This window comes from Podarcis cretensis, assembly GCF_951804945.1.
Source record: "Podarcis cretensis genome assembly, chromosome: 1".
Taxonomy (NCBI): Eukaryota; Metazoa; Chordata; class Lepidosauria; order Squamata; family Lacertidae; genus Podarcis; species Podarcis cretensis.
In genome coordinates, this window is record NC_137170.1 from 130,314,431 (window position 1) to 131,400,069 (window position 1,085,639).

The 1,085,639-nt window shown below is 44.7% G+C and overlaps 14 protein-coding genes and 8 long non-coding RNA genes across 53 annotated transcripts; 13 read left to right on the forward strand and 9 right to left on the reverse strand.

The window, feature by feature from the left end:
• The first annotated feature begins 13,477 nt into the window (after positions 1-13,477).
• On the forward strand, positions 13,478-189,924 carry LOC307220863. The gene is made up of 2 exons (XR_013841135.1): positions 13,478-14,234; positions 187,823-189,924. It is a non-coding gene; the product is annotated as an uncharacterized lncRNA (long non-coding RNA).
• FZD7 (frizzled class receptor 7) lies at positions 49,430-53,398 on the forward strand. Its single transcript, XM_079968056.1, has one exon. The coding sequence runs from the start codon at positions 49,566-49,568 to the stop codon at positions 51,315-51,317; it is 1,752 nt and encodes a 583-aa protein (XP_079824182.1). The 5' UTR covers positions 49,430-49,565; the 3' UTR covers positions 51,318-53,398.
• On the forward strand, positions 91,483-267,778 carry KIAA2012. The gene is made up of 23 exons (XM_079990599.1): positions 91,483-92,299; positions 95,912-96,178; positions 106,151-106,310; positions 112,234-112,392; positions 115,893-116,089; positions 118,106-118,255; positions 119,515-119,689; positions 120,015-120,145; positions 121,317-121,467; positions 125,752-126,006; positions 127,414-127,539; positions 134,719-134,807; positions 144,109-144,184; positions 145,621-145,782; positions 168,186-168,282; positions 173,745-173,934; positions 174,796-174,922; positions 175,906-176,303; positions 178,859-179,067; positions 183,112-183,284; positions 184,650-184,869; positions 186,675-187,668; positions 267,760-267,778. Exons 1-22 carry the CDS (start codon positions 92,195-92,197, stop codon positions 186,820-186,822), a joined length of 3,765 nt encoding a protein of 1,254 aa, XP_079846725.1. The 5' UTR covers positions 91,483-92,194; the 3' UTR covers positions 186,823-187,668; positions 267,760-267,778.
• On the reverse strand, positions 189,256-201,861 carry SUMO1 (small ubiquitin like modifier 1). The gene is made up of 5 exons (XM_079983696.1): positions 201,562-201,861; positions 196,789-196,863; positions 194,522-194,599; positions 193,073-193,144; positions 189,256-191,414 (listed from the first exon to the last, which is right to left on the reverse strand). The coding sequence occupies exons 1-5, from the start codon at positions 201,571-201,573 to the stop codon at positions 191,346-191,348; spliced, it is 306 nt and encodes a 101-aa protein (XP_079839822.1). The 5' UTR covers positions 201,574-201,861; the 3' UTR covers positions 189,256-191,345.
• Positions 208,302-243,919, forward strand: NOP58 (NOP58 ribonucleoprotein). The gene is made up of 15 exons (XM_079979070.1): positions 208,302-208,486; positions 210,593-210,669; positions 212,627-212,679; positions 213,520-213,644; positions 215,414-215,550; positions 217,396-217,460; positions 219,887-220,021; positions 223,827-223,972; positions 227,622-227,748; positions 229,221-229,384; positions 231,894-232,028; positions 233,691-233,752; positions 235,056-235,207; positions 241,539-241,675; positions 243,637-243,919. The coding sequence occupies exons 1-15, from the start codon at positions 208,442-208,444 to the stop codon at positions 243,694-243,696; spliced, it is 1,620 nt and encodes a 539-aa protein (XP_079835196.1). The 5' UTR covers positions 208,302-208,441; the 3' UTR covers positions 243,697-243,919.
• An 8,796-nt stretch (positions 267,779-276,574) lies between the features above and the next one.
• Positions 276,575-375,935, forward strand: BMPR2 (bone morphogenetic protein receptor type 2). Of its 2 annotated transcripts, XR_013839151.1 has the most exons (14): positions 276,575-276,968; positions 319,409-319,582; positions 324,864-325,043; positions 343,547-343,657; positions 345,120-345,211; positions 345,933-346,163; positions 347,842-347,956; positions 350,240-350,400; positions 353,054-353,201; positions 358,486-358,622; positions 360,674-360,849; positions 362,377-363,656; positions 366,549-369,884; positions 370,254-375,935. XR_013839151.1 is itself a non-coding variant. In XM_079976982.1 (13 exons), the coding sequence occupies exons 1-13, from the start codon at positions 276,893-276,895 to the stop codon at positions 366,797-366,799; spliced, it is 3,132 nt and encodes a 1,043-aa protein (XP_079833108.1). In that variant the 5' UTR covers positions 276,575-276,892; the 3' UTR covers positions 366,800-375,935. The 2 variants fall into 2 exon arrangements, 1 of the variants encoding a protein (XP_079833108.1); XM_079976982.1 differs by having other exon boundaries at positions 366,549-375,935.
• Positions 344,232-346,797, reverse strand: LOC307220611. The gene is made up of 3 exons (XR_013840987.1): positions 346,584-346,797; positions 345,433-345,510; positions 344,232-344,526 (listed from the first exon to the last, which is right to left on the reverse strand). It is a non-coding gene; the product is annotated as an uncharacterized lncRNA (long non-coding RNA).
• A 17,785-nt stretch (positions 375,936-393,720) lies between the features above and the next one.
• On the forward strand, positions 393,721-423,054 carry FAM117B (family with sequence similarity 117 member B). Its single transcript, XM_079978982.1, has 8 exons — positions 393,721-394,649; positions 405,556-405,707; positions 409,671-409,763; positions 411,490-411,603; positions 412,655-412,798; positions 414,405-414,630; positions 415,192-415,312; positions 417,991-423,054. The coding sequence occupies exons 1-8, from the start codon at positions 393,950-393,952 to the stop codon at positions 418,307-418,309; spliced, it is 1,869 nt and encodes a 622-aa protein (XP_079835108.1). The 5' UTR covers positions 393,721-393,949; the 3' UTR covers positions 418,310-423,054.
• Positions 423,055-427,747: 4,693 nt separating this feature from the next.
• ICA1L (islet cell autoantigen 1 like) lies at positions 427,748-460,151 on the reverse strand. The gene is given in 14 exon segments (XM_079980192.1): positions 427,748-427,906; positions 429,843-429,941; positions 430,702-430,791; positions 430,794-430,928; positions 433,998-434,066; positions 436,628-436,674; positions 438,623-438,705; positions 449,192-449,290; positions 450,826-450,951; positions 452,056-452,254; positions 453,718-453,841; positions 454,497-454,569; positions 454,854-455,054; positions 460,059-460,151. Coding segments are annotated over 14 exon segments (1,476 nt in total). The 5' UTR covers positions 460,071-460,151; the 3' UTR covers positions 427,748-427,787.
• Positions 436,933-438,172, reverse strand: LOC307220408. The gene is made up of 2 exons (XR_013840868.1): positions 437,677-438,172; positions 436,933-437,477 (listed from the first exon to the last, which is right to left on the reverse strand). It is a non-coding gene; the product is annotated as an uncharacterized lncRNA (long non-coding RNA).
• Positions 439,986-449,185, reverse strand: LOC307220376. Its single transcript, XR_013840858.1, has 3 exons — positions 448,602-449,185; positions 447,994-448,231; positions 439,986-440,481 (listed from the first exon to the last, which is right to left on the reverse strand). It is a non-coding gene; the product is annotated as an uncharacterized lncRNA (long non-coding RNA).
• LOC307220229 lies at positions 458,427-460,040 on the forward strand. 5 transcript variants are annotated; one of them, XR_013840780.1, is made up of 4 exons: positions 458,427-458,556; positions 458,607-459,272; positions 459,347-459,410; positions 459,550-459,600. It is a non-coding gene; the product is annotated as an uncharacterized lncRNA (long non-coding RNA). The 5 variants fall into 5 exon arrangements; XR_013840781.1 differs by lacking the exon at positions 459,550-459,600 and adding an exon at positions 459,667-460,040 and having other exon boundaries at positions 458,454-459,197; positions 459,347-459,385; XR_013840782.1 differs by having other exon boundaries at positions 458,454-459,261; positions 459,361-459,410.
• An 8,477-nt stretch (positions 460,152-468,628) lies between the features above and the next one.
• Positions 468,629-487,412, reverse strand: WDR12 (WD repeat domain 12). The gene is made up of 13 exons (XM_079980928.1): positions 487,289-487,412; positions 485,475-485,569; positions 484,124-484,218; positions 481,484-481,590; positions 480,263-480,378; positions 479,403-479,557; positions 478,147-478,192; positions 475,823-475,914; positions 474,541-474,681; positions 473,462-473,567; positions 472,334-472,466; positions 470,494-470,566; positions 468,629-469,155 (listed from the first exon to the last, which is right to left on the reverse strand). Exons 1-13 carry the CDS (start codon positions 487,327-487,329, stop codon positions 469,078-469,080), a joined length of 1,278 nt encoding a protein of 425 aa, XP_079837054.1. The 5' UTR covers positions 487,330-487,412; the 3' UTR covers positions 468,629-469,077.
• Positions 487,368-528,833, forward strand: CARF (calcium responsive transcription factor). 4 transcript variants are annotated; one of them, XM_079979281.1, is made up of 16 exons: positions 487,368-487,467; positions 490,942-491,060; positions 494,574-494,798; positions 495,617-495,734; positions 497,989-498,115; positions 498,498-498,582; positions 500,739-500,928; positions 502,591-502,711; positions 503,858-504,001; positions 509,719-509,943; positions 511,955-512,117; positions 513,120-513,195; positions 515,135-515,192; positions 519,005-519,095; positions 520,527-520,872; positions 527,015-528,833. In XM_079979281.1, exons 2-13 carry the CDS (start codon positions 490,953-490,955, stop codon positions 515,161-515,163), a joined length of 1,611 nt encoding a protein of 536 aa, XP_079835407.1. In that variant the 5' UTR covers positions 487,368-487,467; positions 490,942-490,952; the 3' UTR covers positions 515,164-515,192; positions 519,005-519,095; positions 520,527-520,872; positions 527,015-528,833. The 4 variants fall into 4 exon arrangements, with proteins under 4 accessions (XP_079835407.1, XP_079835406.1, XP_079835408.1 ...); XM_079979280.1 differs by lacking the exon at positions 487,368-487,467 and adding an exon at positions 488,686-488,736; XM_079979282.1 differs by lacking the exons at positions 487,368-487,467; positions 494,574-494,798 and adding an exon at positions 488,686-488,736.
• Positions 501,925-761,929, reverse strand: LOC307220053. 2 transcript variants are annotated; one of them, XR_013840660.1, is made up of 4 exons: positions 761,652-761,929; positions 745,298-745,357; positions 744,149-744,213; positions 501,925-501,956 (listed from the first exon to the last, which is right to left on the reverse strand). It is a non-coding gene; the product is annotated as an uncharacterized lncRNA (long non-coding RNA). The 2 variants fall into 2 exon arrangements; XR_013840661.1 differs by lacking the exons at positions 501,925-501,956; positions 761,652-761,929 and adding an exon at positions 754,239-754,469 and having other exon boundaries at positions 744,146-744,213.
• Positions 536,881-576,659, forward strand: LOC307217571 (cyclic nucleotide-binding domain-containing protein 2-like). 2 transcript variants are annotated; one of them, XM_079979043.1, is made up of 12 exons: positions 536,881-537,005; positions 540,784-540,824; positions 543,515-543,568; positions 547,563-547,726; positions 551,580-551,736; positions 552,873-553,024; positions 554,298-554,436; positions 559,783-559,909; positions 565,371-565,548; positions 569,228-569,399; positions 572,851-572,990; positions 576,202-576,659. In XM_079979043.1, exons 1-12 carry the CDS (start codon positions 536,945-536,947, stop codon positions 576,530-576,532), a joined length of 1,716 nt encoding a protein of 571 aa, XP_079835169.1. In that variant the 5' UTR covers positions 536,881-536,944; the 3' UTR covers positions 576,533-576,659. The 2 variants fall into 2 exon arrangements, with proteins under 2 accessions (XP_079835169.1, XP_079835168.1); XM_079979042.1 differs by lacking the exon at positions 536,881-537,005 and adding an exon at positions 540,481-540,664.
• Positions 587,529-743,047, forward strand: NBEAL1 (neurobeachin like 1). 3 transcript variants are annotated; one of them, XR_013838602.1, is made up of 57 exons: positions 587,529-587,644; positions 589,255-589,689; positions 615,925-616,016; positions 620,029-620,190; positions 623,145-623,226; positions 629,768-629,895; positions 634,450-634,532; positions 641,364-641,449; positions 643,322-643,628; positions 646,644-646,750; positions 653,729-653,815; positions 655,386-655,469; positions 657,603-657,701; positions 658,993-659,573; positions 664,671-664,803; positions 666,817-666,936; positions 669,140-669,443; positions 672,638-672,723; positions 673,404-673,493; positions 675,803-675,971; positions 676,137-676,270; positions 677,659-677,818; positions 677,946-678,048; positions 679,162-679,318; positions 681,820-681,978; positions 683,210-683,369; positions 685,613-685,701; positions 686,166-686,723; positions 687,730-687,905; positions 689,464-689,617; positions 691,616-691,744; positions 693,443-693,748; positions 694,309-694,458; positions 696,032-696,189; positions 698,512-698,636; positions 699,323-699,446; positions 702,532-702,680; positions 704,885-705,018; positions 705,755-705,856; positions 708,006-708,101; positions 708,218-708,342; positions 710,470-710,610; positions 714,818-714,948; positions 716,915-717,024; positions 717,209-717,326; positions 719,269-719,366; positions 720,262-720,378; positions 721,796-721,885; positions 723,174-723,283; positions 724,271-724,443; positions 725,795-725,889; positions 731,229-731,345; positions 732,920-733,081; positions 735,295-735,443; positions 736,585-736,720; positions 738,738-738,905; positions 740,689-743,047. XR_013838602.1 is itself a non-coding variant. In XM_079975047.1 (56 exons), exons 2-56 carry the CDS (start codon positions 589,639-589,641, stop codon positions 738,837-738,839), a joined length of 8,148 nt encoding a protein of 2,715 aa, XP_079831173.1. In that variant the 5' UTR covers positions 587,529-587,644; positions 589,255-589,638; the 3' UTR covers positions 738,840-743,047. The 3 variants fall into 3 exon arrangements, 2 of the variants coding, with proteins under 2 accessions (XP_079831173.1, XP_079831174.1); XM_079975047.1 differs by having other exon boundaries at positions 738,738-743,047; XM_079975048.1 differs by lacking the exon at positions 653,729-653,815 and having other exon boundaries at positions 738,738-743,047.
• CYP20A1 (cytochrome P450 family 20 subfamily A member 1) lies at positions 754,586-796,491 on the forward strand. Its single transcript, XM_079980584.1, has 13 exons — positions 754,586-754,727; positions 756,112-756,161; positions 757,897-758,063; positions 763,247-763,392; positions 765,755-765,922; positions 770,178-770,256; positions 774,319-774,434; positions 776,709-776,763; positions 779,634-779,754; positions 781,942-782,053; positions 784,026-784,090; positions 791,401-791,490; positions 793,073-796,491. Exons 1-13 carry the CDS (start codon positions 754,656-754,658, stop codon positions 793,221-793,223), a joined length of 1,392 nt encoding a protein of 463 aa, XP_079836710.1. The 5' UTR covers positions 754,586-754,655; the 3' UTR covers positions 793,224-796,491.
• Positions 758,076-760,323, forward strand: LOC307220703. Its single transcript, XR_013841054.1, has 3 exons — positions 758,076-759,303; positions 759,414-759,826; positions 760,188-760,323. It is a non-coding gene; the product is annotated as an uncharacterized lncRNA (long non-coding RNA).
• Positions 796,492-805,325: 8,834 nt separating the features above from the next.
• On the reverse strand, positions 805,326-815,726 carry LOC307220775. Its single transcript, XR_013841087.1, has 3 exons — positions 815,543-815,726; positions 814,357-814,527; positions 805,326-805,577 (listed from the first exon to the last, which is right to left on the reverse strand). It is a non-coding gene; the product is annotated as an uncharacterized lncRNA (long non-coding RNA).
• A 4,632-nt stretch (positions 815,727-820,358) lies between these two features.
• Positions 820,359-892,032, forward strand: ABI2 (abl interactor 2). Of its 16 annotated transcripts, none has more exons than XM_079979559.1 (12): positions 820,359-820,483; positions 859,174-859,341; positions 861,165-861,341; positions 864,111-864,128; positions 872,269-872,366; positions 873,181-873,327; positions 874,383-874,507; positions 874,857-875,045; positions 878,096-878,254; positions 881,231-881,317; positions 882,334-882,507; positions 885,187-892,032. In XM_079979559.1, exons 2-12 carry the CDS (start codon positions 859,279-859,281, stop codon positions 885,360-885,362), a joined length of 1,413 nt encoding a protein of 470 aa, XP_079835685.1. In that variant the 5' UTR covers positions 820,359-820,483; positions 859,174-859,278; the 3' UTR covers positions 885,363-892,032. The 16 variants fall into 16 exon arrangements, with proteins under 16 accessions (XP_079835685.1, XP_079835692.1, XP_079835693.1 ...); XM_079979564.1 differs by lacking the exon at positions 820,359-820,483 and adding an exon at positions 838,929-839,161 and having other exon boundaries at positions 874,386-874,507; XM_079979556.1 differs by lacking the exon at positions 820,359-820,483 and adding an exon at positions 838,930-839,161.
• A 7,411-nt stretch (positions 892,033-899,443) lies between these two features.
• Positions 899,444-980,930, reverse strand: RAPH1 (Ras association (RalGDS/AF-6) and pleckstrin homology domains 1). 5 transcript variants are annotated; one of them, XM_079976016.1, is made up of 16 exons: positions 980,742-980,930; positions 939,348-939,467; positions 937,308-937,413; positions 934,747-935,273; positions 928,133-928,213; positions 923,246-923,320; positions 914,129-914,206; positions 913,805-913,964; positions 913,078-913,199; positions 909,319-909,384; positions 908,604-908,747; positions 907,565-907,675; positions 907,045-907,143; positions 904,811-904,931; positions 903,648-903,793; positions 899,444-902,419 (listed from the first exon to the last, which is right to left on the reverse strand). In XM_079976016.1, exons 2-16 carry the CDS (start codon positions 939,465-939,467, stop codon positions 900,443-900,445), a joined length of 3,933 nt encoding a protein of 1,310 aa, XP_079832142.1. In that variant the 5' UTR covers positions 980,742-980,930; the 3' UTR covers positions 899,444-900,442. The 5 variants fall into 5 exon arrangements, with proteins under 5 accessions (XP_079832142.1, XP_079832144.1, XP_079832143.1 ...); XM_079976020.1 differs by lacking the exon at positions 899,444-902,419 and adding an exon at positions 902,430-903,392; XM_079976018.1 differs by lacking the exon at positions 928,133-928,213.
• Between the last annotated feature and the right edge of the window lie 104,709 nt (positions 980,931-1,085,639).

Below are 1,085,639 nucleotides of genomic sequence, written 5' to 3' on the forward strand. Positions count from 1 at the left end.
GCAGGGAATGTTTGGTCCAGCCGGTCAAAAACTTCCTGTTTCCTCCTGGCTGGGACATACTTCCTTTGCATGTGACTAGAGGTGGGCGTGACCTTACCTGTCCAGATAACAAAAGGACAGGGCACGCAGCCCCCCCTTTTGACTTCCTTCGTCGTTGAAGCAGCTTTTTAGCTAGAGATGCTCTGTTGGCTTCCAAACAACAGAGGACACTGGGATTATCACCCTATAGTTCCACATGTATATACTTTGTATATACTAAGTCTGCCTTCAGGGATCCAACTGTGAACTGAATGTGAGTAAACTACTTTTATATACTTTACACAAGATTGTGGCATGTTTATTCTTTTAAGAGGGATATAAGGGAACTTACCAGGAACCTAATAGTGAGAGGCTTACACAAGCCTGCAACCAGCTACCCGTTGTGCGTTTAAAAAGGGGAATGTGAAACTCTGCTAACGCAAGTTAGGAAGGATATTAAAAAACAATATATCCTCTCCTGCCTCCTGGCTCCCTGAACATTCCCACAGAACGTAGGCATGCAAGGGATTGCATCATTCCTAGTTGCCTCTTTCTCATTTGACGGTAAAAGCTTTGTTCTGCGGCTCTTTGCGGTTTGATTTCTCCTGTACAGAACATTCAGGGTTTGTGAGCACAGTACCCCTGGAAATGTGGATCGATGCAGACACATGCGTAATTTTTGCAATGTGCCTCTCTAGCAGTTCAGCTAAGCTCAGGCACCTCTTATCTTTGCAGCAGAAACAACAGAGGTGTCTCTCTCTCTATCCCACTTCTTTTTGCTCGATGTGATGAACATCTTCCTCTTGCCTAGTTTCAAAGGTGGGGCATCTCTTCTCGCCGACCTGAATTGGGAAGAAGAAGAAGAAGAAGAAGATGAAGAAGAAGAAGAGGAGGAGGAGGAGGAGGAGTTTGGATTTGATATCCCGCTTTATCACTACCTGAAGGAGTCTCAAAGCGGCTAACATTCTCCTTTCCCTTCCTCCCCAAAAACAAACACTCTGTGAGGTGAGTGGGGCTGAGAGACTTCAAAGAAGTGTGACTGGCCCAAGGTCTCCCAGCAGCTGCATGTGGAGGAGCGGGGAAGCGAACCTGGTTCACCAGATTACGAGTCCACCGCTCTTAACCACTACACCACACTGGTTCTCAGAGGGAAGCAATGCTCTCATGAGCCACTTTCAGTAAGTATTTTGCAGGAGGGTTTCAAAGGCATAGTGGAAATTTAGGTGTGCACACTTAAAGTGGACTAAAGCGCTCCGTTGTCCTGACAGAGCAAATACACTTACAAAAAAATCCCAATGGTCTTTTGCTGTTAGGAAAGTGAGGAGGGAAATGTGCAGGATTGGAATGGTGAACAAAAATATGTATAACCACTGAGGAAGCAAATTGGGATGAATTTGGGACGAGTGCTCATTGTCATATAACCTTACCTCAAACAAATCGGGACGAAGGCTCAATAAAGACCTGCCGTAATCTAACCCCTATGTAAGCTTTGAGCTCATAGAATATTTGACTATGACCTGGGAGACCAGGGTTCAAATCTCACACGCAGACACAAAACTCACTGGGAGATCTTGGGCCAGTCTCTCAGCCTAGCCTGCCTCACAGGGTTGTTTTGGGGATTCAGTGGGGTGGGGGGGGGAACCATGTAGGCTGCCTTGAGCCTTAGAGGTGTGGTGGGATAGAACTATAATGAAACAAACAAATAAACAGGACATCTGTAGGAGCCCACAGTCAAATATTCTCCTAGCCTCAGAGCTAAGAGAATAAGCAGAAATAAGACTCTCAGCCACTGCCTGCAGAGCTTGAAATTCATGCCGTAAACTCATGATCTGGAACCAATAGATGGCTCTTGCAGTACCAAATAACACACATTTGCAGCAAAAACAAGGCAATTTTGGGCCATTGCACTGGTTCGGTGTTTGTAGAAGAGAGAGAGTTGCTGCAAGATTTTGGTTATTCTGCAATTGATGTAATATGCAGCCTCAAGTGGAAGTTATTCTGTGCCGGTATCTGCCAGTTATGCAACGCTACATTCCTATTACATTTCTTGTCTTGCTTTCTAATAAAAGCTGGTGCGTTTGTGTGTGTGCCCAGGGCCACAGCATTGTAGTCATCTTCCAACACTAAGGTAGAAAGTTGGTAATTCTGTAAGTCTGATTATAGTTCCACGAAGCTAGCAAGAGATGACTGCGTTAGGCTAACCTTGTTTTATGATGCTGGAAGCAGAATTCTGAAGCGTCAATAGAAGATGCAGCACAAATAAATAAATAGATTTAGTGGCAGGTTGATGCTTGCCTTATGATGCCACAATACTTAAAAAAAAAAAAAAAATAAGAGGAGGAGGGAAAAGTCAAGGAACCATCCCCCTGGATGCTATTCAAACAAACATTGTTCCTTCCTACAATGGCTGTCTATGGGCGATTTTCCTGGTAAGTCAACAATGCATTCCATCCTCGCGTTGTTTGCATTTCAATGGAGCAGCGACACACAGACAAGCAGAGGCACAGGATCAGGCAATTTGAGAAGCACTGTAAAAATGTAAATAGGGCATAATGTAGCTATTTATACACAAGCAAATATGTCTCATTGCTCGGGATCTGACTGCTGCTATCTACTATCTAAGGCAAACAACGTTTATTTCATCCACAAAAATCCTTCGCAGATTATTTTTGTCTCCAGCATCAACAATTCTTTGTTTGGTTTGCTTGTGATAATTTTTATTAAAGTTTCCCTTTGGTTAAAAATATGGAATGTTTCTGTGAGTTCTCCTTGCACAAGGGCCATGCTAATCTCTGTATCGTTCCAATTTTAGAATATGTGCTGTTTATAAATATCCATAAGAATTATACATCCGGCATCACATATCTAAGATGTGTTGCAGGAATTTATGTATAGGTTGGGGGGGGGGGGTTGCCCCTCCAGCAGATATCATGCACATGCAGCCCACTACCAAAACCAGCACAATCACTTTTGTGATTTCTCCCCACAAAACACTTCATCACAGTTTCTTCCTATCTATTCAAAGGGCCTTTGCTGCACAATACTAAATGTAAGAATTCACTGATAAATGTATCTATGCACTGGCTCACTGGGAAAACTTCAGAAATTCATATAGACATATGAGCTCAGCTACTCAGCAGCCCCTCTGCCTGAGTGATAATTCCTGGCATCCTGATACCTGAGTGCCAGACAGGTAGCCATTCCGGAAATAACAAACCCAGATGAAGACAAAAGGGTGTGATTAACTTGGTGGGAAACAGGGAAATGTAAATATCTTTTTTGTTACACTTGATGGGTGTTTGGTGGAGGGCAAGGAGAACCATGGGGCAGGGTCCAGGATGCTCAGATTACTGCCATCGAACCTCCCCTTTCATGATGTAACCGTGATGTATGAGTGATATAGTTTGGGGTGGCACTGTGGGTTAAACCACAGAGCCTAGGACTTGCTGATCAGAAGGTTGGCGGTTCGAATCCCCATGATGGGGTGAGCTCCTGTTGCTCGGTCCCAGCTCCTGCCAACCTAGCAGTTCGAAAGCACATCAAAGTGCAAGTAGATAAATAGGTACCGCTCCGGCGGGAAGGTAAACGGCATTTCCGTGCGTTGCTCTGGTTCGCCAGAAGCGGCTTAGTCATGCTGGCCACATGACCCGGAACCTGTATGCTGGCTCCCTCGGCCAATAAAGTGAGATGAGCGCCGCAACCCCGGAGTCGGCCACGACTGGACCTAATGGTCAGGGGTCCCTTTACCTTTACTTTAACATGGGGATTAGCAGCTAATAAAAGTTTGGGAACTCTTTTGTTTGGGACTTCCATCTTGTTCCACCTTGTGGCAGGTGAGAGTCCTGTCGCGACAGTCTTCAATAAAGACCAAGCCTACTGGCTGCTGTTTTGCTCTGGTATTCCTGGCTGGTGTCCTTGTTTTTTGTCCAAGGGAGCCCACATATTTCTCCGTTAACAGATGGAACAATTTTGTGTGTGTGTGCGTGTGTTCAGTTTTATTACTCTAGACAAATAACATGCCATATTTTAGATTTCATTTTGGCAAAGTCATTGAGACCCCCCCCCCCGCCCTTTTTTCTTTTTGGCCAAAGTAGTTGAGCGTTTTTTGTTTTTCAGCTATTTTTAAGGAAATTTGCCCAAATCTACACTTCCGATATGGGTTGCCATAAGTCCGCATGTTCCAGGGCATTAAAGCGGCAATGTCCACGAAATTCCGGACGTATGGCAACCCTACATGCATGGGTCAGCATGGGCAGGGTTAATGGATGATGGGAATAGTAGTCCAAAACATCTACAGCATTGGTTTTCAAGTGGTGGGTCACAGCCTGATCGAAAGGTGGGTCACAGCAGCAACACAGCCATCGTACAAATGTATGGTTAAAACAAATAGGCCCCCAACTGCTTATGTAGGCTAATAGTCTGACCTCAGTGGAGAAATATTGAGGATAACTGATTTAGAGGGCAGGAAGTATTTTCTGTTAAAAGATGCCTGCTTCTTGGGAGAAAAGCAATGACAAACCTAGACAGCATATTAAAAAGCAGAGACATCACCTTGCCAACAAAGGCCTGTATAGTTAAAGCTATGGTTTTCCCAGTAGTGATGTATGGAAGTGAGAGCTGGACCATAAAGAAGGCTGATCGCCGAAGAATTGATGCTTTTGAATTATGGTGCTGGAGGAGACTCTTGAGAGTCCCACGGACTGCAAGAAGACCAAACCTATCCATTTTGAAAGAAATCAGCCCTGAGTGCTTACTGGAAGGACAGATCCTGAAGCTGAGGCTCCAATACTTTGGCCACCTCATGAGAAGAGAAGACTCCCTGGAAAAGATCCTGATGTTGGGAAAGATGGAGGGCACAAGGAGAAGGGGACGACAGAGGACGAGATGGTTGGACAGTGTTCTCGAAGCTACTAGCATGAATTTGACCAAACTGCAGGAGGCAGTGGAAGAGAGGAGTGCTAAAAAGCTCATCACCCTTTATTTTAGGGCAAGCAGCGGCTAATGTCACTGACCAAGGCCTGCGCCTTAGGCAAGGAGGTTTCCATCGTATGCCGCCGCTGTCAACGTGGGACCGAAAGGGGGGGGGGACCCTAGATGAAGGCAAATGTCTGAGGGGAGAGGGTGGCGGGAGGGAATAAATAAGCCTTTTGTTTTGAAGGTTAAATAGCCAAAAATGCAGCTCAGAATGTTCCATAAAGGTTTAGCTTTCAGCAACACACAGCGGAGACAAAGCTTATTCCACCTCTTTCGCTGGCCCCGTGACCTCAGAGTTTTATATGGCATTGCCTGGGAAGTCAGGGAACTCTATGGCTTTCCCAGGACATTCAGAGCTTTCCAGCTCTGGGCCTGCCTGAGTGGGGAGCAGCGGGGAGGGAGAGTTTTCGCCTCCAATTTAAAAATACCAGGGGGAGTTTACCGATTAATATTCATGAACAAGGAACAGTCTGCTTTTTGTTACCACGGCCTTTTCCCATGCAAGGTGGGTTCGGAGGGAGGAATACATTAACACACACACACACATCCTTACTGACACAAAACTAACCACCTCTAGGATTACCAAAAGGCAAGAGCCAGCGCTCAACACAAGTGGTAAATATTTAACAGGGAAAGAGCTTGCTTCCTTTGCCCTCCCCTCGCCCCGATCTCCTTGCTTCCTTCTAATTTGCTGTATATATTAATCTCATTACTTCGTCTTTAAACAACGGGGCTGTGTTTTCCAAAATACCCGGGCTTCACAGAAAGTCTGGATATAGGAAGGGTGGTGTGTACACACACACATACACACATACACAAGACACACAACCTTTGCACTAGTAGCACAATGGATTGCGGTTCTTTGTATTGTTTTGGGGATGGTTGTTTTTTAAATCATGACGGTACATTCCCCGTTGTAGCTAGGGAACAGGGATACCTCCGTTTGCCCCGAGACAAAATTTGTGCTGTAAATCAGGACTTTCTGTCTTTAGCTGGGGCGGGGGGCAGGGGAATCCTAAATTAGGATAAAATACGGGTGACAGCTGAATGAATAAAAGCCAAGGTTTTCAAAAGTGACAACTTTGGGGACAGGCAGCTCCAAGAGGCTTCTTGCATCTGATTTTCAGAACTTCAAAATTTCCCTTTAACTCTGTGCATAGTGCTTAGCACCTCTGAAGGAAAGTGAGATCCGGATTTCAAAACAGTGACATTCAGAAAGCAGTAAAGACTATTTGTTTTAACCCTTGAGGCTGTCTAGAAGTTTTTGAATAAGATGCATTGTGATGTTCAGTTTAATTGGAGGGGTACATTGTGATTATTCGGGATACCTCAGTCCGCACTCTGTGTATTCTCACGTTCACCCCAACTTCGGCAGAGAATTCCCAAGAACAGAGGAGCACACTACAAATTTAGAAATAACACATGGTGCACCCTTATCTTTGCAGATATCACAGAAGCATTTGCAAATCTGAATGTTCTCCTTGAACCTCTGACCCATGGGTAGGCAAACTAAGGCCCGGGGGCTGGATCCGGCCCAAGCGCCTTCTAAATCTGGCCTACAGACGGTCCGGGAATCAGTGTGTTTTTACATTGAGTAGAATGTGTGCTTTTATTTAAAATGCATCTCTGGGTTATTTGTGGGGCATAGGAATTCGTTCATCCCACCCCCAAATATAGTCCGGCCCCCCACAAGGTCTGAGGGACAGTGGACCGGCCCCCTGCTGAAAAAGTTTGCTGACGCCTGACCATCACATGCAACAGAAAAGTGGCATATCAGGGAATATGATTCTGATCTAGACTTCTCTGCTGTTTGTATTCTGAATGCAGGGAGCTTGGTATGTGCAGCAGCAATATCTGCCACAATCCATTTCCCCTGCGGCGGTGTAAATTGGCACTGTCTGGGAACGTTTGTCCGCTACGGATCGTTGCCAGAAACTGCCACCTCAAAAGGGCTATGAGCAAAGTTCAGGCTTCCGACTGTTATAGCCGAGCCACCCAAATGAATTCTCCTCACTATGAAGCAGATTTGTTAAATTGAGGGTATAAGGCAAGGGAGCATGTTCTGTTTCCCAGCTCAAAGTCTGGTCAGCAGTCCCCTCTCCAGATATTTGCTTCCTTCCAATATACCAGGTGTGGGGAACTTTTGGTCCCCCGGATATTGCTGAACTACAACTCCCATCAGTCTCAGCAAGCATGACCAATGATTAGGGATGATGAGAGTTGAAGTTCACCTGCAGGACTAAAAGTTCTCCACACCTCCTCTACACAACCACAGTTATATAGTGGGTATCACTCTGAAACTCAGTGTGATGGCCTGGGAATCTGACTCAGAAGCTGAACCTGAGGAGTCCCAGCCTGCACAGTCCCCACCTCCAGGGCCGGCTGAGCTGGGGCAGGGGCTTGAATCTGAAGCGCCTGCACCTGTGCCGGATCCTCAGGAGCAGACACCAGATGAATCCACTCTGGCTCCGGAGGTGATTGAGGACCCATTGCCTGCAGGTGCTCCTCTCCCAGCTCTGTCAGGAGAAGGTGAGGCTGCCTCTGGGTCCAGTAACCCTCCAGCCTCTCCTGAGCTGCAGAGGCTCAGGGCAGAGAGGCGGAGGGAGCTGGTTTCTCCCAGGAGGAGTGCTCGCCTTAAGGCCAGGAGAGGCGGGTCACCTGGGGGCCGGGACTGCCCCTGGCCTCAGAGGAGATAAAGGCCAGTCAGCCCAGTCCCAGGTTGCGGGAGCAACGTCGTTGGAAACCTGTTTCTGCCAGTACCCAGACCTGTTTTTCCGGAGTTCCTGACCACACCCAGCTTCTTGCTTTGGACCCCGCTTCCCCCTTGGTGGACAGTCTCCAGACCTTGGTCCAGGACCGGACTTTGACCACGCCTCACGGTAACCCCCCCCCCCGGGACCAGCACACTCACCTATAGGCGGTACCTAACACCAAGAAAACTAGCGCTAATACGCCCAGGAACCTCACCAAAATGCTGGAGAGGGTCACCTCCACAGGCACATACCTCCACATGTGGTGGGAGTGTCCCAAAATCCAACTATTCTGGACAACAGCCATGCAAGAAATATGTAAAATAACAAAGCAAGTATTAGACTTCACCCCAGAATTGGCCCTACTAAACATCTTCCAAGACAACAATGCCCATTTACACCACAAAGAACTCATAACCCACCTACTTTCAGCAGCCAGAAACACCATAACCAGACACTGGAGAGACCTGTCAGGAGTAAGCATGGACCAATGGTACCAAATAGTATGGGAAACAGCCCTGTTAGAAAAATTAACCAATAAACTGAAACTGACACGGGGACAAACAGAAGAAGACGCCTTTACCCCGGTATGGCTCCCCTTTATCACATACACAGCCCAACAAGACAATGACAATAATCCACCAACAGCATACAAATCAATATGGCTAACCTGATCCAAAACACCCACCCACCCCACTAACACACGAAAACAAAGATCACCATAGCCAACCACAAACAAACAACCACACCCTAGGCCAACCCCAACCTCTCTCACCACCAAAGGAACACAAGTGAACAGCACAAGCAACGCTGACACCAAACCCTACATAAAGCATAATAGAAACCCCACCCCAATCCATCTTCCCTCCCTCCACCCCTTTTTCCCCTCCCCCTAATGTCTCAACAAATGAAACGGTTTTGTAAAAATGTTACATGGAAAAAATACGAGAGACATTACACTTACTTCTGTAAAACAAGAAAATCTTTAATATAGTGGGTATCACTTAAATCCAGCTTTGTTACATAGGACGGACAAGCTGCCTGCCTTCCATACTGGAAAATACTATCCTACATTCCATTTAGAAATTCATTTAACATTTTGGAGATTTCTTTTAAGTCGGTTACATTCACCCTTGATCATCACCACTTCAGGGAGAATGTTTTAGAGGTGGAGAAGTTCACTTCCCCTTAAAGTCATGACGAATATCGGACCTGCTCGTCTCAGAGGATCGTTGTCAGGAAAAAATGGGGGACTTAGAAAGCGATACAAATGATTCAAGTCTATATTGAAAAAGTTATTTCCCATATGCGGGGTTTGAAGTGTAAGAAAATAGCAGGATATATTAAGAAAGAGGTTGGAGAGGATAAAATTAGGTAAGACAGAACCTTAAAATGAATTGCAATGTAATTTGAGTTATAAACATCAATATTGGGTGAGTCACTAGTTTTGTTGAACTGGAATATAATAGTTGAGGAACAAATGTAATTTTCTCTATTGAAAAAAGAATAAAAAAGTTTTATTTATTTTTAAAGAAAACAGTGTGATACAGATGTAATTAACGGATAAATAAAAACCAGTGTACAGTGGTACCTTGGTTCTCAAACGGCTTAGTTGTCGAACAAATCGGCTCCCAAACGCCGCAAACCTGGAAGCAAGTGTTCCAATTTGCGAACATTTTTCAGAAGCCAAACCTCCAACATGGCTTCCGCTTGAGTGCAGGAAGCGCCTGCAGCCAATCGGAAGCTGCGCCTTGGTTTCCGAACGGCTCCAACAGTCAAATGGACTCCCAAAACGGATTAAGTTTGAGAACCAAGGTACCAATGTATAACTGAAAGCAACTTACTTTGTTTCTTAAACTTCCAGAGAAGTGAGTTGCATGATCCAGAATACAGGTGAAACTCGGAAAATTAGAATATAGTGGAAAAGTTCATTTATTTCAGTAATTCAACTTAAAAGGTGAAACTAATATATGAGATACAATCATGACATGCAAAGCAAGATATATCAAGCCTTTATTTGTTATAATTGTGATGATCATGGCATACAGCTGATGAAAACCACAAATTAACAATCTCAGAAAATTAGACTATTAAATGAAATCAGCAAAAAAAAGGATTGCAAATAGACCAATACTGAACCTCTGAGAAGTAGAAGCATGCAAATGTACTCAGTGCTTGGTTTGGGACCCTTTTGCATCAATTACTGCCTCAATGTGGCGTGGCATGGATGCTACCAGCCTGTGGCACTGCTGAGGTGTTATGGAAGACCAGGATGCTTCAATAGCAGCCTTCAGCTCTTCTGCATTGCTCGGTCTCATGTCTCTCATCTTTCTCTTGGCAATGCCCCATAGATTCTCTATAGGGTTCAGATCAGGCGAGTTGGCTGGCCAATCAAGCGCAGTAATTCCATGGGCATTGAACCAGGTTTTGGTACTTTTGGCAGTGTGGGCAGGTGCCAAAGTCCTGCTGAAAAATGAAGTCAGCATCCCCATAAAGCTTTTCTGCGGAAGGAAGCATGAAGTGCTCCAAAATCTCCTGGTAGACGGCTGCGTTGACCCTGGACTTAATGAAGCACAGTGGACCGACACCAGCTGTTGACATGGCTCCCCAAATCTCTTTTCTGATGAGAGCAGCTCTTGCATCTCATTTGGAAACCAAGGACCCAGAGTCTGGAGGAAGAATGGGGAGGCACACAATGCCAGATGCTTGAAGTCCAGTGTGAAGTTTCCACAGTCTGTGTTGATTTGGGGAGCCATGTTGTGTGTACTTAACCATTTCCCTATCATTTCTGTTCCATATTTCAAAAGACCAGCCCCCACCTTGACCAATTAAAAGAACTAGGAGGGGCAGCAGTTCTGCAAATTGGCACAGGTCAACGGGAGCTGCAAGAAGGATCAGCAGCCTGTGTCCCGGTGCTTTTGGCAGGCCACAAATTTGGACAAATGTCCCATGTATCCAATGGTCAGCTCCATCTCTCCCAGCTGCCCATCTTCTTGAGAAGACTGTGGCCAATCCAGCATTTTTCCCGAGATGCATTTTCATGAGCTATGCATGAACTTGATCCTATTGTGAATGCAGACCATAACCTTTCTTTAAACAGGTAGGCCAAGAAAGTTATATCTTTCTGCCTTTAGGGACCAGTTTCCGAGTACAGAGGGCTTACCTTGAAAATGTTTTCCATACTGTTTGATGTTGTGGAGCCATCGGTGGGAATACTGAGAGCATTAGGTTCCTGGGTGGTTCATTGATTTGTTCTAGTTTTACTAAATTGACTAACATCAATTCACTCAGACATTTCACTTTCCATACTGAAATGCTTATTCTGAATACCCTTTTGAGGGACAGGGTGGGAAAAGAAGACTTGAAAGTTGAAATATACATCTGAGCTATGTGACGTGGACATGGACTTTATATTTTCATATATAAATGAATCACTAACATGTTTTGAGTAGCAGAGGGTGCAATTCCTTCTAGCTATTTAAGTTCTGTAAAAATGGATTTTTATGTGCAAAGGGTTTTTAATGATTGAGCATCTATGCATACATATTAATAAGTCCACACTGAAACATGGAGAGAATAAAAACTGCCAAGAGACTTCAAGAGTAAGATGATCCATTGGTACTACCATTTGATCCAATGAACTCATAATGAGTCATCTGTATCTAATTACTCAAATAACAGCAATGGAATAATTAAATGTCCATGGTCACATGCTGGCCAGCTAAAGTTTTCTCTCTCCATCCAGTTCCTACAAATACTATTAGGACCAGTTAAAGGTAAAGGTAAAGGGACCCCTGACCATTAGGTCCAATCACGGACGACTCTGGGGTTGCGGCACTCATCTCGCTTTATTGGCCGAGGGAGCTGGCGTACAGCTTCCGGGTCATGTGGCCAGCATGACTAAGCCGCTTCTGGCGAACCAGAGCAGCGCACGGAAATGCCGTTTACCTTCCCGCTGGAGCGGTACCTATTTATCTACTTGCACTTTGACGTGCTTTCGAACTGCTAGGTTGGCAGGAGCAGGGACCGAGCAACGGGAGCTGACCCCATCGCGGGGATTGGAACCGCCGACCTTCTGATTGGCAAGTCCTAGGCTCTGTGGTTTAACCCAAGCCTGGTACTTGAAGTCTAAAATGTCTGACTGATCCTTTTTATGAGGGATATCACTCAGTTCAATTCACACTCTACAGAAGGGCTGTTCACAATGCACTCTGAAAAACCCCAAGGCAGCACATTCATGTTGGGGAGTATAGCATATGAACCTGTTTTTAAAATCTATTTCAGGGCATTTAAACCCAGCTTTGTAGTCAACACAGCTAGCATAATGACTTATATAAGGTCAACAGAAACAAAGGTTGCAATCTAAGAGACACAACACAAAAAGAAAAAGGGATGAGGAGGGGAGAGGAAAAACAAGCAACCTCAGGGGTCCCTTTACCTTTACCTTTACCAGGCTTGGGGTGGGAAGAGAAAGACAGAAATTGCTGACGCCAGAAAATACAGAAATCCCAATGAAGCTGTAGGCACCTTCTCATGTTATAGTTTTACAGGCACTTTCACAAATTATCAGAATTGTGTTTAATGTAGCATATAATGTGGAGAACAGCGACATCAGTTCAGAAAATAGTGACTATTTAATTCAAATGATCTGGTGGATGCACTCCTATGTCCCTGTGAACTGACAGGGCATGAAAGAAATTTGCCTAGCTTGATGAAAGAAATGCAACTGATGAAATTGTCTCTTGTGACGACGGGCACACAGTTGGCAATACAATATTAGCACTTTCAAACTCGGATTTATAACAGTGATTCATTTTTATCTCGATTCCCAGAAACAAAATGCTGCAATCTGAGTATGGGGAGAACGCAACTTACCTGCACAGCTTTGAAAAGTGGGGTAGATCGTCTGCTGCAGCTGAGGACCCAACTAAATTAGATCGATGTTTGACTCACTTTATTTATTAAAAAGCAATCCATGTGGTATATAGGCACATGTGAATAAATTGGACTGAGACTGCAGCACCGAAGTTGTTTCTTTTTAACCCTCTCGGAGCCATTTCCCCCAATGTAAACAATTCTTCAAGCATCTGCTTGCCCCATTAGGGACAATTTACAAGTAACTTGAAAAACAGCTATACAACTTCTGCTCAAAGAAAGGCTGCGGGACAGGTTTCCCCAGCTCAGAGCTCTCCAGATTGTTTCAAAGGATGACTCCAAGCCAGGGGAAACCTAAGGTTTGTGGGCTGGATGCGGCCCAATTGCCTTCCCAATCCAGCCCCCGGGCGGTCCAGGAACCAGCGTGTTTTTACATGAGTAGAATGTGTGCTTTTATTTAAAATGCATCTCTGGGTTATTTGTGGGGCCTGCCTGGTGTTTTTACATGAGGAGAATGTGTGCTTTTCTTTAAAATGCATCTCTGGGTTATTTGTGGGGCGTAGGAATGTGTTCATTTTTTTTTCCAAAATATAGTCCGGCCCACCACATGGTCTGAGGGACAATGGACCGGCCCACGGCTGAAAAAGGTTGCTGACCCCTGCTCCAAGCAGTCCCTGTCAGTGCTGCCCAGGTCTGCTGGGAATTTATTTAATAAAATTTATATAGCGTTTACCGTGAAAGCACACATCTCAAAAGCAGTTTGTTGTCCAAAACATCTGGAGGGCTCCAGGTTGCTAGGAAATGCCTTAGGGCCCTAGATAATAACAATATTTTGAAGAATAATTTTAGTTTCCTTTGAGGAAGCACCTTTTGCTGGGGCTGTGTACACATTACACTGTACAGTGGTACCTCAGGTTACATACGCTTCAGGTTACAGACTCCGCTAACCCAGAAATAGTACCTCAGGTTAAGAACTTTGCTTCAGGATGAGAACAGAAATTGCATGGCCGCAGCAGTGCGAGGCCCCATTAGCTAAAGTGGTGCTTCAGGTTAAGAACAGTTTCAGGTTAAGAACGGACCTCCGGAACGAGTTAAGTACTTAACCCAAGGTACCACTGTACTTTGGTTCCAGTGTGTTCCCACCGCTGGTGGCCGATGCAGAGTACATATGACCTTAGCCATGATCCACATCTATCCCATAATTTCTTGAGAAATGCCACTGTCTGATCCTTTCCCCCTCAAACCAGCTTCCATCTGATTTGAAAACGGAAGCCACATTCACTTCTCAGTTAAACTGAGGTATGTGCATTTGAGAGTCCCATGGACTGCAAGAAGATCAAACCTCTCCATTCTGAAGGAAATCAGCCCCGAGTGCTCACTGGAAGGACAGATCCTGAAGCTGAGGCTCTAATACTTTGACCACCTCATGAGAAGAGAAGACTCCCTGGAAAAGACCCTGATGCTGGGAGAGATGGAGGGCACAAGGAGAAGGGGACGACAGAGGATGAGATGGTTGGACAGTGTTCTCGAAGCTACCAGCATGAGTTTGACCAAACTGCGGGAGGCAGTGGAAGACAGGAGTGCCTGGCGTGCTCTGGTCCATGGGGGTCACGAAGAGTCAGGCACGACTAAACGACTAAACAACAGCAACAACATGTGCATTTGAGACAGCCATTGTGCATGCATGGATGACAGTGTGCGAACAGCTTCATGAACAGGGTGTGTTTAGGCACGGTGAAACAAATTTGGTTGTGTGCATTGGATTAAAGCACACACACACACACACCCCCTCCGAGCCTGGTGTGTACAGTAATGAGAGTCGATTCACAGAACCTGTGAAGACCTGCTGAGCCAATTGTTTTCACCCGTTGCAGACTGCTTGTGGTGAGTTATAAACTGAAATTGTGTTGGCCATGCTTCTAAAACCTTCCGCAAGTGGAACAATCAGTGGTTTGTCTAACTCTGATGTGGCCAACTGTGACCTCGAGATTCCATGTGTCGAAGTTCTCCTTGCCATAAGCAGAACTTTTGCCCCATTCATTGTTTCTCTCGAACTATGAATGGCGTATTGATAGCCATAGCTCCAGAAATGCATTCCTTAATTCTATAATATCAGCTCCAGGACATACAATTTTCCGTTTTTTTATTCTGGAAGTAGACAGGAATTTTGCTTTTGCTTTCTTTTTCTTTTGCCATCGAAACTCTATCTGCTTTCTTTTCTACTTGGTGAATTGGGAAATTGTAACGCATGAATCTAGCTAAACAAGTTCCCAATGCAAACGCCATTTTGTAAACAAAGAACTCTTTGAAAAATGGTTGCAGGCCTCTGGATCCTTGTGATGGCCAGGAAAACTGTTTGTTTTGGGGTGTGTTTTTTTGCTGTTCCTGGAATTCATCTAAGCCTCTCAGATAGTGTCACATGTAGCAAGAGTGTTTGCGGTGCAGAAGGAAAGAAGGAACTTTTCTCCGCTGAAGAAGTCAGGCTCTTTCCTGCCAACTAACTATCAACCATGATTACTGAGAGCATTGCTCTTAAGAATATGCAGGAATTTCATACCCCGTATATGCCAGATTATTGCTAATGCCTGCCCTTTGGCAGACCAAAATATTAGCAGGGGGAGTCATCTGAGTCTTTATCAAAGCAGTTTGACTCATAAACCAACCCATCAGCAGAGAGTTCTCTTCTTTCTTTCTTTCTTTCTTTCTGTCTGTCATTCTATGAGGAAATTTTAAAAACTGCACTCTTAAATCCGCTCAACAAACTCAACTTTGGTACAAACCTGATGTTTCCACATGGCATCAAATTGACTACACCTTGGGTGAATTTTGAAAGGCTTGCTTTATTAACATTTATCAAGTCAATTGATACCTCTCGTCGAAAGCATTCTCATCACTGGGTTCTAAAACAGATTCCCATTCCAGTCCCTCCTCTCCCCGGTTTTGAGGGTTTTTCTTCTTCTTTTAAAAACCCATATATAATGTCTTCTCGTGACCATCTAGCAAACGCAATTTGTTGCCTTTTTAAAAGCTCCTGAAAGAAACGTAGAGCTTGGGAATCGGAATAATCACCACTTTTGTAAAGACAAGTGTGCTCAACATTTTGTATCCTGACAGTATTCTGTTTTCCTCATTTGAACCTTGTAGCTTCTTTTAAGAGGCTGGTGGGAACAGGTTAAAGGTCGCCCTTGAGCTGCCAACAAATCGAGTGAAAAATTGTGGACAGTTCCCCTTTGCTTGGATTAAGAGTTCTATTCTTTCCCTTTGTGATGGCAATACCTTCTCTGGGAGGACTTGTGTGTAGCAAATTAGTGTTCTGACCTCCCTTTCTAATTACTTCTTCAGGTGTAACAGCAAGCCAGCTGTTGGGGAAAGACAGAAGATGCCGCTCAGCGGTGTTCGGTTCACATAATGACATCTGTCACTAATAGCCCCAGAATTACAAAAGCTTCCTTTTGTTTCTCTCCGTTTATTCAAAGAAGTGGAACGTCTTCTTTCCCCAAGGAAATAAAAAGTGGAATTCTGGGAGTTGTATGAAAGTGACGGTGCGATATTCCGTGTGGTCCATGCTTAAGGTTGTCTGCCAAATCTATACCAGCGGCTCTCAAACTCTCCCTGCCACAGACCACTTGGAAAAAATGCTAATAGTTTTGTAACGATTTTTCTGCCCTATGATTTTTAATTGTATTCTTATAGCTGCTTAGATTTCTTGCAAGTTGCATTCCAGAGAAGTCAGATGGTAGTAAGGTGAAATACTAAATAAAATAATAAAAGAAACCATTAAAATACATTTGAAAAACCACACAAATATTTAACATAGACATGCCACGGACCACCAAAATGAAGCTTTGAGAACCTCTGATCTCTCAAAGCCCTTCACGGCCTAGGACCCTCGTACCTACGGGACCGCCTCTCCCGGTATGCCCCACGGAGAGCCTCAAGGTCCATAAATAGCAACACTCTAGTGGTCCCGGGCCCTAAGGAAGTTAGATTAGCCTCAACCAGAGCCAGGGCCTTTTCAACACTGGCTCCAGCCTGGTAGAACGCTCTGCCTCATGAGACCAGGGCCCTGCAGGATCTGATTTCTTTCCACAGGGCCTGTAAGACAGAGTTGTTCCGCCTGGCCTTTGGCTTGGAGCCAGTTTGATTCCCTCCCCCTCTTTCTTTTTTCTTTTCCTTTCTCCTCCTGTGATGAGGCTGCATTTTAATATTTTAATTGTATTTAATCTTGTTTTTAAGTTGTATTCATTCAACTTGTTTTTATTATTGCTTGTTAGCCGCCCTCAGCCCGGCCTTGGCTGGGGAGGGCGTGGTATAATTAAAAATTATTATTATTATTATGTATTTAAATGAAACAACAACATTCAGCTCTAAATACGTGTAATCAAAGTGGTATGTTTTCTGGTAGCTGGAATATCCTAAGAACCGAATGTGCTAGAAACTATGAACATATCCAGTAAGTTTCTGTTGTGTAATTCTGAAGCCAGTTAGATGAACATCTGGAAAATTTTGGAAAGCTTAGTAATGAAAGCATACCACACAGAACTCTGGCTGCAATGCACTATATCTGAGAAGACGACTAGATGCAGAAGTCAGAGCTCTTGCAACTTTAATAATTGTAATTATTGAATGACAACTTACACCTGTTGAAATTCCCTATTTAAGGTATGGGAGTCCTGCTCCCTCATGCACCCCCGCCATGCATTCTTGTTACAATAAGGGCCGGTCACGTCATACACTGCAAAACCTTTGCCAAAGTTTGGCGCCGGTTTGGAGTGAATTGGACGGCGTTGGGTTTGGGGTGACCCTGTGACCTCCGGGTTTGAGTGTCAATGACTCTGTTTGTGGGGCTCCACAAAACGCAGGGTTTTTGCTGCAAAACTTCGACACAGGTTTGGTAAAAGGTAAAGGGACCCCTGATCATTAGGTTCAGTCGTGGCCAACTCTGGGCTTGCGGTGCTCATCTCACTTTATTGGCCGAGGGAGCCAGCATACAGCTTCCGGGTCATGTGGCCAGCATGACTAAGCCGCTTCTGGTGAACCAGAGGAAATGAAACGCTGTTTACCTTCCCGCCGGAGCGGTACCTATTTATCTACTTGCACTTTGACGTGCTTTCGAACTGCTAGGTTGGCAGGAGCAGGGACCGAGCAACAGGAGCTCACCCTGTCGCGGGGATTTAAACCGCCGACCTTCTGATCGGCAAGTCCTAGGCTCTGTGGGACGGTACTGCTGGCCCCAAGGGAAGCGCTATGTGCATGTCAAAAATAACCATGCTAGCCGTCTGTTTCATGAAATCTCTTCATTAAAAAGGTTACCATGGTGAATGGACAGTAGACCATAGATATAGAACAGCTACATAGCAGAGGTAAGCACTGCCCCTAAGAAACTGCCACACACACACACACAGAGAGAGAGAGAGAGAGAGAGAGAGAGAGAGAGAGAGAGAGATCATAAAATTGCAAGGGAAGGAACATGCCATGAAACTCAGAATGCTGGATGCTAGTGCAATTACTAGCAAAGCTATTTATTTCATGCACACATGTTCTAGGTCCTGAGAGTTGAAGTTTTACCCCTCATGATGCCCCGCATTTCTTGGGCTCCATGATCACCGCAGATGGTGACAGCAGTCACGAAATTAAAAGACGCCTGCTTCTTGGGAGAAAAGCAATGACAAACCTAGACAGCATCTTAAAAAGCAGAGACATCACCTTGCCAACAAAGGTCCGTATAGTTAAAGCTGGGGTTTTCCCAGTAGGGATATATGGAAGTGAGAGCTGGACCATAAAGAAGGCTGATCGCCGAAGAATTGATGCTTTTGAATTTTGGTGCTGGAGGAGACTCTTGAGAGTCCCATGGACTGCAAGAAGATCAAACCGATCCATTCTGAAGGAAATCAGCCCTGAGTGCTCACTGAAAGGACAGATCCTGAAGCTGAGGCTCCAATACTTTGGCCACCTCATGAGAAGACCCTGGGAAAAGACCCTGATGTTGGGAAAGATGGAGGGCACAAGGAGAAGGAGAAGGTAGAGGACGAGATGGTTGGAGAGTGTTCTCAAAGCTATCAGCATGAGTTTGACTAAACTGTGGGAGGCAGTGGAAGACAGAAGTGCCTGGCGTGCTCTGGTCCATGGGGTCACGAAGAGTCGGACACGACTAAACGGCTAAACAACAACAGTACAACTACTAGCAAAGCTATTTATTTCCTGCACACATGTTCTAGGTCCTGAGATTTGAAGTTTTACTCCTCATGATGCCCCACATTTATTTAATTATAGAACACGTTTACACCAGTTTAACTGTCATTCTCTCCCCAGGGAACAGAAGTTTAGTGAGGGATCTCCCTAGCGGGAAATTTCCAGTGGTCTCAGGGCCAGATTTAGGTTTGATGAGGCCCTAAGCTACTGAAGGTATTGAGGCCCTTTAGATGTCCAGCTGTCCTTTGTCAACAACAAATTGTCTCCGTTTTTTGTGTTGAATATATGCTATATGGTGATTTATGGACCTAATAGGTATCTCAAGATGAATATTTTTCTAAAGTAATTTTATAATGGGATCAAAATAAATAAATAATGTATTACATGATGTCAATCAGCAGGCATAAGACTCATACCCTTAGTCTATGCTGCCTGATCATCAGTCAACAAGCACTCTTTAAGATTAGAGAACAGGTACAACAGCTTGACCTACATTCAACTGTGCTGCACTGCAGTCTGCAGCTGCATGCTACATGTTGCCATACAACCAGTCCATGCAGAATGTAGGCACCCTATATATAGAAATGAGCAAACCAGTGATATTTTAGGTAGCAGGCTAGCAGGCAGGGCCCATTACTTACATCATAGGAGCCTACACAACACAAAACACTGTTGCTGTATGTAGGTTTTATTTTAGTTGGTTTTTTATCTTATATTTTGGAAATGTACATCCAGTGTTTCTTTTCCCTTTAATTTTTTTGGGGGCCCCCAAGAGAGTGGGGCCCTAAGCTATAGCTTGTTTAGCTTATATGTAAATCCGGCACTGAGTGCTCTCACCAAGCAACAACCCCCAGGACCATTAAACCAGTAGGAAATTGAGTTGTAGATATGCCAATGGTGCTTCTATCCTGCAAAGCAGCTCAGGGTCAGCGGGGACAGATGGTGTTTTACTGATTACAGATGAGACTATACAGTACAGTGGTATCTCTGGTTATGTACTTAATTCGTTCCAGAGGTCCATTCTTAACCTGAAACTGTTCTTAACCTGAGACACCATTTTAGCTAATGGGGCCTCCCACTGCTGCTGCTGCGCCGTCGTCGCACAATTTCTATTCTCATCCTGAAGCAAAGTTCTTAACCCGAGGTACTATTTTTGGGTTAGCAGAGTCTGTAACCTGAAGCGTCTGTAACCTGAAGCGTCTGTAACACGAGGTACCACTGTACTGGTTTACATTATATTCCAGCTGGATATAAGGCAATAAGGTACAATTTTATAACAGACTTCAGTCAAGTCAACTAATTCCAGCAACACGTTTTCTGTAAAGTGCGTGTGCAAAGTTTTGCACCAGACTTATCCTTCAAATGTAAGGGGATATGTGCAAATGAGCATAATAGCAGGCACATTAAGTTTTTTAAAATATGGCTACATGAGAAATATGAATAGCATGCTTGTTACGAGGTCAGTCTTCCTAGCTGATACTTTGCCCTGTCTTGCTAGCAGAAATGGTAATGGCGAATGATGCACAATAGCATTTGTGAGTCAAGGACGGTTGCAACTGAACCCCCCCCCACCCCCGACACACGCAGAGAAGAATAAGCCTAACAAAGGATATGTTTGCTTTAGGATTTTACCCAGGCAAATCCAGCTGCCTCCAAGCTAGAGCTGGGATGATTAAGATACAGCAGGGAAATTTGTCAGCTAGCAGCACAGGTTTTAAGAGACTGCCGCACAGCCGTAACCCCTGCAGTCCTCTTCCCCACAGAATTTAATTATGATAACTGTAATCAAATTTGTAAATCAATTTTACATTGGGATGGGGGGAAACCAGGACTTGGCTATGCCCGCTTCCTGTAGACATAGACAAGGTGATACTTGCCTGCTTTGTCTAGAATATATAGTTTATTGCTGGAATGGAATACAAAAGATGAAGAAATAAAGGAATCAATGATAAAATGGGTGGTCGATACTGGGCATAACATCGAATTGGAAGCGTGGAAAAGACTATGGAAGGAGGGTTTGAGATTTACAGGATGTATGGTTCTAAAGGAAAACTTGTTAAAGATGATGTATAGATGGCACTTGACGCCAGTAAAGTTAACTAAAATGTATAGAAAAAGAAAATGTTGGGAATGTAAAAAAGTAGATGGGGATTATTTTCATATGTGGTGGACCTGTGATAAGGTTAAAAAAAATTGGGAATCAATTTATAATGAACTCAAAAAAATATTTAGGTATACTTTTCCCAAAAGACCGGAAGCGTGTCTATTAGGTTTAATAGGAATGGAAATCAAAATGGGTGACCAAAATCTGTTTGTGTATGCTACGGCCGCCGCAAGAACCCTCCTGGCCCAAAGATGGAAAACACAAGACATACCAACCATCCAGGAGTGGCAGGTGAAGTTGACAGAATACGCAGAACTTGCCAAATTGTCAGGGAGGATCCGGGACCAGGAAGACCAAAGATACCAAAATAGTTGGAATAAATTTATTGAATATTTAAAGGAGAATTGTAAAGAGGTCAAGATACTAGCAGGATTGACATAATACCTTCAATGTAAAGGTAAAGGTACGCCTGCCCATACGGGCCAGTCGTGTCCGACTCTAAGGTTGTGCGCCCATCTCGCTTAAGAGGCCGGGGGCCAGCGCTGTCCAGAGACACTTCCGGGTCATGTGGCCAGTGTGACAAAGCTGCTCTGGCGAGCCAGGACCAGAGTAGCACACGGAAACGCCGTTTACCTTCCTGCTACAAAGCGGTACCTATTTATCTACTTGCACTTAGGAGTGCTTTTGAACTGCTAGGTGGGCAGGAGCTGGGACCAAAAGATGGGAGCTCACCCCGCCGTGGGGGATTCGAACCACCGACCATGCAATCGGCAAGCCCTAGGCACTGAGGTTTTACCCATAACGCCACAGTACTATTGTGAGAATGATGTGCACGATAGAAAGGGGTTAAATATACCAATTGCAGGGAGGGAGGGGAGTCGCGACTTGGCAGAGTCAAAGGGAATGTATGGTATTAATATGGTTAGTTGAAAAAGAATATGTAAGGAAAACAATAAAAATTTACTTGGAAAAAAAAGAAGATAGTTGCCTGCTTTGGATTTCCAATTGGTAAAGAATGGCTCTAGTAAGCAGTGACCTCCCGCATCTCCCCAATTACAGGTCCATCAGCTTCCACAGAGAACAATTTGGTAAGCAAAAGGCCTCGATTTCCATAACCATTACCCCTAACAGCAGTTCCTAAGAAGGAGCTGAAAAGCACGCCTGATCACAGGAGGAGGAAATGTTTGGAGGAGAGATTTAAATGAATAACCGGTGATAGTGCAACATTAACCTCGGGCTAGCAGAAGCTCAACATAAAAAAAACCCCAAAGATCATGGCCACTGGTCCCATCACCTCCTGGCAAATAGAAGGGGAAGAAATGGAGGCAGTGAGAGATTTTACTTTCTTGGGCTCCATGATCACTGCAGATGACAGCAGCCACAAAATTAAAAGACGCCTTCTTCTTGGGAGAAAAGCAATGACAAACCTAGACAGCATCTTAAAAAGCAGAGACATCACCTTGCCAACAAAGGTCCATATAGTAAAAGCCATGGTTTTCCCAGTAGTAATGTATGGAAGTGAGAGCTGAACCATAAAGAAGGCTGATCGCCAAAGAATTGATGCTTTTGAATTCTGGTGCTGGAGGAGACTCTTGAGAGTCCCATGGACTGCGAGAAGATCAAACCGATCTATTCTTAAGAAAATCAGCCCTGAGTGCTCACTGGAAGGACAGATCCTGAAGCTGAGGCTCCAATACTTTGGCCACCTCATGAGAAAAGAAGACTCTCTGGAAAAGACCCTGATGTTGGGAAAGATGGAGGGCCCAAGGAGAAGGGGACAACAGAGGACGAGATGGTTGGACAGTGTTCTCGAAGCTACTAGCATGAGTTTGACCAAACTGCGGGAGGCAGTGGAAGACAGGAGTGCCTGGCGTGCTCTGGTCCATGGGGTCACAAAGAGTCGGACACAACTAAACGACTAAACAACAAGAAAAGCAAGCAGGGACTGTCCTGGTTCTTTCGGGGTAGTTATGCCCTACTTTTGAACCTTTGCACAAACACAAAAATAGACAAAATAATACCAAGGTTCCCCATCTGTTCCCCATCTTGATTCAAAGTGGTGCCCAGTCTCCAAACAGCAATAGTGTCTCTTCTGCTCCAGTTCTTCTGTTCCATTCTTTATATATGGCTGATATATATTAATGCACATACTGGTAGGGTCTTTCGCAACCTTTTGCCCCCAAACCTCCAAGTCAGCCTTAGAAAGACTTTTCTTAGGTGGCCGGCCCCATTAGCTCAGCTCAAGTTAGTTAATCAATACCTTGAGATGCCTGATTCCCCAGGATGCTCTACAAACACTACCTGCCACCACCGATGAATTATTTGTGCAAATATCAGATAATTTTGGTTAGTTGCATTTACACTGTGGGTTAAATCACAGAGCCTAGGACTTGCCGATGAGAAGGTCGGCGGTTCGAATCCCCGCGACGGGGTGAGCTCCCGTTGCTCGGTCCCTGCTCCTGCCCACCTAGCAGTTCGAAAGCACGTCAAAGTGCAAGTAGATAAATAGGTACTGCTCCGGCGGGAAGGTAAACGGCGTTTCCGTGCGCTGCTCTGGTTCGCCAGAAGCGGCTTAGTCACGCTGGCCACATGACCCGGAAGCTGTACGCCGGCTCCCTCGGCCAATAAACCGAGATGAGCGCCGCAACCCCAGAGTCGGCCATGACTAGACCTAATGGTCAGGGGTCCCTTTACCTTTACACACACGCACGCGCGCGCGCACACACACACAGAGAGAGAGAGAGAGAGAGAGAGAGAGAGAGAGAGCCCATCTCTCCAAGGAGCTCAATGTTATCATCACAACAACTTTAGGCTGAGAGAGAGTCTGAGACTGGCTGCCTTCCTTTCCTCCCTGTGTTTTTAAACATATTGCAATGGGCAGAAATTCAGCAGCTGAAGCTTTCCCTCGTGATGTCTCTGTGCAGGGAAAGTATTCTATCTGTAATACAGTTATTAAAGAAACAAAAGCGCTGCCCAAGAAGGGGAGGGAATATCCTAGCTTTAGCTCATCCCACAGTGTTATTAGCTGGAAGGCTGCTGGGGGTCGTAGGAGAAGGAAAACTCTGCTCCTAAACCTCTGCTGCCTTGTGGGATATCTTTGGGGGATGAAAAGGCTAAGGAGTAAACCCTACACAAATCCAGAGTGGAGTCCCTAAGGTGGTTGAACGATGCCTTGTATTTCTCCTTCCAGCAACTCCAGTATTGCTCTGCTTTCCTTTGGACCACGTCAGCGAGGCCAAGAAGGGGAATGATATATAATGAAATGAGAAAAATTGTTTAAAATAACTTTTGTTAAAAAACCAGAAGCTTTTTTTTATTAGGAATTACATGTAGCGACATCCCGAAGGACCACAAAAGACATTTTCTGTATGGAACAACAGCCGCCTAGATGCTACTAGCCCAGGGATGGAAAGAAGATAAAGTCCCTACCAGAAAAGAATGGAAAAGCAAGCTGATGGACTATGCCGAAATGGCAGAGCTGACTGGAAAACTCAGGAACCAAGAGGACAAAAACTTTACAAAAGAATGGGGAAAATCTGTTAGTTATTTAAGAGACCACTGTAAGCAGATGGAGACATTGGCAGGATTTTGATTTCACCTAAAGGTAAAGGTAAAGGTACCCCTGCCCGTACGGGCCAGTCTTGACAGACTCTGGGGTTGTGCGCCCATCTCACTTAAGAGGCCAGGGGCCAGCGCTGTCCGGAGACACTTCCGGGTCACGTGGCCAGCGTGACATCGCTGCTCTGGCGAGCCAGAGCCGCACACGGAAACGCCGTTTACCTTCCCGCTGGTAAGCGGTCCCTATTTATCTACTTGCACCCGGAGGTGCTTTCGAACTGCTAGGTTGGCAGGCGCTGGGACCGAGCAGCGGGAGCGCACCCCGCCGCAGGGATTCGAACCGCCGACCTTTCGATCGGCAAGCCCTAGGCGCTGAGGCTTTAACCCACAGCGCCACCTGCGTCCCACTTGATTTCACCTGCAGTGTAACAATTACCATGGAAAACATGGATTGATATACCGGTAATGTTATGATTTTGGAAGAAGATGCAGTTTTAATTGTTTAAAATGGGACTCCAGAGAGGGGATGGGGGGGAAGTCTATTAAAGATTTTTTTGATTTACAAAAGTGTGTGCAATGTCTCTCTCTCGTATTTTCCCCCCCATGTAACATTTTTACAAATCAGCTTCATTTGTTGAGACGTTAAGAAGAAAGGGGGAAAGAGGTGGAGGGCAGGGAGATGGGTGGGGGTGGGGTCGGGTGGCGATGTTTCTATTTTACTTACTATGCGTAGGGTTTGGTGTCAGCGTTGCTCGTGCAAGTTCTTTGCTGTTCACTTGTGTTCCTTTGGTGGTGAGAGGTTGGGGTTGGCCCAGGGTGTGGTTATTCATTTATGATTGGCTGTGGTGGTCTTTGTTTTCATGTGTGAGTGGGGTGGGTGAGTGTTTTGGATCAGGTTAGCCATATTGATTTGTATGCTGTTGGTGGATTATTGTCATTGTCTTGTTGGGCTGTGTATCTGATAAAGGGGAGCCATACCAGGGTGAAGGTGTCTTCTTCTGTTTGTCCCCGTGTCAGTTTCAGTTTATTGGTTAATTTTTCTAACAGGGCTGTTTCCCATACTATTTGGTACCATTGGTCCATGCTTACTCCTGACAGGTCTCTCCAGTGTCTGGTTATGCTGTTTCTGGCTGCTGAAAGTAGGTGGGTTATGAATTATTTGTGGTGTAAGTGGGCATTATTGTCTTGGAAGATGGTTAGTAAGGCCAATTCTGGGGTGGTTTCTAATACTTGCTTGGTTAATTTACTTATTTTTTGTATGTCCTATCTTCTATTAAAGAAATCTAAGCTGGCTCCTGTGGAATCAAGTTCCACAGATTAACAATCTGCTACATGACGTACTTCCTTTTATCTCTCCTGATGCAGGTGGCGCTGTGGGTTAAACCACAGAGCCTAGGACTTGCCGATCAGAAGGTCGGCGGTTCGAATCCCTGTGACGATGTGAGCTCCCGTTGCTCGGTCCTTGCTCCTGCCAACCTAGCTGTTCGAAAGCACGTCAAAGTGCAAGTAGATAAATAGGTATCGCTCTGGCGGGAAGGTAAATGGTGTTTCCGTGCGCTGCTCTGGTTCACCAGAAGCGGCTTAATCATGCTGGCCACATGACCCGGCAGCTGTCTGCGGACAAACGCCAGCTCCCTCAGCCAATAAAGCGAGATGAACGCCGCAACCTCAGAGTCGGTCACGACTGGACCTAATGGTCAGGGGCCCCGTTACCTTTACATGAAGTACTTCCTTTTATCTCTCCTGAATCTTCCAAAGATCAGCTTTGCAGGGTGTCCACAAATTTTAGTGTTATGAGGGAGGAAGAAATACTTTTTTCTGCCCCACTCTGCTTGCAGGGCACGATTTTAAAAACTTCCACCGTGTCGCCTCTTAAAACTAAACTCTGCAAACTATGAAGTCCTGCAACCTTTCCTCATAAGAGACTCTTTCCATTCTCTTGGTAGTTTCGGTTACCGTTTTTCTGAACCTTTTCCAGCTCTCCAATATCCTTTCTGAGGTGAGGCAATCCTTGGAGCAAACAGCTCAAGAAAGTAAACAGAAAACCCTAAGCCAAGCTATTCAGGATTTTAAAATAGCTGCCAGGCAACAGAATACCCCCTCTTCTTCTCAAGATGGTCTCTCGAGAGAAACAGGCTTCTAAGCCCACCAGAAATCTGAACAATACAAAAAAAAATACAGTATTTAAAAATTCCCACTAAGAGGCTGTAAAACAAAGAAATGCCCAACCGAACTGAGCTGATACAACTGAAGGGTTAACCCTCCCATTTTTTTTCTAGAATTTAAAGGGCCACACACCAAGATGACAAAGGGCCCTTCAATATGAACTCGACAGACAGATAGGATGATATGAAAGGTGATTTTCCCCCCTCCTTGAATAGATGCCCAACAAGCAGAAATTAAGCAGGAAGGGGGAGGGGCTTCAGCTGCCAAATTTCCACCTGTAAAAAGCACAGGAGCCCACAGCAGGAAGAAATTGGCAACCTTATTTTGTATTCCAGCATTTGACAGATTAAATAGCGGAAACAAGCTGCTTCCTTTCCAATAATAACTGTGTGGTCATTTCCCATTTATTTATAGCTATAATCCTCAGATTACTTACTCGGGAGAAGCCCGCTGATGCCACTATTTGGCGACAAGCCATCACAAAAGAATTTCCAAAGCAACTTCCATGAATACCAGACCCCGGTTTTTGACCTGCAGCAAATGACACCATGATTCAGATATTGGCAACAGTCTATGATAAACTGCAGTGACCAATGCGGTCATTTATAGCACCTAATGTTCTGTCTCTCATGTTGCTGTTTAGTCGTTTAGTCATGTCCGACTCTTCATGACCCCATGGACCAGAGCACGCCAGGCACTCCTGTCTTCCACTGCCTCCCACAGTTTGGTCAAACTCAGGCTGGTAGCTTTGAGAACACTGTCCCACCATCTCGTCCTCTGTTGTCCCCTTCTCCTTGTGCCCTCCATCTTTCCCAACATCAGGGTCTTTTCCAGGGTGTCTTCTCTTCTCATGAGGTGGCCAAAGTATTGGAGCCTCAGCTTCAGGATCTGTCCTTCCAGTGAGCACTCAGGGCTGATTTCCTTCAGAATGGATCGGTTTGATCTTCTTGCAGTCCATGGGACTCTCAAGAGTCTCCTCCAGCACCAGAATTCAAAAGCATCAATTCTTCGGCGATCAGCCTTCTTTATGGTCCAGCTCTCACTTCTATACATCACTACTGGGGAAACCATAGCTTTAACTATACGGACCTTTGTTGGCAAGGTGATGTCTCTGCTTTTTTATCTGTCTCTCATACTTTTTATCTGTCTCTCATACATACATATACTTGCCCACTTTTCTTACAGATTCTAAGAAAACTCAACGCTTCTGGAAACCATTGCCTGGGAATTGCAGACTGCTCTTCTGTGTCCCGCCACCAGGATCCGGGATCTAAGTCATCTTCTTCTATGTCCTCCTGGGGTGGGGGGGCTCCCACTACTCTTCCTCATCCAGTCAGTCCCTGACAGCTCCTATCACAAGCAACTCTTCAAGTTACCAGGAGGGAGAGGGGCAAGGCAGAGGCGACTCAGTTCTGTCAGTGTTTGCACCGCGCCCGCCTTCCCCCTCCCAGGGACCTGCAGAACCACTCTGCCAACCACGACCGCTGGCAGAGCCTCCCCAGGATTGTAGACAAGTCTTCCAGCCTGACCCCCGATATTGCCTGGGATTGAACCTGAGTTTTTCTGCACGCGAATCAGATGCTCTACCTTTCCCCCCCCAAAAAATTTATTGGTTCTCACAATATTATAAACAAACAAACACACAAGACAAGCAAACATAAATCATAGCCTTATTGATAATTATTAACATTGTTAAGTGACTTCCTCGCTTCCCCTTGGTTGAATTTCATTGCATATCCTTTTAACGGTTTTCCAAATCACAGTTCTTATAAAATTCAACTTGAACATTAACATCCTTAGATCTTCATATTATGAAATTAAACATATTAATTCATCACTTAACATAAATAAACTCCTAAGCCAATTAAGTATCTGCAAGCTGTTTTCAGTTAATTTGACTTAACATATTCAACTAAGTAATCATTAAATTTAATCCATTCTTCCTGGTGCTCCTCCTCCTTCTGGTCGTGGACTCTTCTGGTTAGGTCGGATAGCTCCGAAAAATCCCTCATCTTCATCTGCCATTCTTCTATCTTTGGTAATTCTTGGATTTTCCACTTTTTAGCTAACAAAATACGAGCAGCAGTTGTGGCATACAAAAATAATTTAACATCTTTCTTGGCAATTCCAAACCTGTTATTCCAAGAAGAAAGGCCTCTGGTTTCTTTATAAATGTAGATTTCAACATTTTTTTCAATTCATTATAAATCTTTTCCCAGAAATCTCTCACGAATCAGATGCTCTACCACTGAGCTAAGGCCCTTCCTGTCGTATGAATATTGAGGCCATTCATTATCATTCAGTCACAGTCCAATTTCTGGTCTAGTTCTGAGAGAACTGCTTTGGCTACTTGAAAGCCATGGACAAAATTATGGTTGGAATCAGATTTGGCAGCAGTCATTCATCCCTCCCCGGCCAGTTTGTGCCTTGGAGATCTGGTTTCTAATCACTGCCCCGTGTCCATTTCCCTTCTGCCATTTAGGTCTTCAGGATTCTTGTCCATATGGCTCCTCTAAGCTCACCTGTCACTCACAGCTTGTAGGTCAGGAAGGAAGGAGCACAATTTCACATTTCCTACCAGGAGGTCCTTTCCTGATTTGTCATAGATATGTTGGTATCCTGTTGTCTTTGTCCATGGAGTTTTCTTGGCAGGGATACTGGAGTGGCTTGCCGGTTCCTCCTCTAGGTGGATCACGTTTGGTCAAAACTCTCCACTATGACCTGTTCATCTTGGGTGCCCTGCTCGGCATAGTTCATAGCTTCTCTGAGTTCTTCAAGCCCCTTCGCCACGGCAAGGCAGTGACTTTCTTGGGCTCCATGATCACTGCAGATGGTGACAGCAGCCACGAAATTAAAAGACGCCTGCTTCTTGGGAGAAGGGCAATGACAGGCCTAGACAGCATCTTGAGAAGTAGAGACATCACCTTGCCAACAAAGGTCCGTATAGTTAAAGCTATGGTTTTCCCAGTAGTGATGTATGGAAGTGAGAGCTGGACCATAAAGAAGGCTGATCGCCGAAGAATTGATGCTTTTGAATTATGGTGCTGGAGGAGACTCTTGAGAGTCCCATGGACTGCAAGAAGATCAAACCTCTCCATTCTGAAGGAAATCAGCCCTGAGTGCTCACTGGAAGGACAGATTGTGAAGCTGAGGCTCCAGTACTTTGGCCACCTCATGAGAAGAGAAGACTCCCTGGAGAAGACCCTGATGTTGGGAAAGATGGAGGGCACAAGGAGAAGGGGGCGACAGAGGATAAGATGGTTGGATAGTGTTTTCGAGGTTACCAGCATGAGTCTGACCAAGCTGCGGGGGGCAGTGGAGGACAGGAGTGCCTGGCGTTCTCTGGTCCATGGGGTCACGAAGAGTCGGACACGACTAAACGACTAAACAACAACAACAACATGTTGGTATCCGTTTCACCAGGACTCCTTTTCTGTCTTTTCTGTACTAAATATCAGAAATATCAGGACAAAATGACAGGAAGGATTCGAAACCTGTCGGACCAGAGATTTACAGAAAATTGGAAGAAGTATATGAATTATTAGAAGAGCAACTGTCATCAACAAATCACACTTGTAGGACTGCAAGAAGTTTTGTAAGGAGAAATATATGAAGTGTTACAACGTAGAAAAAAATAGAGATATTGGTTATGAGTTTGAAATGTAATAAGGAAGATAAGAAATGCATACTAAGAGATTAGACTGGAAAATTTTCAGACAGGATTGATGGAAGTCAAAAATTTGAATAAGATGTAAAAGTCTGTTTAATTACTGTTGAAAATGATATGTTAAAAAAAAACTAATAAAAATTATATTTTTTAAAAAAATGAAAACCCGGGTCTTCCTGCTCAAAGTAACACCAGTGTCGGCCAAGTCAAATGACACCCATGTGCATTACAAGGATGCTGATACGGATCCTGTCATCAGATACTCCTGCAGGGGCTCACTTCCTGTATGTCATTTGAGCTCTGCGCTCTGAAGCAAGCCAAGTAATCTTCTCTCAAACAGTAGTTTGCAATACGGGGACATTTTAAGGGCTGAACTGAATTCCATCCTCAACTTTTAATTGCCTTTGATATTTGCCACTTTCAACCCTGCAGAAATAATATGAGGCTCTTTCCATTTTAGCTTGTGCACGGGAATTTTTATTTGCAGCTGAAGCCCATTTGAGATCCAGCGGTGTGTTTCCACAGAATACTCCTGGCAACCCCCAGTACATTCTTCCTCTGAAGCAATGCGCAGCTCCACATATGCTTCCAATTATTGTTTCTGGCCCCCGAAAAAATAGAATAAAAAATGTATTCCAGTACCTGTTCACAGGAGCCTTTTTCTTTTTAGGCAAGCAGTGCAACACATAAATATATTTTTTGTTTTTTGATTAGGCCTTCGAGAGCGGGAGCTACAAGTCTGTACATCACACCACCTGTCCACATGGAGCCGCCTGCATGGGCTCGGAATAAACCTCTGCAGTTTTGTAATTAGCATCAGACGCCACACACTGCCAGGCAAGGCAGTCGGAGGGGAAGAGCCTTAAATATCAGCCACGTAATTAAGCAGAGAAGGCTCCCCTTCCCACCAGAGTATCAATAACGGGGCAATAACTTGAAAGCGTTATTTCCCAGTGCTCGCGAGGGAAATAAGCAAAGCGATTTCAGCCGCGCTGCGACGCCCATTATTGGCAGCTGCAAAGAGAGACTGACAAGGAGACACAAATAGTGTTTTGCTCGCGGAAAAACACAAACACGGTCTCCTAGGGGTGGCAGGAACCGGAGTTCTGATTCTATCCTTCGCATTCGTCGGGCTGCCTCTAAATTCACTCTTCCAGAGGACTATTAATATTTCAGGAAGGGCCTGTCGTCAGAAACTAGGAGCCTGCACTTCAAGCAATCCCCTTAGCTTACAGTCGACGCGTCAAAAAGGCAGCCCCTTGAACTGGTGATGGCTGGTGCGAGTGGTAGGGCAGAAGGCAGGAGGACCAACAGTAGGTGGCGCCAGAGCCAACGACAGAGGCAATTAGTTTGAGTTCTGACCTCTTTCTCTCTCCTGTTGAGTTCTGCAAAGGCTACACTAGATGTAAGTTTGAGGTCAGGCAGCTGGGGACTGGCTGAGGACGAACTTAAGTTGGGGCACTGTCCAACTCCCCCTAATGGAGCAGTGTTATGTACTGAGTTGAATAGGATCGAAAATGCAGCAGTCTGATTGGTCCTAGAACAATAGGATCCAGAATGCAACAGTCTGGTCCTAGAACAATAGGGTCCAGAATGGAGCAGTCTGATTGGTCCTAGAACAATAGGATCCAGAATGCAACAATCTGGTCCTAGAACAATAGGGTCCAGAATGGAGCAGTCTGATTGGTCCTAGAACAATAGGATCCAGAATGCAGCAGTCTGATTGGTCCACAGGAGCCACCCAATCCAGCTCCAGGTGGAAGGGAATCCGCAACCTGATTGGCCTACGGGAGAATCCTGGAATTAGCCAATCATGTGGGGCCCATTGTGTAAATAATGTATATAAAGCAGACATTCTTGGGGAACTTCCATTCCTCCTCACCACTATGAGCTGAATAAAGAGCATGAAATCCACTCGACTCAGAGTATATTTCAAGTAGCTTCCAGTGGCTTGGACTCCATCAATCCACTGAAGGACCATGTGGTCAGATTCATGCTGCGCAGCCTCAATATCTCACCACTCACACAGAGAATCATAGAGTTGGAAGGGACTTCCCAGGGCCATCTAGTCCAACCCCCTGCAATGCACAATTCAAAGTGTTGGTGCTGACCTTTAAAGCCCTAAACGGCCTTGGTCCTGTATACCTGAAGGAGCGTCTCCACCTCCATCTTTCAGCCCGGACATTGAGATCCAGCGCCAGGACAACGGCAGCCCCAACGTGCTGCTTAGCCAACCAGTGCAGCATCTTAATGTAGTGATTTCCTCCTCTGCATCCCTTTCATAACTCTATTTTTATAAATCATTTGTCCATCCATAGCTCACATTTTTACTACAAGTTTTCTGTCAATCCTACCAATGTATGTAACTCTTTACAATAGCTTTTCAACTAAATTATAAACTTTCCCCATTCTTTATTAAAGAGGTCCTCTTCCTGGTTTCTAATTCTGCCTGTAAGCTTTGCCATCTGGACGTCGTTCATCAGTTTTGTCTGCCACTCTTCTTTGGCGGGAGTTGTAGACCCTTAGGATCATCTAGTCCAACCCCCTGCAAAACACAGTTAGTGGCAGCCAAAGCAGCATGGCTCCACGAGTGGCGGATTTCTGTATAAGCTAAGCCAAAATCCCTTATTTTGGCTGCTGATCCCTTATTTTCGAGGCTGCTGGTCCCTTATTTTCAAATCTGTAAGCTGACAGCTATGCCTCCATGCAAGATCACCCCCAAAAAAGGAAGAGCTCCAAACACGTACCTCTTTCTCCTTCCACATGGACCCAGAAGCGAAATTTTTTGTTTTCTGCTGCCAGCCATGTAGGAGCAAGTCAAAAGAGTTTAATGCTAGTTGCTTTTCTTTACAGAAAAATTTTGAGATAGTCACTTTGAGAAGCTCCCTGCAACCCCTAACTGTAGCCATCCTTGGAAATCTAAGCAATTCTTCAGTGGGAGAAGGGTTAAGGAGAGATTTTGTAAACACAGCTTACAGAGTCCTTAGACCCTTTGAAAACACCATATCAAATGACAGCTCTTTTCCTTTCAGCTTTTTGGAGTCAAATTCTTCAACCGATTAACCTGTTCCTCCTTGGCGCCTATGAATTTTAATCAAGCATCGATAAACTGTTTCTTTGGTTCTGCCAGGCGATAGAACAGCCTCCAAGGAGAATTCAGTGTGTGCCCCATATCCCCCCTCCCTCAACCCCCACACTTAGAGGCTACACAAGAAGGCTTTAGAAAGAAGCCGCGCACAGCGCAAAGCCCACCAGGTAATTTTGAATCACGGTGTACAATTTATAATAATTCTATAATAATTTATTATTTATACCCCGCCCATCTGGCTGAGTTTCCCCAGCCATTCTGGGCGGCTCCCAATCAAGTGTTTAAAACAGTACAGCATTAAGTATTAAAAACTTCCCTCAACAGGGCTGCCTTCAGATGTCTTTTAAAGATAGGATAGCTGCTTATTTCCTTCACATCTGAAGGGAGGGTGTTCCACAGGGTGGGCACCACCACCGAGAAGGCCCTCTGCCTGGTTCCCTGTAACTTGGCTTCTTGCAATGAGGGAACCGCCAGAAGGCCCTCGGCGCTGGATCTCAGTGTCTGGGCTGAACGATGGGGGTGGAGACGCTCCTTCAGGTATACAGGAAGGATACAAATACAAGATGGGTGACACCTGGCTTGAGAGCAGTACATGTGAAAAGGATCTAGGAGTCTTGGTTGACCACAAACTTGACATGAGTCAACAGTGTGACGCGGCAGCTAAAAAAGCCAATGCAATTCTGGGCTGCATCTATAGGAGTATAGCATCTAGATCAAGGGAAGTAATAGTGCCACTGTATTCTGCTCTGGTCAGACCTCACCTGGAGTACTGTGTCCAGTTCTGGGCACCACAGTTCAAGAAGGACACTGACAAACTGGAACGTGTCCAAAGGAGGGCAACCAAAATGGTCAAAGGCCTGGAAACGATGCCTTATGAGGAACGGCTAAGGGAGCTGGGCATGTTTAGCTTGGAGAAGAGGAGGTTAAGGGGTGATATGATAGCCATGTTCAAATATATAAAAGGATGTCACATAGAGGAGGGAGAAAGGTTGTTTTCTGCTGCTCCAGAGAAGCGGACACGGAGCAATGGCTCCAAACTACAAGAAAGAAGATTCCACCTAAACATTAGGAAGAACTTCCTGACAGTAAGAGCTGTTCGACAGTGGAATTTGCTGCCAAGGAGTGTGGTGGAGTCTCCTTCTTTGGAGGTCTTTAAGCAGAGGCTTGACAACCATATGTCAGGAGTGCTCTGATGGTGTTTTCTGCTTGGCAGGGGGTTGGACTCGATGGCCCTTGTGGTCTCTTCCAACTCTATGATTCTATGATTCTATGATACGCCGCCTTGACTCCTTGCTCCTCGACAACCAGCCCACGAGCCTGTGTTTCCCGGGGCTGCTACCTCTCTCCCCATCTTCCCATCAAGTGTGAACGGAATATCTTTCCATACAGGCCTCAGAAACGCCATCCTGAGATACGGCGGAGCTGGCGAGCCACAGTTTTTGCCACCCCTGCAGCAAAAGATGCCACGCCTACACGCTTAGTGCCGAGAATGTTATGTACTGAAGTTCTTACTCTGGGCCAGCAGGGGGATACTGTAGATAGTTTTCACTCAGGTCCACATATGCAAATAAGGAATTGAAAGTGACGGTCAGTGATTGGGTAGCTACAGAAAGTTGTTACTGTTGCATTGTAGTGGAGCTCTACATAAGCAGGCTGGCTGAACCCTTCAGTTCAGTTCTGTTCTGGGCCTGTGAATAAACAAGAGCTGTTTGAAGAATCGCTGTGTCGTCTGGTATGTTCACCCACAACTTAACAGAGGAGCCACGTTAATTTCCTACTGCTTTATTTCTAGAATTCAGAGACACGTCTCTGTCACGCCATCCGTCCTCTGTGTTGCACATTTCCAAATCAATGCCTCCATGTAACTAAATATTGCAGGCATTGAGCCTGTTCCGCCCTGTCCCAATCCTTTGGCAGATTGCTTTGCAGGCCAGCAGTCATTTTAGTCATTCACAAGGCGTCTAAGATATAGGCCCCTCGCTGTGTGGAAGTGCATCCCATGCAATATTGCTTTCCTACTGTCTCCCATCTTTTTTATCAATCAGTTTATCATGTCTGGTCCTTGGAGGTGGGTAGCAAGCAGGAAAATTGGACCTTGGATCCACGAAGAAATAAATAAAATATTAAGAATATCATATAGTAAAAGGCCAGAGGCATTCCTTTTAGGAATTTTAAATGATGATATTCCAAAAGACAAAACTAAAATTTTCTTATACGCAACGTCTGCAGCAAGAATTCTGGTGGCTAAGAATTGGAAAAAGAATCAGTTACCCACTAGGGGAATACTTAGAATTAGCCAAATTGACAGACATAATAAGACAAAAACCAAAAAGTGAAGTGAAAAAAGAATGGGAGTGCCTAAATGAATACCTCAAAAGTCAAGGTTCGAGGACAGAAATCTGGCTGAGTCTGGAATAACCTTGTGAAGTGAAAGGATAAGAAAGAGGGATTTATATCTAGATGTTAGGACAGAGATGATAAGGAAAACAGGGAGACACAATGAGAGATAAAGGAGGTGCTGTGGGATTGGTGGAAGTCAATGTTTTGTTCTTGTTTTTATAGTGTTTATATTATTAACTTGTAAGATATGGATTTGTTGGGGATTTTTTAGTTGTTGCTTTTTTAGTTTTTCAAATGTTGGTTTTTGTGTGTTGTGTATTGTTATTTTTCGATATTTTTCGTGTTGTTGTTGTGTGGAAAATACTAATAAAATTTATTTTAACAAAGAAAAAAAGAAAATTGGACCTTTGTTATCTTTCCGCCTATGAAGTACCAATGCTTCTCTCCCCGCATGTTAGAATTCAAACGAGAAACAATATTTACTCCTTTCTCAAAGTGCAATAACATGGTTAGAGCCGTCTCTAAGAAACACCGATCCGCGAGCTTATGCACTCGCACATCTAAAACCACCTAAGTTACATCAAGGGAGTCAGAAAGTTTGCTTTGTGCTTTTATGCCACCTTGTGTGACGCGTATAACGCATGAAATGTTAGAAGTGAAGATATGGGGAGATGAGGTTTAGCTCAAGGTAAACCAACTGATAGACAGGTTTCAGGTAAATCTGGGGAGGGAGAAAAGTTTTAACTTAAGTGCCACAATAAACAGTGATAATCACCCAGGACAGGCACTGTCTGCAAGGCTTTGTATGGAGGGGAAGCCTGGGAAATAAAGGGTAATTGTAACTTGCAAATCTTGAAGCAGGTACTCTGAAAAACATCACCTGAGGGCTTGCAGAGTCACTGTTGAGCTGCAGATTCGCTTTCCTGTGGAAAGGAATTTAACAATTGGATTAAGGACTGCTAAACAGAAACCTACCATTTCTATAAAATCAGTTTACTTGAACCAAAGCTCCACAGATACTTAGAATAGAATTTCATACTACTCTTGCTGGGATAGCCAACATGGTGCCGTCCAGATCTTGTGGACTCCAACTGCCATTCGTATATCTCCTCCGAGAAGCTCAAGCTGGTAAACAAGATTCTCTCCTTCCCCATTTTATCCTGCAAACCACCCTGTAAACAGAGATTGCGCTTGGCCCAAGGTCCCCCAGCGAGCTTCATGGATGAGTGGGGATTTCAACCTGGGTCTCCCTGGTCCTAATCTGACACTGTGACCAATTATTAGAGCACATTTTGAAGTATACAGGGGATCTGCAGGGAGAAAGAATAGGAAGTCCTGTTGTGTAAGTGTCATTGTTGTTTAGTTGTTTAGTCATGTCCGACTCTTCGTGACCCCATGGACCAGAGCACGCCAGGCACTCCTGTCTTCCACTGCCTCCTGCAGTTTGGTCAAACTCATGATGGTCAAACTCATGTCCAACCATCTCGTCCTCTGTGTCCCCTTCTCCTTGTGCCCTCCATCTTTCCCAACATCAGGGTCTTTTCCAGGGAGTCTTCTCTTCTCATGAGGTGGCCAAAGTATTGGAGCTTCAGCTTCAGGATCTGTCCTTCTAGTGAGCACTCAGGGCTGATTTCCTTCAGAATGGAGAGGTTTGATCTTCTTGCAGTCCATGGGACTCTCAAGAGTCTCCTCCAGCACCATGATTCAAAAGCATCAATTCTTCGGCGATCCACCTTCTTTATGGTCCAGCTCTCACTTCCATACATCACTACTGGGAAAACCATAGCTTTAAATATATGGACCTTTGTTGGCAAGGTGATGTCTCTGTTTTTTAAGATGCTGTCTAGGTTTGTCATTGCTTTTCTTGCCTTGGCGAAGGGGCTTGAATAACTCAGAGAAGCTATGAGCTATGCCAAGCAGGGCCACCCAAGTTGGACAGGTCATAGTGGAGAGTTTTGACCAAACGTGATCCACCTGGAGCAGGAACCGGCAAGCTACTCCAGTATCCCTTTCAAGAAAACTCCATGGACAAAGACAACAGGCATATAAAAGTTGCGTGAGTGCAAGCCCTAAAACAAGAAGCATAAATTAGAATATAAACTACAAGGGGGAAACACCTTTTGAAAGCAATATTTCTTCTCCCCTCAGGCCAAACTGGTTCTTGAGTAGTCCTGCAGTGGTAGTGGTTGGCAGAGGCAGAGGTCAACTCAGCTGGAGCTAGATTGTAGGGTGTTTGTGATGTCCGTGGCATGGGTATTTAGGAAGCAACATAGGAAGAAACTGCCTTAGGCTGTGCCCACTGCCTGGAATTCTTTAAGGGAAATAATGTGTTTTGAATGCACTTTGAATGTACTATCGCGTGCAGCCAGCCTTATACTGAAGCAAACCATTGGTCCATTAGTTCAGCATCGTCTATACCATCCCCTCCAACATTTCTCCGATGAAAATAGGGACGTCCCATGCCATCATGATAATTTTACTTTTTATACCGCATACATCTTACTGGGTTGCTCCAGCCACTCTGCGTGGCTTCCAATATATAAATAATAATAATAAAACATTAAAAAACACACATTTCCTATACAGGATTGCCTTCAGATGGCTCAGGGGTCAGATAACTCCATACCCTCCAACATTTCTCCAATGAAAACAGGGACCTTCTAAGGAAAAGCAGGACATTCCAGGATCAAATCAGAAACTGTGACAGCTTCTCTATATCAGGGACGTCCCTGGAAAACAGGGACACTTGGAGGGTCTATTATACTGGCTGAGTCCTCGCTCGTTGCTGGAGTCATCAAGTTTTGAAAATGCGTGTGTGAACCAAGTGGTACAGGAGGGTTTCCCTTGTGTATGGATAACGAATAGACTTTAAAAACAAACACACTTTAGTTTTATTGAAAGGCTTAGATGCGGCAACACATTCTGCATTTCTGCATGAGGCACAAGATCAAAGGGAAAGATGCAATAGGCCTTACTTTCTCGGGGTTATTTTTATGGACACTTACAGAATCATAGATTGGCAGGCAATAACTCCAGGTAATCGATTTCTCAGAATCTTAAAAGTGCAAATGCTGGCCTTCAAATAATTGTTCAATACAGGTGCATCCATTATGCCAGGCTTTACCCCCCTCAAATATTCAACCATCCAAGGTCTTAAAGTTGCTGGCTTTTTTTAAAAAAAAAGAAAAAAAAGAACACATATTCTGCATCCCAAAATGCACTCAATCCTAATTGTTTTCATTAAAGATACCAGCCAATCCAAATGCATCCCAATTCATTAACCTTCTCACTTTAAGCTGATGAGGCCGTTAATTAACAGCAGCTACATTGTAATTTTCCTATCATGGACAGCCTTGTGTCATGAATAAGTCATGCCACGAAGTAACTGCAAGGAAAGAGGAAAGAGGGAAAACCTCCCTCATTATCTTATCTGGGGAAATTCCTTTTTGACCAGTACCTAACCTGAAGGAGCGTCTCCACTCCCATCGTTCTGCCCGGACACTGAGGTCCAACGCTAAGGGCCTCCTGAAGGTTCCCTCGCTGCGAGAAGCCAGGTTACAGGGAACCAGACAGAGGGCCTCCTTGGTGGTGGCGCCCGCCCTGTGGAACGCCCTCCCACCATATGTCAAAGAGAAGAACAACTAGCAGACTTTTAGAAGACGTCTGAAGGCAGCCCTGTTTAGGGAAGCTTTTAATGTTTAACAGACCACTGTATTTTAACATTTTGTTGGAAGCCGCCCAGAGTGGCTGGGGAAAGCAAGCCAGATGGGCGGGGTATAAATAATAAATTTATTATTATTATTACTATTACTACTACTACCACTATTACTACTACTACTATTACTACTACTACTACCAGAGTGGCAGTCTGTTGCCTTAAGGATTCCAACTAGCTCTTTTAAGCAGAGGTCCCTGGCAAAGTGGGAGAGGAATGAGCTTCTTGGGTGGGGGTGGGGTGGGGACAGGAACGGATTTCCTTTTCTTCATTAACTGTGCAGTTTTTACATGTTTTTCAACTTTTCTTGAACTTATCAGTCAAGGTCTTTTTTTTTCTATTCTTGGAAGAAGTTTCCCACAGATTGAGCCAACAGTATTTTCTGTACATTGCCAATTAAAAATGCTAGAATCTTCACCTGCAGATGCCTCTGCGGTCATGTTTATAACCTGCTTCACTGGAAAAGTCCAGCAAATTCAAAATCTCTAGTTGGTTAAGAGGAAAAAATGGTCCTACCTTTATGCGCAAAGGATCCCCACGAGGGTTCATTGTCCTGGCAAGACAATGCTCTCCTGCTCATTCTTAAAAGTGGGATTACCAGTCTCTGTCCATATGGGTACCATTTGTTGTTGTTGTTTAGTTGTTTAGTCGTGTCCAACTCTTCGTGACCCCCTGGACCAGAGCACGCCAGGCACTCCTGTCTTCCACTGCCTCCCACAGTTTGGTCAAACTCATGCTGGTAACTTCGAGAACACTGTCCAACCGTCTCGTCCTCTGTCATCCCCTTCTCCTTGTGCCCTCCATCTTTCCCAACATCAGGGTCTTTTCCAGGGAGTCTTCTCTTCTCATGAGGTGGCCAAAGTATTGGAGCCTCAGCTTCAGGATCTGTCCTTCCAGTGAGCACTCAGGGCTGATTTCCTTCAGAATAGAGAGGGTTGATCTTCATGCAGTCCATGGGACTCTCAAGAGTCTCCTCCAACACCATAATTCAAAAGCATCAATTCTTCGGCGATCAGCCTTCTTTATGGTCCAGCTCTCACTTCCATACATCACTACTGGGGAAACCATAGCTTTAACTATACGGACCTTTGTTGGCAAGGTGATGTCTCTGCTTTTTAAGATGCTGTATTGTACCACTGGGACGCGGGTAGCGCGGTGGGTTAAACCACAGAGCCTAGGACTTGCTGATCAGAAGGTCAGTGGTTCGGGTGAGCTCCCGTTGCTCGGTCCCAGCTCCTGCCAACCAAGCAATTCGAAAACACGTCAAAGTGCAAGTAGATAAATAGGTACCGTTCCAGCGGGAAGGTAAACGGCGTTTCCGTGTGCTGCTCTGGTTCACCAGAAGCAGCTTAGTCATGCTGGCCACATGACCCGGAAGCTGTACGCCGGCTCCCTCGGCCAGTAAAGCAAGATGAGCACCGCAACCCCAGAGTCGGCCACGACTGGACCTAATGGTCGGGGTCCTTTTACCTTTATGATGCTCGGCCCCCTCCCCACCCACCCAGACACCACACAATTCTTGCCCATGTCCTATGATGTTACACCCCTCTTTGGCTTCCCTCAGATTGATCCACAGCCCTGAGATTAAGAGTCTACTGACTGAGCTATCACAGTAATCTTATACCCATTTACCTAGGGGGCGCTGTGGGTTAAAGCCTCAGCGCCTAGGGCTTGCCGATCGAAAGGTCGGCGGTTCGAATCCCTGCGGCGGGGTGCGCTCCCGCTGCTCGGTCCCAGCGCCTGCCAACCTAGCAGTTCGAAAGCACCTCCGGGTGCAAGTAGATAAATAGGGACCGCTTACCAGCGGGAAGGTAAACGGCGTTTCCGTGTGAGGCTCTGGCTCTGGCTCTGGCTCTGACCAGAGCAGCGATGTCACGCTGGCCACGTGACCCGGAAGTGTCTCCGGACAGCGCTGGCCCCTGGCCTCTTAAGTGAGATGGGCGCACAACCCCAGAGTCTGTCAAGACTGGCCCGTACGGGCAGGGGTACCTTTACCTTTACCTTTAAGCCCCTTGAACTCAGTTCCCAGCAGACATGCCTAGGATTGTGCCTCACACGTTTTAACAGAAATGCAAATAGAGATAAGGCATCTGTGCAGGCAGAGATGACAGATATTGCCTGGTTCAGCCTAATCCCTCCAGAGCTTCTGCTGAAGCGAATACTCTCAGGGACTGAATGAAGTTAAACACAATGGATGAGTTGGAAGACCTCATCCTTGATATGTCACTGGTGGTAAGTCTGGTAAAATGGGTTTGCATGACTTAAGCGCTCTGTGGCTGCGTGAAAATACTTGTTTTTTTTTCTTAAAAAATAAAACTAACCCTGCTTAACCACAGACAAAGGCTGTGTCTCAGAGTCCTGCAATTAAAAAAGGCCAAGGCTTTTTCTCTCTCTCCGCACTCAGCCCAGAAGCAAGTCAAATCCTGCTACATTAAAAATATATTGCGGCGTGTCAATTGGGGCAGGCAAAAATAGAATTGTGTGGGTGGGAGTCTGCAATGATTTCGTATCACTATTTGGGTGAACGTTCCCTGCAAAGGGATGTTAGCCTTTACCCCAACCTTACCCCCCCTTTTTTTATTTAAGAATACTGCTAGTGGATTCAGCTTGCCTAATATACCGATCTATATTTATTGAAGCTGCAATTCTGTACCTGGTTACATGGCAGAAGAATGGGCTGTTTGCACCCTTCCTTTTAGAAAGATTTCTCATAAACAGCCTCATGTGCCTCCTCTACATGAGGTCTAGAGGGTGGCAACACGAGAACGGGGCCTTTTCTGCAGTGGCTCCCCATCTGTGTCCACCTTCATTATATACTTCATTATACAAAACTGCTACTCCAGGCCTTTGGCTGACTAACATAATAATAATATTTTTTTATTTATACCCTGCCCTTCCCGGTTCAGAAACCGGGCTCAGGGAGGCTAACAACAAATTTAAAACACTTAATGGATGCAACCAAAAACAGCATAAAATACAGTATAAAATGTGAATATCAATAAATTCAGAATTCAAAAATCAAAAATCAATTTAGGGAGGAAATCCATCCCATAAACATTTAGCTGGCTAAATTAGTCCTATTTGGGCCAGCGGGGAGACCAGAGGAGAATTAGCTGTGGGATCCCAGAGTGGGTAATCTTCATAAAAAGGGGAGGGGGAGGGAAGGAAGGAGAATAAAAGATCGGGCAAAGTTCAAATTGAAAGCCAGGCAGAATAGCTCTGTCTTACAGGCCCTGTGGAAGGAAGTTACCGGTAAATCCTGCAGGGCCCTGGTCTCATGGGGCAGAGCATTCCACCAGGTCGGAGCCATCACTGAGAAGGCCCTGGCCCTGGTGGAGGATAATCTGACTTCCTTAGGGCCCAGGACCTCTAAACTGTGATTATTCATGGACCTTAAGGTCCTCTGTGGGGCATATCAGGAGAGGCGGTCCCATAAATATGAGGGCCCTAAGCCACAAAGGGCATGTTAACATGTTATACCCCTTATAAATGTGTGTGTTTTTTGGGGGGTAGAGATGTGGGAAGGGAGTTTTATTGGTTTGTTTTGTTCTTGTTTAACTACCGGTATGTATTTTATCTGGTGTTTTTATCTTGTATTTTTATGCTGTGGACCATCCTGAGATCTACAGATAAAAGGAGGTTTACAATTTTCTATCTATCTGGAACAATAGAGAGAAGCTATAAGGATTGATAAAAGATGTTCCTAAATAAATACACTTTTCAAAAGCACAAAGAGATGGAGAGGCCTAGCTAGATTTCCCCAAATAGAGAATTCTATAGCATGGTGGTGGCGGCTGCAGAAAAGACCCCGTCTTTGGTACTTGTCCAAAAAAAGTTTGATTGAAAGGGGAACCAGAGAGTGACAGATGACAATCTTACATGGAAGGGCGGAATTTCTCGGGCGTTATGGATGCTGGGACAGATCTATGGTGCGATGAAAGCCTTATTACCCTTAAGAACTGGCCTGGGAGCCCTAGGAGAGAAGGAGTTATATAATAATAATAATAATAATTTATTATTTATACCCCGCCCATCTGGCTGGGTTTCCCCAGCCACTCTGGGCGGCTGCCAACAGAACCCTAAAATACAATAACCTGTTAAACATTAAAATGGGACGCGGGTGGCGCTGTGGGTTAAACCACAGAACCTAGGACTTGCAGATCAGAAGGTCGGCGGTTCGAATCCCCAGGACGGGGTGAGCTCCCGTCGCTTGGTCCCTGCTCCTGCCAACCTAGCAGTTCAAAAGCACATCAAAGTGCAAGTAGATAAATAGGTATCGCTCCAGCAGGAAGGTAAACGGCGTTTCCGTGCGCTGCTCTGGTTTGCCAGAAGCGGCTTAGTCCTGCTGGCCACATGACCCGGAAGCCGTACACTGGCTCCCTCGGCCAATAAAGCGAGATGAGCGCCGCAACCTCAGAGTCGGTCATGACTGGACATAATGGTCAGGGGTTCCTTCACCTTTATTAAACATTAAAAGCTTCCCTAAACAGGGCTGCCTTCAGATGTCTTCTAAAAGTTTGGTAGTTATTTTTCTCTTTGACATCTGGTGGGAGGGCGTTCCACAAGGCGGGTGCCACTACCGAGAAGGCCCTCTGCCTGATTCCCTGTAACTTGCCCTGTAACTTGCAGCGAGGGAACCACCAGAACCATGGAGGTGGAGACGCTCCTTCAGGTATACTGGACCAAAGCAGTTTAGGGCTTTAAAGGTCAGCACCGACACTTTGAGTTGTGCTCGGAAACATAATGGGAGCCAGTGTAGGTCTTTCAAGACCGGTGTTATATGGTCTCGGCAGCCGCTCCCAGTCACCAGTCTAGCTGCCGCATTCTGGATTAGTTGTAGTTTCCGGGTCACCTTCAAAGGTAGCCCCACATAGAATTGGATGCTAAGCAGGCTGCTATGCAGGAGCAATGGACCACTCTGTCCACAGGTGGCGCAATGGGTCGGTGCATCTTGCTGTTAACTAAAAGGTTGGTGGTTCGAGCCCACCCAGGCAGGATTCCTGAATTCCACGGGGTTGGACTAGATGGCCCTTGTGGATTCTTCAAGCTATACAATTCTACAATTCTATGTTTCTATTATAATTCTGTACCCAGCACAGAAGCAAGTAGGCTGCCAGAGGAGGAAAATCCAGTGTTCAGCAGCGGGCTGCTGCAGAAAGGACAAAGCAATCTGCCATCTAGTAACTTCTATGGGTTTATTTACGAGGCTGACATAGTGTCCAAGGTCTAGACCAGGGTTTCCCAAACTTGGGCCTCCAGCTCTTTTTGGACTACAACTCCCATCATCCCTAGCTAGCAGGACCAGTGGTCAGGGATGATGGGAATTGTAGTCCCAGAACAGCTGGCGATCCAAGTTTGGGAAACCCTGGTCTAGACAAGCTGGGTATGGGTGTGCTTTGAAACTTGCTGGGTACCCACAGGCAAGTCTCAACTTTTTAGTCTACCCTACTTCACAGGCTTGTTGTGATTTTTTTTTTTTAAAAAAAGTTGCTGTTTTTTTAACAAAAAGAAACAAATAAATACCAAATAAATGAGTAGAAAAGATGGCAAGTGTGTGTCAACAGCACGTCTTAACCCAAAAGGAAGGAACCTTTTATCATATGTGGTGGACCTGTCCCAAGGTGAAAGACTTCTGGGAAAAGATTTATAATGAATTGAAAAAAATATTGAAATATACATTTATAAAGAAACCAGAAGCCTTTCTTCTTGGAATAACAGGTTGGAATTGCCCAAGAAAGATGTTAAATTATTTTTGTATGCCACAACTGCTGCTCGTACTTTGTTAGCTAAAAAGTGGAAAACCCAAGAATTAAAACAATAGAAGAATGGCAGATGAAGTTGAGGGATTTTTCGGAGCTAGCCAACCTAACCGGAAGAGTCCGTGAAAAGAAGGAGGAGGAGTATCAGGAAGAGTGGATTAAATTTAATGATTACTTAGTTAAATATGTTAAGTTAAATTAACTGAAAACAGCTTGCAGATACTTAATTGGCTTAGGATTTTATTTATGTTAAGTGATGAATTATTATGTTTAATTTCATAATGTGAAGATCTAAGGATGTTAATGTTTAAGTTAAATTTTATAAGAACTGTGATTTGGAAAACCGTTAGAAGGATATGCAATGAAATTTAACGAAGGGGAAGCGAGGAAGTCACTTAATAATGTTAATAAGTGTAATATTCAATAAGGCTATGATTTATGTTTGTTTCTCTTATGTGTTTGTTTGTTTATAATGTTGTGAAAACTAATAAAAAAATTGAAAACAAAAACAAAAACAAAACAGTTCTTAACCCCGCAGCACAACTGAGCCATGACGTTAAAACATTGCGGATCACTTGATGCTTCCCAGAGGTTAGGTCCAGACATAACTTCCTTTCCCTGAAGACTCATGAAATAGACTCAAGTGTTTTCCAGAAACTCTGTTGCTGTTGTGGTGGGAAGTTTTAGTTGCTGAGGTTAAGCAGCTACTTACTTACTGGTAAGCGTATATGATGTTTTGTTCTGTGTGCGTTTTATAAATGTTGTTGTTCCAAGAGTTATTTCCCTGCCCTTCTTACCAAGCCAAGAGGCTGAGACAGAAGTCAGTTGCGAGTGCCTAACAACGGCAGTTCCTTAACCACACTCACACTGGAACCCACAAGCGAATTTTGCTTCCTTCCATACCCCAGAACCAGAATTTATCCAATATTGGGCAGACAGGGAAAAGCCAAGCCATTAAAGTTTTACAGGTCTCCAAAGTAAGGTAAAGGAAAAGGGACCCCTGACCATTAGGTCCAGTCGAGGACGACTCTGGGGTTGCGGCGCTCATCTCGCTTTATTGGCCGAGGGAGGCGGTGTACAGCTTCCGGGTCATGTGGCCAGCATGACTAAGCCGCTTCTGGCGAACCAAAGCAGCGCACGGAAATGCCGTTTACCTTCCCACCAAAGCGGTACCTATTTATCTACTTGCACTTTGACGTGCTTTTGAACTGCTAGGTGGGCAGGAGCAGGGACCGAGCAACGGGAGCTCACCCTGTCGCAGGGATTCGAACCGCCGACCTTCTGAACGGCAAGTTCTAGGCTCTGTGGTTTAACCCACAGCACCGTACTATAGCCTAAAAAACACCACGCCTACTCGTAAGCGCTCTGATTCATTGAAATGGGTTCCTTAATTCCACTCTAGGAAATATGGTTAGGACAGCAGCTTATGGGAAGGGTGAACTCAAACAGACTCAAATTTGGCCATTTGTCGTCTGCATCTTGCTGTAAATAGCAGAAGGGACTGTTGGCCTTCATCCTTAAGGCTGCTCTTGACGGCAGCCCTTCCCCCGCCCTCCATAGAAGTGAATGGAGTGTAGGGGAGAGCCTTTCCCACCAATTCATTGGTATGGAATGAAAAGAAAGAGACTGCATTATTATGGAGTCCCTGAAACCAGAGGTGTGGGGCAGAGAGGGGGGTACTGCTATACCAGAGCCAGAGCCAACAAAGGAAATCAGACTCTGAGCTCCACCCATCTTTAAAAAAAGTAAGTTTCTAGTCCTTGTGAATTAAAACTATAATGCAAATCTGAATCCTCTTTTTGTGAGAGGTGAAGGGAACCCAATCCACATACAGTGTCCTGGGCCCCAGAAAATCTTCCTGGCACCTTTTCCTCGAATTCAACTACCCTAGCCTGTACTGCTTGCTTCAGATTAATTAAAGCCGTGTGCTATACACACTAACTGGGGAGTAAATTCCTGAGATTTATTTCTGAGATAAAAGTGCTTACGTTTGCTTTGCATATCACACTGGAGTTCATGAGACACCAGCTCCACCCTTTAATATGATGTCAACTTTTCGCTTTTTCTTTTGGGCGGGGGATGTTTAACACAACTTCTTTAAACATTGAACTTTAGTGCATTTTAAAAGTTGTGTTATGAGAAGGGAAATGTCCCGGCCATAAAAAATGTGATTAAAAAAAGAATTCCCGTTGAAGTTGCACAATTCAGAGCATTCGGATTTAAATCTGTCCTGAAGCGACTAAACCGAATGAATGCCTGTGTATGCATTTAGGAGCAGCTGCTGTGGTGTGTGAATAACATTTTTGCGCAAGTAAAACGCTCAGAAAACAAGTGCTAAGTATTCCCACTGAGTTTCATGGCTACTCAAGAGTAGGCAGTAAAGCTGTGTGCTGTACACTGGCCTCTCCCTTAGATGGACATAGGTAAAGGTAATGGGACCCCTGACCATTAGGTCCAGTTGTGACTGACTCTGGGGTTGCGGTGCTCATCTCACTTTATTGGCCGAGGGAGCCGGCCCGGTACAAGCTTCCGGGTCATGTGGCCAGCATGACTAAGCCGCTTCTGGCAAACCAGAGCAGTGCACGGAAACGCCGTTTACCTTCCCGCTGGAGAGGTACCTATTTATCTACTTGCACTTTGATGTGCTTTCGAACTGCTAGGTTGGCAGGAGCTGGGACTGAGCAACGGGAGCTCACCCCGTAGTGGGGATTCAAACCGCTGACCTTCTGATCAGCAAGTCCTAGGCTCTGTGGTTTAACCCACAGCACCACCCGCGTCCCAGACGGACATATACTGCCCTCAAAATAATTACTTGGACAGTTACAAGGAGACATAGCTGCTATGCAACTAAACCCCTTCAAATCTGTATACTCTGCAGAATTCTTGATAATTATCCTTTCTCCCTTTAAAAATCAAAGGGTGTACAATTATCATGTTTAACATCCTGGTCTTTAAAGCGCTTACATATAAAATAAGGCACACTCCTTTCACTAGCAGGGTTCAAATAAGACTCGTGGAATCGGGACGCCGTTTCAGACCACCTGGAATCTACTGGGTGCTCTCCCAGCAGGGGACGTTTGAGGAGGGACGCAGCAGTGGTGTTTCCGGAAAAATTCATTTCTGGGAAAGAAACGGGACAACATCAGGAACGTTGCATATCTGATGTGACCTCATCCGGTCTGATCTCGGCCTGGGCTCTCTTTGAACGCCACCGCCCCGCCCCCCGCGCCGTCCATTCAAGCCTCAGAGAAAGTTTCTTTCAACTTTTCAGCAAAGGAATCCCACCGCCCGGGATCCGCCCACATTCCTCCCCGCCCCTGAGAGCCCTTTTATCTTCCCAGCCAATCGTAAGCAGAGCTGCGGAGACAACAGACCGCGCCATTGGCAGGGGCTGGGGTTGCGTGGCCCCGCCCGCCGCTCGGTTTGTGAATGGGGAAGGGGCGGCGTTCCATGGAACGCTCGGGCATAAATGCGTCCTTTCCCTTTTCTGCCGCTCCCCCGCCTCTTCCTCGTTTTGTAAGGGGCGTTCCATCGGCCGCTCCAGCCGCCGGAGAGACGGCTTGCATCTGCCAAACGCGGGGGCGCCGGCGGGATCTGTTCGGCTGCTTCTTAAACCCGGGTGTCGAGAGCGTGCGAAGAACCAGCCGAGTCAGCGCGGGGCGGAGGAACCACGCAGTAATTGGATTTTTAAAAATTACTGAAAAGCCCCTGGAGTAAAATGCGCGGATCAAGCGGGAGAAGCAATCGTAATCCGTTTAACTCTGAAGCCTAAAATCCCAGGCACATATATATATTTTTAAAGGAACGGAGAGCAGGGGAAATTGCCACGGAGGGACTTTCTCAAGGACTTGTTCTTCCGCACCCAACGCCTCCAAGGAAACTTTTTATATATAAAAAAGAAGAAAAACCCCATGGACTGATTTCGCGCGGCGGGGTAAAAAAGACTCGAGCCCTTGCGATTTCGTTGGGAACCAGGTACTTTTGGGACAAACCGAGGCGTGTGTTTTGAGTGTTGGAAAGACCCGTTCCGGAGGCGAGGCAAAGGCGGAGAGGCTTCCCGGTCCTGGCTGCTCCGCAGACGGATCCCTGCACAGCCCTTTGGCGAGCGATCGACGGGAGAGCCGGCTGAGCGAGCGATCCGCCCCTCCGCCTCCCCCACCCGAGAGCAGGCGGCTGCAAGAGCGAGCCAGCCCCGCCGCCTGACCCCTTCTGCAGCTCGCCCCGTTGGAGGAAAGTCGCGGAGGTCCGGCGGCTCTTGCCTTGGGAGCCCCGCGGCGCCAGGCTGCGCAGACCTCCCTGGTGCTCGGCGCTTCTCTCCCGGGTGCGCGCGTGCTCGGCTGCCCGCCGCTGCGCCGGATCATGGGCCGGGGAGCGGCGTGGTGCGGGAGGCGGGCGGCGCCCCTTCCTCCTCCTCCTCCTGCCGCGGGCCTGTGGGCCTTGGCTTGGTGCGCCCTGGTCTGGGGTCTCCCTCGGGGCGCCGTTGCGCAGCCTTACCAGGGCGAGAAGGGCATCTCGGTGCCGGACCACGGCTTCTGCCAGCCCATCTCCATCCCTCTGTGCACGGACATCGCCTACAACCAGACCATCTTGCCCAACCTGCTGGGCCACACGAGCCAGGAGGACGCGGGCCTGGAGGTGCACCAGTTCTACCCGCTGGTGAAAGTGCAGTGCTCGCCCGAGCTGCGCTTCTTTCTGTGCTCCATGTACGCGCCCGTCTGCACCGTCCTGGAGCGGGCCATCCCGCCTTGCCGCTCGCTCTGCGAGAGGGCGCGCCAGGGCTGCGAGGCCCTCATGAACAAGTTCGGCTTCCAGTGGCCCGAGCGCCTCCGCTGCGAGAACTTCCCCGTCCAGGGCGCCGACGAGATCTGCGTGGGCCAAAACACCTCGGACACCTCGGGGGGGACGGGCGGCGGCGCCCCCGGGGGCGGCTACCCCCCCGCCGCCTCCTCCTCGCCCGCTCCCCCTCTGCCCGACCCCCCGTCGCACCCTCTGCCCCCCTCCAGCTCGGCTTTCTCCTGCCCCCGCCAGCTCAAGGTGCCCCCTTACCTGGGCTACCGCTTCCTGGGCGAGAGGGACTGTGGCGCCCCCTGTGAGCCGGGCCTGCCCCACGGGCTGATGTACTTCAAAGAGGCGGAAGTCCGCTTTGCCCGCCTGCTGGTGGGCATCTGGTCCGTGCTGTGTTGCGCCTCCACCCTCTTCACCGTGCTGACCTACCTGGTGGACATGCGGCGCTTCAGCTACCCGGAGAGACCCATCATCTTCCTCTCGGGGTGCTACTTCATGGTGGCCGTGGCGTACGTGGCCGGCTTCGTCCTGGAAGACAAGGTGGTGTGCGTGGAACGCTTCTCCGAGGACGGCTACCGCACGGTGGTCCAGGGCACCAAGAAGGAAGGTTGCACCATCCTCTTCATGATCCTCTACTTCTTTGGCATGGCCAGTTCCATCTGGTGGGTCATCCTCTCGCTCACCTGGTTCCTGGCGGCCGGCATGAAGTGGGGCCATGAGGCCATTGAGGCCAACTCCCAATACTTCCACTTGGCCGCCTGGGCTGTGCCGGCCATCAAGACCATCACCATCCTGGCCATGGGGCAGGTGGACGGAGATGTTCTCAGTGGGGTCTGCTATGTGGGCATCTACAGCGTGGACGCCCTGCGGGGCTTCGTCTTGGCTCCGCTCTTCGTCTACCTCTTCATCGGCACCTCCTTCCTGCTGGCCGGCTTTGTGTCGCTCTTCCGGATCAGGACCATCATGAAGCACGATGGCACCAAGACTGAGAAGCTGGAGAAGCTGATGGTGAGGATCGGGGTCTTCAGCGTCCTCTACACAGTGCCGGCCACCATTGTGCTGGCCTGCTACTTCTACGAACAGGCCTTCCGGGACACCTGGGAGACAACCTGGCTCCTGCAGACCTGCAACAGCTACGCCATCCCTTGCCCTGCCAACGTGGCCCCCATGAGCCCCGACTTCACGGTCTTTGTCATCAAGTACCTCATGACCATGGTTGTAGGCATCACCACCGGCTTCTGGATTTGGACGGGCAAGACCCTCCAGTCCTGGCGCCGCTTCTACCACAGACTCAGCACCGGGAGCAAAGGGGAGACTGCTGTATGAGCCTCTTCTGCCACTCGCACCCGTCCCAGGCTGGTTGTCTCCCCAAAGCTGCTCTCTTGCTTCTTGTGGAGAAGACTTGCTTGTAGAAGGAAAGAGGGAACTGGTGAGACGCGAGCTGTTTTCCTTCAAACTCTGCCTCTTCTTCTTGCCACCGCAAAGATAAAGATGGTTGCTGGCTTGTTTCGCCTTGCAGGCTGGCCAAGTTGGAAGAGTTGAAGATTAAGTGTCCTTCTTAAGACTTAAATTTCTTAACCCTGTGAGAATTTCTTTACTTACCATCCTTCTTTTTAAAAAAAGTGCTGCAGTATCTGTTCAAAGGGAAATGTTAGGATTGTGCCAAGGATAGAAGCTGGGGAGACAGCATAGGAAGGGGAGAAAAGCAATATATTCCCTCCCCCCAAAAAAAATTGGTCACATTTGTGGATTTATGTGCTGTCAGATTGGAAGTTCCTAACTCCCCCACCCCAAATCCAGAGTCCTGGTTCACAGCCTTTGTCATCTGCATCCTGGCAGATTTTATTTTTTTCAGACAACGCTGCAAATTGCTCCCTGTACTTCTATTTTGTGTGTCTTCTGTCTGCAAACTTCTTTAGCAATCTTCAGTTCCATCCTCTGCATGACTTACTCAGAAAGCCATCCCTTTAATTTCAAGACTCTTACTCCCAAGTAAGTATGTGCATGGGATTTTAGCATCCTATATAGACTTACTTGTGAGCAAGACCCCACTGGGTCTTCCTCCTGAGTAGACCCGTTTAGGATTTCCCTGTTAAGTTTCACTGACTTCTGTGAAACTTCTCTCCTGAGTTAATGCATGTTAAATAGGCTCTGCGGGAGAAAAATTCTCCTCTACTTCAGCTTTAAAAGTTTCCCCCCCAAATGAATCCCTGCTTTGGCAGAAGGTATCTTGCTGGGGTGGGGGAGGAGAGGAGCTTTTCTGTGTAGGATTCTGAAAAAAGAATTGACATGTTGATTTTCAGTAGAATGCGATTTACCCTCTTCCCTTTTGTTAGCGGAGACAAAAGAGAAACAAAAGTGTATTTCTCTGTGGCAAGGCATAAGCATGGGATCAGTTTTTTATGGGGAAACTTAACAAAGAATTTGTTGAGGTTCAGCCATGGAGCTCCTTGGCTCAGGCAGGTCCACATTCCTTTTATGAACACAAGAGGGAAGTTTCGGAAAGGTCTCCTGTTTAACTCAATCTGAGACTCTCACCCACTGTTGTTTGTTTTTTTAAAAATGGGAGTTTTAATTTGGAACACTTGACAAAACAGGCCACATCAAAATACGCAAAGCAGGCGGTTACAATATCTCTTGGTCACAAGGCTGCAGTTTCCTCTGCTAATTACAGAGATCACCCTTAAATACTGAAAAAGGGGGAAAGACTTTGAAACCGACAACTGCAGCAAAAAGATATTTTATCAGCCCAGACCTAAATCCCGTTCTCTGTTCACGTGCTTTTAAAAGCCCGTTGAAATCAGTGTTATAGTTTCTTTTTTAAAAATCTAATTCTGTGCTGGGTTGTGGAGAAATATAGATTTTATCGGAAACGAGATTTTCAGTGCACCCCTGTCCATTTTTACGCTGATATAAGTTCTGCTGGGTTCGCTGGGGCTTATTCTGTAGTGAATGTGTTAATTTATGACCACCATCCAGCAAAAAGCTGTCTTAAGGCCACAAACCTGTGCACACATAACCAGGAAAAAAAAGTTCCACACAGTGGTGCTTACTTAGGATCCGAGTGGCCTTTAATTAATCATCTCTAACTTAAGTCCCATTGATGGGGAATAATGACATGTCCCAATCAGCTAAAATTTTGGGTTGTGCTCAAGCTGTTAAATGAATGGTAAACTGCAGTTGCTGGTTTCTCTTCTTTCTAAACTGGGCAGTTCTTTTTTTAAAAAAAAAAGCATAATACATGTTCAGAGTCTGCCCTGCTGTATTCTGGGAGTAAGGAATAATTCTGAGTAGACCACCGTAGGAAGGTGCTGTCAGTCTCTTTCCTTGAACCTTGTTAAATAGAAAGTCTTCTGAAATAAAAAGAGGGAAAGGGTGTTTTCAGCACAGCATCATCATATGTGAAATTCTCCAGACAGCCATTGAGCAAAATAAATTAAGTTTTACTTCAGAAGCATTTCATGTTCCTTTCTGAAACGTTCCAGTGCTCTCAAGTCTCTTAAATTATGTTAAATTGTCCTTTTCATATATAGATAAATTAAGGGGCTTTCTTTTTTTTTTTTTTAGCTTTCTGTGAACCTAAGGGGTTTGAATTTATTTTTGCTTGAAAGACTAATTGGAGAACTGCAGGTTTTTAACAAGCTCTGCTTCCATTTCCCCTTCCTATGGCTGTAATAACTTTCTTCTTTATATGTATGAACGGAGATCCAAGTTTTTAAATAAATAGAAAGTATTGGAAAGGGAAAGTCGTCGGGGTGGTGAGTGTGTGCAGGGCGTAGTGTTTGGGAATGAGGCAGCAAAAGAGGGAAAAAACCACCCCAGTAATTTTGCAGTATGTTTTGTCTCCCTTGTTCAGAGATCCTGGTTTGTTTTTTTTAAGACAGTAAGACCAGCTAAAAAGTACAAGATGTATATTTTGTAAATCTGACATTTTGTAAGAATATATATATGTATTTATGTTTTTATTTACTTTTTTTTGTCTTCAAATGGTCTGTGAAAGACCCATTCATATGTACAGAACACAAAAATAAATGGATTTTTAATACAATACAAAACTTTTTTTTTTACAGTTCTATCTTAATTCTCAAATTCTTTTCCCCTTCCTCATCTTTTTATTATTGGGTGCCTTAAATGCTTAATGGATGTGGCCTCAAACTATGCATCATTCTTGCAGCGCAGTGCTGTGGCAATTGTTCCATCAGCCCGTCAGATAATATTATTCTCTCCCCGGATGCTATTCTGGGGGTTCTAACTCTCCCAGAGCCAATTTTGGGTAGCTTGCAAGGAAATAGGGGGAACCTCTTGCATTAGCAAAAGCCCTTGTGTGGGTTTATGACATTTGTATTTTTAAAAAAATTACGACTAGATTGGGTCAGGCTGCACAATCTGGGATATTCAGGCAGGCCTGAGACTAAACTCTAATTATTTTGAAGAGGGCCAGCTTCCAATAGGGTAGGTTAGAGCTAGCAGTCCTAGACTGCTTACTGGTAATCTTAACTCTCTGAAGTCATAGAGGTAAAGGTAAAGGTAAAGGTACCCCTGCCCGTACGGGCCAGTCTTGACAGACTCTGGGGTTGTGCGCCCATCTCACTTAAGAGGCCAGGGGCCAGCGCTGTCCGGAGACACTTCCGGGTCACGTGGCCAGCGTGACATCGCTGCTCTGGCGAGCCAGAGCCGCACACGGAAACGCCGTTTACCTTCCCGCTATTTATCTACTTGCACCCGGAGGTGCTTTCGAACTGCTAGGTTGGCAGGCGCTGGAACCGAGCAGCGGGAGCGCACCCCCCGCAGGGATTCGAACCGCCGACCTTTCGATCGGCAAGTCCTAGGCGCTGAGGCTTTAACCCACAGCGCCACCTGCGTCCCATGAAGTCATAGAGGAATTCCTACCAAATAAGCATGCTGAGGACTTTGTGCTCATCTTTCAATTGATGTATTTAGTAAAGGAATGGGCATCCTATGGCCCTCTGGATGGTGTTTGACTCCAGTTCCTATCAGCCCGAGGCAGCATGGCAGCAATAATAATAATAATAATAATAATAATAATAATAATAATAATAAATTTATACCCCAGCCACTCTGGGCAGCTCCCAGCAGAATACAGTCATACCTTAGATCCCGAACGCCTTGCGAGTCAAACGTTTTTGCTCTCGAACACCACAAACCCGTAAGTGAGTGTTCCGGTTTGCGAACGTTCTTTGGAACCCAAACATCCGATGAGGCTTCCGATTGGCTGCAGGAGCTTCCTTCAGCCAATCGGAAGCCACGCCTTCATTCCCGGACGTTTTGGAAGTCAGAGGGCCTTCCAGAATGGATTCCGTTTGCCTTCCGAGGTACGACTTAAAAAAACAATAAAACCTCAAACGTTAAAAACTTCCCTAAACAGTGGCTACAAATTAGGGAAGTTGTAGTGCAGCAACATTTTGGAGAGCCACAGTTTCACATTTCAAGCCCACCTTTCCTGTAGAGAGCAGTTTAGCTTGGTAGAGCATGGGACTCTTAAATTTTGGAGTTGTGGGTTCAAGTCTCACATTGGGCAAAAGATTCCTATATTGCAGGGGATTGAACTAGATTACCCTCTGGGTCCCGTCCAACTCTAAATTCTATGAAAGCAACTCCGTGAAGCAGGTAATGTTGAGAGTGACCAGCCCAGGGCAACTTCCGTCCCAGCTGAGGGCACAAAATGCTTTGCAGAAACAAACTTCATTCCTTTTTAAAACCAGTGGTTTTCCCAACAGTATTGTCGTTGTCGTTTAGTTGTGTCCAACTCTTCGTGACCCCCTGGACCAGAGCACGCCAGGCACTCCTGTCTTCCACTGCCTCCCGCAGTTTGGTCAAACTCAAGCTGGTAGCTTCGAGAACACTATCCAACCATCTCGTCCTCTGTCATCCCCTTCTCCTTGTGCCCTCCATCTTTCTCAACATCAGGGTCTTCTCCAGGGAGTCTTCTCTTCTCATGAGGTGGCCAAAGTATTGGAGCCTCAGCTTCAGGATCTGTCCTTCCAGTGAGCACTCAGGGCTAATTTCCTTCAGAATGGAGAGGTTTGATCTTCTTGCAGTCCATGGGACTCTCAAGAGTCTCCTCCAGCACCATAATTCAAAAGCATAAATTCTTCGGCGATCAGCCTTCTTTATGGTCCAGCTCTCACTTCCATACATCACTACTGGAAAAACCATGGCTTTAACTATACAGGCCTTTGTTGGTAAGGTGATGTCTGCTTTTTAAGATGCTGTCTAGGTTTGTCATTGCTTTTCTCCCAAGGAGCAGGCGTCTTTTAATTTCGTGACTTCTGTCACCATCTGCAGTGATCATGGAGCCCAAGAAAGTAAAATCTCTCACTGCCTCAAAGTAAAATCTCTCACTGCCCAACAGTATACCTTCAGTTAATCCTTTCTGTATTGATTTGCAGAATTTATATGCTTTCGTGTAACATAAACATCTCCAGGTGGCTTAACAGTAAGAAAACAATTTAAGTTCAAAATAAGATTCAAAACGAAAGCAACTTACCGGTAACTGTAACAAAAGTAAAACTCGGTTGCACCCAAACAAAAACACATTTAAAGACTATAACCATATTGTCTGCCATTGGAAACCTGCAAGTTGCAAAGCATTCTGGGACTCACTGTTTGTGACATGCTCAGCCATTGGGCAATACTGTCACAATCTGACACTTAGGGCTAAATCAAGCACACTGGTGGTGCTGTGGGTTAAACCACAGAGCCTAGGACTTGCCGATCAGAAGGTCGGCGGTTCGAATCCCCACAACGGTGAGCTCCCGTTGCTCGGTCCCTGCTCCTGCCCACCTAGCAGTACGAAAGCATGTCAAAGTGCAAGTAGATAAATAGGTACCGCTCTGGCGGGAAGGTAAACGGCGTTTCCGTGCGCTGCTCTGGTTCGCCAGCAGCGGCTTAGTCATGCTGGCCACATGACCCGGAAGCTGTACGCCGGCTCCCTTGGCCAATAAAGCGAGATGAGCGCCGCAACCCCAGAGTCAGTCACGACTGGACCTAATGGTCAGGGGTCCCTTTGCCTTTACCCTTTATAATGTGCTAGGAACCAACACAGACCTAGGCTCAAAACCCCATTCAGGCCTGAACTGATCAATTCTTAGCCTATAACCTACCTCACAGGATTGTTGTGGATCACACAAGGGATGGGAGAATAATCATGTATGATGCCTTGAGTTTTCCAAAGAAAATTTGGGGTATGAAGGGAAAGACAACACTTCTCTACAGATTAGATGGTGGTCAAGTCTTTCAGTTACCCATCACTGGAGAGTTACTTGTAAATGAAGTAATTCTCTACAAAAAAAGAGGATATTGCTGTCTCAACATTTGTTCCTTCTTTGCTCAATGCACAATCAATTTTTTCCTTTTCCTGTAAAGGCTGTTAAAACTTGACCACTTCCTAAATTTTGTCCCAGGTATGTTTGCGTATAGAGGAGCTTTCTCAATAGTGAAAACGGGGGTGGAGGGTGAGAACAAGCAATTGTCACGTTTGACAGTATTTGGTTCAGAAAGGTGTTTTCCCCCCAAGCCACTGTGTCTGTTTTTCTCTAGGTTTGCTTCAGTTCTATTAGGCAGAAGAACCTGAAGCATGAATTCGCACTGAGAGCAATAGGGCATCATCACTCGGGTATCCTATAGGCTGCAGATAAGTGACTAGGACTGCAAACAGTGGGATTTACTCCCAAGTAGGTATGGGGGATTTGGGTGGCGCTGTGGGTTAAACCACAGAGCCCTAGGGCTTGCTGATTAGAAGGTCAGTGGTTTGAATCCCCGCAACGGGGTGAGCTCCCGTTGCTCGGTCCCTACTCCTGCCCTCCTAGCAGTTCGAAAGCACACCAGTGCAAGTAGATAAATAGGTACCGCTCCGGCAGGAAGGTAAACGGCGTTTCCGTGCGCTGCTCTGGTTCACCGGAAGCGGCTTAGCCATGCTGGCCACATGACCCGGAACCTGTACGCCGGCTCCTTCGGCCAATAAAGCGAGATGAGTGCCGCAACCCCAGAGTCGGCCACAACTGGACCTAATGGTCAGGGGTCCCTTTACCCTTTAGGTATGTAAAGGGTTATGCTGTTAATCCCAGTGAACTCATTTTATCACCTTTATCCAAGCTGACATTTCAAATCACTATTTTGCTTGATAATAAGAGGACCTGTGCTTAACTTCCTATAAAAACACTGCTCCCAGAATTCTTGACATCAAATGTCATTTGGGTGCAATAAAACATTTTATTGGGACTCCAGATAGTTCTAGACATTCATCCACTTTTCACAAGGCAATGATAAGTTTTATTCTTGCTCAGTATATTTGAAAAATGTATGTTTCAGATCAGCTCCAGAATTTATCTTAGAAACTTGATGTTCGGCTGCTGTTGCCGATTGGTCATTCCAGTGCATATCTTTATAAGCAGTGGAACAGTAATATTAAATTCTAGCAGTGAATCCAACTAGATAAATGACATTTCCCAGCTTTCTCCTTCCCTAAGGTATCTGTCTCGCTATCTCACATTCATATTAGGGGTGTGTGTACCAGCCGCAAGATTCGACTTGTATCTGTAACTTTGGGAAGCAGCCCAATCTGTTTCAGAGTTGCTTTGTGTCTTTCCAATTCGACTCCATGTTCATGACGGAATTATCTCTGTTAAAAACAATGCTCTGTTTCACCACCAGCACCCCATTCACTATGTTGTTGTTGTTGTTCAGTCGTTTAGTCATGTCTGACTCTTCGTGACCCCATGGACCAGAGCACGCCAGGCACTCCTGTCTTCCAGTTTTCTCAAACTCAGTAGCTTTGAGAACACTGTCCAACCACCTCGTCCTCTGTTGTCCCCTTCTCCTTGTGCCCTCCATCTTTCCCAGCATCAGGGTCTTTTCCAGGGAGTCTTCTCTTCTCATGAGGTGGCCAAAGTATTGGAACCTCAGCTTCAGGATCTGTCCTTCCAGTGAGCACTCAGGGCTGATTTCCTTCAGAATGGATAGGTTTGATCTTCTGGCAGTCCATGGGACTCTCAAGTGTCTCCTCCAGCACCAGAATTCAAAAGCATCAATTCTTTGGCGATCAGCCTTCTTTATGGTCCAGCTCTCACTTCCATACATCACTACTTGGAAAACCATAGCTTTAACTATACGGGCCTTTGTCGGCAAGGTGATGTCTCTGCTTTTTAAGATGCTGTCTAGGTTTGTCATTGCTTTTCTTCCAAGGAGCAGGGGTCTTTTAATTTCGTGACTGCTGTCGCCATCTGCAGTGATCATGGAGCCCAAGAAAGTAAAATCTCTCACTGCCTCCATTTCTTCCCCTTCTATTTGCCAGGAGGTGATGGGACCAGTAGCCATGATCTTCGTTTTTTTGATGGGGAATCAAACCTTTTTGCTTTTCATCGAAGTGAATGTTGCAGGACCCCCACTGCTCCCAGTCAACATGGCCACTGGTCAAGGATGCAAGGAGTTGGTCATCCAGCATCATTTGACAGGCATGGCATTGGTTACCCCTAGTGTAGAATGTGTTGGCTTGGGGTTTTTTGGGGTTTTTTAAGGTGGGAATATTTGTGCGTTTATTTAGATCTGCACCCCACCTTCCAACCGCGTTATCAGGACAGCTTGCAATGAAAATTTAAAAAACACTTTAATATCCCTAATACGTTGAGCTGCGGTCAGGAACTCCATGAAAGCAGCATCCAAATACAGCAGATGAACAAAAGTTCAAAAGTCGGCACAAATAAAAAGGTCTTTGCTGGTGCCACACAAGCAGTGGAGGGCCTTCTTGGCAGTGGCACCCTCCCCGTGGAACGTCCTCCCATCAGATGTCAAGGAGATAAAGAACTACACAACTTTTAGAAGACATCTGAAGGCAGCCCTGTATCAGGAAGTTTTAATGTTCGACATTTTATTATTTTTTATGTTCTGCTAGAAGCCGCCCAGAGCAGATGGGTGGGGCATTATTATTATTATTATTATTATTATTATTATTATTATTATGTCTCTAGGACTGCTCCAAAGCCAGGAGACCATCACTGTGATGGCCCTTTTCACCAGTAACCAACCACAGCACATTTGTGGCAGAGAAACTGGCAGGAGGGTAATGCTGTGAGCTTTTTTTGTTTCGTTTTGTTTAAAATCCACCGAGCTCATGTCTCTTGCATCAGTGTAAGCCAGTGTTGTCACGTTGGGTATACGTGTGTGTGGCTTTTAAAGGAAACTCTTGCTGTGTGGACATGCAGTTTTGCCGTGCGTAGAGAAAATTGGGGGTGGGAAACTGTGGAAAGAGTACGGCGTGGGTCCTACGCAACCGTATGCGCTTAAATTCTGATTTCAAGGAGTGCAGCCTAAGCGTACAGGAATGGGCTGTGCTGCTGCAATGACTAGGAGCAATTGTACGGAATAATCATAGAATTGTAGAGTTGGAGGGAAGCCCAGTCATCATCTAGTCCAACCCCTCGCAATACAGGAATATTGTATGCCGCTTCCCATATGGGAATCGAACCGGCAACCTTGGCACCATGCTCAAACCAATGCCCTGTTGAACTCGTTGGGACTCCTATGTCTATGTATAAGATTTGGTGGCACTTTTTTTTATTAAGCACACTGCTTCTGTGTGAGGGCAAAATGTAGTCCGGATTATGGATTCCGTTGCACAGGAATCTGTCCCTCATGGCTCCACAGCCTAACTTTGATGCGGTGAAGGTCCTGTGTGAGTGTCTGGAGGTGGTTGGAGGATGGATGGCGGCTAACAGATTGAGGCTGAATCCTGACAAGACAGAAGTACTGTTTTCAGGGGACAGGAGGCGGGTGGGTGTGGAGGACTCCCTAGTTCTGAATGGGGTAACTGTGCCCCTGAAGGACCAGGTGCGCAGCCTGGGAGCCATTCTGGATTCTCAGCTGTCCATGGAGGCACAGGTCAATTCTGTGTCCAGGGCAGCTGTCTACCAGCTCCATCTGGTACGCAGGCTGAGACCCTACCTGCCCGTGGACTGTCTCACCAGAGTAGTGCATGCTCTAGTTATCTCTCGCTTGGACTACTGCAATGTGCTCTACGTGGGGCTACCTTTGAAGGTGACCCGGAAACTACAACTAATCCAGAATGCTCCAGCTAGACTGGTGAATGGGAGCGGCCACCGAGATCATATAACACCGGTTTTGAAAGACCTACACTGGCTTCCAGTATGTTTCCGAGCACGATTCAAAGTGTTGGTGCTGACCTTTAAAGCCATAAACGGCCTCAGTCCAGTATACCTGAAGGAGCGTCTCCACCTCCATTGTTCTGCCCGGACACTGAGGTCCAGCTCCGAGGGCCTTCTGGCAGTTCCCTCCCTGCGAGAAGCCAAGTTACAGGGAACCAGGCAGAGGGCCTTCTCAGTAGTGGCGCCCGCCCTGTTGAACGCCCTCCCACCAGATGTGAAAGAGAAGAATAACTACCAAACTTTTAGAAGACATCTGAAGGCAGCCCTGTTTAGGGAAGCTTTTAATGTTTAATAGGTTATTGTATTTTAGTGTTCTGTTGGAAGCCACCCAGAGTGGCTGGGGAAACCCAGCCAGATGGGAGGGGTATAAATAATAAATTATTATTATTATTAGCAGGCCTTTCCCAAACAACCAGAAAATTTTGCCAATTTCAATAAGCGCTGAGAAATAATATAATAATTTATACCCGGCCCATCTGGCTGGGTTTTTCTGAAATCCACATTCTCCACAATAATTCCGACATTGTCTCTCCAAACACAAATCTAGGGCCAAAATTCAACCCTCCCCCCCCCAGTTTAAACCGTACCAGAAAGCTGGTTTTTATATATTTAAATGCAGAAACACAGATGAAGTAGTCAGGGCTTACGAGGTTGACTTCTGACAAGTGTGAACCGACTCGTCTTGGTGTTGGGAAACTCCGACTTGCAACGGCTTGTTCAACCTGGGTGCCAAGCCCATGTCACAACTCGGTTTGATTATAGGTAGGTATTTATTTGGTGTTAAGTGTTGCATGAAAACAAAAACAAGAACTGGGATCATAGCAAACATACCGATGTGAAGACTGGGGGTGGGGTGGGGGTGACAGAAAAATTACCGTAGATTGGAGAGAATGACATGTCTCCCATCTCCATTTTTCTGGGGGTTTTCTAGGTTTAAACATCACTAAGCAAATGTACACTAGTGTGTCACAGTATGACTTGCCAAGATCAATCTTGTTTTAGTGTGAGTTTTACATATACAGTGGTACCTCGGGTTACATACGCTTCAGGTTACAGACTCTCCTAACCCTGAAATAGTACCTCTGGTTAAGAACTTTGTTTCAGGATGAGAACAGAAATCGTGCTCCGGTGGTGTGGCAGCAGTGGGAGGCCCCATTAGCTAAAGTGGTGCTTCAAGTTAAGAACAGTTTCAGGTTAAGAATGGACCTCCAGAACGAATTAAGTACATAACCAGAGGTACCACTGTAGAAAATAGGTTTGAGTAGTGTCGGATTAACGTATAAGCTAAACAAGCTATAGCTTAGCGCCCCACTCTCTTGGGGGCCCCAAAAATTTTTAAAGGAAAAAAACCTGGATGTACATTTCCAAAATATAAGATAAAAAACAAATAAAATAAAACCTACATACAGCAAGAGTGTTTTGTGTTGTGTAGGCTCCTATGGTGTAAGTCATGGGCGCCGCCTGCTAGCCTAAAATATCACTGGTTTGCTCATTTCTATATATAGGGTGCCTACATTCTGCATGGAATGGTTGCATGGGAACATGTGCAAATGGCTTTAGATACCTATTAGGTCCATAAATTACCATATAGCATATATTCAGCACAAAAAACAGCGACGATTTGTTGTTGACAAAGGACAGCTGGGCATATAAAGGGCCCCATTACCTTCAGTAGCTTAGGGCCTCATCAAACCTAAATCCGGTCTTGGGTTTGAGCAGAACTTACTTTGCAGAATCTTCTGGATTTCAAACTGCTATTGTTGCCTGCAAATAGACAAGGTGGTTGTGTTCTTTTTTTGGACGGGTTTATGATGGTAAATGGGATGTGGGTGGCGCTGTGGGTTAAACCACAGAGCCTAGCGCTTGCCGATCAGAAGGTCGGCACTTTGAATCCCCGCAACGGGGTGAGCTCCCGTTGCTTGGTCCCTGCTTCTGCCAACCTAGCAGTTCGAAAGCATGTCAAAGTGCAAGTAGATAAATAGGTACCGCTCCGGTGGGAAGGTAAACAGCATTTCCATGTGCTGCTCTGGTTCGCCAGAAGCGGCTTAGTCATGCTGGCCACATGACCCAGAAGCTGGCTCCCTCGGCCAATAAAGCGAGATGAGCGCCGCAACCCCAGAGTCGGCCACGACTGGACCTAATGGTCAGGGGTCCCTTTACCTTTACTGATGGTAAAAAAGGGGGTGTTCAAGCTTCGGGACCACACAGAATTATTCATTGGGCCTATTTTTGCAGAGCAAAGTGCCTTATCGAAAAACATCGACCCTCCCACCACAACTGGCAATGGCACAATTACAAAAACATTTTGATTTCAAATGCATGATATATTACTCGAACCACTCAGGCTCATAAGTTTTCGTAGTGACTCAGGACTGCCAGTGATTGAGTTGAAAAGGAACTGGACTTGGAGACACACCAGGGTATTTCGGAAGCTCTGTTCGTTTTCGTAAAACGTGCACAGAAATTCTTAGAAAAAGATGCAAGACTAGGGCACTCTCACCAAACGACGGTTCTCTCCTTGCTGTGCTATCCAAATGTCATTGAGCCCAGACAAGGGACAATTAACTTCTAGTCATCCTTCAAGGAATTTAAAGCAGCGTCTTGCCAGCAGCCAAGCATGTCACTCGTACGAAGGTCAGAAAAGTTCGTGCCTGCTGGGCCATGGTGCTGGGAACAATCTGGCAGCCATCAGTGGAATGCCATCATTGCTTTAATGCCCTCTCATGGGAGAACAGGAAACGGCCATATCCCAAGGCAGACCACGGGATTCATCTCGCTCAGTATTGTCAGCACTGACAAAGCACATCTTCAGGCAAGGAACCTTTTCCTACTGGGAGATGACGGAGACTAAAACCTGGGACCTTTAGCAGGCAAAGACAGTGCCTTACTACTGAGATTGCCTTTCCTTTTTTTACAGACAAGTTGGTATAAGGAAACACACAAATCAACTACATCAGCCAGCATTCTGTAAACCGAACCCTCTTGCCTCCCAGCAGTGGTCAGTTGAATATTTATACAGTGGTACCTTGGTTCTCCTGGCAAATAGAAGGGGAAGAAATGGAGGCAGTGAGAGATTTTACTTTCTTGGGCTCCATGATCACTGCAGATGGTGACAGCAGCCACGAAATTAAAAGACGCCTGCTTCTTGGGAGAAGGGCAATGACAGGCCTAGACAGCATCTTGAGAAGTAGAGACATCACCTTGCCAACAAAGGTCCGTATAGTTAAAGCTATGGTTTTCCCAGTAGTGATGTATGGAAGTGAGAGCTGGACCATAAAGAAGGCTGATCACCGAAGAATTGATGCTTTTGAATTATGGTGCTGGAGGAGACTCTTGAGAGTCCCATGGACTGCAAGAAGATCAAACCTCTCCATTCTGAAGGAAATCAGCCCTGAGTGGTCACTGGAAGGACAGATCCTGAAGCTGAGACTCCAATACCTCATGAGAAGAGAAGACTCCCTGGAAAAGACCCTGATGTTGGGAAAGATGGAGGGCACAAGGAGAAGGGGATGACAGAGGATGAGATGGTTGGACAGTGTTCTCAAAGCTACCAGCATGAGTTTGACCAAACTGTGGGAGGCAGTGGAAGACAGGAGTGCCTGGCGTGCTCTGGTCCAGGGGGTCACGAAGAGACGGACACAACTAAACGACTAAACAACAACAAAAACCTTGGTTCTCAAATGCCTTGGGACTCAAACAACTTTGAACCCAAACACTGCAAACCCGGAAGTAAGTGTTCCAGTTTGCGAACTTTTTTGGAAGCCGAACGTGCTCCGTTTTGAGTGTTACACTTCTGTTTGGAGCGTTACGCTGAGGTCTGTCTGTCTTTGCTATTTATTTTGCGTTTTTGCTTTTGCAGCTCTTTTTTTTTGTTTTTGCGACTGTGTGGAACCCAGTTCAGCTACTGATTGATTGTGTGGCTGCAATACATTGTTTATTGCTTTCATTTTATGGATCAGTGGTGTCGTTAGTAAAATTCATGTTAAATTGCTGCTTTAGGGGTTGTTTTTAAAACTCTGGAACGGATCAATCCATTTTGCATTACTTTCTATGGGAAAGCACACCTTGGTTTTGGAACGCTTTGGTTTTGGAACAGAATAGATTAAGTTTGAGAACCAAGGTGTTGTTGTTGTTTAGTCGTTTAGTCATGTCTGACTCTTCGTGACCCCATGACCACTGTACATATAAACAGTGCTTTTTTCCTGGGGGTACGCAGGGGTACACATACCCCTAAACATTTTGTGAATCTAAATTTGGTGTCATTGAGGGGCAATATTTCATAATACTTTCATAATTTCATTGAGGGCAGTATTTCCTCATAAGGAGGAAGATGAGAGTACCCCTAAACATTTTTTTTAAGAAAACAAAAGCACTGCATATATAGATCCTATAGATTGCAGACTATGCAAATGTCCTTATTTTCCAGGGACAGTCCTGGATTTACAGAAGCCGTCCCAGATTCTGATTTGATCCCAGAATGCCCCGCTTTTCCTTAGGACACCCCTATTTTCATCAGAGAGATGCTGGAGAGCATGAAAGGATGTCCCTATTTTCATTGGAGAAATGCTGGACAATATGGAGTTATCCGACCCGCCAAGCTATCTGAAGACAGCTCTGTATAGGGTTTTTAAAAAACATTTTATTATGTTTTTATATATCTTGGAAGCCGCCCAGAACAGCTGGGGCAACCCAGTGAGATGGGTGAGGTATAAATAGTAAAATTATTATTATTATGGAAAAAATGTCCCAGATATTCTGGAGGGTATGGGGTTGTGCAGCCCAGCTTTAAAGTCTTCCACAAGCTCACAACCGTTCTGGTTCCAATTCTTTCCTCATTGGTTTTTGTGTTTTTACATCTACCTGGCAGTGGGCAAACGTTGATGCGAGGAGCCAAGCTGCCAGTCTCCAGATTGTCTCTGTGGAAGTTCAAAGGCTTTTTTCTTTCTTTTTTTTCATTTGGGAAAGCTTACCATGAAAGCATCTACTTAACACATATTTTTGCTCTGAGGTTATCCTCTGCCTATATTCAAATCTGCGAGGATGAGGCCAAGAAACTCAAAGCTGGTGACCTATCTTCATAATAAAGCAAATATGACTGGGTTGTCCGCCGTGAAAATGTGCACATTCTCGTTTGAAGTTTACGCCACCCACACTTCTCTTGGCTTCTAATTGTCAATAGTTCCCCCCCCCTTCCTTTCCTTTCCTTTTCCCCCCCATACACATCAAAGCGTGTTCCTGGCCCAAAATCATCTTGTTTTTAAGAGAGTCTGAACTGGAGACAGTAAAATTGAACTGCTTCCCAAATGTTTGTCTAAACTTTGAACCAGATCAAGTGTCTTTCCGTGGAGCCTGTCCAAGAATTCCTTGCACACCCTCCCTAACCCACAGCCGTCACAAGGAGAGCAGTAGCCCAAATTCCAGCATTGGTAAAAGAGAAAAGAGGGTGGGTAGGTGGGAAAATCAATATCATAACCAGAAACACTCGCTTAAAATGCAGCTTGCTACTAATTAAACGGGGACGCAGGTGGCGCTGTGGGTTAAAGCCTCAGCGCCTAGGGCTTGCCGATCGAAAGGTCGGCGGTTCGAATCCCTGCGGCGGGGTGCGCTCCCGCTGCTCGGTCCCAGCACCTGCCAACCTAGCAGTTCGAAAGCACCTCCGGGTGCAAGTAGATATATAGGGACCGCTTACCAGCGGGAAGGTAAACGGCGTTTCCGTGTGCGGCTCTGGCTCTGGCTCTGGCTCTGGCTCTGGCCAGAGCAGCGATGTCACGCTGGCCACGTGACCCGGAAGTGTCTCCGGACAGCGCTGGCCCATGGCCTCTTAAGTGAGATGGGGGCACAACCCCAGAGTCTGTCAAGACTGGCCCGTACGGGCAGGGGTACCTTTACCTTTACCTTTACCTTACTAATTAAACATGGGTGCTCATAGTCATGGCTTGCCTTCATCTTGCTCTGCTTCTGAGATCTTTGCGTGTCGAGGTCCCCAAGCCACTCCCCAATAATTCACACATCACACATCAATTTTGGTTTGGGTTTTTGGCACTATTTTGGCCACAACTTTATTTAAATACACACAAGTGAGTGGTTGCTTAGGCATTGGTTCCGACTGGCGCTGTGGGTTAAAGCCTCAGCGCCTAGGGCTTGCCGATCGAAAGGTCGGCGGTTCGAATCCCTGCGGCGGGGTGCGCTCCCACTGCTCGGTCCCAGCGCCTGCCAACCTAGCAGTTCGAAAGCACCTCCGGGTGCAAGTAGATAAATAGGGACCGCTTACCAGCGGGAAGGTAAACGGCGTTTCCGTGTGCGGCTCTGGCTCTGGCCAGAGCAGCGATGTCACGCTGGCCACGTGACCCGGAAGTGTCTCCGGACAGCGCTGGCCCCTGGCCTCTTAAGTGAGATGGGCGCACAACCCCAGAGTCTGTCAAGACTGGCCCGTATGGGCAGGGGTACCTTTACCTTTACCTTTATCTGTCCTTGCCCAGGGGACAGAACTGACTTCCGGATTCCAGAGGAAGCCAGTGAGGGAAACAATTTTGGGGATATAATGAAGCTGGGCATCAGTCCCTCATTTCTCACACTCATGCTCCTGGTGGCCAGTGGCGTAGCGTGGGTTGTCAGCACCCGGGGCAAGGCAAGTAATTTGCGCCCCCTAACCTGTGGATTTGCGCCCCCTAACCCGTGGATTTGCACCCCCTAACCCTAACCCCCAGATGTTGTGCCCGGTGCGGCCGGCCCCCCCTGCACCCCCCACGCTACGCCACTGCTGGTGGCCCAAGTCCGATGCCAGGGACAAGGACGAAAAGAATGGCAAGCCCCTGGATTCCTTTAACGGAATTCCCTTTCCGCACCACCATTGGAGGGGTAGGCACTTACCCCTCCACCAACCAATTTGAACCAATGCCTAACTGCCAACCTTACAAGTTGTGACGATTTGCTACGCAGTAGGCAAAAACCAAATGGCACCAGCCAATCAGCCAAATGGAGAAAATTCCTACCAGGCCCCCGCTCCAAAGCAGACGACCCCATGACAGGCATAGCAAGGTCAAGCGAGCAACCCCCCCAATACAGGGAGGGTGGGCGGGTGATGCGGTGCAAGCAGCCAAGAGGACGGCCAAAGTTGGGCGACCAGTATTTAAAACCTCTGACCCCTCCTTCAAAATTGGCAACAAGCAATTCTCCCCAGCGACCCGATTAACCCATTCACTGCCTGGGCCACTCCGCAAATCCGCCCAGCAACAATGAGGTGGCTTGTATCCCCCACCGCAACACGCACTCTCTGCTAGGGAGAACACGTTTTTATGAGCACGCTATTTTCCTTGGAACTTTTCCTATTCTCAAAAAAGAAATAAGTGTAAAGCTGTGTGTGTCTGTGTGGTTTGTTTTTTTTTTTTAAGGAGGGAGAAATGTATGTGCGTGCGCCCATACGCAAGTTCAAAGCCAGCTTTGATTATCAGAAGCAAAAGTCAGATTTCAGAAAGGCGAGCCCTCATAAACGAAAGGATAGGTTGTTGTTTTTTAACGTAACCCGTGATGAAAAGAGATTTTTCAAAATTCTTTTTTTTAAAAAAGGCCTGGTAATGCTATCCTTCTTTCTTTGTAAACGTAGAAGTTTCAGGCAGCATTTCCTGTTCTTGCTTTATGAGCTGCGCATAGCCGCGTTCCAGCAGAACTGGCAGCCAGTAAAAGGGACGTCATTTGACACCCTTCAACATGTACACATAGCAGTCTGGAACTGAGAGGCATTTATGTGGGTGGATGAGAAGGGGAGGGGGGAACCCGCTTTAGAGCTTGGGTTTTTTTGTTCACGTTGCTTCTCATTTTAACATCCACCCAGAATTTCCCCCTAAGGTTAGTAAAAGGAAATGTACCCCTCCGTTCTCATAAAGCAAATATATTCAGATGCAGAGGACAGAAATGCAAACTTAATCAGGACTCTGAAGGGGGCGAGGCAGTTTTGGATCCAACAATTACTTTCCCATCTCTGCGAGGATAATTCTTGGACCTGAATTCATTTCAGAAGGACCAAAGTCCAGATCAAGGAGGGGACCGTTTAGGAGGGGCTTGCCGATCAGAAGGTCGGTGGTTCGAATCCCCGCGACAGGGTGAGCTCCCATTGCTCAGTCCCTGCTCCTGCCAACCTAGAAGTTCGAAAGCACGTCAAAGTGCAAATATATATATAGGTACCGCTCAGGCGGGAAGGTAAACGGCGTTTCCGTGCGCTGCTCTGGTTCGCCAGAAGCGGCTTAGTCATGCTGGCCACATGAACCGGAAGCTGTACGCCGGCTCCCTCGGCCAATAAAGCGAGATGAGCGCCGCAACCCCAGAGTCGTCCGCAACTGGACCTAATGGTCAGGGGTCCCTTTACCTTTACCGTAGCCCATTCATAACTCAAAACAGAAGAGATAAAAGGTCCTTAGTGCTATAGGTGCTGCAACAGATGGCAGAAATTGGGTCTTCCCTTAAAGAGGGCACGTTAATAATAAGAATAAGAATAACAATAAGAATAACAATAAGAATAACAATTATTTATTATTTATTATTTATTATTTATTATTTATTATTTATTATTTATTATTTATTATTTATTATTTATTATTTATACCCTGCCCATCTGGCTGAGTTTCCCCAGCCACTCTGGGTGGCTTCCAACAAAACACCAAAATACAATAACCTATTAAACATTAAAAGCTTCCCTAAACAGGGCTGCCTTCAGATGTCTACTAAAAGTTTGGTAGTTATTTTTCTCTTTGACATCTGGTGGGAGGGCGTTCCACAGGGCGGGTGCCACTACCAAAAAGGCCCTCTGCCTAGTTCCCTGCCAAAACTTGGCTTCTCGCAGCGAGGGAACCATCAAAAAGCCCTCAGCACTGGACCTCAGTGTCCGGGCAGAACGATGGAGGTGGAGTCGCTCCTTCAGGTATACTGGATGTATTGCGGTGAGACCTGGACAACCCTGTGTTGTGGGTGGGTACAATTGGTAAGCCACAACACCCAATTGGTAGGTCCCTCGAAGCTGGGTACAATCTGGCCAATGGGACGCAGTCCAAATGGTTCGAGGGACCTATTTATGTCCATGAACGTGACCCAGAGCTTCCTCTTTCGGCGCGTGAATTCAGAACACCCGCCCACCTCTCCCTACTTTTAGGACTTGTTGTGCTTGACCTTGCTATGCCTTCGTCTGTCCTTGGGACAGGGGCACGGCAGGAATTTCCCCCACTTGGCTAATTGGCTGTTGCCATTTGGGTTTCGCCTGCCGCGTAGCAAATCGTCACAACTTGTAAGGTTGCGGATAGGCTCTGGTTCAGGTGATAGGGATGGGAGAACGCTCTCCCTATGTAAAGGGTATTCCGTTAAAGGAATCCAGGGTTGCGATGGTTTGGTCAACCCCTGTTAGGTGGTTGTGCCCGTGCCTGAGTCCAGGGGGACATTTGTGTGGTGGAGTTAGCCTGTTCCCAGCTTTCCACCTATCCAGGTGTTCACCAGTGTTGCTGGGAGCACAGGTACCTAGTAGCAGCTCAACTAGCCATCTTTCTGTGTAAACCCAGACCCTAAATAGACTTTCCTCTTGCACCAATGTGAAAAGGTGTGGGTTTTTTGTTTTTGTTAATAACATCAAAACTGCTGTGCCTGTGGCGGGAATGTGTAATTGCTGACACTTTGTGAACAATGCTTGTTTTATTTTCTTAAACAATGGGATTTCCCCCCAAGTGTAAGCGAGGTCTGACACAAGGAGGCGTCAAGAATCCCACATAGATTTTGCAACATGCATGCCCAAAAATAAATGTGTGTTTCTCAACTTTTTGGACAAAGGCCAGAGAATGCTGGCAATCATATTTTGCTGAGTGTCAGCAATCAATGGCACGTCTTGAGTTTTCAGACTTTCGCAACATTTCCCTGGGAGGTTCTTTGTCATTCGGTATGCCTATATATACAGTATTAAGTGTAAAACACAAAGGCACAGTTAAATGAAGCTTGCATTCCGTGTTGGTGGAATGGAAACACCAGTACAGAATCCATGCTCTCTTATCCAGGTCAATAGAGGTTAGTGACTAGTCCTGCAATCACACCTGCCCTGGCTCACCACCTGGTGCCAGCTAACTGCTGAAGACAAGATAGAGTTTTAGGAGCAAGGTCAGGGCAGGTTTTTCCAGGGCCCCACTCAGCAGGTGTCGGGCTTCGGACAAATGGCTTCCTCCCCCCCCCCCTCCTTTGCCCGTGCATCAGCAGAACAAAGCAATGTGGTCTAAACCACAGAGCCTAGGGCTTGCCGATCAGAAGGTCGGCGGTTTGAATCCCCGCGACGGGGTGAGCTCCCGTTGCTCTGTCCCTGCTCCTGCCAACCTAGCAGTTCGAAAGCACACCAGTGCAAGTAGATAAATAGGTACGGCTCCGGCGGGAAGTAAATGGCGTTTCCGTGTGCTGCTGTGGTTCGCCAGAAGCGGCTTAGTCATGCTGGCCACATGACCCGGAAGCTGTACGCCGGCTCCCTCGGCCAATAAAGCGAGATGAGCGCCGCAACCCCAGAGTCGGCCACAACTGGACCTAATGGTCAGGGGTCCCTTTACCTTTACCTTAAAGATGTGAATGTATATTATTAAATGGAAAATAAATAAAAAATATATGGATATATATACCGTATATATACACACATACAAATGTCAGATTGGCAGCTCGTCAGGACATCCCATAACAATTTGGTTTACATCATTGTCTTTATGGAAGTTGAGCCTGAAACTCTCCACAGGTCACCTGAAATGTTAATAAATTTTTTCAATCTCCAGTTTTCAATTCAATCCGAAATGGAAGCAGTAGCAAAGATATTGCCTCTGGGTCTGTCTCTGGATGGCAGGAAGTCTTGCAATTACATAAGGGTACTCTCTTGACTAGCAAAGAAAGAAGCAATCACATGCCTTAGCCAGAGGTGGACCCCGCCTGCATTTTTTAAAAAATATTAAAATCAGCACATGTATCTGTTTTGGATCCTGTGAGAATCTGCTTCACTTTCTTTTGCCAGCGAAGTCCTTCCTTGATATGAGCATTTCTTACAAGACTCTCACACATCTCTTGAGAGAATGAAAACCTTAGCAGAGCCTGGGGTGGAAGGAGGAGAGAGAGAGAGATGCGGAAGGTTTTTTTAAAAAAGTAAATAAATAAATAAAATCAGTTGGCGTTTTCTAAAAGTAGCTATGATTTCAGGAGAGAATTAATTAATTATGATAAAAAACATTCCTAATAAGATTTACGCTATCAGATCACTTAATTAGTTCTGGCTTTTGGTTACTAGTAATGAGCTTCTGTGAGGGGAGGCAAAGAAATTATTGTTTATTCAAATGGTAATAATTTGGGTTTCTTTAATTGACTCCTAGGGAGAGGGGGGGGCGGAGAGAGAGAGAAACGATTCCTGCTGTTTTCTTAAAAAAGCAGGATGGAAAATTTCCAGCAACAACTCAGAAAACAGGATCAGTCCAGCTCCTTCTGCGGCCTGCCTTTGCTCTCTGGCGCAAAGTTGATTTCAGGTCTGTGGCAATTTTCAAGGTCTATGTGCATGTGTGGGTGGCGCTGTGGGTTAAACCACAGAGCCTAGGACTTGCTGATCAGAAGGTCGGCGGTTCGAATCCCCATGACGGAGTGAGCTCCTGTTGCTCGGTCCCTGCTCCTGCCAACCTAGCAGTTCGAAAGCACGTCAAAGTGCAAGTAGGTAAATAGGTACCGCTCCGGCGGGAAGGTAAACGGCGTTTCCGTGCGCTGCTCTGGTTCACCAGAAGCGGCTTAGTCATGCTAGCCACATGACCCGGAAGCTTGTATGCCAGCTCCCTCGGCCAGTAAAGCGAGATGAGTGCCACAACCCCAGAGTCGGTCACGACTGGACCTAATGGTCAGGGTCCCTTTACCTTTACCTTTATGTGCATGTGCACAAGTATAAAGTATTTCAGTGCAGAATTGATGGTATTCTCATAAATTATGCAGGCTGGGCTTTGAAAGATATATACTGTATATGTTATTCTACAGCACAGGGAGACTGATCAAATTGGACCCTGGGACTGCAGGTGTTTTTAAAACAAGAAAAATAGAGACGACTGAATGATCTCCAGAGATGGAAGCACTACAGCACTCAGAATATTGGGGGGGGCACTCTTTTTTTAACATATCAGAGATTACTTCTCCATTTTTCTTCTCCTTTTGCCCAGGGAGAGGCATGAAAATTAAATTTCTTTCTCCAGGAGGACCAGGCAAAAGCTGAGAGAAGGATAACTTGCACTCCTACTGATTGCTAATTGGTGCAATACTTGAAGCCCTACTGGACTGATTCAGCAAAACCATGAAACAGTTTCCAGAAAGTGGAAGTTAATGAGAAAGAAACCGGGGAATCTTATTTCAGAATGTCGTCTCTCAAGGAAGTAAGATGTTAATATTTGTTCAAATCGGAGTACCGCCAGAGTCTCTGCAGAATGGAGGTCAAACGACCACGTCTGGGAAAGTACAAGCAGATAGACCACCATCATCAAAGTTAGAACCATCTCAGAATCAAAAATGGGTTTTCTTATTTCTGGAAACAGTAAAGGGAGGCGGTCTGGTTTATATTCCTGGGCAGGTAGCAGGTAGCGTGTGGTTAGTTTGTGCATCATATTAGAAGGCCGTATTCTTGTACAGGGACGCGGGTGGCGCTGTGGGTTAAACCACAGAGCCTAGGACTTGCTGATCAGAAGGTCGGTGGTTCAAATCCCCGCGACGGGGTGAGCTCCCATTGCTCGGTCCCTGCTCCTGCCAACCTAGCAGTTCGAAAAGACATCAAAGTGCAAGTAGATAAATAGGTACCGCTCCAGCGGGAAGGTAAACGGCGTTTCCGTGCGCTGCTCTGGTTCACCAGAAGCGGCTTAGTCATGCTGGCCACATGACCTGGAAGCTGTACGCCGGTTCCCTCGGCCAATAAAGCAAGACGAGCACTGCAACCCCAGAGTCGGCCACGACTAATTCCGGGATTCACCTGTAGGCCAATCTGGTTGCGGATTCACTTCCACATGTAGCTGGATTGCTCCTGTGGACCAATCAGACTGCTGCATTCTGGACCCTATTGTTCTAGGACCAATCAGAATGCTGCCTTTTGGATCCTATTCAACTCAGTACATAACATTGATGTTTTCATATTCTGTAAACTGCTTTGAGATTTTTCTTTAAAATTTAAAGCGGTATGAAAAAAATAAAATAAATTATAAGCGTGCACAGCAGAACTGCTGCCCTTAAGGCTTAATCGATCAAATATTAGGTGAAAATTATTTTATCAGCTGACAGCTAGAACGATGCCAAGTAGCCAGGGAACAATACATGAGCTTTCTATGGGATTAATAATGATTCTCTCCACCGCAAACATCACCCACCGACCCCCTAAGCCCTGAAAGGCAAATAATACTTTTCACAGCTTTAGCGGAAAGTTTTGGGTTTCTCATACCCTCTCCAAATAGGCTCATTGTGAAAGTCCATGAGGTGCCTCTTTGCTAATTGCGATGGAAGATGGCGCAAGCTTGGAGCAGGCACATCCTCTTGCAAGAAGTTTCTCCACTGAAACGCCTCCAGACTGGATTATTGTAACTCGTTCTACGTGGGGCTGCCCTTGAGACTGACCCAGAAACTCCAGCGGGTGCAGAATGCTGCGGCGTGACTCCTTACGGGGTCTTCGCTGCAAGATCACCTTCACCCGGTGCTATACCAGCTGCACTGGCTCCCGGTGGAGTACAGGATCAGGTTTAAGGTGCTGGTTTTAACCTTTAAAGCCCTGTACGGCCTAGGACCCTCGTACCTACGGGACCGCCTCTCCTGGTATGTCCCACAGAGGAACTTACAGTCTTCAAACAAAAACACCTTGGTGACAGAGAGGTTAGGCTGGCCTCAACCAGAGCCAGGGCTTTTCCGGCTGTGGCCCCGATCTGGTGGAATGCTCTGTCACAAGAGAATGTGCTTTGGGATGAGCGCGTTCAAGTTGCGCTCCACGGCAACCCAGAAGTAACGGAGCGTGTTACTTCCGGGTTTTGCCGCTCGCACATGCACAGACGCTCAAAATGACGTCACACGCATGCGTGGAAGCGGCGAAAAGCGACGTGCGTGTGCGCAGATTTGCCGCTGCTAGTTACGTTTGCTTCTAGATGCGAACGGGGCTGCAGAATGGATCCCGTTCGCATCTAGAGGTACCACTGTATATTTATGAATGGCGAGGGGTGGGGGTTGCTCTGCTGCACACAATTGGGGGGGGGGCTGTTCCTAGACCTGCAAGAGGGTCGTCTCCCCACAGGGGTTGCCAGGGGGGAGCGGGGGGTGGGGCAGCTTCCCCAGTTAAATCAAGTAAATAAATAAAAAAATATTCAACTCAAAGTAGGAATTGTGCAAAGATTTTGACAGATTTTCCTGAGCTCTTGGGGTCAAAAGAAAGTAATTTAAATGAACTGTTGCCGAGACATTTCATTCCAAATCTGCTAGGCAGAGCCAAACACATGGGGGTCCTGCCCCCCAGCATAAATCCTGACAATGCCCCAGATTCTCTAAGTGCCCCCATTTTCTAGGGCCATTCCTAGATTTACAGGAGCCATTCCAGTTTCTGATTTGATCCCAGAATGTCTTGCTTTTCCTTAGGATGTCTCTACAGTATTGTCATTAGAGAATGTTGGAAGGTATGGAATAGGACATCCCTATTATCATTGGGACGCAGGTGGCGCTGTGGGTTTAATATTGTCATTAGAGAATGTTGGAAGGTATGGAATAGGACATCCCTATTATCATTGGGACGCAGGTGGCGCTGTGGGTTAAAGCCTCAGCGCCTAGGGCTTGCCGATCGAAAGGTCGGCGGTTCGAATCCCTGCGGCGGGGTGCGCTCCTGCTGCTCGGTCCCAGCGCCTGCCAACCTAGCAGTTCGAAAGCACCTCCGGGTGCAAGTAGATAAATAGGGACCGCTTACCAGCGGGAAGGTAAACGGCGTTTCCGTGTGCGGCTCTGGCTCACCAGAGCAGCGATGTCACGCTGGCCACGTGACCTGGAAGTGTCTCCGGACAGCGCTGGCCCCTGGCCTCTTAAGTGAGATGGGCGCACAACCCCAGAGTCTGTCAAGACTGGCCCGTACGGGCAGGGGTACCTTTACCTTTACCTTATTATCATTGGAGAAATGTTGGAGGGTAAAGAATAGAACGTCCCTATTTTCACTGGAGAAACGTTGGAAGATATGGAAAAGGATGTTCCTATTTTCACTGGAGAAACGTTGGAAGATATGGAATAGGACGTCCCTATTTTCACTGGAGAGATGTTGGCGGGTATGGAATAGGACGTCCCTATTTTCACTGGAGAAATGTTGGAGGGTATGGAATAGGACGTCCCTATTTTCACTGGAGAGATGTTGGCGGGTATGGAATAGGACGTCCCTATTTTCACTGGAGAAATGTTGGAAGGTATGGAATAGGACGTCCCTATTTTCACTGGAGAGATGTTGGCGGGTATGGAATAGGACGTCCCTATTTTCACTGGAGAGATGTTGGCGGGTATGGAATAGGACGTCCCTATTTTCACTGGAGTAATGTTGGAAGGTATGGAATAGGACGTCCCTATTTTCACTGGAGAAATGTTGGAAGGTATGGAATAGGACGTCCCTATTTTCACTGGAGAGATGTTGGCGGGTATGGAATAGGACGTCCCTATTTTCACTGGAGAGATGTTGGCGGGTATGGAATAGGACGTCCCTATTTTCACTGGAGAGATGTTGGCGGGTATGGAATAGGACGTCCCTATTTTCACTGGAGAAATGTTGGAAGGTATGGAATAGGACGTCCCTATTTTCACTGGAGAGATGTTGGCGGGTATGGAATAGGACGTCCCTATTTTCACTGGAGAGATGTTGGCGGGTATGGAATAGGACGTCCCTATTTTCACTGGAGTAATGTTGGAAGGTATGGAATAGGACGTCCCTATTTTCACTGGAGAAATGTTGGAGGGTATGGAATAGGACATCCCTATTTTCACTGGAGAGATGTTGGCGGGTATGGAATAGGACGTCCCTATTTTCACTGGAGAAATGTTGGAGGGTATGGAATAGGACGTCCCTATTTTCACTGGAGAAATGTTGGAGGGTATGGAATAGGACATCCCTATTTTCACTGGAGAGATGTTGGCGGGTATGGAATAGGACGTCCCTATTTTCACTGGAGAAATGTTGGAGGGTATGGAATAGAACATCCGTCCCTATTTTCACTGGAGAAATGTCGGAGGATATGCACCCCTGGTCCCCCCCTTCTTTCACCTCAAACGGTTTGCAACCTTTGCAGCCCAGCAATGTGCCCCCTTTTGTTAAGAAAGCCCTTGAAGCGGTTTTAGCAGCAACCTTTTGCTCCTTTTGTTCTTGTAGGTTGGGGAGATTTCCCCCTCCTCCTCTGTCTTCACGGCTCCTTTTCCCTTGTGGAGGGGGGGGACAAGCCTTGGGCAATATGGGTTTCATTGCAGCCCCCCCCCCCACACGCACCCCTTGCGTGGTCCAGGCGAGCAAGCCCTACTTCACCACCCCGGCCAAAACCAGGAAATTGCTATTCAGGGAAACACAAAAGGCTTGTGGATTTTGGGGTGTGTGTGTGTGAAGACCCCTCTCAAAAGATCATTTTTGAGGGGGAGCCTCTCCCCCCCCCCCAGTAAGCAAAACAGCAGCGTTTCACACACACACACACCCAGGTCATAGCTGTCAACTTTTCCCTTTCCTTGTGAGGAATCCTATTCGGAATAAGGGAATTTCCCTTAAAAAAACGGGAGCCTCTCAGCTCGCCGGCGTTTATTTTCCCTGCCAGCTGCATCTGAAACACGCCGTAAAGATGGCGATTAGGGGCGGCGGTGGGGTGTCGCCGCGGGGGCCTTGTGAAGAAGAGAAAAGGCCCTGAATGAGCCCCTGGAAGCTGTTGCCAGGGAATCCGATGCTACGGACACGCGGCCCCAGAATAGGCCACGACATGGCAGGAATGGAGCCCAGGGGCCGGCTTTTGGGCTGAGAAGGGAGGGAAGGGCCGGCTTGGAAAGCGGATGGCTCTTCCAACCATGGGGAGCGTTCAGACGAACACACACACACACACACACACACACACAGCAGTGAAAGGCAAATCTTAAGTGAATCCACGGCCACCAGGTCGCAATAAACAGCTTTGTTACGGAAATTATGGCCGGTGGGGGGGGTACATCTTTAAAGTTAAATGTTACAAATATTATGCCTGAATATAGCCTTTCAACTTGACAGCTCATTTGTGGGGTGCCTCAGGGATCCGTCCTCTCCCCCATGCTTTTTAATATCTATATGAAGCTGCTGGAAGAGATCATCAGGGGTTTTGGGTTGGGTGTTCATCAGTATACGGATGATACCCAGCTCTACCTCTCTTTTAAATCAGAACCAATGAAGGCGGTGAAGGTCCTGTGTGAGTGCTGGAGGCGGTTGGAGGATGGATGGCAGCTAACAGATTGAGGTTGAATCCTGGCAAGACAGAAGTACTGCTTTTGGGGGACAGGGGGCGGGCGGGTGTGGGGGATTCCCTGGTCCTGAATGGGGTAACTGTGCCCCTGAAGGACCAGGTGTGCAGCCTGGGAGTCATTTTGGACTCACAGCTGTCCATGGAGGCGCAGGTTAATTCTGTGTCCAGGGCAGCTGTTTACCAGCTCCATTTGGTATGCGGGCTGAGACCCTACCTGCCTGCGGACTGTCTTGCCAGAGTGGTGCATGCTCTAGTTATCTCCCGCTTGGACTACTGCAATGCGCTCTGCGTGGGGCTACCTTTGAAGGTGACCCGAAAACTGCAATTAATCCAGAATGTGGCAGCTAGACTGGTGACTGGGAGTAGCCGCTGGGACCACATAACACCGGTCCTGAGAGATCTGCAGCGGTTCCCAGTACGTTTCCAAGCACAATTCAAAGTGTTGGTGCTGACCTTTAAAGCCCTAAACGGACTCGGTCCAGTATACCTGAAGGAGCGTCTCCATCCCCATAGTTTAGCCTGGACACTGAGATCCAGCGCCGAGGGCCTTCTGGCGGTTCCCTCATTGCAAGAAGTGAGGTTACAGGGAACCAGACAGAGGGCCTTCTCGGCGCCCGCCCTGTGGAACGCCCTCCCTTCAAATGTGAAGGAAATAAGCAGCTATCCTATCTTTAAAAGACATCTGAAGACAGCCCTGTTTAGGGAAGTTTTTAATATTTAATGCTGTATTGTTTTTAACACTCAATTGGGAGCTGCCCAGAGTGGCTGAGGAAACTCAGCTCCCTTGGCCTATAGAGTGAGGTGAGTGCACAACCCCAGAATCGTCCGCGACTGGTCCCTTTACCTTTGAGCAAGAGGAATCAGATTCCAAGGGCATCTTCTAAAAAGACAGAAACACTCAAGGAGGACCCAAAGCAAAGTTGGTGAGGAGTATGGCTCAAAAGGGTGGTCCAGATTCCCAAGGGCACGATAGAGAGACCTGGAGGGCTGCATTCGGCCCTCGGGCTTGAGCTTCACCATTCAGGACTGTGTGATGTACCAATAATGTCCACACTAATCTAATGATGGATGGATGTCACAAACTAGCTTGGTGTGATGGCCTGGGATTCGGACTCAGAGGCTGAACCTGAGGAATCCCAGCCTGCACAGGATTCCCCGCCTCCAGAACCAGCTGAGTCGGGGCTGGGGCCTGAGCCTGAAGGGTCCTCACCTGTGCTGGATCCTCAGGTGCAGGCACCAGCTGAGTCTGCTCTGGGTCCTGAGGTGATGGAGGACCCATTGCCTGCAGGTGCTCCACTCTCAGCCCTGTCAGGGGAAGGTGAGGTTGCCTCTGGGTCCGGTAACGAGCTGCAGAGGCTCAGGGCAGAGAGGCGGAGGGAACTAAGTTCTCGCAGGAGGAGTGCTCGCCTTAAGGCCAGGAGAGGCGGGTCACCTGTGGACTGGGGCCGCCCTGTGCCTTGGGGCAGATAAAAGCCAGCCAGCCCCAGTCCCAGCTTGCGGGAGCAATGTTGTTCCTAGCCTGTTCCTGCCTGCACCCTGTCCTGCTCTTCTGCCAGTGTTCCTGACCCCACCCGACTCCCCGCCTTGGACCCAGCTACAACTTTGACAGACGGCCTCCATACCGCACCATCGACCTTGGACTGGACTCGGACCTCGCCTCTCGGTTAGCCCCTGGGATCAGCACACTTCACTTATGAAGAGACACCTGAACCTTAGCTGGGTTAACAGAGTGAAAGCCTTTCGTGCAGCCACAAGCAAATTGATGGACGCCCTCTGAAATATACTCAGAGTCGAGAGTGGATTTCATTATTTTTTTTTTAAATAATATTTATTAAACTTTCCAATAAAAACATACAAATACAAAACAACTACAATAAAAACAAACACAAACAAAAAACAACAAGTATAATTTTAAAACTTATTTTCTCAACCTAATTTCCCTGACTTCCTCATACCTCACCGTTTTGTATTCTAGTTTCATTATCCCATCAGCAACTCCATTCCCTTATTTCCCCAAATTTTTTTACAAATCCCATTCCTTTTCTTACTCTAATGTCTCTGAAAACCACAATGTTTTTAAATCCATGTCAATCTAACATTCTTTAATCTTGTAATATTTGTTTAGATAGTCCTTAAATTTCTTCCAATCTTCTTCCACTGTCTCTTTCTCCTGGTCTCGGATTCTGCCCGTCATCTCTGCGAGTCCCATGTAGTCTGCCATCTTCATCTGCCATTCTTCCAGAGTGGGTAGGTCTGATGTCTTCCAATACTTTGCAATAAGGATCCTTGCTGCTGTTGTTGCATATAAAAACAAAGTTCTGTCCTTCTTTAACACCACATGGCTGACCATACCCAGGAGAAAGGCCTCTGGTTTCTTCAAGAAAGTGTATTTAAACATCTTTTTCATTTCATTATATATCATTTCCCAGAAAGCCTTTATCCTTGGGCACGTCCACCAGAGGTGAAAGAATGAACCTTCATTTTCTTTACACTTCCAACATTTGTTATCTGACAAGTGGTAAATTTTTGCAAGCTTGACTGGGGTCATGTACCACCTATAGATCATTTTCATAATATTTTCTCTCAAGGCGTTACACGCCGTAAATTTCATTCCGGTGGTGGATTTCATGCTCTTTATTCAGCTCATAGTGGTGAGGAGGAATGAAAGTTTCCCCAAAGTATCTGCTTTATATACATTATTTACACAATGGGCTGCATGTGATTGGCTAATTCTGGAATTCTCCTGTAGGCCAATCAGGTTGCGGATTCCCTTCCACCTGGAGCTGGATTGGGTGGCTCCTGCAGACCAATCATACTGCTGCATTGTTCTAGGACCAATCAGACTGCTGCATTGGATCCTATTCAACTCAGTACATAACACCTTCTTACCTGAAAGCAGTGGGAATTCAACGGTATTCTTAACTTCTGAGTAGACAGGATTGTGTTGCTCTATGTTCTTTGAAAGCATTTATAAACAACTTAATATTTTTTTGAAATTTCTCAGCAGTGTGTGTGTAAAAAAAACCAAAAAAAAAAACCATTATGCCATTAAAACAAACATGCAACCTAAAACCATAAACACAGCGGTATAAAAACCGTGCCAAGGCAAAGAAAACTAAGCCCCAAACAACAACAACATCCAAGGGACTCAGTCACATGAAATAGGGTCCAATCTTAAGGGTTAGGGAAAGCCTGGGCAAAAAGACATCTTGGCAACTGATGGTTGATGCAGAAGGACAGACATTCCACAAGTCCAGGGGTAACAGGAAAAAATGCCTAGTTTTCAGGTCATTGCTGTATGGTATTCTGTAGGGTTGAGGGACGCGGGTGGCACTGTGGGTTAAACCACAGAGCCTAGGACTTGCTGATCAGAAGGTCGGCGGTTCGAATCCCCGTGACGGAGTGAGCTCCCGTTGCTCGGTCCCTGCTCCTGCCAACCTAGCAGTTCGAAAGCATGAAGTGCAAGTAGATAAATAGGTACCACTCCAATGGGAAGGTAAACTGCATTTCCGTGCGCTGCTCTGGTTCACCAGAAGTAGCTTAGTCATGCTGGCCACATGACCCAGAAGCTGTACGCTGGCTCCCTCAGCCAATAAAGCAAGATGAGCGCCGCAACCCCAGAGTTGTCCGCGACTGGACCTAATGGTCAGGGGTCCCTTTACCTTTTATTCTGTAGGGTGCGGTGCCCTGAGCAAAATTTCCCCAGATGATCTAAGTGATCTTGCAGGTCTATGCAGGGGGGAGCAGTCTTTCATGTAACCTGGAAATATATCTTTACCATTAACAACTTGTAAATTGACTTTCCCACCCCGCCCCTGACGGCACTTTTCTAAACATATGTACACATGGTACTGATTTAGTATTCAAAATGCTTAAAAGGAGCATTATCGTATTCATAATTGATGTAATTAACTTTTTTTAAGGGCGGGAACAGAGCTTTATTGCCTCTTGTGGAATACTTTCCCCCAATATATTCTTCATAATTTTCTGTAGTCTCTGTATAACATGGATGAAACCACAAATTATAAACAGGCCTGCTCAATAATGAGTAATTTGCCATGAGGATGCAGACTTAAAACATGATCATATTTAGCCACCCAGCAGCAATATTTTATCTACCATCTATGAAATTATGCACAAAAAGTATTATTGTTCATCATTTATACAGCACCAATTTGCTGTTCAGAATGTTTTTCCATCCTTATTCCATTCTCACCGAATGTAATTCTGATTTTTTCGCTGGATGAGAGCTTGGAGGTCACCCAGTACAGTTCACAAAAGAAAGGAAGATAACAGCTAAATACAGTCGTACCTTGGAAGTCGAAAGCCTTGCAACTCAAACGTTTTGGTTCTCGAACGCCGCAAACCCGGAAGTCAGTGTTCCAGTTTGCAAACGTTCTTTGGAACCCAAATGTCTTCAGTCAGCTTTCAGTTCATAGGATATTTATGAAAATTTGGTTCCAATCTAGGCCATGCACATTGCCTGGGGGAGAGAATTCCAGAGTGTGGCTTCTACCACCATGAAGGCCCTTCCATCCTTTTACCAGTTCTAGCGTCGGATAATGTGGTTGGGATTGAGGAAGAGCCTTCGTCAGTTATCTCACTAGTTGGCACAACTTTTTGTTGTTGTTGTTTAGTCGTTTAGTCGTGTCCGACTCTTTGTGACCCCCTGGACCAGAGCACACCAGGCACTCCTGTCTTCCACTGCCTCCCGCAGTTTGGTCAAACTCATGTTGGTAGCTTCGAGAACACTGTCCAACCACCTTGTCCTCTGTCGTCCCCTTCTCCTTATGCCCTCCATCTTTCCCAACATCAGGGTCTTTTCCAGGGAGTCTTCTCTTCTCATGAGGTGGCCAAAGTATTGTAGCCTCAGCTTCAGGATCTGTCCTTCCAATGAGCACTCAGGGCTAATTTCCTTCAGAATGGATAAGTTTGATCTCCTTGCAGTCCATGGGATTCTCAAGAGTCTCCTCCAGCACCAGAATTCAAAAGCATCAATTCTTCGGCGATCAGCCTTCTTTATGGTCCAGCTCTCACTTCCATACATCACTACTGGGAATGGCGCAACTTACAGTTGTTTAAAATCTCAGCAGCCCTGCCTGATACCTGCTTAACCTGGCAAGTGGGAATGAAATAGAAGACGTCCTATGCCCACAACTTATTTATTTATTTTGCACGAAAACACCACACTGCCATAACTGGCGCTAATTGGCTTCCACACTGACAGCCTCAGAAGAAGTCCTTTGACGCGAGCAAAGCGACTCTCTTTCCTCCCTCCCTCCCTGCCCCTCACAACTTGATAAATGCGGTTCAGACATTTTGGCTGGTAGTGCTGCGCTGCGCATACATTTTGCTAAAACTAATTTGTGTACAGAGCCGGAGCCATCATCTCCAAGGATATCAACTCAGCAACTTTCGCCGGAGCTAATATTCACTTGAAAGAATAGAACTGTTGAAAGAGAAGCAATTTACACAGCGGTGTCTTCAGGTGCCAAGTGTGAGAGTTCAGAGGTGAAATGTGGCGGTGCATCTGCAATATTTATTTTGTGGCTGCGCGGACTTTATGACCTTTGCTATTTATATAAGTAGCGCACGGTGACAGACATGCCCAAGGTAATTTTGCAGCCGCTGCCAAAGCGAACACCCTAACTGCCAAATACGCTCTCAGTTGAAATGCAATTTTTTAAAAAATGTATTAGGTGAGCCTCTTTTAGCAAAAAGCCAGGAAAGGATTAATAATGATCATGGCCACTGGTCCCATCATCTCCTGGCAAATAGAAGGGGAAGAAATGGAAGCAGTGAGAGATTTTACTTTCTTGGGCTCCATGATCACCACAGATGGTGACAGCAGCCACGAAATTAAAAGACGCCTGCTTCTTGGGAGAAAAGCAATGACAAACCTAGAAAGCATCTTAAAAAGCAGAGACATCACCTTGCCGACAAAGGTCCGTATAGTTAAAGCTATGGTTTTCCCAGTAGTGATGTATGGAAGTGAGAGCTGAACCATAAAGAAGGCTGATCGCTGCAGAATTGATGCTTTTGAATTACGGTGCTGGAGGAGACTCCTGAGAGTCCCATGGACTGCATGAAGATCAAACCTCTCCATTCTGAAGGAAATCAGCCCTGAGTGCTCACTGGAAGGACAGATCGTGAAGCTGAGGCTCCAGTACTTTGGCCACCTCATGAGAAGAGAAGACTCCCTGGAAAAGAGAGGAAAGATTGAGGGCACAAGGAGAAGGGACGACAGAGGACGAGATGGTTGGACAGTGTTCTCGAAGCTACCAACATGAGTTTGACCAAACTGTGGGAGACATGGAAGACAGGAGTGCCTGGCGTGCTCTGGTCCATGGGGTCCCGAAGAGTCGGACACAACTAAACGACTAAACAACAATAAGGCCATATTATGCTGATCTAGGACCACTTTGTGACTCTCCAGCCTTTGCTTACAAGTGTATATAAGCTCCATATCCTTCCCCCGCCCCGTTTTGAGTGCATCAAACTTGGGAGTTCTAATCCTTTCCTAATGCCTGGCTTTGAAAAGCTTCTTTCGGTCTGCTTGGGAAACCAGTTTGAACGCTTATTTGTTTTGTACATTTTCTATTGCTGTTTGTATTTTGAAAAGCACTCCGAGGACATGTTGCGTGAAAGGCACTCTACCAAAATCTAGCTGAAAGTAGCCTGCTGTATTGTACACTTTCAGAAGATTGATGCTCAAGAGCACTTGACAGACTTTACCGGTTTCTGCAGCAAATACACCCGTATAGTATAAGCAGAACACGCCTCGCCCCCCTCCTCAAGCGAGGTGATGCTCGCTCCCCCTGCCTGTTCGAATTGAATTCTCAGGACAACTTAGCATCAGAAGAAAATCCAGGAGGAAAGGATCTAATCCTGTCCTAAAATGAGGATTTTCAACACAGTTTCTTCTGGGGGGAAAGAAAAAGAATATTAGAGACATACAAACGGTATAAACTGAAAACAACATTTTTTTATTTTACTTTTTGCTAATGTGTGCAGTTTATTTTAGTTATAGTCTGAGGTCCCACTGAGTTCCAAATCCTTAGTCACACTCTCAGCTGTTACAGTGGTACCTCGGGTTAAGTACTTAATTTGTTCCGGAGGTCCGTACTTAACCTGAAACTGTTCTTAATCTGAAGCACCATTTTAGCTTAATAGGGCCTCCTGCTGCTGCCACGCCGCCGGAGCACAATTTCTGTTCTCATCCTGAAGCAAAGTTCTTAACCTGAAGCAATATTTCTGGGTTAACGGAGTCTGTAACATGAAGCGTATGTAACCTGAAGCGTATGTAACCTGAGGTACCACTGTAGTATCCTTTGCATGATGGGAAACCCAGCAGCTTGGTCCTGTGATCCAGCTCAGATGATTACATCACAGTCTCTACATGTGCCCTTGCTGACTCTGCAAATTAAAAGAAATATCTCATTTGGGTGATTTTAGCTTAATAAGCCAACATATAAATTAGTATATTGCTCATTTGCACAGCTTCAACTTAATACCCCCCCCCCGCCCCCAGCTACTGATTTCCCCCTGCAGTTGCTCCCAACCTGTTTTTGGTCCACAAATGAAAGTTAGTTTGTTGGAAGTTAGTCTGTTGGTATAAGATAAAAAGGTAAAAGACCTCTGGATGGTAAAATCCAGTCAAAGGAGACTATGGGGTTGCGGCACTCATCTTGTTTCAGGCTGAGGGAACTGGCCTTTGTCTGCAGACAGCTTTCCGGGTCATGTGGCCAGCATGACTAAACCACTTCTGGTGCAATGGGACACCATGATGGAAACCAGAGTGCACAGAAACGCTGTTTACCTTCCCGCTGGAGTGGTACCTATTTATCTACTTGCACTGGTGTGCTTTCGAACTGCTAGGTTGGCAGGAGCTGGGACAGAGCAATGGGAGCTCACCCTGTCGTGGGGATTCGAACCGCTGACCTTCCGATTGGCAAGCCCAAGAGGCTCGGTGGTTTAGACCACAGCGCCACACGCTCCCTGTTGGTATACATATGTCTCGAGAAACAATGTGCCTCCAGGCCGAGACTGGGGAGGGGAGACGGTGGAAGAAAATTGGGAATTTAAAGTGTATATATGGAGATTTTTTTAAAAAAAAAATTAATGAAAGATGGAAAAATCGTGGAATGAATTTTTTATGACCCTAGGGGAAATGTCTTAAGAGATTAAGTTTAAATATATTAGTTTTAAGGAGAAATAAGATTAAACAAAGTAAAAATGGATGATTAATTGGTGAAAGAAGAGAATGTTAAATTACAGTATATTAAGATAAATTATTAGGATAAAAACAAAGGTGAAGGATTTGCTGAAACATCTAACTGAACCAGAATACAAAGAGGGGAGATGTGAGGAGGTCAAGGAAATAAGCTAAAGAAAGAAAGTTATGTAAAGGTTTGATTTGTTCTTTTTTTTTTTTTGATTGTATGCATTTTTTTTCTTCTTTTTTGTCTGTTCTCTTTTTTATCTTTTTTCTTTGATGGGACTTGTTTTTATATATTGTTTTGCTTTCTTTTTTGGTCTAATTGGGTGTTTTTCTGCTGTTATTTTTTTATTACTCATGTAACCTTTAAAATTTCAATAAAAATCTATTATATAAAAAAAGAGAAACAATGTGCCTCAAGAGGTGAAGTCAAATTGCTGCAGTAGCTGCACCAGAGGGACCTCGCTGGGGCACAAGTCTGGGCAGTCTGTATGGAGCTCCTGGGCTGACCAGACAACCAGATTCTTTCTTTCTTTTTCAAATTTTTTTATTGATTTTCCAAAAATTTAAAACAGACATACATACATACATACATACATACATACATACATACATACATATATCCTGTCTGAATCTTGGTAACATTATTAAGTCACTTCCTCAAATCCCCTTGGTTGAATTTCATTATATATCATTTTAACAGTTTTCCAAAATCGATTTTCTCAAAAAATTAACTTGATCACTTAACATCTTTCATTCTTTCTAATTTAGCTTTAAACATCTTAAATCCTATCCTTACATATCTAAATCCTAAGCCTATTATTTGCAAGCTTTTCCTTTTTTTATATACATATTTATTAAAGTTTTTTGAATACAAATGCATAAATATTAAACAACATTACTTATGTCATAACATAATTTCGTCACTTCTTTGGACTCCCTCACGTCTCCCGCTCGCACTTACATCGTTACAAAAAAAAAATTTTCCAAGCAAATTACCCACTTGTTTGCAATCTTATCTCCGCTCATTTAAATAAAATCTAGCAATTCTCCAAAAAGTTTGTATTTTCCTTAATCTCACTTATCGTCAAATTCAGATCTAATTCAGTGGTGGGCAATTATTTATGATCTAGCATCCTTCTTAACATTCAACCAAATTACAATATTTTTGCAAATAAATCTTGAATTTCCTCCAGTCTTCCTCAACCCTCTCCTCTCCCAGGTCTCGGATTCTACCAGTCATCTCAGCCAGTTGCATATAGTCCATCAGCTGCATCTGCCACTCTTCCAGTGTGGGTAGATCTTGAGTTTTCCAGCTCTTAGCGATGAGTATCCTTGCTGCTGTTGTTGCATACATAAAAAATGTTCGGTCCTTCCTTAACACCTTCTGGCCGACAATACCCAAAAGGAAGGTCTCTGGTTTCTTAGTGAAGGTATACTTAAATACCTTTTTCAGCTCATTATATATCATTTCCCAGAAAGCCTTCACTCTAGGGCAAGTCCACCAGAGGTGAAAGAATGTTCCTTCATTTTCTTTACATTTCCAACATTTATTGTCAGACAAATGGTATATTTTGGCAAGTTTAACTGGGGTCATGTACCATCTATATATCATTTTCATTACATTTTCCTTCAAAGCATTACATGCAGTGAAGTTCAACCCAATGGTCCACAACCTTTCCCAGTCCTCAAACATAATGTTGTGCCCAATGTCCTGTGCCCACTTTATCATAGCCGATTTAACCATTTCATCTTGTGTATTCCATTTTAACAGCAAGTTATACATTCTTGAAAGTACCTTAGTCTTAGGCTCTAACAGTTCTGTTTCCAACTTCGATTTCTCCACCTGGAACCCTAACTTTTTGTCATTTTTAAAGACTTCTTTAATCTGAGCGTAGTGTAACCAGTCTCGCACTTTATCCTTCATTTTCTCCAAACTCTGCAATTTCCAATTGTCTCCATCTTTTTCTATTTCCCAATATTTTGGCCATTTGGCCTCCATATTGGGTCTTTTTCGGGCCTTAGCTTCCAGAGGTGAAAGCCACCTCGGAGTTATTTGCAAGCTTTTCCAGTTAAGTTATCTTAACATATTTAGCTAAATAATCTTTAAATTTCATCCATTCCTCCTGGTACTCCTCCTCCTTCTGGTCGCGGACTCTTCCAGTCAGGTCGGCCAGCTCTGAAAAATCCCTCATCTTCATCTGCCATTCCCCCACTGTTGGGACTTCTTGTGTTTTCCAATTCTTAGCTAACAAAATTCTTGCTGCAGTTGTGGCATACAAAAATAATTTAACATCTTTCTTGGGCAATTCCAAACCTGTTATTCCAAGAAGGAAGGCCTCTGGTTTCTTAGTAAATGTATATTTTAACATTTTTTTCAGTTCATTATAAATCTCCCCAGAAGTCTTTCACCTTGGGGCAGGTCCACCACATATGAAAAAGGTACCTTCTTTTTCTTTACATTTCCAGCATAGATTATCACTATTGTGATAAATCTTTGCTAATTTTACAGGGGTTAAGTAACATCCCAGACAACCAGATTCTTGGCTTCACTGATGTGGTTCAAAGGAAAGCAGAGCAATATGTTTGGCACCAGCTTGCCGGAAATGCCGGAAGGAAGCGTACAGGCTGCTCTCCACTCTGGATTGGTGTAGAGTTTACTCCTTAGGATTTTCTTCTCCTGAAGATACCCCTCATGGAAGCCGAGGTTTAGGATCAGAGCTTTCCATCTAGATGAGTTCCCTTCCCTGGTTGACAAGCCCATCTGCCCCTCATTTCCCTCTATAGCTCATGCAGAAACCTCCTTCTGGACCATAGGACCCACTCTTGGTCACATCTGCCAGAGCCTTTTCTTTACATGCAGGGGAAGTCCCTAACTCACCGATGGGTCGACACCCATCAATTTCAATTTCAATTTCAATTTCAATTTCAATTTCAATTTCAATTTCAATTTCAATTTATTATTTATACCCCGCCCATCTGGCTGGGCTTCCCCAGCCACTCTGGGTGGCTTCCAAAAAATATATAATTAAAATACTGTAATACATCAAACATTAAAAGCTTCCCTAAATAGGGCTGCCTTCCGATGTCTTCTAAAAGTCTGGTAGTTGTTGTTCTCTTTGACATCTGGTGGGAGGGCGTTCCACAGGGTAGGCGCCACTACCAAGAAGGCCCTCTGCCTGGTTCCCTGTAACTTGGCTTCTCGCAGTGAGGGAACCGCCAGAAGGCCCTTGGTGCTGGACCTCAGCGTCCGGGCAAAACGATGGGGGTGGAGACGCTCCATCAGCTACCCTCACTTGGTTTAGCCAGCCAGTTGAAGCTGTACCTGGGATTGTGGCCACTCTTGCATGTGACAGCTTCTAGGAGCCACAGGTGAGAGCGGAGTGCAGGATGGACAAACTATCCCAGAAGGAGCATGAGGTGTGTCCCGTCCCCCCACCAGAGGTACTACCAGTGACAGATGCTGGTCGAGGAGTATTACAAAGGCTCCAACGATCAAGGTGGAATGGAGGAACTTTTAATATCAGGACAACAAACAGGAATATCAAGAGATTTCAGTTCTGATGAATCACAAACTAACCCGAGGCAAAGCATTTTGCACAACTTTTAAAAAATGCACTAGGAAGTGGACTAGAGTGGTACCTCGGGTTACATACGCTTCAGGTTACATACTGTCAGGGGCTCAGGAGCAGAAGCACAGGGAAGAGGGGAGATGGAGAGCGAAGGGGAAGAATCTGAGGGCAGCGTAGGAGAAGATGACAGTGGCCCGAGAGATTCCATGAGCCTCTCCAGTGAATCGGAAGATTCACAGAAGGGGGCGCCGGTGGCCAGGGCAAGGGGGGTCCCAAGGGGGACACTCCAGAAGCAAGGGACCAGCGGGGACTCCCAGAGCAGCAGTTGGAGATCAGGACCAGCTTCCCCACCTGAGCATAGTGGGGGGGAAGAGTCCCAGGTATCGGGGGTAGCGTCTCCCCCAGCAGGGAGAGAAGAGTCAGGGCTGACCACGCCTCCATCGGAGAGTCAGGCAACGGAGGGGAGGTCAGGTCCGGCTAGCATCCCGGAAGAGGGGAGCAGTGACAGAAGCAGTGCAACGGTCAGGAGGAAGGTCACTGGGTTGGCGCGAGAGCCAAGTTCAAAAGTACAGGCGCGCGGGGCAGCAGAGAACGAGGATTGGGAGCCGGGTCCTAAAGCCCGCCGGAGACAGGGGGAGGAGTCAGGGGACTCAGCGTCAGAAGAGTCCAGAAAGGGGAATGCCCCAGCAGACAGGAGGACCCAGAGGAGAAGAGAGCAGAGGAAGAGGTGGAGCAGGGCGAGAATCTTAAACTGGTGTCAGGGGGGAGGAGATTCAGACGGAACTTCGGCGGTCTAAGGTTTAAGACGTAGAGCTGCGCTTTGGAATGGAAACTGAACTTCAATAAAGACTTTTGTATATAACGACGACCTGGTGTTGGTCCTCTGTGAGCTGGGACCTTGGGCAGCTCTGACACATACGCTTCAGGTTACAGTCTCCGCTAACCCAGAAATAGTGCTTCAGGTTAAGAACTTTTCTTCAGGATGAGAACAGAAATCAGGCTCCGGTGGCACGGCAGCCGCAGGAAGCCCCATTAGCTAAAGTGGTGCTTCTGGTCAAGAACAGTTTCAGGTTAAGAACAGAACTCCGGAACGAATTAAGTACTTAACCTGAGGTACCCCTGTAGTGACAGATCTTCAGATGCAGAATGAACCCCTTCTCCAAATGATTATCAGTTACAGATCATGCAGTAGACTGCTCCATTTTCTTCTTAATAGGGAAAAACACTGCAATTTTAAAACGAGGGGGGAGGCAGGGAGACAATGAAAGAAGTTCTGTGAAGGATAATGTTACTCTCACAGTTGGGAGACATTTGCAGGGAAACCCACCATCGAAATCTGAGTCTGATCCTTTTGAAATCTGCTCTCTGGCTTTCTTTCTCTCCCTTCCCCGACCTTCCCTCTTGCTGCTTTCAACAACTTAATTTCCTTTTGCTGCCATAGCAACGCAGAAACAACCTCAGAGCGCAATCGGGATCATGGTGGCGTTTCACAAATCCTCGGACCAACCAGAACGGAAGAAACGGCCACAGGACAGGCAGTCGAAAAAGTCACACCCAGAAAAGTGAAAACGACAAGAGGACTCAGCTTGAAGTGGGATTTTCTGTGGATGTTATCCGTACCTGAATGCAGATCAAGTTTACGGAATAAGGCATGCCATTAAAATGAGCCAAGCCTAAACAGTGTTGCCTAACGTTCTGCTTAGATGAGGATCTCCTAAAATGGATAGGAGCAAAGGAAAAAGCTGCTGAAGTCATACACATGCGCACTCATTCTAAAATGTCGCACCTGTCCATATTAAGTCGTGGCACTGGGCAAGTGGTCCGAAAGAAAGAGGAGAAGCTGGAGGTGTATTTCAATCCAGAGGTGAGTCCTTGTCCCCAGGTTGCGATGTAGACACTTAGCTGCTGATGCTGAAATCGCGGCACAGTTATTTTCTATCTGCCCCCCTTAACCAGTGTTAAAAGAGATGTTTTGCCTATGAATCCTCCCCCACATGTACACGATTTGTTGCAGCTAAGATAAAAAGGTAAAGGGACCCCTGACCATTAGGTCCAGTCTTGACCAACTCTGGGGTTGCGGCACTCATCTCGCTTTATTGGCTGAGGGAGCCGGCGTACAGCTTCCAGGTCCTGTGGCCAGCATGACTAAGCTGCTTCTGGCGAACCAGAGCAGCGCACGGAAACGCTGTTTACCTTCCCGTCAGAGTGGTACCTATTTATCTACTTGCACTTTGACGTGCTTTCGAACTGCTAGGTGGGCAGGAGCAGGGACCAAGCAATGGGAGCTCACCCCATTGCGGGGATTCGAACCATCGACCTTCTGATTGGCAAGTCCAAGGCTCTGTGGGTTAACCCCCAGCACCACCCGCATCCATATATATGTGTGTGTGTATATATATACATATATATATATATATATATATATATATATATACACGCAGATGCAAATGTAAAGATAATTGTTGTTGTTGTTTAGTCGTTTAGTTGTGTCCGACTCTTCATGACCCCATGGACCAGAACACGCCAGGCACTCCTGTCTTCCATTGCCTCCCACAGTTTGGTCAAACTCATGCTGGTAGCTTCGAGAACACTGTCCAACCACCTCATCCTCTGCCATCCCCTTCTCCTTGTGCCCTCCATCTTTCCCAACATCAGGGTCTTTTCCAGGGAGTCTTCTCTTCTCATGAGGTGGCCAAAGTCTTGGAGCCTCAGCTTCAGGATCTGTCCTTCTAGTGAGCACTCAGGGCTGATTTCCTTCAGAATGGATAAGTTTGATCTTCTTGCAGTGAGCATAAAGATAATTACTCTACTTCAAATAGAAATACAATACATCTCGTCGCTGTGGCCACTTAGCTTGCTGTCTGGGTGCTAACTGTTGGTGGGCAACTTCAAGGCCCCTTTTTATCTTTAAATTGGACTTGGACCAGGCAGCTCTTCAGAGAGAGACTGCCCTCTTTGTTAAGGTTGCAAGCCTACTTTAGTGGCAACTCATCACATGGTTCCGCCCCAAGACTTTCTCTACAGTCCATGTCGGTCGACGCTGGAGGATTACAGTAGTCCCCTGTCGAGGCTGAAATACAGTATAACCAATGTTTCTGAGGCCTTGATCTCATGACCGCTTCATCATGAGGAAGCCACAGGGAAGGCCTCGCCTTCGCTGACTTCCAGCTGCTCCCTGATGATGCTGAGCCCATCACGTGAATCCACTTCCAATGATAAATTCAGTGTGTGTGTGTGTGTGTGTTTGACAGAGCAGCTTAATTGCTAGAAGTCAGAACCTTCCCAATTCCTTCATGTAGTTAATTGGTTGTAAGGCTAGCAGTCAGTCACATGTGGCATTCATGCGAGTACCTGAATAGATTTATGGTATGAATGTTTTCATTTCAGACTCCTCAAATACATTGCACCTTATTCAGATAGTTTGCATGGTGAACCATCTCCGTCTAAAAATATTCAGGAACATAACAGAGATCAATTCTCTTTAACCATGCAGGGTTGTTTTTTTATTATTATTATTATCAGGCAGCAGCTGCCGACATTGTGACACAGGATCCTGTAATAAGATTATTGGAGAAACCTTTTTTCTAGGGGGGGAGCTGTAAGAATAAAAAGACCAGGGAAAGCATTTTGTCTTGTGGAATCGTTTCGCAGAGCTGATGTGGAATACCTTTTCTTTTTGTTCTGGAGGTCTGTTCTTAACCTGGAACTGTTCTTAACCTGAAGCACCACTTTAGCTAATGGGGCCTCCTGCTGCTGCTGCGCCGCCAGAGCACGATTTCTGTTCTCATCCTGAAGCAAAGTTCTTAACCTGAAGCACTATTTCTGGGTTAGCAGAGTCTGTAACCTGAAGCTTATGTAACCTGAGGTACCACTGTACAATCATACCTTGGATCCTGAACACCCTGGAACTCGGACGTGTTGGCTCCCGAATGCCGCAAACCCGGAAGTGATTGTTCCAGTTTGTGAACGTTCTTTTGGAACCCGAACATCCAACAGGGCTTCCGCAGCTTCTGATTGACTGTAATCAGAAGCCGCGATTAGATTTTTGAACATTTTAGAAGTCGAATGGACTTCCGGAACGGATTCCATTCGACTTCCAAGGTATGACCGTATTTAGAAGCAAGATGACACGCTCTGAGCTGTAGAAAGAAGTCCAGCTCAAGGAGCCCATTATACACTTTCTTCTCTCTGTCACCCACATAATTCCACAACAGCTACTGTATTAATGAAACAGAATTGGTCTAGTTTGAGAAGAACCAGAAAATGCGTAATGCAAAGGGGCCTCAGTGACACCATGGCTATTGTAAGAGGGTAAGCACATCAAACAGGAGGACATTATTTCTCAAGCTACAGGATACCAGTGGGTTGTGGCTAATGCCATGGGTAAAGGTAAAGGTAAAGGGACCCCTGACCGTTAGGTCCAGTCACGAACAACTCTGGGGTTGCGGCGCTCACCTCGCTTTATTGGCTGAGGGAGCCGGCATACAGCTTCCGGGTCATGTGGCCAGCATGACTAAGCCGCTTCTGGCGAAGCAGAACAGCACACGGAAACGCCGTTTACCTTCCCACCGGATACCTATTTATCTACTTGCACTTTGACGTGCTTTTTGGCAGGAGCAGGGACCAAGCAATGGGAGCTCACCCCGTTGCGGGGATTCGAACCGCCGACCTTCTGATCGGCAAGCCCTAGGCTCTGTGGTTTAGACCACAGCACCACCAGCGTCCTTAATGCCCTGTTTACTAGGCTTCAAAAAGTAGCAGTGGGCACTGTAGTGGATGAGAAGTGAGCAGTGAGAGGTGAGCATGCCAGCTGCATGTGCAGAAGTAGGAAACCTCGTGGAGTTTCCCTTCTTAATGCCCATGTTTATATTTTTAAAGTTTCGATGGGATTATTCTATTGTGTACGGGCAACCACCATTTTAGGCGCAATCGATATGTACGCAGTTGTGCACATGTATGCAGCTCTGAACCCGGAAATGTCATAAAAGACGTCACTAAAAGGGCAGGGGTGGGGCAGAAGGGGGTGTTTCAATTGCGTGTGATAGTGTGCTGTTAAGTTGTGGGTGAACATATCAGACAACACAGTGATTCTTCAAACAGCTCTTGTTTATTCACAGGCCAGGACAGAACTGAACTGAAGGGTTCAGTCAGCCTGCTTATATAGCGCTCCAGTACAATGTAACTGTAACAATTTTCTAAAACTATCCAATCACTCAACGTCACTTTCGATCCCTTATTTGCATAACTATCTACAGTATCCCCCTGCTGGCCCAGGGTGAGAACTTCAGTACATAACATGCGCAATGACCTGGAACGCAACTTCCACACAGATCGGGGTTTGCCTTTATTTTAATTATGGGTGCTTACGTTTAAATGTTTGTGTAACTGGTTTTTATGCTTTGTAAAAGCGCCTGTTTTGCCATTAAGCAATATATAAATTAATAATGCGTGGTTGTTGGTTTTTTTTACATGTTAGGATTATTTGAACTGTCAGTGCCTTGAAACTGAATTCCACAACTATCATGACCTGGAGGGAGACTGTGGACTGTGTCTTCCTAAAACCTACAGCACGAGAACAGGCGCGTTACTTCTCTATTCAGAAGATCTAGCCAAACCATCAAGGAAGCTGAAAGGAATAAGGAAGACGCGCCGAAGACTTAGAAGCAGAAGCCAGACAATACACATAGAGCTTCGCACCCTCCAAGATCTGGTGCGAGCCATCTTGGCATATGGACGCAAAAAGGTAAGAGAGCACAGCCCAATTGTATTCAGGAATTAGTAGGTTATTTCTAATTATACATTTAAAAAAAAATCAGGGGGGAAATGCACATCTAATAGATCACATATGTGGGCATTTCGATATCGTCTATGCTATATATATATATATATAGTTGTTGTTTAGTCATTTAGCCGTATCCGACTCTTCGTGACCCCATGGACCAGAGCACGCCAGGCACTCCTGTCTTCCACTGTCTCCTGCAGTTTGGTCAAACTCATGCTGGTAGCTTCGAGAACACTGTCCAACCATCTCGTCCTCTGTCGTCCCCTTCTCTTTGTGCCCTCCATCTTTCCCAACATCAGGGTCTTTTCCAGGGAGTCTTCTCTTCTCATGAGGTGGCCAAAATATTGGAGCCTCAGCTTCAGGATCTGTCCTCCCAGTGAGCACTCAGGGCTGATTTCCTTCAGAATGGAGAGGTTTGATCTTCTTGCAGTCCATGGGACTCTCAAGAGTCTCCTCCAGCACCAGAATTCAAAAGCATCAATTCTTCAGTGATCAGCCTTCTTGATGGTCCAGCTCTCACTTCCATACATCACTACTGGGAAAACCAGAGCTTTAACTATACGGACCTTTGTCGGCAAGGTTCTAGGTTTGTCATTGCTTTTCTCCCAAGGAACAGGCGTCTTTTAATTTTGTGGCTGCTGTCACCATCTGCAGTGATCATGGAGCCCAAGAAAGTAAAATCTCTCACTGCCTCCATTTCTTCCCCTTCTATTTGCCAGGAGGTGATATCATAGCCATTTAACTGCCATTCTTTTGCCAAAACCATTCTGGGAATTGTAATTTGGTAAGGTGCTTTGAAATGTCCTCAATTCCCATGCAAAGTGCAACAATTCTGAGAAGAGAGCATTAAACCAACTCAAGCCTGTAATGTGGATTTACTCACACAAATAGAGTTCCTTCAACAAGACTTCTAAATGAGAATTCAAACTGTTATGTACTGAAGTGCTCACCCTGGGCCAGCAGGGGAATACTGTAGATAGTTATGCAAATGAAGGATCGAAAGTGACGTTCAGTGATTGGATAGTTTTATAAAATGGCAACAGTTATCTTGTTCTGGAGCTCTATATAAGCAGGCTGACTGAGCTCCTCAGTTAGTGCTGTTCCAGCTTACAAATAAAGAGCTGCTTTGGAAGAATCGCTGTGTCGTCTGATATGTTCGCCCACAACTTAACACAAACCATTGAGGAATATTACTCTGTGACTTAAGGAAGCTGATATTAGAAGTATCTGGCCTATGGATAGATTAAACTAGCCATAATGGTAAAGGTATCCCTGCCCATACGGGCCAGTCGTGTCCGACTCTAGGGTTGTGCGCCATCTCACTTAAGAGGCCGGGGGCCAGCGCTGTCCGGAGACACTTCCGGGTCATGTGGCCAGTGTGACGAAGCTGCTCTGGCGAGCCAGCACCAGCGCAGCACACGGAAACGCCGTTTACCTTCCCGCTATAAAGCGGTACCTATTTATCTACTTGCACTTAGGGGTGCTTTCGAACTGCTAGGTGGGCAGGAGCTGGGACCGAAAGACGGGAGCTCACCCCGCCATGGGGATTCGAACCGCCGACCATGCGATCAGCAAGTCCTAGGCACCGAGGTTTTACCCACAGCGCCACCCGCGTCCCTAAACTAGCCATAATAAGTGCTTTTTTTCTTTAAAAAATGTTTAGGGGTACTCTCATTTTCCTACTCATATTGAAATACTGCCGCTCAATGAGGCCAAACATAGATTCACAAAATGTTTAGGGTATGAGTACCCCTGAGTACCCCCAGAAAAAAAAAGCACTGGCCATTATGTTCTACATCCAACAGAATTCCCTGTTTCACATAGCTGGGAAGGGAATCCTTTACTAAATACTGTCTGACCCAATAAGGACTCCATGCCTGAAGAACGAAGACAAAAGACACCCCTGGAATCACTGCCTGTGCTACGAGCCATATCAGTGTATCCAAGCACAACATCCATCAAAGATTAAAGGAGAGAAAGGGTACTGCTGTGACCAAACACATGGAATCGTGTGCCGACTGCCACGAACAATTAGAATCCAGCAGGGATGTTCGCACGCTTTTGCAAATCACGCTGCTGTCAGAGGAAAGGAAAGGAAGGTGGAGTTAACCCTGTGCCGGATTTACGTATAAGCTAAACAAGCTATAGCTCACGGCCCCACTCTCTTGGGGGCCCCACAAAAATTTAAAGGAAAAAACAACTGGATGTACATTTCCAAAATATAAGATAAAAAACAAATAAAATAAAACCTACACACAGCAACAGTGTTTTGTGTTGTGTAGGCTCCTATTTGTTACGTGCAAATGGCTTTAGATCCCTATTAGGTTCATAAATTACCATATAGCATATATTCAACACAATTTGTGACAAGTTGGACATATAAAGGGCCCCATTACCTTCAGTAGCTTAAAGTAAAGGTAAAGGGACCCTGACCATTACGTCCAGTCGTGACCGACTCTGGGGTTGCGGCGCTCATCTTGCTTTATTGGCCGTGGGAGCAGCGCACGGAAACACCGTTTACCTTCCCACCGGATCGGAACCTATTTATCTACTTGCACTTCGACGTACTTTCAAACTGCTAGGTGGGCAGGGGCAGGGACCAAGCAACGGGAGCTCACCCCGTAGCGGGGATTCGAACCGCCGACCTTCTGATCGGCAAGTCCTAGGCTCTGTGGTTTAAGCCACAGCGCCACCCGCGTCCCTTCAGTAGCTTAGGGCCTCATCAAACCTAAATCCAACCTTGAGTTAACCCATTGCTCCATCTGATCAAGCATATGGACGTGTGTTTTTTTATTGGGAGAGCAGCAGGGTCCTAAAAAGTCTTTTTGGAAAGTCCACCCTTCCTTCAAACCACAATTCATCCTGCCCCCATTTAACTGTTTCTGGTATAACCTCCACTGCCTTGTGGGATATCTTTGGGAGAAGGAAAACCTACAGAGTAAACCCTACACAAATCCAGTGTGGAATTTCTTGGGTGGCGCCTTGTACGCCTCCTACTGGCAACTCCTGCAGCCAAGCTGGTGCCAAACGTATGGTTCTGCTTTCCTTTGGACCACATTGTCAAGGCCAGGAGCGGGGTCTTGTCATCTGGACCACCCAGGACCTCCATAACAGCAGCAGAAGAAGAAGAAGAAGAAGAAGAAGAAGAAGAAGAAGAAGAAGAAGAAGAAGAAGAATTTATTATTTATACCCCGCCCATCTGGCTGGGCTTCCCCAGCCACTCTGGGCAGCTTCCAAAAAAATATTAAAATACTGTGATACATCAAACATTAAAAGCTTCCTTAAACAGGGCTGCCTTCAGTTGTCTTATAAAAGTCTGGTAGTTGTTGTTCTCTTTGACATCTGGTGGGAGGGCGTTCCACAGGGAGGGTGCCACTACTGAGAAGGCCCTCTGCCTGGTTCCCTGTAACTTGGCTTCCCGCAGTGAGGGAACCGCCAGGAGGCCTTCGGTGCTGGACCTCAGTGTCCGGGTAGAACGATGTGGGTGGAGACGCTCCTACAGATATACTGGACCGAGGCCGTTTAGGGCTTTAAAGGTCAGCACCAACACTTTAAATTGTGCTCGGAAATGTACTGGGAGCCAGTGTAGGTCTTTCAAGACCGGTGTTCTATGGTCTTGGCGGCCGCTCCCAGTCACCAGTCTAGCTGCTGCATTCTGGATTAGTTGTAGTTTCCGGGTCACCTTCAAAGGTAGCCCCACGTAGAGCGCATTGCAGTAGTCAAAGCGAGAGATAACTAGAGCATGCACCACTCTGGTGAGGTAGTCTGTGGCCCGATAGGGTCTCATCCAGTGGCGTAGCGTGTTTTGTCAGCACCCGGGGCAAGGCAAGTAATTTGCGCCCCCTAACCCTGGATTTGCGCCCCCTAACCCTATCCCTAACCCTAACCCCCAGATGTTGCGCCCGGTGCGGCCGGCCCCCCCTGCACCCCCCACGCTACGCCACTGGTCTCATCCTCTAAATGCCTCCAGACACTCACACAGGACTGTCACCGCCTTCACTGGTTCTGATTTGAAAGAGAGGTAGAGCTGGGTATCATCTGCATACTGATGTCCATTTGACTTCCAAAGTGCGGCTTCTGATTGGCTTTCCCTGTCAGACGTTCAGCTTCCGAAAGAATGTTGGAAAACCGGAACACTCACTTCTGGTTTTCGATCGTTCGGGAGCCGAAAAGCTCCACTCCCAAGGTGTTTCGGATCCAAGGTACGACTGTATAGTGAAACCAGAAATGTCTACCCGAATCCCCTTGAGCAGAAGTGTGTAAATTGGATCCTGGGAACAGGGTGAATATATGGAGTAACTAGCTGCAGTACCAAAGAAAACGGACAAGTCTCAGCATGCCTGCAATTACTCAAAGCACTTCAATAGTTTTTATAACAAGGCACCAGCGCATACTAATATAATGCAACACAATGGCATTCGACTCAGTTAGAAACCAAGACTTTATCAATTCCCCTAAATTTCAAGTTTTGCTTTGGCTGAAAAGGGGGAGGACGGCTACAAAACGGTAAAGAAGAGAAACAAAAGTTCTTTGCCATTAATGAGGCATATGAATTGCTGTTTTCATATAACACCGTTCACCTTTCCAGCTGCGTTTTAAAGCTATTTATTTCTCCTCCTTCCCGTTTGTATTCCACCATATCCTTACCTTCAGAAGGCTGACATATTTCAGAAGACTGAAGTGTTTTAAATCAAAGGGAGCAGAAATACAAAAATAGAGCAAGTTTAAAACCAGCGGCTGTTCTCTCAAACCACATACGCTGCATTGAGCTCCTTGCGACATAAAATGTGGCAAATAAATCAATAAAATAAATGTTTGCTCCAGCAGTTGCTTTTTAATGCAATTATTTTCAAACTTTTAAGATATTTAACTGTATCAGTAGATGTTTATGCACCAAGAGAAGGCAGCCATTTCTTCTTCTTTAGGAATTTTCCTTGTTCATTCTCATTTTAGAATTTATTTCATACATACATATACCACTTAATGACTAACACACAATATGCAGCGCTCACCCCCATTAATGTGAATACTTCACACCCAGTTTCTGCCTCTTATCTACTCCTGGTTCCCCTATTATAGGACATAAACCATGCCATGTGATCCCCGAGCCAAGGATATAAGTAACTGTACAACCTTTAGAAGACATCTGAAGGCAGCCCTGTATAGTTTTGTTATGTTTTATATGTGTTGGAAGCTGCCTAGAGTGGCTGGGACGACCCAGTATAAATAGAAATTATTAGTAGTATTAGTATTGTTGAATAGTATGTCCCTATTTTAATCAACCATCCCTCATCCCATTCTTTTCTTACACCTCTCACACATCTGCCAATAATAATAATAATAATAATAATAATTTATTATTTATACCCCGCCCATCTGGCTGAGTTTCCCCAGCCACTCTGGGCGGCTCCCAATCAGTGTTAAAAACAATACAGCATTACATATTAAAAACTTCCCTGAACAGGGCTGCCTTAAGATGTCTTCTGAATGTCAGGTAATTCTTTATCTCTTTGACATCTGATGGGAGGGCGTTCCACAGGTCGGGCGCCACTACCGAGAAGGCCCTCTGCCTGGTTCCCTGTAGCCTCACTTCTCGCAATGAGGGAACCGCCAGAAGGCCCTCGGCGCTGGATCTCAGTGTCCGGGCTGAACGATGGGGGTGGAGATGCTCCTTCAGGTATACAGGACCGAGGCCGTTTAGGGCTTTAAAGGTCAGCACCAACACTTTGAATCGTGCTCGGAAACGTACTGGGAGCCAGTGCAGATCTCTCAGAACCGGTGTTATGTGGTCCCGGCGGCCACTCCCAGTCACCAGTCTAGCTGCCGCATTCTGGATTAATTGCAGTTTCCGGGTCACCTTCAAAGGTAGCCCCACGTAGAGCGCGTTGCAGTAGTCCAAGCGTGAGATAACCAGAGCATGCACCACTCTGGCGAGACAGTCCGCGGGAAGGTAGGGTCTTAGCCTGCGTACCAGGTGGAGCTGGTAGACAGCTGCCCTGGACACAGAGTTAACCTGCGCCTCCATGGACAGCTGAGTCCAAAATGACTCCCAGGCTGCGCACCTGGTCCTTCAGGGGCACAGTTACCCCATTCAGGACCAGGGAATCCTCCACACCTGCCCGCCTCCTGTCCCCCAAAAACAGTACTTCTGTCTTGTCAGGATTCAACCTCAATCTGTTAGCCGCCATCCAACCTCCAACCGCCTCCAGGCACTCACACAGGACCTTCACCGCCTTCACTGGTTCTGATTTAAAGGAGAGGTAGAGCTGGGTGTCATCTGCATACTGATGAACACCCAGTCCAAACCCCCTGATGATCTCTCCCAGCGGCTTCATATAGATGTTGAAAAGCATGGGGGAGAGGACGGAACCCTGAGGTACCCCACAAGTGAGGGCCCAAGGGTCTGAACACTCATCCCCCACCACCACTTTCTGAACACGGCCCAGGAGGAGGAAGGATACACACAAATGCCCCTTCTGTTCCTCCTTCCGCTTCGCTGAAGGGGCGCTGCACAGCTCTTCCTCTCTGCGCAGCACCCCTTCAGCAAAGCGCCTCTCCTGGCCTCTGCCTTAGCAGTGGCAGCCTCTTCCGGGCAGAGGGAGCCTTCATCTTGCTGCCCTGAAGAGGCTTTGCGCGGCTATCCCAGAAGCCAGAAGAGCCAGCGGCTATCCTAGGAGCCAGATCCCTCTTCCTGTTCTGGCTTCTGGGATTCAGAATATTTTTTTTCTTGTTTTCCTCCTCCGAAAACTAGGTGCGCCTTATGGTCTGGTGCGTCTTATAGAGCGAAAAATATGGTAATCGATGAGAGAGAAGAACAACACACTAGTGTGGGTGGGAAACATTGGTGTGCAGTTCAGTCGAAAGCGCTCCTGTGCACTAGGAAAAATAGGGTCTGTGAGACCCACATTCACTTTTACAGCCTTACTGTTTTCAATCTTAGTTTGAAACTCAGCCTGGAATGGCAATATTTCTCTTTTTTCAAAATGGAGCAAAATGATTCACGCAATTCTTTGATCCAGCATCTGGTTTAAGTTAAAATTCAGTTTTATTTAATATAAACTTGTTTACTGCCCAAGATTGTAAATGTTAGTCATCAACTTCCAAACAGAAAATAAGAAGTCTTAGAAGTCCATTGTAAAAATTTGTTGTCTCATCTTTACTCATGAGTGAGTCAGAGTGAAGATAGATGTAACATTTTATTTTATTGCCAAAAAAATTTATTGCTTTTCCAAATTTATAACGAAACAAATAGCAATACAAATATAAAACATACTGTGATGGGATGATGAGCTGCTTGTGCGTAAAGCTTAGTCCCTCAGAGTTTGGCCTGGTTATCAAAGCTCTGTCTATAGTGGAGCCCCTTAAACATGACTCCCTCAATCGCTGGCAGAATCCGACAGTGGGCGTTTGCGGAAACGCTTCCAGCATAGAAGCTCCTTAACGGAAACGCGTCTTCGGGATTCTCGGTGCGACAGTTTCCGGCGAGGGGTGGGTGTCCCTATAGGAGGTCCTGAAACTTCCCCACTGTTTTCGCTGGAAGTCTCTCTGAGCCACCCCTCCGATTCACTTTCCCTTGGAGCTCCTTCTCTCCCCCTGCTGGTTCCCTCCTCTGCTGCCGAGTCTCTCCTAACCTCCGTGAGCCCTTCCACCGCCTGCCCTTCCGATGGCAGTTCCCTGACACATACATAATATAAATCGTACATAATAAGAAAAACAGAAAAGAAAAACACAATACTAAAAAGAAAAAACATAAAAACAGTTATTACTTTCAGTGCCTAATTTAACTTTCATTGCTAACTGACTTCCTTGAATGCCCCCATCTGAATTACATTGTATCTCCTTGTAGCAGTTCTCTAAAATCTTAATTCTAATAAAATTAAATCCATTTAATTACTATCTTCTTCTCTTTTATTAATTCTAATCCCTATTGTTTTACAACCCATTGTTATTATAATCCTCTGCCTATTTGTTACTTCCAAGTAACTTCCATTATCTTATATTACAATATTTAGCCAAATATACTTTAAATTTCTTCCAAATTTCTTGAGTCTCCTCCTCCTTTTGATCGCGGATTCTTCCAGTCAGGTCGGCCAGCTCCAAAAAGTCCAAAATCTTCATCTGCCATTCTTCTATTGTTGGTATTTCTTGGGATTTCCAGTTTTTCGCAATTAGCAGTCTTGCCACTGTAGTGGCATACAAAAACAATCTAACATCCCATAGATGTAACATTTTAAAAGTATTCATAGAAGTCCTTCACCACAGTGGAATGGTTCTCAAACCTTACCTTCCCAGCTTCTGCCAACCTAGCAATTTGAAAGCATACCAGCACAAGTAGATAAATAGGTACCGCTGTGGCAGGAAGGTAAACGGTGTTTCCGTGCACTTTGGCTTCTGTCACGGTGTTCCATTGCGCCAGAAGCGGTTTAGCCTTGCTGGCCACATGACCCAGAAAGCTGTCTGTGGACAAACGCCGGCTCCCTCAGCCTGAAAGCGAGATGAGCGCTGCACCCCATAGTCACCTTTGACTGGACTTAACCGTCCAGGGGTCCTTTTACCTTTTTTACCTTTACCTACTGTGGCGATCACACAGGGTCCCCAGACATTTGACGGTCTGTTGATCCCTGTGCCACCACTATGATCACTTTCCCGCTGCCACCAACCCGTTTCTCTCGGGTACACACTGAGTACAGACAGTTGTTAACATTAAAACAAATACGGTGGTGCCCCGCAAGACGAATGCCTCGCAAGACGAAAAACTCGCTAGACGAAAGGGTTTTCCGTTTTTCGAGGTGCTTCGCAAGACGAATTTCCCTATGGGCTTGCTTCGCAAGACAGAAACGTCTTGCGGATTTGCTTCCTTTTTCGTAAAACCGTTAATACCCGGGCAATCCGCACTCCGCAAGACGAAAAAATCACAAGACAAAGCAACTCGCGGAACGAATTAATTTCGTCTTGCGAGGCACCACTGTAAACAAGTTTATTTTATAAGCATTAACAAGTTTATGGTTTCAGATAATTTTTCTTGTCAGTTTCTTAATCTTAGTTTCTTTACCAGCCAATACCTTCCTAATAACTCCTAACTGATTATCCCAACTGTCTATCTGACTCCATCTAACAGTTTCTCTCACTCTATCACATCAAAACTCGATCAACCCACAGACTTAACCTCCCTCTTCCTTCCCCAACTCCCAGCTGACTTTCCAACAACTCCAACTCTAACTCTAACTCCTCCCCTTGGGTTCCCACTGGCCAATCACTTCACACTCATTTCCTTATGACCCACCTAGGAGGGCAAACGCCACACCTACTTTAAAAAAATCAAAAACGTAAAGTGGCATATAAATGTTCATATGTATGTATGCTCAATTCATTCATTGTCCTATTTTTTAAAAAATGCAAGCACTTTAATAACAGTTGGAAAACTTCTCATGGGCTTTGGGAGACAAGTGTGTTGGTGATTTTAGTGTGCCAGCCAATAGGCATCCTGCAGAGGTGCCTTTTTCCCGTTCAGACTTAAGTATTTATTTATTTTATTTATTTATTTCATACACACACACACACACACACACACACACACACACACACCGCCCTATACCCGGAGGTCTCAGTACACTGAAAACATTCAGAACTGGGGGTGGGGGGTGGACAGAAAATATATATACTACGTTTGCGCTGAATAATGTAAGATTGCTTTCTAAATACGCCATGATTCTTTACCGTCATCGTGCAAAAGAATATGAGGATTTTTCTCAATAATTTGGAGGTCTCGCTTATCTGATTGCATTGCTTCCCTCTTCAGCTCTCCTAACTAGAGATGCCTTCAAAGATATTTGGGGGGAAAGTAATTTATTAACAGCAGTCAATTGCCAGTGTTACCCAGCTGCAATTTTAAAGCTTTTTAACATCTTGTTATCTATATTATGGTTATGCAAGGATAAGAACAGAGTCGCTTGGCAGCCGTACCTTCACTTCCTAACTGAACCAGACATCCGGACTGACAGACAGATGAGACCAGGCTATTCACCCAAGAGGTACCTCCTCAAACTCTCTCAGACCTGGGACCCGAGCATTTTGCGAAAGCTTCAGTGTGCAGGTCAGTAAGACTTGAAAACAAGCCAAGAATCTAAGAGAGGTATTCTTGTATGCAACCACAGCGGCTCGTATACTTGGGGCCAAGGGATGGAAAGATCACGAGGCTCTCAAAATAACAGATTGGCAAATCAAATTGCAGGAATTGGTGGATACGGCTCAATTGACTAGCAAACTCAGAGGAAACTCAAAGCAAAAATTTGCGGGAAAATGGGATGGTTATAGAAGATATGTTCAAAAATACAATAATAGTTTTGACTCCGTGCTAGCATTCGAGTAATAAAGGAACTAAAAGGAGGTGGACAACAATTAAGGATTTATTATGTTTTCAGAATGTATTGGAAAATTTATATAGAAAGGTTTGTTGTTTTGTGTACATTCGATTGTAAGATAAAAGATATGCAAAGGGACTTGACAGGAAGTCAAAGTTGAAGAAAAGATTTTGTAAGTTAAAAGGGGACAAATATTTACTTTCATTATTATCATTTTGTGTGTGGGTGTGGGTGTGTGGGTGTCTGCACATATGTGTGCTTTTGGATGGAATGTTTGGGAGGAAATAAGACGGTATATAAAGGTAAAAGTAAAGGTACCCCTGCCCGTACGGGCCAGTCTTGACAGACTCTGGGGTTGTGCGCCCATCTCACTCAAGAGGCCAGGGGCCAGCGCTGTCCGGAGACACTTCCGGGTCACGTGGCCAGCGTGACATCGCTGCTCTGGCCAGAGCCAGAGCCAGAGCCAGAGCCGCACACGGAAACGCCGTTTACCTTCCCGCTGGTAAGCGGTCCCTATTTATCTACTTGCACCCGGAGGTGCTTTCGAACTGCTAGGTTGGCAGGCGCTGGGACCGAGCAGCGGGAGCGCACCCCGCCGCAGGGATTCGAACCGCCAACCTTTCGATCGGCAAGCCCTAGGCACTGAGGCTTTAACCCACAGCGCCACCTGCGTCCCACAAGACGGTATATAACAAATAACAAACTAAATATTGATGTATGTAATTTTCATTTCTTAGTTATATTTAGTGGTAGTATGGTTGTATTGTTTTTTGTAATATAAAATCATTCAATAAAAATTATTTAGAAAAAAAGAAAACAAGCCAAGAATAGTGCAGAAAACATTTGGGACCACGTGGAAACAAAATCATGAAAAATTACCTGAGAAATTGTTGGAAAGTTCTTATAAGGATGCAGGGGCAGAGGAAGGGGAGGCGGCGGGGGCGGGTCGCCCCTGGTCTCACCACTGGGGAGGGTGACAAAATAGCGGGTGGCACTCACCGTGGGGCCTGCAGCGTGCCCGAGCCACACATCTCTCCTGGGAGTGACGTGGTGGCTTGGGCACCCGCCGCCTCCGTGCTGCCCCAAACGGTCCACCTGTCACCTCCACCTCAGCTATAGGGCGGCTGGGTGGGAAGAGGCGGGCAGAGTCCTCGAAGGCCCCGGGGAGCGGCTTGCCCCATCTGTCACCGTCCCTGGGCACAGGGCACACATGCTGCCCCAGCGTCCCATCAACTTGCTCCGCCGCTGTAAGGATGGAAACGACGGGGGGGGGGGGGGAGCAATTGTAGGAAACATGTTTTCCAACTAAATAATGATCTTCAAAAAGACAAATAAAAACAAGACGACAGCGAATCCGCCGACAGCATACAAATCAATCTGGCTAATTTTTTTAATAAATTTTTTTATAAAAAATTATTCAAAATTAAAACAAAACATATTATCCAAAAACATATCATTCTCATTCCCCCCCCCCATTTTTCCTCCCTCTCCCCACTCTCCCACACAAAACCCACCCACCCCCACCCCCTGGCTTCCCTCAGTTCCAGTCTTTGGTTTCTCTGAGAAGGTTGTTTTCTGCATGTTACAAAGTTGTATAGATCCTCAAACAATTTAGGTGATTATTATCAATAAAAAGTTTGTGAATGTTTCTTCAAAGCCAGCCAAGGAGTCCAATTCGCTTTGTTGCATCTTCAAATACTTTGTAAAGGATTCCCATTCATCTTTAGAGTCACAGTTATCATTGTCCCGTATGTCAGTTTTGCCAGTTCTGCATAGTCCATCAGTTTTTCTTGCCATGATTCTTTAGTTGGGGTTTCTTCAGTCTTCCATCCTTGTGCTATTAGAACTTCTGCAGCCGCTGTCGCATACATGAAGATGTTTTTCAGCTTTTTTGGCAGATCTTTCCCTACAATCCCTAACAAAAATGCTTCAGGTTTTTTAACAAATGTTAAATGGAACATTTTCTTCAATTCGTTGTATATCATTTCCCAATTTTTTAAAATTACATTACAATCCCACCACATATGATAAAATGTCCCCTCCTTTTCCTTACACTTCCAACATATGTTTGAACTAGTTTTGTACGTTTTCCCTAACTGCACTGGTGTGTCGTATACAAACTGTACATCATCTGCATGTAATTCTCCTTCAGTAGGGAACAATCTGTAGATTTTAAATCAGTTTTCCACAATTTTTCCCAATCTTCCATCATAATGTTGTGACCTACATCTTGTCAATCTGGCTAATGTGATCCGAAAACACACAAACACACACACCCCACTCACACACAAAAGCAAATCTCACTACAGCCAGCCAAAGAAAACCAACCACACCCTAGGCCACCCCCAACCTCCCTCACCACCAAGGAAACACAACAAGTGAATAGTAAGAGAACCCGCACAAGTGATGTTGACACAAAACCCCACACATACACTAAGTAGAAGAATTGCCACCCGACCCCACTCACCACTAACCGCTCCTCCTCCCCACCCCCTCTTTTCTTCCTAACCTAACACTGTATGTAACACTAATGTTTCACAACAAATGAAACCGATCTGTGGAAAACGCAACTTGAAACAATGCACATATTTTTGTAAACTAATAAATCTTTAATAAAAATATATTTTAAAAAGACAAATAAAGATCCACACAGGTTTATAGAATAATTTAACATTTATGAATTAAAATAAACAGGGAGGGAGATCCTACTGATATCAAGGGTAAGTTTATAGTACAAATTGTTAAATTTATGGGTGATGTGCAAGGAGGTATATCACCAGATATTTCAACCTGCTGTGTCCAGTCCAGAGATCAGCAACTGGTGCCCAAGGGTATACACAGTGCCAGATTTACGTATAAGCTAAACAAGCTACAGCTTAGGGCCCCACTCTCTTGGGGGCCCCAAAAAAATTTAAAGGGAAAAAACACTGGATGTACATTTCCAAAATATAAGATGCAAAACAAATAAAATGAAACCTACATACAGCAACAGTGTTTTGTGTTGTGTAGGCTCCTATGGTGTTAAGTAATGCTAGCCTGCTCCCTAAAATATCACTGGTTTGCTCATTTCTATATATAGGGTGCCTACATTCTGCATGGACTGGTTGTATGGCAACAAGTAGCATGCAGCATAGTTGAATGTAGGTCAAGCTGTTGTAAAGTAAAGGTAAAGGGACCCCTGACCGTTAGGTCCAGTCGTGACCGACTCTGGGGTTGCGGCGCTCATCTCACTTTATTGGCCGAGGGAGCCTGTGTACAGCTTCCGGGTCATGTGGCCAGCATGACTAAGCCGCTTCTGGCAAACCAGAGCAGCGCACGGAAATGCCGTTTACCTTTCCGCTGGAGCGGTACCTATTTACCTACTTGCACTTTGACGTACTTTCGAACTGCTAGGTTGGCAGGAGCAGGGACCGAGCAACGGGAGCTCACCCTGTCACGGGGATTCGAACCGCCAACCTTCTGATTGGCAAGTCCTAGGCTCTGTGGTTTAACCCACAGCGCCACCCGCGTCCCTTCAAGCTGTTGTACCTGTTATCTAATCTTAAAGAGTGCTTGTTGACTGATGATCAGGCAGCATAGACTAAGCGTATGAGTCTTATGCCTGTTGATTGATTTCATGTAATACATATTCTTTATTTATTTTGATCCCATTATGGCTTTAGATACCTATCAGGTCTATAAATTACCATATAGCATACATTCAACACCAAAAACAGTGACAAATTGTTCTTGACAAAGGACAGCTGGACATATAAAGGGCCCCAATACCTTCAGTAGCTGAGGGCCTCATCAAACCTAAACCTGGCCCTGGGTATACATGTGCCCACAAAGGACTTTCATGGTGTCTACAGGGTTCCTTTCTGAAATTAGACTTAAAGTAAAAGGCAAAAAATTTATATGATCTGAAGAGAAACCAGAGTAATGGAGAACGGGGGAAATTTATTGTGTATGTGTAGAAATACCGTAAGCAAGTTGGTACATTGGCAGGTTTAGATTAAGCACTTGTAAGTAGCAAAAAATTAAAGAATGTAAAGGTATAACAAGTGGGAAGGTAAACGGCGTTTGCAGCTTTGTCACGCTGGCCACGTGACCCGGAAGTGTCTCCGGACAGCGCTGGCCCCTGGCCTCTTAAGTGAGATGGGCGCACAACCCCAGAGTCTGTCAAGAATGGCCCGTACGGGCAGGGGTACCTTTACCTTTACCTTTTAACAAGTGACTTAAAATAATAACAAAATGCAGAGAATGATGTAAGATGTAAAGAACCAGTAGAAGGGGCTGGAAGGAAGTTTTGAGTTTTAAAGAAGGTTTGTAAAATAGTAGGGTGTGTTTTTTTTATTAGAAGTATAATTGTTAGATGGTGGTTTGATTTTTGTATCCTTATTTGATTGATTATTATTTTTGAAAAAATTAATAAAAAACGATTTACAAATGAAATGAGACTTAAAGAAGCATCCGACGGTAGACAGTGTCATAGGTTGTGGTGTATATTTGGTTGTGGTGTGCATGTGTGGTGTCCGCAACAGTTTAGTATGTTTGCAATTGAGCTCGTGGCACCTAAAGGTTGGGACTCCCTAGTATAGCCCAATCTATTTAATGTGGTAGAGTACAGACTTTACATGCAAAAGAATGGGAACGTTGTCTGCCTGAAGCACTGTTGTCTGTCAGTGCATATAAATCTGAGCTAGATGGACCAATGGTCTGACTCTGTAAAGGGCAAAATTGGACACTGCTCAGTGGTAATAATAATAATATAATAATAATAATTTATTATTTATACCCCGCCCATCTGGCTGAGTTTCCCCAGCCACTCTGGGCGGCTTCCAATCAAGTGTTAAAAACAATGCAGCATTAAATATTAAAAACTGCCCTAAACAGGGCTGCCTTCAGATGTCTTTTAAAGAGAAGATAGCTGCTTATTTCCTTCACATCTGAAGGGAGGGTGTTCCACAGGGTGGGCGCCACTACCGAGAAGGCCCTCTGCCTGGTTCCCTGTAACCTCATTTCTCCCAATGAGGGAACCGCCAGAAGGCCCTCGGTGCTGGACCTCAGTGTCCGGGTAGAACAATGGGGGTGGAGATGCTCCTTGAGGTATACTGGACCGAGGCCGTTTAGGGCTTTAAAGGTCAGCACCAACACTTTGAATTGTGCTCGGAAACGTACTGGGAACTGCTGCAGATCTCTCAGGACGGGTGTTATGTGGTCCCGGCGGCCACTCCCAGTCATCAGTCTAGCTGCCATATTCTGGATTAATTGCAGTTTCTGGGTCACCTTCAAAGGCAGCCCCACGTAGAGCGCGTTGCAGTAGTCCAAGCGGGAGATAACTAGAGCTCTAGTTCTAATAGAGCTAATAGAGTTCTGGTCTTCAGCTGGTAGGTCACGGCCTGCTCCAAGATTAGCTGCACCAGGGGCGCCACCGCCGTGCAATTATAAGAAACGTGCCCAAATGCATGTTTGGTTTAAAAGTGGTGCCTGAGTCTGATAAGGCTGAAGATACACACAAAAAAGGGCCCATGGATGAGTCTTCAGGAAGGGCTGGGGAAGATTCCTGTCTGAGACCTTGGCAAATGAACCAATGAGTTGCCTCAGAATAAGGAATCTACCTTTGTTCCTGTCTTTTCCCAAGTGATATATGAATGTTATGTATACATTTTGCAGGCTATATCAGGGACCCCCTGTTGCTAGAGGAAGACACACCAGATCACAGAAAGAATCAGGATCTGTCAGCTGTTCCGCCAAAATATAATCTTCTGCATATTTTCTGTTCGCCGTACCAATACTTACAGGCTGAATTCGAAGAACAACAGGCTAAGCCAGGTACGGCAGCAAATGAATGAATATCTATATCTATCTATATCTATCTATCTATCTATCTACCTACCTACCTACCTACCTACCTACCTATCTATCATCTATCTATCATCATCATCATCTCACAACTAAAGGTAAAGGTAAAGGTAAAGGTAAAGGTAAAGGTAAAGGGACCCCTGACCATTAGGTCCAGTTGTGGCCGACTCTGGGGTTGCGGTGCTCATCTCGCTTTATTGGCCGAGGGAGCCGGCGTACAGATTCCAGGTCATGGGCCAGCATGACTAAGCTGCTTCTGGCGAACCAGAGCAGTGCACGGAAACGCCGTTTACCTTCCCACTGAAGTGATACCTATTTATCTACTTGCACTGGTATGCTTTTGAACTGCTAGGTTGACAGGAGCAGGGACCGAGCAACGGCAGCTCACCCCTTCGCCGGGATTCAAACCGCCGACCTTCTGATCGGCAAGTCCTAGGCTCTGTGGTTTAACCCACAGTGTCACCTGTGTCAACATCTCACAACTAGTATTTTCTTATTCCCCTCTCCTTATATCGTTTACAGCAGGCACCCCCAAACTCGGCCCTCCAGATTTTTTGGGACTACAATTCCCATCATACCTAGCTAACAGAATGATGGGGATTGTAGTCCCGAAATATCGGGGGGGGGGGCGAGTTGGAGATGCCTGAGTTACAGTAGAGGAAAGAAAGAAAATTAAATTAATGTGGCATGCAGATATTTATGGTTTGATTGTAATGTCTGCACAGTGAATATTTCTATTTCTATTTCTATTTCTATTTCTATTTCTATTTCTATTTCTATTTCTATTTCTATTTCTATTTCTATTTCTATTTCTATTTCTATTTCTATTTCTCTGCCACGATAGAAGAAAAGAGGAAGGAGAGACCATTGTCATAAATCATGAAACAAAGATGGCTGTGATCTTACATTGACTGGACTTGGGAGCAAACCCTGTTGAATCCAATGGGGCTTTTTTCTGAGTGGACGTCTGTGAGGTTGTGCTGCCCATGTCTTCTTCTGGCCCCCTCACACTGAATTTTGTAGCAATGGGAAGGCCAAACATCCTCTGAGAGAGAGAGGTTGTCTCTATGGCCATTTTAGGCGGCAGCGTTCGGTTGTTTTGGAGGGCAGCCAGGTGTTTGCAGGTGATGGGCAGACCAGGAGACGGTCTGCTGCGTGGATTCTCCTGTTCCACAGTTTTTGCACCTCTCGTTCCATTTCAGTGAGGCTGGCTCGGGAAAACTTCCCAGTAGATTTTACCTCGTATTCAGTAGCTAACCGAGAGAAACCATTAAGATTTTCTGCCTCAGGCATCATGAGGTCCTGTTTTCACATTTTTAAAATTCTCTCCGGGAACACTCTGTCATCATGCTGAGTGTGTTTATGTGTGAATGTTATTAATGCAGAGGAGAACGTGGAAAATTAAAACCAAATGCACATTTCGATTGCCCTGGGGCAAATTATCTGGATGGAATCTTGGGGCTCACCCATGCAGTAGACCCTCTGGTTACAAATTTAATTCGTTTCGGGGGTCCATGCGCACCCTGAAAAATCAGTAACCAGAGGCGCCACTTCTGCGCATGCGTGCGGCGCGATAGAGCGCTTCTGCACATGCACAAGTGGCGAAACCCAGAATATACCTCCGGGTTTTCCGCTTTCGCAACCCGAAGATTATGTATCCAGAGCGGTACATAACCCGAGGGTCCACTGTACTTCCACTTGTCCTGTTTCTGGAAAACACAGGTCCAAATAGTTTTCCGTTTGCCCCACTGCTTTCCCGCTCTTTAGCGCTAAATTGGAGCAAACGTTCATCTGAGGACCACCCAGCAGATGTTTGTTCTGATTCAGTGGTAAAGGGTGGGAAGGCAGCAGGACAAACCCCGCCAAAAAAACAAAAATGTAAACATAACTCAAATATACTTGGGAGTCAAGAGTGGATTTCATGCTCTTTATTCAGCTCATAGTGGTGAGGAGGAATGGAAGTTCCCCTAGAATGTCTGCCTTATATACATTATTTACACAATGGGCCCCACGTGATTGGCTAATTCCGTGAACTCCTGTAGGCCAATCAGGTTGCGGATTCCCTTCCACCTGGAGCTGGATTGGGTGGCTCCTGTGGACCAATCAGACTGCTGCATTCTGAATCCTATTGTTCTAGGACCAATCAGACTGCTGCATTCTGGATCCTATTGTTCTAGGACCAATCAGACTGCTGACTTTTGGATCCTATTCAACTCAGTACATAATGATAACTGTTGAAAACTGCCTAAGGCATACCTACTTAGGAGCAAGCCCCATGGAACCCAGCAATAGTTATGCCTGAGCGATGGCAGAACGTTCCTCGCTGGTGCCCGGGGTGGGTGTGCATGCTCCAGGGCGTGCACAGCAGACCTGGGGGCGGGGTTTGCTGCCGGAGCAAGCCCCGCCCACTATAGCTGAGCAGGGCTAAGCTGCACTGCCTGGCTGGCTGGCTGTGCAGTGGGGAACCCAGCCAGCCGACACGGCCAACACCGCCCTGTGAGCCTAGCGCTACTTGGTGAAACTCACAAAAACAGTGCAGGTCGCATGCCTGTTGCGTCCTTCTCAAGCAGCAGCCCTCACTCATTGCTGAAATACGAGATGCCCCCATCTGCATTGGCATTCCGCTGGCTTTTGAAGATGCACCTTTTTACATAGACATTCCCTTGATCTGCTGACCCAAGTCTCCTGTTTTAAGTGCTGTTTTAATTGCTGTGTTGTTTTAATGCAGAGGTGGGGGAACTTTTGGTCCTCCCAATGTTGCTGAACTACAACTCCCATCCTCCTTTGCTGGAAGGTTCTGATGGGGGTGGTAGTTCAGCAACATCAGGAGGGTCAAAGTTTTTTCCTGTTTTAATAAAGGTAAAGGTAAAGGGACCCCTGGCCATTAGGTCCAGTCGTGGCCGACTCTGGGGTTGCAGCGCTCATCTCGCTTTACTGGCCGAGGGAGCCGGTGTACAGCTTCCGGGTCATGTGGCCAGCGTGTCTAAGCCGCTTCTGGCGAACCAGAGCAGCGCACAGAAACTCCGTTTACCTTCCCGCCAGAGCGGTACCTATTTATCTACTTGCACTTTGACGTGCTTTCGAACTGCAAGGTTGGCAGGAGCAGGGACCGAGCAACGGGAGCTCACCCCGACGCAGGGATTCGAACCGCCGACCTTCCAATCAGCAAGTCCTAGGCTCTGTGGTTTAACCCACAGCGCCCCCCGCACCCCCCCCTGTTTTAATAGTACTGTCTTATTGCACCTTTTAATCATGATAATGGACATTTTAATGTTTGATGGATTTGTTTCATTGTGTGTTTTAATTATGGTGTCTTTTTCTGTATTTTAACAACATTGTGCAGGTTCTTTTATGTTTTGAAAACTGGTTAGAAGCCTTCTGGGCATTATAAATTAAGATGAAAACAAAACAACAACAATACAACTGCTTTGTATTGTGCCATGATACTCACACGCTCACCTGTCTGACAGGACTTGCCTCCTCATCTCAGAAACAATATGAGGAAAAAGCCAGGCTGGGTGAAAGCTATGAAGAAGGAAAACATGCCAGAATAAGAGCTCGTATTCCTTTAAGGATTTCAGTAAGAAAACTGAGTTTTCACCTTCCACGGCAGCGGGCAAAGGCGTCCACCTGGAGCCAGCACACAGCATATAGCAGGATTACAGAGGTATTAATAACTGGACTAAAGTTTTCTTTTTCTTTTTTTATTATTCAAAGTTATAACAAAACATATTATCCAAAAACATATCCTTATCCCCCCCCATTTTTCTTCCCTCCCCCCTCCCCCCCACAGAACCCACCCTCCCCCACCCCCTGACTCCCCTCAGTTCCAGTCTTTGGTTTCTCCAGTAATGCTATTTTCTGCATGTTACAAAGTTGTATAGATCCTCAAACTGTTTAGCTGATTATTATCAGTAAAAGAATTGTGAATGTTTATTCAAAACCTGCCAAGGAGTCCAGTTCACTTTGTTGCGTCTTCAGATACTTTGTGAAAGGTTCCCATTCATCCTTAAAGTCACAGTTATCCTTGTCCCGTAGCTTATATGTCAATTTTGCCAGTTCTGCATAGTCCGTCAATTTTTCTTGCCATGATTCTTTAGTTGGGGTTTCTTCAGTCTTCCATCCTTGTGCAACCAAAACTCTCGCGGCCGTTGTCGCATACATGAAAATGTTTTTCAACTTTTTTGGCAGGTCTTTCCCTACGATCCCCAACAAAAATGCCTCGGGTTTTTAAACAAATGTTAAATGGAACATTTTCTTCAATTCATTGTATATCATTTCCCAAAATTTTTTAATTACCTTACAATCCCACCACATATGATAAAATGTTCCCTCCTTTTCCTTACACTTCCAACATATATTTGAACTAGTTTTGTACATTTTCCCTAACTGCACTGGTGTGTCGATAATGACCAAAGTTTTCGGCTAGGTGTGTGAGATGCTCATATGGGGAACCTGTGGCCCCATCAACCCCAGTCAGCATGACCAATGACCAGGGCCTCCCTCCACCGCTAGGCCATAGGCATTGTAGAGGGTGCACATGTTGAAATTCCTTCTTCTTCATGGCCTATAAACAGGGCTTTCTTCCATCAAGAACGCCCCGGAACTCAGTTCCGGCGCTTCTCAGGTGGCCGCCATTGCCATTGTAAGAGAACAAGGGGGGCATTCTGTTGGGATCTCCGCTCGGCCAAGCTGATAAAGCTCATTTTCTTCCCCCAAGTCTTCAGAATCGCCTCCCGGCGTGTTTAATGACCTGAGCCTTTGATGAGGCCTCAGGCACATTCTTCAGCAGAGTTTCCAGCCCAGGAAAGAGACGAGAGGTTTGGCTACATGCTATGCTTTATTTCTAAGCTACGCAGACAGCAAAGAAAAATACATCCTCTCTCTGTGAGAGCAGAGAGCAACTGAACAAAGGAACAAAGGAACAAAGGAACAAAGGAAACAGGAAACCACTAACATCACATCCCGTCTCCTTTCCCGTGAGACTTCCAATAGTATGGAATCCCTGGAATGTAAACAGAGTCCTGCGACTCCAAGCAGCTGCTCAGTGGCAAAACAGAAACTACCATCCTCCCCCTTTCTGTGAACACCACTGGGCAACGTGTCAGTACAATCTCAGTACAAACCCAATTTCTGTACATAGGTACAGTGTTGATCCCTTGGAAAAACCTCAGACAATAAATCAGCAGGAATTTCATTACCTGGCATGTAGGACACCATTACGAGTCCTTTCTGAACACATTCCCTAGCATGTTGCAGCTTCAGTTGCAAGTGCTTCATGCTTTGCGTACAACCTTCAGAAGTCAGCAAAGCCAAACATGCTTTGTTGTCCTGATAAACCTGATAAAACAGAAACTAACAACTCTCTTCCACATGATACCACTTTGTTCTCTCATGAGCCCTGACTTCACATAGGGATGGAAACACACATGGAGCCCTGTGTCATAGCTGTCAACATTTCCCTTTCTTTAAGGGAAATTTTCTTATTCGGAATAGGATTCCTCGCAAGAAAAGGGAAAAGTTGACAGCTATGCCCTGTGTGCGTATGCCTGCAACATACATGTAGGAAAGCCTTGTGAGTATTGTAGAGTGATGCCGTAACACTGTCCCGACTTAGGCAGCCTTTGTTTATCTTCCCTTGGCCTAACTAAGGGCTTATCCACCTTTTGCCCGATCTTTCCAGGCAGAGATCTGCAACGCTCCATGTCCGAACATTGTTGTTTTTCTGCCCCAGAGCTTCCCCTTTGAAAACCTGATCTTTGGTGCTCAATCGGAGCAAACATCGTTGTGGGTTTTCCACAAATTGCCGTCTGCTACAGTTCAGCTTCAAAGAGTGGGTTTTGGAAGGGGCAAGGTGACTATAAAATGGAAGAACGGTATAAAGAGGTGTGGGAGATAGCTATTAATGATAAATGAACATGTGCTATTGAGGTAAGACGGGGAATATGCAGGAGAAATGATTTGGGGGAGATATGGAAGGGATTTGTAGAATTTGTACTGTTCAAACGGAAAGGGGTCAAACCATCGCAAGAGGTGTTGAAATTTGGGGAGGTTGGATAGTTACAATGGAATGGTCTCGGGGGTGGGGTGCGCTTTTCTAAAAATATATTTTAAAAGAGAGGGTTTCGCAGGGAAAGCTCTGGTGCAAAACAAAGGGCGCTTGGACACACAGCTTTAAATCGCGGGCTGTGCCTGGAAAGAGCAGGGTAAAAATTAAGTGTGGAAAAGCTCTAAGCTGAGATCCTTTATAAATCAACTCCAGAGTTCAGTTCCATCCCTTTAATCTTTGAATTTTGCACCACCTGCCTCCCTCTGCTGGCTTAAAACTGAAGTGTTGGCGAGTAGAGCAATTTGCTTGTTTTTTAAAAAGAAAGCTTCTGGTTTAATCCCAGAGACTATGAGACCTGCATTAAAAATATTTAATGTTTTATTACGGTTTTATATTTGTTGGAAGCCACACAGAGTGGCTGGGGCAACCCAGTCTGATGGGCGGGGTACAAATAATAAACACTATTATTATTATTAGTGGCCCAAGGTAAGTGGACTCCCACACCCACACTACGTAAATATATGCTTAATTAAATTACTGTTTGCTTCTTGTTAATGGCGTCCAAAATCTGAAGCATGAAGTGGACCAGAGAGCCATTGCCAGACATTGTTGTTGACAATGCTGAGCTAGTAGTTTGACTTGGTATAAGGCAGCTCTCTAGGTAAAGGTAAAGGGACACCTGACCATTAGGTCCAGTCGTGGGCGACTCTGGGGTTGCAGTGCTCATCTCGCTTTATTGGCCGAGGGAGCCGGCGTACAGCTTCCGGGTCATGTGGCCAGCATGGCGAACCAGAGCAGCGCACGGAAACACCGTTTACCTTCCCGCCGGAGTGGTACCTATTTATCTACTTGCACTTTGACGTGCTTTCGAACTGCTAGGTTGGCAGGAGCAGGGACCGAGCAATGGGAGATCACCCCGTCGCGGGGATTCGAACCGCCGATCTTCTGATCGGCAAGTCCTAGGCTCTGTTGTTTAACCCACAGCGCCACCCTCTATGTTCCCATAAATGTTGCTTTATGGGAACATTTGTGTCATTTCCTAGGTGGAAGTTCACCGAGATGGGGAGGTTCAAGACCACAGTGAAGAAGTGGCAAACCAAGCCAGAGAGCATCAAGCAACGGGGAAAACCAGCATTGATACTTCCGAGCTTTGGTGTGAGAAATCCCACGTGACTTTCTATGGAGGTTTCTTCCCTGGAAAGAAGATCACGTACAGCAGTAAGAAAGTTAAGGCTGCTGTGAGCCTGAGCCATTCAAAATATTCTGAGGATTGCTAACGACAGCATTTGTTTCTGCCTTTTGAAAGCAGAGGCAAATAATTTGTTGATTGGCAACAGTCTCAAAACGCAGGATTAAATGCAGGACAAAGGTAGAAAATTCCATATGTTTCCACCTGCTGAATTTCGCATCTTGGTCTGTATCTTGTTTCAGAAAAACAAGTGATTAAGTCGATTTGCATTAGAATGTGAATGAAACCAAATTTCTCCCCATCTCTGATCAGGATGATTGCCTTTGATCTCTCATCTCCTCTTGGTTTCCACAGTTAACCGAAAGTATCTGAAGGGCAAACATGAGAGAGAGAAAGGAAACCCTGTGACTACGGACTTGTTCTCTCCTATTCAACCAGGAACAAGGCCAGAGCAAAGTGAAGTCATGGAAGAACATAGGAAGAAGGTCCGTTTTTGTTTTACCCCCAAAAGTTTAGCAGGTCCAGGTCCGGTCCAGGCCTGGATTGAAGACCACTCTGAAATCCCATGTGATTTGCTTTGTGTCCCACGGTAGAAGAAAGATGGGATCATTAATGTAATAAATGAAAATAATCTGGGAAGGACATAGCCTGCCCAGGAATCCCTTTTTCATGGTCTTACATGATGCCCTATGTTATGTACTGAGTTGAATAGGATCCAAAATGCAGCAGTCTGATTGGTCCTAGAACAATAGGATTCAGAATGCAGCAGTCTGATTGGTCCTAGAACAATGCAGCAGTATGATTGGTCTGCAGGAGCCACCCAATCCGGCTCCAGATGGAAGTGAATCCGCAACCTGATTGGCCTACAGGAGAATTCCAGAATTAGCCAATCATGTGCAGCCCATTGTGTAAATAATGTATATAAAGCAGACATTCTGGGGGAACTTCCATTCCTCCTCACCACTATGTGCTGAATAAAGAGCATGAAATCCACTCTCGATTCCGAGTATATTTCACACTATCGCAGCAAGATTTAAGTGGCATTTTTTTGGTTTGACATTGTTGCGGTTACCCCCCAAAAAAGTTGTTTTGCAAAATGGCGAACGGTGATGCCATTCCTGGCAGCCTTCTGCTTCTGATGAACTGTCAGCTAATAATCCCAAAACAATACACATGAATAATAGTGAAATAGAGGGCAACACCCTTGGGTGCAGCACAGCAAAGGTAAGTATGGCTTAGGCTGCAATTCTGTACTCATTTACCTATAGGTAAGTCATATTAATCTCTATGGGGCTCACTTTTGAGTAATCACACATAGGACAAGGTGGTATTTCCCCACTGAAATCAAAGGGGATTAAGCATGATTAACTATATGCTAGGTTCCTAGTGTTGTGTTTAAACTACAAGTACAAACATGGATTCTCCCGATTCTTCAGAATGCTTACAATTGAATGCATGCAGGAAAACGTAATAGTTCCAAAACCAGAAACTCTGCCCACCTGTGGAGCCCTTCCCTAATTGTTGGGTAACAATTTTCAGAAATGCCATTTGGGGTGATTGGATATGGGTGGCGTCAAAATGAGTGCTGTCAAACACCCCCCCCAAAAAAAAAACCCCTAACATTAAAACATTTTGAAGTGTTTTGTTTTTCTCCAGGTGCCAGAGATTTGCAGGTTACCTCAGATATCCGAAGACTTGCCCAGAGCTTATAGGGAAAAACTTAAATCTGGAAAGCTTCCCAAAGAACCTGTGGCCTTCCCACTGCTTGTTCAGCTGGAAAGGGAGCCCGAGGCAAAAAACCTGAAAGGTAAAACCACTCCCACCCTAGATAAATGGCAGATGCACATTCAGTAAAGGGGAACGTCCCCCCATTCTGGGCTATACAGTGGTGCCTCGCAAGACGAAAAGAATCCGTTCCGCGATTCTCTTCGTCTAGCGGTTTCTTCGTCTTGCAAAGCAAGCCCATTGACGGCTTAGCGGATTAGCGCTATTAGCGGCTTAGCGGCTTTTAGCGGCTTTTAGCGGCTTATCAGCTTAGCGGATAAGCAGATAAGCGGCTTAGAAAAAGGGGGGGAGGGGGAAAAAGTCGGAAAAACTCACAAGACATTTTCGGTTTGCGAAGCAAGCCCATAGGGAAATTCGTTTTGCGAAGCGCCTCCAAAACGGAAAACCCTTTCGTCTAGCGGGTTTTTCGTCTTGCGAGGCATTCGTCTTGCGGGACACCACTGTACCAGTTATAGCATCGCTCATGTTATTGCCTCAGAATAACTGTTTCTGCTGTAATAGGAATTTTATGGTCTTAGATATATGGTAATGTTCATAACCGCACATACATAGATCAGCACAGGAAGGCCAACCTGGAACCATTTTGATTCCTAAACAGAGCAAATGTTTTCTCTGCAAGGTCAAACTGGAAAAGCCTCCCCATTGTCTTTTCCTTCACAAATCCTGTCTTAAGGGTATGTCTCTGTTTGAATAAGGTGTGAGCCTGTGACATGGCCCAGGAACTAAGTACGGTATTTATCATTACAAAAGACTGGCCAGGCTACCCAGGAAATCCAATCAAGTAACCTGCCAGACAGGAGATAAACAAAAACAGGAGAAAAACAATATTAAAATTTCTATTTTGGACCGCTTTTTTTGTGATGTATGCATGATGTATCTGAGGGTTGGTCTTAGGTTACACCCCTTCTGTGATGTATGCATGATGTTTCTGGGGGTGGTCTTGATCTACAGGGTCGCAATTTCAAAAGTCTTTATAAGGCCTTGCACACCATTTTTCTGGGTTCCTCCTCTCTCCTGCGGGTGAGGGGAGCACCCTGTTGCAACAGCTCAATAAAGATCAAGCTTACTAGCTGCTTTGCTTCTCAATATTCTCTGGTTGGCCTCTGTTATTTTCTCCTACCAATAGGGAACCTATGTAAGGACTCTATATGGGCTCTTGGATACCCCATAAGGGAAAAGGGCAATTTTTTGTTTACAACACGCCAGCGCTTGTTCCCAGCTACGTTCAAATTCTGTACCTGCATCAAAGGCAGTCTCTGTGCTAACTTCAAAAAGTTATCCCCATGCCAGAATCAAAGCGCACATAGTGCTTTACTTGAGGTAAAACAACAGTAGGCCTCAACCGGATCATAGACTTGTAGAGCTGAAAGGGACCACGAGGGCGATCTACTAGTCCAATGCCCTGAAGTTCAGGAATCTTTTGCCCAACATGGGGCTTGAACCCACAACCTACTTATCAAAACCCTTGCCTGTCTATTGCAAATCAGCCACATCTCTACCAGAAGAAGCCGGTCTACCTTCTGCCCATCCCTGCTACAGAGTACATCTTGTAGGCCAAGTCATTGCCCTCCAGATAGTGTTGCGGGTGGCGCTGTAGTCTAAACCACTGAGCCTCTTGGGCTTGCTGATCGGAAGGTCGGCGGTTTGAATCCCTGCGATGGGGTGAGCTCCCGTTACTCAGTCCCAGCTCCTGCCAATCTAGCAGTTCGAAAGCACACCAGTGCAAGTAGATAAATAGGTACCATTGCAGTGGGAAAGTAAATGATGTTTCTGTGCGCTCTGGCTTCCGTCACTGTGTTCCATTGCGCCAGAAGTGGTTTAGTCATGCTGGCCACATGACCCAGAAAGCTGTCTGCGATTATTGGAAATAAATATAAATAGTGCGCTAGATAAATATACATTTAAAGCTAGATGGAGTGGGCAGGAAGTCAACAGAACTCGAAGAAGACTGTGATAATGTGTAATAAATATCGATAACTCTTCGAGGTCCAGCACCGAGGGCCTTCTGGCGGTTCCCTCACTGCAAGAAGTGAGGTTACAGGGAAACAGGCAGAGGGCCTTCTCGGTAGTGGCGCCTGCCGTGTGAAACGCCCTCCCATCAGATGTCAAGGAAATAAGCAACTATTTTATTTTTAAAAGACAACTGAAGGTGGCCCTGCTTAGGGATGTTTTTCATGTTTGATGCTGTATTGTTTTTAATATTCATAGAATCATAGAATCATAGAGTTGGAAGAGACCACAAGGGCCATCAAGTCCAACCCCCTGCCAAGCAGGAAACACCATCAGAGCACTCCTGACATATGGTTGTCAAGCCTCTGCTTAAAGATCTCCAAAGAAGGAGACTCCACCACACTCCTTGGCAGCAAATTCCACTGTCGAACAGCTCTTACTGTTCGGTTGGAAGCCGCCCAAAGTGGCTGGGGAAACCCAGTCAGATGGGTGGGGTATAAATTATTATTATTATTATTATTATTATTATTAGTTATCGACAATTTTGATTTTGTGTTATGTGTTGTTGTTTTTAAGTTCAATAAAGCAATAAAATAAAATCTGTATGTAGAAAAACACCAGTTCCCTTAGCCTGAAAGCAAAAAGGAACGCCACAACCCCATAGTTGCCTTTGACTGGACTTAACCTTTACCTTTTTTTTAGTGTTGGATTACAAGCTATAGTCCCCAACTATGGGCTATGCTTGCCTGGGGCAGATGGGAGTATGTGTTCAATATCCCTGTTTTGGACCACCTTGCAGGCTAGCTTAGGTACTGCCCCAATAATACTAGAAAAAAACGGCAGCTAAGAGCAAAACCACAGCGATGTGTAGGACGCAGGTGGCGCTGTGGGTTAAACCACAGAGCCTTGGACTTGCCAATCAGAAGGTCGGCGGTTCGAATCCCGACGAAGGGGTGAGCTCCCATTGTTCGGTCCCTGCTCCTGCCCACCTAGCAGTTCGAAAGCACGTCAAAGTGCCAGTAGATAAATAGGTACCGCTCCGGCAGGAAGGTAAACGCGTTTCCGTGCGCTGCTCTGGTTTGCCAGAAGCAGCTTAGTCATGCTGGCCACATGACCCGGAAGCTGTACGCCGGCTCCCTCGGCCAATAAAGCGAGATGAGCACCGCAACCCCAGAGTCGGCCACGACTGGACCTAATGGTCAGGGGTCCCTTTACCTTTTTAAATTGTTTCTTTCCCCTATTTGCATTATAATATAAAAGTGCTTTGCTCTGGTGCCAGGTAGATAAGGCAATAGGTAAATATCCTTTGTGGGGGGTGGGGTGTCACTTTTAGCTTTTGCATTTTAAGTTTTGAGCCCAGGCTCACAGTGCATAAAAGCAACTGGGATGTTGCAATAATAGCGCCTACTCTCCAACATTTCTTATTCAATAACGACAACAACAACAATTTTATTATTTATACCCCACCCATTTGACTGGGTTGCCCCAGCCATTCTGGGCAGCTCCCATCATATATAAAAACATAATAAAACATTAAACATTTTTTTAAAAACTTCCCTATACAGGGCTGCCTTCAGATGTCTTCTAAAGGTTGTATAGTCACTTATCTCATTGACCTGGGGCTTGCATAACTCCATACCCTCCAACGTTTCTCCACTGAAATAGGAATGTCCTGCGAAAAAGCGGGACATTCCAGGATCAAATCAGAAACTGAGATGGCTTCTGTAAATTCGGGATGGCCCCTGGAAAACAGGGACACTTTGAGGGTCTGTGAGAGGATGGGTGAAAACCTGTTGTTGTTGTTTAGTCGTTTAGTTGTGTCCGACTCTTCATGACCCCATGGACCAGAGCACACCAGGCACTCCTGTCTTCCACTACCTCCCGCAGTTTGGTCAAACTCATGCTGGTAGCTTCGAGAACACTGTCCAACCATCTCGTCCTCTGTCGTCCCCTTCTCTTTGTGCCCTCCATCTTTGCCAGCATTAGGGTCTTTTCCAGGGAGTCTTCTCTTCTCATGTGATGGCCAAAGTATTGGAGCCTCAGCTTCAGGATCTGTCCTTCCAGTGGGCACTCAGGGCTGATTTCCTTCAGAATGGATCGGTTTGTTCTTCTTGCAGTCCATGGGACTCTCAAGAGTCTCCTCCAGCACCATAATTCAAAAGCATCAATTCTTTGGCGATCAGCCTTCTTTATGGTCCAGCTCTCACTTCCATACATCACTACTGGGAAAACCATAGCTTTAACTATACGGACCTTTGTTGGCAAGGTGATGTCTCTGCTTTTTAAGATGCTGTGAAAACCTGTATGTTAGTTAATAAAGTCCATTTATTCTCTGTCTCTCTCTCTTACCTTTCAGGAACTAGTTGTAATGAACCCAGACCTGAGGTCGATGTCTGTGAGGAGCATCTGGCTCCTTTGCCGAATGATCTCATTTTAAAGCCAGAACATAAAAATCAGCAGCAGGAGAGGATGATGATCAATAGTGAGATCCCGGAGGCTTCCCAAGGTAGTTTCCACCTACCTCCAATAAATAATGGAGAGTTTCTGCTCAATGGAAGGAAAATGAGAAAGAAAGAAGAGCATTCTGAAAAGAACAGCCAATATCAAAGAGGTCTGTGGTGGCGCCCAATGTATCCCACTCTGGGGGAGGGCAATATTTTTTGCATGAATAAGATCTCAGGTTCAAGCGATGGCATCTTCACTTCCAGCTGTAAAAGACTACCATCTCAAGCTGCTGAGAGTCCAGGCTGTAGACCAAGCATCGCCAAAGCGCTGTCCTCTGGGTAACCGGTGGACTACAGCTCCCACAATCCCTGGTCATTGGCCAGGCTTGCTGGGCTGATGGACGCTGTAGTTAGACAGCACTTGGAGGTCACCTGGTTTGCTTCCCCCAGTGTAGACGACTGTGTACACTGTCTACACAGTGTAGACAGTGTAGAGCCAGTGTGGTGTAGTGGTTAAGAGCGGTGGACTCGTAATCTGGTGAACCGGGTTCGATTCCCCGCTCCTCCACATGCAGCTGCCGGGTGACCTTGGGCTAGTTACACTTCTCTGAAGTCTCTCAGCCTCACTCACCTCACAGAGTGTTTGTTGTGGGGGAGGAAGGGAAAGGAGAATGTTAGCCGCTTTGAGACTCCTTCGGGTAGTGATAAAGCGGGATATCAAATCCAAACTCTTCGTCTTCTTCTTCTACTAAGCCAGATGGACAAAATACCACACAAAATGGTGGAAGGTTACATCAGTTTACGGTCTACAGTTTATAGCTACCATATGAAGCAAGTTTCTCCACAGTCACAAGAGCTAGAAACTTGCCTTTAAAGCAAACAAAACAAAACATCAAACCATGCAGAAATTCTTAAAATGCTGAGTTTCATTCCAGTTGGTGGCTTCTCAAACCCACAGATGTGCAGAATTCCAATAGCTCTTGACATAAACTCTAAGGGAAAGTGGAGGAAACAGCACTGGAAGATAGAGATACAGTGGTACCTCTGGTTAAGAACTTAATTCGTTCCGGAGGTCCATTCTTAACCTGAAACTGTTCTTAACCTGAGGTACCACTTTAGCTAATGGGCATAGCTGTTAACTTTCAGATTTTAAAATAAGGGATCAGCAGCCTCAAAAATAAGGGATCAGCAGCCTCACCTGTCCCGGGGACAGTCTACGGGATATCTAGCAGCGGGAAGCAGCGGGAAACAGCGCTGGAATAAGGGGATTTCCTGCAAAAAAAGGGAAGGTTGACAGCTATGCTAATGGGGCCTCCCGCTGCTGCCGCACCGCCACCGTGCAATTTCTGTTCTCATCCTGAAGCAAAGTTCTTAACCCGAGGTACTATTTCTGGGTTAGCTGAGTCTGTAACCTGAAGCGTCTGTAATCCAAGGTACCACTGTATATTTCTGGAGTTAAGTTGGCTAAATCTATGGTTGTGCTCTAGACATTCAAAAGAAGGCACATTTGTTTTCTAGCATTTAATTTTTAATAACATGTGCTTGTTTCCCCCTCCCCCTTCTTTGTTCTCAAGAACATCAGAATGGCACCTCACTCCACCATCTCCCCCCTGATACAGAAATCCCGTATCCATCACCCTTAGGATCCGTCCAAACTACTGACGATCCCAGGCATTCTGGATTCATTCCAGATGAAGAAGGTAAGGTGGATGTAAAAATCTACTGTGGTTAAGTCTCTTGTCCAAAAGGAACAGATTGCACATCTAACTCTGCACGTATAACCCAAATGTCACATAATATCCTGAACGACTTGTTTAGCCAGAACAGTTTTTCTTCTTCAGACAATACTGTTTTTATTATGCTCAGACACAGCAGTTAATATTTTTGTGTATTTGTGTGTGTGTGTGTGTGTGTGTGTAGGTAGGTAGATGATATAGATGATGATGATAGATAGATAGATAGATAGATAGATAGATGATAGATAGATGATAGAGAGAGAGAGAGAGAGAGAGAGAGAGAGATAGATAGATATAGATAGATGATAGATAGATAGATAGATAGATGATAGATAGATGATAGATAGATAGATGGATAGATAGATATAGATGATAGATATAGATAGATGATAGATATAGATAGATGATAGATAGATAGATGATTGATAGATTAGATAGATGATAGATAGATAGATAGCTAGATAGATAGCTAGATAGATAGATATAGATGATAGATATAGATAGATGATAGATAGCTAGATAGATAGCTAGATAGATAGCTAGATAGATAGATGATAGATAGATAGATAGATAGATAGATAGATAGATAGATATAGATGATAGATAGATGATAGATAGATGATAGATAGATAGATAGATAGATAGATAGATAGATAGATAGATATAGATGATAGATAGATGATAGATAGATGATAGAAAGATGATAGATAGATGATAGATAGGTAGGTAGGTAGAGTTGTTATTGGAACTTGCGCAATAGAAGCAGTGTATTTCTCTACTCTGTAGCAAGTATCTAAAGGAGATGGTAGCTCATTTATAATCTGGTCTTGTACTTGTACTGTGTTTTAGCCAGCCAATATGAGTCACCACACTTCTGAAATGCACTTCAATACAATCTTCAGAATTTGACTGGCATGTTGTTGGCTTATAAGTCAACTCCCCACTCTTCAGGTCTAGTACAAAAACACACACTGGGCAGAGTATTCCTAGCCTTGCTGGCAGTGGCAGCCATTAACGCTAGTATAATACCTGTATAATACGCAGCAGCAGCAGCAGCAAAATCAGACAGCAAAACAGTCTAGAAATTTCATGTTAACAAGCACAGATGGTTCCACAGCAACCATGGGAATATCACCTCTCCACTTATCGACCATGGGATTGTGTGCTGACATCACAGCCCCATCAGCCCTGCACAGAAGAAGCCAAGCAAAGACACCACAGGGCCGGGGCACAGCGGCAAGGCAAATCCTACACATCTAACACCAATGTTGCACACTCCCAAAGCACCCTCCACATGTGGGTTGAAGTCCTCTTATAGCAGAGGTAGCTGTGCCACCACCCTTTCAGTGGGCACAATTCAAGCTACACAGATGAGGAAGCGTGGGCCTTTTCCTTCGCAGCCCCAGCCAGTTCCGTGGCATTCAAAATGGCAGACAGCATTCAAGTTGCGTGACTGGATCCAAAAGAAGACCCAGCCCCTGCTCCTATTGAAATCCCTGCTTCTGAACTAAAGATGCAGGAACCCAGCTCTATTTTCCATTTGGCAATCCTAAAATTGTATGCAGACTTTTAGCTTCCTGTTACCAGGATCTCTTTAGAGGAGTAACTCTGCAGCAGGGTCACAGTAAAAAAATTAAATTCTTTATGCTTTTCCCCTTGTCTCCATTTTTCAACCAGAATATACTTCCAGCCTCAGTATTCATGTCTTCTAATTTTTCATGCTCCAAAGCATTTGCCCTTGAACTCTTGGCAAACAATTAACATTTAATTAAGTCTCCGCAGCATGGTGTTAGTTCTCCCAAATCCAGCAATAACATATTTACACAAAATCTTTCTTTCTCTGCTTCTTTCTCTTTAATCATGGTTATCTTTATCCGCACTTCTGGGGTTGCAAATATTCCCATTCAGATAAACAGGAACAAGCTAAACACTATTATCCTGTGAGGGATAAAAGGAGACACCATCTGTATTTAAACGCTTTGGTTTTTTCCAGTTGTTTACCAACTTGGAAGAAAATAGCTGGACTTTGCAGAGGATTTGTATCCCACATGAGTCATAATGAGATTTCAGATACCCTATCGGGCCTTTTAGCAACCATGTGCATATATAATATTATATTATATAGAGAGAGCCTTGAGGCTGTTCTAGGGTTACCAGATGTCCCTGGTTCCCAGGGACAGTCCCCGGATTTGCAAATCTGTCCCTGGACAAATTCCGTCCCGGAATGTCCCCGGATTTGCAAATCTGTCCCGGGAAACGTGGCAGCAGCAGCCTCAGCAGCCCGGAGCCAGCCTGGTAGTGCAGATGGCTCTGGCTGGTTCCAGGAGTTGCTCGCTGCCCGCTGCCATGGCGCCCGCCATTTTTCCTTGCCGGAACTTCCGGCAAGGAAAAATGGTGGGCGCCATGGCAGCGAGCAGCTCCTGAAGCCAGCCAGAGCCAACTGCACTACCAGGCTGACTCCGGGCTGCTGACTGCCGCTGCTTCCGCCACTGCCAAAGGAACCGGGGACGTCCAGCGGTACCAATCTCCTGCCCTCTTCCCCCTTTGTTTTGACTGATCGGGGTAGGCTTAGGAGTTGCGAGCTGTTGCCCAGTTTTTAAAAAACTCCACGCATTTATGTTTCACAAGGTGCGAAAGAAGGGCTTTGCATCTTGCCTGGCAGAGAAACTGTGCACCTTGTGCCCCTCCTGGGCAATGGCCGCCCACCTGTGACTCCCAAGCTTCCCCCAATCTGTCAAAACAAAGGGGAAGGGGGAAGGAGATTGGGAGAGGCTTGGAAGCAGGCGGCGCACCGTTGCCCAGTTTTTAAAAAAACTGCATTTATGTTTCACAAGGTGCGAAAGAAGGGCTTTACACCTTTATACAATATGCATGTGTGCTTGGGCCCAGGGTCTTTTGCCTCACCATCCCCACTACTGACTCCCTGTTGCTACTCAGCTTCAAAAAGTGTCCCCGGATTCACTGAAAAAAAATCTGGTAACCATAGGCTATTCCCCATTCTGTATTGGGGGAAGTCACAGCTGGTTGGAGGATGGATGGCGGCTAACAGGTTGAGGTTGAATCCTGACAAGACAGAAGTACTGTTTTGGGGGGACAGGAGGCGGGTGGGTTTGGAGGATTCCCTGGTCCTGAATGGGGTAACTGTGCCCCTGAAGGATCAGGTGCGCAGCCTGGGAGTCATTTTGGACTCGCGGCTGTCCATGGAGGCACAGGTCATTTCTATGTCCAGGGCAGCTGTTTACCAGCTCCATCTGGTATGCAGGCTGAGACCCTACTTGCCCGCAGACTGCCTCACCAGATTGGTGCATGCTCTGGTTATCTCCCACTTGGACTACTGCAATTCCCTCTACGTGGGGCTACCTTTGAAGGTGACCCAGAAACTACAACTACAACTAATCCAGAATGTGGCAGCTAGACTGGTGACTGAGAGCGGCCGCCGAGACCACATAACACCTTGAAAGACCTACACTGGCACCCAGTACGTTTCCGAGCACAATTCAAAGTGTTGGTGCTGACCTTTAAAGCCCTAAATGGCCTCGGTCCAGTATATCTGAAGGTGCGTCTCCACCCCCATCGTTCTACCCAGACACTGAGGTCCAGCGCCGAGGGCCTTCTGGCGGTTCCCTCACTGAGAGAAGCCAAGTTACAGGGAACCAGACAGAGGGCCTCCTTGGTGGTGGCGCCCTCCCTGTGGAACTCCCTCCCACCAGATGTCAAAGAGAAGAACAACTACCAGACTTTTAGAAGACGTCTGAAGGCAGCCCTGTTTAGGGAAGCTTTTAATGTTTGATGTATTACGGTATTTTTATATTTTGTTGGAAGCCGCCCAGAGTGGTTGGGGAAGCCCAGCCAGATGGGCGGGGTATAAATAATAAATTATCATTAATTTATTAATTTATAAATCATTTTGGGAAATGGAATGCTTTGCTGTGCAGCAGCAAATGAGCATAGGATGCAGTCTAGCCTTCTGCTACTACAACCACCATAGGCAAAAGGGACCCCTTGCAATATAGCCTGCTCTGAAGACAGATGGCGAGTCAAGGTCTCTTGGCCTTCCTGTTATCAGGGATCCCTTTAATGGGAGATGCCGAGAACTGAAGTGTTGGACCTTCTGACCTATGTGCAAATAGGTGCCACACCGCTAAGCCCTTAGGGCAACAAAAGTGCTTGCAATTTCGTTTTAGCATTGTGTCAAGAAGGCCAGGGGCATTAACAGGACCTTGACTGATACGGATGTAGCTTAACTGGTTTGTGGGGAGGCCCACATATTATGGGCCCTGATTGCTCTTTCTATAGGGTGTTAAAAAGACATTTGTCCTTAGGCCACACTGATTAGTGCATCTGAGGAAATTTTTCTTCCCCTTGCAGCACTTTGCGTGGCTCAGTTGCTTGGGTTATCTGGATTGTTTTGGGGTATTTAAAAACTATAATTAACATTATTTTCTTATTTAATTGCGAAAGAGCTTCTGCATAGCTGTCAACTTACAGATTTGAAAATAAGGGACCAGCAGCCTCGAAAATAAGGGATCAGCAGCCAAAATAAGGGATTTTGGCTTAGCTTATACAGAAATCCGCCACTCACAGAGCCATGCTGCTTTGGCTGCCACTAACTGTTTTGCAGGGGGTTGGACTAGATGATCCTAAGGGTCTACAACTCCCGCCAAAGAAGAGTGGCAGACAAAACTGATGAACGACGCCGAGATGGCAAAGCTTACAGGCAGAATTCGAAACCAGGAAGAGGTCCTATTTAATAAAGAATGGGGAAAGTTTATAATCTAGTTGAAAACTATTGTAAAGAGCTACATACATTGGTAGGATTGACAGAAAACTTGTAGTAAAAATGTGAACTATGGATAGACAAATGATTTATAAAAATAGAGTTATGAAAGGGATGGGGAGGGGGAAATCACTACATTAAGATGCTGCACTGGTTGGAGGGTATGCGAAGCAGCACACCGGGGCTGCCATCGTCCTGGCACGAGGAGTTCCATTGGCCCTTCCCCGCCCGAGAGAGAGGGAGGGAGGGAGAGAGACTCTTGCCCATGCCGCACCGCGAGCCCGGCATGAGGCAGTTGCGGCACCGCCGCGGCTGCTGAAGCGCCACCCTTCTGCACTTCCCCATCCCCTCCTCTTCCTCCTCCCTCAGGCCGCCTCCTCAGCCGCCGCCACCACTGCTGCCTCCGGCTTCCCCTGGCAGCGCGGCAGGAGTCTCACAAGAGAGGGGCTGTCACCCGCCCACTGCTGCCCATCTCCTCACGACGCGCCCCTGAGGCATGCTCTCTCTCGTGGCGGAGGACCCCAAGCCGGGAGAGCATGAAATTTAAGGGACATCATCAATAAGGGACAGCAACGGGACACGGCACTGGGATAAGGGAGTTTCCCACCAAATATGGGACGGTTGACAGCTATGGCTCTGAGGTGTCATCAACCCCCCCATCTGTTGGGAGGGGGCCAGACCCCCTCAAAGTTGAGGGGATACAGGAGGCTGAGCATGGAGCCAGGCATGGCTTCAACGGCCGGCTCCTCCTGAATGCGAGAGAGGAGCCCCCAGCCCTTAAGGTCGTTCTGGGTTGGGCTCCACGCATGGTGTTCTCCCAATGATGCACTGTTGTGCTCGCATCATGCGCATGATGTCACACACACACGGCGCGCGCCGGGCCCCCTCCATCTTGGATGCAAGTCGGTGCCTCTGTGAGGCATATAGCCTCCGACATTTCAGGTAGAGAACATAGCCATCGTGACTGGTAGTTGTTGATAGATGAGCGAGAGATTAACTCCTTTTCAAAATGAAATTCTCAAGCTCTGGACTAGTTGGGCCTATGTTTTCACCCATCAGGGCTCTTCCTCGCAGTCAGCAAATAGAATGCTACGAATGAAAGGCCTTTCCCCATCCCTATGAAACCACTTTGCAGGGACCATTCTTTTCAAGTTTATGTTGTTTAGTCGTTTAGTCGTGTCCGACTCTTCGTGACCCCATGGACCAGAGCACGCCAGGCACTCCTGTCTTCCACTGCCTCCCGCAGTTTGGTCAGACTCATGTTTGTAGCTTCGAGAACACTCTCCAACCATCTCGTCCTCTGTAGTCCCCTTCTCCTTGTGCCCTCCCAACATCAGGGTCTTTTCCAGGGAGTCTTCTCTTCTCATGAGGTGGCCAAAGTACTGGAGCCTCAGCTTCAGGATCTGTCCTTCCAGTGAGCACTCAGGGCTGATTTCCTTCAGAATGGAGAGGTTTGATCTTCTTGCAGTCCATGGGACTCTCAAGAGTCTCCTCCAGCACCATAATTCAAAAGCATCAATTCTTTGGCAATCAGCCTTCTTTATGGTCCAGCTTTCACTTCCATACATCACTACTGGGAAAACCATAGCTTTTACTATACGGACCTTTGTTGGTAAGGTGATGTCTCTACTTTTTAAGATGCTGTCTAGGCATCAAGTTTATACATTTATACATTCAAGTTTATACATTTCACTAATTTTACAATCATTATGACATTTCAATACTTGACTTCCTTCCCCCTCTTTCTGCAGTTCCTTAAATTTGTTTTTAATATCTTTAGCATATCCAATTTACTTAATTTACTCATTTATTCATCTTCTTTAAATATATACTCCTATAAAACTGCAGGTTATTACAATGATCCTGCCACTGTTTTTATCTGTTTACAATTTATCTGTAAATATTCAATAAACCATTTCCATTCTTTTATTTAAAAAAGTTTGTTATCTTGATTTCTTATTCTTCCGGTAAGTTTCACCATTTCTGCATATTCTATAAGTTTTTGTATCCATTCTTCCTTTGCCGGGACTTCTGCTTCTTTCCATTTAGGGGCAAGTAACATTCTTGCCGCTGTAGTAGCATACATGAATAAGTTTCTATACATTTTAGATAGTTCTGTCCCTAAAAATCCCAAAAGAAAAGCTTCTGTGTTTGTTTGTTTTCAAAAATGTTATCTTAAACATCCTTTTCATTTCATTATATATCATTTCCCAGTAAGATTTAACCTTACTACTAAAACAAATTTGTAAATCTGGTTCATTCACGAAGCCAGGGAAAAGTCGCTTTGTCCCTGAACTCTGTGGTTGCCTGTGTTTTTATGAATTCACCAAGCGTAATCATTGGGATACTTCTGCTTTCCATTGCAGGGGATGGCAAATTATTCCTTAAAACAAGGGCAGCTGTTTCCATAAGTTCACCAGAGACCCCGCCTGCGGCTGAAGAACTGCATGGGAAGGTTGGTTTCATACAGAGATTTGGCAGAGCTATGAATCGGCAAAGTATGATTTGCCATTGTGAATTACTTGTAATTTTATTCAAAGAGATATTCCTCATATTTTTAACTAGGAAATAATGGCTACAATTCAAACTACACACACAAACAAACATACAGCTCTCTATCATCCATCCATACAAGCAAAGAGGTATATTCAGAGTTTGAGGACACATTCCAGCTAGGCTAAATCACAAAAAGAGGGGCCATAGCAGGGTCAGTGAGAGGTGAAATTCAGAGCCTGAGAAGAGTTATGAGGGCCAAGTAAGGAGGTAGCAAGGGCCGCATTTCAGGTTCCCCACTTCGTTGATTTTGAAATGGGCAAAATACAGTGGTACCTCAGGTTAAGAACTTAATTCGTTCTGGAGGTCCCTTTTTAACCTGAAATTGTTCTCAACCTGAGGTACCACTTTAGCTAATGGGGCCTCCTGCTGCCGCTGCACCGCTGCCGCGCGATTTCTGTTCTCATCCTGAAGCAAAGTTCTTAACCCGAGGTATTATTTCTGGGTTAGCAGAGTCTGTAACCTGAAGCTTATGTAACCTGAAGCGTATGTAACCCGAGGTACCACTGTATCCTGTCTCTCTGCTTGGTCATCTGTATCTTCCTTCCCAATACAATCATCGCAATAATGTGATGTGTGGGCAAACGGATGTTATAAGCAAAACTGCTCCCTTTCCCTTATGGGGTATTCCGGAGCCCGAACAGAGTCCTTAAGCGGGTTCCCTATCGGTAAGAGAAAATAACAGAGGCCAACCAGAGTATATTGAGAAGAAAAGCAGCTAGTAAGCCTGAGCTTTATTCAAGGAACTGTTGTAACAGGGTCCCCACTCACCACACACTGGAGGGAGGAGAGAACCCAGAAAAATGGTGCGCAAGCCCTTATATAGACTCTTGAAATTGCCCAACTTGTAGCCCAAGACCACAACCCCAAAACATCATATATACATAACAGAAGGAGGCGGTCTACAGCAGAAATCCTGTCTGCCTGGATACCTGATAATGGTCACTGATTGCTTTACCTGTGCAGCCTGGCCATTCTTTTGTGATGATCTGAATCCAGGTCATGGGCTCACCCTATTCATACACAAATACACCCTTAAGACAGGAGTCGCAAGCAAAAAGTCAATGCGAAGGCTTTCCCCATTTGCCTCCCTTACTGCAGAGGAATATTTGAGGTCACTGGGAGAGTCAAAACGGCTTCAGGATTGCTCTCCCATACTATTTCAGACACATGGTTCATATATTTAGATATGTGTGCGTTTATGAATATTTCTTCCATATTTGAGACCTTAAAATTCTTATAAAACATGTGATAGAAAGTATGTGTGGTGAACTGGTCACACATCTGCATTTGTTCTTCGAATGCAATTGGGACGTTTTTCTGGACCTGGGGGTTAGAAGGAGCCTATCTGGCGTCTGAATTTAGCTCCCCACCACCAGAAACAGGCTTGTAATCTGCCAAGGGAGAAACAACTCTATACTTTTCTTATCTACAGATGTTAAAGCGCTTGCTTGTATACTTTTGACATGTCTCTGTTGCTGTGCTCGAGGTTCCCTCTGAGCAATGCTTTTTCATCTCGGCATGAGGGAGACCACTTTTGCAAACTCCCGCTGCCAGCGATACACAGAAACATTCCCGCAACGTACCGCACTCAGCACTGGTGCAGGCATCTTAGTATCGTATCCCTTTGTGATAGCCTGGGAATCTGATTCAGAGGCTGAACCGGAAGAATCCCAGCCTGCACAGGAGTCCCCGCCGCCAGGGCCGGCTGAGCTGGGGCAGGGCCTTGTATCTGAAGCGCCTGCACCTGTGAGCAGGCACCAGGTGAATCCACTCTGGCTCCAGAGGTGATTGAGGACCCATTGCCTGCAGGTGCTCCTCTCCCAGCCCTGGCAGGGGAAGGTGAGGCTGCCTCTGGGTCCAGTAACCCTCCAGCCTCTCCTGAGCTGCAGAGGCTCAGGGCAGAGAGGCGGAGGGAACTGGTTTCTCCCAGGAGGAGTGCTCGCCTTAAGGCCAGGAGAGGCAGGTCACCTGGGGGCCGGGACCGCCCCTGGCCTCAGAGGAGATAAAGGCCAGTCAGCCCCAGTCCCAGCTTGCGGGAGCAATGTCGTTGAAGACCTGTTTCGGCCAGCACCCAGACCTGTTCTTCCAGAGTTCCCTTCCTTGCCCGGCTCCTCGCTTTGGACCCCGCTTCACCCTTGGAGGACAGTCTACAGTCCCTCGACCCAGGTCCCTGACCACGCCCCACAGTAACCACCCCCCCGGGACCAGCACACCCTTTGTAGTGGCATCGTGCATTGCCTTTTCTGACTGTTTATTACGTAATTTGCTGGGGAGAGGATACTGTTGTGGTCTAAACCAAGGGTCCCCAAACTAAGGCCCGCAGGCTGCATAAGTTTATCCAGCCTGCGGCGACCCCTGCCGCCCGCTGCCGCCGCCCACTCTTACCGCGTTGTGTTGCACGGCTGCCCACTTCTGGGTCGGAGGAGCACCGGAAATAGCTTGTGCGCATGCGCAAGCATTGTGCACATGTGCAAGCTTTATTTCCGGTGCACATCCAGGTTGGTGGAGGCTCGTGCACATGCGCACAAGCTATTTCCGGTGCTCCTCCAACCCGGAAGTGCACCAGAAATAGCGTGTGCGCACGGATATAGGCATGCTCTCCCCCGCCCACTGGCCTGCCACGCGATCGGCATTGGAGACACCGGGCCGAGGCACGGTAAGTTTGCTGACCCCTGGTCTAAACCACTGAGCTTCCTGGGCTTGCCAATCAGAAGGTCGGCGGTTCGAATCCCCACGACAGGGTGAGCTCCCATTGCTCTGTCCCAGCTCCTGCCAACATAGCAGTTCGAAAGCACACCAGTGCAAGTAGATAAATAGGTACCGCTGCGGCGGGAAGGTAAATGGCGTTTCCGTGCACTTTGGCTTCCGTCACGGTGTTCCGTTGTGCCAGAAGCGGTTTAGTCCTGCTGGCCACATGACCTGGAAAGCTGTCTGTGGACAAACGCCGGCTCCCTCAGCCTGAAAGCGAGATGAGTGTTACACCCCATAGTCGCCTTTGAGTGGACTTAACTGTCCAGGGGTCCTTTACCTTTATTTTTACATAACTTGCCGGGGAGAGGATATGGCAACTCAGTGTCGGATTTACGTATAAGCTAAACAAGCTATAGCTTAGGGCCCCACTCTCTTGGGGGGCCCCCAAAAAATTAAAGGAAAAAAACAACTGGATTTACATTTCCAAAATGTAAGATAAAAAAACAATTACTTTGTTAAGATACATATTTTGTTATGTGCAAATGGCTTTAGATACCTATTAGGCCCATAAATTACCATGTTGCATATATTCGACACAAAAAACAGGGACAATTTATTGTTGACAAAGGACAGCTGGACATATAAAGGACCCCATTAACTTCAGTAGCTTAGGGCTTCATCAAACCGAAATCCGGCCCTGCCTATCATGGTGATGTTTTTGAACAGTGGGGCTGATCTAGAAGCAAACAGTGTGCTTCCCTCGAAGATCTCCGAACCCAGGCAGGTACAGATAGCTTGGACCTAAGTCATATAGTTTTCTTAGCAGGGATACTGGAGTGGCTTGCCAGTTCCTCCTCCAGGTGGATCACATTTGGTCAAAACTCTCCACTATGACTTGTTCATCTTGGGTGTCCTGCTTGGCATAGTTCATAGCTTCTCTGAGTTATTTAAGCCCCTTCATCACGGCAAGGCAGTGATCCATGAAGGGGTCCATGATCACTACAGATGGTGACAGCAGCCACAAAATTAAAAGACGCCTGCTTCTTCGGAGAAAAGCAATGAAAAACCTAGACAGCATCTTAAAAACCAGAGACATCACCTTGCTGACAAAGGCCCGTATAGTCAAAGCTATGGTTTTCCCAGTAGTGATGTATGGAAGTGAAAGCTGGACCATAAAGAAGGCTGATCGCCAAAGAATTGATGCTTTTGAATTATGGTGCTGGAGGAAAGTCTTGAGAGTCCCATGGACTGCAAGAAGATCAAACCTCTCCATTCTGAAGGAAATCAGCCCTGAGTGCTCACTGGAAGGACAGATCCTGAAGCTGAGGCTCCAATATTTTGGCCACCTCATGAGAAGAGAAGACTCCCTGGAAAAGACCCTGATGTTGGGAAAGATGGAGGGCACAAAGAGAAGGGGACAACAGAGGACGAGATGGTTGGATAGTGTTCTCGAAGCTACCAGCATGAGTTTGACCAAACTGTGGGAGGCAGTGGAAGACAGGAGTGCCTGGTGTGCTCTGGTCCATGGGGTCACGAAGAGTCGGAAACGACTAAACGACTAAACAACAACAACAAAGTCATATAGGGCTTTATTGATAACAGACAGCACTTTGAATGGCGCTCCGTAGCCAGTGCAGCCAGGGTTAACCAACCCTAGTCAACAATCTGGCTGCAACTCTTTGAACCAGTTGAGGTTTCTAAACCCTCTTCAAAGGCAGCACCATGTTAGCAGAAATCCAAATGGGTCTAATAACATGATCAAGTAAGCATGTAAGTCAATAAATAGGACAAAACTGCTGAAGCGCATGGAACATTTTCAGGCATGATGAAATAGATATACAGAAATTATGTCTCAACGAGCCACGAGTGCGTCTTTGACGGTATTTATCATTCTAGGAAGCCGTCCAAGTCTTTGCTACCCAGAAGAATGAGGGTTATGCCCCATGTGCAGATAAAAGGCTGGTATGTTCAAACAGGAGATAATTACGTGGCAATTTACATGCAGAGACAGACAAAGAAAAGCATATATGGAATAATCCACTTTGCAAAACATTATTAAAATGGCCAGAGATGTTTTATTATGAGGACATAACCTCAAATGTATGTGGCATGTTCTTCAGACCTTACTTTGTTGGCCACAATCCCAAAGCAATTTGATATTATGAATTATTTGGTTTATAAAAAAAAACCCGACTTCAATTAAAATAGCAAAGGCTGAAGCCTTAAGGTATGTCTCTGCTTTGGAAAATAGCTTCTCTGCATGGGGAGTTTGGCACTCTCAATAGGCCTACCAAACAAAAGCAGGGTGTGTCTGTCTACACTACAAATTAAACCCAAATGAAACAACCTCAAACCTGTTTAATGGAAATGGATCTCTAGCAAGGGAAACTCAGGCATTGAAGTTCTGTGTAGGAGCCAATGATCTGTTCCACAAATTCCCGGCGTCTTCACAAAACTAAAGCTGTAAAATGGTCCTTTACAGGGAAAGTTATGACAATGAAACCACTTCTCGCTTCCTTGTCTTGTATAGCAGTTGCACTAAATTCTATGAAATCTATATTATTGTCTTGTATTCTTATGGCTTACAGGGCTGATGGACGCCTGAATTGGAGAAAGTGTGTTGTTGATGTGTTTGGTAAATTTTCTTAATCGCATGTTGTGAAAGCTGGTTTCGCATTTCCAGAATCAGGATCTGTTATCTGAAAAACTAAATTACAGGTCTAGCTCTCCTAGCATAGGGGTGGCGGGGGGGATTTTTTTTTTTTTTTACTACAATTTATGCAAAAAGAAAGGAAGAAGGAAAAAAATAAAGAATAAAAACTAGTTGAGGTTTCAAAAAAAAAACTTCCAAACGTTCTCATTGTACGTTATCTGCTAAATACACTTTTACCACACAGTTACTTATTTCTTCTATTTTTTATCATATTTCTATATAAATTGTCAATTATCTTTATATACTACAAGGCTCATTCTAGGTCTGCCAGGAGATTACCCTTTATACCATTGTTCTTCAAATATTCTTTAAATATGCTCCATTCCTTGTGGACTTTTTGTTTTGTTACTCTTCCCCTCACCTTTGCTAGCTGCAAGTATTCTACCATTAATGTTTGTCAGTCTACTATATTAGGTGTTTTAGTATTTTCCCAAAAAATACTAAAAAAAAAAGATTTAAAATAACATTTTAAAAAAAGACCAGAAATATTTCTTTTAAGTATATTGCCAACTGAAAAAGGAAAATTGATGTTCATGTATGGGGTAACGTTCATGTATGGGGTAACGGCAGCCAGAATTTTAGTGGCAAGAAATTGAAATCCACCCCAAATTATTATTATTTAGGAAACTGGTTTATTTCTTAGGAACAGAGGAAGCTGCCTTACTCCAGGGCAGGGAGACAGCAGACCCAATCCATACATTCAGAGCACATTTCTCCCACCAAAGAATCCTTGGAACGGTATTGTGGGTGTGGGAATTGTAGCTCTGTGAGGGAGAAACTACAGAATTTTTTGTGGCTTTGAAGATGCACTGAATGTGCTTTAAATCCACGGTGCAGATCTGCCCCCCTCTAGCACAAGTGTTGTCTTGTCCTCTAGAGAAGAATGATCTTCCCCATCACTTGCTGCCCCCTGATCATTTTAATGGGAGGTGCCAGGGCTTGAGTTTGAAAGCTGCCACATGCCAGGCACAAAGCCTGCCCTCTTCCTCCGATCTACAGCCCCTCTCCTAGCAACCTTGCGGAAGACACCTTTCATTCACCGCCCGTAAAATGTTGTCAACAAGATCAGAGCTGAAGGAGAAGGTCCTCAGGACTTTCCCCCAAAAGGCCTCACTTTGGAAAAGCATGGCTTCCTATGGGGATTCTGCTCTGGAGTAGGGAAAATGAGATTATCCACCCTTCCCTGCATTGGCCACTGCCCCCAGATGTTTCTTTCATCGCTTCTCAATATGTCTCTTCCTTCCTTCATCTATCAGCATCCTCATTTGCTCATTTTCTTGTCACTGCCGGTTCTTACCCCAAGGAGAAAGTGTTATGCAATCATGAGATGAGCAGAACAAGGAAGGAGACAGTCTAGCGACTTGCGCTCAGGCGACTAGAAGCTGTCGGCTCCTAAATTCTAATCGGGCACAGATCTCCCCGGAGCCATGTCTTCTCGCCTCGCTAGGCTCACCTAGATAAGCTAAGTTTTGGGGTGGGGTGGTTTTCCTCTCCCCCCCCCCCGAACAATCCCTTGCCAAGGCAATAGGAAAACCCCTCCGAGTTAGAAGGAACATTTCTTTAATCAGGTGACAGCTCTGATGGAAAGATGGAAAGGTAAGAGTCGGCTGGAAAATTAAAAAGGGAACCGCCTTTTCTTTGGTGGGAGAGTAAAAGGACGTGTTGTGAATTTCAAATCCAGGATTGGAGATGGCGGGAAATAAATTATTATTATTATTATTAATAACAATTAAAGTTTTCATCTGTAGACCTCAGAGCAGTACAAAGCATAGAAACACAAGATAAAAACACAAAATATATAATAAAAACAGGAACAAAACAAAACTTCTCTGTGGGTGTCGGGGAGATTCACCCACCAAGGGCCACCCTGTTAATTATTATTATTATTATTATTATTATTATTATTATTATTATTATCATTATTTATTTATTTATACCCCGCCTATCTGGCTGGGTTTCCCCAGCCACTCTGGGTGGCTCCCAACAGAATACGAAGAAGAAGAAGAAGAAGAAGAAGAAGAAGAAGAAGAAGAAGAAGAAGAAGAAGAAGAAGAAGGGCGATAAAAGATCTTCCCTAAACTTCCCTAAACAAGGCTGCCTTCAGATATCTTCTAATCTTCTCAAAGTCAGATAGTTGTTTATTTCCTTGACATCTGATGGGAGGGCGTTCCACAGGGCAGGCGCCACTACCGAGAAGGCCCTCTGCCTGGTTCCTTGTAACCTCACTTTTCACAATGAGGGAACCGCCAGAAGGCCCTCGGTGCTGGACCTCAGTGTCCTGGCTGAACGATGGGGGTGGAGATGCTCCTTCAGATCTACTGGGCCAAGGCCATTTAGGGCTTTAAAGGACAGCACCAACACTTTGAATTGTGCTCGGAAATGTACTGGAAGCCAATGCAGATCTTTCAGGACCGGTGTTATATGGTCTTGGCTGCCTCTCCCAGTCACCAGTCTAGCTGGCGGGGCTTCCCCCTGTGCAGACGGGCGGATGTCGCAACAAAGCCACACTTGGCTCCAGTGGCACGAGTTTGACTGGCTCAGTGGGCTCACTCCCCCTGCCCCCCACCCAGCGCGTACCCGTCTGGTGGCGTCAACGGTGTTGTAAACAAAATCTGCCCTTATTCCCTTCTGGTGGACACAAGAACCCTTATAGAGTCCTTTGTAGGTTCTCCATCGGTAGGAGAAAATAACAGAGGCCAACCAGAGAATATTGAGAAGCAAAAGCAGCTAGTAAGCCTGATCTTTATTGAACTGTTGCAACAGGGTGCTCCCCTCACACGCAGGAAAGGAGGAGGACCCAGAACAAAGGTGTACCCGCCCTTTTTAATTTAACATTTTAAATTCCCTTCCCTGGAGCTCAAAACCACCCCTCCATACATCACAGAAGGGGTGTAACCCAAGATCACACCCCACAAACATCATACCTACATCACAGAAAAGGCGGTCTACAACAGAAATTTGAATGTTGTTGTTTTTCCTGTCTGCCAGGTTATCTGATTGCCTTTCCTGGTAGTCTGGCCATTCCTTTGAGATGGTGATTACCCAATTCCTGAAACAATGAGAAGGTTCCCTCACCCCCTCCCTCCTTGCAGAGAAAACATTTGGTCAAAATGGTTTCAGGACGGTCTTCCTGTGCTGCTCCAGACATGTGGTCCCCATATCTATGTACGTGCTTGGTTGGTACATTTATGAACATTTATTATATATAGGTAAAGGGACCCCTGACCATTAGGTCCAGTCGTGACCGACTCTGGGGTTGCGGCGCTCATCTCGCTTTATTGGCCGAGGGAGCCGGCGTACAGCTTCCGGGTCATGTGGCCAGCATGACTAAGCCGCTTCTGGCGAACCAGAGCAGTGCACGGAAACGCCGTTTCCCTTCCCGCCAGAGCGGTACCTATTTATCTGCTTGCACTTTGACGTGCTTTCGAACTGCTAGGTTGGCAGGAGCAGGGACTGAGCAATGGGAGCTCACCCCGTTGCGGGGATTCGAACCGCCGACCTTCTGATCAGCAAGTCCTAGGCTCTGTGGTTTATGCCACAGCGCCACCCGCGTCCCTTATTATATATAGAAGACCTTAATTTTATTTATTACAGTGGCATCAACTGGGCTGTCCCAGCGGGTTCTGGTCACCCTCTGTGCCCGGGCAGCGTCAAACGATGCTGCGTTGCTGCTCTTGGGCACAAGATGCTAGGCTCTCACAAAGCAACAGTTACTAAAGAGGCGGAAGGTTGCTGTAACCCTCCCTGGTAAAACTTGACAGATTGTATAACAAAATGTGGCTTCTCTTTTTCAAAGGAACCCCTGAAAAGGCAACAAGCAGGGGAGCTGCGAGGGAACCAGCACAGCACAGGAAATGAGCAAAGCACCAAGGGTAAATTTGCCAGGATTTTACCTGTGTTATAAGGGGGGGGGGACTGCTCCTTTTCCCCTATGAGGTATCCAAGAGCCCATATGGAGTCCTTAAGTGGGTTCCCTATTGGTAGGAGAAAATAACAGAGGCCAACCAGAAAATATAGAGAAGCAAAACAGCTAGTAAGCCTGATCTTTATTCAAGGAACTGTTGCAACAGGGTCCCCACTCATCACACGCAGGAGAGAGGAGAGAACCCAGAAAAATGGTGCGTGAGCCCTTATATCAACTTTTGAAATTGCGCACCCTGTAGCCCAAGACCACTACCCTTAAACATCATACATACATCACCGAAGGAAGCGGTCTACAGCAGAAATGCTGTCTGCCAGGATACCTGATAATGGTCACTGGTTGCTTTATCTGGGCAGCCTGGCCATTCTTTTGTGATGATCTGAATCCAGGTCATCTGCTCACCTTATTCATACATAAATACGCACTTAAGACAGGAGTTGCAAGCAAAAGTCTGTGGGGAGTCTTTCCCCATTTCTTCCCTCCTTGCTGAGAAATATATTGAGGTCAATTTGGGAGAGTCAAAATGGCCTTCCTGTACTATTTCAGACACATGGTTTTATATAGTTAATGCGTGTGTTTGCCTTTATGAACATGAGACTTCAGAATTCTTATAACACCTGCTAGGGTTAATAATAATAATAATAATAATAATAATAATAATAATAATAAATTTATTATTTATACCCCGCCCATCTGGGTGAGTTTCCCCAGCCACTCTGGGCAGCTCCCAATCGAGTGTTAAAAACAATACAGCATTAAATATTAGAAACTTCCCTAAACAGGGCTGCCTTCAGATGTCTTTTAAAGATAGGATAGCTGCTTATTTCCTTCACATCTGTAGGGAGGGCGTTCCACAAGGCGGGCGCCACTACCGAGAAGGCCCTCTGTCTGGTTCCCTGTAACCTCAATTCTCGCAATGAGGGAACCGCCAGAAGGCCCTCGGCACTGGATCTCAGTGTCTGGGCTGAACGACGGGGGTGGAGACGCTCCTTCAGGTATACTGGGCTGAGGCTGTTTAGGGCTTTAAAGGTCAGCAGCAACACTTTGAATTGTGCTCAGAAACATACTGGGAGCCAATGCACATCTCTCAGGACCGGTGTTATGTGGTCCTGGCGGCCGCTCCGAGTCACCAGTCTAGCTGCCGCATTCTGGATTAATTGCAGTTTCCGGGTCACCTTCAAAGGTAGCCCCACGTAGAGTGCATTGCAGTAGTCCAAGCGGGAGATAACTAGAGCATGCACCACTCTGGCGAGACAGTCCATGGGCAGGTAGGGTCTCAGCCTGCGTACCAGGTGGAGCTGGTAGAAAGCTGCCCTGGACACAGAATGCTTCCTCCGTATAGCAAAAAAGGATGACTGACGCCATTTCCCTGTGCTTCTGCATCAGGGGATGAGAGAGTTCTGGCTGAATCCAGAAAGGGGGACCAGAAAAGTCAAAATGGCCTCTGCGGGAACAGACATCTCATGCAGCGTAAGGAGGAGAAAGGAGTCTCCAGGTTGCCACCAACAGACAGCAGAAAGGAGAAGGATGTTGGCAACTTCTTACAAGGTACTCCAGTTTCTACACACTTTAAGAGATAAAATACCTGCACCAAAGATGGGGAGAGGCGTATGGTTGGGATGACATTATAATGAGGTAGAAACGGAGCCAAGGGAGAAAACTGTCAACAGTTTATCCATTTATGTGAATAGAGGAATAAATTTAACGGGATGTGTCGGGTTTAAAGAACTCCTTCTTCTCCCTTCTAGAAGTTACCTCAAGTGTCATCTGTTTTGTAAAAATTCATCACCCACACACCCATCTAGCTTTCTAGTGTAGTTTGTCTGTACATAAAGGACTAAACTGCTTAATGTGTTTTGCTTAACTTTATGCACTTCTAACACATAAAGTTATTTTTTCTTTATGAAGACAGCTGTGGCTTTCCATGAAAACTAGTCACAGGCAAATAATTTTTTGTCACTCAGTTGTCATGTTTGTGACTGGTGTGAAGGTATTTCTCAGTCAGAAAGATGTTCTCAACCCAGCCATTTGACGTTTGATATTTTAATTAGCCCTGTTGCCGATGTAAACTCGATAAAAGCTGAGTGTGTTGATCCTATCACCCTTCTGTGTCTCAGCTGGGTGAAATGAAAATACTGAGCAAAGTTCAATTGAGAGTTTTCTCTTCTTTGTCCACTAATCAGGCCTTTATGCATGGAGAAATTGAATTTATTTGATTTGTCCATCCCTATTTGAGGCATCTTGGTTGGAATTCTATATTTCTCACTAGACTGCAGAGGGTCTTTAATGAGCAAATTAATGCAGAGTCACAATGACTTAGAGAGAAGCCTTTCTGTGTCTGCTCTTGCGATGATTCTTTCACATCAGCTTAATAGTGTTTCTACAGGTCTGTAGGGACTGACACTACAATGCTTGAATAATTTCCTTATTCTCCTTCCTGCGGTATAATGTTGTTCTCGTTTGCTAATGATCTTTTCAGAGCAGTGTCCTCTAGCTCTCTCAGAGGCCTTGCATTTTACAAAACCAGGATGAAAATTCAGGCTGGATCAAACAAATGCAGAGTTAGTGAAAGCAGTGGACCAGCTCTGCCTTACTTCTATTGCCACCTCTCTACTCAACAACAACAACAACAACAACAACAAATTTATTTATATGCTACCCGTCTGACCCCAGCCACTCCGGTTATTAAACACACAACAAAAGATCAAACAATAAAAAACCTCCCAGTACTGTCTTCTAAAAGTCAGAGAGTCGTTTATTTCCTTGACATCTGATGGGAGGGCGTTCACAAGGCGGGCACCACTACCGAGAAGGCCCTGTAACCTCACTTCTCGCAGGAAGGGAACCGCCAGAAAGCCCTCGGCGCTGGACCTCAGTGTCCAAGCTGAACGATCGGGGCTGAGATGCTCCTTCAGGTATGCAGGGCCAAAACCTACTCTCTAGAGGCTAGTCTGCAGGCAAACAGATCTTCCACTATTATGTACTGAAGTTCTCACCCTGGGCCAGCAGGGGGATACTGTAGATAGTTCAGGTCCACATATGCAAATAAGGGATTGAAAGTGACGTTCAGTGATTGGATAGTTACAGAAAGTTGTTACTGTTGCGTTGTAGTGGAGCTCTATATAAGCAGGCTGGCTGAAACCTTCAGTTCAGTTCAGTTCTGGCCTGTGATTAAACAAGAGCTGTTTGAAGAATGGCTGTGTTGTCTGATATGTTCACCCACAACTTAACATCCACTGATAAAGAATTTTTGTGCAAAAAGTGTCCACATAAGGGCATGTTTTCAACTGCTTTGCTCCTACCAGGTATATGCAATGTTTGCCAAGCAACCGCTCCTAGCAATGACTTACCAGAACATGTACACATGGTGTGGTACATGCCCTTTGCTGCGCATCCTGTGTTAAAAAGGCCCTTGATTCACACTGACCACCTAGGTAAAAATGCCGTTCCATCGTTTATTTTCAGTTTTGATTTGGGATCGTAAGAGTGGCTACCCAAGGATCCTTCCCAAATTAAGACAGAGCGTGTCTCCCCGCCCTCCCTTCTCGCACCAAAAGAGATCCCAGCTAGCTTCAAGGAAGATGCTCAATTAAGGCCATGAGGATGCGCCTCTGGGTAATTACTTTGATCACAATTTGCTTGCCGGAAGTTTAAAGAGCCTGGGCAAGAGGGAAATCAAACAAATGCTGCTCTTGATGGTTTCCACTTTGAGGGGATGTTGAAGATGGAATTATCAGGAAACTGCTTGGTAGAAGCAGTGCAAAGAACATGAGAGGCCACGCTGCTGTACAGAACAGCTGAAAAAAATATATATCTCCATGCCAACAAGACCTAGATTGCAGAGTCAAGGGCCATTAAAAGTTTCCTATCTTCGCAAGGCTGGATGCAATTCAGCTTTCTCGGTCGCTTATTATGATTTTAGCTAGGACAACAAAGGAAAAGCAAGCATATGATTTTGGTCTCTCTACATACCACCGGAGCCTTCTCAAAGAGCAGCATTTCAAAAAGTTATTTGGTGGAAACCTATACCCCTTAAACTGCACTGGCACTTAATTCAGATAACCTCTCATGGCATTTCTGCTGTGGATTTGCAACTCAAGATGACCATGTTGTTGTTGTTCAGTCGTTTAGTCGTGTCCGACTCTTTGTGACCCCCTGGACCAAAGCACGGCAGCACTCCTGTCTTCCACTGCCTCCCACAGTTTGGTCAAACTCTTGCTGGTAGCTTCGAGAACACTGCCCAACCATCTTGTCCTCTGTTGTCCCCTTCTCCTTTTGCCCTCCGCCTTTCCCAACATCAGGGTCTTTTCCAGGGAGTTTTCTCTTCTCATGAGGTGGCCAAAGTATTGGAGCCTGAGCTTCACGATCTGCCCTTCTAGTGAGCACTCAGGGCTGATTTCCTTCAGAATGGATAAGTTTGATCTTCTTGCAGTCCATGGAACTTTCAAGAGTCTCCTCCAGCACCACAATTCAAAAGCATCAATTCTTTGGCGATCAGCCTTCTTTATGGTCCAGCTCTCACTTCCATACATCACTACTGGGAAAACCATAGCTTTTACTATACGGACCTTTGTTGGCAAGGTGATGTCTCTGCTGTTTAAGATGCTGTCTAGGTTTGTCATTGCTTTTCTCCCAAGGAGCAGGCGTCTTCTAATTTTGTGGCTGCTGTCACCATCTGCAGTGATCATGGAACCCAAGAAAGTAAAATCTCTCAATGCCTCCATTTCTTCCCCTTCTATTTGCCAGGAGGTGATGAGCCCAGTGGCCATGATCTTAGTTTTTTTTTTATGTTGAGCTTCAAACCATATTTTGCGCTCTCTTCTTTCACCCTCATTAAAAGGTTCTTTAATTCCTCCTCACTTTCTGCCATCAAGGTTGTGTCATCGGCATATCTGAGGTTGTTGATATTTCTTCCGGCAATCTTAGCCTCCCCTGAAAAGCTTTCTGATGTGATATTAAGTGATTTGAAGGCTGTATGGCTATTTAATCTGGGCAGATGCTTCACACATCCAATTTATTATTTGTTGTGGCAGTCATGAAGGGGTGAATGTGTACGTGTGAACTGTGAACCACCCACCTTGTTCTGTGCAGCGCGGATAGCCTAATGCAATACACTACAACGGTGGTTGGATTTCAACTCCTAGCATTCCTGGTTATTGGCCTTTCTCGCTGGGGATTGGTTTGAACCCAGGTCCACTGTGCCCTGCTCTTTAGTATACACATCCACAGGGTGATTTCTTACTTAGCAAAGTAAGCAAAGTAACTCAGAACAAAGTTCAGGGACTAGACATAGAATATAGATTAAACGCCTGCCATGAATCAACTCCTTTCCCAATTGCTCAGTGTATTTGAGAGCCAGTGTGGTGTAGTGGTTAAGAGCGGTAGTCTCGTAATCTGGGGAACCGGGTTCGCTTCCCCGCTCCTCCACATGCAGCTGCTGGGTGACCTTGGGCCAGTCACACTTCTTTGAAGTCTCTCAGCCCCACTTACCTCACAGAGTGTTTGTTGGGGGGAGGAAGGGAAAGGAGAATGTTAGCCGCTTTGAAACTCCTTAAAGGGAGTGAACGCAGTGGCGCTGTGGGTAAAAGCCTCAGCGCCTAGGGCTTGCCGATCAAAAGGTCGGCGGTTCGAATCCCTGAGGCGGGGTGCGCTCCCGCTGCTCGGTCCCAGCGCCTGCCAACCTAGCAGTTCGAAAGCACCCCCGGGTGCAAATAGATAAATAGGGACCGCTTACCAGCGGGAAGGTAAACGGCGTTTCCGTGTGCGGCTCTGGCTCGCCAGAGCAGCGATGTCACGCTGGCCACGTGACCCGGAAGTGTCTCCGGACAGCGCTGGCCCCTGGCCTCTTGAGTGAGATGGGCGCACAACCCCAGAGTCTGTCAAGACTGGCCCGTACGGGCAGGGGTACCTTTACCTTTACCTTTAAAGGGAGTGAATCCAAACTCTTCTTCTTCTTCTTCTAATTGATAAAGATTTTAGCCACCCCACGGGCTCACAATTCCACCAAAAATCTGAACTCATCCAATTCACTCAAAAACGGTGCCAAACTGTTGCAAATTCTCCCCTGCAAGGTTTGGCGGTAGAAACAAAAGGGTTTGTATCATAGGTAAAAAAATCAGCCCTCAACACCTTAACCCGTGGAGAAACATTTTTGCGAAAAAAAATCCCTAGCCCGCGGGGGTCACAATTCCACCAAAAATCTGACGTTATCCAATTCACGCAAAAACAGTGCCAAACTGTTGCAAATTCTCCCCTGCAAGGTTTGGCAATGTAATCAGCACGTTTTATCATGGACCAAAAAAATCAGCCCTCAGCGCCTTAATCCGCAGAAAAACAATTTTTTAAAAAATCCCTAACCCGCGGGGTCACAATTTCACCAAAAATCTGACGTTGTGCGTTGATGGTTTTTTCAAAAAAAATCCCTAAAGCATGGTTTGGGGAGTGGGGGACTGATAGAATTAAAAAGAAACAAGGAACAAATAAATAAATAAATAAATTAGTCATAACCAGTCCAAAGCAATCTGAGGAAGGGTGGGGAGGCAGCAGAATGAAAGGAAACTGATTCCAGTCTTCCAATCTGGGCTGTTGTCCAAGTCTATCGTCTGAAGTTTAATGACGCAGCAACTCCCAAATTGTTAAATTATTCCAATCCGAGCTGTTGCCCAAGCTTTTTGTTTCAGATTTAATAACATAGTAGCTTCCACATTGTTAAGTTGTTACTGTAAATTGTTGAGCACACTGTTTGCAATATTACAATGTAAATGCCCCACCAGAGATACTACCTCTCCTCTAACACCCCATCCAACCCTAGGTATAGAACAGGGAAATTAAGATTCAAGTTTCCAGTGGCTGTAATTATTATCATTATGATCATTATGACCATTATTATCATTTATTATCATTTATTATTATTATTTATACACAGCCCATCTGGCTGGGTTTCCCCAGCTACTCTGGGCGGCTCCCAACGGAATATTAAAAACATGATAAAACATCAAACGTTAAAAGCTTCCCTAAACAAGGCTGCCTTCAGATGTCTTCTAAAAGTCAGATACAGTGGTACCTCGGGTTACATACGCTTCAGGTTACATACGCTTCAGGTTACAGACTCCGCTAACCCAGAAATAGTGCTTCAGGTTAAGAACTTTGCTTCAGGATGAGAACAGAAATTGTGCTCCGGTGGCGCAACAGCAGCAGGAGGCCCCATTAGCTAAAGTGGTGCTTCAGGTTAAGAACAGTTTCAGGTTAAGTACGGACCCCCGGAATGAATTAAGTACTAACCCGAGGTACCACTGTAGTTGTTTATTTCCTTGACATCTGGTGGGAGGGCGTTCCACAGGGTGGGCACCACCACCGAGAAGGCCCTCTGCCTGGTTCCCTGTAACCTCACTTCTCGTAGTGAGGGAAGCGCCAGGAGGCCCTCGGAGCTGGACCTCAGTGTCCGATGGGGGTGGAGACACTCCTTCAGGTACACTGGGCCAAGTCAGAAATTAGTAGGAACATGACACTGCGCATTTTCGTAAGAGGCATTTTAGATGTGCCTAGAAGCCTCTCTGGGACGCAGGTGGCGCTGTGGGTTAAAGCCTCAGCGCCTAGGACTTGCCGATCGAAAGGTCGGCGGTTCGAATCCCTGCAGCGGGGTGCGCTCCCGCTGCTCGGTCCCAGCGCCTGCCAACCTAGCAGCTCGAAAGCACCTCCGGGTGCAAGTAGATAAATAGGGACCGCTTACCAGCGGGAAGGTAAACGGCGTTTCCGTGTGCGGCTCTGGCTCGCCAGAGCAGCGATGTCACGCTGGCCACGTGACCCGGAAGTGTCTCCGGACAGCGCTGGCCCCTGGCCTCTTAAGTGAGATGGGCGCACAACCCCAGAGTCTGTCAAGACTGGCCCATATGGGCAGGGGTACCTTTACCTTTACCTTTACCTTTTTATTCACCTATACAAAAACGTAATGTGCATTCCTGCCAGTGTAGGCTTTCATTTCACACTACTCCTGAGGAGTTCTTACTCAGCCATCACTGAAAGTTCCCAAGGCAGTTTGCAACAACAAGAGGTGTGCGATTTGAAGGAAAACAAAGCCTCAGCATGGTGTTGGTGGGAGAGAAGTCTGGCAAATACGGGCTCGATTCTGCTCTCCTTGCCGCCATTCCTTACGGCTGTGTGGTCTTCTTTGATACCGCTTTTGCACCTGTGCAAAGCAGATGAAAGGAATTGCCCAGAGAGCAAATCAATTCTCAGATCAGCCTCATACATCAGGAATCAAAGGCTGAGCAGGCCGAGAACGGAATGGCGTGGATGGATTTGCCCAGGCGATTTGCAGGGGGTATAAACTGCCAAGGGAAGAGCCTCTTATGTAGAGATTTTTGCTGCTTTCCCTGTGGTTAAGGCAATGCTGAAAACTATGTCAAGTTGATAACAGGGAAACCAGAACTGGGAAACAAATAGGAAACCCCTTCACCTGGACGGCATGTGTGGCGAGGAAAAGGTGTAGATAATCCAACCAATGGGAGGGTTTTCAAACCGGTATCTAGAAACAGCAGGATCTGGAATTAATCTAGATGGAGAGTCACATGTTGAGGACAAGAATGGTTGCCCCAGCCACTCTGGGTTGTTTCCAACATATATAAAAACATAATAAAACATTAAACATGAAAAAACTTCCATATACTGGGCTGTGTTCAGATATCTTCTAAAGGTTGTATAATATAGTTACTTATCTCCTTGGCTTGCGAGGGGGGGAGTCACATGACTCCATACCCTCCAACATTTCTCTGATGAAAATAGGGATGTCCTAAGGAAAAGCAGGGACGCGGGTGGCACTGTGGGTTAAACCAGAGAGCCTAGGACTTGCCGATCAGAAGGTCGGCGGTTCAAATCCCCACGATGGGGTGAGCTCCCCTTGCTCGGTCCCTGCTCCTGCCAACCTAGCAGTTCAAAAGCACGTCAAAGTGCAAGTAGATAAATAGGTACCGCTCCGGCGGGAAGGTAAACGGTGTTTCCGTGCGCTGCTCTGGTTCGCCAGAAGCGGCTTAATCATACTAGCCACATGACCCGGAAGCTATACACCGGCTTCCTCGGCCAATAAAGCGAGATGAGCGCCACAACCCCAGAGACGGTCACGACTGGACCTAATGGTCAGGGGTCCCTTTACCTTTACCTAAGGAAAAGAAGGGCATTCCCGGATCAAATCATGAAACTGGGACAGCTTCTGTAAATCCGGGACTGTCCCTGGAAAATAGGGACACTTGGAGGGTCTGTCAAAATTATTATCAAGCTTAATTGTATAGTCAAACTTATTTTGCCTCTCCTTAAATTAGGCTATAGGTAAAGGTAAAGGGACCCCTGATCATTAGGTCCAGTCGTGACCGACTCTGGGGTTCTGGCGCTCATCTCACTTTACACGCCAAGGGAGCCGGCGTACAGCTTCCGGATCATGTGGCCAGCATGACTAAGCCGCTTCTGGCAGACCAGAGCAGCACACGGAAACACTGTTTACCTTCCCACCGGAGCGGTACCTATTTATCTACTTGCACTTTGACATGCTTTCGAACTGCTAGGTTGGCAGGAGCAGGGACCGAGCAATGGGAGCTCACCCCGTCGCGGGGATTCGAACTGCCGACCTTCTGATCGGCAAGTCCTAGGCACTGTGGTTTAACCTACAGCGCCACCTGCGTCCCAAGTTAGGCTATAGAGATATCAAATTTTTTGACCAAAACAGAAACATCGTTCTACTTCTGCAATGTCACATTGAGGCATTGATAAAGATTAGTAGGTTTTTATAATATTATATAATATGAGGCAACACCTTAAAGTATATCGATATTGATTTCCGGCGTAATTGGACCGAGACCTCTGTATAATATGCGTCAGGCTATAGCGAATCAGCGGCAGATTTCTGCTCCTGCCAGCCGCACTAAAGAAAACAGGGCTGTGGGAGGGAGCCAAGGGAGCTTCTTTCTCTTAATCTGTGATTCTCCGGCATTTGTTAGCTAAACCGCTTAACTCCCCCAGCTCTCCATTGCTCACACCAGGGAAGTTCATAAAGTACACCTTTGCGCACAGCATGGGTTTTATCTTCCAGTTGATTTCTGCTTCTGAACTCCGCCATACACACAGGCGCAGAAATCCTTGTGAGTAAGCCCGTAACAACTCGACAGTTTCAGTTCTGAAAACTCCCTCCAGAGTTGTATACAAAGAGCTCATTTTATGTTAGCTCTTTTTTTCTCCCCCTTTCCCTTTTCTTCTTCTTTAGGAAGAAGCTCAGCAAAAGAAGCAGCGAGGGAGGAGGGATCCCAAAGATCTTAAACTGGCTTTTCTAGTGCTATTGATATGGAAGCGCAGGAGGTTTAAAACTCACGCAAGCCCCATAGCTTGCTGTCTTTCTGAGGTTGCGGACGACCTTAGCCTGCTCGATTTTGGCCCAGAGGCAACGTAGCTGAGATTGCGTAGACTTTTAGCCAGGGCATTTTTTCAGCCGGAACTTGCCGGAACTCAGTTCCGGCATCTCTCACTGAGAGCCAGTGTGGTGTAGTGGTTAAGAGCGGTGGACTTGTAATCTGGGGAACCGGGTTCGCGTCTCTGCTCCTCCACATGCAGCTGCTGGGTGACCTTGGGCCAGTCACACTTCTCTGAAGTCTCTCAGCCCCACTCACCTCACAGAGTGTTTGTTGTGAGGGAGGAAGGGAAAGGAGAATGTTAGCCGCTTTAAGACTCCTTCACGTAGTGATAAAGCGGGATATCAAATCCAAACTCTTCTCTTCTTCTTCTCAGGTGGGCGCCATTGCCATTACAAGAGAACAAGGTTCATGGCAACTCTATTTCCAGGAAAATAGCTCTACTTTTATCCAGCCAGGCTGAACCAGAAGTATCTATAGGGAGCTATAGCTCTCCAGCGCTGGCTGCCAGCCACAAACTTTCCTGTAAACCACAGAGTAGCCTCCCTTCCCAAGAAAGAGGTCTTCTTTCTTAAAAGGGGCATGGGTGGCGCTGTGGTCTAAACCACTGAGATTCTTGGGCTTGCCGATCAGATGGTCGGTGGTTCAAATCCCTGCGATGGAGTGAGCTCCTGTTGCTTTGTCCCAGCGCCTACCAACCAAGCAGTTCAAAAGCACACCAGTGCAAGTAGATAAATAGGTACCACTGCGGCGGGACGGTAAACGGCGTTTCCATGCGCTCTGGTTTCCGTCACAGTGTTCTGTTGCACCAGAAGCGGTTTAGTCCTGCTGGCCACATGACCCAGAAAGCTGTCTGCAGACAAACGCCAGCTCCCTTGGCCTGAAAGCGAGATGCATGCTGCAACCCCACAGCCACATTTGACTGGACTTAACCACCCAGGGGTCCTTTACCTTTACCTTTTTACCTTCTTTCTTAAAGCCACAGACAGGCTTCTGGCTTTGACACACTATTTCCAAGACAGAGAATGTGTGGAAATCGACTTAGCTTTTCTGGGGAAAAACACTAACATGATAGATCAAAGCTAACGCATCTTGGTTCAACTCTTCCTTAAAACAGTGACAATCTGTGTGTTGCGAGGTTGTACTTTGGGTGCAAATTGAGTCTCAGACCAATGTAATAAGTTGCTCCCACTCCCAGCCACAAAAAAACAGAAGTGTAGCTAGCTATGATTTGGGTGGTCAAAACAGGTCCCCCCCCCCATGCTGAGAAGATGTGTGAGGAGAAGTGTGAAGGAAAGCAAAGTATCAGGATGTTATAAAGGGGCCAACTTCCTTGCTTTGATTTATTAGGGCCTCTCCAACTTCCCTGGGGATAATCAGCAGCAGAGATGCATTTATGGGCAACACAGATGATGGAATATTATCCTTTACAGGATGTGGGATGGATGTGAGCGATACAATTACTTGCCCTTTGGACACTGAGTAGACAGATACCTGAGCTGCTCTCAGGACTTCAGTTTGATCTCATTTGCAGCCATTCATCGAAGGCTTTGGTGCTGGGGTGTGAGACGTCTCAAGGCTAATTCTTAAACTACAGTCCTTCTCAGACTGTTGCTTTTCTCAGGCAGGGTTCAATCACATATCGGCAAATACCAGAACCCCCCCCCCCCCGCCCCATTCTGATTTGCTTGCTTGTAGGTAGACCTGGTCTTCAGAAGCTTCTAGACTTCCGCTGTTTAGGAGGAATTCAGTCATATCCCATCAAATTCAGGTTGTGCAGTTATAGTCAATGTTCCTAGAGGCGGAGGAGTCTTGCACAACAAACATGTTTCTCTGAAAGAGCAGACTTTTTGCAATAAGGAAAGTGGCAGGGAAATGGACTGGAAAGTGTGGGGTGATTCTTGACGTCATCTACCCTGAAAACAAGTCAAAATGAATGTTTAGTAAGTTGTCGTCTGTGGCGTTTGCCTCCTAGGTGGGTCATAAGGAAGGGGGTAAATGAGTGTGACGTGATTGGCCAGTGGAAACTGATAGGAGGAGTTAGAGTGGGAGTTGTGTGGAAGTCAGTTGAGGGTTGGGAGTTGGAGAAAGAAGAGGGAGGAATAGTCTGTGGGTTGGTCAAGTTGTGTTGTGAGAGAGTGAGAGGAATTGTTAGGTGGAGTCAGATAGTTACAGTGGTGCCCCGCAAGACAAACGCCTCGCAAGATGGAAAACCCGCTAGACGAAAGGGTTTTCTGTTTTGGAGGCGCTTCGCAAAATGAATTTCCCTATGGGCTTGCTTCGCAAGACGAAATGTCTTGCGAGTTTTTCCGACTTTTTTTTCCTCCCCCCCCCTTTTCCTAAGCCGCTAAGCCGCTTATCAGCTGATCCGATAAGCCGCTAAAAGCTGCTAAACCGCTAATAGCGCTAATCCGCTAAGCCGTCAATGGGCTTGCTTCGCAAGACGAAAAAACCGCTAGACGAAGAGAATCGCGGAACGGATTCTTTTCATCTTGCGAGGAACCACTGTAGTTGGGATAATCAGTTTGAAGTTGTTAGGAACGAATAGGACAGTTAAGGAACTAAGATTAAGAAACTGACAAGAAAAATTAACTGAAACCATAAGCTTGTTCATGCCTATAAATAAACTTGATCATTTGTTAATGTTGACAACTGACTGGACTCCGTGTGTCCCCGTGAGAAACGGGTTGGTGGCAGCGAAGAAAGCAATCACAGTGGTGGCACAGGGTCAATAAACCGTCAAATGTCCGGGGACCCTGTGTGATCGCCACATCGGCGTAATCTAGCTTCCCTGCATACCAAATCAGGACAGGTGCGCAATAAACAAATAATCTGGCCACACCCCTCTTTAGCATGAGATATATTCTCCTCCACACACACTTCTGCCAGGAATGTAGGAAACTGGGGGGGAAGCAGGACATGGTTACTTCCTAGTACCAAAACTGGCACGAGGAGTACCTGCATCTCCCCATTTTCCTACACTGAAAGACCAGCATGGCGTGAGAAACAGCCGTCTAAAAGTACGGCATTTGCAAAATGAACCCCCCTCAGTTTGTGTTTCAGTTGGGCAGCTTTGGAATAACTGTCTCAGACATTATCGCCTGAACAGGACATAAGGTAAAGGTAAAGGGACCCCTGACCATTAGGTCCAGTTGTGATCGACTCTGGGGTTGCGGCACTCATCTCACTTTATTGGCCAAGGGAGCCGGCGTACAGCTTCCGGGTCATGTGGCCACCATGACTAAGCCGCTTCTGGCAAACCAGAGCAGCACACGGAAACACCGTTTACCTTCCCGCTGGAGCGGTACCTATTTATCTACTTGAACTTTGAAGTGCTTTCGAACTGCTAGGCTGGTAGGAGCAGGGACTGAGCGATGGGAGCTCACCCCATCGCAGGGATTTGAACCGCCAACCTTCTGATCGGCAAGTCCTAGGCTCTGTGGTTTAACCCACAGCACCACCTGCGTCCGAGTGCCAGATTTACATATAAGCTAGACAAGCTATATCTTAGAGCCCCACTCTCTAGGGGCCCTCCAAAAAATTTAACTATTAATATACTTCTTCTTAATTGTATTTCAGTTCAACAATTACTTTGATAAAATACATATTTTGTTAGCTACATAAATTACCATATAGCATATATGCAACACAAAAAACAGTGACAATTTGTTGTTGACAAAGGACAGCTGGACATATAAAGGGCCCCATTACCTTCAGTAGCTTAGGGCCTCATCAAACCTAAATCGGCCCCTGGCACAGTCCCACAACCCCGTCTCCCATTCCCATTCTAAAGTTTCTTCACTGCCACCCTTGCTCCTTTACTTCCATCCAGGGCATTCCTGCAATAGCACTATTTCTTATCTGGGCAGACAGCAAAGCCATGATGATACCCAGCTCTACCTCTCTTTCAAATCAGAACTAGTGAAGGCGGTGAAGGAACTGTGTGAGTGTCTGGAGGCAGTTGGAGGATGGATGGTGGTTAACAGATTGAGGTTGAATTCTCACGAGACAGAAGTACTGTTTTTGGGGGACAGGAGGCAAGCAGGTGTGGAGGACTCCCTGGTCCTGAAGGACCAGGTGCACAGCCTGGGAGTCACTTTGGACTCGGAACTGTCCATGGAGGCACAGGTCAATTCTGTGTTCAGGGCAGCTGTTTACCAGCTCCATCTGGTACGCAGGCTGAGACCCTACCTGCCCGCGGACTGTCTCGCCAGAGTCGTGCATGCTCTAGTTATCTCTTGCTTGGACTACTGCAATGCTCTCTATGTGGGGCTACTTTTGAAGGTGACCAAGAAACTACAACTAATCCAGAATGTGGCAGCTAGACTGGTGACTGGGAGCGGCCGCCGAAACCACATAACACCGGTCTTGAAAGATCTACATTGGCTCCCAGTACGTTTCCGAGCACAATTCAAAGTGTTGGTGCTGATCTTTAAAGCCCTAAACTGCCTCGGTCCTGTATATCTGAAGGAGCGTCTCCACCCCCATCGTTCTGCCTGGACACTGAGGTCCAGCTCCAAGGGCCTTCTGGCAGTTCCCTCACTGCAAGAAGCCAAGTTACAGGGAACCAGGCAGAGGGCCTTCTTGGTAGTGGCACCCGCCCTGTAAGCCGCCCTCCCACCAGATGTCAAAGAGAAGAACAACTACCAGACTTTTAGAAGACATCTGAAAGCAACCCTGTTTAGGGAAGCTTTTAATGTTTAACAGACCACTGTATTTTAATATTTTGTTGGAAGACGCTCAGAGTGGCTGGGGAATACCAGCCAGATGAGCGAGGTATAAAGAAATTATTATTATTATTATTATTATTATTATTATTATTATTATTATATCCATCTTGGCCACGTACCCAACGGCAAGGTGGTCTTCAGGTGACAATGCCCAGTTATGCAAACCTAGGAAGCTGCCACCTTCTGATTCAGGTCATTAGTTTAGTATTCGGTCTGCACTGAATAAGCTGTGGGTTAAATCACAGAGCCTAGGACTTGCCGATCAGAAGGTCGGTGGTTCGAATCCCCACGACGGAGTGATCTCCCGTTGCTCGGTCCCTGCTCCTGCCAACCTAGCAGTTCAAAAGCACACCAGTGCAAGTAGATAAATAGGTACCACTCTGGTGGGAAGGTAAACGGTGTTTCCGTGCGCTGCTCTGGTTCGCCAGAAGCGGCTTAGTCATGCTGGCCACATGACCTGGAAGCTGTACGCCGGCTCCCTCGGCCAGTAAAGCGAGATGAGCACCGCAACCCCAGAGTCGGTCACGACTGGACCTAAAGGGGTCCCTTTACCTTTACCTAACTCCGGAGCACCATTGTCTTTAAGGCCAATAATATAAATGACATGTATATGTCACTTAAAAGTATTTCCTCACCAACCCAGCCACCACCTGCCGATCCCTAAACGGTGTGTTGTTTTCCTTGGCACTCACTTATCTTTGGAAGAGCTGTTTGTTTTTACAAATAATGATGATGATCTCTTTGAAGACCACACACAACTAGGAGGCATGAAAGAGAGAAGCTGCAATCTTGCGCACCAAGGGGTGGGGAACTAGATCTGTCCACCTGTCAGCCTCCAGATGTCGCAATGGCATCAGGTGACCTGTTTTGATGTACAGCGGTACCTCAGGTTACATACGCTTCAGGTTACAGACTCCGCTAACCCAGAAATAGCGCTTCAGGTTAAGAAATTTGCTTCAGGATGAGAACAGAAATCGTGCTCTGGCAGCACGGCGGCAGCAGGAGACCCCCTTAATTAAAGTGGTGCTTCAGGTTAAGAACAGTTTCAGGGCAAGTACGGACCTCCGGAACGAATTAAGCACCGTATTTTTCGCTCCATAAGACGCACCAGACCACAAGACGCACCTAGTTTTTGGAGGAGGAAAACAAGAAAAAAAATATTCTGAATCCCAGAAGCCAGAACAGCAAGAGGGATCTGGCTTCTAGGATAGTCTCTGGCTGTTCTGGCTTCTGGGATAGCCGCACGAAGCCTCTTCAGGGCAGCAGGATGAAGGCTCCCTCTGCCCGGAAGAGGCTGCCGCTGCTAAGGCAGAGGCCAGGAGAGGCGCTTTGCTGAAGGGGTGCTGCGCAGAGAGGGAGAGCTGTGCATCGCCCCTTCAGCGAAGCGGAAGGGGGAACAGAAGGGGCATTTGTGTGTACTGGCAGATGTGTGAGAGGTGTAAGAAAAGAATGGGATGAGGGATGGTTGATTAAAATAGGGACATACTATCAGTGGCGTAGCGTGGGTTATCAGCACCCGGGGCAAGGCAAGTAATTTGCGCAGTGAAAGCAGCGATCCCTCTTGCTGTTCTGGCTTCTGTGATAGCTACGCAGCCTGCATTTGCTCCATAAGACGCACACACGTTTCCCCTTACTTTTTAGGAGGGAAAAAGTGAGTCTTATAGAGCAAACAATACAGTACTTAACCCAAGGTACCACTGTACTCCTTTGTGCATGCCAGCAAAGTGCTTTGCTGGGGGCCTTTGCAGGTGCTGCTAAGCAGTCGACTGATGGTGCCTGCAGGCCCCCGTTTGGCCCAGCCTGTCCCAGACCATATATCTATAACTTATTTAGGGGTCTATGGGGTGTTAAGGGAGGGGCAGTACCTCTGATGGGAGACACGTTGTGCTCCTTCTGGGGTAGTTTGTCCACCTTTGCCCTGCCTTGTGGCTCCAAGCAGCTGAGAGTGGCCACACACCAGGAAACACCATCAGCTGGTCAGCTCAACCAAGTGACAGTAGTCCATGGGTCTCAAACCTTCACAGAAGCGCCAAGTGTCCCTATTTCCCTGGGACAGACCCGGATTTACAGAAGCCAGTTTCTGATTTGATCCCAGAATGTCTTGCTGTTCCTTAGGATGTCCTTATGTTCACTGGAGAAGTGTTGGAGGGTATGCCTTCAGTGAGTTAGGGACTTCTCCTGCATGCAAAGACGGGCTCTGGCAGACTGAGTGGACAAGACCAAGAGTTAGGAAGGCTTTTTATCTATATATATAAATTTTTATTTAAAAAAAAATTAAACATACCATTTTCAACAGTAGTTAAACATATTTTTACATCGTATTCAATTTTTTTGACTTCCATCAGTCCTGTCTGGAAATTTTTTCGATCTAATCTCTTAGCATACATTTCTTATTTTCCCTGTTACATTTAAAACTCATAACCGATATCTCTTTTTTAAAAAAATAATATTTATTAAAGTTTCAAAAAAGTTACAAGAATAAGGGAAAAAAAGATAAAGAAGCAAAAAATACAAAATACAGAAAAGTAAAAACAATTAAAAACAAATCAACCTTCCCATGTCTTGTCTTTCATTTGCTTGTTTCCCTGACCTCCTCACACCTCCCTTTTTTGTATTCTAGTTCAATTAGCGATTTCAGCAGATCCTTTCCATTTTTGCTTTTATCTTAATAATTTATCTTAATATATTATAACTTTACATTCTCACCTATTAACAATCCATTTTTACATACTCCTTTGTAACATTACTGCTAAAACCACATAACTTCATTCCAACATCCTTCTAACATTCCTTAATTTTACAATGTTTCTGTAGATAGTCTTTAAATTTCTTCCAATCTTCTTCTACCGACTCTTCTCCCAGGTCTCGGATTCTGCCAGTCATTTCCACCAGTTCCATGTACTCCATCACCTTCATCTGCCATTCTTCCCGGGTGGGTAGATCTTGTGTCTTCCAATACTTTGCGATGAGTATTCTTGCTGCTGTTGTGGCATACATAAAAAAAGTTCTATCCTTCTTTGGCACCAATTGGCTGACCATGCCCAGGAGAAAGGCCTCTGGTTTCTTCAAAAAGGTATATTTAAATACCTTTTTCATTTCATTATAAATCATCTCCCAGAAAGCCTTAATCCTTAATAGAGATATTGGTTAAAACTCATAACCAATATCTCTATTCTTTACCTACTTTGCAGCACTTCATATATTCCTCCTTACAAAACATCTAGCATAATTTGCTGGTTACAGTTGCTTTTCAAGTAGTTCATATACTTCTTCCAATCTCCTGTAAATCTCTGGTCCCGCAGGTTTCGAATCCTTCCTGTCATTTTGTCCAATTCTGCATAGTCCATTATTTTTGTCCGCCATTCTTCTTTCATCAGAATTAAGAAGGCTGTTTCTGAACTTGCTGTAGAGGGAGTTGAGGGGCACACGGGGCTCGTCCACCTGGGAAGCTAGCCCATCTAGAAGGAGGAAAACTCTTTATTATTATTATTATTATTATTATTATTATTATTTTAAAAATTCAAAATTATAACAAGACATATTATCCAAAAACATATCATCCTTGTTCCCCCCCATTTTTCCTCCCTCCCCCTCCCCCACAGAACCCAGCCACCCCCACCCCACCCCCCTACTTCCCTCAGTTCCAGTCTTTGATTTCTCTGAGAATGCTGTTTCCTGCATGTTACAAAGTTGTATAGATTCTCAAACTATTTAGCTGATTATTATCAATAAAAAGTTTGTGAATGTTTATTCAAAACCTGCCAAGGAGTCCAGTTCACTTTGTTGCGTCTTCAGATACTTTGTAAAGGGTTCCCATTCATCCTTAAAGTCACAGTTATCCTTGTCCCGTAGCTTATATGTCAGTTTTGTCTTCAGCGTCTATAAACATCATTGCCACTTTCTTTTCATTTTTAGCCTCCAAATATTCTATTATATTCAAAATATTCCTTATATTCTCCTTCATTTGTCTTCCTGGTAGGAACCTGGCTTGATCTTGATGTATATATTCATTTAATATTTTTTTTAATCTGTTAGCTAGAATATTTGCAAACAATTTGTAATGGTTTTTTTAACGATTTAACGTTATTTAAAAAAACCTTATTTAAAAAAAGAAAACTCGGACCCTAAACCTCTGCTGCCTAGTGGGATATAATCAGTGGCGTAGCGTGGGTTGTCAGCACCCGGGGCAAGGCAAGTAATTTGCAGCCCCTAACCCACCCCTAACCCGTGGATTTGCGCCCCCTAACCCTAACCCCCAGATGTTGCGCCCGGTGCGGCCGGCCCCCCCTGCACCCCCCACGCTACGCCACTGGATATAATCAAGAGAAGATAAGGCTAAGCAGTAAACCCTACACAAAACTAGTGTGGAGTCCCTAAGATGGTTGTACGCCTCATTCTAGCAACTCCTGCAGCCAAGCTGGTGCCAAGCGTCTTGCTCTGCTTTCTTTGGACCACATCAGTGAGGCTGAGAGGGGGTCTTGTCATCTGAGCAGCCCAAGACCACCATACACACTGCCCAGGCTTATACCCAGGAAATCATTTATTTAACCATTTTTTTTATACCACTTGATTGTAAATCGGACCTCGAAGCGGTTTTTAAAAAACCACCAGTATATGACATCAGGTATATGGCTGGTGATTGGGACGCATGTGGAGCTGTGGGTTATACCACAGAGCCTAGGGCTTGCCGATCAGAAGGTCGGCGGTTCGAATCCCCGCGACGGGGTGAGCTCCCGTTGCTCGGACCCCGCTCCTGCCCACTTAGCAGTTCGAAAGCACGTCAAAGTGCAAGTAGATAAACAGGTAAACGGCGTTTCTGTGCGCTGCTCTGATTTTGCCAGAAGCAGCTTTACCCTTTACCTATATGGCTGGTGAGCATGGCTTGGCTGAAATGGATCAGGCCCCCAAGCTGGAGCTTCCCTGCTCTTCCATTCCAGTTATTTGGGGGGAACTGAGTAGACATGTATAGAATTGCACTGCAAAGGCACCAAGCTAGTAAGTATACACTTACCTGGGGAGTAAGTCCTATTGAACTCAATGGGGCTTATTTCTGAATAGACATGTATAGCTTGGGTTGTACTACCAATGATCACTATCCAGTACAGAGCTAGGAGCCCATTGACCTCTTTCATGTGCCTACTCCTCAAGAGGTCCGGAGGGTGGCAACAAGAGAACGGGGCTTCTCTACAGCGGCTCCCCGTCTGTGGAATTATCTCCCCAGGGAAGCTTGCCTGGCGCCTTCATTGTTCACCTTTAGGTTTGCCAGGCAAAACATTCATTTTTAACCATGCCTCAGGTTGACCTGATTGACATCCTATGCCCTTTTAAAATGTGGCTCTTTTGGAGGGGGTGTTATTGGGTTATTGTTTTTATTGATTTTATATAGACCTCCGGGTATAGGTAAAGGTAAAGGTAAAGGGACCCCTGACCATTAGGTCCAGTTGTGACCGACTCTGGGGTTGTGGCGCTCATCTCGCTTTACTGGCCGAGGGAGCCGTTGTCCAGCTTCCGGGTCATGTGGCCAGCATGACTAAGCCGCTTCTGGCAAAATCAGAGCAGCGCACAGAATCGCCGTTTACCTTCCCGCCGGAGCGGTACCTATTTATCTACTTGCACTTTGACGTGCTTTCGAGCTGCTAGGTTGGCAGGAGCTGGGACTGAGCAACGGGAGCTCACCCCGTCACGGGGATTCGAAATGCCGACCTTCTGATCGGCAAGTCCTAAGCTCTGTGGTTTAACCCACAGCGCCACCCGCGTCCCTTCTCCGGGTATAGGGTGGTATATAAATTCAATAAATAATAATGGTGATGAAGATGGGTTGTGATGTGCAGAACTCCCTTATGTACTTTTGCATAGCTTTTTCTGCATGTGGTACTTGGTGGATGGGGGAAAATGGGACCAGTAAGAAACAGATGGCCTGGAAATATCATTCTTGGTGTTTGCTTAAATCTAAAAGAAAAGCCAGCATAAATCAGAGTGTTGGGACTTGGCTCTTAGCTCTTCTGTGGGATTTTCTTGCAAATTTTTGGAGCAAGTGCCCCCTCTATCGGCATCACAACATCCTCTGTACCCAGTTTTATAATCTGATTGAAGCTGGTTTGTAGGGGAAGTATTTACCAAGAAACTACAGGAACAATATGGTCTATGGCTAATGCCATGTGAATATTTTTTTGTTTAAGTTGTGCATCATTGTTTCTCAATTTGATCCTTTTACATGGTTTAGTTGTACCTCAGGTTACATTTACAACAATACGCTTCAGGTTACAGACTCCGCTAACCCAGAAATAGTGCTTCAGGTTAAGAACTTTGCTTCAGGATGAGAACAGAAATCGTGCTCCAACGGTGCGGCGACAGCAGGAGGCCCCATTAGCTAAAGTGGTGCTTCAGGTTAAGAACAGTTTCAGGTTAAGAACGGACCTCCAGAACGAATTAAGTACTTAACCTGAGGTACCACTGTATTGTGGTATTTTATGCATTGTGCCTGGCAGTTATTTATATGGAACGTAGTTTAGTAATTATTTATCGTAATTGTGAAGACTGAATTTCTGTTTATTATTTGCTGGTGTTTTGAGAGTTAATTTTATTGTGTACTATAATGTTCTAATAGATAACTGAATATGACTATATTTGATATAAGTCGTTCCATTCTAAAGTTATGTTTCATTATGACTTTTTGCATTGCATCAGATTATTATATGGTGTGCGTTCTTTGTTGTATATTTTCTTCCTGCAAACTGCCTTGTGTATCGTAATATAGAAAGGCATTATGCAAATGAAGAGGGAAATGAAATGTAGCTTCGAAAACCAGGAGTGGGAGCACATTGGAAGCAGAGCAAACCACAATGCAAACATGTTGTTGTTGTTTAGTCGTTTAGTCATGTCTGACTCTTCGTGACCCCATGGACCAGAGCACGCCAGGCACTCCTGTCTTCCACGGCCTCCCGCAGTTTGGTCAGACTCATGCTGGTAGCTTCGAGAACACTGTCCAACCATCTCGTCCTCTGTTGTCCCCTTCTCCTTGTGCCCTCCATCTTTCAAAGCATCAGGGTCTTTTCCAGGGAGTCTTCTCTTCTCATGAGGTGGCCAAAGTATTGGAGCCTCAGCTTCACGATCTGTCCTTCCAGTGAGCACTCAGGGCTGATTTCCTTCAGAATGGATAGGTTTGATCTTCTTGCAGTCCATGGGACTCTCAAGAGTCTCCTCCAGCACCAGAGTTCAAAAGCATCCATTTTTCGGCGATCAGCCTTCTTTATGGTCCAGCTCTCACTTCCATACATCACTACTGGATCACTAATGCAAACATCACTAATGCAAACATACTCTCACTGAACTCAGTGAGACTTAGGGCTTATCCTAAGCCTCTGTTCTTTGCAGGTACAGTCTGCACTTTAAAACTTCATGTCTGAGGGCCTCCCCATTTTCTTCTTCTTCTTCTTCATCAGCATCATTTTTTTTGCTCTGGAGCTTTCCCTGCAGAAACCTGCTCTTCAAAGTTTAGTTGGAGCAAATGCAAGCCATAGGTACGGTAAAGGTAAAGGGACCCCTGAGATGAGCGCCAGAACCCCAGAGTCGGTCACGACTGGACCTAATGATCAGGGGTCCCTTTACCTTTACCTATAGCCTAATTTAAGGAGAGGCAAAATAAGTTTGACTATACAATTAAGCTTGATAATAATTTTGACAGACCCTCCAAGTGTCCCTATTTTCCAGGGACAGTCCTGGATTTACAGAAGCTGTCCCAGTTTCATGATTTGATCCGGGAATGCCCTTCTTTTCCTTAGGTAAAGGTAAAGGGACCCCTGACCATTAGGTCCAGTCGTGGCCGACTCTGGGGTTGCAGCGCTCATCTCGCTTTATTGGCCGAGGGAGCCGGCGTACAGCTTCTGGGTCATGTGGCCAGCATGACTAAGCCGCTTCTGGCGAACCAGAGCAGCGCAGGGAAACGCTGTTTAAGTTGCCGCCAGAGCTGTACCTATTGATCTACTTGCACTTTGACGTGCTTTCGAACTGCTAGGTTGGCAGGAGCAGGGACCGAGCAACAAGCTCACCCCATTGCGGAGATTCAAACTGCCGACCTTCTGATCGGCAAGTCCTAGGCTCTGTGGTTTAACCCACAGCGCCACCCGCCTCCCTTTAATGCAAGCCATAGAAAACTCAAATTGATGTTTGCCCCGGTTGAGTGCTAAAAAGCAGGTTTTCGCAGGGAAAGCAAAACAACAACACTGACACCAGCTTGGATCTGTTCCTGGAAATAGCAGGCAAATGGTAGATGTGGACAAACCCTGACTTCTAAGCAGATGTGTATAGGATCGTGCTGATCATCTCACAGTCTTTGTAAAGCCCATGTTTCTTCATTCCTTTGGGCTGTTGCTCTCACTATACGTGCCCGATTAGATATTAGTTTGGGCTGCAGTTAGCATTTGCAATAATCACTCTGTTTCTTTGCATGCTTGTGAGTCAAGAGCTCACTCATCTCAGCGGCATTCGATTCTGGGGCCTTCGGTGCTCCAGAATGTACTTTGGAAACTACTGCAAAAAAGATCTATGCACAGTGCATGTTTTACTTACCTTCTGCATCAGAGCTTTCCAAACTGTATGTCACAACATGTTAGTGTGTCGGCTGCTGTGTGTAGGTGTGTTGTGCGGATTATAGTTGTAAACCAATGTACCATTGTATTTGCAAAAATAATAATACAACAGTGGAGCTTTATCACCCCCTGGTGGCTGAACGGACATTGACTGTCGCCTATATATTCTGCTTTGTATGTTGCCAAGGCCTGTTCTACCTTAACTTGTAACATACAATTTTTTTGCTCTGTCCCCACTGCAGATACAGAAAAACAACTGGACAATTTGCCCCAGTCAGCTAGCCCCTCACACCTGGAACCACACATTGCCCATCCCACCAGGATTTCTGCATCAGATAGGTAAGTATATGAAATGGGACGGCCACTAGCGTTTCCAAGGGCTGAGTCTCTCATGGAATTCTACTAAATATTGATCCAGAGCAGAACTCCAACGTATAGTTAGCAGAGTAAAAACTTAAATAGACCAGAGCAAATTGCATTTCATCCAGCAGAGCTTTACTGCTACTGAAGGCACGTGAGCATAATGGTCACAAATCCAATACAGTGGTACCTCGGGTTACAGACGCTTCAGGTTACATACGCTTCAGGTTGCAGACTCCACTAACCCACAAATAGTACCTCAGGTAAATAACTTTGCTTCAGGATGAGGACAGAAATCGCGTGGTGGTGGAGCAGCAGCAGTGGGAGGCCCCATAGCTAAAGTGGTGCTTCAGGTTAAGAACAGTTTCAGGTTAAGAATGGACCTTCAGAACGAATTACGGTAAGTTCTTAACCCGAGGTACTGCTCACTGTACATTCAGGACAGGTGCTGTCCATAATAAATCCAGTTGCAGCAGACTTAACAGTTGGGTTGGCCCTCGTGGTCCCTTCCAACTGTTTTTGTTGCTTAGTCATTTAGTCGTGTCCGACTCTTCGTGACCCCCTGGACCAGAGCACGCCAGGCACTCCTGTCTTCCACTGCCTCCTGCAGTTTGGTCAGACTCATGCTGGTAGCTTCGAGAACACTGTCCCACCATCTCGTCCTCTGTCACCCCTTCTCCTAGTGCCCTCAATCTTTCCTCTCTTTTCCAGGGAGTCTTCTCTTCTCATGAGGTGGCCAAAGTATTGGAGCCTCAGCTTCACAATCTGTCCTTCCAGTGAGCACTCAGGGCTGATTTCCTTCAGAATGGATAGGATTGATCTTCTTGCAGTCCATGGGACTCTCAAGAGTCTCCTCCAGCACCACAATTCAAAAGCATCCATTTTTCGGCGATCAGCCTTCTTTATGGTCCAGCTCTCACTTCCATATATCCCTACTGGGAAAACCATAGCTTTCACTATACAGGCCTTTGTTGGCAAGGTGATGTCTCTGCTTTTTAAGATGCTGTCTAGGTTTGTCATTGCTTTTCTCCCAAGAAGCAGGCGTCTTTTAATTTTGTGACTGCTGTCACCATCTGCAGTGATCATGGAACCCAAGAAATTAAAATTTCTCACTGCCTCCATTTCTTCCCCTTCTATTTGCCAGGAGGTGATGGGACCAGTGGCCATGATCTTAGTTTTTTTGATGTTGAGCTTCAGTCCATATTTTGCACTCTCCTCTTTCACCCTCATTAAAAGGTTCTTTAATTCCTCCTCACTTTCTGCCATCAAGGTTGTGTCATCTGCATACCTGAGCTTGTTGATATTTCTTCCGGCATTCTTAATTCCGGTGTGGGATTCATCCAGCCCAGCCTTTCGCATGATGAATTCTGCATATAAGTTAAATAAGCAGGGAGACAATATACAGCCTTGTCGTACTCCTTTCCCAATTTTGAACCAATTTGTTATTCCATATCCAGTTCTAACTGTATCTTCTTGTCCCACATAGAGATTTCTCAGGAGACAGATGAGGTGATCAGGCACTTGCATTTCTTTAAGAACTTGCCATAGTTTGCTGTGGTCAACACAGTCAAATGCTTTTGCGTAGTCAATGAAGCAGAAGTAGATGTTTTTCTGAAATTCTCTAGCTTTCTCCATAATCCAGCACATGTTTGCAATTTGGTCTCTGGTTCCTCTGCCCCTTCGAAATCCAGCTTGCACTTCTGGGAGTTCTTGGTCCACATACTGCTTAAGCCTGCTTTGTAGAATTTTAAGGATAACCTTGCTAGTGTGTGAAATGAGTGCAATTGTGCGGTAGTTGGAGCATTCTTTGGCACTGCCCTTCTTTGGGATTTGGATGTAGACTGATCTTCTCCAATCCTCTGGCCACTGCTGAGTTTTCCAAATTTGCTGGCATATTGAGTGTAGCACCTTAACAGCATCATCTTTTAAAATTTTAAATAGTTTAAATAGTCTATTTAAAATTTTAAATAGTTCAGCTGGAATACCATCACTTCCACTGGCCTTGTTATTTGCAGTGCTTTCTAAGGCCCATTTGACTTCACTCTCCAGGATGTCTGGCTCAAGATCAGCAACCACACTACCTGGGGTGTACAAGCCATCCATATCTTTCTGGTATAATTCCTCTGTGTATTCTTGCCACCTCTTCTTGATGTCTTCTGCTTCTGCTTCTGTTAGGTCCTTTCCACTTTTGTCCTTCATTATGGTAATCTTTGTACAAAATGTTCCTTTCATATCTCCAATTTTCTTGAACAGATCTCTGTTTTTCCCATTCTGTTGTTTTCCTCTACAGTGGTGCCTCGCAAGACGAAAAGAATCCGTTCCGCGATTCTCTTTGTCTAGCGGTTTTTTCGTCTTGCAAAGCAAGCCCATTGACGGCTTAGCGGATTAGCGCTATTAGCGGTTTAGCGGTTTAGCGGCTTATCGGCTTAGTGGATAAGCGGCTTAGCGGCTTAGAAAAGGGGGGGGAGGGGAAAAAACCTGCAGGAACTCGCAAAACATTTTCGTCTTGCAAAGCAAGCCCATAGGAAATTCATTTTGCGAAGCACCTCCAAAACGGAAAACTCTTTCGTCTAGCGAGTTTTCCGTCTTGCGAGGCATTCGTCTTGCGGGGCACGACTGTATTTCTTTGCATTGCTCATTTAAGAAGGCCCTCTTGTTTCTCCTTGCTATTTTTTGGAAATCTGCATTCAATTTCCTGTATCTTTCACTGTCTCCCTCGCACTTTGCAGGTAGGTAAAGGTAAATGGAGGAAACAGGGCCAGCTTCAGTGGTGGATACCTTGAGTCTCATCATCCCAGAAGGCAAACACCACACTTGCTTGTCTGGGTTTCCAGAGAACAGAGGAACCTGAAGGCTTCCTTCAGGACAAGCCATGCCTACTTTTTCCTTGACTAGCCAACTGCAGGCAGCTCCGATGTTCCCCAACTTCCTTGTTGTTCCCAGTGGCTGCTGGCATCCCAGTTCCCCTATACATTATGGGGAGAGCACAATGCCCTAAAGACATACACCATCCCAGTCCTGGTGTGGGGCTTGGTGGCTGCTAGGAAGGGGGGGCACTTGAGAAAGTTGCTAGCCCAGCAGGGTGAACCGTTGGGGTGGGGCAGGTGGAGCCCTCCATTTCATTAACACTGCTTGAGGGAGATAACGTGCAAGACCTGAACACACGAGTGCGGACGCTAGTGAAACGAGTGTGCGGCAACAAGTTCCTCTATATGCCTCGGGTGTTCACAGGTGACGGAATTACCGTATTTTTCGCCCCATAGGATGCACCAGCCCATAGGACGCACCGGCCCATAGGACGCACCAAGTTTTTTTGGGGGGAAATAAAGGGAAAAAAATTATTTCCCCCCCCCCAGGCGCTTGTGGGGCCGGCAGCGGGGAGAAGCGCTCTTCTCCCCACCGCCTGCCTGCAGACCAGGTCCGGGGACAGCGGGAAGACGCACTGCGCCTCCCAACTGTCCCCGGAGCTTGCAGGGCCGGCAGCGGGGAGAAGCGCTCTTCTCCCCACCGCCCGCCTGCAGACCAGGTCCGGGGACAGCGGGAAGACACGCTGCGCCTCCCAGCTGTCCCTGGAGCTTGCGGGGCTGGCGCTGCAGCTCTCCTGAAGCCTGGAGAGCGAGAGGGGTCGGTGCGCACCGACCCCTCTCGCTCTCCAGGCATCAGCGAAAGCCTGCATTCACCCCATAGGACGCACATACATTTCCCCTTCATTTTTGGAGGGGAAAAAGTGCGTCCTATAGGGCAAAAAATACGGTACACAGTGCTTTAAGCATCATTTCAGGGGGCAAATTCTGCCTGACATTGTATAAACAAGAATTCCCTGACATTGTATAAACAAGAATACAATTTTGAGATTTTATATATATATATATATATATATATATATATATATATATATATATATATATTATATATAAAAGGTTACGGTGTAGGGTTTTCTTTTTTAAAAACCAAACACCCATTGAGCTTTTAGGGGACGCGGGTAGCGCTGTGGTTAAAACCTCAGCACCTAGGACTTGCCGATCGTATGGTAGGCGGTTCGAATCCCCACGGCGGCGTGAGCTCCCGTCGTTCGGTCCCAGCTCCTGCCCACCTAGCAGTTCGAAAGCACTCTTAAGTGCAAGTAGATAAATAGGGACCGCTTTATAGTGGGAAGGTAAACGGCGTTTCCGTGTGTTGCGCTGGTGCTGGCTCGCCAGCTGCAGCTTCGTCACGCTGGCCACGTGACCCGGAAGTGTCTTCGGACGGCGCCGGCTCACGGCCTCTTAAGCGAGATGAGCACGCAACCCCAGAGTCGGACACGACTGGCCCATACGGGCAGGGGTACCTTTACCTTTACCTAAAGGTAAAGAGACCCCTGACCATTAGGTCCAGTTGTGGCTAACTCTGGGGTTGCGGCACTCATCTCGCTTTATTGGCCGAGGGAGCCGGCGTACAGCTTCCGGGTCATGTGGCCAGCATGACTAAGCCGCTTCTGGTGAACCAGAGCAGCGCACGGAAACGCCGTTTACCTTCCCGCTGGAGCGGTACCATTCATCTACTTGCACTTTGACGTGCTTTCGAACTGCTAGGTTGGCAGGAGCAGGGACCGAGCAACGGGAGCTCACCCCGTCGCAGGGATTCGAACCGCTGACCTTCTGATTGGCAAGTTTTAGGCTCTATGGTTTAACCCACAGCGCCATCTGCGTCCCTTGCAGGTAGGTAGGTAGCATCTAAAGTTTCCATTTTATTATTGCAGTTTCTTCTTTCCATAGGAAAAGACCCCCTGTTTACCAAACATTCATCCTGACTTGCTTGCACGAAGCTTACACGGAGGTCACACGATGCCTGCTTTTCATTGAGCATTTGTTCTGATTTGTTGGCGGGGAGGGGATACGGCAATGAGCCACTCATCCTGATTTGCTTGCACAGAGGTTATATACATCATCCCATGATTGGCTGGTTTATTCCACTTTTTGTTGCATTTCCACCACTGCAAAAATTCTTTCTGATAGAAGCGGATTTGTCGCAAGCAGAACAGAGTGCTTTAACCCACTTTAATTGTGCAAACCTACCGTATTCTTTGCTCTATAAGACGCACCAGACCACAAGATGCACCTAGTTTTTGGAGGAGGAAAACAAGAAAAAAAATATTCTGAATCTCAGAAGCCAGAACAGCAAAAGGGATTGCTGTGCAGTGAAAGCAGCAATCCCTCTTGCTGTTCTGGCTTCTGGGATAGCTGCACAGCCTGCATTTGCTCCATAAGATGCACACACATTTCTCCTTACTTTTTAGGAGGGAAAAAGTGAGTCTTATAGAGCGAAAAATACGGTACATTTCTGGAATGCAGTGGAATCCCTTCTGCAAAGTGCTCACCATCTGTAGAGGGACCTCTGAGAATGTGTCTGTTAACTTTCCATGTGTTCGTCCCATCTGATTATTTCATACTGCTTTTTCAAAGGGAGAAGGTCTCTGAACTGGATAGCACCAACATGGAGATTCTTGACCACAGTGCTGAAATTGAGAAGGGCGCAAGAATGGGCACCCATTCATCTGAAAAACATCAGGTAGAAGAAGAAGATAAAGAAGAAGAAGAAGAAACATTGCCAGAGAAAACCAGAAAGCCAACTAAGGCCACTGATCCCAAGGCAGTGAGTGTAAACCATTGTGGAAAAATCTTTATGCAAACTGATTGGGACACACAGGGCAGGGCAAAGTGAGATGGACATTTTAGGGTACCACTAAAGGGAAGCAAATGGTTGATTCCCTCCCCCTCTTTCTTTTTCCATTCTCCTCCTGTGAAGAGGCTGCATCTTAATGTTTTAATGTTGTATTGTTTTTTAAATTGTATTTTAATCAACTTGTTTTTATTATTGGTTGTTAGCTGCCCTGAGCCCGGTTTGGCAGGTGAGGGCAGGGTATAAATAAAATTTATTATTATTATTATTATTATTATTATTATTATTATTATGCTCATTATTATATTTACTACTGTAATGGGAGGGTGCTGGTTTTCTGCCTCAGAAACCGAAGCATCTTAGACCACCTCTTAAGGCAGGGATAGCAAGCCCTGCAGATGTTTTTGGGCAACAAATTCCATCATCACTGACCATTGGGCCATGCTGCTGCGGCAGATGGGAGATGAAGTCCAACAAGATTGTGGGGGCTCAGGCTCCCCGTCCCTATTTTGTGGGGGGAGGAGAAGAAAATAGAGTGCCTGTTAGGGCTGGGTTGATATATTGATATATTGCCCAAAACAGCTTTGAAATTCATATTGTGATACCGGTTTCATAATTTTTGATCACAAATCATGGTGTGTGCCCTGTTCATAGAAGACCATCTTACTTGGCTATGAGTGATCGCCAAAGAAGAAAACAAAAGAACTCTTATCAAATTTTTAAATTTCCACCAAAACAAAAATATGCTATGCTAACCTGTATTTGGTTAAGCACTAAATTTCTTTCTTTTATCCCACCCTGTACTCTACACCCTTTTTCTTTCTTTACTAACAGGCTGCAGGTGTTGTTGAGGACAAAGTGAAGACGGGGCAGAAGAAACCTGAATCGGTGAGGACTGGAACTGTATTGAAAGTGCAGAAGAAGACGCTCAAGAAAGATAAACGGACAGATTTTGTTGTAGGTAAAGGAAAAAGCCATTTAAAAACTGAATGTTGTTCCTGTGTGAGGGATTCAGCCAGGGGTCAGAAACCTTTTCCAGCAGGGGGCCAGTCCACTGTCCCTCAGACCATGTGGGGGGGCTGGACTATTTTTTTTTTATTTAAAAAATGAACGAATTCCTATGCCCCACAAATAACCAGGAGATGCATTTTAAATAAAAGCATACATTCTACTCATGTAAAAACACACTGATTCACTCTCTAGTGAGGAAGCCTCACGGAAAACAGTGGAACTTACTTATGGCAGTTTACATTTCTTAGTTCTTATGTACTGAGTTGAATAGGATTCAGAATGCAGCAGTCTGATTGGTCCTAGAACAATAGGATCCAGAATGCAGCAGTCTGATTGGTCCTAGAACAATAGGATCCAGAATGCAGCAGTCTGATTGGTCCACAGAAGCCACCCAATCCAGCTCCAGGTGGAAGTGAATCTGCAACCTGATTGGCCTACAGGTGAATCCTGGAATTAGCCAATCACGTGGGGCCCATTGTGTAAATAATGCATATAAATCAGACATTCTGGGGGAACTTCCATTCCTCCCCACCTCCTCACAATAAAGAGCATGAAATCCACTCTCGACTCCGAGTATATTTCACAAACTTTCTTTGGAACTTGAACATCTGATGTGGCTTCCGCGGCTTCCAATTGGCTGCAGGAGCTTCTTGCAGCCAATCAGAAGTCACACTTTGGTTTCCGAACATTTTGGAAGTCGAACGGATTTTTTAAAAAATGCTAGGGCTAAACTATATGTTATACAAATACAGTCATACCGGATTCCGTTTGTCTTCCAAGGTATGACTGTATTTGTATAACACATAGTTTGGCCCTAGTGTTTTTAAAAAATATTTTGCATGCCCAGAAAACCTTGTGCAATAGTTTCACGAGATAATCTCAGGTGCAGCTCCTGTGTCATCGTTGTATGTGTGTGTGTTTGTCTTTTCGCAGGGAAACCAAAACAGAAGAAGGCTGTTGGGAAAAGAGTTCCTTATGCCAAAGAGAAGTCGGCAGGTGTCAAAAGATCAGAGGCTGCCGAGGACCCAAACCATGATGAAGAAAAAGGCGATGCGGCTGTTGAAATAGAGCAGATCAGTTCTCTTGTCGGAGGAGAAGACGAAGAGGAAAAGGGAGGCTTTTCGGATCAAAGCCCTCCTCCTTCCAGCCCTCTCAGGGAAGAACCCCTCTTGCCACTTGAAGAAGGTGAAGAACCTTCTGCTGGATATGTTCTCCATCCTTCTGGACCTCATGCCGTTCCTGCTGATGAGACAGCTGCTGTTGCCCGCCCAGTAGTTGCCCCTGCAGATGGCTCCCAGCCTGACACAGCTCTGAGCAATGACCCTCCAGAGGTAAACAATGTCATTTTCCTGAAGAGCTGCTTTCTGAGTTCATTCTTGAACCATTTAGGAAGGGAGGTGTCAGATCCACGCAACCAGGGAGACCCATGCAGCCAGGCCAACACAAATGTTCTTGCCGCCTTTAAGCTTTCTCGCAGCTGTGCGAGAGGTACTCTTAGATCATCCATGCGGCTGGATCTAAAAAGCCAGGAATGCAAGTTATGTTGTTGTTTAGTCGTTTAGTCGTGTCCGACTCTTCGTGACCCCATGGACCAGAGCACACCAGGCACTCCTGTCTTCCACTGCCTCCCGCAGTTTGGTCAGACTCATGTTTGTAGCTTCGAGAACACTGTCCAACCATCTCATCCTCTGTCGTCCCCTTCTCCTTGTGCCCTTCATCTTTCCCAACATCAGGGTCTTTTCCAGGGAGTCTTCTCTTCTCATGAGGTGGCCAAAGTATTGGAGCCTCAGCTTCAGGATCTGTCCTTCCAGTGAGCACTCAGGGCTGATTTCCTTCAGAATGGATAGGTTTGATCTTCTTGCAGTCCATGGGACTCTCAATAGTCTCCTCCAGCACCAGAATTCAAAAGCATCAATTCTTCGGCGATCAGCCTTCTTTATGGACCAGCTCTCACTTCCATACATCACTACTGGGAAAAATGCAAGTTATACCTGAGGACTAAGAACACATTGCATTAAATGCATGCAAGTGCTTTCAATGTGGATGTAAAGGTAAAGGTAAAGGGACCCCTGACCATTAGGTCCAGTCGTGACCGACTCTGGGGTTGCGGCGCTCATCTCGCTTTACTGGCCGAGGGAGCTGGTGTACAGCTTCTGGGTCGTGTGGCCAGCATGACTAAGCCACTTCTGGCGAACCAGAGCAGAGCACGGAAACGCCATTTACCTTCCCGCTGGAAGGTATTTATTTATCTACTTGCACTTGACGTGCTTTCGAACTGCTAGGTTGGCAGGAGCTGGGACCGAGCAACGGGAGCTCACCCCGTCGTGGGGATTCGAACCGCCGAGCCCAAGGCTCTGCGGTTTAGATGTAGGTGATTCTTAAAGCTGATACTTGAAAGGGTGGTGATTTTCACTGGGACCACAATGTGTAGGGAGGGGGGGAGGTTTAGCTCTTCCCTCCCCAGCTGCAATCCCTATCAAAATCCCACCCCCATCTCTTGCAAGGCAATTCCCTTAAGATGAAAGTGTCCATTGCTGCCCTGAAGCTGTTTTTCTAAGAATAATTTCCACCGGTGAGCAGGAGTATACTGAGGACTGTGGCTGGAAGGGCAATGTGCCTTTCCTCCGTACATGAATCCCCCTTTCAGTATTACTTTTTTTAAAAACCCACTGGCCAAGGTTGCGTGCTATGCATTTATTGGAATGTGTTCAGTTAGGTCTCGAGGAATCTTTTGCCCCACGTGGGACTCCAGAAACGCAAGTTTTCCCCCCCAATATTCACAAGATGCCGTTCTCATCAAAACGTCCACCCCTTCACAATTTAATCTAGATTTACTGTTTCCATGTTTTGGTTTCTGGTTTGGGTCTGGGTTGGTTTTTTTACATATCAGTTTTCCTGCAGAAAGGATAGATCCCAATTAAAGAGGGTGGGGTGGGAATATGGGATGGCATTCGGATGCAGACAATGCAAGGTGCGCGGAGTTCACCGTAAACTGGTGCGTGGAAGCATCCTGAGTCACAGCAAAGGCAAACTCCACATGGTTAACGATGTCAAAAGAGCCCTTCTGGATCAGGCCCAAGGCCCATCTCGTTCAGCATCCTGTTCTCATAGTGTAGCCTTATTAGACTTTACCGACTGGTGGGGTCTGCGTTGCTCCCAGGAGGAAGAAAGGAAGTCAACTGACACCAAGGTTGATTCAGAGAAAGAGTTTATTCTGCTCTCCGGATAGCAGAAGGCACTTGCGTGGTCAGTTCACAGCAAGTCCAAAGAGAAAGAAATTTAATGCAGTATATATATCCTCCAGGCACCCTCTCCCCCCTTCCCCAGGAATCCAGCCACGTCAGCTTATACATGCAGGTTGACACCACAGATGTTCCTGCTCCGGTACTCTTAACCATAAAAGGGTGTTCCTCTTCCTGTACTCTTGGCCATATAAGGGTATTCTTGTTCTGGCACTCTTATCTTGGGGTAAGAAGGTCACCAACTCTCCTGGCGCTGTTCCCGGACTAGGTCTGTGCGTCAGAGTGTGGTCAGGATGTAAGATAAGACCCAGACGTGCCAACCCTGCTCCACTGGAACAGCCAAGGCCATCTATTGCCGTCACGGACTGATAAGGGAGAGGGGTTTGAGCACTTGTTTATACAGCTGGCTTTCTGTTTATACATTGACTCAAGCTCAAGCTTCCTGAGCTTGAAAAGCTCAAGTTAATGCATTTTAGAAATGCTCCCTTGGAGAAGGAAAATGGGGATTTGGGGTCAGTTTCAAACTCACTGCACAGAAACCCATTCCTTCACTAGCAGCCAACCAGATACCTCCAGGGAAACCCTTGAGCAGAACCTAAGCACAATAGCACACTCTCTCCCCTCTCCCCCTTTGTGCTTCCCAGCCACTGGACCCGCCTCGGAACAAGCAGGAGGAGAAACTCTCGCGAGAGCAAATGATAGCCGAGAGGGCAGAGAAGAGGCGGCTTGCAGTGGAGAGAAAACGGAGGGAGCAGGAGGAGCGGAAGCGGAAGGAGCAGGAAGAGCAGGAGCGCATGGAGAGGATGAAAGAAGAAATGGAACAGGAGCAGCAGAGGAGGATGGCAGAGATACGGTTAGTGAGGGAGGGGGAAGATGCCCACCATCGGGGGCAGGAGAATGAGCAGGAAATACACACACCCCTCTCCAAATATAGCAGGGCCAACTTGCCATACGAACCACAGATATCTGTCAGCCTGCAGTGTATCCTCAGTGTCCTACAAAACTCCCTGCATTTCTTCCAACATGCAGCCTCCCTCCCTGCCTTTCTTCCAACACCCAGCCTCCCTCCCTGCATGTCTTCCAATACCCAGCCTCCCTCCCTGCATGTCTTCCAACACCCAACCTCCCTCCCTGCATTTCTTCCAACACCCAGCCTCCCTCCCTGCATTTCTTCCAACACCCAGCCTCCCTCCCTGCCTTTCTTCCAACACCCAGCCTCCCTCTCTGCCTTTCTTCCAACACCCAGCCTCCCTCCCTGCATTTCTTCCAACACCCAGCCTCCCTCCCTGCCTTTCTTCCAACACCCAGCCTCCCTCCCTGCCTTTCTTCCAACACCCAGCCTCCCTCCCTGCATGTCTTCCAACACCCAGCCTCCCTCCCTGCCTTTCTTCCAACACCCAGCCTCCCTCCCTGCCTTTCTTCCAACACCCAGCCTCCCTCCCTGCATTTCTTCCAACACCCAGCCTCCCTCCCTGCATTTCCTCCAACACCCAGCCTCCCTACCTGCATTTCCTCCAACACCCAGCCTCCCTACCTGCATTTCCTCCAACACCCAGCCTCCCTACCTGCATTTCCTCCAACACCCAGCCTCCCTCCCTGCATTTCTTCCAACACCCAGCCTCCCTCCCTGCATTTCCTCCAACACCCAGCCTCCCTCCCTGCATTTCCTCCAACACCCAGCCTCCCTCCCTGCATTTCCTCCAACACCCAGCCTCCCTCCCTGCATTTCCTCCAACACCCAGCCTCCCTCCCTGCATTTCCTCCAACACCCAGCCTCCCTCCCTGCATTTCCTCCAACACCCAGCCTCCCTCCCTGCATGTCTTCCAACACCCAGCCTCCCTTCCTGCATGTCTTCCAACACCCAGCCTCCCTCCCTGCCTTTCTTCCAACACCCAGCCTCCCTCCCTGCATGTCTTCCAACACCCAGCCTCCCTCCCTGCCTTTCTTCCAACACCCAGCCTCCCTCCCTGCATGTCTTCCAACACCCAGCCTCCCTCCCTGCCTTTCTTCCAACACCCAGCCTCCCTCCCTGCATGTCTTCCAACACCCAGCCTCCCTCCCTGCATTTCCTCCAACACCCAGCCTCCCTCCCTGCATTTCTTCCAACACCCAGCCTCCCTCCCTGCATTTCCTCCAACACCCAGCCTCCCTCCCTGCATTTCTTCCAACACCCAGCCTCCCTCCCTGCCTTTCTTCCAACACCCAGCCTCCCTCCCTGCCTTTCTTCCAACACCCAGCCTCCCTCCCTGCCTTTCTTCCAACACCCAGCCTCCCTCCCTGCATTTCTTCCAACACCCAGCCTCCCTCCCTGCATTTCCTCCAACACCCAGCCTCCCTCCCTGCATTTCCTCCAACACCCAGCCTCCCTCCCTGCATGTCTTCCAACACCCAGCCTCCCTCCCTGCATTTCCTCCAACACCCAGCCTCCCTCCCTGCATTTCCTCCAACACCCAGCCTCCCTCCCTGCATCCATTCCATCAGATATGTCGATATTCTTTATTGTTTTATAGATGCACATCAGCACACAAAAATTTACAGTTTTTAACTCCATTGCCTCCCCACCCCCGGAATTTGCATTCTGACAGTCAAAAGCGATGTTGCCAATTCAGAAACCTTCATTCAAACTTGTCCAATTTGCCTTTGGATCAGAATGTGGTACTAACGGTCCTAGTGTAGGCCGACCACAGTTACATCCCAAACCCGAAGCAAATGAAAACCGATATTTGCAAAACCGAACTTGTAAATATTAAGGGTGATTCAGGTTTCCTGGCAGATTCCCATGCTAGACCAGCAAATGATTCCTAGACTTGTTTCCCCTTTATTTATGCTGCGGCAACACTAATCCGTAAAAACGCTATGAAAGGCTATTTTAAAAAGTTAAATAGTTCTCAGTGCCATTTCCCATTGCCCTCTGGTGTCACATTTTTATAACCCATTTTTTAACGTTATAACAGACCAGTGTAGGTTCGCCCTATAGCAGTGATGGCCAAACTTGGCCCTCCAGCTGTTTTGGGACTACCGTTCCCATCATCCTTGACCACTGGTCCTGTTAGCTAGGGATGATGGGAGATGTAGTCCCAAAACAGTTGGAGGGCCAAGGTTGGTCATCGCTGCCCTGTGGAATGCACTGGCTGGCTATCTTGCCCTTTTATTAGATATGGGATGGGGAGCCACTGTGGTGTAGTGCTTAAGAGCGGTAGTCTCGTAATCTGGGGAACCGGGTTCGCGTCTCCGCTCCTCCACATGCAGCTGCTGGGTGACCTTGGGCTAGTCACACTTCTCTGAAGTCTCTCAGCCTCACTCACCTCACAGAGTGTTTGTTGTGGGGGGGAAGGGAAAAAGAGAGTGTTAGCCGCTTTGAGACTCCTTAGGGTAGTGATAAAGCGGGATATCAAATCCAAACTCTTCTTCTTCTTCTGCAGCCCTTAAGAATAAGAATAAGAATAATTTATTATTTATACCCCGCCCATCTGGCTGGGCTTCCCCAGCCACTCTGGGCGGCTTTCAAAAAAATATTAAAATACTGTAATACATCAAACATTAAAAGTTTCCCTAAACAGGGCTGCCTTCAGATGTCTTCTAAAAGTCTGGTCGTTGTTGTTCTCTTTGACATCTGATAGGAGGGCGTTCCACAGGGAGGGCGCCACTACCAAGAAGGCCCTCTGCCCGGTTCCCTGTAACTTGGCTTCTCGCAGTGAGGGAACCGCCAGAAAGCCCTCGATGCTGGACCTTCAAATAGTGTTGGGCTACAGTTTCCACCATCCCCTGACCATTGGCCATGCTGGCTGGGCCCGATGGGAGCTGGAGTCCAGCAACATCTGGGAGGACCACGGATTCTTCATCCCTATATGCTAAACTCCTCTCCCTTGTCTTGTGGGTCCCCTTGTTTTTGCCCTGCGTGCCCATTACCTACCTGGGCCTTCCCTCCAACGGATGCCTCTTCGTTTTATTTTTTTATTTTTTTAAAATAATATTTATTCAACTTTTAAAGATTACAAAGAGAAAAAACAAAAAACAAAAAAGAGAAAAATAAAAAAGACAGAAAAAATACAAGCAATTAAAAAAACCACACACAGATCAAACCTTTACATAACTTTCTTTCCTTTGCTTATTTCCTTGACCTCCTCACACCTCCCTTTTTTGTATTCTAGTTCAATTAGATATTTCAGCAAATCCTTTCCAGCTTTGTTTTTATCCGATTAATTTATCTTAATATACTGTAATTTTACATTCTCGTCTTTCACCAATTAACAAATCCATTTTTACCTAATCCTTTATATCATTTCTGCTAAAACCACATTACTTCATTCCAACATCCTTCTAACATTCCTTAATTTTGCAATGTTTCTGTAGATAAACTTTAAATTTTTTCCAATCTTCTTCCACCGACTCTTCACCTAGGTCTCGGATTCTGCCAGTCATTTCTGCCAGTTCCATATAGTCCATCACTTTCATCTGCTATTCTTCCCGGGTGGGTAGATCTTGTGTCTTCCAATACTTCGCGATGAGTATTCTTGCTGCTGTTGTTGCATACATAAAGAAAGTTCTGTCCTTCTTTGGCACCAATTGGCCGACCATGCCCAGGAGAAAGGCCTCTGGTTTCTTCTGAAAGGTATATTTAAGTACCTTTTTCATTTCATTATAGATCATCTCCCAGAAAGTCTTAATCCTTGGGCACGTCCACCAAAGGTGAAAGAATGTACCTTCAATCTCTTTACATTTCCAACATTTATCGGGCAAATGATAAATTTTTGCAAGCTTGACTGGTGTCATGTACCACCTATATATCATTTTCATTATATTCTCTCTTAAGGCATTACATGCCGTGAACTTGATACCTGTGGTCCATAACTGTTCCCAGCCAGCCATCATAATGTGGATGCCTCTTCGTTTTAGTCTAAGGAAACAGCAGCTGGAAGAAGAGCGCCGGCGGCAGGAAGAGGAAGCAGCAAGGCAGCGGCAAGCTGAGAAGGTAGCCCAGGAACGTGCCCGGCACCAGCAGGAGGAGCTCCGCAGGAAACTCCTGGAAATGCAGAAGAAAAAGCAGGAGGAGGAGCGAGAACGCGCAGGTACGCCAAGGCAGGCCTTAGTGTCCGGATCAGTTCCAGGTCTGAAGTGGGGGGGAAACCTTGATAAGATGCCCTCCATGGTCTCCTCCTGTCAGTCAGTGTGGCCCCCTATTCTGTGAGCTTATCCACTGGCACTACAAGCTACCATTTTACTGGCATTGGCTCCCAGTATGTTTCCAAGCACAATTCAAAGTGTTGGTGTTGACCTTTAAAGCCCTAAACGGCCTCAGCCTAGTATACCTGAAGGAGCGTCTCCACCTCCATCGTTCTGCCCGGACACTGAGTTCCAGCGCCGAGGGCCTTCTGGCGGTTCCCTCATTGCGAGAAGTGAGGTTACAGGGAACCAGACAGAGGGCCTTCTTGGTAGTGGCACCTGCCCTGTGGAACGCCCTCCCAGCAGATGTCAAGGCAATAAACAACTATTTTACTTTTAAAAGACAACTGAAGGCAGCCCTGTTTAGGGAAGTTTTTAATATTTAATGCTGTGTTGTTTTTAACACTCGATTGGAAGCTGCCCAGAGTGGCTGGGGAAACTCAGCCAGATGGGCGGGGTATAAATAAATTATTATTATTATTATTATTATTATTATTATTATTATTATTATTATTTCTCACAAAGCCCTTGAGTGCCCAGTACCACATCATGCTGGGATGCTGTGGCATGTTAAGATGGCAGCCCTGTGTGTGTGTGTGTGTGTGTGTGTCCTTTTAAATATATTACTATATAATACTAATTGGGTACTCCACTTATCTCTGGACTTCAAACTGATCACAGCAGCTATCAACTATTATTATTATTATTATTAATTGAATTTTTATTCCACTCTCAGGGCGGTTCACAGAACAAAATCAGAATATAAAAACCACAATATATATAATCAAAATAAAAACAAGAATTCAATAACACACCCGCAAAAAAGACCACATTTTAAAAACGCATTAGATGTCAATCAAATCAACCAAAGGCCTGGTTAAAAAGGAACGTTTTTGCCTGACGCCTAAAGGTGTATAATGAAGGCGCCAGGCAAACCTCCCTGGGGAGAGCATTCCACAGACGGGGAGCCAAAGCTGAGAAGGCCCCGTTCTCGTGTTGCCACCTTCCGAACCTCTTGAGGAGGAGGCACACAAAGGAGGGCCTCAGAAGATGATCTCAGGCCTGGGTAGGTTCATATGGAAAGAGGCAGTCCTTGAGGTATTGCGGTCCTGAGCTATTTAAAGCTTTATAGGTCTAAACCAGCATTTTGAATTGGGCCCTGAAACTAATTTGTAGCCAGTGCAGTCGGACCAGGATCGGTGTAATATGCTCAAACAGTGTAATATGCTATATTACACCAACTACTATCTATAACTATCTCTTTCCCTTAGAAGCGGAGAAGCGGAGGCAGAAAGAAAGGGAAATGCAGCTGGAAGAGGAGCGCCGACTCTTAGCCGAGATGGCAGAAGAGAAGCGCTTGGAGTACGAGAGAAGGAAGCAGGAAGAAGAGGAGCGAGTGAGGCATGAGGCTGAGGAGAGAAGGAGAAGGGAAGAGGAAGAGGCTAGACTTGCATTAGAGGAAGCAAAGAGACAAGCCTTACTACTGGCAAGGTACACGGCTTCGTAAGATTTATCTGAAACTCTTGAGAATCAGTGCCAAACCAATTGAGGTCGTAGAGATTGCCATTCAAGTTCTAAATGGCTGCTCCATGGGGTAGGAAACCTTTGGTCTGCCAGGTGTTGATGAACTACCGTATTTTTCGCTCTATAGGACGCACTTTTCCCCCTCCAAAAATTAAGGGGAAATGTGTGTGCGTCCTATGGAGCGAATGCAGGCTCCTTGGCTTCAGCGATAGCAACACGAAGCCTCCGAAGCACAGAGCGAGCACTCCCTCCGCGCTCTGGAGGCTTCGCGTTGCTTTCGCTGAAGCCCGGAGAGCGAGAGGCGTCAGTGCGCACCGACCCCTCTCGCTCTCCAGGCTTCAGGGATAGCAAGTTCCCGCTGCTCTCCAGAGGCTTCGGGTTCCTTTTGCTGAAGCCGGGAGAACAAGACTCTCCTGGCTTCAGCAGAGAGGGAGAGCTGCGCAGCGCCCCTTCAGCGAAGCGGGAGGAGAAATGGAAGGGGCTCCGTTTCTCCTGCCGCTTCGCTGAAGGGGCACTGAGCAGAGAGGGGGACATTTTTTTTTTTTCTTGCTCTCCCCCTCTAAAACAAGGCGCGTCCTATGGTCCGGTGCGTCCTATAGAGCGAAAAATACGGTACATTTCTCATCAGCACCAGGCAGTATGCCCAATGAGCAGGGATTATGGGAGTTGAAGTTCCACAACAAGGGCCAGAGGTTCCCCACACTTAAAGGATAAGGTCTCCCATACCAGCAGCCTGTCTGGTCCTTAAGATCTGTTGGGGAGGTTCTGGCTGGGGCATGACTAGTTCAGCTGTGAAACAGGGCCTTATCTGTGACTGCACCTAGATTATAGGACTCCCTGCCTCTAGACGCGAATACTTGGCCTCTTGTCTCCTTACCATCTGGCCAAGATATTCAAAGCCATTTGATCTCGGTGTTTTAATGGATTGAGGCCCCATGGTTTTTAAGCTGCTTTTGGCCTACCTTAAAGGTAAAAATAAAGGGAACCCTGAACATTAGGTCCAGTTGTGACTGACTCCGGGGCTGCGGCGCTCATCTCGCCTTATTGGCCGAGGGAGCCGGCATACAGCTTCCGGGTCATGTGGCCAGCATGACTAAGCCGCTTCTGGCAAACCAGAGCAGTGCACAGAAACGCTGTTTACCTTCCCGCCAGAGCGGTACCTATTTATCTACTTGCACTTTGACATGCTTTCAAACTGCTAGGTTGGCAGGAGCAGGGACCGAGCAACGGGAGCTCACCCCATCGCGGGGATTCGAACCGCCGACCTTCTGATCGGCAAGTCCTAGGCTCTGTGGTTTAACCCACAGCGCCACCCGCGTCCCTTGGCCTACCTTACCTAGGTCTGATTTAGTGTTTCATTCCCTGCTGTTTCATTGTTTTATGTCATTAGTTGTGTGGTTTTTTAAAAAATATTGTAAACCACCCTAAGGACAAGTTACCGTATTTTTTGCTCTAGAAGACTCACTTTTTCCCTCCTAAAAAGTAAGGGGAAATGTGTGTGCGTCTTATGGAGCGAATGCAGGCTGCGCAGCTATCCCAGAAGCCAAAACAGGAAGAGGGATTGCTGCTTTCACTGCGTAGTGATCCCTCTTGCTGTTCTGGCTTCTGAGATTCAGAATATTTTTTTTCTTATTTTCCTCCTCCAAAAACTAGGTGCGTCTTCTGGTCTGGTGCGTCTTATAGAGCGAAAAATACGGTATATACACTGTACAACAGAAAGTAATGGCCTGAGTTACCTTTTTACTGATATTCATCCACCTCTCTGCTTTCAGACAAAGGGCGGACTTGGAAAAGGAGAAGGAATTCCATTATAAGCTGCTTGTGGAAGCTGGAGGGCTAGAACGACGGCAAGCAATTTCACGCCCATGGGTTTATTCCTATTTCCAGCATCCTTTTTTAAATGTGGGAGATGAGGATTAAAGAGCGATAACTTTTCCCAAGAACAACTCGCATCCACGTAGCTGTGTCGTTCTCGCCTTACTCCAAAATGTCAGCATCCAGTTATTCACTTGTATTTAATTCAGTAGAGGCTGTTAATCCACATGATGAGAGCTGTTGCGTTCTGACTTAACCATCTCGCCGATTCCCAGTCAAAAGCTATTGCCAAAGCCCTCTTTCTAAAACAAGCAACGGAGGGGGGAAATGGCTTAATCTGGACAACTGGGCAATTTTGGACACTGGGCATTATTTGTCGGCAAGGAGACCTGGAGAGTCTGGAGAACCCACCATTGGAGAAGTCAGCTGTCAGTGAAATCGAATTAAAGTGGCACTCCGTGTTCTAAAACACGAACAGCAGATTGGTAAGCCATAGGCAACATCAAGAAAATGAAGATCATGGCCACTGGTCCCATCACCTCCTGGCAAATAGAAGAAATGGAGGCAGTGAGAGATTTTACTTTCTTGGGCTCCATGATCACTACAGATGGTGACAGCAGTCACAAAATTAAAAGGCGCTTGCTTCTTGGGAGAAAAGCAATGACAAACCTAAACAGCATCTTAAAAAGCAGAGACATCACCTTGCCGACAAAGGTCCGTATAATTAAAGCTATGGTTTTCCCAGTAGTGATGTATGGAAGTGAGAGCTGGACCATAAAGAAGGCTGATTGCTGAAGAATTGATGCTTTTGAATTATGGTACTGGAGGAGAATCTTGAGAGTCCCATGGACTGCAAGAAGATCAAACCCATCCATTCTTAAGGAAATCAGCCCTGAGTGCTCACTGGAAGGACAGATCCTGAAGCTGAGATTCCCTGGAAAAGACCCTGGTGTTAGGAAAGATTGAGGGCAAAAGGAGAAGGGGACGACAGAGGACGAGGTGGTTGGATAGTGTTCTTGAAGCTACCAGCATGACTTTGACCAAACTGCGGGAGGCAGTGGAAGACAGGAGTGCCTGGCGTGCTCTGGTCCATGGGATCATGAAGTCGGACACAACTAAACAGCAGCAACAGCAGCAGGCAACATGTGGACTGCAAGTTAGTTTTGTCTGGACAACCCCCTGCCCCAATTCACTAGTTTTGCGCTTTCTCAAGGCCAGGGACGAGGAACCTGTGATCTTCCAGATGTTGAGACTGTGGCTTCATTCATCCCTGAACATTAGCTGTGCTGATTAGTATGGGAGGGAGTTGGGAGTCCAACAACGTTCAATTCAGAGCGGCCTCGCCGTAAGACGAAGGTTGCGATTCAAGTGGTGTCACACAAATGTCACCCTTAGCTCTTATGGAAAGGTTGGGCAGCCTGGGGCACTCCAGTTTTTGTTTTATCTATCATTGCTAGCGTATGCTTCAGAATGGGGTACAGCTATAAAAACAGATCAACTCCCAGTTCACAAAGAGGTAAAACACCCCAGTGGGATTCATCCACCCAGGCTGATTAAAGGAGTTTCCTACAAATGTCTGAGGAACACAGACAAGTTTTAATGTGGCAGTGTTGACACCAACCATGCTTCTGAGAGGACAGGCCTACAAATGGGACACCATTGCAGAGAAGATCCTTTCCCATGTCAACTCATGTGATTTGTAATCCAGCACATAGCTGTCAAGTGTCCCTTATTTGAAGGGACAGTCCCTTATTCCAGCGTCATGTCTCGCTGCTGTCCCTTATTGATGGATGGCCCTTAAATGATGTCCCTTAAATTTCAAAGGAAGCAGTTCCTCTCCCTCCCTCCCTGCCAGCCATGGAGGAGGGAGGCACCAACTGTGTTGCTTGGCTGTGTTGCTCACCCAATAAAAAGTCTAAGAACGACTGGGGGGTGGAGCTTGCATGCCTTGTGTGTGGCTAGTTAATGCAAGCTGAGGGGGGGTTTGAATGCTGGACGCCATTTTGTTGCACGTGCTGCTGCAAACTTTGCAGTGCAAAGCCAGGCCGGGGAGCCATCTTAAGTTGAGGCTGCATAGGCCTTGTGGTGCATGTGATTCAGATTCTATTCAGTTGAACCTCTGGTTACAAAATTGGTTGGACAATGTTCTCGAAGCTACCAGCATGAGTTTGACCAGACTGCAGGACAGGAAGACTGGAGTGCCTGGAACAGGTGAGGCTGCTAGTCCCTTATTTTCAAGGCTGCTGGTCCCTTATTTTCAAATCTGTAAGTTGACAGCTATGATCCAGCAACACCTAGCAGGGCTCTGTGAGCCATCAGCTTGTAGAAACTGGAAATGGAACAGGATGCAAAATCCTGGCTCGCTCATTTCTACAGAACGTGGTGGCGACTGATACCTATGAGCTAGTTGAGTTATTCATTCGAGTGGCCCAGGAAGAAGAGGAAAACAGCAGGTTCCAAGCTAAAAACACATTTCCATTCACGTTTCACTCAGCTTGTTTATTACTGTAGTCATGGATAACACTTAAACCCCATATGCCAATTTTTGAAAACAAATTTTAATTTTTAAAAAAAGTTTTAGCATGTGTACAAAAAGGCATCAGAAGTGGGACATGGGAACTACAAGCATTGGAGAAGATCCATTAACACTTTACAATTAAGTGCCAGCTTAAAAATAAAATTAAACTCACAATCAAATGGTGTATTAAAAACATGCTTAAGAACATTGCAGTCTCAATTTCTGTCCTTTCCCCAATCCCCTTGCAAGAGGGAAAAACAAAAGAGGTAGAGCAATGTGTTTCTAATCCTGCCATCATCATACCATAAACCTGAGCTAAAGGGCCCCTTCTAGCATGACAGGTTTTCTATGACACTGTTCCGCGACTTACTAAAATAGGTATGGAGGTCAAAAAGTGTTCAGCGGGATAACCAATCAGGGAATACAGTTTTCCAACCCTCAATTAAGAATACTACTTCACAGAACAAACTCCACAAAAAACTGATGAATAGCTTTTATTTTGGAAAGCTGCTCTAACCATTCACCATTTGGTTTGGGCAGCGTTGGCTTGAAACGATGTATTTTCAGGAATCCCTATACCCTAAGAACGCCTACGTGTGCTCCCTGGAAATCAGTTAGGCTTACTTCTACATAATACAAGAAATCAGGTTTGGTGCAAGGGCTTTGATGCTGATCCTATGAAGTCACACGACAAAACTTTGCAGTTCACAGGATGAAATTCTTGATCATGTCTTGCAAGTAGCTCTGGCCAGTCTCACACTAGTATTATGCAAGCAGCAAGCAGAGCTCATGCATGGTTTTCGTTGCCACAGAGTACAGCATTTGATGAACCTAAAGATTAGCTAGGATTTCCAATGCAACACAAGGCGCTCAGTTTAGAAAGAGTTATGCGTGCTTAAACTGCATTAAAATCAATGGAGCAAGTTAGCTGCGGCTAATTTGAGCTCCATCAATTTTAAGTCAGCATTTTCTGTGACTATTCAAAATAAACACCTTAGTGCACCCCTTTTACACCTTTAAAAAAGGTCATGAAGTGTTCGTGGCAGGGGGATCACAAAATACTTGGGCACCCCTCCCCCAATTCTTGCAACCTTTTTCAACATTACGCTAACGTTAGTTTTCAGAACCGAGGAGGCATTTACAAAAGACATCTATTAGTTGAAGATAGACTGCTACTTAAAATTTGAGAGCAAGCGGCAAAGAGCATGCTAGTTCGCAAGGTGGAAAAACAAAATCAGTTGTTGCCACACTGTCATATCCTCAGGCTGAAAGCCAGTGTTCCTTAAATATTCCTCACTGCTTTTGCCAAACAGTATCCAAGCCACAGGTATCTCAAAAAATGCAGATGCTTATAAATTTGTTTCCTCTCATTTATTTAAAGGGAATCCAGTACAGTCTTATGTGTGCATTCAAAAACCACATCTCAGGCCAAAAGGTACCACAAAAGAATGAAATTATTAGCAACTCTCAGTACATGAAAGTACTAAAAATCAGAATGTTCCTGGGCTCTTCTGCCGATGAAAAATCAGTAGGATTTCCCAAGTTCTCTTCGGTGATTTCATGTATCTCATACCCAAGAAAAAGACTACATTTTCCCATCAACATCTGGATGCTGTTCTGTCCTAGGCCACCAGCAAATGATACAGAACAAAGTCTGAGGACATAATCCTTCCACCGCTAAGCTCTCAGAAAAGCGTCAGCTCCTTTGGAACTTAAAATCCGCAAGTAAAAGCCGCACGTTAAAAAAAACACCTTGGGGCCAATACAGAAATTTTAGGAAACCTTTACGCCCAATCTGGCAGATCTGTCAACGTGCTTGAAATACATGGGCCCTGTGAACACACAAATGCGCGTGTGGGTGGTTTCTAAAGAGGAAACGGGGGAAACAGAGAGGTACAACCGCAGTGGGAGCACAAGAATTCAGTACAATGAAAACAAATGATAGCGTATAATGAGCACAAGTATTTATAACAGACATTTGTAAATAAGACCCCAGATACGGGCGTTCGGTGCCGGTTTCGATTCAGTGTTATATACCACATTACAAAAGAACTATTATTTAAAAATAAGAAAAGAATAAAAGGGAAAGGAGGGGTGGGGAGCAAACAATCTAAATTGTTGAATGGCCTCCTGTCTGTTCCTGATAAACTTCAATCACATCTTCTTCTTCCATCCCAAGCTGTAAAATAGGAAACAATTATTTTTAAAAAAAAATAAATAGATATTCTACATTCAGAACCACTGTTATTTTTCTTGTGGTTGTTAAGACATGACAGTAAACAAGAGAAGTTTGCAAACAAGCAACCCCTGGTTATGTAAAATTACTGACTTTAGTCAGATTCAAAACAGAAAGACTGGTTGAAATCATTGATTTCCTCATTTGTACTCTAGATATTTCTTTTTTAAAAAAAAGTTGCACAGTCACTGTTCTAACAATAAAAAATGTATTTACAACTACATACTGTTTTATACCACCTAGGAGGGTAGACATGAGCTGTTACTTCTAACTACACACCCACTACAAGTTGCTCTCATTTCAAAATGTAGATTTCCATTTGTCTCTGTACACGTATAAAAACAGTGAGAAAGACATTTATAAAAAAAAACTGGCAGAACTGCCTAGAGGTTTCCAGAAGCAAATGTCAATGCGTTCCCCACCCCCTTCCCGAAAATGTGATTCAACTGGTTGTCATTAATATTCCTAATTTGAAAACCGAGCACAATCTGAAAGATCAGCTGGAAGGACATAAGGATGGTATCTCCTTGTAAAGGGGCTAAATTCTAGTACCTTGCAATAACTTTGTGCTGTATCACTTCATTTTGTGCAATGACAATAATGCTCAGTTTCCCCCAAAGCAGATCTTTTACCTATCACACACTCTTTACAGAAGAGAACCTGAATGCGTTTGATACCAAGTCGTAAGTCCAAGTTCAGAAACAATGAAATGGAAGCCAAGCTTTGCTTTAACACGGCCGAGTTTTAATGTACAGATCGCCTTTGAACTGTTCTGTTTTTAAAAACAGCAACCTAACTGCAGCTTAATTATTTTAAATTGTATTTCAAAACAGATTTTTTTTTTCTCTTTTTGATCCACTTGGTGGGGAGGGGCTACATTCATCATTTGCAAATCCTCTGGGGGCTGCAAGCATGGCCGAAAGTAGACATAGCCACTCCTTCCTCTTGCACACAAGTCAGATGTGGAGAATAAAGATAAAGGAAAAGGGACCCCTGACCATTAGGTCCAGTCGCGGATGACGCTGGGGTTGCGGCGCTCATCTCACTTTATTGACCGAGGGAGCCAGCGTACAGCTTCCAACTCATGTGGCCAGCATGACTAAGCCGCTTCTGGCGAACCAGAGCAGCGCACGGAAACGCCGTTTACCTTCCCGCCAGAGCGGTACCTATTTATCTACTTGCACTTTGAGGTGCTTTCAAACTGCTAGGTTGGCAGGAGCAGGGACCGAACAATGGGAGCTCCCCCTGTCACGGGGATTCGAACCGCCGACCTTCTAATCGGCAAGTCCTAGGCTCTGTGGTTTAGACCACAGCACCACCTGCGTCCCTTGATGAGGAGAATAACTACTCATCAAATGATTCATCCAAGGACCAGGGAAAGGAGACTTTGCATCTCTAGCAGGGCACTAAAGTTGGGCGGAAACCTGGTGCTTTCATTTTTGCCACCACCAAAACTGGTGGAGGTCTTGGGTCCCATAGAAAAATTGTTGGGTTGTGTGTGTGGCTAATTCAGCCCCAAAGCTGGGAGTAAGCGACCCCTGATTTAACCTTCCAAACTGTCGGAGCCATGCATTTGGCAGTGTGCACTATGAAAAACGTACCTCTTTTGGAGTATGATTATCAGTAATTCTCTGACCCTCAAAGAGGAACCTGAGTGAATTCATAGGAACTCCCTGAAAAGGGAAAAGAAGGAGAAATTACTTCATTCCAACTTGTAAGACATGCACAAAAAGAACCGAAAAATGTAGATGTTGCTTCTTCTTTTTCTCTCTCTTCGATCTAATGGAAGAATTGAGGCACCAACAAATTCTCTCATGAGCTGAAAAGCATGGAATATGTAAGTTAAGGAACCCAACCTTAGCTTCTGCACCATGTATAGGGCAAGTATGTTTTATAGTCACACACACTGGCTTGCTTATAACCTAATCTCCATGCACCTGCCCTTCTGCCTGGTCATTCAGATCAAATCTTCTTCTGCAGATCATCAGTGAGTTATATCCTTACAGTGGTACCTCGGGTTAAGTACTTAATTCGTTCCGGAGGTCCGTTCTTAACCTGAAACTGTTCTTAACCTGAAGCACCACTTTAGCTAATGGGGCCTCCTGCTGCCGCCGCGCCGCCAGAGCACAATTTCTGTTCTCATCCTGAAGCAAAGTTCTTAACCTGAAGCACTATTTCTGGGTTAGCGGAGTCTGTAACCTGAAGCGTATGTAACCCGAGGTACCACTGTATTTTAATCCTGTTGTTGCTTTCGTTGTTTCAATTGTTTATCATCCGCCACCCTGAAAGCATTTTGTTTTCTTACTATGTTTATAGCTCACCTTTCTTCCATCATGGAACCCAAGGCTGCCCGGGTCCGGTATGCCCCATGGAGGACCTTAAGATCCATAAATAGCAACACCCTAGAGGTCCCGGGCCCTAAGGAAGTTTGATTAGCCACAACCGGAGCCAGGGCCTTTTCGACACTGGCGCCGCCCTGGTGGAACGCTCTGTCTCATGAGACCAGGGCCCTGAAGGATCTGATTTCTTTCCGCAGGGCCTGTAAGAAAGAGTTGTTCTGCCTGGCCTTTGGCTTGGAACCAATTTGATTCCCTCCCCCTCTTTCTTTTTTCCTTTCTCCTCCTGTGATGAGGCTGCATTTTAATGTTTCAAGGTTGTGGTTTAATCTTGTTTTTAAAGTCGTATTTCAATCAACTTGTTTTTATATTGGTCGTTAGCCGCCATGAGCCCGGTCTTGGCTGGGGAGGGCGGGGTATTAATAATAAAATAATAATAATAATAATAATAATAATAATAATAATAATAATAATAATTACAATGCAAAAATCCTGCCCACAGCCATCCCTGGGTGGGATCAAACCCCCATCCTTCTGGTTAACAGCCAAAGGCCCATTGCACCACAGAGACCCTAAAAGCTAACACAGGTGTCATCATCACAAAATTACACGTTAACTCAACACAATATTCCTCTTCATTTTCTCAATTCCACTTTCACAGGAAGAGAAGTGTATTTTAAGAAGGAAAATAAAGAGCCCCCAAATTTCACAAACCTGTCTCTGACAGTACGATTCTTTAAGTTTTTTTAGATGCGTTGTCATTTTCACCTTGAAGTGTATTTCGCTGCTGTCCTGCAAACAGAATACAAAATCTATTAGCTTTCCCACACGTTATTAAAAAGGCAATTGGTTTCTCCAACGGTTTATAATGGAAGATAATGCTCAAAAGTTCGTCTTACATTTGTTTGACTGCTTGTTCCTTCAATATGTCTATTACCAGTAGCTAATGAATAATCTGAAGTTTCATTTTGTTCTGTTTTAAAATAGATGGGGTTATCTTTGCTTTGCTGAGTATGAGCAAGGTGACTGAGCGAGTGGTTGCTGAACATCTCCAGGCACACTTGGAAGAAGTGGACCATTTGGATCCCTTCCAGTTGGGATTCAGGCCTCATTATGGGACTGAAACTGCCTTGGTCGCGCTGGTCGATGATCTCCGGCAGGCTAGGGACAAAGGTGAGAGCTGTTTCCTAGTTCTGCTGGATCTCTCAGCGGCTTTTGATACCATCGACCATAACATCCTTCTGGACCATCTAGAAGGGCTGGGACTTGGGGGCACTGTTATACAGTGGTTCCGCTCCTTCCTCCTGGGCCATGTTCAGAAAGCGGTGGTAGGGGATGAGTGTTCAGACCCCTGGGCTCTCACTTGTGGGTGCCTCAGGGTTCCATCCTCTCCGCCATGCTTTTTAACATCTACATGCAGCCGCTGGGAGAGATCGTCAGGGGGTTTGGGTTGGGTGTTCATCAATATGCAGATGATACCCAGCTCTACCTCTCTTTCAAATCAGAACCAGTAAAGGCGGTGAAGGTCCTGTGTGAGTGTCTGGAGGCGGTTGGAGGATGGATGGCAGATGAGGTTGAATCCTGACAAGACAGAAGTAGTTTTGGGGGGACGGGGCAGGTGGGTGTGGAAGACTCCCTAGTCCTGAATGGGGTACCTGTCCCCCGGAAGGACCAGGTGCGCACCCTGGGAGTCATTTTGGACTCACATCTGTCCATTGAGGCGCAGACCATTTCTGTGTCCAGGGTGGCTGTTTACCAGCTCCATCTGGTATGCAGGCTGAGACCCTATCTGCCCGCGGACTGTCTCGCCAGAGTGGTGCATGCTCTAGTTATCTCCCGCTTGGACTACTGCAATGCGCTCTACGTGGGGCTACCTTTGAAGGTGACCTGGAAACTACAACTAATCCAGAATGCGGCAGCTAGACTGGTGACTGGGAGTGGCCGCCGAGACCACATAACACCGGTCTTGAAAGACCTACATTGGCTCCCAGTGCTGACCTTTAAAGCCCTAAACTGCCTCGGTCCTGTATACCTGAAGGAGCATCTCAACCTCCACCGTTCTGCCCGGACACTGAGGTCCAGCGCCGAGGGCCTTCTGGCAATTCCCTCATTGTGAGAAGCCAAGTTACAGGGAACCAGGCAGAGGGCCTTCTTGGTTGTGGCACCTACCCTGTGGAACGCCCCCCCCCCCACCAGATGTCAAAGAGAAGAACTATCAGCCTTTTAGAAGACATCTGAAGGCAGCCCTCTTTAGGGAAGCTTTTAATGTTTAACAGACCACTGTATTTTAATACTTTGTTGGAAGCCGCCCAAAGTGGCTGGGGAAACCTAGCCAGATGGGTGGGGTATAAATAATAAATGATTGGAAGTAGTAGTAGTAGTAGTAGTAGTAGTATCTTAAATTCTGGATTTGTGCCTTTATTGAAATGTGTCCTTTATTCACCAGCTTTGGCTAGCATAAACAAAACCACAACCCATAGCAAAACCATTAGCCTTTGCATGTCAACACATTCATCAGCCTTGTAACAAGTCAAACCAGTGGCAGTAGCTATGCAACGTCTCAGGCAGAGGTCGTTTTTAGCCCAGCTGTCCAACATCATTTTAAGCAGAGATGAGAGGAACTGAACCTAAGACCTTCTGCATGAAAAGCATGTGTCAGTGTGTATACGTTTGTTGAAGAAGAAGAAGAGTTTGGATTTGATAACCCGCTTTATCACTACCCGAAGGAGTCTCAAAGCGGCTAACATTCTCCTTTCCCTTCCTCCCCCACAACAAACACTCTGTGAGGTGAGTGGGGCTGAGAGACTTCAGAGAAGCATGACTAGCCCAAGGTCACCCAGCAGCTGCATGTGGAGGAGCGGAGACGCGAATCCGGTTCCCATCGCTCTTAACCACTACACCACAGTCCACCCAGTGTTTAAACTTATATACCAGTGGAACAATTGAAATGTTCACATTAAATAGACTATGTAAGAGCTTACCTGCCCAATGACTTTGAGTTTAATGTATTCTCCCTCTTTCTTATCTCCCAAGTCCTCTGCTGAAGGTTTGGCTTCCTGCACAGGAAAAGGAAACAAAAAAAACCGAAGTGATAAACTACAATACAAACTATTTCCACTGGTCAGTTCTATGATAGCTTTTTGCAAATTTACGATGAATTAGCGCCACAATAGGAACCTATACCTATTGAATTAATCAGACAGAATACTGCAGTGACTCTAGGGATCTAGGGCACACAGTCAACTTATGTGGGGTAATAAAACATCTCAGCCATGTCCCATGTGAAATTAGCGCACAACCTAGTACATAGCTAGTATTTTCCCATAGTAACACGTTGCAAGCAAAGCAATGGTGGTCAAGCTTGCCTTTCAGAGAAACCTGCATGCAAAGAACTGATCTTCTCACTGAGTAACCCTGCTTCTCTATAAGCTTTCCCACTTTGAAAATAACTATACTGTATTGGGACTGGTGTGGAACGTTTTCAAGTCCATGCACAAGCAAAAAGCACCAACAGCTCTACTTTATAATGAGCTACAGAGCACAACGATGGGAGCAATTGCCTTCTTAGTGTTTTTATTCTTGATCTGGAAAAACAAGAATTTAGGCACTTTCAGGAGAGCTAGACTCCCCCAAATAATTATTTTGAGTTCTCCAAGGTGGCAACTGGGGGGGGGGGAGTTGGTATGCCTTTTCTGGGTAGCTCCCCATCTCTCGAATGATCTCCCCAGGGAAACTACCCCCCCACCCAGCAAAGACTATCTCCCCAAGCCTTTTTTAAAGCAATTGAATCTATGTAGTTTCATTCTCTTCCAATCTTAGTGCTTTCACCTCTGTTGCTTTAATTACATTACAGTGGTGCCCCGCAAGACGAATGCCTCGCAAGACGAAAAACTCGCTAGACGAAAGGGTTTTCCGTTTTTCGAGGTGCTTCGCAAGACGAATTTCCCTATGGGCTTGCTTCGCAAGACGAAAACGTCTTGCAGGTTTGCTTCCTTTTTCTTAAAGCCGTTAATACCCGGGGAATCCGTGCTCCGCAAGACGAAAAAATCACAAGACGAAGCACCTCGCGGAACGAATTACAGTGGTGCCTCGCAAGACGAAATTAATCCGTTCCGTGAGGCTCTTCGTATAGCGGTTTTTTCGTCTTGCAAAGCAAGCCCATTGACAGCTTAGCGGATTAGCGCTATTAGCGGCATTTAGCGGATCAGCTGATAAGCGGCTTATCAGCAGATCAGCTGATAAGCGGCTTAGGGGCTTAGGAAAAGGGGGGGAAAGGGGGGGAAACCCGCAGGAACTCGCAAGACATTTCGTCTTGCGAAGCAAGCCCATAGGGAAATTCGTTTTGCGAAGCGCCTCCAAAACGGAAAACCCTTTCGTCTAGCGGGTTTTCCGTCTTGCGAGGCATTTGTCTTGCGGGGCACCACTGTAATTTCATCTTGCGAGGCACCACTGTACTGCTTTAACTGGAGTGGGGAGCCACCCCAAGAGCACTTTCCTGGAGGGCAAGCTATCATTTTTTAAATAAGCAAAGCAAGTTCTCTTGCAAGGCTCACATCTTTTAAAAGGCTTTGCAACTACTGAAAAGATCTGCAGGAAGGACAGCACTGCACTCCTTGGTACTTCTTGCTGAGCAAGAATCTTGCTTAAACCTCCAATTTATCTTTTTCATAGCTTGAAGGCAGGGGAATGTGTTAACTGCCTGTTTAGTTCACCCCACAACAGACGGTTTGCCAACCAGAAGCGAATACAGTGGACGCTCAGGTTGCGAACGTGATCCGTGCGGGATGCACGTTCGCAACCCGCAACTGCGCACATGCGGGTTTCAATTTGGCGCTTCGGTGCATGCGCAAAGCACGATTTAGTGCTTCTGCACATGCGCAACTGCCAAAACCTGGAAGTAACATGTTCCGGTACTTCCAGGTTTCAGTGGTCCACAACCCGAAAAAACGCAACCTGAAGCGTAACCCGAAGTATGGCTGTACTAAAAGAAATTGGCAGTAACAGTGAATATACTTCTTCCACAGCAGAGCATGACCATAGTTTGTATTGCTGATGAACAGAAACATTTATAAGGTAACGCTTCTAGCCTCTGTGAACCTGAAAATGTGCCGAGTAAATGCAAGACCAGAGGAATTGGGAGCAATAAAGCGGGCCTGTTTAAAAGGATAAGAAATCAGCTAACTACTGTTGCCAAACATGTAAATGGAGAAGGTAAAGTTTTGAACAATTTGAAATCAATTAAAACACAATTGTGATTTAACACCTGCATACCTGAGCCCAGATATAAACCCTTAGCTCACCATGACATTCATCTATGAGAAATGACTTGATACTGAAGACAAACACAAATAAGAACTTGCAGATTTATGTGTTTTGAGCCACAGCTCACGTCAAATCTGTTTATGCTACTGCTACAAAGAAACTAATGTAGCACTGCTGCTGATTGTTTCCCTATTGTTTTCATTTCATTAACATCATATTTATAACCAAAGTTAATGCAGTGTTTAAGTTCTTGAAAGGGTGTTCTGTTTAACACTACAGTTCATTAATGACATTAAGTAAAACCGCCACAGTAGTAAAACAAAGTTAATTATAACCTATAAACGCAATATCAATAGACAGATGAGCTACCAGTAGCTTTTCGGAGGGTTTTTGTTTTGTTTTGTTTTTTGCAATTTAGAATAGAAATTGATGAACAGTTGAAGTGCAGCATTACAGAAAGTAAACAAAGGGTAAGTATGGAATGAGGGAAATAATTATTAATGGTTAGAGTTAAAGGAGAGATACTGTGTTGGGGGAAACTAGTGTCACTAAAACAAAGTCTTATACCATCTTTAAGACTAACAAATTCATGATGGGTTAAGTTTTCACACCAAGTATTTATGCACCATAACAGGAAAAGCTCCGAAAAGATATATTCATGTTTTATAAAATGACTATGTTTGGATCCAACACCTAAGTTTAGCTTCGGGCTTCTATGCTTCCCTCCAGCGTGACCCCAGGGAAGTAACAAGTGTTACGTCTGAACCCAGGAAAAACTGCGGTTAGCCTTCAACTTCAAACTGTGGTTTATGTTGCTGGCTTGCTCCAAAAGGCTTTAGTTTACATTAACCACAATTTAGGGTTTTGACGTAACCTTTTAAATTAACTGCAGTTTAGTATTAATTTAAAAGGACGCAACCAATGTCCTCCTGACAGTTATGCTGGTAGTGGAACACTCATACCCTTAACCCCAGTTTACATTCGAACTGGGCCAATAGGATAAATATTCTGTACTAGCTGAAAAATAGCTAGCTGAACCATTTTTTTTTTTTAAATTAACAGCTGCAACCAAACCATTTCACAATTCTTATTCGATCACGGTATCAAATAGATTTTCTCCCATACACACACAAACCCCCAAACATACACCCAACACTGCAGCCAAACATTCACAATGGCAAGAAATGATCTCCTACTCAAGGACATTTCACGCAAAGCAAAACAGGGGACCTCATTTTTGCAAGGTCTTTCCGGGGAAGGTAGACATACAAAATATGGACGCCAGAGGCTAGGATCTAAACCAGGCATAGGCAAACTCTGCCCTCCAGATGTTTGGGGATGACAACTCCCATCATCCCTAGCTAACAGGACCAGTGGTCAGGGATGATGGGGACTGTAGTCCCCAAACATCTAGAGGGCTGAGTTTGCCTATGCCTGATCTAAACCAATGGCTTAAAGTGACAAGAAAACAGATTCTGACTCAAAACATCAGGAAGAACTCTCTTGACAGTTAACAGCTGTTGGCCAGTGGACTCCCACTAGAGGCAGAATCGTGCAATTGGAAGGGACCCTGAGGGTCCTCTAGTCCAGTGTTTCCCAACCTTGGGCCTCCAGATGTTTTTGGCCTACAATTCCCATCATCCCTGACCACTGGTCTTGCTAGCTAGGGATGATGGGAGTTGTAGTCCAAAAACAGCTGGAGGCCCAAGGTTGGGAAACACTGCTGAGTCTAGTCCAACCCCCTGAGACGCAGGAACCCACCCACCACCCTGAAAATTCAGGGTCTCGTGCCCAGAGGTCGGCGCACTCGCCTCGCACGGGATCTTTTGAGCAGAGGTTGCGGGTGGCCACCGCCTGCCCTGTAGGATCTAGTTGAGATCCCTGCATTGCGGGGGGGTGGGGTGGGTTGGACTAGATCAGTGTTTCCCAACCTTGTGCCTCCAGCTGTTTTTGGACTACAATTCCCATCATCCTTTGCCACTGGTCTTGCTAGTCAGGGATGATGGGAGTTGTAGTTCAAAAACAGCTGGAGGCACAAGGTTTGGGAAACACTGGACTAGATGACCCTGGGGGTCCCTCCCTCCCATCCTATGTTGACCCAATGTTGCTTTTGTTTCTTGGCTTGCTTTCCCCACCCCATTTGAATGCTATGGGTGGGGGAGGGATCCGAAATGAAACAAGAAGAAGATAGAGACCCCGACAAACCCCAGCCCCCCCTTTTTTGGGGGGGGAGGGTCAAAAGGACCCACAGCTCCAACCCTCCCCAAATCCCCTATCTCGCTTTATCCCACGCAGGGACCCCAAAGTGTGGGGTGGGAGAGGAAAGAGGGCGACACAGCGCCCCCACCCCACCCCAGCCCACCCCCCGGGGGTCTAAAGCCTTCGAGGGGCTTCTATGGGGCGCTTTATGACCCCCGGGGCTTTTCCTTCCCCCTTCCCCGGGGATCCCGGAGAGGCCTCGGCGGGGAAAGGAGGAGGAGGGAAGCGGCTACCTGGTCCGACATGGCTCCCCGCCGCAGGCTCAGCTGGGCCGGCCGCCGCCGCCTGCCTTCAGTCCTTCTTCCTCCTCCTCCTCCTCTTCTTCTTCCTCCTCCGGCCTTCTTTCTCTCTCCCTCTTTCTCGGAGACCCGGAGCGGAGACGGAGAGCGCAACCCCCAGGCCGGCGAAGGAGGGAGTTCCTCCGGGCCTGAGCTCACTTCCCGCTCCCTGACGCGGCCTGGCAGGAGGAGGAGGAGAAAGAAGCTTCTCCTCCTTTCCTTTCGCTTCCCTTCATTCCCTCCTTCTTCCCTTTCTTCCCTCCTTCTTCCCTTCATTCCCTCCTTCTTCCCTTTCTTCCCTCCTTCTTCCCTTCATTCCCTCCTTCTTCCCTCTTTTTTTATTTTTTATAGAATATTTATTAAAGTTTTCAAAAAAAATAATGCAATCTAAAAGAAAAAGAAAAAAAATAACCAAAAAGGGGAAAATAACCAAAAAGGGGAAAATTAGATATTTAAAAGACCAAAGGTTCATTGAGGACTGGGGGAAATTTGTGGAATATCTGGAAAATATAAGTGAAGGTCAGATAACGCTAGTTGGGTTTAAAAAAGCTCTGGGAAAAGGTTGGAATATTGTCTAAAAAGAAGGAAAGAGAAAATAATGTCAATATAAGCTAGGATTTGTGTGAATTTGTTAAATTAGCGTATGGATGATTTCAGGGGAAGCTGAAGGAAGTCTTATAGAAAGAAATCTGTGATAACAAGGCGTAAATTGTTTTACTTTCTTGTTTGTTATGATTTAAAAAACAATAAAAATTATGCAGAAAAAAACCAATTAAAAACACATAGAATTTCCATTACTTGTTTTCTTTTAACTTATTTTCTTTCTTTTTTTTGTAATAATTTTTTTTTGATTTTCCAACGCAAATTGTAAACAAAACAACACACACAGAAAAACATACAAAAAACATGTATAATTTCAAACCCTCTTTTTCATTAACCTTGCTTCCCGGACTTCCCCTTACCTCCCCTTTTCTGCATCCTATTTTAAACTTTTTTTCCAACAACTCCTCACGCCAGTCAAATAATAGCATTTTCTTATTTTAATTTCATTCTCATACTTAATCGGTTACAGCTGTAATTCTATATTTTCCTTTCCCTTTTAACTTATTTTCCAGACCTCCTCATACCTCCCTTTCTTGTATTCCAATTCAAATTGTTAGTTCAGCAAATCCTCACCATTAGTTTTTACTTATTTCCTTTTTTTCCCCATATCTCTTAAGCATTACAGCTGGAAACCACTTAATTTCTATCCAACATCATTCTAACATTCATTAATTTTACAGTATTCCTGTAAGTAGTCTTTAAATTTCTTCCAGTCTTCCTCCTTCTTCCCTCTTCTCCTTCGATGGAAGTCTTGAGTGCATGAACGGTGGCACCTTGGTTCACCAGGACTTAAGCCGTTGCGAAACCAAAGCGTTCCAAAACCGAGGCACGCAATGTCACGTGCAACAATTTGATAAAAAGCAGTTTATAAGCCGAACAAGCTCTAGTTGTATTTTCTCCTACTGATAGGGAGCCCACTTAAGGACTCTATACGGGCTCTTGGATACCCCATAAGGGAAGGGCAGATTTTGTTTACAACGCTAGCAATTTGGGGGAAATTTTATTACCATGTTCAAAAAAATTTCTCTTTTCAGGAATATCAAATCTGTCTGCACTCCCCCACTCTCATGGGAGCCCCCCAAAAAATTAAAGGGGGGAAAAACTGGATGTACGTTTCCAAAATATAAGATAAAAAAACAAATCAAATACAGTGGTACCTCGGGTTAAGTACTTAATTCGTTCCGGAGGTCCGTTCTTAACCTAAAACTGTACTTAACCTGAAGCACCACTTTAGCTAATGTGGCTTCCTGCTGCCACTGCACCGCCAGAGCACGATTTTTGTTATCATCCTGAAGCAAAGATCTTAACCTGAAGCACTATTTCTGGGTTAGCGGAGTCTGTAACCTGAAGCGTATGTAACCCGAGGTACTACTGTAAAACCTACATGCAGCAGCAGTGTTTTGTGTTGTGTAGGCTCCTATGATGTACATATTTTGTTACGTGCAAATGGCTTTAGATACCCATTACGTCCATAAATTACCATATACAGTCATACCTCAAGTTGAATGTGCTTCGGGTTGAGCGTGTTTGAATTGCGCTCCGCAGCAACCCGGAAGTAACGGAGTGCGTTACTTCTGGGTTTCGCCGCTCGCACATGCGTAGACGCTGAAAATTACATCATGCGCATGCGTGGAAGTGGCAAAACACGAGCCACGCACACGCCATCGAGTCTTACGTTCCATTCAGGATGCGAATGGGGCTCCGGAACGGATCCTGTTTGCATCCCGAGGTACCTCGGGTTACAGATGCTTCAGGTTACAGACTCCGCTAACCCAGAAATAGTACCTCGGGTTAAGAACTTTGCTTCAGGGTAAGAACAGAAATCGCGCAGCAGCAGCGGGAGGCCGCATTAGCTAAAGTGGTGCTTCAGGTTAAGAACAGTTTCAGGTTAAGAACGGACCTCCGGAACGAATTAAGTTCTTAACCCGAGGTACCACTGTATTCAACACACACAAAACAGCGGCAATATGTTGCTGACAAAGGACAGCTAGATCTATAAAGGGCCCCGTTACCTTCAGTAGCTTAGGGCCTCATCAAACCTAAATCTGGCCCTGGATAAAGGGTATCGAAAAAGGAGATTTAATAGATTGGATAAAAGTTATTCAGTCGCAGAAAAGAGAAGGTTATTGGAAACCGGGGAGAGGGGGAGACCGGGGGTCAGAAGAACACCTATAAAGATATTGAATTTGTTAGGGGTTAATGCAAATAATACTGTATGTTAAAAAATTCTAAAATTATATATCTATATAGGCATTTGAGAACCAAGATAGCACTGTACAGGCAAAAAAGGAAGGAGTTATAAAATAAAGATATGGGGGGGGGGAGTGCAGAGAGATTTGATATTCCTGAAAAGAGAATTTATTCGAACATAGTAATAAAATTTTCCCAAATTGCTAGCTAGGAGCCATACAGCCCATCATTACAGGCAAAAAGGAGTTACCGTATTTTTCGTCCCATAGGACGCTCCATCCCATAGGACGCACCTAGTTTTTTTTTGGGGGGGGGAAATAAAGGGGAAAAAAATTCCTTTATTTCCCCCCCAAAACCAGGTCGGGGAAACCAAACCAGGTCAGGGAACAGCGGTATGGCGGCGCTGTACCTCCCCGCTGTCCCCCGAGCTTGTGGGGCTGGCCGATGTCTGCCCGGCGCGCGGGGCGCTCTGCTTCAGGAATTCTCGCGGGCTCCCCAGGCTTGCTAATAGCTTCCTGAAGCCTGGAGAGCGAGAGGGGTCGGTGCGCACCGACCCCTCTCGCTCTCCAAGCTTCAGCGAAAGCCTGTATTCGCCCCATAGGACGCACACAGATTTCCCCTTCATTTTTGGAGGGGAAAAGTGCGTCCTATAGGGCGAAAAATACGGTATACACAATTACAAGCAGAAGTCTAATGTCCAGGTCAAGGGAAGATTTTTAAGGTCTCATGTTTTGCTCTGTATTTGCTACATGCTGGACATAGGAGCACGGGGGGGGGGGCTTCTGCCCCCACTCCACAAATTCCCATTCAAAATGTCTGCTACAAAAATTCAGCAGGACAAAGGATTAAAATATAAATTTGATATTTCCATCAAAATGTTAAATACAGTGAAATGATTAGCTATTCACAACCTTCCAAATGGATAAATGAACAACTCGGCTGTCTTACAAACATACGGTCCAAAAAGGCACCCTGCCTCCCTCCTGCCTTAAATTTACATCACAGCAGTTTCCAGAGCCAATACTGTAAAACTCAAAACATCTGTTTGGCTCAAGAGAGCTATGATCAAATTGGAAAGAAAGACCTGATTGTGTGTGCAGTTCCCTCGTGACCATGCGCTCAACTCTTTTGGATTACAGCCATGAATTGCAGGGACTCGGTTCACCTTTTGCTTATAAATCAGGATTAATTTCACTGAAGTATAAAGTGGAACAGAAGGTACTGTAGTCATGTACTACGCTATTTGCATCAGAATTCACATTCTGCTTTCTGTCTGCGTTTAGATCCTTCTGATCGGAGTTCAAGCCAAGAGCATGTTCAGCGTAATGGTTTTACTGGTGCGGGTCGGTAAATGTGCCCATGTTGTAAACAAAATCTGCCCTTTTTCCCTTATGGGGTATCCAAGAGCCCTTATAGAGTCCTTACGTGGGTTCCCTATTGGTAGGAGAAAATAACAGAGGCCAACCAGAGAATACTGAGAAGCAAAGCCGCTAGTAAGCCTGATTTTTATTGAACTGTTGCAACAGGGTGCTCCCCTCACACGCAGGAAAGGAGGAGGACCCCGAACAAAGGTGTGCCTGCCCTTATATAGACATTTTAAATTCCCTGCCCTGGAGTTCAAGACCCCCCCTCCATACATCATACATACATCACAGATCACAAGATCACCCCCCACAAACATCATACCTACATCACAGAAAAGGCGGTCTACAACAGAAATTTGAATGTTGTTTTTCCTGCCTGCCAGGTTAATGCCTTATCTGATTGCCTTTCCTGGTAGTATGCCCAATGGTGATTTCTAAATTCCCGTAACAAGGAAGGTTTTTTTCACCTCTTCCCTCCTTGCAGAGAAACATTTGGCCAGCTTGAGAGTCAAAATGGTTTCAGGACGGTGTTCCTGTGCTGATCTATGTACGTGCTTGGTTGGTACATTTATGAACATTATATAGATAGAGATATATAGTTATAGATATAGAGATAGATATAGATATCGATGACCTTAAATTTTATTATTACACCCATCACTGGGTAATATGGACAGTGGTGTGGTGCTGGGCAGATCACAGCTCTGACTTTTTTAGATCGGGAGTGATTCCATCATCCGCCAGACTAGGCATAGCTGTCAACTTTCAGATTTGAAAATAAGGGATCAGCAGCCTCACCTGTCCCGGGAACAGTCCAGGGGATATCTAACAATCTGGGATAGCAGCGGGAAACGGCGCTGGAATAAGGGAATTTCCCGCAAAAAAAGGGAAGGTTGACAGCTATGCAGACTAGGGCACCAGAATGAGTAATCATCCGTCCTTGCTTCATAGTCATATGAAGCATTCAAGGCTGTTTATGACAGATTAGCATCAAGGACGCCAGAGAATGGAGAAAATATTGAAGTGAAGGCTGTGTCCTTCTTTCACCCAACCCTTCCATGGAACTCCTACTGCATGGCAACTGTTTCAATAGTAATACTGCTTTGCAAGATGGAATGCATAGCTTGCATCAGTGGCGTAGCGTGGGTTGTCAGCACCCGGGGCAAGGCAAGTAATTTGCACCCCCTAACCAGTGGATTTGCGCCCCCTAACCCTAACCCCCAGATGTTGCGCCCCCTAACCCTAACCCCCAGATGTTGCGCCCGGTGTGCCTGGCCCCCCCTGCACCCCCCACGCTATGCCACTGGCTTGCATAGCTCATTAAAAACTGTAAGCTGCATTTCAGCTGGCTGAGGATATTTTGTATGGAAATATACATGCATGGTGGGGACCCCACAATTCTTCTCAGTGGCTGCTCCCAGGCAACTTTGGAACTCCCTGGGGGAGCTAGACCAGCTTGCAACTTGCTGTCTTTCCTTCTTGTTTTTATTTATTTTTATTATTATTATTATTATTATTATTATTATTATTATTATTATTACCAGGCAGAGGGCCTTCTCGGTAGTGGCGCCCGGCCTGTGGAACGCCCTCCCATCAGATGTCAAAGAGATAAAGAATTATTTGACATTCAGAAGACATCTTAAGGCAGCCCTGTTCAGGGAAGTTTTTAATATGTAATGCTGTATTGTTTTTAACACTGATTGGGAGCCGCCCAGAGTGGCTGGGGAAACTCAGCCAGATGGGCGGGGTATAAATAATAAATTATTATTATTATTATTATTATTATTATTATTATTATTATTATTATTATTATTATATTTGTATACTGCCCTTCATAGATCTCGGGGCAGTTCACAGCATAAAAATGTTCCAGTGGGTTTGTGGAAACTGGCTGCTTTTTAAATGAAAGGGCTGGCACCGTGCTGTTTTTATGGTAAATATTTGTATGTTTTTAAAGCAAGATTTTCTACATGCATAGGGCTTCAATTCCATTAACGTTTAAATGGTGTGGGTTTTTTTAAACGACTTGTCCCCTTATGTTTTTAGCGATTTTTGCTTTTATGCGTAAGCCGCCTTGAGTCCCCGTGAGGGAAAAAGAAGGGCTATAAATCAATATAATTTATAATTTATAATCAATATAAATCAATATAATATGTGTATCTGAAGAAGTGTGCATGCACATGAAAGCTCATACCAAGAACTAACTTAGTTGGTCTTTAAGGTGCTACTGGAAGGAATTTTTTTGTTTTAAATCAATATAATGTAATAGTAATCATAAAAACAACAACAACACTCTGTTTCCTAAAGTTGCTGTCTATATAACCTGCTGAAAACTGCGCCTATTTTGCCCTCAAAAATGTAGTTGTTTTGAATTACAGTATGCAATTTATTTATTTTTGTGGGGCCCCATTTTCGACCAGTTTCAACCCGCACATAGAGAGCGTGAAGCGCCACAATCCTAGAGGAAGCCCGAAGCTCCAACTTCCTCCCCCGGGTTTCCTGTTTCCCAGAAGGCCGCGCGAATCACTTCCGGTGCAGCGCCTCACTTCCGCCCTCGTGGTTCTTCGCGCCTGGGAGTTCGCGGTCTCCTGCGCTGGGTCTTCGCTTCGCTCGCCCGCCTTCGCTTGGAAAGAGCCGCTTTTTTGCGGGAGGCGCCCCGGCTCCGTCCCGCTGCCGCCATGCTGGTTTTATTCGAGACCGCGGCCGGATACGCCATTTTCAAGGTGATCTGAGGGCGCGACACGTGTCGAGTAGGGTTCCCACGTGGCTGCTGCTAGCGGGAGATTGGAGGCTGCTGGCGGGGCGGAGAGGGCTGGGGGTGGTTGGTGCTCTCGGTTTATACGTTCGCTAGCAATAAGTCGAGAAACAGTTTTGGAACAAGGAGGATAAACGTGGGGAGACCCCATCCTCCCTTATAGCGGACCCGGTTTCTTTCCCTGCCACACCCCGACATTTTCTGGGGGGCTGGCAGTTCTTCCCGCTAAGCTTAAAACTTGTAACCCTTCCTGGGGAATCATGCTGTGCTGTTGTTTAGTTGTGTCCGACTCTTCGTGACCCCCTGGACCAGAGCACGCCAGGCACTCCTGTCTTCCACTGCCTCCCGCAGGTTGGTAGCTTCTTGTTCTTCTGATCTTGTTGGATCAGACAAGAGTCCTTTCTTCTTCCACATCCTGTTCCCCACAGTGGCCCAACCTTTGGGAGGCCCCCAAGCCGGGGGAGGCAGGAGTGAATTTTACCAGATTTAAATATGGCCCCAGCTATGTGGCATATTATCTGGAGGAGTCAATCCTACCAACAGTTATCTGGATCTGTCCTTCCTGTGAGCACTCAGGGCTGATTTTACTAAGAATGGATAGGTTTGATCTTCTTGCAGTCCATGGGACTCTCAAGAGTCTCCTCCAGCACCATAATTCAAAAGCATCAATTCTTCATGACCGGCCTTCTTTATGGTTTTCCCAGTAGTGATGTATGGAAGTGAGAGCTGGACCATTCAAAGAAGGCTGATCGCCGAAGAATTGATGCTTTTGAATTATGGTGCTGGAGGAGACTCTTGAGAGTCCCATGGACTGCAAAAGGATCAATCCTATCCATTCCTAGGGAAATCAGCCCTGAGTGCTCACTGGAAGGACAGATCCTGAAGCTGAGACTCCAATACTTTGGCCGCGTCATGAGAAGAGAAGACTCCCTGGAAAAGACCCTGATGTTGGGAAAGATGGAGGGCACAAGGAGAAGGGGACAACAGAGGACGAGATGGCTGGATAGTGTTCTCGAAGCTACCAGCATGAGTTTGACCAAACTGCGGGAGGCAGTGGAAGACAGGAGTGCCTGGCGTGCTCTGGTCCATGGGGTCACAAAGAGTCGGACACGACTAAATGACTAAGCAACAAAAACAGTTGGAAGGGACCACGAGGGCCAACCCCCTCCAGCACAGGAATGTGGGGTTCGAACTCCCAACCCTGACATTAAGCTGAGCTATCCCAGCAGTCTATTAGTAAATGATCCTTAAAACAACCCTGTGAGGTAGCCTCCTCCATCCTGGTGGCCTCCAGCTGTTTTGCACTGCAGCTCTTAGCCATGTTGCCTGGGGGTGTTGGGAGACGTAGTCCAAAATGTTTGAAGGACACCAGGGATGGGGGGAGTATTGCTGTTACAGCAGATTTAGGTAGGGAGAGGGAGAGAGATAATTGGTTCAGGCTGCCTAGAGAGTGAGATTTTAGCTGGGGACTTCCTAGTTCACAGCTCTTGCCTTTTACCAGCTCTCCTGCGTTGCATCCACCTGCTCCATTGTATCCCATTGCACCCATTTCTGCCAAAAGGAGGGGACTGTCTTATTTTGCATGTTGGAGTCTACTTTGTTTAGGATTTTGCTGGTGATCTAGTGTTGATACAGCAAGCTTTGTGTGTTCACTGAAACAGGGTTCTGGGCAATGTAGAGAAGGAAAGTGAGTCTTTAGGGTTTATTTCTATACACCTTTACTTAAATGTCCTGTCTTTACTTCTGAGTAAAGATGCATAAAATTAGGCTACATGGAACACGATTAATTTTGTACCTGTGACAGACATCTTGATTGAGATGTCAAAGACCACAGGCTTTTCCCTCTATTTGAGAAGCAGCATGTAAGTTTACTGAATACTTTTAAAACATGGCATCTCACACTTGCAAGTAGATTTTTCTCTGGTTAAAGATGTGGCAGAGAGTTGGTGTGGTGGAATGGCTGTTTTCTACATTGGAATTGCAGAGATGTTTTGTGCATTTCATCTTACTTACATAGCAGCATTGAATCTTGTCAATTTTGTGTGTATTTAGTCTTACTCCTTATCTGTCATAGGTTCTGGATGAGAAGAAACTCCAAGAAATTGACAGCTTATGGAAAGAATTTGAAACTCCTGAAAAAGCAAATAAAGTGTAAGTAACTTTCTCAAGTAACTTATTTCATTCCAGTATAGAGTACACCTTCATCTCTCTGCTCACATAGGAATCACTGTTTTTTGCCTAGCACCAGTCCTTGGATTATTTTGTACACACAGCTCCCTCTTAGAGTTATAAATCTGCTAACATTTCTCCTCCACTGTTGACATGACAACTCTATAGATGCAGTTGGATGGCAGGAGCCTTGCTGTAGTGGAAAGGCTTGCAAAATATTTTTCAACAGGATTAATATCACTCAGAAGTGAGGTTTAGCTACAACCATGAAACAGAATGTGTTGATAATCTTAGCTCTGCCCCTCAGGCATAATTAGACCCCCCAGGCCTCCCCATTTGGCCTGCCAGGCCATTTTGTACAAACCATGGCCACCTGCCCTACAGCTGACATAATATATTAAATCAGTTGTGGGGCAGGTAAAATCACATCTGGGGCAGAAAGGGTTTTGCAGGCACCACTCATTGGCGCTGCCCGCAAAGCTGTTTGCAAGGTGTTTTGAAGCCACAGCTATCAACTAGCTGTCAGGGCTTTAAAGCACATCACAAGCGTTTCTGCAGGTATCTACAGTCAGCTTATTGTTGGTGCTCTTGAAGAGCAGACTACACAACTGTAATTCTGGCTGTACCTGGGAATTTTGCCCCCCTGAAAAATCCTGGTGCAGGCATGTCCAACCAAAAGTAGCCTGAGATCTACCATCCAATATAAAAAACTGACAGTGATCTTCCATACTCTCCCATTGTCACTCTTCAACTTAAACATATTATATTTGGCTGAACTTACGATAAAAATAATAAATGATAGTCGCTTCCATAAAACCTGAAAAGTTAATCATAAATCAATATTTTTTAAATACATACTTTGTATAATTGCAATAACATAAAAAAAGAACATTGAGGACAGGGTCTTACATAATCAGAACATGATGCATGGATTGTTGTTCACAAAAGCTCATGCCATAATAAATGTGTTACGTCTTTAAAGTACCCCAGACCCTTGCTGTTTTTCAAATGAGTCGGGCACATATCGACCACAGCGGTTTCCCCCATAGTTTGAAACAGAAATTGGGTAAGCTCAACTGCAGAGTTGACAGCCTTCAAGCGCCACATTAACTGGATGAAACCCATAGAAGCCCTTTCCCCTGGATCCAACCCACCCTTTCCTTTCAAGTAAACCTAAACCTTTCTCTCTTTGAGGAGCCAGCGCCCAGGGCTACACACACACACACACCTCCCCACGTAGGCGGGATAGCAGCCAGGAAGAGTCCCCTACTCCCTCGCCACTTGCTTTTCCTTCTCCTTCAATCGACCTGTTGGACAATGCTGCTGTAGTGTGTCTGAAGGGGCCGGAGTATGAAATAATTTTGGATAATAAATTTGATCTTATTGGAGTCAGAAACAATGAGGTATGCTTAGATAAAGGTAAAGGGACCCCTGACCATTAGGTCCAGTCGTGACCGACTCTGGGGTTGCGGCGCTCATCTCGCTTTATTGGCCGAGGGAGCCGGCGTACAGCTTCCGAGTCATGTGGGCAGCATGACTAAGCTGCTTCTAGCGAACCAGAGCAGTGCACGGAAACGCCGTTTACCTTCCCGCTGGAGCGGTACCTATTTATCTACTTGCACTTTGACGTGCTTTCAAACTGCTAGGTTAGCAGGAGCTGGGACTGAGCAACGGGATTCGAAAGGTTAGATATAGTAATAACTATGTTTTTTGTCATTATTCTAGAATAGTTCTCTAGCAAGCCTTAAATATCTATGGTTTAGTAGTAGGAAGCTATTTGTCAATCAGACTTAATAGGTTCTGTTTTTCTCTTTGGTGGGTTAACCTGATGGGTCACTGCAGACTTTTCATTTTTCAAGTTTCTTGTGTTTTAGAAGTTGGTAGCTGATACTCTGTTCCCCATGATGCTGATAAAAACTGTTTGGTATATTTTATTTAGAGTGAAACTGAAACACTTTGAGAAGTTTCAAGACACCACTGAAGCTCTTGCAGGTAATCCCTTTCTTTCTTTGGTGGCTGGCTGATCTGTTCCTGGCAAGCCTAGAATCATTAGCTGTGAGAGTAGCTGACTTTTTTCTAGTGTGTTTTAAAACTTAATATTACTTATTAAGTCCACAAAAAACCCACCCCACCCCCCCTGCTAATGCAAGTTACAGTGGTACCCATGGTTAAGTACTTAATTCGTTCTGGAGGTCCGTTCTTAACCTGAAACTGTTCTTAACCTGAAGCACCACTTTAGCTAATGGGGCCTCCTGCTGCTGCCACGCCGCCGGAGCACGATTTCTGTTCTCATCCTGAAGCAAAGTTCTTAACCCGAGGTAGTATTTCTGGGTTAGCAGAGTCTGTAACCTGAAGTGTATGTAACCCGAGGTACCACTGTATTTGTGGCACATCAGCAGTTGGTGGTCGGAAAGGACTAATTTTCATGTAGCTTACGAAAATGTGCTTCCCTTCCCTTCTCCAGATGAATACCTCTTTATAAACCCAGGCAAATTAATGTAATCAATATGGTGTGCCTCTGTGCTAGCCACCCAGACACTGCCTAAACAAATGATGAGCAAATTTGCCTCCATCTGAATGTGTTAGCTCAGTGGGATTTTATAGCAGATTGCAGCCTTCGAATTGGAGGGAGTAAAAACTGGCTTCCTGCTGTCACTGATGCTTCCTTCGTAGAACTGAATCTCCAATTTTTGGTCACTGCCACAGAGACAACAGATAAAGTTCGGTGGGTGGTCAGTATTAGTACATATTTTGTTCCATTATGAACTTTGCCAGGCTGGGAATGTTAGACAGTCTGCATGTTGTTTACAGTGATGTGCTTTCTCCTTTAAGCATCCACTGCTCTGGTAGAAGGCAAGATCAACAAGAACTTAAAGAAAATCTTAAAGAAGATAGTTGCCAAAGATGCACACGAACAGTTGGCCGTAGCAGATGCCAAACTGGGAGGTGTAATAAAGGTAAGTTCTGGTTTTTATGTGCCCTGGCGATGTGGTGTTCAGATGAGGTGGTGTTCTCAAGGCCTGTGCTAGTCTTCTTTATAGCTCCAGAACAATGAGTTTGTGCTGCATATCTTCCCTGTCCAATGCTCTGACACGACCTTTTCGCTGCATCCAGAAATGATGTGTGCTTAATGTAAATTAATCAGTGATGGCTGTTGATGTTTGTTTTGTTGGTACTGATATTCTGGGACCATGCTTTTTGCTTACTTCATGATTATTATGATTATACACTGATTACAGCGTACTTACATTTACTAAGGGCTGCATACAGATTAAAAACCAAGGCAGTCCTTGCCTTTAGACTTGGATTTTAGTATAAAAGGTAAAGGGGCCCCTGACCATTAACTCCAGTTGTGACCGACTCTGGGGTTGCGGCGCTCATCTCGCTTTATTGGCCGAGGGAGCCGGCATACAGCTTCCGGGTCATGTGGCCAGCATGACTAAGCTGTTTCTGGCAAACCAGAGCAGCTCACGGAAACGCCATTTAGCTTCCCGCCAGAGCGGTACCTATTTATCTACTTGCACTTTGATGTGCTTTCGAACTGCTAGGTTGGCAGGAGCAGGGACCGAGCAACGGGAGCTCACCCCGTCCTGGGGATTTGAACCACCGACCTTCTGATCGGCAAGTCCTAGGCTCTGTGGTTTAACCCACGGCGCCACCCGTGTCCCTCTGGATTCTAGTATAGCCATTACAAATTAAAAATACAATTACAAATCCGTCTGAATATTTAATGCATCAACCATAAATCCACAGAGATGCCATGGACCACCTGAATGAAGCTCACCAGTTTGGGAACCCCTGTTGTAGTAGGCATGATACAGAAGGAAAAGATATGGGGAGGGAAGAGGAAAACAAGTGAATTCAAGTACAGTCGTACCTTGGAAGTTGAATGGAATCTGTTCCGGAAGTCCATCCAACTTCCAAAACGTTTGGAAACCAAACCTGTGGAAGCCCCATCAGTGGTTTGGCTTCCAAAAATAGTTCACAAACTTGAACAGCCACTTCTGGGGTTGTGGCATTCAGGAGCCAAAACATTCAAGAACTAAGCTGTTCGAAAACCAAGGTACGATTGTACTAGTTCTAAATAAGCTTTGTTGATAATGCACTGGATTAAAGTACAGTGGTACCTCGGGTTAAGTACTTAATTTGTTCCGGAGGTCTGTTCTTAACCTGAAACTGTTCATAACCTTAAGCACCACTTTAGCTAATGGGGCCTCCTGCCTCTGCTGCACCACCAGAGCACGATTTCTGTTCTCATCCTGAAGCAAAGTTCTTAACCCGAGGTAATATTTCTGGGTTAGCGGAGTCTGTAACCTGAAGCGTATGTAACCCGAGGTAACACTATAATAGGTTGTTAGGGCCACATTTTTTGGATTTTTTTGCTATCTCCTGTGTCTTGTACTATCTTTACTTCTTGACTTGTGAAGAAGTATGGAGATTAAAAAAAGGTTAACAGGGAAAGGTTTGAATTAATGTCGACATGAAAGCTAGTGCCTTCGTTTTTATCCAAAAGGCTAAGTTGGTACAACAGTTGGTTGCCAATTTGCTTAAATAAGAATTTTCAATGGTTATTTCACTTCTAGGAACTGCAAGATAGCCCTGCTTGTGGCTTTGTGTTTGAGTACCTTACCTTTCTTAGGTTCTGTTGCTGTTCAACAGCAAACAAATTTGTTGTTGCAATAATATCAAAGTGGGGATCGCCTTCTTCTTTTCCCTCCTCCTGCAGGAGAAACTGAACTTGAGCTGCCTGCACAGCCCCATGGTTACTGAATTGATGAGAGGCATCCGTTCTCAAATCGAAGGGCTGATCACTGGCCTTCCGTCACGGGAGATGGCAGCTATGTGTTTAGGCCTGGCACACAGGTAATACAGACATCTTGCCAGCCCCTACTTGTTCGTTTCTGTGCTCTGTATAACTTTCCCCCGGAGGATACCGTTTTCTGCGAGGTGGAATGGCAAGCTTTGGCCCCAGCATCTACTTACAGCACAGTCTTGTACAGTGGTGCCTCGCAAGACGAAATTAATTCGTTCCGCAAGTTTTTTCTTCTTGCGAGTTTTTCGTCTTGCGAAGCACGGTTTCCCATAGGAATGCATTGAAAATCAATTAATGCGTTCCTATGGAGACCGCTTGCCAGGCTGGCGGTGCGGAGAAGGGCTTTTCTCCCCACCGCAAGCCTTCAGGACAGGTACGGGAACAGAGGGGAAGGCACGCAGCGCTTCTCCTCTGTTCCCGGGGCTTGCGGTGGGAGGAGGGTTTTTCCTCCCCACGCCAACATTCAGAACAGCATTCTGAAAGTTGGCGGTGGGAAGGAAAACCCTCCTCCCACTGCAAGTCTTCAGGACAGCCATCCCAAGGCTGGCGGCGGGAGGAGGTCTCTCCGCCCCACCGCCAGCCTTCGGAGCAGCCTTCCGCCCCACCGCCAGCCTTCGGAGGAGGTCCGAGGACAGTGGGGAAGACGCGCCGCGCTTCCCCGCTGTCCCGGAGATTTCCCTATGGGCTTTCGTCTTGCGACGGAAGCCCATAGGGAAATTCGTTTTGCGAAGCACCTCCAAAACGGAAAAACCTTTCGTCTAGCGGGTTTTCCGTCTTGCGAGGCGTTCGTCTTGCGGGGCACCACTGTACATGTTATCGTATTTTTCGCTCTATAGGACGCACCGGACCACAAGACGCACCTAGTTTTTAGAGGGGGAGATCAAGGAAAAAAATATGCCCGCTTCTCCCAGAGCTTCTCGGGGCTGCTGGGGAAGCCCGGGTTTTCCCCCCAGCCCCAAAGAGCTGGGATCCATCCCCCTGGCTGTCTTGGCTTTGCCATAGCCGCGCAACCTCTCCAGCTGGGAGCTAAATCTCTCCAGCGTGGCTAAAGAAGTGTGGCTAAAGAAGCCAAGGCAGCAGGCGCGATCCATCCCGCTCGCTGCCTTGGCTTCCTCTTTAGCCTTGCGCAATCTCCCCCGGCTGGAGAGGCTGCGCGTGGCTATGGCAATTCCCCCACCTCCTGCAAAAGCGAGGTGCGGCTCCTGCGGGCTTTTCTACGAGGAGGGAGAAGAGACTGACTGGCCGCTCTTGGGGGCTTTTTCTGCCTGCCTCCCCCCTGCATTCGCTCCATAGGACGCATAGACTTCCCCCCTTAGTTTTTAAGAGGGAAAAAAGTGCGTCCTATGGAGCGAAAAATATGGTAACTTGTACAAGTTAGTCCTGCTCTCAGTTCTGCTGGGTTTCTTCCAACTCGCTGAAACGCTTGTGCCTGTAGGGAGCAATACGAGGAGCAAACACGGAGAGCCGCTTTTCACGGCTCTCTGCCTTAGACTTCTTGCCTGTAAAAACACAAGTCAGAAAATGAAAAGTGAAAGGATGAATCGCTGCACCGTCAGCAAAGATGAACACACCATTGCAGTCAATAGCAATGCCTTTATAATTACAGTGGTACCTCTGGTTATGTACTTAATTTGTTCCGGAGGTCCGTTCTTAACCTGAAACTGTTCTTAACCTGAAGCACCACTTTAGCTAATGGGGCCTCCCGCTGCTGCCGCGCGATTTCTGTTCTCATCCTGAAGCAAAGTTCTTAATCCGAGGTATTATTTCTGGGTTAGCGGAGTCTGCAACCTGAAGCGTATGTAACCCGAGGTACCACTGTATTATTGGGGGGGGGGGAGAATCTGTGTGTCCTGTGCATTATTGTACATAAAGTTTATATCCATGTCTGTTTTCAGCCTCTCCCGATACAAGCTGAAGTTCAGCCCTGACAAAGTTGATACCATGATCGTCCAAGCTATTTGTGAGTACAGTTGGAAGTTAAATATCTCGATATGTCTGCAACCAGCTTTTGAATTCTTAATACAGTCGTACCTTGGAAGTCAAACAGCTTAGTTCTCGAACGTTTTGCCTCCCGAATGCCGCAAACCCAGAAGTGAGTGTTCCGGTTTGTGAACTATTTTTGGAAGACGAACGTCCAGCGGGGCTTCCAATTGGCTGCAGGAGCTTCTTGCAGCCAATCAGAAGCCACACTATGGTTTCTGAACGTTTTGGAAATCAAATAGACTTCCAGAACTAATTCTGTTCAGCTACCAAGGTACGACTGTACCAGTACTGTACCAGTAGCCACAAACATTCTGCTACCTAGTTTGCCTCTGTATAGCGTATTTTTGTTTTCTATCAACCCTTCTGAAGGATCAGGAACTGATCCCTTCTGAAGGATCTTGGAACTGATGTCAGGATGGCTGTCAGTTACTCCCGTTTTCCTCCATAGCTCAGGGTGATGTCAAGAGGAGGGAGGTGCAGGGCCAGTGATTAGCATAAATTTGGGCTAGCTAGGTGGGCCAGCAAAACATTTGAATGCTTTCTATTTGCATAAAAGGTTTTTTGTTGTGACCGCAAAAGCAAATTCAGTTTTTCTCACCGAGTTTTTAGAGAGGCTTATGTGATCCCACCCACCCCCATGCTGTGTCAGATGATTGTTGGAAATCTGACCAAATCAGCCTGTTAAAATAACAGCAGTAAGTGAGAGGCAAACCTCCTTCAATAGCCACAGAAGGATGCTGTTTCTAGATATTGTAACCACCACGCTACCTGGTTCTCTAGTAGGATTTTTGAATATGGATCAGCAAGAGCCTATAGTCTTGGGCTTTTCTTTCCGAGGATGAGATGACTGTGTGAGATAGAAACAGCTTCTCATTGTCGATTGAAGATAGCTAGGGAATGGGGCTGAGGGCTGCATTTATTTATTTGGTATACCGTATAATTCAATGATAAGTATTTCACCAAGCTGCAGTTTCTGTGGCCGCCAGTAGGTGGTGGTGGTGGTTGGGGAAACGTGAAGGGGGAGGTTGTTGTGCTTTCTTCAAGGTGTAAGGCAGGCATGGCCAAACTTGGCCCTCCAGATGTTTTGGGACTACAACTCCCATCATCCCTAGCTAACAGGGCCAGTGGTCAGGGATGATGGGAGTTGTAGTCCCAAAACAGCTGGAGGGCCGAGTTTGGCTATGCCTCGTCTAAGGGGACGGGGTGTTGTTGGTTAAGGGTGAGCTGGATGGGGTAAGGGAGCAAAGTAAGTAGGTGTGGCAGCCCCAGATAGTGATATCATTTAATAATAATAATAATAATAATAATAATAATAATAATAATAATAATAATAATAATAATAATAAAATAATTAATAATAATGCACCACTGACAAATGGGTGTGGGTGTTGTTTTTTCCATGTGTGGGAAATAGGAAACAGATAAATGGGTATTTTCTAACAGCGATGGTAACTTTTTGCACCGTTCCTCCTGCTAGTATTTGGAATGACTTGTATAATTGGCTACTACATCCTTGTTGATCTTAATGGGTGCAAGTGTCGCAAGATTTCTGGATTTCCTCTTGTTCACGAGTCTCTTTCAACTACAATTAAACTTAACTTATGTTTTAAAGGTGAATGTGCAATCTGCTATTGCATGGAGCTTAAATCGCAAACACTTTGCTCCCTGCCCCTGCCCCTTTTGCCCCTGTTCTGCTAGGAAATAAGCCGTGGTTCCTACTTAGCATTATATCTGAATTTGGAGTCATGCTTTGTTCCTCAGCAAACAAGTCATAAGTGATAAACTGGGAACAAACTTTGGTTACAGCTCAGGATTTGAAAAGAAGCAAGCCATGAGCTCAGCTTGGCGCATAACTAAGCCAAACCATAGCTTAGTTCCCAGCAGAAGAGAAGTGTGGATTAAGTCCTGAGCATTTCTAAACTATGGTTTAATGTGAGATACCTGAAGGAGCGTCTCCACCCCCATCGTTCTGCCTCGACACTGAGGTCCAGCTCCAAGGGTCTTCTGTCGATTCCCTCGCTGCGAGAAGTGAGGTTACAGGGAACCAGGCAGAGGGCCTTCTCAGTTGTGGCACCTGCCCTGTGGAACTCCCTCCCACCAGATGTCAAAGAGAAAGACAACTACCAGACTTCTAGAAGACATCTGAAGGCAGCCCTGTTGAGGGAGCTTTTAATGTTTGACAGACTACTGTATTTTAATATTTTGTTGGGAGCCGCCCAGAGTGGCTGGGGAAGCCCAACCAGATGGGTGGGGTATAAATAATAATTTACTGTTGTTACTGTTGTTATATTATTATTATGTAGAAACCAGGCCAGTACGTTTCTTCCCTGAGATCCTAGGATAGCTCAAGTCTAGTTTCTAAAGTGAAACTGAGCTCATGTCTTTTGTGTTTGTCTACCGCAGCTCTCCTTGATGACTTGGACAAAGAACTGAATAACTATATAATGCGGTGTCGAGAATGGTATGGATGGCACTTCCCTGAACTGGGCAAAATCATCACAGATAATCTAACCTACTGTAAATGTGTGCGGAAAATTGGTGAGTAGCGCTGGGCTCCTTAGATAAAAGGCGCCATCCAACATCACACCAGTAGACGCAGTAGGACTTGCCTTCCTCTCCTCCGAGCTGCAGCCCCCACGCATTTCCCCAGCATTCCAGAGCAGATTTTGGGGGTGAGCAGGGGGCTGCAGGAGGGAGGAGATAAAATAAGAGGTGTGTTGTGCAAGCAGAAACACCACAGTTGGATATCAGCCACATTGTGGCGTATTAACTGCCTTCGAAATTGTACATTACAGTGGTGCCTCGCAAAACGAAATTAATCCGTTCCGTGAGGCTCTTCGTAGAGCGGTTTTTCCATCTTGCGAAGCAAGCCCACTGACAGCTTAACGGATTAGCGCTATTAGCGGTTTAGCGGCTTTTAGCGGATCAGCTGCTTAGCGGCTTAGGAAAAGGGGGAAACCCGCAGGAACTCGCAAGACATTTTCGTCTTGCGAAGCAAGCCCATAGGGAAATTCGTTTTGCAAAGCGCCTCCAAAACGGAAAACCATTTCGTCTAGCGGGTTTTCCGTCTTGCGAGGCGTTCGTCTTGCGGGGCACCACTGTACATCCTTTTTATGCTGGAGATCCACAATGCACAACATCTATCCCTGCTGTGCGTTATATGTTGGACTGCCTCTGAAGGCAGTTGAAAACTTCGGCTAGTGTAGAATTCAGCAGCCAGGTTGCTCCCCGGAGCAAGACTGTTTGAGCATGTTATCCCAATTCTGGTCCGACTGCACCGGCTACCATTTAGTTTCTACGCCCAAATCAAAGTGCTGGTTTTGACCTATAAAGCCTTAAATGGCTCAGGACCGCAATACCTCAAGGACCGCCTTTTTCCATATGAACCTACCCAGACCCAGAGTTCATCTTCTGAGGCCCTCGTTTGTGTGCCTCCTCCTCAAGAGGTTCGGAAGGTGGCAACACGAGAACGGGGCCTTCTTTGCAGTGCTCTCCCTAGGGAGGTTTGCCTGGCACCTTCATTATACACCTTTAGGCGCCAGGCAAAAACGTTCCCTTTTAACCATGCCTCAGGTTGACCTGATTTACATCCTATGCCCTTTTAAAATGTGGGTCTTTGGGGGGGGGAGTTACTGGGCTGTTGTTTTTATTTTGATTATATACTTTTTTATATATTTATACTTTTGTTCTGTGAACCACCCTGAGACCTCCTGGTATAGGGCAGTACAGTGGTACCTCGGGTTACATACGCTTCAGGTTACAGACTCCGCTAACCCACAAATACTACCTCGGGTTAAGAACTTTGCTTCAGGATGAGAACAAAAACCGTGCAGCGGCGGCACAGTGGCAGCAGGAGGCCCCATTAGCTAAAGTGGTGCTTCAGGTTAAGAACGGACCTCCAGAACGAATTAAGTACGTAACCAGAGGTACCACTGTATATAAATTCTAATAATAATAGCAATAGTAAAGGTAAAGGGACCCCTGACCATTAGGTTCAGTCGTGACCAACTCTGGGGTTGCGGTGCTCATCTCTCTTTATTGGCCAAGGAAGCCGGCGTACAGCTTCCGGGTCATGTGGCGAGCATGACTAAGCTGCTTCTGGCGAACCAGAGCAGCGCATGGAAACTCTACCTTCCCGCCGGAGCGGTACCTATTTATCTACTTGCACTTTGACGTGCTTTCGAACTGCTAGGTTGGCAGGAGCAGGGACCGAGCAACGGTAGCCCACCCCGTCGCAGGGATTCGAACCGCCAACCTTCTGATCAGCAAGCCCTAGGCTCTGTGGTTTATTAATAGCTATATTTATAAGTCCTGCTATTGCCTACATTCTGTAGAATTCTTCAGTAATTGCGCAATGAAAAATACCAAAGAGCAATGAAGATAGAGCACGGAATGCTAAGCAAATCTATGGCTTACCATGGCTAAGAAATCTTGCTGTTGCACAGAGAAAAAATGGTGTCCACTTTGCTGCTCCCTCACTTCTGATGCTACCGCCGCCGCCATATTAACAGAAACTTTTTTTCTTTTGATGTATTTTTAATCTTACGTTGGAAGCTGCCCAGAGTAGCTGGGGAAACCCAGCCAGATGGGCAGGGTACAAATAATAAATTGTTGTTGTTGTTAAACTAAGCCATGGTTTGGTTTAGCAGTGTGTCCAAACCAAGGCTTGTGGTTTATTTTGCTCCAGAAAAATCACGAGTGTTAACAAAGTTCTTATCATCTGATTATCACTCATGGTTTGTTTGGATTGAGGCAAACTACAACCCTGGGTTTGGGTACAACAGTAAGACAAACCATGAATTTGTTCCTGGTGGCAAGAGAGGAGCTAAGTGGTTGTGATTTTCTCCCAACATGTTTATTCATGGTTTGGCTTGGCTTGGCTTAGCATTGCAAGCTAACCAAGCCATAGTACAGTTTCCTTTCTTTTGTGTTGGAGTTGTAAACCAAAAGAAATGAAGAGCAAGAGCCGATTGTTAATAACTCACTGTCATCGGCCCACTCACAAATTCTACATAAATGGGAACTAACACCACGCTGTAGAGATTACTATATCAAATTACCATGTTTTTCGCTCTATAAGACGCACCAGACCACAAGATGCACCTAGTTTTTGGAGGAGGAAAACAAGAAAAAAAATATTCTGAATCTCAGAAGCCAGAACAGTAAGAGGGATCGCTGCGCAGTGAAAGCAGCAATCCCTCTTGCTGTTCTGGCTTCTGGGATAGCTGCGCAGCCTGCATTCGTTCCATAAGATGCACACACGTTTCCCCTTACTTTTTAGGAGGGGAAAAGTGAGTCTTATAGAGCAAAAAATACGGTAAGTATAATGTGGAAAGACACAGCTGCCTGTCTGTGGTGGAGAAGTGTTCTTCAAAGTCACAGCTGATTAAGACTTTGAAGAGCCCATCTGCTCCCATGTTTGATTTTCTGCAACCCTGTGACACCGTGTTTAGAGGAGTTCTTGGCAACTTGAGATAAGACAGGCACCCGGTTATCTGTGCTTTCCAGAACCTGTTGAAGACAGTTTTGTTTTGACAAGCTTTTGCAGTTGAATGGAAAGGGCTCTGCCTTAGCTGTTTGTCTTACCACGTTTTTAAATCGTATCTTCAGGGTTTTGTTTTTTTAATTTTTAAGAACTATTTCCCCCTTACGTCGTAAGTCATCTCGGCACATATGTTCATAAGCAAATAGATGTTAAATGTTTTAAAACTTGGCTTCTGTCACGGCTTGCCGTTCATTCCAACTCCTTTACAGTGCTACCTCTGGTTGCAAACGGGATCCGTTCTGGAGGCCTGTTCGCAACATGAAAAGAGCGCCACCTGCAGTGGTGCGTCTGCACACGTGTGGGTTGCGACTCGCCGCTTATACGCATGCGTGTGGCGTCATTTTGCGCGAGCGGCGAAACCCGGAAGTAACCCTTTCCGGAACTTCCGGATCACTGCGGGACGTATCCTGAAAGAACGTAACATGAAGCGGGCGTAACATGAGGTACAGTGGTGCCTCGCAAGACGAAATTAATCCGTTCCGCGAGTCTCTTCGTCTAGCGGTTTTTTCGTCTTGCAAAGCAAGCCCATTGACGGCTTAGCGGATTAGCGCTATTAGCGGCTTTTAGCAGCTTAGCGGATCAGCTGATAAGCGGCTTAGCGGCTTAGGAAAAGGGGGGGAGAAGGGGGAAAAACCCGCAGGAACTCGCAAGACATTACATCTTGCGAAGCAAGCCCATAGGGAAATTCGTTTTGCGAAGCGCCTCCAAAACGGAAAACCCTTTCGTGTAGCGGGTTTTCCGTTTTGCGAGGCGTTCATCTTGCGGGGCACCACTGTATGACTATATTTTGCTTCCCAGGAGACAGAAAAAACTTTGCCTGTTCTGACCTGTCGGAGGCCCTCCCTGAGGAGGTTGAGGAGGAGGTGAAAGCAGCTGCAGAAATCTCCATGGGGACTGAAGTGTCAGAGGAAGACATCAGCAACATACAACATCTCTGTGACCAGGTGATGACGATGGTGGTGTCGTTTTGTCAAAAGTTTATTTCATTGGCTTATTTGCATTATGGATTTACTCCTCTGAAATTCACTTGGGGAGGATGGATGGATGGATTTGGAATTCGCAGTTGGTCCAAAACGAAAACAGTGATTTAAGTCAAAGCCCATACCTCCAGCGTTGCTCACAGTCGATGTGCAGCCTGCATTGCTACTTCAGTTGAGCCTAATTCTGTTTTAAATCTAAAGTGATCCAGCCTAACTGGCGGTAAATCCTAAAGAAGCAATTTTGGAAAGCCTTTCAGGCCAACATTCTTGATGGCAATGATGATTTCCATGATGATGCTTTCCCTGACGTATAAACCATGAGGGTTGCACAGTCACTACCTCTTCTGATGCCATCTCGAATAGCTAAATTAAAGACATTAAAGTCGGCATAATGCGAACAGTTTTTCTGAGATTTGCAGCAGAAGCATTGCCGCAACTTATATTCAGATGCCAAAATATTTCACTTCCACTTCTGTATTGAATCATAGAATCATAGAGTTGGAAGAGACCACAAGGGCCATCGAGTCCAACCCCCTGCCAAGCAGGAAACACCATCAGAGCACTCCTGACATATGGTTGTCAAGCCTCTGCTTAAAGACCTCCAAAGAAGGAGACTCCACCACACTCCTTGGCAGCAAATTCCACTGTCGAACAGCTCTTACTGTCAGGAAGTTCTTCCTTATGTTTAGGTGGAATCTTTTTTCTTGTAGTTTGGAACCATTGCTCCGTGTCCGCTTCTCTGAAGCAGCAGAAAACAACCTTTCTCCCTCCTCTATGTGACATCCTTTTATATATTTGAACATGGCTATCATATCACCCCTTAACCTCCTCTTCTCCAGGCTAAACATGCCCAGCTCCCTTAGCCGTTCCTCATAAGGCATCGTTTCCAGGCCTTTGACCATTTTGGTTGCCCTCCTCTGGACACGTTCCAGTTTGTCAGTGTCCTTCTTGAACTGTGGTGCCCAGAACTGGACACAGTACTCCAGGTGAGGTCTGACCAGAGCAGAATACAGTGGCACTATTACTTCCCTTGATCTAGATGCTATACTCCTATTGATGCAGCCCAGAATTGCATTGGCTTTTTTAGCTGCCGCGTCACACTGTTGGCTCATGTCAAGTTTGTGGTCAACCAAGACTCCTAGATCCTTTTCACATGTACTGCTCTCAAGCCAGGTGTCACCCATCTTGTATTTGTGCCTCTCATTTTTTTGCCCAAGTGCAATACTTTACATTTCTCCCTATTAAAATTCATCTTGTTTGTTTTGGCCCAGTTCTCTAATCTGTCTTTTGAAGTGTGATCCTGTCCTCTGGGGTGTTAGCCACCCCTCCCAGTTTGGTGTCATCTGCAAATTTGATCAGGATGCCCTTGAGTCCATCATCCAAGTCGTTGATAAAGATGTTGAATAAGACTGGGCCCAAGACAGAACCCTGTGGCACCCCACTAGTCACTCTTCTCCAGGATGAAGAGGAACCATTGCTGAGCACCCTTTGGGTTCGGTCAGTCAGCCAGTTACAAATCCACTGAGTGGTAGCATAGTCAAGTCATGGTGGCAAATCTGCTTTGGCTTTAAACATGCCAAAGTACCACCAACCCACTATACCTTCCTTTCTTAGTTGAAGGACTGTTGGCAAGAGCTGGCTTTTTCATCATTCATTCATTTTCAGAGTAGTTTCTACAGTTATATAAGAAAATACTGATTTGATTATACTGGGCTGGGGAGGGCGGGATATAAGTAAAATTTTATTATTATTTTTTATTATTGTGAGGTTTAATAAGTTAACTTTTATTTGGACAACTTTTCTGCTTTAATTTACTGGAAGGAGAAAAATAATCATTCCCTTAATAATAATTTAAACAATTTATTTACCTAAAACAATAACATGTATCCATGTTTGTTAACTGATGTGGTTAAACGATTAAAAAAACACACACATTAGACTGAGTTTTAGCACACATGAAAAACTTAAAACAAATCCTTATTTCCTGACGAATAGCCTTTGAACTATAACGTAACTTAAATAGAAAACTATCTTTAGAAAGATTTTCCCTCCGAAAGCATTTTATTTTAAAAATCAAATTTAAATTTTAAAATGTATTTTTTAAAAAAAAAAAAATCACTGATTTTTATCCACCCTGTCTTAAATGCATGGTAAGACTTTCTGTTCAGGTGATGTTGACATGCATACTTTATTCAGGCCCCAGAGCTCAACTGGATGATTGCCTGGTGTGTGTGTGTGTGTAAGGAATGGGATGCGGGTGGCGCTGTGGGTTAAACCACAGAGCCTAGGACTTGCCGATCAGAAGGTTGGCGGTTCAAATCCCCGCGACGGGGTGAGCTCCCGTTGCGCAGTCCCTGCTCCTGTCAACCTAGCAGTTCAAAAGCCCCTCAAAGTGCAAGTAGATAAATAGGGACCGCTCTGGCAGGAAGGTAAACGGCGTTTCCGTGCACTGCTCTGGTTCGCCAGAAGCGGCTTAGTCATGCTGGCCACATGACCTGGAAGCTGTACGCCGGCTCCCTCGGCCAGTAAAGAGAGATGAGCGCCACAACTCTAGAGTCGGTCACGACTGGACCTAATGGTCAGGGGTCCCTTTACCTTTATATACGTCTCTCTCTGTGTGTGTGTGTGTGTGTGTGTGTATTCCTCCTCTAAATAACTGGAACCATCTCACCTTAGGAATGTCTTGACTCCCTTACAAGTCTGCCCAGTAGTTAAAATTAAGGTTCAGGTGTTTGTTCATCTTGTCCGCTGGTGGGGTTCTGATGTCTCTTAAAATAAGGATGATGATGATGATGATGATGATTTATACACCGCCCATCTGGCTGGGTTTCCCCAGCCACTCTGGGTGGCTTCCAACAAAATATTAAAATACAGTAGTCCTTCAGATACTAAAAGCTTCCCTAAACAGGGCTGCCTTCAGATGTCTTCTAAAAGTCTGGTAGTTATTTTTTCCTTTGACATCTGGTGGGAGGGTGTTCCACAGGGCGGGGGCCACTACCGAGAAGGCCCTCTTCCTGGTTCCCTGTAACTTCGCTTCTTGCAGTGAGGGAACTGCCAGAAGGCCCTCGGCGTTGGACTTCTCTTGGGTTTTTAGTGTATGGTTTAGACATTTGTTAAATATTCAGTCTAGAATTTTATGAGAGGTTTTTAGCATATTAAGCAATAAAATCCAAACTCTTTTACAGAAGGATAATAAAAGGCAATATATCAAAAGAAAAGAATAATATAGAAAAGGAAAACATAAAATACAATACTCATGTTTCTCATAAAAAACAATTATATATATCTCTGTAGAGCTCTTTATCATTTTATCTCGTTTATCTCAATCTTCCATTCACACACTGAGAGTTGAATCTCGCCTCCCATCTCCCCCCTGGTTCCCCCCATAATTTTGTTAAATGCATTCTCAGATTGCTAGATTTTTTTAAAAAAAAACATGTTCACGTTTTATACACCGCTTTGTAGAATTTCTTTCAGAAAAACGATGTTTCTTTACAAAATGCTAGCTAGGAGAACTCAAATTTCTGTAAATCACCTTTGCCAGGTTTTCTTCCTTGAATTCCTTTAGCGGCTCCCCTTTGCAGGCCTTGACCATCCCTGTTTCATATTTCAGGTAATCGAGATATCGGACTATCGAGCACAGCTGTACGATTATCTGAAAAACAGAATGATGGCCATCGCACCTAACCTCACGGTCATGGTGGGAGAGCTGGTGGGAGCGAGACTCATCGCTCACGCAGGTAAGTTTGACGCAATGGGGGGGGGGGCGTGTTGTGCTTAACTGTCCTTCACTTCGCAACAACAAAAGGACACAAGTCCATTGACCAAGACCGGCTTTGTGAACCTAGAGGCTTTTGGTGACTGTGAAATAGAAGCCTAGAAGTCGTCGGTGATGATTTTGTCCTGAAGTTTGCTTGATTTCATCTCGAAACATGAAGGCAACTCCTAGTCACTACCTCTTCTGAGACAACTTCTGGGCTCTGCTGTAGTTCCTTCTCCTCAGCTGCCTCCCCCAAATAAAACCCAACCAATGCCTCGTTTATTGGTATCATTTTGCAAGGCAGAATAACCTGGGTTGAATTATGTTACTGCCGATTGACAGATTACCGGTATGTATCGGCTTCTATAGCATGGGTAGCTAACCTGTGGCCCTGTAGATGGAAGTTCAATAACAAGTGAAGGAGCATTGGTTTGCCACCATCTCTCTTCTGCAAGATTGCCATTCAGAGGCTGGTGTTTATATTATTAGTATTAGTATTATTATTATTATTACCCTGCCCATCTGGCTGGATTTCCCCAGCCGCTCTGGGCAGCTCCTGACAGAATACTAAAAACACAATAAAAGATCAAACATTAAAGACTTTCCTAAACAGGGCTGCTTTCAGATGTCTTCTAAAAGTCAGATACAGTGGTACCTTGGGTTACAGATGCTTCAGGTTACAGACTGCTAACCCAGAAATAGTACCTCGGGTTAAGAACTTCACTTCTGGATGAGAACAGAAATCGTGCTCCGGCAGCAGCGGGAGGCTCCATTGGCTAAAGTGGTACCTCAGGTTAAGAACAGTTTCAGGTTAAGAACAGACCTCCAGAACGAATTAAGTTCTTAACTTGAGGTACCAATATTTATTTATTTATTTATACATACATACATACATACATACATACATACCCTGCCCATCTGGCTGGATTTCCCCAGCCACTCTGGGCAGCTCCCAACAGAATACTAAAAACACGATAACAGGTCAAACATTAGAAACTTCCCTAAACGGGGCTGCTTTCAGATGTCTTCTAAAAGTCAGATACAGTGGTACCTCAAGAACAGAAATCACATGGCAGCGGGAGGCCCCATTAGCTAAAGCGGTACCTCAGGTTAAGAACTGTTTCAGGTTAAGAACAGACCTTTGGAACGAATTAAGTTCTTAACCTGAGGTACCACTGTAGTTGTTGATTTCTTTGACATCTGATGGGAGGGTGTTCCACAGGGCAGGTGCCACCACCGAAAAGGCCCTCTGCCTGGTTCCCTGTAACCTCACCTCACAGTGAGGGACCCGCCAGAAGGCCCTCGGAGCTGGACCTCAGTGTCCGGGGCTGAACAATGGGCGTGGAGACCTCCTTCAGGTATATAAAGCTTGAAACTTGGTTCTTTTGCCCGAGTCCTCTTTCGAAGGCTTCTAATTCTTGCAAACTCCTGTTGCATCTTTTCTTAACGCAGGCTCTCTCTTGAACCTGGCTAAGCACCCAGCGTCAACGGTTCAGATCCTGGGAGCCGAAAAGGCGCTCTTCAGAGCACTGAAGACTAAACGCGACACACCCAAGTTCGGTCTGATCTATCACGCTTCTCTTGTGGGGCAGACAACAGCCAAGAACAAAGGAAAGGTGAGGTGCTCTAAAACACACGTTGCTTTGTGATTCCTTGAACCTGCATTTACAGGTAACTAAGGAACCAAGACTTTCGACATTTGACTTTGTCTCTAGTCAGGCTTCATTGTAAGTCTAAATTTGGTATTTTCCAGATTTCTGGGGTGACACCCCTCTCCAAACCCTCTCTGCCTTGTGGCTTTTTTATATTTGTTGTCGTTTAGTCATGTCCGACTCTTTGTGACCCCCTGGACCAGAGCACGCCAGGCACTCCTGTCTTCCACTGCCTCCCGCAGTTTGGTCAAACTCAGGCTGGTAGCTTCGAGAACACTCTCCAACCATCTTGTCCTCTGTCATCCCCTTCTCCTTGTGCCCTCCATCTTTCCCAACATCAGGGTCTTTTCCAGAGAGTCTTCTCTTCTCATGAGGTGGCCAAAGTATTGGAGCCTCAGCTTCAGGATCTGTCCTTCCAGTGAGCACTCAGGGCTGATTTCCCTAGGAATGGATAGGTTTGATCTTCTTGCAGTCCATGGGACTCTCAAGAGTCTTCTCCAGCACCATAATTCAAAAGCATCAATTCTTCGGTGATCATCCTTCTTTATGGTCCAGCTCTCACTTCCATACATGACTACTGGGAAAACCATAGCTTTAACTATACGGACCTTTGTCGGCAAGTAGATGTCTATTTTTTATATATTATTGGAAGCAAAAGAAGAGAGGCAACCTGAAAATGTAGCTGAAATATTATAAATACAGTGGTGCCTCGCAAGACGAAATTAATTCATTCCGCGAGTTGCTTCATCTTGCGGAGCGCAGATTCCCCGGGTATTAACAGCTTTAAGAAAAAGGAAGCAAACCCACAAGACGTTTTCGTCTTGCGAAGCAAGCCCATAGGGAAATTCGTCTTGCGAAGCAACTCAAGAAACAAAAAACCCTTTCTTCTTGCGCGTTTTTCGTCTAGCGAGGCATTCGTCTTGCGGGGCACCACTGTAGTAACAATAAACACCCTAGTTGTTTCAATTTCATGATAGCCTTCTCATGAATTCAATTCCCGTCCTTGCTTATATGGAAGTCCTTTCTGTCTCTCTCATATATATATATATATATATGTGTGTGTGTGTGTGTGTTTGTGTATGTTCTTTTATCTGTTCTGTCTCATATATATATATATGTGTGTGTGTGTGTGTGTGTGTGTGTGTGTTCTTTTATCTGTTCCTGTAGCAATAGACCATATTTTTCTGTGTATAAGATGATTTTTTTTTGCTTTTAAAAAATCAGCAAAAAAATGGGACTCATCTTATACACAGGTGGTACACAGGGTTCTGGCGCGAATTGCGGTTTGCCGACTCAGACCAACCAAAAAAGAAGCTTAACAACTTTTAGGACGATCACCCCCCAGAAAGCTCAAGAACTTTCAGCCGCCGATCGTCCCTGGACATGGCGAGCGAGGGGAGCCCAGCTGGCTCTGGCTGAGCTCACCCAGTGACGGGGCCCTGCAAGTCAAAGACAGCACTCGCTCAGTAGCTATCACTGAGCAATTGGTGCTCAGCTCCACTATTCAAGCAGCAGCAGGAGGAGGAGGAAGAATAGCTCGCATAAAAACCCACTCGCATAAAACCCACTCGCATAAAAACCCACTACCACCCCAAGTGCCGCTGCTGCCACTGCTGCTCTTGTCAACCAGCCACCGTGGTTTTGGCAACCCTAATTTATAATGATGACGATGATTTATTGTTATTATTTTACACCCCAGCCAGAACCAGGTTCAGAGCGGCTAACACCAATAAAATTAGAATAAAATCTAAAAGAAAAAGAAAAAAATGGTTAATTAACATACGGGTTAAAATACAATTTAAAATGCAGCCTCTTTTTAGTTGTAGCCCATAAATCGAAACCATAAGGGGAGGGAAACATAAGGGTCAGACAGAGTCCAAACCAAAGGCCAGGCAGAACAGCTCTGTCTTGCAGGCCCTGCGGAAAGATGTTAAGTCCCGCAGGGCCCTGGTCTCTTGTGGCAGAGCGTTCCACCAAGTCGGGGCCAGGACTGAAAAGACCCTGGCCCTAGTTGAGACCAATCTAACCTTGTTATTTGTGGACCGTAAGCTCCTCCATGGGGCATACCAGGAGAGGCAGTCCTGTAGGTACTGATTAAGAAATACTGATTTCTTAATTTTGGTTCAAAAAAAAAAATAGAGGCTGCCTTATACATAAGGGCGTCCTATGGTATTCCTATTCTGATTTATGATTTATAAATATTTCAGTGAAGGAAAAACAATGAGTCTATTTAGTCGTGGTGAAAGTTATGTATTTGTTTTGAAATCCTAGGCTTTCACTGTTATAAAAGCAGCTTGTTATTTTTCAACAAAGGAGACCTTTGTGAGCATTCATCCATCATTGCCTTAAACTATGAGTAGAAGTTCCCTTTGTGCTAACCTGTGTTGGCATGACTTGGAGCACCATGGGCAAAGTCAACCGCCAGCTTGGTTTCATTGGGGGGTATTTAATTTAATTTAATTTTTCTTTCCAGATCTCACGAATGCTGGCAGCTAAAACAGCCTTGACTATCCGTTACGATGCTCTCGGAGACTCGAGCAGCGCGGAGATGGGAGCGGAAAACAGGCTGAAAGTCGAGACAAGGCTAAGGCACTTGGAGGAGAAAGGGGTGAGCCTGCAAAAACATGGAAAGACAATTTTATGCTTTATTTATTGATCTCTATACCGCCCTATACCCGAAGGTCTCAGGGTGGTTCACAAAAAGGATGCTTCTCGGTGGTGGCGGCAGTCCTCACACTTTGCCTAAAGTACTTTATAGAGTCTAGTGATGAAGCTGGAAGGTGTGCAGAGGAGGGCAACCAAGGTTATCGGGTCTGGAAACCGAGCCTTATGAAGAATGGTTGAAGGAGCTGGGTACGTTTAGCCTGAAAAAGAGGAGACCGAGAGAGGAGATATGACAGCCATCCTCAAATATCTCAAGAGCTATCACACGGAAGAGGGAACAAGCTTGTTTTCTCCTGCTCTGGAGGGTAGGGCGTTGCGTACTCTTCAGGTTATATACGCTCTAGCGGGAAGGTAAATGGCGTTTCTGTGCGCTGCTCTGGTTTGCCAGAAGTGGCTTAAGGTAAAGGGACCCCTGACCGTTGGGTCCAGTCGTGACCGACTCTGGGGTTGCGGCGCTCATCTCGCTTTATTGGCCGAGGGAGCCAGCATACAGCTTCCGGGTCATGTGGCCAGCATGACTAAGCCGCTTCTGGCGAACCAGAGCAGTGCACGGAAACGCTGTTTACCTTCCCGCCGGAGCGGTACCTATTTATCTACTTGCACATTGATGTGCTTTCGAACTGCTAGGTTGGCAGGAGCAGGGACTGAGCAACGGGAGCTCACCCCATCGCGGGGATTCATACCACTGACCTTCTGATCGGCAAGTCCCAGGCTCTGTGGTTTAACCCACAGCGCCACCCACGTCCCTAGAAGTGGCTTAGTCGGCCAATAAAACAAGATGAGCACCGCAACCCCAGAGTTGGTCACAACTGGACCTAATGATTAGGGGTCCCTTTACCTTTATCTGCTCGGCTCTTCCATTGCAACACAGCTCAAACTCAAGCTGCATTATGAAGGAGAAAATGGGCCATCTGGCATCAGGTGGGTGACCCCCCACTGATCTATCAAGATGACCCAGCTATGGGGGTGGGAAGTTCAGAATCCAGAGCAGGAGAAACATTAGACTTTGGAGAACTCCTGAAAGCATGAGGGGTGGGAATTGCAACAGGAGAAGGAAGGAAAGAGCCTTGCTAGATTTTGGCTTGGTTTATTCACACAGCATGGAATCTGGACTTCGGAAATGTCAAAGCACCGAACTTTTCGTTCTGCATATACGAGGTGGCTGTGGTTGACTCTCGACTTGATCAGCCCTCATCCACACTGTTTCTTAATTCCTTTTCTTCTGGGATATGGAACTGGCGTCTCACAAGAAGGCATGGAAATCCTAGGATTTGCTGTTAACCGCCCAGTAGAAGGAGATCCAAATAGTTCAGCCCACCCTTACAGATGTTTTTGGACTACAACATTATCAGCCTTAGCCAGACCCTATAATGATGGGGTTGGGGAGAGTTGTTGTCCCGAACATCTAGAGAACATCAGGCTTGCGGAGGCTGTTTTAGCCCAGCCCGTGTTTCTTCCGCGAGGGAAGAGCCATGGTTCCCCTGTTATTAGGAGTAGTTCACTCCAGCCTTTTTCTTATGAGAACCTTAATTCTTCTTAGCGATGTTGTGCCAACATTTTATCATCAGTCATTTCTTCCTCATAGCTGTGTCTTTCTCCCCCTCAGATAAGACGGATAAGTGGCACGGGAAAAGCCTTGGCCAGGGCAGACAAATATCAGCACAAGAGGTTGGTAGTTGTATGTTTTGTTTTGTTTTTCTTTTGCTTCCCAAATGCTTGGGTTTTAATTTTTCCTCACTGTCTCCTGCATTGGTGGAAACATTTTCAATATTCTCAGCGCAGCTTTGCTTGCTGCAAGCTGGGTCTCAAGTTGCATGTTTGGCTCGTTGCTAGCTCTCTTCTTTTTTTCCTTACCTTGGTGGTGGCGTTTTAGTTTAATACAGATTAATAATACAACTTTCGTGCATTATGAGCCGAAGGAGTCCAGATACCAGCCCATAGTGGAGAGAACACCACTTTTTTCCTAGTACAGTGGCACCTTGGTTCTCAAACTGCTAAAACATACATTTTTAAAGAAACCGGAAGCTTTTTTTATTAGGCATTTTAACAATAAGTATTCCAAAAGAAAATAAAAGAGTGCTTCTTTACGCAACAACAGCAGCCAGAATGTTGGAATATTGGAAAAACGAGTTAACACCAACCTTGACTTAACCAAAATGACAGCACTAATAAGACATCACTCAGTAGACAAGGTTAAAAAAGAATGGGATTACTTTAAAAATTATCTCCAAAATATGGTTCCAATAACAACACTTGTTGTGCCTAGACTAATTTCACAGATATAAGGGAAATTCCGTGTGTGTTTTTTAATAATTGAATACAGATTACTTAAATGTAAGAGAAGTGTAGTAGCCGCAAAGAGTTAGCAGGAAGTCAAAAAAGCATATAAGGAACATAGAGGAACAGAAAGAATGTGACTAAGGGAAAGAGAGAGAGAAAAGCAGAAATACGAAGATAGCTTCTTTCTAGGAACTTTATGTATAGAATATTCAAATTATGGTTTGTATTCCTTAAATGATTTTGTGTATTGGACAAATATTTTTTTTCCTTTTTCTCTTCGTTTTGATTTTGGATCATTGTTGTTGATTGTTTTTCTATTTGCAAAATTAACAAAGCATTTAAAAATTTTAAAAAATATATATGAAAGGCCGCCTCAGCTCCTAGTAACCAGCACCAGAGGCATAATTTGCCTGGGGAGGTTGTAGCCAGGGCCACAAACAAACAACCACACAGTCCTTTGGGAGGCAGAGATGCAAGAGGACATCAGAGGAGGGGGAAAAGGAAAGAGGGACAGAGGCCAGTGTTGTCCACGGCGCCCTTGACCATCCTTCAAGACATCCCACGGTTCGCTGGTTGAAAACCAGTGCCCAAAGACATTCAGGCTAGGAAAAGATGGGCATGATCTTCGGTTCTTGTGCTTTTTCCTTGCATTTTTTTAAAAACCAAAATAACACTCCTTTTGTCATTCAAGTGAAGTGAAGACCTACGACCCTTCTGGGGAGTCGACGCTTCCTCCGGTCCCAGGAAAGCGCAAACGTGAATTGGAAGACGAGGAGGAGATGACGACGACGACAGCAGCAGGCCCAGGAAAAGCAAAGAAGGCGAAAATAGTAGAAATCAAAGGTTAGTTGCTGTGCCTCTGGAATCTTAGCTGCGTCTAAAGTCACTTGATCGGCTTCCACCTCCTTTGTGTAAATGTACTTTTGTAAAATGGTTTCCCTGCCGGCCGTTGGACTCGCCACTATGCTCTCTTTGTGTAGCCTGAAACAAATTTGATGGGCTTCCCAGTCTGCTTGAAAGGTTCCGCAAATCATCTTCCATTCTGCCTCTTCCAAACTTCTGGAAAGAGTGCCTGGCATTTTGTAGCCAAAGCAGCAAGAGCCACATAAAGAAACTTCTTGTGTGTGTGGAGCTGGTGTTGGTGGGGAGATCAATCAGGTTTGGAGAAAGACAAAAACTCCTCAGGATAAGTCCCTAAAGCGCGGGGGGGGGGGGAGTACCTTCCAAACAGCCCAAAGGAAACTTTTTTAAAAAATAATTTTTATTAATTTTAAAAGATAAATTATAATATATACCACAAAACTTCACAACTTATACAATCTTTCTTCTTCTTCTTCTTCTTTTTTGGACTTCCATCAGCACCTCTGATGATCCACCGTTTTTGTCACTTCTAATGCATTTCTTAATTTCATATTGCCTTTAATTATCTTAACTAACCATCCTCCCCTTTATCCATTTTTGCAATAGTTCCAATAATTCACCTCACAAAACTTCTTGCAAACCTACAAACGTAGTCTGATCATCACAATTACTTTTCAAATAGTCTGTAAATTTACACCAGTCTTCTGTGAATCTCTGGTCCCGCAGATTTCGAATCCTTCCTGTTAGTTTGTCTAGTTCTGCATAGTCCATTAATTTCATCCTCCATTCTTCTTTCGTCGGTAATTCTTCTTGCTTCCATTTTTGTGCCAATAATATTCTTACAGCTGTTGTTGCATATAAAAACATTCTTTCTATTTACATTCTTTTGTATTTATATCACTTCCTACAATGCCCAGTAAAAAAGCCCAAAGGAAACTCAGTGGAATGGGAGGAACAATAGAACAGAATTGGAGGAAGGGAGACAAAAATCAAATACATCTGTACCTTGGTTATCACACGCCCTGGTACTCAGACGTTTTGGCTGTCGAACGCCGCAAACCCGGAAGTGAATGTTCCGGCTTGCAAACATTCTTTGGAACTCAAACGTCTGACGGGGCTTCCGATTGGCTGCAGGAGCTTCCTGCAGCCAATCAGAAGCCGCGCTTTGGTTTCCGAACGTTTTAGAAGCTGAACAGACTTCCGGAATGGATTCCGTTCAACTTCCGAGGTGCGACTGTAGAGGGATCAAAATAATTAATTGTCTGTTGTGCACAACAGTCTTCCCCCACCCCTTGATCAAAATGGAGGGGGGGGGGAAACGGCTTACTCTTCTTTCCCAGCAAAAAAATACCCCCAGGACTGGACACGTTCAGTGGGCAAGGAATGTGATGGGCTGACTTCACTTGCAGAAACGAATTGCCACCTTTTCATTTTAATTGGTGACAGCCCCTTCTGGGCTGGGTTTGCCAATCGACTGCTGCGGTCTTTTGATGATGTTGTTGTTGATGATGATGATGATAATATTTTATTTATATCCCGCCCTCCTCCTTGGGCTAGAGTTCTGTGAGGATTGCCAGAGGAGGGGGTCAGACTGTGCCTTGGCCAAAGGCCTGGTGGAACAGCTCTGTCTTGCAGGCCCTGCGGAAAGATGTCAAGTCCCGCAGGGCCCTAGTCTCTTGTGGAAGAGCGTTCCACCAGATCGGGGCCACAGCCGAAAAAGCCCTGGCTCTGGTTGAGGCCAGCCTAACCTCCCTGTGGCCCAGGACCTCCAAGATGCTTTTGTTTGAAGACCGTAGGGTCCTCCGTGGGACATACCAGGAGAGGGCGGTCCCATAGGTACGAGGGTCCTAGGCCGTATAGGGCTTTAAATGTTAAAACCTGCACCTTAAACCTGATCCTGTACTCCACCGGTAGCCAGTGCAGCTGATATAGCACCGGGTGAATGTGATCCCGCGGAGAGGACCACGTAAGGAGTCTCGCCGCGGCATTCTGCACCCGCTGGAGTTTCTGGGTCAGTCTCAAGGGCAGCCCCACATAGAGTGAGTTACAATAATCAAGTCTGGAGGTGACCGTCGCGTGGATCACAGTGGCTAGGTCAGGGCGAGAGAGGTAAGGAGCCAACTGCTTAGCTTGGCGGAGATGAAAAAATGCCACCTTTGTTATAGCTGCAGTCTGCGCCTCCATGGAAAGGGAGGTGTCGAAGATTACACCCAAACTCGTTAATGGACAGTGCTGGCACTAATTGCGCCCCAGCAAGAGATGGGAGTTGCCCCCCGCCCCCCCGATCCCATATCGTCCCAACCCAGTCAAAGGACCTCTGTCTTCAAAGGATTTAACTTCAGCCGGCTCCCACGTAACCATCCAGCCACAGCTTCCAAACATCTGGTCAGTGTGTCTGGGGCTGAGTCAGGTTGGCCATCCGTCAACAGATAGAGTTGGGTGTCATCAGCATAGGAAAAGGCTCCTAGCCCAAAGGAGCTTGCGAAGAAAAAAAGGCATCCATCTTGTCTGAGTTTTCTCATTTAGAACTCTGTTAAGGAACAGCCACCCTGCATCTCTGTTTGCCATGCTGTTGCTCTCGTCAATAACCACATATCTGGAGTGACTGCATGCAGAGCAGGAAGGCAGGATACATGCTTTTTAAAGAGTTCCCCATGTTGGGACGAGTGCCAAGCCCACACCCACCCACTGTCCTCTAAATCTCCACGGCGATGGTCTGTTCAGCTTCACAATTCTCCCTCTCTTGACAGATTGCCAAAGCCTGAGGCTTTAGTTTTTGTTGGCTGAAAACATCCTTTTTTAGTGGAGTTTTGTAGCTTTGGTACTTAGAATGCTGTGTGTTGCCCGCAGTCCTCCGGGCTAAAAGCGATGGGTGTTTTCCACCCAAAGGCTCTTTATTCATAAGTGGGTCTAATAGGCAGTGTTTGTCAAAAGACAGAACGGTATAGTCCAAAATATTGTATACCAACTTAATTCTTATTTATATTGATACATTCCTTCTTCAAATGGAGTCAGAGTTGAGTTGGGGGAACATAAGATGGTTTGAGCATATTACCATGATCCTGGTCTGACTTCACTGGCTACCAGCTAGTTTCCGGGCCCAATCCAAAGTGCTGGTTTTGACCTATAAAGCCATAAATGGCTCAGGACCGCAATACCTCAAGGACCGCCTCTTCCTATATGAACCTACCCGGACCCTGAGATAATCTTCTGAGGCCCCCCTTCATGTCCCTCCTCGAGAGGTCCGGAGGGTGGCAACTCAAGAACGGGGCCTTCTCTACAGTGGCTCCCCGTCTGTGGAATGCTCTCCCCAGCGAAGTTCGCCTGGCGCCTTCATTATACACCTTTAGGCGCCAGGCAAAAATGTTCCTTTTTAACCAGGCCTTTGGTTGACCTGATTTACCTCCTATGCCCTTTTAAAATGTGGGTTTTTTGGGGGTTGTTTTTGATTTTTATTATGTATTGTCAGGGAACTGAATCAGAGCGAGAGGCGGAGGCAGGGCTCCAGAGCGATGCCGGAGAGGGGACCAGCAGGGGGGAAGGAATTCAGCGTAACACCAGTAGAGAAGAGAGGGAGATGGAGGAATTGGCGACAGGGCTCCGAGACCCTTCACCAGAAACTAGTGGAGAGAGCGCTGGCACGCCCCAGCCTTCCCCTTACTTGCGCAGACGAGTTCCGCGCAGGGAACATAGGCGGAGACTTGGTGTCAAACAGCTTTTATGCTGGAAAAGATTCAAGAAACGCCCACTGATGGATTCTGCAAGTGACTAACAGGTCACGGAGGGCGAGCTGTGAGCCTAAGCATGGTTGGGATAGCAATCAAACTAAACCGAAGGCAATTTACGCACAAGTAACCCCCTTACAACCATTACATGTATTTTGTGGTTTTATATCTTGATTTTATTCTGTGAACCACCCTGAGACCCCGTGTATAGGACGGTATATAAATTCAATAAATTCTTCTTCTTCTTCTTCTTCTTCTTTATTTCTTACATTTATATACCACCTTTATCTTCCAAGGATCTCAAGGTGGTGTACATGGTATACAGAAGGCCGAGGGCCTTCTGGCGGTTCCCTCATTGCGAGAAGTGAGGTTACAGGGAACCAGACAGAGGGCCTTCTCGGTAGTGGCGCCCACCCTGTGGAACACCCTCCCTTCAGATGTGAAGGAAATAAGTAACTATTCTATCAGGGGAGTTTTTAACATTTAATGCTGTATTGTTTTTAATACTTGATTGGGAGCCGCCCAGAGTGGCTGGGGAAACTCAGCCAGATGGGCGGGATGTAAATAATAAATTATTATTATTATTATTATTATTATTATTATTATTCCTCCTCATTTCACAACAATCCTCTGAGGTAGGTTAGGCTAAGAGATAGTGACTGGCCCAAGATTACCCAGTAAGCTTCATGGCTGAGAGGAATCCATATCAGGTTTAGTACAATCTACACTGACTGGCAGTGACTGTACAGGATTTTAGCTGGGTCTCTCCCAGTCCTGCCTGGAAATGCTAGGGATGGAAGCTTGGGACCCTTCAACTTGCAAGACAGAAGCTCTTCTACTGAGCTGCAGCCATCCCTAACGCTAGATCCCCCTGGAATGTTAAGTTTTTGCTTTCTTCTGCACCTTGAATGCCGCTGTGATTTAAAACCTTTACCTGGAAGCCATGTCAGTGCTTGAGGTTTCTTTTTTATATATATATAATAATTTTTATTAAGTTTTCCATTTTAACAATCTAATCAAATCACATTGAGTATTCCAAATTATACAAATACATATGATAAAGTCCAAATATTTTGCCAAATTATAAATTTTTGTTGGGGCTTCCCATGCTTCAAGTTCAGTGGGGTCCAAGCATCTTATGTTTCTACTGCCTTGAGCTTCCAATAGTTCCTTCTTTAAATCCTCTGTTGTTTTCCTTCCTTCTTTCATGGCCTCTGAGTTGTTTCCACAGGCGAGTTGAAGTGAACAATAATATACTTCTGTGTGAAATTTGTGTGACTCCCCCCCCCTTTTTTTTTTTGCAGCTGGTAAGTCTATTATTTGCAGTACGTCCTCACATGCAGGTGTTTATGCTGAATCAATCCAAAAGTCCTTCTCTAGTTGCAGACACCATCTTCTCTCAGTGCCAATGAAATCTAAGCGTTTGCTCATTAATTTTCTCAGACAAGTTGCACCAAACGTTAGTCTTTCCAGGGGAGGTTTGCCAAATCGGACTTGAAGTACAGATATAATAACAAATTAAGAGCTCGCCTCCCCCTATGACTATTTATCTCTGCAACTCGGTCTATCCCATAATGTCGGATCCCACTTAAATAGTGCGTCACAGGAGAGTCTTTTGTCTTCTTCCAAATATTTCAAAGAACAAAGGCTTTAGTTAGTATTATTGTTTTCATACAGTTTATATTTTCCAATCTCACTTGCTGTAAGTAATGTAGACAGTTCTTCTGTCAGCGCTTGAGTTTTCAGACCTGATGTTATGTGGTTTTAGTAGAAACGACATAAAGGATTAAGTAAAAATAAATTGGTGAAAGAGAGAATGTAAAATTATAGTATATTAAGACAAATTATTAAGATAAAAATAAGGTTGGAAGGATTTGCTGAAATAACAAATTGAATTAGAATACAAAAATGGGAGGTGTGAGGAGGTCAAGGAAATAAGTGAATGTAAGCAAGTGATGTATAGGTTTGACTTGTTTTTAATTTTTTTTTCTTCTGTTTTATGGTTTTTGATGATGTTCTTTTTTATATATGTATTGTTTTTTCTGTTTTTTTCTTTGATTGTTATTATTTTCTTTTTTTTCCTGTAATCTTTAAAACCTTAATAAAAAAATTATTAAAAAAAAAAGAGTTTTCAGACCTGATGGTTCATCTCTTCCCATATGAACCTAACCCTGAGATCATCATCTGAGGCCCTTCTTCGTGTGCCCCCTCCATGAGAGGTCCAGAGGGTGGCAACACGAGAACAGGGCCTTCTCTGCAGTGGCTCCCTGTCTGTGGAATGCTCTCCCCAGGGAGGTTCTGCTGATGCCTTCATTATACACCTTTCAGTGCCAGGTGAAAACTGTTCCTCTTCCAGAAGTTTGGCTGGTTGGCATTTTTAAGTGTCCGGGGGGGGGGGGGGGAGATTATTAGTTTGTTTTCGTTCTAACTTTTAACACACATTTTGTTTTGTTTTCATATTGTATGTTGATGTCGCGAACCTCCCTGAGATCTACGGATCAAGGATACAGTAGTAGTAGTAGTAGTAGTAGTAGTAGTAGTAGTAGTAATAATAATAATAATAATAATAATAATAATTTTCCCTATAGTGGAGGAAGAGGAAGAACAGGAGGAACCTGTCAAGAAGAAAAAGAAGAAGAAGGAGAAAAAGATGAAAGCTCAGGAAGAATCTGCTTGGGTAGAGGATGAGGAAGAAGAAGAACCATCAACTAGCATTTCAGTCGAGGTAACATGCTTCAGATCGTCCAAGATGACGTATGCTGCTGTAGTGAAAACTTGTGGCAGCCGCACGTCCATAATTTGGTTTGTCAGTCGCTTGTTGGAGGGTTGAATGAACATGGGCACACTAGGAATGCTTACTGTTTGAACTGCAGGAGTTAAAAAACCTGCATGATTCGGATCATGGGCAGGCAGACTATTCCCCCCCCCCAATAATATTTATTATTTTTCATACAAAAACATAACAAAAGAGAGAGTAAACAATAATAAAAGGGGGGGGAGAGAAAAGGATATGAAACATAAAATACATCAACTCGCTACGTAATCTAAAACTTAATTAATTAATTAAAATCCATCTTCATAAACGTATTACTTGGCTTCCTCTAATCTCTTCCATCTGAATTTCTTAGTAATTATATATAGCAGTTTCCAATATCATTATTTCATGAAACCATATCACAGTCATAATCATATTTCCTAACTTTTCTTATCGTACATGTTCTTATTTATTTATTTAATCCTAATTTAGTCCTAGGCCTAATTAATTCTTTCAAGTGGTTACATATCTTTAATATTATGGGTAGGCAGACTAAGGCCCTGGGGCCGGATCCGGCCCAGTCGCCTTCTAAATCCAGCCCGCAGACGGTCCGGGAATCAGTGTGTTTTTACATGCGTAGAATGTGTCATTTTATTTAAAATGCATCTATGGGTTGTTTGCGGGGCCTGCCTGGTGTTTTTACATAAGTAGAATGTGTGGTTTTATTTAAAATGCATCTCTGGGTTATTTGTGGGCCATAGGAATTCGTTCATTCCCCCCCAAAAAAATATAGTCTCCCCCCCCCCTCCAGAGATCTGAGGGACAGTGGACCGGTCCCCTGCTGAAAAAGTTTGCAGACCTCTGATCTGGAATGTCAGAGCGTATGGGGAAACAGCGCTTTTCCTAAATACCTTGATGCATCTGTCAGAATTGCGTGGAGCCCACCCTCATGAAAAAAGACAATTGCCTGCTTATGTACCCTGTAAAGGTAAAGGGACCCCTGACCATTAGGTCCAGTCGTGACCGACTCTGGGGTTGTGGCGCTCATCTCGCTTTATTGTCCGAGGGAGCCGGCGTACAGCTTCCGGGTCATGTGGCCAGCATGACTAAGCCGCTTCTGGCAAACCAGAGCAGTGGACAGAAACGCCATTTACCTTCCCGCCGGAGCGGCGCCTATTTATCTACTTGCACTTTGACGTGCTTTCGAATTGCTAGGTGGGCAGGAGCTGGGACTGAGCAACGGGAGCTCACCCCGTCGCGGGGATTCGAACCGCCGTCCTTCTGATCGGCAAGTCCTAGGCTCTGTGGCTTAACCCACGGCACCACCCGCGTCCCTTTATGTACCCTGTAGCCATGTCTTATTCCACAACCCTCCAACCTCTCATTCAGCAGAGCCGTTCAAGGCTTTGACGAACCAGAGAGCTCTTGCCGGGGCAGAAACGACCCTCTTCAGCCTCATGTGCGTCACAAGCCACATGTGTTGACATGCGTGCACTCGGCTTCGCATAGCAGCGGCCGGGTCCCGGTGGTGCAGTTCCGAGGAGGAGCTATTTTGGAAGCAGGTGTGGCCCACGCTGCTGTGTTTTGATTGGCGAGCATCTTCCCTCCATTTAAACTTCTCCGTAAATGGAGGGAGAAGGGCTTTGTTCTGCTGAGATGCTTAGAGATGAAAGCTTCTCTTCTCTTGCTGAGTGCTGTTGACTCATTTCATTAGGGTCATATTATGGTAACCATGGATTCCTGCGCTTCTCGTGAGCCTCTCCGTCTAAAGAGATTAGCAAAGAGGGAGCAGAATAGGACCGTGCCTCTGCTGCTCACATCTCAAAGGAAAACCCCAAAAACCCTTAGATGCAAATCAATCTTCCTAATTTTGAATTTTGTATATTTCATAATTGGGAGTAGAGGGGTAACAACGCTTATTCTTTTTCCAGACTTCAGAGAAGAAGAAGAAAAAGAAAAAGAAGATTAAAGAGGAGCCGGAAGATGATTAAGAGGAAGAAACCACAATCTCCCTGGGGATGGCATCGATGTGGTTTTGGAGACAGCTGCCCCAAAAATGTAATTTGCCCCACAATTAGGCAAGGCCGAGAAATTCTGCTTTGAGAGTTTGCCTGTATCTAAAAAGCAATATTATACATGTTTGAAAACCAGTAACATTTTCAACAGCAGGACTCCTTTATCTTCCTTTAGTATAAATTTTTAGAGCACACTGAGTCTGAAAAAAGTACCTTTTTTTGTGTGTGTGTGTGTGTGTGTACATACATGGATGTTTCTTTCCAGTCAGCTGAAATTCTACTTAAAGGTAAAGGGACCACTGACCATTAGGTCCAGTTGTGACTGACTCTGGGGTTGTGGTGGTCATCTCGCTTTATTGGCCAAGGGAGTCGGCGTACATGTGGCCAGCATGACTAAGCAGCCTCTGGCGAACCAGAGCAGTGCACGGAAATGCCGTTTACCTTCCCGCTGGAGTGGTACCTATTTATCTACTTGCACTTTGACGTGCTTTCGAGCTGCTAGGTTGGCAGGAGCAGGGACCAAGCAACGGGAGCTCACCCCGTCGCGGGGATTCAAACCACTGACCTTCTGATCAGCAAGTGCTAGGCTTTGTGGTTTAACCCACAGCGCCACCCGCGTCCCACTGAAATTCTTCTTACTTTTTTTTTATTTTATGAAATATACTGAGGGAGCTTGGGGGCGGAATGGGGAAGGCATCTAGCAAATAGGTCAGGATACAGTTCATACTCAGTTTGTGGTGAAAAAAGCATCCACTGGGATTTGGTTAACACTTGCTAGCACCTGGGAATGCAGAAAAAGGGAATAGCCAATTTCTGGAGTTTCACCTGGTTCTATAGACTTCTCCCCCAGATTATCTCCTGTCTTTGCCCAAGACGGGACTTTTCGTCACAGCAAATGCCAAGACACCATACTTCTTCACCAGATATCTTACAAGCCATGAGGAGGGAATTGGCAGCTTTCACTCAACCTCACTGAAAGGGCTCTTGTGTTTTTTCCCCTTCCCATCCTTTTGCTTTCCAGAGTTTGGAGGGAAATCAGACAGAACAGCGGGGGGGGGGGGGACGACCTTCCAGATGTTCAACTACAACTCCCATGAACCCTGGCCATTTGCTAGGCTGGCTGGAGCTGATGGGAATTGGAGTCTCGGCAACTCCACCCCTGCAGATTAGGTGGTGAGCAACTTTCTTCAGACGGAGTGAAGCCAAGCCTTCGCTTTTAAGCTTGCTCAGGAGACACAGAGGGCAAGAACGTTTCCCCAAAGTCTAAAATGTCTCCTGTGAGTGGTGGCATGCTCCAAGCACCACAGCAACCCTTTTACAAAAAAATAAAAATAATTGGAAATGTTTCCAAACAGTTGGTTTTCTTTCTTTGTACAGTGGTACCTTGGGTAGGGACGCAGGTGGCGCTGTGGGTTAAACCACTGAGCCTAGGCCTTGCCAATCAGAAGGTCAGCGGTTCGAATCCCCGCGACGGAGTGAGCTCCCGTTGCTCGGTCCCTGCTCCTGCCCACCTAGCAGTTTGAAAGCACATCAAGGTGCAAGTAGATAAATAGGTACCACTCAGGCAGGAAGGTAAACAGCGTTTCCGTGCGCTGCTCTGGTTCGCCAGAAGCGGCTTACTCATGCTGGCCACATGACCCGGAAGCTGTACGCAGGCTTCCTCGGACAATAAAGCGAGATGAGCGCCGCAACCCCAGGGTCGGTCACGACTGCACCTAATGGTCAGGGGTCCCTTTACCTTTACCTTACCTCAGGTTAATTCGTTCTGGAGGTCTGTTCAGGTTCTTAACCTGAAACTGTTCTTAACCTGAAGCACCACTTTAGCTAATGGGGCCTCCCACTGCCGCCACTGCACAATTTCTGTTCTCATCCTGAAGCAAAGTTCTTAACCCGAGGTACTATTTCTGGGTTAGCGGAGTCTGTAACCTGAAGCATCTGTAACCCAAGGTACCACTGTAATTTGTAGTTTTAGATTCAGGAAATGGTGGCTTAAGACAACAGGCTTGAACACACACTTGCTGAATAATCTGACAGAAGTTAAAGGCACTTACGTCAACCATCAACAATGATCGAAAGATATTAAGATAAGCACACATGTAAGAAGATAACGTTGCCTTTTCGTTTAACAAATGGAGGAACTTCTCTCGTGAGTTGGCCAGACTCCGTAGCTCCCAGACCTACCCCATGTGCCAAGATAGCCATTTGTTTCCCAGAATGACGTGTGACCTTTGGGAAAACTGGTTAGCATGACCCAATCCTTCCTGCAAAAACAGCAGTTCCCAGACATTTTATTATGTAACACCTCTCTGTGCTGAACTAACCGCTCTGCTATTTGCTCTGTCAGCCCCAGCCAACATGGGCAAAGGTCAGAGATGATGGGCAACGTGAGTTCCAACAACCTCTTGGAGGGCACCAGGTTGGGGAAGCTCACCCTGTAGAGTAGAGCAGGGGTAGCATTGTGTGAGGCCCTCCAGAGGTTATTGGACTTCTCCCATCAGTGTGTCCATGGTTCCCCTTTCCCACTTGGTAAGACCCCAGTCTAATGGAAGCTGGTGAAACCCGGACCTGATGGAGTAGCTAGGAGGTCACATGGGTGAAGGGAGAAGGGAGTGATGGGAAAAGGTTGTTGTAATATTTAAGTCAACCACACTCTGACCTTGTTTCCCTGTCAAGGGAGGAGCTCAGTGCAGTGTACCCTTATCATCATCATCATAATTTATACCCCGCCCATCTGACTGGGTTTTCCCAGCCACTCTGGGCGGCTTTCAACAAAACACTAAAATACAATAACCTATTAAACATTAAAAGCTTCCCTAAACAGGGCTGCCTTCAGATGTCTACTAAAGGTTTGGTAGTTATTTTTCTCTTTGACACCTGGTGGGAGGGCGTTCCACAGGGCGGGGGCCACTACCGAGAAGGCCCTCTGCCTGGTTCCTTGTAACTTGGAGTGGGCAGAGGACTGCAGGCAGCAGACGTCATTCCCCAAAATAAAATTATAGTAATGACCCCATTGTCATATAGTGAGCTTCATGGCTGGGTGAGGTTTTGAACCCAGGTCTTCCAGGCCCTAGCCCAATAGCCCTACTGCCAAACCTAGGGATGTGGCGAGTCCCTGTGACATGGTGAGCTCCCATTGCTCCCAGCTTCTGCCAACCTAGCAGTTTGAAAGCACGCCAGCACAAGTAGATAAATAGGTACCACTGCAGCGGGAAGGTAAATGGTGTTTCCGTGTGCTCCGTAATGGTGTCCCATTGCACCAGAAGCGGTTTAGTCCTGCTGGCCACATGACCCGGAAAGCTGTCTGCGGACAAACGCCGGCTCCCTCAGCCTGAAAGCAAGATGAGCACTGCAACCCCATAGTCACCTTTGACTGGACTTAACCATCCAGGGTTTTTTTTTACCGTTGAACCTGTACACTGAAACTGTACTCTTCTAACAATTGATGTCATCAAGTATCACTGGCACATGGTAGGGCGGAATGGAAGTGGCGTGAGGATGAGGCGGCAGGAAAGTTGGGGAAACTTGGGGGGGGGTATGGCAGTTCAGGTGTGTGTCCACCTGGGGTAAACCACAGTAAACTTTTGATTCCGACGTTCAAAATCCTACGTGCGCTACTTACTAAGTGTCGAGAGAGGTTCTATGCGAAAGCTTTTTGGATCTTGAAGATCTAGATTGTTGCGGAATACAGTGGTACCTCGGCTTAAGAACTTAATTCGTTCTGGAGGTCCGTTCTTAACCTGAAACTATTCTTAACCTGAAGCACCACTTTAGCTAATGGGATCTCCCACTGCTGCCACGCCGCCAGAGCACGATTTCTGTTCTCATCCTGAAGCAAAGTTCTTAACCCGAAGTGCTAATTCTGGGTTAATGGAGTCTGTAACCTGAAGCGTATGTAACCCAAGGTACCACTGTTGTTTTTTGGGACACACACACAAACCCAGGCTAATGACAAAGCGATGTCTTGAAGTCTGGAAGACAGGCAGCTATTTATGAAGCACTGGGTGTATCACCATAACACGATAGAGATAAATTGAGTGCTCCGTAAGTGCATTGCAACACACCATGAAGCAATCGTGGGCAGCTGTACGCCAAGTATGTTTTACTGTCTGGCTCAGTATGCCTCTTTGGCGAAGCAGAAGGAGAAATATCTTTGAGGACTTTGTTTCCCTGTCTTCTGATCATACTGACAGAGCCAGTGTGGTAGAACACAAAGGCAGGTGAGATAAGGATCAATCACTCCTCTAGAGATGGGAGGATCTCTACATTTTGGTTCTCTTCATTCCTCCCCAACCCATAAATCTTAAATTTTTCACATTTCTGCTGCAATTTTGTGAGTGCCCAGGCCTGTGTTTCCCTCACTCAGGAGCCCAGTTATGTCACCCTTGGCCTGCCAAGCTGGCAGCCTCTTACCCTTTTCCAAACACCCTCCCTTGTGGAGTGTTCTCTCAGCCTCCTCTCTCCCCTTTCTTGAGGGTGCCGCAGGACACACACACACACTGGTCTCCGAGCCGCCTCAGCTCCTGGCAACCAGGACCCCTTGTCCAGCCCCAGAGGCACCATTCGCCTGCGGAGCTTATAGCCAGGGCTGCTGCAACAAACATCTGGGCAAGCCTTTGGGAGGCAGAGACGCGAGAGGGCATTGGAAGAGGAAGGTAAGGGAAGAAAGAGGGGCAGAGGTCAGTGTTGCCTGCAGTGCCCCAGGGTGTCACAGCACATTGGTTGAAAAATCACTGCAGTATTTGGAGGGACGCAAGGGAGAAACGCGCTAAGAGGAAGGCACGCTTGGCAAATCCACACCGCGATCAGCTCCCATCCGATAACCAATGTCCCCACTGTGGAAGGACATGTGGGTCCAGAATTGTCCTCCACAGTCACTTACGAACTCACTGTTAAAACTGTCCAGGAGCACCGTAAAGGTAAAGGGATCCCTGACCATTAGGTCCAGTCGTGGCCAACTCTGGGGTTGCAGCGCTCATCTCGCTTTATTGGCCGAGGGAGCCGGCCTACAGCTTCTGGGTCATGTTGCCAGCATGACTAAGCCCCTTCTGGCAAACCAGAGCAGCACACGGAAACGCCGTTTACCTTCCCGCCTGAGTGGTACCTATTTATCTACTTGCACTTTGACGTGCTTTTGAACTGCTAGGTGGGCAGGAGCTGAGACTGAGCAACAGGAGCTCACCCCATTGCAGGGATTCGAACCGCCGACCTTCCGATCGGCAAGCTGGTTTAGACCCCAGCGCCACCCGCTTGGTATCTGAAGAAGTGTGCATGCACACAAAAGCTCATACCAATAACAAACTTAGCTGGTCTCTTAAGGTGCTACTGGAAGGATTTTTTTTAAAAAAATTGTTTCAACTATGGCAGACCAACATGGCTACCTACCTATATATTAAAACTGTGTTTATGGAAGACAATCTTACTCGGCTACGAGTGATCGTCAAAGGAGAAGAAGACACCACTGTGCCTCAATATATCTGAAATGCCCAAATAGAATAATAGAATCAAGGAATTGTAGAGATGGATGGGTCCCAAGGGTCATCTAGTTCATCGCCCTGCAACACACAATCCCCCCCCCCCATCCAATTTGAAACCATACCGGACCCTGCTTAGCTTTGCAAATGTGCTAACAGTTTTACTTGCTGCTTCACTAGGAGCTAGGAAGCAGCAGCTTCTATGGAGCGAAACAACTAAACTCAATCAAGGTTACTATAGTTACTCCCAGACTTTGAACTAATAAAGGGTTAAGACGAAAAGAGTTTGTATGAACAAAAAAAAAAAAACCACCCCCAATGTTGCGCTTGAGCTATTAAGAGAGCTGACTAAGCTGTTATTTATTGGCAGCCCTAATAAACTTATCCGGAGAGCCAAAGATATGAGAATGCCAGTAATGAAATCTATATAGCTTCTTGACTTTCTGTATCTCTCCTTGTAAACAGCATTACTGGCCTGAGACCTGTTTATTAGGTCCTGCAAGTTTAGGTCTCTGAGGACGTCACACAGCGCTATGTGTGGCAGGGGAAAGATGGTTTTCCAAGCCTGGTGCAGCCTGAAACAGCATTTCATGTTCTTCAAAGCCTGATCTGGTATTGACACTGCCTTCCTTTATGTTAACATTCCTATGTCATTCACATATTCAAGAGTTAGGATCCACAACAGTACTTAGAAACCCCTTCCCACTCCATGGATTTTTAAAAAACCCAGCTCCAGGTATTTCTGGATAACACCGATTTTCTGCATCTGAACAAGCAGCGTTGGTTGCATGTCGAGAGCCCGCAGCCACCCCCTCGTTGGAAATAACTCACACAAGGACACAAATATTAGGTTTATGTTATTGGGCAAATTTTGGCCACAACTTTATTGAAATTACAGAATGTGAGCGGTATTGGCTTAGGCATTGATTGGACCTGACTATATCTGACTCCTGCCCAATGTCTACCGGTAGGGGGAGCCCTGTCGATGCGAACCAACTCAAGCTCCCCCTTGTGTTCCCGTCAGGGTCGTGTCAAGGCCCTAGCCCTCAGCCGGGCTTCAGACTAGAACAACACCCCCGGATTCCTTTAATGCTGTGTTTCCCAACCTTGGGCCTCCAGCTGTTTTTGAACTACAATTCCCATCATCCCTGACCACTGGTCTTGCTAGCTAGGGATGATGGGAGTTGTAGTCCAAAAACAGCTGGAGGCTCAAGGTTGGGAAACACTGCTTTAATGGAATACCCTTAAGCATGGAGGGGCAGGTGATGGCCACACCTCCCCTCCCCCGCACAAGGTCAAACAATGCCTAACCGCAACCCTAACAAAGTTGTGACCATTGCTACGAGGTAGGCGAAAAGCAAGTGGCCAGTGCCAATTTGCCAAGTGGAAAAATTCCTACCAGGCCCCTCGGACAACCAAGGTGACCAACTGAAGTCCATAGCAAGGCCAGTGCCTAACCTGCAAATAGGGAGGGAGGGCGGATGATTGAGGAAGCGAGCCAAAGAGGAAGTCCTCTGGCTCGCTCCTTGGTTTAAACGGCCCCGGCCAGGCCCACCGGCCAGCGGGTTGGCTCTGACGTGGCCAGGATCCCCCAGGCAACGGGGGACAAAGTCCCCTGCCCCCGGTGGGGACTGGGTGGCCACGCGGTCCACCGCAACTCCTCCCCACTGGGAAGTGGAGCAGAATTGTCTGAATGTTTCCTGAGGTTTCCTGAGAAATGTCTCTGGAGAAGTGTTTGTTACTTGGGTTTGCATGATCTCTTTGGCATTTAATTAGCAAAGGGTTCCCAGCAATGAACCATGAAAAAAGTATTGCTGGCTCTCTCTGTCTCTCCTAACTACTTTTGCACCAGTTTTTTAAAAATATCTTTTTACTGGGTTTTATAATCGAGGATCATAGGAATTTTTTTAGTCTGTGCTTTAACACTCCAATCATAACAGATTTGGGGGGTACACAGGAGATTAGGGGGCAGAGAGGAAGATGATATCCCACTGAGTGGGCTTGTGTTGGCACCCCTGGAGGCCTTTTTTAATATATGTTATAATATTGTAAATCGCTTTGGGATGCCAATTTATACCCTGCCCATCTGGCTGGGTTTCCCCAGCCACTCTGGGCAGCTCCCAACAAAATTTTAAAAACACAATCAAACATCAACCATTTAAAACTTCCCTAAAGAGGGCTGCCTTCAGATGTCTTCTAAAAGTCAGATAGTTGTTTATTTCCTTGACATCTCATGGGAGGGCATTCCACCAGGGAATGTGTTCAGGGCAGCTGTTTACCAGCTCCATCTGGTATGCAGGCTGAGACCCTACCTGCCCACGGACTGTCTCTCCAGAGTGGTGCATGCTCTGGTTATCTCCCGCTTGGACTACTGCAATGCGCTCTATGTGGGGATACCTTTGAAGGTGACCGGGAAACTACAACTAATCCAGAATGCGGTTCCCTCGCTGTGAGAAGCCAAGTTACAGGGAACCAGGCAGAGGGCCTTCTTGGTAGTGGCACCCACCCTGTGGAACGCCCTCCCTTCAGATGTCAAAGGGAAAAATAACTACCAAACTTTTAGAAGACATCTGAAGGCAGCCCTGTTTAGGGAAGCTTTTAATGTTTAATGGGTTATTGTATTTTAGTGTTTTGCTGGAAGCCGCCCAGAGTGGCTGGGAAAACCCAGCCAGATGGGCGGGGTATAAATAATAAATTATTATTATTATTATTATTATTATTATTATTATTATTATTATTATTCCACCATCAAGAAGACCCTCTGCCTGGTTCCCTGTAACCTCACTTCTCGCACTGAGGGAACCGCCAGAAGGCCCTCAGAGCTGGACATCAGTGTCCGGGCTGAACGATGAGGGTGGAGACGCTCCTTCAGGTATAATGGGCCGAGGCCGTTTAACACTTTGAATTGTGCTCAGAAACGAGCCAATGTAGGTCTTTCAGTTATGTGGTCTCGGCAGCCACTCCCAGTCACCAGTCAAGCTGCCGCATTCTGGATTAGTTGTAGTTTCTGGGTCACCTTCAAAAGTAGCCCCACGTAGAGCATGTTGCAGTAGTCCAAGCAGGAGATAACCAGAGCATAATCCATAAAGTTAGCATCTTGCCCTCCAAGCCCTCAAGCACTCCGTGAATAAGATTATGTGTCACATTTTCTTTTCCACATCCTCCCATTGTTCCGCTCTTTCAAAGAGCTTCATTTGCAGATAGGTCGTGCTTGTGATATAAGTCGAGAATTGGAGCAGAGGTTCAGTTAACAGCAGTTAACAGCACTGTTGCGCAAAGGGTGCTGGTCAGCAGGCCAGATCCAAATGTGTAAACATCACCCGTTGGTACTGATATATCCAGGGACACATTAAAACCAAACCCGTGTTTACCTTTCCAACAGAAACATCTGGAGGATACAATATCAAAATATATTTTAAATCAGGGCAGGCCAAGCAAGCTATTTTCTTCCTCTGGAAGCGGAACAAAACCGGCTTGCAAACAGATTCTTGGGTTTCTATTGTAGCAACCGAGAAGACAGACAAAACCAGGGCGTATTAAAATAATATACTAACCAGAGAAGAAAATGGCAGTAAGTAAATCAGCCTTGGCTTACTGATAATCACATGAGGATGTCAAAGGGGATGCAATGGGATGGAGGAAGATGAAAAAGGCAGCGAAATGAATGAAGGCGCAGAGAACGGCATCCGTGCACAAGGAGAGTTAAGAGATTAGATTTGCTTTCAAAGAGAGAACATCAAAGAGGGAACTTATTTACTTTGGATTATGGCGCAAGAACCAGGAGAGCTTCTGCACATTGGTTTAAAAATAAGAGAGAGAATCACTGGCTTCTTCAACGGTCAGTTAACCGCTGGGACAAAATGTCCTGGGTCACCTTCAGGTGAAACAAACTTAATTCAAAATGGTATGAAATAGGATGGAAGCCTTAGTAGCTGTATAGTAAGGTGAGTGACCTTACATTCAAGACTAATTCGTAGTCCTCATCTGGAAATAATGTCAGTTGTCTAAACATTTTCTGTGTGTATCTTCCTTCCTTTTACTCAAACTTTTCCTTTTCAGTATTTTCAAGACTTTCATATTGATAACATAAATATATCTCATTTTCACTAAAAGACATTTCAGTGGAACAGTGCTTTGATTAGAAGACTGATTTACTTCCAGGTTTCAGAGCTCGCGCATGCGCAAAGGTACTAAATCGCGCTTTGCACATGTGCAGAAGTACCAAATTACAACCCGCGCATGCACAGACGCGGCACTGCAGGTTGTGGATGCTGCGGGTTGCGAACGTGTCTCCCGTACGGATCACGTTCGCAATCCGAGCATCCACTGTGCTTGATTCTGACCAAACTAAGCCTCTCTACAGCAAAATATACATAAGGTAAAGGTAAAGGGACCCCTGACCATTAGGTCCAGTCGTGGCCGACTCTGGGGTTGCTGTGCTCATCTCGCTTTATTGGCCGAGGGAGCCGGCGTACAGCTTCCGGGTCATGTGGCCAGCATGACTAAGCCACTTCTGGCGAACCAGAGCAGCGCATGCAAACGCTGTTTACCTTCTCGCCAGAGCAGGACCAATTTATCTACTTGTACTTTGACGTGCTTTTGAACTGCCTGTAATTACTTGCCAACTCTGCTTAAATTAAACAGCAGAGGGAGCTAATTACTGTTCCAACAACAACAGGCTTTTTGATAAGCCCATGGCCAAGAAAAAGCACAGCCCAGCAGCAGGGAACAAGCAACTTTCCTAGCATTTGTCATGCTGTTGCAAAGGGTTGAGGAATCTTTGACCTTCCAGATGTTGCAGGACTACAACTCCCATCATCCCTGACCATTGGCCATGCTTCCTGGGGATGACGGGATATGGAGTCAAAGATGTGGATGGCCAGAGTTTCCCCATAGGAGTATAACAAGGGTTGTGTGGGAAGAACAGGGAGCGAAAACTCAATATGATTGAGTGGATAGCATGTAGGTTTGGCAACATGGTTCTCTTCAGATGTTGATGGACTTCAATTACACTGATCGGTCCCAGTCATCATGGCTGATGGCCAAGGATCATCAGAATTGTAGTCTGAAACACCTGGAGGACACCATATTATCTACTCATGGCAAAGCATGTCAGACACTGAACCATGGGAACTAGAGTTCTAATTTTTACACTTAGGCTGAGAAATAGGAAGTAAGCCAAGGCTAATATACCTCACAGGGTCGCTTGGACTAAAACTGTCAACCAAAAGCTTTACTTTTCTGGTTTATCACCACAGCAGTTATCGACACTGGGTTTCAGTAAAGCAAATAATTTAATTAGACAGCGCCTATATGACGCGGGTGGCGCTGTGGGTTAAACCACAGAGCCTAGGACTTGCCGATCAGAAGGTCGGCGGTTCGAATCCCTGCGACAGGGTGAGCTCCCGTTGCTCGGTCCCTGCTCCTGCCAACCTAGCAGTTCGAAAGCACGTCAACGTGCAAGTAGATAAATAGGTACCGCTCCGGCGGGAAGGTAAACGGCGTTTCCGTGCGCTGCTCTGGTTCTCCAGAAGTGGCTTAGTCATGCTGGCCACATGACCCAGAAGCTGTACGCTGGCTTCCTTGGCCAGTAAAGCGAGATGAGCGCCGCAACCCCAGAGTCGGTCACGACTGGACCTAATGGTCAGGGGTCCCTTTACTTTACCTTTACTATATGATTTCGAGGGACAGAAAAATTTGGCCACGATAGGGAAATTTTTGTCCACGGGATGATTATTTCCCACCTAGTCATTGTGACACGTTGGCACCCTGTTTGCAAAATTTAACAATTCCGAAATACAGACACGCTTTCACAAGATTGAATATACTGCTTTCGGCTGTACTCGAGGGTTGGTTTCAAAAAATTCCGCTGGAAAAATGGTTATGTCCCTGTGGAGATGGCAGTATTGAGTCAGTGGCTCATGTTCTTCTGGCTTGCACTCTTTATAATGATTTGAGGAGTGAGGTTATTTTTAACCCTCTATTATTCTCCATGTTGGGTCACTCAACCATTGCTACTATGCCCTTACTTTTAGCAGATCAAGATAATCAGGTGACAGCAAAAACTACAAAGATTTAACAGGGGCAATTAGAATAAGATCTATTATTTGATTATTGAAGTAAAGTCCCAAAATGTATTTTCTATAGTTAAGTTTTTACCTCTATAAAGTTTCTTCTTCTTCTTCTTCTTCTTCTTCTTCTTCTTCTTCTTCTTCTTCTTCTTCTTCTCTTCCTCCTCCTCCTCACGTAGGGGAGGTTGAGATTAAAATTGCATTGACCCTCTTGTCTGTCACGTCGTGCTCCTTGGAAGAAAAATGATTTGTAATCATTAATTTATTTTTAAGTTGCTCATCCACATCTATTTGTGGTTTCTCTCTAGGAGGCCGAGAACTAAACAACAGAAACAGATGGCGGTCCAAAAGCCAAGCCCATTCTGGGAAATCAGACTTCCACTTGCAGGCCATACGCAGCGTCTGAGAAATACCGTATTTTTCGCTCTATAGGACGCACTTTTTCCCCTTCAAAAATGAAGGGGAAATGTGTGTGCGTCCTATGGAGCGAAGACGCCATAGCCCCGCGACCCTCTCCCGGCTGGAGAGGTGATGCGCGGCTATGGCAGGAGCCTCTATAGCTGCGCGTCACCTCTCCAGCCGGGAGAGCGCGCGCGGGCTAAAGAAGCCATAGCCCCGCGACCCTCTCCCAGCTGGAGAGGTGACGCGCGACTATGGCAGCAGCCTCTTCACTGCGCCTTTCCGCTGCTCCCTGACCTGCTCTTTGGGGCTGGTGGTGGGCTTCCCCCGCCAGCCCCAAAGAGCAGGTCGAAAGGAACCTGAAGCCTGGAGAGCAAGAGGAGTCGTGCACACTGACCCCTCTCGCTCCCCAGGCTTCCAAGGTAGCCGCCTGAATGCACCTTAAACGGCACCTTGTTTTAGAGCGGGAAAACAAGAGGGGGGAAATTCTCCCCCTCTCTGCGCAGTGCCTCCTGCCGCTTCGCTGAAGGGGCGCTGGGCAGAGAGGGGGAGATTTATTTTTTTTCTTCTTCTCCCCCCTCTAAAACAAGGTGCGTTCTATTGTCCGGTGCGTCCTATGGTGTGAAAAATACGGTAGCCTGTGGGTGGCTCAGCAAAGCAAAAGCCAGTTGCTGTTTGGCTAAAGGATGTTACCCATTAAAATCTGGAAGCAGTAGAACTCGGGGATGGATCGCAAGTCCCTGGAGATTCTGGGTTGGGCTGGTGGAGTAGCACATTCGAAACGCGTTCTTTTCCTCAAATAATTCTGGGCATTGCAGTTTACTATTCACATATTTACAATCCCCAGCAACCCTTAACAAATGGCTCAGGACCACAATACCTCAAGGACCGCCTCTTTCCGTATGAACCTACCCGGACCCTGAGATCATCTTCTGAGGCCCTTCTTCATGTGCCTCATCCTCGAGAGGTCCAGAGGGTGGCAACATGAGAACAGGGCCTTCTCTGCAATGGCTCCCCGTCTGTGGAATGCTTTCCCCAGGGAAGTTCACCTGGCGCCTTCATTATACACTTTTAGGCGCCAGGCAAAAACCTTCCTTTTTAACCAGGCCTTTGGTTGATCTTATTGACAACCAAAACCCCTTTAGATTGTGGCTCTTTTGGGTTTTTTTATTGGGTTAATAATAATGATGATGATAATTTATTATTTATACCCTGCCCATCTGGCTGGGCTTCCCCAGCCACTCTGGGCAGCTTCCACCAAAATATTAAAATACTGTAATTCATCAAACATTAAAAGCTTCCCTAAATAGGGCTGCCTTCAGATGTCTTCTAAAAGTCTGGTAGTTGTTGTTCTCTTTGACATCTGGTGGGGGGGGGCGTTCCACAGGGAGGGTGCCACTACCGAGAAGGCCCTCTGCCTGGTTCCCTGTAATTTGGCTTCTCTCAATGAGGGAACCGCCAGAAGGCCCTCGGCGCTGGACCTCAGTGTCCGGGCAGAACGATGGGGGTGGAGACGCTCCTTCAGATATACTGGACCAAGGCCGTTTAGGGCTTTAAAGGTCAGCACCAACACTTTGAATTGTGCTCGGAAACGTACTGGGAGCCAATGTAGGTCTTTCAAGACCGGTGTTATGTGGTCCTGGCAGCCGCCCCCAGTCACCAGTCTGGCTGCCGCATTCTGGATTAGTTGTAGTTTCCCGGTCACCTTCAAAGGTAGCCCCACGTAGAGCGCATTGCAGTAGTCCAAGCGGGAGATAACCAGATCATGCACCACTCTGGCAAGACAGTCCGCAGGCAGGTAAGGTCTCAGCCTATGTACCTGATGGAGCTGGTAAACAGCTGCCCTGGACACAGATTTGACCTGTGCCTCCATGGACAGCTGTGAGTCCAAAATGACTCCCAGGCTGCACACTTGGTCCTTCAGGGGCACAGTTACCCCATTCAGGACTAGGGAGTCCTCCATACCCACCTGCCCTGTCCCCCCAAAACAGTACTTCTGTCTTGTCAGGATTCAACCTCAATCTGTTAGCCGCCATCCATCCTCCAACCGCCTCCAGGCACTCACACAGGACCTTCACCGCCTTCACTGGTTCTGATTTGAAAGAGAGGTAGAGCTGGGTATCATCCGCATATTGATGAACACCCAACCCAAACTCCCTGATGATCTCTCCCAGCGGCTGCATGGAGATGTTGAAAAGCATGGGGGAGAGGACAGAACCCTGAGGCACATAGTTTTTGGTTTTATTTTATATGTTATGGTCTTGTTTGTGAACTGCCCTGAGACTTCTGGATATAGGGCAGTGTATAAATTGAATAAATGAAATGAAAATTAAATTAAAGATAGTGTCCAGAATTCTTTGAGTGGAGTGGGCAAGGGGAATGTGCTCTGAATATGGATGTAGCCAGGATTTATGTTAGGGGGGCAGGATACCAAACTGTCATCATCCTCTGTCTAGCAGATTCAGAATGAAACATCTCATCAACAATTGTTTTACGTTACTGTCTTTTGACCCCAGGTGCTCAGAACAATCCAGTCATTTGAAAACCAGGAAGCTAAATAAAAAATTAACATCAGGGAGTACCTTCCATGCAGTTAACAAGTATGTGTTGCAAAATTGCAAAGAACACGCCTTTTTTTTCCATCTCCCTTTTAGAAAAAAATAATCTAGGTTTTCTTGAATTTGCTGAGAACCTTTTACAACATCATCCACGTGACCTCAGCAAGCATTTCAATTTCAAATACTCTGATTATTCCTACTTTTAGTTAAGCATTTTCATTTGTTTACTTGGTTTAGGAGGGGCAGCTGCTCCCCCCCCCCCCAGCTACGCCCATGGCTCTGAATGTGTTTCAAAGGTATGGTATCTATGCAGTCATAGATAGATGAGAAGATGTAGCAACACAGAGGCACTTCTGTATGCTAGCTTTGTGATGCCAGAAGCCAAATTTTAAAACAAACAGATAAGCAGAACAAACCCTCCCACATTTAAATATGCAGAAGGATTGCCTTTGATACGGTAGCCTTGTCCGGATGGCGAAATCTAGGAGCTTTGCTGAGCTAGAGGTGTGGAGCTTCATGCAACTCTTTGCTAATCTATGCAACAAGCAAACAAACTCGCACCCACAGTTGCTGCTGCTGCTGCTGCTGCTGTTGTTCGGCTGGCTGTTGTCATTCTGAAGTTGATGCATCTTCTCCTGAGCTGAGAGCTGCCTCTTCCTGGCACAACATCTGCTTTCGATAGCTTGCACACCAAGCCTGCTGACAACAAGGAGTTTGATGGCGGTGCTCCTTGACCCATGTCCCAGCCTGTTTTTTCTGGCAGCGCTTTCGCCTCTCGTCAGCTTTGCCTGCCCCGGAAGGACCAGCGAGCAAGGAGTCTCCCTCCTCCTCACCCAGAGGAATGGCTGACAGCACTCTTGGCTTCTCGCACTCTTGAGAGGCATGGCGTGTGGCGGGGAACAAACGCTGTCTTGCACCCAGCACCCATTGAGTCACACCGAGGGTAGGCAAACTAAGGCCCGGGGGCCGGATTCGGCCCAACCGCGCTCTAAATCTGGCCTGCGGACAGTCCGGGAATCAGCGTGTTTTTCCATGCATAGAATGTGTCCTTTTATTTAAAATGCATCTCTGGGTTATTTGTGGGGCCTGCCTGGTGTTTTTACATGAGTACAGTGGTACCTCGGGTTACATACGCTTCAGGTTACATACGCTTCAGGTTACAGGCTCCGCTAGCCCAGAAATAGTGCTTCAGGTTAAGAACTTTGCTTCAGGATGAGAACAGAAATCGTGCTCCGGCAGTGCGGCGGCAGCAGGAGGCCCCGTTAGCTAAAGTGGTGCTTCAGGTTAAGAACAGTTTCAGGTTAAGTGCAGACCTCTAGAACGAATTAAGTACTTAACCTGAGGTACCACTGTACACCAAATAATCGTGGGAACTATCGTTTGTTAAGAGCTCTGGGAATTGTAGCCCTACTGGTTCAATATAAGTACGCCATCTTTTAAGGCTAACCCTATTGAATATGGGACGCGGGTGGGGCTGTGGGTTAAACCACAGAGCCTAGGACTTGCCGATCGGAAGGTTGGCGGTCCGAATCCCTGCGACGGGGTGAGCTCCCGTTGCTCGGTCCCTGCTCCTGCCAACCTAGCAGTTGGAAAGCACATCAAAGTGCAAGTCGATAAATAGGTACCGCTCTGGCGGGAAGGTAAACGGAGTTTCCGTGCGCTGCTCTGGTTCGCCAGAAGCGGCTTATTCATGCTGGCCACATGACCCGGAAGCTGTACGCCAGCTCCCTTGGCCAGTAAAGCGAGATGAGCGCCGCAACCCCAGAGTCAGTCACACCTGGACCTAATGGTCAGGGGTCCCTTTACCTTTACGTATTGATCATAGAATTGCAGAGTTAGAAGGGACAGTGAAGATTGTCTAATTCAACCCCCTGCAATGTGGGGATCTTTTGCCCGATGTGGGGATCAAACCCGCAACCCTGAGATTAAGAGTCTGGTGTTTTACGAACTGAGCTATCCTTCATTACATCTGCATGGCTATCCAACTACTGAAAGAAGCTAGTGTCACGGTACATCAATGTGAAGGCCTCTCCTCCTCAGAAGCAGTCCTCTAACCGCACATAGTTGTGGAAAAATACAGTAGCTGGCTACTTTGAATGCATTTGACTTCTGAAATCCCACGGCAATTAACTGGAGGTCACAAACGCCTGATAGCAAATTGCCACATAGCAAGCGAACAAGGCTATCTGGCAGAATACCCATTCTTTCTCAGCTGTCTTGCCCATCACACTTATTTTGCAATATAGATATAGTTATATAATTTTTCTGTATCTACCAATCAAAATTGTAGCAAATAATAAAATTATTATTATTATTATTATTGCAGCCCCCCCCCACTGCTGCTTTCTGTGTGCTTTTTCCCACTCTAAAAGGAAAGCAGCACCAATTCTTCACTTCGGAATCAAGACTGGTTTCGGATTTCTTCTGATATTCCAGGGAATTAGGGTTGCCAAAAGTAAAGGACACCCCCAAAGTTGCTGAGCTTTTTTGACGGAACTGATACCAGGGTTTGTCTTCTAATGACAACTGTCTGCTGTAAGTGGATATGGGATAAATGGGATGTGCTAATGCAGATAGGTTTAAATATATATACAGTATTACTTGTTCCAGTGCTGCTGTTTCCAGCAACTTGATGAGATCAAATAGGATAAAGTCTATGTTTCCAGCAACTTGCATTACGTATATTCAAAACCTTTCCGTGTTGTTCGGCTGAAATGTCAGATCAAACTGTTCTTCTCGTGGATTTACACTATGTGAACATGCATTAATTCCTTTTACACATTTAGGAAGCCCAATTAGCAGCCCGAAATGAGCAGAAATTTGCAGAGCACAGAGGATGGCCTGAAAACACATGATGCTCTTCTGAAGTGACCATTCCCTAATTCTGCAATCTGCCTGTAGGAAGCCACTCAGCCACTCTTTGGGGCATGCACATGCAATAAATATTTGTTGACGTTGTTATGTTCTGAAGTTCTCACCCTGGGCCAGCAGGGGGACACTGTAGATAGTTATGCAAATGAAGGATCGAAAGTGATGTTCAGTGATTGGATAGTTTTAGAAAGTTGCTACAGTAACGTTGTACTGGAGCTCTACATAAGCAGGCTGACTGAGCCCTTCAGTTCAGTTCTGTTCTGGCCTCTGAATAAAGAAGAGCTGTTTGAAGAATCGCTGTGTCGTCTGATATGTTTACCCACAACTTAACAATTATACTGTTGCGCTTCAGATCATGACGTTTTGTCACCAACTCTATTTTCAGGAGCCCCTGGTTTAAAGAAGCAGACTGGAAAAATAATTGGTAAAACAGATTCCATTCCAGCTAGCCATGTCGACAAAGGGAGAAAGCAGTGCAGTGGTACCTCGGGTTAAATACTTAATTCGTTCCGGAGGTCCGTTCTTAACCTGAAACTGTTCTTAACCTGAAGCACCACTTTAGCTAATGGGGCCTGCCGCGCCGCCGGAACACAATTTCTGTTCCCATCCTGAAGCAAAGTTCTTAACCCGAGGAACTATTTCTGAGTTAGCAGAGTCCGTAACCTGAAGCGTATGTAACCCAAGGTACCACTGTACTCAGGCAGGAAGGCCTACAACCGTGATTCGGTCAGACTGTGTGGTCTGAATATATTGGGTCCAAGACAGCGGGGCAGGCAGGGTTAATGATTTGAAGTGTGTGTGCACAGAGGACCTTGTGGCCCTCTAGATTATAGTGGACTACAGCCCTTATCTTCCCTGGCCATTAGTCTTGATGGCTGCTTGGGGCTGATGCAATTTGGAATAGAAAAACAACCCGATATTGGCCACAGAATCCCCTCACACTTGACTTCAGGGCACAATTTCCCCAGCAACACCAGGCCTCAAAAAACACCAAACCATACTGGTCTAAGGCTGTGTATATATTACTGTTTACTCCGGCTCGCATGTGCTCCCACCAATGGTGTTTGGAGCTGAGTATACATGACTTTGATGTATGGAAGTGAGAGCTGGACCATAAAGAAGGCTGATCCCCAAAGAATTGATGCTTTTGAATTATGGTGCTGGAGGAGACTCTTGAGAGTCCCATGGACTGCAAGAAGATCAAACCGATCCATTCTTAAGGAAATCAGCCCTGAGTGCTCACTGGAAGGACAGATCCTGAAGCTGAGGCTCCAATACTTTGGCCACCTCATGAGAAGAGAAGACTCCCTGGAAAAGACCCTGATGGAGGGCACAAGGAGAAGGGGACAACAGAGGACGAGATGGTTGGACAGTGTTCTTGAAGCTACCAGCATGAGTTTGTACAAACTGCGGGAGGCAGTGGAAGACAGAAGTGCCCGGTGTGCTCTGATCCAGGGGGTCACGAAGAGTCGGACACGACTAAACGACTAAACAACAACATACATGACTTTAGCCACAATGCATGTCTATTCTGTAGCTTCTTGAGCAATATTCCTGTTTGATGGATGCACTTTCCCTCAAACCAGCTTCCATCCAGTTTGAAAACGAGCCACGGTTAAGTTGAGGTGTGTATGCTTCAGACACTGTTCAGACACAGAAACAAAGCAGGCAAAGAGCATCAGGGGAAGAAATCCCCACCTTTTCTCTGGTGCATATAAGGCTGTGACTTGTAGCATAGCAGGGGCAAATGACATTGCTGAGTTTCAGGTCACTAATTTGTATATAGCCTGACTAAGAGGTTGTCCTTCATTATGTAGAACCAACATATGGGAAGACCAGGGCCAGATTTAGGTTTGATGAGGCCCTAAGCTGCTGAAGGTAATGGGGCCCTTTATATGTCCAGCTGTCCTTTATCAACAACAAATTGTCGCTGTTGTCTTTGTGTTGAATATATGCTTTATGGTAATTTATGGACCTAAGAGGTATCTAAAGCCATTTGCACATGTTCCCATGCGACCAGACAATGCAGAATGAAGGCATCCTATATATAAAGGTAAAGGTAAAGGTACCCCTGCCCGTACGGGCCAGTCTTGACAGACTCTGGGGTTGTGCGCCCATCTCACTTAAGAGGCCAGGGGCCAGCGCTGTCCGGAGACACTTCCAGGTCACGTGGCCAGCGTGACAAAGCTGCATCTGGCGAGCCAGAGCCGCACACGGAAACGCCGTTTACCTTCCCGCTGGTAAGCGGTCCCTATTTATCTACTTGCACCCGGAGGTGCTTTCGAACTGCTAGGTTGGCAGGCGCTGGGACCGAGCAGCGGGAGCGCACCCCGCCGCAGGGATTCGAACCGCCGACCTTTCGATCGGCAAGCCCTAGGCGCTGAGGCTTTAACCCACAGCGCCACCTGCGTCCCTTTTATCCTATATATAGAAATGAGCAAACCAGCGATATTTTAGGGAGCAGGCTAGCAGGTCATTACTTACACCATAGGAGCCTACACAACACAAAACACTGTTTCTGTATGTAGGTTTTATTTTATTTGTTTTTTATCTTATATTTTGGAAATGTACATCCAGTGGTTTCTTTCCTTTAAATTTTTTTGGGGGCCCCAAGAGAGTGGGGCCCTAAGCTATAGCTTGTTTGTTGTTGTTTAGTCGTTTAGTCGTGTCTGACTCTTCGTGACCCCATGGACCAGAGCATGCCAGGCACTCGCTGTCTTCCACTGCCTCCCGCAGTTTGGTCAAACTCATGCTGGTAGTTTCGAGAACACTATCCAACCATCTTGTCCTCTGTCGTCCCCTTCTCCTTGTGCCCTCCATCTTTCCCAGCATCAGGGTCTTTTCCAGGGAGTCTTCTCTTCTCATGAGGTGGCCAAAGTATTGGAGCCTCAGCTTCAGGATCTGTCCTTCCAGTGAGCACTCAGGGCTGATTTCCTTCAGAATGGAGAGGTTTGTTCTTCTTGCAGTCCATGGGACTCTCAAGAGTCTCCTCCAGCACCAGAATTCAAAAGCATCCATTCTTCAGCGATCAGCCTTCTTTATGGTCCAGCTCTCACTTCCATACATCACTACTGGGAAAACCACAGCTTTAACTATACAGACCTTTGTTGGCAAGGTGATGTCTCTGCTTTTTAAGATGCTGTCTAGGTTTGTCATTGCTTTACTCCCAAGCTTGTTTAGTTTATACATAAATCCAGCACTGGGGAAGACACACACACACTATTAGAATATTAGAAGCATAACTGCATGTTTCCACTCTCCAAATGGTTTGCCTTCTTATCTTTAAAACGCGTTTCAAAAGTTTCATTGAACAGAGAAGACTTAAACCATCATATAGTGTTTCTAGAGGAGGCTAAATTTAACCTGAAGACATGGGCATTCTTACGGTAGCCCTGCACCCAACGTGACGTTCAGGAACATAGGCGTTCAGGGTTATGCTTTGTCAAACAATGAGAGGAAATGAAACATCGGCTCGACTGTTCGGAACACTCCTTGGCCTTGTCTTAACTAGGGTGGCGTGACAGGGGTGCGCCAAAGATTGGTTTGCTTTGGTTTGGAAAATTAAAGTATATTGTAAGGTAGCTGAAAAGTCAGATGCCAGCTTCTTCAGGGCTTAAGTGATAGCAACAGCAGGGCAGTCCAAAGTGCTGCCTTTCCAGCTTCTTATTGGCACTATATCTGCAGCTGAAATATACTCAGAGTCGAGAGTGGATTTCATGCTCTTTATTCAGCTCATAGTGGTAAGGAGGAATGGAAGTTCCCCCAGGATGTCTGCTTTATTAACATTATTTACACAATGGGCTGCACGTGATTCGCTAATTCCGGAATTCTCCTGTAGGCCAATCAGGTTGTGGATTCACTTCCATCTGGAGCTGGATTGGGTGGCTCCTGCAGACCAATCATACTGCTGCATTGTTCTAGGACCAATCAGACTGCTGCATTCTGAATCCTATTGTTCTGGGACCAATCAGACTGCTGCATTTTGGATCCTAATGTTCTAGGACCAATCAGACTGCTGCATTTTGGATCCTATTCAACTCAGTACATAACACCAGCCTAACACAGTAAAAGGTAAAGGACCCCTGGACGGTTAGGTCCAGTCAAAGGGGACTATGGGATTGCGGCGCTCATCTCGCTTTCAGGCCAAAGGGGCCGGTGTTTGTCCACAGACAGCTTTCTGGGTCATGTGGTCAGCATGACTAAACCGATTCCGGCGCAACGGAACACTGTGACAGAAACCAGAGTGCATGGAAACGCCGTTTACCTTCCCACCACAGCAGTACCTATTTATCTACTTGTACTGGTATGCTTTCAAACTGCTAGGTTGGCAGGAGCTGGGACAGAGCAACGAGCTCACTTTGTTGCAGGGATTCGAACCACCAACCTTTCGATCGGCAAGCCCAAGAGGCTCAGTGCTTTAGACCACAGCGAGGGGAAATGCCCAATTGTCAGTCCTGCACAGACAGAGATTGAGAGAGGCAGGCAATAACTAAATGGTGTGAAATTCTTCAAAATGTTTGGGGTTTACCAATGGTGGCAGCTACGACAGAGCTTGTTTTGGTAGCCGTCAGGGGAGGAGAAAATAAGAGTGATGGGACTCTTCCCAGACTTTACTTCTCCCTCCACAAAAGGTTCATTTACAAGGTTACTTTTCTGTGAGTGCAACAGTGCCAGGACTTCAAGACATCTAAGCTGTGTGGCTGTGTACACACAATACCTTTAAAGCACATTGGAAGCACATTCTTTACCTCTAAGAATTATGGGCACTGTAGTTTCTTAAGGGTTGCTGGGAATAGTAACTACGCGAGGGGTAAGCTACAGTTGCCCAGACTTATTTGAGGAAAAGAATGTGCTTCAAATGTGCTTTAAAGGTATTGTGAGTACCCAGCCTGTCTGAAGCAGATACCGGGTACCTTCCTCGGGCCAATACTTTGGAAGTCCTGCACAAATCTCTGCCTGCATATTTCCCCCTTGTTCATGGTGCTACTTGAAATCGATTGGCTCGCTCCACTGCAGGGCAGGCATGTGGAGCAGACATGGTAAATTATTCTCCTGCTGCTTGGGCAGATTTCCCATGCCAGTAAAGGTAAAGGGACCCCTGACCATTAGGTCCAGTTGTGACCAACTCTGCGGTTGCAGCGCTCATCTCGCTTTATTGGCCGAGGGAGCCGGCATACAGCTTCCGGGTCATGTGGCCAGCATGACTAAGCCGCTTCTGGCTAACCAGAGCAGCGCACGGAAACGCTGTTTACCTTCCCGCCAGAGTGGTGCCTATTTATCTACTTGCACTTTGACGTGCTTTCAAACTGCTAGGTTGGCAGGAGCAGGGACCGAGCAATGGGAGCTCACCCCATTGCGGGGATTCGAATCGCCAACCTTCTGATTGGCAAGTCCTAAGCTCTGTAGTTTAACCCACAGCGCCACTCACGTCCCTTTCCCATGCCAGTAGGAATTCCCTAATATCCTCCTCTTAGGAATTCAAATTTCTTGTAAATTATTGACGCAGGATATTATCTATATCCTGCATGGCTCTTGTGTGCTTCCGAGCATCCACAGTGTTTCCTGTCCCCACCTTCTTTTTAAAATCAAAATCAGGAGACGCTATGTGAGCATTTAACATGCAAATCAAGTATGTTTATGCAAAGCAGGTAATTTGCAACTTGGATTAATTTGTGTAATTGGGCTTGATTGCAGAATCTCCTGGCAGATGATGGATATCGCTGTATCTCACAGTTGGTGTGATTTTTATAATTCTAACAGCGATCACCCTATGATAAGCAGGCTTCATGACTCATAGACTGTACAACCAAAACTGCAGTCCTATGCACACTTATTTTGAAATAATCCCCAATGATTATTATGGCATTTAGTTTCAAGTAAAACACATGTGATCAAGCCGAACTTTGAATATGCTTCTCCTCTTGCACATTGGTCCAGTTTGGCCACACAACTTTTGTAGTTGCCTGCTTATTTAACTTATATGCAGAATTCATCATGTGAAAGGCTGGGCTGGATGAATGCCTAGCCGGAATTAAGATTGCGGGAAGAAATACCAACAACCTCAGATATGCAGATGACACAACCTTGATGGCAGAAAGTGAGGAGGAATTAAAGAACCTTCTAATGAGGGTGAAAGAGGAGAGCGCAAAATATGGACTGAAGCTCAACATCAAAAAAACGAAGATCATGGCCACTGGTCCCATCACCTCCTGGCAAATAGAAGGGGAAGAAATGGAGGCAGTGAGAGATTTTACCTTTTTGGGCTCCATGATCACTGCAGATGGTGACAGCAGCCACGAAATTAAGAGACGCCTGCTTCTTGGGAGAGAAGCAATGACAAACCTAGACAGCATCTTAAAAAGCAGAGACATTACCTTGCCAACAAAGGTCTGTATAGTTAAAGCCATGGTTTTCCCAATAGTGATGTATGGAAGTGAGAGCTGGACCATCAAGAAGGCTGATCGCCGAAGAATTGATGCTTTTGAATTATGGTGCTGGAGGAGACTCTTGAGAGTCCCATGGACTGCAAGGAGATCAAACCTCTCCATTCTGAAGGAAATCAGCCCTGAGTGCTCACTGGAAGGACAGATCCTGAAGCTGAGGCTCCAAGACTTTGGCCACCTCATGAGAAGAGAAGACTCCGTGGAAAAGACCCTGATGTTGGGAAAGATGGAGGGCACAAGGAGAAGGGGACGACAGAGGACGAGATGGTTGGACAGTGTTCTTGATGCAACCAGCATGAGTTTGACCAATTTAAGATTAAAATAAAAATAAAAATTAATGCATTATTGCATATTAGGGCTTGGCAAAGGAAAGCTTTTAAAGTTTAGCTGAAATGGTCATTTTCACCAAATTAATATGGCTGTAACATGGAAATGAGAACTGTCAGGAACTGCTGAAGAGATGGGTTTCTTTGGTGACACATTGCAACACTCTCCAAACAGAAGGACATTTGTTTCTATCTGGTAGTGAGAGGGCTTTATCATTGGGGGAGTTATCATTTCAACATTAATGCAGAAGCACTTTCATCTGACCTTTAGTAATGCACATTAAAGAAAAAGCAAAACATCCACAGCATTCTACCTAAACAATCCTCAATGTCTTTGGCACCAAGTCAGTGCCATACATGGTTTAGTTATCTATTGTAGTCTTGCATTTCTGTCCCCAATAGAAATACATGTCATCTTGCATTATAACCTGTGGGGGAATGACAACCTAAGCCTCTTGGCTTGCTCACCATAATGTGAGAAAATTTCCCTCTAGCACTATGCATTTGTCAGTAGAGGTATCATTTGGTTATTCAATAAATTCCAACGACCTTATCAAAAACAAATATGCCATTGAATCAGGTTAAAATTAACTTTCTCTCTCTCAGGGAAAATTTGGCTGGCCCGTCATTGTCTCATTCATTCTTACACATTTTAATTTTCAGCATCAGTTGTAACATTTGCACAGCCACTGTGGACTAAGAACCTAAAACAAGACACCCCAAACAGAATCTTGAAGGATCCTGGTTTTTCAAGCATCCAATATGCACATAAAATGATTAACTATCACAATACATTCCAGCAACAACAATCCAGTCACAGCTAAGCTCATCTTATTGTTTTAAATGGGGAAATTAAACAATTCAGTATTTCCTACAGCTCACATTTCCCATTTGATTGTGTGCCATGTATTTGCAGAAGCAGTTCTTAACTTTTTAAAGCAACGCTCCCATTTAGTTTGTTAAATGTATTTAAATGTATTTATTTATTGAATTGACATATCGCCTTTCCTCCAAGGCGTTCATGCTGACAAACATGATTGTCGTCTTCCCGATTTTATCCTCACAACAACCCTGTGAGGTAGGTTAGGCTGAGAGAATGTGTTTGGCCCAGGTGAGCTTCATGGCTAAGCAGAGCTTTGAACCCTAGTCCTCCAGAAGCTTCATCAAAGAGAAACAAGGGAATTTGTTGTTGTTGTTTAGTCGTGTCCAACTCTTCGTGACCCCCTGGACCAGAGCACGCCAGGCACTCCTGTCTTCCACTGCCTCCCGCAGTTTGGTCAGACTCATGTTTGTGGCTTCGAGAACACTGTCCAACCATCTCGTCCTCTGTTGTCCCCTTCTTGTGCCCTCCATCTTTCCCAACATCAGGGTCTTTTCAAGGGAGTCTTCTCTTCTCATGAGGTGGCCAAAGTCTTGGAGCCTCAGCTTCAGGATCTGTCCTTTCAGTGAGCACTCAGGGCTGATTTCCTTCAGAATGGAGAGGTTTGATCTTCTTGCAGTCCATGGGACTCTCAAGAGTCTCCTCCAGCACCATAATTCAAAAGCATCAATTCTTCGGCGATCAGCCTTCTTGATGGTCCAGCTCTCACTTCCATACATCACTACTGGGAAAACCATAGCTTTAACTATACGGACCTTTGTTGGCAAGCCTGGGAATTGTAGTTTGCTTGAAATGTATGGTATAGGTACAATGGTTAGGGTTCAGTTGGATGAGCAGCAGAGAGACAGCCAAATGGGAAAGGTAGATTTATGGACCTAAGTTTATTTTATCACTCTCTTGGCTTTAATGTCCAGTGCCCAGTGGCGTAGCGTGGGGGGTGCAGGGGGGGCCGGCCGCACCAGGCGCAACATCTGGGGGTTATGGTTAGGGGGCGCAAATCCACGGGTTAGGGGGCGCAAATCCACGGGTTAGGGGGCGCAAATTACTTGCCTTGCCCCGGGTGCTGACAACCCACGCTATGCCACTGCCAGTGCCAGAAGTTTTTAGATTCCACTGGTTGGAAGGCTTTAATGGAATTTTCCGTCAAACTCTACTGAGTAATCAAAATCCATTGTTTAATCTAAATTGGAGGCTGCGGTTATGCAGGAGAGGGTCTACTATCTGCTGAGTAGATAACACTCCAGCTGTTCAAAGTTGCTTTTAGTAAGAGTAATCAGGACTGGGGAGATAAGTGCGTTTTCTTTGAGAAATTCAGAATTGTGGGTGAACAATTGTAATAGAATTGCTTAACAATGTGTAGATTCCTTGCTTAAGAAAATGCTAAGGGGAGTGGGGTTAAAGAACGTGCAAGGAATAAAGTAGTTAGGCAACTTCAGTGTCACTCTGGAATGTGTCACAAAGGGACCACAAATGGCTATCCTGAATGAATTTCTGAATTGACTTTCATCTGCTTGTGCATGTCTGCTTGCTTAACAACCTCAGTAAGTCTAAACATGCTTTTATATGCAAAATGATGTCTTGAGATAGCTCCTCGCCTTCACATTGTGTCCAGTTCAATGGTATTTATTCCCAGGTGAGTCCATAAAGGTAAAGGTAAAGGTACCCCTGCCCGTACGGGCCAGTCTTGACAGACTCTGGGGTTGTGCGCCCATCTCACTTAAGAGGCTGAGGGCCAGCGCTGTCCGGAGACACTTCCAGGTCACGTGGCCAGCGTGACATCGCTGCTCTGGCAAGCCAGAGTCGCACACGGAAATGCCGTTTACCTTCCCGCTAGTAAGCGGTCCCTATTTATCTACTTGCACCCGGGGGTGCTTTCGAACTGCTAGGTTGGCAGGTGCTGGGACCGAGCAGCGGGAGCGCACCCCGCCGCGGGGATTCGAACCGCCGACCTTTCGATCGGCAAGCCCTAGGCGCTGAGGCTTTTACCCACAGCGCCACCCGCGTCCCTAGGTGAGTCCATACAGGATTGCTAATTTTATGGCATTCCATTTAGGAGTGCAAATTGAAACTGTAGTATCAGCAATCTCTATTACAGACACTTTTATCTTCAACTTTTTCTTTAAATTTTTAGCTTCCTGAAACCACTTTTAAGGGGTTAAAAGCATAGAGGAACCCACCGTGCGGAGGAAAAGATGAGGAATAAACTCAAAGAAAAGAAGGGATAAGGAAAATCTGGTTTTGGAAATGTCTCGAGGATGGCTAGATAGGGTAAATAAGATAGGAGGTGATAGATGCATAGCAAGCAACTGATATTAGTGAGCAGATATGATAAGATACATCAAAGACACACAAGCATTATTTCAAAGGGCATGTATATGTAATGTCAGAACTATCTAACCTACGGTGGTGTTTACCCTCATTTTGAGCATGAGAATGTTAATATCAAGATTGGTTGAAACAGTACAGTGGTACCTTGGGTGACATACGCTTCAGGTTACAGACTCCGCTAACCCAGAAATAGTGCTTCAGTTTAAGAACTTTGCTTCAGGATGAGAACAGAAATCGTGCTCCGGCGGCGCGGCAGCAGCGGGAAGCCCCATTAGCTAAAGTGGTGCTTCAGGTTAAGAACAGTTTCAGGTTAAGTACGGACCTCCGGAACGAATTAAGTACTTAACCTGAGGTACCACTGTACTTGGTTTTAGAGGAGTCTTCTCCCCTTCGGAATCTCAGAAAAGGTTGGGGGCAACATTCATTGCTAGCAAGAGAAATTAAGGCTATTAATGTTTCTCTCCTGCAGCCCATTCTATTATTGACCATTACTAGACACCATATATGTAACACATAGCAAGCTGGTGTGAAACAGTCTGAGCTGGGGAATTCTGGTCCAAATCTGGGACTTAATAGGCAATGTTAGGCTCTCAGTTTTAATTACAGTCAGAAGGGCAGACTTCAGTCTTGTCAGATCTACAGTGGTACCTCAGGTTAAGAACTTAATTCGTTCTGGAGGTCCGTTCTTAACCTGAAACTGTTCTTAGCCTGAGGTACCACTTTAGCTAATGGGGCCTTGTGCCGCCGCTGCCACGCGATTTCTGTTCTCATCCTGAAGCAAAGTTCTTAACCCGAGGTACTATTTCTGAGTTAGCGGAGTCTGTAACCTGAAGCGTCTGAAACCTGAAGCGTCTGTAACCCAAGGTACCACTGTACTTGGTTGTTTTTTGTTTTGTTTTTACAAGAACCTCAAGATCTAACAACCAGAGCTGGGTGCAAAAGATATATAATAGTAATTCATTCGTTCATTTAAATAACTTATAACCCCCCACCATTTATGCATATTGTAGTGGTGAACAAAAAGAAGAAGAAAATACAAAGTTGAAACAGTAAGAATACATTGTATGCTGGGTTTACAAATGACTTTAATGGTGTCTCTTGAGCATATTCTGACCTAGAAATTTGTTTTTAGCATCGGAACAGAACTGAGCTCACAGTATTTTCACATGAAAGCTCACTCTGTTAGCTTACTTAATTTCACATGTCCCTAAGTTAGTTTTGGAAATTATTTTCTGGTAACAAAACCCATTCTGTTGTTAATCAACTAGGAGTCAGGCATTATTGCTAATATACCGTAAATCACCCTGAGATCTACCATCAGATCCCAAACTACTTTCTGCCCACAGTTTTGTAGACACCATTGGCACGAGCTGAATTTGGCTCACACTTGCTCTTTCTTCAACATTTCCACTTACAGCCATGTGCCAAAAACCAGCCTAGACTGAATACTGTGCACATCATGTTCTCACAACTGCCTTGCCATGGGCTGAAACCTCAGCACCGAGAGAACTTTGCCCAGCTACTGTCATTCGCTAATGTGATCAGAAGGAAGAAACCCCCAGGGTGACACGAGAAGACTTTTGGTCTCTTGTCTGCGGCAGTAATTATTTAGCTCTTTTCTTTCCAGGAAGGTTTTGTGTGTTTGTGCACACTAACACGTTTTACATTTGTGGAGACCTGATCCTATGTAGTGAGAAGTCTGTACTAGTGTTCAAAGCGTCTTACTCTCACAAATTGCTCTGAAGCCTGAGAATGGATCAAGAACTAAAATGTACTTTTTAAAAATGGGCAGCACACACTACAAAATTATGCAGCCTAGGAAAATGTCTGCTGATCTTCTCAAGTGAATTCTCTTCTTCCTCTTGTACAAATAACTCTGTGGGAGGTTTGGGGTGCCTTTCTGGATGAGACTCACTCAGCACCACCTCAGGATATTTTCAAGATATCATCCAAGTATCCCTGTTTTCCAGGGACAGTCCCAGATTTGCAGAAGCCGTCCTGGTTTCTGATTTGATCCCAGCATGTCTCACTTCTCCTTAGGACATCCCTTATTTTCATCAGAGAAATGTTGGGAGGGTATGTAGTTATGCAACTACACACCCTCGAGCCAAGGAGATTAGTAACTATACAACCTTTAGCAGACATTTGGAGGCAGCCATGTATAGGGAAGTTTTTTTAAAAAAAAAGTTTTATGATGTTTTTATGTATGTTGGAAGACTCCCAGAGTGGCTTGGGCAACCCAGTCAGATGGGCGGGGTATAACTAATAACATTATTATGGAATGGGATGTCCCTATTTTCATCGGAGAAATGTTGTTACGGTATGCAATTTGGCACCCACCCCTCTAGGGAAGAGCAGGTGAGTGAAGATGTACATCAGGAATAAGGCGGTAATTAAGATCTGATTATTATTATTATTAATTGAATATATATACCGCCCTATACCTGGAGGTCTCGGGGCAGCTCACAGAAAAGATCAACATAAAATCCACAATATACATATATAATCAAAATAAAAACAACCCAATAACATCCCCCAATGGTGGGGTATAAAGCTAGCTAGCACTAGCTAAGCAGGGTCTGGTATGCTTCCAAACAGGGTGGTATTTCGGTTTGATGAAGCCCTCAGCTACTGAAGGTAATGTCCAGCTGTCCTTTGTCAGCAACAAATTGTCACTGTTTTTTGTATTGAATATATGCTATATGGTAATTTATGGACCTAAGAAGTATCTCAAGCCATTTGCACATGCAGAATGTAGGCACCCTATATATAAAGGTAAAGGGTAAAGGGACCCCTGACCATTAGGTCCAGTTGTGGCCGACTCTGGGGTTGCGGCGCTCATCTCGCTTTATTGGCCGAAGGAGCCGGTGTACAGCTTCCGGGTCATGTGGCCAGCATGACTAAGCCACTTCTGGCGAACCACAGCAGCACACGGAAATGCCGTTTACCTTCCCGCCGGAGCGGTACCTATTTATCTACTTGCACTTTGACGTGCTTTTGAACTGCTGGGTTGGCAGGAGCTGGGACAGAGCAACAGGAACTCAGCCTGTCGTGGGGATTCGAACCGCTGATCTTCTGATCAGCAAGTCCTAGGCTCTGTGGTTTAACCCACAGCGTCACCCGCGTCCCATACCCTATATATAGAAATGAGCAAACCAGTAATATTTTATACCAAAGGAGCCTACTCAACACAAAACACTGCTGTTGTATGTAGCTTTTATTTTATTTGCTTTTTATCATGTATTTTGGAAATGTACATCCGGTTGCTTTTCCCTTTAATTTCTTTGGGGGGGGGGCCCAAGAGAGTGGGGCCCTAAGCTATAGCTTGTTTAGCTTATACATAAATCCAGCACTGCTTCCAAACTGGTTGGGGTGGTGCCAAGACCCCTGCATTGCAGGGGTTGGACTAGATGACCCTGGGAGATCCCTTCCAGTTCTGTGATCCTGCCTGCCCCTGAGGATCCTGCCAGCTGAGGCTGGTTGCCTCCCCTTGCCTCGTGTGTGGGCCAACCCAGGATTTTACTTGTACTGGTGGGGGTGGGTGTCTTGAAGCAGGCAGAGAGAAGGTCCAAGAAAACTCATGAGGAGGATGAAATAAAACAATATATTACTTGCTAAAAATTGGAAAACACAAGAACTACCAACAGTGGAAGACTGGCAGATGAAGATGATGGATTTTTTGGAGCTAGCTGATCTGACTGGAAGAATCCGCGACCAGAAAGGAGTTTCAAGAGGACTGGAGGAAATTTAAGGACTATTTGAATAAATATTGTAATATAAAAAATTAGAAACTACTTGAAAGAAACAAATAGGGCTAGGATTAAACTAAGTTATAATTAAATAAATGGGATTTAGGATGTTAAGTGAATAAGATGGGACTATAATTGGAAATTGTTTTAGTTTAATAATGATATTGGAAAGCTGCTACTTTTAATTACAAGGAAACTCAGAAGGGAGGGATTTGAGGAAGTCAACCAAGACGTTTAAAAGGTTGGATTTGTGAAGAATTAAGTTTGTTGTTATTGCTTATCTGTTTATTGTTCCCCCTTTTTTCTGTTTTTGTGTATCATTTTGCTTTGTGGTTTGTGTTATCACTGTGGAAAACCTAATGAAAAAATTATTGGAAAAAATAAAATGAAATAATATAAAATATATAAAAAGCTGGGAGGGAGAGAGTCCACCGGGAGAGCGGCGTCAGGCGGAGCGCCGAAGGGCCGCGGGAGGCGCCTTCCCACAGCGGCAGCCAGAAAGAGAGGGAAGAGGCGCGAGCAGCTCCCCCTCTCGCCGGGCCGCCCGTCTGGCGAGCCTCCGCAACATGGCGGCGCGGAAAGGCTTCCGTCAACACCTTCTCACCTCCCTCCCTCAGGGGGCCGCTCTGCCGGGAGGAGCGCCGCCTCTCTATGACCGCCGCTTCCCAACCGCGCGCGGATCAGAACCTTCGGTGGGAGAGAGAGAGAGAGAGAGAAACGGGAGAAAGAGGGGCTGTTGGGGGGGGGGGGGACGTCGACGTCGCGTCGGCTCCCAGCCAATGAGGGGCGGGGCGGGGCGGGGCATGGTGGCGCCCGCGGGCCGGGCGCTTCAGACTGGCAGTTGGAGCAGCGACTCCCCTTTGTGTCTGGTCTGAGGGGGGAAAGAGGGAGCAGCTGCCAGCCGAGCCCCGAGCCGCCCGGCGACTGGGAGGCGTGAGAAACGGGCCCGAGGGAGGCGCCCCCGAAGGCAGGGCAGGCGAGACCGTGTGCGTGTGCGTGCGTGTGTGAGGGGAGGGCGGCCAGGAGGGCTTGGCCGGCGCTGAGGGAAGGAAGGGGGGAAGCCTTTGTGAGGGGAAGACGAGGGGGCGCCCTCCTTCGCCGCCCTCCCTCACCCCCTCGAAGCCTTTTCCAGTATTGGGGGTCGGGGTGTGGGCTGAGGAAAGAAGGCCTCTCTTTCCTTCGGGGTTGCTGGTTGGGGGGGGACGACGACGACACCCTCATTTCCCGAGAAACGCCAAGAATATTTCCCTTTCTCCCGTCAATTATTATTATTCCCCCCCCCTCCCTTCGTGTAATTCTAAAGGAGCGGATCCTGACGATTTCTCTCTCTCTCTCCTTCTTTCCAAAGACTCGTCATGGGGAGAGACGCCGTTAAAACCCCTCACCTCGAAGACGCCGCCGCCGCCGCCGCCTTGTTTTTAAACGTCAAGTGACTGGAAATAACATTTCAGGAAAGAGACGACGGCAGAGAGAAATCCGGGTGGTTTTGGGGTTGTTGTTTTTTTTGGTTTGGTTTCCTCATACCTCGGCCTTTTAAATGCCTGCCCGTGTCTGCCCTTTTGGGGGATCGAGGAAGCTGCTTGTAAGGTGACAATCGTGGGGGTTTTTTTTTTGCTTCGTCCTCTCCACACCTCTCGGATATGATTCCTTTGCAACGTGTGCAGTGCTTTGATATTGCGAAGAAGCGTGGGAAGTAAGCCTGGTTTTTTATATATATATATATATATATATAGTATACTATATATATATAGTATACTATATATATATATATATATATATATATATATATAGTGTATGCGAAAGATGACCGCCGGCTGGGGTGAAAGGACACGTATGTTCGCTTGAGAACCAAAACTCTCATCTGCCGATTGGGAGGCGAGCCCTGAAACATGAAGACAGATCCGTGTAATGGAGTAAGAGGTCAGGCTGCTCCTCTCATCTGCCATTTGCCCTTTCAGACTGGATTGTAAACCAAGAGGGTTAAGACTCTTTGGAGACTGGAGATTTCCTCCTGCTGGCGTTTTAAAAGAAAATTATTCTACACATTGTCATCCACCCTCCTGGATTTCTTCAAATATGACCGCCTTGCTGCAGCACCTTTTGCTATTGCTCCTTTTCTCCACTGCCACCTTACTACTCAGCACTGCGGCTGGTAAGTAGCCAGTGGGTGTAGCAGTACAGCATGATCTGCAAACGAATTAAGCCGGATTACCTGGATTTAAACCAATTTGGTGCCAGTGAAGGCCATGTGAATAAATCAGAGTACATTTCAATAATTTGACTTAATTGGTTCTAGAGATTGCATGCACCCTCGTTGTTTTGCCTACAGGGAAGGGGGTGCGGCTGGCCACTGTTAAGGCTTATCTTTTTAAAATGTCTGCATCATGCTCCTGGAAATTGTTTCAGTTTTCAGACTCTGATCTAGTGAATCTATTTATCTTCCTATATTTTATTGGGGCAGATTAGCACAATCTAGTAGTTAGGATGAAATTTTATTTTATTATTATATTTGTCACCATTCGTATTTTTCCAACGCACACCCTGCACTTCAGAAACTGTTGGCTTGCTGTGTATGAAATCTTTGTTCACAGCCATAAGTGTGGTCAATGGTTCTTCATTGACTGAAGTATGTAATACATATTGTTTCACACTATGTGAAACAATGTATGTCTGGGTTGAAAAAAACCACAATCTGTCAGTATTGGCAGAGAAAAAAGTACAGAATGTAAGCAGAAAAACTGATGCAGAATTATTTTGTGTTCTGACTATCTTGAGCAATTTTGTTTTTATGAGCTTTGCTCACTGCAAATAACATATTGGATATATTATTCATCTTTTGGACATGTGTGGAAGCTTGATACTGGCATAAACCTTCTCGGTGATAAAGGATGAAAGAGCTCTGAGTTGAGCCAGTTTTTATACCTGCTTCCTGGGAATAATTCCAATTTAACTCAATGGCGCTTACTTCTGAGTAGAGATATGCCTAAAATTTCACTGACAGAAATCTAGAAGTACTGTATGTCTTCCTACCCTCAGTTACCAGCTGAAATACCAAACTAACTTCATTTTCCTCTAATTTTTTCAAGTGGACAAATAAATTTGCTTTAGGAGTGTTTCAAAAGAATTATATTAAAAGAACAGGTGAAATTATTTGGGTCCTTCAAATAAAATTTTAGAATTAAGATTAAGAGAGCAATTCTCTCAGGTACAAGAAACCAATGATGATAAAACCTTTAAATTTCTATATCTATCTATCTATCTTAATCCTATTTGGTTTAAAAAAAAGAGTGGTTAAATGTGAAGGGTTTTTCAGTCTTCTAGGTAAGTTACATGTAGGATTGCACTGCATATTTGTTTTTCAAGCATGATTTAAATGTTGGTTGATGTACCTAGGAGTAAATCTCAATGAGCTTGGTAGTGCTTATTTCTGGGTATACATGCTTAAGATTTCAGCAGTACTAATTTTAAGTCTTTAAAAGGGCTTTCCGTGGGGGGATATTGAACTAAAATGATTGATATAGAACATTTGATTGCAGCAGGCTGGCCTTGGGCTAAATCATTGGTGCTTCAGATTAATGTCCACTATGCATGTCATTGGTAGTTCATAAGCTGTTTCCTCTGTAGAATTTATATTTGAAACCCATATTTCTACGTTTAAACTTTACAAGTGTAATAAACTATTCCATATTCAATCAAGTCTGCAAAAAATACATGGTTTTTCTATGGGATGATTTCTTGGCAAAATTTGAGAGATTTATTGTGCTTGCTAAAAGGAATAGCAATTGTCTTCAGTTTTGACCTGAGAGTAAACTTGGTATTAATTATAGACTGGGGAAGTTCTTATGGGCAATCTAGCCATATGATGGGAGAATCCCTGGCACCTACATATTCAGTCTAGAAAAGTAAGATGGTTCAACAGCTCTGCTGAAGAAAGTAATTCACTAACTAGTCTTTAGAGTCCAGATTTATATTCTATGAATATGCTAAATCCTATTACCACTCAAGAACTTTCTGATGTGCACTCATTCACAAACCCCAACATTTAAGTAGTGGTAAAGTTCTACAATATCTAACAGGGATAAAAACAAATAGAGTCCTATACTGAATCAATAAAATGAGTCTAATTCCCAAATTCTTTTAAATGTATTTCACAAAATCTATGAATACATTGTAGGATAAATCAGTTTAAACATAATAAAAGTCCTGTTCAGTCAGTCCAAAGACCCATCTGGTCCAGCATTGTGTTCTTATGGTGGCTAACCAGATGCCTGTGGGAAGCCCGAAAGCACTCTCGCCACTTGTGATTCCTGGCATTTGGAAGCATACTGCCTCTGACAATGGAGGTAGAACATATAGTAGGTAGGGCTATCACTTCCTCTTGTGGGAGTGAATTTCATGGTTTAACTATGCACTGTCTGAAGACATTCTTTTGTGCATCCTACATCTTCCAGCAGTCAGCTTCATTGAATGGTCCTGGTTTTTAAAATTATGAGAGGGAGAAAAGCGTCTCCCTGTCCAATTTGCTACACCATACATAGTTTTATTCATTATGTCCCCCTGCTTCCCATTTTTCCTAAACTAAACTGTTGCAGATGTTATAACCTTTCTATGTAGGGGGGTTGCTCCAGTCCCTTAATCACTTTATTTGCTCTTTTCTGAACCTTTTCTAGCTCTACAGTATCATTTTTGCAGCAAAGCAACCAGAACTGTGCACAGCATTCCAAGTATAGTCACAGCATAGACCTCACAGCATCATGATACTGGCAGTTTTATTTTCAACCCCTATTGATTCCTATCATATATTGATCCCTATGTTGGTGTTTCCGTTGCATCAGAAGTGGTTTAGTCATGCTGGCCACATGACCCGGAAAGCTGTCTGCGGACAAATGCCAGCTCCTTTGGCCTGAAAACGCAACCTCATAGTTGAATTAGACTGGACTTAACTGTCCAGGGGTCCTTTACCTTTACCATTTTTTAAACTTATAATGTAATTCACATTTCACAGCTACCACACACCGAATCAACATCTTCATCAAACTGCCCACTGTGACCCCAAGGTCTTGTTCCTGGACAGTCAGCACCAGTTTAGATTCCAATAGTGTTTTCTAATCCCTCCACCCCTTGTAGCCTCCTATGCCATTCCCTCAAATCTGCTGTGATGGGTCTCCATACTGCAGAGTAGATTTAAGGAGGGGCAGCAGTGAGAGGAGGAATCATAGGATCAACAGCTTCCAGCTGCCATAAAACCCCTTAAAGAAAGGTTGAGTTATAAGACTAATTTTTAGGGACTTGATAAGGTCTTTTTTTTTTAAGGGTAAACAGCCCATTTCCATCTGAGCTGGCTATTATAAGAACTTCGTAAATTTATAATAAGATTTTTTAGCTTGCTTGTTTTTCTCTTCCTCCTCCCTTCTTTTTTTCTACTTGTGTCATGCATTTTAACATTGTAAGCCTGAACACAGGAATTATGTTGGGGTTTTTTTATTGATATGTAAGTTGCTCGGGGGCCTTGCTAGCTGAACTGTAGGATATAAATGCCTCAAATAAATGAAGTTTTCCAATGTGATCTATGAAATGCTTGGTTCCATAGATGGATCCAAGTATTTGTATTTACACATCATACTTTACCTTGAAAAACCTAGAGCAACTATCCCATGCAGTCTCCAGTTCAAGCTCTGACCATGCTATGATCTGTTTATTTTTAACAATGACACACCATTATTTATTTATTTTATTTTAAAACCGCATAGCCCATCCTTCCTCTCAAAAGAGCTCAGTTCAGTCAATACATCCACAATTTAAAATAAAGATAAAAATAAAAACATTCTAAAAACAATTAAAGTTAAAAAAACATTACTTCATCTGGTGATTATGTGCTCTCACATACTTTTCTTTGGACTTAGAGCATAATTCCACCTATCCTAATGTTACTATTTTCAATCACAAACTTTTTAGTATAATCTGGCCAAATGTAGATGTGTGTATTTTCCTAGTTTGTGGAAAGTCTCAGTAAGTCATTGAAGATAACACACTTAATTAGGCTGAATTAAAAACTTAAACTAGAATTATTTCCCAGAGAGGATAATTTTGATTGATACCCCTTTAAGCCAAGAACATTTTCTATCTAAATTGAAACACCACACAAATTAGGTATCTAATAGGGGGGAAAGTGGCAGAACTGGAAGTATGGTTTTGGGTACTGCTATGTTTTTGGGTACTAATCCCCACAATCTTCTCTTGCAGGTATATTTAGTTATAATTTATTTTATTTATAAAAATATTTCTATACTGTTGTATCAGGAAAATATATCCATGGTTTACAGCAATATAAAAACATAAAAACAAACAATAAAATTTAGGTCAGGTAGGTGGTCCAACTTCATTTTGTAACCTCTATTATTCTGGGAATCCTCAGTTTATCCGTTTGCTTTTTTGGTCTGCTCTTATTTCAAATAATAAAATGTTTAATTTTTCCAGAAATTTCATGAGCATATGTTGCATAGAAAAGTCTTATGGCTGTATGTTGATATGAAAACCAACACAGTTTTAGGACTTGTTAAAAATCTCTCCACATTACCCGCTTGTACTAAAATGCCTTCCAGTTTCTCAGCCTCAGTTCTTCACTTTTAAATTTAGTTGCTATTAATATGATTGAGGAGGAATGAGAATCTTTTATATTGATTGTAATGCAGTGAAAATGTGAGTTAAAGATGATATACTGAATAATGACTTGTCTTGGGGTGAATAAAGATGACTGCCTTACCTTGTGAGAAATGTGGGTGAGTTTGTTCAGATTACTATTCTCCTAATTTTATACTGTATGTAGTGTCATGTACATGGATGACAGTGTCTAAATAATAACTTGCAAATAATGAGATGATGGATCCCTGCTCCACTGAGTTTTCCCCAGTGAGATGAGTGGCAGGCAGCATATTAAACTTACATGTAACTTCGTCTCACTAGGTTTGGAGCTAGGTGATTGTGTGAAAGCCTTAATGGAGAATGTGGGTTTTATAGAGGAATATGAAGGAAGTAAGAGGTGGCATTAGAGAACATTATTGGATACAGTTCCAGGTATAATGGGGCAGCAAGGGAGAAAGGGCAGAGTTATGTGGGGAAATGGTAGACCTTTGGATTGCTGAGGGTGGTGGAACCCAAGGCGTGAATGCCTCAGATATGTGAAGATGCCACCATCTGCGAGGTTCTCTTTGTGTCCATGGTAGTTGGAACCCTATGAAACCTCATAGACCATCAATCATGTAATTTTGTGAAAGGGGAAATTGTTACTATTTGGTGATGGATTGAATGTGGGAGTTGAAGGAATGAGCAGATGAAGGATAAAAATCATGACTATGTGCCTTTCCCACGGGGTGGATGATGTCAGTGGATAAGAAGAGGGGGGCTTAGGAGAAAAGATAAGCTCATTCATGGGCATATTGAGTTTGTAATGACAACAAAGCATCCAAGTGAAAAAATCAAAGGGGCACTTGGACATGAGAGACTAGATGAAAGGAAAAAGTTTTGGATGTCAAGTACAGGTGCTTCTGAAAGCTGTGAGATGTAATGGGGTCACCCAGGGACAGTGTAGAGTGCTGGAATATAGGTCAACTGGTTTTGTGATGTTCTGTGGTTATTGTTGCTGATTCCAGTTACTTAATTCTGTTGCTGTGGGATACAGCCATCCCTTCATGCATTGCTTCAGCCTGATGTCACTTTTTCATGGTTCTTTCTTTGCTAATGGGAGTAAATGTGGCTTAACAGAGCAAGAACAAAACAAATATTAACTCACATTGATAATAGAGATGCTTACATAGGTTTCAAAATTGATTGGAAATGTTTGCATATATGTATATATAATGTTCTGCCTCTTTAAGGTTCTTTTTTTCTTTGCTAAATAAATGTTCTTATCTCTGGTGACATTTTTGTATATGAATGGTGAGTGATTGTGTGTTGACCAGAGAATATGCTGTCAATCTTTTTTAAAATGTGTACAGTGCATGCTCAGTTCTACATTTTCCCCATATTGTGGAATATATTGCATAAAAAGCAATGGGAGGAATTCAACATCATACTCTTCTGTTCATTCCATCAGCATAAGAATATCTGCTTGCCAGACTGAATGATTCCTCCTCTCCTCCCCCCTACATGCTGTTGAGAGTTTTCTTGATCCTGTGGATCAGACTGGGGGGCAGGGAGACTTGGGGAAGCCCCATTGGCCTTGGACTGGCTTCTGCTAGCACACTGGGTTAGATGAATGTGGGCCAAGGAAGTGTGTACCTGAAATATTTAAAACAAAATTAAAGAGGTGTGTGTGTGTCAGGCTTGTAATTAATTCCATACATTTTACTAGCTTCCAGTGGTCTGATGGAGAACTCTATCTTTTTGCAACAGTCTCCTGCATTTTTATGGTCTTGCAGCCTGCTTGCAAGCCTATGGTCTTGCTGGACTCTCTCCATTGCGGCTGGTCTTGTGTTGTTTGTTTACTTACTGAATGGAAGGGGAAAGTAGATGAGGGAAAAGAATAAAGATGGTATAGGAGCCCACTGCACCTGGCCAGCCATCACCACTGGAGCGCTAGAGGAAGGCAGAATAAGAAGAGAGCAACAGCTATGTGCCCATTAATTCCAGTATTGAAGGGCACATGGCTGTTGATCCTTCTGATGGGCCCTCCCCAAGTGGATTTGTGAGGAGTATTTCCATGGTGGGTTGCAGTGGGCAAACGGAGTCTGCCGTGTCAGCCCAGTCCTTGTCACCAAAGCAATGACTAGCCTGGTGCAGCGGGCTCCATTTGCCCTCCACACCCCACCATGTACAGTAACACTCCTCGCTAAGCTGCTCTAGGAGGGCACATGAGATGGACGCAACAGCCATGCCTTTGCAAGGCTGGGTTCCTTCTCATTCCGCCCTCTCTGAGTGGCTTTGCAAGGCTGGGACCTGATCAGATCCCATTCTCACAAAGGCACACAGGGCTGGTTTGAGGAGGGTGGCATGAGAAGTGTGCCCCCTGCCCAAATGAACACTAGCTGGCAGAAGGAGCTATAAAGACAGGTTGCATGGAGTGATGTTGAGTCCGTGGCCATATTCCAGTGATCATATCTTTGCATGTATCAAGACATATATGGTTTGAAGGCTACCACTTTGGTGAAGCTAAGCAAGTTTGGTTTGGGTACAGGCCTAAATGAGAGATTCTCTAGGAACTACATATGCACTACCTTAGGTTCTATGAAAAAATATAGGTGGAATATAAATGGGAGAAAATAATAATTTAAAAGATCTTAAGCCAAAATTTGAACAGGGCTTGTGTAACCACTCTTCTTTTTGTGTGATCTGGGAAACAAGCCAGGATGTCTTCAGTTTCCTATAACTCTGTGTTATGTTCAGATTGGTAAGCCATGTTAATGACTTCTAAACAAGTTAGAATATAAAGTTCTGGTTTTTAAAGCCATTTACCATGGTTTCCTGGTTCTGGTGTAGTGGCCTTTGTGTGGGGCTTGAGATTGTCGGAATGCATCCCCTCTTGTCTTCCAGGCATCCGGCCATTTTATGTGTGCAAACATGTTTGTGATTCCACTGGAGGAGAAGCACCTCAAACCTTCCCCTACCCCCATTGTCTCCATAGAGTCCATACACAGGCATGGGTTCATGTGGCCAACAAGTGTGAAGTTATCTTGGGCAGTGTTCGGAATTCTCCAGGTGCCAGCCGCGTTTTGCAACTGGTGCAAGTTCAATTGCAACCACATTGAAATTTCTGAATGCCAGGTTGGTGACTGACATCTCCATTTGGCCAATGGCACCGTGGCGCTGCCAGGCAAGCCAGGTGACTCGGATGCAGCCAAAGACACATGTCTTGTGCTTCTGCACTGTCGCACAAGCCAGATGACTCACATAGCAGCAAACTTTGCTTCAGCACTGCTGTGAGAACTGCAATCCTAGGCACACTTTCTTATGGGTAAGAAAGCCCCTCTCAATGAGGTGGGGCTCACTTCCAAGCAAATGTGCCTAGGGATAAAGAGGAGGAAGTGCGTTCACCCTCATGCCTACACGTGCAAGCTCACCCATCCCTATGCTCCCGTCTCTCATGAGGCGGTTGCTGGGTGCCTGGGAGCAGCCATGCTGGGCCGGCCAGGGCACCCCAAAAGGTGTTTCTCCCACTCCCTCCCTGCCCCCCTTGCAGTATTAGTTCATAGGTTTTTTTTGGGGGGGGGGAGGTTACTGTAATTGGTAAAATGAACGACTGAATTGTTAAATATGTTAATGTTGATGATATACACGATTCATTTTTTGCTTTGCAACCTAGTGCCTAGACATTCCGTAATGGCAACCTCAGCCAAGGTTTAAGGTGCCATTTGGCGAATAGCTTACATACCTGAGTTTCTAACACAAATTTTAGGCCAATGGGTATAACTGGTAGTTCAGTGCCTAATCTAGGGCAATTTTTATTTCACGGATCCCCAAACCTTTAGACCATGTGGGTCTTGGGGCAAAGAACATAATTATCTGACTTAGGCACCCACTCTGCCAACTGGAACATGCCCTCAGGTGGTGAACCTGCAAGGTGCAAGTACCAGATATTTCTTGGGGACTCCTGCCTCATTGTGCTTCTTCTCCAATAATTCCAGTATTAAGATGGGCCTTTTAGGTAAGTCATTCCCAGGATGGCCTGCCCTGGTAAATTGGTACTCTTCATTTGGGGAAAATAGCTGGTGCTAGGGGGAAATAAATATTCCCTAGCAGACAGAAGAGCTCTCTTGCTTTTTGCTAATGTCTCTTGTGGTCATCTTCAGGCAGGCTTTCCCTCCAAGGCATTCAGGTCAGGCCTTGCTGCTGTTGCTATTCATGCGAGCACTCTCCCCAGAAACATTGTGGACTACCTTTTAATCTTCCTCAGGAATATCTAGGACACTATTCTGGTTTCTTCTCCCACTGGTCTTAACCACACCTGCCCAGCAATGCCATTCTTCCACTTGTACCTCATCTGCCAAGGTTGAATAATTGCAAGAAGATTGTTTAATCTACTGCCTGGACTCTGGGGCTAGTAAAGGTCCATTGGACTCCTCCCCAAGTTCTTGGGTGTGGGGTAGAAATGGACTGTTTTTAGTGTCCCCTTGGGGGCGCCTTGCATCATGAACTATTTAAAACCAAATGTACAATTGTATATCTTAGAGTATTCCTGAAAATTAAAAACATAGTGTCAGGGAACTGCCATCAGAGCCAGAGGGAGAGGGAGGGCTCCAGAGGGATTCCGGAGAGTGTACCGGGAGGGAGAGAAGCAGCCCATCTTCTGGGGAAGGAAATCAGCGTAACACTAGTGGAGAAGCGGGGCAGATGGGGGAATCGGCGAGGTGGCTCCATGACTCCTCGCCGGAGACCAGCGGGGAGAGCATGGGTCCTCCGCTGCCCACACCCTCCCTGCTCAGAAGGCTTCCGCGCAGGGAGAGTAGGCGGAGACTAGGCGTCAAAGAGCTTCTTTGCTGGAAGAAGTTCAAGAAATGCCCACTGACGGATTCTGCCAGCGATTGAGACAGCCACGGGTGAGTGGTTGTCCGGACAGAAAGGGTTCACCCAGGTAACTCAGCCAAGCATGGCGCCGATTTACGCACGAGCAACCCCTAGAACCATTACACATAGCATAATACTTAACTTAAAAAAAAAAGTAAACTTGTGCTTCTTCTCACCACTTTTTACTTGGGGTATAAAATGGATTTCTAGCTATATCTAGAAGTGTGTCATTTCCCCTGCAATTGAGCAAGGGGAAATCTACCAAAGTCAGCAATGGAACAAGATAGCTGAGCCTTCATTCTAGTATTATTTAGGTCCCACAGTGATGCAACTTCTCTGACTGCTTGGGGCTAACGGGAGGTATTATCTTTATTAAAACATAAAGTGTCTTGATGCAGTGTAATTCAAACACATTTCCCACACTATAGAAATATGCAGAGAATGACATGTAGAACAGCTTTCAGAAAGCAGAAGCTTTGATCTTCTCTTTTAAGAGTCTGCTGTGATCCCAAAACTTCCAGGAAGGGTTTATAACCAGTCTTTTTCTTTTGTTTCATATTTCAGCATAGCAAGATAATGATGAAATACAGCAATCCATTTTGTAGAGATTTTCTACAGTCTTTACATAGTAAAACACCCTAGAACCTCTCTTAATTCTTTTACAAATGAACACTTAGGTAAACTGGGATTTGGGTTTACCCTAGAAGAGATATTTTTAAATTACCGAAACATGTTAATATCATTTAAATTTTAAACTACCTTTAAAGCAAAATCTCCTTATATTGCTGTAGCTTGGGGTTATGGTCATCAGTTTAGAAGCAGATTGAATTCACAGGCTGTCTGGTTCTCCATTTGAAGAACTGTGGCTGATTTTTGAAATTGCAGAAATAATACTTCTGCACTGTCTTGTCTAGAGTGGGTCATTCCAGGCAAAGCAAGCAAACAAAACCCTAGCAACCTTCTAACATGTGAAAAGTTAGCATACCTGGAAGAAGGTGATCTCATCGTTTGTGAAAATTTACATAGGTTCACAGTAGTGTTGGAAATTTGTCAGGCGCCAAGAGTGTTTTGTGACTGGCACAGGTCCAATTGCGACCACATAGAGATTTCTGGATCCCAGCTTGGTGACTGACATCTCCTTCTAGCTGTCCCCTCCAGCTTTCTTAAGCAGGTAAGCATTTATATCCCACCTTTTTCTCCAAGGAGTATGGTCCACCCTTTCTTTTTTTTTTCCATTATAATTTTTTATTAGTTTTTTTAACATATCATTTTCAACAGTAATTAAACATACTTTTACATCTTATTCAAATTTTTGACTTCCATCAATCCTGTCTGAAAATTTTCCAATCTAATCTCTCAGTATGCATTTCTTATCTTCCCTATTACATTTCAAACACATAACCAATATCTCTATCTTTTTCTACTTTGTAACATTTCGTATATTTCTCCTTACAAAACTTCTTGTAGTCCTGCTAGCGTAATTTGTTGATTACAGTTGCTCTTCAAATAATTCATATACTTCTTCCAATCTTCTGTAAATCTCTGGTCCTGCAGGTTTCGAATCCTTCCTGTCATTTTGTCCAATTCTGCATAGTCCATTAATTTCGTCTGCCATTCTTCTTTCGTTGGAATTTCTTCTTGTTTCCATTTCTGGGGTTCACCCTGCTTTCAGTTACAGTGGTGCCTCGCAAGACGAAATTAATCCGTTCCGTGAGGCTCTTCGTATAGTGGTTTTTTCGTCTTGCAAAGCAAGCCCATTGACAGTTTAGCGGATTAGCGGCTTTTAGCGGATCAGCTGATAAGCGGCTTATCAGCGGATCAGCTGATAAGCGGCTTAGGGCTTAGGAAAAGGGGGGGAAAGGGAAAAAAACCCCGCAGGAACTCGCAAGACATTTTCGTCTTGCGAAGCAAGCCCATAGGGAAATTCGTTTTGCGAAGCACCTCCAAAACGGAAAACCCTTTCGTCTAGCGGGTTTTCCGTCTTGCGAGGCGTTCGTCTTGTGGGGCACCACTGTAATCCCTACAATAACCCTGTGAGGTATGTTAGGGGGCTGTAACTGGCCCAAAGTCACCTAGAATTGAAATCCTGATTTCCCAGGTCCTAGGCAGACACTCTAATCACTACACCACACTGACTTCCTACAGTCAGAAGTATCTGCTATGGGACAGCTATATAAATTAAGTAGGTAAATAAATATGGGGAAAGCAAAATGTCACTTTGAGAAGCATCTGAAATATTTTTCCTTGAGATTTGAGTTTGTTTTATTCTGGATTGCTCATTTGATGTTTCAATGTGTTGCAAACTGCTTTGAGATTTTCTCATTGAAACATAAAGTATATAAATGAAATGAATAACAACAACAGGAAATTCCACTGAGGGGAAAATGGCGACCAGACATTCCGTTGTGGTGACAATACCCCAGGTTTAAGGTGCCATTTGGCAGTTAGCCTATATATCTGAGTTTCTAACACTGGTTCACAGGATACTTCATGGACATGCTGTTTGTTGACTGATTGCTTAATCATACATGTATGAATACATCTCACAGCAGGTATTGATACCTAACAGTACTTCTAAAAGATGTGGAGAGAAACACTGGACAATTAATGGCTACCGTACAAATAACTCCAGTGGGAGACTGTTGGCAAACCTAAGTTTGGGGGGATTTTTGAGAGAGGAGGGTTGCAACACATGGAAAGGGTTAAACTTTACTTCCACAGTATCTGATTATATTGACTATATTGAGACTTGGGACTGGGCTGGATGGTTTTTGTTTTCTTCTTGAATTGAATTTTGGAAAAAAGTGTCATTCATATATTTGAGATAAGAATTGTTTGGAGGAGGGACACAGTATAATTTAAGGTTTAGATCCAACGGAATTGGGGATAGTGGGACTGCTTTATATAAAAAGGGAACGGATAGAAAGTAAGGAGAGGGAGAAAATGTCTCACCCACAGAAGAAAGCTGGGGAAGGAGGAACACCGGGAGAAAGAAGGGGTTCAAAACCTGAGGCAGATTTCAAATCAGAAATTTTAAAAATGTTTGCAGAAATTAGACAAAGTGAAAAGAATTTGGAGGATAAATTAGAACATGTAAATACTAGAATTGAGCAGGTGGATAACAAAATAGGTAAAATGGACCAAAAGATTGATGATACAGTAAAAGAGCTGAAAGGTCAAATAAAAGAAGTTAGTAAGAGAACACAATCGGTTGAGGAAGGATTAAAAAAGACAAAAGTGGAGATAAAAGAAGTTAAAAAAGAAGAGGAGAAGATGAAAGCGGGAATTTCAGAAATGACTAAAACACAGGAGGAGTTATGGGATGCAATCTCCATGAATGAATTGAGACAACGGGAGGTGAACCTAAGATTGAGAGCAGTTCCAGAGGTTCAAGGAGAAGATATAAAAGATAAATTAATAACTGAAATTGCTCAATGGCTGGAATTACAAAAAGAAGACGTAGAGAAGAGAGTTCAAAACGCATTCAGGATGAGAGTAAGGACAACTAAGGCAAGGAAAGTTACAGGAGATTGCTTGATTACTTTCAAAGATAAAGACATGAGGAATTTAATACTCCAAAAAAACAGAGAGAAACAATTGAATATTGATGGGAGTTACATAATTATTTTCAAAGATATACCGGTTAGATTGTTGAAACGGAGAGACCCTTATAAACCATTGGTCCAAATTTTGAAGAAAAACAAGATTGAATTTAAGTGGGAATTCCCTCAGGGGATTTCCTTTATATACAAAGCCAAGAGACATAGACTGACAAGTCCCGAAGAAACAAGCAAGTTTCAGAGACGTTACAAAGAACTGATGGCAGAAGAGGAGGAGGAAGAAGGTGCAGTAGGAGGAGTTGACCCAATGGGAGGGAAATTTTTAAAGGGGAAATCTAAAAAGAACAGAGAGACAGATGAAGAGGAGGAGGAGAAGGATGAAGAAGAAGAAGAGGAGGAGGAGGAAGAAGAAAAAGAGGAATCATAAAGAGAAAATTTGATAAAACTGTATATTTTAATTATCGGAAGACATGGCGTTGAAATTATGGAATTGGAATATTAATGGGATGAACGATAAGAAGAAAAGAAACAGTATTGAACAATATTTAAAAAGAAAAAATTTGGATATCATCTGTCTACAAGAAACATGTGGCAAAAAAGCACAAAAAAATCTTGATTAATAACAGATTGGGCAATGAATTTATATCCTCAGACAAAGAAAAGAAGAGAGGCATAGTCCTTTATGTTAGGAAAAACATAGAAGCTCAACAGATCTTCAAAGATGAAGAAGGAAGAATAATTGCAATACAGATCAATTGGCAGGGCGAAAAACTAATAATTGTCGGGATCTATGCACCTAACGGAAATAAGACTGATTTTTACAAGAAACTGGAAGAAAGACTGTTCGAATACATGGATCAAAAAATCATAATAATGGGAGATATGAATGGAGTTGTTTCAACGGAAATGGACAGATTAAGAGAAAAAAGTGACAGCAAAGAGGGGAAACTACCGAAGACCTTTTTCACACTGGTGCAAAACCTCAATTTAATCGACATCTGGAGACTCAGACACCCATTAGAAAAAGAGTTCACATTTTATTCAGAACCGAATCAGTCCATGTCAAGAATAGATCAAATCTGGATCTCGAATGAATTAACTACTAGAATTCAACAAATAGAAATCCAACCTAGAGTAATTTCGGATCACAATCCAATAAAAATGGAGATAAAGATGTATGAAGAAAGAACATTTAGATGGAGATTGAAAGACTACCTTTTGGAAGATGAAAGAATCATTCAAGACGCTCGGAAAAAACTGATGGAGTACTTTGCAGATAACATGAATAAAGGCACAAAGATTAGTACAGTTTGGGACGCAAGCAAAGCGGTAATGAGGGGATTCTTCATCCAGCAGAATGCGATCAAAAATAAGAACAGAGAGAAAGGGAAGAAGGAAATCCTAAAACAAATAATGGACAATGAACAAAAGTTAATTAAGAAGCCAAATAACATCAAGATAAAACAAAATATTAAAATTCTGCAGACACAATTCGCCATGATTATAAACAAAGAAGTTGAATGGAACATTAAAAGGCTGAGACAAAGGAACTTTGAATTCGCAAATAAACCTGGAAAATGGCTGGCATGGCAAATAAAAAAAAGGAAAGAGCAAGGTACAATTAACAGAATTATTGTGGATGGCGAGGAAATAGAGAACCCAAAAGGTATCAGAAAAGGATTTTTGGATTTCTACAAACATCTATATGCAAAGCGAGAGAAAAACAACATAAAGAAGATAGAGAACTTTTTGAAAGGAAAAAAGGTGCAAAAGATCCTGACAGAAATGAAAGACAGACTGAATGCCCCAATAGAGAATGAGGAGATAGTAGAAATTATAAAACAGATGAAAAAAGGAAAGGCACCAGGACCAGATGGATTTACAGCAACGTATTATAAAGAAATGAGGGACTCCTTGACGGTACCACTTAAAGAAGTTATGAACAACATCTTGAAACAACAGGACATACCAGGAACATGGAAAGAAGCCTTTATAACACTCATACCTAAACAAGACTCTGATCTCACACAAGTGAAGAATTATAGACCGATATCTCTGCTAAACACAGAATATAAGATTTTTTCGGGTATTTTAGCATCAAGATTTAAGAAGATATTGCAACAGCATATCCATAAAGATCAAGCAGGTTTCTTACCTGGCAGACATATGAAGGATAATGTAAGAAATATAATAAATATTTTGGAATATTTGACTGCCAGCAATGAGAGACAAGCTGTCTTAATGTTTGTGGATGCAGAGAAAGCGTTTGATAATGTTTCATGGGAATTTATGCTGAAAAATTTGGAAATGATGGAAGTGGGAGAAGATTTTTATAATGGTATAAAGGCAATATATTCAGAACAAAGAGCTAAATTGATAGTAAATAATGTAATTACAGAGGAAGTGAAAATAAAGAAGGGTACAAGACAGGGATGCCCTCTCTCACCACTGTTATTCATCATGGTTCTGGAGGTCCTACTGAGTTCTATTAGACAAAATGAATCAATAAAGGGGGTAACAGTAGGTCAAAACCAATATAAAGTTAAAGCCTTTGCCGATGATCTGGTAATTACGATGGAAGACCCGACAAATAGTTTAAAAGAAGTCATAAAAGAAATTGATCAATTTGGAAGAGTGGCCGGATTTGTATTAAATAAAAGGAAAACTAAACTTATGGTGAAGAATCTGGATCAAAGCGCGATTGAAGAAGTGCAAAGAGAAACAGAGATGGAAGTGGCGAAGAAGGTAAAATATTTAGGAATATGGTTAACCCAAAAAAACATTGATTTATTCCAAAACAATTACGTGACAATTTGGAACAATATTAAGAGAGACCTCGAAGTGTGGAGTAGGATGAAGTTATCCTTTTGGGGCAGAATTTCTTCAATCAAGATGAGTGTGCTTCCAAGGATGTTGTTTCTATTTCAAATGATCCCAATAATCAAGGGGACAAAGATCTTCAGAGATTGGCAAAGAACGATCTCAAAATATATCTGGCAGGGCAAAAAGCCACGAATACAATTTAAACTACTAACTGATGCGAAAGAAAGAGGTGGCTTCGCCCTGCCGGACCTGAAACTTTATTATGAAGCATCTTGTCTCTGGTGGATAAAGGATTGGATAACACTAAAAGACAATAAGCTACTGGACTTGGAAGGGTTTGATAATAGGTTTGGCTGGCATGCCTATTTATGGGCAGGAAAGAAGAAAGCTCATAAAAGTTTTGCCAACCACATTTTCAGAGGTGCCCTTATAGAAATATGGGACAGGTACCAAAATATTTTGGAACCAAATGTACCACATTGGTTATCCCCACTAGAGGTCATGAGTGTTAAAAAGATAAACATGAGAGAGGATTGGATGACTTATGGAGATATTGTAATTAAAGAAGGGGGGAAATGGAAACTGAAGCCATATGAACAAGTTAAAAAATATGTATATGATTGGTTGCACTACTTCCAAACAAATGATATGTTTAAGAAGGATTGTAAAGAGAGGAAATATATTGAAGGAGAGTCTAGATTTCAGAAGGAAATAATTAATAATGACTATAAGGTATTGTCAAAAATGTACAAAATGTTACTGGAATGGCAAACAAAGGACGAAGAAGTTAAGTCAGTTATGATACACTGGGCCAGGGATTTTGGTTATAATATACAGTTAGCAGACTGGGAGAAGGTGTGGAAGGAAAATATGAAATTCACTGCATGCATGACGATAAAGGAAAATATTATGAAAATGGTATACAGATGGTATATCACTCCCATAAAATTAGCAAAAATGTATAAGACATGTAACAAATGTTGGAAGTGTAAAGAGAGGGAAGGGACATTTTACCATATGTGGTGGGAGTGTAAGAAAGTAAAAGGCTTCTGGGAAATGATATATAATGAGTTGAAAAGGATGTTTAAATACACGTTTGTGAAGAAACCAGAAGCTTTCTTGTTAGGAATTACAGGAAGAGAAATTAATAGAAGTGATTATAAACTTTTTCAATATGCAGTGACTGCGGCAAGAATTTTAATGGCTCAAAAATGGAAACAAGAAGAATTACCAACATTGGAAGAATGGAGACGGAAATTGATGGACTTTGCTGAACTAGACAAACTGACAGGAAAAATTAGATACCAGAAAGATCACAAGTTCACACAGGACTGGAGAAAGTTTACGATTTATCTGGAAAATATTTGTGATGAACAGACAACGCTAGTTGGATTTAAAGAGGCTTTGTGATGAGAAAGGGTATTGTGGGAGGGATAAGAGTTGTAAAGATTAATTAACTGGCAATACAATTATAAAGGAAATGTGAAATAAATATAAAATTATGAGGATTGTGGAGGGAGCGGGGGGAAGTCCAAAAGAATTTGGCATTATGGTTGATGTGAATGTGTTATTTAAATCTGTAAAAGAAAATTTTTCTAAAAAATTAATAATAATAATAAAAAAATAAACTTTACTTCCACAGTATTCCTGTATACCATTTAAACTTGAAAATTGCCAACAGAAACTTAATTTCCATACAGGATTCATTGTTTGCACTGCAGTCACAATGAAGATCACCCCCATCTGGCAATTACAACTGGGGAGCAGGGCGGCTCAGTGCAGTCTGAATCCTACGTATATGTGGGAACAATAGATAGAAAATGAGAGTCTATATATTTGTATGAGAGAAAAAAGACGATATGTGCTCACATTTTGTGTGTATGTGTATGAATATGTGTGCTTCTACGTAGATTAGGGTGGCCAATTGCAAAAGAGAACAGATCTACAGTATTAATTGTTTTCTAGAAGAGGAAATTTCAGCAGGTGTAATGTGTTACGTAAGGATGCAGGTGGCGCTGTGGGGTAAACCACAGAGCCTAGGACTTGCCAATCAGAAGGTTGGCGGTTCAATTCCCCATGACGGGTTGAGCTCCCGTTGCTCGGTCCCTGCTCCTGCCAACCTAGCAGTTCGAAAGCACGTCAAAGTGCAAGTAGATAAATAGGTAAGGTAAACGGCGGGAAGGTAAACGGCGTTTCCGTGCGCTGCTCTGGTTCACCAGAAGCGGCTTAGTCATGCTGGCCACATGACCCGGAAGCTGTACGCCGGCACCCTCAGCCAGTAAAGCAAGATGAGCGCCGCAACCCCAGAGTCGGCCACGACTGGACCTAACGGTCAGGGGTCCCTTTACCTTTACTAATGTGTTACGTAAACTACACCTGTTCCATTTCTTTCTATACTGCACAATTATTAAAAGTTTAGGAATCCTGCCATCTTTTATATTTGGCCACCCGTTGTATGGGCATCTGTGTGTTGTGTGAGTATAGGTGGCCATACCCAGAACTAGTATGCTGTCCTCAGGTGGGGAAAAAATCCCACCCTTGGTATAATATTGTATATCTCATTAGGATTAAGTGACTTCCATTAAGCCATCTTGACCTTTGCCAAAAATACTCATATTCTGGTTGATGAACGACTTGATTTGCCTTGCAATATTCAGTGTTTTAGTTTCTGTGTCAAGGTTGTAGAGTAAGGTTTGCTTTAGTTGAGGTTCTATCCTTTCTTCTTGGAAACCACTAGCTTAACCTTAAAGCACATATATTCACAGTTTTTTTAAAAAAATAAAAATAAAACACAAATAGCCTTCAGAGGTACTTTATAAGAATATGTTTAGTAACTATTAATGTACCTGCACTGGAAGTTCTTTTTCATAACTGAGATAGCAGGTTCAGAGAATTTACTAATAATTTCCTTGTTGAAATGCCAGAACCTTCCTTATCCCTTTAACTCCAAAGAAAGCAAAATTATGTATGTTGAACTGAAGTAGAATGACATTCATTCTTCATAACATCATTGCTATTAGGCCTGCTCAGGTGCTCACCAAGAAGATACAAAGGGAAGGCTGGCGCTAGCCTTTCTTTGGCTGTCCTCAACTCCAGCCTGAGCTTCCTTTGGGGCAAAGAAGGGGGAAACTGGTACAATAATTTTAAGTTTCCAGTCATCTTTTTTGCTTTTTTAAAATCAAACATTGTGGATTTGTGTTCACAAAGAAGATTTTTGTTTTTGTTTTTAATTTGGGGACAAGGCAAAACTAAGCTCACCTTCCCGTCACTGTCAGAAAGACTGCAGTGTGACTTTCAACACTTGTAAGACAGAACAGGTTAATCAGTCTTCCAGCTGCAGCAAAATTCTTGCCTCTTTCAGCATACCCAGGAGAACACATCTTCCTAGGAATGTGCAAACAGGCAGGAGAAAAACTGACATAGGTCTAATCATCTTTTTTTAAATTTATTTTGAGGTAAGCCTCAAACTATACTGTGTTTGTTTCTCTCCCTCTCCCTTGTGATAGTACGTCAAAATAAATGTGTTTTCGAGTTGTAGATGTCTGAGCTTCTGGATAACCTCAGGGCAAAATAAGCAAACAAGAGATCCGTTCATGAAAAATGGAACTTTAAATTCAGGCAAGATGAAAATAGTACTCTAACAGTATTCTATCCCAGCCTTGCTGTTAAATGATGTAGGCCAGGACCTAAAACTTGCAATTTATAATGAAGTTTCATCTAACCATCTTTTAGAAAGCAAGGCCCTTTTCTGTGTGTATTGGGAAGGTATGAGGTTCTTATATGTATTGCCAATTCAGTTCAGGCAGATTGCTAAATCTTCATCACTGAAGCTCCAATTCTTGGAATTCTAAAATGTTAAACACATAAGGAATTATTGTGGTGAAGAACAAGTGTTGCTTTGGAAGCCTAGGAATTGGTTGGAAAGTTCAGGAATGCAAATAGTTGCAAAGTAACAACCATCTGCCACTTATGATCCCAGCTGTCCAAATTCTCAGTCACTGCTGTTACAAATTGCCACTTAAAATCCAGTTGTTTTTTCATTTATATACAACGTTGAGACTAGTTTTAATTTACATACCCTGAAAATGTTTGTGGCCTTTGCAGTTTTGCTGTAAACTAACACATGTCTATGCTGGAATAGCTTTAAGAAATTCAATTTGGTAAACATGTAATTTTCTTACAGGGAATTTTGAATAGGACTGCCTCATATCAGGTTATATTTTTTGTCTTCCTAATTGCAGAGCTTGTTTCATGGTGATAGCTGGCAGAATAAAGTATTTCTAAGGAATGACTTGCTTATTTTTCTTTTTGTGCTATAGTTACAAAACAATATGGGTTAAATAAATAATATGGTTTTAAAGAAATGCTTTGAGAGCTAATGTCCATTATAGCAGAGGCTTGAAGACTATCACAGATATATTTTTAGCTTTTCCAGGTCACTTCTCTGCAAGCATGCACCTGATTTTTTAGACCACAATTCAAATTGTGCTGCACTATGAAATGTATTTTAAGACGGACATATTTATGCTGGGAGCTTTTTCATTCCTTTTCAGCTCGTCACATTACTACTTAAAATGGAAAATAGTTCAATTTATTCTAGCAATAAAGCATATGTTATTTTATAAATACATGATTTTATACATAATTTTTATACTGAAATTCACCTGTTACTTTTAAAAATAGCCTGATGTCAAAATGTTTGCTGATCATTGGAAATGTAATATGTAATAGAATGCAAAATACTTCGTTGTTTCTTTTCCACATATAAAGTTACACTCTTTTTACTCCCCAGGGTATTGTGAATAATGGCTCTAATATACTGGTTGTGACCATTCCATATTTTTCTTCTTATGTTTGGTCTCCCATTATTAATAAGCAACTACTAGTTCATTTAAAAAACTAGGTATTATTTTCTATTCTCTCTCTCTAGAATAGCCCCTTGTTGCCTCTTCACGTGTGTGCTGCCTGTCAAGATCCAGACAGAATTTTCATTACCTTCTTTCTATACTCCTCCATTTCCAAATGTGAATTACCACATTTTCTTTACAGCTTTGTGTGTTTCACTGAATATGTGGGGCACATTTTATTGTATCATGAAGAGGCAATAATGTGTTTGGCATTGAGTATATACCGTATTTTTCTCTCTATAAGACGCACGCTTTCCCTCCTAAAAAGTAAGGGGAAATGTATGTGCGTCTTATGGAGCTAATGCAGGCTGCACAGCTTTCACTGAAGCCAGGAGAGCAAGAGGGATCGGTGTGCACCGATCCCTCTTGCTCTCCTGGCTTCAGGGATAGCCTCCCGAAGCCTCCTGAGCGCAGCAGGAGTGCTCTCGCTGTGCTCAGGAGGCTTCGCGCTGCTTTCGCTGAAGCCAGGAGAGCAAGAGGGAAGGGACTCCGTTTCTCCTGCCACTTTGCTGAAGGGGTGCTGCGCAGAGAGGGAAAGAACTTTTTTTTTTCTTCTTCTCCTCTAAAACTAGGTGCATCTTATGGTCGGGTGCTTCTTATAGAGTGAAAAATATGGTACTCAGTAGGGTGTTAACGCCATTCACAACTTGCTGCCTTGCAAGTATACCCATATGATACACGTGTTAGTCACATTCACACTCTACTTCTCAGGCATACCCAAAAAGCATTAAGTGTACATCGTTAAGAGACGCAGGTGGCGCTTTGGTCTAAACCACCGAGCTTCTTGGGCTCGTTGGTCGTAAGGTCGGCAGTTCAAATCCGTGCAACGGAGTGAGCTCCTGTTGCTTTCTCCCAGCTCCTGCCAACCTAGCAGTTCAAAAGCATACCAGCATAAGTAGATAAATAAGTACTGCTGCGACGGGAAAGTAAATGGCGTTTCCATGCACTCTGGTTTCCATCTCAGTGTCCCATTGCACCATAAGTGGTTTAGTCATGGTGGCCACATGACCCAGAAAAGCTGTCTGTGGACAAACGCCGGCTCCCTCGGTCTGAAAGTGGAGATCAGCACTGCACCCCCTAGCCGAAGTCAACTGGAGTTAACTGTTCAGGGCTTTGGACCAATTATATTTGGAGACCACAAGTCATTCTCTCCTCAGATTTCACAGCTCTGAATTATTCCCGATCCATTCCTACAACAGAATTTTTTTTTATGGATTTGCTGCTAAATAGGCTTGTTGTGTTTAAATTCTCTCTGTTAGTTGTGCTAGGTATGATTTAGTGTAGTTAAGAGAGTGTTGTGAACAGGCAATTTATTAAAATGTCTGACCTCTTTTAACAGCAAATAAACTTTGCCTTGTGACCTGTTTATATAGATTCTTTAGTTGTGCAATCCTATGCATATTTACTCAGAAGTCCCTCTGTGTTGTTATGCTCAGATAAGTGTAAATAGTGTGGCAGGCCTAATTTCATTCAGCGTTCAGTGCAATAATTAAATACGTTAATTCCTAACAATAAGGCCTGTTATTGTATTTTGCCCGATGGTTAATTTAATACTTTATTTTATGTTCTGTGTAGCATGTTAAAAATATGCAGAAGGTATTAAATGATACAATAGTAGTAATTTCCAGAATAGTAACAAATAAAGATTGTGAGCTGTGTGTTTTATTCATTTACAGCACCTAGTGTATACTGAGGGACTCGGGTGGCGCTGTGGTCTAAACCACAGAGCCTAGGGCTTGCCGATCAGAAGGTCGGCGGTTCAAATCCCTGCAGCGGGGTGAGCTCCCATTGCTCGGTCCCTGCTCCAGCCCAACCTAGCAGTTCGAAAGCATGTCAAAGTGCAAGTAGATAAATAGGTACCGCTCCTGCGGTAAGGTAAACGGCGTTTCCATGTGCTGCTCTGGTTCACCAGAAGCAGCTTAGTCATGCTAGTCACATGACCCAGAAGCTGCACGCCAGCTCCCTTAGCCAATAAAGTGAGATGAGCACCGCAACCCCAGAGTCGTCCGCGACTGGACCTAACGGTCAGTGGTCCCTTTTACCTTTTAGTGTGTACTACATGCTTCCACAAATGATTAATAGGTGCAATATATAAACATACTTTTTAACAGTCCTGACCAAATGGTGGAATATACAATATGAGTGGCTTATACTGTTGACATGAGTGCCCCTGAGCACCCTCTTCTGCTTTGTAGAGCCTACAGGGCTCCTTGGTATACGCCAGAGCTCATGGCAATGAAACAGGCTGGGAGATGGCTTGAACACAAGTGGAGGAAAACAACAGGTGAATGCAATTGAATATTGGTGAGTGCTCATTTCTTAACCTACTCAGTGGCAGTGAAGGAAGCAAAGAAGGCATACTTTGCTGCCTCCAATACATAGCCACTGTATCATTCAGCAGAGTTTTTCTGAGTAGTTTTGGGCCTTTTATAGTCTGGCCCAAAATGAGGTGGTATTGACTTCCTTTCACTTTAGCTTCTTGCTGCCATTCATGCACTCTGTACCCCCCCCCCCCCTTCTTGTCTGCAGCAAGATGATTTGATCTTATTTGTTATCAGGGCACTTGTTAAAAACATATTCCTGGGATAATGCTATCTTTTCTGTTTTCTTTCATGTGAATGTCAGGAAAAAAATCATAATTGAGTTTTGCTACTATGCATTAGTATGCATTGATCAGCATTTTATTGTTTACTAGTTCATTCCTAAAATCATATTGCTTTTGTTTTTGACTCCGTGAATGTTGTAGAGGCTCCACAGCTGGCAAAAAAGCACAGGGTTTCTGTCTATTTCAACAATTTTGCAGGAGTAAATTTACGGGGAATTATAGAGCTGGAAGTTTGCTGCAAAGCAAGACTCTTCACCCACCACAGATCAGCCCCACAGCAGCAAAGTGTACTGCAAATAAGAAGCACCTGTGCTGCAGAAAGATGTCTGTCAGATACCTCTAGATCAATGTTTCCCAACCTTGGGTCTCCAGCTGTTTTTGGACTACAACTCCCATCATCCCTAGCTAGCAAGACCAGTGGTCAGGGATGATGGGAATTGTAGTCTGAAAACAGCTGGAGACTGAAGGTTGGGAAACACTGCTCTAGATGACTTGAGGAACTGAGCCAAGCTGCATACTGATTGGGTAGTGCAAAATTTTGTGTGACTGGTTATAAAAATATAGTTCCAGCAAGTATGGGCAACTGTTGCCAGCAGTTATCACACAAATACAAGTCAAGACCATAGATCATAATTCTGTCATTTAGGTGAACTTCGGATATTTCATAGTCAGTGTGGTTTCCCCTGTAAATCTATTTTTGTAATCAGCAGACACAAGGAGTTGGATCCAGGCTTGGCCTTCTGTGAACAGAAGGGTTCCTTTCATTGGCAGAAGGATTATGATCTAGTGGAGGAATTCCACTGGTAGAATAGGGGAGGTCATTTTATCCACCACTCTCCCCACAGCCCACAATGTTCCCTAAAAATCTGATCTGAGGATGCATATTTCTCTCTTAATTAATCGTCTAAGCTTAGAAGACTGCAGGAAGGAATTCAGAAGAAGCAGTGTCTGTGAATGTCATGGACTCTGAATGGATCTTTGATAAAAACAGAACATTGAGCAAATGAAGATGAGAAATGGAGGTAGAAGAGATATTGGTGATAAGATATAGCTGAAAGAGGGTATAAAGCCTTACAGAAACATTAGCTAATCCATTCAATGGAGTGGGGACATTTAAGGGTAAGTCAATGGACTGGTAATTTTTAAAATCATAGTTTTATAACTAAACTTGAAGGCTAACTGTGCATAAGAATATATTGGTGCCTGTCGTATTAAAAGTCTAAGTACAGTATCTAAAGGGAGATAGTGAATTCTTTAGATAAAAGCACATTATTCTAGTGACTTTTCTTGAACACTGTATCAGTATGTATCAATAGCATTTATACAAATGGTGGTAGTTGGGTTAAGCTATTGGTGTACAGAAAGGATATTTAAAAGTATGTATCTATTGACCCGGAAGTGTCTGCGGACAGCGCTGGCCCCCGGCCTCTTAAGTGAGATGGGCGCACAACCCTAGAGTTGGACACGACTGGCCCGTACGGGCAGGGGTACCTTTACCTTTACTTTTTATCTATTTCATCTCCTGCCTGGCTGCAAAATCCTACTACAGTGGTGCCCCGCAAGACGAACGCCTCGCAAGACGGAAAACCCGCTAGACAAAAGGGTTTTCCGTTTTGGAGGCACTTCGCAAAACGAATTTCCCTATGGGCTTGCTTCGCAAGACGAAAATGTCTTGCGAGTTCCTGCGGGGTTTTTTCACTTTCCCCCCCCTTTTCCTAAGCCCTAAACCGCTTATCAGCTGATCCGCTGATAAGCTGCTTACCAGCTGATCCGCTAAAAGCCGCTAATAGCGCTAATCCGTTAAGCTGTCAGTGGGCTTGCTTTGCAAGACGAAAAAACCGCTATACGAAGAGCCTCACGGAACGGATTAATTTCGTCTTGCGAGGCACCACTGTAGTCAAGTTTTACAGTACAGTCATACCTCATGTTGTGTTAGGTTCATGTTGCGTCTTTTCAGCTTGCGAACGCGGCAAACCCGGAAATGTTTAGTTTTGGGTTTTGCCGTGCACGTGCAGAAGCATTCTGTGTGTTTCACACATGTGCAGAAGCTCTCTATCGCGTTCTGTGCTTGCGCAGAAGCACCCTCTAGTTGCGGATTTTTCAGGGTGCAAACGGCACCCTGGAACGGATTGTGTCTGCAGTGAGACGTACCACTGTAAATGTTACAAGCTTTGTGAATTTTGAGGAAGTACCTTGTTAAAGGGTAGCTAATATTTTGAATCTTGTAGTCTCTTAACTGCATCCTGAGCACAGCTGCGTGTTCTTACTTTGCTCACTGCCAAATTTAAACAAGGTCGTAGAAAAGATTAGATTAGGAATTGAGTTTTACTAGAACCAAATATCAGCTACTCATCTTGACTTTTACACTGCCAAATCAAAACAAGGCCATAATAAAGATTAGATTAGGAATTGAATTTTACTAGAACTTAATCTTAGCTACTCATTCTAGCTACTTGTCTTTAGCAAGTGTTTCTATAGTGTGGTCTTAGTCCTATGCCCACTTACTTGGGAGTAAGCCCCTCTGAACTCATTGACACTTATTTCCCAGCAGACCTGTATACGTCACTACTAATAGAAGAGTCTTTCTGGAGCCCTTCCATTTTTTAGTCCAGCAGTTTCCTCATCTGCAGTTTTTGAATGGTTTGAAGACCAACCACTCATAACTTTTAACTGCTGGGATTTGGAAAACATCCACACTGAAGTTGATGTAGACAAGCAGGTTATTTTAAAAAATGGTGCTGTGTCCTGAATAATTTTGAATTTTTTACATAGCCTTTTGAAGGATCATGCCCCAAACATTTGAGCCTGTCTGTCCAAATTCTGGATAAAGCCTAGGAATAGCAAATAGTTTTTCCAGACATGCCTACGCATGAATTCAGATTGTTAAGAATTTGCTTGATAAGAGAATGTGATTCCATTTGCCAACTATATGTGATGCTTTCCCCTGTCATTTTGAACTTGTAGTTACTTTAGCCCCATTTTTAGAAGCAGTAAAAGAGATTTTTAAAAATTGTATAATTATAAGAAAGCCCCCAGAACGGGTCATTCAATTAAAAACTATCCATTTTATGGGTGAAATTGTAATATAGATTTACATATTTGTAAAGAGACATGCACAGCAAGCTATTAACTTTGTACATTGACTATTATGTCAGGAAGCATAGCCTTTATAACTGAGATAGTAAAAATACTATTTTCTTGATAGTTGCCAGAATATTTCGGTCTGAACTGTAAGATCTAGGAAACTCCATTCATATTGAGAAAACTTCATTCTGATTATGGTAGCAATACCTAATTTGACCTTATGACATGAGGTTTGTGACATACATGTTAGACGTGGAGAGTCAGTGAACTGCACTGCCAAGAATGTAGGGTTTGGGTGTGGGAGACATAAGCCCATAGCCTCACTTAGCTGTTTCACCCACCAGGTTTAGTTAGGAATTAATATTTTGTATTAAGTTCTGTGTAGCCATGTATAAGAAATGTTTCTTTTCCAAGATCCAGATGCTAGTTTTTTAATAGTCACGAAAAGGCATATGATTACCCACACACCCCTTGAGTTGTCAACCAATTTTTTAAAAATTGCTCATGGAATAACAATGCTTTGTAAAAAAAATCTATGCAGCTGGGGGAAGGGGGTGGCTAAATGCAGAAAATAGAAGTGTGAAAAGAGTATATGAGAGAGGAAAGTACATGAAATTTAGTATTGGAGACCCTGAGTGTTTTTAATTCTACTTGATTGATATACAGTACAACCAGTGGCGTAGCGTGGGTTGTCAGCACCCGGGGCAAGGCAAGTAATTTGCGCCCCCTAACCCGTGGATTTGCGCCCCCTAACCCATGGATTTGCGCCCCCTAACCCGTGGATTTGCCCTAACCCCAGATGTTGCGCCCGGTGCGGCCGGCCCCCCTGCACCCCCCATGCTACGCCACTGAGTACAACATGAGTAACTAAGGCAAACTAAGGCCCGGGGGCCAGATCCGGCCCATTCGCCTTCTAAATCTGGCCCGCGGACAGTCTGGGAATCAGCGAGTTTTTACATGAGTCCTTTACATGTGTCCTTTTATTTAAAATGCATCTCTGGGTTATTTGTGGGGCCTGCCTGGTGTTTTTAGAATGTGTGCTTTTATTTAAATGAGTAGAATGTGTGCTTTTATTTAAAATGCGTCTCTGGGGTATTTGTGGGGCATAGGAATTTGTCGTCTCCCCCACCCCCCCCAAAAAAAATAGTCTGGCCTCCCACAAGGTCTGAGGGACAGTGGAAAGTTTGCTGACCCCTGCAATAAGTGATTTCTAAAATGATGTTCTATGCATTTATTAGAGGATTGATAGTTAATATTTTGCATCTTGCATAAGGCAATACGTAAGAAAGTAAACGTGACCTGAAAGATTTGTGTTTGAATGGAGCAACTGAGATGCAGATTGTACACTGAAACCTAGTTAGTATAACTAAGTACAGTGGTACTTTGGGTTAAGTACTTAATTCGTTCCAGAGGTCCGTACTTAATCTGAAACTGTTCTTAACCTGAAGCACCACTTTAGCTAATGGGGCCTCCTGCTGCTGCCACGCCGCCGGAGCCTGATTTCTGTTCTTATCCTGAAGCAAAGTTCTTAACCTGAAGCACTATTTCTAGGTTAGCAGAGTGTGTAACCTGAAGCGTATGTAACCTGAAGCGTATGTAACCCGAGGTACCACTGTAGCTGCGGGGCTATGTGCTTCTAATGTGCGTTAGGCTGACCAAATGGCATGAAGAGTTTGTTACTTGGATATGCTGTGAGGCTCTTTCTGTCCTCTCATGCCTTTTTTTTGAAGCTTTCAGTGACTGAAAAAAAAAAATTGGCTGCAGTGTGATGTTAGGCAGCTGCAAGAGATGGTATTTGTTTATGTTAGCTGATTTGTTTTGCAAATTAACAGCCTAAGTCTATCTTAAGCTTTGAGAAGTGGCTTTCTGGTGAAAAGAGTTGTGAATTGATGTCAAGAATTTTGAACTATGTTCTCTTATCTCTGCAGCACAGTTGGAAATCTGGGAGTTCTCTCAGATATTGTCCATGTGTGCTATTAATTGTAATGTTTGTGACCCTTAGTACTGCACATGTTTTATTTAAGCGATTAAAGTTATTCATCATAACAGCTTGGAGAGCACATGATAAATTAAAAATCTGGTGCATTCACAAATTCTAAAAAACCAGGTAATTTGCATTTTGTATGTGCTTATTGTATTCCTGTGTTCTTTCTCCCGCCCACCATGTTCATGGGATATTATGTTTTATGCAATTATATTTGTTTACATTGATTAAACATATTAAATAATTTAGAGGTATTATGAGTTTGGTAAAGTATAATTTGTTCATTAATGGTATATTGCTTAACAGCTTATTGCTGAACTTACATTCAGATGTGAGGAATAACATCTCTCTTCAAATTTAGCGTATTCCCATCTCATTGAAGCTAGTGAAACAAGATAAACTGCAATTACAAGAACTGTGTGTTGATAAAACAGTGTTGCTTTTTGTATAGCAACAGATTGCTTAATAGATTCATGCTACTTGCTGAGAAAGAGCTGAAGCAGAACAGGAGTCCCTCTGTCTTCTGGGAAGTGAACTTTATTCCAGTTAGCTGGGGGTCTCTAGGGACTGTTGGACAGTCTATTGTTTAAGATTCTTTGTAATGTAAACTAATGTGGATTAATGAAGTTGGTTTGAACAAAATAGCTTTGTAGAAGCTAAACCTCTTTATTTTTGCATACTTTGTATGTATTTTGCTTGTTCATTTATGAATAATACGTTCGTTTAACAAGTAAAGTAACTAAATGTCTACTATACAATGAATACATGTAAAATTCTGCACAAAATTCCTGGTATGATAGTAGTTGGTGGAACACCACCTCACATTTAGAACAGAAATGAAACTCTCTATTTTTGTCATAAAGCACCGTATTTTAGGATTGGGACTCCAGTCAAATATGCCATAGAGTAGGGGTGTTCGTGTGGAATCATTGTGTAAGTGGCAGCCTACACTTTTATTATTATTGCATCGTGGGGCCTTCTGATAGCAGTGGTAAGAATGAAAACCCCTCACTCTCTATCTCTGCAGTAGTCACTTTATATGGCATGCTGCACCTGCCCTGCCAACTTTTGAAAAGCTCGTTTCTACCTTGTAAATTAAACTGCATTATTTGTCATAACTGGAGGGTCTCCAAATAGCAATATAGCATTCACAAGAAATCACCATTGTGTAGTAGTAGTAGTAGTAGTAGTAAGTAGATGACAGGGTAGATTCAGGGTCAAATCCCCCCCACATTTAATGATATTGAACCAGTCATTATCTCACAGCCTAACCTACTGCAAAGGATCGCTGTGAGTTTAAGTGGTGAGGAGACCTGCCTATGCTTTCCTTTCATTGAATTAATTTTTATTTGTATACTGTGTACATGTTTTGTATTACATTTTTGTGTGTGTGTGTGTTTAAATGAGTTGTATGTTGCTTGGAGACCTTCAGGTAACAAGTGACCAACAAGTCAAATAAATGATGGTAGTGGTGAAGCAAAAATAAAGTTTTATCAGAGAGGCATAGGCATATGGTTGCAATCACACCTGAATTAGTCAAAATGTTACCTACTAGGCTTCAGCTGGTGTGTTTTGACCCACTACCAGGTCACAGTCTGATCCAAGTTGCCACTCAGCAGCACTAACACCACATATGGTTTTAAAAACCTGAAGAGGGGGAAATTGCGCTGCAAAAGTGTGTGAGATCATGGCAACCAAAATGGCTGCCATGCTCTCATGATAAAAATTTAGATGTCCCGGTCGAGCACACTTGTGGGGTATGCAGTCCCCACTCCATTCTGCCCTGTATTTTGTCAAACCAAAGGTGGCAGCCCTAAACTAGTCTCACTTTTTATTGGGCTTTGGAGAGAGGCAAGAGGGGAAGATCAGTCCTTACCCCAAGGGCAATTGGAGCAGCAGAGCACCACATCATAAGCCAGGGGTCAGCAAACTTTTTCAGCAGGGGGCCAGTCCACTGTCTCTCAGACCTTGTGGAGGGCTGGACTATATTTGGGGGGGGGGGATGAATGAATTCCTATGCCCCACAAATAACCCAGAGATGCATTTTAAATAAAAGCACACATTCTACTCATGTAAAAACACACTGATTCCCGGACCATCTGCGGGCTGGATTTAGAAGGCGATTGGGCCGGATCTGGCCCCTGGGCCATAGTTTGCCTACCCATGTCATAAGCCTCGTCAGCTTCTGCCAATCTTAGTAGAGGGCTGTGCATGTTTTAGGTTTCTTGTTGTTTTGCTTCACCAGCTCCAGGCTGGCGCAAGAGAGAGGCACAGCTCCACTAATACCCACGGAAGACCCTATTTCAGGGCCCTACTCTGGCTATCACCAGTTGTAGCCTGTTGCCTGCTTGGTCAGAGCTTGGGTCTCTGCCACAGTGATCTTCTTCATGGCACTCCTCTTTGCCAGCAGGCTGAGGACACTGCTTTGTCCTCTCCCCACCCGTTAACCCACCTATCACCTTCGGGGCAGTTAGGATTGCAGCCAGAGTTCCCCTCTGCCTCTCTCTTTAGCCCAGCACAGATTGCCGACCATGATCTCCTGTAATGACTGGCAACTTAGCAAAGCAAACATTTGTGAATTTCTTCTTGCATAAGATAGGAGCAGGTAACTTCTCAGTTTATATTTATGTTTACTTAGATTGCAGTAGGTACATATCAGCTTTGTATTTGACAGCCACGTTTATGTGGGCTGTGTGTCTCTATATGGATGTAATAACATTTGATGTTGATTGGAAATGATGTTCTGCAGAACATTTTGTTCCACCATACTTTCATATTCATTTGCAGTCAGTTGCGTTTAGGTTTTGTAAGATCACCCTTATCCTGTGCCTGGACTTACATGCAGCCATTTCAGATGGATCAACAATTTATACTTATTGGTTATACTTATACAATTTATACTTATTGGTTAATGTCTGACATCACTGGTGCAAAGCAAGATGGCTCCTTCTCCCATGGCCACACTATTTTGTGTACTTAATTTTTTTAAAAAAACTGCACTTGGAGCACCTCAGAGGTGTAGCACAACTGTGGAGATAACACCCTGCCCCCATCCCAGCTCCTCACTGTGCACATCTACCAGTACTTTGCAAGGAAGGAAAGCATCGCTCATGGCTCTGACTACTACTGGTAGTACTGCCACCACCCTGGCTTATGAGCCTCTAAGCCAATTGGGGGCATGGGCCTCCCCAACCTTTAGGCTTTTATCCTGGGATTGGGGGAACTGGGAGGAAGCCCATCTTTTCTTTTACTCCCCGTTTACACATAACTGTTTGCCCAGCATGTGTTGGCAATGCGCCTAGTTTGTGGTAGATGAAACCCAGTGGGCTAAAACAGCTAGCCAAGCTCCAGTATTCCATATGATGGAGAGTTTATTTTAGAAAAGTAATGATTAGGGGATGGAGGGGGAGAGGTAAGTGGAGTATGATATAAAATAAAAGCATAGGTTCAAAATAACAGTAACAAGAATTTATTACTTATACTCTGCCCATCTGACTGGGTTGCCACAGCCACTCTGGGTGGCTGCCAACATATTAAAAACACAACAAATTTGTTGTTGTTGTTTAGTCGTTTAGTCGTGTCTGACTCTTCGTGACCCCATGGACCAGAGCATGCCAGGCACTCCTGGCTTTCACTGCCTCCCGCAGTTTGGTCAAACTCATGCTGGTAGCTTCGATAACACTATCCAACCATCTTGTCCTCTGTCGTCCCCTTCTCCTTGTGCCCTCCATCTTTCCCAACATCAGGGTCTTTTCCAGGGAGTCTTCTCTTCTCATGAGGTGGCCAAAATATTGGAGTCTCAGCTTCAGGATCTGTCCTTCCAGTGAGCACTCAGGGCTGATTTCCTTCAGAATGGAGAGGTTTGATCTTCTTGCAGCCCATGGGACTCTCAAGAGTCTCCTCCAGCACCAGAATTCGAAAGCATCAATTCTTTGGCGATCAGCCTTCTTTATGGTCCAGCTCTCACTTCCATACATCACTACTGGGAAAACCTTAGCTTTAACTATATGGACCTTTGTTGGCAAGGTGATGTCTCTGCTTTTTAAGATGCTGTCTAGGTTTGAAAAGCAATGACAAACCTCGACAGCATCTTAAAAAGCAGAGACATTACCTTGCCGACAAAGGCCCGTATAGTTAAAGCTATGGTTTTCCCAGTAGTGATGTATGGATGTGAGAGCTTCCCAATACAGGGCTTCCTTCAGATGTCTTCAGAAAGTTGTGTAGTTGTTTACCTTTTTGACATCTGATGGGATGTGCTATTTGATGGGATGTTGTATCCTAACATTTTGAGCATGTTATGATGTTCAGCTTACATGCCTGGCATATGTATAATTCTTTAAGATGTCCTGATGAAGACAAAAACTAGTAAATATCATCCCACCTTAACTTTTGTTGTCAGAGGGGTGGGTGGTGGAAGCTCCCTAATATGGAGGTACCTATGGCAGCATGGAAATTTTTGGAGATTGCTGCTTGGGGCAGTTATTATTTTGCCCTGAGAGGAGAGGGCATATATATTAGAAGGATCTCTTCTTGGGTTCCTGTGCAACAAATTATTGTTTCTTTGGAGGAAGGATGCTTTAGCTGTGCAGGCTTCCCAAGCATAGCATTAGTCTATAAAGCATTAGAAAGCTACCTGCTTTATTAGAAAAATAAATTAAGGTTATCTATAACTTATCCCAGAAAAATATACCAATGGAAGAAATTACAATTGTATCCTGAAATGAATTTTAAAAAGAAAATAAGAGATTGTTTTGTGCTTGAGTAATTCTTCTCATCTGGAAGGCGGCAGCATTTTACTTTCCCCCCATAGTATTTCCTGTGTTCGTTACAAGTGCAGCTCTGATAAGCAAAAGCCAGTCTAAGAAAAGTTCATGAACTGTAGTCCAAGGCAAAGATAAGATGTTCAATTTCTTCCCATTCTGATAAATGCTATGCAGCTACTGTGTGGCTCAGATTCTTATTACATTTTAGCATGATTGTGAAGCAGTGGGCTGTCATCACATTTAAATAGAGCAATAGAGTTTAAATAATGTTTGCAAAACTGATAAAACTTAACATAGTTTAATTCATACTAAATTATCTTTTATCACTTCAAGTGACTTTAAGCATATTTAGGTTTTTTAATAATGTGTCATTACTTTTCCATTATTTTGACCCCCCCCCCAAAAAAAAGGCTCTTTAAAAGCAGCCAGTTCCCAAAAACCTGCTGGAACAAAAATGGCTTCACCTGCTGGCAGCAGGGCAACAAGTAGGGAGTCAGTCTAGCTTCCCTAGAGAGGGAGTTCCAAAACCTGGAAGCAGTTGTTTACGTATGTGACAACGGCCACTTGGATGTTACTAGCCCAGAGATGGAAGGAAGAAACAACCCCAACCATATACGATATATACGATATACACGATATACGATATCTTTATTGTCATTGTCCCATGCAGAACAATGAAATTGAAAAACTACATAAAACATTCAAAAACCCCTAAAAACTCTGAAATCCCATTTTAAAATACACTGTACTATAGAGACCCCTTAAGGTGCGTTTAGAACCAGAATCGCATTTGTGTAGAAACTGTTTCTCAGGCGGCTAGTCCTGGCCTTTATAACCCTATACCTTCTTCCAGAAGGCAGAAGCTGAAAGAGATCATTTCCGGGGTGTGTACTATCCTGCGCTATCTCTGCCGCTTTCTTATGGCACCTGACAGCACAGATTTGATCTAAGATGGGAAGAGTGCACCCAGTTATTCTATCTGCAGTCTTTACAACCCTGGACCGGAGAAGAATGGCAAATTAAGTTGATGGACTATGCCGAAATGGCAAAACTAACTGGGAAGCTCAGGAATCAAGAAGACAAGAAATTTTAAAAAGAATGGGAAATGTTTATAATGTATATACAAAATCATTGTAAACAGGTCAAAACATTAGCAGGATTTTAAACACACTTGTAATCTAACAGAATGTATAGATAATTTTGGAAGATGAAAAATCGGAGAAGTATTGATATGCAGTTGAAAACAGAATCAATGGAAGGGATGGGGGGAAGTCAGGAGATTCAGAATAATCTTGACAATTAGATTTGGAATTGTTTTTGTTGTATGTTTATATTTTGGAAAATCAAATAAGCACACACCAAAAATCTGGGAGCAGTGACTGAGAAGGCCATCTCCTGTGCCTTCCCCCCCCTAAATGTGCCTGTGAGGGTGATGGGACCGAGAGAAGGCCTTTCCTTTCTCAGATATTAAACCTTCATATGTATTAATGTGGAAAATAAATACGTTGCATTTCATTATTTCACAGTTATCACAACTATGAAAAAAGAGCCCTCCTTGTTAATCTCACATCTATATTAAGATAACTTTAAGAAACAGTGGTGGTAGAATTCTGATTATCATTTTCCAGGAGCATTGAATTCCAGTTTCCTCTTAGGAATGATGCAGCTATGAAAATAATAGAGAATGCTCTGTTGTGTATTTTGAGGAAGAAATTGGTTTTGTTCAATGTGTGTGTGTGTGTTTTTTTAAAAAAACCCAAAATTCCAACTGTCAAGTGTTCAAAGTGAAACTTAACAAAAACCTTCATCAGAACTTCTTTGCAGTTCTATTAAAATAGCCTTTCTATTTAGTAGTAGTAGTAGCAGTAGTAGTAGTAGTAATAAGGGAAATTATTTTTTCCAAATACTAGTAGTTATGATTCATGAAGAAAAATATAAAAATTATCACATTTTATTTATTAAAGCCTAATGTATTGGATCCATCACAGTTTTCCCTGAATGCAAGGAGTCCTTCCGTGAACTGCAACCCAGAAAGGGCTGAAGAAACAGGAGGGATGGAGGCATTCTTTACCAGTTGCCCATTTCCCCCTGCATGCTCTCATACCATGTTTCATAGGATTCCATCAACCCTCCTGGACAGTCTTTTGCTAAAGGCTGTAGGGGGAAATCAGAAAAAAAATTGCTGCCACCCCCTCCATTCATGTGAGAGTTCCATGAGCAGAACTGGGCTGATACATCTCTGAATCCAGCGTCTGGTTAAACTTTCAGAAAATGGTTAATGGAAAAAGAAGTGTCATGCATTTCCAAAGCATTTTCATCTTAAATACTCCTCTGACTCCGTGAAGTCAGAGTATTTTACTCATGTAAAATAGAGAACATGTTTCCTTCCTGGAAGAAGGGAGCTCAGAAGAAATTCTACAACATACCATTTTCCTGTAAGCATCAAGTCATTAAAGTACTGTTTCAATATTAATGAATATGAAACCAAAGGCAGTAATCTGGTTTGGATTCAGTAGCTACAGCTCTAAAACTATTACTTGTAAGTACTTCATGAAGCAATTTGAGATTTCATATAACTAAGCTGCTGGAAAATGCCTTGCTTTTATTATAACTTCTGTTGTTGCCCTAAAAATAGGGATTCCGCTACTGTAATTTGATATATCCAACAAGCATAGCTCCTTCTCAGAGAAGCAATTGTGTGGTAATATCTCCTTAGGATGCATATTGGTCAGTATGCAGCAAAGTGCTTCTGCTAGAACAAGGATTTTTACTTATGCAACCAAACTTCTCCATCTGCTTTCCCAACATTGTCCTCGGTCTCCCTTCCTTAAAGGCAGGGTAGGTTTATCAACTTTAAAATCTGAGGAAAAGAACATTCATATTTGGTTGCTCACCCGAAGCTTGCTTAAACTTCTTTTTGCAGTCTGTTTGGGACTTTAAACATAGGGGAACTGTCAGGCCACGGTAAATGACTGGAGAGCTGTGTTCAGGTTGGTGCGTTAGAAGTTACGCAGACCTGCGATACAGTGTCTTATGTTTAGAAGAGGGGAAGGAAACCACCCATGGAATGTGCAAGCTTGCTAGTTTGACTGCATTTGTCTGCATTTAGGAAAACATTGGAGCAAATAGTGGAAATAATTAAGCTGGCAACGTGTTGAAAAAAATTAAGGTGTGCAGATCTGTTTCACTGGGGATGGCCACAATTGGATATCACCCTATAGACTGATGTGGGCCCAGTTACCATAGCCTAGTGATGTAAAATAAAGCCAAACACCAGCAATAGGAAGGAATAATACAACGTGGATATATGAGGAAGAAGCAATATAGGATGAAGTTTCCAGGTTGGAACTATGTGGAAAATCTCATAAATTCTGAGGGGTTGTGAATTCATGATACAATTAATATCACTTAGCAGACTGGATCATGGCGATTAATATAAAATGTTAAACACTGCTGAGTTGGGTAGATAATAACAAAACCAAGCTCAACAATGTCAAATGTGAAAATGAGAAGAGGTAAAAAGGATATAATATAAATATAAGAATAAATATAAGAAGGGTGCTAAGAGGCCAGATAGTTGTTCCTCTCAATGATTCAGATGCTAAAATGGATAAGAAACTCTGCATGAATTAACAATGTGATGATGTGAACCCAAATATCAGTGCTTTTTAAAATTGTATTAACAAAAGCATTATTTCCAAGATTTTGGCAAGTAAGCATAGTGCTGTGGCTCTAGTAAGACTTAATGCAGGCTTGCATTCAATTCTGGTCAAAAGAATTCAAGGAGTTTGTTGCTCAAGAGACAAATCATCAAGATTATGTGTTTCAGAAAATCAGGTTGAGAGGGAAAACTGAGAGAAATAGGCACATTTTGATCAAATAAGAAGATTAAGGTAAAGGTAAAGGGACCCCTGACCATTAGGTCCAGTCATGACCGAATCTGGGGTTGCGGCGCTCATCTCGCTTTACTGGCTGAGGGAGCCGGTGTACAACTTCCAAGTCATGTGGCCAGCATGACTAAGCCGCTTCTGGCGAACCAGAGCAGCGCGCGGAAACGCCGTTTACCTTCCCGCCGGAGCGGTACCTATTTATCTACTTGCACTTTGACGTGCTTTGGAACTGCTAGCTTGGCAGGAGCAGGGACTGAGCAACTGGAGCTCACCCCATCGCGGGGATTCGAACCACCAACCTTCCGATCGGCAAGTCCTAGGCTCTGTGGTTTAACCCACAGTGCCACCCACATCCCTTAAGAAGATTACAATGGCAATATATTTGAGAATGATGGTCTAAAAGAAGTGGCAGATCACTTGCTTGCCCAAGTTTTTGCATCTTACCCTGTTAAAACAGCAAAAACCTTAAACTGCAATATGGTGGATTTTAGAGCAGCTTTGCAGTGGAATAAACTGCTCAGGAAGGATGTTTGAGCTTCCTAGGTGATTTTAATAAAATGTTGGGTACTTCTTCCAGACATGAATTAGGTATATAATCATTTATTTTAGGACAGGAATTGGACTAAATAATCCAATATCTTGTCTTTCAATACTGTGTCTGACTCTTGCTTCCAAAACGATTATGGAAAGATTGTGGGTCAGTTCAGATATTTAGAAATAATTTTCTTAGTGTGGTATGCCATCACTGATCTGGGAATCCAATGCACTCATGCAGTAACTTAATATCTAACCTGGTTTATCCTTGGATACAACTACACACTCTCAGACAGAAGCACTTTCCATGATTGTGGTGACAAAAGAATCTGCTGCTGCTATTATGAAAATTGTTTCCAGGATATCATAACTATTTCCATGCAGGAGCAGTTCTTTATCAGGTTCTTGATGCAAGTGTTTTCCCGAAGATTAGCCCACAGCAAAACCATTGAATGTCTGGTTACACACTGAGAAGTTATTTTAAAGTGTCCCCAGGGACTGAAGATAGAGCACCCATAGAGACCACTGGGAAAACCCCAAAAGATTTTAATTAAGCTTCAAATGTGTACAAGTATGTTTAGTTGTCATGGAATGCCAACATGACTAACTGGGGTGGTGGGGAGGAAAATTGGGGCTCGGGGAATGTAATGGATTGGCTTGAATACTAAATTACACTGTAACACTTTGATGCAGAACTCCAGTTCTTATCCTTTTAATTTATGTGCACAGTTGCACAAGTCAAGATTTCATAAGGAGCAAATAATTTGCACTTAGTGAAATGTGTGAATTTCCTCCTTTCCTTGAGTCACAGCTTAAATACTTAACATTTACATATGGAACTGTGTTGTCCTTTGTTACTGAAGATAGAAACAACATCCTTTCTTTGTTTCTTTGGCAGTCAGTGCCAAGGATCAGAAAATACAGGACAGCTGAGCATTCCAGGCACAAAGCATCTGTTCTTGAGAATAAAATTGTGTGTGTGTGTGTGTGTGTGTGTGTGAGAGAGAGAGAGAGAGAGAGAGAGAGAGACCTACAGTTATTATTTAAACCAAGGCAAGAGCAATCCTTTGTCTTCAGAAATGCCTGAAAGGCAGGAGTGGGGAAGGTTACATTAGTAGTCAAGACAATTTCTGAGCATGTAAGATATAATTTTTGCAGAATACTTAAATAATGTGTAAGATAATGGGAAGGTATGTGACATGAAGTTCCTAGAACATCAGTGCTATCAAATACCACCACACATTGTTATCCATTGCTGTCTTGTGTAGGACAACTTATGCTGTGAATCTTCTGCTTTGTAAATATAGTGTTGGGTGCTCTATCAGCAAGAGGTGTCACAATTTTAAAAAAAAACTTTTTAAATGAGTTTATGCTGCAGTGTTATTTTCAGATATTTGGAAATTGCATAATAGAGCTGCCAATTACCTTGCCATAGTCTCTGGTCAAACTGGTTTTGGAGCTTTTAATAATACAAATACAGTACTCTTGGGTGGGGACCCATTGTATAATTCCTATGAGGAGTAACACATTCTCCACACTAGGTTGAAAGACTTTTTATGTTTCTCCCCCCCCCCCCTCCCTTTAGTACATTCAGCAGTAATGCTTACCCTATATAGCTGTGTAAAAAAACAACAAAGAAAACTCAGCTTCCTTTCATGTCAATAAAATAGTAGTATGTGCTACCCTTATATATCAATAGAGTGGACATCAGTTTCAGCTTATTTTCTTTTTTAAGAGAAGAGAACAGGTTGTCATTTGGCTTATTCCTTATGTCAAACATGGCTCCGAAAACTATAGTTTGGTATGATATCTGAATTGGCAAGGTTTGGCTTGTGCTTTGATAGCAAACCAGAATCAGAAATCACGGTTTGTGCTAATTAGGGTTTATGGTCCTTAATTATGTTTGTATTGTTATAGTAATAGAAACAGGTTTTTCTGTTACTTTAACAGTGAGAGAAGAAGCCTTGTCATTTCCTCCACAGAAATCATTGCGTGTATACGGCCTAAATGTTTCTGCATTAGTCTCTTGTAGCAAAAACAACATTCTTTGGGCCCCTGAAAGCCTAACAAATGTATTCTGGCATAAGCTCTCAGGGGCCCAAGCCTACTTCATCAGATGCATGAAGTGAAATCTTAGCTGAAGGTCTTTTTTCTAAATTTTGCACCTCATTGCCATTCAGTTCCTACCTTACATTATTCCCCATTTATATACCTGCCAACTAAGATTTCACATTATGTGGTTCCTGTCTGTGGGAATTGCCGGGCCCAGGGCCTCGCCACGCAAGACAGCTCCCCTTTTCCAGGAGGGGTTCCAGGACCTCAGTTACCCAGCAGTGGACGGAGGAATGCTGCCCATGTCACTTGGATGCCCAGCCGCGTCACGCCCCCAGCTAGCCTATCATCTACTTTGGTGGATCTCTCAGCCCACTCACCCTCTTTCTTGTGTTGCTTGACTATGGCCTTGCTATGACTAATCTTGGTTGCCTGGTTGTTGGGGCTGGGTAGGAATTTTTCCACTTGGCAAATTGGCTCCAGCCATTTGGTTTTTGCCTACCTAGTAGCAATCGTCACAACTTTGTAAGGTTAGGCATTGGGTAAGCAGGTGGCACTGTGGGTTAAACCACAGAGCCTAGGACTTGCTGATCAGAAGGTTGGAGGTTCAAATCCCCGCGACGGGGTGAGCTCCCGTTGCTTGGTCCCTGCTCCTGCCAACCTAGCAGTTCGAAAGCATACCAGTGCAAGTAGATAAATAGGTACGGTGGGAAGGTAAACGGTGTTTCTGTGCACTGCTCTGGTTTGCCACAAGCAGCTTTGTCATGCTGGCCACATGACCCGGAAGCTGTATGCCGGCTCCCTTGGCCAATAAAGTGAGATGAGCACTGCAACCTCAGAGTCGTCCGTGACTGGACTTAATGGTCAGGGGTCCCTTTACCTTTACCTTTAAGCCTTGTTATGGGAGGGGAAGCTGTTGCCTCCGCCTGCCCCTCCACGCTAAGGGTGTCCCATTAAAGGGATCCAGGTGTGTGGTTCCTGTCCGAAGCCTGGTCATGGGTTAGGGTCATGCCACGACCCCATCAGTGACCCTGGGGGAGTTCTTAATTGATATATATCATAAGGCTCCCGCTATTGATGGTTGACCCTTTCAAGACTTCATGCAGCTGGGCAGGAGTCAGGATATAGTCTTGCTTCACCCAGTTGCCTAAGCCAAACTGCTCACATCTGTAACCAATAAAGTTGTGGCCTAATTTATCCCATTAATCCAACATATTTGTGCTTGTATGTTTATTTCTGTGGGAACTGTGGGCCCAGGGCCTCGCCATGCAAATAGATTTGTTAGGCTTTCAAGGGCCACAAAGTTCTGATTGTTTTTGCTGCAAAAGACTATGTATACACAGTGATTTTGGTAGAGCTGTTGGAAGGCCTTCCCTCTTTAATTGCTTTTATAGCCTAAATGGTAGGTGAAGATTTACATGCAGATTCTTGTCATAGCATATATAAAGGTGAAAACAGAAGAATAGAATCAGCAGGTAGCTTTGCTAAAGAGGCTGAACTTTGTTGCTGAATATAGTTCTAGTTCAAATCTGAGTTGACTCTATTTACTCTAGGTCATTAATGTCAAAATTATTTTGTGGAAAGAATATATATTGAAAGGCACAATGAACATATGAACTGTGATATTTGCTGTCAAAATTCTACGTTAATGCTAGTGTGTATTTCTTCTTTTACAGAAAGTTCGCATATTTTCTCTTTGATGCTAGAAAGTGGCAAAATTCTGATTTAAAGCAAAATAAATAAATAAATTAGCATTTGTGTATTTTCCCTTTCACTATTTTAATAAGGCAGTCACGTATGGATCATTATTATCCAGTCCCTTTGTTTTATGATACATTATTACACAATGCTTTGCTCAGGCATGGCAACCCAGTGAATATTTATCTATTAAAAATCTGGAAATGCACAAAATAGGCATTTTGCTTTGATTGATTCAACCAGTTTAAATTCTGTGCACTTTAAATGCTTCTTTCATTCTGAAAAGTCTTTCTTTCTTTCTAATGAAATAATTATATAGGGTTGTTTTGATGAGGTATGGCCTAATTTTTGGAGTGTATCAAAAAGAAAAGTGGACAGAAATTCCTTTGAATTTCTGGGATCTTAAGACATTTTGATCTTTTAATATTCTAGCTCAAGGGAAATGTATGTTCAGTGGGAAGACTAATTATGATGATGATCTAAGATTTACTGATAATGTGGCCTGGGACTGAATGTATTCCTATTCATCCGGTTTCCCTTTCTGAATATTTAAAGCATCTTCATTTATGATTACCATAAAATTTACCATGCTTGTGATGCTGCTGCAGGCCACTTTTAAGTGCTTTTTTTCTGCTGTAGTACTCAGTGTCACTTCGTTACTAATGGTTCTGCAAATAGGATTTTTGGATAAGTCTAATATATTTCTGACATGGTGATCTCTGGTGTTCTAGTGTGAGAGGAAGAACTATCCCGGCACAGCATATTCACAAAAAAGGAAAGGAAAGCAGATATCGCAGAGGAAAATGTTTCCATACACATAAATAGGAATTGCACTTGGATCCAGCGGCAGCTCCTAACAGGAAGTTGGATATTGCTTTTAAAAATGCAAAGTTCTGAAGTACCAAAATTGCCAAGACATTTTGCTACCTGAGGCAATCTAGCCAACATACATAGTACCCAAGCATGACTTGTCTGCACATGGAAGAAAAACTTACCAGCACCTCTGCCTGTTTGCCCTTTAATGATAACAAAATCAGCTACTTGAGGTGGCTACCTCACTCTTCCTAATGAAAGGGCCAGCCCTGAAAATGACTCTTCTAGTTTCTTCATCTATATTTTTCTCTTCTAGTTTTGTCAACAATCAGTGCCACAATCTGGTTTGTAAACTTGCCTGTTTTTGTTTTCTTGTTTAGCTGCACAGAGTGAAGAGACGACATGTGCATTTAGGGACCAGTACCAAAATGATCATGGAATTAGCGAAAGTCGAATTTCTCAAGAGAATGGTACAGTTTTGTGTATGAAAGGCAACACCTGCTATGGTCTGTGGGAGAAAACACGTGAAGGAGAAATCCATCTTGTGAAACAAGGTAATATTCAACAATAATAGCATACAGCAATAATGACAACAAACATAACTTAATCTATTGGTCACAAAGGTCTTAATGTTCAGAGGCAGGTAGCAGTTTTTTTGTAAAACTTTTACACATGTATCTTCTTATAAACCACAGAGCCTAGGGCTTGCCGATCAGAAGGTCGGCGGTTCGGGGGGCCACTAGGTGGCGCATCGGAAGATGGCTGACAATAACATCTCTCCGACCCACACAAGGTAATTTGGAGGCTATGATGGGGGTAATTAGCCTCCTTAACCCCCCCAGGATTATGGGGGGGACGGCCCTTGCCTGCTGTGCCCTATACCACCCCCGAATTTGTGGGGGTGGGGGCACTAGGCACAAAGCCCTCCTGTGGGATTTTCGGCACTCCTCGACGCCGTCCCCGATTCGCGCCGCTGGTTGCAATGATCTTTAAAAGAAATAATTTGGACATGATTAATTGCACATACATCAAGGAAAAAGGGGAGTAAATACTGCTGACAGAAGAGATCTCTGATAACAAGACAACAATAAAATACGAGAAGAACGTCAAGATACGGTAATGACTGAGGGGGGAGGGGGGAAAAACCTGCCTCTACCTTTTTATGTGATTTAACAAGAATCCCCCTCCCCTAATGAGTCAGAAATTAAGGACTTAAGCTGTGGATTTAAGGCTGTGTGGAGATAAACTTTCGATCCAAAGCAATGTTTCAAGATGAAGCTGGAAAGCTAAGAGTTTTGGAGTGACGCAGTCAGGAAAAAATGCCGTTCGCCATTTTGTGAGGCATTGTGGGAGCTCTTGGGTCTGGGAGGAGAAAGAGAGAAATAGAGTTGTTTACATATCGTGAATCAACTCCTCAGTGGGACTTAAGAGCGACAAATGCCAAAATTTACGATGGATAAAGTGATGTTATCTACGAAGGAGATATATGGAAACCATCTGGACTTAGTGGAGGAACGGGAAATCCACACAGGATTATTACACTTGCTATCGGTTTAAGGAGACTAACAGAAGAGATCGTAAAGGAAAAAGAGAAATTATACGAACAAGATATGATGTGGCAACACCAAGATAAGACTGGATAGAATTATGAACTTTGTTTGGACTGATTGGGATTGATTTGGACATTAACGCAGTAATAAGAAGATGATCTGAATTCCCCTTTGGATCTTGAAGTATGGGTTCCCCCAACAAAATTTAAAAATTTGGCTTTGTAATTCGGAATTTATATGATGTGATTTAATTTGATGTGATTGGCCAGTTAATAAAAATTATTAAAAAAAAAAAAAAAAGAAGGTCGGCGGTTCGAATCCCCGCAACAGGGTGAGCTCCCGTTGTTTGGTCCCAGCTCCTGCCAACCTAGCAGTTTGAAAGCACGTCAGAGTGCAAGTACTGTATTTTTCGCCCTATAGGACACACTTCCCCCCCCCCAAAAAAATGAAGGGGAAATGTGTGTGTGTCCTATGGGGCGAATGCAGGCTTTCGCTGAAGCCTGGAGAGCGAGAGGGGTCAGTGCGCACCGACCCCTCTCACTCTCCAGGCTTCAGGAAGCTCTCTGCAAGCCGTGGGAGCCCAGCACGAAGTCGCACAGGTCTCCCAAGGCTTGCAGAGAGCTGCCTGCATCCCGAAGCCCGGGACGCACTGAGAAGCGCGCTCCAGGCTTCGGGCAGCTCTCCGCAAACCTGGGGAGACTGGCACGACTTCCCACCGGGTTCCCTAGGCTTGCGGATAGCAGCCTGTTCTGGGGGCTGGGGTCGGGGGGAGCTCAGGCTTCCCCAGCCCCAAGCCTGGGGGGGGGTAATAATTTTTTTTCTTTACTCCCCCAAAAAAAACTAGGTTCGCCCTATGGGCCGGTGTGCCCTATGGGGCGAAAAATACGGTAGATAAATAGGTACCACTCTGGCGGGAAGGTAAACAGTGTTTCCGTGTGCTGCTCTGGTTTCGCCAGAAGCGGCTTAGTCATGCTGGCCACATGACCCGGAAAAACTGTCTGCGGACAAACGCCGGCTTCCTTGGCCAGTAAAGCGAGATGAGCGCCGCAAATCCCAGAGTCGTCCATGACTGGACCTAAAGTTCAGGGGTACCTTTACCTCCGCGAACGTCCGCCCTATCGACCGTCCATTTCGGCGAACATCCGTGGCAAACCCAGAAGTACTGGAACGGGATACTTCCGGGTTTGCCGCTTACGCACATGCGCAGAACGGCGCTTTGTCGAGCATCCCTTTCATTGTGTGTCCAGGGCTCTGGAACAGATCCCCAACTCAAAACAAGGTACCACTGTATTGCCTTCTGATCACAAAGGAATCTACAAACAAATGTCCCTCATTTTGAAGAACAGCTAAGTGCAGACATAAATCTTCTCAGTTCTCTGCTGCCACAGAGGCCAGGACTGGGCTTAATTTACAGGAGAAGATATTTCATTTGAACATTAGGAGAAACTTATTGAACAGTTCAACAGTGGGATCAATAACTTAGAGGAGTGGTCAGTTCTCCCTCGTTAGAGTTCTTCACGCAAAGGTTGGCTAGCCATATATTGAAGATGCTCTAGTTCTGGGACTCTCGAATTGAGCAGGGGGTTGGACAGATGGTCTATGACAGACCCTGAAAAAAGCTCTGATTCTCTTAATTGTATGACTCCTGACTCCTTCCCAGTTCATTGTTGCACCCCCCCCCTCCTCCTCAAGGTAAAGCTAACTACAGTTCCATCTTCAGTGGTGTTAAGATGACCATAGTTATTAGCAAATTTGCAAAGCTGCTTCTATCCATTGTTGCAAATGGTGGTTAGCATTAATGTAAGTTAATGGTCGATGGTCAAATTGAAAAGGGGGAGGGTACCCACTTGGGAAAGCAGTGTGCATGCCCACAGGACATTCCCAATAGCTTAATCATGATTAGGCTTCTGGGCAACATTACAATTATGCCAAGCCAAAATTTTTTCAAGCATACTCTATAGAAATTTTTAATACATGGCAGTCTAAAGTTTAGGGACGCAGGTGGCGCTGTGGGTTAAAGCCTCAGCACCTAGGGCTTGCCGATCGAAAGGTCGGCGGTTCGAATGCCTGCGGCGGGGTGCGCTCCCGCTGCTCGGTCCCAGCGCCTGCCAACCTAGCAGTTTGAAAGCACCTCCGGGTGCAAGTAGATAAATAGGGACCGCTTACCAGCGGGAAGGTAAACGGCGTTTCCGTGTGCGGCTCTGGCTCGCCAGAGCAGCGATGTCACGCTGGCCACGTGACCCGGAAGTGTCTCCGGACAGCGCTGGCCCCTGGCCTCTTAAGTGAGATGGGCGCACAACCCCAGAGTCTGTCAAGACTGGCCCGTACGGGCAGGGGTACCTTTACCTTTACCTTTAGTCTAAAGTTTGATATGCTAGTGATTCATAGTATAAACTTAATAGAGCTGCTAAGTAGAAATAGATAAAACTGTACAAATTACCAGAAAGCAAAAACAAGGTCATAGTGCCTATGTTTAATGAAAATAGTAATAGGTAATAACAAGGAATTAGAAGTGACCATAGAGCATATTCTGCAACAGAACACTGAGCAGTCTTGCAGAATAAGGATGATTCAATGAATAAGCCATACAAAAGAAGAAAGTTCCATTACTGATCATTAAGGGCCCCAGGCTCTGAACTTCCATTTCATTTTTTAATAAGTCTCTAGCCCTCTCAGAAGGAAAGTTATGAAGCAAAATATGTAATTAGACCCTAAAACTACATACAGTAATGAAAAAAAGAAGTTTTTGGGGAGCAGGGGACGGGAACATGCAAAAGTGGTGTAAATACATGGTACCTCCCTTAAAAACTGAAATGTTAGATACAGTTTCATCAACTAAATCAAAGTATGATACAGTGGTGCCCCGCAAGACGAACGCCTCGCAAGACGGAAAACCCGCTAGACGAAAGGGTTTTCCGTTTTGGAGGCGCTTTGCAAAACAAATTTCCCTATGGGCTTGCTTCGCAAGACGAAAATGTCTTGCGAGTTCCTGCGGGTTTTTTTCCCTTCCCCGCCCCCTTTTCCTAAGCCGCTAAGCCGCTTATCAGCTGATCCGCTGATAAGCCGCTTAACAGCTGATCGCTAAAAGCCGCTAAACCGCTAATAGCACTAATCCGCTAAGCTGTCAATGGGCTTGCTTCGCAAGACGAAAAAACCGCTATACGAAGAGCCTCACGGAACGGATTAATTCCGTCTTGCGAGGCACCACTGTATGTAAAGAATCAGCAAAACCAGAAGTTGTTGGAAACCTGAAGGCAAAATGCCAGGATAATGCAAACTCGCTTACGCAGTTGGGAATGCTTCACCTGTGATTTGTTTCAGAGGTCAGCAGTTCAGGAGTCTTGATAAATTTTAGCCACACTATTTTGCTCACTTTCTTAGCTCAGGACGAATCACTGCATACTTAAATTGAATACTGTGCTTTGTCCACTTCCTGCATGCCAGACGTGATGACCCCTGCAATTGTATGTGTAATCTCTTGGTCTGGTGTGGTAGAGAAATGAATCAAGAACATGCATTAGTTTCAAAGGGCTCCTGTCAGCCTCTGACTAACCCTTGAAAACACACACACACACACACACACACACACACACACACACAAAGACACACAGACCTGAAGTGGAATGAAAGGAAATTTACATTATGCAGCTGATAATGTAAATGAGTCACAAATCAGTAAACCAATGAAAAATTTGAAGACAGTATGGTGCATTTGATATTTTGCCAGGATCAGGTTGTTATGGTCATAGGACTGTTTAGTTTTGGGACACAGACAGTGGTTACATTGTTGGAATGAAAAGAACCACCACAAATATGTTTGTGTAGGCTTTTATCTGCTTTAATACAACTTTTCTTACATGAAATTGAATCTGTTTTCAGCATTAAAGCATTAGTACAAAATGCACGTCTCAATAGTGAAATCCACCTGCATAAGAGAATGCAGTTAAATTGGCTAAAGAAAGTGCATAGTCCAAGTCACATAAAACCCATTTAAGAAAAGGAGCATATATTTAAAAACAGAGGATGAAAGAAAAATGTCCTAATGTCAAAAAGTCATGGAGCTGCAAAAAACCCTACCCATAGTCCCAGCAGGTGACACTTCTCTTAGGGAAAGGATTCGAAGCAGTGTGTCCCTGGTCTTAAAAGGCAGAGGGGTTTTTCTAGGTGAGAGACAATCTAATAAGAGCATGAAGTTGAGGAGCAAAACATGTAGAAAGTTTCACAAGCTAAATAAATAGCCAAAAGAAATACTGCTATTTGATTTACAACCTTTTTTCCCCTCCAGGATGCTGGTCTCATATAGGAGACCCTGAAGACTGTCACTCTGAGGAGTGCATCGTCACAACCACCCCTTCCTTGGTTCAGAATGGGACATATCGTTTCTGCTGCTGCAGTTCCAACTTGTGCAATCTCAACTTCACAGAGAATTTTCCACCAGCAGACCCTACCGATGGAACGCCTTTCAGTGAGTCAGAGTGCTTCAGGCTGTGTGATAATCATGATTTAAGAGCAACTGAGAAAGCATTGCTACTAATAGACTCCACATGCAATGCACTGATGAGAACTTAAAGATTGAAATTAACTTTGTTTTTCTATTAGTATGTAAGCTATCTGTTGCATTATACACAATGTTTCACCTTAAAAATAACTTAGGCTTCACTTGTATATCCTTTACAACATTGTGGCAATATTATTTTGCCATGGTCTTATTCTCCATGCAGAGGACCTATTTGTTCTTCCTCTTGCTTTGAAATAGCTCAAAATACCCTTTTTAGTCATTTAACCTCTCTTGCAAGGTTGAGCTTGGTTCTGAGCTTTAGTCCTCCTGACCTTCTCCCTGAAAGTGTTGGCGTCTTCTTTATATCCTTCCTTTGTGATTTGCTTCTTCCATTATACACGCCCCTTTTAAATCTCAGCTCATCTAAAAGCTCCTTATGCAGCCACACTGGTTTCTTTAGATGCCTCCTACTTCTCTTCCTTGTTGGAATTGTTTGGATTATGCCTTCAATATTTCACCTTCAAGAAACTCCCAGCCATCATTAACTCTTTGCATATTTCTAAAAATTAGATCTCACCCTGTAGTTCCTGGAGCTGGCACAGTGGTTTTTTTGTTTTAAAAAAGCTCCCCCTTCCCCCTTCCACTCTAGCTTTGACTCTGGCCTGCATGATGATTTGGGTGGCTTTGGAATACTTCAAACATGGGCATCTGTGAGGCTACAGCAAAGGAGAACACAAATCATAACCACAGCAGTACCAAATTGTACTAGGCATATGGAGGTTACATTTTGCATTGCAATGTTGTTTTTCCTACTTCTGTTTAGCTATAATTATGCTGAGACTGGGATCACACTCTGATAGAAAATGTCTGGAATGGCAACACGACCCAAAGCTCTCTTTTACTTCCAGGCTAACGGGAGATAACTGCCTATATATTTACAATCATTTATTTGCTATCTATCTCCAGTGCCCAGCTTTAGATTTATTTTTTGAATTGCAACATTGGAAGACAATTTAGACATTGCTCTGGCTTGTGTGTAGATGTCAAAATACATATAGTCCTGGAAAACAAGTAATGCTCCTAATTAGCTGCAAATGCTGTATATTAAGATAAGAGCATATGTTTTCAGACATCAACACAGAATTTAAATTTGTGGTATTTAATATAATCTGCATATAACCATTAATATTGTGTAGAAGGGATTATGTTTTTATAGTGAGAGAGCCTTAAGGCAACATAGGAGGAAATAATGGAAATCTCTTGTGTGGTATTTAAACAATGTGATTTCAGAAACTGGGATGATTGACAGCAAGAAAGGAATATTGTTCAATGTTCTATATGTATAAATTAAGGCTTCGCAAGAAACCACGAAGAGGATAAATTATTTGCAGTAAGAATCTGAAATGGTCTTCTTTGGGTTCATATTCCCTGTTGCTATTTCATCTCAATGTTTTCATTATGATTTATATTGGAAGAAACTCATATTACTAACCAGTACTGAAGTGCAGGGCTAAACTGAACTTTCATCTTAAAATAACAAAATAAATATTGCTCTCAATATCTGCTGGAAATTGATAGTTGTGGAGAGTTAAATGGTATACAAATCATGCAATTTGGACTTACTAGTAGTCCCTAATATTCCCTAACAGGCAAATGCTGAGTTAGCATCCTGCAAGCCCCATACTGTAAGACTGTAAACCTCTCAGAACAATAATTAGGCCATACATGCATTGTTAATGTTTTGCAAGAGTGCTTTGCATACCAAGAGGAAATTTCTAATTCTGGAGCAGAATTGTTTCTTTAATAGTTAGATGATTTATGATCAGTAGCTGTGCTTGAGAAACAAAATGAACATACAGGAGCCTTAAGGTTGGAAGGCAGAAAGAAAAGTAGGTGGGAGACAAGAGGGGGGTCACCATAGTACTGGTGTTTCATTGGCTGAAGAGCAGCATGCTACTCTGTGACTGCCAGTTTTGCCTCTCTTTGTCCCCGGCTTGAAAAGCTACTGTGCTGTGATCTGTTTTCCTATGTGTTTTCCCTTGCTCTACCCCTCCTCCCCTTTCCCTCCCTCACTCCCAGGCTGTGGGAAAGAAAGAAACCAACAGGTCCCCCTTTCTTTCTGTTTTCCCTTCTAAACTTTCAGCATGCATTGTTGGATGCACTTGGGGTTTGTAAAAAAAAAAGTTTAAGAAAAGAAAGTGTTGACTCCCTTTGTGCAGCGCTTGGTCGGTCTCTTCTCCTGTACTAGGTGGCAGCAGGCAATTGATATTATTCTTTCCCCTTCTAAAAAAGCTCTAACAGAACAAGGTGAGGTCTTGGTACACTGCAGATCAAAGTTGCTCTCATGTCCCCCATCTTATTTTCCCTCTCTGGGCCTGCATGGGGTACAGAGATACTCCCAGAAAATGACATGGCCAGCATGATTGCAGCTTCGCTCTACAGTAGTGATGGCCAAACTAGGCCCTCCAGCTGTTTTGGGACTACAACTCCCATCATCCCTAGCTAACAGGACCAGTGGTCTGGGATGATGGGAATTGTAGTCCCAAAACAGCTGGAGGGCCAAGTTTAACCATCACTGCTCTACACTACAGCATGCCTGTACAACAATACTGCATATGTCTCCTAAGAAATAAATAAATTGAAGGCGGGCATGTTCTCTTCAGAGCTGCTGTAGTAGTGAGGGATAAAATTCACTTCTCAACTTTTCTTCTGCTTCCATCGCTGCAGCTTCAAGTCAGGAAGGGGAGAGTGTTTTGAGTAGATAGATCCTGGCAAAGAAGGCTTTTTGCTGAAGGAGAAAACTAACAAAGATAAGCAGAGGGCAGTTCAGAATTCTTCTCCAGCTTTTTATGCTTTATTTCAAAACAGACTAATTTCAGAGTTTTAAAAGCTTGCCTGCAGTTTGAAGAAACTTTTAAAAGTTCCCAAAGTTCATTTTGAAGTCCAAGCTTGGGGACTTTTTTTTGCTAGCATCTTGGCGAAAAACTACAATGTAAACCTTGTTTTAATGCATTGCTAGGGCCATTCAGAGATTCAGTGTGCCATCTGGAAACCAATTAATGCATTGCAATATCCATTCCCTGTTATTTTGTCTGGGTTTATCTCTTGTGGTACATTCTCTAGTTTGCCAGAAGTTCTAAATAAACATTAGTGTTGTAGTTAGTTTACTGATACCATCTTATGAATAGCTAAGGAATGACTGTGTTTCACGCTACTACAATTTCCCAAAGTTATGGGTACTGGTGGATGAGGTGAAGCAACAGCTGTGTAGACTTAAGACAGCCCTATTTCTGCCTCTGTTTACACCAGCGTAAAAAATTGTATATTTTTCTCTCAACGCAAAGATGGAATTCTAAAGGAAAGTTTCATACACTGATGGAAATTATGGCACTTGTCTGAGCCTGCTTCATGCTCACTGCATAGCTGGATTTTTAAAGGCTTATTCACATTGCACTGTAGCCAAACTAGTGTGCGATCTAAGGTAAGAAAACAGATTTTAATAAAATGTTTGGTATGAATTAAGGTGGTTCCAAATATTTTTCAGAATTTAAACTTGCAAACACAAGTTTAGCCAACAAATACTTCTGATTCACACATCACACATGAGGGTTTTAACACCATGTGGAATGTTAGTTAATTATGATTTATACTGAAATCATTGCCTTCATGGCTAAAGGATCTTTGAGATCTTTCTCCTCATTGTTATCACTTTATTAGGTGGTGGTCCTTCCCTCTTCTGTTCCCCTAAAAATATACATAGGAATCCCTGTTACTTATTTGCTTACATTTTAAATCCATTTAAACTTCAGTTTATAGTAAAAAAAAAAAACCATTTTCCCCTATTGCTCCAGTAGCACCCATCCTAGCATAATAGTTAAAAAGTAAACGTGCTGAGCTTTGTATGCTTTGTGTTTGTACGTACTTTGGAAATATGAACTTCGGCACTGGAGAAATGAATCTGCAATCTTCAAAGAATTAAGCCTGAAATTTTAATAATGAAAAAGCAAAATTTGCATAAAATGTACATACCTGATTAGTAAGCCAAGTTATGAGTGAACCTAGTGTTCCCATATACAGCTACTTTATGTAAGTTGGCAAACAAGGCAGACAGTCTTTTCTCTAGTTTCCCATTATGTCCAAACCAGGAAAGTATGGTTAACAGCTTGGGAGCACTCCAAAATATTAATTAAGCTGCAGTTTAAAGTTAGCTTAATATTGCGGCATGTTTCAAAGCTGTTAACTTTCATTTCCTGGTTCAGGCGTAAAGGAAAACTATAGTCAAAGGAAAACTTACACAAAGGCAGGAGTCAAACAGTTGTGTATTGGGGGAATATATCTGGTTAATAAGTTGAGATCTGATTGTCGAAATGCTACTGGTGTAGTACAGCTTTGCTCCAGTGGAAAGCTGCTTTTAACAGCTAAAGGAGCAGCTTGTGTCTGAATTGCTCAACTTTGGCATTAGTATGAGAGCAGCAAACTAGTCATCATCTCTAATTATGTTGCAGGCACTAACTTCACAGTACTCAGCAATCGTGCTCAACAAAGCATGCACAATTGTAGCTGATGTGCCAACTAATAGAAGAATGTCCCCTCCACCCCGCCAACAAGATGTCAGGATTAAACTGCAGGTGGAAAATGTAATATTACAGCAACAGAAGTACTAGCCCAAAGAATGACTCCTGTGTCCCTATCATAATTGAGTAACACATGCACATTTTATGATGAAAAAAAAACCCTGGAAAGGCCCCAAGAAGCATTTATTTACATTCTCCTGTCAATGACTTGAATTCATTACCTCTCCATAGCTTCCACAATTTGAACATTTTCAGCCCCCTAGAGATTATGCCTAACTAGTATTGTGTTGTACTATTCTTGGAATGCATCTTGTGTTTTTGCAAATAATATTTAAACATAAATAAAAGGCACATTGCTCAGTTGCTATAGAAACCAAGATTGTATTAGCAGACTATGAGCCATTTTGTTCGCTGTGTTTTCTCTTAGCACTGGCTCAATGAGGAGAAGTGAGATACTTGTTTTATGGTTCTTGGGTTTTTTTAAGAATAGGATTTTGGCTATTATTAGAAGATGAAAAAATCTTTCAGATTGAGAATAAATGAATATTTGTATCAGACATTTTTAGGAATGGCTGGGTTCAATCATGTTGTGCATTCCAATATTAATCCAACCAAGTCAATATTTAAAAATTTACAGATTTATTAAATGTTATTTTAAGCCTTACCTGAAATAATATGTCTAGATTATTTGATATTCTCATACCACCATTCCATAAAATTGGTAGGTTGTATAGCTGACATAATTTAAGCAAAGTTTCATACAAGTTTTTATTTATTTATTTATTTGCATTATTCATACAAATAAACAATATTAGGTAGCAGACGTCTTAAGCCTGATAGTATATAGTTCAGTATGGAGAATGACCTGAAGGCTGTGAAAACTTCTGCACATACTGAATAGTCTTTAGGGCATTTTCCATACTGAACCATATGCTATCAGGTTTAAGAGGTCTGCTACTTAATATCATTTATGTTTACGATTAATACAAATAAATACAAAATACTTGTATAAAACTATAATAAGAACCATGTGGAAGACACAGAAAGACTGTGAAAACTGTTCAGGTTATGAAAACCAGAGGCACTTTTGCTTCATTCTTGTTTTGCAAGGCTAACAGTGTAACAGTTCATTTTTTTCTTTTCACTGTCACTAAATTGCTAAGCCACTATGTAAATTTGGGCAGTTTAAGAAGTGCATCTGTTAAAGGAAGCTAAAAATGCATGACCCGCAGTTAACAATTGAAATGGAATTTTCTTTGAAACGTTTCTTCAGGACACCAATAAAAACTTTTCAAGGAAGAGGTAAAATGATAGCTTCTATATAAGTATCGTATGCTGTAAAAATACAGCACGTCGTTCGAGTGCAGTTGTTGCATAAGAAAATAACGTATGTCTAAGGGGTGTGATTGAAATATGATTCTTTTTCTTTTGTATGAAATAACGAATGCAAGTGTGCTTGCCTATGAGTTAAATGATTTGGGGGGCAGGCCAGCTCTCTCCCCCCACCCCATATTTCTCACTAATCCGTAGACTACCTTTCTGAGCACGGCTGTGAAAAAAGGAGGGAGCCCCAGCAGTTCCATTGTATTGAAAACCATCCTTTGCGGAAAACACAGCAGGGTTGTTCTTTCTTTGACACAGTAAAACCAGACAAAGGCTGAGTGTAGCAAGGAAGCAGACGGCACGCCTCCAGTCAGTGCCCCGGCCTGGCTCCAGGATTTGTAAACAGAAACATCCCAGGCTCCAATAAGGCAGACGGCGGCTCTCCGTCTGATCTGCATGCAGGAAGTGCCTGCTTGTACAAGTCTTGCCATCGCATATAAGCACCCATGAGCTGTTTAAATTTGCCAGAGCTGCCTTTCTATGAACACGGGAGAAGCCAGGGTGTTTGAACTGCTTAAAGGAACACAGCATGCTTTATATGCAGCACACTTAAATGTGAAAGACCATGCAGTCACATGAAATGTTCAGAGATGCATGGGCGTATGTGTTTTAGTGGGGATCAAGCTTTATGTTCGGGGGGAGGGCAGAAGCGAGTTATCTGCGATGCAATCGGTCAGCTAGTTAAATATTTTTATTTATTTGCTTGATTGCGGGGGCAGCTGCCCCCAACCCCCCCGGCTACGCCCATGCAAAGGAATGTGTGTGTTTTCTCTTGGAGTATAAAAAATCCACATGCACTCAGATTTTAAGGAACGTTAACTTGATCAAGCAAACTACAGCTCAGCCTTTAAAATTCCAAATTTGTTGAACAAAAGAAAGCAACTTGCAACAAAAAGGCAAAGTGTGGTACATTCAGTTCCTTAGTATAACAAATTACATAAATCTTATCAGCATTCAAATCATGCATATAGAGGTGGAGTTTTTTTTAAAGTAGCAGTACTTGCAGATTTCCTTCTGGCTAACTTTGGTGGCCGTATCCAGGAGGAGAGCTGCAACTATTTAAGAAAGCCCATCTGTCTTAAGTGCCTGTGTGCCTCGAAGTTCTATCACCCCTTTTCTCACTACTCACTAGGAAAGATGTAGCTCAGTGTTTACTTCTCTGGAGGACAGGTCAGCTGGAAGGAAGAAGCTTACCTTGAAGCCTCCAGGCTTCCCCAAGACTACTGGTAAAGCACTGTCTGACTATGGGAAATGATTGATTGATCTTGCCGTCATGGAAAGGAGACAGTTGCTGCTGGCTTGGTAATTTGCTTCTTCCATGCTCATTAACTATTTGAGGCCACTTCACATTGCAGTGCTTCATTTCGAGAGGTGCTATGGATAAAATCTGCAGCTGTGCAAGCGAGCAGGTATCCTTATAGTTAGATAAGAGGAAATTGGGTATTATTACTCCATAAGTAAAAGGCGCACTGTGTATGCTCTGAGCTACCATCTTTATTTGCTACTTCATGTGTTTTGTAGCCATTCTACAGTAGTTCCAGCCTTCCTGGAATTCAGATTCCAGAAACTTGTATTGAGGTACTACCAGTGGCGTAGCGTGGGGGGTGCAGGGGGGCCGGGCGCAACATCTGGGGGTTAGGGTTAGGGGGCGCAAATCCACGGGTTAGGGGGCGCAAATCCACGGGTTAGGAGGTGCAAATTACTTGCCTTGCCCCAGGTGCTGACAACCCACGCTACGCCACTGGGTACTACCACTTAACCCTTTGGCTGCATAGATCATGCAAGGCTGTAATATGTGATCCTCAGGGTCGCTTCCAACTCTACAATTCTATGATATATATAAAAACTGACTATGGCGTAACATTGTATTGAAACTGCTGGGAGAGATTATCTGGAAGCTGGATGCTGGTAACCTCAACTCAAGTCTCCTTTTCATAAGATTCCAGAAGGCAGTGTGAGAGGTTCTGAACTGGAATTTGATGGGTGAAGGACTGATGATTTAATCCAGACCAACAGACCAACTGGTGTAAATGTTTTTTATGCTGTGCTTATTCTATCTGGAGTTACCTGTTTAGAATGCACATCACCGAGTCTTGTTTTCTTATTGCGGCACATATCACAGTCTGTTTTGTTCTGCTTCTAGTAAGCCACCAGGCCTCATCCCCTAGTCCCGCTCATGGGTGTATCTGTTTTTAAATTTGTGAAATGTCAGAGACCGTATAATTACCATACCACCAAGCCTTACTAGACGAATTACTGTACAGGTCTGAATATAAGCTGCCCTAGAACAGGCTTCCTCAACCTCAGCCCTCCAGATGTTTTTAGCCTACAACTCCCATGATCCCTAGGGACGCAGGTGGTACTGTGGGTAAAACCTCAGTGCCTAGGACTTGCTGATTGTAAGGTCGGTGGTTCGAATCCCCGCGGCGGGGTGAGCTCCCGTCGTTTGGTCCCAGCTCCTGCCCACCTAGCAGTTCGAAAGCACCCCTAAATGCAAGTAGATAAATAGGTACCGCTTTACAGCGGGAAGGTAAATGGCGTTTCCGTGTGCAGCACGGGGGCTGCCTCACCAGTGCAGCTTCGTTACGCTGGCCACGTGACCCGGAAGTGTCCTCGGATGGCGCCGGCTCCCGGCCTCTTGAGTGAGATGAGTGCACAACCCTAGAGTCGGTCACGACTGGCCCGTACGGGCAGGGGTACCTTTACCTTTTACCCATGATCCCTAGCTAGCAGGACCAGTAGTCAGGGATGATGGGAATTGTAGTCTCAAAATATCTGGAGGGCCAAGGTTGAGGAAGCCTGCCCTAGAACCCCTAATATGAAGTCTCTTTGAAAGGAATGTACTGTTTATATACCATAAATCTTGGGCACCATCCAGTGCTTTTCCAATTTAGAGAACCTGTGGAACCCCTTGGTTCTCCTACATGTCAGGCTTCCAGCACCACCTGTTGAGTGGAGCAAGTGATCCTTTTACAAAACTACTGAAGGATAGAGTTTCAAGTATCAGTTCCATCCAAGGTCTCATCTTAAATCACAGCTTCTCTACCTGTAAGAGTGCAGTTATCAGCTGCTCTCAGATTTTATACAAGCCTCCTTTTTTTAGGGGTGCATGTGGCCTATATTCAGACTAAAAAAGGTAAAGGAACCCCTGACCATTAGGTCCAGTCGTGGCCGACTCTGGGGTTGCGGCGCTCATCTCGCTTTATTGGCCGAGGGAGCCGGCGTACAGCTTCCGGGTCATGTGGCCAGCAGGACTAAGCCACTTCTGGCGAACCAGAGCAGCGCATGGAAACTCTGTTTACCTTCCCGCCGGGGCGGTACCTATTTATCTACTTTGACGTGCTTTCGAACTGCTAGGTTGGCAGGAGCAGGAACCGAGCAACAGGAGCTCACCCCGTCTTGGGGGTTCGAACCACCGACCTTCTGATCGGCAAGTCCTAGACTCTGTGGTTTAACCCACAGCGCCACCCACGTACAGTACTATTCTACAAACTCTTCTTCCCAAGCAGTTGCATCACCAGGAAATTTCATTACTTAGGCTTAGACTTAGGCTTAGAGCTAGGAAAAGGCTGCTTTGATAATGAATAGTGTTTTACACCTTCTGGCATGTGCCCAGCAGTAGGCAGATTCTGTGACTGAAAACCAAAACAAGAGAACTTGCTGCCACAATTTTAAAAAGAAGTTACAGCATTTTGAACTAAAAAAATCTTGGGTCAATTTCAAATGAGCATTTCCCCCTCTGTAGAATAAGGCAAAATCTACACAAATTGTACAGGAATCTTAACACCTTGCTTGGAAAAATCTTCATAGATGTTACATTTTGATCGTGATTATTTTGCAGTGAGAAAAGTTGTTCTGGAATAGGTCATTTGTACTTGAAGCAACACCCTTCTTAATATATTAGGGTAAACTTAATTTTGCTGACCATATTTTCAGCCGTATGATATAACTATTAGTTCAAAATAATGCAAATAAAGTTCAGTGTTAAATCAAGCAGTGCCACAAAACACTTTACAACAGGATTACAGTAAATTTGGTATAGTATAACATATTGTCTTTGTATCCAAATATCTATAGTTCCTTAAAGAATATGAGACTACTGCATGAGATCAAGGCATAATGCTAAAACAAGAATTAATGTTACGACAGTGAACTGGCACAAGCCTTGGGCTTGCACATTCCCCAGTAACCCTTCCCCTTCTCTCCTTTGTACACAAAGAGAGGAAGCCTGAGAACGTCAATTTACTGCTTGGAACAAACAGTAGCTTCCCATAATAAAGTGTGACAGAAATTGGAGTTTGTTCCAAACAGCAAACAGAATCAAAGGTTTCTAGACACTAACCCAACGATAACCCAAGTGGTGCCCTCCAGATCTTGCTGGACATCAGTTCCCATCTGTCCCAGCCAGCATGACCAATGTGGCTTGTGTTTACTCTCCAAATAGAATTGCCAACCATGGTTTGAAGCCGTTTTGTCATTCTGGTTTGCTGGGGGAAGCGCAGACCATGGCTTGCTGCTTCCAAACCGGTTGAAGCAGAGTATGAAAGAAGAGCAGAGAGTGCATGCGTGCAAGGTTCCTGTAGCACCAAAGCATGATTTAGCATTACATGTGAATCATTTCAGTATGATTTCTGTAGCTCCATGTGTGAGAGTAACAACTTTTTTGTAGACATGGTAGTAACCTTTCCTGAAGATGCACAAAGTTACAGCTGATTTACCATATTTTTCGCTCTATAAGACGCACCAGACCACAAGACGCACCTAGTTTTTGGAGAAAGAAAACAAGAAAAAAAATGTTCTGAATCTCAGAAGCCAGAACAGCAAGAGGGATCGCTGCGCAGCGAAAGCAGCGATCCCTCATGTTGTTCTGGCTTCTGGGATAGCTGCGCAGTGAAAGCATCAATCCCTCTTGCTGTTCTGGCTTCTGGGATAGCTGTGCAGCCTGCATTCGCTCCATAAGATGCACACACATTTCCCCTTACTTTTTAGGAGGGAAAAAGTGAGTCTTATAGAGCAAAAAATACGGTATTAGCTAAACCCGTTGAAATGAAAGTGCGAGAAATGAGAAAATACTTCACAGTGTGTAAGCATTTCAAATAATTTAGTGAGTCTTTTTTTTTCGGCATCTCAATTTATTGTATTGCATATAGTCCTCTTTACTTAATGTTCTGCTTAATAATAAACTGCACTTAATTAAAAATAGCTGCAATTAGCTTGGATTATAGTGAGACGAAGTGCCACCAGGTGTCCCAGAATGCAACTATAATCTGACTTTGGAAGAAGCTCAGTCATAAGTATGGGGTAATGGTTTGAGAAACTGGATTTAATTAAACTAAATGTTGCACTGCTTAGCATTATTAAAACTGTGATAAACTGGTACCTCTTCGTATGTGAATACTCTTCATTTTGATTGCAATCTAGTTTCATAAAACATGACACAGAAGCAAATGAAGTCTTAGGGTGAAGCTCAGATGTTCCAAATCCAGATAGCCTCCTTAGTTTTGTCAAAATGATTAGATTGCAGAGGAGCCAATTAAGCCATTCCCGTACACACACTTGCATTCGAAGAGCCAACAAGGCAGTACAGAAACAAAACATATGGTTTTGGATCTGGCCATAGCTTTGCCCAAGAGGCCTGATCCTGAAGCTAGTGTAGCAAAAGCAAAAGTAGTGCTTCCTAGCACCATTTTGGGCTGCTCTGCCCCTGGGATACCGGGAACAAATTCAACATGAGCTTCTAACGAAAGGACTTGGAAACTCAGTCTAAACCATTGTCATTTATCAAAGAAGTAGCCACTTAGGTTGCTATGCAACACTCATCTGACGCAAAATATACAACATCACTTTGCTTTTTTCAACATCCTTTTGTTGGTAACATCTCAAAACCATTTCCAGAACTCGCAGTCACAGCCTGTCAGATAACCCCTTTTTCCTGTGGTACTTCTGTTGTATTCAAAATTAATTCTTCAGTACAACAAGATACTTATTTCACTCACAGTAGAGCTATAAACACTCTCAGTGCTTTTACATGTACATCTATGTGTTTAAGATAACAATAAAAATAATTCCATGCCCCAGGTAGTTATGAATATGACCCCAAATTGCTCCTTATGACTTCCTATTCTGATTCTTTAATTCTACGAAATTGCGCAGGGTTAGTTTTATTCCACATGTCATTTCAGACAAGGGGTTTGGGGTTATTGTTTCCTATCCTGCCTTTCTAATTTTATCGCTTCAACCTATCCTGCTATCTTTCTCCCTCCATGCCTTTATTGTCCAGCTGAGATTTTTAAAAATCTCATCACTTTTCCCCTGGGCTGGTGGGTGACAAGTAGAACTAGTATCAAATGTAGACTTCCTTCTTGGCCGCACAAAAACTCACTCATGTTGATTTATATCCCATCCAACCGAAGGCAGAGATTCACTGATAGACAGAACAGGGGTTGCCAACCTTTTTGGGCCACTGGGTACATTTGGAGTTTACAAAAAGTGCCAAGGAAGCCATTGACAAAATGGCTGGGCTGAAGTGGGGGGGTGGCGTAACGCAAAACGACTGCCATATCTAAAAGAGCAGAAAAAGTGTCAGGACCACAAAATGGTGGAGGGATGCTTCTCCCCATCAGCTGCGTAGGAGAAAAGGTACCTGCTTCAACCACCACTACAATAATTCACAGATAGAGTGCATCTTCTCTGCTCAGAGCAGGAGGTTGTTGTTTTTTGGCAGGGGGAGATGTGTACAGTTCTGGCACACCTTGATGCGTGAGCAGTGGCGAAGCTGCATGCTCTGGCACCGGGATGGAAAGCAGGCGTGGGCGTGGCTGGCGTGCATCCTGTGGGCGTGGTGTGCCACGCGGTGGGGGTGCACAGCACGTGTCAGGGCAGCCGCGATGGTGCCCCCCTCCCCGATGGTGCTGGGGCGGTGCACTCCCCCCCCCCCCGCGTTCCTCCGCCAGTGTGGGTGAGTATGTTTAAGTATGTGTGCAAACAGAACTAAGCAGGAACAGCAAGCAGTTTTTCATCCATTGTAGATTTATGAGGAGCTATTTGCTTAAAGCTTATACTGGAACGGGTGGCGCTGTGGGTTAAACCACAGAGCCTAGGACTTGCTGATCAGAAGGTCGGCGGTTCGAATCCCCACAACAGGGTGAGCTCCCGTTGCTCGGTCCCTGCTCCTGCCAACCTAGCAGTTCGAAAGCACGTCAAAGTGCAAGTAGATAAATAGGTACCGCTCCAGCGGGAAGGTAAACGGCGTTTCTGTGCGCTGCTCTGGTTCGCCAGGAGTGGCTTAGTCATGCTGGCCACATGCTGTACACCAGCTCCCTCAGCCAATAAAGCGAGATGAGTGCCGCAACCCCAGAGTTGGTCACGACTGGATCTAATTACCTTTACCTATACTGGAACACGTGAGCACAGTGTGGGCCCTGAATGCCCCCCCCCGAACAATATGTAGTAGAACACTATGCATGTAATACATTGTAGAAGAAGTAATGCAGCGCTTGCAAGCCAGCTAGTTGATTTCCCCCCCTCTTGACATTTGTTAAACACTTATCAATAGTGCCGAGGGCCTTCTGGCGGTTCCCTCATTGCGAGAAGCAAAGCTACAGGGAACCAGGCAGAGGGCCTTCTCGGTAGTGGCACCCGCCCTGTGGAACGCCCTTCCAGCAGATGTCAAAGCGATAAACAACTACCTGACATTCAGAAGACATCTTAAGGCAGCCCTGTTCAGGGAAGTTTTTAACATGTGATATTTTACTGTATTTTTGGTTTCTATGGAAGCCGCCCAGAGTGGCTGGGGAGGCCCAGCCAGATGGGCGGGGTATAAATAATAAATTATTATTATTATTATTATTATTATTATTATTATTATTATTATTACGTTGGCTGTAATTTATTTAATCACTCATTTAAAAATCTGAAGGAAAACCAAAGTTGAAATATTAAGGGAGCAGACACATAGTACTCTGCATTTAGTTTAAAGGTATGATAATGATAGCAATAAACTATATTACTGGGGGTGGCAGGGCCTAGGCTCAATACTCCAAAATGCAGCAGAGGAGATGGATAGAGCATCCATGAAATTATTTTATTTTATTTTTGCTATATATGCTTGTAGAAGTAATACATTTGGGGTTTAGGTGCTGGAAGGGCTTCAAGATTTCTGATGAAGTTTTATTTCTGCAGGGAAGTGGCTAAAAAGAGGAAGGGCAGGAGGCCTCCAGAACTCTTTAATAGCATACTTAATTGCCATGATCAAGGATGTTAGGGGAGAAGATTATGTACAGTACAGTATGTAGCACAGCAATTAAGGTAACAGGAGTTTAAAATTTGAGGCCTGTTGGGTAATCTGCCTCTGCCATAGTTCAAATAGGACAGCACATTTGATACAGTCTCTTGTTCTGCTATAGCTGTCAACGTTTCCCTTTTTTAAAGGCAAATTCCCTTATTCCGAATAGAATTCCTTGCAAGAAAAGGGAAAAATTGACAGCTATGTGGAGTGGCAACCCTACTTGTAAAATTGCTGCCGCTGAATAATTGCTGGATTGGCATGGCACAGTGGTGAAGAAATGCAAACTTTCTGCATAGACAAGAGAAAATGACTCCTTATCACTTTATGAATATTGACTCGCTATACAGTACAGTGGTACCTCAGGTTAAGTACTTAATTCGTTCCGGAGGTCCGTACTTAACCTGAAACTGTTCTTAACCTGAAGCACCACTTTAGCTAATGGGGCCTCCTGCTGCCGCACCGCCAGAGCACGATTTCTGTTCTCATCCTGAAGCAAAGTTCTTAACCTGAAGCACTATTTCTGGGTTAGCGGAGTCTGTCACCTGAAGCGTATGTAACCTGAGGTACCACTGTATAATATTTGTACTGGTCGGTCACACTGCAACAACAGTCTCAGCTGCTAGAAGACAGTGCAAGAGGTACACTCAACTGAGCCAAGACTCAGAAGGGGCACTTTGGAAGGCATATACACTGCCGTGGCCGGATTGGGGGCAGGGAACTCTCCCCCCCCCCATTTCTCCCTGGCGATGAGGGAAGCCTTTTCTGGCAGGGGTGTTTTAAGTGTGTGTGTGTGTGTGTGTGTGTGAGAGAGAGAGAGAGAGAGGGGGGGGGTTGTGTAAAGAGATCATTGTCCTTTGGGTGCAAGAGGATATGGGGTGGGTGAGGGGGTAAGGTATTACAACCCTTCTGTAGGTTCAGAACCTGAGGAATAAAGAAGACGTTGTGGTCTTCTGGTTGTTTAGTCATTTAGTCGTGTCCAACTCTTTGTGACCCCCTGGACCAGAGCACGCCAGGCACTCCTGTCTTCCACTGCCTCCCACAGTTTGGTCAAACTCATGCTGGTAGCTTCGAGAACACTGCCCAACCATCTTGTCCTCTGTCGTCCCCTTCTCCTTGTGCCCTCCATCTTTCCCAACATCAGGGTCTTTTCCAGGGAGTCTTCTCTTCTCATGAGGTGGCCAAAGTATTGGAGCCTCAGCTTCAGGATCTGTCCTTCCAGTGAGCACTCAGGGCTGATTTTCTTAAGAATGGATAGGTTTGATCTTCTTGCAGTCCATGGGACTCTCAAGAGTCTCCTCCAGCTAGTGAGGGAGAATTGAGGCAGGCAGGGTGGAGCTATTGTCCTGGAGAAAGAGACTCTGGCAGAGGGAAACAAAGGCAGTGGAACGAACATAATATTTCATATACACATTTATCTAAACTAATAATTGTAAACAGTATTCTAGAACATGCTGTAAATAAAAATAAACCTGCTTCATTATAATCACAGAATAAATAATATGGAAACAAAATTCTTTTGCATTAGGGATTTTAGCCCAAATGATTATTCTACCTTGAGCATCGTAACGTACTAACAAATGAATTGCAGCTGCAGTACAAAAACAATTAGAATTAAACTAAACACAAAGCTTCTATTGGTCATTTTCTCAACTACTTTATTAGTTCTGAATCAGAAATAAAATTGCAATGAAAAGATCAGTTAGTTTTATTGTGTAACTAGAAAATCATCTCATTGCTGCAGAATCTTGGACAAAGGCAGGATTAGAACTGATTTTAAACTTCATTTTTCTCTCTAAATCATAATCTGAATTTACTAGGAAACATTCTTAAAGCCCAATATACTATAATTTTCTTCCTTCATGAGGTTCTAACAAATATGAAGACACAAATAGCCTTAAAAGGTAAAGGTAAAGGTACCCCTGCCCGTACGGGCCAGTCTTGACAGACTCTGGGGTTGTGCGCCCATCTCACTTAAGAGGCCAGGGGCCAGCGCTGTCCGGAGACACTTCCGGGTCACGTGGCCAGCGTGACATCGCTGCTCTGGCGAGCCAGAGCCGCACACGGAAACGCCGTTTACCTTCCCGCTGGTAAGCGGTCCCTATTTATCTACTTGCACCTGGAGGTGCTTTCGAACTGCTAGGTTGGCAGGCGCTGGGACCGAGCAGCGGGAGCGCACCCCGCCGCAGGGATTCGAACCGCCGACCTTTTGATCGGCAAGCCCTAGGCGCTGAGGCTTTAACCCACAGCGCCACCTGCGTCAAATAGCCTTACAGTGTGCCTAATCCAAGCATAATTCAAACCAAGTTAACAACTAGGAGCATTGTTTTACAGATCAGCTTTATACCAGTGTGTTATTTTATGTGAAGGTCATCCAGCTAGAGACTGGCTGTGGACTTTGTTTAACCCCTGAAATAATTTCCAATTACTGCTCTGTGACCAGGAGGAGAAGTCAGCAAGATGAACAGTCATCTTTGTAGTCTCTCGCTTGTCAATTTAGGATTTAAGATAACTGAAAAAGAACTGCATCATGATTAGCTCTGAACATTTCAGTTAGTCTACATGAAGGTGTTGGGTATGGAAAGATGTTGGCAAACAGAAGTAGCTAATAGCTATTTGGAATAGGGGGGGGGAGAGAATAGGTGGTAGCTCTGTGGCTAGCTCTGTGGACAGAAAAGGCACATACTTTTGTAAGCTCAGAAAATCTTCAATAAAAAATATTTTTAAAAAGAAAAGAAAAGGCAAGCCTTTTATTAGCATCTGACTTTGTGAGAAACGACCTTGAGAAAACATGGTGATGTAATGTTCTGCATGCAATTAATGGAGAAAGGTTTTACCTCCACTGCCCAAGACAGTATGCCTTTGAATGTCAAGTTCCTGGGAATGGCAAGAGGGGAGGGAGACTTCTGTTGCACTTGGGTAATGGTTCTGGGCTTCCCATGGGCATCTGTGAGGATAGAGTGCTGGACTACATGGGCCATTGGCTTGATCTGGAACTATCAAAACAAAAAGACCATATAAGATAGCTGCCAGCTACGATGATCAAAGCCTGTCCACATCAAAAGACAGCCGCAAATATCAAAGCCACGCAAGATGATGGTGTATCTCGATAAAAGGAGCTCTGGTAAAACACTTGCATGTAATTCTTTCTGTTTTGTTCAGATCTGTTGAGTGAAAGCTAATTGTTGTTTTTGTCGTTTAGTCGTGTCCGACTCTTTGTGACCCCATGGACCAGAGCACGCCAGGCACTCCTGTCTTCCACTGCCTCCCACAGTTTGGTCAAACTCATTATGGTAGCTTCAAGAACACCGTCCAACCATCTCGTTCTCTGTTGTCCCCTTCTCCTTGTGCCCTCCATCTTTCCTAACATCAGGGTCTTTTCCAGGGAGTCTTCTCTTCTCATGAGGTGGCCAAAGTATTGGAGCCTCAGCTTCACGATCTGTCCTTCCTGTGAGCACTCAGGGCTAATTTCCTTCAGAATGGAGAGGTTTGATCTTCTTGCAGTCCATGGGACTCTCAAGAGCACCATAATTCAAAAGCATCAATTCTTTGGCGATCAGCCTTCTTTATGGTCCAGCTCTCACTTCCATACATCACTACTGAGAAAACCATGGCTTTAACTATACGGACCTTTGTTGGCAAGGTGATGTCTCTGCTTTTTAAGATGCTGTCTAGGTTTGCCATTGCTTTTCTCCCAAGAAGCAGGGGTCTTTTAATTTCATGATTGCTGTCACCATCTGCAGTGATCATGGAGCCCAAGAAAGTAAAATCTCTCACTGCCTCCATTTCTTCCCCTTCTATTTGCCAAGGGGTGATGGGCCCATTGGCCATGATCTTCGTTTTTCAGATGTTGAGGTGAAAGCTGATACATAACTAGAAACTGAAATCCAGTTTTAATTTCTCAAAAGTCTTTCACTTATTTTTTTTACCTTCCCACAGTAGGCTTGCAACACGTTGGCAGGTTGCCTTTTCTGAAGACCGTAGTTTTGTCAGCATCTAAAAATAGTATTCCAAAGAGCAATGTTCTTTACCTTGTGTATCTTCAGAAAGAGCTATTGGACTTAATAAAATGATTAACAGCTAGATCCTTATCTTTAATTGAAGCGATTTTAACATTAAACAAAAAAAATAGGGGTATGTCTCATTTGCTTTCTACTGGGTATCCTAATTCTTTCTGAGAAACTTGCCTTGTATGAAGAAGCCATAATACATAGTTTTCTTTCTTTCAGATTCATCATATTCACTCCGCCGAGATGAGACAATTGTCATTGCTCTGGCATCAATATCTGTGTTGGCTGTTCTGGTGGTTGCCTTTTTCTTTGGATACAGAATATTTGGAGGTAAGCTTTGATGAGTGTGTTGTTAATTTTCATCTTTCGTTTTTCTTATCATGAGCATTCCCGAGTTGCTTACTCTTTTGTTTGGCAATCCAGTTTTTTAAATATAAAACACATTAAAACAAAACGTCCCCATAGCCTACCCAGAGATCAGAATGCAGGCAGCAATTTGCTGCCAGCTTCAGTAATATTCAGTCCATTCCCTTTTCCCTGTGAGTGCCATGTTCCCAAAGCAAATATCTAAACTTTAATGTCTAGAGGGCCTGTCGCATGCACCTTCTCTATTTTTCAGAGAGGTGCTACACAACTATTGGAGCTTTTTGGTGGCAGTTGATGGTAACAAGAAAACCATAATAAAGGGGATGCATGTGACAAGGTGTTTTAGATTTTGCAGATAATATCTCTCCCCCCCCCCAAAAAAAAATGTTATTGGTTTTCACAACATTATAAACAAATAAACACATAAGACAAACAAACATAAATCATAGCCTTATTGAAAATTACACTTATTAACATTAAGTAACTTCCTCGCTTCCCCTTGGTTGAATTCCATTGCATATCCTTTTCAAATCACAGTTCTTATAAAATTTAACTTAAACATTAACATCCTTAGATCTTCACATTATGAAATTAAACATATTAATTCATCACTTAACATAAATAAAATCCTAAGCCAATTAAGTATCTGCAAGCTGTTTTCAGTTAATTTAACTTGACATATTTAACTAAGTAATCATTAAATTTAATCCATTCTTCCTGATACTCCTCCTCCTTCTAGTCGCAGACTCTTCCGGTTAGGTTGGCTAGCTCCGAAAAATCCATCATCTGCCATTCTTCTATTGTTGGTAATTCTTGGGTTTTCCACTTTTTAGCTAACAAAACGAGCAGCAGTTGTGGCATACAAAAATAATTTAACATCTTGCTTGGGCAATTCCAAACCTGTTATTCCAGAAAGAAAGGCCTCTGGTTTCTTTATAAATGTATATGTCAACATTTTTTCCAATTCATTACAAATCTTTTTTCAGAAGTCTTTCACCTTGGGACGGGTCCACCACATATGATAAAAGGTTCCTTCCTTTTCTTTACATTTCCAACATAGATTGTCACAGTTATGATATATCTTTGCTAATTTTACAGGAGTCAAATACCATCTGTACATCATTTTCATTATATTTTCCTTTAACACAGTACATGCGGTGGGATTTTGCAGATAAGATCTTGAGGAACACAGCATGTTAGCTGTCCCGATTAACCTTGGCATAGGGAAAGTAATGTGCAAAACTCCATAGCTGGCATCCATTGGCCATACTAATATTGGTTCTTCTAAAACTGCCACTGTGTCTAACTCTTTAAGTTGTTTGCAAGGTGTCTCCTGGATAGGTTTGTCCGTTGCCAATACATTGTCAAGACCTCAGACATTTTGATGTGTGACACAAACTTTTTTTCCTGGCTCTTCTTTCATCAGGAGATCATAAACAAGGTATGCACAGTATAGACATGATGGAAGCAGCATCATCTGAACCCTCGTTAGATCTTGATAATCTGAAGCTACTGGAGGTAACTATGCCATTTGGAGTTTCTAGGTCTTTGCTCTTCGCATGAATTATGAATCACCTGATCAATTTAGTACAAGATGTTAATGCTTACTTTACATACATACAAGTTAGTATTTAAGGATTTTTGCAACCACACTGATAATCATTTAGCTAGATGCTACTTTTTTGTACCTGACAACTAGGTCATGATAAAGGGGCTATTCATTCATTCAATATACTGACCTTCATCTTAAGATCTCATTGTCCTATAACATTATCACTCGAGTATTTCTTCATAAATAAAACTGCTTGTATTCTCAGCTGGTGTTTAGAAAGACAAAATTAATATTTTTGTGGTTACTATATTCACAAGTTTGTGATGATCTGCATGCATGAAGCCCCTTTTCTATTTTAATTTAACAAAGCCATGCCTCATAAAGCCAAGCTTAACATGAGTCATGTCTTTGAATCCTGTTATTGGGTTCTTCCTCCTCTTCTTTTTTAAGTAACAACAATTTCCACTTGTATATATGTTTCTTTAGATACTAACATGAACTAAATGCTCTACCATGTCAGAGCGAAATGTATCACTGCAGTTGAAAGGCCCAAATCCATGGACAAAACTCAGTGCTGATGCTCACTGAAATCAACAAATTTAAGTGAACTGTGCACTGGACTGTGGCCAAAATGTATATCGTGTTAAAGTGAAGTTAATCAAATGGTTACTTTTTTAAATTTCACAGCTTATTGGTCGAGGGCGATACGGAGCAGTTTACAAAGGTTCCTTAGATGAGCGTCCAGTGGCTGTAAAAGTATTTTCTTTCACTAATCGTCAAAACTTTATCAATGAGAGGAATATATACAGAATCCCACTTATGGAACACGACAATATTGCCCGATTCATTGTGGGAGATGAGAGATTCACTGCAGATGGACGGATGGAATACTTATTAGTGATGGAATATTATCCCAATGTAAGTAATAATCTAAAGAGAGTTACTTTATACACCTTTGGGAAGATAGAAAATTGATTTAAGTTGCAATTAATGTAAAAATATTCTGTGGGGATTTTACATTATTGTATTTTTAGTAACAACAGGTCAGGTTCAGTCATCATTTTATTTGTATGGTGCTTTTCCACACACAAAATCAAGCTTAAAGCAGCTTACAACAAGGAAAGAGATGCATTTCAAACAAATGCTACAAAAACATTTTCACAATAACATAGCAAAACAATAACGTAGCAGCAATTTCATAATAACATAGCAAAACAATAGCAAAGATAATGATATACCAAAAAAACCCCACATTCCAGTACTACAAATATAACAAGACTATTTAAAGAACATGCAGAATCGAACAGCAAAAATAAGAAGGGAGCTTCATAATTTCACCTTAGTCCTAGAAACACCCCTCCCATGATGTTGCTCACAGTCGCTCTGCTGCAACAGCTTCTTATAAGGCTTCCACAGTCAAAGGGTGGAAATACTCTTCCCATGATATTAAAGAAGAAAATGCCAGGAGCTGCATTATATACACATGAAAGGTTCTGTCACATTCTGGCATCACATTCTGAATCTAGAACAAGAATTTGAACTTAATATAAAGGTAAAGGTAAAGGGACCCCTGACCAGTAGGTATGCCCTCTGCCAGCTTTTCACACAAGCCCTGAACTAACTATGCAAGAAGACATTAGTCCAAATGCAAATAGGTGTATGTAATGTAAAGGGATCCCTGACCATTAGGTCCAGCCGTGGCCGACTCTGGGGTTGCAGTGCTCATCTCGCTTTATTGGCCAAGGGAGCCGGCGTACAGCTTCCAGGTCATGTGGCCAGCATGACTAAGCCGCTTCTGGCGAACCAGAGCAGCGCACGGAAATGCCGTTTACCTTCCCGCCGGAGTGGTACCTATTTATCTACTTGCACTTTGATGTCCTTTCGAACTGCTAGGTTGGCAGGAGCAGGGAGCTCACCCCGTCACGGGGATTTGAACCGCCGACTTTCTGATCGGCAAGCCCTAGGCTCTGTGGTTTAACCCACAGTCCCACCCGCGTCCCAGAACCTAATATAGGGCTTTACAAATAGGATCATGTTTAACCATGAATGGTTGTGTCACTGAGCCTGGGATGTCCCCAGATGTCTCGTTCCTTTTCTCCTATAAGTGAACAATTGTGAAATGTGGTTAAGTCGTTTGATTAAAGCAGCCTCAGAAAATTTCTTTTGCCATCATGAAGCACATCTGGTGGACATGAGAGTCATTTTTAGATAAAGCCAACAGTAACCACAAACAAACTAGCACCTCTCTTCCTGTTAATAAAAGCAATAACCTAGGTCCACAAATTTTGAAATGGAGTACAGTGGTACCTCAGGTTACATACGCTTCAGGTTACAGACTCCGCTAACCCAGAAATAGTGCTTTAGGTTAAGAACTTTGCTTCAGGATGAGAACAGAAATCGTACTTCAGCGGCGCGGCAGCAGCAGGAGGCCCCATTAGCTAAAGTGGTGCTTCAGGTTAAGAACAGTTTCAGGTTAAGAACGGAACGAATTAAGTACTTAACCTGACGTACCACTGTATTGGAAACAAGTGTTGATTAAAAGTCTCTACAAGGGACTGATGACCCCAATAACATGCACTGTTTTTTCCCTTTCCAGGGCTCTTTGTGCAGGTATTTGAGTCTTCATACTAGTGACTGGGTGAACTCATGTCGTTTGGCACACACTATAACTAGAGGTCTGGCATATCTCCACACAGAGTTGCCTCGAGGAGGTAAGGCCAGGGGTATGCAGCTTTCCATAAAGATAATTTAGGATTTTCTGTTTGATAACAGAATCAAAGGATTTTTAGAGATTTTTATTTTATGGTGATTCAAATATTTCTGCCATTAGAAATAAGCAACTCTTCTATACACTTTTTTTGGACCCATTGTGCTTTATGTAAGTTCATTTGGAGCCTTCTTAAATAATTAGTAACCATGATGAGGTGTCTTAATTTTGCTCCAGTAACAGTATACTCTCAATGCATGCTGAGCAATGTATGATTGAAAAAGTAGAAAAATGAGAAAAATGGCTTGAGAAGTTGATCACAAATAAAAATATATGGAAATAAGATTTTTAGTTATTTGTTACCCCACAGTAACTTTGAAGGCTGCTTTTAGCAAAAAAAAATTGAACAGAAATACCAAATAAGAGCAGGTGCAAAAATTACAGAATTACTCAATGTCTCTGAGTCAGGCAACCAGATATTATGAATCAGAACAAGGAGGAATGATAGCTCAGTTGGTAGAGCATGATACTCTTAATCTCAGGGTTGTGGATTCAATCCCTTCGTTGGGCAAAAGATTTCTGCATTGCAGGGGGTTGGATTAGATGACCCTCAGGATTCCTCCCAACTCTACAATTATATGATATATATGACTTCTTTGTGCATGGGGAGAAAGAAGAGACACAATTTTTGCCGTTATTTTTCTATGCTATTTGGTTGTACAGTGGTGCCCCGCAAGACGAATGCCTCGCAAGATGAAAAACCCGCTAGACGAATTTCCTATGGGCTTGCTTTGCAAGACGAAAATGTCTTGCGAGTTTTTTCAACTCCCCCCCCCTTTTTCTAAGCCGCTAAGCCGCTTATCTGCTTATCCGATAAGCCGCTAAAAGCCGCTAAGCCGCTAATAGCGCTAATCCGCTAAGCCGTCAATGGCGAAAAAACCGCTAGACGAAGAGAATCGCGGAACGGATTCTTTTCGTCTTGCGAGGCACCACTGTATCTAACAGTATACATCTGCTGATCAAAACAATCTGTTGTCATGGCCTGCCCCAGGTAAAGAAGCACATATCTGATAGTTGCAAGAGAAATACTACAATGTCTAGCCTCTAGGCAGCTGTCCACAGGTCTGGGTCCTATAGAGCAGTAGGTCCCTTCCCCTCCTCCAGCTTATATACCCTCCTCTGAAAGCTGGATTTAGGCAAGGCAGATCTACCATAGATTACTGTTTTGTCTTAGCACATCTTATTGATAAATACGCCAAGAAAACCTGTGGGGTCTTATATGCAGCCTTCATTGATTTGAAGGCTGCCTTTGATTCAATTTCACGAGTAAACTCTAGACCAAATTGAATACATCCAGTATAGATAAAAGATTATTATTTTTGATTAGTGGCCTATATAAAGATACTGTGCTGTATGTAAGCTCTTCCACAAATGGCCAACTCCTAGGCCCTGTACCAGCCGCCAAGGGGGTTAAGCAAGGCTGCATTCTAGCCCCAGCTTTATTTAACCTATATATCAATGATATGGTTAAAAGCTTAACATCTCCAGAGTTTCATGCTCCTAAATTAGCCACAAACCCTCCTCTGACGGGTTGCATGGCCACAACCTGAAACATCTCCTGCATGGACATCATCGCTGCTCTTCCCTTTTCAGGCCCCACCTGGTTCTAGGAGACAGTGGGGCAGGGGAATGTTGGGAATCCACTGACCTGTCCCTCGCCTGAGCTATCCCTTCTTCCTCCACCACAACCTGCGCACCTCCCTGCCTTGATTATTCCTCCTCCACCTGGTCTGGCTCCTGCCTGAGAATCAGCATCAATCCCCATAAATCACTGGCCTCCTGATTCCCTGCCTCCGCCACACGTTCATTGGAGCACTGCCAGTCTATCAGCAGAATGCTGAGGGAGGCAGTTATTGGTGATTCCCCTTTCCACTCTGTAGCCCCTCCATGTCCCTCTAAATTTCTTCTCAAGGGTTCCCCAACCATTTTTAGCAAATTTAGGGGTACCCATGGGCTGCTGGGGGGAGAAAGAATATTTGGAAATTACCTCTCTTTTCTTCCACTGACAGAGACATACTTGTTCTGTAAAACAAAAAAGTATGATAATATATTATTTTAGTACTGGCATAGATACTCTGAAGTTTGCACAGTTTGTTGCTTTTTAAAAATATCCATGATTATAGAACAGATTCTTAGATTCAGAATAGTATAGCATAGTAATCGTTTCATAGTATATGGACAGAAACAATTAGAAATCCTAAAGCAGAGTTTTCAAATGTCCAAACAGATCACTACAAACCTGCCATCTCCCACCGGGATTTGAACAGCCGTAATGTATTGGTGAAGAATGATGGAACATGTGTTATTAGTGATTTTGGACTCTCCATGAAGCTAACAGGAAATAGACTAGTGCGCCCAGGGGAGGAGGACAATGCTGCAATCAGTGAGGTAAGTATGGAAAGGGAATACAATGGTTGGACACGGTTAAATTATGCACAACAGAAGGATTCCCTTCAGAAACCTCTTCTAAGATCTTAAGGAACTTCATGGAAGGAAAGTTTCCCATCAACTCTCCCCTGCAGCAACCTGATTCTCCTCCACTACATCCCAACAAAGCATCTCTAGCCGTTGGGAGTGGGCTTCTGAGACAGTGTGGAACAGGACATGAGGAGGGGATGCAGGGCAAGGAACAGTAACAGAGAGCCAGCGTGGTGTAGTGGTTAAGAGCGGTGGACTCGTAATCTGGTGAACCAGGTTCGCTTCCCCGCTCCTCTACATGCAGCTGCTGGGTGACCTTGTGTTAGTCACACTTCTCTGAAGTCTCTCAGCCCCACTCACCTCACAGAGTGTTTGTTGGGGGGGAGGAAGGGAAAGGAGATTGTTAGCCACTTTAAAACTCCTTTAAGCAGTGGTGTCCAAACTTTTTTCAAAGAGGGCCATATTTGATGAAGGGCCGTGGGGGCCAACCAAAGTTGTTGACCTTTTTATAGGATTGAAGTTGTTGAGGTTTTTTTGAAGATTTGACCCCAGGAAATAAACTGTCACAGGGGTCCAGATTAAATTGACCAGTTGGCTGGATTAGGCCCCCAAAACAGACTTTGGACATTCCTGCCTTAAAGGGAGTGAAAGGCAGGATATCAAGTCCAAACTCCTCCTCTTCTTCTTAACTGAATATGAGACTTGGATCCAAAAATAAGTTTACAAGGATGTTCATAGAAGGATTGTTTGTTTCTCTCTCTCTCTCTCTCTCTCACACACACACACACACACACACAATGATCACATCTCAGCCCATATTGTTCAGCTGGTCCCTCAAACTTCCAGAGGCTTTCCAGAGGTCACAGGCAATTGCAAAGCAGAGAGGTTGATGGGATTTTTGTCCTTTCATGAGCTTCCTTGACTCCTGTTAGAACCCAAGCCAATGAGAGTTCTCTACTCTACCTTGATGTGACTATCATGAAGCAGAAGACGCTGGCTGTTTTTTTAAGGGACAGTTTGTTTCAAACCCAGATCTTTAATCAAAATGTTCACAGAAAGGGCCCCAAATCTTTCCTGGTTGCTGCTTGCTTATATTTTGGAGTAGAGAGGCCAGGTTCTTCATCCCTGGTACAATGCATGTGTATAATCTTGATTGGTTTGTGGCAGAGCTCTGCGGGTTTGTCTGCCTCTCCTTTCTGGTTACTTCCTAACATACTTCCTAACTTCCTGACAGTAAGAGCTGTTCGACAGTGGAATTTGCTGCCAAGGAGTGTGGTGGAGTCTCCTTCTTTGGAGGTCTTTAAGCAGAGGCTTGACAACCATATGTCAGGAGTGCTCTGATGGTGTTTCCTGCTTGGCAGGGGGTTGGACTCGATGGCCCTTGTGGTCTCTTCCAACTCTATGATTCTATGATTCTATACCTTTCCTTAACCACATTTGAGGACTGTGTAATATAGGAACTCAAACGAGAATGTATTAAGAAAGGAAGAAATATATCTGCATTGGATTTAATTAAATAGGTTATATACCTGGCTTAAGGATTGTATATGGTGTACATCCCGGACTTGATTTGCATGTTAGGAAGTAACCAGTAAAGAAATTTGTTACAAACATTACCATTCAGCCTGTTGTGTCCATTATTTGTTTGCACATGTCAACAGACCTTTCCAACACCTCCAGTAACGGCTGTGTGTTTAACCTGAGATTGAAATCCCCTCTACAGGTAGTTCAGTAACGAAAATTTATAACTGAATCTGAAAAGGGGAAATCGAAAGAGAATTAATCTCTGCTTTTTAGTTCAAGATACATAAAAATCCCGAGTGCCTCAGTATATCATGCAAGGTTTTTATTTCTTTTTAAAGGTACAATGTGAATTTTGTATCTGTATAACAATCTAAAGGACAGCTGTTCCCAGATTTACTATTTCACTTTTTACAGTGAAAGGAGGGATGGTATAAAATGCTATAAAAGGTCGTTATTTCACAAAAAGGTTTTTTTTAAAAAAACAACAACAGCTCCTCATGTTTCCTTTTGCCAAATGGAGGTGGAGAAATGGTCTGATCCTGTCACCTGCTCAGTGTGAATGAATAAATAAATCTCTGAGACTATAATAATAATAATAATATAATTTATTATTTGTACCCCGCCCATCTGGCTGGGTTTCCCCAGCCACTCTGGGCGGCTTCCAACAGAGATGAAAAATACACTAAAAGACTATCTGCCCTACATGCAGCTGTCGCTCTTTATGCTTTATTATTAATTAACCTTTATTATTCATTTTGAGGTCAAGGAAATACTGAACTTTTTAGCTAAACATTACTTTGCTCCTGTTCCACTTATGGCTACTTCTCAAAACTATTAGATCATGCCACAAAAGACTTTTATTAGGAATGAGGACACAACAAAATGGGCATAGTTGTTATTATAAATGTGGTTAATAAGACCAGAACAAGGCAGTATGGCCTTGAAAAGGCTTTCTGTTCAAGAGATTCCAACCTGAGAATGGAAGTGAACATAAATGGGGAGGGGTAGTTCTACTTAATTCCTTTTAAAGATAAGGGCAATAGACGGGATTTTGTAAATACTGAGCTAATGTTAAGAATGTCACAACATGTTTCTGCAGGTTGGTACAATCCGCTACATGGCCCCTGAAGTGCTGGAAGGAGCTGTGAACTTGAGGGATTGTGAATCCGCTCTAAAACAAGTAGATATGTATGCACTAGGCCTAATCTACTGGGAGATTTTTATGAGATGCACAGACCTGTTCCCAGGTAATAGAGGAATTGCTGGAATTCTTCTACTCTGATTACATCCACTGGTTTTGGGTCTTGTGGGGGGGGGGCGGCGGTTGCTATTGAGATCTGTAAGGATTGGCTATAAATTCCAGTTCTCTTGTTTGTTTCCCACAGTGAACTCAGTGCCATCTAGTGTTTCAGAGTTGTATTAAATGTTATAATTCATGATGAAATATGTAGCCTTGGTGCCTGATAAAGTAATGTTGCCGATAAGCTTTAGGTATTAAGGAAAGCTTATATGTTACAGCTGGTAAAGCTGAATGAATACTGTGGACATGTCCACATGAGGTTTCTTGGGTGGCTGGTGGTATACACAATCTCCACCAACACACACACACAAATACATATATATATGGCAAACCAGTAACATCTGAAATTCTGCATGCATAGCACAAGCCACAAAAGAAGCGGGGAAGGTCTCAAAACAGCACATTGTGGGATTTTCATATTTTGTTACCAAGGCAAACCAGGTATGTGGGGAGCTTCCATGGAAATATGTCCCTGAAATGTTTACATTTTGAAAAATAAAATGTCAGCTTTTTTAATGAAGTATCTGAGGAAAGTATCGTTAGTCTGAATTATAATTATTTAATTGTTATTAGTACAGTGGTACCTCTAGTTACAAACTTAATTCATTCTGGAGGTCTGTTTTAAACCTTAAGCTCTTCTTAACAAGAGGTGTGCTTTTGCTAATGGGGCCTCTTGCTGCCGCTGCACCGCTGGCACACGATTTCCGTTCGCATCCTGGGGCAAAGTTCTCAACTCAAGGTAACTCTTCCAGGTTAGCGGAGTTTGTAACCTGAAGCGTTTGTAACCTGAGGCGTTTGTAACTCGAGGTACCACTGTATTCTTTTATTATTTCAATTTATTTACCACCCTTTATCAAAAGATCCCAGGGCATTGTACAATGTGGCAATTGCATTTTGCACCAGCTGAAGTTTCCAGACTGTCTTCAGAAGCAGCCCCATGTATAACACATTGCAGTAATCCAACCTAGCGGTTACCAGAGTGTAGGCCACAGAGGTTAGGCTATCCTTGTCCAGAAAGTGGTGCAGCTGGGCCACCAGCCAAAGCTGACAGAAGGCACTCTGCACCACCAAGGCTACCTGGCCTTCAAGCAACTGAGGCCACCTGGGTCTCAAGTAGTGGATCCAGAAGTACTTGCTCCTTAAGAGGGAGTGTAACCCCCTCAAGAGCAGGCAATCTTCCGGGGGCCACTAGGGGGCGCATTGGAAGATGGCCGACAATACCATCTCTCCAACCCACACGGGGTACTTAAGAGGCTGTTATGGGAGTAGGCAGCCTCCCTTGTTGCCTCAAGGAAATGGGGAACACTGCCCTTGCCTGCTGTGCCCATAAATCACCCCCTAATTCAAAAGAAGGGGGTGAGGGCCCTAGGCAGAATGCCCCTGTGTGGACATCGGCTCTCCTGGACGCTGTCTTTGATCACGCACTAGTTGCAGCAATTTGGAATAATTAATTACAAAAGAAGCAAATGCACATATTTCAAGTGAAGAAGGGGAGTGAAGTCTGCTAATTTAAGTGACCTCTGCGAAAGAAGACGACGGGCTGGAGAAACAGGAATATTTTACGATGAAGGTACACCAAAGGCGGAGTATGTTGACAATGGGGCTGAATGGGGGGGGAACCTTTTTTTACTTTCCTTCTATGTGATTTACAAGAACCCCTCCTCATTAGAACCGTCAGTTGAACTGACCCAAGCAGGATGATTAAGGTCTGTGTGGAGATAAACTTTAACCAAAAGTATGCTTTATGGAGACCGAGAAGCAATAAGGGCTTTTGGGAATGGCGCAGCAATTAATTCGGAGTCGCCATCTTGCCAAAGGATTTCTAGCCGGGAAGAAGAACGGATTTGTTTTCAGACTGCATTCCTAGTGAATCTCCTAAGAGGTTTTGAGAAAGGAGGCAGATTGGTGAAGATTAATGACGCTAAGACTGTTTTGATGTATGGAAGTGATGTTATATGGAAAACGTCTGGATATGGCTACTGGATTAAAAAAAAAAAAATCCACACAGGATTACAAACTGTTCTAATCAGCTTGCGGAGACTATCAGAGGTCACAAAGAGAAAGGAAAAATATATGAAAATAACAACAAGAGATGTGGAAAAATAATAAGAAAGGACTGGATAGTACTGTGAACATCATAAGGTTAGATTTGTGGACATTAAAACAGCAGTAAGAAGTAAGAAGTTGATTGGATCCCTTCGGAACTTGAAATATGGGTACCCCCCCAACAAAAATTTAAAATTCGGCTGTGTAATTTGGAATTTATTTAAGTTGATTTGATTTGATGTGATTAGTCGGTTAATAAAAATTATTCTTTAAAAAAAAGAGCAGGCAATCTTCCACCTATCTGGTCTAGGGAACCACCCACTAATGCTGCCTCTGTCTTGTTTGGATTGAGCTTCAGTTTATTTGCTCTCATCCAGTCCATTGCCAAGGCAAGTCTAGCACACTCACTGCCACACCTGCAGATGTAAAGAAAAAATAGAGCTGTGTGTCATCGGCATATTGCTGACAACACATGCGCAAACTCCAGATGCGACTCCACGCAGCGGCTTCATATAGATATTAAACAATATGGGGGAATAGAATTGAGCCTTGAGGGACACCTTCTTGAAGGCTCCATGGTGCTGAAATACAGTCCCGAAGCATCACCCACTGAAAGCGACCATCCAAGTAGGACTGGAACCATTGCAGAGCAGTGCCGCCCACTCCCAGCTCAGATAGCCTCTTCAGGAGAATACAGTGGTCAATGGTATTGAAAGACACCGAGAGGTCAAGGAGGGTTAACAGGGACCCTGTCTCTCCTGGCAGAGTTTCTGTGCCAAAGCCAGGCTGAAACCCTGATTGAAATGGATCTAGAAAATCAGTCTCCTCCAAGAGCACCTGGATCCGGTCAGCAACCACCCACTCAATAATAATAATAATAATAATAACAACAACAACAACAACTTATTTTATTTATACCCCGCCCTCCCCAGCCGAAGCTGGGCTCAGGGCGGCTAACAACAATCGAAATAATCCAACATTCTAAATACCTTTCATTATAAAAACTAATTAAAATCAAATTGATGGCAACCATTAAGCAAAATTCTGTGCAGATTGCCAGAGGAGGGGGTCAGGCTGCGCCCTGACCAAAGGCCTGGTGGAACAGCTCTGTCTTACAGGCCCTGCGGAAAGATGTCAGGTCCCGCAGGGCCCTAGTCTCTTGTGACAGAGCGTTCCACCAGATTGGAGCCACGGCCGAGAAAGCCCTGGCTCTAGTTGAGGCCAGCCTAACCTCTCTGTGGCCTGGGATCTTCAGGATGTTTTTATTTGCAGACCGTAAGTTCTTCTGTGGGACATACCAGGAGAGGCGGTCCCGTAGGTACGAGGGTCCTAGGCCGTATAGGGCTTTAAAGGTTAAAACCAGCACCTTAAACCTGATCCTGTACTCCACCGGGAGCCAGTGCAGCTGGTATAGTACCGGATGAATGTGATCTCGCAGCGAAGACCCCATAAGGAGTCTCGCCGCGGCATTCTGCACCCGCTGGAGTTTCTGGGTCAGTCTCAAGGGCAGCCCCACGTAGAGCGAGTTACAATAATCCAGTCTGGAGGTGACCGTCGCGTGGATCACAGTGGCTAGGTCAGGGCGAGAGAGATAAGGAGCCAACTGCTTAGCTTGGCGGAGATGAAAAAATGCCGCCTTTGTTATAGCTGTAATCTGCGCCTCCATAGAGAGGGAGGTATCGAAGATTACACCCAAACTCTTAACGGACGATGCTGGCACTAATTGCACCCCCGCAAGAGATGGGAGTTGCCCCCTCAATCCCATATCGCCCCGTCCCAGCCAGAGGACCTCTGTCTTCGAAGGATTTAACTTCAACCGGCTCCCACGTAACCATCCAGCCACAGTGTGGTCAGTGTGTCTGGGGCCGAGTCAGGATGGCCATCCATCAACAGATAGAGTTGGGTGTCATCGGCATACTGATGGCAACCCAGCCCAAAACTCCGGACAAGCTGGGCGAGGGGGCGCATAAAGATGTTAAAAAGCATCGGGGAGAGAATCGCACCCTGAGGCACTCCAAACACCAAGGAGTGGCGCGATGACAATTCCCCCCCAAGCACCAAGAAAGGGAGGTTGGCAACTGGCTGGTAATTACCAAGGTTCTCAGAATCTAGAGATGGTTTCTTAAGAAGCGGTCTTCTCACTGCCTCCTTTAAACAGTAAGGAACTAGCCCCTCTCATAAAGAGGCATTGACCAGCTCCCTGGCCCAGACAGTTGTCTCCTCCCTGCTGGATTTAACAGCCAAGAAGGGCAAGGGTCCAGAGCACAGGTATTCGCTTGCACCAATCCCAACGTCTTGTCCACATACTGGAGCTGCATCATTTTTAGTGATCCATGTCACATCTGTTGAACTTCCCTAGATCATTCTTAGGATTTTTCAGATAGATTTACAAGATTGGGTGGAAGAAGAGGCAAAGAATGTCATACAGTTGCGTTTGAGTCAATGTAGGAATGGATAAAATAACACATCCATGAACTTGTAGAAATCAGCCCTGAGTGCTCACTGGAAGGACAGATCCTGAAGCTGAGACTCCAATATTTTGGCCACCTCATGAGAAGAGAAGACTCCCTGGAAAAGACCCTGATGTTGGAAAATATGGAGGGCACAAGGAGAAGGGGACGGCAGAGGACGAGATGGTTGGACAGTGTTCTCGAAGCTACCAGCATGAATTTGACCAAACTGCGGGAGGCAGTGGAAGACAGGAGGGCCTGGCATGCTCTGGTCCATGGGGTCATGAAGAGTCGGACATGACTAAATGACTAAACAACTACTACTACTGCTGCTGCTGCTGCTACTACTAGCCTTTATTGGTATAAGTTAAAACAGTAAAATCATACAAAAAGATCCAAATACGTTGTAGAATAGTTAGGATCAGCATGCAGGATGCACTATCTGGTTTCCTTTAAATATCTCCTGGTCCTCAAGTAGGCAAGGTCCCTTAAATGCTGCTTTTCTTCCTCATATGTTAGGCATAACATATTTGCAGAGCTTAGGCAATTTTGTCAATCGACTTTGCAAAAGAGCGTGATTAAGCCAATAGCACAGGCAGCTCACAGTACAACTGGACCAAATTTTGGTTCAGATGCAAGAGGAAAAAATATGATAGGCATCTTCTTGCTATGCCTGGGCATTTCAGAGCTATTTGGACTTTTTGTTTACGTTTAAATTATTGTGTCTGTAAACAGGAGAATCAGTGCCAGAGTTCCAGGCAGCATTCCACGCAGAAGTTGGAAACCATCCCACTTTTGAAGATATGCAAGTTCTTGTTTCAAGGGAAAAGCAACGACCAAAATTCCCAGAGGCCTGGAAAGAGAACAGCTTGGTGAGAGAAGCAAGATGCTCCCCTCCCCTTTTCATTTGGAAATTATATGTAAGATGCTAGATTATGGAGTTGGAGGCATAACATTGGTTTAATATGTAAGTTGCTGTCTTTAGGAAACTAAACTAAAATTAATAAAAAGTAATATTTGAGTGCAATATACAAGTATGGGATGGGCATTTCATGATGAGGTCAGTAACGTATTCTATTCATGTGTGTGCTCTTTAAATGCCCAGTTCACTGTCTTGATCACTACGCTGTACACATCAATGTGCTTTAAAATATAAGGTAAAGGTAAAGGTCCAGTCGTGACCGACTCTGGGGTTGTGGCGCTCATCTCACTTTATTGACCGAGGGAGCCGGCGTACAACTTCCAGGTCATGTGGCCAGCATGACTAAGCCGCTTCTGGCAAACCAGAGCAGCGCACAGAAACGCCGTTTACCTTCCTGCCGGAGCAGTACCTATTTATCTACTTGCACTTTGACGTGCTTTTGAACTGCTAGGTTGGCAGGAGCAGGGACTGAGTAACGGGAGCTCACCCCGTCACGGGGATTCGAACTGCCAACCTTCTGATCGGCAAGTCCTAGCCTCTGTGGTTTAACCCACAGCACCACCCACGTCCCTAGCTTTAAAATATACTTTATTATAAAAGTTTAATGTGTTATTTCAGGCAATGTCAGTCCAACAGACTGATGAATACAATAAATTACCATACTCTCTTTTTGGACTAGACTCTTGTTCCATTTGCTCAGTTTCTTAATGCATTAACATTCACAATAGAAGTAACAGATGTAAGCATCCTCATTCTCAGTAATCTGATTATATATATATATTTATAAATATTTATTGAAATTTTTTAAATAAATACAAAATGCAGAAATGATAAACAATATAACATGGATCATAACACGTTTTTTCAAAACTTCTTTGGACTCCCTCACGTCTCCCGCTCCCACTTACATCATTATAACCTTTTTCCAGCAATTTATCATCTTGTTTACATTCTTAAATCTCGTTCAATTAATTTAATCTAATAATTCTCCATAAATTTTATATTTTCCTCAATCTCACTTATCGTCAAATTCAAGTCTAATTCAATGGTAGGCAGTTATTTATGATCTAGCATCCTTCTTAGTCTTCTGCCAAATTACAATACTTTTGTAAATAAATCTTGAATTTCTTCCAGTCTTCTTCAACCCTCTCTTCTCCCAGGTCTCGAATCAGTAATCTGATTATAGCTACCATGTCTGTTTGGTAAGATTTGTATAAAGACCTGAAACCCTTTTTATCAACCTCTACCACCCACCTTGTAACATATTTTGAAAACATGTAACATGATTGAAAATATCTCACTGTTGCAGTCAACACGTTTAGAGTAATTTCTGGTTCCCTGTTTGTGAAATCATATAGTTCTTTTATCACCTCTGTTGTCAAACGACCCTAGACCAAATTGCTTTTAAAGAGAATCTTAGCTGCACCAGATCAAGTAATAACATACCTTAGTACAGACAAGATTACTTACTCATTGTAGTATTTTTCTAAAAGTTTTACCTGGGAGATGCCCCATTGAAATTAGTAAGGCTGGCTTTTTAGAAAATATACACAGGATTGTGTAACATTTCTTGACCCTTTAGAACACAGGATATGTACCGTATTTTTCGCTCTATAAGACGCACCAGATCACAAGACGCACCTAGTTTTTGGAGGAGGAAAACAAGAAAAAAAATATTCTGAATCTCAGAAGCCAGAACAGCAAGAGGGATCGCTGCGCAACGAAAGCAGCGGTCCCTCATGTTGTTCTGGCTTCTGGGATAGCTGCGCAGTGAAAGCAGTGATCCTTCTTGCTATTCTGGCTTCTGGGATAGCTGCGCAGCCTTCATTCGCTCCAAAAGACGCACACACATTTCCCCTTACTTTTTAGGAGGGAAAAAGTGAGTCTTATAGAGCAAAAAATATGGTAATTTTGAGATTCAGTTTCATTGTTTGGTCTTAGATTTTGTGTTGAAGTATAGCTTTAAAAGGGTGCAGAGCATAATGCTGGTTTACTTTATAGGCTGTGAGGTCACTGAAAGAGACAATTGAAGACTGTTGGGATCAGGATGCTGAAGCTCGACTGACAGCCCAGTGTGCTGAAGAGAGGATGGCTGAACTCATGATGATTTGGGAAAGAAACAAATCTGTCAGCCCAACAGTCAACCCTATGCAGTCTACAGCTATGCAGAATGAGCGGTAAGTAGTACTAAGTGTGTGCTGTTTTCACAATCTGGTTCCAAAAATCAATGCAACTTTTTAAAAAGTACATTGTATATGCACTTAAGTGTCCCATTTACTGCTTTCAGTTCTCATCTCAGGGTTGAACTTTGATTTCAAGGATGTCACGTTTTCCCTGAACTAAAATCATGATACTTCAGTACTCGGGAAAATGTGATTCTCCCTTAGACAGTATCTCTGTGTAAGTCATCTGTCACAGCACTGTCCAGCAAGGACAGTGAGGAATTAACTCTTTCTTGACAAAATTCCACTTACAAATTAGGAAAAGGCATGTCCATCAGTCCTGCATCTCACAGCTACTCCCAGACGTGCACCCAGTGAGGCAAGAGTAGCTCACCCTGATCTCCCCCACCCGAGTGGTGCGCAAGCAGGTGAAGACTACATCTGTGTGTAGCCTGTTTCTGCTCCTCCCACTTCAATCCTCTTCTGGTCCTGAGAGACAGTGGGGCAGGAGAGGTGGGGGCAGGAGGAGATGTGAAAGCCCTCTACTCTATACCAGCCTGACCTATCTCTTCCTCCTTCTGCTTGTGTTCTTCACTTTCCAATACTGAAGCTTCTGCCTGACGAGTCAGTCAGATCACCGATCCCTTCTTCCAAGCTCGTCTCCCGGTACCCACTCCTCAGTATCCAGCCAGTCTGTGACATTAACTAACTTAGGTCCATTAATTTCAGTGGGTCTGCTTAGAATATGAATAGTTAAATTCAATCCAAGGGCAGGTTGACACCCACAAAGTTAATGTGCAGTAAGTGCAGCTACAAGGGACGTGGGTGGCGCTGTGGGTTAAACCGCAGAGCCTAGGACTTGCCGATCAGAAGGTCGGCGGTTTGAATCCCCGCGACGGGGTGAGCTCCCGTTGCTCGGTCCCTGCTCCTGCCAACCTAGCAGTTTGAAAGCACGTCAAAGTGCAAGTAGATAAATAGGTACTGCTCCGGCGGGAAGGTAAACGGCGTTTCCAAGCACTGCTCTGGTTCACCAGAAGCGGCTTAGTCATGCTGGCCACATGACCTGGAAGCTGTACGCCGGCTCCCTCGGCCAATAAAGCGAGATGAGCGCCGCAACCCCAGAGTCAGTCACAACTGGATCTAATGGTCAGGGGTCCCTTTACCTGTACCTTAAGTGCAGCTACAACATGATCACTGAGGCCATTTCCAGACAAAAGTCCATAATAGCACTTGTCAAAGCCAGTATTATGCCTGTTCCCACATTTGGAACAGTGTTGAAATAATAGTGCTACGAATGGGATAAAATTAAAGTAGGCATGTGTGTGCTAGAATGGTGACATACAGCTTCTGAAGGGGAAAAAAGTCTAGGCCATCACACTGAGGTCCATGACATAACAGCACTGCCACACACACAGCAAAATTCCCATGATAGTTCTGCTTGCTGCAGAAACTATTTTGCATTTTTAGATCCTTTGTGTTAGAAGAATTTATCGTCTACATGCTCTTAATCCTCGTGTCTTCTTTGTGTGTGTTTTTTTAAAGAAATCTATCACACCATAGGCGTGTGCCAAAGATCAGACCATATCAAGATTACTCTTCGTCATCTTACATTGAGGACTCCATTCACCATCCTGACAGCATCGTGAAGAATATTTCGTCTGAGCTTTCATCGTCCAGCACACCACTGACCATTGGGGAGAAGAACAGAAACTCTATTAACTACGAGCGACAGCAAGCACAAGCTCGCATTCCTAGTCCTGAAACTAGCGTCACAAGCTTGTCGACCAACACTACCGCCACCAACACTACAGGTCTCACTCCAAGCACTGGCATGACCACCATATCCGAGATGCCTTACTCAGGTGAAACAAACCTTGGTGCTACAAATGGCATGCAGCCATTTGGGCCAACGCCTGTTTGTTTGCAACTAACAGAGGAGGACTTGGAGACCAACAAGCTGGATCCAAAGGAAGTGGATAAGAATTTGAAGGAGAGTTCTGATGAGAATCTGATGGAGCATTCCCTTAAGCAGTTCAGTGGGCCCGATCCACTCAGCAGCACTAGCTCCAGCTTGCTGTACCCACTGATAAAACTGGCAGTAGAAGCAACAGGGCAACAGGACTTCACGCAAGTTGCAAATGGCCAGGCGTGTCTAATTCCAGATGTTCAGCCTGCTCAGGTCTACCCTCTTCCTAAGCAGCAGAACCTCCCAAAGAGGCCTACTAGCCTACCTATAAACACCAAAAACTCAACAAAAGAGCCTCGGCTGAAATTTGGAGGGAAGCACAAATCAAACTTGAAGCAGGTAGAAACTGGAGTTGCCAAGATGAACACTATCAATTCTGCAGAACCTCATGTGGTAACGGTTACCACGAATGAAGTGGCAGGAAGGAGCCATACAATAGCCTCTCATGCTGTACCAACCCAGTATGTGAATGGTACAGTGCCATGTGGCCAAGCATCCAGCTCAGGGGTCCATCGGGCCCAGGAAATGCTGCAGAACCAGTTCAGCGGAGAGGACAGCCGTCTGAATATTAACTCAAGCCCTGATGAGCATGAGCCCTTGTTGAGAAGGGAGCAGCAAGTGAGCCATGATGAGGGCATTCTCGATCGTCTGGTTGATAGGAGAGAACGTTCGCTGGATAATGGTAGAACAAACGCCAACAACAACAACAGTAACCCATGTCCAGGACAAGACGTTTCTGTCCTCCGTAGCCAGAGCACAGCACCAAATTCTGGACAAGCCCACACTAGAAGAGCACAGAGACCTAACTCGCTGGATCTATCGGCCACAAATGTTTTGGACGGCTGTAGTATGCAGTGTGAGTTTTTGTGGGGTTTATCAGTGGGTATTTGCAAAAATATTACAGAATTAAACTTCTTGACTTGGGTCACAACCTAAAAACCAAATTCTGCCCTCCCAACCCAGGAAGATTTAACCCCCAGTGCTGTAGTTTTGCTTGTACAGTGGTACCTCCGCTTACGTATCTCTCTGGTTATGAAAACTTTGGGATGCGTAAGCGGCAAACCTGGAAGTATTTTTCCAGGTTTTTGGCGCATGTGCAGAAGCGCTCTATCGCCACGCATGCATGCGCAAAAGTGCTCTCTCCAGTTGCGAAAACCTCAGGATCCAGCCGGACCTCTGGAACGGATCCTGCCCGCAACCAGAGGTACCACTATACCAATTAAATTATTTCTGTTCTTCCCAGTGAAGAATATCCCTTCAACCTTCTCTTTTTAGACCGTTACGTTTAAAACATAAATTAGGAAGGAGTTTAAAATGTTTTTGGTTTCTGAGAAAACTGTAATACTGCCAGAGGGACTCAGCAATACTTTTGTTGACCTCTCTTAGAGGTGTGTGAGCCTTGGTTCTTCAGATAAATCAGTGACTTGCAAAAGTAGACTCACCTTTTTAAAAAGTAACATGGTACTCTCCTTCAGCCAAAGCTAGTTGAATGAAACAAGGTTTGACTAGAAGATTCGTTACACAATTTAGCATAACTTTCTACAACTAGGATTGTCTTCTAAAATTATTTAGAATGTATTATATTCTAAATTATTTTAGAGTTATTGTAGTAGCCTATTATTGGGAATTAATTAATTCACATTTTAGAAAGCTTTCTTTTCTCAAGAGCTGTTCTCCATTGTTAAGTTGAAGATGCTCCATAATAAGTAAATGGAGATTATGGATGTTGGTGCCACACATACATATAAATACAGTCATACCTTGGAAGTCAAAAAGAATCGGTTTGAGAAGTCTGTTTGACTTCCAAAACGTATGGAAATCAAAGCGAGGCTTCTGATTGGCTGCAGGAAACTCCTGCAGCCATTTGGAAGCTGCAGAAGCCTCGTCGGATGTTCAGCTTCCAAAAATAGTTTGCAAACTGGAACAGTCACTTCTGGGTTTGCAGCGTTCAGGAGCCAAAACATTCAAGAACTAAGCTGTTCAAAAACCAAGGTACGACTGTATTACTGCTTTGCTTAGTTGAATCCCACTATTGTAATTTGCTGTTATACAGTGGTACCTTGGGTTACATACGCTTCAGGTTACATATGCTTCAGGTTACATACGCTTCAGGTTACAGACTCCGCTAACCCAGAAATATTGCTTCAGGTTAAGAACTTTGCTTCAGGATGAGAACAGAAATCATGCTCTGGTGCCGCGGCGGCAGCGGGAGGCCCCATTAGCTAAAGTGGTGCTTCAGGTTAAGAACAGTTTCAAGTTAAGTACAGACCTCCGGAACGAATTTGTACTTAACCCGAGGTACCACTGTATATCTATGAAGTTGGAAGCTGAAAAGAACACTCAAGTACAATATGGTTCAGTATTGTGAATATAACATTTATTCATATTAAGGTAAGATTCGATAGAATTGAGACAGTAGAATCCAGGTAGAGGTTGCATAGACTTAATTCATCCTTTGTGCCAACTGTGTATTACACTTAACCATATTTAATAACTCTAACCATGGCTTGAGCTCCAAACACAAGCCACAGTTTAAGGTACTTTGCTCTTTCTTTTTCTTGGCACAGCACACCAGTCTTTTAGCTTTGAAATTCTTAGTAGGCAGAGCAACTGCTGTAATTGGTTTGCCAAACCCTGATTTTAAAATCCACTTCAAACATGGTTTCTAATTCTGGCTTGCCCCTGATTGAGCTATCATTTTCATTGCTAAGGGAAGTTTAAGACTTCAAATTAACACAAAGAAGCAGCAGTTCGTTTTTAAATCTGCCATTTTAAATCTGATTCTTTAACAAGAAAGAATCCGTAAGTATTAGGCTATGTAATCGATACATGTGCCACGCCCCTGCCTGTTTGCTGCTCTTGGTGCCCTCCACCACTGTCTGCAGCTAAGCTTTCAGACACAAAAACAGGTCCAAGACAGCACACTAAGTCTCTAGTAAAATGTGGAATCCTTTAAAAAATGAAATCATGTACATAAAGTGACAGAAATGGCAATGTTGTTGTTGTTGTTAAGTTGTTTAGTTGTGTCCGACTCTTCGTGACCCCATGGACGTGAGCACGCCAGGCACTCCTGTCTTCCACTGCCTCCCGCAGTTTGGTCAGACTCATGCTGGTAGCTTCGAGAACACTGTCCAACCATCTCGTCCTCTGTCGCCCCCTTCTCCTTGTGCCCTCCATCTTTCCCAACATCAGGGTCTTTTCCAGGGAGTCTTCTCTTCTCATGAGGTGGCCAAAGTATTGGAGCCTCAGCTTTAGGGTCTGTCCTTCCAGTGAGCACTCAGGGCTGATTTCCTTCAGAATGGAGAGGTTTGATCTTCTTGCAGTCCAAGAAGATGCTTTGATGCATTGATGCTTTTGAATTATGGTGTTGGAGACTCTTGAGTCTCCTCCAGCACCATAATTCAAAAGCATCAATTCTTTGGCGACCAGCCTTCTTTATGGTCCAGCTCTCACTTCCATACATCTCTACTGGGTAAACCATAGCTTTAACTATACGGACTTTTGTTGGCAAGGTGATGTTTCTGCTTTTTAAGATACTGTCTAGAGAAATGGCAATACTTATGACTAATACTACATACAGTAGACCTAGTTCCCAGGATTTATTTTGAAAGGGGAGTTTCCAGGGCTGCTTTGTTGAAGTCTACCTATCCTGTCATCCATTGCTTTTGATAAGATTACGTATTTTCTTTTTCTGCCACTTCTGCTCTTTCCTCCTGTATGACACTGTGTGTATTCTGCTTATTTTTAGTGAGTGAGTCATCCCTAGATGGCAAACCCGGCTCAGGAGAAAAGATCAAGAAACGTGTGAAAACACCATATTCCCTTAAGCGGTGGCGCCCGTCAACATGGGTCATCTCTACAGAACCACTGGACTGTGAAGTCAACAACAATGGCAGTGATAGGGTAGTCAGCTCTAAGTCCAGCACAGCTGTTTTCCTTGTAGAAGGAGGTACTGCTACAACTATGGTGTCTAAGGATACAGGCGTGAACTGTCTGTGAATTGTTTAAAAGCTGACAAAAATGACATTTTTGCATTCTGTTAAACAAACATGCAGAAGACCTTGGGGGGGGTTCCTTCTCCTGTCAGCACCCCTTACTGAGGACTTGCTTTAAATAGATTTCAGCTATGCAGACGATTTTTAGCTTATGCTTCCATATTTTTAATTTTGTTCTTATTTTTTTTGAAACATTTTTTGCACTTTTTATTTAGTATTGCAAAATTACATCTGTCTGTTCCCGACCACAGAATTATATATATGTGTATCGAATGACGTGGTCTCAAAATATTTTTTTTAAAAAACAAAAACAAAAAAATGTATTGCTGATAATCAGTTTGGACCGGGTTCGAAAGGTCACTAAACACACAAGCCGCCTGGCTGCAGTGGTGTTTGCCGTTCATGTTTTGAGTTCTGTGCACAAGCTCGTTTGTATGTTTCTGTGTGACAGAGTGTATTATCTTTTAAACGCCCTATTTTTCACTTGTGTTATGTTGAAATGTGCAATAGTCTGTAGTTCACAGTATGCTTTGTGTTTCAATCCCTGCTACACAGTTCCCCTTTTGGAATTAAAGGGTGGTAGGGGTTTTTAATCTAATGATTTGGCAGCCAATGAAATCCAACTGTGAACTCTGCAAAGCATAATCAGCTTAAAGCAGCTGCTTGTATCTATCTATATGTGTGCTCCAAGGTCACAGTTAATGCATGATTTTCCCTGCCTTAAAAGGGCTTTTTAAAAAGGAAGGAGGGGAGAAAAGAACAAACTTCTGCTTTCTTTCATCCTTCGAAATTAGCAAATTGCAGCTTTCTTCATAGTGGACAATGCAGCTTTGGAAAACTCTAAGCAAGAAAGTGCTGAACAAAATATAAGGAATCAAAGGGTCAGTTTGTACAATCAGCAGAGGTAGATATCTGCCCTAATAAGCTTGATAAACATGCCTCACCATTGGCAGGTTTACAAAGTTTAAAAGCTCTATATGGGACAGATGATCTGTGGTATCTTTTTTCACCAAGCCATGATGCGTGTGCAAATTATAACTCTGGTATGTGTAAACTGACCCCAAATGTCTACCATTTTATTTTATCTCTTGTCGTATACAATTTGAAAGTTAAATATGCTTTGTATTTATGTACATTTTTCCTTAATGAATGCTTTTGGTGTATATTGAAAAGAACATTTTTGCCTAATCTTGGTAAGTTATCTTAATTTTTTTACTGTAGGTAGGTTGGTAAGACAGGTTTTTGATAGACAAGCTAAAACATGGACTCATCTGCATGATAGTCATGTAATGAGTTCCTATGCCTCTGTACTTTTAACTGCCCAAATCTGATGGCCTAGTTCAGTGTTGCATCAGATTGCCTAGATGTAACTGGCTGATTTACAGTGCATTCCTTTACATGTCTACTTAAGGAGAACATCTCACTGAGTTCAGGTAAGTGTATCTAGAATTAAAGCTTTTGAATATTGTGAAAATACCCAGTTCCTTCAGAAATGTCCTGCTTACGCATTAATTGCCCCTTTAGTACCTATCATCACAACATATCAGGGTTTTTTCTAAGGAAAACATTTTAGAATATTTTAGAATACATGTAACAGTACATATTTGTGCATGACTATTAAAATATCTGGCCCCATAAAAGCACCATTTTGAAAGTCAATAAGGATATCTCCCTAGACAGAAATGAGTAAATATTTGCTAACTGGCCCTTGTCACAGCATGAAGCCCTGTTGTCTCAGTTGTTGTTCAGACTTATGTAACCTTAACAAGATATATATTTACAATCACTAAATAGCATCTAGTATGATATCAGGTTCTAAATAAAAGATTGAGTTCTGATTTATCATAATCCAAGACTTACATAACTGTTTTTTTGGGGGGCCACATAGCACAATCTCTACAGCACATTGTCCTCATGCAAGTTTCTGATGAACTGCTTCATTCTGTTTTTCAGACCTTTAAAAAATTGTTTATTTCTTTAATTCAGTTCTTACCAACTTTTTCCACTTTAAAGTCCTGAACTCTGCACTCTTTTCGAAATACAGTAGAACCTCGGCTTACAAAAGTGGCAAACCTGGAAGTATTTTTCTGGGTTTTGCTGCATGCGCAGAAGCGCTTTATCGTACTGCATGCATGCGCAGAACAGGCACCTCCGGTTATGGAAACCTCGGGATCCGACCGGAGCTCTGGAATGGATCCCGTCCACAACTGGAGGTACCACTGTAGTTATATCCCGCTACTGAAGAATAAACCAACTTTTTCCACTGTGTGATGTTTGATTAGATTAGACCAATGAAGGTAATAGTTCAAAGTGGTTTAAATTAAATGAAATCCTGGTCTAGAATATCTGGATGCTAAGTAAGTTATGATATCATTTAGAATCTGTCATGGACTTGGTTAATGTTTAAAGTTTTCCATCAAATAAGATCACTGCTTTCATCCTGTGATAACCACATCAAAAGCCCTCTAATCAATTTTTCCCCCATTCATAGCCCAGTTTTCATCATTTATCTCTCACTGTGTTAAGTGATTATTTTACAACAATCTACTCTAGGCTAAGAAGGTTTGCGGCCTTTTGCCTCGTTCCCGGGGCATAGGCTTTTTGAATTTTTGGCCTAAATTCATACAATGTGCATTTACTGGAGTTATGGCCCTGCCATACTTTGTTTTAATTTCCTTTTAGCGTAAGCTTGAGGTTAATATTTGCAGCTTTTAGTTTTCAAATCAGAAGTTGGACTTTGAACAGTGTTGAATCTTCCACTGAAAAAATTAGGCAATCAATATAATCATTGTTTTGGAGGCTTGTTTCATAGGAAGCAGCTTGACAGCCTTGAAGCTCTGTGGCATCAGCTAAAGAGCTGCGCAATTCCCATGACAGCCCTTAGGAGACACATTTTGGGAACTTTAGTTTTAAAAAGGCATGTTATCCCCAAGGAGCTCTCAAGGAACACACTAGAATAAGTAGCCTAGTTTTTGAAGAGGAAACTGAGCTGTGTGGATTGCGTAGTTAATCCCAAAGAGCCAGCAATCCTGCTTTGAGTAAACCAGATTTCAGGTGATCTCCCCTTTTCAAGTATTGGAAGGACTTAAGTAAAGGTAAAGGGACCCCTGACTATGAGGTCCAGTCATGGCCGACTCTGGGGTTGCGGCACTCATCTCGCTTTATTGGCCGAAGGAGCCGGTGTACAACTTCCAGATCATGTGGCCAGCAGGACTAAGCCGCTTCTGGAGAACCAGAGCAGCGCACGGAAACGCCGTTTACCTTCCCACTGGAGTGGTACCTATTTATCTACTTGCACTTTGACGTGCTTTCAAATTGCTAGGTTGGCAGGAGCTGGAACAGAGCAATGGGAGCTCACCCCGTCACGGGGATTCAAACTGCCAACCTTCCAATCAGCAAGTCCTAGGCTCTGTGGTTTAACCCACAGCGCCACTTGTGTCCCTATTGGAAGGACTTAGGGAGGGCTCATTTGGGCTGGGAATTTCTCTGGGCTGGGGAACCATGCTGTAGTTCAGGGATAGTATATCTTCCACTCCAAAAGCTGGGCAGCTTCTCAGTGCATGTCCTCTTAACTGGGAGTTCACAACCACATTTTAAAAATTAACAGAAAGTGGAAAGAGGCTACTAAAAAATATTCAAGAGTGGAGTGTTTGTGCAAATGAAACTGTGTGAGTGATTTTTGGCTCCTTTTTATTTTTTAGACCTTTTTGCATGTCGAGACCTATTGCCAACGATTGCATGGTTTGATTGTGATTTCACTAATGTCTCACATCTGCGTAGTTGGATGTGCCAAGTCCAAATGCTCATGACAAAAGGATGGCAAATCAGCCCTCTCCATTCCCTGAAAATAGAGATTTGACCTTTGGATTATCTTTGCACAGTTACTGGAGGTGGGGTGTGTGTGTGTTCTCTTTCTTCAAATTATACTGATGGTAATATATCAGTAAATAGGCATTTAGGGAGAAAGAACCTCTATATGATATTTTGGAGTGAGAGTGTTTCATCAAAAGTTGCATTCTTTTGCCATGTTGTGAGAACAGTTTTCTAAAAAGGAATGCAGCAATGTTTTCAAAGTCCCATTAGTAAGCAAGTCAGAGACAATTTATTTTTCTAGTGTGGCAGTTGCATCTTTTCCCCCACAAGAAATATTTACTTGTACTGTAATTCAAGGGAAGGGAAATAATGCACAAGTTAAAACAATTGCACTCTTGTAGTTGTGCTTAAGTTATACATATAAGCAAAGGATTTAAAATAAATGGAAGATGTGAGAATCGGCTTTTTAATTCATGGAGGATCAGCATAGAAAGCTTGCTCTTTGTGTTAAGATATAACAAATGTCAGTTATTCATTCTGCCTTTCAGGTGTTCTGTTCAGTAGTGATATTTCTTTTACTTGAGTGAACAGTATCACAAGTTTCAAGGTCACATGCTTGTTCTGCAGTACCCAGTGTTTCACAAAATGATTTTTAATCCTCTATGCCTATAAATTGGGGCGAGGGGTGGAACTATAGATATGTATCTGAAAGGAAAAGCCTACCAGCAATTTATTTGTGGTGTAGTAGTTAACAAGTCTTTTTGCACCGCTGCATTGCTAAGGGCCGTTGACTTTGTTTTTGTCCATATGGTTATCCCTTAATGTAATAAATAATTGTAACATGCAAATGAATTTAAAGTTTATAAAAGGCTATTCCATCAGTCTATATAATGAAGAATATTTTATGTGATTTGCTTTTTATCATATTATGTATGTCTTTCGATGCCTTTTTTTCAGTAAACACATGCCTCAGATCTCTGTTGCAACTTTTTCCAGACATACCGTACAAAATATACTGATTGGAAATATTAAGCCTATAACCAATGACATAGTTAGCCATACAAAAAGAGGAAGGACTCCCTATAAGATGGAAATGTGTCTGAGGGAGCAAGTTTTAGAGGAAACATGATGGCTGGGTAAATGTTAAGCATCCCTTCCCTACCCAATCCTCTTCTCCTCCTATCTGCAACTTTTTTTTTTAAGAGGAACATGTCATAGGGCACTGGGATGAATGTCCCTTTCGCCTCCAGTGCAGGCTAAGTACTGAAATTCAGATAATAAAATATCATAGGCATTAGCCATCAGCTATACGTGACATTCATTCAACTGTATTGCACTATGAATTCCAATGGCCTTGCTAACTGGGAAGACAGTTGCATTCAGCAGTAACAAAATCTTGCCATTTGAGTGCTGGTAAAATACAGCATCGCTGAAAGAGGTGTGCATATCTGAGGAAGACAGACTGGATCCTGTGGAGAAAAATGAGCAACAGCTGCACAGTTGCTGCTTTGTAAACTCGGTGCTCTGAGACGGTAGGATATCTGGAGTAAGCAAACCCTTTTTTTCAACAGGGATACACAAGCACCCTAACATTCAACCTGAAAAATATCATGCTTTTGCGAGTACCCTGTTCAAGCACTCACAAAAGTGTAAGCCTTTTTTTGGGGGGGGGAAGTGTCCAGTTTGAGGACTTGCAAAAGGCTTGCTGGTCCTCACAGTGACCACTGCCTCCCATCTCACCAACCTGAATAATATATCTTGAGGCTAGGGCAGGACGGTAGAAGAACGGAGGCAACGGGTGTTCTGGAGCCCCTCTCAGAGCCTTCTTCCCAGCAATCACTCATAGTATCACTGTATTTTTCGCTCTATAAGATGCACCAGACCATAAGACGCACCTAGTTTTTGGAGGAGGAAAGCAAGAAAAAAAATATTCTGAATCTCAGAAGCCAGAACAACAAGAGGGATCGCTGCGCAGCGAAAGCAGACATCCCTCTTGCTGTTCTGGCTTCTGGGATAGCTGCGCAGCCTGCATTCGCTCCATAAGACGCACACACATTTCCCCTTACTTTTTAGGAGGGGAAAAGTGAGTCTTATAGAGCAAAAAATACGGTAAGTCCCATCCCCAATGAAGAAAGATGCTCTGCTGGGGCCTCTGGGTGCTCTTTGCTATCTTTGACTCCCCCCACTGGCAGAGGTGCAGGGGGAGCACACTGCCCCTGGCGGCATGATCCCAGTGGGGTGCCATCGTGGCTGCCCCCCGCATGCACTGGGTGCCACACCCCTGCAGCCAGCGTGCCACACCCCCAGCACACGTGCCACGCCCCTGTGGGCCATGCGTCATGCCCCCAGCACGCGTGCCACGCCCCTGCGGATGGCATGTCACGTCCCCGGGGTGTGCGCCATGCCCCCAGGATGCGTGCCAGCCATGCCCCCTGCTCTCCGCCACTGGCTCCCCCTGTCTCAAGGTAAGTAATTGGGACCTTGGGACGGGAGAAGGCAGAAGTGACAGTGGGCACTCGTCGGATCCAGATCAGCGAAGGAGTCCTGCTCACTTTGAACCATTTTCAAGAGTTTGAACAGATGCGCTGTCTTCTGTGACCATTGAGTCCCGCGGCATGTGTTTACACCATGCTTAGCATGTGTGCTCAATTTTAAGTTCTTTCTGCCACTCTATACATTTTGCCAGCCACACAGATTTATGCCCACTTCCCTTTGTGTCCTGCTGTTCATTTTTAAAGAAAACCATTTGGTCCAAGTACCATTTTACACAGCTTTCCAATATTTCCTTCAGCACTTGGAAAGTTTCATTTAAAACACAACTAGTTCAAGTTAACCCTGCCCCAAAGGGAACTACTTCCAGTTCATCCTTTTACAAAACAAAACCTGTTCAATTAATTCATCCAAATGAATACATAAAAAGTTCAGCCTAAAATCAGCATTCAGAATATCATAACCTGCTGTGCAGAAGTATAGGATCTAAAAGGAAATAGGGGTACACAGCTAATAAGATGTCTAACAGACAGAATGTTAGCAAGTGAATCTTTTCAGTTTGTGCCAGCTACACAGCTGTTAAAGGCATCGTTCATTTTGTTCCTCTACCTGTACTTCTCACTGCAAACTACCCTGTTGAAAAAGAGCAAATCTCTTCGGTAGGGAAGGTAGAGGAAATGCCTTACATTCCTTCCTTTTGATTACATAACAACAGTGATTAAGTTACTGAGCAATCTTAACAACACCTCCATATCTGTCTAATAAGCCTCCATGGTTTGCTTTCTAACTTTCCTTATAGATGTCTGACTGACTGGGGGGGGGGGGAGGAGGGAGAGAGAGAGAGTTTGGGTCTCCTGCCAGGCTGAAGAGAAGGGAATGAAAGTGAAGATGAACTAGAAGTTTACTTCACCCAGCAGTTATGGGGACCACTTTCAAGTGTAGTCCAGAGATTTTTTGAACTAGTTCAGTGAACTTTCTTCAACCAAACTAGTTCATTCCAAGCACTGATTTCCTTGTTCCTTAGAACTTAAACTTTGAGGATATAGTAGTTGGCACTGTTAACAGTATCAGTCTCATACTATTTGAGTAGCAACAGAGTACTTGCTTAAATGTTTTAAAGACAAAAATTAGTTATGAGTCTGATGTACTCTGCTGACATACACCCCACTGTTACACACGGGACCGCAGGAGAAGATACATATACAAAGCTGCTTTATAAAATTCCTAAACTGGAACAAAAGAGCAACTAATCCCGAGGAACTTAAAAGACTAACAAATGCATTCTGGCATGAACTTTCATAGCTGAAATATAAATAGGCATTACGTGACCTGTAAACTTGGTGGCCTTGTGTACACATGTTCACATACAATGCTGAACCATGGTTCGTGGTACATGCACAAGGTAGAATGAGCCAGAGCAAAACCACCAGCTTGCATTCTCCTTCTACGTAGCCAAGAGAAAGACTTCTGCTATGTCTATTAACGGTTTCCATGAATCTTGGCTTCTCATTATGTATGAACTGGAGACAGTAGAAAAGAACACACCTGATCAATTTCAAAACGAGCCAATTCCAAACTTTGGGTTATAAAGTTGGTTTCATTAACTATCGTCATGACATACCAGGATTTGTAAAAACTGAAGCCAGGTATTGCAAGAGGAGGGGAGGAAGAAATGAAATTAACAACATATGCAAGCTCAAAGCTTTACTCAGGCTCATCATAGCTCATTCATGTAGTACTAAATCATAGTTTAGCGGTGTGTGTGAATTAGTACAATGAGACTAAAGGGAAAATAAAACACATAAAATACTATACCACGTCAGAGTTGGGTGTGTGCCTTGGCTCATAGAGGTATACAAGATGCAATCGGAAATTAGGAATTATTCTTTTTTCCCTACAATTTTAACAAGTGAAACAGAATTTTTTAATTATCTTAAAGCACATCATTCAGATTTGGAACCCTCCCCCCCCCATAGGTCTATTTCCAGTTATTAGTATTTAATACCTGTTTCGCACAAATACTGTGTTATGCACTGTGTATTTGGTAGCTTGAAACAAGGTTCTTTGTATCTTAACAGCACTATGGAAAATTCCAATGTAAGTGCCAAAAGAAACTGACAATGCAAATTAAGGAAATGATAATTCCAAACCTCTTTATTTGTGTCACTTATACACTATTGAGCTGCATTTCTTCTTTGCTTACTCAAGTGTGAGGGAACTGGATTGTATTGGCATGCATGTAAGGTTGAAGCACCCTTCTCAATGACTGTGGGCTGAGAGTTTCCTCCATCTCAATGATGGTGTGTTGTGACAATGGCGATATTCCTACAACTTTAAACACGAAGCCATGCATAGCCTCAAATTGGAAAAACGAAAACACTGAGCTACATGGCATTCATGTCCACAGCGAGATTTCTAGGGAGAAAGAGCCGAAGAATACTAGCCCTCTCAGAACTCTCTTATTGTAGTGCTTCTCACACATTTCTGCAGAAATGTCAAATTTATACATGGTTGATTTTACTACTTTTGTATAAGCTGCACAGTACCTTGCTATGCTGTTTTAAGTTGCGCATTACAGGATAGTCTGACTACGAATGAAACGTACCGCTTTTTAAAATCATCTGTGGATGCCGCTATGAAAGCTGACATTCTTAAAAGCCACTTCAGAGTTTTCTATGAATACTTGTTATATATGAACCTATACAAAGAGACTGTATCGATACAAAGAAATTGGATCGGAACATTTAAAAACATTTCTTTAGGTTTGGGGGGTGCGCGGGGAGTCTTGCTGTAAAATGATGCATTAATCCATTTAATAAAAATCACCTTCATGAAAAGAGCTGGGGGTTTTTTTGTGTATGTGTGCGTAAGTTTGACAACTTTATGGTGCGACCAGTAGATGTCACTGCTTACTATTAAAGCATGGGATTAAGATATATTTATCTGCTGGGAAAGAAGAACCATCTTCTGACTTGGCATGTTACAAGAGTACGTTAGGGGGGAAATGTGCCTAAATTCAGGTTTCCATATTATCTATTTCAATCATGTATACTTTGTTGTAAATCGGCTTATAAAAAAGAGTACTCTCCTGAAAGCCCATGATGAGTAAGTATCTCCTCTTAAGTCAGGCAAGGTATATTTTTCCATTGGAAGCAGTAGAAGTTTCTCTCTCATTATCTGTGGACCAAGATGTGTGTAGACAGAAACTTTACATCTAAAAATAGTATTAACACCGACAACTGGGAAACACTGGCCTGCGAGCACTCCATTTGGAGAACAGCCTTTACCAAAGGTGCCATGGGTTTTGAAGACACTCAAACTCAGGACAAAAGGGAGAAACGCACTAAGAGGAAGGAATGTTTGGCAAATCCTCACCATGATCAACTCCCACCCGGAAACCCTTGTCCCCACTGTGGAAGGACGTGTGGATCCAGAATTGGCCTCCACAGTCATTTACGGACTCACTGTTAAAACAGTGTTTATAGAAGACAATCTTACTCAGCTACGAGTGATCGCCAAAGAAAGAGACAGAAGGTTTTGTAGGCTGGGAATGGATTGTTAGAGTGGTTGTTTATTGTAGTGATGTAGCAAAATGGTAACTTGAAGAAACCTCTAATGTCACACAATTTTGCCTAGCGCCAGGGTTCAACAGCTAAGTGATATCACCCTGGGCTCTTTAAGGAGGAAGGGTGGGATATAAATTGAATAAATAAAAACTGTAATGCTGTAATAGCTGCCGTCACTTGGGTAGAAGATGCCACCTGAGAAAAGGAATAGGAATGGGCAGCGTGTATGGAGGTCCGAGGCTGCCTGGACAATGACCCATCTCTTGGCCTTGCTGATGTGATTCAAAAGAAAGTAGAGCAATACATTTGACACAAGCTTGGCTGCAGGAGTTGCCAGAAGGAGGCGTACAAGGTGCCATCCAACCACCTTAGGGATGCCAATCCAGATTTATGTAGGTTTTACTCCCTAGCTGTGGGTTAAACCACAGAGCCTAGGACTTGCCGATCGAAAGGTCGGCGGTTCAAATCCCCGCAACGGGGTGAGCTCCCGTTGCTCAGTCCCTGCTCCTGCCAACCTAGCAGTTCGAAAGCACATCAAGTGCAAGTAGATAAATAGGTACCACTCCGGCGGCAACTTAAACGGCGTTTCCCTGCGCTGCTCTGGTTCGCCAGAAGTGGCTTAGTCATGCTGGCCACATGACCTGGAAGCTGTACGCCGGCTCCCTCGGCCAGTAAAGCGAGATGAGCGCCTCAACCCCAGAGTCGGCCACGACTGGACCTAACGGTCAGGGGTCCCTTTACCTTTACCGTTACTCCCTAGCCCAGGGGTCAGCAACCTTTTTCAGCCGTGGGCAGGTCCACCATCCATCAGACCATGTGGTGGGCCGGACTATATTCTGAAGGAAAAAAAAACGAATTCCTATGCCCCCAAAATGACCCATAGGTGCATTTTAAATAAAAGGACACATTCTACTCATGTGAAAACACCAGGCAGGCCCCACAAATAACCCAGAGATGCATTTTAAATAAAAGCACACATTCTACTCATGTAAAAACATGCTGATTCCTGGACCGTCTGTGGGCCAGATTGAGAAGGCGATTGGGCCAGATCCGGCCCCCAGGCCTTAGTTTGCCTACCCATGTCTCAGGCCACCATCTGTGTGCAATTGGGATCAAGGTTCTCCACCCAGATTTCTGGTCTGTTTGCTTATCCAGTTGACATGTTAAAAGTTACATTTTTTAGAAATGAAGTTATCGCCGTTCATATTGCAGCAATACACCATTGTTCTCAGAATTTTCTCTCCAAAAATGGTTCCTTCCTTTATGAGCTCACACCCTAAATAAGGGAGCAAGAGGAAACCCTGAAATAAGTCTTAATTGTCTGGGCTTGTCTGAACAAATGGTGAGAAGGAGCCAAGCTTTGTCATTCCAACTTCTCTTGCTAAGATCTGCAAATACCGTATTTTTTTGCTCTATAAGACTCACTTTTTCCCTCCTAAAAAGTAAGGGGAAATGTGTGTGCTTCTTATGGAGCGAATGCAGGCTGCGCAGCTATCCCAGAAGCCAGAACAGCAAGAGGGATTGCTGCTTTCACTGTGCAGCAATTCCTCTTGCTATTCTGGCTTCTGAGATTCAGAATATTTTTTTTCTTGTTTTCCTCCTCCAAAAACTAGGTGCGTCTTGTGGTCTGGTGCATCTTATAGAGCGAAAAATACGGTATTTCTCTTTGCACTATGCCCATGAGAACTCTCCTTTTTAGGCAGGGCCTGGTGACTGGAAAAGGATTCTCTGTGCTGCAAGCTCTTCCTCTTATTCTTTCCCTATTGCACTGCAGCCGCTTGCTTTGAAATGCATCTCTAAGTAGAAGTCCTGAACAGTCTGAAGCTAAACAATGAAGACATCTGTGGAGAGCATTCCACTGATGTAGTGCTAAAACCAAGAATATAAGAAGAAACCTGCTCTATCAGGCCAAAGACCTGCCTTAATCCAGCATATTGTTGCCACAGTGACCGAATCGATCAGAGTTTCCCAAACTTGTTTCTCCAACTGTTTTTGGACTACTGTTTCCACTATCCCTGACCACTGGTCCTGCTAGCTAGAGATGATAGAAGTTATAGTCCAAACAGCTGGAGACCCAAGTTTGATAAACCCTGAACTAGATGCTTTTGAGATGCCTGCAAGCAGGACATGAGGAGTCCTCCTGCTTCAGGTTCTTGTTATTGTTGTTGTTTAGTTGTTTAGTCGTATCCAACTCTTCGTGACCCCATGGACCAGAGCACGCCAGGCACTCCTGTCTTCCACTGCCTCCCGCAGTTTGGTCAAACTCATGCTGGTAGCTTCGAGAACACTGTCCAACCATCTCGTCCTCTGTTGTCCCCTTCTCCTTGTGCCCTCCATCTTTCCCAACATCAGGGTCTTTTCCAGGGAGTCTTCTCTTCTCATGAGGTGGCCAAAGTATTGGAGTCTCAGCTTCAGGATCTGTCCTTCCAGTGAGCACTCAGGGCTGATTTCCTTCAGAATGGATACGTTTGATCTTCTTGCAGTCCATGGGACTCTCAAGAGTTTCCTCCAGCACCAGAATTCAAAAGCATCAATTCTTCGACAATCAGCCTTCTTTATGGTCCAGCTCTCACTTCCATACATCACTACTGGGGAAACCATAGCTTTAACTATACGGGCCTTTGTCGGCAAGGTGATGTCTCTGCTTCGGGTACTTACACATTCTGCTTCATACTCGTTTTTCTTGGAGGGTTAGAGAGAAAAAAAGAAAGACGGACAGAAAGAAAGAAAGAAAGAAAGAAAGAAAGAAAGAAAGAAAGAAAGAAAGAAAGAAAGAGCTCATTCTGTGGCCCCTGTGCAAGACTGGGCTGGCAAACCCTGAACTAGGCCCAACTAAAACTGCCTTGGTAGACTGGAAAAACTAGCTTTTACTATCTATTAATTCATAATATATTCACAGTCCAGTTCATTGCTGGCCTTTACAAGACTGGGAAGCCTCTCTGAGAGACTTGACTTTTTTTGTTCTTTTTAAAGCAAAACGAAGGATTTAGTTGTTTTCAATGAAGGGCTCAGAACCACTGATCCAGCAGATTAGCACAATGTGAAAACAATTTCCAATGGGAATTAGACAGAATTAATAGGGTGGATGGCAAGAACCACCCTGATAAAAATGTCAGATACTTATCCACAAGCTAGCTGCTGAAAGGTGGCTTATCCCACGCCTAGGGGGGGCATATAAGGCAGCTGGGGCACTTATTTCTTTGAAAACACAAGTGCGAGTCAAATATGTCAGATAACAAATGAGGGGTCTTAAATCTGTATCTAGTTAAGCGAAGCTGATACTATATCAGTAGAATTTTAGAGCCATAATCTCCACACGAAATGTACCATGCATGTCAAGTATTTCCTTTTTTTTCCATATAAATTTTTATTGGTTTTCCATTGATTATACATCTAGATTACGTCTAGATTACATAAGTTGCATATAACATAGCTGTTTCAAGAATCATATATATAGTACACAGTTATTTTGGGCTCTGCCGAGCCTCGGACTTCCCTTCACTTCATTGGTAAGGTATTAATTCCATTTTCCAGCTTTGGGCTAACATAGTTCTAGCGGCCGTTGTGGCATATAGAAACAGATTTTTGTCCTCTTTTTTGATTTCCTTGCCAACTATTCCTAGCAGGAAAGCTTCAGGCTTGCATGCCAAGTATTTCCATGTAGTACAGCTTATGTTAAATACATACACATCTACCAACCGCCATTCTCCTCCCCCACCTGTTTACTATTTTTACACAATACAGTGGTACCTTGGGTTACATACGCTTCAGGTTACAGACTCCGCTAACCCAGAAATAGTACCTCAGGTTAAGAACTTTGCTTCAGGATGAGAACAGAAATTGTGCGGCGGCAGCCGGAGGCCCCATTAGCTAAAGTGGTGCTTCAGGTTAAGGACAGTTGCAGGTTAAGATGAGACCACCGGAACGAATTAAGTTCTTAACCCGAGGTACCACTGTATATGGTTCGGCTTTTATTTTTTTGTATTTTCATCTGTTTATTTTAATTTTTTAATATAAGGTGATGAGACTGGGCCCCCAGCATTCTACATAAAGGTACCATCTAGAGCAGGGGTCAGCAACCTTTTTCAGCCGTGGACGGGTCCACCATCCCTCAGACCATGTGGTGGGCCAGACTATATTTTTTGGGGGGAAATGAACGAATTCCTATGCCCGCAAAATAACCCATAGGTGCATTTTAAATAAAAGCACACATTCTACTCATGTAAAAATACCAGGCAGGCCCCACAAATAACCTAGAGATGCAGTTTAAATAAAAGGACACATTATACTCACGTAAAAGACACTGATTCCTGGACCGTCCGCGGGCCGGATTTAGGAGGAGATTGGGCCACATCCGGCCCACAGGTCTTAGGTTGCCTGCCCCTGATCTAGAGGTACAAAGGTATTACAGTGGTACCTCAGGTTACATACGCTTCAGGTTACAGACTCCGCTAACCCAGAAATAGTACCTCGGGTTAAGAACTTTGCTTCAGGATGAGAACAGAAATTGTGCTCCGGCGGTGCAGCAGCAGCAGGAGGCCCCATTAGCTAAAGTGGTGCTTCGGGTTAAGAACAGTTTCAGGTTAAGAACGGACCTCCGGAACGAATTAAGTACTTAACCCGAGGTACCACTGTATAGTTACCGCTGTAGTTCCCTTTCAGCTGTTGGAGCCTGTTGATCTAGTATTTTCAATGGATTTTGACTCCAAGAATGTTTCTCTGGGCAGTTGCGATCCAATCCCTGAATAGGATTAGCATTTTTTCTGCATTGTCTCACAGGAAGGGTGTGTTCACATTATACCCATCTTAGTGCCCAGGTGGAATTGTTGCCATTGCCCCACCACCACCAGCTGTTCCTGTCTGCACAGTTTCATTAGTGTCAGATTTCTATCTGATTGTGTTTGCACCATGGCGTCTTGACAGGACAATGATGTAATTATCCTTTTTTTTTTTAATAATATTTATTAAAGTTTTAAATGTTACAAAAAGAAAAAGAGATAACTCCAAGTTAAACAAAAACTTGACAACACATCACAATAAAGAAAGAAGAGAATAGGGGGAAAAAATTATAAAAAACAGAAAAACAGAAAAATAGAAACAATTAAAAAACACAACGAACCTTCCCATAACTTATCTTTCATTTGCTTGTTTCCTTGAGCTCCTCGCACCTCCCTTTTTTTGTATTCTAGTTCGGTTAGCTATTTCAGCAAATCCTTTCCATCTTTCCCAATTTTTATCCTATAATTTATCTTAATATAATATAACTTTACCGTTCCTCCTTTCATCCATTAACAATGTATTTTTACTTAATCCTTTATAATATTTCTGCTAAAGCCACATAACTTCATTCCAGCCTCCTTCTAACATTCCTTAATTTTACAATGTTTCTGTAAATAAACTTTAAATTTCTTCCAATCTTCTTCCGCCAACTCTTCTCCCTGGTCTCGGATTCTGCCAGTCATTTCCGCCAGTTCCATGAAGTCCATCACCTTCATCTGCCAAAGGATGTAATTATCCTATGCCAAGGTGTTCACACCTTGGCGAGAGATGAATGAGAAGCGTCTTAATCGGTGTGAAGCTGGTTTGAGAAACAATGCATCAAACAGTAGCGTTTCATAGCAAAGTACAGGACGCACATGCATTTTGGATGATGTGTGAACACGGATTAAAAGCACTGGAGGTGGAGTGAGTACTGTACATCACACCAAAGAAGCTTGCCAAAATGTATAAAAACCAGGATAAAACTTGTTGGAAATGTAGGGAGAAGGAGGGGAATTTCTTGCATATGTGGTGGACATGTTCCAAGATTAAAGCCTTTTGGGATACCATATATAATGAATTGAAAAAGATATTTAAGTATAATTTCAGCAAAAAACCAGAGGATTTCCTGTTGGGGTTAATTGAGGAAATCCAAATGAAAGATGTAAATTTGTTCATGTATGCAACAACGGCCGCAAGAATACTCCTGGCCCAGAAATGGAAGCAACAACAACTCCCCACATTGGAAGATTGGCAAGTAAAGATGGTCGAATACGTGGAGCTGGCGGAGCTGATGGGGAAGATTCAGAATCGCTGTGATGATTTGTTCCAAAAGGACAGGGGCAAATTTATATTCTATATGAAAGAAAATTGCAAACAGTTGAATACGTTTGTAGGTTAAAGTTAAAATGTTTGGTAATGGGAAATTAAGGAGCTGATTTACTTATAAGTAGGTGATTGTTAAAAGATTGATTTAAGGTAAAAAAGTGAATTTAGGAATGTGGAGAAATTGGTAATGAGATATGGAAGTCTGTTAGAGGGAAGGAAGGAGGTCAATGCTTTATTTAAGCAATGTCTTAAGTTATTTTTTGATAATGAAATGTAATAAAATATCGAAAACTTTATAAAAAATATTTTTTTTAAAAAAGGAAATGGAGTGAGTACATAGTAAATGGAAGTGTGAACGAACATAGCTAGAGAGTCAAATTACAGGTTATGTGGGAGAGGAAGAAACGTGTTTCCCACGTGTTTTGCTTTGCTTCTGTAATTCAGTTCCCATGCCAGTTTGAGCGACGGGACAAGCAGGGGTAGAGGCTGCTCTCAAGCCTGAACTTCTGCACCATTTGCCTGCTCAAAATCACCCTCCCCAAGTTGCTTTTCTCCCTGCACTGGGGGAAAGGACCTCCCTCTCCCATTCTGCTCAGCATCACAGCCTCCTGGGCTACTTTTCATTTGAGGAAAAAACAAAACAAAACAAAAAACGAGCATGTATTGCCCACAAATCCACTAGTTCGGATCTGAAACACAATGGTCATTATGTCACCAGTTTGCAGAGAGCTTTTGATCATGCTAAATGTTTATTTAGTGGTCATCTGCGAACCTGCTGTTCATCATTGACTCTGGATCATTTCTGAACAGCATCAGTCCTGATACAGAGCATCAGGGGAGCAGTTTAATCCTTGTATTGTTAAAATTTATTTGGTCCTACCCACTTCTTTTCTTTGAACTGATGAAACTCTCAAGCATTTCCTTCTAACTGGTTTTTTAAAAACATTCTGAAGAAGCCTTCTTCCTTCGCCCCCCCCCTTCCCTGCCGTAAGCTAATGACTCTCACCTCTTACCTAGGGCACAGGTAGGAGATAGGGTGGGTGTTGTCTGTGTTAATCCAATGTGGCTGTAAGGACCAGAAAAGTCACAGCAAGAGCCGTGGTGCAGAATTCAAACAGCACCCCAGAATGCCAACGAAACCTGGAGTAGCTGTTTGCAGTGACTCGCAGTCACTGTCAAACTACACTATTTCACCTGAAATAAGCTGAATAAAAGTATGTGGAATCCTGCTACTCTTTCGCCATAGATCTGGATTGAATCCTGACAAGACTGAAGTACTGTTTTGGGGGGGACAGGAGACGGGCAGGTGTGGAGGACTCCCTGGTCCTGAATGGGGTAACTGTGCCTCTGAAGGACCAGGTGCGCAGCCTGGGAGTCATTTTGGACTCACAGCTGTCCATGGAGGCACAGGTCAATTATGTGTCCAGGACAGCTGTTTATCAGCTCCATCTGGTATGCAGGCTGAGACCCTACCTGCCTGCAGACTGTCTCGCCAGAGTGGTGCATGCTCTAGTTATCTCCTGCTTGGACTACTGCAATGCGCTCTACGTAGGGCTACCTTTGAAGTGACCCGGAAACTACAACTAATCCAGAATGCGGCAGCTAGACTGGTGACTGGGAGTGGCTGTCGATACCATATAACACCGGTCTTGAAAGACTTACACTGGCTCCCAGTACGTTTCCGAGCACAATTAAAATGTTGGTGCTGACCTTTAAAGCCCTAAACAGCCTCGGTCCAGTATACCTGAAGGAGCGTCTCCACCTCCATCGTTCTGCCCAGACACTGAGATCCAGCACCGAGGGCCTTCTAGCAGTTCCCTCGCTGCGAGAAGCCAAGTTACAGGGAACCAGGCAGAGAGCCTTCTTGGTAGTGGCACCCGCCCTATGAAACGCCCTCCCACCAGATGTCAAAGAGAAAAATAACTACCAAACTTTTAGAAGACACCTAAAGGCAGCCCTGTTTAGGGAAGCTTTTAATGTTTAATAGGTTATTGTATTTCAGTGTTTTGTTGGAAGCCGCACAGAGTGGCTAGGGAAACCCAGCCAGATGGGCGGGGTATAAATAATAAATTATTATTTTTATTATTATTTCCCAAACTTGGGTCTCCAGCTGTTTTTGGACTACAGTTCCCATCATCCCTGACCACTGGTCTTGCTAGCTAGAGATGATGGGAGTTGTAGTCCAAAAACAGCTGGAGATCCAAGTTTGGGAAACCCTGAACTAGATGCTGCCCTTCCCTAATGAAGTGCCCCATTGATGTTAAGATCTCTGACTAGTCTTTGTCTCCTTGATGCATATTTTGACTTCTGTAGATGGCATAATTCCCAAGGCAATATGGTGCTTCAGATCTCGTTCATTCTTCCATGCCCTCTACGAAGCGGTTACTGCCACACCCAGCCTTGCGGCGGGAAATTGTGGTTGGTTTGCAAAAAAGGGGCTGCATTTTAGTGGTGAATGAGCATTTACGGCGAGAACTGGCTCTCAAGAGGCCAAGCTGAGTTCACTGCTGACTTGCAAAATGCACCTAGGACTTCCAAGGCCCAAACTGAACACTGGACTGGATTAACAATTTTGATTCTACCCTCCCCTCCCTTACTCCATTTATCATGTATTAATGAAACAAAGAAACACTGGCAGAGTGCCACAAAGAATTGTTTGAAGCTCTTCCAATCTCAGTGTCACGAGGAGATTGTTTTTGCTCTAGGACAGTCACTGAACTGTCTTGGCAGCCAGGACATAAAATGATCTATAGTAATTGCTTCTGTTACCGTCATTCCCACGCTGCTTCGTAAAAGCAGTCATGCCTGAACTGTCTTAGCTGTAAAAACACTCCTTGGCTTAGCTAGTGAAGGTGGGCATGAAGCTATTACTAGCTCAAACAGATTTCCTATAGATTTAGGCCACAATCTTGGAAAGGCCCTGCAAGTCTTAACAACTCTCCAGAGATAGCCGTTTCCTCTCAGTCCTCCTGCAAAAAATGAAAGGGGCAAAAATGGTATCTCTTCTTAACCAGGCAGATTAACCACATTAAATGAGGTAACACCAGCTTGTAATTGCATGAGTTGAAACACAAAGACATGCATAGTCAGATGCTATAGTACTCAAACAGGTTGCAAAGGGGAAGTAAAGAGTGTAAGAATATTCCACTGTGTTTGCTGAAAACAAACAAACAAACAAACAAACAAACAAACAAACAACTCATTTATTTATGTTTGGAAAGTAAGGGATTAATGTATTGCGGAAGAAAGGAATCAAAGCGGTGCTCCAAAAACGGTTCAATTTCACACACACACCTTTTTTGTACTATAGTCATACACCTATTAAAGGGACGCGTGTGGCGCTGTGGGTTAAACCACAGAACCCAGGACTTGCTAATCAGAAGGTCGGCGGTTCGAATCCCTGCGACGGGGTGAGCTCCCGTTGCTCGGTCCCTGCTCCTGCCAACCTAGCTATTCGAAAGCACACCAGTACAAGTAGATAAATAGGTACCGCTCCGGCGGGAAGGTAAACGGCGTTTCTGTGCACTGCTCTGGTTAGCCAGAAGTGGCTTAGTCATGCTGGCCACATGACCTGGAAGCTGTACGCCGGCTCCCTCGGCCAATAAAGTGAGATGAGTGCCGCAACCCCAGAGTTGGTCACAACTGGACCTAATGGTCAGGGGTCCCTTTACCTTACATACACCTATTTGCATTTGGACTAATGTCTTCTTGCATAGTTAGTTCTGGGCTTGTGTGGAAAGCTGGCAGAGGGCATACCTATACAATTAAGGTGTGTGTGTGTGTGTGTGTGTGTGTGTAAATGGTTACGAGAGCCAGTGTGGTGTAGTGGTTAGGAGCGGTAGATTCGTAATCTGGTGAACCGGGTTCGCGTCTCCGCTCCTCCACATGCAGCTGCTGGGTGACCTTGGGCCGGTCACACTTCTCTGAAGTCTCTCAGCCCCACTCACCTCACAGAGTGTTTGTTGTGGGGTAGGAAGGGAAAGGAGATTGTTAGCCGCTTTGAGACTCCTTCGGGTAGTGATAAAGCGGGATATCAAATCCAAACTCTTCTTCTCTTCTAAATGGTACACATTACAGCATGTGGTGTGGACAACCAGAGAATCACAATTCACATGTGGAGTCTAGGAGACAGTCAGTAGTACTCTCAGTAAATGAGAAAAGTGCACCTCTCCCTTCTCCTGTGGGGTGTGGGTGAGATCATAATGATCAGTAGTGCAGCTAGGTAATTTTAGCTCCTGGGCTTAATAGTGGAGGGTGGCCTTTAGTGGCCCATGCACATTACTTCCGTTGAGAAGCGCGCAATTAACATTTCTCTTTCCCCCACACCGCCAGCTGTTCTGTGCTTTACAACTGCTTCTACGTTCCTGCTATGTTAGAGCAAAATGCAAACAAATAAAAATTGCCAACCCTGAATTTTTTCTTTCTTTCTTTTTTTTTAATGAATATTCTCAGCATGTGCAGTTTCGCATATTAAACCCACTTAAATTATAGCACCATGGTGACTGCAGGACTAAAAGGGAATTTGCTTCTGCCGCCTGGATGCTGAGTACATTTATCGAGCGATAAGCACCGTTTCGTTGTGGGAAATGACAAGACCTATTTTTAAGTGGAAATAATGCAAGAAGAATCTGTAACCATGGGCATGTCTAGCCAGCTGCCCCCTAACTTTAATTTTTTAAAAAAATAAATAAATAAGAATAAAGGATGCTGCAGTGACCGACATCAGCACTGTTTGCTGCTGCTGCTGCCATCACCTGCCACTCTCTGGGGACCTTCACGGTTGTGACACTCTGAACCTCAGGGTTCAATCCGAGCTGCACCATCAGTAATAATGCAAAAAAGCTTTTGCTGAACAGTTGGCATTTAAGAAGAGTTTAAAGGACAAGGCATTGGTTTTGATTGACAAGAAGGCAGAAGAGGTTTTAACCAGTATATCACCAGAGCGATATGGCAATTAAGTGAGTTCATAGCTTTGGGTGTGGTTTCAACCTCTTTTTTGGCTGTGAAACGCGCAGATGCGCTTTAGGCAATGTGTCTCAAACTAACCTACCTTACAGGGTTATCGTGAGGCCAAAATTGTTGTTCTGAGATCCTGGGAGGAAGGGTGGGATACAATTATAACTTGCAGATAGTTGCTACAAGCTGCGACAGCAGGTTTTCCCTTCTATATATGGGGCGTCGCACTAGGCGTGGGAAAAGGATAGGGTTGCTTCTTTATCAGGTTTTAACCTGCCAGATTGTTTCCTTCTGCATTTCCTGGCCCCACACCCCTTTCTCAGCCTCAGGGTTAGTAGTTAATGGGCAAATATTTAATGTGAGAAAGGACTGCACCCGAGGCTATAATGTGAGTTGGATTGGTGGACATAGTTGCCAAGTGTCCCTTATTTGAAGGGACAGTCCCTTATTCCAGCGCCATGTCCCGCTGCTGTCCCTTATTGATGGATGTCCCTTAAATGTCCCTTAAATGATGTCCCTTAAATTTCAAAGGAAGCAGCTCCTCTCCCTCCCTCCCTGCCGGCCAGGGAGGAGGGAGGCTCCAATTGTGTTGCTTGGCCGTGTTGCTCACCCAATAAGAAGTCTAAGAACGACTGGGGGGTGGAGCTTGCATGCCTTGTGTGTGGCTACTTAATGCAAGCTGAGGGGGGTTTTGAATGCTGGACGCCATTTTGTTACATGTGCTGCTGCAAACTTTGCAGTGCAAAGCCAGGCCGGGGAGCCATCTTAAGTTGAGGCTGCATAGGCCTTGTGGTGCATGTGATTCAGATTCTATTCAGTTGAGCCTCTGGTTACAAAGTTGGTTGGACAGTGTTCTCAAAGCTGCCAGCATGAGTTTGACCAGACTGCAGGAGGACAGGAAGACTGGAGTGCCTGGAACAGGTGAGGCTGCAGGTCCCTTATTTTGGCTGCTGGTCCCTTATTTTCAAGGCTGCTGGTCCCTTATTTTCAAATCTGTAAGTTGACAGCTATGTTGGTGGAGGATCTGCCATCAAGCATGTTCAACAGTGGAACAGTCTCCCTCGGGAGGTTGTAGACTCTCCTTCGTTGGAGGCTTCTAAGAAGGTTGGATGGCCATCTGCCCTGAATGCTTTAGCTGAGATTCCTGCATTGTAGGGGGTTGGGCTAGATGACCCCCGAGGTCCCTTCCAACTCTACAGTCCTATGATTCCATGAGAACATCTCTGTTGCCTCACTGTGGCTGGCACAGGGAGTAGCATGGAAGTACGGTAATCTGCGTCATTGACTATGCAAAAGCCTTTGACTGTGTCGACCACAGCAAACTATGGCAAGTTCTTAAAGAAATGGGAGTGCCTGATCACCTCATCTGTCTCCTGAGAAATCTCTATGTGGGACAAGAAGCTACAGTTAGAACTGGATATGGAACAACTGATTGGTTCAAAATTGGGAAAGGAGTACGACAAGGCTGTATATTGTCTCCCTGCTTATTTAACTTATATATAGAATTCATCATGCGAAAGGCTGGGCTGGATGAATCCCTAGCCGGAATTAAGTTTGCCGGAAGAAATATCAACAAGCTCAGATTTGCAGATGACACAACCTTGATGGCAGAAAGTGAGGAGGAATTAAAGAACCTTCTAATGAGGGTGAAAGAGGAGAGCGCAAAATATGGTCTGAAGCTCAACATCAAAAAAACGAAGATCATGGCCACTGGTCCCATCACCTCCTGGCAAATAGAAGTGGAAGAAATGGAGGCAGTGAGAGATTTTACTTTCTTGGGCTCCATGGTCACTGCAGATGGTGAACAGCAGTCACGAAATTAAAAGACGCCTGCTTCTTGGGAGAAAAGCAATGACAAACCTAGACAGCATCTTAAAAAGCAGAGACATCACCTTGCCAACAAAGGTCCGTATAGTTAACGCTATGGTTTTCCCAGTAGTGATGTATGGAAGTGAGAGCTGGACCATAAAGAAGGCTGATCACCAAAGAATTGATGCTTTTGAACTCTGGTGCTGGAGGAGACTCTTGAGAGTCCCATGGACTGCAAGAAGATCAAACCGATCCATTCTGAAGGAAATCAGCCCTGAGTGCTCACTGGAAGGACAGATCCTGAAGCTGAGGCTCCAATACTTTGGCCACCTCATGAGAAGAGAAGACTCCCTGGAGAAGACCCTGATGTTGGGAAAGATGGAGGGCACAAGGAGAAGGGGACGACAGAGGATGAGATGGTTGGACAGTGTTCTCGAAGCTACCAGCATGAGTTTGACCAAAGTGCGGGAGGCAGTGGAAGACAGGAGTGCCTGGCGTGCTCTGGTCCATGGGGTCACGAAGAGTCGGACATGACTAAACGACTAAACAACAACAATGAAACAAAGGAGTGCAATAGCAAGCAAGCTACTCTAGTATAACAGGCGCCTAAATTGGAGAATGATGGACAATTTGAAAGGGTTGATACAGTAATGGATAAAACTGTAAGAACTGGAGTCCTGCTTAGCAGCTAACAGATTGGGAAACTGAAAAAGGAGTGGAGGGCCAAACCCTGCAAAACCCCATCCTACAAAATGGCTTGGAAACACATCCTGTTGCTCTAAACCAGGGGTCAGCAAACCTTTTCAGCCGGGGGCCAGGCCACTGTCCCTCAGACCTTGTAGGGGGCCGGACTATATAATTTTTTTTTGGGGGGGGGAATGAACAAATTCCTATGCCCTACAAATAACCCGAGATGCATTTTAAATAAAAGGACACATTCTACTCATATAAAAACACGCTGATTCCCAGATCGTCCGTGGGCTGGATTTAGAAGGCGATTGGGCCGGATCCGGCCCCCGGGCCTTAGTTTGCCTACCCACGCTCTAAATGCTGTTTGCCTGCACCTTTTCTCTGCTTCTGGAGCTGGCCCCAGGTGGACTAGGGATCAGCAACTGGTAGCCCATGGCTAGACTGTAATACAGAGGAACCTCGGGTTATGTACCATCCTCCTTACGAACGCTTCAGGTAACGAACTCCGCTAACCCAGAAGTGATAATAATAATTAATAATAATAACAATAATAACAATAATAGTAATAATAATTTATGGACGCAGGTGGCGCTGTGGGTAAAACCTCAGCGCCTAGGACTTGCCGATCGTATGGTCGGCGGTTCGAATCCCCGCGGCGGGGTGAACTCCCGTCGTTCGGTCCCAGCTCCTGCCCACCTAGCAGTTCGAAAGCACCCCTAAGTGCAAGTAGATAAATAGGTACCGCTTTATAGCGGGAAGGTAAACGGCGTTTCCGTGTGCTGCGCTGGTGCTGGCTCGCCAGAGCAACTTCGTCACGCTAGCCACGTGACCCGGAAGTGTCTTCGGACAGCGCTGGCCCCCGGCCTCTTAAGCGAGATGGGCGCGCAACCCCAGAGTCGGTCACGACTGGCCCGTACGGGCAGGGGTACTTTTACCTTTTTAATAATAATTTATTTATATCCCGCCCTCCCCAGCTGAAGCCGGGCTCAGAGTGGCTAACAACAGTAAAATAATACAGCATTCTAAAATCAATTCATTATAAAATCAGTTCAAATCAAATTGATGGCAACCATTGGGCTAGAGTTCTGTGAGGATTACCAAAGGAGGGGGGTCAGGCTGTGCCTTGGCCAAAGGCCTGGTGGAACAGCTCTGTCTTGCAGGCCCTGCAGAAAGATGTCAAGTCCCGCAGGGCCCTAGTCTCTTCTGACAGAACGTTCCACCAGATGGGAGCCACAGCAGAAAAAGCCCTGGCTCTGGTTGAGGCCAGCCTAACCTCTCTGTGGCCAAGGTGTTTTTATTTGCAGACCGTAAGTTCCTCTGTGGGACATACCAGGAGAGGCGGTCCCGTAGGTACAAGGGTCCATGGCCGTATAGGGCTTTAAAGGTTAGAACCAGCACCTTAAATCCGATCCTGTACTCCCCCGGGAGCCAGTGCAGCTGGTATAGCACTGGGTGATGTGATCCTGCAGTGAGGACCCCGTAAGGAGTCTCGCTCCTGCGAGAGATGCTCCTGCTTGAGAACTTTGCCCCGGGATGCAAGCAGAAGTTGTGTGCTAGTGCCGTGGCGGCAGCGGGGGGCCCCATTAGCGAAAGCACGCCTCATGTTAAGAACAGTTTCGGGTTAAGAACAGACCTCTGGAACGAATTAAGTTCGTAACCAGAGGACCACTGTATAGTTACTAATTTCCTTGACAACTGATAGAAGGGCATTCCAGAGGGAAGACGCCACTACTGAGACGGCTCTCAGCCTGGTTCATTGTAGCTTTACCTCTTGCTACAGGGAACTGCCAGAAGGCCCTTAGAGCTGGACCTCAGTGTCCTGCCTGAACAACTGGGGTGGAGACGCTCCTTCAGGTATACTGAGCCAAAGCCATTTGGGGTTTTAAAGGTCAGCAGCAATACTTGAATTGTGCTCAGAAACGTACTGGGAACCAGTGTAGATCCTTTAGGACTGGTGTTATATGGCCCCGGAAACTGCGCCAAGTCACCAGTCTAGCTGCCGCAATCTGGATTACCGTATTTTTCGCTCTATAAGATGCACTTTTTCCCTCCTAAAAAGTAAGGGGGAAATGTGTGTGCGTCTTACGGAGCGAATGCAGGCTGCGCAGCTATCGCTGAAGCCAGAACAGCAAGAGGGAGAGCTGTGCAGTGCCTCTTATGATGACTTCGCCTGATCCTCCCTCCTCCTTCCTCGTCAACAACATTTGACTCAGAATATTTTTTTTCTTGTTTTCCTCCTCTAAAAACTAAGTGCGCCTTATGGTCGGGTGCATCTTATAGACTGAAAAATACAGTAGTTGGTTTTGAATCACCTTCAAAAGTAGCCCCACACAGAGCGCATTGCAGTGGTCCAAGCAGGAGATAACCAGAGCGCTTTATTCAGTCACTGCAGAGCTGAGCAGACAGTGCTGAACTGGTACATGGGACCAGTAGTTTGACGCAGGAGAAGGACAGCTTCCTATTCCCGTCTGCTGGCCCTTTGCAGCACAAACACAGCCTTAAACATCACCTCCAATATCTCCCATTTCGAAAACGGAAGCAGAACTACATATATGGACCACGGACAGAATTTTATTTCGATGCCAACCTTTCCACAGTTGAAAGCATGCTCAAGAAGGCTTACAGCATGAGCAAAAGCTCATAATGACAAAAAAAACATCAAAAAGTACACAACCAACTTGAAACAATTTCCACGTAATTCATAACATTTAAATAAAAATACAAAAATAAATAAATAATAGCAATAATAGCAACAACTCCCCACTCCACCCCAATTTTGTGTCCAGTCTGCCCCTAATAATGTTGGTCCGAATACAGTATAACCTTTAGAAGACACCAGAAGGCAGCAGCGCTGTATAGGGAAGTTTTTTTAATGTTTAATGTTTTATCATGTTTTTCATGTTGGAAGCTGCCCAGAGTGGCTGGGGCTACCCAGTCAGATAGGAGGGGTACAATTAATATAATAATAATAATAATAATAATAATAATAATAATAATAATATTGGGCAGAAGCCTTTCCCAGCACTGCCAGGAACAGAAAACTAATGGAAAGTGAGACCTTATGCATGCATGCAAACCACATGCAATGAATGTTCTCCATGAAGGTAACTATGCACCTGCACAAATTTAATAAAAATAAAATAAAAATAAATTTTTTTTTATTGTTAATCATCATCATCTAGTTTCCATGATGGGGCGCTGTATCTTAAAACAAGACCCAGCCATTTCACCTGCCTTCCCACGCTCGCGATGAAAAACACGCGTGCGGTTGCGTGGAACGCCTCCGCAAGCTGTCACTCAGCTCCCGTCTCGCCTCTCGCGACGCTGCCCCTTTAAGCCTCACCCCACCCCGCGACGCGGGCGCGCGCGCATACACACACACACACGCGCGCGCGCGCGCGTATACATACACAGAGAGAGAGAGAGGGGGGGGGAACCCCCAGGCCACGCCCCTCGCCCAATCATCGCGCTGTAGCGGCAGCAACGGCGCCGACGAGCTTCCAATAGGAGAGGCCGGTGCGGCCACTATTGTTGATGAGGCGGCCGGAGCGGTCGCATCGGCCGGAGCGGCGTTCCGCTCGTGTGTGAGGAGAGCTATATTGCTGAAGGGGGCCTGGCTGACCGACCGACCGACCGACCGACTGACTGACTGACTGACTGACTGGCGTCTCCTCTCCCCCCTCCCCTCCCCCCTCCCAACGGCCGTTCTCCTCAGCGCCGTTTACCTCAGAGCCGGCCGAAGGATGGCTTCTCACCCGCCGCGCGTGAGGCGAAGCGGCTCGCCGACCCCGGCCACCTCCCTGGCGGCGGGGGGAGCCTCGGCTGTGTCGGCGGGAGCAGGCGGGGCCGCCAGCGCCAACAGCAGCCGCCTGCAGCCCATGCGGGCGACGGTGCCTTTCCAGCTCAAGCAGCACGGCAGCCCCACGAGGGGCGGCGGCGGCATTTCACGCGCGGCGGCGACGACGACGACATCGCCTCAGCCGCCGCCGCCTCCTTCTTCTTCGTCGCCGCCGCCGCCGCCTCCTTCCTCGCGCACCGCCAGCCCGACACGCGCGGCGCCCGGTAACGGCAGCGGCGGTGGCAGCCCCGCCGTAGCCACGCAGACCCCCGCCGCCGCCGCCGCCGCCCTCCCTCCTCCTCCTCCTCCTCCGCCGCCGCCTTCCACGCGCGGCAGCCCCACGCGCGGGGCCGGGCCTCGCGGGAGCCCCCCTCGGCTGCACCAGCTGCCGCCGCCGCCCCCCGCGCCGCCATTGCCGGGCTCCAGCCCTTCGCCTTGCTCCTCCCCGGTTTCGCCGCCTGTGCCCGAGAGCAGCGCCTGCTCCGCCGCCGTGGTTTCTTCCTCGTCCTCCGGGGGAAGGATCCGGCACCGGCAGAGGAGGCGGTCGCCCGAGCAAAGCAGGGCCTCTCCGGAGAGGAAGAGCCCGAGTTCGCCTGTTTGCAAAGGTGAGGGGTGGGGTTTTTTTTTTTTGGGGGGGGGGAAGGGGCACTTAAGGCGGAGGAAACCGGCGGCCCCCCCCCAGCTGCTGCCAACTGGCCCTAACCATACCGGTTTCCTGCTTTTCGTCTCGAGCAGATGGCGAGGGCTTTTCCTGCAGAGCTGGACCACGAGGCCGCCAGGGCTTTGGGCATCTCTGCACTTCCCTTGTGGACCCCTTGGCTCTGGAGCCCCTTGTTTGGTGGGGGGTTGTTGTTGTCATTTCTCACCTGTTATTTGCAGATCCTGTGACTTGGCTGTAGTGCATTGAATAACTTCCTCACCCCCCTAATTTTGGGAGGCTGACTCGCCTCCCTTCCTAGGGAGCTGTGTTTCCATGGCACAGTGTACAGGGACCTGTGGAAAGGAAAGCACCGCCAAGCATGGTGTGGTGCCTGAAAAGAGATCCGGGCAGCCAAAGGATGTGTCTAGACATGTTTCACTTTAATAGGAGCGTGGCAAGCTGCATGGTACGGAGCCCATCTAGTTCCATACTGTCTACCCTGACTGATGGTGGCTCCCTAGGGTTTCAGGCAGGGAGTCTCTCCCAGTCCTATTTGAAGATGCTGGGATTGAAATTGGGACCTTCTGCATGCAAGGCAGATGCTCTTGTTTTGGCCTGGTTTTACAGCACAGCTTTACATTGATTTGTGGTGGTAAAACATTACAAAATATAATATGTTGATGGTAATTAAGGGTTGAAGGGGAGCTAGTATGTTATTAAATAATATTTCCTGATCTTTGAAAGCAATTGTTCAGCTGAGTGGGGAGGACTTAACGTTTTTTGCAGCGGACAGTTTGGGTAGTTACATGTGTCCTCCTTTACACTGGTAAGTTTCAACTAATGTGTCTTTTTCTGCAGATTAGGTTTTGGAATACCTGAGCTCTAGCATTCACAAGTTTCTCTAAAATGAGTAGGTGAGATACTTGTATAGGATCTGTAGAACTGACACCAGGGTGAAAGTATTTGCTTTAGTGACCCTCCCTCTGTTGAGAAAACAGTGGCCTTGAGCCTCTCTGTTCACAGTTCCATGGCTGAGTACACACCATACATTTAAAGCACATGACTGATTCCTCAAAGAATCCTGGAAACTAGTTTAATGGTACTGTGAATTGTAGCTCTCTGTGTGTGGGGGGGTGTAAACTATAGTTCCCATGATTCTTTGGGGGAAGTCATGCCTTTAAACATATGGTGTATACACAGTCTATATCTTTTTAGGTTCATGCTGTAGTCTATACACTACAGGACCGGTGCAGGGGTTTAAAACCAACCTTAGGGAAGGAGAAAGACCACGGAAATTTGACTGTCTTGGTAGCATTCTCCATGCAGTTAAGATAAGAAGTAGGAGCAGAACAGTGCACTACTTTATCCAATGAAGATACAAAATGTTAAAGTCAGTGACAATCATAGTGCCCTGGAGTACTCAGCACCTCCCTAAGTAGGTCTGTTGTATACAGTACAATTGCATCTTACCCCAGTGGTTTTCAACTGGTGTCGGGGCGCCGTGAATGATGGTCAGGTGCAGCGCCATTTATTTATTGCTTCCCTACAACTTAGTTGAGCATGTCTGAGTAAATAGGTACAGTGGTACCTCGGGATGCAAACAGGATTCGTTCCGGAGCCCCATTCGCATCCCAAATGGAACGCAAGACGCGACGGCGCGCGGGTCGCGTTTCGCCGCTTCCAAGCATGCATATGACGTTATTTTGAGCACATGCGCGAGCGGTGAAACCCGGAAGTAACGCGCTCCGTTACTTCCAGGTTGCCACGGATCGCAACTCGAATGCGCTCAACCTGAAGCACATTCAACTCGAGGTACGACTGTATAGGGTCCTGCTGGGAACTTTCCACAGGGGAGCTGCAAAAAGAAGGGAGTTGTGGACTCAAAAAGGTTGAAAGCCTCTGTTGTATGCACATGTAATTCATGCACTTTCAACCATACATGGTTGAAGGCAGGCTAGTTGAAATTGCACAAGTTAAATGAAAGCAAGGCAAAGAGCTTAAAAGCACTTTTTGCACTGTGTCTGCTTGGGCTGCCTGCCTGGTGCTTTTAAGCACTCTGCCTTCCTTGGGCTGCGGCAGCAAGGCCTCTTCAGTTCATTGGTCCAGAAGGCTAGGGATGGTTATAAGTGGGCAGCTTGAGTATACATGTTTTTTGCATATATGTAGAACCCTTGGAATCGAACCTGCACATATGTTGTGATTGTGTTGTATTTGAAACTGTTTATAGACAGTTGTGAATGCAAAGAATAGGTAACATTTTTTATAGACAGGCAGCAACCATTCTAGGCAAGTCCCATTGACATGCGGGACTATTGGACCCGGAAGAGGGCGGGGCACACTTATGCATGTTCTGTTGTCGTGCAGTGCATGGGGCCTGGGAACAGAACCCCTGCACGAAATTGTCGCCGCCTGTAGTGAGATTGAGAGGTTATTTGGAAATTTGTACACTACTATTATTTGAACAAGCATATAAATATCCACTTGCCTGGTTATCTTTGGGATGTTACCAGTGCTATTTTGCAACCACACAGGGAAGCTTCTATAAAATGGAGAATTCTCCTTTCTTGCACACATGCACACCCCCATTTCCTTCACTATGCCATGAAATACCAAACAGATGTGTGGGCAGATAGACTAGCAAAACTTATTGCGAAAGAAGCTAGATTGTGCTAAAGAAGCATATCTTAACAACTAAGGTACTTCCTTTATAATTTTTTTTAAGAATACTAACTTTTAAGGACAGAAGAATTTGAAAACATCATCCCAAGACGTCCTTATGAGAAAATGTGGTTAGGATTAGCCAGCATACATATTTTCTGCAGGCTTATTTGATGGCAAGCCTCATTGAGCTTGGTGTGACTTCCCGGTAAGAATGCGTAGTAGAATCAAGCAGGTATGAACAATACAGTAGGTTTCTTTTCCCAAATCTTGGAAAAACTAGAAATGTGATCTAGAAAGGATCTGTCTTGAAACTACTTGCATGGATTATACGTTTCATCTTTGACCAGAGTCTCTATCTAGTCAAAGCTGAGCCTTTTATTGGTTGTTTCAAGTATCTTTAATGAACAATAAGACCCACTCTCAACTGTAACATTGTTTAGGATTGCAGCCTTAGTCTTCAAGACAGTATTGACTTGTCATTATCAATTGCTATGGACTTTGGAAAGTGTGACTGCTTTTTAAGCTTTCTTTCAGTCTTGAAGAGAGCTATGAAAGAGTAATTATTCTTGAGGCCATTGTTCAGAAAACTTTTATGTCCTGAAGGCTCCTATTCATTGATATGTATAATTGATAATAGCACTGAGTCAGAATTTGTTACGGGAATGACTAGTATGATGTTGCCCCACCTACCTTTTAACTAAATTTTCAAACACTTAAGAAATTTACAGTTAATAGCTTTGTGGCATGCTGATTTTCCATGTGGCTATTGGAATGCCTTTACTTGACAGGAAATAGTCAGGAAGGTGAAAATAGAAGTTTGAAGGGTTATAACATATCTAGCAATTTTGTTTCCTACAGATACTTCTCAAATCATTAAATTGAATGCAAATAGGTAAATAACATAAATCTCCATTGATTTGGAAAGATGGACGCTACTTAAATTTAGCATTTGCAGTAAAGTTAATACACTTAAGATTAATGAATGCTGCAAATAATAATATATGTGTTGTGTGGTATTTATCTACACATTCCCCAAGCATACTTTCAAAAGATTAATGCATTATTTCAGGGCTTTTATTTGGGGTAATGCTTCACTTTGTATATCATTTAAAAGAATGTGTTAGATATATAGATATATTAGAAGGCGGATTAAATTTTTCTGATACTAGTTTATACCACAAGACAAAAATGTTAACACATATACATGAGTGCCAAGTTTATTTTTTATTAATACTCCAGCAGGTAGGATTTGAGCACAAGAGCACTCTCCCCTCATGTATTTTCCAGAAACTGATATTCAGAACAATTACTGCCTCCAATTGTGTGGAGGCAGGGTAACAGCCGTCATGGCTAGTAGCCACTGATAGCCCTAATTTCCAAATTTTTGTTTAATTCTCTTTGAGAGCCATGAGCATCACTGCTTGCTGTAGGAGCAAGTTCCATAGTTTAACTATGTGCTGTGAGAAGAATCACTTCCTTATAAGTGTCATGAATCTTCCAGCTTTCAGATTCATTTGATATCCACAAGTTTCTAGTTTTATTAGACAGAGAGAAAAACTTCTTTTATCCACTTTCTCCATGCAATGCATAATTTTATAGATTTCTATCACGTCACCTGTTGCTTACCTTTTCTTTAAATAAAAAGTCCTGCAACCTTTCTTCATTGGGGGGGGGGGTTGTCACTCCATCCCCTTGATCTTTTTTATTGCTCTTTTCTGAACTTTTTCCAGGTCTCCAGTATCCTTTTTCAGTTGAAGTGACAATAACTGTACACAGTATTCCAAATGTGATCACACCATAGATTTGTGTAACGCCATCATGATATTGGCACTTTTATTTTCAGTTCCTTTCTTCATGATGCTAAGCATAGAATTTGCCTTTTTCATAGCTGCCTCACACTAGATCAACATCTTCACTAATCTATCTTGTGACCAAAAGTTCTGTCCCCATGAGCATGTAAATGTGAAAGATTTTTACCCCAATGTGCATCACTTTGTGTTTGCTTACATTTAATTGCATTAGCCATTTTATCACCCATTCACTCAGTTTGGAAAGGTTCTTTTGGTCCTTCTGTGATCAAGTTTGTAATTTGTACACAAGGAGATTGCCTGGAAGGAATAGAAACAAGATAAACCAGATTATACAAGGCACTGGAGGAGAAATAGAAAAGTTGTATGCAGCAGAGTCCCATACATAGGCTAGAAAGCTTACAACATAGGCTGAAAGCTTGCAACAGTTTGCAGATTGTATTGTTGAGGCTACATCTATTCCATTTTCAGGATATAAATTTTCACCACAGGTCAAATGACTGCAGTTTCTTCCATTCCCTGTGTGAATGGAAGGGAGGTTCCCAATTTCCATATATAACAACCCCTATGACTACAAGGGACTTTTCAGCTGGATCTAAACATAAAGTAGAACATTCCTAGCATTTGGCCTATAGGTAAACGTAAAGGGACCCCTGACCATTAGGTCCAGTCGTGACCGACTCTGGGGTTGCGGCCCTCATCTTGCTTTATTGGCCGAGGGAGCCGGTGTACAGCTTCCGGGTCATGTGGCCAGCATGACTAAGCCGCTTCTGGCGAACCAGAGCAGCGCACAGAAACGCCGTTTACCTTCCCGCCAGAGCGGTACCTATTTATCTACTTGCACTTTGACGTGCTTTCGAACTGCTAGGTTGGCAGGAGCAGGGACCGAGCAACGGGAGCTCACCCCATCGTGGGGATTCGAACCACCGACCTTCTGATCAGCAAGTCCTAGGCTCTGTGGTTTAACCCACAGCACCACCCGCTGTGGCGCTATACTTGATAGTAAATGCAATTCAAGGCCTCTTTTAGTGGGAATATCTGAATCTTACATTTGGCATCCTGGTATGAATCCTACCTAATCCAGGTTGATTATACCAATGGTTGTAGTATTCAGTATAGAGGCAAGAATAGCAGTAACTAGTTTTTGATCCTGATCAAGTACCGGTAAATACATGATTTCTATAGAATCACTATGTTCCTAGAATTCTTCCATATGTCTGAAATAGGGCCTGCTTCCTCAGTGTCATTAAAATCATCTCTAAATATGGCACTAGGATCTCTCTGAACTGTTGCATTTTACTAATAGGACTATTCCTACTTTCGGGGTCTATCTGTTTTTCAGTGAATCTCTTGACTTTCTACCCACTGCCATTGAGCCTTGGAGCTTTTATACACACACACACACACACACACACACACACCAATACTGGATGAGCAATCCCTAGATTTTCCAGAGGCTACATTCTGCCTCTTAGATGCTCTCTTGTCAATGCATAAAACGCTTTGCACATATTATCCTCAGTTGTATTTCTGGATTGATCAGTGGCTGCTGGTTGAACCAAAGAATCACCCCAGTGAATTAAGATCCTAGGGCCTCTTTCCGTTATGGAAATTAATGCTCCAGTTGACTAATTCTAAACAATTTTTTGAAAATGTATGCTTTAAAATGATGTTTAAAAATAACTGCATGGAATCACCCCAACTTTATGGAGGAACCCCTCTTCCTTTAATACAGGGGAAAGTAGCTTGGGCTGACCAAAGGTTAACAAAAACCTAGTTCAAAGTCAGTGGGAGTTTTACAGCTGAAATTAAATTAACAGGTCCAACTGGCTTGTGCAATGGTAAACTTAAACGTTTCACAAAAAATATTGAACCCCAAAATGGAATTGTTCCATTTAGTGGTGGAACACATTGCCACTTGGTTTGTCTGGAAAACAAAGTTACAAGACTTAAGCTAGTTTTATCTATTTATAAAATAGTTATGGATGCAATTGCTCTTATCCTTTCTGACTTGAACGCCAATTTCTGCATTGTCCTGTTTTGATGAATAACTTTGAGTTTGTGACACCTGAGGAAGTGGAAAAGATCCTTACAAGTGAAGGAGAAATCTCCATAGGTTTGAAGGAGCAGTGATGAGACCACTGGTTCAGAAACCCTCATTTGATTTCACATTTTAACAATTTTAGACAAAGGCTGCAGCTTGTGTACAACACTTGAGTGAGTGGGTGCCCCTTCCTTTCTTCCCTTCTTGGACAGGGATGGCCCATTCTGTTTCATTGCCTGAACTCACGCCCCAACCCTCCTCTTCCGCTGTCGCCAGAATGCCCCCCCTTCACCTTGCTGCTCGTCATCTCCAGCAGCTTTTGAAATCATCAAGCAGGCATCCACATTTTCACTCGCATTGTAGCATACAATTGAATAATTTGTGGGGATTTTAAGCATAAATGGTACATTTTGGCTAGCTGCTCCTAGTCAATACTTTATCAGCATACAACAGAAGTACGCAAGAGGAATGGTTAGCATCATTTTTAAAATAAGATTACATTCAAACTATGCAGAAGCTACCATACCATTGGTGTCAGAACTTCCCATATTAAACAGTCGGACATGTTTTTGGCTAGGTGAAGCCCATTCTGAATTACTTCTTCCTATGTGGTGGTGAGCGGACGCAGGTGGCGCTGTGGGTTAAAGCCTCAGCGCCTAGGGCTTGCTGATCGAAAGGTCGGCGGTTCGAATCCCTGCGGCGGGGTGCGCTCCCGCTGCTCGGTCCCAGCGCCTGCCAACCTAGCAGTTCGAAAGCACCTCCGGGTGCAAGTAGATAAATAGGGACCGCTTACCAGCGGGAAGGTAAACGGCGTTTCCGTGTGCGGCTCTGGCTCGCCAGAGCAGCGATGTCACGCTGGCCACGTGACCCGGAAGTGTCTCCGGACAGCGCTGGCCCCTGGCCTCTTAAGTGAGATGGGCGCACAACCCCAGAGTCTGTCAAGACTGGCCCGTACGGGCAGGGGTACCTTTACCTTTACCTTTATGTGGTGGTGATATGATACGCACTGGGGAAGCTAGCATCTGTTACCAGCTTAGAGTTAGCAGAACTCTAATTGTGTAGCAGTTAAGTTACTGTTCTGCTGCTTTCCAGATGGCAAGCATGACGTTTAGGTGCCTAGCAAAAAGCCCTATCCCTGTTTGTGTACTCTGGCAGAAACATAGATAATGCCAACAAATATATATTGCAGTTACATGGTGATTTACCTATTTACACCTTTTTGGCCAAATTGCATTGTGAAAATTAAGGTGCGCATTAGATTTGATAGCACGTTTACCTTTGCTAATAAATAGATTTTTTGGTTTCAAGGTTCTGAAAATTGAGGTGCTCATCAGATTCAGTGGCACATTAGACTCTAGTAAATACGGTACTTAATTTTTTTATCATGTTTTATAGATTGTAGGTTTTTAACTGGGGTAGAGATACTTCTCATCTTGAAACCTTGTTTTAACTGTATTTGTACTATTTTATGTGAATGCCTTGGGCAGCAGACGGATGCGGCACAAACCTTTAATTGCCATGATATTTGCTGTAAATACAGTAGCAAATATCAATGTATTTTTCTGCTAATGCTGATAATAACTTGTATTTGACATAATTGATGTATCTGCACATATATTTTCAGAATATATGAGCACAGCAACCTAGTAATCGTTTGGATTTGTTGTTTTCCAGCCATGAAGTTGTGGAAGGATATGTCCATTCTCTCATCTTACATAATTTATGTTTGGCCTAACTTCTGGGTTCAATACCATCTCACTTTCCTAACCTAAACTAATTGATGACAACTTGTTGGATATATAAATCATCGTGGAAATGAATCTCTAACTGTTAACAATGATAAGTCAAAGTTTATGGTATTTTCAAAGAGGAAGTCCAAATATTATTGGACTGCGGATGGGCAGAGGATAGGACAAGTCGATTCTTAGAAGTATCTCAGGATTTGGTTTCATGCCTGTTATCTGTAATGTACAGGGTAAATTAGCAAAGATCAAAGCAGAGTCTGCAGTAAAAACATTCTTCAATTTTCTACACAAAAAGAAGTCAATTTGTTCCAGCTGCAATACGAGTGCGCACTGTAAAAATTGTGACCCAGATTTTGTTTGGAGCCTCAATATTGTTTCCAGAAATTGAATTTTCTCTTGAAAAATTGACCAGTATTAAGGTTCCATCAGGGGCAGGGGGTGGTATGAGATGTTTTTTCTCTCTCTTATTTGATGTCGTCGTAATTAGTATGAGCCAAATCTGACGAAATTAAGAATGAAAATATACATGTGCAAAAGCTGGTTGCATTGGCTAATGGACCATGTACTCCACAGTTGTTGAGTCTTAGCTGATCTTGTTCTAATAACTGAATGGCATATTTTAAATTTTCTGACAGTGCCCAAGTGCAGAAGAGATATTTTATTGGCCCATTTTCAAGACTTTAGATAGCAGATTTCCTAGAGTTCCCGTAAAGATAGATCCTGCCTGTATAACCACTCAGAGGTTGAAAGAGTGTCTAGTCATGTTTTACTGTTGTTTTTATCAGATAACGCATAATTATGAGGTGATTTCCTAGTCAATTGTTCTGACTATATTCCGTGATTACCAAGCAAGTGACAAAAATATCTGAATGTTGTCATATCATGCCTCTTAGTTCTGCTATGATCGTTCGTTCTTAGCTTGTCATTTTTTAAAACAATTGGCTTCATTGAGGCTGTGTTTTTGTATTTTTAGATTTTGTCTTACTGGTTGGTTGATCATAATAAACATCTGATTGACTAAATATAAGACCAATAACGAGTATCCTATAACAAGAGAACTTCAGGCAGAGGGAACACTGAATAGTTTTGGAACCATTGACTATAGTATAATTAAGTCTAATAAAATTAAGACATTTCTGAAATACCTCTATTGTTCATCAGCCCAGCTGTTGTAACTGCTATCTTGAAGCAAGTGCATCTCTTGTTATGTAGGTCACATCATGTGAAGCTAGCAGCTGAGCAGTTGTGGGAAAAGAAGGGGGGGCTGAGTAGCAACACAAGGGAAGAAATGACAATGAAAATACTACACAATTTGCTGAAGTGCAGACAGTATTTTAATGAAATATTCTGAAATAGCCTAGGGAGCTAGATGAGAAAAATACATTGGATGGATTCAGAAAAAAATAATATAGTGAGAATATATATTTAAATTTTACTCTCCTGTTAATGGGGATGAAATACCAGTATATATGCAAACCTTGTGCAGTTAACCATAGTATATGTTTTTATTGGGCTGATGCTAAAATATATATATGCATTTATCTGCAAATGGGAGTATTGGTCGTATGGTGCTCAATTACTTTATGCAGTATAGTGTACTATACTACATGAAGGTGTATAATGCATTTTAAGCAAAACAGCTCGGTGTGTAATGCATTAAGCAAACTAGCTTCTAGGCTAATAAAATAATGGTAAACTTTGTGCCCTTGCCAGAGTTGTTGTGTGGGCATGCGCACTATGTTTTGTGTATTTTTTGTTTTTCAACATCTGCTCCCTGCGCATAATAAACTATTCATGAATTTCTGGGAAGTTTTAGAAGAAATTGGATGAAAAGAAAAAGTCACGTTGTGTGCCTGAGTGAGTTCTCTGAATAATAATGACTTTTAATTGTGTGTATGGATTGGAGTGTAGTTGATGGCTATGCTGTAGTTGATTATATTTTTTATTCAGGAAACGGTAGCTCTGCTATAGTTGCAATTCTAGTGATTGCTTTCCCAGATAACTGATTCAGTATGTGTTTGTGATTTTTAAATTGTAAAATCCACTTTTCAAAAGTTTTACTAATGTTGAGGAAAGCAAAAAAGCAATATATTGGGGGGAAATGGAGTCTTCTGATAAATTATTACGTGTGGGTACTACTACTCTGGGTTTGAGGCTTTTTTGGTTTTATTGTGCAACAGGGAATTAGAAGCACAATTCCTAGTATTAAACAATAAGTTAATGAAGTGTAATTTATCTCGAAAAATGTAAATGAGGTGACCAGCTAGAAGGCAGATAGTGTATTTAACCTAGGACTGCCAATCAGTCAAACTGTAGTCAAACAGAGGGAAAGTTTGTCAGCCTATTCTGTCACAGTTTAATACACCTGTGCATTTAAAAAGTCTTCAAGGCCTAAACTTTAAATATTCATTGTTGGCAGCTGAGTGCTATGTGAGTCAGAAGTATATATATATATATATATTTTAAAAACCTATACATAACAGCTTCATAAATAAAACGATTAGCAGTTGTGTACAGTCCAAATGCATGATATGCAGAATGAAAATCTGTGTAACAGTAGGCTTTATTTCCTCTCAGAGTCATCTTTTTTTCTTTTTCTTCTTCTTATTTTAGTTGATAAACCACGGCCACCTTCATCAAGCCCTTCCAGTATTGCTCGACGTACCCCTTCACTAGACCTACTTGCTGCTCCATATCTTGCTGGACAATGGCCTCGTGATAATCACGGTCAAGCTGCACCGTGCATGAGGGACAAAGCCACACAGGTAAGAGTTCGTATATACTAGGGAAAAACACTTGCCAGGTAGGGGTAAGAAATGTCAGCACCACTCCTGTCTGCTGTGGTGGGTTCACAGAAGTTCAGCAGGGGACATTTTCTACTGAATTCATATGCTTAAAGATTTGAAAGCATTCTTCTTTGTTCATAACATTTGTTAAAATTTCATCAATGTTGGTCTAAAATGTTAAAATGGAAGTACAGTGGTGCCTCGCAAGACGAAAAGAATCCATTCCGCGATTCTCTTCGTCTAGCAGTTTTTTCGTCTTGCGAAGCAAGCCCATTGACGGATTAGCGGCTTTTAGCGGATCAGCTGATAAGCGGCTTAGCGGCTTAGAAAAAGGGGGGGAGGGGAAAAAACCGCAGGAACTCGCAAGATTTTTTCGTCTTGCGAAGCAAGCCCATAGGGAAATTTGTTTTGCGAAGCGCCTCCAAAACGGAAAACCCTTCCGTCTAGCGGGTTTTCCGTCTTGCGAGGCGTTCGTCTTGCGGGGCCCCACTGTATTGAGACCTTTACTATGTACATCATGAATTTCCAGTGCCTGGTATATTAATCATGAGTTGATGTATTTTGTTGCTTTCCTTCTTGTATGCATAGATATTTCTCATGTAGTTTTTATGATACATGTATGTGGTACGTATCATACAGTGTTTTGTAGTGGTTAGTGTCGGATTAGGATCTGGGAGGCCAGGGTTCAAATCCCCACTCAGCCAAGAAGCTCACTATGTGATCTTGGGCCAGTTACTCGCTCTCAGCCTAACCTACCTCACAGGGTTGTTGTGAGGATAAAACAGCAAGGAGAACTATATACATCACCTTGAGCTCTTGGGAGGAAAGGTGGCATATAAATGCAATAAATAAAAAAAATATATATTTTTGAGAGTGCATAGAGCATTGAACATGAGTAAGCAATATCTTCTCTAACTATCCTTACCTTATTTGGTGTGTCATTTCATGTCTAGTATTTAACAAATTATATTGTGGCAGTTGTTGACATGGGTAACAGAGGCTCTTGACAGTTCAAGACATAATTAATATTGTCAGCAGGCTTTATTTTAGTTTAATATTTAAGAAAGGTGATAGATGGCCCCCAAATAATAGCCCAATGTGTGTTTTCTTTATGTTCCTGCAAAAATGTACATGCATCTTCTTTTAAATAATTTAGAACAATGGGCCAAGGAGAGCCAGGTAGTGTCCCCAATCCAGACTGGATTTTGCAAGGGACATTACAGAATTGATTAATGTTTTGTTCTGAATTATTTTATTCAAAAGTATTTCGGCAATCCAATAGAAAAGTTGGAAGTTGGACTTGTTGATCTCTCATCTGCATTGAATATGAGTCACAAGAGCCTAGGGAATTTTTTTAATTATCTTTTTAAAACAACAACAACAACAACAACCCAGAGTATGTCCTCAGAAACAGCTACTGGGCCATTTTACAGGGGGAGTGCAAAAGGAGCGAATAACATTGCCTATATCTAAATTATATAAATAATCAACGCCGTTCATTATTTATGTGATAATTTACAGTTCCTCTTACTACAAACTGTAAAAGGTATAAAAATAAGACATTAGAAAGCTCTAAGCTGCAAGAAATTCACAACAGCAAATGATAGCTTCCTCCTGCTCCCAGAGCCCTACAGTCGTTTGACAACTAGTTTCGGGATCTTTAGCCCAGATGGTGCTGAGTGCCATATAGCAACTGGTGTTTGGGAGACCCTTTTTAATTATTCTCAATGCTTCTTTCAACCTATTCTGATATGCCTCCTTTGGGAAAGACTGTAAGTTAATTCACGGGACAAATGACTGCTGTTTCTTATACTACAGCTATACTGTAATAGTGATGTAAAATACAATATATGTATATGTATATATGTGTGTGTGTGTGTGTGTGTATATATACACACACACACACACACACACCGTATTTTTTGCTCTATAAGACTCACTTTTTCCCTCCTAAAAAGTAAGGGGAAATGTGTGTGCGTCTTATGGAGCGAATGCAGGCTGCGAAGCTATCACAGAAGCCAGAACAGCAAGAGGGATCACTGCTTTCACTGCGCAGCTATCCCAGAAGCCAGAACAACATGAGGGATTGCTGCTTTTGTTGCGCAGCGATCCCTCTTGCTGTTCTGGCTTCTGAGATTCAGAATATTTTTTTTTTTCTTGTTTTCCTCCTTCAAAAACTAGGTATGTCTTATGGTCTGGTGCGTCTTATAGAGCGAAAAATACGGTATATTGCAATCTGGCCTTGGGGATTCTCCTTCAGATTGAATATTTTGGCCCTGCTATTTAATCTTTGCATAAATAATATACAGTTGCATTGCTTAGTTCTAAGGGCCACACATATATGCAAAAATTGTGTACAACCAGAATTGATGTTTTTCTTAGTGGAGGAAGCCCTGCAGGGAGGCTTCCCTGTGTTTCTACTACCTCCCCTCCACAATTGAAGGAAGGAGAGGGAAGGCAGAGAGAGACCAATGTGAAGGGAGGAGCAGAGATAGATATAGGCAGAAGGAAAAGCCTGGGGTGGTTTGTTTGTTTGTTTGGGAGGGGGTCTAGAGAAACTCTACCTTTTTAATATCAATTAAGCTAAATTACTCACACAATCACCCATTTCTTTTTTGGCTTCAGATAAATGGACGGATAGTTTACATAGAGCTGAGTTCGTGTTTAGATAGTGATGCCATGTGAGTTCTTAGAACTTCAATTGTAAATTTCCAAAGGTGTTTTGGTTTTTCTCTCTTGGTTGCTGAAGCCTTAAAATGGTGGTTGCCCTGCCGTGCTTCCAATAGGAGAGAATTTATTTCCTTGTTGAATCATTGTTTGAAAGTTAGACTTGCTGTTTCTTTCGTTCTTCTCTGTGCTGGTAGGTGTACAGATATCTTTAATTCTCAAAGGGTTGGCCTTGGGAGAGGTTTGGAGGAGTAGATTGCTTTGCTATTCCTACTTCTTTAGGCCTAGGACTCCTGCTGTGTGATGTTGGCACCAAAATGTACTGTTTTCTTCCCAAGTTGTCTATTGCTAAATTCCTTCGCAAAGCCTGGGATGGTTAAATGTGAGTAGGGTGCAACTCGGCTGTAGTTCAGGAGCACTCCCTGCCATCCACTCCCTCCCTTATCTGGCAATCAAAAAATTCCAGTACTGCTTTCTTTATGCAGATGAGATGGTTTTTATTTCATCATCGCTAGGTCCCTGGATGGTCACAACAGTGCCAGTCATTTAAAAACCTGGGTTCACTTACCAAGAGGAGCACGGAGGTTGCGAGGTGGCAGGGAAGTTTGGGCTGTGTGGCTGCTGCAGTGCATTCACATGGCCTAATCTCCCCACTACTTTGCCCTCCTGCTAAGTGACATTGACTCCACTGACAGGAAGCTCGTGTTGTGGCTCTATCCCAGCAGGCAAGCTGCTCCTGCAGTGTTGTAACAGTTGGATATTGAGTTGTTCAATTTCCCCTGAAGCATCAGCTCATAACATTTCTGACTGTAAAAACCATAATGCAATTTTTGCTGAATATGCAAAAATGGATGTTCAGTGTATTAATTCTGTGTCCTCAATTTGGTACATTAAAATTAAATCTGACCATAAAAGGTCTGCTTATCTGCGGGAATTAATTTTTTTGTTAGCTACACATGCATTTACTCAGCTTAGATTTCAGATTTTGCCCACCAGATATCTGACAGGCAATTTTTTTAATAGGCCAGTAAATGACTGCATTTGTATATGTGGATCAGACCAAATCAAAGGCATTATACACTGTATTCTGTATTGCCCTTTATATAGCTCTTTTAGGAATAGATTCTTCTATTCGTTTCAGAATGATTTAGGGAACTAAACTTTTAAGGTCTGGCATGTTGTATTTCTGAAAATTATTTTGATCCAATCTGTTTCTAGTCAGCCTCTGATTTTAATTTTTTAGAATCATTTTTTTCCCCTTTGTCCTTGTCTTAGACTGAAAGTGCTTGGGCTGAAGAATACTTGGAAAAGAAGAAAGGCTCTCATAAGCGATCGGCATCTTGGGGCAGCACAGATCAACTTAAAGAGGTTGAGAAACATGTTTAGCTGTATTCAAGTCAATACACACAATAGCTGCAAATGATTGTACAGTACATTCCTTACACAACATGAGAGATATGTGATCTCTCAACATTGTGGGTGGGGAACCTCAGGTTCCTGGAGGCCAGATGCTGCCCTTTGAGCCTCTCAATGTGACCCTTCCCTGCCAACCTAGCAGTTCGAAAGCACCCCCGGGTGCAAGTAGATAAATAGGGACCGCTTACTAGCGGGAAGGTAAACGCCGTTTCCGTGTGCGGCTCTGGCTCGCCAGAATAGCTTCGTCACGCTTGCCGCGTGATCCGGAAGTGTCTGCGGACAGCGCTGGCTACCGGCCTCTAGAGTGAGATGAGCGCACAACCCTAGAGTCTGTCAAGACTGGCCCGTACGGGCAGGGGTACCTTTACCTTTACCTTTATGTTACCCTTAGAACTTTCTCCAGATCATACCCCTCTGCCTTCTTTTGCCTCTGGCCAGCACTGGCCTGTAGTCCCTGGAAGGTTGCCCTCAAGAAAATGCAGCCTGCAGGCTGACAGAGATTCCCCATTCCTATGCTGTACAGTGATACCTCAGGTTACAGACTCCGCTAACCCAGAAGCAGTACCTCGGGTTAAGAACTTTACTTCAGAATGAATACAGAAATTGCATGGCAGCAGCAGGAGGCCCCATTAGCTAAAGTGGTACTTCAGGTTAAGAACAGTTTCAGGTTAAGAACGGACCTCCGGAACGAATTAAGTTCTTAACCCAAGGTACCACTGTACTAGCAAGAGGAGCAATAAAACATGGGGTGCTCTTCTAAATGTAAACAAAGCCACCCATCTGACTGCTCAGAAGGTCAAGTTCTAGCACGTGGAATTGGTGTAGAAACATGTAATAGAGAAGAAGACATCATAGTTAGAGACATGCATGGTAAGAAGATGGCTAAGTCTCAGTTTCATCAGATTGATAACCATGGAGAACATACAGCCAAATTATTCTTTTATGTCAACTTTTACTTCTCTCTTTTTTTACAAACACTGCTGGTGTTTGAAATACGATATGAATATTGAGTGCCTCCCAACACGGGGAGAAATACCCCATGGGTCTACTTCCTGCCAACCAACAAATCTGTGCAACCAAGTTGTACAGATGCAACTCAGTTATAGGCAGAGGGAATTTGTCTCAGCCCTCCCCTTGCCCCAGCCACTACAGCTTGTCTTGGCATAGCTCTTTCTCATGCCTCTTGCTCATAGTTGAGGTCAGGTGGTGGCAGTGCCCGCCTGCCATGATATCAGTGAAAACAAAGGCTGAATGGCAGGTGTCCAACGAGCCTTCTCCCCCATGTGGAATGGAAACACCAATGTTTCCATCAACGTACATTCAGTTTTCACACTGTGATGGAGTTCCCACTTGGTGAGGCACACATCTTTCCATCCTGCTTTTTTAATGAGCTACAAAGGCAGATTGGAGACAACTTCATTCTGCTTCCACTCCAAGCCAAGTAGAAGGCAAGAAAAAAGCCAGTAAATGATCGTGTTGATACATAGGCATCCCTATTATTGCTGTGGTCAACATGTTTCTGAGGGGAGGGAGAATGCACATCTTAATGTTAGTAGTTTGTGCACTGTTCCTAAGTGGTTACTATGATAGTAACAGTACTTACTGTACATTATGACATAATTGTTCAGACTTTTCATTATAAATTTTACAGGGAAACTTAAAATGTTTGTCCTTTCAGATAGCCAAGCTACGCCAGCAGCTGCAAAGAAGTAAACACAGCAGTAGGCATCATCGGGACAAAGAAAGACAATCTCCATTCCATGGTAATCATGCAGCCATTAACCAATGCCAGGTACGATCACGATTGTTAATGTAAAAATTGGAAAGCGTTCGTCCCGGGATGTTTGCTGTATTTTAGTTGCTGTGTCACACACAGAAACTCCCACCAAAAGTCTGGAAGCTGTCAGCACTCGAGGCACAAAAATAATAATGACAGAATAAGTGACATGCAGCTTTACAGCCGAGCAAATGTTTGCTTTAGATTTGAGTGCCTTGCAGAACTTGAAGATCAGCATGTATACAATATCAGAGGTAATGGGTGAAAGAAAAAGACTAGGTTTGGGGGAGTGGTTGCTAGGCAAATTATGAGCCCTAACACCCAAATCTGTTTTTGGTTCTGAGCCTCCAGCAGGCACAGTGTGGATAGAGTTACACACTCAGATGAAAGAAACATAAGTTGAAATTCTCAATCCAAATACTATTCCCCATGCACATTGCAGGTGGCATGTACAAATGATGTTCGATTTCGCCTGGGTCTTTTTGGACCTGGAAGAGGGAAGATTGGGGGCAAAATGCTTGTCACCTGTACATGTTAAAATCTAAGGTATGCTCATAGTCTAGAAAAACAAATGCACTCACTGCAGTTTATTATACCATATCTTGTATTCCTCATCAATAGAAGATTCAAATCACAAGTGCTGAGGTATTCTGGGAGAGGAAGGAATGAAGTGAAATTTTTGAGGTGATGGGATAGAGGGATATCATTCATGGCTGGGCTCTCATGGTCCGTTTCAACACCTTACCAAAAAGATGAGGCATAAGTCAATTGGAAGGGAGTCCGTAATTGTGGAGTCACCCCTGTGAAGTCTTTTTCCAATGTGCATACCAGCCTAACCAATCTTATTAGAAAACACAATCGGAGGACATATGAAGCAGATTCTGTTGTATGGGGAAGATTCTATGTTTGAAGGCCATTTCTCCGATAACCTCGTACCAAGCCATTTCAGGGCTTAACTGTGTCGTATTAATAGAATGTGAGCTGAGAGCTAAAGTTTCATTCGTTGTCCTATATTAAACTACAGAAATGTAGCATTTTTCAATTACTATTTTTGGGGTTTGTCTAGCCACCTGTCCCAAAGAGTGTGCTAGTTCCTGTGATACCAATTGCCAAGTCAACAGGATCGCGCTTCCGTAACAGCATAGAGGGGCTGAACCAGGAGATCGAAATAATTATAAAGGAGACAGGAGAGAAGGAGGAACAACTTATTGTGAGTATACTGTTGCAATCAAATAGGTTTTAATTGCGGTCTTATGCTAGTATGTGAAATGGACTGAGTTAATCTTCAGAATATGAAAGATATGAAATTCTTTTTAGACATAATGTTCCTGGATCCATGGTTTCGAAAATCAGAAATCAATATCGGGCTCATGCCTTCATCCGTCTTTTTCACACCAGCTTTTTTGCACTGATTTTGGCTGAATAAATTCACAGGTTCCTCATGTCTGAAACAGGACATCGTGGTTTAATGTCAGTTTATTAACTATAATCTTCAATCAGGATCAGACCATGGTTTCAGAACCTGGGGTTATATTCAGTGTAGTGCTATGTAAACTCCCATTTCCACATTGGGACTCTGCCTCTCCCCCCCCCCAACTCTCCCAGATTTGTTTGGTGGGTTCCTCCAACCCTCCAGAGCAGATTGGGGGCCAGCAATTGAGAAGGGGTGGAGCATAAGCATTTCTACTTTCACAAAGTTTAGTTGATTACCAACCTTGGTTAATAAATTGGCATTAAACCACCATTTCGGATGTAATGGGGCACTGTGGAGACTGCAATTTAGGCACCAAAGATGGCATGCAGGGGAAAGGCGAGGAGGGAGTATGCGAGTTGGACACTTGTTGCTGGCTTAATAGACTCTGGTTGAAGGGTGGGGAACCCGATTTCCTGAGGACTGAATATGGCGCTCTAGGCCTCTCTGTCTCTGGCCCTTGGAGCTCACTCCAGACACCCCGTCACTGGCCCTGCTTCACAGCCTGAGATTCTTTGCCTGGCTGGAATGTGTCCTTGAACTCTGATGATGACTTTTGCTTGCCTAGATGCAGGATTGAAAGAGGGGTGGGTGTCCAAAGCAGCCTACTTTGTGGGAGTGGGGGTTATTGCTTTGTTTTGCTTTTATTTTAACTATTTATTTTGTGCTTTTATCATATACTTTTATATATAGGATATCTTCAGGTGAGAGGCGGTATATAAATTAAATAAATACTTTACAGAGGTGAAATTTGCATTCGTTTCTCTGCCCGCTTTTGCCTCTGATCCTCAGAAAGTTCCTCAGAAGGGAACGCTGACCTCAGGCTGAGACACGTTCCCCCCTCTTGCTTTAGATTATTAAGCCAGGAGTGTTACATCCAGGCCTTCCTACTGTTTCTGAATATCCAAGTAATTGTGCATTCAACACTTCCAAGATGAAACACACATGTGTGAGAGTTTCTGGAGTCAATGAATGTCATTGGGAAAGGAAAAGGAAACCAGACATGAAGAAGGGGGTCATTCATGAAGTACCCTGCTTCAGTCAATTTGGTTGCTTTTTGTACAAGATCATCCCTTTAAATCCTCTTAAGTAGATATATATTTTCCCCTTGCTCAGAATCCTTTACTAGACCTCAAATCTCCTTAAGTTTGACTTCCATCTCTCTCTCCCTCTCCCTTTCTTTCTTTTTGTTGGAGTCTGAAGAATAACTAATCTTCTACTAAAGAGCTTTATTGATACAAAAGACTAAAGTAGTCTATTAACATGTAAAGTAATTTCTTATCCAGACAAGATTAGTGGTCTGCTGCATGGCAAGAAGTTTATACACACGTTTTTTTCTTCACAGCCGCAAGATATTCCAGATGGGCACCGAGCCCCTCCACCTTTGGTGCAGCGCAGTAGCAGTACCCGCAGCATTGACACGCAGACTCCTGGCGGGGCAGAGAAGGGCAGCAACAACAGCAGCAGATCCCAGTCTGTGTCCCCAAGCTCATTCCTGGCCATTTCCAATGAGGGCAGTGAGGAGAGCCCATGTTCTGCTGATGACCTACTTGCAGACCCCAGAGATAAAGGTACCCGCTGAGAAGTGCTCATAAAAGCATATTACAAATTCCAGGCCTAGGCATCTGCTGAAGTGTGATGGGAAAACGGAAACTTGACATCTTTCCGCAGGGCCTGCAAGACAGAGCTGTTCCACCAGGCCTTTGGTCAGGGCACAGCCTGACTCCCTCCTTTGGCAACCTTCACAGAACTTTAGCCTAATGGTTGCCATCAATTTGATTTGAATTAATTTTATAATGAAATGATTTTAGAATGTTGTACTATTATATTGTTGTTAGCCGCCCTGAGCCCGGCTTCGGCTGGGGAGGGCGGGATATAAATAAATTTTTTTTATTATTATTATTATTATTAACTGAGCAGAAAGAGGAAATAGTCTCTTGTGCATTGTGGACTTTTGAGGGAATATTTACTGATATTTCTCATGGCACTGTTGGGGGATATTGATGGGTACACTGGTATGTCTGGGGGCCACGCTGGAGGCCCTGGTTTTAAGAAATACCAGTAAGAGTGTGGGAGGAACAAGGTCAAGTGTACTGGTATGTTTTAAGGAACTAAACCTCTGTTCATTACAGAGAATGGAAACAATTCTCCTCTGCCCAAATACGCCACCTCGCCCAAACCCAACAACAGCTATATGTTCAAGCGTGAACCTCCAGAGGGCTGTGAGAAGGTGAAAGTCTTTGAGGAAAGCTTGTAAGTAGTACCGTACTTCATAGTTACAAAGTCTTAACATTTTAGAAATATCTAAACTTTTGTTTTGCAATGCAGCTTTAGTGGCTAATCTCTGTATAGACTCTTCCTAAGGTTATTCCTTCAGCTCCATCGTTTTGTCAGTTCATAATTCAGTAATCATTTAAAACTGTCTGCAGTTGTCGTTGTCCCCCTTCCACTTTTTAGGGAATGCTTAGGTAACAGAGATCAGACCCAAAGCTGCTTCATCAATGAGAACTCTGATATATTGCTAATCTACCATGGCAACTGGCAGAAGGCAAATACTATTCTTTGGTCAGTGATTAGGGACTAAAAACGTACCATGCCACACAAATTGAGCTTTTTACTAGTGATCAGACTTGGTGATAAAGGGGTTTATGCTGTCTAGCAGCAAGGGATGTAATAGATCTGGAGAATGACCACATAGCTTTGGCACTGCACACAAAGCCCAAAAGAGAAACTCCTAAAGTGTGGAATATCTAGTTTTCTTAAAACATGAAAAACACTTTCTTTGCCTGCAGTTTTGCTTTAAGGAAAACTTATAAGGTAAAGGGACCCCTGATCATTAGGTCCAGTCGCGGACGACTCTGGGGTTGCAGCGCTCATCTCGCTTTATTGGCCGAGGGAGCCGGCGTACAGCTTCCAGGTCATGTGGCCAGCATGACTAAGCCGCTTCTGGTGAACCAGAGCAGCACACGGAAATGCTGTTTACCTTCCCGCCGGAGCGGTACCTGTTTATCTACTTGCACTTTGACGTGCTTTCGAACTGCTAGGTTGGCAGGAGCAGGGACCGAGCAATGGGAGCTCACCTCTTCGCAGGGATTTGAACCACCGACCTTCTGATCGGCAAGCCCTTGGCTCTGTGGTTTAACCCACAGCGCCACCGGCGTCCCATAAGGAAAACGTACCACAGGTTAATTTTCTAAATTACCCAGCCTTGACCTTTGGAGACACTCAGAGCTCCTTCAGAGCTTAGCACAACTGTGGGACATGGCCCCATCCCTTTTCAGTTGCAAATTGGATAGAGAGGTGAAGGCTTGGTCCCTGCCATGCTAGCTTTTGGGGAACTTAGAACACCCTCAGTCTAAGGCAGGGCTGACTTCTCTCAAGCTCTTAGCTGGAGTGTGTCATTGTTGCACCAGCTTGGAGATGCTCTGAAAGCAGTGAAACTATGAGACCCAACTTCATATCAGGGAGAACACCATCTTCTTCTGAGACTGTAGAAGAGCAGAATCTCATGAGCTTGTTTTGATTTGGAAACACTTGGAAAACCGTGAAGTCTCACTCTACTTTCTGAGTATGTCAGGAAGTGCAAGACAAGGGAGACTCCTCAATTCTTTTCACCTTTGGGAAAGGTGGTGGCTTTTGCCAGCTTTGGGTTCAGTTGTGGACTGCCTTATGTAGGATTAAGATGACAATGACCATTGCGATTCAGTAAATCATGGGTACTTTCAGACAAGCCTCCACACTGGACAGATCTTAGTCCTTGAGCTGTTTCCAGTAGTGACCCAGACCTCTCTCAAAATCATCTGCCTTTTCCTCTTGCTCCTGCTGCGTTTGCAAAGGTACTTCTACTCCTTCTGACACAGTGCCACAGCTAAATAGGGTTGTTTTTCACTTCTAGCAGTGGTGCAATGCCAGAGGGAAAAGATGTGCCTATGTAAGTATATTGAGGGGGTTCCTTTTCACTGCAGTGTTGGACTGGGATGAGTGCTGTAATGGGGAGGAAACAACCCCCACTCTTCTGCTGATCAAGAGAAAAGGGTGTGGGGGGGTGCCCCCTGTACAATGTGGTGGGTATGTCTTGGCCCTGGGCATGTTATATGCTGGCATGCAGCCCTCAGAAGATCTGCCAACCCTCAGTACAATCCTCTGGTCAAAACTGCTAATCATCCCTGCACCAAACTGCAGCTTGGTAAATGTGAACCTATGTTAAAGTGATAGATACCACATCACATTACAGAGGAGTGGAAGGAGGCTAGCAAAAGGGAACTTTTTCATCCAAGCAACCTCACCACTGCAGCCATCTGTTCTCCCTGTTCATCAGAGTTGAAGGACCCTCCACCCCACTGTGTTCTATCCCATGCCATTCAATAGTCACCCAGCTCACAGGAACAGGTTTTTGTTTTTTGCAGGGGCGGGGGGGGGTCACCAGATTTCAGTGTGGAGGAAACAATAGGAAAGTCCCTTTCCAATAGCTTGTTTCTACTTGCATTTCTTGGAACCCAACCCGATAGTCTTGAAAAAAGGATTTCTAAAGTTGTTGAATTGTGTATCAAGCCATTTGTAATGCTTCATCAGGCAGTTGAGACCGATATGAAAGAGGTTTCCCGATACACATGGGATAACTCTTTGTGATTTTAAAATCTTCCATGCTTTTACATTGATCCAGTAATGGAGAACCTGTTGACATATTTGTTGATCTCTGGGATCAGCACAACAAACACTGTAAGTCATTTTAAAAAATGATTAGAAAAAAGAAAGGATAATTTTTTACCATTATGAACTTTAAAATGCCTTCTTCCTTTCACACATGTGTGCTAACATCCACATATTTAATTTTCATTGCATCTGAGATTTGCAGTTAACATATTCAGAATGCTGGCAATATTTAGCTTTCTGTACTAAACCTTGTTGAATTGTTATTCTTTCTTTTGTAGGCCAAAGCCCTTGCATGAAATTCCGGCCTTTTACTGTCCTGACAAAAATAAAGTAAACTTCATTCCGAAAAGTGGCTCTGCTTTCTGCCTGGTCAGTATCCTGAAGCCACTTCTTCCCACACAAGATCTTACACTCAAGGGTGCTACTCATAATCTGACCGTCACGCCTGGTATGACACCTGCATTGCTGCAGCCAATTGCCATGGCCTCCATCTCTGCAAGTGCGGTCCAAGAGCGGCTCCCTGGCGGAACAAACAAAATTATACCGCAGATGTCGGTGCTGCAGCAGTCGAGACATGGTGAAGAAACTGAAGGATAAACTTGGTTTTGCTAACTTTTAAGAGAACTTTATTGAAGCTAGTTGTGATTATGCCTTCCAAATCACATCTGTTTGCATCATGATTGCTGGCAATTCCATAAACAGGTCATACTAGTATCTTGATCTCCATGACCATGACTGTTAGGCTGGCGTGAGATCTAGGAAAAGGAGTGGCAGAGAAACTGCTGTACTTGTCGTGGGAAGGCTCAAATTAAATCTCTGGCCTGCACTTTTTTAAAAAAGCTTTGGTACAATAAAGGGAGACAGGTCATAATGCTTTACAATTTGGGAAGACCAATTTTTTTCTGATGCATTACCAATCTTCAATTTTGAAGAAGGAAACATTCAAGACATACCAGCTGTTCCTTGCAAAAGATCTGCAAGGGAGAAACAAGCAAATGGCACTGTAAGAAGTATTAGTTCATATGAATCTTGAGCTTTTTGATGCATAGCAAGATGATCCCACTTTTCTTGCTACATCATTTCCACTCTTGGGACCAAAGGACTGAATCTTCTCAGCATTCTACGATGTGACCAGCATTCTGTGATGTGACCACATCCTCCCACAATAAGCTTAATCTCTTTCAGACCAAGAAGAGAAGCAATATTGGTACATGACATGCATTGGGGTGGGAATCACTCACAATAGAGGTACCTGTCTGGAAATAGTGTTTTAGAGCACTTCTGCCAATAGTGTAATGACTTGTTCCTAGTGTTGTGTTTCAGAACAATATTCCCTTCTCCCTCTCCCCCCAAAATGCCAACTAACCGTCACATCAGTGCCTCCTGGGACATCTTGGTTTGTTGTGTCGCTTTCAGAATCTAGAATTGCCTTTTGGCCTATACCCCAATCTTATCATGTCTTGCCACTACTATATAAACTGTGTAGTCATATGATCTTGAAATGGCCATGCATGGTTCTTCCTGCTTGTCAAAGTACTGTCTTGTGGGTCTCTTGAGGGTAAAGTTTGTCAGGCATGATGTTTGTTAAAGCAATTTATTTCAGTGGATATAGTCTCCTTTTTGACTAGCAATATTGTTAGGGTGTTAACCTAAGGATCGTTTGATTCTTTAATATTGGTCTGCAGTTGTGGCCCATTTCATTTCTTTTGTGATCTTTCTAAAAAATAATTGTAATGGTGTAACAATCAAAAATGGGATGGAGTTTCCGTTACTAAATCTGTTTATGAAGGGCAATGAACTAATCTGGTAACGAAAGGAGATTTTACCGAGACTCATTAAACAACTCGAGCTAGAGCAGCTGCTTAAAGGCCACACTTTCAGATTCCAAAACGCCTCCAAAATGGCAAATTATCCTGGAAGGTAGACTAGTACTTTCAAAGGAGCTATTAGTACGGAATGATTCAAAATTAATTGGTGCCAAGCTATGCAGTTATAGGAAAGTTATTATTTTTAAGGGAGGCTTTCCTGGTATCTTTAGACTAACGAAAATATTGTAGCATTAGTGCGACCATTCACTTAGTGTGATTGAAAGGCATAGCAATACTGTTACTGCTGTTCATCTTACTATGTCTATTCATCCCCAGTAACCACTTGTTTGGAGTGGGTCACACCAACATCCATTTGTTCTTGCATTCATTTTTGCTTGCTTAGTAATACCAGATATACCAGCTCCTACATTGCTTGGCCTTTTGGTTTCACTCTATGGCTTTTTTTTTTGTTTCAAAAACAAAAACACCTCTCCATACTCAGGGTATATATACCTACCCAGTTTGGTATATACATACCTACCCAGCAAAGTAGGTTCTGGGCTACAATATACTTGTTAGTCTTTAAGGTGCTATAAGACTTTGTTGTTTTTGCTGCAACAGACTAACAAAGCTATGCTTCTGGAACTATTTTTAAAGTGTTACTTCATCATTTTTGTACCTTGGTCCTGTATTGTACTTGCATATCTTTGTTTCTGCTGTGTTCTGCTTACATATTTTGTATTAGCACAGCAAGATGGTCTGTTCCTCCCCCTCCACCCCCCCCCCCCCATTCCTCGAACCTAACTTGCCTGACATATCTTCGGACTGCTTATTTTGCAGCAAAAACATTACCATTGAGTCAGCTGAGTTCGAGTGTTAAAATCAGGTTTTTCACCCCTTTTTGAAACAGGTAAGGATGAAATGGGAAAACGTAGTATTTTAAAACTAGGTCAATTGTCAAGCAATGTGTTTCATCAGCGTAACTTCTGTGAACACACAACCTTATTTTAAATTGAATGTTGTGGCTTTGTGAAACATGGGAAGGTAGGCTCCCTCTGCGTTAGAGGAATCTTTGCATTTAGTTTAAACCCAATTCCAGTTCTTAAGTTAAACAGCAGCTTATAAGAGACTACATGAAGCTCCTCACTCAATTTTCCCATTGAGTACCTAAGGGCCAAATTACAACTTGGAACGGTATATAAAACATAAGCCTTCAAAACTGAAGTTTCCCATGTCTTCAGAGCAAAAAGTGAGAAACACACTTCAGGCTGGCCTGCAGATGAATATGAGAAAGCTGACATTTCAGCTTCCATTAAGAAAACAGTGTTTAGCCCTTGTAATAATTTGAAATTATTGAAAATTCTGAGGAAATGCAAACCATAAGCAGCTCTTTTTTGGCTAGTAAATGTCCACTTAAATGCAATGAGATGTTCAACTGATCTGTACCAACATACATTAGTCCAGGCCAGGTAATGATTTAAATAAAAATTGCTTACTATTCTTTAACATTCCACTTACAAGTTCTCTCCAAGCCTTGATTTTGCACTCCACTGCCTACTTCTGGGTTGCTTTTACCCCTCTGTGACATTAGAGCAATTCAGCCCATGACTTTAAGAGAGGCAGAATAGCCAGAGAGGACAGTGTTCATGGAAAAAATCAAAAGCAAAGAAGTTAGGACAAGGAAAAGGTCTAACAGAATAAAGAAAATCCAGCTTTAGCTAGTTAGAAATAATGAGATCAAATTCATTATCGCCAGTTGTCAGGATTGCCGAGTGTCTATTAAACTGTAATAGCTATGCCATTTTTTTCCACATACATGGTGGGTGGGTGTTATAAGTATGTACACACAATACATACATGTACATTCATGCCACTTGTTAGCATTCTGTTTGCTTCATGTTGTTCTTACACAAGAAAAGGTCCCCAGGAAACTTGGAAAATGGGGAACGACCAGCAGTGCATCAAAGATGCACTGCCTCTTTCTCAGTCCCACCTGCAGTGTGGGGGTTGGCTTGGAGGGGATTCACCCTCCATTTCCCACTCCCCCAAACCAGCTTGTATGTGTGGGGAAACGAATCTCCCCTTTCCTTCAAAGCTGCTTAGAGGAGACGAGCGGGGAATGATGCACTCCAAAGTTTTGTTGCCTCCCTCTCTCTTCCAAATGAAGCTAGGGGAATAAGGGAGATAGTTGTTTTCAGCATTTCCCTTGCCTCCCAACCAGGAGTTGACTTGGGGAAGATCAACAGAGGCTACTTCCTTCCCTGTTAGAATTCCAGTTCCTGGTTGGAGATGAGAGAAGTCCAGAAATGTAGAAGCAAAACAGAAATGTCTGCAACCCTGGTGAGAGCAAGAGAGTTACTGCCACTAGCTCCCCACAACACTCCTAAAACTGTCGGGGGGAGAAGAATCTGAGGTCTCGCTACTCATATTGTGTCGTCTTGCTGTGTCCTGTTTCTATGGCTTTTCTTTCCGTTGTGGGGAGAGGCTGCAACAAGAGGCGGTTGGGGGGGCGGTATGATGGGAAATATGGGGGAAAGCTAACCTAATGTGACATTTCCTTGTACCTATGAAAATAGGCATTCTGGTTTTGTTTATTTTGCTTAATTCAATCTGAGATGTTGCTGCTGCTTGTTGTAAGTTCTCCATCTGAAAAAAAGGAACACCAGTAAAATTGTCTTTAAATGGCTATGTTTGTATTCAGGTGTAAACTGTTAGTGACATGAAACGGATCCTTTGGGGGAAGAAATGTATGTGTGGTTTTAGCTAGTTGTTGGTGTGGCTAAATAACACTGTATTGGGCAAGTTTCAAGGTATTGTTGACCATAATATGCATTTATCACTAAAAACAAAGTTGTTAACCATAATATGCATTTATCACTAAAAACAAAGTTGCAGTGAATTAAGATTGGAGCATCTAAAGGCCTCATCAGTCATGAAAGTCATATTTCCTTAAACTGATATACAAGTATATCTCCAGTACTAGGTAATGGAAAGGCAGATTACTTGTGTTGGTAACGAAGCATGGATGTTTTCTTTGACTTCTGATTTCATCTTGTTTGGCTATCAGTGTCCTATTTAGATCTGCAAATGGAAATGAAATGTTCCCCAACATGTATCTTTCCTACCATTCTAATTCTGTCTGGATATTGTGTAACGTGACTTTATCACAGCGGTTCACTGCCAGTGGCATGTGATATCTTTCTCTTCCGGGTTCACCCCTTGCTAGAGACTGGCTGTCCTGTTTTATGCCAGTCCTAGGGATAAAGACGTTATGGAGAAATCCACGCCTAATTTGGTAGACTGTATGGCTATATGCTCTATTTGCAAAGCCAGTGATGTTTGTTTATGTAAGACTTTATAAGAATCTTTTCCCTCTCAGTGCACACCAGTGTGTTTGGGCATTTCCTGTTTTTCTATTTTTTATTTTAATTATGTAAGATCTACGTCTGCAAAAAATTCTATTGAATTTTTTTACAAAAACGTTTTGCTCACCTTTATGGGACTCGCACACTTTCAATAAATATTTCAAGTGAAGACTTGTGTGTTTGATTCCCCCCCCCCATCCCCTGAAAGTTTCATAATGAAACATGAGCACTAACATGTGAAGCCAGACTTGCAAATGATAATCAACAGAGACATTTATTTTGGAAGTTCTTACCACACCCACTGGAAATCTTCATTCCATTTGTCTGAAATTGCCAAAGGTTGTTTTACAGCAAACATCTCCAACTAATTGACACTGCCTCTATTAAAAATTACTTAATTTGAAGAAGGGCTTGCCTTTGCACACACACCCCTCTCTTTGTTTTCTAGAGCCAGGGTTTTCAGTGGATAATAGTGTCCCAAGAGTTCTTGAGTCAAATCCTAGCTCTCACAGAAACTCTAGATTACCGTATTTTTTGCCCCATAGGGCGCACCTAGTTTTTTTGGGGGGGAATAAAGAAAAAAATTTATTCCCCCCCCCCCAGGCGCGGGGCTGGGGCGGGGGAAGCCCAAGCTTCCCCCGACCCCAGCCCCCAGAACAGGCTGCTATCCGCAGGGATGCAGGCAGCTCTCCGCAAGCTGTGGGAGCCCGGCAGGAACTCCCGCGGGCTCCCAAGGCTTGCGGATAGCTTCCTGAAGCCTGGAGAGTGAGAGGGGTTGGTCCGCACCGACCCCTCTCGCTCTCCAGGCTTCAGCGAAAGCCTGCATTTGCCCCATAGGGCGCACACACATTTCCCCTTCATTTTTGGAGGGGGAAAAGTGCGTTCTATAGGGCGAAAAATACGGTACGTTGTGCCAATTTTTTTTCCCTTTCCTACAAAATAGACCAAGCTGCTTTATAGAGCTGTGGGGATTGCAGTACTTATGGTGCATAAATGCTAAGGCTATATTAATGTGACTGTGTCCAATAAAGGGCATATTCTGAAGGTGATACGTCATTTGAGTTGCATATTAACTATTAAGTAAAACGTATTTCTAGAACAAAAATAGGAGAAAATTCCGAGTCCAAAATAGACGTGTTATGTTTTGAAACCGTGGTTGTGAAGGGGGTGAGGGGCTTCAAATCCCTTCCTGGAGGACTGACTGTCTAGGGATTGGCAGGAGTGGTGCTGGAGCTGGAGCTCCTGGCGTGGGTGTGCTATGGCATCGTAGCGGGTGGGGTGCTGATGCAGTTGTGTGTGTGTGTGCTGAGGACATGCCCTTGTCATTGTGAATTCATTCGCTCTTTCCATGTAGGCGTGTCACCGCTGATGCAGTCCCTGATTGGTTGTTGCTACTGGTGGTGTTTCCAGGGCTAGTGGAGTTGTGTCTGACATTTTCACTTCGTTTCTTTGCTTTCTGGCGAGTTTCCCTAGTCTTCGCGGCTGACGGCATATAGAATGCAGTGGCTTTTCTGTCCCTCCCCACCCACCACCCTGGGTAATTAAGAGTATAGGATTGCTCTGCCCGAGAACCGAATAAAAGAAACCAGACATCAAAACAACAGAAATGAGACATGCCATATTGCTACCTTGTTTACTGTCTGCATGTAAGAGATTTGCTATAATGCTGGCATAGATTAAGAGGAGCAAAGGCTTAACCCAACACTCTGAGTAGTCAACTCTTAACAGCATGCCTATTCCATAATTCTGCAAATCCCCTCTAATCCCTTTTCTGCCTATCTGTGGAAGAAATCTGACGAACAAATGATTGCACCCCATTTAGATATAAAGTGGCTTGTTCTGTATGAGAAACTGGCATCTGCGTTTCGGAAGACATCTCTGAATTCTGCCAGCCACTTAATCTATCTTTGTCCTTAACGTTGGTTTGGAAACGATGGAAGTGATGGCCCAAAATGGAGAGTAATAAGAATCTACATTGAAGCCCAGCTCCCATATATTTTTTAAAGTGCTGTGTCCTGTGCTTTAAAAAGGAATGTTTGCATTTAATTGGAAACTCTTTGTTTTTGTTATTCTTAAAAGCCTCTGAGTTTTAATATTTTGCCTTCTTCCTAAATGCAAAACGACAGGCAAGAGCTAAACCCCCTAGATCGGAATTGTACTGAAAATAATATACAAATAACAATGCAATCGTTTGCATATGTACCTGGAGTAAGCAGCACTGAAATCAATGGTATTTCTCAGTAAATTTGCATAGGATTGTACTTCACATGTGCTTAGGGTGAGCAGCTGCACTGCTTATGTGAGTTGTGAAAGCAAGGGAAATTGATGTAATGTATGTTCAATTAATCCCATGAACATTCTCTTTCCCTCATATACACAGACCAAAACTTTTTTTGAACCTCCGTATAGTACAATACTCAGCATTCATGGCTTTAAAAGCTCCCAGAGCTATGGATTGTATACGTGTATATCTATTGTGTGTGCGTTCTTCTCAATTGATCTGATGTTGCAGACTGACAATCTCCCTGCTCCCCACACCACCCCATGTGCCAAGGACTGGTATAATATTTGTTCCCCAAAGCCCCTTACCAACCTGGGCTGGCAAGGCCACCAATTTGAGTAGCGCTGAACTAGATCACTAAGGATGAAGTCCTAACAGAGTCACAGCTATCAGAACCATTTCATAGTCACTCCTTCTTCCCAGGGAACTCAGGGAATAGGGGGTCTCTGAACAACTCTCAGCACCTTAAAGGTAAAGGTACCCCTGCCCATACGGGCCAGTCTTGACAGACTCTGGGGTTGTGCGCCCATCTCACTTAAGAGGCCAGGGGCCAGCGCTGTCCGGAGACACTTCCGGGTCACGTGGCCAGTGTGACATCGCTGCTCTGGCGAGCCAGAGCCGCACACGGAAACGCCGTTTACCTTCCCGCTGGTAAGCGGTCCCTATTTATCTACTTGCACCCGGAGGTGCTTTCGAACTGCTAGGTTGGCAGGCGCTGGGACCAAGCAGCGGGAGCGCACCCCGCCGCAGGGATTCAAACTGCCGACCTTTCGATCGGCAAGTCCTAGGCGCTGAGGCTTTAACCCACAGCGCCACCTGCGTCCCTCTCAGCACCTTAACAAGCTACGATTCCCAGGATGAGGTCTAAATCTAGCAAAAAGACTGCAAATTGCCCCAGAAAAGGATGTGCTGTACTTCAGAAGCCCAAAGAAAGTGATATAAAATGGTTCCTTACAGGCACACTCCAAGTGGAGGAGTCTTTCTACTCACCCATATAAGGGATGTTAAAACGTAGCTGGGGAAAAGTTTTTATTCATAGAAGTATAATTTTTCATATCATCACATCTAGCTTTTCAAACTGCATTAGTCTCTTATCTTCCCCAAAATCCTTTAATATAGCATACTATATAATGAAGAAGAACGGGACCATAATTCCACAAAAGCAGCCAGGAAGTTTACATAGATAAGATGTGACAGTAGACTAGGTCTAAATGTGAAACTTGAATAGAAATGTAACCATATTTGACAACAATAATCAACAAGTCTGTTGCAGAATAATACTATTGATGTTGTTTCTACTTTCAAACAATATTTATTACACTAATTGATTACCAGAATAACTAGTGAAATATATATTTTTTTCTAATTAAAGGACACTTCATGCTTTCTAAAAGTACTCACCAAATTATGACAATTTATATGAGATGGTTCTGTAACATTTTTTATTCTGGCTTGAGAAACTGCAAGCAATCACAAGGAGAAGAATGAGCTACCAATTTAAATTCAAAAGGCACATGTCTCTAAATAGAATATATCTTTAAATATGAAGCATTGTGTATCTGTTAACATTTTCCTATATATAGAGGGGAGCTATACTGTTCACAGATTATTTAGAAATCAGTTTCCAAATAATGAAGTTGTATAACAGATGAAAGATGAAATCAGATTCAGTACTAGGTATGTTTGCTTTCTCAAGTGATGCAAATAATTGAGCAATACTGTGGAAAACAGATTGCCAATACAGGCAACCAATGCAGGGTTCTGGTGCCTTAAAATTCTATTTCCAAGATAGGCGGTACATCAGCAGACAGCCCTTTTTAAACATTAAGAGCATGTTCAGGAGGGACAACAGAAACCCAAGAAGTGGCCAGCAGGTTTCCTATCTCTGTTGTGTTTCTAGATGGGGGCAACATGAATTTGGAACTCTTCAGAGAGAAAAAAGCAGCAAGGAAACATTGGCTGGGAAGCATTTAACTTCACTTTTCTGGTCCTAATGCACCTTTTCCAGTTATAAAGGGCTTGCGGGACTCTAGTTGGAGCTCTTAGCATAACTGATCTTCAGTAGCTGCAAGATACTTGACTTATTTATCTATCCTGCTTCAGAGGTACTTTAAAAATAGCTTATATATGCAATATAGGGATTTTTACAATGTACTGGGCATTTTGAAAAAGGTTTGGAAAACTGATGATATATGCATATAACTGTATCGTCTACAGTGCTTGTCCTTCAAGAACAGATGAAATATAAGGAGGCAAAAGTCCAAGAAGTGATTAAGCAAAAATATGCGCCAAGGACTTAACATAAGGAACACTAGTTATCTAGCTGTAATGGTAAAGATAAAATGGTTTGCTCAGCTTCCTATAACTTTCATTTATTGAATTTATGGGTGAAATCCTAATTAATTGTGTCGTAAGACATTTCTGCAGTAGTAATTAATAAAGTTTTATAGCATTGGAAATGATCATGAAATCAAGAAACATAGGTGGTCTTTACACTCCTGATGTAAACAACATGGATGTTCTTTATCTGCGATGATGTCTGCAACCGTGTCTTAAAGTCTCTCTTGGAAGGACACGATAGTTTCATACCAAAGTAGTTTTATGTTCTGGGTTACACTTAATCATGCAGTAAGGAGATCATCATCTGAACGTCCAACAGCATCTGGATTTGAAAGAGGATCCAAGTCTGCAAAGGCACTAAACCAGGCTGACATGTCTTGGCTACTAGTCTTCTCCACAGCTGAAATACAGGTAAAAGAAACGGATTTCATTGTTTGACCTAGACCAGGCATGTCCAAAGTCTGTTTTGAGGGTTTCATCTGGCCCTTGTGGCAGTTTATCTATTGGGGTCAAATCCTAAAAAAAAAAATCAACAACTTAGGGGTAAAAATCATCGTAGAAAAAGGTCGGCCCTCACGCATGTTCACCATCAAATCCGGCCCTTTTTGGAGAATGGACACCCCTGACCTAGACAGAGCTTTTAAGAAATATTTTTTACTGCTCAGACATTTTCTTCCTTCATCTTAATTAATGAGTGGATTGGTGATTTTTACTTTTTTGTACTGTATCCTTTTAAGCCACTTAGAAATAATAGCTGTTAATTTTAAAAACTATTTAATAAACAAACAAGTACAGTGGTACCTTGGGTTACATACGCTTCAGGTTACAGACTCTGCTAACCCAGAAATAGTACCTCGGGTTAAGAACTTTGCTTCAGGATGAGAACAGAAATCGTGCTCCGGCGGCGTGGCGGCAGCAGGAGGCCCCATTAGCTAAAGTGGTGCTTCAGGTTAAGAACAGTTTCAGGTTAAGAACAGACCTCTAGAACGAATTAAGTACTTAACCAGAGGTACCACTGCTTTCCTAACAATCAAGGTCAATGGACAGTAAAAGTCTGTTTAGTACTGCAAGCATTACATATAATTCAGTTACTTTTCGTTAGGAATTTTATTTACATAGTGAAGCTACTGTGGCTGCCATTTAAAGTGGAAGACCAGAACGGGGTTAGAGGGGCTTTCTTGTTCTACTGGACACTGCCCTGTCCCAACGATGGTTTCACCTCATGCTCAATGTGTATGTGTGTGTGTGTGTGGTGGGGGGAATCCACATTTGTATCTCCCTCAAACTTGCATTTACAGTTTGTTTAAAGCGTTGATTTCTCACCCAGGGGAATCAGAGTACATTACGGTTGTCAGGATTACCTTCCTTTTCAATGGACTATATGGAATTGGCGGAAATTACTGGCAGAATCCGAGACCAGGGAGAGGAGTCGGTGGAAGAAGATTGGAAAACATTTAAAGATTATTTACAGAAATATTGTAAAATTAATGAGCTGTAGAAAAATGGTGGAATGAAGTTATATGGCTTTGGCAGAAATGTTATAAGGAACTAGGCACAGATAGATTGTTAATGTATTAAAGGGAAAAAACAAGGTTAGAATATGTTAAGATTAATTATAGGACAGAAAATAGATGAAGATGGAAAGGAATTGCTGAAACAGTTAATTGAAGTGGAATACAAAAAGGGAGGCGTGAGGAAGTGAGTGAAACAAGTGAATGAAAGTTAAGATTGAAAATATTGGAAGTGTTTTTAATTGTTTTTGTTTTGTTAATTCAATGTTTTATGTAGTGTTTTTGTTTCTGTTTTTGTATTTTATTATGTTGATTTGTTTAATTCTTTTTCTTTCTTTTTGTAATCTTTAAACTCTTAATAAATATTATTTTTTTAAAAAAAGGATTACCTTCCTTTTCAGAAGCTAAGGTAAAGGTAAAGGGATCCCTGACCATTAGGTCCAGTCGTGGCCGACTCTGGGGTTGCGGCGCTCATCTCGCTTTATTGGCCGAGGGAGCCGGCATACAGCTTCCAGGTCATGTGGCCAGCATGACTAAGCCGCTTCTGGCGAACCAGAGCAGCGCAGGGAAACGCCGTTTACCTTCCCGCCGGAGCGGTACCTATTTATCTACTTGCACTTTGACGTGCTTTCGAACTGCTAGGTTGGCAGGAGCAGGGACCGAGCAATGGGAGTTCACCCCGTCGCGGGGATTCGGACCGCCGACCTTCTGATTGGCAAGCCTAGGCTCTGTGGTTTAACCCACAGTGCCACCTGTGTCCCTCTACATTGCACAAAATGAACATGCACATCCCACAAAAGGATTTGTGTGAAATATATCACTTACACTTTTGTGGCATCTTTGGTGAGGTTTGTGAAGGTCCTTGCTGCTTCTCCGGCTCTGGTTTGGAAAAAGGATCTAGAGATTCTGACTGTGCGATCCAACCTTTGGGAGGGAAAAACAGGAAGATCGTCTTAATTTGACACAGTACCATTTAACACATGCTTCTCCACTCACGACTAAACCCACATAATGATTAATTTCTTAATGCTTACAGCTGTTCAGGTAAGCCCACCTCTACACCATCAATAATAACTATGGCAAAAGTTTAGATTTGGGGGGCTAGCAAATATTCAAGGAACAGCAGGTGCATGCCTGCCAAGTGTCACGGTGTGGGGGGAAGGGGTACATGCTAATATTTCGCATGAGATCGCAGCGGCCATTTTGGGTGATGCACTCTCCGACGGGTTTGGTGGGTCATGTGACTTGCTGGGAGCACATCCCAGAAGATGCATGTCCTGGTTTTTTTACCTGAAAAAGTTGGATGGTATGCAGGTGTCAATTATGTAGGCAATCTGAGTCTGCAAACTTTTTAAATATATACATGTACATATCTATTGCCACCTCTCTTCCCCATAACTTTCTCCATCTAATCCCACCATCTAAGTGCCTCCCTGGTGTTTCTGTTCAGGTGCATTATCAATGCTCAGTATGTCCAAGATCATACTTTTAATCTTTTCTCCCAAGCCCTTCTCTGTTCATTGACACTCTTTATCCATTGACATCACCAGCCTGTTGACAGTCACATGGCCTTAGTATTTATCATTAGCTTCCCTGTCTTGTTCATTCCCCTCATTCAATTCATTGCTAAATCATGTTTCTCCTCCATTTATGTTACTAAAAAACTGCCTTTCCTAATACTTACTATGAAGGCCAAAATCGAGGAGCTGTGAAGGCAGAAATCCAGATGAGTAAACCAGGGATTTTGCCTCTGTTGCAGGTTCCTGAACAGGGGAGCCATGAAGGCATTATCATCTGCAGTTTGGTATTCCTGTATAATATTTCCTCTGCTTGAAGAACTGGGGCTTGATAAATTCTCCAGGAAAGAAAAATCTCTCTCAAAATCTTCTTCCAAAGAATCTGTTGGAAATTCTGAAATAAATGTAAAATAAAAAGATGATGGTTAAAGAAATAGCAGCCTATTTCTTCCCCTGGGGGCTACTTATGCCTCAGAAAGTTATTTAGCAATACTGTCATTCTTTGTTCTCAAGTATATCAATATACAATAACATACCACAAATGATCTCTAATTTGCATAGATCTCTAGTGATTGCACAATGTGATCCTAGAGCTGGACCTGAGAAACTTGCCCCATAATTAAAGTCTTCCTTCCTAGCCAGTAGCAAAGACTGCACAAGGTCATTTTAAAAATGAAAATCCTGACACTTGGCTGTTTCAGAAAGAAGTGGGAGAGAGATACACACCACCTGCTTGTACAACTAGTTGACAGAGTGTTTTGTTAGTTTTGTAAAAGAATCTGGGCACAGAATCAGTTGCTACATGTTGACTGGAGTGAGAAGTGTGGTGGTTGAGATAAACAGAGATTCCTACTTTTTACACAACTTACCACCAAAGGTTGTTACTGCCAAGGCATTGTAGTTAATGAAGTATTGCAGAGTGATATAGGGATGGAAAATTCCTGGTACGTAAGAATTCGAAAATACTTGATGGCTTGGTTTTCATCTACACACATTTCCCAAATACAGTTCTCCAATATTAGTGCCATGAAAACAAACTGACAGACTAATTGAATAGGTTGTAAAGTGACTCCCAGGTGGCGCTGTGGTCTAAACCACAGAGCCTAGGACTTGCCGATCAGAAGGTCGGCGGTTCGAATCCCTGTGACGGGGTGAGCTCCCGTTGCTCGGTTCAAAAGCACATCAAAGTGCAAGTAGATAAATAGGTACCGCTCCGGCGGGAAGGGTAAACGGCGTTCCGTGCGCTGCTCTGGTTCGCCAGAAGTGGCTTAGTCATGCTGGCCCCATGACCCGGAAGCAGTACGCCGGCTCCCTCGGCCAATAAAGCGAGATGAGCGCCGCAACCCCCAGAGTCGGTCAACGACTGGACCTAATGGTCAGGGGTCCCTTTACCTTTACTAAAGTGACTCCCTTATTTCAAACCCCGAGAGAACTTTCAACAGCAAGAGATTACAAACAACGTTCCTCTAGATCAGTTGCTTAAAAGATGAAAGCTATTTAGCACCCCTATGAAGAAAAGTACAGGCTGCGAACGTGCCTCAGCCTGTAGGCAACTTGGGTCTAGTCTGCATGGAGCTAGCTTGTGGCATACAAGTTTCTCGGGTTCAGCGCTGTGCTTGCCAGCCTCAGTCACTGGCAGATGCCGTAGCTGGAAGAGATCTGCTTTTAGGGTATAAGCCTGTCTTTGTGTGTGCTATTTGGCTTGCGGCCTCAACAGCTGAGGATGCAGCAAACGCTATGGAACGGCTTTTGGCAAAGCCACTTTGCCTCCTGTGCTTCAGGAAGACGAAAACGAACTGGTAGCAAGGAAAGAGAAATGGGTTGGATAATGCCTGGACAATCCTACATTCATGAAAAGGAGAGGGTGCAGAACCCAAGTAAGGTATAATGACTGTGCCTGAGTTCTCGGCAAAGAAGGCTGGGTGTGGTGAGACAGAGGGAGGATGTTTTGTGAGCCAGCTGCTGTCCAGTGTAAATGAATATTAGAGGTGTTTCTTCCCCTAATCAAGAATGATCTATCGCTCCTCTGCCCCTATTCAGGTACTCTCCTATTCATGACTGCTTTATTTTCAGTCATCCAGAACCGGATGCTGTCCCACGTCAACACGGCTGATAGCTTCTACTACTTTTGTAAAATATTGTGCTTAAAGGTAGCTATGACTGCAAGCTTGCAGATACTTAATTGGCTTAGGATTTTATTTATGTTAAGTGATGAATTAATATGTTTAATTCCATAAGGTGAAGATTTAAGGATGTTAATGTTTAAGTTAAATTTCATAAGAATTGGGATTTGGAAAACCGTTAAAAGGACATGCAATGAAATTCAACCAAGGGGAAGTGAGGAAGTCACTTAACAAAGTTAATAAGTGTAATTTTCAGTAAGGCTATGATTTATGTTTTTCTTGTGTGTTTGTTTGTTTGTTTATAATATTGTGAAAACCAATAAACTTTTTTGAAAAAATAATAATTAAGGTAGCTATGGCTGAGCCAAACAAAAAACAGCTCAGTAGTGTTCTAGGCAGCATTCCTACTGCTGCTATAAATTATAGTGTAATAGCAGCAGCTGTAGTACTTTTCTGCTAAGTTCAGGGCAGCTGGGCCACTAAACCTTAAGTGACAGGGGAGGGGGAAATGGAGAGGATTGCAAGTGGTTACTCAGCAACCATGGAGGCATCTACTAATACTTCCTGTTAACTGAGAAATGACAGGGAATGACTGCTTGGTTGTCTAGCAACCGCATGAAAATTACCCGTATTTCCTAGTCCCTTTTCCAACTTAAACTCAGCGAGCCTGAAGCCAGCTGGTAAGTTGCAAGACAGCTGCTGGTGTGATGGGATTCCTCAGGTCAAGAGGAGAAAGAGAGGTGGTGGATGTTATAAATGTGGAGTTGATAGTGGAGACCAAAAGGCCACACTAATTCATTAAGAGATAGTAAAAAGAAAGAGAGGCTTAAAACCACAGAAGAGAAGACTAATTCACTCCTTTAAAGAATACACAAAAAAAGATAATAAAAAGGAATTGAGGCAGAATTGTAGAGAATGCAATTAAAAAGATCGCAGAAGGTATTAATGAATTCACCAAATTGTTGTTAAAACAATGGGGCATTAGAGAACATGGGTGTCTAGACCTCTGTCCTCCCCCTTTGCTTTTTTGTATACACACCCACCCATCATCATATTTACTATATGAAGCAAGCTGTGTAGCCCAGGCACCCAATATCAAAGGAAAAATGCAATCACACTGTCCTTAACGCATCACAATACAGATATTTTCTGTACACAGATAATGCCATTGTGAAAGGAAAGTGTTAATATATTAATTTTCTATTATTTTATATAGTTATTATAATGTTTCATACAAACTATCTTGACATTTTATTGCAATCAAGCAGCATATATTATTTTGTTAAATAAATGAATGAATAAAATGAAGCATTTTTTTTTTGCAGATTGAGAATTATTACCTTTTTCAGGGATGCATAGATCACCAGATTTGCTCATCTGACAGAGGTTCTCTTTTGTTTCATCTGACCCTGGAATACCAGAAGAAAATATTCTTGGAAATAAATGTATCAAATATAAAAGTATAAATCCCAAGCAGAAATTTCTAAATAATCTATCTGGTTCAACACTGTCCATTAATAATACTGCTTATGGTGTTACATCATCTCAGTGAATATGCTACTATAATGCAACAAATAAAATCAGACACAAAAATACCAGTAAAAGCTTCATATTGTGGGATGTAATTAACTAAGTCATACTCGGAGTAGACCCACTGAAATCAGTGGGCCTAAGTTAGTCAAGTCCCTGATTTTAATATGTCTAATGAGCATGACTTAATTGGATATAGCTCTTACTATTTAATAGTTTTGTTCTTGCAACCTTGGGAAACAAATCTTTACATTCACTTTATCGCTCAGAAGATGCCACGCTCCATCCTTATATCTACATATTATACCCACCTTATCCCTATCCCGGATTTTCAATTTTATCACATGTAACTTATACTGCACTCCGATGCATGTCTGTCTAGAAGTAAATCTATTGAGTTTTATAGTACTTATGTCCAGGTAAATTGGTATAGGATTGCAGCCTTAGATAAGCCAAAAAGAACATTCTATTTTGTCTAAAGGCATAGGGTTGTATTCAATGTAGCAATAAGCTTTTCCGTTTTTAGCGTTTTCTATTTCATATACCGGTATGTTTTTGTATTTTTATCTGTAAACTGCCTTGAGTACCAGACTGGGGAAAAGGTGGGATATAAATGTAAATGTAATAATAATATAATAGGAGTGCATTTTGCCAGCTTTGGCTTGTGTGCCGAGTAAGATTGCCTTCCATAAACACGGTTTTAACAATGAGTCCGTAAGTGACCGTGGAGGCCAATTCTGGATCCACACGTCCTTCCACAGTGGGGACATTGGTTTCCGGGCGGGAGTTGATCATGGTGAGGGTTTGCCAAGCATGCCTTCCTCTTAGCATGTTTCTCCCTTGCGTCCTGAGTTCGAGTGTCTTCAAAGCCCATGACACCTTTGGTAAAGGCTGTTCTCCAGTTGGAGCGCTCGCGGGCAAGTGTTTCCCAATTGTTGGTGTTTATACTACATATTTTTAGATTTGCCTTGAGACAGTCTTTAAACCTCTTTTAACTGATAGATGGTGTAAGTGTACCTTGCTCAAGGAGTGGACAGTAGTTTTTATTCAATGGAAATCACTTCTCCCTCCCAGCACTGCTCTTTGAACCTCCAAAAACCAAAGGCTCAAACAGGGTGAGGCTGTTTCAAAGCCCTTTGTTAAACATGCCTGCTCTCCTCTATAAACCTCTGATTTTTGGAGGTTTAAGCCAGCAGCACAGGGAACCTACAAAGGGCTATTGTGTCAGGTGACTGACAGGTGTGCAATTTCACTCACCTGCAAACTTTTGCCCATAAGGGCCATTAAGATCTGGCCCACTGGCCAGAAAAGGCTCCCTACTACTGCTAAATGTAGCCCTGGACCAGGGTATCTGAGAAGCTGCCTCTCCCCCTACGCACATCCTTCTCACTTAGATTTGTGGATGACGATTTGGTGATGGTGCTGCATGATCCTGCAGTAAACCGTACTGTGACTCAAGTACTGTACATGCTTTTATCTATGATAGCCTAGTTCTTTTTGACTTCTTAGACTAGCTTATTTCTTGAAATATACTCGGTTGAGAGTGGATTTCATGCTCTTTATTCAGCTCATAGTGGTGAGGAGGAAATGGAAGTTCCCCCACAATATCTGCTTTATATACATTATTTACACAATGGGCTGCACGTGATTGGCTAATTCCGGGATTCTCCTGTAGGCCAATCAGGTTGTGGATTCACTTCCACCTGGAGCTGGATTGGGTGGCTCCTGCGGACCAATCATACTGCTGCATTCTTCTAGGACCAATCAGACTGCTGCATTTTGGATCCTATTCAACTCAGTACATAACTTTTCTGAAGCTTTTTTATTATTGTTGGCTTCATATTTTTAATTTTGTTTTATTACTAGTACAGTGGTACCTTGGGTTACATACGCTTCAGGTTACATACGCTTCAGGTTACGGACTCCGCTAACCCAGAAATAGTGCTTCAGGTTAAGAACTTTGCTTCAGGATGAGAACAGAAATCGTGCTCCGGCAGCTAAAGTGGTGCTTCAGGTTAAGAACAGTTTCAGGTTAAGAACGGACCTCCGGAACGAATTAAGTACTTAACCCAAGGTACCACTGTATTATGCTCTACTTTTGTACACCTCTTGAATATTCTATAAATGAATTTGGAACTAAATAAATATTACAGTAGGTTGACTTATTCCGATTTAGATCATTGTTCCATCAAGCTTACTTAATGTTGGCACTGACTAGCGGTGAGACTCCAGGTTTAAGCCAGGACTCTTTCTCAGCCCTTCCTGGAGATGCCCGGAATTAAATCTGGAACCTTTTGAATGCAAGGGAAAGAATAATGGAGTGGCGAATCCAAAATGCTCCCCACTCCCTAATATTCATCATCATCTGGGGGCCCTGAAACACCACAAAGCCTTTGTTACTGGTTCCAGAGATAATCTAACCAACTATTTGGCATCTTACCTGAGTCTGAAAGAATTTCAGAGGCATCTTCATCCAGTAAAATCAGCCTTGAGTAAAAATAAATAAAAGTCTTATCAAGCTTTATGCCACTGCAAGCATTTATTTGTGGTAATATTAGTAAAAATAGTGCAAGCCTATATACATATACCTTCTCTAAAGTAAATCCCAGTGAGTTCAAAATAGCATATCACCAGGTAAGTTTTCTTAGGATTCCAATTTTTATTTCTGAATTCATATGGACAAGATCCAAGGAATAATATCTGCACAGAATAGTTGCTCTATTTCCTTTAATCAGTGCTTTTCCCCCCCTAGAAAAAGAAGTGCCGGAACTCACCATGAATGCCACCCTTGTTCTCTTATAATGGCAGTGGTGCCTGCGAGTTCCGGCTGAAAATGCCCTGCCCTTAAGTATTATGTTAATTTTAGAAAGAATTTATTTTAAAAGCTGAAAACCCACAGCCTGGGTTGTAAAACCAGTGGGTATTGTTTGTCTCTAAATGGGATATGGGGGGTGGGGAGGGTGTAGGTTGGTAGCTTCCCATTGCCACAACAAGGTATTCATGCTCGCTGGATTCACCAAGTTGATCACATCTGACAGCCCTTGTAAAAGATACAGCGCAGACGCTCAACATGTGCATCAAATATTTAGAGCAGGGGTCAGCAACCTAAGGCCCAGGGGCCGGAAACGGCCCGCTGAGGTCTTTTGACCGGCCCCCGAACCGAGTTGCCCGCTTGCCAGTTTAGTGCAGCGTGGGGACTCACTTCCACAGCGCTGGAAATCATATCTGCACAGACGCAGACCCCGGAAATCGCATCTGCACATGCCAAAATTTGTGGGCGGGCGCACGATCTGGCCCAAGCAGTGGCGTAGCGTGGGGGGTGCAGGGGGGGCCTGCCGCACCGGGCGCAACATCTGGGGGTTAGGGTTAGGGGGTGCAAATCCACGGGTTAGGGGGCGCAAATCCACGGGTTAGGGGGCGCAAATCCACGGGTTAGGGGGCGCAAATTACTTGCCTTGCCCCGGGTGCTGACAACCCACGCTACGCCACTGGGTCCAAGCAAGATAAACCTTGCTGACCCCGGATTTAGAGAGTAACAGCAGCTGTGTGTACCTGCTTGATCCAGCACCTAGAGAGGATCTCTCTTCCTCCCCCCCCTCCCATGCACTAGTGTCTCCAACTGGCCTGGCAGCACATGAATACCCATCCTACACCGAGCATCAAGCAGTCCAGGTGTTCATGAGCAGACTCTTCTGTTCATTTCAGTTTATTTATTTAGCATCTTTATAGCCCATCTTTCACATCCAGGCACTGACCACGCTCAGAGCTGCTTAGCTTCTACAAAATGGTCCTCAGACCAATGTCCTAGAATCAGTTGTTAAAGTGTACCCTAAATGGAATAGACACTGGCAGGTCCCCACTCAAGATGAATGACACTGAGAACCAGCTAAGGAAATCTTTATTCACTTGCAAGAGCCTGGAGAATGAAGGAAGGGAATGGTTAGGCCAGTCTCCTCCAGAGACTCTCAGCAACCAGGATGGTAACAATTACAGTGGTGCCCCACAAGACGAATGCCTCGCTAGACGAAAAATGTGCAAGACGAAAGGGTTTTTCGTTTCTTGAGTTGCTTCGCAAGACAAATTTCCCTATGGGCTTGCTTCACAAGACGAAAACGTCTTGCAGGTTTGTTTCCTTTTTCTTAAAGCCGTTAATACCCGGGAATCCACGCTCCGCAAGACGAAAAAATCGCAAGACGAAGCAACTCACGGAACGAATTAATTTCGTCTTGCGAGGCACCACTGTATGATGTCAAGATATACAAGTTGCTCTGACCCCTTTGACTTGGTCTGCCTCTTTCTCCCCACCACCATGCGGCCTCCAGCAAATGAAGTAAGCCTTGCTCCCTCCTTAGCCTTACCTGGCATGCAAAAAGATGGACTACGTGCTCAGTTTGGGCTATTTAGATCTCTGACATGTTAAACCATTAAAACTTACTTATCAAGCATTTCAGGGGTGCTCTCTTCTTCCGCATTCTCCTTCTCTTCCTCAGTAGATTGGTTAACAAGCTTCTGCAATTGCTCATAAAATTGTCATTTAAAATAAAATTGCCTATAGTTTGATCTCCTCCAACAAGAGTTGTATTAGGCTAAGACTGGTTGTGTAAGAGTATTAGCTTTCCTATACATATAATTGTCAGGCCACCATAGTAAAAAACAGAAAACCTTAATGTAATTTGTTTTAAACAAGTACTGTGCGTGTTGAAAGCTTGCTGTTGATATTAGAACATTGCTAAGCTAGTAACCCATCTGATGGGTTATCTTCTAGGGAGAAAGAATAAATACTATGCTTCGTAATTAGATTTATTTACCTATTGACTTATATTGGACCCCTTCTTTATCACAATTACATTGGGGCTGGACAATGCTACCAGTATGCCAGTGAAACGTCACTGTATCAATATGTACTCTGCACAGGACGAAGAGGGAGAAGCATGTAAAAACACAGCAAAAATGAGCCGTGCCTCCAACGTCCTTGACAACAGCATCACTGGCCCCCAGTCACACGACATGAGAGAGGCACTGCTCTTATGCTGGCTACAAATGGAGCAGTAAATCCACACTGGCTAATCTGAGGGTATGGCAGGGCGATGTGATGCCACCTCAATGTGCACAACACACAAGCACGCAATACCACAACACCCACCATCACACGAGTCAAGGATACAGATCTCTAATGCCCCAGACACCCCTGCAGGCTAGCACCCCAGCCCCAGGACCTAATTGGAATCCTCCTGAGAAGACATGGGACAATGCCACAACCATCCAACCCCTATCACACAACCCTGTTCATATTCCCACCTGTTATGTACTGAAGTTCTCACCCTGGGCCAGCAGGGGGATACTGTAGATAGTTATGCAAACAAGGGATTGAAAGTGACCTTCAGTGATTGGATAGTTTTAGAAAATTGTTACAGTTACATTGTACTGGAGCTCTATATAAGCAGGCTGACTGAACCCTTCAGTTCAGTTCTGTCCTAGCCTGTGAATAAACAAGAGCTGTTTGAAGAATCACTGTGTCGTCTGATATGTTCACCCACAACTTAACACCACCCCCCTTGCGCACCTGTCTTGACAGCGGCTTTTATGTACCCCACTGGCTTCTACAATTATAATTATAATTATAATTATAATTATAATTATTATTATTATTATTATTATTTATTATTTATACCCTGCTCATCTGGCTGGGTCTCCCCAGCCACTCTGGGCGGCTTCCAACAAAACACTAAAATACAATAACCTATTAAACATTAAAAGCTTCCCTAAACAGGGCTGCCTTTAGATGTCTTCTAAAAGTTTGGTAGTTATTTTTCTCTGGGAGGGCGTTCCACAGGGCGGGCGCCACTACTGAGAAGGCCCTCTGCCTGGTTCCCTGTAACTTGGCTTCTCGCAGCGAGGGAACCGCCAGAAGGCCCTTGGTGCTGGACCTCAGTGTCCGGGCAGAACGATGGAGGTGGAGACGCTCCTTCGGGTATACTGGACCGAGTGCTAAGGTATACCAGGTGCTAAGGCCCCACAGCTGGTGTAAAATAAAGGGCTGTACCCTTAAGCACAATCGTGGAAAAGGGAAGCAGACTCTTCGAGCCACATATTCATAGAATTACCAAGCCTTGTTTCTTTTTCATATTATTACTATGGTCACAGTTAAGGCTTCATTTTTCCCTTTCCTTTCAAGACAGTCATGCATCTTAAAAGGCTTTTGGGGACACTTCTTGCCATGGAGGTGCTGTTGTTCCAGCAGGGACTTAATCAGTACAAATATCTCTCTCCAAACTGGAATAGCCCTTCCTAAATCTAATAATAATAATAATAATAATAATAATAATAATAATAATAATAATAATAATTTATTTATATCCTGCCCTCCCCAGCCGAAGCCAGGCTCAGGGCGGCTAACAACAATAAAATAATACAACATTCTAAAATCATTTCATTATAAAATTAATTCAAATCAAATTGATGGCAACCATTGGGCTAAAGTTCTGTGAAGATTGCCAAAGGAGGGAGTCAGGCTGTGCCCTGGCCAAAGGCCTGGTGGAACAGCTCTGTCTTGCAGGCCCTGCGGAAAGATGTCAAGTCCCGCAGAGCCCTGGTCTCTTGTGACAGAGCGTTCCACCAGATCGGGGCCACAGCCAAAAAAGCCCTGGCTCTGGTTGAGGCCAGCCTAACCTCTCTTTGACCTGGGACCTCCAAGATGTTTTTGTTTGAAGGCCATAAGGTCCTCCGTGGGACATACCAGGAGAGGTGGTCCCGTAGGTACGAGGGTCCTAGGCCGTATAGGGCTTTAAAGGTTAAAATCAGCACCTTAAACCTGATCCTGTACTCCACCGGGAGCCAGTGCAGCTGGTATAGCACCGGGTTGTTACGGAAGGGGGGGGGCATGTCTTCTTCACCTTCTTCTTCGCTACAATATATCAATTTATTTCCAATTGTCAATGTCAAAAGGGACTAAAATCTATAAAATTCATAGAAAATCAACGTGCCAGTTTGCTCAATTTCTCTAGGACTCCATCACACCCCCCTGTCCAGCATTATCCCTCAAGCAAGGTGTTAAGACCCTAATCCTGTCGGATGGTCCAGCCAAGCCCTTCCTCCGGACAATACCAGATAATGGGCAATGCATGGCTATGCCATTGTCTTGCCATCACCTGTACTCAGGAAACGTTTATGCATATCTCTACCACTCCAGGCAATCTCTGCTCTGCCTACCTTATTATACTGCTAATCTCTGCTCTGCCTACCTTATTATACTGCTGATCTCTGTTCTGCCTACCTTACTATACTGCTGATCCATACGATCTCTGCCCTGCCTACCTTATTGTACTGCTGATCTCCGCCCTGCCTACCTTACTATACTGCTGATCTATGTAGCCCCACCTTGATTTGTGTAAACCCATCACCCAATTTCTTGTACTGCTGATCCGTGTAACCCCACCTCTTTATGATGTATATGTGACGTTTTCTGCACTGTATTCTGGGACCTGGAGGGAACCTTTAAAAGTTTATGTCGCCCCACTCTCGGGGTTCAATGCCACTTGTTGAACCTGTTGCGCAATAAACTTGGGATCTCCGTTCATTGCTCCTGTCTCCGGCTGAACTCATTTTTCCGCTAGGACCCGCGGACATTGTCCGACGAGCCGGGTGGCAAGGAAAATCAGCACCCGGAATTTTTCCGTAACAGATGGCGCCCAACGTGGGGCTTTGCGGTTCTCCCGCGTTGCTGACCGGGGGCCCCGAAATCTTCAGCCGGCACCAGGCCATTTTGCCTGGGAAGATCCTTTGGACCCCCGGCCATCTTCCGGGCGGTAATCAAAAGCCCCAGGAGTTCAGCCGGGGAGCAAAGAGGGATCCAGCCGGCTTATTCATCAATCCCGGGATCATCATAGAAGACACGTGAGTATAAGGAAAAGGAAAAATCCAGTGCACTGGTGGGAAAGGGGTGGAAATCTCCTGGCAACTGAATTCTCTGCCCTCCTCTCTATCGCTCCTTCTCGCCTGTCTCTTGGTCCAATTGGTGAGAGAGACCGTGGACTGCTGCTCGACCCAAAAGGGGGTTCTGAGCTCTATCTCTTTCTCCTCTCAAACCCTCCAGTCAGCTGCACCAATTGGGGGTCCGAAAATAAGACGGAGAGACCCGGCTTGGAAAGACAGCCGACTCCCCGCAACGGACTCTCTCAGTTGAAGCAAGGGTCTGGAATTCTTCTTCCGAACTTCCCGAGCGCCCTTACGGAGGGGGCAGGAAGGGGTCTGGCTTTCTGTATCAATCCCAGCCGCACTGGTCGGTGCCACGTAACACGTGTAGCGTGCGTGAGCCCGCTTCCAAAAGCAAGGGGGATTTTCGGTTCAAAACTCTATCCAGGGATCACCCGATCTGGCACCGCACGGCGCGGGCGTTCAGTAGGGCCCCTTTTCCTGAGATTGTGGCGATAGGTAGGAGGTTGCCAGGAGGGATAGCCCATGAGGAATTGGGCAGGATCGGCAGAGTGGAAAAGGACCCCAGGTTATTGACTAAGGAAATAGGAAGGAAATATAAGGAACCGGATAGCTAGAGCTCTTTAAAAACCCACTAAGGAAGTCGCCAAGCGACGAAAGACCCCTCTTTACTATAGCCCCCTGTACAAGTTACCCAAATCCTAATCAACCCCTCTCCTTCTCCCTTCTCTATCCCCCCCCCAAAAGAAAACAACAACAAAAGCAACAACAACAACGCATGCTTATATATAAAGGGTTACCCAGTCAACTAAGCATTGTGAGCCCTGCCAGTTTGGTTAACTGGTGGTGTTTGAAGAGGCAAGGAGGCTCTTAAAACCATGTGGGACCTTCCTACTAATTTCACTTAATGAAGCTAAAGGAAGCAGCCCAACTCCTTGCAATAACCAACTAAAGGATGAGAATATGTGTGTTTACATGTTGTCTGTTATGTGTGTTGTGTGTTAATACATATATGAGAATATGTGTGTTTACATGTTGTCTGTTATGTGTGTTGTCTGTTCCTTCTGTCTCTGACAGACTGCCTTTCTTAAGCGCGCATAGTTTAAACTGCAAGCTTGCTTCAAAATTTTAAAACTAAGGAAGCCATGCTAGACCTTATCAGTCTTAAATAAGACCAAATGAGAATGAAGGGTGCAAATGTTTACCCCACCTCTTGCTTTGCCGCAACTTTTCAGATTGTGAGTCTACAGTCTATTTTGGAATGTGAATGTTTCTAATGTTTCTGGAATGTGAATGTTTCTAATGTGAATTAGATGTTTCTGCTGCAAAAGCGTAGTTGAGCACAACTGCTCTCTCAAGCTAAAATGCAGTATATTTATTTCATGAAGCACATAAAAGGTAGAAGCTTTGATAGACAACAATTGTCTATCTATAGAGTCCAGTCCTGATACAAGATCAACTAGGGTTTCCTGGCTTCTTATTGGAAATTACCTCCCCCACTTGGTTCTGTCTCTTTCAGATCCCCCCCCCCTTCTTACTTCTGTGCCAAGTGAATTTACTCCTGAGTGAGCTTCCTTCAACAAGGGAAGGGGGCACATTCTTTGCTAAAAGTACCCGACATCTCACCTTCCTTTATATCGTTATTTAAAAATCGTAGTTCAGAGACATTAAATCAAATCCAGGACTGGTTCTATTATTTGAGTGGGTATATCAACTGAAATAACCCTATGCTTATAAAATATTCTCTCCCAGATTCTCTTCCTATCTTATCTTAGGAAACTGTTCTTCCTTTAGAGGGTTCTGTATAAAACTGGATACTTTTATTTTCCTCTTCCTTAGTACATGATAGGAGCATTGAGTGTGCTCTCTTCCCCAGTAGTGCCTGTGTACATAAGTATGTGTGTATCTCTTTGGTAGTACAAATCTTGCTGTGAAATCTTGCTGTGAACCCCATATTTTGGAGGGTTGGACTAGATGACCCTAGGGTCCCTTTCAACTCTCCCAATTTGTGGCTGTGTGGAAGGACATGTGTCCGCAAGCATTGCAGGGTAATTCTTAATTCTGGTGTGGTGATGGAGTTGAAATTCAGCCTAGCTTTGCTCTTTAGTTTTAAAAGGTGAGAGGTGAAGCTGTGATGTTTTGAAGCACAACTGGTAATATCAAGCATTTGAGTGATTACAGTGTTTATCATTTTGTCTACTATTTAAAATCAGACTTCAAAGTCAATTCAAAGTTTAAACACATACAAATACATATGGGCCTTGACCAATCCTGTAAATAAAGGGGCAGGAAAATTTTTGTCTGCAAATGGGAAGGCCGAAATAACTTAAAATGTTAAAAAAAATCCTATGAATTCTGACTCTCTGGCCATTTTTCCCATATATAAGGGCGTGGCATTGTTCTGCGAATGGCCAGAGGGATATTAGCCCTTTCCTGTACATAAAGGAAGCAGTCGCTTTGCTTGGGCTGAAATTGCTAGCTTTTGTTGGTGAATACTTCAATTGCTGAGTTTCTCTTTTTTGTTTTAAATCTAACCCTCTTTTAAAATCTACTCCTCCTTACCCTTCCCTTATTCAAATTCTAATTTTGCCAAAAGATGCGACATTTCAATAGTATAGAAGATTTGCTGAGACATGAACTCCACACATGCACAGAGACTAGATCAGCTAAAAAAAAAAAGAGATAGGAAAAAGAGAGAGAGAGAGGAAGGAGGGGGAACTGTAGAGGGGGGAGAGAGGAGGTTTATGTAAAACTTGGAACCATTGAGAGAAATCACCCTTAATGTGTCCCAAGTTTGAAATCTTAACATGCCAAATTCTTTTCACAGGTAAATATCAAAGCATTCCACCCCTCAATGGGATTTAAGTCACAGACTTTGTTTATGTGCAATTTTAGGAACAGCATTTCCTGACAGGCTTCTCACATGAAATAATTTTCCCTTTTAACAGGATATGTGAACCCCGATAACAAAGTGTTTGTCCCTTTTTCCTCCCACAACAACTTTCTTTCTGTTCTGTGAAATCCCTGCTGTAGTAGTGACTTCCATCTCTTTGTGGCTTTGACACTTTTAAAGTTACAAATAATCTGTTTCCATTTATTTAATCCGTTTTTCCATGGTCTATGAAATTAATCGAAGCATAACCAAACATTGTTTGTGGAATGGTATTTGTTTACCTTTTGCCTGAGCATTTCTTATTAATTCTGTCATTTGGCTAGTTCAAGGTACTTGCACAACTTTAAATTGCCATTAAGTCATTTTCCAGTATTTTGCTTTTAACATTCTAGCCGATGTTGTCACATCAAGAAACACTCTTTTATTTTCATTGTTACTTCGGATTTCTTAAAATTCTGTGTCTTAGCATTTATTTATTTTGGTTCCTCATAGGTCATTGTGTGTGTTTGTGTGTGTGTTTTATTATTTTAACTGTGTCTTTTAAGTCCACCCTGCCCTTACAGGATATCACTTCTACAAGTGTGTTACTACGGACCTAATGAAAAGCTTCGCCACCACAACAACAAGACACCAAAGTTTTCAAAGTGGCCACAGCTATCTCTTTCAAAGGATATAGACTGCCGGGGGGTGGAGTTGAATTACAAGGACATTTTCTGACTTTTGAACCTCAAGATACATATATAAAATATCCCAAATGTCTCAAGATATGCAACTGATATTTAATTAGTTTGTTTTGTATTATGTGTTATTACGTAGGAATGTTGAAATGTGTCTGACAGTGTGTCATTTCCACAAATGGGGGGGGGGGGCTATTTTTGTGGCTATTTTTGTGTGTGTTTTATGTCTAATGTCTTATTCCTTACACCCCAGTGGAGGATCCTCATACATTTTATGCCTTTTAACAGATCAGGCTATTATGTAATCCAATGTTTAGACTTAGATGAATTTATAACCATATTTCATTGTTTCACCTGGCACTCTGCCAACTTCCCTACCCATTTTAAAAATGTGCTAAAACTCACTTTACCAAGGAAAAGCTTCAGGAAGGTATATATGCTTTGGTTTAGCAGGAATCATCCCTTATAGAGTTAAATTGACTTATTTGGACGAGTGCCCTTTAAGAGTGGTTTTATTTTAACTGATTGGTTTGGGAAGTTGAGAACCATGGGGCAAGATAAATTCAAATTGGACTCAGTTTGAATTGGGCAAGTGTATCCAGGCTGCAATTAGCTTTTGGTCCTTAATGTGCAAGTGAGCAACTTCCCATGACTGCAAGACCAGAGCCTATAATAATAAAATCCCATGGAATGGCCAAGGCTAGGATATTTCCCTCAGGACGTGTCCAAACCTGTGCCAGCTGTGATGGGTGCCAGGCAACATGGTTAATATGAAAGCCCTAAGTGGATTCACCAGGGATTGCCACTACTGTGAGACCACAGAAGAGCTACCTTGACACCTGAGAACACAAAAATGGCGGGGAACAAAGCAAACTGCATTTTTTTTTCAGTCAGTAGTGGACCTTCCTGCTAAATGTAAAGCATAGACCACTATTAAACAAAATACGACAGGTGTCCTTTTACGCGATATCCTATATCCAGCTATCTGCACTACTATACTTGCAAATGGCCTTAAGAGGCATGATTTGCAAGTCCCTTTCAGGTTTGCATAAACCCACACCTCTGGTACGGTAGATACTAAGTTATTAGTTAGCGCATATCTATAACACGCATGTACATTGTATTGGTCAGTGTTGCTCCCTCCTTTGCTGCCCTGCTCAACCCACCTCCTTTTCCATTAGGGCCTATTCCCACTCACACGGCACCCCTACCTTCACCGAGATTTAGGGTGCGGAGAAAAGATTTGCAAGTTCTTACAGAACTTTAATGCAAATCTATCTCCGAATGGGGGACTGTTACGGAAGGGGGGGCATGTCTTCTTCACCTTCTTCTTCGCTACAATATATCAATTTATTTCCAATTGTCAATGTCAAAAGGGACTAAAATCTATAAAATTCATAGAAAATCAACGTGCCAGTTTGCTCAATTTCTCTAGGACTCCATCACACCCCCCTGTCCAGCATAATCCCTCAAGCAAGGTGTTAAGACCCTAATCCTGTCGGATGGTCCAGCCAAGCCCTTCCTCCGGACAATACCAGATAATGGGCGATGCATGGCTATGCCATTGTCTTGCCATCACCTGTACTCAGGAAACGTTTATGCATATCTCTACCACTCCAGGCAATCTCTGCTCTGCCTACCTTATTATACTGCTAATCTCTGCTCTGCCTACCTTATTATACTGCTGATCTCTGTTCTGCCTACCTTACTATACTGCTGATCCATACGATCTCTGCCCTGCCTACCTTATTGTACTGCTGATCTCCGCCCTGCCTACCTTACTATACTGCTGATCTATGTAGCCCCACCTTGATTTGTGTAAACCCATCACCCAATTTCTTGTACTGCTGATCCGTGTAACCCCACCTCTTTATGATGTATATGTGACGTTTTCTGCACTGTATTCTGGGACCTGGAGGGAACCTTTAAAAGTTTATGTCGCCCCACTCTCGGGGTTCAATGCCACTTGTTGAACCTGTTGCGCAATAAACTTGGGATCTCCGTTCATTGCTCCTGTCTCCGGCTGAACTCATTTTTCCGCTAGGACCCGCGGACATTGTCCGACGAGCCGGGTGGCAAGGAAAATCAGCACCCGGAATTTTTCCGTAACAGGGTGAATGTGAATCTTGCAGCGTGGACCCTGTAAGGAGTCTCGCCGCGGCATTCTGCACCCGCTGGAGTTTCTGGGTCAGTCTCAAGGGCAGCCCCACGTAGAGCGAGTTACAATAATCAAGTCTGGAGGTGACCGTCGCGTGGATCACAGTGGCTAGGTATGGGCGAGAGAGGTAAGGAGCCAACTGCAACTAAACAACTAAAAGGACATTAAAATAATAGAGGAGAATATGCTGGCAGTCATGATGTCGCCTTGCAAGACAAACCACTACTTTCTCCCAGGTGATTGTAAGCCCAATCCTGTTTCATATGTAAGTTTTTTTGGAATTACACCTAAGGCTCACACCACGTATTTCAGATAAAGAAAAGTCATAACTTGTGGATGGGAAAATTAATTACATGTCATTACATGTCTTAAGTTTTTTCACACCTGTCAGAGGCTTAGTGCTGTCCAGCTGGCCATAGATAAGACTCCGGGCTCCCAGCCAGTTCCAAACAATTGATTTATTTGACAAAGTTCAAACGTACATCTCCAGCGTTTCCATTAACCTCCTTCCCCTTTGTGCGGAGTTGCTCCCTCTAATGTTACTTCCTCCTTTTCCGCACCCAGCATGCAAGTCTGCGAAAACTCCTCCCCTTACTTCCTCTGTGCACAGCATGACTTGTCCCAGGCTCATCCTCGTCCCCCTCTACGTCAGACTGACTGTCAGACGACAAGCTGCTGATAATCTCTTTAGGCTCTCTATAACTGCTGGTTTCTGTCCTTTCATCTTTTCCCGTTTGCCTCTCCCTGACAACACCTCTGCCCCACAAGCAGCACGAGACAGGGAGATATCAATATGATGCTATCACATCACACGTTTTTTCAACTACACTTTGCTAGGAAGACACAGCTTGGCAGTGGCCTTCTATCTTTCCAAAATGAGTAATTTGGGGCTAAGATGTTTTAAGTATACACTTGAAAATACACTTGGAGCGCAGAATATGCTGTGCTGACTGACCTAAATACTAAACAGTATATTTTGAAATACAGTGGAACCTCGGTTTTTGAGCAACTCGGAAGCCAAATGTTTTGGAAGCCAAACGGTGAAAACCCGGAAGTAATTGCTTCCGTTTTCGAACGTGCCTCAGAAGTCGAACGGCCTCTGTGGAGTGTTTTTCAATTTTCTCAGTGGAAATTGCTGGCAGCCCTTTGTGCATATGTTGTTGAACATTTCGGAAGTTGAATCGTCTACCGAAACAGATTACATTCAACAACTGAGGTTCTGCTATAAAACGGATACAAGCAAGGAAACACAATCCCAAACTAGCTAGCAAAATGCAGTATGCTTACTTCTCTAGACCTGGCATGTTTTTTTTAATTGACCAACTAAGTGAAAAATATCTTTACCTCACATGCATTCTGATGATACGAGTGGAGATGCGCAAAGCCTTCATTAATTTCATTCATCTTTTGAACAGTCTTTTCACAGAAATGCAAAAAGGTCATCTAAAGAAAGCAAAGTAAAATACATTTACAGTATATGTACGTACGTGTGTGTGTGAGTGAGATATTATCTTTTAAAAAATCATTTTGTGCACAAAATTGAAATAGCAAAGGATATACAGTAAATAATGAATAGATGTCATTATTTTTCTATATGATTGCATTGAAGTGGACAGGCTACACTTAAAGTATCATCAGGAAACACTTGCCCTCCAGAGCTGTTATTTAGGGACACATTTTAGTCAATTATGGTTGCACAGCTAGCTTGGAAAAAAGGTGAAACAGCACAGAGAGCAAGGGTGGAGTTGTCTTTTTCTGGAGGAAAAAACAAACAGACATTTTTTTTCTGGGTGTTCTACAGGAGCTTTAAAAAAACTGATCTAATTCTAAGGTGAACAGGGAAAGCTTGCCTTTAACTATTCAAGGGCCCCACCTGCACTGTACATGTAGGACACTGTTCTACCACTTTAAACATTCATGGCTTCCCTCAAAGAACTCTGGGAACTGTAGTTATGTTAAGGCTGCGGAGAGTGGTGAGGAGATTCCTATTCCCCTCATATAGCTGCTATCCTCTGACTTGCTTCGAAAGAGGGATTAACTGTTAAACCAATCTCAGCACCCTGAACATCACTACAGCTCCCAGGATTCTTTGGGGGAAGCTGTGACTGATTTACCGTATTTTTTTGCTCTATAAGACTCACTTTCTCTCTCCTAAAAAGTAAGGGGAAATGTGTGTGCGTCTTATGGAGCGAATGCAGGCTGCGCAGCTATCCCAGAAGCCAGAACAGCAAGAGGAATTGCTGCTTTCCCTGCGCAGCGATCCCTCTTGCTGTTCTGGCTTCTGAGATTCAGAAAAATTTTTTCCTTGTTTTCCTCCTCCAAAAACTAGGTGCGTCTTGTGGTCTGGTGCGTCTTATAGAGCAAAAAATACGGTAAGTGGCATGATGCTGCTTTTAAATGTGTAAGGTAAAGGTAAAGGACCCCTGGACAGTTAAGTCCAGTCAAAGGCAACTATGAGGTTGCGGCGCTCATCTCGCTTTCAGGCCGAGGGAGCCAGCGTTTGTCCACAGACTGCTTTCTGAATCATGTGGCCAGCATGACTAAACCGCTTCTGGCGCAACCGTACACCGTGACGGAAAGCAAAGCACACGGAAACGTGTTTACCTTCCTGCCACAGCAGTACCTATTTATCTACTTGCACTGGCATGCTTTTGAACTGCTAGGTTGTCAGGAGCTGGGACAGAGCAACAGGAGCTCACCCCCTTGTGGGGGTTCGAACCACCGACCTTCGGATCGGCAAGCCCAAGAGGCTCGGTGGTCTAGACCACAGCGCCACCCGCATCCCATCCACAGATGGGACCTAGGTCACCCTAATATATCGTTTATACTTCCATCAGTCAGCTGTTCTTAAGCATCCTACGCCTACTAGATCATTATGAACACAGGAAGGGGCTACATTAAGCTAAACATGTTCAGCTTCAAAGGTCATTCATCAATGGCATAGAAATTCTCACGCCGTCTAAAATGGAAGCGGATACCTGGTAGGCAGCAAGACAGTGTGACAGCATATTACAGCGGCTGGCTCCAAGAAGATCCACCTTTTGACAAACATCCGTCTTCAGCTTATCAAATTGTGTTTTGGTATTTCTTACCTGCATCTGCACCTAGAATAATTAAAGAGGAAACTGAAATGATGTTTGAAAGCAAACAAATAAGCACAATACTCGTTTAGGTGCATGCTCTAAAATTCACTATTTATACTTAGCAGCCTAATCATATGAGCTTCTGCACAAGCACAGCAGCCTATAAGATCAGGCTTGGCACATACGGTATGGGGAAACAGTTAACCTTGTATTAGTGCTATGACAACTCCCATTAGCTTCTTTGTATGTTGTATACTGATATGTGTATACTCTACATATTCCTCACACGCTGAAGCACTGACTGGACATCTCCTTGCCAATTCAAACAAACATAAGCAAAAGAATAAATTACTTCTGCAGTGATTATTTAGGAGGATGTGTCTTCCTATTCCTCCAATATTTACACAAACTCACACCCCAGGAGTTATTACTCTTAATTAAAGACAAGTAAGCCTTTGTTTCTTTCCCTTTAACTCCTTTCTTGAAATCTCTAAAAATGCATTTTATCCTGCAGAACCAGGGGGATTTAAAGTACAAATAAATATGGGATTCCCACTTCTTGGTGTGATGGAGCATGGAAACATTTCGGAAGAGAGTGCATGTGCTTGAAACTCATCACCAAACGTTCTCCAGATACAATTCCTGGAAGAAACAGGGCCTACAACAGTCTACCCCAACCTTTCGGATCACAATTCCCATTAGCAGAGGCGCCGGCTTGCAAGGATGATCACGGGGGGGGGGGGGGGCATTGTTATGTACTGAAGTTCTCACCCTGGGCCAGCAGGGGGATACTGTAGATAGTTATGCAAATAAGGGATCGAAAGTGTTCAGTGTTTGGATAGTTTTAGAAAATTGTTACAGTAACGTTGTACTGGAGCTCTATATAAGCAGGCTGGCTGAACCCTTCAGTTCAGTTCTGTTCTGGCCTGTGAATAAACAAGAGCTGTTTGAAGAATCGCTGTGTCGTCTGATATGTTCACCCACAACTTAACAGCAATGTTGCACACATGACATCAGGATGCATGGCCAATGGTCAGGGATAATTGGAGTTGTAGTCCAAAACATTTGAAGGGCAACAGGCTGGGGAAACCTGGCCTAGGAAATCTTAGCTTTGGGAATATCTACTTTTCTGAATGTTTCCATTTGTTTGCAAGTGTCTGGGTCCAGTTGTTGCGAAGCATCCTTCATCCACAGCAAAGCCCCTCTATACTCTGTGCGCGCCTGCTCCATTCGATTGATTGTAAGCAAAGTATCTGACACGGCTCTCCGACTAAAGGTTGTAAGTTCTTGTCCGAGGCGAGACAAAGCCGTGCAAAGAGCTAGCCTGAAGTGAGGGGAAAGTGAACTGGATTAGTTATCACATCAAAACACCAGTGGTACATGGCAGAGGATATAGAGGACAATGAGCAGTTCCAATCATCAATATTTGAATTGCAGAAAGGCTTAATTCATGTTACTATTTTAACGTCCTTGTTAAAAAGCAAATAAAGTTGAGGGTGTTGCATTCAATGATGTATGTACAACAACCATGAGTGATACTGAAACCCTACTTCTAAGTAAAATAATACTAGTCATGTTGTAAATAGTTGTGTCTGCCCTTACCTTATAACAAAGAAATGTGTTTTTATACTGAAAAAAGGTTTTTTAAAACTGCAGCCTGATTTCAATGGGAGGTTCATGTGAAGTTGAGCTTGCATAGCAATAAAGAGCACCAGACTATTAATATCTTAAACGTTATCCAACTGAGATGTACATTGCATTTACTTCAAAAATACCATTAAAAAATTGGAATTTTATCCATTAATCCTAAACACTATTTCGTGGATATGTTCATAGTCAGTCAAGTCATGTAATTTTGCAGCAAAGTTTATTTTTGCAAATAATAACCTGAGCATATATGAATGCAATTTGAATTCTGCATGGACGCTTTTAGTCAAAATGGTCTTTGCAGAAGTTTCTTATGCAGACATTTTCAAAAACTGGTCTTACCTATCATGCCCAGTCAGATACAGCCGAGATCATACCCTCCCTTCCCCTAGTGAATTTCTATCTTGCCTGCAGATTCCAGAGAAGGCTTCACACATACAGTGATACACGCAAAGGCCCTCTCACTACAGACATTTGTGCTATATTTGCAGATATCAAGGGAAGAATGTGCCACATCAGGCATGAGGCTACTCGGTGCAATGTGCTCCTTGTTCTCATGTAGTTCAACATGGGAGTGAAGAACACCCAAACAGAGCTAGCAGAGAGAAATTAACACTTGTGGATTCATTGGTTTTTAAAGAAGTGTTCTTACTCTTGTCTCAATTCAAGCAATTTGCACTCTGGAACATCAGAAAAGGATCTGACAGTCAGCGTATTAAGTAAAAGGTAAAGGTAAAGGACCCCTGGACAGTTAAGTCCAGCCAAAGGCGACTATGGGGTGTGACACTCATCTCGCTTTCAGGCCGAGGGAGCCGGCGTTTGTCCACAGACAGCTTTCCGGGTCAGGTGGCCAGCATGCCTAAACCGCTTCTGGCGCAACGGAACACTGTGATGGAAATCAGAGCGCATGGAAATGCCGTTTACCTTCCTGCCGCAGCGGTACCTATTTATCTACTTGCACTGGTGTGCTTTCGAACTGCTAGGTTGGCAGGAGCTGGGACAGAGCAACGGAAGCTCACCCCGGCGCAGGGATTCAAACCACCAACCTTCTGATCAGCAAGCCCAAGAGGCTCAGTGGTTTAGACCACAGCACCACCCGCGTCCCTTAGTCAACGTATTATTTTTATACGACACACAAACCTTTGTTGGGAAGAAGAACAGAGGGCCTGGCCAGTGGCATCAGTCATCTTGTCAATTTGAGCTTCACCCTGATCTGCTTGCAACTTTAAAAAAAGCCCTAGTTCGTTTTCCTGCTCAGATAGATCTACAAAAGGGAGATACATAATAAATCAGTTCACACATATTCACACAAATTAAAAGCAAGGTCAAGAAAGGAAAAGCATTCTTCTTAGTGACGTTGTTAGATCATAAACTATGTGAGGTTCTCTCTATTGCAGGATACGCATGCTCATGAGAGTCAAACCCACCATTGAACCCAATGTGTTTTGACTATGTGATTTTGGCTTTAGCCATAGGCTTACTGTAGTTTTTCATAGCTGCACTGTTCTGACAACAAGGATATAATGAATTAACTACTGAAAGTAGAGATGGGTGAGCAGCCCTGTGGTCACATCGAAAAGGAACTGGGTCCTTTGACATTCCATTCCATGAGGGGATATTTCAAGCATTCAAAAGTACATTCCAAGGGCCTGATTCACTCTGCTGCCTGCCACCATCTTCACAGCTGTTTAATATCAATCTCACAACCTGAAAGTGCAGGAATTATTAACTAACTTATGGTACACCTCTTGTTGTAAAGTGCTATGAATAATATATGGCAAAAACTGAAAGCCTGAAAACATTCATCTCACTCAGTATAGAATATATATCTTATTTCACTGTAACATGGATTAAGGAATCTGACATCAAGCAAAGCATTATTATAAAGCAACAAACAGGTAGATTTTTGTCCATTTTACCATTAAGTCTCTGCTGGTATTTTTCAATTGTCTTCAGAAGATCTGTACAGGTCACCTGAATGCTGTGAAAAACCTTAAAAATAAAAGGTGTGTCAGCAAATTAATTTGGCCAGAAAAACAAAAGTGAACATTGAAATAACTGTTGATTTAACTAGCAATCCTCCCAAATACAAGCTGAATCAATAACCATTTGATAAATTCAGCTAAGTTTTACTCAGCGTAAACCTATTGGAAGTAATAGCCCTGATTTAATGGTATGGTTCTACTCTGAGTAAAAGTTGTATGCCACCCATGGTATTATTAAAGAACTGTACTTATAAATGAATCTCTCTCCGATATATGTATGTATATAATTACCTCTATTTTGGCATCTAATTCTGCGTCAGATGCTACCACATGTTCATCTTCTTTCTTTCCTGTAACCTTTATTAAAACTTGTTTTGTTTTCCAGTATTTTTTCTGCATCCTGCTGACTACTGACTGGTCTTGCTTGAAGGTGTCCATGGAGTGACTAAACCCAAAAGTAAATAGATGTCCACAAGTCCAATAAAGAAGTATCTAAGAAGATAAAATTGGGGATACGGTGTACCACTTCAGTGCATTTCTCAAGCTTAAAATATAGAAAGTGTAAACTTTCTTTCTTGGACTGGTTGAAAGGAAATACTGTACACAGTTTGCAAGCTACAGTCTAAGTTTGCACTGGGATGCGATGCTTAGCAACTTGATATTTATGCTTGGTTTAACTAGATCAGTTTTCCGTATCAGATTAAATGCCATTGTTTACTACAGAACTCCCTGAAATTTAAATTATTGAACAGCTATTTCAGATTGAGATCCCTATGAATTTTTAAGACTGTTTTTTCTTTTTGGAGAAGTGACAGCAACAGTCCTTTTCAGAATCAGAAGAATCTTTATTTGCATCAGCCACTAGCCATAGCAATAAAATAAAATAATATGAACTGAAGATAGAGGTAAAAACGTAACTATACAAAATATATTTTAGAGGTTTACATCAATAATCAAATAATAGAGCTTATTCTAATTGCCCCCACTAAAAACCTTGCAGTTTTTGCTGTAACCTGATCACCTTGATCTGCTAAAAGGAAGGCCACAGTAGCAATGGTTGAGCGACCCAACATGGAGAATAATAGAGGGGCAATAACCTCAAATCCTTATACAGAGTGCAAGCCAGAAGCGCATGAGCCACTGACTCAATACTGCCATCTCCACAGGGACACAACTGTTTTTCCAGAGAATTTTTTTTAAATCAACTCTCAAATACAGCCGAAGGCAGTATATTCAATCTTGCGAAAGCAAAAGCGTGTCTGTATTTTGGAATTGTCAAATTTTGCAAACAGGGTGCCGGAGCGTCAAAATGACTAGGTGGGAAATAATCATACCATGGACAAAATTTCCTTATCGTGGCCAATTTATTCTGTCGCTCGATAGGTGCTGTCTAAATTATTTGCTTTTCTGGAGTCCAGTGTTAATAATTGTTGCGGTGATAAACCAGAAAAATAAAGCTTTTTGGTTGACAGTTTTAGTCCAAGTGCTCTCAGGACAATCTTGCAATACTAAGGGTAGTAGACTGGTGGGGTTTAAATAGCAACAGTCCCTTTTCCTATGTTCCGTCATCTCAAATGACGCATGCCCAGTTGTAGAACTGAAAGCCTATGTCAGGGGTAGGCAACCTAAGGCCCATGGGCCACAAGCGACCCATAGGGGTCATTTAACCAGACCATGAGCCACCCCCAAACTGAGCTGCCCGCCCGGCAAGTCCCCGCCCGCTGCGCTGAACCGGCACAGCACGGGGACTCGCTTCCACAGCACCGGAAATCGCATCTGTGCAGACGCAGGCACTGGAAATCGCAGGCACAGTCCGGCCCATGAAGGGATCTCCGCTGGAGTGAACCAGCCCAGGCGAGGTAAACCTTGCCGACCCCTGTAGTCCAACCCTCTGCCATTGGGAGAAGACCAGCAGCGCTTCCTATTTGCCAAGAGGCTGTTGAAGCGGTGGTATTGGCGGGGTGGGGTGGGGTGGGGGAGAGGCTGCCAAAAAGGAGGCGGATCTGGTCTCCAAAGGAGCGTGCCCCAGTGGTTGCTACCACCACAGTGACGACTTTCACAAGCAGCTTAAGGATACCTTCAGGCCCTAGACATTTCCTTTTAGGTTTCAGCAAGTGGGACGCAGGTGGCACTGTGGGTTAAACCACAGAGCCTAGGGTTTGCCGATCAGAAGGTCGGCGGTTCGAATCCCCGCGACGGGGTGAGCTCCCGTTGCTCGGTCCCTGCTCCTGCCAACCTCGAAAGCATGTCAAAGTGCAAGTAGATAAATAGGTACCACTCTGGAGGGAAGGTAAATGGCATTTCCGTGCGCTTTTCTGGTTCGCCAGAAGCGGCTTAGTTATGCTGGCCACATGACCCGGAAGCTGTACGCCGGCTCCCTCGGCCAGTAAAGCAAGATGAGCACCGCAACACCAGAGTCGGTCACGACTGGATCTAATGGTCAGGGGTCCCTTTACCTTTACCTTTAAGTCACCTGAAGACTGCCCTTGGTCAGCTTTCAGGGCTTGAAAGGAGACTTACTTACATCCTTCAACGCAAGGTTAAAAAGTCTATATGCAAGCAGCTATGCGAGGCTGGTAAAACTTTGTATTTAAGAACTCTCCTGGTTGCTATAGGCAACTAGGAGTTCTATACAGGCAAGTGAGGAGCCTGGCTGAGGAGCGAAGGATCACTTGCCCCTTCCTCCTTGGCCAGCAAGTTGACGCAGGAGGCTTGTGGTGGACGGGCACATATGATAAAAGGCAACTTTTTAAATGGCCTGCTAAAGGAGCCACTAGTAGCCTGTTTTTTTTTTACCATGCTGGCTGCAGAAAAGGGCTTCCTAATCTCCGGGACCAGTATGGAAGCCCCAGCTACCCTCTCTCTCTCTTAATTGTAGGCTAGTAACTTCTGTGGGCTTATTTACAAGGCAAAAGTTCAGGAGGCAGAGGAGTCCAAATGGCAAAAGTGCCAAATGCTTTTATTAGGAACTCAGCTTTAGGTTTTAGCTCTTTCTATAATTGTTCATGGTGCACACTGATGTTTTTGTTTCGGCTGTGATTTTTATCACAGCTGAAACAAAAAACACCAGTGTGCACCATGAATAGAGTGTGCATCAGAGAGTGATATTTATTGAGGATCTAACAAATCAGAAAATAAAAAAACACTTGGGTTTTTCCATGGAGCTCTATGAAAGGAATCAAAGTACTGTTGGAGCGTCGAGGGCTTTGGTTGCAGGAAACCATGGTGGCAACTTCAGTTCCCAAAACTGATCTCAAAAAGGGGTTGTTTGCTTTTAAACCTCTTTATTGTTGCATTCTGTAAAGCTTACTTTGCCCAGTGCCACAAAGGCGAATCACTAAACCACAAAAGAGTTTACCATAATAAACGTGTTAGGTCTGAAGTTGACACCAGACTCTTGCTACCAGAGCCTGACACGTCCATTTATTTATTTGTTTATTAAATTTCCCTTCCCACCCTTCCTCCCAAAGCAATTCAGGGTGGCTACTCTTCTGAAAAGCACCAATTTATAGTGACGCACATGCTAGAAAGCTCTTTATATCCCTGTGCTGAGGCAACGCCGGATTTAGGGTGCTGTGGCCGGTTCCCTGCCACAGGGCACTGAGCTGAGAAGATGCAAAATAATAATGATAATAATAATAAAACCTATACAGTATTGATAGGGGTAGCGTCTGAGAAGATCCGTAAAAAGCCACTGAACCAAAAGGAATTATTGTGAAAGTAAGAAATACTTAGGGGAGGAGGGGCACCAAAATTTGTCCTCTCTCAGGTTGCCATATAACCAAAGTCTGCCCCTGGTTGAGCCTGAGGCAACTTCTCACATGGGAGAAAGAGCTGCAATTTTCATTTATAACCTGAAATGCTGTTTCGGTGACCACAATCACTTTTCTACACATTTTTCCAGGTCTGCCTCATCGCATTTCTTTGATTGGTTTGAGGGAGGCACTTGAGTCAAGGGCAGCAATAAGCAGGTGCCACAGGCAGTGTGCCACAGGTGGTGTGCCACAGGCAGTGTGCCGCAGATGTGCCGCAGGTGTGCTACAGGTAGTGTGCCGCAAAAGTGCCACAGGCAGTGGCAGAGCTTCATGCTCCACCACTGGGGGAGGAGAGCAGGCGGGGCGGGGCTGGTGCGCATCCCAGGGGCGGGGTGCGCTGTCCGCAGGGGCGTGGTGCACATCCTGGGAGCAGGGCATGCCACCTGCGGGGGCAGGGCGCCCAGCACAGGTGGGGGGACAGCCGTGATGGCATCCTGGGGATCGTGCTGCCGGGGGTCGTGCGCTCCCACCGGACTCTTCCTCCACCAGTGGCCACAGGTGTGCTACAGGCGGTGTGCTGCAGGTGTGCCACTGTCAGTGTGCTGCAGGTGTGCCACAGATGTGCTACGGGCAGTGTACCACAGGTGTGCCGTAGGTAGTGTGCCACAGGTGTGCCACGGGCGGTGTGCCGCAGGTGTGCCACAGGCAGTGTGCCGCAGGCGGTGTGCCACAGGTGTGCTACAGGCAGTGTGCTGCAGGTGTGCTGCAAGTGTGCCACGGGCGGTGTGCCGCAGGTGTGCTACAGGCAGTGTGCTGCAGGTGTGCCACAGGCGGTGTGCTGCAAGTGTGCCAGAGGTGGTGTGCCACAGGTGTGCTACAGGTGTGCCACAGGCGGTGTGCCACAGGCGGTGTGCCACAGGCGTGCCACAGGCGGTGTGCCGCAGGTGTGCTACAGGTGGTGTGCCATGCGGTGTGCCACAGGCGGTGTGCTGCAAGTGTGCCGCAGGCAGTGTGCCACGCGTGCCACAGGCAGTGTGCTGCAGGTGTGCCACAGGCGGTGTGCCACAGGTGTGCTACAGGCAGTGTGCTACAGGTGGTGTGTCACGGGCGGTGTGCTGCAAGTGTGCCTCAGACAGTGTGCCACATGTGTGCCACAGGCAGTGTGCTGCAAGTTTGCCACAGGTGTGCCAAAGGCTGTGTGCCACAGGCGGTGTGCTTCAAGTTTGCCACAGGTGTGCCAAAGGCTGTGTGCCACAGGCGGTGTGCTGCAAGTTTGCCACAGGTGTGCTAAAGGCAGTGTGCTACAGGCAGTGTGCTACAGGCTGTGTGCCACAGGCGGTGTGCCGCAGGTGTGCCACTGTTAGGTATGCCAGCGCAAAACCGCCCCTCCCATGGCCGCCCTCCCCCACCCCGACGAACTGGGCCGGTGGGAATTATGGGTGTTGGGATGGCGCAGAAAACGGGTACTGTCTTTTTATTTCAAGGTGGGCCCGTTGCACCCCACACGTTAAGGTCTCTGACAGGAAAATAACGTTGACGACAGGAGTTCAAAAATGGGGGGCGGGGCAAGTGGGGAGGCGGGCTCACTGCTTCGGGGAGCCTCCCCCACGAAGAAGCCAACGGTCGGGGTGAGGAGGGGGCGTGGCCAACCGCCGCAGCAAAGGCCTGAGGTGATTTAACGGCGACATGAGGCGCTCCTCCCTCCTTCCCCTCACACACACTTTCCCGCCAAAATGCTTACCGTTAAACGCATTGCTGGGCCCGGCTTCTCCCCTGAGCATTTGGCTGGACACTGTTGGAAAGAAATACTGTCATTTTTTCCGCATTGCCCTGCGTTACCTTGTTTCCACATTTCTATAACTTGGAGGGGAAAACGACGAGCTGCTTCTGTAGATCACGTCAAATTATCCCAATGGCTTAGCTCCCCCCCCCCCCATTTTAATTGGTCATTTCAAATCACAGCATATGAAATATAATAAACGAACTTGGAAGTCTTTTTCTCTTGAAGCCAAGTATTTCTGGTATCTGCTAAAGTTCAACACTCCCGATTTTGAAAAAAGTTCTCTGCAGTTTTTCTAAGTCTCGATGTGCCTAAAAGGATGGGTGATAAATGCACTTATGAAAATGAGAAATTAAGTCTAAATTGGGGGAGGGAGGTGGTGAAATGACTGGAAGATAAAATGTGCCCCAAAAGTGACATCTTGATATTTTCCCCTCTCTCCCTCCTATGTATACCAGGAAAGGATATTCAAATAGGGCTGTGGCTATATTTCATAATAATTTTATTTCATAATAATTTTATTTGTTTTATTTTCATAAAATTAATTATACCCATCGTAAGTTTGGCCCAAGGACAACTTCTCTCTGTTGGGAAAGATGGCAAAAAGCAATTAAAATAAACCTGATAGGAAATATTATTGAATTAATAAACAGTTCTCTGGTCTCCCAGGCAAAGTTTGGGCAAGTTGTAAGCATTTATGACGACTTTCAAAGGTGCAGAGTGCAGACCATCATTTTCAATCTAAAGCCAAATATGTGTGTGTGTGTGTGTGTGTGTGTGTACGGATGCAGGTGTAGGTGTGTTGACTAGCTAATCCACAACTATTCTAAGTCTGTTAACATAATATTGAAGAGGGAAGGCACATTGCTAGACCTGGTTACTTTGTAAGTGGGAAAATCCATGAGTGTGGAGGTGTTACTTAAGTCCAGTGGTAGGTAGCCGTGTTGGTTGAAAGCTTATACCAAGAACAAACTTAAAGGTAAAGGTAAAGGTACCCCTGCCCGTACGGGCCAGTCTTGACAGACTCTGGGGTTGTGCGCCCATCTCACTCAAGAGGCCAGGGGCCAGCGCTGTCCGGAGACACTTCCGGGTCACGTGGCCAGCGTGACATCGCTGCTCTGGCGAGCCAGAGCAGCACACGGAAACGCCGTTTACCTTCCCGCCGGTAAGCGGTCCCTATTTATCTACTTGCACCCGGAGGTGCTTTCAAACTGCTAGGTTGGCAGGCGCTGGGACCGAGCAGCGGGAGCGCACCCCGCCGCAGGGATTCGAACCGCCGACCTTTCGATCGGCAAGCCCTAGGCGCTGAGGCTTTAACTTAGAGTGTGTCTCTAAGGTGGCGCTGTGGGTTAAAGCCTCAGCGCCTAGGGCTTGCCGATAGAAAGGTCGGCGATTCGAATCCCTGCGGCGCGGTGCGCTCCCGCTGCTCGGTCCCAGCGCCTGCCAACCTAGAAGTTCGAAAGCACCTCCGGGTGCAAGTAGATAAATAGGGACCGCTTGCCAGCGGGAAGGTAAACGGCGTTTCCGTGTGCGGCTCTGGCTCGCCAGAGCAGCGATGTCACGCTGGCCACGTGACCCGGAAGTGTCTCCGGACAGCGCTGGCCCCTGGCCTCTTAAGTGAGATGGGCGCACAACCCCAGAGTCTGTCAAGACTGGCCCGTACGGGCAGGGGTACCTTTACCTTTACCTTTAAGGTGCTACTGGACATAATAATCATATATATATGTATGTATATATGTATATGTGTGTGTGTGTGTGTGTATATATATATATATATATATATATATATATATGTCCAGTGGGTGTGCTGGAGACTTAGGACAGGCTTGCACAATCTGTGATCCACCATTTTGAATATAGCCCACCAGTCATATGCAGTAAATAGGCCTCTTATGTTTTTAAGTCCCAGGTAGGCAGCAAAAAAACCTGAAAATGTTGTAATAATAATAATAATAATAATAATAATAATAATAATAAATCATTTATACCCCCACATCTGGCCGGGTTTCCCCAGCCACTCTGGGCGGCTCCCAACAGAATATTATTATTATTATTATTATTATTATTATTATTATTATTATAAAACATCAAACATTAAAAACTTTCCTAAACAGGGCTGCCTTCAGATGTCTTCTAAAAGTCAGATAGTTGTTTATTTTAAAACAATAAAGACATAATCTCCAAATACATTTATAGAAAGAAAAAAGAAAAAAACATACAAACAAGCATACAAGCAATAGAAAAAACAAACAACAATATAAGAAACAACAATAATAATAAAACAAACATCATTTATACACCCAACAATGCAACCTTCAGATGTCTTCTAAAAGTCAGATAGTTGTTTATTTCCTTGATATCTGATGGGAGGACGTTCCACAAGGTGGGCGCCACCACCAAGAAGGCCCTCTGCCTGGTTCCCTGTAATCTTACTTCTTGCAGTGAGGGAACCGCCAAAAGGCCCTCGGAGCTGGACCTCAGTGTTTGGGCAAAACAATGGGGGTGGAGACGCTCCTTCAGGTATACTGGGCTGTTCATGGGGCAGTGCTGGATTAAACTCTGTGGAGGCCCCTTGGCAGTCAAAATCTGGGCGGGGGGCAGGCGTCGTGCGCATGCTGGAATAACCTTGAACTAAGAAAGCTTAGGGGACGCAGGTGGCGCTGTGGGTTAAAGCCTCAGCGCCTAGGGCTTGCCGATCGAAAGGTCGGCGGTTCGAATCCCTGCGGCGGGGTGCGCTCCCGCTGCTCGGTCCCAGCGCCTGCCAACCTAGCAGTTCGAAAGCACCTCCGGGTGCAAGTAGATAAATAGGGACCGCTTACCAGCGGGAAGGTAAACGGCGTTTCCGTGTGCGGCTCTGGCTCTGGCTCTGGCCAGAGCAGCGATGTCACGCTGGCCACGTGACCCGGAAGTGTCTCCGGACAGCGCTGGCCCCTGGCCTCTTAAGTGAGATGGGCGCACAACCCCAGAGTCTGTCAAGACTGGCCCGTACGGGCAGGGGTACCTTTACCTTTACCTAAGAAAGCTTGATTGTTTTCTTTCAAGTGAAAATCAAAATTATTTTGATGCATTGTTGCGGGACCCCTAAAAAGTGTGGGGCCCATAGGCCAGTGCCTACTCTGCCTGTTTGGTAATCCAGCCCAGCCCCTTTGGCTGCAGGAAAGAGTAGAAATGGAAGTTGAGGGACGCCTCCTGATGCGCTGCAGCTGTTCCCCACAATGAAATGGAAGGCTCAACATTTGTCAGGCACTTTCGGATGCTCAGCATCCCTGTAAAGTAGGCCAGTGCTATGCGCTCCCAAAATTGCAGCTGAATCTCTTACAGATTGGCATCCAACCTCTGCTTAAAAGCCTCCGAAGAAGGAGAGTCCACCACCGTCCCAGAGTCTTACCATCAGAAAGTTCTTCCTAATGTTTGGTCTGAATCTCCTGTTCTGCCCTCCCCTCTGGAGCAGCAGAAAACAAGCTTGCTCCCTCTTGCAGTCTTCAGATATTGGAAGATGGCTCTCCTTTCTGTCTCCTCCTCTCCAGGCTAAACATACCCAGCTGCCTCAACCATTCCTCATCAGGCTTGGTTTCCAAACCCTTCATCATCCAAGTCACCCTTCTCTGCTCACCTTTCAGATGCTCAATATCCTTCTTCAATTAGCCAGCACTGACTGGCCACAGCTCTCCAGGGTTTTGGATGGGTGGGCATTCCCAGCCCCCCCCCCCGAGATGCTGCCCAGGACAGAAGGCCTGCATGCAAAGGAGATGGTCCAATCCTGCGCTATGGAGACCCCCAGCCTGCCTTGAAGAATTTGGGGATGGTCTCCCTCTGGAAGTGGGGCTGCAGGCGGAACAGCAGGTGCCTCCAAGTTCTGACAGTGGAGCATCGCCTCTCAGGAGGGGCCAGGTCCCGGTGGGGAGGTTGCCACGGTGACAAGGACCTGCCCTCCTTTGTGACATCTCTTGCTTCTCCATTAAAAGCCACCACTTGCAGGCAGCCATTGAGGCAAGCTGAGTAGTAGAGAGAGGAGTTGTGGTGGTTGGAGATGAAAAGGAGAGGTATTAATTTGATTATTTGATTTATTACTTTTATTTGATTCATTTGATTCTATTTATTTTTATTTTATTCATTCTTTCTTTTTAATTTTAACATTTAATTTTACTTTTTTATTTGGTTTTTTGTTTTCATATTTTCATTTTACATTTTTGTGCACATTTTGTATATATTTATCTTGTGCATAGAGGAGTAGTTAGGGGTGAGTGTAGGGTTAGGGTGGGGGTTAGGGTTAGGCTTAGGGCTGGGGTTGGGGTCTGAGTTAGTCTTGGGTGGGCATTTTAGTTAGCTAGTTTAGAGTGGTGGGTGGGATTTTTTGTGAACAAAATGTGCAGACTGTAAGTAGGATTTCTTCCGTTTCTCTTGGTCTCCTGGGGGTGGGGGGCAAGTCCTGGGGTCCTCTGCACAGCCTTAACTCTCTGGAAATCAACCCAGCCAGTCTTCTCCAGAGAGCTCAGCTCCTCCACACTCGTCCCCTGCCTTGCCCTTTTCATCATTTACATATCTACATGCCTCTAGCTACCATCCCAAACATACCAAACAGTCCATTGTATATAGCCAGGCACTACGTTACAGCCGCATCTGTTCCAATTCTACAGACAGAGACTCTCACCTAAGAGATCTACAGCAAACCTTTTTAGAACTAAAATACCCAGCAGATGAAGTTAGACAACAGATCAACAGAGCCAGACTGATACCCAGAGAGAACTTGCTGCAAGACAGACCCAAAAAAGAAAATAACAGAACACCTCTAGTCATCACATACAGCTCCCAAGTTAAAACAGTACAACGCATCATCAGAGATCTACAACCTCTCCTGGACAACGACAGTTCTCTTTCTCAAGCTCTGGGAGGAAGACCTTTCATTGCCTACAGACAGCCACCCAATCTTAAACAACTCCTAACCCACAATAATACTACAACCAGACCTAACACGGACACTGGCACCAGAGCCTGCAATAAACCCAGATGCCAACTTTGCTGCCACATACACCCGGACAACACCATTACTGGCCCCAACAACATCACACATACCATCTCGGGACTATTTAATTGCTCATCGTCTAACATTGTGTATGCAATCAAATGCCAACAGTGTCCTTCAGCTCTCTATATTGGACAAACAGGCCAGACCTTACGCCAAAGAATAAACGGACATAAATCAGACATCAGGAATCACAAGACAGAGAAACCAGTAGGAGAACACTTCAATCTCCCAGGACATTCTATACAAGATCTCAAAGTAGCTGTTTTACTACAAAGGAATTTCAGAAACAGACTGGAAAGAGAAGCTGCTGAATTGCAACTTATCACCAAACTTAAAACCATGGAGAGTCCTGGTCTGAACAAAGACCTTGGATTCTTATCTCATTATACATGACAAAGCCATTTTTCACCTTCTCACCCCTTGCTTTTTCCTGTAAGACCTATTGCAGTCGTTAAGAGTCGTCAACAGGCTCATCACAGCTATCTGCCAATCACCCATTCCCACCACCCTTCTGAGTAATACCCCTCCCCACCTTCTCACTATATAGAAGGGTCTGGAAACTTCTGTTTCAGTGTATCTGAAGAAGTGTGCATGCACACGAAAGCTCATACCAAGAACTAACTTAGTTGGTCTTTAAGGTGCTACTGGAAGGAATTTTTTTTGTTTTGACTATGGCAGACCAACACGGCTACCTATCTGTAACTGGAATCATTTACTATGACATTCCTAGCCCACTTTCCTTCCAGGAGCTCAAGGTGGCCTTCATGGTTCCTCCCTGCCACCAACTGTTATCTTCACAGCAGCCCTGCAAAGTAGGCTAGGCTGGCCCAAGGTCCACCAGAAAGCTTCATGGCTGAGTGGGGATTCAAACCCTGCTCTCCCAGGTCCTCCTAGTCCATCCCTCCAACCACTACACCTCTGCCTGGCTCCATTTTGCATCTCTCCAGCTGCCCTACATCGGCCTTCTCCGCCTTCCTGGGGGTCTCTCTGGCTCCATGAAAGACTCCACCACCTTCCTCATGTTCTGCTCCTCTTCTGGGACACCTTAATGTGCACCCTCCTAGGGGTCTCCACCCTCTCCAGGAAGGGCAAGGCTGTCCTAAGACAAGGAAGCAGAGCACCCCTTTAACAGCTGGCAATGCTTGTCTTTCCTTTGGGCTAGAGCTCTTGAACCCATAGCACTTGAGGCCTCCTTTCTCTCTCTCTGGCAGCCCTTTGTGCTCTGGGCTTCCTCTTTCCAGCTCTGGTGATGCCCTTTCAGGTCACTGAACTGCAGAGAGATGGAAGGAATTGGGCCAGATGTCCCTCCTCACACACAAACACCCCCCAAGAATTGGGGCTGCTGGATTCTGAGTCGCTCTCTCTGCTCGTCTCTTCTAGGTTCAGGTGCTTAAGACGCCTGATTGGCCGCAGCAACAGGATGGCCCCCCTGCAAGGCCCGGAGCAGCCCGTGGTGTCAGGAGGAGCAAGTGGCCCTCCTTTTTGGGACAGAGGAGGGCAGGAATGGGCTGGGGGGGCAGCTAGTCAAAAGAAGCCCAGAGCCAGATGGCTGGATCCGACCCAAGGTCCATCTGGGCCAGCATATGGAAACCCAACACGCCCCCCCTAGTGACCACCCTGTTTTGTGGGGTCCGATGGAGGAAGCAGGGGGCTGGGCTGCAGGGCAAGGCGGGGGGGCAGTTGTCAGCAGGAGGGGCACCTTCCCTGGGGAGCCATGTTCTGGGGGCAGGAGGCCAGGATTGGTCCCCAAGGCCTGGGGTGTCCCTCCCCTGTAGTAGGACTTGGAATCCAGGAGAAAACTCTTGGAATAGCCTTGCCAAGGGCTCAGGGACAAACTCCCCTGTCCCCATGTTCTTCTCTTTGCAAATGTGCTGGGGTTCTACAACCCTTCCCTAGGGGTGAGTATTGGATAAAAAGAGAGCAGAAAGTGGACCCCTCAGACCTTCCCCCCCCCACTGCCTAGATTCTTTGCCCCGCACTCTGCACTCTCTGATGTGGAGCCCTCCCCCCGCAAGGAACTGAGAGCTTGACTTCTGCATTTCAGCTGCTCGAGGATGATCAGCTATACCTCCTGGAGGTCATCCAGAACTGCCAGGCAGCTCGGCTCAGGAGGCTCCGAACCCTTAAGTGCTCCAAGCAGGAGACAGCCAAAGCTATTATGGTGAGTGATGGGTGATGTGAAAGACCCCCATGGGGAGGGAGGGGCAGAGAAGGGCACTGGGGAAGGGCTTGCGCATCTGCTGGAGAGGAGGACCCTTCTGGCTTATGGCATGGGGTTGGGAAACACTGGCCTACGAAATTGGGAAACACTGGCCTGCGAGCACTCCTGTTGGAGAACAGCCTTTACCGAAAGTGTCATGGACTTTGAAGGAGCACGAACTCAAGGCGAAAAGGAGAAACGAGCTAAGAGGAAGGCATGTTTGGCTAATCCTCACCATGATCAACTCCTGCCCGGAAACCTGTGGAAGGACGTGTGGATCCAGAACTGGTCTCCACAGCTACTTATGGACACACCGCTCAGACCGTGTTCATGGAAGGCAATCTTACTTGGCCACAAGCGATCGCCAAAGAAGAAAGAACAACAACACACTGCCCAGGCTTGAACCCTACAGAGGTCACTTCAGTACTGCTGACACAGCAAAAACAACACAGGAGGCAGCAGTTACAAGTTACCGGTCTCTGCAGCCACAGCAGGTGCTGTGATTCTCCAGTAGTTCTCCACCCCCAGAGGCACACTCCATTGTCTCCAAAGATAGGTAAGATACAGTGGTGCCCCGCAAGACGAATGCCTCGCAAGACGAAAAACTCACTAGACGAAAGAGTTTTCCGTTTTTGAGGTGCTTTGCAAGACGAATTTCCCTATGGGCTTGCTTTGCAAGACGAAAAGCCGCTAAGAGCCGTGCTTCGCAAGACGAAAAAACCGCAAGACGAAGAGACTCGCGGAACGAATTAATTTCGTCTTGCGAGGCACCACTGTACCAACAAGAGGGAAAATCACCAGACTGCAGTCCTAAATGGCTCACCACACCTGGGCTGTTTTTTAAAATATATACCTTGTGGAATTTGAAACCCACCAGGCATTTTTAAACCACGGAGCTTCACGCCATAAACATGTCCCTCTTCAGGTTAAAAAATATGCAGCATAACAAACTGCTGCTTAAAGAAATGCAGATAAGTACCTAAGAGCCTTGCTGGACCCAACACTCCTTTATCACATTTATCTTTTCTGTGAAATGCCCTGAGACCTCTGGGCATAGGGTGGTATATAAATTCAATCAATCAATCAATCAATCACCAAATGTCCATGGCAAGTTCACAAGCAGAACCCAAACATAACAAGCACGACAGAAGCACTTTCCATACCTGCAATTCAAGCATATTGCCTCCAGCCATGGAGGCAATCTAATGAGCCCTTGTATCTGAGGAACTAGTTGTACAGTCCTTTAGGTCCTAAAAAGAAATCCTGAATTTTTAAAAAAGCATGTCAGATGGAATTACAACCACGTTAAGGAACACCGCAATTTTATTTCACTGAAATCTTGAGCATTCTCCATCTGGCAACAGCTTCAATTGATTTTTCATGGGGGACACCTGAAGTTCCCACTGAAACTAATGGAAGGTGGAAAGCTCAGCATCATGATTAACTAAAAAACTTAAATATACTTGCACAAAATCAAAAGGTTTTAATAAACACATATTATGTTAATAAGGCTTAAACTGCTAAAACTGACCAACTCGAGTTTGTATGGCTTGCGTAGTGGGGAAAAGGTTTTAAATAAAAATGCCATAACCTGCCACCTCGCCTCAAAACAAAGAACAGGAAACTAATGTTGCCCCAGGGTATAATATGCAAGATTTATAATACCATAAATCACACATTTTATACAGCTGTGTATGATAGTTTGCAAGCACATTGAGCAGAAGAGTTCATTCTCATGATCTTTTCGTTTGTTTTCATGCTCCATCATCAGAGGTGGCTGCTCGGTATCTGTAGCAATAGAGCTTGTTGTCTGCACCACCACTCAACAGCAACTATAGAGCAAGGAAGAAAAATCTAGTTATAATGAGACAATATTCATTTAGTTTCAGAGCACAATTCAAAGTGTTGGTTTTGATCTTTAAAGCCCTAAACGGCCTCGGTCCAGTATACCTGAAGGAGCGTTTCCACCTCTATCATTCTACCTGGACACTGAGGTCTAGTGCCGAGGGCCTTCTGGCGGTTCCCTCACTGTGAGAAGCCAAGTTACAGGGAACCAGGCAGAGGGCCTTCTCGGTAGTGGCACCCACCCTGTGGAACACCCTCCCACCAGATGTCAAAGAGAAAAATAACTACCAAACTTTTAGAAGACATCTGAAGGCAGCCCTGTTTAGGGACGCTTTTAATGTTTAATAGGTTATTGTATTTTAGTGTTTTATTGGAAGCCGCCCAGAGTGGCTGGGGAAACCCAGCCAGATGGGCGGGGTATAAATAATAAATTATTGTTGTTGTTTCCCCTCATCTAGACCAAGTAAAAACGTATATACAGTGGTCCCTTGATTCCCGAATGGCTTAGTTGTCGAACAAATTGGCTCCCAAACACAGCAAACCTGGAAATAAGTGTTCCGGTTTGCGAATGTTTTTGGGAAGCCAAACGTCTGACGCAGCTTCCAATTAAGTGCAGGAAGCTCCTGCAGCCAATCGGAAGCTGCGCCTTGGTTTTCGAACGGTTTCAGGAGTCGAACGGATTAGGTTCGAGAACCTATACCAGGAAAAACAATTTTTCATCAAAACTTGCATAAGAAACACAAGGCATGGTATCACAGATTTCCAGATACTTAATGCAAAGGAAGGAGTATATAGGGAAAAGTTAATTCATATCCTGGCTTACTTTTGCCTGCCTTAATGTTAGGAACAGAAACTTCACAATGTCTTAAATCCACAATATAAAGAGAAGCAGCACAAAACGCTATAAACAAAAAACAGCTGGTCATGTTGCAGGATATCTAACATCAGCATCCCAAAAGAAAAAGGACTTCCACTTGCACAACCAGACTTCCCGTCCCTGTCCCTTCTCTCGATCCATTCTGCAGGCTTGGGGGGAAAACCCAGAACAGGTTTCGGGGCACAAGGGGAGAGGAAGTCCCATTGCACAGGCAGGTCTTTGCAGTAACAAGACTTTGTTGGACGTAACCCAAAGTTTATGCAAAATCACATACATTCTTTCAAGTGGTTTTAAGATAAATCACTTTCACAAGTTGAACCTTTGCTGTTCTGCACTGCATAAGTAATGAATATTTATAAATCACTACACTTATCCAACTACATAAACAACATCTGCTGCAAAGATACTTCGGTTTCCACCCAATTCCTGTTCCTGACGAAGTTCTTACCCCAGATTCTGTCCATTCCACACACAAAACCTTGTCTTCATGAGCAGCCAAGTCATAGAGAGGTGCCTTGCAACTATAGGAAACAGAAAATAAGACAGCCATACTAGTTATATTACATGGAAATAAAAGCATTCTGATGGCTAATTGCTGAAATCAGCCAGCAAATTCCTTCTACATAAACTTCCCCTCCTACTCTCATTCTTCTGTCAACTTTTTGGTAAGATCCAATTGCAGAAGACTCTTATTGTCATTCAATCAAGAACTTCTGCTGGCACAAGGCTGGGGGTGGAGGGAGGTGGTGGCGATTTTAGCAGATTTCCCATTCCTCCTCCAGCCCCCTAGAAATTGGGACCAGAAAATTGGGGGAAGAACATGGGAGGTGGTGATGAACACTGCAGGATGAATCCACAAAAATATCTCCCTCACTTCTATCAGTGGGAGAAAAATTCCACTCCTGGGATGCTTCTGTCAACAGGAGCAAAGTCTGGGTCCAAACTACTATTTCACTTTTGGAATTATGCACACTGCCTACATACGGTCTTTAACCATAAGCAAGTGCTGATTTTGACCTATAGAGTGCTATACTGCTCAGGACTCCAATACCTCAAGGACCATCTCTTCCCATATGAACTAGCTGAGACACTATGGTCTTCATCAAAGCCCTTCTCTGTGTGCCCCACTCAAGGAAGATGAGGGTGACCACATATGAACAGGCCTTTTCATTGGTGGCCTCCCATCCAATGAATGTTTTCGGAGGGAGATGTGCCAGGCTAAGACCTTTTTGTTTACGCAGGCCTTTGGGTACTTGATCTTGTTCCTCACAGTGATCCTCATCTTTCAGTGGGTTGGGTAAGACTTGTCCTTATTTTCAATTTTCAACTTTTAGTCCTTTAGAACACAGACGAAAACAGTCGCAAGAATGTAATTCAATGTATCTCTTCTTATTTATCTAGCTGTCAACTATCGTTCCAAAGCACCTCAATAGGAGCCCGTTCCCAGGGTCAGTGCTTTTAACTCTCTTCCCACTCTCTCCTGCAGGCAAATTCAGTCCGAAACTCCCCCCCCCCCTTCTCCTGCATCCGAGAGGGGTTCAATATTGATATTTTTTCCCGGTGAAAATTTAGCCCTTTACAAGTAGGCTTTCCAAGGCTTCAGCTTACAGCTTCCTTGCTTCAGTCTATTTACAAAAGGGGGAAGGCGGACTTCCTGTGTTGAACCTCCCCCGTTTTCGATGCCAAATTAAAACTTTTTGAAAATCCAATTTTCCTACTTCATTCTACTCACAGGTAGTTGCTTTAATGTCTGATTAACCACAGGAAAAGGTCAGCGCTCTCCGGCAACGGCTATGCGGCTTCGCTCCGTGGAAAAAGCAGTCGATTCAAAGCACCGCGCCGCTCACCCCACGTCGCTCCGGATCCCCGAAATCGGGTTTCCCCGCGAGTAGGGGGGGGTGCAAAAGGTGCCAGCCGAATCCCCACGTTCACAGGCTTCAGCGCCTGTGATTTTTAACGGGTCTCCGCCTTCGCCATGGCGGCCAGACCCAAATTCCCACAGGGCAAATTCCTCTTGGTCAGAGGAATTCCGCCATTACCAATGGCGCTAAACCCGGAAGTCCGCTAAACCCGGATGCTTAGGGAGACATTTGCAGGCGCAGAACTAACATCGAGGAGAATATTGCTAAAATCAGACTTAAGATTTATTCGGAACCCTTCAAATCAAGATCAATTGCCCGAAATATTCAATGAACCTATAGTGACATTTCTTCAGTTTGTGTGTCGTCATCCAGTAACACAAATCCATATGGCAAAAGTCCAACAAAAACCCAGGGTTTAAAGTTTACCTTCTTGTGTCCCAGAGTTTGACAACGTTGTCTAAAGAACCAGAGATGAGCTGTTGCTCATGTGTCGGTGACCACTTCACTGATGTCACCCAGCCAGTATGCGAGGTAAGAGAAAGCAGTACCAAAGAACCATCTGAAAAGAGGCAGACAAGTCACACAAGACACTTAAAATTTTTACAAGCATACAGCAGGGTGAAAGTGAGTACGCAATGGATACAAAAATAGTAATAGCCAGCATTTTTAGTAAATGTGCTGAACTCAAACAAAGTAGGAGACAACGACCACTCCCATGGCCACTACTGAGATGAAATGTTTCTTTACAAAGACCAAAACAATTACCGGTATTTGTTTATTAAAAGTAGCACATTAGTAATATGATCAATAAAAACAGGACATCTGCAAGCCAGATGAAGGAATTAGGAAGTTGCCATATACCAGGTCAGATTTTTTTATCCGTCTAGCCCAAATTTGTGTAACCAGAATGGCAGCTGCTCTCCAATGTCTCAGGCAAAATAATAATAATAATAATAATTTATTATAATAATTTATTATTTATACCCCGCCCATCTGGCTGAGTTTCCCCAGCCACTCTGGGCGGCTTCCAATCAAGTGTTAAAAGCTTCCCTAAACAGGACTGCCTTCAGATGTCTTTTAAAGATAGCTACTTATTTCCTTCACATCTGAAGGGAGGGCGTTACACAGGGTAGGTGCCACTACCGAGAAGGCCCTCTGTCTGGTTCCCTGTAACCTCATATAACTTACAACCTCTTTCTTCCTAACTAGAGGTGCCAGAGACTGGACCAGAGACGATGTGTATGGTGAAACATGTCCTCTAACACTGAGTTATAATCCCTGCATGTAGAGAGCTTTACAAACGCTGCCATAACCACTGCATAGAAGTGGGAGATTATAGCAGCTCTTCTGGACTCTGAGTTACCAAAGTATGCCACCAGTCAATCAGGGTTGGGAAGCCTCACCAGAAAATTTATTCGAAAGCGTGTATGTGCAGTTCAATAAATGCATGAAATAATAATAATTTTAAAAACGTAACTTGTATGTCTCTGTGTGTACATGTGCACACGTGATTTGCAAAAATTATCTCGTGAATGTTCCTTCTGTTCTACCCACCTTTGGTACGTGGGTCCCATAACCTAATGTGTCTGTCAGTGCTTCCAGAGGCTAAACGTCGACACAATGGCGAGTAGGAGATAGAGTTGAACACTTTGTTTCCAGTCTACGTAAAAATAAGAATAGAAAGAAGCAGGGTAGATTTAAATCGCTAGTCAGTAAGACTTGATTTAAATCATTTATTATTATTATTTTTACAGAAAGACTCATTCTTGCTGGCATAATCTTAATATTTACAACCAGATGAAAGTTTCATTTTTGGAATAATAAATTTTCAGAATACAGCGGTACCTCGGGTTAAGTACTTAATTCGTTCTGGAGGTCCGTTCTTAACCTGAAACTGTTCTTAACCAGAAGCACCACTTTAGCTAATGGGGCCTCCTGCTGCTGCCAGAGCAGATTTCTGTTCTTACCCTGAAGCAAACTTCTTAACCTGAAGCACTATTTCTGGGTTAGCGGAGCCTATATAACCTCAAGCGTATGTAACCTGAAGTGTATGTAACCCGAGGTACCACTGTAGTTTTTACAGCTATATCAAAAATTTCTGATTTGCTTATACTATTAGAAATACATAGATAGTTATGAAATTATTGTGTGGTTTAATGAGTTAACTGCTTATATTTGGACAACTTTTCTGCTGTACTTTATTGGAAGGAGAAAAACTATTCAACTAAAACAATAACATTATAGCATATGTATCCATGTTTGTTAACTGATGTGGTTAAACTTTTTTTTAAAAAAAACAACACCTTAAACTGAGTTTTAGCACACGTGAAAAACTTAAAACAAATCCTTATTTCCTGATGAATAGCCTTTGGACTATAATGTAACTTAAATAGAAAGCTATCTTTAGAAAGATTTTTCCTCCTAAAGCATTTTATTTTAAAAATCCAATTTAAATAAAAAAATCTGATTTAAATTTTAAAAATCAGATTATTTAAAAAAAAATAATCATTGATTTTTATCCACCCTGAGTAGAAGTACTTAATGAATTGCTCTTTAGACTTTGTATAAAACTCTTTGTTGAAGGCAGTTAAGCAATCTGAGAAACGGCGAACTTGGTTTGCAAGAGAACTCACCAAAGTGGATTTGAGGCCCCCCGTTTCAACATCCCACACCTTAATTGTGTGGTCCCATGAAGCACTGCATATTTCGTCTGTATCTGACCAAAGTACAGAAGAGACCGATTCTGTATGACCAGAGAGGGTTGTAACAGGAGTCTAGACAGGAAAAATAAATATTGGGAGGATATGGTTATTGAAATATTTCATTTTGTGAAATGAGCTTGTTCACTAACGCTGTTAAGTCTATACATATACAGTGGTACAGTGGTTTTTTAAACATTCTTTTGGAAGCTGAACATCCGGCGGGGCTTCTGACTGGCTGCAGGAGCTTCCTACAGCCAATCAGAAGCCGTGCTTTGGTTTCCCAACGTTTTGGAAGTCGAACAGACTTCTGGAACAGATTCCGCTCGACTTTCAAGGTACGACTGTATTCTGTTGGGAGCAGCCCAGAGTGGTAGGGGAAACCCAGCCAGATGGGTGAGGTATCAATAATAAAGTATTATTATTATTAAGTTGTTGATCTCTCTCAAAACATTGATCACGGTGCTATCAAATCCCGCATACAGTGGTGCCCCACAAGACGAATGCCTCGCAAGACGAAAAACCCGCTAGACGAAAGGGTTTTCCGTTTTTCAACGCGCTTCGCAAGACGAATTTCCCTATGGGCTTGCTTTGCAAGACGAAAACGTCTTGCGAGTCTTGCGAGTTTTTTCCCTTTCCCCCCCCTTTTTCTAAGCCGCTAATAGCCGCTAAGCCGCTAATAGCGCTAATCCGCTAATAGGGATGCTTCGCAAGACGAAAAAACCGCTAGACGAAGAGACTCGCGGAACGGATTATTTTCGTCTTGCGAGGCACCACTGTATATATAAAAGGCCAATTGCCAGGCACATGTAACTTGGATGGTTCAAAAGGGGCTTAGACAAATTCATGGATGGCAATAGAGGATTACCAGTCATGGCTGTGTACCAGCTTCAGTACTGAAGACTTTATGCCAAAAATTACTGGGGAGCACAAGCTGGAAGGTAGCTGTAGCACTCAAGTCCTGCTTTCAGTTTCCCATGTACATCTGATTGGCCAACATGAGAACAGGATGCTGGACTACATGGGCCTTTGATCTGACTCAGCGGGGCTTTTCTTACGTCCAAGTGGAACTTACAGAGCACTGCATTCTGGGGAAACTAAGACAAGTGTCATAACTGCAGCCAGCAGGTCCGTGGAGGTATAGCTGGCTGGTAATGCTAGGCCCGAACCCCACATCCCCTCAAAGGAATTTCTACGCAATCTAAGTTTCTCTTACTCTTGTTAGTCCCAACTGCTCAGTTTTCTGCTTTTTCCTTGGTCTGTTTGCCGCCTCCTCCGTTTCCATTTCATCCTCTTCATCTGTAGGAACTGAAATAAAAGAATATGGTCATTTTAACCATACGACCACTCACTGGTCAATCTCCTATTGCTATAAATTGGATTTTTGAAAAAAAAAAAGAATAAATCTAATTATCAACAAATCTGTGATATGAAGAATCACTGATTAGTCCTAATTTACATGCTGGCCTCCTATTTGCACACATTTCCCCCAAGAACACTGATCAATTGCCATATTAACTCAATTCCATGGAAGCAAGCGTTTTAGTCACTGGGAGCAATCGAAGTATGAGCTAGATGTCGTCCAATGGGATTAACTTCCAAATAAAAGCTTTTGGAACTGTGGAGCCATCTTGCTGTAGTCATACTAGTTGCTTAAGGTCAGGGGTGCGCAACCCTGGCTTTTTAGACATTGCTGAACTATAACACTTATCATCCCTGGCCACTGAACCTATTTGTTGGGAGCTGATGGGCAACACCTGGAGGGCCAAAGGTTTCCCACACCTGATTTAGGTTCCTGTGACATCTTAATTTTATTGTGGCAGAGGTTTTGGGGACTTCTCTTAGGAACATTAAGTGTTTTGCCCATTTTTGGGGTGTTTTTTTTTGCATAAGATCAGTTCTCAGATTGAAGATCACAGCCGCAGCACTCCTCTCCCAGGCCTGCAGCTGCTGCTAAAATATGGTTTAGTACATCCAGATTTGTGGTTTGCTTCCCTCCAAAAATCCACGAGTTGTAAATAAGGTTTACGAGTGATACAAACCACAAGTCTAGACTCACTCCGATGAAGCACTTAACCCAGCGTTTCTCAAACCTGAGTCCTCAGCTGTTGTTGGTCTACAGCTCCCATCATCTAGCAGGACCATAATTAGAAAAATTATTATTAATAATTTATTATTATTTATACCCCACCCATCTGGCTGGCTTTCCCCAGGCACTCTGGGCGGATCCCAACAGAATTAAAAGCACAATAAAACATCAGACATTAAAAATTTCCTTAAACAGGGCTGCCTTCAGATGTCTTCTAAAAGTTACATAGTTGTTTGTTTCCTTGACATCGGATGGGAGGGCGTTCCACAGGGTGGGCGCCACTACCGAGAAGGCCCTCTGCCTGGTTCCCTGTAGCTTCACTTCTCGCAGTGAGGGAACCGCCAGAAGGCCCTCAGAGCTGGACCTCAGTGTCTGGGCTGAGCGATGAGGGTGGAGACACTCCTTCAGGTATACAGGACTGAGGCCATTTAGGGCTTTAAAGGTCAGCACCAACACTTTGAATTGTGCTCGGAAACGTACTGGAAGGCAGGACTGGTGTTATATGGTATTGGCGGCCACTCCTGGTCACCAGCCTAGCTGCCGCATTTTGGATTAGTTGTAGTGGTCAACAATGATGGAGTTGTAATCCTACAACAGCTGGGGACCCAAGTTTGAGAAACACTGACTTAAACCAAACCATGGCTTAGCACTGGCTAACGTGGTGGCAGCAGGGCCAGCGAAGGAGCACTGCGGTTGTGATCTTCACTCGGAGAGCCTGCACGTTTACTTGTTTGCAATAACTACTGTCTGGCAAACCAGGTCACCATGGCCTGTCCTTCAATAGCCACTATTTCCTCATGTGTAGCAGAAGTGGGGCCATGCTCCTAGCCCTGATCCCAATGTTGCATCCTATTTTCCATGCTTCTCTCTGCCTTCCTGTGTTGAACGCAACATCTAGCAAGGAAGCCCTTCATGTAAACAGCGGCTTATGCACATGGGCTCCAGGCGAATCGGACATCCTCATAATCTGGCGAGATTGAGATGGAAGCAGGCCCTGTTCCTACATACGAGTTAAGCACATCAATAGGACTTTGAGGTATGTTTTCATGGAGCTACGAGACAGGTGGCCTGTACAGTTCACACATTAATTGAACCTAACCCTATGCCAAAACGAAGTTTTCTCCAAACTCACAGGACTGATATACATACACACGTGGGAATTTACAATTCTGCAACACGGCACCCCATTTTGAACTTCTCGTGCAGTTAGCAAAAGTATTTGCATGCAGCTTCAAACTGCAATGTCTGGGACAGCTTCAGTTTGCAAGAAAAGGTGGTTCAGGTTCACGAAAAGAAGGGTGTGCCCACATGTAAACCACACAGAGGTTTCATTTACAAATAAGCAGTATACAAATCCTGTTAAATAAATTAATGTATCGTAAGCATGCAGAGTTGTAGACAAAGGAGCTGGGAGTTATTAGATGAAAGGTCAAAGGAAACACTGATCTTACCTGCAGACCAGATCTTTAGCATCTTATCCCAGGATCCACTGCAAAACTAAACACACCACAAAACAGTTTTCAACAAAAATGGCACATTTTAGCTAGCTATCATTTGTGATGGGGCAAGTCACCCAAAGCTTGATTTCAGAACAGGCTTAACTCAAGTGAGTCACTGTGTTTTTCCATGTATAAGACGCCCACATAAGACACCCCTATTTTTTTGAACACAAAATTAAGAAATCGAGCCAGAGGCCAAGCCCGAACCTGAGTCTGGGTTACCCGTGTCAGAGCCCAAGTCTGAACCACAACCTGGGCCGCCAGCACCACAGCTTGAGCCCGAGCCCAGGCCACCCATACCAGAGCCAGAGCCCAAACCCCTGTGCATTCAACATCCGTGTATAAGATGACCCCAAATTTTGACTAAAATCTTTTAGCAAAAAACATTGTCTTATAGATGGAAAAATACGGTAAAATAGGCTTGATTTGACTCCAAACCAGATTCAAACAGTACCCAGGGGAAGTTCCCCATACCCTTTTGAATGAGCTTTTACATTTTATTTAAAATATCTTGAGGCTGAAAGGACCTTCCTCAGTCTTCAGCTAAACAATTCCTCACCAAAATAATTCCCCATGGTTTTACTGGAGAATAGAAAATCAGGAAGTGGGGGAGGGAAGGAGGGAAAGAGATGGATGCCCCATGCCATAATTTCACATCTCTGAGTGTTTACAGAGGGTGGTGAACACAGCACATGATATCATGGGCTGTCCCCTGAGCCCGCTAGATGACATCGCAAGGGATCGTTGCCTTAGGAGACCGAGAAAAATCCTCAGGGACGATTCACACCCCGGCCAGCACCTCTTTAATCTTCTACCCTCGGGCAGGAGATATAGAAGCATAATCAGTCGTACCAACAGGCTAAAAAACAGTTTCTACCCGTGGGCTGTTAGGCTACTGATCGGAAAATAATAATAGTGCAACTGACTTTCGGGGTTGGTGTGTTGTGCAACAAGCACACAAAGTGCAATGAGATTGAGTGTTTGTGGCGGGCGGGGGGGAGACTCGGTTAATTTCATTGTACACAGGTTGTACGTTGACATTAAAGGTATTATTATTATTATTATTATTATTATTATTAGTGCAAGGCTTCCAGTTATCAGAAGATGGAGAGCAGATGCTATAGTGTTGCCTTTTATGTGAAACAACATGAGCTGTCTCAGCTGCTTGGGTGAGAGGTAGGGAGGAAAGGGCAGTCAATATAACTTACTTTAGTCCTTGAGCCATCCACAGCGACAGATTCTACGCTTCCTGCGTGTCCTCTGCAGCAGTGAAGGGCCTTCACTTTGTTCTTTTCTACATTCCATTCCCACAGCAGGATAGTCTGGTCCATCGATGCACTAAGCAGCAGGCAGGACAAACTATCTGAGGGATACAGGCATAGCGAACAGGTTCACACAGCAGTCTTTCCCCAAACCAACCCTCTCCTAATTCTCCCAACCCGCTCAAATATGATGAAGCGTTTACAAAACGATTATAAACAGGCCGAGGATGGTATCAATTTGGAGCTGAGGCAATGCAGAGGGATATCACAGGGCTGCTGGGAATGTAGAAGTAAACAGAATATGACAGTCACTCATACACATTCCTAGTTTAATGGCCATGAATGCAGTCGGAGGTATCAGTATAACATCAGCCAGCCCTGTTTAGGGATGTTTTTAACGCTTGAAGTTTGATTCTGTTTTTAATGTTCTGTTGAAAGCTGTCCAGAGTGGCTGGGGAAACCCAGTCAGATGGGCAGGGTAGAAATAAGAATAATAAGAATAATAATTATTATTACTACCACCCAGTGGGACTTTGATCCTGAGGCCTTTGTTTCAACACAAAACTGCCACGTAATGTGGCAACAATTGCACAGGAGGAATTGCAAAGAAGAGTTGAATTTAAGAGGTGGCTAGGTTACTCTGATGCAGCAAAAGCAAAAAAAGTATTTCGATAAATTTGTTAAGCCTTTAAGGTGTCACTTCCTGTGTTGGATTTCAGTTTGGAAATAACTGAACAATTCGGGGTGGTAAGTTTTCTGTGAAATTTATTTAAGCTGAAACCCCAAACAGAGTAAAATCCACTTACCTTTTTTGACCCAGGCCACATCTTTAACCACATCAACATGTCCAGCAAGCGTCATTATGGGTTTGCCTTCTACTGACCAAATCCGAGATGTCTGGTCATAGGAGCCTGTCAATATCCTATGGAATTTAGAAGCAGAAGAAGAAGAGTTTGGATTTGATATCCCGCCTTTCACTCCCTTTAAGGAGTCTCAAAGCGGCTAACATTCTCCTTTCCCTTCCTCCCGCACAACAAACACTCTGTGAGGTGAGTGGGGCTGAGAGACTTCAAAGAAGTGTGACTAGCCCAAGGTGACGCAGCAGCTGCATGTGGAGGAGCGAAGACGCGAACCCGGTTCCCCAGATTACGAGACTACCGCTCTTAACCACTACACCAGACCTGCTTGATGGTTGTCTTTGGTTCTTCACAGGATACATCTTCTACTTTATGGGCTTTAATCGAGCACTTGACACACTGTGCAATTTCATTTTTTTTTAATATTATGCTGAAATATGATGTTTGTTAATGAAGAATCCTTTCCCAGCAAAACACTTGGGCTATAGATACTGCGCACGGTTAAAGCTGCAAATCTATAAGACAATGCCACCATCCATTCTCTGTGGTGACATCATGGTAAGCTGCTTACTATATTCACATATAACTTACCTTCTGTGCTGTTTGAAAGTTCTAGTGGAGATTTTGAATGGGAAAAAAATATGTTTATTTAAAAGACAGAGGGGAAAGGAGGAAAAGAATGGATAAACTGAGGCTGTGCCTTCAACATGGTGAGTGAAATAAAACAAGATGAAAGAATGGATACAAAAACTTACGGAATATGCAAAAATGGCGAAACTTACCGGAAAAATAAGAAATCAAGGTAACAAACTTTTTATAAAAGAATGGAAATGGTTTATTGAATATTTACAAATAAACTAGACAGATAAGGACATTGGCAGGATCATTGTAATAACCTGCAGTTTTATAAGAGGATATATTTAAAGCAGATGAATAAATGAGTAAACTAAGTTAATTTGGAATATGCAGAAAATATATATATAAAATTTAAGGAACTGCAGAAAGAGGGGGAAGGAAGCCAAGTTTTTGGAATGTTAATATGATTGTAAAATCACTGAAATGTACAAAACTGAAAAATCATAAACAAAAAAAGAAATAATGCAAGGCGATATCTTACAGGCGGTAAGTCAGACAAAGGAGATTAGGAAAGAAGTAGCATGTCTCCCTTACCATTCTTCTGTAGCTTCAATAGAACTGATCCAATCATCATGGAGCATGCATTCTTCAGGTTGAGGAGCCGTGTATTTTTCAACATACTCTATTGCTACTACTTCTTCCTGCGCACACAAAACACGTCAAGGGAAAGGATCAGCCACTGAGGTTTCAGAGGAAAATTTCCTCTGCAGCAGAGGCGGCTTCACAAGGACTGCGGCTGCTGCTTAGCACCAAGAACTGCTCTTTTAAATTGTTTTTAATTTTTATCTGTCTTGCTTTAAATGAGACCACCTGGGCTGTGAGCCCTGGAAGACCTGCACCCTGCCGGGCTGGCCCTTTCCCATCTGGCCTGGGAGAGTGGAGTGCTGACTGACTCCAGCTACAAAAGCTAAGGCTGTTGAACAGATTCTTGGGCTGGAGTATTGTTTGGGCTGGGGGTGGAGAGCGCTTGTTGCTGTTACTGATACAGTGGTGCCTCGCAAGACGAAAAGAATCCGTTCCGCGATTCTCTTCGTCTAGCGGTTTTTTCGTCTTGCGAAGCAAGCCCATTGACGGCTTAGCGGATTAGCGCTATTAGCGGCTTATCAGCTTAGCGGATAAGTGGCTTAGCGGCTTAGAAAAAGGGGGGGGAAAGGGGGGGAAGTCGGAAAAACTCGCAAGACATTTTGTCTTGCGAAGCAAGCCCATAGGGAAATTCCTTTTGTGAAGCGCCTCCAAAACGCAAAACCCTTTTGTTTAGCGGGTTTTTCGTCTTGCGAGGCATTCGTCTTGCGGGGCACCACTGTATTATTGTTGTATCTTTAGTTTCAGATCTTATGATTTATGTGGAAATTGTTTCCATTAGGTTGTGTACTTTCTGATGTGTTTTATCTGTTGTTTATGACTTCTGTTACGTTTGTAATTATGTAAGTCTTTTCATGTTGTAAGACACCTTGAGCATAGTTTCAGCCTCGGGTTAAGTACTTAACTCGTTCCAGAGGTCTGTTCTTAACCTGAAACTGTTCTTAACCTGAAGCACCACTTTAGCTAATGGGGCCTCCTGCTGCCGCCGTGCCTCCAGAGCCCGATTTCTGTTCTTATCCTGAAGCAAAGTTCTTAACCTGAAGCACTATTTCTGGGTTAGCAGAGTGTGTAACCTGAAGCGTATGTAACCTGAAGCGTATGTAACCCGAGGTTGTTGTTTAGTCGTGTCCGACTCTTCGTGACCCCATGGACCAGAGAACGCCAGGCACTCCTGTCCTCCACTGCCCCCCGCAGCTTGGTCAGACTCATGCTGGTAACCTCGAAAACACTATCCAACCATCTCGTCCTCTGTCGCCCCCTTCTCCTTGTGCCCTCCATCTTTCCCACTGTACAAATAAAATGATGATGATGATGATGATGATGATGATGATGAGCCTTGGCTCCTTTGTGCAAGACCACCTGCTGAAGATGAATGATACAAGCCAGCACCCACTCGCTGTTAGCTTTACTGAGCTACACTGGCAGTCCTGAAAGGCTGCTATGTTCCAGGTGCAAACTGCCCAACAGGAGCGCTAGGCAAGAATGTCGAAGGAAAGACCAGAGAGAAAACCATTCTTCAGTGGCAGAAATGACTGGCAGAATCCCTTACCAGGGAGAAGAGTTGGTGGAAGAAGATTGGAAGAAATTTACCTACAGTAATTGTTGATGACATTGAAATGAAACGAAGGGGTTCTAGTAATAAGGTAAAATAAGAATATGCAAGAATGGATTGGTATTAGATGAAAATTGGAAACTATAATAAGCGAGAAAAAATAATTAAGGATAAACAAATAAGATAAGAATTTGCTGAACCAATTTCTAAATGGAATACAAAAAAGGGAGGTGTGAGGAGGTCAGGAAAATAAGTTAATGAATAGTGAGAAATTAAAAAGAGGGATTTTTATTTTTTACTTTTTCGTTTTCTTTATATGTTAAATGTTTGTTTTTTTGTTTTTTGTGTTTTTGTACTTTTCTTGTGTCTTTTTATCTATTGTCTTAAAATTTTTCTTTTTGTTAAAAACTTAATAAAATATTATATGAAAACCATTCTTCAGGACCTCACAGATGTACTTAGTCTACTATATACTTATTTAAGATTATGATTTGTATGCTGCTTAGGAAAAGCCATATATAGATATTGAAAACAAAACAAGGTGCTCTCTTATAAGCAATCCTTATTTTTTTCCAGTTCCCTGCCCCCCCCCGAAACCAAGGGGGCAAATTACCTGGTTAATTGAAGTAAGGGACTCAATTCTGGGTCCTCTCAGGAGAAGGGAAGGGTTTTTTGGTCCAATGCATTCAAGGCCGTCTCTGCTGCTGGAATGCCTTGTTCCAGGGCCTTACACTGGCTACTGCAAGCAGCAGACCTGTGTCTTATGGGAACAACAGAGGCCTCTGTAGCAGGCATGGGCTCCCAACTGCAGATGCACTTTTAACCAATCCTAAACCCCCTCTAGCTAGCAGCTCTAGTGGCTAGAATAGATCTGTCATACATTTGCAAGCTAGACAGCCCGATACAATAAATGGGAGTTTTGCACAAATTTAAGTGGATGATTCTCTATTTCTTACTCTCATAATCCAGAGCCTATACTCTACACATACATACATACATACACACACACACACACACACACACACCCCCCAATGACTTACAGTTGAGATATTTTCCACTTCCATGTGCCTCACCAGGGACATGCGCAAGAACTGTCCATTGATAAGGAAATCAAATTCCACATATTTGTGGCCTTCTAGAGACAAAGAAAACACAAAGTGTCAGGTTGCATAGCTTATATGATACACACAGAAGATGCAGTTTGCACTGTACATTTGAGAAGGCTTGGTGACTATGTCTAAAATGTAGCCTTCAGTTATTCCTGTACAATACACATTCATATTACCAAATTATCACAGGCAACCAAACTTTATCCAGGGGAATACAGAAATTCTCAAGTTTTTTGTCAGCAGATAATATTTAGCTCCCCAAACCAGCAGTAATATCACTGATACACATTACATATTCAGCAAGTTGGATGTTACAGCATCATGGTTCCAAGCGTAATATTATTTGAACCCCTAGACATAACACACTTTTCTGGCCAAGCAATCACGAGGAAACAAGAAAAAGAAGAGAAGAAGAGTTTGGATTTGATATCCCGCCTTTCACTCCCCTTCAGGAGTCTCAAAGCGGCTAACAATCTCCTTTCCCTTCCTCCCCCACAACAAACACTCTGTGAGGTGAATGGGGCTGAGAGACTTCAAAGAAGTGTGACTGGCCCAAGGTCACCCAGCAGCTGCATGTGGAGGAGCGGAGACTCGAACCCGGTTCCCCAGATTACAAGACTACCGCTCTTAACCACTACACCACACTGGGATAATCATAGAGATTATCAGAGATTGTGCAGAGATTTTGTCCATTTGAACATGTACCCAAGGAAGGCAAGGGCCAACTTTCTGGACAAGAAACTTACTGTGTGAAATGGCCCTGTGACCACAGCAGGAATACAACTGGGTACCACAGTGAGAGTCAGTATAATGAAGTAGGCAGTACTAATTTGATGTGTGGGACCCAGGTTCAGATTGCTCCTTGTAACGATCACTGGAGACCCTTGGCTACGTCACTGTCTCCCAACCTAGCCCATACGACAAAAAAACTGCTCCAGGGATAACAGTGTTCTGACACTTTGAGATGAAGCGTGAAATACAAATGTGATAAATAATACATAATCTACAAATTGTCTACTGCCCCAAATTGTGTATCTCCACTCTAGTTTGCTTTGGGAGGAAGGGTTGAATATAAATGTAATAAATTAATGTGAGTTTATACGGAATTTGCTGAGGTGTTTAGCATCAGGTGTTTAATAGCAAAAATTAATTAAGTCTGTAAAACTGTAAACTGTGATTAGTTGTATGTGTGGTAACCACCTCTACAGACTCCTAAAATTAACTCTCGACTAATAGCAAGGGGGCAAACTTTTAAGACCACTTCCCTCAAACATAAACATACCATTTTTTGCTTCCAGCAATTTGTTGATAACATTACTGAGATCAGTAACTTCAGAAGCAGCTGGGACAGAGAAAGGAACATCATCTACTACGTATCTGTGGAGAGAAAACAGTTGCACACAGTATTCAGAAAAGGGTAAAATCAATCTCAAACTTCCACCATCGTCTTCATGGGAAATATTTTACCTTTTAAGAGCAGAGTCATGTACTATACCATCGTATAGGTATGGTAAAGGACCCCTGGATGGTTAAGTCCAGTCAAAGGCGACTATAGGCCCTGCCACCCATATCAAATCCCAGTAACATCTACCCCCAACCTGGATGACTAACCAAACCCAAGAGAATTGTTTTGGAATCAAAACAAACAAACAAACAAACAAATCTTCTGTGGCACTTTAAAGGCACTCGGCACAAGATTTCCTGCACTTTTGCCCATTTTACAACATGCACAGATTGCTACCCTCAGGTGCCACAGATAGAAGCATGTGTGAGAGACATGGCTGAGGCAAAAAAACGATGAAATGCAAGCACATGGATACAGATTACACACATATACATATATCCAATCAACTAAGATGCTTTGCATATAATTGCTAATTACAGGTAGCAAGCTAATTAGTCTATAACTAGCTGGATTGGATGTAAGGCCCTTTTTGAATATAGGGATGTATACCGCTGTGGCCCAAACTTTGGGAAATAACCCAGATGAATCAATAAATGAGAATATTACCGCCACCAGGGAGGCCCATCAGTCAATGTTAGATTCTGGGGGCAAATAATCTACGCCTGGTTCTTTAATGTTTCTTAAGCGTGAAATAAGGTTCTTGACTTCAGTTACAGATACTGGAAGCCAATCTGGTAAGTTTCCAAAAGGTTCTGTTATTTGGTTGACCTCATTACCCTGCCCATGATTAGAATGAATGATAATATTGCATACCCGTACATGTAAAACGAAAAAACGAAAAAAACGAAAAAACGAAGATCATGGCTACTGGTCCCATCACCTCCTGGCAAATAGAAGGGGAAGAAATGGAGGCAGTGAGAGATTTTACTTTCTTGGGCTCCATGATCACTGCAGATGGTGACAGCAGCCACGAAATTAAAAGACGCCTGCTTCTTGGGAGAAGGGCAATGACAGGCCTAGACAGCATCTTGAGAAGTAGAGACATCACCTTGCCAACAAAGGTCCGTATAGTTAAAGCTATGGTTTTCCCAGTAGTGATGTATGGAAGTGAGAGCTGGACCATAAAGAAGGCTGTTCGCCGAAGAATTGATACTTTTGAATTATGGTCTGGAGGAGACTCTTGAGAGTCCCATGGACTGCAAGAAGATCAAACCTCTCCATTCTGAAGGAAATCAGCCCTGAGTGCTCACTGGAAGGACAGATTGTGAAGCTGAGGCTCCAGTACTTTGGCCACCTCATGAGAAGAGAAGACTCCCTGGAGAAGACCCTGATGTTGGGAAAGATGGAGGGCACAAGGAGAAGGGGGCGACAGAGGACGAGATGGTTGGATAGTGTTTTCGAGGTTACCAGCATGAGTCTGACCAAGCTGCGGGGGGCAGTGGAGGACAGGAGTGCCTGGCGTTCTCTGGTCCAGGGGGTCACGAAGAGTCGGACACGACTAAACGACTAAACAACAACAACACATGTACATCTATATGAATGAATGGCTGAGGCCAGAAGACCGTAAGGTGCAAGAGGCAGGCAGCCCAGCAATGCCAAAATGGACTTTGCTTAAGAGCAACGCTTCAACCACAGTTGCCATTGCTGCGACGACCCAGTTATGCCCTTCCAGACCCCGGCGATGTACTTACTTCGTGTCCTCAGTGAAGAAGCGAGCCTGAAGCTGCGCCATCTCAAAGGCTGGGATATTTCTGTCTCTCCCCAGAATCAGCAGCGCCTCGTCCCACGTGGCTTCAGAGTCGCTTCCGCCCTCTGCCGTGGGGCCGACGGAGTCGCCTCAGCGAGCGATTAGTTTAGTCTGCCCTTAAAGGTAAAGAACCAGCTTTTATTTTTCTCCCTCTCTTCTCGCCCCCCACTTCCTACATAAGCCACGAAGTCGATGGGTTGTTGGTTTTCAATTGGTTCCTCCGTGCACAAAAAAAGGCGTACACTATATTTTAAAAAATTATATTTCCCTCTCCACTCCACTCCCTATGAATCCTGGGAGCTGCAGTTCTGGAGCTACAATTCTCAGGAAATTAGTTTTCAGGGTGGGGAAAATGTGCTTTGTGCTGTAAACTTACGCTGGGTGTGCAGCCTGTTATTCCTATTTATACCCATCTGAGTTGAAGGAAGTTGGGTAATATAAAAATAAAACTCATATATATATCTATATTTATTATTTCTCTCTCTCTATATATATATGTTATTTTTATACTACCCAAATATCTATGTGTATATGTATGAAATGTTTATTTAATACTGCCCTTTAATGATCTCAGGGCGCTTCACGGCATAAAAATACAACATAAAAACACAAAGTTCATAATAGGAACAAAAAAGAAATAAAACTCATATATATTTATATTATCTCTCTCTCTCTCTTATTTTTATATTACCCAAATATAGATGTGTGTATATGTATGAAATGTTTATTTAATACTGCCCTTTATCTAATGATCTCAGGGCAGTTCACAGCATAAAAACACAAAGTTCATAATAGGAACAAAAAAGAAACAAACTCCTAACACCTCCCCCTTCCAAGATGCGTGTCTGCGCGTCTACAAACGTGCCACGCATTTGGCAATGTTTCCATTTTAATAACAGCCCGCAAACCCAGCGTTCATTGCCATTGCGAACCTCTGCAAAACTGGCCACAACTGAACGTACGGAAACCCTTAAAAAAAAAAAAAAGCACCTTCAACGTAAAGCAGTAGAGCTGTAAGAACAATGTACGCGATAAAAATGTGATAAATATACCAACTGAAGGGAGGGAGGGAAGTCAAGACTCGGCAGAGTCAAAGGGAACATACTGTGATTGTATGGGACTGATGGGAAAAGATTATTTAAAGGAAATAATAAAAAAAAAAATTCTGGGAAAAGATAATAAATAAAGCACCCATCGGCGAACCCTCTCCCCTTTCTGGAAAAAAAAACCACACACACGTGGATACTTCAGTACTTCCGGGTTTTCTACGGTGCCCCGTTGGTGTCTCAAAAAAAAAAAAAAACGCCTTCGCCTTCGCTTGCGGCGGCCTGGTGGGCGTGCTGCTGCGCCTGCGCCGTACGGGAGGTCTCCCACGGCGGTGCCCAAGACGAGGTTGAGTAGACTCGTTCTGAATTTTCCCTCCTCTCCCCCTCCCCCTCCCCCCTCCCCACCCCCGGGCTGGGCTCGGGCGCGCGGCAGTCGCCGGTCGCGTCACTCCCTCTGCCGCGCGCCCTGGCCCGCCCTGCCCACCTCCCCCTCCCCCTCCTCCTCAGAGAAGGAGGGAGGGGGGGCTCTTTCTGCCTGGCAGGGGGAGGGGTTGGGGCTCACCTCCCACCCCAAATTGGGGCTTAATATTCTGGTGGAGGGGCGCCCCCTTCCCCCCCCCACACAAATCCCCCCTCAGCTCAGCTTGTTGTGTGGGCAAAAGCCACGACTCCATTGTTATTGTTGTTATTATTATTATTATTAATTAGTGACTTTCAGTTTTATCCATTTCAATAACTTTACAATCGTGTCGACAAATCCCCCCTCCCTCTGCTCAGCTTGTTGTGTGGGCAAAAGCCACGACTCCATTGTTATTATTATTATTATTATTATTATTAATTAGTGACTTTCAGTTTTATCCATTTCAATAACTTTACAATCGTGTCGACATTCCCCCCCCCCTCAGCTCAGCTTGCTGTGTGGGCAAAAGCCACGACTCCATTATTATTATTATCATTATTATTATTATTTATTAGTGACTTTCAGTTTTATCCATTTCAATAACTTTACAATCGTGTCGACAAATCCCCCCCTCCCTCTGCTCAGCTTGTTGTGTGGGCAAAAGCCACGACTCCATTATTATCATTATCATTATAATTATTATTTATTAGTGACTTTCAGTTTTATCCATTTCAATAACTTTACAATCGTGTCGACAAATCCCCCCTCCCTCTGCACAGCTTGTTGTGTGGGCAAAAGCCACGACTCCATTGTTATTGTTATTGTTATTATTATTATTATTAATTAGTGACTTTCAGTTTTATCCATTTCAATAACTTTACAATCGTTTCGACAAATCCCCCCCTCCCTCTGCTCAGCTTGTTGTGTGGGCAAAAGCCACGACTCCATTATCATTATTATCATTATTATTATTTATTAGTGACTTTCAGTTTTATCCATTTCAATAACTTTACAATCGTGTCGACATTCCCCCCCCCCCTCAGCTCAGCTTGTTGTGTGGGCAAAAGCCACGACTCCATTATTATCATCATTATCATTATTATTATTATTTATTAGTGACTTTCAGTTTTATCCATTTCAATAACTTTACAATCGTGTCGACAAATCCCCCCCTCCCTCTGCTCAGCTTGTTGTGTGGGCAAAAGCCACGACTCCATTATTATTGTTACTATTATTATTATTTATTAGTGACTTTCAGTTTTATCCATTTCAATAACTTTACAATCGTGTCAACAAATCCCCCCCCCCCCCAGCTTTTCCAATAGTAAGTAGTAAAGTAATTGGATCTCAGAGACTTGCAAACTACATCCAAAATTGTTTCTGATTGATTTTGGGGGCCATCTTGATGCCAAATTTATTGCAGCAGTCCTGAGTACCAGAAACTTTTAAAAAGAATAGAAATTCTTACAGTTCCAGTGTATGCTTTCTTGCTAATCCATCATAGTTTTACCTTGAGATTCTAATAACATGGAAGCTGCTTAATTATGTCAGAAAGTTCTGTTTTATGAAGGATGAAAAGTATTTTAGCCTTGGGAATGCCAAAGAGGGTTTGCAACACAATCGTACACAAATCTACTAAAAAATCAAATCCCTCAGAGTTCAACGGGTCTTAGTGCCTAGTGTAGGATTGCAATGTTAACCACTAATTCAAATGAAAATAGGTATTGGTCTCTGAAATGTGAAATCTACCTAGAAAGGAGGAAATGTCAGAGGAAATTAGAGTGTACTATGTCAGAAAGAGGGACGCGGGTGGCGCTGTGGGTTAAACCACAGAGCCTAGGACTTGCCAATCAGAAGGTCGGCGGTTCGAATCCCCATGACGGGGTGAGCTCCCGTTGCTTGGTCCCAGCTCCTGCCAACCTAGCAGTTCGAAAGCACATCAAAGTGCAAGTAGATAAATAGGTACCACTCTGGCGGGAAGGTAACCGGCGTTTCCGTGTGCTGCTCTGGTTTGCCAGAAGCGGCTTAGTCAAAGCAAGATGAGCGCCGCAACCCCAGAGTCGGTCACGACTGGACCTAATGGTCAGGGGTCCCTTTACCTTTACCTATGGCAGAATACCAGGGTTCAGATTCTAAATATTTCTTTTCTAGTCTGTTCTGTAATGGAAGAAAATGGAGTTGATCATGAAGCCAGTATGGAGAGAGCTAGTGACTTATTGGTCAACTCTAATAATACTGAAGAGGTGGAAACTGAGGACCAAGTATTCCAGGTAAGTGATCAGTCATATATTTGTTAACTTTTGTAGGGTTGCCATATGCCCTCTTTTTCCAGGTCTTTTTCATGCGTAGAGTCGTTACAGCGTTCCATAGTTAAAAGTAGAAGTTGGCAAATGTGTCTCTTATTTACTGCTCAAAATTTGGCAACCCTGTGTGAATTGACCTCGCAGGCCAAATTTGTCGGTAATGTCGAGTGCTTTGCGGTCCCAAAGGTAAAGGTAAAGGGACCCCTGACCATTAGGTCCAGTCGTGGCCGACTCTGCGGTTGCGCCGCTCATCTTGCTTTATTGGCTGAGGGAGCCGGCGTACATCTTCTGGGTCATGTGGCCAGCATGACTAAGCCGCTTCTGGTGAACCAGAGCAGCGCACAGAAATGCCGTTTACCTTCCCACCAGAGCGGTACCTATTTATCTACTTGCTCTTTGACGTGTTTCGAACTGCTAGGTTGGCAGGAGCTGGGACCGAGCAACGGGATCTCACCCTGTCACCGGGATTCGAACTGCCAACCTTCTGATCGGCAAGTCCTGTGGTTTAACCCACAGCGCCACCCACATCCCTTGCAGTCCCAAAGGTGTTGCTAAAACAAAGTGACATCAGCTGGTGGGTGGGTGTGGTTTGAGTATATAATAATAAATCTTTATTGCGGTCCAAAGACCCATAGAACAATTTCAGAACAAAATACAGTTAAGACAGCCAACCACAAAAGAGAGAGAAACCAAGGCGGTCATTTTGTTTTGTCTCGAGCTTGATGATCTTTGCTTCTTTTGACTTCCGGAAGAAACTTTGCCATGGCCAATGCAATATCATTGGACCTATCATCCTAAAGATATTTAATATGGGAGGCTTCAAATTTTCCTGGCAGATTTGCCAGTAGGAGTTTGATCATTTGGTCCCTTGCTTGCTCGTACTGCCCACAATACAGTAAGATATGCTTCATGCAATCAACGTCCTGAGAACATGAACAAAGCCTATTCTGATAAGCGATGCCTCTCAGTCTACCATTTAGTACTTCCGAAGGAAATACATTTAGTTTGGCTTTGGTAAATAAATGCCAATAGGTTGGTGCAGACAGGTTCCTAAGATATGAGGGTATCTGAAAGTTGTACCCATACAGTGGTACCTTGGGTTACATACGCTGCAGGTTACAGACTCCGCTAACCCAGAAATATTACCTCGGGTTAAGAACTTTGTTTCAGGATGAGAACAGAAATCATGCAGCAGCAGCGCAGTGGCAGCAGGAGGCCCCATTAGCTAAAGTGGTGCTTCAGGTTAAGAACAGTTTCAGGTTAAGAACGGATCTTTGGAACAAATTACCGTATTTTTCGCTCTATAACACGCACCTGACCATAACACGCACATCGTTTTTAGAGGAGGAAAACAAGGGAAAAAACATTCTGAATGAAACAGTGGATGTATCATTTTTGTGCTTCATGCTGTGGCCACAGACATGTGATCTGATGGTGAATTTGGGGTGACCCAATGCAAAAATCCTGAGAATCCCTGTGGATCCATGCTTTGTAACCACGTTTTTGCACCATTGCAGCACCAGGCAACAGTGGGTGCGTGATTTTTGGGGGGCAGGCTGTAGCCATGGACATGCTATGTGCTCTGATGGTGAATTTGGGCTGACCCAATGCAAAGATCCTGAGGATCCATGTGGATCCATGTTTTGTAACCACGTTTTTGCACCATTGCAGCCCCAGGCAACAGTGGGTGCGTGATTTTTGGGGGGGGCAGGCTGTAGCCATGGACATGCTATGTGCTCTGATGGTGAATTTGGGCTGACCCAATGCAAAGATCCTGAGGATCCATGTGGATCCATGTTTTGTAACCACGTTTTTGCACCATTGCAGCCCCAGGCAACAGTGGGTGCGTGATTTTGGGGGGGCAGGCTGTAACCATGGATATGCTATGTGATCTGATGGTGAATTTGGGGTGACTGAATGCAAAGATCCTGAGGATCCATGTAGATCCATGCTTTTTAACCACGTTTTTGCACCATTGCAGCCCCAGGCAACAGTGGGTGTGTGGTTTTTGGGGGGCAGGCTGTAGCCATGGACATGTTATGTGATCTGATGGTGAATTTGGGCTGACCCAATGCAAAGATCCTTAGGATCCATGTGGATCCATGCTTTTTAACCACATTTTTGCACCATTGCAGCCCCAGGCAACAGTGGGTGCGTGATTTTTGGGGGGCAGGCTGTAGCCATGGACATGCTATGTGATCTGATGGTGAATTTGGGCTGACCCAATGCAAAGATCCTGAGGATCCATGTGGATCCATGCTTTTTAACCACATTTTAAGTGGGGAGGGAAGGAAAAACACAGAAGGGACAAGGAGCAGGAGAGGGGTGTGCAGAGAAGCAGCTGGCTAAGAATGCAGGAGAGGGGTAGGGAGGAAAGGAAGGCAAAAGTTTTCCCTCACCTACCCACCCAAGCCAGCCAGCTCGCGCGCTCTCTCTCTCTCTCCCTCCTGCATGTTTTCAGCTTTCCCCTCTGCTTGCCTGGAGGGGAGGGGCTTTCCCTGCTCTTTGTTCCGTTTGAGCAAACACAGCAAGGAAACAGAGGCGGGTGGGCAGTAAGACCCTGAGGCAGAATGCCGGAAAGCAGCCGCTTCCTCTTTCAGGTTTCCCTTCTAGGAGACGCGCGATTTGATTTTTGCCTGCTTTTTTTTGCCTCCCCTTGCACTATTTGGCTCCAGGGACCACACATTCGCTCAATAACACGCACAGACATTTCTCCTTCCTTTTTAGGAGAAAAAATCTGCGTGCTATAGAAGGAAAAATACGGTAAGTACTTAACCCAAGGTACCACTGTATTGGATTCCTGCTGCTACTGGGCCACAGATTACATGAGATCGAGATCGCAGGTCGCTATGTGAAATGTCCCAAAGTTTTTGCCTCAGGGATTCAAGGACGGTATCATAACCCAGATGATACAAGAGGGATGATGGCAGTCCAATCGAGGTGGCTTTTCTGGCCATAGCTTTCAGCCAGAAAACTCAGGTTTGAGTAGAAATTGCCTCACTGTTCATCTTGGTATTAAGGTACCATTTGCTATTCTGAAGATTTTAAAAAAGCAAATGATTGAAAAGATGTCAATATATATTCTGTATCAAAACAAAATAAAAAAATTCCTTCCAGTAGCACCTTAAAGACCAACTAAGTTAGTTCTTGGTATGAGCTTTCGTGTGCATGCACACTTCTTCAGATACACTGAAACAGAAGTCACCAGACCCTTCTATATAGTGAGAAGGTGGGGAGGGGTATTACTCAGAAGGGTGGTTGGAATGGGTGATTGGCATATAGCTGTGATGAGCCTGTTGACGACTCTTAACGACTGCAATAGGTCTTACAGGAAAAAGCAAGGGGTGAGAAGGTGAAAAATGGCTTTGTCATGTATAATGAGATAAGAATCCTGTAAGACCTATTGCAGTCGTTAAGAGTCGTCAACAGGCTCATCACAGCTATCTGCCAACCTATCTGTAACTATATTCTGTATGACAGCATCTAGCATACGTGGAAACCGGGGACCCATCCTTTGGGCCAAATGTTCCTCAGGCAGTCCTGTCCATCACAGCGCCCATTTCGGAAGATGTTTCTCAGTCACTGAATGCACAAATTCAGCTGTCCCAGACGCTCCCTTTTTCAGCAGAAGGGCTTCAACTTGTACGCCAGAGTAGCCATCCCCTTTATGAAGTACAATCCTCAGAGGGGTCCAGCACTCACATGGTGACTAAATACATCTTAGGGCAGTTTTTGTTTGTTTAGTTTTCCCTCCAATGTATTTGAAAAAGCAACCCTGTGTTGAAATGTAATAATGCCCTAATCAGCGTTATGTTTTGTGGACTAAATAGCAGATGACGAATCAACTGAATATTTTTTTAATTGCCAACCTTAATAACACATTAGTCTTCTGTACAGTGGTGCCTCGCAAGACGAAATTAATTCGTTCCGCGAGTTTTTTCGTTTTGCGATTTTTTCGTCTTGCGAAGTACGGACTTTGGAAAAGCTTCAAAAATCACCAAAGTCTTCAAAAACCTCAAAAAAGGCTACCACACTGCGTGCTATGAGTTGCTCCTCGAAGTGAATGCACGGTTTTAAGAAAAAGGAAACAAACTTGCAAGACAAAGGAAACAAACTTGCAAGACGTTTCCGTCTTGCGAAGCAAGCCCATAGGGAAATCCGTCTTGCGAAGCAACTCAAAAAACGAAAAACTCTTTCGTTTTGCGAGTTTTTCGTCTTTCGAGGCATTCGTCTTGCAAGGTACCACTGTACTTCATAAACAGATATGTGGATTAAGTGTGTTGTGGTTTTGTCGAATCGCTGTGTTAAGGGAACCGGGGCAGGGGGGATTCCATTAATATGTGGATCTTATCACTAAGAACATTAGTCTTTCTGTTTAGATTCAAACCTAGATCTCGGTGGTTTCTGATTTCTCTGTAAAACAGAGATGAATAATCTCAGATTGGCTTGAAGCTTATTGTTATAAATCTATCTCTCAAATATTATATGATATTCATTATACCATTTCTTTGTTTCCTTCAAAGATGATAGTTGCCAGCCAGTCTGAAAATGGGCAAGTGTTGCACGTTATTCCTTCTCAGCCAGGAATGGCACAAGTGATTATTCCCCAAGGTCAACTTCTGGATGTCACCAGTTCTCAGGGTAAGGTACATCATGTCCCAACAGACTATGTGGAAGCAAGTTCCACTGAAATCAGTACAACATGCTACTAAGTGAAAGCGCTTAACATTCAATTTGTGAATTCTGGTGCCAAGGCATACACCTTCATTATGTAATTGTACAGTGAGGGGGGGAAGTATTTGATCCCCTGCTAAATTTGCCCATTTGCCCTCTGATGAAGAAATGACCAGTCCATAATTTTAATGGTAGGTTTATTGTAGCTGTGAGAGACAGAATAACAACAGGAAAACCCCCAGAAACCCAGAAGACAAAAGGTAGATTGATGTGTATTATAATGAGTGAAATAAGTATTTGATCCCTTTGCAAAAGATGACTTAGTACTTGATGGCAAAACCCTTGTTGGCAATTACAGAGGTCAGACGTTTCTTGTAGGTGGCCACCAAGTTAGCACACATCTCAGGAGGTATTTTGTCCCACTCCTCTTGGCAGATCCTCTCCAAGCCAGCTCCCTCCACATATTTTTGATGGGATTAAGGTCTGCAGACTGGCTAGGCCACTCCAGGACCTTAATGTGCTTCTTCCTGAGCCACTCCTTTGTTGCCTTGGCCATGTGTTTTGGGTCATTGTCATGCTGGAATACCCATCCTTGACCCATTTTCAATGCCCTGGCTGAGGGAAGGAGGTGCTCACCCAAGATTTGACGATACATGGTCCCGTCCACCATCCCTTTGATGTGGTGAAGGTGTCCTGTCCCCTTAGAAGAAAAACACCCCCCAAAGCATAATATGTTCCGTCCCCCCCATGTCTGACAGTGGGGATGGTGTTCTTGGGGTCGTAGACAGCATTCCTCCTCCTCCAAACACGGCAAGTTGAGTTGATGCCAAAGAGCTCGATTTTGGTCTCATCTGACCACAACACTCACCCAGTTCTCCTCTGGGTCATTCAGATGTGTATGGGCAAACTGCAGACGGGCCTGTACATGTGCTGCCTTGAGCAAGGGGACCTTGTGGGCTCTGCAAGATCCCAGTCCTTCACGGTGTAATGTGTTACCAACTGTTTTTATGGTGACTATGGTCCCAGCTGCCCTGAGATCATTGACATGTTCCCGCCGTGTAGTTCTGGGCTGCTTCATCACCGTTCTTCTAATCATTGCAACTCCACGAGATGAGATCTTGCATGGAGACCCAGACCGAGGGAGGTTGACAGTTATTTTGTGTTTCTTCTATTTGTGAATTATTGCACCACTTGTTGTCACCTTCTCACCAAGAGGCTAGGCAATAATCCAGCCTTGTGCAAGTCTACAATCTTGTCCCTGACATCCTTGGACAGCTCTTTGGTCTTGGTCATGGTGGCTTCTTTGGAATCTGCTGGATTGATTGCTTCTGTCAACAGGTGTCTTTTGTACAGGTACTGTAACGAGCTGGGATTACAGGTAAGACCTCTCCCTTACAGCAGGTGCTTCTAATCTCAGCTCCTTACATACAGTGAAGATACCAGGTAGCCTGACATCTGGCTGGTTGCTAGGGGATCAAATATTTATTTCACTCATTCTAATGCACACCAATCTCTGACTTTTGTCTTCTGAGTTTCTGGGGGTTTTCCCGTTGTTATTCTGTCTCTCACAGCTACAATAAACCTACCATTAAAATTATGGACTGGTAATTTCTTCATCAGAGGGCAAACAGGCAAATTTAGCAGGGGATCAAATACTCCCCCCCCCACACTGTATTTCCACACTCAGAATCAGTAATTTTAATTGTAAACTTGGAATTTGAAGAGGTAGGTTTCTCACAGGCTGTTCAAGCTTCTTTTTCTTGAGACGTTCCTTAACAGCAGACTGTGTGCTGCTGCTTGCAGAGGTCACAGCTGCTAGGTGCAAAGTACTATATTTTGTACCTGTAGCACACTGGTATAGGTTCTTTCCTTTTCTTCCTTTGACTCAAGATTTATTTGACTTGAGAACAGGAAATGTAGAATTTCGCACACGTACACAAGCAAGATGGAGCCCATCTTTTTTTCTCGGCGGCGTTGCTATACCAACTTTTAGCTGAGCTTGTGGTGGTTATGGAAGAGCACATTCTGAAAACTGTGCCCTTAGCTCTGTTAGAACTGGGCCTCTCCATTCTAGGAGCTTTCAAGGTCTGGCAGAGACAGAGTCACATTTCAGTCTCAGGCTGCTGCTTGCTAATTGCTCACCAGTTTTCTGAATTGCGCTTTCTTGGTTCTCTATGCACTTATTAAAGAGGGACGTGTTCCCCCCCATCTTTTTCCTAAGATGCTTCAGAAGAGAGAAATGGTGGGAGTTTGCGAACTGTTGCAGTGGCTGCTGTTGCAGACGGTACAAGCAGATACATCCTTCATCCTCAAGCATCTCTTACGGTGTCCAAAGCAACAGCCACCAGGTAGGTCAGAAGATGAGGAAATCTCTTCTCAAACAGACTGTGAAGTTCTGCAGTTTTTCCCATTGTCAGTATTTTAGCTGAACTTCCTCTTGTTGCATCTATGAAATGGCCACAGGTTGCTTTCTAATGATTGACATAGGAGATCTTGTCCCTGAAGGCTTGCAGCAATAAAGTGAAAGAGTAGGTTGTTGCTTTGAATGATAGCTTTTTAATTTTTTTTTTTTGAAATATTGCAAATACTGCCTTACAAATGTTAACCGCAAGAAGTGAAAAGCAGTCTGCTTCTGTCCTTAATATAGCAACATCATCTGAATCTGCGATTACGTGTTTATCTGCATGGATTTGTTTTGACTCTGTATCCCATTTTGCATTTATTGTTCAGGTTATTGGAAGACACTTTTCCAGTTTCCCCTCAACCATTGTCCTCAAACACACCTACCTGGGCTCGCCGTCTCAGGAACTGTGAGGTGAGCTAAAAACAACAACAACAACAACTGATCAAAGTATTAATCTCACAAACTAGTATCGGAGGTGGATACACTTCTTAGTTACTTGACGTTCGTCAGTTAAACTGTCTTGTAGTTTGTTCGGAGCCAAAGCAGTCTAGTGGTAGCCACACAGGAATTTAAGTGGATGTCATGGAATGTAAATGGCCCTAGCAACTTAGTCAAAAGTGGGAAAGTAATTGTAATTGGTCTCTGGAAAAGGTATGCTGTATAAGTTTTTCACTAGTATCTTTCATGAAATGCAACAAGCATCTGATGAATACACTGTTTATGGCAAGGCTTTGCTACCACGAGTCATCTTCTAAACTGCCTTAAACTCCTGAGCAGTTCATTTGTTTTGGTTTTATTAAGAAAATTATAGACATACAGTAGTACCTCGTGTTACGTAACCCTCTGCTTATGTAAACTTCAGGATGCAAACGCGGCAAACCCGGAAGTATTTTTCTGGGTTTCGCCACGTGCGCATGCGCAGAAGCGCTCTACCATGCCACGCGCATGCGCAGAACAGGCACCTCTGGTAGCGATAACCTCGGGATCTGACCAGAGCTCCAGAACGGATCTCATCTGCAAACGGAGGTACCACTGTATACTGCCCTTCGCCAAAAGGCCATAGAATAGCTGACAACATAATATTTATATCTTTCTTGGGTGATGACTATAACCTTTAGCTTGCATACTTTTAAAATACTGTGGTACCTCGGGTTACAAACGCTTCGGGTTACAAACACGTTGGGTTACAAACTCCGCTAACCCAGAAGTAGTGCCTCGGGTTGAGAAATTTGCCCCAGGATGAGAACGGAAATCACGCTACTACGGCAGTGGGAGGCCCCATTAATGAAAGCGCACCTCAGGTTAAGAACGGCTTCGGGTTAAGAACGGACCTCCGGAACAAATTAGGTTCATAACCTGAGGTACTACTGTACTTAGACTGTTTGGAGAACTTGTTACAATAGCACACAATTTTCCCAGAAGTTTTCTGTTTGGCTGTTACCCCATATAATATTGAAACGGCTTTATGCACTTGCCTGTGTTTTTAAAATAGTGTTTTGGGTGTTTGACATTAAATAGGCATATAAGGAGAATCATTGGAGATGGTGCACACTGCTCAGCAGACATTTCTCTTTAGAATCATGTACAGCAGTAAAAGTCAGAAGAAATGAAACAGTGTTGCTTTCCAAAATAGCATTTTATACACACTTGTCACTGAGCTTTCACTCATATACAGTGGTACCTCTGGATGCGAACGGGATCTGTTCCAGAGCCCTGTTCGCATCCTGAAGTGAACGCAACCCCCGTCTGCACGTGCGTGGGTCGTGATTTGCCACTTCCGCACATGTGCGTGACGTGATTTTGAGCGTCTGCGCATGTGCGAGTGGCAAAACCTGGAAGTAACATACAGTTACTGTTACTGTGGGACGCGGGTGGCGCTGTGGGTAAAACCTCAGCGCCTAGGACTTGCCGATTGTCAGGTCGGCGGTTCGAATCCCCGCGGCGGGGTGCGCTCCCGTTGCTCGGTCCCAGCGCCTGCCAACCTAGCAGTTCGAAAGCACCCTCGGGTGCAAGTAGATAAATAGGGACCGCTTACTAGCGGGAAGGTAAACGGCGTTTCCATGTGCTGCGCTGGCTTGCCAGATGCAGCTTGTCACGCTGGCCACGTGACCCGGAAGTGTCTTCGGACAGCGCTGGCCCCCGGCCTCTTAAGTGAGATGGGTGCACAACCCCAGGGTCGGACACGACTGGCCCGTACGGGCAGGGGTACCTTTACCTTTTTAACATACTGTTACTTCCAGGTCACCACGGAGCGCAACCCGAAAATATTCAACCTGGAAATATTCACCCTGAGGTATGACTGTACAGTTAAAGGGGGTACATGGAGTTATGGCAAAACATAAAATGTTTAACACTGTTTTCAACGAATAAACCCAGAAATTGCATCTTAAACTCAGGAAAATTGGGAAGGGAAGAAACTCTTGGAAAAATTCTGTCTCCTGCAGATAATGTGCTTACAACGCACCGAATTGCCACAGGCATCTCATGTGATGATACTGACTTCTTGAACTCCAAATAGCATTTTAATTGGTGAATAAATCCTATTATTTCACCTCCTCTTCATGCAGAAAATTGGGGATTCATACCGTGGCTATTGTTCAAGTGAAACAGAATTAGAGAATATTCTAACAGTGCACAAGCAGCAAACGCACAGCATGTGGGGAACGCGCCAGTCTCCAAGCCCAGCTAAACCTGCCACGAGGCTGATGTGGAAATCACAATATGTTCCATTTGATGGGATCCCTTTTGTCAATGCTGGTAACTTTCTTTCTTCTTAATGGTTTTCAGATTTATTAGAGAGACTGTGCTTCATTTTGCTTTGCAGAATATCTATAGGTATTGTGAAAGGTCACAAAGGGAAAAGTCTCAGTGCCTACACTGTAGTGGTTTTCACTCATATTCTGCTTGTGTGTTGGTACCTGTGTTCTAGTCTTTTGAGGGAAAATGTCATTTAGAACTCTTCACAGACCCCTTTTCTACACAGATATAATCTCCATTGCATGTTTGGAAGCCACTATGGTGTTGCCTTTATATACATACAATTGTGATGAAATAAACAGTTATGCCATCTTCAAATAAATAGCGTGCGCAGGCCATACATTCTCTTTTTACCTATGAAAACTTTATTGTCATGGAACACACACGTCTCTTGCTCTCTAGCAGTGTTAAATTATTAAATAATTTGTTTTTAACAAAGTCTTAACGAATAGCACGTGCATTTAGTGAGCTCCCGGTCAGGTTTGGTGTGTCCTGTTTTGCCGCCTGAGGCGAAACAGGAATGTGCTTCCTGTCAGCTGCCGCCACCGCCGCTGCCGGAGAGGTGGCACTGGTTTCCTGCGAGCTCTCATGTGGTTTACAAGATCTCGCAAGCTTTCTCTGAGATCTCATAAAATCTCAACGAAAACGGGTGCTTCTGCCAGCGCTGGTTCTCCAGCGGTGCGGGTGGGCAAGGTACAGTGGTGCCTCGCAAGACGAAAAGAATCCGTTCCGCGAGTCTCTTCGTCTAGCGGTTTTTTCGTCTTGTGAAGCAAGCCCATTGACGGCTTAGCGGATTAGCGCTATTAGCGGTTTAGCGGCTTATCGGCTTAGCGGATAAGCGGATGAGCAGCTTAGCGGCTTAGAAAAAGGGGGGGGGGAGGAAAAAAACCCCGCAGGAACTCGCAAGACATTTTCGTCTTGCAAAGCAAGCCCATAGGAAATTCGTTTTGCGAAGCACCTCCAAAATGGAAAACTCTTTCGTCTAGCGAGTTTTCCGTCTTGCGAGGCATTCGTCTTGCGGGGCACCACTGTATCTGCAGAGGTGCTGCCCCTTGCGCTTCCACTGCCCGAGGCAGTTGCTGTACCCCACCTCATGGGCTGGCTGGCTCTGCTACTGGTTCTCCTTCAGCAGGGGCGGAGGAATGGGGTGCGGTGGGGGCAGGCCACCCCGGGTGGGGGGGTTGACAAAATGCCGGGTGGCACTCACCGTGGGGCCTGCAGTGCGCCTGAACCATGCGTCTCTCCTGGGAGTGACTCCTCAAAGCGTTCTGCCCCAGCTGGCCCCGCCCCATGGGCAGCTGGCCCCGCCCCTGGGTGCAGGGCACGTGCGCCGCCCCAGGCGCCCAATCGGCTTGCTCCGTCGCTGTCCTTCAGCTATGGCTTAGATTCAAAAAGTGCTGAATTCCAGCCAGAACAGCAAAGATAGTCTTTCTTTGCAAGTGTTTGGCTTGAAGTTAGAATCCCCTGACTTTATATGGTGTCAGATTATTGATAGTTGGGTGGCCCCCGCCCCACAATTCGTCAGAATGGACCCCGGAGGGTTGGCCACTTCTGGATTTGGCTTTTTGGATGGATGTATTTCCCCCCATACCTATCCCAAACTGATCTGCCAAGGAAACAAAATATCTGTCGCAATGAACATGCAGCATTTCCCCGAAACAGGAAGCAGAGCCATAGTGATGGAGTGCCAATATGGGCCCCGAAGGAAGGGTTTTCAGCCCAGGAAAACTGGTGAACAGGAGGACATTTCCTGCCAAGTGTACAAAGCCACCTGTCCTGCAAGGTAAGCAATGGATAGCCGGGAAAGTAGAATAATAATATTAATAATGAATAATGAATGTCCTGCATGGGGTAACTGTGCCCCTGAAGGACCAGGTGTGCAGCCTGAGAGTCATTTTGGACTCACAGCTGTCCATGGAGGCGCAGGTTAATTCTGTGTCCAGGGCGGCTATCTACCAGCTCCACCTGGTACGCAGGCTAAGACCCTCCCTGCCTGCAGACTGTCTCGCCAGAGTGGTGCATGCTCTAGTTATCTCCCGCTTGGACTACTGCAATGCGCTCTACGTGGGGCTGCCTTTGAAGGTGACCCAGAAACTGCAAGTAATCCAGAATGTGGCAGCTAGACTGGTGACTGGGAGTGGCCGCCAGGACTACATAACACCGGTCCTGAGAGATCTGCATTGGCTCCCAGTATGTTTCCGAGCACAATTCAAAGTGTTGGTGCTGACCTTTAAAGCCCTAAACGGCCTCGGTCCAGTATACCTGAAGGAGCAACTCCACCCTCACCATTCAGCCCGGACACTGAGATCCAGCGCCAAGGGCCTTCTGCCGGTTCCCTCATTGTGAGAAGTGAGATTACAGGGAACCAGACAGAGGGCCTTCTCGGTAGTGGCACCCGCCCTGTGGAATGCCCTCCCTTCAGATGTGAAGGAAATAAGCAGCTATCCTATTTGTAAAAGACATCTGAAGGCAGCCCGGTTTAGGAAAGCTTTTAATATTTAATGCTGTATTGTTTTTAAGACTCGATTGGGAGCCGCCCAGAGTGGCTGGGGAAACAGCCAGATGGGTGGGGTATAAATAATAAATTATTTATTTATTTATTAATAATTAATCAATATATTTATACCCTGCCCATCTGGCTGGGTTTGCCCAGCCACTGTAGAAGGCTTAGGACATTTTAGTAAATAGGACAAATGTTTATCTGATCAACAGCGTACAAAAATTTTTTGCATGGAAATGTTACTACCAATATTATAAAAATAGATAAGAGCAGCTGTGCGGGGCAAATACGTTTTAAGGGGTCGTGTCACTCTTCCACCTCTTTAAATAGTTAGGCGTTTTTCATTCTAAAACGTCTTAATAGAATAAGAGAATGTGTTTGTTTGTCGTAGTCTCTGTTGTGATTCCTTCCCCTCCTTTCCTGTGGCAGGATCTATATTAAGAAGGTCCAAAAGTTCCCCGAGTATAGAGTTCCGACAGACCCCAAAATTGATAAGAAATTTTTACGTGTGGAACAGGAGAAAGCTTTCAACGTGCTGAAGAAAAACCTGATTGATGCTGGTGGAGTTCTCAGGTAATGTATGTCTTTCAGCTTGATTTGTTGTTGTTTAGTCGTTTAGTCGTGTCCGTGACACCATGGACCAGAGCACGCCAGGCACTCCTGTCTTCCACTGCCTCCCGCAGTTTGGTCAAACTCATGCTGGTAGCTTCGAGAACACTGTCCCACCATCTCGTCCTCTGTCGCCCCCTTCTCCTTGTGCCCTCCATCTTTCCCAGCATCAGGGTCTTTTCCAGGGAGTCTTCTCTTCTCATGAGGTGGCCAAAGTATTGGAGCCTCAGCTTCACGATCTGTCCTTCCAGTGAGCACTCTGGAGAAACAAGACCCTTTTGCAGTGAACCCCTCAATATTTAATGCTGTACTGTTTTTAGCACTCGATTAGGAGCTGCCCAGAGTGGCTGGGGAGACTCAGCCAGATGGGCGGAGCATAAATAATCAGTTATTATTATTAATATTGGGACGCGGGTGGCACTGTGGGTTAAACCACAGAGCCTAGGACTTGCTGATCAGAAGGTCGGCGGTTCGAATCCCCGCGACGGGGTGAGCTCCCGTTGCTCGGTCCCTGCTCCTGCCAGCCTAGCAGTTCAAAAGCACATCAAAGTGCAAGTAGATAAATAGGTACCGTACCGGCAGGAAGGTAAACGGCGTTTCTGTGCACTGCTCTGGTTCGCCAGAAGCGGCTTAGTCATGCTGGCCACATGACCCGGAAGCTGGCTCCCTCGGCCAATAAAGCGAGATGAGCACTGCAACCCCAGAGTCGGCCACGATTGGACCTAATGGTCAGAAGTCCCTTTACCTTTACCTATTAATATTAATTGTAGGCTCAGGTTGTACATATGTGTAAATAAACTCTATATCATAAAGACATCATTCCCAAAAGGAACCACAAACCCTGGTTAAGAGCCTGGAAACCCTGGAATCTCTTTTTTTTTTTTTTAATACATTTTTATTCAAGATATACAATTACACACATCGAGAAAAAAAAACAAAATACACTTATTAATAAACATATTAATTCTAAATAGTTTACATAATACATTATATTCTTTCCCCGTTTATACAAAACACAAACAAAAACAAAAACACCAACATAAATTTCTCTATATTTGGGCTCTATTTAAGAGCCCTGGACTCCCTTCCACCCTTTTGGTAAGTATCAAATAAATTCCACGATCACGTATTTTCTCTTTAATCTTAAATATTAGTTTTTCTCTGTAAGTGTTAATCCAAAAACCGCCAGTGCTTTCTACAGTTCGTTTCCAATATATTTCCAATATTTACTCCAATTTTTTTGAAATTTCTGTTCATCATGATCTCGTATTCTGTCTGTTAATCTAGCAAGTTCAGCATAGTTTACCATTTTAACCTTCCAGTCACTTATGCTAGGTATAATTTCCGTTTTCCAGTTTTGCGCCAACATAATTCTTGCGGCTGTGGTGGCATAGAGGAATAGCATTTTGTCCTCTTTTTGGATTTCTTTACCTGGCATTGCCAGCAGAAAGGCTTCAGGTTTTTTGGGAAAAGTGTATTTAAAGATTTTTTTAAGTTCGTTATAAATTAATTCCCAAAAAGCTTTCACTTTATTACAAGACCACCACATGTGGTAGAGATCGCCTTCTGCTTCTCCACACTTCCAGCAACTTTTATTCTTTAATCTATACATTTTTGCCAGTTTTGCCGGCGTATGATACCACCTATAAGTCATTTTCCAGATATTTTCCCTCAATGCCGTACAAGCCGTAAACTTTATGTTGTTATTCCATAGTTCCAACCATCTTTCAAACTCGATATTGTGACCGATATCCATCGCCCACTTTATCATTACCTCCTTCACCTCCTCGTCTTTTGTGTACCAGTCCAATAATATATTATAGATCTTAGATAAAACTTTACTCTCACCCTCTACCACTTCTTCATTAAATCTAGATTTTTTATCTTCAAATCCTATTTTCTTTTTATCTTCATTTAACAAACCATTCACCTGATGGTATTGCAACCAGCTAGTAAATTGGTTTTTAACCTCCTCATACAGTCTAAGTTTGACACCTTGTTCTGTTTTAATTATAAGTTCTTTATATGTGGCATTCTTTTCTTCCATATTGGTTTTCTTAATAGCCAGTACCTCTATTGGTGAAATCCACCATGGGGTCTTTCTTTCCAGAAGATTTTTGTTCCTCTCCCATACCTGAAATATAGGTCCTCTGAAGATGTGGTTTAAGAAACCCCTGTGTATCTTGACTTTTCCATACCACAGGTACGAGTGCCACCCGAACCTGTTGTCAAAGCCCTCCAAATCCAATAAATCTGTGTTTTCCAGTTTTATCCAATCCTTTAGCCATACCAAACATGCCGCCTCGTAGTAAAGACTCAAATCCGGCAGGGAGAAGCCCCTTCTTTCTTTTTTATCCACCAATATTTTCATTTTTATTCGGGGTCTTTTCCCTTGCCAGATATATCTTGCGAGAGCTCTCTGCCACTCTTTACATCGACTCAGACCTCTAAGTACAGGAATTGTTTGAAATAAAAACAACATTCTGGGCAAAACATTCATTTTAACTACCGCTATCCTTCCTAGAAAGGATAGTTTCATTCTCTCCCAGATTTCCAGATCTTTCTTAATCTTCCTCCAGGTGACCTCATAGTTGTCCTTATATAGGTTGATATTTTTTGTCGTAATCCACACCCCAAGATATTTCACCTTCTTAGCTATCATAATTCCCGCCCTTTGTTCTAATTCTGTCATCTCATCCTTTGTTAAATTTTTGACTAACATTTTAGTTTTGTTCTTATTTACCTTGAACCCTGACACAGCACCAAATTCTTCAAGGTTTTGCAGGGCTTCTTGTACACTTTGTTTTGGGTCTTCTAATGTTAATACAATGTCGTCAGCAAAAGCTTTGATTTTATATTCCTTCAATCCAATCTTAACTCCTTTAACCTCTTTTGATTCCCTTAGTCTCTTATTAAATATTTCTAATATTGTTATAAATAGTAAAGGAGACAAGGGGCATCCTTGTCTAGTTCCTTTAAATATATTGAAGGCTTCTGATGTTGAGTTGTTTATTACAAGTTTAGCCTTCTGTTCCCAATAAATAGCTTCAATACCTTTTCTAAATTTTTCTCCTATCGCCATCATTTTCAAACTTTTCTTCAGAAAGTCCCAAGAGACATTATCAAATGCCTTTTCGGCATCTATAAATATCAGCGCCGCCTGTATATCTATTCTAGTATCTAAATATTCGATAATGTCTATCACATTCCTAACATTGTCCCTCAGTTGTCTCCCCGGAAGGAAGCCTGTTTGATCTCTATGAATTCTATTGTTTAATACTTTTTTAAATCTTTCTGCCAATACGTCTGCAAATAGCTTGTAATCGTTGTTCAATAACGAAATTGGTCTGTAGTTCTTCACGTCTGAGGCATCTACATCCTTTTTAGGAATTAATGTAATATAGGCTTCCTTCCAGGTGTTCGGTATCCTTCCTTCTTTTAAAATATTATTCATTACTTCACATAGAATTGGGGATACTTGTTCACTTAGTACTTTATAGTATTTGGCCGGTAGGCCATCTGGTCCTGGTGCCTTTCCAATCTTCATCCTTTTTATTGCCCTTTGAATTTCTTCTTGTGTTATCAGCTGATCTAATGACTCTTTTTCTTCCTCTGCTATTTGTTGCAGGTGGTGTTCTTGTAAAAAACCCTCTATTTCACTATCTGTTTCTTTCCCTCTTTTATATAAGTCTTTATAATATTTCTGGAATACCTTTTTTATTTCTTTTGGGTCCTCTATTATCTTGTCTCCATCTTTTATCTTGGATATCGTGTTTTGTTTCCTCCTTTCTCTTATTTGCCACGCCAGATATTTCCCGATCTTATTAGCTGATTCGAAATTTTTCTGTTTCATCATTTTTATTTTCCATTCAATCTCCTCATTAGTTACCATAGAAAATTTGGCTTGTAATATCTTTATGTTATTTTTAGCGGCTTCATCGCCGGGGTTGATTATCAGTTTTCTTTCATTCTCCATAATCTGTGTTAAAATCTGCTCTTTCTTTTTCCCTTTTTCTTTTCTTAAATGGCTATTTTTCTGGATCAGAAAGCCCCTCATGACTGCCTTTCCTGCATCCCATACCGTCTCTATAGCTGTTTCCTGATTTAAATTCCAATTGAAATATTCTCCGATTGTTTCCTTGGCCTTGGCTATTATCCTCTGATCGTTAAATAAGGCTTCATTCATTCTCCATCTGCCTGTTCTAGCGTCTTTAGCTTTTAGCTCAATAGTTACCGGATTATGGTCGGATATAGTTTGTGCAAGGATTTCTGACTTAATTAAATTCTGTACCAATTCTTTTGATATCCAAACACTATCTATCCTCCCCCAGCTCTGCTTTGGGTTTGAAAAATGAGTATACTGTTTAATGGTAGGGTTTTTAAATCTCCAGGCGTCAATTAGGCCCATGTTATCCATCAGCTCGAAAAAAGATCTGGGTAGTTTACCTGAAACCCTGGAATCTCATACTGCTCAGATATTAGGGTAGTATGCAACATTATTCAGGCAGCAAATGCCTGGATAAATGAATGTTTTCGGATTTCTCCTGGAAGTTAATAATGTTGGAGACAGGCACAACTCATTAGGGAGGGCACTCCACAAAGGGGAACCACTACTGAAAAGCAGACCCCAGTGGTGGCATCACCAACAAGGCCTCACCTGCCAGTCATAGGGTCTGAGATGGTAGGCGCTCTTTTAGGAACTTAAATTCTAAGCTGTTAGAATTGGGCTCGGTAGAATTGGCAGCCAGTGCAGTGTGATCAGGATCAGTGGCACATGCTACTTGACAGCATCCCAGACCGCACCTACTCCAAGATAGTGCTACTGCCAGGGACACAGATAGCGCTGTGGTCTAAACCACTGAGCCTCTTGGGCTTGCTGGTCAAAAGGTTGGCGGTTCGAATCCCCGCGACAGGATGAGCTCCCGTTGCTCGGTCCCAGCTCCTGCCAACCTAGCAGTTTGAAAGCATGCCAGTGCAAGTAGATAAATAGGTACCACTGTGGCGGGAAGGTAAATGGCATTTCCATGCGCTCTGACTTCCGTCACGGTGTTCTGTTGCACCAGAAGCGGTTTAGTCATGCTGGCCATGTGATCCGGAAAGCTGTCTGTGGACAAACACTGGTTCCCTCAGCCTGAAAGCGAGATGAGCGCCGCACCCCATAGTCGCCTTTGACTGGACTTAACCATCCAGGGCTCCTTTACCTTTTACTGCCGTGGAGTGGCAAAGATAACAGCAATCTGTGTGGAAGTGTGGTGATGCCCATGAGTTAGACCAGGCATAGGCAAACTCGGCCCTCCAGACGTTTTGAGACTACAATTCTCATCATCCCTGACCACTGGTCCTGTTAGCTAGGGATGATGGGAATTGTAGTCCCAAACATCTGGAAGGCCGGAGTTTGCCTATGCCTGAGTTAGACAGACCTGAAATATTCACTAGAGTTGGTTTCCCCCCTCCTGCTGGAAAAAGGAATTACTGTATTTTTTGCACCATAACACTCACTTTTTTCCTCCTAGAAAGCAAGGGGAAATGTCTGTGCGTGTTATGGAGGAAATGCCTACGGGTGGCATGCCTACGGATTTTCCTCCTCTCAAAGCTACATGCGTGTTATGGTCGGGTGCGTGTTATAGAGCGAAAAATACGGTACTTTCTTGGGAGTTGCATCTGCCAATTTTTCTCGCCAGGTGGTATGTGCAGTTACCTACTCAGCAGGCTCATCAGTATCATGAGCTGGAGATGTGCCTCCCACGATCGCCGTTCTCCATACCGTCTCCTGAGGATGAGGACGATGCAGGCAAAGATGAAAGCTGCACGCTGCCCTCGCGACTTCACCCGCAAGTTGCAGATAAGATCCGAGAGCTAGTGTCTCAAGGAATAGAACAAGTCTACGCAGTGAGGAAACAGTTACGGTAAGTCTTTGTAAGTCTCTACGCAACACACTTCTTCCACTTTGTGTGGGTTATGACACAGCACCTGCTCCCCACCCCTGTCCTGATTTCGACATTTTGGCTGTTTTGGGAGTGGAATGTGGTTTCACAGATCCTTCCCATATATCAAGGTAGGTGCTTTTCAAACCAATTGGAAAGACGACCACAGATACCTGTAGGAAACCTCTAGTCCCTGTGCCTATAGCATAGAAACTTACTACTTTATTATCCATACCTGAGATTTTTCAAGAGTCCAATGTATGGGCTAAGTTGTAGTTTTTCTTACACTGCACAGAAGAGAAAGCTTTACATACTGGTATTCTATGAAGTATTTTCTTTACCAAACTTCTGTTTGCCTGGTTGTTTTGTTTTTGAGTTTTGTTTTTGCAAAGTTTTTGGATTTTTCCTAAGTAGTCCGGCAAAATTTCCAGTAGGAAAAGAATGGGTTAATCACAGGGTGGATTAGATTTAAATCACGATTTAAATCACTAGTCAGTAAGACTTGATTTAAATCATTTTTTTTACAGAAAGACTCATTCTTGCTGGCGTAATCTTAATATTTACAACCAGATGAAGGTTTCATTTTTGGAATAATAATTTTTTACAGCTATATCAAAGATTACTAATTTGGTCATACTATTAGAAATACATAGACAGATAGTTAGGAAATTATTGTGAGGTTTAATAAGTTAACTGCTTATATTTGGACAACTTCTCTGCTGTACTTTATTGGAAGGAGAAAATAATCATTTCCTTAATAACAATTTAAACAATTTATTTAAATGAAACCATAACATTATAGCATGTTTATCCATGTTAGTTCAGTTAACTAACATGTGGTTAAACATTTTTTTCTCTTTTAAACTTTAAACTGAGTTTTAGCACACATGAAAACTTAAAACAAATCCTTATTTTCTGATGAATAGCCTTAGGACTATAATGTAGAAACGTATCTTTAGAAAGATTCCCCACCCCAAGCATTTTATTTTAAAAATCCAATTTAAATTTTTAAAAAATCCAATTTAAATTAAAAAAAATCTGACCCTGGATAATCAGGCTAAATGTATGTTAGTAGAGTAAAAAGCTGAGACATCACCTTGCCAACAGAGGTCTGTATAGTTAAAGCTATGGTTTTCCCAGTAGTGATGTATGGAAGTGAGAGCTGGACCATAAAGAAGGCTGATCGCCGAAGAATTGATGCTTTTGAATTCTAGTGCTGGAGGAGACTCTTGAGAGTCCCATGGACTGCAAGAAGATCAAACCTCTCCATTCTGAAGGAAATCAGCCCTGAGTGCTCACTGGAAGGACAGATCGTAAAGCTGAGGCTCCAATACCTTGGCCACCTCATGAGAAGAGAAGACTCCCTGGAAAAGACCTTGATGTTGGGAAAGATGGAGGGCACAAGGAGAAGAGGCCGACAGAGGCCGAGATGGTGGGACAGTGTTCTTGAAGCTACCAGCATGAGTTTGACCAAACTGCGGGAGGCAGTGGAAGACAGGAGGGCCTGGTGTGCTCTGGTCCATGGGGTCACGAAGAGTCAGACACAACTAAACGACTAAACAACAAGAAGAAGAAGAGTAAAACACTTGGGCTTGAAGGGGACTTTCACCAAGTCTTGCTTCATTTGTAGGCCCCTGCACCATTCCCAAGGATACCTCAGTCTCCAGATGCATAATAATAATAATAATAATAATAATAATAATAATAATTTATTATTTATATCCCGCCCATCTGGCTGGGCCTTCCCAGCCACTCTGGGCGGCTTCCATAAGAACCAAAAATACAGTAAAATCACACGTTAAAAACTTTCCCCATAAGGAAAAGTAGAGGGAGGAGACCTCCATCTGTGAATGTGTGCTCTACCCTGCTTGGGGAAGGAATGTTAACTTCTCAAGCCTTGATTGTATGTTGTTCGGAAGAGCAGCAGGTACGATAAATCACATATCAACACATGTGTAATCCTCTCTTTCCCCCCATTTCTAATACTCAACAGAAAATTTGTGGAACGAGAATTGTTCAGACCTGATGAAGTGCCGGAGAAGCACAACTTGTCTTTCTTTCCTACTGTAAATGATCTCAAGAACCACATTCATGAAGTGCAGAAGTCACTAAGAAACGGGAAGATATTATACAACTCAGAAACTATTCCGGCAATGGTAAGCATGGACTCTTCTTTCTTCCTCTCTTTCTCTTTCAGCCAAGTTTTGTGGTCATTTTGTGGACAGTCTTCATTGCTTGCTCTCTCAGGATAACTGTTTCAAAGGCATTAGCACAAATAATTTTTCCCCCTGAGTAAATTACAGTTAAATTGCCTACTAAGGTGATTGATACAGTATTGTCAAAATGAGAAACGGAGTATAAACTATGATAAAACAAAAAACAACAACATTGTTTTTAGTAGAGCAAATTTATCTACTCATATGGTCACTTAATAGATATCTGATAGAACAAGTGACAAGCTTAAATTCATGGCAAGTTCATGGCAAACTCCTAGCTAAGTAAAGGTAAAGGAACCCCTAACCATTAGGTCCAGTTGTGACCGACTCTGGGGTTGCGGTGCTCATCTTGCTTTATTGGCTGAGGGAGCCGGCGTACAGCTTCCGGGTCATGTGGCCAGCATGACTAAGCCGCTTCTGGCGAACCAGAGCAGCGCACGGAAATGCCGTTTACCTTCCCCCTGGAGTGGTACCTATTTATCTACTTGCACTTTGACGTGCTTTCGAACTGCTAGGCTGGCAGGAGCTGGGACTGAGCAACGGGAGCTCACCCCATGGCGGGGATTCGAACTGCCGACCTTCTGATCGGCAAGTCCTAGGCTCTGTGGTTTAACCCACAGCGCCACCCGCGTCCCTCACAAACTCCTAGCTAGAACAACTCAAATATCAGAGAGGACCACGAAGGTCTTGCTAATATTCCACATGGCAGAAGGCTTGGCTTTTATTTCTTTAAATGATTACTTGACCAGGGTTTGTTTGACACCAAGTTAACTGTTTCTTAAAACCACAGAAGGGTTAAGAAGGAGGAATTTAAAAGATAAGAGTATAAGAACAAATAAGTAAATCTGCATTCAGTTTTTGTCTTTTCACGGTGATTTGGATGTGTGTCAACACGTGATAAGAGTGTTGGCTTCTTTAAATGGCTCTTCTTCCTCTTTTCAGCTTCAATGGACAACAGACAGTGGTAATATTCTTACTGAAACAGTGACTGTTACACTTGCGTCTTCACCTACTGAGGGTAGGAACAAGCTGAAAACATTTATTTGTTGCTGAGTTAATCCTAACGTTATGTAGCCTTTATATAAGTGGTTCCCAAACTCCCCAACCTCTTCAATATCTTGGTGGGCCACTTAAAGATTTTCCTGTTTGTGGTCACAGTTGTAACACACTGTGCTAGATGTTGTATGATTTGTAATTGTAATTTTATTACTTATTTTATTTCTTATATAGTTTTCAAATTTGCATTGCATAGAATTCAAATGGTAATACAATAAAGAAAACAATTAAAATGCCATTAAAAATCAATAGATATATTTAATGCAGAAATGCCATGGTCCACCTGAATGAAAATTGCAGGCCATTGATGATCTGCTAGACCACAGTTTGGGAACCCCTGCTTTATTTTATTGCTTAACCGTGCCAATTTTGGAGGCAGTTTCAAGGTGGACACACTGTCTCATTTCTTCACCAATTATTATTATTATTATTAGGGGTTGGATTTGTTTTTCATCTTACAGTTCATGCACCTTAAAAGTAAATGCCTTTTTTTACAATTTATTGTTTAAATGTTGTCCTATGAATGATTCTTTGTGCAGTTCCCTTTGCTGTGGTGTGACGAGCCCTTTGGAAGTGATAGTTGTGAGGGTGGGGAGCAAAAAAATAGCCTGGTACAGGAAGTTGCAGCAAGATCCTTAGGAATGTCTCTAAGCCACGAGGTAGTGGCTCTTTGTGAATGCAAGGAGTCTGAAATACACAGAGGATCACCTATTGACTTATGTATGAAGCAGAGTGCTGTATTACGAGTGTAGAGTTTTCTCCGATACTGGAATGAATTCCTTGGGTGTGTGTTCTGCTCCAGAGCTTAGGACAGTATGCAACTAAATCCTTGTGTTAGTGTAAGGCTTCTCCTCCCCACAAGGTTTGTGGTGGGGAGAAGCCAGAACAGATTTAAGGGGCATGCATCAAAAGGAGGGAGAGGAGGGCAGCATTAATCTTAGCACTGCATTAAGACTAGATGAGCCATTGGCTTGCTCCTATGTTCTGTGTTCTTTTTCACATTGAATACAACCCTTCAGAGAGCTTTGGGTGGGGTGATCGTGTTACACGGAAAATTTATTTCTCTGCTTTTCTATTTTATTTTCTTTCAGCTGGGTTGAATAATAATTCTAGTTGTGAGGGAATAGTCTCAAATCTTTGCTGCTTTGATATTCAAAACGTAACTGGCTGTGTTTAACTATATAAATTCTTTGTATATCATATAAACATAACTCTTTTCACATTATCTAATTGAGTAGAAGCAATTAAGGACCAACATTTAGAACAGGAAATACAAATAGATCAGTTCTTATATATGTAGTGTCCAAATAGAAGCTTTTGTGTTCAATGTATGCACAAATGAATCAGTTTTTTAAAACCTATGTCCAAATAAAATCAGCATCAACATCATGAAGTCAGCTGCAATCTATGGAGAGAGAGAGGGAGACTGGACACAAGCTTCGCCCCAAAAACTTGTATTCACTCAAGCAAAACCCATCTTGATTATCTCCCTCTCATATTCTGTTTGGGGGTAAGAGTAGGCTTCAAAGGCTGTTGTTAATTTTTGATGTTAATTCAGCTGCCGCTAGAAAAGAATTGATTTGCATCAGGTGCTTACTGAGAGGAGAATATTAAGATGACTTATTGAAAGGGACATTTTCATGTTTGTTAACGCTTAAAATATTCATCTACACTGGCATTTATTCCTGTTCTTACCTGCCTGATTCCTGATCCGTAGATTTGTTTTTATTTTAACACTTGTCCCCAGAAAAATATTTAAATAAGTGTGTGGCTTAGCGTGCAATTCCTCATATGTTAGTTGGTGACCTAACCGATGCAATGTATTGCTTATAGCAGGGTATATATGGCGATTTGCACATTAAACTGAGCCTTTTTCTGTGTGTGTTTAACTTGTATTTTAGCAACTCTTGAAACGGACCAATTGAACTGAAAAACACATCCTACTCCTGGAAATGGAAGGTAAGAATTTAACTGCTGGCAGCATAAGAGCTCAGTTTTTTGGCCCTAGGGCGCTTAATTTGAAATATGTCCATATATATTCTATTCATCAATTAATTTTTACCCTTCAGGGAGCAGACATTTGCATATTTTTATAGTATTCCTTAAAAATTTATAGCTTGCTTCAGATAATTTGTGACTGCAAGTAATGTAGAGATTCTGGCAATAGTATTTATTTCAGTGATGCCACAAATTTGCACCTAGTGAATCTGATCCTAAATGTGTTGTGCTAATATATCTATTTGAAGTGTTGGTGTAATGAACCTGCAAGATTGCTGTAGATGTTTTGTGCTGTTCTGGTCCAGCAGGTATGTCCAAAGTCAATTTCAGAGCCTAATCCCAACAATTTTGGGGTTAAATCCTAAAAAGAGCTCAGCAACTTTGGGTGGTCCTCACGTATGTTCACTTCATCAAATCTGGCCCTCTTTGAAAAAAGTCTGGGCACCCCTAAGGTACAGTAATTGCTGTATTTACTTGAGCCATTGCTTTAGCAGAAACCATGGCAAATGAATGCACATCAATACAGTACAGTGGTTTGTTGTTGTTGTTGTTGTTTAGTCGTTTAGTCGTGTCCGACTCTTCGTGACCCCATGGACCAGAGCACGCCAGGCACTCCTGTCTTCCACTGCCTCCCGCACTTTGGTCAAACTCATGCTGGTAGCTTCGAGAATGCCATCCAACCATCTCATTCTCTGTCGTCCCCTTCTCCTTGTGCCCTCAATCTTTCCCAACATCAGGGTCTTTTCCAGGGAGTCTTCTCTTCTCATGAGGTGGCCAAAGTATTGGAGCCTCAGCTTCAGGATCTGTCCTTCCAGTGAGCACTCAGGGCTGATTTCCTTAAGAATGGAGAGGTTTGATCTTCTTGCAGTCCATGGGACTCTCAAGAGTCTCCTCCAGCACCATAATTCAAAAGCATCAATTATTCAGCGATCAGCCTTCTTTATTGTCCAGCTCTCACTTCCATACATTACTGCTGGGAAAACCATGGCTTTAACTATACGGACCTTTGTTGGCAAGGTGATGTCTCTGCTTTTTAAGATGTTGTCTAGGTTTGTCATTGCTTTTCTCCCAAGAAGCAGGCGTCTTTTAATTTCGTGGCTGCTGTCACCATCTGCAGTGATCATGGAGCCCAAGAAAGTAAAATCTCTCACTGCCTCCATTTCTTCCCCTTCTATTTGCCAGGAGGTGATGGGACAAGTGGCCATGATCTTCGTTTTTTTGATGTTGAGCTTCAGACCATATTTTGCGCTCTCCTCTTTCACCCTCAATAAAAGTTTCTTTAATTCCTCCTCACTTTCTGCCATCAAGGTTGTGTCATCTTCATATCTGAGGTTGTTGATATTTCTTCCGGCAATCTTAATTCCGGCTTCGGATTCATCCAGCCCAGCCTTTCGCATGATGAATTCTGCATATAAGTTAAATAAGCAGGGTGACAATATACAGCCTTGTCGTACTCCTTTCCCAATTTTGAACCAATCCGTTGATCCATATTCAGTTCTAACTGTAGCTTCTTGTCCCACATAGAGATTTCTCAGGAGACAGATGAGGTGATCAAGCACTCCCATTTCTTTAAGAACTTGCCATAGTTTGCTGTGGTCGACACAGTCAAAGGCTTTTGCATAGTCAATGAAGCAGAAGTAGATGTCTTTCTGGAACTCTCTAGCTTTTTCCATAATCCAGTGCATGTTTGCAATTTGGTCTCTGGTTCCTCTGCCTCTTCTAAATCCAGCTTGCACTTCTGGGAGTTGTCGGTCCACATACTGCTTGAGCCTTCCTTGTAGAATTTTAAGCATAACCTTGCTAGTATGTGAAATGAGTGCAATTGTGTGGTAGTTGGAGCATTCTTTGGCACTGCCCTTCTTTGGGATTGGGATGTAGACTGATCTTCTCCAGTCCTCTGGCCACTGCTGAGTTTTCCAAACTTGCTGGCATATTGAGTGTAGCACCTTAACAGTACAGTAGTACCTCGGGTTAAATACTTATTTTGTTCCGGAGGTCCGTTCTTAACCTGAAACTGTTCTTAACCTGAAGCACCACTTTAGCTAATGGGGCCTCCTGCTGCTGCCGCACCGCTGGAGCACGATTTGTGTTCTCATCCTGAAGCAAAGTTCTTAACCTGAGGTACTATTTCTGGATTAGTGGAGTCTGTAACCTGAAGTGTATATAACCTGAAGCGTATGTAACCCGAGGTACCACTGTACAGTATATGGTGTTTATTTTGAGATAAATCAGCATCAGCTGCTGCTTTTATTATTTTACAAATTCCCTAAGTGGGGCACTGCCACAAAGCAGAACACAAAACAATAAAACAAACATTTAAGGTAAAGGTGCAGGTGGCGCTGTGGGTTAAAGCCTCAGTGCCTAGGACTTGCCGATCGAAAGGTCGGCGGTTCGAATCCCTGCGGCAGGGTGCGCTCCCGCTGCTCGGTCCCAGCGTCTGCCAACCTAGCAGTTCGAAAGCACCTCCGGGTGCAAGTAGATAAATAGGGACCGCTTACCAGCGGGAAGGTAAACGGCGTTTCCGTGTGCGGCTCTGGCTCGCCAGAGCAGCGATGTCACGCTGGCCACGTGACCCGGAAGTGTCTCCGGACAGCGCTGGCCCCTGGCCTCTTAAGTGAGATGGGCGCACAACCCCAGAGTCTGTCAAGACTGGCCCGTACGGGCAGGGGTACCTTTACCTTTACCTTTAAATGTACCCCTGCCTGTACAGGCCAGTCATGACCAACTCTAGGGTTGCGTGCTCATCTCGCTCAAGAGGCCGGGAGCCGGCGCTGTCCGAAGACACTTCCGGGTCACGTGGCCAGCGTGAAGCAGCTGCAACTGGCGAGCCAGCACCAGTGCCGCACACGGAAATGCCATTTACCTTCCCACTATAAAGCGGTACCTATTTATCTACTTGCACTTAGGAGTGCTTTCGAACTGCTAGGTGGGCAGGAGCTGGGACCGAACGACGGGAGCTCACCACGCCGCGGGGATTCGAACCGCCGACCTTACGATCAGCAAGTCCTAGGCACTGAGGTTTTACCCACAGCGCCACCCGCGTCCCAAAAATAAACATTTAAATGTATTAAATTATTAGTTAAATACATATAAAAATATCAAATCAAGTTATATCCCCAGCACACTTAAGGCAGCAGTCCTGTACAAACTTATATGGGTGGAGCTTATGTTCTAAGTAGACATTTATAAAGGTAAAAGGGTAAAGGGACCCCTGACCATTAGGTCCAGTCGTGACTGACTCTGGGGTTGCGGCGCTCATCTCGCTTTATTGGCTGAGGGAGCCAGCGTACAGCTTCCGGGTCATGTGGCATGACTAAGCTGCTTCTGGCGAACCAGAGCAGCGCATAGAAATGCTGTTTACCTTCCTGCTGGAGCGGTACCTATTTACTTGCACTTTGACGTGCTTTTGAACTGCTAGGTTGGCAGGAGCAGGCAGCGAGCAACGGGAGCTCACCCCGTTGCGGGGATTCGAACCGCCGACCTTCTGGATCGGCAAGTCCTAGGCTCTGTGGTTTAACCCACAGCGCCACCCGCGTCCCCCACCTTAGAGACCAACTAAGTTTGTTATTGGTATGTGTTTTCATGAGCATGCACACTTCTTCAGATAACACGGCTGCCTACCTGTAACTAACCTGTAATGCTAACTGAGAAAAGAGTAAGCAAGTAACTCATTCATTTTCCTGTGATTTAATGTTCAACTACTCACTGTAATAGTCACTCAACTTCCTTTCCTGCTTTCTACTCCCTTGTTTTGTTTCAATATCCCTCTATAGACTACTGACCATTCAACAAAGTGCTTTATACTGCATGAGATATATCTGGCGATTGAGTTTGGCTGGCTGATTGGATAAGCTTTTGTCAAAGGTAAGACGGGTCCCTGCCCCATGTCACTTTGTCTCTGGTTGTTTTTGTAGGGAGCTCACCAGAGAAAGACGCAGGTGGCGCTGTGGGTTAAAGCCTCAGCGCCTAGGACTTGCCGATCGAAAGGTCGGCAGTTCGAATCCCTGCGGCGGGGTGCGCTCCCGCTGCTCGGTCCCAGCGCCTGCCAACCTAGCAATTCGAAAGCACCTCCGGGTGCAAGTAGATAAGTAGGGACCGCTTACCAGCGGGAAGGTAAACGGCGTTTCCGTGTGCGGCTCTGGCTCGCCAGAGCAGCGATGTCACGCTGGCCACGTGACCCGGAAGTGTCTCCGGACAGCGCTGGCCCCTGGCCTCTTAAGTGAGATGGGCGCACAACCCCAGAGTCTGTCAAGACTGGCCCGTACGGGCAGGGGTACCTTTACCTTTACTTTTACCACCAGAGAAAACCATAATCAAAGTGGAATCAAATGGAGCAAGGGAGCTCTTAACTTCAGAGTTACTCCAGCCCATAGTAATTACCCAGCAAAAGGTAACTACGGTTTCTATAACAAGCTGTCAAAAAATTAGTAGTCTGGGATCAGGGAGTTACCTGCACAGCACAGGACCATTGTATTATAGTTTGTGTACAGTGGTACCTCGGGTTAAGTACTTAATTCGTTCCGGAGGTCTGTTCTTAACCTGAAAGTGTTCTTAACCTGAAGCACCACTTTAGCTAATGGGGCCTCCTGCTGCTGCCGCTCCGCCGGGGCACGATTTCTGTTCTCATCCTGAAGCAAAGTTCTTAACCCAAGGTACTATTTCTGGTTTAGCAGAGTCTGTAACCTGAAGTGTATGTAACCTGAAGCGTATGTAACCCGAGGTACCACTGTATTGGGTTTTTTCTTTAAATACCCGGAAATGTGCACTTCTTTGCAGGAGACGACAAGTGCACATCTGAAGGGACACAAGCTGTCTGCTTTATAGATTTCAAAATGCAGACTTTGTCCTAGAAGTGACACTTGCACAATTGTGTTCTGCATAGCACCAATCACTCCTGTTGAGGCAGTATCCAGGAACAAAATATTGTGACTTGACTGATGGCAAACTGTGATATTCCTGCAGCATGCATTTCCTTGAAGAAAGACATTTTAGATCCCTACAACGCATGAGTAACTGCACTCAGTAGCTGCTGGACACACATTTGCTGGCAACCACCTGTTTATACCTACAATTTAGGCATTGCTGGTCTGACACTGTATGTGTGTGTGCGCGCGTGTGTATTCTGGGTGGGATGGGGGTTTTTTTTGGGGGGGGGGGTGATAGTACCACTCCATATATCCTAGTTAGGATTCAGAAACTACCCAACTTGAATTTTGTCATAGAACTTCATTTGCTATTTTGCACTTTGGTGGGTGAACGCGTAAACGTTTTTTAAACAAACTTTTACTTTTCTAGGGTTTACAGTTGCAATCATTTGATGAAGCAGCAGCCCTTCTGAGGGTGGATAGCCAAACACCTCTCCAGCCCGCAAGCCTTACGCATTCCACAAGGAGGCACTTAACCATCCGGCCCTTATTCAATAAGGATAACAACCTTCAAGCAAGTTTCAGTCAAGCACAGAACAATGCTACAACATCAGCGCTTGGAGAACAACATGGACCAAATCAAAGGGGTGGGGCTTTGGGTCAGTTTGTAACTGCTGGCAGCATTGGGGATGCTGAAGCTCTTGAAACGAATCGAAATCTTTTGGGAGATGAGCAGACCATTCCCGCACAGACAGCAGACAACTGTCCAGCTCTTAGTAAGTACAAATCTCTCTAGGTTGTCAACATGCAAAAAGTTCTACTTCTTAGCTATCTGTTTCTTTTTATATATATAGTATTTTTTATTTATTTTCAAATACAAATTTATACAGCCATATCAGAATTTATCACACATTCTTCTTTTTTGGACTTCCCTCAGTTTCTCTGCCAATCTTCTGTTTTAAATTTTTTGTTTGCGCATTTCCTAATTTTAATATTGCCTTTAAATATACCCTCCCCAGTCTTATTCCCTTTTTTACAATATTCCTCATATTTTCACAGAACATCTCGAAAACCCACAAGCGTTGTCTCTTCATCACATATTCTTTTCAGATAATCTGTAAATTTTCCCCAGTCTTCGATGAACTTATGGTTTCGCAAATATCGGATCTTCCCTGTTAATTTATCCAGTTCTGCAAAGTCCGTTAATTTCATTCTCCATTCTTCAACCGTCGGTAATTCTTCCTGTTTCCATTTTTGGGCCAGAAGTATTCTCGCCGCTGTTACTGCGTATTGGAAAAGTTTACAATCTTTTTTATTTATTTCATTCCCTACTATTCTTAATAGAAAAGCCTCCGGTTTCTTAACAAATGTATATTTCAACATCTTTTTCAATTCATTATATATCATTTCCCAGAAGCCTTTCACTCTTAGCCATCTGTTTCACAAGGATGGTTGAGGTGACTTCTAGCTGGTATCTAACAACATTTAATAATGCAGCTTCAGGGGGTGTGCGGGCTTCTCGGAGCATTATATTTTGAGCTCATCCGGTGTATATACACATTTGCGGTAGGTAAACATGCCCGTTGTAGGCTTTGAAACTCTGAATAGTTGCTAAATCCTAAAGCAGAGTCGTACAGAAATATATCACCAAAGAGACTACTCCAGAGTAAGGAGTGTGGACAAGCAAACAGATAAATCACAGAAGGGGTTGTTTTCTTTAATTAACACCCGGAAGCTGTTCTGGGTACAACCAGTTGTTTCTTCCTACAAGGGGCTTAATCGTCAAGCTGCACAATGGAGTCTAGACAATAGACGATCAATAGTTTAGACAAGTGGACAAATCTGTCCCTTTGTGCATTTCTCCCATAGGAAGAACAGAAAGAGGCTATGCAGCCTTCTGTTTCTTAGCCTTTCCTAACCTTGTATCTATGGTTGAAGGCGAGGTGTTAGCTTTGCAGAGTCTTCAGCCTCAATATTTCACACCATGGAATATAATGGCTGTAACATCCCGGAAAAAAGGAGGAAAATATTTCATATATTAAATATGAAAGGAGGAAAAAGGAGGAAAATATTTCATATATTAAAAAAAGAACAATTGGACATTATTTGTTTACAAGAAACACACGTGACTAGGCTCCATAGAAAAGTGTTAATAAATAAAAGACTTGGCCAGGAATTTATATCTTCAGACAGAGTAAAGAAGAGAGGTGTGGTGATATATGCAAAAGAGAGCCTGTCACCTAAATTTTTATTTAAAGATGAACATGGAAGAATTTTGGCAATTGAGATACAGCATCAAGGAGAGAAGCTTTTGATATTAGGAATTTATGCACCCAATGAGGGGAAATTGGAATTTTATAAGAAGTTGCATGAGACTATGTTGGATTATCTGGACTACAACAACATTATGATGGGAGATATGAATGGGGTCGTATCAACTAACATGGATAAGTCACAAAGCCAAAACGTCACAAAAGACGGCAGACTACCAAAGACTTTTTTTGAAATGACAGACAATATGGATCTGATTGACATCTGGAGAACAAAGAACCCCTTGGGAAGAGAGGGAACATTTTTCTCTGAAGCCCAGCTGACCTGGACAAGAATCGACCAAATATGGATATCTAGAGGTCTGGCACCCAAGGCCAGAAAGGTGGAAATCTGCCCAAAGACCTGCTCCGACCATAACGCAGTAAAGATGGATATGACACTATTACCAACCGGTTCCTTTAGATGGAAGATGAATGACAACTTGTTTAGAGATCAGGAGATTATTAAGAAGGCCCAAAAAGCCTTGAAGGATTACTTCGAGATAAACATGAACACTACGGTGGAAAAAAGAATTATCTGGGATGCAAGTAAGGCTGTGATGAGGGGGTTCTTGATACAACAGAATGCTGTAAAGAAAAAAGATACAAAATGAGAGAAAAAATAAGATCTTGGAGAAAATCAAAGAATTAGAGAAGAAGTTAAGATCAAACCCGAAGTCACAGCCGATTCTGAGAGAAATTAAACTTTATCAAGCTCAATATTCTAAATTGATAAATCAGGAAATAGAGTGGAAGGTTAAACTAATGAAACAAAAAACTTTTGAATCGGCGAATAAATGTGGAAAACTGCTAGCTTGGCAGTTGAAGAGGAGACAAAAACTAAATACAGTTACAAATCTAGAGATTGAAGGAAGAAACATTCAGAACCCGGCAGACATTAGAAAGTGCTTCCAGAGATACTTCAAAAAATTATACACTCAAGGGCCGCAAGATGAGGTTGAGATTAAACAATTTTTGGAAAAAAATGGACTACCAAAATTGTCACAAGAAAATAGATTAATCCTGAACTGTAAAATAACACGACAAGAGATTGAACAAGCCATTCAGAACATGCAACTGGGCAAATCTCCAGGGCCAGATGGGTTGACCTCCAAGTATTATAAGACATTAAAAGACTACTTGATACAACCATTGATGGAGGTTAGCAATGAAATTATGGAGGGGAAGAGGGCGCCGGAATCGTGGAAGGAAGCCTTTATCACATTGATACCAAAATCGGAAGCTGAAAACACACAACTTAAGAACTATCGTCCCATCTCTCTTTTAAATATGGATTACAAAATATTTGCAGACATTTTGGCAAGTAGACTCAAAAAAGTTCTAAATGAAGTAATCCACAAGGACCAGGCAGGCTTTCTCCCAGGTAGACATTTGTTCGCCAATACAAGGAACATTATTGACATTTTGGAACTTCTGCAAACAGATATAAATACAAAAGCAGTATTAATTTTTATAGATGCGGAGAAGGCCTTTGATAATATTTCCTGGAAATTTATGAAGAGAAATTTAAAAGAAATGGGAGTGGGACGGGGTTTTGAGAATGGGATTGATGCAATATATTCAGAACAAAAGGCCAAATTGATAGTTAACAATGTGGTTACAGAAGAGTTTAAAATTGAAAAAGGAACACGACAAGGCTGCCCCATTTCCCCTTTGCTTTTTATTTCGGTCCTGGAGGTGCTCTTGAATATGATTAGAGAGGACCGGTTGGTGGAAGGAATTCAGGTCGGAGCGAAACAATATAAACTTAAAGCTTTTGCAGATGACCTAGTTTTGACCCTGCAGGAGCCAGAATCTAGTACGAAAAGAGTATTACAATTGATTCAAGACTTTGGTCGGGTGGTGGGTTTTAAATTAAACAAACAGAAAACTAAGGTGTTGGAAAAAAATTTGACAGATACAGAGTCAGAACGGTTTCAGAGAGAGACAGAATTAAAAGTGGTTAAAAAAGTAAAGTACCTAGGGGTAAACGTAACAGCAAAAAATCTGAGTCTATTTAAGGATAACTATGAAAAATGTTGGTCAGAAATTAAGAGAGACTTAGATAGTTGGACAAAATTGAAACTTTCCTTGTTAGGCCGAATTGCTGCTATCAAGATGAATGTATTGCCAAAAATGTTGTTTTTGTTCTAAACACTGCAGATTGTGGACAAGACGGAGTGCTTCCGGAAGTGGCAGAGAGACATCTCTAAGTTTGTCTGGCAGGGCAAAAAGCCCAGAATTAAGTTTAAGATATTAACGGATGTGAAAGAAAGAGGGGGCTTTGCCCTGCCAGACCTAAAGTTGTATTATGAAGCCGCAGCTTTCTGCTGGCTAAAAGATTGGCTACTTCTCGAAGACACTGACGTATTGGACTTGGAAGGTTTCAATAACGCTTTTGGTTGGCATGCATACTTATGGTATGACAAGGTTAAGATCAATAAGGCCTTTAAGAACCATATTGTCAGAAAAGCAGTGTTTAATGTCTGGACAAAATATAAAGACTTATTGGAAAACAAAACTCCAAGGTGGCTTTCACCTCTGGAAGCTAAGGCCCGAAAAAGACCCAATATGGAGGCCAAATGGCCAAAATATTGGGAAATACTAGAAAAAGATGGAGACAATTGGAAATTGCAGAGTTTGGAGAAATTAAAGGATAAAGTGCGAGACTGGTTACACTACGCTCAGATTAAAGAAGTTTTTAAAAATGACAAAAAGTTAGGGTTCCAGGTGGAGAAATCGAAATTGGAAACAGAACTGTTAGAACCTAAGACTAAGGTACTTTCAAGAATGTATAACTTGCTGTTAAAATGGAACACACAAGACGAAACGGTTAAATCGGCTATGATAAAGTGGGCACAGGATATTGGGTATAATATCATGTTTGATGACTGGGAAAGGTTGTGGACCACTGGGTTGAACTTCACTGCTTGTAACGCTTTGAAGGAAAATGTAATGAAAATGATATATAGATGGTACATGACCCCAGTTAAAATTGCCAATATATACCACCTGTCTGATAATAAATGTTGGAAATGTAAAGAAAATGAAGGAACATTATTTCACCTCTGGTGGACGTGCCCTAAAGTGAAGGCTTTCTGGGAAATGATATATAATGAGTTGAAAAAGGTATTTAAGTATACCTTCCTTAAGAAACCAGAGGCCTTTCTTCTGGGTATTGTCAGCCAGAGGGTGATAAAGAAGGACAGAACTTTTTTCTTGTATGCAACAACGGCAGCAAGGATACTCATCGCTAAATATTGGAAAACCCAAGATCTACCCACACTGGAAGAATGGCAGATGCAACTGATAGACTATATGGAACTGGCTGAGATGACCGGCAGAATCCGAGACCTGGGAGAGGAGAGGGTTGAAGAAGATTGGAAGAAATTCAAGATTTACCTACAAAAATATTGTAATTTGGTTGAATGTTAATAAGGATGCTAGATCACAAACAATTGAGCACCACTAAAATAGTTGGAATTAGGATGATAAGTGAGATTGAGGAAAATATAAATTTTTTGGAGAATTATTAATTATATTTAAACGAGCGGGACATAAGAACGCAAACAAGTTGATAAATTGCTGGCAAAAATTTATAATGATGTAAGTGGGAGTGGGAGACGTGAGGGAGTCCAAAGAAGTTATGAAACTATGTTATGAAATATGTTACATTGTTTACTAATTTTGCATTGGTATTTAAAAATCTCAATAAAATATTATTAAAAAAAAAAAATTTCACACCATGGAAATGATTGGCTCTGCTGAAGTGTGTTTGAAAGGAATTGCGTCAGCATGATAATGGCTGCAGTGTCTTTCTCTGTTCTCAAAAGGAACTTGACTCCATAGTTTCTGTGCAGAACTCTACAAAATTACAAATAATGAGGAAGAAACTCTACTGAGAACTTTTAAAATTTAACTTGATTCGTGGCTTGTCTCGGGTGTCTCGAAGGATGAGATTGTTCATATGTATGTTTGTCTGTATGCAATTAGTGTGAATAGAGGGGAGGGTTCCTACTATTTTCCTGCCTTCCCACATATATTACGATTTGCCGCTTCTACAAGTAGTTTAACTTGCATCCACCAGTTGTTAGAGCAGTACAGCTGTCAAAAGCAAAGTCTTAAATCAGTTTTAACTTTAATGCTTTTAAATGCACAATTCAAAGTGTTGGTGCTGACCTTTAAAGCCCTAAACGGCCTCGGTCCAATATACCTGAAGGAGCGTCTCCACCCCCATCATTCTGCCCGGACGCTGAGGTCCAGCGCCGAGGGCCTTCTGGCGGTTCCCTCATTCCGAGAAGCAAAGCTACAGGGAACCAGGCAGAGGGCCTTCTTGGTAGTGGCGCCCGCCCTGTGGAACGCCCTTCCAGCAGATGTCAAAGCGATAAACAACTACCTGACATTCAGAAGACATCTTAAGGCAGCCCTGTTCAAGGAAGTTTTTAACGTGTGATTTTACTGTATTTTTGGTTTCTACGGAAGCTGCCCAGAGTGGCTGGGGAGGCCCAGCCAGATGGGCGGAGTATAAATAATAAATTATTATTATTATTATTATTATTATTATTATTATTATTATTATTATTATTATTATTATTTCCTTTTTTAGGAGAAGGAAGCAGCAGCAGCAGCTGAAGGGGACAATGTTTGCAGAGGTCAAGAAACAAAAGAACAAGCACTATATCCAAAGTTGGAGAAATACAGACTTGCGAGCACCGTCTGTGCTTGAGTCTGTGAAGGCTATTGAGAACTTGGAATGAAGATAGGTCAGCTTTTGAGAGGACATTATTTGATGCAGGCTCCTTATGACAATCTGTAATAGACAACTGCTTTGATTTACAGCTGATCTGGTTCACTGCCAGTCCCAGATCATTCCTCATGTGAAACTACTAGTATCTTCCTCCTTCGCATGATGTTTCAATACTCAAATGACCTGTTGTGGTCATATTTGAGAAGACCTTCCGAAATCAGATTGCTGAGGGGATTATTTTTTATATATATATAATTTTGAGCCCAATAATGCCTGCTCTCACTGATTCCTCTCCACCTGGGGACCCTTTAACTTGTCTCAGCACACACAAGGACATTTGCCTCGATAGCAGCAGCAATGGAATACCAAGAGACATTTATTAATTGAGACCCAGCCAATTAGCAGCTGAAAAGGGGAGAAAACGATTTTCCTGGGGAAAAGAATTGGGTTGCCAGCAAAAAAAAACACCTGTTGAGCTTGTATAATTAGCTGACATTGTGGAAGGAGGTTTCACCTGATACCTACAATTAACCTTCAGATTTATTGATGGTGTTGTCTTTTCTGATTCTGCACTCCATATACTGAACGGGCAGGCAACCTATGGAGCACAGTGGCTAAAAAGAGCCCTTACATTTGGTGAGGAGTTACTCTTCAGCTGATCTCTCTCTTGTTACACTGTGCAGTTTACCCTTCACAGAGAAGCGTATGGGGTTTAAAGCCTACTGCTAAGTCATGCTCATTCATTTACCATGTGGTAGAACAGACTTCTAAAATCCGTAATGTGTCTTGACTTTTCAAGAAATACGTAGCAGTCCCATCCATGAGTTAACGGGTAAGTTGAGCCTTCTGTGACCCCTCCAACCCGCTTCAAGAAAGCTTTAAGAATGCAAAAGTGAGTGATAGGTCTAATGTGAAGACTGCCAGTTTATTTATTATTTGTTGAAGTTATATCCTGCCTTTTCTCCTGAAAGTGTCTAGGGTAGCAAAACTGTTCCACACATGGGGAGAGGGAACTGTTATAGTTTTTAAAAAACCACATTCTGTCTGAATCTTGGGGTACCAGGAACAGTATTCCTCAGCTACTAAGTGTCTGGGTAAATGGGAATGTTTTAACATTCCTCCTGAAAGTTAATATTAAGTTAATAATGATGGAGGCATGCACACATCACTAAGGGGAGCATATGAAAGGAAAGGGGATTTTTCAATTATCTTTGTACCAAGCAGAATTCTGATGGCATTATTCATAACTGCAGGGTTAAAAAATGAAAGCACAGAAACGGTGAATTCATGCCATTTTTTTTCTTTGCACATATCAAGTAGTAGTTGAAATTATTTCCTGTGAGCAATTCACACGTCTGGGATTGTGTTCCGAATTGTGTCATGCCTTGGTTCCCATTGATTTTAACTGGACTTAAGAGCCATTTACTTGTGATCCAACTCAACATTATGTGCGTGTTACAAATGAAGCCTTTTGTAAATAACTAAACTATTCGCTGCTGACAGTTTCTGAAGTTTAAACTTGAAGGATTGATAACGTCTTTGAGCTGTAAACAATTTAATCATGTGAATATGAAAATGTTTTCACTTGTGCAATTTTGAAGACAGGTTTTGTGTTGTACATACTCATTCTATAGTGTTTCATATTAAAATGTAAAGTTGGAGTATTTTCTTAAAACAAAAAGGGTGATGTTTGTGTTCTGTGTGATTAGTGTGTGGCCATAAACATATTCCTGAGGACTTTGGTCTGAGGAAGGTGACAGAAATCTGTGAGCACCGATTTCCTACTATGCTTTTCCCTTGTTTATAAAATCAAATCTACATATACAAACGTTGTGACATGCTTCCTACTATGTACCGTATTTTTTGCACCATAACACTCACTTTTTTCCTCCTAGAAAGTAAGGGGAAATGTCTGTGCTTGTTATGGAGGAAATGCCTACGGGTGGCATGCCTACGGATTTTCCTCCTCTAAAAACTATGTGCGTGTTATGGTCGGGTGCGTGTTATAGAGTGAAAAATACGGTATGTTTCCGTGTAAAACATTGCAACTGTATTTTATTAAAGGAAGAACTTGATTTCCCTGAAATCCAAAGCGGAACTGAAGGATGACATTGCTATCCAGTGGATACCCATTATAAAGTTTACTGGGAAGAATATCTTCTTCTTCTTCTTTGGCGATCCCTCGTAGCCGAGTAAGATTGTCTTCCATGAACACGGTTTTAACAATGAGTCCGTAAGTGACTATGGAGGCCAATTCTGGACCCACACGTCCTTCCACAGTGGGGACATTGGTTCCCGGATGGGAGTTGATCACGGTGTGGATTTGCCAAGCGTGCCTTCCTCTTAGCACGTTTCTCCCTTGTGTTCTGAGCTGAGTTTGAGTGTCTTCAAAGTCCATGACACCTTTGGTAAAGGCCGTTCTCCAACTGAAGTGCTCGCAGGCCAGTGTTTCCCAGTTGTCGGTGTTTATACTACATATTTTAATGAAAGTAAAACCCCAAGGTGGTTATCACCGATGGAAGCAAAGGCTCTGAAAAAACTCAATATGGAGGCCAATTGGCCGAAATATTGGGAGATTCTGGAACAGGAGGGTGACAAATTGAAATTGCAGAGTTTTGAGAAATTAAAGGATAAAGTGCGAGATTGGCTTCATTATTTTTAAATAAGGGAGGCCTACAATTTGGATAAAAAAATTGGCTTCCAGGTGGAAAAATCAAAATTGGAAACAGAACTGTTAGAACCCAAAACTAAGATATTATCAAGAATGTATAACTTGCTGTTGAAATGGAATACTCAGGATGAAACGGTAAAATCTGCTATGATCAAATGCGCACAAGATGTTGGACATAACATTATGTTTGCTGACTGGGAACAGTTGTGGACCACAGGTATGAAATTTACGGCATGTAATGCCTTACGAGAGAATATTATGAAAATGATATACAGGTGGTACATGACACCACTCAAGCTTGCAAAAATCTACCATTTGCCCGATAATAAATGCTGGAAATGTAAAGAGACTGAAGGTACATTCTTTCACCTTTGGTGGACGTGCCCAAGGATTAAGGCTTTCTGGGAGATGATTTATAATGAAATGAAAAAGGTATTTAAATATACTTTCCTGAAGAAACCGGAGGCCTTTCTCCTGGGCATGGTCGGCCAACTGGTGCCAAAGAAGGACAGAACTTTTTTTATGTATGCCACAGCAGCAGCAAGGATACTTATCACAAAGTATTGGAAGACACAAGATCTACCCACCCTGGAAGATTGGCAGATGAAAGTAATGGACTATATGGAATTGGCGGAAATGACTGGCAGAATCCGAGACCAGGGAGAAGAGTCGGTGGAAGAAGATTGGAAGAAATTTAAAGATTATTTACAGAAACATTGTAAAATCATTGAATGTTAAAATGATGTTGGAACGAAACGAAGTGGTCTTAGCAATAAGGTTAAAAGGAATATGTAAAAAGGGATTGATATTAGATGAAAATTTGAAATTGTAATATGTGAAGACAAAGAATTAAGAGAAAATAGAGAGGGTATGGATTTGCTGAATTAAATATTTGAATTGGAATACAAAAAAGGGAGGTGGGAGGAAGTCATGAAAATAAGTAAATGAACTGTAAGATATAGAAAGAGGGAGTTGTTTTTAATTGTTTTTGGTTTTTTTAGTGTTTGTATTTTTAGTGTTTCTTTTTACCATTTTTGTAACTTTTTTCTTGTGGAAACTTTAATAAATATTACTTTAATATATATATATATATATATATATATATATATATACACACTACATATTTTTAGATTTGCCTTGAAACAGTCTATAAACCTCTTTTGTTGACACCAGCATTACGCTTTTCATTTTTAAGTTCGAAATAGAGTACACTGGTACCTCTGGATGCGAACGGGATCCGTTCTGGAGCCCCGTTCGCATCCTGAAGCAAACGCAACCCGCCTCTGCGTGGGTCGCAATTCGCCGCTTCCACGCACGCGTGTGACGTCATTTTGTGTGCATGCGCGAGTGGCGAAACCCAGAAGTAACGCGTTCCGTTACTTCCGGGTCGCTGTGGAGCGCAACCCAAGAACACTCAACCTGAAGCAACTTTAACCTGAGGTATGACTGTAGTTGCTTTGGAAGATGATAATCAGGCATCTGCACAACATGACCAGTCCAACAAAGTTGATGCTGAAGAATCATTGCTTCAACAGTGGTGATCTTTGCTTCATCCAGTACACTGATATTAGTTTGCCTGTCTTCCCAAGTGATGTGTAAGGTTTTTCGGAGACACCGTTGATGGAATCTTTTGAGAAGTTGTAGATGGCGTTTGTAGGTGGCCTATGTTTCACAAGCATACAGTAAGGTTGGTAGTAAAATAGCTTTGTAAACAAGCATTTTGGTTTCCCTGCGAATGTCCCGGTCCTCAAACACTCTGCACTTCAATCAGGAGAAAGCCACACTTGCAGAGCTCAGGCGATGCTGGATTTCGGCATCAATGTTGACCACTCACAGGGAAGAATATCATGAACAATATTCTTCATAAATTCATCCGCACATGGCTATGCCATATTTTTGTCGGATTACAGACTTGTTAAAAGGCCACTTTCTTCTCAGTTTCTGCACGGCCAGCTAAGTCTGTGATAATGGTTCTGAACATACCTGCTTTGAGCCTTTTGGAAAGGCTGCATACAGTTTTTTAAAAATAATGTTAATAGAGCATGTCCTTTGATAGTAGTACTCCAGTGTATTCTCTTCGTTTGCCAATCCTGCCTCCCTCCAAACTGGGCACACCTATGACATTGAGCTTTATTTTGAGATTCATAATAACCTGAAACCTCCTTAAAGCATCAAATAACCTTCACAGTGTATGCACAGACTCCTCTACAGACCAGAACCAGACCAGACAGTTCCTTCAGTGCTGTATGAAGGGCCTTGTTCTAAGTCAACAATACGCATCTCCTTCTCCAAATTCTTAAGATTACATGGCAGCCTTAATTTCTCACTGTGTAGGATCTTCTTTGCTTCAGTGAATCTTTTCTTAGTAGACAGCTGTGTGCTTGATGACACCCCCCCTGTCATAATATGTTTGTTACCAGCAGCAATGCTGTTTGTTGTCTCACTTGGTAGAGACAGGTGGGCAAATTTAAGGTCTAATCTCCATTAGATTGTGGCTAGTTTGAGGGGAAACTCAAATAGTGGATGGGTTGAGGAGGGAAGAATTTGCCAAACACAAAACTAGCTGAGAGTATAAATTGGAAGAAGCTGGTCTGGATTAAAAACTTTTGATGGTTTCTCAACACACATTTTTTGGTGCAACCCTTGGCTTTGCCAAAACAGAGGTTTCATTTTTATGAAATAATCACGAAAGCTGGCTTACCAAAGGCAAAAGAGGTGTCTGAAACCGCTGCGATTTCAAACTTGCCACTCAGCTTTCTGAAAATGCTTTTTCCTGGCGTTTGTCGTTCTGCGATTCACTCCCAGAAGATGGTGGTGCCACAGCCACAAGGCTGCCTTATAAGAAGAGAAAAGCCAAACATTGCTGTAACTTTTTGTCTCCGTATGTGTTATGTGAAGAGGGAGCCACCTGGTGCCTGCTGTCTACAGCCCTGTCTCTATTTTTTAAAATTATTTTTTATTATAAAATACACACATATTGCGAATATACAAGCATACAAACATACATTTCATACAATCCTTAAATATATACAAACATACCTACATTCAGTCCCACAGATACTTCCTTTTCCCATCATCATCCGCCACCCCTCACCCCACCTTTGTGTTAGACTTCCAATCTACTCAATTGCAATTTCTTTCCACTTCTATTACTTTATTTCACACATCTTTAACCTAATTTCATGCTTATTTTTCTATTACACATTGTTATCCATCTTATTTAGTATTTAAAACGGAACTTGTTTATTCTAATAGGAGTTCTGATTTTTCAATATTATTTTGTAAGTATCCTTTAAACACCTTCCAATTCCTGCCTATCTTCTCTTTTGAGATCCTTCCAATTTCTCCCATTGTTTTGGATATATTGTAGTACTCCAATAATTTGGCAAGCCCTGACTCTAAGTTTCACCTGTTTAGCCAAAGGAGGGACACTGTGTCAGGTGACTGATGACTTGGAGAGTGTTTTTCCGCAGTGCCTGCATGCCTATGGCCTTCCTGCAGCTGGGTGAAGCAGCGGCTTCCCTGTTGCAACAGATGATGGCAGCGGAGAGTGGTCTTAGCTGGGCATATTGCAGCCAGTTTTGGTCTAGTTGGCCTTCCTCTTGGCTCTGCAATAAAAGCCTAGATTGATGGACATATCATAGGAAGGGGAAAGCCTTCCTTTCCTAAAACTGCCAATGTGAGGGAGAAGAGTCCATTCTATATTTCTATAATGGCTGGAAGAAGACATACTGTATTTTTCCGCATATAAGACACCATCATGTATAAGACGGCCCCTATTTTTTGAGCCCAAAATTAAGAAATAAATATTTTAAACACCAAACAGAACAACTTTGATATTTTATTAAATATTCAAAACACCGGTATATTTAGAACCGTATATTTAGACATCAAACATTGAGGAAAGCTGTTTAATGGCGGCTGCTCCTTTCAGCTCAGTGTAACTCCACTGTAGCTCCAGCTCCAGCTCTGCCGCCTGTGTGCTGCACTTTTGTCTCAGTATTTACGGTATGTACCGTATTTACTCCACAAGCGCCATCAAATGCGAACGCTGATCAAGGGGTTGCGACTGTCAGAGCTGCCTGAGTGAGTGCGCTTGGGGAATGGGGGGTCTGGGTAGCCAGGGGGTGGCTGAGGGAACCGGGTGGAAGGGACGATGTCCAGAGTGGGGGCTGCTGGGGGTGGGGAGTACCAGACCAGGGCTTGTCGTAAGGCCAATAGTGAGGGGAGGCTGGGGGGGGGGGGAAGTATATGGATGGCGGCATGTATTTATTTATATATTTAATTGCAACATTCCGTGTCTAAGACAACCCCCAATTTCAAACTTTAAAATTGGGGGGGGGGGGTGTATCGTCTTATACACGGAAAAATATGGTAAGCATATTTAGAGTTACTGTTTTTACAGGTTTCGCTGAAATACTTCCTGCCAAATGCAAAGGAAAACAGTAACGTCTGCACAACTGGTTCTAACTATTGAAAAATTATGCTTGTAGTCTGCTTGAAGGCTGTGATTCATGTGCTCCTCGAGCCAAATCCATATATCCCCATATATAGTTTTGAAATAGTTGTCGTTGTATAAAACTGGTAGCGGGTTAAGATGCATTTTTTGTTAAATGCCGACAAAACGGCAGACAAAACGGAACAGGTTCTCCAAACTGCATTGCTGGCCATGTTTTTAACAGTTGCATGCCGTAAAAAAAAAAAAAAGCTTTCAGAAGTGCCTGGTGTCATTTTCCTTCAGCTTAATACAATCTGAACATGTGAAGTGAATAAACATAACTGAATTTTTTTATTTCAAATGGGGGAAAATGAGGGTGAGGACAGGACTGCATGCAAAGATATCTCAGTTGCTTTTATCTACTTCATTTTTAATTTTACTTTCTTTTTAAAATAAAATATTACGTAGGAAATTAAAAGACACCTGCTTCTTGGGAGAAAAGCAATGACAAACCTAGACAGCATCTTAAAAAGCAGAGACATCACCTTGCCAACAAAGGTCCGTATAGTAAAAGCCATGGTTTTCCCAGTAGTAATGTATGGAAGTGAGAGCTGAACCATAAAGAAGGCTGATCGCCAAAGAATTGATGCTTTTGAATTATGGTGCTGGAGGAGACTCTTGAGAGTCCCATGGACTGCAAGAATATCAAACCTCTCCATTCTGAAGGAAATCAGCCCTGAGTGCTCACTGGAAGGACAGATCCTGAAGCTGAGGCTCCACTACTTTGGCCACCTCATGAGAAGAGAAGACTCCCTGGAAAAGACCCTGATGTTGGGAAAGATTGAAGGCACAAGGAGAAGGGGACGACAGAGGACGAGATGGTTGGACAGTGTTCTTGAAGCTACAAACATGAGTTTGACCAAACTGCAGGAGGCAGTGGAAGACAGGAGTGCCTGGCGTGCTCTGGTCCAGGGGGTCACGAAGAGTCAGACACGACTAAATGACAACAACATTACGTAGGAAGCTCCCACATTCTGAGGCAGACCACTGCCCCATCCTATTGCCAACTCTACACTGACCTCTCCAGTGTGTCACACAGGGAACCTCCCAACAGCCCTCTCCCCAGGTGCCAGGACCTGAACCCAGGACCTGAGTGTAAAGTAGATGCTCTGTCACTGAGCTATGGCTGGTTGAATATAACAGCTACTAAATGTGTTAGGTGCTTACATAACCAAAAGAAAATTGTTGCTGCCCTTGCATATTTATTATATGAACCACTAATACAGTGGTACCTCAGGTTAAGTACTTAATTCGTTCCGGAGGTCCGTTCTTAACCTGAAACTGTTCTTAACCTGAAGCACCACTTTAGCTAATGGGGCCTCCTGCTGCTGCCATGCCGCTGGAGCCCGAATTCTGTTCTTATCCTGAAGCAAAGTTCTTAACCTGAAGCACTATTTCAGGGTTAGCGGAATGTGTAACCTGAAGCATATGTAACCTGAAGCGTATGTAACCCGAGGTACCACTGTAAATGCCATCTCCAACTCCTTGAAAGATTCCATCAACGGTGTCTCTGAAAATTTGTACACGTTGCTGGGGAAGACAGGCGAACTAAAGCTGGAAGAAGCAAAGGTCACCAGTGTCGAAGCAATGCTTCTTCAACATCAGCTTCATTGGACTGGTCATGTTGTGCGGATGCCTGATGATCGTCTTCCAAAGCAACTACTCTATTCCGAACTTAAAAATGGAAAGCGTAATGCTGGTGGTCAACAAAAGAGGTTTAAAGACTCTCTCAAGGCAAATCTTAAAAATAAATGTAGTATAAGGTAAAGGTACCCCTGCCCGTACGGGCCAGTCTTGACAGACTCTGGGGTTGTGCGCCCATCTCACTTAAGAGGCCAGGGGCCAGCGCTGTCCGGAGACACTTCCGGGTCACGTGGCCAGCGTGACATCGCTGCTCTGGCGAGCCAGAGCTGCACACGGAAACGCCGTTTACCTTCCCGCTGGTAAGCGGTCCCTATTTATCTACTTGCACCCAGAGGTGCTTTCGAACTGCTAGGTTGGCAGGCGCTGGGACCGAGCAGCGGGAGCGCACCCCGCCGCAGGGATTCGAACCGCCGACCTTTCGATCGGCAAGTCCTAGGCGCTGAGGCTTTAACCCACAGCGCCACCTGCGTTTATGTAGTATAAACACCAAAAACTGGCAAACACTGGACTGCGAGCGCTACAATTGGAGAGCAGCCTTTACCAAAGGTGTCATGGACTTTGAAGATGCTCAAACTCAGGACGAAAGGGAGAAACATGCTAAGCATGCTTGGCAAATCCTCACCATGATCAACTGCCGCCGGAAACCAATGTCCCCACTGTGGAAGGATGTGTGGATTCAGAATTGGCCTCCACAGTCACTTACGGACTCACTGTTAAGACTGTGAGTTAATCTTGCTCAGCTACGAGTTGTCACCAAAGAAGAATGGAAATAGAACACTAGGTGGTGTAAACGTTAGGCCCAGGCTAGCAAGACTGCTCTTGTGTTCTCTGCCTCTAGAAAATAGAACGGAATGTGGATTATCTTGAGAGTGCAGAAGCCCGATTCTATAGCCGTTGGTTCTGATTCTGTCACAGAAGGTCTTTTGGTGGGGGAAATCTAAGGTCTCCAAGCGAAGTGACTCCCGGGAAGCCTTTCGCCATGCCTGCAAAGCTCTGGAGAAGAGAATTGTATTCTGCCGGATTGCAGCATATTTGGTTCAGTGAGTGCTGGGGAGTAGGACAGAATGACCTAGTCTCTTCCCTTATTCAGCAGGCTGTGGGGGGGGGGTAATATATCTTCCTTGACCTGTTCCAGAAGGTCACATCTATGATCATCCTACATCCTCTTGTTGCACGTCTAACGAAATTCCTTTTCTACAGCTGCTCTCACTTTGATTTCACTGAGATCTTCTCTCCAGTGTTGTGGCTTTGAGAGTGTGATTTCCTACCAACTTAGTTTTTATGTATACCCCCTTGTTCTGAAGATGGTCAGGGAGAGTTCTTGGGGCCCTTGTAGCATAACAGCATTGTGTTTCCAACAATGATTGGGCAGATGCTTCTGGAGTCTGGATAGGTGTAAAGCAGGACTTGGAGATGATAAACAGCAGGCTATCCCCTGTTGTTTATTGCCAACAGCTAGTATTCCAAGAGATAAAAAGGTAAAGGGACCCTGACCATTAGGTCCAGTCGTGGCCGACTCTCGGGTTGCCGTGCTCATCTCGTTTATTGGCCAAGGGAGCCGGCGTACAGCTTCCGGGTCATGTGGCCAGCATGACTAAGCCGCTTCTGGCTAACCAGAGCAGCACACGGAAACACCGTTTACCTTCCCACCGGAGTGGTACCTATTTATCTACTTGCACTTTGACGTGCTTTCGAACTGCTAGGTTGGTGCCCGGTGCGGCCGGCCCCCCCCTGCACCCCCCACGCTACGCCACTGTAAAGGGGTAAAGGTAAAGGTACCCCTGACTGTTAGGTCCAGTCGCGGACGACTATGGGGTTGTGGCGCTCATCTCGCTTTACTGGCCGAGGGAGCCAGCGTACAGCTTCCAGGTCATGTGGCCAGCATGACTAAGCCGCTTCTGGCGAACCAGAGCAGCGCACGGAAACGCCGTTTACCTTCCCCCCAGAGTGGTACCTATTTATCTACTTGCACTTTGACGTGCTTTCAAACTGCTAGGTTGGCAGGAGCAGGGACCGAGCAACGGGAGCTCACCCCGTCGCAGGGATTCGAACCGCCGACTTTCTGATTGGCAAGTCCTAGGCTCTGTGGTTTAACCCACAGTGCCACCCGTGTCCCATTCCGAGAGATACATCCTCTCTATTTATAGAGCTTTCCTTTTGACTATCACATAATGATCTTTTTTCTTATATAAACAAAACAGCAGCACCCCCACACAAGCAAGAGAGAAAAATAGTTGCGAGGGAACTCCAGAGTTTGCAGAATTGCAAAAAAATTTTTTAAAAAAATTAGGGAAATTCTCTTCCCCCCCCCCCCAATTTTGGGAACTTGCCAAAAGCAAAAACAAAAACAAGGCAACCCATTGGAATGTTCGCTGGATACAGAATGCTGACTGTTCTGAGAAACCAAATATCAGTCTAGAGAGGGAATAGAATGGTCCATCCTGAACAGAAGCACTTCATGCTGCAACATTTTGTTGCAGAAGTTTGCTTTTCATAGCTAATAGCCACAGATAGGCCCATTGGAGCCTTGTCTCTTAGCATTGGTGCAGCTGGTATATTTATATCGCACTCTTTCCCGCGGACTCAGAACAATCTGTAAAAATAAAGTCAGGTGTTTGTTTGTTTGTTTGTTTGTTTAAAAAAGCATAGCAGCAGTGGTGTATATTGATGCCCAATGATGCCAACGGTGGTCATATTCCAAGCTTGCAATTGCCACTTTCTTTTTCATTCGCCAGGGGCATGTGCGGAGGAGTAAGGGCATGGGTAACCCAAGCAAGGGCAGGGGTTTCAAATGCATGCAACTGTCACTCATATATATATATATATATATATATATATGGTTTTTAGTGTACAAAATTATAAAACATACCACACAAATTATCACATACATATTCTTATTGGAATTCCGTCAGCACCTCTGATAATCCTCTGTCTTAATCACTTCTTATGCAATTCTTAATATTGCCTTTACATTTCTTAACATATCATCTCTCCTTTTCCATTTTTACAATATTTCTTAAATTACTCCTCACAGAACTTCTTGTAAACCTACAAACGTCGTCTGATCATCACAAATACTTTTCAAATAATCCGTAAATTTAGTCCAGTCATTGGTAAACTTCTGGTCCTGCTGGTTTCGGATCCTTCCTGTTAGTTTGTCAAGTTCTGCATAGTCCATTAGTTTCATCCTCCATTCTTCCAACCTTGGTAATTTTTTTGCTTCCATTTTTGGGCCAATAGTATTCTTGCTGCTGTTACCGCATATAAAAAGAGCTTACATTCCTTTCTATTTATATCATTTCCAACAATACCCAAGAGAAATGCTTCTGGTTTCTTTATGAATGTATATTTCAACATTTTTTTCAACTCGTTATATATCATCTCCCAGAAGCATTTCACCTTTTTACATTCCCACCACATATGATAAAATGTTCCCTCTTTTTCCTTACATTTCCAACATTTATTACTAACTTTATACATTTTTGCTAACTTAACTGGAGTGATGTACCATCTATACATTATTTTCATCACATGCAACTGTCACTCTTTTCTAGATTGAAAGCAGCATGCTGAGCACTTCCTGCCTGACTGCCATGGCGAACGGCTGTCCCATAAAAGCGGAGCCCTTTTGTGTGGATAATGAGGATAATATTGGAGTAGTTATCCTCCCCCCCACCCCAGGGCTGGGGGTGGGGAGCAGCCCACCCTCAGATCATCTGATACCTGCCGCCTGTCCTGAAGGAATGCAGGGGGCGCTGGGTGCAATGCACATGGGGACACGAGTGGCACTGTGGTATAAACCACAGAGCCTAGACTTGCCGATCAGAAGCCCGGCAGTTCGAATCCCCACGACGGAGTGAGCTCCTGTTGCTCGGTCCCTGCTCCTGTCAACCTAGCAGTTCGAAAGCACGTCAAAGTGCAAGTAGATAAATAGGTACCACTCCGGCGGGGAGGTAAACGGCGTTTCCGTGCGCTGCTCTGGTTCGCCAGAAGCGGCTTAGTCATGCTGGCCACATGACCCGGAAGCTGTATGTCGGCTTCCTCGGCCAATAAAGCGAGATGAGCGCTGCAACCCCAGAATCGGCCACGACTGGACCTAATGGTCAAGGGTCCCTTTACCTTTACTATATGAGCCTTGATAAGGCTATAGTGCTTTGCATGTCCACATTGGCTAGGCAATGGGTAGGCAAACTAAGGCCCAGGGGCCAGATCCGGCCCAATCGCCTGCTCAATCCGGTCCATGGACGGTCCAAGAAATAGCGTGTTTTTACACGAGTAGAATGTGTCCTTTTATTTAAAATGCATCTCTGGGTTATTTGTGGGGCATAGGAATTCGTTCACTCCCCCCTCAAAAAATATAGTCCGGCCCTCCACAAGGTCTGATGGACAGTGGACTGGCCCCCTGCTGTAAAAGTTTGATGACCCCTGGGCTAGGCTGATGTCACAATTGAATTTTATTACCCCCCCCCCCAATAATCCACATAAATTAGGCCCAGTAAAAAAAAACAACCCACAGGAGGACAGCACAGGTAACAAAAACTGGACAGCAATGGTTTAATGAGGATGTCTTGTAAATCGGTATATCCTGAAGTTCTTCTCAAGATTGTGGGGTCCTCTGGAAGAATATGGGAGGCACCACAGCGCAGCTGGGAGAGGAAGCCCAAAAAAGCTAAACCAAAATTATCCAGAGATCTAGAAGGTACCTTCCCACCTGTCTATAAATTGAGGGAGAGGAAATGAACTTTTCATTCTCTTAACAGGTGGACAAAGTTCAGGTCAAAGATTTTAAGAACAGGCTGTGTAATTTTGTCTTAATAGATTCTAGACGATTTTCCAAGGGACGGCGAATTGCATATCAGGTATGTATCATTCCCTGCGTGAGACACTTAATTTTCTGTTTGAGCCCCTTGGAGGTAGGTAATGACTGGCAAAGAAAATAAAATAAATTTAACTGGCTCTAAATGAAAGACAGACGCACACTACAGAGGGAAGGAGTGTAAGAGAGAAAAATGTGAATCAGATGAGGAAGAGGAGGAGTATAAAACTGATTTATCAGAGAAGACCAAGCTGAACAGATGGATTTTTAACAGCCCTCATCTTTTATGCATGTCTTCTCACAAGTAAGTCCCAATAAATTTCATGGAGCTCGCTCCCCGATAAAGCGTTTTTTAGGCTTGCCGTCTCTGCAGTTTGAAAGAGTAAAATTACAAAGTGCCGGTGGCCAAAGTCACCTGAAAAAAGAGCATTATTTTCAGCCATAAAATTAGTTTTAATGTGGGGGGGGATGCAGTGTGGGATAAGAGGGAGCATTAATGGGTAAGGAGCAATGAGGGTACAAAAATACCTCAGAGGTGAGATGAAGCAGCACGCCAGCCCAATATATTTTGGCGCCTGAGGCGAACCACAAAACGGTGCCCCCCTCCCCTTCAGGGAAGAAGGGATTGAGTAGAGATCAACATCGGGAACAAAGGAGGAATGAAGACCTACATGGGGATCTGCCGCCCCTGTGGATTGTGCCGCCTGAGGTAGTCACCTCGCTGTGCCTCCTGAGTGGGCCGGCTCTGGGTAGGACAAAGGAGTAACACCGTAATGGAAGGAAAAGAGAAAAATCCGATATTATATTAGTCAGTCTAAGAAGTGGAACATGGTAGTGTAGCCATCTCGTTTTGTGTTTGTGTGTGTGTGTGTGTAATCTAATCCATCTAATATCTATCTATCTATCTATCTATCTATCTATCTATCATCTATTTACAGTGGTGCCCCGCAAGACGAATGCCTCGCAAGACGGAAAACCCGCTAGACGAAAGGGTTTTCCATTTTGGAGGTGCTTCGCAAAACGAATTTCCTATGGGCTTGCTTCGCAAGACGAAAATGACTTGCGAGTTCCTGCAGGTTTTTTTTCCTCCCTCCCCTTTTTCTAAGCCGCTAAGTCGCTTATCAGCTGATCCGCTAAGCCGCTTATCAGCTGATCCGCTAAGCCGCTTAACAGTTGATCCGCTAAGCCGCTTAACAGCTGATCCGCTAAGCCGCTTAACAGCTGATCCGCTAAGCCGCTTACCAGCTGATCCGCTAAGCCGCTAAGCCGCTTACCAGCTGATCCGCTAAGCCGCTTATCAGCTGATCCGCTAAGCCGCTAATGGGCTTGCTTCGCAAGACGAAAAAACCGCAAGACGAAGAGACTCGCGGAACGGATTCTTTTCATCTTGCGAGGCACCACTGTATCTGTCTGTCTGGCTATCTATCTATCTATCTATCTATCTATCTCTATCCTTGCTCCTCAAAACAGAAGTGACACTATTGTTTTTTTCATTGCATTTGTCCTTCCCCCACCCCCAAAGAACTTCCACAGGTTTTTTAAGAATGTTATCCTGATGATCAAGGTGTGTCGGTGCTTCCGGCGTGGACTGAAAGGATTCTCATGTTTTCACTTGGTAGAGAAAGACACTCGTGGGGCGATTGAGGTAAGGAAGGAATATCGCAAAACACACACACACAAAAAATACCACAACCAAAAGTCTTGTATTTACGATTGCTCTCGTTCCTCATTGGTGCCTTTTCTATTTAATAAAATAATGATGATTGCCTGAGCCTTTGAAGCAGAGGTTGAGGAACCTGCTGCACCCAATGAAGTCGGCTTGTGCTGAAATCATAGAATAGAAACACAGTAAGATTCTCTGTAAGTTGGAAGGGACCCCAAGGATCATCTAGTCCAACCCCCTGGGATGCAGTAATCTCAACGTGCCATTCCCCCATCCAATTTGAAACTGCACCAGACCTTGCATAGTTTATATACCCCTTAAAGGGCCATAAAGGGGCAGTGGCGTAGCGTGGGTTGTCAGCACCCGGGGCAAGGCAAGTAATTTGCACCCCCTAACCCGTGAATTTGCGCCCCCTAACCCGTGGATTTGCGCCCCCTAACCCTAACCCCCAGATGTTGCGCCCGGTGCGGCCGGCCCCCCCTGCACCCCCCACGCTACGCCACTGTAAAGGGGTAAAGGTAAAGGTACCCCTGACTGTTAGGTCCAGTCGCAGACGACTATGGGGTTGTGGCGCTCATCTCGCTTTACTGGCCGAGGGAGCCAGCGTACAGCTTCCGGGTCATGTGGCCAGCATGACTAAGCCGCTTCTGGCGAACCAGAGCAGCGCACGGAAACGCCGTTTACCTTCCCCCCAGAGTGGTACCTATTTATCTACTTGCACTTTGACGTGCTTTCGAACTGCTAGGTGGGCAGGAGCAGGGACCAAGCAATGGGAGCTCACCCCGTCATGGGGATTCAAACTGCCGACCTTCTGATCGGCAAGCCCTAGGCTCTGTGGTTTAGACCACAGCGCCGCCCGTGTCCCTAGAAAGACTCTCTGTGTTGGCCGAGAAACGAACCTGGGTCAACTGCTTGGAAAGCAGCTATGCTCACCACTATACCACCAACGCTAAAGGGTCATAGAACTTCTTAATTGTAATAAAAATCTTTAAAAGAGCTAACGTACTTAAGCTTTTTCTTCTTGTGTGACGCATAGCGAAATTAATTGCAGTTCGTTGTCTAACTTACAGGACAAGAAAACTGCCAATGCTGTGTTTGATCGCCATGAGTTCAGTGTTTCAAAGGTCAGGACAAACCATCTTATGTCTTTTCTTGCCCTTACAGTAACAGTAGGCATTTGTGTTTGTGGGTTTACCGTATTTTTTGCTCTATAAGACTCACTTTTTCCCTCCTAAAAAGTAAGGGGAAATGTGTGTGCGTCTTATGGAGCGAATGCAGGCTGCGCAGCTATCCCAGAAGCCAGAACAGCAAGAGGGATTGCTGCTTTCACTGCGCAGCGATCTCTCTTGTTGTTCTGGCCTCTGAGATTCAGAATATTTTTTTTCTTGTTTTCCTCCTCCAAAAACTAGGTGCGTCTTGTGGTCTGGTGCGTCTTATAGAGCGAAAAATACGGTAGTTCAGTTGTTTGAATATAACCGTTTGGTGTGTTTTGCTATTACTGGGGAAAGTGGCTTAATAAGCCAAGGGTGACTCTGCTTCTTCCTTGAGAAGTGGTCTTTGAATACATGGCCCTGCCTGCTTCCTCTCATCCATGATGTGGCTCACCTTAGCACAATCCTGAAATGCTCTTTTGCTTCCCAAGTGACCTCCTGAAATATGCTCGGAGTCGAGAGTGGATTTCATGCTCTTTATTCAGCTCATAGTGGTGAGAAGGAATGGAAGTTCCCTCAGAATGTCTGCTTTATATACAGTATTTACACAATGGGCCCCACGTGATTGGCTATTTCCGGGATTCACCTGTAGGCCAATCAGGTTGCGGATTCACTTCCACCTGGAGCTGGATTGGGTGGCTCCTGTGGACTAATCAGACTGCTGCATTCTGGATCCTATTGTTCTAGGACCAATCAGACTGCTGCATTCTGAATCCTATTGTTCTAGGACCAATCAGACTGCTGCATTTTGGATCCTATTCAACTCAGTACATAACACCTCCCCATCATGAGATCAAAGCAGAGGCCATCTTGAAGCATCACCATTGAAGAAGAAGAAGTAGAAGAAAAGTTGAGAGATTGCGGGACCACCGTGGTGTGATTCACACCCAAAGATCTACACATAGCAGGAGAGAGCGTCAGTCAGCAATGCCATGGGTTAGGGCTTGGAGGCAGGGCCAGATTTAGGTTTGATGAGGCCCTAAGCTACTGAAGGTACTGTAATGGGGGCCTTTATATGCCCAGCTGTCCTTTGTCAACAACAAATTGTCGCTGTTTTTTGTGTTGAATATATGCTATATGGTAATTTATGGACCTAATAGCTATCTAAAGCCATTTGCACATGCTTCCATGCGACCAGTCCATGCAGAATGTAGGCACCCTGACCATTAGGTCCAGTCGTGACCGACTCTGGGGTTGCGGCGCTTATCTCGCTTTATTGGCCGAGGGAGGCAGCGTACAGCTTCTGGGTCATGTGGCCAGCATGACTAAGCTTCTTCTGGCGAACCAGAGCAGCGCATGGAAACGCCGTTTACCTTCCCGCCGGAGCAGTACCTATTTATCTACTTGCACTTTGATGTGCTTTTGAATTGCTAGCTGGGCAGGAGCAGGGACCGAGCAATGGGAGCTCATCCCGTCGCGGGGATTCGAACCACCAACCTTCTGATTGGCAAGTCCTAGGCTCTCTGGTTTAACCCACAGCACCACCCGCGTCCTGACCCTATATATAGAAATGAGCAAACCAGTGATATTTTAGGGAGCAGGCTAGCAGGCAGGGCCCATGACTTACATCATAGGAGCCTACACAACACAAAACACTGTTGCTGTATTCAGGTTTTATTTTATTTGTGTTTTTTTATCTCAGATTTTGGAAATGTACATCAAGGGTATTTTTTCTTTAAATTTTTTGGGCCCCCCAAGAGAGTGGGGCCCTAAGCTATAGATTATTTAGCTTATACGTAAATCTGGCGCTACTTGGGGGGCAGGAGTCCAGTTTCTTCTGCACCTAGCAGAAGAAACAGGAGGGCTCCCATATGTACTAGCTTCAACTCAACTAAAAATGACAAAGAAGTTGACAAACGGCTTCAAGTTGTGCAATCTGAGTAGCACAACCTGATTCCGACAGCCTGTGGCAGGTGTGTGGCCTTGATGCTCCTAAGATGTGCAGACACCTCCTTCTAGATACTGCTGCTTCCTCTGGTAGTTCTGATCACCGCTTCATACTTAAGAATCTCTGGGTGGACATGTAAAAGGGTAAAAGGGTGTTGGGAAATGATTTATAATGAATTGAACAAAATGTCTAAAATTACTCCCCTCCCCCGCCCAAACCAGAGTCCTTTCTGTTGGGGATAACCCATACAGTGGTACCTCGGGTTACAAATGCTTCAGGTTACATACGCTTCAGGTTACAGACTCTGCTAACCCAGAAATAGTGCTTCAGGTTAAGAATTTTGCTTCAGGATGAGAACAGAAATTGTGCTCCGGTGGCGCGGTGCCAGTGGGAGGCCCCATTAGCTAAAGTGGTGCTTCAGGTTAAGAACAGTTTCAGGTTAAGAACGGACCTCCGGAACAAATTAAGTACTTAACCCAAGGTACCACTGTACTGAAATTCCCAGGTGTCAGAAAAGGTGATTTATGTATGTAACAACTGGGCCCCGTGTTTTGTTAGCCCCCAAATGGAAAATGAGTAAGGTCTCAAACATTAAAAAATTAACAACTTACCATATTTTTCTGTGTATTGGACACCCCCATGTATTGGACGCCCCCTATTTTTGGGGAACCCAAATTAAGAAAATGGGGGGGGGGGAATTGCCCTGACTTGTTGAAATTTGCGGGGGGGGGGGAGTGTTATGTACTGAAGTTCTCACCCTGGGCCAGCAGGGGGTTACTGTAGATAGTTTTCACTCAGGTCCACATATGCAAATAAGGGATTGAAAGTGACGTTCAGTGATTGGATAGTTACAGAAAATGGTTACTGTTGTGTTCTAGTGGAGTTCTATATATAGCAGGCTGGCTGAACCCTTCAGTTCAGTTCTGTTCTGGCCTGTGAATAAACAAGAGCTGTTTGAAGAATCGCTGCGTCGTCTGATATGTTCACCCACAACTTAACAGGGAGGATTGCCCAGAGGCTAACAGCCCCAGGCATCTAACAGGCCGCCTATCAGCTGTTCCCTCGCTGGCAGTTGCTGAGCTTTGGGTGGGGGGCAGAGTTGAGCTTTTGGGGGTGGGAAAGAGTGGCGAAGCTTTTTTTCAATTACTTTAAGCACTTTCCGCGGAGCCTCCATACAGTATTCTGCTTGCCTCCTCCCACTCTGCCTTCCCTACAACGGGGAGAGAGGCTGTAGGCAGTCCGTTTTTGCCTTGCGGTATCTTCATGCAGCTCCATTTGTGTGCGGGCAGCGCAACGTTACACAGGAGGAGCGCGGTGATTGACGTAATATCCCCACTCTACGCCTTTAACATCCTCCCAAAAACTTCTCTTCTTATTTTATTAAGGCACAATGTTTTGCTGATGTTAAAACCACGCCTTATAGACGGAAAAATACAGTAAGTTGACAGAATATGCACAACTTGCAGACTTGACATACAGAAGAAGAAAACAAGAAGAACATACGTTTTAAAGAAAATGGGGAAATGTTTATTGAATATATGGAAAATAATTGCGTACAGCTGAAAATACTGGCAGCATTAAGACAGCAGTGTAAATAAGTTTTGATGGATGTAATAATGGAAAAACCGATTGGTATAGTTTTTGTAAAATATGCAGGGATATAAGATATGCAAAATGAACCATGGAAAGAGAGGAAGGGAAGCCATGGATATCTTACGTATGTAAAATGCTTATCTGACATTGTAAAACAGAAAATTTAATAAAAAATCAAAATAAAAAATAAAAAAAAATGCAGCCATTGCTTTCTCAGTTGAATTGTGATTCTCAGTGTAAGACAATCTCACGGACAGCTGTATAAAATGTTCTGCAGGTGCACCTAAAAGGCAAGAAGGGAGTCATTGTTTTTATTTCCTGAGAAAAATAATCATGCTCAAGTCTGCCGGGAGCATAGGAATGCCTTCACTGACCCACATAAATGTGCTTGTCTATTAATCTAAATGATGTTTGGTATCTTCGCAGGAGCATTTTCCTTTTAAAGCAATCCAAATCACCAAGAAGCCACCGGCGTGGAGGACTGATTCTGAAATAAAACATTTGCAGAACCGCTTGCAGTTTGTGGAAAGCTTTCGACAGTATAGTCCAACCCTGCAAAGTCTTCTGGCCAAAGTGATTCGCTTTGAACGGTAACCGGAAGGGTGGCGATGGTGGGCTTTGTAGCAATTCAGTGTATTTCTGTAATTTGGTTCCATCTTTCTGAATTGTCCAGAGATCTAAATTCTAATACCAATACCCTGAAATGAGCCTGGTAGCCAGTGGAGAAGCAACATGCTGCAGCCCCTGGAGCAGAGAACAGGCAGGGGCATGGCTGGCACGTGTCCTGGGTGCGTGGTGCATTGCCCACAGAGGCGCGGCACATGTCCCGGGGGCAGCGGCCGCGATGGCACCCTTTCCCCAAATGGTACCTGTTAAGTTGTGGGTGAACGTATCAGACGACACAGCGATTCTTCAAACAGCTCTTGTTTATTCACAGACCAGAACAGAACTGGGCTGAAGGGTTCAGCCAACCTGCTTATATAGAGCTCAACTACAAAGCAACAGTAACCACTTTCTGTAACTATCCAGTCCAGTCACTTTCAATTCCTTATTTGCATATGTGGACCTGAGTGAAAACTATTTACAGTATCCCCCTGCTGGCCCAGGGTGTGACGCGGCAGCTAAAAAAGCCAATGCAATTCTGGGCTGCATCAATAGGAGTATAGCATCTAGATCAAGGGAAGTAATAGAGCCACTGTATTCTGCTCTGGTCAGACCTCACCTGGAATACTGTGTCCAGTTCTGGGCACCACAGCTCAAGAAGGACACTGACAAACTGGAACGTGTCCAGAGGAGGGCAACCAAAATGGTCAAAGGCCTGGAAACGATGCCTTATGAGGAACGGCTAAGGGAGCTGGGCATGTTTAGCCTGGAGAAGAGGAGGTTAAGGGGTGATATGATAGCCATATATAAAAGGATGTCACATAGAGGAGGGAGAAAGGTTGTTTTCTGCTGCTCCAGAGAAGCGGACACGGAGCAATGGTTCCAAGCTACAAGAAAGAAGATTCCACCTAAACATTAGGAAGAACTTCCTGACAGTAAGAGCTGTTCAACAGTGGAATTTGCTGCCAAGGAGTGTGGTGGAGTCTCCTTCTTTGGAGGTCTTTAAGCAGAGGCTTGACAACCATATGTCAGGAGTGCTCTGATGGTGTTTCCTGCTTGGCAGGGGGTTGGACTCGATGGCCCTTGTGGTCTCTTCCAACTCTATGATTCTATGAACTTCAGTACATAACAGTACGGTGGCGCTCCCGAGTCCCCCCTTTGTACGCCAGTGCTGGTAGCTCACAGGCACTGCTTTCAGGATTGCTGTTATGCGATCCCATACTCACCCCTTGCAATAGTCAGGTGGGCACATTCTGCGCCAGCTGCAGCTCCCCGGCTATTTTGAAGCACAGCGCTTGCAGTGCCCATCGCGATAAACCACACTTGTGCGGTTACCAGGGGATGGGTTACTGAAGCTGGTTCGATCCTGGTCCAAAAAGAGCTAGAGCTACATCTGGAAGTCTCAGTTTAAAAAAGAGGCCCACCGGCTCCTCTGCCTGCCAGCCTTGAGTCGAGAAGGCCAGGCTAGCTGGCGCCACTATTGCCCACCAGCTTGGCAATCTGCTTCTGCTGCTTCTCGCAGTGCCAGTTAACATGGAGAGTCAGCCCAGCCGTGGGGAGAAGGAAGCAGGGGCTGGCCGGCCTCGGGATCCATAGCAGCCTCCGCCATTGCTTGGCACGAAGAATGGCAGAAGGAAGAGTGTGGGATTGAGGAAGGCGCCCAGAAGTGGCTCTCTGGCGATCTCTATTCAGACTCTCCAAGTGCCCCTATTTCCCAGGGACAGTCCACGATTTACATACGCCGTCCCAGTTTCTGATTTGATCCTAGAGCATCCTTTCCTTAAAGGTTAAGGGACCCCTGACCATTAGGTCCAGTTGTGGCCGACTCTGGGGTTGCAGCGCTCATCTCGCTTTACTGGCCGAGGGAGCCGGCGTACAGCTTCCGGGTCATGCGGCCAGCATGACTAAGCCACTTCTGGAGAACCAGAGCAGCGCATGGAAACGTCGTTTACCTTCCCGCCGGAGCGGTACCTATTTATCTACTTTGACGTGCTTTCGAACTGCTAGGTTGGCAGAAGCAGGGACCAAGCAATGGGAGCTCACCCCGTCGCGGGGATTCAAAGTACTGACCTTCTGATCGGCAAGTCCTAGGCTCTGTGGTTTAAGCCACAGCGCCACCCACGTCCCGGTATCCTTAACTTAAAGGTACGGGCCAGTCTTGACAGACTCTAGGGTTGTGCGCTCATCTCACTCTTTGGCCAGGAGCCAGCACTGTCTGCAGACACTTCCAGGTCACGTGGCCAGCGTGGCCAGCGTGACAAGCTGCATCTGGCGAGCCAGTGCAGCACACGGTTCACAGTTTACCTTCCCGCTGGTAAGCGGTCCCTATTTATCTACTTGCACTTAAGGGTGCTTTCGAACTGCTCGGTTGGCAGGTGCTGGGACCGAACAACGGGAGCTCACCCCGCCGCGGGGATTCGAACCGCTGACCATGCGATCGGCAAGTCCTAGGCGCTGAGGTTTTACCCACAGCGCCACCCGCGTCCCTTAACTTAGGGCATCCCTATTTTCTTCAGAGAAATGTTGGAGGGTATGGAGTTATTTGACTCCCGAGCCGTCTGAAGGCAGCCCTGTATAGGGAAGTTAAAAAAAAAAAAAAAGTTTATTGTTATTTTTTCTATATCTTGGAAGCCGCCCAGAGTGGCTGGGGCAACCCAATAGATGGGCTGAGTATCAATAGTAAAATTATTATTCTGGAATAGGACGTCCCTATTTTTATTGGCACTGTGGCCATGCCAGTGGCGCTGTGCTCTAAACCACAGAGCCTAGGACCTGCGGATCAGAAGGTCGGCGGTTCGAATCCCCGCGACATTGTGAGCTCCTGTTGCTTGGTCCCAGCTCCTGCCAACCTAGCAGTTCGAAAGCACACCAGTGCAAGTAGATAAACAGGCGGGAAAGTAAATGGCGTTTCCATGTGCTGCTCTGGTTTCGCCAGAAGCGGCTTAGTCATGCTGGCCACATGACCCAGAAAAACTGTCTGCGGACAAACGTCGTCTCCCTTGGCCAGTAAAGTGAGATGAGTGCCGCAACCCCAGAGTTGTTTGTGACTGGACTTAACTGTCAAGAGTCCTTTTACCTTTTTATTTTTATTGGAGAAATGTTGGAGGGTATGTCTATAGCAGCTGCATAAGATCTAATGGGTTACCGAGGAGGAGAGCGGGGAGCAGGGCTTGGCAAGCAGCAGAAGCGGGGACTCAGCCCCCAGTTCAAACATAAACCGGGGATGTTGCTTTTTAAATTGGAGTCAACTTCCGTGCTTAAAAAGTCCAGGAGTGGTTTGCTGTATGCGGCAGACTGCATGACAAAGTGTGGATTGTACAGTTACTAATGGGATTTGTGTACAACTCAGTCTAGATGTACCGTTCCTACGCAGGTGGCACTGTGGTCTAAACCACTGAGCCTCTTGGGCTTGCCAATCAGAAGGTCGGCGGTTCAAATCCCCGCAATGGAGTGAGCTCCCATTGTTCTGTCCCGGCTCCTGCCAACCTAGCAGTTGGAAAGCATGCCAGTGCAAGTAGATAAATAGGTAGCACAGTGGCGGGAAGGTAAACAGCATTTCCGTGTGCTCTGGTTTCCATCACGGTGTCCCATTGTGCTAGAAGCAGTTTAGTTATGCTGACCACATGATCCAGAAAGCTGTCTGTGGACAAACGCCGGCTCCCTCGGCCTGAAAGCGAGATGGGCACCGCAACCCCATAGTCGCCTTTGGCTGGACGTAACTGTCCAGGGGTCCTTTACATTTACCTTTTTTTTTACCTATGTTGCTTCTGTAAGCAGACGTCTTTCGGTTCAGGTTTATTTCCACTAGCTAATGATCTTGTCCGGTTGTCTGCTTTCTAGGTTTGGTCGCAGGAGAGTCATCATCAAAAAGGGACACCAGGCAGACAGTTTCTACTTCATCTATTGTGGTTCCGTTGCTATCACTGATGATGAGGATGGTAGCAGCGCGTTTGTAGAAGCCGCTCCGACTACAGTTCGGAGAGGTGCTTGTTTTGGCGTAAGTGCTAATCTGTAAGAATATTATTATTATTATTAATAATATTATTATTTATACCCCACCCATCTGGCTGGCTTTTCCCAGTCACTCTGGGCAGCTTACAGAACATTAAAAATGATAAAACATTAGACATTTAAAATTTCCCGATACAGGTGATGTCTTTTAGATGTCTTCTAATAGTCAGATGTTTGTTTATTTCCTTGACATCGGGTGGGAGGGTGCTCCATAGGGCGGGTGGGAGCCAATGTAGGTCATTCAGGACCGGTGTTATATGGTCTTGGCAGCCACTCCCAGTCACCCATCCCAGCTGCCGCATTCTGGATTAATCATCCATTTCAGAATTTATATATATATATAAATGCATGGACCTTTACATCAACATGGAATCCCAGGATCTGAGTTCAGTTCTGGTACTCAGAACAAATTCTCAGATAGAGAGGGGTAGGGTAAACAGAAAAATTAGAGTCTAGGAAAGCAGAGCAGTAGCCAGAGGAGAGGAAAAACTGCCGTGAAAAGAGCAGAGGTGCTGTGGAAACAATGGTTTAGAGTTGTAAGCCACAGTGGGTGATAGAAAAGCATACCCCCTAACATTTCTCCAATGAAAATAGGGTGTCCTATTCAATAATATTCAATAATAGTGGGACGCGGGTGGTGCATAACTCCATACTGTTAAGTTGTGGGTGAACATATCAGACAACACAGCGATTCTTCAAACAGCTTTTTATTTGTAAGCTGGAACAGAACTGAATCGCAAACAGCTCAGCCGGCCTGCTTTTATAGGCAGCCGGCTGTCAACACTGTAGCAACAACAACCCAGGGTTTCTCGCCTAAGGTCACTGACGTGGACCTGAGTGAAAACTATATACACGATACTCCTGGTGGCCAGGGTGAGAACTTCAATACATAACACATACCCTCCAACATTTCTCTGTTGAAAGTAGGGATGTCCTGAGGGAAAGCGGGAGGTGGGTGAGGAAAGAAAAAATGGTGAAAGAATAGGAAGAGATAGTAGAACTATGCATTGCTGAGAACCACAAAGTGAAGAATTGTAGATTGACTTGAAATATCACTGGCTGTAGGCACCTACTATTGGCTGTGCTGCCCAGATTCATTCCTATCTCCCTGCTTATTATTAGGAAATTGCCCTTTTGCAAAACACAAGGAGGGTCGCCACTGTTGTCTGCCTGGAGGAAACAGAATTGTTGGTGGTGGACAAAAGTGATTTTTTTGCCTACGAGCTAGACAAGGAACTTAACCGAGAGTTCAAAAACCGATATGAATTCCTGAGGTAGCGTATCCCTGCGTAACTCTGTACCACTGCTTCTCTGCATCATTCCTTTCCCCTCTCGTGTCCCTTTGCCCTCTTCCCGGCTCCTTTAAAAAGCCGGGCTTTGCGTCACAACCTCTAATGACAATGTGTATTTAAGCTTTCTCACGGTGAGTGCATGGAACGTGGGTGGCGCTGTGGTCTAAACCACAGAGCCTTGGGCTTGCCAATCAAAAGGTTGGTGGTTTGAATCCCTGCGACGGGGTGAGCTCCCATTGCTCAGTCCTAGCTCCTGCCAACCTAGCAGTTCGAAAGCACCCCAAAAAGTGCAAGTAGATTAATAGATGCCGGGAAGGTAAACGACGTTTCTGTGCGCTGCTCTGGTTTCGGTGTTCCATTGCGCCAGAAGCGGCTTAGTCATGCTGTACGCCGGCTCCCTTGGCCTGTAAAGTGAGATGAGTGCCGCAACCCCTGCAACTGGACTTAACTGTCAGAGGTCCTTTACCTTTACAGTGAGAGCATCCTTATGTGATACAGTGGTACCTCGGGTTAAGAACTTAATTTGTCCTGGAGGTCCGTTCTTAACCTGAAACTGTTCTTAACCTGAGGTACCACTTTAGCTAATGGGGTCTCCTGCTGCCACCGCACTGTGGCGGTGCAATTTCTGTTCTCATGCTGAAGCAAAGTTCTTAACCCGAGGTACAGTGGTACCTCAGGTTACAAACACTTCGGGTTACAGACACCGCTAACCCAGAAGTAGTACCTTGGGTTAAGAACTTTACCTCAGGATAAGAACAGAAATCACGCGCCGGTGGCAGCATTAGCTAAAGTGGTACCTCAGGTTAAGAACAGTTTCAGGTTAAGAACGGACCTCCGGAACGAATTAAGTACGTAACCAGAGGTACCACTGTACTACTTCTGGGTTAGTGGAGTCTGTAACCTGAAGCGTCTGTAACCTGAAGCGTCTGTAACCTGAGATACCACCGTACAAGAGTGCTTTTACTATGAAAAGTCTGAGTCAGCTGCTGTTCCGTTGTCACAAGAAGCACAGTTCCAAAAAAGAGCTGCTTTAAAATAAAATAAAAAAACCTCTTTCCCAATAAGCGCTGCTCATTCTGACCCAGTATGCAGATTCCCAGCACTTTCCAGTCCTTTTATCATTATTATTTTTCTAACACCTCCCTCCTCTCAAGGGTGAATGTGTAGGCCCATGCCTACCTCGGCACTGAAATCACGGTTGCCAGCTTGAAACCCTTGCAGATGAAAGCTTTGCATGTATCCCTCCTTTTTTCAGAAGCGTCGACCTTTTTGAAACGCTGCCCGATTCTTCAGTAGCGAAAATAGCCTACTTCTGCAAAATCGAGAGGTTCCACTATGGGCAGGTGATTACTAGCGACATCACAGATACATCCACGATGATATTTATTACAAAGGTGAGCTCAGCGTGTGATTAATCCATCATAATATGCTTTATTTTCCCAACAGGTGGGGATGCCACTGTAGCCCTTGGGGGGGTCTGTTTCCTTTGGAGGTGAGCATATTGGACGTCAGTTCTGGGATGGGTGGCTTTCATAGCTGTCAACTTTCAGATTTGAAAATAAGGGATCAGCAGCCTTGAAAATAAGGGATCAGCAGCCTCACCTGTCCTGGGGATGGTCTACGGGATACCTAACAGTCCGGGATGGCAGTGGGAACCGGCGGGAAACAGCACTGGAATAAGGGAATTTCCCACAAAAAAAGGGAAGGTTGACAGCTATGGGGGGTATATTGCTGTGGAAATCTTTTATTTACAAGTCCATGCACAAAGCAGAAGTTAGAGCATAATGACCACTCTCCACATCAAATAGAGGGTGCCCTTTGCATGGCCGCACACAGCTCCCCTGATCTTCTGTGACTCCTATCAGAGCGCTCCTTGACCGCCTCCCCAAATCACGAACCTTGAGGTTCCCCCCAAACCTCAGTTCAAATAACCAATTGTGACTGGGGAGGCAGAGCCAGGGGAGTGGACCAAGAAGGTGTAGTCTTCACTCTGGTCCGCTCTGTTAGCCTAAAAAGGGGGCGGAGCCTACCAGGGAGTTCTCAGTCAGCTCCAGTGCTTCACCTACTCTGCCCTTCCCTCCCTTCGTTTAGGATTTTTATTGCAGGTTAACTTCTTCTTTAAGGGATGCGGGTGGCGCTGTAGGTTAAACCACAGAGCCTAGGACTTGCCGATCAGAACATCGGCAGTTCGAATCCCCGCGACGGGGTGAGCTCCCGTTGCTCGGTCCCTGCTCCTGCCAAACTAGCAGTTCAAAAGCACCTCAAAGTGCACGTAGATAAATAGGTACCGCTCCAGCGGGAAGGTAAACGGCATTTCCGTGCGCTGCTCTGGTTCGCCAGAAGCGGCTTAGTCATGCTGGCCACATGACCCGGAAGCTGTACGCCGGCTCCCTTGGCCAATAAAGCGAGATGAGCACTGCAACCCCAGAGTTGGTCATGACTGGACCTAATGGTCAGGGGTCCCTTTACCTTTACCTTTTAACTTCATCTTTACAGGTATGCGGGCGCTGCTACGGTCTCTTAAAGGACCAGGAAGGAATTTTCCCTGCATTGGCAGGTTTCACCTTCCCAGTAGCAAAATGTCACAACTTTGGTGGTTTTAGGCCTTGGGCGGAATCCTTTAGTCTATCTTCCCTAAATGGGGGGGTGAAGCGGTGACACATGCCCCCCCGTGGCGGAGATCCCAGGGTTCAACGTGAAAGGGGTTGTGTTGAGGGGAGTCACTGGGCATACCCTGAAAGGTTGTCAGTGCAATCCCCTGTGTTGCGGTGAAATGGGGGGTGGGTTCTCTGCTTAAACATACGTCTTCCAGAGCCAGCCCAATCCCCAGACAGTTTGGTTAACCCTGATGTGCCCCAGATCCGTGGCCGGGGACTGGGAGGGATAAACGCCCAATGCCTAAGCCAAAGTCTTCCTACATCTGAAAGTTTAATAAAGTTGTGGCCAATTTCAATCCCATAACATGTTGTCACTATTCCACCAACTATTATTCCACCACCATTCCCATAACACGTTGTCACTATTATTCCACCAACTATTTTTCCACCACCATTCCCATAACACGTTGTCACTATTATTACAAGTCATTATTCCGCCCAGGGTGTTGCCTGGGGTTGGGGGGGGGGGAGGGTGGTCTCTGCCTGGGTATGCAAAAATCTCCAAAGCAACATTGGACCAAACGTCCAATACAAACAATAACTGGGTGGCCTTGTGGCCACTTTTCTGCTGCCTGACTCCAGAATATTATGGACTGGGCAGATGATGGGTTGTATCCAAAGCTGGAGTTTCTTTTTTTTAATTAAAAAATTATTAGATTTTCCACAATGATAACACAAACCACAATGCAAAATGATACACAAAAACAGAAAAAGGGGAAAAAAAGAAAAAAAGGGAACAATAAACAGATAAACAATAACAACAAACTTAATTCTTCAATCCTTTTAAACATCTTGGTTGACTTCCTCAAATCCCTCCCTTCTGAGTTTCCTTGTAATTAAAAGTAACAGCTTTCCAAAATCATTATTAAACTAAAACAATTTCCAATTATAGTCCATCTCATTCACTTTTCTTAACATTCTAAATCCCGTTTATTTAATTATAACTTACCGGTAGTTTAATCCTAGACCTATTGGTTTCTTTCAAGTAATTTCTAATTTTTTATATTCCAAAGCTGGAGTTTCGTTCAGGCAACAAACTTGTGCTGTGAAACAACCTTTCCTCTTCCGCTGCCTTTAGCCCCTTGAACCCCCTTGCAGGGGGAGGAAAGGAATAGGAAAGTCTCGGGCAGCGAAATGGCGTCCGGGCAGATTTCCGCTGAATCGGCAAAATATCCGGGAAAACACAGGTGTATGGCAAGTAGGGCAAGAATACATTAAGAATATAACAAGAATACAAAGCTGAAGCTGAATGAACTGCGGCTAAAATACTAGGTTCATTTTTCACATGGTCTAGTCCAGGCATAGGCAAACTCGGCCCCCCAGATGTTTTGGGACTACAACTCCCATCATCCCTAGCTAACAGGACCAGTGCTCAGGGATGATGGGAGTTGTAGTCCCAAAACATCTGGAGGGCTGAGTTTGCCTATGCCTGGTCTAGTTCTTCCCCTGCCCACCCCCCTAATATTCTTAAGAGGGTCTCTTCTGCAGTCTTCAGAGAGTAGCTGGAAGTGGGGAGGCAGAAAAAGATCCTCCTTTCCTTCCACTCTGCAGTTTTAATCTGAAATCTTCGGTGCAGTACTGCACCCAGAGCTCAGAAAATGCTCGCGCTCATGAAATTCCCTCTTCCAAAATGTGCTTAGAACAATAGGAGTTTCAAACACTGGTATTTTCGCGCAGGAGACAGAAAATCTCACAAGTGCCTCTCTGTGGCAGAATAACAGTAAAAACAACAAATTGCTGTCCGTTGATGATATCTAAGAAAAGGCCATCTCGTTCTGTCTCATACTAAGGCCAACCTTGGTGGAATGTGATGCTGGACAAAGGGAAAGAATTAGCATGGTGCCCTGGTAGAGTTAGAACTAAGGTTTCAGCTTCTAATTTAGTTAATCAATTCAATATCCTTTTAAACTCCCCCCTGCCAAAAAATGTAAATTATATTCTTAAGAAGACACTGTAGATGGCAGTACAGTCAAACCTCAGCTCCTGGACGGCTCTGTTTTTGTTTTTTCAAAAAAAAATTTGATTTTCCAAATTTATAAACAGACAAACAAATATAAATCCTAACTGTAATTATTCCACTATTATTAACATTGTTAGGTCACTTCCTCAAATCCCCCCCAGCTGAATTTCAATGTATATCATTGTAACAACTTTCCAAAACTAATTTCTCGTAAAATTTACTTAATCAATTAACTTCTTTCTTACTTTTCATATAAAATTTAAACATAACATTATATAAAAACACATACAGTGGTGCCCCGCAAGACGAATGCCTCGCAAGACGGAAGACCCGCTAGACGAAAGGGTTTTCCGTTTTGGAGGCGCTTTGCAAAACGAATTTCCTATGGGCTTGCTTCGCAAGACGAAAATGTCTTGCGAGTTCCTGCGGGGTTTTTTCCCCTCCCCCCTTTTTCTAAGCCGCTAAGCTGCTTATCTGCTTATCCGCTAAGCCAATAAGCCGCTAAAAGCCGCTAATAGCGCTAATCCGCTAATCCGTCAATGGGCTTGCTTCGCAAGACAAAAAAACCGCTAGACGAAGAGAGTCGCGGAACGTATTCTTTTCGTCTTGCGAGGCACCACTGTATTTAAATCCTAAGCCAATCTGGTATTTGCAAGTATTTCTATTTAAGTTATCTTAGCATAGCTAAATATTCTTTAAATTTCCTCCATTTTTCCTGGTACTCCTCCTCCTTCTGGTCGCGGACTCCTCCAGTCAGGTCGGCTAGCTCCCAAAAGTCCATCATCTCCATCGGACGGCTCTGTTTTTGAACAATTCAGTTCCCGAGCACCAAAACCCCGGAAGTAAATGGTCCGTTTTTCGAATATTTTTCAGAAGCTGAACATCCGACACAGTTTCCTCTTGAGTGCAGGAAGCTCCTGCAACCAATCAGAAGCCGTACCTTGGTTGTCGAATGTTTCGGAAGCTGAATGGGGCTTCCGGAACGGATTACGTTCAACAACCGAGGTTCGACTGTATTCCTCAGGAAACTCCCTATAAACTGTCAAGGTTTATGTTGTTGTTGCTGTTTAGTCGTTTAGTCATGTCCGACTCTTCATGACCCTATGGACCAGAGCACGCCAGGCACTTCTGTCTTCCACTGCCTCCCGCAGTTTGGTCAAACTCATGCTGGTAGCTTTGAGAACACTGTCCCACCATCTCGTCCTCTGTCGTCCCCTTCTCCTTGTGCCCTCCATCTTTCCCAACATCAGGGTCTTTTCCAGGGAGCCTTCTCTTCTCATGAGGTGGCCAAAGTATTGGAGCCTCAGCTTCACGATCTGTCCTTCCAGTGAGCACTCAGGGCTGATTTCCTTCAGAATGGAGAGGTTTGATCTTCTTGCAGTCCATGGGACTCTCAAGAGTCTCCTCCAACACCATAATTCAAAAGCATTAATTCTTCGGTGATCAGCCTTCTTTATGGTCCAGCTCTCACTTCCATACATCACTACTGGGAAAACCATAGCTTTTACTATACGGACCTTTGTTTGCAAGGTGATGTCTCTACTTTTTAAGATGCTGTCTAGGTTTGTCATTTCTTTTCTCCCAAGAAGCAGGCGTCTTTTAATTTCGTGGCGGCTGTCACCATCTGCAGTGATCATGGAGCCCAAGAAAGTAATATCTCTCACTGCCTCCATTTCTTCCCCTCCTATTTGCCAGGAGGTGATGGGCCCAGTGGCCATGATCTTCTTTTTTTTTGATGTTGAGCTTCAGACCATATTTTGCGCTCTCCTCTTTCACCCTCAATAAAAGATTCTTTAATTCTTCCTCACTTTCTGCCATCAAGGTTGTGTCATTTGCATATCTGAGGTTGTTGCAATCTTAATTCCGGCTAGGGATTCATCCAGGCAAGCCTTTCGCATGATGAATTCTGCATATAAGTTAAAGAAGCAGGTAGACAATATACAGCCTTGTCGTTCTCCTTTCCCAATTTTGAACCAATCAGTTGTTCCATAACCAAGGTTTATAGATCAGGTCAATTCCTTTTCCTCCCCTGCCCTCCTCTGTGTTCTAATCTTGGGAAGATGTGCATAGCTATGGGCCCATATAATCAACTCAGCAGTAGTTTATTTCTGTTGTTTCATCAGGGTGTGTGCGAGGTTTTGCGACTGGTGGATCTCAGCACCTGCCCATCTTACCACAAGTGGATCTCAAAACAACTGTGTTTACCCAAACGCAAGCTACAAATGGTGGAGAAGCGCCGCATAGCAGCTGGTATGTTACGACTTTGCCCTTTTACGCACATGTGATTCACCAGGACTTCTCAGTTGCCAGGATGGCACCTGGTCTCAGCGCATGGTCTTGCAGGTACACAAAGCTACTGCCTTGCTCAAGCTAAATGGGTCCAGGTCTGGTCAGCTGTTAGATTGGAGACCATCTGAGAACCACATATTCCGTATTTTTCGCTCTATAGGACGCACCGACCATAGGACGCACCTTGTTTTAGAGGGGGAGAACAAGAAAAAAAAATCTCTCCCTCTCTGCGCAGCGAATTAGCAGGAGAAATGGAGCCCCTTCCAGTCTTCCTCCCACTTCACTGAAGGGGCGCTGCGCAGAGAGGGAAAGCTGTGCAGCGCCTCTCCAGCGAAGCAAAGCCAGGAGAGCAAGAGGGATCGGTGCGCACCGACTCCTCTTGCTCTCCAGGCTTCAGCAAAAGCAATGCGAAGCCTCCGGAGTGCAACGGAAGCACTCCCACTGCGCTTCGGAGGCTTCACGTTGCTATCGCTGAAGCCCTGGAGCCTGCATTCGCTCCATAAGACGCACACACATTCCCCCTTAATTTTTGCAGGGGAAAAAGTGTGTCTTATAGAGCGAAAAATACGGTGCACATTGCCGTGAGTTCCATGATGGAAAAATGTAAATGTGAGAAATAATGCAAAAAACAACACATAAAATAGTATTAATCTTACTTCCCAGAGATGGTTGTTATGCTGGTCTCAGCGAATGAAATTTCTAAAGTACACAGCGCTATTCTTCTCAAAAAAGTGGTGTCAGAACTTGTCAGTTTGCATTTCTTAGTGCAGAAAGTATTGATCTGATGTGTAGATATCTTTCCTATTCTAATGAGTTCCAGAGGGTTCTGGAAGCTTCTCTGTGTGGAAGAAACAAGCAGAAGGTTCATGGTGTTTGGGTTATTCCTTCAGAGAAGCTGAGTAAGGCTGGCTTCAACTGGATCTGTTATCTCTTCTGCCAAGGTCATGCTGACTATAATAGTAAGGCCAGAAGGAGCCTGGGTTTCACTTTCACTTTCTATCTCTCTTCCTTCTGGTGTGTTTTGTACATAGAATGCTTAGTGAAATATACTCTGAGTCGAGATTGGATTTCATGCTCTTTATTCAGCTCGTAGTGGTGAGGAGGAATGAATGTTCCCTCAGAATGTCTGCTTTGTATACATTATTTACACAATGGGCCCCACATGATTGGCTAATTCCGGGATTCACCTGTAGGCCAATCAGGTTGCGGATTCACTTCCACCTGGAACTGGATTGGGTGACTCCTGTGGACCAATCAGACTGCTGCATTCTGAATCCTATTGTTCTAGGGCCAATCAGACTACTGCATTTTGGATCCTATTCAACTCAGTACATAACACTTAGTGTTAAGGTTTTTAGACTTATTATAAGTCATTGTAAGTTTAAGTTAAGTCTGCTGCAACTGGATATTTATGGACTGTGCCAATCCTGAATGTAGTAGATTCATGACCGTTATGCTCATTTGCCTTCAGTAGCAGTAAAGCTCTGTTAGATGAAATACAACTGCCTCTGGTCTATTTTTTGGGAATCCTGCAACGTGTTTAAGTTTTTACTCTGCTAACCATATGTTGGAATCTTTATCAATATTGAATAGGATTTAAACTCACCTTGAACACCTTCCTAATTCTCCTAGAAGGGCAATAGTACCCACCTGAGAGGGGCCAGAAATGCGTTCCAGCGAGTTCTGGCTTGAAAAAGCCCTGATACATACACCAAATTGTGGGTTTTTTTTATATGCAGAAGCAGAATCAACTCACCAATTTTGAATAACTCCATCTTGTTTTAATATTTATTTCTTATATTCTAGCTTTCTTCCTTCAACAGTTTTTAAACCCACACTCCAAAGTTGTATCGACTCCAATTTAACTATCACAATGGCCTCAAAGACTCCAGAAAATTACCATTTGATGAGGGTACTGGGAAAGTGTTCTCACCGGACACCCCAAAATCAAGCAAAACGCCATAAGCAAGAGTCGCTTTCACATTCTGAGACCTCTCTGTTTGCCTTGGCCAATATTCTAGGTGTTCTTTTGCTCCAAGAAAGCTTGGAACCCAAGCAGTATAGGATGTGCCAGAACTCTCTTTTCCCACGAAATGGCACACTATGAAGAATAAACATGAAATGGAATAAAAATAGCAAAACAAAGAATCGCTGTAGCTGGAAGCTCTCCTAAATCAAGCAGAAAAGAAAGAAAAACAGGCCGACCTTTGCTCATGGCTTTTCATAGATGGCAGCAATTGCATGGCTTCTATTTCTATGCCTCTATCCCTGAAGCAGATATAGCAAAAACTGTATGTAGGAAGCAGACTGGGAGGAACACGCCAGTGCTTTTCTCTGGGGGTTTGCAGGGGTACGCATACCCCTAAACATTTTGTGAACCGTTGGCCTCATTGAGGGGCAGTATTTCAATATGAGTAGGAAAAGGAGAGTACCGTACCTCTAAATGTTTTTTTTGGGGGGGGGAAGCACTGCACGGCGTACATTTAAATCACACTGCTTCCCCCACAAAGACCTGGAACTGTGTTGTTGTTGTTGTTTAGTCGTTTAGTCGTGTCCGACTCTTCGTGACCCCATGGACCAGAGCACGCCAGGCACTCCTGTCTTCCACTGCCTCCCGCAGTTTGGTCAAACTCATGCTGGTAGCTTTGAGAACACTGTCCAACCATCTCGTCCTCTGTCGTCCCCTTCTCCTTGTCCCCTCCATCTTTCCCAACATCAGGGTCTTTTCCAGGGAGTCTTCTCTTCTCATGAGGTGGCCAAAGTATTGGAGCCTCAGCTTCACGATCTGTCCTTCCAGTGAGCACTCAGGGCTGATTTCCTTCAGAATGGAGAGGTTTGATCTTCTTGCAGTCCATGGGACTCTCAAGAGTCTCCTCCAGCACCAGAATTCAAAAGCATCAATTCTTTGGTGATCAGCCTTCTTTATGGTCCAGCTCTCACTTCCATACATCACTACTGGGAAAACCATAGCTTTAACTATACGGACCTTTGTTGGCAACATGATGTCTCTGCTTTTTAAGATGCTGTCTAGATTTGTCATTGCTTTTCTCCCAAGAAGCAGATGTCTTTTAATTTCGTGACCATCTGCAGTGATCATGGAGCCCAAGAAGGTAAAATCTCTCCCTGCCTCCATTTCTTCCCTTTCTATTTGCCAGGAGGTAATGGGCCCAGTGGCCATGATCTTCGTTTTTTTTGATGTTGAGCTTCAGACCATATTTTGTGCTCTCCTCTTTCACCCTCAATAAAAGGTTCTTTAATTCCTCCTCACTTTCTGCCATCAAGGTTGTGTCATCTGCATATCTGAGGTTGCTGATATTTCTTCCGGCAGTCTTAATTCCGGCTAGGGATTCATCCAGCCCAGCCTTTCGCATGATGAATTCTGCATATAAGTTAAATAAGGAGGGAGACAATATACGGAACTGTAGTTTATCCCTAACAGAGCTCCAGTTCCCAGCACCTTCACAATTCCAATGATTTGTTGGGGGACATCATGTGCTGAATATGCAGCGCGTCATGTGAAGCCCATTCTTTCCCTCAATGAATTCTGGACCCTAGGCAGTACTTTACCCCTCACAGGGTTATAGTTCCCAGCAGCCCTGAACAAACTACAGTACCCAGAATTCTCTGAGGGAAATAATAATAATAATAATAATAATAATAATAATAATAATTATTATTATTATTATTATTATTATTATTTATATCAATTTATTATTTATAGCCCACCCATAATTTGTTTTAATGGCATAGTGAGTATGTACAGTGGTACCTCGGGTTAAGCACTTACTGGTAATTCGTTCCGGAGGTCCGTACTTAACCTGAAACTGTTCTTAACCTGAAGCACCACTTTAGCTAATGGGGCCTCCTGCTGCCGCCGCGCCGCCAGAGCACGATTTCTGTTCTCATCCTGAAGCAAAGTTCTTAACCTGAAGCACTCTTTCTGGGTTAGCGGAGTCTGTAACCTGAAGCATATGTAACCTGAAGCGTATGTAACCTGAGGTACCACTGTACACCATACTCTCCAATATTTCTCTGATGAAAATAGGGATGTCCGATTCTTCTATTATTATTATTATTATTATTATTATTATTATTATTATTATTATTACTATTATTTAATTATTTTATTAAGCACCACTCATCTGACTGGGTTGCCCCAGCTGCTCTGGGCAGCTTCCAACATATATAAAAACATAACAAAACATTAAACATTGAAAAAACTTCTGTATACAGGGTTGCCTCCAGAGATCTTCTAAAGATTGTAAGATAAAGGTAAAGGACCCCTGGACGGTTAAGTCCAGTCAAAGGCAACTATGGGGTTGTGGCGCTCGTCTCGCTTTCAGGCCGAGGGAGCCAGCGTTTGTTCCATAGACTGCTTTCTGGACCATGTGGCCAGCATGACTAAACCACTTCTAGGACACAGGTGTTCCTTGCATTGGGGGGGGGGGGGGCTTTTACTACAACCTTCTTACAAGTTTCAAATTTTACAGATAAATACCAGAAACGAAAAAAGCAGAAAGAAAAAAGTCTTACCCTTAACTCATCTACTACAGAAATCTAAACCCCTTGCATAAATTGGCCTTCACACCTTAATGCATTTTTTTACACATTAAGTTCGAAGTAGCCCTTGTTTAAGTTTTTTTGGCAACGCAAACCTAAAGCATGCATTCTTACAATGTCCATTTGCTTTACAAATGCCTCTGTTACTCTTTCTGTTCTGCATTGGACCTAACATAAATATTGCCCACACACAAAGACAACTTAGACTGTAACCCTTACCCTGCTCACCTGGGAAATAAGCACCAACAAATACGACTTATTTCTGAAAAGGCTTAAAAGGTAAAGGTACCCCTGCCCATACGGGCCAGTCTTGACAGACTCTGGGGTTGTGCGCCCATCTCACTTAAGAGGCCAGGGGCCAGCGCTGTCCGGAGACACTTCCGGGTCACGTGGCCAGCGTGACATCGCTGCTCTGGCCAGAGCCAGAGCCAGAGCCGCACACGGAAACGCCGTTTACCTTCCCGCTGGTAAGCGGTCCCTATTTATCTACTTGCACCCGGAGGTGCTTTCGAACTGCTAGGTTGGCAGGCGCTGGGACCGAGCAGCGGGAGCGCACCCCGCCGCAGGGATTCGAACCGCCGACCTTTCGATCGGCAAGTCCTAGGCGCTGAGGCTTTAACCCACAGCGCCACCTGCGTCCCTTCTGAAAAGGCTTGGTTAGCGTTAAAAGCCTGATATGTGAAAACAGTATAATTTTTTTTTAAAAAAAAAGTAGGAACTTTCTGAGCTACTCCTATCCTTTAAAACATGCAATTTTATTGTGCGATAAAATTTTGAATTTTCCTTTAATTAAATTAAATTTAAAGGGGGGCAATGGCTTTTTTACATAACTAGCTTCAGAGATGCTTTTCTTCTTATGCAGAGATTGCGTGCGTCGACAGATTCAAAAGCACAATGTGGAATTCCTTCAGTGGGGAGAGATTGAAGGACCTCAAAGACTACTATCTCGGTCAACGGAATGAACAGTATGACCAATTCATGAAGCAGGACAGTCTCTTCAACAGGCAGCATAAAAGTGTCGTGATAAACGTGGACAAAAGGTGAGAGGCGAGGGGGCTTTCCGGCTTGTTTTCCTAGAGGCAGAGAGTGCAAGGGAAATGGCTGGTCGCTGTGATGGCTTGTGGATGCTCTTCGCAAGAAATGCTTCTGCTCACTCAGAGATACATATATACAGTCTTTATTTTACATATGTACAAGCAGTGCGTCGCAATCATGCATCTGAATCCTCCGGCGCAGATTCTGGGAGTGCCTTACGCCCGCCAGTGGCGTAGCGTGGGGGTGCAGGGGGGGCCGGCCGCACCGGGCGCAACATCTGGGGGGGGGCTCGCACTTGCAGCTCTCTGCCCCCTGCTAAAATCCACGGGTTAGGGGGCGCAAATTACTTGCTTTGCCCTGGGTGCTGACAACCCACGCTACGCCACTGATGCCCGCCCCTTCTCCAACAGAAAAGGCGTGGAATTTTCATGTGATGTCTCTGTCCCCTCCTCTTTAACACCCTCCTTTCCTGGGCAGACGGAATAGGCATTGTTTCACTGTCTGTGCCAGAACTTCCTGTGCGGTGTTGAAGCTCTGGTTCAACATCTGTGAGCCGTTCCGCCTCCTGGCTTTCCCTTCTTTCCTCAATCGCCACTTCCTGCCCCTCTTCCTCTGCCTGTCTCTGCTCCTCCTCTTCATTCTCTGGCAATATCATGACAGTTGTGTAGGGTGCAAGTGGCAGCTTACTGCCAGCAACTCCCAGCTGATTGCCAGGAATGCACAAAGACAAAGAAATGTTTCTTACAATCCGCTTTTTATTCAGTACAGTGGTGCCCCGCAAGACGAATGCCTCGCAAGACGGAAAACCCGCTAGACGAAAGGGTTTTCCGTTTTGGAGGTGCTTCGCAAAACGAATTTCCTATGGGCTTGCTTCGCAAGACGAAAATGTCTTGCGAGTTCCTGCGGGTTTTTTCCCCCTCCCCCCTTTTTCTAAGCCGCTAAGCCGCTTATCTGCTTATCCGCTAAGCCGCTAGGCCGCTTAACAGCTGATCCACTAAGCCCCTAAGCCGCTAATAGCGCTAATCCGCTAAGCCGCTAATGGGCTTGCTTCGCAAGACGAAAAAACCGCAAGACGAAGAGACTGCGGAACGGATTCTTTTCGTCTTGCGAGGCACCACTGTATTTAGAGAGAGAGGCTATAGAACCCAGCCTCTTGGATAATGGGATTGTCCTGAGTGAATCTCCACCCCATCTCTCCCACTTCCTCATTCGTCACTTCTACGTGTGCTCGCCGGGTTCTGGGAGATGGAGGGTCTGGAATGCTTTCTCCCCCCCCCCCCAACAATATTTATTGAATTTCGTACAAAGACATAACTTTAAAATAATAAAAAAGAAAAAAATAATAATAAAATAAAAAAGGAGAAAAAGAAGAATGAAGAAAATAAAATATTACAAACCCACATATACCACCACCACATACATAAATAAAACTTAGTTAATTGGTTAAATTCCAACCCTCTAATCTCTTCCAACTGAATTTCCTTGTAATTGAATGTAGCAGTTTCCAATATCATTATTACATATAACAATATTCCAGTTAAAATCAAATTTCCTAACTTTTCTTATCCTACTGTTTCTTATTTATTTATTTAATCCTGATTGAATCCTAGGCCTAATTAGTTCTTTCAAGTAATTACAAATCTTTAATATTACGATATTTATTCAAATAGCCTTTAAATTTCTTCCAGTCTTCTTGACATTCCTCTTCTTTCTGGTCGCGGATTCTCCCGGTGAGATCAGCCAGATCCATAGTCCATCATCTTCACCTGCCATTCTTCTACCGTTGGTAATTCTTGTGTTTTCCATTTTTTGGCTATTAAAATCCGTGCAGCAGTTGTGGCATACAAAAATATTTTTACATCTTTTTTGGGCAATTCAGAACCTATTATTCCAAGGAGAAAGGCCTCTGGTTTCTTCATAAATGTATATTTCATCATTTTTAAAAATTCATTATAAATGGAATGCTTTCTAAAGACACTGTGTGCGTCAGCTGTCGCCCCCCCCCCCCCCCGCTGCTTCCTCTTCCTCCTTCTCCCCCATTATTTCCCAACTTCCCCCCTCATCTGCCTCTGAGCTGTGACCTCTCTCCAACCCCTCTTGTAAATCTGTCACCTTTTCTAATTGCTGAGATTGAAATCCGGCTAATGCGGTTCTGCTGTTTTATGTCAGCTATACAGGTGAGCTACACAAAATATCTGGAAGCATTTCATTTTGGATTAGTTTCTGTTATGTACTGAAGTTCTCACCCTGGGCCAGCAGGGGGATACTGTAGATAGTTTTCACTCAGGTCCATATGCAAATAAGGGATTGAAAGTGATGTTCAATGATTGGATAGTTACAGAAAGTGGTTACTGTTGCGTTGTAGTGGAGCTCTATATAAGCAGGCTGGCTGAACCCTTCAGTTCAGTTCTGTTCTGGTCTGTGAATAAACAAGAGCTGTTTGAAGAATCGCTGTGTCGTCTGATATGTTCACCCACAACTTAACAGTTTCCTTCTGCTAAACTGTCTTCCTCTTCCTCCTCCCTAGAAGGGTCAAGCCGGGGAGGCGGTCTCTCCCATTCTTCGTCTGCCCAGACCCTGACAGCAAGGGGCTAAACCTGTAGTGTGGAACCGCCAATCCATGGGTCTAATGGGGGCCACCAAACCTCTGGATTTGGCCTGCAATATTATTTTGGGCAAACCACGTCCACCTGTTGTTCACCTGAGATCACATGAATGTCAGGTGGGGAGATCTCTTCACTCTGATCAGTGTGCAAAAATTTGAGATAAGGGTTCTTGTATCTCACAAGGCACAGTGAACAGTCAAAGAGCAGCCTGCATTCGACACTTTTACAGGTGCTTCATAATACCTGCGCCGTGTTTGTAATAACCCAATCCTTTGCACTTTGGAACTCCTTACCTGTTGATATCAAGCTAGGCACCTTCACTGTATTCTTTTTGGTGCCTGCTGAACACATTCATATTTAGATAAACCCACCCAGATGTGGGCCATACTACCCTGAACATGCCCAATCTTGTCTGATCTTGGAAGCTAAGCAGGGTCAGGCCTGGTTAGTACTTGGATGGGAGACCGCCTGGGAATACTGGGTGCCGTAGGTTTTTTGGTTGTTTTTTTTGGGACGCGGGTGGCGCTGTGGGTTAAACCACAGAGCCTAGGACTTGCCGATCAGAAGGTCGGTGGTTCGAATCCCCAGGACGGGGTGAGCTCCCGTTGCTCGGTCCCTGCTCCTGCCAACCTAGCAGTTCGAAAGCACGTCAAAGTGCAAGTAGATAAATAGGTACCACTCTGGGGGGAAGGTAAATGGTGTTTCCGTGTGCTGCTCTGGTTCGCCAGAAGCGGCTTAGTCATGCTGGCCATATGACCTGGAAGCTGTATACCGGCTCCCTCGACCAATAAAGCGAAATGAGCGCTGCAACCCCAGAGTTGGTCACAACTGGACCTAATGGTCAGGAGTCCCTTTACCTTTACCCAGATGTTTAGAACATTTCTATGAGTTTTAAATTGCCTTAGTCTCTTTTATCCTGGTTTTAACTTTCTGTACATTTTAAATTATGGCTGCAATTTTTTTTTGTGATGATTTTATCGTTTTATTATTTTTTAAACAGCTTTGAGGTGGTGTATATATTTTATCAAACAAATGAAGAAACAAACAAACAAGTGTGCCCCCACTTTTCAATTTCTAGTTCATTCATTCAGAAACATCATGGGGACGACGATCGGGAGGTTGTTCAAAAGATTATATCGGGAGAGTTTGTAAAGGAACCCACGTACTCTACTTCCTATGGAGAGATGCCAACTTCTGTTGCAGCAGCTGTATACATCAGAATGGATGAACTGCGCAAAGGAGAAATGATAGTAAGTATATTCTAGCCTTATAGAGCCGGACATTTTCATGTTAGGAGCGTCCTACTCTTGTGTAGGACCCTGGCAGAGACACATGCCCGACTGGCATGTTCTCTCCCTCCTGGTCGATCCTTCGGGAGCTTCAAAAGCTTTCTTCTGCCCTAACATCACATCGACTGATGCCAAAAGACATTAGCACACTTAGGGATCCGCAGAGTATTCGCAGTTTGCGTAACAGAACCAATAGCACAGCATTTTGGCTAATCTACATTTATTTACATGTAATACACTCAGAGCGTTCTGAATTAGCTCCTTCCTCTTTCTCATCAGACAGCAAAGAGAGAAAGAACAAAGGACAATAGTTCCACTTCACGGAACACAGTAATACCAAAACATCCTGTCTCCATCACTTCCCACATTGTGGAATGAAAACATACACTGTCATGTGACAGACAACAGTCCCATGACTGCAGACACGAGGAATGAATCTCCAACATTTTGTGGCCATGGTGGGACTACATAGCAGGGGTCATCAACCTTTTTTTTGAACTCGTGGGAGCAATCTGAATTTTGAGATAGTGCTGTGGGCACCAGACACAAAATGGCTGCCATGCAGGGGCAGAGGGGTGGGTTGCCCCCAGATCGGGAGGTCTTGGCGCACGTGTGACATCATATTTGCGCTGCGTGATGTCACACGTGCCTCTTGGTGCTGTGCAGGCTAGTGCAAGCCTTCTGCGTGGGTGGGTGTGACCCCCTGACACCGTGCAGGCCTGGGCAACCTCCTATGACATCGTACCAGGCCCCCTCAACATTGGGAGGGGGGCAGCAGGCTGGGCCCCCTTCAAACAAAAATTTGGGGGACTGAAGACGCCTCCGCCTCCAAGAGTTGGTGTACCTCATGACTACAGTGGTACCTCGGGTTACAGACGCTTCAGGTTACAGACTCCGCTAACCCAGAAATAGTACCTCGGGTTAAGAACTTTGCTACAGGATGAGAACAGAAATTGTGCAGCGGCAGCGGGAGGCCCCATTATCTAAAGTGGTACCTCAGGTTTAGAACAGTTTCAGGTTAAGAACGGACCTCCAGAACGAATGAAGTTCTTAACCCGAGGTACCACTGTACTGAAAAACTGCATTAAAAGGGAGAAGGAAACAGTAGTTCTTTAGGACTCTGGGGATCCCTATGGGATATTTATTTAATTTATTTGAGATATTCTGCAATGAGTGTAATTAGAATCGGAAAACGTATAAATTGCAATGATATAAAGGTTAATTTTGAAAGCCATGAGGCGGGAAGGAAGGAAGTCTACAGGTTCTAAGAGCCAAGGCGGTATAGCGGATAAAGATGATGTGAATGTATAATATTAAATGGATATATAGATCTATATCTAGATCTATATCTCTATCTATATAAAATAGAAGAGTTCCTGCTCCTTTCCTCCCCCCCTCCCTTTCATTCTAGGGGGACCAGGGACTTAGTAAACAGCCCTCTGTGATATTTTATGCATTGTGACTTGCAGTTACTTTTATCAATAATAGTTTAGTTGTTACTTATTGTAATTGTTAAGAGTGAATTTCTGTTTGTTTATTATTTGCTGACCTTTTGAGAGTTCATTTCATGGTGTGCTATCATATTCTAACCGATTACCGAATATTACTTTATTTGATAAAAGTAATTCCATTGTAAAGTTATGTTTTATTATGACTTTTTTGTATTGGTCAGAGTCTTCTATGGTGCGTATTGTTGTTTTTTCAATTAATTTTTATTGATTTTAATATCACCAGTCAACAGTATAACAAAACAGATAACATACATAAAAGAGAATATTTCTATGCAAAAGAAATTCCTTCGACCTATTAGGGTGTTCTTTGTCGTATATTTTGTTGCTGTAAGCTGCCTTGTGTGTAAGATAGAAAGGTGGTCTACAAATTAAAAATGAAATGAAATAGTGGGCGGAACAGCAAAAGCTTGAATAAAAGGAGTTTAAAATAGTTCAATGAATTATTTCGCTTATTATATGATTTTTGATTAAATTGCAATAAATGTCCAAGTGCCTTTCAGATATCCAATGCCTTTGCAATAATTAGCCGGAAGAATACAAGAGGCTGAACTTCTTGAGGAACTGGGACAGATCTTGCCTGTACATTGCCTCTTGCATTGCTGTTTATGTTCATGAAAGAGGCCTTGGGTATTCCTTCACTCCAGCCCCTTGTATCCAGAAAATGTCTTGCATTCAGCTGTTGTTGTTCAGTCGTTTAGTCGTGTCCGACTCTTCATGACCCCCTGGACCAGAGCGCACCCGGCACTCCTGTCTTCCACTGCCTCCCGCACTTTGGTCAAACTCATGCTGGTAGCTTCGAGAACACTGTCCAACCATCTCGTCCTCTGTCGTCCCCTTCTCCTTGTGCCCTCCATCTTTCCCAACATCAGGGTCTTTTCCAGGGAGTCTTCTCTTCTCATGAGGTGGCCAAAGTATTGGAGCCTCAGCTTCACGATCTGTCCTTCCAGTGAGCACTCAGGGCTGATTTCCTTCAGAATGGATAGGTTTGATCTTCTTGCAGTCCATGGGACTCTCAAGAGTCTCCTCCAGCACCATAATTCAAAAGCATCAATTCTTCAGCGATCAGCCTTCTTTATGGTCCAGCTCTCACTTCCATACATCACTACTGGGAAAACTATAGCTTTAACTATACGGACCTTTGTTGGCAAAGTGATGTCTCTGCTTTTTAAGATGCTGTCTATGTTTGTCACTGCTTTTCTCCCAAGAAGCAGGCATCTTTTAATTTCGCGGCTGCTGTCACTATCAGCAGTGATCATGGAGCCCAAGAAAGTAAAATCTCTTACTGCCTCCATTTCTTCCCCTTATGTTTGCCAGGAGGTGATGGGACCAGTGGCCATGATCTTCGTTTTTTTGATGTTGAGCTTCAGACCATATTTTGCGCTTTCCTCTTTCACCCTCAATAAAAGGTTCTTTAATTCCTCCTCACTTTCTGCCATCAAGGTTGTGTCATCTGCATATCTGAGGTTGTTGATATTTCTTCTGGCAATCTTAATTCTGGCTAGGGATTCATCCAGCCCAGCCTTTTGCATGATGAATTCTGCATATAAGTTAAATAAGCAGGGAGACAATATCAGTGGCATAGCGTGGGTTGTCAGCACCCGGGGCAAGTCAAATAATTTGCGCCCCCTAACCCGTGGATTTTAGCACTCGAGTCTCTTCCACTAGATTAGCGCCCCCCCCCAGATGTTGCGCCCGGTGCGGCCGGCCCCCCCTGCACCCCCCACGCTACGCCACTGGACAATATACAGCCTTGTCGTTCCCCTTGCATTCAGCAGTTATGTACAAATGGAGTGGCAAGCCTTCGGCAGCGCAAACTGAATTAAATCAGACTCTGCAAATACGGTACTTTTAAAGGTGGTCCGTTCATAAGTTGTACAATCACGGTTTGCATTTCTTCTCAGGCGAATCTGCAAGATAGCCGTGTCATAGTTTTGGTCAGTCAGGGGGCAGAGATCATCCGTCTGAAAAAAGAGAAGGTTGAGGAATGGGCAGATGCTGCCACCATGATAAAATTTGGCAAAATAAAGATGAAATATCCCAGGTAAGCCCGACTGAAGCACTGGGGTGGGCTGGCGCAAGATATTGGGGGGGTTGTGATGCATGGGATCAAGCCCATTATATAATGAGGGAAACACAGGTGCTATGTTGTAGACTAAGCTTGAGGATCCTTTGACAAATCTATTTCCCTGTATCTGTATGGAGTGTTCAAATATTATGTGGTTTGCTGGAGCCAATGAGAAGCAGGTTTAGAACAGAACAGAACCTAAACAGGACATTCATACCTCGGGTTACGGGCACGTTTTTGGGTTGTGCACTGCGCCGAACTCGGAAGTACCGGAACGAGTTACTTCCGGGTTTTGGCACATGCACAGAAGCGCTAAATTGCACTTTGCGCATGTGCAGAAGTGCCAAATCGCAACCCGCGCATGCACAGACGCAGTGCTGCGGGTTGTGAACACGCCTCCCGCACGGATCACGTTCGCAACCCGAGCATCCAATGTATAGAAATTTATTCATGTGTGCGACTACAGCAGCAAGAATGTTATTTGCACAAAGATGGAAAGAATAAGAAGTCCCTACGAAAGAAGAATGGATACAAAAACTTGTGGACTATGCAGAATTGGCAAAACTGGAAAAATAAGAAATCAAGATAACAAATTAAAAGAAGCTAAATGACACCATTCAGTTTTCAAAACGGACCAATGGGGTTGTATTCAATTAAGTTTTACTCTGAGCAGGCCCACTAAAATTAATGAACATGACTAAGTTAGGTCCATTAATTTCAGTAGATCTACTCTGAGTAAGACTTACTTGAATACCACCCCATGGCTTTGAGGTGGGGTAGCATATCCCAAGAGATGCAGTGATGGCCACCAAACTGGATGCTTTAAAAAGGGATTAGACCAATTCATGGAGGAAAAGGCTATCAATGGATACTCAGTATGTCAGCTATGTCCTGTTGTGCTCAGTTTCTCCTTGTGGGCTTTTCCAGAAGCATGTGGTTGGCCGCTGTGAGAACAGAGTGCTGGACTAGATGGGTCTTTTTTCCCAGGAGAAAATGAGAACTGATGCTCTGGCATTTGCTCCAGAGAAGCAGTGCCGGATTTACGTATAAGCTAAACAAGCTATAGCTTAGGGCCCCACTCTAACCCCAAAAAAATTTCAAAGGGAAAAAAATGGATGTACATTTCCAAAATATAAGATAAAAAAACAAATAAAATAAAACCTACATACAGCAACAGTGTTTTGTGTTGTGTAGGCTCCTATGATGTAAGTACAGTGGTACCTCTGGATATGAACGGGATCCGTTTCGGATCCCCGTTCGCATCCTGAAGTGGGTTACGATTCAAAGCTTCTGCGCATGCACGTGACGTCATTTTGCCCGTCTGCGCATGTGCGAGTGGCGAAACCCGGAAGTAACACATTACGTTACTTCTGGGTCACCATGGAGCGCAACCTGAAAGCGCTCAACCTGAAGCATATTTAACCCGAGGTATGACTATACAGTAAGGGACGCGGGTTAAACCACAGAGCCTAGGGCTTGCCGATCAGAAGGTCGGCGGTTCGAATCCCCGTGATGGGGTGAGCTCCCGTTGCTCTGTCCCTGCTCCTGCCAACCTAGCAGTTCGAAAGCACGTCAAAAGTACAAGTAGATAAATAGGTACCACTCCGGTGGGAAGGTAAACGGCGTTTCTGTGCGCTGCTCTGGTTCACCAGAAGCGGCTTAGTCCTGCTGGCCACATGACCCGGAAGCTGTACGCCGGTTCCCTCGGCCAATAAAGCAAGATGAGCGCTGCAACCCCAAAGTCAGCCACGACTGGACCTAATGGTCAGGGGTACCTTTACCTTTACCTATGACTGTACAGTGGACCCTCCAGATACGAATTAAATTCGTTCCACATCCTGAAAAGTCTGTTGGCAGAGGTGCTGCTTCTGCGCACGAGTGCTGGACGATTGAGAGCTTCTGTGCATGCGTGTGGCACACAGAACACTTCTGTGCTAAACCCAGAAGTATAACTTCTGGGTTTGCCACATTTGTAACCCGAAAGTTAAGTATCCAGAGCGGTACATAACTAAAAGGTCCACTGTAATAGGCCCTGCCTGCTAACCTGCTCCCTAAAATATCACTGGTTTGCTCATTTTTATATACAGGGTGCCTACATTCTGCACGGACTGGTTGTAACAATTACTTTGATAAAATACATATTTTGTTATGTGCAAATGGCTTTAGATACCTATTAGGTCCAGAAATTACCATATAGCATATATTCAACACAAAAAACAGTGACAATTTGTTGTTGACAAAGGACAGCTGGACATATAAAGGGCCCCATTACCTTCAGTAGCTGAGGGCCTCATCAAACCTAAATCCGGCCCTGCAGAGAATAACTGTTTGGCCTAACCGGAAGAATTCGAAACTTGCGGGACCAGAGATTCATAGGAGACTGGTGTAAATTTACGGACTATTTGGAAAGTAATTGTGATGACCAGATTACGTTTGTAGGTTTGCAATAAGTTTTGTGAGGTAAATTATTTGAATTATTGCAAAAATGGTTAAAGAGGTGGATTGTGAGTTAAGATAATTAAAGGCAATAGGAATTTAAGAAATGCAGAAGAAATGATAAAAATGGTGGATCATCAGAGGTGCTGATGGAAGTCCAAAAAGATTGTATAAGATGTGAAGTTCTGTGGAATGTATAATAATTGGTATGTTGAAATTAATAAAAATTATATATATATATAAAAAAGAGAATAACTGTTTGGCTGCAGGGGGATGCCACCTGTCAGGGAACTGCCATCAGGGCCGGAGGGAGAGAGCGGGCTCCGGAGGGGTTCCAGAGAGCGTCCCGGGATGGGGAGAGAAGCAGCCCATCTTCTGGGGAAGAGAATCAGCGTAGCACCAGTGGAGAAGGGGGGCAGATGGGGAAATCGGCGAGGCGGTCCCACGACTCCTTGCCAGGGACCAGCGGGGAGAGTAAGGGTCCTCCGCTGCCTACGCCCTCCTTGCGCAGAAGGCTTCCGCGCAGGGAGAGTAGGAGGAGACTAGGCATCAAAGAGCTTCTTTGCTGGAAGAAGTTCAAGAAACGCCCACTGACGGATTCTGCCAGCGATTGAGACAGCCACGGGTGAGTGGCTGTCTGGACAGAAAAGGTTCACTCAGGCAACCCAGCCAGGCGTTGTACCGGTTTATGCACGAGCAACCCCCAGAACCATTACACCACCCTATTCTCAATTTTCAATTCCCTTTTCAGTGATGACGAGCTGTGTCAAGTCTTCCTCAGACAGAACTCCTGGGAATCATTTAAGAAAGATCTGCTGGGCGTTGTCATGCGTCCCAAACTCATGAAGATGGTGCACCCTCCTCATCCGTGCCCGACGGAAGAAATCTACGACCCTTGGTGCGTGAATCAAGCGGGCGTCTTGGACCTAAGTCAGATGCGCCACCAAAAAGAACTTACCGCACAGAAGTATAAGTTCGTTCCGGTTGGGGCGGAACACGGAAAACAGAGTTTGCCAAATATTCAGCCAAGACTGATCCATAGCATCACAGTCCTCCGTTCTCCTTTGGATGGAGCATTTTAGTGAGCTGTTTCAAGGTTTTTTTTATTTACCGGTCAGCGACATGGTGGGGGGCAACTCTAAAAAGATCAAGGAGTGATTCTGGCAGTGTGTGTGTGTGTGTGTGTTCATACATAAATATACATATACAGCTTTGCTTTATGTAAGTTTTCTTCTCTGTTAGAAAGCACCTTATTATTTTTTTACAGTAGATCTGTGGTGTGAATTCTGACTCAGCAGTTAATTTCATTTTCTTCCGGTATGGCCATACAGAGAATATTTCTTCCCTTCAAGATTCTGTGTTTGTGTATCCCCATATATACATATATATATCAATAAATTATATTCAATGTTTAGTACTGAAACGCTTCAGCATTTTATGTGTGTTTAATGGAACACTGGGAGTAAATCCCATTGAATTCATTTGGATTTATTTTTGAAAACATAGGGTTCTTCCACGTTCCCATGAGCAGGATGTTATTCAGTAGTGGTCTGGAGCATTTTCCCAACTGCTTGCAGGAGACTTGCAGGCTGTTGCTGTCATGTGGGTGGGAGCCAGTGGCATGGCAGCAAATCCAGATTGTGTCATTAAGTGGGTTTTGAGCTCCTTAAGAACCCTGCTTCAACACCCTCCCCTGCAAATATATATAAGTACTACTGTAGATAGTACAGTATGTATGTATATATGTATGTGTGTGTGTATATTTATATATATACACACACACCACATTTTTTTGCTCTATAAGACTCACCTTTTCTGTCCTAAAAAGTAAAGGGAAATGTGTGTGCATCTTATGGAGCGAATGCAGGCTGCGCAGCTATCCCAGAAGCCAGAACAGCAAGAGGGATCGCTGCTTTTGCTGCGCAGCGGTTCTGGCTTCTGAGATTCAGAATTTTTTTTTTTCTTGTTTTCCTCCTCCAAAAACTAGGTGCGTCTTATGGTCTGGTGCATCTTATAGAGCAAAAAATATGGTAAACACACACACACACAGTGGTACCTCTGGTTGTGAACAGGATCCATTCTGGAGCCCCGTTTGCAACCTGAAAGGAACGCAACCTGGTCTGCGCATGCGTGGGTTGTGATTCACTGCTTCTGCGCATGTGCGTTATGTCATTTTGTGCGTCTGCGCATGTGCGAGCGGCGAAACCTGGAAGTAACCCTTTCAGTACTTCCAGGTCGCCACGGGACGCAACCTAAAAAGACGTAACCCGCAGCATTTGCAACCTGAGGTATGACTCTGTGTGTGTGTGTGTGTGTGTGTGTGTGTGTGTGTCTGTACACACACACACACACACAGTAACAAAAATTGACAGGAAAATGCACTTCTCCCAAACTTTGTACACAAATGAATTGGGATGAATGTTCAGTAAACAGGTCATCTGGAAGCGACCTTAGAAAATCTAGCACTGAACATCTTAAAGGTAGACGTGCTGTTTGATGTAGTGTTACTCTAATCTCAGTGCAGTGTGTGTGGCAAAAATTAGCATCACCTTTTCTAATTGCTAAGATTGAAATCTGGCTAATGTGGTTCTGCTGTGTCAGCTATGCAGGTGAGCTACACAAAATATCTGGAAGCATTTCATTTTGGATTAGTTTCTTTCTGCTATCCCAGGGGTCAGCAACCTTTTTCAGCCATGGGCTGGTCCACCATCTCTCAGACCATGTGGTGGGCTGGACTATATTTTGGGGGGAAATATGAACGTATTCCTATGCCCCCGCAAAAAAACCAGAGATGCATTTTAAATAAAAGCACACATTCTATTCATGTAAAAACAACAGGCAGGCCCCACAAATAACCCAGAGATGCATTTGAAATAAAAGGACACATTCTACTCATGTAGAAACAAGCTAATTCCCGGACCGTCCGCGAGCTGTATTTAGAAGGCGACTGAGCCGGATCCGGCCCCTGGGCCTTAGTTTGCTATACTATATGCCCTCTCAGTTAGGCTATCATTTGGGGGGGGAAAGTCCACAGATTTTTGTTGTTTCTCTGGGAACTTTTTGCATTGCCTATTTACCAGCTGGAAACAACAGTCCTTTGTTTTTGTGACATTTTAATTGCTTACACGGCCACCTTTCCAAGTCAAAAGATTGTGAAGGCAAATGGCATGTGGGACAACGGCAAGCCTTACTGTGTCAATGAACCCATTTCTTGGTACGAGAGACAAGGCAGCCAAATAATGAGTCTTAAAAGTAAATGTACAGTTTTGAAGCAACAGTTCTTTAAGCTCTTAAGGGATCCACAGCGTGTGGCTTACTCAGCATAATATTCATTGGTCCATGTTACAGATTGGAAGACCAGAAGCAAAGAGCAACAGACATACCCGTATTTTTCGCTCTATAAGACGCACCAGACCACAAGACGCGCCTAGTTTTCGGAGGAGGAAAACAAGAAAAAAAATATTCTGAATCTCAGAAGCCAGAACAGCAAGAGGGATCGCTGCGCAGTGAAAGCAGCAATCGCTCTGGCTATTCTGGCTTATGGGATAGCTGCGCAGCCTGCATTCGCTCCACAAGACGCACACACATTTCCCCTTACTTTTTAGGAGGGAAAAAGTGAGTCTTATAGAGCAAAAAATACGGTACTTTGTATAGTCCTGGGTCAAATCTATACAATACATTTCAAGCTCTCTTATACCACATTCACACTCGTGGCTCCTCCCTCAAGAATTCTGGGAACTGTGATTTGTTAAGGGTGCTGAGAGTTGTTAGAAGGCTCCTTGCAGAGCTAGAATTCCCAGCATCAATAACAACAACAATAATAATAATACTACAGTGGTACCTTGGGTTACAGACACTTCAGTTTGCAGACTCCGCTAACCCAGAAACAGAACCTCGGGTTAGGAACTTTGATTCACGATGAGAACAGAAATCGTGCGGCGGCAGCGGGAGGCCCCATTAGCTAAAGTGGTACCTCAAGTTAAGAACAGTTTCAGGTTAAGCCCTGTTTCCATGCGCAATGTTCCCTTCTCACATCCCTCTCTTTCCTCTCTTGCTTGACCAGATAGAAGTGTCAACTGAAATCCCAGGGAGTCCCCTTTGGTCCACAGGGTCTCTGGTTGCCTGCCACAGCTGTACAACCGTGAGTCAAATGAAATGTCTGTCCCTCTACCAATGTTGGTTAGAGCATAGTGGTGAGAATGCCAAGGTTGCATATTCCTGCATTGCACATGATCCTCAGATTTCCTTCCAACTCAGCGATTCTATGGGATTTCTATGAGATTTGCAGTATGATAATCTTGGCAACTGGGGACACAGGTGGCGCTGTGGGTTAAACCACAGAGCCTAGGACTTGTTGATCAGAAGGTCGGCGGTTCGAATCCCCGCGACAGGGTGAGCTCCCGTTGCTCAGTCCCAGCTCCTGCCCACCTAGCAGTTCGAAAGCATGTCAAAGTGCAAGTAGATAAATAGGTACCACTCTGGTGGGAAGGTAAGCGGCGTTTCCGTGCGCTGCTCTGGTTCGCCAGAAGCGGCTTAGTCATGCTGGCCACATGACCCGGAAGCTGTACGCCGGCTCCCTCGGCCAATAAAGCGAGATGAGTGCCGCAACCCCAGAGTCGGCCACGACTGGACCTAATGATCAGGGGTCCCTTTACCTTACCTTTACTAATCTTGGCAACTGGAAGGGGAGAGGCAGGAAGTGGTGTCCAGCTGATCTTATCTTCTCTCCTTCCACAAAAGGCACTGCAATCTATCATCAGGGGTCAGCAAACCTTTTCAGCAGGGGGCCGGTCCACTGTCGCTCAGACCTTGTGGGGGGCCAGACTATATTTTGGGGAAAAAATATGAACAAATTCCTATGCCCCACAAATAACCCAGAGATGTATTTTAAATAAAAGCAAACATTCTGTTCATGTAAAAACAACAGGCAGGCCCCACAAATAACCCAGAGATGCATTTGAAATAAAAGGGCACATTCTACTCATGTAAAAACACGCTGATTCCTGGACCATCTTCGGGCCGGATTTAGAAGGCGATTGGGCCAGATCCAGCCCCCAGGCCTTAGTTTGCCTACCCATGGTTTGTAGAAAGACCTTGTATCACCGGCTGTTTTTCAATACAATGCTTGGTCGCTCTGTTTGAGTTTGCATTGTTAACTGGAATCGGGTAACCGCTGATGTGTTTTGCAAATGAGTAATCCACAGCAGACTCATCAGTATCCCTGACTTGTTTACTCCAAGGTATAAACGGAGGATAAAAATTATATCAGCTCTGCTTACCTTGGGATCTTGATTAAAGGTTTTAAACAGACTGTGGATCCGTTTCAAGGTAATAAAAACTGCAGTTGGCTGTAACGTAACTCCACATTGATCCTGAAACAAAGAATGACTTTGTGCAGCTCCCCTTATCTCCAGTTAGCGAAAGGGCAACCGACAATAACTGAAAAAAGAGGAACTCCTTCTTCCTTAGTAGTAAATTCTCTTCCCAGGTTAACAATCTTCTGCATGATTTAAAGTTTCAAGCAAAAAGACAAATTCTCTCAGAAGCAAAAAGGTTAGAAATGTGGGATTTACCACAATTCTGTCTCTCTGCAGGGTTTGAAGTAACACTGTCTGGTATATGTGCTGAGAGGTTAAGTGTCAACATAATCCCTGTGCTATTAGGATGCCATAGGGAACAAAGGGAAAGGAGCAGGTATAGGCAAATTCAGTCCTCCAGATGTTTTGGGACTACAACTCCCATCATCTCTGACCACTGGTCCTGTTAGCTAGGGATGATGGGAGTTGTAGTCCCAAAACATCTGGAGGGCCGAGTTTGCCTAGGCCTGGAAGGAGTATGCAGAGTTTAATAGATTTTTAACATGTTAGGTGGCTATTGAATAAATATAAATTAAATAAAACAGACTATGGGAAGCTTTTTAATATTATGGAACAGACTACCGAAACTAGGCTGCACCCCTAGAAAGAGATGATTTTGAAAGGGAGCAAAATAGGTCTACTCTGAAAAATAATTACAAAAAATTATAAAAGAAATATACTGACTGTGAAAGATTTTCAGTTCAAAGGAAGAATTGAAGATGTCCCCCACCACCTGTGTAAGCAAAGTGCAATAGAAATTGGGGAGAGGACACAGTCAATTTAATAATAAAGTACCAAAGAAGGGGGCATTGAGAGAGGTCAAGCAAACACAGAATTCAGAACTACTCCAGTCAGGTGTATGGTTAAATGTATAGTAGCGCAGGAAGGGACAGCCAATGAAATAATTAATTCCGAAGGGCAAAGCAGTCAAATAAGGAGAATTAACTTGTTGTTGTTGTTGTTTAGTCGTTTAGTCGTGTCCGACTCTTCGTGACCCCCTGGACCAGAGCACGCCAGGCACTCCTGTCTTCCACTGCCTCCCGCACTTTGGTCAAACTCATGCTGGTAGCTTCAAGAACACTGTCCAACCATCTCGTCCTCTGTCGTCCCCTTCTTGTGCCCTCCATCTTTCCCAACATCAGGGTCTTTTCCAGGGAGTCTTCTCTTCTCATGAGGTGGCCAAAGTATTGGAGCCTCAGCTTCAGGATCTGTCCTTCCAGTGAGCACTCAGGGCTGATTTCCTTCAGAATGGATAGGTTTGTTCTTCTTGCAGTCCATGGGACTCTCGAGTCTCCTCCAGCACCAGAATTCAAAAGCATCCATTCTTCGGCAATCAGCCTTCTTTATGGTCCAGGTCTCACTGCCATACATCACTACTGGGAAAACCATAGCTTTAACTATACGGACCTTTGTTGACAAGGTGATGTCTCTGCTTTTTAGGTTTGTCATTGCTTTCCTCCCAAGAAGCAGGCGTCTTTGAATTACAAGGGGATAATTAAGGACAAACAGGAAGGCGTGATCAATTGTAGAATGAATTGCAAGGGAGAACCAACTGAATGACAATCAATTGCTGGTGTGTGGCCACGACAAATAACTTTATAATGAATGACAAGGAAGCACTGAAATGAAAGTAAGTCCCCAGGAGAGAACGGCACAAGGGGCCCTACTGGCCCAAAGTCTGACCCAGCCATCCCTCCTTCCACCCACCACAACAAAATGTCAGCTGGCAGCAAGAAATGGTTCCCCAGACACTTCCCTAAAGGTAAAGGTAAAGGTACCCCTGCCCGTATGGGCCAGTCTTGACAGACTCTGGGGTTGTGCGCCCATCTCACTTAAGAGGCCAGGGGCCAGCGCTGTCCGGAGACACTTCCAGGTCACGTGGCCAGCGTGACATCGCTGCTCTGGCCAGAGCCAGAGCCGCACACAGAAACGCCGTTTACCTTCCCGCTGGTAAGCGGTCCCTATTTATCTACTTGCACCCGGAGGTGCTTTCGAACTGCTAGGTTGGCAGGCGCTGGGACCGAGCAGCGGGAGCGCACCCCGCCGCAGGGATTCGAACCGCCGACCTTTCGATCGGCAAGCCCTAGGCGCTGAGGCTTTAACCCACAGCGCCACCTGCGTCCAGACACTTCCCTAGAGAGGCACAATTATAGGCGGCACTCAGGTTTCCTTGGGGGGAGGAGGGGAGTAAACCTGCAGTCTATATTTGGAACAATGCAATATATTGGAACAATGCAATATAATGTATGTAGCTCAAGAGCGTCAATCATCTCCCTCCCCATAGGTTCATAGCTGTCAACTTTCAGATTTGAAAATAAGGGATCAGCAGCCTCAAAAATAAGGGTTCAGCAGCCTCACCTGTCCCAGGCACTCCTGTCTTCCACTGCCTCCCGCAGTTTGGTCAAACTCATGCTGGTAGCTTCGAGAACACTGTCCAACCACCTCGTCCTCATGGTTCAATGTTCCTAGTGAGCAAAGTTACCCAGTCAGGATTTGAATCTTGGCAGTGGCGTAGCGTGGGGGGTGCAGGGGGGGCCGGCCGCACCGGGCGCAACTTGGGCAGGGGGCGCGCTCGCACTAGCAGCTCTCTGCCCCTACTAAAATCCACGGGTTAGGGAGCCCGCGCTCGCTCGGCTTGGCGAGGAGGTCGCGGAAGGGGGAGAGCGAAGCCTTCTGCAGCGGGCGGAAAAAGGAGAGGAAGCCGGGCGGGGTGGCTGGCTGGCTGGCGGGGGTCTGGCTGCGCCTGCTGCTGCCGTTGCCGCTGCTGCCGGGCTTTGACAGCTTGGTGAAGCGGAGGGAGAGGAGCTTTATGGTAATTGCGGCTCTCTCTCCACTGCCCTTCTGGGTAGTGAGCCGAGCCGAGCAGGGAGTCTGGCGAGGGGACGGGAAGAGACTTTCCCCCCTTTTTCCCACTTCACCTGGTCAAAAAGGAGAGTGGAGTCTCCTCAGGGCGCCCTCAGGCAGGGCAGGGCAGGGCAAGGCAAGCAGAGCGAGGAGGAGAGAGAGGGGAAGGGTGGGGGAGCAGCCAGGAAACGCCGCGGTGTGGAGGGGGAATCAATTGAGGAGAGAAAGCGAAAAGCCTTAGAGAAAGGGAAAAAAGGAAAGAAAAGAGGCAGCTCAGGGAGAGCGTGGGGGAAAGAGAAGCCTCGCTGCTGCTGCTTGGGAGAGTAAATTACTGTACTTGCCTTGCCCCGGGTTAAGGGGCGCAAATTACTTGCCTTGCCCCGGGTTAGGGGGCGCAAATTACTTGCCTTGCCCCGGGTGCTGACAACCCACGCTACGCCGCTGAATCTTGGTCCTAACTTTTGGGGTTAAGTTTCTATTTAAAAGGTAAAGGGACCCCTGACCATTAGGTCCAGTCGTGGCCGACTCTGGGGTTGCGGCGCTCATCTCACTTTATTGGCCGAGGGAACTGGTGTACAGATTCTGGGTCATGTGGCCAGCAGGACTAAGCCGCTTCTGGCGAACCACAGCAGCACACGGAAACGCCTTTTACCTTCCCACTGGAGCAGTACCTATTTATCTACTTGCACTTTGACGTGCTTTCGAACTGCTAGGGACCGAGCAACAGGAGCTCACCCCGTCGCGGGGATTCAAACCGGCGACCTTCTGATCAGCAAGTCCTAGGCTCTGTGGTTTAACCCACAGCGCCACCCACGTCCCTTCAGTTTCTTTTTAGCTGCCCATTAATACCGTATCTCCCATTCATCTCTCAGATCCCCTTGTAAATCTAAAGTACTGACCTCGCCACATCCTGCGGTAAAAAAATTCCCCAAGTTAATTACACATTGTGTGAAGGTAAGTGTGTGAAGCTACAGCATTCCTACTATCAGCTTAAGTGACACATTCTCTCTCTCTCTCTCTCTCTCTCTCTCTCTCTCTCTCACACACACACACAGTAGAGCCCCTCCGAGCCAAAGGCCCAAAGCCCAGCCAGCAGCCAAACGAAGCCTCAAGCGGTGGTTCCCACAGCGCAGCAACCCAGCAAAGGGGATGCAGCAAGGAAAGCCACTGTCACCTCTCCGCTGGGAAGCGCTGAGCAACGGCAAGTCCCCAGGCAACGCGGCCGATTTGATTGGCACAAGGCATGCAAGCTCCACCCCCCATTCGTTCTTAGACTCCTTATTGGGTGAGCAATGCAGCCAAGCAACACAGTTGGAGCCTCCTTCCTCCCTGGCCGGCAGGGAGGGAGGGAGAGGAGCTGCTTCCTTGAAACCCGGGAATTTTACGGGATATCAGCAATCCGGGATAGTAGCGGGAAACGGCATTGGGATAAGGGACTTTCCCGCCAAATAGGGGACGGTTGACAGCTATGCATAGGGTTCAGCTTTCAGTTTCCATTTGACAGGGAACCTTCTATGCTTCCTGGAAGGCATTGACTTTTTTCAGTTCTTATTGGGATGGCATTTTGTTATTTTTTCCCCTTTCTGGAGTAAAATGGACAGTCCTGTATTTACAGAAGCCGTCCCGGTTTCTGATTCGATCCCAGAATGTCCCACTTTCCCTTAGGATGCCCCTGTTTTCATGGGGGAAATTTGGGAGGGTGTGGTAGGGAATCCCAGTTTTCATTGGAGAAATGTTGGAGGGCCTGAGCCAAGGAGATAAGTAATTGTACAACCTTCAGAAGGCATCTGAAGGCAGCTCTGTATAGGGCAGTTTTTAAAATGTTTGATGCTTTATTATCTTTTTAAATATGTTGGAAGCTGCCCAGAGCGGCTGGGGTAACCCAGTCTGATGGGTGGGGTACAAACAGAATAATAATAATAATAATAAATATAATAAATAGAGTTGGGGTGACAGTACAGCCCTGTTTAACACCTGATCTCACTGTGAATGGTTCACTTTGAGACCCATTGTTATCTGCGATTGTTGCTGTCATATTATCATGGAGGAGCCGAAGGGTGTTCACAAACTGATCTGGACAGCCGATTTTCAGAAGGACAGTCCACAGGGCATTACAATTCACAGCATCAAAGGCCTTAGCCAAGTCAATAAACACATATACAGGGGTTGGTTGGGCTCTCTGCATTTTTATTAAGGCAGTCGAGCGGTGAAAATAACATCCGCTGTCCCCCCAGAAAGTCAAAAAACCATTTTGAGATTCGGGAAGCTCGCCTCGGATATTGTTAGGAGACCGTTTGCCTAAGATTCTTGTGAGAATTTTGTGGGCCGCGGCTGGTAGTTTCCACAATCCGTTCTATCACCTTTTTTTTAATAAAGAGATTGATAATTTTGGCATCCCTAAAGTCTGCTGGGATCTCCTCTCCAAAATTTTTACGCCAAAGATGAAAGAATAATAATGATAATGATAATAATAATAGAGTCATCATCATAATAACAAATAGAATAGAAATACAGAGTACTACTACTACAAAATATAATAAATAAATAATAAATAGAATAGAAATGATAATAAGATTATAATAATATAATCACAAATAATAACAATAAATAATGAATAAATAAATACATAAATAATAAAGTGAATAATGAAAAAAATAAATAGAATACTAGGAATAATAGAAAAATACAACAACAATAATAAAACAACAACTATTATTATTGAATATGACAGAGTACTACTAAATATAGGTAAAGGTAAAGGGACCCCTGACCATTAGGTCCAGTCGTGACCGACTCTGGGTTGCGACACTCATCTTGCTTTACTGGCCAAGGGAGCCGGCGGACAGCTTCCAGGTCATGTGGCCAGCATGACTAAGCCGCTTCTGGAGAACCAGAGCAGCGCATGGAAACTCCGTTTACCTATTGATCTACTTGCACTTTTGATGTGCTTTCGAACTGCTAGGTTGGCAGGAGCAGGGACCGAGCAACAGGAGCTCAACCCGTCACGGGGATTCGAACCGCTGACCTTCTGATTGGCAAGTCCTAGGCTCTGTGGTTTAACCCACAGCGCCACCTGCATCCATACTACTAAATATAATACATAATAAATAGAATACTAAATACTAAATATAATACATAATAAATAGAATAGAAATGATAATAATATTATAATATTATAATAATGAATAAATAAATACATAAATAATAAATAATAAATTGAATAATGAATAAAATAAATAGAATAATAGGAATAATAGAAAAATACAATAATAATAATAATAATAATAATAAAACAACAACTATTATTATTGAATATGACAGAGCACTACTACTACTATGAAATATAATAAATAAATAATAAATAGTATAGAAATGATAATAAGATTATAATAATATAATAATAAATAATAACAATAAAGAATAAAGAATAAATAAATTAACAAACAAAAAAGTGAATAATGAATAAAATAATTAGAATAATAGGAATAATAGAAAAATATAACAACAACAACAACAACAACTATTATTATTATTGAATATGACGTCCCTCTTTTCAGAAATATTGGAAAGCATGCTCCCATTCTATAACGGAGAGCAAGAAGCGGGGGGGGGTGTGTGTGTGTGTTTGAGGGCAATGGCAAAGACTCTGCCAGGAGCCAAGATGGCCGCCGAGGCTTCCTTTTTTTTTCCCTCCCCACCCCCACCCCTCCGCCAGCATGTCATCTCCGCGCGCCTTCTCCAGAAGGGCGGACGTGGTTGCGTCGCGGGGCGGGGCGGAAGGAGGCAGCGCTGGAATGTGGGCGGGGCGTCGGGGCGGCCGATGTGGCTTCCCATTTGCCAGCAGGAGCAGCAGCGGACGCTGCCGCCGCCGCCTTCTCCTCCTGGTTCTCCTCCTGCTGAGCCGCCTCTGCTTCTTCCCCCGAGCTGGGCTGAGTCGCGGCGGCCAGCGAAGGCGCCCCGTCTCCGGGGTCCGAGGAGCCTCCCGCGTCCCCGGTGAGCGAGGCGCCCCTGGCCGGCTGTGGGGAGGCGGGGAGGGGAGAGCCGCCTGGCTGTGGGGCTGGAGGAGGGCGAGGTATGGGGGGAAGGAAACCGGGAAGTGGGGAGGGCAAATGCAATGAGAATAAGGATAATTGATCTCTCATGAAACTATAATTTATTTCTCCTGAAACTACAGCATGGGGATTAGGGGTGGTGTGCCCTGGAAGAAGGGTGGGGTTGGGGGGCGATGAGAAATTATTATTATTATTATCATCATTATCATCATCATTAAATTATTCATTATTATTATTTATTTATTCATTAAAAAAAATTATTTGTGCTTTTCAGGTTTATGCATTTCACTAGTTTTGCAATCCTTTTAACATTTCGGAACTCGACTTCCATCCCCCTCTTTCTGCGGTTCCTTCAATTGATTTGTAATATCTTCTGCATATTATTCCAAATTAACTTAAGTTGCTCACTTGTTAATCTACTTTAACTTGACTTCCATCCCCCTCTTTCTGCGGTTCCTTCAATTGATTTGTAATATCTTCTGCATATTCCAAATTAACTTAAGTTGCTCACTTGTTAATTTACTTTAAATAAACACTCTTGTCAAACTGCACGTTATCACAACAATCCTGCCAATGTTTTTATCTGTTTACAATTTATCTGTAAATATTCAGTAAACCCATTTCCATTCTTTTATAAAAAGTTTGCTGTCTTGATTTCTTATTTTTCCAATAAACTTATTTCCATTCTTTTACAAAAAGTTTGCTATCTTGATTTCTTATTTTTCCAGCAAGTCTCGCCATTTCTGCGTATTCCGTACGTTTTTGTATCCATTCTTCCTTTGCTGGGACTTTCCATTTTGGGGCGAGTAACCTTCTTGCCGCTGTAGTAGCATACATGAATAAGTTTCCATACAGTTTAGGTAGTTCTGTCTCTATAATTCCCAAAAGAATTTATTTCTTGTTGTTGTTGTTGCATCATTGTGTTGTGCTGGGTTGAAGGACAGGCATCCTGTAAAAGAGGCAGACAAGTGAAGTTAGGAAAACAACAGTGTGTGAAATAAAGGTGGGGGCGAAGAACCATCAGAAACAAGGTTTGGGGAGAGATAATCTGTGTTTAATTTTGGATTATTATTTTTTTTAAAATATATATCTTAAGTAGTACTGTGGTAGAGCGCAGTTGTCACTTTAGCCTACGACAGCTTTATCAGTCTACCCCCCCCCCCCAAATTCCCTGGAAGCCTTCCGTTTTTCATCACCCTTTGAAAATGGTTAGGGTTTTTATAATTTCTAAGCTAGGGGGAACATTTGGACACTGGATACGTGAGAGGAGGGGAGAACCTGGAGATATTGGTGGTTCTATTGCGAAGAGGTTTGGTTTTTTTGCTCAGTGATGCCCTTATTCTAATTTCTGGCGCATTTTTACAGAAGCAAAGGCAAGGAAATGAGTGTCCGAACACTTTAAAATTTAAATTTAAATAAATGATGTGAATTGTAGAAAATACCCAACATAGTGGGTACTTTAAAAAAAAATATCAGTCTTTATTTTGTCAGGTGATCTGTCGACATTGCTTTGCTGTTTGGTACACTAAAAATATATTTTCTACCATGCAGTTTGTCACTGAGGGGGATGATGAAGACTTGAAGTCAAACAACATCTTACTGAGATTTCATCATTCAGAAGCAGCAAGAGCAGTTCCTGGGATCTCCTTCAGCATTCGTAATATGGAATTATAACATTTCCTTTCTTACATCGTCTCACATCCTGCACGTTCCAACCAGCACAATTTTACTTTCAGAGGTTAATTCCAAAGTGCCATCGATGAAAAGGAGAGGGCTGATTGTCACCCTTAGCCGATTTAACCGTGCAAGAGTATTGGAGAAACTTGTTTCCCCCGTCCTTGATTGGATTGACGAATTAAAGCGAACATTTTGAATTGAAAGTGAGCATGATAGGATCTTGAGCGTATGGTACTTCACAACTGAGGAAGGCGAACGATGGCGTCCAGAGAGAGGCTGTATGAACTTTGGATGCTCTATTGCAATAAGGTAACTTCTTTTTTTTAAATAAATAAAACTTGGGGGATGCTTTAGTTGAAGCTGTTTAGTTGAAGCCAAATGGCTAACAGTCCAGTTTTAACCACGTCTGCTCAAAAGTAAGTCATCTTGAATGCATCGGGAATAGGATTGCAGCCTTAGACTATTTTTTTTATTGGAATTCTGATATGCTGGTACAGTTGACCAAAATGCCCACAGTTATGTGCTCCTATAGGACAGGTAAGGGACGCAGGTGGCGCTGTGGGTTAAACCACAGAGCCTAGGACTTGCTGATCAGAAGGTCGGCGGTTCGAATCCCTGTGACGGGGTGAGCACCCGTTGTTCGGCCCCTGCTCCTGCCAACCTAGCAGTTCAAAAGCACGAAGTGCAAGTAGATAAATAGGTACCACTCTGGCGGGAAGGTAAATGGCGTTTTCATGCGCTGCTCTGGTTCGCCAGAAGCGGCTTAGTCCTGCTGGCCACATGACCTGGAAGCTGTACGCCGGCTCCCTCGGCCAATAAAGCGAGATGAGTGCCGCAACCCCAGAGTCGGCCACGACTGGACCTAATGGTCAGGGTTCCCTTTACCTTTACCTATAGGACAGGTATGACAAACCTTTGAATCTCCAGGTGTTGCTAAACTACAACTCCCATCATCACTGGCCGTTGGTCATGCTAGCTGGGGCTGATTAGAGTTGTAGTTCAACAGCATCTGGCCATACCTAACCTAATCTGTTATATCTAAAACTTTAAATATTTGTTTCCTGGCCTTCTTTCCACGGAACCAAGACTGGGTGCAGCCTTCCACTTGAGTGTATACTCATTATGCAGGGAGTTTGCCAAACTTGGGCTTGTGCAAACCTGATGGTGATACTGAAGATTGTCTACGATGAATCTCAGGCTACAGAAACGAGATGTTTACACCACCACAACAATTTGCCGGATAATCATAATTATTCTCGTTAGGCTCCGGTATTATTTCTTGTTCCTTTCATCTGAATTTTGCTTGCGTTAGGGTGGCGCTTTCTTCAGCAGTTTCATTGCGCAAAAGCGTTTGACATTTTTCTTTGCGTGTCCATTGTTTTGTTGCAAAGAAGAACATGCAAAAATGTTCCTCTGAGCCATAAGATTTGGAGTTAAGGAATTTGCCTTTAGTCCGCTGCCTAAGCTGGTGAGCTTTTGAAAGACAAACGTCCTATTGTTTAGAGTACAAGCTCAATATGACCATGCTGATTGAGCTTTTTTTGAAGTGAGCAGATACTTGGTGGCATAATGAAAAATAGCACAAATGTGCAACAGAACATTTTCAAGTGGGACCTAAACTTTTATGAAGTTAGCAGTGTTTTCTAACCATTCCTACCTAACAGCAAAGGGTAAAGGGACCCCGACCATTAGGTCCAGTCGCGGCCGACTCTGGGGTTGCGGCGCTCATCTCGCTTTATTGGCCGAGGGAGCCGGCGTACAGCTTCCGGGTCATGTGGCCAGCATGACTAAGCCGTTTCTGGCGAACCAGAGCAGCGCACGGAAACGCCGTTTACCTTCCTGCCGGAGCGGTACCTATTTATCTACTTGCACTTTGACGTGCTTTCAAACTGCTAGGTTGGCAGGAGCTGGGACCAAGCAACGGGAGCTCACCCCGTCGCGGGGATTCGAACCGCCGACCTTCTGATCGGCAAGTCCTAGGCTCAGTGGCTTAACCCACAGCGCCACCCGCATCCCAGTCTACCTAACAGTACAAACCACCTAAACCTTCCAGATACTCTAATATCTTTTGCCTCTGAACGCTTCCTCCAAGCTAACTACAGGAAGCCCTCAACTTACGGACATTTACCTTTTGTGCATTCAGCTTTTACATGCATGGCCATTTAAAAATAAAAAGGGGACAAGGGTCAGCGAAAAATGACTTTGGCAATCCCACCCGCCATTGAACCCAATGGGTTTTGACTATACGGGACTTTGGCATTAGGTGGAAGCCCTGGAACGCAACCGCTGCGTAATGTTTACTGTATTGTGCACACGTGAGAGGAGAGAGATGGTAATGTGCGTCTCTGGGTCGAAACGGGTTACAGTTTTATGGAAATAATATCTGGAAAAGTTGGTAGCGACTTGCTGCTTGTAGCACTGAGCCCAGCCGCTAGGTGGCACGTTTGGGTATTTTACGTTGTCCTCTACCAAGCACTTTTCTTCTCCGATCAGCTGTGAAGGTCGTCGGGGAAGCTTGGGCCAGTCACTGTTCCGTAGCCTAACCTGTCTCACATGGTTGTTGCAAGGACAAAATGGGGAGGGAGTAAAACCATGGATTCCCCTTTGAGCTCCTTAGAGGAAAGGTGGGACATAAATCAAATGTATTAGTTGAGAAACGTTCGGTCCGGGGGTCAAATACAACCCCAGGAGCCTCTCTGGAGGAGTGGAAGAACCTCACGCCTGGAGGCCAAATCAGACACTATTCTACCTACCAAAGTAAATGTTTATATTCCTTGTTCCACCCATAGCTGTCAAGCATCCCCTATTTGGCGGGAGAGTCCCTTATCCCAGCGCTGTGTCCCGCTGCTGTCCCTTATTGATGATGTCCCTTAAATTTTCCGGGTTTCAAAGGAAGCAGCTCCTCTCCCTCCCTCCCTGCCGGCCAGGGAGGAGGGAGGCTCCAACTGTGTTGCTTGGCTGCATTGCTCACCCAATAAGGAGTCTAAGAACGACTGGGAGGTGGAGCTTGCATGCCTTGTGCCGATCAAATCGGCCGCGTTGCCTGGGGACTCGCCTTTGCTCAGCACTTCCCAGCGGAGGGGTGATGGTGGTTTTCCTTGCTGCATCCCCTTTGCCGGGTTGCTGCGCTATGGGAACCACCACTTGAGGCTTCGTTTGGCTGCTGGTTGACTAAAATCCCTTATTTTGGCTGCTGATCCCTTATTTTCAAATGTGTAAGTTTACAGCTATGGTTCCACCCATTGTGGCTTCTGTGGCCCCAGGGCGGTGGCCCAGAGAAGAGTAGATCCCTGGCTGCTTAAAGTGTTGCCACTGTGCTTTAGAAATATGTGAATGTGACCTAGGCAGCAAAACATGTCCCTGAAAGAAGGTACATTATGGGAATAGTTAAAATGAGAACCACCCCTACTGATATTGCCCTTTGCAAGGGCCCGCTTGAGATCTTGACATCCTAATGTATAAGGATTCTCCTTTTCTCGGCAATTATGCCTGAAGGTGACACTTTCAGTCAGTTCTCTCCATGCTGACTCGAAAGTAGGTTCCACTCCGAATAATTCAGTGTGACTTACATCCTAGGAAGCATGTTGAGAATGGTAGCCTGGGTATGTGCTTACGAGTGCTGAAGGACTGGAAATTCTGTTGTATCAAATCTAGCAGAACTTCTTATAATCTAGGAGCGAACCGTCTGAAAAATGTTAGGGAATGCAGGAATCACAAATGACTTATGGGTTATGAAAGTAGGTTAAGATGACATCTTTTATTGGACCAACAGCTGTTGGTGAGAATGCAGAAGCTTTTGAGTTTAAAAGCCTATCAGGCAAAAACTACTGCTCTTTAACGCTTTAATCTATGAGTAATGTATGGCTGCTTTGAAGCTGCTTGCAGCACAAAATGCAGCACTGGATCAGGTTTTGAGCTACCAGAGGAATATATATCAGTACTGTTTTAGTTTCTCTGCTGTCCTACTTATGAGTTGAGTGACTCAGATTCGGTTGATCATCTTGGAGTGACTGCAAAAGTCAACCTTCCAGCGTGCATCTTATTTGACTGAAAAGGAGCAGAGATAGTCTTATCCACGTAAAATGATTTCGTCTTTCATTTGCTGAAAATGTTTTCTTTAAACCCACAAATTAAAATTAAAATGTAACGGTGAATGAATAAAACGTCTACTAAATTGTTTTATTTGTGTCAGTATTTAGATGACCTATTAATTTCACTTGAAATTGTATAGTCTTGCTTAGAGGGATTACAAGGCTGGAATTGTTACATAATAAGCTGTGCCAGTATGCCACGGGCTACTTAGGAATATAGCTCTGCCACTTCTAGGGAAAAAAGAGTGTGGAAATATTTGAATTGGTCAAACCATAAAACAATTTCCTTCTGACTTTACTTTTTAATGAGAGACGAGACAGAGACCAATGGCACGTGGTTTGACTTGACACAATAAATTGTGTTATGCATACATTTTTTTTTTAAATGCCACGTATAATAATACCATCTGCTTTTTTGTGCTGAAAAAAATACTCTGGGCAGAAAGCAGCAGTAAAACTCAAGAAAGCCAAGTGAAAAGCAATAACCGCTCAAGCTAAAATGGAGCCTCAATCCTGTTTCCAGCAGAGATTGAAGATCCCCGTAAAATAGTCTCGCGGTGACAAACTTTGGGTACGATTCAACATGCAGCGAGTCCTGTTTTGTTCCCAGTGTGAGGAATTGTGAGCAGGTGCTTGCCTCTCTGCTGAAATCAATAGCACGTAAAAGGGCTTCGCTGTGGCTGGAGCAGGCCCATTGTTTTTTGGATCAGTATGCCAAATTGAAATATGTGGGCTTCTTGCTTTGATACCGAGTTAATGACTGCATAATGCATGAAGCACTTCTGCCACTTTAGGGCACTTGTTCAGATGTCTGTTTTGACTTTATTGCATTCCTGTCAAGACGTCCGCAGAGGAAAAGTTTCATCTATTGAGTAAATGCCCTATGTGGAGGGGGGGAAACCTGGCAGAAGTTCCTTTGTTTGCTAACGCATGGTCATCTTCTGCCACTTAAGATTAGAAAAAAAACTTTTCTGGCTATTGATGGGAAGATTAGCTGCACTCATTATAGAGACAAATGCAGGTTGGATTGGCACTGAAACAGCAGAAAAATATCCAAGCTCTGTAAATTGTTCTTTGCGTGGCAGGAAGAAGATAGAATTTGGGGGTCATGTTTTTTGTTTAAAAAAGGCATTGGACCTACTGAGATGATCTTGCTGGCTACATGTAGTGGAGGAGCTGGATTGTGGCTTCTTGTCGAGATATGTGCTTTCCATGGTTGAAGAGATCCTACATGGAAAATCCGTCATGTATAGATCTAAGCCACATACTGAATCTCTTCATACTGTTCTGTGTTGCTGGACTCCGCCTTCTGTCAGCCCCATTCAGAATGGCCATTGGTGATGGGTGATGGGTCCACAGAGATGTGGACAGTTTAGCCAGCCCTTTGATAAATGGCGGATTGTTTGTCCGTAAGTCAAATGTGGAACAGTTGTCACATCCTGGAGACAGTGTTAGAAACTGAGATATGAAAGCTAGGAGCTTAAATGGCACCTTAAACCATGCTCTAGTCTGTGGGTAGGCAAACTAAGGCCTGGGGGCCAGATCCAGCCCAATCGCTTTCTAAATCCGGCCCACGGACAGCCTGGGAATCTGTGTTTTTACATGAGTAGAATGAGTCCTTTTATTTAAAATGCATCTCTGGGTTATTTGTGGGGCATAGGAATTTGTTCATTCCCCCCCCCCCAAAAAAAATATAGTCTGGCCCCTCACAAGGTCTGAGGGATAGTGGACCGGCCCCCTGCTGAAAAGGTTTGCTGACCCCTGCTCTAGTCCTTCCCCTGCCCACCCCCCTCATGTTCTTAAGAGGGTCTCTTCTGCAGTCTTCAGAGAGTAGCTGGAAGTGGGGAGGCAGAAAAAGCTCCTCCTTTCCTTCCACTCTGCAGTTTTAATCTGAAATCTTCGGCGCAGGATTGCACCCAGAGCTCAGAAACCGCTCGCGCTCATGAAATTCTCTGTCGCAAAATGCGCCTAGGACAATGGGAGTTTTGAACACTGCCTGGAGATGGACATGTACCCCCAGTGGGAGAGGTCACAATCCTGTCCGCCCGCCCAGGTAATATGACTTGCCTATAATATGTTTGGAAAAACAGCCTATGGAATTGTTGAATATTGGGGCAGAACGTTTGGCGAGAAAGCGAGGAGAAGTAATTGAACTGGTTATTTTTTCAAGTATATTAATGAAAGATGGATAGAAGCATACATTCACCAGACAGGTGGACTTTCCCCTTCACAAGCCCACTGATTCACTAGCTTAAATATTCTGCCCCTTTGACTGGGTAATGTCAGAGTCTTAGGAGCTAGTTGTGGCTATATAGACAGCTGTCACGTCAGGGATGCCCTCGAGTCAAATTCTGCTTTGGGGCTTTGAAAACTAAAGGTCACTTTGGCAAAACAACAACTTGAAGGAAGTGCAAAACGATGAAGACCCCATGTTTATAGTCACTTGCATAATCTGGTGGCGGTTATGGAGAAATGTTTTACCCAAATGTTTAACAAACTGAGTTCTGCCCAAACAGGTTTTTCATTCACCTGACCTGCTGTGGTTACCGTGAAACACAATAAGCCTTTTTTTTGGGGGGGGGGGGAACAACACCATTATTACTTCTTCTTTTTAAAAAATCGAGTCAGTCTGTGGTTTGAAAGCAATAATTTTACTGTTCACTGGTGAGAATGCTCTGCTTCCATGACTTTTACTTTTAAAACTGAAACGGAAAAAAAAAGTGGTTCGTTTCCCTTGATTCGCAACACCTTTCAGAGAGACGTTCCTTTGCCACAGCAACAGTGCAGAACCTGCAGCCCACGGTCAGAATCAGGCCTGCTAGGCCTCTCCATTTGGCCTGTGAGGCTGTTTGGGCCAAGCCATGTGCCGTTGTCCTGCTCCTAATATTTCAGGTAAAGGTGGAGCTCCCATGATGTTTGCAGGCCCTGCCAGTCAATTGATCTGCAAAGTACGGTGCCTTTCGGTTTCTGCAGGCAAAGGAAAACGGGTCACCTGAATTTACTGTGATTGACAGGTGACTGACATGTGCACCCGCCTGCCAATCAAAGTTGGCCTGTGCGGGTGGTGGAGATAAGAACAGGACTACTTTCCCACCCCTGCCTTAGAGCCAAAACTTCCTGTCCTTGGGAAACCAACAGGCCAAGTGGAAATGGAGGCGGGGATCATTTGCCACTCTATACAGGCAGGCTGTGTTTTATTCGTCATAAAGAAAGCTATTCGAATGTGTCCTCTCAACTTCTAAAGTGAAACACTTCCGGAGATACAAGTATGACTTGAAACCTACTTCAGTTCTTAGACGTGGAGCAGTTTTCTTCCGATGCAGCTATTAAAGCAGCAACTGGGTGGTCATGGACCTAGGATGCTGTGGTTGCAAGATTCCTACATTGAGTAGAACTGGGTAACAAATGTGATGGTCTCCCAGATGTTGTTGGACTACAGCTCTTGCCGATCGGAAGGTTGGCGGTTCGAATCCCCGCGACGGGGTGAGCTCCCGTTGCTCTGTCCCAGCTCCTGCCAACCTAGCAGTTCGAAAGCACACCTGTGCAAGTAGATAAATAGGTACCTCTGCGGCGGGAAGGTGAACGGCGTTTCTGTGCGCTCTGGTTTCCGTCACGGTGTCCTGTTGCGCCAGAAGCGGTTTAGTCATGCTGGCCACATGACGTGGAAAGCTGTCTGTGGACAAATGCCGGCTACGTCAACCGGAAAACGAGATGAGCGCCGCAACCCCATAGCTGCCTTTGACTGGACTTAACCGTCGAGGGGTCCTTTACCTTTTATCTCTTTTACAGCTCATCAGCCTCAGCCATCATGGCCAGTTCATGGATGATGGCAGTTTCAGGAAGGCCCCACGTTGGCTACCTCTGGAGTAGAAGGTTGGATTTGATGATCTCCAGGGTCTCTTCTGACTCTAAAATTCTGTCATCGTAGGGAGTGTAGCAGTTGTGAGAAGAACTGAATACTTGAGTTATTTGACCTGTCTTTGAGGATAGTGTAGTGTGCTGATCTCTTGCAAGAAAATACATTTATTGTTTTAGCCATTACAAAGATATTACAGTGGTACCTCGGGTTACATACGCTTCAGGTTACATATGCTTCAGGTTACAGACTCCATTAACCCAGAAATAGTGCTTCAGGTTAAGAACTTTGCTTCAGGATGAGAACAGAAATTGTGCTCCGGCGGCGCAGCAGCAGCAGGAGGCCCCATTAGCTAAAGTGGTGCTTCAGGTTAACAACAGTTTCAGGTTAAGAATGGACCTCTGGAACGAATTAAGTACCTAAGCCGAGGTACCACTGTATAAAAAAAATACAGAACTCTTCCTGCAGTCATATTTTATGTACATAACAAAACATGCATATCTAGATTTGCTTTTTACTGCTGTTGTTTCCCAGGGCTGATTCAGAAGCCCATAGTACTAGGTAGAAGCACAGAGATTTGGACAAAACCACCATAGCTTATGCCCTTATAAAAATGTTTTATTTTGTGATTTGCATTTCTTCTCCTGCAGGGCCTAATTACTCCAAACCATCCATTACTGATTAGAATATACTTAAAATAGGTTGAAATATTTCCGCCTAAGCAGCCTGAAACAATTGGGCACATGAGTGAGTAGACGATACTGGTACTTCAGTAATGATGGGTTTGTGATCTAAGCAATTAAGACTCCAGGAATAATTTACTTTGACATATTATGCTTCAGGGAATTGGAAAGAGAGAGAAAATAACATATTAAAGCTAATAGATTCATGGGACAAAGAGTGAACCTTATTTGAATTCTGTGGTTTTACCTATCAGCTATCATTTGTTGCTTAAAGGTAAAGGTTAAGGGACCCCTGACCATTAGGTCTAGTTGCGAACGACTCTGGGGTTGCAGCGCTCATCTCGCTTTATTGGCCGAGGGAGCCGGCGTACAGCTTCCGGGTCATGTGGCCAGCATGACTAAGCCGCTTCTGGCGAACCAGAGCAGCGCATGGAAACGCCGTTTACCTTCCCGCTGGGGCGGTACCTATTTATCTACTTGCACTTCATGCTTTCGAACTGCTAGGTTGGCAGGAGCAGGGACCAAGCAGCGGGAGCTCACCCCGTTGCGGGGATTCGAACCGCCAACCTTCTGATTGGCAAGTCCTAGGCTCTGTAGTTTAACCCACAACACCACCCACGTCCCTTTGTTGCTTAGCTCGTCTTAAAATTAGGTAAATACAACCTCAGATGAACAACAACACGACACATTACACCGTAGTAGTGACTTTTACTGTCTAATACCTGATTTTAGAATATCTTTTTCCAGCAAATTGCTAAGTGCTAATGAATGTTCATGACAGGTGGCTGTCGAAAATAAATTGCAGCCGAATCCTAGGAGTTTGTGAAATTGAGTGGTCAGAACAGAACAGCCATTGCTGAAGTCACAACCAGGCATCATTGCAATAAATGCCCTTTGGCATACACTCCCTTTTTAATACAGTGGTGCATTTCAAATGAGTGCACTGCGGACAATTTAAACAAGGAACATCTTTTGTTCAAGCGTTCAGTTTGGACAACAAGTATACTGGCTTTCTATCAGTCGTTAAACGGACTGCCTGAAACATTTTGGGCTCAAAATAAATTTCAAAGCAAAGCCCTCCCAAAGCAACTTTCGTCAAAGCCGTATTACCAATTCCATCACAATATAATGGATGCTTTAGCTGAGATTCCTTCATTGCATGGGGTTCGACTAGATGAACCTTGGGGTCCCTTCCAATTCTACAATTCTGTGATTATTTATTAAAAAACTACATTAAAATTCACACTAGCAGAACAACAGAGGTTAGAACACGAAATGGTAAAAAGCAGTTTGAAATAAAAGGAGTCTTCGGTTTCATTGAAAAGCCAATAGAGCTGAAATCATATGCTGCCTCTCTAGGGAGGGAATTCAAAGAGCATAGGGCCACTACTGAAAAGGCCCCTTTTCCTGTGCCCTTAGGACATACACAGTCTGCCCTTATAGCTGTTAGTTTATGACAAGGGATGCAAGTTGGGTTTGTTTTAATCTGGGGAGTTGACAGTTCCCCATGGAGTTTCTTAAAAGTTTAGTCATGCTATGCAGTCGGTTAAAATTCTTTTATTTGTATATAAAGAAGTACCGTATTTTTCGCTCCATAGGGCGCACCGGACCATAGGGTGCACCTAGTTTTTAGGGGGGGAAATAAAGAAAAAAAATTATTCCCCCCCCCAGCCCGCTGGCTGTCTTGGCTTCCTCTTTAGCCACGTGCAACATCTCCAGCCGGGAGAGGTTGCGCGCGGCTTCGTTTTTAGCCACAGGGCTGGGGTGGGGGAAGCCCGAGCTTCCCCCGACACCAGCCCCCAAAATAGGTCCAGGAGAGGTGGCGAGATTGCGCGCAACCTTGCCGCCACTCCTGGAGCTTGCGGGGCTGGGGACGGTTGCTTCCCCCAACCCTAGCCCCCAAAACAGGCTATCCGCAAGCCTTCAGAGTGCGGCGTGAACTCCCGCTGGGCTCCGAAGGCTTGCGGATAGCTGCCTGAAGCCTGGAGAGCGAGAGGGGTCGGTGCACACGAGGGGTCGGTGCACACGGTTCAGCGAAAGCCTGCATTCGCTCCATAGGATGCACACAAATTTCCCCTTCATTTTTGGAGGGGAAAAAGTGCGTCCTATAGAGCGAAAAATACGGTACCTTAATACATGGCAGTTGACAGCTTCTTGCAGAAGGAACCGTGAGGGTGGATTTTAATTGACTCGATATTCAGACCATTGTTTAGAAGAGGAAGGAGAAAAGAATGCAGAGAACTATGAATTAAGCACATTTCAAGGTTCTGTTTTTCTTACATGCCTAGACCAAGTATGAGTGTTTAGTTGGGGTTCTCGGGACACGGGTACCAAAAACCATGCCTTGAATTTGCCTTGAAAATATTCCATTAATCCTGAGACGTAGCGTTTATTTTGTGACAGTGCAAGACCTACCAGCTCTGAGAGAGAGCGTGGGAAATGCATGGGCTTCTACTTCCAGATGATTTTTGGCAAATCGCACAGCAAAGTTTTCCCCGAGAGTTACTGACCGTCTTCTATTCAGTCACATGACTTATGACTTGCTTTATAAAACATGCTGTAAAAAGCCTAAAGGATTTCATTGTATGGGATGTGCAAGGCTGGGACAGTGCATTTTAAAAATGATTCTTGTACAGTGGTACCTCGGGTTACATACGCTTCAGGTTACATACAGACTCTGCTAATCCAGAAATAGTACCTTGGGTTAAGAACTTTGCTTCAGGATGAGAACAGAAATCGTGCTCTGGCGGTGTGGCAGCAGCCGGAGGCCCCATTAGCTAAAGCGGTGCTTCAGGTTAAGAACAGTTTCAGGTTAAGTATGGACCTCCGGAACGAATTAAGTACTTAACCCGAGGTACCACTGTATATGATATCTGTGGGAGATAAATTCCCATTGCTTTTATATATCAAACTTGAAGCAAAAGGATTTGTCTTAGTAGCTAACTCTGTGTCTCCTACAACTTGCTTGTTACTTTTAAAAAGATTTCTCAGCTGATTACTTTCAACCTCTAAAGAGGGCATGACATAGCTGTCAACCTTCCCTTTTTTGCGGGAAATTTCCTTATTCCAGGGCTTCCCGCTGCTATCCCGGATTGTTAGATATCCCGTAGACTGTACCTGGGACAGGTGAGGCTGCTGATCCCATATTTTCAAATCTGAAAGCTTGACAGCTATGGGGCATGAGGAACCTTCAGCCACTTAGCTGTCAATGACCTACGACTCCCAGCATCCCTTGCTATTGGCAATGCATGCTGGGGCTTATGGGAGTCGTAGTTCAACAACACCTGGAGGGTTCCCCCCCCACCTGCTCTAAAAGCAGTCTTAGGGCTAGTTCAGCCATGAACCTTTATTGCATTTATGTATTTATTGCATGTTTACCCTTCCTCTGAAGAGCTCAAGGCGCCATACGTGATTCCTAGTTCAGTTTTATCCATGTAACATCTTTGTAGGCCACCCGATGGACTTCATAGCCGAGTGGAGATTTAAAACTTGTTCTCCACAGCCGAGGGGAAAAACATTCCTCATCATAACACACTTGCTAAGTGATTTTAATAATGTGACAGCTTTCATGTGCGAATGGACTGTTGCTGCCCCCATCGCAGATGCACCAACCAAAATTGTTTTCAAATTGTCAGTTCACGTGTTCAGCTGCAGATCGTCAACAGTAAATCATCAAGTGATGTGCTTTTTAAAAGTCTTGCTTTTTCAGAGAAGGCAGTTGTTATTAAGAGCCCATAGATTTAGCCTGATTGCAGAGTATATATAACTATTTGTGAATGTTCACTCCAGTCCATTGTTAGGATAACGTCACTGAGTTGTATGTAACAATGTTTGATTCTAGCTAATAAGGGAAATGGCTGCGATTTACCAACTTCTGCTGGATAAACATGCTGAAAGTTACTCTAAAGAAATCATAATTAACAGTATTTTTGCACTAATTTGATGCTCTGCTAGGATGGATGCTTTGTGACTAACGTAACGACGGGTTGCACCACGATTCAGGTTTCCCATGGCTTCCAAAGTGAATAATCCCCACCCCCATTGTGGGGAATGCAGTATTGAAAGCTTCTACCGGCTGATCCAGCTTTTGTTTATAGCGGCCAGTACTTCCTGGTATAGCTCTAAACGACTGAACTTTGCTCTTCCGGCTATTACCATCAGGATGAGTTGAAGCTCAGTGAAGTCTCTTTGGAACTGTGCAGGATTATATAATAATAATAATTTATTATTTGTACCCCGCCCATCTGGCTGGGTTTCCCCAGCCACTCTGGGCGGCTTCCATAGAAACCAAAAATACACTAAAATATCACACGTTAAAAACTTCCCTGAACAGGGCTGCCTTAAGATGTCTTCTGAATATCAGGTAGTTGTTTATCGCTTTGACATCTAATGGGAGGGCGTTCCACAGGGCGGGCGCCACTACCGAGAAGGCCCTCTGCCTGGTTCCCTGTAGCTTTGCTTCTCGCAATGAGGGAACCGCCAGAAGACCCTCGGCGCTGGACCTCAGCGTCCGGGCAGAACGATGGGGGTGGAGACGCTCCTTCAGGTATACTGGGCCGAGGTCGTTTAGGGCTTTAAAGGTCAACACCAGCACTTTGAATTGTGCTCGGAAATGTACTGGGAGCCAATGTAGGTCTTTCAAGACTGGTGTTATGTGGTCTCGGCGGCCGCTCCCAGTCACCAGTCTAGCTGCCGCATTCTGGATTAGTTGTAGTTTCCAGGTCACCTTCAAAGGTAGCCCCACGTAGAGTGCATTGCAGTAGTCCAAACGGGAGATAACTAGAGCATGCACCACTCTGGCGAGACAGTCCGCGGGCAGGTAGGGTCTCAGCCTGCGTACCAGGTGGAGTTGGTAGACAGCTGCCCTGGATACAGAATTGACCTGCGCCTCCATGGACAGCTGTGAGTCCAAAATGACTCCCAGGCTGCGCACCTGGTCCTTCAGGGGGCACAGTTACCCCATTCAGGACCAGGGAATCCTCCACACCTGCCCGCCCCCTGTGCCCCAAAAACAGTACTTCTGTCTTGTCAGGATTCAACTTCAATCCATTAGCCGCCATCCATCCTCCAACCGCCTCCAGGCACTCACACAGGACCTTCACCGCCTTCACTGGTTCTGATTTGAAAGAGAGGTAGAGCTGGGTATCATCTGCATATTGATGGACACCCAGTCCAAACCCCCTGATGATCTCTCCCAGCGGCTTCATATAGATGTTAAAAAGCATGGGGGAGAGGACGGAGCCCTGAGGCACCCCACACGTGAGGGCCCAGGGGTCTGAACACTCATCCCCCACCACCACTTTCTGAACACGGTCCAGGAGGAAGGAGCGAAACCACTGTATGACAGTGCCCTGAGGATTCTTTCCTCACTGCCATCGTTGTAGTAAGATTCAGCTGCCCATCCAATTTGCATTTATGTATGGAATGGGAGGACGGGCGCCATTTTGACGCTTGCCTCAGGTGGCAAAACAGCACTGAATGATATCCACACACAATAAATCTGTTTCTAGGGCCCAGAACAGGTGGCTTTAGTAAGGTCCTTCCTTTTCTCACATTTTGTATTTTTCATTTTTCATAAAATCAAGTGTGGGGGAACCTTTGACCCACCAGGTATTTTATGAACTCCAACTCCCATCGTCCCTGGCCATTGACCATGCTTACAAAGGCTGATGGGAGATGTAGTTCAGAAATGTTTGCCGTGCCAGAGGTTCCCCACCCGTCTGATGTGGAAAAATCAACAGGAGGTCTTGACTCAAGATGACTTGTCACTGGGTTAGCATTTAGAAAACTTTGCCTTTTGAGTCAGAATAAGACTGCTGCTTCCAGCAACCACTTATTTTATGTACTTGGATACTTTTAGATTTTCTGAGAGATGCTTTAATCTTCCGAAAGCTAAGTAGTCAGCTGCAAAAGAAGCAGGAGAAGGGATACAGAAATAATGTGAAGAAGATTTGGCTAAAGTTTCCCAGTGGAATACCGTTTTTGCATTGCCTGATATGGGAGGAGGTGTCGGGATGTTGCCTAGAATGGCTCTTGTTGTTGTTGTTGTTTAGTCGTTTAGTCGTGTCCGACTCTTTGTGACCCCATGGACCAGAGCACCCCAGGCACTCCTGTCTTCCACTGCCTCCCGCAGTTTGGTCAGACTCATGCTGGTAACTTCGAGAACACTATCCAACCATCTCGTCCTCTGTCGTCCCCTTCTCCCTGTGCCCTCAATCTTTCCCAGCATCAGGGTCTTTTCCAGGGAGTCTTCTCTTCTCATGAGGTGGCCAAAGTCTTGGAGCCTCAGCTTCAGGATCTGTCCTTCCATTGAGCACTCAGGGCTGATTTCCTTAAGAATGGAGAGGTTTGATCTTCTTGCAGTCCATGGGACTCTCAAGAGTCTCCTCCAGCACCATAATTCAAAAGCATCAGTTCTACGGCGATCAGCCTTCTTTATGGTCCAGCTCTCACTTCCATACATCACTACTGGGAAAACCATAGCTTTTACTATACGGACCTTTGTTTGCAAGGTGATCTCTCTACTTTTTAAGATGCTGTCTAGCTTTTTAAGATGGCTCTTACATTAGAAACATTCTGAATGTGCCATCGGAGTCTCTGTCTAGACTTGCCTCCCTCAACTGGGTGCTCTCCAAATGTTTTTGGACTACAACTCCCATCAGCCTTGGAAGCTGGCTTAGGTTGGTTGGAGTTGTAGTCAGAAACATATGGAGGTCTCCAGGTTGCAGAGGGTACATTAATGGGTCGTCCCGTGAAATGGAGCAGAGGTCTTGGGCAGACAAAGGAAGATGCTTCTTTACAGAATGTGTCCTGTTTAGCTGCTTCCTCTCCCTAATACATGGGACCCGGGTGGTGCTGTGGGTTAAACCACAGAGCCTAGGACTTGCCGATCAGAAGGTCGGCGGTTCGAATCCCCGCGATGGGGTGAGCTCCCGTTGCTCGGTCCCTGCTCCTGCCAACCTAGCAGTTCGAAAGCACGTCAAAGTGCAAGTAGATAAATAGGTACCGCTCTGGCGGGAAGGTAAACGGCGTTTCCGTGCGCTGCTCTGGTTCGCCAGAAGCGGCTTAGTCATGCTGGCCACATGACCTGGAAGCTGTACACCGGTTCCCTCGGCCAGTAAAGCGAGATGAGCGCCGCAACCCCAGAGTCGGTCACGACTGGACCTAATGGTCAGGGGTCCCTTTACCTTACCTCCCTAATACAGGGCAAACTTTTCAGCAGGGGGCTAGTCCACTGTCCCTCAGACCTTGTGGGGGGCTGGACAATATTGGGGGGGGGGATGAATGAATTCCTATGCACACGATGCACACCAGGCAGGCTCCATAAATAACCCACAGATGCATTTGAAAAGGACACATTCCATGCAAGAGCACCAGGCAGGCCAGACAGTACTGCAGATGATAAAAACTAAAATTAAATTTTTTTCTTAACCTGCACTGATGATAGTCATTGTTTGGGTGGGGTCCTTGCCTGGGGTTGGTGCTGCATTGCGGCCTGCTGGGCCTTCTGCTCTTCCGCATTTTGGGGGTGGTATGGGGGCCCTCCTGCTGGCAGCGGAGGCCAGATCGCCGCTGTACAGCCAGTGGGCATAGCTCCGGACTGCCCACAGGAGCACCAGGGCGGTGGTAGCAGCAGCGGAGGGAAGATGAGCGGCATGAAAGGGCTGGCTCTGGAGAGCGGCTGCAAAAAATGGCGCTCAGCCAGCTTAGCCCAGCCCCCTTCCTACTCTAGGCAGGGCAGGGAGAAGCCAGGAGGAGGGAGGGAGGAGGCACCGCCGCGGTGGGGGGGGGAATGGCGATGCAGAAAAAAAATGAACAGAATCCCTGCGCCGATCCACAGAGAGTCCACGGGCCGGATCCTGAAGGCAATTGGGCCTGATCCAGCCCACAGGCCTTAGTTTGCCAACCCCTGCCCTAATGAAACTGAAGCTGCAATCCTAAACACATATAAATGGGATTTCCCCCCTCCCCCAGTAAACATGCATAGGATTGCAGTTCTGGGAGTGAGGGGGTAGAAAATGGTTGAGAGTCTCATCTGGGTTTTTTAAGCATATGTGGCATGCTGTAAAAATGCAGAATGTGGGGCAGAAAATCTGAAGCTATTAGAATTTCAAGGCGTGCGAATTTTGTTGCTCTTGCAAGCTCAAGCCGGCCAATCCTATTTGTCTCCTGTTTGTGCCTTATGTAAGACTCAAATGTGTGTTTTGCTGGGATTCTGTAGGAGTGCAAAATGTTGCATTTGGTGCAGAATTCAGGCTCCTGAGAAGCTGCTTGACTTTCATTTGAAAGTAAAGGAGGATCTCGGTCTTACGTGCTTGTGAAAATATGTGGCGATGCCTGGTGAAAGGTCAGAGCCCAGATGAGTTGTTGAATAAGGATTTTGAGTGGACGGGGGCAGGAATTTAGTCCGTTGCTTAGTTCCTCACCCCTTCCTGTCATAGGACATATATATATATATATATATATATATATATATATATATATATATATATACACACACACACACGCGCGCGCGCGCGCTATATATACAGTACCTCGGGTTAAGAACTTAATTCGTTCCAGACGTCTGTTCTTAACCTGAAGCATCACTTTAGCTAATGGGGCCTCCTGCTGCTGCCACGCCGCCGGAGCACAATTTCTGTTCTTATCCTGAAGCAAAGTTCTTAATCTGAAGCACTATTTCTGGGTTAGCAGAGCCTGTAACCTGAAGCGTATGCAACCTGAAGCGTATGTAACCTGAGGTACCACTGTATATGATTGGTTGCATGCAGAAGGTTAACTTGGTTTTCTTAAAAACAACGCGATGCGGCTTGTATTTACATGAAAAGCAATAAAATTTATTTGGGGAAAAAACACGTGGAGCACACACAACCCTTTATAATTGTGGTACCTCGGATTACAGATGCTTCAGGTTACAGACTCCACTAACCCAGAAATAGTGCCTCGGGTTAAGAACTTTGCTTCAGGATGAGAACAGAAATCGCGCGGCAGCAGCGGGAGGCCCCATTAGCTAAAGTGTTACCTCCGGTTAAGAACAGTTTCAGGTTAAGAACGGACCTCCAGAACCAATTAAGTTCTTAACCAGAGGTACCACTGTATTGGTGCATTTTGTATAGTATTGCAAAGGAAAGTTGTTGGAATATGGGAAGTTGAAACTGAAAATTGAAATTGCTGGACTGGTATTAGCCATGTCCATTAATTTCAGTAGGTGTGCTCTGATACAGCCCTGAAATAAGAACAAACTCTAAATTTCAAGTGTTTGACAATACAACTTTTAACATTTGCAAACCTCTTAAAATGAGAATTTGTCTTGTTTGACAGCAACAAAACAAGGTTATTTCCCAACTCTTTTAATCACAATCTTCGGTGCATCCCTGAGAGTTGAGCATTCCTAATTCTTCCCTCCTGGTACAGTGGTGCCCCACAAGACGAATGCCCCGCAAGACGGAAAACTCGCTAGACGAAAGAGTTTTCCGTTTTGGAGGTGCTTCGCAAAACGAATTTCCTATGAGCTTGCTTCGCAAGACGAAAATGTCTTGCGAGTTCCTGTGGGTTTTTTTTCCTTTCCCCCCCTTTATCTAAGCTGCTTATCCGCTAAGCCGATAAGCCGCTAAAAGCCGCTAAACCGCTAATAGCGCTAACCTGCTAAGCCGTCAATGGGCTTGCTTCGCAAGACGAAAAAACCGCTAGACGAAGAGAATCGCGGAACGGATTCTTTTCGTCTTGCGAGGCACCACTGTATCTTGGTTTGTTTAGTCCTGGTCAGCAGATGACTGCCATTATATGATGCCTTTAACCCATTTCGGACAAAGATAGCTAGGCTAGGAACAGCAGTGGTCGGTGGTGGCAGCACCGCGATAACAACGGGAGATAAGGGATGGATGGTACAGAACCAAGATGCTGGCGCAGGGAATGAACAGTTTGAAACGCATCCAGTATCATTTTGCCTGACTTTATTACCCAACCCGTTAGTTAAACAGCATTGTCAATATTAAAAATATACTGTAGCGGCCAGACGTTGATCTTTCTCACCCTCCTGTGTGTGTCACATACAGGTCCTAAGAATAAGATCAAAATATTTTTCAAGAGTTGGTGGCTTTTGATCAACATCAGGCATAGGCAAACTCAGCCCTCCAGTTTTTTTGGGGGGACTACAACTCCCATGATCCCCAGCTAACAGGACCAGTGGTCAGGGATGATGGGAATTGTAGTCCCAAAACATCTGGAGGGCCGAGTTTGCCTATGCCTGACCAACAACGTCAAATGTTGGCGCAGCCCCTATTATTTCTGCAGCGATCAAAGTTTTGCTCCAGTTCCCCCATCCCATCCTGGCTTGGACAAACCATCGTTTGCCTCTAAGCCACAATTAGAGAACAAACTGAGTTTGTGCAAAACGTAGCTCAGTTTGAGCATAAGAGCATGCTATGGTTTTCCTGAGCCATAAAAGGACCCCTGACTATTAGGTCCAGTCGTGACCGACTCTGGGGTTGCTGCGCTCATCTCGCTTTATTGGCCGAGGCAGCCGGTGTACAGCTTCTGGGTCATGCAGCCAGCATGACTAAGCCGCTTCTGGTGAACCAGAGCAGTGCACGGAAATGCCGTTTACCTTCCCGCCAGAGCGGTACCTATTTATCTACTTGCACTTTTTGGGGTGCTTTCGAACTGCTAGGTTGGCAGGAGCAGGGACCGAGCAACGGGAGTTCACCCCATCGTGGGGATTCGAACCGCCGCCCTTCTGATTGGCAAGTCCTAGGCTCTGTGGTTTAACCCACAGCGCCACCCGCCTCCCTTTCCTGAGCCATAGGGAATCAATTAGACCATGGAAACCTGCATGGATTCAGTTGGGTCATTGGCATGTGAACTGAGCCATTGGCTGTGTTCACATGTAATGCTTAGCCACATGTAACACTGTTGATATGAGCAGGAAGGAGCTTCCATGAGTCTAGGGCCCTTACACCTCTCCCTCTACAGCACAGTTGGGAAAAGGATAGCTTTGGCAGAGCTTCAGCTTCCAGAAAACCTGGCCTGTTGTTGAGTACAAACCATGAATTGTGGTTTAAAACAAACCCCGATAAGCTCTGAAACAAGCTAGCTTCTTGCCATGGGTTACGAAACTGGACTGTTTTGAAACTTATCAGAGAATCAGAACTGTAGAGCTGGAAACAGTGTTAGAAACTGGGATAGGAATGCTGGGAGCCACGTGGTTCTTGGGACCTAGGTTGTGGGCACCCAAACAAAATATCTAGTTGCCTTTTTTTTTTTTTTTTTGCTGTCCTGCTACCAGACCAGGCAGCCCCGCAGCAAAAATGTCATCTCCATCCAGTTGCAAAAGCCTGGTTGCCAGTCGCAAAATGTGACTGGCGCCCGCTAATTTCGAACCCTGGTTGGAAGGATCCCTGAGGCTCATCTAGTCCAATGCAGGAATGTGCAGCGGTCCCATCATGGCTTAGTATTGCTTGGAAGAGCAGCTGCTGAGTTGCAGAGCCATTTCTATGCAAATCCTGAATGTGTCCCCCAAACTGAAAAGCCATGCTTTTTGTCTCTGCTTGGTGGAGTGCTTTTTCAGACCTCTTAAGCTTGAAAGAAAATAGACAACTTACTGTATTTATTATTTTTTGCTTCTTAGATGCCATGCCCTTTTATTTAGGCAACTGCTCTACAAAATCCTTTAAAACGTTATCTAATTACAGCTTTTGTCATGACCTGTAATTCTGTAAGTAGCACTATGTTTGGATTTTATTTTACATTGTTATTCCAGTTTTGCCATGGCAAATAACAACACCCTAGTGGTCCCGGGCCCTAAGGAAGTTAGATTGGCTTCGACCAGAGCCAGGGCTTTTCAACTCTGGCTCCAGCCCGGTGGAACGCTCTGCCTCATGAGACCAGGGCCCTGCAGGATCTGATTTCTTTCCGCAGGGCCTGTAAGACAGAGTTGTTCCGCCTGGCCTTTGACTTGGAGCCAATTTGATTCCCTCCCTCCCTCTCTTTTCTTCTTCTTCTTCTTCTTCTTCTTCTTCTTCTTCTTCTTCTTCTTCTTCTTTTCCTTCTCCTCCTGTGATGAGGCTACATTTTAATATTTTAATGTTCCATTATTTTAATGTTGTATTTTATTTTTGTTTTAAAGTTTGTAATCATTCATCTTGTTTTTATTATTGCTTATAAGCCGCTCTGAGCCTGGCCTTGGCTGGGGAGGGCGGGGTATAAATAAAAAAATATTATTATTATTATTATTATTATTATTATTATTATTATTATTAATACAGTCATACCTTGGGTTGAAGTAGCTTCGGGTTGAGCATTTTCTGGTTGCGCTCCACGGCGATCCGGAAGTAATGGAACGCGTTACTTCCGGGTTTCGCCGCTTGCACATGTGCAGACGCTCAAAATGACATCATGCGCCAAAGCGGTGAATCGCAACCCGTGTCTGCGTGTGCACGGGTTGCCTTCACTTCAGGATGCAACTGGAGCTCCGGAACAGATCCTGTTCGCATCCAGAGGTACCACTGTAGTATGTATGAACTGAAGAATCCAGCTGTGCCTCTTTACAATGTTGTAGTGGAGCACCAAAACCTGACATTTCCTTTATAACCTCTTAATGAGCTAATGCCAGGCTTGCTGAGTGACAGGTATATTGTTTTGTGGTTTGTTGCTTAACCTTGCTTAGGGACCTCCACTTCCTGTTCAGGTTGGCAAACAAGGGAGACTATTTTCTCCAACCTTGTGCCTTCTAGATATTTTTTGGACTACAACTCCCATCAGCCCTAGCTAGAGCAGCCATGCTGTTTGGTAGTAAAAAGCATCTAGAGAGAACCAGGTTTGTGAAGGCTGCTTTATTATAGCCTATTGAAGCCCAAGAAATTAAAATGCCGAAGTCCTGTGAATTCGGAAATACTGTCCAAATGCTTGAATTAAAATCAGTCCCATAGCCATAATAAGATTTCTAGTTATTCGGAAGAGCACAGCTCCAGTCTAGCTCTGTGACTAAATTATGATCAAATTTGCATGATTTTGGGCGGGTTGGAGTATTCAGGGTTTTTGGTGAACAAATGTGAGCTGCTGAACTGCAGAATTCCTTTAAAAAAAAAAAAAGAGTAAGAACATAACAGCTGTACTGGATCACACCAAAGGCTTTATCTCAGGGGTAGGTCATACGGTACCCTCCAGTGGTGTGCTGTCAGTGGACTAGGGGGACTAGGCTGGTTCCCTAAATGTTCCCCTGGCACCTCCTTCCCAAAGCCTGGGAAGCTTCTGCCCGGCTGAGGGAGGGAGGCACGATGCTCCGATCGGTCCAAGAGCCTTCCCACCACCTTCCCAAAGCCCCCCTGCTTTTGGGAAGGAGGCAGGAGGGCTCCAGTATCTGGCCAGTGTGGTGTAGTGGTTAAGAGTGGTAGTCTCGTAATCTGGGGAACCGGGTTCGCGTCTCCGCTCCTCCACATGCAGCTGCTGGGTGACCTTGGTCTAGTCACACTTCTTTGACGTCTCTCAGCCCCACTCACCACACAGAGTGTTTGTTGTGGGGGAGGAAGGGAAAGGAGAATGTTAGCCGCTTTGGGACTCCTTAAAGGGAGTGAAAGGCGGGATATCAAATCCAAACTCTTCTTCTTCTTCTTCTTCTTTCCTATGATTCCCGGCTTAGGGAAGGAAACATGATGCTGTTTCAATGTGCAAGGTCACCCTAACTGTTCTCCTACGGAAAAAATTAACTGCATGCCACTGGTACCCTCCTGAAACTGTCAGACTCCAGCTCCCATCAGCCCCTGCCAGCATGGTCAATGGTCAGGGATGATGGGTATCATAATATAACAGCCGGGCATCGTGTCAGCTCCCCCTGCCTTATCTAGTCCACCATTCCCTCCCCACCACGGCCAACCGGATGCTTAGGAGAAGCCCTCAAGTATGCCCATCTCTCTCTTTGCTGCATAATAAACAAGATACAAGTACCCTAACAAGTTATATATAGCATCGCTGTGAGTACTTTCAGAGATTCCAAGCATAGTTGTTTGGAGCTGTGTAGTACACGGCTAATTGCTCTTGCTGCTACTTGTTTCCAGGAAACGATCCAGCCTGCAGCCCTGGCCACTGCTTCTCCCCCTTCCCCACTGCTTCTATTTATTAATTTTGACATACCTCTTGACTGAAAGCAGCTATACTACTTTCCAGGAGGTCACTAGCTCTACTTGAAATTGGGAGCTTTTCTTCTCTAAATTAGGATGTGCCTTTTTCTGGCTTTTGGTGACAGCAGGGAGTTTGCAAATGCGGACTGCCTGTTGTAAAACAGAAGCCTTACTTGGGTGCCCATTCTCCTCCCTCCACCCTCCACAACTCGATTCCAAAAGTGTGATGGGGAAAGTGAGGCTACACTCATTGGTCCCACCTGCTGTTGTGTCCTGGGTAGAGCTGTGAAGGTCTGGGGGAAAGATGGACAATTTTGGATGGAAAACTGTTTCCTCCCCAATTTTTCTGTTGCCGCCATATTTAGGACACTGGCAGAAGAATGGGAAAGTGTGTGTTTTTGGTTTTGTGTGTGTGTGTGTGTGTGTGTGTGTGTGTGTGTGTGTAGATTTCCCCCCATACATTTTTTCCATCCCCTACCCCCAAGTCTTCACATCTCTAGTCCCTGTTGGCTTTGCCTGCCAACTTGCATGGATTGATCAGCAAACGTCGAACTGCAGAGAAGCTGCTGTGCTCTTGTAGGAACCACGTGTGATATAGAAACTTGATCGCACAGGAATTGTTTTGGAATCTAAGATGCTCCTTGAATTATCTGTGAGTCGATACTGGAGCAATGTGATTGACCTAGCTCAGGGGTAGCTGACGTGGTACCTATTGAAAGTTGTTGGATTATGACTCCTATTAAAGCATTGGCCATATTAACTGGGGCTGAAGAATAACCTTTTCAGATTACCTGTGTGATTTGCGACATCACACCCAGGAAAAGTAGCACCGAGCCTTTGTGGTGGTTACCATGACTGTAGTTCAACATTGGTTTATATTGAAACATGGAAGTTTCCATTTCCTTAGGAGTCGGATTTATTTCTTGGACACATTTCTAAGTTTGTTCCCTGCCACGTAGGTGAATGAGCTGATTTGTCAGCTGCGGTGGTCAGAAATGTTTTTTTAAAAGCAACACAACACTCTAGTGAAGGACTCCTGTTTACTCTAGAAGTGAGTCACCCTCCTGTTCTGTTTTTTCTTCTTCTCCTGAAGAAGTGTTTCTATTTTAGAACAGTCTTTTGATGTCTGTCCCTGTCTTTGAGCAAAGACTCCTTATCCCCGTGGATGATGCTGAGGGCATGACTACTTTTTATCAGTGAGAGGCCAAGAGATGCTTCAGTGGATTCCAGAAGGAGCACAAGTTCCCCATAATGTATAGAAGGAAATTTATTACATTTGCCTGTAGCCACTGCCTTGTGGGACATCTAAGGCTAAGGAGTAAGGTAAAGGTAAAGGGACCCCTGACCATTAGGTCCAGTTGTGGCTGACTCTGGGGTTGCGGCGCTCATCTTGCTTTATTGGCCGAGGGAGCCAGCGTACAGCTTCCGGGTCATGTGGCCAGCATGACTAAGCCGCTTCTGGCGAACCAGAGCAGCGCACGGAAACGCCGTTTACCTTCCTGCCGGAGCGGTACCTATTTATCTACTTGCACTTTGACGTGCTTTTGAACTGCTAGGTTGGCAGGAGCAGGGACCGAGCAACGGGAACTCACCCTGTTGCGGGGATTCGAATCGCCAACCTTCTGATCAGCAAGTCCTAGGCTCTGTGGTTTAACCCACAGCGCCACCCGTGTCCCAAGGCTAAGGAGTAAACCCTACAAAAATCCAGAGTGGAAAGCCAAAGATGGTTGGGTGGTATCTTGTATGCGACCTGCAGCCAAGCCTGTGCCAAAGGTATTGCTCTGCTTTCCTTTGGACCACATCTGCGAGTCCAAGGGTGGAGGCTTATTGTCTGGGCAGCCCAGGACCTTCCTACACAGGCTTGCACCCTGGAGAGGTCACTTAGATGCTTCTTATGCCACAGAAACAATGCAGGAGGAAGCAGCAGTTACGAGCTACTGGTCTCTGCAGCCACAGCAGGTGCTGTGATTCTCCAGTGGATTGTCTTCGCCCCAGAGGCACACTCCAGTGGTCTCTCAAGACAGACGGGTGCCAACAACCGGACTTTTAAAAAATGGTTGCAATTAATTCTCCAGGTCTCTGTGTTCCAAACAGCTTCTCCTGAAATTCATTCAGGTGCTTTTGCTTGGGTAGATGAGTTCACCCAGCAGCTGCTTGTGGAGGAGCAGGGAAGCGAACCCAGTTCCCCAGATTACGAGACTAACGCTCTTAACCACTACACCACACTGGCTCCCCAGTGGTTGACTTCCACAGGAGCTACATCAGCTTTCTGCAAACTGTGTTCAGCTTCTTGCAGCAATGGTAGTGCTCATAGAATCATAGAATCATAGAGTTGGAAGAGACCACAAGGGCCATCGAGTCCAACCCCCTGCCAAGCAGGAAACACCATCAGAGCACTCCTGACATATGGTTGTCAAGCCTCTGCTTAAAGACCTCCAAAGAAGGAGACTCCACCACACTCCTTGGCAGCAAATTCCACTGTTGAACAGCTCTTACTGTCAGGAAGTTCTTCCTAATGTTTAGGTGGAATCTTGTTTCTTGTAGTTTGGAACCATTGCTCCGTGTCCGCTTCTCTGGAGCAGCAGAAAACAACCTTTCTCCCTCCTCTATGTGACATCCTTTTATATATTTGAACATGGCTATCATATCACCCCTTAACCTCCTCTTCTCCAGGCTAAACATGCCCAGCTCCCTTAGCCGTTCCTCATAAGGCATCGTTTCCAGGCCTTTGACCATTTTGGTTGCCCTCCTCTGGACACGTTCCAGTTTGTCAGTGTCCTTCTTGAACTGTGGTGCCCAGAACTGGACACAGTACTCCAGGTGAGGTCTGACCAGAGCAGAATACAGTGGCACTATTACTTCCCTTGATCTAGATGCTATACTCCTATTGATGCAGCCCAGAATTGCATTGGCTTTTTTAGCTGCCGCGTCACACTGTTGGCTCATGTCAAGTTTGTGGTCAACCAAGACTCCTAGATCCTTTTCACATGTACTGCTCTCAAGCCAGGTGTCACCCATCTTGTATTTGTGCCTCTCATTTTTTTTTGCCCAAGTGCAATACTTTACATTTCTCCCCGTTCTTTCTTATACCTTCTAGCTAAGTTATAACATCTAAGGATATGTTAAAGACAAGAAGCTGCGTCTACAGAGTCAGATACTTGGTCCACCTAGCTCTGCATTGTTGCTGGTAGCAGCTTTGAGGTTTCTTGTTGATAGGTCTTTTCCAGTCCTGCTTCCTGAGATCTGTTGTCAACTGAAGAAAGGAGAGATTGACCTTCTGTCCTTTTAAGCTTGCATTTGTTCTACCACTGTAAGCCCATCCATTCCATCTCATAGTGGCTGGAGAAACCCAACCAGATGGGTGAGGTATAAATAATATAATAAATCAATACTAAAATGGTGATGATGATGATGATGATGATAATAATAATTATCATCATCATCATCTCATAGCCTGTCTTGGGGACCCACAGGTCTTTCTCCCAATTTATTGGATATGGTTATAAAAAAGTTGTATGAAGTTGCTGATGTCGTATTATGTTTTATTTTATTACTTTTGAGTGTTTTGGGAAGTGGAATCTCTGGGCAACGCTCAGTCTTGTTAGGGAATATCTCAGCCTCAGGGCAGCAGTGTCAGGAAGCAGAGTGGTATTCTGGGAAGTTTAAAGTGACCTCAACACCAAGTAATACATGATTATGGCAGGAAACTTGGAGGGCAGGGATGGGGCAGCATTGGACACACACATTTACAAATGCTTCTGGAAGAAAAATTAACTTTTTAAATCTGTTTGCCTTCGCAGAAAGACCCAGACTACTTGAAGCTCTGGTTGGACAGTTTTGTTTCTAGTTACGAACAGTTTCTGGATGTGGATTTTGAAAAGCTGCCCACTAGGTATGTAGAAATAATAGTTCTTTGTGTTGATGCCTAAAAGTGATATGGCTGATTTAATAAGTATGTGTGTGTTGATATATTCCATCTCTTTGGGACTTCTCTACATTGTGGCTGTTGCTGCGTGCAGACATTTTGCTCGACAGAAGTGCAATGAAAACTTAGTGGCTGCATCCATATGATATAATAAACCATGGGTTTGTGTGACATACACAAGCTGGAATGAGCCATGGGCCTTACATGGCAGGGAGGGGGGGAGTTGGGCTGTGTTTCCTCTTGTGGGTCACAAATTTGATAAGTTTCAGAAAGCAAAGAGTAGGAATGAGCGGATAACAGGCTCTTCTTAAGTTTTTTACATGGAATCTCCGCTTGTTGGGTGGAGTATAGAGAGTGGTTTATTAACAAATTCAGGTTAGTTAAAAAGCCAGCTTCAGAAACCACGGTTTGAAGTTCTGCCAAATTCCTGTTCCCAGGTGCTCATTTGGGCTCCTTCTGCCTTTATATGCCACGCCAATCATGGCCACTACAAACTTTTACATCTCGCAGTTTGCTCTCAAACGTGACTGAACTGTGTAATTAACTTCCAGTGGAATCGCTACCAATTCCTAGGTTTTCCCAGGTCAGCTGCTGGTTAAATCAAAGGGGAACCAGCAGTAACCCAAAGTAAATTTTCAGTGTGAATAAGCCCTGTGTTTACGTGTTTAACCGCCACCCCACTTGTTCCACACTGGTATTTCTTGATTGTCCTGGTGTTCATTCTTTAAAAATGGGCTTTGAACTGCCAAATTACAGAGCCAGGTAAACATTCTTGTTTGCGGTGAACCAGGAAATGACCTCAGTATGTGATTTCAGCTGCATAGTCATAGACACAGTTCCCACCATGTCTGTTCCCACCATGTCTGGTGGGGTTTACTCCCTAGGAAGGATGCTTAGGATCCTGGCCTTGGTTTGCTTTCGATGATGACCATTGAATCAACCTTTTGATTGATTAAACCTGTTAAACAGCAACAGCAACAGCAGCAGAGGCAATAGAAGTATTTCTGCTTACCTGAGACTGAACCCAAACACGGACACCAAATCGTAGGCAGACTTCAAACCCATGGCTGGTGGGCTTGCATTTGTCACAGGAGGTTGTGGTTTTGTGCAAACCCATCATAGATTCCTGAGATTGAGAGGATGAGACACAGTAGACAATGACAGGTGGACTAGGATGTTTAGCAGATTGTGAATACCTTTTTTTAAATAAAAGATTAAATGGATTGTGTGTTCCCCCCCCCTTAACTAATAGTATTTTTTTTAAAGATGACATGAATGCATGAACAGTAGCTTCCCTCACCATTACTCTCCAGTGCTGTTACTGAGCGCTCAGTATAAAATCCGCTGTTTTCCTCTGAGATTAATGACGGGATTAAACTTGCGACCTAAAAAGAAAATCAGCATAGAGGACTGGACTTTTATTGCAGCAGATGAACAAGGGAAGATATCTAGGCAGCTAAAGACAAGGCGAGACTGTATAGAGCAGGTGTCTGCAACCTTTAAGACAAAAAGAGCCACTTGGACCCGTTTCCGAAGAAAAAAAAACTGGGAGCCGCAAAACTCGTCATTATAAAAATAACTTTTTTGTCACTTTTTTATTATTTCTTTGTTTGACCCCTCAGAATTACTCCTCCTCATAGAAATAAACGTTAAATTAACAAGTTACCTTTTTTGTGTGTGTGTGTTCTTCACTCCCCTTCAAAACAGTGACCAGCGTACATGCCCCTTACAATGTAGCGGGCGGGCGGGTGGGAAGGTGACGTTGGGACGGTGCGTGACTAACGCACGCACCGCCCCCATGCAATGTCATAGCCAGTACAGCGCCCGCCACAGTGGGGAGTGTCGGGGCGCGCAATGCGCCTCCTCCCCTCGCTAGTATCCGCCCCGGAGCCGTGGGCAAAGGTGTAAAAGAGCCACATGCGGCTCCGGAGCCACGGGTTGCTGACCCCTGGTATAGAGTATTGGATAGCTGGCATCAAATAGCAAATTGCTTCCCATTATATCTTCTATACATTGTGTTTCAGAGTACCATTTTTTTGCTGTCTGTAATAACCAGATTGCATAGGAAGAATGCCGTCTCTTAGAATACATTACAATGAAATGCTTACGAAGCATTGGTGGTAGGAAGATTTGAAACGTGGAAGGACAGCAATTGATATGAATTACCCTGTTTTATACCTCGCTACATAGAAATCTAGTAGTTTCCTGTTGGTTTTCTTCTTATTATTTTCTTTTGTACAGTGGTACCTTGGTTTTCAAATCCGTTCTGGAAGTCTGTTCTAAAACCAAAGCGTTCCAAAACCAAGGTGCGCTTTCCCAAAGAAAGTAAAGCAAAATGGATTAATCCATTCAAAACTTTTTAAAAACAATCCCTAAAACAGCAATTCAACATGAATGTTACCATCCAACAAGACCATTGATCCATAAAATGCAAGGAGTAAAAAATGTACCTCATTCACACCATTCATCAATCAGTAGTTGAACTGGGTTCTACACAGTCACAAAAAAGAGAGCCACAAAAACACAAAATAAATAGCAAAAACAGACAAACCTCAGCATAACACTCAAATCGGAAGTGTGGCACTCAAATCAGAAGTGTAACACTCAAACCGGAGCACGTTCAGCTTCCGAAAAAGGTTCGCAAACCGGAATACTTACTTCCGGGTTTGCAGTGTTTGGGTTCCAAGTTGTTTGAGTACCAAGGCATTTGAGAACCAAGGTACCACTGTATAACAAATGTGGGGCAGCAACCATCCATTGGATCATTTCTGGCTCGCAGAACGAATGCAGAATGCAACCGATTGCACACACTCGTCCTGTGGTTTGCAGTCTTTGCTTTCGCGTAGCCTTCTCACCCGCCAATCATTTCTCCTAGCAATCTTGATGCACCCCAGTCCTGAACAAATTTCAAGGAAGTAAATTCTCTTGAAACAACCAGATGCTTGTTTCTAAGAAACACATTTCAGACCAGGATGTTTAGCGTGTCGTTTGTGGCTGTTTCTGCAGCCTCTGCTGGGGGGGGGGGTGACGGCGGGGGGCAGGCCAAGATTGAGCCCTCTGCGGTATAATAGATCTCCTGACAGCTGCGCTCAGGAGAACATGAAAGATTAATCCATTCTGCTGCTTTGTGTTTCCCAACGCAGCAATGGCATCTTGTTCTACTTACAATTGAAAGGATGAACCCTTGCCAGCTGGTTGAAAAAAAGTCTGTTTGTCTTCCTTCAGGGGAGCATTTTTCAGTTGCGAAAGGAATTTGAATATGCCAAGCCCTCGCCCTTCTAATTACGGTGTCAAGCGTATAAATAGAGAAATGCAGGTTTGCCTGCTATAAGGTGACTCGGACACTGACGTGCTTTTCTGGAATCAAAATCCACGGAGAAGTGGCTAGTTTGGGGAACAATTGGCGGACACAAATTGATTTTTACAACTGTAATTACTTCTGAAAACGTTATATCTCATTGGAACTCTGGCCCTTCCAGTTAGCGTATAGGATTAGTATCTGGTTCGATCCATCTTAAATTAAATATTTGAATTCTACAAGAGAAGTAAGCACATGCTCCAGTCTCTCCCGTTGAAACCGATGGAATTGAAAAGTGCTGAATTTCATGTGGATTACGCCCATTGTTAACCTGTTATGCCTTGCTTCTTCTGAATCAACAGTTTGGCATTTAGTGAGCCCTGGCAGCCTGTACACCTGCTTATGATCTCATAATCGCCCTGTGCCAGAGTGAAGGCTTTTTTATTCTTAAAGTCAAATATTTATTTAAAGTGTTAATTATAGGATTAAAGTGCAAGAGTCCATCTTACGTAATTTATTGGCATTATTACAATTTATTGGCCCTCTGGCAGTGAAATGTCTGGATACCATTGTATTGTCAAGTGCAGTAAAAGATGTTACGTGCATAAAATACGTTAGCGATTATTGCTGCTTGCCCTAGTTGTTTTTTTTATTAAAAAAAGCTCTTGGCTTTATTTTTAGGGTGGATGATGTCCCTCCAGGAATATCGCTGCTGCCTGATAACATCCTTCAGGTCTTGAGGCTCCAGTTGCTGCAGTGTGTCCAGAAATTGTCAGAAGGGCTAGAAGAACCACAACAGGCCTTGTCGCTACTCCTGGTCAAATTCTTCATTATTCTTTGCCGGTATTTATTATTATTATTATAAAGAAACCTAGATGACTTTTCAGAAGCAGGCTGGGGCGTGGAGTGTTTATGGGGAGATTTTGTTACCTTACCAATTCTTAGGTGCCGGCATGGTTGCTCGAGAGCGAAGAGACAAGACTCCCACCAACCTTTTCCAGGCTTTATTATTTGTACAAAAACATTTACAGTGCAGAGCGTCTCAAGCCCCCTTGCCCAGATTGTCCGGAGCTTTGGGCAGGGCTGTCACCAATATGCTGATGACACTCAGCTCTATCTGCTGATGGATGGCCACACCGACTCGGCCCCGGACACGCTGACCAGATGCTTGGAAGCTGTGGCTGGATGGTTTCGTGGGAGCCGATTGAAACCAAATCCTTTGAAGACAGGTCCTATGGCTGGGTCAGGATGGCATGGGGATGAGGGACCAACTCCCTTCTCTTGCGGGGGCCCAATTAGTGCCGTTGCCTTCCGTTAAGAGTTTGGGTGTAATCCTTGATGCCTCCCTTTCCATGGAGGCGCAGGTTACAGCAGCAGCCAAGGCGACATTTTTCCACCTTCGCTGCATCAAGCAGTTGGTCCCTTACCTTTCCTGCCCCAACCTGGCCACAGTGATCCATGCGACGGTCACCTCCAGGCTTGACTACTGTAATTCGCTCTACGTGGGGCTGCCCTTGAAGCTGTCCCAGAAACTTCAGCGGGTGCAGAATGCTGCAGCGAGGCTTCTCACGGGGTCTCTGCCATGGGAGCGTATTCACTCAGTGCTTTTACAGTTGCACTGGCTCCCGGTGGAGTACAGGGTCAGATTTAAGGTGCTGGTTTTGACCTTTAAAGCCCTTCACGGCCTAGGACCCTCGTACCTATGGGACCACCTCTCCTGGTATGCCCCACGGAGAGCCTCAAGGTCCATAAATAGCAACACTCTAGTGGTCCTGGGCCCTAAGGAAGTTAGATTAGCTTCAACCAGAGCCAGGGCCTTTTCAACACTGGCTCCGGTCTGGTGGAACGCTCTCCCTCATGAGACCAGGGCCCTGCAGGATCTGATTTCTTTCCACAGGGCCTGTAAGACAGAGTTGTTCCGCCTGGCCTTTGGCTTGGAACCAATTTGATTCCCTCCCCCTCTTTCTTTTTCCTTTTTCCTTTCCCCTCCTGTGATGAGGCTACATTTTAATATTTTAATGTTTCCATATTTTAATGTTGTATTTTAATCTTGTTTTTAAGTTGTATTCATTCAGCTTGTTTTTATTATTGCTTGTTAGCTGCCCTGAGCCCGGCCTCGGCTGGGGAGGGCGGGGTATAAATAAAAATTATTATTATTAGTAGTAGTCCATGTCTGCTCAGTCGCTAGCAGAATCTGGGAGTGGGCGGTCCTTAAACTTTCCCCAGCATAACAGTCTTTTGACTCCCATCCTTCTCCTCCCCTCTCTGCCCGTAAACCGACTGCGCAGAGAGGGCGTTGGCAAAGGGGGACTTTCCTCCCCTCCGCTTTGCTCAGGCTCAGTGTTGCGGCTCTCTCCAGCATCTTCCGATCCCTGCATCCCTTCCCTGGAGGAAGAGCTGCTTCTCACGATCTTCGGAGGCTCCCTGTAACCCAACTGCCCTTCCACCTCTCGCCTCTGAGCTGATGGCAGTTCCATGCCTTCACTTTTTAACCTTCTCGATTCACTGCCCTCACCCCATGCTCCATTGACAACAGCTCCTTCATCCTCAGAATCATGGAGCTGGGGCGAGGAACCCCAGGACCTCCAAACCTAAGGTTTCTCCCCAGGCCACGCCCCTCCTTAGCCATGCCCCCTCCTTAGCCACGCCCTTCTTAGCCACGCCCCTCCTTAACCACGCCACTCACTGGCCCCTACCCTCCTATGGCATTTTTACCCAGCTGTAATGTGTCCTTGGTCCCTGACAATGCCTTTTGTTTGCCTGGGAGGGCTGTGTGAGCATTTGTAGGAATTTCCATGCAGGACAAGGGTGTCAAATTTGCCTCTGGCCCCCACCCAGCATTGTCCTGTGGCCCCCCCAAAAGTTTGTCTAGAAGGAAATGTGGCCTTCAGACTGGGAAAAAGCTTCCCCAGCTCTGACATGGAGCAGGGTCCGTCGTATAGAATTAGAGGTGGCTGTGTCCATCAGTGACGTATGGGCAGGACATCTGATGTGAAACAAGATTTACCTTGGTAAAGAGCAGGCTGAGGTATGATAGCCACCTTCAGATATCTTGCGGGCTACATGGGAGATGGAGCAAGCTTGTTTTCTCCTGCTCTGGAGGGTAGAACCCAAAGCAATGGATTCAAGTTTTGAGAAAGGAGAATGTGACTAAACGTTGGGAAGAACTTTCTGGCAAAAAGAGCTGTTTGGCATCGGAATGGGCTCCCTCGTGAGGTAGTGGACTCTCCTTCCTCAGAGGTTTTTAAGCAGAGGTTGGATGGTCATTGTCATGGATGCTTTAGTTTTGATTCCTGGATTGAAGGGGGTTTGGACTAGATGACTCTCTGGGTTCCATCAAGCTCTGTGATTCTTCCCTACTTCTGATTCTAGCCTCATCCAATTTGGTTCCAAATACCTCAGTTGGCTTTCTTCTGTAGCTCAGGTGACCCTCACAAACGTTCTAAAACATACAAAAAGTTGTAAAACACACATACAAAATTGTTGATGGTCCAATGTTTTGATGGTCCAATGTCTAAAACTACATGCAGTGTTGCTGTGAACCATTTTGATGCTATTTGGTGATGGAAAGAGGGATTTCAATTCCATTAATGATACGGTATGCCATCAAGCGGCTTTGATTGGCTATAATTTCCATGTTTAAAGACAGCCTCTTAATGTGAGATTATTCTGTATTTTTATAACACGGTGCAGATTGTTTTGGGAAACCGTGATATACCATTCTTTTGCTGCGCGTTAAATCATATTGGACAGTTTTACCATGTCTTGCCACTCATGCCTTATTATTTTTCTTTCAGAAATTTGGCTAATGTGGAGGAGATTGGCACCTGTTCCTATATTAACCATGTCATTACAATGACTACACTGTATATTCAGCAGGTAGGTGAACCTGTAATTTGCTTAAATTGCGTTCTAGTCAGAAACTGGTGCTGCCCTGAGAATAAACTCACCAACACTTGACTTGGCCAAGTGTCCTGTCACCTGCAACACAATTCATCTCTTTATTTCCAAGTTCCATTTGGAGCGACAAAATTAATTCCACCACTGGAGTTCAGATTTAGTTGACTGGTTAGAACAGGCTGACTTGATGGTAGTGAGGTAGAAATGAGTTTTACAATAAGTTTTGTGAGAATTCTTGATTGCTTTTTATTTTTGTAGCCGTACTGCAATGGCAAAGGAATGCCTGAAAATTAATTTAGGGGGTAATTTATAAGGTGGCGAAAGGTTTGCTGTCTCAACATTACATGGAGACCCTACTGCAGAGCTTTCCAAACATTTTGTGTGGGCGACACACTTTTTAGACATTGTTTTGTAACACAGTAATTCAGTTTTGCACCATGTTGTGACACAGTAATTTAGTTTTACTAGCAAACCAGAGGTTAAATTTGAGACTGACCCAGAAACTCCAGCGGGTGCAGAATGCCGCGGCAAGACTCTTTACGGGGTCTTCGCTGCGAGATCACATTCACCCGGTGCTATACCAGCTGCACTGGCTCCCGGTGGAGTACAGGATCAGGTTTAAGGTGCTGGTTTTAACCTTCAAAGCCCTATACGGCCTAGGACCCTCGTACCTACCGGACCGCCTCTCCTGGTATGTCCCACGGAGGAACTTACGGTCTTCAAATTAAAACATCTTGAAGGTCCCAGGCCATAGAGAGGTTAGGCTGTCCTCAACCAGAGCCAGGGCTTTTTCGGCTGTGGCCCCGATCTGGTGGAACGCTCTGTCACAAGAGACCAGGGCTCTGCGGGACTTGACATCTTTCCGCAGGGCCTGCAAGACAGAGCTGTTCCACCAGGCCTTTTGTCAGGGCACAGCCTGACTCCCTCCATTGGCAATCTTCACAGAACTCTAGCCCAATGGTTGCCATCAATTTGATTTGAATAATTTTATAATGAAATGATTTTAGAATGTTGTACTATTTTATTGTTGTTAGCCACCCTGAGCCCGGCTTTGGCTGGGGAGGGCGGGATATAAAAAAAATTTATTATTATTATTAAACAAACCCCTTTCCAGCCCCAGGAGAAGCGTTTGTGCAATGCACCTACACACTGCAGCCAACACATTAATGTGCCGCGACACACATTTTGAAAGCTCTGCCCAACCAACTTGCCCACAGTGTGTCGGGACTGCATGTGCCCCCTCCCTACCTCATTTTATAAAACCTCCAATACTTGCTGAATGCCCCCGTTTTCTGTCTCATTAGAGTTTCTTCCTTCTTGTTTGTTCCTTCCTTCTCCTGATCACGAGTGTGCGACACTAAAGTCAGAAAGGAATTACTTTCACTTGGTTTCTATGAGAGTAGTTATATAGGTATTTTGTACTAAAAATTAAAGTTTTAAAAATCCTCCATACCCTTTTGTTAAAAGAGTACAGTGGTACCTCAGGTTACATACGCTTCAGGTTACATACGTTTCAGCTTACACACTCCACTAACCCAGAAATAGTGCTTCAGGTTAAGAACTTTGCTTCAGGATAAGAACAGGAATCAGGCTCCGGCGGTGCGGCAGCAGCAGGAGGCCCCATTAGCTAAAGTGGTGCTTCAGGTTAAGAACAGTTTCAGGTTAAGAACGGACCTCTGGAACGAATTAAGTACTTAACCCGAGGTACCACTGTATATCCAATGAACTCAGTAGGGCTGTGTACAATTGGGAATTTGGGGTAGCCATGGTGAAAACAGAAGCAGAGTGGTCTGAATTCTGGTTCTGCCCACTGGCAACTTTTGACCCTGCCCCCCAGCCAGGCAGGAAGAGAAAGTTGCCTTCCCTTCGGTAATTTTAGATATTTTAGAAGTGTGGTTTTTTTGGTTCAGAATGTTTTAAGTAAACTACCTCAATCCTCATAAATAAAGCTGCAGGTTAGTGTTATTATTCCCATATTGACAATGGGGGCTGAGACCAAGAGAGAGTTCCTTTCCTAAGGCGAGTTCGTGGCTGGAGACTTCTTGAGTAACAACTTGTTCTCATAGATGGTATACTACAGTGGTACCTCGGGTTACATACGCTTCAGGTTACAGACTCCGCTAACCCAGAAATAGTGCTTCAGGTTAAGAACTTTGCTTCAAGATGAGAACAGAAATCGTGCTACAGCGGCGCAGCGGCAGCAGGAGGCCCCATTAGCTAAAGTGGTGCTTCAGGTTAAGAACAGTTTCAGGTTAAGTACAGACCTCCGGAACGAATTAAGTACTTAACCCGGGGTACCACTGTACTTGCCAAATAAATAGTGGTCAATTTTATCTTTAATCCCCTCCCCCCATTAATTTTAAATATTAAATATGGTAGGATCTCCCCCCCCCAAAAAAAAACCCCACTGATCACAGCTTGCTGACAGTCAAATATTTTTTTTAAAATGCAGCAATAACTTATAATAATTGACTTCCATCAGCTGGCCTCTAGTCCATTTTGCAGGTTTCCTGTGCAGAAGGGGATTCCCGGATTTCACTAACTTTTTTTTTTTAAGCTCCCTCTGGTCACTCCCAAATTTAACAAGCAGTTTGGTGTAAGAACTGTGGGGGGAAATAAACAGAGAAAATTATACTGTGTGTGTGCCTCCAAGGCAATTTTCTCCTACTGCTATTTTAGCTGTATAATTTTTAGCATGTGCTTTGTAGTTATTTTTGGTTTTCTGCACACACACCCCTCTGATATTTTATAATGCAAGTGGTTTACACATCTTTTAAAAATAAAACAATTACGGGAGCTCTCACATCGTATTTTTAATTTTAAATTGCTCTCACATCGTATTTTAAATTTGCTTTTTGGGCCTCAGGCCCATTTGAACAGCCAGCTTTGTAGCTCCACTGCAGGAATTTGCGCCTTTTAATTGTGTGTCTTGTTGGTTGGTAATCCTTTGGTAACCAAATTTCTGTTTTTTTGCCATGTGTGAGAAAGGAACTTGGCCTACTGTTTTAGGAAACGCTGAGAAAACCTTGAATGAAATCATAAGTATGGTTTGAATGTGCAATATATATACAGTGCCGTTGTATGCACGTTTCCTCACGAGTAAGATCCTTTGGGTTGCTTCCAACACTGCACATGTGAACTTGCTCTCATGCAATGCTCAGCGCATTCCCAGATTGGGTCCCTCAATCCTCTAGAGCAGATTTTGAAGGCACATACCGTATTTTTCTGTGTATAAGACACCCCCATGTGTAAGACGCTCCCAATTTTTGGGGACTCCAATTTAAGAAATTGGGGGTAGATGGCCCAGAGTTGTTGAGCTTTTTTGGAGGAGGAATGCCAAAAATCACTCACCAGACTGACAAATGCTGCCAATCATACATGTCACAAAAGCCACAATGCATCTGCCCCCTCACCACCAGCAACTGGCTAGCACACACACAATTGCCGCAGCGAAGCCAATCCACAGCAGCCCTTGCCGCAGCCACCAATCACCAACCCAGTGGACGCAGCAGCAGCCAATCCAAAGCAGCCCTTGCCGCAGCCACCAATCACCAACCCAGTGGACGCAGCAGCAGCCAATCCAAAGCAGCCCTTGCCGCAGCCACCAATCACCAACCCAGTGGACGCAGCAGCAGCCAATCCAAACAGCCCTTGCCGCAGCCACCAATCACCAACCCAGTGGACGCAGCAGCAGCCAATCCAAACAGCCCTTGCTGCAGCCACCAATCACCGACTCAATGGACGCAGCAGCAGCCAATCCAAACAGTCCTTGCCGCAGCCACCAATCACCAACCCAGTGGACGCAGCAGCAGCCAATCCAAAGCAGCCCTTGCCGCAGCCACCAATCACCAACCCAGTGGACGTAGCAGCAGCCAATCCAAAGCAGCCCTTGCCGCAGCCACCAATCACCAACCCAGTGGACGCAGCAGCAGCCAATCCAGAGCAGCCCTTGCCGCAGCCACCAATCACCCACCCAGTGGACGCAGCAGCAGCCAATCCAAACAGCCCTTGCCGCAGCCACCAATCACCGACTCAGTGGACGCAGCAGCAGCCAATCCAAACAGCCCTTGCCGCAGCCACCAATCACCGACTCAGTGGACGCAGCAGCAGCCAATCCAAACAGCCCTTGCCGCAGCCACCAATCACCGACCCAGTGGACGTAGCAGCAGCCAATCCAAACAGCCCTTGCCGCAGCCACCAATCACCAACCCAGTGGACGTAGCAGCAGCCAATCCAAACAGCCCTTGCCGCAGCCACCAATCACCAACCCAGTGGACGTAGCAGCAGCCAATCCAAAGCAGCCCTTGCCGCAGCCACCAATCACCAACCCAGTGGACGCCGCAGCAGCCAATCCAGAGCAGCCCTTGCCGCAGCCACCAATCACCGACTCAATGGACACAGCAGCAGCCAATCCAAACAGCCCTTGCCGCAGCCACCAATCACCAACCCAGTGGACGCAGCAGCAGCCAATCCAAACAGCCCTTGCTGCAGCCACCAATCACCGACTCAATGGACGCAGCAGCAGCCAATCCAAACAGCCCTTGCCGCAGCCACCAATCACCAACCCAGTGGACGCAGCAGCCGCCAATTCAAAGCAGCCCTTGCCACAGCCACCAATCACCAACCCAGTGGATGTAGCAGCAGCCAATCCAAAGCAGCCCTTGCCGCAGCCACCAATCACCCACCCAATTGCCGCTGACAACCTCCTGCTCGCGGCTGCAACCAATCGCCCGTCCCCCCTCTGCACTATCTGTGTGCAGTGGTACCTCTGGTTGCGAATGGGATCCGTTCCGGAGCCCCATTCGCATCCTGAAGCGAACGCAGGTCGTGATTCGCCGCTTCTGCCCATGCGCGTGACGTCATTTTGAGCGTCTGCACATGCGTGAGCGGTGAAACCTGGAAGTAACGTGCTCCGTTACTTCCGGGTCGCTGCGGAGCGCAACCCAAAAATGCTTAACCTGAAGCTGTTTCAACCCGAGGTACGACTGTATAAGACGAGCCCCAACTTTGAACATTATTTTAGAGTAAAAAAAACCTTCGTCTTATACACGGAAAAGTATGGTACATGGCAAGAGAGAAAGGGGAAAGTTCTGTTGTGCATGCGGAGGTCTGTTTCACGAACGGAACTCCAGAATTGGAGACACCCCGTTGAGTGTTGGGACCTTAGTCCCAATTAAGCTTTATGTATAGTATTGCAGCCCGTGAGTCCACATTTCAAGTCGGGAGCAGGCTACAGGATTGTTCCGCCTCTGTTTTTCCTCTCCCGTTGCCTGCCAATTTTCTCGCCTGCCTTCGCCTGCTTTCACAATTGTGTGACTGTCGACAACTCACACGGACCTTGGGTACGCTTCCCAAACTCGCTTTGAGAATCTCAAGTGACGTAAATCAAGCGACAAGTTCTTACTAGAACTTTGTGACAACTTCTGAGCAAGGGGGACAGCGAGAAAAGAATTGATCCTCTGACATATGTACCCTGGAAAGCTGTAGGCTAAGTCTGAAGGCAGCCATAATATGTATGTAGCCATATCCTGGCTTCTTACACACACACACACACACACACACACACACACACATTATTACCTTTCTTTTTCTTCTGATTATGGCTGCCTGGCAACCCTGTCAGATGGGTTGGCTACAAATAATAAAAATATTTATTATCATCATCATCATCATCATCATCTTGGGACTGGCCAATAAGGAGGCCTATAGGCAGAGGCGAGGACAGGGGAGATAAAAACTCAATATCCCTTATTTGAGACAACAGCAATATCGCAGCATTTGTTTCCATTTTTGCACGTGCTTCGGTTTAACTGCTCCAGTCGGTGCTGATAATTACGTAGGGACTGGGAAGGGAAGGGGGTTAGATTTCATTGTAGAATCGAAAACCTTTCCAGTTAAACAGAACAACAACAGAAAAGTCGGTGTGTTTGGCAATGCTCTCACATCTATATGGAAAGGGTAGGAGGGGAAAGAAGACCTGTTCAGAGGGCATGCATGATTTTGTCCTCGATCCCAAAACCCCCGTCTTCCTTGTGCATCTGAGCCTGACGAACGTGGTATTTCACTTCTGCGCAGCTCTCTTTGAAAACCCTACCGTATTTTTTGCTCTATAAGACTCACTTTTTCCCTCCTAAAAAGCAAGGGGAAATGTGTGTGCGTCTTATGGAGCGAATGCAGGCTGCGCAGCTATCCCAGAAAACAGAACAGTAAGAGAGATTGCTGCTTTCACTGCGCAGCAATCCCTCTTGCTGTTCTGGCTTCTGAGATTCAGAATATTTTTTTTCTTGTTTTCCTCCAAAAACTTGTGGTCTGGTGCATCTTATAGAGCGAAAAATACGGTACATTTCATTTCGTTTCCTGGGAACCATGGGTAGCTAGCTGCTTTCCACAGAGTCAGGCTGTTGATTCCTCTCAACTGGCAACAGCTGTCCAGCATTTCAGGCAGGGCCGCGGTGCGTGCAAAACTGGTAGTGCTGAAAGTGTTTTGATGACCGTCGTGGTTTTTTTGCTGTCTCTTCAGCTAAAGAGCAAAACGAAGGAGAAAGAAGTAGCCGACCAGACGCCCATAGAAGAGTTTGTAAGACACGCGCTGGCTTTTTGCGAAAGCCTGTATGACCCCTATCGCAACTGGAGGCAAAGAATCGCTGGGTAAGTGGCAATCGAGTGGGCGGCGTTTTATTGCTGCGCCGAATCTCTTTGCAGGACAAATGCCAGTGGAATGTGCCGACTTGCAAGCTCAGTGGACGGGCAATAGATGTGTATCTTTGCATTCTGTTGAAGAAATGTTTGCATGCGCAGAGGATCTTGGTGTTTAGCTTCCCCCACCAATGAAGAAGCCCCCGCAGTGTGTCTCCTTCCACCGCTGCTCACTGGGTACCACAAGACCCTTTGAAAACCTGGGTTAGCACTTGCGTGGTGCGTGTGAACTCCTCCAGCACAGTCAGAGGCGTCGTATGCCACGCCAGGGGTACCAGAAGGCAGGGAACTGCTGCTGTGAGCTGTGCACTGATGATGATGATAATAATAATAATAAAATTATTTATACCCTGCCCTCCCAGGCCAAGACCAGGCTCAGTGTGGCTAACACCTAATATAAATACAGTAAAAACATTAAAAACCAAACAAATACCAAACAAACAGTTGATTAAAATATAAGTTAAAATACAGTTTAAAATGCAGCTTAAAATGCAGCCTCGTTTTAGTGGTCGCCTATAGATCAAAGCCTATATATATAGGGATGCGGGTGGCGCTGTGGGTTAAACCACTGAGCCTATGGCTTGCCGATCAGAAGGTCGGCGGTTCGAATCCCCACGACGGGGTGAGCTCCCGTTGCTCGGTCCCAGCTCCTGCCAACCTAGCAGTTCGAAAGCACGTCAAAGTGCAAGTAGATAAATAGGTACCGCTCCATCGGGAAGGTAAACAGCGTTTCCGTGCGCTGCTCTAGTTCGCCAGAAGCGGCTCAGTCATGCTGGCCACATGACCCGGAAGCTGTACGCTGGCTCCCTCGGCCAATAAAGCGAGATGAGCGCCGCAACCCCAGAGTTGGTCACGACTGGACCTAATGGTCAGGGGTCCCTTTACCTTTATAGATCAAAGCTGTAAAGGGAAAAAACGTCAAATATTCACCGGGGCCAACTATCCATGCTGGTCCTACATGGGCCAGCAAACAGAGCCGAGGGAAAATTTATATACAAACTCCCATATGAGGGGTTCCATCAAAAAAATAAATGAGAGGGGGGTTTAGACTGAGTCCAGACCAAAGGCCAGGCGGAACAGCTCCGTCTTGCAGGCCCTGCGGAAAGATGTCAAATCCCGCAGGGCCCTGATCTCCTGCGGTATGGCGTTCCACCAGGCCGGGGCCAGAGCTGAAAAGGCCCTGGCCCTGGTTGAGGCCAAACTAACCTCCTTGGGGCTCAGGACTTCCAAAGTGTTGTTATTTATGGACCTTAAGGTCCTCTGCCGGGCATACCAGGAGAGGCGGTCCCGTAGGTACAAGCCTTAGGGGGGCCTTAGTGCTACCTTAGATAACAGGGCCTTAGTGCCCAGTTTCATGTTAAAACTGGGCTGGGGGATGTGTGGGCCTCTGCATGCTTTTGGACTCCGATTCCCATCAGCTGCACCCAACATAGCCTGTGGTCAGAGATGATGGGTGTCATAGTTCATCAATGTTGGGGTGCAGACACAGGTTGTCCACCCCTGCTTTCAAACCACAACCTTGCTGTTCTCACTCCTGTAGTTTCTGTTGCTGCTTTGCTACCCATATACCGTAGTTTTCCATGTATCAGATGAGGGTTTTTTCTAATAAAAATTACCATATTTTTTGCACTATAGGACGCACTTTTCCCCCTCCAAAAAATTAAGGGGAAATGTGTGTGCGTTCTATGGAGCAAATGCAGGCTCCTTGGCTTCAGCGATAGCAACGCGAAGCCTCCGAAGCACAGAGGGAGCGCTCCACCCGCGCTCCGGAGGCTTTGCGTTGCATTCGCTGAAGCCCCTGCTGCGCAGCGGGAACTCCTGCTGTGCTCCGGGGGCTTCAGGCAGCTATCCGCAAGCCTTCGGAGCGCAGCAGGAGTTCTCATGATGCCTCTTGCTCTCCAGGCTTCGCTGCACAGTTTTCCCTCTCTGCACAGCGCCCCTTCAGTGAAGCAGGAGGAGGAATGGAAGGGGCTCCGTTTCTCCTACCACTTCGCTGAAGGGGCGCTGAGCAGAGAGGGGGAGAATTTTTTTCCCCCTGTTCTCCCCCTCCTATGGTCCGGTGCATCCTATGGTCTGGTGCGTCCTATAGAGCGAAAAATATGGTAGTTTAAAATTTGGGCTCTTATTATACATGGGCATAGCTGTCAACTTTCAGATTTGAAAATAAGGAATCAGCAGCCTCGGAAATAAGGGATCAGCAGCCTCACCTGTTCCGGGGACAGTCTACGGGATATCTAACAATCCGGGATAGCAGCGGGAAACGGTGCTGGAATAAGGGAATTTCCTGCAAAAAAGGGGAAGGTTGACATGGGTAGTGCATTGGTGGGACGTGCGATTGGTGGGACGTGAGATTGTCAGCGGCGATTGGGGCGGGTGAGTGGTGGCTGTCACAATGGCTGCTGCGTATTGGCTGCCGCTGTGACAATAGAGCGGGCGATTTGCTGCTGTTGGCAGCGAGCAGGCATACGATTGGTGCCTTTGGTGACTTGTGCGGTCATGCGGGTGATCAATTTTCAGCAGTACCCCCTCCAAAAAAACCTAACAACTGTGGGCATTTCCCCCCAAAAAGGTCAACCACTTTCGGTAATCTCCCCCCCAAATCTTAACAACTCCCCCTGTTTTCTTAATTTGGAGTCCCCCAAAATAGGGGGCGCCTTGTACACAGGGCTGTGTTGTACATGGAAAAATGTGGTACTTTTGTTCAAACTCTCCTGTTATATATATTTTCCATTAATACGCCCCCTACTTAAATACACCTTTTTTCAGTACATTGGGCCTATTATAACAACTGCCTTTCCAGCAACTTGGCAAGCACAATCTGTAACTTGTTTTCTGCCATTGCTTTTGCTGCATTATTCTTAGCCCTTGCACAAGCTCACATTGGAGCGATGTAACCGAGCCTAGAAAAGTAAACAAACGTAGTAAGATTCGTCTCCTGCTGTGCAACCTTTGCATCTTGGAAAAGGCATTCCTTTTTAATCACGCATGTAAGATATTCACTGAATAAAGTAGTGCTGGAACTCAATTATACATATAGACAGTTAACTAAGGAGATAAGTTTCTCATATAGCATCCACTAAATGACTTCTTAGTCAAGAAAATTCATTATTTAAAGAGAGAGAGTAGGAGAGGCTAGTTTTTTTTGTGATGGGGGGGGGAAGCAGGGGGAACTGCATTACCCATGAAATTAGTGGGCCAGCGGCTATGGGAGACAAATGTGACTCTTATTGTGTGCATTCCATGGGAATGTGAAACTGCAGTCAATACATGCCGTCAAATAAAGACGTGGTTAACCCTTATCTTTGGTGATCACTCGTAGCCGAGTAAGATTGTCTTCCATAAACACGGTTTTAACAATGAGTCCATAAGTGACTGTGGAGGCCAATTCTGGATCCACAGGTCCTTCCACACTGGGGACATTGGTTACCAGGCAGGAGTTGATCACGGTGTGGATTTGCCAAGCATGCCTTCCTCTTAGCACATTTCTCCCTTGCGTCTTGAGTTTGAGTGTCTTCAAAGTCCATGACACCTTTGGTAAAGGCTGTTCTCCAATTGGAGCTCTTGCAAGCCGGTGTTCCCCAATTGTTGGTGTTTATACTACATTTTAAAAAATTTTCGTTGAGAGAGCCTTTAAACCTCTTTTGTTGACCACTAGCATTATGCTTTCCATTTTTAAGTTTGGAATAGAGTAGTTGCTTTGGAAGATGATAATCAGGCGTCCGCACAACATATGCTTATGTGGCACAACGAAGGAGCATACTGGCCTAGCTTGGACCAATATAAGTTGTCACATTCAGATCTTGCCTTATTAAGCCATATGCTTTCGGGAGCAGCTGCTTCACTCCTCCCGTTGCATGAGACTTGATGATGCCAGGACGTCATCTAAATCAGGAAACCATGTCTACCAGGATACTTAACCACAGTTTGACAGTGGGTCAAAATATTGGCGTGTTCGGAAGCTGGCAGTAGCCATTGTTTCCCAGTTTGGGCAAAACAGGAAACCGTGGTTCCCTTGAGACTTCCTGATTTGATTCTTTGCACCACAAAAGGACTGTGGCTAAAGACTCATTCATTCTGTGGCTTATTACGCTGAGATACAATCACTTAAACATGGCCATAGTATATGTAGGTACCTACCAACTTGCTTATGTGAGACGTAGCCTTCTAAATGTATGGCAAGATGGGTCACTTTGGGTGGCTGAACTATCAATAAATCCTATTGTTTTAATTGACCAAATTTTTAGTGTTAAAACTGCATGTCCTTAAAGTCAATTGTGGGCTGGGTTTCGGTTTCGGTTTTATTTAAAAGTGCCTGCTTAGAAATAAAGTAGTCCAAAATAGTACCGTGGTAGTTTTAAAAGTGCTGCTAATGTAATATGGAAGAGGTATTTTATTGCATTTGAAGGCACGTATGCTTTAGAATAAATAAAAAATGTGTTCTGCAGTGTCCGCCTACAAATAAATCTTACATCTTGGTTTCTCTTTTAAAAAATAATAAATATACAGACGAATTCTGAGCAGTGTTGAAAAAAGCAGGCAGAAGTACAAACCAGCTTCCCTCACAGTGGAGTTTGTCCCTTTCTTTTACCGTGAGTATCATTGCCTTGTTTTCTTAATATTTCTAGTGCTTACTTTGGAATTTTTTAAGGGATAAAATTTATTGGTGCACACTTCCAATCTCAAGGTGACGAATACAAAATAATTGCTGAGAACTGCTTTGGGACATTAAGCACAGTTAAAATGCAAGTTCTTAACAAATTCTTTTTGGCACATATTATCTGACCATTTTCATGCATGCCTGTGGTTGACTTTTGTGTATTTTGCCAAGGTTCAGATATTAGCTTAGCCATGGAGCTCACTTGTTGACCTTGAGTTAGTCACTGGCCCAGTTTGCATGTACAGTGGTACCTTGGAAGTCAAACGGAATCCGTTCCGGAAGTCCGTCCGACTTCCAAAATGTTTAGAAACCAAACTGCAGCTTCCGATTGGCTGCAGAAAGCTCCTGCAGCCAATCGGAAGCCGCAGAAGCCCCATCGAACGTTTGGGTTCCAAAGAACGTTTGCAAATGGGAGCACTCACTTCCAGGTTTGCGCCATTCAGGAGCCAAAATGTCTGAGCACCAAGGTGTTTGGGATCCAAGGTATGAGTGTAAATCTAAGCCAAACCATGTTGTTGTTGTTTAGTTGTTTAGTCGAAACCGGGCCCCTTGGTTTACTGAGGAGCTCCGGAAAATGAAGCGGGATCTCAGACGGCTAGAGCGAGTATGGCGACGGACTCGTGACGGAGCCTCAAGAACATCTTATAGGACACTTATGAAAGCCTATGAGTCGGCTATGAAAGCTGCTAAGAAATCTTACTTTGCAGCTTCTATTACATCCGCTAGCTCTCGCCCGGCACAACTTTTTAGAATAATTAGGTCAATAACGTCCTTAGGAGGACAACCAAATTTAAGCACAAATTCGACCCACAGCTGTGAGGCATTCGCGAGCTTTTTTGCGGAGAAAGTCCTGTTGCTCCGCCGTGACCTCCCTGCCAATTTAGATACAGTGACTGAACTGGAGGCCCCTCGACTGACTTCAGGTCCAGTGTTGGACCATTTCGATCGGATACTCCCTACTGATGTGGATAGATTCCTCCAAGTTGGTAGGCCCACCACCTGTCTCCTCGATCCGTGCCCGTCTTGGCTGATAAGGGAGTGTCCAGATGTTGTGCGGACCCCCCTGGTTGAAATTATCAATTTGTCCCTTGACACGGGGACATTCCCAGGGGAACTGAAGGAAGCAGTGGTGTGTCCACTCTTAAAAAAAACTTCATTAGATCCCTTAGACCTATCCAATTACCGCCCAGTTTCAAATCTTCCATACCTGGGTAAGGTAATTGAGAGAGCAGTTGCTGAACAGCTTGGTAGGTTTCTGGAGGAAACATCGGCATTAGATCCATTTCAGTCCGGTTTCCGTCCTGGTTTTGGGACGGAGACGGCTCTGGTTGCCCTAACAGATGATCTCCGTAGACAACTGAATCGAGGCGGGTCAGGACTGCTGATCCTTTTAGATTTGTCAGCAGCCTTTGACATGGTCGATCATGATCTTCTGGACCACCGCCTCGCAGACGTGGGGATACAGGGCTTAGCCCGAAACTGGTTGTGCTCTTTTATCTCTGGTCGGGGACAGAGGGTGGCACTAGGGAGGGAAATGTCGTCGCGCCACTCCTTGATATGTGGAGTGCCGCAGGGCGCAATTCTCTCCCCGATGCTTTTTAACATCTTTATGCGCCCCCTTGCCCAGATTATCCAGAGCTTTGGGCTGGGCTGTCACCAATATGCTGATGACACTCAGCTCTATCTGCTGACTCGACCCTGAACACACTGACCAGATGCTTGGAAGCTGTGGCTGGATGGTTTCGTGGGAGCCGATTGAAACTAAATCCTTCGAAGACAGAGGTCCTATGGCTAGGTCGGGATGGCATGGGGATGAGGGACCAACTCCCTTCTCTTGCGGGGGCCCAATTAGTGCCATTGCCTTCCGTTAAGAGTTTGGGTGTAATCCTTGACGCCTCCCTTTCCATGGAGGTGCAGGTTACAGCAACAGCCAAGGCGACATTTTTCCACCTTCGCCGCATCAGGCAGTTGGTCCCTTACCTTTCCCGCCCTGACTTGGCCACAGTGATCCATGCGACGGTCATCTCCAGGCTTGACTACTGTAATTCGCTCTATGCGGGGCTGCCCTTGAAGCTGTCCCAGAAACTCCAGCGGGTACAGAATGCTGCAGCGAGGCTCCTCACGGGGTCTCTGCCATGGGAGCATATTCACCCAGTGCTTTTCAAGCTGCACTGGCTCCCCGTGGAGTACAGGGTCAGATTTAAGGTGCTGCTTTTGACCTTTGAAGCCCTTCACGGCCTAGGACCCTCGTACCTACGGGACCGCCTCTCCCGGTATGCCCCACGGAGAGCCTCAAGGTCCATAAATAGCAACACCCTAGTGGTCCCAGGCCCTAAGGAGGTTAGATTAGCCTCAACCAGAGCCAGGGCCTTCTCAACACTGGCTCCGGCCTGGTGGAACGCTCTGCCTCATGAGACCAGGGCCCTGCAGGATCTGATTTCTTTCCGCAGGGCCTGTAAGACAGAGTTGTTCCGTCTGGCCTTTGGCTTGGAGCCAATTTGATTCCCTCCCTCTCTCTCTCTCTCTCTCTTTTGTTTTCTTTTCCTTCTCCTGTGACGAGGCTACATTTTAATATTTTAATGTTCCATTATTTTAATGTTGTATTTTATTTTTGTTTTTAAGTTGTAATCATTCTTCTTGTTTTTATTATTGTTTGTAAGCCGCTCTGAGCCCGGCCTTGGCTGGGGAGGGCGGGGTATAAATAAAAAATTATTATTATTATTATTATTATTATTATTATTAGTCGTGTGTGACTCTTCGTGACCCCATGGACCAGAGCACGCCAGGCACTCCTGCCTTCCACTGCCTCCCGCAGTTTGGCCAAACTCATGCTGGTAGCTTCAAAAACACTGTCCAACCATCTCGTCCTCTGTCGTCCCCTTCTCCTTGTGCCCTCCATCTTTCCCAACATCAGGGTCTTTTCCAGGGAGTCTTCTCTTCTCATGAGGTGGCCAAAGTATTGGAGCCTCAGCTTCACGATCTGTCCTTCCAGTGAGCACTCAGGGCTGATTTCCTTAAGAATGGATAGGTTTGATCTTCTTGCAGTCCATGGGACTCTCAAGTGTCTCCTCCAGACCACAATTCAAAAGCATCAATTCTTTGGCGATCAGCCTTCTTTATGGTCCAGCTCTCACTTCCATACATCACTACTGGGAAAACCATAGCTTTTACTATACGGGCCTTTGTTGGCAGGGTGATGTCTCTACTTTTTAAGATGCTGTCTAGGTTTGTCATTGCTTTTCTCCCAAGAAGCAGGCGTCTTTTAATTTCATGGCTGCCGTCACCATCTGCAGTGATCATGGAGCCCAAGAAAGTAAAATCTCTCACTGCCTCCATTTCTTTCCCTTCTATTTGCCAGGAGGTGATGGGCCCAGTGGACATGATCTTCATTTTTTTTTATGTTTTTGGATGCCAAACCATGCCTTAGTGCAGCAGTCCTGCTGTTGCCATGCTATCTAGGGCTAAGCCATGGTTTGACTTAGCGTTGTATCTGAACCCAGGCTCATGTTTTGTCTCCCCACAACCCTGACCAACTACAAGCGATAAACCTTGGTTTGAACAAATCTTGGTTTGTCTGGGGCAAGACAAACCATGAGTCCGTGGTCAGACGCAACTAAAAAATAATTTCTACGGTTTTCCCTTATACCCTAACACAAGTCAAAGGTTGCTGCTGCAAATACAAATTAAAGGTTAAATGGCAGGACCTCAAGAAGATAACCGTGATTAAATAAACTGAGCCCAACCCAATAACTGCCCTTTCCCTGATCCCCATGTGGGATCTCATCTACAGAAGGTAATAATACTTTTTTGAATCAGGGTAGATTTGATTTAAATCAAACCGATTTAAATCATGATTTAAATCACTAGTCAGTAAGACTTGATTTAAATCATTTTTTTACAGAAAGACTCGTTCTTGCTGGTATCATCTTAATATTCACAACCAGAAGAAGTTTTCGTTTTTGGAATAATAAATTTTCAGAGTAGTTTTTACAGCTATATCGAAAATTACTGATTTGGTTATACTATTAGAAATACATAGACCAATATTTATGATATTATTGTGAGGTTTAATAACTTAACTGTTTATATTTGTATGACTTTTCTGCTGTGCTTTATGGGAAGGAGAAAAATAATCATTTCCTTAGAAACAATTTATTTAACTAAAACGGTAACATTATAGCATGTGTATCCATGTTTGTTAACTGATGTGGTTAAACAATTTTAAAACAACAGCAACTTAGACTGAGTTTTAGCACACATGAAAAACTTAAAACAAATCCTTATTTCCTGATGAATAGCCTTTGGACTATAAGGTAACTTAAATAGAAAGCTATCTTGAGAAAGATTTTTCCCCAGAAAGCATTTTATTTTAAAAATCTGATTTAAAAAAACCTGATTAAAATTAAAAAAAAAACCCTGCAACTACACAATTCAGGCAGTTTCAGACCACTTTGTGCAGTCACAGCTTCCCCCAAAGAATCCTGCAAACTAGTTTGTTAAGAATTGCATGGGTTGATAAGTGACCCCTGATCCAAGATCTAGCGTTCTCAGAGTTCCCCAGGGACAGGGGTTGACTGTAAAAACCACTCTGGAAATTACAGCTAGCGTGGCTTCCCCCTAAGCTATTTTCCCTTACGTAAAGGTTTTTTTTAAAGTTCCAAAATGTAGTTTTTGTTTCAAAAGCCAGCTTGTTTTGAGACTTGGGCGTCTCCACCGCCAGCTTCATTTAAAAATGGTGACATTTTAACAGTGCTGGTTGGTGACATTACTCAGAGATTTTTATAGTGCTAATTTCAAACAAAATAATATTGTGGCTTTGGCAGCGGCTCGTTCATCTGCGTAAAGTTATTGCCATGGTAACAGCTTCCAGGTTAATGTTTATTGCTGAGAAAAATTCCTTAGGCTACTTGTAATTCCCTTCTGCCAGGTATGCTTTGAGCAAAGAATACAAGGTAATGATTTTTCAATGGAAGGGAAAGATTTTGGGCTCTTTCTGGTTTTTGCCAATAGGAGGCTTTTTGTGTGTGTTTTGGGCACTGTGAATGTTTAAGAGTTTTTTGCTACATAAAATTTTATTGGATCTTATGTCAGTATATAAAATCTCTCTGCGCTTAATAGCACCTTTTAAATGCCTGCTTTTTCACATAATACTAAACTACGATTTAGCATTATGTGAAAAAAATGCGGTGAGCATCAGAATTTCATGTTACCTGCCTCATCTCCATTTCTCTCCTCTGGCATAGCCTGGAAGAGATGTCCAGAAATGTCCATTTCTGTTTCAGGCTAACTACAGCTTGTCACAAAGTCTGAACCGGGACAAATGTTGGTTAGTTTTGACAGTGGTTTGTTGAAACAAGCCAACTTCAAACCATAGTTTATGAAGCTGCCTTGTTTTCACTAACCATGGTCAAGGTTTAAATGTGACACTAAACTGTGGTTAATCTGAGATGAAAGTAGAAGTTTCCAATCTTCTCGTGGCTGCGTTCAGGGAATCTTTGTGTGCTTCCTTACCGCTTGTATATTGATAAAATAGAGAAGAGAAAATTACTATGTTTTGATGTGTTTTAGTGCACCCTTTTGCAACTTGGGGTTCTCAGATGTTGCTGGACTTAAACTCAGCGTCATCCTATAACATTAGCTAATCTAGCACCTGAAGACCGAAAGTTGAGGAAGGTTGGTTTAGTGAGATGTGAGCACACCTAACCTCCTCCTCAGTTCATCTGTTGTCTCTCTCCTTTTCTTTGCCAACATATCGAGGAGGAGGCGTTTGGAAGTTTTGCTTCTGCTTTTGATTAATCGTACTTTGCGGTGTTCTTTGTACCTTTTAACCTGTGCTTAATCTTAACTGGGGATGCGGGTGGCGCTGTGGGTTAAACCACAGAGCCTAGGACTTGCCGATCAGAAGGTCGGCGGTTCGAATCCCCGCAACGGGGTGAGCTCCCATTGCTCGGTCCCTGCTCCTGCCAACCTAGCAGTTCGAAAGCACGTCAAAGTGCAAGTAGATGAATAGGTACCACTCCGGCGGGAATGTAAACGACGTTTCCGTGCACTGCTCTGGTTTGCCAGAAGCGGCTTAGTCCTGCTGGCCACATGACCCGGAAGCTGTACGCCGGCTCCCTCGGCCAATAAAGCGAGATGAGCGCCGCAACCCCAGAGTCGGCCACGACTGGACCTAATGGTCAGGGGTCCCTTTACCTAATCTTAACTGGGGCTAGTTTAAACAAGCGAGCTTCTGAAACCATGGTTTGGAACCAACTGTAGTTAAAATGAGCCACAGTTTGTATCCTGGGAGAACAAAACAAACTACAGTTTTTTACTAAAAGTTCAAGCAAAAAAGCCTGAATTTCCCCATCCCAGGCGCACTGCTATGTTTCTCTGAAGGATGCTTTACTACTACATAGTTAAATGTGACGATTTGGAAAGGTGGATTTAACTGAAACGGTGGCTTAATTTTACCACTATAACTAAACATTGATTATAGGCCTTCTGGTCAAGATGGTGTTGAGCTAGGCAGCTGGTCCTGGAGCTCCCAGATAATGCCATTTTAATTTAGTTTTAATTGGGCTTGTTTTAAATCAACTGTTTTTATGTCTTAAAAAAAGGCAGATTTGATTATAGATTCGAGGGTTGACTTCATTATGAAAAGAAAAATGGGAGTTACGTATTTGTACAGTAATTGTTTTTGAGATATATTATTTGACCACATGCCTACAAATCTTTTGGCTTGAAGGTAACGTGCCTGCAACTTGTTCTCTTCTTTCAGAGTGTTTTCAAGAAAGTGAGCATCTCAAAGAGAGCCTGAAGTGTTGTTTGCTACACCTCTTTGGAGCAGTTGTGGCTGGTGGGCAGGTGAGAAACCCAACAAATATTGGTGTCATCTTATTGACTGAAGGACGCAGCCATGATGAACTTCAGCATGATTGTTGCAGCCCCTCCTAGCTCCTCAAATCTTAGCAAGAAACAGATGATATTATTATTATTATTATTATTATTATTATTATTATTATTATTTAGTTTTCAATTACAGTCCAGTAACAGCCTCATTATAACAATACCAATTTATAATACATTTATTAATACCAATCATTCAAATACCGAATTATATAATTATATAATTTAGATAAAGTGGGCCCCCATGTGCTAGATTTGATGATTTGATGGTTTTCTTTATTTCTGCATTCCAAAATCTTATTAATTTCAATTACATTCTGGTCATAGTAATTATTCCTCTTGCAACAACTGCAATATTAATAACTTCTATTCAAGTTGATACACTGTTCCAGTGGTTGCCATCAGTTTGATTTGAGTTATTTTTATAATGAATGATTTTGGTATGTTGTACTATTTTATTGTTGTTAGCCGCCCTGAGCCTGGCTTCAGCTGGGGAGGGTGGGATATAAATAATAATAATAATAATTATTATTATTATTATTATTATTATTATTATATATGGAGACCAGATAGGCAGGAGTGGAAGGAAAAATGCTCATTGCCACTATTTTGTACATGCTTAAGAGTTTGCACGATACTATGATAGTGAAGTAACCTCCTGCCATGACACTTTATGTAAGTGGAAAGAAGATATTCGGATTCTGCACATAGAAATCACTCAACTTTGTCCAGATAAAATGATAAGGTTTTAAAAATAATTCGATATACAGTGGCACCTTGGTTCTCAAACTTAATCCATTCCAGAAGTCCGTTACAAAACCAAAGTGTTCCAAAACCAAGTCACGCTTTCCCATAGAAAGTAGTGCAAAACGGATTAATCCATTCCAGACTTTTAAAAACCACCCCTAAAACAGCAATTTAACATGAATTTTACTATCTAACGAGACCATTGATCCATAAAATGAAAGCAATAATCAATGTACTATTTTATAAAATAAATAAGACAGTATTGTCTTATTTGGTGCTGTGGTCTAAACCACAGAGCCTAGGGCTTGCCAATCGGAAGGTCAGCAGTTCGAATCCCTGCGACGGGGTGAGCTTGCATTGTTCGGTCCCAGCTCCTGCCCACCTAGCAGTTCTAAAGCATGTCAAAGTGCAAGCAGATAAATAGGTACTGCTCCGGCGGGAAGGTAAACGGTGTTTCCGTGCGCTTCTCTGGTTTGCCAGAAGTGGCTTAGTCATGCTGGCCACATGACCCGGAAGCTGTACGCTGGCTCCCTCGGCCAGTAAAGCGAGATGAGCGCCGCAACCCCAGAGTCGTCCGCGACTGGACCTAACGGTCAAGGGTACCTTTACCTTTAAGACAGTATTATAAATGATAAAAATTAAAATTACATTTCTTTTCTTACCTGCACTGATGATAGTCATCACAATGAATCAATCAATCAGTAGCTGAACTGGGTTTCACACAGCCACAAAAACAAATTAACCGAAAAAAACTCAAAAACAAAAGCGCAAAATAAATAGCAAAAACAAAAGCGCCAAACGTAATCCGTTCCGGAAATCCATTTGACTTCTGAAATGTTCAAAAACCAAGGTGCAGCTTCTGATAGGTGCAGGTACCCCGGAAGCAACAACCGCATCGGACGTTCGGCTTCCGAAAAACTCTCGAAAACTGGAACACTTACTTTCGACTTTTCGGCTTTTGAGAACCAAGGTACCACTGTACCAAATTGGGTGTTGCTGGTTTTTGCTGTTTGTTTGTTTGTTTGTTTCAAGGTTTGCTGATATAATGTCCTTGTATTGAGAGAATTCTATTGTTGACTTTAGAGAAACGCTCTCCAAGCCATATCTCCTGCCACCATGGAAGTCTTGATGCGCGTACTGGCAGACTGCGACGCGTGGGACAGCCGAGACCCCGACGAAGTGAGCAGGAAGGCCGAGCTGACCCTGAAGTGCCTGACGGAAGTGGTTCACATCCTTCTGACCAGCAGCTCGGATCAGCGGCAAGTGGAGACCAGCACCATATTGGAGAACTACTTCAAGCTCCTCAACTCGGACCACACGGCTTTGCCGAACTCACGGAGGTCCCGGCAGTGGGAGAGCCGATTCATAGCGCTACAGATTCAAATGCTGAGTGAGTGTGACGCCCCTTCTGGGAGTTGGAAAAAGGGGGGGCAGGGTTGAGGTTTCTCCCTGGAACCATTTGCTTTTAGGGGTGGCAACATAAAATAATCTTGTGCGTAATATAAAAAATACAAAGTGAGACATTAAGGAAATCCAAAGGGAAAATATGAAGAACAGAGGCTCTGATGAACGGATTATTAAAAACGTGTGAGGTAAATGGTGGAAGTCTTTTTCTAAAAAAAATACTTTATTTAAGGTAGATAAGGACAAGATGAAATTATACAATTGAATATAAATATAAATGGGAAACAGCTATGTATTGTGAGTACTTATCTACTTTTAAAAATTTTCACCTATCATTTTTTACTTCTTTATTCTTTCTTTGTTCTTTTTTCTGATAATTTATGTTTCATTTCACTGCTTTATTGTGAATAGCATTTTATAGAGGTATAAATAACTGTAAATATGAAAAGAGACAAAATATTCTCTAATTTTTTTTCCTTGGTTAGATGTATTTTCTTTTTCTTTTGTATTTTCTTTTGGTGTGTATATGTATGTTTTCTAATTTGTACTTAATAAAAATATTAAAATTTAAATTTTTAAAAAGGGTGGCAACATCTGTGCTCCTCCAGATGTTGCTGGACTCCCACCATCCTTGACCATTGGCTATGCCATTCAAGTTGGTTGGGAGTTGGGAGTTTCAACAACATTCCCCATCCTCGCTTTAGAGAGTTCTGACCGCGCTGCCTCATGCCCTTTCTGTTGAGTCACTTTTTGTGGCTGGTGTGTAATGATGGCTTCCAAAATGAAACTGCTTCAGAAGGCTGACACAATCGAGATACATACCGTATTTTTCACTCCATAAGAGGCACTTTTCCTCTCCTAAAAAGTAAGGGGAAATGTGTGTGCATCTTATGGAGTGAATGCAGGGGGTAGGCAGGCAGGAAAAGCCACCAAAAGCTGCACACAAGCTCCGCACGGTTCTTGTGGGCTTTTCCTCAGGAGGGAGAAGGGACCGACGCAGCCAGTCAGTCCCTCCTCCCTCCTCATAGAAAAGCCCACAGGAGCTGCGTGCTCCTTAAAGGGTGCGCGGCTCCTGTGGGCTTTTGCGGGAGGTGGGGGTATTGCCGTAGCCACGCGCAGCCTCTCCCGGCTGGAGAGGTTGCGCGGGGCTATGGCAGAAGCCAAGACAGCGAGATGCAGCCCCGAGAAGCTCGCGGAGCAGCGGGAAGGCTGCGCGCCTTTCCGCTGCTCCCCCACCTGCTCTTTGGGCTTCCCCCCGCCAGCCCCAAAGAGCAGGTCGAAAGGAACCCGAAGCCTCCGGAGCGCAGCGGGAACTCCCACCGCACTCCAGAGGCTTCGGGTTGCCTTCACTGAAGCCAGGAGAGCAAGAGGGGTCGGTGCGCACCGACCCCTCTTGCTCTCCAGGCTTCCAAGGTAGCTGCCTGAAGGCGACTGAACACACCTTGAACGGCACCTTGTTTTAGAGGGGGAGAACAAGAAAAAAAATATTCTCCCCCTCTCTGTGCAGCACCTCCTGCCGCTTCGCTGAAGGGGCGCTGGGCAGAGAGGGGGAGAATTTTTTTTTCTTGTTCTCCCCCTCTAAAACAAGGTGCGTCCTATGGTCGGGTGTGTCCTATGGAGCGAAAAATACAGTACTTAGTTGCCTCCTAAGTGCAGTAGATTCTAAACATACACAGAAACTACTGGCAGCATCCAGCATCTGAAATACTCCCTCAAATTATAATAACTTTATCACTGATTCACAGTGGTGGGGGAGAATATATAAAATCACCTGTGTTTCCTTTGCGCGTTTCCTGGAAAGGGAAAACAAGCACATCTTTCATAGTCTTCAGTTTCACCTGGCCAGTGTTTGTGTACACGTGGTATTTATTTATTTAGGCATTTTCGGTGCTGCTCTTCAATATTTGTAATACCAGGGGAGCTCGCGTTAAGCCAATTGCAAGTACTAAAAAAAATTGGTCAGCTAAAAAAACACAACCATTTTGGATGTGTCTATTCAGTCTCCCAGAAGCGGACAAAAGAATATGTCCTTCTCTGCCACCCCTCACCTGCAAGAACGTAATCGTGCTGTTCCCACACTTCCAAGTGTACCTGTAAATGGGTTATGTTTTTGCACTCTTGGAAGCCAGTGCAATGAGTCCCGCTAGAACAACAAGACTGTCACCCCTTGCAACAAATGTGCCCCTTTGGTTTCAGATAGTACATGGGTAGATGAGTCAAAGGGACGCAGGTGGCGCTGTGGGTTAAAGCCTCAGCGCCTAGGACTTGCCGATCGAAAGGTCGGCGGTTCGAATCCCTGCGGCGGGGTGCGCTCCCGCTGCTCGGTCCCAGCGCCTGCCAACCTAGCAGTTCGAAAGCACCTCCGGGTGCAAGTAGATAAATAGGGACCGCTTACCAGCGGGAAGGTAAACGGCGTTTCCGTGTGCGGCTCTGGCTCGCCAGAGCAGCAATGTCACGCTGGCCACGTGACCCGGAAGTGTCTCCGGACAGCGCTGGCCCCTGGCCTCTTAAGTGAGATGGGCGCACAACCCCAGAGTCTGTCAAGACTGGCCCGTACGGGCAGGGGTACCTTTACCTTTACCTTAAGGTAAAGGTAAAGGGACCCCTGACCATTAGGTCCAGTAGTGGCCGACTTTGGGGTTGCGGCGCTCATCTCGCTTTATTGGCCGAGGGAGCCAGTGTACAGCTTCCGGGTCATGCAAACCTTCTGGCAAGCCGTTTACCTTCCTGCCGGAGTGGTACCTATTTATCTACTTGCACTTTGAAGTGCTTTCGAACTGCTAGGTTGGCAGGAGCTGGGACCGAGCAACAGGAGCTCACCCCGTCATGGGGATTCGAACCACTCATCTTCTGATTGGCAAGCCCTAGGCTCTGTGGTTTAACCCGTATTTAGCATTAATTCTGGAAGTGTGTACTTGATTCTGACCAATCTAAGCCCCCTAGAGCAAAATGTCAAATTATATACTGTATTTCTCTTTGATTTTCACTTTCACCTCCTTAGATACCATCACCGCCATGTTAGACTGCACAGACAGGCCTGTTCTGCAAGCCATTTTCCTTAACAGCAACTGCTTTGAACATCTGATTCGCCTGCTGCAAAATTGCAAGGTAAACAGAAGGTTGTATAATAGCTAATTTTAATTTTTTAAAATACTACCCAGCTTTTGTAAGAGCTCAGTTGTTCCTAATACCTTGTCCATACATTAGATAAAATCTTCGCCATGACTGTGTACAAAATAACTCAATGCGAGTGGCAATGTTACCTTGCCAAGGAACAACTTGTACCTCCTCGATGTACTAAATACTCTGAATGCTTCAATAGCCTTTGAGGCGGCAGCGGGGGTGTGTGTGCTTTTGGACTGTTATGCAGATGTGCAACCTTTTACTCCAGATGCACTTAAAATTGTTATGTAGGTGTCAGGGGCCGGCCTTGAAAAGTAAATTAATATTACGTTTCTCTCGCCAAGCTCACAATCCACAAGTTTTCTTTTTCGTTTCCTATAGTTCTTTGTTAACCTAGATAGCAGTGAATCATGTGGCAAGTTTCTTTTTGTACAGAAGTAGCTGAATGCTTCAGAAAAGTGCTTTCTCCTAGTCATATTGGGTGTGCTCTTTCTTTCAATGCTGCAGAATTAGCAAACAATTTGCAAACTGGGAGTCACCCTTGGAGTTAAGTGCTTTCTATCCTTCCCGCCTGCTCCAGAATGATTACTTTCCCTCTTCCTCTCTTGTTAGACATATGGTTTGGGCTTCGGTCCTATACATCTGGGAGTAAATCCTACGGAACACAGTGGGACTTTCTTCTGAGTAGACAGGCATAGAATCGCTCCTGCAGGTCCACTTTCACAAAAGATGGTTAACGTTATCCGTGGTTCCCATGCAAACCTAGGACTGGGCTATTAGAAGGTTTGCATACCCTTGTTAAGAGGACCCTGGCTGGCATTAACCATTTTAGTGCTGATACAGTGGTACCTCGGGTTAAGTACTTAATTCGTTCCAGTCCGTTCTTAACCTGAAACTGTTCTTAACCTGAAGCACCACTTTAACTAATGGGGCCTCCAGCTGCCGCCGTGCTGCCAGAGCATGATTTCTGTTCTCATCCTGAAGCAAAGTTCTTAACCCAAGGTACTATTTCTGGGTTAGCGGAGTCTGTAACCTGAAGTGTATGTAACTTGAAGCGTATGTAAGCCGAGGTACCACTGTACATGTCTAGCACTCTGAAGCATGGCTAACAAACATGGAAGGGAGGATTCACTCTGGAGAGGGGAAGGTGTGTGTGAGAGAGAAAACGTTTCCCAAATGCTGGATCCTAGTCTGCAAATTATTGAAGAACGTCACCTTTTATGCCTATGCGATACCTTTGTGCATGGAATTGCATCTTGCCAACAAGATATTTACTATGTGCTTTTGAAATCAGCGGGACTTACTTCTGAGTAAGCCAGGATAGGGCTGTGATACTAGTCCTGGTAAACAACATTCAATATAGTTTCATTCTCAATGCCTAATAGCCTCTCAAAATCAATGATCCAGTAGTTGTTAATTCCTGAGATGTCAGTGTTGGTCTTACGTGCAGAGGGAATCCTAAGGTTGGGTTGTTTAAACCCATCAATTAGCTCAGGTCATGGCTATGTTTCCTTTCTGTGCTGTTTATCACCGAAGCACATTATGTAGCTGCAGTACTTGCCCTGGCTCCCTCCCTAGTGGTTAAGAGCGGTGGACTCGTAATCTGGTGAACCGGGTTCGCTTCTCCGCTCCTCCACATGCAGCTGCTGTGTGACCTTGGGCTAGTCACACTTCTTTGAATTTTCTCAGCCCCACTCACCTCACAGAGTGTTTGTTGTGGGGGAGGAAGGGAAAGGAGAATGTTAGCCGCTTTGAGACTCCGTAGGGTAGTGATAAAGCGGGATATCAAATCCAAATTCATCTTCTTCTTTGGGGGGCAGGCAGCATGGAAAAAATCACGGAAAGCAGCAGCGCCCTTCTTATGGATAGGTTTCCAGCGTGTGCTCTGATGCACAGAACAGAGGATGTTTGGGGTTTTTTTGGGGGGGGGGCAAGGCTGTATATTTACTTCATAACAGGCAGTAGTTCTGTAAGGTAGGGTTGTCATATTTCAAGAAGTAAAAAGTTGTTGAGCATTTTTGGGGGGAGAAATCGCCCCAAAAGCTGTTGAGCTTTTCTTTTGGGAAATGAACCTCAAAGTTGTTGAGTCCCCCCCCCCCAGGGGATTCGCCCCCAAAAGGCAAAGAAGTGATATTCAAACACACACTTCCTGGTTCTCTTGGCAAAAACCTGGACATTTTGCCGATTTTTCGAATTTCCCCCAGAAGTTAATTTCGCCGTTTGAATCTGGATGTATGGCAACCCTATAAGGCCATCCCAGGTCCCTTTAGGCTTCCCAGCTCATCCGACTTGGCTGAGCTGATAAACTGCAGCACACCTTTCTAGTCACTACAGTGGTACCTCGGTTTAAGAACTTAATTAGTTCTGGAGGTCCGTTCTTAACCTGAAACTGTTCTTAACCTGAAGCACCACTTTAGCTAATGGAGCCTCCTGCTGCCGCTGCGCTGCCAGAGCACGATTTCTGTTCTTATCCTGAAGTAAAGTTCTTAACCCGAGGTAATATTTCTGGGTTAGCGGAATGTGTAACCTGAAGCGTATGTAACCTGAAGCGTATGTAACCCGAGGTACCACTGTACTGTGTTTGATGGACCAGTGATCTGAGTCTGTGGAAGTTTCCGTTCCAAGGAGTCTCCACCCCCATCGTTCAGCCGGGACACTGAGATCCAGCGCCAAGGGCCTTCTCAGTGGTGGCGCCCACCCTGTGGAACGCCCTCCCTTCAGATGTGAAGGAAATAAGCAGCTATCCTATCTTTAAAAGACATCGGAAGGCAGCCCTGTTTAGGAAAGTTTTTAATATTTAATACTGTATTGTTTTTAACGCTTGATTGGGAGCTGCCCAGAGTGGCTGGGGAAACTCAGCCAGATGGGTGGAGTATAAATAATAAATTATTATTATTATTATTATTATTATTATTAGTGCTTCTGGGGTTTTTGCCGATTTTTCTCTTCACGATACATCCCCACGCAGTGCATTGGATTACATTCTGAATAGTGCCCCTCATCCTTCAGAGCATTTTTTAGGGTTACAGTATGTTGGGCATTCATGGGTGTTTGAGCGATGGGCATGGCATGTGTGGGTATGTGTTGGGCAACCTGAACAATCTATAATGGCTAACATTGTCATCATTGTTGTTATTATTAATTACTATTGTTACATTTATACCCTGACATTTTCCCTGGGCAGGGTTCAAGGCAGCTTACTGATAAAATAAAATTTAGATAAAACGTCTAAAAACATAGGGGAAGGGAAATGATTAAAAATAATAATTAAACATTTGTGTGTTTTGTGGTAATTTTGGGGTCCCCCTCCCCTTTTTGGTCATGTTGAACTCACGTAGGTTACTTCATAATGTTCTTTTTTCTTGTACTTCCATAAATTATATTAGATATGTTTTCCCCTCACATATGCGGAGGGAAAACCTCTTGCTTGAAGAAGCAGACCCTTATAAAGGCGTCGTCTGGAGGAGTAATAATAATAATAATAATAATAATAATAATAATAAATTTTTATTTATACCCCGCCCTTCCCGGTTCAAAAACCGGGCTCAGGGCGGCTAACAGCAAATTTAAAACACTTTAAAACACTTAATTATAAAAGCAGCATAAAATACAGTATAAAAACATGAATAACAATAAAAATCAAAAATCAAATAATCCCCAGGGCTAGCTGGGTCGTTGTGAGGATAGAATTGGGGAGGTGTCCATGTATACGGCCCTTGAGCAACTTGGAGGAAAAGCGGAATATAAATGAAATAAGAATAAGGAAACAAGAAGCTAAGCAGGTCTAGGTGTGGTCAGTGTCTGCCCGAAAACCCTATGTATGCCACCCCAAGTTCCATTATGGAGTCAGGATACAAATGTAACAACAACAGCAAAAATGGTACAGGGGTACCTCAGGTTAAGTACTTAATTCGTTCCGGAGGTCGGTTCTTAACCTGAAACTGTTCTTAACCTGAAGCACCACTTTAGCTAATGGGGCCTCCTGCTGCCGCCGTGCCACTGGAGCCCGATTTCTGTTCTTATCCTGAAGCACTATTTCTGGGTTAGCGGAGTATGTAACCTGAAGCGTATGTAACCCGAGGTACCACTGTACTGGTCTTCATTGTGATGTATAGGGCGGCAAACCTTTTAATATGGTGGCTCTCCCTTCTTGGCTAGGGAGACCTAACCCTCCAGATTTCAGTTGTGATTTAAGAGAGTGGGATCACACCATCAGGATAAAAGTCTTCCCTCTCCCCCAAGCCTTCGCATATTGGGTACAGATTTTCTCCATCCTTCCATCCTACCCCTGACCCCCACCCTGGCCTTAACTAGAGAGTCAGTGTGATGCTAGAGCCAGTGTGGTGTAATGGTCAGACTTTTTTATTTTAAAAGAAATGGTTTTCCCCTCTCTTTTTTGGTTGCTAATGGTTAGAGCATGTCAGGACTTGGGAGACTCAAGTTCAAGTTCCCACTTGGCTATGAAGATTTCACTGGGTGACCTTGGGTGATTTCACTGGGTGACAAGGTTGTTGTGAGCATAGAATTGTGGAGGTGTCCATGTATACTGCCCTTGAGCAGCTTGGAGGAAAAGCGGAATACAGTGGTACCTCTGGTTACGTACTGTATTTTTCGCTCTATAGGACGCTCTGGACAAATCAAGAACTTCTTGGGGCTGCCGGGGTCCCACAGGAGCCGCACACCCTTTAAGGAGCGCGTGGCTCCTGCAGGCCTTTCTACGAGGAGGGACTGACTGGCCGCGTCAGTCCCTTCTCCCTCCTGGGGAAAAGCCCGCAAGAGTCGCACAAAGCTTGTGTGCGGCTCTTGGGGGCTTTTCCTTCCTGCCTCCCCCCTGCATTCGCTCCATAGGATGCACAGACTTTCTCACTTAGTTTTTAAGAGGGAAAAAGTGCGTCCTATGGAGCGAAAAATACGGTACTTAATTCGTTCCGGAGGTCCGTTCTTAATCTGAAACTGTTCTTAACCTGAAGCACCACTTTAGCTAATGGGGCCTCCTGCTGCTTCTGCGCCGCTGTCACACAATTTCTGTTCTCATCCTGAAGCAAAGTTCATAACCCGAGGTAATATTTCTGGGTTAGCGGAGTCTGTAACCTGAAGCATATGTAACCTGAAGCGTAGGTAACCTGAGGTAAAGGTAAAGGTAAAGGTACCCCTGCCCATACGGGCCAGTCTTGACAGACTCTGGGGTTGTGCGCCCATCTCACTCAAGAGGCCAGGGGCCAGCGCTGTCCGGAGACACTTCCGGGTCACGTGGCCAGCGTGACATCGCTGCTCTGGCGAGCCAGAGCCGCACACGGAAACGCCGTTTACCTTCCCGCTGGTAAGCGGTCCCTATTTATCTACTTGCACCCGGAGGTGCTTTCGAACTGCTAGGTTGGCAGGCGCTGGGACCGAGCAGCGGGAGCGCACTCCGCCGCAGGGATTCGAACCGCCGACCTTTCGATCGGCAAGTCCTAGGCGCTGAGGCTTTAACCCACAGCGCCACCTGCGTCCCTAACCTGAGGTACCACTGTATAAATGAAATAAGCATATGGAAATAACTACAATGGAGTTCACATGTGCAGAGGTGAAGTCAAACCACTACCTTAGCAGCACCAAAGTGACCTCCTTAGGGTGCAAGCCTGGGCAGCATATATGGAGGTCCTGGGATGCCCAAATAAGACCCACCTTTCGGCCTCATTGATGTGGGCCTGCCTGGTGTTTTTACATGAGTAGAATGTGTGCTTTTATTTAAAATGCATCTCTGGGTTATTTGTGGGGCATAGGAATTCGTTCATATTTTTTTCCCAAAATATAGTCTGGCCCACCACAAGGTCTGAGGGACAGTGGACCGGCCACCTGCTGAAAAAGTTTGCTGACCCCTGGAGCCTTAGCCTTTCTTTTCCCCAAAGATATCCCGCAAGGCAGGTGAGGTTTAGGATCCGAGTTTTCCTTCTCCTCAGTGGGCTCCCTTCCCAGGTTGACTAGCCCACCTGCTAGACCCATCGGTTGTCTTCACTTGGTTTAGCTGGCCAGTTGAAGCCGTTTCCTGGGTGCGGCTGCTGTCATGTGCTGACAGCTTCTAGAAACCACAGGTGAGAGCTGAGTGCATACCAAAGCTGGAAAAACTTCCACAGAAGGAGCACAACATGCCCCCCACCACAGAGGCACTACTCTTTCAATACCCCACACACCCCAAGGTATGAGGGATGTGGGTGGCGCTGTGGTCTAAACCACTGAGCCTCTTGAGCTTGCTGATCAGAAGGTCGGCGGTTCGAATCACTGCGACGGGGTGAGCTCCCGTTGCTCTGTCCCAGCTCCTGCCAACCTAGCAGTTCGAAAGCACACTAGTGCAAGTAGATAAATAGGTACCACTGCGGCGGGAAGAAAAATAGCATTTCTATGCGCTGTGGTTTCCATCAGGGTGTTCAAGAAGCAATTTAGTCCTGCTGGCCACATGATCCAGAAAGCTGTCAGTGGACAAACACCGGCTCCCTTGATCTGAAAGCGAGATGAGCGCCGCACCCCATAATTTCCTTTGACTGAACTTAAGCGTCCTGGGGTCCCTTGCCTTTTACCTTATTACACCCCAAGGAAATAAGGTAACCAAGTAACCTGGTTCCTCTCTAGACTAGGATTTGAAAATACGGTTCAAAGTGCATTTGCAAATTCTGGTTAAGAGTGAACCAGTTTAGTACAAACCATAATTGCCAGATCTTGGCATTCACCTCTATGTTTCTGTGGACAGTGACAGTTTCCTATCTCCATATTTTGCATTTCTTGAGACGACATCTGGAAAGGAGGAAAAATATCCCCCAATCCTGGTTATTTCCTTCGGGAAAAAAGGGAGCCTTTATTTGTTACAGCCATTGTGTTAACTTGCTGGTTAGTGAGATGTTTGCTCCAGCCTTTATTGTCTCGGGCCTGCAGATTGACTGTTTAACACGCCTGTTCCCATTTATTCTTATCTCCCATTTTTAACAGCTGTTTTTAAATGCTAACAGTCAGGTGGCAGACAAGACTGAGAAAGACCTTGCCAACAAATTACTGACAGAAATGAATCAGGAACAGGTATCTTTGAGTTGAAGCTGAGGCGCAGTGGCAATCGGTTGAACGAGACCTTTCCTGTACTTCACCTCTAAAACACCTTCCTTGTCCCTAAGATTTAGTTTGTCTTAACTAACCGAAAAACACAAGCTAGGTTTAACGGTGCTTCAAGGCTTAAGCATTCCAAAATCGGTATTAAGGTGGTGCCGTTATTAGGCCAACAAAAATGTTGAAGCATTTGATACGTACAATATTTGTCGCGTTTTATTTTTTAAATGGAGGAAGGTGAAGTCCAGGAATAGAACTCCAGTTTCAAAACTACCAACTTGGTGATTTCGTTTTATTTTAGTTCTGCCTTTCTTTCTTTCTTTCTTTCTTTCTTTCTTTCTTTCTCTCTCTCTCTCTCTCTCTCTCTCTCTCTCTCTCTCTCTCTCTCTCTTCTTCCCCCCCCCCACCCTTGTCCATTATTCTTTCTAAGCGCTGTGGTGTATTTGGGCTTTTGGGGTTTTGTCAAATCTGTGCGATTGGATGTGATGTCTTGATTCTGTTGCAAAAAATAATGATGAAATGAAATAAAAATAAAACCAATCATTGTTCACGGTACAATGGACAGACTGAATTTGGGAGGCGGGGAGCAATTGGTGGCTTAATTTTTAAAAATGTTTTCCATCGTGAGAGAATGCAAAATGCCAGATCTTACCTCATGACTTCTTTAGAAATGGTAGGAGCTTTGATAACAGATAGGTTCTTGTGCAGAATGACTGAAACAGGTGAAAACAATACACTTGCCTGAACTCCGATTCTGTCTAAATTAATCTGCTAATAAGTCAGCATGGTGATCACTGCCTAAGAGCTAATTCAGCTAACAACCTTTGTTTATTTTTATTTTTAAAAACTCCTGTTTGTTTTTGTGCACCCCAGACGAAATGCCCTTTATACACACAGTCTTACTGTGCAGATTCACAAGCGGATTCGGGTGACAAAATATTTCTAGTTTCTCAAACAGAAAAAAATGCCCCCCCCCAATTTGACAGAACAAAAACTGCATTGTGACTCTTTTGAGACGAGAGACTAGTGATGTCCCTTGCATGGAAAGCGCTATGGGGTTAACAAATTATCAAAACGTGAAACTATGCAGGCGCAATTAAGAATCTGTTTAAGAAGATTTCATGTGCTGGAGCATGGGCTGAGACTAACTATTGATTACCTGCATGGCCACGAAGCTGGCTAGATATGCATAGGCAAGCCTTGTTCGTTCCTCCCTCTTGAGATTGTCCATTAAAAGCATGGAGAAAATGTCAGTCCCAGTGTCTTCCTGGGTATGTGTGTATCCTTCTTTCCTCCTCCTCCTTTCTCTTGAGATATCTGCCTTCCCTTCTCTTGCGTCCTCTTGTAGGTTGTGGTGTCATAAAATCCATGCCTTTGAGGGTTTTTTGGGGGGGAATAGGGGGGCGTCGGGGAGATGATTGGGAAGCATGCGAATGAAATTGTTTGTTCACGCTAACACGAAAGAACGGGGTGGGCTGTTGGCCTCCAAGGTGCCAGTGACTGACTCGACTGTCCGTAACGCCTTCTGTCTTTTTGTGGCTTGTAGGTATTTCAGGGACAGCTAGACTGCTTGGCGGTATCAGCCATCCGAGCCCTTACTGCAGTGATGCACAAATCTCCCGCTGCTAAGGTAAGCAAAACTTCCTCGGAGCAGTTGCCGCCCCAATGATGATGATGATGATGATGATGATAATAATAATAATAATAATTTATTTGTACCCCGCCCATTCAGGGCGGCTTCCACAAAGACCAAAAATAAACTAAGATGTCACACATTAAAAACTTCACTGAGCAGGGCTGCCTTAAGATGTCTTCTAAATGTCAGGAAGTTGTTTATCTCTTTGACAGCTGATGGGAGGGTGTTCCACAGGGAGGGCGCCACTACCGAGAAGGCCCTCTGCCTGGTTCTCTGTAGCTTTGCTTCTTGCAATGAGGGAACCGCCAGAAGGCCCTCAGCGTCCAGGCAGAACGATGGGGGAAGAGACGCTCCTTCAGGTATACTGGGCTGAGGCTGTTTAGGGCTTTAAAGGTCAACACCAACACTTTGAATTGTGCTTGGAAACATACTGGGAGCCAGTGTAGGTCTTTGAAGACTGGTGTTATGTGGTCCCGGCAGCCGCCCCCAGTCTCCAGTCTGGCTGCTGCATTCTGGATTAGTTGTAGTTTCCAGGTCACCTTCAAAGGTAACCCCACGTAGAGCGCATTGCAGTAGTCCAAGCGGGAGATAACTAGAGGATGCACCACTCTGGCGAGACAGTGTGCGGGCAGGTAGGGTCTCAGCTCCTGCAGCCAATCGGAAGTCGCGGAAGCCCTGTCGGACGTTCGGGTTCCAAAGAACGTTTGCAAACCAGAACACTCATTTCCAGGTTTGTGGTGTTCGGGAGCCAAAATGTTTGACTTGCAAGGCTTTTGGGATCCAAGGTACGACTGTATAACAATAACAACAAATCAACAACATAATGTGTTGTATGCCACAGAGGCTGTCCCGCTCAGGCCTGATCCTGCACCATTAGCAGAATGTGTTGGTAGCGTGCTAAGAGGACTAGAATTGGCTGCATCCCTTCAGGTGGTGGGCCAGCGGGTGGTGGAGAAGAGAAATCACATTTTTTAAATGCCCCCCACCTTAAAAACTCTGTACAATTGAAACACCATCGCAGAGGCAAAAGGGGGCATGGTTAGAATATTTCTCCCCAGTATTGGAGTGTTGTCTTTGCAGGGATTTCTGTTGTTTTCACATGCTTTTCAAAGTACAGTGGTACCTCGGGTTAAGTACTTAATTCGTTCCGGAGGTCTGTACTTAACCTGAAACTGTTCTTAACCTGAAGCACCACTTTAGCTAATGGGGCCTCCTGCTGCTGCCGTGCCACTGGAGCCCGATTTCTGTTCTTATCCTGAAGCACTATTTCTGGGTTATCATAGAATCATAGAATCATAGAGTTGGAAGAGACCCCAAGGGCCATCGAGTCCAACCCCCTGCCAAGCAGGAAACACCATCAGAGCACTCCTGACATATGGTTGTCAAGCCTTTGCTTAAAGACCTCCAAAGAAGGAGACTCCACCACACTCCTTGGCAGCAAATTCCACTGTCGAACAGCTCTTACTGTCAGGAAGTTCTTCCTAATGTTTAGGTGGAATCTTGTTTCTTGTAGTTTGGAACCATTGCTCCGTGTCCGCTTCTCTGGAGCAGCAGAAAACAACCTTTCTCCCTCCTCTATGTGACATCCTTTTATATATTTGAACATGGCTATCATATCACCCCTTAACCTCCTCTTCTCCAGGCTAAACATGCCCAGCTCCCTTAGCCGTTCCTCATAAGGGTTAGCAGAGTCTGTAACCTGAAGCGTATGTAACCTGAAGCGTATGTAACCAGAGGTACCACTGTAGCATTGCTCACTTGTAGTCACAAGGGATTCAGTTCAAATTCCTGCCTTTTTCTGGTGCACCTATAGGCCCAGCCTCAGCCAGCATTTAGCGGTGGATAGAACCACTTGCACAACTTTGCATTTCATGGAGGAAAAGGCTGTTGGTTCACTATGTGGGCTGAATTTTGTTTGAGGATTGTGGAACATCAAATCATTGCTCTTGGTTTTCATACTGGGGGTTGCTACCTAGATATTGTGGCCTGTTTTGCTGCAGAATATTTTTTTTTTATGGTTACCTTGTAATTTGTATTGTTTGGTAGGATGATCTTCAGCTTAAAGAAATGTCCATATCTTTGCGAACAGTATTCTGCTTATGTGCAATGTTAATTTTACCCCCTCAGGAGGTGTTTAAGGAGCGGATCGGTTATGCCCATATATTTGAGGTCCTAAAATCTATGGGTCAGCCATCACGGGAACTGCTTGAAGAACTTTTGAATATGGTGAGACATCTGCTTGTTATGGAAATTTCTAAAATAGGGTCAGGCTGTAAAGTCGGTTGCAGCCAAAACAACAGAAGATTCTTGGTGGCAGAGCCTAACAGATTTACTGTACCATAAGCTTTTTATGACCTAAAGTCCATTTTTGTCCTATGCTTGAAACCATTTGCCACACACTTGCTACACACATGCATATACAGTGGTACCTCGGGTTAAGTACTTAATTCGTTCCGGAGGTCCGTACTTAACCTGAAACTGTTCTTAACCTGAAGCACCACTTTAGCTAATGGGGCCTCCTGCTGCTGCCGCGCCGCCAGAGCACAATTTCTGTTCTCATCCTGAAGCAAAGTTCTTAACCTGAAGCACTATTTCTGGCTTAGCGGAGTCTGTAACCTGAAACACGTATGTAACCTGAAGCGTATGTAACCTGAGGTACCACTGTACACATGTGAGTGTAGAGAAAACAAGGCAGTGTTAGGTTCATGGTGTTTCTTTGCAAAGTCAGAATGCACACAAAAGGTGACCAATTCTTGTTTCTTATCGTATATACATACGGCTGTAGATAGAAATGCCCCAGAGCCTTTTGATTTCATTTATACTTAATATTCTCTCTCTCTCTCTTTCTGTCTCTCTGTAATACCCGCTCACATATACCGTATTTTTTGCTCTATAAGACTCACTTTTTCCCTCCTAAAAAGTAAGGGGAAATGTGTGTGCGTCTTATGGAGTGAATGCAGGCTGCGCACCTATCCCAGAAGCCAGATCAGCAAGAGGGATCAGTGTTTTTGCTGCGCAGCGATCCCTCTTGCTGTTCTGGCTTCTGAGATTCAGAATATTTTTTTTCTTGTTTTCCTCCTCCAAAAACTAGGTGCGTCTTGTGGTCTGCTGCGTCGTATAGAGCGAAAAATACGGTATATTGTGGAAATGAGCTTTAATTTGCAAATAAATTACTATCCAATAAGTTCTAGAGCCCAAGTTACTCTGTTTCAGCAGAAACAGAGGTATATTGTGGAAATGAGCTTTAATTTGCAAATAAATTACTATCCAATAAGTTCTAGAGCCCAAGTTACTCTGTTTCAGCAGAAATCTTTGTGGCACTTGAAAGAGACGCCGGCTTTATGTTAGCATAAGCTCTTGTCTAGTGCCATCCGCTCGTGGCCTCCATGAAAGTCAGTGGCAGCCTTAAGCCACGCAAAAATCTGCTGGTCTTTCAGTTGCCACAAACTCTCCCGTTGCTGCTGCCGCCGCTGTTCCCATTAGCTTCTGGTAACCATTCCGTTTCCTTTCCACAAAGGCCGTTGAAGGTGATCACGCGTCTGTTGGGATGCTGGGAATAAGCAACGTCCAGCCCTTATTGTTGTTGATTCAGTGGCTCCCAGATCTCGAGTTGCACGATCTCCAGGTCTTCATCTCAAGCTTGCTGAAGCGAATTTGCTGCATCAACCGGCAGAGCCGGGCCGTCTGTGTCAATACAAACATGGTCATTCGGATCGTGGAGACCCTGGGCCAACACACCCGGCTTCACGGAGCCTGCGCCGAGAACCTGATAGTCCTCTTGGGCTCTCTGGGGAGCCAGTCGATGAGCTCCGAAGAACTCCACCAGCTCATTCGGCTGCTGAGGACTAAGGACCCCAAACAGACGCACCCTTACGTTGTCCCGGTGATGCGCGCAATTCTGACGATGGCTCGGAAGCAGGGCCTGGATAGCGCCTTGCAATATTTTGACCTTTCCCACAGCATGGCGGGCATTGCCGTCCCACCTATTCACAAGTGGCCGGGTTCTGCGTTTGCTTTCAGTGCTTGGCTGTGCCTGGACCAAGAACAAACGACTCCTGGTGCCAGTGGCAAGGGGCCCAAGAGGAAACAGCTCTACAGGTATGGCGACTGCCGTGGCAGGAAAGAGGGGGGATCTTGGCAATGGGCAAGCAAGCTGAGGTTCATGTGCTTTTTTGACGCCCTTTTGCACAGCCGATCCTAGTTTCAAGCAGCCCCTTTGCACAGCCGATTAACGTTAAGGAGGAAGCCTGTTGTGGGTTTTGGAAGGCGGGGGAGAGTGGGAAAGCTTTGTAAGTAATAATAATAATAATAATAATAATAATAATAATAATAATTGTACCCCGCCCATCTGGCTGGGTTTCCCCAGCCACTCTGGGCAGCTTCCACAGAGATCAAAAATACACTAAAATGTCACACATTAAAAACTTCCCTGAACAGGGCTGCCTTAAGATGTCTTCTGAATGTCAGGTAGCTGTTTATCGCTTTGACATCTGATGGGAGGGCGTTCCACAGGGCGGGCGCCACTACCGAGAAGGCCCTCTGTCTGGTTCCCTGTAGCTTCACTTCTCGCAGGGAGGGAACCACCAGAAGGCCCTCGGAGCTGGACCTCAGCGTCCGGGCAGAACGATGGGGGTGGAGACGCTCCTTCAGGTATACTGGGCCGAGGCCAGCTGTGTACAGCTGTATACTGGACACAGGCCAGTGGTACCTTGGGTTAAGAACTTAATTCGTTCTGGAGGTCTGTTCTTAACCTGAAACTGTTTTTAACCTGAAGCACCACTTTAGCTAATGGGGCCTCCCGCTGCTGCCGCCACACGATTTCTGTTCTCATCATGAAGCAAAGTTCTTAACCCGAGGTACTATTTCTGGGTTAATCTGAAGCATCTGTAACCTGAAGCATATGTAACCCGAGGTACCACTGTACCCAGGGCATCATCATCATCATCATTTTATTATTTATACCCTGCCCATTTGTCTGGGTTTCCCCAGCCACTCTGGGCAGAGCAGTAAAAGCAGAATAAAACATCAAACATTAAAAACTTCCCTAAATAGGGCTGCCTTCAGATGTCTTGTAAAAGTCAGATAATTGTTTATTTCCTTGACATCTAATGGGAGGGTGTTCACAAGGCGGGCACCACTACCAAGAAGGCCCTCTGCCTGGTTCCCTGTAGCTTTGCTTCTCGCAGTGAGGGAACCGTCAGAAGGCCCTCAGCGCTGGACCTCAGTGTCTGGGCTGAACGATGGGGGTGGAGACGCTCCTTCAGGGATACTGGGCTGAGGTGGGTACTAAGAGGAAGAATGCTTAGGAAAGAGTGTATGCTTGGGTGAGATGGAGAAAAAGGAGGACATGACTGGCGTACATGTGCACATTTGCACGATTTGAAACTGTTGTTTCGGAAAGGAGTTAGGGCCAGATTTAATTTTTTTAAAGGTCCTTTAGGGGAGGTCGATAGGAGCACAGTGTGTCAGTCTATTTTTTTTAGGTGGCACCACTGTGGCTTCCCCTGCAGAAAAATACTTCCTTTCCAAGCAATTCCAGTGGTCAGTAACATACTGGAAGGGTGAGGGCATCCATCAGCCTTCGACAGAGCCTTCGTTTCTTCTGTCTGGCAATGGCCAGCCAGCCAGTCAAGATGCTGTCTGCATAAAGAAGGGGGTTATGATCCGCGCTTGGAATTCATCTATGCAGGACGTAGTTTTTGCTGGCTCCCATGCGTCGTTTTTATAGGGCAGGCCGTGGAGAGTGACAGTGACTTGGTCTCTCTGTGGAGATCTCTTAGGTAAAAGAAAAGGTAAAGGACCCCTGTATGGTTAAGTCCAGTCAAAGGCGACTATGGGGTTGCGGCACCCATCTCGCTTTCAGGCCAAGGGAGCCAGAGTTTGTCCACAGGCAGCTTTTCCAGGGCATGGGGCCAGCATGACTAAGCCACTTCTGGTGCAACGGAAGCCAGAGCGCATGGAAATGCCGTTTTCCTTCCCGCCGTAGTGGTATTTATCTATTTATCTACTAGCACTGGCGTGCTTCCGAACTGCTAGGTGGGCAGGAGTGGGACAGAGCAACAGGAGCTCAACCCGTTGTAGAGATTCGAACCACCAACCTTCTGATTGGCAAGCCCAAGAGGCTCAGTGGTTTAGACCACAGCACCATCTCTTAGATTGCGGGGCCAATAGGAGCAAGGTCATTTGAACTTCCTTCCCTGCCACTGTGCTCCTAATGCAGCCAAAATCCCTTCTTTTGGAAGGAAGGTGAGCTGGGAGGTCTTCTATATTGCTGGTCTTGGGGTCTGGCCAGTTTGCATGGGGGTCGTGCAAGGTCCGATAACGACATACCTGAGTCCTAAAAAGTCACCGAAACTGGTATATAATATAATAACTTCTAAAAAACATATAATTCAAGCTTGAAATGTAAAGGGAACTTCCTTTTTGATTACACTGAAATGAAATAGCCAGTGATTGTGTTAAGTACTACTGTAGATAGTAATATTTTTAAAAAAACAACAACAAAACTTCACTGGCTATTTCATTTCAGTGTAAAGTACTACTGTAGATAGTAATCTTTTTTAAAAAAAAAACACAACAAAAAAAACCTGACTGTGACCCATTTTCATGTTTTCTCTAACAACACTACAGTGGTACCTCGGGTTAAGTACTTAATTTGTTCTGGAGGTCCGTTCTTAACCTAAAACTGTTCTTAACCTGAAGCACCACTTTAGCTAATGGGGCTTCCTGCTGCCGCCGCACCGCCGGAGCACAATTTCTGTTCTTATCCTGAAGCAAAGTTCTTAACCTGAAGCACTGTTTCTGGGTTAGCGGAGTCTGGAACCTGAAGCGTTTGTAACCTGAAGCGTATGTAACCTGAGGTACCACTGTACTGTTGTCTGTGCCTGGGATTTAACATAGTGTTGGTGAGGTTTGCCACCTATTGAAATACATATTGTATACTCAGTTCACTGTGTATTTAAAAGAACAATTTCCCAAATAATCCTGGCTTAAGTCTGCTTAATTTCCGAGGTTGTCTAATGGAAGTTCAGCACAAAGTGAAATGACCTTTGATGACCGCTAGTGTTTAGAAAGGAAACCCGCATTCTTCCCACAGTGAAATTATAGACAAGCGGCCAGAGCTCAGTAGTAGAGTCATCCGGTACCTTGTATGTAGAAGGACACTGCCAGGTACAGTGGTGCCCCGCAAGACGAATGCCTCGCGAGACGGAAAACCCGCTAGACGAAAGGGTTTTCCGTTTTGGAGGTGCTTCGCAAAACGAATTTCCTATGGGCTTGCTTCGCAAGACGAGAATGTCTTGCGAGTTCCTGCGGTTTTTTTCTCCCCCCCCCCTTTTTCTAAGCCGATAAGCTGCTTATCAGCTGATCCGCTAAGCCGCTAAACAGCTGATCCGCTAAGCCGCTTATCAGCTGATCCGCTAAGCCGCTTATCACCTGATCCGCTAAGCCCCTAAGCCGCTAATAGCGCTAATCCGCTAAGCCGCTAATGGGCTTGCTTCGCAAGACGAAAAAACCGCAAGACGAAGAGACTCGCGGAACGGATTCTTTTCGTCTTGCGAGGCACCACTGTATCTAGAAGCATTAAACATTGCTAGATAACAGGAAGGATTTAAGTGGCTAGGTAGTTCAGTGCTTTGCAATCGGCAGGCATGGAAGGCTGATTTGTGATTTGAGGACCCGATCCCCGCTTGGGGGAATAAAGACACGTGGACACAGTGTATAAGGTTAATGGGCAAGAAAAGGCCACAACTTTATTGATTACAGCATGTGAGAAGGTTTTGGCTTAGGCATTGGACCACGGAAGATTTGACTCCACCAACTCGGAGTGGGGTGAGTCTGAAGAGGGGTTAACCACCAGACGGGGGAGCCTGTTGATGCTAATACAACTATAAGCTCTCCCCCGATGTCACCGAGGGTCGTGCCATGGCCCCCTGCCACACAGGGCATCGAACAGGATCCACGAGCACCGGATTCCTTTAACGGAATACCCATAAGTGATGGGGTAGGCGATGGCCACACCTAGCCCTTCCACACACCAACAACACATTCCAATGCCTAACCGCCAAATACCAAGAAAGTTGTGACGATTGCTACGAGGTAGGCGGAAAAAACCAAAAGGCCGGTGCCAATTTGCCAATTGGAAAAAATTCCTACCAGGTCCCCTGGGCAACCTGGGCGACCAACCATATGTCCATAGCAAGGTCATGAGAAGAGCTAAGCCTTAAAGGGAGTGGTGGGTGGGTGACTCAAGGCGAAAGGTGGCAGGATGGTTGGCGCGGCTGCATTTGAGCAACAAACCATGCCCCCACCAAGGCCCCCGGTTGGGTGCTCAACCGGGGGCATGGCACTCCAGCCATGTGAGTGGAGCAGGGGGCAGAACGCCCCCTGTGTGATGCGGGAATCGTCTCCCGCTCACAACAACTCCCCTCCGGAAGGAGGAGATGCCTTAGCAGACTGCCTCGGCCTTTGAGAGTTTCTTCTCATTAGAAACAGTAGCCTATGTTCTACTATGGTGCAAATTTTTAAATATGTATAAGGTCCTAATTTATCTCCTCGCTACTTTCTCTACACTTGGGGAACTCAGTTGAATTTTCTGTTTCACTTTTGATGGCGGAGGGCAGACTTAAGATTACAGAAACTGTAGCTAAGTTTCTCACTGTAGTCATCAAAACAAGACAATGGCCGATAAAGGGAAGATAAGCTCTGAGTCAAGACTATCTGTATTCTCAAATGATTTTTGATCCTAGATTTTCTTATCCTTTTATTTAAAAGGCGCAATTTTGGGGGATGTATATTGTATTTCCCCCCCTCTTCTGTGGCTGTCTTGATAACCTTTATATGATGTTTATGGTCCATAGAACACGTAAACAAAGCTACCTATAGAATTTCAGACAGCCTCAGTTAAACAGCATTTTGCATAGCTCTGCTACGAGAGAGCTCCTCTCAGAAGTGGTTCCATGCTGAAATTGGTAGAATCTGAGAGATATCAAAATGACATGGTCTGCCACGCCCAGGTCTAAGATTGCCCTTCCATCTGAAATAATCAGCCTAGCTTCAAATGAGCCTGGGGGGCCACAGCCCTTGTGGAGACAATTCTAACTCATTGCAAAAGAAATGTTTATTATTATCTGCCAATGTGTGCCTCCGAAGAGCTGACCATATTCATTAAATATATATATGTATATCTATCTGTAGCTTTTTTACAGGCAACGGAACAGGGTTTGAGGCATTTATTACGTGTTCAGGAATGCTAGTGGTTGCCGTGTGTACGAAGAAGGAATATGCGACCGTGATGCTGTCGGATCATTGCTTCTGCGATTCTCTGTGGGTAAGAGAGACTGTTTCAGCTGACCTTGTTGTAATGCAATAGGTAAAGGTAAAGGGACCCCTGACCATTAGGTCCAGTCGTGGCCGACTCTGGGGTTGCGGCGCTCATCTCGCTTTATTGGTCAAGGGAGCCGGCGTACAGCTTCCGGGTCATGTGGCCAGCATGACTAAGCCGCTTCTGGCGAACCAGAGCAGCGCACGGAAACACAGTTTACCTTCCCGCCGGAGCGGTACCTATTTATCTACTTGCACTTTGACGTGCTTTTGAACTGCTAGGTTGGCAGGAGCTGGGACCGAGCAACGGGAGCTCACCCTGTCACGGGGATTCGAACCGCCGACCTTCTGATCGGCAAGTCCTAGGCTCTGTGGTTTAACCCACAGCGCCACCCGCTTCCCTGTAATGCAATAGGACCCTTTTAAAAAGTGGACTTGGCTCTCTGTTGGTAGGCACTAGGAAATCCCTGTCAGGATAAGATAATTGACCAAGTTCAAATGACCGGTTTTCGGGTTAATGCACAAAACCTTTCCCTGGATTCTCCATTCTCATGTCATCCCTTCCTTCCTATGTTTTTGGCATAGTGCAATTAAACCCGTAAGTCTTCAATTAACCATAGTTCCCAACGATGTCCAACTTGAAAACTATGATCATTAGGTTTGGAGCGACATAAACCGGCTTCAGACCATGTTTTGAGATGCTGACTTGGTCCAGACTTCTCTTGGCTCAGATGTAAGAGGAAACCATGGTTTATTACAGCTTGCCATTTTTTTGTTTATTCCGTTGTAGTTGAAGACTGCATGTACGGACACAAAACTCATTCATATCTTGCCTTCTTAAGCAAATATATTATTATCTGAAGGCAGTCATGATGTAAAGATGTAACCACGTCCTTGCCATCCCCAAGTCTCACTAATCTAGTCTGTGTAGGTCGCAATTTGGGGTGCCTGACTGTTGTTAAATCTGATTAAGATGAACCCATGGAGGCTCCTAAACTTTATTGCATTTCTTAGGTTTAATCAGTTCTCTAAAGGGTGCTTAGGAGTGTCTCTGCATGCGTTGTACCAATGATTTACAATGCTTGGATGGCGCAACATTCCTGGGTATAGGAAAGGTGAGAGGAATTTGAGCATGATAGGATAGAGATGCAAGACTTGCTCCTCAGCGAGCATTACCGTATTTTTTGCTCTATAGGACGCACCAGAGAATAAGACGCACCTAGTTTTGGGGGGAGGAAAACAAGGGGAAAAAATTTTTGAAAGCCAGAACAGCAAGAGGGATCTGGCTTCTGGGATACTGTGTGGCTGTTCTGGCTTCTGGGATAACAGCGCCAAGTATCTTCAGGGCAGCGGGATGAAGGCTACCCCTGCCCGGAAGAGGCTAAGGCAGAAGACAGGGCAGGCGCCTCGCTGAAGGGGTGCTGTGCGGTTCTCCCTCTTTGCGCAGCGCCACTCCTTCGCAGGAGAGGTGCTGCACAGAGAGGGAGAACTGCGCAGCGCCCCTTCAAGCGAAGCTGGAGAAGGAACAGAAGGAGACCCTTCTTTTCCTCCTCTGGCTTCCAGGACAGGCGCCTCGCTAAAGCTTTCTGCTGCTCCCCGCAGCTTGTGGGATTGGCGGTGGGGAAAGCTGAGCTTTCCTCCCCGTGCTTGTTGGGCTGGCGAGGGGTGGGAAGCCCGTGTCCCCCCCCCCCAGCCCCAGGGACCACACATTCGCCCCACAAGAAGCACAGACATTTCCCCTTAGATTTTAAGAGGGGAGTGCGTCTTATGGAGCGAAAAATACGGTACGTCTCTCTAAGACCAATGAGAAAATCTAGGTCTGTTCCTAGTGATCTGATAAGTAATCTACTGCAATTGTTTATTTTATTTCTTTCATATAGATAGATAATATAGATAGATAGATGCATATAGATAGATAATGTTCCTGGGTGCAAAATCTAGCAACAATTAGCCACTTGTAACTCCTCCATAGAATTAATAATGATGATGACTAAACAATATTATCATTTTTTTTCAACAGCACAACATAAGCATTGTTCATATGCCTGGGAAGAGGCCCTTCGGTCAAAGCCTTGTATATATTTATGTGAATGGACAGCAGAAGATCTCGGCGCCCCTCAGATTTCCTGCCATGAATGAAGTAAGTCTGTGCTTTTGTCACACCTCACTTTCCCCCTGCATAGAATATGGACCTTTAGCTTTAATTGTGATGCATAAAGAAAAGAGCTATGCAACAAGTGAGTTTGTCACATCAGCTTTTGCTTATGGTCGCCTCTAAATGGATAGTTAAGGAAGATTCTCCAAAATGAACAGCATGTTCTGAAAGTGGTAGTAAGATTATTAACCGAGACCTGTAAAGAGTAATACCTTTTATTACACCTGTAATATTATACTGGCTTCCAATAGGTTGTCAGGCTCAATGACCAGGGGTCATTTACCTTTACCTTTTACCTGTCAGGCTCAACTCAAATCTTGTGGTATTCTGCTCACGGAAGACTGTTTCTTTTTCTTTTCTCCGCCCCCCCTTTTTCAAATGCTTTATTAGATCCAAAACACTATAACAAAAACCATCAGTGGATATTGAAGACAAAATAAAAAATAAACAGCCTTTCATTCCTTGATTGATACTTATTTTTTACATCATTTTGAAATAACGTGACCTCCGTTCTTCCCACTATGTTCCTGAATTCGATTCCTTAAATACGCACATGACTATATTTTCTCCATATTGTTTAGCTTACTTAAAATGATATAAAGTTGTCCTATTTACACACAGAAACGCAATCAAAGCCTGCCAGCAGATTGATATTTTAACAGTGTTCTTTTACATAGGTAAAGGCAAAGGTACCCCTGACCATTAGGTCCAGTCGTAGACGACTCTAGGGTTGCGGCACTCATCTCGCTCTATAGGCCAAGGGAGCTGGTGTTTGTCCGCAGACAGTTTTTCCGGGTCATGTGGCTAGCATGACTAAGCCGCTTCTGGTGAACCAGAGCAGCGCACGGAAACACCGTTTACCTTCCCGCAGGAGCAGTACCTATTTATCTACTTGCACTTTGATGTGCTTTTGAACTGCTGGGTTGGCAGGAGCTGGGACCGAGCAACAGGAACTCACCCCATCACAGGATTCGAGCCGCCGACCTTTTGATCAGCAAGCCCTAGGCTCTGTGGTTTAGACCACAGCGCCACCCGCATCCCATTTTTTACATAGCCTGTGTATATATCCCACTGTTTCAGCAAGTGGAATCTTCTTTGAATGGAAGGGGAAGGAAGTGTTTTTTCCACTTATTTCCCCTTCACCAGCTCTAGAATGGTTGAGGGATGTCTCTGAGAAGCTGGGGCGATTGTGTGAGCCATGGGGACCTGCAGGAGAAACGTGAGCATTTGTGAAAATTGCCTCCTACCTCCTTCTGTTGACAGACAGAAGTCTCTGCTGCCTTTGAGGGATGGGGACAGCAATGGATACAACCTTTTAAACTTTGCAGCAAAATAACCTGACATAGTGGTGTGTGCGCACGAGTTTTAAAGGCTGGTAAAGTTTTGTTTATCAATTCAAAGTTTCACTTAGGCTTTCAAATTCCATAGTGGAAGACACAAGGAAAAAATAATAACCACCTGTAAAATAAACCAAAACACAAGAGCATAAGAGTGTATATACATATGTATCACAAAAGACAACAATCTCTGTTATTCAGCAAACCTCAAGTTAAAACAGCTGATGTCTCAGTAAAAAGTCGATCCAAATTTATTTATTTTTTGTGAGTTTGGTCACACTAAAGACCAGCGTAAAGTTTTTTATGGCCTTTGACATAAAATTCACACATAATCAGTCCTTTTTTTCCTGGGGGTGCGCATTTTGTGAATCTTACGTTTGGCCTCGTTGAGGGGCAGTATTTTAGTAGGAGTAGGAAAATGAGAGTACCCCTAAACATTTTTTTAGAAAAAAAAGCACCGCACATAATAGATACGTGTTTGTATGTGTACATATACCCATATGAAATTTTATTAAATATATTTTACCCTGCCTTTGCATTAAAATGCTTAAGGTAGCTTACAATCATTTAAAAGACAACTTTAAAAAGCAAGAAACAAAAGCCGTAGCTGATAACCAGTGGCAAGAGACAGGAGATAAAACTATTTGAAATTAGCATTCTAAGGAGATTAAAGGTAACACTTGAGAGGCCAAATGTTTGTCAAAAGACTGAGATCTTCACACAGTGATAATTTTGGCCCTTTATGGCTATCTGTTTGTATGTGCCAAACTGCATTTAATTTACTAATTTGTGATGTGTTTTTTTTTTTTTTTTTTTTTTTTTTTTTTTGCCACATGGGGGAAATTCTCCAGTCTTTCACTTCTTGCTGCATTGGTTCTGCTGGCCAAAGGACAACTACTCCACCGCCATCCCAGATCCCAGATCCGCCTTTTTCATCCCCTGCTCTGCCCCATCGGACGTCGCTCGGTGGTATTCTTAGCCCAGGCAGCGTGAGTGGGCTGCTGGGCAAGCCGGAACACATCACTAAGCTGATCTCAGCAGGAACGCAGGACAGCGAGTGGGGATGCCCCACCTCTCTCGAAGGCCAGCTTGGGTCAGTTCTCATATTTCATGAAGCCTTGCAGCCTACTCAGGTGAAAGCGTTGTATTTGGCAGGTGAGCATTCCGAAGTGCAGTTTGGTTTTTCAAATTAAAATTTTACAGAGATATATCAAACATAAATAATCAAAAACAAGGTTCCAAGGATTCTCCTGGACTTCCTCCCCTTTGTGGGTCCTGTTATTAATCATTTCCTTCTGCATCTTTTACGAGAGTCCAAATCTTTTACATCTCCATTGTATCCTTAATTCACCCTTAAACTACAAGTGATATTCCAATCCTACTAACGATTTTAACTGTTCGCAATGGTCTTTAAGATAAGTTATAAATTTCCCCCATTCCTTATTAACATTTTGGTCTTCCTGATTTTTGATTCTTCTGGTATTTTAGCAATTTCAGCATAGTCCATCAACTTCATCCGCCATTCTTCTCTGGTAGGGACTTTGTTTTATTTCCATCTATGGAAAGTGCAGTTTACTTTGGGTATTTCAACCCCTCTTCTGTTGCTCTTAAGTTGTGGTCTGCCTAGGAATCTCTTTTGTTTCCAGTTGCTATGGCCTATTATTATTAATAATAAATAATTAAATTTCTATACTGCCCTTCATCTGAGAATCACAGGGCGGTTTGCAAGTCTCTGAATTGACATAGTTGCTTCCCCTGTCTAGTCCCTGCTTTTATAAAGGTAAAGCTAAAGGGACCCCTGACTATTAGGTCCAGTCGTGGCCGACTCTGGGGTTGCGGCGCTCATCTCACTTTATTGGCCGAGGGAGCCAGCGTACAGTTTCCGGGTCATGTGGCCAGCATGACTAAGCCGCTTCTGGCGAACCAGAGCAGCGCACGGAAACGCCGTTTACCTTCCCGCTGGTAAAAGGTAAAGGTAAAGGTACCCCTGCCCGTACGGGCCAGTCTTGACAGACTCTGGGGTTGTGCGCCCATCTCACTTAAGAGGCCAGGGGCCAGCGCTGTCCGGAGACACTTCCGGGTCACGTGGCCAGCGTGACGAAGCTGCTCTGGCGAGCCAGAGCCGCACACGGAAACGCCGTTTACCTTCCCGCTGGTAAGCGGTCCCTATTTATCTACTTGCACCCGGAGGTGCTTTCGAACTGCTAGGTTGGCAGGCGCTGGGACCGAGCAGCGGGAGCGCACCCCGCCGCAGGGATTCGAACCGCCGACCTTTCGATCGGCAAGCCCAAGGCGCTGAGGCTTTTACCCACAGCGCCACCTGCGTCCCTACCTTCCCGCTGGAGCAGTACCTATTTATCTACTTGCACTTTGACGAGCTTTTGAACTGCTAGGTTGGCAGGATTTATAAAGGTTAATTTGCCCCAGTTTAGTCTCATTTGTTTTCTCTACCTTCTTCTTTTTTTGCTAACTTTATCTCTCCCAGAAATGTGTATTCATAAACACATGCACACAGTTCTGCGATTTGCCCTTGATTTTCTCCCATGCTTCATAACTAGCTTCACACTCATATTACAAATGGAACTCTGGTTACGCTTTAGCCGTGTGTGTCATCTGTGCCAATAAAAGACTGAGTACAGTAAAATTGGCCAATAGAATGGGCATCTGTATTACTATCCCATTGAACCACTGAGCCTCTTGGGCTTGCCGATCAGAAGTTCGGCAATTCGAATCCCTGCGATGGGGTGAGCTCCCGTTCCTCTTTCCCACCTCCTGCCAACCTAGCAGTTTGAAAGCACGCCAGTGCAAGTAGATAAATAGGTACCACTGCGGCGGGAAGGTAAACAGCATTTCTGTGCACTTTTGTTTCCGTCACGGTGTTCTGTTGTGCCAGAAGTTTAGTCCTGCTGGCCACATGACCTGGAAAGCTGTCTGCAGACAAATGCCGGCTCCCTTGGCCTGAAAGCGAGATGTGCGCTGCAACCCCATAGTCGCCTTTGACTGGACTTAACCGTCCAGGGGTCCTTTCCCTTTCCCTTTTTACTTAGGTGTGAACCACATTGGGGACAAATATCATGAATGAAATAGTTGCTTCCATTTAGAGAACTCGTAAAACCTTTTATTGGCATCACATACACATCCGAAACAAAACAAATCAATACAGAATTACCACTTCCCCAGTGACACGAAACATTTGCTGAAAGAAAGGAGGCAGAGCAGTCTATCGTTACATCTCATGGTCTTCAGGGAGATCATACATCTGCAGTGTATTTCGATGACAAAAAACCAAATAGAGCCACTAACTTGGTGAGCTCCTGATCATTCCCCAGTAATAGAAAATGTATGACCTTTGACTCTGGTTTCCATTTGGGGATACAGAGTTGATTTAGAAATTGCTGGCGGAGACCAGCATATAGTTTACAATTGAGAACCATATGTGTAAGGGTTTCCACCAGGTGGTCTTCACATGGGCAAGTTCTTTCTTCTTCCACCCTGCCCGAGAACCTTCCCCAAAGGAGGAAGGATGGATTTGAATTAAACCTGGCCAGCGAAAATGCCCTTCTTTCTTGAGGGTTAAGCAGAAATTCAAGGTAATTATGGTTAGTTTCATGTGCCCAAGAAAGTTGAAAATAAAGAGGGGAATGGTGATTTATTTATTTCAAAACCACATGTGTCATTCCCCCCCCCCTTTTCTTCTGTTTTCATCTGCATCTGGGCTGTTATATACTGTATTTTTTGCTCTATAAGACTCACTTTTTCCTTCCTAAAAAGTAAGGGGAAATGTGTGTGCGTCTTATGGAGCGAATGAAGGCTGCGCAGCTATCCCAGAAGCCAGAACAGCAAGAGGGATTACTGCTTTCGCTGCGCAGCAATCCCTCTTGCTGTTCTGGCTTCTGGGATTCAGAATATTTTTGTTCTTGTTTTCCTCCTCCGAAAACTAGGTGCATCTTGTGGTCTGGTGCATCTTATAGAGTGAAAAAATACGGTATTTTGTCTGTCTAGCTTCATACTACTTGTTACATACATACTATGGGGCCAGTGGCCCCAGAGAGAGAGATGAACTTCCACATTTGCTTCAAAAGAAACATCCAGCCAGGCCGGAGGAACAGGGAGGGTGTGTGTGTGTGTGTGTGTGTGTGTGTGTGTGTAGAAATGGTCATGAGATGTGAGATACATTGAGATGCGCCTTCAGCTCTCTCAATAGGCAGTCTGCATGGCAGCTTTGCTTCTTCACACGGATTTCTCTTGCTAGATTGGGGAGTAGGTGTTAAGTCAGGCTGTCAGCACCAATGTTAAACCTATTGTGGCTTTTTGTGTCTCTCTCTCCCCGCCCCCCCAATATTTTGAAGGTCCGAACTGCTTAACTCCATGGAAATCTCAAGACTCCGAAACAACCGATTTGCCCACTAAAATGCTTCTACATTATACTCCCAAGGTAGGAACTCCATTTTCCTGTAGTTTTGCTTTGATGGCTTTAGAAGAGGATTATACAAATATGGTGAGGATACCGCCAGCTTTAGCCATGATAGCTAAGCAGAATTTCTGTACAGTGGTACCTTGGTTCTCAAACGCCTTGGTACTTAAACGACTTGGAACCCAAACACTGCAAACCCTGGAAGTAAGTGTTCTGGTTTGCAAACTTTTTTTCAGAAGCCGAACGTGCTCCCTTTTGAGTGTTACACTTCCGTTTTGAGAGTTACGCTTCTGATTTGAGTGCCACACTTTTTGAGTGTTACGCTGAGGTCTGTTTGGTTTTGCTATTTATTTTGCATTTTTGTGGCTCTTTTTTGTGTTTGTTTTTGTGACTGTGTGGAGCCCAGGTCAGCTACTGATTGATTGATTGTGTAACTGCAGTACATTGTTTGTTGCTTTCATTTTATGGATCAATGGTCTCGCTAGATAGTAAAATTCATGTTAAATTGCTGTTTTAGGGGTTGCTTTTAAAAGTCTGGAACGTATTAATTCATTTTGCATTACTTTCTCTGGCAAAGCGCGCCTTGCTTTTGGAATGGACTTCCGGAACGGATTAAGTTTGAGAACCAAGGTACCACTGTACAGTGCCTGAGCTTATTTGTTAAAGAGTGCTTAGCTCATTTTTTCCTATTTTTTGGACAGGCTTGCAGAAGCCCAATATGTCTTGACCTTTCCCCCAATCTTCTACATGGAAGGCTCACAGGGAACAAAGTGGTGAACTGGGACATCAAGGTAAACATCTCCAATGGCTTGTAACGACTGTGGGATTCCATAAGGGTTTGGATTATATTATGTGTATGAGAAATGACCACCCAACTTAACAGCGTTTTGGGGGAGCTAATGGTCTCAATCCCCTCCCCCCCCCTCTCTCTGTTTCCAAGACCAAAGCAGGGATGGGGAGAGTAGATAGAAAGCAAAAAACCTGGCAGGGGAGATCAATAGAGATACCTTGGAGGTGCTTTACAAAAGGGTACATAAAATCTTGACACTTTCATAGCAATGCAATCCTATGCAGGTCCATTTAGAAATAAGTCTTACTGTACGTGTAAAGAATTGTGAGTTTCTAAAGGCAAGTCTGCAGTGCAACTTTCTGCAGTCACAGTGAGCAGGAAGAGCCTGCGTTGACTCTTGACATCTAGGTTGTGTAGTTGTTTAGTCGTGTCCGACTCTTCGTGACCCCCTGGACCAGAGCACGCCAGGCACTCCTGTCTTCCACTGCCTCCTGCAGTTTAGTCAAACTCATGCTGGTAGCTTCGAGAACACTATCCAACCATCTCGTCCTCTGTCGTCCCCTTCTCCTTGTGCCCTCAGTCTTTCCCAACATCAGGATCTTTTCCAGTGAGTCTTCTCTTCTCATGAGGTGGCCAAAGTATTGGAGTCTCAGCTTCAGGATCTGTCCTTCCAGTGAGCACTCAGGGCTGATTTCCTTAAGAATGGATCTGGGTTGTAGATTCTCCCAATTGGGGCGCTGGTGGTGCTGTGGTCTAAACCACAGTCTTTTGGGCATGTCAATCAGAAGGTTGGCGGTTCATATCCCCATGGCGGGGTGAGCTCCCATTGCTTTATCCCAGCTTTCTGTCAGCCTAGCAGTTCGAAAGCACACCATTGCGAGTTGATAAATAGGTGCCGCTGCGGTGGGAAGGTAAACAGTGTTTCCGCGCACTCTGGTTTCCATCATGGTGTCCCGTCGTGCCAGAAGTGGTTTAGTAATGCTGGCCACATGACCCGGAAAACTGTCTGTGGACAAATGGTGACTCCCTTGGCCTGAAAGCGAGATGAGCGTCTTTGACTGGACTTAACTGTCCCGGGGTCCTTTACCTTTTTACCTTTACCTGTTGTTGTTGTTGTTGTTTAGTCGTTTAGTCGTGTCCGACTCTTCGTGACCCCATGGACCAGAGAACGCCAGGCACTCCTGTCCTCCACTGCCCCCCGCAGCTTGGTCAGACTCATGCTGGTAACCTCGAAAACACTATCCAACCATCTCGTCCTCTGTCGCCCCCTTCTCCTTGTGCCCTCCATCTTTCCCAACATCAGGGTCTTCTCCAGGGAGTCTTCTCTTCTCATGAGGTGGCCAAAGCACTGGAGCCTCAGCTTCACAATCTGTCCTTCCAGTGAGCACTCAGGGCTGATTTCCTTCAGAATGGAGAGGTTTGAATGTTCAGAGGATTGGTGTAGCATAAGACCTGCCATATAGCCCAACGGAGGGTTAAGAAGTTAATTCATTAACCTGTAAAGTACGTGGTAGTTTCAGCATTTCTGCTTACTTTCTCTTCTGGAAGTAGGTTATTATATGAGAGAAACTGAAAGGGACACAGTTGAGGTGGAGACAAAACCTGTCTCTCACTCTAGATTATGGGGACCAAAGTGGCACGAGAAGGGGGAAAGTTTTGCCTCTGCTTCCATGGCACCCCCACTTGCAGCCCCATACATTTCCCACAAATAAATCTAATGTTTTTAGGAATAATAATAATAATAATAATAATAATAATAATAATTTATTATTTATACCCTGCCCATCTGGCTGAGTTTCCCCAGCCACTCTGGGCGGCTCCCAATCGAGTGTTAAAAACAATACAGTATTAAATATTAAAAACTTCCCTAAACAGGGCTGCCTTCAGATGTCTTTTAAAAGTAAGATAGCTGCTTATTTCCTTGACATCTGATGGGGGGGGGCATTCCACAGGGAGGGTGCCACTACCGAGAAGGCCCTCTGTCTGGTTCCCTGTAACCTCACTTCTCGCAATGAGGGAACTGCCAGAAGGCCCTCGGCGCTGGATCTTAGTGTCTGGGCTGAACAATGGGGGTAGAGACGCTCCTTCGGGTATAGAGGACTGAGGCCGTTTAGGGTGCAGACAGAAAGCAGGGTGCAGTGTGATTTGCTATTAACCTCCGCATCTATATAGTATTTGCAGCTTGTTTCAGAAGCTCACAAGAATCCCAATTCACTTACAGTCGCAGATCTTTACCAAAGCTCTTTGGTTGTTGATTTCCAAACACTGACTACACATTCCTCTTCCCATCCCTTCTCTCTCTTCCTTAAGGATATGATCAACTGCGTTGGTGGACTGAATGTGCTGTTTCCGCTTCTGGAGCAGATCAGCTACCTTGATGGACAGCTACCTGAGAGGCTTGATGTGGAATTGGTTGCTCCTGAATTACAGACACCTGTAGAAGGAGATTGGGTGGTGTTAACCTCCACCAAGGCTTCGGGTAGGCGAGAACTGTGTGCATTGAGGCTTTTAAATAGCCTTCTTTATGGAAAAGCAATGCACCCAAACAACAACAAAACCTCTCTTGATCATTTTCTTCTTCTACTTCCACAATTGCTTAGCAGATCTAACTTTTTTAGCTAAAGGCCTATATTCTTTCTTCCAGAGGCTCGTTTAGAGAAGAACATTGTTGCAACTTTCATCCTGATGATAAAGCACTTTATTCAAAGGCACCCAATCAACCAGGATAATCTTGTTCACTCGCATGGAGTCGCAACCTTAGGAGCCCTCTTGCAGAAGGTATGCAGCAACTACCAACATTTAATACTAGCAATTGTACTGAGTAGGATAGTTAAACCATAGTTTGTATATGTTTTCATTTTTGGTAGACAAGTGTTGCCTTGTCAGATTCTCTGTTCACAAATATGTGCATTGTGAACTACAGTGAATCTATTGTTGTATAGGGTGAGTCTTTTAAAAGAAGCCCCGTGGAACATGTGTATTCTGTATCCGTGGGGCCATTTTAAAGGACTCACCCTGTATATCCAAACCAGATATATTTTTCCATTGATCCATACCAAAGAACTCCAGCGTAGATCAGTGAAGTGCAATGAAAATGCTACATAATTCTATATATTTTTTTAATCAAATTTTCTGTTTTACAATTTCACGTTCTCATTTTTACATCCTTAAGATATCAGTGACTTCCCTTCTCCTCTTTCCATGGTTCATTTTACATATCATAAATCCCTGCATATTTTACAGAAACTATACCATTCAGTAATTCATTATTACATCTATCAGAGCTTATTTACACTGCTGAATCTATCTTAATGCTGCCAGCATTTTTAGCTGTACACAGTTATTTCCCATATATTCAATAAACGTTTTCCAATCATCTTTAAACGTATGTTCTTCTTGTTCTCTTATTCTATATGTTAAGTCTGCAAGCTGCGCATATTCTATCAACTTAAGTTGCCAATCTTCTTTGGTTGGGACTTTGTTCGTTTTCCATTTTTGGGCTAACAAAACACAGGCCGCAGTAGTGGCATACATAAATAACCTTTTTTGACATCTGGGAATTTCATTCTAAATTATCCCCTGAAATGCTACAGGATTGTAGCTCCCTGTCATTCATTAACATTAAGGGTGCATATATTAGCATTAGAGACTTGAATTTGATTTATTAAACTAAAGCTGCTACAGTCTATTGTAATAAAATTGCAAACCTTTGGGAAAAAATGCAAATTCAGCTTGTGCACACTACTTCTCTCAAGTCTCAAGTTGACTTCTTCCATGCAAACAAAACTGGTTGGTTTTTCTTACTAAGAACATATTTGTCATGAAGCCACTTGCTTAATATACTTTGGCCACCTCATGAGAAGAGAAGACTCCCTGGAAAAGACCCTGATGTTGGGAAAGATGGAGGGCACAAGGAGAAGGGGACGACAGAGGACGAGATGGTTGGATAGTGCTCTCGAAGCTACCAGCATGAGTCTGACCAAACTGCGGGAGGCAGTGGAAGACAGGAGTGCCTGGCGTGCTCTGGTCCAGGGGGTCACGAAGAGTCGGACACAACTAAATGACTCAACAACAACAATTGTTTAAATATGCAGTCGCAATATTTGTTTTGTTTTATAGTTTGTAGAACATAAAGGGATAGACGTAAATTTATCTCTGTTTCTTAGGTGCCAAGCAGCTTCATGGATGTGAATGTCTTGATGGCCGTCCAGTTGTTGATAGAACAGGTCTCTGTGGCGAAAAACACACCCCTTCTGCAGCAGATGTATCAACACTTGCTTTTTGACTTCAGCATCTGGAATCGGGGAGACTTCCCGTTCCGAATTGGTGAGGCTAGGCGCTGTTAAAATGAACACTGAAACATAACTTGGTTTGTTGCACGTATCATAATGCAGTCGCCATATATATGAAAGGCTAGACTAGACTGACCTGATGGGAAATGTTATGTTTGTAGGTCACATCCAGTACCTTTCTACAATTATCAAAGACAGTCGGAGGCTCTTCCGGAAAAAGTATGGCGTGCAGTTTTTACTGGATACGTTGAGGATCTATTATGGGTATGCAATCTTGCATGTTTCCCTAGCTTGTTGTGCATTTTAACTTTTGTATGCTTTGATGTCTGGCTGTGAATTTTTCTCGATTTTATTGTTTTGTCTTAACCGCTCTGATGAGAGAGAGAGAGTGTGTGTATATATATATGTTTGTGTGTGTGTGTATCTATCGAACCGCCGACTTTCTGATTGGCAAGCCCAAGAGGCTCAGTGGTTTAGACCACAGCGCCACCCGTGTCTCGTTGTTCTGTCCCAGCTCCTGCCAGCCTAGCAGTTCGAAAGCACACCAGTGCAAGTAGATAAATAGGTATGGCTGTGGCGGGAAGGTAAATGGCGTTTCTGTGCTCACTGGTTTCCGTCACAGTATCCCATTGCACCAGAAATGGTTTAGTTATGCTGGCCACATGACCCGGAAAGCTGTCTGTGGACAAACACTGGCTCCCTCAGCCTGAAAAGTGAGATGAGTGCCACACCCCATAGTCACCTTTGACTGAACCTAACTATCCTGGGGTACATTACCTTTACCTTTTTACCTGTACTTAAAACAGTAGAAGGGACACGGGTGGCACTGTGGGTTAAACCACAGAGCCTAGGACTTGCTGATCAGAAAGTTGGCGGTTTGAATCCCCGCGACGGGGTGAGCTCCTGTTGCTCTGTCCCAGCTCCTGCCAACCTAGCAGTTTGAAAGCACATCAAAATGCAAGTAGCTAAATAGGTACTGCTCTGGCAGGAAGGTAAATGGTAAAGTCTTTATAAAGAGTGCAGGCCAGAAGGGCATGCACCACCGATTCAGTACTGCCATCTCCACAGTGACATAAGTGTTTTTCGTGTGGAATCTTGTGGGAATCATCCCTCAAGTACTGCCGAGGGCAATACATTCAATCCTGTGAGAGTAAAAGCGCGTCTATATATTAGAATTGCTAGATTATGCAGATAGGGTGCCAGAGAGTCGAAATGGGTAGGGGTAGCTGTTACATACAAAGAGGTAAATTATATACAAAGGGAGAAATGCTTTGTGAAAAGAAAACTGGAAGAACTAAGGTTCTTCTGGGTCTGGCCTCTTTTGTATTCATAGTACGCAGTCATTTTGATGAAGTCGTCTTTCCTTGTTTTTGTTAGAAACAGCTCCAAAGACAGTGACTTGGCGCCAGATGATCTTAAAACAATAAGAACATCTCTGTATGGATTAATAAAGTACTTCCTGAGCAAAGGTGGGGTGCATGAGGAAGTGCAGAGCATCATGGGCTATATAGCAGCCATCAACGATGAGGAGCAGGTATTTAGCATGCCTGTGTTAAACTGTGGTTTCTTTTTTCTTGTCATTCTCTATTCCATCTTCAAAACGGTGGGAGTGGGGGCAGGGGAAGAGATGTAATGCATGTAAATAGTGCATATTGCAAATATAGCATATTGCATAAACCGTCTGCTAAGTGCAAGTACCGTATTTTTCGCTCTATAGGACGCACCCGACTATAGGACGCACCTTGTTTTAGAGGGGGAGAACAAGAAAAAAAAATCTCCCCCTCTCTGCTCAGCGCCCCTTCAGAGAAGCGGCAGGAGAAACGGAGCCCCTTCCATTTCTCCTCCCGCTTTGCTGAAGGGGCACTGCACAGCTCTCCCTCTCTGCTGAAGCCAGGAGAGTCTTGCTCTCCCGGCTTCAGCAAAAGGAGCCCGAAGCCTTTGGAGCGCAACGCGAGGTCCCACTGCGCTCCAAAGGCTTCAGGTGGCTATCACTGAAGCCTGGAGAGCGAGAGGGGTCAGTGCACACCGACCCCTCTCGCTCTCCAGGCTTCAGCGAAAGCAACGCATAGCCTCCGGAGCACGGAGGGAGCGCTCCCTCTGCACTTTGGAGGCTTCGCGTTGCTATCGCTGAAGCCAAGGAGCCTGCATTCACTCCATAGGACGCGCACACATTTCCCCTTAATTTTTGGAGGGGAAAAAGTGCGTCCTATAGAGCGAAAAATGCGGTATTTCATATAAGGTCACTGAGCCTCTTCCACAAACTCTTCTTTCTTAAAGGAGATTCTATTTGTTTTTACCCTGCTTTGTGTGGCAGATGGAGTGCTGCAGCCCGTGGTTTGTAAATCCAGAGCACGTTGCTGTCTTGTGCAATTCTTTCCCCTTCCTCCAGAGTGAATTCCACCCTCCCTTCCATGCAGTGATCTAATCACGGCGCAGTGCTATCTCTGCATCGGCACTAAGCAGGATTCACTTCTTAACCAGGGTTTGAAGTAGCTTTGCTAAACCTGGTTCAGCAGAACTTCCTCAGTGCAGGTTGCTATGCTAAACCAGGGGTGAGGAATTACATCTGGCCAGCTCATTGGATCGAAAACTGGGGGGCCGCTCCCTCCATGAGTCAGTTTGACTGCCCATCTGTCAGGGACCTGATACTGTATAAAGTCAGATGGTTCAACTTCAAAAACCCATGGCTGCAAAGGAAGACTCACGAGCTCTCTCAATTTTTCATTTCTTCCTTTGCACCCTCAACTTGAATTCCAGCTGTGTCTGCAAAGCATGAATTTGGTAGTGCCTTCAGTTCTTCCTTCCCTGCTTTAACGTGGCACTTTTTGAATTTGGTGCATTTTGCCGTTGCCCAAAAAGGGACGCGGGTGGCGCTGTGGTCTAAACCACAGAGCCTAGGGCTTGCCGATCAGAAGGTCGGCGGTTCGAATCCCTGCGATGGGGTGAGCTCCCATTGTTTGGTCCCAGCTCCTGCCCACCTAGCAGTTCGAAAGCACATCAAAGTGCAAGTAGATAAATAGGTACCACTCCGGCGGGAAGGTAAACAGCGTTTCTGTGCGCTGACCAGTCCATAAGGGATCAAATACTTATTTCACTCATTATAATGCACAACAATCTGTGACTTTTGTCTTCTGGGTTTCTGGGGGTTTTCCTGTTGTTATTCTGTCTCTCACAGTTCCAATAAACCTACCATTAAAATTATGGACTGGTCATTTCTTCGTCAGAGGGCGAACGGGCAAATTTAGCAGGGGATCAAATACTTCTTTCCCCCACTGTATATGAAACTGGCATGGAACAGAAATAGATCCATCCACTCCTGCTATATAACAAATCCACACAATTTGGGGTTTGCTGCATCTATTTATTCTAAAAGATGGAAGTAGGAAACTTGGGAGTAAAACTGTCTGATTGGCAACAGAGGTCTCCTCAGCCCCAAAATTAACTGGGCTGCTTAAAACTCAACCGAGGGCTTGTCTACACATCACTTGTACCAGACCTAGAAAGTACAGATCTGAGAGGTTTTCTGCTTGTCCTGTGCCTTCTAGGCACAGATTTTGGTTTGTTCTACCACTTCCCCTGGAAAATCTGCTGTTTACCGCTGAATCGGAACAACCATCACTCAGCGGAACAACCAATTGACATTTGTTCCAGTTAAGCAGTAAAGAGCAGGTTTTCCCGAGGGAAAGGAGTGGAGTGAGTGGAAGTGTGGCTGAGCCCTGAGTATCCGACTTGAACATCCAAGCAGCTCAATACCTCTGCCTTTTTCTGTTGTTTTGCCTTTCCTGGCAAGTCTCTGATCCCCAGCTGCAAACTTTCATGGAGAAAGCATGCAAATCCCAGTTAGGGCTGTGCCTGACTCAAATTGGGTCCATCCTAATTCCATTAGGGGCGCTGGCATTTTTGAGAAACCCCTCGCTTCAAATAATCACCCCCCCCCCCATCTCTGGAAATGAAAAGCTGTTTACAGTGAGTGAGATTGAATAGGGAGAACTGTGTGGCTTTTGCACTTTTGATTCAGTTTTGTTCTCCCCCAAGCTCTGTGGCGTCCTGGAAGTACTTTTCAGCCTGCTCCACACCAGCCCATCTCGAGACCAGCTTTTCTTGTTGCTTTTCGAGCCAGGAAATGCAGACATCCTCTATGCTTTGCTGCTGAACCAGAGGTACTCGGACGGACTGCGGGAGCTTGTGTTCAAGGTAACTTGCTGCGTCCCCTCTTAAACGATAGATCTACCAAGATGAAGCCACATTTTCTAGGAAACATCTTTCTTTTGGCACACCTGAGTTCTGCACACACCGATGAAAGCTTGCATAAAATGCAAGCCGATAGCTTTAAAAAATATATATCCCTTTGCTGAACTGTTGTACAGTTATAGCTTCAGCTTCTGGAAACTGGCTGTCATTAGCTAATTTTAAACTCCAATACTGTGTATATTTGCTCAGAAGTACCGTATTTTTTGCTCTATAAGACTCACTTTTTCCCTCCTAAAAAGTAAAGGGAAATGTGTGAGCGATTGCAGGCTGCACAGCTATCCCAGAAGCTTTCGCTGCGCAGCGATCCCTCTTGTTATTCTGGCTTCTGAGATTCAGATTTTTTTTTTTCTTGTTTTCTTCCTCCAAAAACTAGGTGCGTCTTATGGTCTGGTGTGTCTTATAGAGCGAAAAATACAGTAAATCTTGCTGTGTCTATGTGCTCGCAAGCAAGTTGGTTTAGGATTGCAGCCTTCATCTGAGAGGAGTTTATTGATTTTTGTGTTTTTTTAAATAATCATGTCCTTCTTAAAGCTGGCACTGCATTTATGGCTGTTTTTAATATTAGTTTGATGGTGTGTTCTGAGCTGCCGCGAGGGTTCTGTAGAACTGCGAATTATTAAGAATAAATAAACGTGCCCGTTTGAAATTTGTTGTAATGACATACTGACCCTTAAACGGCTTAGAAACAATACAAGCGCTGTCTAGAGAAGAAATGGACCCTCTTTACGGTTGTTTCTACTATCATCTGATAAATCTCAACACGAAAGCTAGCTCTCTTGCATTCTGAGACACAAACATGACAGAGAAAATAGTAGCCAGGGTGGGCCTGTGCAGATTGGAGTCGAAGCTGGTTCTAAATGACTGGGATGGCGAAGACCAGGGCAAATGTCTCACCTTTGTAATCCTGCACTGTTTGGCAGATGAAGCCCTCCAGAATAGGGATACTGGAAGGTGTGTGTGTGTGTGCAGGGCCAGGCAAAGAAATTTTACTGCCCAAGGCAAAGGATGATGTAGCACCACTTCCACACACCCCGTTCCACCTCCAGAACCCAGCCAGACTTACGTTGCTGGTTTCTTGCTTGTGAAGAAGGGTCATTGGTGCACCAGTGCTACTGGGGAGGTTTGGATCTGGCTTGCCACATAGGGAAGACCTTCATGCAGCCTTTCTTTGCAGATCATGGGGCAGATGTTGAAGTGCACCAAAGTCTATGAGCGGAGCAAACAGCGTATGAAACTCAGAGAAGTCGGGTATTCCGGACTGGGACTGCTCCTGAACGAATCTCCAGTGACCACATCTCTTATTAAGAACCTTCTCAACCAAGTTCTTCATGCAGGTACTTGGGTGGTTCAATAATTATACTAATAATACTAATACTACAATATGCTGATGACACTCAGCTCTATCTGCTGATGGATGGCCACACTGACTCGGCCCCGGATACACTGACCAGATGCTTGGAAGCTGTGGCTGGATAGTTTCGTGGGAGCCGATTGAAACCAAATCCTTTGAAGACAGAGGTCCTATGGCTGGGTCGGGATGGCATGGGGATGAGGGACCAACTCCCTTCTCTTGCGGGGGCCCAATTGGTGCCATTGCCTTCTGTTAAGAGTTTGGGTGTAATCCTTGACAGCAACAGCCAAGGCGACATTTTTCCACCTTCGCCGCATCAAGCAGTTGGTCCCTTACCTTTCCCGCCCCGACCTGGCCACGGTGATCCATGTGGCGGTCACCTCCAGGCTTGGGGTGGGGCTGCCCTTGAAGCTGACCCAGAAACTCCAGCGGGTGCAGAATGCTGCAGCGAGGCTCCTCACGGGGTCTCTGCCATGGGAGCATAATCACCCAGTGCTTTTCCAGCTGCACTGGCTCCCGGTGGAGTACAGGGTCAGATTTAAGGTGCTGGTTTTGACCTTTAAAGCCCTTCACGGCCTAGGACCCTCGTACCTACGGGACCGCCTCTCCTGGTATGCCCCATGGAGGACCTTAATGTGCATAAATAGCAACACCCTAGAGGTCCCGGGCCCTAAGGAAGTCAGATTAGCTCTAACCAGAGCCAGGGCCTTTTCAACACTGGCTCCGGCCTGGTGGAACGCTCTGTCTCATGAGACCAGGGCCCTGCAGGATCTGATTTCTTTCCGCAGGGCCTGTATGACAGAGTTGTTCCGCCTGGCCTTTGGCTTGGGGCCAATTTGATTCCCTCTCCCTCTTTCTTTTATCTTTTCCTTTCTCCTCCTGCGATGAGGCTACATTTTAATATTTTAATGTTGTATTTTAATTTTGTTTTTAAGTTGCATTCATTCAACTTGTTTTTATTATTGCTTGTTAGCCGCCCTGAGCACAGCCTTGGCTGGGGAGGGCGGGGTATAAATAAAAAATATTATTATTATTATTACTAATACCGATACTAATAATATTTATACCCCAGCCATCTGGCTGGGTTTCCCCAGTCACTCTGAGCGGCTTACAGCACGCACGCGCGCGCGCGCACACACACACACAGCATTACAAACTTCCCAATACAGGGCTGCATATCTTTCTCTCCATCCTCTAAACCATGGGTTGCCATCCTGGTCCCTACTACCCACTAGTGGGCTTTTCAGGATTCCAGGTGGGCGGTAGGGGGTTCTAAATATTATTTTTTGTTGGATGAGCCTCAATTTAAGCTCCAGAGGCACCCTTGTTACTGCACTTAAAAAAGTTCCCCATTGTGTGGTCGAACCCTAACAGTTTTTTCTTCTTGTCTGAGTTCTGAAATAGGAAAAATACATTTATCACTTCAATTCATTGTAGTGTTTTCATGGCAAAGTCCAAATACATGAAACCCCCCAACCCTCTTCAATTTGGGGGTTGGAAAAGGGACAGAGATGGACTCATTACATTTTCCCTTTTTCTCATCATGTGTGTCTTGAATCCTTACTCTACAGATTCAGTTGTGAATTATTTTTTTATAATATTTTTTATTAATTTTAGCTTACAAAATTTTAAAGACATACCACACAAATTATTACATACATATTCTTATTTGAACTTCCATCAGCTCCTCTGATAATCCTCCATTATAATCACATCTCCTGCAATTCTTAACTTAATATTGCCTTTACATTTCTTAACAGATCATCTCTCCCTTTCCATTTTTACAATATTTATTAAATTACTCCTCACAGAACTTCTTGTAAACCTCCAAACATAGTTTGATCATCACAAATACTTTTCAAATACTCTGTAAATTTAGTCCAGTCTTCGGTGAACCTCTGGTCCCGCCGGTTTCAGATCCTTCCTGTTAGCTTATCCAATTCTGCATAGTCCATTAATTTCATCCTCCATTCTTCCAATGTTGGTAATTCTTCTTGCTTCCATTTTTGGGCCAGTAATATTCTTGCTGCAGTTACCGCATATAAAAAGAGTTTACAGTCTTTTCTATTTATCTCATTTCCAACAATACCCAAAAGAAATGCTTCTGGTTTCTTTATAAATGTATATTTCAACATTTTTTTCAACTCATTATGTATTATCTCCCTGAAGCCTTTCACCTTTTTACACTCCCACCACATACGATAAAATGATCCTTCTTTTTCACAGATCCAGTTGTGAATTACAGGGATTTTATAGCAGTGGTTCACCTGGCTCACAGAGCAGATATCAATGTCCGAGTGGCCATTTGTCAAAAGGTGAGTTGTTTCTGTTGTCATTTTGAGTGGGCCAGGTGGTAGACAGGAACATCATTGGTGAATCGCAAAGGATGGGTCTATTGGACGAGGTCTGGGGAGAGACCGTGGAGTTCTTAGGATGTGTCCAGAAGTTGATGCAGGGTGCAGTCCTGTTCACATGGGGCAGAGGAGGGGGAAAAGGCACCTGGTGGCTATGTGGAACTGATCCTGTGGGACAATGTTCATATCTGGTTTCTCTCATCTATTTTTTTTTTCTTGTAACCTTTTTTTTTTGACTGCATTATAACTATAAGAATTCTCAGTGGGTTTTGCATCCTCACCTGAGCTTGGACCTGTCGAGACATTACACTTACTTCTGTAAAACAAGAAAATCTTTAATAATAATAAAAAAAATTCAAATCTGAAAGGTTCCTGTTGCAGATTGATGTTGAGTCTTCAACTCGCCCGCTTATTGCTTTCTGCAGCTTTTGCAAATCCTCCATAGCCAGCCAGATTCAGCGCAGCAGATTTCTCAGCAGCGTGGCTGGCAGGAGACGTTGGCGAGGCTCTTCCTGAAAGAGAACGCTGAGGTCAGGAACGGTGCGAGGGAGAACAGGAACGACTCTGCCAAAGAGGGTGAAAAGCACGCTCCGGGTAAGGAGTTTCAGAAACACTCTTCTTCAAAGGCCGACGGGGGAGACGCTACTGGTTTTGCATCTCTCAACGGTTCCTGCGATCGGTGGAGCCTGGAAGACAGCAAGCCTGGGGTGATGCTCGAAGATCCTTCTGGGGCAGAGATGTCCTTCATGGGTGAGGACCAAGATGAGCTGTGGCAGAAGAACCCTTCTCACCTGAGCTTGGACCTGTCGAGCGTTGACTCTTATGAACTGGGCGATGGTGGGAGTCAGATGGTGGACAGCCTGCCCAGCACCCCTTCGCCTGTCGAGAACACCAAAACATTCTCAGGGCATCTTGAGAAAGAGTCAAATTCTGCGGCAGAAGTGGCATTCCCAACAGATCTCTCATTATTTGAAATTCGCGAGGTAATGTGTTCGTCCTGCTTCTGAGCAAACTTTTGCGGTCGGTCCCATTGCCTGCTCACCCAGTAAAGTTTTTAAAATTACCGTACTTTTCCGTGTATAAGACTAGGTTTTTTTTCTTTAAAAATTATGCTAAAAAGTGGGGGCATAGCTGTCAAGGTTTCCCCTTTTTTAAGGGAAATTCCCTTATTCCGAATAGGATTCCTCGCAAGAAAAGGGAAAAGTTGACAGCTATGAGTGGGGGTCGTCTTATACATGGATAGTGCATAGGGTGGACGTTTGATTGGTTGCTGCCGCGGCTGTCAGCGGCTATTGGGCGTGTGATTGGTTGCTGCGTTAATAGCTGATGCTGATTGGCTGATGCTGCGGCAATTGGGCGGGCGATTGGCAACTTCTGCCGGCTAGGGGACAGACGGCAGGTGGATTTTGCGACGCATGCGGGTGAGTGATTTTCGGCAATCCTCCTCTTTAAAAATCTCAATAACCCTGGGTAATCCCCCCTCCCAAAATAAGCTCAACAACTCTGTGTCATCTCCCCCCATTTTCTCCACTTTGAATCCCCTTATACATGGGGGCGTCTTATACACAGAAAAGTACAGTAATCAAAATTCTTTCACAGTTAAACTTTTAACGAAAAGAGAGAAATAATGCGTGTTCATTCGGTTTTGCTCAAAAGATGTCAAGATTTGTGCTTTTCACATGGCTCTGCCGCTGCATGGTAGGCAAATCTAGATGGACGTTATCAGCCCAAGTTGATTTTCTGCTCTCCCTCAATAGTTCACACTCTTGTGGTTTTCACTGCTTGGTTAATTACCTTTTCTTTTTATAGTGTATCTTTTAATATGATTGGATGCTACTTTGGGGGCTGGTCAGCTAAAAAAAAAAAAGAGAGTCCATAATTTCTAAAATAAGTACTTGTGCCAGCAGTCCCAGTTCCAAAGGATAAGACTTGTTAGGTACTCATAGTAATAATATTATAATTCCTTAAAATGCACGATTGTTTCCATAGGCATGTGAAGAAGATCTCATACAATTACTCACTGATGCCCTGCTTTGTGTGATGTGGAGAGGCATAGAAAGATCTGACGATGCTGCGTGGGTTGAGAGGGGGCAGGTTTTTTCTGCCCTCACCAAATTGGGGATATCCAATGAGCTGCTACGGCCAACGGATGAAATAAAACTCAAGTGAGTTTATTTTAATAATTTTTAAATATATATACAGTGGTACCTCAGGTTAAGTACTTAATTTGTTCTGGAGGTCCGTTCTTAACCTGAAACTGTTCTTGACCTGAAGAACCACTTTAGCTAATGGGGCCTCCTGCTGCTGCCGTGCCACCAGAGCACAATTTCTGTTCTCATTCTGAAGCAAAGTTCTTAATCTGAAGCACTATTTCTGGGTTAGCAGAGTCTGTAACCTGAAGCGTATGTAACCTGAAGCGTATGTAACCCGAGGTACCACTGTATATACATACATATATACTGCCTCTTGCCCAAAGACCACAGGGCAGTTTTGTTGTTGTTTAGTCGTGTCCGACTCTTCATGATCCCATGGACCAGAGCATGCCAGGCACTTCTGTCTTCCACTGCCTCCCGCAGTTTGGTTAAACTCATGCTGGTAGCTTCGAGAACACTATCCAACCATCTTGTCCTCTGTCGTCCCCTTCTCCTTGTGCCCTCCATCTTTCCCAACATCAGGGTCTTTTCCAGGGAGTCTTCTATTCTCATGAGGTGGCCAAAGTACTGGAGCCTCAGCTTCAGGATCTGTCCTTCCAGTGAGCACTCAGGGCTGATTTCCTTCAGAATGAATAGGTTTGATCTTCTTGCAGTCCATGGGACTCTCAAGAGTCTCCTCCAGCACCATAATTCAAAAGCATCAATTCTTCGGTGATCAGCCTTCTTTATGGTCCAGCTCTCACTTCCATACATCACTACTGGGAAAACCATAGCTTTAACTATATGGACCTTTGCTGGCAAGGTGATGTCTCTGCTTTTTAAGATGCTGTCTACAGCATAGTAAATAACACAACGTATGCACAACACGTGTCCATAAAAAACTAAAATACCAGCTATATCAGCTGAGTTGGGAGAGTCTTTGCAACCTGAGAAACAAGGTGTGATTCGTTTTCTTATTCTGTCGCCCGTATTGTAATTGGAACACTGTTTCGTGTCTGGAATTAACTTCACAGAACCTCTAACTCCTATTATTGTTGTTGCTGTTTTTGGCATCTGCCTGTCTCAGGGGACAATGGAAGAGCCAGTGTGGTGTAGTGGTTAAGAGCAGTAGCCTCGTAATCTGGGGAACCGGGTTCGCGTCTCCGCTCCTCCACATGCAGCTGCTGGGTGACCTTGGGCCAGTCACACTTCTTTGAAGTCTCTCAGCCCCACTCACCTCACAGAGTGTTGTGGGGGAGGAAGGGAAAGGAGAATGTTAGCCGCTTTGAGACTCCTTCGTGTTGTGATAAAGTGGGATATCAAATCCAAACTCTTCTTCTTCTGCTGCTGTGACATGTTTTATTGCAGTTGGGGCAGATGAATATATTATTACTGATATATTATTTACCCGCCGTTTGCCCTGAAGCCCCAGGCTGCGTTACAACATTGAAACAAAATTTTAAAAGCAGTTAAAAACACCTCCCCTTAGCAAGAAATACGGTCGCAGAGCTAGATACATAATCAGGTCCTTGTTCTCTGGAATTCATAACGTCTGCCTCCTTTGAATAACACGTTTCCTCTTTTAACTTAGCTTGCTAGAGAAGATGCTGGAATGGGCGGTCACGGACAACAGAGATGCTAAATCTCTCCCAGCATATGCAGAAAACGCCTTCCGGCTCCTGCTTATCGTGCAAGATTTCCTGCAAGCGGAAGGGCTTGTTAATTCAAGTCTGTGGACGGAAAAGGTAGGAATGAATCTGTAAAAACAAGAGACAAGTTGTCGGGTGGCTGCTTATGCCCTCGCGTCCTGCCTGCAGACTTCAATAATAATAATAATAATAATAATATTTTGTTATTTATACCCCGCCCTCCGCAGCCAAGACCGGGCTCAGGGCAGCTAACAAGCAATAATAAAAACAAGTTGATTAAAATACAATTTAAAAGATTAAGATACACCATTAAAACATTAGGATGCAGTCTCTTCATAGGAGGAGAAAGGAAAAAGAAAGAGGGGGAGGGAATCAAACTGATTCTAAGCCAGAGGCCAAGCAGAACAACTCTGTCTTACAGGCCCTGCGGAAAGAAATCAGATCCCGCAGGGCCCTGGTCTCATGAGACAGAGCGTTCCACCAGGCTGGAGCCAGTGTTGAGAAGGCCCTGGTTCTGGTTGAGGCTCATCTAACTTCCCTAGGGCCCGGGACCACTAGGGTGTTGCTATTTAGGGACCTTAAGGTCCTCCGTGGGGCATACCGGGAGAGGCGGTCCCATAGGTATGAGGGTCCTAGGCCGTGAAGGGCTTTAAAGGTCAAAACCAGCACCTTAAATCTGACCCTGTACTCCACCGGGAGCCAATGCAGCTGGAAAAGGCATGCAGCTGGCCACTTTGGCGAACAAAACACTACGAGAATAAAACCTTTGGTCTGATCCGCCACTGCACTTGCTTGTGACATCGACTCCCATCTTTTAAGTCCAACTTGAAAGTTGAAGCAGTCAATTTAGAAAGAAATGAGCCTCAGTCTGGGTGAATACAGAAAACCCTTCATCTATTAACCATGGCATACATAAAACTGCCTAGCAAGCTCATTGTTTGGGCCATTTCAAACAGTGCCTATGTCCCAAAGAACTTCTCCCTTCGCCCCTCCTAGAGCTGGTTTTATAGTCCCTCTGACTCCACCCCCCCCCCGGGTTCTCATTGGGTATCTATGTAACTATTTCACCTCCAGCACTCTCATATGTTAACGTCACAGGGGGTATTTCTACTGCTCTAGGGAGCGAGATCATTTTTTTTTTAAAAAAGACATATCTTTGGACTCACACTAATGATATCAATTAGTAAATATATATAGTTTAATGTTTAAAACATGATTGGATTCTAAACATATTCTCCATGGCAGGAGAATTAAATGAACCCATTTAATACATTAATAGGCAAATTTTGAAGTTTCTACACAGTACCGTAATAAATAAGAAAAGCAAGTATAGCTGCTGTTTTCCTAGTACAGTGGTGCCCCGCAAGACGAATGCCTCGCAAGACGAAAAACCCACTAGACGAAAGGGTTTTCCGTTTTGGAGGCGCTTCGCAAAACGAATTTCCCTATGGGCTTGTTTCGCAAGACGAAAAGTCTTGCGAGTTTTTCCGACTTTTTTTCCCTCCCCCCCCCCTTTTTCTAAGCCGCTAAGCTGCTTATCTGCTTATCTGCTAAGCTGATAAGCCACTAATAGCACTAATCCGCTAAGCCGTCAATGGGCTTGCTTTGCAAGACGAAAAAACCGCTAGACGAAGAGAATCGCGGAACGGATTCTTTTCGTCTCGCGAGGCACCACTGTATATAGGTCTGTCTGTTTGGAAGCTCGCTGGCAGCGTGCAGGCACAACCCTTGAACCCTTGCTGGTTTGGGGTTTCTGGGGGAGATGCAATGGTGTTGAGATTCAGGGTGTCTTCCACTGGTGGAGCTCTTGCCCTACTCTGCCTCACTTCAAAATTCACTTGTTCAAATTCATTCATTCAAATCAGCGTATGCACACGTGTGTGTGTGTTCTAATTTTATGATTTTAAGGTTGGTTTTTTTTTGGGGGGGGTAATTTTTAAAGCAATCCTGGGTTGCACATTGCTTGGTCTCGCCATGAATCGAGATATGTATTTCAATGTTCCTCTGCTTTAATGCTTTTTTCTTTTTTGAAAAAAAACAACCCATAACGTGTCTTCTCCTTCCCCTGGGATTTCCAAATGGTGTTTCTCATAGCTCTTAGAAGAGTTGGTGACTCTCATGGATACCTTGTCCGTCTGGTACTCTTCCGGCCCAGAGTATGTGAAGTTCTACCAAGTACAAGTGCAGATGCTGCTTGGATTCATTGGACAGGATAATTTGCAGGTTTGTTGTCATGTGTATTGTACAGCGTGGAGCTGCTGCGATGCGGAATAGTGCTAGCAACATCCAGGGTCTGTATCATAGCTGTCAACTGTCCCTTATTTGGCAGGAAAGTCCCTTATCCCAGCTCCGTGTCCCGCTGCTGTCCTTTATTGATGATGTCCCTTAAATTCCCCGGGTTTCAAAGGAAGCAGCTCTTCTCTCTCCCTCTCTGCCGGCCAGGGAGGAGGGAGGCTCCAACTGTGTTGCTTGGCTTGTTGCTCACCCAATAAGGAGTCTAAGAATGACTGGGGGGTGGAGTTTGCATGCTTTGTGCTGATCAAATCGGCCACGTTACCTGGGGACTCGCCTTTGCTCAGCGCTTCCCAGCGGAGAGGTGACGGTGGTTTCCCTTGCTGCATCCCCTTTGCTGGGTTGCTGCGCTGTGGGAACCACCGCTTGAGGCTTTGTTTGGCTGCTGGCTGGGCTTTCTGCCTTTGGCTCGGAGGGGCTCAGAAGTCGAACATACCTGTGCTAGGAAAATCCCTTATTTTGGCTGCTGATCCTTATTTTCGAGGCTGCTGGTCCCTTATTTTCAAATTTGTAAGTTGACAGCTATGGTCTGTATAGCGTGTTGAGAATTAGATTTCATTTGCCATTCTTCTCTGGTTGGGACTTTATTAAACCATTGGATTGTGCCGAAATGACAAAACTGTCCGGAAGGCTCCGAAACCAAAGAAGACCAAAACTTTAACAAAGAATTCAAAAAATGTATAATTTATCTTGGAGACCACTGCAAACAGATGAAAACATTAGCAGGATTGCAATAAGACTTGTAATGTAGCAAGTATTAGGGAAATAATGGAGTTATGTAGAATAGGGACTCTTGTAAAATATGCAGTAGAAAAGGTTAACAATCGGACCCATGGAGGAGAAGGTGGGAAGTCCAGAGATTCAGATGAATCTTTAAATGTGGATGTGTATAGTTGTATTGTTATAATTTTATACTGATAAAATCAAATAAAAATTATTTATAAAAAAGATTTAAAGTGGGCAGGAGTATACAAGTGAGTTTATTGTGATGAGAATAGGCCATTGTGAGCCTCAAACTCCCCCTTCTTTCTCATTTCTTCTTCTGCAACAAGAAGTTTCTCTTTGTAGTTTTGGCTCAAACTACAGTTTGCTGTTCTCTGCAAAGAAACAAAATACCGTATTTTTCGCCCTATAGGACGAAATGAAGGGGAAATCTGTGTGCGTCCTATGGGACGAATACAGGCTTTCGCTGAAGCTTGGAGAGCGAGAGGGGTCGGTGCGCACCGACCCCTCTCGCTCTCTAGGCTTCAGGAAGCTATAAGCAAGCCTGGGGACCCCGTGGGAGTTCCCGCAGGGCTCCCTAGGCTGCGGATAGCAGCTTGCTGCACGGAGCGCGGGGCGCCCTGAAGCAGAGCGCCCCGCGTTTCGGGCAGACATCGGGCAGCCCCACAAGCTCAGGGGACAGCAGGGAGGCGCAGCGCCGCCATCCTGCTGTTCCCCGACCTGGTTTGGATTCCCCGACCTGGTTTTGGGGGGGAAATAAAGGGGGGGAAATTTTCCTTTATTTCCCCCCCAAAAAACTAGGTGTGTCCTATGGGATGAAAAATACCGTAGCTTTAGGGAGATTTGGGGGCACTTTGGCTGATGTGGTTGCCCCCTCTCTCCCTCCCTCCCTCCCTCCCTCTTCAGGTTTGCGCAATGGCTGCAGCCAAGCTAAACACCCTCCTTCAGACCAAAGTGCTGGACAACCAACTGGAGTCCTGCTACCTCCTGGGTAGGCTGGAAGGCATTCTGAGCCGATCGATCAAGGAAAAGACAGAGACATACTCCTTCCTGATCCCTCTCGTCCGGACGCTGGTTTCCAAAATATACGAGCTTCTCTTCATGGGCTTGCACTTGCCCTCCCTGCCTTCGACGAACGGGAGCCCTTCCTTTTTCGAGGACTTCCAGGACTATTGCAACACAGAGGAATGGCAGACTTATATTGCCAAATTTGTAAGTTGCAAGGCCCTCGCAAGGCCATTGTTTTCCTTTCTCCTTGTGGCGATCACACGGGGCCCCCGGACATTTGATGGTCTGTTGACCCTGTGCCACCACTGTGATTGCTTTCTTCTCTGCCACCACCCCGTGGACACACGGAGTCCAGCCAGTTGTTAACATTAACAAATAATCAAGTTTATTTTTAAATGCAGGAACAAGCTTATGGTTTCAGTTAACTTTTCTTGTCAATTTCTTAATCTTAGTTCCTAACAACTTCCAATTGATTGTCCCCAACTATCTGTCTGACTCCACCTAACAATTCCTCTCACTCTCTCACAGTACAACTCTACCAACCCACACCTAATCGTCCCTCTTCCTCCTTCACCTCCCAAACCTCAACTGACTTTCAAAACCTCCCACTCTAACTTTTACTCCTCCCTTGCATTCCCACTGGCCAATCACATCACACTCATTTAACCCTTTCCTTATGACCCACCTAGGAGTCAAACGCCACACTCCTGCACAGGAGAGAGGAGGCGTGTTCACTATAACCCTCTTAACCTTTTGTGCACCAGATCATTCCACATATGAAACAGTACGAACTCAGCACTTTCAGCGACGGCCACGAGCGCATGGCAGTATTTTGGAAGGATTGTTATGAGGAACTGATGGTCAACATCCACAAACGAGAGCGGGAGCGAGGAGAAAGCAAGCTCAAATTCCAGGTGACATTTCATTACTTCCCAAGCAGAGCAGACACCGCAAGAGCTCTTCCTATGGGATCATTGCCTGGCCAGGAAGATCCCAATTTGGTCCAAGGGTGGGGGTGGCAAAAAACCTCTCATGGGTAGTCAACCCGGTGCCCTCTAGATGTTACTGGACTTACAACAACAACAACAACAATAATAATAATAATAATAATAATAATAATAATTTTTATTTATATCCCGCCCTCCCCAACCGAAGCCAGGCTCAGGGCGGCTAACAACAGTAAAATAGTGCAGCATTCTAAAAACATTTCATTATAAAAATTAATTAAAATCAAATTGATGGCAACCAAAGGAAGGAGTCAGGCTGCACCCTGACCAAAGGCCTGGTGGAAAAGCTCTGTCTTGCAGGCCCTGTGGAAAGATGTCAAGTCCCACAGGGCCCTAGTCTCTTGTGACAGAGCGTTCCACCAGATCGGAGCCACAGCCGAAAAAGCCCTGGCTCTAGTTGAGGCCAGCCTAACCTCTCTGTGGCCTGGGACCTTCAGGATGTTTCTGTTTGAAGGCCGTAAGTTCCTCTGTGGGACATACCGGGAGAGGTGGTCCTGTAGGTACGAGGGTCCTAGGCCATATAGGGCTTTAAAGGTTAAAACCAGCACCTTAAACCTGATCCTGTACTCCACCGGGAGCCAGTGCAGCTGGTAAAGCACCGGGTGAATGTGATCTTGCAGCGAGGACCCCGTAAGGAGTCTCGCTGCAGCATTCTGCACCCGCTGGAGTTTCTGGGTCAGTCTCAAGGGCAGCCCCACGAAGAACGAGTTACAATAATCCAGTCTGGAGGTGACAGTTGTGTGGATCACAGTGGCTAGGTCAGGGCGAGAGAGGTAAGGAGCCAACTGCTTAGCTTGGTGGAGATTAAAAAATGCCGCCTTTGTTATAGCTGTAATCTGCGCCTCCATGGAGAGGGCCAATTGACAAACCAATTGACTGTACCTTCCTTCCTCCCTGGCTGTTCTGACTGGGACTGGGGGGGGGGGAATATAGTTCAAAACATCTGGAGGGCACAAGGTTGGGAGAAGGTTGCCCTAATCTTTGGCACCAAGGCTTTCTGAAGACACCTTTTGTTTTCAAGGCTGGCGGCAGATCCGTGAAATCAACTGGATCTCTTTTCCAGCCTTGGGAGTCTTTATTTGGAGAACAACTCAACGGAATTATTTCCTTCTTCTTTGCCTTTTGCTGTTTTGGAGAGTATTAAAACAGCCCCTTGTATAGATGTTTCCATGTCCTTTGACAACCCCTCTTGCATTTACAGTCGCACTTTGGGTCCCGAACGCCCTGGAACGCGGACGTTTTGGCTCCCGAACTCCGCAAACCCGGAAGTGATTGTTCCAGTTTGCGAACGTTCTTTTGGAACCTGAACATGTGACGGGGCTTCCACAGCTTTCGATTGGCTGCTGGAGCTTCCTGCAGCCAATCAGAAGCCGCGCCTTGGTTTCTGAACATTTTGGAAGTCGAACGGACTTCCGGAACGGGTTCCGTTCGACTTCCAAGGTACGGCTGCATTTAAATGTTTCAACTTTCTCACCTCCAGGAGTTTTTTGTGGAGCCATTCAACCGACGGGCACGACAGGAAAATCTGCGTTACAACAGCATGTTGAAGCAGCTGAACAATCAGCACACGGCAACTCTCCGACAGTGGAGAGCTGCTAAACTGTACCTCACGTGTGAGCAAGGACCCTGGGCTGAACGGTAGGTGGAGGGTTCCCTTTTCTCTTGCTCCTTCAGGTAGCATTTTGAATCTCTTTGGAACGACTGTCCCCTATCAAGCTGGTTAGCTAAATATTCTTTTGATCCTATGTGTCTTGTACATTAAGGTTCGGACTACCCACGTGTGGCGATCACACAGGGTCCCCGGACGTTTCACCGTCTATTGATCCCTGTGCCACCACTTTATTTCTCGCTGCCACCACCCAGGCCCTACCTGGGACAATACGGAGTCCAGTCAGGGTTAAATTGGAACATAAACTTTTGTTTATTTATTGCAGTTTAACAAGCGTGTGGTTTCATAAACGGTATCGGTCAATTACAATCATGGGGTGCCTATCCAGACCTATAACTTCTGTTACCTACTCTCACTCACTAAACCACCTCTCAGATATTTACCGTATTTTTCACTCTATAAGACACACCAGACCATAAGACGCACCTAGTATTTGGAGGAAGAAAACAAGAAGAAAAAAAATCTGAATCCCAGAAGCCAGAACAGCAAGAGGGATCGCTGCGCAGTGAAAGCAGCAATCCCTCTTGCTGTTCTGGCTTCTGGGATAGCTGCGCAGCCTGCATTCGCTCCATAAGACGCGCACACATTTCCCCTTACTTTTTAGGAGGGAAAAAGTGAGTCTTATAGAGCAAAAAATATGGTACTTGTCTTCCTAGCCCCTAACTATTCCTGACTCAGTTTATTTCACTACACTAACTCAACCTACCCCCAGACTCTATCCCAATTCACTCCCGCTCCAACCAACCACCCAACTCCCAACGAACTCCTCCCTTTGCCCCTCCCAGAGCTTGTTTTATAGTCCCTCTGACTCCACCCCCCTGGGTCCTGATTGTGTAACCTGTTGAACTATTTCACCTCCAGCACTCTCATATGTTAACGTCACACGATGTAAAGTTTTGGCGTGTGGCTTATTTCTTAGCAAATAATTTCTGGTGCACACGTTCCTGCGCACACATTCACACACCCCCGAGCTTCAGGATTTTCCTCCCTAGTTAATCCTTTTCACAGTTCAGTTATGCAAAGACCCATGGCCATTCTGGTACTTTTCACGTATTGTGGAAGCTAGGGCTTTGATGGATCAATACAAGATCTTGCCGGGAAAATGGGGACAGGGGATGGCATATAAGGAGAGGTAGATTCTCTTCCCCCTCCTCCACTAAAAATGCCTCTTCTAACATATGGCTGTGCTTGTGAAAGTTTGGGTCTAAGGGGTTTTTTAATGTGTTTTGTCTAATCGAGGATAGACTACCGTATTTCTCACTCTATAGGACGCACTTTCTCCCCTCCAAAAATTAAGGGGAAATGTGTGTGCGTCCTATGGAGTGAATGCAGGCTCCTTGGCTTCAGCGATAGCAACGCAAAGCCTCCGAAGTGCAGAGGGAGCGTTCCCTCCACACTCCGGAGGCTTCGCGTTGCTTTCGCTGAAGCCTGGAGAGCAAGAGGGGCCGGTGTGCACCAACCCCTCTCGGTCTCCAGGCTTCAGGGATAGCCGCCTGAAGCCTTCGGAGCACAGCGGGAACTCGCGCTGCAGTTATCCCTGAAGCCTTTGGAGCGCAGCGGAAATTCGCGCTGCGCTCCAAAGGCTTCGGGTTCCTTTTGCTGAAGCCGGGAGAGTCTTGTTCTCCCGGCTTCAGCAGAGAGGGAGAGCTGCATAGCGCCCCTTCAGCCAAGCGGGAGGAGAAATGGAAGGGGCTCCTTTTCTCCTGCCGCTTCCCTGAAGGGGCGCTGAGCAAAGAGGGGGAGATTTTTTTTCCCTTGTTCTTCCCCTCTAAAACAAGGTGTGTGCTATGGTCGGGTGCGTCCTATAGAGGGAAAAATATGGTAACCTGTGACCTTCCAAATGCAGTTGATCTCCAACTCCCATCGCCCCCAGCCTGCTTGGTCAAGTAGAATATGTTGTAGTTTAACAACATCTTGGGGTCCACAAATTGGCCACCCTAGAGAATCCTATCTTCCCTGGAAGAATACAAGCCAAAAACGATGCTTATCAAAGACTTCTGTGCCCCACATGCTAGGGAGTTCTCCTGCACAGCTGGGGACTGGAGTAGATGACCTTTGGGGGGAATCCCACCCAGTGAAACCCACGGAGAAGCAGGCTTCCACCACTGTCGACAAACCATTGCTCAGGGCGTTAAGCGGCTGCAGCTTGTTTGTGAATTTTGAAATCCACCTGCAGTTGTCTGTGATTTAAAGCTTTTTCTTTCTTGTTTATTTTTGTTGGAAACCCTTGTAGCAGTTAAGTTCTGTGTCTGATGCATGTCACATTACTTTGGGTATATTCCTTTTGCCAGGAAGCTAAATCGTATTCACTGGAAACTTTCAAATGTGGAAAATTACTCACGGATGAGGCTAAAGTTGGTACAAAATTACAATTTCAACTCTCACCAGGAGGCCAGTGCCCTAAGGGATAATCTAGGTGAGATCTAATATTTTTTTTGAATAAATTTTATTTTTGCATTTTCTGTTTTACATAAACAAATGAATCAAATACATAAACATACAATCCCTTCTGACTCCCCCTCCGTCCCCCGAATCTTAATGTAATGATTTCCCCCTCTGCATCTCTTTCATAATTCTATTCTTATAAATCCTTTGTCAATCCATAGTTCAAATTTTTACTGCAAGTTTTCTGTCAATCCTATCAATGTATGCAATTGTTTACAATAGCTTTCCAAATCAATTAGAAACCTTTCCCATTCTTTATTAAAGACTTCTTCTTCCTGGTTTCTGATTCTCCCTGTAAGTTTTGCCATCTCGGCATTTGTTGTTTAGTTGTTTAGTCGTGTCCGACTCTTCGTGACCCCATGGACCAGAGCATAGTTCATCAATTTTGTTTAGTGTGTTTTATTTTAATCTTAAAATAGTCTGATTCGTCTCTGATCTCCCCCCCCCCCCCTTTGACTTCAGGAAACTATGTAGTCTAAAATACGTCTGTGCAAATCAGCTTGTTCTTCCCCCCTGCATCCCTTGCAATGATTATAACAGTATAATATGAACAGAAACCATGTGATTTAATAGAACTTTTGTGTGGTTAACTTCTTTCAGCGATATAAGTCTAGCAGAATGCATCTGACTTTGTAAAATCTTGCTTTATCTCAAAAGGAGTCCAGCAGGCGCCGCCATCCAGCGAGGCTCTTCTGGAGGCTGTGAAGCAAGTGAAAGTCAGCGATATGGAGGATGATATACTTGAACTGCCAGATGAAGATCCGGCATCTAATACAAGCATGTATGTGTGATGGAATGATGAGCTGCTTGTGCGTAAAGCTTAGTCCCTCAGAGTTTGCTCAACTTAGCAAGGCTCTGTTTTTAGCGGAGCCCTTAAGCATGGCTCCCTCAGTCGCTGGCAGAATCCGACAGTGGGCGTTTACGGAATCTACTCCAGCATAAAAGCTCCTTGACGGAAACGCGTCGTCTAGATTCTCGGCGCGACAGTTTCCGGCGAGGAGTGGGTGTACCTATGGGAGGACCTGAGACTTCTCCGCTGTTATCGCTGGAAGACTCCCTGAGCCATTCCTTCGTCTCTCTCTCTCCCTGATTTCCCACTCTCCCCCTGCTGCTGCCTTCCGCCGCTGCTGAGTCTCTCCTGACTTCTGAGAGCCCCTCCACCGCCTGTCTTTCCGATGGCAGTTCCCTGACAGTATGTCACAAAGCCTGGTTATCCAGAGGCTGGAATCCAAAGAGCTGCTTTGTTCTTGCCCAAGGGCGGAGTAGGACTTTTTAAAGTAAATTTGATTTGAGTAGCTGATGGCCGTGCCATTGTCACAGATACTCCCCCCCCCTCCAAGTCCCCTCTGTTTTTAATTTTTTTTTTTTTTAATTGCAAGGGGAAATTTTATTTCTTGAATTTTTCAATTGGAAGTGGCAGGCAACTGTTTCTTTAGGCCACATTTAAAAGAAGCCAGTGCATCATTTTGCTCATTTCAGGGGAAGTTGGTTCAAAATAGGTGAATTTAAATAATTTTTATTAAATTTCCATTTACCAAACCAATCATATCATATTTCTTATTCCAAATTATACCAATACAAATCATAAAATCCAAATATTTTGCCAAATTATAAATTTTGTGGGGGGTACCCATGCTTCGAGATTGGTAGGAGTCCAATCATCTTATATTTCTGCTGCTTTGATGTTCACAGTCCCATCTTTTCATCTCCTTGTCGTTACCCTTTTTCTTCTCAGTCACCTCCAAGTTGTCTCCACAAGTGAGTTGAAAGAAACAGTCTTGTTTATATTTCTGTGTGAACTTTGTAATGCTCTCCTGTAATTCATCTCACATAGATCCAATAGTCCAGAAGTCCCATTCGAGCAGCCGTCGCCGTCTTATTCAGTTCCGATGAAATACAGTCTAAATGTCCGCTCGTTCATTTTCTCAGACCCGTTGTATCATAAATCAGGCTTTCCAGGAGGTTTATTGCCCTTTCGAATTTACGATCCACAACTGATACCAAAACAGTGGCTCACCCTCCCTAAGACTACAAATCTTACAATGAGGTCTGCCTCTTAATGGCGGATCGCTTTTTGTAACTACGCCACAAAGAAAGCCTCTCTTCTTTCCAGATCTTTCACGGAGTAAAACCTTTTATTAATATTTCTTTTTTTTCCCCCCACACAGTTTATTTTTCATTCTCACTTTCAATCAGTCATTGTGACGGTTCTTCTAAGGGGGAGGGTTGTTAGGTAATCATATTTAAAAAGAAGAAAGTTTCCCCCCCCTTTCCATTCCGTTCAACATACCGACATGTCTGTGGTTCTTTGATGCTGTCCTCTGTTCCTTCCGTCCCATCATTCATCGTCTCAGTGGTAAAATTACCGTATTTAGCAGATAATACACTCCTGACCTCGCTCGAATCATGTGCATTTACTTCTCCAATTTTTTTTCTCTTAAGCAATGGAACCAGTTTTGCTCTTGAAAGCGGCGTCCGGGAGCTCTAGAGCCCGCACGAGAGCTATCCGCCCAGTGCCCCCACCCCCTCCTTTCGAACTCGGGGGTGATTTATGGGCAACCGCGGGCGAGGCAGCATCTTCCCACCCCCTGCGAAGAAGAGGGAGACTGATTTACTCCCCATAATCAGCCTCTAATTACCTTGTGCGAGCCGGGTAGATGGTATTGTCGCCATCTTCCAAGGCGCCCCTAGCGGCCCCCTCTGTTTTTAGAAGTTATTTTACACGTGGGTAGGAGGAAACTGCTTTCAAGAAGCACAGACCCAGAAGTTGAGCGGAACTAATTTTGCAGGTCTTTTGGATGCCAGACCAAACATCTCTCCAGAAAAGGATGGTTGGGTCTCTTCTGCCCAGTTGAATTGCAAATAAAAAGGTCCACTCTGTGTTGTTGTTGTAATTAAAAATGTGACTTTAAGGTGATCAGTCCAGCGTTTTAAAGATTATTTTATGCATGATAAAATTGCCGTGTAATTTTTTTTCAAAATATTGTTAGGGGAGAGCGCAAAGAGAGCTATGGTTGGGGGGAATAGAGAGATGCCTGGTCCTGAATGGGGTAACTGTGCCCCTGAAGGACCAGGTGCGCAGCCCGGGAGTCATTTTAGACTCACAGCTGTCCATGGAGGCACAGGTTAATTCTGTGTCCAGGGCAGCTGTCTACCAGCTCCACCTGGTACGCAGGCAAAGACCCTACCTGCCCACAGATTGTCTCACCAGAGTGGTGCATGCTCTGGTTATCTCCCACTTGTACTACTGCAATGCACTCTACGTGGGGCTACCTTTGAAGGTGACCCGGAAACTGCAATTAATCCAGAATGCGGCAGCTAGACTGGTGACTTGGAGTGGCCGCTGGGACCACATAACACTGGTTCTGAGAGATCTGCATTGGCTCCCAGTACGTTTCCGAGCACAATTCAAAGTGTTGGTGCTGATCTTTAAAGCCCTTAACGGCCTCGGTACCTGAAGGAGCGTCTCCACCCCCATCGATCAGCCCGGACACTGAGATCCAGCGCCGAGGGCCTTCTGGCAGTTCCCTCATTGTGAGAAGTAAGGTTACAGGGAACCAGGCGGAGGGCCTTCTCGGTAGTGGCGCCTGCCCTGTGGAACACCCTCCCTCCAGATGTCAAGGCAATAAACAACTATTTTACTTTTAAAAGACAACTGAAGGCAGCCTCTTTAGGGAAGTTTTTAATGTCTGATGCTGTATTGTTTTTAATATTCTGTTGGAAGCCGCCCAGAGTGGCTGGGGAAACCCAGCCAGATGGGCGGGGTATAAATAGTAAATTATTATTGTTGTTGTTGTTGTTGTTGTTGTTGCATCTTCTGGAGCTCCCCATTGATTCTAGCCTGTCATTTGGTGTTCCTGCTGCAGGGATGAAAAGGAAGAGCAGAGCCAGAAAGAAAAACTTGTGCTCTCTGAAGACTGCGAACTTATTACAATCATTAATGTCATCCCTGGCAGACTGGAGGTCACTACCCAACACATTTACTTCTACGATGGCAGCATTGAAAAAGAGGAAGGTGAGGCCAGTATAACAACAGCGAGCATTGTGTGGGCAGTTTTGCTGTATGCATTTTAACTTTTGAATTAATTCTGTTTGCGGGGGGGGGGGGGATAAAAGCTTGTTGTCAGGGAACTGCCATCGGATCAGATGCGAGAGGGGGAAAGGCAGATGGATTACAGAGAGCCTCCAAAAATCAGCACTTCCTCAGTGGAGGAAGCCACGCCTCTAGTGGGGAGGAGATGCAGAGCTCGGAGGATGCAAGGCGGGGCCAGGACACCTTGCCTGAGTAAAGCGGGGAGGAGGGAGGTCCCCCTTTCCCCAGGCCTTCCTTGCGCAGTAGGCTTTCGCGCAGAGAGGGGAGGCGTAGGCTGGGGGTCAAGAGAGTACTCTGCTGGGGAAGGTTTAAGGATCGCCCACTCTCAGATTCTGCTAGTGAGTGAGCAAGACATGGAACAGAGGCGTTCTGCATTGTAAAGGTTTTAAGGTAAAGGTAAAGGGACCCCTGACCATTAGGTCCAGTCGTGACCGACTCTGGGGTTGCGGCACTCATCTCGCTTTATTGGCCGAGGGAGCCGGCGTACAGCTTCCGGGTCATGTGGCCAGCATGACTAAGCTGCTTCTGGCAAACCAGAGCAGCTCACGGAAACTCTGTTTACCTTCCCGCCGGAGCGGTACCTATTTATCTACTTGCACTTTGATGTGCTTTCAAACTGCTAGGTTGGCAGGAGCAGGGACCTAGCAATGGGAGCTCACCCCGTCACGGGGATTCGAACCGCCGACCTTCTGATCGGCAAGCCCTAGGCTCTGTAGTTTAACCCATAGCGCCACCCGCGTCCCTTGTAAAGGTTTTAGCACCAATAATAAAGCTTTTGAAAAAGACCAGTGAGGCATCTTGCCTGATCGCTCTCGAGCAACCACCCGATACCCACGACACTTGTCAGCTTAGGATCTGGTACAGATGATATCAGGCTGCAAATTTGCATTGCATAGGAGATAAATCCGGGTGATTGCCAAGCCTTATGTTAGGTGATGAAGCGATGAGAGCTGCCCCTGTAAAAAGCATGGGAATTGTGCAGTTTCTTGAACTGTATCAATACGAAATATTGCACACATGGCATTTCCTGATGTGTATTTGATGTCCCCAAGAAGGTTTAGTTTCTCGTTCTGCTCGAAGACAGGAGCACTGTAGCTCCAAATGAAGTAACTCGCTCTTTTTTCCCTTGAAGCCTCGGTGCGTTCCTGCATTTTGCCACTGTTCAGTTTTCCCCCAGGAAGCGCTGCTCATAAGGAAATGTTATGCTATTACAGAGCGTGGGACTTGGAGGTGTGCCATTAAACTTGTACATGTCACATGTGAAAATATACAGATACCAAAGACAATGTTCCTATGTAGGCAAGAGGGGTATGCACGTGTGCAAGTTTAATGTTTTTGAAGCGTTTTACCGAACCTTGCTGCTTTGGCTTCAAATAATAATAATAAAGAATAATAATACAGTGGTACCTTGGTTTGTGAGCAGCCTAGTTTATGACAATTTTGGATTACGACCAATTCAAACCCGGTTTGCCATTTTTTTTTATTACGACCTGTTTTTGTTTTTTGGGATTATGAACATTTTTTTTTGGTTTACAAACAATTTTTTTGGGATTACAACCCCTTTTTTTGGGAGGCCCCATTGGTGAAAGCGCGCCTTGGGTTACGACCTGTTTTGGTTTACGAACGGACCTCCGGAACGGATTATGGTCGTAAACCAAGTTACCACTGTAGTTTATTATTTATACCCCACCCATCCAGCTCGGTTTTCCCAGCCATTCTGGGCGGCTTCCAACAAAAGATTAAAAATACATTAAGACATCAGTCATCAAACAGGGCCGCCTTCAGATGTCTTCTAAATGTCAGATAGTCGTTTATTTCCTTGACATCTGATGCGAGGGCTTTCCACAGGGCGGGTGCCACTACCGAGAAGGCCCTCTGCCTGGTTCCCTGTAACCTTGCTTCTCACAGGGAGGGAACTGCCAGAAGGCCCTCGGAGCTGGACCACAGTGTCAGGGTTGAACGATGGGGGTGGAGACGCTCCTTCAGGTATACTGTGCTGAGGCCGTTTAGGGCTTTAAAGGTCACCTCACCACCAACACTTTGAATTGTGCTCGGAAACGTACTGGTACAATAAGTTATATGCCTGTTCAACATATTTCACAACAATGACCATCTCTTCTTTCCAGGTATAGGTTTTGATTTCAAATGGCCTCTTTCTCAGATTCGAGAGATTCATTTGCGTCGCTACAACTTGAGGAGGTCAGCTCTGGAGATCTTCTTCATTGACCAGACCAATTACTTCCTGAACTTTAAAAAGGAGGTATGTCTTCTTAAAGGTGAAATTCTTAGCAAGGTGACCACTGGCAGTTGCCGCATGGTACAAAGATGAACAGTTTTCAACTCAGCTGTACAATGTAAACATTCCTGACTGGTTGAGGATATACTGCACTATTTGTTGATTTTCCCAGAGAATTTTTTTATCTCAAAAATTCAGCTCTTTGAAAAAAGTAACTATAAACCTACTGAAATCGGCATTCCATCATAGCATAAGAGAGTAAATATTTGTCTTTTTGTGTAACTTGTTTTTTATTACTCTGAATGTTTGATGTACATAATTCTTTGATAAAGTGCTAAAGGGGAAATCAAAGGCGTGGTTTTATTGATAAGCTGTTAAATTGGCTGCGAAACAGCAGGCTTCTAAAGCAAATTCATTGGACTGGCTCTTGAAAAAGACAATTGGACTGGCTCTTGAAAAAGACATAGAAGATTAATGGGCGATATTCAACATTAGACATATTCAGACTGGACCCATTGAAATCAATGGACTCAAGTAACTAGTCCAATGATTTCAATGGATCTGCTGTGAGTATGACTTAGTTGGCTTGAGTAGACATAAAAAGTTAATTTTCTAGAAAGCAGGAGGGATAATATTTGATTCAACAGTCATTAAATTCATATGTGGGGTGGGAGGAAACAGTAAGGGAAAAATTACATTCTTTCCAGAATGCTTATTTGGCATTTTCTTGGATGAATTAATCTATTGTACTCTGTTATAGGCAAGAAATAAAGTGTACAGCCGAATTCTGTCTCTATGTTCTCCAAATATTAGTGGGACAAGATCTCCACAAGAATTATTTAAAGCATCTGGACTGACCCAGGTAAGAAGATGTTGCCAGGAATGGCTTGGGAATTTTTTATTTTTAATTAAGGTTTCTGTAGTAGGGTAGAACCTGGGTACCTTCCTCCTGCCCTTTTGAAAAGCCCGGAACCTAACCGTTCTCTCTCCCAGTAATTTCTCAGCTTCAGAACTCAGGAAAAACCCCATTTTGTTTTATATCAGGGACGGGAAACCTGTGGCCTTCCATTGGCCGCTGGACTACAGCTCCCATAAGCCCTGAACACTGGCTGTGCTTTGGGGGCTGATGGGAATTGTAGTCCAACAAATCGCTGGCAGGTCACAGGTTGCTCATCCCTGATTTACAAAACATCCCCAGTAGTCCGCACTGCTGACATAATAATACTTTTTGCAAACCACTTTTGAGTTGCAATGTGCTATAAAAATACGTAAAATAAATATACAAAAGGCAACCTCCACCTCTTTGTGTTCTGATCCCTCTGTTAAGAAAAGCCTGTTGGCAAAGTATAATACAATAAGCCCTAATTTGTGATGTGTAAAAGATGGAGTTCCCATTTCCAGATATGACTGGGTTTTTTCCATCCTGCTGATGTTTGGTTAGCCACATCAGACACAAAATTTCTGATTTGGATGCAGCATGCACATTGCACATTGCCATAGCTGTCAACTTACAGATTTGAAAATAAGGGACCAGCAGCCTCAAAAATAAGGGATCAGCAGCCAAAATAAGGGATTTTAGTCAGCCAGCAGCCAAACGAAGCCTCAAGCGGTGGTTCCCACAGCGCAGCAACCCGGCAAAGGCGATGCAGCAAGGAAAACCACTGTCACCTCTCCGCTGGGAAGTGCTGAGCAAAGGCGAGTCCCTAGGCAACGCGGCCTATTTGATCGGCACAAGGCATGCAAGCTACACCCCCCAGTCGTTCTTAGACTCCTTATTGGGTGAGCAATGCAGCCAAGCAACACAGTTGGAGCCTCCCTCCTCCCTGGCCGGGAGGGAGGGAGGGAGAGAGAGGAGCTGCTTCCTTTGAAACCTGGGAAATTTAAGGGACATCATCAATAAGGGACAGCAGTGGGACATGGCGCTGGGATATGGGACTGTCCTGCCAAATAAGGGACACTTGACAGCTATGCACATTGCCCATAAACATGACAGGGAAGCTTGCACATGAACTTTATCAGTTAATCACTTGTCATATGGACCCACCAGCGCTCCTGCTCTTTGAGCACTTGTAAGGCAGACCGGTGTCTCTTTCTTAGAAATTCCTAATGGACTTCCTAGAACCAGGAATGCCCAGGGTTCCCTCGAGGAAAGCCATCACTGTTAAACGGTAACCCAGGCTTCCTCAACCTCGGCCCTCCAGATGTTTTTGGCCTGCAACTCCCATGATCCCTAGCTAGCAGGACCAGTGGTCAGGGATGATGGGAATTGTAGTCTCAGAACATCTGGAGGGGCGAGGTTGAGGAAGCAACATATGCCCATTCCAGATGGCTGGTAGCAGTGCAGAATCGGAAGGAATTCCAACCAAAGCCTTGTGGTTTTGTTTACAACTTTAAGAGACTTTGAGCCACTGGGTTGTTGTTGTTTAGTCGTTTAGTCGTGTCCGACTCTTCGTGACCCCCTGGACCAGAGCACGCCAGGCACTCCTGTCTTCCACTGCCTCCCGCAGTTTGGTCAGACTCATGCTGCTAGCTTTGAGAACACTGTCCAACCATCTTGTCCTCTGTCGTCCCCTTCTCCTTGTGCCCTCCATCTTTCCCAACATCAGGGTCTTTTCCGGGTAGTCTTCTCTTCTCATGAGGTGGCCAAAGTATTGGAGTCTCAGCTTCACGATCTGTCCTTCCAGTGAGCACTCAGGGCTGATTTCCTTCAGAATGGATCGGTTTGATCTTCTTGCAGTCCATGGGACTCTCAAGAGTCTCCTCCCGCACCATAATTCAAAAGCATCAATTCTTCGGCGATCAGCCTTATTGATGGTGCAGCTCTCACTTCCAGAGCCACTGGGTTAGGGCGGGATAAAAGTCCAAAATAAATAAATGTGTAAACTTGAATTTCCCCCTTAATTTTGTCACCTGAAGATATGTTGTTTGGGTCATTCAGATGCTGGCAAGATGTGTGGCCTAACCGTGATGCTCATTAACAGCTTCGATTTTTCGTTTTCTTTTATTTGCAGAAATGGGTGAACAGAGAGATCTCAAACTTTGACTACCTCGTTCAATTAAACACAATGGCAGGACGAACCTATAATGACCTTGCACAGTATCCTGTAGTAAGTTTCCTCCCCATCCAGCTCCCAGTGCATTCTTCTCAGACTAGAATTCAATATTTACATTTGTGGGGAGAAGAGATGTCAGATCTGAAACCTGTTTATCTTCCCCATTCAAGTTTCCATGGGTCCTACAGGATTATACTTCAGAAGAATTGGATCTCAATAACCCGGCTGTGTTCAGAGATCTGTCCAAGCCCATTGGCGTGGCGAATGAAAAGAACGCCAAGGCTGTACTGGAAAGGTACTGTATTTCATTTAAAATGACCAAAGTATTTAGTTGCATTTGCATTCTTACTAGGGTTTTTTTTTGGGGGGGGGGGAGCTCTTAGTATGTTTACCTTCCTATTCTGTGTTCCATCTGACAATGATGCTGTTGATTCAAATGGTGGTAAAGAAATTCACGGAAGCTAAACGTAGGTGGGAATCGATAGATGCGAGTTTAGTTGTTAGCAGCATTTTGAGACACACTTGGCCCAAACTAGCAAGGAAGGAAGCAATACTTGAAGCTATGGGTGGGGCGGTCGTGGTGGGGAGAGCAAGAATAGCTATACTGTGGAACCTCGGAACAATTCGGAACCTGAACGCCGAAAACCCGGGAGTGAATGCTTCCGTTTTCAAACGCGCCTCGGAAGTCAAGCGGCTTCCGAGGTGCGTATCTCCATTTTCTCAATGGGATTTGCTGACTGCCCATTGTGCCTCGGTTGTCGAACGTTTTGAAAGTCGAACAGTCTTCCAGAATGGATTGCGTTCGGCACCCGAGATACCACTGTACCTTGGTTCCCGAACTCAATCTGTTGTGGAGTCCGTTTGACTTCTGAAACGTTCGCAAACCAAGGTGCGGCTTCTGATTGGCCGATTAGCCCTGGAAACCATGCCGACAGCCGAAACGGATGTTTGGCTTCCCAAAAACATTTGCAAACTGGAACACTTCTGGGTTTGCGACGTTTGGGAGCTAAGCCGTTCAGGAACCAAGGTATCATATTGATTGTATTGATGAATAACCATGGTAAATAAAATAACCATTGTTCATTATTGAGACTTTGTGCTGTGTACAGCCATAGTAAGGTAAAGGTAAAGGGACCCCTGACCATTAGGTCCAGTCGTGGCCGACTCTGGGGTTGCGGCGCTCATCTCGCTTTATTGGCCGAGGGAGCCGGCGTACAGCTTCCGGGTCATGTGGCCAGCAGGACTAAGCCGCTTCTGGTGAACCAGAGCAGTGCACGGAAACGCCGTTTCCTTCCTGCCAGAGCGGTACCTATTTATCTACTTGCACTTTGACGTGCTTTCGAACTGCTAGGTTGGCAGGAGCTGGGACCGAGCAATGGGAGCTGACCCCATCGCGGGGATTCGAACCGCCGACCTTCTGATCAGCAAGCCCTAGGCTCTGTGGTTTAACCCACAGCGCTTCTCAGAAACTTGGCAGATGGCATTGTTGAGCCGGTAGAGGAGGCACCCGGCCTCTCAGATAATTCAAAATGCTTTGATTTCAGTCCACCACAGGTTATTTTGAAAGCTCTTGCTACTACTGGCTTTGTTTAACCACACAGTTTCAAATTGGGTTCCTTCAAACAAACCATAGTAAGTGCCAACCACGGTTTCTCATTACATCTGAATGTGGTGGGTATATATACCTCAGGAGTCCTGAATGATGGCTTCAGAAGAACCTGCTGTAGATCTCAAGTTAAAGTGATCTGCGCACTGTTTGACTAGCTCATCTTAGGTAAAGGTAAAGGGACCCCTGACCATTAGGTCCAGTCGTAGCCGATTCTGGGGTTGCGGCGCTCATCTCGCTTTACTGGCCGAGGGAGTCGGTGTACAGCTTCCGGGTCATGTGGCCAGCATGACTAAGCCATTTCTGGCGAACCAGAGCAGCGCACGGAAACGCCGTTTACCTTCCCGCCGGAGCGGTACCTATTGATCTACTTGCACTTTGACGTGCTTTCGAACTGCTAGGTTGGCAGGAGCAGGGACCAAGCAACGGGAGCTCACCCCGTCACAGGGATTCGAACCGCCGACCTTCTGATCGGCAAGTCCTAGGCTCTGTGGTTTAACCCACAGCACCACCCGCGCTCATCTTACTTTCAAACCAATGCTTGCTCTCCCCAAAATATGTGTGTTGCTCTTTATTTCCCCCCGTGTTCTAAAGTGAGCATAGTTGCAACACCCTGTAATAACGCCGTTTCCCAAACATTTTTGGTGGAAGAGTGTTTTTAATATCACAGGTGCTAACTGGTAACAGAATAACATCTTGGTTGGGGGGTGGGGTGGGAATCCTGAAATGTTCATATACCAGAAATCAGCATTTGATTCATTTGGTGAGAGAATTCAGCTATGGAACCCCTATTCTCTCTCTCTCTCTCTTTTAAAGATATGAGAACTTCGAGGATCCACTTGGAATTGTTGACAAGTTCCACTACGGCACTCACTATTCCAACGCAGCCGGAGTCATGCATTACCTCATCCGGGTAGAGCCTTTTACCACATTGCACATCCAGCTTCAGAGTGGCAGGTAGGAGTATGACATGAATCAGTCGGAAACATCTCCCTCCTTGCTGTCTCGGTTAAGGATGAACCCTCCTCTCTCTGGAAAGCACATGTCTGGAATATTTTGTAATGGAATTCTACAAAGTATTGATCCCGAGCAGAACTGTGACATATAGTTGTTGTTGTTTGTTTAGTCGTTTAGACATGTCCAACTCTTTGTGACCCCATGGGCCAGAGCACACCAGGCACTCCTGTCTTCCACTTCCTCCCGCAGTTTGGTCAAACTCATGCTGGTAGCTTCGAGAACACTGTCCAACCATCTCGTCCTCTGTCGTCCCCTTCTCCTTGTGCCCTCCATCTTTCCCAACATCAGGGTCTTTTCCAGGGAGTCTTCTCTTCTCATGAGGTGGCCAAAGTATTGGCGCCTCAGCTTCAGGTTCTGTCCTTCCAGTGAGCACTCAGGGCTGATTTCCTTCAGAATGTAAGCTAATATTCGCCTGAAATTGCCCAGCTGCCATCCATAGAATGAGACCCACAAGTGTAGCGGAGTGGTTGCGCTGTCATTCGAGGGACTTAGCGACATTAGTAAAGAAACAGCAATTTTAATGTGATGCAAACACGCAACACCAGATGGCGCCACAAAGCAAGGAATTTTAAAATGTGATTTTCCATAGGATTTTTCTCTCTTTTGTTGTAACGATCTAATTTCTGACTTATTTATAGTGCCTCCCCGGTGTTTAGATCCACCCTAGGATTAAGAAGGTACAGGTTCAGATCCCCTACCCCTTGGGAAGTTTTCTCAAGATCACCCTGGGCCATTTGCCATTTCTTATCTTAGCCAGCGGGCATTGGGACGCAAGTGGCGCTGTGGGTTAAAGCCTCAGCGCCTAGGACTTGCCGATCGAAAGGTCGGCGGTTCGAATCCCTGCGGCGGGGTGTGCTCCCGCTGCTCGGTCCCAGCGCCTGCCAACCTAGCAGTTCGAAAGCACCTCCGGGTGCAAGTAGATAAATAGGGACCGCTTACCAGCGGGAAGGTAAACGGCGTTTCCGTGTGCGGCTCTGGCTCGCCAGAGCAGCGATGTCACGCTGGCCACGTGACCCGGAAGTGTCTCCGGACAGCGCTGGCCCCTGGCCTCTTAAGTGAGATGGGCGCACAACCCCAGAGTCTGTCAAGACTGGCCCGTACGGGCAGGGGTACCTTTACCTTTACCTATCTTAGCCAGCATATTGGCTGCCCAGAACTCCTTGGAGTAAGGGAGGAATAAAAATGCAATAAATTAAGAAAAACGAGGCCACACACCTAAACCCATGAGCTAGCGGATAAATCTCATTGGACGCATTGGGGCTTAATAGACATGCTAGGATGGTGCTATAAAAATATACAGGAAGGTGGTTGGGATTATTATTTAAATTTACTTACTTGGTTTTTCATATTAAAACTTTACAGTCACATATCAAACGTACAGCATAGAAACAAGATTCCAAAGAATCTCCAGGATTTCCCGCCTCACCTTTGTGGGTCCTATTGTTAATTGTTTCCTCCTACATCTTTCATGATAATCCAAAATCTTTTACTTCTCCATTGCGTCCAAAATTCACCATTAAGCTACAAGTGATATTCCAACCCTGCTAGTCAGTTTAACTGTTTACCATGGTTTTTAAGGTAAAGGTAAAGGTAAAGGTACCCCTGCCCGTACGGGCCAGTCTTGACAGACTCTGGGGTTGTGCGCCCATTGCACTTAAGATGCCAGGGGCCAGCGCTGTCCGGAGACACTTCCGGGTCACGTGGCCAGCGTGACATCGCTGCTCTGGCGAGCCAGAGCCAGAGCCGCACACGGAAACGCCGTTTACCTTCCCGCTGGTAAGCGGTCCCTATTTATCTACTTGCACCCGGAGGTGCTTTCGAACTGCTAGGTTGGCAGGCGCTGGGACCGAGCAGCGGGAGCGCACCCCGCCGCAGGGATTCGGACCGCCGACCTTTCGATCGGCAAGTCCTAGGCGCTGAGGCTTTAACCCACAGCGCCACCTGCGTCCCTACCATGGTTTTTAAGATAAGTTATAAATATCCTCCATTCCTTATTAAAATTTCGGTCTTCCTGATTTCTGTTTCTTCCCGTCATTTTGGCCATTTCAGCATAATCCATCAACCAGAGGTGGTTGGGATTATTGGCCACACCAAAGTAGAAAAGAAGCAAAGCTGCTCAGTTTAAAAACGGTTGGCTTCACATAATTTGCATTGGCAGGTACTCTTCGGGTTGCTTCTCGCATTTTACAGATAAGGAATAACAACTTGCCGGTTATTTGCTGTTGTTCTGAGAATTATGGAAGTGGGTGGCGCTGTGGGTTAAACCACTGAGCCTCTTGGTCTTGCCGATCAGAAGGTCGGTGGTTTGAATCCTCGCGACGGGGTGAACTCCTGTTGCTCGGTCCCTGCTCCTGCCAACCTAGCAGTTCAAAAGCACGTCAAAGTAGATCAATAGGTACCACTCCCGCGGGAAGGTAAACGGCATTTCTGTGCACTGCTCTGGTTCACCAGAAGCGGCTTAGTCCTGCTGGCCACATGACCCAGAAGCTGTACGCTGGCTCCCTCGGCCAATAAAGCGAGATGAGCACCACAACCCCAGAGTCGGTCACGACTGGACCTAATGGTCAGGGGTCCCTTTACCTTTACCTATGAGAATTATAAGGTCTAAGATACAGTGGACGCTTGGGTTGCGAATGTGATCTGTGCGGGATGCACGTTCGCAACTCGCAGCAGCGCTTCTGCGCATGTGCGGGTTGTGATTCGGTGCTTCTGCGCATACACCCCGGGTTTTGTTGGGTCTGTAACCTGAAAAAACACAACCTGAAGCATCTGTAAGCCAAGGTATGACTGTATAAAATAAATGTTCATAAATGTGCCAGGCAAACACATACATAAATATATAAGCCACACGCCTGAAACAGTTTCAGTGATCTCAAATATTCCTCTGCAGTTTGGATGGAAACGGGAAAAGCCTCCCCATTTTTCTCTGTGCTCACAAATCCTGCCTTAAGGGCACATTTGTGTATGAATAGGGTGAGCCTGTGACCTGGACTCAGGAATTAAGTATTTACCATCACAAAAGAATAGACGGGCTGTCCAGGTAAACCCATTAGCAGGTTTCCTGCCGGACAGGATTCTGCTGCAGGCTGCCCCTTCTGTGATGTATGTATTATGTACAGTGGTACCTCGGGTTAAGTACTTAATTCGTTCCGGAGGTCCGTACTTAACCTGAAACTGTTCTTAACCTGAAGCACCACTTTAGCTAACGGGGCCTCCTGCTGCTGTTGCGCTGCTGGAGCACGATTTCTGTTCTCATCCTGAAGCAAAGTTCTTAACCTGAAGCACTATTTCTGGGTTAGCAGAGTGTGTAAGCGTATGTAATCTGAAGCATATGTAACCCAAGGTACCACTGTATTGAAGGGGGGGTCTTGAGCTACAGAGTGGCAATTTCAAGAGTCTGTATAAGGGCTTTCACACTATTGCTCTGGGTTCCTCTCCTCCCTCCGTGAGTGGGGGCCCCTGTTGCAACAGTTCAATAAAGATCAGGCTTACTAGCTGCTTTGCTTCCCAATATTCTCTGCTGAAATAGATTGCTCGCCTCTTCTTCCCTTTGGCAAATGACTGTACTGTTGAAAAGGCGACAAGATCACCCTGGCTTATTTATTCTGAATGTTTGTAAGTGATGCCAATAAAGGTTTGATGATGATGATGATGATGAATACAGTGGTAGCTCGGGTTAAGTACTTAATTCGTTCCGGAGGTCCATACTTAACCTGAAACTGTTCTTAACCTGAAGCACCACTTTAGCTAATGGGGCCTCCCGCTGCTGCCACACCGCCGGAGCATGATTTCTGTTCTCATCCTGAAACAAAGTTCTTAACCCGAGGTATTATTTCAGGGTTAGCGGAGTCTGTGACCTGAAGCGTCTGTAACCCGAGGTACCACTGTATTCTCTGGTTGGCCTCTGATATTTTCTCCTATAGATAGAGAACCCTCATAAGGACTCTGTACGGGCTCTTGGGTTTAATAACACCATTGCGGATGACCTGATGGTAGGATTGGGCCATTTAAACTGTCGAAGGAATGCAGACAGCTGTGCTGTTTAAGCAGAATCCTGGTGTTTGCATTGATAGTATCCCTCCTTACGCCTTGGATTGCATTCAGAGATTTCTCAGGGCACATGTCCCATGCATTCTCTAATCCACAGATTTGACTGTGCGGATCGGCAGTTCCATTCCATTCCTGCAACCTGGCAAGCTCTCATGGAGAACCCCAACGATGTGAAAGAGCTCATCCCAGAATTCTTCTACTTTCCAGAGTTCTTGGAAAATCAAAATAGTAAGTAGTGGAATGTTTTTCTTCTTTCCCCCCCCAAATTTTTTAAATTGATTTTCACAAAATTAAAAAAACACACTAACAAACCAACAAATAAACATAAATCATAACCTTATCAAAACTAATCTTCTTAAGATTGTTAATTGACTTCCTCGTATCCCCCTAGTTGAATTTCAATGCTTATCATTTTAACGGTTTTCCAAGTCAAAGTTCTTATAATTTTAACTTAATCACTTAACATCACTCTTTCTTCCCAATTCAGCATTAAACATAATAATTCATCACATTACTTATTTAAGTCCTAAGCCTAACTGGTAATTGCAAGCTTTTTCCAATTAATTTAACTTAACATATTTAACTAAATAATCATTAAATTTCGTCCATTCTTCCTGGTACGCCTCCTCCTTCTGGTCGTGGACTCTTCTGGTCAGGTCGGCTAGCTCCGAAAAGTCCATCATCTTCATCTGCCATTCTTCCACAGTTGGTAGTTCTTGCGTTTTCCATTTCTTAGCTAGTAAAATTTGAGCAGCAGTTGTGGCATACAAAAATAATTTAACATCTTTCTTGGGCAATTCCAAACCTGTTATTCCAAGAAGAAAGGCCTCTGGTTTCTTTATAAATGTATATTTCAACATTTTTTTCAATTCATTATAAATCTTTTCCCAGAAGTCTTTCACCTTGGGACAGGTCCACCACATATGATAAAAAGTTCCTTCTTTCTCTTTACATTTCCAATCACAGTTATGATAAATCTTTGCTAATTCAACAGGAGTCAAATACCACCTATACATAATTTTCATTATATTTTCCTTTAACATTGTACATGCAGTGAACTTAACCCCTTTCTTCCACAATCTTTCCCAATCCTCAAACATTATGTTATGTCCTACATCTCTTGCCCAATCTATCATTACTGATTTAACTTGTTTATCCTTTGTATGCCACTCCAACAGTAACTTATACATTTTAGACAGATTTTTAACTTTAGAATCCAACAACTCCGTCTCCAACTTAAATTTTTCAGAAGCAAAACCATTTTTCTTATCTAGTTTATACAGTTCATTAATCTGGTGGTAGTGTAACCAATTTAACTTATCTTTAACTTGATCAAATGGTTTTAGTTTGTATCCTTCATTATCCTCCAATAATAGTAGTGGAATGTTTTTCTTGCTGCGCGTTTCCCTGAGGAGAAGCTGCCTGGTTATAGTTAACTATTCTAAGTTAAGTGCTTGGCTGAAATTTTGATCCCCTAGTTGCAGGGCACGTAGAAATTCAGATATAGCTAATAAACGTGGGAGTTGTTTTTAGCCAAATTACTGGTTTTTTAATGTATTCCAGAGGTGTATGCCTCACAGATGTTGTTGGGACTCCAGCTACCTGGTTCCTCATTCCTGATATATCCTGTTGTATAACTGTTTCTGAAATCCATTTCTGTGGCAAAATAATCATTTACCTAAGCAGCGTTTTTTTTGTCCTCTCACGTCCCTTCCGTATAGACTTTTAAAAACTCCTGATAAATGCTTCATTTATCGTTTCCGAGCACAATTCAAAGTGTTGGTGCTGACCTTTGGTCCTGTATACCTGAAGGAGTGTCTCCACTCCCATCATCCAGCCCGGACACTGAGTCCAGCACTAAGGGCCTTCTGGCGGTTCCCTCACTGTGAGAAGTGAGGTTACAGGGAACCAGGCAGAGGGCCTTCTTGGTGGTGGTGCCTGCCCTGTGGAACGTCCTCCCAGAAGATGTCAAGGCAATAATCAACTATTTTACTTTTAAAAGAAAACTGAAGGCAGCCCTGTTTAGGGAAGTTTTTAATGTTTGATGCTGTATTGTTTTTAATATTCGGTTGGAAGCCGCCCAGAGTGGCTGGGGAAACCCAGCCAGATGGGCTTGGTATAAATAATAAATTGTTGTTGTTGTTTGTTTTGCATGGTTAATAGCAACCTAATTGTCTCCATTGCGGCTCTACAGATTTCAGCTTGGGTCAGCTGCAGATCTCGAAAGAAGTCGTGAATGATGTTCTTCTCCCAAAATGGGCCCAGTCACCAGAGGACTTCATTTTTAAACACAGGAAAGCTTTGGTGAGCTATTGATTGCCCTCTGGGCTCAGTGGAGTGTCAAAAATGCACATAGCACATGCTGCCCGCAAGGCTTAAGCTGTACGTTTTGTTGCTACCGTTTGATTTGCATGTACAATACTTTGCAGCGGCCTCCACCGCCACTTTTCCTGTGAGTGCTGAAACCCGTTCTCTCGGTCTGTCCTAGGAGTCGGAGTACGTCTCTGCTCATCTCCACGAGTGGATAGATCTCATTTTTGGCTACAAACAGAGAGGGCCAGCTGCGGTGGAGGCCATGAATGTGTTCTATTACTGTACTTATGAAGGTACCAAGCTATGTTTTCTTGTTTAGTCGTGTCCGACTCTTCGTGACCCCATGGACCAGAGCACGCCAGGCACTCCTGTCTTCCACTGCCTCCCGCAGTTTGGTCAAACTCATGCTGGTAGCTTCAAGAACACTGTCCAACCATCTTGTCCTCTGTCGTCCCCTTCTCCTTGTGCCCTCCATCTTTCCCAACATCAGGGTCTTTTTCAGGGAGTCTTCTCTTCTCATGAGGTGGCCAAAGTCTTGGAGCCTCAGCTTCAGGATCTGTCCTCCCAGTGAGCACTCAGGGCTGATTTCCTTAAGAATGGATAGGTTTGATCTTCTTGCAGTCCATGGGACTCTCAAGAGTCTCCTCCAGCACCATAATTCAAAAGCATCAATTCTTCGGCAATCAGCCTTCTCCAAGCTATACGTTACTCTTAAATCATTGTATCGTGTGGGAAGGAGTTAAATGTGATTTACATGGCAAAATTATTGCACCTTGCTGATTTCTGCCTCATAGCATTCTATGGCTAATTCCCATTGAGCTGCAACATCGAGGTAGACTAGGGTGGGAGGAGGCAAAGTGTTAGGAAAACGTTCTTTAAAAAACAGATAAAAGTTCCTGGAAGCTTTAAAGAGGGTTCCAGAATTTTCTTTAGTGAGTAGGAGTGGCATTCTCGGCTCGTCTGGTGTCAGCTGGAGGTGAAAATAAAGGGAGAAAGTTGCAGGCTGCAATTTCCGCACAAGGAAAGCGCATGTGCGCACACACGCTGTCAGCACGCACACTGACAACAAGGTTGGAAATAAGACAATGTGTGCTGCTGATATTGTGGGTTTTGCTGTGTCAGGATTGTCAATTACTGGACTGAGATTATACTGTGCTGGAGAGATAAAGAAGGAATGCAAATAGCTTGTATATAAAAGTAACAGAAATGCTTGTGGGTCATTCCACATCAGTTCAACACAGTCATGCCCCCACTGTCTTGGATTTTGATGAAACTTGGTGTATACCCTTCCCTTATGGTTGAAAGAAACCCCCTTAAATTTTTCACCTCTGTCTCAAATGGTTTTAATTTTATAGCACTTCAAAGTTTTGTGAAAACTGTGTTTCTGTTCCTCTTGAGAAGACATAAGAGACCCATAAATTTTATTCTTTGTTGAGAAAGAGCATGTCTTTGCAATAATTTTCACCATCAAAAACTTTTGATTCCATCATGCCCTCCCACTGAAAATTTAGGTTTTCTAAACCTCATTTTCCACCAAAAAAACTACATTTATACATTTTTTTAGGCATTTATAAAATCTTTTGAGTGTTTGTGTATTTTCCCCTGAAATCCTCATCATGTTATTGAGCTCTGTGTAAAATTTGAGAGATCTTATCATTGGTTATGGAGAAAAAATATAAAATGCACACAAGGCTGAGGATCTCAAGAGGGACAGAAACACAGATTTCATGAAACCTTGAAGTGCTATAAAACTAAAACTGTTTGAGATAGATGGGGAAAATTTAAGGGTTGGGGTTTTTTCAACCATAAGGGAAGGGTGCACACCAAGTTTCATCAAAATCCGAGACGGTGGGTGGCGAAACCCTTGTTTTTTGCATTGATTTGATGTGGAATGACCCTTGTGCAACCAGTCAAGCATTAAAGAAGCTCTTGACTGGAGAATTTGAGTATGACTCCTGTTCTTGTCCTCTGCCTCCGAGGAAAAACTATAAACAGTAAGAAGTGGTTTTACTGAGGTGCCACCACAGAAAAAGAAAAGCGCAGAAGTGTGCGGGCGGTAACCTTTAATACAAAGGTCTCCATCCCTTAACGAAGGAGCATCATGGGAACAGTTGCAAAGGAGGCAGCAACTACATGCCTCCCAGTAACAGATAAATTAGGCGAAAGACCTTGTGTCTAAATTGTGTAATTAAATGAATGGGGTGTGCTGTGCTGATTTGTTTACTGTCGTCCCAGGAGCTGTAGATCTTGATGCCTTGACCGACGAGAAAGAAAGGAAAGCTTTAGAGGGGATGATTAATAATTTTGGACAAACACCTTGTCAGCTACTCAAGGTAAGTCCTTTGGCGGCAATAGAGAACACAAGTTTGCTATCCAGGGTACTTCCTGCACTGAAACACTCCTTTTGCATATGATGTGGGTGGAGGGGAAGAGAGGGGAAGAATATATTGTTACTGGTGTGTGTGTGTGTGTGTGTGTGTGTGTGTGTGGTCCAAAGGCACACAAGGCCTTTGAGTCTTGTCGAAATTAAGTTGGTCTAGCTCTGGTCAGGGATGCAGGTGGTGCTGTGGGTTAAATCACAGAGCCTAGGACTTGCCAATCAGAAGGTCGGTGGTTCGAATCCCTGTGACGGGGTGAGCTCCCGTTGCTCGGTCCCTGCTCCTGCCAACCTAGCAGTTCGAAAGCACATCAAGTGCAAGTAGATAAATAGGTACCACTCCAGCGGGAAGGTAAACGGCGTTTCCATGCGCTGCTCTGGTTCGCCAGAAGCAGCTTAGTCATGCTGGCCACATGACCCGGAAGCTGTACGCCGGCTCCCTCGGCCAATAAAACGAGATGAGCGCTGCAACCCCAGAGTCGGTCATGACTGGACCTAATGGTCAGGGGTCCCTTTACCTTTACCTTTAGCTCTGGTCAGTGCCTGGGAACCACACGGTCACCACCTTGAGTTCCACGGCGGGAGAAATGTGGACTGTAAATGTAGAAAAACAAATAAATATGCAGAGTTGAAAACTTAAATTTGGCTAGAGAGCCCCGTGTGGGTGTATATGTTTCATCCTGCCATCATTGTACTGGATTTACTAAGTTATTCTCCTAGGCTCCTTGCAAAATGTGCTTGCCCAATAATTGTGCGTGGTTAGGCATGCCTAAATTCCTAGTAACTTCGTTGCCAGGTGTGAAGAAGGCTTCCACAATTGCGACTTTCCCTGCTATTTATGTTTTACCCAGGAGCCGCATCCTGCGAGGCTGTCTGCGGCGGAAGTGGTACAGAAGCAGACCAGAAATGAAAACGCCGCATTTCACCTGTTCCAACATCTCCCTGAATTGAAGTCATTCTTCATTGAGGTAACATCTTGACAACATTGCATAAACATGAATTTAGAGTCGGCTTGAAAACAACGGGGTTCTTTCTAACTAGGCCAAAATCTGCAGCCATTCTGCCTGTCTTGCTCGTTGCAAGGCTTAGGTTATACACTGTGATGCATGCAGTGTATTCAAAAGGCTAGGGCTGGTCTCTTATAAGATTAGCTTGGGGCCCTGGCACTGTTCCACAAAATCAATGAGTGTTAGCCCTGACCTTTCTTCACTCACCATGCCTTCTTGCAAGGCGATTAACAAAGCAATGGTTCTTCAACAATTTCGTGAGACTTGTCATGTCGTTCGGATGCCTGGTTACTGTCTTCCAAAGCAACTACTCTATTCCAAACTTAAAAATGGAAAGCGTAATGCTGGTGGTCAACAAAAGATTTAAAGACACTCTCAAGGCAAATCTAAAGAAAAATGTAGTATAAACACAGAGAACTGGGAAACACTGGCCTGTGAGCTCTCCCGTTGGAGAACAGCCTTTACCACAGGTGTCATGGGCTTTGAAGACACTCAAAACTCCAGATGAAAGTTAGAAACGTGTGAAGAGGAAGGCACGCTTGGCAAACCCTCACAGTGATCAAATCCCGCCTGGATACCTATGTCCCCACTGTGGAAGGACATGTGGATCCAGAATTGGCCTCCACAGTCACTTACGGACTCACTGTTAAAACCAGGCATAGCAAACTCAGCCCTCCAGATGTTTTGGGACTACAACTCCCATCATCCCTAGCTAACAGGACCAGTGGTCAGGGATGATGGGAATTGCAGTCTCAAAACATCTGGAGGGCCGAGTTTGCCTGTGGCTGGTTAAAGCCATGTTCATGGAAGACAATCTACGAGTGATCGCCAAAGAAGAAGATACCCAGTCATTATCTCATATGGACATATTTGGGATAGAGTGGCAAGGAGAATAACATTGCTGAGGAGCATACCTTTCCTACACTTCCTTGCCCTGTGACTTTAGGGTACATGAGCCCAAGAAGCTGGTTTTCGACTGGTGGGTCAGAAACCTGCAGCCGGACTCCCAACTCTCATCAGCTCCAGCCAGCATGACCCCATTGGTCAGCGATGATGGGAGTTGTAGTCCAGCAGTATCTGCAGGGCAGCCAATTTCTCGTCCCAGCCATTACTGGGATGCAGTCTGACCCAAAGTAGATCCCCACAGCAACCCTACAAGCGGAAGGGGGAGAAAATGAGGGTGTGGATCCCCAGTTGCATGGTTGGGATAAAGGTTGACCCTTGCTCTAAAAATGTTGGAGACTGCTGTACCAAAAGGATTTGCACAACTTGTTGATATCATGGGGAGCTTTGCCAAATACTATCTGCCCAATGTCATCCAACTGTTGCCAACTGAAATTATTTTTTTTTTTCCCACCCACCCACTCCTCTCTCTTAGGGGATCAGCGATGGGATACCTATTGTTAAGTCTATTGTCCCCAGGAATCAGTCACGTTCTTTCATGTCACAAGGGAGCCCAGAGATTTTGGTGAGTAGGATGTGACGAAGAGTGCTGTTGTTGTTGTTTGGGATTATCAACTGAGTTTGATAGTGATTTGTATGCTCTTAAGCCTTAAACGGCTCAGGACCGCAGTACCTCAAGAACATCCTCTTCCCATACGAACCTACCCGGACCCTGAGATCATCTTCTGAGGCCCTCCTTCGTGTACCTCCTCCACGTGAAGTGTGGAGGGTGGCAACACGAGAACAGGGCCTTCTCTGCAGTGGCTCCTCATCTGTGGAATGCTCTCCCCAAGGATGTTCGCCTGGCGCCTTCATTATATACTTTTAGGTGCCAGGCAAAAACGTTCCTTTTTAACCAGGCCTTTGCTTGATCTGATTGACATCCTATGCCCTTTTAGAGTGTGTTTTTTATGGGGGGGGGGCTGTTGGGTTGTTGTTTTATTTTTATTGTGTACAGTGGTGCCCCGCAAGACGAACGCCTCGCAAGACGGAAAACCCGCTAGACGAAAGGGTTTTCCGTTTTGGAGGCGCTTCGCTAAACGAATTTCTCTATGGGGTTGCTTCGCAAGACGAAAAAATCTTGCGAGCTCCCGCGGGTTTTGTTCGCTTTTTTTGCCCTTTTCCTAAGCCGCTAAGCCGCTTCTCAGCTGATCCGCTGATAAGCCGCTTCTCAGCTGATCGCTAAAAGCCGCTAGACCGCTAATAGCGCTACTCCGCTAAGCTGTCAATGGGCTTGCTTCACAAGATGAAAAAACCGCTATACGAAGAGAATCGCGGAACGGATTAATTTCGTCTTGCGAGGCACCACTGTATTTTGTGGTTTTTATATCTTGATTTTATTTTGTGAACTGCCCTGAGACCCCCAGGTATAGGGCGGTATATAATTAATAATAATAATAATAATATTGATGCTGTTGCCCTTTATAACTGAAAAACCACAAACATGGAGTGTTCTTTCAACTGAGCTCATTTTGCCCTGGTCTGAAGCACTTTCACTCTCTTCAAGTAGATGAGATTATTATTACAGTGCCTAGTAAATGGCAGTAAAGATGTATCTCTACCCTCTTATTATTATTATTATCATTATTATTATCATTATCATTATTATTATTATCATTATTATTATCATCATCATTATTATTACTGCTACTACTACTACAATCTAAACAAGGGGGGAAGTGGGGGGGAGAAGAGAAGGAAAATCAGCTGTTCTCCTCCTTGATATTGATTGTTGTATAAATGTAGCTAGTTAGACGCACTGCTTTAATCATTGATCGTTTCTCTGCTTTCTCCCAATGCACGTTCTTCTGAAGGTAACAGTGAGTCAGAACTGCGTCATTGGAACTCATGGGTGGTTGCCTTACGACAGAAATATCTCCAACTATTTCACTTTTCTGAGAGATCAAACTGTGACTAATCCCAAGTGAGTAAAATAAGAATAAAGTTCATTTTCTGGTCTTTATCATGCCGTGATTCAGGATGTCTGAATTGTTATCCTTGGTTGTAAACAACACAGATGTAGGTACAGTGGTACCTTGGGTTAAGTACTTTCGTTCCGGAGGTCCGTACTTAACCTGGAACTGTTCTTAACCTGAAGCACCACTTTAGCTAATGGAGCCTCCTGCTGCCGCCATGCCACCACCACCTGATTTCTGATCTCATCCTGAAGCAAAGTTCTTAACCTGAAGAACTATTTCTGGGTTACCAGAGTCTGTAACCTGAAGCGTATGTAACCTGAAGTGTATGTAACCTGAAGCGCATGTAACCTGAAGCCTATGTAACCTGAAGCGTATGTAACCCGAGGTATCACTGTACAGAGGGAAAAAATGTGTATTATAAGCTGGTGTCATGCAGTAGTTAGAACATGGACCATAATGTCTCAGAGCCTCTACTCAGATCTATGCTCAGCTGTGAAACTCGCCAGCTTTGAATGTATTTGAGTGGTTCAGACATAATGCCAAGCCATGTGGATAAGCAACGAGAAGCTTTGGGACCACACCTTCTGTTATTCTTCCCACTCCCAGTCATGGTTTGAGGCAAACCACAGTTTCCATTTTGTCTGAGCCAGCAAACTATGGCCAGCTCTTCATGGTCACCTTTATCTTAGTCACTTTGATAAGAGAGTCACACCTTGCGACCTGCCATAGTAAAAGGCCTTTAGCTAGTATGAGAATAATAATGCTCATTGCTGAGATTAAATATAGGCAATGAGCTTTGGGAATTTCGATAAATTACGAATTGCTTCCCTGTCTTTTGCATAGCTTTATTTCGTTTTCTGTATTTGTGCGGGTGAGTTTAATGAACTCATATTTATCTTGAAATTATGTTATTTGAGCTGAGCATTGTAGGTAGCGGAAATGAATGCCTTTGAGGAGGCAACGCAGACCTTAACGTAACTAATTGTTTGCAGAACACAACGAAGTGTGAGTGGTCCTTTTGCGCCAGGACTGGAGATTACACCCAAGTTGTTTGTAGCATCTCACGATGCAAAGCTGCTATTTAGTGGAGGCCATTGGGACAACAGCATCAGAGTGACGTCACTCACGAAGGGGAAATTGATGGCACAGCATATTAGGCACATGGGTAAGTCATTTCTGATAACAGGGAATGTTAGAGGGAGCATAGCTGTCAACTTACAGATTTGAAAATAAGGGGCCAGCAGCCTCGGAAATAAGGGATCAGCAGCCAAAATAAGGGATTGTCAGAGCACAGGTATGTTCAAGTTCTGAGCCCCTCTGAGCCAAAGGCAGAAAGCCCAGCCAGCAGCCAAACAAAGCCTCAAGCGGTGGTTCCCACAGCGCAGCAACCTGGCAAAGGGGATGCAGCAAGGAAAACCACCGTCATCTCTCCACTGGGAAGCGCTGAGCAAAGGCGAGTCCCCAGGCAACGCGGCCAATTTGATTGGCACAAGGCATGCAAGCTCCACCCCATAGTCGTTCTTAGACTCCTTATTGGGTGAGCAACGCAGCCAAGCAACACAGTTGGAGCCTGCTTCCTTTGAAACCCGGGAAATTTAAGGGACATCACCAATAAGGGACAGCAGCGGGACATGGCGCGGGGATAAGGGACTTTCCCGCCAAATAAGGGACGGTTGACAGCTATGAGAGGGAGAGATGGGTCCTTCAGTATGTTGCTTTGATCAATTAGCAAGAGTTGTGCGCAAACTAGAAATGCAAAAGGAAGCCCCTTATGGAATGGATTCCCCCCTCCCCCTGGCGCAGAGAATTAGAGCTATCTCTGCTGCTTCGGTGCAATAGGACTTCTGCTTCCCAAAGTGATCCTGCTAATCTCATTCGATGATTCGGAGCCCAGATTGGTCTCCCTGTCTTCTCTCCCCCCTGCCCAATTTATTTATTTTCCAAATTATTACAAATCAACCAAACCAAATTAAATAACCGTATTATTTGCTCTAAGACTCGCTTTTTCCCTCCTAAAAAGTAAGGGGAAATGTGTGTGCGTTTTATGCAGGCTGTGCACCTATCCCAGAAGCCAGAACAGCAAGAGGGATTCCTGCTTTCACTGCACAGTGATCCCTCTTGCTGTTTTGGCTTCTGAGATTCAGAATATATTTGTTCTTGTTTTCCTCCTCCAAAAACTAGGTGCGTCTTATAGAGCAAAAAATACAGTAATACAATTTAATACAATACAATAATATTAATACAATAATACAATCAGGTTTCCCACTTCTGTTCCATCATCATTTCCACTCCTGATCAACCTCATTTCCTCAGATAGGCACATCATTTCTTATTTAGAGTCTTGCTAACACCCTTTACTCGCTGTTAAACCATTCTTCCAGCTGGCTGCTTTGCAGTGTAGAACCACGCACCTGTTTTTGTAGAAGCTGGCATGCCACAGTCCCTTTTAAATTGCATTTTGAAAATTGGGAGCGTATCTTGCTGTCCTCAGCTAATTGCTTTCCTTCTCTGTTCAGATATAGTGACATGCCTGGCTATGGATTTCTGCGGAATCCATTTAATTTCGGGCTCGAGGGACACCACTTGTATGATATGGCAAGTTGTTCAGCAGGTAAGTTAGCTTCGGCAACCAGCAATGGGTTGGGAAGCAGCAAGGGGGGGGGGGGAGAGAAGTGTTGTGACCTTGAGGTGTGATCGTCTTAAGAGCCAACTCATGCTTTCTGTGGTTGCTGAATTATGGAAAAATGTGCGAAACGTACAGGAGCAACTTGGGGATCTGCGATGGACGTGTGCCAGCAAGCCATTGGGATAACAGCTGACAAAATAGGCTCTGGTGCTTGAAAGCTCATGTTAAGGTGCCAAAAAACCTCTTTCTTAAGATTGGCTGTTAACTCCTCGGAGCGTTCTGCTGCACATTGAAGGTGCAAATCTCTTGTTCACACTTTCGATGCTTCCTGCAAGGAACAAGCAGTTTTAAATGTGACAAAATGTTGCCTGCTGCCCTATATTTCGAATTGGGTCTGAAGGAACCCTTAAAGATCATGACTCACAGTTCCTTCGTTTATTTTTATTCAAGATTCCGATATTCCCTTCTTCCTCCAGCCTCAAGGAAGTCGATAGAGAAACCATCACAGAAAACAACACATCATTTATACCACAGAGTCGTAGTTTTACTGATATTTACTAATATCAGTAAAACCCCATTTTAAAATAGTTTACCCCATTCTGAGTACTCCAGCTTTTTTAGGAGTGTGGTGGCTGCTTCACAAGGCTGTGTTGATTTTTTTAAATGATCTATTTTATTTTATTTTATTTTATTTTAAATCACCTTTTCACAGAGAAATGAGTGATTCCCCCGGGCCTAAGGGCAAAACCACACTACAGTGGTGCCTCGCAAGACGAAATGAATTCGTTCCGCGAGTTTTTTCGTCTAGCGAATTTTTCGTCTTGCGAAGCACGAAATCCCATAGGAATGCGTTGAAAATCAATGCGTTCCTATGGTCAAAAAAAGTCCAAACAAAGCCAAATTTGGTACAAAAAGAGTTTATTAACTGCTCTTTAAAGTCACACATACTGTAAAGAGCATTTCAAAAATTGAAGGAACAATAAATTAAGTTTCTAAACATGACAGAAAAACATTTAAAAATCAACAAAGTGTACAGTACATTTTCTAAGACTCTGGGGGACCACTCGAAGAAGGTTCCTCTTCCACTCTTTGCTTCTTGCTCAAGAACCTGTCCATGGTCTGCTGCTTCATCCGCCTTTTCAGCACCTCCCTGAAAGGCGACATGACCGTCGTATCAAAAGTGTTCGCAAGGTCATGTGCCACGTGCTTGTTAGGGTGGTGCCGCTCTGCAAAAGCCTGCACATCCTTCCACTTCAGGCAAATGTCCCTCAGTTCTTTGGAGGACAGCCGTTCCTCAGTTGCTTCCTCCTCTTCCAGCGAGGCCCACTCCTGCGCAGCCTCTGCCCGCAGTTCGACCAGCTCCTGGGTGGTCGCCTCGTGGTCGTGCTCCTCCACCAGCTCGCAGACGTCCTCCTCTGTGACCTCCAGTCCCATGGTCCTCCCCAAGGCAACAATGTCCTGCACCACTGTTGACTCTGGTGCATCAGAGTCACTTGGTGCCACACAGTCCGGCCACAGGCTGCGCCAAGCGCAATTCAAATTTCTCTGGCTGAGCCCGTTCCAGGCCGTGGTGATCATCTTCAAGCAGGTGACGATGTCGAAGTGGTCCTTCCAGAATTCCCGCAGGGTGATGGTGGTGCAATCACTCACCTCGAAGCATCGCCTGAAAAGCTCCTTGGTGTAGAGTTTTTTGAAATTGGCGATGACCTGCTGATCCATCGGCTGGAGCAGTGGCATGGTGTTAGGCGGCAGGAACATGATGTTGATGAAGCTGAACTCCTCCAACAAGTCCACCTCAAGGCCTTTAGGATGAGCAGGGGCATTGTCCATCAGAAGCAAAGCCTTCAGCGGCAGGTCATTGTCCAGCAGGTACTGTTTGACAGCAGGGCCAAAAGCAAGATTGACCCAGTCCACAAACAGCACGCGTGTGACCCAAGCCTTACTGTTGGATCGCCACATGACACTCAGCTGCTCCTTGTCGACCTTGTGTCTCTTGAAGGCCCATGGGTTCTCCGAGTGGTACACCAGCAGGGGCTTGATCTTCAGGTCGCCGCTTGCGTTGGCACAGAAGAGCAGGGTCAGACGGTCCTTCATGGGCTTGTGGCCAGGCAACTTGGCCTCCTCCTGTGTGATGAAAGTCCTTTTGGGCATCCTCTTCCAAAACAGCCTGGTCTCGTCGCAGTTGAAGACCTGCTGTGGAACGTAGCCCTCCGTCTTCACAACCTCCAGGAACTCCGCTGCAAACTCTTCAGCCGCAGGAACATCAGAACTGGCAGCCTCTCCATGCCTGACCACGCTGTGGATTCCAGATCTTGTCTTGAACCGGTCAAACCAACCTCTGCTTGCCTTGAAGACTTCTGGCTCGCCTGAGGTTCCTGGCTGTTCCCGGACGAGGTCTGCGTGCAAGGCCTTGGCCTTCTCACAAATGATGGCCTCAGTCACTGTGTCCCCTGCACGCTGCTTCTCTTCTAACCAGATGAGCAGCAACTTCTCGACCTCCTCCAGAACAGCTGGGCGGTTCTTCACGATCCTGGTGACTCCCTTGGCTGCATCAGTCGCAAGGATCTTCTCCCTCATCTTCAGGATGGTCCCGATGGTCGATGGATTCCTCCTGTACTCCCTGGCGAGGTCTGTCACACGCATTCCGCCATCGTGCTTCCGGATGATCTCCTTCTTCATTTCCAGCGTCACCTTCTCCTTCTTCCTCTCGCCGGCCTCTGCAGCAGAAGTCTTCTTGGGTCCCATGGCAGCACAGCTCCTACCTTCGTAAACTCTCTCACACACAAAAAAAAATCAGTGCTGTGCTTCAAATCCAAAAAATCCAAAAGCACCCAGCCACCCACCACACAGAAATTCAAACCCAGAACCAAGTCCTTGAATCCCAAACACCCCAACCCAAAATCCAAAAACCCCCAAAAAAGTTTTAAAAGTTTAACTTACTAAATGGATGCAAAAGAAGTTCTGGAAAAGCTTCAACAATCAATCACCGAAGTCTTCAGAAACCTCAAATGGCTGCAAAAGAAGTTTTGGAAAAGCTTCAAAAATCACCAAAGTCTTGAAAAACCTCAACTGTTCCCCCAGCCACCCACCCACCACACAGAAATTGCAAACCCCTCCCCAACTGTTGCAAACCCCTCCCCAACTGCTCCCCCAGCCCCTCCCCAACTGCTGCAAACCCCTCCCCAACTGTTCCCTAAACCACCCAGCACACAGAAATTCAAACCCATTTTTTTTAAAAAAAACAGAGTGGCCCAATGGTCACAGAAAATCATAAAAATTCAAAAAAACACCCCACAAGCTCCCAGATTCCTGCAAACCCCTCCCCAACTGTTCCCCCAGCCACCCAGCACACAGAAATTCAAACTCAGAATTTTTTTTTTTAAAAAAAACAACATGGCCCAATGGTCACAGAAAAACAGAAAAATGCAGGAAAAAACCCCCACAAGCTCCCAGATTCCTGCAAAAACCTCCCCAACTGTTCCCCCAGCCACCCAGCACACAGAAATTCAAACTCAGAATTTTTTTTAAAAAAAAAAACAACATGGCCCAATGGTCACAGAAAAACAGAAAAATGCAGGAAAAAACCCCCACAAGCTCCCAGATTCCTGCAAAAACCTCCCCAACTGTTCCCCCAGCCACCCAGCACACAGAAATTCAAACTCAGAATTTTTTTAAAAAAAACAACAACATGGCCCAATGGTCACAGAAAAACAGAAAAATGCAGAAAAAAAACCCCACAAGCTCCCAGATTCTTGCAAAAAAAAACCCCAACACCAAGTCCTTGAATCCCAAACACCCCAACCCAAAATCCAAAAACCACAAAAAAAGTTTTAAAAGTTTAACTTACCAAATGGATGCAAAAGAAGTTTTGGAAAAGCTTCAAAAATCAGCAAAGTCTGAAAAAAGGCTACCAAACCGCGTGCTAACAGTTGCTCCTCGAAGTCAAGTCGCAACTGCAGCTGTTCAAGCAATGCACCCTTGGTTTTAACAGTTTTAAGACAAAGGAAACAAAGTCGCAAGACGTTTTCGTCTTGCGAAGCAAGCCCATAGGGAAATTCGTCTTGCAAAGCAACTTGAAAACGGAAAACTCTTTCGTCTAGCGAGTTTTCCGTCTTGCGAGGCGTTCGTCTTGCGGGGCACCACTGTATTTTTATTGTAACTCACTCTATGTGGGGCTGCCCTTGAGACTGACTCAGAAACTCCAGCGGGTGCAGAATGCCGCGGCGAGACTCCTTACGGGGTCCACGCTGCGAGATCACATTCACCCGGAGCTGTACCAGCTGCACTGGCTCCCAGTGGAGTACAGGATCAGGTTTAAGGTGCTGGTTTTAACCTTTAAAGCCCTATACGGCCTAGGACCCTTGTACCTACAGGGCCGCCTCTCCTGGTATGTCCCACGGAGGACCTTACGGTCTTCAAACAAAAACATCTTGGAGGTCCCGGGCCACAGGGAGGTTAGGCTGGCCTCAACCAGAGCCAGGGCTTTTTCGGCTGTGGCCCCGATCTGGTGGAACGCTCTGTCACAAGCTGTTCCACCAGGCCTTTGGCCAAGGCACAGTCTGACTCCCTCCATTGGCAATCCTCACAGAACTCTAGCCCAATGGTTGCCATTAATTTGATTTGAATTAATTTTATAATGAAATGATTTTAGAATGTTGTATTATTTTATTGTTGTTAGCCGCTTTGGCTGTGGAAGGGCAGGATATAAATAATTTACTATTATTATTATTATTATTATTATTATTATTAGCATTGGATAAAACACTTTCCAAGGTATTTTGGTGTGTATGGTATTACACGGGTCTGTGGCTGTGTATTCAAATCTGCCTGGACTTGCATTTTGTGAATACAATTGAACCTCTATTTACCATCACCTCTTCTTATTGTTGTTCCAAGTCGCGACCACGGCAAACCTGGAAGTAACCTGCGGGTGGGCTGCCATTCGCGCATGCGCAGGAGCGGTGGTCGCCGTTCCCACATGCGCACAACGGCGCCTCTCCCAGCGACCTGTTTCGACCTCTGGACGGACCTCTGGAACGGATTATGGTCGCAAATAGAGGTTCCACTGTATATACCAGCAGTAGTCTGATTCAAAACACGACTCTTCCCAGGATTATATGTTGCAATCATTTTCTGTACATTGATTTTATGAGAAATAGCTTTGTTATGCCACGAGAAAAGCAAAAGGAACCACTGATTTAGAAATGACTGTTTGACTAATAGGTGCATCTAAGAGCATTGATGTTTTGAAAGGGCCTTCTGTATGGTTAAAATATTATTATTATTATTATTATTATTATTATTATTATTATTATTTATACCAGGGAGGAGTTCCTGTAGGCCTGGCACCTAAACCGTTGCAGATTCTGTATGGACATACCAGTGAAGTTTCTTGTGTTGGCATCAGTACAGAACTGGACATGGCTGTGTCAGGAGGCAGAGTGAGTTTGCTTGCTATTTCCCCAACTGCACTGAAAGCAAATAACCGTCCTGTGATTTAATTCTCAAGTCTTGGGCGACCTCGTCCATGTGCTTCGTTGTTACCCCTTGCATTTACGCTCACGAGTTGTGTTTTTAGGCTGCACTGCTGCTAGGCAGGCTTAATCTGGGAATAAGTCCCAATGAACACAGCGAGATTTAATTCTGAGTACGTATGGACAGGATTGTACAGTTGCATGTTCAAAATGTGACGTCCTTTAAAGGGAAGGGACGTTTAAAGAAGATTGGGAAATGTTTATTGAATATATGGGGGGGGGGGGAAATGCTGCACGTTTGAAAATGTTGGCAGCATTAAGATAAATTCAAACAGTTTTGATGGATGTAATAATGGAATGCTGAATGGTTTAGTTTATATAAAATATGCAGGGATTTATGTTATGCAAAATGAACCATGGGAAGAGAAGAAGGGAAGTCATTGATATTTTAAGGTTGTTTAAATACGTGTGTGTGTGTGTGTGTGTGTGTGTGTGTAAAAATGTATGTGATGTCCTTGGCATTGGGTCTTAGGATTTTGGTTTTTGCTTTTGCCTTCGTATTTATTTCTAAAATCATTCCTCCTCCTTTCTTTTAAAGTGAAGGGTGGAAAAGGAACCTGGTGTATCTGATGAAATAGAAATAGAATTTATAGAATTAAAACATGCACACACATTCCAGATCAGGGAAACACCAAAACAGCCCCAAACCTGTCAAATGATAAGCCAAGCAATTAATTGATACTGTAGAGGCGGAGCCAGAGTAGAAGATGGGCAAAGGCAACTGATATCTTCCACCCTGATGTGTTCTGCAAGGGCTGAGACTGCTGAGAAAGGATGCCGCCCCCTGGACCGGTTATAAGTCAGGCAGGAGGGCAGGCAGGTCCATGGGCAGGGGCACGTTAAGGATGATGGGGCTGTACCCCATTATTGGACCAGCCTACACTGCCTCCCCTGTGTGTCTTTTTTGTGTGTGTTGCTCTATTTCTAACAGAGCCGCTCTCATCACTGGTATTCTCAGTTCAAAACACCCCTGTTTTAAATTGAGTTTTTAAACACCCCTGCCTGTACTGCTGCCGTGCATAATGCTTCACATGGTTCCACATATGCTAAAAAAAGTACACCCGGGTTGAAACCTGAAGGAGTGTCTCTATTCCCCCTCCAATAATTCAGCCCAGACACTGAGGTCCAGCTCTGAGGGCCTTCTGGCAGTTCCCTCCCTGCGAGATGTAAGGTTACAGGGAACCAGGCAGAGGCCGCCTTGGTGGTGGCCCCTGCCCTGTGGAACGCCCTCCCACCAGATGTCAAGGAAATAAACAACTACCTGACTTTTAGAAGACATCTGAAGGCAGCCCTGTTTAGGGAAGTTTTTAATGTTTGACATTTTACTGTGCTTTTAATATTCTGTTGGGAGCCGCCCAGAGTGCTTGAGGAAACCCAGCCAGATGGGCGGGGTATAAATAAATAAATTGTTGTTGTTGTTGTTGTTAATGTCTTAGAACACTTTTTGAATGCGTGGATTTTTCTTTCTCCCTTCTGAACAGGACGGCACTGTGATTGTGCATACGATTCGGAAAGGTCAGTACGTGAAGACTCTGCGGCCGCCCTGCGAGAGAGCTCTCTCGATCTCTGTCCCAAATCTTGCTGTCTCCTGGGAAGGACATATTGTCGTCCACACCAGTGTAGAAGGAAAGACAACTCTCAAGGTATGGGGACAGCCAGACTCACAAAGGCCTAGAAGCATGTGTCTTGTTTTATTTTGCTTCCAGGCTAGGGTGGGATTTGGAGAGGGAATCAGTGGTACTTCTTAAGTCAACTGGGCACTCTTAGGCCAATTCTTACCTCCCCCCCCCCCCCCAGCTTGCCCCCTCCTAACCTATTTTTATACAGTGATACCTCTGGATATGAACGGGATCTGTTCCAGATCCCTGTTCGCATCCCGAAGTAAACGTAACACGCGATTGCGTGTCTGCGCACGTGCGGATCGCGTTTCGCTGTTTCCACGCATGTGCGTGACATCATTTTGAGCACATGCGCGAGCAGCGAAACCCGGAAGTAACGCTCTCCGTTACTTCCGGGCCGCCGCGGAGCGCAACCTGAAAATATTCATCCCGCAGCTACTACAACCCGAGGTATGACTGTATTGTGAACCATCCTGATACCTTTGGATTAAATAATATAGTCATACCCTGGTTGTCAAATACCCTGGAATTCGGACGTTTTGGCTCCCGAACGCCGGAAGTGATTGTTCCAGTTTGCGAATGTTCTTTTGGAACCCGAATGTCTGAAGGGGCTTCCACGGCTTCTGGTTGGCTGCAGGAGCTCCCTGCAGCCAATCAGAACCTGCGATTTGGTTTCCGAACGTTTTGGAAGAACGGACTTCCAGAACAGATTCCGTTTGACTTCCAAGGTATGACTGTAGTAATAATGATGGCGATGATGATGATAATAATAATATCCTTCTTTCTTAAGCTCATGGGCTCAGATTCTCCCAACAGTGTGTAGTACACCTAGCACGAATTGAAGTTTATTTATTTATGTAAGAACATAACCTTTAAAACCACCACATCGCTCTTTCATATGTGGTGGACATGTAAAAAGGTAAAAGTGTATTGGCGAAGGATTTATAATGAATTGGAAAAAAATGTTTCAAATTACTTTCCCAAAAAACAGGGTCCTTTTTGTTGGGGATAACTCAGACTGAAATTCTCAGGTGTCAGAAAAGGTGATTTATGTATGCAACAACTGCGGTCCGTGTTTTGTTAGCCCCCAAATAGAAAATGAGCGAAGTCCCAACCCAGAAAGATTGGCAACTTAAAGGTAAAGGAACCCTGGGCAGTTAAGTCCAGTCAAAGGCAACTAGGGAGTGTGGCACTCATCTCACTTTTCAGGCCGGTGTTTGTCTGCAGACAGCTTTTCCAGGTCATGTGGCCAGCATGACGAAACTGCTGGTGCCAGAGCACACGAAAACAGCATGACAAGTGCCAGAGTGCACGGAAACTGCATTTACCTTCCTGCCACAGTGGTACCTATTTATCTACTTCTACTGGCGTGCTTTTGAACTGCTAGGTTGGCAGCTTTCGAACTGCTAGGTTGGCAGGAGCTGAGACAGAGCAACGGGAGCTCACTCTGTTGTGGGGATTTGAACTGCCAAGCTTCTGATCTGCAAGCCCAAGAGGCTCAGTCTTTTAGACCACAGCGCCACCAGTGCCCCTACAGTATTCATCATGTCTGAATGGCGACTATAGCATAAATGATATGGTTTTTTGGTTGCATTTCATTTTAAAAATAATTGTGATGATGCATGTGAGCCACCTTGGGAGAGCTTGCCGCAAAAGGTGGCAAAGAAATACTGGAAATAAATAAAAAACAGAATGATGGGGGTGGGGAGGAGGAAAGATTGGCAACTTAAGTTGACAGAATATGCACAACTTGCAGACTTAACATATAGAATAAGAAAACAAGAAGAACATACATTTAAAGAAGATGGGGAAATGTTTAATGAATATATGGAAAATAATTGTGTACAGCTGAAAACACCGGCAGCATTAAGATAAATTCACCGGTGTAAATAACGTTTGATGCACGGAATAAAGTAAAACCGATTGGTACAGTTGTTGTAAAATATGCAGGGATACAAGATATGCAGAATGAACCATGGAAAGAGAAGAAGGGAAGTCATTGATACCTTAAGGATGCAAAACGGTTATCTGAAATTGTAAAACACAAAATGAATCAAAATTATGTTTTTAAAAAAGAAGCACAATTTAAAATTGCCGCAGGCTGGTGTGAGCAAAAGGTTTACTTTTCTCTCTGTCTCTCTGCCTCTTTCTTTCTCACAGTATTTATCTGCCTCTGTTCTGAAGAAATGCCTTCATTATGCAGTCTCCTGCAATCAGTTCTGCTTTGTTTTTCTCAGGATAAAAATGCACTACATCTCTATTCTGTGAATGGAAGGTATTTGGGCTCCGAGAGCCTGAAAGAGGACGTGTCGGATCTGTGCCTGGCTGGGGAATATATTGTCATGGGGAGCCTACAGGGATTTCTATCCATACGAGATCTCCACAGGTAACGAGAACGGTTGGGAGGGGCAGGAAGTACCGTATTATTTGCTCTATAAGACTCACCCCCCCTAAAAAGGATGGGGAAATGTGTGTGCGTCTTATGGAGCGAATGCAGGCTGTACAGCTATCCTAGAAGCCAGAACAGCAAGAGGGATTACTGCTTTCGCTGTTCTGGCTTCTGAGATTCAGAATTATTTTTTTCTTGTTTTCCTCCTCCAAAAACTAGGTGTGTCTTGTGGTCTGGTGCGTCTTATAGAGCGAAAAATACGGTACTTCAACTGAAGCTGCTTCCATGGCTGGGGCTGCCAACTGCCCAGCATTCGTGGTGTAGTGGTTAAGAGCGGTGGACTCGTAATCTGGGGAACCGGGTTCGCGTCTCCGCTCCTCCACATGCAGCTGCTGGGTGACCTTGGGCCAGTCACACTTCTTTGAAGTCTCTCAGCCCCACTCACCTCACAGAGTTTTTGTTGTGGGGGAGGAAGGGAAAGGAGAATGTTAGCCGCTTTGAGACTCCTTAAAGGGAGTGAAAGGCGGGATATCAAATCCAAACTCTTCTTCTTCTTCTCAACTTAAAAGTTTAAACGTGAACCAACTGTTGATGTTTGCTTAGCCACAATCCCAGCCCTCAGGGCCGCCGAAATAAATTAAGGGTTTTCTTACTATTTGCTGGCGGGAAGGTAAATGGCATTTCTGTGCGTTGCTCTGGTTCGCCAGAAGAGGCTTAGTCATGCTGGCCACATGACCCGGAAGCTGTACGCCGGCTCCCTCGGCCAATAAAGCGAGATGAGCGCCGCAACCCCAGAGTCGGTCACAACTGGACCTAATGGTCAGGGGTCCCTTTACCTTTATCCCTATAATTCCCAAAAGGAAAGCTTCTCTTCTTTCCGTTTCAGTGTGTATAGAGTTCTAGTTGCTGTTGTCACATATTCAAATATGTGACAGATATGCAAATATATGTCAAAAGTCCCCCCCCCCCCCCGCTTTGCAACCATCTTCGGCCTTTCTGACGTTGGACCTTCCACAACCATAAGGCCTACCAGTCAATGTCAATATTCTCCCTGTATCCAGACATCCTCGTCTAAAATAAACCTTTGGCGCATTTCTAGGGGTCGCTAACCAGGCTGTTCTGTTTCCATTTATTTCAGCCTCAGCCCCAGCACCTCCCCGTTGGCCATGCGGCTGCCGATACGCTGTGTGTCTGTGACCAAAGAGTCCAGCCATATTCTGGTGGGCCTCGAGGACGGCAAGTTGATCATCATCGGCGTCGGGAAACCGGCAGAGGTAAAACCTACCCTCAGGAACTTTATCTACCGAACGGTGGGCAGCTCGCTTATTTCTGCTTTCCAGCTGGGCAAGCGATCGCCTCTCTGGCAGGGCAAACGTCCGAGCAAGCTTGAGCTTTCCGAGGGGAAGAAATAGTTTTCGAGATGTTCTTGCCGTTTCTTTCCAAAAGGTCTTCTGCTGGAAACAAGAGCGTAGAAGGGAACAATACATTGGGGAGCTGGGGCAGAATCAGGCGTGTGCCTGGACTAATATAGAGGTTTTACCATAGCTGAGATTACAACTTTTTGCTGCTTGCTAGATCGGGAAACTGTCTGAACTGAACTTGCCTGCTGTATAACATTTCATTCTAAACACTAATGCACCACTCCTGTTTGCAAGTTACGGAATTTGATTTCGGAAGAACGCTGAACAGACAAGGATGAACTCCTGCGGATTTTTCTTTGTTTTTGCTTTACTGCATTTGGGTTTGACCTTGAAAGCTATAGTCATAAGCACCACCTTATCCTTGCCCGTTAGAGTTAAGAAAAGGGCAAATGCTGCTATTTTGTTCTGTGATGGCTCTTAAGCTGCTGTATTCAAGTATCACTTGTATAGCGTTCATCAGGCACTGCACAAAAACAGGGTCTTACCAAACTTTTTTTTTAAGCACAACTGCACCAAAGTATTTCGGTGCCATTGAGGAAAGATGCTGACATAAGCTTTGTGGACCAGTGGAGAATGCCACATTGCATTGAGTTTGAGAGAATTTCACAGTGATGCCTAATAGGGCATTCCTAAGTCAAGCAAACCTCTGGACTAACATCTCCAGAAGATGCTAGGAAGTAACTGATAACTATCTCCGATTGATTCCTGAAGATCATGTGAAAAAAGCTCTGCAGTTTTTTTTCCCTATCTCAAGCATCACATGGTTTGAGCACTCCACAGATTTCTGAAATGTTTTGCACCGCTTGCCTCTGGTCCAAACTTAAACCTGTGCCTGAGCCATTGGTTTGCTGAAGTCTAAGGCAACCAAACATTGCACTAGCAGTATTCCTTTCTCGTATGTTATATTGTATTGATTAGGTAATTGCTGGGCCCCACAAAAAGCTGCTCTGGAAGGCAGAACACTGGAGGGGGCTTGGAGGGCTTAGCAAAAGTTGCTTCCATGACTGGAAATCTCTGCAGGATCTTAGCCTGTTCTGCAAACGGTGAAGGGATAAATCTGTTTGCAGAAGGGCATATCTGATTCCAGTCTAGTGTGTGCTGTTGAGACCACAGATATTGATCTGCCTTTAACCTCACCAGCATGATTGGGCCATACATATGTCAGCATAGGCTTTAACTTTTATGTATTTATGTCAATATACCTTACATGTTTTTTTAATAGTGATTCTTGCACTAATTATTTCACCTGAGCAATTTAAATGTGTACAGATTTGGTGCAATGAATGATCTTATTTTTGCTGCTGCTGTGCAGAATTGTCTTCCTTCTGATTCATTGTCAAGCGTTTTAGTTTTCCTGCTAAAGTTTTCCTGCATTTTGCTAGCTGCATTTCTGTCCTCTGCTTGTTTGGAATGAAAGTGAGCCCCATTGTGTTCCATGAGACTTCTTCCCTAGCAAAAACTTAAAACTGATTTTCTTCTCTTACACTGGACTTTTAAAAACTGTGTTTATTAAAAACACCAAACCAACAACCAACACCACAAAGCCAGAGATCTAAATTCCATTTTTTCTCTGATTTTAAAGGAAGGCCAGAGTTCTTATAAAACCACTTGACATTAAGGCCCCATAACAGTCAGAAAGCACAAGACAGACATCCATGTTGCTTTGCTTATTTGTGTGCCCTAAAATTGTCCAAGCGCTGAATTATTTTAGGAATAAATTGCCCATTATGTTTTGTTTTGTGTGTGTGTTCGCGTGAGCTATATCTTGTGCTGTCTGTGCTTTTCCAGAATCTCCTGAAGTTTTTATTTAATTTATTCCCCTTATCCGCTCCCTTCCCTTCTTTTTGTTTCTCTCAATTACCTGAAACAGATGCGTGTGGGACAGCTGTCTCGAAAGTTGTGGGGTTCAAGCAAACGCATCAGCCAGATTTCATCAGGAGAGACTGAATATAACACGCAAGATTCCATGTGATTTCTGCTCCTGCCTCCTCTTGGGGAATTCCACACATTTATTTAATCTTCTGATTATTTTCCAATCGTATCTTTCAACTTGCTCAGTTACGTTTGAAGCAACAGCAGTTTCCACAGCAGATATGGGGAATAAGCCCATAGCACCTGTCATTTTTGTAATTGTGTTATTATGTTAGAATTGGGCGAAATAAGCTGATTCGATATTATTTAAGCAAATCAATTGTTTGTGAGAGATATGTATGCATTCATATGTTTATATGTGTATATTTGTGTGTAACATGTTTGTTTGTACATATATGTGTGTGTTTGACACTTAACTGACATTCACAGGTTAATGATGGCAATCATGGGTAAGTTTGCTGAATATCTGAAAAATTGATTTCTATAAGCCTTTTGCATACATGCCGGTGAATGCTGACAAATATTCTGAGGTCAGCATTCACTGGTATAAAAGCTTTTGAACACTTGCCAAATTTGTCTGGGTTATGTGACTGTCGTCATCACCAAACCGTTGACATTGACTGTAACATAATATATATTTATATAGGTTGTGATCCAGTAAATTCATTTACTCATGCACAAGCAAATGGGTATGTGCATAGCTAGTTTGTTGCTGCCCCATTCTGTGAACTAGCTTGTTGTTTAAAAATTGGCCTTGGGAGAGCAAGGAGTGTTGCCCAAAAAAGAAACAGAAGATCCAATTTAATACCTGAGCAGGACGTGGGCAGTCTTTTGGATCTTAACCAATGCCTCTAAATTTCCTGTCCGTTATAGACAAACACACGTCCTCCTTTCCCCTCCAAAGGTTCCATAGTTCCAGAAATCTAAAAATGAAAATTATTCAGATTCAGCTTGTGGGGTGGGGAGAGTTTTCCTTGCGCCCTTCAGTTGAATTCTGCAATTGAGGTCAGAATTGTATCAAGCAGCTGGGAACTGTTCTTCTGGCCGTGCTTCCGGCGTCCAGTTTTGATGTCATGCGTTGGATTGTCAGTACGTTAAAAACGAATGTGGACCTGGGAGACGCAGGGAGCAGGCCTGCTACTCTGAACCATTACATGCTGCTGGAAATTAAAATTGAGAGGTAGGGTCATTCTGAAAAGAAAACGTGCGATGTCTAGGCGCCTGATCCAGCAATTCCAGTCCTTTTTGCACAACAGCAGATTTTTACACAAAGGGATGGCGGTTCCAGGTCCAGCGCATGCAAACAGTGCTTAGTGTGGTGTTCAGAGATGCTGTCTCCAGCAGCAGGGAGTTGTGCATGGCTGAAACCCACCTGCACACTCCAAAAAGTGATCAGTGATGTGCTATTGTTGCCGATCCTTTGGTAATGGGGAAGAGATGGTTGTGCACAGGGCTGTGTCTTTTTCGAAGGACATTTCAGGTACAGCAGAAGTAAATGGGAGAATCTAAGCGCTACCTGCGTTTTCGTTATTTCTTTGGACCACGTGGGAGCCACGGTTTCCTACGCATGGAGCGCCATAGTTTTGGGTGAGAGCTGAAGGATCTGTTTGCTTGGGATTCCAGAGCGTCCTTTGATGGTTAAAGCCAGAGGCCTTGGTTTTCGACCTGAATTTGCATGGGGAAATTTTGACCTCCAGGGCAAAGTCTTACGTTGTTGTTGATGGTGATGATGTTGTTGTAGGGCTTTGCTCACTTGCTTGTTGGAAGAGTATCGTTTAAAACACGGTTTTTTATGGAACCGGTCAATGTTGTTATTTTATTATCATGCTCTAATGGACTATGTGCAAAACTGGTTGAAGTGAGTGGATCACTTTGCTCAAATTTCTTTCCAAGCTGGAAAGATGTTGAACTACAAGCAATTTTCAGTTTATTCCTTGACTTTTGTGCAGATGTCTTTGGAAATTGGGTAATTTATTTCCGGGATGAAGAGCCTTTGGCCTGCCAGATTTTGTTCAACTCCCAACCCCAGTCAGCACAGCCAAAGATGATAGGAGTTTTTAGTCCAGCAACATCTCTGCAGGCCACAGGTTTCCCATGTCTTCTGATTTATTTATTTAAAGGATTAATGCTCTTGTTTTGTGCTCTTTAACAAAGTTTGTTTAAAAAAAAAGTATTTAGTGGATTTGTTTTAATAAATCTGGCTCGGGTGTGTAGAAATTCTGATTGGAAATAACTTTGCTGCTTATTATAGGGATCAACTGGGATTTCAGGGATTAAAGCAATTTTCACACATGGCTGAAATTGAGAATGTGCTTATACAATGTGGGAGCAAGTTAAAATGAAAGCAGTCGTTATTGTAGCAATACCAAAGATAATCTGGAAGTGTTGAAACATTTATGAATGTGAAACTGGTTCATTAAGATTTAAAAGTGAAGGAGTATTGATGAATTATTCTGGAATGAGTCACCTTTTCTTTTTTTAATTCAAAAAACTAGGTGATGTAATTATGCGGTTACGGGTGGGTTTCTACAGTGTATTGCTTGGGGGCATTATGTTGATGGTTATTTTGGATTTGTTTAAAAAAATAACTGTAAAGAAATGTCCGGCTGGTAAACAAAGACTAATTCAGGGGAGCAAACTAGAGAAATTGTGGGAACTGTTCGCATGCTTGTTCTTTCTCCAGCGATATTTGGAAGGCCTCCCAGCAGAACTCTGAGTAACTTATGAGTCTTCTGACTTCTGAAGAAAATAATCAAGGAAATCCAAGATGGGGGCCTCACAATGTCATTGGATGCATTGCCATCAGACCAGGTCACTGTTGCCAGTGGTTGGGGAATGATGGGAGTTGCAGTCCGACGACGCCTTGAAGGCATCACGTTGGCTGTGGGCCAATGGAAATATTGGGCACATGGAAATTTATCCGTCTTTGATCTGTGTAGAACTTCCCTCCATAGCCCTTTCACGGAGAATGGAAGCCTGGTTTCAGAAGTAATGCTAAGCCAAACCATGGCTTAGCTCAGGCATAGGCAGACTCGGCCCTCTAGATGTTTTGGGACTACAACTCCCTTGATCCCTAGCTAACAGGACCAGTGGTCAGGGATGATGGGATTTGTAGTCCCAAAACATCTGGAGGGCTGAGTTTGTGTATGTCTGGCTTAGCTTAAGGGTAGGGCAGTACTACCCTTAGGAGAAGCAGCAGCTGCTCTTCTTATGGAGAATACTGCCATTTCATCCTCTTCTCTTTCAGTCGTGGTTTGGCTTAGGGTTACATGACGGGTGTGCGATTTCAGGTTCCCCACCTGCGCTGTAACTGCCAGGTCTGTGCCATGTGCTACCCCAGTGGCATGGGTCATACCAGGAAACCAAATGCTTTGCTGGCCTCTCTGTAAACTCCTGTACAGAAGCATTCAGGTTCCTCATGCATGTTAACGAAAAGTCTTCACTTTGAGAACACTAGACAGAGCTTTGAAAGCAGCAGAAATGGCATTTTCCCGAAATCTGGCAGCACCGTGCAAGAGCATGTAGGGAACGTAATGATCATTGTTGACACGAGAGGGGCAGGGCCATTTAGTTGTTGACTTTCCACAATCCCCTCTTGCTTGGCTACAGACATGCATGTTCTTCCCCACTGCAATGCTACAAGGAAAAAGAACACGGAGGATGTTCTTGTACTGCTCAACGGCCGTTTTGAATATCCCAGCTTTGTTAATTAGCAACCTGCCCTGGAAATTGTGCTGCTATTTAAAACCGATTTTTCTAAACAGAAAACAAAAATTCATTTACCACGTGCCTCTGCATTTGCTTAAAACACCACAATTAAAATAGAAACAGGACACTAAGCCTTATGTATATATACAGGCAAATGATAATCGCATACTGATTATTCTGATAGTGCAATTGTGATTACAAATGGGTTTTTAATGCCAAAAAATGCCTTCAGATTTTGGGTGGACGTGTTTTTGATATATTTAGGTTCAATTATTCCTCGTGTAACAACAGCAAATATTTCTGTTAGTCTGTGCAATACCTTTCCTCTTTTTTTGGGGGGGGGGTGCTTCTAAGGTTAAATAAATACACTGTGTTTTTGACGGTAAGGTTTAATAATTTTAAGTCTGTATGTATGTATATTGGCTAACACGTGTACAGCATGGTGGAAAATGTTCTAAAATTTGCACTTTGTAAGATTTACAGATTTGTAATTTAACCCTTTTTAAAAGGCTTGCTCAACTTGTACATAAAATTGATTGTCAAATTAGGTTTGTATATAATGGGTCTGCAGCCAGTTAAATAAAATTGGACGTGTGTTTAGCCTCTCTCCTTTTTCATTGCCCAAAAGCACTGTGCCTGCATTCAAACATTTGCATGGGCACCTCGGCTGGATTGCAAGAAGGGATGCTCCACATGCAAACAGGGGCTGTGCAAACAATTCTCTTTAGCCAATCTGTTGTTCAGCAGGGAACTTGCAAACACGGCTGGAAGCGTCCTGCCCAAGCCCAGGGATACCTTCACATCTGATACGAACCTATGCATGGCTTGCACACACCCACACTTTTAGCCCTTGTGTGTTCCGATACATGCCTGGAAAAAAAAAGATTTTCGGCCCTGGCTGAGCTGCAGCCTACGCAGAAACTATAACTTCTGCTATGGGAACATTTCCTTGAGCCAAAATAGCTGCTGGTGGGTGAGGGGAAGCATGTGAGAATTAGAGAGTTGCTGTGAAAGAATGCACAACTATATTTATTATTATTATTAATAATAATAATAATAATAATAATAATAATATTTAAAAACCGGGCTCAGGGCAGCTAACAGCAAATATAAAACATGGATTAAAATGTGACTTAAAAACAGCATAAAATACAACATCAATGCACCATCAATTTCAATAAAATTCAAGGGTCATAGGCATGGGGGAACCCTAGTCAGTAAACATCAAATGATCACCAGGGCTAACTGGCCAAGTTGGTCCTACTAGGGCCAGCGAGGAGACCAGGGAAGAGTTTGAACCCCAGAAAGGGTTTCTTCATAGAAGAGGAAAGGAAAAAGGGAATAGAGGATCAGGCTAATTCAAATTGAAGGCCAGGCGGAATAGCTCTGTCTTACAGGCCCTGCAGAAGGAGATCAAGTCCTGCAGTGCCCTAGTCTCGTGGGACAGAGCATTCCACCAGGTCGGAGCCACCACTGAAAAAGCCCTGGCCCTGGTGGAGGATAGTATAGGCTAAAGAAGCCAGACTATCTAAGATAGTATAGAGTTGCACTGTGGGAAGTAGTAACTTGCCAGCATGCACCGGTGGCTTCTGGGCATCTGGGTTCCCCCCCACCCACCCTTCCCAGATAAGGCCATTCTTTTTCTGCTAAGCAAGAGTCTGCTTGGAAGTTGACTTCTCTTCAATTGACGTTACAGCTTACCTGGACTCACTGTCACCAGGAAACTGAAGCCCGCTCCAGGGTCATAGTCCTTGGGGGTGTTCCCTCTGTACCAAAGGAAGAACGAGGCAAACTTGAAGTTACTAATGTACATAACTGTTAAGACTGAGTGTGTTTCTTGGAGGACACTACTGGTTCCCTATCCAGTTCTAGCTTTAACCCCTCAAATGTGAATTCGCTGGTTACATGCTGGTGGAGAATGATTTGAGGCTCGGCTCCAAAGAACACAAAACACCCAATGTGAGCTGTAGTCATATGGGTGGCACTGTGTTCTAAACTGCTGAGCCTCTTGGGCTTGGCGATCAGAAGGTTGGCAGTTCGAATCCCCGCGACAGAGTGAGCTCCCGTTGCTCTGTCCCAGCTCCTGCTAACCTAGCAGTTCGAAAGCACGCCAGCGCAAGTAGATAAATAGGTACCACTGCGGCAGGAAGGTAAACCGCGTTTCTGTGTGCAATGGCACAGTGTGTTTAGTCATGCTTCTCCACATGACCCAGAAAGCTGTCTGTGGACATACACCGGCTCCCTCGGCCTGAAAGTCCATAGTCGCCTTTGATTGGACTTTACCGTCCAGGGGTCGTTTACCTTTATATCCACGGCTGCTATGCCCATCATGCAAAGTCTCATGATACAATGAAAGATGGCAACAGCAAGCTTTTATTTACATCAGGGGTCGACAAAGTTTTTGTGGCTTGGGCCGGTTCATGGTCCCGCAGACGCTGCGGTCTGCCGGAGTACGCATGCACGCACACACACACACATGCACAAATGCTATTTCCGGCACTCCTTCCGGTGCAGAGGAGGCGTGCACAGCTTCCCATTGGTTGCAGGAGCTGGCCAGCATCACGGAATAAAGGCAAACATTCTAATCATGTAAAAACACCAGGCAGGCCCCATAAATAACCCAGAGATGCATTTGAAATAAAAGGACACATTCTACTCATGTAAAAACACGCTGATTCCCGGACCATTCGCGGGCCGGATTCAGGAGGCGAATGGGCCGCATCCGGCCCCCAGGCCTTAGGTTGCCTACCCCTGATCTATATGCCTTGTGGTACATTTTAAGGGAACTATTAAGAACGGTCAACTGGACAGAGGGAGAAATAGCTGCCAGACTGAAAACATGTTACTCACCAAAACAGGAGGTGTCTTGGGTTCTCCGTGGTACCGCAGGATCCTTTTCTCCCGTGTTTCCTGTAATAGTGATACAAAAAAGAATTACCTAGCAACTATGAATTGTGGGACGCGGGTGGCGCTGTGGGTTAAACCACAGAGCCTAAGACTTGCCGATCAGAAGGTTGGTGGTTCGAATCCCGCGACGGGGTGAGCTCCCGTTGCTCGGTCCGTGCTCCTGCCAACCTAGCAGTTCGAAAGCACGTCAAAGTGCAACTGGATAAATAGGTACTGCTCTGGCGGGAAGGTAAACGGCGTTTCTGTGTGCTGCTCTGGTTCGCCAGAAGCGGCTTAGTCATGCTGGCCACATGACCTGGAAGCTGTACGCCGGCTCTCCCGGCCAATAAAGCGAGATGAGCGCCGCAACCCCAGTGTCATCCGTGATTGGACCTAATGGTCAGGGGTCCCTTTACCTTTTTTATGAATTTTGTAATATACTGCAAATGTCTTTTTGAACCTGGCAAACAAAATATTCAAAATATTAAATATTTGTTTATTTTTCAAGGCATATTAACACCACACATTCAATCTATTCATATTCTTCAAGATGAGGCTTTTTGAGTTTTGTGCACCTCTGAGACTCAAGGGGGGGGGGAATCACCAACTCTTACCGCATGTTTGTGCCGGCCTATTCGAGACTCACTATGCCCCATGCAGATTGCTTGGGGGGCAAGAAGCCATTGCAGAGGCCCAACAGGCATTTGAGCATCTCAGAACACACAGGCCTGGCCAGGACGTGGGAAACATTTTCTGAATGGAGGAACCTGCATCCCCGCAAAAGCTGAATGCCATGGTATAAGCAGGTTTGCAGCCCAGAACTCCTCATGCTAAACATACACCTATTTACACTCAATGCAACAACCGCTTGAAAAATGTGTGAATTTCTTCTTCAGCTGTTACAGTGGTGCCTCGCAAGACGAAAATAATCCGTTCCACGAGTCTCTTCGTCTAGCGGTTTTTTCGTCTTGCGAAGCAAGCCCATTAGCGGATTTGCGCTATTAGCGGCTTTTAGCGGATAAGCGGATAAGTGGCTTAGCGGCTTAGAAAAAGGGGGGGAAAGGGGGGGGGAGTCGGAAAAACTCGCAAGACATTTTCGTCTTGTGAAGCAAGCCCATAGGGAAATTCGTCTTGCGAAGCGCCTCCAAAACGGAAAACCCTTTCGTCTAGCGGGTTTTCCGTCTTGCGAGGCATTCGTCTAGCGGGGCACCACTGTATCTGACAGCAGCGAGCTGCACTTGTTCTTTAGAGCACCTTAGTTCCCAGGCAGACGGTATTAACACTTTTTTAAAAAGTGGGCAACCCTGTTCATAAATCAAGTGAGCTATGTTCAAAGCCTCAAATAAGACAATTTATCTCACTATTATCACCGAAGAGCCTCATACCTGTTCTGTTCAGACATACCAAACTATGGTTTTGTGAAGATCTGATAAGATCTTAATTGCACTGGCCAGCTAATTGCTTTATGGCCCCAATTAGCCCCAGTGGTCCGGCACGCTTCCCAGCCAAGCTGCGCTCAGACTTTGTTCTTCTCCGGTTTCGCCTTGCAGAGTAAAAGCACAGCGGATCAAAACCGTTGCAGTCTGCTTCAGATCCAAACACACCAAGCACTGTGTATGTCCAAATTCATCAGTTCTTTATTGCAGCAAACATTTACAGCTCAGCATTTCCCAAATTCTCCTGGACTGCTAGCATTCATGGCGTCCTCTCTCAGAGACACAGAGAGAACAACAAGTAGAGCTCCTCCCTCCTTTCAAACGTCAGAATGGGAGGCACACTCAGAACAAACTTAACCCAGTAAGTTCTGAATCCCAACACCCCCTCTTGCAGAGCATTCTGACAAGACCTGTGGATGTACCTTTGCAGACCTCTGTGAGATCAATCCCTTCCCCAATGCCTTGCGCCCTCTCCTGGCGTTCCTGTCAGGCATCTGTGGAACATCCTCACAACTCTCAGATTCGCACTGTGCGAAACTTACCCACGCACCTGTGGCCTGATACCTCTCAGGTGGAATTCCCTTCGTTGTGCGACTGGACCTCCTGGGCACAAACTCAGGCACTTCCTCTGACTCACTGTGGTCAGCAGGTGTGTCCTTTGCATCCTGGGATTCCCCCTCTGACTTAACGCGTCTTCGAACCCTTGGAATTACCCTCACAGGAGAACTAGGCTCACTCTTGGGCTCCCTTTTTACAACTTGCGGAGATGCCCCATCCTGCTCCTGACTTTGGTCAGTGAGCTGATCGTCATCAGCAGACTCAGCCCCTGGCTCTCCTTCCTCCTCATCAGAACCTTCCTGCTCTGAATCGGAAAGACATTCTGAAAGAATATCGCGTCTGGCAGGGGTCTTTGACCTTTCCTCCTGCTTACAGAACTCAGCGTGTTTACTGATCAGCAGCTTACTCTGATCACCTGACGGGTACGCAAACCTCCATGCACGAGCCGTTGGCTCATACCCACAGAAGATCATTTTCTGGAACTTGGGTTCACCTGGCCCTCGCAAAGCTTCAGGCACCGGCAGCGAGGCCGTTGATCCGAACTCACGGAGGAAGTGTACCTGAGGCTTCCTCCCGTGAAGCATGAAAAACGGTGTGTCTCCTACCACTGGATTGTAGGACCGATTCCAGGTGAAGCTCACATATTTAACTGCCTCCATCCAAAACCTTGGAGATAACCCAGAATCTGACAGCATCACCTGTGCAGCTTTAACCAGAGCCTCACTTCTTAGCTCTGCCACCCCCCTCTGTTGAGGAGAAGTCACAGTGTGACTTATCCCTTTCTTGTGAAAGAACTTCTGCAAAGCAGACCCAGTAAACTGTGAACCTCTGTCACTAGCAATTTCCCTGACTCTGGTGGAGAACATTAGTTCCACCTCCTCAATCCAACGTCTAATCAGCTGTGCTGCATCTTCCTTGGATTTGAGACCATGTGTCCAGGTGTTCTGCGAAAAATCATCCTGCATCGTCAGCAGAAACCTGGCCCCTCCCAAACTTGGTTCCTTCATGGGACCCAACAGATCTATGTGCACAAGATCAAAAGGTTTTGTGGTTACCCTCTCCACCCTGGGGTAACTGCACCCTCTTACCTTTGCCTGTCTGCAAGCCTGACAATCTAGGACTCTTGCACATTCTTCAATTTTACAGCCTTTGGAAACCTCAGGTAGCACCTGTAGTTCTTCAAGACAGGCATGCGCTGTCTTCTTATGCCACACACAAGAACATGAAACATGAGTGGGAACTGTAGCACGCAGGGCTTGTGCTTTCTCAACCTTCCCCTCACCCTCCAGGGACGTTTTAAGAATGAAGAGATCATTCTGCCCCTTTGCAACTCTGACCAGTTGCTTCCCTCCTTTGGAGATTGTACAAACATCGTGTTCAAAGCAAACCTTAAACCCCTTTTTCAACAAATAAGGCACAGATAAAATACAGTGTTGCACTCCTGGTACAATGCAAACTTCCATCTGCTCCTGCAAAACAGAAAACAAAGCATTTGCAATGTTATTCACATTTTTCTTTGTCCCATTTGCAAACTGAACAGTTTTTCCAGCCGGAATTGCCTTGCAATTCCACATCTCGACTGCAGGGGTCTCTGGGATCAGGTTGCAGTTAGCTGCTGAGTCGATCACAAAGCGAAAATCAGTGTGGCTCTCAGAGCTGTCCTCAAACAAAGCCATACTGGCAACAAACGTATCGCTGCCCCCTCTCTCTGGGCTTTTGCAGCAGTTCTGTCTGGTTGTCTTGGCAACCAACTCCCCCTTGCTCAGGACCTTGGCAGCTTCCGTAGAAGTAGCCTCCTCCGTTGCCTTGGAGACCGGCCTGGCCTCTGCGTTCCCACGCGACTCTTTAGGCCTTATCTTCACTCTGTCCAGGTGGCCGACCTTGGAACGTCTAGCTCTCCGCAGCCTTTCAGACTTTGGCTGACGACGACAATCCTCAGTGGAAAAATACTGCCCAGGGCTCCTTTCAGCTGGCCTGGCCCCCCTTCTTCCGGAAGAGCACTCTGTGCCAGCCCTGCCCTCGCTGAAACTGCGTTTCACTTCAGCACTCACAGTGGAAAACTTTTGAAACTTGCCTTTGGAATTCTCAGCCCCCCCGACTTGCACCTCAGGGACCGGGGCTACAGCCATTTCTAGGCTCTGCATGACTCCTCCAGGGCTCTGGCCTCCTGCTGAAGTTTCACACAAACTTCTCAGCACCTCCCAGGCAGCCCTTGCTGACTTTACGCCCTCCAAACTGGGCAAAAGTGATGCATGTACGCATGCTTTTAGCATAGCAAGCTCTCTTTGCATTCTCTGCTGGCTATCTTCAGGCAACGCAGCCTCAAAGCCTGTAATGTCTGTCCCTTCAGGACCTGGATTCAGGGGAAGTGGTTCTCTCTGGCTTACATCCCAAAGCCCAGTAACCAGAAACCAACCCCTTACTCTTCTGGACCAGGTTGCCCAACTTCTTAAAGTGAGCTTTTCAAGCGGAACGTCCTCAAAGACCTGGCTGTCTGCCATTCTCTCCTCTTTCCCGGGGCCCCAGCTGCTGTACTCACGTTTCACCAGTCAGCTCTCCGGCACCCGATTCTTCACAGCTGCTTTCCCAGCTCTCTGCCTCAGCAACTCTTGCCTCTTTGCAGCAGGCAAAACACAGAACGCAGACCTCTGCCGCTTCAGTAGCGTCTTCCAGCTATTGCCAAGCTGACTTCAAACTTCAAAGCTCACCGGCAGACTCTTAGCAACAGTTTTATTAGCGGTAATTAGGTCCTCCATAACCTGTGAAGATCTGATAAGATCTTAATTGCACTGGCCAGCTAATTGCTTTATGGCCCCAATTAGCCCCAGTGGTCCGGCACGCTTCCCAGCCAAGCTGCGCTCAGACTTTGTTCTTCTCCGGTTTCGCCTTGCAGAGTAAAAGCACAGCGGATCAAAACCGTTGCAGTCTGCTTCAGATCCAAACACACCAAGCACTGTGTATGTCCAAATTCATCAGTTCTTTATTGCAGCAAACATTTACAGCTCAGCATTTCCCAAATTCTCCTGGACTGCTAGCATTCATGGCGTCCTCTCTCAGAGACACAGAGAGAACAACAAGTAGAGCTCCTCCCTCCTTTCAAACGTCAGAATGGGAGGCACACTCAGAACAAACTTAACCCAGTAAGTTCTGAATCCCAACAGGTTTGTGGTACCATAGACAAGAACCCAAAGAGGGACTGAGTTTCCAAACACAAGCAACCATAGTTTGGAGATTTTTATTTATTCCGGTTTTTTGTCCTCTTTTAGTGCTCAAAAGACCACTCCCCTCTATGAGAGTTGCTGGAGTCAGAGTGATCAGTAAAACCATAGGCTGTCCATTCAGACATCATGCCAAACCACAAGTATAAACCATGGTTTGCAAACCCACTTCCAGCCACACCTTCCGATTCTATTCTGCCGTCTGCTCACAAGTCACCATGCCAAACCATAGGTGGTTTTAAACAATATCTAAAGTCAGCCACTACCCCCAAGCAAATTAAACAAAAGCCAATTAAAAAGGTGTAGGGTTTCTTCATCAATTTATAAGCTTTATAAAGGCGTTTGTACATTGCAATGGCACAATGGAGAGCTCCGGCTCAGTTGGCCAAGCATGAGAGGCTTAGGTCAGAATGCATTTAAGAGCCTCAAAAAGTCTTCTTTAGGGCAGTGACATGTTTTTGCTACAAAAATATGGTTCCCCTTTTGGAGTAAATGCATCTCATTTCTTTCCTCCTTTTTGTGTGCTTAAGCGCTTGTTTGTGCAACCTCAAGAACTTTTTTCCTAACTGGCTGCATCAGACCATTGTCGTAAAAAACCGCAATAAATATTTTGGAAAAAGAGAGAGAGAGAGAGAGAGAGAGAGAGAGACTCATATGACCCAAATGACTTTGTGCTTTGTACACCTGAGACCCATATGGCCAAAAACCAACCCAGGAAGAAGACTTGAGGGATGTGACTCTAAAAAAAAAAGATGTCAAAGCTGTTTCAGCCAGCATCTGGGATGAGTGCTAACAGAGCATCCTATGATGCAGAAGTCATTCACATCCATGGGACTTCCTCTCAGAGAAGTGGATATAGAATTGCACCCTACTGGCAAAATCCTATGCGTTTCTATCCAAAAGTGAGGGCTGCTGAGTTCAGTGGAACTCAGGGTTCCTGGTCTGCTTGCAAAAACTCTCCGGTTCAAGACAGAGCTTGGAGAGTTATCAGCAGCCGATTCACGGCAGACAATACTGAGAAAGATGTGAGGATAGCCTGACTCAAAGGAAGGCAGCCTGCTACAATCACACTTGCATTCTAGTATTGTGCTAGACTGCAGCTGAAGTCTAGTTTTCAGCGGACAGGCCTAACAGGTAAAGGTAAAGATAAAGGGACCCCTGACCATTAGGTCCAGTCGTGACCAACTCTGGGGTTGCGGCACTCATCTCGCTTTATTGGCCGAGGGAGCCGGCGTACAGCTTCCGGGTCATGTGGCCAGCATGACTAAGCCGCTTCTGGTGAACCAGAGCAGCGCACAGAAACACCGTTTACCTTCCCGCCAAAGCGGTACCTATTTATCTACTTGCACTTTGACGTGCTTTTGAACTGCTAGGTGGGCAGGAGCAGGGACCAAGCAACGGGAGCTCACCCCGTCGCGGGGATTTGAACCGCTGACCTTCTGATCGGCAAGTCCTAGGCTCTGCGGTTTAGACCACAGCTCCACCCACGTCAGTTGTTGTATAAGGGATTATTATTATGACTGGAATGTAATGGATATTAATAAGATTTTGGAATGCAGAAATAAAGCAAATAAATCTAGCACATGGGGGGGCCACTTTATCTAAATTATATAATTCGGTATTTGAACAATTGGTACTAGTAACTGCGTTATAAATTGGTATTGTGGTACAGTGGTACCTTGGTTGTCAAACAGCTTGGCTCCCGAACAAATTGGCTTCCTAATGCCGCAAACCTGGAAGTAAGTGTTCTGGTTTGCGAATGTTTTTTGGAAGCCGAACATCCGATGCAGCTACCATGGCTTTTGATTGTGCCTTGGTTTTCAAATGGTTCTGGGAGTCAGACTCCTGGAATGGATTAAGTTCAACCACAAAGATACCACCGTAATGAGGCTATTAAAGGTAAAGGTACCCCTGCCCGTATGGGCCAGTCGTGTCCGACTCTAGGGTTGTGCGCTCATCTCACTTAAGAGGCCGGGAGCCAGCGCTGTCCGAAGACATTTCTGGGTCATGTGGCCAGCGTGGCGAAGCTGCTCTAGCGAGCCGGCACCAGCGCAGCACACGGAAACGCCGTTTACCTTCCCGCTATAAAGCGGTACCTATTTATCTACTTGCATTTAGGGGTGCTTTCGAACTGCTAGGTGGGCAGGAGCTGGGACCGAGAGATGGGAGCTCACCCCGCTGCGGGGATTCGAACCACCGACCATACGATCGGCAAGTCCTAGGCACTGCGGTTTTACCCACAGCGCCCCCTGCGTCCCAATGAGGCTATTATTGGATTATAATTGAAAACTAATAATAATAGTAATTTTATTATTTATACCCCACCCATCGGGCTGGGTTTCCCCAACCACTATGGAAGGTTTACGGCACATTATTAGATTATAACTGAAAATTAATAAAATTATGATCAAGAGACAGAGCTGTGGGAAGCCTGAGGAACTCCCATCCACTTTGGGCCTGCCCATAAAAAGCAAATCTAGAGAAAGAGGCTAGAGCAGGGGTCCGCAACCTTTTTTCAGCCGTGGGACGGTCCACCGTCCCTCAGACCATGTGGTGGGCTGGACTATATTTTTTTGGGGGGGGGAAATGAACAAGTTCCTATGCCCCACAAATAACTCAGAGATGCAATTTAAATAAAAGCACACATTCTACTCATGTAAAAACATGCAGATTCCCAGACCGTCTGCAGACCGGATTTACAAGGCGATTGGGCTGGATCCGGCCCCTGGGCCTTGGGTTACCTACCCCTGGACTAGAATGATGTCCACTGTTTCAAAGAACTCTTTCTTCTTGCAAGACTTTTTGTGGGTGAGCTCAGAGTTTGTTTGGATGCTGGGGGAGAACCTGGAGGCCGAGAGGGAGGGTATGTCAGAAGGAAAATGGATTGATATTGATTAGCAACTTTGTATTATTTTGTAAGTTGCCTGTTGCTGTTTCAGTTTTTAGTGCACTGCTTAAACCTATTTTTAACACATTAAGTAATGTACAGAAACAATACATTCTAATCTCATCTAAGAAAGCAGATCCAAAGTTCTGAGCACAAGAAGAACATACGTTTGTATGGAAGATTGGAAAACGTTTACAGGTTTACAGTGGTACCTCTGGATACGAACGGGATCCGTTCCGGAGCCCCGTTCGCATCCTGAATTAAATGTAAGATGCGACGGCGTGTCTGTGGGTCACGTTTTGCCGCTTCTGCGCATGTGCGTGATGTCATTTTGAGCATCTGCATATGTGCAAGCGGCGAAACCCGGAAGTAACGCGCTCGGGGTTGCCGTAAAGCCCAACCCGAAAATATTCATCCCAAAGCTACTGCAACCTGAGGTATGATTGTACTGAATATATGGGAAATAACTGTGTGCAGCTGAAAACGCAGGCAGCGTTAAGATAAATTCAACAGCGTAAATAATTTTTGATGGACGTAATAATGGAAAACCGATTGGTATAGTTTTTGTGAAATATGCAGGGATACAAGATATGCAAAACGAACCATGGAAAGAGAAGAGACGTCACTCAAGGATGCAAAGTGTCTATCTGAAATTGTAAAACAGAAAATTTAATAAAAATACTAAACAAAGCTCTGGTTCATAAGCAACCGCTACAAGACTTTTTGTACCGGAGGGCAGCGGACCAACCTGCGTAGGAAAATAACAAAAACCGTCGGCGAGGCAATGAATATTGACCAATATTTACCAATGAATTTTGCTTCAGCTGTCCTTGCGGCTTCGACGGGATCGAGGGCTTCAGGAATGCTTTGTAACCCAAAGCCTAAGGGAGGGGGGGAAAGCAACAGTGCAAAAAAGTGCAAACAGTGCAAAACAGTGCAAATGCACCGCTTTTCTTCCCGGAAAGCGTAAGGACGCCAGACCCGGCGCAGCAGCATCTGCGCGCGGAGAGGCGCTGCAAAACGCACCCTTGGGCGCAGCTGGGACTGGACCTCCATCAGCCGGGTTGGGTGGGGGGGGGGTGCGTGCACGCGCGTTTCCAGGAAAAGTCCCGCCCCCTCCCCGCCTTCCTCGCACAGCCGATAGCTCGATTGCTCTCGCCTCTCCCCTTGCTCGGATCTCCGCCCTGCTGCCACCCAAACTCGGGCGAGGAAGGGCTGCTGCCATGCTGGACTTCGCTATCTTCGCCGTCACTTTCCTGCTGGTCCTGGTGGGGGCCGTGCTTTACCTCTACCCGGTAAAGGCAGCACCGCGCGCGCCGGGAGATCAAAGGGGAGATCAAAGGGGTTCTAGAATCTTGGGGCGCCGGGAGAAAGTGGCCGCGCGGAAGCGGGCGGCGCGTCCCCCGCAGCGCTAATGGCTTTCCTGGGGAGGGAGTCCCGTCTTTGGCAGTGGCGTAGCGTGGGTTGTCAGCACCCGGGGCAAGGCAAGTAATTTGCGCCCCCTAACCCGTGGATTTGCGCCCCCTAACCCGTGGATTTGCGCCCCCTAACCCTAACCCCGGGCAAGGCAAGTAATTTGCGCCCCCTAACCCGTGGATTTGCGCCCCCCTAACCCGTGGATTTGCGCCCCCTAACCCTAACCCCCAAGGGACGCAGGTGGCGCTGTGGGTTAAAGCCTCAGCGCCTAGGACTTGCCGATCGAAAGGTCGGCGGTTCGAATCCCTGCGGCGGGGTGCGCTCCCGCTGCTCGGTCCCAGCGCCTGCCAACCTAGCAGTTCGAAAGCACCTCCGGGTGCAAGTAGATAAATAGGGACCGCTTACCAGCGGGAAGGTAAACGGCGTTTCCGTGTGCGGCTCTGGCTCGCCAGAGCAGCGATGTCACGCTGGCCACGTGACCCGGAAGTGTCTCTGGACAGCGCTGGCCCCTGGCCTCTTAAGTGAGATGGGCGCACAACCCCAGAGTCTTACTAGTTGTTTATTCAGAGGTTGGATGCAAGGGGGACTGCTGCCTCGTGAGTGTGTTGAGGATCACAGCCCTTCGCAGAAGAGCCCACCATCTTTCTAGCAAGCCAGTGCTATTCCGACTGGCAGGGGTTGTCCTGATTCGAACTCGGATCACGTTTCACATACAAAGGGTCCCACATTTTTCAGGGTCAGGTCAGGAAAGACTGCTGCCTCAAACCCCTGGGAATGTGCTGCCGTTTGATATCTTGAGTTGATCTATCTTTCTGCCCTTTGAGCATTTCAAACTTTGGGGGGGGGGGGAATACTTTTAGATATCCACTGCTGCTTTATAATGGTCTCGCTTAGTACATCTGCAGCACATACCGTATTTTTTGCTCTATAAGACTCACTTTTTCCCTCCTAAAAAATAAGGGGAAATGTGTGTGCGTCTTATGGAGCGAATGCAGGCTGCGGAGCTATCCCAGAAGCCAGAACAGCAAGAGGGATTGCTGCTTTCACTGCGCAGCGATCCCTCTTGCTGTTCTGGCTTCTGAGATTCAGAATATTTTTTTTCTTGTTTTTCTCCTCCAAAAACTAGGTGCGTCTTGTGGTCTGGTGCGTCTTATAGAGCGAAAAATACGGTAATCTTGATGTTCTGTTCAAGCCTCCGTTTACGTGGTTGAATTCCATCAACCGTGGATTGTGGTTATGATTATTGCTCCTTTCCTTCCTTAGTCTTCCAGACAGGCTTCAGGTATCCCAGGGATGACTCCAACGGATGAAAAGTAAGTAGCTTCTTACATGTTCGATTGGCACAACGATGGGAAATCGTGTCTCCAGATGTTGCAGTGCTACAACTCACATCGTCCCTGACCATTGGGCAAGCTGATCAAGGCTGATGGGAGTTGGAGTCCAGCAAAACTTGGCGAGCTGCAGGTTTTCCACGCTTGATCAAGGGCATGAATCTTTTCCCCTCCGTGCACAGAGGAGTACAGTGGTGCCCCGCAAGACAAACGCCTCGCAAGACGGAAAACCCGCTAGACGAAAGGGTTTTCCGTTTTGGAGGCGCTTCGCAAAACGAATTTCCCTATGGGCTTGCTTCGCAAGATGTAATGTCTTGCGAGTTCCTGCGGGTTTTTCCCCCTTCCCCCCCCCTTTTCCTAAGCCGCTAAGCCACTTATCAGCTGATCCGCTAAAAGCTGCTAAACCGCTAATAGCGCTAATCCGCTAAGCTGTCAATGGGCTTGCTTCGCAAGACGAAAAAACCGCTATACGAAGAGACTCACGGAACGGATTAATTTCGTCTTGCGAGGCACCACTGTAATATTTTTGTGCACAAATGGGTATGTTCTGATCTTCTTGGGAGCTGCTGATAGGGAGAGAGTTCCCATGGGTACCTGTGCCCCTGAAGGACCAGGTGCGCAGCCTGGGAGTCGTTTTGGACTCACAGCTAAACACGGAGCCGCAGGTCAATTCTGTGCCCAGGGCAGCTGTCTACCAGCTCCACCTGGTACGCAGGCTGAGACCCTACCTGCCCACAGACTGTCTCACCAGAGTGGTGCATGCTCTGGTTATCTCCCACTTGGACTACTGCAATGCGCTCTGCGTGGGGCTACCTTTGAAGGTGACCCGGAAACTACAACTAATCCAGAATGCGGCAGCTAGACTGGGGACTGGGAGCGGCCGCCGAGACCATATAACACCGGTCCTGAAATACCTACATTGGCTCCCAGTATGTTTCTGAGCACAATTCAAAGTGTTGGTGCTGACCTTTAAAGCCCTAAACGGCCTCGGTCCAGTATACCTGAAGGAGCGTCTCCACCCCCATTGTTCTGCCCAGACACTGAGATCCAGCGCTGAGGGCCTTCTGGCAGTTCCTTCCCTGTGAGAAGCAAAGTTACAGGGAACCAGGCAGAGGGCCTTCTCGATAGTGGAACACCCTCCCATCAGATGTCAAGGAAAGAAAAAACACCTGACTTTTAGAAGACATCTGAAGGCAGCCCTGTTTAGGGAAGTTTTTAATGTCTGATTTTTTATTGTATTTTTAATACTCTGTTGGGAGCTGCCCAGAGTGGCTGGGGAAACACAGCCAGATGGACAGGGTATAAATAATAAACTATTATTATTATTATTACTACTACTGCTACTCTTGCCCAAGGGTTCATGAGGGCCGTCACATCCCTGGGTACCCCATTGGCAGCAAAGCATACTCCTATCTGTGTCCAGTGGCTCCACCAGGAGCATTCAGAAGTGAAGATCTCTGCATGGACCACAGGGAACTCCAGCAGGTCTTCAAGTGCCATAGGTTTGTCACCAACTGAAACATGTCTGCCATGGCAAAGGGCAGTGGAGGGTTCTAATGGGACCCCTCTATATCTTTGCATGTTCAGAATTTTGATGGCAAATTGTATGGGTGATATTCAACTGAAAGTAATCAGCCAAGCTGTTCATTAATTTCAGTGGAGTAAAATTTAGTTGTCCTACCACCCAGCGGTCATCTCTGTCCTTTCTTCGTTCCAGAGATGGAAACCTCCCAGATATCATCGCTAGCGGTAGCTTGCATGAGTTCCAGGTGAATCTTCATGAGAAATACGGCCCTGTGGTCTCATTCTGGTTTGGACGGCGTCTTGTGATTAGTCTCGGGTCCATGGATCTCCTCAAGCAGCACATCAACCCCAACAAGACCTGTGAGTGCTCTTCCTTGCTGGTGTTTACAAAAATATGAGTTGGGTTTGAACCATAGAAATGACCGCATTCATTGTGGGATAAGCTTTTGAGGTGGGACGCGGGTGGCGCTGTGGTCTAAACCACTGAGCCTTGGGCTTGCCGATCGGAAGGTCGGTGGTTCAAATCCCCGCGACGGGGTGAGCTCCCGTTGCTCGGTCCCAGCTCCTGCCAACCTAGCAGTTTTAAAGCACACCAGTGCAAGTAGATAAATAGGTACTGCTCCGGCGGGAAGGTAAACGGCATTTCCGTGCGCTGCTCTGGTTTTGCCAGAAGCGGCTTACTCATGCTGGCCACATGACCCGGAAAAACTGCGGACAAACGTCGGCTCCCTCAGCCAGTAAAGTGAGATGAGCGCCGCAACCCTGGAGTCGTCCGCGACTGGACTTAACTGTCAGGGGTCCTTTACCTTTACCTTTAAGCTTTTGAGAGTGGCGGCCTGTTTCACAGCGCAAGAGCTCAAAGCCGCCAGTGATCTCTGCGTGTGTGAGAGAGGGAGACGCTCAAAACTTTCTCCGGTCTTCCCTGCTGAAATTTGGTGAGGCAATGTTGCTGCTGCAGAGCAGAAGAGAGGCTGCAGTTTACTTGACTCTGACAACTATTTAAATTTCTCCTGATGCCTTTTGAAAAGCTCCTTGCCTTAGAGGAGCGTGGTATTTAACCAAGTCTCTGCTCACACCTTTTCCTTTCAGGTGCAAATGAAGGTTAGGGGGTTCCTAGGGCAAGTCTGCTTGCCAAAGAGATAGTTTGGAGGCGATTTTTTTATTTATTTACCCGTTCTTAGGCACGTGTTTAGTAACACTTAAAAATGGTTTCTGGACAGCTGGACACCTAACGCCTAACCAAAGCCGTCGACTTCATGGCCTTAAGGGATCTTTGGACGGTCATATGTATTACAGTGGTACCTCGGGTTAAGTACTTAATTCGTTCCGGAGGTCTGTTCTTAACCTGAAACTGTTCTTAACTTGAAGCACCACTTTAGCTAATGGGGCCTCCTGCTGCTGCTGCCGCGCCGCCGGAGCACGATTTCTGTTCTCATCCTGAAGCAAAGTTCTTAACCTGAAGCACTATTTCTGGGTTAGCAGAATGTGTAACCTGAAGCGTATGTAACCTGAAGCATATGTAACCCGAGGTACCACTGTACTGGGTTCACTTTTTTTAAAAAAAGTATTAAACTCCCTGTGTAGCATTTGGGGTACTTCTGTTCATGCCGCTACATGGATCCTTGGGCTTCTGCCTATTATTATTATTATTATTATTATTATTATTATTATTATTATTACTATGTCACTCTTCTGACTGGGTTGCCCCAGCCACGCTGGGTGGCTCTCAGCAAAATATTAAAAACACAGTAAAGCAGGGGTCAGCAACCTTTTTCAGCCGTGGGCCGATCCACCATCCCTCAGAGCATGTGGTGGGCCGCACTATATTTTTTTTGGGGGGAAATGAACCAATTCCTATGCCCCATAAATAACTCAGAGATGCATTTTAAATAAAAGCACACATGCTACTCATGTAAAAACACGCTGATTCCCGGACCATACGCAGGCTGGATTGAAAAGGCGAATGGGCCGCATCCGGCCCACGGGCCTTAGGTTGCCTACCCCTGCAGTAAAGCACCAGCCATTAAAAATCTTCCCTGAACAGGGCTGCCTTCAGATGTCTTGTAAAAGTCAAATAGTTGTTTATCTCCTTGACATCTGATGGGAGGGTGTTCTTTAAGAGAGTCTGTGTACTGGCCCAGTAAACGCTTCCGCTGCGCAACCAGCAACAGTTCTCTTTGCAGAGCATTGATTAAGTCCAGTGCAGAGATTCTTGTTGCAGTACAAGCTTCAGAGTCTCAGCAGCAAAGAAATAACGACACAGGGAAGCCTGTCTTTCCAAAGACAGGTTTATTGCAGAAAGCTAACAGAAACACCTCCGGAGCTTTCAGACATTTTTGCTTCACGCCCCCACGAGGCAGAGAAAACAAACACTCTTTATATAATGAGCAACTTAACAACTTAACGAGCTTGACTACTTAAAGTCACATGACATTGCTAACTTGCCAGCGTCTAAGGTTTCACACCCTAACATTCTTCAGGGAGGGCGCCACTACCAAGAAGGCCCCGTGCCCAGTTTCCTGTAGCTTCACGTCTCTGGCAGGGAGGGAACCACTAGAGGCATCAAAAGCAGGGCATCACAGACATCAAACAGAGGCTTCTGCGAATCCATAATATCCCGCTGAATTTGGCACAAGCCACCGTGAAGCTCATTGGATGACCTTGGACCAATGGACGCCTCTTCTGCCTAACCTACCTCATAGGATCGTTGTGAGGATTAAATTAGGAGCTGTGAAATCTAATGCAAGAAATTGAGTGCGGAAAGGCATGTGTTCGGGTTGGGGTGGCGTGGAGTTCAGTCCTTGCCCAGCCAGGACGCCCACCGAGAGGTGACCTTGGTGCTATTGTTGCCCCTCACAGGGGTATGAAAGGAACATAAGTTAGATGTGGATTGCATGGCACTATAACTGCCCTGAGACCTCTGACCTCTGGGTATAAATTCAATAAATACAGTGGTATCTCGGGTAACATACGCTTCAGGTTACAGCCTCCGCTAACCCAGAAATATTACCTCAGGTTAAGAACTTTGCTTCAGGATGAGAACAGAAGTTGTGCTCCGGTGGCGCAGCGGCAGCGGGAGGCCCCATTAGCTAAAGTGGTGCTTCAGGTTAAGAACAGTTTCAGGTTAAATACGGACCTCCGGAATGAATTAAGTTCTTAACCTGAGGTACCACTGTAGGTGAAACACAGGAAGGGAATCTTCCCCAGAATATGGTCATTTATGGACTATTTAGTGAAGTAGACCCTCCCCCCTGCTTTTCATAGTTAAAAATGAATGTAACAGCCACATGACTGAGAAATGTATATGTATAGGTTAAGAACAGTTTCAGGTTAAGTACAGACCTCCGGGACGAATTAAGTACTTAACCTGAGGTACCACTGTAATAATAATAACAACTATAATTAAAAATGGCTATGCAAGGGAGAATGGACATTTGAACACACAAGAATTACAAGCAATTTGTGACATAACACGAAACATTCCTCTTTGGACTCTCCAGTCTACTTTGTTTTGTTTTTGCTTTTATGCTTTTTCAGTCAAAAGTAATACAATTGGTTCAAACAGAAATTGTTTTAAGCTCCGTAAAAACAGCTTCCCGCATATTGCAAAGTGCATTTCTGACAAGCACCCCCAGGGTTACGGTGGTTGTTGTTATTTCTTAAATTAATTTCTTAAATTTGCATTCCGGCCTTCATCTGAAGACTGTGGGAAGGTTTGTGACCTAAAAACACAAGGTCAAAAACACAAGTCAAAAGAAAGAAGGGCATGAAATTATAATCTTGAAGTTATATTGGTTTAATTGTTTTGTATGTTTTCGTTTGTGTTTTGATTTTCTTGTGTTTCTTTTGCTTGTTTTGTTCTGTTTTTATTATGTGTTTGAAAAACGAATAAAAATTATTTTTTAAAAAATAAAAAAAATAAAAACACAAGGTGAAAACACAAAATACCTGACGACGACAGGGGGCCTGTTTCAAATTTGGAGAGAGTGCCGTGGGCACCGTTAACAAAATGGCTGCCATGGCATCTGTGTGGCCTAACGCCAAATGGCTGCCACATCTAAAAGGACGGAAAAAGATACCAGACCACAAAATGGCTGGGGCGTGCCTCTTTCCGCATGAATGGGGAGAAAAGGCACCTACATCAGACGCCATGTTTGCTTGCAAACAGAAGTTTTTTGCACTTTTCCTCTTCAGAACATGGCAGAGGGTGGGTGCCCAGTCTGGGCATCAGTAAAATGATCAGGACTGGGGGGTTCCGTGTCGGCAAGGCTGAGCCGGCGTGGACAGAACTCGAAAGGGAATCGCAAACAGACTCTTGTGCATTTAGGATTTGATTTTTGAAGAGATATTTATGGTGCGTTTCTTCTGGTGTTTCCCGCCACGGTCGTAATAATGCGGAGGTGCCTTTTACGTGCGGTAAAAACCCTGGAATATGGCAAGGAGGGGCCTCTGCGGAGAGTGCCAGCTGCGTTTTTGCTAATTGAATTGAACAGCAGATGGCTTGGAGTTTTTGGCAGTGCTGGGCAGGGGATATTGCCAGCCAGCAAGGTGGCTTGTATAATAAGTGGATTCTGCCGCAGCGCTCCTAACTGCCCTGCTGGCTTCTAATTTATCTCCCATGATTGAAAAAAACTCTTTCAAAGAGGACCACCTTGGTGGTCTTGTCAAAGTGTGTCTTGGAAACTAAAATGGAGGGGAGGGCTAGAATTGGTGCAGGAAACGTTTAAAAGGGACCCCTGACCATTAGGTCCAGTCGTGGCCGACTCTGGCGTTGCAGCGCTCATCTCGCTTTACTGGCCGAGGGGGCTGGCGTACAGCTTCCAGGTCATGTGGCCAGCATGACTAAGCCGCTTCTGGCGAACCAGAGCAGCACACGGAAATGCCATTTACCTTCCCGCCGGAGTGGTTCCTATTTATCTACTTGCACTTTGACGTGCTTTCGAACTGCTAGGTGGGCAGGAGCAGGGACTGAGTAACGGGAGCTCACCCCGTCGCGGGGATTCGAACTGCCGACCTTCTGATTGGCAAGTCCTAGGCTCTGTGGTTTAACCCACAGTGCCACCTGCGTCCCAGCAGGAAAGGTTAGTCATCCGTAAATCTATTCCAGGGGTAGCTAATGTTTTCCCATCAGCCCTAAACAGCATGGCCTTTGGCATGGGTGTAGCCTGCATTTTTGTTGGGGGCGGGCAGAACTTCAGTTAGCTATGTATTTTTATTGTTTTGTATTGATTTGGGGGGGGGGGGTGGCAGCTGCCCCTCCCTGCCCTCCCCTTGGCTACACCCATGGCCATTGGAGAGGGATGGTGGGAGTTGTAGTTTAGCAACAAATTAAGGGCACCACGTTGGCCACCTCGATGTGCTGTATGAGGAGCATTGGTAGATACCAACTCTGCCCTGGTATTTTTTTTGGCAAGGAAGCGAGAGAAGTAGAAACTGCTCCCCGTTAAATGTTTTGACAGGCCTACATGTCACAGAATATTGCTCTTTTGGGGGACATCGCAGGGATTTCTGTTGGATTTTGGGTTTTCTCTCCCTCTGCCTAGCGGATCCCTTTGAAACAATGCTGAAGTCCTTGTTGCGGTACCAGTCCGGCCTCGGCGGAGATGCTGGCGAGACCTGCTTGAGGAAGAAGCTCTATGAAAACGGAGTAACCAAGTGTCTACAGAGCAACTTCTCAGCCATTCAGAAGGTGAATCGCCTAGTCTTGGGGGCTCAGTGTGTTGTTTGGTAACAATGCGGGCAAGGCAAGTCCCTTTTGAGGCACCGGCAAGGTGGTGGACGTAATGAGATGCAAAGTTAATAGGGTTGTTGTTGCTGTTTAGTCGTTTAGTTGTGCCCGACTCTTCGTGACCCATGGACCAGAGCACGCCAGGCGCTCCTGTCTTCCACTGCCTCCCGCAGTTTGGTCAGACTCATGTTTGTGGCTTCGAGAACACTGTCCAACCATCTCGTCCTCTGTCGTCCCCTTCTCCTTGTGCCCTCCCAACATCAGGGTCTTTTCCAGGGTGTCTTCTCTTCTCATGAGGTGGCCAAAGTATTGGAGCCCCAGCTTCATGATCTGTCCTTCCAGTGAGCACTCAGGCCTGATTTCCTTAAGAATGGATAGGTTTGATCTTCTTGCAGTCCATGGGACTCTCAAGAGTCTCCTCCAGCACCATAATTCAAAAGCATCCATTCTTTGGCAATCAGCCTTCTTCCATACATCACTACTGGGAAAACCATAGCTTTGACTATACGGGCCTTTGTTGGCAAGGTGATGTCTCTGCTTTTCCTAATATTGATGTTGCTAAATCTTTCATCATTAGCATGCAGAAATCTGCTTGCTTCCTCCCCAGTTAAATCTTGCCCGTTTACTTCCATCTTACATTCTTTAAACTTTGCAAAGCATTGTCTTGGCCCAGAGTCCCATCTGTGCTCTGAGATGTGGAAGCTCCCAGGTGAGTTGGCATCCACATGGACTTCTTTCTTGGAGGGAGCAGCTTCATACTCTTGTCTTTGGGGACGTGCAGGCCTTTTTTAATGATGCGGGTGGCGCTGTGGGTTAAACCACAGAGCCTAGGACTTGCCGATCAGAAGGTTGGCAGTTCGAATCCCCGTGACGGGGTGAGCTCCCGTTGCTCAGTCCCAGCTCCTGCCAACCTAGCAGTTCGAAAGCATGTCAAAGTGCAAGTAGATAAATAGGTACCACTCTGGCGGGAAGGTAAATGGCGTTTCCGTGTGCTGCTCTGGTTCGCCAGAAGCGGCTTAGTCATGCTGGCCACATGACCCGGACGCTGTATGCCGGCTCCCTCGGTCAATAAAGTGAGATGAGCGCCACAACCCCAGAGTCGTCCGCAACTGGACCTAATGGTCAGGGGTCCCTTCACCTTTACCTTTATATGACGCAAACTACTAATAATTATAAATAGCAGAATGTAGGCACCCTATATATAGAAATGAGGAAACTAGTGATATTTTAGGGAGCAGGCTAGCAGACGGGGTCCATTACTTACATCATAGGAGCCTACACAACACAAAACACTGTTCTTGTTGTTTTTTTAGAGGAGAAAAACAAGAAAAAAAAATATTCTGAATGAAACAGTGGATGTATCATTTTTGTGGTTCATGCTGTGGCCACTGACATGTGATTTGATGGTGAATTTGGGGTGACCCAACGCAAAAATCCTGAGGATCCATGTGGATCCGTGCTCTGTAACCACGTTTTTGCACCATTGCGGCCCCACGCAACAGTAGGTGTGTGATTTTTTTGGTGTAGGCTGTAGCCATGGACATGCTATGTGATTTGATGGTGAATTTGGGGTGACCCAATGTAAAAATCCTGAGGATCCGTGGGCTTTTACCTCCCCCCTCCCAGACAGCCTCCGCTAGCATCCCTTATCTCCCTTCCGATCCCACCGATCAGCTGTTTCCTTTCAACACTCCCTTCCCTCTTGTTTGCCTTAGTGTCCTTTCCTTAGCTGGAGCAGTTTTTTGCTTCTCCTTTTCTTCTAATTTCTCTCCTTATTACTTTAGTCTTCCTGTTTCCCCCCTTTGCAAGTTTGATGTCTTTACCTCCCCCCTCCCAGGCAGCCTCCTTTATCTCTAGCGTCCCTTATCTCTCTCCCAGCAAACGACCAGCGGCTTTGTTTCAACACCCACTTCCCTCTTTCAAAAAAAAAAAAAAAAAGCATGATCTGCTTTTTGCCCCTGGGCAATTTGGCTCCAGGGACCACGCATCCACTCCATAAGACGCATAGACATTTCCCCTTACTTTTTAGGAAGAAAAAAGTGCGTCTTATGGAGCGAAAAATACAGTATATTGTGGCATTTTTGTATTGGATCAGATTGTTAGAAGGGGTGCGATCTTCGTTGTTTCTTCAGCTTGCAAACCGCCTTGCATATCGTAATATAGAAAGGCGGTCTAAAAAAATAAAAGCGAAATGAAATATCGATATCCGTCGGGACAAGACAAGTAACAAATGCTTCCTTTACCTTAGTTCGTTCTCAAAGTAACTTGGGGGGGGGGGGGGGAACAATGGGTTTGACACAAGATCTCTCTTCTTTTCTTCAAGCTGTCAGAAGAGCTTCTTGCAAAATGGCTATCCTTTCCCGAATGTCAACATGTGCCCCTCAGTCAGCACATGCTTGGCTTTTCGATGAAGGCCGTCACACAAGCCGCAATGGGCGGCAGGTTCGAGGATGACCAGGAAGTGATCCGGTTCCGTAAGAACCACGATGCGGTGAGCATCTGGAAGGGGAGAGAAAGAAATGTTATTTCTCAAGTTCTTGCTTCTGATTGTCTTGCAATCCCTGTGCTTTTTGATTCCCGGGCACATTTAGCCTAAAACAGTTTAGGTCAGAGTGGATAAAAATTGCTGATTAAAAATAAAATAAAAATCAGATTTAAAAAAATTCAAATCGGATTTTTAAAATAAAATGCTTTTGGAGGAAATTTTTTTCTAAAGATAGTTTTCTGTTTAAGTTACGTTATAGTCCAAAGGCTATTCATCAGGAAATAAGGATCTGTTTTAAGTTTTTCATATGTGCTAAAACTCAGTCTAAGTTCTTTTTTTTAAAAAAAAAACACACCACATCATTATAAGCTATAATGTTATTGTTTTGGTTAAATAGTTTAAATTGTTATTAAGGAAATGATTGCTTTTCTCCTTACAATTAAGGACTGCAGGAAAGTTGTCCAAATATAAGCAATTAACTTATTAAACCTCACAATAATTTCATAACTATGTATTTCTAATAGCATAACCAAATCAGTAATTTTTTACATAACTGTAAAAACTACTCTGAAACTTTATTATTCCAAAAATGAAACCTTCATCTGATTGTAAATATTAAGATGATACCAGCAAGAATGAGTCTTTCTGTAAAAAAAAAAAGATTTAATTCAAGTCCTACTGACTAGTGATTTAAATTGTGATTTAAATCAAATCCACCCTGGTTTAGGCACAATCTCTCTTGCAGACAGACCGTCTCTGGGAATTATTGGAGCCGGCATAGGCAAACTCGGCCCTCCAGATGTTTTGAGACTACAATTCCCATCATCCCTGACCACTGGTCCTGTTAGCTAGGGATGATGGGAGTTGTAGTCCCAAAACATCTGGAGGGCCGAGTTTGCCTATGCCTATAGTGGAGTGTTTGCTTGGGTTTCCCTTGACGGGACTTCAGTGGGTTTGGCTGGGAGATTCCCATAGCAATCAGTTTCGTAAATTCATTCCTCTGTTAGCAGACAGCTGAGAGAATGCCGTGTCGCTATCCAGAGCAGCTCTAACCATTGCTCTTTTCCGGGGAAGTCGTCGCTGGGGTGGAGTTGACTCCAACAAACCTGTGAGAGAGGCCAGGATTCTGGGGGTTCTGTATGGGGTGGGTTTTAACTGCCCTCTGGCAAGGGTGGCGGTAGGAACCCCAGCCCTCCTCTCTAGTCTGGGGCTGGGATGTGAGTGAATATTATCCCTGCAGTTGTGCCAGCCTTTAAGGGACTTACCAGAGATGTTAAAGACCTGTGGCCCTCCTGTGGGAATGTTTAGGGATGCGGGGCAGGATATATTGTCTAAGATATCCTTTACAAGTTCAACAAAATCGGCAGAGTTAACATTCCCCCCCTTTTTAAACATACGCGCAGCAGATAGCTTGCTCAGACTCGTTAGAGTCTCTGTAAATATTTCCTGGTATTTTCCCTGTTCAATCCCTCCTAAAATAGATTCTACACAGTCTTCTGTAAAGTATAAAACGTTTACTCACAAGTAATCATCTGTTCAGACGCGGGTGGCGCTGTGGGTTAAACCACAGAGCCTAGGACTTGCCGATCATTAGGTTGGCAGTTTGAATCCCCGCGACGGGGTGAGCTCCCGTTGCTCGGTCCCTGCTCCTGCCAACCTAGCAGGTCAAAAGCACGTCAAAGTGCAAGTAGATAAATAGGTACCGCTCTGGCGGGAAGGTAAATGGCGTTTCCGTGCTCTGCTCTGGTTCGCCAGAAGCGGCTTAGTCATGCTGGCCACATGACCCGGAAGCTTTACGCCGGCTCCCTCAGCCAATAAAGTGAGATGAGCGCCGCAACCCCAGAGTCGTCCACGGCTGGACCTTATGGTCGGGGGTCCCTTTACCTTTACCTTTATATGATACAAACTACTAATAATTATAAATAGCAGAATGTAGGCACCCTATATATAGAAATGAGGAAACCAGTGATATTTTAGGGAGCAGGCTAGCAGGCGGGGTCCATTATTTACATCATAGGAGCCTACACAACACAAAACACTGTTCTTGTTTTTTATCTTATATTTTGGAAATGTACATCCAGTTTTTTCCCCTTAAATTTTTTTGGGGGGGCTCCAAGAGAGTGGGGCCCTAAGCTATAGCTTATACGTAAATCCGGCACTGCTTCCACCAGCTGCAAGCTAGAGAATAAGGCTGTGGCGGACCTTTTCTTGGTCTTGCAAGGCTGTGTGACACCAAACCGAGCCCCAGCCTTTGCCTCCAACTCCAGAGGAAAGATGGCGACTGATGTTTTTGATGCCCATGGTGTCCAGAGCAGTAGGCTTGCGTGGAGAGGAGGGGCAGATTTCTGCCCACCGCCAACTTTGACGAAACGAAACTGTGAACCCCTCATGCAGACATTTGCCCATAGCCACTTGGCCAGCTTCCTAAGCGAGCATGGATTTGAAAATGAGTTTTTTTGCACCCTGACGTTCTCGTTGCCATGGATCTGATTATGCCTTTTCCTCATAAATAAATATAGTTTCACAGTGGTACCTTGGTTCTCAAACTTAATCCGTTACAAAAACCAAAACGTTCCAAAACCAAGGTGCGCTTTCCCACAGAAAGTAATGCTAAATGGATTAATCCGTTCCAGACTTTTAAAAACAACCCCTAAAACAGCAATTTAACATGAATTTTACTATCTAACGAGACCATTGATTCATAAAATGAAAGCAATGAACAGTGTACTGCAGTCACACAATCAATCAGGAGCTGAACTGGGTTCCACACAGTCACAAAAACAAAAAAAGAGACACAAAAACGCAAAATAAATAACAAAAACAGACAGACCTCAGTGTAACACTCAAAACAGAAGTGTGGCACTCAAATCGGAAGCGTAGCACTCAAAACGGAGCACATTCGGCTTCTGAAAAAGATTTGCACACCGGAACACTTACTTCCGGATTTGCAGTGTTTGGGTTCCAAGTTGTTTGAGTCCCAAGGTGTTTGAGAACCAAGGAACCACCGCCGTTGTATGGTAATTTCTGTTGCTGTGAGGCCAAGTCCTGTATTGCTGAGTTTTGTAGCCGATCATTTGTTGGAAGGATCATCCTGGCTCTGTTTCAGCAGCACTCTTTTGGAGCATTCAGTGTTATTTATCCCGAGGGATTAATCTGCCCACTTTCTATTAATGGAGCCTTACCTTCAGCTGTGCCAGTAACTGCTGCGTAAGCCTTCCTCCTTGAAAATACCGCTCTAATGCAGTAGTCGTTAATCTACACCTAAGGCATGTTGGCTTGGATCCTAAGGTCAGTTGACTTAAGGAAGTTCATGGAAAAAAGTTTCCCACCCAAAGAAGAAGAAGAAGAGTTTGGTTTTGATATCCCGCTTTATCACTACCCGAAGGAGTCTCAAAGTGGCTAACAATCTCCTTTTCCCTTCCTCCCCCACAACAAACACTCTGTGAGGTGAGTGAGACTGAGAGACTTCAAAGAAGTGTGTCTTGCCCAAGGTCACCCAGCAGCTGCATGTGGAGGAGCAGGGAAGAGAACCTGGTTGCCTAGATTACGAGTCTACCTCTCTTAACCACTACACCACACTGGAGAAGCGGAGACATGAACCCAGTTCTCCAGATTACGAGTCTACCGCTCTTAACCACTACACCACACTGGAGAAGCGGAGACGCGAACCTGGTTGCCCAGATTACGAGTCTACCGCTCTTAACCACTACACCACACTGGCTCTTTTTTTGCAGGTAACCCACAGTTACCTGCAAAAAAGGCACCCCCCACCCCAGAAACCATAGCTAAAGGAAATGATGAGCTCTTGCTGAACCATGTGGTTGGAGAGAAGATGGAAACCTTTTATTCAGTGAAATTCCTTACGTTTTGTTTTAGGATTCGGGCCAATGAGAGCCAGTCTCTTATTACAATTACAGTGATACCTCGGGTTACAGACGCTTCTGGTTACAGACGCTTCAGGTTACAGACTCTGCTAACCCAGAAATAGTACCTCGGATTAAGAACTTTGCTTCAGGATGAGAACAGAAATCATGCTCTGGCGGCACGGCGGCAGCTGGAGGCCCCATTAGTTAAAGTGGTGCTTCAGGTTAAGAACAGTTTTAGGTTAAGAACGGACCTCCGGAACGAATTAAGTTCTTAACCAGAGGTACCACTGTATAGAACTAAGGCCCTAATTTTTATTTTTCCGGGGAGACTGATTTAAGACAAGATGCTTAATAAGACTTGGAAAGATAATGCGATTCATCTGCACTTGTTTCAGATCTGGTCAGAAATTGGAAAGGGTTTCTTGGATGGATCCCTTGACAAAAGCACGACTCGGAAAAAGCTGTATGAAGACGGTGAGTTTATTCTTGGGGTCCGTATTTTAGCCCTGCCAGGTGTGGATGCGACCTTCGCATCCAGGCTGCAAAATCCATTTTCTTTTGGTGTGTGTGGATGAATTTGGTATGCTTGCCTATTTCTTCTTTTTTTAAAAAAAAATTTTTTTAATTGATTTTAACATATAAATTCTAAAATGTACAGTGGTGCCTCGCAAGACGAAAAGAATCCGTTCCGCGAGTCTCTTCGTCTTGCGGTTTTTTCGTCTTGCGAAGCAAGCCCATTAGCGGCTTAGCGGATTAGCGCTATTAGCGGCTTAGGGTCTTAGCGGATCAGCTGATAAGCAGCTTAGCGGATCAGCTGTTAAGCGGCTTAGCGGATCAGCTGCTAAGCAGCTTAGCTGATCAGCTGATCAGCGGCTTAGCTGTTAAGCGGCTTAGCTGATCAGCTGATAAGCGGCTTAGCGGCTTAGAAAAAGGGTGGGGAAAGGGGGGGGGGGACCGCAGGAACTCGCAAGACATTTTCGTCTTGCGAAGCAAGCCCATAGGAAATTCGTTTTGCGAAGCACCTCCAAAACGGAAAACCCTTTCGTCTAGCGGGTTTTCTGTCTTGCGAGGCATTCGTCTTGCGGGGCACCACTGTACCACAAAACCTATCACTTATACAATCTTTTTAGACTTCCATCAGCACCTCTGATGATCCACCGTTTTAACCACTTCTTATGCATTTCTTAACTTCATATTGCCTTTACATCTCTTAACAAGTCATCCTTCCCCTTCTCCATTTTTGCTATACTTCCAATAATACACCTCACAAAACTTCTTGCAAACCTACAAACGTCGTCTGATCTTCACAAGTACTTTTCAAATAGTCCGTAAATTTGCTCCAGTCTTCTGTGAATTTCTGGTCCCGCCGGTTTCGAATCCTTCCTGTTAGTTTATCTAGTTCTGCATGGTCCATTAACATCATTCTCCAGTCTTCAATCGTCGAGGTATGCTTGTCTATTTCGCAGGATTTGCCCAGAATGTCTTCAAATCAATAGGCCTTCAAATCAGAATGTCTTCAGACCATTGCCCTGGATTTGGTTCTCTTTTAACTGTTTTCACAAGAAGAAAAAAAAACCTCATCCCTGCCACTGCAGAGAGAGGCTTAGAAATGTGAGGTTAAGGGTAGTTTGGTTTTAAGCAGAACTTCCAGGAGCCCTGGAGGTATTGCTCCAGCAATCTACAGCCTCTGGCAAATTGAATAAGGCAGGACGTAAATTTTCAAATACTTTGTGCTGTCCTTTGCAGGCAGCATGTTGTCCAATGCAGCTACAGTGGTGCCCCGCAAGACGAACGCCTCGCAAGACGGAAAACCCGCTAGACGAAAGGGTTTTCCGTTTTGGAGGCGCTTCGCAAAACGAATTTCCCTATGGGCTTGCTTCGCAAGACGAAAATGTCTTGCGAGTTCCTGCGGGGTTTTTCCCCTTTCCCCCCCCTTTTCCTAAGCCCTAAGCCGCTTATCAGCTGATCGCTAAAAGCCGCTAAACCGCTAATAGCGCTAATCCGCTAAGCTGTCAATGGGCTTGCTTCGCAAGACGAAAAAACCGCTATACGAAGAGCCTCACGGAACGGATTAATTTCGTCTTGCGAGGCACTACTGTATTACATCAGATCGTCTGTCTTACCGAGGTGAACTACACGCAGCTAAGAACATGTGGTTCTTGAACCAGTCCGATATCCGAGAATCCCTTTCTTCATTCATCTTCCCACTCCCCAAATCGGTGTGCCCATTAAGCGGATTTCACATAGCCAAAGGCCTTTACACTTTAAAATAAACTGGGCACATTTCGTGCAATACGTTTCGTGTTTGTAGGCAGGGGAGAAACTCTGGTTATTGGTTTAGTCCGAGAGCAGCTAACTGGTGACCCACAATACAGTCATATCTTGGTTCTCGAATGCCTTGGTACTCCCATGCTTTGGCTCCCAAACGCTGAAAACCCGGAAGTGTTCTGGTTTTCGAACGTTTTTCGGAAGCTGGATGTCCGACGTGGCTTTAGCTTGAGTGCAGGAAGCTCCTGCAGTGAGTCGGAAGCCGCGCCTTGGTTTTCGAAAATTTCGGAAGTCGAACGGACTTCCGGAACAGATTACCGCATTTTTCGCTCTATAAGACGCACCAGACCACAAGAGGCACCTAGTTTTTGGAGGAGGAAAACAAGGAAAAAAATATTCTGAATCTCAGAAGCCAGAACAGCAAGAGGGATCGCTGTGCAGTGACAGCAGAAATCCCTCTTGCTGTTCTGGCTTCTGGGATAGCTGCGCAGCCTGCATTCGCTCCATAAGACGCACACACATTTCCCCTTACTTTTTAGGAGGGAAAAAGTGAGTCTTATAGAGCAAAAAATACGGTATGTTTGAGAACCAAGGTACGACTGACTGTATGTTGTTGAACCCCCAACTTCTATAAACCCCGGATAGCATGGCCTGCCATCAGGGATGATGGGAGCGTTAGTTTAGCACCAGGATCCCTGGTAGCTATTATTATTATTATTCTCTCTCTCTCTCTCTCTCTCTCTCTCTCTCTCTCTCTCACACACACACACACACACACAGACACACACACACACACACATTTTTCAAAAGGGCACAATAAGCAATAAACCACGTCTGCCTTTACGTGCTGAGAAAGTGATGCTTAGATCTCTTGACAATGCGCTCTGCAGCCCTCCCGAAAGGGTAGCTGCATGCGAAGGGATGTGCTTAGCTCAGATTCCACCTCTTCAGAGTCCAAGATGGATGGTGGCTAAAAATACCGTACTTTGTAACTCTAGGAATGTTGTGGCTCAGTATTCAGCTGCCTTGTATGGGAGCAAGCGTAGAAAAACAATTACAGATTTATTCATTATTTGCTTGGGGGTGTAAGAAATTCTTCTTTCCCTCCTTCAGTTTGTCCATGCTATATATTTAATAAATTGCATTTTCAAAAAAACAGGGAGCATATTTAACCACTCCCCCCCGTCCCAGATGTCTATTTGGAAGTAGGTCTGATGGCGCTGTGGGTTAAACCACAGAGCCTAGGACTTGCCAATCAGAAGGTCGGTGGTTCGAATCCCTGCGACGGGGTGAGCTCCCGTTGCTCGGTCCCTGCTCCTGCCCACCTAGCAGTTCAAAAGCAAGTCAAAGTGCAAGTAGATAAATAGGTACTGCTCTGGCAGGAAGGTAAACGGCATTTCCGTGCGCTGCTCTGGTTCACCAGAAGCGGCTTAGTCTTGCTGGCCACATGACCCGGAAGCTGTACGCCGGCTCCCTCGGCCAGTAAAGCAAGATGAGCGCCGCAACCCCAGTCGGCCATGACTGGACCTAATGGTCAGGGGTCCCTTTCCCTTTCCCTTTAAGCTGAGACTTTTGTTCTGCAAAGAAGAAGAAGAAGAAGAGTTTGGATTTCATATCCTGCTTTATCACTACCCGAAGGAGTCTCAAAGCGGCTAACATTCTCCTTTCCCTTCCTCCCCCACAACAAACACTCTGTGAGGTGAGTGGGGCTGAGAGACTTCAAAGAAGTGTGACTGGCCCAAGGTCACCCAGCAGCTGCATGTGGAGGAGCGGAGACGCGAACCCAGTTCCCCAGATTACGGGTCTATTGCTTTTAACCACTACACCACCCTGGCTCATTTTCCACCCTCCATATACATGCATATGGCTCTATAGGCTCCCCTTTGAGAAGATGCACCCACTTAATGATGTTTTGGTTTGGAGGCAGTTGGTGCCGTTCCACAGTGCAGAGGGCTTTGGAGAAAGAGATCTGCAGAGCTGCTTTCAAGCCGCTGATTTAATCTACAGCGGCTGCGGGAACTGTTGGTCCTTAGGATGCTCCTGAGCTCCAAGTCCCATCAGCACCAGGGAATAGCCAGGAATGATGGGAGTTGTCCTTCTTCAACATCTGGAGGTCCAAAGGTTCCACACGCCTGATCTGTAATTCATGAAGCAGCCCTCACGAGGGAGCGGTCTGCAAGCCGCCTTTCAGGGTGTGTCAAGGTAGACCCTGAGACAATGTCCTCTGCTGGCTAATGAAAGAACCGTTTTGTTTTTCTGTGCCCGAAGCTCTGGTGGATATGGAGTTGGTCTTGAAGAAAGTCATAAAAGAGCGACAGGGGAAGAATCTCAGCCGAGACATCTTCATAGACTCTTTACTGCAGGGGAAGCTGAGCGACAAGCAGGTATCTACATCTGTGCTGTAATTAACCATTAATGGAAGTCCCGCTAGACCCGCTGGTAATTGCATTCTGCTGGGCTTGATTAATTTAATTGCCTGCATTGTTTCTCCCGATTTTAATCTTCATCCGAGAGAGGAAGAGAGAGGGGTGGGGGTGGGTTTTCTCCTTTTGCAACCTTGAAGCTTTAAATACCGTATTTTTCGCTCTATAAGACGCACTTTTCCCCCTCCAGAAATTAAGGGGAAATGTGTGTTCATCCTATGGAGTGAATGCAGGATCCTTGGCTTCAGCGATAGCAACACGAAGGCTCCGAAGCGCAGAGGGAGCGCTCCCTCCGCGCTCCGGAGGCTTCACGTTGCTTTCGCTGAAGCCTGGAGTGCGAGAGGCGTCGGTGCGCACCGACCCCTCTCGCTCTCCAGGCTTCAGTCTTGCTCTCCCGGCTTCAGCAAAAGGAACCTGAAGCCTCCAGAACGCAGCGGGAACTCGCGCTGCGCTCGGAAGACTTCAGGGATAGCCGTGCGCAGCCCCTCCAGCAGGGAGAGGCTGCATGCGGCTATGGCTTCTTATTTCCCCCCCAGCCCCAAAGAGCAGCGTACAGGCTGCGCGCAGCCTCTCCCTGCCGGAGGGGTTGCGCGCGGCTATGGCACAAGCCAAGACAGCGAGTGGGATGGTGCGTCCTATGGAGCGAAAAATACGGTATATAGATTTCTATTTGATTGCTCTCTTTGCTTTCGTCCCGAGAGAAGCGTTTGAAGCAGCTATTTCTGCTTAACATGGCTCCATGCAGCACTGACCTTTGTGGAGGAGCGGCTAGCCTGCGGTTTGCAAGGCATGCTGGTCCAAGTCTTTCAGGTTCCATGTTTGAACCTCAGGTCGCCATTTTGGAGTCCTTGAGCAGCCGGCATTTAAAGGCCGCTGCTATGACTCATCTTCCTGAATGAGTCAGAAGCAACTTCTGTTCCAAGCGTGACTTCCTCCTGGAGGGAACCGCCAACTCAAGTTGAGTGAGCATGTTCCTTGGCAAGGTCATTTCTCGTCCAAAGGGAGACCCTTTGGGCAAGCAGTCTGGGACCTTTAATAAGGCACAGCATTCATGACACCAACTTGAGGGGAAAGGGACAGGGTTGGGGCCCCCTTGCCAGTTTGAAAAGCTACTCATGTCTGGAGCAAAAGAGAGGGTGACCCTGTGACTCAAATGTACGACACTCGCTCCACAGAGCAGCTCATTAGCCATTTGACCACCACACCAGTTGAGCACCATTGCTGGTACAGTGGTACCTTGGCTCTCAAACTTAATCCATTCCAGAAGTCCGTTCCAAAACCAAGGCGCGCTTTCCCAAAGAAGGTAATGCAAAATGGATTAATCCGTTCCAGACTTTTAAAAACAGCCCCTAAAACAGCAATTTAACATGAATTTAACAGCGATTTAACATGAATTTTACTATCTAACAAAATAATTGATCCATAAAAATGAAAGCAATAATCAATGTACTGTACTATAAAATAAATAAGACTGTATTGTAGATGATAAAAATTAATTTTTTTCCCTTACCTGCAGTGATGATAGTCATTGTTTGGATGGGGGGCTTTTATCCATTTCCGCGGTCACACAATCAATCAGTCAGTAGCTGAACTGGGTTCCACACAGTCACAAAAACAAATTAACCGGAAAAGCCTCAAAAACACAAAATAAATAGCAAAAACAAAAGCGCCAACCTTAATCAGTTCCGGAAGTCCATTTGACTTCCAAAATGTTCAAAAACCAAGGCGCAGTTTCTGATTAGTGCAGGTGCCCCGGAAACAATAGCAGACAGCCGCATTGGACGTTCAGCTTCTGAAAAACGTTCAAAAACCAGAACACTTACTTCTAGGTTTTCAGCGTTTGAGAACCAGGGTACCACTGTACACCCTATTGAACACAGTGGTGGACAAATATGAGGGCTCTTTGTGTGTCTGTGTAGGTTTTTGAATGTTTGCGTGACGTTGCACATTTTTTCTACTCAGAACATGTGTAAAGGGGCTATGGAAGATAAGTCATTCCTTCTGTTTTTCCTACTATATCTGTAATTAGCAAGTATAGAATTAATTCCAGGTCCTAATATTGTTATTTTTTTACATATTCTAAACAAACTTCTTATTTAGACTATTAATGACTAGAGCAATTACTCAGATCCTGCTATTTTATTATTTGTCCCCTCAGCCAAGATTTTGGATGGGATAGTGACAATTTTTACCATGTACTGATTCGGTCTCCCTGAACCAGACTTTGTTTCCTAGATTTTGGAAGACACAATGATATTCTCGCTGGCAGGGTCCATAATCACAGCTAAGTGTAAGTACACAAAACGGAACCTAAAGCTTTGTGCAACTGACGGGCGTAGGCCTGTGCCTGTGAAAACTCAAGACACAATAGATTTTAGTCTTCAAGGTCCTAGGCCAATGGAAATATAGAAAGTTGCCCATAGGACCAAGCCTAGTCATAGGTGAGCAACGGCAAAGTGTGTATTATGTTGGGACTCTGAAGTGAGACTTACGTAGCAGAGGTTGCGCCTAGTTCCATTCTCCACACAGAGGCAGCTTGAAGTCCAAAATAGTTTACTGGGGCAGAAGATAAGGCTTCAGTAAAACAGTTCCAGACATTGATATAGGCATACAGTTTGTCGGCTTTGCAGATACAGATATATACAAATATTTCTTTTGATGCAGCAATTCAAGACTTAACACAGACTCCGACTCCCAGACAAACCCACTGATTGACCAATGAACTGACATGCCTTAATCAACTGGCTTGGCTGACCCTACACCTGTGGGCTTATCCTATACATGGGGTGATTTGTGCCCAAGAAGGAAATTAAACCCTTCCTCCATGTCCAGTTGTTGCAACATACTATGGTTGGTGAATTAGGACTAGGAAGTCTTGGGTTCAAATCACTGCTCAGCCATGAAGCTTAATATTGCCAACTGCCCTGTGATCCTTGCATGAAGGATGGTACAGAAATTTAATTAATTAAAATGGATGACCTTGGGTCATTGCCTTTCCAGGCTAACCTACCTTGTAGAGTAGTCCCAAAGATAAAATGGGAAATTCCCACATACTGAGCCCTGATGAAGGACAGAATATTATTTTGATTATTATATCAGAATCAGAATTGATGCTTTTGAATTATGGTGCTGGAGGAGACTCTTGAGGGTCCCATGGACTGCAAGAAGATCAAATCCATCCATTCTTAAGGAAATCAGCCCTGAGTGCTCACTGGAAGGACAGATCCTGAAGCTGAGACTCCAATACTTTGGCCACCTCATGAGAAGAGAAGACTCCCTGGGAAAGACCCTGATGTTGGGAAAGATGGAGGGCACAAGGAGAAGGGGACGGCAGAGGACGAGATGGGTGGACAGTGTTCGCGAAGTTACCAGCATGAGTTTGACCAAACTGTGGGAGGCAGTGGAAGACAGGAGTGCCTGGCGTGCTCTGGTCCATGGGGTCATGAAGAGTCGGACTAAACAACAACAATCAGAATCAGGTTTCACTTGATTGGGGTGGCTTGAGTAGGGGTGAGATTGGTCCCCATCCATCACATGAAGCCATTTTCTCCAAACCACAGCCAACTGCCCCATACCCGATGCCGTACATGCCATTGGGCATGGCGCAGGTAGAGACATGACTGCAGATGCATGATCATGAGCCTTAAAAGTACGCTTTCTGTTGCGTGCCGGCGAGAGAGGCTTGCTGTCACAGCCTGTCAGCAGATCAGTGGTAAGAGCAAGCCAGCTGGGATAATGGAGCTCTCGGTAGTGCTGAAGGAATGGGTTTCCCAAATCTAAAGCCTGGCTGTGCAGTCAATCTTAAACAGGCCCCAAAATCCCCATTTTTCCTTCTCCAAGGGTCCATTAGCTATAAACCATTAACCAGCACTTGAGCCAATGTATAACAGGAACCCAGCTGTATAAACCAAGCCCTCTCCTTTATCAGTCCGTGATGCTTAATGGATGGCCTTGTCAGTTCCGAAGTGGTGACAGGACGGCAGAGCTGGGGTTTATCTTATCTTGTAGGTTGTAAATATCCTGACACACTGACGCACAGACTCTGCAAGACAGGGTCTGTCAGCCCACGGCTGGAGATAGAGATGGCGTCAAGGGAAACTCCTACAGCTGAGTGACCCTCTTAACCCCAAGATAAGAGTACAGGAACAGGAACATCTGTTTATGTTCATGGATGTCAACTTACGTGTATGAACGTGCGAGGCTGGATTCCTGGGGAAGGGGGGAGAGGGTGCCTGGAGGATATATATGCTGTGTGAAATTTCTCTTTCTTCGGACTTGCTGTGAACTGACCACGCAAGTGCCTTTCTGCTACCCCGGAGAGCAGAAATAAAGAACTCTTTCTCTGACTCAACCTCAGTGTCTTTGACTCCTTCCTCCCTCTCTGGGAGCAACGCTCACCCTACCAATCGGTAAAGTCTAAGAAGGCTGCAGTGCAACTGACCCCTGCCCTAAATGGGGCATGGGGAAACTTCTACAGGCTTGAAGTTGCAGATAGGTGGAAACATTAAGCCTCACTTGGCTTAGCCCCCCCCCCCCCGCGCGGTTTGCCATGCTGCAAAGGAAAAATTGGTTGCCTGACACCATAGCGATGTCAGTTGATTGACAGGTAGGCAGTCTCCCACCCGCCTGTCAACATGGCCAGCCCGTGGGAATGATCCATATCCCTGCTCTAGAGATTTCCAACTCCTTCAAAAGCTATTCTAGCATAGGGGCTATGAGCTAGAAGTCTATCATCTAAATCTGGGCTCTGCTTTAAACTCACTGGATAGCTTTCAGAAAGCTACTCTCTCCCCAGCCTCCACCTGCAATGTGGGAATAACATTAATAATTGTCTACTTTACAGGGTGGTTATAGCGCTGGCTGAATCTTACATGTGGCGCACTTAGGAGAAAGCACTCCATAATTGCTAAGTAGCAGCCATACTTCAAAAGAACTCTTTAGGCTTTTGAAATGTCCTTCTGGTTTTTGCAAGCATATATTTTCATTTCCCCAGAACAGCTGTTTCCTCTTTGTGGGTAGCACTGCTTCGTATGATCTGATCTTTACATTCTGCGTTTTTGCTTCTTTTTTTTTTTAAGCTACCGTACAGGAACTGTAAATCGAAAGGAAGAAATTGCTGACTTAACATATCCTCTCGTCTTCTTCTTTTTCTTTTAACAGTGTGCACCTGGGCAGTTTATTTCTTGACTACCTCAAAAGAAATTCAGGAGAAGCTTTACAAGGAAATGGACCAAGTTCTTGGAAAAGGTCCAGTTACACCTGTGAAAATTGAGCAACTCAGGTACTCACTTGGTTGTGTGTGTGTTTTATGACTGTGCTTGGGACTCAACAGCTACAACTTCACTGATAACCTAACCACTTTTGAGAGCAGGATTGTACCACACACCCCTGGACCTCTTCCACACTGTTGCGATTTGGCATGTAGGAATCTCACGCAGGCAAATTCAGCTTGTGCAATTAAAGACGAATTGGCGCTTGTGTGCAGCAGCATAGCTGTCAACCGCCCCTTATTTGGCGGGAAAGTCCCTTATCCCAGCGCCGTTTCCCGCTGCTTTCCCGGATTGATAAAAGGTAAAGGTAAAGGTACCCCTGCCCGTACGGGCCAGTCTTGACAGACTCTGGGGTTGTGCGCCCATCTCACTTAAGAGGCCAGGGGCCAGCGCTGTCCTGAGACACTTCTGGGTCACGTGGCCAGCGTGACATCGCTGCTCTGGCCAGAGCCAGAGCCGCACACGGAAACGCCATTTACCTTCTCGCTGGTAAGCGGTCCCTATTTATCTACTTGCACCCGGAGGTGCTTTCGAACTGCTAGGTTGGCAGGCGCTGGGACCGAGCAGCGGGAGCGCACCCCACCGCAGGGATTCGAACCGCCGACCTTTCGATCGTCAAGCCCTAGACGCTGAGGCGTTAACCCACAGCGCCACCTGCGTCCCCCTTCCCGGATTGATACTATCCCGTAAATTTCCCGGGTTTCAAAGGAAGCAGCTCCTCTCCCTCCCTCCCTGCCGGCCAGGGAGGCTCCAACTGTGTTGCTTGGCTGCGTTGCTCACGACTGGGGGGTGGAGCTTGCATGCCTTGTGCCAATCAAATCGGCCACGTTGCCTGGGGACTCGCCTTTGCTCAGCGCTTCCCAGCGGAGAGGTGACGGTGGTTTTCCTTGCTGCATCCCCTTTGCTGGGTTGCTGCGCTGTGGGAACCACCGCTTGAGGCTTCATTTGGCTGCTGGTTGGGCTATCTGCCTTTGGCTCAGAGGGGCTCAGAAGTTGAACATACCTGTGCTCGGAGTCGGATGGATACGTCATCGACGGCCCACTCACCCTTGCTGGGGAAAAGGTCTGTCTGGAGCAGGGGCACATGGTGGGGGAAAAGGAAAGGAGCTGGTTGAGTACAGTGGCAGGCGGCAATCTCGTGGGAGGGAGGGCTGTTGGATTTGTTTTGGAGGCTCCTTCAATTGACTGTTATGGGGGAAAGGAAAGGAGCTGGTTGACTAAAATCCCTTATTTGGGCTGCTGATCTCTTATTTTCGAGGCTGCTGGTCCCTTATTTTCAAATCTGTAAGTTGACAGCTGTGTGCAGCAGTAAAGGTAAAGGTAAAGGGACCCCTGACCATTAGGTTCAGTCGTGTCCGACTCTGGGGTTGCGGCGTACAGCTTCCAGATCATGTGGCCAGCATGACTAAGCCGCTTCTGGCAAACCAGAGCAGCGCACGGAAACGCTGTTTACCTTCCCGCTGGGGTGGTACCTATTTATCTACTTGCACTTTGACATGCTTTCGAACTGCTAGGTTGGCAGGAGCAGGGACCAAACAACGGGAGCTCACCCCGTCGCGGGGATTCGAACCACTGACCTTCTGATTGGCAAGTCCTAGGCTCTGTGGTTTAACCCACAGCGCCACCAGACCTACTTCCTGACTTCTTGCAGTAAGGAAAGTGATAGGAAAAGTCCCGGGCGAATTTGGATTGCAGTTCGCTTGATGCAATGTCATCATATAGCCTCTCTGCAAACAAATCTGAATGAAGGCCTTACAACTTCCCCACGGGTTTTATGCAAACAAATCAGGATGAACGCTCAAGAAGCCGGTCATCCAGACTGACCTTCCACTTCTTCTGTTACTCTCTCATACACCAATTTCCCCCCTCCTTTCTACGTTTTGTTTAAGTCCAGATATAACCATGGTCAACACAAACCAGAACTGAAGTGGGTTTGCAAACCCTGGTTACGAGGCAATCTTGTAACATTGTTGTTGTTGTTTAGTCATTTAGTCGTGTCTGACTGTTCGTGACTCCATGGACCAGAGCACGCCAGGCACTCCTGTCTTCCACTGCCTCCTGCAGTTTGGTCAGACTCATGCTGGTAGCTTCGAAAACACTATCCAACCATCTCATCCTCTGTCGTCCCCTTCTCCTTGTGCCTTCCATCTTTTTCTTGCTTCAAGCAAAAGGCTTGCAATGGGTTTCTCTGTTTGCAGATATTGCCGGCAGGTTCTGTGTGAGACGGTGAGGACATCAAAACTGACACCAATTGCGGCTCGGCTGCAAGAGCTGGAGGGCAGCGTTGACCAACATATTATTCCCAAAGAGGTAGGACTGGAAGCCAGCGCTCAAAGCCTCCCTTTCCTTTTATCAGAGAAAAGTAATTGTTAACATTTGGTAAAGGTTGGAAACCTCTCAGAGACGTTTTGCATGAAAAAGAAAGAATGATATTTAGATTTGAGGGCTGAAAATAATGTTTGCTCATAGAAAGTGGATTTTTTGGGTGTTATATTGGATTGGATGAAGCGAATATTGTTCTTATATAGCAGACATAGGAAGAATCAGAAGTTCTTTACTTTCTGAATCTTATTTTTCGATCTTTCTTTTTTAACCTCTTTCTTTCTTTCTTTCTTTCTTTCTTTCTTTCTTTCTTTCCCCCTCCCTCTTTTTATGTTTTTATTCTATCTAGATCAAAGGTTCAAAAAAGGGGAAAGATACTAAGTTTTGTATTTTTCCTCTATAAGACTTAATAAAAAAAGTTTTAAAAGTTTTTTTTAAAGTCTCCCTTTCCTATGGATGAAAGCTAATATTTTGTATTTTTATAGGAATGCTTAGGTAGAGGTTTATGCATAAGGTTAAGAAACCAGGGCGTTCTTTTTCCAGTAAGCCAGGCTATGAGATCACCGAGACTTTTGCCCACGTCTGAAGACCCTTCGTGTAAACCACGATTAAAAAGAAAATCTACTAAGTAACCTTGGTTTCCTGTATCACCCAAGCTATGGGTTGCTAGCTTCATTTAAATCAGGGGTAGGCAACCTAAGGCCTGGGGGCCGGATGCGGCCCAATTGCCTTCTCAATCCAGTCTGCGGACAGTCCGGGAATCAGCGTGTTTTTACATGAGTAGAATGTGTCCTTTTATTTAAAATGCATCTCTGGGTTATTTGTGGGTCCTGCCTGGTGTTTTTACATGAGTAGAATGTATGCTTTTATTTAATATGCATCTCTGGGTTATTTGTGGGGCATAGGGATTCGTTCATTCCCCCCCCCCCCCAAAAAAAAATATAGTCCGGCCCACCACATGGTCTGAGGGACGCTGGACCGGCCCACGGCTGAAAAAGGTTGCTGACCCCTGATTTAAATGGTACATTCACATCCTCCCTCATCCTGACCCCCTCCCCCAAGCTGTGTTTAAAGGTAAAGGTAAAGGGAACCCTGACCATTAGGTCCAGTCGTGACTGACTCTGTGGTTGCGGCGCTCATCTCGCTCTATAGGCCGAGGGAGCCGGCGTTTGTCCGCAGACAGCTTCCGGGTCATGTGGCCAGCATGACTAAGCCGCTTCTGGCGAACCAGAGCAGCACATGGAAACGCCGTTTACCTTCCCGCTGGAACGGTACCTATTTATCTACTTGCACATGATGTGCTTTTGAACTGCTAGGTTGGCAGGATCAAGCTGTGCTTGCCTGGAGCCAAACCCCACTTTTCTCTAGGCAAGCGTGCTCAGGATTGTATCCTGATGTCCGCTGTAGCAGAGAGCTTCAAAGCATTTCTCGCATCCGAAGGGAAGGCTCAAATAAGCCAATCTGAAAGACAAACTAGAATATGACGTCTTCCATCAGTCTTGTTTTAATCAGCTTGCCTAGAAGTTTCTATCTTCAATTTCCATTGAAGCCTGCAGGGCCTGATTTTTTTGTTTTGTTTTGGTGTTTTGCATTCCTTCATTGAAATACATTCCACCCACCCAATAACAGCAATGTATTATTGCTGGCTTCCTAGCAGATGTTTGCTTTTGCTAGCAAAATACTCCCCCCCCCAAAAAAAAACCCCACTCCTTTCAAATTTAACGACTGGAAATTAGATTGGTTCACTTCAAATTCATTCTGCAAGGTGGTAGGATTTTGCATGAATAAAGCTTATTCAGTTGACATCCTGTACCAGTTTGCTTGAGAGAAAGGCCTGTTGAGAGGTACAGAATCCCTTTGCAAAGCCCCCAGTGGTCTGCTAGGGTGCGCCATTTGTGTGCGGCAAATGTGGTGTGTCATCTGACCTGGCTAAAGTGATGCATTTTTCATTTCGTTTCAGACTCTCGTGCTGTATGCGCTTGGTGTGGTGTTACATGACAGCTCGACTTGGCCGTTGCCCTATAAGTATGGAAACACAAGTAACTTTATCTGTTTCTGTCTTTCCCCTTCCCTTCCAGCTGATTTTGCCATGACGTTTCTAAATGGATGGTTGGGCTGTAATAATAATAATAATAATTTATTTATACATACATATATACATACATACATACATACATAGGGACGCGGGTGGCACTGTGGGCTAAACCACAGAGTCTAGGGCTTGCCGACCAAAAGGTTGGCGGTTTGAATCCCCACGACGGGGTGAGCTCCCGTTGCTCAGTCCCTGCTCCTGCCAACCTAGCAGTTCGAAAACATGTCAAAGTGCAAGTAGATAAATAGGTACCGCTCCGGCGGGAAGGTAAACAGTGTTTCCGTGCGCTGCTCTGGTTTGCCAGAAGTGGCTTAGTCATGCTGGCCACATGACCCGGAAGCTGTACGCCGGCTCCCTCAGCCAATAAAGCGAAATGAGTGCCGCAACCCCAGAGTTGGTCACGACTGGACCTAATGGTCAGGGGTCCCTTTACTTTACTTACATACATACATACCCCGCCCATCTGGCTGGGTTTCCCCAGCCACTCTAGGTGGCCTCCAGCAAAATATTAAAATACAATAATTCATCAAATATTAAAAGCTTCCCTAAACAGGGCTGTCTTCAGATGTCTTCTAAAAGTCAGATAGTTGTTTATTTCCTTGACATCTGATGGGAGGGCGTTCCACAGGGAGGGCGCCACTACCAAGAAGGCCCTCTGCCTGGTTCCCTGTAACTTTGCTTCTCGCAGTTAGAGAACCGCCAGAAGGCCCTTGGAGCTGGACCTCAGTGACCGGGCTGAACGGTGGGGGTGGAGACGCTCCTTCAGGTATGTTGTTGTTTAGTCGTTTAGTCGTGTCCGACTCTTCGTGACCCCATGGACCAGAGCATGCCAGGCACTCCTGTCTTCCCTTCAGCTATATTGTACAATCATACTTTGGGTTGAAGTAGCTTCAGGATAAGTATTTTCGGGTTGCGCGCTGCGGCGACCCGGAAGTAACAGAGCGCGTTACTTCCGGGTTTCGCCTCTCGCACATGCGCAGACGGTCAAAATGACGTCACGTGCCTGCGCAGAAGCGGCAAATCGGGGCCCGAGCATGTGCAGACGCACGGACGCGGGTTTTGTTCGCTTCTGGATGTGAATGGGGCTCCGGAATGGATCCCGTTCGCATCAAGAGGTACCACTGGACTATTTTAGAGTCAAGGGGGAGGACTGCATGTTGGAATTTTCCCCAGTGTTTGTTTGTTGTTGTTTTGTTTTAAGAGGAAAAATAGCATGTGGAAAAAGAAGTTTTCTCTTGACCTGGCTTCCCAGGGTAGCTCAGTTGGTAGAGAACGAGACTCTTAATCTCTGGGTTGTGGGTTTGAGACCCATAGTGGGCAAATATTTCCTGGATGGTTTATTGAAAAACCAAAATAAGGTTTTATTAAGGTGGCAGAGTCAAGCAATGCAAAAGACCTAAAATCTTTCTACAGGGAAGCAAATTCCCTTCTTAATAATGCAGAAATTTATAACACATATTATTAATCCAAGGGACGCAGGTGGCGCTGTGGGTTAAAGCCTCAGCGCCTAGGGCTTGCCGATCGAAAGGTCGGCGGTTCGAATCCCTGCGGCGGGGTGCGCTCCCGCTGCTCGGTCCCAGCGCCTGCCAACCTAGCAGTTCGAAAGCACCTCCGGGTGCAAGTAGATAAATAGGGACCGCTTACCAGCGGGAAGGTAAACGGCGTTTCCGTGTGCGGCTCTGGCTCGCCACAGCAGCGATGTCACGCTGGCCACGTGACCCGGAAGTGTCTCCGGACAGCGCTGGCCCCTGGCCTCTTAAGTGAGATGGGCGCACAACCCCAGAGTCTGTCAAGACTGGCCCGTACGGGCAGGGGTACCTTTACCTTTACCTTTATTATTAATCCAATTTCATACATTATTCCTATCCTCATTGCTATAGCATTCTTAACACTACTTGAACGAAAAATCCTAGGCTATATGCAACTCCGAAAAGGCCCAAACTTAGTTGGACCTTCTGGAATTCTACAACCAGCTGCTGATGGAATTAAACTATTTATCAAAGAACCCATTCGCCCAACACCCACATCCCCAACCATAGCCCTCTTACTAGCCCTTATAACGTGAACCCCCATACCCATACCCTACCCTTTAGCAGACATAAACCTGGGCCTCTTGTTTCTTCTTGCCTGCAGTGTAGGAATATGCAGTTGTCCCATGCAGGGATTGAGCCTGCAGCCTTGGCATTATCGACACCACTGAGCCATAGCAGCCAAGGGAATATGTAATAATAATAAAAAATAAATAAATAAATAATTTTATTATTTATACCCTGCCGATCTGGCTTTTGTTTTCCCAGCCACTCTGGGCAGCTTACATAAAAAATGGTAAAACATTAAGACATTAAAAAATTCCTGTTACAGGTTTACCTGTCGTCTGTAGGGAACGAGGCAGTCTTTCAGGTATTCGGAGCCTAAGACATTTAGGACTTTAAACAGTAATGTGAACACCTTGAATTGGGCCCAGAGGGAAATGAACTGACAACCGGTCTGTTGTGCTGCTTGTATGGGATGGCGAGAGGTGATACAGTGGTGCCCCGCAAGACGAATGCCTCGCAAGACGGAAAACTCGCTAGACGAAAGAGTTTTCCTTTTTGGAGGTGCTTCGCAAAACGAATTTCCTATGGGCTTGCTTCGCAAGACGAAAATGTCTTGCGAGTTCCTGCAGGTTTTTTTTCCTCCCCCCCCTTTTTCTAAGCCGCTAAGCCGCTTATCTGCTTATCCGCTAAGCCGCTAAAAGCCGCTAATAGCGCTAATCCGCTAAGCCGTCAATGGGCTTGCTTCGCAAAATGAAAAAACCGCTAGATGAAGAGACTCGCGGAACGGATTCTTTTCGTCTTGCGAGGCACCACTGTATAGCCTCTTGCCATATGATTGATGATCTGGAAATTGCTTACAGCTGTATTGCGGAAGACTTCTCCTCGATGCCTTCCTTTTTAACAGACGGGAGGTTTTAGAAGTGCGGGAAAACCAACCCCCCCCCCCATACAGTCCCAGAAGATGGTTCTGAATGTGCAGTTCAGTTCTATATTTTTTTGAACCTAATTAAACATCATGGGTAAGGCGAAAAGCCCCTTTTGTTAAGACGGATTTGCACCCTTGCTTTCAAACTCAGGGCTTTGCAAATGTGTTCTTGCAAAATGCTTTTGGTGGCATTTTTTTTTTAAATCGATAACTTCCTTTTCTGAACGTTCATGACCTTCTGTGGCAAATGCTGCGTGCAGGATTTTCTTTTTAAAAACAGATCGCTGTGAGAAGGAGATGTTGCAATCGCAATTCATAATGAAATCTGTGGTTCGGAGGAGGAAACATCAATCATGGGTTTTTGTTTTTAAGGAAATGGAGGTTCATTTTTATGGATTCTTGGCTTCAGATTTTGACTTCTTCTGAGGCATCTAATCATAAGCCTGCATTTTTATCAAGCTTATATTTTGATCAGGGCCTGTATTTTAAAATGAGCTTAAAGATCTTCAAATGTTTTATGCCAGGCAGAAGACCAGCTGCTTAAGAATCTTGGCAAAATGTTTTTCCTCCTAGACAAGGGGCCCCCCTGATTTATAGCAGAAAACAATTCTCAAAGTCAAAAAGGGAATTACAGGCTGAGAGCGAGGACACTGACCCTACATATTACAGAAGATAAAAAGCAGAGATAAACATAATTAAGAGTGGGTAAATAGTAAAATAAAACCATGTGCCTCCCATTAAACTTGAGCCATATTTTCCTAAGGTTCAAAGGTCAAGAGCAATGGAAAAGCATCTAGCTGGCAGAAAGGAAGAGAATATTTTGGGAAGTCTTTTTCTAAAGTTGTTTCTTTCTTAAACTGAGATCCTTTTAAGATTCTTTTCCTTTTAAAAGGTTATTTATGTATTAAATATATTAGCTTAAATGTAATTATGCAAAGGAATTAGAAGCTAAGAAATGTTAAATCCTTATGCTAGATTCTTATTTCATATAGTTGGAAGAGATCACAGGGGCCATCAGCCACCAGCCCAGCCCCCCTTGCCAAGCAGGAAACATCATTAGAGCATTTGTCAAGCTTTTGTTTAGAGACCTCCAAAGGAAGGAGATCTTTCAATGATGATCCTTGACATCTGTTTAAGATAAAAATTTGAGATTAAACCATTTGTTTTGGAGGGCAATAGGGCAAGGTGAGCTGGTAATTAAGGTTCCTTGTTGAGACACATGTAAGATATATTACTACTTATTTGTCATTTATAGATAGAAGAATATATAGCTTTTTGTTTCCCATAAAAGGACAGAAGGAAATGGGTGTATCTTTTGTGATTGGTTCTAGCAAACAGCCAATAGGAATTTCAACCAGGCTGATTGGACAGAGGCAGCCACAGGAGGAGCAAGGGGGCTGGATTAAGGAAATATAAGTGCTGGCCAGAATGGCAAGAGGCCAGGCCAGAGCTTGGTAACCATATACCACTGTGCCTCATATTTATTTGTCTGACAAATAAATTATTATTTTAATTTCTCTATTGCTGCGTTGAATATTTCATTCCAGCTAAGCATTAACCACAAGCAGGGTGCTACACTTCGGCATAACAGGAACTGCTCTAGCTCCCTTTGGCCTCCAGATGGCAACTTTTAATAGTTTGGGCACCGTGGCTCTGGGGTAGCTTACTGATTTCAGTTCAGGGTGGAAACACAGTTGGGCTTAATCTAAAGAAATAAATTCAGTCCAAGGGCCCCTGTTCTCTTTCCGGCAGCCATAGCTTTCTTCTTGGAAAAAGGAAGCAGAGGAGCAACACAGCCAATAAGAATCGTAGGTGCTGATATAGTCTCCAGGAGTTCCACAGGAAGAACTGGAAGTGCAAGTGCTGTTGTCCCTTTTAAAAAATGGCTGCCATACTCTTCTCTTGGGGCCGGGGAAGGGTGAAAAGTAAAAAAATGGCTAGGTGTTGGATATTGGGAGTACAGTGGTACCTCTGGTTGCGAACAGGATCCGTCCCGTTCACAACCTGAACAGAGCGCAACCCGCGTCTGCAGGACGTGATTCGCCACTTCTGCACATGCGTGTGATGTCATTTTGAGCATCTGCGCATGCAGCGAAACCTGGAAGTAACTAGTTCCATTATTTTCGGGTCGCCGCGGTACGTATCCTGAAAGAACGTAACCTGAACTTAACATAACAAGAGGTATGAATGTACAGTCGTACCTTGGTTTTCAAACGCCTTGTGACTTGAATGTTTTGGCTCCTGAATGCCGCAAACCCGGAAGTGAATGTTCTGGTTTGCGAACTGTTTTTGGAAGCCGAACGTCTGACACGGCTTCTACAGCTTCCAACTGACTGCAGGAAGCTTCTGCAGCCAATCAGAAGCTGTGCCTTGGTTTTCAAACGTTTTCAAATGTCGAACGGACTTCCGGAACGTATTCCGTTCGACAACCAAGGTACGACTGTATTGTTAAAAAGTCCGCAGCCTGTGAGATCTACGACTAAACAAAATTGTCAACCACGGAAATGCTGTCTGGATTTTCTGCCTTAGGCTCTTCAGTGGTCTGCAATTGATGTGGAAACAGATACATTCCTCATAAAACACTTGTCTTTAGGGCAATGTGAGCAGCGGAGGGAGAATGGGTTGTGTGTTTGCGTGTGCGTGTGTGTGCATAGGTGTGACCTGTGCAAAGTTATTCTCTGCTTGCTTTCTAAATTCCCTGTGGAGAAACTGTGGCCCTCCAGATGTTCGTAGACTCACAAGGTTGGAAGGGATCATGAGGGTTCTCCAGCCCAACCCTCTGCCATGCGACACTTTTTTGACCAGTGTGGGACGCGAACCTGCGACCCTGAAATAAACAATCTCATGCTCTACCTACTGAGCTATCGCCATTGCATGTTGCTGAACTACAACTCCCATCTTCCCGCAAATCCCAACTGGCTTTTAAGAAAAGGGTGCAACACTCAAACAGCTGAAGGTTTGAAGAATAAAAAAGTAAATAATTCTTTTCACACCCAGCCAAATACTGTGCATGCAAAATAGCACATGTGCTGCAACACAGCCTCTACTCAATATTATTTTCTGCCATGAATGCTCTTTCCCCTTTTAGCTTTGGAAATAAACAGCCTGGCATCATCTTAATTTTCAATTACCATCCAATAACAGCCTCACTATAACAATACCAAATTATAATACAATTACTAATACCAGTCATTCAAATACCGAATTATTTAACGCCTGGCATCATCTTACCGCCTTGTCAGTCCCTCGATGATGGCAATCTTAACGTTAATTTAGACTAGGCTGTATAATTGCTTTTAAAAACCCACTGACCTGATGGTGAAACAAGCTTTTCATTCTAATGAATCATCAGCTTCTGCACAGGTACTTGTTCACAGCCTGGCTGGCTTGAGAAAAATTGGGAGGAAGCATTGTGCAGGCTGGCTGGCAGGCTGCAAGGAAAGAAGGAAGGAGAGCAGAGAAATTAGATTGCAGGGCTTTTGAGCAAGCAGTACAGAATCGAGCGAGAAAAGGGTTCAGGCACACAGACACTGAGGCCCTGTGTATTTTGTACTGATGTACTTTCTGGCTGCCTTATAATGGCATTCTTGCAGACCTAGTTTTTGGGGTCAGGGAGGTTTCCCCAACCTGTCCACAGTGATCCATGCAACGGTCACCTCCAGGCTTGACTACTGTAATTCGCTCTACGCGGGGCTGCCCTTGAAGCTGTCCCAGAAACTCCAGCGGGTGCAGAATGCTGCAGCGAGGCTCTTCACGGGGTCTCTGCCGTGGGAGCATATTCACCCAGTGCTTTTCCAGCTGCACTGGCTCCTGGTGGAGTACAGGGTCGGATTTAAGGTGCTGGTTTTGACCTTTAAAGCCCTTCATGGCCTAGGACCCTCGTACCTATGGGACCGCCTCTCCCGGTATGCCCCACGGAGAGCCTCAAGGTCCATAAATAGCAACACCCTAGTGGTCCCGGGCCTTAAGGCAGTTAGATTGGCTTCAACCAGAGCCAGGGCCTTTTCAACACTGGCTCTGGTCTGGTGGAACACTCTGCCTCATGAGACCAGGGCCCTGCAGGATCTGATTTCTTTCCGCAGGGCCTGTAAGACAGAGTTGTTCCGCCTGGCCTTTGGCTTAGAATCAGTTTGATTCCCTCCCCTCTTTCTTTTTCCTTTCTCCTCCTGTGATGAGGCTGAATTTTAATATTTTAATGTTGGAGGGCAGGGTATAAGTAAAAATTGTTGTTGTTGTTGTTGTTGTTGTTGTTGTTGTTATTTATTTCTTCTTTCTCTTGTAGATTTGATCCAGATAGATTCAGTGACGACTCTGCCATGAAAAACTTCTCCCTTCTGGGTTTCTCAGGGAGCCAGGAATGCCCTGAACTGAGGTGAGCATATTTTGGGGGTGGGGGTGGGGGGGGGGTGGGAGCAAGAACAGAGCATCTCTGTTTCTGTGAGGAATGAGGCAGCAAGAGGGGGGGGGGGCTTTTGGGTAGCATTTTCTCCAGGTCATTCCGCCTAATGGATTGTGTGATCTCCTCCGTTGCTGTTCTTGCTTTGATCCTAGAGATAAGATGGAAGGGAATTTTTCTGTCCACTCCTCTTTCTTACTCTCCCCCTCGCCTCCGGAATGACTGGGCCCTCCCTACAAAAAAAAGGCTCTCTCCGGAGGGTTTGGGGGTGGGGTACTGTCATGAAATTCTACTCAATATTGATCCAGAGCAGATTCCAACGTATAGTAGTAAGCAGAGTAAAATCTTAAAACACGTTGCGGGATTCTCAAAAAAATAGAGGCAATTAATATTTCATCCAGCAGAGCTTTACTGCTACTGAAGGCAAATGAGCATAATGGTCACAAATTCAATACATTCAGGATTGGCGGAGTCCATAGAAATCCAGTTGCTGCAGACTTAACTTAAACTTACAATAACTTATAATATAAGTCTAAAACTCAACGCTAAGCATACTATGTACAGAACACCACACCAGAAGGTAGCGAGATAGAAAGAGAAAGGTTGAAAACCAGGCTCCTTCCGGCCTATTTTTATCGCCAGCATGACCTTGACAGAAGAGATAACAGAACCAGTTTAAACCAGCTGTACAGTGGTACCTCAGGATGCAAACGGGATCCGTTCCGGAGCCCCGTTTGCATTCAGAAGCAAACGCAACCCGTGTCTGCTCGTATTGCTGCTTCCGCGCATGCGCATGACGTCATTTTGACCATCTGCACATGCGCGAGCGGTAAAACCCGGAAGTAATGCACTCCGTTACTTCCGGGTCACCGCAGCGCACAACCCGAAAATACTTATCCCGAAGCTACTTCAACCCGAGGTATGGCTGTACTCAGCTTCTCTGAAGGAACTACCCAAACATCAGGAACCTTCTGCTTGCTTCTTTCACACAGAGAAGCTTCCAGAACCCTCTGGAATGAATTAGAATAGGAAAGATCTCTACACATCAGATCAATACTTTCTGTACTGAGCAATGCAAACTGACAGGTACCTCCTGAACATTGCGGGATGGGACACAGGGAGAGGAGGGGAATTGCCCCAAATCCATTTGGGGGCATTCCCTGCCCTCCCTTAGGGTCCCACACTCCAGAGACGCGTTTTGGAGGATCCAAAGCTCTGACTTTTTCTTCACTGAGGTCCAGCACCGTGGCGGTTCCCTCACTGCGAGAAGCCAAGTTACAGGGAACCAGGCAGAGGGCCTTCTCGGTAGTGGCGCCCTCCCTGTGGAACGCCCTCCCACCAGATGTCAAAGAGAACAACAACTACCAGACTTTTAGAAGACATCTGAAGGCAGCCCTGTTTAGGGAGGCTTTTAATGTTTGATGTATCACAGTATTTTAATATTTCCTGGAAGCCGCCCAGAGTGGCTGGGGGTATAAGTAATAAATTATTATTATTATTACTATTATTATTATTATTATTATTATTATTTGCCTTCTCCTCCCCTCTGGTTACACAGGTTTGCCTACACGGTAGCTACAATCCTGCTGACTGTGATCGTGAGGAAACTCCACTTGCGTGCTGTAGAAGGTCAAGTCGTGGATACCAGATATGAGCTGGTCACCTCGCCAAAGGAGGAAGCCTGGATCACCATATCCAAGAGAAACTGAGGCGAGCCGTGGAGTTTTATTTCAAGAGAAAAATCCTATTAGTGCCATCCGCCGTCTTCCGTTATCTCACTGTAATAATTTTTCGGCATTCTTGGCCTAAAATACTTTCCCTCTTCTTTATGGCCTAAGCTAGGGCTGCTGTATGTCCAGAATTTAACCAGAATATGGCAGTCAGAAACAGCATCTGGGTGAAAATCGCTGACATGTCCGGGAAAATCCGGGCGTATGGCAATCCATGTCGGAAGTCTAGATTTTGGTGAATTTCCTTAAAAACAGTTCAAAAACTTCTTTTTATTTCGCAATAAAAGCTCAACAACTTTTGGCAAAACTAAAAAAACAGCTCAACGACTTTGCCCGACAACCACTTTTGTGTCCGGATTTTCACTTTTTGAAACATGGCAACCGAAACACTGAAGATAATCAGGTTGCCTCTAACAAAACTGTAATATAATCTGAAGGATTGACAGAAGAGGATAATTTTATAGAATAGATGTATTGCAGACTAAGCTTGCACCACCGAAAGCTGGAAATAATTAGAGTTGCAAAATAACCGCACATTCTGTTGTAGATGCTGTACACACCCAATGTGTGTATAGACAGGTTGAGGTAAGGCACTCTGTATATGCACCAGGAAGTTTTGGCAAACTTGTTTTTATATAAGAAGGAACTCGTTTTATTCTTACAAAATCACTTTTTCAGGACTGTGTCGTTGCATGGGAAAACACAATTTTTGGTGTAATGTTTGATGAGTTCTAGCCTTAAATTAAGCCTTGACTTAGTTACAAAAGACTGGCTGTTAAGAAGGTCAGCTTGGAGGCCAGAAGTCCGTTTTCAATAAGTATAACATCGTAAAACCCTACCATTGTCCTTACTTCTCCATGAGCTGTATTGGAGAAACAAGTTTTGAAACAGAATTGAATAAATCTGTGGGTGAATATTTAAGAGCACATGCAGAAGCAGATTAGTTAGTTACAGCTTCTCATTTGTATGCCTAATCTTGGCTCCAATCCAGTTTTAAGTCAGTTGCAACTAATCCCCATTGAAAGCAATGGAAACACATTCATTGTAAGTTGGAGACACCCCATTGCACTCAGTGGGACTTGGCCGCAACTGACTTAAACTGGATTGGGAGTGATCAGGTTCAGGAATGATGCACAGAGATTGTATTGATGAATTCTCTCTGTGTTCAGGAGTAGTTCTGAACTGAATTAATCCAGAAGAACACACCTAAGGAGGTTGCATTTTTATTTTTTCAATGGAGACCTCTGGGAAGAGCTGCTTTTCTGCCATACAGGTTTGAGGGGTCAAACCAGCTGCGCTACCAATGCAGTGTTTTGTTTTCAAAAGTAGCTCCGATCAAAATGAATCTCTGTTATGCATTATCATCAACCCATTTTATATACAGTGGTACCTCGGGATGCGAACGGGATCTGTTCCGGAGCCGTTTGCATCCCGAACATAACGTAAGACCCGACAGCGTGTCTGCGCGTGCCACGTTTTGCCGCTTCCGCGCATGCGCGTGACGCCATTTTGACCGTCTGCGCATGCGCGAGCAGCGAAACCCAGAAGTAACGCGCTCTGTTACTTCTGGGTCGCCACGGAGCGCAACCCGAAAGCACTCAATCTGAAGCGTATTTATCACGAGTTATGACTGTGTTGTTGTTTAGTCGTTTAGTCGTGTCCGACTCTTCGTGACCCCATGGACCAGAGCACGCCAGGCACTCCTGTCTTCCACTGCCTCCCGCAGTTTGGTCAAACTCATGCTGGTAGCTTCAAGAACACTATCCAACCATCTTGTCCTCTGTCGTCCCCTTCTCCTTGTGCCCTCCATCTTTCCCAACATCAGGGTCTTTGCCAGGGAGTCTTCTCTTCTCATGAGGTGGCCAAAGTATTGGAGCCTCAGCTTCAGGATCTGCCCTTCCAATGAGCACTCAGGGCTGATTTCCTTCAGAATGGAGAGGTTTGATCTTCTTGCAGTCCATGGGACTCTCAAGAGTCTCCTCCAGCACCAGAATTCAAAAGCATCAATTCTTCGTTGTATGACTGTACAATGTTCCAAATTGTTTTCAGGCCCAGGTGCCTTTTTTTTTTAATCAGAGTTCCTCTTCCAGCTAACTTTTTAAACTGCAATTCTTCTACCCATGCAATTAGCTTCAATGAAAAATAGGCAATTAAAAATAGTCAGCAAAATTAGTACACTAAGTTTAAAGGCTTGTGACCGGTTAGCAGTCCCAGATTTTTATTTTTATTTTTTCTTTCCCTTGCCGAGCTTTCTACTTAATGCTTGAAAGAGTCCTCTGGATTGTGCTACAAACCATTGTTTAGGCTTAACCTTATTTGAATTCCCCACCTCCCTGCGCTCCGCCTAGGAGTGCCCTATTCTTTTGTATGACACCTACAGGCAACAACCATTTTAGGAATGTCCCCAATTGATGCACGATTCCCAGAGTGTGGGTCCTTTTGGCCCCGGAACGGGGCTGGGAATGGATCTCCCATGCATAATTGTTGCCATCTGTACTGGGGTGAATCAAGCCCTTTCCAGAAGCCGGAATCTCTAAGATTTTGAGGTGAGCGTTTGACTTGATCCCTGAGCAGCACGATAAACTTGTTTCTCGACATCAACACTGTGCAACTTTGGAAGAACCAGGCGATGGACGATGGAAATGCCTTAATGCTGCTTGCCGCAACTTCGTGGCCGGGTACTTTAAACCTTTTGAATGCCACAAGATGCCTGTTTATCCTCCGAAAAGCAGGAAGCAGATGACCTACTTATACAAAACGGCCCAAACGTAGCCGCCAAGGGTGCAAAAGACTTTCCAGGGCTTGTGAGACAATGCCTGGAATCTTGAGCGCCAGTAAGCATTTTCTCAGCTTCCTATCTGCATTTGCAACACCTGAAGTAGGGTATGGCCTGCTGTCTCCCATGCATGCGGCAGAAAGTGTGAGAACATCTTGCAGACATGGAGGCTCTGCACCCGTGATTGGATTATGCAGGGAGCACATGCGGAAGAGTTTCGATGTCTTCAATTTTAGGCATGCAGAGCTCTGTGTGTCTCCCGCTTTTTGCATGCGAGTTGCAGAATGGGTTGTGCTTTGCCCAACATTTCAGTGAGCGTGGTTTATAAGGCGAGACTAGAGTGTGCATTCTTTGACTTCCACTGCAGATAGGAATTAAGAACTTATTTTCTCATTACTTGGTTTGGGTGTTCTGTTCTCCAGCTTCCTTTCTGACTTCATTCTTTCCTTAAATAAAGTATGCTTTGACATAGTTTGATTGCTGGGGAAGCCTGTGGTTGTTTTTAACATGGTTTTCTTTACAGGTTGAGCATAGGATGGAGAATCGCAGGATTAACTGGAACTGCTCCTTCATAAGGTTGTGGCCGGTGTTCGAAACCCCCATTGCTCTAGATGCATTTTGCGACAAGGAATTTCATGAGCGCAAGCGGTTTCTGAGCTCTGGGTGCAGTACTGCACCTAAGATTTCAGATTAAACTGCAGATTGAAAGGAAAGGGGGACCCTTTTCTGCCTCCCCACTTCCAGCTACTCTCTGAAGACTGGAGAAGAGACCCTCTTAAGAATATTAGGGTGGTGGGCAGGGGAAGGACTAGACCAGGCATAGGCAAACTCAGCCCTCCAGATGTTTTGGGACTACAACTCCCATCATCCCTGAGCACTGGTCCTGTTAGCTAGGGATGATGGCAGTTGTAGTCCCAAAACATCTGGAGGGCCGAGTTTGCCTATGCCTGGACTAGACCATGTGAAAAATGAACATAACATTTTAGCTGCAGTTCATTCATTTTCAGCTTTGTATTATTGTTATTAAAAAAGCACGCCTAGACATTCCATTGTTGCGCCTATAACCTAGGCATCATAATAATAATAATAATAATAATAATAATAATAATAATAATAATAATAATTTATTTATATCCCGCCCTCGCAAGCCGAAGCCGGGCTCAGAGTGGCTAACAACAATAAAAGTAACACAGCATTCTAAAATCAATTCATTCTAAAATCAATTCAAAATCAAATTAATGGCAACTATTGGGCTAGAGTTCTATGAGGATTACCAAAGGAGGGGGTCAGACTGTGCCTTGGCCTAAGGCCTGGTGGAACAGCTCTGTCTTGCAGGCCCTGCGGAAAGATGTCAAGTCCCGCAGGGCCCTAGTCTTTTGTGACAGAGCATTCCACCAAATCAGGGCCATGGCCAAAAAGCCCTAGCTCTGGTTGAGGCCATCCTAACCTCCCTGTGGCCCGGGACCTCCAGGATGTTTTTGTTTGAAGACCGTAAGGTCCTCTGTGGGACATACCAGGAGAGGCGGTCCCGTAGGTACGAGGGTCCTAGGCTGTATAGGGTTTTAAAGGTTTAAACCAGCACCTTAAACCTGATCCTGTACTCCACCAGGAGACAGTGCAGCTGGTATAGCACCGGGTAAAGGTGCTGTTTAGCTCCTAGCTTTCCTATCTCAGTTTCTAACCCTGGTTGTGGCAGGGGTGGACAGGCAGAAGAGGGGACACACCATTGGCATTGGATTCTTGCAGAAAGCAACTGAGTTCTCAGTATGACGCTTTCAGGTTTGTAGCCTTATTAGACTTTACCGACTGGTGGGGTCTGCGTTGCTCCCAGGAGGGAGGAAGGAAGTCAAATGACACCGAGGTTGATTCAGAGAGTTTATTCTGCTCTCTGGATAGCAGAAGGCACTTGTGTGGTCAGTCCACAGCAAGTCGAAAGAAATGAGAGATTCCATGCAGTATATATATCCACCAGGCGCCCTCTCCCCCCTTCCCCAGGAATCCAGCCACGTCAGCTTATACACGCAAGTTGACATCACAGATGTTCCTGCTCCTTACTCTTAACCATAAAAGGGTTTTCCTCTTCCTGTACTCTTGACCATAAAGGGTGTTCCTGTTCCTGTTCCTGTTCCTGTTCCTGTTCCTATACTCTTATCTTGGAGCAAGAGGTCACCAACTCCTGGCGCCATTCCCGGACTAGGTCTGTGCGTCAGTGTGTGGTCAGGATGTAAGATAAGATAGACAGAGTGCCATCCCTGCTCCACTGGAACAGCCAAGGCCATCCATTGCCGTCACGGACTGATAAAGGAGAACACTTTGTTTATACAGCTAGGTTCCTGTTATGCATTTGCTCAATAGCTCAAGTTAAAGCATTTTAGAAATACTCCCTTGGATAAGGAAAAATGCGGATTTTGGGGCCCGTTCCAGCCTGACTGTACAATCAGGTTTTTAGATCTGGGAAACCCATTCCTTCAGGTTCAGTCTCTAAAGCCTGCACCTTTTCTCCATACTAAGGCAATTGTTCTGTCAGCACACACTTCTCCCTTCTCCTCCCACCCTACGCCATTCTGGAGGTTCACACAACCCCCCTGAGCATATTGGGGGAGCAGTCCCATTAGGTTAGTGCAATTAATTGGACTGGCTTCTGCTGGTGCCACAACTTAGCGTATTTTTTGCTCTATAAGACACACTTTTTCCCTCCTAAAAAGTGGGGAAAATGTGTGTGCGTCTTATGGAGCAAATGCAGGCTGCACATCTATCCCAGAAGCCAGAACAGCAAGAGGGATTGCTGCACAGCTGTTCTGGCTTCTGGGATAGCCGTGCGAAGCCTCTTCAGGGCAGCGGGAGCGTTCCTCCCGATGCGCTGAAGAGGCTTTGTGTTGCTTTTGCTGAAGCCAGAACAGCAAGAGGGATTGCTGCTTTCACTGCGCAGCGATCCCTCTTGCTGTTCTGGCTTCTGGGATTCAGAATATTTTTTTTCTTGTTTTCCTCCTCCAAAAATTAGGTGTGTCTTGTGGTCCGGTGCGTCTTATAGAGCGAAAAATACGGTAGTTGAGTAGCATTGTCTTCAATCCAAATTTTAGCTTACAAAACTTCATTTTTCTTAACTACATTTTTCTTCCCCTTCCACCATGCCATTCTTTTCCAAATCCAAAGTGAGTTCTTATACCCATTCCCATGGTTCCAGAATGGATTGTTGCAGGGAGGCTGGCCTGCCCTGGCGGCAGAAAAGGATAAAATTCTGGAATGGGATTGCGAACGACCCAGTTCCTTTTCCTTTTATTTAGCTTCTGAACAGTTTCCAAATTACCCCACTTCAAAAGAAGACCGTGAGTTGCAACAAAGTTGTATAAGCTATTTCCTATGTATAGTTGAAATTTAAATAGAAAGACATACAAATCCTACCATAGTGAGGGAAACACTGGCCAAGCATACATGATCCATCTGATGAGGGCTACCAAAGTGCCAATTTTCAAACGGACCAAGTAAAAAGGACCAGACCCAGCAAGTTAAAAAAGGCCGACAAAGACACTTTGATCCCTTTCCTCCCGGTTTTCTTTCAGCAAAGCACAATGTGGTGAAAACCACTGATGTGTTCTTTTCCCCAGGCACGCTTTAATTGGCTTTAATGAAGTCGTGATCCGGCAGTTCAAAAGTTATTAAGGTTCTCCTACCCTATAAAAAAGGGACGTGGGTGGTGCTGTGGGTTAAACCACAGAGCCTAGGACTTGCTGATCAGAAGGTTGGCGGTTCGAATCCTCGCCACGGGGTGAGCTCCCGTTGCTCGTCCCTGCTCCTGCCAACCTAGCAGTTCGAAAGCACATCAAAAGTGCAAGTAGATAAATAGGTACTGCTCCGGTGGGAAGGTAAACGGCGTTTCCGTGCGCTGCTCTGGTTCACCAGAAGCGGCTTTGTCATGCTGGCCACATGACCCGGAAGCTGTACTCCGGCTCCCTCGGCCAATAAAGTGAGATGAGCGCCGCAACCCCAGAGTCGGCCATGACTGGACCTAATGGTCAGGGGTCCCTTTAAAGGTAAAGGTACCCCTGCCCGTACGGGCCAGTCATGACCGACTCTAGGGTTGCGTGCTCATCTTGCTCAAGAGGCCGGGAGCCGGCGCCATCCAAAGACACTTCCGGGTCACGTGGCCAGCGTGACGAAGCTGCAACTGGCGAGCCAGCACCAGTGTCGCACACAGAAACGCTGTTTACCTTCCCGCTATAAAGCGGTACCTATTTATCTACTTGCACTTAGGGGTGCTTTTGAACTGCTAGGTGGGCAGGAGCTGGGACCGAAAGACGGGAGCTCACCCCGCCGCGGGGATTTGAACTGCCGACCTTACGATCAGCAAGTCCTAGGCACTGAGGTTTTACCCACAGCGCCACCCGCGTCCCAGGGGTCCCTTTACCTTTACCCTATAAAAAGTCTGCGCAAAAAAGTTCTGTACTGGCAAAATTGTGCCCTGCGTGACTGAAAGCAAAGCTTAAAACATTGACAGGTTCTTTTATCCTTAAACCAGATGTGGACCAGACAGCTCTTCAGAGAGATGTCGCCATCAAATAGAGGACTGGCCTCTCTAATGTTGGGCACACGGCCATTCTGCCACCTGCCAGTCTCTTTGGCTGAGTGGAAGACACAGGAGTGGAGACCTGCGAAACACTGGCAACTTATAGTTTAGTCATACTTTAAAAGGGAAATTAATACTGCAGGTGCACAGGTAAACATACATGTTCAGCATTCTTGCAGGTGTTTAAGACACCATTGCAGAACAACCACCCAACTCTGCAAGCCACTGGCAGTATGCCAGGTTTTCTGATAGAAATTGAAGGTGTAAATCCAAAGTGTCTCTCCAGAGCTGCAGCATTTAATTTATTATGGCACCGTGTGGAGTGTTTCTAAAATTTATGACTAATAGTTTGTTTAGCAAGGTAAGCATCCATTTTCTCCGCCGGCTGAATACCAACCACATTTGCAGTGTGCTCATTATTTAAAAGATTGATCTGGCTGTACGGGCAAGCCTAACAGTCAATAACACTGGGAATTTCTGTCCGAAAAGACCATAGCTCCTGCAGTGAATTGGAAGCCGCGTCGGATGTTCAGGTTCCAAAGAATGTTTGCAAACCGGAGCACGCACTTCCGGGTTTGTGGCGTTTGGGAGCCAAAACGTTTTGAGTCTCAAGGTGTTCGTCAACCAAGGTACGACTGTACTTTGCATATATTATTCTTTAGCTATCTGTTCTGCAAGTCAAAGCTTCTTGAATATTTTAACAACGAATAATAATAATAATGGGACGCAGGTGGTGCTATGGGTTAAACCACAGAGCCTAGGACTTGCCGATCAGAAGGTCAGCGGTTCGAATCCCCGCGACGGGGTGAGCTCCCGTTGCTCGGTCCCTGCTCCTGCCAATCTAGCAGTTCGAAAGCATGACAAAGTAGATAAATAGGTACCGCTCTGGCGGGAAGGTAAACGACATTTCCGTGCGTTGCTCTGGTTCGCCAGAAGCGGCTTAGTCATGCTGGCCACATGACCTGGAAGCTGTACGCCGGCTCCCTCGGCAAATAAAGCGAGATGAGTGCTGCAACCCCAGAGTCAGTCACAACTGGACCTAATGGTCAGGGGTCCCTTTACCTTTTAATAATAATAGTAGTAGTAGTAATAATGATGATGATGATAATGATGATTATGATGCTATTATTTATACCCTGCTCATCTTGCTGGACATAGCTTCAGTATCAAGGAAAGAGTCAGCATTGCACATGATGTCGCCTTCCTAGCCGCAATTTAGCTACGCTTACACAGCAGACACTTCCAGCAAAGAACTTGCTTGCTTCAGATCGCACCCTCCTAACACCAGTTTGCAACAACGAAAAATGTGTGGGCTTAGACTGATGATGAGCTTGATTATATAGCGTTCTATTCTATGTAAATTCCTTTTAAAAAAAGATAAATCACTTTTTTTTTTTTGAGGGGAAGAGGCACTGGCCTACAAATGCACTGAACTATAAATAATTAGGCAATCCGTTCCTACTCAAAATCTGTACGTTCGCCTCCTCCGCGCTGCCAAAACGCACTGTTTCTTGTCGGCTTTTTTTAAATCGGCAAGGCAGGAGGGTTCTTTGCAAAACTCGCTAGGGGATTTTTAACTGCTGGCACCATCGCGGACTGTAATGGTGCTAGGAAATAGAGCCGCACGCGAACTACGGTGGCTTTCCCACACTCCCTTCTTCCTAAATGCAGAGGTTTCCTATGCTTGGAAAATCCAGATAGGATTGCTGCATTGATTGCATAGGGCAGGGATATCAAATCGGTTAACCGCCATCGACAGGTCAATCCCTGGGTGATAGCGGTCGATCACCCCGCAAATGATTGCAAAAATGGAAGATGGAGTTATCGCTGGCGGGGTTACTGTATTTTTCACTCTATAGGATGCACTTTCCCCCCTCCAAAAATTAAGGGGAAATGTGTGTGCGTCCTATGGAGCGAATTCAGGCTTCTTGGCTTCAGCGATAACAACGCGAAGCCTCCGAAGCGCAGAGGAAGAGCTCCCCCTGCACTCCGGAGGCTTCGCGTTGCTTTCGCTGAAGCCCCCGGAGCGCAACGGGAACTCCCGCTGCGCTCCGGGGGCTTCAGGCAGCTATCTGCAAGCCTTCGGAGCGCAGCAGGAGTTCTCGCTGCGCTCCGAAGGCTTGCGGATAGCCGTCTGAAGCCTGGAGAGCGAGAGGGGTCAGCGCACACCAATCCCTCTTGCTCTCCAGGCTTCGCTTCGCTGGAGAGGTGCTGCACAGTTTTCCCTCTCTGTGCAGCGCCCCTTCAGCGAAGCGGGAGGAGAAATGGAAGGGGCTCCGTTTCTCCTGCCACTTCGCTGAAGGGGCGCTGAGCAGAGAGGGGGAGAATTTTTCCCCCCTGTTCTCCCCCTCCTATGGTCCGGTGCGTCCTCTGGTCCGGTGCGTCCTATAGAGCGAAAAATACAGTAATACCTGGGCAGTGTTGTATGGAGTGTTCCCTGGCAAAAAACAACAACAGAACTATGCCACCCCCCAAAAAAATAATAAAGCTGAACAACTTTGGCCCCATCAAAAAAACTCAACAACAACTATGGCTTGCACCCTCTAAAAAAAGCTCAACAACTTAGGGTTGCCCCCCGCTAAAAGGGGTAGATCACTGCTAGTTCTTTCTTCTGGTAGTAGACTGCAGGTTCTCGGGAGCTGGACATCCCTGGCATAGGCGAACTCCGTATTTAGGATGGAGAAATTGCAGGATAGCAGTAGTTGGAGCAGAACGCTGAATGGATGGGGAGAGGAATTGAAGGACTCACAAGAGTTTCACAATCTACATTAAGCTGCGGGGTGGACAGGCCCTGAGGCTCAGGAGCATCGTAAGGCAATAATACAGAATCAGGAAAACATTGTGGATCTTTGCTGGTGCCGGCTACTCCACCAGTTCAATCTGGATTTGGGCCTAGAAGACCAAGGAAAAGCATTGGCGAACGGAGGGTGTTTAGTATGTGTGAGAAATGAGGATGTTGCTTTTTCACATAAACCACAAATGCAGCATTTTAGATAAATGTCAGCAGTTCAGATCGATTCGCACCTGAAAACTAGAGATGTTTAGAGCTTGTGGGCTGGGATGTGGTGTTTGGCTTGGCTCAGTAAGTAACTGCATAGGATCAAATAAGGGAAATAATAAATAAGGGTAAAGGTAAAGGGACCCCTGACCATTAGTTCCAGTCATGGCCGACTCTGGGGTTGCGGCGCTCATCTCGCTTTATTGGCCGAGGGAGCCGGCGTACAGCTTCCGGGTCATGTGGCCAGTATGAAGAAGCCGCTTCTGGCGAACCAGAGCAGCGCACGGAAACGCCATTTACCTTCCCGCTGGAGTGGTACCTATTTATCTACTTGCACTTTGACGTGCTTTCGAACTGCTAGGTTGGCAGGAGCAGGGACCAAGCAACGGGAGCTCACCCCGTCGTGGGGATTCGAGCCGCCGACCTTCTGATCGGCAAGTCCTAGGCTCTGTGGTTTAACCCACAGCGCCACCCGCGTCCCTAATAAATAAGGGTAAGGGGCACTGAAATAAGGGTAGTGGGAGACGTAAACAGAGGAGGGACAAATTAGGCAGTCGTGATAGGCTGTAAACCTTGTAGTACGCAGCCAATGGGGAATCAAAGGAGGGTACTTTGTACAGCAGGTGGCGCTGTGGGTAAAACCTCAGTGCCTAGGACTTGCTGATCGCAAGGTCGGCAGTTCGAATCCCCACGGCAGGGTGAGCTCCCGTCGTTCGGTCCCAGCTCCTGCCCACCTAGCAGTTCAAAAGCACCCCTAAGTGCAAGTAGATAAATAGGTACCGCTTTATAGCGGGAAGGTAAACGGCGTTTCCGTGTGCGGCGCTGGTTCTGGCTCGCCAGATGCAGCTTGTCACGCTCGCCACGTTACCCATAAGTGTCTCTGGACAGCGCTGGCTCCCAGCCTCTTGAGCAAGATGAGCGCGCAACCCTAGAGTCGGACACGACTGGCCCGTACGGGCAGGGGTACCTTTACTTTGTCCTCAATATACTCTTTGCTGCTTTGTTCAGATTGTATTTTAAGGGCCTTAGGACCCACTTCTTACAGTAAAAGGTAAAGGTAAAGGTACCCCTGCCCGTACGGGCCAGTCTTGACAGACTCTGGGGTTGTGCGTCCATCTCACTTAAGAGGCCAGGGGCCAGCGCTGTCCGGAGACACTTCCAGGTCACGTGGCCAGCGTGACATCGCTGCTCTGGCGAGCCAGAGCCGCACACGGAAACGCCGTTTACCTTCCCGCTGGTAAGCGGTCCCTATTTATCTACTTGCACCTGGAGGTGCTTTCGAACTGCTAGGTTGGCAGGCGCTGGGACCGAGCAGCGGGAGCGCACCCCGCCGCAGGGATTCGAACCGCCGACCTTTCGATCGGCAAGTCCTAGGCGCTGAGGCTTTAACCCACAGCGCCACCTGCGTCCCTACTTCTTACAGTATGGAAGCACAATTTGCAGCATTGCCCAACCTCATTGCTGATCACCAGCGTTCGCTTCCAATTCCCTGAGTTTGTAGAGCTTGAGCCTGCATGCAGTATATCCCACTCTGATCTCAAAGTGGCAGCTTTAAAAATAGTTGCGGAACAAGACTTTGCCCACTGGAAAGTGCTGAAGAAATAAGACGCAGCGAGGACAGCATATATGATAACTTAGCTTTAAATCGCCCCTGACCTGACATAAAGGAGACAAGAAGAATACCAGCTGACCATGTGGCAGCTCCAAAATTCAATTTTTAGATTAAAACTGCAAGGCGTCAGATGTTGAGGTGTCAGATGGGAGAAAGGCTGGATTAGGAACCACCACAAAGAGAAAGACAAAACACTTCTTACTCATACGGAGCAGGGTGTGGGAAAGGGATAAAAGATAAGTGTTACCATGGCAATAGTTGCTTGAAGACACATATTTTTAAATCTATCTCAGTGTAAGCATTCCAAACACATTTGTCTTTTCCTTTGAATTGCTGCTGTTGAAATTTCTCCTCACAGCTCTTGAAAGAGCATCCCCCTCCATCTGAAATGAAGGGATGCAGTGTTGCCCTCTTATTAAAACAAAGCTTTGAGGTAAAGCAGAGGCTGTCATTTCTCCATTTATCTTGTCCCAGAGTTTCTGACAGAGCTTCCTTCCTGTCTGGGAATTAATTGTATGCCACTTAATAAGACAGAACGCTATTTAAATGCTACTTGTAAGGAGTCATTCTCTTGGCGTACCTGTCAGGGTTAGTATTAAAATGGGTGGGGGGCCTGTGACCCTCCAAATGGTGATGGGCAGCTGGATGCTGTTGAACTACAACTCCCATCAACCCCAGCAAGCATGACCAATGGCCAGGGATGATGGGAGTTGTAGTCCAGCCACATCTGAGGGCCACATGTTTCCCACCCCATATCAACATTTAATTTCCTCCCTGTTTAAATTTCCTCCTGGTTTCCTCTCTGTTTAAATTTGTACCCTGGCATGTCTCCAATGGGACCCTCAAGGCAACTCAACAGAGCACGCTAAGACCAAGCTATTATCATGAAACAATAGAAGGAGCCCTGCTGGATCTGACCAAAGGCCTTTGCAGTTCCACATCCTGTCTTCCACAGTAGAGATCCAAACGCTTTTGAGAAGCCCAAAAGCATGTCATCACAGCCTTCTCTTGCTGTTCTCCCACAAAATACTGCCTCTGTTCCTGTAAGTAGCACAGCAGTCACTGATAGTCACTCAGAAACCAATGTTGGCCACAACATAATTCAGATGCAATAAAGGGAGCAGGTGGTGCTGTGGTCTAAACCACTGAGCCTCTTGGGCTTGCTGATCTGAAGGGAGTTATGCCACCCCCAAGCCAAGGAGATAAGTCACTAGACAACCTTTAGAAGACATTTGAAGGCAGCCCTGGATAGGGAAGTATGGACGCGGGTGGCGCTGTGGTCTAAACCACTGAGCCTCTTGGGCTTGCTGATCGGAAGGTCGGTGGTTCAAATCTGTGTGACGGGGTGAGCTTCCATTGCTTTGTCCCAGATCCTGCCAACCTAGCAGTTCGAAAGCACACCAGTGCAAGTAGATAAATAGGTACTGCTGTGGCGGGAAGTTGCTGTTGTTGTTGTTGTTGTTGTTGTTGTTGTTGTTGTTGTTGTTGTTGTTGTTATAATACCCTGTCCATCTGACTGGGTTGCCCCAGCCACTCTGAGCGGCTTCCAACATATGTAAAAACATTTAAAAAATTAAACATGGAAAACACTTTCCTATGCAGGGCTGCCTTCAGATGTCTTCTAAAGGTTGTATAGTTACTTATCTCCTTGGCTCGGAGGTCGCATAACTCCATACCCTCCGACATTTCTCCAATGAAAAAGGGACGTCCTAACAAAAAGCGGGACCTTCTGGGATAAAATCAGAAACTGGGATGGCTTCTGTAAATCTGGGACTGTGCCTGGAAAACGGACACATGGAGGGTCTGCCTCCTCCTTGCAGCAACCAGCCTAGCTTCAGCAGAGCTTATCACAAAGGCCAGAGAGCAGAAGAAGGCAGCCCTTAATATTGAAGTAAGAAAAGTACGCAGATTACCTTGCATGACATAGTGCAGGTGTATTTGGCTGAAGACAAGCAGAGACATCACCTTGCCAACAAAGGTCCGTATAGTTAAAGCTATGGTTTTCCCAGTAGTGATGTATGGAAGTGAGAGCTGGACCATAAAGAAGGCTAATCGCCGAAAAATGGATGCTTTTGAATTATGGTGCTGGAGGAGACTCTTGAGAATTCCATGGACTGCAAGAAGATCAAACCTCTCCATTCTGAAGGAAATCAGCCCTGAGTGCTCACTGGAAGGACAGATCTTGAAGCTGAGGCTCCAATACTTTGGCCACCTCATGAGAAGAGAAGACTCCCTGGAAAAGACCCTGATGCTGGGAAAGATGGAGGGCACAAGGAGAAGGGGATGACAGAGGATGAGATGGTTGGATGGTGTTCCTGAAGCTACCAGCATGAGTCTGACCAAACTGCGGGAGGCAGTGGAAGACAGGAGTGCCTGGCGTGCTCTGGTCCATGGGGTCACAAAGAATCGGACACGACTAAACGACTAAAGAACAACAAGCCATGTCTGGAGGAGTTCTTGGAGAAGGTTCAAGTGCCCCGTTAAAAACGAACAAACACAGACAGCCATTTGGTCAGAAGTCATGGCCTTAAAATGGCTTTGCTGTGCAACTGTGCTAATAATTTATTGGAGGCAAACAGCTTTATTGCCAAATTTGGGTTCCATCTTAAGGGCATTAGAACTGCTTTTGAATTAGAAGTATCTTCATTCATGTCTCGGCAAAGATCAGATTCCTAATAACAGTAACAGTTGGCGTTCCCTTCCTTATGTGTTGTTTCCCCTCTCCTACAGAATCCAAGCTGGTCCCTTCTGTTAAAAACCTAGAGATGCAAGACCCTGTTCCAGTCCTGCTCTGCTGCCTGATTTCTAATTAACCAAGAAAGAGAATTTAAACTGACACCTCTCAAGTCAACGATGAAGCACAGATTGCAGCAAGGGTAATACTGATCCATTTCTTTATGTGAGCTACTGCAAAGGGAGGGGTGATCAACAGCCAATAGAATCATAGAATCATAGAATCATAGAGTTGGAAGAGACCACAAGGGCCATCGAGTCCAACCCCCTGCCAAGCAGGAAACACCATCAGAGCACTCCTGACATATGGTTGTCAAGCCTCTGCTTAAAGACCTCCAAAGAAGGAGACTCCACCACACTCCTTGGCAGCAAATTCCACTGTCGAACAGCTCTTACTGTCAGGAAGTTCTTCCTAATGTTTAGGTGGAATCTTCTTTCTTGTAGTTTGGAACCATTGCTCCGTGTCCGCTTCTCTGGAGCAGCAGAAAACAACCTTTCTCCCTCCTCTATGTGACATCCTTTTATATATTTGAACATGGCTATCATATCACCCCTTAACCTCCTCTTCTCCAGGCTAAACATGCCCAGCTCCCTTAGCCGTTCCTCATAAGGCATCGTTTCCAGGCCTTTGACCATTTTGGTTGCCCTCCTCTGGACACGTTCCAGTTTGTCAGTGTCCTTCTTGAATTGTGGTGCCCAGAACTGGACACAGTACTCCAGGTGAGGTCTGACCAGAGCAGAATACAGTGGCACTATTACTTCCCTTGATCTAGATGCTATACTCCTATTGATGCAGGTTATGTGGGCCAATGCATCCTGGAAACACAAGTTCACATTCATATTTTTTTCTTAAGCCTAGATAGGAAAGTGTCAGGACTAGAAGTTCATTGTTGTTATTTACCCTGTGTGAAAAGGTTCCTGCCGAACCATTTCCTATACTCGGGGCTTTGTGTATTTGACATATTCTGTTTTAGGTATTCAGTCTGTTTCTTCGTCATCTCATAACAGCGGTTCTCTGGATGCCATGCAACAATAATAAAATTGATTAGATCTGTACATCCCAGAGTAAAGAAAGTTCTAAATGGTGGCACTTAAAACACAACAGAATAAAAGCAGCCATTAAAAAGGAAAAGGAAAAAAAGACAAAGGCTGCAATCCTAACCATGTCTACTCAGAATGAAATTCTCTTTAATTTAGTGGGAGCTACTGTGGGTTAAACCACAGAGCTTAGGACTTGCCGATCAGAAGGTCGGCGGTTCGAATCCCCGCGACAGGGTGAGCTCCCGTTGCTCGGTCCCTGCTCCTGCCAACCTAGCAGTTCAAAAGCATGTCAAGTGCAAGTAGATAAATAGGTACCACTCCGGCGGGAAGGTAAACGGCATTTCCATGTGCTGCTCTGGTTCACCAGAAGCGGCTTAGTCATGCTGGCCACATGACCTGGAAGCTGTATGCCGGCTCCCTTGGCCAATAAAACGAGATGAGCGCCACAACCCCAGAGTCGGTCACGACTGGACCTAATGGTCAGGGGTCCCTTTACCTTTACTACAGGATAGGTAAAAAAGGTAAAGGACCCCTGGATGGTTAAGTCCAGTCAAAGGTGCCTATGGGGTTGTGGCTCTCCTCGCTTCAGGCTGAGGGAGCTGGCATTTGTCCACAGACAGCTTTCTGGGTCATGTGGTGGCCAGCATGACTAAACCACTTCTGGTGCAACGGGACACCGTGATGGAAACCAGAGCGCACGGAAACACTGTGTACCTTCCTGCCACAGCGGTACCTATTTATCTACTTGCACTGGTGTACTTTCAAACTGCTAGGTTGGCAGGAGCTGGGACAGATTCGAACTGCCAACCTTCTGATCGGGAAGTCCAAGAGGCTGGGTGGTTTAGACCACAGTGCCACCCGCGTCCAGGATAGAATACTAGCAAACACCAGTTAATACATAAACAAGAAAAAGAAAGCTACAAGATTAAGCAGCTATACTAAAATGCACTGGTTATGTCCTTTTTGAAAGGAAATATAATCTTAACTGTTCTTTATGGAGAATGCACTCACTTATCCCGAGGTTGCACTGAGGGACACAGAAACACTAGTAAGAGGAGAGGTTTTGCTAAATCACTTCTACAAACTGGGAGCAATCACAAAGGTTGGGAACAGCAAAGAACATTGGGGCAGGAATTCAATACCTTACTGATCACCTGGTATTCCCCTCCCCCCAATAATATTTATTGAATTTCATACAAACACATTACATACTATAAAATCAATAAAACAAAAATAAGTAAAATAAAAAATAAAAAAACAAATAATAACCAAAGATACAACCGCAAACACATATACAATAAAAAATAATTAATTAGTTAAACTTCCAACTTCGTAAACATATTACTTGAATTCCTCTAATCTCTTCCATCTGAATTTCCTTGTGACTGAATGTAGCAGTTTTCCAATATCATTATTCAAAAAATCAATATTCCGGTTATAATCAAATTTCTTAACTTTTCTTATCATTCTATTTCTCATTTATTTATTTAATCCCAGGCCTATATGGTTCTTTCAAGTAATTACTAATCTTTAATGTTACAATATTTGTTCACATAATCTTTAAATTTCTTCCAATCTGCTTGATATTCCTCTTCTTTCTGGTCGCGGATTCTCCCACTGAGATCAGCCAGCTCCATTAAGTCCATCATCTTCATCTGCCCCTGATCACCTGCTATTGATGTGGTTAGAAACCATGCCAAATCATTGCATTGGGCCAATGCAAACACAAAGTTACAAAGCTGGTATTGGTTGTTTTTGGGATTTAATTTTGAACTTGAGTATATACCTGGCAAAAAAAACAACAACGCAGGGACTGCTGACACTTGTTGTCAGTGCAGGATTTCTTAAAGCCTTTCATGTTACGATCCCTTTGGAATGACTGCGTTCCTCTTGTTTAAAAAGGGAGTGGGAAATATATGCCCGACCTGAGGGATCTCTTATGAACTGAAGGGATCATAGGAGAGGTTCCCTTCCAAAGGGGATCTAGGAGAGGATTTCCTTCTAAAGCTTGCGGAAGTTCCAAGAGTGGCCTACAATGGAATTAGACCAGAAAATAAAATGAGGAAATATGAATAAACGTGGTGGCACACGAAGCTACTTCATCTGTCCTAGTGAAATAACAATGGGACATTCAAAAGCTCTGTACCGTATTAGATGAGAGGTAAACTGCAACAAAATTTTTCCAGTTTTCCATTTTTATTTTCCAAATGACTGTCGACATTCTGTGGCTCCTAAGTAAGCCCAGTCCTCTTTGGGATGTTTTTGGGGCAGTTTGCCCTTTTAGATGTTATATTTTAAAACATTTCTCTGATCTTTGGCAAAGCTCAGGGTTCCTTGAGCAAGCAGACAACTTGTGTGTACTCAGTGACTCCATTTTGGTTAACACCCATCACACGTTTCTGTTAGAAGGCGTGAGTAAAAGTTACCCAAATTACGGAAAAGAATAACATTAATCTACTGGAAACTGGTGAAATATCCTATAGAGGACTCCATTCATTTGTGTTAACACTATACAACCACACAACAGCCTCTCTCTTTACACACGCCCTATACGCTTCCGGGCTTATCTGCCAGTCTGACTTGGTTTTTAACTATCAGTTGGCCTTGCATATGAAAGTTGCACCCATGTATTGGGGAAGTGGGAGCTGGACCATTAAGAAGGCTGATCGCCGAAGAATTGATGCTTTTGAATTATGGTGCTGGAGGAGACACTTGAGAGTCCCATGGACTGCAAGAAGATCAAACCTATCCATTCTGAAGGAAATCAGCCCTGAGTGCTCACTGGAAGGACAGATCCTGAAGCTGAGGCTCCAATACTTTGGCCACCTCATGAGAAGAGAAGACTGCCTGGAAAAGACCCTGATGTTGGGAAAGATGGAGGGCACAAGGAGAAGGGGACGACAGAGGATGAGATGGTTGGATAGTGTTCTTGAAGCTACCAGCATGAGTTTGACCAAACTATGGGAGGCAGTGGAAGACAGGAGTGCCTGGCGTGCTCTGGTCCATGGGGTCACAAAGAGTTGGACACGACTAAATGACTAAACAACAACATTGGGGCTGCTCAAGAACAGCATATCTACATGGATAGCTCATGGATATCTGATGACACCAAGGTTGCAGGTTCGACCTCCGTATTCCTTCATTACAGGGGGTTGAATTAGATGATTCTTGGGGTCTCTTCGAACTCTATGATTCTAGTTCACTGATTATCCAGCTGCCACCATCTCCAATGAATTAAGAGGACAGAAGCGAAAAGGTGCTGCCCTTCTAGGGAATTGCTGCTTCGTTTAATTTAGGAAATACAGCTTGCCGTCATAACTGTGATAGAAACAGACATTTGTATCATATTTCTCCTTCCCCCAATTTGCCAAAGCTACAGCAATGGGTTCCTAAACCAATGCCTCTAACTGAGACGAAGCCACGAGCCCCTCCAACGGAAGCGTACTGTCAACGGCAGATTTGTACTTCCTTGATCTGAACAGTGGATCATTTTTTCTCATGCAGGAGTTTAGTCAGATGTAAGGGACTGATTACATTTATCTTGTTTGTTCCAGATAATCCTTTAAGGCAATTTAAGCTTTTCAGCTGCTGCGCAGTGGCTTCTTCCCTGCTGTGATCCGAATTACAGCTGAATAGCCATCCAAGAATTCTAGCATATCCAAGCAACAAGAGAGGCGTCGGCGTCGGTTTGTACTCAGTAGGTTTCAGCCCCCAAAGATGTCAAAGAGAGACATATTTTTTGATATATATATATATCTCTATCTATCTCCTTGGGTCTTGCACTGTCGCCTCATGTGACGATAATGAATGCAAAAGGGTAGAGGCTTCAAACAAGGGATAAATGGATTGCCTCTGCACAGAACCTCTGGGAAAGCTGCCGGCTCACTTCAGCATTTATTAGCATTCATTCCCCATTCCAAGCTCTGCAAAAATATGAATCGACTTCTGCAACACTAGATTCTGCTCCCTGCCTTCCACACCTTGCATTCAGAAAAAGGAAGACTGTATAGAATGTGGCCCATTTACACCTAATTGAAAAAACGTGCTGCACTGGGTGACGCTTTGCTTTCACACAGTTTTGACTTCCGTTAGCATAATTTACAAGGGTTCCATTAAGCTCCCTTTACATTCGAATGTTTTCGAGGCTCCCAAAATGTCCATATCACGTCTCTTTTGGGTGTTAGCTTACCCCTGCTGCAGAGCCATATTCACAAGAAGACTGTACTGTACAATAATGATACTTTACATTAGTTCAGTGGTCCCAGGTAATAGGATCACCTGGCAAAATGACACACTAGGGTAATAATTAGAATCTGAAAGGTGGTCCTATTACCCTATTGGATTAAAGAGCTGAAACAACCTTATCAGGGCTACTGTAGCAGTTGCCAATCATTTTTGCTAATGGGATAGTTCGGTTGACTGTCGTAAACTGACGCATATTACATTTTCAGTGAAGTGGTGCAGAGTGGTGCATGCTCTAGTTATCTCCCGCTTGGACTACTGCAATGCGCTCTACGTGGGGCTACCTTTGAAGGTGACCCGGAAACTGCAATTAATCCAGAATGCGGCAGCTAGACTGGTGACTGGGAGTGGCCGCTGGGACCACATAACACTGGTCCTGAGAGATCTGCATTGGCTCCCAGTACGTTTCCGAGCACAATTCAAAGTGTTGGTGCTGACCTTTAAAGCCTTAAACAGCCTCGGTCCTTATACCTGAAGGAGCATCTCCACCCCCATCGTTCAGCCCGGACACTGAGATCCAGCGCCGACGGCCTTCTGGCAGTTCCCTCATTGCGAGAAGTGAGGTTACAGGGAACCAGACAGAGGGCCTTCTCGGTAGTGGCGCCCACCCTGTGGAACACCCTCCCTTCAGATGTGAAGGAAATAAGCAGCTATCCTATCTTCAAAAGACATCTGAAGGCGGCCCTGTTCAGGGAGGTTTTTTAATATTTAATGCTGTATTGTTTTTAACACTTGATTGAGAGCCGCCCAGAGTGGCTGGGGAGACTCAGCCAGATGGGCGGGGTATAAATAATAAATTGTTGTTGTTGTTGTTGTTGTTGTTGTTGTTGTTAATGTTCTCAACATGGTGGAGTCCCAAATTATTCTTTCTCTTTGTATGAGAACCATCTGTCCTTTCCAATCTCAGATCCAGAAATGAACCCCCAGATACTGCAATGATCCCCAGGAAGCATTGCTGGCGATTCGGCAGCCTGCCTCCAAAATTCACATTACCTAGCATTTGGGAATAAACAAGTCTCTCATGGATGTATATTTCTAAAGTAGTTTTTCTTGCTATGGAGGAACCAGTAGCGTGCAATAACTCAACAAGACAATAACTGAACAATAACTGAACTGCTTCCTTTTATCTGTCCTTCCAACATTCACCTTGGCTTGCTTTTCCAATTAACGATGAAAAATGGAGGACTTTAACAGTGGATCAATACCCCTCCTCAGTTTAAGTTTGATCACAACAGGATCCAGCCACCAGCCAGTTCTCAATGTAGGTGTTCAGACCAAAACCATTGGATATTTGGAGAGAGGTGGGGCTAGTTCACTCTGGGAAGAAGGCAACGTTTTGCCATGCACGGGAGAAAGCGGAAGATGTTATAATGAACGTGAAGCTCCTTGGAAATGGGGACAAGGCAATGGGGGGTTTCACACTTACGTCTAATCCCACCTCAAATCCCACCTTTGTACAGTCCTTCCATCCCCATGTCCTATTACAGGGGTCACCAGTATGGCTTCCAAGAATGCCACACCAATGTGCCCGCCAGTTCTTCTTACGGCACCTGCCCTGGATCCTGCCCCTAGACCATGCAAGCAGATCTGACTTGCAAGTAAGAAAAAGGCACAGCACTCAAGAGTCACAGGCAACAAAGGGAAAAACGCTCTCCTATTTATCCAGTCTACCTCCCTTTCCTCCCCACTTCCTGTCTCCCACCACGGTTTATAGCAAAGTAGCTGCTCCAGAGCAGAAAAACACAAAAGGCAAGGCTTGTTTAAGGCTTATTCTTAGTTTACAGTACCACACGCAGGTCCAGTTGTTTGGATATCTGAATCCGTGGTGTGTAAAGCGAGGGTTGGGTATTAATTCATTGTGTTTGGATAAATGAATTTCCGTACAACAAGCATTTGTATACTGTGACTTGCATGCATTCCTAGTTCAGAGGCTGCTGTTAGTGCAGATTAGTGCTGGTTGATTAACGCAGGGAGTAAAATAATCCGTTTGCTAGAGTATATGCTGGCCTCCTGTACGCTTCTGGATACAAGTTTTTAAATCGATTGATAGAATAGGTCGCCTGCACCTCTGCAAGCAGCCTCTTCCTTCGCTTCATGTGTCAGCTTCCAAAATCAGCCAAGGCCAACCTCTATGGACAGCACATCTAATGCAGTTAATTTGAACTGAGTGCATCAACAATCTCTGGGGCTGCTTCTCAGTAACGAACGCTTGCTTTCAATGCAGAGATCTTCCAGTGCCTGAGTTTTGATTATGCTTCAAGTACAATATAATAAGCCCTTATTATCTGAACAGTCACTAAGGTCGCTAAGGTTATACTGATGCGATACTTACTTTAGAATATTCTACAGCAGTGATGGTACTTTAAAAGCAGCACTGAAGAGCTGATGTCTGCCCCGTTTTTTCTTTCCTTTTCTTTTCCCCCCGACAAAAGCTCCCAAAACTTGAACAGCTATACAGCGACAGGCATAAATGCACCTAGTAGAGAGCAAGGAGCGAGGCAGTGATGGGGAGAATGTCCCTTGATGATGAGCATCTGTTTAAAAGACTTATTAGGAATCCTGCCAAGGGACGCAGGTGGTGCTGTGGGTTAAACCACAGAGCCTAGGACTCTGAAGGTCGGCGGTTCGAATCCCCGCGATGAGGTGAGCTCCCGTTGCTCGGTCCCTGCTCATGACAACCTAGCAGTTCGAAAGCACGTCAAAGTGCAAGTAGATAAATAGGTACCACTCTGGCGGGAAGGTAAACGGCGTTTCCGTGCGCTGCTCTGGTTCGCCAGAAGTGGCTTAGTCATGCTGCCCACATGACCCGGAAGCTGTACGCCGGCTCCCTCGGCCAATAAAGATGAGCGCCGCAACCCCAGAGTCGGTCACGACTGGACCTAATGGTCAGGGGTCCTTTACTAGGAATCTTGCCAGATAAGAGCAGAAACGACTCCTGCAAATGCAAGGTGAATGGACCAGAGCTTTCTGTAGATCTTTGTGCCTTTTATAAATGGAGTGCTTTAATTACACTAAATTATATAGGAACAGGATGGTTTTCTAAACAAACTCTGTGTTGAGGGGGAACTACCACCCAGCTGCTGCCTTCTCCGTTCCATGTTTCCCCTCGAGCTGAGAAGTATCGCATTCTGAAATAGGAATATGACTTTTTCTGTTGCAAAAACGGGTTGGGCCAAGTTCTTCATGGATGTGACTCACTCCAGTTTGCTCATGTGGGCAGAGAATTTAGATCATATAAGTGGCTGATGGAAATTGGTGAGAAATAGCGGCTGCTTTCTGTAGAGGAGGAGGAGGAGGAAAGTTCCTGTTGCTGGCATCTTGTAAAAAGGAACGCTGCTAAATTCAAGGAGCTCTGTTAACATTTTAGACTAGAAGAGGTTTTGTTGTAAGAACAGCAAGCGAGGGAGACTGGCAACTGCAGAATTTATAAATTGCATGAATATCCCTAATGCATCTCTTCAAGTTGGTACACTGGGGGGTGCAGGGTTTTGTTTTGCTTTGTTGTGATACTGTTCCCCTAAATAAGCTCTTTGTCTGCTAAGTGTCTACCTGGGTAACGGTTCCGAATTAGCGTCTGTTCTCCTGTGCTGAGAGCAGCAAGCAAGTGCCTCAATTAATCTTTTGTTTAAAAACGCTGTTAAGTACTGACAAGAAACAGGCTGGTATAAAATAAATAAATAGCCCTCTGAGATTGTGCACACGCTGCAGGTCAGGTAATATAATTAGAGTTCAAATTCCAAGGGAGCTATTCTAAGTTACTCCCCATTCAACCAAGCTGTACACTTGGCGACTCCTTACAAAAGCAATTATTATATGCAAACGTTTAGAAATCTCTCTGGTGCGAGCTGCAGAATTCGAATCTCTGATGCAGGATCTGGGAGGGATTCAGGCTCTGCGGAACTTAAAGAGAGAAAAGTTTCTAGCCCTCATTATTATAAAGGAGAAGTTCTTCTTCTCCTTTGTTGGATCGTTTATCCAACCAACCAACCCTGAAAACTGTAGGTTTGTTTGTTTATGATTTTCATTTTTATACATTTCAATAATTTTACAATCATTTCAACATTCCGAAACTCGACTTCCTTCACCCTCTTTCTGCGGTTCCTTAAATATTATTTTTCCCCCTGCATATTCCAAATTAACTTAATTGACTCATTTATTCATCTACTTAAAATATATACTCTTATCAAACTGTGCTTAGGTTTTGTATCCATGAATGACAAACTATCGCCTTACTTCCCCAAGATCTTGGCAAGACCAAAATATAAAAATAAAATAAAATTACTCTGAAGAAGAAAGACCTAACCACATTTGCAGCCAGAGCAAAACATGCAATTCACACAGATTCACTTTTGGTTTGGAAACAGACAATAGTTTATAATAGAAACATTGTCATCTGTGGAGTATGCAGTGGTTTTATTTGTGCTGCACTTCGTCCCTGGTAAAATTGCCTTCCCACATTCCCCTCAGGGACAATAAATAGAAGGTAAGACAAAATAGGGAACCTGTAGCTCTCTAGAAGCTGGACTTCCAACTCCTGCCAGCCAGCAGGTAAGGGACAGCAAGGGATTAGGTGCACAATCTGAGCAATGATACTACCTTGAATACCATATTTTTTGCTCTATAAGACTCACTTTTCCCCTCCTAAAAAGTAAGGGGAAATGTGTGTGCGTCTTATGGAGCGAATGCAGGCTGCGCAGCTATCCCAGAAGCCAGAACAGCAAGAGGGATCGCTGCTTTCGCTGCGCAGCGATCTCTCTTGTTGTTCTGGCTTCTGAGATTCAGATTTATTTTTTTCTTGTTTTCCTCCTCCAAAAACTAGGTGCGTCTTATGGTCTGGTGTGTCTTATAGAGCGAAAAATACGGTACTCATCCCACCTTTAGTACTCTGCAAAACATGGATCTGGCATGCATTTTATGCTGCACAATGTTGTTTTCTCTGGGTTGCAGAACTGACATGCCTCCGTGTTAGCTTGTCGTTCCGGCATGCCCACGTTCTTGTGTTAGTAAGAGACTAGAAATGAGAAGAAGCAGGAACTAAAGACTTCAAAGGGGATTTAAATTAAACCAAGTTAAAGGAAGCTGAAGCTGATTAGGAATGAGTCACAGGTACCTGAAAAGTAATGCAAATAATTAAGGTCTCCATTATAGGATTCTCCTGGGTGAAGGCAATTGCAGAAGGGGAAGGGAGAGAGTAGACTTCAGCGGGGGTTCCTGGAGTGATTTTCCAAAACTCTCCAGATGTGGGAGTTTAGGAAAAAAACAAATGTTATTTGGTGGTAAAGGTTCTTGGGACTTGAACCTGCACAGTGTGCTCTGCAGAACAGTTCCCTAACCATTCAGCCACAACAAACAGGCTGATCATTGCCATTTGCCGCCCTCCTAAGCTGTAGACTGGGACGCAGGTGGCGCTGTGGGTTAAACCACAGAGCCTAGGACTTGCCGATCAGAAGGTCGGTGGTTCAAATCCCCGCAACAGGGTGAGCTCCCGTTGCTCGGTCCCTGCTCCTGCCAACCTAGCAGTTCGAAAGCATATCAAAGTGCAAGTAGATAAATAGGTACCGCTCTGGCGGGAAGGTAAACGGTGTTTCCGTGCGCTGCTCTGGTTCGCCAGAAGCGGCTTAGTCATGCTGGCCACATGACCCGGAAGCTGTACGTCGGCTCCCTCGGCCAATAAAGCGAGATGAGCGCCGCAACCCCTGAGTTGGTCACAACTGGACGTAATATTCAGGGGTCCCTTTACTTTTACCTTAAGCTGTAGACTTAGTCTGAGAAAGCAGGAAGAGCCCTCTTTCAAGGGGTATAACATAGAGTTGATGTTTTGTGCTCCTCCCCTGCACAGCTCACAACTTCTCGTTTTAGTCGTTCCCCTTTTCGTTAGTGGGATGGCTTGGCCAGTGGGATGGAGAGCCAGTGTGGTGTAGTGGTTAAGAGCGATAGACTCGTAATCTGGGGAACCGGGTTCGTGTCTCCGCTCCTCCACATGCAGCTGCTGGGTGACCTTGGGCCAGTCACACTTCTTTGAAGTCTCTCAGCCCCACTCAACTCACAGAGTGTTTGTTGTGGGGGAGGAAGGGAAAGGAGAATGTTAGCCGCTTTGAGACTCCTGAAGGGGAGTGAAAGGCGGGATATCAAATCCAAACTCTTCTTCTCTTCTTCTTCTTGGCCAGCAGAGGGTTTTGTTGGTCTATCTATCATGGCGGTATATCTGGAGTTCCACCAGTATTGTGGGGACATCACTGAGTCCTATTGCCTCAGCCAGCAGATCTTGAGTATAGCATTGCATACCCAACTGCATTTTTTAAAAATAGCTAGCATGTAGACCCAAACCAGTACATTGTCTATATTGGGTGTGGGGATGAGGACATACAATGGGAGCTGAAGTTCAGGAATGTCTGAAGAACCACAGGTATTCCACCCCTGATCCAGAGGTATTGATGATTATGATAAATTATCACATGTTGCTTGAAACACCCAGCGGAGAGGAACTGCGGCCTGGCCACAGTGATTTTCAGCTGAGACCCCAGTGCAGTGAATTATCATTTCACATACTGATCAGAAAAAACCACAGACAGCTGTATGGAACATTGCGCTTGTCTAGCAGCCAAGACTGATGTCAGGTTTTGTCATGTGAGCATGTCCTAAGGGTCTAGCTTTTGCAAGACACCATCTGCTGAAGTGACTTCCGATCTCTGTTCTCCGTCCAGACCTCTCTGAGCTGCCGTTTCTGCCAGGCCTTAGCAGACAACTCTGCTCTTGCTAAATAACTGCGTGGCAGCAATGTCGACAGCTCTAAAGTTGGGCTGCCTTATGGAAAAAGAGTGAAACGTATCACATGGGAGGGGGAGGAGGGCAGCGGCTCCGATGGCTCATCATCCAAATGTTTTCATGCTTCCAGTGTCAAAGTCAGACGACAATAACAGGAGACGGAGTTTGCGTGCTGTCACCATGCTTTTTGATTTGCATGCAGGAGAAGAAAGAGGATCTGCAAGTACAGCTCGCAAAACGCAAAGGAATCTGAGCAGTCACTGTTATGACTGAGGCACTGTATATATGCGCAGCCTAAAACAAGAGGCGTCGCTAAAAAATTCATGGACATACTGTTGCCAAAGAGATCGCTTTCCTAAACAGGGTATTTTTAAAAAGACCAAGAGATGGCAAGAGATACGGTTAAGGTTGCACGGGCATTGGGCAGACTTTGTAACTCTGTATGCTGATTATCAAATAATGAAGAAATGAACCTGTGCTGCCAATTCTCGTAGTAGACCAGTAAGAAGTAAGTAAGTTAGATTCTGGAAAAAAACCCAATTATTCTCAAAGTCAATCATGTGGATGTTAGCCACAGGTGGGGCAAGGGCTGCACCCCTGGCAACGCCCTTAATTTGGACATAAAAATCATTTTTGTATTGGAAGAAATTGTTTTTAAAAACAATGTCCAATAGTTGAATTAAGAAATGATATAGTGGAACTTGTATTTGCCTGGATCGCAATAGTTTTTCATTTGTCCCTCTTGAATGAGTTTTCTGTTTGTGGCTTCTGTAGTAGATTGTGTATCTTGTTCTCTCAATTTTTGGATTATTAATATAAGATTTAGAATGTAGAATGGTTTGGTAGTGTTTTGTGTGCCGCTTATGTGCTGCTTACTTCTTACTGGATTATCAAATAATGGCTTTTGTCATCCTATAGACCAAGGATACTGTGATACTGGACCACAAATCCCATCTCCCCTGATCACTGGTTTATGGGCGTTGGGAGTCCAGACGGCCATACGCTCACCACCCCTTCTTTGAAACGGAAACAGGTAGCCTGGATAACTTCAGTATTAATTCCTTCCCACTCTGATTAGATCTCCTTCACAAGTACTCTCATTTCCAGGTCAGCACCTTCTGCCTTTACCTCCAGGAGACAACCCAACCCTGCCTGGTTATTAAGCTCCAGGTTCTACCTAGCTATTTTTTCTAGGCAAGTAGCAAAGGCTGGATTGCAATATGCAGCTGCCTAAAAAGTGGTTATGTCATTGCTGACAACCACAGACAGCTTTATCGTTTCGCAGAGAGTTGGCCAAAAGCCACGCAGGGTTGAAGCGCCACAAATTGTGGCAAGAAGCTGAAGATGCTCAGCTGATTTCACTAGAAATGCGCTGTTATAATCACCAGGGCCTATTATTCACTTACATCAGGTTGAATGTGCCTTTCAATTATTCTAACACGGAAACACTCCTGAATTGATGCCCTCATAGCTAATACAGTGCCGCAAAAGCAATCTCATCAGAACCTTCCCTGGGGTGCAGTTCTGGGGTGAATTCTCCTTCTCTGGCTGCACTCAAACAATGCCAGTGTGTTTATGCAACCATACCATCAGGGTTCGGAAGTCAGGAACGAGTGAAGCAGAATCTGCCTAAGGAGAGGCTCTGTTATCTCCTATGGGAAGGACCCTGCCAAATCTTTGCCATCAAAGACCGTGGATATCACCTAAGATCCTGTTATTGTTGTTTAGTCATTTAGTCGTGTCCGACTCTTTGTGACCCCATGGGCCAGAGCATGCCAGGCACTCCTGTCTTCCACTGCCTCCTGCAGTTTGGTCAAACTTCTGCTGGTCCAACTTCTGCTGGTCCTCTGTTGTCCCCTTCTCCTTGTGCCCTCCATCTTTCCCAACATCAGGGTCTTTTCCAGGGAGTCTTCTCTTCTCATGAGTCCTAGAACAATAGGATTCAGAATGTAGCAGTCTGATTGGTCCTAGAACAATGCAGCAGTATGACTGGTCCGCAGGAGCCACCCAATCCAGCTCCAGGTGGAAGTGAATCCACAACCTGATTGGCCTACAGGAGAATCCTGGAATTAGCTGATCACGTGCAGCCCATTGTGTAAATAATGTACTGTATTTTTCGCCCTATAGGGCGCACTGGCCCATAGGACGCACCTCCTTTTTTGGGGGGGAAATGAATAAAAAAAATTTATTCCCCCCCCCAGCCCCCAGAACAGGCTGCTATCCGCAAGCCTTGTGAGACCTCCAGAGGGCACCTCGTGCTTCGGGCTGCAGGCTGCTGCCCGCAAGCTTTGCGAGCCCGCGGCAACTCCCACCAGGCTTGCAAGGCTTGCAGATAGCTTCCTGAAGCCTGCATTCACCCCATAGGACGCACACACATTTCCCCTTCATTTTTGGAGGGGAAAAGTGCGTCCTATAGGGCGAAAAATACGGTATATAAAGCAGATATTGTGGGGGAACTTCCATTCCTCCTCACCACTATGAGCTGAATAAAGAGCATGAAATCTCCTGTAGGCCAATCAGGTTGTGGATTCACTTCCACCTGGAGCTGGATTGGGTGGCACCTGCGGACCAATCATACTGCTGCATTGCTCTAGGACCAATCAGACTGCTGCATTCTGAATCCTATTGTTCTAGGACCAACCAGACTGCTGCATTTTGGATCCTATTCAACTCAGTACCTAACACCCACCCTAAGCACATGCTTATTTTGCTTAATGGTTAACCCAGCCCTGGGTGGCCCCGGTATAGTATCCCTCTGGGCCATAGTGGAAACCTAAAATTGGTGGCACCAATCTGCCCACTGCTGAAATTGAGGGATCTTTTATTCACACACGGTGGTCCTGGAAAATGATTAAGGAATATTGGGAAACTATATATAATGAATTTAAAAAGATAGGTGTCAGGGAACTGACATCGGAGCCAGAAGTGGAGGCAGGGCTCCCAAGCGATGCTGGAGAAGGGCCAAGCAGGGAGAGAGGGAACTCATCGGCTGGGGAAGGAAATCAGCGTAACACCAGGGATAAAGGGGGGCGGTTGGGGGAATCGGAGAGGGGTCTCCAGGACTCTTTGCTGGAGACCAGCGGGGAGAGCACAGGTCCTCCTCTGCCCACACCCACCCTGCGCAGAAGACTTCCGCGCAGGGAAGGTAGGCGTAGACTTGGAGTCGAAGAGCTTTTGTGCTGGAAGAAGTTTAAGAAACGCCCACTGACGGATTCTGCTAGCGACTGAACAGCCACGAAGTGAAGGCCTATCCAGTCAGGAAAGGTTTAACCAGGCTACCTAGCCAGCAGTGGTGGCAACTTACGCACGAGCAACCCCCATACATTCATTACAATAGGTAAAAAACTTTCCCCAAAACACCTGAGATTTTCCTCTTGGGAATGGTAACAGCAGAAGTCCCCCCAAAACAAAAGCGTTTATTACTATACACCACCACCAAAGATAGAACCTTATTGGCAGAAAGGTAGAGAACAAGTCTAGTACCCACTTAAGAAAGAATGGCAGTGTAAAATGTTTGAATATGCTGAACTGGCTGGTCTGACAAACAGGATAAGAGAAAACAAAGATAAGGAATAGGAGGAGGAATAGATAATATTTATTGACTATTTCAATAACCAGTATAGACAAATACAGTCGTACCTTGGATCCCAAACATCTTGCACAGGGGTCAGCAACCTTTTTCAGCCGTGGGCTGGTCCACCGTCCCTCAGACCATGCGGTGGGCCGGACTATATTTTGGAAAGAAAAAAATGAACGGATTCCTATGCCCCACAAATAACCCAGAGATGCATTTTAAATAAAAGGACACATTCTACTCATGTAAAAACACGCTGATTCCCAGACTGTCCGCGGGCCAGACTGAGAAGGTAGTTGGGCCGTATGTGGTCCACGGGCCTTAGTTTGCCTACCCCTGGTCTTGCAAGTCGAACGTTTTGGCTCCCAAACACTGCAAACCCAGAAATGACTATTCCAGTTTACAAACTATTTTTGGAAGCCAAACGTCTGATGGGGCTTCTGCGGCTTCCTGCAGCCAACCAGAAGCCGCGCTTTGGTTTCCAAACGTTTTGGAAGTTGAAAGGACTCCATTTGACTTCCAAGGTATGACTGTACATAGCTTGGCAGGTCTTGAGTAAATCCAGCAGAGTTGAAATAAGGGATTTAATAGATAACAAATTGGATGACTAAAAAGATGTGGATTATGCGTAGTAGTAGAAAAGCAAAGGAACCAGGAAAAGTGTGGAAGGGAAGTCATAGGGTATATGTATACATGCTGTATTTGGTATGAAGTTGTAAGTGGGACAGGGGGAGCGGGGTTAAATATACTCTCTGTTCCTGTTTTTGAAAATGCAGATAAAAATTTAAAAAACAAACCAACATAAAGCACCTTCTCAAGTAATAATAATAATAATAATAATAATAATAATAATAATTTTTATTTATACCCCGCCCTCCCCAGCCAAGGCCAGGCTCAGGGCGGCTAACAAGCAATAATAAAAACAAGTTGAACGATTACAACTTAAAAACAAAATTAAAATACAACATTAAAATATTGAAACATTAAAATATTAAAATGTAGCCTCATCGCAGGAGGAGAAGGAAAAGAAAAAAGAGAGGGAGGGAGGGAATCAAATTGGCTCCAAGCCAAAGGCCAGGTGGAACAACTCTGTCATACAGGCCCTGCGGAAAGAAATCAGATCCCGCAGGGCCCTGGTCTCATGAGACAGAGCGTTGCACCAGGCCGGAGCCAGTGTTGAGAAGGCCCTGGTTCTGGTTGAGGCTAATCTAACTTCCTTAGGGCCCGGGACCTCTAGGGTATTGCTATTTATAGACCTCCGTGGTGCATACCAGGAGAGGCGGTCCCGTAGGTACGAGGGTCCTAGGCCATGAAGGGCTTTAAATGTCAAAACCAGCACCTTAAATCTGACCCTGTACTCCACCAGGAGCCAGTGCAGCTGGAAAAGCACTGGGTGAATATGCTCCCATGGCAGAGACCCCGTGAGGAGCCTCGCTGCAGCATTCTGCACCTGCTGGAGTTTCTGGGACAGCTTCAAGGGAAAGCCCCACGTAGAGCGAATGACAGTAGTCAAGCCTGGAGGTAGGAAGAGGAGGAGCCTTACCAAAATCTTTTAACCCTACCACATCCAAGAGATAATTAAGTTGAGCTCCCATTAACTGCAAAGTATCACTTGGACACATTTTAGTGCTCTGGAGCAGCATCGTCATACCAGAAAGATCTGTTTTGTGAGAACACCATATTATAAGCTCTCTGCAGGAGAAGTTGGCCAAAGTGTCCCAGATTGTGTTTAAATCGAGAATGAATAATGTAAGAGCTACAGTGCCATTCTTTTCCTGTTCTCACACCTAGGTTTGCCAGATTTTCAAAGGTTTGTCTGCAAGCATTTATTGAGCATGAAATTTCCTTGACATCTTGGCAACTGCTTGGGAGCGGGGTTCTTGCAGAAGGGTTGCTGAAATATGAATGAAGCCATTGACATTCTCGGGTCTGGGTGAAGACCCGGAAAGATCAAACTTTTCTGTGCACTCATATTTCTGGGCTTGTATCCACATCTTTTGGCCAATTTGAAAATGACACACATCCTACATGAAAAGTACTTTTGAGAGGAGATATGATACAGTTTGTCTTTATATAGGGAACCTCTTTATAATGAAAGGGAGCATCTAGGCATCCTTTTTTATTGTGCCTTCTTGGTTAATTGGGCTAAAAGCAAAGGTTTCAGGGCAGCCATACTGTTTCCAATCAACGCACGACCCAGAACATACGTACAGTGGTACCTCGGGTTACAGACGCTTCAGGTTACAGACTCCGCTAACCCAGAAGTAGTACCTCGGGTTAAGAACTTTGCTTCATGATGAGAACAGAAATTGTGTGGCGGTGGCGCGGCGGCCCCATTAGCTAAAGTGGTACTCATGTTAAGAACAGTTTCAGGTTAAGAACGGACCTCCAGAATGAACTAAGTTCTTAACCCGAGGTACCACTGTAGTGTAAAAAGTTACAGGATTTCAACATAACGTTCTGGGTGGTTTTTTGATCCCACTTTCCTTGTACTATTGTTTAAGAAGGACCCACCAGCTGGAAATAATGCAAGCACATTGGAGAAGCAATGCAGAACTGCTGATAAGTTGGGATGATGTCCAGCATGAATTCACCACTACTGCACTATTCTTGGGTCAACGACATGTTGCAGAATACACTGGCAAAAAACAAAACCCATCTGTAGGGGCCCCAAGTAAAAACAAAAAGATGTTTCCTGGAGGAAGAAAAGACAAGTTTACCTCTCCTTGTGCTTCTTCCTTTCAAGATTATCTTCTACGGCAGTTCTAGAAATGGAAGAATTAGTTATAAGAATCTCAAAAAGAATTTGCTGAGTGGAGGATTAGTTAGAAGGCTTCAACATGCGGTTTGACATGGCAAACAGAAGGTCTTGCCTCCTGCCTAGCAAATCTGAGGCAGCCTCTTCATGTGACGCAATGTTCTTCATGTCTGTTCAGATCATGTGACGGTGAGTTTCTCTGTAGCCTTATTGGAGTTCACTGATTGGGTCTGCATTGCTCCGGGACAGGAGGAAGGAAGTCAAATGACACCGAGGTTGATTCAAAGAAAGAGTTTATTCTGCTCTCCGGATAGCAGAAGGCACTTGCATGATCAAGTCCACAGCAAGTCCAAAGAAATTAGAAGTTTCATGCAGTATATATATCCTCCAGGCACCTTCTCCCTCCTCCCCTAGGAACCTAACCACGTCAGCCTATGTACGTAGGTTGACATCGCATATGTTCCTGCTCTGGTATTCTCAACCATAAAAGGATCTTCCTTCCTGTACTTCTGACCATAAAAGGATCTTCCTTCCTACTCTTATCTGGGAGGAAGTGGTCATCATCTCCGGGAACACGCTTCTGGCGTTTTTCCCGGACATCGGTCTGTGCGTCTTTTGTGGTCAGCACATAAGATAAGGTATCGACGTGTTTTCTCTGTTCCCCTAGAGAGAGCCAGGGCCATCCCTTGCTGTGACTGATAAAGGAGAGAGCTGTGTTCTTGTTAAGCATTTGCTCAACAGCTCAAGTTTATGCATTTTAGCTAAGGGAAAATAGGGATTTTGATGCAGTTTAAAACTGCCTGCACAGTCAGTTTTGGGTTTTGGGAAACCCATTCCTTCATGTCTTTAATGGAAACTCCTTTTATGTCCCACAAGCAGACCAATAAGGGATGCACTAATTGATGACAAACACATGGGGGAATGGTGCAAAAGGCTGAAAATCTAAAGCACCCTTACTATGGGGTAAGCTCCATTGAACTCAGTAGTACTTACTCATTTCTGAGTAATCATGCTTAGGCTTGCACAAGTAGGCACACAGCTGGAAGGAATGAGATGAACGCCTTTTATATTGATTCTTAAATCTAAGAAAATCAAGTATCACAATCTAGATGACAGTTGTCCACATTAAATGTAAATCTATGTATCCCTAGCAGAGTATGAATTATTTAATTATCCCTGCATAGCTATGTTGAACAAAGTGACTTATAAAATATAAATAAGGTTTATGGAGTCTTAACTCAGTAAAAAAGAAAAGATAAAATAAACAGGATTAGCAAACAGCTTAGATTGCAGTTGTCTTCTCTATTATCCTAAGAGTTTGGATCATAAAACTTTTTACAAGCATGGAGAATCTCAGGTGGAAAAACTTACAGAGCAGGGACAAAGAGAAAGACTCTTCTTTATAAACATTTGTTTCAAATTGGTTTCCTTGGCTCTGAAATACATCAAGGATTGTCCCATGTCTGGAGGTACGTGACATACAAATGGTTCATTCTTTAAGACTGAGATAATTCAAGGGTATTCAGAGGAAGCCAAACACATTGATGCAGCAGTCCTTGTATTTTGTGCTGTCTCCATGGTTACTTTCCAAACATCTTGAAATTGCCCTGGGATTGTTTCGAAACAAGGGATGCTCGTGAGGTGAAAACACACAAGGGAAGATAGTGATTGAGGTGCTGGAGTTTTTAAGAGTTTAAGTCTTGCTGGATCAAACTATGGTCCAACTAACCCAACATTCTGTTTCAAACCAGATGAATTTGGAAGTCAGGCTAATATGCCTTGGCAAGAGGTAGGGAGGGAGAGCAAGGGAACCCTGACTTTCTAAGATGTTTTCAAAACGCACTTCTACATTTTGGCTTTGGAGAAATCGTAACATTCTATATTGCATTGCATCGCAATTCCCCCATTTCATGATTTGTTAAGACATTCATATGGTATTTTGTTACTTTGTACGCCGCTTACGTACTATCTTGGTTTTGAGTGGTATATAAATCTATGAAGGAAAATAAAAGAAGGGAGAATGCTCACAAGCAAAGAATGAAGATGTAGCTGTCATGGTTAAAAGGTAAAGGTAAAGGGAACCCTGACCATTAGGTCCCGTCATGGCCAACTCTGGGGTTGCAGCGCTCATCTCGCTTTATTGGCCAAGGGAGCCGGCGTACAGCTTCCGGGTCATGTGGCCAGCATGACTAAGCCGCTTCTGACGAACCAGAGCAGCGCACGAAAACGCCGTTTACCTTCCCTCCGAAGCGGTACCTATTTATCTACTTGCACTTTGATGTGCTTTCGAACTGCTGGGTTGGCAGGAGCAGGGACCGAGCAATGGGAGCTCACCCCGTCGCGGGGATTCGAACCACCAGCCTTCTGATCGGCAAGTCCTATGCTCTGTGGTTTAACTCACAGCACCACCCGCGTCCCATAGCTGTCATGGTTAACACCTTTTATATAAGCCTCTCCTTTATGGCACAGAGAGAGAATGTTTGGCTGTTTGGATAATGTGTGAAATTTACCTCTCCCTGTCCCTGAACCCTGGCCAGGTTGGCTGGGGCTGATGGGCTTTGAAATCCACCAATATCTGGTGGATCATGGGTTAATTTAATCTACATTAATCTTTATGGCTTAATCTAAGGCTAGTATTCCTTAGAAACATTACCTAAATCAATAGAAGTATTTGGAAACCACACGTCTATGGACTGAGCTGCCTTCCACTGCCTCCAGTACTGTGGCCACTTGTTTCATGTTGTGATGAAGCTGTTTGCGCCGTTGGAACTGGGGTTAATGGAACTTTTACACATTGTAGTGTTCCAGAAATATTTTTAGTTTATAACCATTTTCCTCTTCAGCCTCCCTATACAGCCAAATATATTAATCCCCCTACAAATGCTCTGAATGCATCTCAATGAAAGATTGTAACGAACAACAACGATATAAATGCTCAATTTTTAAAGAGTTCAGCTCCTAAAGGAAATAATTCACGTGTGAAATGATGCAAATATGGCAGAGGGGTAAACGGGAAAGAATTCTTCCAACATTCTGGCTTTGGGGTAGCCTAATCAAAGAGAAGTTGCGGAGGTGATGAGTGATTTGCCTGAGATTACTGAGGAAACTGAGTTCTCAGCGAGGTGGTTAATCTGCTCTGGGTTATAGAGCTTTGGATGACAATGAGCACATAACTAAATATTCCTTTTTGCAAAAATAAACCCCCGCTCACAGAAAACATGCATGTCAGGGAGAAAGCTAAGCTAGAACCATTATCCCTGACATCTAGGTTTCTTTGACGGGGACCTTTTTGAAAGAAACAGCATTCAATCATTCATGGTAGCTCAGAGTCACACCTACAGTCTCAGACACAGGTTTGCCACCTCAGTGAAAGCCGAAATGTAGCCTTATTAGACTTTACCGATTGGTTGGGTGAGCGTTGCTCCCGGACGGAAGTCAAATGACACTGAGGTTTGGTTCAGAGAAAGAGTTTATTCTGCTCTCCGGATAGCAGAAGGCACTGCGTGAATCAGTTCACAGCAAGCACAAAAGCAATATAAATTGCATACAATATATATATCCTCCAGGCACCCTCTCCCCCCTTCCCCAGGAATCCAGACACGTCAGCTTATACACCTAAGTTGACATCCATGACCATAAACAGATGTTCCTGTTCTGGTACTCTTGACCATAAAAGGATGTTCCTGTTCCTGTATTCCTTATATTGGGGTAAGAAGGTCACCAACTCTAAGAGCACTCCTGGCGCTGTTCCCGGGCATGGGGGCTGACAAGGTCTGTGCATCAGTGTGGTCAGGATGTAAGATAAGATGTGCCATCCCTGCTCCACTCGGAACTGACAAGGCCATCCGTCATTACAGCCTTCATGGACTGATAAGGGAGATGGTTATGTTTGTACAGCTGGGTTCCTGTTATACATGAGCTCAAGTTAATGGTTTTTAGCTAATGCATCCTTGGAGAAGGAGAAACGGGGATTTTGAGGCCCATTTCAGACTGACTGCACAGCCAGGTTTTAGATTTCGGAAACCCATTCCTTCAAAAGTAGACACAATTGGGTAATCACTTTTGTTGTTTGCATATTTCACCAACGCAGTCCAGATCTGTTAGGGAGGTGCTACACATCAGCTGGACCTCTCCCTGCATGCAAATCCCTGACACAGAAGCCTAAGGAGGCAGGACAATGTGACGGAAAATAGCAATGCATGCTTTTACCTAGCAGCAATGACCAGCAATCAATCCAAGGAACAGGGCTTGCAGGTAACCTTAGCAATAATCAAGCCGTTGAACCCAAAGTCCTAATTAAACTGCTCACAGGGGTTGGCAGATCCAATATTTTGGGGAAACTCCCTAGCAAGACTAGTGTATGAGGGACGCACTAGGCCTGGCAGGTTGGAGCATCAGAATGCGACATGGGGAAACACTAACTGGGATGCTTTCAGACATGGACAAAGTGGTTTACCTGTTGTACCGCATTTTTTGCTCTATAAGACTCACTTTTTCCCTCTTAAAATGTGTGTGCGTCTTATGGAGCGAATGCAGGCTGTGCAGCTATCCCAGAAGCCAGAACAGCAAGAGGGATTGCTGCTTTCACTGCGCAGCGATCCCTCTTGCTGTTCTGGCTTCAGAGATTCAGAATATTTCTTTTCTTGTTTTCCTCCTCCAAAAACTAGGTGCATCTTGTGGTCTGGTGCATCTTATAGTGTGAAAAATACGGTAATTCATTCTTCCCTACGAGTCGTCTGAGGATGGTTTAGTAACCTGTGACAGAGCATTCTCCTTTACTTTAGCAACTTGCAGTTCTTTAGCTCCTACCATTCTCCGGTGGTGAAAATGCTACAAGTCCCAATGAGTAATATTAGTAAATTTGTAATAATTGCCTGATCCCGTAAAGAGCAGGTGCAATATAACTGAAGCATCGTTTCTCCCAAACGTTCTGCTCTGTGATTCTGTGCAGACTAGACCCCACACTTTGTAGGTGAACGTGTCAATATTGTTTGGCCTCTTAACGCTCAATGAAATCCGTCTTGTTTCCTGTGAACCATATGATCTGATCACCTGCCTAGGCAGCTTTTTGTTTTCAAAAGAGCATCTCTTTTCGACCCAGTTCTTCCAAATGTTTTATGTGATTAGTGTTTCTCCATTCACACGTAAAAGATTTATTGGCTCCTGGGTGCATTTTGGGTAGGGGGAGCCTTCTTCCAAGTAGCTGTCTAGGGCAGATTAAAGGAGGGGAAACAATCGAAAAATGTGTGTTCATGTGGTGGGGGCACTCTTGGAAAACAGATGAGATTTTTCTGAAAGACAGCAGACAAAGCTTGTAAATAATGAAGTGATTATGAATCAAACTGAGAGGAACTTGTTCATCACCCATCACTAAATGATGTATGTGTGCACTGCAGATAAAGGGTTTTTCTTTTCAATTGTTAGGTATGCTGTTCATTGTGCCAACCAATGTTTGATACCTGGTAGTCCAAACGACTAGGGAATTAAGATTGCCGGAAGAAATATCAACAACCTCAGATATGCAGATGACACAACCTTGATGGCAGAAAGTGAGGAGGAATTAAAGAAACTTTTATTGAGGGTGAAAGAGGAGAGCGAAAAATATGGTCTGAAGCTCAACATCAAAAAAACGAAGATCATGGCCACTGGTCCCATCACCTCCTGGCAAATAGAAGGGAAAGAAATGGAGGCAGTGAAGATTTTACTTTCTTGGGCTCCATGATCACTGCAGATGGTGACAGCAGCCACAAAATTAAAAGACGCCTGCTTCTTGGGAGAAAAGCAATGACAAACCTAGACAGCATCTTAAAAAGTAGAGACATCACTTTGCCAACAAAGGTCCGTATAGTAAAAGCTATGGTTTTCCCAGTAGTGATGTATGGAAGTAAGAGCTGGACCATAAAGAAGGCTGATCGCCGAAGAATTGATGCTTTTGAGGAGTCCCATGGACTGCAAGAAGATCAAACCTCTCCATTCTGAAGGAAATCAGCCCTGAGTGCTCACTGGAAGGACAGATCCTGAAGCTGAGACTTCAGTACTTTGGCCACCTCATGAGAAGAGAAGACTCCCTGGAAAGGACCCTGATGTTGGGAAAGATGGAGGGCACAAGGAGAAGGGGACGACAGAGGACGAGATGGTTGGATAGTGTTCTCGAAGCTACCAGCATGAGTTTGACCAAACTGCAGGAGGCAGTAGAAGACAGGAGTGCCTGGTGTGCTCTGGTCCGTGGGGTCACGAAGAGACACGACTAAACAACAAGAAGTCCAAACGGCAGACTAAGGAGTGGCGAACTACCAAGGGATACTCAGTCCAAAAGAATAAGTGCAAAGAGTTTGACAAAAAATAGTTGTCACCTCTCTCCTGAAATGCCTTTCCCCTTTTTTCTGATTTAGCACTACAGTGCTAAACCAGCCACAGAGGAAGCCATCTGGATGCTGCCTTATCTCTGAGCAGTTTAATTTAGAACAAGAAGACTGTTTCACAAAGAGGCACTTGAAAACTGCACCTTTTCCTATGTAATTGATTCTCGACTTAACATACCGAAATGAAATTTTCACAAGGGTGTTGCTCTGCTGCAATACAGCTTTGACGGCTATAAATTCACAGCTGAATGCTGGAAAATGACATCCAATTTTGTCCTTCCTAGTTCTTTATTGTCTTATAAATACTTGGTGGAATTGGATATAACTTTCATGAGAACCAGTAATTAATCTTTTCTAAGACAGGTATAAACAGAACGGTAAAATCTCATTTATTCCAGAATGGTGGAAATACCTTGCACTTAGTGGACTATGCGTGTATAATTTATGCAACATTGATAAATCCTAGTAATCATTTAGGGATCCAGGGGATACACGATTTGAACTCAGGTGTATCAGCTGAATTCAATGTTACTATTTTCCTCCTAAGGACATTCGTTTTCAGGTATTGGATATCTCATGCTTTGACAGGCGACAATTTAGGAGAGTGGGGAATATTGTTGTTGTTTAGTCGTTTAGTCGTGTCCGACTCTTCGTGACCCCCTGGACCAGAGAACGCCAGGCACTCCTGTCCTCCACTGCCCCCCGCAGCTTGGTCAGACTCAGGCTGGTAACCTCGAAAACACTATCCAACCATCTCGTCCTCTGTCGCCCCCTTCTCCTTGTGCCCTCCATCTTTCCCAACATCAGGGTCTTCTCCAGGGAGTCTTCTCTTCTCATGAGGTGGCCAAAGTACTGGAGCCTCAGCTTCAAGATCTGTCCTTCCAGTGAGCACTCAGGGCTGATTTCCTTCAGAATGGAGAGGTTTGATCTTCTTGCAGTCCATGGGACTCTCAAGAGTCTCCTCCAGCACCATAATTCAAAAGCATCAATTCTTCGGCGATCAGCCTTCTTTATGGTCCAGCTCTCACTTCCATACATCACTACTGGGAAAACCATAGCTTTAACTATACGGACCTTTGTTGACAAGGTGATGTCTCTACTTCTCAAGATGCTGTCTAGGCCTGTCATTGCCCTTCTCCCAAGAAGCAGGCGTCTTTTAATTTCGTGGCTGCTGTCACCATCTGCAGTGATCATGGAGCCCAAGAAAGTAAAATCTCTCACTGCCTCCATTTCTTCCCCTTCTATTTGCCAGGAGGTGATGGGACCAGTGACCATGATCTTCATTTTTTTGATGTTGAGCTTCAGACCATATTTTGCACTCTCCACTATTTCACGTGGCAAATAATGACAAAATACAAAAGCATTCTGGAAATATATGCAACATTAGGGAACTCTGATTGTTAATCTCCAGAGTAAAAAGATGCATTTGTTTTTCTAAACTCTAAACAGGGAGTTTGGCCTTGTTGTGGCTTTCAATAGGTTTAATGATTGAAATTATAATCCAGGAAGGCAAATGTGTAACATGAGAGGAGTTATTTAGCGGGATGCTATTTCTCTGCATACGTATTTTTACAAAGAGATCATCAGTATTCCAAATGGCATTTATCTTTGTGACAGTAACAGGTATTTCACAATTCTTGTTTTAACTACTCTCAACAGTAGCTACATCAATTTATATTCTAGTCAATTTTATGATTATTTTTTAAGCCTCCACTGTGCAAAGGTTTTCAAACATTGGGCATGATCTAGCCAAAGTTAAGTCCTGTTGATTTTAACGAGAGGGTTACAACTCTGTTAGCTACCCATGGAGCGTAACACATTAGAAAAATAAAAATAAATTAAAAGCATTGATTCCCACTCTCCCCAGTGGGGCTTGCTTCTAAGTAAGTATGCATAAGATTACCTTTCGTATAGGAGGGACAGGCTGACTTCAGTCTTGTGTGGTCTACCTTATTAATAGAGCCCTTGTGATCCACTGACATGTTTTAAATTAACAAAGCAAGATTGTGTGCTCAGTTAAGGCGAAATCTATGTTATGTATTCCCAAGAGCACTCTCGTTTAAGAACAAGAAAAGTGCTGTTCTGGATCAGACAAAGGCTGACCGAGTCTAGCAGTCTTTTGCAAGAATCCTAGTCTCCCTTCAGAAATTGGTAAGAAGCCCAGAGGCAGCACCTAGCACATTGGGGCTGGTGAATATATGTTTACTGGAAATAATAGCTGAAGCAATCTTTCCAGTCAAGATTCCAGAGGGGTAGCCGCATTAGTCTGTTGCAAGAACCAATAAATACTGTGAATTTTAACAGATTTATTACGGCACTAGCTTTTTGTGAATTAGAGCCTAGTTCCAGGCAAGACTTGCCACACATTTGGTCCCCAAACATTTATCCTGCAATAAATCTTTTACCCAGCCATAAATTTTGTGGGTTTCCCGTTTTAAAAATAAAAAAGCTCAGTCGGTAGAGCACGAGACTCTTAATCTCAGGGTTGTTGGTTTGAGCTTCATGTTGGGCAAAAGATTCCTGCACTGCAGGGGGTTGGACTAGATGACCCTCGTGGTCCCTCTACAATTCTATGATACTATGTACAATTCTCAAATTAGGATGGCTTATAGATGCATTTTTGAAAAACAACAACAGCAAGTAAGTAAATGACCCGTTAAACAATAGATTGGGTTCCAGAAGGCTGTGTGCTGGTTCGAGGCCATGTGCCAAGGGCGAAAAAGAAAAATAGCCTCATTTGCAACACATATGCCCTTTTAAAATGTGGTTCTTTTTGTGGGGAATGTTATTGGGTTATTGTTCTTATTTTGATTAGGTATATCACAGCTCTATATTTTGATTTTGTTCTGTGAACTGCCTCGAGACATCCGGCTATAGGACGGTATAAAAATTCAATAAATACCGCATTTTTTGCTCTATAAGACTCACTTTTTCCCTCCTAAAAAGTAAGGGGAAATGTGTGTGCATCTTATGGAGCAAATGCAGGCTGCACAGCTATCCCAGAAGCCAGACCAGCAAGAGGGATTGCTGCTTTCACTGCGCAGCGATCCCTCTTGCTGTTCTGGCTTCTGAGATTCAGAATATTTTTTTTCTTGTTTTCCTCCTCCAAAAACTAGGTGCGTCTTGTGATCTGGTGCGTCTTATAGAGCGAAAAATACGGTAAATTAATGAAAGTGATATAGAAAAATAAGGGTGGTTGGCTTTTGCTGCCCAACTCCCCAAGGAACTGAGTCCCCTAAGTCCAGAATCTGTCAGAGATGAAGGGATGGAGGCAGGATGCAGTGAAAGCAAGGATGATCTTTATTTTTCTGTTGCCACAGAGTTCTCTCCCCTCCTAGCAAGGAGGCAAGAGAGACCCTAGAAGCCAGAAGAAACATCTCTTTTCAGGGTTTGCATTTTGGCGTGGAGAAGGAGGACACCCCCTCTACAAACGGTCAGAAATTACATCACACACAAGGTGGGGTTACTGTGGCTCAGGCAGGGCAAGGTGTGATATTCCTGAGGATTTAGCGAGTTTCACAAAGTTCCAGACACAGTTTACACAATACATTAGCATTTGATAAGACCATCAGGATGACCATCGGACATCCCTCAAAGCAGAACATCTGGATATAGATATAGGAGAGGAATCCCTTCAAAATCTTCCCTTAATTGCTATCTGCCTACCTGTTCTCAGGCAAGGGGGATTAAGGAGGCAGAGGAAATATTGAGAGTCTTTAGGAGAGCCAAGATGGCTTTATTATTATTATTATTGATAATAATAATAATATACTGCCTTCAGGGTGGTTCACAGAACAAAATCAAAATATAAAACTACAAAATATATAATCAAAATAAAAACAGCAACCCAATAACCATTTTAAAAGGGCATAGGATGTCAATCAAATCAACCAAAGACCTGGTTAAAAAGGAACGCTTTTGTCTGGCGCCTAAAGGTGTATAATGAAGGCGCCAGGTGAACTTCCCTGAGGAGAGCATTTCACAGACGGGGAGCCACCGCAGAGAAGGCCCTGTTCTCATGTTGCCACCCTCTGGACCCCTTCAGGAGGTACATGAAGAAGCGCCTCAGATGATGATCTCAGGGTCTGGGTAGGTTCCTATGGAAAGAGGTATTGCCCTTGAGGTATTGCGGTCTGGAGCTGTTTATGGCTTCATAGGTCAAAACTTTTGGATTGCTCTCCTGTGCTATGTTAGGCATGTGGTTTATATACAGTGGTACCTCGGGATGCGAACGGGATCTGTTCCGGAGCCCCGTCCGCACCCTGAATGGAACGTAAGACACGACGGCGCTTCTGCGCATGCACGAGTCGCGTTTCGCCGCTTCCGCACATGCGTGTGACGTCATTTTGAGCGTCTGCACATACGCGAGCGGCGAAACCTGGAAGTAACAAGCCCCGTTACTTCCAGGTTGCCATGGAGCACAACCCGAAAGTGCTCAACCTGAAGCACATTCAACCCGAGGTATGACTGTACTTACGTATGTGTATTTGCAGTTCCAGAAGGACACCTACTTCTGCGTCATTGACTATGCAAAAGCCTTTGACTGTGTCGACCACAGCAAACTATGGCAAGTTCTTAAAGAAATGGGAGTGCCTGATCACCTCATCTGTCTCCTGAGAAATCCCTATGTGGGACAAGAAGCTACAGTTAGAACTGGATATGGAACAACTGATTGGTTCAAAATTGGGAAAGGAGTACGACAAGGCTATATATTGTCTCCCTGCTTATTTAACTTATATGCAGAATTCATCATGTGAAAGGTTGGGCTGGATGAATCCCTAGCCAGAATTAAGATTGCCGGAAGAAATATTAACAACCTCAGATATGCAGATGATACAACCTTGATGGCAGAAAGTGAGGAGGAATTAAAGAAACTTTTATTGAGGGTGAAAAAGGAGAGCGAAAAATATGGTCTGAAGCTCAACATCAAAAAAACGAAGATCATGGTCACTGGTCCCATCACCTCCTGGCAAATAGAAGGGGAAGAAATGGAGGCAGTGAGAGATTTTACTTTCTTGGGCTCCATGATCACTGCAGATGGTGACAGCAGCCATGAAATTAAAAGACGCCTGCTTCTTGGGAGAAAAGCAATGACAAACCTGGACAGCATCTTAAAAAGCAGAGACATCACCTTGCCAACAAAGGTCCGTATAGTTAAAGCTATGGTTTTCCCAGTAGTGATGTATGGAAGTGAGAGCTGGACCATAAAGAAGGCTGATCACCGAAGAATTGATGCTTTTGAATTATGGTCTGGAGGAGACTCGAGAGTCCCATGGACTGCAAGAAGATCAAACCTCTCCATTCTGAAGGAAATCAGCCCTGAGTGCTCACTGGAAGGACAGATCCTGAAGCTGAGGCTCCAGTACTTTGGCCACCTCATGAGAAGAGAAGACTCCCTGGCAAAGACCCTGATGTTGGGAAAGATGGAGGGCACAAGGAGAAGGGGACGACAGAGGACGTGATGGTTGGACAGTGTTCTCGAAGCTACCAGCATGAGTTTGATCAAACTGCGGGAGGCAGTGGAAGACAGGAGTGCCTGGCGTGCTCTGGTCCATGGGGTCACGAAGAGTCGGACACGACATAACGACTAAACAACAACATTTGCCTTGTGCAATGATCAACATTTATTCTCTATTTGAGACTGAATAATAATAATACTAATAATTTTTTTTGGGGGGGGGAGGCTGAATGAGCTCCCTCACCCCCACCCAGCAGATGGTGGAATTGTGGCATCCAGTTCACCTCCTCTCCAGCCACCACTATTCCTTTCTCCCCACACAAGGGGATGTGTGGGCATAGGAGACACCCCATCGCATCCCTCACTCCACTCCCCCCAACTTCCTCCCCCCCCCTCACCCGCCAAGCCTTTCTCCCCACAGGCCGCCATGACGTGAGAGGGGGGGGCGGGGCACACGGGGACACCGGAAGCGGCCCGAACGGCGGCAGACCGCGGAAGGCGGGGTTTGCGTGTGAGGGAAGCGGGGAGCATGCGCGCGTGCGCGTGAGCGAGGGAGAGCGCGCGCGAACGAGGGAGGGAGGGAGGGAGGGAGGAGGAGGAGCAGCCGTTGTGGAAGCCCCCGGCGCCTGCGCAGTGGCGTCCGCCGCTGTTGGCCGCTTGCGCCGCGCCTCCGCCGACGCCTGGCCGGTGGGTGTTTCTCTCACGGCGAGGGGAAAGAGCGTGAGGCGCCGCGGCCGGGGGCCGTCGGAGGGCGTCCGTCGCAAGGGGGTGTTTGTGGGGCGGGGGGGTGGTGGTGTGTGTGAGGTGGAGAAGAGAGGGGAGGGGGCGGCTGTCCGTCCCCGCGGCTGAGGCGCGGGGTTGAGGGGGGGGGGGAGGCGAGGGAAGAGGGGCGGGACGGAGCGCGCGAGCATGTGAAGATGGCGGAGCTGCAGATGCTGCTGGAGGAGGAGATCCCCGGGGGGCGCCGGGCCCTCTTCGACAGCTACACCAACCTCGAGCGGGTCGCCGAGTACTGCGAGACCAACTACATACAGGTATGTGTGAGGGGGGGGGGCGCGCCTTTCCCCCAACCGGGTCTGGTCTCCTCCCCACCCCCACCCCCCCCCCAAACCCCCCCCCCCCGCCGCCCCTTTCTGAGGGGAAATCTCGGGGCGTCATCCGTTTCGTGCTTCTGGAGGCCTGAAACCGGGAGTGTGGGGGTTGGGCGGTCGTGGGAAAGGGCGACACGCGTGTTGCGGCGGGATGTCCGCGCAAGAGGCCGCCTCGCCATATCTTGGGCGCTGGGAAAGATGCTCGCTTTCGCAAGCTCAGCCCCGCGTTGTGTGTGTGTGTGTGTGTGTGTGTTTTTAAACAACAGTGAAGCAAGCCCGTGGACATTTTTTTTTTTGGGGGGGGGGAACCCAGCCAGATGGGCGGGGTGTGAATGTTTTTATTTATTAGATTTCTATCCCGCCCTTCATCAAAAAATCTCGCAAGAGAAATAATAATAATAATACATGGGGACGGGTTCCCTTTTTTGCCCTCCCGGTGACCCTCCCCTGCTGCTCGCGGATCGCAGAAGCCGTGGGATCCTTCGGATCGTAGATCTGGAAGGGACCACGAGGGTCATCTAGCCCACCCACCCCACCCCCAGCCCCCCGCAGCGCAGGAATCCTTTGCCCAACGTGGGGCTCGAACCCACGACCGTGGGATTAAGAGCCTCGAGGAAACGCTTCTCGTTCCGCAGCGTTGTGTGGAGTGATTTGTGCTCATGCTGCGCTTGTTAAGTGTGTGTGTGCGTGTGAATGCGCACAGGATTCTTGGCAGATGCTGCTGTGAAATGATTTGAGAACAGACCTTTCCCCTTTACAATGTGTCGCTCCTTCTAGATAGGTGGTGGCCAGATGTGCATTCATAAAGGACTGCCTTCTTCCCTCCTCCTCCCCCTAAGAATATCACAGTATGCTCGAAATTAGAGGATATTAGTTGATCTTGTAATTCAGACTCCCAAACCACCAGACTGCCCATTACTGCTGAAATATTCAGCGGGCAACATTGTTCTGGAGGTGATGATGTTAAGCTGCATCTTCAGGGCTCCTCCTGTGATGTGGTAGTTGAGGTTACTTGCATGTGGGTGGGTTAGCATTTTGGTATTTCTGCTGTGTCTTGGGGGAAAGGAAAAAACCAACCGAGTTTCCTTCTGAATAAACATGCTGCGTGCTGAAATTATACTTGAATATTCAAACAGGCAGTTGGCCTAGCTTAGGTTGCATGTACAGTATTTTAAATTGCATCCTCGCCACACCAGCCTTTCATGCACACTTGCAGGAGAGAGGTGATACGGTTAATTCTCATATTATTGCATGGTATGCAGTGTCATTAAAATGTCACATTGATACAATTCAGCAGCTCTCTGCCTGCTGACTGGCATTTTGTCTTCCAAAGATTTTTCAATGAAGCTGCCATGTCAATGACTGCATAGTGAAAAGATGCTGAGGAAAGACAAGGCAAATGAGTAGTAGATCTCCAAAGGCACAGGGATGGGTGCATATGTGTAAGTTCCAAATATAAATAATGGCATAATGACAGCTTGTCTTCCATGCATTGCTGATTAAAAGGGAAATCGGATATGGCTAACAACTGAATGCAGGTGATTTTGCTTCAAGTGGGCATTGTGAAGCTGCATCTGTTGCTTCAGTACATGCCTAGGTTTTATTCACGTACCTATTATCTTATTATTGAAGTCTGCGTTGCCTTCCAACTCGTTCTAATGAATCTAAGCTTTCTGGGCTTTATGTAAAGGAATGGTTAAAGAAAAGAAAGGCAAATTTATTTTCTCTTGGCATAGTCAGGTCACTTTACAACAAGTGAATTCTGCAACCTGTTTTTGATTTGAAAAATAACATAGCTTGGGGCATGTAAGGGTTGTGAAATATTGGAATTTGTTGTATCCATGATGTAAGTATAGCAAGTTCTCGAGGAGAGACCAAGAAACAGTAAAATACATTTATAGAATGTTTCTCTGTATCTTCTAACGTATTATTTGAAGAACAAGGGAAGGGTGGAGCATTTACAATGCCACAATGAGAATATGCATTGATTCATTTGCATTAGTTGAATGACCAGACCTATTAATTGGGTTATCTTTGTGTGTTCAGAGAGCTTTTGTAGTTGATCTGCCTTGGTGCATGTACCATGGTTTCACCATGGTGTCCTTTATGCGTAATAGCTAATGGTCTGAACTAAGCAAAAGTTTTTCTTTTATAGCACAGGATGAATGAGATCTTTTTTGCCATGTTGCATCATGGTGGGAACGGGTAGGCTTGCAGGATTTTTTGCTTTTAGTTTTAATAATAACGATGGAAAATTTTCTGGCATTTGACCTGGAGATGATTGAATTTCTGATCAGGCTTTGCTGAAATGGTGGTGTGATGTGGCGAGAGCAATTATCATCGCCCCTTGATATCATAGCCTTGGAGAATTTTACTGAGGCTTGCAGAAGGTTAAAGAAGTATTGTTTGCAGAGGAACATAGAGTCTGATATAATGATAGAAATTTTAGCCAACTGTGCAGATTAAAGCTTTCTCTCCATATAGTTCTGGTAACAATACTTCTTGAGCTGAGATATTTTTCTGTCAGATTTTTGATACTTAATTGTTATATTACATGATGTAAGGTGGGTAACTAATAAGGACCAGAGTGGAAGATAGATCTTGCTCAGTTCACATGTAATTCTAAGCCAAAACATGGATAAAAGATTGTGATACTCCTGCTACTTCAAGCTAAGCCATGATTTGACTTATGTTGTCCAAACCCAGGGTCATGCTTTGCTTTCTTCAAACCAACCACAAGCTGTAAACAAAGAACAAACCTTGGCTACCGCTCTTGGAGTGAAATAAATCTCAAGCCCAAATTCTGATAACACTCGATTAAGTCCAACCATAGCTTACCCTATAGCAGCATAGTAGCAACAGGACTGAAGAAGGAACAAAGCGGCTGCAATCTCATCTCCATGACTCCACATGCCTGCACATTTGGGCTAACCTATAGTTTGGCTTAGAGTTACATTTGAACTGGGTCACTGTGAAGTTGGAAAATAACTCAGAATCTGCAAGTTTTCAGAATAAAACCTCAGGATGGCAGTTTCCAGTGGAAAACAAGGTATGGCTGGACCACTGAAAACTAGGTTTCCTCCAAGGAATTACTGGGAAAATGAGAACTTCAAAATCACTTAAAAACCCCACTTTGCAGCCATAGTTTTTGCTGTGATATGGGCCTGATTTTTTAAAGAAAGCAAGACTAAAATAACCTGAATGTGTCTTTAGCCCATGCATATTGTTTTGAGTGCACCTTAACTAAGCAAAAAAGGGAATTTACAGATGGAGAAATTAGATTTCAGTTTAATTTGGAACAGATTCCCTCTGTTGTGCAAACTGTTCTCAGATATGTGGCTTAATTCTCTGTGTGTTTACTCTGAAGTAAGGATCACGGTGTTTAGTGGGGATTGCTTTTAGGTAAGTATGCATGGTATTTGTAGCCTGAGTGAGTACTGAAAGGATCTTCAGCACTTGCACCAATCTTTGAAGAGTTAATGTATGTGCTGAAGTGAGCCTGCTGCTTCTAAATGACATTTTATACTCCCACATAAGTATACACATGCACTGCTTTTTCATTTGCAACATATGCAAGGAGAAACATGGTCTTTTCTGCTCTACTCGTGCATATTTTTAAAGGAAAAGGGGGTGATTTATACATGTGTGCACCCTTCATATCTGAAGTGCAATGCATGTATTTTTACAGAATATTATAAAGAAGCAGCCTAACACAGATAGGTGAAGTAGTGAGTGGGATGTGAAGGCAGCTTGTATGAGCCAGCGATTTGCAAAATACAGATATAAGAAGAGGCTGTAACTACAGAGGATTCTTGCTAAACATATATGGGGTACTAGAATTCTGAAAATGACATTGTGGATAGTACTACACTGAAAAGTAGCAAATTGAACAATGTTTCTCACTTAATATTTTATGATTTCTTGACAAAATATGTATACACATGCAGGTGTTCAGTGTTCAGTATTGAAGTTAGTGTATCAGAATTTATCCCAGAACCTTACTTTGTAAATGGTTACAGTTCAGAATCTACTTTTTTATACAGTCATAGGCCATACAGTCATACCTCGGGTTACAGACGCTTTAGGTCGCGTGTTTTCGGGTTGTGCACCGTGCCGAACGTGGAAGTACTGGAACGGGTTACTTCTGGGTTTTGGCGCTTGTGCATGCGCAGAAGCGCCAAATCGCGACCCGCGTGTGCGCAGACGCGGCGCTGCAGGTTGCGAACGTGCCTCCCGCACATATCACGTTTGCAACCCAAGCATCCACTGTATTTGGATGTTATTCTAAGTCATAGTTTAGCACAAGTGTTGCTGTCTTTCTTGCATTTGTAGGTATGTTTGCAATTTTGAAAGACTGCTGGGGACACCACGCTTTTGGTTGCTTCTTTCCCCCATGTATCAGTCAGTTTGCGCGTGCAAACTCTTTCTCTATTTTCCTTAGAGTTTGGGTAAAAGTCAGATGCAGTAGAATTAAAAATTCTCTTGAATTCTTATTTTCACCATGGAAGCCAATGGAAACAAATGTGATCTGTACTGGGCGGGGGACCTGTGGGGGAAAAAAGCCAATTTCAAGAGGATCTGCTCTAGTGGCTCTAGTGGCTTTCAATGTCAATAAGTCTACTGACTGAGTAAAACTTAGTTGGATGCATTTGCATGTTTCCCTTTTCACTGTACAATCAATCACTCATGACTATCCCTGGATTTTCAGGGGAAAACATTGTGAAGGGCTGTGTATACTCATTCAGCCAACAATATTTAAGTATGGCTTAACTTAACCGTACTCATGTTTCCTCATGAGATCTCAAACACAGCTGTTCGTAAGGGTTGGGGAAAAGTAGGTTTCATAAAGCAGGGAGAGTGTGTGTGTGTGTGTGTGTGTGTGTGTATTTCCTCTGAGGTAGGTGAACCCTAGGCAGTGGGAGGGTCGAGGATGCTAGTGGGCATGATGTACAGGGCCATTAATGTACATTCATACATACAGTTGTACCTTGGAAGTCAAATGGACTCTGTTCCAGAAGTCCATTCGACTTCCAAAATGTTTGGAAACCAAAGCTTCTGATTGGCTGCAGGAAGCCGCAGAAGCTGCACCAGATGTTCAGCTTCCGAAAATCGTTTGAAAACCGGAACGCTCACTTCTGGGTTTCGATCGTTCAGGAGCCGATTTGTTTGGGAGCCAAGGTGTTTGAGATCCAAGGTATGACTGTACTTATTTTTTCTCTCCCTCACACATTTCTTTGAAGGGGATAAATGCATTTGAGGACATCCTCTGCAACATAAGATACAAGCAGCTGGCTTATTATCTTCTTACCTAAATAAAGATTTTTATTTTTTAAGCTCTGCTGGGAAAGAAGTGCAACTTTTAATCTTCATGATTACCTTCATAGCCGAATGCAAAACAATGTAACTACACTTGCATGTTGGTAATCTGACAAGAGCATAGTGTTGTCCTGAAATAAACAGTGTGATTTTTGTACTCTGCCATTTGGTTATATATAAACTCTGCGTGAGGGAAGGGAAGTCTCAGCACTTTTCCCAATGCCTTTTTTATTTGTTCTCTTTCCTGCATGATGGGTTGGAAGTTTTTACTTTGCCACACAAGTTAAAAAGGAATACAGTATGTTGGTGGGAGAACTGATTCTTGGAATGCAACAGGGCTCCACTTGGTATTTGGGAGCTACCGTAGTCCTCCTGAAATAGTGGTTTTACTAAGGAAGATCTGATGGTTTTGAATTAATAAGTACTTCTGTTTGTTCATTCCTTGAGGTCAGAGCATGCCACATTACTACTGCACAAGGAAATTGAGTAATCTTGAGAGATTCTCCCAGTTAAGGATGCTTTGGGATGAAATGTCTTCTGCTGGGCAAGACTACTTTTTTCCAGCGCTTTATTGTCTCTGGCCATCTGCAGAGATAGCTGACTCAGTATTACAGAGGGGAACAGGTCTAACCTTGCCTGTGGAATAAATTCCTTTAGGAAAGGAAAAGGATTGCAATCAAGAGCAATAGGGGGGTATATAAGTTCGAAATCTATAAAACAGAATAAATAACTCAAAGTAGTATTGATGAGATGACTCGTGATGTAACACAGTGATGCTACAGAAACCAAGAGACAACTGTAATATTCACCATCTTTCTTATACTGAGACAACCAGTGCTCTTTTACTAGATAAAGAGGTGCTGGAACATACCATGAATGTCTCCCTCTTTCTCTTAGAATGGCAATGGCACCTGCCTGAGAGGTGCTGGAACTCACATGAGAGGTACCAGAACTGAGTTCCTGTGAGTTCCCCCAGAAAAAAAGCACTGGAGATGACCAAAGTTATCACAGTGGTTAAGGCTGGGGATTTCTCAGGAATTTGGGCTCTCTTTACTGCTGGCAATATTTGAGTTATGATGTCCTTGTGATTTCTATACAGTGGAACCTCGTGCTACGTACCGCCCTCCTTACGAATGCTTTGGGTTACGAGCTCTGCTAACCTGGAAGTACATACTTCCGGTTGCGAACTTTGCCCCGGGATGCGGGCAGAAGTCGCTCGCTGCCGGCGCAGCAACAGCATGAGGCGCCATTAGCGAAAACGTGCCTCATGTTAAGAACAGTTTCGGGTTACAAACGGACCTCCGGAATGAATTAAGTTCGTAACTGGAGGTACTACTGTACTGGAAAAGTCTAAAACAGAGATGAGGAACCTGTGGCCCTCCATATGTTGGTGGACTCTAACAATATCTGGAGGGTCACAGGTTCTTTATCCCTGGTCTAAAGTAAGGGTTAGAAGGGATGAGCAGAAAGCTTGATGATATGCCACCCTAGAATCTAGACAGAAATCACATAAGTAGAAATTCCTTCCATGCAGACAATTGTGTGACTTCCTCATGTACTTTGTTATATGTGACAAACACATGTGTCTTTATTTCTTCTGGGTAGAGATTGGTGGCAAGCTGTATTTGTTAGTTGCCTACCACATTTGCACCTTGTGAGATTACAAATGTGACTATTTCACACCGGATGAATTATTCACACAGTTCTATAGAAGAGACTTCTATCTAGGAAATGTCATCTTGTGAGAAACAGCCCTGGAAAAGGGTGGGGAAACATTATCATTAAAGAGATTTAAGGATACAGGAGGAAAAATCAGATTGAAATGGATTTAAGACATGTAAACACTTGAAGCATCTAATGCTTTAAGCACATACTGGAAAGATTTAAAAGGCATTAGTGGTCTAATTGGGATACTTCAAAACTAATGTTCCTGCCTTTTAAAAACAAGCAAACAAACAAACTTGCTAATGTCAAATATTTGTGTACAGTAAAAATCAGTGTGTGCACCTAGACTAAACATATTCCAACTGACATATGAAATTGCTGAGTGTGTGAAATACATACATAGAAAATACCCTGATGTGCAATTTTTTGAGACAGTACTTATTAAAATCTAAATTTAAGTACTACAGTTTATTTGTGATGTATTAAATTGAGAATATTGGACACCTAGACACTTGAATCTGTTTTTTATGAATAAACTGAATCAGGGGACTGATTTCATTTTCTTAGGGGCTAGACTACATTGGCATTGTCTAAAAAGGCACAAGGGATGTGCGGTCTATGGCCCAAGGTTGGTTGACTTGTCAGGATGCCCTTTTCACTGAAGCACACACACACAGACAGGCTTGGTTTAGAATAGTACAAATGAAATGTGATTGGCTTTATATAGATGGTAACATTGTGGAGGAGACAGTGCATATTTCCTCATTGTTTCTGGCATGAGGAAAGACCAGCACTAGCTGGGAGGCTCAGGAAAGTATCATTACCCTCTGCTGTTGTCTGTCTCTTTTGGAGGAGTGAGTTTGGAGCCACCTATGAACCACCTAGTCTGATGGGAAGACCCAGCTTTCTCTGAACTGTGTTTAAGCCAGGCTGCCGAGCCCCTTGGAATACAGCAAGATGAGCATGGCTCACATTTTAATTTAATTTAGTTTAGTTTTTGTTGCTTAACTTTGGTTTTGCTTTATGTATTATTTCATTCTGCTAATGAACTTATCATACGTTTGTTGAGTTACTTTTGTTTTATTTGACATTATTGAAAGGTTTTGCAACATTTTCCCCCCCAAATGTTTTGATAATTAGTTGATGGTTGGGAGATACTTTGAGCATAGGAAGAGTTTGCTGGGCCTAGCATCCTGTTCTCACAATTGCCAGCCCAATGGCAATGGGAAGGCCAAAAGCAAACCCTGAGTGCAACAGCACTCTACCCATTTGTGATTCCCAGCAACTGGTATACTGCCTCCAACAGTGGAGGTAGAAACAACATAGCCATCATGGGCACAAATTCCTGTGGAGAAGTGACATACAGTGGTACCTTGGAAGTTGAACGGAATCTGTTCTGGAAGTCCATTCGACTTCTAAAATGTTCGGAAACCGCAGAAGTTGCATTGGACATTCGGGTTCCAAAGAACGTTTGCAAACTTACGAGTTCGTGGCGTTTGGGAGCCAAAACATTCGACTTGCAAGGTCTTCACGAACCAGGGTACGACTGTATATCTGAACTTAAACTAGTAGGCTGCTTTCAAGTACTGTACATGAATTGGCTTTAAATATTAAGCTTATACTATTGAGGTTGCAGGATAGTTTATACTTATGGTTAGCAACCTATTCTTGAGCAAGACATGAATTTACCAATGAATTTACCAATTAAAGCACAGTTTAGAAGTCAAGAAACAATTTCTTCTACTAATTCTACTAAATTCAATGGTTTATCAGGAAACACTCCAGTTTCTCAGCCAGTAGTCTAAATAAGACTATTGCCTGAACTGTCTCGGGGAGAATGTGCCAAATGCCAGTTTTTGGAAATCACAAATGGATAGAGTGCTGTTGCACTCAGCTCTTGCTTGTGTACAGGATTCTGGACTAGATCAACCACTGGCTTGATACACTAGGCTCTTCCTATGTTCTTATGTTAGGATAGTAGCTTTGGCAAGAACAGCTAAAATAATCTCTTGTGTACATGATGTAATCTCCAATTTAGTAAATTTGATTTACTGGAAGTAATAGATTCTACATACTTGACAGAAATTTCCATCATCTGTTAGTCTTTCATGAAGCAAGATGAGTAGAATTTCTGACTTCTAAGTATAGAAGATCATAAACTTTTAAGATAAAATATGAATATATGACAATGGGATATAAATCCATACTGCTACAAAAATAACTGCAACTTAACCTATGCTCTTGCTTTGCATCCTGATTTTTTACTATTCATTTTTAAATTAACCCAGAATGCTTATCAGGCTTCTGAATATCAAATTACAGTAAATTTGCCTTTTTGCATTTGAAAATAGAATGAACAGGGTAGGAGTCTATCTCTATTGGTGCTGATATTTATATTTCATATGAATAAATGTATTTGACTGTCTCTTTTGGCTGCTGTTGGTTCTCAAATTATGCTACTATATAGGTGTTTTGCACAGCTGTTTAATACTGATTTATGACAATACTATTTTAAAAATCATTGTTCAGATACTAACTTATTATTTGGAGTATCAGTACTCTGAATTCTATTCAGTTGCTTATGTTGTAGGAGTTGTGCCTACAACACATGTTGAGCCACATCTCTGTGGCTAATTTCTTTTGGTTTTTAAACAGGAAGTGGCTCACCACTGTGGTGAATATTTAGTTGCAGCCTGCGCCTAGACTAGAGTTAGGTGACAAACTCAAATGTTCTTCAAAAGTCAGTACAGTTTAGTTGAAAATGTAGAGCCTAGCTTCCTTATTGAATATATGTATAAAATAACAGAAAAAATACAGTTAAAATAACAGTACAATGCCTAATAAATAACAATACTGTAGATGAAAATTAATTGAGCCTGATTGGCCAAAGATCTAAAACGCTTAAAAAGTAGGTAGCCAGTAGATGAATGGACTTAATTGTCAACACAGCCTGTAAATTAGGTATTAGTGGAAGTTTTTAAGGAGCCAGTATTTGTCTGTTCAGGGGCTAGTTCTCTATAGCAATCTCTTAGTGTTGACTAATTATTTGGGCCTTGGATACTGCAACAAAAGCATATTGTTATAAATATAAACCATTATGTAGAGCATGGGTAGGCAAACTAAGGCCCGGGGGCCGGATCCGGCCCAATCGCTTCCAAACCCAGCTCGGGGACGGTCCGGGAATTAGCGTGTTTTGACATGAGTAGAAATGTGTCCTTTTATTTAAAATGCATCTCTGGGTTATTTGTGGGGCATAGGTATTCGTTCATTATTATTTTTCCAAAATATAGTCCGCCCCCCCCCCCGGGTCTGAGGGATAGTGGACCGGCCCCCTGTTGAAAAAGTTTGCTGACCCCTGACATAGAGCTTCACGTTTGGGTTGTCCTAGTCATTGATAAGACATTGAAAGGGAATTGAGCTTCCATTTGTCCTGCGCTGCCTTAACATAAGCACTCCAAACAGGAGTGTAATAAAAATGGTTTCTGTTGTGGTTTGCACAGAAACATGAAATAAGTGCTGGTGGTTTGCTGATTGCATACTTTGACTTCATTACTATGAGGAATCTTTTAAAACAATTTTAAAGCATATGTGTTTGATGTTTCCTAGTTGAATTCTGTCATGGTTAAATACTTCTCTTTCCCCTAATATGCCATAATTAAAACTTGTGGTTACATAATAGTTTTGTCAGACAAAAGTGTTTCCATTACCTCTGCAAATCTAACAGTGGGAGAGGAATATTCCAGCAACATTGTAGAATATGTGTGATAGAATTTGTAGACAAGTTGATTTTTTCCTATTAAAATTTAGGTGCTGAGTATGGTTTCCCTCTCTCTTTAGGGCGGGGGTTATTGGGTTGTTTTTATTTTGATTATATATTTTGATTTTGTTCTGTGAACTGCCCTGAGACCTCCGGGTACAGGGCGGTATATAAAATCAATTAATAATAATAATAATTTTAAGTCACAACACCCTCATGTTTTTCAGTGCCTCTTAACATCTAATATCCCTAGACTATTAAACTGAAAATTACTTTCTTAATTCACACATGTGTTACTTTAGATGATGTAAGTTAGTTGTACTATTAGAATTTTGAAAAGGAGAGTATTAATCTGTTTGAGTCTTAATTTCCTAGAGCAGACTTGTAAATAGCTAAGTGCTTGGATGCCTGTGGCAAGTGAAATTTGTCTGCATGACGTAAGATGAGTTTGAATTTCTTCTAGTCATAAAAAGGCACTAGCTGTCTCTTCTCCTCTCTGTTTCTGGAAGACCATCAGCTCTGAAGAATATCAGACCCTGTTCACCATTGGGTATATATATATATACAGCGGTGCCTCGCAAGATGAAATTAATCCGTTCCGTGAGGCTCTTCGTATAGCGGTTTTTTCGTCTTGCGAAGCAAGCCCATTGGCAGCTTAGCGGATTAGCGCTATTAGCGGTTTAGCGGCTTTTAGTGATCAGCTGTTAAGCGGCTTATCAGCGGATCAGCTGATAAGCGGCTTAGTGGCTTAGGAAAAGGGGGAAAAAGGGGGAAAAACCCGCAGGAACTCGCAAGACATTTTCTTCTTGCGAAGCAAGCCCATAGGGAAATTCGTTTTGTGAAGCGCCTCCAAAACGAAAAACCCTTTCGTCTAGCGGGTTTTCCGTCTTGCGAGGCGTTCGTCTTGCGGGGCACCACTGTATCTGGTCTCTGTAGAAGAATTCAAATCCCTGTTGAGTTTGTATTGTACACCTCTCTCCCACTCTCTATGATGTGCAACTAAGCTGTGGTCGCTGCCTGATTTGTCCCACTTAGGATTGTGTGTTTGTGTCCCAGCAGGGGACACCCCCATCGTTCAGCCCGGACACTGAGGTCTAGCTCTGAGGGCCTTCTGGCGGTTCCCTCACTGTGTACAGGGAATCAGGCAAAGGGCCTTCTCAGTAGCAGCGGCTGCCCTGCGGAACACCCTCCCATCAGATGTCAAGGAAATAAACAACTATCTGACTTTTAGAAGACATCTGAAGGCAACCCTGTATTGGGAAAATTCTTATGTCTAATGTTTAGCAATTTTTATGTGCTGTAAGCCACCCAGAGTGGCTGGAGAAACCCAACCAGATGGGTGGGGATTAATAATAATAATAATAATAATAATAATAATAATAATAATAATAATTTTCCCCACCCAGAGTTCTCCCATTACAACCTTTGCATTCAGACTCGGACTCTTCTGCAACGATTCCAACTATCGCTTAATATTATTTTTTCAGCAGTCCTGTCCCCATCACCCTAGACCAGATGGCTCCTTGGGATAAACCATCTACTTGGCTGAGATTACACCTGTCTGCTATCATTGGTTGTATTGTGAACACTGCTCACTTCAAAGAGATTGTGCAGTCATTTTTCCCAGGTCCTGCAAACATGTGGATTCTGCTCTCATTTGAGTCTTATTTTCTCTGCAGAAACTTCTGTAGTCAATGTTATGCTCTCCATATGTTGTTGGACTATATCTCCCATCAGACCCAGCCAGCATGGTCGGTGATGATGGGATGGGAGTTTATACTCTTAAACAATATCTATAGGGCGCCATATTGATTTCCCCTGCTGTTCTGTCCTAAGCAGGGTTCCCGCCTGGGGGATGAGGATGTAGCTAGACTAGGGTGTATGCTAAGCACAAATTCCACGGATCCAGGGTCATGTACTGCTAGTCCCAGGTCAGTGTCAAGTAAACAAAGGTCTAGCACAGGTCAGGTGCCAGCAGGACAAGGTCATATAAAGGAGGGAGGGATCTAGGGAAGTAAAGTTAGGCAAAACAGAGGTTTCGGTTGAAATGCAAGCAAGCTGGGTAGCACCCTAGATAGCTCCACATGGCACCTAGGCAGGAAGCCAAACAAGGCAAACTTAAATGTTGTTTCAACACCAGCAACCGAACCTTAAATGGGAATGTACATTCCTCTAAGTAGCTAGCTCCACTCATGATGAGTGGAGCCTCTGTTCTTAAAGGAATTTAGAAGAGGCCGGGGTTCTTTTCTGGCCTCTGAACTGAAGTTACTGGAATCTGAGGACGGCTATGTGCCTTTTCCAGGCACTAAAGGCTGTGGCATAATGTGACCCTCCTGCGAAGGAACGTATGTCAAAGACTGGTTCTATAGGTGAATCATTTTCCCAGTCCATCATGTCCTCTGTATCCATGGTCTTTTCCCCCTGAGAATGTGGCCATTAGAGCTGTCAGCAATGCCGACTGCATTAAGAATTTTTGTTTGGAATAAAATAGCATTGTATACTGACTCTCACAGTCCATTGATGGTCTTAAAGTCATTACCTTATTTATGATTTTTGTTCTTTAGTAGTTGGGGGCACTTCAGTCCCCCCACTTTCAGGTTTTGTTGGATACCCAGGTGTGTTGGCATCAGGGGCAATGAACTAGTTGACCAGGCTGCCAAGATGGCGAGCTGCCTTGCTTTAAATCATAAAAATGTACCACCAAGAGACTTTACTTGTACAGTATTCATTCATCCATTCATTGCATTTGTATCCTTTTTCACCGCCTCCCATTTTTAAGTCCAACATGGAAGACTGGTGGCAAGAGCTGTGGGAAGGCCAGACAAACTGTAGGTTTTGAAAGCTGAAACCTGTACTTCAGTTGTGGTTAGCCACCTTACTTAAGAGCTGAAGGAAGAAAGTTGTCTCGACAGCACCAGGTTTGAGGGCTGCCAAACTGCTCCTCTAAATGCCACCTGGATGGTCCTTAGGCAGCATGGTGGAGGCAAACAGCAGTGGGGGAAAGTGGAAAAGAGAGGCATTAGACACCCAGAAGCACAAAGGGGGGGGGGTGGGCAGCTCAAAATAGTACTGTAAATTGATTTTTTCAAAATAGCCAAATACGCTTTTAGCATAGTTAAATGCCAAGCTTTTTTGGTAAGACATTCAGGTCTCTTTCTGGATCTCTCTTGAGCGTTCTAGCCTTTACCTGGAAAACAGGCAGGGCAACTGTTGCATGTAGCTTTCCATGCCTTCTCAGGCCTAAAAGGGTAAGGGCTTAGGCACTATGAAGTGCCTTGACAGTTCAGCTGCACTCACTTCATTCTTGTGAAAGATGCAAGGGGAAGAAGAGAAGGAGGAGGGGTTGCAACTTAGGCAAGTGGGATGGGTGACGGGTGAGCATTGCCTCAAATCTTATTTGCAACGCTGCAGATACACTCTGATCCTAACATACCATGGCATTTCATGGGTTTTCGGCTGGGGCACTTTTGTCTAGTGTCACAAATAGAGTGGTGGTGCTATTAGTAAAACAAATCCCTATCTAAAGAAAAGGCTTCATTGTGCAGCTATTTCATTGAACTGGAGCTGTCTTTGTTCACACAGAGAAAAACTTGTAAACACGGATTTAAAATACCTCAGTGGACAATTTAAGAACAAATTGTTTCCAAGCATGGAAGAATGTATTCCCATGTAAAATTGTAATTGTCAGAATTTGACCTGCTTTTATTCTTAAATTCTATGCTAGACAGTTTCTGTTTGTAGTCCTATTAGTAAGAACAGAAAATTCACTTGCTGAAGGTTTCTGTTGGATTGATCCTTGCCCATCTTATAGTTTAGGACAACTTTTGTACACTCTTGTTGAGTTGGTGTTTGGCAAATAGTGCAGTTTCTTTAAGGGAAACAAAGGTCAGTTTGCCTGGAGAAAAGTCACATAGGTTTTTAGGAGCTTTTCAGAAAAAGGGACAGAAGCATGGTAGTGAATAGTTGACTTGAATGAGAGTGGAGAAAGTGGAGAAACCCAGAGATCAGGAATGGGGTGGGCAAATGAGTCATGATAATAGGTAGTGATTGAAGGGTCCCAGGAGAATGGCGAGTATTGAGACAGAAGGGGTTGCAGTATGTGAGGGTTATGTGGAAAAAGCATTGAGGAGCTGGGAAAATTAAGGAGATGTTGCATGCACTACAAGGTGAGCTAACAGTGATTCTTATAAATAAATTAGAAGTGTAGAAGAAGCCTACATGTAAAGTATATAATAAAATCAAATCCGGCATGACTATCAACTGCTTTTAACCTTTCCTGATGTGTGAACAGTTATTGCCTGTTACTGGTTTCTGCATAAAAGGCAGAACCATTTAGAACCTTTAATTTATTTATTTTAAAAATACTGTGTAAGCTTCAGTCAATCTTTCACGCAGTGAAACTGGGTATTCTATTGCGTGACATTCACATTGCCCACACTTTTCTCTAATTCATTCAGGTTTTTTTAATGAGTGCTCTGAAATGCTGACTTGTTACGATTGTTCTTAATGGCTAATAGCCTACTTCTCTGCTCCTTTAGGACACCCATTCATGAATGCTTACTTCGTCCAATCCAGCCCTCTCTCTCTGTAGAACTCTGTTTTACTATAGTGGACGTGAAGCTCTGTTTTGAAGTGGGATGAATTGATGTTACTTTGCCACAAAATCAGAGCTATAGGGCAGTTTTCCTATAGGGTTGTAGTCTCTGGTCTTCAGTGGTAGTGTAGCAGATTGAGCCCCTTATAATCACCGCTCCAGGCCTAAAGTAAAAATGACATATAACTGTGAGGTGTGGAGTCTCCGTTACACATTAAATTTATTGCAGATGAGTGAATTGTGGGTGAACTACTACCCCAACCTCTGCTAAACATTCCAGACCCAGTGTCTAGGCTCTGACAGACGTACAAGTTAGGAGGCTGAGCTGCATTGTGTGGCTGTTGTAGCTTGGGCGCTAATGAGTGAGATTTTCCTGCCTTTCCTCTGAGATCCTTGAAGAGGAGAAATTTGTTCAAGCTATCAACATGGCTCAGAGAGCTTACAAGGCCACAGACATGGCACTTCATTTATGAGGGCATGGCATTTATTTTTGCTCCCTCTGGTGAGCCCATGTTTAAGTGTTATATATCTTGGTACGGAGAAACTTTCATTTTGAGAGTGGTCCCATTTTGGTTCCAAACCAGTTGGCATGGGGCACACATTCTGGTGTTGGAGGAAACAAAATGTAGCAGTGTATCACCACCACTCCTAAGCCAGGGGTCACCAGTGTTGTGCTTGCAGGCATATATGTGCATCTACCGTATTTTTCGCCCTATAGGACGCACTTTTCCCCCTCCAAAAATGAAGGGGAAATGTGTGTGCGTCCTATGGGGCGAATCCAGGCTTCAGGAAGCTATCCGCAAGCTGTGAGAGCCCGTCGCGACTTCACGCAGCTCTCCCAAGGCTTGCGGAGAGCTGCCTGCATCCTGAAGCCTGGGGCGCGCTGAGCTCAGTGCGCCCCAGGCTTCAAGTTTCACGCAGCTCTCTGCAAGCCGTGGGAGCTCTCCTAAGGCTTGTGGAGAGCTGCCTGCATTTTGAAGCCTGGGGCACGCTGAGCTCAGCGCGCCCCAGGCTTCGAGCTTCGCGCAGCTCTCCGCAAGCCATGGGAGAGCTGCGCGACTTCCCGCCGGGTTCCCTAGGCTTGCGGATAGCAGCCTGTTCTGGGGTCGGGGGAAGCTCGGGCTTCCCCTGCCCCAGCCCCGCGCTTGAGGGGGGGAATAAATTTTTTTCTTTATTTCCCCCCAAAAAACTAGGTGCGCCCTATGGGGTGAAAAATACGGTAAGTCTCGGGTACCCACAGGGTTTCCCAGTGCCCCCACCTCCCAATTGTGCTGGAACATGAATCCGTGATTGCAGTAGGCAAAAGTGGAACAATGCTTAATGATTATCTGAGAACGCCCTGGAGTTGGTAAAACGAACACTCTTTTTTTATATACGATTTTTATTAAATTTTCTGTTTTACAATTTCAGATAAATATTTTACATCCTTAAGATTTCAATGACTTCCCTTCTTCTCTTTCCATGGTTCATTTTGCATATCTTTTATCTCTGGATATTTTACAAAAAAACTATACCAATTGGATTTCCATTATTACATCCATCAAAACTTATTTACACTGTTGAATTTATCTTAATGCTGCCAGCGTTTTCAGCTGCACACAATTATTTTCCATATACTGTATTCAATAAACATTTCCCAATCTTCTTTAAACATATGTTCTTCTTGTTCTCTTATTCTATATGTTAAGTCTGCAAGTTGTGCATATTCTGTCAACTTAAGTTGCCAAGCTTTTTTGGTTGGGACCTTGCTCATTTTCCATTTGGGGGCTAGGCTAACAAAACACGGGCCACAGTTGTTGCATACATAAATCACCTTTTTTGACACCTGGGAATTTCAGTTTGAGTTAGCCCCCCAACAGAAAGGACTCTGTTTTTTTTGGGGGGGGGGGGTAATTTCAAACTTTTTTCCAATTCTTTATGAATCATTTCCCCATGCTCTTTTACCCTTTTGCATGTCCAAGCAAAGTGAAAAGTATTAATTGCTTTCGTAACCTTGTTATAGGCATGACCATGTGTTTGTAAGTGCTTGGTCATCTTTGCGATAAAACTTGTTCCATGGTGCTTTATAGCTTCCGGCTTCTCTGGGAACAAGTTGCTTTGCAGAACTGGAGAGGACACGTAACAGGAGTGATTGCATCGTTAGCCCCCCACATTTCACTGTTCCAAAATGAGGCTAGGGCCATGACACAATCCTAAGCCTTGTCAACCATAAAATATCCTAGCGCATTAAAGGATCTCTTGATAAGCAATAGCAAAATTGTAGAGAGATGGGATTGCAATTATTTGCCTCACTTTGACAAAGTTAACGGGTTAAAGCAGGGGCATTAAGGAAAATGGGCTGTAGCCCCTCAAAACAAATGCCTGCTATTAAGATGGTTGCAGAATACAGTTTCAGTTGCATCTGATGAACTTGGTGCTTTAGAAAAGATAACCAGATGGTCAGCTTTTCTGTTTTCATCCAAATGGACTCTGACTGTTTTCACGCTGAATCATATTTCTGCTGTTGCCAAAACTGATTTCACTGGTTACTTTAAAAAGCAAATTACTAGCTTTGAGTTGAAAGATGACTACACGTTTGGCTTGCTGTTGGCTCTAGAAATGCTGCTCTTGCTAAAAATGTTGGAGTGCTGATTTATTGACTGCATTCACTTGGCACTGGCTGGAATAATAGATACGGGAAGGGAGGATGTAACCTTTGCAAGTTTTGAAGATTATGTCTTTCTTAGCTGGTGTTCCCTTAAATTAAGTTTTGAATAGCTCACAGCTTCTTTCCCCTCATATTTTCTTTTCTGTTACTTGAAGCAGAACAAACCATGTCATGAGGCACATGGCTAGTCATGAGATACATAGTACAAAGAGGAGGATGTTCTCCTGCCAGCTATATAGGGGAATATGTGACACTTCAGATGCTCTTGGACTTCAGCTCTTAGCAGCCTTAGCCCCGTGAACTATACGCTTTGTATGTTTTATTCAGTCTTTGAATTGTTGCTTGATTTGAATACAGTGGTACCTGGGGTTAAGTACTTAATTCATTCCGGAGGTCCGTACTTAACCTGAAACTGTTCTTAACCTGAAGCACAACTTTAGCTAATGGGGCCTCTTGCTGCTGCCACGCCGCCGGAGCACGATTTCTGTTCTCATCCTGAAGCACTATTTCTGGGTTAGCGGAGTCTGTAACCTGAAGCGTATGTAACCCGAGGTACCACTGTACAGGACATTGGGGAGATATAGTTAGATGCAGCAAATTGGCTATCAGGCATCCGTTAAATATTTCACTTGGTACAGGGTGACCTGGCATAATGCTAAGCATAATGCTACGTAATACGCTACATGATACATAACGCTAAGCCGTGGCTTAGACTGCAAACAAGCAAACATTGGCATTTCCAGGCGGAAGATCACAGCCACTGGACTCATCTCGTTCCCTGGTTGCTGTTCTACGTGGCATTAAGACATGGTTTGACTTCACATCTGATCCTGGATTCCTGCTTTTAGCTTATCTGGGGGAAAACCAATCACTAATCGGGGTTTGCATGTAACAAAAAGCCAAACCACGCAGCAGCATAGCCAAGGAAAGGCACTCAAGCAGCCACAATCTTCCCTCCAGGAACCTGGTTATTTGCTTGTTTGCACGAAGCCTGGTTTGGCTTCCCATATGTACAAGTCAAACCAGTATCTTGTGAATATTGTATAGAAAATGCTGTTTAGGTATTCAGGAAGAAACCGCTTTTGAGTTCACTTGAGTTAGGAATTGTAAGAGTGGTAAATCAATGGGTTTTCCTGCCCCTCTTCCTGTATTTATATTTGCAGTGGTCATGGTAATCTATGTTAGTCTAAAACCAGGGTGCAGTATTTCATTCATATTGGTCAATTTTGGTATTAAATAATGTGTCCAAAAAGGGCACAAGAAATATCTCCAGACACTTGGGCACCTAAATATCTGTTGTGGGCAGGATATCCACTATAGTGCACCACAACAATTTCCTAAATATACTTCAAAGGTTGAATTGTTGAATTTGGAGAGAGTGATAGGTGAGTGCACAGATTACAGTTGCATATGCACCTGTCCTCATTGGCTGAGAAGTTTGTGTTTATTATCTCACCAAACTAGACAACTTTTTTCTCAGTTGTTGTTGTTGTTAGAATTTATATATCACCCTATACCCAGAGATCTCAGGGCGGTTCACAGAACAAAATCAACATAAAACACCATAATCTATCTAATCAGTGCTTTTTTTCTAAAAAAATATTTAGGGGTACTCTCATTTTCCTACTCATTGAAATACTGCCCCTCAATGAGGCCAAACTTAGATTCACAAAATGTGTACAGTAGTGGTATGCGTACCTCTGCGCCCCCCCAGAAAAAAAAAAACTGTATATAAACACCCACCCACCCACCAATTTACATTTATGTGTAAATACTGCTCTCTCCAAGGTCTCTGGGTGCCATTAATCTGTACAATGAGTGGGAAGGGGGTGGTGGAAGAGGAGCTGCCAGACATGAATGTATTCTGCGCATTGGCCCAAGGTGTGGGAAGGTTCAGAGAGAGAGAGTCACCTGTTACCTCAAAGTAGTTCATATGAAAATGTTGCATTTCTGATCATTTTGCTTTTCCCTTTCAGTCAACAGATAAGCAACGGGCCCTAGAAGAAACCAAAGCATATACAACACAGTCTTTAGCTAGCGTAGCCTATTTGATCAACACCTTGGCCAACAATGTTCTACAGATGCTGGATATCCAGGCATCCCAGCTTAGGCGTATGGAATCTTCAATCAACCACATTTCGCAAGTGAGAAAACTTGTTCTTTATGTTTGCTTAGTTTGTATCAAGCACCTAGTGTGGTACAGTGGATAGGATGGGACCCAGATCATGGGGGGGGGGGGGGAATCCGAATTCAGTCCACTAAATGCATTTGATGACCTTGGACAAATCAGCATCTTTACAAGGTGGTTGTGAGGATGAAATTGTACAACCTTCATGTGGTGGAAGGTTAGGAGACTCTAAGAGATGTTGCCACAGATACAACTTGAAAAGAATTTGGCTTATCAGTATGATCCGGAAAAACTACCTTACTGCAGTTTGCAGTAGCAGGTCAAACTTTCTTAAAAAGTAAGATGACTTGTTTTCTTTTTGCCTTCAAATTGTGTTTTAATGAAGACATTTTGGGGAATAATTCTAGTAGATTGGGAAAAAATCCAGGTGGTGTGCATTTCTCCCCTTTTCTCCTGTTACGTTGACTTTTGTTAGTTTAAAATCTTGATCGTCTTTCTAAAATTTGTAATTTTGATATGCATTATTAATCCAGGCAAGGGTAGTATAGAGAATGAAATGTCTTTCTGCTAGGAAATCAATTACTCCTTTTTAAATATCATAAATGTTTCTCCTGGAGCTTTAAAAAAATAATAACAACTTCATTGTGAAGTCTCAATTCCACTTGCTTAACGCCGAATAGGAAAATTTCTTCATAGCCTGCATGTAAAGAGTCTCTGTTATAAAACAGTATATGCATAATGGGACATGACTCATGAAGGTTCCTAGCTGAGCTACATGAAGATTTCTAGTGTAACATTAATACACACTGATAAGCCGCTTATCAGCTGATCCGCTAAAAGCCGCTAAACCGCTAATAGCGCTAATCCGCTAAGCTGTCAATGGGCTTGCTTCGCAAGACGAAAAAACCGCTATACGAAGAGCGTCACGGAACGGATTAATTTCGTCTTGCGAGGCACCACTGTATGCCATCTATCAGTCGTCAGAAGCATCAGAGGCTAGCTTTTAAGTCTTGCTATGTTTACTTACTTACCGTATTTTTCCGTGTATAAGATGCCCCCATGTATAAGATGCCCCCTATATTTGGGGACTCCAATTAAGAAAAACACCCCTCAGCACTACCCATGTATAAGACGAGCCCCAATTTTAAACCTAATTTTTTGTTTTAAAAACCTAGTCTTATACTGTACACGGAAAAATATGGTATATAGCATTAATAGGATGCTTTTATGGTGGCGCTGTGGGTTAAAGCCTCAGCGCCTAGGACTTGCCGATCGAAAGGTCGGCGGTTCGAATCCCTGCGGCGGGGTGCGCTCCCGCTGCTCGGTCCCAGCGCCTGCCAACCTAGCAGTTCGAAAGCACCTCCGGGTGCAAGTAGATAAATAGGGACCGCTTACCAGCGGGAAGGTAAACGGCGTTTCCGTGTGCGGCTCTGGCTCGCCAGAGCAGCGATGTCACGCTGGCCACGTGACCTGGAAGTGTCTGCGGACAGCGCTGGCCCCTGGCCTCTTAAGTGAGATGGGCGCACAACCCCAGAGTCTGTCAAGACTGGCCCGTACGGGCAGGGGTACCTTTACCTTTACCTTTTATGGTAACATTCCTACTTAATTCAGGCATTTTAGATTCCCCCATCCCATTTAGGCAAATATGAAAATACTGTACAGTATATCTGTATAAACCAAAAATTCTGATATTAAATGAGAATAAATATAAATTATATTGGAGCTTAGCGGAAAATTAGAGGTATAGTAATGACACCAACTAGCTTGCTTAATGTGTCTTAGATAAATTCATTTTACCGGTCATTAACCTCTAATATTTTAATTCTTTTATGCTCACAGACAGTTGACATACATAAAGAAAAAGTGGCCAGAAGAGAAATTGGCATCTTGACCACAAATAAAAACACTTCAAGAACTCACAAAATCATTGCACCAGCCAACCTGGAGAGACCAGTTCGCTATATTAGAAAACCTATTGATTATACAATCCTAGATGACATTGGACATGGGGTGAAGGTAGGTGGTAATGTGGAATAATTCTGATTTATGAGTCTCCATGTAGGCTTTCAGAATGCAAAGATTTGTATGCAGGACTCCTTCCCTCTCCCAAATGGCAGCATGGTCCTTTTTACTAAACTCCTATTATTCCTTCTGTATCTCAGTCTTTAAAAAACAAAAATCCCAGCCTCCCTGCTTTTCTGGCTACTTGTGATATCTGTATTTTGAGAAATGGGTAGAAGGCTTTCAACATGGGAAAGAAAGCATTTGGTGCCATTCCCTTCCTTTGGATTCGGTTGTCAAACAGTACCTTTGTGACAACAGGGTATGTCCCTCTCCCTTTTCTGTTTGCATGTCCCAGATGTTGTCATGACCCAGATATAATGTCACCATGTGTGTGGCATTGGCATCCAAGATCAAATGCAATTTCCAGATTTGCATGACTTGCAAAATCTAGGGACTAGCTTCCTGTGTGTCTGTACTTGGAATTTTTAAATCATGAGAATAAATAAAAATAATAGGCTTCAGTCTGCATGTAGTTCTAACAGCCCTTGTAGCTGAGTCTAACAATGCTAAATTGTGAATCAAGTTACATGTTCAGTTTGTCTGCTTGTTTTGTGCAGATACACATCTGATTGCATGTTCAAATTTTGTTCAGATTCTTGCATGTCTTTTCCTAAAGTACCCTTTCCCTGTGGTATTTTTGTAATTCGTTAGGCATATCTCAAGAGTAATGTGAATAAGAATGATTCGCAAGGCTTACAGCCATTCAGTCAGAACATTGCAGCAAGATAATGGCATAGTGGCATGCCATTTTATTTATTTCCTTGGGAATTATATGAGCTTGCAGAGAAATAAATTTGTAGTGCAACCCTAACCATACCTACTCAGAAGTAAGCCCTATTGAATTCCATGGGGCTTACCCCCAGGTAAGTGGGGTTAGGAGTGCAGCCTTAGTTACTCATTTGATGGCTCCTGAACTACAGGCATTACATGCCTGTTTACATTTCAAAAAAGTGGAGATAAATCTCATCAGTGAAGCCATAATGAATGTTTAAGTACACAAATATATTCCAACATTCTTCGCTTGGAGGCAAGTGTCACTTTAATTAGTTAACTTCACTGAAAATGCACAATTTTTGAACAAGTACTAAATATTGATGAATTTGAAACCTGTTCTATAGTGCCTTTTAAAACGCATGTCTATAAGCTTTTCAGATTCTTACAAAGCTGAAATTGCTGTACCAGTTACACTAATGTTTACCCTTGGAGTGTCGAAAATAATGTCTCTTTGATTTATGGAGTTACAGTGGTGCCCCGCAAGATGAACGCCTCGCAAGACGGAAAACCCGCTAGACGAAAGGGTTTTCTGTTTTGGAGGCGCTTCGCAAAACGAATTTCCCTATGGGCTTGCTTCGCAAGACGAAAATGTCTTGCGAGTTCCTGCGGGGTTTTTTTTCCTTTTTTCCCCCTTTTCCTAAACCCTAAGCTGCTTATCAGCTGATCCGCTAAAAGCCGCTAAACCGCTAATAGCGCTAATCCGCTAAGCTGTCAGTGGGCTTGCTTCGCAAGACAAAAAACCGCTATACGAAGAGCCTCACGGAACGGATTAATTTCGTCTTGCGAGGCACCACTGTACATTCTCTTTTCAGCAGTGTAAATATCAGGGAGACAAGTAGTGCATGCACACTGTATTATCTGAAAGGGAAATTCTGAATAAAAAAACTTTTGAAGAAGAAAGAAAAATGCATAGACAGTAGTTACAGTGTTATACTATCTTTATACATTAAAGCTTTAAAAATGTGGTAATCAGTTGTAGAGCTCTTTAAGTAGCTGAATAAAACCTAATGCTGATATTTAGAGATTTTAGTTCAATTCCACTCTGAATTAGCTGCTCTGCATATTTTTTTGTAAAAACATAACATTAAAAAACCCTTGGTTTTTACAATTATAATACAAATAAATTATTTGTAATCACTTCATGAACAATCTGGTTTTAAAGGTTATTTTGAAAAAAAAGTTCTGCAGAGCAATGATATAAACCATGTCTATGAAAACCTTTTACAAAAGTTACTTTTTGTTAGCTACATCTCACAAGTAGAGTGAATAAGCTGGACCCATGACTGGGTTATCAAGCAAAATTGATGGGTTTTAATTTAATAAATCAAAAATTGTAATGTGTATATTTAATCAAGTAGTGTATGCAGTTCCATGAAACCTCCTTTAATGATGTCAGGTTAAACAGCAGAAGGCTTGTGAGAACATCTATATTGGGTAAAGTTTGGTCACACTCATTGTCTCTGGTATTGAATGGGAGTTGTGAAATATGCCACACATATAATTAAAAAACCTGAAAATTATTATTTCTCAATTGGTTGAAATTTGTACATTCAGTAGTAAGATTTGCTTCATATTACTCTAGATAATTTTTTTAACTTAGTCCATGTAGAAATAAGATGTTGGTTGCCAGAGGTTGTTTCATGGGCGGGTTAATAGTGGCTCTCTAGCTGTCTCTCATGAAATAGTGTTTGAAACATTGAGTGCTGACCTTGGAGTTAATAGTGTCTTAAGATGGTTCTAATAGTGGCTTTATAAATTTCATCTCAAAAACCATTACATATTCTGCTTTAATCACTCTTTCTATGATCTACTGATACATTATTTTGTTGATGCTAAATGCTTAACTTCTTTCTTTTTCCCCCTTCTCTCTTCATATCCTGAAGTTTCAACTAACCTTTCAATGCTTTTCTTCCTTACCTCTTTTATTTGCTTCATTTATGCATTAAGTGGTTGCTTAGATTTAAGGTAAGAAACGACAGGGCTGAATTTCATTCTTATTCTTCAGACTATTACATTCGGGGAGAGTGATAATTTCTGGTGGGTGGGGTGGGAGGGAATACCGCCTTGAACACTATTCTTTGGTCTTAAAACATTTTTTAAAGCATAGCAAAATGATGACCATAAGGATCTGGATAATGGATGATTTTCATGATAAAAAAGATATATATTTGTGACCTCTGATCTCCCCCTGTGTAATGATCTTTTTATCCTATATATGATGTGATTTGATTACTTGAATTTGCAAGCTTGCCTGTCTTGAAAAATCAAAAGTAATGTGGGGCATGATTCTTTTATGAAAAAGTGATGCTTACCAGCTAGCCATTCACAGCCCACTTCTGGGACTGCCAAACCTGCTAGGAAATACGTATAGTACTTACATTATACTGTTATTGCAAGTCAGTACACTGGCACAAATAGCTATGCTCAAATAAAAAACGTAAACTATATTGTGAGGCTGCCCTTATTTACATGGATTCCCCCACACTTTGTAGCTTTGAACAGTATTAGGAAGAGCTTAACATTTTTCTCAGTGTTGTCATGCTTGAATACATTCATTCATGTCATGGTGTTTGCAGTCCAAAGTTACAATATAGAAAAAGATGGGCATGCCTAAATTCCATTGGAAATCAATCTGATTGAAATGCTTGATGGTATTTAATCTGTGATCCGACTCTTTTAGAATTGCATCCAAAGACATTATAAAAATTCAGTTACTTTTAAGTGTGTTCAAGGGTTTCCGGCATCCAGTGGGTTTCTGGTTTTTTATTCTTTTCAGTCCTTGACATGTCAGGAATTAGTTGTTGTGCAACCTGTCTGGCTTGCCAGCTTGGAAAAGCACATTGCAGACCCCCCTGAGCACATGGAGCTAATTGTGTAGCTCCCATTGGAAAAGCAGCGGAAGATTTTGAAATCTGGTTGAAACTAATTAGAACTGTAAAGATCAGGTAATTGATTGTTCACTATGTTTAATTATACTAATAATTAAAATGTAATTTAACATAAGGCAACCTTCTTCAAGTTTGGAAATGTGGAGCATGCTTTCCGGTGTCATGAGAAACAACAGTGTTGGGGAAGAATTAAGCCAAACTCGGCTTTAGGAAATGAAATTATTCCTAACTTGCTCTGCATACTCAAATTATTTCCAGCAGCTTCATAGCTTAGATGAGAGATTCTTTAAGGATAGGGGAAAAAATAGCTTCTCATAAAAATGGATCAACATTGCATAATTGCTCCATCTTAAATATTTCTGCATATGTGTTTACTGCTTTCCAACATCAGTTTAGGAGTTTGAGCGTAGGTAGGTGCTCAGTTGCAACTGAACTTGAAGTAGCAAGCAAGCAGCATTTCTTACCCCTTTTTCTGAGGATAGCATTTCATCATTGGCTTTCATAGTTATCCTAAGAATGCTATGAAGAATAAATCTCCCTTTTGTTTTGTTAAGAGCGGAATTACCATAGAATCATACAGTTGGGTATCATACACTAGGGTAATATAATCCAGCCTCCTACAGTGCAGGAATCTTTTGCCCAACATGGGGCTCAGACCCATTGAGACTAAGAGTCTGAGCTAGACTGAGTGGAATTATCCATATGAAATTGCTGTTAAAGTCCAGCTTGGAACATGTGTCTTCAACACCCATGCTTATTAATTAACCAACCCATAATCTAGCCAGTTTATCTACACTTGGAATCTGCCATCTTCTGTCAGTGATTGGCGGGTATCTGCAGCTAGTTTAAAAAGCAGCCAACACTAGAATTGTTAATGGATCCCTTATCCCTGGCTCCTGGATGCCTACTTAGTATGTTGTCTTGCATTACTTTAAGAATATAGTCAGATTTCAGGAAGAGCAACCTATCAGTCTTCAGAAGGTAGTTAAGAAGCTGTTTAATGGTCTATGGAGGATACTTTTAAGAATGTGCTTTTAAGAATGAGCTCCTTGAATGGGTAGCATTCAAATGTGAGGCAATGATTGAAGGTGATAAAAAAATATATCTGATGTAACTGACCATGGTAAGGAGCTCTCAGCCCCCAAAGCAGATATGTCACTCTCACCTTAATTTTCCAAGTACCGTATCTTTGAGCTGAAAATGGCGAATCCGTTTGTGTGCCCATGCCCTTAACTGGTATAAATTTTGACAAAAGGAGGTGCAATGCAGAAAGGGACTTCCCCTTGATATATTTATTTAATTCCATTTATGGACCAATAAAAACATTCCACTACTAGGCTGACTGCAGAGGCGTACACATTCTGCATTTCCAGTGTTGGGCCTCCTCAAATCCTCAAAATCCAAGTCTTCTATCATATTGGCCAGGTGGTGAATATGATGCCCTGCAGATGTTGTGAACTACAACTCCCATCACCCTGTCCATGCCAGCTGGGGGGTGGGATCTAACAACCCCTGGGGAGTAGCTTCTCAGATATAGCTGGTTTTTGTGTGCACTGGAGCACATATGTATTGTTTGTCAGGTGTTGCAGTTGAACCAACCCTGTGCGCAGATCCTTTGTTCCCTTTGCCAGGTTCATGGTTTTGGGTGAAGTAGGAAAGCCTCAGCAGTTGTACAGAATCTCCCCCCTACTCCTCATGCTTGGCCACTTACCGTATTTTTCGCTCTATAGGACCACTTTTTCCCCTCCCAAAATTGAGGGGAAATGTGTGTGCGTCCTATGGAGCAAATGCAGGCACCTTGGCTTCAGCGATAGCAACGCTAAGCCTCCGAAGTGCAGAGGGAGCGCTCCCTCCTCGCTCCGAGGCTTCGCGTTGCTTTTGCTGAAGCCTGGAGAGTGAGAGGCGTCGGTGCGCACAGACCCCTCTCCTCTCCAGGCTTCAGGGATAGCCGCACGCAGCCCCTCTGGCAGGGAGAGGCTGCATGGGGCTATGGCTTTTTTAGCCCCTCACAGCCTCTCCCAGCAGGGAGAGATTGCGCGGGGCTAAAGAGGAAGCCAAAACAGCGAGCGGGATCCATCCTGCTGGCTTCCTTGGCTTGTACCATAGCCGCGTGCAACCCCTCCGGCAGGGAGAGGTTGTGCGCAGCCTGTACGCTGCTCATTGGGGCTGGGGGGAAAATAATATATTTTTTCTTGATTTCCCCCTCTAAAAACTAGGTGTGCCTTATGGTCCGGTGCGTCCTATGGAGCAAAAAATACGGTAATTGACTTGGGTGAGAGAAGAGGGGCTGCTGTGGGGAAAGGAACCCTTTCCCTCTGTCCTGGACCCTGGAAGCAGCAGGGTCCGTTGGAAATGTTCCTCCCCCACTGTTTACACTAATGCAAAACACCAACCTAAAATCTGCAGGGTATGCTTGAAGGCCACTTTGATACCTATTGCTGAAGAATTTGTATTTGCTGCTGCCTACACCGCACACACATTTAGTGAGGAAATGCTGTTTTCATTGTTTCAGCAGTGCTTTCCTCCTTAATAATTCTGCATGACATGTGAGCAATATTAAATTATTGCGAGCGAGCTCCTAAAGCAGTTGGGTGAAGGAGAGATGATGTTTTGAATTTTAATCAAGGGAAATATAAAAAAAAGTATAATTGACAAAGACTGTTCTCTGTTTGTTGAAGCTTCACAGTTCATTCTGAAGATAAATTAAGAACCTCTTCTTTCTCTCCCCTGATTTCCAGTTATTGACTTCGGGAAAATACATATATATTTGGGATACTTAAACAATTTTGTAGCTTATTTTTCCTTTCATTGCTTGTTACACCTCTGTCGGCTCTTAGTTTTCTGAACTAAGTAGTAGAGCCGAGTACAAGAAAATGGGGCTATGTATGTTTTGTAAAAGATTCCATCTTTTTGCATCCTCCTTGAGGGTGTTGATTCTTTAATCTTTTCATTTGCAAAGACTTTCCCCCCCTTTTACCCCTAGCTTCTTGCCAATCTGGATACTGTTAAATCAAAGCCGTGCAATGAAAATGGCAAACATCTTAGTCATTTCTGGCTTCTAAAATAGCCATGTAAAATCAAAGTTGCTTCTCTTTTAATGTCAGGCATATGTGCCACGATCCTGAAACCTTTTCAGCAACGCTAAGGGTTTGATCGTCCCCACAGAAACTTTTGCTTTCTTTTCTTAGAAGTCTAAATTATCTTGTCGTTTAACAAGCTGCTTTTGAAAATCCTCGTGTCAAAATCAGTTTGTGTGTTGTGGAGCTGTTATGCTGTAAAACCCAAGCTCCAAACACAACAGGGCTTATTGTTCCCTAGATTGTGACCACGGAAATGAAATTGAATATGGTGGGTTTCCTTCCTTCGCACTTGCCTCCTAAAATGACACACACGTGATACTGCTTACATTTTGTAATCTATATTAGCCTTTTTAAGGCTTCTTAACTTGTTGCAGTGTTCACATTCATGCTAAAAGTGGCCACATGAGTTTTTCCTCTTTATGTGTACATGCTGATGATCTGTGGCCAATCATGGCTCCTGTTGTAGCAGAGTGACTATATCTGCTTCAAAGACAATGGCATACTTTGACTGTGTGAAGTAGCTCTCAACCTATTTTAAGATAAATTCTTGTTCTAAATGCTGTGATTTTTGTGTGGAAACCCCACAAGGTCACAGAAATTTTCATCGCACCTCTGGCAGAGGACAAAAGCCCAGTGATTGTAAGAGGTTGAGTCACACGCAATCCTAAAAGAAAATTCATGGAGTTTACCATATTTTTCTGTGTATAAGACTAGGTGCCCCCCGCCCAATAATGTCAAAAATCAGTGGGTGTCTTATACATGGGTAGAGGGTGGACTGGCGATTGGTTGTTGCCCCCAAAATAGGGGTCGTCTTATACATGGGGGCGTCTTATAGACGGAAAAATAAGGGTTTTTTTTTTTTAAAAAAAACCCAGTTTACTAGCTTGCCTTTTAGTGTGTATCGAACCTGGATAAATATTTCCATGCCTAGTAGTGAATCTTGGATATTGTATGTAGAAAATGCAGTGTAGTGATGTCGAAAATTTATCCAGAAGAAAAAGTGAAGGCATGTTATTTAGCTGCATTTATACAACAATCCTGTAACAATCATATGGACCAGTTATTGGGGACGGACAGACAACTTTTGGATCCAGCTTTGAAATTTGAAAACTTAGTTTTCCCAGATTCAAAGATCTTTCAAGGTTGAGGTGTCTTTTCCATAATGCTCTACCTGCTTGTTTCCTGCTTGGCAGGGGGTTGGACTCGATGGCCCTTGTGGTCTCTTCCAACTCTATGATTCTATGATTCATGCTCCACGATGTGGTGGGCGATCCTGTCTTGTGAAAGTGTTGCTTTTTAAAATATGAAATTTTAGAGTCATAGTCCAGGGATAAGGTAGCTTTCCTAGCAGCTCTCTCTCTCTCTCTCTCTCTCTCTCTCTCTCTCTCTCTCACACACACACACACACACACAAGCTCTTTCCATACACAAACACAAGTATTAGTTTTCCCATGTTTGTGATTTACGTAGAAACAAGCAGTGAATTTTTTTCCTTTTTTAAAAAAAGCAACCCACCGTGATGCTGATGAACACAAAACATTAAATTATTCATACCTTGCATTTGCAGCATCGTAAATGTAATTTGTCATCAGCATCTCATGAAACAGATCAATAAAATGTCTACCAATCCTTAAAAAATGAGGTGATCTATGACAGAAATAACTCTTGGTGATATAGTCTTTCTTTTATACACAAAATGTCACTTCTTATTTTTTTTTTAAAAGGCCATATTTTATAAGGGTGGTGTTGCAAGTGAAGCTTCATTTCATATATGAAGTTGATTTATGAAAGTGCTTAGTGCAGATAGAAAGTGTTCAAATAGATACTTTGGAAAAAAAAATCTTTTGGGAAAGGCTGCAGTGTTTAAACTATAAAGCTGAAAGACCAGGCTTCCTCAACCTCGGCCCTCCAGATGTTTTTAGCCTGCAACTCCCATGATCCTTAGCTAGCAGGGCCAGTGGTCAGGGATGATGGGAACTGTAGTCGCAAAACATCTGGAGGGTCGAGGTTGAGGAAGCCTGTGAAAGACTGTATGGGACCAACACAAGCGCCCTTGAACGACAAGGATGAAGGGTGCAGAAGCAGCAATATTCCTACTGCTACACTGGCTTCTGTTACTTCAGAGTAGACTCTTTTCAGCAGAATGAGATATTCACCAATACTTGGCCAGGTCTTTGCATCCCTCTGGGGAAGTGAGGATACCAGATTATTTCTTAAATTGAGCTTTTAGGATTCCTCCTTGTGCTTTTGTAATACATGGTGTAAGGGTTTCATGTTACGTATAACTCATTCCCTGTCCTAGTCACATCTAATAGCTTCATAGACACTGCAGGTTGGTGGCGGGCAACCTCTTGCCTACTCCCACCCCACCCTGAAGTTGCTGGGCCCAAACTCCCATCAACCCTAGCTAGCACGCTCTAGTTGGTCAGGTGAGAGGAGAGTTGGAATCAAATGACACCTGCAGGGCTGCAGGTTCCCCACCACTCAGTCAAACAAAAAAATACCGTATTTTTCGCTCTATAAGATGCACCAGACCACAAGACGCATCTAGTTTTTGGAGGAGGAAAACAAGAAAAAAAATATTCTGAATCTCAGAAGCCAGAACAGCAAGAGGGATCGCTGCGCAGTGAAAGCAGCAATCCCTCTTGCTGTTCTGGCTTCTGGGATAGCTGCGCAGCCTGCATTCGCTCCATAAGACGCACACACATTTCCCCTTACTTTTTAGGAGGGGAAAAGTGAGTCTTAGAGAGCAAACAATACGGTAAGTGGTTTCCTGAAATATATATTAAGTGCTTTTGAGAGACACTTCATGTGTTGTGCTGTGGCAGAGTTGCATTTGCTACTGCTAGAATGTGTAGCCAGCGTGCTGTTGCCAAACCCCTAGGCACGTCCCCTGGACGCATGCAATGCAAATGTATTTTTAAACTTTATGTTTTATATAGTTCAGGGATATATTGTGGCCCTCCAGATGTGGTTGGACTACAACTCCCATCAGTCCTAGCCAGCATAGCCCAGTGGTCTGGAGTCGTAGGCAAATAATATCTAGAGGGCCACAAGTGAGCCACCCCTGATTTGTATTATAATACTTAAAGTTTGGAAACCCATTTGTCTTTCATTTATACCCTACATTTCAGTAAAATATCTCGTTTGTATTTCTAGGCGGTGGTTCTAAACCTACTTTCTTGGGAACAAACCACATCAAACCCCGTGGGGCTTACCTCTGAGCAGACGTGGGCAGGATTTGCATAGCTAGAAATGCAGTGAGGGAAAGGATGTTGCCTTGAGCCTAGTAAGCAAAGTTTGCCTTGAGATAGGCACACTTTCCTTGTTGCTGGTGATTGGAAGTTAAATGTGATGGTCTAAAGGCACATGCAGTCAGAACAACTCTTAAACACGCCATAGAAGCACAAGTCCTTTGAGCACATCTTAACTATTGTATGTAATAATAATAATAATAATAATAATAATAATAATAATTTATTATTTGTACCCCGCCCATCTGGCTGGGTTTCCCCAGCCACTCTGGGCGGCTTCCATAAAAACCAAAAATACACTAAAATATTACAGATTAAAAACTTCCCTGAACAGGGCTGCCTTAAGATGTCTTCTGAATGTCAGGTAGTTATTTATCGCTTTGACATCTGATGGGAGGGCGTTCCACAGGGCAGGCGCCACGACCGAGAAGGCCCTCTGCCCGGTTCCCTGTAGCTTTGCTTCTCGCAATGAAGGAACCGCCAGAAGGCCCTCGGCGCTGGACCTCAGCGTCCGGGCAGAACGATGGGGGTGGAGACGCTCCTTCAGGTATACTGGGCCAAGGCCATTTAGGGCTTTAAAGGTCAACACCAGCACTTTGAATTGTGCTCGGAAACGTACTGGGAGCCAATGTAGGTCTTTCAAGACCGGTGTTATGTGGTTTCGGCGGCCGCCCCCAGTCACCAGTCTAGCTGCCGCATTCTAGAAATTGCACATAGGTGCATGGCCACTGGGGCTTCTACATTATAATTATTATTATCATTGCACATTCCCCTGCTTTTTTAATGTTGCAGATCAGTTCTCAAAGGGTTCTTAATTTATTCTCAGTCGTTGACCTGAAGAGTTCAGTGAGGTTTGCTTTTCTTCCCATTGCCTCTCATGCAGGTTAGTACACAGAATATGAAAATGGGTGGCCTGCCTCGTACCACGCCACCCACCCAGAAGCCACCCAGTCCGCCAATGTCAGGGAAAGGAACGATTGGGTAAGTACAACTTCACGCGCATTGGAAAGGGGGCAGGGTGCAAAAAGGGAAGGTAAAAATCCTTTCTTGCTTTTACTATTGCTTCATGGCTCATTAGTGCCTCAAAATGACATTGTGGGCTTTGGAGGTGTCTTGTCTCTCTCCCCTGTAGGCAGATAGCACATTCATAGCATCGCCAGGAGGTGGAAATAATGGTTGAATATAGTTTCTTTCGGCAGGAGCCTTTTGGGCTTTTGTTTGTAGAGTAGCTCTACACTGCTGTACCTAGAAAAAGTAATGGCCCTGATTATCCTGTACGACATGAACAGAGAAATTTCATGGGCCCAGTTAGGTCCACTGAGAAGCACGGCACCAGCATGTGGAGTGTTCTTACAGGCTCAGTAGAGTCCCTTTTTCTCTCTTCCTCTTCTGACCAACTAAGTGTGCAGGCACAATGATAGACCATCGATTGGACCAGGAACTCCTCATGCTTCCCCAGTCTGCCCTCTCCTCTTAATGCAAGTCACTGATGCACCAGAGCAGAAGTCACTTACTTTGAGAGGAGAGGGAGAGCTGTCTGGGGACATGGGCGGCATGCAAAGACCTCTCTTTTTTGGCAACGCCTTCTTGTGCGCCATGAAGGGGGAGTAGGAAAATTGGGCTCTGTTGTGCCCAAGGGAATCCTTCACAGGCGCTGCCCCGGCGGTGGACTGGATCCTGCCCTGTGCATTTTCAATATGAACAGTAAGCAGGAGTTCTACACTGCCTTGCCCAAAGGTGTTTGGTGTATTTCATTGTCTGAAATTGCTTCCATACATATGTTTTTCTTGTGTAGGCGTCACTCTCCCTATCGCACACTGGAGCCAGTGCGTCCTCCAGTGGTACCAAATGACTATGTACCTAGCCCTACCCGTAATATGGCTCCCTCGCAACAGAGCCCTGTTAGGACAGCTTCTGTGAATCAGAGGAATCGCACTTACAGGTATTCAGTCTGCTCCTGCACAAAATATTAACAATAATTAAGACACATAACACAGCTTTATAGTGATCTGCTTTTAACCCCCCCTCCTCCCTCCAACCCTTCACTTAGAACTTCATAAATTCATGTGATTTCTTGGGAAATCCATTGGGAGTTAGAGGGAAACCATGCTCGTTATGCTACATGTTGTATAATGCGAAGTTGTTTGTCTAGGAAGAGTTTTTTTAAAAGATACACAATTTGCTTGCCGAATTGTGTATTGTAGCATATGAAGTCTTGAATAGAACTGTATCCTGTTTGTTTGTTTGTTTGCTTGTTTGTTTGTTATAACTTCTATTTATTTGCCACTCCGTCATAAGACAGTCATGGTCATGCACTGTTTCTAAAATGTGGTGTCTACAAATGAGGGTGATGCTGTCATGAGGCTTTATTGTTACTTCCCAATAAGCTCTGAAACCTGAGATTCCATGCTCAACAGACATTATTATTATTATTATTATTATTATTATTCCTATACCTGTAGATGAGACTTTGGTGCCTGTGAAAATGTTGGTAACATGAAATAGATAGGAAACATGACTGATTTAATTCCTTTATGTGGATTTGCAGAAGTAATGTAAAGCTGGAAAAAGGCCTTGGCCTAAGATAGGTCTGCGCTAAGGAAATTGATCTGCAGAACAGATTAGCCCTGGCCAGCATAAAACGTAATGGTATGTTGGTGAGATTTCATGGTGCTGTGCCAAAAACTATTTTAGGCCTAAGCGTTTTTACTTGTGGAGTATTAAGCAATGCAGATAAAACCAACCTCATTCTAATATTGGCCCTTTGCCCATTAAGAGTTGATATTTCTAGGGTCCTGAAAGCCATTTCCTATAATCTAGCAGGCAACTGTTACTCGTCAGTGATGTACCCTGATTTTAGCTTGGACGTAGGGGGGAAAACGGCAGCAGGCCTTTCTTTGTCCCCAAAATTGCGAAGTTTAGCAATCTGCGTGTGCCTGGCATGGAATGGAATGTGGATGCCTTTGTGGTTTGTTTGTTTTTATATTATTTCTTTAGCAGCAGCGGGAGCAGTGGAGGGAGCCATCCTAGCAGTAGGAGCAGCAGTCGAGAGAACAGCGGAAGTGGAAGTGTGGGAGTCCCTATTGCTGTCCCTACTCCGTCCCCTCCCAGTGTGTATCCAGGTAAATCTCGGGGGGCAGGGGCCCCTCTTGGGTTTGGGCGATTCCTTGGTAATGGCAATTATCTGTAAGCTGCTTTGAGTCCTGTCAGGGGGAAAGGCGATGTTTTACATTGGATAAGTTGAAATCCTCCTCCCATTCCCCACCCCGTTTTTGCTGCATACCTAAGGGTTAACCCTTTCCCTACATAAACATTATTCTACCTTTCCTTCCTCCCCCCGCTGCTGCCATTTTTGGGGCTAGAGTTTTAAGCGTTTGTGGAACGTTCCGCACAAAATACTCAAAAGCTTTTCTAATCCTTGCTAACCGTAACTCCTTATTAACTCCTCCTCTTCCTCCTCTTTCCACGTAGCCCCTGCCAGTTCTGCTGGCACTTCTCCCCTTCCTGCTACTTCTGCCCCTGCTCCCACTCCTCTCACTCCTGCAACTGCCCCATCCTCTGCCGCCCCAGATGCTGCTGCCGCTGCTGCAGGGGCTCAGCCCCTTGCCGATGGCTTCACATCTCCAACTCCCCCTGCTGCTTCTTCCACTCCTTCCGCAGGTGAGTTTCAGCTCCTCCTCTTGAGGCAGGCCAGCCAAGATGCAATGGCAGCCTAAGACTGGTTTTGTTGAGTACTACCGATTCACTGAGTTTCCTATGCTTGTGTGGTTTTCATTGGGAAAGCGTGACATTTCGTTTTCCATCCTTTCATCATCTTTCTCAGCTGCTGAAAGCACCTTGTTATACTGAATTGTTTGGCTTGCTGTGTTTCTTTGTGCGTTGTTTTCAAAATGCCCCTTTGTCTACCATCTGTCTCGGTTATTTCGACCCAAGCATTATTCTGACAACCGCACATTATTGACTTACCATACTTTTCCGTGTATAAGACTTATGTTTTTTTCTTTTCAAATCATGGTAAAAAGTGGGGGTCGTCTTATACATGGGTAGTGCATAGGGTGGGCGTTTGATTGGTTGTTGCAGCGGCTGTCAGCGGCTATTGTGCGTATGATTGGTTGCTGCGTCAGTGGGTGGTGTTGATTGGCTGACGCTTTGGCAGTTGGGTGGGTGAATTGCAGCTGCTGCCAGCAATGGGACAGACAGGAGGCAGATTTTGCGATGCATATGGGTGAGCTATTTTCAGCAGACCCCCCTAAAAAAAGCTCAACAATGCTGAGCAATCCTCTGCAAAAAGCTCAGTGACTTTGTGCCATCTCCCCTCATTTTCTTAAATTTGAGTCCCCCAAAATAGGGGAAGTCTTATACACAGGGGCGTCTTATAGATGGAAAAGTACGGTATTTGCAGCTTGTTTCAAAAAACCAAGTTCAACATTTTGTAGGTAATATTGTATCAGAAACTCATTGCTTGGAATCATGGTTGTAATTCTTAAGTGATGGCAGTGTGCAAGGCTGAGGCTGTTTAATATTTAGGGGGAGCAACTGATTTACAAGTAGCAAAATAGATTTTTCAGGTTTAATTGATTAACCTTTTAGGGGAAAATATTGCTGTACTCTAAACTTTACCAAGGCACTGCTTTTGGATTTGAAAGTTGAGGCGGGGGGCGAGAGACCACCTGAAATGAGCAGCATAGTTGGGGGTTCTGTGACTGGTGAAACCCATTCAAACTTGGAGCAGTTCACGGCTGACTCTTACATGGATATTTGCTATTTGATTATTTTGCAGTTTTTGGCTTTGCTAAACATGTGTTCCCTCTCCATTCAAAAGTATTATGGATGTAAAAGTTTCTGCTGCGGTGGTTCATTCCAACATGTTGGTCATCAAGTGGTGAACGTGCATATAGGAACTAAACCTTAGTTGAGTTACTCTGGAAAATCAGGCAGAGCACACTGTGCTTATGTACTTGTTTCATGTTTCCGTCAGCTTCTTTGAGAGCTAATGGAGAATCAGCTCAGAGACCTCCTTTTTTAAAATGCTGGGTAGAATGCTACCATTCTGCTCTGCCCCATATTAATCCTAACAAGTTTCCTTTGAAGTGTAATTTAAGGTATCCCGTCGTATGTGCCTGCTATGTCAGCAGAATTGCTTCATTTTCAAAAGCATAACATTGTAGGTTTTGTATTAATGCCGAACCTCTGAATCATATGAGCAGCTTTTAAAGCATGTGAAAAAACACACCAATGGGTTGTTTCCAAAGCTGTCTTCTCAGAAGCAGAGTAGACTTGCAGTCATGCAGTGGAATTTCACCTTCCTCTCTTTACCACTGCAGCCTCTCTTTCACACCTCAAATTTGCTCTGGAGGTTTGGGGGACCCATTGGACTTGGGTTTTTTTTTTTTTGTGGGGATGGGGTGGCAAGAAACTGCAAGGAGGGAGGTAGGAGAGATGAAGACCCAGTGTGTGAACCAAAGATCTACTTATGCAACATCGGGTTCCACCCTTTGTGTTCAAACGTCATTTTAGATAAAGCTGAAATCTATATATATATATATATACTAATTTTTTATTGAAAGTACAGTGGTGCCCCGCAAGACGAACGCCTCGCAAGACAGAAAACCCGCTAGACGAAAGGGTTTTCTGTTTTGGAGGCGCTTCGCAAAACGAATTTCCCTATGGGCTTGCTTCGCAAGACGAAAATGTCTTGCGAGTTCCTGCGGGTTTTTTCCCCTCCCCCCCTTTTTTAAAGCCCTAAGCCGCTTATCAGCTGATCCACTGATAAGCCGCTTATCAGCTGATCCGCTAAAAGCCGCTAAACCGCTAATAGCGCTAATCCGCTAAGCTGTCAATGGGCTTGCTTCGCAAGACGAAAAAACCGCTATAAGAAGAGCCTCACGGAACGGATTAATTTCGTCTTGCGAGGCACCACTGTATTGTATTTTTGGTTTCTATGGAAGCCGCCCAGAGTGGCTGGGGAGGCCCAGCCAGATGGGCGGGGTATAAATAATAAATTATTATTATTATTATTATTATTATTATTATTATTATTATACAGTCATACCTCGGGTTACAGACTCTTCAGGTTGCATTTTTTTTGGGTTGCAGACCGCTGAAACCCGGAAGTACCGGAACGGGTTACTGCCGGGTTTTGGCGGTCGCGCATGCGCAGAAACGTCGAATCGCAACCCGCGCATGCGCAGAGCACCACTGCATTTTGAGAACGCTGCGGGTGCGAATGTGCATCCTGCAATGATCACATTCGCAACCCGACTGTCCACTGTACATAACCATATATGTCCACCAAGCATGGCGAGATGAAATAAGAGAGAAAAAGGAAAAGAGAAACAGCACCTGTGTAGAAGGGAAAGTGAAGGGGGGAACCCAAAATTGTATACTTTACAAAGTTGTTACTGTACCTCACCAGATCTTCACCTATTACGGTATTTGTAAGAATGGATTCCAAATATCATTGAATTTGTCCATGGCAAGTCTGCGTTTATATGCAAGTTGTTCATATGCTGCAAGTTTGTATAAGTTTTCAATCCAATGATAGAAGGGAGCCACGTTTTTATTTTTCCCATTCTTCAGTTTCAGTCTTTTTGCTGTGGTAAGGGCATGGAGAGTCCACTCATATGAAGCAGAAATCTTTATGTGAAAAGGCAGGATTCAGCTTCAACATTTTTGTCCTTACCCTGACACTTTTCTCCCTTCCGAAACAGGTCATCCTGTTCAGTTCTACAGCATGAACAGACCTGCTACTCGGCACACCCCTCCAACAATAGGGGGCTCTTTGCCGTACAGGCGTCCTCCTTCCATCACTTCGCAGAACAGCCTTCAAAACCAGGTGAATGGAGGACCCTTTTATAGCCAGAACCCAGGTAAGATGCACCGCAGTGAAAATCAGTACTCTAACCCACCAACAAAAATGCTAGTGTTGTGTTGCCTTTAAAGATCTAACCACATGTGGCGATGGTGAATAATTTGACCTTCACCTTAAAATCCTAAATATTAATCTCTGATTGCGGGGAAGGGGTTGCCTTTCTTTGATAAAGTATTATATTTGAAATGTGGCTGTTTTGGTAATTTATCAGTTTGTCTGTACTTTCTGCATTTTATTTTCCTCTGGCCTCACTGTTTATAAGCCCCCCCCCCCATTCCCCGCCCAAACCATATGCCTGTAACTTGAGATAACACTTTATTCATCTGAAGCGGAAACATATGCCATGAAAAGGTTAGTCTTTAAGATGCCCAAAGCCTCGGTGTTTTCTGCAACAGACTAACAATCCCTGAGACAACATTTTGTTTCCCCTCATAGTTCTTAGTTCACTAGGTGGCCAGATTGCTAAAGAGATGGCTTGTATTTGGAAGGAAACCTGACTTGAATCAGTTGCACATCATAGAAGCAAGCATGGGGATCTTGTCAGTTTGCTAATGTTTCATAGGAGATCAGTTGATGGAATCCTGAAGTGCACAACTGCAAATAGGCGTGTGAATTGATTAGTCTGAGAGCCTGTAACTTGACAGAAGCTGCACTGGTTGAGCTTCATGACTTAAGTTGTGGCATAAATCTGGCTCTTCCACCCCTAAACCAGCACCTCTCTACTGAACCTAAGTGCCTAGAATATATATGCATGTTAATAATGGATCTTCACTCAGTGCACATAACCTGCACGATGTCGAGTTTGCACACACCTGTTGAACTTGAATATTTGTGTATGGAATATTTTGTGTTTGTGTGTGTACATGTTCAAAACATACCGAGAAGTGTCCCTAAATATGACAACGCATAACACTCACAAATGTGAAAAGGTGTTAATAATAAGCATGACTCTTTGCATGCTGAAGGAGAGAACCTATGATTATTCACTCTTTTATGGGGAGACCGACTTCTGAAGGTTTGTTTTTATGCAAAGGTGTTTTCTGGATGCTCAGCAAGTTTTGTAGAATCCTTTGTTGTGGTAAGAGTTGTTAAATGGGTGGCCCTTCATTAGTCGGTCATTTCGTTGTCGAGACACCACAGAAGATTCCAAATAGCCAATAAATATTAGGTAGTTCTCATTCAGTCTGTTTAGCCAAGCAGAATGTTATGATTTAAAAGGGTAACTTGCTTGGATTGTAAATTCACAAAAAGAGTTGCTTTCCCGTGGTGCAAATAATGAGAGGTTTGTAAGTGTAGAGTTTTAGCGAATGAAGATGGGATATGTCATTGGATTTGGACCTCATCCAGGGTAGAGGCAAAAGGACTTCTAACAAAGACTCACTATCGGGAGAGAACTGCTGAGGACAACCAGATTACTGTGGTGCCATAAAGAGGGGGGGAAATGGCAGGGTAGGGGAGCAAGGAATGCCATTTGAAAATTGGCCTGTTACCTTTTCATTGAGGGAGCAACATGGGCTTCAGCAAGGGAGAAGGGGCGTGGTGCTTGCTGGGGGAGATCTTGAGACTGGTTCTCATTCTTTTCATTGTACATGAAGTGCACTCCTGCATAGACTTCCCCATGTTACAGGCACACTCTGTACAAGAGAAAGCAAAGCAAAAATATGTTCTGCACACAACAGCTTGATTTTAAAAATGAAGTGATTGGCAGCAACCATGATCTGAGGGGGCAAGTATATAGGTAGCTCAATTTTCAAAAAGTTGTGAGTGCTGAAATATTCTCATTTAGAAATGAGTAGCACCCACTGAACGACTCAGCAGAGAGTACAAGAATGGGAGTCTCTGACATCATTGAGTTGCGGGGAAAACCTAAATTCTGCCCTGACTCTCAAGTTGCCAAGACTTGGGGGCCAGGATTGGGTTTTGCTTCCAGCTAAACTGTGACCCCAAGTGCAGCTACTTTACCTACCCGTAGAAGAGAAAGATTCCCATGGACTTCTGTGGAAGGAAGTAAATTGTTTCAGCTGCTGTCTCAAAGCCATGCATAATGGTGCTTAATCGCATAAGAACACTTCTAAAATCCTGTTTTAAACAGTCAGGTCACACAGTTCATGAAAGTGTTCTGTGTTCTGTGTGCTCAGAAACACCTCAAGTAAAGTTATTCTAAGTCCCAATCCTGAACATTTTCTCAGACCGGGTTAAGAGATTGCTTTCTAATTTGCTTGTAGATTTTGAATTTTTTATGAAGAAATGTGAAGCTGTAAACATTGGTCTTTGGTAATGCAAATGCAGGCTATGTAAAAATGAAGCGCTGGAAGGTCCTTGTGGGTTGGGGAATATTTTCCCTGACTGCACCAGACGGTCTTCCTAATAGCCAAGGATTTCTGTGCTTCTGCCGGACTTGTTTCAGGACTGGTTCTGTGGAGACTGCAGGAGACGAATCCCTTAAGCATCAATTATTTCTGTTTAATAATAATAATAATAATAATAATAATAATAATAATAATAATAATATGTTATTTATATCCCTCCCTCCCCAGCCAAAGCCAGGCTCAGAGCGGCTAACAACAATAAAAATAACACAGTTTACATAAAATCACAATCAATTAATTGAAATACATTCTAAAATCAATTCAGAATCAAATTAATGGCAACCATTGGGCTAGAGTTCTATGAGGATTACCAAAGGAGGGGGTCAGACCGTGCCTTGGCCAAAGGCCTGGTGGAACAGCTCTGTCTTGCAGGCCCTGCAGAAAGATGTCAAGTTAAGAAACAAGCCTGATGATTAATACAGCTTAAAGCAAATTTCAGTGTTGTCCTTGGCAGCTAGGTTCAAGTTGACCTGTTACTATTTTTCCTCCCTTTTTCTTGCATTGAGTAGGAAACCACAGTGCCCATGCAATCTCTCATGTTTTGGGTTTTCTAACTTTTCTAACCGGAGGCCTGCTTTTTTATTGTTGTCGTTCCTTTTCTGCAGTGTCTCTTGCGCCGCCGCCTCCCTCTATCCTACAGGTAACTCCTCAGTTACCACTCATGGGATTTGTGGCCAGAGTTCAGGAGAATAGTAAGTATGCGTTTTTATTGTCCTTTGATTCAGGTAGAAATATTTTAGTAAGCTTAAGCTCAGCTGCAGGCGTTATGTTTGGATGATGGCAATGTCTCTTGATCACAGACAACCTTGTAATGCCCACTTGCTTATCATCTAGCAGACGTTCCACATTTAGATTGGTTGTTCATAGACTGTTTCATAAATTTTGTGCATCTACCAGTCAGCAGCCATGACAGTGCATTTTGCAAAGTGTGATGCTGTGGTCTTCTGCCAGGCAGAAGCGGAACACTTTTCATGTGGGATTGGGTCGATTACCTTCTGGCCCCCACTGCAGCAGTGCCCACATAGTGATTAAACTCAGAGCTTCAAAGTTCCTGCTTTACAATCTGAAGCACATGCAGTTCGCCCCATAGCAAAAAAAAGCGACTTAACCAGGAACTGCCATTCAGCATAACCATATGGGATTGAGAACACAAGGACAGCCCTACTGAATTCAACCAAAGACCCACCAAGTCCAACATTTTGAGGCCAGCCAGATATCTATAAAAAACCACTAGAAGAGTGCAAGAGTTATAGCACTTTCCCCCCCTTTTGAGTTCCCTAGCAAATGATGTTCAGAGACATACTGCCTCTGAGACTGGATTTGGAAGAGCTAGCAGCAGGTAATGTGGAACATGAATCTCTCTAGAAAAGGGCTGGTCCTCCAGCACTGCTTAATTGTCAGAGATGATGGGAGCAATGACCCAAAGGGCCACAGATGAGCTACCTCTTCCCTAAAGTGGAAAAGCTGCTGTTTTCCCCGATGTCCAGTGTTTGAGTTTCAGACTCGATGGAAGGTGAACTTTGAACCTTGATCAGTGATTACAAGCACTGCCTTGGATCTTTTCTGTAAAAGGAGGACAACCCATCGAAGCAGACGCTGGACAGAGGCGGCGGGGGGGGGGATAAGACTTGTAAAGCTCTTAATGTATTGGATGTGCTGTATAGCCTTTAAATTCTAGGAACTGCAGTGTGGATTTTTGCTCCTCTAGTTTCAGACACACCTCCACCCCCACCCCCAGTAGATGAGCCAGTCTTTGATGAATCCCCACCACCACCACCTCCTCCAGAAGATTATGAGGAGGAAGAAGCCGCTGTGGTAGAATACAGTGACCCATACGCCGAAGAGGATCCACCGTGGGCACCAAGGACCTACTTGGAGAAAGGTACATTTGCTGGAAGTTCTAATCGTAGAGTTAACAGCTGCAGCAAGAGTCTTTTCCAGCCATTTGACATGAGTTCAGCTCACTGCACCTTCCTGGCGATGCCCCATCCTTGAGAGCCTTCAGATGTTACATCCAAAATGTTGCCTGGTGGTGGCACAACGTGAAATTAATATTTTACCAGTTGATGGTGTGTCTCAGAGTCCGATCCACTTCCTTCAGCATGAGGGAAGACAAAACCAACGTTGGCCAGTCCCTGGGAAGCAACTGCTGCTCTCTCGGCTGGTCTGGATCCTGGTAGCCGGTACTTTGCCAGTTTCCCCAGGATTCCAATACAAGCAGGGAACGGCTTGGATCTGTGTTTACTCTTTTTTTATTTAATAAGCAAGCCAGCTCTTTCCAATCTCGCGGTTTGGTAAGAAAAACCTGTTTTCCATATCCTCCCCATTAACAATTTTCATTCTTGCAAACTTGCACCACGGGGCTGGGAAGTAGGATCTGGCTGGTGGGCTGGATCCTGAACTCCCCCACTCACTGGGAACTCCACTTGCTCCTCAGTGCCAAATGCATGCCTGCTGGGATCAGCTTTACTTGTCTGATTGGAGCTCCCAGATGCAACAATTCCTGCCTTCAAGCAGGGCTGGTAAGCCAGAGGGATCAACTCCACATAGGTGTTCTGGTGGGGAACTCTGCAGTGGGCTGATCCCAGCTGGCTTGCATTCAGCACTGACTGCAGCGATCTGGTTTGCACTCTAGATCCATTATTTCCTTGCAGCCTTGCCTGCTCCACCCCTGGCTTCAAGGCATGGCTGTTGGAAAAATGGCCTCACAGGCCAAATTAGGACTCTTGGCAGGTTTAATTTGACTCTCAGGCTGGAGGTTTCCCATGCCTGTTGAGTGACTGTCCTCTAGTATCCTTTGCTCTGTCGCATAACAGATCACAGCGTGAAAAAGCATATTGAATAGTAAGTTAATTCATATTTCTTATTACATCTGTAAGCTAACATTACCGTATTTTTCGCACCATAGGGCACACCGGACCATAGGGCGCACCCAGTTTTTAGGGGGGGGGGAGAATCAAGGAAAAAAATATTTTTCCCCTAGCCCCAAAGAGCAGCGTACACGCTGCACACAACCTCTCCCTGCCAGAGGGGTTGCACGCAGCTTTGGAAGAAGGCAAGGCAGCGAGCGGGATGGATCCCGCTCGCTGCTTTGGCTTCCCCCTTATTCCCGTGCAGCCTCTCCCTCCTGGGAGAGGCTGCGTGGGGCTAAAGAATCCATAGTCCCGTGCAGCCTCTCCTTGCGGAGGGGTTGCGCGCAGCTATGGAGCAAGCCAAGGCAGGGGCGGGATGGATCCCGCTCGCTGCTTTGGCTTCCCCTTTAGCCCCGTGCAGCCTCTCCGTCCCGGGAGAGGCTGCATGGGGCTAAAGAATCCATAGCCCCATGCAGCCTCTCCTTGCCGGAGGGGTTGCGCGCAGCTATGGAGCAAGCCAAGGCAGGGGGCGGGATGGATCCCGCTCGCTGCTTTGGCTTCCCCCTTATTCCCGTGCAGCCTCTCCCTCCCGGGAGAGGCTGCATGGGGCTAAAGAATCCATAGCCCCATGCAGCCTCTCCTTGCCGGAGGGGTTGCGCGCAGCTATGGAGCAAGCCAAGGCAGGGGGCGGGATGGATCCCACTCGCTGCTTTGGTTTCCTCTTCACATTTCCCCTCAATTTTTGGAGGGGAAAAACTGTGTCCAATGGAGCGAAAAATACGGTAATTCAAATTCCCCCTTTTTTCCCCTTGGAGAGGAAAGAAACGAAAGAAGTTTTTGTGCGTGAGAAAGAATGCAGAAAGGGAATCTTAGCCGATTAAAAAGTAATTCCATAAGGTCTTCAGCCACCTGAATTTGTGGGCCATAGTAAAACAGAACTATGCAGAACTACCAAAAGATATTGGAAGTTCTGCATCTGATATACTAGAAAAACAACAATAGGTGGACAGTCCTTTTGCACTGAATTGGTTTTTCTTTCTCTCTTGCAAATCTTTCCTGGCCTGTTTGTTTTTTTGCTCGTATGCAGAAACTAAATTCATCTCCATTTCATCACTGCACAAGTTTGAGAAAGGAAACGAGCAGTTAGAATTCCTCGATAGACCTGCCTTTTGCTACTTTTAGGAAAGCAAGCAGCATTTTTTAAGGATGCGTAACCCATCAATTTACTATGTGGGGACTGTTCTCACCAAGATCCCCTTTTTATTATATGAAACCAGAGGGGGAGCATCATGTTGTGTTGACTTTTTCCAAAATAGTTTTATACATTGGTCATTTGGGAAACCCTAAATAGGCTTCCTCTTTTTCAGTAGTAGCAATTACTTGGTTCAGTCTTTTGTATATTGGAATGAGAGGCGTGGAGTAGCCCAAAATTTCTCCCATTTTTATTTTTAGAACTGCAGCATTTGAGCACAAAATATTCTGAAACATCTAAAGTCACGTTTTGGCCTTTTGGGCGAGGAACTGACTTCTTGCGCAAATAGGGAGAAAGACAACATTCAAATCGGCTACTGCTAAAGAGAAATTTCTGCTGTTTGGGAAATGAGGGATTGCCCAAATGAAAGCTATAATATGATTTTGACATTGCCTTCAGTTCAGGCAACTGCTTTCTCGGGATCTTGCTATTCTCTCCTTTTTCTGTTTGCTCCTAGTTGTGGCGATCTATGACTACACTAAAGACAAGGAAGATGAACTCTCCTTCCAGGAAGGCGCCATCATCTACGTCATTAAGAAAAACGACGATGGTTGGTATGAAGGGGTGATGAATGGAGTAACGGGACTCTTCCCAGGGAACTACGTGGAGTCCATCATGCATTACTCAGAGTGAAGACGGCCACAACAAGAGGCAGATTTGGACCTTGCTTGCCATGAGGTTGTTGGGCTCCCCAGATCTTCTCCAGTGGCTGGGGGGCCCCTGTCAAATGAACTGAAGGAAGGAAGGATCATTGTAAACAAAACCACTCTTATTTTTTTTGTTTTGCTCCCCCCCCCCAACCATTTTATAAAATAGTGATTTGAGTTGTTTTGGAGAAATGGCTCTTCCATTTGCCAGCAGCGGCTGGGCTGAGCTGAACGACGTATTTTAATAAGCTGACCGATTCGGGTGTAGATATAGGAGATGTAATGAACTTGCCAATTAACCGATCCGTTGCTCAAATTGTGACCCATTCAATCAAGACATGGGATTTTTCTCAGGAATAATGTAAGCCCTGGCATTGGGACATCCCAGATGCCAGTGCTGAAGGGTTGGCTTCGATAGGCCATCCACCCCCCTCCTTCTTTGCCTTTCCCCAAGTCCCCATTCTTCACTCTCTTACTATTGGAAGAGCGTTATTGTACTGGCAAACATTTTGGGGTTCACACACCAACTGGATCTCAGGTTGGTTCCTTGCATCTCTGACCCAAAACACTTCTGCAGCTGTTCAGCGCATGTAGGTGCACATGGAGCTGGTTTCGAATCACATTCCTCTTGCTTTGATAACACAGGAAGTTGTAGCTTTCTGCTTGGCCTCCTGTTATATAGATCCTTGAAAGCTTCGAGCGAGGCCTCTCTCATTTGGTGAAATGGTTGTTAAAAAGTTGGAAGGAAGATGAAGCTTGAAATTAAGATTTGGGCTGCCTCCCTATTTGGAAAAATATCCAGGAAATAGTTTGCAGCCTCCTCTCTTGATAAGTGACATATTGTCCAGATTCTGCTTTCAGAATACGTATAAGCCACACCTTGTGGTTTCACATATCAGTCTTCAGCCCTGGTTCTTCTCCCGAAGGTTGGCTGCAATCTTCTGAAATTACCTCATGTTTTATAGTTTGTGGAATTAGAATAGAGAAGAATTCAGTATCTCTAGAGGTGGGGGAAGTTTGAATTCATTCACAAGTTTCAGCTAAAAGTTGGAGCTGTTTGGCTCAAATATCATCATGCATACCAATCGGATGGTACAAATTGACTTCAGTGCATATCATGAAAGGCTTGTGGAGGCAGGCAGACAAATGTGGCCGAGGCCTGTTAGCTGATCTTGCTAGGAATCCAGAGGGCTGCCTTCTGTTTTGGTTTCCTTTGAAGGCAAATTAGAAATGGAAGAGAGCTTGAGCTACCTTTTCTCCAGTCTTTCAGATAGGGAATTTTCTTAAATGTGAGGAGAAGCCTGCTGTAATGGCTTCTTAAGTTTTAAGGCCAAACTTGATGACACGTGAAATGTCTTTGCTTTTGGTTACATTGCAGTTGTCCTATTCAGGATCAGGCATGGGATAGTAGGGAGCCAACCATTTCCCCCCTACATCACGGTTCCCTCAAAAATGGCCTTTTCCAAGCAGTTGTTAGTTGCAGAAGGAAGTTGCTGCCGCCGCCAATGGCAGGTTCCCTCTCATACAGAGAGCAGCCTTGAAAGGAATCCCTGTAATTTTTGATGGAACCGTGGTGTGGAAGAAAATGTGTCTCCCCTCCCCCCAATATGCCGCAGCCCCAATCCTGACCCCCATAACAGCAACCCAAACGAACCATGGATATGCAAAATTCAACCACACCTCTCCCTGACCTGTTGAGTCTTCACTTGAATAGTGACCGAAAAGTGATGAACCTGGAACCACATGTTATGCTAGCCTGCCTTTCTTAACACCAGCTAGCCAAAATTCCATGAGATCAGCAAAAATGTCTTCAAAAAAGACATCTAGTTCCTCTATCTGCACAGGCTGTCTTGGCTTAGCCTCTGCAACTGGTGTGCTCGGAAATCTTCAACATGCTTTGCTCGAGCCAGGAGCAGAATTCAAGGGGTACCAAGAATCTAGCGTAGATTTTATGTATCTCCCATCTGCACAGTTTGCTTATGTGGAGAGCACCTTCAAAGATCGCAAAATCAGTGCTCCGAGCAGCTCTAGCCTCACTAAAATGGGATAGCTTTTAGGACTGGCTTGTTTGACGGAGTGAAAGCTTTATGGGGCTGTAGTCCTATAGGCACTGGAGCATTAGAGCAAATTTCTGGCATGATCAGTCTTTATTTCCTGTACAGAATGCACATGATAAGACTCCTACATATCTACATTGGTGCATGCTCTGTCTACCATGAGAGGACGTTGTCTTCTATTATGGCCGCGATGCAACCATGCACATATGTAGGTATCGGCGTGTGTAATGTTCTGTGTGTGTTGGGATGCACACGGGCCCGAGACCACAGCTCGCCACACAAAGAACCTGCACGGAGATGCAGACTTCTGCATATGTGCTCCTCAAGGCCCTTGCTCAGCTTGACTTGATAAACCCTTGGCGCTCTCATCTGATTCTGTGCAGGAGGAGGCAAGTCTCGGATATTGTTCTGGGCTTTGATGCAGAATGCCTGCAACAGAACTAGGTGCTGGAAAGAAAAACGGGGAAAGAAATGTTGTTTTCCCTTCTGTGCAAAGCACATTGTGTACCTGCAAGGTAGCTGCTATGTTGCAAAGAGCTTTTATAGCCGTGAAAAATCCAAAGGAAACGAGGCAGGATAATGACGATGCTTGAATTAGAGTTTCCTTCTTCTCCAGCTGCTCCTGCGGGGAGGAGAGCACCCCCCACCTCGTTTGGGGACCCATCTTAATTTCCCCCGTTGTTGATGCACTTTAAGTCTGGTACTGGGCCCTTGACTTCTCGAGAATACTTACCCCCCAATTAAACCTCACCCCATTGCTCCACCTCCCCCCCCAGAAAAAACAGGTTGCCTTAGTGCCGGATTCGTCACATCTTAAGAGAGTTGCTGTCTTCTCAGCCCTTCTGGAAAACGCCACAATATCGTTCATTTTAGATTATACAGCTGACCAAACAGCAGACCTGCAGTTCCAATGCCGAAATATCATAATCTGTCGCTTTTGAGGTTGCAGCTTGGTTTTATTTCTAAGAGCAAGGGAAGTTGGCCTGGAGTGTAGGTCCAATCCGGACAGATTCCTCACGCGCACAAGTTGTTTGGAGAAGCTTCTGAGATTGTATCTGTAGTGGGTCCCCCCCTTTTAAAAGTGCTTTCACTATAGAATTGGTTTATAAGGAGCTTCTCTGCACTGGGTTTTTTAAAAAAAATGGTTGCATTTCCTTGGTTGTGTGGAGAGGGACTCTGATGATTGTTGCTGGCTCCTGTAGGGGGCAATGCCAAGTGTTGCCCTAGAAGACTTGATTTTTGTGGCCGTTCCCCACAAACCTCCCGGGCCAAGATCACTTTCCATGAAGCTGCTGCAGACGGTCTTTCCAGATTGCTCGCCTCTTGCTGGTCTTACGCTTTCTATTCTGCAGTACTAACGTAAAGAAATTCCTTGGATTTTACGCTTTTTTTATTTTGTACAGTTTTGAATTCTGTAGAATGTTTAGGGATGATATGTACGCAGCCCAAAGTAATCAGACTTTGTATGTATGTAATGTTGCATAGACTGCATGCTATTTCAAGTCAGTGAGGGTGGTACTCCATCTATCGGTTGTAATTTCCTCTAAACGTTCCCCTTTTTAATTTAATGTTTACTTCTTTTTTAAAGAAAAGAAAAGGGGGTGGGTGGGGGACGGGAAAAAGAGGGGGGGGGACAGGCCTGGGAAATTGGAAATAAAATCATTTTCTCCCCATAGAGTCCTGCTTTCAAAAATCAAATTGAGGTGTTAAAAGTTATGATGATTTGATCATTTACTTTCAGCCTCTTAAGTGCAAACAGTGTAAGAGTTCTATGTGTGATCCGGTATCAAGCTCCTTATCATTTATTCCTTCTTAAAATGGCTTTCATTCCCTTGGCCTTCCTTCTCCCACTCATGCAAGTAATGGATCCAAGATGTGTGTGTTTTTCCTGCCGCTCGCATTGGCTTCCTGCTTAAAGACAAAATCTTGTTTTCAACAACAGCAACAACAAATCCTTCCAAGCCAGAAGAGTTGCCAATCTAGAGCAGGAATGATGTACAGTGGTACCTCGCAAGACGAATGCCTCGTAAGACGAAAAACTTGCAAGACGAAAGAGTTTTTCGTTTTTTGAGTTGCTTCGCAAGATGGATTTCCCTAAGGGCTTGCTTCGCAAGACAAAAACGTCTTGCAAGTTTGTTTCCTTTTTCTTGAAACCGTGCATTCAGGGGGTGCAGTTGTGACTTGACTTCGAGGAGCAACTCATAGCATGCGGTGTGGTAGCCTTTTTTGAGGTTTTTGAAGACTTTGGTGATTTTTGAAGCTTTTCCAAAATCCGTGCTTCGCAAGACGAAAAAAATCGCAAGACGAAAAAACTCACAGAACGAATTAATTTCGTCTTGCGTGGTACCACTGTATTGCTGGAGTCTTTGCTTCCAGTTGGTTGTTATTTCCAGGGGCTGCCTCTGCTCTGCTTTGTGTAAACTTACCACTGTCCCCCTAGTTTTGCTCCTGAAGCCTTGCGCACATGCTGTGTAAAGGGGAAGAGGGACAAAGACCGTACTCCACGGCTCTGCACGGCACACAAGCGTGGCACAGAAGGTGCTCTGAAGACCTGCAAGTGAGTTTCGTCTTGCTACCTTGGACTATATTAGCAATGTTTAGAAGGTGGGGGGGAGAAGAGAATTTAATAAGAGGCTCACGAAACGTTGGCCGCCAGTTTGCAGATGCTATGGGCTGCTAACGCTCAGGTTCGGTGCCATCACTCGAACATGCGGATGGCCTGCTTTTCTATCTTTGCCCCCCCCTTCCCCCCATTTTGGATCATGTCATGATGATATTAAAAAGTCCCTTTGTTTCCGACTCTCTTCTGTAATCTTGCATGCAAATATTGGGGAAACCCAGGCCTGTCCATTAATGGGACATTGCCTGATGGCAGGTCCCCATCATTGGAGCATTGCTGAGGACCTTGAGTAAATGGGTCCCTTTCCACAAGGTTTCGGGGTGGAATGAACCTTGGGAGCTGTTGAGTTTTCGCATCAACATCTAGTTGTGTGGGGTGATTCTCTCCCCCCGGCCCAAGGAGGATAACGGTTGCCAACTTACTCTCTTTAAAGTAACCATTTCTTACCTGGGCTGCCATCATTCAATTTTTGAAGTGGCATCTTCAGTAAGTAGAACTGACTTCTAGTGTATTCCAATCTCTGCTGGGCGAAAGCCTTAAATGTTCAGTTTTTCTCAGTGTTACCCCATTGATCTCGGCTTTGAGCCAAACAGTAAACACTTTCCCCTGTAGGAAAGGGGGGCTAATTCTAAATTTTCCCAAGCAACTTCTGCCAGGGAAAACCAACCAAGGGCATGGCTAGGTTTGGTGCTAAAATTGAATGGAGCATGATGTATGAATGGAAATAGGGTGTCTTCCAATTTGTAGTTTCTGGGGCAGCCTTTGAACATAGAGCAGTATTTGAAAGTGACATAAGCTTAATGAGGGGAATGATGACTTTAAGACTTGATAACTGGGGGGTGATTTCTCAGTGATGCTGGTTAACCTCCTGGTGTTAACTTTGTGTGTGGGAGACGTAAGAGGCAGGCATAGATGTTAAAAAACGGTGCACAGCTCATATCCTAAATGAAGATGGGATAGTCCTTGTTCACGAGAAATGATTCCTTGTAAATGAGAGAGAACGGGGTGGTAGCCAACTCGTAGGTTTTACTCATAAATGGATCCGTTGAAATTAAGGAAATGTGACCAATTTCAGTGGGCCTACTGTGAGTAAAACTCAGTTGGATAACACCCATGACTCTTAAACCTGCAGTATTAAGACACTCACTTTTTCCAAATGAGGAGTGTTGCGGTATTTAAACGCAAAATGAAGCTAACTGATGTTGCCTAAATCTAGGTCGCCTTGATATTTTTATTCCAAAGGCCAGATTTTCCTAGGCAACTGAAATTTGGAGGGACTGTCATTTTTACCCGAGTATTAGATTTACCATCTTCTGCAGCTGCTATTATGTGTATGCAGCATTTGACCATACCTTTGTAGTTAACGTGCTTTCTTGAGAAGAGTGGCATATGCCTGTCTTTTTTCCTAGCGCCGTTCCTAAAGGCAGCAAACAGGCAGGCCTTGAGACGAGCATAAAAATTTTGAGACCAGAGCTTGTGCTGGACCGGAGAATGAAATTGTATGCAGTTCAATGATTCTTTTCTTCTTGATGATGCTATCTATTGTGTGTACCAAATTCTAAGAGACCAGGTAAAAAGCACAGGCTGGTTTCTGTTAGGATCTTGCTGAACGCTCATGGATGAGCTATCTCGATGATCAGGTGCTTATTTTTCTCACGTAACTATCATTGCTTATGTATGGATAGGTTTCTGAAACCTATCGCAATGGAAACAAACTCCAATTTGGTTTACATTGAGCTACTAGTGGCAAGTGTTTTTTCCTGAGCTCTTGTGGTAACCTCATAGATGGTGAGAATTGTGCAGGATTCTAAAGAAAGCCCTGTTAATTATGTTTTACTGTGTGTGCCATTAAACCACCTTCCAATGAGTGAGGGAACATAAATTTTTAAGAGTTTTTAAACTGTATTTGGAATTAACTGTTGCTGTGTACTAAACCCTCTTGTTACAAGTCCTGAATAAAAAAAGAAAGCACACTCCAATCCCCTCCAAGCGTCTTGAGGTTGTCCCCTCCTTGCCAGATATGGCTTTAATCGAACTGCTGTGTGGACCGAGATTAAATTCAATTCCTGTTGGTTCCGGGAATAACTGTGTCTCTTTTGTAATAGTTCCAGATAATACCAAGATGTAGGATATCATAAACTGCAATGGACGCAAAAATAGTGTTAAGGACACTCCTAATTTTGAGTGGCTCCGAGAACTTTAGAAGGACCTTGGAAGGTGGAAGATCAGATCTAGGATACTGTAAAGTTACAGTCCCCAAAAGTGTGTATAAAACTTGCATTGAAATCCTTTAACTAACAGGTGCTGCATATCTCCCAATCTGAGTATTTTCAGATAAGCTAAGTGGGTATTTTTAATGCTTCACTATGTTTGGACACCACCTTAGGGAGCTAGGTCAATCTATGCTCCGCATGCAGCAGGTTTGTGGTCTTGTGATGCAATATTTTCCTTCATCCACCTGCGCAGGGTGTGGTGATGGACTGAAGCGACGAGCCCTTGAATGCAGGGATTTCCAGGCACTTGTTGCATTTCATGCTTTTGCCTCAAACTCTTGTCTACGCGTACTGAAATTTGTGCTTTACCCAAATTTCCCAAGTGTGGGATTGTCAGTATTTTCTTCCTCTGGTCTGATGTGAAGCAGCAAGCTGATATCCTCTTGTTTTGAGAGACACTATTAATGAAGATGGCATTAAACTTCCAATTCCTGCTAATGATATTTGTGTACATGGCGACCTAATTAAAAGCAAAAATGGGTGTGTATAGAGGAATAGTAACATTGCTTAATAAGTAATATCTTCTTCAAAAGGTGAATGTTCTGTTTCAGTAGAGACTTACGAAGGGATGCAAGGCATACTTGCAGAAAAAGTATTGATATACTCCAAGGGCAGAGGTGTAGGAAGGTCAGGTGGTACCCAGTGCGAAAAATTTCTTGTCACCCCCCCATTGATTTTTTTCTTTTGCCTGCAAAAATGGTTTTACATTATTTCATATTTTCTTACAAAGGAATAATAATAAGTAATAATAATAATAATAATAATAATAATAATAATAATAATAATAATAAAAACCTTTTATTTCTATCCTGCCCTCCCTGGCCGAAGTCAGGCTCAGGGTGGCTAACATCAGATACATAACATTGGTATAAAATCAAACAATAAATTACCTCCTAAAAGCATGTCAAAATCAAATTAAAGTCTAATTAGATGGGTTAGGGTTAGGGTTGGGAACAGTAAGTGCTCCACTGAATTGAAATTTCAGCCTTCACGACACAGGAAAACGGCTAAGTAAACAGCTATTTTCGTGGAGGAGGGTCAAGATATTAACTGATATGTATGAAATCTCATATATAGCTATATAAGCCCTAGTATAGTAAGATAAGACCTTTGGAGCAGGCATTTTCAAAAAAATGGTTTTTTTATGAACAGCCCTAGTACGGCAGTAATTGTTCCTTGATAATTTGTCACACCCCCCCCCCCCATGATGGAACCTGGGGTGACCCGCCCCCCACGCCCCTGTCCAAGGTTAATCTATGTACTTGCAAAAGGCAAGTTAGTTTTGTGTGCAGGCAGTTCTGCATTCTAGTTTTAAAAAGTGCTGGGAAAAGCCTTGAGGCTGCTGCCAGACAATACTGGGCTAAATGGGCAAGGAGTCTCACTTCATACTATGCACTTGACCGTTCATGTTTTCAAGCACAAGGTGGAGCAAGAAGTATATTTTATTACCTAGATGGGAGGTCACTTTTTTCACTCAAACACAAAAGAGCCACGTAAGAGAAAGCCACTAGGATTTCTTTGCAATAAAGACCCAAGGATTCAAGACTGCAGCTAGAGGTTTCTTTTGCTGTTAGTTTACTTTTAAATAAAACTTAAACAGAAAATGTCACATGAGAACAGCGGACAAATTTAACTATATCTTTATTGACTTGTGCATATTCCATTGTAATGATTTCCGAGTACTTTGTCATTGAATGCATTTTTTTATTTTTTTCTCCCATGCTTAACAAAAGTATATTTATACATATTTATAGAATATTTATATAGAACAAAGCTCTTCTCGACTGTAAATTACCACTTTCAATGAGATTTGCTTTCTTAAAGGGAAAGGAGATGGGGAGGCAGTCCCATTCTAAAGATAAAATGTGCAATTTTTTTATGTAAAGCAGTAAACATATGAATGTATTTAAGCACTTAGCACAAATCTGCACAGACAACATAATTGTTGCAATGTTGGTGTTTAACAGGTGCATAATCAGGACTGCTTACCAGTCCTTACCACTATCGACTGCTTACCAATGCCTGCAAAACAAAGCTCAATTTCCCACAATTTACAATCGCACAGTAGGTGAAGCAGGAAAAAGCAGACAAATGACCCAAACCCATTTTCAAATGCATACTTTGTGAGAAATCTAAGATGCTGCAGCACAGATCTTCCCCCCCCCCCCCCCGGCACTCTAAAAAGCGAAGCACATTCTGGTCCAGAGAGTTCAATGTTTCCCAACGTTTTTGTATTGGCCCCTGTAATAAAGATGTAGATAGGCGTTTTGAGAAAAAACTACCACAGACTGTCCTGTTATCTCTTTGGTAGAAAGAAAACCCCAAATATTGGTTGCTGAGGGCATGCGTACGAAGATGCCCTGCCAAGCCCAAGGCAGTGAATCAGATCATCACAGCAACTGGTACCAGCTTCTTGCTGGTTCAGTATTGCAGTTTGAATATATTTAAAGCCATCATGTAGAGCATCTCTCTTGCCACAGCTGGGCAAGGACGTGATCTACAAGAAGCACGTTCACAATTGATAGTGTCGGGCTCATAAATTCTACACCCCCCCATAGGTCCTAAATATACAGGTTTGCAATGTGTAGCTGAATTTTGAATTTCCTTTAGTGGTGGGAAGGGGGCAAAATAAAGCAGCATACAGATGTGTACATTACACACATTGAACAAGTTTGCCACTGTTCGTAGTGCTTTAAATATTCACTTTATGGTTATGGGTTTTTTGGGGGGGGTGGGGAGTGGGCATAATGGTACACTCAAGCCTAAATCGGCTCCAGCACATCTAAAAGCCAAACTACACATGAAGCATGTAATCAGCAGAAGAAAAAGTACAAAATTGCTAGGTTGCTAGTGTGGGAACAAGGACCTCTCCGTCTCCTCCCTTCTCTAACCTCCGCGCTCCCCCCCCCCCCCATGCTGCCTTGGGGCAGATGTGAGCTTAATGTTGGTTTTCTTGCACTCAACTATTTAGCAAAGAGAAACAAGCACAGTTGCAAATTCTCCAGTTAAGGTGTGATTTGGCCCTGCAAACCTTTTCAGCTTTCGAGATTAAGCAATACCTTTTCAAGTAGGTAACCATTAAAAAATAAATATAGGATACTTTTTTTATCCGGGCCAAAGGGTCTACAGAAGTACCTCACTATGTGTAAGAAGAAGCAGCAGCATGTACTTTTTACACTTGGGATTATAAAGTTAGGGTTATGTTAAAAATGTCCAAATGCATTTTGAACCGATCTATCCTCGGTACTCTTTTAACTTGTAAGTGGTTTTTAAACATGAAACAGGATCGACATCTTTAAACACTAAAAGGCGTTTAAGGCCAAGCGGTTGTCGTCAAAAGCAGTGTGGCTAACGTCTTCTCAAATTTGCAATTTGCTAATCAACAATGCAGACAAGAAAATGAAATGCAAGTAGAAACGAAAAAACAAAACAAACATTTGCATCACTGAAGTTTAAATAGGCATGAATTCAGCTGATGTTGCTCAGAAAAGTCTTTTGGAGTTCTTTCTACATGTCTGCCCATGTTGTGCTCACTGAATATTCCTGCCTTGTTTTGAACCCTTCTCAAACTTTCAAGAATGTCCACATGCCACATCCGACTTCCAAGGAGATTTGTAAAGAAAACTGCAGCCCAGACACAGAGCATTGTAGCAGACCAGCAAACTCAATTTAAGACTCCGTAGGAACGACTGAAGCAATAGTGGAAAACCTGTGGCCTTTCATGTGGGGGTGGGCTCCCATCATAGAATTGTATTTGGAAGGGACCCCCCCCCCCAAGGGTCATCTAGCCCAACGCTCTGCAATGCAGGAAATCTCAGCTCAAGCATCCATGACAGATGGCCAATAGCCTGGGATAAGGCAGCCTGTAGTCCTAACATCTGGAGGGCCACAGGTTCTTAAGATAGTTTTATAAATTAAGGAAGGGAGACATTCAAGAAGAAACAATAGATGCCCCTGCTAAGATTAGGACACCATCCAGGGCAAAGATGCAACTTGCCCTTTTTGGTTCACAAACTGAAGAGATCGTGTGAGGCCTAAGCTGTGTTGCCCTGTTCTGTTTCAGTAACTTACCCTTCGCATCCACTGTGGGCAATTTAAAATCCCGGAGCACGGTTAACAGATAGAGATGCTGGCAAAATGGCGAAGCACCACACAATTAGCAGGCTTAGCTAACCTCAGAATGAGCAGGATTTTGAAAAAAGATCCATGGAGAGAGTGCAGTCCTACATAATGTCTAGTCGGAAGTAAGCCCCGCTGCATTCCGTGGGACTTAATTCGAGGTAAGTGTGTAGAATTGCAGCATTAAATGCCTGTAAGCTGCACATACCATTAAGGTATAACATGCTGCGTCCATAGCAGTGACCCGAGGAGGAATGACCGCTGGGAGAAGAAATGCAACAGTGCATCTGCAGGAGCATCACCAGACCCCTTCATCTGCCCCGGCTGCAACAAAACATGCCTCACCACAGGTGCTGTAACCTTCCAACAGTTCACCCCCAAAAGTGCACTCCTACATTGTCTCCAGAGACAAGACGGATGCCCATAAACACATCTGGAAAATATGTTCTACATTACTGTTTCTCAGAAGGCACCAATGGGTAGCTAAAATGGTACCTTCTTACCCCAGCTGTTGCTTACTTGTGGGGGCCACATTCTTTAATTTACCAGGGCACAAAAATTTACGACATTCTGAAAATAATGTGGATCTTGGTCAGTTGTTTGCATTTAAGACGTTTCGTTAAAGCTGGGGAGAGACATAACAGTACTCCAAAGGCATTGGTTCCAAATTAACAAAAGGGGGCAGGGAAGTGATTGAATTAACTGGCTTGGCTGCCCAAAGCAATCCCACACTGTCTTCTTAGCGAACCTATGTACCTGGCTGTGAGGTTGCTACTAGACATGGAACAAATCTGGCATATTCCTCACACCTCCCAAATGAGGTGGGGTTTTTCCCCCCTTTAGGCCAGCAAGTGGTCCGAGCAGCAACGGAAAGAATAAAGTTGAGCACCAAATGCATTGTAAGTAAAAAAATAACCACCGTTTGTTGTAAGACAAGCTAAAATGCTGCAATGTAAATGGTTAAGGACACTTTATAAGCACAAAAATAGAAGAAATGAAACTCTGAACACTTTGAAAGTTACAAAAAAAAGTGCCATCCGACAGCAGTGCTTTAAAAATGCACACAATGGTATATTATTGCTCAAGTAAACTATTCTAAAATAGGAAAACTGTGTCCAGGACACATTTGGGGAAGGGAAAACCAGCAGATTCAGCATCAGATGACACAGCACCATTCCTTTCTGAATTCAAGATCCTTCTAGGCCAAAAGCAAAAATGTCTCCTAACTTTCTCCAGCTTTTTCTAGGGCGAAATGTTAAGCCTTCCAAATTACCCTAATTTGGATACCTTTCTACAAACAGAGCTCAGGCAGATGGCAGTCTTTTTTTAAATAAATAAAAAAAGGCAAACACCACCACCTCAGCCCCAGAAGCAACTAACTTCTGATACCTAAGACAAGCTTATGATGGGCTAATCTTTGAGGTTTAAAAGGTGACAAGCCCTTTAAACACAAGTTCAGAGCAAATTATCGCTGTCCTTCCCCTTACACACACACGCACTGCACTCGTATCAATTCAGTAATAGCCAATAATAAGAAAGTTTTACAATCTGCATTGCATCGCACAGCAGATGCAATACTTGCTGCCTGGGCCTGCGCATCACTTGAATGGTTTAAGTGGAACGAGCAATGCGCGGCTCAACAGTGCACAGCACTAACTCACATTTGTTCAGCATGCTACCAACGAAACAAGCCATGGGCTGCTTGCTGTTGCACGCAAAGCAATGGGAGTTTCTCTCCCAACAAAAATCTAGCTGCTTAGCCAAGGAGGAGCCTACCATCATATTTTTCGCTTCTCTCCTAACCATAAAAGTTGGCTTGTGCACAACAGCAAACCAGCACCTGGTTTGGTTCCTCGCTGGCATGCTAGCAAAAGGAAGAGCGAAGCACTGTCTCTCTAGCATACTGGTCCTTCATGTTAAGCAATAATTGAGACTGGTGTAAACATAACACATGAGCTGGGGCGCTGCTTCAGAACCTCCTCGCCTGGTAAAATTCCAAAATGCACTACTTGAACTTACGATAGCGCAGGTTCCGAGGATGAAGAGGTTTTTCGACTCAACTAGAGCATTGCAGATGATGGGAGACAAGACTTAGCTCTCATGCCATCACCAAATCAGGCGAAAGGGAACTGCACTATGATAACTCTTTTGCTTTGTCCATTAACAAGCCATTCTGCCGCCCCCTGGGGTCACCTGTGTGTGAAGAAGCATTTCAACCACTTGAGCAATGCCTGCCCACTCAGCTGTTGCGGAAACGGGAGTCATATTTGCACGTGCCCCTCTTCAGCCATTCAGAATGTACTGTATTTTTTGCTCTATAGGACTCACTTTTTCCCTCCTAAAAAGTAAGGGGAAATGTGTGTGCATCTTATGGAGCGAATGCAGGCTGTGCAGCTATCCCAGAGGCCAGGACAGCAAGAGGGATTGCTGCTTTCACTGCGCAGCAATCCCTCTTGCTGTTCTGGCTTCTAAGATTCAGATTTATTTTTTTTCTTATTTTCCTCCTCCAAAAACTAGGTGCGTCTTGTGGTCTGGTGCGTTTTATAGAGCAAAAAATACAGTATATGGGTGGGGGGAAGGGTGCCCAATTGGGTGAGCAAACCCCATTTTCTCCACACTTCAAGCGGGAAGGTTGAAGCGGGTTTGCAAGTGCGCTTGGCTGAACACGCTCACAGCAGCCCTGGCGTGACCCAGAACCTCTTGCCATCCAACATCTGAGGGGTAGCCAACTTCTCTCCATAGATACATGTTTTGAACGTCGGGAGACGGCTCGCGTTGAGCGTTAATCTTAAGAGATGCAGGTGTGCTTGGGTCGTACGCAAGATAGCATCTTGGCAACCTGCTGACTAGCACCAGAGCAAGGAGCTCGCGAACTGAGCCGAATTGGTGGTCACACATGACAACTGGCACACCCAGAATGATTCTGAACTGAGCTTGCAGATGCACCATTTCTGCTTAAATGCCAAACGGATCTCTAAATAAAAATGAGTAACATGGATTAGAAGAGTGTGTATTTATTCTAATTAAAAGCACAATCCCTTCAGAAAAAATCCCACTTGGTTCATTGCAAGTTGCTCCCTGGTAAGTGTGAACAGGATTGGAGCCGGATCCTACACCTATTTAGTCACAAATATGTCTCCGCCGTGTTCCATGGGGCTTACACCTAAGTGCACAAAGGTGTAATAAAGGGCAGTGTCTTCTTAAGCGTTTTGATTAAATAAATCCTTTCCTTTCCCCTTAACAGTTCCAGAAGGGAATGTCTGTATTTTGAAGTCCAAATATATTTAACTCCAGGCCCACAATACAACACATCCCCTTTCCTATGTATGGATTTAATCTCAGTAGTATTAAAACCAGAATGTTTTGGTAGATTGTTTCGGAGTTTTCAATCAACTGACAATGTACGAACGCCGACAGAATCTGTCAGTACCCTATACCCGTCACCGACTGGGGAAAATAGGTTTTTTTCTTATTAAAGTGCCTCCTATTATCTTCAATTTTTAAAAGGGCTTTTCTTTTAAGATGTGCCATCCAATTTCCGGTAATATACATATCGGTTGACTGAAACAAATAAATACAGATGTACAAAAACATTCTGGTTAGCCTCCATCATTGCAACAAAATACTTCACAATATATTATATACCTACATTTATAATACATGCACCAACATGTCTCACGTGACAGACAACAGATGTTTTCCTGAACTGCAGGAAAAAGAAGTGTTTCAAAGATTTTGGTCCAATCCGTAAGAAGGATCTCAAAAGAGTTAGCCCGCCCCTTGCCCCAATAAACCAACTGCAAACAGAGAAATCTTTTGGAGTGATTGTGAACGAAAACAGGCGCCCATAGCTTCTGTTTGCGTGTGTGTTGTGTGTGCATGCATGCGTGTACACACACACACACACACACACACACACACACACGCTATTAAGACAAGGAGCTTCACAAGTGTATCAGACATGTCATTCGTAGAGTTCACTGGCAGCCACTTACTATCACCAGTCTCGAGAGAGTTTGGTGTTTTGATCCCTCTTGGGGGGCGCCGGCGGTGGACCTCTCCGTAACGTTGCATAGCCCGATATGTGGCTGCCTCCAAAGTTGCTGCTCTTCTGCTTCTCCGTGAGAAGTTCCGGCGGGGGCGGGGGCAAAGCCATGTCATCCATGGTGGCCGTCGGCTCCGCCCTGGATATCCGGGCCGAGGAGAGGGAGCCGTGCCGCGTGATGGACTTGCGCTGCAGAGTCCTGTTCAGGTCGGCTAAGAACCCGGGCTGAACGCTAAGGCCAGACTTGGGCGAGGTGGGCACTTGCGGAGCCACGGCTGCTTGCGGAGCCGCGGCGGCCTGCGCTTCCGCCATTTCCGCCTGTGTGAGCCGGGTGCTGTCGTTGCGCTTGGGGCGGGTGGGGGGAGGAGCTTTCTTCCCCGACTGTTTGGACCACGGGGGCTGGGGCTGAGGGTTGACGACAGCCACTTTGGGAGAGGTGTTGCCCGAAAACACGGCGGGAATCTCGATGGGCGGCAGAGGGAGATCGATTTCAGGCGGCGGAGGGGGGAAGTCTGAATCTGACGGAGGAGAGGGAAATTCTTCCACGGTACCCTTCCCGGGCGCTCCTGTGGCAGGTGCCTTTGCGGAAATTCCTGCTTGCTGAAGTACGATAGGCAGGTTGAGCTTTCCTGGCTTTGGGGGAGCTGCAGGGGGGAGCGGAGTCTCCTTCACAGGAGACCCCAAAGGCTCTGGCGGAGGTGCAAATTTGCTGACCAGGCTATCCACCGATGGTCTCTTTGATTCGTGGTACTCCGCTGAGCTGTTGGATTTTATGCTGGAGTTCCGCTGGGGAGTCGGTGGCGGCTTCTTTCCTCCCGGGCTGGACGTCTTGGTAGACTTCTTGACCGGGGAACCCCCTGCCTTGTCCGGCGTGGGAGACACCACCGCTGGAGCAGGGGAGGGCGGCGGAGGAAAGGCTAGGCTACTTTCAGGTGGCGGAGGAGGAAAGTCGGGAGATGGGACGGCGGTGGGCTGCCATTTCGGCTTGGCTTTGACTGCCGGAGGAGACTGCGGCGGCACGCTCAGAGGGGTAGGCTTTAAAGGCTGAGGCTCTGAAGCCGGCATGGGAGGCGGAGGGAAGTGGCTGGCGATTTGCTTCACCACCGATGGCACAGGGGACTGTGGCGAGGGCGGAAGTTTGCCGTAGCTCTGCTGCTTGGGCAAAGTGGGCGGGGGGAGAGGGCCTAGCGGGACAGGAGACAGGGGAACCTGCGGAGTTGCGAAACTGGGCTGCTTCTTCATTGCTGAAGGAACCAGGGCAGGGGGCGTGGGTTGCGCCGCGACAGGCGAGGCGGCTTTTGAGCTGCTCTGTGTAGGCAGAGCCATGGAAGGTTTAGGAGGGGCTTGGGGAGGCGGCGGCGCAGGCATAGGTGGGGGAGGCGGCGGCGTGGCAGGGGCCGCGGCTGGCGCCGGAGGAATATTCTGATGAATCTGGTGGATTTTGAGAGGAGGGGGAGGAGGGGGTGGTGGCGTGAACTGCGGCACTGACGGGATGGAGGGCACGGGCTTCATGAGCTGCGCCATAGCTGAGCCGGGGGTAGGGGGAGGCGGTGGGGGCGGCGGTGGAGGGACCACGCCATTAGGGGGCACTGGGTTCTGGGGTTTTGCCGGTGGCATGATTGGTGGGGGTTGCTGCATCATATGGGGGGGCTTGAAGAGAAGCCCCCCATGCTGAGAGGCGTTCTGCAGCCTTGTTATCGTGCTGTACTTCACAAACACGGTGGCTGAGCCGCCTCCAGATGACATGGACTGGCTGGGGAGGGGCGGCGGCGGAGGGGGTGGCGGTGGAGGAGGGGGTGGCGGAGGAGGGGGAGGGGGTGGAAGGGGAGGCGATGGCTGTGAAGCTGAATATAGGGGGGTTGCTTTGGCCTGCGGAGACAAGGCTGGTGGGACTGAAGTAAAGGGTCGACTTATTGAGTCCATTCTAGCCTAAAAGGGAATACAAAAAAACAAAATAAAATTCAAACATATATGAAAAGAGAAATGATTGTGAAAGTGCCTGCTATAAACTTAACTACTATGAATTACAAAAAGTTGAATAAAGTGTCGTATAACTGAGAGAGATGGTTGGGTTGGCACTATGTGCAGAGGGACCTGCACAAAGTTCGCAATTGCATTCGGGAAGACAAGATCTCCCATTGCTTTTAGAGCACAATCCCTCACAACTGCCTAAGGTGGAAATATATATGGCCAAATTTGACGGGAAGGGAATGCAAGTGACCAAGCACTGATAATCAATACACAGAGTGAAAACCATCACGACTAACTATATCACAGAATAGGAAGGGGAGTCAAGGCATGCAGGGATTATTGCACTGGGGGGGGGGGGCGGGGGGGGGGGGAGAAGGAAGAGGTCAAACAGAAGGCACCAAGAGTTCTGGTCAAGTTATTAAGGTGATTTACTTTGTGACATCTGTTAATAGATAATGGACCACCAAATGAACAATCCTATATTTTATGACCGTTTCTCCGTGTTATGTGATTATTTGAGGGAAGCATTGTGAAACGATGGTTTCCTGCAATTTAGAGCTATGCATACCATTGCAAAGAGTGCTTATCTGAAATTCAGCAAGCTATAGAACTCTTTTAAGATTCTTCATGCTGGGAAGAATTTTCCAGCAATATATGCTAAACCAGAACCATGACAGATTATTAATAAATTGGGGTGGGGGGTGCATGACATTGTCAAATTAGGGCACTACAGGCTCAGGCACTTGTGGACTAATCAGTGTGCTTAAATATTAGATATCTCTTGAAAAAAGTTAGTCTGCATGATTTTGGTTGCATCATTCACCCAGGTTAATAGTTCAAACAAGGCCCCTGACCTTAACTCTACCCCTGCTTAAGTCATCACTGCAGTGGAGCTCTGAGCTGTTCCGGGTTTTGCATTTGCCACATGAGACTGCGAGGCAACAGGAAAACAAAACAAAACATAGCATAAAACATAGGGGAGCAAGCTGCGACATGAAGCAACTGTTACCATAATGGTATATTCCCAGAATGGATGAGGCTTGGCTGTTTCTCCAAATTTAATGGGAGAATTCTCGGCTGCTTCCTTACATAGGAATCATGGCTTACAAGCAAGGCCAATGTTATGCAATGGCGAAATTCATACCCTATCATGATAATATAGTATTGTCTGTTGTATGATACTTACACTAATTTTGCCAGACTCTTCCAGTTGGGTACCACGCTTCCAGGCCTCTGAGAAGATGGAGCTAACAATACTTTGAGAACGGACATGTCCTGTTTGGGTATCTGAAACTCCGCTATCTGATTGATTAGAATGATTGGATTGAGATTCTGTGGAAAGAAATGCAGAACACACATTGGGCATCAATGCAAAACCCATAAAAACAAGTTTATTTGAGTGAATCACTCTCACATGTATAATCGACTCCATGTCATAGCTGTCAACTTGCAGATTTGAAAATAAGGGACCAGCAGCCTCGAAAATAAGGGGCCAGCAGCCAAAATAAGGGATTTTCCGGGCACAGGTATGTTCAACTTCTGAGCCCCTCTGAGCCAAAGGCAGAAAGCCCAGCCAGCAGCCAAATGAAGCCTCATCAATAAGCGACAGCAGTGGGACATGGTGCTGGGATAAGGGACTGTCCCGCCAAATAAGGGACACTTGACAGCTATGCTCCATGTATGAGCTGGAAGATACTCAATGGAATTGGAACGCTTTCTCTGTTCATTTAACAACTGAAAACAGTGCACAGGACCAAAAAGAAGCTTGTTTCATCTTGATGCTCTGGCAACAACTCCCACAAACACTGTCTCAATGTAATTATTCTTTAGTTCATGGTTTTCACATTTTAAAGGGTGTATGTTTCTGAATTGGGACGCAGGTGGCGCTGTGGGTTAAAGCCTCAGCGCCTAGGACTTGCCGATCGAAAGGTCGGCGGTTCGAATCCCTGCGGCGGGGTGCGCTCCCGCTGCTCGGTCCCAGCGCCTGCCAACCTAGCAGTTCGAAAGCACCTCCGGGTGCAAGTAGATAAATAGGGACCGCTTACCAGCGGGAAGGTAAACGGCGTTTCCGTGTGCGACTCTGGCTCGCCAGAGCAGCGATGTCACGCTGGCCACGTGACCCGGAAGTGTCTCTGGACAGCGCTGGCCCCTGGCCTCTTAAGTGAGATGGGCGCACAACCCCAGAGTCTGTCAAGACTGGCCCGTACGGGCAGGGGTACCTTTACCTTTACCTTTTATGTTTCTGAATTAAATGGTAGGTCTCATTTTCATGTCACCCAAGGGGTGTTTTTACAGCGAATCAAAACTTCTTAAAACATTTTATAGAAACAGAATGGTACTGAGGCTTACCTGGCAAACTAGATGAACTGGATCCAGACTTGATACTAGAACTGGAGAGGGATGTCCAGTCATATGCTGATTCTGTCCTTTTCAGGGCTTCTTGATAGTTTACGTACAATTGTTTCCCATACTGAACAAAACAGAACAGGGATTGTGAACACTGCATGATTCAAGTGCCAAGCTTATCAAGCCCATCCCTTTCATTTCAGACTAGTGGGCTTGCTCCTGACAAAACCTACACTGTAAGATTAGCTGAAATTTTGTTTGGTGCCTGCTGGAGTCTTAGTTTCTTATTACCAATCTGCACTGAAAGCTAGAAACAGCGGCTTGCCTGATGGAATAACAACTATCTGGAAAGTGCCATGGGGTGAAATTGATAATTCCAGCCAATAACTCTTCTAACACACCGAGTTACAATTCTCCAGACAACTACAGAGCTTTGCATATGAGGGTATATGGAAAAATCAAGAAGGCACAGATGCCATCCCAAGCACTAAGTTCCATATGACATGGAATCCCAGGAAGAGGGTTACCGTATTTTTCGCTCTATAGGACACACTTTCCCCCCTCCAAAAATTAAGAGGAAATGTGTGTGCGTCCTATGGAGCGAATGCAGGCTCCTTGGCTTCAGCGATAGCAACGCGAAGCCTCCAAAGCGCAGAGGGAGCACTCCAGAGGCTTCGCGTTGCTTTCGCTGAAGCCTGGAGAGCGAGAGGGGTTGGTGCTCTCCTGGCTTCAGCAAAAGGAAACCGAAGCCTGTGGAGCACAGCGGGAACTCGCGCTGCGCTCCGAAGGTTTCAGGGATATTTGAGGCTGGTGGTGGGGAAAAGCAGCACTTCCCCCCCACCGCCAGCCCCACAAGCTCGGGGGGCAGCGTAAAGGCTTTGCGCTGCTCCCCGACCTGGTCGTTGAGGCTGGCGGTGGGGGAAAGCAGTGATTCCCGCCACCGCCAGCCCCACAAGCTCGGGGAGCAGCAGGAAGGCTGTGCGCAGCCTTTCTGCTGCTCCTGAGGCTTTGGGTTGTCTTAACTGAAGCCTGGAGAGCGAGAGGGATCAGTATGCACCGACCCCTCTCACTCTCCAGGCTTCCAAGGTAGCCTCCTGAAGCCTCCAGAGCACAGCGGGAAATCCAGAGGCTTCAGGTTGCCTTCACTGAAGGTGACTGAACGCACCTTGAATGCACTGAATGCACCTTGTTTTAGAGGGGGAGAACAAGAAAAAAAAATCTCCCCTCTACGCGCAGCACCCCTTCAGCGAAGCGGCAGAAGAAATGGAAGGGGCTCCGTTTCTCCTGCCGCTTCGCTGAAGGGGCTCTGAGCAGAGAGGGGGAGATTTTTTTTTCTGGTTCTCCCCCCTTTCTAAAACAAGGTGTGTCCTATAGAGCAAAAAATACGGTACTTGTCAAAGTAGGAATAAAAATGTTAAAGAGGCTGGAAACGCTTCAATGTGAAAATAAATGGTCACAGAATGCAGACTGTGAGGAGAATCAGAACTTACAGGGTTAAACAGTTCTGAGTGACATCTCACATTCTGAGGCGTGGCTATATTCACATAGGGGAGTGTTCCTCTGTGTGTTTTTTTTCTTTCACTTTTGACGGAGAAAGCGGAGGGATGGCAGCAAATTCGCCGGGCTGATTTATGTTGTTATTCTACTCATTAAAGACTATTGGAGATAAGAGAAAAGCCTGCTTTGCAGTTCGATTTATTACCCACACAAAGCAACAGCTTTCCCCACTGCGTAAACTCTGCTAAGAGAGCTAAGGGAGCTGGAAGAAGTTTTTGACCGGCACGGACAGCCAGTGACGCAGCAAGGAAACGTGCCGGACGCCATTTTGGCCCACACAGACTTAGTGATACCCAACTAGGTCATACTCAAGAGTAGACTCACTTAAGTACAGTGATTTCAAATCTAAGAGGGACTAAAGTTGGGCATCACCTATTAACTTGGACATACTTTTGGTTTAATGTGTTATACCAGCCTGGAAATGCATTTTCTGATGACCAGCAGAGTAAATAAAAACGGATAACTTTAAATTGTTACAACAATCCATTTTTATATAATCGTATACTTTGTTAAATGCTAGTAACAATTTTTAAAAGAATATATTTAAATCAGATTTTTAGAATCCCTGCCCTTAAAAACAGTGTCTATGTTTGGACATTAGCAACGCCATTCTGTGTTTATACATTCCAACTCTTATGGTATGACAGCTATTGGGAGAGAAGCAGAGAACTGGAACATACCTTAGCGATACGGATGCCATTTACCCACTGATGTAGGGTTCTGATATCATCACAACACAAATATTTAATATATTGCGATTTCTTCTGAATCTGAGGATGCTGCAAGAGAAACATCAGGGTGAACCGAATTTAAAAATAACAACCTTAACCTTACAGCATTAAGGTTCCTAGGGAAGCAGAACAGTCATGTTCAAAGATTTTGCAGTTGCAATAGCAAAAAGTGAGGAATGCATCCTTTGAATGCTAGGGTTCATATTTCTTCACTGAAGCTGTTGACAGAAACTGCTGCAAAATATGATTAAGAACTTGCCGCCTTCTCTCATAGGCAAATGAAAACAGGATCTGATGGAGTGTGTCAAATCAATACTGGCTGATACAAAATATGCCTTTTTTTGCGTTTCATGCAGAAATGGGCAACACGCAGCACACAAGGTACAAGAAGCTTTCCAACAACTAGTCTGTGGCCTTTTCCCCTTCCCCTTTTCATTTCTCATATTGACAGCTACTACTCAACACTTACTTTAAGTACTAAACAATAGTCTGTAGGGGCTTTATACTTATTCCGATAGTCTTGGCCGTAGTAAACATTTACATGGTCCAGCTGAAGAAAGCATACAAGATCCCGAGAGACCTATAAAAAGGAACACATACGGTCATGGACGTAGAAACCCTCAAATCATTTTACCGTAACTCTTTCAAAGTTAACTCCTGTGAAATTTTCAGGTTAATGTAAACACAAGGAACTAATCTCAGTAGGCAACTAGAATAAAACAAATTAACCCAAGACAGGAATAAAAGCATTAGTACTATATAATCAGCAGAATGGAAAATGTTACAAGATCAAAGTGGAACAATTTTCTAGGATCTCTCAACTATGAAAAGAACTTCAAATCAGATTAAAATGCCAGTGTTTCCAAAGTAAAAAACAATGCCTTCGTGACGTACACTAAGTCACTATTGACAATTTTAAGCACATAAAAATTTTAAAAAATTCAACTGTGATATGCTAATGGAACCCAACAGGAAATTAAGAAAAGCACGAATGTTAAAATATTACCAGAAAGGGGACATAAAGATTTCTTTATCAGGTGGTGATTAATATTAAATAGATATTTTCATCATTATTGGGAGCGTTTTCATTCAAAAACTGAGTCCATCATGGGAATGGGTAAAAGATGGGGCTTGGTTAACCAAATATCTTCTGACAGAGATTGAAATAGATTCAGTTATCAGAGCTAGCTACTTATTATTCCTTCTTTGGGAAGAGGAAGAGTTGGGAATTATGGGTAGGACTCATCTAACCGACCCCATCAGTGGAAGCCCCCTATGCAAGGACTTCCGCTTGTGCAATGGGGCTTTCCCCGTTTCCTCCCCAGGGAATCGGCTTGGGAGAGTGGGGCAGAACCCCCAGAACAGTGTGGGAGAGGAAGAGAAGGGGGATCATTCTATCTGGCAGGCTGCAAACTTGAGCCAATGGGAGTGACAAACTGGGATGTCAGGGTTTTGAAAAGATGAGAGTGGCACAAGTCTTAAAACAGTTTTAGAAACAGAAGATTCACCTTTGCCTTTCCTTTGGGAACATAGTAGATTCCAGAAGCACGCAGAAGAAAATAACGTTTCTTCCAAGATTTTTTGCCATCATCCTTCAGCCACAATACACCCTCAATTTCTGGCACCGTTACTGAGCTTCCACAAAAACACTCCTGGAATAGAAAGTTAACATAGATTTGAAGAGAATATTCTGCAGTCACAGGGATATTTCTTCCAGCACACATTAGCTAACCTTTAGATTTAGATTATGAGCTCTGTAAGGTAAAGGTAAAGGGACCCTTGACCATTAGGTCCAGTCGTGGCCGACACTGGGGTTGCGGCGCTCATCTCGCTTTATTGGCCGAGGGAGCCGGTGTACAGCTTCCGGGTCATGTGGCCAGCATGACTAAGCCACTTTTGGCGAGCCAGAGCAGTGCACGGAAACGCCGTTTACCTTCCTGCCGGAGTGGTACCTATTTATCTACTTGCACTTTGACGTGCTTTCGAACTGCTAGGTTGGCAGGAGCAGGGACCGAGCAATGGGAGCTCACCCCGTCACGCAGATTCGAACCGCTGACCTTCTGATCAGCAGTCCTAGGCTCTGTGGTTTAACCCACAGTGCCTCCCGCGTCCCTATTAGCTCTGTAGGCGGGACTTAAGATTCCTTCACCATTCTTGCATAGCAATAAATGAATAGCAGCAGCAGCAAAACAGCCACCACATCAATAATGTGGAAAGTCTCACCTCCAGTAGTACTTCCTTGTTCCTGTCTGCCATTTCAGAGGTTTCTCTTTTCCCTAGAAGATAATTCTGTAAGAGAGAGATTGAGATTTTCAGCTGAAGCTTAGAATTCAGAAATGTAATCATCATCATGATATCCCTATGCTGATAAGGGTGCCGTTTCTGAGAATAACTTCTCCAGGGTTCCACACAAAAACTCCCCTATAAACCAGAGAAGTTTTTAAAAATTTTATTAAAAGTATTTACACTCTCTTCTGGATTCGATCCAGATAACTGAATCTACATGTGCTTGCCAAATACCTGACCCAATCAGGACTCGGCTAAATATACAATTCTGTAAAACCAAATGTTTACTCCCTTGGAGTTTTGTGCAAGGTATCTATGAAGCCTTTGATTGAAGTAATTAGGATGGGACTGGGCATCAAAGTTGTTGGAATATTGGGGTGGGTGGGGAATCTATGGAATATTTATGACAATCAAAATAAGCAATTTGGATTCAAAACCAATCTGTAGCATGGGACAAAACAGAGATATCTCTTGTTTATCTTGCCACAGAACCAATCGGAAGAAGGCTGAAGCAGAACCGGTCCATGAAATCAACATTATGAAGGAACAAATTCTTTTTGTGGGGGGGATGCAGATGATGTCCAGACCTATTGAAACACCTCTCAAACTCAGAAAGGAGTCAGTTTATTTTTAAAAAGGTTGCTGGGCTTCGAATCAACTTTACTAAATCTGAAGTCATGCTTTTTAACATTCCACTCCATTTAAACTCCAAAGAGATTTATCTGATATGCTGTTAATCCCGACACGTTACCATAATTTTCACCATTTGCATTCAAATATCTATAAATGTAAACAAAGTTACATTTATGGCAAACCGTGGAAAAGGATGGGAAAACTTGGTAGCATTTGAGAAAAAACGCCCTTCCTTAAACAACTCTGTTTATTTCAAATGCTCCTTACAACAGATAAAGAAATTGCAAAAAAAAAGTACACCAGTATGCGTTTGGCTCAATAATACCCCAAATTTTGAAGGCTCTTATATACAAGCCAGCAAGTGAAGGGGACTGGGGAATGTCCAATAGCTCTCTATTGTAAGACTAAACATATAAGTCACATGGTTCCCATTGTGGCTGAGGACAGACAATGGGTAAAATTGGAGTCTGGGGAGGCTGCCAGGGCTCTGCTTTTTGTTCACTCATTTTACAAACATAAATTTCAATCCTCAGAGTGGTTAAATAAGAGATTTACAAAAGTAATGCTTAAAGTTCCGTCAAAGAGAACTGTCGTTTTAGTCCCAGAGATCATCCCCTCTTTTTCAACAGACATAGACTCTGGTGCTCCAAGAATTTATAAATGGTCTGTGTCTTTTACATGAAAGGTGCTGCGGAAGAGATCAAAGAGGCAAGAAGTCACACCATTTTCATGGCTTCCTTGGGGACAGATTTGAACCTTCTTAGTGAAACCAAATGTTAGACAATGTGCAATAATAAACTTGTCCAGATTTGAAAGACTTTTTAAAAAGTTTTTTTTTGAATTTTTATTTTAAGTAATACAAAAGAATACAAAGAAGAAAAAAGGAAACAAAAAAGAAACATAAATAAACCAATATATAACATTACATACATAACACCCACCACCCACCCTTGACTCCCCTCCACCACGTGCCGATTTCTATTATATATTATATTAAATATTAACATTGCATTCCTTATCTAAATTATCTTTCATGTCTCCTTCCAAACTTCATTCTTCTTTTAAACTCTACAATCTTAATCTATGCATATCAACATAGTCTTTTGTGAACAGTGTTTTTCTATACAGTGGTGCCTCGCAAGACGAAATTAATCCGTTCCGCGAGTCTCTTCGTCTTGCGGTTTTTTCGTCTTGCGAAGCACGGCTATTGGCGGCTTAGCGGCTATTAACGGCTTAGCGGCTATTAATAGCTTAGCGGCTTTAAGAAAAAGGAAACAAACTCGCAAGACGTTTCGTCTTGCGAAGCACGCCCATAGGGAAATTCGTCTTGCGGAACGACTCAAAAGACAGAAAACTCTTTCGTCTAGCGAGTTTTTCGCCTTGCGAGGCATTCGTCTTGCGGGGCACCACTGTATATTCTTCAAAGCATTTCCATTCTGATCTTAGCTTTTGGTTTGACTGTGACCATATGGCTGCTGTTAATTTTGCCAATTGTATATAATCACTCATTGTACATATCCAATCCTCTTTGGAGGGAACTGTTTCGCTTTTCCATTTACTGGCTAGTACTGTTCTGGCAACTGCTGTAGCGTATAAAAAAATTACTTTGTTTTCTTGTGGGATATCTTTTCCCAATAGTCCCAACAGGTAAGCCTCAGGTTTCTTTTCTATAGGGCTTCTAAGCATCTTTTTTGTTTCTTCATGTATAGTATCCCAAAAACTTTTTACTTTTTACAGTGGTACCTCTAGATACGAACGGGATCCGTTCTGGAGCCCCATTCGCATCTAGAGTTAAATGTAACTAGCGACGGCGCATTTACGCGCGCACACGCGTGTCGCTTTTAGCTGCTTCTGCGCATGGCCGTGACATCATTTTGAGCGTCTGCACATGCGCAAGCGGCGAAACCCGGAAGTAACGCGCTCTGTTACTTCCGGGTTGCCGCGGAGCACAACTCGAACGTGCACAACTCGAAGCGTATTCAACCCAAGGTATGACTGTACTTGAAAGATTGTTAACTGATTATACCTCAAGCTCAAAGGGTCATGTTTCAAATATTTACTGATCACTATTAAATTCTCAAAGTTCAGGGGGGCTAGACAAATATGGGAACCTGACAGGTATCCAAACAGATGAAGCATATTGGACTCTGGTCTTTTGTTAGAATATACTTTGGTTAGAATATTGTGGGACTTTATTGACTATACAGTGGTGCCCCGCAAGACGAACACCTCGCAAGACGGAAAACCCGCTAGACGAAAGGGTTTTCCGTTTTGGAGGCGCTTCGCAAAACGAATTTCCCTATGGGCTTGCTTCGCAAGACGAAATGTCTTGCGAGTTTTTCTGACTTTTTTCCCTCCCCCCCCTTTTTGTAAGCCGCTAAGCCGCTTATCTGCTTATCCGCTAAGCTGATAAGCCGCTAAAAGCCGCTAAGCCGCTAATAGCGCTAATCCGCTAAGCCGTCAATGGGCTTGCTTCGCAAGACGAAAAAACCGCTAGACGAAGAGAATCGCGGAACGGATTAATTTCGTCTTGCGAGGCACCACTGTATACCAATACAGTGGTACCTCGGGCTACAGACGCTTCAGGTTACAGACTCCACTAACCCAGTAATAGTACCTCGGCTTACGAACTTTGCTTCAGGATGAGAACAGAAATCATGCTCCGGCGGTGCAGCAACAGCGGGAGGCCCCATTAGCTAAAGTGGTGCTTCAGGTTAAGAACAGTTTCAGGTTAAGAACACACCTCCAGAATGAATTAAGTTCTTAACCTGAGGTACCACTGTAGAACACAGGAAGGGAATCTTCCCCAGAATATGGTCATTTATGGACTATTTAGCGAAGTAGACCCTTCCCCCTGCCTTTCATTGTTAAAAATGAATGTAATAGCCACATGACTGAGAAATGTATATGCAGAGGTTTATTCTGTGTATGTATTTCAGTTAAACTTTATTAAAGAGAGGTATTTCCACTATTGTGTGTATAATTTGTGTTTCATATATTAAAATATAGTAAGTGCCAGAAACGTGCTCAGATGCAGGGGGAGGTGGAGGGCAATATACTCACCTGGGGATTTTTGAAAAGTGCATATTTTTCTATACGTTCTACAAACATAAGTTTGTTTTGACTGTCTCTTGTCCAGTTGAGGAGGTTTTCTACCAAGTTTTCATGGTCTTCAAAGATTCTCTCTGTGTAATAAACAAATCACATAATAAATATTCTAAGCTATAAACACAGGAGTGGGGTTTTTTTTTGGGGGGGGGGCAATGGTTTGCTGACTCATGACAAAAAGCAGTAATGACATGGTTAAATATATCTGATATATATGTGTCACCATTAGCCAGGAATCCTGCTTATCAGGACATGCATATATGAGCAAAATAAACGAACGATTGTAATCCTATTTTATTTAAGCCAACAAGTGGATTACCGAAATCTAAAAATGGGGTTTACAGACTTAAAAAGAGCAATGGAACTGGGCTTGTTTACTCGACTTTTTTATCATAGTATTTTCCACATGCAATTATGAGGAGTAGCCACATTAGGCACATCCAGTAATTCCATAGGTTTTTAATAAGAGATCACAAAAAGTACAACGTCAGGCCCTTCACTAAAAGTCTTAGATCCCTGAGATGCTGTAACACATAGTTTGGAAACTGAAAACTCAAATACCTGAGATTATGAATACAGAGCAAGTTAGCAAAGAGTTCTAAAACAGGACCACGTATCGGAAAAATTCTGCATCCGCTCGGAGCAAGAGACAGGAAGAAGCTGTATTTCAAGCTTTACTAACCCATTTGTAATTCTGAGATGGTTTCTACCAAAGACCAGTCTAAGCTAAAACCACAGTGGGACTTGTCCATCAAGTTGTCCAGCACTTGTCTTACTGTCTGTCGTTCATCGACCATCATTGTTTTGGAGCTGTCATCTGACATGTGGACTCTAATTACAAGCTGTATGTAGACAGAAGGAGACAGAGTGAACACGATGTGAATACAACCACGGGGAAAATATTTATGCCATATGTATGCATTCCTCAACAGGGAACAAATATTTCAAAACAGACCTCCACAACATATCAAGACTGACTTTGGATAATGCAAGAACTATGGTTTACCTTTTTAACTTGGGCTTCTTTAATCTTCTCTAAAGCAACCCTGATCTTTTCAGCCTTTAGCTTAGCAGCTTGTTCCTCCTGTGGGAGAAGAAAAATTTGTTCAACCAACACGTAAGCAAAGCTTAAACCACTGAAAAACTTTTGGATACTGATTGCCCAGAGGCAACAATCATTCAACTAAAACAGTATGATAACGTCTAGTACAGGCATAGGCAAACTCAGCCCTCCAGATGGTTTGAGACTACAATTCCCATCATCCCTGACCACTGGTCCTGTTAGCTAGGGATGATGGGAGTTGTAGTCCCAAAACATCTGGAGGGCCGAGTTTGCCTATGCCTGCTCTAGTAGAACCACTTAAAGCAAACTACTATTTGTCATTTCCTTAACTCATCATTTTTCTCACCTGGTATTTTCGGGGTTTTTTTATGCTTCTTATCCTATTCTTACTATTGCAACACCCTCCAACAATACCCAGCTACAAGTTCTTTAATGGTTCTTCCATCCAAAGAGTTTTCTTGCTTCAAAATTACTTTTCTCTACTGTGAAAGATACCACCAACACCAATTCATCATTCCCTTCTTGATAAAAAGACATGCGCCATTCAAGTTGGTTTCACCTGACCTAAGCAGCTGCACATTTTTCTACGCAGTGGCATTTGTGCTGCACATTTCATCCTCCCGAGAAAGCTCTTCTATATATGGATTTTCTCCTAGTCACATGTAGCTACTTTCAGCAGCATCATTTTCAGTCTGTTCTACAAAGAGCGGTGAAAAAGGCAACAGCTGCTGACAGCAATGGCCTTGGTTCACCAGCATTACAACCATCTTCAACGAAAGTAACAAGTAAGATGATAACAGCAATAATAAATGAGGCCTGAAACGTTATCTGAAGATAATAAATGAGGCCTGAAACGTTAGGCAAGAAACAAAGGTGGTTATTAAGCTGGTGTAAGGACCTTCCTTAGATGGTTTCATGCAGCTTGAAAAGTAAAACTGGAGTGGAACTTTTGAAGTATAACTCTTGCAAGCATCTAAATGTTGTTGCCTTTTGGGGGGTGATGGGGACAACTGTAGGTAAAGGTAAAGGGACCCCTGACCATTAGGTCCAGTCGTGGCCGACTTTGGGGTTGCGGCACTCATCTCGCTTTATTGGCTGAGGGAGCCGGCGTTCAGTTTCCAGATCATGTGGCCAGCATGACTAAGCCGCCGACCTTCTGATCTGCAAGTCCTAGGCTCTGTGGCTTAACCCACAGCGCCACCCGCGTCCCTAGGGAACAACTGTAGTCCTCCCTTAACTCACTTAAATACCCACCGTTTCACATTGGTTGTAGGGTCATGTTTCATTTGGTCTCAAACTATATAGCTATTGGCCGTCCTATCTAGAAAGTCAAACCCAGTTAGATAGGCTCTTGCACGTGACAAGTTATAGCTTATAACCACTAACTATTTCAAGAGACTGTTATGGTTAGATTAGACTGGCCTACTTCTGCATGTCTCCTTTTCTTCTGTCTACTAATAACACAAGCAAAAAGCCATTAGAAGGACCAGCAGCTTTACACAGAAAAAGACAAGACTATAAATGGAAGCAAATATTGAAGGTTAGCAACTTAATTATGAAAGGTTGGCAGCGTTGGCAAGACAGAGAGAACTTATAAAAAGCTTATGTTTATTTTCCGATTTCCATGAAAAAGAGCCCCATAAGCCGCCTCTCAAAATATGTACTAAAACACACCTGCTGCAAATGCAAAGCTTGCTGAGAGAAGGGACTTATTGGAAAGTTCAGTCCTGGAGCCTTAAATTGAAAGAGAGGGAGGCTCAAATTCTATGCTGAGTGCCAGGAGGCACACAAAACTTGAGATGAGGTGGACCAGGCAGCAACTTTTTCTTAGCAAATAAGAATTACCACATTTTTTGCCCTATAGGACGCACTTTTTCCCCTCCAAAAATGAAGGGGAAATGTGTGTGTGTCCTATGGGGCGAATGCAGGCTTTCGCTGAAGCCTGGAGAGCGAGGGGGGTTGGTGCGCACCGACCCCTCTTGCTCTCCAGGCTTCAGGAAGCTATCAGCTAGCCGTGGGAGAGCTGTGCAAAGTCGCGCAGCTCTCCCGCAGCTAGCGGAGAGCTTGCCTGCACCCAGATGCTTGGGGCGCGCTGAACTCAGCACGCCCCAGGCTTCGTGCAGCTCTCCCACGGCTTGCGGATAGCAGCCTGTTTTGGGGGCTGGGGTCGGGGGAAGCCCGAGCTTCCCCCGCCCCAGCCCCGCACCTGGGGGGGGGAAATATATTTTTTTCTTTATTTCCCCCCAAAAAACTAGGTGTGTCCTATGGGCCGGTGCGCCCTATGGGACGAAAAATACGGTATAGCCCACTGTACGATTTGCAGCATATGTAGAAATGTACGCACACCTGACCTGCACAAGCAGACCAAACTGTGCTTTCGAAAAGGCAGCTACACGTCTGCTAAATGATTTGAGGACCCCAGCTGACAGCTGGGGAAAGTGTCAAATGAGGAGCGCTCCAGCTGAAGGGTCAAGTTTTTATCTCCCAGTTCATTCAATGAGCAATATTTTTTTAAAATGGTTGCAATTAAAGAAAACAAAGCCTTCTATCTTCAGACAATTTACTGAATCCTATAATGAGTTGCTACAAGAAAAGTTAACACGGCATTTAGCAATCAGCAAGCCATGCCACACACAAAAACTGCCTCCCAACTGGTTTACAGCACAGAGCGCAACCCACAGGTCAGAGAATGGCAACCACCTTAAAAACGAATCGACAGTGGGTGGCAAATAACAGGACTGGTGGGCTCTGCCGTTATTTGAGAAAGAGAAGATAGAAAATTGGTGCAACCGCTCCTCTTTTGCTGGCATGACTTCTGACTTTTTACCTAAAATAAGTCTCCACGTCAATTAAGATGGTGGGTAGGGTGAAAGCAGGTCACATGCTGAACCGCCTCTTAAATCTGGATAAATTCCAATTCTTCATTCTGCACCTCAGATGATCTTTGGGGGGAAATTATACTGTCAAATTTCTGAAGACATAAATTTCTTTAAAATTGTTGTAGGGTTTGTAAACAAATTCTATTTTATTTACAAGTTTTTAACTGTTTCAAATTATGCTTTATTTTATTTTAAACTGTATTAAATTAATACAATTAATTTATGCCCTGGGCTCCTTGTGGAGGAAGGGTAGGATACAGTTTTAATATAAATCAATAAACTTGCTTTGTGCTTACTAGGGCCAGTGAAATGTATTTCACGGTTTAGAAAGATGGAAAGTGTGTTGAAAGAAGGTACTGTAAAAGTGAAACCAAAGTGTAAGAATTATCACTAACAAGTTTGCAGGCCAAATAGCACACCCACTCCAGTCAGTTTAGGGCCTCCACAGTGCCTCAAGTTACTCTGTGGCTTGCATACCCTTCTGTCCCTTTTAGCTCTATGTTTTTCTAGATATGAGTGTCCACCTAGCTTTTCAAGAAGCAAGGCTGTCCATGTCAGTAGAGTGCTGAAGATCTCTATCATTATTTATTTAAAATGTTAAAGCACAGTAGTGGAAGAATTTTTAAAAAGTTAAAAACTTTTTAAGGTTCAAATGTACATTGCTCTGCCTTAACGAAAAGCAATACAGCGGTGCCTCGCAAGACGAAATTAATCCGTTCCGCAAGTCTCTTCGTCTTGCGGTTTTTTCGTCTTGCGAAGCACGGCTATTAGCGGCTTAGCAGCTATTAGCGGCTTAGCGGCTATTAACGGCTTAGCGGCTTTAAGAAAAAGGAAACAAACTCACAAGAACTCTCGTCTTGCGAAGCAAGCCCATAGGGAAATTCGTCTTGCGGAACGACTCAAAAAACGGAAAACTCTTTCATCTAGCGAGTTTTTCGTCTTGCGAGGCATTCGTCTTGCGGGGCACCACTGTAACCCAGAAATCTTCGGAACTCTGCTGGCAGTTTTAGATCCCCCTTCATAGTAAACAGAAAACGGGAGAGTGGCTTCGAACTTGCATGACAGTTTGAAGTGCAAAGACCACAGAGCAGTTCAAACACATTGGATTTTTTTTTTTTTTAAATGCAGATACAGTGGTACCTCTGGTTGCGAACGGGATCCATTCCAGAGCCCCGTTCACAACCTGAGCAGAACGCAACCCGCGTCTGCGGGTCGCGATTTGCCGCATCTGCGCATGCGGCACAACCCAGAAGTAACCCGCTCCGTTACTTCCGTGTCGCCGCGGGACGCAACCTGAAAACGCTCAACCTGAAGCGTCTTTAACCCGAGGTATGACTGCATACATGAAAGTGAAAGAATGGGATCCATGAACACCCCTATTAAAAAGCACCCTGTTCTGCAGTATTCTCCCCTAACTAAGCTAAGAAAAAACTTCCAACTCCAGAACTGTGCTTGCAGTTTAGTAAACCAAAACTTACTAAAGGTGCCAAAATATGTCAAAAGGTCTCTTTTATCCTTTGGCCAAGTTATTTCTTAGGCACTGAGATGCAAGAAGGAACAATGTAAATATATGTCTAATTACTACTTATGCAGGGTTGCCTTCCAAGTTCTTTTATTAGCACGGCTTGTGCTAAACAGTGCCAAAATCAAAGCAACTATGAAATCTGTTCCATGAATCTAAATGGAATTGAGCCTCATTTCTCATCTACCAAAACTGCTGGTGAAGCTTAGGGGAGGTTCACAACCGGCCTGTGATTGTAGGGCAAGGGTAGCCCGCAGAGTGCCCCTCATGTGTTGCTGGTTCCCAACACTCATCAATCCAAGACAGCATGGACAATACTCAGGGATGATGGGAGATGCATTCCAACATCTGGAGGGAACCTGGTTGACTAATCTGGTCTAGGGAACCAGCACTTAAAAATAAAATAAAAACTTCTACTGGCCTAGCAGAAGCCCCTTGGTTTAACTCTATGCCAGAGCTTTCCAAACTTTGCATGTTGGTGACACACTTTTTAAAGACATGCATCATTTCATGACACAGTAATTCAGTTTTACTAGCAAACCTGAGGTTAAACAAACCCCTTTCCAACCCTGGGAGGAGAACAGGGAGCATCCCCGTGACATACCTACACAGTGCAACTGACACATTAACATGTCGTGACACACAGTCTGGAAAGCTCTGCTTTACGCCATTCTTTGGATACTGCCCATTAACTATAAATAGCTGATAATTCAAAAGATCAGATATTCAATACAAAGCTATTAATTCTACAATGGACTGTTAACTTCTATTCTGCTGCTCCAAAGTTTCCTCTTAGATGATAAAAGGTAAAGGTAAAGGTACCCCTGCCCGTACGGGCCAGTCTTGACAGACTCTGGGGTTGTGCGCCCATCTCACTTAAGAGGCCAGGGGCCAGCGCTGTCCGGAGACACTTCCGGGTCACGTGGCCAGCGTGACATCGCTGCTCTGGCGAGCCAGAGCCGCACACGGAAACGCCGTTTACCTTCCCGCTGGTAAGCGGTCCCTATTTATCTACTTGCACCCGGAGGTGCTTTCGAACTGCTAGGTTGGCAGGCGCTGGGACCGAGCAGCGGGAGCGCACCCCGCCGCAGGGATTCGAACTGCCGACCTTTCGATTGGCAAGCCCTAGGCGCTGAGGCTTTAACCCACAGCGCCACCTGCGTCCCACTCTTAGATGATACTACACAGTATTTTCTCTTGAAACAGATCCAACTCTTTGGGGGTACATGGTTATAGATAGCCAGTTAGGACTTTATTATTTTACCAACTCAGAAAACACAGGACATAAAACTCCATCACTAGAAGGAAATGTTTTAAAAAAATAATAGTTCAATTACAACATTGTTAAAATAGATGCCATAAATAGTTGCTTCTAGGCATATATTCAAAAGAGAAAATGCTTCTTAAACATAGGAGGCTTCCACAGCAAACTAGCAGCTTAGTGAATCAACATTTTCATTGAGCTTTCTTTTTTCTTTTTTTTACTCCATAGGCATGCAAGAACAAGCATTGAAATGTTTTGTTAAAACACAGTTTTAAACTGTGCCACTACTTAAGTTGCATGGGCTAAAAAAAGAAAGATTTCTAAACCAGAGATTGTGAAGTAGCAGAAAATGACTTTTGTTCTGGACTGCTAGTTCAATTTGCTACAAAGCGACAGTGCGCTAATGATCTTTGCTAATTGCGGTAATGGTATTTAATTCCTCATTGCAGAGAAGAGTAACTATACACTAACTATACAGCCAATTCTGGACATCTAAGCTAGCCAGGGATATTGTACTAAATCTGTTGATATACCAGGGCAGGAACTGTATTTCCTGAGGGCAGTTTTCATTACTCCAGGAAAAACTATTCGTTCCACTATAAAGCATTAACACATCAGATTTTAAGACTATTTTGTCAATACTTATCATTCTTCACCCTACGGTTTAATATATTCCAAACAAATTTGGCTTTAGTTACACATTGAAATTGCGATTGCAAACGGCAGCAAATTCAGAGACTGAATTTGGAAGGGTGGTGCGAATAAGCAGTAACACATTGTCAAGAATGCTAATGTTATCTATAGCTTGTTTGCAAGCAAAAGCTAAATTTTAAGAATGCAATGTTGATGGAGAAGCCAGCTGCTCTGGTGAAGTGGATCAGCTTCTGAGCAGTCTAAAGAGTCGCCTTAAAACAGGCAGCGGCCATGATCAGGAGTATCTTTTAGCAACTCTACATTAGTTGAGTCCTGTTGGGAATGGATCATTCATGCTTTTGTGCCCTCTAGAATAGATTACCGTAACATGGTCTTATGTGGTGCTATACCTCTAAGGCTATTTGGGAGCTGTGGCTCTTGTAGAATGTCACAGCCAACCTCTTGCCTATTGTGGTAAGATGATAGCATATCTAACCAGAACTGATTAAACCACGCTGCTGGAACTGCCATCTAGCCAGCAAGATCAAATGGCAGGGACTTGTCTCCATCACAGAGAGTATATCAAACATAAGCAAAATTTATAGATTTGTGGTTTCCACTTCTTGGTTTTCTGTGCTAATTTGCAATGCTAATTTGCAACGAGTTGCAAGCTCACTTTGGCCTGTTTCCAGAAGCAGTGAGAAATTATGGTTTTCTCATTTGTAAATAAAGATACAGCAAGCCTTGGGTACTTGTCCTCTTCCTTTTGAGTGCCAGGAGAACACTGAAAACTTTCACTTCCTGTTTTTAATCCAACTATAGTTTCTTGTCCAAATGCAGGGAACTGCAATTTGTTTAAACTACGGATAATGAGAATGGGGAAGAGATCTGAAAATGGGGAAGTTTCATCCCAACTGGTTCTTGCGAACCACAGTTGGGATGTCACAGAGAACTGTCTTTATTTTTAAAATGGGAACAGAAGCTGCCAACTTCCTGCTCCTGTGAAAGATAAGAGAAGAGTGTGTTAGGCTATGGCTTGTTCACGTGGCAGGAAATTATGGTTTCCCATGACATCTGAACTAGGTCTTTCAATTTGAAAGCATCAAAGAAGCAGCAGATACTGAGTTTCTCTTTTCCCCCAGTTGCTTCAAGTTATTTTGAGTATGTCGCTTTGCAAATTCATTACTAAATCTCTCTACAATTTAGTTTTTCTATCTTTCTAGCAAGTATCGACAAAACTTTATGTAGTCACCAACAGTAATCACTCACATCCTATCAAAAACTTTCCCTCACTGAGGGAAGTGGTGCCCTTTTCTCTCTAGAACAGCTTTCCCAAGTCGTAGGTTCCTATATGCTGTTGGATTACAAACCCCACCATACTCAGCTAGCATGGCCAATGGTCAAGTTGGGTTGTAGCCAGACAACATCTGTAGACTCAAGGTTGGCAAAGGCTGCTCTAGAAGAATTAAAATAAAATGTTTTTCATCTAATCAATCATGATTTTATTTATAGCTTTGCTGCTTAATTTTAATCATGCTTCCATAAGCAGCCTTCACCTGTTGATAAACAGGAATCAGGAGCAGCTGAGGAATTATGGTTTTCTACTGTAATAATAATTTACAAAAGAAATGAAGAATGGGGAAATGGGTTAGAAGCATGACAGTGCCTTATTTGCATTTTCTTAAACCAATTGTTAGGAACCTACAGTAGTTGAAGGTTATGTGCCATACAAGTTTCAACATACAAGTTTTGTATGGAATCTAGATAACATCTGGTTTATTATTATTTACTAAATTGATATACCACCCTTCATCCAAGGATCACAGAATCACTGAACTGTAGAGTTGGAAGGCACAACCATGGTCATCTAGTTCAACCAGTCTTTTGTCCAACATGGGGCCTGAACCCACAACCCAGAGATTTAGAGTTTCATGCTCTACTGATTGAGTTATCCACAGGGAGGTTTACAATATATTTATGGCTTTAATTAAGAAACAATTTTCTGTTGCAATTGTGAATTTGGTTTTCAGAAGAAGAATGAAGAGCTAACGATAGAAAACATTTTAGGGGGTGGAACCTGGGTTCACTTCCTACCTTGTGGCTCTCAGTCATGTTCCCTGCCTTTTAAACTTTAATTTGCCACACCGCCCCCCCCCCCCAATTTTTTTTTTGAAAGATTCAAAAACTGGGTTTAGAAAGACGCACATAACTGGAGCAAACAGTTTATACTGAAATGTACTAATTTCAGTAATTTTATTCTGAGGATGGAAATAGTGCAGGTTGTAAATTTCGGGAGTGGAGGGAACCCATCGAATATGACGAGGTCAGCTACTAGAAAGGCTCTTTCCAAGGTTATTATGGAGAGAGAGAAATCAAAAGTAAACAGGTTCTTTATTGTAGCACAACATGAATTTGATATTTTTGATGTTTTCTTAAATTTTCAATTTCAACTGATTTTTGGCAACATGGACAATGAGCATCTTAACATGCCCTACTGCTCCTAGGGCATCCTTTGAAATGTTTGTAATAGACTGATTTTAGGAAAGGACATCTGAATAATTCCAGCCTTCTGCATCCAAAGGTATTTTAAAACAAAGTGCCTCTGCTCCAACCAGAGGAAAAGTCATTCTCTCAACCACCACAAGCTACTGGAAGCAAAGTCCAAATTCACACACACAAACATCAACCAGGAATGCCATTCTATGAATGCCATTCTATCTACCAGGAAATGGTCACATGCAGGTGGGAAATAGTAGTATCACCTTGGTCAGCAAATGAGAAGGCTTTCCTGCAATGTTTCTCAGAAGAAGGGAGGTTTCCCTGTCCAAATAGGAATGCTTGTGCAGAAAAGAAAAGAAAGAAAGAAATTAAGTCAAAAAGAAAGTCAGTACAGCAATTTTATAGTGTATGATTAGCAGCAGACAGGTGCCACTTTTCCTCTTTACATCAGAAGCACTTCAATAATAGTTCCAGGTGTATTTTAAGCGGCAAATAGGCAAGTGAGTGATCAGGATATATACTTTTTGCATGTTTGCAAAACTCCTTTTTTTTTAATCCGTGGCCAATTCTCATTTTGCGTACCCTACTTATCAGCAATTCTACAAAAGTATTACAGAATTAACTATTATGCAAGTAGACTACTTCTTGATATCAATGCATCCTGTTCGACCAATTAAGAATATTAATACAGGCTGAAAACTTCCTCTCGCATTCAAAGCTGCTTAATAATAATATAAAAGCGACACATTTTCACACATTTGCCAGGTGCTTCTCAATATACCAAACTTCTCAACTGACTGGCACATTACAACAAAGCAAGCCATGAAAACACTTTGGTCGTTCGAAGGTTTATTAAAGAAAGAACAGGTCAGTAGCAATGACTTTTGTGGTAATGGACTACAGGCACCACCCATTTTTGACTGTTTTCACCTTTATTATGCCACACTATTATGGAAACCTCTTCCAAGTCCTTGGGTTGTCCCTGCTGTATGGTAGGATTCACCTAGAACCGATTGTGAGATGTTCCTCTTCTGTAAAAGGTGACTGAATGCAATAGATACACAGGGTTCATCCTCACAATCCTTTGATCCCATCATAGCTGCAGTTTTTTGTCAGTGCAGTTAAATCACAGATTTAGGTGGTTGTTATGTAAACCTTATCTGTAGCTGCTGGGCACACACTGAGCTAAGCCTAGATGAGGTTTGAGCACACAAAATAAATCTGTTTCATAAACCTAGTCAAACTATTTTGATTCATAGAACAGAGCAAAGGCTAAAGTCTATTTTATTTAAAATTCTAACTCACTCTTCTAGTGACCATGCACCATTCAAGGTGTCTTACAACTGTTTAAAATCATAATATTCACTGCAGGACTTTGAGGAGGATTTTTCAATCATGTGCAGTCTCTGATTTTGCTATTCTTAATCATATCACCACCTCTGGCTTCATTTGGTTTCTTAACTATGCTAAGAAGTTTTTGATAGAGTGAGTTCTGGTGTTCTGTGCTCTTCTAGAAACGTGAGACTCAGCTACATTAGGAAAGAAACAACGATCTGAATGTGCTATAAACATGAAACACCAGATGGTGCCAGAGGAAAGGAAATTTTTATATGTGCTTTTCCGTAGGTTTTTTGTTTATCTGTCAATCACATGCAGTCTGTAGTTCCCTGGCAGTAGGAGTACAATATGGGCATGTTAACATCTTACATTAAAAACGTGACAGTACCAAACAATCAAAGGCTTTTCACCAAAGCCAGACTAAACGTCTTTCCTTCTGCAGTGTTGGATGGCAGGTTGAGAGGAGTTCCCTACCAGGACAGACTTTGCTCGTGTGCTCAAGACATCGATTCCATAAAACATATTTTGTTGCACTGTGCAAAATATGAGCAAGACAGGGCTGAACTGATATTACCCTTGCTGGTACCTTTCTGGGGAAAATCAGAGGCTCACTATGTCAGGTTCCTACTGGAAGACTGGACAAACGCTAGAACATTAGCGGTGGCAAAGTTTTTATCAGTGGTTGCAAGAACCAATGATCCCTATATTCTGAACAAAATGCTTGTTTAACCTGGAGGTAGGCTGTATGAATTGTGTATTGCTTTGTAACAATTTGTTGGGTCTCTGGACCATAATAAAGATTGTTGTTGTTGTTGTTTATTTGTTATAACGATCTAATTTCTGACTTATTTACAGCATGTCCCCCCTCCCCCCGTGTAGATCCACCCGCGGAATGGCTAGAACAAGACATTCCTTTCCTCACCAAGAAAAGGGGGAGGATATCTGAAGAACTAGCAGGCACCTGCACAGACCACTGCAATTAGCACTAGGTTTCTGGGTCCCATTCAGCTACAGCATTGCAAGAGGGGAGGAAGGACAGAGAAATGAGGAGAAAAACAACATAAGAGTGGCAATAGTTGTTTTTACAAGCCACACTAAACCATAGCTTAGTGCAATGTGCATCACAAATGAGTTTTGGATGTTTAGCCTGCATACATAGATGGGAGGTGTTTAGAAGGATTCACTTCTACTTAAAATCACAGCTTGCAGTATTATTTCTACCAGTAACTGTGGTCAAATATGTTAGCTTAAGCAAGCCAGAAATCATTGAAGCCAGCTTGTTTTGCGCTATGTATAGCTCATATTAAACTGGGTTGTGGCTTGGTGTCAAGTGCTGAAATTAAATATTCTCATTAGAAATTGCTACCCCAAAGAGCAAATTATTTTAGACAAATGCTATAGTATTGGTTGCTAGGTTTAAAGTTGCTTCAGGTTACTTTGGGCAAGATAAAGCAACGAACGGATTGATTTGATTGATTGATTAAATAAATAAATAAAAAGTGTGGACTGTCAATGTCCTATCAGAAGCAGCATCCTGTTACAATAGATTTTATCCATTTACAAAGCACACAGAAATGCCAGCCAACTGCCATGCAGCATTTTTTACTATGGATACCCCGGCCAATGAATCCCTGCTTCACATGGATTCTCTTTTTGTTGATGTAACCGAATGATATTCTAATACACAGAAAAATAATCACCTATGAGACAAGAGTCTTCTTCCATAATCTTTTTTTGGGGGGACCTGGAACCCCATTCAAAAAGGAATTCATACATGGACACCTGGAAATCTATGAAGCAAGGTTTTATGTAAACCACTTGGAAACTATTTTGGCATGTAAGCCGCATATGTGTTACTATAATAATCCAAATTATTTTTTAATACAAGAAAACAAAATATACCTTAAAAGGTAAGGCTTCCTACTAGAACAACAGAGATGTTAAAATTAAGTTTAAAACTCTCAAAGCCTATTGAACTTAGCAAATTCAGTCGAAGGGTTCAAATGATATTTTAAGTATGTGTAGCTGGTGCATTATGTTGCTGAACACAGGTACAGAATTCAGATTAAAAACGCAGAGCCTCTTATACTTAACAATAAGAGGTAGCCTTTCTATAAAATTGCAAATACCTACTCACAAGACAGAACAGCTTCTTATAGTTTAAGGCAAGTTTCTAGTTTTCACAGTTACAAGTGTAATTCAGAAATTTCCAAATCCAGTTTGAAATTATTTATTACATTTTAGAATCGCCCCTCAACCCATATATTCTCAAAGTGGTATACAACATTGCTATAGCAGTTAGCAACCTGCTTTCCCATCCCAACCATAAGCGGGCATGCAAAAGATTATGCTACCATGAGATTCTCTTATCGTTTCTCTGATGATACTGAAACAGAACATGCTTTTCTTTTCTATGAAGAAGTTCCTTCTACATGCAACTGTAAAACTACCGTATAACCATCAAAGTATTGTATAATAGTCAACAGCAAGAGTGATGATCCAAAAAGCACTGGTCTAGCTGAGAATAAGGTTTTCCAAAACATATATCTCTTTCTATCTTAGTATGCAACTAGTGTGTGTGTGTGTGTGTGTGTGGGCATTCTAGTCATTTATAGAGGCAGTAAATTTAGATAATAAATTTTATACCTATTCTAGGCAGCAGGTGGCAATATTGTGCAATTGATAATTAATGAAGACACAATTCTTTTATTTAGTCCTGCAGTACAAAACATTCGCGCAGAGCAGATAGGGATATAACTCAGAGCTTTAAAGATGTGGGGTTTTTTTGCAAGTTCAAGCAATTATTAGGCTAAGATATTATTGTCCAAAATTGTCCCATGTATTTGATTCTAAGACAAAGATATTGTACAGTGAAGCAAGCCCATAGGGAAATTCGTCTGGCGAGCTTTTCGTCTTGCGAGGCATTTGTCTTGCGGAGCACCACTGTACTAAGTTTCTATAGATTTTTTAACCAGAACAGTACAGTAGTTCTGATTCACACCATCAGTGTGGTTGATTTAACTGAGATTAGAAGTCCTAGTATTACTGTACCCTGAAACCTTATGGGGGTTTATAGATTTTCTCAAGCACTGCTTACACCAATATGAACTTTGCCATCTAGACCAGGCTTCCTCAACCTCGGCCCTCCAGATGTTTTGAGATTACAATTCCCATCATCCCTGACCACTAGTCCTGCTAGCTAGGGATCATGGGAGTTGTAGGCCAAAAACATCTGGAGGGCTGAGTTTGAGGAAGCCTGATCTAGACCCCTTCTCAAAGTGTCCCATCTACTGATGTCAGGCACCAGAAGACCCAAGCCTTTTGCAGGAGCAGCACCTCGGGTGTGGATGCTCTCTCTAAACCTGTGTGCTCAGTACCTAACTCTTTGAAGTTTTAGGGGCCAGTTTTCATTTGTCCAGGCCTTTTAGTTCAGTTCCTTGTTTCACTGCTGCCTCTGTAGTTTTAATGTTTTACCTGCTGCTGTCTAGGATTTACATTTATTTTTAATGTTGCCTGCTGGTTTCATGCTGTTTGTGACTTTATTTTGCTGCTTTCATTTGAATGTTTTAATGTTTATTCTTTTTCGTTTTCAAGTTTAATTTTGATGAGGCAGGGCATACATTTATCAAATATATAAAAAGAATCAGCATGATGCAGTTCTGAAAATGGATGTAGAATGTTGCAAATTCCACACTGCTGCTTTGTAAATGCAACTTGTAATGGAATCAGCAGTGAAAATTTTCTCATACGTTGCACACTGAGGAAACTAACACACACAGACACACAGGTAAGGACCCCAACTAAGAACTTACAGGAGCCAATTCAGCCTCTTCTTCAGAAAAGTCAATGCGACGTCTGGCTTGCTTGCTGGAATGTTCCACAGAAACAATATGCTGTGAAAATGTCAGAGGAAAAGGATGGGGAAGAGCAAAGGAGAAAGGGGTGGTGGAAGGAACTATTTATTACCATGCAGGGCAGGCGGAAGGAGCGGCAATACGAATTAAAATATATTGAACACTGAGCACCTTTGCGAACCCTGTGAGATTAGCCATTTCAGAGAAAATAAGCATGTATTTTCTCCTGATGAACGGCTTTACTAATAAACAAGTTTGCAGTTACATTCTATATGGAGACAGATTAGTTGGCAGACCAACTTGTTATAAAGATGTTTGCAAATGTGACATGAAGACTGGAAACAGAAACCCTGCCTTGTAGGAATCCCTTGCAGATGAACACACTGGCTGGAAACCGTCAGGTTGTGTATCCACAGCAGTGAGCAGAGGAGAAATTACTGCTGGGAGGACCACAGAGAGAAGAAATGCCACGGTGCACCTGTCCCAGTAAAATCAGATGCCCTCACCTGACCCAGCTACAATAAAAAACACCTCTCCCATATTGGTCTGTAAAACAGCCACAGCAGGCACTGTAAATCTCCAATAGAGAACGCTTCCATTGTCTCGAGACAGACTGATACCAACAGGAGAGTAGTCAAATTGTGGAGAAAACTATTATCTCACTGGTGTAAGCTGGTGCTATCTTTTACAACGCCTTTCAAGTTGTAAGATAAAATGTTGGCAATCCTACAGACCAAATGGGAGTAAGTCCCTTCACAGCCAGTGAGACTTATTTCTGAGTAAATGTGTATATAGCATTGGATTGGACATGGGAATTTCAATTAAAATATTTAGGTCTGAGTGTAAAGAAGATAGGGTTCTAATGCTGTGTTGAAGAATTTGTTTGGTATTAGGCTACAACAGAAATGCATCATCAAAAATCAGAATGTATCACTTAATTTGCAAATATTTTAAACTACAGCTTCTCTATGTTTTTACTGTGTTACACTACTTCTGCAACAGATTCTAAATTGTTTATAGCCATGTTAGCTTTTAGATGCATTTGTCAGCTCCATTATTTGTAAGCTTGCTAGCTTTGTAGAAAAAGCAAATGCAAACAATTAATAGCTTACCCCAAACGCACAAACATTAGTTTTGTAACTCCTTTCTGAGTAAGACGTGCCTAAATAAAAATAAGTTATCTGACACCAGAAAATCACCTTCTGGTGACTTTCTGATGATGGATAAAGCTCTTTTTATTTAGACAGGTTTTCCACCTGCTGCTGCAGGTGAATTTTTTTAGCTGGAGTGGTCCACTTTTTACCAGCTTGTTTCAAATACCGCTTTTCTTTTAAAGGTTTGTTTTATATTGTTTTTATCTGATTTGGGTGCCATTATATAGATATATATATAAGGGACACGGGTGGCGCTGTGGGTTAAACCACAGAGCCTAGGACTCGCCAATCAGAAGGTTGGCGGTTCGAATCCCCGTGATGGGGTGAGCTCCCGTTGCTTGGTCCCTGCTCCTGCCAACCTAGCAGTTCGAAAGCATGTCAAAGTGCAAGTAGATCAATAGGTACCACTCCAGCGGGAAGCTAAACGGCATTTCCGTGCGCTGCTCTGGTTTGCCAGAAGCGGCTTAGTCATGCTGGCCACATGACCTGGAAGCTGTACGCCGGCTCCCTTGGCCAATAAAATGAGATGAGCGCCACAACCCCAGAGTCGGCCATGACTGGACCTAATGGTTAGGGGTCCCTTTACCTTTATATAGATATATGGGACACAAATTTTAAAATAATAAATAGATTTGCTCTTATGCGATTTATATTTTACTACAGCTGACGGTCACAGAATGCTCCATATGCAATTTCTGTTTTGAGAAGAACTGCTAGTTTCTAGGTATGTTGTGGAAGTAATTGGTTAAAGCAGTACCTGTGATGTGGTTGGACGGTGCCACCGAGACACCATCCTGAAAACGAAGTCCCTGCATCTTTCCAGAATGGGGATGAATATACTGACAGAACCTCACTTTCACCCTGTCCTGTCCAGGTAAACTGAAGCAACACCAATGCTGTGAGGTCACCACAAGGATTACCACTTGTTTAAAATTATTCTGCTGACTACTTATGGAACAGCTGAGAAATATCCATCGTATTGGTATGCCTGCCTTCAAACCACATACTGTTTACCAAGTCAAGCTACAGAGAGTTTGATAACGAGCAATTCTGAGCAGATAGATAAGGGTGGGGTGGGGTGGGAGGAATCTCTGCAGCATCCATGGTGGTTTCCAGACTGAGTATTGCTATATTCCATTCTGCCTCCCACAAGTTATGGCCAGGTTCATATGCAATGCTAAAACCAGGCATTCATTTTAAACAGGTAATAGTTAATTAAATAAGCCAGCTTCATAACCCATGGCTTGAATTAACCTGTTTAGAAGCAGAGTGCTGTTTGTGTTTTAAATTAGGATCCCTGCTTCATTTACAAAGCTAAATTGAGATTCTTTGAAAGCAACAGTAAATTCAACAGAGATCCTCCCCTCCTGCTCATGCAGAAGGGAAGAGGGAGGAAGGGGAAGTGTGCAAGCCATGGGATTTAAATGGGTTCATAGAGGCTTATTCGTATTAAGTATGCGACTGTGGCCTATGAACCAATATACCGTATATAAATGGGGGTGGAGGAAAATAATGGAGAATATCAAATAGCAATTTGCTATTTTTTGAAGGCTCTAATGTTTCACCCCTCCTAAAGCTGCCCTAGTGTCCTGCTGTGGAAGAGAATTTAACAAAAAGAAACCCGTAAAGCAACTATGCATCTTCTGCAATATACTATTGACTACTCAACTGCAAATAAGGGCCAACACACTAATACAAGAGGTGTGGTAGGTCTTATATAAAACGTCTCCCTTTTCGTTTTCCTCACCACTGTTTTTGACTTTTTAAAAATAGCAGCAAATCACGAGCCAACTCCCAAAGGGAAAGTAACCAATGGATCACATCTGCCTTCAACATCCTTCATAAACCATTTTTTAAAATGGTAGTGGAAGCCATATTTAATTTGGGACACATAATCTACATATGAACAAAATCACACATTTTAAATAGATTGTATTGTTCTTGAGAGTAGGAAGGGAAATTCAAATCAATTTCCCTCCATATAAGAGTTCCTCCAGTAATCTTATAGCTGTAGCATATTATGTGAAAGGAATGTTGAGACGGAACTTATGTACAACACATTTAGGATGAACACTTCCTTCATTTGAAATTTGTAGTGCATATATAAAGACTCTCATTGCAAACTGGTATGCTACTTTGAGTATTTCCACTGAAGTTGTTCCAATAGAAGAGTGAAGCTTTTCTTTTCTTTTTGTTCCAAAAATAACAGATGCTAAACTGCTGATATTTATGCTGCCAACAAAGCTGTGAGCCAAACTAATATTTCAAGATCGTTACTGATCAAAATTCCTCTCTGCTAGTTTATTATAAATTAACAAAATAAATAAATCACTGCTGATGCTAAACAACAATAATGAAGACAGTTTCAAAACTTCACGCATATTCAAAATGTAGTATTTTGAGAGGTAGAATACTGCCTCCTCTCAAGCCAATTACCACCATGCTGTGAAGCAGACTTTATCCTGTGCCTATAGGACTTTTAACTAACAACTGTGGTTGAAACACCTTTTTGCAAACCAGCCTTTTGGAGTCCACTGATAGCAACATAGCAAAGTGAAAGATCTCTTCATAGACAAGACTGTTTGTCTTTTTGCAACACTGGTGATTAAAATGGAATTTGAATCCCTGAAAATTACTTGACCCTGCCTTTCAAATGCATCATCAAAAAGGACAGGACATTATCTCTATCTATGCTTCCTTGCCTACTGATCTCTATCCCACAAATAGATGTCATACTACAACATGCTCAAAAGTAAAAAATTCTGCAAAATCTCAAACACCCGATTCAAAATGCAGCATGCAAATTGAGTAAATATGCAAAGTAAGCAGATCTGCATAGACTAATTTCCAGCAGCATGCATGGATTTTGGCACAGGAGAACTCTACCAATTAAAAGTTAATGGGACCTTGCAGTGGTGGGAATAAAATAGAGCTTTGCATCATGTGATACGAAGTGGAAACAGCCAAGAGGAATTCTGAGTCAAAGGAAGAACAAAAGGGAATAGCAGAGGAGAGCAAAATAGGCAAAATAAGCCTGCAAAACAGGGGAACTTTGTTCTTGATGGAGGATAATGTATTTCTCTCAGCCAAAATTATGAAAAAAAATCACCTGGGGCCTTTTCTATCACAGGATATAAGTTAGACCGATTCATTTACTTCACTACTATCTACTTATGATGGCTGTGAATATCCAAAATTTCAGGTAGCAGTCTTTCTCAGCTCTACCTGGAGAGGATGGGGTCAAAACTATACCTTCTACATATCAAGCATTTGTTCTGAGAAGCTACAACCAATCTCTTGACTAGGCTTCCTGGAGCAGTGACTGTGGAGTGCTCTGATGGTGTTTCCTGCTTGGCAGGGGGTTGGACTCGATGGCCCTTGTGGTCTCTTCCAACTCTATGATTCTATGATTCTATGGAAGCTATAGCCCCAACATAATCTGGGTGGTGGTGTCATAATTCCCATCATCCATGACCACTGCCTATGCTGGCCTAGACTGATAAGAGTTGAAGGTTCTCAACCCTGTCCTGAAGTGCCCTTAACAAGATTTTTCTCATACATGATGTTGTATGGAATTCTGTAAACCACCAGTATTGAATAAGACAGTACTGAATGGAAGTAGATCCCCGTGCTTTGAGCAGGGGGTGGCCTGGCATACACAGCTTTTCATCTAATGCGAAACAGCAACATTTTCAAAACGCGTTCTACCAAAGCAAATTGCCAAAACAGTCTCAGTAAGCTGTATGTTCCCAACAGTCCATGACAAACTCAGAAACAAACTGGGCTAACATCATGACTCAAAGTCATTTAAAGAAGACTGAATATATATGATAGAAATAAAACAGCAGATTGTTATGGCAAGACTAACAAATATATTATGGCATAATTATTTGTGGACAAGAACTAGAGTTTAGCACCTGATGAAGAGGACTCTAGTACATGAAGCCTCATGTCATATTTGTGGTCTTGCTATTAGACCATGTTGTTTCTGCATGCATACAGAGGCATGGCTATCCCTCTGGAAATGGTTCTTATGGAAGACATTCTCATATTACTTTATTTCCACAAGTTACTGGAGAAAGAAAAAGAGTAATTTTGAATTTTTGAACACAGGAGAAGCTTTTCCCCACTCAAAAAGACACTGCCCCTACAGACTTCTAAACAAGAACACAAGTGAAGTGCTTGACAATGATCACTAATCTAAGAGTGGAAGACAGATTCTGAGTAAGTCAAAATACTTTATATAAAGTTACATGAGAAATTCAACTGTGCCGATAAGTTAACATGTTCAGCTACTGAATTTAACGGAACGTGGTTTTCTGTATTTATTTCAGACTAATTCTGGAACATGATATTAACGGTAGTTTTGAAATCTCTTAAATACATACTTTTCTTTTTAGCCTGTATCTACATCTTCAAATGGACTGATCCTTAGGCAAATGCCCTCAGTCAATTACTTTTATCTATCACAATTACATAGAGCTGTCAAAGACCACATGGAAGGCTTCAAAATTCATTTGCAAACTATTAACTGAGAATGTTAAGGATCAGATATGATTGCCACCTCACCAAGCAAGAGACTGGATGTTCTAGCAGGTATGAATGATGTTTTATTGAGCCATTTCCTCTCAATGGTTTTTATCCTTCCTTATATTACTGCTTCATTGCAAAGCCTCACGGATTAGGAACAAACAAATATGGCATTTCACCCGTCAGTCATTGTCTTGCTCTTCCCTTTAATTACAGATGATATTGATGGCTCTTAGGTTTTCTTCAAGCCATGTTTTATGTAAAGTAGAGCTGAGCTACTAGGATTCTCCTTCCCCAGGAGATGGAGCAAAAATGCTATATTGTCTGAAGTTCAAGAAGCATCAGACAGGTGACGGTTTGTGAACAGAAGAGCCCTGCAAGTTCAGACCAAAGGCCTGCTTGGTCTAGCCCATAGTGGCCAACCAGGTGCTTCTGGGAAGCCTGCAAGCAGGCCATGGGTGAAACAGCAAATGGAATCCGGAATCCTATTTCCTCTGATATTGGAGGTAGGATACAGCGATCAAGACTGTGATGGCAGCTTCACCCAATGGTCTATCGTGAGCAAAACCGCCGCTGCTCCTGAGTCCCTCTGCAGTGCTGCTATAAGATTGCTGTTTAAAAAGGACTCATTTTGCCCAGGGAATCACCTCTGTCACCTCTGAGCAATTAAACAAGTGGCTTCATACTTCATTGCAGAACATGCACGTGAAAGGAAGATGTTCAAGAAAGAGAGGAAAGTAGCAATTTTCTCTAGGAAATATTTAAAATGAGTAATTCTTGCCAATGCATGATGTTTATTAAAACATGTTTTACAAAAAGGCACCGAGGCAGGCTAATGATTTGCATTTTTAAAGCCTGAGTAACTGTGAAGAATGAATTATACTGTACCTCACTAACTGGCTGTCCTTGTTGAGTCAAATCTAGTTCTTGAGGTCTTGTCACTTTATCAATGTCCAAGGAGTCCATACTGGAGGCTGCAGATGTGATACTGGAACGGGAGGAATTGCTGATAGAACGGACTTCAGCATCACTCACAGTACCTGCTGAGGCTGTCCTCCTATGCTGGGTGGCAACTATAGGCTTGCTATCTTCCATTATAGGTTGCTGTGCCGCTTCATCCATACTCAGAGATGCCTTCTCTAATTGTGCCGTAATGTCATCCAGGGAGAAGATAGCATGTGAAGGCTTTGTCACCCGGCTAGATGACGAAGAGGACAATCCTTTCATACTACTGTGTTTAGCAGCAAGTCGTCCACCACCAGATGGTTTCTGAGCCATTTTTCCTTCTGTGGCAAAGCGTTTCATTGACGTACTGTTTGCAGACTGTGACCCGATGCTGCTGAGCTCCTGCTCAATGGAACAAAGGTCTGCCATGAGCGCATCAAGATCCACGGTTTCTCCCTGATTCAAGGCTTCTGCAATGAATGACAAAAATATGATCCAGATTCTATCACAATACTCTGTTAAACATTCCACTGTTCTGATATCTAATTTATTTGGTCAGTCTACAGCAGGAATTTTCAAGTTTTCTCCCCTTTCCAGATTGACTTATTTGTGTATTTTTAATGTTTTATTGTTTACTTTTGTTATGTTGCAATTATGTATTTTTTATGTTGTAAGCTGCCTTGAGCATGGTTTAAACTATGAAAAGGTGGCATACAAATAAAATGACATATGTATGTACAGTGGTACCTCGGGTTACATACGCTTCAGGTTACAGACTCCGCTAACCCAGAAATAGTACCTCAGGTTAAGAACTTTGCTTCAGGATGAGAACAGAAATCGTGCTCCAGCGGCACGGCGGCAGCAGGAGGCCCCATTAGCTAAAGTGGTGCTTCAGGTTAAGAACAGTTTCAGGTTAAGAACGGACCTCCGGAACAAATTAAGTATTTAACCCGAGGTACCACTGTATGAAGGGACGCAGGTGGCGCTGTGGGTTAAAGCCTCAGCACCTAGGGCTTGCCGATCGAAAGGTCGGCGGTTCGAATCCCTGCGGCGGGGTGCGCTCCCGCTGCTCGGTCCCAGCGCCTGCCAACCTAGCAGTTCGAAAGCACCTCCAGGTGCAAGTAGATAAATAGGGACCGCTTACCAGCGGGAAGGTAAACGGCGTTTCCGTGTGCGGCTCTGGCTCGCCAGAGCAGCGATGTCACGCTGGCCACGTGACCCGGAAGTGTCTCTGGACAGCGCTGGCCCCTGGCCTCTTGAGTGAGATGGGCGCACAACCCCAGAGTCTGTCAAGACTGGCCCGTACGGGCAGGGGTACCTTTACCTTTACTTTACCTTTACCACTGTATGTATGTATGTATGTATGTATGTATAGAAACTGGATGTCTGCACTGTGTTCTGGGGGCATGTTTGAGGGCAGGAATAGTCAATATGGTGCACTTCAGAAGTTGTGAACAACTTCCACTGACCTTATTGGCCATGTGCATAGGCTCTGGAGGACCCCAGTTCTAGAGTGTACACATAGGGCAGCAACAGGGTCTATTCTCACTACTAGCTCTCTTAAACAGTGTGCTCTAGAACACATTCAATTCTACCACTAACTTGCCCTATATTGAAACTGTTAATATTGTTTATTTCGGTTTTAAAATATAATTTAATGTTTCCTGTAAGCTGCCTTGGAAGGATTTACATCCTAAAAGCAGCACAAATTGCAATAAATAAACGCATTTAAATCGTTAAAATGTAAGAGAAAAGTAGTACATGACATGTATAATTCAAAATTGTATTTAGATTTACATCTTGCTAGGTTTCAGCTTATGTACCATTTTGTTGTCCTAGTCACTCTCATTATAGTGACATTACAATTTGCATTTTATAAATTTTGCAACAGGGTTTGGACCGTAGAGTCAGCATTTCTTAAGAAAACAAGAGGAACCTGTTGAATCGATTCCAAGGCCCATCTAGTTTGGCATCTTGTTCTCACAGTGGACAATCGGGTGCCTATAGAAAGCTTAAAAGTAGAACCTGAGCAATACAGCACTTTCCACATCTGCAATTCCCAACAACTGGTATTCAAAGGTATGTTGCCGTCAACAATGGAGGCAGAAAATAGCCATCATGGTTAGTAGTCACTGATAGCCTTTCCCTCCAGAAATTTGTCCAATCATCTTCCAAAGCCATCCATCAATTCTTCCAGAGTTTAACTGTGTGGTGTGTAAGGAAGCCCTTTCTTCTGTTTGTCCTGAATCTTCCAACATTCAGCTTTACTGGAATGTTTAACAAGTTCATCCATTCCAAGTCCAACACTTCATTCAATAGTAAGATTTGGGGTGGGTGGGGGGAGGAGCCAAATGGATTTTGTGCCCACTAAAAGTCACTTTAAGTATATTTTATAAACAGGTCCCATTCTGATACACACAATGTTTTCTATTATTAGAAGAATTCTAAGTTTTAAGCATTTCCCCACCTCCTCCAGCTGAAAATGATTTAATAATGCATCTTACCATTTAAATTGTACATTGAAAAGCGATAGGAGAAGTTGGCAATATTAGTCTCCTGGCGAAGAGGGGATCTTTTCACTGGCTCCATGGGCTTATCTGTATCCAGACTCTAAATAAAACAAATTGGAGGCAGAATAAGCTACAACAGTGTAAAACATAAATCAGCATATTCCAACATGGGGAAATATATTGCTTTTGTATTGGTGCTATTTTAAAATCTTGTTTTCCCCCCTTACATATGTTCAACAGAAAAAAAGCTACCAACATTTGATGGCACTAAGATCTACTCCATAGTATTTGCCAAATACACAACTGTTTGTGTGCCTTAACTATTTCAGTTTTATGTGGCAATGTAAGGCATTTTATCCTGTATAGTGTTCATATAACAGTTTGAAAACAGGTGCATTTGTTGCCAGTCTGTTTCTGGGCATAAGTGCTCACACTAATGTTTAAAACTATAGCAAACTTAGTCCTCAAATATCTGAGAGACCACCTCTGCTTAAGATCATCAGGGGGGACCCTCTTGATAGTTCCACTGCCCTATGAAGCTTTAGGTGTTGGTGCCTTGGGACAAGGCATTCTCTGTGTCAGCCCCTACATTGCGGAATTCCCTCCCCACCAAGGTGCACACGACACCTACACTGTACAGTTTTTGTTGTATGCTCAACTCTTTACCCTGGCCTTTGACACATGAAGTATATATTTTCAGGACCCACCCTATTCTTGTGACTGTAATCAAACTAGTTTTAAAGTTGTATTTTACATTGCTGTGACCCACTGTGGGACCTTAGGGGGACGACTGGGTATTAAATCCAATAAATAATGATAAGTTGCATGGACATGGAATATAGACATTCGATGTATGACAGCAGCCCAAAACTAAGGATGCACTTGTAAAATTATAAGCATGTTTGCATGCTTACAAATCTTGGGTTCTGCTAAAGCTATCATTACATACAGCAATTGCAGACATTCCGATTTTAGATGGCATGGACGATGGAGAAAAACAAAATCTCTGCACTACCAACTCAGCAAAATAACAACACTAGTCAGGGTGATTAATGTTTCTATGCAAAATTCCAATTAAAAAAAAACCAACAGCTTCATTTTAGTTTTAAGAATTATTTTAGTTGTCTTTTTGTATGCGCCTCACTTTCTGCTATTTATCAGAAGCAAGCAAGGAACTTAACAGAGTTCTAATATCACAGATTTCCTAAACAAATTAAAACTTTTCAAACACATAATCCTACCATCTTTGCATCAAGTCCTTAGTCATATGGCAATAAGGTAAAGGTAAAGGACCCCTGGACAGTTAAGTCCAGTCAAAGGTGACTATGGGTCACGTCGCTTTCAGGCCAAGAGACCCAGCGTTTATCTGCAGACAGCTTTCCGGGTCATGTAGCCAGCACGACTAAACTGCTTCTGGCGCAACGGAACACCGTGACGGAAACCAAAGTGCACAGAAACGTTTACCTTCCCGCCACAGCGGTACCTATTAATCTAATTGCACTAGTGATGGCTGATATTTGTCCATGGCTGATATTTGTCCTTGTGAGTTGTGAACTGTGTTATATTACTTGTGGCTTGTACGAGTCCGCTGTTTTATTTGATTTGTTTTGTTGTGTTGTGTTTCATGATGGGCGTAAAGCCGAATAAACATTTTGATAATTGCACTAGTGTGCTTTCAAACTCCTAGGTTGGCAGAAGCTGGGACAGAGCAACAGGAGCTCACCCTGTTGAACGGATTTGAACTGCCAACCTTCTGATCGGCAAGCCCAAGAGGCTCAGTGGTTTAGACCACAGCAATATTACTGCATTATACAGCAATAAAAGTGACTGTGCATCTGACAGGTCAATAGACAGCTCTGCTACCAGTCAGCGAGGAACTATTATCACATTACAAATGCTACCCGTTCCCTGCTGATATGGCTCATATACCAATATACCAATATACTCTACTCAACGACCAATATACCAATATACTCTATAAATGCTGATCTCCTTCACTGTGGAATGAGGAGAGTGTTATAAAGTGACTTTAACCTGTGTGAGTTTGTCTAACTCCCCAAGCCAAGCCCCAAACATCTTGTCCAGATCCTGATCTTCTTTATCGCTATCTTCTTCCGCGCCATGATCAAGTTCTTCATCTGATAGCTGTTCCATCTAAAAAAGACAAAAAAAGCAGCATTTTAAAGGTGAACGTTTTGAAGATTATATGACGTTACAGTGGTGCCTCGCAAGACGAAATTAATCCGTTCCGTGAGGCTCTTCGTATAGCGGTTTTTTCGTCTTGCGAAGCAAGCCCATTGACAGCTTAGCGGATTAGCGCTATTAGCGGTTTAGCGGCTTTTAGCGATCATCTGTTAAGCGGCTTATCAGCGGATCAGCTGATAAGCGGCTTAGCGGTTTAGGAAAAGGGGGAAAAGGGGGGGGGGAAACCCACAGGAACGCGCAAGACATTTTCATCTTGCGAAGTAAGCCCATAGGGAAATTCGTTTTGCGAAGCGCCTCCAAAACGGAAAACCCTTTCGTCTAGCGGGTTTTCCGTCTTGCGAGGCGTTCGTCTTGCGGGGCACCACTGTATTTCAGAACACAGTTATGCTCAACAACCTTCCTATTGTTTCTTTATAAGTGGATGACCACAACAATCAGTTATGTTTAAAATATTAGAGGGTCAGCAAAAACTGGTAAAAAAAATCCACAACTGTTATTGCGAAACATTTTCTTTCCATAAAAAATAGAACCTCCCCCCTGTTTGCTACACCCAAGTAACAAAGAGAAGCAGTTCACTTTGAAAATTCAGCACATGCTAACTTAATTCCAGATAGAGGGCTTTTGCTTCACAGCCTGATGCTTTGGACATATTCAAACGATCACAAACTAAAGCACTTATTTCCTCTCATGTCCCTAAACAGACGTCTTCCTGGTTTCATCAAACCAGTTTGTCATGACATCTGAACCACCAAACTGTGGTTTGAGTGATGTCTCCAAACCAGCATCAAGTCACTCAAGGTCACTGTTAAGTCTCTTTGAATTATGTTTGGAGGATCACAAATGTGATTTTGAAAGAACCCAGTATGCCTGCCAATCTTGCTGTCTCTTCAGTTCTTGCTCAGTTGAAAATATGGCTACAGTTTTTTGGGTTTTTTAAATTACTGCTCAAGGGTTTAGAAATTTAAATTGTTTCATCGATGTAACCCATGTATGAAGAGATTACTGTATTATGCTGCCTCCCTTACAAACTCTGCTCTCCTAAAAATAATCCTGCTCATCACAAGATCTTGTGCAACAGAAATTTGATTAAAGCACTGGCCATTGCTTTACAGTGCAAATAGTTTCGTTTTCATATAAAATATCAAACCTGAGAAAAGCACACTGATGTTGAGAATAAACCCTTTAGCAGCTGAACAGCACAATGGTAATATTCTGTCTATCAAGAATCAACCAAATGCACTGACCCAGGTAGAGAAGACAGCCGATAGCAAAGCTTTCCATTGAAGCACAAAGTGTTTGGTTAAAAAAAAAAAAAAGGTGTAAAAAGGTTCCTGTATTTGACTTTGAAGCAAATGGCACAATGGTAGCTTTCCAACAGAGTTCGTTATAATAGGACCACACTTGTTTGTCCTCTTTTCAGGAGAAAGAAGCAATAGCTTTCTACTGTAGGATTAGGAAGTCATTGTTTCAAAATCACTCTTTCATAATAGGAAAAAAAAAACCCCATTAAGATCCTCAGCATGCATCTAGCGGACATTTCTTGTGAGTCAGTGCCAGCAACCATTTTTGCACTGGAAAAGTCCAGGGAATTCAAGCTGACCACAAGTTGTGCAATATCACTCAATAAGAAATGCACTCTCCTAAATAGCAGAATATACTTCTGCTCATAGAAATCCTGCTTATATAGGCCACAGAGAATGCCTGGAAGACATCCTGTCACAGAGTTTAAATATTAGAAACTGTCCAGACTCCTTAAGTCATATATCCTCTAAGATCTCTACACAAAATAAAGGCACAACAGAACCAGCTATAACTGAATGATTTTTATTTTTTTTACCATCTGCTTTCAATAAAGATTTTAACTGAATTATGGTGACTATCCAACAGGAAGGACAGTTATTTTATCATATGACACAGAGTAGAATAAAAAGTTGGCAGGTAAACCAGATATACACATATCCTAGAAACACTGACCATGTTAATATGGCAAGAACTCAAGAGAAAAGGACTACAAGACACACACACACACTGCAACACAAATGACAGCAGACTTGATAGAGCACTAAAAACGAGAAACACAGCCATTTGGGCAACCATGGCCTCGTTCACATATAACTGTAAGTCAGAGTTAAATAAACTATGTCTTGCTGGGAACAAGCAAGCATGCTGGTCTACACTGCTCAAATTGCTTCCATCTCCTCCTCTTGCCATGCTGGGCGGAACAAACCATTAACACTACATGGGAAATAGCATTTGTAGTTGCCTTCACTGACACAACTCAACAATTAACCATGGTTTTGTTACAGATCTCACTTTTTGATTAAGATAGTGTATATCAGAAAGAAATGAAAGCGGTTGGTGCATGATCTAGAGAGGAAGGGTTGGATAAGCAGCAAAGATTCATGTTTCCTTTCTAGTCCACTCTATGGTGTCCTCCCAGACTACCCCATCACGAAGCTGTGAAGTGATAAAGTCCGATAAGAACAGTATTGGGCAATTTATTTCACTGAAAAATCATAATCTTAGCATCACCTCAAGCAAAAGTGGCCATAATAAAGATTTCAAAATCCATATTGGGCAATACCTTTATTAGGCCAACCCAAACGCTGCAAAGCAACATGCAAACTTTCTTCAAGCCCAATGTCAAACAGTGGGTGGGTGGATGAGCAGGCAGAACAGAGGTGGCTCATGGTGAAGTCACAGAGTCTGCATCTGGTCACAGCCTCAAGGCTGAACGTGAGAAGAGGTGGCAGACATTCACATGAGGCTTTGTTGGCTACTATCAATTGCTTCTAGAAAGATGGAATATGAAATGTCTGACCCACATTTTGGGGAAGATAAAATGCTTTTATATTCCAAAAATAGGGGACAATATTCTGGTAGGCTGAAATGAAAATACTGTCCTCATACGGCTTTTGAAATTATCTCAGTATGTTTCTGAATTTATTTCTATTCTTGTTATTTGTGTTTTTAATCTTTACTATTGAGGCAACTTCCAATGCACTTAATTGGAAGTACAGTCATACCTTGGAAGTCGAACGGAATCTGTTCTGGAAGTCCATTTGACTTCCAAAACATTCAGAAACCAAAGCATGGCTTCTGACTGGCTGCGGAAGCCCTGTCGGACATTTGGCTTCCAAAAATAGTTCGCAAACCAGAACAGTCACTTCTGGGTTTGCGGCATTCGGGAGCGAAAACGTTCGAGAACTAAGCTGTTCAAAAACCAAGGTACAACTGTACCCAAACAAAATTTTTCTTGGAGGCTTCAGATCTTAGATCATGTTTTAAAAAGAGGTAATCTGACAAAATAATAGGGAACGTCAAAACTAGTTCTATTAGAAATATTAAATAAACAGATTTGGAAATCTAGACATAGCTGATTTGTAGAAATGTGTGTACTTTCTCAGCTAGGCTTTCTAATCTTATAAATTCAATGTCAACATTCACAGCTAACCTGAAACACTGTTGAATTGACTTCAAGAACTAGTTCTTTCCTTAGAAACTGAAGATTGCATTGTATTACATTAAAGCATAGAAGGAGTTTTCTTTGAGTCACTTGAATTTAGCCTTCATTCAGGTCTGCCCAATTTAAAGTAACAGTCAGTACAGTGGTGCCTCGCAAGACGAAATTAATCCGTTCCGCGATTCTCTTCGTATAGCGGTTTTTTCGTCTTGCAAAGCAAGCCCATTGACGGCTTAGCGGATTAGCGCTATTAGCGGTTTAGCGGCTTTTAGCGGCTTTTAGGCTTAGCGGATAAGCGGCTTAGAAAAAGGGGGGAAAGGGGGGGGGACCGCAGGAACTCGCAAGACATTTTCGTCTTGCGAAGCAAGCCCATAGGAAATTCGTTTTGCGAAGCACCTCCAAAACGGAAAACTCTTTCGTCTAGCGAGTTTTCCGTCTTGCGAGGCATTCATCTTGCGGGGCACCACTGTACATTCTCTTTCTCCTATGAGAAAGTTTAGAAATAACATCAACGGATTTCAGGAAATTTGAAAGGACCAGTTATTCTGCAGATTATTTGTAGGTGAACAGATAACCTCAAAACTGCTAAAATGGTTAGCAGAAAGACGAGCAAGAAGCACATGTGAAGACTGTACAGTTTAAAAAAATGCACACAGTAAAATCTTTATTCATCCCTGCATCTTCCAAATCCTAATGTAACTGCTTGCCAAACTGATGAAAAGGAAGAGTTTAATAATTTAATTCTTTATTTCCTGGACAAGGACACCAGCCAAATAATCCAAGGAATTGTTAGACCAGCAACAATTACTCTAATAGTATGCTGGCATGGAATTTTAAAAAAAATCTTAATGCATTTGAATTGCAGTTCTTCCTAGAGCAACACTAGTAACACTCCTCTATAAACTGATATTTTACAAGCCTCCTGCTACCACAGCGCTATTTCTGGTGCATAAAAGAGGAAGTTGAGGAAGGATGTGTTTGTAGTGAGCATTTCATTTTGTTTGAAGCAAGAGACAGCTGCTCTCTTGTCAGAAGAGTCTGATTATTGTCTTGTGGGAAAGATTCCTACAGCCAAGCAAGTAGTTTCTCCTTCTTAATTAGTAGTGTCGTGTTCATGAAAGGGAACACACTGCACCCAAAATTTAGATAATAGTCAAGTTAATATTGGCAATCCAGCTTATAATGTTTAGTGATGAATATCACTGCTGTACAGATTTCCTCAAAGGAAACATTATTAAATAAGCCATTTGTTTTCGCTTTTGGGAGCATTTAGACAAGATTTAAATCTGCAGCAGGCAAACACACTGATACCACTGACAAGCTGTGGCACTAACAACACCTAGCCACCTGTCCATGTTCCATTTCCCTGAAGGTCAGGGATTCACAAATACAGTTGTCAGAGGTGGCCATAAACTTAATTCTGAAAACCAGCAAGGACACGGCATCTAGTACACTGCACAAGAATAATAATACAGTGGTATCTCGGGTTACATACGCTTCAGGTTACAGACTCCGTTAACCCAGAAATAGCACCTCGGGTTAAGAACTTTGCTTCAGGATGAGAACAGAAATCGTGCTTCAGCGGCATGGCAGCAGCAGGAGGCCACATTAGCTAAAGTGGTGCTTCAGGTTAAGAACCGTTTCAGGTTAAGAACGGACCTCCGGAATGAATTAAATACTTAACCTGAGGTACCACTGTACATTTTTGAAACCTGCTAGCAACACAAGGAGAAGACAGTACCTCTTTCAAAATGGTGTCATACTATATTTTGCACCATGATACACCATCCGTGTCCAGGGATACAGGGGAAAGGTTGCCATACACAAACACTCATTCCCCATTAAACCCTTTCACCAAGCTGCAGGTAGAAAAATGATGCTGTTACTTTACATCTATGGCACACACACAGCCAGCCAAGCACCACTTGTCACAAGAAACAATGACTGCTGCCAAACCTATCCAAAATGTGTTGATTCCTGTCTGAAGAAAAAGCACCTCTGTAACTGCTTGGCCTCACATTCAAAGCCGCTGCCAGACAGCAAATAATCTTGAAACCCTCACTTCTCTTAAAGTGCCCAAAAGAAAAGGGAAATATCTGTAAATATTATTGCTATTATAGAAACTTTTGCATCAGTGACAATGTTGGCTTTGTGTGATCTTCCCAATTAACACCATAAGCATATAAATATCCTGAGTATTTAGTATACAGGAGTTCATTTGCCGGGGTGCTGAGCCACTTGAAAGGAACCTCATAAAAGGGGGGGGGGGCAAAAAGGATGCCTTCCATATGTGGAAATGATGGTGTGTTTCCTTTTATTTAAAGAAATTTAATTACAGATAATACTTTGGGCATTAGCTGTGTCTTTCAAGGCTGGACTAATTAAAACAGAAAGAACAGAGAAAACTATCTCAGTGTAATGAGATTTTTTTTAAAAAAATACTTATGAAGCAGCAACATACAACAAAAAATAAAATAAAATGGGAAGATCCAAAACCTTGGACATAACTGAGCTCCTAAGTTTCAGATGTTGAGAGCAGAAAGCAATGCACATACCGTATTGGCCCGAATATAAGCCACACCCGCAAATAAGTCGCACCTTTAAAATTCAAGGGCGGAAAAGAAAAAAGACAATAACCCAAATATAAGCCGCTCCCTTAAAATTCCGCAGGCACTCATACCCAATCCATTTTACTGTATGTATGTTTCAGCAGCAATATAGTAAAAGCCAATTTTTGTAAGGTTGCGGATTTAAGCCGCACTTCAACTTTTCACGGTTAGAATTTGGAAAAAAAGTGTGGCTTATGTTTGGGCCAATACAGTAGGTACACCTATGCAGTTCCTCAGGTAACACACGATGTTATTTGTGAGAAGTGGAACATGCACAAATCCATCAGTAGAAAATCTCAAGTTCACTGAGCCCATGGACTAAAGTATACTCTGTTTAGTAATTTTTAAAGACATTTTGGCAGATAGCTACTCAATCATTGCAAGTTGTTGTTATAAAGTTTTCTATTAAGTAAAAGTGAACTTTGGGGCAGGAAAAAGGAGAGTGAAAACAAGACTGGAGATTTAAGCTATACAAAAGGTTATAATAGCACAGGTTAGCCAGATTACTATTTGTTAAATACCTGCACATTGGGCAATATACAAAAATAAAACCAGTGCCTCCAGACTTACTATCTGGAGAAACAATCTGGTATGAAATAGGGAAAGAAGATTGACTGTTACATAGATATTGCATCAAAATTACTTAAGTGTTGAACTGCAGAACAGTTGAGTGAATAATTGCGAAGTAGGCAAGCCTTGTAAGTTAAAGAAGGAAGTATGGTCAGTAGCTGTAGAAAACAATTAGAAAAGTGGTTGAACCACGTATGTACAAGAGCAAAAGATTTCTAGAACGAGGCCAAGTTAGGTAAAGAAGAAAGCAGCAACCAGGATTCAGGTATGGGCAAAGTGTTGACCTAACATGAAGGATGTTAAGAGTTGGCGTATTTTTTTTTTAAGTGGCAGCCTAGAAGCTTTTCCAGTACATAAACAAGAACTGAAATTAGTTCAGGACGAGGCAAATAGTCTGGGACAGCCAAATAAACCAAGTAAGGGAGACTTCTAGCAGGTTTACTTAAAGCATGGCCAACACTTCAGCCTTAAGGCTTCCTAAACAGTTTCAAACAAGGAGCCTGTCCCTCCCCCCCCCCCACCTGCAGTCAGCTTGCATCTTGGAAACCACTTTGGAGAAAGGGGCAAGACAGAGCTGAACATTTCAGTCTTTCCCTTCCTGCTAACTTCCTTCTGGAAAAACCAGGCAAAAAAAGAACACAAAAAACAGGCTGCACCTGCATGTCAAGAGATCACCACTTTTTGGCCAACTCCAGGCCTCTTTTTCACTGCACCACCTAGTTTCAGTACTGACAGTGTGGAGGAAGAACAGTGGTTGGAACACAGGGTGCTGCTGCCTTATACCAAAGCCATGTGGCGGTATCCTGTCCACACCAGGGCTGGGGAACCTGTGGTCCATGAGTCTGGTGCTGGGTTATAATCAGTGGAAGGTACCTTCTCCCTTTTAAGTGCAAGTATGTGTGCATGAGGGGGACGCGGGTGGCGCTGTGGGTAAAACCTCAGTGCCTAGGACTTGCCGATTGCATGGTCGGCGGTTCGAATCCCCGCGGCGGGGTGAGCTCCCGTCTTTCGGTCCCAGCTCCTGCCCACCTAGCAGTTCGAAAGCACCCCTAAGTGCAAGTAGATAAATAGGTGCCGCTTTATAGCGGGAAGGTAAACAGCGTTTCCGTGTGCTGCGCTGGTGCTGGCTCGCCAGAGCAGCTTCGTCACGCTGGCCACGTGACGCGGAAGTGTCTCCGGACAGCGCTGGCCCCCGGCCTCTTAAGTGAGATGGGCGCACAACCCTAGAGTTGGACACGACTGGCCCGTACGGGCAGGGGTACCTTTACCTTTACCTTTATGTGTGCGTGAGAGAAGGGGTGGGATGGTAGAGGAATATATTCCAGAAGACCAGGACAAAAACCTCTAGCACTATACTAAACAGCACAACTGCATTTCAGTTTTTGTAATTGGTGTGTGCAATTGGCATCTAATTGAAAACAGATAAAATTGGGTGTCATCCACATTCTGGATCTCCAGGCAACTACTTTGGCAGCTGTCTTTTCGTGTGTGTTTGGGAAAGAACAGAACCCTGTAAGACCCCCAAAGGACACCTGCAAAGGGGTTGAGCAATGCCCCCCCAGCATCACCTTCTAGTTCACAGTTGTTTAGAATATCACTTTTTTGTAATTAGAAGTCTCTCTGTTCTAATAAATCAGTGATTTAAAGTAATTAGCCAGTTGACTAACACTCTAAACTGTCTAGGGCTGTATATGTGCTGGCCAAGACAATGATACAAATATCCTTGTTCTTCTATGTCTCTAACCATTGGTGGTTCTTCTTTTCAAACCTACAGCTGAGAATGCACATAGAAAACCCTTCAATAGAAAGCTCAGTTCCCACCGCTTCACTCTTTGTGACAGAAGGAGAGAGCTAGACTCAGTCGTCTCCCCTCCCACTTTATTGCTAAGCAGTTGTGAGCAGGATTTTAGCTTTCAAAGAAGGGCTGTGTGTGCACAGCCCTGGCTGCTCTGCGTGTACTCTTTGCGATCAGCTAAGTCTAATTCAAAGAAGCTGGCTGCTAAAAATAGCAGCTGAGCAGAATGTGACTCAAGGCCTTTTTAAAAAAATAATACCGAAATTATTAGGTAAGCCAAATTTGAACAAAAATCCATGTCTGAGGTTATTGAGATCCATCTTAGTGAGAGGGTTTGAACAGAGTAATATTTTTTTCCTATGCAGCTGCCTCTGGGGTTGGGGGCTTTCACACTTGCATTTTTTTTGTAAAGTGTTCCATCAGCTCCATATGCGCTGTTGTGAAAGCAAGTTCTCTGGGTACTTTGCAAGCTTCCATATGAGTACAACCTATACCTGCAATATGCAGCTGCAATATGCATATGAGTACAACCTATACCTGCAATATGCAGCTGCTGGTCAGAAGTGAAATATTTCCCCCGAAACGGAAGCTCTAAAATTAAGGTTCAGACATACAAAAATCTTAATCCAAAAGTCTTCACATCCAGGGGCTCAACAGCTGAACATTGACCTCTTAAGCATAGCTTGTCAAACATAATTTGAGAGTGCTGTTGGCTTTGCCAAGGTCCTATTCAAACATTAAGTAGGATCTCTGTTGTTAGAACATGTAAAAGCAGAATTTAAATGTGGAAGTGAACAGGCCGCATTATTTGCTTTTTCAATTTATATTTCTGAACGTAGCCTGCAAAACTATAGTACACAGAATATCAAAAGTATAGAAAGCAGCACATTTCAAATTTGACTACAGTGGTACCTTGGTTTTCAAACATAATCCATTCCGGAAGTCCGTTCGAGTTCCAAAACTTTCAAAAAATGAAAGCACAAGACTCAACACGGAAAACTCAAAACGGAAGCCGCGTTTCCTGTTCGACTTCCGAGGCGTATTTGAAAACCGAGGCACTTACTTCCAGTTTTTCGGTGTTTGAGTTCCGAAACATTCCAACTTTGGAGGCATTTGAAAACCACTGTTTTCAGAAAGTTACATTACACTCAGCCACAACAGCATTTTAAGAGACAGTGGTTGCATCAGCACAGATGAACTGTTATATGGGATGCTGCCCTCAAATTAATTTATTGATTAAATTTATACACCTCCCTTCATCAAGAGATCCCATGGCAGTTTACAGAATAAAATAAAGATAAAACACAGGTAAATATTTAAGCCAATACCACAAAACACTAACCATCCTTCTCACAGATATAGTTAAAAGGCTGTAGGGTATTAATCAGCCAAAGGCCTGGTTGAAGAAGAATGTTTTCGCCTGGTGTCTAAATTATAAATAATGAAGGTGCAAGGCGAACCTTCCTGGGGACAGCATTCCACAAACCGGGAGCCACTACAGAAAAGGCCTGTTTTCGTGTTGCCACCCTTCAGACCTCTCATGGAGCAGGCACATAAAGAAGGGCCTCAGATGATGAACACAGAGTCCAGGACAGTTTATATGGGGAGAGGCAGTCCTTTAGGTGTTGTGGTCCTGAGCCGTTTAAGGCTTTACTGGTCAAACCAGCACTCAAAAGCTTCTTAGGCCAAACATTTAGCAACACTGATTAACAAATTGCTTATCTGTAGTAGACCTTAAAGGGATTTGAAAATGCTCCTCAAATCACTGCACGTTGTTCTTTCTCTTACTATAAAGACCTCACTGCCCATGATCAATCTATTGCTAGCTCTTTCTTTCTACCATTCCTGGAATATAAAGAAGCACAATCATAATATAAATGCTACCTTGGTATTAAACTGACGATAAACATATAGAAAACAAAAGGCACTGAGTTAAGACCACACAATCTAAATCTTGAAGAAAAAATTAAAAATGAGCTATGTCCGTACACTCTGCAACAAAGGACCGATTGCAACAGTTGAAGAACGGTTACTTGAAAGAAATGTCCTGCTGAAATGGGATTTACTTCAAAGCAGATAAATTTAGCACCAGGAAGGCAGTATGAAACATATGTCTGTTGGTTTGTTTGTGTGTGTGTGTTTGTATGTGTATATATATCTGAAACATCCTCTTTATATTGTCAGGAAGTTTTAGCAGTGTAAACGATTTTTTGCCTGGCATTGTGCAGCAGAACCTTGTGTTCAAAGGGAATGTCATAAGATCCAGTCACTCTTGGAGGAAACTGCTTTTCTTGATCCAATTCAATTAAGTCCTGTTTGGGCACAGAAACTGCTTTGGTTGCCCTATAAGGTAAAAGTTAAAGGAGCCCTGGACGGTTAAGTCCAGTCAAAGGTGACTATGGGGTTGCAGCACTCATCTCGCTTCAGGCCAAGGGAGCCAGCGTTTGTCCACAGACAGCTTTCTGTATCATGTGGTTTCTAGCGCAACTGAACACCATGACGGAAACCAGAGCTCATGGAAACACCGTTTACCTTCCCACCGCAGTGGTACCTATTTATCTACTTGCACTGGTGTGCTTTCGAACTGCTAGATTGGCAGAAGCTGGGACAGAGCAATGGGAGCTCACCCTGTTGCATGGATTTGAACCACCAACCTTCCGATCAGCAATCCTAAGAGTCTCAGTGGTTTAGACCACAGAGCCACCCACTCCCCTGTATGATGACCTGTTAGAAAACAGACAGGGGAAATGTGTCATTCTCCTTTACCTTTCAGCAGCTTTTAATACCATCAACTGTGGTATCCTTCTGGAGCAGCTGTCCAAGTTAGGAGTGGGTGACACCCCTTTGTGGAAGTTCTGGTCCTATTTGGATAGTCATTTCCAGAGGGTGATGTTCAGCCTCGTGAAGCCTTCAATGTGGGGTTTCTCAAGGTTCAGTTTTATCCTCCATGCTGTTTAACGTCTACATGAAACTACTGAGTGGGGTTATCTGACGTTTGGAGTACATTGTCAGCAATACGCTGATGACAACACAGCTCTACTTGCGTAGCAGTGGATGTGCTAAACCGTTGTCTTGCCTCGCTAATAGACTGGATGAGAGCCAATAAACTGAAGTTCAATCCAGATAAGACTGAGGCACTGTTAGTGGGTGGTTCCACAGACCGGATGAGATGGGAGGTTGCCTGCTCTTGTCGGGGTTCAATAAATCAGTTAAGTGAAATATATTGCAAATAAATTATTTAAAAACAGTCAGCTTAAATTGAAATACTGGATGGGATTTCCTGGGACATAGTTGTAATTGGGGGGGGGGGGTTATATCTTTTAGAAGATGCAAAGTCTATAAAATAATATGGCCTTAGTCTATAAAAAGCCAGCTTATAAAGACCGAGCTTTCTAAAAAGCCATCAATAATAAACACCCTCTTATTCTTGCTAAATGGATCCTTTATATAAGGATTTAAGTGGCAATTATGTGAGTGTTCAGTTTTTTTAGATTCTCTGCCATGTGAGACATTGTTGGTTTGTACAATGTGGGTACTTATCCAGTAAAAGTCCAGAGGAGCTGCCAAATTCCTTTCAACAAGGACTCAGTATCAGCATTTCAACTGTGGCATACCTTCTCTCTTACATGTGTGTGGAGGCAGCACTGCCTCAATTAACTCTTTTCCCAATCCTAAAACGTCCCAACCCTGCAAGAGGCTTGGACAACTTGTAACCCAACAAAGTGAACGCAGTGTACCAACCACCAGAAGATCAAAAAACCTCCTGGCTTTCCTGCCAGTCTGTGATAGAAAACATGATAAGCCACAGTACATCGCTAGTGGGCTGATTTTAGCTTAATGGGTCATGAGTTCCCACCCCTATCGTCTTCCTAACCCAAGAACACAGTGGGCAAGTTTGAACAAATGTAAGAAGTGTTCTTCATTCCTATCACTGCAGTTCCCAAACAACCCCAAACAGCCAACCAAGATATCATGCTTTGTCAACCACTTGAGAGTAATCACCCCTGGGGCAAAAATGCTTGAGAAGGTGGAAGGGCAGCCCCAACAGCAAATGCTCAGGCACTGATAACAAGAGCTGTTGGGCTCTGTTTTGCTCTCTTCACTATTACTCAGAGTGCCTATTCTTATAAGCCTTTAACTGTAATTAAATATTTAATTGTAAACAACCATATTCTAAAAATACTAACTGATGATGCTTGCACAACTCAGCACAATACACAGAACAGGCAGGCACAGATAGGGGCTGGTTTAACCACTGGGTCTAAAAACTCAGTGCTTCTTCCTCCTCTCACATATAAATTCCCTCTGTGACTTCCTGGTTCTAGCAAACTACAGCTTGGCACTTGTTCTCCAAACCAGAATGGGAAACTGAAGTGCAAATCAATTCTGGTTTAAGGAACAAGTACAAACCATAGTTTGCCCATTCAGACATAATGGCAAGCTATGGTATGCAAGAGCCAAGAAGTCAAGGAAGAAATAATTGTGTCAAGAGAAATTAAAGTGTGAAGACATGGCTTAGGCACCACGGCCAACCATATTTAAAAGTCAAACAGGCCCAAAGACCTGGGATTAGTTCTTTCGTTTTTAAAAAAAGAACCTTCAATCAGAGTTAAAAGTAAACTACAATACATATTTCACCCTTCCTTTACCTAGGAGACAGCAGAAGCACTTTGTCTAAGTATGGACCGGGAACAGTTTCTTTGCCATTTCCTACATGAGAATCCATGGAAAATACATTTTTACAACCAACACTTCACAATTCTACATGCACTTCTTGAGAAACTAACAGCTCTATCTTTAGCATGGTTATCTGAATGTAAACCCAACTGAGTTCAATAGAATTTGTACAGGTAGGATTCCAAGTAAAGATTCAGGTCTTACCATATTTTGGAAGCTAATAGCTTTTCCTACTGCCTACACTGCAGAGACCAACATAAACCACATACTGAATAGTCTGGCTACATTCCTTTCTGTGGAAGCATAATGCAAATGATTTTCACTCACACCTTTGTCTGCTTTTAGAACCAAGACACAACCTGTTTCCCCAATTATGTTTACATGCATATATAATTTTCTTCTTTGCACATTTGCAAAATTTGTGTGCATGCAGCTAGTATGCACACACACCCCTAGAGCTTGCAATGTATTTCCCAGTCTTAAACTAATAGTTCCAGCCATAAATCAACATCAACAGAAGTACAGTCTCCCGATTAAGGGAAGTAATAGAACCATTCTATTCTGCCTTGGTCAGACCACACCTGATGTACTGTGTCCAGTTCTGGGCACGACAAATTTAAGGAGGACACTGACAAGCTGGAACGTGTGCAGAGGAGCGCAACCAAGATGATCAAGGGTCTGGCCTTATGTGGAACAGATGAGGGAATTTGGTATGTTTAGCCTAGAAAAAAGGAGACTGAGAGGAGATAGGATATCCATCTTCCAATATCTCAAGGGCTGTCTCATGGAGGATGGAGCAAGCTTGTTTTCTCCTGCTCCAGAGGGTAGGACATGAACCAATGGATTCAAGTTACAAGAAAGAGAGAACAGTGTGATGCGGCAGCTAAAAAAGCCAATGCAATTCTGGGCTGCATCAATAGGAGTATAGCATCTAGATCAAGGGAAGTAATAGTGCCACTGTATTCTGCTCTGGTCAGACCTCACCTGGAGTACTGTGTCCAGTTCTGGGCACCACAGTTCAAGAAGGACACTGACAAACTGGAACGTGTCCAGAGGAGGGCAACCAAAATGGTCAAAGGCCTGGAAACGATGCCTTATGAGGAACGGCTAAGGGAGCTGGGCATGTTTAGCCTGGAGAAGAGGAGGTTAAGGGGTGATATGATAGCCATGTTCAAATATATGAAAGGATGTCACATAGAGGAGGGAGAAAGGTTGTTTTCTGCTGCTCCAGAGAAGCGGACACGGAGCAATGGCTCCAAACTACAAGAAAGAAGATTCCACCTAAACATTAGGAAGAACTTCCTGGCAGTAAGAGCTGTTTGACAGTGGAATTTGCTGCCAAGGAGTGTGGTGGAGTCTCCTTCTTTGGACACTGACAAACTGGAACGTGTCCAGAGGAGGGCAACCAAAATGGTCAAAGGCCTGGAAACGATGCCTTATGAGGAACGGCTAAGGGAGCTGGGCATGTTTAGCCTGGAGAAGAGGAGGTTAAGGGGTGATATGATAGCCATGTTCAAATATATGAAAGGATGTCACATAGAGGAGGGAGAAAGGTTGTTTTCTGCTGCTCCAGAGAAGCGGACACGGAGCAATGGCTCCAAACTACAAGAAAGAAGATTCCACCTAAACATTAGGAAGAACTTCCTGACAGTAAGAGCTGTTTGACAGTGGAATTTGCTGCCAAGGAGTGTGGTGGAGTCTCCTTCTTTGGAGGTCTTTAAGCAGAGGCTTGACAACCATATGTCAGGAGTGCTCTGATGGTGTTTCCTGCTTGGCAGGGGGTTGGACTCGATGGCCCTTGTGGTCTCTTCCAACTCTATGATTCTATGAAAGGAGATTCCGACTAAACATCAGGAAGAACTTTCTGATGGTAAGAGCTGCTCAACAATGGAACAGACTCTTTGGGAAGGTGGTGGCCTCTCATTCTTTGGAGGTTTTAAAGCAGAGGCTGAACTACCACCTGTCATGATGCTTTAGATGAGTTTCCTGCTGTTATGTACTGAGTCAAATAGGATCCAAACTGCAGCAGTCTGATTGGTCCTAGAACAATAGGATCCAAAAGGCAGCAGTCTGATTGGTCCTAGAACAATAGGATTCAGAATGCAGCAGTCTGATTGGTCCTAGAACAATGCAGCAGTATGATTGGTTGGCAGGAACCACCCAGTCATGCTCCAGATTGAAGTGAATCCACAACCTGATTGGCTTACAGTAGAATTCCGGAATTAGCCAATCATGTGCAGCCCATTGTGTAAATAATGTATATAAAGCAGATACTTTGAGGGGACATTCATTCCTCCTCACCACTATGAGCTGAATAAAGAGCATGAAATCACTTTGCGACTCTGAGTATATTTCACTGGCGACGAAGGTGGGATCCCGCTGAGCTGACTGCCACACACAGCACCGCAGCACCGCCACCTGCCGCACCGCTGCCTCGCACCGTGTATCCAGGCTTCAGCTCCGGGACACAAGGAACTCAGAATGGCAACCGACAGCAGCTTCTCGCCGTTCAACCCAGCATCCGGAGACTGGGAAGCGTACGCCTCCCGTTTCACCTTCCTCCTAGAAGCCAAAGGGGTCACCGATGAAGAAGACGCCAAGAAGAGGGCAATATTCTTCAGCGTTTGCGGAGAGGAGACATTTGAAATCGCCCGGGCTCTCCTTGCGCCTGAAGACGTTGCTACTGTTCCATACAAAACAATAATGGAACAGCTGAAGGGGCACTTTTCGCCACAGCCCTCAGTGGTAGCTCGTCGAAATGCCTTCTATGCAAAGCGGCAAGCCCCTGGGGAAACCATAACTGGGTTTGTGACCTCTCTCCGCCAAGCCGCCCGGTTCTGCAACTTCTCAGAGCTGGAGAACATGCTTCGTGACCGCCTCGTCGGTGGCCTGAGGGATGAGAAGCTGCAACGACGCCTCTACGCTAAGAAGAACCTAACGTTCCAGGTCGCTCTGGAGGAGGCCCTGGCAACGGAAGCTGCCGAGAGGTCGACGCAAGAGGCACGGCCGAGCCAGCCATCCCAACCGAGGGTCCACCACGAAGACCTCACCGACGACTCAGGATCTGACAGGGAGGAGGTGCACCGAGTACAGCAGCGCACTCAAGCAGCCCACATACCACAGCTGCCTCGACGAGAAGGAGGGAACTGCGCAAGCTGTGGAGAAAGTCACGAGAGGAGGACCTGCCGTTTCCGCAACGCAGAGTGCAGGCAGTGCAGAAAAGTGGGACACATCGCCCGGGTGTGTCGGGCTCGGCCCACCCGATGCCAGGCATCAGATGACCAATCCAAGAACCCCAGGTCCCGGGGCCCAACGCACCAAGGCAACTCGACGGAGCTCACGGACTTCCAGGTATACCAGTTGCCCCACCCCAACGTAGAAAAAATTTATGTAGAGGTACAGATAGAGGGGGCCCCATGCCGCATGGAGCTTGACACGGGTTCAACTCTATCCATAATCTCGGCAAGGACCTTAAGGAAACTGTGTCCTACTGGGGGTCCCAAACTCAGGCCGGCCCCATTCACCCTCCGGGACTTCCAGAAACGTAAGGTCCCCACAATGGGGGTGGGGACCTTCAGGGTGCAATACCGAGGGCGGACGCGGCAACTGGACTTACTTGTGGTCAAGGGCCCCTACATTAGCCTACTGGGATTGTCATGGTTTGGACCACTGGGGCTAGCTGTCACCGGGGTGAACCACACTAGCTTACAAGTGGACGTGGACGCCATATGCAAGGAATTTCCGGGGGTTTTCGATGGGAAATTGGGACAGTATACGGGCCCCCCCATTGCTCTACAGCTTGACCCCGCAGTACGACCGGTCAGGCTCAAGGCCCGCCGGGTCCCGTTCGCCCTGAAACCCCGTATAGATGAGGAATTGGACCGGCTCATGGAGCAAGGAGTGCTGGAACCGGTGCCTAATGCCCCCTGGGAAACCCCAATCGTCACACCTGTCAAGCCTAATGGTTCAGTCCGCATCTGCGCAGACTACAAATGTACTATAAACAAGGCCCTCACGGCCCATGCATACCCAGTGCCAGTGGTCAGCCATGTCCTTGCCACCCTGGCTGGGTCGAAAATTTTTGGCAAGCTGGACTTGGCCCAAGCATATCAACAGCTGCCAGTAGATGAGGCCACAGCAGAGGCACAGACGATTGTGACGCACAGAGGAGCATTCAGGGTAAAGCGGCTGCAATTCGGTGTCAGCGTGGCACCAGGCATATTCCAGAATCTAATGGACTCTCTCCTTAAAGGGATTCCTGGCGTCACCCCCTTCTTCGATGATGTGTTGATTGCCGGGGCCACACCAGAGGAGTTTGAGGACCGCCTCCGCACCGTTCTGCACCGTTTCCAGACAGCAGGTCTCAAGGTGAAGCGGGAAAAATGTCTACTAGGAGTGCCCCAGGTGGACTTTCTGGGATTTATGGTGGACGCAGAAGGGGTCCACCCGACTGGGGACAAGGTACGGGCCATTTGTGATGCCCCAGCGCCCAAGAACAAGACTGAACTTCAGGCCTTCTTGGGACTATTGAACTTTTACCATTCCTTCCTTCCCCACAAGGCGGCGGTAGCGGAGCCCCTACACAGACTCCTGGACAAGCGGGCCCCTTGGGTGTGGGGCCAGCGCCAGGAGGCCGCATTCCAGGCAGTCAAGGACTTGCTTGTCTCAAACTCGGTCTTGGCACACTTCGACGAGAGGCTGCCGGTGGTGCTAGCATGCGACGCCTCACCCTATGGCATTGGCGCTGTCCTGGGACACCAACTCCCAGATGGAAGAGAGGTACCGGTGGCATACTTTTCCCAGACACTCAACGCAACTGAGCGGAACTACTCACAAATTGACAAGGAGGGTCTGGCAATCGTGAAGGGAGTTAAAAAATTCCATGATTTCTTGTACGGGCGGCCCTTCACCGTGGTGACTGACCACAAACCGTTGCTTGGCTTGTTTGCCCCCGAAAAGCAGACCCCCCAAGTGCTGTCTCCTCGCGTCCTCAGGTGGTCAATTTTCCTTACCAGCTACCAGTATGCACTGATTCACCGCCCTGGGAAGGCGATGGGCCATGCGGACGCCCTCAGCAGGCTGCCACTACCGGAAACAGGCCCTGACCCAGCACCTGCACAAGAGGTTATGAGCCTGGAGCTGCTTCCTGACCGCCCCATTCAGGCACAAGAAGTTGCACACCATTCCAAGAAAGATAGGGTCATCTCCCGGGTCCTGGACTGGGTGTGGAGGGGATGGCCCAGCAGCAGCCCCGGGCCAGAATTCGCCGGCTACACAACCCGCAAACATGAACTGTCGGCCCACAAGGGGTGCCTGTTATGGGGAAGCAGGGTCGTTGTTCCCCAGCCCCTCCGAAAAAGGGTCCTCACAGCCCTACACGAGACACACCCTGGGGTAGTAAGAATGAAGGCCCTTGCCAGGAGTTATGTGTGGTGGCCGGGGATTGACGGAGAGATAGAGGCCTGGGTCAAACACTGCCAGGCCTGCCAAGAATCCCGCCCAGATCCCCCAAGGGCCCCAGTCCAGTCCTGGGAGTCCGCCCGAGCACCATGGTCACGACTGCATGTGGACTTCGCTGGCCCCTTTCAGGGGAAAACATTCTTCATAGTGGTGGACTCCTACACCAAATGGCTGGAAGTCGCACTGGTACCGTCCACTTCTACGTCCGCAGCCATCCGGGTACTACGCAGGCTGTTTGCTACCCACGGGCTCCCTGACACTCTCGTCTCAGACAACGGGACTGCATTTACGTCAGGAGAATTCCAAACCTTCACAGCGCAGAACGCCATCCGCCACATCCGTTCGGCGCCATTCCACCCTGCCACCAATGGCCAAGCAGAACGCATGGTGCGGACCACCAAGGAAACCCTTCGCCGCATGACGCAAGGGGATTGGGAGTACCGCCTTGCCACATTCCTTCTAGCACAGCACAGCACCCCCAGCTCAACAACTGGCAGGAGCCCCGCTGAACTACTAATGGGTCGGCGCCTTGCAATCAGATTGGACCGCCTTCACCCCGATAGAGCTCAGGATGAGGTAGTGGTGGGGGAAGGCAGGAACCCCCGGACCTTCGAGGCCCAGGACCCAGTGTACGCAAAGAATTTTGGGGCAGGCCCTGCATGGGTACCCGCCACAGTCACCAGGGTCACTGGCCCCGTGTCGTACGAGGTGCTAACAGATGGGGGGCAATGCTGGCGCCGCCACTGCGACCAGATACGCCGACGATTCCCGGGAGAAAACCAGGAGGAGGAGGACAGGTCAGAGGAGTCCCAAGGGAACAGTGGGGCAGTGAGGCCCATAGAGCAGCAGGGGCCAGCAGGAGAGGCAGAATCAGTAAATACAGAGAGGACCCGTGAGGCTGAAAGGACACCGGAACCAGAACCACGACTGAGCGAGCCGGTTGCGCCAGACCAAACAGCCCCATCACAGCCAGCATCCTTGGAACACGAGCCAGAACCTGAACCCCGGACCAGGGAACACCCCAGGCCGCAACGCACACGTAGGCCGCCAGCGTACCTTGAGGACTATGAATGCGACCTCCCGGGCAGGACTGGAACTTAGAGGGGAGGGGTGTTATGTACTGAGTCAAATAGGATCCAAACTGCAGCAGTCTGATTGGTCCTAGAACAATAGGATCCAAAAGGCAGCAGTCTGATTGGTCCTAGAACAATAGGATTCAGAATGCAGCAGTCTGATTGGTCCTAGAACAATGCAGCAGTATGATTGGTTGGCAGGAACCACCCAGTCATGCTCCAGATTGAAGTGAATCCACAACCTGATTGGCTTACAGTAGAATTCCGGAATTAGCCAATCATGTGCAGCCCATTGTGTAAATAATGTATATAAAGCAGATACTTTGAGGGGACATTCATTCCTCCTCACCACTATGAGCTGAATAAAGAGCATGAAATCACTTTGCGACTCTGAGTATATTTCACCTGCATTGCAGGGGGTGGGGCTAGATGACCCTTGGGGTCGGGGACCAACTCTAAAATTCCATGGTTCTATGACCCCCCCTCCCCAATTTGTTATTTGTATGCCACCTTTCCACAGTTAAAACAATGCTCAAGGCAGCTTACAATATGGAAAGATTGACATGATTACAAACATAGCAAAGTAGTCAAAAATAAATAAAACAAATTAAAAACTTCATAACCAAACTGAACAATTTCCACATAAAAATGAAGATACAAAAAGTTAGTATCAGTAATACCAGTTAATATCAGTAACAACAGCAAGAGCTCCCAACAAAACTTTCCCCAAAATACCCCAGTACAGTGGTACCTCGGGTGAAGTACTTAATTCGTTCTGGAGGTCCGTTCTTAACCTGAAACTGTTCTGAACCTGAAGCACCACTTTAGCTAATGGGGCCTCCCGCTGCCACCATGCCGCCGGAGCCCAATTTCTGTTCTTATCCTGAAGCAAAGTTCTTAACCTGAAGCACTATTTCTGGGTTAGTGGAGTGTGTAACCCGAAGCGTATGTAACCTGAAGCGTATGTAACCCGAGGTACCACTGTACCTGCTGGGCAGCAGCTGCAGCAGCAATCCTTATGAGGCCTGTAAGGCCCCGCCTTGGGCCAGGTGGAGAGTAGAAAAGTCCTGCTTTTCTCCTTGCCATCTTTTCTCCTCAGACACTGCCCTATTTCTGCTCTATGGTAGGTAGGGGAATACCAGTAGCAGATCTGTTGCCATCTACAAAGTAAACCATATTCACTAGCAACTTTTAGGCATCAAGGTAATGTAGTGGGTTGCTGAGCCAACGTTATTATTGTGCCACAGCCCGTAAAATAAATTTTAAAAGCATTAGTTTGCTTTTGCCTAAGTCTTTAGGATATACCAAAAAGAGCTAAAAAAATGCACTGCATATGCTATCTGCGGATTCAAAAACACAACCATTCGTTAGCTGCAGAGTTGACAGACTAGTAGAAACAGCAAGATGCCAGAAGGCAACACCTGCAATCTTGAATTCTTACCTTCAACAGTCTATCCCTCCTGCATAATTACATAGGTAATTATTAAGCAATAACAGGGTTGAAATTGTTGAACTTTGTAGCTTGTGGCCAATAAAATTCTTTTTTGTTCTATTTAATAAAAGGTAGTTGTAAGGACTGAATGGTGTTCTACTATCCCCACCATATAGCCCCCCCCCCCCGCATTGCAACTACTAAACTTGCTTTTCACCTTGCCAATCCCATTACGGAAGCCACTTTTCTGTACTATTCTGTACCTCTCTTTGCACCTGTTTTCAGCTTCACTACCCATGCCCCTCTCCTTTTGTGGCGATCAGAACATAACTATTACTGGGATTTTATACTTCAAACGTTGTGATACAGCTCCCTGCTAAAATGTATAAAATAAACTTAGATACTGCTCTGTCCGTCTGTAGTAAATTTCATCTCTAAATAAGTTTATCAAATATATACTTAGAATACAAATATATATTATAATACACAAGGAAATAAATAAAATAGTATAATATTTAATGCATAATTTCATTATTTACTGTTATCATTCTCCATGCTATCCTCCTCTTGTTATCCGATCATTTCAGCAGCGAGGTCTCAAACGCTTCAATTTCAAATTTTTGCTTACAAATGTGAGAGCAGGATTTTTCTAACTGTTCCTTTTTCTGCCTCCTTTCCCTCAGCTGTACCAATTTTGTTTATTCAGCAAACTATTTTTATACTGTAGGAGTATATGCCATTTTGTGACCAGTAACATTCATGTAGTTATTAACAGCCTCCTAAAATATGCCGTTATGATAGCCTGTCTGTTTTCATATAACTGTTAAGTATTAATAAAGAGTTTAAAGGTAAATAATAATGAGTCAGTTTCAGTGTTTTATTTATTCTCAGTATTATTTCACCATTTCACAAGCTCCATCACATGTGCATGAAATCAACTCCATATTTCCCACATTTCCAATTTTGACTACAACATTGTGTATCATAAATAACACTACTACATCTTAAAGCAATTCTCTTTAATACTTACACTTGGAGATAATTCTAAATATAACATTTTAGACTTCTTCTGCAATATCTTTAACATTCTTTGCCATCTTACTTTAAACTTGTTTCCTTTACCAGATTGTGTTGTTGGTGGAGATACTCCTTCAGGTATACCCGGCTGAGGCCGTTTCGGCAGTGTTCCCCAACCTTGGGCCTCCAGATGTTTTTGGACTACAACTCCCATCATCCTTGACCACTGGTCTTGCTAGCGAGGGATGATGGGAGTTGTAGTCCAAAAACAGCTGGAGGCCCAAGGTTGGGGAACACTAGTTTAGAGCATTAAAGGTCAGCACCAACACTTTGAATTGTGATCGGAAATGTACGGGGAGCCATGTAGATCCTTTAGGACCGGTGATATATGGTCCAGTTGGCCACTCCCAGTCACAAGTCTAGCTGTTTTATTTATTTATTCAAGAATTTATACCCCACTCTTCAAATGTATATGCATTAATCAGAGATACTTACAGCAATTAAGATATCCTTTTCAAAACATAGAGACAGTCTCAGCAGCTAAAATGCAAAGCTCATCACAGAACACATTATTTGCCTGGTGAGGCAAAACCTTGCAAGAACAGAAAAGTATTTAAAACAGCAGAAGACAGCAAACAAACCATTGAAGGCTGACTGAACCAACTATGCTTTTGGGTTTTTAAAGGTGTTTACTATCAGTACAGGGTAAGTGCAATATAGACCCATGGGCAAGCACTCACCAACAGCCTTGCTGCCATATTCTGAACCAACTGAAGCTTCTCAAAACTCTTCAAAAAGGTAGCCACATATGTGGTTACATGCAGCCAATGTAACAATTAAATCTGGATTATTAATTTAAACTGTGTGTTACCATGAACTGGGCTAACCCTCTTAATTCCCCCGTTTAGGTATTTGTTAGTATTTTTAAAGCCTTGTGGTAATTACGAACAGCAAGGTGCCACCTAGTCAGCAGTCCCCAAATAATTCCCTGAAAGTGAAAATAAGAAACCATGTTGTTTTCATCTTGTAGAAGTGTCTCTATGTAAAGAGAATATCTCAGATGAAAACATTTTCATGGATTGCTTTACAAGGGATGGTAACTTCATGATCATTCTTCGCCAAATCACAATTCCACATCAAGTTAAAACAAGCATGAATGGAAGAGGAAGGAAGCTCTTATTTACGTCCTTACTTAAACAAAAAACCTTATGTCACTGAAACAGCTGTGCAGCGTATTGGCATGGTTCAGATAGATCAGTGTGTGCGAATAACATCCCAACAGAACAATTATTTTCCCTTCCTCATAAATATCCTCCTTGGCATGAAGACATGCCTACTGAGATTTACATGAACCAACTCCAGGACACAAGAAAAACTGTGCTATCAAACTTACTTCACCATCCCAATTTGGTCAGTTGTATTTTGATTTAGTAAGTCAAGATATGAACAAAACTTTTGCCTGCACAAGCAACTCCACTGCTCTCCACTCCTTTGAACAACTCACAATTAAAACAGGTTGCCTTCAGTTAAACATAGTTTTCTATTTTGTTCAAATTGGGGGACTATGGTTACCAGCCGTAGAACAATCTAGAACAGTGGTTCCCAGAGTGGGTGGTACCACCCCCTGGGAGTGGTGGGATTGCCTGAGGTGCTAAGAAAAGGCTACCAGAGGGGACAGTCCCCGGATTTACAAATCAGTCCCCATACAAAATACATTGAAGTTGAAAAGTGTCCCTGGATTCATTGAAAAAAAAATCTGGTAACCTTATGCTAAGAGGCAAGGTGGTGGCACAGGGGTGCTGGAGGTGTAAATGTCTATCAGACTTTGAAAAGACTTTATATCACTGGAACAAATCCATCAATTTTGTTGAATTAAATAAAATAGTTTTAATTGGATTTTGAATAAATGTGCAATTAACTGTTATAGTTTTGAATTTTATTTGTTGTTACAGTGGTGCCCCGCAAGACGAATGCCTCGCAAGATGGAAAACTCGCTAGACGAAAGAGTTTTCCTGTTTGGAGGTGCTTCGCAAAACGAATTTCCTATGGGCTTGCTTCGCAAGACGAAAATGTCTTGCGAGTTCCTTCCCCCCCCCCTTTTCTAAGCCACTAAGCCGCTTATCCGCTAAAAGCCGCTAAACCACTAATAGCGCTAATCCGCTAAGCCGTCAATGGGCTTGCTTCGCAAGACGAAAAAACCGCTAGACGAAGAGACTCGCGGAACGGATTATTTTCGTCTTGCGAGGCACCACTGTATATTCCTTAGTGGGTTATGCAAATCACTTTTCTGAATAATGCTTTTCAAAGGGCAGGGAGCACCGAGGATGAGTTTATGGAACCAAAGGAGCGGTGGCCACAAAAAAGTTTGGGAACCACTGTTTCAAATTGCTCAATTGCTTGTGCTACAAAGAGAGGGGCAAAGGGCTAATTCGTGGTTCACATCACTAAGTTGACATATGATCATTAGAATGAAGCCACTGTGTGAAGAGTTAATCCTTTCCAGTGGTTTTCATATCTGAAATAAATAAAAGAGAGTTTGCGCAGTTTTAAGTATGATCAAAAACTAGAATTTACAGCTGGTTAGCCAACTCTAGTTGACAGAGCATGATAGGTGTAAACCACAGCAATATCTGTGCTAATGTAAAATCTATTAGTTAAGGTTAGTAAGGGAAAGGCTAGTACAATTTTCATATGACAAGGCAGAATGGGAGAATAGAATACCAGCCCATAATCACCACTGTTGAGTGCCAATCATTTTGAAGAATCTATTTTAATTTGCAACTTAGGCAATTATCCAAATGCACCGATGAACCAATTACAGACTTTTTAAAAAAGGCTTTATTAAGAATGATACAGTACAGAAATAAGGCCTTATAATATTGACCTTGAATTTGGATTTTAACTGAAAGATGCAGCAATTTTTAACAAGTCTTATTTCCTGTACTTAAAACTTCTGCTACCTGATAACCATGAAAAACCAAAAGTGGACAGATCAGAAATGGATGTCATGTGAGAGGATTCAGAGAATCAGCTCCTCCAGACTATTATCAGAGTCCTGTCCCACTCACTTAGAAGTTCCCATAACGTAAATGTGATTCTATAAAATGGTCAATAGACTGGTCAGGTAATGTGAAGTAGCAATAATATTTTTCAAGCATTAAATTTACTAGATTCTGGGCAAAACTGTGTGAGTATGTGCAAAGGAAGGGACGGGACATTGAAGGCCCTTATGCACAATTTCCCCCCAGGCGGAATCATTGTTGCACCTCACACAATGGTGAGACCTGGGCAAGTGAGCAGGCTCTGATTCAGAGCCTTGCTATCTGGCTTAATGCAATCAGCTGAGCAGCAGGCTGAGTCGTTGCTTATGGGAGTGGGACTTTTTGAACAGACCTGCCATGGGTGGTAGATTTCCTGCGGCAGGCCAACACCAATCACCCTTCAGGTACACCGGAAGGACAAAGGTGTCACCTCATATTGTATTTTTACTGCTTTCTCCCGTTTTCTGTGGGGAGAGGTGTATAAGGTTTTATCATCAGGTTGCATATGAACCTGAAGACATTCATTCCTACACCTTCTGAGGGTGACAACCTGATACTGGAGTAGTTTTTGGTTCTTCAGGTGAGAGATGAGGGAAGTAGGTGGTATTTATACAAGGCATTCATTCTTATAGGTGAAGTGTTATTGCTTGGCTGCTGATAGATACACAGACAGACGATAGATATAGATAGAATATCTATCTATCTATCTATCATAGTGCCCTTCTTCCAAAGATCACAAGGCGGTTTAAAGCACAAAAATACAAAATAAAAACACAAATACATAATGTAATAAAACAGACAAAGAAAGAAAAACCCATTAACCTCCCTCCTACCCACCCGACAAACACATTTAAAAGGCCATCGAGTTGCACACTAATAGTGGGGATAGATTATCTCCACCAGTAACCCTGAGTGAGAGGTGAGGGGGCATTATTGGCAGGAAAGTTTTATTTAGGAGAGGGTCAAAGTCTCATGGTGTAGACATGTGAGTCGGTGGTTGATGTTAGATTGAATTATAGGAGTGGTTGCGGTGAATGAATAGTTTAACTGGAGGGCATGCTACAAGACTGAGGTTTGAGTATGTTGGTTTATAGCATTTATCTGTTTGTTCTGAGCGTTGATTATGAAAGGGTGCTCTTGAATAGAAGTGGGTGGAATTCTTTGCTACAGTTAGATTAAGCTGTCTTTATCGCTGGAAAGGAGGGGCTAGGAATTTAATTAGATCCGTTTGTTTAAGTATATGATTGACTGGTCATATGGTGGTTTGGAAAGAGTTTGCTTTTTATTTTGCTTAGTTGTCAATTATATTATTTTAAAATGTGGGCTTTATATTATGTAGTTTATTATAATTTGTAGTATTTTATTGCTTATTTTTAGAGGTCATTTTGTTTAGTTGCTTAGCTGCTAACTATGTTCTAAAACTTGGTATTTTCAGTGTATTTCTGTAGCTTATGCTGATATTAGACAGTGCCCAGACTGGTTGTTAATTGTGATGTTCTATAATGTGAATTTTTTTCAGTACTTTATTATTTATACTCTATGTTTTAAAATATACTGGCAACTGTTTGAAATCTCCCCCTCCCAAATAGAAGTGATACACGACTTGCCTAAATAAATAAAATAACAAGAGACTTTTAATCATCAATGGGTTTTACATTTATGCCAATTACAAAATATAAGTTTGTTAACAGTAACTACATCTATGCCTCAACCAGCAAAGTACTGTTTGCCCCTCTGCAGCCTCCTGTGCCCACCAAAATCTGTTTGAGGGTCCCCCAACCCTCAAGAACAGACTGGGGGTTCCCAGAAAGGGGAACTGGCAACAATCCTCTCCTTCCCTTCTGCCCATTAGCAGATGTCTCAGTGGAGCAACTGCAAAAGATCCCCCAACTGGATTCCACACATACGCCATTTTCACACATTGTTAATCCATAGTCTAGCCCATATAAAAACTTCAGGTTCTCCATTCCAACTGATTTTGGCCACTGATATTAGCACTAGAATGGTCTTCTACTCTACTACACACTAGAGTGTTCTTCCTTCAGCATGGTCTCCATAATTTACCAAACTGAATTTCATTGTCGTAACTCTACGTATCAACATAAAACTATCAACATAAAAAGATGACAAACAACATGATACATCTTCATAAGGCAATTTCAAGAAGATGACTAAAAACAATGATTTTAACAGACTGCCTAAGCTTATGGGGCCATCATGCAATTGACTACAAAAAGCTATTTTTCTTTGTCATTTGCTATGGGGCTTCATAGGTGTGGCCCATAGACTGTGTTTTCAAACTGTATACCAACATCTTTGTACACAACCTTTTTCAGAATTTAAGGGGACTGCTTCTAAGACTTATAAGCTTCTCATCAATGTGTCCATGTGGTCTATAGTGGCATTGAAATATGCATAGGAAGAAGATCTCAGGATAAAAATAGATGATTCCAATTTAGAATGTTTGTAGACCCACCTGCCCCTGAAATCTATTTCTGCTAAAATTAAGAAGGCAGTCCTCAATATTGTATTTCACTGGCACTGGATCCTGGTGAAACATCATAGTATTAATCCAAATATATTTCCATTGTGCTTGGGGTTGTGGGTGGAACTGTACATATGTTAAGCATTACAATGATTTTTTTCTACAATTTTGGGCAACTCCTAAACCCAGATCCTCGTTTCCCACTACAGTACTGTCAAAAGATAGTGAGTTAGGTTTTTCTGTGTAACACAAGGAATTTGTTGCTTTATTGCTGGCAATAGTGCAGGCACAGATAGCACGCCACTGGAAATGCAAAATAGGGTTGTGAAAGAAAGGATGGTTGGACAGGATCTGGTCTGTGGCACTCTCAGAAAAGCTCACTTACCATAATAGACTGGTCCACAGCACTTCAAAACAGGATTGTTTTGAATCAATTTGGTTTCTGTTTTTATGTTGTGTTGACAGAAAGTCAACTGTCAGGTCCCCGGTTACTCAGGTATCACTTTGGAGAGAGCTAATTCTTCCACATGATGATAAGCTTAAAACAATAAGCTGCCACCTACTTGCTCATATTAATCATTCCCTCTACATCATCTTGTACTCAATTACAGAAAATGTGTATTCTGCTTTTCTCTCTTTGTTGCGTTTTTACTTTTTTATCACTCTGGCTACTTATTTTTTATATTACTCTTGAACTGTATATGTTCAATAAAAACATTAGGGGAGAAATTATATACTGCCCAATAAAAAGGTAAAAGGTAAAAGTAAAGAACCCCTGGACAGTTAAGTTCAGTCAAAGGCGACTATGGGGTTGTGGTGCTCATTTCACTTTCAGGCCAAGGGAGCCGGAGTTTGTCCACAGACAGTTTTCCAGGTCATGTGGCCAGCATGACTAAACCGCTTCTGGAGCAACAGAACACAGTGATGGAAACCAGAGTGCACAGAAACGCCGTTTACCTTCCAGCCACAGAGGTACCTATTTATCTACTTGCACTGGTGTGCTTTCGAACTGCTAGGTTGGCAGGAGCTGGGACAGAGCAACGGGAGCTCACCCCGTTGCAGGGATTCAAACCACCGGCAAGCCCAAGAGGCTCAGTGGTTTAGAGCACAGGACCACCCACATCCCTACTGCTCCATAACAAAGGTGTCAACTAAGAGGTTAACAGTAAAAATTAAAACCATAATATATAAAAGTGAGACATAAACATGAAATAAAAAATGGATACTGGCCAGTATAAAAATGTAATAAGAAAGTAAGTAAATGGCTTGTGCACCATACACTAAAAGATTATCCTCCTAACTACAGGTCTCTCCAATAATGACTGAGAAGAACATTCTCCTGACTGACAACGTCATCTGTGTGCCAAATGCAAACAAAGAAATGCACTGAGCTACTTTGATGACTGCTTCACATCTAAACTTCCTCAAGATATTTTGAGCTGTAGATGACAGTCAGTAAAAGTCTCTACTTGTCAAGAGTACATAATTTGCAATGGAGAGTCTAATAATATACACCACTGTGTTGTGTGAACCCAGCAACTACTGACATAATTGTTGTATGTGCTCTCTGCCATAATTGGAACTAAAGTAGTTTATCCTTAGAATGAATGGCTTAGAGACTGGAGTGTTTCAACAAAAGACAGATCTCGACAGAAATTTCTCACTCTGGATCAACCAGCATATCCACATTTTATTTAAATTAAAGACAGCTGGAAGGTTTTATGAAGCAAGGATAAAAATAGGCATCTATCCAGTTGACAAGAGGGATACCCCTGCCAAACTGTTTCCCTTGTGAAACAATCAGCTGCTTGGCGGTACTTGATCCATTCTCAAGAAAATTTTTAAAAAGGTTATGGAAAATGCATCTTGCATACAAGTGCCAAAATGAAGAAAACTCCCTAAACTAGTTAAATATCTCATTTTATATAAAACTAAATTATATATGCCTGAGGAGAGAGAAGGATTGTACTATGCTAAGCACAATCAACCAGGATGTAGGATTAATAGCTGTTATTGCAATGTTTTTAGAAAAGGTGGAGGGTAAAGAGGAATAGTCAAGACTGGCCCGTACGGGCAGGGGTACCTTTACCTTTACCTTTACCTTAAAGAGGAATAATTAGATCCTTGTATCTCATCTATTTGTAATAGAGAGAACATGCATTAATACATAGGCAAAGCCGCTTGCTGTTAAGAAAAACTTTTCAAAAGCAAAATTTTTCAGAGTGCCCTTTCCTCTGTTTCTCTGCATCCTATTATGATGCTTTGAACTTCCTATTTTGAAGAGTTATTACTTATAGTCAAACACTATTAAAAGGTAAGCAGGATTATTCTGGTTAGGACAGGACAGACAAGACAGCTTTCGCACTTATGCACACCTGACCTCCCAGTGCAAATGGCTTAGATTTTTATGAGAAGTCAAACACTTTAGCAACAGTACAGTCGCACCTCATTTTGAGTCCGTCCCGTTTAGGGTCCATTTCGTCGAACGTCTGCGGCAAACCCAGAAGTACCAGAACAGGCTACTTCCGGGTTTGCCGCTCACTCTCACGCAGAAGCTCTAAATTGCGCATGCGCAAAGTGGTGATTTGTCGAGCATCCCTTTCGTCGAGCGTCCGGGGCTCTGGAACGGATCCCGGATGCAAAAGGAGGTACGACTGTATGCACAGCACGTGCAAGGTTGTAAATGGAAGCAGTTCAAGACTAACAAGAGGAGATATAGTAAGATAAGGGGATTTCCTTAGATTTATTTGAATCAGACGGTCTATGGGCCAAGAGTAGCTTTCACCATAACAAAACAAAACCACTCCATAGTTACGTAGAGAAAAACCTGAAAATACTAAATACTAAAACCTAGGCAGCAAAATAATAAAACAATGTGACAAACATGAAATAAAGGTCATAGAAGTGTTTTGCTATTATTGGCATAATGCTGAATCCTTCCTTGAAGCAGATAATGATGACCACAACTTCTAGGATTAGTCAAAATGTTTGAGAAAACACTGTACAGTACTGTACTTTATCTTTGTGGATTTCTGAATGGTAGTGACACATAGTTTTCTCATGGAATCAAGTTCTCTTTCATTTTCATCTACAGTGGTACCTTGGGTTACGGACTCCACTAACCCAGAAATAGTACCTCGGGTTAAGAACTTTGCTTCAGGATAAGAACAGAAATTGCACGGCGGCGGCACAGCGGGCCCCATTAGCTAAAGTGGTGCTTCAGGTTAAGAACAGTTTCAGGTTAAGAACGGACCTCCAGAACGAATTAAGTACTTAACCCGAGGTACCACTGTATAACTTCCTGCCCCGTCGACACAGAAAATGTTGCAAGTGTATTGCCATTTTGTTGCTCCACTTGAGTCACTTATTTTGGTTTCCTCCCTGCTCCTCCCCCCCACTAAGGTTGCTCCCGCCCCAGTAAAAGCTATTCATTAATGACAGCCATAGTCTTTCATAATTTTACTAGGGCCATAGGTTCTATTTGTTTTGTAGCCTACTTCAATCCTTCAAAATTGAACCAGCCCTCCTTCTTTAAGGCTCATGTAAACAAAAGGAACTGTAGTGAGAGATGTGGAAGGGGGTGCAGCATTTGGCACAATAATTGCTACCTTAGTAAAGAAGTGATCAATCACTGATCAATGTTAGGTAGCAGACAGACTTGCTCTTAAAGTTCTATTCATCTTACAGATACAGTAACATATATTGGCATGGGAGTGGGCAGAGAAGGGAACTGTAAAACAAGAGAGAGGAGGATAGAAATGAGGGCGTCCTGGGTGCAAGGGAGAGTTGGGAAAAGGAGGAGGCAGAGAAAAGGGGACTGAATTTTATAAAGGTGTGTGCACAAGGTAAAGGTAAAGGTACCCCTGCCCGTACGGGCCAGTCTTGACAGACTCTGGGGTTGTGCGCCCATCTCACTTAAGAGGCCAGGGGCCAGTGCTGTCCGGAGACACTTCCGGGTCACGTGGCCAGCGTGACATCGCTGCTCTGGCGAGCCAGAGCCGCACACGGAAACGCCGTTTACCTTCCCGCTGGTAAGCGGTCCCTATTTATCTACTTGCACCCGGAGGTGCTTTCGAACTGCTAGGTTGGCAGGCGCTGGGACCGAGCAGCGGGAGCGCACCCCGCCACAGGGATTCGAACCGCCGACCTTTCGATCGGCAAGTCCTAGGCGCTGAGGCTTTAACCCACAGCGCCACCTGCTGCATATAAGGGGGCTGCATATAAGAGAGAGGATCAGGCATGGAAATAGGGACGAACTGTGTGCAAGGGAAAGTTGAGAAAAGCAAGGACGACTTTTTACATGAGTAATTGCCATCTGAACTTTTTCCTTGGTGAGCACCTGAGCAACAAACTGAAACTAACCTTGCTCCTGGAACCACCAAAGTCACGTGCATATCCACCCAAGCACAGCACTGTGTTTAGCTTAGACACATCATGGCTGGGCTAAGGAAACTTTTCAGCTCAAAGGCTGCATTCCCCTCGGGGCAACTTTCCAGAGCCCACATACCAGCGGTGGGTGGGACTAGAGACAAAAGTTAGTGGAGCAATCAACATGAATTTTAACTTAATGCAATAGGCTAGTTTCTACACAGATCCCTGCAAGGGACACCTACGTATTCCTGCATAGCAGGGGGTTGGACTATATGAACCTCAGGGTCCCTTCCAAGTCTATGATTCTATGAGTCTGTAGAATGTCAATGCTGAATTTTTTTGTACTTTTATTGCTTCTTTTATATCTTATATTGTATTACATTGCATTACAATTTGAATTCTATGGAATGCAAATTTCAATACATACATTAGATGAAACAAAAAAGCAATAAAAATGCAATTAAAAATCATAACAGCATCTAGCACAGTGCACTGCAACTGCTACAATAGGCAAAAAAATCATTAAATGGTTCACCGAGACCATCAGCAATTTTCAAGTGGTCCACAAAGGGAAAAGATTTGGGAAACTGCATTATGCCATAAAAGCAATTCACTTTTAAAGTTAAAAAAACAGCTTTTAAAACAATGCAGGATGGTCTTCTAGTGAGAATGTTTTTTTGTGTGTGTGTTAATAGGCATAATAAAATGTGTACTTAAAGTAAAAAGAAAAACTGAAAAATGTGACCCAGATAGTTTAATGGTTCTGTGGTTCTCATTCATCATTTTAAAAACATCTCTGACCTAGTTTTATGTTTCTAATATTTGATATGCTTTTGCCAAAGAAACCAGATTACATTTTTTTTTTTACAGAAAGACAGTGCAACTGTTCGGAATGCTGAGCCATTACTAGATAATGCTAGCACCTAACATCCTATAGTCCCAGAAGGGATAAACTATAGACTATACCCACAGCAGTCATATACACAACATTTTTAGAAAAATACAAAGGCCCTTGTTCACACATACTAAGCTGCTGTTTGTTTAACAAAGCATGACTGAACAACAAGCAGTCCCACAGGTGATCAAACAAACCATGGCTTTTTTCTCCAAAGCTTGATTTGCTTTCCAGTTGATCGTGCTTTGTAGCTAGATTGCGCACCTGGGTTGGGATGGGCAAACAAACCATTGCTATGGAAGAGTGCCAGGTTTACAAGTAATACCAAACCATAGTTAAAATAAACCAAATTAATAAACCAACAAAAAGCATGGCTTCAGATTGTGGGTTTTAGCATGTCCATATTTATGTAGCTCAGCAGGGTTTGGGTAATCAAAAAACTATGGTGTTAGAAACTCAGGTATATAAGCTAATCACCAAATGGGACCTTAAACCTGGGTTACAGTTGCCACAACGGTATGTCTAGGGACCACCACCCCCAGATATTATTATCATAATCATCATTATTTCTATACCACTTTATGTTTTAAAGAAAAAAATATCAAAGTTCACATTAAAACATCAAATAAAACACTTCAAAATAAAACAAATTCAAGCTTCAAGGAAAATATTTCAGATCCTTCTCTGTGACATTTTGCTTTTCCCATGTTTATTTACCTACTTAATTTATACAGCTGCCCCATAGCAGAAGCACTCTAGGAAGTCAGTGTGGTGTAGTGGTTAGAGTGTAAGATAAGGGCCTGGGAGGCCAGAGTTCAAATCCCCGCTCAGTCATGAAGCTCACTGGGTGACCTTGGGCCAGTCACAGCCTCTTAACCTGCCTCACAGGGTCACTGTAGGGATTAACTGAGGAGGTGTGAACCATGTACTCTTTGGACAAAAAGGTGGGATATAAATGCAATAAAAAGGACCCGGGTGGCGCTGTGGGTTAAACCACAGAGCCTAGGACTTGCCGATCAGAAGGTCGGCGGTTTGAATCTCCATGACGGGGTGCGTTCCCGTTGATCTGTCCCAGCTCCTGCCAACCTAGCAGTTCGAAAGCACATCAAAGTGCAAGTAGATCAATAGGTACCGCTCTGACGGAAAGGTAAACGGTGTTTCCGTGCGCTGTACTGGTTCGCCAGAAGCGGCTTAGTCATGCTGGCCACATGACCCGGAAGCTGTACGCCAGCTCCCTTGGCCAATAAAGCGAGATGAGCACCACAACCCCAGAGTCGGTCACGACTGGACCTAAATGCAATAAATAAGCTCTTCTGCTTACCAGCTTAAGAAAGCTGGAGGGGCCAACCAGAAAGATGTCATTTGCCAACCTGGCATTCCAGAGACCTACAGGTGGTCACAGTTGGAACTGTGCCAGTCACAAAACGTGTCTGACGACTAACAATTACTGTATAATGCTTGCAGGATACCAGCAATGGTTTTCCTACTGTATATAAGGATGAATTATAAGTCTGGAAGGGCAAGCTTGATTTTTAAAAAATATAGAACTAGTGATATTGTCACATATGAGTCCGGAGCATGTACACACACACTCAAATGATGGACTAGCTTCCCCCACACCTACAGAAGTCCTAGATTTTTCTTCTTCAAATAAACCTAGGTTCTTTCAAAGGAGAGGGGATGACATATGTTAGAAACTGAGAGGAGGTACAAACATGTAGCCTCAATATAAATGGTGAACAAATTGTAGAACAGGAGAGGGGAGAAATGAAGCTTGGAAAGAAAGAAAAAGGCTATTAGCGCAATCCACAAGATGGCCGGAGTCACATGCCCCTGGTTCAATTCAGCCCTATTTGCTAACAGGTTTTTCCAAATGAACACTATCTGCATAGCTCATTTCCACCATAATGTTTGTGTGATGGAAATGACAGGGGATAGTCTGAAAAATAACAAAGCTGCAAAATATTTGACACAGTATCCCAGAGCTGCACAAAATGAAGAACCTGTGCAACAAGGAGAAAGGCTGGGAAAAGAGCGATAAATGGAATGAAAAAAGTGTTAAAAGTTGTGTGGCTAGACAAAGATGAAAACTACAGAAATTTGGTCTGCCTCATACATATAGAAATTATCAATGACAGTATAAGGGTGTAACTCACGAGGAAACCAAGCTAGAGTAACAAGATTAAGATAATGAAACATATATCTATCTGATGACAGAAAGAACTTCCGTAAAATAACTTTGGTTGCTCATAATAGATCAAATGGTTTTAAGATACCAGTTGAAAAGAAACAAACAACATCTTAAACAATAACACACTGATTATGGCATCAGCTTTTGTGGACTGCAGGCCACTTAATCAGATGCACTGAGTGTAATACAACCGTATTATGCATACATGTATATGGAAGGAAGTGGAGTTACAGGAGAAGTGAACTGTAAAAGTACAGTGACCAAAATGGCAGTTTAAAAAAATTAAGTAATGTACAAAACAATATAAAAAGCAAGCAACATATCACATAGGGAGAGGAGCAGGTAAATGAACCCATGATAATGTGGTTGACATTATTAGACTCTGTAACAGTGCTGCCTGGGTAGATATGGGGACAAAGCTGGCATGTGGTTTTTTGCAGTGTCTGGTTCTTGCATTTATGGGTTTTTTTACCAGGCCTCCTATTGCTGGTTTGTAACTGTACTGGTCTATTACCCAAGGTCTGCAAGATAGGAGTGTCATAAGAACAAGCCATGGGAACATTTTATGGGCCTCTACAAATGTAAACCAACCAATATATCTACATGCCAAAAAAAAAAAAAACAAAAACCATGCAGAGGAGTGTTTTGAAAATATGCCATGTGCAGAAATCAACAAGCATCCAAAATATTGTTCCCAAAGCATGATCCAATCACGTTCCTCTTTCTCAATAGGGAATAACCTTCCTGAAGATATTATCATAATTAATGATGGAGACAATGGAAGATAAAATCTTTCCAGTTCCCAAATCAGGGATTTATCAAACTCCAGATATCCAGAGGAAATAGCATAACTAACTATGGTCTAAAGGCAGGACAGATTAACAAAAAAATGAACAAACAAACAAAAACTAGGACTGAGTTTATACACAGCTGCTGATAAAAATGAGTAGTGAAAATAATCCAGAAGGTTTTCATTTGGCATTAAAAACGGTAAAATAAATGGTATGAGTTGGATGTGTCTGACCCTGAACCTGACACATCAATGGGCATTAAGTCCCTAAAACCAAATGGTGGTGTGCCTCTAGAATATTAAAAAGCAATAAAGTAAGCACAAATAATATCATTTAAGAGTGTTTTATACACAGGCAACCCCCCCCATTTGTGCATAAGCCCAACCCCCATTCCAGCCTCTTTGAGGTTGAAAAGGACTTGTGTCAGCGAAATGGTTGCTGCCCGTATATTGGGGGGGGGGGGGCAATGGAGGAGACAATGGAAAATAAACTATTTCCAGTTCTCAAATTAGGGATTTATCAAACTTTATCAGGTCTGGTGTCCGCCTGTTGTACAAATGTTCCAGGGAAGATTTGGTGCTGGAGGGAAGGAAAGAGAGAAAGGATATATGCTTGCCATATTTGTCTTATACAAATTCCAGTTACTAATCTTGTTCTTTGAGGAAGAATTGCCTCAACCTTGCTTGTAGGTACCTGTTGCTAGCTGGTTCCCTCACCTCCCTGCATCCCTGCTCCAAAGCTTAACTTCCTCTTGGTGGGGGGAGGGGACTTCTCATTGGGTCCCAGTTCAAAATAGGGAAAAGGTCCAAAATTTCTCAAAGAGGTGGCAGTGTACGGCAACCCCACCTGCAGGGGAAACAGGAGCCACCAGGAGAAGAGCTGATGGTGCAGGTCAATGAGGAGTCTGGGTTCCAGCTGTGGCTGAAATAAAACACACTTCCTTTTTCAAAGTGGAGAGCAAGACAACTAGGGAGAAGTGGTGCCAGAAGGCAATGCCTTGGAGAGTGGTGGAGGGAAGAGTTCCCAGCCAAGGAACAGCTGCAAGATCGGCCTGGTTCTTGTCTCCAAGCCTAAGATACCAGCTCAGTGCCTCCTCCGCAACAGTAGTATACCTATGGGACCGCCTGTATGCCCCACAGAGGACCTTAAGGTACATAAATAGTAACACCCTAGAGGTCCCAGGCCCTAAGGAAGTCAGATTAGCCTCAGCTAGAGCCAGGGCCTTTTCAACACTGGATCTGGCCTGGTGGAACGCTCTGCCTCATGAGACCAGGGATCTGATTTCTTTCCACAGGGCCTGTAAGACAGAGTTGTTCTGCCTGGCCTTCGGCTTGGAATCAACTTGATCTCCTCCCCCTCTTTCCTTTTTCTTTCTGTGATGGAACTCCTATTTGGGGACTTCCCTGGCTTTTTTCTGGCCCATGTAGGACCAGCCTGAATAGTTGGCCTTGGTGAAGACTTGACGTTTTCATCCCTTAAAAAGTTTTCGATTTGAGTTCCTACTGAAATGAGGCTTTATTTTTAATGTTTTAATGTTGTATTTCAATCAATTGTTTTTATACCTGATGTCAGCTGCCCTGAGCCCGGTCTGGGCTGGGGAGGGCAGGGTATAAATAAAATTTCTCCTTCTCCTTCTTCTTTCCTAAGTGTGGCCACCCCTTGGACTCACTGCTAGAGCTGATCCCAGTAATTGTGCATGCTATTTCTCTGCCAAGGGCAGTGCAAAAGCCAACCCCCTCACCACCACTTGGTGGGACTCTGCATAGCTATTTGCTATGGAATTGTTCCAGGTTTCCCTGAGCATAGTTTCACCTGTGATGCTGTCCTGAGCCCCCCAGCAACAACCTGATAATACTACCCTTAAACATGCATCTTGTACCTAAAACATTCTAACAACAGTGGTACCTATGGTTACGAACTTAATTCGTACTGGAGGTCTGTTCTTAACCTGAAACCGTTCTTAACCTGAGGTACCACTTTAGCTAATGGGGCTTCCCGCTAATGCCGTGCCACCAGCGTGCGATTTCTGTTCTCATCCTGAGGTAAAGTTCTTAACCCGAGGTACTACTTCTGGGTTAGCGGAGTCTGTAACCTGAAGTGTTTGTAACCCAAGATGTTTGTAACTCGAGGTACCACTGTAAATGTATAACAACAGAGAAAGGATTTTTTAAAACCCACATACAATAGAATTGCCATAACATTTAAATGCATTAGTGATTGATAAATTAACAAACAAGTGAAACAAACAGATGCAACCTCATATGAATATTTTAGATTCCAGAAGAGATTACTGTATTTACAGACTGATCCTCAATGTGTTCAATAGGAATTGCAGTTTACTCCAAGTATGAATAAGATTACAATCCCAGTTGTGGTCTCCCTCAGCAATATTTCCTACTCACGTGCACTTTCCCCAAACTGTCTCCTTAAAATTGCTTGTTCCTGGAATACCATTGTATTCTGGAATGCAGTGCTACATACAGAGAAGGGCCACATACCAAGTGAGGCATGGCAAAACAACTAGATCTATATTCTGTACACATAACCGTAAGAGAAACTGGCACATTAACAGCCCGCACTGTCAAATTTAGTCACTGGAGAAAGACACTGAGACGCTGGAATCTGATTCAGCATTTTTCCAGATCCTTACACTTCTCCGCCCCTTCACTTACAAGGGTTGCTTCAGTAAGCAGAGGGCTATAATTTAACAGGCTACACAAAAGTGGCAAAACTGTTCAAATATGATATGTAACTGCATTTCTACACACATATTTGGTTTCAGGAAACTGAATCTTAGAGGAAGAAAGACAAGTTTTTCCCCCAAAAGAGTAACCATAAAAATTAATTTGAATTAAACCAGAGAAAACTATGATAAGCCAGCTAATAGCCTTTCAGATATAAAATATATTCATCTTGCACTACTTTAGTGTTATCATTAGAATGGAAGCTTCCGCCTCTTGTAAAAGGCAGGTCCCTTGTAAAATATCTGCTTCTGGAACACTTCAAAAGTCCAAAGACAACCTCTTCTTGTGTCATTGATACCTGCTATGCATCCATTATTTCTTTCACATCTCTGCAGCCTTATTTTTTTCTTGTTGTATATGTTTTCTTGGAACATGTATATATTCCCCACTACGATTCTTCTGTCTCCTTTACAGATTATCCCTTTCCACCTTTCAGTGCCACACTGTCCTTCCCAGAATTCACACGACTTCTGGGCTCTAAACTACATTTTTTATAAACCACCCAGAAGACTTTGGTTGATGGGAAATCTAGAAATCTACTGAGAGAACTTTCAGATACATCAGAAGCATCACACCAAACTTGCCTTTGTTAACAACTGTGTGGGGTCTGGGGGTTTGTTTTTACAATCAAGCAGATAGAATTTTTATGAAATAATGAAAATAAAAGATAGATTTCTTACAACTGCTGGTATTATGCAGATCTGTAACAGTGCTAGTTCAAGCAGGCACTTTCATTGCCATTTCTGCATTATCTTAAGTTTTGCTCCTTTTTGCACAAGAAGCCAGTATACATTATTGCAAAAATGGGAACAAACATTATCAAACAGTTATCTACAACAAAAAGCATTTCTCCTACTTCATCCTTCCCATTTCACCAATAATCCTCACCATGCACTAGAAACCTCTCCTCATCCAAATGGTAGCCACCAGCTGTGCCGCCAGGACTGATTCTTCAACACCATGCCAACCCCACTATTCTCTGTACAGCTATGCGAACACATTCTGAAAGGAAACATTTATTTCATGCCAATCCATGCTTGCAACCCCTTTGCCCTCAAGTTCTTAATTTGTGAGGCTTTCGCGAGAATTATTCCACACGGATTTGCATATCCTTGCAAGAGAGGCGCTATGTTGGTCTGCTAGCTCCACAGGGCGGAGTCCGTCCGTCCCCTGCTGGCACTGCCTGAATGCCTCAGTCCTGAGCAAACCCTTCTTCTGACAGCCTCTAAGTCCGTTCTGAAAGCTCGGCTAAGTGCTATTGCTTTCCTATTTTTACGTTCAAATCTCTGCCTATTTGACAGCAATCCTCGGGAATGCCGCTGGGAGAGATTTCAGATTTGGGGGGGGGGGAGAGGGGAGCTAACCAGAGTACTAGACCAACCCCTCTCTCTCCAGCGCGCAGCCTGCACTTAACAGATTCCAGAAGGAAGGAGGGGTGTAAGGGTGGAGGCTGGATCCACAAGCAGTTGGGTATAGCAACAGACAGAGAAGGGATGTACTGTAATGCTGTTTTCTGCTGCAAGCCCATCCCTCCCCTCTCGCATGCAGGCTGGAGGAAAAGGGGACTGGCTCGCTGGGTTGCTTGCTCCATGGAGACCTTTCCTGCATGCAGAAATGCGCTGTACATAAATACACCCAAGTCGTGCACTCCCCCCCCAATAATTCAGAAAAGACCCTGCTGCACCCATTCTCCCAATGAAAACACACACACACATACATATGCATATATAGCTATATAGATGTGGGTATAGATACAGATATATAGATATGGATATATAGCTATACAGATGTGGATATAGTGGATATAGATATAGATATGGATATATAGCTATATGGATGTGGATAGTGGATATAGATATGGATATATAGCTATATGGATGTGGATAGTGGATATAGATATGGATATATAGCTATATGGATGTGGATAGTGGATATAGATATGGATATATAGCTATATAGATGTGGATAGTGGATATAGATATGGATATATAGCTATATAGATGTGGAGATATAGCTATATAGAAATATAGATGTGGCTACAGATATATAGATGTGGATATAGATATAGATATGGATATAGATGCAGATATATAGATATAGATTTGGATATAGATGCAGATACAGATCTATAGATGCGGATACAGATTTATAGATGTGGATACAGATATAAGCTCATCCCGGGGGCTGGGTGGGGTGAGGCAGGGTGGGGTACATTTCGAAACATGAATCCCTCTCCCAACACTTACTTAGCTTTTTTTTTAATTTTTGGGTGGGGGAAGAAGACATTCCTACCTCTAACCGCCCCCTCCCCACGCTGCGACCCGCAAGCAGGGACAATAAAAAAACGGGAGACCCTCCCCAGCGAGGGGAGGAAAAGCGCCTGGCGAAAAGGGGCGGCGGGGGGGGGAGGGAGGGAGGGAAAGCGGGCGGCAAAGGCCGGGGGGGGTCTCTCTCCGGCCCCACCCCACCGCACCCCCTTACTAACAGGCTCCGCCGCCTCTGCTCCCGGGGGAGGAGGCGGCGGAAGAAGAGACCCCTCACACCCACAACGCCGGGTGTGGGGAGGGGAAGGTGTGGCGGGGAAGCGAAGGCAAGCGGGGCTCTCTCACCGTGGCGGCGGCTGTTGCTCCTGCTGGACACCCGGCGGCGGCGGCTGCTGCTGCTCCTCCTTTTCCCTCAGCGCCCTGGCTGGGCTTGGCTGCCTCCTCCGCCCGCCCGCCCGCCCGCCCGCGGAAACCCCTCAAGCCAAGGCTGACGAGATTCCTTCCTTCCTCCGACGCCTCACAATCTTTCTCTCTCACACAAGCCGCAGCAGCCGGCCGGGCTCCCTCCTCCTCCTCCGCCCCGCTTCTCCTTCTTCTCCTCCTCCTTCTCCTTCTTCTCCCCTCAGTCAGCTCACTTCCGGCGCGCAGGCCTCGCCTCGCCGCGCCTCCCCGCCTTTCTCCTCCTCCGGCGGCTGCGGGAGCGGCAAGGAGAGATGCCTCCCGCCCGGCTCCGCTCCCACTGGGCCTCCCGCGCGAGGAGGAGGCGGAGGAGGAGGAGGAAACTAGCCTCGCCCTCCAAGCGCCCCTCCCGCCAATCCGCGGAACGAGAGCTCCTCTGAGCATGCGAAGAGTCCCCCCCCCGCCCGCCCCTAGGTGCCAAACTCCGGGGTCCCTCCGGCCCCGCCTCCAAACAAATATTCGACGGAGCCCACCCCCCCGCAAAACAACAGTTGATGGGCCTTGCCTGCAAATAATAATAATAATAATAATAATAATAATAATAATAATTTATACCCCGGTTTCCAGAATATGTGCAGAGGAGGGCAGCCTAGAGGATGAAAGGTCTGGAAATCAAACTTTATGAGGAATTAAAAAAAATTAAAAATTGTCCAGTAATAATAATAATGATAATAATAATAATAATAATTTATACCCCGGTTTCCAGAATATGTGCAAAGGAGGGCAGCCTAGAGGATGAAAGCTCTCGAAATCAAACTTTATGAGGAATAAAAAAAATTAAAAATTGTCCAGTAATAATAATAATAATAATAATAATAATAATTTATACCCCGGTTTCCAGAATATGTGGAGAGGAGGGCAGCCTAGAGGATGAAAGGTCTGGAAATCAAACTTTATGAGGAATTAAAAAAATTAAAAATTGTCCAGTAATAATAATAATAATAATAATAATAATAATAATAATAATTTATACCCCAGTTTCCAGAATATGTGCAGAGGAGGGCAGCCTAGAGGATGAAAGGTCTGGAAATCAAACTTTATGAGGAATAAAAAAAAATTAAAAATTGTCCAGTAGCACCGTAGAGACCCAACTAAGTTTTTTCTGGGTATAAGCTTTCGTGTGCATGCACACTTCTTCAGATACCAAATTATGAGGAAGCGTTGAGGAAGTTTGGTATTTTTAACTTGGATAATAATAATAATAATAATACCCCGCCCATCTGGCCGGGTTTCGCCAGTCACTCTGGGCGGCTTATAGCACATAAAAAATGATAAAACATTGGACATTAAAAATTTCCCGATATAGGGTTGCCTTCAGATGTCTTCTAAAAGTCAGATAGTCTTGACCATGGGTAGGCAAACTAAGGCCTGGGGGCCAGATCTGACCCAATCACCTAAATCTGGCCCCCGGATGGTCCAGGAATTAGTGTGTTTTTACATGAGTAGAATGTGTGCTTTTATTTAAAATGCATCTCTGGGTTATTTGTGGGGCCTGCCTGGTGTTTTTACATGAGTAGAATGTGTGCTTTTATTTAAAATGCATCTCTGGATTATTTGTGGGGCATAGGAACTCATTCATTTTTTTTATTTCAAAATATAGTCCAGCCCCCACAAGGTCTGAGGGACAGTGGGCCGACGCCCTACTGGAAAAGTTTGCTGACCCCTGGTCTTGATGTCTTATGGAAGGGCATTCCACGGGCTGCTAATATTTTATTTAAATTGGTCATCAGTTTCGGTTGGGACCCAAGCGAGGTTCTGGTCATGGAGTTGTCGGCTCGTCGACCACGAGGCTCGTCTGGTCTGACACGCCCCCAAAAAGGAATCCTTCTGCCCAATGTGGGGCTCCGACCAGTGGCGTAGCGTGGGGGGTGCAGGGGGGGCCGGCCGCACCGGGCGCAACATCTGGGGGTTAGGGTTAGGGGGCGCAAATCCACGGGTTTGGGGGCGCAAATCCACGGGTTAGGGGGTGCAAATTACTTGCCTTGCCCCGGGTGCTGACAACCCACGCTACGCCACTGGCTCCGACTCACAACCCTGAGATTTAAGATCATGCGCCTTGTGCTTGCCGGCTGAGCTGAGGTTCTATGCCAAGGCATGAACAGTTCTTTGCACAAATATAAGATGGGTTGCTGGTAGGCCGAGGTGGTAATCTTTCGTAATGTGGCTCCCTGTGCGGGGCCAGAATTTGGTGCCCCCCAAGGATATCTTCTCCATTACAGATCTTCTCAATGTTGCACCCCGTTACCTTGGCACCCTGTGGTGGGAGACCTTCCGCAACACCCTAAATATGTCGCTGCAGTCCTTTTCAGCATATGTGGTGGTCTTGTAGTAAGGTTAAAGCTTACTGGGAAATGGTATACAGTAATACCTCTGCGAACGTCCGCCTCGTCTAGTGTCCACTTCGGCGAACGTACACAGCAAACCCGGAAGTACCGGAACGGGTTACTTCTGGGTTTGCCGCTCGCGCATGCACAGAAGCGCTAAATCGCGCTTCACACGTGTGCAGAAACGCAAACCGCTCTGCAAAACAAGGTGCAACTGTACTGTATAATGAATTGAAAAAGATGTTTAAAATAACGTTTGTAAAAACAACAACCCAGAACCCTTCCTTTTGGCAATTATAGTCATACCTCGAGTTGAATGTGCTTCGGGTTAAGCAGGTTCGAGTTCTGCTCCACGGCAACCCGGAAGTAACGGAGCACGTTACTTCCAGGTTTCGCCGCTCGCACAAGCGCAGACGCTCAAAATGACGTCACACGCATGCGCGGAAGCGGTGAAACGTAACCCGCGCATGCGCAGGCGTGCCGTCGCGTCATGTGTTCCATTCGGGATGCAAATGGGGCTCCAGAACAGATCCCGTTCGCATACCACTGTATAGGGACAGAACTACCCAAACTGATTTGTTCGTCTACAGTTCGTCTGGTTACATACGCTTCAGGTTACATACGCTTCAGGTTACATACGCTTCAGGTAACAGACTCCGCTAACCCAGAAATAGTACTTCAGGTTAAGAACTTTGCTTCAGGATGAGAACAGAAATCGTGCTCCGGCAGCGCGGCGGCAGCAGGAGGCCCCCATTAGCTAAAGTGGTGCTTCAGGTTAAGAACAGTTTCAGGTTAAGAACGGACTTCCGGAATGAATTAAGTACTTAACCCGAGGTACCACTGTACTTTAAATATATACCCTTATTAAACTGCAGGTTATTATATTAATCCTGCCAATGTTCTTATCTATTTACAATTTGTTTGTAAATATTCCATAAACCATTTCCGTTCTTTTATAAACAGTTTGCTATCTTGATTTCTTATTTTTCCAGTAAGTTTTGCCATTTCTGCATATTCTATAAGTTTTTGTATCCATTCTTTTATTGGGACTTCTTCTTCTTTCCATTTTTGGGCAAGTAACATTCTTGCCGATGTAGCCGCATACATGAATAAATTTCTATACAGTTTGGGTAGTTCTGTCCCTATAATTCCCAAAATTCTCTGTTTTGCTAATACAGAGTTAACTCCAGCTTGCTCAGTGTGATTTACTGCTGGCTTGCTCCTTTCAGAAGTAGGGCTGATCACTTTAGTCTCTTGGACCTATTACTGTTCTTGGGAGAGTGGTGTTTTTAGATGGTACTTAAAAATGTGAATATCTGGCATTGCTGTTTTAGCAGGTCCCCTGTGGCCCTGTACTTCTGTCTCAAAATCCTAACCTGATGCGGCACCTCTGATTAAGTTGGTAGTATTAATATTGTTTAATTTTTATGTCAAGCTGGTGTGTGGCAGCGGGGGGGGGGGAGTGATTTACAAATTAGGATCATTAGGGATTGAATTAAAATCCAATATCACAATGTCAGTACACAAACCCATGGAATGCTGTGTAGAGTTCCGGGTGTCGCATCTTTTTTTAAAACATATTTTTAGTAGCTGGAAGAGGTTCAGAAAATGACAACCAAAATGATCAAGGGGTTGGAGCAGCACCCCTATGAGGAAAGATTAGAACATTTTAAAATGCCGAGAATGCAAGGAAGCAGGGACCTGATAACAGATTATACACGATAGGAAGAAAGTGGGATATGGAGAAAGAGAGAAGCTTTTCTGCTCCTTCATAACACGAGAACCTGGGACCATCCAATGAAACGGAATGTTAGAAGGTTCGGGAGAGACAAAAGGAGGTACTTTGTTGCAACGTGCACAATTAAGCAATTAATGTTTGATGTTTTGTTACGTTTTTATATGTTCTGGAAGCCACCCAGAGTGGCTGGGAAAACCCAGCAAGATGGGTGGGGTATACATAAAATAATAATAATAATAATAATAATAATAATAATAATAATAATAATAATAAATAGTTGTTGTTGTTACTATTATTAAATTGTGGTTTTGGCTCCCAAATGATTTAAGTGACAGCCATCAATCCTGGGAATCACAAGTGTCCTGCTTGTGGAGTTCACCTAGGCATCTGGTTAGCCACTGTGAGAACAGGATTCTTGACTCGTTAAACCTTTCTTTGTTCTGATCCAGCAGGCTATAGAGCAGCTATAGTAGGATCTGGGAGTAAACAAGAAGCCAGGGTAAGGATTTAAGGAGGGGCACCGTGTTCAGAGCGATGAAGAGAGATGTGAATAATTTTAGCAGCAGAGTGTTGGATGGACTTAAGTGGATAACAGTGAGATAACAGTAGACCAGAGGAAAGGAGACTGCAACAAAGTGAGAGTTTACAATTCTGCCCATTCCTGTGCTCATGCAGGAAAGGCATATGAAGTACTACACTTCATTCTGAATTCACTAACCTAGATACTAACTACCTCCCGGTTCTTTTTCTTTTTGGTGTGTGATTTGAATAAAAAAATAGCGTTAGAAGACACGAGGCAGAAATTTGCATCTTTACCTGCCTTGGCCATAATAAGAAAACGACATTGGCATTGTTCTTTCAGGCATTCAAAGAACTTCACGTGCATTAAATGTGTCTAGAATTGTGGTCGTAGTGAGTTCAGGCAGAGGCAACATTCAAGCCAGGGACTTCCTGATCCTCAGCGCAGTGTCTTAAGCCACTGGACTAAATCACACTATGGGCATTACGGCGTTTATCACGTGTTAATAGGCAATGCATTCGTTTTAAATTAACTTTGGGCGTGCAGCGTCACCGGCCAGCTCAGGCTCAGTCATAAATAAAAAGGAAATAGAGATACTTCCTGAAGCAGGCTGGGAGAGGGAGCAAGGAGAGTCCTCTAGCAGCTGTGACCCACTTGCTAGAGTGGCATGAAACAGCCCTGCCTTCCGTTCCAGCCTGCTCATTGGGCAGTGCCAAATCAGGGGACACACCCATGGACAACCGCGGGCAGGCTGGCCAAGTGAGACATGAGAGGGCAACACCCTGGGAGCACTGCCCAGGCGAGAATAAACACCCTCCAGGCAAGAAACGAAAACAAAGACCAAGACACACCTAGCAGCAGCTGGTGTCATGACCGACTCAGTGTACAGCTGGCTAGATAATGAAAACAAACATGCTGTTAGCGATTGTAAAATAAATAAAAAACCCCAGCATTTATAAAGCACTTTTTAATATGTGCAAGTTGCTTCATGTATCATCTCGGCATTCTTAATATCAGCCCTGTGGGGCATGTTCAGGTTCATTGCTAGGTTATTGATGGGGCATCGGCTATAGCTAATGATCAATAAATAGTATCACCATGGAGGCATCTGGAAGGTAGGTAATGATTTTCTCATGCTCGCTCTGAAGCATGCTGCAGCTGCTATCTCCCAGCAAGCCATGTAAAAGCATTGACTAAGAACATGTCTCTAAGGCGTGGTGGGGTGGGGTTGCAGAGTACAAAAGGTTTACCTGATTTACGATAAAAATCACATCGATAGGCTCTGGCCTCCTTTCCTAGCAACAGAATGATTACATTTGGTAAAGGACGTGATGAGGAAAGTGGCGCTTGGGGCTATGAGATGGAGACACAGAGAATCAGGATGTCATTCTATAGAATAGGGTGGTGCATTTGATGCGATACGATACAATACGATACGATCTCTTTATTGTCATTGCCCCATACAGAACAACAAAATTGAAATTGAAAAATCTACATAAGACATTCAAAACCCATCAAGCCTGCTATCCCAGCTATCCCAACCTGGTTAGCCCCTAAAAACTCTGATACCCCATTTTAAAATACAATATACTCCCATACAGACTCCTTACAATGCATTTAAAACCAAAATCCGTCTGTTTGATATGCTAGATTTGGAAACTGCTGCTCATATATAGACATGAGAAGGCATCCATATTTAGCAGTGTTCCCTCTTGGTTGGAGCATAGGGTGTGCATAAGTGAACATTTGTTCATTCTCTCTCTCTCTCTCTCTCTCTCTCTCTCTCTCTCTCTCTCTCCATTTATTCACATTGTGACAGATCTTCTTGATAAAACAACAAGGTATTGACCAGTAAGGGTGATGGGAGCATTTAGGACTGGGCTGCTTCACATTTGTTTGAAACATCCTCAAGAATCCTTGCTTTCCTGGTCATATGGAGGGATTTGTTTTTATTTTAAAATCTGAATAAAAACAATGTCAGGGCTATAATGATTTCAGATCACTGGGACAAGCTTCCTGGCGGGGGGGGGGGGGGGGGGCTCAGCCACAGGCTCTTCTAGACTATTGCAATATGTCCTTTGATATAATTAAAGGCCCTTCCAAGATGACTGCGATAACTCTGCAACAGAACTAGGCTTAAGGGAAAGCAAAGTGTGTTTATCAGAACCTGCAGATTGTTCAGCCTAAATCAGTCTGGCACAACTTCCAAGCCAAACACAGCCTGCCCTTAATGTATTGTGTCATGTCCTAGTCAGTGCTTACCAACCGCTGTTATACTCCCCGTCAGGCAAGGGTTTTTTCCCCTTGTGCCTCTGGTGGACTACTGTACATAATTGTTTGGATTAGAAGGTCACAAGCTCCTGTGCAGTCTTGGGCAAAGTGAAACGCGGAAGATTCACAACTAGGTGTGTCTGCAAATATTTCAGTTCAATATCTGCCTCCGTACTTTCTCTTTTGGGCTTGCTGCTAGAGTTAACTGTCCAGGTGGAAAAATTTCTATTCCCTGCCAATTTTCAACATAACAGCTAGAGCAGTGGAAATGGTTGACTGTTAGGCTTTGGTTACAATTTATTTCCATGACGCCTCTCACCCCAAAAGGCTCTCAGCGCATGTGCAAAATTCAAACAATACCAAAACAAAAAATGGCAAACTGGGGCAGGGGAGAACTGGGTTAAAAAAAACACTCCACTGAGCTACTGTCAAATCTTGGGCCGCCATTTCTTGCCGCCATTTATCCCATGGGTTTGTTGCGTGGATAAAACTGAGGATAAAATATATGCCTCACTACCTCCAAAGCGGGTGGCGCTGTGGGTTAAACCACAGGGCCTAGGACTTGCCTATCAGAAGGTTGGCGGTTCGAATCCCCGCGATGGGACTTTTAAGGGACCCCTGACTATTAGGTCCAGTCGTGACCGACTCTGGGGTTGCGGCGCTCATCTCGCTTTACTGGCCGAGGGAGCCGGTGTACAGCTTCCGGGTCATGTGGCCAGCATGACTAAGCCGCTTTGGCGAACCAGAGCAGCACAAGGAAACTCCGTTTACCTTCCCGCCGGAGTGGTATCTATTTATCTACTTGCACTTTGACGTGCTTTTGAACTGCTAGTTTGGCAGGAGCAGGGACCGAGCAATGGGAGCTCACCCCATCGCGGGGATTCGAATTGCTGACCTTCTGATAGGCAAGTCCTAGGCTCTATGGTTTAACCCATAGTGCCACCCGCATCCCATTTATCTTTACCTACCTCCAAAGTAGGCACAGGTCTGTGAGCGGGCATGGTCATGCTCACAGTCTTTTGGGACCAGCGCGGAGTAGTGATGATGGATTTCCTGGCAAAGGGGACCACATTTACCAGGACATACTGCACTATACTGCTGCTGAAATTGCGGAAGGCCATCAAAATCGAGAGGTGTGGTATGCTGACCAAAGGTGTCTGCCTCCTGCGGGATAACGCCCCGGTTCACAGCTCGCATGCTGCCAGCGGTGTAGCGTGGGTTGTCAGCACCCGGGGCAAGGCAAGTAATTTGCGCCCCCTAACCCGGGGCAAGGCAAGTAATTTGTGCCCCTAACCCCTAACCTGCCGCCGCTGCCAGCTTGCTGCTGCCTGGGCTGGTCGGGTGTAGTTCTCTCCCGCGCTCAGCGCTGCGCTGGGCGGCTGCTGCACTGTCCCTCCCCCAGATAGTCCCTCCCTCGCTCTCTCTCCGCTCCGCACCGCAACGCACGCCTGGCACCCTCCCCCTGCACAGTGGGCGGCGACCCGGCAGCTCGGATCGGATTCGCACAGCCAGCACTGCAGTGAGAGAGAGTGAGTGAGCCAGGTAGGGGCAGAGAGCTGCGAGTGCGAGAGCGAGTGCGCCCCCCCCAAATGTTGCGCCCGGTGCGGCTGGCCCCCCCTGCACCCCCCACGCTATGCCACTGCATGCTGCTCAGACCGAAGCATGGTCCTGTGGCTATGAAATCCTTCCTCACCCCCCTTATTCTCCTGACCTCGCACCTCTGATTTCCACCTCTTTCCAACGATGAAGTTGTTTTTGAAGGGCAAGCTTTTCCAGACGATGAAATGCTGATTTCTGAGGTAGCCGTGGCTTCTGACGCAACCTGCCAACTTCTACAGATGAGGTCTCCACAGCTGTATAAAGCAACGGGAGAAGTGTTTGACTCTTGCTGGTAGCTATGTAGAGAAGGACTGTGCTGTGATATTAAAAATTAGAAATTACTTGAAAGTACCAGAATAGGCCTAGGATTAAATTAAGAGTTAATTAAATAAATAAGATTTAGAACCTAAAGGAAAGTTAAGAAATTTTATTTCAATTGGAATACTGTGTTTTAAAAAAACTGCTACATTTTAATTACAAGGAAATTCAGATGGGAGGGCTCAGAGGAAGCCCAAAATATGTTTATGAGGTTAGAAGTTTAAATAATTAATTAATTTGTGTTGTTTAGGCGTTTAGGTTGTTTGGGTATTTAGGTACCTTGTTTTTATTTTCTTTCTTGTTTATATTTGTGATCTTGTCTTTTTTCTTTTGTTTTTCCTCTGTTTTTCTTTTGTTGTGATATGTGTTATATCTGTAAGAAACTTAATAATAATATATATATATATATATATATATATATATATATATATATATTAAAAAAGGACTGCGCCAAGTTTTGTTTGTCTCAGTCCACGGGAAGTATGTCAGGGGAAATCTTTAATGAACGTCCCTCGTATCTGATGTGAATAGATCAGAATAGAGATCTGGGTCAGCGACCCCTGGATCAAATGCAAGCCCCTAAGGGGTGTCTTCTGCCCTCACTGACTGCCAACCCCACAGCAGAACTTGGTAACAGGGCATTTCGAGGGGAGGGGCAGCAGCATTTCCCTGTGCCCCTTCCCCGGACATCAAAGTGGCTTTTCAGGAAAGCGTGTTCTCCTTCATGGGGGCCGCCAGGACACTCCAAAGTTGTGTGCGGGCTAATTGATTGTTGGCCACTGATGCGTTTGGGGCTTCCCTTGTTGTTGGGAAGAAGTTAATGTTGCCATTTGTTGATTGACAGCCAGAAATGCTAAAACTCCTTGCACGAGGCTAGGGCTTCCTCTTTTCACCCGTGCATCGGATTGCCCGTCCCCCCTCCCTATATATAGGGTTGTTCGCTTTGACCTTGCTATGCCTGTCATGGGGTCGTCTGCTCTTGGGGCCAGGGCCCGACAGGAATTTTGTCCATCTGGCTGATTGGCTGGGGCCATTTGGTTTTTGCCTACTGCGTAGCAAATCGTCACAACTTGTAAGGTTGCAGTTAGGCATTGGTTTATGGTTTGGTTGGTTGAGGGGCATGGATTGGCTGTGCCTGACCCTCTAATGCTGCTGCTGCAAGGGATTCCATTAAAGGAATCGGGGGCTAACTATTGCTTGTCCACCCTGTCAAGGGGGCTCAGGCCATTGCAAGAGCCCCTGGCTGCATTTGGGGAGGGCTGAGGGCAGGTTCCCTGCTCCATCGCTACCCCCAAGTGTATTCCCCTTTCTGCAGGCGTGCAGAATGTCAGTCTGTCCCCCACAGTGGGGGCAGATAGTCGCAACCAATGCCTAAGCAATTACTCACATGTTTGTATTTTAATAAAGTTGTGGCCAAAATTATGCCAAAAACCTTAAACAAAAAATTTGGTGTGATGTGTGAGTTATTGGGGTGGCGCTGGGGACCTCGACACGCAAAGTAACTGCTGAACAAGATGACAGAGCACTGGGTTAAACATACATGGAAGCCCCACAATGTAATAGCAGTGTTTGGTTCCCCAAAGCATTCTGGAAGCTTGCCAACATTTGTTTGATAAGGCTGATTTGGAAATTATCTAACTAGGTTTGTGTCCTTTCTCTGGTGGTGTGGTGGTTAAGAGCGATAGACTTGAAATCTGGTGAACCAGGTTGGCGTCTCCGCTCCTCCACATGCAGCTGCTGGGTGACCTTGGGCCAGTCACACTTCTCTGAAGTCTCTCAGCCCCACTCACCTCACAGAGTGTTTGTGGTGGGGGAGGAAGGGAAAGGAGCATGTTAGCCGCTTTGAGACTCCTTAAAGGGAGTGAAAGGCGGGATATCAAATCCAAACTCTTCTTCTTCTTCTTAACCACCACATAGAGAGGCAAGACATTTTTACATTGCAATCCTATGCACGCTTGTTCAATTTAAGCCCCCTTGTACTCATTAGGGCTTCCTCCTAGGCAAATGAGTACAGTGGTATCTCGGGTTACAGACACTTCAGGTTACATATGCTTCAGGTTACAGACTCCGCTAACCCAGAAATAGTACCTTGGGTTAAGAACTTTGCTTCAGGGTGAGAACAGAAATCGTGCTCCAGTGGAGCGGCGGCACCAGGAGGCCCCATTAGCTAAAGTGGTACCTCAGGTTAAGAACAGTTTCAGGTTAAGAATGGACCTCCGGAACAAATTAAATACTTAACCCGAGGTACCACTGTACAACATTTCAGTCTCATTTACCCTGCCAAAAAAAAAAGTGTGTGCATCTGTCTAGCAATGCACATCTGACGCATGCTTTTAAAAATAGGAGAGCATCCCATATTGCACAAGAAACATCTGGAGCTGCCCTAGGATGCAGCATGCAATGTATAAAAACTGCAGAAACAAGTGTGGGAATTTTCAAACAGCTTAAGGCTGTTGATATTAAAGTTTATAAGCTGAATTAGGTTGCTTTGACCCAAAGGCAGCTATGTGATTAGCTCCTTTTAAAGCAGATTTAAATCTCCCTTCCCCTCCCAGAGGGGCCTTTTTCAGCCTACCCTTTTTATTTGTTTCTTTTTTATTTGCTTCTTTTACAAATCTCAATATCTGAGTTTGATAAAGGCAGCTTGTCTTCAACTGCTGGTTTACATTTGGCCAAAGTCATCTCCACTCACTCCTGTGACCGCTTCCATCGCGGGCTACCTTTGCGAAAACTGAAATATTACATCTTATTATTTCTTGTCGAGAGCACCTGATATAAATTGGATGAATGCTTGGCCATGAAACCAATGACCTCACTTTGAAAAGTTGTTTGTTTGTTTAAACTCACTGGGCTAGGAAACAGAATTACAGAAACTGCTCTTTAGCGCTCAGATGGAGCAATTGGGTTTTCCCCCGGATTGCTGTTTGCTCCAATTTAGCACCAAAGAGCAGGTTTTCCAGAAAGCTGGACGAGTCCTTCTTTTTTGCTGTTGGCTTATTAAAATACGTTTTGGTTTCTGGAACAGTTGCATTTGAACAGTTTGCAATATTTGAAAACTTTAAAACAATTTGTGTCCTCCCTCCGCCCCACCCTGCAATTAAAAAATGTGACCCAGGGCTATGAACTATTGTGCCAATAAATAATAATGTAGAATTGGGTACAAAGACTTTGTGCTGTCACACAAGCTCTAGGAGCGGGCAATGAAAGCTCACCCACAAAGTTGCTCTAGGCTGCATTGGCCCAGTTGAATGCGCTGAGATAGTTGTGCCAGTTCTCCGCAAGTGCTGGCACACATATCTGTTATGTGAAGCACAGAGATGAGCAGAGAAAGGCGAAAGCAGAGGGCAATGCAGAGGTGGCCTGAACGTTATCCCTAAGCCCTTTAGAACCAGGCAATCCTGTTTGCCAGCAGCCTTGAATGGTGACAAAGTTGTACGGAAAGCCCACAGGCAAACTGGGCAGGCAAACAGCTGTAGGGCTAATTGTGTCTGTAAGATGGCAACACAAAACTGAGGAATTGTGTGTTTGTACAGTTGGTACCTTGATTTTCAAATGCCTTGGTACTCAAACACCTTGGTTCCCAAATGCCGAAAATCCATGTGTGTTCTGGTTTTTGAACGTTTTTCGGAAGCTGAACATCTGATGCAGCTGTCGGCTATTGCTTCCGGGGCACCTGCACCAATCAGAAGCTGCGCCTTGGTTTTTGAACATTTAGGAAATCAAAAGGACTTCCGGAACGGATTAAGTTTGCCGCTTTTGTTTTTACTATTTATTCTGCCCTTTCGTTTTAGAGGCTTTTTCGGTTAATTTGTTTTTGTGACTGTATGGAACCCAGTTCAGCTACTGATTGATTGACTGATTGATTGATTGATTGATTGATTGATTGTGTGACTGTGGAAATGGATAAAAGCCCCCCATCCAAACAACGACCATCATCAGTGCAGGTAAGAATTTTTTTAAAAAAATTTATCATCCACAATACTGTCTTATTTATTTTATAGTAAAGTACATTGATTATCGCTTTCATTTTATGGGTCAGTGGTCTCGTTAGATAGTAAAATTCGTGTTATATTGCTGTTTTAGGGGTTGTTTTTAAAAGTCTGGAACAGATTAATCTGTTTTACATTACTTTCTATGGGAAAGCATGCCTTGGTTTTGGAACGCTTTGGTTTTGGAACGGACTTCCGGAATATATTAAGTTTGAGAACCAAGATAACACTGTATCACCTGTCATCCCAGAGGTCCTAGCTAGAGGAACACATGATAAGGAGAGTTCACTCCTTCTACTTTGCAATGTTTTGCAACTGCTCAAGGACTGAAGTTATGCTGACAAACTCCCCACCCCGGGGCTTCTCAAAATTTTCTCCAAAACGCACATTGTGCCGCATTGAAAATAAACTAATGCACATTGTTTCTTTACAGTAGAGGCAATAAAGGGATAAATGATTGAAGCACTCTAAGCCATGGGTAGGCAAACTAAGGCCCAGGGGCCACATCTGGCCCAATCGCCTTCTAAGTCCGGCCCACAGACAGTCCAGGAATCAGCGTGTTTTAACATGAGTAGAATGTGTCCTTTTATTTAAAATGCATCTCTGGGTTATTTGTGGGGCCTGCCTGGTGTTTTTACATGAGTAGAATGTGTGCTTTTCTTTAAAATGCATCTCTGGGTTATTTGTGGGGCATAGGAATTCGTTCATGTTAAGTTGTGGGTTGACATAGCAGACGACACAGCGGTTTCTCCAAGTAGCTCTTTATTTTGACTGCAAACAGCTCAGCCGGCCTGCTTTTATAGGCAGCCGGCTGTCAACATTGTAGCAACAACAGCCCAGCGTTTCCCGCCTAAAATAACTGACGTGGACCTGAGTGAAAACTATCTACAGACCTGAGTGAAAACTATATACAGTATCCCCCTGCTGGCCCAGGGTGAAACTTCACTACATAACAGTTCACCCCCCCAAAAAAAACATAGTCCGCACCCCCCAAGGTCTGAGGGACAGCCCCTTCTGAAAACGTTTGCTGATCCCTGCTCTAAACATACATATCCATTGCCTTCCAGAGCCAATGTGGTGCAGTGGTTAAGAGCGGTAGATTAGTAATCTGGTGAACCGGGTTCGATTCCCCGCTCCTCCACATGCAGCTGCTGGGTGACCTTGGGCTAGTCACACTTCTCTGAAGTCTCTCAGCCCCACTCACCTCACAGAGTGTTTGTTGCGGGGGAGGAAGGGAAAGGAGAATGTTAGCCGCTTTGAGACTCCTTCAGGTAGTGATAAAGCGGGATATCAAATCCAAACACTTCTTCTTCCAGGGCATCTTCAGGAGAAGAAAAGACTAAGGAGTAAACCCTACACAAATCTGGAGTGGAAACCCCATGACGGTTGGATTGCTCCTTGTACGCCTTCTTCCGGCAACTCCTGCAGCCAAGCTGGTGCCCAATGTACAGTGGTACCTCGGGTTACATATGCGTCAGGTTACATACGCTTCAGGTTACAGACTCTGCTAACCCAGAAATAGTGCTTCAGGTTAAGAACTTTGCTTCAGGATGAGAACAGATATTGTGCTCCAGTAGGAGGCCCCATTAACTAAAGTGGTGCTTCAGGTTAAGAACAGTTTCAGGTTAAGAACGGACCTCCAGAACGAATTAAGTACTTAACCTGAGGTACCCCTGTATTGCTCTGCTTTCCTTTGGACCACATCAACAAGGCCAAGAGTGGGGTCTTGTCATCTGGGCAGCTCAGGCTTGCACTCCAGCGAGGTCAGTTTGGTCCTGCTAACACAGCAAAAGACACACGAGGCAGCAGTTGCGAATTACCGGTCTCTGCAGATTATGTGTTTCCCAACCTTGTGCCTCCAGCTGTTTTTGGACTACAATTCCCATCATCCCTTGCCACTGGTCTTGCTAGTCAGGGATGATGGGAGTTGTAGTTCAAAAACAGCTGGAGGCTTTATTACATTGTTTATTAAAGAAGCCAAGAAGGAATGGTTTGTGTTATCGTTCAGCTTTTAGCCTTATTTTCCAACGAAGCAGCATTGCATCACTGCAGAAATTTCTCTCCTCCCCAGATCTTTCTCTCTGTCTTGTCTTTGTTGACATGAAGAGCTGGCAGCAACTGAAGCTGGAGTGTTAGATAAGACAGAGTGATACTCAAGTGGTAAGAACTTTTGATCCTTAAATGGTGCAAGGTTCAGTGATTGGATCTTTCTTTCATGCAGTTGATCAAAGAGGAAACGAGGTTATCCCGGAGACCAGACCGATTGATAAATTTAGAAAATATATATATATATATATATATATATTTTTCTTGGGAATGTTTTTCAATATAAATTTGATTCCCCCCTTCCACCCAAAACAATGGCTACTTATTTCTTTTGTTTATTTGAGAATTTCTGTCCCACCTTTCTAACTCATTACTCGGGTAATTTGCAACTTTTACAACAGCTAAAATCACAACTTCAGAATAAAGCCATAGTATAAATACCTTGGTTGTCGAATGCCCTGGAACTTGAATGTTTTGGCTCCCGAACACCGCAAACTCGGAAGTGATTGTCCCGGTTTGCGAACATTCTTTTGGAACCTGAACGTCCGACGGGGCTTCCATGGCTTTTGATTGGCTGCAGAAGCTTCCTGCAGCCAATCAGAAGCTATGATTTGGTTTTCAAACGTTTTGGAAATCAAACGGACTTCTGGAATGGATTCTGTTCGACTTCCAAGGTACGATTGTATAGAAACAGGCATGGGAGATAAAAACAACATTCACTACTTAAATTATTATTATTATTATTATTATTATTATTATTATTTATATCCTGCCCTCCCCAGCCGAAGCTGGGCTCAGGGCGGCTAACAACAATCAAATAATCCAACATTCTAAAAACATTTCATTATAAAAATTACTTAAAATCAAATTGGTGGCAACCGTTAAGCAAAATTCTGTGCAGATTGCCAGAGGAGGGAGTCAGGCTGCGCCCTGACCAAAGGCCAGTGGAACAGCTCTGTCTTGCAGGCCCTGCGGAAAGATGTCAGGTCCCGCAGGGCCTTTTTGGAATATAAAAGTCTTCACCAGCTGATGGAAGACAGCAAAGGAAGGACATCAAGTCTCATAGAGGAAGGTGTTCCTCAACTTGGATGCAGCTACCGGGAAGGTCCTTTCTCTTGTCCCAATCATTCATGCTTCCGCCGTAGGCAGGAAACAGAGGAGCTCTTCATAAGATTCTGATTAGGTATGTAGATTCTTCCATGTGACCAAGGCCTAGATTTAGTGACCTTTAGGTTCCTCCTAGTATTATTCCTGTTTAATGAAGACAAATTACCCATGAGGGATTTGTGCAAGAGCTTCTACTCATGTCGTGCATTGCAGCCCTAAGGATGTTAAGTTGGAATTAAATCCCACTGATTTTGCAGAGTTTACTCCCAGGTAAGTGAGGGTTAAACCACAGAGCCTAGGACTTGCCAATCAGAAGTTCGACGGTTCGAATCCCCTGAGCTCCTCACATATGATGTCCAGTGTAGGGCAACTGAGTGTGGTTTGGGGAAAATTTCCGTTTCTGTGAAGACTCGGAGTGATGGTTGTGATTCTGGAGTCACCATGAAATGGCCAGGAATTGAGCTCTAAAGCTCTGAGCTCCTGCTATTCCCTCACCTTCACAGGTTCAATATGGAAGCTCTTCTGATTAGCAAAATCAGTTGCAATTAAGTTCTCCCTGATTCATTTCATAAGTCCATCTTGCAGGAACGCAGCAATCATCATGCCGTGATACCATAAATAGCCACACCCTGGTCTTATCTGCGTAAGCTTTTCTCCATAAGTGGTGGCTGAGGAGTACTTCATACTTCGTATATGCATGAGTTTATTCTTGAGGTTCATGGCCTGGGTCATACAGATCGTACATAAGGACATTACGATAAACATCCATTTGCCAGCCCTTCGTGTGGAAAAGAGGTGGGCCTCCTCTTTCATCTCACAGAAGCCCATCCTCCTCGTGAATGCCAGTTGTCTCAGGCCATGCAAATTTATCTTGCAGGCCTTCACAGGCAATCAGCTTATGCCGTCCTGATTGTCCCCTGTATTGTTTTAATCTAAATCACACAGCTGCAAATGTTATCTTTGGCCTCATAGCTATCTAATCCCGATTTAGCTGTGCTGAACTGTTTGCTCGATGACTTTCTAGGGCGGTGGGATTCTGCAAATGGAAAATGTACTTTTCCCAAGCAGGTATTTCTGTTCTCTGCTTGAGAAATAACTTTTATTTGTGAGATAAAAGACGACAGATAACCGGCGTCCGCTGTCACTGCAGCATTTATTGGAGGGCCGTTCCTCTTCCAGGAAGTCTCCACGATGAATCTGTCATATCTTCCTAGGTCCTTGTCACTTCAAAGCAGAAGCTCTTAATCTCATCGGCTGAATCATGTTCTCCTTAATCTCTTTGCCCATGCAGATATTCAGCTCTGCCATTCTGTTGCACCCTACTTTCCAACCTCTTTATTTCTGAAGAGTTACCGTATTTTTTGCTCTATAAGACTCACTTTTCCCCTCCTAAAAAGTAAGGGGAAATGTGTGTGCGTCTTATGGAGCAAATGCAGGCTGCACAGCTATCCCAGAAACCAGAACAGCAAGAGGGATCACTGCTTTCACTGCGTAGTGATCCCTCTTGCTGTTCTGGCTTCTGAGGTTCAGAATATTTTTTTTCTTGTTTTCCTCCTCCAAAAACTAGGTGCGTCTTGTGGTCTGGTGCGTCTTATAGAGCGAAAAATACGGTAAATATTTTCCTGCTAATCTTGAGCCGTGTTTAACAATTCACATCCTGGTCATCATGATACCATCAATATGTGTGATGTATTAACATAACATAAAAAGTAAGTTCACCAAAAAGAGAAAACGAGGTCTCTGCCTCAACCTTTAGAAGACATCCGAAGGCAGCCCTGTATAGCAAAGTTGTTTAATGTTTTGTTGTGTTTTTATATATGTTGGAAGACGCCCAGAGTGGCTGGGGCAACCCAGTCAAATGGGTGGGATATGAATAGTAAAATTACGATCATGATTATCATTGTTATTGAATAGGGCGTCCCTGTAGGAGAAATGTTGGAGGGTATGCGAATAATAATAATAATAATAATAATAATAATAATAATAATAATTTATTTATACCCCACCCATCTGGCTGAGCCTCCCCAGCCACTCTGGGCGGCTCGCAACCAAGTATCAAAAACAATACAGCGTTAAATATTAAAAACTTCCCTGAACAGGGCTGCCTTCAGATGTCTTTTAAAGATAGGATAGCTACTTATTTCCTTCACATCTGAAGGGAGGGTGTTCCACAGGGCGGGCGCCACTACCGAGAAGGCCCTCTGTCTGGTTCCCTGTAACCCTACTTCTTGCAATGAGGGAACCGCCAGAAGGCCCTCGGCGCTGGATCTCAGTGAACGATGGGGGTAGAGACGCTCCTTCAGGTATACAGGACCGAGGCCATTTAGGGCTTTAATGGTCAGCACCAACACTTTGAATTGTGCTCGGAAATGTACTGGGAGCCAATGCAGATCTCTCAGAACCGGTGTAATGTGGTCCCGACGGCCACTCCCAGTCACCAGTCTAGCTGCCGCATTCTGGATTAATTGCAGTTTCCAGGTCACCTTCAAAGGTAGCCTCTCATAGCAGTAGTCCAAAGGGATTCACTTTTGAAAGCAAGCAAAGTTGTTTCTTTTCAAGGACTCTGGGATGATGAAGTTCCAGATGTCCTGCAAAGCCTCAAAAATACCCGGTTTCGTATCCTTTAGAAATCAGTTTTATTTACTGAAAGTGTTTGAAAACAGGAAATGTTTTCTGTGGCTGGCATTAATCATTCTTACCACATAGACTCCGGCTAATTAGAGAGGGGGAAATGTTCTCCTACAGCTTCCAAATGCAGTAGGCAGCATTAGGGATCTTGTGTGCCTTTTTTCTCCCTCTCTGATGAGGCACGTCCAACTCTGTTGTGCAACAGGCAACAGCTTATTGTGCAACTTTATGAAAACAGAACAGAAAACACAAGGAAAAGGGACCCAATTCAATCATAATAATAGTGTTCTTACTGCTACTAAGGAATCTCGACAGAGGGTCAAATTACTTGTTGGTTTAAAAGTATTTTTAATTTGTTTAAACACACTTAGACTGCACACATTTGATTAATTTTTTTTAAAAAAGGAGTTCTAGGAACCCCCAGAGCTAGACCAAGACATTTTGGCACCAGAGATGAACCACTAAATGGTGTCCCCCTCCCCATCAGGGAATAAGGGATGGGTAAAGATCTACATCGGGACGCGGGTGGTGCTGTGGGTTAAACCACAGAGCCTAGGACTTGCCAATCAGAAGGTTGGCGGTTCGAATCCCCGCGACGGGGTGAGCTCCCGTTGCTCGGTCCCTGCTCCTGCCAACCTAGCAGTTCGAAAGCATGTCAAAGTGCAAGTAGATAAATAGGTACCGCTCTGGCGGGAAGGTGAACGGCGTTTCCATGCGCTGCTCTGGTTTCGCCAGAAGCAGCTTAGACATGCTGACCTATGAAGCCTTTGGCACAATGCCCATCCCCATGGTAACTAAGCCTAAGTGTGTGTATTTTATTTTAATGCATATTCTTCCCACTTCTTCCATTTCCCACTCCTTCCTCTCTTGTCTCCCTTGGGCAGATTTTGAGATTGTAAGCTCCTTGGGACAGGGACCTGGCCTCTCATTCTTTCTAAAGTACCCATGTACCTGGATGGCATTATATGAACAACAACAAAGAGGAATTTCAGCACAATCCTATCCATCTCTACTCAGAGTTAAGTCCCATTGCCTTCAAAGAGGTTTACTCACAAGTGTGGATAGGACTGCAATCCTATACCCCTTACCTGCAGGTAAAGGTAAAGGTAAAGGGACCCCTGACCATTAGATCCATTCATGGCCAACTCTGGGGTTGCGGCGCTCATCTCGCTTTACTGGCCAAGGGAGCCGGCGTACAGCTTCCGAGTCATGTGGCCAGTGTGACTAAGCCGCTTCTGGCGAACCAGAGCAGCACACGGAAACTCCGTTTACCTTCCCGCTGGAGCGGTACCTATTTATCTACTTGCACTTTGATGTGCTTTTGGAACTGCTAGGTTGGCAGGAGCAGGGACTAAGCAACGGGAGCTCACCCCGTCGCGAGGATTTGAACCGCTGACCTTCTGATCGGCAAGTCCTAGGCTCTGTGGTTTAACCCACAGCGCCACCCACGCGTCTCTGCAGGTAAGCCCTTCTAAATTCAAGGAAACCTGCTTCTAAATAGTACTGTTGTTCTCCCAAAAGATGTCCTGCAAAGCAGCGGAGGTTTAGCGCCAGAGTTTTCCTTCTCCTAGATGGGCTCCCTTACCAGGTCATCGGCAACCTTCTAAATAGGCATGGTTCTGTTTATTATGTGGGACTAAGCCCTGTTGGAGAAAGTGGGCATGCATAGACATAGGCTAGAATCCACTGCCCTGTCCTTAGTGGCAAAGGAGAACTACTTTATTCTCATTTTCTGCCTGACAGGTATGAAGAGACTCAGGCCCAGGGGTCAAATGCAGCACACATCATCAGCTCTACTTCTGAAAGGAGCAAGCCAACAGTAAATCACACTGAGCAAACTGGAGTTAACTGTGTATTAGGAAAACGGAGTATTTTTGGGAATTATAGGGACAGAACTAGAAATTTATTCGTGTATGCGACTACAGCGGCAAGAATGTAACTTGCCTCCAAATGGAACGAAGTCCCAGTGAAAGAAGAATGGATACAAAAACTTATGGAATATGCAGAAATGGCGAAACCTACCAGAAGAATAAGAAATCAGGGTAACAAACTTTTTATAAAAGAATGGAAATGGTTTATTGAATACTGACAAATAAACTGTAAACAGATAAGAACATTGGCGGGATTATTGTAATAACCTGCAGTTTTTATAAGAGTATATGCTTAAAGTAGATGAATAAATGCGTAAATTATTTTTTTTAAAAAATAATATTTATTAATTTTTCCGATTTAACAATCCAATAAAAACCACATTAAATCATTCCAAATTATAATACAACAAAACAGCCAAATAATCATGTCACATTATATATCTTTGGGTGGCTTCCCATGCTCTAATGTTCGGGGAGTGATGATCTAAAATTGTTACTGCATTCCTTAATTAGTCCAGATAGTTCCGATAAACATTTCTGAATATTAAAAATGAATTTTAGGACCTGCAGAAAGAGGGGGAAGGAAGTCGAGTTTCGGAATGTTAAAATGATTGTAAAATCATTGAAATTTATATCTATATCTATCTATATCTATCTATATATCTATATATATCTATATATATCTGCATGCAAAACAGGATCTGCATAGGAGTGTCAGGCGTAACAAGCACATCAACTCAGGTCTTGCCCCCATGAAGCAATTGACGCCTTCCCACAGCTGGCTATGTCTCCTCCTCTCCAGGGTGTTTTTCCAGCAATCAGAGACTGTGCCTCCATGCCTGCCTTTGCTCCTTCCACTTCATGCCTCTCCTGGTTCTGGGAGACCAGAGGGGAGGAGAGCTTGTCACAGCAGGAGTGGGAGACCCCCGTGGCTCTTCACCAGCCTGACTCATCTCAGCCTCTTGGACACCCTCCTCCCACTGCCCTGTTTCAGCTTCTGCCTCTGATTCTGAACTTCTTTCTGCCACAGATTCTCCCAGCTCACTAAGCCCTGTAACTTCTTCAGCTTCCAATGCCTCCTCTTCCCAGTCTTCTCCCTCTGGCGACTCATCGTTTTCCCACCACCACTCTGAATCTTCTTCCCTTGGTGACTTCCCAGCTGGTTCCTCCCGCCATTCCTCTGCATCCCACCAGTTCATAACACATGACTTCCAATGCCCTTTTTCAGAACTTGCTAATTCTTTTCCGCATACTAGAGCTATTACACTTCTGTTAGTTAATACCTTGCGTCGCTTGCAAACCACTAGGCATGTTCTCATACACATGTGATGTTTTGAATCTTGAGCTTTCACCCTCCCTAGGATTCCTGGCATGGTTATGGTGCCTCAGCAGGAGTGACTAAGGCCTTGGCAGGCATGAGGCCACAGGGTGCTTGTGGGTAGGGAAGCACAACCGAGTATCATTTAAGTATTGCGAATTTTCAATGTGCTCAGGGAATCTAAGGCAGTTGAATTTCTGTCCCTGGGCTCATCAGAACCACGAAGAAAAAAAAAAACCCCACCAGCTGTATAAGCGGTATATTTGGGCGACCAGCTCTGTGGAGCCCAAAGCATCTGCAAAATTCATTTCTTCCAACAAGTCACAGATGAAAATGTTGTTGTTGTTTAGACGTTTAGTCGTGTCCGACTCTTCATGACCCCATGGACCAGAGCACACCAGGCACTCCTGTCTTCCACTGCCTCCCACAGTTTGGTCAAACTCATGCTGGTAGCTTTGAGAACACTGTCCAACCATCTCGTCTTCTGTCGTCCCCTTCTCCTTGTGCCCTCCATCTTTCCCAACATCGGGGTCTTTTCCAGGGAGTCTTCTCTTCTCATGAGGTGGCCAAAGCATTGGAGCCTCAGCTTCAGGATCTGTCCTTCCAGTGAGCACTCAGGGCTGATTTCCTTCAGAATGGAGAGGTTTGATCTTCTTGCAGTCCATGGGACTCTCAAGAGTCTCCTCCAGCACCAACAGATGAAAATAAGTTCATTCTTACCCCCAGAATCGCTGCCTCAGTGCCACCAAACACACACCTAGAAACAGCCATTAAATTTCTCTGTGGGTGTGTATTCTGTGTTAGTAAGCGGATTTCAGTGTTTTCTTAATGTTATGTACTGAAGTTCTTACCCTGGGCCATCAGGGGGATACTGTAGATAGTTATGCAAATGAAGGATCGAAAGTGACGTTCAGTGATTGGATAGTTTGTATGCAAATGAAGGATCGAAAGTGACGTTCAGTGATTGGATAGTTTTAGAAAATGGCAACAGTTACATTGTTCTAGAGCTCTATATAAGCAGGATGACTGAGCTCCTCAGCCAGTTCTGTTCCAGCTTACAAATAAAGAGCTGCTTTGGAAGAATCGCTGTGTCGTCTGATATGTTCGCCCACAACTTAACACTTAAATTAAGAGTGCAAGAACCCAACAGCTAGGTACAGTGGTGCCTCGCAAGACGAAAAGAATCCGTTCCCGCGAGTCTCTTCGTCTAGCCGTTTTTTCGTCTTGCGAAGCAAGCCCATTGACGGCTTAGCAGATTAGCGCTATTAGCGGTTTAGCAGCTTTTAGCGGCTTATCAGCTTAGCGGATAAGCGGATAAGCAGCTTAGAAAAAGGGATAAGCGGATAAGCAGCTTAGAAAAACCCCGCAGGAACTCGCAAGACATTTTCGTCTTGCGAAGCAAGCCCATAGGAAATTCGTTTTGCGAAGCACCTCCAAAACGGAAAACTCTTTCGTCTAGCGAGTTTTCCGTCTTGCAAGGCATTCGTCTTGCGGGGCACCACTGTACACACGTTTGCTTCTAGCATCAATGGAGACTGACCCCCGCCCTCAACGTAGCACACACATAATCTGGCTCCATTGCATGTTTTGCGCCCCTGAAAAGTGCTTCTTTAGAAACTGGTTTCATTCTGAAATCAAAAGCCCTTTTCAGATTGAATCTGCATTACCTGGCAGTGCATCCATTTGAAAACAGATGTAAGCAGTCCCACTGATGGGTGTATCAAGATCCCCATCAGCGTTTTTATTAGTTTTCCAATATTCCCCCAATAATAGCCAAATTATAACAACATCAATTAATTCCTGGGGTAAAAATCTTAATGCTTCAGATAAAACATGGAGAGAGGACAAAATACTTGTTGCAGTTCAGTTCCAGAAACCTCTTTTGGCCAACAAACCTATTTGACTGGATCAGGGTAGCTGTGTTTAATCGCCTGGCTTTTAAAAGTAATAGAACAATAGTGTATTCTCTCGTGACAAAGAGATCAGCATTTTGAGCTGCTACCATGAATTGCGCTTTGCTGACAATAAGCACTGTTTTGCCTAGAAACTGCTTTTTGCTGTGTCATTAGAACAAAGCCATTCAGAAATGACACAGCACATGGTTTTCTCCCTATTTGTCCTGCTGGTAGAATTGGGTGTTATTGGGTTGTTATTTTTATCTTGATTATATATATTGTGGTTTAATATTTTGATTTTGTTCTGTGAACTGCCCTGAGACCTCTGGGTATAGGGCGGTATATAAATTCAATAAATAAATAAAAATAATAATATAATTTGATCATGTGGACTTTTCACTGATGATTAAGTTCAACTCCCACTATACAAACACACACACACACACACACACACACACACACAGAGAGAGAGAGAGAGAGAGAGAGAGAGAGAGAGAGAGAGAAAGACAATACAGTAGTACCTTGGTTTACAACCATAATCTGTTCCTGAGGTCCGGTTGTAAACGAAAGCAGGTTGTAACCCAGGGCACACTTTCACCAATGGGCCCTCCCCCCCAAAAAAGGGTTGTAATAATAAAAAAAAGGGTTGTAATCCAAAAAAAGGGACACGCACATGACCGGTCCAACGAAGTTGATGTTGAAGAATCATTGCTTCAACACTGGTGATCTTTGCTTCTTCCAGTACACTGGCGTTAGTTTGCCTTTCTTCCCAAGTGATGTGTAAAATTTTTGAGGCACTGTTGATAGAATCCTTTGAGGAGTTGAAGATGGCGTTTGTAGGAGGCCCGTGTTTCACAAGCATACAGTAAGGTTGGTAGTACAAGAGCTTTGTAAACAAGCATTTTGGTTTCCCTGCAAATGTCCAGGTCCTCAAACACTCTACACTGGAGAGCCAGTGTGGTGTAGTGGTTAAGAGTGGTAGTCTCCTAATCTGGGGAACCGGGTTCGCATCTCCGCTCCTCCACATGCAGCTGCTGGGTGACCTTGGGCCAGTCACACTTCTTTGAAGTCTTTCAGCCCCACTCACCTCACAGAGTGTTTGTTGTGGGGGAGGAAGGGAAAGGAGAATGTTAGCTGCTTTGAGACTCCTTAAAGGGAGTGAAAGGCAGGATATCAAATCCAAACTCTACTTCAGTCGGGAGAAACCTGCACTCGCAGAGCTCAGACGATGCTGGATTTCAGCATCAATGTCGGCCCTTGGGGAAAGATAACTGCCCAGGTAGGAGAAGTGATTGACACTTTCTGGCATTACACCATTGAGTTGGATTTGTGGCGCTGCAGAGGGGTTGTTTTGACTACATCCCCACTTTTGGTGGGGGGCGACGGAATCATTACCATGAAACTAGAGAAGAACTATAAAGGTAAAGGTAAAGGGACTCCTGACCATTAGGTCCAGTCGTGACCGACTCTGGGGTTGCGGCGCTCATCTCGCTTTATTGGCCAAGGGAGCCGGCGTATAGCTTCCGGGTCATGTGGCAGCATGACTAAGCTGCTTCTGGCGAACCAGAGCAGCACATGGAAACACCGTTTACCTTTCCGCTGGAGCGGTACCTATTTATCTACTTGCACTTTGTGCTTTCGAACTGCTAGGTTGGCAGGAGCAGAGACAAAACAATGAGAGCTCACCCCGTCGCAGGGATTCGACCCGCCGACCTTCTGATCGGCAAGTCCTAGGCTCTGTGGTTTAACCCACAGCGCCACCTGCGTCCCTTGAGAGAGGCACTATAAGTGTAGTCAAAACCGTTCATGAATGTGACCTAATAATAAGCATGACATACTTTACAGAATGTTTCCAGATAGGGCCTATTTCTAGCCTTGCCCAGGCCAGAGCTGTTTGTGGATCTAAGAGAGGTTGGCACTTGAGTCGACAGCCTCCTCTTTTTCCATAGTGTCACCTTGGCCTTAGGGCTTCAGTTACAGGGCAACGAGGAAGCTGTCTTTCTCCTTTTTTATTTTTAGCTTAACATTATGCCCCCACCCCACAGCCCCTTCGCCAGCTCTCGTGTTCCAGACCACGTTTGTGAGATTAGTTTTGGGGCTGCACCGTAGTGGCAGCAGAGAGAGAGACTAAACCTACCGCCATCCGATAAAGAGTATTCTCCTTCATGGAGAGCACGTGTTGCGGTGGGGGCCGCCAGGACACCCCAAAGTTGGGGGTGAGCTAATTGATTGTTGGCCACTGATGCGATTGGGGCTTCCCTTGTTGTTGGGAAGAAGTTAATGTTGCCATTTATTGATTGACAGCCAGAAATAGTAAAACTCCTTGCACGAGGCTAGGGCTTCCTCTTTTCGCCCGTGCATCGGATTGCCTGTCCCCCCTCCCTATATTTAGGGTTGTTCGCTTGACCTTGCTATGCCTGTCATGGGGTCGTCTGCTTTGGGGCAGGGGCCCGGTAGGAATTTTGTCCATCTGGCTGATTGGCTGGGGCCATTTGGTTTTTGCCTACTGTGTAGAAAATCGTTACAACTTGTAAGGTTGTGGTTAGGCATTGGTTTATGGTTTGGTTGGTTGCGGGGCATGGATTGGCTGTGCCTGACCCTCTAATGCTGCTGCTGCAAGGGATTCCGTTAAAGGAATCAGGGGTTAACTATTGCTTGTGCACCCTGACAAGGGGGCTTGGGCCATTGCAAGAGCCCCTGGCTGCATTTGGGGAGGGCTGAGGGCAGGTTCCCCCCAAGTGTATTCCCCTTTTCTGATTTTTGCAGGCGTGCGGAATGTCAGTCTGTCCCCCACGGTGGGGGCAGATAGTCGCAACCAATGCCTAAGCAACCACTCACATGTTTGTATTTTAATAAAGTTGTGGCCAAAATTATGCCAAAAACCTTAAACAATTTTTTTGTGTGATGTGTGAGTTATTGGGGTGGCCCTGGGGACCTCGACACGCAACACCTGACACCTCGAAGAATGCTCTTACTGTTTCTATACTATGCTGGATATTTTCTAAGGTTGCCATATTTCGAAAAGTGAAAATCCAGGCACAAAAATTGTTTGGTTTTTTTGGGGGGTGGGGAGGCAAAGCTTTTGTTTAGCTTAGCCTAGAGTTCTTGAGTTTTTATTTTTTTTGGCAAATTGCCGTTTTTATTATTTTATTTTTAGCGTACACACACACACACACAGAGTACTTTTTTCTATGAAAATGTTTAGGAGTACTCTCATTTCGACTCAGGAAAACTGCAATTTTACAGTTCAAATCGGGGGAAATTAATACAGTAAATGGACAAAAGGACAAAGAACATGCATTACTCATATTGAAATACTGCCCCCCCCCAATGAGGCCAAACTTTCATCAGTAAAATGCCACACATCCACATTCCACACTGCTTCACACATTAAACGCTCGCTTCCATCTGAGACTCAGGAAACACCGGGAAAGGAAATGAGGCCGCCATCAGGAGTAGCAACGGAACTGACGATTCACTGTGCTAGAGAAGAAACTAAATTTTAAAAAATGTTTAGGGGTATGCATACCCCTGTACAGTGGTGCCCCGCAAGACGAATGCCTCGCAAGACGGAAAACCTGCTAGATGAAAGGGTGTTCCGTTTTGGAGGTGCTTCGCAAAACGAATTTCCTATGGGCTTGCTTCGCAAGACAAAAATGTCTTGCGAGTTCCTGCGGGTTTTTTCCCTCCCCCCCCCTTCTAAGCCGTTAAGCCGCTTATCCGCTTATCCGCTAAGCCGCTAAAAGCCACTAAAAGCGCTAAGCCGCTAACAGCGCTAATCCGCTAAGCCGTCAATGGGCTTGCTTTGCAAGACGAAAAAACCGCTAGACGAAGAGACTCGCGGAACGGATTCTTTTCGTCTTGCGAGGCACCACTGTATACTCCCAGAAAAAAACACTGCATATACATATGCATATGCATATGCACACATACACAAACAAACACGCACAGAGAGTTTTGGATATATGCAGTTTTGGATGGTTGGTGGTCACTCCTAAAATGTGCCATTGTTTCCTCAGCTTTGACAAGAACCTGTGAAGGCACAAAATGCAGAGATGAGGATTGGGGAGCTGAGGATAAGGAATGAGGAGAGGGAATAAGCCTGCTGAGACCCCCTAACAGCTTACACCAAGACAGTATCCTGCAGTAACCACAAATTGCCATTTTAGCTTTTTTGGGGGGGGGGGTGTGTGAAAATTGGTTCATTAGTAGCATGGTGAAATAGGGTTGTCGTACACCCGGATTTTCCCAGACATTTTTGCCAATTTACGTCCAGATACTGCTTCCGATAAAAAGGGATGCTGGTGGCGCTGTGGGTTAAACCGCAGACCCTAGGACTTGCTGATCAGAAGGTTGGCGGTTCGAATCCCCGTGACGGGGTGAGCTCCTGTTGCTCAGTCCCTTCTCCTGCCAACCTAGCAGTTCGAAAGCACGTCAAAATGCAAGTAGATAAATAGGTACCGCTCCGGCGGGAAGGTAAACGGCGTTTCCGTGTGCTGCTCTGGTTCGCCAGAAGTGGCTTAGTCATGATGGCCACATGACCCGGAAGCTGTACACAGGCTCCCTCGGCCAATAAAGCGAGATCAGCACCCCAACCCCAGAGTCGGTCATGACTGGACCTAATGGTCAGGGGCCCCTTTACCTTTACTGCTTCCAATGACAATATTCCATGTATGCCCAAGAAATTCCGGATGTATGCAATCCTATTTCACCATGCTGTTCATGAACCGGCTTCATTTAAGAGTCTTCTACCAAAAGCCTTCACACAGAGATACCCAATGCAGTGCCTGACAGGTGTTGCTGTATTCTGACGACAGCCATCTCTTACCATTAGCGGTGCAGTTTAGACAGATTGGAGAGGTAGCTCAACAACTTCTGAAAGGCTTCATCAGGGCTGGCTCACCCATGAGGTGTACTGAGGCGGCTGCTTCAATTGGTGGACTCCTGTGTGGCGATGCTATAATAATAATAATAATAATAATAATAATAATAATAATAATAATTTATTTGTACCCTGCCCATCTGGCTGGGTTCCCCCAGCCACTTTGGGAGGCTTTCAACAAAGATTAAAAATACATTAGAATGTCACACATTAAAAACTTCCCTGATGCCTTCAGATGTCTTCTGAATGTTATGTAGTTGTTTATCTCTTTGACATCTGATGGGAGGGCGTTCCGCAAGGTGGGCGCCACTACCAAGAAGGCCCTCTGCCTGGTTCCCTGTAGCTTTGCTTCTCGCAGTGAGGGAAGCGCCAGAAAGCCCTCAGCACTGGACCTCAGCATCCAGGCCGAATGATGGAGGTGGAGACGCTCCTTCAGGTATACTGGGGCTCTGACGCCATTTAGGGCTTTAAAGGTCAGCACCAACACTTTGAATTGTGCTCAGAAATGTACTGGGAGCTAATGTAGGTCTTTCAAGACTGGTGTTATGTGGTCTCGGCGGCCGCCCCCAGTCACCAGTCTAGCTGCCGCATTCTGGATTAGGTGTAGTTTCCGGGTCACATTCAAAAGTAGCCCCACGTAGAGTGCATTGCAGTAGTCCAAGCGGGAGATATGGGCAGCCTGCCTGCCATCAGCAGTGAAGCGAGGGGAAGTGGTGAGATATTGGGGAGCTTGTGGAAGATCTCACCTGAAACTGCCCCTCGCTTTGGTGGTGAGGAGTGTCAACTTCCCGTTTCACCTCAGGCAGCCAAATGAGATGAGCCACTACTGGGCTTCATATATGTGTGTGTGCGCGCACGTGCACATAAAATACATCTATAGATCAGTGCCAGATTTACGTATAAGCTAAAAAAGCTATAGCTTAGGGCCCCGTTCTCTTGCCCCCCCAAATTTCGCTATTAATATACTTCTTCTTAATTGTATTCCATTTCAACAATTACTTTGATAAAATGCATATTTTGTTATGTGCAAATGGCTTTAGATACCTACTAGGTCCATAAACTACCATATAGGATATATTCAACACAAAAAACAGTGACAATTTGTTGCTGACAAAGGACAGCTGGACATATAAAGGGCCCCATTACCTTCAGTAGCTGAGGGCCTCATCAAACCTAAATCTGGCCCTGCTATAGATATAGGAGACAGGAAGAAACCCTTTCCACAACAAAAGCTATCATTCTAGTCAATATAAATGGAACATAAAGCTTGGTGACAGACATTTTCTTCCTGGTTATCACTATTCATAGCCTTGAACTTGCTTGCTAGCTGGCTGGCAACACCCCTCCTCTGTTCACTAGCAACACAAGCAAAACAGCAAAGGCAAAAGTGGAAGCGATAACGCTAAAATGAACAGTTAGATTCTTCCAAGCGCCTTGCGCTCTGTATTATTAGAGCAGAGATATTGAATGCTCTGCGTTGAACATTATAATCAAAGAATGACGCCTTGATTACAACTCCTCGCCTTTAAGGTCCTCTTCCCCTTCATCCTTAGCATGACTTACGAAACTAAAGTTTACCTCTTTGGCTGAGGGAGACACAGCCTTAAACTGGAGTGTCAGACAAAGTGATGTCTTACTTCATGTGACTTCTGTCTCAGGAAGATAGGCAACTGTGTTATACTGAATCAGACAATTGGTCCATCTAGTTAAGTATTGTGTACAGCGGTATCTTCGTTTTTGAACAGCTTAGTTCATGAACAACTTAGTACCCAAACACTGCACTGTACCCAAACACTGTACCCAAACATTGTAGGTGCTCCGGTTTTTGAACTTTTTTCAGAAACCAAACGTACTCCGTTTTGAGTTCCCCTGTGTTTCCTGTTGCACTGCTAATTTGCGTCCGTCCCCCCATTGCAATTCAAGCCTTCTGTTTCCGATCGCAGTGTTCTGAGGTGATATTTCACACATACATTCAGTAAACATTTTCCAGTCTTCTTTAAATGTATGTTCTTCTTGTTCTCTTATTCTATATGTTAAATCTGCAAGCTGTGCGTATTCCATCAGTTTAAGTTGCCATTCTTCTTTGGATGAGACCTTTCTCGTTTTCCATTTGGGGGCTAGCAAAACACAGGCCGCAGTAGTGGCATACATGAATAATCTTTTTTGACACCTGGGAATTCCCCTCTGAATTATCCCCAATATAAAGGACTCTGGTTTTTTTTTTTTTTGAAAGGTACTTTTAAACATCCCCCCCAATTCATTATATATCATTTCCCAATACTCCGTAAAAGATGGGATATGGAGATACAGTGGTGCCTCGCAAGATGAAAAGAATCCGTTCCGCGATTCTCTTCGTCTAGCGGTTTTTTTCGTCTTGCGAAGCAAGCCCATTGATGGCTTAGCGGATTAGCGCTATTAGCGGTTTAGCGGCTTTTAGCGGCTTTTAGCGGCTTTTAGCGGCTTATCGGCTTAGCGGATAAGCGGCTTAGCGGCTTAGAAAAAGGGGGGGGGGGAAAGGAAAAAAACCCTGCAGGAACTCGCAAGACATTTTCGTCTTGCGAAGTAAGCCCATAGGAAATTCGTTTTGCGAAGCGCCTCCAAAACGGAAAACTCTTTCGTCCAGCGGATTTTCCATCTTGCGAGGCATTCGTCTTGCGGGGCACCACTGTACACGCACTTCCCTCTACCTTAGGAATGCAGCCTTCATGAACATTTTTAAGGAGTAACTTATAACCAAGTTTATACTGGATTCAATTATCTCATGACAAAACACTTTCTGTTTTTAAAAAAGAAAAGAACTCAAGTGTGGTTAGAAATCAAGCTCGGTTCAATGTAGATGAACTTTCTCATCTAAAAGTCTCTTCCTGTTACTGGTACACCTTCCAGGTGCCATTTTATAATATGCAATTTAATAAGAACGAACACTACGAAATAATAATAATAATAATAATAATAATAATAATAATAATAGTAGTAGTAGTAGTAGTAGCGTACAGGGGTACCTCTGGTTAAGAACTTAACTCGTTCCGGAGGTTCATTCTTAACCTGAAACTGTTCTTAACCTGAGGTACCACTTTAGCTAATGGGGCCTCCTGCTGCCATCGCACGATTTCTGTTCTCATCCTGAAGTAAACTTCTTAACCTGAGGTACTGCTTCCAGTTTAGCAGAGTCTGTAACCTGAAACGTTTGTAACCCAAAGCGTTTGTAACCCAAGGTACCACTGTACTCTTGTTCTGATGTAATTCCCCCCCCCCCATCTGAGGAGTGCAAATAGATTTTCACACTATGAGAAACTGAGCTCAGCAACAGCCATTTGTGACAGACACATTATTCTTACTACACATGCGAGGAAAATGAGGCATAGGGATCTGTTGGCTTTTTCAGGCTCACCCAGCAAATCTGTCAAAAGGATCTGGAAGTCAAGCACAACATCGAAGAAGAAGACTATGAGAAAACAGAAGGGATCCCTATATTGGGAACAACGTACTTCTGCCTGCCTGGGATAACTCAAGTTGCATTCTTCAAACCAGTTGGAAATACTTAACTTTTAAACTGATTTTAAACTCATTGGGTTCCACAGACTTAACCGGCTTGTGATTCACTCCACCACTTAATATTTCCATCTGTGGTTTTCTTCCGCATCTTTGAATGGGTGATAAATCTTACCCTTCACAGAAGCGGTATTTGAAACATCTGTGTATTGCGGTTTGTGTTGAGCTAAAATAGGCCAGCAGTGATGGGAGTGTTTGGTAGGCATATTTGTCGTGAGTGGGAAGAGCCTGGGGAGTTCGATCTGGAGGACCTTGGAGCGGGTCCGAGCAGAGAGGGCTGACGGATTCTGAATCCAAAGAGATGTCTGATCCCAAGAAGCTGCCCATCAGCAGGATGGAGATCCCCACCCCCAGAGGAGGCTCAGCTGAGAATAAATTTGTAAAAAGGTATTCCCTGTAAGTAGAGACATCACCTTGCAAACAAAGGTCCGTATAGTAAAAGCTATGGTTTCCCCAGTAGTTATGTATGGAAATGAAAGCTGGACCATAAAGAAGGCTGATTGCCAAAGAATTGATGCTTTTGAATTCTGGTGCTGGAGGAGACTCTTGAGAGTCCCATGGACTGCAGGAAGATCAAACCTATCCATTCTGAAGGAAATCAGCCCTGAGTGCTCACTGGAAGGACAGATCGTGAAGCTGAGGCTCCAGTACTTTGGCCCCCTCATGAGAAGAGAAGACTCCCTGGAAAAGACCCTGATGTTGGGAAAGATGGAGGGCGCAAGGAGAAGGGGACGCCACAGGACGAGATGGTTGGAGAGTGTTCTCAAAGCTACCAGCATGAGTTTGACCAAACTGCGGGAGGCAGTGGAAGACAGGAGTGCCTGGCGTGCTCTGGTCCATGGGGTCACGAAGAGTCGGACACGACTAAACGACTAAACAACAACAACACTACGAGAATTGGCAGCATAAGTTCATTTCTTCAGTACTTGTATTCCCCAGTAGTGGTGGCAAGGGCAGACAGGGTATCTGTGGGGGTGCCATCCCATGGGGTTCCACCACCCGAGGCCACTGCCTCAATCTGCCATATGATGAACTGCCAGAGCACCTGCGTGCTGCAGAAGTTTTCACTCAGCGTGATGTGAGAGGAGCATATAGCCTAGCATGTGGCAGGGAAGGTTATAAATTGAAGACAGCATTCTAGATGTGCTGTGGACCTGTTCGAATACACAGCCTTGCTGTTCAGACTCTGCAATGCCACCCATCACCCCACCCTTGACTCTGAAACTTCTTCCGCTGGGGAAGAAGAGTCAGTGTGGTGTAGTGGTTAAGAGCGGTAGTCTTGCAATCTGGGGAACTGGGTTTGCGTCTCCGCTCCTCCACATGCAGCTGCTGGGTGACCTTGGGCTAGTCACACTTCTCTGAAGTCTCTCAGCCCCACTCACCTCACAAAGTGTTTGTTGTGGGGGAGGAAGGGAAAGGAGAATGTTAGCCGCTTTGAGACTCCTTCGGGTAGTGATAAAGCGGGATATCAAATCCAAACTCTTTTTCTTCTTTTTCTGGGGGGGTTCCCTTGGGGGTTCCCCAGCTGGTGCTTCTCCCCCAGTCCTCTGCATCTAGCCAGCCCATAACAGGCAGCTGCCTCCCTCTGTCTGACAGTAGGGCATCCTTTTGGTATCATGGCACACCAGGGCTGGATCTACACACATTGTTTTAAACTTTGTATGAGAATCGGGTTGGCAAGAAGAGGAACTCCGCAGTGCCATCCGGTGTCACAGTGTTAGAATGCGCGAGCAACGCATAATAAAGCGCTTTTTCTTTGCCAGTGTAGCCAAGTCTCAGGATTGAGAAGAATGAGTGGAGTGCTGGTTCAAATAGCCTACTGTTTTTGTAGGTGTTCGGTAGCCTCAGGCAGGAGACACCTGTAGAACCATTTTGTTTGCCCTCCCTGTCTGCGTTTCCTGTGGCTGTGGACAGGTTAAGACAGGCTTCTCCCTCCTTGTTCGAACAGCAATGAACCCTCAGCCCAGCGCCTGCCTTGCCAGTTTGAAGATTGTCACGTGCCACTCACAGGTAGTAGGCAGGGCTCAACGATGCCCATGATTAAGCTGGGTTTATTTTCATGTGGTGATTACCGTCTGCTAAGTCTATTCCGCTAGCAACCGACTTCCTCAAACACTCAGACACAGGACTTGCAAATGATGAAATCTGCAAGTGACATGCAGCTTTGACTTAATGAAACCAGCCGGTGTTATGAACAATCAGCCTCATTCCAGTTATTAATGCACCGCATCGGCGTAAGAGCATATTGTCATGTGATTATCCTTTCTCTTTTGGGCATAGAGTCAATTAAAGCAGCAACATGTACCGTAAAGCTTTTAGGCAACACTTAGCTTTAGCAGGGATAAAGGGGAATAATTATTGCAGGGAAAATCCTATTACTAGAGCATATTCTCTTTCTGTCTTTCTTTTAAATCAACTCAAAAAGCAATGCTATCACTAGAAGTTAGTTTACTTATGTAAAGGGATGCAGTGCATATTGTCCGAAAATAGAACAGTCACATCTTTTCAAATGCACAATATTGGACTTTTAAAAAAAACAAAAACCCTTTCAGCACGACAGGAAACAATATGGAACTAATTAAAACTGCATTTGTAGTTTCCTTTGATGGCGGTTGCAAAGAATGTGAGTCATCTCCGAGTATAATTTTGAATTTAAAGCAGGAGTTATTTATCTAGCCTAGATTTAAAGCCCACCCTGTCTCTTAAGTCATGGGCAGGTAATGTTTATCACTACCCTAACTAACCACATTTCACAGCCCGTCTCTATTCACCCCCCATTTTCATTGGGTGACCAGAGGCCAAAGAGGGCAAAACTCCTTCATTTTCCAGAGTAGCAGATCTGTCTCCAGATCTACATGCCCACGGACGGACAATAACATATAAAGGAGACCTTTCTCCCTTCAAATGGATGCTGCTGGGTGAACTGTTTTCCTTTGTTTGGGCTTTCTTACATTCACAAGATGTGATAGGAACACCCAAGTTTCTCTAAGGGTCCCTATTTCCCATGGATTTACTGTTTCTGATGTGATCCCAGAATGTCCCACTTTTCCTTAAAAAGGTAAAGGGACCCCTGACAGACCTGCGTACATTAGACGTTAAAATTTCTCCATACAGGATGTAGAAACTCTCCCCTATTTCTTACATGAGTGATGCAGATCAATGATGCAGATCACAACTAGTTTGGTTGTCGTGGAAAGACCACCAGACAAAGTTAGTGTTTGACTCTGCCCACTGCTCAGGACCTCGATTGTTATGTACTAAGCTTGGTTCCTAGAACAATAGGCAGGTAGGATCCTAGAAGACAGCAACCTGATTGGTCTGCAGGAGCAGTCCAATCAGGCTCCAGGAGGGAAGTTGAATCAGCCAATCACGCGGGACCCATTGTGTAAATAATGTACATATAGCTAGAGGTTTTTTGGGAAATCACTCACTCACTGTTTACCATGAGCTGAAATAAAGAGCATGAAATCAACACTCAACTCCGATATTCTCTTTCTCCCATTTTATTTCCCTTTTGAAAATCAACCTACCCCTTCCTTCACCCAAGAAATGCTCAAGACCTTATTAGGTTTTTAAGCAGCCGCTGGGTATTTTTCCACTCCTCCCAACCGTTTCATAGTAATCCCATTGAAAGCGTTTTTCCTTAGTGTTATTTCATCAGTGTGGGATAATGACTACTTTCTTGGTCTGGTTTCCTGCCAGTGTGGAAATTTTTTGTCAAGGCAAGTCCCGCCCTAGGTGGTGAGTATGTTTTGGGTTTCCCCCAGGTAATATTGCTTTAACTGTCTTGTGCAATTGACTGAACGGGGATAAACATATGACATTTCGCTTGCTCTTAAAAACCGCTCTTACTAACTGTAGAAATATATAAAACTGGGGAGTAGAACTGGCTGAAACAAAAAAATATATCCGTGCTGCGACCATAAAGCATGACTTTTTCAACTGCTTTTTAGACTGCTGTTAGGCAATTTCTGATTTAAACGTTTCAACCCTACTGTTATATATAACTTACTGACACAGTCTACAGTGATACCTCGGGTTAAGTACTTAATTCATTTTGGAGGTCTGTACTTAACCTGAAACTGTTCTTAACCTAAGCACCACTATAGCTAATGTGGCCTCCTGCTGCCGCCGCGCTGCCAGAGCCCGATTTCTGTTCTTATCCTGAAGCAAAGTTCTTAACCTGAAGCACTATTTCTGGCTTAGTGGAGTGTGTAACCTGAAGCGTATGTAACCTGAAGCGTATGCAACCCGAGGTACGACTGTAGTTAGAAATCTGAAGGAAAAGAGAGGGGGAGAATCAATATCACTAATATTTTGTTCCTCCTACACTAATACGAATTTTCTTTTCCCTCCAGATTAATCCGTGACAATTTCCTAGTAAACACTACTTCTTTTTTATAGTGGGTAGACAGGCACTCCATGACGCTATCCAAAGGAATGAAACAAATTGTTTCGCGAAGCTGGAATTCACTTTTCTGTTTAAGACACAAGAAAAATTACTGATCTTTGATTTAGGAGTTCTGGGAACTTCTCAAAAGTCCCCCCTCCTGGAAAAAATAAAATAAAACAAATCACCCAACTTATCCAAAGCAGCCAATTACTGCTTCAACTTATTTTTTCCCCACTTTTGGCAGAAAAACCTTCTCCAGGTACTGTTGAATGCGAGGCAGAGTTCCTTTACAGATAACCTGTTTGCGCGTCGAGGTCCCCAAGAAAAACACAATTGACACTTAATTTTTGTTTAAGGTTTTTGGCATAATTTTGGCCACAGCTTTATTCAAATACAGCAATGTGAGTGGTTGCTTAGGCATTGGTAGCACTAACTGCCCCCGCACGGGGACAGCTCTGACATTCGCACCCCCTGCGAAGTCAGGAAGGGTAAGTCACCTGGGGAGAGAGACGGGACTGGGAACCATGCCTCACCTCTCCCCAGCATGCTCCCAGGGGCTTGCGTGGCCCTAGCCCCTTGCCAGGGGGTTTCGGACAAAAGCATGGGGGAGCCCCTGGGTTCCTTTAACGGTAAAACCCTTCAGCAGCAGCAGCAGCATTTTGGAGGGGCAGGCACAGCCGAATCCATACCGCCCCCAGCAACCAATTCCAGACCAATGCCTAACCGCAAACCTTACAAGTTGTGACGATTTGCTACGCGGTAGGCGAAAACCAAGTGGCACACATTAATCAGCCAAATGGCAAAATTTCTACCGGGCCCCTGCCCCAAAGCAGACGACCCCATGACAGGCAATAGCAAGGTCAAGCAAACAGCCTAACATTAGGGAAGGGAGGGCGGGTGATCCGAAGCATGCAGTGAAAGAGGACGTCCGTTGCTGCGTGCCTTGTATTTAACAAATGGGGCTGTCAATCACTAATTGGCAACATCTAAATTTCTCCAGTAACAGCCCGCCCCTGCTTACAGGATGGCCAAACCATTTGCCTAGTAACAGTGAGGTGTCTTGTCAGCCCTGCCCACAACCTGTGCTCTCCATGAGGGAGAACACACTTTGTCCTAAGATGTTTTCTAAAAGTTGTATAGTTACTTATCTCCTTGGCTCGGGAGTCACAAAGCTCTATATATCCACCAACATTTCTCCAGTGAATATAAGGACACCCAAACAAACCCTCCAACATTTGATGAAAATAAGGACGTCCTAAGGAAGTGTGGGACATTCCAGTATCAAGTCAGAAATCAGGACGGCTTCTGAAAATCCAGGACCGTCCCTGGAAAATAGGGGCACTTGGAAGGTCTGACGTGGTCGGAATCTCACATTAGAGAAATGAGTAAAAGCAAGAATTTTGTGAGAAGGGTGGAAGGGAAAGAAACTCCTGGTGTTTGAAGGAACATTCCCTGGTTAATCAAGATGTTGGCTTCCATTATCTAAAAGTAATATAGCACAATCAGTTTGTAAACGATTTGCATTGTGCCAACGGAAAATTAAGATTGCAGCTCTGGAGAAATGAAAATATCTGCTATGTTCCGGAAAACGCACTAATAACAAAATCCTATTAAAACTTGCTTTTCTCACCATAGAAATGCTGGTCACGAGCTATTGGGTAGCAGACGTCTTAGCCCCCAAAGCAGGTCTTATTTACATTCTTTTATGAAGAAAGAAGTTGCCGGCTGCTTTGGCTGTGCCAATTCAGGCATATCTGTCTTTTCTTTGCAAATTACGTTGGACTGTTGTTGTTGTTGTTGTTGTTGTTGTTGTTGTTGTTGTTGTTATCCCGCCTTTCCCCCAGGCTGGGACTCAAGGTGGTTTGCACAAATTTGAACAACACACACAAAATACAAAAAGGTGTTGTTGTTGTTTAGTGGTTTAGTTGTGTCCGACTCTTTGTGACCCCATGGACCAGAGCACACCAGGCACTTCAGTCCTCCACTCCCTCCCGCAGTTTAGTCAAACTCATGCTGGTAGCTTCAAGAACACCATCCAACCATCTTGTCCTCTGTCGTCCCCTTCTCCTTGTGCCCTCCAGCTTTCCCAACATCAGGGTCTTTTCCAGGGAGTCTTCTCTTCTCATGAGGTGGCCAAAGTATTGGAGCCTCAGCTTCAGGATCTGTCCTTCCAGTGAGCACTCAGAGCTGATTTCCTTCAGAATGGATAGGTTTGACCGTCTTGCGAGAGTCTCCTCCAGCACCATAATTCAAAAGCATCAATTCTTCGGTGATCAGCCTTCTTTATGGTCCAGCTCTCACTTCCATACATCACTACTGGGAAAACCATAGCTTTTACTATACGGACCTTTGTTGGCAAGGTGATGTCTCTACTTTTTAAGATGCTGTCTAGGTTTGTCATTGCTTTTCTCCCAAGAAGCAGGCGTCTTTTAATTTCGTGGCTGCTGTCACCCTCTGTAGTGATCATGGAGCCCAAGAAAGTAAAATCTCTCACTGCCTCCATTTCTTCCCCTTCTATTTGCCAGGAGGTGATGGGACCAGTGGCCATGATCTTCGATTTTTTTGATGTTGAGCTTCAGTCCATATTTTGCGCTCTCCTCTTTCACCCTCATTAAAAGGTTCTTTAATTCCTCCTCACTTTCTGCCATCAAGGTTGTGTCACAAATTTGAACAACACACACAAAATGCAAAAAGGTAAAAATCTTTAAAAAGACAATAGTTTGAAAAGTGATTAACCCATAATAGAAATAATAAAATAATACAGTACCAGGTGCTGTCAGTTTTGAGCCCAAAGAATTGTGTTTGTAGCAAATGGGGCACCAGAACTGGTCATTCCCAAGCCGGAATGCAGCTCAGCCTCCTCCCATCCACGTTCTCACTGCTGCTTAGAAGGATTTAAGATGCAGCGACAATGTGAGATATATCTACATTCTTGTGGTTTCCTTTTGTGAAAGGACATTTCCTACCAAGGACATTGGAATCCCCAAACAACCTGATTCCGGCAGAGAAACAGAACGAAAAAGTACATTCTTCCCTGTGAAAGTATCCAGCGCGCAACTCACATTCCATTTTAATCTGTTTGTGTTTCAGAGATGCAAGGGCATCCGAGAGGTCCGTATAATTGGTAGCTTTTCGGTAGACATGTCTATCTAGGGCAGAAATGGAGTAGATCGAGAAAAGTTAACTAAAGTTTGCTTTATAATCATCCTTGCTTGGAGGTGGAGCAAATCACCAGTTTGCCGTGAGGATTTCCCAGATGTGTGATGGATGCCCATGAAATGATTCTGCCTCTGCCTTTATTTTTTGTCAGGAATGCTAGAGAGAAAGAGGATTACGGTAAATTCTCCACCTCCACGTTTTCCCTGCTGCTCAGGCTCCCCTGCAGCTGCTATTTACTTTCTGTTTCTAATGCACGTGTTAATTGCATTTGCCCAATTAACGCCATGTCTCATTCGGGCCTAATTCTGCACTCTTGAGGGGCTTTTGAACTGGGTATTTGAACTAGGGCTGCATGTGATGATCATATCCCCGTAATAACTTTGCACTACATGATAACGTTATAACGTTACTGTGCTGGTATTACAATAGTTCTTTTTTTAAAAAAGATTTTTATTGATACAGCAAGAAAAACAAACAAACCACAAATACCAAATTACACAAAAGAATAACCATAGACACATAGTTTTCTTAGCAAACAATAAAACATATATTGGTCTTAACACTAAATACCCAACCTCCCGTCTATTCCATATTTCAATTTCATATTACTTATTGCCAATACACACTTTTATCATAATTAAAATTATTCTTAATATATCTAATTATTAATATATCAAATTATTCTTAATATATCTAATTTCTTATATCTACCTTGCAACTATTACTGAAGTTCCTCGAATGCTGAAACAGAATTTAAACTACTATATTTATTTTTCAGATATTCTTTGAAAAGCAAATTCTTTGAAACAAATTCCTGTTTTGATTTAGTCTTTATTTTTTCTGATAGACCATCTAATTTGGCATATTCTGTCAGCTTTTGGATCCAATCTTGTATAGAGGGGATTTCATTACTCTTCCATTTTGCTGCAATCAAAACTCTTGCTGCCGCCGTCGCATATAAAAAGACACCCTTCCTCTTTTGTGGAATATCCAGATCTCTTATTCCCAGGAGGTAGGCCTCTTTTTTTTTATTGAAAGAGATCTTTAGCATTTTTTGCAGTTCTGCATGGATACTCTCCCAGAATACCTGTATTTTCCTACATATCCACCACATATGGTAGAAGGTATTACAATAGTTCGGAAGGAGCAAGACGATTACAAGGAATGCCGCTGAGATGCATAACTGTGTGTGGGATTGGAATCGACTGAAAAGAGGATCTCTAAAACTTGCTGAATCCTCGGCCACTTCAAATCTCTCTCTGATTCTCCCACTAGTGAAATGGCACCACCTGAGGCCCCTTTAAAAAAGCAGCATTGTGAGTTTGGGCACAGGGGCAGAGGGGGTTTAATGCTGAGCTCTTCTAATTCCTGGATTCAGCATGGATTCCATTTCAGACCCTCCAAGTCTCCCTATTTTCCAGGGTCAGCCCCAGATTTACGGAAGCCATCCCAGTTTCTGATTTGATCCTGGAATGTCCTGCTTTTCCTTAAAGTAAAGGGACCCCTGACCATTAGGTCCAGTCATGGACGACTCTGGGGACGCGGTGTTCATTTCACTTTACTGGTCAAGGGAGCCAGCGTACAGCTTCCGGGTCATGTGGCCAGCATGACTAAGCTGCTTCTGGCGCAACAGAACACCGAAACCAGAGCAGCGCATGGAAAAGCCGTTTACCTTCCCGCCGGAGCGATACCTATTTATCTACTTGCACTTTGACGTGCTTTCAGACTTCAGGTGCTTTCAGGTTTCCCCAGCCACTCTGGGTGGCTCCCAACAGAATTAATGATAACAACAACAACAACAACAACAACAACAACAACAACAACAAAGCGATAAAACATCAGATATTGAAATCTTTTCTAAACAGGGCTGCCTTCAAATGTATTCTAAAAATCAGATCGTTGTTTATTTCCTCTCTGCTGATGTACATGTTGGCTGCAATCCTGCACACAGGTTGTTGTTGTTGTTGTTGTTGTTTTGTTGTTGTTGTTGTTACCCTGCTCATCTGGCTGGGTTTCCCCAGCCACTCTGGGTGGCTCCTAACAGAATATTAAAAACACGATAAAATATCAAAAATTAAAAACTTCCCTAAACAGGGCTGCCTTCAGATGTCTCCTAAAAGTCAGATAGTGTTTATTTCCTTGACATCCGAAAGGAGGGCATTCCAGAGTGCAGGGGCCACTACTGAGAAGGCCCTCTGCCTGGTTCCCTGTAACTTCGCTTCTCGCAATGGGAATGAGGGGATCGTTTATTGCTTAGCTTGCTGCTGAAGGCTGACTGCCAACTCCCAGCGCTGTTGATGATTTTGTTCAATTTATTACTTAAGTTCCAGCGAACCCTCTAGCTCTCTCCCTGCTGCAACTTCAGAGCTGACCAGCTCCCTTTCTCACTGTGAATGTGTGTGCATATATGTGCGTTTTTTTTTCTTTCCTTTTTCTGGCGCCATGCTACATTTAACTTTAGCTTGGGGCAGCAAACACATGCTGTTGTCTGTTGCATGACAGTGCGCCAGCTTCTCCCTGTTCATTCGCTGAGCTGCTGAATTGTTCAAGCACTTGGGATAAGTTGGGAGAAATCGAGAAATGAGGAAGGACTGGTCGAGGGGAGCAGGTAGGGAGATGGATGGAAGCCTTTAGGTGAGAACAACAACAAAAGAGGAGGTACAGGCAGCAGTGGCAAGAGAGAAGTATGGCGTGTCTTCTTCTTCTTTCTTCTTTGGCAGTGGCGTAGCGTGGGGGGTGCAGGGGGGGCCGACCACACCGGGCGCAACATCTGGGGGGGGGCGCTCGCTGCCTCCGGAGTCGCCGAAGAGCCTCGGATGCAGGCTGTAGCAGAGCCCCATGTCTCGCGGAACCGACGAGCTGTGCGTGCGTCCGGGCTGAAGGCGTCCGGCAGGCAGCGGCTCTCAGCGCTCGCCGTGGTCCCCGCGCATCAGGGCCGTGGAGGGCGCGCCAGGCAGCCCCTCCTCACAGCCCCGCCGCCGCTGCTGCTGCTGCAGCTGCTGGGCCATGTTGCATTTTCCTCGCCTCTCTGCCCTCCTCCTCCTCCGGGCAAGCGGCGTCGTTTGGGCGGCAGCGCCAGCGGCAACTCGCCTCAGATCACCTGACACGGACCCGCCGCCGCCACCGTGGCTACCTTACCGTAAATACCCCAGCCCAGGCAGCAGCAAGAAGAAGCTGGCAGCGGCGGCAGGTTAGGGGTTAGGGGCGCAAATTACTTGCCTTGCCCTGGGTTAGGGGGCGCAAATTACTTGCCTTGCCCCGGGTTAGGGGGTGCAAATTACTTGCCTTGCCCCGGGTGCTGACAACCCACGCTACGCCGCTGTTCTTTGGCAATCACTCGTAGCCGAGTAGGTGTGGCAGAAACATACAAGGGAAAGATAGAGGGAGGGGAAACGGGATGTGTGGAAAAGGGTTATATGGCAATGATGCTACACCATGGTCTTGAATGAAAACTCCACAAAAAGGTTTGGAATTGATGCAAAGGGCTGCCAAGCGATGGGCAGAGAGGAATTTCACCTTCTCTGTGCTTTGTCAGGGATATCCTCCTTTCCTGGTTGTTACAGTAGTACCTCGGAATGCAAACGGGACCCGTTCCGGAGCCCCGTTTGCATCCTGAACAGAACGTAAGACGCGACAGCGTGTCTGCGCGTGCGCGGGTCACGTTTTGCCACTTCCGCGAATGCGTGTGATGTCATTTTGACCGTCTGCACATGTGCGAGCGGCAAAACTCAGAAGTAACGCACTCCGTTACTTCCGGGTCGCCACAGAGCGCAACCTGAAAGCGCTCAACCTGAAGCGTATTTATCCCAAGGTATGACTGTATTGGCATCCGTCTGTGTCAGAATGCTGTCAGCGGCTGCCGGCTGGTTGCCCAGGAAAGTATGGAGACAAGGAAAAGTTTCGTACAGTCCTTTTTCATTTCAATCTTTGCAGAAAGAAGCTATAGAACCCAGCCTCTTGGATAATGGCATTGTCCTGAGTGAATCTCTCCCACTTCCTTATTCGTCAATCTCATCATCTCCTCTATGTGTGCTGCTACGTGCCCTCTGCCTTTGAGCTCTTTGCTCTCCTACTTTTAAGGCTCGCCGGGTTCTGGGAGATGGAGGCTCTGGAATGCTTTCTAATGACAACGTATCGGCCGGGTGTTGCTCCGGCTCTCCCATGATTTCCCAACTTTCCCCCTCATCTGCCTCTGAGTTGTGACCTCCTGCAAACCCCTGCTGTAAATCTATATGTCTTCCTCTTCCTCCTCCCTGTGAGGGTCAGGGTGGGGAGTGGGTCTCCACCATTCCTCCTCTGCCCAGTCCCTGATATCCTGCCTTGGGAGGCAATGGAGGAGTGAGCCTTTGGGGGCAAAGTCAAACTGCTGGAAGGTTGCAGTGCCTGCTGTGGTTGTAGAGACTGATATGGGAGAGACGTGTTTTGTTGCAGCTGGAACAGATTAAGGCATCTGGTTGTGCTGCTGCAGATGCACCATGGCGTTTCTTCTCTCTGCTTGTCTCCAGTCACTGTGGCCATCTGCAAGGGATTCCCACACAGCAGGGTTGGTGTTGCAGGCCTTCATCTCATTTACAGACATTTTTGTAACGCAGAGTAAGTCTGCCAACCATAGCTGTCAACCGTCCCTTATTTGGCGGGAAAGTCCCTTATCCCAGCTCTGTGTCCCGCTGCTGTCCCTTATTGATGATGTCCCTTAGATTTCCCGGGTTTCAAAGGAAGCAGCTCCTCTCCCTCCCTCCCTGCCGGCCAGGGAGGAGGGAGGCTCCAACTGTGTGGCTTGGCTGCATTGCTCACCCAATAAGGAGTCTAAGAATGACTGGGGGTGGAGCTTGCATGCCTTGTGCCACTCAAATCGGCCGCGTTGCCTGGGGACTCCCCTTTGCTCAGCGCTTCCCAGCGGAGAGGTGACGGTGGTTTCCCTTGCTGCATCCCCTTTGCCGGGTTGCTGCGCTGTGGGAACCACCACTTGAGGCTTCGTTTGGCTGCTGGCTGGGCTTTCTGCCTTTGGCTCATAGGGGCTCAGAAGTTGAACATACCTGTGTTTGGAAAAATCCCTTATTTTGGCTGCTGACCCCTTATTTTCGAGGCTGCTGGTCCCTTATTTTCAAATCTGTAAGTTGACAGCTATGCTACCAGTGGGGCTGGTGCCTGAAGCCAGCTCCCTATAGAGCACATCCATGGGGATCAAGCCAGTGTAGATCTTGCTGAGACAGGACTGCAAACATACTGGGAATGTGGGCTTGGGGGAGCACAGCTTTGTTTAATATTCCGTCCTGCCGTGTGATGCCCCAAATCTTCCTGATGCAGCCTGTGTGGAAGGCGTTGCAGTATCGCTCCTGGTGGTTGTAAGCTGCCCACAACTCACTTGCTTAACCCGCAAGCCTGATAGAACTTCATCTTGGTATTGGACTTTAACATCGCATTCTCCCATGCCCTTTTGGAGGGGTGAGCCATTGCTGTAGTTGTGTTGCTAGCATGTTTGCCCAGCTCAGAGTTGACAGTTGTCAGGTTTCGGGAAATCAGATCCCTCCCACGGTGGCAGCAAAGAAGCAGAGAAAAACAGAGAAGAGTTCTTACCAATTCGTTTATTCAATAATCACAGCGGGAGACAAAGGAATGTGGTCTCTCTCTCTCTCTCTCTCTCTCTCTCTCTCTCTCTCTCTTGAAATGGCGTTGCTCCAAGTAAAGTCCAACCCCCCCAGGTCGCCCCTATTCTATGTCACCCCTGCGTAGGCTAATCTGAGCTTTCTGCCTCTGAGCTCTCTGTTCTACTACCCACAATGCCCGTCTGGTTCGGGTGTGTGTGTGTGTGTGTCTGTCTGTCAGGAATGCTTTCCAAGGACACCGAGTCTGTCAGCTTTCTCTCCCCTGGCGCTTCTTCTTCTTCCTGAAGTTCCTCTTCCAATATTTCCCTGCTTCTCCCCTCTGCAGCCTCTGAACTATGCCCTTCTGCAAACCACTGTTCTAAATCTATGTTGTTGTTTAGTCGTTTAGTCGTGTCCAACTCTTCGTGACCCCCTGGACCAGAGCATGCCAGGCACTCCTGTCCTCCACTGCCTCCCGCAGTTTGGTCAAACTCAGGCTGGTAGCTTTGAGAAGACTATCCAACCATCTTGTCCTCTGTCGTCCCCTTCTCCTTGTGCCCTCCATCTTTCCCAACATCAGGGTCTTTTCCAGGGAGTCTTCTATTCTCATGAGGTGGCCAAAGTACTGGAGCCTCAGCTTCAGGATCTGTCCTTCCAGTGAGCACTCAGGGCTGATTTCCTTCAGAATGGATAGGTTTGATCTTCTTGCAGTCCATGGGACTCTCAAGAGTCTCCTCCAGCACCATAATTCAAAAGCATCAATTCTTCGGTGATCAGCCTTCTTTATGGTCCAGCTCTCACTTCCATACATCACTACTGGGAAAACCATAGCTTTTACTATACGGACCTTTGTCGGCAAGGTGATGTCTCTGCTTTTTAAGACTGTCCTCCTATTCTTGGGAATGTTCAGGAGAAGGGGTGGCAGTCCCCACCATTCCTCCTTGGTCCAGCCCCTGACAATTGGGAGGTTCCTGGATATGGTGGAACCCAGGTAGACAAAATCATCTACCACCTCAAGTGTGTAGTCATCAGTGCTGAGTGCTGGTAACATCCTGACGCAGGACAATGTTGGTCTTTCTTCATCAGGCTGAACTCCCTGCAGGCTTGGGCAAAACGGTTGATGAGTCTCTGTAGAGCTTCCTTGAAGTTTGCTGTCAAGGGCACATCAACCTCAAACAACATATCTCTGATAAAGAGATCTCTTGGTGCAGAGATGTGAATGTTTCTCCATCGCTCCAAGATACAGAATAGATATGGATGTTTACACTGCTTCCCAAACCAGCAGTGGGAGTCACTGGTTGTAAATGGGTGTGTGTACAGAGCTACAGGGTACGACAGCTTCCAAAGCTCCTGCGTTAAGTGGATCTATGCTTGTTTTAGTGTGCACTTCTAGTAGGCGCAACAGTTTTTTAGCATGTTTAATGCAACTGTTCTGATACCCACTCAATTTTAGGTTCCCTCCCCCTTAAATGCCACCAACCAGCTGTATGAGGAATTCTAAGGTCTTAAAGGTAAAGGTAAAGGGACCCCTGACCATTAGGTCCAGTCGTGGCCGACTCTGGTGTTGCTGTGCTCATCTTGCTTTATTGGCTGAGGGAGCCAGCGTACAGCTTCCGGGTCATGTGGCCAGCATGACTAAGCCACTTCTGGCAACCCAGAGCAGCGCACGGAAACGCCGTTTACCTTCCCACTGGAGCAGTACCTATTTATCTACTTGCACTTTGACGTGCTTTTGAACTGCTAGGTTGGCAGGAGCAGGGACCGAGCAACGGGAGCTCACCCCGTCGCGGGGATTCGAAACGCTGACCTTCTGATCAGCAAGTCCTAGGCTCTGTGGTTTAACCCACAGTGCCACCCGTGTCCCTTATTCTGAGGTCTTAGATATAGAATAAATGTTTATAATTGCACAAGGTGAACACACATACATAAGTACATAAATCACATGTCTAAAATAGTACAGGAGAGCAATCCAAAAGCCATCTTGGCGCTCTCAATATTTCCTCTGCTTCCTTAATCTCCCTTACCTGAGAACAGGTAGGCAGATAGCAATCAGGGGAAGTTCCTGAAGGAATTCTTCTCCTATATCTATGAACCTCCTTTGTATTAATTGTCATGGTTTGCCCAAATGCTCAGCATTGAGGGATGTCCGATGGTCATCCTGATGGTCTTATCAAATGCTAATGTATTGTGTAAACTGTGTCTGGAACTTTGTGAAGCTTGCTAAATCCTCAGGAATATCACACCTTGGCCTGCCTGAGCCCCAGTAACCCCACCTTGTGTGTGATGTAATTTCTGACTGTTTGTAGAGGGGATGTCCTTCTTCTTGATGCCAAAATTCAAACCCTGAAAAGAGATGTTTCTTCTGGGTTCTAGGGTCTCTCTTGCCTCCTTGCTAGGAGGGGAGGGAACTCTGTCGCAACAGAAAAATAAAGATCATCCTTGCTTTCACTGCATCCTGCCTCCATCCCTTCATCTCTGACTGATCATGGACTTAGGGGACTCAGCCCCTTGGGGAGTTGGGCAGCAAAAGCCAACCACCCCTATTTTTTCTATATCACAGCCTTGCAGCCAGGATCAATCCCACCAAGAGCAAAGCAAAGGGCCCCTCAATGGTGGCTAACACATGTCCGTAGGAATACAGATTCCACTCCCAAACCCACTCAGCTACAAGCTTTAGCACAATGGAGTACTGGATAATTAGAGAGAGAAGGAGAGAGAGATCAGCAGAATGTAAGTAGCACTGACAGCTCCTTTTTAAAAGGCAGAATTGTAATTAGAGTTCACTTTGCTTGTGGGCTGGGATTTACCTATGTGAATCAGAGGAGTGAGGAATCATTGAGTAATGAATTATTCCAAAGCAATGCCAAGTCTGGCTGAGTTCTCTCTCTGTCTGACACTTGCTCAGATTTTATTAGCCAACACAGTTCACATCTGCTTCTAGGTGGCATTGCAGAAAGCCACGTGATGCAGCTGTTGCTATGGTACCTACAGGACTTCTAACTTTAAGAGGAAAGGGAAGAGAAGACGTACACAACCTTTAAGCTGACATCTGAGAGAACGGCATCCTCTCAGGAAGAAAAACAGCCTCGGCGGGCTTCGCTTTTCATTCTCATTGAAAATTACCTTGCATGTGGACCACCGGTACGAAGTTTGCGGCATGTAATGCCTTGAAAGAAAATATTATGAAAATGATATATAGGTGGTACATGACCCCAGTCAAGCTGGCAAAAATATATCATCTGTCCGATAATAAATGTTGGAAATGTAAGGAAACTGAAGGAACGTTCTTTCACCTCTGGTGGACTTGCCCCAAGGTGAAGGCCTTCTGGGAAATGATATATAATGAGTTGAAAAAGGTATTTAAGTATACCTTTCCCAAGAAACCAGAGGCCTTCCTTCTGGGCATTGTGGGCCAGAGGGTGTTAAAGAATGATCAAACATTATTTATGTATGCAACAACAGCAGCAAGGATACTCGTCGCTAAATGTTGGAAAACTCAAGATTTGCCCATGCTGGAAGAATGGCAGATGCAACTGATGGACTATATGGAGCTTGCAGAAATGACCGGCAGAATCCGAGACCTGGGAGAGGAAGCCGTGGAAGAGGATTGGAAGAAATTTAAGGACTATCTACAAAAACACTGTAAACTATATGAGTGCTAAGAAGGATGAGAGATTTGAAACTAACAGGGCCCATTAAGTTAGTTGATAGTATTATGAGAATGAGTGAATTCTATGAGAAAAATAAATTTTGAATAAACATTGTGCTTAAAATTAGATATTGAAGACCTAGATAAAAATATTCAGAATTAGGGACAAAACATTGGAAATGTGTTTAATAAGAACTGAAATAAGGTGATTTGCTGGCTAAAGCATTATAAATTTGGAACGCAGGAGCGTGAGATGTGAGGAAGTCGAAAGGATGAAGAAAAGATGGGTACTGCAAGATGTTAAATTTTATACTTGTTCTTTCTTATGTTTACTTTCTGTTTATTCTGTCTTTTCTCTATTGTATTAACAAAATTCTTAATAAAAATTATTATAAAAAAAGAAAAGAAAATTACCTTGCATGATATCCGGGGATGTCGCTGAGAAGGATGGCCTGGACTTTGGAAGGCTGAGGTGTGTGATTTGCCCCAGGCCCTGCAACCCCCTAAAGATAGCTTTAGTATGACTTGTAATCCCCTGAAAATATTAAAGGTAAAGGTAAAGGGACCCCTGACCTTTAGGTCCAGTTGCAGACAATTCTGGGGTTGCGGCGCTCATCTCGCTTTATTGGCCGAGGGAGCCAGCGTACAGCTTCCAGGTCATGTGGCCAGCATGACTAAGCTACTTCTGGTGAACCAGAGCAGCGCACGGAAACGCCGTTTACCTTCCCGCTGGAGCAGTACCTATTTATCTACTTGCACTTTGACGTGCTTTTGAACTACTAGGTTGGCAGGAGCAGGGGCTGAGCAATGGGAGCTCACCCCATTGTGGGGATTCGAACCGCCTATCTTCTGATCAGCAAGCCCTAGGCTCTGTGGTTTACAGGAACCCAAACACTCCCATCTAAGTAATGGGAGTGCTCCCTCTCTCTCTCTCACACACACACAGAGAGAAACACAAACATATCAGTTGAGTTTCCATTCTTGGAACTGCCTGAGACCTTGGAGAAAGATTATCAAAACCAAGGCTGGGGTGCAAATAACGTTTGGGTTTCTAATGAAGCTTATCTCATTAACAGCAGTCTTCCAAAATAGTTGCAGTTTTTCGCACGCCCAAGACATCGGAATAGCTGTTCTGATTTCCCATCTATGTCTTGAATAATCCTCTGAACAGAACGACTGTTGCACCACTAGTGAGAATCTATGCACCATAGGGGATCCATAATTATATTTTTTTTGGGGGGGGGAAAGAACGCTCCCCAAAGCCTTCTAACAAATGTTCTCTATTTTTATCTTCCCTACTCAGAAGGCTGGCAACAACACAGTCAGACAAGGGAGAACCACAGCATGAATGCAATAACAATAATACTTGCTGTCACAATTGCAGCGTGCCTGCTTATTTGGGGTTTGTTAATGAGTCACTCATCCTCTTGTGAGAACCTGCATGAACTTCGCTAAGCTCTTTTGCCTTCCATGGGATAAACACACCTTCTCTCCACCCTTCACGTAGGAAACCCAGGCAGATATTCCGCATTCAAGTTGAAGCTTTAGAGAAGCTGCCAACAAATGAAAGATAAGTCTCTCCAGAGATAGTCTTTGGATGAGTAATGTGGCACATCATATCAGAACTATTCCAGTTTTCTTGGACTGGTAATTGTCAAGGAGACAGGCTATTCCGCACACGACTTCTGGGCCTGCTGCTCGATCTCATCCACCTCCTTTCTCATCCAGAAGAGAAATACTTTACAGCTCAGTCTTTGCTAACCAGACAAGCTCCAGATGTTTTGGACTCCAGCTCCCAACTTCTGGCTCAGGCTGACGATGGGAGTTGTAGTCCAAAACATCTGGAAGATACCAGATTGGCAAAGATGGCCATAACTCATTTGCCTGGAATTTTGCCTTTTGAACGACCAGGTTCTGTTTGCCACAAATAATAACAATTGCACTAAAAATCCTGAAAACTGGAGTGTGGTCTTCATCCTGGTGCTTGTTCTGGATATTTTGGGAGCCCCTAAAAACTTCAGAAATGCTGTAAAATGGGGTTTGTGTGTCAGGCTTGTGTAGGTGCTCCAAACCACTGAATAGCATTCTTCTGCCACAGCTTTGTAAACAGTCTGATGAGAGTAAATTTAGGAACTGTCTCCAGGCCAGGAATGTAGTTATCCGGCCAGATGTCAACCGCCTTCTGGGCAAGCATCTATCAGCATCTTGGTGACTGAAGATGCAAGCCTTGTTTTCTTGTTCGTGGGTAAGGATTCCATTCATACTTCCTACTTGGGTCATGTGGACGCCATCTGCAAACATTCATTTTCTTCAGGGCAAAGAAAAGAGTTTTGCCAAAAATGTCTCCTGCTCTTGCTGAGCCAGAAGAGTAATCAACACCATGGAGGCTCTGATTGTGACTCTATAGTCAGCCTGCATGTGGTTTTGTCTACTTGGGAGGGAGCAATTTTGTATTAGGGCAGTGTGGAACACTAAGAGGGGCTTCCTGAGTTATAACCCCTCTGCTTGATCCCACAAGGGACATCTGAAGGAGGAAAAATGTTAAGTTGTGGGTGAACATATCCGACGACACAGCGATTCTTCAATCAGCTCTTGTTTATACACAGGCCAGAACAGAAAACTGAACTGAAGGGTTCAGCCAGCCTGCTTATATAGAGCTCCACTAGAATGCAACAGTAACAATTTTCTGTAACTATCCAATCACTGAACGTCACTTTCGATCCCTTATTTACATATGTGGACCTGAACTATCTACAGTATCCCCCTGCTGGCCCAGGGTGAGAACTTCAGTACATAACAAAAAATATGAATCCCTGTGACCTATGTATGTAGGTCTATCTGACTTTTAAATAAGTATCTGACTTTTAGAAGACATCTGAAGGCAGCCCTGCTTAGGGACGTTTTTAATGTTTGCTGTTTTGCCACATTATTGTTGTTGTTGTTGTTGTTGTTATTACAGTGGTACCTCAGGTTACAGACACTTCAGGTTACAGACTAACCCAGAAATAGCACCTCAGGTTAAGAACTTTGCTTCAGGATGAGAACAGAAATTGCGCAGCGGTGGCAGCAGGAGGCCCCATTAGCTAAAGTGGTACCTCAGGTTAAGAACAGTTTCGGGTTAAGAACGGACCTCCAGAACGAATTAAGTTCTTAAACCGAGGTACCACTGTATTATTATTATTCGGTTGGGAGCTGCCCAGAGTGGCTGGGGAAACCCAACCCAGCCAGATTGGTGTGGTATAAATTATTATTATTATTATTATTATTATTAGTGATTAACAAAAGAATTGGCTGGGTGCCTGGATTTAAAGTGTGGGTCTAAGCTCAATCTCCAGCAGGAGAGAGCTCCCAGTAGCAGAGTTTAAACTGGGAACCACCCTGAGACCTGCTGGTACAGTGGTACCTTGGTTCTTGAACGTAATCCATTTCAGAAGTCCATTCCACTTTCGAAAACATTTGAAAACCAAGGCGCAGCTTCCAATTGACTGCAGGAGCTTCCTGCAGTCAAGCGGAAGCCGTGTCGGACGTTCAAGTTCCAAAGAACAAGTTCCAAAGATCACTTACTTCTGGGTTTTTGGCATCCGGGAGCCAAAATGTACGAGTACCAAGGCATTTGCGAACCAAGGTATGACTGTATTGGGAGGTATACAAATTTAATAAATAACAATAGCAACAACAACTCAAAAGTCAAGCAGCCCAGTGAAATGTTAGGCTCTTAAAGCTTTTGCACCCCCATTTCATCTGCTTGCAAAGCTCTTCCTTCCTTCTACCCCTCTTGCAATGAACAGAGCGCACACTGTTAAAATGTTTTACTTACAAAGCGTTCCAAAGGTCAGATTCATGCATTATCCAAGCAGCAGCAAGGACAACACAGGCAGAATACTCTTGGGTAGGAAATACAGGACAATAGCTTCAAACACATGCACTGAGCTTGGGGCTCGCTTAGGCATGTCTACCTTGGTCACTTACATGTCGTGGAGAGAGAGGGAAAGGAAGAAGGCGGCATCACTTCCTATCTCATCAGAGAAGAGGGGGCGTGACCTAGCTGAGTCTAGGAACCCAGCTCTATTGCCATAACCCTTCCATGCACTAACCAGCACTCGTGCATAGTTATATTTGACTGAAATTTATCACAACACATCTGTCTCAGATACAGGCTTTTCTGTACAGTGGTGCCTCGCAAGACGAAATTAATCCGCTCCGTGAGGCTCTTCGTATAGCGTTTTTTTCGTCTTGCGAAGCAAGCCCATTGACAGCTTAGCGGATTAGCGCTATTAGCGGTTTAGCAGCTTTTAGCGATCAGCTGTTAAGCGGCTTATCAGCGGATCAGCTGATAAGCGGCTTAGCGGCTTAGGAAAAGGGGAAAAAAAGGGGGGAAAACCCACAGGAACTCGCAAGACATTTTCGTCTTGCAAAGCAAGCCCATAGGGAAATTCGTTTTGCGAAGCGCCTCCAAAACGGAAAACCCTTTCGTCTAGCGGGTTTTCCGTCTTGCAAGGCGTTCGTCTTGCGGGGCACCACTGTACATGGATCTCCTTGCCAGATCACACACAAAAGGACGTTGCTGCACATGCAGATTCCTTGGGTGTAAGCATGAAAGGAACTGGTCCATCTAGCTCATTATCTTCCGCGATGACTGATCATGGCTCTTCAGGGTTTCAAAAAAGAGGTTTTCCGAGCTCTAGTTGGAGATGCATGGGATTGAACCTAGACATGTGGCCAATGAGACGTCACAGAGGTGTGTCCAAGTTATGGTGTTCTCGGCATCTTCTTCCCTTGCAAAGACACTTGTGGCCACCTACGTGATGCTGTTTTATACATACTGTGGTACCTCGGGTTACATTCACTTCAGGTTACATACGCTTCAGGTTACAGACTCCGCTAACCCAGAAATAGTACCTCAGGTTAAGAACTTTGCTTCAGGATGAGAACAGAAATCGTGCTCCGGCGGTGTGGCGGCAGCAGGAGGCCCCATTAGCTAAAGTGGTGCTTCAGGTTAAGAACAGTTTCAGGTTAAGAACAGACCTCCAGAATGAATTAAGTATGTAACCAGAGGTACCACTGTAGTTAAAGGTAAAGGGACCCCTGACCATTAGGTCCAGTCGTGTCCGACTCTGGGGTTGCAGCGCTCATCTCGCTTTATTGGCCGAGGGAGCCGGCGTACAGCTTCCAGGTCATGTGGCCAGCATGACTAAGCCGCTTCTGGCAAACCAGAGCAGCCCACGGAAACGCCGTTTACCTTCCTGCCGGAGCGGTACCTATTTATCTACTTGCACTTTGACGTGCTTTCAAAGTGCTAGGTTGGCAGGAGCAGGGACCGAGCAACGGGAGCTCACCCCGTCACGACTGGACCTAATGGTCAGGAGCCCCTTTACCTTTATGTACGGGATTGCAATATGAATTGGTTAGTCTTAAAAGTGCAACACAGGACTGTTAACAAGGGACCCAGTGTGTTTCCAGGCCTATGGGAAAGGATTATATTAATTATATTATATTCATTTCAACGTCCCTCCCCCTCTGAATGTGGAATGAAATGCAGGGATATCAAGTGGACTTGGAGCTTGGAGATCAGGGTTAAAATCACCACCCAGCCACGAAACTCACTATGTGACCCTGGGCCAGTCGTTGTCTCTCAGTCTATGGAATTCAAATTGTACAGTGGTATCTTGGGACACCGGTGGCACTGTGGGTTAAACCACAGAGCCTAGGACTTGCCAATCAGAAGGTCGGCGGTTTGAATCCCCGCGACGGAGTGAGCTCCCATTGCTCGGTTCCAGCTCCTGCCAACCTAGCAGTTCGAAAGCATGTCAAAGTGCAAGTAGATAAATAGGTACCACTCCGGTGGGAAGGTAAATGGTGTTTCCGTACGCTGCTCTGGTTCACCAGAAGCGGCTTAGTCATGCTGGCCACATGACCCGGAAGCTGTATGCCGGCTCCCTCGGCCAATAAAGCAAGATGAGCGCCGCAACCCCAGAGTCGGTCACAACTGGACCTAATAGTCAGGGGTCCCTTTACCTTTACCTTGGGTTACAGACACTTCAGGTTACAGATTCCACTAACCCAGAAATAATACCTCGGGTTAAGAACTTTGCTTCAGGATGAGAACAGAAATCGCGCAGCGGCAGTGGGAGGTCCCATTAGCTAAAGTGGTACCTCAGGTTAAGAACGGTTTCAGGTTAAGAACGGACCTCTGGAACAAATTAAGTTCTTAACCCGAGATACCACTGTAACACAACAATTTGTGACATAATAAATAAAAGAAGCAATTAAAATGCAATTAAAATTAATCCAGCATCCAGCATGATGCATTCCAATTGCTACAACAGGCTGAAAAATCATCAGGTATAACGCCAAGAGCCTTAGCAATTTCCAAGTTATCTTTGGGAGTTTGGGAACCACTGCACTGTAAGATTACGAACAATTCTTTCAGTTTGCCTTGAGTGTGGTGAGAGAGTTGTGATTGCTGCCAGCAGTTTTTGCAGCACGCCGGAAGTTACAGCTGGCGAAGAGGCACAGACATCCTAAATCATTTAACTCAATGAGACTTAATTCCAAGCAGACATGTGCAAGATTGCACTCCACCAGAATGTATTTCGGGCACAATGCAATGAGATATCTGACAGACAGAATGTGATCTGGTGCCGCGTCCCCCAGAATTAGAAAAAAGCTTGCTCCATTTAATTTCTGCCTGCCACCCAACTGTTAAGAGCACTTCTCTCTCTTAAAATATGCAAAGAACTCAAGAATTAAAAAACCAATGATAGCAAAATGCGGGGCACTTGGTAATATATCTTAAAACAAAAATATTACAAGTGAACATCTGTGACTATATGTGCTGGTCCCAAGGGTTAACCGTGAGGCGAGGTCAGAGCCCAGTCCGAGGTCAAGGCTGCGGTATGGAGGCTGTCCCTCAAAGCTGAAGCTGCGTCCAAGGCAGGGAGTCGGGTGAGGTCAGGAACTCTGGCAGACGAGCAGGACAGGGTGCAGGCAGGAACAGGCTACCAACAATGTTGCTCCCACAACCTGGGACTGGGGCTGGCTGGCTTTTATCTGCCCCGAGGCATAGGATGGCCCCAATCCTCTGGTGACTCACCTCTCCTGGCCTTAAGGAGAGCACTCCTCCTGCCGGAACTTAGTACCCTCTGCCTCTCTGCCCTGAGCCTCTGCAGCTCAGGAGAGGCTGAAGGGTTACCAGACCCAGAGACAACCTCAGCTTCCTCTGAGAGTGGAGCACCTGCAGACAATGGGTCCTCCATCACCTCAGGAGCCAGAGCAGACTCAGCTGGAGCCTGCACCTGAGGATCCAGCACAGGCGAGGACCCTTCAGGCTCAGGCCCCAGCCCCGGCACAGCTGGTTCTGGGGGCGGGGACTCCTGTGCAGGCTGGGATTCCTCAGGTTCAGCCTCCGAGTCTGAATCCCAGGCCATCACACTACATATGATATAGCATTCACGGGCAGAAAAAAGTGATTAAACACTAGAAAAACATGCACAAAACCTGGATAAACAGTCACAAAAATACCCTGAGCACATGCAGTTTCACATGTTAAAAGCTTTACCTTTTGGCCTACGTCGCATGGCTGTTGTGAAGATAAAGAAGGAGTTATTAAAATGGCTGAGCAAAGATGCTTAGTCCTTCTATTGTAGGGATCAAATTTCACTTAAATAGACAAATGATTATTATAGAAAGAGACTCACAGTGTCCACTATTGCTCCGTTAGCAAATATGAATAAAAAACTCCTTGAAGCTGCTCAAACTAGTAACCACTCCCTTTTGCCGGCCTGCAAAAAGTGTGTTTCTAGCTGTTGAAAGGAAACCCCTTTAGTCTAGGTAACATTAGAGACAAAGGATGAACATGTGAAATCCTCAATGATACACTGGGCAATAGATATTGGTCATAATATAGATATGGAAGCATGGGAATGATTGTGGAACACAGATATAAAATTTACAGCATGTTATGGTTTAAGAGAAAATTATGTGAAAATGCTATATAGATGGTACCTAGCACCTAGTAGATTGGAAAATGTATAAATCAAAGTCAAATAAGTGTTGGAAAGAAAGAAGGTACTTTTTTCATATGTGGTGGCCTTGTAATAAGGTTAAAGCTTGCTGGGAAATGATATATAATGGATTGAAAAAGATGTTTAAGATAGCATTTGTAAAAATCAACAACGCCAGAACCTCTTGGGAATTATAGGATTAGAACTACCCAAACAGTATAGAAATTTATTTATGTATGCAACTACAGCTGTAGACGTACACGTGTAGACACAAAGTCAGAAAAGTTAAAGCACAGAATGAACTCAGGCTTGCTAGAGAGGTTAAAAGCAACAAAAAAGGCTTTTATGGGTATGTTCATAGCAAAAGGAAGAACAAAGAAACAGTGGGGTCACTCAGAGGAGAAGATAGTGAAATGCAAACAGGGGACACAGAAAGGGCTGAACTCCTCAATGCCTTCTTTGCCTCAGTCTTCTCCGATAAAGAAAACAATGCCCAACCTGAAGAATTTGGAGCAAATGATTCAGCAGAGGAAACACAGCCCAGAATAACTAAGGAGATAGTACAAGAATACTTGGCTAGTTTAGATGTATTCAAGTCTCCAGGGCCAGATGAACTGCATCCAATAGTATTAAAAGAACTGGCAGATGTGATCTCAGAACCACTGGCAGTCATCTTTGAGAATTCCTGGAGAACAGGCGAAGTCCCGGCAGACTGTAGGAGGGCAAATGTTGTCCCTATTTTCAAAAAGGGGAAAAGAGAGGACCCAAATAATTACCGCCCAGTCAGTCTAACATCAATACCAGGGAAGATTCTGGAGCAGATCATTAAGCAAACAGTCTGTGAGCACCTAGAAAGGAACGCTGTGATCACCAATAGTCAGCATGGATTTCTGAAAAATAAGTCATGTCAGGCTAACCTGATCTCGTTTTTTGACAGAATTACAAGCCTGGTAGATGAAGGGAACGCAGTGGATGTAGCCTACCTTGATTGCAGCAAGGCATTTGACAAGGTGCCCCATGATATTCTTGTAAAGAAGCTGGTAAAATGTGGTCTTGACTATGCTACCACTCAGTGGATTTGTAACTGGCTGACTGACCGAACCCAAAGGGTGCTCATCAATGGTTCCTCTTCATCCTGGAGAAGAGTGGGGTGCCACAGGGTTCTGTCTTGGGCCCGGTCTTATTCAACATCTTTATCAACGACTTGGATGATGGACTCAAGGGCATCCTGGTCAAATTTGCAGATGACACCAAACTGGGAGGGGTGGCTCACACCCCAGAGGACAGGATCACACTTCAAAACGACCTTGACAGATTAGAGAACTGGGCCAAAACAAACAAGATGAATTTTAACAGGGAGAAATGTAAAGTATTGCACAAAAAAAATGAGAGGCACAAATACAAGATGGGTGACACCTGGCTTGAGAAAGGATCTACATGTGAAAAGGATGTAGGAGTTTGGTTGACCACAAACTTGACATGAGCCAACAGTGTGACGCGGCAGCTAAAAAAGCCAATGCAATTCTGGGCTGCATCAATAGGAGTATAGCATCTAGATCAAGGGAAGTAATAGTGCCACTGTATTCTGCTCTGGTCAGACCTCACCTGGAGTACTGTGTCCAGTTCTGGGCACCACAGTTCAAGAAGGACACTGACAAACTGGAACGTGTCCAGAGGAGGGCAACCAAAATGGTCAAAGGCCTGGAAACGATGCCTTATGAGGAACGACTAAGGGAGCTGGGCATGTTTAGCCTGGAGAAGAGGAGGTTAAGGGGTGATATGATAGCCATGTTCAAATATATAAAAGGATGTCACATAGAGGAGGGAGAAGGGTGGTTTTCTGCTGCTCCAGAGAAGCGGACACGGAGCAATGGTTCCAAACTACAAGAAAGAAGATTCCACCTAAACATTAGGAAGAACTTCCTGACAGTAAGAGCTGTTCGACAGTGGAATTTGCTGCCAAGGAGTGTGGTGGAGTCTCCTTCTTTGGAGGTCTTTAAGCAGAGGCTTGACAACCATATGTCAGGAGTGCTCTGATGGTGTTTCCTGCTTGGCAGGGGGTTGGACTCGATGGCCCTTGTGGTCTCTTCCAACTCTATGATTCTATAATTCTATGCAAGAATGTTATTTGCTCCAAAGTGGAAAGATGAAGAGGTCTCGATAAAAGAAGAATGGATATGAAAACTTGTGGAATACGCAAAAACTCACCAGAAGAATAAGAAATCAAGACCACAGACTTTTTAGAAAGGAATGGTAGTTTATTGAGTATTTGCAAATGAATGTCAGACAGGTTAAGACATTGGAAGGATTATTGTAAAAGCCTGCAATTTAAAAAAACAATGTGATATATTAGAACAGATGAATAAAAGAACAATACAATTTGGAGTATGCGGGAAAGGATGAAAATAAATGTAAGGAACAGCAGCAAGAGGGGGAAGGGAGTCGGAATTGAAAATGTTAAAACTTGGCAAAATAACTGTAATGTATATAAATTAAAATTATAAATACACACACACACACACACACACACACACACACACACACACTAGCTGGGTTGATGTAATGAAAACAGAAAGAGGGGAAAACTCCACAGCCACATAAGAAAAAAAATTTGGTTTTCTGCCTGGAGGCAGATGGGTGAGAACTCAATTTTTTGGGACTGAGATAGGCTGAGTGTTGCAAGGAGCTCCCTGGTCCAAGATGGAAAGAAAGGTATCAAGGGCTCTCTTTGCATTTAAATGAGATGTGGAAGGATGGGGGAGATAGGAAAGCGTGTGGCTTTCAGGGGAAACCTGAGAAAAATACTGTGCCTTTCGCTTGGTAAAGCTGAGCCCTGGTTTTTACAGCCCATTCTGGTGCCAGACTAGAAGCCCAACATAAGGAGATCAGGATCAGACACAGAAGAGCACTGTTGCACAGATGCAAAGCTGACAGGTATAATTGTATCTGGAGTTGCACCTTCCTGTCTCATCTGGCATCTGTCTTCCCTCCAAATAAACGCCAGATGGAGAAATATATAAAGGTAATAATTCCTGTTCTTTTTACCTCGGCTGTCGAAGGACAGACACAGCACCCTGTTTGGTTGAGCAATGTTGGAGAGGACCTTTGATAATACCATGATCAGGATCGCACAGGAACGCCTGACTCCAGTTTGCAAATTGGCCGGAAGGTGCAACCAAACACTTGGGTTGCTCTTTGGCAAAGCGTGTTTTCCTTCATGGAGAGCACGTATTGCGGTGGGGTCGAACAAATCCGCTCCACTTCCCAGTGGGGAGGAGTTGCGGTGGACCGCGTGGCCACCCACTCCCCCCTGGGGGCGGGGGACTTTGTCCCCCGTTGCCTGGGGGATCCCGGCCACGTCAGAGCCCGGCCAGCCAATCCACTGGCCGGGGGGCGTGGCCAGAGCCGTTTAAACGGAGGAGCGAGCCAGAGGACTTCCTCTTGGCTCGCTTCCTCAATCACCTGCCCTCCCTCCCTATTTTGCAAGTTAGGCACTGGCCTTGCTATGACTTCGGTTGGTTGCCTTGGTTGTCCGAGGGGCCTGGTAGGAATTTTTCCACTTGGCAAATTGGCACTGGCCACTTGGTTTTCGCCTACCTCGTAGCAATTGTCACAACTTTGCTAGGGTTGCGGTTAGGCATTGTTTGACCTTGTGTGGGGGAGGGGAGGTGTGGCCATCACCTGCCCCTCCATGCTTAAGGGTATTCTGTTAAAGGAATCCGGGGGTGTTGTTCTAGTCTGAAGCCCGGCTGGGGGGCTAAGGCCTTGACACGACCCTGACGGGAACACCAGGGGGAGCTTGAGTTGGTCCGCATTGACAGGGCTCCCCCTGCCGGTGGCTTACCCTTACTGGGGACTTCTTGCACAATGGGCAGGAGTCAGATATAGTCAGGTCCAATCAATGCCTAAGCCAATACCGCTCACATTCTGTAATTTCAATAAAGTTGTGGCCAAAATTTGCCCAATAACATAAACCTAATATCTGTGTCCTTGTGTGAGTTACCGTATTTTTTGCTCTATAAGGCGCACCAGAGCACAAGACGCATCTAGTTTTTGGAGGAGGAAAACAAGGAAAAAAATATTCTGAATCTCAGAAGCCAGAACAGCAAGAGGGATCGCTGCGCAGTGAAAGCAGCAATCCCTCTTGCTGTTCTGGCTTCTGGGATAGCTGTGCAGCCTGCATTTGCTCTATAAGACGCAAACACATTTCCCCTTACTTTTTAGGAGGGAAAAAGTGAGTCTTATGGAGCAAAAAATACGGTATTTCCAACGAGGGGGTGGCTGCGGTGTCTCGACACGCAAGTCATCCCTCTGTTGCTGGGTGGGTAAGTTTGGATGGCTGTGAATGTAATTGGGCTCCTCTTGCCGATCGAAAGGTCGGCGGTTCGAATCCCTGCGGCGGGGTGCGCTCCCGCTGCTCGGTCCCAGCGCCTGCCAACCTAGCAGTTCGAAAGCACCTCCGGGTGCAAGTAGATAAATAGGGACCGCTTACCAGCGGGAAGGTAAACGGCGTTTCCGTGTGCGGCTCTGGCTCGCCAGATGCAGCTTTGTCACGCTGGCCACGTGACCCGGAAGTGTCTCCGGACAGCGCTGGCCCCTGGCCTCTTAAGTGAGATGGGCGCACAACCCCAGAGTCTGTCAAGACTGGCCCGTACGGGCAGGGGGACCTTTACCTTTACCTTTATGTTGTTGGGGAGATTTTGATGTTGCCAGTTTTGACTGACAGCCCAGTAGCTTTACAATCCCTGAGCGCAGCATTGAGCTTCTTTTTGCTGCGCACATTGGATCACCCGCCCACCCTCCCTATATTTAGGGTTGTTCGCACTGACCTTGCTATGCCTGTCATGGGGTTGTCTGCTTTTGGGGCAGGGGCCTGGTAGCAATTTTGCCATTTGGCTGATAGGCTGGTGCCATATGGTTTTTGCCTACTGCGTAGCAAATCGTCACAACTTGTAAGGTTTGTGTTTAGGCATTGGTTTATGATTTGGTTGGTTGAGGGGCATGGATTGGCTGTGCCTGACCCTCCAATGCTGCTGCTGCAAGGGTACTCCGTTAAAGGAATTCAGGGGCTCGCCATGCTCTTGTCCGAACCTCTGTCAAGGGGCTAGGGCCACGCAAGAGCCCCTGGGAGCATTTGGGGAGAGGTGAGGGCCTGGCACCCAGCTCCATTCTCTCCCCAAAATCTTTTCTCTTTCTGACTTTCGCAGGCTTGCGGATGTCAGTTCTGTCCCTGGGTGGGGACAGATAGTTGCTACCAATGCCTAAGCAACCGCTCACATTGCTGTATTTGAATAAAGTTGTGGCCAAAATTATGCCAAAAAACTTAAACAAAAATTCTGTGTGAATTGTGTTTATTTGAGGGTGGCTTGGGGACCCCGACACGCAAGCAGCCCAGGGAGCAAAATATCTGTAATAAACAAGGCGTAAATCGCAACCAATGGGCAGAAAGACCAAAGTCGGGGAGTTTTCCTCTTTTGTATCCTTGGCGTGAACTTAGGTCCTTTGTGGACCAGATAAAAAGTGCTGAAAGGTCACCCTTGCCTTCTTTTTCCAGTGTAATAGGAGATTTATGGATGGGAAGTTTTTGTGAAATGGCCACAGAGATAGATAATAAATGGGTAGCTAGAAGAAAGCTTGTAAATGTATTTTCGCCTACTAGACATGCAGAACACTTGGATGTTCTGCCCAATGGAAGAAAATTCTGCAGCGAACATAGTTGACTTAAGTGACCCGATGATAAAATATGTATGTGTTTAATGTATATTCCAATATTTAAAGGCCTATTTTTGCCAGATAGGGCATTAATAATGGATAATCACTCCCCCCCCCAATGCGTCCCTAGTGTTATTCGCTCTTATGAGGCAAGACAGAAATTGGTCTTGATTCTGAAATTCATGAATCCTCATGAGGATAGATCATTCTTATAAAATAGAACAGAACGATTCATCTAACCACAGGACTCTACTGACCATAGCCTTTAATATTACAACGATTTCGTTGTTCCTTTAGTGTCTTTCCGGAATATTTTCAATATGTAGTTTTTAGAACACCATGCATGGGAGAGAGTGTCAGTTTGTCCCTTAACGCCTGGTTTCGAGTGGTCAGAAATGTAAAAGAAAAAGCAATGTACTGAGAAGGGCTGGGCGATATCTGGTTTTCAATATTGTGATATATCGCCAGCTAGTATACCGATAAGGGATGAGGGTGGCACTGTGGATTAAACCACAGAGCCTAGGACTTGCCGATCAGGAGGTCGGCAGTTCGAATCCCCGCGACGGGGTGAGCTCCCATTGCTCGGTCCCTGCTCCTGCCCACCTAGCAGTTCGAAAGCACGTCAAAGTGAAAGTAGATAAATAGGTACCACTCCGGCGGGAAGGTAAACAGCATTTCTGTGCGCTGCTGTGGTTTACCAGAAGCGGCTTAGTCATGCTGGCCACATGACCCGGAAGCTGTACGCCGGCTCCCTCGGTCAATAAAGCGAGATGAGCGCCGCAACCCCAGAGTCGTCCATGATTGGACCTAATGGTCAGAGGTCCCTTTACGTTTTATAGCGATATATCATGCACGATGTCTGAAAGAAGGATGGAGCTGTGCAGAGGCAATTGGTTTGCTTTGTGATTTTTATTGCATCGTGATTTCGGCTGGCGCCTGATCTTGTGATTTGCTTCCCCCTGCGAGAGGAAGGGGAGAGCTGAGCCAACAGAGTTAACAGGGGCTGCAGGAATCGAGAGAAGCATTGGCTGGCTTCACGGTTTCCCCCACATTGAGATTTTTGCATTGCGCACGCACACACATTTGCATGTTTCCATTGGTAGCAGCAGTTAACAAACTGAAGGACAGCTTCCTTTTTCTATGCTCCTCCCGATGGAAACATGCAAATGGGGACAGATATACCCCTGCTCCGAAACTTCGGCAACCTCATGAGAAGAGAAGACTCCCTGGAAAAGACCCTCATGTTGGGAAAGATGGAGGGCGCAAGGAGAAGGGGACGACAGAGGACGAGATGGTTGGACAGTGTTCTCGAAGCTACCAGCATGAGTTTGACCAAACTGCGGGAGGCAGTGGAAGACAGGAGTGCCTGGCGTGCTCTGGTCCAGGGGGTCAGAAAGAGTCGGACACGACTAAACAACAACAACAACATACCCCTGCTTTAAGCCGTTTACATACTGCCTTCTCTTGTATATTATTTACTACAAAGTCTGATGACTAAGCTCTTTAGCGACGAAACGTTGGATTACTGGAACAACGTCCAAGCACTGAACCACTGGTATATCACAACTGGACTATTTATTACTGCCTTTGTAATTGTCCTGTATACCTGAATTGTCTCCACCCCCATCATTCAGTCCGGACACTGAGATCCAGCGCCGAGGGCCTTCTGGCGGTTCCCTCATTGCGAGAAGCGAGGTTACAGGGAACCAGACAGAGGGCCTTCTCGGTAGTGGCACCCGCCCTGTGGAACACCCTCCCTTCAGATGTGAAGGAAATAAGCAGTTATCCTATCTTTAAAAGACATCTGAAGGCAGCCCTGTTTAGGCAGGTTTTTAATATTTAATGCTGTACAGTGGTGCCCCGCAAGACGAATGCCTCGCAAGACGAAAAACCCGCTAGACGAAAGGGTTTTCCGTTTTGGAGGCGCTTCGCAAAACGAATTTCCCTATGGGCTTACTTCGCAAGACGAAATGTCTTGCGAGTTTTTCCGACTTTTCCCCCCTCCCCCCTTTTTCTAAGCCGCTAAGCCGCTTATCCGCTAAGCTGATAAGCCACTAAAAGCCGCTAAGCCACTAATAGCGCTAATCCGCTAAGCCGTCTATGGGCTTGCTTCGCAAGACGAAAAAACCGCTAGACGAAGAGAATCGCGGAATGGATTCTTTTCGTCTTGCGAGGCACCACTGTACTGTTTTTAACATTTGATTGGGAGCCGCCCAGAATGGCTAGGGAGACTCAGCCAGATGGGCGGGGTATAAATAATAAATTATTATTATTATTATTCAAGATAAATCTGTTTTAGAAAGAGAAGAATTGAGGACTGAACTACTGATATATTACAAGCAAACTCCTTATTTACTGCACTTGCTACTGTTTAAGATAAAACCGATTTGGGAAAGAAACTACTTTTGCCACTTTTATGGGCGTTTATTGTTTGTTTACAGATAGTTTCCATGGTGATATTATCTTGTGTCGATTGCAGAAGTGATTGCATCACCACCCTGTTTATTGTTTTGTGGAAATATCTGGAGCACGAAGCAATATCAGCGTTTCCACACTATTCAACTCCCATCCGCTGTAGAAAATTCCCCGTCCTCATCAACGACTTAGTCAGGCTGGCTCACTTTTCCCTTGTGAAATAATATCGAGGAGAGCTTGAAGAACTTCCTGTTTTATAAATGAATGACCTGGGTGCACTCTTGAGTCACACACAAGGTTTGGGACAGTTTAACGGAAATGGTTCAGGGAGCAGAATGATTACAGTGGTGCCTCGCAAGACGAAAAGAATCCGTTCCGCGATTCTCTTCATCTAGCGGTTTTTTCGTCTTGCGAAGCAAGCCCATTGACAGCTTAGCGGATTAGCGGCTTGTAGCGGCTTTTAGCGGCTTATCAGCTTAGCGGATAAGCAGATAAGCGGCTTAGAAAAAGGGGGGGGAGGAAAAAAAAGTCGGAAAAACTCGCAAGACATTTCGTCTTGCGAAGCAAGCCCATAGGGAAATTCGTTTTGCGAAGCGCCTCCAAAACGGAAAACCCTTTCATCTAGCGGGTTTTCCGTCTTGCGAGGCATTCGTCTTGCGGGGCACCACTGTACTATGGTTTCTTCCAGGCGGGGCCTTCAGATTGCAGGTTGCAATTTTCGCTTGCAACAGTTTTTTTTCATTTTTATTTCTTAAGCCTATTGGATTTTTTTTTTCCTGGGAAGAGCAAATCTGTACAGCCTAGCTTTCTTGATCCCAGTGGTGTTCAGGTGGCTGCTGTGAAAAAGTTGCACACAGCTGTAACACCGATTCCACAACAAACACTCATCCAAAAGCAACGGAGGCACTGAAATATACTCAGAGTCGAGAGTGGATTTCATGCTCTTTATTCAGCTCATAATGGTGAGGAGGAATGAATGTCCGCTCAAAGTATCTGCTTTATATATATTATTTACACAATGGGCTGCACGTGATTGGCTAATTCCGGAATTCTCCTGTAGGCCAATCAGGCAGTGGCGTAGCGTGGGTTGTCAGCACCCGGGGCAAGGCAAGTAATTTGCACCCCCTAACTCGTGGATTTGTGCCCCCTAACCCGTGGATTTGCGCCCCCTAACCCTAACCCCCAGATGTTGCGCCCGGTGCGGCCGGCCCCCCCTGCACCCCCCACGCTACGCCACTGCAATCAGGTTGTGGATTCACTTCCATCTGGAGCCGGATTCGGTGGCTCCTGCAGACCAATCATACTGCTGCATTGTTCTAGGACCAATCAGACTGCTGCATTCTGAATCCTATTGTTCTAGGACCAATCAGACTGCTGCATTTTGGATCCTTATTGTTCTAGGACAAATCAGACTGCTGCATTTTGGATCCTATTGTTCTAGGACCAATCAGACTGCTGCATTTTGGATCCTATTCAACTCAGTACATAACAGGCACAGCAGAAAACAGCTTCTGGCTCTTTCTGGGTCTTCAATCATTAAAACAAGGGGGGGGGGGACCTTTTTCAGACTGAAGGCCATGTTCCCCTCTCGACAACTTTCTGGGGACCAGAGGCAAAATTGTGTGGACCAGCAAATGTAAATTCTACCTTTGTACTGTAGGCTGGTTTCTCTCTCGCACCCTCCAAGTGCCCCTATTTTCCAGAGACAGTCCTGAGTTTATAGAAGCTGCCCCAGTTTCTGATTTGATCCCAGAATGTCCCGCTTTTCCTTGTTGTTGTTGTTTAGTCGTTTAGTCGTGTCCGACTCTTCGTGACCCCATGGACCAGAGCACGCCAGGCACTCCTGTCTTCCACTGCCTCCCTCAGTTTGGTCAAACTCATGCTGGTTGCTTCGAGAACACTGTCCAACCATCTTGTCCTCTGTCGTCCCCTTCTCCTTGTGCCCTCCATCTTTCCCAACATCAGGGTCTTTTCCAGGGAGTCTTCTCTTCTCATGAGGTGGCCAAAGTATTGGAGCCTCAGCTTCAGGATTTGTCCTTCCAGTGAGCACTCAGGGCTGATTTCCTTAAGAATGGATAGGTTTGACCTTCTTGCAGTCCATGGGACTCTCAAGAGTCTCCTCCAGCACCATAATTCAAAAGCATCAGTTCTTCAGCGCTCAGCCTTCTTTATGGTCCAGCTCTCACTTCCATACATCACTACTGGGAAACGCTTTTCCTTAGGACGTCCCTATTTTCATCGGAGAAGTGTTGGAGGGTATGGAGTTAAGTGACCCTGAAGCCCTGTATAGGAATTAAAAAAAAAAAAGTTTAACCATCAAATCTCATAGGTGGAAGGGACTACGGGGGTCATCTAGTCCAACCCCCTGCAGTGCAGGAATCTCAGCTAAAGCATCCATGACAGATGGCCATCCAACCTCTGTTTAAAAAATTCCAAGGAAAGAGAGCCCACCACCTCTCGTGCGAGTCTGTTCCACTGCTGAACAGCTCTTACCGTCAGAAAGTTTCTCCGAATGTCAGAGTCTCCTTTCTTGCAACTTGAAGCCATTGCCTCTGTCCTACCTTCCAGAGCAGGAGAAAACAAGCATGGTCCCTCTTCCATGTGACAGCCCTTAAGACATTTGAAGATGGCTATCCTATCTCCTCTCAGTCTCCTCTTTTCCAGGATAAACAGACCCAGCTCCTTCAAGAGCTCCTCCTAAGGCTTAGTTTCCAGACCCTTGATCATCTTGGTTGCTCTCCTCTGCAAACGTTCCCGCTTTTCAATATCCTTCTGAAATATACTCGGAGTTGAGAGTGAATTTCATGCTCTTTATTCAGCGGGAAGGTAAATGGCGTTTCCGTGTGCTGCTCTGGTTCACCAGAAGCGGCTTAGTCATGCTGGCCACATGACCCGGAAGCTGTACACCGGCTCCCTCGGCCAATAAAGCGAGATGAGCGCCGCAACCCCAGAGTCGGTCACGACTGGACCTAATGGTCAGGGGTCCCTTTACCTTTACCTTAAGGAAACATTCCGGGATCAAATCAGAAACTGGAACAGTTTCTGTAAATCTGAGACTGTCCCTGGAAAATAGGGGCACTTGGAGCATCTTAAACCATACCCCGGTGCAGAACGGCATGTGTAGTTGAAAGAGTTTTAAACAAGTGCTGAAACTTTAAAATGACTGTGCGTGGGTGTATATGTAAATTCACACGAGTCAAGGGATCTCCCTTCAGCAAATATTGTGTGTGGCGGCAGCCAAAATCGAAGGGTAGAGGCCTTAGTCAGGCAAACTGACTGTGCACAATGCTGAATCAGTTGTCCATCAACACGATGTTGCTAAAAAAACCACCCACCCCACTCTCCAGACACATAACGTTTCTGCATGAACCGAAGCATTGTCTGGGAGATAATAAAGGTACGAATAGACCTGCTCCAACATTCTGGCCAACCCTGACATAGTGACTTAAGTCTGGGTCGATATTTTTGGAGAATAAATACATGCACGAAGTAGAGGAGGTGCAGAGATGAGCCAAAAAACTATAGAGGGGATTTGGCAGGCCGCCTACAGAAAGAAAGTCAGCAAGACGGCAGACAAAATACTGGCAGGAAGAAGAAGAACCATGACAGGTGAGGGAGTACAGAGTTACGGATCTGGCATTTGAGAACCTCCAAGTGTCCCTATTTCCCTTTTTTAAAAAAATAATTTTTATTGATTTTAACATATAAATTATAAAATGTACCACAAAACTTATCACTTTTACAATTTTTTTAGACTTCCATCAGCACCTCTGATGATCCACCGTTTTAACCACTTCTTATGCATTTCTTAACTTTATATTGATTTTACATCTCTTAACAAATCATCCTTCCCCTTCTCCATTTTTGCAATACTTCCAATAATACTCCTCACTAAACTTCTTGCAAACCTACAAACATCGTCTGATCATCACAAATACTTTTCAAATACTCCGTACATTTATATGCTGTTAATGCATATAAAAAAAGCTTATATTCCTTTCTATTTATATCACTCCCCACAATGCCCAATAAAAATGCCTCTGGTTTTTAAATAAATGTATATTTCAACATTTTTTTCATCTCATTATATATCATCTCCCAGAAGCATTTCACCTTTTTACCAAGTGTCCCTACGTTCCAGGGACAGTCTTGGATTTACAGGACCTGACCCAGTTTCTGTTTTGATCCCTGAATGACCCACTTTTCCTTAAAGGTAAAGGTAAAGGACCCCTGACAGTTAAGTCCAGTTGTGAACGACTCTGGGGTTGCAGTGCTTATCTCGCTTTACAGGCTGAGGGAGCTGGCGTTTGTCTGTAGACAGTTTTTCCGGGTCATGTGGCCAGCATGACTAAGCCGCTTCTGGCGAACCAGAGCAGCGCACAGAAACGCCGTTTACCTTCCCGCTGGAGCGGTACCTATTTATCTACTTGCACTTTGATCTGTGCAGAAGTAATAGACTACGTGGATAATTTGTTCTGTCAACCACCCTGAGACCTCCAGCTTTAGGGCAGTATATAAATTCTATAATAATTTTATAATAATTTATTATTTCTACCCCACCCATTTGGCTGGGTTTCCCCAGCCATTCTGGTGGCTTTCAACAGAACATTATACACAGAATTAAACTTCAAACATTAAAAACTTCCCTAAACAGGGCTGCCTTCAGATGTCTTCTAAAAGTCGGATAGTTGTTTATTTCCTTGAAATCTGATGGGAGGGCGTTCCACAGGGCAGGTGCCACTACCGAGAAGGCCCTCTGCCTGGTTCCCTGTAAATTCACTTCTAATAATAATAATAATAATAATAATAATAATATTTTTCAGGTGCCCTTGTCTGGTCTTGAGGGATACAATCCAGATGATATTTTTTTAAAAAATAGTCATTATGGTGATTGTCCAGAGAGCAACGAACATGAGAAATACTTTATACTATAATTCCTGTAGTAGGTTCAAAAAATGGGCAGAGTGCAACCCGGGACCTACTAATTTAAAGTATTGGTTTATAACGGATCTCAGCGAACAGATGTTTCTGAGTGTAAAATGAGACAGTTGCCTGTTAAGGCTGGGCGGCCCTAACCAAAGCCACTCATTATGTTCAAATTACAGAATCTGGGAGAACGAGACTCCGCGTAGGAAGATGACATCAACATCTGTAGAACTCTGCTGGGACCATAAAAAGCCACTTTGCCAGTGTAAAGGCTATATCATATTACACACCATTGTGTGTGTGTGTGTGTGTGTGTGAGAGAGAGAGAGAGAGAGAGAGAGAGAGAGAGAGCTAGCTAGCTAGCTGCAAATACAGGCTAGCAAAGAAAAATCAAACGAGTCAATAAGGGTGGTGGGAAATATTCCCAGGAAATGTTCTTGGTGGTTTTGGGTTATTATTATTATTATTATTTTAAATGTATAGCTACGCCAAGCCAAGCCAATCCTGAAAGAAACAACAAGCAGAACGTAGGCCAAATGATGCGACAAGTTCTAAATTGAAACGAACTTGCATTTTTACTTTAACGTTTAATCTGGTTCCTTGAGGATGCATCAGTAAGTCCCAAAATCCCACATGCGGAAAACGACATAATTATAATAGATTTGGAACGGGAGAAAAAAAAAAAATCCAGCGGATTTGGCTGTGAAGATGTGGCGAGGAGGAGGAATGCAATATAGTTTTATCTGACCACTTGGTGGGTGGCACAGTGCTTTTTTCTAAAAAAAATGTTTAGGGTTACTCTCATTTTCCTATTTATATTGAAATACTGCCCCCTAATCCGGCCCACCAATCAGTTTAATTCGGCCCTTGTGGCAGTTTATTTTCTGGGGTAAAATCTTTAAAAAAGCTCAACAACTTCAAGCCAAAAAAAGGTCAAGAACATTGGTTGGCCCTCATGGCCCTTCACTTCATCATATCTGGCCCTCTTTGAAAAAAGTTTGGACACCCCTGGTTTGGGGTATGCGTATCCCTGCGTCTCCCCCAGAAAAAAAGCACTGGGTACGCATACCCTATTTTGTGAATCTTCATACTTTCGTCCATTTACTGTATGTATTTTTCCCGATTCTAACTATAAAATGGTGATTTTCTTGAGTCAAAATGAGAGTAAAGGTAAAGGTAAAGGGACCCCTGCCATTAGGTCCAGTAGTGGCCGACTCTGGGGTTGCAGTGCTCATCTCGCTTTATTGGCTGAGGGAGCCGGCGTACAGCATCCGGGTCATAATAATAAAAATTTTTATTTATATCCCGCCCTCCCCAGCTGAAGCTGGGCTCAGGGCTGCTAACAACAATCAAAATAATCCAACGATTCTAAAAACATTTCATTATAAAAATTAATTAAAATCAAATTGATGGCAACCAATAAACAAAATTCTGTGCAGATTGCCAGAGGAGGGGGGTCAGGCTGCGCCCTGACCAAAGGCCTGGCGGAACAGCTCTGTCTTGCAGGCCCTGCGGAAAGATGTCAAGTCCCGCAGGGCCCTAGTCTCTTGTGACAGAGCGTTCCACCAGATTGGAGCCGCGGCTGAAAAGGCCCTGGCTCTAGTTGAGGCCAGCCTAACGTCTCTGTGGCCTGGGATCTTCAAGATGTTTTTATTTGCAGACCGTAAGTTCCTCTGTGGGACATACCAGGAGAGGCGGTCCCGTAAGTACGAGGGTCCTAGGCCGTATAGGGCTTTGGAGGTTAAAACCAGCACCTTAAACCTGATCCTGTACTCCACCGGGAGCCAGTGCAGCTGGTATAGTACCGGATGAATGTGATCTCGCAGCGAAGACCCCATAAGGAGTCTCGCCGCGGCATTCTGCACCCGCTGGAGTTTCTGGGTCAGTCTCAAGGGTAGCCCCACGTAGAGCGAGTTACAATAATCCAGTCTGGAGGTGACCGTCGCGTGGATCACAGTGGCTAGGTCAGGGCAAGAGAGGTAAGGGACCAATTGCTTAGCATGGCGGAGATGAAAAAATGCTGCCTTTGTTATAGCTGTAATCTGCGCCTCCATAGAGAGGGAGGTATCGAAGATTACACCCAAACTCTTAACAGATGATGCTGGCACTAATTGCACCCCCGCAAGAGATGGGAGTTGCCCCCTCAATCCCATATCGCCCCGTCCCAGCCAGAGGACCTCTGTCTTCGAAGTCATGTGGCCAGCATGACTAAGCCGCTTCTGGCGAACCAGAGCAGTGCACGTAAATGCCGTTTACCTTCCCGCTGGAGCGGTACCTATTTATCTACTTGCGCATGACGTGCTTTCGAACTGCTAGGTTGGCAGGAGCAGGGACCGAGCAACGGGGGCTCACTCTGTCGCGGGGATTCGAACCGCCGACCTTCTGATCGGCAAGTCCTAGGCTCTGTGGTTTAACCCACAACACCACCCGCGTCCCAACCAAAATGAGAGTACCCCTAAACATATTTTTTAACAGAAAAAAAAGCACTGGGTGGGATGGAAGAGCTATTAGCAGGGTGGCAATTGCTTAGATAAGGATTCAGAGAGGGCTTTTGAAAGACCTCATGGTTCTGAAAGAATCCTCACTGTGGGAGAGGGAGGCAGAATATCCCACGGCCCCTGGGGAATATTTTATCTAAACGTTTTGCGATTTCTATGATCTTGATTGTGTTAGAATAAATTTTCCTATGCAGCACCGGCTGAAGGGGAGCTTTTCCTTTTGTGGTTTTCGATAGCTCATTGGGAGAGAACATGTCTCCCACTAACAAGGTCCCAGGATCAACTCCCCCCCACCTCCCCAGTAAGGCTAGGAAAAAAAAACAACTGCTGCCAGAAACCCCAAAGAACCCATTGCCAGCTTGATGTTGTGTGAATTCTATCAGGAGGGATTTAAAAATATCTCTAGAAATTAGATTAGATTAGATTAGATTAGATAAGTTTATTGTCATTGTCCGTATATACACAGTATACACAACAACGAAAATCAAACACCCAAGACCGGATTCACATACACATTTGCACGTATCTCCAACACTCTCTCTTTTTTTTTAAAAATAATTTTTATTCGTTTTTCAAACACATAATAAAAACAGAACAAGACAAACAGAAGAAAAACAAGAAAATCAAAGCACACAAAACAATTAAACCAATATAACTTCAAAATCATCATTTCATACCCTTCTTTCTTTTGACTTCCCCATACCTCCCCATCCCTGCATCCTTGTTTAGTGATTCTTTAGCAACCCTTTAGTCAATTGTCTTAATTCCCTTTCATAAAGTTTCCTTTAATTTTTTAGTTACTGCTGCAGTTCTTTACCTCTTACCCCCTGACATCTTAACATTCCTCAATTTTGCAATAGTTTTTGAGATATATTTTAAATGAACACTCTCATCCTATTCAGACATAATCTATTAAAACATACATAATCCAGAATATGGGGAATGTCTCCTGTGTTTCCCTCTCCATCTACCCCCAACACCCCTCCCTCTTTTTTTGTTTAAAAACTTAAACAAAAATTCTGTGTGAATTGTGTTTATTTGAGGGTGGCTTGGGGACCCCGACACGCAAGCAGCCCAGGGAGCAAAATATCTGTAATAAACAAGGCGTAAATCGCAACCAATGGGCAGAAAGACCAAAGTCGGGGAGTTTTCCTCTTTTGTATCCTTGGCGTGAACTTAGGTCCTTTGTGGACCAGATAAAAAGTGCTGAAAGGTCACCCTTGCCTTCTTTTTCCAGTGTAATAGGAGATTTATGGATGGGAAGTTTTTGTGAAATGGCCACAGAGATAGATAATAAATGGGTAGCTAGAAGAAAGCTTGTAAATGTATTTTCGCCTACTAGACATGCAGAACACTTGGATGTTCTGCCCAATGGAAGAAAATTCTGCAGCGAACATAGTTGACTTAAGTGACCCGATGATAAAATATGTATGTGTTTAATGTATATTCCAATATTTAAAGGCCTATTTTTGCCAGATAGGGCATTAATAATGGATAATCACTCCCCCCCCCAATGCGTCCCTAGTGTTATTCGCTCTTATGAGGCAAGACAGAAATTGGTCTTGATTCTGAAATTCATGAATCCTCATGAGGATAGATCATTCTTATAAAATAGAACAGAACGATTCATCTAACCACAGGACTCTACTGACCATAGCCTTTAATATTACAACGATTTCGTTGTTCCTTTAGTGTCTTTCCGGAATATTTTCAATATGTAGTTTTTAGAACACCATGCATGGGAGAGAGTGTCAGTTTGTCCCTTAACGCCTGGTTTCGAGTGGTCAGAAATGTAAAAGAAAAAGCAATGTACTGAGAAGGGCTGGGCGATATCTGGTTTTCAATATTGTGATATATCGCCAGCTAGTATACCGATAAGGGATGAGGGTGGCACTGTGGATTAAACCACAGAGCCTAGGACTTGCCGATCAGGAGGTCGGCAGTTCGAATCCCCGCGACGGGGTGAGCTCCCATTGCTCGGTCCCTGCTCCTGCCCACCTAGCAGTTCGAAAGCACGTCAAAGTGAAAGTAGATAAATAGGTACCACTCCGGCGGGAAGGTAAACAGCATTTCTGTGCGCTGCTGTGGTTTACCAGAAGCGGCTTAGTCATGCTGGCCACATGACCCGGAAGCTGTACGCCGGCTCCCTCGGTCAATAAAGCGAGATGAGCGCCGCAACCCCAGAGTCGTCCATGATTGGACCTAATGGTCAGAGGTCCCTTTACGTTTTATAGCGATATATCATGCACGATGTCTGAAAGAAGGATGGAGCTGTGCAGAGGCAATTGGTTTGCTTTGTGATTTTTATTGCATCGTGATTTCGGCTGGCGCCTGATCTTGTGATTTGCTTCCCCCTGCGAGAGGAAGGGGAGAGCTGAGCCAACAGAGTTAACAGGGGCTGCAGGAATCGAGAGAAGCATTGGCTGGCTTCACGGTTTCCCCCACATTGAGATTTTTGCATTGCGCACGCACACACATTTGCATGTTTCCATTGGTAGCAGCAGTTAACAAACTGAAGGACAGCTTCCTTTTTCTATGCTCCTCCCGATGGAAACATGCAAATGGGGACAGATATACCCCTGCTCCGAAACTTCGGCAACCTCATGAGAAGAGAAGACTCCCTGGAAAAGACCCTCATGTTGGGAAAGATGGAGGGCGCAAGGAGAAGGGGACGACAGAGGACGAGATGGTTGGACAGTGTTCTCGAAGCTACCAGCATGAGTTTGACCAAACTGCGGGAGGCAGTGGAAGACAGGAGTGCCTGGCGTGCTCTGGTCCAGGGGGTCAGAAAGAGTCGGACACGACTAAACAACAACAACAACATACCCCTGCTTTAAGCCGTTTACATACTGCCTTCTCTTGTATATTATTTACTACAAAGTCTGATGACTAAGCTCTTTAGCGACGAAACGTTGGATTACTGGAACAACGTCCAAGCACTGAACCACTGGTATATCACAACTGGACTATTTATTACTGCCTTTGTAATTGTCCTGTATACCTGAATTGTCTCCACCCCCATCATTCAGTCCGGACACTGAGATCCAGCGCCGAGGGCCTTCTGGCGGTTCCCTCATTGCGAGAAGCGAGGTTACAGGGAACCAGACAGAGGGCCTTCTCGGTAGTGGCACCCGCCCTGTGGAACACCCTCCCTTCAGATGTGAAGGAAATAAGCAGTTATCCTATCTTTAAAAGACATCTGAAGGCAGCCCTGTTTAGGCAGGTTTTTAATATTTAATGCTGTACAGTGGTGCCCCGCAAGACGAATGCCTCGCAAGACGAAAAACCCGCTAGACGAAAGGGTTTTCCGTTTTGGAGGCGCTTCGCAAAACGAATTTCCCTATGGGCTTACTTCGCAAGACGAAATGTCTTGCGAGTTTTTCCGACTTTTCCCCCCTCCCCCCTTTTTCTAAGCCGCTAAGCCGCTTATCCGCTAAGCTGATAAGCCACTAAAAGCCGCTAAGCCACTAATAGCGCTAATCCGCTAAGCCGTCTATGGGCTTGCTTCGCAAGACGAAAAAACCGCTAGACGAAGAGAATCGCGGAATGGATTCTTTTCGTCTTGCGAGGCACCACTGTACTGTTTTTAACATTTGATTGGGAGCCGCCCAGAATGGCTAGGGAGACTCAGCCAGATGGGCGGGGTATAAATAATAAATTATTATTATTATTATTCAAGATAAATCTGTTTTAGAAAGAGAAGAATTGAGGACTGAACTACTGATATATTACAAGCAAACTCCTTATTTACTGCACTTGCTACTGTTTAAGATAAAACCGATTTGGGAAAGAAACTACTTTTGCCACTTTTATGGGCGTTTATTGTTTGTTTACAGATAGTTTCCATGGTGATATTATCTTGTGTCGATTGCAGAAGTGATTGCATCACCACCCTGTTTATTGTTTTGTGGAAATATCTGGAGCACGAAGCAATATCAGCGTTTCCACACTATTCAACTCCCATCCGCTGTAGAAAATTCCCCGTCCTCATCAACGACTTAGTCAGGCTGGCTCACTTTTCCCTTGTGAAATAATATCGAGGAGAGCTTGAAGAACTTCCTGTTTTATAAATGAATGACCTGGGTGCACTCTTGAGTCACACACAAGGTTTGGGACAGTTTAACGGAAATGGTTCAGGGAGCAGAATGATTACAGTGGTGCCTCGCAAGACGAAAAGAATCCGTTCCGCGATTCTCTTCATCTAGCGGTTTTTTCGTCTTGCGAAGCAAGCCCATTGACAGCTTAGCGGATTAGCGGCTTGTAGCGGCTTTTAGCGGCTTATCAGCTTAGCGGATAAGCAGATAAGCGGCTTAGAAAAAGGGGGGGGAGGAAAAAAAAGTCGGAAAAACTCGCAAGACATTTCGTCTTGCGAAGCAAGCCCATAGGGAAATTCGTTTTGCGAAGCGCCTCCAAAACGGAAAACCCTTTCATCTAGCGGGTTTTCCGTCTTGCGAGGCATTCGTCTTGCGGGGCACCACTGTACTATGGTTTCTTCCAGGCGGGGCCTTCAGATTGCAGGTTGCAATTTTCGCTTGCAACAGTTTTTTTTCATTTTTATTTCTTAAGCCTATTGGATTTTTTTTTTCCTGGGAAGAGCAAATCTGTACAGCCTAGCTTTCTTGATCCCAGTGGTGTTCAGGTGGCTGCTGTGAAAAAGTTGCACACAGCTGTAACACCGATTCCACAACAAACACTCATCCAAAAGCAACGGAGGCACTGAAATATACTCAGAGTCGAGAGTGGATTTCATGCTCTTTATTCAGCTCATAATGGTGAGGAGGAATGAATGTCCGCTCAAAGTATCTGCTTTATATATATTATTTACACAATGGGCTGCACGTGATTGGCTAATTCCGGAATTCTCCTGTAGGCCAATCAGGCAGTGGCGTAGCGTGGGTTGTCAGCACCCGGGGCAAGGCAAGTAATTTGCACCCCCTAACTCGTGGATTTGTGCCCCCTAACCCGTGGATTTGCGCCCCCTAACCCTAACCCCCAGATGTTGCGCCCGGTGCGGCCGGCCCCCCCTGCACCCCCCACGCTACGCCACTGCAATCAGGTTGTGGATTCACTTCCATCTGGAGCCGGATTCGGTGGCTCCTGCAGACCAATCATACTGCTGCATTGTTCTAGGACCAATCAGACTGCTGCATTCTGAATCCTATTGTTCTAGGACCAATCAGACTGCTGCATTTTGGATCCTTATTGTTCTAGGACAAATCAGACTGCTGCATTTTGGATCCTATTGTTCTAGGACCAATCAGACTGCTGCATTTTGGATCCTATTCAACTCAGTACATAACAGGCACAGCAGAAAACAGCTTCTGGCTCTTTCTGGGTCTTCAATCATTAAAACAAGGGGGGGGGGGACCTTTTTCAGACTGAAGGCCATGTTCCCCTCTCGACAACTTTCTGGGGACCAGAGGCAAAATTGTGTGGACCAGCAAATGTAAATTCTACCTTTGTACTGTAGGCTGGTTTCTCTCTCGCACCCTCCAAGTGCCCCTATTTTCCAGAGACAGTCCTGAGTTTATAGAAGCTGCCCCAGTTTCTGATTTGATCCCAGAATGTCCCGCTTTTCCTTGTTGTTGTTGTTTAGTCGTTTAGTCGTGTCCGACTCTTCGTGACCCCATGGACCAGAGCACGCCAGGCACTCCTGTCTTCCACTGCCTCCCTCAGTTTGGTCAAACTCATGCTGGTTGCTTCGAGAACACTGTCCAACCATCTTGTCCTCTGTCGTCCCCTTCTCCTTGTGCCCTCCATCTTTCCCAACATCAGGGTCTTTTCCAGGGAGTCTTCTCTTCTCATGAGGTGGCCAAAGTATTGGAGCCTCAGCTTCAGGATTTGTCCTTCCAGTGAGCACTCAGGGCTGATTTCCTTAAGAATGGATAGGTTTGACCTTCTTGCAGTCCATGGGACTCTCAAGAGTCTCCTCCAGCACCATAATTCAAAAGCATCAGTTCTTCAGCGCTCAGCCTTCTTTATGGTCCAGCTCTCACTTCCATACATCACTACTGGGAAACGCTTTTCCTTAGGACGTCCCTATTTTCATCGGAGAAGTGTTGGAGGGTATGGAGTTAAGTGACCCTGAAGCCCTGTATAGGAATTAAAAAAAAAAAAGTTTAACCATCAAATCTCATAGGTGGAAGGGACTACGGGGGTCATCTAGTCCAACCCCCTGCAGTGCAGGAATCTCAGCTAAAGCATCCATGACAGATGGCCATCCAACCTCTGTTTAAAAAATTCCAAGGAAAGAGAGCCCACCACCTCTCGTGCGAGTCTGTTCCACTGCTGAACAGCTCTTACCGTCAGAAAGTTTCTCCGAATGTCAGAGTCTCCTTTCTTGCAACTTGAAGCCATTGCCTCTGTCCTACCTTCCAGAGCAGGAGAAAACAAGCATGGTCCCTCTTCCATGTGACAGCCCTTAAGACATTTGAAGATGGCTATCCTATCTCCTCTCAGTCTCCTCTTTTCCAGGATAAACAGACCCAGCTCCTTCAAGAGCTCCTCCTAAGGCTTAGTTTCCAGACCCTTGATCATCTTGGTTGCTCTCCTCTGCAAACGTTCCCGCTTTTCAATATCCTTCTGAAATATACTCGGAGTTGAGAGTGAATTTCATGCTCTTTATTCAGCGGGAAGGTAAATGGCGTTTCCGTGTGCTGCTCTGGTTCACCAGAAGCGGCTTAGTCATGCTGGCCACATGACCCGGAAGCTGTACACCGGCTCCCTCGGCCAATAAAGCGAGATGAGCGCCGCAACCCCAGAGTCGGTCACGACTGGACCTAATGGTCAGGGGTCCCTTTACCTTTACCTTAAGGAAACATTCCGGGATCAAATCAGAAACTGGAACAGTTTCTGTAAATCTGAGACTGTCCCTGGAAAATAGGGGCACTTGGAGCATCTTAAACCATACCCCGGTGCAGAACGGCATGTGTAGTTGAAAGAGTTTTAAACAAGTGCTGAAACTTTAAAATGACTGTGCGTGGGTGTATATGTAAATTCACACGAGTCAAGGGATCTCCCTTCAGCAAATATTGTGTGTGGCGGCAGCCAAAATCGAAGGGTAGAGGCCTTAGTCAGGCAAACTGACTGTGCACAATGCTGAATCAGTTGTCCATCAACACGATGTTGCTAAAAAAACCACCCACCCCACTCTCCAGACACATAACGTTTCTGCATGAACCGAAGCATTGTCTGGGAGATAATAAAGGTACGAATAGACCTGCTCCAACATTCTGGCCAACCCTGACATAGTGACTTAAGTCTGGGTCGATATTTTTGGAGAATAAATACATGCACGAAGTAGAGGAGGTGCAGAGATGAGCCAAAAAACTATAGAGGGGATTTGGCAGGCCGCCTACAGAAAGAAAGTCAGCAAGACGGCAGACAAAATACTGGCAGGAAGAAGAAGAACCATGACAGGTGAGGGAGTACAGAGTTACGGATCTGGCATTTGAGAACCTCCAAGTGTCCCTATTTCCCTTTTTTAAAAAAATAATTTTTATTGATTTTAACATATAAATTATAAAATGTACCACAAAACTTATCACTTTTACAATTTTTTTAGACTTCCATCAGCACCTCTGATGATCCACCGTTTTAACCACTTCTTATGCATTTCTTAACTTTATATTGATTTTACATCTCTTAACAAATCATCCTTCCCCTTCTCCATTTTTGCAATACTTCCAATAATACTCCTCACTAAACTTCTTGCAAACCTACAAACATCGTCTGATCATCACAAATACTTTTCAAATACTCCGTACATTTATATGCTGTTAATGCATATAAAAAAAGCTTATATTCCTTTCTATTTATATCACTCCCCACAATGCCCAATAAAAATGCCTCTGGTTTTTAAATAAATGTATATTTCAACATTTTTTTCATCTCATTATATATCATCTCCCAGAAGCATTTCACCTTTTTACCAAGTGTCCCTACGTTCCAGGGACAGTCTTGGATTTACAGGACCTGACCCAGTTTCTGTTTTGATCCCTGAATGACCCACTTTTCCTTAAAGGTAAAGGTAAAGGACCCCTGACAGTTAAGTCCAGTTGTGAACGACTCTGGGGTTGCAGTGCTTATCTCGCTTTACAGGCTGAGGGAGCTGGCGTTTGTCTGTAGACAGTTTTTCCGGGTCATGTGGCCAGCATGACTAAGCCGCTTCTGGCGAACCAGAGCAGCGCACAGAAACGCCGTTTACCTTCCCGCTGGAGCGGTACCTATTTATCTACTTGCACTTTGATCTGTGCAGAAGTAATAGACTACGTGGATAATTTGTTCTGTCAACCACCCTGAGACCTCCAGCTTTAGGGCAGTATATAAATTCTATAATAATTTTATAATAATTTATTATTTCTACCCCACCCATTTGGCTGGGTTTCCCCAGCCATTCTGGTGGCTTTCAACAGAACATTATACACAGAATTAAACTTCAAACATTAAAAACTTCCCTAAACAGGGCTGCCTTCAGATGTCTTCTAAAAGTCGGATAGTTGTTTATTTCCTTGAAATCTGATGGGAGGGCGTTCCACAGGGCAGGTGCCACTACCGAGAAGGCCCTCTGCCTGGTTCCCTGTAAATTCACTTCTAATAATAATAATAATAATAATAATAATAATATTTTTCAGGTGCCCTTGTCTGGTCTTGAGGGATACAATCCAGATGATATTTTTTTAAAAAATAGTCATTATGGTGATTGTCCAGAGAGCAACGAACATGAGAAATACTTTATACTATAATTCCTGTAGTAGGTTCAAAAAATGGGCAGAGTGCAACCCGGGACCTACTAATTTAAAGTATTGGTTTATAACGGATCTCAGCGAACAGATGTTTCTGAGTGTAAAATGAGACAGTTGCCTGTTAAGGCTGGGCGGCCCTAACCAAAGCCACTCATTATGTTCAAATTACAGAATCTGGGAGAACGAGACTCCGCGTAGGAAGATGACATCAACATCTGTAGAACTCTGCTGGGACCATAAAAAGCCACTTTGCCAGTGTAAAGGCTATATCATATTACACACCATTGTGTGTGTGTGTGTGTGTGTGAGAGAGAGAGAGAGAGAGAGAGAGAGAGAGAGAGAGCTAGCTAGCTAGCTGCAAATACAGGCTAGCAAAGAAAAATCAAACGAGTCAATAAGGGTGGTGGGAAATATTCCCAGGAAATGTTCTTGGTGGTTTTGGGTTATTATTATTATTATTATTTTAAATGTATAGCTACGCCAAGCCAAGCCAATCCTGAAAGAAACAACAAGCAGAACGTAGGCCAAATGATGCGACAAGTTCTAAATTGAAACGAACTTGCATTTTTACTTTAACGTTTAATCTGGTTCCTTGAGGATGCATCAGTAAGTCCCAAAATCCCACATGCGGAAAACGACATAATTATAATAGATTTGGAACGGGAGAAAAAAAAAAAATCCAGCGGATTTGGCTGTGAAGATGTGGCGAGGAGGAGGAATGCAATATAGTTTTATCTGACCACTTGGTGGGTGGCACAGTGCTTTTTTCTAAAAAAAATGTTTAGGGTTACTCTCATTTTCCTATTTATATTGAAATACTGCCCCCTAATCCGGCCCACCAATCAGTTTAATTCGGCCCTTGTGGCAGTTTATTTTCTGGGGTAAAATCTTTAAAAAAGCTCAACAACTTCAAGCCAAAAAAAGGTCAAGAACATTGGTTGGCCCTCATGGCCCTTCACTTCATCATATCTGGCCCTCTTTGAAAAAAGTTTGGACACCCCTGGTTTGGGGTATGCGTATCCCTGCGTCTCCCCCAGAAAAAAAGCACTGGGTACGCATACCCTATTTTGTGAATCTTCATACTTTCGTCCATTTACTGTATGTATTTTTCCCGATTCTAACTATAAAATGGTGATTTTCTTGAGTCAAAATGAGAGTAAAGGTAAAGGTAAAGGGACCCCTGCCATTAGGTCCAGTAGTGGCCGACTCTGGGGTTGCAGTGCTCATCTCGCTTTATTGGCTGAGGGAGCCGGCGTACAGCATCCGGGTCATAATAATAAAAATTTTTATTTATATCCCGCCCTCCCCAGCTGAAGCTGGGCTCAGGGCTGCTAACAATAATCAAAATAATCCAACGATTCTAAAAACATTTCATTATAAAAATTAATTAAAATCAAATTGATGGCAACCAATAAACAAAATTCTGTGCAGATTGCCAGAGGAGGGGGGTCAGGCTGCGCCCTGACCAAAGGCCTGGCGGAACAGCTCTGTCTTGCAGGCCCTGCGGAAAGATGTCAAGTCCCGCAGGGCCCTAGTCTCTTGTGACAGAGCGTTCCACCAGATTGGAGCCGCGGCTGAAAAGGCCCTGGCTCTAGTTGAGGCCAGCCTAACGTCTCTGTGGCCTGGGATCTTCAAGATGTTTTTATTTGCAGACCGTAAGTTCCTCTGTGGGACATACCAGGAGAGGCGGTCCCGTAAGTACGAGGGTCCTAGGCCGTATAGGGCTTTGGAGGTTAAAACCAGCACCTTAAACCTGATCCTGTACTCCACCGGGAGCCAGTGCAGCTGGTATAGTACCGGATGAATGTGATCTCGCAGCGAAGACCCCATAAGGAGTCTCGCCGCGGCATTCTGCACCCGCTGGAGTTTCTGGGTCAGTCTCAAGGGTAGCCCCACGTAGAGCGAGTTACAATAATCCAGTCTGGAGGTGACCGTCGCGTGGATCACAGTGGCTAGGTCAGGGCAAGAGAGGTAAGGGACCAATTGCTTAGCATGGCGGAGATGAAAAAATGCTGCCTTTGTTATAGCTGTAATCTGCGCCTCCATAGAGAGGGAGGTATCGAAGATTACACCCAAACTCTTAACAGATGATGCTGGCACTAATTGCACCCCCGCAAGAGATGGGAGTTGCCCCCTCAATCCCATATCGCCCCGTCCCAGCCAGAGGACCTCTGTCTTCGAAGTCATGTGGCCAGCATGACTAAGCCGCTTCTGGCGAACCAGAGCAGTGCACGTAAATGCCGTTTACCTTCCCGCTGGAGCGGTACCTATTTATCTACTTGCGCATGACGTGCTTTCGAACTGCTAGGTTGGCAGGAGCAGGGACCGAGCAACGGGGGCTCACTCTGTCGCGGGGATTCGAACCGCCGACCTTCTGATCGGCAAGTCCTAGGCTCTGTGGTTTAACCCACAACACCACCCGCGTCCCAACCAAAATGAGAGTACCCCTAAACATATTTTTTAACAGAAAAAAAAGCACTGGGTGGGATGGAAGAGCTATTAGCAGGGTGGCAATTGCTTAGATAAGGATTCAGAGAGGGCTTTTGAAAGACCTCATGGTTCTGAAAGAATCCTCACTGTGGGAGAGGGAGGCAGAATATCCCACGGCCCCTGGGGAATATTTTATCTAAACGTTTTGCGATTTCTATGATCTTGATTGTGTTAGAATAAATTTTCCTATGCAGCACCGGCTGAAGGGGAGCTTTTCCTTTTGTGGTTTTCGATAGCTCATTGGGAGAGAACATGTCTCCCACTAACAAGGTCCCAGGATCAACTCCCCCCCACCTCCCCAGTAAGGCTAGGAAAAAAAAACAACTGCTGCCAGAAACCCCAAAGAACCCATTGCCAGCTTGATGTTGTGTGAATTCTATCAGGAGGGATTTAAAAATATCTCTAGAAATTAGATTAGATTAGATTAGATTAGATAAGTTTATTGTCATTGTCCGTATATACACAGTATACACAACAACGAAAATCAAACACCCAAGACCGGATTCACATACACATTTGCACGTATCTCCAACACTCTCTCTTTTTTTTTAAAAATAATTTTTATTCGTTTTTCAAACACATAATAAAAACAGAACAAGACAAACAGAAGAAAAACAAGAAAATCAAAGCACACAAAACAATTAAACCAATATAACTTCAAAATCATCATTTCATACCCTTCTTTCTTTTGACTTCCCCATACCTCCCCATCCCTGCATCCTTGTTTAGTGATTCTTTAGCAACCCTTTAGTCAATTGTCTTAATTCCCTTTCATAAAGTTTCCTTTAATTTTTTAGTTACTGCTGCAGTTCTTTACCTCTTACCCCCTGACATCTTAACATTCCTCAATTTTGCAATAGTTTTTGAGATATATTTTAAATGAACACTCTCATCCTATTCAGACATAATCTATTAAAACATACATAATCCAGAATATGGGGAATGTCTCCTGTGTTTCCCTCTCCATCTACCCCCAACACCCCTCCCTCTTTTTTCTCTACCCCCCCCCCAGGCAACCCCACTCTTCCTGAAATATACTCGGAGTTGAGAGTGGATTTCATGCTCTTTATTCAGCTCATAGTGGTGAGGAGGAATGGAAGTTCCCCCAGGATGTCTGCTTTATATACATTATTTACACAATGGGCCCCACGTGATTGGCTAATTCCAGGATTCTTCTGCAGGCCAGTCAGGTTGCGGATTCACTTCCACCTGGAGCTGGATTGGGTGGCTCCTGTGGACCAATCAGACTGCTGCATTCTGGATCCTATTGTTCTAGGACCAATCAGACTGCTTCATTCTGAATCGTATTGTTCCAGGACCAATCAGACTGCTGCATTCTAGAAGTCTGTTCGACTTCCAAAATGTTCGGAAACCAAGGCACGGCTTCCGATTGGCCGCAGGAAGCTCCTGCGGCCAATCGGAAGCCACATCACATGTTCGGGCGCCAAAGAATGTTTGCAAACCGGAACACTCACTTCCGGGTTTGTGGCGTTTGAGAGCCAAAGCATTCGACTCGCAAGGCATTCGGGATCCAAGGTACGACTATATTTTGCAGTGTATTTTGCAGTGCATTAGTGTTCTTGACACAACACTAATGCCTCAGAATCATAGTACTGTAGAGTTGGAAGGGAAACCTGATAATCATCTAGTATAACCCTCTGCAATGCAGGAATATGCAGCCAGTGGCGTAGCGTGGGTTGTCAGCACCCGGGGCAAGGCAAGTAATTTGCGCCCCTGACCCGTGGATTTGCGCCCTGTAACCCTAACCCCCAGATGTTGTGCCCGGTGCGCCCGGCCCCCCCCAGCACCCCCCATGCTACGCCACTGTATGCAGCTAGCCCATACGGGGATCAAACATGCTCAGCACTATGCTGTAACCAACTGGTGGGTTTATTCTTTTGTTTGTTCTGCGGTGCTTTCCCAAGGCTACTGCATTCTTGCTGTCTGGAGGGGCTATAGTGCAACAAAAGCGGGACCAAAATAAAGTCCAGGATGTTTGTGGAATAAAAAATTATTGCATTTCAGCTGGTAGTTTCAGAATATGGACTGGCTGGAAAGAAAGCACCCAAAAATTTTGTGCGCGCAAAAGGTATTGAAATCACGTATGACCACTCTGATAGCATCCTGAGCACAAGTCATCATGAATGTGCAATAAAAGGGATGCCTTCTGGGGCCTTGTGAGTTTATTAGGGCTGGACGATACGTTGTCCCAAACTGGTTTGAAGTCCATATCGTGATACCGGTTTCATAATTTTTGACCTGACAATATACTGTAAATCATGGTTTGTGTGTGTGTGTGTGTGCATGTGCTACGCAAAAAACACAATGCGGGAAAAACCGTGAAACCAGCCAATGTATTCACATAGCTCCATCCGTATTTCAGACACCATGATAAATCGGTATACAGTGGTATCTTGGGTTACATACGCTTCAGGTTACATACGCTTCAGGTTACACACTCCGCTAACCCAGAAATAGTGCTTCAGGTTAAGAACTTTGCTTCAGGATGAGAACAGAAATCGTGCGGCAGCAGCGGGAGGCCCCATTAGCTAAAGTGGTGCTTCAGGTTAAGAACAGTTTCAGGTTAAGAACAGACCTCCGGAACGAATTAAGTACTTAACCCGAGGTACCACTGTATCACGACGTTTAGCTGGTGATAGATCATGATGTTGAAAACCAGATATCACCCAGCCCTAGTGTCTATTATCAATTCTTAATGACTTTTGCATTAGATCTGTAGAATTTATCCTCAGCATATGCTGGGTGCCTATGAAGATGAGCCGTGCATTTGTAGGCAGAGAGTACACAAAAAGTGTCATCGGACAAATAATCAGTTATTTTGAGTAGGTTTTACTGTGTTTGAAGAAGGTCTTTAGTGTCTCCTTCCTGCCGCTCTCTAGGTCTATAAGGATGCGCAAGGTGTCAGTTATCTTAAAGCACCTAGCGTTTGCATGAAGACATGAGAAAGCAGAAAAGTGTTGCCATAGCAACAGAAACAAATTCGAAAACAATGAACCCCAGTTGCTATAATGTCTAGTCCACACAGCGCAGGGAAGTTAACGGAATATGTACTATGAGAACTTATAATTTATCATGTCATTTTTTAAATAAAAAAATAACCTCTGCCAGTCAACAGATTACAAGCATAAGCTTCCTTCCTTCCTTCCTTCCTTCCTTCCTTCCTTCCTTCCTTCCTTCCTTCCTTCCTTCCTGACTCTGGACTCTTGAAATGTAGAACAAAATTTAAACGCAAGGAAAAGATGTTGCAGCCACCTTTCACACAGACACAGAAATGAATGTGGGAACATTTGTGAATTCCACCGGCTTTCCTGTCAGAAACGAAACCATGTGTCCCTTAGCAGTCGAGAGAACATGCTTCCTCAAGAATGCAGCTGTAGCTCGAAGTTGTTTTTCCTTTCTGTCCCGTGGTTCCTTGTGGAACTCCAAAAGCAAATAGCTTCTGGCATGTGCAAAACATTATTTTGATTTCCCTGAGAGTTTGCAGAAGAAGGCAGCCTGCTGTGGGATTTATGGATGGCGATAGAAAATGATGTCATCACTCTTTCAACACAGCCCCCCCCCCCAGGGACGGTGAGCTTTGCAACATGTGTCCGAGAGATGTGTTGCACATGGCAGCGATCATATCATTCAGGAGAAAGCTGTGAGCCACAGATTTCCAATTGCGGTCGCTGATCTTGTAGCTCCCACTCTGCTGGTCAATGACATTTCTACCGCAGCTCTGAACTGGCTCTGCCAGTTAGGTTCTAGGAAGAACCAGTACAATATATGCTGTTGCTCAGCTAGAGATATGTGGTTGGGAATAAAGAAAGGTGTCTTATACCGGATCAGCTATTTCACCCATTGTTCACTCTGGAGCCCCTTCTGCGCGACACATTTAAAGACAGAAAACAAGACAGAAGTACTGTTTTGGGGGGACAGGGGATGGGCAGGTGGGGAGGACTCCCTGGTCCTGAGTGGAGTAACTGTGCCCCTGAAGAACCAGGTGTGCAGCCTGGGAGTCATTCTGGACTCACAGCTGTCCATGGAGGCACAGGTCAATTCTGTGTCCAGGGCAGCTGTCTACTAGCTCCATCTGGTACACAGGCTGAGACCCTACCTGCCCGCAGACTGTCTTGCCAGAGTGGCACATGCTCTGGTTATCTCCTGCTTGGAAATATACTCAGAGTCACAAAGTGATTTCATGCTCTTTATTCAGCTCATGGTGGTGAGGAGGAATGAATGAATGTCCCCTCAAAGTATCTGCTTTATATACATTATTTACACAATGGGCTGCACATGATTGGCTAATTCTGGAATTCTACTCTAAGCCAATCAGGTTGTGGATTCACTTCAATCTGGAGCATGATTGGGTGGTTCCTACCAACCAATCATACTGCTGCATTGTTCTAGGACCAATCAGACTGCTGCATTTTGAATCCTCTTGTTCTAGGACCAATCAGACTGCTGCCTTTTGGATCCTATTGTTCTAGGACCAATCAGACTGCTGCAGTTTGGATCCTATTCGACTCAGTACATAACACCCCTCCCCTCTAAGTTCCAGTCCTGCCCGGGAGGTCGCATTCATAGTCCTCAAGGTACGCTGGCGGCCTACGTGTGCGTTGCGGCCTGGGGTGTTCCCTGGTCCGGGGTTCAGGTTCTGGCTCATGTTCCAAGGATGCTGGCTGTGATGGGGCTGTTTGGTCTGGCGCAACCGGCTCGCTCAGTCGTGGTTCTGGTTCCGGTGTCCTTTCGGCCTCACGGGTCCTCTCTGTATTTATTGATTCTGCCTCTCCTGCTGGCCCCTGCTGCTCTATGGGCCTCACTGCCCCACTGTTCTCTTGGGACTCCTCTGACCTGTCCTCCTCCTCCTGGTTTTCTCCCGGGAATCGTCGCCGTATCTGGTCGCAGTGGTGGCGCCAGCATTGCCCCCCATCTGTTAGCACCTCGTACGACACGGGGCCAGTGACCCTGGTGACTGTGGCGGGTATCCATGCAGGGCCTGCCCCAAAATTCTTTGCGTACACTGGGTCCTGGGCCTCGAAGGTCTGGGGGTTCCTGCCTTCCCCCACCACTACCTCATCCTGAGCTCTATCGGGGTGAAGGCGCCGACCCATTAGTAGTTCAGCGGGGCTCCGGCCAGTCGTTGAGCTGGGGGTGCTGTGCTGTGCTAGAAGGAATGTGGCAAGGCAGTACTCCCAATCCCCTTGCGTCATGCGGCGAAGGGTTTCCTTGGTGGTCCGCACCATGTGTTGTGACGTGGGGTTTGTGATTTCAGCTCTCTTGACATAATATGCTGGAGACAGTTCTCTAGTAACACTTCTTTATTAAAGCAACAAGACTGAGACCTGAGGAGGGGAGAGCTTCATTTATAGGGACAGGGAACTAGCTAGAAAGGATACATTTTGGAGGGAACAATATCAGGCAATCACAGTCCTGCCTTTTGGAGGAAACCAATAAGACAGAGGATCCAAATACAGCAGCTTAAATGAACCAATAGTAGCTGTACCCTCTGGAACCAAAAGGCAGTTACTTTACCCTAATGCAAATACAGACAATAATAATACAGATATAAAATCCTTTGACTCAATACACAACACCATGCATTCTGCTTGGCTATTGGTGGCAGGGTGGAATGGCGCTGAACGGATGTGTTGGATGGCATTCTGCGCTGTGAAGGTTTGGAATTCTCCTGACGTAAATGCAGTCCCGTTGTCTGAGACGAGAGTGTCAGGGAGCCCGTGGGTTGCAAACAGCCTGCGTAGTACCCGGATGGCTGCGGACGTAGAAGTGGACGGTACCAGTGATACTTCCAGCCATTTGGTGTAGGAGTCCACCACTATGAAGAATGTTTTCCACTGAAAGGGGCCAGCAAAGTCCACATGCAGGCATGACCATGGTGCTCGGGCAGACTCCCAGGACTGGACTGGGGCCCTTGGGGGATCTGGGCGGGATTCTTGGCAGGCCTGGCAGTGTTTGACCCAGGCCTCTATCTCTCCGTCGATCCCCGGCCACCACACATAACTCCTGGCAAGGGCCTTCATTCTTACTACCCCTGGGTGTGTCTCGTGTAGGGCTGTGAGGACCCTTTTGCGGAGGGGCTGGGGAACAACGACCCTGCTTCCCCATAACAGGCACCCCTTGTGGGCCGACAGTTCATGTTTGCGGGTTGTGTAGCCGACGAATTCTGGCCCGGGGCTGCTGCTGGGCCATCCCCTCCACACCCAGTCCAGGACCCGGGAGATGACCCTATCTTTCTTGGAATGGTGTGCAACTTCTTGTGCCTGAATGGGGCAGTCGGGAAGCAGCTCCAGGCTCATAACCTCTTATGCAGGTGCTGGGTCGGGGCCTGTTTCCGGTAGTGGTAGCCTGCTGAGGGCATCCACATGGCCCATCGCCTTCCCCGGGCGGTGAATCAGTGCATACTGGTAGCTGGCAAGGAAAATTGACCACCTGAGGATGCGAGGAGACAGCACTTGGGGGGTCTGCTTTTCGGGGGCAAACAAGCCAAGCAACGGTTTGTGGTCAGTCACCACGGTGAAGGGCCGCCCGTACAAGAAATCATGGAATTTTTTTACTCCCTTCACGATTGCCAGATCCTCCTTGTCGATTTGTGAGTAGTTCCGCTCAGTTGCGTTGAGTGTCTGGGAAAAGTATGCCACCGATACCTCTCTTCCATCTGGGAGTTGGTGCCCCAGGACAGCGCCAATGCCATAGGACAAGGCATCGCATGCTAGCACCACCAGCAGCCTCTCGTCGAAGTGTGCCAAGACCGAGTTTGAGACAAGCAAGTCCTTGACTGCCTGGAATGCGGCCTCCTGGTGCTGGCCCCACACCCAAGGGGCCCGCTTGTCCAGGAGTCTGTGTAAGGGCTCCGCTACCGCTGCCTTGTGGGGAAGGAAGGAATGGTAAAAGTTCAATAGTCCCAAGAAGGCCTGAAGTTCAGTCTTGTTCTTGGGCGCTGGGGCATCGCAAATGGCCCGTACCTTGTCCCCAGTCGGGTGGACCCCTTCTGCGTCCACAATAAATCCCAGAAAGTCCACCTGGGGCACTCCTAGTAGACATTTTTCCCGCTTCACCTTGAGACCCGCTGTCTGGAAACGGTGCAGAACGGTGCGGAGGCGGTCCTCAAACTCCTCTGGTGTGGGCCCGGCAATCAACACATCATCGAAGAAGGGTGTGACGCCAGGAATCCATTTAAGGAGAGAGTCCATTAGATTCTGGAATATGCCTGGTGCCACGCTGACACCGAATTGCAGCCGCTTTACCCTGAATGCTCCTCTGTGCGTCACAATCGTCTGTGCCTCTGCTGTGGCCTCATCTACTGGCAGCTGTTGATATGCTTGGGTCAAGCCCAGCTTGCCAAAAATTTTCGACCCAGCCAGGGTGGCAAGGACATGGCTGACCACTGGCACTGGGTATGCATGGGCCGTGAGGGCCTTGTTTATGGTACATTTGAAGTCTGCGCAGATGCGGACTGAACCATTGGGCTTGACAGGTGTGACGATTGGGGTTTCCCAGGGGGCATTAGGCACCGGTTCCAGCACTCCTTGCTCCATGAGCCGGTCCAATTCCTCGTCTATATGGGGTTTCAGGGCGAACGGGACCCGGCGGGCCTTGAGCCTGACCGGTCGTACTGCGGGGTCAAGCTGTAGAGCAATGGGGGGGGGGGCGTATACTGTCCCAATTTCCCATCGAAAACCCCCGGAAATTCCTTGCATATGGCGTCCACGTCCACTTGTAAGCTAGTGTGGTTCACCCCGGTGACAGCTAGCCCCAGTGGTCCAAACCATGCCAATCCCAGTAAGCTAATGTAGGGGCCCTTGACCACAAGCAAGCCGGAAACTGCAACTAATCCAGAATGTGGCAGCTAGACTGGTGACTGGGAGTGGCCACCGAGACCACATAACACCGGTCCTGAAAGACCTACATTGGCTCCCAGTAGGTTTCCGAGCACAATTCAAAGTGTTGTTGCTGACCTTTAAAGCCCTAAACGGCCTCGGCCCAGTATACCTGAAGGAGCGTCTCCACCCCCCATCATTCAACCCAGATGCTGAAGTCCAGTTCCCTCACTGTGAGAAGTGAAGTTACAGTGAACAAGGCAGAGGGCCTGCATCAAAATATGTCTCTCCCATGTTGGTCTCTACAACCACAGTAGGCGTTGTACCTTAACTTCACCCCCACGACCACTGCTGCTCAGATGTTACTAGCCCAGAGATGGGAAAGAGACAGAGTCCCTACCAGAGAAGAATGGCAGATTAAGTTGATGGACTATGCCAAAATGGCAAAAATGAATCAGAAATCAGGAAGACTAAAATTTTATTAAGGAATGGGGGAAATAAATAATTTACCTTCAAAACTATGGCAAACAAAATTATTAGTAGGATTGGAATAACACTTGTAGTTTAATGCTGAATTTTGGTTATAATGGAGAGTTAAGAGATTTGGATTAATAGACAAGATGCAGGAGGAAAAGGTTAATAAAAGGACCCACAAAGGGGAGGAGGGAAGTCCAGGAGATTCTTTGGAATTCTCTTTCTCTGTTGGTTGTTTGATCATTGTTTTAAGTTTCAAAAACTGAAAAAACTAAATAAATTAAAAAGAAAAAAAACCTTCATCTCCAAAGGCACACTTGTCCATTGTCCCCCAAGACAGATGGCAACCAACCAACCAACCATACTATACATTTTGCTAAGGATGTTGAGCATTGTTAGGAGACTCCTTCTCCCCTCACAGAGCTGCGTTTCCCAGGGCGGTTTAGCAGTCCATCCTTCTTCCCATGGAACTCTGGGAATTGTTGGTCTCTCAAGACAAGAGGTCTCAAGGGACCTCTCAAGACAAATAGGGCTTTGTGGGTTAAAACAAAAACATAGAATTGGGCTTGGAAATGTCTTCTTCTTTGGCTATCACTCGTAGCCGAGTAAGATTGTCTTCCATGAACATGGTCTTAACAATGACTGTGGAGGCCAATTCTGGATCCACACGTGCTTCTATAGTGGGGACAAAGTGTTTCCGGGCAGGGGTTGATCACAACAAGGGTTTACCAAGCATGCCTTCCTCTTAGCACGTTTCTCTCTTGCGTCCTGAGTTCGAGTGTCTTCAAAGCCCATGACACCTTTGGTAAAGGCTGTTCTCCAACTGGAGCTCTCGCTGTCCAGTGTTCCCCAGTTGTCGGTGTTTATACTACATTTTTAAAGATTTGCCTTGAGAGAGTCTTTAAACCTCTTTTGTTGACCACCAGCGTTAAACCTTCCATTTTTAACTTCAGAATAGAGTAGTTGCTTTGGAAGATGATAATCAGGCGTCCGAGGACGAAATGGTGAAATCTGCTATGATCAAATGGGCATAAGATGTTGGACATAACATTATGATGGCTGACTGGGAACTATCACTTGCCCGAAAATAAATGTTGGAAATGTAATGAGACTGAAGGTACATTCTTTCACCTTTGGTGGACATGCCCAAGGATTAAGACATTCTGGGAGATGATTTATAATGAAATGAAAAAGGTATTTAAATATACCTTCCTGAAGAAACCAGAGGCCTTTTTCCTGGGCATGGTCGGCCAATTGGTGCCAAAGAAGGATAGACTCAAACACTGAGTTGCTCTGGAGCTGAGCCAGAAGTCTTAGGCATCCTCCCATTCATTCTCAGACAGAACATTGACTTCTGAGATGCTTGGAAAAGTATTTGGGAGGCGAGCAGGAAATGACCCACAAATATTAGCTAAATGCTGGAATGCTTTTGCTTGTTTATATCTGATTAAGCTGTCCTGTGTACTCCGTGACAGCTTGTTGTGATAAAATGCGTAGCAGCAGGAGGAGTATACATTTTTATCAATTATCAGGACTTTCCCATAGTGCCAGAACATGCATAATGTTCAGTATTTGCTGGAGTGCAACATCCTTAAAGCCATTTCCTTAAATGTGGAAATGGAAAGGCACTGTGAAAATGTCCAGTTACACAGACCTGGCCAAAAATGTTTATGTTTTTACTCAGCTTGTCTTTTAATTAATCCCGGGCTGATTAATTCAACTTCCTGCAATTAAGTAAATTCAGGATCTGTGCAAAGAGAAGAAGCCACAGAGGGCAGTACTTATCTGGGAGAATTTAAAAGGCAGAGATTTGGAGACAATATCACATGAAAGTGGAGTGCGGTCCAAACTATTAAATAAGAAGAAATTAAATAAAGGCTTTCATAAATGGAGACACCACTTCCAGCAACTGTTTTGATGAAATTTTGTTGTTGTTTTTTGCTTTATATGCTACTGCATTTGATGTTATAGTGATTGCAGTGTTAATGCTACTGTGATTATTGCAAACTGTTTTGAGTTCAACATTTGTTGTTGGAAAGGCAGGATACAAAGAGTAAATCAATTCAACTCAACACAACTCTGCCCTGTCTGCATAATTCCTTCCTTCCTTCCTCCCTCCCTCCCTCCCTCCCTTTTTTGTTTTCTCCCTCCCTCCCTCCTTCTCTCTTTCCTTTCCACTGCAAACCCATAACATTCGCTGGAAAATAATCTCTGTATCCTGCTGTGATCAATAAAACCAATCTATCTTGACCGACAGTTTGCAGGTATTTTGTTTTGTTCTCTAAAACTGACAATATGGGTACTGTAGTTTTGACATTAGTGCACAATCCCATATTTTATCTTTAATATGTGATACAGTGACAGATCTCCACTTCTCTAGGCATAAAATTCTGGCAGCTGCTAGCAAATAAGAAACCAGTTCTAAACCATCTTGCCTTACTGAGCCTTCCAAACAGTTTAATAAGAACAAAAGTATTTTTAAAAAAATGGAAAACAGAACAATACAATAACAACTCAGAGCAAATACATTTTACACGAATAAGCTATTTTCCAGCTTTATGTGTTCATAATTTGTGTTTTAATGACCGATAAAGAAATCAATACATATTATATTCCCAAGAGACTTCGTCTGAAATATCAGCCTCCAAACATTCATGGTTTCAGTTTGGGCAGAAAACCTAGGCTTGAAATGAACAGGAATTGCTGTCCATTGCTTCTCTTGTTTCAGTTTTTTTTAATTCCACTATTTACAAGCCTGCTAAACGACAGGAAATGCCTTAATCCCAGCTTCCAGTTCAGCAGCCAAAAAACAAAACAAAGCAAAAACCCACTGAGAGCACGGCTTGCAATGACACTTCCCACATGATAGATGACAATTATCCCTATTTACAGATGGGGAACCGAAACCCAGAGAGCTCCCTTGACTATTGCTGGGTGCACAGGAAGCTTGTGGCAAGGACTGGAAATCGTACCCAGACCTCTTGAATCTCAGCTCAGCTCTGAGCTGAAACCGCAACTTCGTACTTCCCTGAAATATTTTGGAACACAGCATCGCTTCGAAACATCCCTTATTTATAAGGAAAGCAAGTGTTGGAAATGTAAAATAACAGGAGGGACATTTTTTCACATATGGTGGGATTGTAAAATTATAAAGAAATATTGGGAAATGATTTATAGTGAAATGAAGAAGATGTTTTAAATAAACTTTGTTAAAAACAACAACCAGAAGCTTTCCTACTAGGTATTACAGGAGTGGACTTAGCAAAATCACAAAAGAATTTGTTTATGTCTGCGACTATGGCCGCACGGACATTATTAGCACAACACTGGAAAGAAGAAGGTGTCCCAGCTAAAGAAAATTGGCAAGTTAAATTAGTGGAATATGCTGAAATGGCAAAATTGACAATGAAACTAAGAGGAAGAGACAACAACGAATTTAAGGAAGAATGGAAGATGTTTATTGCATATGTACAGAAGCAATGTACACAGGTTAATACATTAGCAGGGTTTTAAAACTACTTGTAATTTTGTTATGAATGGATAACAGGTAATTTAAATGGGTTTCAAATTTAACAATGGACATGCAGTATGCTGATAAACAATGGAACCAAGGAAGGGGCTAGAGGGAAGTCAATTTGTTTTGATTGCTTTTGTATTGTTGTTGTTTTTATTTTTGTTATTTTTGGAAAATTAATAAAAAGTTGTCAAAAAGAAAAAAGGAAAAAAGAAAGAAACATCCTTTATTTATAGACGGGACGAGATACATATACCTGGGCAATCTTTACAGCTTACGGCTATTTGCGTCTGTACCTATATCTAGATACGCTGCGCAACCCTTTGGCAGCGGCTCATAGTCACAACATATGGTGGACTTGTGGATGGAAGAGAAAAAATGCAATTATGAGGATGAGCAAGCAGAGTTTGCTTTTGTAGCTTTGTGGTATCCTATAACCATTAGCATAAAAATGGCCAGGAAAGCATGACTTGTACTACCCGTTCCGTCCATCAAAAGACATTTTTACTTTTGCACTAGTTTTACCAAATGGCATGCCAATCAGAAAGAGAGAGAGAGAGAGAGAGAGAGAGAGAGTTAAAAGAACAAGGAGAAAAAGGAAACACTCGGTCAATTTTCACTTTTTCATTTTAAGTACATGTGATCACCATGGAGGGTAATTTTAAACCCTGTCAGTATTTTAAGTGGTGCTCAGTCAAAGGTGGAAAACCAGAAGCATTTTGAGTTCTCAATAAAGGGTTGATTTTGGTCAAAGTGATGTCGGACCTTGGGTTGTGAAACTGTATTTTTCCAGAACAAAATGGGCTCCCCCTTTGGATATCCCTGAAGAGGTACATCAGTTGTGAGGTACACAATTAGTATTTGTCTTCCCTTTGCCTCTGCCATTGCATACTTCAACTAGAATCATAGAGTCATAGTATTGCAGAGTTGGAAGGCACCCATGACAGATGCTTAAAAACCTCCAAGGAAGGAGAAGCCACCATCTCTTGTGGGAGTCTGTTTCACTGTTGAACAGCTCTTATGGCCAGAAAGTTCTTCCTGATGTTTGGTCAGAATCTCCTTTCTTGTAACTTGAAGCCATTGGTTTGAATCCTGCCCTCCAGAGCAGGAGAAAACAAGCTTGCTCCATCTTCCATGTGACGGCCCTTGAGATATTTGAAGATGGCTATAGGGTTGCCATCTTTCCGATGGATGAATCCCAGATATGTCCAGGAAATCCTGAACGTATGGCAGCTGTAGCTATCATATCTTCTCCCAGTCTCCTCTTTCCCAGGCTGGACATACCCAGCTCCTTCAACCGTTCCTCATAAGGCTTGGCTTCCAGACCTTTTATCATCTTGGTCACCCTCCTCTGTATGCATTCCAGCTTGTCAATATCCTTCTTGAATTGTGGCACCTGGGACTGGACGCAGTATTCTATTGCTATATTCCTGATATGCGGATAATGAATGTTGCTGGACATATTTCAGCAACAGTTCATGATACTGTCCGTACAATCAGATCCACAGTGAGATCAAAACAGTTCTTTTCTTTAACATGAAACTGTTTTGGATCACTTTTGGATGGGTACTATTTTGCGAAAGGGCTTGAATTGCATAGCGGCAAATTTAAGGTAAAGGTAAAGGGACCCCTGACCATTAGGTCCAGTCGTGACCGACTCTGGGGTTGCGGTGCTCATCTCGCTTTATTGGCCGAGGGAGCCGGTGTACAGCTTCCAGGTCATGTGGCCAGTATGATTAAGCCGCTTCTGGCGAACCAGAGCAGCACACGGAAACGCCGTTTACCTTCCCACCGGAGTGGTACCTATTGATTTACTTGCACTTTGATGTGCTTTCGAACTGCTAGGTTGGCAGGAGCTGGGACTGAGCAACAGGCGCTCACTCCATCACGGGGATTCGAACTGCTGACCTTCTGATCGGCAAGTCCTAGGCTCTGTGGTTTAACCCACAGCGGCACCTGCGTCCCCAGCGGCAAATTTAGTAATGCACAATTAAAGCAGACGACAGTACTCTGGCAGAGCAAATTCATTTTTCGCCACTGGGTGGCAATTAAAGGGGCAGGAAAATGTGCAGGACGACAATAGATCGACTGGAAGTTACTCAAACAAATTGACATGCTCAGCCAATGCCAGGCACCATCCAACCTATGCAGAAACCCAATCACAAACGAATCATAAACAAACAGCATGTTTCTGGAAGTGACTTTGGTCAGCGTGTTATAGGAACAACAACAACAACAACAACAACAACAACAACAACAACAACATTTTTTTATTTATACCCCGCCCTCCCCAGCCAAGACCGGGCTCAGGGCGGCTAACAACCAATAATAAAAACAAGTTGATTAAAATACAATTTAAAAGAATTAAGATACAACATTAAAACAATTAGGGAACAATCTCTTCATAGGAGGAGAAAGGAAAAGAAAGAGGGGGAGGGAATCAAACTGATTCTGAGCCAAAGGCCAGGTGGAACAACTCTGTCTTACAGGCCCTGCGGAAAGAAATCAGATCCCGCAGAGCCCTGGTCTCATGAGGCAGAGCGTTCCACCAGGCTGGAGCCAGTGTTGAGAAGGCCCTGGCTCTGGTTGAGGCTAATCTAACCTCCTTAGGGCCTGGGACCTCTAGGGTGTTGCTATAAATGGACCTTAAGGTCCTCTGTGGGGCATACCAGGAGAGGCAGTCCCGTAGGTACGAGGGTCCTAGGCTGTGAAGGGCTTTAAAGGTCAAAACCAGCACCTTAAATCTGACCCTGTACTCCACCGGGAGCTAGTGCAGCTTGAAAAGCACTGAGTGAATATGCTCCCATGGCAGAGACCCCGTGAGGAGCCTCGCTGCAGCATTCTGCACCCGCTGGAGTTTCTGGCACAGCTTCAAGGGCAGCCCCGCGTAGAGCGAATTACAGTAGTTAAGCCTGGAGATGACCGTCGCATGGATCATTGTGGCCAGGTCGGGGCGGGAAAGGTAAGGGACCAAAATGCAAGACAGGCTTTCGTCGAGTGCATGAATGCAACACATAGCAGGCAGAGAAAAAGTGAGAAGCAGGAGATCCCTTTGGCAGCGCCATAACAGGTGTTACCATCAAATGCCTTCAACTGTGAAATGTTGGAACGGGTGGATTTCTATACACAGGAAACTGTCTGTGGAAGACACAAGAGTTACCCATGCTGGAGGAATGGCAGGCAAAAGTGATTGACTTTATGGGACTGGCAGAAATGACCGGCAGAATCCGCGACCAAGAGAAAGAGACTGTGGAAGAAGACTGGAAGAAGTTTAAGACGTATCTCAAGAATTATTATAAAATTGAGGAGTGCTAAAATGCTGAGGGAAAGGAAGACGTAGAATTGCAGCGGTAAACTGTGTTTGATTTTAGGGTGGAACTGAAAAGGAGAATGAATTTATGTTTAATTGGCTAAGAAGGGTTGCTGAACAATTGTTTAAAATTAAGGATGCAAAAAGGGGAAGGTATGGGGAAGTCCGGGAAAAGAGGTTTATGGAAATAAGGTAAAGAAAATATGACTTTTTGTGTTTGTTTTTTATGTTGTTTTTGTGTATGTTAAAAATTTGGAAATCAATAAAAATTTTATTAAAAAAAAAAAAAGAAACTGTCTGTGACTGTCTGATCCCAAGATGCTTCTGTCCTGGGATGGATGATAGATAGAAAACACATGTTTCCGGTGAGCTGCCAAGGTCTACGCATGGATACTATCAACGGTTTGGGTTTAAGCATCGTTCATTCCTCCCTATTATTTTTCTGGCTTTGACATAGCTTGGAATGAGTTTCTGTCCCTGTAAGGAACTGGGTAGAAGAGGAGGAGGAATAGTGGAGTCTGCCTCTCCACCCTGACCCTCCCAGGGAGGAGGAAGGGGAAGAGAGTATAGATTTACAACAGGGGCTTGAGGGAGGTCGCAGCTCAGAGGCAGATGAGGGGGAAAGCTGGGAATGGGAGAGCCAGAACAAGCCCTGGCTGACACAGTGTCATTAGAAAGCATTCCAGACCCATCATCTCCCAACAGAGAGTGAAGACCTAGCATGCCCCTATAACTCAGCCTTAGCTACTGCTTGTGATACAAGCAGATCCCCTATAGCAGGGGTAGGCAACCTAAGGCCCGGGGGCCGGATGCAGCCCAATGGCCTTCTCAATCTGGCCCGCAGACGGTCCGGGAATCAGCGTGTTTTTACATGAGTAGAATGTGTCCTTTTCTTTAAAATGCATCTCTGGGTTATTTGTGGGGCCTGCCTGGTGTTTTTACATGAGTAGAATGTGTCCTTTTAATTTAAAATGCATCTCTGGGTTATTTGTGGGGCCTGCCTGGTGTTTTTACATGAGTAGAATGTGTCCTTTTAATTTAAAATGCATCTCTGGGTTATTTGTGGGGCCTGCCTGTTGTTTTTACATGAGTAGAATGTGTCCTTTTAATTTAAAATGCATCTCTGGGTTATTTGTGGGGCCTGCCTGGTGTTTTTACATGAGTAGAATGTGTCCTTTTAATTTAAAATGCATCTCTGGGTTATTTGTGGGGCATAGGAATTCGTTCATTTTTTTCTTCTTCAAAATATAGTCTGGCCCACCATGTGGTCTGAGGGATGGTGGACCAGCCCACGGCTGAAAAAGGTTGCTGACCCCTGCTGCAGATTGAGCAAACAAGGGAAACAACAACAACAACAACCATACTGGTTGGCAGATTACCCACCATCCTGAAAACAATGTGGTTATTTGCTTAGATGGGGGACAAGTTGTAATGACTATCTAATCGACCCTGCCAACCACTAGATGGCGCTATTCCATGTGCTTAGCTACAATTCCGTCCCTTTCAATTGTGACTGCAGAAGTTATAAAAGACGGGAGAATCTAATGTGTTGCGGTGTGTAGGATGGTGATTTGGTGGCATTGAAAAGGCCCCATCGCTGTCTTGTATGGGTGTGCCAAATTTCACAGCCACTTTTAAACCACAAGGTCTGGCAGGTTTTTGTAGAATTCAATAAACCTGCAGCACCTGTTTGAACGGAAAGAGCAGCGGGAGAAAAGAAAATTGTGTGCGTCTGTGTGCTGCGCACACAAACAGCAATGATGCAAGAGCAGATCTACATGCATGGTTTTTAACGTTAATGAAGAGTTAAGGGATGGTTTTGATAACACAGATGACACACGATGTCCTTTTTATGTTTCTAATGTAATTGATTTTTATCGCTTAATTTTTAATCGTTTATGCTGCTATATTGGTGAAACGCTGCTCATGTTTCCCTAATGTAGTGTTTCACTCCCCCCCCCATTCAAACTCTGACCCCTCTCCAATGGTATTTATGGGATGGGGTTCATGGAAGGAGGGAGTGAACAAGGAAGGAAGAATTAAATTTTGACCCCAGGGTATGGAGTCCAGAGCAACCAATGACCAGCAGGAAAAGGAAACAGCACTTTGGGAAATGGTTCAGCCGGGTATCGCTTACCTTGGGCCAGAAAAACCAAGGTAAAAAACATTTTAATTAACAAGTGTGCCCTGTGACGTTTTAGAACGACATATCTAACATTCTTCCAATACAGGGAAATAACGTCAAACAGGTAAGTGTAGATCCAGCCCAAGTCCCTGGTTCCATTATGTGCCTTGTTATTATTATTTTTATTATTGCTCTATCAGCCACTCTGGGCTCCTGCTCTACCACAAAGCTATAGCCCTCTGTCACGGTGTGGGAAACCTGTGGCACTCTAAATCTTGCTGAACGACAACTCTCCTCACTCTGGGCAATTGGCTATCTTTGCTAGGGCAGATGGGAGCTGAATTTCTGCTGCATCTGGAGGTCAGAGGTTCCTCACCCTTGAGTCTATTGTGCACACTGGCTTTTCTCTCCATAAGACGCACGGCGGATTTGCAAACATAGAGTAAAGGTAAAGGTAAAGGGACCCCTGACCATTAGGTCCAGTCGTGACCGACTCTGGGGTTGCGGCACTCATTTCACTTTATTGGCCAAGGGAGCCAGCGTACAGCTTCTGGGTCATGTGGCCAGCATGACTAAGCCGCTTCTGGTGAACCAGAGCAGTGCCTGGAAACGCCGTTTACCTTCCTGCTGGAGTGGTACCTATTTATCTACTTGCACTTTGACGTGCTTTGGAACTGCTAGGTTGGCAGGAGCAGGGACCGAACAATGGGAGCTCACCCCGTCGTGGGGATTCGAACCACTGACCTTCTGATCGGCAAGTCCTAGGCTCTGTGGTTTAACCCACAGCGCCACCCGTGTCCCAAACATAGTGTAGTGCTCTTGTAAAACACCCATGAATATGGATGGGTTTCCCTAATAGAAGTCCCCAGTACATGAAGCCCAAAGGCTTATAACATTTTTGGGGGGGCAGGGGTTAAGAATGAAAGCCAACTATGGCAAGAGTATTGTTAGCCCAAAAATGGAAACAAGAAGAAATTCTGATGAAAGAAGAATAGCAGACAAAATTAATGGACTACGCAGAAATAGATAAAATGACAGGAAGGATTCAAAACCTGCGGGACCAGAAGAAATATACGAACTATTTGAAGAGCAACTGTAATCAACAAATTACGCTAGTAGGACTACAAGAAGTTTTGTAAGGAGAAATATATGAAACATTGCAAAATAGGAAAAGAAGAGAGATATTAGTTAGGAGACTTAAATGTAATGGTGAAAGTAAGAAATGTATACTAAGTGATTAGATTGGAAAATTTTCAGAAGTCAAAAAAACTGTATAAGATGTAAAATTCTGTTTAATTATTGTTGAAAATGCTATGTTAAAACTAATAAAAATTTATATTTAAGAAAGAAAGAAAGAATGAAAGCCGACTAGTTCTCTTTTTAATTTAAATAAATGCAAGAAACAATAGCACTGTTCCTGGTATATTTACAGTGTTTTTATATCCCAGCCCAGGAAAAAAAAAGTTTCCAGTTTGCTATGAGTCAGTACTTTCCTCTTACCAAAATACAATGAAACATCTGTTCCCCATCATATTTGGCAATAATCGCTCTGTTGGGTTTGGAAATTCGAGAAAATTCAAGTAGAGGATTGTTGAATTTGGAGCTCAGCTGATTTTGGCTTGGACTCTGGAAGCTGAATGGTCATATGTTATATAAATAGTTTGAAAGCTGCACATTCTTTCTTTTCGTATTCCAGTGTTTATTAATAACTACAGAAATATACCCCGCCCATCCCGAATGAGGTAGTTCTAAAGAATATTCATCCCTGTATTTCAACAGCAATTGAAAACCTTGTTCTCCAAGGCTTGTGAAAATTTGGTTTCTAGCCTTTGCTTCAAATTCACATATTATAATGGAGGAGCTGCAAGACTCCAACTTCTGTACGGCAGTTGCTTGAATTTTCTGTATAATAAGATAAACTCTTGAGGGCGCCCACCATCAAATTTTGAGATTATGTCAAGATGTGTATTTCTGGTTACATCTGTGTCCATGTGTTACATCTTTGAATGGTGACGATCACCTTGCAAGTGACCTTGATATTTACTGGGAGAAATGTAGAATGAGGCATCAACCTTGCATGCCTTAACACATGTAATTTGGGACTAATTTATGCCTTTGCTGTTTTTTGTCCTGATGAAATTTCTTTCTTTTTTTTGGGAGGGGGCAAAATAACAATACATTCAGAAAGTAAAACATTAAGGTTGGGGCTCATAGCATAAATGAAGAATGGACAATTAATTTTGTTTGGATGCCACATTTAGAAAAGGCCTTTCTTTTGGGGGTTTTGGGAGATAGGAAAAAACTTACCTGGTTCACTTTTCTTTTTTAAACATAGGAACACATGAACCCACAAACTTACACCTCTTAGTAGAGGTTGGTAAAGTTCATGTTATTTGAAGCCAGAGTCCTTTTTAAATTTCAATTGCATAATCGAAAGCTCACATATATATTACTGTACTAGAACTTATAAAAGGACCTCTGGCAGTTAAGTCCAGTCACGAACGACTCTGGGGTTGTGGCGCTCATCTCGCTTTACTGCCTGAGGGAGCCGTTTGTCCACAGACAGTTTTTCCGGGTCATGTGGCCAGCATGACTAAGCTGCTTCTGGCGAACCAGAGCAGTGCACAGAAATGCCATTTACCTTCCCGCCGGAGCAGTACCTATTTATCTACATGTACTTTGACATGCTTTTGAACTGCTAGGTTGGCAGGAGCAGGGACCGAGCAACGGGAGCTCACCCCGTCATGGGGATTTGAACCGCCGACCTTCCGATCGGCAAACCCTAGGCTCAGTGGTTTAGACCACAGCGCCACCCGTGTCCCCAATACAGTCTCCAGTTAAAGAACAGAGGAATCCATAGAGATAAATATTGCTATTTGATAGTTTTTTCAAGAGCGTTGTTGTGCAGACATGAGCTCCAGATCTTCAACATCAAGCTAAAGTTCCTGATCTTCTACCCCTAAAACTGGGTGTAGAGAGGGAGTTGGGAAGTAGTATCTTTCCAGATATAGTTGATCTCCAACTCTTTTTTAAAAAAATAATATTTATTCAAAGTTTAAGAGTTACAGAAAGAAAAAAAGAAAAATACAAAATACAAAAAAATACAACAACAACAAAAAAGAGAATACACTCACCTGAGAAAAAAAGAAAAAAGAACAGATTAAACCTTTGCAAAACTTTCTTCCTTTACTTATTTCCTTGACCTCCTCACATCTCCCATTTTTGTATTCTAGTTCAAATCGTTATTTCTGCAAATCCTTCCAACCTTATTTTCATTTAAGTAATTTAATTTATTTTTAAAACCACTTTTACCTTATCCAATCTTAACTCTCATCCAAACCTATATATCAATACTTATTCTTAAGACGTTTCTCTAAGGTCGAAAAAGATTCCCTTCCACGAATTTCCCAACTCTCATAATAAACAAAAAAGCAAATTATATTGTATACCCTTTAAGTTCCCAATTTCCACCCATACCCCCTTCCTGGTTTCAGTCCCCAACATAGGTCCATCAATCTCAAAAAGCCATTAGCCCGGAGATCTTACATCCGAGGCTCTTAAGTCTCTCTCTTGTCCCCTCTGCCAGTCTTTTTGATAGTCCTTAGTATTGAAAGCCAAATCTTGGGGAAGCTCCAACCCATCAGCATCCACATTCCTTCCAGCCAAACCTCCGTACCGGCCAAACCTCCAACTCTGATCAGTCCTAACTAGCATGACCAATGGTTTTATGGTTTTCCCACATTACAAGGTAAAAGTAGTAGTACCAAGATATTCTCCTTACAACGAAGAGACTAATGAAAACAGAGCTACAGCCTTTCTATGCATGGACATTACATATGGCTAAACATTCAAAGATGAAAACTCACATCACATTTTTTAGTACAGTACACA

Excerpts from the sequence above, each read along its gene's own strand:
- FZD7 (XM_079968056.1), top strand. The coding sequence starts at position 49,566 with ATGGGCCGGGGAGCGGCGTGGTGCGGGAGGCGGGCGGCGCCCCTTCCT.
- KIAA2012 (XM_079990599.1), top strand. The coding sequence starts at position 92,195 with ATGCGCACTCATTCTAAAATGTCGCACCTGTCCATATTAAGTCGTGGC. Across the intron at positions 112,393-115,892 it reads AGAACAACAGGCTAAGCCAG|GACTTGCCTCCTCATCTCAG; the intron begins GTACGGCAGCAA and ends CCTGTCTGACAG. Across the intron at positions 118,256-119,514 it reads CTACAGTTCAGCTTCAAAGA|GTGGAAGTTCACCGAGATGG; the intron begins GTGGGTTTTGGA and ends GTCATTTCCTAG.
- SUMO1 (XM_079983696.1), bottom strand. Across the intron at positions 193,145-194,521 it reads AATCGTACTGTCAGAGACAG|GGAGTTCCTATGAATTCACT; the intron begins GTTTGTGAAATT and ends TTCCCTTTTCAG. Across the intron at positions 191,415-193,072 it reads ATAATCATACTCCAAAAGAG|CTTGGGATGGAAGAAGAAGA; the intron begins GTACGTTTTTCA and ends CCTATTTTACAG.
- NOP58 (XM_079979070.1), top strand. The coding sequence starts at position 208,442 with ATGCTGGTTTTATTCGAGACCGCGGCCGGATACGCCATTTTCAAG. Across the intron at positions 213,645-215,413 it reads AACTGGGAGGTGTAATAAAG|GAGAAACTGAACTTGAGCTG; the intron begins GTAAGTTCTGGT and ends CTCCTCCTGCAG. Across the intron at positions 223,973-227,621 it reads TACAACATCTCTGTGACCAG|GTAATCGAGATATCGGACTA; the intron begins GTGATGACGATG and ends TTCATATTTCAG.
- BMPR2 (XM_079976982.1), top strand. The coding sequence starts at position 276,893 with ATGACCGCCTTGCTGCAGCACCTTTTGCTATTGCTCCTTTTCTCCACT. Across the intron at positions 345,212-345,932 it reads ATAATCTGAAGCTACTGGAG|CTTATTGGTCGAGGGCGATA; the intron begins GTAACTATGCCA and ends TAAATTTCACAG. Across the intron at positions 350,401-353,053 it reads ACAATGCTGCAATCAGTGAG|GTTGGTACAATCCGCTACAT; the intron begins GTAAGTATGGAA and ends ATGTTTCTGCAG.
- FAM117B (XM_079978982.1), top strand. The coding sequence starts at position 393,950 with ATGGCTTCTCACCCGCCGCGCGTGAGGCGAAGCGGCTCGCCGACCCCG. Across the intron at positions 414,631-415,191 it reads TGCAGACCCCAGAGATAAAG|AGAATGGAAACAATTCTCCT; the intron begins GTACCCGCTGAG and ends TGTTCATTACAG. Across the intron at positions 415,313-417,990 it reads AAAGTCTTTGAGGAAAGCTT|GCCAAAGCCCTTGCATGAAA; the intron begins GTAAGTAGTACC and ends TTTCTTTTGTAG.
- WDR12 (XM_079980928.1), bottom strand. The coding sequence starts at position 487,329 with ATGGCGCAGCTTCAGGCTCGCTTCTTCACTGAGGACACGAA. Across the intron at positions 484,219-485,474 it reads ATTGCTGGAAGCAAAAAATG|AAGGCCACAAATATGTGGAA; the intron begins GTATGTTTATGT and ends CTTTGTCTCTAG. Across the intron at positions 473,568-474,540 it reads GGGGCCTCAAATCCACTTTG|ACTGGAAACAAAGTGTTCAA; the intron begins GTGAGTTCTCTT and ends ATTTTTACGTAG.
- CARF (XM_079979281.1), top strand. The coding sequence starts at position 490,953 with ATGGAAGAAAATGGAGTTGATCATGAAGCCAGTATGGAGAGAGCTAGT. Across the intron at positions 494,799-495,616 it reads AGGGGTCCAGCACTCACATG|ATGATAGTTGCCAGCCAGTC; the intron begins GTGACTAAATAC and ends TTTCCTTCAAAG. Across the intron at positions 500,929-502,590 it reads GATCCCTTTTGTCAATGCTG|GAAGCAGAGCCATAGTGATG; the intron begins GTAACTTTCTTT and ends TCCCCGAAACAG.
- LOC307217571 (XM_079979042.1), top strand. The coding sequence starts at position 540,523 with ATGAGGATGTCTTGTAAATCGGTATATCCTGAAGTTCTTCTCAAGATT. Across the intron at positions 540,825-543,514 it reads GACGGCGAATTGCATATCAG|GACAAGAAAACTGCCAATGC; the intron begins GTATGTATCATT and ends TCTAACTTACAG. Across the intron at positions 569,400-572,850 it reads TGCGCAAAGGAGAAATGATA|GCGAATCTGCAAGATAGCCG; the intron begins GTAAGTATATTC and ends ATTTCTTCTCAG.
- NBEAL1 (XM_079975047.1), top strand. The coding sequence starts at position 589,639 with ATGGCGTCCAGAGAGAGGCTGTATGAACTTTGGATGCTCTATTGCAAT. Across the intron at positions 664,804-666,816 it reads GCTTCTGCGATTCTCTGTGG|CACAACATAAGCATTGTTCA; the intron begins GTAAGAGAGACT and ends TTTTTTCAACAG. Across the intron at positions 708,102-708,217 it reads ACCTTGCACAGTATCCTGTA|TTTCCATGGGTCCTACAGGA; the intron begins GTAAGTTTCCTC and ends TCCCCATTCAAG.
- CYP20A1 (XM_079980584.1), top strand. The coding sequence starts at position 754,656 with ATGCTGGACTTCGCTATCTTCGCCGTCACTTTCCTGCTGGTCCTGGTG. Across the intron at positions 763,393-765,754 it reads ACTTCTCAGCCATTCAGAAG|CTGTCAGAAGAGCTTCTTGC; the intron begins GTGAATCGCCTA and ends CTTTTCTTCAAG. Across the intron at positions 770,257-774,318 it reads GAAAAAGCTGTATGAAGACG|CTCTGGTGGATATGGAGTTG; the intron begins GTGAGTTTATTC and ends CTGTGCCCGAAG.
- ABI2 (XM_079979556.1), top strand. The coding sequence starts at position 839,045 with ATGGCGGAGCTGCAGATGCTGCTGGAGGAGGAGATCCCCGGGGGGCGC. Across the intron at positions 872,367-873,180 it reads TCAGGGAAAGGAACGATTGG|GCGTCACTCTCCCTATCGCA; the intron begins GTAAGTACAACT and ends TTTCTTGTGTAG. Across the intron at positions 874,508-874,856 it reads CCCTCCCAGTGTGTATCCAG|CCCCTGCCAGTTCTGCTGGC; the intron begins GTAAATCTCGGG and ends CTTTCCACGTAG.
- RAPH1 (XM_079976016.1), bottom strand. The coding sequence starts at position 939,467 with ATGGAACAGCTATCAGATGAAGAACTTGATCATGGCGCGGAAGAAGAT. Across the intron at positions 913,965-914,128 it reads AAGAAGCCCAAGTTAAAAAG|CTTGTAATTAGAGTCCACAT; the intron begins GTAAACCATAGT and ends GTCTACATACAG. Across the intron at positions 902,420-903,647 it reads AAGAGTCTGGCAAAATTAGT|GCTAGAATGGACTCAATAAG; the intron begins GTAAGTATCATA and ends ATTCCCTTTTAG.